The following is a 1153433-nucleotide window of genomic DNA, read 5'->3' as shown; positions in this document are numbered from 1 at the left end:
CCAATTCCACAATTGAGCATTTTCAGTTCTTTTAAACATATCAAATGTTTAGAAATTCTACTGTGCCTAATAATTTGGAACAGTGCATTTTGAGTTTTTAATTCATTTTGGAGATTATACTGTTATCATTGGGAGGTTTCTTCAATAAAATTCAATGTATACTCTAACAGGTGATGACTTTTATTAGACTGACTGTCCTTTGCCCAGACCATTTAGGAAAATCCGAGAAAAATGTCATTTGCATAATAATTTGGAACATGGTGTAGTTTAGTCGAGTGAAGATCACTTGTGTGTTACACTTCCTATGTAAAATTATAGAGTGCTCAGCACGGGAGACACTTCTCTATCAAAAAGAGATATGTATTACCGCTATTTATCCAAGAAGAAAAGAGAGGAAAGGTATAGAATAACCAATCAATTAATAAATGCCAAGTGACTTCTCTCTAAAATATATACAGTGGGGGAAATAAGTATTTGATCTCTTGCTGATTTTGTAAGTTTGCCCATTGACAAAGACAGGAACAGTCTATAATTTTAAAGGTAGGTAATTTTAACATTGAGAGATAGAATATCAAAAATAAAATCCAGAAAATATTTGGTCCTCTACCAAACATTAATAGTTCTGGCCCCTACTGACCAGTTAGGCGCTCCTAATCAATTCGTTACCTGCATTAAAGACAGCGGTTTTACATAGTCACCTTTATAAAAGACTCCTGTCCACAGACTCAATTAATCAGTCAGACTCTAACCTCTACAACATGGGCAGGACCAAAGAGATTTATATGGATGTCAGGGACAAGATCATAGACCTGCACAAAGCTGGAATGGGCTACAAAACCATAAGTAAGATGCTGGGTGAGAAAGAGACAACGGTTGGTGCAATAAAAAGAAAATGGAAGAAATATAAAATGACTGTCAATCAACATCGATCAGGGGCACCATGAAAAATCTCACCTCGTGGGGTAGCCTTGATCATGAGGAAGGTGAGAGATCACCCTAAAACTAAATGGGGGGAACTTTTCAATGATCTCAAGGCAGCTGGGACCACAGTCACCAAGAAAACCATTGGAAACACATTACGCCATAAAGGCTTAAAATTCTGTAGTGCCTGCAAGGTCCCCCTGCTCAAGAAGGCACATGTGCTGTCCCATCTGAAGTTTGCCAATGAACACCTGAATGATTCTACGAGTGATTGGGAGAAGGTACTGTGGTCAGATGAGACAAAAATTGAGGTCTTTGGCATTAACTCAACTTGCTGTGTTTGGAGGAAGAGAACTGCTGCTTATGACCCAAAGAACACTGTCCCCACTGTCAAGCATGGAGGTGGAAGCATTATGTATTGGGGGTGTTTCTCTGCTAAAGGCTCAGGACTACTTCACTGCATCAATGGGAGAATGGATGGGGCCATATAGCGTAAAATCTTGAGTGACAACCTCCTTCCGTTCTCCAGGACATTAAAAATGGGTCATGGCTGAGTCTTCCAGCAAGACAATGACCCAAAACATACAGCCAAGGCAACAAAGGAATGGCTTAAAAAGAAGCGCATTAAGGTCATGGAGTGGGCCAGCCAACCTACAGACTTTAATCCCATAGAAAACTTATGGAGGGAGTTGAAGCTCTGAGTTGCCTGATCTGCAAAGAGGAGTGGACAAAAATTCCTCCTGACATGTGTGCAAACCTCATCATCAACTACAAAAAACCTCTGACTGCTGTGCTTGCCAACAAGGGTTTTGTCACCAAGTATTACGTTTTGTTTGCCAGAGGGATCAAATACTTATTTCTCACTGCAAAATGCAAATACATTTATATTATTTTTACAATGTGATTTTCTGGATTTTGTTTTTGATATTCTATCTCTCAATATTAAAATTAACCTACCCTTAAAGGGAACCTGTCACCCCCAAAATTGATGGTGAAATAAGCTCACCGTCATCAGGGGCTTATCTACAGCATTCTGTAATGCTGTAGATAAGCCCCCGATGTATCCTGAAAGATGAGAAAAAGAGGTTAGATTATACTCACCCAGGGGCGGTCCTGCTGCGGTCCGGTCAAATGGGTCTCAGGTCCACTCCGGCGCCTCCTATCTTCATTCCATGACGTCCTCTTCTGGTCTTCATGCTGCGGCTCCGGCACAGGTGCGGCCTGCCTGCTGCAATCGCATGGTGTTAGGTCGGGTAACATCGGGTATAATCATCACATTCTTATTCAATCACATCAGTGACGCTGACGCCGGTCTCTCTGGGACGGGGTGAGTGAGTTACCCAGACAGAGTGTATGTGTATAATAATAATAATTGACCCCAGAAAGATGTTTAAAGTAAAATACATCAGCCCAGCCCCCAGAGGCCAGCACCTGTAATACAGTGGGGCTGATGTATATACAGGTGCTGGGCTGGAGGCTGGGCTGGTGATAGTGATGTATACAGGGGCTGGCCTGGTGGTGATGTATATACAGGTGCTGGACAGGGGCTGGTGACATATACAGGTGCTGGGCTGGTGATGTATATATAAGTCTTGGGCTGCGGCTGGTGATGTATACAGGTGCTGGGCTGGAGGCTGGGAGGGTGATGTATACAGGTGCTGGGCTGCTTGGTAATGTATATAACGGTGCTGGGCTGGGGCTGGTGACTTATACAGAGGCTTGCCTGGTATTGATGTATACACAGGTGCTGGGCTGGGGCTGGTGATGTATATAGGTGCTGGGCTGGAGGCTGGGCTGGGGACGTATGCATGTGCTGGGCTGGTGACGTATATGCAGGTGCTGGGCTCGGGCTGGTGACGTATACTGGGGCTGGGCTGGGGGCTGGACTGGTGATGTATACAGGGGCTGGCTTGGAGGTGATGTATATACAGGTGCTGGGCTGGAGCTGGTGACGTATACAGGTGCTGGGCTGGTGATGTATATACAGGTGCTAGGCTGGAGCTCATGACGTATGCAGGTGCTGGGCTACCTGGTGATGTATATACAGGTGCTAGGTTGGGGCTAGTGACGCATACAGGGGCTGGCCTCGTGGTGATGTATACACAGGTGCTGGGCTGGGGCTGGTGATGTATACAGATGGTGGGTTGGAGGCTGGGCTGGTGACGTATACAGGTGCTGGGCTGTCTGGTTATGTATATACAGGTGCTGGGCTGGTGATGTTTACAGGTGGTGGGCTGGAGGCTGGGCTGGACGTATACAGGTGCTGGGCTGTCTGATGATGTATATACAGGTGCTGGACTGGGGCTGGTGACGTATACCGGGGCTGGCCTGGTGGTGATGTGTATACAGTTGCTGGGCTGTGTTGCCTGGTTGCTAGGGAAACCCCACATGTACTTATGCTGGCTAACAGATGTAAATCATTCAGCTACGGCAAGTAAAACTAAATCTCCGAGCACTAAAAAATACTCGGAGGACCCCCGAGCATGCTCAAGAAATCTCGAGTAACGAGTATATTCGCTCATCACTACAAGAGCATATATATACTCCTGGTTTAGGAGTTTTTCTTTAAAGCCACTGGAAGCATATTTTCTGAGTATAGGAATAGCTGTTTGTGTGCACATTGAGTATATACTATTCCGTCCAACAAGCCACGGTCTAATCTATCCAACAGATAGATTCCAAAAGGGTCTTGAATTTAGTCAGTTTTTATTCACTTTTCCCCACTCTTTGTATGTTGGTAAAGGGTTTTTTATTTAATTATACACCTCATCTTATATTTTAACCTATCATACCTAACAAAGGTTAAGTTTTAAATATCCATAGACTCCTTATATCATTTAAACATTTGGATATCTCCTTCCTGCTTTACTATATTAGTACACTGCTCAAAAAAATAAAGGGAACACTAAAATCCCACATCCTAGGTATCACTGAATGAAATATTCCAGTTGTAAATCTTTATTCATTACATTATAGAATGTGTTGAGAACAATAAAACCTAAAAATGATCAACGTAAATCACAACTAATGTCCCACGGAGGTCTGGAGTTGGAATGATTCTCAAAATCAAAGCGGAAAATGAAGTTACAGGCTTATCCAACTTCAGTGGACGTACCTCAAGACAAGGAAATGATGCTCAGTAGTGTGTGTGGCCTCCACGTGCCTGTATGACCTCCCTACAATGCCTGGTCATGCTCCTGATGAGGCGACAGATGGTCTCCTGAGGGATCTCCTCCCAGATCTGGACTAAAGCATCTGCCAACTCCTGGACAGTCTGTGGTGCAACATGATGTTGGTGGATGGTGCGAGACATGTTGTCCCACATGTGTTCAATCGGATTCAGGTCTGGGGAACAGGCGGGCCAGTCCATAGCTTCAATGAGTTCATCTTGCAGGAACTGCTAACACACTCCAGCCACATGAGGTCTGGCATTGTCCTGCATTAGGAGGAACTCAGGGCCAACCCCACCAGCATATGGTCTCAGAAGGGGTCTGAAGATCTCATCTCGGTACCTAATGGCAGTCAGGCTACCTCTGGTGAGCACATGGAGGGCTGTACAGCCCTACAAAGAAATGCCACCCCACACCATTACTGACCCACTGCCAAACCGGTCATGCTAAAGGATGTTGCAGGCAGCAGATCAGTTTCCACAGCGTCTCTCTGTCACGTGTGTGACGTGCTCAGTGTGAACCTGCTTTCATCTGTGAAGAGCACAAGGCGCCAGTGGCGAATTTGCCAATCCTGGTGTTCTGTGGCAAATGCCAAGCGTCCTGCACGGTGTTGGGCTGTGAGCACAACTCCCATCTGTGGACGTCGGGCACTCAGACTATCTTCATGGAGTCGGTTTCTAACTGTTTGTGCAGACACATGCACATTTGTGGCCTGCTGGAGGTCATTTTGCAGGGCCCTGGCAGTGATCCTCCTGTTCTTCCTTGCACAAAGGCTGAGGTAGCGGTCCTGCTGCTGGGTTGTTGCTCTCCAATGGCCCTCTCCATGTCTCCTGGTGTACTGGCCTGTCTCCTGGTAGCGCCTCCAGCCTCTGGACACTACACTGACAGACACAGGAAACCTTCTTGCCGCAGCTCGCATTGATGTGCCATCCTTGATGAGCTGCACTACCTGAGCCACTTGTGTGGGTTGTAGAGTCCGTCTCATGCTACCACAAGTGTGAAAGCACAACCAACATTCAAAAGTGACCGAAACATCAGCCAGAAAGCATTGGTACTGAAATATGGTCTGTGGTCCCCACCTGCAGAATCACTCCTTTATTGAGTTTGTCTTGGTAATTAGCAATAATTTCCATCTGTTGTCTATTGCATTTGCACAACAGCATGTTAAATTGATGGTTAAACAGTGTTGCTTCCTAAGTGGACAGCTTGATTTCACAGAAGTTTGATTTACTTGGAGTTATATTCTGTTGTTTAACCCCTTCATGATCAGGGGATTTTTCGTTTTTCCGTGTTCGTTTTTCGCTCCCCTCCTTCCCAGAGCCATAACTTTTTTATTTTTCCGTCAATTTGGCCATGTGAGGGCTTATTTTTTGCGGGACGAGTTGTACTTTTGAACGACATCATTGGTTTTAGCATGTCGTGTACTAGAAAACGGAAAAAAAATTCCAAGTGCGGTGAAATTGCAAAAAAAGTGCAATCCCACACTTGTTTTTTGTTTGGCTTTTTTGCTAGGTTCACTAAATGCTAAAACTGACCTGCCATTACGATTCTCCAGGTCATTACGAGTTCATAGACACCAAACATGACTAGGTTATTTTTTATCTAAGTGGTGAAAAAAAATTCCAAACTTTGCTAAAAAAAAAAAAAAATTGCGCCATTTTCCGATACTTGTAGCGTCTCCATTTTTCGTGATCTGGGGTTGGTTGAGGGCTTATTTTTTGCGTGCCGAGATGACGTTTTTAATGATAGCATTTCGGTGCAGATACGTTCTTTTGATCGCCGGTTATTGCATTTTAATGCAATGTCGCGGCGACCAAAAAAACGTAATTCTGGCATTTCGAATTTTTTTCCCGCTACGCTGTTTAGCGATCAGGTTAATACTTTTTTTTAATTGATAGATCGGGCGATTCTGAGCGCGGCGATACCAAATATGCGTAGATTTGATATTTTTTTTATTGATTTATTTTGATTGGGGCGAAAGGGGGGTGATTTAAACTTTTATGTTTTTTTTATTTTTTTCACATTTTTTTAAACTTTTTTTTTTTACTTTTGCCATGCTTCAATAGCCTCCATGAGAGGCTGGAAGCAGGCACAACCCGATCGGCTCTGCTACATAGCAGCGATCTGCTGATCGCTGCTATGTAGCAGAATTGCACGTGTGCTGTGAGCGCCGACCACAGGGTGGCGCTCACAGCGACGGGCAATCAGTAACCATAGAGGTCTCAAGGACCTCTATGGTTACCATTCACAAGCATCGCCGACCCCCGATCATGTGACGGGGTCGGCGATGACGTCATTTCCGGCCGCCCGGCCGGAAGCGGTAGTTAAATGCCGCTGTCTGCGTTTGACAGCGGCATTTAACTAGTTAATAGGTGCGGGCAGATCGCGATTCTGCCCGCGCCTATTACGGGCACATGTCAGCTGTTCAAAACAGCTGACATGTCCCGGCTTTGGTGCGGGCTCACCGCGGAGCCCTGCATCAAAGCAGGGGAGCCGGCATCGGACGGTATAGTACGTCCGATGCCGGTAAGGGGTTAAGTGTTCCCTTTAATTTTTTGAGCAGTGTATAAGACACAGAATTAGAATAAAAATCTAAATTTTTTTGCAAGCAAATAATTATATTAACTAATAAAGCACTGCTATAACTACTTATAATTTTCTTAAAATTTTTGTTTCATTCACCTTTTTCGTTCTAAAATTTAACAACCTGAACGACCATGGCTTGCCTCCCCCTAGTTTTGATCCTAGGTACTCCCATGCGTACATATGGTGTGCACAGAAGTTGGAGTACACTAAACTAATGTTATAAAACACACGTGTGTCCTAATGGGCCTTAAATAGAATTAGACAGATGACGTCACTGATCCAAGCTGGGCAACATGCAAAAATCAGAACAGAGCAGAACAGAGGACATCGGACCAAGGTGAAGGAAGTAGAGCCTGGGATATCCAGGACAGATGTTTACCAATATTTTATGAAAATGTTGGCTAAGCAGAATGCTCTATATTGCGGTCACTGTACCTGAAAAGAATCCTAGCTATATGGCCTCATCTAAACAGCTACATTTTACAGCTCTTGCAACAAAAGAAGTGTATGGTGCACTAAATACCCGTTGTATGTTCTAATTTAAAAAGGAGATTTTATGTGTGTTCTAATCTATCAGAAGAAGAAAATTTAAAGGTGTATTACAGTTGTAAAAATCTATCACCAATTTTAACCTAGCCACTGGATAGTTGATAATTGTTGGATTGGCTGAGGTCAAACCACTGTCCACAGCAGGTTTCCCAAATCCTACGTATGAATGAAGATGTGTAGATACAGTGTGATAGTGCACTATTCATTTTCTATGGGATTGCTTAAAATACGAGTCCAGAAGTCCTGTTTTGGCAGCTGAATAGAACTCGCTATAGAAAGTACTGGCTAACATGGGCATGAACGTTGGGAGATGTAACAGAAAAAGAGGTCTGATTTTTTGTAGTAATTGAACTGGTAAATGAGCTTATTGTTAAAGGAGCATGATGCTGCAAGACAATAATTATACTTGGCAAATCTTTTAAAATGTTAACATTATTTGTGATAGATTGATAGTAGGCTCATTTTTTTCTTGATTATATTTAATACATGAAAGTATGATCACTAGGTGACACACTATCTGTCAGAACACCAGATATTCATTACAACTTTGCCATTAACATTGCTTATTGCAGCATGTTTAGATATGGGACATTCATTAACACATTGAAACAACATTTTAATAACCAGAGTTACCTACATTTTACATCTTTTAAATATTCAGTGTTTAAATTATAACAAATGTTATCATATACACAGCTTGTTCTGTCACTATTGCCAGAGTGCTGTATTCATGTCTATTCTGTAAATTCGTTATAATAAATGAAATGTGGATTACATCTGCGCTGCTGCGACAAATAATAGATCCAGATATACTGTTAGGGTGTTCGGGTGGTTTATTCAACGCGTTTCAAAGCTCAAAGGCTTCTTCTTCAGGAAGTTTCCACACAAAGATATGACACATGCTACTATTGCCCCGCTTATATACATTCTGAATTCAAATGTGCCTTAGTGATTTCTTCCCGTTCAAAGAGATTAGTGTGCCAGTAAATCATTAAGCCGGTGATGCGCCCGACAAATAGCCTGTGCAAGGTAATTATCTGGTCAGGAGCTAAAAAGAAAAAAATCTCTAATCTCTAAATCTCTAATCTCTTTGAACGGGAAGAAATCACTAAGGCAGAATGGTAACTAGTGATTGTACAGGCTGATAGGATAAATCTGCTTGTAGCTTCCTAGTTTCTCTTGATCTTTTATGGGAACTTCATTGAAATTTTAACCCACGAGAAGGACAGAAGGAATTCTCCTTGGTTCAGTCCAAGTGAGGATATAATGATTATTTCACCATTGTTTTAAAAATCTCATCACAATTTTCATAATTAGTATTTTATATATAAGAAAAAATAAATCCAAAAGGAGAATTTTATAGCTATATTTTTATCTTTATTAATTCTACATTTTAATACATTTTTTAATAAACATATGCAGGTATAGAAGGGTGTCAGCCGAATTTGTTCACCAGGAGTAATTCCTCTGGTGGCGAAATTGGAAGTGAAGGGAGTAGAATGGGGATGGTTGAATCCATCAAATCAGTTCGTGTCCCGGGATCTCGCACACATTTTTTTTATTTTTTATTTTTTATACCTTCCACCTTGAAATAAGTGCAATTTTAGTATATTGTTCATCGATCATAATTATAATAGTAATGATTTACATATATGTTAAAAACAACTTGTTTCTATGTAATACGGCTTTATTTGAACTTTGACATTGCCTGTCACATGCCAGAAGACTGCTTGGCGCCGTTATTTGAATTCAGAATGTATATAAGCGGGGCAATAGTAGCATGTGTCATATCTTTGTGTGGAAACTTCCTGAAGAAGAAGCCTTTGAGCTTTGAAACTCGTTGAATAAACCACCCGAACACCCTAACAGTATATCTGGATCTATTATTTGTCACAGCAGCGCAGATGTAATCCACATTTCATTTATTATAACGGTTCTGAGAGGTCGCAACGCCGACCTGTGGATCTGCAGCAGCTGACAACTACACGCTTGTACTGTGTACTACCAGGTGAGCAGTTCTCTCACAATTGATTAAGAACAATCCTGGGGATAAGACCCTATTTGCGCTTTTTTTGTCTCCTATCTTTCAATACTAGTATTCTGTAAATTCGCTAGAGGTCAATGGAATTATAATAGAATTAAAAAAAAAACTTTTTTTCCCAATTTTTGACATTAATTGAAGATATTCCTGTGTTAATATAATGTAGAAAATAAACTCTAGATTCCTTTCAAAACCAAAGCCCTTGTACTAAATTTTAAACCCTTTCCGATGTTGGGTGTAATAGTACGCCCACATCGGACTCCTTCCCTTTGATGTGGGCTCCGGCGGTGAGCCCACATCTTTTCCTGCACATATCAGCTGTTTTGAACAGCTGACATGTGCCCGGAACAGCCACGGATGTTCAAATAACCCCCCCTTTCACCCTATTCAAAATCAAACAATAAGAGCAAAATCAAACATACACATATTTGGTATCACCGAATTTAGAATCGCCCGATCTATCAATAAAAAAAGGATTAACCTGATTGCTAAACGGCGTAGCGAAAAAAAAGTAAAACAGCAGAATTATGCTTTTTTGGTCGCCGCAACATTGCTTTAAAATGCAATAACGGGCGATCAAAAGATTGTATCTGCATCAAAATGGTATCATTAAAAACGTCAGCTTGGCACACAAAAAATAAGCCCTCAATCAACCTGAGATCACTAAAAATGGAGACGCTACAGGTATCGGAAAATGGCACAATTTTTTTTTAACAAAGTTTGGAATTTTTTTTCACCACTTTAAAAAAAGAACCTAGACATTTTTGGTGTTCATGAACTCATAATGACCTGGAGAATCACTTATTTTGGAAATTCATCGCACATTTTCTCATTTTCGGGTACATGACATGTTAAAACCAATGTGTCGTTCAAAAGTACAACTCGTCCCGCAAAAAACAAGCCCTCACACGGCCATATTGACAGAAAAATAAAAAAGTTATGGCTCTGGGAAGACGGGGAGTTAAAAACGAAAACGCTAAACCGAAAACACCTGCGGTCATGAAGGGGTTAATGGCTTGAATCACTGGATTGCTATTTACTCAATAAGCATCCTTGCCTTTCTGTAATATCCACAGCAATGATTAATGTTTACTTTATATGTTATTCTGGTTGCATATATGTCACATGAAAATATGGAGCAATAAAAGTTATGGATCATTTTTAGTGATCTACTGTCAGAAACCTTTTCTCTTTTCACCTTTTAATCTGCTTTGAAAACAATAAATTGTAATTACTTTTGATATTGTTTAAACCCTAGATGATGAACTAGATTAATGTAATTACTTTTCCCTGAAGATGGAAGATGGAATTCAAGTGATTTAGTCTTAGTCACCAGGCTCTGTAATTGGCTTAGCTCTTAATTTTAGTAGAATGCCTTTTATTACAGTATGACATTAAATTACTCATTAAATAAAATATAAACCATTCTCCAATGTATTTGACTTACAGTGGGTACGGAAAGTATTCATACCCCATTAAATTTTTCACTCTTTGTTTCATTGCATCCATTTGGTAAATTCAAAAAAGTTCATTTTTTTCTCATTAATGTACACTCTGCACCCTATCTTGACTGAAAAAAAACAGAAATGTAGAAATTTTTGCAAATTTATTAAAAAAGAAAAACTGAAATATCACATGGTCATAAGTAGAGTTGAGCGACCTTGACCTTTTTAGAGTCGAGCCGGGTTTTGCGAAACCCGACTATGTCCAAAGTCGGGTCGAGTGAAATCGGCCGATTATGACGTAAAGTCGGGATCGACCGAAACACGAAACCCAATGCAAGTCAATGGGGCAGCATAGTCGGCAGTGAGTGGGGGCCAGGAAAACACCTAGAGTGGCCATTTTAATGTCAAAACCATCCATTCTTCTTAATGAAGCTTGTCAAGCGTAATTTACCTTATAATAATTGGAAGGCATTTGAAATTGGGGGTCATTTGGCTAAAGTTGTGGGGGGTAGGGCTGGTTCAAGTAATTAGTGGGCCCAGGAAATCTGGACCACGTCACGGCAGTGGAGCAGGGAGAGGTAAGTATTTCAACTTTGCAAGTGCTGTGAACCTGAGCAAGCAGGGGGGGCCCACTCGTTGGCATTGGCACTGGCACAGGGCCCCTCAAAGTACAGCGGTGTGTTTGCACGGCGGGGGCGCCTCCCACCGGCAGCAACACTTTTGCGTACTATGAGAGGCCCTGTGCCAGTGACGTCGCCAACTAGTATTCCTCCCCCCACCTGATGAAGGAACCTGCACTTTCATCTGCACCTTCCTCTTTGTCCCCGTGTAAGGTGGTATGGTATGCGGGAAGAGCAACCTGACTTTCAGCAGGGTCACAATGTTGTTGTGTAGCGTGCACGGGGAATGTTGCGTTATGGGTCAATGTACCAGCAGACTCATCTATCACTGGCTGGGCAATGGGCACGATGAAGTGGAAACACAGATATAGGCCCAAAGAAGAAAGTGGGCTAAATGCAGTTCAAAATTGGTAACACAGGAATAACCAGGGGGCATTGCAGTGGAGGACAACTGGAATGAGAGGCTGACACAGAGAGTAGGGCCAAATCAGTAAGTAGTCGAAATGCAGTTCAAAATTGGCAACCGTAGTAAACAGGCGGCACAGCTTTGTTCAGTGGAGGAGAACAGCAAGGAGTGGCAGACACCGATAGTAGGCCCCAAACCAACTAGTACGCCAAATGCAGTTGTTCCATTTAACCACAATTTAATGAGAGCCTGAAGATAGAAGCTCAGGAAAGGCAACCTGGGGAACACCTTGGAGTGTAACACACCATCTCTCTCCACCCCATACCCATTTTGTATGGCCTAATGCAGTGTACTTTTCTACAACTACTAAACGAGAGTCGGAAGACCGAAGCAATGGCAAGGAAACCTGGGGAACACCTTAGAGTGTAACACACCCTCTCTCTACACCCCATACCCAATTTGAAGGCCTAATGCAGTGTAGTTTCCAAGAACTACTAAACGAGAGCCGGAAGATCGAAGCTCAGGAAAGGCAACCTGGGGAACACCTTGGAGTGTAACACACCCTCTCGCTACACCCCATACCCAATTTGAAGGCCTAATGCAGCGTAGTTTCCAACAACTACTAAACGAGAGCCGGAAGATCGAAGCTCAGGAAAGGCAACCTGGGGAACACCTTGGAGTGTAACAAACCCTCTCTCTACACCCCATACCCAATTTGTAGGCCTAATGCAGCGTAGTTTCCGACAACTACTAAACGAGAGCATGAAGATCGAAGCTCAGGAAAGGCAACCTGGGGAACACCTTGGAGTGTAACACACCCTCTCTCTACACCCCATACCCAATTTGTAGGCCTAATGCAGCGTAGTTTCCGACAACTACTAAACGAGAGCCGGAATATCGAAGCTCAGGAAAGGCAACCTGGGGAACACCTTGGAGTGTAACACACCCTCTCTCTACGCCCCATACCCAATTTGTAGGCCTAATGCAGCGTAGTTTCCGACAACTACTAAACGAGAGCCGGAATATCGAAGCTCAGGAAAGGCAACCTGGGGAACACCTTGGAGTGTAACACACCCTCTCTCTACACCCCATACCCAATTTGAAGGCCTAATGCAGTGTAGTTTCCAAGAACTACTAAACGAGAGCCGGAAGATCGAAGCTCAGGAAAGGCAACCTGGGGAACACCTTGGAGTGTAACACACCCTCTCGCTACACCCCATACCCAATTTGAAGGCCTAATGCAGCGTAGTTTCCAACAACTACTAAACGAGAGCCGGAAGATCGAAGCTCAGGAAAGGCAACCTGGGGAACACCTTGGAGTGGAACACACCATCTCTCTACACCCCATACCCAATTTGAAGGCCTAATGCAGAGTAGTTTCCAAGAACTACTAAACGAGAGCCGGAAGATCGAAGCTCAGGAAAGGCAACCTGGGGAACACCTTGGAGTGTAACACAACGTCTCTCTACACGACGGAAGGGCTGATTCTTAGGAAGGAAGGCTGTTGGAAATAAGCATTGCGCGTCCGAGGGTGATTATATTCTTATTAGGTATATACTCACCCTCGGACGCGCCCTGCTTCTTTATTTGGAATGAATGTTTATTTGCAATGTGGTGTTGACTTTCTCTATTATTTTGGTAATTAATGATTTTATTATTTTCATTATTTTGCATCTTCTCGGCAATAATATAAAGAAGACGCGACAGGACAACACTCGGTGGATGCCATATGTGTGTTTTCAATTTAAAAAAACTTTCAGTTAACTACTTGCAGGAGAAAGTAATTGTAGCTGGTGGCCATTTTTAGTACTGTACCAGATTAGAGTTGTGTGTTTGTTTTTAATGTTAAAATGTCTGCATTTGATATCTCACCAGTATTTTCTTTTTTATAAGCAAAATACTTATTTTTATATTTTCTGATGTTGGTTCCAGGGGTACACGGCCAGCAGTGCCCTGGTCAGTGTAGTAGTAGTTGAAAGAATGGACCGCAGACAGGCATCGAAGGCCTAAAATAATAACACATGGCTGTAGGCAATTTTAAATTGGTTCCAGGGGTACACGGACAGCAGTGGTGTGGTCAGTGGAGGCCTAGTGGAAGGAGTGACCGCAGACAGGCATCGAAGGCCTAAAATAATAACACATGGCTGTAGGCAATTTTAAATTGGTTCCAGGGGTACACGGGCAGCAGTGACCTGGTCAGTGTAGTAGTAGTTGAAAGAATGGACCGCAGACAGGCATCGAAGGCCTAAAATAAAAAAATTGGGCTGGCTGTAGGCAATTTTAAATTGGTTCCAGGGGTACACGGGCAGCAGTGGTGTGGTCAGTGGAGGCCTAGTGGAAGGAGTGACCGCAGACAGGCATCGAAGGCCTAAAATAATAACACATGGCTGTAGGCAATTTTAAATTGGTTCCAGGGGTACACGGGCAGCAGTGACCTGGTCAGTGTAGTAGTAGTTGAAAAAATGGACCGCAGACAGGCATCGAATGCCTAAAATAATAACACATGGCTGTAGGCAATTTTAAATTGGTTCCAGGGGTACACGGGCAGCAGTGACCTGGTCAGTGTAGTAGTAGTTGAAAAAATGGACCGCAGACAGGCATCGAATGCCTAAAATAATAACACATGGCTGTAGGCAATTTTAAATTGGTTCCAGGGGTACACGGGCAGCAGTGACCTGGTCAGTGTAGTAGTAGTTGAAAGAATGGACCGCAGACAGGCATCGAAGGCCTAAAATAAAAAAATTGGGCTGGCTGTAGGCAATTTTAAATTGGTTCCAGGGGTACACGGACAGCAGTGGTGTGGTCAGTGGAGGCCTAGTGGAGGAGTGACCGCAGACAGGCATCGAAGGCCTAAAATAATAACACATGGCTGTAGGCAATTTTAAATTGGTTCCAGGGGTACACGGACAGCAGTGGTGTGGTCAGTGGAGGCCTAGTGGAAGGAGTGACCGCAGACAGGCATCGAAGGCCTAAAATAATAACACATGGCTGTAGGCAATTTTAAATTGGTTCCAGGGGTACACGGGCAGCAGTGACCTGGTCAGTGTAGTAGTAGTTGAAAGAATGGACCGCAGACAGGCATCGAAGGCCTAAAATAAAAAAATTGGGCTGGCTGTAGGCAATTTTAAATTGGTTCCAGGGGTACACGGGCAGCAGTGGTGTGGTCAGTGGAGGCCTAGTGGAAGGAGTGACCGCAGACAGGCATCGAAGGCCTAAAATAATAACACATGGCTGTAGGCAATTTTAAATTGGTTCCAGGGGTACACGGGCAGCAGTGACCTGGTCAGTGTAGTAGTAGTTGAAAAAATGGACCGCAGACAGGCATCGAATGCCTAAAATAATAACACATGGCTGTAGGCAATTTTAAATTGGTTACAGGGGTACACGGACAGCAGTGACCTGGTCAGTGTAGTAGTAGTTGAAAGAATGGACCGCAGACAGGCATCGAAGGCCTAAAATAAAAAAATTGGGCTGGCTGTAGGCAATTTTAAATTGGTTCCAGGGGTACACGGACAGCAGTGGTGTGGTCAGTGGAGGCCTAGTGGAAGGAGTGACCGCAGACAGGCATCGAAGGCCTAAAATAATAACACATGGCTGTAGGCAATTTTAAATTGGTTCCAGGGGTACACGGACAGCAGTGACCTGGTCAGTGTAGTAGTAGTTGAAAGAATGGACCGCAGACAGGCATCGAAGGCCTAAAATAAAAAAATTGGGCTGGCTGTAGGCAATTTTAAATTGGTTCCAGGGGTACACGGGCAGCAGTGACCTGGTCAGTGTAGTAGTAGTTGAAAGAATGGACCGCAGACAGGCTTAGAAGGCCTAACATAACAAACTTGGGCTGGCTGTAGGCACTTTTAAATTGGTTCCAGGGGTACACGGGCAGCAGTGGTCTGGTCAGTGGAAGTCTAGTGGAAGGAGTGACCGCAGACAGGCTTCCAAGGCCTAACATAACAAACTTGGGCTGGCTGTAGGCACTTTTAAATTGGTTCCAGGGGTACACGGGCAGCAGTGGTCTGGTCAGTGGAAGTCTAGTGGAAGGAGTGACCGCAGACAGGCTTCCAAGGCCTAACATAACAAACTTGGGCTGGCTGTAGGCACTTTTAAATTGGTTCCAGGGGTACACGGGCAGCAGTGGTCTGGTCAGTGGAAGTCTAGTGGAAGGAGTGACCGCAGACAGGCTTCCAAGGCCTAACATAACAAACTTGGGCTGGCTGTAGGCACTTTTAAATTGGTTCCAGGGGTACACGGGCAGCAGTGGTCTGGTCAGTGGAAGTCTAGTGGAAGGAGTGACCGCAGACAGGCTTCCAAGGCCTAACATAACAAACTTGGGCTGGCTGTAGGCACTTTTAAATTGGTTCCAGGGGTACACGGGCAGCAGTGGTCTGGTCAGTGGAAGTCTAGTGGAAGGAGTGACCGCAGACAGGCTTCGAAGGCCTAACATAACAAAATTGGGCTGGCTGTAGGCACTTTAAATTGGTTCCAGGGGTACATGGGCAGCAGTGTATGGTCAGTGGAAGTCTAGTGGAAGGAGTGACGGCAGACAGTCTTCGAAGGCCTAACATAACAAAATTGGGCTGACTGTAGGCACTTTTAAATTGGTTCCAGGGTAACACGGCCAGCAGTGGCCTGGTCAGTGTAGTAGTTGTAGAAAGAAGGGACCGCAGACAGGCTTCGAAGGCCTAACATAACAAAAATGTCAAAACAATGGTATTGTCAGTGCCAGGCATTGAAGGATGTCAGCGGCTAGACTACACATTGGTGAAGCTGTGAGAGATAATTTTGCTAGTGGTAGAGCACTGTTTGAGCTGGGGGGGGGAACTGTCTTGTGGCCGGCGGTACAGGCACAGGGCCCCTCATATTACAACGGTGTGTCTGACGTTGGGTGCGCACCACCACCGCCAGAGACACTTTATTGTACTATGAGGGACCCAGTGGCAGTGCCGTCGACCAAAAGCGGCCACACCCACCTCTTCAGACAAACAGCACTCTCAAGGGTCCAAGCGCAAAGTGGCGATAGCACGGCCCCGTGTGGGGAGTTTGGCCATTTCGTGAGGTGGAAACATGTCGTATGCTGGACAATCAGGTGAAGAAAATTACGAGATTGGAAAAGTCATTCAGAATAGTCCACAGGCAAGACCTTTTCATAGGAAAGCTAGGTGTCAGCCGGGCAGGGTGGGGCAAAAGATTTTGAAATCCAGTTGTGGTTCATTTTAATGAAGGTTAGATCATCTACATTTTGGGTAGCCAGACGAGTCCTTTTTTCTGTTAGTATTGAACCTGCAGCACTGAATACTCTTTCTGATAGGACACTAGCTGCCGGGCAAGCAAGCTCCTGCAATGCATATTCTGCCAATTCTGGCCAGGTGTCTAATTTGGATGCCCAGTAATCAAATGGGAATGACGGTTGAGGGAGAACGTCGATAAGGGATGAAAAATAGTTTGTAACCATACTGGACAAATGTTGTCTCCTGTCACTTTGAATTGATGCTGCAGTACCTGTCCTGTCTGCGGTCATAGAAAAATCACTCCACAACCTGGTCAGAAAACCCCTCTGTCCAACGCCACTTCTGATTTCTGCCCCTCTAACACCTCTGGTCTGCTGGCCCCTGGAGCTCGTGTGAGAACGATCACGGGCGCTGTGTGCAGGGAATGCCAGAAGCAAACGGTCAACAAGAGTTGATTGTTTTGTTGCTAATATTAGTTCCAAGTTCTCATGTGGCATAATATTTTGCAATTTGCCTTTATAGCGAGGATCAAGGAGGCAGGCCAACCAGTAATCGTCATCGTTCATCATTTTTGTAATGCGTGTGTCCCTTTTGAGGATACGCAAGGCATAATCCGCCATGTGGGCCAAAGTTCCCGTTGTCAAATCTGCGGTTGTGCTTGGTTGAGGGGCAGTTGCAGGCAAATCTACGTCACTTGTGTCCCTCAAAAAACCAGAACCCGGCCTTGCCACGCCACCAATTTCCCGTGCCCCCGGGAAAGCTTCCTCATTAAAAATATACTCATCCCCATCATCCTCCTCATCCTCCACCTCCTCTTCGCCCGGTACCTCGTCATGTACACTGCCCTGACCAGACAATCGCTGACTGTCATCAAGGCTTTCCTCTTCCTCTGGTGCAGACGCCTGATCCTTTATGTGCGTCAAACTTTGCATCAGCAGACGCATTAGGGGGATGCTCATGCTTATTATGGCGTTGTCTGCACTAACCAGCCGTGTGCATTCCTCAAAACACTGAAGGACTTGACACATGTCTTGAATCTTCGACCACTGCACACCTGACAACTCCATGTCTGCCATCCTACTGCCTGCCCGTGTATGTGTATCCTCCCACAAAAACATAACAGCCCGCCTCTGTTCGCACAGTCTCTGAAGCATGTGCAGTGTTGAGTTCCACCTTGTTGCAACGTCTATGATTAGGCGATGCTGGGGAAGGTTCAAAGAACGCTGATAGGTCTGCATACGGCTGGAGTGTACAGGCGAACGGCGGATATGTGCGCAAAGTCCACGCACTTTGAGGAGCAGGTCGGATAACCCCGGATAACTTTTCAGGAAGCACTGCACCACCAGGTTTAAGGTGTGAGCCAGGCAAGGAATGTGTTTCAGTTGGGAAAGGGAGATGGCAGCCATGAAATTCCTTCCGTTATCACTCACTACCTTGCCTGCCTCAAGATCTACAGTGCCCAGCCACGACTGCGTTTCTTGCTGCAAGAACTCGGACAGAACTTCCGCGGTGTGTCTATTGTCGCCCAAACACTTCATAGTCAATACAGCCTGCTGACGTATGCCAGTAGCTGCCCCATAATGGGAGACCTGGTGTGCAACAGTGGCAGGTGCGGATGGAGTGTTTGTGCGACTGCGGTCTGTGGACGAGCTCTTGCTTCTGCAGGAGGACGAGGAGGAGGAGGAGGAGGGGGTGCGAACGGCTACAGACAACTGTTTACTAGACCGTGGGCTAGGCAGAACTGTCCCAAACTTGCTGTCCCCTGTGGACCCTGAATCCACCACATTTACCCAGTGTGCCGTGATGGACACGTAACGTCCCTGGCCATGCCTACTGGTCCATGCATCTGTTGTCAGGTGCACCTTTGTGCTCACAGATTGCCTGAGTGCATGGACGATGCGCTCTTTAACATGCTGGTGGAGGGCTGGGATGGCTTTTCTGGAAAAAAAGTGTCGACTGGGTAGCTCGTAGCGTGGTACAGCGTAGTCCATCAGGTCTTTGAAAGCTTCGCTTTCAACTAACCGGTAGGGCATCATCTCTAACGAGATTAGTCTAGCTATGTGGGCGTTCAAACCCTGTGTACGCGGATGCGAGGCTAAGTATTTCCTTTTTCTAACCATAGTCTCATGTAGGGTGAGCTGGACTGGAGAGCTGGAGATCGTGGAACTAGCGGGGGTGCCGGTGGACATGGCAGACTGAGAGACGGTGGGAGATGGTATTGTTGCCGCCGGTGCCCTAGATGCAGTGTTTCCTACTACGAAACTGGTGATTCCCTGACCCTGACTGCTTTGGCCTGGCAAAGATACCTGCACAGATACAGCAGGTGGTGCGCTAAATGGTGGTCCTACACTGCCGGAAGGGATGTTGCGTTGATGACTAGCTTCATTGGCCGAGGGTGCAACAACCTTAAGGGACGTTTGGTAGTTAGTCCAAGCTTTCAAATGCATGGTGGTTAAATGTCTATGCATGCAACTAGTATTGAGACTTTTCAGATTCTGACCTCTGCTTAAGGAAGTAGAACATTTTTGACAGATGACTTTGCGCTGATCAATTGGATGTTGTTTAAAAAAATGCCAGACTGCACTCTTTCTAGCATCGGATACCTTTTCAGGCATTGCAGACTGAGCTTTAACCGGATGGCCACGCTGTCCTCCACCAGGTTTTGGCTTTGCCACGCGTTTTGGGCAAGATACGGGCCCGGCAGATGGAACCTGTGGCGATGTTGATGCCTGCTGCGGCCCCTCCTCCTCCTCTGCTTCAGAACTGCTGCCGCCTGCACCCTGTTCCCCCAATGGCTGCCAATCGGGGTCAAGAACTGGGTCATCTAATAACTCTTCTTGTACCTCCTGCGCAACTTCGTCTGTGTCACCGTGTCGTTCGGTGGTATAGCGTTCGTGATGGGGCAACATAGTCTCATCAGGGTCTGATTCTTGATCAGCACCCTGCGAGGGCAATGTTGTGGTCTGAGTCAAAGGACCAGCATAGTAGTCTGGCTGTGGCTGTGCGTCAGTGCACTCCATGTCAGATTCAATTTGTAATGGGCATGGACTGTTAACTGCTTCACTTTCTAAGCCAGGGACGGTATGTGTAAAGAGCTCCATGGAGTAACCCGTTGTGTCGCCTGCTGCATTCTTCTCTGTTGTTGTTTTTGCTGAAGAGGACAAGGAAGTGACTTGTCCCTGACCGTGAACATCCACTAACGACGCGCTGCTTTTACTTTTACCAGTTTCACGAGATGAGGCAAAAGAGCTAGAGGCTGAGTCAGCAAGATAAGCCAAAACTTGCTCTTGCTGCTCCGGCTTTAAAAGCGGTTTTCCTAATCCCAGAAAAGGGAGCGTTCGAGGCCTTGTGTAGCCGGACGACGAACCTGGCTCCACAGCTCCAGACTTAGGTGCAATATTTTTTCCCCCACGACCACCTGATGCTCCACCACTACCACTACCCTCATTACCAGCTGACAATGAACGCCCCCGGCCACGACCTCTTCCACTAGACTTCCTCATTGTTTTAAAAACGTAACCAAACTAACGTTATTTGTTGCAGTCACACAACTTACACGGTGAGCTATAACTTCAGTATGATTTAGCTACCCCTTTACAGGTTGGTGAGACCACAGCGAAAATCAGGCCCAATGTTACACACTCTTTTTTTGGTGGCTGCAAATTAGAGAGATGCCCCACACGCAGGACTGTCACTGAAGCACAAATGTTAATATTAATGTCACACTATTATTTTTTTTTTATTTTTATTTTTTTCAGGAACACTTTAGAAACCCCCCCAAAAAAAAAAAATAGATTTTTGCAGGGAGAATTTAGAAAACAAATGTAACAAACTATATGCTTTCTATGGGCCACTGAGTGAGAGATGACGCACACAGGAATCAGGAGTGGCACACAAGCCCAGAGGCCAATATTTTTCTACCAATGATTGATGGAGTTATTTTCTCTGGTAGATTTTGGAACCCAAATCAAGGAAAAAAAATGTAGGCTTTCTATGGACCACAATTGGAGAGAGAGAGAGAGAGAGATGGCACACCCAGGAGTCAAGACTGGCACACAAGCAGAAAGGCCAATATTAATCTCCCACTGTTTTTTTTTTTTTTTTTTTTTTTTTTTCAGGGAGACTTTAGAAAAAAAAATAATAAAAAAAATATGATTTTATCAGGAAGAATTTAGAAACCAAATAAAATAAAATGATTTTTTCAGGGAGAATTTATAAAACAAATAAAAACAAAAATAGGCGTTCTATGGCCCACTGACTGAGAGATGACGCACACAGGAGTCAGGAGTGGCACACAAACCCAGAGGCCAATATTTTTCTACCAATGATTGATGTAGTTATTTTCTCTGGTAGATTTTAGAACCCAAATCAAGGAAAAAAAATATAGGCTTTCTATGGACCACAATTGGAGAGAGAGAGAGAGAGAGAGAGAGAGAGAGAGAGAGAGAGATGGCACACCCAGGAGTCAAGACTGGCACACAAGCAGAAAGGCCAATATTAATCTCCCACTGTTTTTTTGGTTGTTTTTTTTTTTTTTTTTTCAGGGAGACTTTAGAAATAAAAATAATAAAAAAAATATGATTTTATCAGGAAGAATTTAGAAACCAAATAAAATAAAATGATTTTTTCAGGGAGAATTTAGAAAACAAATAAAACCAAAAATATGCGTTCTATGGCCCACTGACTGAGAGAGAGAGAGAGATGGAACGCTTAGTACTGGCACACAAGCCCAAAGGGCAATATTAATCTCCCTTTTTTTTTCCAGGGAGAATTTCTGAAACCCAAAAAAAAAATAAAATAGGCTTTCTATGGCCCACTATTTGTGAGAGAGATGGGACGCTCAGGACTGGCACAGATGGCACGCTCAGGACTGGCACAGAAGCCCAGAGGCCAATATTAATCTCCCTTTTTTTCTGGGAGAATTTATAAAACCAAAAAAATATTTAAATAGGCTTTCTATGGCCCACTATTTGTGAGAGAGATGGCACGCTCAGGACTGGCACAGATGGCACGCTCACAACTGGCACACAAGCCCAGAGGCCAATATTAATCTCCCTTTTTTCAGGGAGAATTTCTAAAACCCAAAAAAAAAATAAAATAGGCTTTCTATGGCCCACTATTTGTGAGAGAGATGGGACGCTCAGGACTGGCACAGATGGCACGCTCAGGACTGGCACAGAAGCCCAGAGGCCAATATTAATCTCCCTTTTTTTCTGGGAGAATTTATAAAACCAAAAAAATATTTAAATAGGCTTTCTATGGCCCACTATTTGTGAGAGAGATGGCACGCTCAGGACTGGCACAGATGGCACGCTCACAACTGGCACACAAGCCCAGAGGCCAATATTAATCTCCCTTTTTTCAGGGAGAATATCTAAAACCCAAAAAAAAAATAAAATAGGCTTTCTATGGCCCACTATTTGTGAGAGAGATGGGACGCTCAGGACTGGCACAGATGGCACGCTCAGGACTGGCACAGAAGCCCAGAGGCCAATATTAATCTCCCTTTTTTTCTGGGAGAATTTATAAAACCAAAAAAATATTTAAATAGGCTTTCTATGGCCCACTATTTGTGAGAGAGATGGCACGCTCAGGACTGGCACAGATGGCACGCTCACAACTGGCACACAAGCCCAGAGGCCAATATTAATCTCCCTTTTTTCAGGGAAAATTGATAAAACAAAAAAAAAAATTAAATAGGCTTTCTATGGCCCACTATTTGTGAGAGAGATGGCACGCTCAGGGCTGGCTGGCACAGATGGCACGCTCAGGACTGGCACACAAGCCCAGAGGCCAATATTAATCTCCCTTTTTTTCTGGGAGAATTTATAAAACCAAAAAAATATTTAAATAGGCTTTCTATGGCCCACTATTTGTGAGAGAGATGGCACGCTCAGGACTGGCACAGATGGCACGCTCACAACTGGCACACAAGCCCAGAGGCCAATATTAATCTCCCTTTTTTCAGGGAAAATTGATAAAACAAAAAAAAAAATTAAATAGGCTTTCTATGGCCCACTATTTGTGAGAGAGATGGCACGCTCAGGGCTGGCTGGCACAGATGGCACGCTCAGGACTGGCACACAAGCCCAGAGGCCAATATTAATCTCCCTTTTTTTCTGGGAGAATTTATAAAACCAAAAAAATATTTAAATAGGCTTTCTATGGCCCACTATTTGTGAGAGAGATGGCACGCTCAGGACTGGCACAGATGGCACGCTCACAACTGGCACACAAGCCCAGAGGCCAATATTAATCTCCCTTTTTTCAGGGAAAATTTATAAAACAAAAAAAAAAATTAAATAGGCTTTCTATGGCCCACTATTTGTGAGAGAGATGGCACGCTCAGGGCTGGCACAGATGGCACGCTCAGGACTGGCACACAAGCCCAGAGGCCAATATTAATCTCCCTTTTTTTCAGGGAGAATTTATAAAACCAAAAAAAAAAATAAATAGGCTTTCTATGGCCCACTATTTGTGAGAGAGATGGCACACTCAGGACTGGCACACAAGCCCAAAGGCCAATATTAATCTCCCACTGTATTTTTATCAGGGAGAATTTATACACCCCACAAAAAAAAATACAGAAAAATGAAAAGGCTTTCTATGGCCCACTATGTGAGAGAGATGGCACACACAGGGATGGCACTCTAGCAGAAATGCCAAATTGCCAATCTTAATCTCCCACCAAAAAAAAAAAAAAAAAAAAAACAGGGAATGTCCTACAATTACTATCTCCCTGCCTGCAGTAATCTCAGCCAGGTATGGCAGGCAGCTACTATCTCCCTGCCTGCAGTAATCTCAGCCAGGTATGGCAGGCAGCAATAAGGAGTGGACTGATGCACAAATGAAATAAAAAGTGTGGACAAACAAAAAAGATAGCTGTGCAGAAAGGAAGGAACAAGAGGATTTGTGCTTTGAAAAAAGCAGTTGGTTTGCACAGCGGCGTACACACAGCAATGCAGCTATCAGGGAGCCTTCTAGGGCAGCCCAATGAGCTACAGCGCTGAGGGGAAAAAAAAAAAAAAAAAACTTCCACTGTCCCTGCACACCGAGGGTGGTGTTGGACAGTGCAAATCGCTGCAGCACAAGCGGTTTTGTGGTTAATGGACCCTGCCTAACGCTATCCCTGCTTCTGACAAAGCGGCAGCAACCTCTCCCTAAGCTCAGATCAGCAGCAGTAAGATGGCGGTCGGCGGGAACGCCTCTTTATAGCCCCTGTGACGTCGCAGACAGCAAGCCAATCACTGCAATGCCCTTCTCTAAGATGGTGGGGACCAGGACCTATGTCATCACGCTGCCCACACTCTGCGTTTACCTTCATTGGCTGAGAAATGGCGCTTTTCGCGTCATTGAAACGCGACTTTGGCGCGAAAGTCGCGTACCGCATGGCCGACCCCGCACAGGGGTCGGATCGGGTTTCATGAAACCCCGACTTAGCCAAAAGTCGGCGACTTTTGAAAATGTTCGACCCGTTTCGCTCAACCCTAGTCATAAGTATTCAGACCCTTTGCTCAGTACTGAGTAGAAGCGCCCTTTTGATCTAATACAGCCATGAGTCTTCTTTGGAATGATGCAACAAGTTTTTCACACCTGGATTTGGGGATCATCTGCCATTCTTCGTTGCAGATCCTTTCCAGTTCTGTCAGGTTGGATGGTGAACGCTGGTGGACAGCAATTTTCAGGTCTCTCCAGAGATGCTCAATTGGGTTTAGGTTAGGGGTCTGGCTGAGCCAGTCAAGAATGGTCACAGAGTTGTTGCTATAGTTCTTGCAAGATGGACATACGTTAATGGGGAGCAGATCAGATCACTTTAGACATTATCTCCTCTTCTGTGACTGGACATTCTATATGTCACTTCTTATTATCTCCATGTTGATTTAGATGTCGCTTGCTCCCCTGCTCACTAGAGAAGAGTGAACCTTTCAAGGTTTAGTTTGATTTGGATTGACAAATGTCCTGATGTTCGCCGAACATGTTCACTGAACGATTCGACGAGCCCCATTGACTTCAATGGAAGGCAAAACCAAACACATAGACAACACCTTCATCAGGGCAAAAAAACTGCCAAAACAGCTAAAATTAGCGGACACAAGAAAAAGTGGTATCAATTGACCCATCAATTGCGCTATAAATAAATAATTAAGCTGCAAGCTGCAATCCTCAGCTGTCAGTGTTAGGAAAGCTGGTTATCAAGAATTGAGGGGTCCCCACACTGTTTTTTCAATCATTCAAATAAATTATTTAAAAAACAGCAAGGGGTCCCTCCTCATTTTTGACAACCAGCCAAGCTAAAGCTGATAGCTGGTGGCTGGTATTTGCAGGCTGGTAAGGGGCTATGGATATTGGCCTTCCCAGCATAAAAATAGCAGCCCGCAGCCACCTCAGAAAAGGCACATCCATTAGATGCGCCAATACTGGCACTTTGCCGGACTCTTCCCACTTGCCCTGCGGTGGTGGCAAGTGGGGTTTATATTTATGGGGTTGATTTCACCTTTGTATTGTCCGGTGACATCAAAAGGATAGGTGACTAGAAGATGCCTATAATACGCCTATCCATTACTAATCCTATAGTTATATTGTAAATAAAGACAGAGCCAGAATAGTCCTTTAATTGATAAAATGACACAGACTCCTTTAATGAATCTAAATTAATCCATACTCATGCCATTGCCCAATCAACAGAAGCCATCATCTCCTGTAACAGAATTAAAATTATAAACTGCAATATTGCTTACCTGTCCGCCGAGAAGAAAATAATCAATTTGTCCCTTGATGGGTCTAGATCTGCTACATCTAGATGGCAGGCTGCATTGTTGCATGATGCGACTATACAGCCTCCCATCCAGAAGAGACACTGAGCAATGTGTGCTACCGCTGTTCAGTGTCTCACAGTGTACTCATATGACGTGACTGACTTCACTGTAGGCGTGAGAAAGTTCTCATGCTAACAGTGCTGTCAGAAATGTCCTAGGTGTTCACAGCCAATTCACTCATGTTTAACTCACTGATATCAGTGCGAGTGCCATTACAACTTTTCCCATGGTGCTCATGTTGATGTCAGTGAGTTGTACTGAGTTCATTGGCTGTGAACTCCCACTTTTCTGACGGCACCGCTAGAGTGCAAACTTTTTCACGCCCACGGTAACATCAGTCAGGTCATAGGAGTTCACCACGAGATACTGAGCTGCAGTAGCACATGCTGCTCAGTGTCTCTGCTAGATGGCAGGCTGTATAGTCACATTATGCAACAATGCAGTCTTCCATCTAGATGTAGCAGAGGTAGGACCGTTGCAGGACAAATGGATTATTATCTTCTTGGTGTACAGCTAAGGAACATTGTGATTTATTATTTTAATTCTGTTACAGGAGAACATGACTTCTGTGGACAGGGCAATGACTTTAGTATGGGTTAATTTAGATTCATTAAAGGAGTCTACAGCTCCTGCAAAAATTAAGAGACCGCCACATCAAAACCCAGTCATGGGCAGCCCAATCTCGAGACCTGAACCCCACTGAAAGCCTCTGGAATGTAATCAAGAGGATGATGGATAGTCACAAGCCATCAAATAAAGAAGAACTGCTTACATTTTTGTGCCAGAAGCAGTGTGAAAGACTGGTGAAAAGCATGCCAAGACGTATGAAAGCTGTGATTAAAAATCATGGTTATTCCACAAAATATTGATTTCTGAACGCTTCCTGAGTTAAAACATTAGTATTGTTGTTTCTAAATGATCATGAACTTGTTTTTTTTTTTTGCATTATTTGAGGTCTGAAAGCACTGTTTTTTTTTTATTTTGACCATTTTTCTTTTTCAGAAAAAAATACAAAATGTATTGCTTGGAAATTCGGAGACATGTTGTCAGAAGCTTATAGACTAAAAGAACAATTTACATTTTACTCAAAAATATACCTATAAAGAAAAATCAGAGCTGTATATCATTATTTCAATTAAAGAACTTTATTAGTGTGTTTATTTACAATATAACTATAGGATTTGAAATGGATAGGTGTTCTATAGGCACCTTTCCAATACTAACCCGTGGGCTTGATGTCACCAGACAATACAAAGGTGACATCAACCCTACAAATATGAACACCATTTGCCACCTCCACAGAGCAAGTGGGAAGAGCTGGGCAAAGCGCCAGAATAGATGCTCCTTTTCTGGTGCAGCTGCGGTATGCTATTTTTAGGCTGTGGTGTGCCAATATCCATGGTCCCTTACCAGCCAGGGAATACCAGCTCCCAGGTGCCTGCTTTTCCTTGCAGGTTGTCAAAAATGAAGGGATCACATGCCTTTTTTTAAGTTATTTACTTTAAAAATACGGCATGGAGACACCACTATTATTGATAACCAGCCTTCCTGAAGCTGACAGCTGAGGGTTGCAGCCCGCAGCTGTGAGTTATTTCTGGCTGTTTATCAAAAATACAGTGAAACCCCACATCATTTTAAAAAAAATGTACTTATAGTGCAGCCAGTGGCTGATGAATACTCCCAACAGTTGCCGCCTGCTTTCAATGTTAACAGTTGAATGCAACTGTTGATATTGTCCCCTGCTCGCGTTGTTCGCTTTGCGAGCAGGAGACCATGATGTGAGCTATCTTCACCTCAGCACCTGGCGTTGGGGAACAGTATCGCTGATTTCCAGGCTCCAGTACGTGTCACACTGATGACACAGGGATTTCATCTGTGTGTCATCAGTGTGCACGTGTGGGACAATTTGTGGCCCATGCTGCTACCGGAAACACTGACATCTGAAAGAGCCATTAGCGACCATAGTAGTCATTTTCCAAACTTTGACAGACTTTTGCAGATTTTTAGGAAAAATGGTTGGGAATCTTAACACGAATCCGAATGAGCTACGTTTCTGCTGAATTTGAGATTGTCAAATGTTTTCTGAACAAGTTCACTCTTCTCTACTGCTTGTAGCCAGAATGGGTTCCGAAATTCCATGTCAGCAGAGCTGAGCTCTGGCTTTTTTCTGTGTGACAGACTCTGCTAAGGTCCCACCCCCTCCTTCCCCGCTGCTGCCAGATAGTAAAACAGTTATCTGGCAGCAGTGCTTATGTGTTTATAGGTAATAAATCATTTATTTTCTTTTTAAGTGCCGCTCACTCATCCCAGCCTCCTTAGGCACATGCCCTTATTGCCTAGTTATAAATATGGCGCTGCTTCCAGCTGTCGCTGTCAAAGCTAAACTATAGAGGTCAAACAAACCTTTTTTTAAAAAAAAAAAACTAATAACTCACCTCTTACAAATACCTGCACCTCATTGCTCTCCGCACTCCGTGTTTCTATGATTCACTCACTTTCTAGCCTCTTCACTCTGTAGCAAAACTTCTATCTGCAAACATGCCTTAGAGGTCACTGCACATCATAATGATGTAACATACATTGTTGGTAGTCCTTTTCTAGAGTGAGTATGCCAGGGATGAAGATCTTGATAGCAGAAAGGAGAGTAGAGAAGGACAGATGGTGGGCAGCTGTGGTGCCCATGGAAGAGGGCAGTGATGTATTTGTTTTTGTTCTTTTCATTCAGTTTTTTACATCTCTCCGGAGAGACGCAAGAGGATAATAAGGAACATTCAAGTAGCAAAGAATAACTTTGCAGTGGATTGAATTTTTCCAGTAAATTCCGCATAATTTAGCGAATGCAAATTTTGTCAGATAGGCTCATCTATAATAAGGACATTTACTTCCAGCTGTTTCTTTTTGTTTTCTTGCCTTTTTCCTTGCTTTTCCTTATTTGTGCTTCTATTAAACATGCTAAACATCTGACATCTTTTATTTTACAGCATTAATTGTCACAAGACACTAAAGGTATGATTAAATAGTCACTAGAGTAACCATTTTAGACTAGACTTTATATGATGTACGGTATGACCAAAAACAGTGATAGCATATTTGATTTGAGAGTTCTCAGTCATTGATACTTTTTAATGGCTAACTGAAAAGATGGTAACAAATAGCAAGCTTTCCATACTACTCAGATCTCTTCATCAGGCTCAGTATAATACAAAATCTGAAGAGTCACATATTTATACACAACAGGTTGCAGTAAATAAGACAAGTGATGTGAAGAAGAACTATCAATGTGGGAAGGCTAGAGACAGCCATGGCAGTAAATGTTGGAGCAGTTCACAGATAAGATGTGTGACAGTTTTATTGTTCTCTGAATGAGGTCTGGTCCAGTATTGTGATGCCTCCATAGGTCTGAGGGGCACATTCCTTAATTGATTAAAAAACATACATATTTGTTATCACCACATTCAAAATTGCTCAATCTATTAATATATAAAAATAATTAATCCGATTGGTAAACGGCGTAGCGAGAAAATAAATCAAAGCGCCAGAATTACGTTTTTTTGTTCGCTGCAACATTGCAATGAAATGCAATAACAGGTGATCAAACAATTGTATCTACACCAAAATGATATCAATAAAAGCATCAGATCGGCATACAAAATAAGCCCTCACCCAGCCACAGATCCCTAAAAATGCAGATGATACGGTCTCAGAAAATAGCGTCTTTTATTTTTTTTTTTCAAACTTTGGATTTTTTTCCACCACTTAAATAAAAGAGAACCTATACACATGCGGTCAAAATAGTTGGTCTCCTTCGCTTAATGACAGAAAAACCCACAATGGTCACAGAAATAACTTGAATCTGACAAAAGTAAGAATAAATAAAAGATCTATGAAAATGAACAAATGAAAGTCAGTCATTGCTTTTAAACCATACTTCCACAGAATTAAAAAAAAATAAAACTCATGAAATAGGTCTGGACAGAAATGATGGTACCCCTGAAAATAATGTGACAAAAGGGACATGTTAAATCAAGGTGTGTCCACTAACTAGCATCACAGTTGTGTGCAATCTTGGAATCAGTGAGTGGGCCTGTATATAGGGCTACAGATACTCACTTTGCTGTTTGGTGACAAGGTGTGTATCACACTCAACATGGACCAGAGGAAGCGAAGGAAAGCGTTGTCTCAGGAGATTAGAAAGAAAATTATAGACAAACATGTTAAAGGGTAAAGTTATAAGACCATCTCCAAGCAGCTTGATGTTCCTGTGACTACAGTTGCACATATTATTCAGAAATTTAAGATCCATGGGAATGTAGCCAACCTCCCAGGACGTGGCCACATTAGGAAAATTGATGACAAATCAAAGAGATGGATAATACAAATGGTAACAAAAGAGCCCAGAAAAACTTCTAAACAGATTAAAGGTGAACTTCAAGCTCAAGGAACATCAGTGTCAGATCGCACCATCGTTCGGTGTATGAGCCAAAGTGGACTTCATGGGAGACGACCAAGGAGGACACCATTGTTGAAAAAAAATCATAAAAAAGCCAAACAGGAATTTGCCAAACTACATTTTGACAAGCCACAAAGCTTCTGGGAGAATGTCCTATGGATAGATGAGACAAAAATGGATTTTTTTGGTAAGTGACATCAGCTCTATGTTCACAGACGGAGAAATGAAGCATATCAAGAAAAGAACATTGTCCCTACTGTGAAAGGCTCTGTGGAGGAGCATCTTTGGAAAGAGCTGAAACATGCCGTCTGGAAAAGGCAACCTTCAAACACGAGACAACTGTAGCAGTTTGCTCTTGAGGTGTGGGCCAAAATACCTGTTGAAAGGTACAGAAGTCTCATTGACAGTTACAGGAATCATTTGATTGCAGTGATTACATCAAAAGGTTGCGCAACAAAATATTAAGTTAAGGGTACTATCATTTCTGTCCAGGCCTATTTCATAAGTTTTATTTTGTTTTAAATTCAGTGAAAGCATGGTTGAAAAGCAATGTCTGACTTTCATTTGTTCATTTTCTTAGATTTTTTTTATTTATTATTACTTTTGTCAGATTCAAGTTATTTCTGTGACCACTGTGGGTTTTTCTGTCATTAAATGAGGGTTACCAACAATTTTTACCACATGCGTACGTCTATGGTATCTACAAACTTATAATCACCTGGAGAATTATAATTGCAGGTCAGTTTTAGCATTTAGTGAACATGGTAAAAAAATTTTAAAAAAACAATTGTGGAATTGCACTTTTTTTGCAATTTGATTGCACTTTGATTTTTTTTTCCCATACAAGACATGGTAAAATCAATGGTGTCATTCAAAATTACAACTTGTCCTGCAAAAAAAATCCCTAGCATGGCCATATTGATGGAAAAATAACAGAGTGTTATGTGTCAAGTTCCTGCCGCTGCACAGGGGGAATCTCGAACCATGTCTGCTGCAGTCTCCCTTTCTCCTCCAGCCACAGTGGAACCTGCTCAGCCTGATACTGTGCAAATGGTTACTGTTTCCTTTCCAGGCTCTGCCCATGTAGCCAGCACTGGTCAGCGGCAAGCAGGCTTTTCTCGGACTAAGTCCTGCTTTTCATGCACTGAGCATGCCCACAGGAGGACCTCTTGTTGGAGGTTGGGGGGTCACACGCTCAGGCCCTGTTGCAGCTCCTATTGGTCCACCAGGAAGGTCCTGTAGAGCTGCAACTATAAAAGGTTTGCATGGCCACACGGCGATGTGCTAGTATCAAATTTGTTTGGCTTATGCCAGTGGATACTATATCACTCTATACATATGTGGTGTGAGGGTGTAGCTTTGGGATTGTACACGCAGGCAGGCAGCTAGCGTCAATGGGGGCAATTAGCCTTGGCTTAGCATCTGGTTCCTTCATGTGTGTGGTTAGCCGTTCAGCTCTGGTCAAAGTCCTATCACATTGCATAGGCTCAGGTCTATACTCAGATAATACCGCCAAATGGTGCACAACTTTACGCTCACGCAAGCGTCGATCGATCTGAATGGCCAAAGACAGACTCATTTAGACCAGCAGGCATGGGAAATCCCACCATGACATCCTTAAGGGCTTCAGAGAGACCCTTTCTGAAAATTGCTGCCAGCGCACATTCATTCCACTGAGTGAGTACAGACCACTTCCTAAACTTCTGACAATATATCTCGACCTCATCCTGACCCTGACACAGAGCCAGCAAGATTTTCTCTGCCTGATCCACTGAATTTGGTTCATCATAAAGCAATCCAAGCGCCAGAAAAAACGCATCAACATCACGCAATGCCGGATCTCCTGGCGCAAGGGAAAATGCCCAGTCTTGAGGGTCGCCACGTAACAAAGAAATAATGATTTTCACTTGTTGAACAGGGTCACCTGAGGAGCGATGTCTCAAAGCAAGAAACAATTTACAATTATTTTTGAAATTCAGAAATTTAGATCTATCCCCAAAAAACAAATCAGGAATTGGAATCCTAGGCTCTAACATCGGATTCTGAACCACAAAATCTTGAATGTTTTGTACCCTTGCAGTGAGATTATCCATACAAGAGAACAGACCTTGAATGTCCATATCTACACCTGTATCCTGAACCACCCAGAGGTAAAGGGGAAAAGAGAGACAAAACACACTGCAAAGAAAAAAAAATGGTATCAGAACTTCTCTTATCCCTCTATGGAGATGCATTAGTACTTTGGGCCACCTGTACTGTTATGACCTGGTGGTGAGGACAATAATGGACCTGGTGGTTAAGAGCACACGGAATGACCTGATAGTTACTAATAATACAGTACAAGCTCTGAGACGTGGGAACTCTGCTGACCGCAATCCCTAATCCTATCACACACACTAGAAATAGCCGTGGAGCGCTCCTGAGGCTCCCTAGGCGACTCGTCACAGCCTAAGGAACTAGCTAGCCCTAAAGATAGAAAAATTAAAGCCTACCTTGCCTCAGAGAAATTCCCCAAAGGAACAGGCAGCCCCCCACATATAATGACTGTGAGTAAAGATGAAAATTACAAACACAGAGATGAAATAGATTTAGCAAAGTGAGGCCCGACTTACTGAACAGACAGAGGATAGGAAAGGTAACTTTGCGGTCAGCACAAAAAACTACAAAAAGACCACGCAGAGGGCGCAAAAAGACCCTCCGCACCGACTCACGGTGCGGAGGCGCTCCCTCTGCGTCCCAGAGCTTCCAGCAAGCAAGACAAAAATCAAAACAGCAAGCTGGACAGAAAAATAGCAAACAGAGAAAAACAAGCAGGAACTTAGCTTCTGCTGGGAAGACAGGTCACAAGAACGATCCAGGAGCGAACAAGACCAATACTGGGACATTGACAGGTGGCATGGAGCAATGATCTAGGTGGAGTTAAATAGAGCAGCCAGCTAACGAATTAACCTCGTCACCTGTGAAAGGAACCTCAGAAGCCGCCGCCCCACTCACAACCACCAGAGGAAGCCCATGGACAGAACCAGGCGGAGTACCATTCATGACCACAGGAGGGAGCTTAACAACAGAATTCACAACAGTACCCCCCCCCCTTGAGGAGGGGTCACCGAACCCTCACCAGAGCCCCCAGGCCGACCAGGACGAGCCAAATGAAAGGCACGAACCAGATCGGCAGCATGAACATCAGAGGCAAAGACCCAGGAATTATCTTCCTGACCATAACCCTTCCACTTGACCAGGTACTGGAGTTTCCGTCTCGAAATACGAGAATCCAAAATCTTCTCCACCACATACTCCAACTCCCCCTCAACCAACACCGGGGCAGGAGGATCAACGGATGGAACCACAGGCGCCACGTATCTCCGCAACAACGACCTATGGAATACATTATGGATGGCAAAAGAAGCTGGAAGGGCCAAACGAAATGACACAGGATTGAGAACCTCAGAAATCTTATACGGACCAATGAAACGAGGCTTAAACTTAGGAGAGGAAACCTTCATAGGAACATAACGAGACGACAACCAAACCAAATCCCCAACACGAAGTCGGGGACCCACACAGCGCCGGCGATTAGCGAAACGTTGAGCCTTCTCTGGGGACAATGTCAAATTGTCCACCACATGAGTCCAAATCTGCTGCAACCTATCCACCACAGTATCCACACCAGGACAGTCTGAAGACTCAACCTGCCCTGAAGAGAAACGAGGATGGAAACCAGAATTGCAGAAAAACGGCGAAACCAAAGTAGCCGAGCTGGCCCGATTATTAAGGGCGAACTCAGCCAAAGGCAAAATGGACACCCAATCATCCTGATCAGCAGAAACAAAGCATCTCAGATACGTTTCCAAAGTCTGATTAGTACGTTCGGTTTGGCCATTTGTCTGAGGATGGAAAGCCGAGGAAAAAGACAAATCAATGCCCATCCTAGCACAAAAGGATCGCCAAAACCTCGAAACAAACTGGGAACCTCTGTCCGAAACGATGTTCTCCGGAATGCCATGTAAATGAACCACATGCTGGAAAAACAACGGCACCAAATCAGAGGAGGAAGGCAATTTAGACAAGGGTACCAAATGGACCATCTTAGAGAAGCGATCACAAACCACGCAAATGACCGACATCTTTTGAGAGACAGGGAGATCCGAAATAAAATCCATAGAAATATGCGTCCAGGGCCTCTTCGGGACTGGCAAGGGCAAAAGCAACCCACTGGCACGAGAACAGCAGGGCTTAGCCCGAGCACAAGTCCCACAGGACTGCACAAAAGAACGCACATCCCGTGACAAAGACGGCCACCAAAAGGATCTAGCCACCAAATCTCTGGTACCAAAGATTCCAGGATGACCAGCCAACACCGAACAATGAACCTCAGAGATAACTCTACTAGTCCATTTATCAGGGACAAACAGTTTCTCCGCTGGGCAACGGTCAGGTCTATCAGCCTGAAATTTTTGCAGCACCCGCAGCAAATCAGGGGAGATGGCAGACAAAATTACCCCCTCTTTGAGAATACCCGCCGGCTCAGGAACACCCGGAGAGTCGGGCACAAAACTCCTTGACAGGGCATCAGCCTTCACATTCTTAGAGCCCGCAAGGTGCGAAACCACAAAATCAAAACGGGAGAAAAATAGCGACCAACGAGCCTGTCTAGGATTCAACCGTTTAGCAGACTCGAGATAAGTCAAATTCTTGTGATCTGTCAAGACCACCACGCGATGCTTGGCTCCTTCAAGCCAATGACGCCACTCCTCGAATGCCCACTTCATGGCCAACAACTCTTGATTGCCAACATCATAATTGCGCTCAGCAGGCGAAAACTTTCTAGAAAAGAAGGCACATGGTTTCATCACCGAGCCATCAGAACTTCTTTGCGACAAAACAGCTCCTGCTCCAATTTCAGAAGCATCAACCTCGACCTGAAACGGGAGCGAAACATCTGGCTGGCACAACACAGGGGCAGAAGAAAAACTACGCTTCAACTCCTGAAAATCTTCCACAGCCGCAGGAGACCAATTGACCACATCAGCACCCTTCTTGGTCAAATCAGTCAACGGTTTAGCAACACTAGAAAAATTACTGATGAAGCGACGATAAAAATTAGCAAAGCCCAGGAACTTTTGCAGACTCTTCACAGATGTCGGCTGAGTCCAATCATAAATGGCCTGGACTTTAACAGGGTCCATCTCGATAGTAGAAGGGGAAAAAATGAAACCCAAAAATGAAACTTTCTGAACTCCAAAGAGACACTTAGACCCCTTCACAAACAAAGAATTAGCACGAAGAACCTGGAACACCATTCTGACCTGCTTCACGTGAGACTCCCAATCATCCGAGAAGACCAAAATATCATCCAAATATACAATCAGCAATTTATCCAGGTACTCTCGGAAGATGTCATGCATAAAGGACTGAAATACTGATGGAGCATTGGAAAGCCCGAATGGCATAACCAGGTACTCAAAATGGCCCTCGGGCGTATTAAATGCTGTTTTCCATTCATCGCCCTGTTTAATACGCACAAGATTATACGCACCACGAAGGTCTATCTTGGTGAACCAACTAGCCCCTTTAATCCGAGCAAATAAATCAGACAGCAGCGGCAAAAGGTACTGAAATTTGACTGTGATCTTATTAAGAAGGCGGTAATCAATACAAGGTCTCAAAGAACCATCCTTCTTGGCCACAAAAAAGAACCCTGCTCCCAATGGTGACGACGACGGGCGAATATGACCCTTCTCCAAGGATTCCTTTACATAACTCCGCATAGCGGCGTGTTCTGGCACAGATAAATTGAACAGTCGGCCCTTAGGAAACTTACTACCAGGAATCAAATTGATAGCACAATCGCAATCCCTATGAGGAGGTAGGGCACTGGATTTGGGCTCATCAAATACATTCTGGTAATCTGACAAAAACTTCGGGACTTCAGAAGGGGTGGATGACGAAATAGAGAAAAATGGAACATCACCATGTACCCCCTGACAACCCCAGCTGGACACAGACATAGATTTCCAATCCAATACAGGATTATGGACCTGTACCCATGGCAACCCCAAAACGACCACATCATGCAGATTATGCAACACCAAAAAGCGAATATCCTCCTGGTGTGCAGGAGCCATGCACATGGTCAATTGGGTCCAGTACTGAGGCTTATTCTTGGCCAAAGGCGTAGCATCAATTTCTCTCAATGGAATAGGATACTGTAAGGGCTCCAAAAAAAACCCACAGCGCCTAGCAAACTCCAAGTCCATCAAATTCAGGGCAGCGCCTGAATCCACAAATGCCATAACAGAATAGGATGACAAAGAGCAAATCAGAGTAACGGACAAAAGAAATTTCGACTGTACCGTACCAATGGTGGCAGACCCAGCGAAACGCTTAGTGCGCTTAGGACAATCGGAGATAGCATGAGTGGAATCACCACAGTAAAAACACAGCCCATTCCGACGTCTGTGTTCTTGCCGTTCAGCTCTGGTCAAAGTCCTATCACATTGCATAGGCTCAGGTCTATACTCAGATAATACCGCCAAATGGTGCACAACTTTACGCTCACGCAAGCGTCGATCGATCTGAATGGCCAAAGACAGACTCATTTAGACCAGCAGGCATGGGAAATCCCACCATGACATCCTTAAGGGCTTCAGAGAGACCCTTTCTGAAAATTGCTGCCAGCGCACATTCATTCCACTGAGTGAGTACAGACCACTTCCTAAACTTCTGACAATATATCTCGACCTCATCCTGACCCTGACACAGAGCCAGCAAGATTTTCTCTGCCTGATCCACTGAATTTGGTTCATCATAAAGCAATCCAAGCGCCAGAAAAAACGCATCAACATCACGCAATGCCGGATCTCCTGGCGCAAGGGAAAATGCCCAGTCTTGAGGGTCGCCACGTAACAAAGAAATAATGATTTTCACTTGTTGAACAGGGTCACCTGAGGAGCGATGTCTCAAAGCAAGAAACAATTTACAATTATTTTTGAAATTCAGAAATTTAGATCTATCCCCAAAAAACAAATCAGGAATTGGAATCCTAGGCTCTAACATCGGATTCTGAACCACAAAATCTTGAATGTTTTGTACCCTTGCAGTGAGATTATCCATACAAGAGAACAGACCTTGAATGTCCATATCTACACCTGTATCCTGAACCACCCAGAGGTAAAGGGGAAAAGAGAAACAAAACACACTGCAAAGAAAAAAAAATGGTATCAGAACTTCTCTTATCCCTCTATGGAGATGCATTAGTACTTTGGGCCACCTGTACTGTTATGACCTGGTGGTGAGGACAATAATGGACCTGGTGGTTAAGAGCACACGGAATGACCTGATAGTTACTAATAATACAGTACAAGCTCTGAGACGTGGGAACTCTGCTGACCGCAATCCCTAATCCTATCACACACACTAGAAATAGCCGTGGAGCGCTCCTGAGGCTCCCTAGGCGACTCGTCACAGCCTAAGGAACTAGCTAGCCCTAAAGATAGAAAAATAAAGCCTACCTTGCCTCAGAGAAATTCCCCAAAGGAACAGGCAGCCCCCCACATATAATGACTGTGAGTAAAGATGAAAATTACAAACACAGAGATGAAATAGATTTAGCAAAGTGAGGCCCGACTTACTGAACAGACAGAGGATAGGAAAGGTAACTTTGCGGTCAGCACAAAAAACTACAAAAAGACCACGCAGAGGGCGCAAAAAGACCCTCCGCACCGACTCACGGTGCGGAGGCGCTCCCTCTGCGTCCCAGAGCTTCCAGCAAGCAAGACAAAAATCAAAATAGCAAGCTGGACAGAAAAATAGCAAACAGAGAAAAACAAGCAGGAACTTAGCTTCTGCTGGGAAGACAGGTCACAAGAACGATGCAGGAGCGAACAAGACCAATACTGGAACATTGACAGGTGGCATGGAGCAATGATCTAGGTGGAGTTAAATAGAGCAGCCAGCTAACGAATTAACCTCGTCACCTGTGGAAGGAACCTCAGAAGCCGCCGCCCCACTCACAACCACCAGAGGAAGCCCATGGACAGAACCAGGCGAAGTACCATTCATGACCACAGGAGGGAGCTTAACAACAGAATTCACAACAGGTCGGGATAGACTTCGTGGTGGGCTTACCTAAGTCTCATAGCTGCACCGTTATCTGGGTAGTCACCGATCATTTTTGTAAAATGGGGCACTTGGTGCCGCTTCCATGGTTACCTTCTGCATGGGCCTTGGCGGCGTTGTTCATTAAACATATTTTCCATCTACATGGCATACCTGACAAAATTGTCAGTGACTGGGGTCCCCATTTCGCATGTCGGTTTTGGAGAGAGCTCTGTCGTTTGCTCAGCATTGAGCTGAATCTCTCTTATGCATACCATCACGAGACGAATGGGTTGGTAGAGAGGGCCAACCAGACTCTGGTGACATACCTGTGACATTTTGTCTCTGCTAGGCAGGATGACTGGGCATCTTTGCTACCTTGGGCAGAATTTGCTTTGGCATACTCCATTTCTCCTTCATTACGGCCAGTATCTATGTGTCCCTGTGCCCATTCTCGTGTCATCCACTGATTCCAGGGTGGCAGACTGGGCAGTGGAGGCACGTGACATTTGGGACTGCACACAGGATGCCATTCGGGCCTTCAAGGAGAGAATGAGGGTTTCTGCCGATGCACACCGGCACCCTGCTCTGACCTTTGCTCCTGGCGACTTAGTGTGGCTCTTCGCCCGTAACATCAGGCTGCGAGTTGAGTCCACTAAGTTTGCACCTTGCTACATTGGTCCTTTCAAGGTTCTAAAACAGGTTAACCCTGTGGTCTACCGTTTGGCTATTCCTCCAAGCCTTGGTATCACCGAAACCTTTCATGTTTCCCTCTTAAAGCCCGTCTATATGTCCCGCTTTTCCGCATCATCTGTCGGGATATCGGGTTCATCCACGGATGAGTATGAGGTGAACTCTATCTTGGGGTGCAAGGTGGTACGTGGCAAGAAGTACTATCTGGTGGACTGGAAGGGTCACGGCCCAGAGGACAGAACTTGGGAATCTGTGGAGCATATTCGGGCTCCGCTGCTCATTGCGGCCTTTGAGCATATCCAGGCTCAAGGAGGAGGGGGCCATAGGAGGGGGGGGTAATATTAGGTGTCGAGTTCCCACCGCTGCACAGGGGGAATCTCGAACCATATCTGCTGTGGTCTCCCATTCTCCTCCAGCCGCAGTAGAACCTGGTCAGCGGAGACGTCGGTCCCAGCGTCTGGCTCAGCCTGATACTGTGCAAATGGTTACTGTTGCCTTTCCAGGCTCTGCCCTTGTAGCCAGCACTGACTCACGTGACCGCTACTGTGACTGAAGGGTGTGTACGGATCATGGTAAGGACCTGAGTCACTACGTCACGAAGGTCCTGCAGACGAGCCGCCCTCACCGCTTGCACCACACGCGGCGTCTGTTCAATTGGATCCCACTTTCTACCCAAAGCTGAGTAAGGAATGGCTGCCACCGGTCGGGGCAACAGTATGGAGCATTTTATGTGGCACACCTTTATATGGAGCATCTATGGAGCAATAATGAACGGTATGGAGCATCTATTTTTATTTTTGAAATTCACTGGTAGCTGCTGCATTTCCTACCCTAGGCTTATACAAGAGTCAATAAGTTTTCACAGTTTTTTGTGGCAAAATTAGGGGGGTCAGCTTATACTCGGGTCGGCTTATACTCGAGTATATACGGTATATACGTTTCAATTGAAAAGTCCCTGGAATTTTCTAGGATTAACTATTTCAATATCCACAGCCTATATATCTACTGAATTTTCCATCCTATTCATTGCATAGGGTTATATGCAACAGATTAAAAAAAAACCTTACCACCTTTGTTCAAATACTGTTAAAAACATTGATATGTTCATATCTAATCTCTCAGATGACTATTCTTTACTACTGAAGATGTCTTAAAAAAACCATGAAAAAGCAACAATCACTAAGCACAAACAATTCACACGCCGTTCAATGCTCTGGGGGTATGGAAAAATGTAGCTCCAATTTTTAGTTAATAAAAAAATGAGGAATTTACAATAAAGAGAATCCATCTACTGTCACTGAGGTAATTTCCTAAATGTCACATGTGCCCACAGGCTCGCTGCCATTCAATCCCTTGAGCTAAGCTTTGATGAACTAATTTCTTTTGAAATCTTCATAGCAACAGTACGACTTTCAGCTCAAACAAAGTGACATACACATAGAGTTCATTTTCAGAGCTATTTTACTTCAAAGAATTAAAAAAAACTTTACAGGAGAAGAAAATAGTTAACGATTGTTAAAACCAAAATTATATATTCTTCAAAAAGACATCTCCCAATAAACATAAAGAATGACTTACCTCTTAATGCGCCGGCTCTTCTGCCCTCTGCCCCTCTCCTCTGGCAAAGACACTCACCACTGCGGCCCTCGTCCTGCTCTGTCTCCTTCTTCCAAGTCTGCAGCTGCCCAGGGTGCGTGCAGGTCCCAGGGCACTGTGTTTCCCCTTTGTTAAAGGGGCCGCATGCATGGTCTTAAAATGCCCCCACCTTGCCTAATTTCTTTGGACATTGTATTATTGCCCATTAGCTGGTCAACTGATCTCTCCTGATGATCCCACATAAGGGAGAAACGCGTTGGACATGAGGTGTTCAAGCACTTTTGATTAACAAGAATAATTATTTGTTGGCATCCTCATGGTTGAATTGGCATCTGTGAGCACCTGAGGTTTCAGGTTGAGTGTGTCTTGGTGTCATTTTACATGCTATCTGATTAGCACCTACTTAATCATCTATACATTTACATTTGATAGATACTGGAAACTATCTATGTGATATTTTCTCAGTGTTGCTCATCAGTGTCTCACCATATTTCTGTGTCCTTGGTATACCTGGGACCCTATTTGGGCCCATTTAGAGATTATCCTTTGTGTGTGTATGCATTATCTTCTTTTGTGCTTGTTCACACTGTCCCTTTATTAACACAATATTTCCTAATGTTTCATCCTTGGGTATGTTTTGGAAATACTGTCAAGTCAATCAATCTGCAAGATGTATACTAATAGCAACAATTTAGGTACATGCTAGTCTGGCTTTCTGTTTGTCCTCTTGCATCCTGTAAGGGTGTCAATAGGAGCACAGGGAGAGCCGTCGGACAATCGGGGGACACCATTTCTCGTTATCTTAAGGTGTCAACCTCTGCAAATAGGTAGGCTACCAGATAGATGTTCGGTAAGGGACAGTGCACCTATATCAGCACATCGTGTGTTTGTGCGTGGAGTTAGATTGAGCATAACCATCACCTGATATAGCATACATATTTGTTATCTGCAAAGTTTATATACCTTGCATAATATGCCCTCTATTTGAGGAATTGTGCAAGCTTTTAAAGAGGAGTAATACAACAAAGGACTCAAGTGTAGTCAATTAGGAACTCTAATCATTACTGTATAAAGGTGTATCCCAGAGTTAAACAGCGAGGATAGAACATCATATTGTTTTCGCACTGTTTATATGTATACTCCTCGGGCTGGTTGAATTTTTTGTGTTTAATGCACCCTCATAGCTGGTGAGGTAATTTTATACTTACCAATAAAAGTTACATTTTAATGCATTTTTTCAGTTGTCCACCCAAAAAAATGAAGCAGTTGTTTTTGCGTTTTCATGACTCCTGGGTGTCCCACAAGTTTAGAATCATAGACAAGTTTTAGGACCTCAAGCTGAGCATACTCGGGGACATACATTTGGTGGTTCTGCATCCAAAACCCCTTCTTACAAGAAAGATCAACGTCTTTAGAAGAATGGTGAAGAGAAAAATCAGTTTAGTATCCATCTTTAATCTTTGTTAATAATTCTTTGGTGTCCAGAATTCCCCAAAACATTTTTGGGCGTAGAATAGTACAGTCAGTGTTAGACCTCTCCTGAGGTTCAGTAAATATCCTGAACAGAGCAACAGCCTTGCCACTTTTTGAACCAGGCTGATAAGAAATTTTAAAATTAAACCTGGAGAAAAATAAGGCCCAATGTGTTCGTCTTGCAGACAACTTCTTAGCTGTACGGATGAATTCTAAGTTCTTGTGGTCAGTAAGGACAGTCACCGAATGATTGGACTCTGCCAAAAGACGTCTCCATTTGGCGAAGACAACTTTAATAGCTAAAAGTTCTTTATTTCCAATGTCATAATTCTTTTCTGCAGATGACACGGTATGAGAAAGGAATGCACATGGATGAAGCTGCATCTGGTCTCCAACTCGCCGTGATAAAACGGCTCCCACTGCTGAGTCTGAGGCATCTACTTCAACCACAAATGGATTTGGATGGACTAGTAATGGTGCGGAAGTAAAGAGTCTTTAATTTGTCAAAAGCCACTTTTATCTCTGTAGACCAGGAAAACACTTTGGTTTTCTTCGTGAGTGAAGCATTTGGTAAAATGATTTTTGAAAAGTGTTTAAATGAATCTTCTGTTGGAATTTGCAAATCCTATAAAGCGCTGGAAGTCTTTTAGATTTATTGAGATAGGTCAGTCAACTGCTGCTCTGATTTTACTGATTTTACTGGGATCCATGTTCACACCTTCTGGGGAAATGATATATCCCAAAAATTGAGTCTTAGTTTGTTAAAATTCACATTTTTCAAGTTTGATATAGAGCTGATTCTCCTGTAGGTGTTTCACGACTAACTAACAGGGGTGGCACGGTGGCGCAGTGGTTAGCACTGCAGCCTTGCAGCGCTGGAGTCCTGGGTTCAAACCCCACCAAGGACAACATCTGCAAAGAGTTTGTGGAGCGCCGCCAGACACAGGGCCACAGGTTACTCTGTACCGGTCCTCTCTGTTTCAATTCTGTGTTTGTCACGGTGGCTGGACACGGTCTGTGACCCTGCTAAGGGGCGTCCAATGAAAGGGGTGAAGGTAGTTTGTCAAGGGTTCGTGACGCCACCTGTGGTGTTCGGTCAGGGCAACCGACGCTGCTTAGGGATCCGCTGGGGTGATGGAATGGCAGCTAGATGGAATACCTTCCCACAGGTGAAGTATATCCCCAGGGCTTCCCAGTAGTGTAGGTGGCGATGGTGTGAGGTGCAGTTAATAACGAGGACACAGGGTTGCAGTCTCTTTACCTTTTACTGAAGACTTCGGGATCCTCAATCTAGAGCACAGTTAACAGGGCTGTCTGAGACCGGCCGGTCCGAAGGCACATCCAGAGTTCCCTTTGCAGGTCGAAATCAGTGCCTACCACTAGCGCCTGTGTGTTGTAGTTCTTCCCTGCTGTTCTCGTTCTTTCTCTTTCTCTGTCTCTCTCTCTCTCTTCGTCCCCCAAGATTATCTGGATAGGACGCTCCCGTTTGACGGGAAGGCTCGGAGCTATTCTGGGACCCTAGAGATGCCCCTCTCCATGCTTGCCCCTATGTCTACTTAGGTGATGTATGGTAGACAGCCAACCTATAATTAACTGTCCTGCCGTAATTGAAGTAAGGCATAGAGTCAGTTACTTCCTCGGTGTTCCGGTCACCGGCTACACGCCTCAGTAGGAAGTTGCTGTTCTCGAGGCACGACTCCTACTGGCTCTCCTCTGTGCTTGATCTCACTTTCCACAATATCCTTCTCTTCTTGTCCTTTCTTAGGATACCGCCGCAAGGTAGTGCAGGCGCGGTTCCGTTGCTTTCTATTCATTCTGCTAGGCCCCTGTCAGGAACCCACCAGTGACAGGTCCTCCCTGGAGCTCTCCCAGGCTGCGTTCTGTCCTAACTTCCTATCCAACCCCCAGTTTTACCAGTGGGAGGAGTGGCCTAATACATAGTGCCTTTTGCTCCCCCTAGTGGCCGGAGTGTGAAGTGTAATGTGTGCTATGATACCTGGTCAGGTGAACTCCTTTAGTGCAATCAGACATAACATCACTCCCCTTAGCGGCAGAGCGATATTACTGCAACGACCAGGACTCTGAGGCGCTGCATTTGAATGTTCTCTCCGTGTTTGCGTGGGTTTCCTCCGGGCACTCCGGTTTCCTCCCACATTCCAAAGACATACTGATAGGGAATTTAGATTGTGAGCCCCATCGGGGACCGTGATGATAATGTGTGCAAAATGTAAAGCACTCCGGAATATGTTAGAGCTATATAAAAATAAAGATTATTAAGATTATTAGATTATTAACTGAACATAACTGCGATGCTCATCCAAGGTATTTGAAAATATAAGAATCTCATCGAGATAAAAGCTAACATATAAATCCAAGAAATCTCAGAAAACATTATTAATGAAGGGCTAAAAGTTGGCAGGAGTGTTGCTAAGGCTGAATGGTATAATCAATACCCTAAGGTACCATGAATGTGATGGTGCCACTGAGACCAAAATCAGTGCACATGTCTCACATCGGTACACCAACGAGACTCTCCCTAACAGATTAATATAGCATCAGAAATATGGAGATAAGTCCAAATGTAACACAAAGTATAAATTTATTCGGTATAAATAAAAAATACAATTAAACAGACTAAGATCGGGAAAAATTGGGGCAGATGTCCTGACAAGGAAGATTGAATGAGACAATCATGGGCAAAGAAGGCTGAAGTGCCGAAAGGAAATAAACCAGGGTCAAAAAACAGTATTTAGTCCTAGAACAAGTGTTGAATTCAATGTAATATATAGCGCGCTATCATCGGAATAAGACCAGGTTCAATGCTCACAAAGTGTGCTTACCCATGATGTAAGTGTGCTTACCCATGATGTGCCAAGTCAGGACACGTACCCATGCCGCCACCGACACACGTTTCACCTCTTTTTCAAGGTGCGGTGCATCCATACATAAATTCACAAAAAATTGCTGCAAACTAGATACAAAAAGAATAAAACAAACGAATTAATATCAAGACACACAAAACACCATAATAATACAGGGAAGAATGCAGAAACAGAAGGATACCAATATCATAGATATGAACTAAAACTCAACTGTTCGTTGGTCCTGCCGGTGACATAGTGTCAAGTGTCACAATCCACCGGCATTCTCTTTGAGCAAGCAAGCGCCCCAAATCACCCCCTCTTATGCCAGCACAAATTTTATCAATACCCCATGCTCTGAGGCCTCCAGAATTGCAGTCATGTTTCAGGTGAAAATGCCTCGGAATCGGTTTCAGGGTGCTCACATCCTCCACTACCCGAATGGCCTCGATATCCCTCACATGCTCACGAATACGTACCCGTAATTCGCGTGATGTGAGCCCAATGTAGATGAAACCACATGGGCACACTGCATAATAAACTACGAATGTAGATTTGCATATGATATACAGTTATATGAAAAAGTTTGGGCACCCCTATTAATCTTAAGCTTAATGTTTTATAAAAATTGTTTTTTTTTAAACAGCTATTTCAGTTTCATATATCTAATAACTGTTGGACACCGTAATGTTTCTGCGTTGAAATGAGGTTTATTGTACTAACAGAAAATGAGCAATCAAGTGTCTGTGCTGAAATGCACCCTGTCACACACAGAGTTTCTCAAGGAAGCGGTGATGTTGTGTGCGACATGCTGGTGTAGCGCAGGCACAGCTTTCTTTGAGAAGTAGTGGCAACTGGGCATCTGGTACTGGGGCACTGTGACGGACATAAGGTCTCAAAAATCCTCTGTGTCCACCAGGCAGAAAGGCAGCATTTCTGTAGCCAACAGGTTGCAGATGGTGAAATTCAACCTCTTAGCTTTGTCATGGCTAGGAGGAAATGGTCTTTTATTTGTTCACACCTGAGGGACTGAGGGCTGGCTGCCGTGCTTAGACAGGGTTGAGTAGGGTGTCCCCGGCAAACTGCTGGTCTGTGAGGAAGGTGCAGGCAGAGATGTTATGTTGACTTGATCAAAATGTGGTCTCAATGTCAGAGAGCGCTCAACACCAGCAGGTGTTTCCACTTGCAAATGTCCTGACTACCTGCCAATCACACTGGCTGTTGCGGGTAAAGACGTGGAAGGTCTGCGTCCAAAACTTTGTGCAACTGCTGTCCCCACAGTCACAGAGGATGAAGAGGACGCGGATGCTCTTGATGGGGCAGACGGTGGTTGACCCGGCCCACTAGGTCACATTGGAGCACAGTGAGCTTCCCACTGCAACTTATGCCTCATATCCATGTGACGGTTCATGCATGAAGTACTCAAACTAGTCATTTTTTGGCCTCTACTGAGATTTTGGTGACAAATCTTACAGACAACATAAGTTGGGTCATCCTTTGCGATCTCAAAAAATGCTTAGGCTATGCAAGGCTTAGAGCCCGTGTGACCTGAAGAGCCACCACGACTTCTGCTCAGAGGCATAGTTGGGGTTGAGGATGCAGTTGTCGACGTGCTTCCAGTACTCCGTCTCTGTCCAGGGAGGGCGCATCCTAACTTCATCGTCAGACTCGTCACTAGCATCCTCCTCCACCTCTACTGACCTCATGGACTGGTGGACTGTGGGTTGACAGTAAGTGGGGTCTCCAATCTCGTCATCATCATCCTGTGTGTTCTAACACCCATCGTCCTCAGAGCCAACCTCTTCCTGCCCTGACCGAAAAGTCAAGTTTTCATTCAAATCAGGTATCTCAGTCTCATCATCACCTTCCTCATTGTCTCCACCAACAGGAGTTACAGTTTGGGAACGAGGGTCAACATTATGCTCAGAACCTTCTTCATCTTGGCCTGTATCCAACTCACAAAGATCCTGGGCATCAGTGCAGATCATTTCCTCGTCTGGATTCACAGAAGCTCTGGAGCAGACCTCTGATTCCCAGGCTATAGTATGAGTAAACAGCTCTGCAGACTCAACCATCTGTGTTATCCCATACTCAGATGGCGGCTGGAGACTTGGGAGCTGTGAGGAAGCAAGTGTGATTGGGGTGACACCTCTGAGGACTGGAGTAGTTGTGATGTTGAAGTTGACATGGAGGAGAGCCCACTTGAACGAGCACTTGATATCCGTTCAAGCACCTGCTGTTTTTGTGCATCATTTGGAATTTGTAGCGATGCTCATAGCGATGGTCGTAAGAAAAGATCATATCAGATTGTCCACGAAAAGAAGTAGACATCTTACTTTAGCTGGAAGATGGTCTTTCTTCTGCAGATGTTACTGTTGCTTTACCGCCTACCCCACGGACACAACTTTTTTTCCCTTTCCAACATGCCTATTCCCCTTTCCACCAGCAGCAGGCCTTTTGCCACTCATTTTGGTGCTTAACAAATTGGCAACTCTGTATCTGTAGTTGTTGGCACAAAAAATGATGGATGAAAACCGAGCAGAACTGAGTGGCCAAACTGTGGTACTAGGCCCAAAAGGATTTACTGGGTTAGATGCAGTAAAAATTTAGATACACAGGCGGTGTAGTTAGCTTCACTGACAGGCTACTCCGCTGACGTGCAGACACTGCTCCTAGGCCTTAAACTGTTTACTGGGTTAGATGCAGTAAAAATTTAGATACACAGGCGGTGTAGTTAGCTTCACAGGCGGGCTACTCCGCTGACGTGCAGACACTGCTCCTAGGCCCAAAACTATTTACTGGGTTAGATGCAGTAAAAATTTAGATACACAGGCGGTGTAGTTAGCTTCACAGGCGGGCTACTCCGCTGACATGCAGACACTGCTCCTAGGCCCAAAGCAATTTACTGGGTTAGATGCAGTAAAAATTTAGATACACAGGCGGTGTAGATAGCTTCACAGGCGGGCTACTCCACTGACATGCAGACGCTGCTCCTAGGCCCAAAACTATTTACTGGGTTAGATGCAATAAAAATTTAGATACACAGGCGGTGTAGTTAGCTTCACAGGCGGGCTACTCCGCTGTTGTGCAGTCCAAATTAAACGTTTCGGTCAAACATTAGACCTTCTTCAGTAAACTGCGTTACAAATACATGACAAAATATGAACAACAATAAGTATACAAAAGCAGTAACAAATAAAGAAAAATAAACAACAAAAAATAAGGTAATAAGATAAACCTCATAATCATTGTGTGATATGTGATGGATTAGAGGGCAGGAGAGGTAAGGTAAGGGTAAAGGAACATCTTTTACATACCCGACTGTTTATATGATGAAAATGTAAGATATCACTGGATGTAGAGTAGGTCCTATGGTGTGATTTCAAACGGACCTCTATGGGGAAATAATTTCCCTATAATAGTAACCGGTAAGCGAAGGATCAATATCACATCTGGGCCTAACGTTCCAGGTTTGAAGCAAAAACGTGGCTGTAATATAACATATAGATATAGGAAAATACCTATCATCGAGGGAAAATAACTAAACCCATGGGGGGTATATAGAGATTCTCACCTAGTATAGGTAGCTCAACGTGAATGTTATATTACAGCCACGTTTTTGCTTCAAACCTGGAACGTTGATCCTTCGCTTACCGGTTAGTATGCCGTCACTATCCACTATTTTTGTTAGCTATACCGCACACCTTACTATATAGTTTCCTTATTATTATAGGGAAATTATTTCCTCATAGAGGTCTGTTTGAAATCACACCATAGGACCTACTCTACATCCAGTGGTATCTTACATTTTCATCATATAAGCAGTTGGGTATGTAAAAGATGTTCCTTTACCCTTACCTTACCTCTCCTGCCCTCTAATCCATCACATATCACACAATCATTGTGAGGTTTATCTTATTACCTTATTTTTTGTTGTTTATTATTCTTTATTTGTTACTGCTTTTGTATACTTATTGTTGTTCATATTTTGTCATGTATTTGTAACGCAGTTTACTGAAGAAGGTCTAATGTTTGACCAAAACGTTTAATTTGGACTGCTATCCAAGTCATATTTCTTAATATCATCACCATTTACAAATTGAGTGCCAAGTTATTTACCTATTATATGTGCACTGCTGATAGGCTGAGAGACTGCACCACCCCACTGTAAATGTGGGAAAGAAAAAAAAATGGAGATTGGCTTTATTTCAGCACAGATCTATCCCCCGCCCCTCCCACCCACTATGCACTGAAACAGTCTATTAACAATGATAAACAGTTTTAATGTGCAAATCAAGTTAGGCTTTTGGTGAACGAACAGTTATCGAACAGAGACTCGAACAGACGAATTTTAAACAAATTGCTCGAGTTCGACGAACGACTCAAACACCGCCCAAAACAACTCGAATTTGAAAATGGCGAACAGTTCGACTCGAACACCGCTCATTTCTAGTAATAATCTTGGCAGTACACAGTCATTCCAGCAACTCAGTAATTAAGGGGAGTGGGTAACGATCTTCAATGTTGATCTTATTTATTTCCCTGTAATATATACTGTACATGGCCACAGGGTTGAGTCTTTCTTTTCTACAAAAAAACAAGGGTGCTCCAGATGGCAAAGAAGAGGGTTGAATGAAGCCTTTCTCTATATTTTGTTCTAAGTATTCCTGTAGCACTTTTAATTCCAGTTCAGAAAGCTTGTAAATTTGTCCAAACAAAAGGGATACTCCAGGAAGCACTCATGGGGAAAGGTAATGGTCCTCGATGCCCAGTTGACGAACGGGTTCTAGATTGAAAACCAGGGAATTCCTAGAATGACTGGAAATTTTGAAAGAGGAAATAAGATGGAAACTAACAGCTTCATGATGATTTGGTTCAAAACAGATTTCAAGTTCAATTGTCTCGTGAGTGAGAGGTCCAGAAGATAAAGGTGATCCATCCACAGTTCCATATCGATTGACATTGATTTAGTCCTACTTGCAATGTTATTATCAAGTGTGAATTGTAAGACCGTAATATTTCCTCCTGCTCCAGAATCTAACATAGCAAAGCATTGTCTTTTTTAGCTCCAAATTATGACCTGTATGGGAATGACAAAATGAGGCGATGGTGATTGCTTTTTGCCTTTATCCTGCATTATGGATGAGATGGTCTACATAACAGGATCTAGCTGTTCAGAAAGATCTAAATTGTTTACAGTTTTGGCATTTGTGTAGTCCTTTTCTTTGGACGGTTAATGGAACAATGTCCAGAGCCAGCACAATAGAGGCATACATTTTCTGTATATCACCTCTCCTTCTCTGCTCTAGAGAGTTTTTCGAATTTCATCAATTTGCATAGATTCAGGCATAATTTCCATCTCCTGTTGTTTTTTTTAATGCTGGTAAAGGACTATTTAGGGTTGTTTCCAAATACTCGCAGTCTTTTCTTTCTTTATACAATTCAGATGTGCCCTTGAATAAAGTCTTAAAAATTATCAAGAGTCTTGAACCTTGCAAGTACATCCTTTACTAGCTCTGATAATCCTCATCGAAAGTGACTCATCTGGGCAGCTATATTCCATGTGGTAAGTTTTAAGACTGTATGGTAGCGGCGCTATTGCAAAATGTTTGAGATCAGCTGCAGGTAAAGCACTATATCACGTAGGGAATAAAAACTACAAAAAAGCAGATTTGTGTACCTGCGCTAAAAAACAACATTACATTAAATAAAATAGCCACTATTGATGTTAGTTATCTGTTGAGTGAAAAAGATGACCAAGTTGCCTTATGCTGAGGTAAATCGGTTCAGGGATAGTATAGGGTCAAACTAAAATGAGGACAGAAAGGGGTGTTTATTATGTATAAATTTACTGTGTTGCGTCTGGATATATCAAGTACCCCCTTTCCTTACATCTACTGTATATGTATAAACAAATGAATGAATCAGACAGAGTGCTCAATAATATGACTAAAAATTAGATAATCTCTAATATGGGCTTAAAAACCATTAAGGTATTACCTTTAAAAAAAAAACAAGATCCGTGAGGCTTATGGTAGAGTTATTGTTTTATACCTGCGGTGCAAGTAGCTGCATCAATTAGAACAATCTGTGGATCCCAAGCGGTGGTGGTAGAGTTAAGTTACTTATCTGCTGCAGTTGTGTCTGCTTGTGAATTCCTAAGTAGCTTCTGCGAGCACCGTCACGGCCGGTGACGGAAGCTCGCGCGGTCAGAGATCCTTGCGTGGTGTTCGGCAGGACCTTCCCGCTGTTCAGGTCACGTGATCAGCAGTCACGTGGTGCCCCTGAAGTGAGTACGGATCACAGTGGGAGCCAATTGTGGTTGTGGTGGTAATTGGCACAGGTGAGCAGAAATCATATTGTTGTGCAACACACTGGCCAGAGCCACACATCAATATGATGTTACTTATATAATTCTACAATAAATTCTGGACTTTTAATTCACTTACCTGCTATCATGCTGGATTCTTCCTTTGTCTTTTTACATGCAGCCGGATCCCGTGCTTCTCCATGCTTGTTCACAGCAGGACTATTGTTGCAACTGGTGGTGAACTGACTCTCCTTTCCCCATTCCCTACCTGACCATTGTTTATAGTAGGCTTTTTCAAATAAAGAGAGTTTGTCAGCTTGAAAATGGGTTTCTTGATGCTTTAAAATATCAAAACCTTTTCGAAATCTTGACAGTACCTGGGATTCTCGGGATGGGAGAGTTAAATCCGTGTGTGTTTAAGGTAGCTAGTTTGATTAGTTTATGTTTATCTGCCATGACTAGTGGTTTGGTATGGAAGTTGACTGACAAATAAGATGACTATTACAAACCAGTGTGGAAGTGGGGGGGGGGGGGAGGAGGGGAAAAGGTGAAACATTTTTAGTATGTGTAGACTTAAACTTAACTCGTAGTAACGCTTAACAACTTATTATAAGGGTGCTACTAGACATATCAATAGATGAAAAAACAACAGATGAATGAATGGGGGAGACAAGATTAGTGCTATTGGTACGAGAATTACAAAATTGAACTATTTCAGACAAAACATATTTAGTAGAAACAGCTATATAATAAGTGAGGGAGGTCAGTCTCCCATTGCAAGGGATCATGGATCTGCATGAAAATAACATGACCCCTTGAAGGTATTTTCCACTTCGTACAGTACAAAGTTCTGATTCTTTATTATTAAGCATTATTTTATCTGTGGAAGATATAACTTTTCGGAGATGACAAAGTCAGAGCAAAAGAGGAGCTGCCCAAACAATACAATTATTAACAGCATAAGGTCAAATGTTAGCCAGTTGGATAATTAATTTTTAATTATTTGAGATAAACTTGTTGGTTTTCAGCAAAAAATTGAGCAGTAATTGTAGTAATGATATTGACTTTTCACCCCAATTAGTAATAATGGTTTTCTGTAAAGTGGAATAAACTTGAGTTTTGTTGGAAGTACTGGCTGAAGCCCCCCCAAAAAAATTATCCATGACAAATGATGAGGAGAAAAAGTAGCAAAACCTTAGCACATCATTTAATCAGCTTACTGGAAAGTAAAAGAAGCTAAACTGCAAAATTGGCTTTGTATTATGAAATTAACTTTTCTGGGGTCAATGAAAATTGTCTCATTCTGAGCTAGTTTTGTGCTTCCTATCGTCTTTTCATCCAAGTTTTAACATAGTGTTGTAGAAGTTTACTTCTGGTACATGATGGGGCTCCAGGGGATTAGTATCATAAAGTAACAGTGCAAAATGTGAGATGGTGATTCCTGATAATACAAGATAAATTATGTCTGTCAGCAAGGGTGTCCGACTATACAAAATAATAACTCATTCATTTCCCTTATATATATGTGTATATACTGAGAATGACATGAGGCATTTTGCCTTATTGAAGCTGGTTCTGAATACTATTCATGAATACATTGAGTGCTCGTATAATAAAAAAGATCTACATTGAGTGCTCGTATATGTCCTTGATATAAAGATTAAGCGGAACTCAGCCTATTTCCATCCTTATTTCTTCTTTGTCTCCCTGTTATCTTCAAACCCAAAGATAGGGGTTCACAGGTACACACGGGGATAGCCGTCGTGGCGCAGGGTACCATTTTTCGCTATATTTAGGATGCCAACCTCCGCTGCAAGGTAGACACAGATTAGGGCTACTTAGGTCATCTGTAGGGTGGTTATTAGTGTTTTATAACTTGTTGTTTTGCATGTTTACTTTGGATTTATTTACATTTGTAAATATATCTAATACAATTTACAATTTCTAAGGTTTTGTTGATGTTCTATTTGATGACCTTCCGTTACATTATATTACAAATACATTCTACCATTCAAAAATATAAGAGATGAGCAAACCCGAAATTAAAAGAGAGAGAGAATATTTTCCAGATCAAAAGTTTGGGGTCTGGATCAAGTTCGGGTACAGTTCTGGTACCCAAACCCGAACTTCCACGGGTACGCTCATCCTTAAAGGGAACCTGTCACCTGAATTTGGCGGGACCGGTTTTGGGTCATATGGGCGGAGTTTTTGGGTGTTTGATTCACCCTTTCCTTACAATTACCTGTCATTAGTATTATTGTAATAAAAGCTGTGTACTGATTTTTTTTCCCTTCTTTTCCAAAAGTCTTTTTTTTTTCTATTTTTTTCAAAAAGCCATGTACTGAATTTTTTTCTCATTTTCTGTTCCGCAGCTTCCTGGCTCCTGGAGAAACATTATCATCCCTCCATTTTCAATTCAGGATTGGAGTCTCCACACTGTCTGGGATTATTTGAAACACCTGCCATGCTTTAGGTGAAGTTCTGCATCCAGAATTCCTCCCGTAACCCACAACTGAAATCTGGTTGGAAATGTCAAATTCCAGGAAATGTGTAATTTTCCTAACTGCTTGTGGGCTGTGGACGGCAAACAAATTAGGATTATGAAACCTTCTGGTAGTGGAACTGAGTACTTCAATTATAAAAAATACTATTCCATTTTTCTAATGGCGATTGCTGATGCTCAGTGTAGATTTGTCGCCATAGGCATTGGCCAATTTGGATGAGGAAATGACTCACAAACTTTCAAAAACTCGTACATGGGCCAACAATTGTATGGTAATGATTTTAATTTCCCACAACCTCTTTCCAACACTGAAGGACCACCAATGCCGTTTGTTGTGCTTGGGAATGAGGCCTTCCAAATGTGTACCAACCTCCTAAAACTGTATTCAAGTCGGGACTTAAATCACACAAAAAAAATTTACAACTACCGACTGACAAGTGCAAGAAGAACTGTGGAGTATGCCTTTGGATTGCTGGTATGTAAATGGCACATTTTGGGAACATCTATTAATCTAAAAATTGAAAGTATTGAGGTTGTGAAAGCATGTATATTTCTACACAACTACATCATGGCAAAAGAGTGGCCCAACTTAGAAACTGAGAAACCTGTTACATTGCATGATTACCAAAGTCACCCTCTGAGGACTACTGTGGAAGTTGCTCAGATTATGGATAAGCTTGCTGCTTACTTTGTGTTTGATAATGGACACGTGGAATGGCAAGACACAATGATTTAAGCAGCTAAGTAAAATTTACCTGTAATTTTAAAATATATCTGTAATTTTAAAGTGTACATGTTATGTTAAAATGTACATGTTATGCTAAAATGTACATGTAATTTTAAAATGTACCTGTCATATTAAAATTTACGTGTTCGATTCAAATGTACCTGTTATATTAAAATGTGTTCCATTAAAATTTACAAGTTCCCTCAAAGATACAATAGACACATGCATCTGTTTGCGGTGGCAGCGCAAAAATCAAAGAAAACATAAGATATTGTGGAAAAAAAATACAAATTTTATTTACAATAATAACAAAAAAGGGTGGTAAGGTTCGAGGTGATGATTGGGTTTAGGGTTGGGGTGTATCAGAGAGTGAAATGGGGTGTACCTTGGGGGTGTGAAGCTGTGAGGATTGGGTGGTAGTTGAGGAAGGGGTTACGGGGGAAGGGAAAGCAAATTGAAGGACTGGATCCGGGATGGGAGTGGACACACTGGGGAAGCAAGATAGGGAAACATTTGTAGGTGAGGGTGGAGGTGGTGGGTCCGATTTTGGGAGGGATTTCTGTCTCCGGGTCTTCGTCCTGGTCCTAAGATGCTGCGTTTTGGTGCTCTTTTTTGTTGGCCCAGTGGGAGTGGTTGCCTCTGTTGCAGTCATTGGCCATGGTGCTGGAGTGGGCAGGGGTGCTGGCATGGGTGCTGGAGTGGGCATGGGTGCTGGAGTGGGCAGGGATGCTGGAGTGGGAAGGGGTGCTGGACTCGGCAGCATGGTGGATCGGTGAACTGAAGGCGGTGGTGGTGGAGGAGGATAGTTCGGTGCTGTGGAAGTTGGAAAGATGATCGGTTGCTGGTAATATCCTCCGGCCTGTGGATGGAAGCTTTGGGACTGCGGTTGGGACTGATGCTGCTGAAATGTGTAGCTGTAAGCAGCCTAGCAGGACTGCATGTTGTCCAGCTCTAGTCGATTCATAAGGTTTTCTGACATGCTCCTCTCAAAGGCTGAAAAAAAATGTCACGCTGGTCTCTCAAGGTCAGCTTCCAGGCGGTCCAGGCGTTTGTTGACATCCTGTAAAAGTGTGTTCACATGGGTGAACCCACTCTTCAGTCTATCACCAATCACCCTAATCCTATCCTGGAAGACCGAGTTTAACTGCATAATTCAGGCATGCCTATCCTCTCCCAGGCCCTCTGCCGCTGATGAGAGGACCCAGCAGAGGAAGAGGGATGGGAGAGGGGAAAACCAGATGGACCGGCTGCCTGTTCCCCAGCCTGTGAAGCCTGCCAGGTTGCTCCATCGCTGGTGGATGATTGGGACTGCATCTGTTCGGTGGATGATCGATGAGGGGCCGCTTCAACAGAGGATGATCCAGGTTGTGTTGTGCTGCACAAGGTTCTGTGTGAAAAAGAAAAGAAACACGTTAGTAAAAAATTACATGTTGTGCTGCTCCAGGTTCTGTGTGGAAAAGAAAATCAAACATTTTAAAAACATTAAAAAAAATGTATATATACTTACATTTGCGTAGCAAGCGCAGGCTTCAGGAAAGAAAGATTCTTGTGGTATTTGTATTTTCTAAACCTTGGTGCAGCACCACTTTTAGCCCGATTCTCATCTCTCATGTCCTTGTTGAAGTGGTCCTTCATCGAACGCCACCGGATTTTGATTCTCTTCACTGTGAAGGGAAAAAAAGGAAAAAATTATTTGGAACAAAAATACATTAACATTTTCACTGCCGCGTCAGACCACTTTGCAATACTTACAAAAATCATTTCTGGCACGTGGCATGGCATGGTCCCAAACAGCCAGCAGTGATGGTGCCACTTCACGGGTGTCCCACAATGGTACTCGCTTTTGGACAAGGTTGATGAGTTTCTCATTGTCAATATCTCAATTGGCTTCTTCCCATTGTGGAACCTATATACCAAATAGAACAAAAATAAATTTTAAGTAAAACTGAAAACACATTCTATTACAACTCTGCTGAAAAGACTGCTTACACCCAGTCTTTCCTCCTGAGACACATGGGTCTGACGACCCTGGGAAGCTTCCTTTTCACTTGACTGCTCCAGCTCATCCCCACTGGAAGGTACCTGTAAAGAAAATACATGATTTACCACATGTATATGTGACGCCCAGGAGACCGGGATACCCAGCACTGGACCAATGGAGTCTGTCTCTTGAGGGGGATGTCACGGGTGGCTTGACCCGGTGCTGTGGCCTCAGGCAATGCACAGTGTAAGGGGTATCATGAGGGAACAGGCACTTACTTGATCAGCAGCAGGTTCTCCCAGCGGCGATGATCCCGATCCTGGATAGATGGCTATTGTCCAAATGAAAGACTGAGGCACTGAAGCGTTTAACCAGTTTACTTTAACATAAAAGGATTTACAACCAGTCCTGTCACCGGAGTCTGTATGGGAACTCTGAGTTACTTTGACCCTGCCGGGGTCTTCGCCTCTTTTTGTGCGCAATTTCTGTGTGGCCCTGCTGCTGTATGTGAACTGGCTGCCGGCCCAATCTGTCCCCTCCGGGTCCTGGTTCGATGGGCAACCCGAGTCCTTTTATCGGCTTACCCCCTCCGGGAGTACCGCTGAACTCTGTGTCTGTTGCTGCGTCCGGCCCTAGTGAAGCTGATATCACCTCACGTTTTTCCGGTTGCTGTATTATATATAATGAATACAGCCACGGATCCGGTATCCGTCTTTGCGCCTGTTCTGGGTAGTGATTAATGCTACCCGGTCCTCACAATGTCCCTTTTCTCTGTCCCTCTTCTCCTCAGGCCGGTGATTTAGGCCTGGAAACCGTCATAGGGCTGTTAGAAATTCAGCTGTATGACCTCTCACTATCAGCTCCTTAGCCCAACTGCCATTTCTTCTCTCAGACCAGAATGGATCAAGGGAAGTCTCTGGAGCTAGTAGTGGTAGTGGAGGTGGTAGTGCAGTTTTGCTATCTTAGTATTTGTATTTATTGTCAGTAACTATTTTTGTGGCAAATACCCCTAGGGGTGCCATATTCCCCCTTAGTTAAGAACAGTACTCCGGGACTGTGGGACGATAACATTTTGACATAACAATTAATATGTACAGAGTCTTAAAAATGAAAAGTTACAAAAATCACTCAAGGAAACAAAAATAGAGTTCTGTAAAAAGTCACTTCAAATAGCGTCCATTAATACAGTCCTATCCTTGAAGGTACTAGGAAAGGCACTGCACTTTGTGTCCAGGAATTTAGTTCCATTTTTCCAACGGAGTTGTCAATATAAAGTTTAAAGAAAGTTCAAAAAGAGCAAAAAGCAAAGTTCAAAAAGCAGTCTTTCCAGAGCTTTGATTTAGTGCCTCCGGGCTGATAACAAGTTCAAGAATATGCAAGAAGTTCATACAGACAAGTCTCTGTAGGCACTGGGCTTAAACGTTGCAGACTGATAACAATGACTATACTACATTTTCTGTTTAACTATATACGGCATAACATATATACAATTCACATTATGAGCTTTATAGTTGGTAATCTGCATACCTGGCCGGTAATTGACCCTGGGTACTACGCTGTGATCTACGTAATAGTGGTGTCTCTTCATGTGGTGTACTACTGTCTACTGCGGATGTAGTATCTGCCTGCTCTGCTAAAGATAATTCCACGACTATGGAGTTAGCAAGTCCACTGTGAATGGGATTACTCTGACCAGGAATATGTTCTTCCTGGCCTGGAACCTCCTGTAGTACGGGGTCAGCCTCTTCCTGTCTTGGGACTTCTGGTATTGGGTTCGGTGTTGGATAAAAGGCCACCATGGGAACCACTACTGCACCATGGTATGTTAGTAGGGTTTTGGGAAAGTCTCCTATACAGGTGTGATACACTTCCTCTTCTTTTTCCTTTACTGGTTGAACCTGTATGGGTTGAATAACTTCTGGTTCTGGCTGGACAACGTCTGGCTCTTTCAATGCTTCCGGGCATAATTTAAGATTGTCTCTTGACACTAGTACAGATGTTAAGCCTCCGTTTTTGCTAATGAGACACATTTTAGGATTATCCACTCTTGTTGGTAAAACTGTGTAGGGTACGGCTTCCCACTGATTGTCCAGTTTATTGGTTCGACGATTTCTCTTGAGCACTTGGTCACCCGGTCTTAATGGGGTCGCTAGAGCATTCTGGTTGAAAGTTCGCTCTTGTCTTTCTCTAGTTTGCTGAAGGCTTCTTTCCACACTCTCTTGCACTTGGCGATACTGCTTTTGCCGTATGATATCCCAATTGGAGTCTTGAACTTCTGCGTCTGGTTTCAGAATTCCCATTTCTAGATCGATTGGTAATTGGCCGGGTCTTGCACGCATAAGATAAGCTGGGGTGCAGTTGGTGGAGCTCACCGGGACATGATTATACAGATCCACCAAGTCAGGCAATTTCTCTGGCCATTGATTCCTTTCTGTCTCAGGTAAAGTCTTTAGTAGGTCTATTACAATATGGTTCATCTTCTCGCATAAGCCGTTTGTTTGTGGATGATAGGCCGTCGTCCGGATCTTTTTGCAACCATACATATTACAGAATTCTCTGAAGATCTCTGATTCAAAGGCTGTACCTTGGTCGGTGAGAACCTGTTCCGGATATCCATGGGGTCTACAAAAGTACGTTTGGAACGCTTTGGCTGCTGTTTTTGCTGTCAGATCTTTTACGGGTACTACTACCAAGAAGCGTGAATAATGGTCCACGATGGTCAAGGCATAGACATAGCCGGACCGGCTTGGTATTAACTTCACGTGGTCTATGGCTACAAGTTCAAGTGGTTGTTTGGTGATTATGGGCTGCAGTGGTGCTCTTTGGTTCTTTTGATCGTTTCTTCTGAGGTTGCACGGGCCACAATTTCTGCACCACTGTTCGATTGATTTTCTCATCCCGACCCAATAAAATCTTTCTCTTAGAAGTACTTCTAACTTTTTCCAACCGAAGTGACCAGCACCATTATGGTAAGCTTCGAGGACCATCTTCACATCTTGTTTAGGCACGATAATCTGCCAAACCAATTCATGTGTTTTCGGATTGGTGTACCTTCTACAGAGCTTCCCTTGATACAGGAACATTTTGCCTCTCTCTTTCCAGAGTTGATGCGTCTCTTCTGGGGCATCCTCATCGGGATATGCACTTTGCTCAGTTAACAGTTCCTTCACCAACTTCACAGCCGGATTGCTGTCTTGGGTGTCAGCCCATCTATGGTGTGCTAACGGATTAAAATTCACCTCTTGTTGTTTCTGATAGGTACTTGACTGATGATGTTTTGCCTTGGGATGATGGAAGGCTGGTAGTTCAATTTCTTCAAGCTCCCCCGTTTCTTCTTCTACATCTCTCAAGTGTGGCATCCGGGATAGGGCATCGGCATTTCCATTCTTGCGACCTGCTCGATATTTGATCTTGAAGTTGTAATTAGATAACCGGGCTATCCATCGCTGTTCTAACGCACCTAATTTGGCTGTGTCCAGGTGGGTCAACGGATTGTTGTCAGTATAGACAATAAATTCTGCAGTGGCCAGATAGTGTTTGAAACGTTCCGTCACAGCCCAAACTACTGCCAGTAGTTCCAATTTGAAGGAGCTATAATTTTCTGGATTTCTTTCAGTAGGCCGGAGCTTTCTACTTGCAAAGGCGATGACTTTCTCCCGACCTTCTTGCTTTTGTGACAGCACCGCTCCTAGTCCCACATTACTGGCATCGGTGTAGAGGATGAAAGGTTGATGGTAATCTGGGTATGCCAGAACCTCTTCTCCGGTTAGTGCCTTCTTTAGTTGTTCAAAGGAGTCTTCCCTTTCGTCGTTCCATTGGAAAGGAGGGTTTCGGTTTGAAGGTTTCTTCGTCTGCCCTACCAAGGCGTCTTGCAAGGGTGCTGCCAACTTGGTAAATCCTTTTATAAATCTGTGATAGTAACCCACCAATCCCAGGAATTGCCTCACTTCTTTTGCGCTGGTAGGTCTCGGCCAATCCCTTATGGCGGTTATTTTCTCGGGATCCGGTGCTACTCCCTCCGAACTCACGATGTGTCCCAGGTACTGTATCTTTGGCTTGAGAAGGTGACATTTGGATGGCTTGACTTTCATGCCATACCTGGATAAGGCTTCGAACACTTCTGCCAGGTCTTTTAAGTGTTGTTCGTAAGTCTTTGAGTAGACGATCACATCATCTAGGTACAGGAGGACGGTCTGGAAGTTCTTGTGTCCGAGGCAGCATTCCATCAGCCGCTGGAAGGTACCGGATGCATTGCAGAGTCCGAACGGCATGCGATTAAATTCACTTAGACCCATTGGTGTGGTGAATGCCGTCTTTTCCTTATCTCTCTCAGCCACAGGGACTTGCCAATACCCGATTGTTAAGTCTAAGGTGGAAAAATAATTAGCAGATTTCAAAGCAGTCAAGGACTCTTCTATCCTAGGCAAGGGGTAGGCGTCTTTATGGGTGATGTTATTAATCTGCCGGTAGTCTACGCACATTCTCATGGTTCCGTCTTTTTTTTTTGACAATCACTAGAGGGGCCGCCCAGGGGCTACAGCTGTCTCTTATTACCCCAGCCTGTTTCATCTCCCTCAGCATATCTTTTGCACATTGATAGTGAGCGGGTGGTATGGGTCTATATCTTTCTTTTATTGGGGGATGGTCACCGGTGGGGATTGTGTGTTCTACCCCTTCTATCCGTCCAAAGTCCAATGGGTGTTTACTGAAGACTTGTTCATATTCCATCACTAGCCTATACACCCCTTGTTTTTGATGGGTAGGTGTTGAATTTATGCCCACGTGTAGCTGTTGGCACCAATCCTCCATTTCTCCATCTGAGCCATTGCCTTCCACCTGACAGGTTGGTTCTAAGGGCTCAATGGTTGTGATGGCATTGTTGTCAACAGTATATAGCTTTGAAATTGTAGCATACCTTGGCAAAGTGACCTCTTCCTCTCCACAGTTCAAAAGTCGTACCGGCACTCGTCCCCGGTGTACCTCGACTATCCCTCGTGCTGTGAGTATAGTGGGCCTGCTGCCGGTGTACACTGGTTCTATTAAGGCTTGATAATCTCGTCCCTTAGTACCAATGGCTGCTCTACACCATACCAGCATTTCTGTTTTTGGTGGGATTACAATAGACGTTGGATCACTTACCCTCACACTGCCGATTTCTCCACCTGCAACTTCTACCTGTTGCCTTAACATCAATACTTTTATTTCCCTCCAGAGAACTCTCTGCTGGCAGGATTGGGCAGTTTCAGCAATTTGCTGTAAGACAGAAATGACTTCGGAAAAGCAGTTCTCTAACACATTCATTCCTATCAATACAGTTGGTTCACAGTTCCGCCGGTCAACATCAACAACAATTATACCCTGTTTCTTCAATTCTACTTTACCAATCTTTATGGTCATCTCCCTGAATCCTAGTTTCGGTACCAACTTACCATTACTGGCCCATATATCTAGTTCAACATCAGAGGGCCCTTTATCAATATCTGCATCAGCCCAGTACCTCTTATAAAGGATATACGGTGTAGATGAAATCTGGGAACCTGTGTCCAGCAAAGCGTTAAGGGGCATTCCGTCCAGCACGATAGGGATAATGGGTCGTCCTCCGATGTACCTGTCGTGCCAGGGTGTTGGGCCTTGAAAGTTCATTCCTGCGAAGCGGCCCGCATTCCCAGGGGATTCCCGTTTAAATCATAATCTCGTGCAAAGTGGCCTGGCTGCTGGCAACGGCGGCAAATGGGCTGTCCATCCGGTTGGTAGCGGTCGCGGGGTCGTCCTCTCCATGTCGGGTATCTCCGGGGTCTCATCCATGGAACACCTTCCCTACGGTTTGACAACTCCATCTTGGGTCCTCTCATCTCCTGCATGGTTTTAGCCATTGAAGCAACAACATCAGTTAAAGAGTCAAGCTTTTTTTGAAGAGCCTCATTAGTACTGGGCCCCAGGGGCTTAGCAATGGCCCCGGACATAGCTGATGTCACTGGTACTCCATGTTGTTGAGGAGCCTCTGCCATGAGTTGCGCAGGCTCCTGATCCCGAGGTGCCTCTGCCAGCTGGAGACGTATAATGCTCTCCTTTAATTGGGCAAATGTCAATTCAGGGTTCTTAAAAACAAGCATGCTCACATGCCCCCGGTGAGAAGGGGTGTAGAGTCCCTCAATAAATTGATCTCTTAGCAGTTTATCCGCTCCGGTGTTAAAAATGGGTTCAGCCAGTTTAAGTGATTTAAGGGCTTCCTGCAGGTTTAAGGCAAAGTCTCTCACGCCCTCATTAACTTTTTGTTTGCAATTAAAGAATCGTACTTTAGCTTTGCTGCTGGCAGTGGTTTCAAATGTAGCTTTTAATCCAGCAAATATGCGTTCAACAGTGCCTTTTAGATCAGCTGCCCATGCTGTGACTTCTCGCTTAGCATGGCCACTTAACTGCATCATCAGGAGACTAACACGCTGAACTTCACCCACGGGGAACATGTCAAAATGGGCCAGCATCTTTTCTCTGAAATCGTCAAGGGTATTAGGCTCACCTTCATACATTGGAAGCCATGGACCACCCGGGGTATATGGCATCAGCACCGGCATGATGGGCGCCACTCCTTGCACCGCTGCGCTACCGGACTCTCTATCGACACTCTGTCTTTCAGCTGCATTAGCGTTGCCGAGTGCTGCGGCGTCTCCGTGCTGCGACATACTGTGCCCCCTTAGTTAATCCGGACCCTTCCGGTCCTCCGCTTCCGTCGGGATAGTGTAGATTCGTTCCGCTGTGCAGCAGGATCCATTTTCCCCTTGCTCTGATGTCAGAGCGCTCAGCTTGGTGCCGCCCACAATGACACGCCCCCTGCTGCTCCCACCCACCGCGCTCTGTAATGGCGGATTCTGAAGTTTTTCAGTTAGACTGGGGCTCAGGTGATGGCATAGCTCAATTAACAGTCTCGTGCCTAACGGTTATGAGGTGATGGCGGCCATCTTTACTCCATTATAACCAATGGGGAAAAGTCACTTTCAATAGTTTTCAATGAGGAATGGATTTTTCTTTAATAAAGTCAATTTTCAAGATTTTTCATCCAAGTTTTCACAGTTTTGGGCTCCAATCACGGCACACAATACCCGGCATATGGGCTGGCTAGATCCTGTTCGTGACGCCAATTGTGACGCCCAGGAGACCGGGATACCCAGCACCGGACCAATGGAGTCTGTCTCTTGAGGGGGATGTCACGGGTGGCTTGACCCGGTGCTGTGGCCTCAGGCAATGCACAGTGTAAGGGGTATCATGAGGGAACAGGCACTTACTTGATCAGCAGCAGGTTCTCCCAGCGGCGATGATCCCGATCCTGGATAGATGGCTATTGTCCAAATGAAAGACTGAGGCACTGAAACGTTTAACCAGTTTACTTTAACATAAAAGGATTTACAACCAGTCCTGTCACCGGAGTCTGTATGGGAACTCTGAGTTACTTTGACCCTGCCGGGGTCTTCGCCTCTTATTGTGCGCAATTTCTGTGTGGCCCTGCTGCTGTATGTGAACTGGCTGCCGGCCCAATCTGTCCCCTCCGGGTCCTGGTTCGACGGGCAACCCGAGTCCTTTTATCGGCTTACCCCCTCCGGGAGTACCGCTGAACTCTGTGTCTGTTGCTGCGTCCGGCCCTAGTGAAGCTGATATCACCTCACGTTTTTCCGGTTGCTGTATTATATATAATGAATACAGCCACGGATCCGGTATCCGTCTTTGCGCCTGTTCTGGGTAGTGATTAATGCTACCCGGTCCTCACAATGTCCCTTTTCTCTGTCCCTCTTCTCCTCAGGCCGGTGATTTAGGCCTGGAAACCGTCATAGGGCTGTTAGAAATTCAGCTGTATGACCTCTCACTATCAGCTCCTTAGCCCAACTGCCATTTCTTCTCTCAGACCAGAATGGATCAAGGGAAGTCTCTGGAGCTCCCCCTTCTGGCCGGAGGTGGTAGTGCAGTTTTGCTATCTTAGTATTTGTATTTATTGTCAGTAACTATTTTTGTGGCAAATACCCCTAGGGGTGCCACATATAGTATTGCGAGTCAATACATATCAATCAGCAATCAAATGTGATTACAAAGTCAGCATCATGTCCGCCTTCAGAAGCTTCAGTGGAGGACATCTTGTAATAGCTGGGCAGCAGTATAGTGAAACACTAGAGAAAAGAGAACAGAGAAAAAAAATTAAAGTTGTTAAGAGCCAAACAATATGTTGGCAAAAAATATAATAATGGACACCAATACTTACATTACAGGCAGTAGTCCAACAGCACAGCAGTCATTACAGGCCAAGGACAGACGGCAGCACCAGGAGACAACCACAGCACCAGGAGACAACCGCAGCACCAGCAGAGTCGACCAGTCTACGAGGAACAGAAAAGGCAGTGAGAGAGACAGACATTTTCTAATGTTCTATACTTACCTAGACTGTGTTGTCCTCACCAGGACAGCCAGCAGCACCAGGAGACACCTGCAGCATCAGGAGAGAATTGCTGCACCAGGAGAGAACCGCTGCACCAGGAGAGAACCACTGCACCAGCAGAGTCGACCAGTCTACAAGGAACAGAAAAAGCAGTGAGAGAGACAGACATTTTCTAATGTTCTATACTTACATAGACTGTCTTGTCCTCACCAGGCAGCCAGCATCACCAGGAAACACCCGTAGCACCAGGAGACAACCGCTGCACCAGTAGAGAGCCGCTGCATCAGGAGACAACCGCTGCACCAGAGTCCACCATTCTAAAATTGACAAAAAAATTAGTCCAAAGTCCCAACTGTAGTGAGATAGACATGTTCAAAGGTTCTATATTTACATAGCCAGTGTTGTGCTCTCATCCAGAGTCCATATAGTAGTGGCCTTGCAGTGCCCAGACCCTCTTTTTATGCACATTTGTTTTCAGAGTGGATGAAACCATTTCCTGGACCTTCTCATTATGAAGTGCGCTTGTGTATCGAACGCAGGCGAATGCATGTCCTTGCATACACTTGTGTTCCCATAGACAGTAAAGTGTTGTTTTGACGCACTCCATCTGCAGTCATCGGCATGCGGATTACTGCGCATAATTGACATCTCAAAAAATGCAACATGTTGCAATCTCAAGTCTGACTGGACTTGAACAGGAACGTAAGGTTTTCTGGAGCGCATACCGATGCACTAAGATCATTAAAACCTTATGAGTGTGTGGAACATAACAATAGTGTGGACTTGTCTGCGTGTGCTCAGGGCAGGTGTATAGCCTTTAGAATTCTGGCACCCCCAGAGAAGTGTTCCTGTACGTGCATCCCAGAGAGGCCCGTACAGACCCCGCCCGCACGCACAGACATGCAGTCTCCGCCCACGCACTGCCCACACTCGATTATAATGCATCATTCATGACATCATTTGAGCAGTCAATCACAGCCATGCCATTAGTTAACATGGCTAACATGCCTAACAGGATGTGCCCACACTTCTTAGGATCCTCATTGGCTGAATAGATCGGAATGCTCAAAACTAATTAGCACCCAATATGTAATGTTCACTTAAGGTATTTAAGTATAAGGGTAGAGATATGGTGTGATTTCCTTATGATGAAGATCCCACCTTGCAAATTTGTGGCAATTTACAGTACTATACAAGTGAATCCGTCTGCATATAGGGGAAAATGTTTTGCTGAAATATGAGCATGTTCATTTTGTTGGCAAAATCTCCAAATCCATATGTAACACACTGGAATTATTTGTGAAGAGAAAAAGGATGCCTGTGGATGCGTGCCAGCTTTAAAAATGACAGCTACGGACAGGTTTTGCACTGGCTACTCCAACTATCAGATCTCAGGGGAGCCCTAGCCTTCCCCTTTTTAATCCTTGTATAGGAGTGTGATCTTACAGAGGGACTCTGGGCTGAACCCTCAGAGAAGCTGCAGGCCGGTCGTTAAAGTTTGTAAGAATAGTTAAGCCAATAGGTCACTACCAGTAGAGCAGAAAAGGTAAAATTATCAGGTAGTATAAAAGTCAGAAAACAGGCCAATATCCAATACAGAAATAACCAATCAGTCAGGAATTAATCCCATAGCTCCTTGGCTGAGCATCATCAAAAGTCCTAGGAATTAAACAGGACAGCCAAGTTGCTGCCCCGCATTGCCAGCAACAAAGGTGCAACAGCGATCAGCAACTGAAGTGGAAACAGAGGTGATAAGTAGTGTTGAGCGATACCGTCCGATACTTGAAAGTATCGGTATCGGATAGTATCGGCCGATACCCGAAAAGTATCGGATATCGCCGATACCAATACAAGTCAATGGGACACCAAGTATCGGAAGGTATCCTGATGGTTCCCAGGGTCTGAAGGAGAGGAAACTGGGATCCATATTAATGTGTAAAATAAAGAATTAAAATAAAAAATATTGATATAATTACCTCTCCGGAGGCCCCTGGATATCACCGCTGGTAACCGGCAGCCTTCTTTGCTTAAAATGAGCGCGTTTAGGACCTGAGAATGACGTCGCGGCTTCTGATTGGTCGCATGCCGCTCATGTGACCGCCACGCGACCAATCAGAAGGCACGACGTCATTCTCAGGTCCTAAATTCCTAGAATGAGGAGTTTAGGACCTGAGAATGACGTCGCGGCTTCTGATTGGTCGCGTGGAGGTCACATGAGCGGCACGCGACCAATCAGAAGCCATGACGTCATGGAAGTCCCTAAACACGCTCATTTTAAACAAAGAAGGCTGCCGGTTACTAGCGGTGATGTCCAGGGGCCTCCGGAGAGGTGAGCATATCAATATTTTTTATTTTAATTCTTTATTTTACACATTAACATGGATCCGATACCACAAAAGTATCAGAACTCGGTATCGGAATTCCAATACCGCAAGTATCGGCCGATACCCGATACTTGCGGTATCGGAATGCTCAACACTAGTGATAAGTAAAAAGTGCAAAATTAGAATCTCATCAAAAATTAAATTTATTTCAGTTCTTCAATACAAAAAGTGAAACTCATATATAATATAGAGTCATTACAAACAGAGTGATGTATTTGAATTGTTTATTTATGTTGATGTTGATGATTATGGCTTACAGCCAATGAAAACCCAAAAGTCATTATGTCAGTAAATTAGAAAAATTAACAAAAAACACCTGCAAAGACTTCCTATGCGTTTTAAGAGGCCCCTTAGTCTGTTTCAGTAGTTTCTGTTTCTCCACAATCATGGGGTAGAACGAAAAAGTGTGGTAGAGAAAGGTGCACAGGCAACCGGGATAACCGCAGTCTTGAAAGGATTGTTAAGAAAAGCCATTCAAAAATTTGGGGGAGATTCACAAGACGTGGACTGCTGCTGGAGTCATTGCTTCAAGAGCCACCACACACAGACGTTTCCAGGACATGGCTGACAAGGGTTGCATTCCTTGTGTCAAGCCACTCATGACCAATAGACAACGCTAGAAGCGTCTTACCTGGGCCAAGGAGAAAAAGAACTGGACTGTTGCTCAGTGGTTCAAGGTAGTGTTTTCAGATGAAAGTAAATTTTGCATTTCATTTGGAAATCAAGGTCCCAGAGTCTGGAGGAAGAGTGGAAAAGCACACAATCCAAGCTGCTTGAGGTCTAATGTGAAGTTTCCACAATCAGTGCTGGTTTTAGGAGCCATGTCATCTGCTCGTGTAGGTCCACCGTGTTTTATCAAGACCAAAGTCAGTGCAGCTGTCTACCAGGATATTTAGGAGCACTTCATGCTTCCCTTTGCCGACAAACTTTTTGGAGATGGAAATTTCATTCTCCAGCAGGACTTGGCACCTGTCCACATTACCAAAAGCACCAGTAGCTGGTTTAAAAACAGCAGTATCACTGTGCTTGATTGGCCAGCAAACTCGCCTTACTTAAGCCCCATAGAGAATCTATGGGATATTGTCAAGAGGCAGATGAGAGACACCAGACCCAACAGTGCAGATGAGATGAAGGCTGCTATCAAAGCAACCTGAGCTTCCACAACACCTCAGCAGTCACAGGCTGATCGCCTCCATACCACACCGCATTGATGCAGTAATTGATGCCAAAGGACTCATCAACATTAAGGCTGCCGTGTGCCGTCACACTAGCAGTATTTGGTCAGTATTTTACATCAGTATTTGTAAGCCAAAACCAAGAGTGGGTGACAAATGTAGAAGTGGTGCATATGGTTCTATTATACTTTACCTCTAATTGTTCCACTCCTGGTTTTGGCTTACAAATACTGATGTAAAATACTGACCAAATACTGCTAGTGTGACGGCAGCCTAACAGAAATAAACACTTGAAATAGATAACTCTGTTTGTAACAACGCTATATAATATAGGAGCTTCACTTTTTTTATTGAGGATCTTCACCCAGATTCATGGTGGAAATGATCAGCCATGTCTGGTTTTAGGTTACAGGGCCCCATTCAATCTGAAGATCTTAGTTAATATACAGTTAGGGCCAGAAATATTTGGACAGTGACACAAGTTTTGTTATTTTACCTGTTTACAAAAACATGTTTAGAAATACAATTATATATATAATATGGGCTGAAAGTGCACACTCCCAGCTGCAATATGATAGTTTCCACATCCAAATCGGAGAAAGGGTTTAGGAATCATAGCTCTGTAATGCATAGCGTCCTCTTTTTCAAGGGACCAAAAGTAATTGGACAATGGACTCTAAGGGCTGCAATTAACTCTGAAGGCGTCTCCCTCGTTAACCTGTAATCAATGAAGTAGTTAAAAGGTCAGGGGTGGATTCCAGGTGTGTGGTTTTGCATTTGGAAGCTGTTGCTGTGAGCAGACAACATGCGGTCAAAGGAACTCTCAATTGAGGAGAAGCAGAACATCCTGAGGCTGAAAAAAAGAAAAAATCCATCAGAGAGATAGCAGACATGCTTGGAGTAGCAAAATCAACAGTTGGGTACATTCTGAGAAAAAAGGAATTGACTGGTGAGCTTGGGAACTCAAAAAGGCCTGGGAGGTCCACGGATGACAACAGTGGTGGATGATCGCCGCATACTTAATTTGGTGAAGAAGAACCCGTTCACAACATCAACTGAAGTCCAGAACACTCTCAGTGAAGTAGGTGTATCTGTCTCTAAGTCAACAGTAAAGAGAAGACTCCATGACAGTAAATACAAAGGGTTCACATCTAGATGCAAACCATTCATCAATACCAAAAATAGACAGGCCAGAGTTAAATTTGCAGAAAAACACCTCAAGAAGCCAGCTCAGTTCTGGAAAAGTATTCTATGGACAGATGAGACAAAGATCAATCTGTACCAGAATGATGGGAAGAAAAAGGTTTGGAGAAGAAAGGGAATGGCACATGATCCAAGGCACACCACATCCTCTGTAAAACATGGTGGAGGCAACGTGATGGCATGGGCATGCATGGCTTTCAATGGCACTGGGTCACTTGTGTTTATTGATGACATAAGAGCAGACAAGAGTAGCCGGATGAATTCTGAAGTGTACCGGGATATACTTTCAGCCCAGATTCAGCCAAATGCTGCAAAGTTGATTGGACGGCGCTTCATAGTACAGATGGACAATGACCCCAAGCATACAGCCAAAGCTACCCAGGAGTTCATGAGTGCCAAAAAGTGAAACATTCTGCAATGGCCAAGTCAATCTCCAGATCTAAACCCAATTGAGCATGCATTTCACTTGCTCAAATCCAGACTTAAGACGGAAAGACCCACAAACAAGCAAGACCTGAAGGCTGCGGCTGTAAAGGCCTGGCAAAGCATTAAGAAGGAGGAAACCCAGCGTTTGGTGATGTCCATGGGTTCCAGACTTAAGGCAGTGATTGCCTCCAAAGGATTTGCAACAAAATATTGAAAATAAAAATATTTTGTTTGGGTTATGTTTATTTGTCCAATTACTTTTGACCTCCTAAAATGTGGAGTGTTTGTAAAGAAATGTGTACAATTCCTACATTTTCTATCAGATATTTTTGTTCAACCCTTCAAATTAAACGTTACAATCTGCACTTGAATTCTGTTGTAGAGGTTTCATTTCAAATCCAATGTGGTGGCATGCAGAGCCCAACTCGCGAAAATTGTGTCACTGTCCAAATATTTCTGGCCCTAACTGTACAGTTTGTAGCATAGAAATGCACTCATCAGTCACCTTTAATATCACTTTAAGAGTGGGAAATTAGGTGAAATAACAAAGTGTACAGAGCCCAATGACAAAAAGTCCACTTGCATATAATGTAAGAAGGAGCATTTTATAGGGCTCTCAAGTAAACCTAGACATTTGAGAAAAGAAAAACATGAATAGCACAGCAGCTTTGTGAGCTTCATTCTGTGTCAGACCCATATTACCTCATTAAGCCAAATCCGTTTTTCTTCTTTTCAATTGTTTCTTGACTATTTTGATTCTGAGGTAAAATTTTAAATAAGACAAATTCGAATACTAAATTTAACATAATAATTTCAAAGACCTTAGGCCTTTTAAAGCCCTGACAAAGAAATCATTCTGCCTTCCTGCTTTCCAACAATAGCAGAACATGGCTCACGCCTATAAAAGACTTAAACGGTCCTGATGAAGGTAATCTTTAGATAGATTATTACATTCTATGACATTAAGTCTCTCATTTTAATAATAAAGTTTAATCACACACATAATAAAATGTGCTACAATTTAACCTTCACAAAATAAAATGAAGTTAATGACATGTAATTAGTTTTAGAAGTATTTGTGCAACTCTTCAATTTCACTTTAGTTTATATTAGTTTATTGCTTTTTTTAATTCCATAAAGAGACTTTTCGTAATTACACAGTATGTCAGTATATTGTGCCTGTACAAAGAAATATACACAATCAAATGCTACATAGGTTATTTGCTTTCAGGAAAGAGGGACCCAAACTATGAAAAATGCCTACATTAATAAACTAACTGGGTCCATCATCACCTACCTGCTGCTGCTCGAGTCTTGGTGTTTTGGTTCCAGTGTTGACCTCAGATCCATCCTCATTTAAGTCAATCATCCACAAGTTTCAGAACCGCATCTTGAACACCCCAAAAAATACCAAAGTTCAAAATCGGTCTCCCCAGACCGAAGACAACAGCAGGGTTAAGATGATATAATAGAAAATCATACTGCTTCAACTGCCAGAGCCCAGTTTTGATCTATTGTGTGAGGAAATGAAAGGGTTGAAAAGACATCTGCCACCAGGTTTTTAACACCTAATTTTAGAGCAGCCTAATGTAAAAACAGATACCTTGATTCCAGCGGTGTGCCACTTACTGAGCTGCTTACTGCAGTTTTTATGAAATCAATATCAAGAAGATTATCGCAAGAGGACTAGTAAATGTTCTGCTATATAGTAATGCATATTCATGAGCTCTGTACAACCCTGTCCACACCAGTGAATGTCAGTTTTTGTATACACTGTCCATGGGCAGAAACCTGCCATTCAGAAGTGTGGGCGGGGTTAAACAGAGTTCAACATTCAGAGAACTGCTATATCTGCAGCAGAGAAAACAGTGATTGTATCAAAATGCAAGCAAACAGCCCAGTAAGAGACACATTGCTGAAATCAGTGTCTCTGCCTCTACATCATGCTGCTCTCAGATAGGGTAGGGTAACACAACTAGTGATTCATTCCCCCATTAAACATTTGGGGCAATTATAAACTGATATCTAACACTCACATGTACAGTATTTACGTGTTAGTTATATATCAATGATCTACAGTTACAGTTGTAATTACAATTATTCACACCCATTTCAAATTAAGTTTATCAGCAAAATGTACAAACTTTTTGCAGTTTATAATAAACCTCAATACAACTAGTACAACAAGTGTTATACATGTGACGCCCCAGGGTCCTGGTCATTACAGTACCATTGCTTTCCTCACGGGGAGAGTGATGTTGCGTTTGGAGGCAAGAAGGGATAACTGTCACCAGGTAAACAAAAGCATGCAACACATTCACACTCCAGGCCACCAGGGGGGAGCTTTTGATCCTATTTACTAGGTGAATTCCCAGTTATATGGTAGTTTGGGAGGGAAAGTTAGACAGTTCCTGTCAGAGAGACAGAGGGGAAGGAAGCAGAAAGATGTGCTAGAGAGAGAGAGATATCCAGAAGGGAGCTTGTCGTGGAGTAACCAGTGCCTTCCTCAGACCACATTTCCTATTAGCTATGACTTTTCCTACTCCAAACCAGTTTACAGGGAATCTGTCAGCAGGTTTTTGCCACTAATCTAAGTGCAGTGCAATGTAGGAATATGTCACTTACTGCTCTACTTGCTGTAGTTTTAACAAAGTCACTGTTCTATCAGCAGAAGATTATTACTAGATGAATAGCAAAACTGCTGCCTTATAAGGCTCCACATTCATGAGCTCTGCATAACTCTGCCCCGTCACTGATTGACAGCTTTCTGCCTATGCGTAGTGTACACAATCAGTGGTGGGGGTGGAGTTATAAAGAGCTCAACATTTAGAGAACCGCTAGAGATGTAGCAGATAAAAGAAGGATTAAATTAAAAAATGTGACAAGCAAATCAATAAAAAAAACACATCCCTGGACTCAGGGTCTCTTTCCCTACTGCTCTCTGGTCTGGTAGCAAAGGCCTGGTGAGTGGTGACAGAGATCTTTTTAGGATCTTTGCAATAAAGAGCACCATGTCTATATATTTTTTGCTGCCATCAACGTGACTGCTACACCAAGCATGACAGTATGCTATAGTAGTTAAAAAATAGTAAAACAGAACAAAAATGATCTAGGATTAAAACAATTGAAAGCAATGTGCTAATTTTTAGTTGATATTTAGAAATATCATAAAAAGTGAAGGCATCTATAAAGCCAAAGTAACACAGCTGCATTATACTGAGCAATAATCTTTCCTGGCTGTATTAGAGTTTACCCATCTACTGGAAAAAAAATACATTTTTGAAACAGATAACAATATTTTTCCAATGGAATCGCATTCATAAAACACTGAACAATGACCTGGTTTCTGTTAATATAAAAAACATGCAATCTTATAAAACTTGATACATTCAATGAATAGAATTTCAAGGTGTCTGAGTTGGTCTCTATGCATAATTCATTGTGCTTGTACTTTCCTTTTCAGACCTTTACTCACCAATCCATAATTCAAAGAGACAGGAATTATGGCCCGACAATTGATTCTAAGTCCTCATTTTCCATTAAACACATAGTCGACAGATATCTTTAAACTATGTGAGCGGCTGAATTTAAAACTGACATGTTAAAAATATATCATGTATAGACTTCAACCTATTGTTTCTGACAATGTTCATGCAGTATTTTCGATGCCCATTACTAATAATATAGCAATTGTTATTCTTCTAATGTGTTACTACTCCTGTAATGTATACTATGCATAGAGTTTCTGAAATAGAAATCGGGCCTGTAACTGGAGAAGATACCAAGACAATAGCAGAATTTATGGAAAATGAACATGACCTCTGCGTACATTAAAGCATGTAGAGATATATAGTATACAGTTACCACGAAGGCCTGTTTTAAGCACTAAATGGTGACTACTTTATTCCCTAATGCCAAAGGTGACCTTCATTTGAAAAACAACTTATATAATTGGAGAGAGAAAGAGAGATATAATGGGAACTATGGGGAAACTCACTTGACCAAACAATCCTGTTCTCTGGTGTCTTAACCCCTTTCTGACATCGGACGTACTATCCCGTCGAGGTGGGGTGGGCCCCTATGACCACGGACGGGATAGTACATCCAGCGCGATCGGCGGCGCTCACGGGCGGAGCGCGGCCGATCGCGGCTGGGTGTCAGCTGCCTATCGCAGCTGACATCCGGCACTATGTGCCAGGAGCGGTCACGGACCGCCCCCGGCACATTAACCTCTGGCACACCGCGATCAAAGATGATCGCGATGTGCCGGCGGTACAGGGAAGCATCGCGCAGGGAGGGGGCTCCCTGCGGGCTTCCCTGAGCCCCCCGCAGCAACGCGATGTGATCGTGTTGCTGCGAGGGTCTTACCTCCCTCCCTGCCTGCTCCAGACCCGGATCCAAGATGGCCGTGGATCCGGGTCCTGCAGGGAGGGAGGTGGCTTCACAGAGCCTGCTCAGAGCAGGCACTGTGAAGCAGTCTGCACTGCTCTCAGATCGGTGATCTGACAGAGTGCTGTGCACACTGTCAGATCACCGATCTGTGATGTCCCCCCCTGGGACAAAGTAAAAAAGTAAAAAAAAAATTTTCCAAATGTGTAAAAAAAAATTTAAAAAAATATTCCTAAATAATGAAAAAAAATAAAATATTATTCCCATAAATACATTTCTTTATCTAAATAAATTAAAAAAAAACAATAAAAGTACATATATTTAGTATCGCCGTGTCCGTAATGGCCCGACCTATAAAACTGGTCCACTAGTTAACCCCTTCAGTAAACACCGTAAGAAAAAAAAAAAAAAACGAGGCAAAAAACAACGCTTTATTATCATACCGCCAAACAAAAAGTGGAATAACACGCGATCAAAAAGACAGATATAAATAACCATGGTACCGCTGAAAACATCATCTTGTTCCGCAAAAAACGAGCTGCCATACAGCATCATCAGCAAAAAAATAAAAAAGTTATAGTCCTGAGAATAAAGCGATGCAAAAATAATTATTTTTCTATAAAATAGTTTTTATCGTATAAAAGCGCCAAAACATAAAAAAATGATATAAATGAGGTGTCGCTGTAATTGTACTGACCCGAAGAATAAAACTGCTTTATCAATTTTACCAAACGCGGAACGGTATAAACGCCTCCCCCAAAAGAAATTCATGAATAGCTGGTTTTTGGTCATTCTGCCTCACAAAAATCGGAATAAAAAGCGATCAAAAAATGTCACGTGCCCAAAAATGTTACCAATAAAAACGTCAACTCGTCCCGCAAAAAACAACACCTCACATGACTCTGTGGACCAAAATATGGAAAAATTATAGCTCTCAAAATGTGGTAATGCAAAAAATATTTTTTGCAATAAAAAGCGTCTTTCAGTGTGTGACGGCTGCCAATCATAAAAATCCGCTAAAAAGCCCACTATAAAAGTAAATCAAACCCCCCTTCATCACCCCCTTAGTTAGGGAAAAATTAAAAAAATGTATTTATTTCCATTTTCCCATTAGGTCTAGGGTTAGGGCTAGGGTTAGGGTTAGGGCTAGGGCTAGGGTTAAGGCTAAGGCTAGGGTTAGGGCTAGGGTTAGGGCTAGGGTTAGGGTAAGGGCTAGGGCTAGGGTTAGGGCTAGGGTTAGGGCTAGGGTTAGGGCTAGGGTTAGGGCTAGGGTTAGGGTTGGGGTTAGGGCTAGGGTTAGGGTTAGGGCTAGGGTTAGGGTTAGGGCTAGGGCTACAGTTTGGGTTGGGGCTAAAGTTACAGTTAGGGTTTAGATTACATTTACAGTTTGGAATAGGGTTGGGATTAGGGTTAGGGGTGTGTCAGGGTTAGAGGTGTGGTTAGGGTTACCGTTGGAATTAGGGTTAGGGGTGTATTTGGATTAGGGTTTAAGTTATAATTGGGGGGTTTCCACTGTTTAGGCACATCAGGGGCTCTCCAAACGCGACATGGCGTCCGATCTCAATTCCAGCCAATTCTGCGTTGAAAAAGTAAAACAGTGCTTCTTCCCTTCCGAGCTCTCCCGTGTGCCCAAACAGGGGTTTACCCCAACATATGGGGTATCAGCGTACTCAGGAAAAATAGGACAACAACTGGTGGGGTCCAATTTCTCCTGTTACCCTTGGGAAAATACAAAACTGGGGGCTAAAATATAATTTTTGTGGGAAAAAAAAGATTTTTTATTTTTACGGCTCAGCGTTATAAACTGTAGTGAAACACTTGGGGGTTCAAAGTTCTCACAACACATCTAGATAAGTTCCCTGGGGGGTCTAGTTTCCAATATGGGGTCACTTGTGGGGGGTTTCTACTGTTTAGGTACATTAGGGGCTCTGCAAACGCAATGTGATGCCTGCAGACCATTCCATCTAAGTCTGCATTCCAAATGGCACTCCTTCCCTTCCGAGCCCTCCCATGCGCCCAAACGGTGGTTCCCCCCAACATATGGGGTATCAGCGTACTCAGGACAAATTGGACAACAACTTTTGGGGTCGAATTTCTCCTCTTACCCTCAGGAAAATACAAAACTGGGGGCTAAAAAATAATTTTTGGGGGAAAGATTTTTTTTTTAATTTTCATGGCTCTGCGTTACAAACTGTAGTGAAACACTTGGGGGTTAAAAGCTCTCACAACACATCTAGATGAGTTCCTTAGGGGGTCTAGTTTCCAAAATGGTGTCACTTGTGGGGGGTTTCTACTGTTTAGGTACATTAGGGGCTCTGCAAATGCAATGTGACACCTACAGACCATTCCATCTAAGTCTGCATTCCAAATGGAGCTCCTTCCCTTCCGAGCCCTCTCATGCGCCCAAACAGTGGTTCCCCCCCACATATGGGGTATCAGCGCACTCAGGACAAATTGGACAACAAATTTTGGGGTCCAATTTCTCCTGTTACCCTCGGGAAAATACAAAACTGGGGGCTAAAAAATAATTTTTGTGGGAAAAAATTTTTGCTTTATTTTTACGGCTCTCCATTATAAACTTCTGTGAAGCCCTTGGTGCGTCAAAGCGCTCACCACACATCTAGATAAGTTCCTTAGGGGGTCTACTTTCCAAAATGGTGTCACTTGTGAGGGGTTTCTACTATTTAGGTACATTAGGGGCTCTGCAAACGCAACATGGCGTCTCATCTCAATTCCTGTCAATTTTGCATTGAAAAGTCAAACGGCGCTCCTTCCTTTCCGAGCTCTCCCATCCGCCCAAACAGGGGTTACCCCCACATATGGGGTATCAGCGTACTCAGGACAAATTGCACAACAACTTTTGGGGTCCAATTTCTTCTCTTACCCTTGGGAAAATAAAAAATTGGGGGCAAAAAGATAATTTTTGTGAAAAAATATGATTTTTATTTTTACGGTTCTGCATTATAAACTTCTGTGAAGCACTTGGTGGGTCAAAGTGCTCACCACACCTCTAGATAAGTTCCTTAGGGGGTCTACTTTCCAAAATAGTGTCACTTGTGGGGGGTTTCAATGTTTAGGCACATCAGGGGCTCTCCAAACAAAACATGGCGTCCTATCTCAATTCCAGTCAATTTTGCATTGAAAAGTCAAATGGCGATCCTTCGCTTCCGAGCTGTGCCATGCGCCCAAACAGTGGTTTCCCCCCACATATGGGGTATCAGCGCACTCAGGACAAATTGGACAACAAATTTTGGGGTCCAATTTCTCCTGTTACCCTCGGGAAAATACAAAACTGGGGGCTAAATAATAATTTTTGTGGGAAAAAATTTTTGTTTTGTTTTTACGGCTCTCCATTATAAACTTCTATGAAGCCCTTGGTGCGTCAAAGCGCTCACCACACATCTAGATAAGTTCCTTAGGGGGTCTACTTTCCAAAATGGTGTCACTTGTGAGGGGTTTCTACTATTTAGGTACATTAGGGGCTCTGCAAACGCAACATGGCGTCTCATCTCAATTCCTGTCAATTTTGCATTGAAAAGTCAAACGGCGCTCCTTCCTTTCCGAGCTCTCCCATCCGCCCAAACAGGGGTTACCCCCACATATGGGGTATCAGCGTACTCAGGACAAATTGCACAACAACTTTTGGGGTCCAATTTCTTCTCTTACCCTTGGGAAAATAAAAAATTGGGGGCAAAAAGATAATTTTTGTGAAAAAATATGATTTTTATTTTTACGGTTCTGCATTATAAACTTCTGTGAAGCACTTGGTGGGTCAAAGTGCTCACCACACCTCTAGATAAGTTCCTTAGGGGGTCTACTTTCCAAAATGGTGTCACTTGTGGGGGGTTTCAATGTTTAGGCACATCAGTGGCTCTCCAAACGCAACATGGCGTCCCATCTCAAATCCTGTCAATTTTGCATTGAAAAGTCAAACGGCGCTCCTTCCCTTCCGAGCTCTCCCATCCACCCAAACAGTGGTTTACCCCCACATATGGGGTATCAGCGTACTCAGGACAAATTGTAAAACAACTTTTGGGGTCCAATTTCTTCTCTTACCCTTGGAAAAATAAAAAATTGCGGGCAAAAAGATAATTTTTGTGAAAAAATATGATTTTTTATTTTTACGGTTCTGCATTATAAATTTCTGTGAAGCACTTGGTGGGTCAAAGTGCTCACCACACCTCTAGATAAGTTCCTTAGGGGGTCTACTTTCCAAAATAGTGTCACTTGTGGGGGGTTTCAATGTTTAGGCACATCAGGGGCTCTCCAAACGAAACATGGCTTCCTATCTCAATTCCAGTCAATTTTGCATTGAAAAGTCAAATGGCGATCCTTCGCTTCCGAGCTGTGCCATGCGCCCAAACAGTGGTTTACCCCCACATGTGGGGTATTGGCGTACTCAGGACAAATTGTACAACAATGTTTGGGGTCCATTTTCTCCTGTTACCCTTGGTAAAATAAAACAAATTGGAACTGAATTAAATTTTTTGTGAAAAAAAGTTAAATGTTCATTTTTATTTAAACATTCAAAAAATTCCTGTGAAGCACCAGAAGGGTTAATAAACTTCTTGAATGTGGTTTTGAGTACCTTGAGGGGTGTAGTTTTTAGAATGGTGTCACACTTGGGTATTTTCTATCATATAGACCCCTCAAAATGACTTCAAATGAGATGTGGTCCCTAAAAAAAATGGTGTTGTAAAAATGAGAAATTGCTGGTCAACTTTTCACCCTTATAACTCCCTAACAAAAAAAAATTTTGGTTCCAAAATTGTGCTGATGTAAAGTAGACATGTGGGAAATGTTACTTATTAAGTATTTTGTGTGACATATCTCTGTGATTTAATTGCATAAAAATTCAAAGTTGGAAAATTGCGAAATTTTCATAATTTTTGCCAAATTTCTGTTTTTTTCACAATGAAACGCAGGTACTATCAAAGAATTTTTACCATTGTCATGAAGTACAATATGTTACGAGAAAACATTGTCAGATTCACTGGGATCCGTTGAAGCGTTCCAGAGTTATAACCTCATAAAGGGACAGTGGTCAGAATTGTAAAAATTGGCCCGGTCATTAACGTGCAAACCACCCTTGGGGGTAAAGGGGTTAAGGTACCGTCACATTTAGCAATGCTGCAGCGATCTAGACAACGATCCCGATCGCTGCAGCGTTGCTGTGTGGTCGCTGGAGAGCTGTCACACAGACAGCTCTCCAGCGACCAACTATGTGAAGTCCCTTGGTAACCAGGGTAAACATCGGGTTACTAAGCGCAGGGCCGCGCTTAGTAACCCAATGTTTACCCTGGTTACCAGCGTAAACGTAAAAAAAGAAAAACACTACATACTTGCATTCCGGTGTCTGTCCCCCGGACGTCACCACTGTGCTCTGCTTTCCGGCCGGCGCTTACACAGTGCAGAGAAGCACAGCGCCGGGGGACAGACACTGGAATGTAAGTATGTAGTGTTTGTTTTTTTTTACGTTTACGCTGGTAACCAGGGTAAACATCGGGTTACTAAGCGCGGCCCTGCGCTTAGTAACCCGATTTTTACCCTGGTTACCAGTGAAGACATCGCTGAATCGGCGTCACACACGCCGATTCAGCGATGTCTGCGGGAGTCCAGCGACGAAATAAAGTTCTGGACTTTCTGCGCCGACCAAAGATGGCACAGCAGGATCCTGATCGCTGCTGCCTGTCAAACTCAACGATATCGCTAGCCAGGACGCTGCAACGTCACGGATCGCTAGCGATATCGTTCAGTGTGAAGGTACCTTTACCAGTGTGAAAACTCGGTTAAGGGCAGCTCTTTTCTTTGCGAATCAAATATCAAAGTGTTCAAATTCGAATGGATCCGCAAATTTCCGGAAATTCGACTCAAACTAAATCCTCTGCAGGTCGATGTAGTACTAAAAAGTACTAAAAAGTCTTTTGAATATGTTCCCACTGCGTGTGCTGTGTATTTATTGTATTTGCAGCATATGTTCAGTGCAATACGGTGAAAATTTCCATTTTAAATATTTGCTGGTACATACCGTATTCAAAATGTTATGTCATGCAAAAGTCTCTACATTAATTATTAGATAGGACAGCATAAGATAATAATATTAACATCTCTATTTTAATATTAATAGTAAAGTCTTTAAAAGGGTTAATTAAAATATTAAAGATCTACTGGCGCTATACTTAGTATGTGAGGTATTGGCTTTCAGCAGTCTTATATGTAAATTGCCTCTTTTGAGAAAAAGAGGACTTAAACTCTATAGCGCCACCTGTTGGAAGTAGCGATCCTACAAGTCACAATCAACCCTTTAACGAGTCGTGCAATATGACTTAAGATAAAAGCCAAATCAATATCTCAATTCGCAGACACGGTGTTTCGGGCTGTTGGCCCTCGTCAGTGCGAAGCATGAGAACTAATTTGACTAGGTGAGAGGCTCTAACTGGGGTCTAAGGGGCAACGTTTCTCCTTGTGGAGAGTGACATACCATCTCTGGCTTGTCAAGGTAAGGATGGCTTATTCGTCTGATAGGAAGACAATAACCACCTGTTGTCAAAAAATAACACTGTTCAAGATACTAGATAAAGTATGGCACTTGAAAAACAATTTCAATGTCTTACTGTAGCATAAAATTACAGAAGCACTATCAGTAGGCTATTGTGTGAAATAAATACCAAAACACCTACCGTATATACTCGAGTATAAGCCGACCTGAGTATAAGCCGACCTCCCTAATTTTGCCACAAAAAACTGGGAAAACTTATTGACTCAGAGTATAAGCCTAGGGTGGAAATGCAACCTAGGGTGGAAATGCAGCAGCTACCGGTGAATTTCAAAAATATAAATAGATGCTCCATACCATTCATTATTGCCCCATAAGATGCTCCATATAAAGCTGTGCCACATATAATGCCGTGCCACATATAATGCTGCATACTGTTCATTATTGCCCCATAGATGCTCCATATAAAGCTGTGCCACATATAATGCTCCATGTTGTTCATTATTGCCCCATAGATGCTCCATATAAAGCTGTGCCACATATAATGCTCTGCACCGTTCATTGTGGCCCCATATAAAGCTGTGCCACATATAATGCTCCATACTGTTCATTATTGCCCCATAGATGCTCCATATAAAGCTGTGCCACATATAATGCTCTGCACCATTCATTATGGCCCCATATAAAGCTGTGCCACATATAATGCTCCATACTGTTCATTATTGCCCCATAGATGCTCCATATAAAGCTGTGCCACATATAATGCTCTGCACTGTTCATTATAGCCCCATAGATGCTCCATAGAAAGCTGTGCCATATATAATGCTCTGCCCTGTTCATTATGGCCCCATAGATGCTCCATATAAAGCTGTGCCCCATATATAATGCTCTGCACTGTTCATTATGGCCCCATAGATGCTCCATATAAAGCTGTGCCATATATAATGCTCTGCCCCGTTCATTATGGCCCCATAGATGCTCCATATAAAGCTGTGCCATATATAATGCTCTGCACCGTTCATTATGGCCCCATAGATGCTCCATATAAAGCTGTGCCCCACATATAATGCTCTGCACCATTCATTATGGCCCCATAGATACGCCATATAAAGCTGTGCCATATATAATGCTGCTGCTGCAATAAAAAAAATTCACATACTCACCTTTCTTCGCTCAGGACGCCGGCGCTTTCAATATTTACCTGCTCCTCGTGCGGCTCCATCTCCAGCACTGACGCTCAGCAGAGGGCGCGCACTGACTACGTCACTGCGCCCTCTAACCTGAGAGTCACAGCCAGAGGACGCTGGAGACGGAGCCGCACTGGAGCGAGGAGCAGGTAAATATCGCGCAGCGCTCCCCTCCCCGTATACTTACCTGCTCCTGGCGCGGTCCCTGCAGTCCCGGCTTCTTCCACCGCTGCATCTTCTTCCTGAACTGAGCAATCACAGTTACCGATCATTACAGTAATGAATATGCGCTCCACCTCTATGGGAGTGGGAGCCGCATATTCATGACTGTAATGCGCAGTACCATGTGACCATTTAATACAGGAAGAAGATGCAGCAGTGGAAGAAGCAGGGACTGCAGGGACCGCGCCGGGAGTAGGTAAGTATAACTAGACAGCCCCCGCTCCCCCTCCCCTGCCGACCCCCGGGTATGAAAAATAAAAAATGGGCTGAAAATCTCGGCTTATACTCGAGTAAATATGGTATATATATGTATCCTAAATGGTAGCCATTAAATATATAAGCACCTACAAAAAGGCTCCACACAAGAGCAAATAAGGATAAAAGATATTTTTATTTTCAAACCACAGTAAAATAAGACCAAAAAGGTCATAAAAATCAATATAAATTACAGATGAGGATCACAGTATACAGGAAAAAAAGAAAGTGGACACGCCTGGAAGCTATTCACATATCACTAATCCAAATACAAATGTATACACCAGGTAATGAATGTTAATTAATTCAGCACAGTGCTATATATGACATAAAAACCCTATCTCATAAAGCAAGGCACCCCCATATGGAAAGCCTGAGTATGTACAATAAAGTTATTAAAACATACATCAGGAAAGAAATATACCCATGTAGGGCCGATGGGAGGTCCAGCAGAGTCACCCCTGGACGAAGCATTTCATTCCAAAACGCGCGTCGGGTGTGGTGGACACCAGGATCCTCTCTGCCATCTTTGGTAATTAATATGTTATTACTTTTAACATCTCATATGCACCTTACTATGATTTAATAGACTCTGCTGAACCTCCCATCGGCCCTACAGGGAACCGGCTCTGTTTTAAATGTTTTTAGCACACACACTTGATGTACTTTGACAGTGGATGTTGGGACGTGGGGTGGGAGGAGTTTGTTTGCATTCGCCTACTTCTTCCAGCGTCACTTCCCAGCAACCACTGACCTGTAGAAGCGCCATATCCAGCGCAAAACAGCCATCGTTAATCCCTGCTCACCCCTGCATCACTTGCACACCCCCGAGCCGTGAAGATCATGTTTATCATGCTTGCATAAAGGATTCATATCACTGCAGGATTGGTGGGTGCTGCCGCATTTTTTCTGAGACACTATTGATCCACGGTCATTCTTTTAGTGTTTAATTAGTGCTTTTTAAAGTTTTTTACACAGTAGATCTGCCTTATATAGATGTCGTGTGCACAGACTCAGGGTGTGACGTCAGTAAGGGGTGTGAGCACGAAAAGTGCCTAGGGCAGCATGAAGGCCAAATACGGCCCTGCCGATGGGGTCTAGAGAGTACGTGCATCTGGAATAAACGTGGTGCCAGTAGATATGTCCCGTGTATTCGCACGTAGAGGTAGAGTGCCGAACAGAGAAGAAACTGATTATGTACTGCAAAGAAAATAGGTGCAGTTTGTGAGAGGAATAATGAAATTTGTAGCTATAGGCAGCAGGCGTTATGGATAATCTTCAAGTCTGCGCTCACTGCCGCAAAACAAACTTACTTCTCATCCCTCATATCCTCCCTGTCCCACAACCCTAAACAGCTTTTCAACACTTTCAATTCTCTACTCCGTCCCCCCGCACCTCCTCCCTCCCCCCTCATTTCTGCTGATGACTTCGCCTCTTTCTTTAAACAGAAGATCGATACGATCAGAGAAAGCTTTGGCCCACAGCGCCCACTGCCCCTCTTAGCTCCTCAACCCTGCTCCTCCAAAACCAGCTTCTCCACCATGACAGAAGATCAGCTCTCCACCCTCCTGTCAAGATCACACCTCACCACCTGCACGCTTGACCCGCTCCCATCCCACCTCATCCCTAACCTTTCCACGGTCTTCATCCCAACCCTAACGCACCTCTTCAACCTCTCACTCACAACAGGTGTCTTTCCCTCATCCTTCAAGCATGCCAAGATCACACCCATCCTCAAAAAGCCCTCCCTCGACCCATCCTCTGTGTCTAGCTATCGCCCGATATCTCTTCTCCCTTATGCCTCCAAATTGCTGGAGCAACACGTCCATCTTCAACTGTCCTCCCACTTCTCCTCCTGCTCCCTCTTTGATCGGTTACAATCAGGCTTCCGTTCCCATCACTCAGCTGAAACTGCCCTAACTAAAGTCACCAATGACCTACTAACTGCCAGGAGCAAGCGACACTACTCTGTCCTCCTTCTCCTGGACTTGTCTTCTGCCTTTGACACTGTAGACCACTCCCTTTTGCTACAAATCCTCTCATCCCTTGGCATCACAGACTTGGCCCTTTCCTGGATCTCGTCATATCTGACAGACCGAACATTCAGTGTCTCCCTCCCCCACACCACCTCCTCACTTCGCCCCTTGTCAGTCGGTGTTCCTCAAGGCTCTGTTCTAGGACCCCTACTCTTCTCCATCTACACTTTCGGCCTGGGACAGCTCATAGAATCCCACGGTATGCAGTACCATCTCTATGCTGACGACACGCAGATCTACCTCTCCGGACCTGACCTCTCCTCCTTGCTTACCAAAATCCCGCACTGTCTGTCTGCCATTTCAGCCTTCTTTTCTGCTCGCTTTCTACAACTGAACATGGACAAAACAGAATTCATCATCTTTCCCCCATCTCACTCTACCCCTCCACCAGACCTATCCATCAATGTCAATGGCTGCTCACTATCCCCAGTCCCACACGCCCGGTGCCTCGGGGTGATCCTCGACTCTGCCCTCTCTTTCAAGCCACATATCCAAGCCCTTGCCTCCTCCTGTCATCTCAAACTCAAAAATATTTCCCGGATCCGTGCTTTCCTTGACCGCAACACTGCAAAAACGCTAGTGCATGCCCTTATCATCTCCCGCCTCGACTACTGCAACCTCCTACTCTCTGGACTCCCCTCTAGCACTCTGGCACCACTCCAATCCATCCTACACTCTGCTGCCCGACTAATCCACCTGTCCCCCCGCTATTCCCCAGCCTCTCCCCTGTGTCAAGCCCTTCACTGGCTTCCTATCGCCCAGAGACTCCAGTTCAAAACCCTCACACTGACATACAAAGCCATCCACAACCTGTCTCCTCCATACATCTGTGACATGGTCTCCCGGTACCTACCTACACGCGACCTCCGATCCTCCCAAGACCTCCTTCTCTACTCCCCTCTCATCTCTTCTTCCCATAACCGCATCCAAGACTTCTCCCGTGCTTCCCCCATACTCTGGAACTCTCTACCCCAACACATCAGACTTGCGCCTACCATAGAAACCTTCAAAAAGAACCTGAAGACTCATCTCTTCCGACAAGCCTACAGCCTGCAGTGATCCTCAACCTACTGAACAGCCGTACAGCCAGCTCTTCCCTCTCCTAGTGTATCCTCACCCACCCCCTGCAGACTGTGAGCCCTCGCGGGCAGGGTCCTCCCTCCTTATGTACTCGTGTGCCTTGTTATCTGCTCATGTTTAATGTATTTGTCTATATTTGCCCCGTATTCACATGTAAAGCGCCATGGAATAAATGGCGCTATAAAAATGTATAATAACAATAATAATAATAATCTACTGGTATTTATTTTCACACAATAGCCTACTGATAGTGCTTCTGTAATTTTATGCTACAGTAAGATATTGAAATTGGTTTTCAAGCATCATGAGACTTTATCTAGTATCTTTAAAAGGGTTGTCTAGGGTTTATATAATGATGGTCATCAAATGAATATCTGATTGATGGGGGTCCGACACCCAGCGCCTTTACTGTTCATCTGTTTGTAGCTTCTGCGGCCTCTAGATGTTTCAAGACATTTCAGCTATTTATGTTTAGCTTGTTGAGTTGTTGGACAGCTCTATGGGATGGCAGTACCATCAAATACTCAGTGGCTTAGTAGGCTTATTCTGTATGCTTTATATTGTCTAGTGATCCCACTAAAAAATCTTATTAATGTTCCAATCAATGATATGACAGGACTGTCACCTCTCTCATCAGGAAATTATTACCCTAACCATCTGTTGTGATTGCAGAGCGAGTATGCCTAAGTCTGTGCACAATTTAATATCATAATTAAAAAGGTTAAATATTAACTAGATGGATTTAGAAAGTTTAAATCTGCGGCCTTTAAACTCTTCGAGAGACTTCTAGCTATCCCTTTTATCCATGCAGTGCCTCTAAACTAATCTTAGGCAAATCTAAACTTCTGATACCAACACAAACATGTTATAACTCAGAGTTATCCTTAAAGGACGCAAATTCAGCCTCAGTGCTTAGGGTAGCATGACGTGTGAATATGTCCCCATGCAAGTGTTTAGTATTCCTGCAGCTCTTCTACATGAAAAATGAAGCATTACGTGATAATAAACAAAATTTTCCGTTGTGATGGATAACTTTAGCATTTGCTCTATGTTGTGGCTATAAGATGAGGATCCTGTATGGGGAAATCACCCTCTATTGACTTGGGGTTCCTCAACAGAGTATTTCAAATTGCTAAACCAGAAAACTACTTAATAACACTGTTTCATCCAATGTAAAAATGTATTTCAAGCTGAAAGTTTGATGTAGTCACATAATATCGAGAGTGGGCAGCATATCCAGTGAAATGAACCTTTTATTCATCCAAGCGACATATCAACTTTATTGAGCTTTTCTCAAGCTTATCAGAGCTGAAACGTCTCATGGGTGAATAAAAGGTTCATTTCATTGGATATGCTGCCTAACTCTCCATATATTTTGACTATTGGATAAAGTCCTTAGATGCGTGCTACTTGCCTGTGCTACTGCATTTCCTTTAACTATCTATGATGTAGTCACATAATACTAGGGTATGTCTCACCTGCATCCTTCGAGCACTTATTGTTCATATACCAGCTGCTATGCATATTCGCAACATGGTAGTGCCATGATCTATACTGTAAAGGTACCGTCACATTTAGTGACGCTGCAGCGATCTAGACAACGATGCCGATCGCTGCAGCGTCGCTGTTTGGTCGCTGGAGAGCTGTCACACAGACAGCTCTCCAGCGACCAATGATCCCGAAGTCCCCAGGTAACCAGGGTAAACATTGGGTTACTAAGCGCAGGCCCGTGCTTAGTAACCTGATGTTTACCCTGGTTACCATTGTAAATGTAAAAAAAACAAACACTACATACTTACATTCCGGTGTCTGGTCACGTCCCTCGCCTTCAGCTTCCCGCACTGACTGAGCGCCGGCCGTAAAGCACAGTGGTGATGTCACCGCTGTGCTCTGCTTTATGGCCGGCCGGCGCTCACAGTCAGTGCGTGAAGCTGAAGGCGAGGGACGTGACCAGACACCGGAATGTAAGTATGTAGTGTTTGTTTTTTTACATTTACAATGGTAATCAGGGTAAACATCGGGTTACTAAGCGAGGCCCTGCGCTTAGTAACACGATGTTTACCCTGGTTACCAGTGAAGACATCGCTGAATCGGCGTCATACACGCCGATTCAGCGATGTCAGCGGGTGATCCAGCGACGAAATAAAGTCCAGGACCAACGATCTCCCAGCAGGGGCCTGATCGTTGGTCGCTGTCACACATAACGATTTCGTTAACGATATCGTTGCTACATCACAAAAAGCGACGATATCGTTAACGATATCGTTATGTGTGACGGTACCTTAAGGCTGTATAGATTGTCTTGATGCACAAATGGACCATCTTGGGCACTACAAAGCTTCATCCACTTGTAGAGCACACTTAAGCCATTGTGCAATTATTTGCATATGTGATAGGAATCTACCATGAAAAGAATGGATTAGTGAGTAAAATGGGTTTTGAAATACATTAATTGTGTGGTAACTTGTTAAATTCCCATAGTGAGATATAGTTAAAACAGAACCTTACTTTCAACAAAACTTTGCATAAATCAATAATACAGGAGATTAGAAGCAGCATTGCAATGTATCTTATCAGAGAAGTCAGTCTCCTTCCCCACTTATCAGACACTTCTTCCCCCTGAGCCCTGAACTCATAATCCACTGTGAACCAGCAGCTTAAGGCTAGTTTCACACATCAGGTTTTTTGTTTCCAAATCCGGGGGAAAAAAATGTGTCTTATAGTCCAAATAATATGATAGTTATACAACAAAAAAACATTCATAGTGCTCAATGCCACATTTAGAAGTTTATTAACCCTTCATGTGTTTCATAGAAATAGAAGCAATGTGGAAGGAAAAAATGAAAATTTTAATTTTTCAACCAAAAAAATTTAGCTTTAGCCCCAAATTTGTCATGAAATTTCTCCTGAGTACACAAGTACCTTGTATACTGCTTGAAAAAGGCTCACACACATAGCTGAAATTTTGGGGACAAATGGGCTATTAAAACAGCTTTTTTGCATTAAAATGAAGGTGTGCTGCTTCTTTGATTTTTCTAATATAAGGACTGGTATGTACCTGTGTAGCCTTCCATCCAACTATTGCTGTTGCTCAGGTGCTGCTGTCTGCTCAATTTTTTCTATCTATCTATCTATCTATCTATCTATCTATCTATCTATCTATCTATCTATCTAACATCTATCTATCTATCATCTATCTATTTTGAAAAATATTTCCTTTGAAAATGATATATAAATGACATAAAGAATTGCTCTATGTAAAAGCTCATGTTAAAGTTGCATTGCAATCGGATAGAAATCGCGCTGCATTAGAGTGTAAATCGGATGCTAGGTGTTAAAAATCAGATTGTACGTGCATGAAAAACACATGACAATTGCAGGAACAAAATTGGACCGATTTTAATATCTCTAGTGTGACTCAAGCATTGGGGTATGTTATAAACGTTGCTTATTTGCTTGCAGAAATTTCTGCAAGGTTTCTGCATCTCTTAGTAGCAAAAATGTGCATTTTGCAACATTTTTTGGTGCATTTTTTCCACGGTTTTGCATGCATTTTTTGCATGTGTTTTTTGCATACGTTTTTTGCATGCGCTTTTGTACAGCAATGAAGGATTTTTTGAGCTACATAAAGATATTTTTTTTAAAAGTGTGCCATGTAATTTCTTGGTTAAACACCATCTTTTTCATTCTGATGCAGTAGCATCAGGGCAATGGAATTAGAGCTTGGGGTCAGTAGCTGTCATTGACACCAAGCCCTAGGTTTAGTAATGAAAAGGTGTCAGCCACGCATCCTCATTCACTGTATCTATTGCTTGTTCCTCCTTCTCTCATCTTTCCCTTACTGTTGGGGTTCCTCAAGGATCAGTCCTAGGTCCCCTCCTCTTCTCCTTGTATAATGTCCCTATTGGTTTCCAGTACCATCTCCACACTGATGATACCCAATTATACACCTCTACTCCTGACATCACACCTGCATTATTACAAAACACCAGTGATTGTCTTACCGCTGTCTCCAACATCATGCCCTCCTTCTGATAATTATATACTTAATATCGTATGCACTACTTGAAGTGGTACCAAAGGTAGGTTCCCGCACCGTGCATTAATAGAAAAATAAACCTGGCACTTAACTTGTAATGAGATTCTTAATTAAGATTTAATGTAGTAGGATAGTAGGACGCAACAAAAATGTTTCGGCCGCACTTGGCCTTTTCAGTTACGTTTTGTCAGTTAGGAGATGAATATGGGGTGATTATATAGTACTGTATATTTGCTGGATTGCGTGGCTATATCGTAAAGTGGTCTCTGAGGTGCACTAGAGGTCTGGCTGGGGCAATAATTGCCTTAGACTAGCCAGCAGGACATAGGGTGTCCTCGTGCTCAGCAGTGATGCGGTATCCACTGCTTGTCAGCTCTATCTGAAACTGAACCTGTCAAAAACTGAACTTCTGGTGTTTCCTCCCTTTGAAAAAAGCACTCCATGGCTCAGCACCACCCTACATCTCCTCCTTTGTCTCAGTCTATCACCCTACCCATGCCCTCGGTTCTACTAATGACCTGAGGTTAATATCCTCAATAATCCGAACTTCCCACTCCCGTCTCCAAGACTATTCACATGCAGCGCCAATTTTTTGGAATACATTACCCAGGATAATTCGACTAATCCCCTAGACCCACAGTTTTAAGCGTGCCCTAAAAACACATTTCTTCAGACTGGCTTACTGTCTCAACACATTAATCTAACTATCCCTGTGTTGCCCATTCAAAATTTTTACCATAACCAGGTTCCTCATATAATTTTCTCACGCGCTTTATTCATTTAATAGCCCTCTATGTCTGAAATTTTACATATTTCGGCTTATAACTGGTTCATGCAGCATTATATGAACACCCAATTTCTTTCATTATGGCTGGTCAGAACAATGAAAGAAATTGTTACCATCCACCTTTCGTGTCTCCCCTACTTCCTCTTAGATTGTAAGCTTGCAAGCAGGGTTCTCATTCCTCTTGGTATCTTGAGTTATGTGATTATTGTTATGCAGTAATGTTTTTTGTCTGTACAAGTCCTCTCTAAAATGTAAAATGCTCCGGTATATGTTGGAGCTATAGAAATAAAATTATTATTATTACTAAGACGGTAAGTAAACACACAAACACACATTGGAACCAGCGTATGCAGGAGTGTTAACAGAATGAAAATACACAGGCTGTAACTAAACAGCAACTGTTAATTTTTACAAAAAGATAAAAGAAAAAAATGTGTGGACTCCCGAGTAATGTTCATAACCTTCAGAGGGAAAGCCGATGGCTGAGGGCTGATGTTAATATTCAGGGAAGGAGCGAATAGCCATTAAGGTTCCCAGGCTATTAATATCAGCTCACAGCTGTTTGCCTAGCCTTTACTGGTAGTATACAGAGGGACCCCAGAAAAAAATTGACATAGGGTCGCCCTATAAAATCTAACTAGCAAAGACTAGGCAGATAGATGCGAGCTAATATTAATAGCCTAGGAAAGGGCCATGGATATTGGCACCCTCCTAGACTATAAATATTGTAGTGAAATATTGAGTGAGGTTAAGCACCAAAACTAGTGCTTAACCTCACTCTTTCAACTTTCCCTGTAGCGTTGGCAAGTGGGGTAATGGTTGGGGGAGTTGATGTCACCTTTGTATTGTCAAGTGACATCAAGCCCAGAGGTTAGTAATGGAGAGGCATCTATAAGATGCCCCCATTTCTAAACCCATAGTGATATTTAACAAACTACCACACACACCATCGAATAAAATCCTTTAATTGAAATAATGACACAGTCCTTTATTGAATCTAAATTAAACAATACTCACTGAAAGCCTAATCCACTGAAGCCTACATCTCCTGTAACAAAAATAAAATAACAAACCACAATATTATTCCCCTGTCTTTCAAGAACATAATAATCCCATAAAGGTACACATAAATTGGCCAATTTATTAGCTAAACTTTCTCAATTTTTCATATTTCTAGTGCAGTAATGCAATTCAATTTTCATGTTTCATGTTTGCAGGTTTTGGCGCTACAGTGTGCTGCCTTATTTGTCTGCATATGAGTTGGTGACTGTAGGTTCAGCACCTGATCACACTTAGTCTATGTTTGGATGTGTCGGTCAGTTTTTTGAAGTATGCATTCATTAGCCTTCTGACTGAGCATTCCTCCTTTTAGCCACAGGTGTTTCTAATCACAACGGGACCACTCCCCCTCCACAGAGAGAGAGATTTTTAGTCAAATAGAGGACTCACATTAGGTTCCCATTCAGATGAAGACTTTATTCTCAGAGAAGACAGGCATTGTTAGGCCCTTGTATATGAGAAATGCCTTATTGTGGCTACAAGGTACACAAAAATTGGCCAATTTATGCGCTAAACTTTCTCAAATTTTCATATTTCAAGTGCAGTAATGCAATTCAATTTTCATGTTTCATGTTTGCAGGTTTTGGTGCTATAGTGTGCTGCCTTATTTATTTGACATCTCCCAATGTGACTGTTCTACATGTGAGATTGTCATGGGACACGCGGAATTACGTGTACTATGGCGGACAGGAGAGTATATGATGGTTTATTATTTTTGATGCTTTATAGGAGACATGGGCATCGGGGATTTGGTGCTGGGTGAGTATAATGTGTTTCTTATTTTTATTTGAATATGTATTTAATTATTTTGCATGTTTGTTTTTTATGCTTGAGCACAGGCGGCACCTGTTATCACTGTTATCTGTGACAGAAGACGAAGCCTGATGGGAGGAGTAGTCCTATGAGCCAGCACCTGCTGACCTGCGGTAAGCTTTTTGCTGTGGGTCACAGCATCCCTGCGGGGTCACACTGACATCTGACACTGGGACCCTGCAGCACTCTGACTTCGGTAAAGATCTATCGGTGGTAACATTACTGACAATGAGGAAAACCACCTATAATAATAATAATAATTTTTATTTATATAGCGCCATTTGGTATCCATCCACAGACAGCTGTTTCGGGGTATTTGCCCCTCATCAGTGTGGAGTAGGAAACTGGCTATTAGGAGCAGTGCCTAGTAAAAGGACTATGAACATAAGGATGAATGACCTCGGGGAGATCAAAACATCCAACACCGCGGAGACACACAGAACACTGCCCCCATCCCACGTGATGGTGTCTTCGCAGTGTTGGATGTTTTGATCTCCCCGTGGTCATTCATCCTTATGTTTATAGTCCGTTTACTAGGCACTGCTCCTAATAGCCAGTTTCCTACTCCACACTGATGAGGGGCAAATACCCCGAAACAGCTGTCTGTGGATGGATACCATGTTTTGGCATAGGTGGTTTTCCTTTTTGGATGCTGCCCTTCCCGTGGTTGTTCCTTCCCAGTGAAAGACCTGGCTATTTATTGCTTGCATTGAGAAACATGTGATGGTGTCTTCGCGGCTTTTCTACATGCATTTGCATATTTCCCATAAGGGATGGGGGCAGTGTTCTGGATCACTGCGTTGAGAAACACGTGATGGTGTCTCCGCGGTGTTGGATGTTTTGATCTCCCCGAGGTCATTCATCCTTATGTTTATATTACCACCAATGAGTTACGCCAAGGAGGTGTTTCCTATGCTGTCACACTCCAATGGCATGCGGCTATATTTGGCAATTAAATCAGCGAATATTGCAAATTCAGAGATCGTGATACGAACTGAATATTGAAATATTCGCTCATCTCTAGTCATGTGTCGGCATGTCATTGCTAGATATGCCATACTGGTACGTCATATGTCGGAAAGGTGTTAACAAGGCTGAAGTCACATTGGTTCATTACCAGTAACAGAAGCCAGTCCTGGAAAAGTATAAACTTCTTCGGCTTTGAAAAGATAGTGAAGCGTCATTTGTTTAAATAATGGGTGTAAACAGAACCACTGCAGAACCAGGGAGAGTGTCAGTTGCGAAAATGCAAATACATCATCTGTTTAATATTCACAAAAATCCACATACTTTTCTAAATGTTCCCTAGTGTGTTTTCATGCTGCTGAGCCCCAGGCTTCATAATCACATAAGGTGAAATTTAAATATCCTTACATTTTTATGATAAAATAAATAATTTGTGTCAGACGAATAGTTTCAGGCTGCATTTTTACAACACTTAAAAACATGCCTTATTTAGCATGATGTTTATAGAGCACACTTTTTTAGTTAACTTTGTTATTGACATTGTAGATTGTTAGAAAATCCAGCAATCCATCAGAACTAGACATGAGCAGATCTTTTAAATTTAGAATTTGACTAGGTATGAGCGAGCACTAAAATGCTCAGGTGCTCGTTGCTCGGGTCGAGCAACTTAGATTACTCGGGTACTAGGACAGAACCATGAGCCCAATGTAAGTCTATAGGAGACCCGAGCATTTTTACCACGATCCCCCCCCCCCCGAGGGTCCTTTAAGGTCTAAAAACGTATGAAAATGATGGAAACACTGCTCAAATTACACGAGAACATCATGGGGATCGCCCCTGGAAGCATTTCTGATTCCTAGGTCACAGCTGTAAACAATGTTGTCAGAGTTTCACGCTATTTTTACAGGTGCACCAAAAAACATACAAAAACTAAACCAAAATGGATTTTGCTGGGAAATATGTTAAGGTACATCCTTTCCAGGGTAATGACTTGTATATAAGGCACAATAATTAACCCCAGACCAAAATGTTCCTCCACCACTTGGGCTATGTTCGCATGCAGCGTTTTTGATGCGTTTTCAACTTTAACATTGATTTCAACCAATACAAATGCATTCACTGGGAAATGTCATTGTAACATTTAACAACCTTAGCTGGCCATGTGGTGTGTGACACGTAAGCAGACACATCTTGTTTCATTTATGAAGGAGGGACTCTTAAAGTCACAAAGCCTATTTTTAGAGGGCATTAGGCGGTGTTGATATTCTTAAAGGGCCATTATTAAACAGTGGGTTTCCTATGCTGTTATAGCCTATGCAGTGAGTGGCTGGGCTGCCAAGAATTACGACACACCCCAATACCCCTTTCACAAGAGGTACAGGAGGGCTTCCTGAAAAAACGTTGCATTGAATGCAAGGCCTGCCCTGCTACCAAGTCATATGCACCCCAAGAAGCCTTTGAACCCAGGTACTGGATGGCCACAGGAAAACCCAATTCACATTATTCATTTTATACTCCCATACTGTTTTCTTATGCATTGACTGCAAGGCCTGCCCTGCTACCAAGTCATATGCACCCGAATAAGCCTTTGAAACCACATACTGGATGGCCACTGGAAAATCCACTTCACATTATTCATTTTGTACTTCCATTCTGTTTTCTTATGCATTGACTGCACGGCCTGCCCTGTTACCAAGTGATATGCACCCCAATAAACTTTTGAAACCACATACTGGATGGCCACAGGAAAATCCACTTCGCACTATTCATTTTGTACTACCATACTGTTTTCTTATGTATTGACTGCAAGGCATGCCCTGCTACCAAGTCATATGCACCCCAATAAGCCTTTGATCCAGGTGCTGGATGGCCACAGGAAAACCCACTTCACATCATTCATTGTGTACCTCCATGCTGTTTTCTTATGCATTGACTGCAAGGCCTGCCCTGCTACCAAGTCATATGCATCCCAAGAAGCCTTTGAACCCAGGTACTGGATGTCCACTTCACATTCTTCAGTTGGTCCTGCCATACTGTTTCCTTATGCATTGAATGCAAGGGCCGCCTTGACCCAAATTTGCACTCACCCCAATCCCCCTTGGAAGAAACATGAGGAGGGCCTCATAAAAAAACTGTCCAATTACAAAGGAGCGGGTCTCTTAGACTCGTAATGCCCATACACTAAGTGTATGGGCTGACAATCATTTTCTCCTGGGGGGTACACATCAACATACTGTGTAAATATTTTTATTAGAGGCATCATAAACACCCTTGCAAAAAATCTAGAGTGGCTGTAGCAGCACGAAACATGTTAACCCTGGTGATCTAGTGGCGGTAGCTGATGAGGCCTGGAGGAAAGTCTCATTAAAAAATAGGCCCAATTTAAAGGAGAGGGTCTCCTAGACTTGGAATGCCCATACACTAAGTGTATGTGCTGACAAACATTTCCCCATGGGGGGTAATTTTTTTTTTAATTGTTTACTGGCATTATGAACACTCTTGCAAAAAACTAGAGTGGCTGTAGCAGCACGGAACACGTTAACCCTGGTGATCTAGCAGCGGAGGATGATGAGACGTGGAGGAAGGACTCACTAAAAAATAGGTCCAACTTAGAGAAGCGTGTCTCCTAGACTTGGAATGCCCATACACTAAGTGTATGGGCTGATAAACATTTCCCCATGGGGGGGTACATTTTTAAAAATCTTTTTATGGGGTTCATAGACCCCCTTTCAAAAAAAATGACTGGCTGTAGCAACATAGAACATGCTCACTCTGGTGTTCTAGTGATGATGGATGATGAGGATGAGGACAAGGAGGAGGACTACACCAAATAGCCAAAATCAGGAAGCCTATACCCATGTGTTGGTGTGAAGAGGTGCATGGGAATACACCTCCCAAAAAGATACTGTATTGGAGGTTATGTTTCTCTGTCATTTGGTGGTGTAGAGAAGTCTGGCCCAATCCAGCCCATGTTCATTTTTATAAGAGTCAGCCTGTCAGCATTGATAGGAGAATGCGCTTTTCCATGATAATTCCACCAGCGGCATTAAAAACCCACTCTGACAAAACGCTAGTGGCAGGGCAGGCCAGGCATAGAGAGACAGTTCATGCCACATGTCCAGCTTGTATACCCAATAATTAAAAGGCACAGAGGAATCATGGAGGACGTTGGTACAGTCAGCATCTTAGAAAAGATTCCATTGCTTGTGACATTACCCCGTGCCTCAGGGCCACGGTGATGGGAGGGTCTGAGAAAACTGTCCCAAAACTTTGCCAGTGTTCCTTTGCCTCTGCTGGATTGGAGTTGTGTCTCTCTCGCCTGTACTCCTTGGTTGTTTAACGAACTGTTATGTCTGCCACCAGCGTTTTGAGATGGGAATTTTTTTTCCTAATTCTGCAACAGTGGCCCTCTGGTAATGCAGCATTTTAGTACACCTGTCTGCCTCTGGAAGAAGAGATTGAAAGTTCTCCTTGTAGCATGTGTTGAAAAGTGTCACTACACAGCAATGACTGTCACCCAAAATTTTTACAATATGAGGGTCATGGAAAAGGCAGCGCAACATAAAATCAGCCATGTGTCCCAGACTGATAACAGGCAAGCCTTCTGTGTGCTCACCAACAGGACGACTGACCAAGGTGTCCTCCTTCCCCTCCTCTTCCTCCCTGTCCTCAGGCCATCCCCACTGAACAGATGGTATGACAGTTGTGATTGTAAAACCATCTACAGTGCATGAAAGTAGAGCTCCTGTTCTTCCTCCTCCTCCTCATTGTCTACTAATCCACGTTGCGACGACATGAGGCTGGGCTGAGTGTAATCCCCCTGTATGGTTCCTTGCTCCATGTCCTAGTGCTCTGCCTGTAATGCATCCTCTTTAATTGTGAGCAGAGAAGTTTTCAGAATGCTGAGAAGCAGCGTGGTGATGCTAATTATGGCGTCATCGCTGCTCACCATCTTGGTGCAATCCTCGAAGTTCTAGAGGATGGCACATATGTCTGACATTCATGTCCACTCCTGAGGTCTTATGTGTGGAGTCTGAACTGAATATCGACGGCCTTGTTGAAGCTGGTAGTCAACAACTGCCCTCTTTTGCTCACAAATTCTTTATAACATATGCAGTGTAGAGGTTAAATACGTGGGGACATCACACACCAGTCGGTGAGCCGGAAGCTGCAAATGCTTCTGAAGCACGGCAAGTGCAGCTGAAGCTGTAGCTAACTTTCTAAAATGGGCAAAGAGACGGCATACTTTCACTAGCAGATCCGGCAGCTCCAGATAGCTTTTCAGAAAATGTTGAACCATGAGGTTAAGCACATGGTCCAGGCAAGGTATGTGTGTGAGCTCAACTTGCCTCAGAGCCGCCATCAGGTTCCGGCCATTGCCACACACAACCATGCCTGGCTGTAGGTTCAGCGGTGTCATCCAAATATCTGACTGCTCTTTCAGCGCTGTCCACAACTCTTCTGCATTGTGCGGTTTGTCACATGCAGATTAGCTTCAGCACAGCCTGTTGCTGCTTGGCTGAGGAAGTGTTGCAGTGCTTCCAGCTTCTGACTGATGTGTTCTTTTCAGAAATGGAGGCTGAAGAGGAGGAGGAGGAGAAGATGGAGGAGCGGTAGACTGTGGAGACAACCCTGATTGACGTAGTGTCCACAATCCTCGGCATGGGGAGGATGTGCTCCATCCCATCCCGACTGGGTCCCAGCTTCCACTATGTTAACCCAGTGTGCCTTCAGTGAGATGTACCGTCCCTGCCCACAAGCACTTATGCACATGTCTGTGGCTAAGTGGACTTTCCCAGTAGCAGGAGGGAGGAGGACTGTTATGAAAGGCAATTCAGAATCACAATGGACATGGAGGTCAGAGCACATACAGTGAACTGACAATAACCCAAAATAATAGAACGAGCTCTGAGACGTGGGAACTCTGCAGACGTCTATGTTCTTGCAGTTCAACTCTGGTCAAGGTCCTATCACACTGCATCGGCTCAGGTTTAAGCTCAGGTAATACCGCCAAATGGTGCACAGGTTTACGCTCACGCAAGCGTCGACCGATCTGAATGGCCAAAGACATAGACTCATTCAAACCAGCAGGCATAGGAAATTCCACCATGACATCCTTAAGGGCTTCAGAGAGACCCTTTCTGAATATTGCTGCCAGCACAGATTCATTCCATTGAGTGAGCACTGACCACTTTCTAAATTTCTGACAATATACCTCTATCTCATCCTGAGCCTGACAAAGAGCCAGCAAATTTTTTTCTGCCTGATCCACTGAATTAGGCTCATCGTACAGCAACCCAAGCGCCAGGAAAAACGCATCGATATTACTCAATGCAGGATCTCCTGACGCAAGAGAAAACGCCCAGTCCTGAGGGTCGCCGCGCAAAAAAGAAATGACGATCATAACCTGTTGAATTGGGTCACCAGAAGAGCGAGGTTTCAAAGTCAGAAATAGTTTACAATTATTTTTGAAACTCAGAAATTTAGTTCTATCTCCAAAAAACAAATCTGGAATAGGAATTCTTGGTTCAAGCAAAGAATTCTGGACCACAAAATCTTGAATATTTTGAACTCTTGCCGTGAGCTGATCCACACATGAAGACAGACCTTTAATGTCCATTGCTACACCTGTGTCCTGAACCACCCAAATGTCTAGGGGAAAAAAAAGACAAAACACAGTGCAAAGAAAAAAAAATGGTCTCAGAACTTCTTTTTTCCCTCTATTGAGAATCATTAGCACTTTTGGCTTCCTGTACTGTTATGAAAGGCAATTCAGAATCACAATGGACATGGAGGTCAGAGCACATACAGTGAACTGACAATAACCCAAAATAATAGAACGAGCTCTGAGACGTGGGAACTCTGCAGACCGCAATCCCTAAGCCTATCAAACCACAACTAAAGATAGCCGTGGAGCGCTCCTGACCAGAACCTAGGCGCCTCGTCACAGCCTGAGAAACTAGCTAATCCTGAAGATAGAAAAATAAGCCTACCTTGCCTCAGAGAAATTCCCCAAAGGAAAAGGCAGCCCCCCACATATAATGACTGTGAGTAAGATGAAAACACAAACATAGAGATGAAACAGATTTAGCAAAGTGAGGCCCGACTAGCTGAACAGAACGAGGATAGGGAAGATAACTTTGCGGTCAGCACAAAAACCTATAAAAAACCATGCAGAGGGGACAAAAGACCCTCCGCACCGACTAACGGTACGGAGATGGTCCCTCTGCGTCTCAGAGCTTCCAGCAGGCGAGAAAAACCAATTAAGCAAGCTGGACAGAAAAATAGCAACAAAATAACATAAGCAAAACTTAGCTTTGCAGAGCAGCAGGCCACAGGAATGATCCAGGGAAAAAACAAGTCCCACACTGAAACATTGACAGGAAGCATAGATCAAAGCATCAGGTGGAGTTAAGTAGAGAAGAAGCTAACGAGCTCACCAGATCACCTGAGGGAGGAAACTCAGAAGCTGCAGTACCACTTTCCTCCACAAACGGAAGATCCCAGAGAGAATCAGCCGAAGTACAACTTGTGACCACAGGAGTGAACTCTGCCACAGAATTCACAACAGAGGACGATGAGGAGGAGGAGGACAGCATGGTCAGTCGTCCTGTTAGTGAGGACACAGAAGTTTTGCCTGTTAGCAGTCTGGCATGCATAGCTGACTTTATGTTGTGCTGTGTTTTCCTTGATCCTCACATTATTAAAATTTTCGGTGACACTCATTACTGGTTGGTGACACTTCTAGACCCATGCTACAAGGAGAAATTTCAAACTCTTCTTCCAAATGGCAGACAGGTGTACTAAAATGTTGCAGTACCAGAGGGCCCTTGCAGCGGAATTACCTAAAAAATTCCCATGTGAGAATGCTGGCAGCAGACTTCAGAGTTTGTTGAACAACCAAGAAGTCCAAGTGAGAGAGACAGATGTACAATCCAGCTCAGGCAGGGGAACAATGGCAAAGTTCTGGGACAGTTTTCTCAGACTCTCCCATCGTGGTGGCAAAGAGGCAAGGGGTGCTGGCACTAGAAGTGCAATGTTTGGGAAGATACTGAGGGAGCACCTTGCAGATCGTACAAACATCCTCTGTTATTCCACTGTGCCTTTTAATTATTGGGTATCCAAGCTGGACACGTGGCATGAACAGGATCTCTACGCCTTGGAGGTCCTGGCCTGCCTTGCTGCTAGCGTTCTTTCAGAACGTGTTTTTAGTGCCTCTGGTGGAATTATAACAGACAAGAGCATCCGCCTGTCAACTGACAATGCTGACAGGCTGACTCTTTTAAAAATGAACAAGGGCTGGATTGGGCAAGACTTCTGTACAACACCGAATGAAAACAGCGAATCATAACCTCAAATACATTGTCTTTTTTGTGGAGGTGTATTCTGATGCACCTCTTCCCAACTACATATGGACATCCGCTTCCTGATTTGGTCTGTTTGGTGTTATCCTCCTCCTTATTCTCATCCTCATCATCCACAACCAGTACAACACCAGGGTAAACGTATTCCTTGATGCTCAATTTTTGTGTAAGGGTGTTTTTATGATGCCCATTACTAATTAGAAACCAAAACAAATGTTACTCCACCAGAGGAAACTGTCATCAAACTGAGATGTATGTATATTCTTCCCATTTATTCTTATATTTTCCAGTTTTACTATTTCTGGACCATCCTCTTATGACCTAGTGTCTACCTCTACAATAGAAAAATATTGAAATACTATTATATTAAATTTTTATTTATATCCCTGTCTCTGAGCTGTTGTTAGGGACCAACATATCTCATTGGACACATTCTGGCTTCATATCTATGAACCTGTGTTCGCCCCTCCCTTTTGTTATTTACTTTCATAGGTGGATTCACATCCTTTATTTATTTGTTTGATTTCAGTATGATTTATCTTTATGTCTCCTCATTCTCCACCACATAATCACCAGGTTTTACGGTTTCTGTGCTGCTACAGGCAGTCCAATTTTTGTCAACGGTGTCTATGATGCCCATAGTATAATTTTCAAAATATTTACTCCCCATGGGATATGTTTGTCAGCCCCAGCACTTCGTACATGGGCGTTACAAGCCTAGGAGACCCGCTCCTGAACATTGAGCGTAGTTTTTAATGAGGCCTTCATCAATGTCTTTTCTTTTTCTGCCACTAGATCACCAGGGTTAACGTGTTCTGTGCTGCTACAGGCAGTCCAATTTTGGGCACGGGTGTCTATGATGCCCATAGTATATTTTTTTTTAAATTTATCCCCATGGGGAAATGTTTCTCAGCCCATGCACTGCGTGTTTGGACATTACAAGTCTAGGAGACACACTCCTTTACATTGGGCCTAGTTTTTAATGAGGCCTCCATCAATGTCTCCTCATTCTCTGCCACTAGATCACCAGAGTTAATGTGTTCTGTGCTGCTACAGGCAGTCCAATTTTTGTCAAGGGTGTCTATGATGCTCATAGTATATTTTTAAAAAATGTACTCCCATGGGGAAATGTTTGTTAGCCCATGCACTTCGTGTATGGGCATTACAGTCTAGGAGACACACTCCTTTAATTTGGACATAGTTTTAAATGAGGCCTTCCTGAACGTCTCATCATCCACCACCACTAGATCACCAGAGTTAACGTGTTCCGTGCTCTTACAGCCAGTCCAATTTTTTGGCAAGGATGTCTATGATCTCCATAAAAGATTTTTTTTTAAATGTACCCCCCCAGGGAAATGTTTGTCAGCCCATACACTTAGTGTATGGGCATTACGAGTCTAGGAGACCTGCTTCTTTGTAATGGGACAGTTTTTTTTAGGAGGCCCTCCTCCATGTTTCTTCAAAGGGGGATTGGGGTGCTTGAAAATTTGGAGTAAGGCGGCCCTTGCATTCAATGCAAAAGAAAGCTGTATGGCAGGACCAACTGAAGACTGTGAAGCGGTTTTTCCTGTGGCCTTCCAGTATCTGGGTTCAACGGCTTATCGGGGTGCATACGACTTGATAGCAGGGCAGGCCTTTCATTGATTGCAACATTTTTTCAGGAGACCCTCCTGTACCTCTTGTGAAAGGGGTATTGGGGTGTGTTGTAATTCTTGGCAGCCCAGCCACTCACTGCATAGTCAATAACAGCATAGGAGACCCACTGTTTATTAATGGCCCTTTAAGAATATTATTGCCACCTGATGCCCCTCTAAAAATAGGCTTTGTGACTTTAAGAGTCCCTCCTTCAGAAATAAAACAAGATGTGTCTCCTTATGTGTCACACAGCACATGGCTAGCTAGGGTTGTTAAATGTTACAATTACATTTCCCAGTGAATGCATTTGTATTGGTTAAAAGCAATGTTAACCCCTTTGTGACATCTGACGTACTATCCCATCAAGGTGGGGTGGGCCCGTATGCCCATCGACAGGATAGTATGTCATATGCAATCGCCCGTGCTCACGGGGGGAGCGTGGCCAATCGCGGCCGGGTGTCAGCTGACTATCACAGCTGACATCCGGCACTATGTGCCAGGAGCGGTCATGGACCGCTCCTGGCACATTAACCCCCGGAACACTGCGATCAAACATGATTGCAGCGTTCCGGCGGCATAGGGAAGCATCACGCAGGGAGGTTAGGAATAGGGTTGGGGCTAAAGTTAGGGTTAGGGTTGGGGCTAGGGTTAGGGTTGGGACTAGGGTTAGGGTTGGGGCTCGGGTTAGGGTTAGGGTTGGGGTTAGGGTTAGAGCTAGGGTTAGGGCTACAGTTAGGTTTAGGGTTTGGATTACATTTACGGTTGGGATTAGGGTTGGGATTAGGGTTAGGGGTGTGTCAGGGTTAGGGGTGTGGTTAGGGTTACCGTTAAGATTAGGGTTAGGGGTGTGTTTGGGTTTCAGTTAGAATTGCGGGGTTTCCACTGTTTAGGCACATCAGGGGCTCTCCAAACGTGACATGGCATCCGATCTCAATTCCAGCCAATTCTGCATTGAAAAAGTAAAACAGTGCTCCTTCCCTTCCAAGCTCTCCCGTGCGCCTAAACAGGGGTTTACCCCAACATATGGGGTATCAGTGTACTCAGGACACATTGAACAACAATATTTGGGGTCCAATTTCTCCTGTTACCCTTGGAAAAATACAAAACTGGGGGCTAAAAATAATTTTTTTTTGAAAAAAAAAAGAATTTTTATTTTCACGTCTCTGCGTTATAAACATCTGTGAAGCACTTGATGGGTCAAAGTGCTTACCACACATCTAGATAAGTTCCTCAGGGGGTCTGCTTTCCAAAATGGTGTCACTTGTGGGGGGTTTCAATGTTTAGGCATATCAAGGGCTCTCCAAACGCGACATGGCGTCCTATCTCATTTCCAGTCAATTTTGCATTGAAAAGTCAAATGGTGCTCTTTCCCTTCCGAGCTCTGCCGTGTGCCCAAACAGTGGTTTACCAGTCCGATATTTTGTCAGATCGCACTCAGCCCATAAATATAACCATATGGGCGAGCTCTTATGCTGATGACTGTCTCAATATGTCTGAATGGAAATATTTTATTAAGATAAATACTTTGCATTACATCACATTACACTCATCCACCTACTAGCGGTATAAAAGTCAAATTTTATTTATGAATATAAATCAGGTTGATTAAAAAAGTTAAATATTCTATAAAGACAAAAAATATAAACTGGAATAAAAACTCCATACAATTCAGCCTCAAATTGAATTAATTACAGTGTACCTTGGTATTGCAGAATCGCGCATCGCATTTGGTAAGACGCTAATTGAGGTGAGGTGCAGACTCAAGCGTTTACCAAGGCCTTCAGTAGGTTCTTCTTTGGTGTTAGGTGGCATCCATGGGGTAAAACCAGGAGGTCAGTAAAGGACAGCAAAATGGCATAACAAAGGCAGCATCAGACATCCAGACCAAAGGTTAATTCAAGGGACAAAATAGGATATGATAATTTCATTGCGCAAAAATCTTGGTCAAACACATACTCCCTGTTCATGTAGTATGCAGCGCAAAGACAGCATAAAAAAAATCAGAGCTAACAGTTAAACGTCAAAACAGGAGTCCGCTGTCTGCTTTAAATTTGCCACTAGCATTCAGTTGCCAATAAGGGAAGTATCAGTAGCAAGAATATCAATAATAGTACCAGTAACTAACTAACAATTGTCCCTCTTCAGTTTAGGGACGTAAGTATTTGTGCTGTAGAGGCTAAAGGCTAACTGGACAAGTAGTGTCTGGATCACTAGTAGCTCTTTTACAAGTAGTTCTATTACTTGTATATAACTTTGAGGAGCTCTGTTATAGATACTGCAATAGGCATAGAGCACATTTAAAATATGTTTCGAAGAGAGGTGATTATGTGGGTTATTATTCTCCTGAAATCCTGTAATGTATACTAACGTGTTTATAATTTTCATTTTACATAAGCAGCTTTATAGAAAGAGTTACGGGATAATGTAAACTGTGGCATTTTCGATTTATATGACAGATTGTAAAAACGTACTCATCATTTTGGGTGACTTTTCAGAATAACTGTAAAACACGTTATTAAGTTTCAAACATTTTTGGGCAACTCAAAGATGTGCTGTAATATTCTGACTTTTGGTGTTTTAGGCCAGTTTCACCCAGCTCTGCCAAAGTTGAATGGGGGTAGAACAGGATGATGATGCCACAGATCATCTAATTCATGATGAGTTGAGGCACGCCTTATGCCAGAAATCTTACTCCAGTCTTGGAGAAAGATTTTTGGTGAGGTACATGCCACATCTCAGACACACCTGATCAGTGGCGTATCTAGGGGGGGGGCAGCCGGGGCATGTGCCCCGGGCGCAGCTGGCAGGGGGGCGCAGTTGGGCCGCCAAATGTCTCCCCTGGCAGCTGCATTCTGCCGCCCCTGCACTCGGAGTCAGCTGTTCTCTGTGTCGGACTGTCAAGCTGACATCCGGCACAGAGACGCTGCAGCGCGCGGCTCCCAGTGTTCAATTGTACTCGTATCTTACGGACATGAGTACAATTGAACATCTGACTGCAGTGCCTGTCTAGAATGGAGCTGATTTTGGGAGGTAAGATGTCACCGGAAGGGGCGGGGCCTCCTTCAGTCCAGTGAAGACAGATAGCAGGAACCAGGAAGCTGCTGGAGTCGTGTGAGGAGGACTGAGGGTCTGCAGCATGCAGCCATGTGAGGAGATTACCGAGGTGTGTGGGGATTGGAGGGATAATGATGAGGGGCTGTGTAGTGGATGATGAGAGGCTGTGGGGATTGGAGGGGTAATGATGAGGGGCTGTGTAGTGGATGATGAGACGCTGTGGGGAATGGAGGGATAATGATGAGGGGCTGTGTAGTGGATGATGAGAAGCTGTGGGGAATGGAGGGATAATGATGAGGGGCTGTGTAGTGGATGATGAGAAGCTGTCTGGGGATTGGAGGGGTAATGATGAGGGGCTGTGTAGTGGATGATGAGACGCTGTGGGGATTGGAGGGATAATGATGAGGGGCTGTGTAGTGGATGATGAGACGCTGTGGGGATTGGAGGGATAATGATGAGGGGCTGTGTAGTGGATGATGAGACGCTGTGGGGAATGGAGGGATAATGATGAGGGGCTGTGTAGTGGATGATGAGAGGCTGTGGGGAATGGAGGGATAATGATGAGGGGCTGTGTAGTGGATGATGAGAAGCTGTGGGGATTGGAGGGATAATGATGAGGGGCTGTGTAGTGGATGATGAGAAGCTGTGGGGATTGGAGGGATAATGATGAGGGGCTGTGTAGTGGATGATGAGAAGCTGTGGGGATTGGAGGGATAATGATGAGGGGCTGTGTAGTGGATAATGAGAAGCTGTGGGGATTGGAGGGATAATGATGAGGGGCTGTGTAGTGGATGATGAGACGCTGTGGGGATTGGAGGGATAATGATGAGGGGCTGTGTAGTGGATGATGAGACGCTGTGGGGAATGGAGGGATAATGATGAGGGGCTGTGTAGTGGATGATGAGAGGCTGTGGGGAATGGAGGGATAATGATGAGGGGCTGTGTAGTGGATGATGAGAAGCTGTGGGGATTGGAGGGATAATGATGAGGGGCTGTGTAGTGGATGATGAGAAGCTGTGGGGATTGGAGGGATAATGATGAGGGGCTGTGTAGTGGATGATGAGAAGCTGTGGGGATTGGAGGGATAATGATGAGGGGCTGTGTAGTGGATGATGAGACGCTGTGGGGAATGGAGGGATAATGATGAGGGGCTGTGTAGTGGATGATGAGAAGCTGTGGGGATTGGAGGGATAATGATGAGGGGCTGTGTAGTGGATAATGAGAAGCTGTGGGGAATGGAGGGATAATGATGAGGGGCTGTGTAGTGGATAATGAGAAGCTGTGGGGAATGGAGGGATAATGATGAGGGGCTGTGTAGTGGATGATGAGAAGCTGTGGGGAATGGAGGGATAATGATGAGGGGCTGTCTAGTGGATGATGAGAGGCTGTGGGGAATGGAGGGATAATGATGAGGGGCTGTGTAGTGGATGATGAGAGGCTGTGGGGAATGGAGGGATAATGATGAGGGGCTGTGTAGTGGATGATGAGACGCTGTGGGAAATGGAGGGATAATGATGAAGGACTGTGTAGTGGATGATGAGAAGCTGTGGGGAATGGAGGGATAATGATGAGGGGCTGTGTAGTGGATGACGAAACGCTGTGGGGAATGGAGGGATAATGATGAGGGGCTGTGTAGTGGATGATGAGAGGCTGTGGGGAATGGAGGGATAATGATGAGGGGCTGTGTAGTGGATGATGAGAAGCTGTCTGGGGAATGGAGGGATAATGATGAGGGGCTGTGTAGTGGATGATGAGACGCTGTGGGGAATGGAGGGATAATGATGAGGGGCTGTGTAGTGGATGATGAGACGCTGTGGGGATTGGAGGGATAATGATGAGGGGCTGTGTAGTGGATGATGAGATGCTGTGGGGAATGGAGGGATAATGATGAGGGGCTGTGTAGTGGATGATGAGAAGCTGTGGGGAATGGAGGGATAATGATGAAGGGCTGTCTAGTGGATGATGAGAGGCTGTGGGGAATGGAGGGATAATGATGAGGGGCTGTGTAGTGGATGATGAGAGGCTGTGGGGAATGGAGGGATAATGATGAGGGGCTGTGTAGTGGATGATGAGAGGCTGTGGGGAATGGAGGGATAATGATGAGGGGCTGTGTAGTGGATGATGAGACGCTGTGGGAAATGGAGGGATAATGATGAGGGACTGTGTAGTGGATGATGAGAAGCTGTGGGGAATGGAGGGATAATGATGAGGGGCTGTGTAGTGGATGATGAAACGCTGTGGGGAATGGAGGGATAATGATGAGGGGCTGTGTAGTGGATGATGAGAGGCTGTGGGGAATGGAGGGATAATGATGAGGGGCTGTGTAGTGGATGATGAGAAGCTGTCTGGGGAATGGAGGGATAATGATGAGGGGCTGTGTAGTGGATGATGAGACGCTGTGGGGAATGGAGGGATAATGATGAGGGGCTGTGTAGTGGATGATGAGACGCTGTGGGGAATGGAGGGATAATGATGAGGGGCTGTGTAGTGGATGATGAGAGGCTGTGGGGAATGGAGGGATAATGATGAGGGGCTGTGTAGTGGATGATGAGAAGCTGTGTGGGGAATGATGATGGGCTGTGTAGTGGATGATGAGGGGCTGTGTGGGGAATGGAGCATGATGAGGGGCAGTGTGGAAAAAGAAGGAATGATGAGGGGCTGTGTGGGAGAAGGGGGGTGATGAGGGGCTTTGGGGGAGAAGGGGGGTGATGAGGGGCTGTATGGGGGTGATGGGCTGTGTGGGGAATGGGGGATGAGAGGCTGTGTGGGTGATAATGAGGGCCTGTGGGGAATGGGGGGATGATGAGGGGCTCTGTGGAGAAGCGGGGTGATGAGGGCCTTTTTGGGGAATGATGAGGGCCTGTGGGGAATGGGAGGGTGATGAGGGGGAGATGGGGTTGATGAGGGGCTGTGTGGGGGATCAGGAGATGGGGGTGATGAGGGGCTGTGTGGGTAATGGGGGGATTTATTGTGTGGGGTTGAATTGGAGTGGAGATGGGAGATTTGAGGACACAAAATGAACAGCAAAGGGGGTGATGGGGCACAGAATAGAAACTGAGTAGTGGGTTCGTAGCATGGGGGCAGTGTAAGGGCACAGCCAGGAGGGGACAGTATACCAAGGAGGGGGAGTGTGATGAGAGAGTACAGTATAAATACTGGGCCCTATATGGGGGACACAGTGTGAGAGGACAGTGTGAAGAGGGGACCGGTATGGAAAGGAGAGGTCAGTGTGAAGAGCATGTACCATAAGAGGAACAGTGTGGGGGTCATATTTTGTGAAGACAATATAGTGAGGGGCAATTTTTCATTCAGGAGCATTATAATGACACTTGTATCTTTAAGGGCATCGTGAAGATGAAGAAAAGAAGAACGACTCCAGAGACGACATCATCTATAAGGTACCTGGATGTAAATGTTAATTGTGATACTGACTAACTCTCATGTTTTTATTTATGTTAGGAGCATTAAAGGGGATGTCCAGGTTTGTAATGTGTCTGCAGTCATTCTTCGTGACTGCAAACTTCTGAGTTCTCACAGTGCTCATTGCACACTGTCAGGATTCTCTCGTGCTGGCAATTTACATACATGTGGTCACGTGCTGACTAGACATGTGTGGCCTCCGTCAATGAAAATGAACTGAGCGAGGCCGGGCACGTCTAGTCGGAATGTGTTCAGAATTATACAAATCACATGCTTGTACTGACATGACCGTCCACCGGCAAGGGAGAATCCTAAAAGTGTCCAGTGCATTCGTTGTGAGAATTCAGAAGTCTGCGATGTCAGGATTCAGGTCAGCAGGTTCCAGTAGTCGTCACATGGACACGTCACTCATATGTGACTTTCACACTTATGGTCTGGTGACAACGAGCTTTTCTTCTGCTTCTCAGTTTTTCACTGAACATTGAGAGCATTAGGGAGAGGAGCTTGTGGGTACATGACTAAGTGCGCAAATTGCATATGTGCTGGGGGGGGAAGGGGAGGGGGGGGGGCGCCAAAATGAATTCTTGCCCCGGGTGCCAGAAACCCTAGATACGCCTCTGCACCTGATTCATTAATAGGTGTGCTCTTCTTAATTAATCTGGTGATTATAACTCGAGAAAGCTCCCACATCAAGACCGCTGTGAACAACCTCAGACTTGTTGAGTCGGAGCCAATATCTGTAATTTTCAGTTGTCTCAGAGCTGGTGGGTGGGTAATAGTTGCTATGGTCTCTTTCTTACACAGCACACTGTGGATATTGTTGGTCTACTGTTTTTATGTCGCACATGTTCAAAAACAACCCAGGTATGGAAGTCATTATGCCGCAATACTGATCAGTGTAGCTTTGAAATCCAAGATTAGGATAAGATAAACCCTAGAAAGCAACAACATTGTGTCTGTACATGTTTCTGCCTTTTTGTCACCTTGCTTCCACTTTCTTCTCTGTGATGACTGATGGCATACAGTATGTAATCTAACCCCTTCATCTGGGAGTTCTTGTCTTAAGCAGGTCTGATGGTAGTCATTTTAAGAGAAAATTACAACTTCAGGAGGCAGGGGGAAGAGAAGAAATAGCTCAAAGGTGAAGAAAAAAAGCAGATATCTCTGTTGAGACATATTGCAAAGTTTCTTGAATTTGCTTATTTCATTGATTTAAGTAAAATGTATTCAAAGCTTTAAACGGAAATCTTGGTAAGAAACATTCATTGATTATAGTGGGATATAATTAATTTGCTGCCTTGACATATCTAGGCTTATTCACTTCAGTGATCTGAAGGTCTAGAATGTTGATTGTACATTTGCTTTTCTTCTACATTTCCTTTCTATTAATATCTCTTATGTACCAAATCTAAAACTATAGTCATTTATCTTTATTGTTCAGTGAAATGGAAGTCAACCTTGAAGTTATCTTCTTTACAGCGAAAGCATCTCTGCACTTACAGTTGGAAACTTGCAGCTAAAACCTGGGTGCTCCTTAGTGTAATTAATTTGATTTATCTACAGATAAAGGAAAGTTAATTTTCTTGTCTTGGTGAATCTTCTCAAATGTGGCAGTTCTTTTTTTTTCTTTTACATGTGATAATTTAAATTTAAATTTATAGAGTTGGGATAAGTGTGTGGCTACAAGAAATATCATTTTGGCCTCATTCACACATCTGCGTTGCTTGTATGTTTTGTATCCTTTTTTCATGGATGCAACATGTACATGTGAGCACGTTGCGGGATGCAGTAATGGACAGGAGGCACAGCAAGGGTTAAATATAACTTTACTGATACAGGGGTATATTCCATGCAGGGAGGAGAAAGTAGAGGCAGGGGTATGGCAAGTGAAAGGGCACAATAGGTGTGCTGGGGACGTAATTAGGACAAAAATATAACAACTGTTCATCAAGGGTAAACTTATCAGTCTGATGGCTTCCTGACTACAGAGTCTTAGGTTCTAATGGTGGTGCCCACGCGGTCGACATGTGATGAATCCGTTGTTGGGGTGCAGGCGTCGATGATCTGGTTCCTGGCAAAGGCGATAGGTCCTTGACGTCTTGCATGTGGTCCTGGGTCCAGAATGTGGGTTGAGAGTGAAGAGCGGTCTCCGACACTGCCGCAGCATCATGAAGCTCGGCAGAAATAGGCGGGTGAGATAGGGAACTGTTCTTGGTAAGTCACCTGGGGTTTCTAAGGCGGCACACGCTCGTTATTTACTAGTCCGTAGCGTTGGGTGCCTGGAGTAGTGGGAGCCGATGGGCAAAATACAGTTCTTTGGTTAAAGACTCTAAAAGTGGCACCAGGGATAATATAGAATGGACCTTGGCTGCCACAGTGCTCAGAGGACGGAGCACCAAACCTCCCCACACACTGCGTGCTCCCGCCAAGTCTCTTCTCTTTTTCACACGCTCTCTTTTTTATCCTAGTTATGCCCCCTGCTGTCCAGTGCAAAGGTCGGTCTGGGTCACTAAGCTTTACACAGACAACAAAGGTGACAGTCTCGACAGTTCAGGACCTGGCGCTAGAAAGGTATTCCCGGTCTGGTGCCTCATCTTACATACACATTATAGTCTATGGTGTTATTCATATTGCTGTGTTTTTACATGGACACATGTTTGAGCAAAACACATGGAGACATGTCTGTTTATTTCTGGCAGCAAGGATGAAAAGTTTAAGTACAAGTCTCTGTGAAAAACATGTACAGCACACTGGTGGCATCAGCGTACAATCTGTGTGCTGTCTGTATCAATATACCTAATTTGGTCGTGTCCCTGTGTCTGTGCACAATGAGTCATCCACAGTTGGGCGTAACCATGGATACCTAGGGAGAGGAGCTCCCCCTGGTGGCAAGTTAAGGCATAAGCCTTTTTTGACTGTTAGCCTGTAAAGCAACACTGTGAGGCAAGATTGCAAAGATGGATCAAATTGAGCGCGCTGCTGCACGTAGAGGAGCGAATCGCATACGGATGCATAACGTGCGTCTTAATGAAACAGAAGACGAACGAAATTGTAACAGAACTGCTGATGCAGCCCGACAGAGGGCAGCCAGAGCAAGAGAAATGAATGAAGTAACTGAATCACATAGAGCATCTAATGCTGCACGACAACGAGCAACACGCAATGCACAAAGTGGTACACATATTTCACAATAAAGAGAACAAGATAGAATATGTGTCCAAAATGCAAGAACCACTCGACGACGGCAAGTTACATATGCCGCTAGAGGACTTCTCAATCAAATTGATGAGACACGTATTGAAGAGCAGTATGCTGGCGAACGGACATTTCGATGTCAGTTCTGCCAATCTAAAAATTTCAAAGATGAAATGGTGCAGGACAAAACATTCCCTTCCTGCTGCAAGAGATGACGCATCCAATTACGTCCCATTCGTATGGATGATCTATTAGTCAAGTTGATGAAAGGAGAGCATCAGCACTCCAATAACTTTATGGATAGCATAAGGCAATACAATAGCTTGTTTGTTTTGGCATCAATGGGAGCACAAGTCGCGCCACCTCCTGGGCATGGCCCATACTGTTTTCGAATTCATGGACAAATTTACCACAGAACTGCCCCATTGCATCCTGCTGTGGGTAGTGCTCCCAAGTTTGCCCAGATTTATATCTTGGATAGTGAAGAAGCATTAAGTACAAGAAGTCAAGTAAATAAAAAGTGCCTCCCAGCACTGCTATCATCTTTTTGAGAGAAAATGAAAGCAATTAACCCACTCGCAAGAGCCTTCACAATGATGAGGGAATTTGAAATAGAGGAAGAGAGGATTGCTGCATTAGAAAATCGCGATCCACTCGAAATAACAATGTCAGTTATAAATGACTACAATGATGACCAGAGGTGCCACAATGCACCAAGGTGCAATGAAGTAGCTATAATTTATCAAAATGCAATGGGTGAACCCCAATTTAATAGGGACATCAGAGTTCACCTCAAAAGTGAAAACCCTTCAAATCAGCTTTCTTCACAGAAAGTGTGATGCAATGACATATCCACTTCTATTCCCTTATGGGGACAATGGATGGACAATAAATTTGACAGCTCCAATTGCCCTAAGTGTGCAACATTAAGGAATTGGTGACATTCATCTACCATCCATACCAGTGGATCAAGATCGACAAGAAAAAATCACCCTGTTGCAGTACTATGCATACAGGCTTGCCATTCGTGATGAGTTCAATCCCCTTTTAAATGCCGGGATGTAGATGCAACAATTTATCATTGACAGTTATGTCAAAATGAAATCTGACAGGATCGAATATATAAAACAAAATCAAAAGGCATTACACGTTGACAGTTATGCCGGCGTTATGGATCACATCCATAATACTGCATTACACCAAGGGCTAACAGCTGGGACACCAGTAATTTTACCGTCCACTTTCATTGGAAGCCCAAGAGCTATGCAACAAAATTACCAAGATGCCATGACAATTGTCCGAAAATTCGGAAGGCCAAATCTTTTTGTTATGATGACCTGTAACCCAAAGTGGAAAGAAATTACTTAAAACTCAGAACCATGGCAAAGGCCAGAGTTCAGACCAGGTTTGGTTGCACGAGTATTTAAATTCAAACTCCAAGCCGTGCTTAACGAGATTTTGAAAAAACACATTTTTGGCCGTGTAGTTGCCTATGTGCATGTAATAGAATTTCAAAAGCATGGACTACCACACGCTCACATGCTCTTAATCCTCGGAGACGAAGATAAAGCGAGGGACAAAGAAATAATTGATGAATTGGTCTCTGCTGAAATCCCAAATGAGACAGCAAATCCAAAACTGCATAAGGCAGTGATGAAGCACATGATTCATGTCCCATGTGACGAACATCAACCTGGTGTAATATGCATGACAGATGGTCAATGCGCAAAAAATTCCCAAAGGAATTTAATACAGAGATAAACCCCAATGTTGATGGTTATCCACAGTACCGTCAATGCAATACTGGGAAAACCAGACAAGGAATGCGAGAAATCGACAATAGATGGGTAGTTCCATACAACCCTTATTTATTACTCAAGTACAATTGCCATATCAATGTTGAGATATGTGCTTCAATAAAAAGTGTTAAATATCTTTTCAAATATGTACAAAGGACATGACTGCCAATATCAAGTTTGATACATTAAACTGGAATGAACCAGCCATGTACCTCGATTCTCGGTATTTAAGAGCCCCTGAGGGCATGTGGAGAATCAGAAAAAATAAAATTCATGATGATTCACATACCATTAAAAGGCTTGCTGTTCACCTTGAAAACATGCAGCATGGATATGGTTATTTCAGACTGAAAAGCCTCTACTCTGCAGGCTTATTTTGAGCTAAACAGAGTTGATGCTTCCGCCCGTCAGTATTTGTACAGTGAAATCACTGAACGCTATGTCTGAGATAGAAAAGCTGTACTAGAAGGATGGAAAAAACGATGGGCTCAATTTGAGAAAACAATTGCCCGAATGTATACAGTCTCTTTAACAAATAGTGAGGTGTATTATCTAAGACTCCTTTTACTTCACGTGAAAGGAGCAAAGTCTTATGCTGACTTAAGGACTGTCAATGGAGTTGTACATGACATGTATAAAAATGTGTGCATTGATCTTCATCTTTTGGAAGACAATTCCCAATGGGAAGACGGCATAAAGGATGCAATTGCTTTCCAAATGCCCTACCAACTTCGCAAATTTTTTGCTTAAATTTGTGTATATGGGGAACCAGCTAAACCATTGGCATATGGCAAAAATATAAAACCAAATTTATGGAGGATTACACCAGGCGGTATACTCCAGAAATGGCTGACCAACTGGCTCTTCGTGATATTAATGAAGTGCTCTTGAGCAATAAAAAGTCCTGCGCTGACTACGGATTGCCAACTCCAGTAAATGTTCCAGATGAAATACTGGACTACCTGAATTATGCTGTAATAAAACAGGAGGCTGAGCAATTGAAAGTTATGCTTAATGAAGCTCAGAATTCAGCTTTCGAAGCAATTATGCAAGCAGTCAATGCTGCATCACAGCCAGACAACACTAGCTCACACTATTTTTTTCTGGACGGCCCAGGAGGCAGTGGGAAAACATTTTTGGACAATTTCTTGCACAAGACTCTACAAGCAGAAAAGAAGTCTATTTGCTCAGTAGCCTCCACTGAATTGGCGGCTACATTACTACAAAACGGTAGCACCTACCATTCCAAGTTTATCCCTGGAATTACAACAAATGAGACCACAGTGTCAAAAATTAAGCCATCCTCACTTCAAGCAAAGGAGCTTAGGGAGTCATCTGTTGTTATTTGGGACGAAGTAACAATGACTCCCTGTTTTAATATGAATGCTGTGGATAATTTGTACCAAGACATATGTGGAAAAAAAGACCATTTGGTGGAAAAGTTTTCATAAACGGTGGTAACTTTCGTCAAACCCTACCAATAGTGGAAGGTGGAAAAAGAGCCCAAATTGTACAGTCCACCATTAAATACTCAAAATCCTGGAATCAGTTTTCACGGTTCCAGTTACAACAGAATATGGGAACGTCTCAGGATGAAGTTGAGTACAACTAATGGTTACTGAAACTTGGCAATGAAGAGTTGTCAAATGTATATGGTCTACCAGAAGACACAATTGAAATCCCGAATTCTTTTATTGAAGAGGGTGATTTAATTAAAGCTATTTTTGGCGACTCAATTGAGATTACCGATGCAACGGTAGAAGCAATTGCCAATAAAGCAATTCTTATGCCATTGAATGATGCCGTTCACGCCTTGAATGACAAAATTCATAGTCAAGTTCAAGGTGAACACTCAACATATCGCTCCATTATAATAATAATCTTTATTTTTTTATATAGCGCTAACATATTCCGCAGCGCTTTACAGTTTTTGCACACATTATCATCACTGTCCCCGATTGGGCTCACAATCTAGAATTCCTATCAGTATGTCTTTGGAATGTGGGAGGAAACCGGAGTGCCCGGAGGAAACCCACGCAAACACGGAGAGAACATACAAACTCTTTGCAGATGGTGTCCTGGGTGGGATTAGAACCCAGGACCCCAGCGCTGCAAGGCTGTAGTGCTAACCACTGCGCCACCGTGCTGCTCCATTGACACAATTGCTGAAGAGGAAGGTGTGATTCTCATAGATTACCCTGTAGAGTTTCTTAACTCTTTGAATCCCACTGGGATACCTTCCCATGAACTAAAGCTGAATCCAGGAGCTGTAATTATGCTCCTGCGTAATCTTAACAGAAAGCGTGGCCTTTGTAATGGCACAAGGCTTTATGTGAAAAGCTTAAAAGCAAACGTTATTCATGCCGTTGCATTAAATGGAAATGCAAAGGGTTAGACAGTTCCTATTGCAAGAATTAACCTGATTTCCAAAGATAAAAACTTGCCAGTCCAGATGCGACGGCGTCAGTTTCCTGTCATGTTGGCTTTTGCAATGACCATCAATAAATCTCAGACAGTCCTTGGATATTGTAGGAATTTATTTGCCTCTCCCAGTGTTTTCACATGGGCAGTTATATGTGGCTTTCTCCATGGGAAGGAAAAGCCAACAAATAAGGGTTAAAATATTTGAGACACAGAAGCAGGGTAAACTTATTCCTAACGTTGACAAATGGTTTACTGTCAACTGTGTGTACAAAGAAGTCTTTTATTAAGCTTTTTAACAATTGAAAAAGCCAAACAATTTTGTACACAAAAGCAGGGCCTTGGGGGCAGATCTCAAGTGTGCTCAACCATGTGAAATAGCTTACACTCAGGAACATTGAGGAATAGCGCTTTTGGATAGCTCTACCCGTTCATTTCCTTTAGGAATAGGGCTATGGGATAGCTCTACCAGTTCACTTTCTTCATGGATAGCGCTATCGGATAGCTCTACCCGAACAGTATTAACTATAAATCTTTTTCATACACAAGGTAGGAGTGGCAGGAGAGGTACACCAGGTATTTATGTTTGCTATTAGTCTGCACATATGCCAGTCTGGTGCGTGGGTACACCCCACTGCGTGGTTCGTTATCACTGAGCGCTCCCGAAGGGCGGCAATCACTTGTTTAACATTGAAAAGAATGGGAAATGCTTTTTAATTTATATATTTATCCATCCATGAAAAATACTGATGAAACACCGATGATAAAAATGGACACATGGACCATACACTCATGACACACTGATCCAAAACACAAGTGAAACTGGTACCATTTTTTCACGTATGTGATTAAACACAGATGTGTGAATGAGGTCTCAGTTAGTGAAAGATCAGATTGGAAAATTCAAACTTGGCAGTCAGGAGAGTAGCTGTACGGGTACCGTCACACAGTGCAATTTTCATCGCTACGACGGTACGATCCGTGACGCTCCAGCGTCGTAACAATATCGCTCCAGCGTCGTAGACTGCTGTCACACTTTGCAATCTACGACGCTGGAGCGATAATTTCATGACGTATGTGCGATGTAGAAGCCGTTGGTTACTATGCACACATCGTATACGATATATGTTACACCATGCAATCATGCCGCCACAGCGGGACACTAGACGACGAAAGAAAGTTTCAAACGATCTGCTACGACGTACGATTCTCAGCGGGGTCCCTGATCGCAGGAGCGTGTCAGACACTGCGATATCGTAACTATATCGCTCGAACGTCACGAATCGTGCCGTCGTAGCGATCAAAATTGCACTGTGTGACGGTACCCTACGTTTTGCAAAGTCAACAGTCACATCACGACCTTGGTGCATGATAGAGTCCAAAGGACATTTTTTCTTTAAAAAACAACATTTTTATAAATGGTAGGTGCAGATTCTGAGTTGGGGCCCAAATAGCTCCTCTGATGCAAAGATTAGTTTTATCCTGCAAAATTATGGTTGATTGGGTTGGAAACCAATGTTTTGGACAACAGATAGCTGGCAGAGTCATTGAAAACAGCAGAACCCGATGAGATCAGTCTCTAAGCTTGACAAATTTACTATGCAAGAAAGATGTTTCTACTTCATCGACAAGCCCATCCTATTAACGTAATACAAATCTAATTTCCAGAAAAAAGAAGCAACATGTACAGCTATAAAATATGTTATAAGGGCAAAGATGTCAAGCATGAAATTCCTTAGATTAGTTATTGCCTTGATGACCTTATAACCAGATCTAGCAGAGAACAATTGTAAATGCAATGGCATAGTAGATTTCCAAAATATTATTCTAATGTATTAGTTTGAAAGAAGCCCAACTTTTCATCAAATCAGTCAACATTTAGGCTGTGTGCACACGTTGCTGTTTTTTTGCGGTTTTTCCTGATAAAAACGCTATAAAACCGCAAAAAAATGCATACAATAAGCATCCTATCATTTAGAATGAATTCCGCATGTTTTGTGCACATGATGCATTTTTTCCGCGAAAAAAACGCATCGCGGTAAAAAACGCAGCATGTTCATTAATTTTGAGGTTTTTTTTGCGGATTTCCCACTACAAAATGCATTGGGAAATGTCCGGAAAAAAAGGCATCAAAAACGCGGCAAAAACGCATGCAGATTTCTTGCGGATTTCTTGCAGAAAATTTCAGGTTTTTCTCAGGAATTTTCTGCGAGAAATCCTGAACATGTGCACATAGCCTAAAATGCACAAACTGCATCAATCACTGGGAAAACTACACATGCAATAAATTAGTACAAGTATGTATATTCTTAATATTGACAGCCTGTAATTTTAATTTCCTGCTGAATTATTTTGTCGCATTCTATTTAGTGCAAAATAACTGGATCAGATGTTATGATTAATGGAAATCGCCTATAATGATATATTTACATATGCCGTATACATTTTTACTTCAACTTCTATGAGAAAATGTAGATAAAAAAAAGTTCTACAAAAATATAAATGCTTTATAAATTTACTATACATATTCTATCAGTGTGAATACCACAGATTTTAAAATTGACTGCAACTGCAAAGAACAGGACATAAGACAGCAACAGCAAGTGCAAACAGTATGGACACGCAAATAGAAGTCACAGGTTTACCACGACAGACAGGGGCCAGAAGATGGAAGCATCTGATTTCAAGTATTCCTGCACTGATTAGAAGCCCTTCTTCATATTAAACACTACTGGTTTCTTTTAGCAGTGAATGGGTTAAACCGTTTAGCATAGACTCTCTGAAGCCTTCCTGCTTGGATGATCTCAGCTGCTCAGCATTGAGGACTCCTCTTTCCTATATATGCTCGCCTCTGGCAATCTGGATTGTCAGTGTTAGGCCGGGTCACACTTGCGAGTGCAATGCGAGAAACTTGCGCAAGTCTCTCACATCAATACCTGGCACTCAGGACCGGAGTGTGCCGCTGCATGTATTTCTATGCAGCTGAACGCTCCGGTCTGAACTGCCGGCAGTGCCAGGTATTGATGCGAGAGACTCGTGCGTTTCTCGCATTGCACTCACAAGTGTGACCCCAGCCTTAGTCATGTACTGCCTTTTGTGGAGTGGAGGGGTCAGTTGTTGAGAGAGGCATTTGGAGTGTTAATCTGTGACTGTTGCTTGGTGTTTCAGCTGTGTGCAAATCCTTATCCTTTCTCATTTTGTTTTCCATCCTTTTCTCACTGGTGTTCTTCTCTGTTGTCTGTGAGTGCATATTTATATGTTTGGTAGTTTCATTTATCCCTGTACATTCTCCCTTGTCAGTCTGGTTTGTGTATATACATAGACTATTACTCCCCACTTCCCTGGGTTGGGAAGGGGGACAGATATAAGGCTGAATCAGGAGTTCAGCAACGTACATGGTCCTGGCGGCTTCACCATCAGAAGTAATCTGGGGAGTAGAGATTTCTAGCCCCTAGTGTTAGGAACAGGGAAGGAGCCCCTAGCCCCAGGTATTCCAACACTAGAGTTGTGACATGAAGTCTTCAACAACTGGCAATGTATTTAATATAACAAATAAGTGCAGTGACAAATTTTGAAGGTGTCTATTTGCGTGCCCAAAGCATTTGAACTTACTGTGTCTATTTTATATCCTGCCCCATGCTGATGTTGGCAATTTTTATTCCCATGTGGTACTCACTATTTAAAATTTAATGTAATCTCAAATAGGTTTATAATGTATTAATACTTTAATATAACTTATTATACTATGTTTTTGTAGATTTTCGGTATTTCAACTAATATAATTTTATCTTTGGCCCATCAAAATATTAATAACTTTACAAATTTAACCAACAATTGGCCTATTTGGTGCATGTATTTTTTTCTGTTTTCTTTATTGATATATTTATATAAGAAAATGTAGGACCTTGTATAAATGGAACTTGATTAAACTGAACTTTGGGGAATGATTAGTCTGAAAATTGTTATTCGTGTGATTCATAGACACTTCATAATATGGGTATTTTTTTTAGCCCTAAGGCTATGTGCACATGGTACTTTTTTGCAAAAAGTTAGGGAATCCTTAAGCCAGCTAATTCAATGTGTATTTGCAGTGCGTTTTTTCTGCAGCATGTCAATTGTTTGTGCAGATTTTTAGCATTTTTAACCCATTGGCTTCAATTGGGTTAATCAAATCCACAGCAAAAATGTTGGTATAGAAATGTTTGCAGATTTTCCATGCTGTCACACAGATGACAGATAAAACACATCATGACAGATAAAAAGCTTACCGCAGGTCAGCAGGCATTGGCTGATGAAAGACTACTCCTCCCATCAGGCTACATCTGCTGTCACTGATAACAGTGATAGCAGGAGTTGCTGATGGGAGAAGTAGTCTCTCGACAGCCGGCTCCTGTGCTCAAACATAAAAAGGTGGTATTAAACCAAGATATTACACCACAAAACTTTTTTTTTTATATCTTCATTTAGCTCAAAAAGCCTTCATTGCTGTACAAAAACGCATGAAATAATCACATACACCACTGCAAAAACGCACTAAAAAAGTGTCAAAACGTGCATTTATGCAGCAGCGTTTTTGCTGTCAAGAGATGCAGAAACCTTGCAGAAATTTCTGCAAACAAATACTCAACATGCGCACATACCCTAAGTGAGTTTTCTAGGAGTGTTCATTAATGGTCTCTTCTTAAAGAAAGATAGAAGGCAAAGTGCATGTCATACTTGGGGGCTACCTCCCACCAATTAGCAGAATGACACAAGACTGTGGCAAGTAGCCAGTCCTGCTAGATTCAAATGAGTTTTCATTTTGTGTTTGCAGCGGCGTAGAAAGGGTGAATCACAAAGGCACCAAATTCTCCCCTTCCTTTCTTTAAAACATAGTATCCATCTCTCCTAGGTAGGAGTTGGGAAAGGGGTACCATAGCGCCATCTAGATGAAACAGCATATGCATTTTTTCCTTCCCTTCCTCCAAAAGACATACTTTTTTTTATTCCACTTTGAGAGCTTGCTTTTTTCAGGGTGAGCCATAAAATGTACTGAAAAATGTGAACAAAATTTTAAGTGGGATAAAATGATGAAAAAATATAATTATGCCACAGTCTTACAGTGTTGATTGTATGGTAAAAATTATGTCAAAACACAATTCTCAAGTTCATTCTGATTATGCCAATACCAATCTTGAATAGACTTGTTTTTATTCACTCGGTGAAAAAAAATTCTGAAGTTTGTAACAAAAATAATTTTGGTTTGTGTCACCATTTTCTGTGACATGTGACATCTTTATCTTTTCATCAAAGAGATGTGTAAAGGTTTGTTGTTTTCGCAAGGCAAGCTGACAGTTTTATTAAAGGGACACTGTCACCTGAATTTGGAGGGAACAATCTTCAGCCATGGAGGCGGGGTTTTCAGGTGTTTGATTCACCCTTTCCTTACCCGCCGGCTGCATGCTGGCTGCAATATTGGATTGAAGTTCATTCTCTGTCCTCCATAGTACACGCCTGCGCAAGGCAAGATTGCCTTCCGCAGGCATGTACTACAGAGGACAGAGAATGAACTTCAATCCAATATTGCAGCCAGCATGCAGCCGGCGGGTAAGGAAAGGGTGAATCAAACACCCCAAAACCCCGCCCCTATGGCTGAAGATTGTTCCCTCCAAATTCAGGTGACAGTGTCCCTTTAATATCAATTTGGATACATGCAACACTTTATTCTCTTTTTAATACAATTTTTTAGGGATGGCTGATGGTCAGAAAACATAATTGTGGCATTTTGATTTTTTCTCCTCCAGCATAAGGTATATGGGTTATAAATTGTTTATTTTGATATATAGACGTGGCAGTATCATATATGTTTATTTTTTTTAATTGGTTGAAAAGATCATTGTTTTGTTTTTTAATATTTTTTATTTATTTAAAAGATTATTTCTTTTTTTTTTTTACTTTTTTTGTCCCCATTGGAGACTTGAAGATTTGGCTGGCTAATCATTTATACTATATTTTGCAATATTGCAGTATGTAGTGTACTATGAAACTCAGCCTATGTGCGAGTGTGTTCGGAAAACGATCGCCAAACATAATTTCAGCAAGAATATGGCATATTCAGATTTGTGATAGCAAATTTTCTTAAAATAGGGAAAAACATAAGTAAAAGTGCAGGAAAATATTTGTGTTGTCACTGAAGTATTCACTAAAGTATTTTTAGCACTTTGACTAGGATAGTGGTGGTGTATGATGAGCAGGGGGCACATTTTGATGAGGGGAGGGAGTTGGGTGAGCTCAGAGGAGAGGCGTGCGTGTGAAAATTTTTTTTTATAACTTTATGTATGTGTGGCACCCCTGAAGGTCCAGACGCCACAGACGTACTGCATTTCAGCCAGAGATGTAGTATCCCTACTCTCTGGTAAGAAGCGAACCTTATGCAGAACTCTAACACCTGCATCCAACACCACACTTCTCCAGTCAGGGCACCTGGGCGTACCCAATGGGAAGATGGCCTCATCCCAGGCTGGAGAGGGTTAATAGGTAGAGGGTGTGGGTGGAGGAAGGTAGGAAAAAGGGTGGAGCTAGGACACACAGAGTTAGAGACAGAGGGGAGAAGGAGAAAGGAAGTGAAGCTGGTCAGATGTGCAGGTCTGCAGCCCCTGACAGACAGAGAAAGAGCAAGAGAATTGAAAGGGAGAAGAAGCTCCCAGAAAGAAGGGGTTCCAGGGACACGGGAAGTGTGGAAGCCACCCATGGGACCCGTTTCAAGGCTGACCAGCGTCAGTGGAGGAACCAGGCCGCAGTAGGGGAACTGGCCCCTGAATTAGTGGGAAAACTACAGGCTCCAGCTAACAATCTGGAGGCTGCTGTGATTGCAGATGAAGCAGCCACATTTGCACCTACTCGCCAAAAAGTTGAAAACAGAGGGTCCAGGGGACAGAGAGTAAATTGCCCAACAGAACCCGCGTTCACTGGCTTGGGACACTGAGTGGCAAGCGCAGGGCAGGAGATGCGATAGCCAGCGCAGAAAGATGGCCAGGAGAGGCACATATATAAGAGGACTTCTGGACAGGTGCCTGACTTGACGGAGAGTTTCCTGGACTTCATACCTGGAGGACACAGCAACCAGCTGGGGAAACTGAACTGTGAGTAAAACCATGAGAACTGCAACATGCTGTGTCCTTTTATTTTTTTTGCGGCATCATCCACTCTGCACCTCCACCTGTCGCCAGTAACATTGCCACCCACATCACTAACTGCTCTGGGGACCAAGCTCTACCTGTGGAGAGCAGTAACAACTCAGCTGCATTATCATCTGCCCCAGAGGACTGTACAGCAGCATCGTCTAACACCTTTATTGCTGAGTACCACAGGTGGCGTCATGAACATTAGACTTTATTCCCATTTTCTTTTAAAAACTTCCCCTTTTAATTTGGATGCCCAGGGCCACAGACCGGGTCACTGCTGCCATGACCACCCCTTTAAGAACTGTCCCATAGTTCTAGCGAGCGCTCCATATGTACTGTTATGGACCTGGTGGTTAGGAGCACCCGGAACGACCTGATGGTTAAACTAACACAGGACAAGCTCTGGGAAGTGGGAGCTCTGCTGACCGCAACCCCTAATCCTATCACACACACTAGAAATAGCCGTGGAGCGTACCTAACGCTGCCTAGACGCCTCTTCACAGCCTAAGAGCTAACTAGCCCTAGAGATAGAAAATAAAGCCTACCTTGCCTCAGAGAAATTCCCCAAAAGGAAAAGGTAGCCCCCCACAAATATTGACTGTGCGTTAAGATGAAAGTCACAAACACAGAAATGAAACAGGTTTCAGCAAAGGAGGCCAGACTTACTAAATAGACAGAGGATAGGAAAGGTATCTTTGCGGTCAGCACAAAAACTACAAAAAGACCACGCAGAGTGTGCAAAAAGACCCCCGCACCGACTCACGGTGCGGAGGTGCCACTCTGCATCCCAGAGCTTCCAGCTAGCAAGGCAAAATCATGATAGCAAGCTGGACAAGAAAACAAAGAACAAATAATTAACTAGCAGGGACTTAGCTTCTGCTGGAATAGACAGGTCACCAGAAAGATCCAAGAGCGAACTGAACCAGTACAAGAACATTGACAGCTGGCATGGAGTAACGATCTGAGTGGAGTTAAATAGAGCCGCCAGCCAAAGAATAAACTAAGTCACCTGTGGAAGGAACCTCAGAACCAGCAGCTCCACTCACAGCCACCAGAGGGAGTCCATGGACAGAACTCGCCGAAGTACCATTCATGACCACAGGAGGGAGTTCAATAACAGAATTCACAACAGTACCCCCCCCTTGAGGAGGGGTCACCGAACCCTCACCAGAGCCCCCAGGCCGATCAGGACGAGCCAAATGAAAGGCACGAACTAGATTGGCAGCATGAACATCAGAGGCAAAAACCCAGGAATTATCTTCCTGACCATAACCCTTCCACTTGACCAGGTACTGGAGTTTCCGTCTCGAAATACGAGAATCTAAAATCTTCTCCACCACATACTCCAACTCCCCGTATGACCCTTCTCCAAGGATTCCTTTACATAACTCCGCATAACGGCGTGCTCTGGCACAGATAAATTGAACAGTCGACCTTTAGGAAACTTACTACCAGGAATCAAATCGATAGCACAATCACAATCCCTATGAGGAGGTAGGGCACTGGATGTGGGCTCATCAAATACATCCCGGTAATCTGACAAGAACTCTGGGACTTCAGAAGGGGTGGATGATGAAATAGACAGAAATGGAACATCACCATGTACCCCCTGACAACCCCAGCTGGACACAGACATAGATTTCCAATCCAATACTGGGTTATGGACCTGTAGCCATGGCAACCCCAAAACAACCACATCATGCAGATTATGCAACACCAAAAAACGAATATCCTCCTGATGTGCAGGAGCCATGCACATGGTCAATTGGGTCCAGTACTGAGGCTTATTCTTGGCCAAAGGCGTAGCATCAATTCCTCTCAATGGAATAGGATACTGCAAGGGCTCCAAGAAAAAACCACACCGCCTAGCAATCTCCAAGTCCATCAAATTCAGGGCAGCACCTGAATCCACAAATGCCATAACAGAATAGGATGACAAAGAGCAGATCAAAGTAACGGACAAAAGAAATTTCGACTGTACCGTACCAATGGTGGCAGACCTAGCGAAACGCTTAGTACGCTTAGGACAATCGGAGATAGCATGAGTGGAATCACCACAGTAAAAACACAACCCATTCCGACGTCTGTGTTCTTGCCGTTCAGTTCTGGTCAAAGTCCTATCACATTGCATAGGCTCTGGTCTATGCTCAGATAATACCGCCAAATGGTGCACAGCTTTACGCTCACGTAAGCGTCGATCGATCTGAATGGCCAAAGACATAGACTCATTCAGACCAGCAGGCATGGGAAATCCCACCATGACATCCTTAAGGGCTTCAGAGAGACCCTTTCTGAAAATTGCTGCCAGAGCACATTCATTCCAGTGAGTGAGCACAGACCACTTCCTAAACTTCTGACAATATATCTCTACCTCATCCTGACCCTGACACAGAGCCAGCAAGATTTTCTCTGCCTGATCCACTGAATTTGGTTCATCATAAAGCAATCCGAGCGCCAGAAAAAACGCATCAACATCACGCAATGCAGGATCTCCTGGCGCAAGGAAAAATGCCCAGTCTTGAGGGTCACCACGCAACAAGGAAATAATGATTTTTACTTGTTGAACTGGGTCACCAGAGGAGCGGGGTTTCAAAGCTAGAAACAGTTTACAATTATTCTTGAAATTCAGAAACTTAGCTCTATCTCCAGAAAATAAATCAGGAATAGGAATTTTAGGCTCTAACATAGGATTCTGAACCAGAAAATCTTGAATGTTTTGTACTCTTGCAGTGAGATGATCCACACAAGAGGACAGACCTTGTGTTAGGAGTCGAGTTTCCTCTGCTGCACAGGGGGAATCTCGATCCGTGTCTGCTGCGGTCTCCCATTCGGTATCGGCCGCAGTGGGCTCTGCTCAGCGGAGATGTCTCTCCCAGCGTCTCGCTGGGGCTGATTCGGTGCATAGGGTCACTACTGCCTTTTCTGGCTTTCCTATGGTACCCTGCACTGATCTGCGGCGAACGAGCCTCTCTGGGACTAAGTCCTTGTTTACTCACACTGAGCATGCCCAGGGCAGGGTCTCCCATTGGAGGTCTAGGGCCACATGTTCGGTCACATGCTCAGGTGCTGCAGTACATTCCATTGGTCCTTCTGGAAGGTCCTGAAAGGGCAAAATATGCTCAGGTACTGCAGCACTTTCCATTGGTCCTTCTGGAAGGTCCTGAAAGGGCAAAAACTTCAGTAGCAGCTTCCTGTGCTGCAACTATATAAACTACGCATGACCGCACGGCCATGCGCTAGTATTGTCTTATGTTATGTGCTTTGCGCCAGTGTGGTCACATGTATGTGTGTTCAGGGACCCGGCTGATATAAGCCCCTAGAATGCTGGCTCCTCCGGAGAGGAGATTGAGTCTGAGTGTATTCAGGGACCCGGCTGAAATAAGCCCCTAGAATGCTGGCTCCTCCGGCGAGGAGTTTTGTGTGTTTGTGTGACCACTGACTGCTCTCTGTTTGGGCAGTTAGCCTGTGCCTCTGTGGAGTCTAACAGGGCACAGTGCTTTCCTTTCACGGCTACTCAGTGAATTAACTGAGTTGGTCTATACCGCCATATAGCTCCGCCGTTTGCTAGCAGCAGGTACTCCTGCACGGTGGACCCCGGGCTGCGAACGCACCAATATCAATAAACATCTCTATTTACTCGGTGCGTTCCGCTAGCCCTAACACCTTGAATGTCCATCACTACACCTGTGTCCTGAACCACCCAAATGTCTAGGGGAAAAGAAAGACAAAACACAGTGCAAAGAAAAAAAAATGGTCTCAGAACTTCTCTTTTCCCTCTATTGAGAAGCATTAGTACTTTGGGCCACCAGTACTGTTATGACCTGGTGGTCAGAACAATAATGGACCTGGTGGTTAAGAGCACACAAAATGACCTGATAGTTACTAATAACATAGGATGAGCTCTGAGACGTGGGAACTCTGCGGACCGCAATCCCTAATCCTATCACACACACTAGAAGCAGCCGTGGATTGCTCCAACGCTCCCTATGCAACTCGGCACAGCCTTAGAAACTAGCTAGCCCTAAAGAGAGAAATATAAAGCCTACCTTGCCTCAGAGAAATTCCCCAAAGGAAAAGGCAGCCCCCCACATATAATGACTGTGAGTAAAGATGAAATCACAAACTCAGAGATGAAATAGATTTAGCAAAGTGAGGCCCGACTTACTGAACAGACTGAGGATAGGAAAGGTAACTTTGCGGTCAGCACAAAATACTACAAAAAGACCACGCAGAGAGTGCAAAAAGACCCTCCGCACCGACTCACGGTGCGGAGGCGCTCCCTCTGCGTCCCAGAGCTTCCAGCAAGCAAGAAAAATCAAAATAGCAGGCTGGACAGAAAAATAGCAAACAAAAGAAACACAAGCAGAACTTAGCTTATGCAGGGAAGACAGGTCACAAGAACGATCCAGGAGAGAGCAAGACCAATACTGGAACATTGACTGGTGGCATGGAGCAAAGATCTAAGTGGAGTTAAATAGAACAGCCACCTAACGAATTAACCTCATCACCTGTGAAAGGAAACTCAGAAGCCGCAGCCCCACTCACATCCATCAGAGGAAGCCCATGGACAGAACCAGCCGAAGTACCATTCATGACCACAGGAGGGAGCTTGACAACAGAATTCACAACACTCCTCGTCTTCCTCCTCCTCCTCTGCTGAGCTAATCAACTGCATGTCTCTGGGTTTACACCAAGTGGCAGTTACTACCTCATCATCTTCCTCTCCTTTCTCCCAATCCTCACCCTGAGAGTCACCCTCCTCCTTTTCCTTCCCTGACAGCACAGTACAGTCCGTGTACACCTCAAGTATCTGAGTCTCATTAGGATCACCTGCACTTCCCGAGGTTAACTTATGTTGACGAGGGTTTAGATTCTGCTTGAACCCTACTTTGTTTGACCCTGGATCAATCTGAAAAAAAATTAGGCCATTGATACAGATGATTTCCTCCTCTTGACTCTTTGAATCTTTGGAGCACACTTTCGATGCCCATTGCATAAAATGTGTGAACAGATCTGCAGACTCAGCTATCTGTGGTTCCCTACAGTCAGTTGGGCGGTTGGAGAGTTGTGACGTGGCGGAAAACAAGGGTAATTGGGGTACCACCTCTGTGGACTGTTCTGTGCATGATGTTAGGGTGGAGGAAGAGGAGCAGAGACCACTTGATGCAGTGCTTGCCATCTACTGGAGCACATGTTCTTTCTGGCCCTCATCTACAAAGCTTACTGCTGTACAGCTGCCAAAGAAAGGGAGTGGAGTAGCCCATCCAGTAACAGAAGTTGTAAAAATAATGCTGCACAATTGCTCACTGCAGCAAAACAAACTCACTTCTTATCTCTCATATCATACCTGTCTCACAACCCTCAGGTAGGTGTCTCCTGAGTCTTATCTTCAATGGGCCTGTGATGCAGCCAACATACTGAACATTGCAAGTTAAACAGGTCAGTAAATAAACTATGTATCTAGAATTGCAGTTAACATTTTTTATATTGTAACTTATATTAGTAGATGTGGATTTAAACTCAGTATTGAAACACCAAATAAAAAACAAACTTGGTTACATACCGTGGGTTTCTATGAGTAAGGCCACAAGATTTGCACGGGTTTCAAACATATAATCAACACTAATGTGTTTAAATTAAACCACACACAGCCGTGGAGTTGTTGAAAGGTCTTAGGCTAGGTGTCATGGCACTAGCCCAGATAGAGCATCTGCTAGCTCTATCTGCGCTAGCAGTGACAGACCCGGAAATGCTGCAGCTCGCGTCCCAGGATCTGTCACTCAATGACGGCACATCCCTAGCGCACACCCATTGTGGGCGTGCGCTAGCAATGCATCCGACATAGGACTTAATGGCGGTGTTAACGACTGCGTTACACCGCTTTATGCTGTGGTGTAACGTAGTCCGTCTAATGGACGCCTATAACGCAATGTGAACCCAGCCTTAATGACCAGACTGCTCTGTGGCTATTGCCCCTGAACCTACAAGCAGGAATGGTCATGTGTGACAATGGCCATAACCTGGTGACAGCTCTGAAGCTTGGTAACCTTGGACACGTACCATGTCTGGTCCACATGCTCAACTTAGTTGTTCAATGTATTCTCAAAACCTTTCCAGATCTACCTGCGCTACTTGAGAAAGAATGCCACATGTCTGCCCATTTCTGCAAGTCGCCTACAGCTGCTGCCGTCCTGACAAAGTTGCAGCAGCATTCGTAACTTGCATCTCACGACTGGTGTGCGATGACAACATGCGTTGGAACTAGGGTTGACTGAATAGCTTTAGATAAGTGCTTATCCGAATAGCTATAGCGCTTACCGAATAGCTGCATTGGTAACCTGGTTACCTGGTGTGCTCCTGGTAATCAGCTGTTTGGCGCTGGAGCTGCATGTGTCACGGCTGTATGATAGTCACAACACATGCATGGAGAGCCTCTCTGTTGAGCTATCTATGCATGTGTTGTGATTGTCACACAGCGGAAGCACATGTAATTGCGACAAACAGCTGATTATCGGGAGCGCGCCAGGTATCCAGGTTACCAATGCAGCTATTCGGTGAGTGCTATAGCTATTCTGATAAGTACTTATCTGAAGCTATTCAATCAATCCTAGTTGGAACTCAATGTTACATATGTTGGCAAGGCTTTGTAAGGAGCAGAGGGCAGAAGTTGAATACCAGCTACACCATGCACAAGCAAGTCCGTATTCCGGTGAGTCTCTGCACATAAGAGCTGATGAGTGGGCATGGATATCTGACATCTGTGCGGTTCTCCAAAACTTTGAGGACTCGACCAAAATGGTCGCTATAATCAGCTTCACCATCCCTCTTCGCTGTCTTCTGAAACATTCACTGCTCACTATTAAAAGGAGGCTTTACAGGTGTAGCATATTGAGATGGAGCAAGAAATTATACTGGGTGATTCTACACAGCCCAGGCTCATCTCATCTTCTCAACACGTATAGGGTGATAATGAGTAGGAGGAGGAGGAACAGGAGCTGGTTGCCTGCACTACAGACGATAGTTCTCACACCACCTTTATCCTGTCTGTTCAGAGTGGATGGCCTGAACATGAGAAGGAGAGGGAGGATGAGGAGGAGAATGAGGAGGACAACATGCACAGTCGCCCTCTTGGTGAGGACAGGGAAGTCTTGCCTGTTGACAGTCTGGCACATATGGCTGAGTTTATGTTATGTTGCCTCTCCAGTGACCCCTGCATTGTACATATTTTGGCCAAGACAAATTACTGGTTGGTTGCCCTTCTAGACCCATGCTAGAAGGAGAACATGACAGAGAGCTCTAATGAAATCGTGCAGAACCAGAAAGCCCTAGATGAAGAATTACTAAAAAAATTCCAAACTTACAACATTGGCAGCAGAGGTCACAGTTGCTTGGACAACCAAGGAGTGGAGACTAGGGAGACACACAGCAGATGCAGCAGAGGCAGGGGAACACTCTCAACGGTCTGGGACAGTTTTGTCAGACCCTTCCAGAGTCAAGGCCCTGATGTGTGGGGTACTTTGCCAAAGTGGGTAAAGTTTGGAAGATGCCATTTTTTATTTGCAAGGGCTTAAAGTGGGAGCAAGGTCTTAAAGGGAACTGTCAGCAGGAATGTGCTCAGTAACCTACAGACAGTGTCAGGTTGGTGCCGTTATACTTGATTAAAATGATACCGGGGTTAATGAAATCCATGTTGTGGTTGTTGCTTAATCTTTATTTTCAGTTTTGAATGAATGATATGCACGTGCTCCCTGGGTGGGCCTAAGGGGGTCTTCATGTGGTGCTTTTAATAGCTATTCATAATGGAGACTGTTGACAGGTCTCTGATCTCTCAGTGACCCCTTCTGCAGGCAGCTACTGCGCATGTGCACTTGGCACCATCTTGGTACAAAATTTAAAAAATCCTCTCTCAAGAAGGCGCCACCATGCATGCGCAGTAGCAGCTATCAGCGATCGCCTATAGCTGCAATTGCACATGTGCCAGCGGAATCATTTAGGTAGAGAAGAAAGAAAGAAATTTCTACCTTCAAGATGACGCCGCCGAAACTGCACAGTAGCATATTCATTATGTAAACTAGGGGGCAGGTCACTGAGGAATCAGTGTCCTGTCAACAGTCTTCATTGTGAATACCTAATCAGAGAACTGCATGAAGACCCGACCACAGGCCTACCCCAGAGCACAAGCATATCATTAACTCAAAACTGAAAATAAAGTTTAAACAACAACCACAAGACAGATTTCATCAACCAAGGTATCATTTTAATCAGCATACCGGCGCCGACCTGACACTGTCTGCAGGTTACTATGCACAATCCTGCTTACAGGTGTCCTTTAATAAGGTCTTCACCCAAAGCTTTTTAGTCATTTGGAACAGAAACAGGTGATAGTTCTCTAACAGCAATGAGAAAGAATGAGAGGGAAAAGCATTATGCAAGCACCTCTTGGCAAGGGCAGCACATGCAATAGACACTTCCTGATGCTAAGTCTCTCAGGAGGTTTTGTTCTCTGACCTTTAGTGGATGCTTCTGGAATAATTTTGGTACATATGGGGATTGTTCACATAATGAGGCAGTAGATATTAGAATTCAAGGTCAATTCATTTTTCAGCAAACTTTAGCAGACAGTAAAATATAGATGGCTCCTAATGCAGTGAACAAGTACAAGCTCCAGAAAGTTATGTATTCTTAGAAGCTAGAATGTAGCAAAGCGACTTCCACTGACACAAACTCCACAATGCATAGAAATAATAATATGTTACATCTTATGACAGTAATGAAAAATATGTAAGAAATAAAATATGCATTGATGTGGTGTCAAAATCTTTATACATTTAATTGTTCTATATTTCTAGAAAGTAATTGGTATTTTCTTTTATGTCCAGTAATGTTTGTAGATAATTTATTTTCTCATAGGTTTTGTAATTCCAAAAAAGTAAACATATGGATTTATAAGTATTCATAATCCAAACCTTTTTTCTTTAACATTATTTTTTAATGAATGGCTGCCACGTGACATCCTCTACGTTTGCTGCAAATAACAGGTTTAGTGATTTTGTATTTTTATCTTTTCCAGCATGTAATGTAGTTAAGAAAAATATTTGACAGTTGTAAAAATTGTTATAGGAATATAATACTACGAGTTGGTCCATGCGAAACTTTCGCACATTGGTTGTTGGGGGCGCAGGCAATTTCAGGAAAATCAAGCTGGTCAAATGTAAATGTATTTAAAGAGATGCTGAACACAGAGAGGTATGTGTCTCACTGACATATATATATTTATATATATGTATATATATATTTTCACCAATATTTGAGCCCATGGATCCATTATATATCCATTTTGCAAGCTGGCGAGATGTCATACGGATGTCATACGGATGTCATACGGATGTCACACGGATGCTTACATGCGAGCAAATTGCATCCTCACACTGCACACGGATGACATACGGATCACTGTTGAGGGAACATTTCTGCGATTGTCATCTGTGTAAAACAGACCGATTTTTTTATACGCTCTCTGTGACTCCAGCCTAAAGGAGTTCCCCCAAAATTAAACATAATGGTATTTTACTTACTGATCAGAAGGGGTCTGATTGTCAGGACTTTGCAAAAGAATAAGGGCAGCAGCATTTTTTTCCCATCCACAGCAGCACTGCCATATATCTGCAGTGTAGAGGAAGTGCAACACAGCCCTGTGTATGTAAAAGGAGCAGCTCCCTGTACAGCAGTGCCACTTTGACAATAAAATTATGAAGGAGAACTGACCCCATAACTGAGCATAATTACACCATTGTATAATAATTGGGAATATCTCTTTAAAAAGAAAAGTAATATCATAGTAACATAGTAACATAGTTAGTAAGACCGAAAAAAGACATTTGTCCATCCAGTTCAGCCTATATTCCATCATAATAAATCCCCAGATCTACGTCCTTCTACAGAACCTAATAATTGTATGATACAATATTGTTCTGCTCCAGGAAGACATCCAGGCCTCTCTTGAACCCCTCGACTGAGTTCGCCATCACCACCTCCTCAGGCAAGCAATTCCAGATTCTCACTGCCCTAACAGTAAAGAATCCTCTTCTATGTTGGTGGAAAAACCTTCTCTCCTCCAGACGCAAAGAATGCCCCCTTGTGCCCGTCACCTTCCTTGGTATAAACAGATCCTCAGCGAGATATTTGTATTGTCCCCTTATATATTTATACATGGTTATTAGATCGCCCCTCAGTCGTCTTTTTTCTAGACTAAATAATCTTAATTTCGCTAATCTATCTGGGTATTGTAGTTCTCCCATCCCCTTTATTAATTTTGTTGCCCTCCTTTGTACTCTCTCTAGTTCCATTATATCCTTCCTGAGCACCGGTGCCCAAAACTGGACACAGTACTCCATGTGCGGTCTAACTAGGGATTTGCACAGAGGCAGTATAATGCTCTCATCATGTGTATCCAGACCTCTTTTAATGCACCCCATGATCCTGTTTGCCTTGGCAGCTGCTGCCTGGCACTGGCTGCTCCAGGTAAGTTTATCATTAACTAGGATCCCCAAGTCCTTCTCCCTGTCAGATTTACCCAGTGGTTTCCCATTCAGTGTGTAATGGTGACATTGATTCCTTCTTCCCATGTGTATAACCTTACATTTATCATTGTTAAACCTCATCTGCCACCTTTCAGCCCAAGTTTCCAACTTATCCAGATCCATCTGTAGCAGAATACTATCTTCTCTTGTATTAACTGCTTTACATAGTTTTGTATCATCTGCAAATATCGATATTTTACTGTGTAAACCTTCTACCAGATCATTAATGAATATGTTGAAGAGAACAGGTCCCAATACCGACCCCTGCGGTACCCCACTGGTCACAGCGACCCAGTTAGAGACTATACCATTTATAACCACCCTCTGCTTTCTATCACTAAGCCAGTTACTAACCCATTTACACACATTTTCCCCCAGACCAAGCATTCTCATTTTGTGTACCAACCTCTTGTGCGGCACGGTATCAAACGCTTTGGAAAAATCGAGATATACCACGTCCAATGACTCACCGTGGTCCAGCCTATAGCTTACCTCTTCATAAAAACTGATTAGATTGGTTTGACAGGAGCGATTTCTCATAAACCCATGCTGATATGGAGTTAAACAGTTATTCTCATTGAGATAATCCAGAATAACATCCCTCAGAAACCCTTCAAATATTTTACCAACAATAGAGGTTAGACTTACTGGCCTATAATTTCCAGGTTCACTTTTAGAACCCTTTTTGAATATTGGCACCACATTTGCTATGCGCCAGTCCTGCGGAACAGACCCTGTCGCTATAGAGTCCCTAAAAATAAGAAATAATGGTTTATCTATTACATTACTTAGTTCTCTTAGTACTCGTGGGTGTATGCCATCCGGACCCGGAGATTATCTATTTTAATCTTATTTAGCCGGTTTCGCACCTCTTCTTGGGTTAGATTTGTGACCCTTAATATAGGGTTTTCATTGTTTCTTGGGATTTCACCTAGCATTTCATTTTCCACCGTGAATACCGTGGAGAAGAAGGTGTTTAATATGTTAGCTTTTTCCTCGTCATCTACAACCATTCTTTCCTCACTATTTTTTAAGGGGCCTACATTTTCAGTTTTTATTCTATTACTATTGATATAGTTGAAGAACAGTTTGGGATTAGTTTTACTCTCCTTAGCAATGTGCTTCTCTGTTTCCTTTTTGGCAGCTTTAATTAGTTTTTTCGATAAAGTATTTTTCTCCCTATAGTTTTTTAGAGCTTCAATGGTGCCATCCTGCTTTAGTAGTGCAAATGCTTTCTTTTTACTGTTAATTGCCTGTCTTACTTCTTTGTTTAGCCACATTGGGTTTTTCCTATTTCTAGTCCTTTTATTCCCACAAGGTATAAACCGCTTGCAGTGCCTATTTAGGATGTTCTTAAACATTTCCCATTTATTATCTGTATTCTTATTTCTGAGGATATTGTCCCAGTCTACCAGATTAAGGGCATCTCTAAGCTGGTCAAACTTTGCCTTCCTAAAGTTCAGTGTTTTTGTGACTCCCTGACAAGTCCCCCTAGTGAAAGACAGGTGAAACTGCACAATATTGTGGTCGCTATTTCCTAGATGCCCAACCACCTGCAGATTTGTTATTCTGTCAGGTCTATTAGATAGTATTAGGTCTAAAAGTGCTGCTCCTCTGGTTGGATTCTGCACCAATTGTGAAAGATAATTTTTCTTGGTTATTAGCAGAAACCTGTTGCCTTTATGGGTTTCACAGGTTTCTGTTTCCCAGTTAATATCCGGGTAGTTAAAGTCCCCCATAACCAGGACCTCATTATGGGTTGCAGCTTCATCTATCTGCTTTAGAAGTAGACTTTCCATGCTTTCTGTTATATTTGGGGGTTTGTAACAGACCCCAATGAGAATTTTGTTACCATTTTTCCCTCCATGAATTTCGACCCATATGGACTCGACATCCTCATTTCCTTCGCTAATATCCTCCCTTAAAGTGGACTTTAGACAATACTTTACATAGAGACAAACCCCTCCTCCTCTCCGATTTTTACGATCCTTTCTAAACAGACTGTAACCCTGTAAGTTAACTGCCCAGTCATAGCTTTCATCTAACCATGTCTCGGTTATTCCCACTATGTCAAAGTTACCTGTAGATATTTCTGCTTCTAGTTCTTCCATCTTGTTTGTCAGGCTTCTGGCGTTTGCGAACATGCAGTTTAGAGGATTTTGTTTTGTTCCAATCTCCTCGCCGTGGATTGTTTTAGAAATGTTCTTACCTACCATCTGAGTATGTTTTCCTGGGTCTTCTTTGTTCAAGTCTAATCTGCAGATTATTTTACCTTTTTTTCCTTACGGTTGGATTTTTTTTTTCAAATTTTTGCAAGGTTGTTTCCACCAATCTCTCCCATCGGGAAACAATGTACAGTCTGAGTAATGTCAATGCTGCAGTTTTTTACTTGGAACCAGAGGTGGATCCATTAAGACACCAATAAGCTGCGACCTTAGAAGGAAAATAGACTTTTCCATGACTGTCCAACTTGTAGATTGTGAGTCCACACCCAGAAGTGGTACATTAGAAATCCTGAGGATACCTGTACTCTTAACAGTGTCGCAAATTATGCTGCTCCTAGCTGGCACTTGCCAGACTTGTCTGATGGCGAGTCTGGCCCTGTATGTATTTCTGTGTCTATGTGGCTGTGTGTATGTGTGGGTGTTTGAGTGTGTCTGTTTCTGTGTCTATGTGGCTGTGTGTGTGGGTGTTTGAGTGTGTCTGTTTCTGTGTCTATGTGGCTGTGTGTGTATGTGTGGGTGTCTGTTTCTGTGTCTATGTGGCTGTGTGTGTATGTGTGGGTGTTTGAGTGTGTCTGTTTCTGTGTCTATGTGGCTCTGTGTGTATGTGTGGGTGTTTGAGTGTGTCTGTTTCTGTGTCTATGTGGCTGTGTGTGTATGTGTGGGTGTCTGTTTCTGTGTCTATGTGGCTGTGTGTGTATGTGTGGGTGTTTGAGTGTGTCTGTGTGTTTTTGTGTCTATGTGGTTGTGTGTGTGTATGTGTGGATGTTTGCGTGTGTGTGTGTGTGTATGTTAGTGCGTTTTGTGTGTATTTGCTTGTGCCACAAATAAAACTGCAGTGGGATTTTATGTAATTAATATTAACACTAGAATTACATCAGAAGAATATTAGTCCTATGCCTTTTGGTAAGATGAACATGAAAAATAGCTGTGTAGAACTATAATATATTACATTTGTATCATAATGAGAGGTAACACTGCATTTTGCTCTATATTCCTCTTTCTGTACATTGTCACCTTGGTGTCTTATAAGCATACAGCCAAAAGTGATATTAGACAAAGAAACCAAAAACCATTAACCCCTTCCCGACCTGTGACACAGCGTATGCGTCATGAAAGTCGGTGCCAATCCGACCTGTGACGCATATGCTGTGTCACAGAAAGATCGCGTCCCTGCAGATCCGGTGAAAGGGTTAACTCCCATTTCACCCGATCTGCAGGGACAGGGGGAGTGGTAGTTTAGCCCAGGGGGGGTGGCTTCACCCCCTCGTGGCTACGATCGCTCTGATTGGCTGTTGAAAGTGAAACTGCCAATCAGAGCGATTTGTAATATTTCACCTAAAAAAATGGTGAAATATTACAATCCAGCCATGGCCGATGCTGCAATATCATCGGCCATGGCTGGAAATACTAATGTGCCCCCACCCCACCCCTCCGATCGCCCCCCCAGCCCCCCGATCTGTGGCCCGCTCCCCTCCGTCCTGTGCTCCGCTCCCCCGTCCTCCTGTCCGCTCCCCCCGTGCTCCAATCACACCCCCCGTGCTCCAATCAAACCCCCCCGCACTCCGATCCCCCCCCGTGCTCCGATCCACCCCCCCTGCACACCGATCCACCCCCCCTGCACACCGATCCACCCGCCCGCACACCGATCACTCTCCCCCATGCTCCGATCCCTCCCCCCCCGTGCTCCGACGCCCCCCCGTGCCCTGATCTCCCCCCCCTGTGCCCTGATCTCCCCCCCTTATACTTACCGATCCTGGCGGGGTCCGTCCGTCTTCTTCCCCGAGCGCCGCAATGTTCCAAAATGGCGGGCGCATGCGCAGTGCGCCCGCCGAATCTGCCGGCCGGCAGATTCGTTCCAATGTGAATTTTGATCACTGTGATATAATCTATCACAGTGGTCAAAATAAAAAAAAACAGTAAATGACCCCCCCCATTTGTCCCCCATAGATAGGGACAATAATAAAATAAAGAATTTTTTTTTTTTCCACTAAGGTTGGAGTTAGAACTAGGGTTAGGGGTAGGGTTAGGGGTAGGGTTAGGGGTAGGGGTAGGGTTAGGGGTAGGGTTAGGGGTAGGGGTAGGGGTAGGGGTAGGGTTAGGGGTAGGGTTAGGGTTAGGGTTAGGGGTAGGGTTAGGGGTAGGGGTAGGGTTAGGGTTTCGATATGTGCACACGTATTCTGGGTACATAGCCTTAGGGTTAGGGTTGGGTTGGAATTAGGGTTGTGGTTAGGGTTAGGGGTGTGTTGGGGTTAGGGTTGTGGTTAGGGTTACGGCTACAGTTGGGATAAGGGTTAGGGGTGTGTTGGCGTTAGAATTGAGGGGTTTCCACTGTTTAGGCACATCAGGGGGTCTCCAAACGCAACATGGCGCCACCATTGATTCCAGCCAATCTTTTATTCAAAAAGTCAAATGGTGCTCCTTCCCTTCCGAGCCCCGACGTGTGCCCAAACAGTGGTTTACCCCCACATATGGGGTATCAGTGTACTCAGGACAAACTGGGCAACAATTACTGGGGTCCAATTTCTCCTGTTACCCTTGAGAAAATAAAAAATTGCTTGCTAAAACATCATTTTTGAGGAAAGAAAAATGATTTTTTATTTTCACGGCTCTGCGTTGTAAACGTCTGTGAAGCACTTGGGGGTTCAAAGTGCTCACCACATATCTAGATAAGTTCCTTGGGGGGTCTAGTTTCCAAAATGGGGTCACTTGTGGGGGGTTTCTACTGTTTAGGCACACCAGGGGCTCTGCAAACGCAACGTGACGCCCGCAGACCATTCCATCAAAGTCTGCATTTCAAAACGTCACTACTTGACTTCCGAGCCCCGACATGTGCCCAAACAGTGGTTTACCCCCACATATGGGGTATCAGCGTACTCAGGACAAACTGGGCAACAATTACTGGGGTCCAATTTCTCCTGTTACCCTTGAGAAAATAAAAAATTGCTTGCTAAAACATCATTTTTGAGGAAAGAAAAATGATTTTTTATTTTCACGGCTCTGCGTTGTAAACGTCTGTGAAGCACTTGGGGGTTCAAAGTGCTCACCACATATCTAGATAAGTTCCTTGGGGGGGTCTAGTTTCCAAAATGGGGTCACTTGTGGGGGGTTTCTACTGTTTAGGCACACCAGGGGCTCTGCAAACGCAACGTGACGCCCGCAGACCATTCCATCAAAGTCTGCATTTCAAAAGTCACTACTTCCCTTCTGAGCCCCGACGTGTGCCCAAACAGTGGTTTACCCCCACATATGGGGTATCAGCGTACTCAGGAGAAACTGGACAACAACTTTTGGGGTCCAATTTCTCCTGTAACCCTTGGGAAAATAAAAAATTCTGGGCTAAAAAATTATTTTTGAGGAAAGAAAACGTATTTATTATTTTCACTGCTCTGTGTTATAAACTTCTGTGAAGCACTTGGGGGTTCAAAGTGCTCACCTCACATCTAGATAAGTTCCTTTCGGGGTCTAGTTTCCAAAATGGGGTCACTTGTGGGGGGTTTCTACTGTTTAGGCACACCAGGGGCTCTGCAAACGCAACGTGACGCCCGCAGACCATTCCATCAAAGTCTGCATTTCAAAAGTCACTACTTCCCTTCTGAGCCCCGACATGTGCCCAAACTGTGGTTTACCCCCACATATGGGGTATCAGCGTACTCAGGAGAAACTGTACAACAACTTTTGGGGTCAAATTTCTCCTGTTACCCTTGGGAAAATAATAAATTGCAGGCTAAAAAATCATTTTAGAGAAAATAAAATTTTTATTTTATTTTCATGGCTCTGCGTTATAAACTTCTGTGAAGCACTTGGAAGTTCAAAGTCCTCACCACACATCTAGATTAGTTCCTTTGGGGGTCTAGTTTCCAAAATGGGGTCATATGTGGGGGATCTCCAATGTTTAGGCACACAGGGGCTCTCCAAACGTGACATGGTGTCCGCTAATGATTGGAGCTAATTTTCCATTTAAAAAGCCAATTGGCGTGCCTTCCCTTCCGAGCCCTGCCGTGCGCCCAAACAGTGGTTTACCCCCACATATGGGGTATCAGCGTACTCAGGACAAACTGGACAACAACATTTGCGGTCCAATTTCTCCTATTACCCTTGGCAAAATAGGAAATTCCAGGCTAAAAATCATTTTTGAGGAAAGAAAAATTATTTTTTATTTTCATGGCTCTGCATTATAAACTTCTGTGAAGCACCTGGGGGTTTAAAGTGCTCAATATGCATCTAGATAAGTTCCTTGGGGGGTCTAGTTTCCAAAATGGGGTCACTTGTGGGGGAGCTCCAATGCATAGACACACAGGGGCTCTCCAAACGCGACATGGTGTCCGCTAACAATTGGAGCTAATTTTCCATTCAAAAAGTCAAATGGCGCGCCTTCCCTTCCGAGCCCTGCCGTGTGCCCAAACAGTGGTTTACCCCCACATATGAGGTATCGGCGTACTCGGGAGAAATTGCCCAACAAATTTTAGGATTCATTTTATCCTATTGCCCATGTGAAAATGAAAAACTGAGGCGAAAATAATTTTTTTGTGAAAAAAAAAGTACTTTTTCATTTTTACAGATCAATTTGTGAAGCACCTGAGGGTTTAAAGTGCTCAATATGCATCTAGATAAGTTCCTTGGGGGGTCTAGTTTCCAAAATGGGGTCATTTGTGGGGGAGCTCCAATGTTTAGGCACACGGGGGCTCTCCAAACACGACATGGTGTCCGCTAACGATGGAGATAATTTTTCATTCAAAAAGTCAAATGGCGCTCCTTCCCTTCCGAACCTTACCATGTGCCCAAACAGTGGTTTACCCCCACATGTGAGGTATCGGTGTACTCATGAGAAATTGCCCAACAAATTTTAGGATCCATTTTATCCTGTTGCCCATGTGAAAATGAAAAAAATTGAGGCTAAAAGAATTTTTTGTGAAAAAAAAGTACTTTTTCATTTTTACGGATCAATTTGTGAAGCCCCCGGGGGTTCAAAGTTCTCACTATGCATCTAGATAAGTTCCTTGGGGCGTCTAGTTTCCAAAATGGGGTCACGTGTGGGGGAGCTCCAATTTTTAGGCACACGGGGGCTCTCCAAACGTGACATGGTGTCCGCTAAAGAGTGGAGCCAATTTTTCATTCAAAAAGTCAAATGGCGCTCCTTCCCTTCCAAGCCCTGCCGTGCGCCCAAACAGTGGTTTACCCCCACATATGAGGTATCAGCGTACTCAGGACAAATTGGACAACAACTTTCGTGGTTCAGTTTCTCCTTGTACCATTGGGAAAATAAAAAAAATGTTGCTAAAAGATAATTTTTGTGACTAAAAAGTTAAATGTTCATTTTTTCCTTCCATGTTGCTTCTGCTGCTGTGAAGCACCTGAAGGGTTAAAAAACTTCTTGAATGTGGTTTTGAGCACCTTGAGGGGTGCATTTTTTAGAATGGTGTCACTTTTGGGTATTTTCAGCCATATAGACCCCTCAAACTGACTTCAAATGTGAGGTGGTCCCTAAAAAAAATGGTTTTGTAAATTTCGTTGTAAAAATGAGAAATCGCTGGTCAAATTTTAACTCTTATAACTTCCTAGCAAAAAAAAATTTTGTTTCCAAAATTGTGCTGGTGTAAAGTAGACATGTGGGAAATGTTATTTATTAACTATTTTGTGTCACATAACTCTCTGGTTTAACAGAATAAAAATTCAAAATGTGAAAATTGCGAAATTTTCAAAATTTTCGCCAAATTTCCGTTTTTATCACAAATAAACGCAGAATTTATTGACCTAAATTTACCACTAACATGAAGCCCAATATGTCACGAAAAAACAATCTCAGAACCGCTAGGATCCGTTGAAGCGTTCCTGAGTTATTACCTCATAAAGGGACACTGGTCAGAATTGCAAAAAACGGCCAGGTCATTAAGGTCAAAATAGGCTGGGTCATGAAGGGGTTAAAGCATAAAAATTGCCATTGCCATTAATCACTGACAACACTGGTATCTCACTGAGACATCTCAGTAGTGCATGTAACACTACTTGTCTCTTTATCCTATCTGCCTCTATTATACTTATCATGATGAATAAAAATAGAAAGATCTCACATATACGGTGGAAAGAAATCTACATTTTCAGGACTATCAGGATAAAAGTCCTTGATGGCAATTTAAACTCAATAGCTTCGCAGATTCTGATTGCATTCATTGTAAAGCATGGCAGTGTCTTCTTTCTATCTGTCCACCTCATATCCTTCTTTCCTATATAAAGCTATATAACACATATAGCAGAGGCATATGATGACAGACTAGCATAGAATCCCTTTTTTCCAAAACTGGTCATCCCAGAAAATGTTGAGCCAAGTAAAAAGGTAAGAAAGGAGACTTCTCGACAAAGGGTCTGTGGTTTCTTCATTGCAAGAACTTTCCATGGCATGCTTGTGGAGAACTTAGTAGGGTTCTTCTCTCTTCTCTTAATGTTTTAACCTATGTACAGTGCTTTTACCTCCTTCTCACTTCCTCTCTCACACTGCATTTGCTTGAATATCTAACTTGCTGTGTGTTAATGACATTAACGTGCTCTCACCACAAGATAACCTACAATGTCCACCAGTAGCTTATTAATAAGCAATGGTGTTGATGGAGGAAAGTTATGCAGTACATGACTGTAGGATCACAAACCACACAGGATTTGTTATGCACGTGACAATGTAGCAGTAACGGTAACAACAGTGGTGAACTATAATCCATGTTGGAGCTGCATACAAACATATATAGGATATTCTGACCCAAGATAATTTGCCAAACTGATCCAGCTTTTATTCTAAATTCACTAAAAACTGCTGCAATGGTGCACATAAGTATTTTAAATATGAAACAAAGCGTAATGGATTTTCTGGGCCAAATGCAAATTTCAGCCATCTCTGAATATCCTTGCAGATTATCAGCTCGAGCACTCGTCGTGTTACTACTCCAGAGCTTCCAGAGCCTATCATCTAGCCAAATTAGTTCTCATGCTTTGCACTGACGAGGGCCAACAGCCCGGAACACCATGTCTGCAAATTGAGATACTGATTTGGCTTTTATCCTAAGTCATATTGCACGACTCATTAAAGGGTTGATTGTGGCTTGTAGGATCGATACTTCCAACAGGTGGCGCTATAGAGTTTAAGTCCTCTTTTTCTCTGAAGAGGCAATTTCCAGATTATATTTCCAGGAGGAGCATTGCACGGCGAAAAAGCCTCCTTACCTTGAAAAGCCAGAGCTGGTATGTCACTCTCCATAAGGAGAAACGTTGCCCCTTAGACCCCAGTCCAGAGCCTCTCATCTAGCCAAATTAGTTCTCATGCTTCGCACTGACAAGGACCAACAGCCCAAAACACCGTGTCTGCGAATTGAGATACTAATTTGGCTTTTATTAAAGGGTTGATTGTGACTTGTAGGATCGCTTATTCCAACAGGTGGTGCTATAGAGTTTAAGTCCTCTTTTTTCTGAAGAGGCAATTTGCCTACTCATATGCTTGCAGTTTTTCTTTATATTCAATTGAGACAAGCAGATGAGAAGCCAAACAGCACGTGACCACCAGTATGCAAATTGTATTTGAGTAGTGTGACGACAAAGCATTTAATCTTAATTATGCCAGACGTATATTTTCAGTATACCAGAAGATATAGCCTATTGTTTATATGAGCCTGAACGTTGACTCTTCAATTGATGTGTTTTTCTTCCAGGGTCAAGAGACATAAACTAATTTTCATATTAGTCTGAACGTTGACTCTTAAATTGATGTTTGTGAATAGTTGAATGGCTGTTGTTTACCTCTTATATCAGCTCCTACAATTTACTATGTTACTATTTTTGCAGAGTCATTGAACAATCAATGTTTGCTAACATGTTGATTACCCATTGTATAAGTCCATGTTGATTGTTGACCTGCAAAATAGTGAAGGACAAACTATGCAGATTGATTAAATATTCAACCAATGAGAGTTACCCTCATCTGACCTGTGGATGATGGCCTGGAGGACAGCTCTGGGTATAAAAAAGAGATATTTTTCCTTAAAACAACAGCCAAGGCACCATAGCTCCATCAAGAGTAATATAGATTTGACTTTCTACAGGATTCCAGCTTAAGGGACCATGGCCCTAGCTGAAGGAATACAGATCTGATCCATTGACCATCACTGAAGCCCTGGAGACATCCAGAGAAGCCAGGTTGGGACCCTCAGGTCACCCAGCCTCATAAAGATATTTGGAGAAGCCAGGTTGGGACCCTCCGGTCACCTTGTCCCATGGAGACATTCGGAGAAGTCAGGTTGGGACCCTCCATTCACAATGTCACATGGAGATGTTAAGGGAAGCCAGATTGTGACCTTCCGGTCACTTGGCCCCATGGAGACATTCGCAGAAGCTAGGTTGGGACAATCTGGTCACAGTTTCTCATAATTGCGCTCATGTTGTACGTTCGCTCTGCCCTGCTGAGGTCAGGGCATAGTAATGTAATGTGAATATGCTGAGAGGCCAAAGAGCACCCATAACCTGGAAATGAAGCCAGCACATGTGCATGACAGTACTTTACTCTTCCCTCAGCAGGGCAGAGTGGCTGATGTAGTAGGGTGCATCATACACATGAAGCAGGGAAAGAGGATGGTGAGTAGGATGAGAGAGGAAGTGCCAAAGCAAAACTAGCAATACCCATCAGGCTGGACCAGGCTGTATAGGAGGATTATACAGTGTGTCCATAAAGTCATGGTGCAGTTTTGACCAGTCACTGAAAAGCAACAAAAAAAGATAGAAATGTGAAATCTGCTTCAAATAAAAGAAAAACTTTCCCAGTTTCATACCTATTCAGTGCAGTTTGATGTGGGCTCCATTTGTTGCCCTACACACATCCAAACGATAGTGAAATTCCTGCCACACACAGGTAAGGACGTCTGGTGTAACAGAGTGAATAACATCTGTGATTCTCTGTTTTAAGTGATTAATGTCGTTGATACGTTCAATGTACACATGTTGCTTCACATAACCCCAAAAGTAAAAGGCTAAGGGCATCAGATCCGGGGATCGTGATGGACATGGCTTGACAAAACCCCTGCCTATCCACCTCTGGGGGAACGTTCTATCCAGAACCTCAAGAACAATTGTGGCACAGTCTGGAAATTGTAGCACTGCATATAATTCCAACATGTCAAGATAAGTGTTTGCTGTCACAGACCGCTCGGTGAAAAAAAATGGGCCTATCACCTTATCATGCACCAGGCCATACCACACGTTCACTTTAGGGGTGTTACGTTTGTAGGCATGAGGATGTTCAGCAGCCCATATTCGGACTTTATGGCGATGAACATGTCCACAGATATGGAAGATCGTCTCATCACTAAAAACAATCTTCCACAAAAATCTTGCATCATTGACGATCTCATGAAGCATATCTGTAGAAAACGCGCATCATTTAGGTCTATCCGCCGGTTTGATAGCGTGCAACAGCCGCAATTTGTACCCCGTGAAACGAAGATGTTTCTTTTACACCTTATGAACTGTAGTCTTGCTTAGGTGTAATTGTCCGATTCCTTTTTGTTTTGTAGGTGTAATTGTCGAGCACATGCACACACAGATTTTTTTAGTGCTCCTTATGTAGCTATCCTGTATAGCCTCTGCAGACTCGTCACTGACTGATGGTCTACCAGAATGGGGTTTCGCTACCAAACTGCCAGTTTACTTTAACTGCTTATCCCATCAAGTAATGTTATTCCTATGTGGTGGCGCTTCGTTATAAATGTGCCGATATTCACGAAGCACTTTGGTTACGGATTTGAATTTAGCGAGCCACAGAACACACTGAACTTTCCTCTGTACCGTCCACATCTCGACTGGCATGGAAAACCACACAGCTGGCATAAGCTTGTGGTTGCATGATGTCATAGACCTGGCAGTGTATTAATCAGAGTTCAGTTTATCAGGGGTTAATCTGACTGGGGCTCAGCAACAGCTTAAATGAGTTTGTGTTGTTTGATTGGTTCTTGTTATCTCTCCTCATGAACAGGTCTGATATGATTGGGCCAGAGAAAGGGCGCCAAAATCAATGCGTTTCTTCTTCAGAAAAGCAAATGTTTTATATATCTTCATGCTTGTTTTCCATTAATTGACCCATAAAATTATTTGTGCCTTTGAAATGTACAGAATGCGGTCCTTCGACACTTGACACATTAAGTGAAAACATCGGTATATAGAAAGTCCCTTGGGAAATTGTTAATTTTATCTGAAGCAGAAGTCTTCAGGGAGTGCTAAAAGCAATGATTTGCTCTTACAACCTGTAATAACAACTTGTTACCTTTACCATGGCTCAAATACTTGCTGCCTCTGTAGCTGCACAAAGCATTGAATTCAATGATAAAAAGCAGTGATGTAATGTTTATGAACTCAATCACAGCACAAGTGGGACAGTCAACTCCATCAAACCAAACCACTCTGCTATCTCTTGTTATCAATATTTTAGATTTTATTTATATTTTTTTTCTGCTGATGGAGAACTCAAACTACAGTAAATTTCAAAACATATTTCTCAATAGATTGTCAGATTATATAAACTTGACAGTAGCATTCTGCTTGATGCTAAAGAAAAAAAATCCATGGAAGAAAACAGTGTATGAGAAAGCTAGCAAAAAACAGGAGATAAAAGTCTATAAAACAGATAATCTCATTAAGTTATTATTATTAGTAGTAGTAGTAGTATTGTAACATAGGCTCAAAATATACCTAGATAAGAAACTGGGAGTGAAAACCTAATGGTGTTTACTACCTCCATATACTCTGAATGTATTCGATAGCCCAATGCTACTGCAAATAGGGTCCTATTGAAGGCCTTCAGTTTTGTGCTTCTCAGCAGATTTGTTCATGAACTTGCAATGCTACGGACAGTCTTTTTTACAGTTTTTTTCAGTGTGTAGCAGCTGTTGCCAGAAACTAAGGATAGGTCAGCAAAATTGCAACACTAATGCTGTTTTAGACTATACCCAATTGATATGATGTGTAATAAAGTACCTTTATTTATGCAAGAACAAATTCATAAAGTTTCATTATTACTATTGGTGCGCAGCATATTGGCATCATAACACAGTTAATGATCTGCAGTGCTCGGACTGACCGGTGACTCTCCTGACCTGAGTGTGACAGTGTCAGTAGAGCCGAAAGCCAGTCCATGCACTGCCATGCGATCCTCGTCTGAGTAATATGACTGTCTGAGTGTTCCCTTATTATTATTTTATTTTGAGTCATCTCATCTGAAGCTCGCCATGTGTTTCCTTAAAAAGAACTTTGCTATGGCTAAATAAATTCTCTGCATAGTACTTAAAAATTCTGAGAAAGACACAAAAAATGAAGACAGTATACAGTACATTAGCAATCTGAAGGTTAGAAGTTACTTGCAGCATTTGCAACACATGAAGGATGAATCTGATGACAATAAGTTGAAGTTAAAAGTCTCTTCCTGCTGATTGGTATCATCAGGAGGTCAAAGACATCTCTCTAAGAAACTAGGACACATTCTCAAACTCAAGAAACATTTTCTGGTAAATGAACTTTATACTAAGGTAAATCTCGCAAAATACCAGCAGTTTATGAGAAACATGTCCTACATATTGTAAAAAAAAGAATGCTTTCAGGAAAGAAGACAAAAATGTTGCTGAAGGTGCCAGAGGCTGAGATGGTCTCTACCGAGAGGCAGAAAAAGAGTGAACTGGGCTCTAAAACTGTACTTAATATTGATAATCATGAAAACCTCTTTAATCATTGAATATAAAGGTTTATTTTTGCTTTATATTAAAATTGTAAGATTATTTTCTGAAGGATTTGGCTTCCAGTGCTGGCATAAAAAGCATGGTCTCTGAATGCCATCCAATTTAGGGGATTGGAGGACTTGCATGTTGGTTCACAATAATGGAAGAATTTATGGATGTCTTCCTAATGATCTAAGGCTACGGAGATGTAAGTGTCCATTCCCTGGTAGTCGGAAGTGTTTCCTAGTTGGTCCAGGGTAATTGAGGGGTCTGACTCATTTTACAAATTTTAAGGGTTAGGGATCAGCAAACCTGAACAGTAAAGTTTGGGGTCTAAACAGGACAACTAGTGTATGGTGCTGAACCCTGAACACAGACTTTTTATGTACGTTTGGTTTCCATATCTGTGAGAGTATTGTGCCAAAAAGCCGCTGTGTGTACTTTGCAACCCATATCTGTGGGAGTACTGTGCCAAAAGCCGCTGTGTGTACTCTACAGCCCATATTTGTGGGAGTACTGGCCAAAAAGTTGTGGGTGTACTCTGCACCCTCTGTCTGTGTGAGTACTGTGCCTTTAAGCCACTGTGTGGACATTGCCCCTACCTGTGGGAGTACTGGGCCTTCAAGCCACTGTGTGTTCTCTGAACACTCCGCCTGTGGGAGTTCTGTGCCTTTAAGCCACTGTGTGTGCTCTGCCCCTCACCTGTGGGAGTACTGGGCCACTGTATGTTTTCTTGTAGTCTGGGAAATAAATTATTGGCATCAGCCATCTTGTCGCCATTTATAGGCAAAATAAATAATTTTTCTAAACTGGTATGTGCTTTCTAGTAGTCTGGGAAAAGTTAATTTCATCACCTGTCTCTTTGACAGTTTTATGCCAAAGAAATAACTTTTCTAAACTGGTGTGTTTTTTTCTAGTAGTCTAGGAAATAAATTTGCATCAGCCATCACATGTGTAAAAAAATTAAAAATAAATTCCTAAAAAAAAAATATATATATTGTTCCTATAAATACATTTCTTTATCTAAATAAAAAAAACAATAAAAAGTGCACATATTTAGTATCGCCATGTCCGTAATGACCCGACCTATAAAACTGTTCCACTAGTTAACCCCTTCAGTGAACACCATAAAAAAAAAAAATGAGGCAAAAAACAACGCTTTATTATCATACCGCTAAACAAAAAGTGGAATAACACGCAATCAAAAAGATGGATATAAATTACCATGGTTCCCCTGAAAACGTCATCTTCGTCTGCAAATAACGAGCCACCATACAGCGTCATCAAGGAAAAAATAAAAAAGTTATAGCCCTCAGAATAAAGCGATGCAAAAATAATTATTTTTTCTCTAAAAATGGGCAGCACAGTGGCGCAGTGGTTAGCACTGCAGCCTTGCAGCGCTGGGGTCCTGGGTTCTAATCCCACCTAGGACAACATCTGCAAAGAGTTTGTATGTTCTCTCCATGTTTGCGTGGGTTTCCTCCGGGCACTCCGGTTTCCTCCCACATTCCAAACACATACTGATAGGAATTCTAGATTGTGAGCCCCATCGGGGACAGTGATGATAATGTGTGCAAAAACTGTAAAGCGCTGCGGAATATGTTAGCGCTATATAAAAATAAAGATTATTATTATTATTATTATTATTATAATTTTTATCGTATAAAAGCGCCAAAACATAAAAAATTATATAAATGAGGTATCGCTGTAATCGTACTGACCCGAAGAATAAAACTGCTTTATCCATTTTACCAAACTCAGAACGGTATAAACGACTCCCCCAAAAGAAATTCATGAATAGCTGGTTTTTGGTCATTCTGCCTCACAAAAATCGGAATAAAAAGCGATCAAAAAATGTCACATGCCCGAAAATGTTACCAATAAAAACATCAACTCGTCCCGCAAAAAACAAGACCTCACATGACTCTGTGGACCCAAAAATGAAAAATTATAGCTCTCAAAATGTGGTAACGCAAAAAATATTTTTTGCAATAAAAAGCATCTTTTAGTGTGTGACAGCTGACAATCATAAAAATCCGCTAAAAAACCCGCTATAAAAGTAAATTAAACCCCCCTTCATCACACCCTTAGTTAGGGAAAAATTAAAAAAATGTATTTATTTCCATTTTCCCATTAGGGTTAGGGCTAGTTTTAGGGCTAGGGTTAGGGTTAGGGCTAGGGTTAGGGTTAGGGTTAGGGCTAGGGTTAGGGTTGGGGCTAGGGTTAAGGCTACAGTTAAGGTTGGGGCTAAAGTTAGGGTTAGGGTTGGGGGCTAATGTTAGGGTTAAGGTTTGGATTACATTTACGGTTGGGAATAGTGTTGGGAGTAGGGCTAGGGGTGTGTCAGGGTTAGGGGTGTTGTTAGGGTTACCATTGGGATTAAGGTTTGGGGTGTGTTTGGATTAGGGTTTCAGTTATAATTGAGGGGTTTCCACTGTTTAGGCACATCAGGGGCTCTCCAAACGCGACATGGCGTCCGATCTCAATTCCAGCCAATTCTACGTTGAAAAAGTAAAACATTGCTCCTTCCCTTCCGAGCTCTCCCGTGCGCCCAAACAGGGGTTTACCCCAACATATGGGGTATCAGCGTACTCGGGACACATTGGACAACAACTTTTGGGGTCCAATTTCTCCTGTTGCCCTTTTGGAAAATACAAAACTGGGGGCTAAAAATAATTTTTGTGGAAAAAAAAAGATTTTTTATTTTCACGGCTCTGCTTTATAAATTGTAGTGAAACACTTGGGGGTTCAAAGTTGTCACAACACATCTAGATAAGTTCTTTGGGGGGTGTAGTTTCCAATATGGGGTCACTTTTGGGGGGTTTCCACTGTTTAGGTACATTAGGGGCTCTGCAAATGCAGTGTGATGCCTGCAGACCAATCCATCTAAGTCTGCATTCCAAATGACGCTCCTTCCCTTCCAAGCTCTGCCATGTGCTCAAACAGTGCTTCATCCCCACATATGGGGTATAAGCGTACTCAGGACAAACTGGACAACAACTTTTGGGGTCCAATTTCAACTGTTGCCCTTGGAAAAATACAAAACTGGGGTCTAAAATATAATTTTTGTGGAAAAAAAAGAGATTTTTTATTTTCATGGCTCTGCGTTATAAACTGTAGTGAAACACTTGGGGGTTCAAAGTTCTCACAACACATCTAGATAAGTTCCTTGGGGGGTCTAAACAAAATGGTGTCACTTGTGGTGGGTTTCAATGTTTAGGCACATCAGTGGCTTTCCAAAAGCAACATGGCGTCCCATCTCAATTCCTGTCAATTTTGCATTGAAAAGTTAAACGGCGCTCCTTCCCTTCCCGAGCTCTCCCATGCACCCAAACAGTGGTTTACCCCAACATATGGGGTATCAGCATACTCAGGACAAATTGTACAACAACTTTTGGGGTTCAATTTCTTCTCTTACCCTTGGGAAAATATAAAATTTGGGGCGAAAAGATCATTTTTGTGAAAACATATGATTTTTTATTTTTACGGCTCTGCATTATAAACTTCTGTGAATCACTTAATGGGTCAAAGTGCTCACCACACATCTAGATAAGTTCCTTAGGGGGTCTACTTTCCAAAATGGTGTCACTTGTGGGGGGTTTCAATGTTTAGGCACATCAGGGGCTCTCCAAACGCAACATGGCGTCCCATCTCAATTCTAGTCAATTTTGCATTGAAAAGTCAAATGGCGCTCTTTCGCTTCTGAGCTCTGCCGTGCGCCCACACAGTGGTTTACCCCCACATATGGGGTATCGGCGAACTCAGGACAAATTGTACAACAACTTTTGCAGTCCATTTTCTCTTGTCACCCTTGGTAAAATAAAACAAATTGGAGCTGAATTAAATTTTTTGTGAAAAAAAGTTAAATGTTCATTTTTATTTAAGAATTCCAAAAATTCCTGTGAAACATCTGAAGGATTACTAAACTTCTTGAATGTGGTTTTGAGCACCTTGAGGGGTGCAGTTATTAGAATGGTGTCACACTTGGTTATTTTCTATCATATAGACCCCTCAAAATGACTTCAAATGAGATGTGGTCCTTAAAAAAAATGGTGTTGTAAAAATGAGAAATTGCTGGTCAACTTTTAACCCTTATAACTCCCTAACAAAAAAAGTTTTGGTTCCAAAATTGTTCTGATGTAAAGTAGACATATGGGAAAATGTTACTTATTAAGTATTTTGTGTAATATATCTCTGTGATTTAATTGCATAAAAATTGAAAGTTGGAGAATTGCGAAATTTTCAAAATTTTTGCCAAATTTCCATTTTTTTCACAAGTAAACGCAGGTAATATCAAAGATATTTTACCACTACCATGAAGTACAATATGTCATGAGAAAACAATGTCAGAATCCCCGGTATCTGTTGAAGCGTTCCAGAGTTATAACCTCATAAAGGGACAGTGGCCAGAATTGTAAAAAATTGGCCTGGTCATTAACGTGCAAACCCCCCTTGGGGGTAATGGGGTTAAGAATCAGGGGCATGTTGTTTTTTTGTTTGATTTATTTATTTATTAGTATTTTTCATTTATTTGTTTAGAAATAAGTGAAAACAACAGCATGTGGTGTTAGGGCTGGCGGAATGCACCGAGTAAATATAGAGATGTTATTTGGTGCGTTCGCAGCCCGGAGTCCACCGTGCAGGAAAAGAACCTGCTGCTGGCAAACAGCGGCACAATATGGCGGTAGAAGCGAACTCTGTTGCTTCACAGAGTCGCTATAAGGAAAGGACTGTGTCCTGTTAAACTCCACAGGAATACACAGTAACTGCTGAGCAGATAGCAGCTTGTGGTCACGCAGTCCAGGAGGCAAACATACAATCTCCTCACCGGAGGAGCCGGTATTCTAGTGGCTTATTTCAGCCGGGGCCCTGTAACCAAACACACAATCTCCTCACCGGAGGTGCCAGTATTCTAGTGGCTTATTTCAGCCGGGTCCCTGAATACACACAAGCGTGACCACACTGGCGCAAAACTCATGTCATGCATTGATACTAGCGCATGGCCGTGCGGCCATGCGAGCCTTATATAGCTGCAGCAAGTAAAAGACCTTCCTAGAAGGACCAATGAGAGACTGCCATACCTGAGCATGTGACCCTAGATCTCCACTGAGAGATCTTACCCTGGGCATGCTCAGTGTGTGAAAAGCAGGAGTTAGTCCTAGCAGCTATAGGCCCTTCCTACCATGTGACCCTCGATCTCCACTGAGAGATCTTACTCAGGGCATGCTCAGAATGAGAAAAGCAGGACTTAGTCGCAGAAGCATCTGCTCGCCGCTGCCCAGCACTGACTTCAATGGCAGAAGCAGGAAAGGCAGCAGTAACTCTTTGTACAGAGTGGGACTGAGCAAGACGCTTGGACTGACGTCTCCGCTGAGCAGGCTCAACTGCGGCAGGAGAGGAATGGGAGACCGCAGCGGAGATGGCCCAAGATTCCCCCTGTGCAGAGGCGGGAACTCGACCCCTAACATTACCCCCCCTCCTAGGGCCCCCCCTCCTTGGACCTCGCTACGCTCAAAGGCAGCAATGAGCTGCGGAGCCTGAATGTGCTCAGCAGGCTCCCAGGACCTGTCCTCAGGACCATAACCCTTCCAGTCCACCAAATAAAATTTTTTACCACGTACCACCTTGCACCCCAAAATAGCATTCACCTCATAATCGTCCGTAGACGAACCCGATGTCCCAGCAGATGACTCGGAAAACCGGGACATGTATACGGGTTTCAAGAGGGACACATGAAAGGTGTCGGTGATACCCAGGCGTGGCGGAAGGGCTAAACGATAGACCACAGGATTAATCTGTTCGAGGACCTTAAAAGGACCCAAGTAGCGAGGTGCAAACTTAGTGGACTCCACTCGCAGCCTGATGTTACGGGCGGAGAGCCACACCAAGTCACCAGGAGCAAAGGTCGGACCGGGGCGCCGATGTGCATCGGCGGAGGACCTCATTCTCTCCTTGGAGGCCCGAATGGCATCCTGAGTGCGGTCCCAAATATCCCGTGCCTCCACAGCCCAGTCTGCCACCCTGGAGTCGGCGGAAGACACGGGCATAGGCACAGGTACCCGCGGATGCTGACCATAGTTAAGGAGAAATGGGGTTTGTCCAGTGGAGTCGGCCACGGCGTTGTTCAGCGCAAACTCTGCCCAAGATAGCAAGGATGCCCAGTCATCCTACCTGGCTGAGACAAAATGTCGCAGATATGTGACCAAGGTCTGGTTGGCCCTCTCTACCAACCAATTCGTCTCGGGATGATATGCGGAAGAGAGATTTAACTCAATGCTGAGAAGATGACAAAGCTCTCTCCAGAACCGAGACGCAAACTGGGGACCCCGGTCACTGACAATTTTTTCCGGCATACCGTGTAGGCGGAAGATGTGTTTTATGAACAACGCTGCCAAGGCCCGTGCAGAAGGTAACCGTGGAAGCGGGACCAAATGCACCATTTTAGAAAAATGATCGGTGACAACCCAAATGATGGTACAGCCACGAGACTTGGGCAAACCCACCACAAAGTCCATCCCGACCATCTCCCAGGGCCTGTCTGCCACCGGCAAGGGATAGAGTAACCCTGCTGGCCGTTGTCGAGGAGATTTATTTTTGGCACAGGAGACACATGCCTGAATGTAATCTCTGACATCACGAACCATATGTGGCCTCCAGTACGACCTCGCCAGTAGCTCAGATGTCCTTTTTGTCCCAAAGTGTCCACCCACCCTGGACGAATGAGCCCAAGAGAGAACCTCCAGTCGCAAATTAATGGGTACAAAAGTCTTGCCCGGAGGCAAAGACTCTAGCGAAACCGGAAACTACGGTTCTCAGGCTCTCAGAGGGGACAATAAGCCGAGGCTCCCCTTCCTCCTCCTCAGATGACACAACAGAGCGAGAGAGGGCGTCAGCACGAATGTTCTTCTCCCCAGCGAGATAATGGAGGGTGAAGTGGAACCGGGAGAAGAACAAGGACCATCTGGCCTGGCGAGAATTTAGCCGCTGGGCTGTTTGCAAATATAACAAATTTTTGCGGTCCGTGAAGACTTGAAAGGGAAAGCGAGCCCCCTCCAAGAGATGTCTCCACTCTGAGAAAGCCAACTTCATCGCTAGCAACTCCCTGTCCCCGATGGAATAATTCCTCTCCACTGGTGTGAAGGTCTTGGAGTAGAAGAAGCAAGGATGCTTCCGACCTTGAGCATCCTTTTGGAAGAGGACTGCTCCTGCACCAACGGATGAGGCATCCACCTCCATTATGAATGGCTTATCAACATCGGGACGATGTAGGATGGGAGCGCTAGCAAAACAGGACTTAATAGAAGAAAAGGCCCTGGAGACCTCTTCTGACCACAATTTTGGATTTGCTCCCTTCTTGGTGAGGGCTACCAAGGGAGCTACCAAAGTTGAGATGTGGGGAATGAACTGGCGGTAATAATTAATGAACCCCATAAAGCGCTGCACCGCTTTAAGAGAATGGGGTTCTTGCCAGTCCATCACAGCCTGTAGTTTGGCAGGATCCATAGCCAATCCCTGGGCGGAGATGATATAGCCCAGGAAAGGTAAAGACTCCTGCTCAAACATACACTTCTCCAACTTTGCATAGAGAGAATTTGCCCGTAAGAGGTTGAAGACTCTGCCAACATCTCTCCGGTGGGAGTCAATATCTGGAGAAAAGATGAGAATATCATCCAGATAGACTACGACCGAGGTGGAAAGCATATCCCGGAAGATGTCATTGACAAAGTCTTGGAAAATGGCTGGGGCATTACAGAGCCCGAAGGGCATCACCAGATACTCATAGTGCCCATCTCTGGTGTTAAATGCCGTCTTCCATTCGTCCCCCTCACGGATGCGAATCAGGTTATAAGCACCCCGCAGATCTAATTTGGTAAATACCTTAGCTCCCCTTAGCCTATCAAAAAGCTCAGAAATCAGGGGCAGCGGGTACTTATTCTTAACGGTGATGGCGTTAAGACCCCTGTAATCTATGCAAGGACGTAATTCTCCATTCTTCTTCTGCACGAAGAAGAACCCTGCCCCTGCTGGTGACACTGACTTCCTAATGAACCCTCTTGCCAAATTCTCCTGGATGTATTGGGACATGGCCTCCGTTTCCGGAAGAGAGAGGGGATAGACACGTCCCCGAGGAGGTTCTGCTCCAGGCAAGAGATCTATAGGACAGTCATAGGGGCGGTGAGGCGGAAGGGTCTCCGCAGCCTTTTTGGAGAAGACGTCTGCATAGGACCAATAGTATTTGGGAAGAGAAGAGAGATTTGCGGGTATCTCAGTGGTGGAAACCTGAACGCACTCTTTCACACATCTGCCCTTACAGGATTCACTCCAACCCAATATCCTCCCAGAGGACCACTCAATATGTGGGGAGTGGAAACGGAGCCAGGGTATTCCCAGCAGAATCTCATCCATTCCCTCGGGAAGGACAAGAAGGGAAATTATCTCCTGGTGGGATGGGGACATAGCTAACGTGAAAGGAACAGTCTGGTGTGTGATCTGAGATGGAAATGTCGACCCATTCACTACCCTAACAGTCACCGGTTTGGCGAGCATCACCAGAGGTATTGCATGGCGCAGAGCAAAAGCTGAGGAGATGAAATTCCCCTCAGCTCCAGAATCCACACAAAGCTCGACTGTTAGAGAGTAAGAGCCTAATATGATTGTCCCTTTGAAGGACAGCTTGGAGGAAAATGCCGCTGTGTCTAGTGAACCTCCTCCAAGGGTTACTAGACGCGATCGTTTACTCGACTGCCGTGGACATTTATTGGCATAATGTCCTTCTTGTTGGCAATTTCTGCAAACCACGGGTACTCGAGCGGTCCGAGACTTAGGTCCCGCTCGAGAAACCTCCATGGCCTCATGGGAGTCGGACGCCTGAACGGAAGATTCCAGAGGTCTGGCGAAGGTGGGAGCCAGCCGAAACCTCTGCCTACACTGGGCCCGCTCCAACCTCCGCTCGTTAAAACGGAGGTCGATGCGGGTAGATATAGAAATAAGCTCCTCCAGTGTGGCGGGAATCTCCCTGGTGGCCAAGGCGTCCTTCACATGGTCTGCCAGTCCTCTCCAGAACACCGGAATAAGGACTTTATCCGGCCATTCCAGCTCAGGGACCAGAGTCCGGAATTGCACGGCGAACTGGCTGACCATGGACGAACCCTGTTTTGTTGCCAACAATTGGAGCGCGGTATCGTGGGTGACACGAGGTCCCAAAAAGACCTGTTTCAGAGCGTCCAGGAAGAGAGGAGCACTCTGCGCCACACGATATCATTGCGCTCCCATAGCGGCGTTGCCCACTCCAACGCCCTGCCCGACAAAAGGGATAAAATAAATCCCACTTTCGCCCGTTCCGTAGGAAAACGTGCAGCCAGAAGCTCAAGATGTATAGAGCACTGACTCACGAATCCCCGACATAGCTTACTGTCACCAGCAAACTTGTCTGGAAGCGGGAGACGGGATAAAGTCGGAGCAGGGGTGGCAGAGGACAAACTGGCTGCAGCTACACTTGCAGCCTGAACAGCGACTGCGGTAACATCCACAGCTGAGGTTGTGCGCTCGAGAGCCATCAACCTACCCTCCAGCTGCTGGATGTACCGCTGTAAACGCTGATCGTCCGCCATTTACCAGCCATACCCTGGCGCTAGTGTACTGTTAGGGCTGGCGGAATGCACCGAGTAAATATAGAGATGTTATTTGGTGCGTTCGCAGCCCGGGGTCCACCGTGCAGGAAAAGAACCTGCTGCTGGCAAACAGCGGCACAATATGGCGGTAGAAGCGAACTCTGTTGCTTCACAGAGTCGCTATAAGGAAAGGACTGTGTCCTGTTAAACTCCACAGGAATACACAGTAACTGCTGAGCAGATAGCAGCTTGTGGTCACGCAGTCCAGTAGGCAAACATACAATCTCCTCACCGGAGGAGCCGGTATTCTAGTGGCTTATTTCAGCCGGGGCCCTGTAACCAAACACACAATCTCCTCACCGGAGGTGCCGGTATTCTAGTGGCTTATTTCAGCCGGGTCCCTGAATACACACAAGCGTGACCGCACTGGCGCAAAACTCATGTCATGCATTGATACTAGCGCATGGCCATGCGGCCATGCGAGCCTTATATAGCTGCAGCAAGTAAAAGACCTTCCTAGAAGGACCAATGAGAGACTGCCATACCTGAGCATGTGACCCTAGATCTCCACTGAGAGATCTTACCCTGGGCATGCTCAGTGTGTGAAAAGCAGGAGTTAGTCCTAGCAGCTATAGGACCTTCCTACCATGTGACCCTCGATCTCCACTGAGAGATCTTACTCAGGGCATGCTCAGAATGAGAAAAGCAGGACTTAGTCGCAGAAGCATCTGCTCGCCGCTGCCCAGCACTGACTTCAATGGCAGAAGCAGGAAAGGCAGCAGTAACTCTTTGTACAGAGTGGGACTGAGCAAGACGCTTGGACTGACGTCTCCGCTGAGCAGGCTCAACTGCGGCAGGAGAGGAATGGGAGACCGCAGCGGAGATGGCCCGAGATTCCCCCTGTGCAGAGGCGGGAACTCGACCCCTAACATGTGGTACCCCCATATTTTTTAAAAACCAGCTAAGGGAAAGCAGACAGTTTAGAGCTTATATTAATGACCTGGGAATGAGCATTGTTACTGGGCCATTTAAAACCTACAAATATCAGCCTGCAGCCACTCCAGAAGAAATGCATCATATTTGATTACGCAATTCTGGCACTTAGCCTCAGTTATTCACAATTGCCCTGGTACATTGGTAATTGGGGTAATTGTTTTGGGTGTTAGTAATGGAGAGGTGTCAGTCAGAAACCCCTATTACTAACACAGTAGTAAAAATAAACACACACACCAAAAAGTCCTTTTTTTGTTAGAAAAACTCCCCAACACATACCTTTTTTCACCAATTTATTAAAGATAAAATTCATGCGCCTCGTGACAGCATGTGAACCAGCAGCGGTTAGCGATACCCAGCGTCCATCACCAGCGGTGACTTCAGTAAGTTTACCGCCGGTCAGAGCAACTGTTTCCCATGCTGTCACACAGAGGACAAAGTGGGATTCACCAGCTATTCGGGCCCCCCATTGACTTGAATTCGTTTTGGGTTTGGGATCAAGTTCAGGTACCTTTCTGATACCCGAACCAAACTTTTTTCTAAAGTGCGGCCTAACCAGATGGACCTGAACATCCACAGGTCTGCTTATCCCTTGCCCCCACAAAACATATATTTAACCCTTTAATGACCGCCAATATGCCTTTTAACTGACCTGCGATATAAAAGAATATCATCCCCATACAGGTGACAATCCAGCAGCTGTCGGCTGTCCACTGTAGCTGACAACTTGCTGCATTAGCCACGATCATTGTTTGCACCGTCCAAATCTGTTTAACCCCTTAGATGCTGCTGTCAATAATGACTACATCATTATAAATGGTTAACAGAGTGTGGGGGCTTCCTCTTTATCCCAATTGGTGCACTCAGATCATGATTGTGTGGTCCTGGTGTTTTCCATGGCAATTCACGGCCAAATAGCGGCCATAGAGTCTGACGGCTGTTGTAACCTATTCAGAAGTCAGCGACATTTAGGTAGTAAAAATACACATTGTCATTTCTGTCATGTCACTTTGCATTAATTCCTGAAAATCACCTGAAGGGTTAATAAATTACCTTACTGCAGTTTTCACTATGTCAGGGGGTGCGGTTTTTAAATTGATATAACTTTTGGGGGTTTCCCAATATATGGAACCCTTAACGTCACTTCAAACATGGATAAGTCCCTAAAAAAAGAAATGTTGAAAATTTCCTTGAAAAAATGAAAAATTACTGATACATTTTTAAACCTCCTAAAATGCTACCAAAATAAAAGAACATTTTACAAATGGTGCTGATGTAAAGCAGGCATGAGAGAAATGTTATTTATTAAGGTTTTGCTATGGTATGACAAGCTGGATTAAAGGGATGATCATTCAAAGTTTGAAAATTGCTAATTTTTTTACATTTTCTCAAATTTCTAATATTTTTTATAAATAAACATAAAACATATTGACCTAAATTTACCATGATCATAAAGTATAATGTGTCACGAGAAAACAGTCTCAAAATCACTTGGATTTGTTGAAGCGTTCCAGAGTTATTACTACACAAAAGGGACACTGATCAGATTTCCAAAATTTGGCTCCGTCACTAAGGGAAATAAACCCACGATGGCGAAACGTACGTTGGAGCTGGAGTCCCTGGGAGCCACGGATCGCCTCTATACTGGTACTTATATTCTCTACATACCACTTATGCACTTTACTCAGTCTTGATAGACTGCCTACAAGATCTGCACTTTATGTGGATTTTCTTTTGGAGGTCATTTATTTAGCTAGTTATCTTTTGTATATACTATGGGATCTGTGCCCTTTATGATGCATTTATTATTATTTTTTGTACTATGATATATATTGTGATGTTTGCTGTCAGTTTCTCCTTGTTTTTAATAACCATATTTAATAAAATGATTTTAAGGTATCTGATGTTTGATTCAATATTCACTTTTGAGTAGGTTCTCCGTCACTAAGGGGTTAAATTAAGACTACGAAGACAGCTGTGAGCTGACACTGATAGACTGGGAAGCTCCATGGTTATTGGGCCCTTCCCAGAATAATGAGACCAGTTCACAGCTGTCTGCTTTCACTTAGCCATTTTTTTCATTTATTTATTTATATTTTTAGCTAAATACATGTACAATAAACTACACAAGCACGGCATTAATTATAATTCTCACAGATATTTTTCTATCTATCTACACCATATCTATCTATATATCTCTGTCTTTGCTCATCTAACACCTAGACATCTGTTGTTTTGATTTTGCATTCTACTCTGGTACGTGTCACACTGATGGCACAAGGATAACACACTTTATGTCATCTGTGTGCACAGGTGCGGAATGTATTGACGTTTGTGCTGCCGGAAAAAAATGAACATGTCCCCGTTTAGGTCCCAAGGACACAAGGGCATGAGCCCAGTCCCATTGATTTAACTGGGTCTATGTGTGTAAGTGTCTCCAGTACGTGTGAAAACTGTCACCACACGTACTGGAGACACTGATGTGTGATGGGGGCCTTAGGCTACGTTCACATTAGCGTTTCCCGGCGCTGCGTCGGGAAACGCAGCGGCGACGCACGCGTCATGCGCCCCTATGTTTAACATGGGGGACGCATGCGTTTTTCGTGTTGCGTTTTCCGACACGTGCGTCGTTTTTTACGCTAGCGTCGGACGCAAGAAAATGCAACAAGTTGCATTATTCTTGCGTCCGATTTTCGTCAAAAAACGACGCACGCGTCGCAAAACGCAGCGTTTTTGCGTGCGTTTGCACGCGTTTTTGCGTGCGTCGTGCGTACTAATGTGAACGTAGCCATAGTGAGTAAAATAAATAAATGAATGAAGATTGGTACACAGTAGCTGTACAAAAATCATAAAATCATATAATCATAGAATGGTAGAGATGGAAGGGACCTCCTGGGTCATCTGGCCCAACCCCCTGCTCAAAGCAGGATTCACTAAATCATCCCAGACAGATGTCTGTACAGCCTCTGTCTGAAGACTTCCATTGAAGGAGAACTCACCACCTCTTGTGGCAGCCTGTTCCACTCATTAATCACCCTAACTGTCAAAAGATTTTTTCTAATATCTAATCTGTGTCACATCCCTTTCAGTTTCATCCCATTGCTTCTAGTCTTTCCTTGTGCAAATGAGAATAAAGATGATCCTTCTACAATGTGAAAGCCCTTGAGATATTTGTAGACAGTAATTAAGTCTCCTTTCAGCCTTCTTTTTTGCAAGCTAAACATTTCCAGATCCTGTAACCGTTCCTCATAGGACATGGTTTGCAGACCGGTCACCATTCTGGTCGCTCTTCTCTGAACTTGCTCCAGTTTGTTGATGTCTTTTTAAAATGTGGTGCCCAAAACTGGACACAGTATTCCAGATGAGGTCTGACCAAAGATGAGTAGAGGGCAATAATGACTTTGCATGATCTATACTGTATGCTTCTGTTAATACATCCCAGAATTGCATTTGCCTTTTTTGCGGCTGCATCACACTGTTGACTCATGTTCAGTTTATGATCTATTAGTATACCCAAGTCTTTTTCACATGTGCTGTTGCTTAGCCCTATTCCTCCCATTCTGTATATGCCTTTTTCATTTTTATTGCCCAGATGTAGTACTTTGCATTTTTCCTTGTTAAAAACTATTCTGTTAGTTGCTGCCCACTGCTCCAGTTTATTTATATCTTTTTGAATCTTCTCTTTATCTTCTCTAGTATTAGCTATCCCTCTTAGCTTTGTGTCATCGATAAAGAAAGAAGAGGGTGTACACCCAAGTGTGGATAATATTATAAAAACATTGTTTATACACAAGGATAAGATTATTTGCAGGCATATAGCTCCCAATTATAATAGCCAATTGCATGTAAAACAAAAAAGAATAGCTATAAACTGTGTGGATATTTATACACAGCAGTTGGCATATAGTAAAACAGAATAAAGTACAGGGGGGGGGGGAAGTATTTAGTCAGCCACCAATTGTGCAAGTTCTCCCACTTAAAAAGATGAGCGAGGCCTGTAATTGACATCAAAGATAGACCACAAGTATGAGAGTCAAAATAAGAAAACAAATCCAGAAAATCACTTTGTCTGATTTGACAAGATTTATTTAGCAAATTATGGTGGAAAAGAAGTATTTGGTCATTAACAAAAGTTCATCTCAATATTTTGTTATATATCCTTTGTTGGCAATGACAGAGGTCAAACATTTTCTGTAAGTCTTCATAAGGTTGCCACACAATGTTGGCCCAATCCTCCATGCAGATATCCTCTAAAGCAATGAAGTTTTGGGCCTGTCACGGGGCAACACAGACTTTCAACTTTTTCTCAAAGTATTCTATGTTGTTGAGATCTGAAGACTGGCTAGGCCACTCCAGGACCTTCATATGCTTCTTATGAAGCCACTCCTTCGTTGCCCTGGCGGTGGGCTTAGGATCATTATCATGCTGAAAAAGATATTCCTTGTGTTTTCCACCATTTTCAACATGGTAATAAAAAATAACTCACTATCAAAGTAAATATATAAATGTAGAAATATTGTAAATATCGAGTTTATTTTTCTCATTTTGCCATAATAAAAGAAAAGTGATCATAAATCTTTATGCGCCATAAAATGGCACAAGCAAATGCTACAAATTCCAGCTTTTTCAACTGGGAAACAAAAATTGTAAGGTTTCTAAATACAGTGACTTAAAATAATTTATTGTTAAAAATTAAAAAGTAGAAAGAAAAACACAGGCTGACCAAGCTATGTTAAGTTGAGCTACTTGACATAATCTATGATTGTTAAGAACATATTTTCTGTATTTAATCATTATTCAGACCATTTCTCACAGCAGCAAACACGTATTCTTGAGAATGTAACCCGTCCATGTGCTACAGTTTATTTTACCAAACTTATAGAGTACAAGAACACCTTACATTTTAAGAGAACTTTTATCATATGGTCCAATATAAAGTAACATCAGTGAGTAAATGGCTAATAAAACATCTATTATTTATGTGTCCAACAAAGTCTGAATTGCTTTGTAAAGAGTACAAAGGTTTTAGCTATGAAAAGATTTAATAGATCACTTCTGAGCTGTGTCCATTTAGTATTTTAATAAGGCTAACGGGAAATTATTGTACATCTTGAGCTATAGTTAACTAATATGTTCTCATTAAAATTCAAGAAAACACTACTTGGCCAATTCGTTTCACATTAGTCTGATAGTAATGAGTTAGTATTATTCAAAACAATCTTCAGGCAGTGCAATGAACACTTAGATGATGACCTGGAATGGACCTTGTTCTTCATTAGTTTTAATCCTACAAAATCACAACATAATGAAACCCACTAATATGTAGGCGATTGTAATATAGAACTCACGTAGGAGGCATAATTATAGAAATCTATACAACATGCTGTTAGGTGTCTAGTTCCCGCCGCCACACAGGGGGAATCTCGAACCATGTCCTCTGCGGTCTCCGATTCTTCCCCAGCTGCAGTGGAGTGTGCTCAGCAGAGACAGTCCCAGTGTCTGGCTCAAGCTGATACTGTGCGGCTGGTTATGGCTGCTGCCCCAGGTTCAGCCTTTGTAACCAGCATTGATCAGCGGCGAGCAGACGTTCAAGGGACTAAGTCCTGCTTTTCATCTACTGAGCATGCCATGGAACGACCTCTCATTGCAGGTCGGAGGTCACACGCTCAGGTCCTTTAGCGGCTTTGATTGGACCAATAGGAAGGTCCCAGAAGGCTACATCTATAAAAGGCTCGCATGGCCACTCGACCATGCGCTAGTATAGAACTGAAATCATGTGTGTGTGTGTGGATGTATGACTGAAACTGGTGAAAGCTCCTTAATCATTCCCATCCCTAGTGTTGTTGAAAATAATTGGGTGATTGAGCTATCTAGCGCCAGATTGTACCATCCAGCACTAGACACAAATTAGCAGCCACCGCCAGTGCGGCGACATGCACAACCAGTGCGATTTCATAGCCCTAGTTAGGGTGGTTAGTGGCGTCCGCCAGAGCGGTGCTGTATGCACTCTGTGTGGTAAATCTTTAATAAGTCCTGACAACTGGTAAGTGTAGGGTGGGAACTCCCGCTTGCACTCAGCATCTGACTCAGGGAGTCCTCAGGCGCGGGATCAAAAGCCACCAAGGGTCAGAGCGAGTCCAATCACCAGCATAGAGGGGGTGAATCATAGGGATCCCACCAGCATTCACCAGCTGCACCCTGTGACTATTAACAGGGCACAGCATTAATTTGAGAGACTCTGTGAAGCAACAGAGTTCACTTCCATTCACACTGGATGAGGTCTAACCCACGTGTGAGCAAGTGTTCATCCACCATTACTCAGCAGCAGGTTCCATCTCTGCACGGTGGAACCCGGGCTGCAAATGCACCTCATATCTCCCTTTATATTATTTGGCGCGTTCTGCTAGCCCTAACATTATACTAGCACCAGGGACTGGCAAGTAATGTCGGATGAACAGCGACTACAGCGGTACATCCAGCAGGTGGAGGGCAGGTTGGCGGCTCTCGAGCACACCACCTTGGCCATGGATGTTACCGCGGTTGCTGTTCAGGCTGCTAGTGTGGCTGCAGCTAGTTTGTTCACTGCCACCCCTGCACCAACATTATCCTGTCTCCCACTGAAAGACAAGTTTGTTGGTGACAGTAAGCTGTGTTGGGGATTCGTGAGCCAGTGTGCTATACATCTTGAGCTCCTGGCTGCATGTTTTCCCACCGAGCGGGCTAAGGTGGGATTTATTATATCCCTCCTGTCGGACAGGGCGTTGGAGTGGGCTATGCTGCTGTGGGAATACGACGATCATGTGGTGCAGAGTGCTTTGTGGTTCTTGAGCACTCTGAAACAGGTCTTTTTGGGACCTCGTGTCACCCATGATACAGCGCTCCAACTGCTGGCATTGACACAGGGTTCATCCTTTTCAGCCATTTTGCTATCCACTTCCGGACTTTGGCATCTGAGCTGGAGTGGCCGGATAAAGTCCTCATCCCTGTATTCTGGAGGGGACTAGCTGACCATGTGAAGGACGCCTTGGCCACTAGGGAGATTCCTGCCACACTGGAGAAGCTAACAGCAATATCTACCTGCATCAACCTTCATTTTAACGAGCGAAGGTTGGAGCGAGCCCAGTGTAGGCAGAGGTTTCAGCTGGCTCCCACCTTCACCAAACCTCTGGAATCTCCGGTCCAGGCATCTGAGCCACATGAGACCACGGAGGTGACATGAGCGGGGTCTAAGTCCCAGATTGCTCGTGCACTCAAGGTCTGTCCTGTCTGCCAGCAGTTGGGACATTATACCAGAAAATGTCCCCAGCAGTCAGGAAAGCATCAGCGTCTAGTGGTTGTAGGAGGAGGTACACTAGACAGGGTGACGTTTTCCTCCAAATTGTCCTTTAAGTTGACAATTACCATAGGCCCATCCACTCATATGGTAGAGCTTTGCGTGGATTCTGGGGCAGAGGGCAACTTCATGTCTTCTGCCTTCGCCCAACGGCACGCAATACCCCTGGTGATGCTTGCCAAACCAGTGACCATACGAGGGGTGAATAGGTCGACACTGCCCTCACAGATAACACATCAGACCATCCAATTTACTCTTTCTATGTTGCCATCCCATCATATTATTATTTTACTTGTCATTCCCGAGGGAATTGATGAGGTCCTGTTAGGGATACCTTGGCTATGGTACCACTCCCCTCATATTGAGTGGTCCAAATGAAACTTTTATAGATGTGGCCAAAAAGTTCAGTTTTGGTCTCATCACTCCAAATTACCTTGTTTCAGAAGTTTTGAGGCTTGTTTCTGTGTTATTTTGCATATTGTAGTTGAGATACTTTGTGGCATTTGTGCAGTAATGGCTTTCTTCTGGCGACTCGACCATGCAGCCCATTTATCTTCAAGTGCCTTCTTATTGTGCATCTTGAAACAGCCACACCGCTACTTTACAGAGAGTCCTGTATTTCAGCTGTTATTCGTTGGTTTTTCTTTGCATCCCAAACAATTTTTCTGGCAGTTGTGGACAACATTTTTGTTGGTCTACTAGACTGTAGTTTTAAGAGAACCCCTGATTTTCCATTTGTTAATCACAGCTTGAACGCTGCTGACTGGCATTATCAATTCCTTGGATATCTTTTTGTATCCTTTTCCTGTTTTATGCAGTTGAACTGCCTTTTCCTGTAGATCTGTTGACAATTTTTTTGCTTTCTCCATGACTCACAATCCAGAAATGTCAATGGCTAGATGAAAGATACAAGAGTCTGTCTGGATCCCAGAAACTCACTCAGCTTTTATGCACACACACTGATCACAAGCAAACAGGTCACAGGTGAGGATGTTACCTTTAGTAGCCATTGAAACCTATTTGTGTCAACTTCTGTGCATGTTATCAGGCTAAAATCACCAGGGTATGTGAACTTTAGATCAGGATCATTTGGATGTTTTGGGTTGTCATTATGATTTGAAAAGAGAAAACGCAGTAGTTTGACAATAAATGGCTTTACCCAACCACTAACCATGAGTGGAGAAAAAGTTTTGGTGTTATCATTCATATTCTCTGAAAAAAGGCCAAGAAAGCAAAAATTCTGCCGAGGTATGTAAACTTTTGAGCACAACTGTATAACAGGATATGCATGAATTTACTGTCCTTTTAACAGTTTTGCAGTAATTTTGCTTAGTTTTGGTTTAAAGGTTTATTCCAAATTCCGCAAATTATTCCATATCCACAGGGACCAATAATGGGGCTCTGGAACCTATAAACAAGACTCAGCATAGTCCTGTCATAAATGGAGAGGAGTACACATGCTTGATCTCTATTTAAATGGTTGCCTATAGGACTGCTGGAAATAGCTGAGTGGTCATCAATTATTGCTCAGTTGCTACAATAGCTTATACATATTTTTTTAAAATATCAGTAGTTATAATAGATTTTCTAACTAGGTAAAGTATTTTGTTATCAGAAGTTTAATGAACATCCCCACATATGATCACCTTCACATAGATGGCTGTACAATAAACTGTACTTGAAGGACCAAGTCATGTGATGAAGTCCACAGATTATAACACTTAAATCACTAACACTAACATGTACAGCCATATTAGTGCAGCCATGAAACGAACTGTTTTTGCACCACGTCAGGCGAATGGTGTGGGATTAGGAGCTAAACCCACAATAGGAAGAGCGTATGTCATAGCTGTTCTTGTTCATGTTGCCTCACAAAAAAATGTTAACAGTAAGTGATTAAAACATCATTTGTACCTCAAAATTGTACAAATAAAAACAATAACTCATCCTGCAAAAAAAAAATTCTCCTACAGTTTTCAAAGGAAAAAATAAAAAAAGTTATGTCTTCCAGTTATGGTGACATAAAAATGATTTTTTCAATTTTTAAAATATATAAATTTGGAATAACAATGTAAAAATATGAATTTTCAGTCTTGAAAATCCATTCTATACTAGTTTTTAATGCGGGGTTAAAATGCTCCCTGCACCCTGATATAGATGCCTTATGGTTATGGGGTATAGTTTCAAAAGAGGGCCATTTTTTAAGGATTTCTTTCAATTTTTTCAACTTAAACTTCTGAAATTGTCAACCAATATTGTTTAGATCATCAAATTAGTTCTTGAGTGTGCTCTTTTCTCATGAGCTCTGTTAAATGTCCAGCCAAAATATTTGCATCACATGTAGGGAAATAGAACATAATAATGAGTTGACGGCTCTTCTCTTTCACACTGGCACAAACTGGGCAATATACTGTATGCTGAAAGTTGGCTTATAGTATCTACCGAAAAAGAATTCTTGTTAACTGTTGTGAAAATTAAAAGATTTTACATGCGACTACATGGTACTGACAGAAATGCAAACTATGAAATATCAATGAGCATTAACCCCTTAGTAACAGAGCCAGTTTGCAGCTTAATGACCAGGCCAATTTTTACAATTCTGACCACTGTCACTTTATGAGGTTATAACCCTGGAACGCTTTAATGAATCCAGCTGATTCTGAGAATGTTGTTTCAAGACATATTGTACTTCATGTTAGTGGTAACATTTCTTCTATATTACTTACATTTATTTATAAAAAAATTGGAAAAATGGCAAAACATTTTAAAATTTAGCAATTTTCAAATTTTGAATTTTTATGCCCTTAAATTAGAGAGATATGTCACACAAAATAATTAATAAATAACATTTACCACAAATCTACTTTACATCAGCACAATTTGGGAAAGAAAATTTTTTTTGTAAGAAAATTATAAGGGTTAAAATTTGACCAGTGATTTCTGATTTTTACAACAAAATTCACAAAACCATTTATTTAGGGACCATTTCACATTTAAAGTCTCTTTGAGGGTTGTACATGACAGAAAATACCCAAAAGTGACACCATTCTAAAACATGCACCCCTCAAAGTGCTCAAAACCACATTCAAGAAGTTTGTTAACCCTTTACGTGCTTCACAGGAACTGAAGCAATGTGGAAGGAAAAAATTAACATTCAACTTTTTTGTATAAACATTTTATTTCAGAACCAATTTTTTTTTATTTTCACATTTGTAAAAAGAGAAAATGAACCACAAAATTTGTTGTACAATTTCTCCTAAATAAGCTGATACCCCATATGTGGGGGTAAACCACTGTCTGGGCACACGGTAGAGCTTGGAAGAGGAGTGCGGTTTGACTTTTTCAATGCAAAATTGGCTGTAATTTAGATTGGACGCCATGTCTTGTTTGGAGAGCCCCTGATGTGCCTAAACAGTGTAAACCCCCCAGAAGTGACCACATTTTGGAAACTAGACCCCAAAAGGAACTTATCTAGAAGTCTGGTGAGCATTTTGAACCCCCAAGTGCTTCACAGAAGTTTATATCGTAGAGCCATAAAAATAAAATAAATTTATTTTTTCCACAAAAATGATATTTTTGCCCCCAAATTTTGATATTCACAAGGGTAACAGGAAAAATTAGATGGCCAATGTTGTTGTGCAATTTGTCCTGAGTACGCCAATACAACATATGTGGGGGTAAACCACTGTTTGGGCGCACGGCAGAGCTCGGAAGGGAAGGCGCGCGTTTGACTTATTCAATGCAGAATTGGCTGGAATTGAGAGCCCCTAATGTGCCTAAACAATGGAAACCCCCCACAAGTGACACCATTTTGGAAACTAGACCCCTTAAGGACCTTATCTAGATGTATGGTGAGCACTTTGCACTCCCAAGTGCTTCACAAAAGTTTATAATGTAGAGCCGTGAAAATAAAAATCATATTTTTTCCAGACAAATTATCTTCTTGCCCCCAAATTTTTATTTTCACAAGGGTAACAGTTGAAATCAGACCACTAAATTTATTGTGCAATTTGTCTTGAACACTCTAATACCCCATATGTGAGGGTAAACTACTGTTTGGGTGCAGGGTAGAGCTCGGAAGGGAAGGAGTGCCGTTTGACTTTTTCAATGCAGAATTGGCTGGAATTGAGATCGGACGCCATGTTGCGTTTGGAGAGCCCTTGATGTGCCTAAACAGTGGAAACCCCCAACAAATGACTCAATTTTGGAAACTAAACACGTTATGGAACTTATCTAGATGTGTGTTGAGCACTTTGAACCCACAAGGGCTTCACAGAAGTTTATAACGTAGAGCCGTGAAAATAAAAAATCATATTTTTTCCACAAAAATGATTTTTTAGCCCTCATTTTTTTATTTTCGCAAGGGTATCAGGAGAAATTGGACCACCTAATTTGTTGTGCAATTTGTCCTGAGTACTCTGATACCCCATATTTTGGGGAGACCACTGTTTGGGCGCATGGCAGAGATAGGAAGGGAAGGAGCACCATTTTGGAATGTAGACTTTGATAGAATGGTCTGCAGGCATCATGTTGCATTTGCAGAGCCCCTGATGTGTCTAGACAGTAGAAACCCCCCACAAGTGACCCCATTTTGAAAACTAGACCTCAAAAGGAACTTATCCAGATCTGTGGTGAGTACTATGAACCCCCAAGTGCTTCACAGAAGTATATAACATAGAGCCGTGAAAATAAAAAAATCATATTTTTTCCACAAAAATTATCTTTTCACCCCCAACTTTTTACGTTTACAAGGGAAATGGGATAAATTGGACCAAAAAAGTTGTTGTTCTATTTGTCCTGAGTACTCTGATACCCCATATGTGGAGGAACCACTGTTTGGGTGCTTTGCAGGGCTCAGAAGGGAAGGAGCGCCATTTTGGAATGCAGACTTTGATAAAATAGTCTGCGGGCATCATGTTGCGTTTGCAGAGCCCCTGATGTGCCTAAACAGTAGAAACCCTCACAAGTGACCCCATTTTGGAAACTAACCCCCGCCCCATGGAGCTTATCTAGATGTGTGGTGAGTACTTTGAACCGTCAAGTGCTTCATAGAAGTTTATAACATAGAGCCGTAAAAATAAAAAATCATATTTTTTCCACAAAAATGATCTTTTCACCCCAAAATTTTTGCTTTCACAAGGATAACAGGATAAATTGGACCACCAAAATTGTTATGCAATTTGTCCAGAGTACTTTGATACCCCAAATGTTAGGGGACTACTGTTTGCGCATATGGCAAAGCTCGGAAGGGAAGTAGCGCCATTTTGGAATGCAGACTTTGGCAGAATGGTCTGCGGGCGTTATGTTGCATTTGTAGAGCACCTTATGTGCCTAAAAAGTCAAAATCCTCCACAAGTGACCCAGTTTTGGAAACTAAGCCCACAAGGAACTTATCTAGATGTGTTGTGTGAACTTTGAACCCCCAAGTGTTTCACTAAAGTTTATAACGCAGAGCCGTGAAAATAAAAAATAATTTTTCTCCACAAAAATGAATTTTTTTATTTTTACAAGGGTAACAGGAGAAATTGGACCCCAATTGTTGTTGTCCAATTTATCCTTAGTACACTGATGCCACATATATGGGGATAAACCACTGTTTGAGTGCATGGCAGAGCACCGGTTGCTGAGACCCCAGAGAACATCTGACTGTGGGGGGTGCTATACACTTTTTCCACAGCGCCATTAATTAACAGCGATCTGGTTTAAGTACCCTTAACTACCGCCATTAAAAGGCATATCGCCAGTCATTAAGGGGTTAAAAATGCTCAATATATCCCTAGAAAAATTCCAGGGAGGATAACGTTTCTAAAATGTGTTCATTTCTAAAGAATATCAATTGGTAACTTAAGGCATGTAAAAATAAGTACACTAGCGCCCCACTAAAAATTATTTGAGGATGAAGTAGCAAAACCGATATACAAATTTATGTGAGAAAACTGTAAGGGAAGCTAGAAGAGTTAATAAAGGAATCTGTTACACTAAACACTCAAAAAAGAAAATAGCTTTAAATTCAGATCAAACAATATATCAAATATAGCACATCAATAGATTATAAATGAAACAGTTTACAAATGTGCAATAGGCATTAATTTTGCGGTTAGTGAACAGCAACTTTACAGTTGATGAGGAATATTGTCTGATACCTTGGAATCACAACAACCATCACTAAACCATCATTCAGCAAGAAATACCCATGAAAATAATGGGGGGAGCACAACTTCCGAACACCCCAACCTGTCTCCCAAAAGACACAAGGACTTTAGATAAGAACTGTGAAAGAAATCAGGTTACACAAATAAAAATAGAAAAACACCTCAAGTACAACAAACAATTAATCAGGATTTTTTCCAGGCAAGATCAAAAAAACCAAGAGAGGTAAACGAGGTCGGAAATACACCAAGAGGAAAATAGAGACAATCCTTCCATCACACCCTCAACAAATCTTCAATGTGAGCCATCTATCTCACACAGAGAAAGCCCTTCTTCAAAAGGGCCTAAAATTTGCCCGTACGAGAGTATCCAACAAGTTTGATCTATATGTTGGCATTAAAAAATATCTCCGCAATCTAGCCCCCCAAAAATACTACATCGCGTCTTTATATATTTTTAAGAAAGCACCAAGAATACTGTTCTTCTATCATATCCCAAAAATTCATAAAGATAGGATGCATCCACCAGGCAGACCTATTATATCAAGCATAAATTACACAAGACATATCAAATTTTAGAACAAACAAGTTGGCAACCTCACTTCATCCTGGGTACTATTAACATTACATCTCTGTACACAGTGATTAATCATAATAAGGGATATCAAGCAGCCAAATTCTTTTTAAACAAAAGTGGTAGGTATGTCCAAGTAAAGGTTCAATTTATTCAGAACAGTATTTTGTTTATTCTTACCCATAATTATTTTGTATATGATAAACAATTTTATCTTCAAACCTGGGAGACAGCAATGGGGACAAAATTTGCTCCCAGCTGTGCCAACCAATACGTAGGCAGCTGGCAGGAATCAGAGATATATACCAATGGACAATTGCCTAAAGGATTGGTACTATGGCATTGATATATTGATGATATCATCTTTATTTGGGAAGACTCCAGGGAAACCCTAACTGTCTTCTTGAAAAAATTAAACTACAGCAACTACGGTCTAGTATTCACCCATACAATTATTTCAACAAGCATAAACTTTCTTGATCTTACAGTATTGGTAGATCAAAACCAACTAATCACCAAAAGTTTCCAAAAAGATGTTGACTCCAACAGCTACATACCAACTACAATCTGTCACCTTCCATCATGGCTGCTGAATGTACCAAAAAGCCAGTTTACTCGTGTTAGACAAAACTTCAGCCTACGTGGAGGAGACTAGGGCTGAGCGAAACGGATCAGACAAATTCAAAAATCGCCGACTTTCGGCAAAGTCGGATTTCATGAAACCCGACCCAATCCTAGTGTGGGATCGGCCATGAGGTCGGCGATCTGCGCGCAAAAGTCGCATTTTGTATGATGCTTTCAGCGCCATTTTTCAGTCAATGAAGGAGGACGCAGAGTGTGGGCAGCGTGATGACATAGGTCTCGGTCCCCACCATCTTAGAGAAGGGCATGACAGTGATTGGCTTGCTTTCTGCGGCATCACAGGGGCTATAAAGGGGTGTGCACGCCGGCGGCCATCTTACTTCTGCCGATCTTAGCATAGGGAGAGGTTGCTACAGCTTCATCAGAAGAAGGGATATAGTTAGGGAGGGAAGATTAACCCCCAAACTGCTTGTGCTGTAGAGATTTCCACTGTCCAACACCACCATTTTTTTGCAGGGACAGTGGAGGCTATATTTTTCTGCATTAGCTCTGTAGCTTATTAGGCTGCCTTATAAGGCTCCCTGATAGTTGCATTGCTGTTTGGACGCTGCTGTGCAAACCAAGTGCTTTTTTAAAAGCAAAAATCCTGTTGCTCCTTTCTGCACAGTTATCTTGTTTATTTGTCCACACTTTTGTGTGCAGCAGTCCTTTTTATTGCTGCCATACTTTTCCTGAGATCATTGTAGGGAGATTGAAATTATACTACAGTCCTTGTATTTTTTCATATATCTTCCAGCCACTTTCTGACACTTACATTGTGTTGTTTTATGCACTGGGCCTGAGTTTTGGTTCAGTTTCCCCCCAAAAAGTGAGATTCAAATTCTCACAAAGTGGATATACTGCAGTTCTGTTAGTTTGTCGTATGTCAGCCAGACACTTTCTGCCACTTAGATTGCATTGTTATATACACTGGGCCTGAGTTTTGGTTCAGTCTCCCCCCAAAAAAGTGAGATTCAAATTCTCACAAAGTGGATATACTGCAGTCCTGTTAGTTTGTCGTATGTCAGCCAGCCACTTTCTGCCACTTAGATTGCGTTGGTATATACACTGGGCCTGAGTTTTGGTTCAGTCTCCCCCCAAAAAAGCGAGATTCAAATTCTCACAAAGTGGATATACTGCAGTCCTGTTAGTTTGTCGTATGTCAGCCAGCCACTTTCTGCCACTTAGATTGCAATATACTTCAGTTCTGTTAGTTTGTCGTATATCAGCCAGCCACTTTCTGCCACTTACATTGTGTTGTTTTATACACTGGGCCTGAGTTTTGGTTCAGTCTCCCCCCCAAAAAAGGGAGATTTAAATTCTCAACAAGTTTATATATACCTTCTACCTTGTTTTACAGTACCATATAACGGTTGTTATTTTGGTTAGATTTTCCAAAAAATGAGGAAGTCTGGTGGAAAAGCTCGTGGGTGGTGGTTGGCAGCTGGTACTGATGGTGGTGGTACTGCATCTGGTGGTAGTGGCAAAAGCACAATAGCACCTAAGGCTGGAGGTGTTGAGCCAGCGTCATCATCTGGCTACACAAGGCCTTGAAGGCTCCCTTATCTGGGAGTAGGAAAACGGCTTTTAAAGCCGGAGGAGCAGGAAAAAGTTTTGGCTTTCCTTGCTGACTCAGCCTTTAGCTCTTTCGCCTCCTCTTCAGAAAGTTCCAAATATAAATGCAGAGAGTCATCAGTGGATGCTCCCGGTTAGGAACAAGACGCTTCCTTGTGTCCTTCACCCCAACCAAAAGTGAAGGATGCGGCAGGCAACACTGCAGGTTATTCCATGGAGCTCTTTACACATACCGTGCCTGGGTTAGAAAGGGAAATTGTTAACTGCCCATTACAAGATGAATCAGACATGGAGTGCACTGATGCACAGCCACAGCTGTTCCATTGACTCAGATCACTACATTGCCCTCGCAGTGTACTGAGTCAGAATCTGACCTTGCTGAGACTATGGTACCCCGTCCCGAACGCTATAGCACCTTACACGGTGACACAGAGGAAGGTGCACATGACATTGAAGAGGAGGTGAAAGATGACCCAGTTGTTGACCCAGATTGGCGGCCATTGGGGAAGACGGTGTCGCTGCCAGTAGCTCAGAAGCGGAGGAGGATGATCCGCAGCAGCCATCTACATCGCAACAGCTGTCATCTGGCAGGCCCGTATCAGGCCAAAAACGTGTGTCAAAAACAAAAACTGTTTTAGGACAGCGTGGCCATTCAGTGAAAGTAGCACAGCGTGCAATGTCTGAAAAGGTATTCCATAGTAGGAAGAGTGTAGTGAGGCAATTTTTTAACCAAGATCCGAATGATCAGTCAAAAGTTATCTGTAAGAAGTGCTCAAAGACCTTTAGCAGAGGGAAGAATCTTTAAAATTTAAATACAACGTGCATGCTTAGACATTTAACCAGCATGCATACAACGAAGAAAAAAATGCGGCAGCACTCACCAGATGGTGTGGTTCAATCCTTTATTGGAGATACACAATCCATAGTAGCGTGTTCACGGCTCGGGGGAGTAGACCTGTAGAAGCGCTGGTATAGCGCGAAACAGCTGTTGTCTTTCCCTGCTCACTTCCACTATGTCCGTACTCCCCCGAGCCGTGAACACGCTACTATGGATTGTGTATCTCCAATAAAGGATTGAACCACGCCATCTGGTGAGTGCTGCCGCATTTTTTTTTTCGTTGTATTCATATTGGAATGCCTGTTTTTCCTCATGCGAGCACCTCCAGCTACTGAAGTCTAAACACCCACAAGTGACTGCAGTTTATCAGTATCTTATTCACAGGCTGTGCAGCGCCACAATTTTCTCTTCATTGCCTGATTTAACCAGCATGCACTTGCAAGCCTGGACTAACTACCAAACGTCCCGTACCGTTGGTGCACCTGCTCAGAATGAAGGTAGTCAGCAACACTAAATTGCTTCCCTCACTGTAAGGCCACCGGTTAGGACACCATCAGCAGCAAATGTGGAAGTATTGTCGCAAGGTCAAAGCAGTCAGGGAATCACAAGGTTATTGGTAGGAAACACTATGTAGGCCAACATCAAGAATACCATCACCAACCCTCTCTCAATGCGCCATGTCCACCACCACCACCGCTAGTTCCACTATATGCAGCTCTCCAGTCCAGCTCACCCTACAAGAGACTCTCATTAGAAAAAGAAAGTACTCATCCTCTCATCCGCGTACACAGGGTTTTAACGCCCACATTGCTAGATTAATCTCGTTAGAGATGATGCCCTACCGGTTGGTTGAAAGCGAAGCTTTCAAAGACCTGATGGCCTACGCAATACCACGCTATGACCTACCCAGTCGGCACTTCTTTGCGAGAAAAGCCATCCCAGCCCTCCACCAGCATGCCAAAGACCGCATTGTCCAGGCACTGAGGCAATCAGTCAGTTGAAAGGTGCACCTCACAACAGATGCATGGACCAGTAGGCATAGCCAGGGACATTATGTGTCCATCACGGCGCACTGGGTTAATGTGGTGGATGCAGGGTCCACAGGGGATAGCCATAGTGGGACAGTTCTGCCTAGCCCACGGTCTAGGAAACAGTTGGCTGTAGGCGTTCGCCACCCCTCCTCCTCCAGAAGCGAAAGCTCGACAACAGAGCGCAGTCGCACGACCACTCCATCCGCAGCTGCCAGTGTTGCACACAAGGTGTTCCATTATCGAACAGCTAGTGGTAAGCATCAGCAGGCTGTGTTACAAATGAAGTGTTTGGGCGACAACAGACACACCGCGGAGGTACTGGCCAAGTACTTGCAGCAAGAAACTCAGTCATGGCTGGGCAGTGTACATCTTGAGGCAGGCAAGGTAGTCAGTGATAACGGAAGGAATTTTATGGCTGCCATAGCCCTTTCAGAACTTAAACACATACCTTGCCTGGCTCACACCTTGAACCTGGTGGTGCAGTGCTTCCTCAAAAAGTATCCTGAGTTACCAGCCCTGCTCCTGAAGGTGCAAAGACTTTGCTCACACATCCGCCGGTCGCCCGTACACTCCAGCCATATGCTGAACCATCAGCGATCGCTGAATCTTCCCCGGCACCGCCTAATAATCGACGTTGCAACAAGATGGAACTCCACACTGCACATGGTTCAGAGGCTGTGCGAACAGAGGCATGCTGTAATTAATTTGTGGGAGGATACACATACACGGGCAGGCACTTGGATGGCAGACATGGAGTTGTCTGGTGTGCAGTGGTCTAAGCTACAAGACCTCTGTCAAGTGTTTTGAGGAATGCACACAGCTGGTAATGCAGTTTGACGCACATTAAGGAGCTGGCATCTGCAGCCGAGGAGGAGGGAAGCCTTGATGACAGTCAGCCATTGTCTGCTCAGGGAACTCTCCTGGACGAGGTGGTGGATGAAGAAGAGGAGAAGGATGATGGGGATGAATATTTATGGGAGGAGGATGCTTCTCACGGGGCAATACAAACTGGTGGCATTGCAAGGTCAGGTACAGGTTTTTTGCAGGGACACAACTGATGTTGATTTGCAAGAAAGTGCTCCTCAACCCAGCACAAGCAGTGAATTGACATTGGCCCACATGGCTGAGTATGCCTTGCGTATCTTAAAAAGGGATCCCCACATTATCAAAATGATGACCGATGACGATTACTGGTTGGCCTGCCTCCTGGATCCATGATATAAAGGAAAATTACAAAATATCATGCCTTATAAGAACCTTGAACAAATATTGGCTACCAAACTAGCAACTCTTGTAGACCGTTTGGTTCAGGCATTCCCAGCACACAGCCGCGGTGATGGTTCTCAGACAAGCCGTAGGGGGCAACATGGCAGAGGTATTAGAGGTGCACAAATCCAAAGTGGCGTTGGACAGAGGGGTTTTATGACCAGTTTGTGGAGTGATTTCGCAATGACCGCTGACACGACAGGTACTGCTGCATCGACTCAAAGTGACAGGAGACAGCATTTGTCCAGTATGGTTAAGAACTACTTTTCCTCCCTTATCGATGTTCTCCCTCACAGGTCATTCCCCTTCGATTACTGGGCATCTAAAATAGAAACCTGGCCAGAATTGGCAGAATATGCATTACATGAGCTCTCTTGCCCTGCTGTTAGTGTGCTATCAGAGTCTTCAGTGCTGCTGGTTCAATACTGACCGAAAAAGGACACGTCTGGCTACCCAGAATGTTGATGATCTAACCTTCATTAAAATGAACCAATCATGGATTTCAAATTATTTTGCCCCACCTTCCCCTGCTGACACGTAGCTTGCCGGAAAAATGTCTTGCTTTTTGCCTCCTCTTACTGACTTCTCCAATTCCTCCATTTGCAGCTGCTGAATGTCCACCATAGGCCATTTTTATACCTCCCTAAATGGGCTGACACAGGTTCGTGGTCACCACCGGGCGCAAGCACCCGTGCGAGTGCCGTTTGCCTAGACAGGTGGGTGTGCCCACTCTTGGGCGATGGCACTGGCACAGGGACCCTCATAGTACAATGAAGTGTCTCTGATGGTGGTGGTGCACAACCAACGTCAGACACACCGTCGTAATATGAGGGGCCATGTGCCAGTACCGCCGCCCACTAGAGAGTGTTCCCCCCAGCTCGAACAGTGCTCTACCACTTGCAATACTTACCTCTCCCTGCTCCACCACTGTGTAGTCTGTGCTGTTAAATCCTTCAATGGCACTGCCAATACTAATTTGTTGAAATGATAGATGATAGCTAAAATATACAGGGGCCCTGGCCTCCATTTAGACCAGTTAATACTTTGCGCCTACTACCACTGTCTGCTATTTAGCAGTGAGCCCATCCCTGTACCTAGCTATGCCACCTGTTTAGTCCTGTTACCAATTTTGAACTGCATTTAGCCTACTTTAGTATTTGGGCCTACTAACTGTGTCTGCCACTCATTTAAGTTGTCCTCCACTGAACAAAGCAATGCCGCCCGTTTAGTCCTGTTACCAATTTTGAACTACATTCAGCCTGCTTTAGTATTTGGGCCTACTAACTGTGTCTGCCACTCATTACAGTTGTCCTCCACTGAACAAAGCGATGCCGCCCGTTTAGTCCTGTTACCAATTTTGAACTGCATTTAGCCTGCTTTAGTATTTGGGCCTACTAACTGTGTCTGCCACTCATTACAGTTGTCCTCCACTTAATAAAGCAATGCCGCCCATTTAGTCCTGTTACCAATTTTGAACTGCATTTAGCCTGCTTTAGTATTTGGGCCTACTAACTGTGTCTGCCACTCATTACAGTTGTCCTCCACTGAACAAAGCAATGCCGCCCGTTTAGTCCTGTTACCAATTTTGAACTGCATTTAGCCTACTTTATTATTTGGGCCTACTTACTGTGTCTGCCACTCATTACAGTTGTCCTCCACTGAACAAAGCAATGCCGCCCGTTTAGTCCGGTTACCAATTTTGAACTGCATTTAGCCTACTTTAGTATTTGGGCCTACTAACTGTGTCTGCCACTCATTACAGTTGTCCTCCACTGAACAAAGCAATGCCGCCCGTTTAGTCCTGTTATCAATTTTGAACTGCATTTAGCCTACTTTAGTATTTGGGCCTACTAACTGTGTCTGCCACTCATTACAGTTGTTCTCCACTGAACAAACCAATGCCGCCCGTTTAGTCCTGTTACCAATTTTGAACTGCATTTAGCCTACTTTATTATTTGGGCCTACTAACTGTGTCTGACACTCATTACAGTTGTCCTCCACTGAACAAAGCAATGCCGCCTGTTTAGTCCTGTTACCAATTTTGAACTGCATTTAGTCTACTTTATTATTTGGGCCTATATCTGTGTTTCATCCTCATCCTGCCCATTGTCCAGCCACTGCTAGATGAGTCTGCTGGTACATTGACCCAGACCACTACATTCCCCTTGCACTCTACACAGCCAGAATCTGACCCTGCTGAAAGTCAGGTTCCTCTTCCCGCATACTATACCACCTTACACGGGGACAAAGAGGAAGGTGCAGATGAAAGTGCAGGTTCCTTCATCAGGTGGGGGGGCATACTTATTGGCGACGTCACTGGCACAGGGCCCCTCATAGTACGCAAAAGTGTCTCTGCCAGTGGGAGGTGCCAACTGCCATCAAACACACCGCCGTACTATGAGGGGCCCTGTGCCAGTGCCAAAAAGTGGGCCCCCCTGCTTGCTCAGGATCACAGCACATGCAAAGTTGAAATACTTACATCTCCCTGCTCCACCGCCGTGACGTATTCCGCGTTTCCTGGGCCCACGAAAATCTTCAGCCAGCCCTACCCTCCACAACTTTAGCCAAATGATCCCCAGTTTTCAATGCCTAACTATTATTATAAAGTAAATTAAGATTGACAAGCTTAAGTAATAAGAATTGATGTTTTTGGCATTAAAATGGGCACTGTAGATGTTTTCCTGTCCTCCACTCACTGCCGATTTTGATTCCCCATTGACTTGCATTGGGTTTCGTGTTTCAGTCGGCCCCCGACTTTTCGCAATAATCGGCCGATTTCACCCAACCCGACTTTTGACAAAGTCGGGTTTCGCGAAACCCGACTAGATCCGAAAAAAGTAAAAGTCGCTCAACTCTAGAGGAGACCCAATTCCTAAAAAAACAATTCATGGAAAAAGACTATGCAATGGAGACTTGGAATCCTCATTAAATGAGATATAAGATTCACCAAGATCCAAACTGATCTATAGTAGCAAGGCAATACAGGAGTCTCCAAACAAAAGGGAACAAATACAATTAGACCCCATTATCAGTCAATATCACACCAATGGTGAAGCCCTCAAGAAAATTATTAAAAAATATTGGTATGTCCTAAAAGAAGACAAATCCATTGGGAATTTATTTCCAAGTTACCCAAAATGTATATATAAACAGGCACCAGTGCTGGGTCAAAAAATTGCTCCCATTGGTAACCGTTCCAACATGTCCACCAGAACAATAGCAGTCCAATCACAGGCGGTAGGTGGCTTTTTTTTCCATACATTTTTTTCCATGTTGCAGACAATGTTCTGTAAAAAATCTTGTTAGGAACAGTTTCCAAAAAAGATTAATGCAAAGAATCAAAGAACACCTCATTAACATAAAAAAGGGTTTTAAAGGGCATCCATTATCCAGACATTTTAAGGAAACACATAACCAGTCTATCAGGGGCCTGGAAATTTTGTGTTCAAATAGTTCCGACCCACTGGAGAGGGGGTGATTATATTAATCACATGCCCAGAGCAGAATCAAAATGGATTTTTCCATTAGACAGCCTAACACCAAAAAGGACTACATTTTGACATTGAGCTTTTTGCTTTTCAATAACAGATAGAGCTCTGGACATTTTAACATGCTTTTAGGCACACATTCCCCTCTATACACTTTACCCCCCTCCTATTTCATTTCTCCTTTTTCATATATCTTATTACAGATTTTATTCTTATTTTTAATCTTGGATTTTAATACCTAAATTTAATTAAAATTATATATTTTTTTATTTTATAATGTTGATATACTAAAATTCATGTATAGTATGAAATAGGAAAGAATTAGCACATGTGCTTATTTATTTATTTCTATATATGTGTTGATCAAGAAAAACCTCAGGACATTATAAAGACAGCAACCTCCCTTTTAGGATGATGGAATCCCCTGGATGGACGAGGATGGCCCCTTCTTGACTATATATTTGCCCTCCTGTACACACAGGAGTAATCGCACTGACAAAGGTGAATGGAGCGTCCCCGAAACCTGTTGGTTAGATTTTTGGCATCTCTAGGTTTTCGTACCTTGTGATGTCACACACTTCCCAGAGCCATCATCCATCTTGGATTTCCCTTGGAATTCACCAGACTTCTGCACAACACAACTGATGGCCCCAACCCCATTTTTAAGGCAAGAAATCCCACTTATTAAACCTGACAGGGTACACCTGTGAAGTGAAAACCATTTCCGGTGACTACCTATTGAAGCTCATCAAGAGAATGCCAAGAGTGTGCAAAGCAGTGATCAAAGCAAAAAGTGGCTACTTTGAAGAACCTTGATATATGACATAATTTCAGTTGTTTCACGCTTTTTTGTTAAGTAAATAATTCCACATGTGTTAATTCATAGTTTTGATGCCTTCAGTGTGAATGTACAATTTTCATAGTCATGAAAATACAGAAAAATCTTTAAATGAGGTGTGTCCAAACTTTTGGTCTGTACTGTATACCATATATACTCCTGTATAAGCTGAGTTTTTCAGCACTTTTTTGCTGAAAAAGATCCCCTCAGCTTATACACGAGTCATGGGCACACTTACTTGTTCTCCACTGCAATGCGGGTGTTCTCCAGTCTCTCCTGCTCAACTATGTGCGCCTGCAACCTCTGTGAGTATTCCAGTGACTGCTTACAGGATGGGCGATTGGCGTTAGCACTCAGGAAAGTACCGGGGACACCGGTGCGCTATGGGAGCGCATAAATGGGTTATGGAGTGCTGTCAAAATGGTTACTGCGTAAAACTCTTGGGAATTCGTTTACTTGCCCCACTTTTCAGTTTTTGAATTTTCACAAACATTTTAAATAACCAATAAATTTCGTTCAACTTCACAATTGTGTTCCACTTGTTGATTATTCACCAAAAATTTACATTTGGTATCTTTATGGTTGAAGCATGATATGTGGGAAAAGGTTGAAAAGTTCCAGGGGGCCGAATACTTTCGCAAGGCACTGTACATAGTAACAGTGAAAAGTAAAAAGATATGGTACCATGAAAACATCATGGGCAGAGCAGAGAAAAACTTCACATGAGATAATATGGAACGAACCCACAATGAATAGACAATGATATGATTATAATTACCTAGTAAGAGCCACAAGCCAGGGACCCACCACACCTGACTCACGTTTCACTATGGAAAGCTTCATCCAGGGGACTTTCCCTTCTTGCAGCCTGATCACTTATAAAGCATAGCAAAACAGGAGTTTTGCTATGCGTTAAAAACTGTCAGCGCTGCACTGACAGACAAACTTGCTCTAACATAATCCGAGCATGGTGCATGAAGTTTGCTAACTCTGGTGACCCTGATGTTGCCATGACGACAACACAGCAATGATTGGACCCCACGATGACGTCTCGAGGGTGCCAAACCGAAGGCAGAGGGGGCTCCTGTCCTCTGCATGCCTGCAAAATGCTGCCACCGATATCAATTGCAGCATTTAGGGGGTTAAAGTGCCGGGAGCAGTTCGGGCACCCCTCCTGGCACTGAGATTTCAGCTGATTCTGACAGCCTCCAGGAGATGGCCATGACGTATATATACTGCATCAATCAGCAAGCACTTCCCAAACATGATGTAAATATACTGCAAATGTCGGAAAGGGGTTAACCACCTCCCCACACCCCAATCTAGGGAAATCTGGGCCATTCGTAAATGATCGCTAGTGACAGTCAGGATCTTCCAAGGAAGGAGTCCTGCCAGTCACTCAGGGCGGATGAGGGTTCTATCTGTGCCGGTATCCTTGAACCCAACAGTAACAGTGTTGCCCACAGTAGCCAGTTGCAAATTTTCACGGGCACTGCAGTAGGCCCCTGGGCCTCAGGGGTGGGGTTCATTTTCTGCCTCTCTTTCTTTCATAAAGAAAAACTAGCGGCTCTGTGAAAGCCAGAATTCTTGCAGGCTGGTAGGTGATCAAATACTTATTTCATGCAAAAAAATGCAATCTAATTATTTAAAAATAATACAATGTGATATATTATATAATTATATACAGTGGGGCAAAAAAGTATTTAGTCAGTCAGCAATAGTGCAAGTTCCATCACTTAAAAAGATGAGAGGCGTCTGTAATTTACATCATAGGTAGACCTCAACTATGGGAGACAAACTCCGAAAAAAAAATCCAGAAAATCACATTGTCTGTTTTTTCATAATTTTTTTTGCATATTATGGTGGAAAATAAGTATTTGGTCAGAAACAAATAATCAAGATTTCTGGCTCTCACAGACCTGTAACTTCTTCTTTAAGAGTCTCCTCTTTCCTCCACTCATTACCTGTAGTAATAGCACCTGTTTAAACTTGTTATCAGTATAAAAAGACACCTGTGCACACCCTCAAACAGTCTGACTCCAAACTCCACTATGGTGAAGACCAAAGAGCTGTCAAAGGACACCAGAAACAAAATTGTAGCCCTGCACCAGGCTGGGAAGACTGAATCTGCAATAGCCAACCAGCTTGGAGTGAAGAAATCAACAGTGGGAGCAATAATTAGAAAATGGAAGACATACAAGATCACTGATAATCTCCCTCGATCTGGGGCTCCACGCAAAATCCCACCCCGTGGGGTCAGAATGATCACAAGAACGGTGAGCAAAAATCCCAAAACCAAGCGGGGGGACCTAGTGAATGAACTGCAGAGAGCTGGGACCAATGTAACAAGGCCTACCATAAGTAACACACTACGCCACCATGGACTCAGATCCTGCAGTGCCAGACGTGTCCCACTGCTTAAGCCAGTACATGTCCGGGCCCGTCTGAAGTTTGCTAGAGAGCATTTGGATGATCCAGAGGAGTTTTGGGAGAATGTCCTATGGTCTGATGAAACCAAACTGGAACTGTTTGGTAGAAACACAACTTGTCGTGTTTGGAGGAAAAAGAATACTGAGTTGCATCCATCAAACACCATACCTACTGTAAAGCATGGTGGTGGAAACATCATGCTTTGGGGCTGTTTCTCTGCAAAGGGGCCAGGACGACTGATCCGGGTACATGAAAGAATGAATGGGGCCATGTATCGTGAGATTTTGAGTGCAAACCTCCTTCCATCAGCAAGGGCATTGAAGATGAAACGTGGCTGGGTCTTTCAACATGACAATGATCCAAAGCACACCGCCAGGGCAACGAAGGAGTGGCTTCGTAAGAAGCATTTCAAGGTCCTGGAGTGGCCTAGCCAGTCTCCAGATCTCAACCCTATAGAAAACCTTTGGAGGGAGTTGAAAGTCCGTGTTGCCAAGCGAAAAGCCAAAAACATCACTGCTCTAGAGGAGATCTGCATGGAGGAATGGGCCAACATACCAACAACAGTGTGTGGCAACCTTGTGAAGACTTACAGAAAACGTTTGACCTCTGTCATTGCCAACAAAGGATATATTACAAAGTATTGAGATGAAATTTTGTTTCTGACCAAATACTTATTTTCCACCATAATATGCAAATAAAATGTTAAAAAACAGACAATGTGATTTTCTGGATTTTTTTTTCTCAGTTTGTCTCCCATAGTTGAGGTCTACCTATGATGTAAATTACAGACGCCTCTCATCTTTTTAAGTGGTGGAACTTGCACTATTGCTGACTGACTAAATACTTTTTTGCCCCACTGTATATATACATATACAGTTAGGGCCAGAAATATTTGGACAGTGACACAATTTTCGCGAGTTGGGCTCTGCATGCCACCACATTGGATTTGAAATGAAACCTCTACAACAGAATTCAAGTGCAGATTGTAAATTTCTTTACAAACACTCCACATTTTAGGAGGTCAAAAGTAATTGGACAAATAAACATAACCTAAACAAAATATTTTTATTTTCAATATTTTGTTGCAAATCCTTTGGAGGCAATCACTGCCTTAAGTCTGGAACCCATGGACATCACCAAACGCTGGGTTTCCTCCTTCTTAATGCTTTGCCAGGCCTTTACAGCCGCAGCCTTCAGGTCTTGCTTGTTTGTGGGTCTTTCCGTCTTAAGTCTGGATTTGAGCAAGTGAAATTCATGCTCAATTGGGTTTAGATCTGGAGATTGACTTGGCCATTGCAGAATGTTCCACTTTTTGGCACTCATGAACTCCTGGGTAGCTTTGGATGTATGCTTGGGGTCATTGTCCATCTGTACTATGAAGCGCCGTCCAATCAACTTTGCAGCATTTGGCTGAATCTGGGCTGAAAGTATATCCCGGTACACTTCAGAATTCATCCGGCTACTCTTGTCTGCTCTTATGTCATCAATAAACACAAGTGACCCAGTGCCATTGAAAGCCATGCATGCCCATGCCATCACGTTGCCTCCACCATGTTTTACAGAGGATGTGGTGTGCCTTGGATCATGTGCCGTTCCCTTTCTTCTCCAAACTTTTTTCTTCCCATCATTCTGGTACAGGTTGATCTTTGTCTCATCTGTCCATAGAATACTTTTCCAGAACTGAGCTGGCTTCTTGAGGTGTTTTTCTGCAAATTTAACTCTGGCCTGTCTATTTTTGGTATTGATGAATGGTTTGCATCTAGATGTGAACCCTTTGTATTTACTGTCATGGAGTCTTCTCTTTACTGTTGACTTAGAGACAGATACACCTACTTGACTGAGAGTGTTCTGGACTTCAGTTGATGTTGTGAACGGGTTCTTCTTCACCAAATTAAGTATGCGGCGATCATCCACCACTGTTGTCATCTGTGGACGCCCAGGCCTTTTTGAGTTCCCAAGCTCACCAGTCAATTCCTTTTTTCTCAGAATGTACCCAACTGTTGATTTTGCTACTCCAAGCATGTCTGCTATCTCTCTGATGGATTTTTTCTTTTTTTTCAGCCTCAGGATGTTCTGCTTCACCTCAATTGAGAGTTCCTTTGACCGCATGTTGTCTGCTCACAGCAACAGCTTCCAAATGCAAAACCACACACCTGGAATCCACCCCTGACCTTTTAACTACTTCATTGATTACAGGTTAACGAGGGAGACGCCTTCAGAGTTAACCCCTTCCCGACCCATGACGCCACGTAGGCGTCATGAAAGTCGGTGCCAATCCGACCCATGACGCCTATGTGGCGTCATGGAAAGATCGCGTCCCTGCAGATCGGGTGAAAGGGTTAACTCCCATTTCACCCGATCTGCAGGGACAGGGGGAGTGGTAGTTTAGCCCAGGGGGGGTGGCTTCACCCCCTCGTGGCTACGATCGCTCTGATTGGCTGTTGAAAGTGAAACTGCCAATCAGAGCGATTTGTAATGTTTCACCTATTATAACTGGTGAAATATTACAATCCAGCCATGGCCGATGCTGAAATATCATCGGCCATGGCTGGAAATACTAATGTGCCCCCACCCCACCGATCGCCCCCCCAGCCCCCCGATCTGGCCGGTACACTGCTCCGGCTCCCCTCCGTCCAGTGCTCCGCTCCCCCCCGTGCTCTTGTCCGCTCCCCCCGTGCTCCAATCACCCCCCCGTACTCCAATCACCCCCCCCCGCACTCCGATCCACCCCCCCGGTGCTCCGTTCCACCCCCCGTGCTCCGTTCCACGCCCCCCGTGCTCCGTTCCACCCCTCCCGCGCTCCGATTCCCCCCCCCGTGCTCTGATCCACCCCCCATGGTCCCCCCCCACCCCATCATACTTACCGATCCAGCCGGGGTCCCGTCCGTCTTCTCCCTGGGCGCCGCCATCTTCCAAAATGGCGGGCGCATGCGCAGTGCGCCCGCCGAATCTGCCGGCCGGCAGATTCGTTCCAAAGTGCATTTTGATCACTGAGATAGATTATATCTCAGTGATCAAAATAAAAAAAATAATAAATGACCCCCCCCCCCTTTGTCACCCCCATAGGTAGGGACAATAAAAAAATAAAGAAATTTTTTTTTCCCACTAATGTTAGAATAGGGTTAGGGTTAGGGGTAGGGTTAGGGTTAGGGTTAGGGGTAGGGTTAGGGTTAGGGGTAGGGTTAGGGTTAGGGTTAGGGTTAGGGGTAGGGTTAGGGGTAGGGTTAGGGTTAGGGTTAGGGCTAGGGTTAGGGTTTCGGTATGTGCACACGTATTCTGGTCCTCTGCGGATTTTTCCGCTGCGGATTTGATAAATCCGCAGTGCTAAACCGCTGCGGATTTATGGCGGATTTACCGCGTTTTTTTCTGCGCATTTCACTGCGGTTTTACAACTGCGATTTTCTATTGGAGCAGTTGTAAAACCGCTGCGGAATCCGCACAAAGAAGTGACATGCTGCGGAATGTAAACCCCTGCGTTTCCGTGCAGTTTTTCTGCAGCATGTGTACAGCGATTTTTGTTTCCCGTAGGTTTACATTGAACTGTAAACTCATGGGAAACTGTTGCGGATCCGCAGCGTTTTCCGCAGCGTGTGCACATACCTTTAGAATTAGGCTATGTGCACACTGTGCGGATTTGGCTGCGGATTGGCCGCTGCGGATTCGCAGCAGTATTCCATCAGGTTTACAGTACCATGTAAACATATGAAAAACCAAATCCGCTGTGCCCATGGTGCGGAAAATACCGCGCGGAAACGCTGCGTTGTATTTTCCGCAGCATGTCAATTCTTTGTGCGGATTCCGCAGCGTTTTACACCTGTTCCTCAATAGGAATCCGCAGGTGAAATCCGCACAAAAAACACTGGAAATCCGCGGAAAATCCGCAGGTAAAACGCAGTGCCTTTTACCCGCGGATTTTTCAAAAATGGTGCTGAAAAATCTCACACGAATCCGCAACGTGGGCACATAGAGTTAGGGTTAGGGTTGGAATTAGGGTTGTGGTTAGGGTTGTGATTAGGGTTATGGCTACAGTTGGGATTAGGGTTAGGGGTGTGTTGGGGTTAGTGTTGGAGTTAGAATTGAGGGGTTACCACTGTTTAGGCACATCAGGGGTCTCCAAACGCAACATGGCGCCACCATTGATTCCAGCCAATCTCGTATTCAAAAAGTCAAATGGTGCTCCCTCACTTCCGAGCCCTGACATGTGCCCAAACAGTGGTTTACCCCCACATATGGGGTACCAGCATACTCAGGACAAACTGCGCAACAATTACTGGGGTCCAATTTCTCCTGTTACCCTTGTGAATCTAAAAAAATGCTTGCTAAAACATAATTTTTGAGGAAAGAAAAATGATTTTTTATTTTCACGGCTCTGCGTTGTAAACGTCTGTGAAGCACTTGGGGGTTCAAAGTGCTCACCACATATCTAGATAAGTTCCTTGGGGGGTCTAGTTTCTAAAATGGGGTCACTTGTGGGGGTTTCTACTGTTTAGGCACACCAGGGGCTCTGCAAACGCAACGTGACACCCGCAGACCATTCCATCAAAGTCTGCATTTCAAAAGTCACTACTTCCTTCTGAGCCCCGACGTGTGCCCAAACAGTGGTTTACCCCCACTCATGGGGTATCAGTGTACTCAGGAGAAACTGGACAACAACTTTTGGGGTCCAATTTCTCCTGTAACCCTTGGGAAAATAAAAAATTCTGGGCTAAATAATTATTTTTGAGGAAAGAAAACGTATTTATTATTTTCACGGCTCTGCATTATAAACTTCTATGAAGCACTTGGGGGTTCAAAGTGCTCACCACACATCTAGATAAGTTCCTTTCGGGGTCTAGTTTCCAAAATGGGGTCACCTGTGGGGGGTTTCTACTGTTTAGGCACATCAGGGGCTCTGCAAACGCAACGTGACGCCCGCAGAGCATTCCATCAAAGTCTGCATTTCAAAACGTCACTACTTCAATTCCAAGCCCCGGCATGTGCCCAAACAGTAGTTTACCCCCACATATGGGGTATCACCGTACTCAGGAGAAACTGGACAACAAATATTGGGGTCAAATTTCTCCTGTTACCCTTGGGAAAATTAAAAAATTCTGGGCTAAATAATTATTTTTGAGGAAAGAAAAAGTATTATTTTCACGGCTCTGCATTATAAACTTCTATGAAGCACTTGGGGGTTCAAAGTGCTTACCACACATCTAGATAAGTTCCTTTGGGGGTCTAGTTTCCAAAATAGGGTCACTTGTGGGGGGTTTCTACTGTTAAGCCACATCAGGGGCTCTACAAACGCAACGTGACGCCCACAGAGCATTCCATCAAAGTCTGCATTTCAAAACGTCACTACTTCACTTCCGAGCCCCGGCATGTGCCCAAACAGTGATTTACCCCCACATATGGGGTATCAGCGTACTCAGGAGAAACTGGACAACAACTTTTGAGGTCAAATTTCTCCTGTTACCCTTGGGAAAATAAAGAATTGCAGGCTAAAAGATCATTTTTGAGAAAATATTTTTTTTATTTTATTTTCATGGCTCTGCGTTATAAACTTCTGTGAAGCACTTGGGGGTTCAAAGTCCTCACCACACATCTAGATTAGTTCCTTTGGGGGTCTAGTTTCCAAAATGGTGTCATTTCTGGGGGATCTCCAATGTTTAGGCACACAGGGGCTCTCCAAACGTGACATGGTGTCCGCCAATGATTGGAGCTAATTTTCCATTTAAAAAGCCAAATGGCATGCCATCCCTTCCGAGCCCTGCCGTGCGCCCAAACAGTGGTTTACCCCCACATATGGGGTATCAGCGTACTCAGGACAAACTGGACAACAATAGTTGGGGTCCAATTTCTCCTATTATCCTTGGCAAAATAGGAAATTCCAGGCTAAAAATCATTTTTGAGGAAAGAAAAATTATTTTTTATTTTCATGGCTCTGCGTTATAAACTTCTATGAATTACCTGGGGGTTTAAAGTGCTCAATATGCATCTAGATAAGTTCCTTGGGGGGTCTAGTTTCCAAAATGGGGTCACTTGTGGGGGAGCTCCAATGTTTAGGCACACAGGGGCTCTCCAAACGCGACATGGTGTCCGCTAACAATTGAAGCTAATTTTCCATTCAAAAAGTCAAATGGCGCGCCTTCCCTTCCGAGCCCTGCCGAGTGCCCAAACAGTGGTTTACCCCCACATATGAGGTATCGACGTACTCGAGAGAAATTGCCCAACAAATTTTATGATCCATTTTATCCTACTGCCCATGTGAAAATGAAAAAATTGAGGCGAAAAGAATTTTTTTGTGAAAAAAAAGTACTTTTTCATTTTTACAGATCAATTTGTGAAGCACCTGAGGGTTTAAAGTGCTCACTATGCATCTAGATAAGTTCCTTGGGGCGTCTAGTTTCCAAAATGGGGTCACTTGTGGGGGAGCTCTAATTTTTAGGCACACGGGGGCTCTCCAAACGTGACATGGTATCCGCTAAAGAGTGGAGCCAATTTTTGATTCAAAAAGTCAAATGGCGCTCCTTCCCTTCCAAGCCCTGCCGTGCGCCCAAACAGTGGTTTACCCCCACATATGAGGTATCAGCGTACTCAGAACAAATTGGACAACAACTTTCATGGTTCAGTTTCTCCTTTTACCATTGGGAAAATAAAAAAATTGTTGCTAAAAGATAATTTTTGTGACTAAAAAGTTAAATGTTCATTTTTTCCTTCCATGTTGCTTCTGCTGCTGTGAAGCACCTGAAGGGTTAATAAACTTCTTGAATGTGGTTTTGAGTACCTTGAGGGGTGCAGTTTTTAGAATGGTGTCACTTTTGGGTATTTTCAGCCATATAGACCCCTCAAACTGACTTCAAATGTGAGGTGGTCCCTAAAAAAAATGGTTTTGTAAATTTCGTTGTAAAAATGAGAAATCGCTGGTCAAATTTTAACCCTTATAACTTCCTAGCAAAAAAAAATTTTGTTTCCAAAATTGTGCTGATGTAAAGTAAACATGTGGGAAATGTTATTTATTAACTATTTTGTGTCACATATCTCTCTGGTTTAACAGAATAAAAATTCAAAATGTGAAAATTGCGAAATTTTCAAAATTTTCGCCAAATTTCCGTTTTTATCACAAATAAACGCAGAATTTATTGACCTAAATTTACCACTAACATGAAGCCCAATATGTCACGAAAAAACAATCTCAGAACCGCTAGGATCCGTTGAAGCGTTCCTGAGTTATTACCTCATAAAGGGACACTGGTCAGAATTGCAAAAAATGGCAAGGTCTTTAAGGTCAAAATAGGCTGGGTCATGTTAATTGCAGCCCTTAGAGTCCATTGTCCAATTACTTTTGGTCCCTTGAAAAAGAGGACGCTATGCATTACAGAGCTATGATTCCTAAACCCTTTCTCCGATTTGGATGTGGAAACTATCATATTGCAGCTGGGAGTGTGCACTTTCAGCCCATATTATATATATAATTGTATTTCTGAACATGTTTTTGTAAACAGCTAAAATAACAAAACTTGTGTCACTGTCCAAATATTTCTGGCCCTAACTGTATATATGTGTATATATACAGTATATATAGTCACATTATCTGTATTAATTGCACCTATTTGAACTCGTTTCAAAAATGCAAATTATGTAAAAATCACATAGCGTGATTTTCTGGTATTTAGTTTTATATTCTGTCTCCCACAGTTGAAGTGTACTTACGATAAAAATTACAGACCTCTCCATTCTTTGTAGATGGGAAAACTTGCAAAAACGCCAGTGTATCGAATACTTATTTTCCACAATCTACCAACACAAAGTATTTGTGAAATGTAAAGGAAATTACACATTTATTTTAAATACTTTAAAAAAAATCTGAAAAATGGTGACTTGCATTGTATTCAACCCCTGTAGTCTGATACTCCTAAATGAAAAACTGAGTCACGAACTGCCTCCAAAAGTCATCAAATTAGCAATTTGAGTCCACCTGTGTGTAATTTATTTTTAATATAAAGACAGCTGTTCTGTGAAGGTCTCAGAGATTTGTTTGAGAACATTAGGGATCAAAGAGCATCATGAAAACCAAGAGAAATACCAGACTGGTCAGGGATAAAATTGTGAAGAATAATAAAGCAGGGATATGTTATAAAAATAATAGCCCAAGTTCTGAACATCTCATTCAGCACTGTTTAATCCATCATCCAAAAAATGGAAGGAGTATGGCACAACTGCAAACCTACCAATACATGGCTGTCCCTGTAAATAGACATGCAAGGAGAGCTCTAAGAAGCAGCCAGGAGGTCCATGGTCACTCTGAAGGAGCTGCAGAGATCTGCAGCTCAGGTAGAAGAATCTATCTACAGGCAACTATTAATCATACACTCCATAAATCTGGCTTTTACATAAGAGTGGCATAAAGAAAGCTATAAGAATTCATGTTTGCAGTTTGCAGACAGCCAGGGGACCCAGCTAGCATATGGAATAAAGTCTTATGTTCATATGAGACCAAATTAGAACTTTTGGGGCTAAATTCAAAACACTATGTGTAGCAGAAAGGTGGCCCAACAAAGTATTAACTCAGGGGACTGAATATAAATGCACATCACAATTTTCGAATTTATATTTTTAAAATATTTAAAAAAAATCTAGAATTTCCTTTCCACTTCGCAAATACTTACAACTTTGTGTTAGTATATTACATAAAATCTCAATAAAATATATCTTAATTTTTAGATGTAACCTGTAATAGGAAAAAGTTCTCAGGGTATGAATACTTTTTCAAGGCACTATAGATAATACCTCCATTTTTGTTTATGAGATGTGTTTGTTTAAAGGGACACAGACCCCTGAATTTGGAGGGAACAATCTTCAGCCATGGAGGCGGGGTTTTTGGGTTTTTGATTCACCCTTTCCTTACCCGCTGGCTGCATGCTGGCTGCAATATTGGATTGAAGTTCATGCTCTGTCCTCCGTAGTACACGCTTGCGCAAGGCAATCTTGCAATCCAATATTGCAGCCAGCATGCAGCCAGCGGGTCGGGGTCGGCGTCGGCCGAAACACGATACCCAATGCAGTGCATTGGGTTTCTAATGGTTCCCAGGGTCTGAAGGAGAGGAAACTCTCCTTCAGGCCCTGGGATCCATAGTTAAGTGTAAAATAAAGAATCAAAATAAAAAATATTGATATACTTACCCTCGGACGCGCCCTGGTTCTCACCGGCAGCCTTCCTTCCTAAGAATGAGCGCCTGAAGGACCTTCGATGACGTCGCGGCTTGTGATTGGTCGATTTCACTCGACCCGACTTTTGAAAAAGTCGGGTTTCGTGAAACCCGACCTGATCCTATAAAATGAAAAGTCGCACAACCCTACTCAGGATGAGTTGTGCTGACTGATCAATTAAAAAGAATAAACATTATATTTATATTAAATAATGTAATATACACATAATAACTACAGATGAGTGAATATATTCGAGTGGAATTGAATTCTACTTGAATATTAAAAAATCTGCATTTTTGTTATTCGCTTTGGTGCAGAGCAAAATGATGGTCATGCAACTGCAGCACTCCAGATTACCAGTTGCTGCAGTGATGTTGCTTTTCCTTCGGGGAAGATGATGTCATGCTCAGAGGCAAAGGAGTTCTCTTCACCAGGTAAGGCACACACATGCAACACATTCTGAATCCAGGCCAGGAGGAGGAGCTCAGTACCTGGATTCAGTGGAGCTTCCCTAGGCTTTATGTATCATGACTTGGAGGAGGAGCTAGCTAGTTGGTCCTGAGAGACCAAGCAGAACAGTTAGTCTGGGAGATATACTGAAGGAGAAGGAAGTCAGGAACTGAGTGCAGACAGAAAGGCCTGGCAGCCACGAGGGAGCTGCAGCCTCTGGAAGGAGGAAGACCTGAAGGGTTGTGGTATGTGGAGTATCCAGAAGGTAAGGAGCACAGGAGAGGAACAGAGCTCAGAGGGGAACTGTAGCAGGGCACCCTCAGAGCTGAAGCGCAGTAGCCAGGAACCGGGAGCCCGAGGCTTTTGTGGGACTCTAGGACACAGAGCAGAACCGGAGGGCACGACACTACACGTTACCTACTCGCACCACGCCTGAGATGCAGCAGCACCTGAGGAGCCCAGGGCATGTTAGAGTCCCTGTAAAAAGGCTCAAGCTGCCCTTCGTGCAGGTACCTGTCCCAGGACAGGGGGAAACTGGAGGACCCTGTAGGAAGCTTTAAGCAGCAGGGACCTCATCTTGAAAGGCGCTAATTGGAAAGGCTCATGGACCTCTACTGGTACAGGAGAACTCTCTCTTGCCTCTGAACTGGTCGGACCACCATCCTTCGTGCCTGGTACCCTGGCCTGTCATCCACAAGTAAACCAGGTAAAGGATTACAACCTTTCTCCTCCATTTATTCACGGGCACATACCATCCATGCCTTACATCATAGGACCCCTGGGGACCCCGCTTCACCTGTGGGAAGTGTAACATCTGTGCCGCCGCAACATCCCCCCAGGGGACCCCTTTAATGTAGCGTCGGTCCTACTACTCACAGAACTCCACAGGTGGCATCACGACAAACATTTAACCCCTTTTAACGTTGATGCCCAGTGCCACGGACCGGGTCGTAGCCACTGTAACATCCCTCCTTGCGACCAGACCTGGTACCGAGCACCCCATTGCCCTGTGGGCGCGTGACAACATCATTGTGTTGAACCGTAAAATGCGATCAAAAGGTTAAACAAATAGAAAAATAATACTTATACTCACCTTACCACTATCCTCTACGGCCACTCCTCCCCTCACTGTCATATGCCCAGACATTGCAGTATCTTCATTTCACAGCGGTGAACACTGAATATCCAAGACTTTTCATGCTAGGCAGGGACAGCTAGCACTGATGAGACCTGGGATATGATTATGAGCAGGGCCAGCACCTCGCCTGGGGCACTTGGGCAAGTGCTGGCGCCCTGGACAAATGGGGACACCAGCAAGCTATGAGTCCCATGATTTGGGAGAGCCCAGTCCTGGCACCGGACCCACCCCTCAAACACCTACCTTTCTCCATTCCATGCTGCTCCGATCTCTTCAGCATCTTCTGACTCTGTGATGTTTCAGGGCAGAGGGTGCAATGATATCACTACAGCACACCCTCTGCAATGCCAGGGAGAGAGTCAGAAGTCACTGAGGAGACTGGGAATGAGCAGGGAATGAGGAGAGATGAGTATTTGATTATTGCTTTATATATATGCAGCGCCCCAGAGATCTGGTCGTTGCAGTATGACACTCTGCCACTAAGGGGAGTGATGGTTCGTCTGATGGCACTGAAGGAATTCTACTGACCAGATATCACCAGCACACATTACACTTCACACTGGTAAAACTAGGTGTTGGATAGAAAGTTAGTCAGAAGCTGACTGGGTTGGATTCAGGCAACATTCCGTGGCAGGGGGTGTTGCAGGGAGAAGACACAGGGGGGTCCCTGTCAGGCGTGGGAACCTGGCAGGCACCTAGCGACCAGAATAGAACGTTATGGAACCTCACCTGCACACCCCGCGGCGGTATCCTAAGAAAGAGACACGAAGCAAAGGATATTGTGGAACAGTGAGAAAAGAGATCAAGCACAAAGGAGAACCAGTAGGAGTCGTGCCGTGAGACCGAGGCAACATCCTACTGAGGCGCGTAGCCGGTGGCCGGAACACCGAGGGAGTAACTGACTCTACGCTTTACTTCAAACTCCGCAGGACACTTAATTATAGGTTGGCTGTCTCACCTAAACACCTACAAAGACATAGGGGGCAACTGTGGGAGAGGGGCATCTCTTGGGTCCCGGAAGAACTCCAGGCCTTCCCGTCATACGGGTGCGTCCTAGCCATAACATTCCTGGGGGACGTTGCACTAGAAGATCTGGAACAAATTAGAAAGAACGAACGAGAACAGAAGTTGTGAGGACTATTCCAAATGCTCAGCAGGGTAGCACTACAACACACAGGCGCTGTGTTGTAGGCACTGATTTCCACCTGCAAAGGGAACTCTGGAAGTGCCCATCGGACCGGCTGGTCTCAGATAGCCCTGTTAAGCGTGCTCTGGATTGAGGATCCTGAAGTCTTCAGTAAAGAGGTAAAGAGACTGCAACCTTGTGTCCTCGTTATTGACTGCACCTCACACCATCACCATCCACCTTACTGGGAAGCCCTGGGGACATACTTCACCTGTGGGAAGGTATACTGTTGTGAGTTCTGTTCTGGAGCTCCCTCCTGTGGTTGCTAATGGTATTTTTGCGAGTTCTGCCCTTGGGCTCCCTCTGGTGGTTTCAAGTGGAACTGCTGCTCCGTTAGGTGGCTGTAGCAGCTGCCTTCACTAATCGCCTTGCTGGGTTTGTTATTTAAACCTGCTCTGGGCTTTAGTCCATGCCTGCTGTCAATGTTCTTGGTTGGATTTGATTCTTCCCTTGGATTTCTCATATGGCCAGTCCTTGTCTGCAAAAGATAAGTTTTGCTAGTTTTGTTTGTCCATTTGTTTGGACTCTATTGCTTTGAATTTTGTCTCTTTTGTCCAGCTTGTCACTATGTCTTATTCAGGCTAGCTGGAAGCTCTGGGAAAGCAGATTTGCCCCTCCACACCGTGAGTCGGTGTGGAGTTCATTTTTGTAAACTCTGCGTGGATTTTGTAGTTTTTAATGCTGACCGCACAGTATCCTTTGCTCTCTGTCTATCTAGTTTAGTTTTGGCCTCCCTTTGCTGAATTCTAATTTCATTTCTGAGTTCGTCATTTCCCTCTCCTTTCACAGTCAATATTTGTGGGGGGCTATCTTTCCTATTGGGGGTTTCTCTGAGGCAAGATAGCTTTCTATTTCCTTCTTTAGGGGTAGTTATATCTGAGGCTGTGATGAGGTGTCTAGGGAGTGTCAGGAACATCCCACGGCTATTTCTAGTTGTGTTGTTAGGATTAGGGACTGTGGTCAGTAGAGATACCACCTTCTCAGAGCTCGTTCCATGTTGCGTTTTAGCCACCAGGTCATATCAGTGTGGCCTCTTAACCACCAGGTCATAACAGTACAGCAGGCCAAGAATGAATTGAATGCATCTCAAAAGAAGGAAAAAAAAAGTGTTCTGAACCATTTTTTTTTCTGTGCTCTGTTCTGTCTTCTTTTTCCTCTTGATATCTGGGTGGTGCTGGATATATGCTCTGGTATGGAGGTTCAGGGTTTGTTTTCTCGTGTGGATCAACTTGCTGCAAGAGTCCAGAGTATCCAAGATTATATTGTTCAGACTCCGGCTCTAGAGCCAAGAATTCCTACTCCTGATTTGTTTTTTGGGGACAGATAGAAGTTTTTGAACTTTAAAAATAGCTGCAAATTGTTTTTTGCTTTGAAACCCCGTTCTTCTGGTGATCCCATTCAGCAAGTGAAAATCATCACATCCTTACTGCGTGGTGATCCTCAAGACTGGGCATTTGCTCTTGAAACAGGGAATCCGGCATTATTGAATGTAGATGCATTCTTTCAGGCACTCGGATTGTTGTATGACGAACCTAACTCTGTAGAGCATGCTGAGAAAACACTGTTGGCCCTTTGTCAGGGTCAGGAAGCGGCAGAGTTATATTGCCAGAAATTTAGAAAATGGTCTGTGCTCACTAAATGGAATGAAGAAGCGCTGGCTGCTATTTTCAGAAAAGGTCTTTCTGAAACCCTTAAAGATGTTATGGTGGGCTTTCCTACGCCTACCGGTTTGAGCGAATCTATGTCTCTAACCATTCAGATTGATCGGCGCTTGCGTGAGAGCAAGGCGGTGCACCATATGGCAGTGTCCTCTGAGCGAAGTCCTGAGCCTATGCAATGTGATAGGATTTTGACTAGAGCAGAACGGCAGGAATTCAGACGTCAGAATGGCCTGTGTTTTTACTGTGGTGATTCAGCTCATGCTATTTCTGATTGCCCTAAGCGTACTAGGAGGGTCCCTAGCTCTGTTAGCATTAGTACTGTGCAGCCTAAATTTCTCTTGTCTGTTACCCTGATTTGCACATTGTCATCCTTTTCTGTTATGGCATTTGTGGATTCTGGCGCTGCCCTGAACTTAATGGACTTAGAATTTGCCAAGCGCTGTGGTTTTTCCTTGGAACCTTTGCAGAGTCCTATTCCCTTAAGGGGGATTGATGCTACGCCATTGGCCAAGAATAAACCTCAGTACTGGACACAGTTAACCATGTGCATGGCTCCAGCACATCAGGAAAATATTCGTTTTTTGGTGTTGCATAATTTGCATGATGTTGTTGTGCTGGGTTTTCCATGGTTACAGGTACATAATCCAGTGCTGGATTGGAGATCTATGTCTGTGACTGGTTGGGGTTGTCAGGGGATACATAGTGATATTCCTTTGATGTCCATTTCCTCGTCCCCTTCTTCTAAAGTTCCTGAGTTTTTGTCGGATTTCCAGGATGTATTTGATGAGCCCAAGTCCAGTTCCCTACCTCCTCATAGGGACTGCGATTGTGCCATTAATTTGATTCCTGGCTGTAAGTTCCCTAGGGGCCGACTTTTCAATCTGTCTGTGCCAGAGCATGCCGCTATGCGGAGTTATGTAAAGGAGTCCTTGGAGAAAGGGCATATTCGCCCGTCTTTGTCACCGTTGGGAGCGGGATTTTTTTTTGTTGCCAAAAAGGATGGCTCCTTGAGACCCTGTATAGATTATCGCCTTCTCAATAAGATCACTGTCAAATTCCAGTATCCGTTACCTTTGCTTTCTGATTTGTTTGCTCGGATTAAGGGTGCTAGTTGGTTTACTAAAATCGACCTCCGAGGGGCGTATAATCTTGTGCGTATTAAACAAGGTGATGAATGGAAAACAGCATTTAATACTCCTGAAGGCCATTTTGAATATCTTGTAATGCCATTCGGGCTCTCTAATGCTCCATCGGTATTTCAGTCCTTTATGCATGATATCTTCCGGAATTATCTGGATAAATTTATGATTGTGTATTTGGATGATATTTTGGTTTTCTCCGATGATTGGGAGTCTCATGTGAAGCAGGTTAGGATGGTGTTTCAGGTCCTTCGTACTAATGTGTTGTTTGTGAAGGGGTCTAAGGGCCTCTTTGGAGTTCAGAGGGTTTCTTTTTTGGGTTTCATTTTTTCTCCCTCGGCTATTGAAATGGACCCTGTTAAAGTCCAGGCCATTCATGATTGGACTCAACCTACATCTGTAAAGAGCCTTCAGATATTTTTGGGCTTTGCCAATTTTTATCGTCGCTTTATTGCTAATTTTTCTAGTGTTGTGAAGCCTCTGACCGATTTGACGAGGAAGGGCGCTGATGTGGTGAATTGGTCCTCTGCGGCTGTTGAGGCCTTTCAGGAGCTTAAACGTCGTTTTACTTCTGCCCCTGTGTTGCGTCAGCCAGATGTTTCTCTCCCTTTTCAGGTTGAGGTTGATGCTTCTGAGATTGGGGCAGGGGCCGTTTTGTCTCAGAGAAATTCTGATGGCTCTTTGATGAAACCTTGTTCCTTCTTCTCCAGAAAATTTTCGTCTTCTGAGCGAAATTATGATGTCGGCAATCGGGAGTTGTTGGCTATGAAGTGGGCATTTGAGGAGTGGCGACATTGGCTTGAGGGAGCCAAGCATCGCGTGGTGGTCTTGACTGATCACAAGAATCTGATTTACCTCGAGTCTGCTAAGCGGTTGAATCCTAGACAGGCTCGGTGGTCTTTGTTTTTCTCACGTTTTGATTTTGTGGTCTCGTATATTCCTGGATCTAAGAATGTGAAGGCTGATGCCCTTTCTAGGAGTTTTTTGCCTGATTCTCCGGGAGTTCTTGAGCCGACTGGGATCCTCAAGGAGGGGGTGATTCTTTCTGCCATCTCCCCTGATTTGCGGCGGGTACTTCAGGAGTTTCAGGCTGATAAACCTGACCGCTGTCCTGTGGGGAAATTGTTTGTTCCTGATAGATGGACTAGTAGGGTAATTTCTGAGGTTCATTGTTCGGTGTTGGCTGGTCACCCTGGGATTTTCGGTACCAGAGATTTGGTGGCTAGGTCCTTTTGGTGGCCTTCCTTGTCGCGGGATGTGCGTTCGTTTGTGCAGTCCTGTGGGACCTGTGCTCGGGCTAAGCCTTGCTGTTCCCGTGCCAGCGGGTTGCTTTTGCCTTTGCCTATTCCTGAGAGGCCCTGGACGCATATTTCCATGGATTTTATTTCTGATCTTTCTGTTTCTCAGAAGATGTCTGTCATCTGGGTGGTTTGTGACCGGTTTTCTAAGATGGTCCATTTGGTGCCGTTGCCTAAGTTGCCTTCCTCTTCTGATTTGGTTCCATTATTTTTTCAGCATGTGGTTCGTTTGCATGGTATTCCGGAGAATATTGTGTCTGACAGAGGTTCCCAGTTCGTTTCTAGGTTTTGGCGGTCCTTTTGTGCTAGAATGGGCATTGATTTGTCTTTTTCTTCTGCATTCCATCCTCAGACAAATGGCCAAACGGAGCGAACCAATCAGACCTTGGAAACCTATTTGAGATGCTTCGTGTCTGCTGATCAGGATGATTGGGTGACCTTTTTGCCGTTGGCCGAGTTTGCCCTTAATAATAGGGCTAGTTCGGCTACCTTGGTTTCGCCTTTTTTTTGTAACTTTGGTTTTCATCCTCGTTTTTCTTCAGGGCAGCTTGAGCCTTCTGACTGTCCTGGTGTGGATTCCGTGGTGGACAGGTTGCAGCAAATTTGGACTCATGTGGTGGACAATTTGACGTTGTCTCAGGAGAAGGCTCAGCCTTTTTGCTAACCGTCGTCGGTGTGTTGGTCCCCGGCTTCGTGTTGGGGATTTGGTCTGGTTGTCTTCTCGTCATGTTCCTATGAAGGTTTCTTCCCCTAAGTTCAAGCCTCGCTTTATTGGACCTTATAAGATTTCTGAAATTATCAATCCAGTGTCTTTTCGTTTGGCCCTTCCAGCTTCCTTTTCCATTCATAATGTGTTCCATAGATCCTTGTTGCGGAGATATGTGGTACCTATGGTTCCCTCCGTTGATCCTCCTGCTCCGGTGTTGGTTGAGGGGGAATTGGAATATGTGGTAGAGAAGATTTTGGATTCTCATTTTTCGAGGCGGAAGCTTCAGTATCTGGTCAAGTGGAAGGGTTATGGCCAGGAGGATAATTCTTGGGTTGTTGCCTCCGATGTTCATGCTCCCGATTTGGTTCATGCTTTCCATTTGGCTCGTCCTGATTGGCCTGGGAGCTCTGGTGAGGGTTCGGTGACCCCTCCTCAAGGGAGGGGTACTGTTGTGAGTTCCGTTCTGGAGCTCCCTCCTGTGGTTGCTAATGGTATTTTTGCGAATTCTGCCCTTGGGCTCCCTCTGGTGGTTTCGAGTGGAACTGCTGCTCCGTTAGGTGGCTGTAGCAGCTGCCTTCACTAATCGCCTTGCCTGGGTTTGTTATTTAAACCTGCTCTGGGCTTTAGTCCATGCCTGCTGTCAATGTTCTTGGTTGGATTTGATTCTTCCCTTGGATTTCTCATATGGCCAGTCCTTGTCTGCAAAAGATAAGTTTTGCCAGTTTTGTTTGTCCATTTGTTTGGACTCTATTGCTTTGAATTTTGTCTCTTTTGTCCAGCTTGTCACTATGTCTTATTCAGGCTAGCTGGAAGCTCTGGGAAAGCAGATTTGCCCCTCCACACCGTGAGTCGGTGTGGAGTTCATTTTTGTAAACTCTGCGTGGATTTTGTAGTTTTTAATACTGACCGCACAGTATCCTTTGCTCTCTGTCTATCTAGCTTAGTTTTGGCCTCCCTTTGCTGAATTCTAATTTCATTTCTGAGTTCGTCATTTCCCTCTCCTTTCACAGTCAATATTTGTGGGGGGCTATCTTTCCTTTTGGGGGTTTCTCTGAGGCAAGATAGCTTTCTATTTCCTTCTTTAGGGTAGTTATATCTGAGGCTGTGACGAGGTGTCTAGGGAGTGTCAGGAACATCCCACGGCTATTTCTAGTTGTGTTGTTAGGATTAGGGACTGCGGTCAGTAGAGATACCACCTTCTCAGAGCTCGTTCCATGTTGCGTTTTAGCCACCAGGTCATATCAGTGTGGCCTCTTAACCACCAGGTCATAACAGTATACCATCCAGCTGCCATTCCATCACCCCAGCAGACCCCACAGCAGCGTCGGTCACCGTGACCGAACACCACAGGTGGCGTCACGAATCCATGATATACTGTACCACCTTTATTGGACGCCCCTTAGCAGGGTTGGGGCCGGGTCTAGCCACCGTGACAGTGTCAGAACCGAACCAGAGAGGCCCGGTACCGAGAACTCGTGGCCCTGTGTCTGGGGGCTCTCCAACTACAGCAATATATGGAGCCATTTTAGTGTATGGAGCAATGTATGTGGCCATTATAGTGTATGGAGCATTATATGGGGCAATTATACTGTATGGAGCAATATACGGGGCCATTATAGACTGTCTGGAGCAATATATAGGGTCATTATATATTGTATAGAGCAATAAATGGGGCCCATTACACTGTATGGAGCAATATATGGGGAACACTATACTGCATGAAGCAATATATGGGGCCATTAGATCATATGGAGCATTATACGCAGGGCCGACTTCAGGTTTTTGAGGGCCCTGGGCGAAAGAGTCTCAGTGGGCCCCCCTTTTAACACATACCACGATTCATGATCGCATATAAACACAGCCATGTAGTATATAACACAGCCCACATAGTATGTAACACAGCCATGTAGTATATAACAGCCCACGTAGCATATAACACAGCCACGTAGTATATAACAGCCCATATAGTATATAGCACAGCCACAAAGTATATAACACGGCCCACGTAGTTTATAGAACAGCCATGTAGTATACAGCACAGCCCACATAGTAGTATACAGCACTGCCCACACAGTAGTATACAGCACAGCCCACACAGTAGTATATAGCACAGCCCACACAGTAGTATATAGCACGGCCCACACAGTAGTGTATAGCACAGCCCACACAGTAATATATAGCACAGCCCACACAGTAGTATATAGCACAGCCCACACAGTAGTATATAGCACAGCCCCCACAATAGTATATAGCACAGCCCACATAGTAGTATATAGCACAGCCCACACAGTAGTATACAGCACTGCCCACATAGTAGTATACAACACTGCCCACACAGTAGTATATAGCACAGCCATACAGTAGTATACAGCACTGCCCACATAGTAGTATACAGCACTGCCCACGTAGTATATAGCAGCCCACTTAGTATACAACACTGCCAACGTAGTATACAACACTGCCAACGTAGTATATAACACAGTCCATGTAGTATATAGCAGCCCACGTAGTATATAGCAGCCTAGCCCACGTAGTATATAGCAGCCTGGCCCATGTAGTATATAGCAGCCCACGTAGTATATAGCAGCCCACGTAGTATATAGCAGCCCACGTAGTATATAGCAGCCCAGCCCACGTAGTATATAGCAGCCCATGTAGTATATAGCAGCCTAGCCCACGTAGTATATAGCAGCCAATGTAGTATATAGCAGCCCACGTAGCATATAGCAGCCCATGTAGTATATAGCACAGCCCATGTAGTATATAGCAGCCCAGCCCACGTAGTATATAGCAGCCCACGTAGTATATAGCACTGCCAACATAGTATATAACACTGCCCACGTAGTATATAACTCAGCCCACGTAGTATATAGCAGCCCACGTAGTATATAGCAGCCCAGCCCACGTAGTATATAGCAGCCTGGCCCACGTAGTATATAGCAGCCCACGTAGTATATAGCAGCCCACGTAGTATATAGCAGCCCACGTAGTATATAGCAGCCCATGTAGTATATAGCAGCCCAGCCCATGTAGTATATAGCAGCCCATGTAGTATATAGCAGTCCAGCCCACATATTATATAGCAGCTAATGTAGTATATAGCAGTCCACGTAGCATATAGCAGCCCATGTAGTATATAGCACAGCCCACGTAGTATATAGCAGCCCAGCCCACATAGTATATAGCAGCCCACGTAGTATATAGCAGCCCAGCCCACGTAGTATATAGCACCCTGGCCCACGTAGTATATAGCAGCCCACATAGTATATAGCAGCCCACGTGGTATATAGCAGCCCACGTAGTATATAGCAGCCCATGTAGTATATAGCAGCCCAGCCCATGTAGTATATAGCAGCCTATGTAGTATATAGCAGCCCAGCCCATGTATTATATAGCAGCCAATGTAGTATATAGCAGCCCACGTAGCATATAGCAGCCCATATAGTATATAGCACAGCCCACATAGTATATAGCAGCCCAGCCCACGTAGTATATAGCAGCCCAGCCCACGTAGTATATAGCAGCCCAGCTGCCCATGTAGTATATAGCAGCCCACGTAGTATATAGCAGCCCATGTAGTATATAGCAGCCCACGTAGTATATAGCAGCCCATCCCACGTAGTATATAGCAGCGCAGCCCATGTAGTATATAGCAGCCCACGTAGTATATAGCAGCCCAGCGCATGTAGTATATAGCAGCCCAGCTGCCCATATAGTATATAGCAGTGCCACTCACTCAGGCACTGATAGGAGCTCCTCCGGAATCTGCCTCATAAGTTCAGCAGCACTGCAGCCAGCCAGGGGCAGAGATCAGAGCAGGAGAACATGCTCTCTCCGCCCACAAACAATGTCACACTGGCTGCCTTCTCTTAACCCCTATGTGTGCCTGCCTGGCCGCACTGACTGAGTGAGAAGTTGCTTGTGTCAGAGCTGGCACATAGGGGTTAAGAGAACGCAGCCAGCAGTGACTTTGTGGGCAGAGAGAGCATGTTCTCCTGCTCTGCTCTCCCAGCTGTATCTATGACAGCGTGAGTGGGTCCCCCTCTCTCTCTAGGGCCCTGGCATTTGCCCAGGTGTTCCGGGTGCTGACGCCGGCCCTGATTATACGGGACCATTTTACTGTATGGTGCACTATATGGAGACATTATTCTCTATGGAGCAATACATGGGGCCCATTATACTATATGGAGCAATATATGGGGCCCATTATACTGTATGGAGTATTATATGGGTCCATTATATACTATATGAAATAATATATGAGGCCCATTATTCTGTACCGAGCATTATATGGGGTTCATTATAATGTATGGAGCACTATATAGGGCCCATTATACTGTATGGAGCAATATTTGGGGCCTATTGTGCTGTGTGGAGCATTATATGGGGCCAATATTCTGTATGGAGCACTATATGGGAGCATTATACTGTTTGGAGCAATATATTGAGCCTATTATGCTGTGTGGAGCATGATATAGGGCCAATATTCTGTATGGAGCACTATATGGGCCCATTATACTGTATGGCGCAATATATGGGGCCTATAATAGTGTATGAAGAACTACGGCATGTGGTGCGCAAAACTGTCACTGACCTCATCGGAGCTAGAAGTCCCAGATGAGTGATGGTGCGGAGTGGAGGGGCTGGAGAGTTGAACAATAATGTGAGTATAAGTTTTTTTATGTTTTACTTCTTACATTTTTTATGCTCTGAGCGCTGGAGAAACCACTTACCAAAAATAAGGGACATTCAGTTTGTAAAGAATAACTTCTCTTCGAATACAATTTCAAGGGAAAATCTATGAGAACAGGCAAATTTACATTTTGCCTGACTCGCCCATCTCTAGTAATAACCTTACAATTTATAGACACCAATCAATATACAGTATCTCCTGATCTCACTTTTCTGACACAGTGTAATCCACTTTTAGAACTGTAACATGGCTTAATCAATACCTCTTTATTTATCCAGTATTCATATGAAGTTACCCACATCCCTAAGCTCACTGACAGTCATTAGGTTAACATGTTAGTTGTCCTATTCTTTTTTTTACAATCATGCAGATTCCAAAGATTGTGATACAGCATGCACTGAATACAGCAATCCTTGGTGATTTCAGATTTCCCTGCAATAAACTGGATACATTTTAGCAATTTCTAGAGGCTTTAAATATTAAATGACTATTTAAATCCCCTTGAAATCGTCACTCATCTGCAAGGATTAAATATTCACATCTGGTCGAGCTGTTATCTTCTTCATAAACATTTGATTGCAGATGACATATACATCACCAAATTCTGGAGAAATAAATCTGTTCCTGCTGGTTTTATTCATTTGAAATCCTATTAGTGTATGTTTTACTAAGACCTGAGGATCATGGAGTCCATCTACAATATACAGCTTTTCAGGGCGAGAAAAGATTATTTCATATGACAACTAGTGATGGGCGAGCACTAAAATGCTCGGGTGCTCGTTGCTCGGATTGAGCAGATTGGAATACTCAGGTACTTGGCCCAAGCAAAGAGCCCAATGTAAGTCTATGGGAAATCCGAGTATCTTTACTGCGATTCCCCCCCGGGGGTTCTTTTAAGGTCTTAAAACATCTGAAAATGATGGAAACACTGCTGAAATGACACATGAACATCATGGGGATCGCCACTGGAAGCATGCCTGACTCCTAGGTCATAGCTGCAAGCAATGTTGTCAGAGTTTCACGCCATTTTTACAGGTGTACCAAAAAACATGCAAAAACGAAACCAAAATGGATTTTGCTGGGAAATACATTAATGTACATCCTTTCCAGGGTAATGACTTGTATATAAGGCAAAATAATTAACCCCAGACCGAAATGTTCCTCCACCACTTGGGCTATGTTCACATGCAGCATTTTTGATGCGTTTTTCAACTTTAACATTGATTTCAACCAATACAAATACATTCACTGGGAAATGTGATTGTACCATTTAACAACCCTAGCTGGCCATATTGTGTGTGACAGATAAGCAGACACATCTTGTTTCATTTAGGAAGGAGGGACTCTTAAAGTCACAAAGCCTATTTTTAGAGAGGCATCAGGCGGCATTAATATTCTTAAAGGGCCATTATTAAACAGTGGGTCTCCTATGCTGTTATTGCCTATGCAGTGAGTGACTGGGCTGCCAAGAATTACAATGCACCCCAATACCCCTTTCACGAGAGGTACAGGAGGGTCTCCTGAAAAAAAGTTGCACTGAATGCAAGGCCTGTCCTGCTACCAAGTCATATAATCCTTTGAACCCAGGTACTGGATGGACACAGGAAAATAAACTTCACATTATTCATTTTGTAATCCCATACTGTTTACTTATGTATTAACTGCAAGGCCTGCCCTGCTACCAAGTTATATGCACCCCAATAAGCCTTTGAACCCAGGTACTGGATGGCCACAGGAAAACCCACTTCACATTCTTCAGTTGGTCCTGCCATACTGTTTCCTTATGCATTGAAGGCAAGGGCCACCTTGATCCAAATTTGCACGCAACACAATCCCCCCTTGGAAGAATCATGGAGGAGGGCCTCATAAAAAAAATTCCTATTACAAAGGAGCGGGTCTCCTAGACTTGTAATGCCCATACACTAAGTGCATGGGCTGACAAACATTTCCCCATGGGGGGTACATTATTAAAAAATTATTTATGGGGATTATAAACACCCTTGCCCAAAAATTGAATGGCTATAGCAGCACAGAACACTTTCACGATGGTGTTCTAGTGGCGGAGAATGATGATATGTGGAGGAAGGCATTATTAAAAACTAGGCCCAATTTTAAGGAGCTGGTCTCCTAGACTTGAAATGCCCATACACGAAGTGCATGGGCTGACAAACATTTCCCCATGGTAGGTACATTTTTTAACCCCTTAAAGGGACACTGTCACCTGAATTTGGAGGGAACAATCTTCAGCCATGGAGGCGGGGTTTTTAGGTGTTTGATACACCCTTTCCTTACCCGCTGGCTGCATGCTGGCTGCAATATTGGAATGAAGTTCATTCTCTGTCCTCCGTAGTACACGCCTGCACAAGGTGCAATCTTGCCTTGAGCAGGCGTGTACTATGGAGGACAGAGAATGAACTTCAATCCAATATTGCAGCCAGCATGCAGCCAGCGGGTAAGGAAAGGGTGAATCAAACACCCAAAAACCCCGCCTCCATGGCTGAAGATTGTTCCCTCCAAATTCAGGTGACAGTGTCCCTTTAATGACAGCCAATATGTCTTTTAACTGACCTGAGATATAAGAGAATAGTATCCCCATACAGGTGACAATCCAGCAGCTGTCGGCTGTACACTATAGCTGACAACTTGCTGTATCAGCCACGATCAGTGTTGGCACCATACATATCTGTTTAACCCCATAGATGCTGCTGTCAATAGTGACTACATCATTATAAATAGTTAACAGAGTGTGGGGGCTCCCTTTTTATTCCAATTGGTGCCCTCAGATCATGATTGTGTGGTCCTGATGTTTGCGATGGCAATTCACGACCAAATAGCGGCCTTAGAGTCTGTCGGCTGTTGTAACCTGTTCAGAAGTTACCGACATTTAGGTGGTAAAAATACACATTTTCATTTCTGTCATACCACTTTGCATTAATTCCTGTAAAGCACCTGAAGGGTTAATAAACTACCTGACAGCAGTTTTCAGTATGTCAGGGGGTGCTGTTTTTAAAATGATATCACGTTTGGGGGTTTCCCAATATATGAGACCCCTAAAGTCAATTCAAACGTCATCGACAGTTCCCTAAAAAAATAATTGTTGTAAATTTCCTTGAAAAAATGGAAAATTGCTGCTACATTTTTAAACCTCCTAAAATGCTAACAAAATAAAAGAACATTTTACAAATGATGCTGATGTCAAGCTGACATGTGGGAAATGTTATTTATTAATGGTGTGCTGTGGTATGACCATCTGCATTAAAGGGATAATCATTCAAACTTTGAAAATTGCCAATTTTTTAACATTTTTCTCAAATTTTTTATATTTTTTATAAATAAACACAAAACATATTGACCTAAATTTACCATTATCATAAAGTATAATGTGTCATGAAAAAACAATCTCAAAATCACTGGGATTTGTTGAAGTGTTGCAGAGTTATTACCACATAAAATGACACTGGTCAGAGTTCAAAAATTTGGCTCCGCCACTAAGGGGTTAAAATAATTTATGGGGATCATAGACACCCTTGCCCAAAAATTGAATGGCTGTAGCAGCATACAACCTGTTCACCATGCTGTTCTAGTGACGGAGAATGATGAGATGTGCAGGAAGTCAATATTAAAAACTAGGCCCAATGTTATGGAGTGTGTCTCCTAGACTTGCAATGCCCATACATGAAGTGCATGGGCTGACAAACATTTCCCCATGGGGGGTAAATTTTTAAAAAATAGTTTATGGGCATCATAGACACCCTTGTCAAAAATTGGACTGGCTGTAGCAGCACGGAGCACGTTAACCCTGGTGAGGTAGTGGTAGTGGATGAGAAGACGTTCAGGAAGGCCTCATTAAAAACTTGGCCCAATTTAAAGGAGCATGTCTCCTAGACTCGTAATGCCCTTACACTAAGTTCATGGGCTTACAAACATTTCCCCTGGGAGAGTAAATTGTTAAAAATATTTTATGTGCATCATAGACACCCTTGTCAAAAATTTGGCTGGCTGAAGCAGCACAGAACCCGTTAACCCTGGTGATCTAGTGGCGGAGAATAAGGAGACATAATGAATGATCAATCATACTGAAATCCAGAAAATGAATAAAGGATGTGAATCCACCTATGAAAGAAAATAACAAAAGGGAGGGGCGAGCACAGGTTCATGCTTATGAAGCCAGAATATATCCAACAAGATATGTTGGTCCCTAGCAACAGCTCAGAGACAAGGATATAAATAAAAATATAATACAGTAGTATTTCAATATTTTTAGATTGGAAAGGTATTCGCTAGGTCATAAGAGGATGGTCCAGAGATAGGAAAAATTAAAAGACCGTGTGGAATACATGGAAGTGGTGGCTATGTGACTGGAAGCATTATCCGCTATCCAACCAACAACTGTTTCACATTGCTCTGGCTTCAATAGTGGTGTGCTGTGGTCCCCTAGAAACTGAGACAGGAAGGTCGAGCATGAACTTGTGGGTCTTTGTTGTGGCCCACTTTCAGCTTGGCCATGGCCTCGTTCTCTGCATGCACCATCAGCATCATATCCACTTCCCCATCCATTGCCCATTTTAAATGGACAACTAAAATATTTGAAAAGCTCAATACAAATGGATTTATTTGGAAAAAATTATATGTGATCAGTACGCCTGAAAAGTAAGTTGTTGGAGACCACAGATACTCCGAGCATCTGAGATAACAGACAGTTAAAATATAAATATATATATAAAGAAAAAATAATGAGTAGACCAAGCTTAGCAGACGAAAAAATATACAAAGTATGCTACACTCACATCTGATGCCTGGGCCCCAAAAAATATAGTTAAAAACTTATATTTTCACACTCTTGTATTGCAATGACCTGGTTGTAGTCTGCAGCGTGACCAAGCAAATAAATGTTGAAAAAAGGGGGCTATGGATTGCTTTATCATAAAATGAGCAGGTATAACAGTAAAAAAAAATTGCCACAAATAACTGCAGCTAGGTACAGTATATATAAAATATGCAGCAGCAGACAGTAATGGAGTCTTTGGATATATGCAGGGAGATCTATAGTCATATAGAGATATGAAAAATGGAAAATATAAAAATAAATGAGAAGAATATACATCTCATTTTTGCGACATTTCCCCCTGGGGGAGTTACATTTGTTTTGGTTTCAAATTGGTAACGGGCATCATAAAAGAACACCCTTGCACAAAAATTGAATGGCTGTAGTGGCATACAACACATTCACCATGGTGTTCTAGTGACAGAGAATGATGAGATGTGTAGGAAGGCCTTATAAAAAAAACTAGGCCCAATGTAAAGGAGCATGTCTCCTAGACTTGTAATGCCCATACATGCAGTGCATGGGCTGCCAAAAATTGGACTGCCTGTAGCAGCACAGAACACGTTAACCATGGTAATCTAGTGGCAGAGAATGAGGAGACATTGATAAAGGCCTCATTACAAACTAGGCCCAATGTTAAGGAGCGGGTCTCCTAGAGTTGTAATGTCCATACACGCAGTCCATGGGCTGACAAATATTTCCCCATGGGGGGTACAATTTTTACAAATATACTATGGGCATCATATACACTCTTGTCAAAAATTGGACTGCCTGTAGCAGCACAGAACACATTAACCATGGTGATCTAGTGGCAGAGAATGAGGAGACATTGATAAAGGCCTCATTACAAACTTGGCCCAATGTTAAGGAGCGGGTCTCCTAGAGTTGTAATGTTCATACACGCAGTGCATGGGCTGACAAATATTTCCCCATGGGGGGTACATTTTTTATAAATATGCTATGGGCATCATATACACTCTTGCCAAAAATTGGACTGCCTGTAGCAGCACAGAACACGTTAACCATGGTGATCTAGTGGCAGAGAATGAGGAGACATTGATAAAGGCCTCATTACAAACTTGGCCCAATGTTAAGGAGCGGGTCTCCTAGAGTTGTAATGTCCATACACGCAGTGCATGGGCTGACAAATATTTCCCCATGGAAAGTAAATAACAAAAGGGAAGTGCGAACACAGGTTCATAGATATGAAACCAGAATGAGTCCAATGAGATATGTTGGTCCCTAGCAACAGCTCAGATACAGGGATATAAATAGAAATTTAATATAATAGTATTTCAATAATTTTCTATTGTATAGGTATACACTAGATCGTAAGAGGACGGCCCAGAAATAGTAAAAATAGAAAATATAAGAATAAATGGGAAGAATATACATACATCTCATTTTGATGACAGTTCCCACTGGGGGAGTGACATTTGTTTTGGTTTCTAATTAGTAACGGGCATCATAAAAACACCCTTGCACAAAAATTGAGTGACTTTTGCATCACGGAACACGCTCACCCTGGTGTACTGGTTGTGGATGATGAGTATGAGTACAAGGAGGAGGATAGCACCAAACAGACCAAATCAGGAAGCGAACACCCATGTGTGGTTGGGAAGAGGTGCAAGACTTCCGTGTCCTCACCAACATGATGACTGACCATGATGTCCACCTCATCCTCCTCCCTGTCCTCAGGCCGTCCATGCTGAACAGACGGTATGACAGCTGTGCTTGTAGTACCGTCTATAGAGAAAGAGAGTAGCTCCTGTTCTTCCTCCTCCTCTTCCTCATTGTCTACCAATCCATGTTGGGATGACATGAGGTTGGGCTGGGTGTAATTACCCTGTATGGTTCCTTGCTCCATGTCCTCATGCTCCGCCTGCAATACATCCTCTTTCATTGTGAGCAAAGAGGTTTTCAGAATACAGAGAAGCAGGATGGTGATGCTAATTATGGCGTCATCGCCACTCACCATCTTGGAGTCTTGCAGTCCTCAAAGTTTTGGGGGATGGTGCATATGTCTGACATCCATCTCCCCTCCTGAGGTCTCATCTGTGGAGTCTGAAATGAATAACGATGGCCTTGTTGATGCTGGTAGTCAACAACTGCCCTCTTCTGCTCACCAATCCTTTCCTACATATGCAGTGTAGAGATACAACGCATGGAGACATCACACACCAGTCGGTGAGCTGGAAGCTGTGAATGCTGCTGAAGCATGGCAACAGCGGTGGAAGTTGTAGCTGGCTTTCTAAAATGGGCAGACAGACAGTGTACTTTCAATAGCAGATCCGGCAGCTCCGGGTAGTTTTTGAGAAAACGTTGAACGTCGAGGTTAAGCACATGGGCTAGGCAAGGTACATGTGTGAGCTCACCTTGCCTCAGAGCCGCCACCAGGTTCCGGCCATTGTCACACACGACCATGCCTGGCTGTAGGTTCAGTGGTGTCATCCAAAAATCTGACTGCTCTTTAAGCGCTGTCCACAACTCTTCAGCATTGTGCCATTTGTCACCTAAGCAGATTAGCTTCAGCACAGCCTGTTGCCGCTTGGCTGAGACAGTGCCGCAGTGCTTCCAGCTTCTGACTGATGTGTTCATTTCAGAGATGGAGGCTGAAGAGGAGGAGGAGGAGGTGCAGGAGCTGTAGACTGTGGGGGCAACCCTGATTGACATAGTGCCTGCAATACTCGGCATGAGAAGGATGTGTTCCATCCCAAGGCACAACTGGGTCCCGGCTTCCACTATGTTAACCCAGTGTGCCATCACTGAGATGTGCCTTCCGTTCCCACAAGCACTTGTCCATGTGTCCGTGGTTAGGTGTACGTTCCCAGTAACAGCATTGTTGAGGGCACAGGTAATGTTGTGGGGCATGTGCTGTTGTAATACCATTACGGCACACCGGGAGAAATAGTGGCGACTAGAGACCGAGTACCTTGGTAAGATGGCTGAAAGCTTCCATCTCAACAGCCTAAAAGGCAACATTTCAAGTGCAAGCAGACAAGAAATGTTAGAATTTAGTACTGTGGCCTTTGTGGCATTGGCTGGGTATTTCCACTTGCATTCAAATGACTGGGGTATAGACAACTGAAGGCTGCACTGGGACAAGAACGTGGATGGGCTTCATGATAGTGCTGGTTGACTGTGGGCAACAACAGGTTCAGTGCACGAGGCATCCTCACATGCAAGGAGAACTGGGGAGTGGCTTCTACACAAAACAGTGGAAGAAGCAGTGGTGTCACCTGCAGACAGTGTTCCTGGAGCCTGGAGTTCGGCCCACAAAGTTGCTTGCTTTGCTGCCATGTGCTTGATCATGCTGGTGGTGGTCAGGTTGGTAGTTTTGCTACCCCTGCTGATGTGGGCATGGCAGGTGCTGCAAATGGCCTGTTTGGGGTTATCGGCAGAGTCTTTAAAAAATAACCAGACTCGGGAAGATCTAACAGTTGGAAAGGCAATTTCCGTCATGTTGGTGTTACGGGAACGGATTCACGCCTTCTGTCAGCGGCTACCACATTGCTTCTTCCTGCCTGTTGGGGTGATATGCCTCCTTCCCCATGTATGCTGCTGTCCTCGCTCTGCATGTCCTCCTGCCAGGTTGGGTCCGTTACTATGTCATCCACCGCCTTGTCTTCCCCATCTGCACCCTGCTCCTCCTCCTGACTTTCTGGCAATTTCTGACTCACGGCAACTCAGACTTGACTGTGTCAAAGACGTGGGGGTGGTGGCTAAGTGACTGGAAGCACTATCCGCTATCCAACCAACAACTGTTTCACACTGCTCTGGCTTCAATAGTGGTGTGCTGCGGACCCCTAGAAACTGAGACAGGAAGGTCAAGTGAGAAGATGTGGGTCTTTGTTGTGGCCCACTTTCAGCTTGGCCATGGCCTCGTCCTCTGCATGCACCTTCAGCATCCCGTCCACTTCCCTGTCTCTTGCCCCTTGCCTAGTTCATTTTATATTGACTACTGAAATATTTTCAAAGTTCGAAAGAAGTGGATTAATTTGGAGAAAACTTTTATGTGATTAGTATGGCTGAAAAGCAAGTATTTGGAGACCACAGATACACCGTCATCTCACGGTGATAACAGACAGTTTAAATATGTTTTCTTTTATTTTGTAAATTTTTAACCACTTAATTATGAGTAGAACAAGGCTAGAAAAAAACAGCAAAAAGGCAGAGATTTTTACCTGCCTAGGCCTCCTTAGGCTTCCAAACAAATGTACTATCAGGATGCAGTGGACCCATGTGGTTAAGATGGCCGCAACATAGGTGCAGAAATATCGATAAGGCAACCACTCACAACCTACCAAACTAATGAAAGGGGTGGCTGTTTGACATATTACTGCACATAAAAGACTTGTATGTGGCGCTGTTCACACATTGGAGATGCACAGCATCCAGGTTAACAGCCTAGTAGTGACACCCTTCTATTAGATCAAGCGGGCTGCCCAGCGCTATCCAAATGCACCCCATGTGAACAGACACAACAGTTTACAAGGCAAAATGGGCTAAACTGCACCCCGAAAAAAAAGTGCAAAAAACACATATAAAAAAATATGTGAGGTATTAGCTTATATTTTGGTCAAAATACGCAAGCTCGTAACCCACGTCACGGGTCCCCACGCTTACGTGTCCTAATTCTAAACAGCTAATCGGACAAAAAGAGGATTCAGAGATCCTCCAAAAATACAGAAAAAACAGGAAAAAGGCAGAGATGTTTACCTGCCTAGGCCTCCAAGCAAATGCATCTGTTTTGAGGACTGGGCAGGTAAGCGTCTCTGCCTTTTTCTTGTTTTTTTTTTTAGATTTTTGGAGGATTTTCATGTCCTCTTTTTGTGGTTTTGATGCTAGAGTAGGACTCACAAGTGTGAGGACCCATGACGTGGGTTGTGAGCTTCCGTATTTTGGCCAGAATATCAACTAATACCTCACATATATTGCTATGTGTTTTTTGCACTTTATATCTTTTCAGGGTGCAGTTGGGCCCAGATGGCTCTGTAAACTGTGGCCTCTGTTCACACAGGATTTTAGTTATCACTGGGCAGCCCGCCTAGGGCATCATTAATAGGCTGTGAGCCATATGATCTGCATCTTCTGTGTGGGAACATTGCTGCATACAAACTGTATCTTTTTGTGCACTGGTGTACCAAACGGCCAATCCCTGATTGTATGCTGGCTGTATCATCGGTATTACTGCACCTGTGTAGCTGCCATCTTTAAATGGGTCCACTGTACCCTGTTAGTGCATCTGTTTTGAGGCCTGGGCAGATAAGCGTCTCTCCCTTTTTCTTGGTGTTTTTCTAGATTTTTGGAGGATTATCACATCTTCTTTTTGTGGTTTTGATGTTTGTACATTCTTACCCTTCCTTATATACTTATATATACTTATATACTTTTCTACCTATGGTGAGTATTTTGTATGTTAGCTGCTTTTTGCTATTCCTGTTTGTCTTGCGTGTTTATACACTAGCATATCTGTCCCAGACCCCCTGGGGAAGTTGGAAGGGACAGCTTAGGGAATAATAGGAGAACAGTAAGGCTGGTGGCCCAAACCTCCTCATCTTCAGAGGTACATTTGGGAGCAGGGATAGTTAGGATCCCTTTTCTGAACCACATACAGTCACAGTCAAAGTATATTTTATTTTCTTGTAGTATTGATGTATAAAACATTAAAATGTCAGTCAGTGACCATTTAAATGACCACCAAGATGGAACAAATGATGATTTGTTTTATTTCAAGGGTACCTTTTTTTCTTGCTGCTCTCCAAATTTGGAAAGTGTTGGGAAAAAATGATACTGTTTATTAGTTTATCTTGCTATATGTATGTAAGTTGCACAGGGCGGTAATCATGGATGAGGGGCTTCTTGATTGCCACACCCTGGCACCCCACAAGTAAATAATGTCCCATCTTCCCTGAGGTGTGTGTACGTTATAACACACACAGTTTGGCTGGAAGCCGTTGCTAACTCCTTGATACCAGATCCAGGAATAGTCGCACATTGAACAGGAAACACTTAATCCTTTTCAAACAAATGAACTTCACTGAACAGTCCAAACCCCATCTTTTAATTAAAAATTATAAGTTACACCGCACCTCATATAGCCAAGGTTCTACAGAACACTATTTAGGACGCACGTCACAACTAGGGAGTTCATCCCGGAAAAAAGTCCATACCAAATAGTAGAGAAGACAGCGCCTCAAACAGTGGTGAAAAAAAAATCACATTTTATTCCGCCTCCTGTGGCAACGTTTCGATCCAAAAGATCATTCTCAAACCCCATCTTTGTCACAGCAGAGTATGATGTTGCATTCTTTTTCAGCCTGCTATCCCTTCCTGGTCTGGCACCCCTAGACCCCGAGATACTGCGTCCGGCTTCACAGCTTTCATGAGTTCCGATCTGCCTTTCTGATAAGATTCCCCATCCAGCTTTCCCTTCTGGAAAGTGGTAAGGTGTGGTCTGCTGTACTTAATTAGGGCGGTAGGCTCAGGACGTCTAGGGAAGGTCTGCTAAAGTTAGTGATGGCCATTGGTATAAGTTCCAAAGTTCGTACTCTCTTGTGCTTTTCAGCCCTCTGGCCTTGGACTATACTTATCACATTTTCTATCTTATCTGTTCAACTATGCCTCTATTTGACTAAAACCAGGAAATGATTCCTCTTTTAACTACCCCTGCCCCTCCCATACTGGGGCTGTTCCTGAATACTTTACCTGTTCCCTTGCTATACTTATCAATTTCCTGATTATAGTGTGCCCTCCACTGCACTTTCCCATTACATATCTATATCTATTGATTTATCCTATACCTATACTTATGTCCTATTTTCCTATCCTACATTACTGCTTTATCAAAGTACATTTGAGTCATCCACAACAGCAGTATATTAAACGTTCTATAAAATTAATCATATTATAACATTCACATTAGTTCCTGTGATATTCTATGCACATAAACTACATTTGCAATACAGAAAAGTGAACCAGTTTTACAGAGAAGAGAAAGCATATTTGTCTTTGACACACTCTTACATGTACAGCAAAATAGACTGACACCATCACAAAGTAAGTTAAATGTAGGACAGTTCACAGTTTCATGTTTTGAACTTCGTTTGCATTATTGTAATGAGTCATATATAGAGGCTTTCACCACCTCAAATGGAGGAATCCCTTGTAGTGGCTGGTGGGCATGCACAAATTGGTCAGTTTGTGCACTAATTATCTCACTTTTGTGTAGACTTATGGAGAGGTACGTTTGATAAATATTAGGTCAGTGTCCCATAAAGAGAAGCACACCTTGTTGTTATTGGTGGGCACACACAAATTGGCCAATTTTAGCACTAAGTACCTAAACTTAGTACAAGTATAATCCGTTTGACTTTAATTCCATTTAAAATATTTTATATTGTTACTGTTTCCCTATTTGTTAGTGCACATACAGTAGATTGCTGCTGTATTCTTTGCTTTATTATTATTTATTATTAGTTCTTAGGTGTGCAAATATAACTACCTGATAGAATTTTCAGCTTATAATATATAAATGCACAGGATTTCTATCAGTCTTGTCATCTAGACCAATCTATTTTACGCAAAAACAGCAATATATAATAGTTTAAATGTATCACATGATCCTACCAAAATCTTGAGAACATAGCATAAGCAGGAATTAAAACATAACTTTTAATGTATAACCAAATAAAGGAATATATTAAATAAACTGTCACCCAAAGAAAGTGTATCGATAAAAAAGTACTACTGGGTATACCCTGTCAGGGGACGTGCCATACAAAATTTAGTACTTATTCAAGATTTTTGTGCAGACGCTGGCAGTGGTCCAGTGTCCTATCACTCAACCCAAGGTACCTGATTAAATGGAGATAATGCCTATAGAAGAAGCATTTATCAAGTGCCAATACAGATAAACAGATAACCTTGGTTGCATTAGTATTAGCAGTTATCACAAAGCAAAGGGAGGGGTAAGATCAATTGGAAAAGGTATGTACACAAATGTAATATTGGAACAATCTCACCAGTTGCCGAGGATAGGTAAGGTGGAGCCCCAATTCGCTTAGGTGGATAAATCCTTCAAGCCACAACATCAGGAGACAATTCCCTCTCAGTCCCTGGGGGGCTATCAATAAATCTCAATCCCCGAGCTCCTGCCCTTACAAGGATAATCCACATCTACCCCTAAGGTATAACATGCCCTGCACTCTCCCTGGGACCTGGAAATAGGGAGAGTGCAGGGCATGTTATACCTTAGGGGTAGATGTGGACTGTCCTTGTAAGGGCAGGAGCTCGGGGATTGAGATTTATTGAAAGCCCCCCAGGGACTATCTCCTGATGTTGTGGCTTGAAGGATTTCTCCACCTAAGCGAATTGGAGCTGCACCTTACCTATCCTCAGCAATTGGTGAGATTGTTCCAATATTACATTTGTGTACATACCTTTTCCAATTGATCTTACTCCTCCCTTTATTTTGTGATAACTGATAATACTAATGCAACCAAGGTTATCTGTTAATCTGTATTGGCACTTGATAAATGCTTCGTCTACAGGCATTATCACCATTTAATCAGGTACCTTGGGTTGAGTGAGAGGACACTGGACCAATGCCAGCGTCTGCACAAAAATCTTGAATAAGTACTAAATTTTGTATGGCACGTCCCCTGACAGGGTATACCCAGTAGTACTTTTTTTTATTATCGATACACTTTCTTTGGGTGACAGTTTATCTATAATATAACGCTGGGAGCGTCACTCTGTCCGAAGCCTTTATAGACTGCGCAAGCGCCGGCGCAGTCTGGCCCCCACAGAGTAACGCTCCCAGGAGATAGCACTGAACGCACACCACGATCTCCACCGGAGAGTCAGGGACCGCCAGGAGGGTAAGTATATTCACCTTTCCCCATTCCAAGCGCTGCGTGCGGCTCCGTCTCCCGGCTCCTCTGCTGTGACAGTTCAGAGGGCGCGATGACGCGCTTAATGCATACCGGCGCCGCCCTCTGACCAGTTACAGGCAGAGGAGCCGGAGTGTGTCTTCAAGAAAATGGCACCGGAAAGCGCAGACTGCGCAGGCGCCGATTCCTGTTGCCAGAATCGGCGCCTGCGCAGTCTGCGCTTTCCGGCGCCATTTTCTTGAAGACACACTCCGGCTCCACTGCAGGTGTGTTTTCAAGAAAATGGCGCCGGAAAGCGCGGACTGCGCAGGCGCCGATTCCGGCAGCAGGAATCGGCGCCTGCGCAGTCCGCGCTTTCCGGCGCCATTTTCTTGAAGACACACTCCAGCTCCACTGCAGGTGTGTCTTCAAGAAAATGGCGCCGGAAAGCGCGGACTGCGCAGGCGCCGATTCCTGCTGCCGGAATTGGCGCCTGCGCAGTCCGCGCTTTCCGGCGCCATTTTCTTGAAGACACTCCGGCTCCACTGCAGGTGTGTCTTCAAGAAAATGGCACCGGAAAGCGCGGACTGCGCAGGCGCCGATTCCGGCAGCAGGAGGACGAAGAAAATGGGCAGAAAGGAATGGTGTAAGTAACAAATTGCTGTGGCATGAAGCTGTGGCACTTCATGCCACAGCAATTTGTTATTTACGCCACCTGATTCCTTTCCGCCGCCATTTTCTTGGTCCTGCTGCCAGAATCGGCGCCTGCGCAGTCCGCGCTTTCCGGCGCCATTTTTTTTGAAGACACACTGCCGGCGACATTTTCTTGAAGACACACTGCAGGTGTGTCTTCAAGAAAATGGCGCCGGAAAGCGCGGACTGCGCAGGTGCCGATTCCGCCAGCAGGAGTACCAAGAAAATGGGGCGGAAAGGAATCAGGTGGCGCAAGTAACAAATTGCTGTGGCATGAGGCTGTGGCACTTGATGCCACAGCTATTTGTTACTTACGCCACCTGATACGGGGCATATACTATGGAGCATCTTATGGAGCAGCGTATGGGGCATATGGATGGGAGCAGCAAATTAAAGAACGGTGCCGCAGGATGGGAGCAGCACATGACAGAACGGGGGCGCAGGATGGGAGCAGCACATGACAGAACGGGGGCGCAGGATGGGAGCAGCACATGACAGAACGGGGGCGCAGGATGGGAGGTCCCAAAGTATCAAGATTCAGATAATTGCTATTTGTGGGACCAACTAGGGATGTGTAGAGGTACACTATTAAGACCACCCAATTTGAATATAGGATATACATTTTCATATGATGTAAGTGGCACTAGCAAACCATCATTTATTATAACCTACAGTGCATTTTATTAATATCACTTCAGAAAATGGGATAGGTTTGATGTGATCAAGTTAAGAGCCCACTAGATGAATGAGGAAGAGTGAAGAAGTGGTGTAAAGAATGGAATGCATAAATTAATGTAAGCTCATTCACATTTATGCATCTCTGAAGTATGACCCAATTACAAAATGGTGTGCTATGCAAAATATATTTTCCATTGTTCTACTGTCTTAAATATAGCTATATACCTGAAAAACAAATGCTAAAATGTAACTTAGGCCCCCTTCGCAAGGCTGTTTTTGTGTCTGTATGCGGTCTGTTTCTTAAGGACTGCAAATACAGACACACGCACACCCGTATTCAATGGTGGTGTGCACATGTCAGGTTATTCACACAAACCGTGTGTTCATGTGAGAAAAATGCAGACATATCAGCTTTATACACGCACCACAGACAAAATGTGTGACGCACGCGTGCACACATGAATGACATCCGTGTCTCATCAGCGTGTCTGTAAAATAAAGAATTAATTTTAAAACTTGGAGTGGGATCCCATGTAATTTTGATAACCAGCAGTGAGAAAGCCCACAGCTGGGGGCTGATGTTACTAATCTGGGAAAAGGGAAAGTGTACCCTAAGTTTCTCAGGCTGTTATTAACATCTTGCTGCTGTTTGCTTAGCCTTTACTGGTTGGTTTACAGGGGACCCATAAAAAAATGACGTTGGGTCCCCCTATAAATTCTAACCAGCAAAGGCTAAACAGACAGCTGTGGGTTGATATTAATAACCTGGGAAGAGTTCATGGATATAGCCCACCTCCCAGGCTACCAACATCAGTTCTCAGTGACCTCATCCACCAAATCTGGTGCTTAGCCTCTGCTCTTCTCACTTGCCCTGGTGCGGTTGCAAGTGGGGTATTTGTTATGACCTGGTGGTTAGGACAATAATGGACCAGGTGGTAAAGAGCACACGGAAAGACCTGATAGTTAATAATAATACAGGACAAACTCTGCTGACCGCAATCCCTAATCCTATCACACACACTAGAAATAGCCGTGGATTGCTCCTAACGCTCCCTATGCAACTCATCACAGCCTAAGAACTAGCTAGCCCTAAAGATAGAAAAATAAAGCCTACCTTGCCTCAGAGAAATTCCCCAAAGGAAAAGGCAGCCCCCCACATATAATGACTGTGAGTTAAGATGAAAATCACAAACACAGATGAAATAGATTAAGCAAAGAGAGGCCCGACTTACTGAACAGACAGAGGATAGGAAAGGTGACTTTGCGGTCAGCACAAAAACTACAAAAAAAACACGCAGAGGGCGCAAAAAGACCCTCCGCACCGACTCACGGTGCGGAGGCGCCCCTCTGCGTCCCAGAGCTTCCAGCAAGCAAGACAAAAATCAAAATAGCAAGCTGGACAGAAAAATAGCAAACAAGAGAAAAACAAGCAGGAACTTAGCTTCTGCTGGAGAAGACAGGTCACAAGAACGATCCAGGAGCGAACAGACCAATACTGGAACATTGACAGGTGGCCTGGAGCAATGATCTAAGTGGAGTTAAATAGAGCAGCCAGCTAACGAATTAACCTCGTCACCTGTGGAAGGAAACTCAGAAGCCACAGCCCCACTCACAACCACCAGAGGAAGCCCATGGACAGAACCAGCCGAAGTACCATTCATGACCACAGGAGGGAGCTTGACATCAGAATTCACAACAGGTATTAGGGTTGGAATTGTCACTGGTGATCACTGTATTACCTGCACATTGACACTATATACATTGTTCCTGTGTATAATATCACCAGTGATCCATGTATTACCTGAACACAGACACTATATACAGAGCTCCTGTGCATAATGTCACTGATGATCCCTGTATTCCCTGTACACTGTCACTGCTGACACTATACACTGTGTACTATGTGCAAAACTCCTGTGTATAATGGCATTTATGGTAATATTAGTATTAGTATTGTGTTTTTTTTTTTTAATTAATGATCAGTATTGTAGTATTCAGTCACTTTGTGGTAGTAATATGTGATACGGTCATGGTGTGGCGGTAATTGTCCCTTGTATGTGGTATTATTGGTCAGTATATGGTAGTAATATGTGGTCTGGTCATGGTGTGTCAGTATTTGTTCCTTGTATGTGGTGGTAATATGTGGTCCGGCCATGATGTGATGGTATTTGTCCCTTGTATGTGGTATTATTGTTCATTCTTAGAAATCTATGTGACACATTCCCTTAAAGAAAAATAAATAAAAATATACCTAAAAACTGTGCAAGATATTTTATCAAATGTATAATAGGTTAAAGTAGAGTAAGGCCCTGCCAAAAGAATCTGCCTTGTCGTGGTGGCGGCTTAGAAAAAATATTTTAGCCAAAACAAAAGCTGATGGCTATGTTTTGATCTGGTGCTAGATGGGAACTGATAATGTGTGATTGGTGAGGGTGTGATGCAGAAGTGGAGTTTTTGTATGAATGGGCGGTGGGACTGTGGAAGGCTCGTGAGTTAGAGGCGGAGCTGGGGTAGAGCCTGGGCGGACTCTCATGGCGGCCTGAAAATTTTGCCAGAATGGGGCCCCCAAAATTCCTGGTGGAAGCCCTGATCACACTCCCTGAAGCAATAGCAGCATGAAGAATATTACACAGCAGTACGGAATCATGTAGCTTTCAATCCAGTACTGGGGTAAAAAAACATTTATGCTACCATTACACTATCATTGTTTGGTCAGTATTTTACCACAGGATTTGTAAGACAAAATCAGGTGAGTATTCGAAACAATCAGTGAAAAAGTATAATAGAAACACGTGTATCAATTCTGCATTTTTGACCCACTCCTGGTTTTGGCTTATAAATACTGATGTGAAATACTGACCAAATACTGATTGTGTGAGGAAGCATCATCATCATAAACATCTGTGTGTGTCTCTGTTCCTCAGTTTTTTCCAGCACATCTGCCACTTCTCTCTCCACAATTGTCTATGGGCTTAACCCTTCTTTGAGCTTATAATTTGTCTTTTTGCAAAACAGATTTGTGAACTGTTTTAGAGTGAATAATCAGGTTACATGGAATTCAAAAGGAAATTAACAATAATCCAGACAGTTAACTGCGACTGTTTACCTCCCAAAGAGGGAGGCTTACTGCAGCTTCTGTCTTTTTTTACATAGATCTAGCATTTCTTGTCCTTTCCTTTTTGGATATAGAAAAATAATTGTGTTAAAAAATATACATATAAAATAAATCCGGACATTTAACATCTTAACAAGAATGAGAGACATAAGTAAGAAAATATAAAACTGCACTCTGGATTGTTTACAATGGTACATCTATAAAATTGGAAATGCAATATTTCTATAGGAAAATTTAACGTAAAAAGAAAGTACTTGGCACATAAATTGGCCAATGTATATGAGCCCAACTGCAACGTCAATGCGTACCTTATAGTTGGGTCCCTGTCCTGATAGGATACCTCTTTTGGACTGAAAAGCATACAATAAATGGGGCAGGAAAGAACCAGCTAGTAAAAACCACCTGAATCTGCTGGAATTGGCTGTGGGAGTGCACATGTCACATGAGTTTGCTACAAACAGAAAAAACTGACCAGCACAACCCAACTAGTGTGAATAGGTGCCAGCTAACGCAATAATTCTAAGAAAATATAAAGTTGCACTCTGGATTGTTTAGAATGGTACATCTAGAAAATTGGAACTGCATTACTGCCATATAACATTGGTTAAGTGCTACATTATCTACATGTGAAATTTTGAAAAATTTCCCAACCATAAAAGGTACGCATTGGTGTTGCAGTTGGGCTCCTATACATTGGCAAATTTTTGTACTAAGTACCTTTTTTGACTGTGAATTTTCCTATAGCAATATTGCATTTCCAATTTTTTTAAATTTCACATGTACATAATATAGCACTTAGCCAATGTTCTATGGCAGTAATGATGTTCCAATTTTCTAGATGTACCATTCTAATCAATCCAGAGTGTAGCTTTATATTTTCTTAGAATTGTTGAATGACAGACATAGCACATACTATGTCCATCATGCATTTAAACTGTTACTGCGTGTAAACACGCAGTGACAGTTCTGTGCCGACAGCTGTTACTGACAGCTGAGTGACATGAGAAGAGGTGCTGGTACACATGCCATCACTCCCCACACTCTGGTCGCTGTGATCAGCACCTCCCGCCCAATCACCACAGATGCTCAGCACTGCTACTGACCATTCTTTTGCAGTAACAGCCAGAGATGGTTCCAGCACCATCCTTGACTTTTGAACCCCCTAAATGCTGTGATTGAGAGCGATCGCAACAGTTAGTAGGCAGAGAGACAGAAGGGGTTCCCTTTTCCTTACGATCATTGTCATGGTGACCAGGGTTTGTCATGATGACCCCTGGGTCACCAATCTATGGAAAGAATTTTATACCATGCTCAGAGCATGATCTAAGATGCTTCTGTCAGTAAAGAACTGACAGATATAAAGCATTGCAATGTTTACACCAGCGATCAAAGTGAAAAAAGTGATAGTCTGTTTAAAGATATTTGGGGGTTGTTTTGCTGCCTGTGACCCTGAATGCCTTGAAATGTGATGACTCCAAAAGAATTTCAGTCGCAATGTAGTGCCTGGGGTCAGAAAGCTGGGTTTGCATCATGGTAAGTCACAGGTCTTCCAGCAGGACAATAACCCCAAACATACTTCAAGAGCCACCCAGAAATAGATGGAAACAAAGAACTGGAGAGTCCAGAAGTGGTAATTCTTGCTTTAGTAGCATAAAGTCTCATACCATTACCTCTTACATACGGATGTATCAGAGAAACTGTCAATGGACACAGTAAGTCTTTTAATTTTGTCTGCTTTGGTGAATTTCTGAGTATAAAACACCATAGAAACATGAACCGGTCAAAGAGTGCATGGAAAAAATCAGCAGCAAAGCTTAGAATTTATAAGGCAATAATCCCTGACAAGATGCCTGTCATACGTTATACCTACTGCCACACCTCACCCTACACAAATTGCAGATAAGAGTGGTATTATTATGACAGAATAGAAAATATGTGAATTAGTCTTGAAAAAAGCAAGTAGTTTAATGTAGCAGCATCAAGGACAGTTATTTAATCAACCCTTCTGGGGAATATAGGGAAGCATTTTGCATTTACTCAGCCTGACATGGAGGATACCAGGAACTTCTCTGCTTATTGTGGAAACTTTCCTGTCCGAGCTGAGAATTCCTGTATGCAGTGTGAAAACCCCCTATGTGACGACCACCTGAAAGCCCACAATGAGGCACTTCATCATATACTAATAGAATCCAATGGCTCTTTTGGTTTCTAAAATGTTTCCCTCAACTAGAAGGTGAAACCACAGAAATGCATTTTTTCTCATTAATATGTAGTGGGTCTGTCACGGTGTGACCCTTCCAAATGGGTGGTCTGTCAACGGATGGCACAAGTCACAAACAACGGGATGGAAAAGGTGAGAGGAAGGCCCTACCTGTAGAGAACGGAGAATGGTCACCACCTGAGCTCAAATGTAAGCCTGTCCCTGCACTCCCCTAACACCCTATGCGGGTCCTTCCCCCCACTGCCGTCAGGATACCTCATCCTTAGTAGTCACCTATTACTGCCGTGGCTAGTGCACTGGCCGTCAAGGAGCACTAGCATCACCTCTGGAGATAATACACACAGGGGGAAGTGACAAACACCAAAGAGACATGGTAACAAAAACACCGCACTTAGCTTATGAACACCACTGCTAACATCAGCAACTGGACTCCAATCACCAGACGTGACAGACACCAGACAACTGCTCTTGCTTGGCTGGTCTCCAGAAAGAAAATGTATCACCAACAGTCAGCTAATGCATCAGGCAACCTTATAAAGGATGGTGGGAGTGGTCACCGCCTGCACCAGTTTACCCTGCAGCACTGCAGTAACACCAGATTGCCAGTGGGGGAAAGAAACTGACATTAACCCCCAATTGTCCAAAAGGAAAAAAGTTTTAAATGGAGTGGAACCAGAGCTGCCACAAATCCAAAAATGGATCGTTATAAGGTATCTTACAATGGTAAAGGGAATGCACCAAGCACAAGGGATGCCAAAAATTAGGAGACACACCAATACCCCTTTGAAGAAATGTAGTGGAGGGCCTCAGAAAACATTTTTTTCCCTTCATTGAAGAGTGGGTATCCTGAACTGGTCATGCTCATGCTCATGACAAACCCGTGCCAGACACGGCAACAGGCCTTTGGTCGGCTCCCAGACCTCCTAAGTGGTCCTTCCATCTCCGCTTTCACCCCCACGATCTTCAGTGGTATTGGAGATAATATCCACTCATGAGTGGTCCACAAATTTCTGAATGTAGGTATCCTTCTCCAGGAGAGACCAGCTGCAGACTAATTATGCACATTATGCCACATGGATCAGCTCTATCTACCTTTACAGCCTTTCCTAATTTCTATGCCTACTTTCATATTCGCATAGGCTGGCTGCTTTTTCTTGGATACCTCTTCATATTGCCTCCGCGCTTTACCATGGAAGCCCCTGATACATAGGCTTTATCTCTACATTATCCAGAAGAGTATTGGAAGAATGTCATATGGTCTGATGAAACCAAAGAAGAACTGTTAGGCAGAAACAAAACTCATCATGTTTTGAGGAGACAGATTGCTGAGTTGCATCCAAACAGCACCATGCCTATGGTGAAACATGGGGGTGGCAACATCATGCTTTGGGGCTGTTTTTCTGCAAAGGGATCAGGACGACTGATTCTTGTACGTGAATGAATGAATGGGGCCATGTATCATGAGATTTTGAGTGCAAACCTCCTTCCATCAGCAAGGGCATTGAAGATGAAACGTGGATGGGTCTTCCAGCAGGATAATGATCCCAAGCACACTGCCAGGGCAATGAATGAGTGGCTTCCTAAGAAGCATATGAAGGTCCTGTAGTGGTCTAGCCAGTCTCCAGATCTCAACCCCATAGAAAACCTTGGGAGGGAGTTGAAAGTCTGTGTATTCCAGCGACAGGTCCAAAACATCACTGCTCTAAAGAAGATCTGCGTGGAGGAATGGGCCAACATACCACCAACAGTGTGTGCCAACCTTGTTAAGACTTACAGAAAACGTTTGACCTCTGTCATTGCCAACAAAGGATATATAACAAAATATTGCGATGAACTTTTGTTAATGACCAAATACTTATTTCCACCATAATTTGCAAAATAAATCTTGCCAAATCAGACACAGTGATTTTTTTGGATTTGTTTTCTCATTTTGACTCTCATAGTTGTGGTCTACCTATGATGTTAAATACAGTCCTCTCTCATCTTTTTAAGTGGGAGAACTTGCACAATTGGTGGCTGACTAAATACTTTTTTCCCCACTGTATATTGTTAGGAGATGCACCTCTTTGTCCCTCTTGTGGGTTTGTTCATTCTTTACTACCTCATTACCTACAGGCACATGCACTGTTTTTTTATCGAAATTTAGGTATTATAGAGTATCACTTCATTATATCGTTATACTGTTATATATCTGACCATGCACTGTGTTGGGTACTCAGGTCAGGGACCTTTTTGTATGTGTGTAAATGTTTTTATGTTGATTTTTGCTTGTTGTCTTCTTGCTTAATAAAATTATATACTTTTTATACATTTGAGTATGCACTTTCCTACAAGTAGTCCGTTTTCTCCTTCCCTTTCTACCCAATTGTTGTAAGGCACAGAGGAATCACGAAGGATGCTGGCACGGTCACCAAGGTAGTCCTTCAGTATATTCCAAAACTTTTCCCTCCTTCTCAGAGTACCCTGCACATAAGGGCCTCAGGTTTAGAAAAGTGTCCCAGACCTTTGAGAGTTTTCCTGAAAGGTCTGAGTCAGGGGTTTTGGTAAGAGTTGCTGACTGCAGCATAAAGGACTTGCAATTCACCCTATCGTGTCCTACACGATCCCTTCAGCACAATCTCTCCCTAAGTGCTACTAACAGCAGTTTTACCATTGATTATCATTAACCCCTTACCGGCATCGGACGTACTATACCGTCCGATGCCGGCTCCCCTGCTTTGATGCAAGGCTCCGCGGTGAGCCCGCACCAAAGCCGGGACATGTCAGCTGTTTTGAACAGCTGACATGTGCCCGTAATAGGCGCGGGCAGAATCGCGATCTGCCCGCACCTATTAACTAGTTAAATGCCGCTGTCAAACGCAGACAGCGGCATTTAACTACCGCTTCCGGCCGGGCGGCCGGAAATGACGTCATCGCCGACCCCGTCACATGATCGGGGGTCGGCGATGCTTGTGAATGGTAACCATAGAGGTCCTTGAGACCTCTATGGTTACTGATTGCCCGTCGCTGTGAGCGCCACCCTGTGGTCGGCGCTCACAGCACACGTGCAATTCTGCTACATAGCAGCGATCAGCAGATCGCTGCTATGTAGCAGAGCCGATCGTGCTATGCCTGCTTCTAGCCTCTCATGGAGGCTATTGAAGCATGGCAAAAGTTAAAAAAAAAGTAAAAAAAAATGTGAAAAAAATAAAAAAAACATAAAAGTTTAAATCACCCCCCTTTCGCCCCAATCAAAATAAATTAATAAAAAAAATATCAAATCTACGCATATTTGGTATCGCCGCGCTCAGAATCGCCCGATCTATCAAGTAAAAAAAAGTATTAACCTGATCGCTAAACAGCGTAGCGGGAAAAAAATTCGAAACGCCAGAATTACTTTTTTTGGTCGCCGCGACATTGCATTAAAATGCAATAACGGGCGATCAAAAGAACGTATCTGCACCAAAATGCTATCATTAAAAACGTCATCTCGGCACGCAAAAAATAAGCCCTCAACCGACCCCAGATGATGAAAAATGGAGACGCTACGAGTATCGGAAAATGGCACAATTTTTTTAGCAAAGTTTGGAATTTTTTTTCACCACTTAGATAAAAAATAACCTAGTCATGTTTGGTGTCTATGAACTCGTAATGACCTGGAGAATCATAATGGCAGGTCAGTTTTAGCATTTAGTGAACCTAGCAAAAAAGCCAAACAAAAAACTTTTTTTGCAATTTCACCGCACTTGGAATTTTTTTCCCGTTTTCTAGTACACGACATGCTAAAACCAATGATGTCGTTCAAAAGTACAACTCGTCCCGCAAAAAATAAGCCCTCACATGGCCAAATTGACAGAAAAATAAAAAAGTTATGGCTCTGGGAAGGAGGGGAGCGAAAAACGAACACGGAAAAACGAAAAATCCCCCGGTCATGAAGGGGTTAAATTAATCATTAATCCCCACATTTTTATTGGGTCTCTAAAAAGTGGCAAACATGCTGGGGGGGGATATGAGATCCTTCTCAAGCATAAAAAATACTCGCCGAGTAACGAGCATTCCGAGCACACTGATACTCGAGCGTGTAATGAGTAATGATGAGAACACTCACTCATCACTAATCATTAGCTGTGACATCACTATTTTTATTATTTCTGTTTTTTGAAATTGTCCTGTAGCACACTAAATGCTTTGACCTTTTCCTCTGAGTAAACAGGGTTTATTGTCTTTTTAATGTGACATCACTGTTTGACAATATATAGAACTCAATCTATCATTTGCACCAAATTCATCAAAATGCTACACTCTTTTGATAAATTTTGTGCAAAATCTAAAATTCTATTTTCCTTCTTTGCCTTTTCTTCCCCATTCTAGAAAAAGAAGTCGCATGATCCTTTAAAATGTCACACATTTGTCTTCAACTGTACAATAATAACAAGGCAGGTTTTGTACTCCACTAGGCTACTGAAATATAATTGCACAAGATTGTGGTAACATGTTAAAAAGTTGCAAATTATGAATTAGGTTAAAACCACTGGGTAAGGAAAATCACACTTATAATGCCAAACAAAACAAAACAGATTAAACCAAGTAAAGTTAACTTAATCACAAGCACAAATTAAATAATGAATAAGGCACAAACATAAAATCACTCTTAGAATTTTTTTTACTTCAAGTACAAGGTACCAAGACAATTATGAATTGAGGCTATTATGATTTTTATGTTGTAATACATTATGATCATGACTAAAGTAGTACTTTGACATCACAGTAACATCAGGGAACCTGATACTGAACTTCATCTTTGCTGTTTGACATCACATTATTACTGTCCAATTGCTAGAGATGGGCAAACCCGAACAGTAAAGTTTGTCATCCATACTGAATACCTACTCTTCAGGCACAGACACTGAACACTGACTTCATCAGGAAGTCCATGTTACTGGTCGGGTTCGGCCGCCTGAACACCCAGTGTTTTTCGCGCGGTCATGTGTATGACTGCACGGCAAACACTGCTTCTGATGTATAATCATTACCGCCAATCAGACAGCTATGGTTCCCATGCTATCAAATGACAGCATGAGCCCTCAGCTGTGACTGAAGGTAAAAAGTTTACCTGTGGCCACTGGTGTCGGCTGATGAGACTACTGCTCCCAACAGCGAGAGCAGGCAGTGGCTGATGGGAGTATTCATCAGTCGTCAGCTAAATAAATAAATTAAAAAAATAAACAATAATTTTAAAAAAATAACGTGGGTTTTGTCTTTTGGATCACCAGCCAGGCAAAACTGACAGCTGGTACATATATTAGATGCGACAATTCTTTTGCTTTGCCTGCCTCTTGCCAATTGCCCTGTTTTGGTGGCAAGTGGGGTTCATATTTGTGGGGTTAATGTCACCTTTGTATTGTCCATTGATATCAAGCCCACGGCTTAGTAGAGGTGTATATAAGACACCTATCCATTACTAATCCAATAGGTATAATCTAAATAAACACACAGCAAGTATAAAATCTTTTATTTGAAATTAAAAAATACACATTTCCATTTTTATTTAAAAATAACAAACACAGTAATACTCATTAAAATCCTATTCCATTGAAGCCATCGTCTTCTGTAAAAAACATAAAATAATAAACAACAAATGTGACTGTCCAGGCTGAGAACCACTGAGGAATGAGAAGTGGACTTGATGTCAGCGGACTATGCAAAGGTGACATCAATCCCACAATTATAAATGTATTAAAATAGTTTACAGCTGATAAAAGAAGTACATATAATAAAGGTATAAGGAAAAACCCAACAATTAATAATATAATATATAATGATATATAATGCTAGGTAATGCATAAAGAAATATATACAAATATAAATATACTAGATGGCAGCCCGATTCTAAAGAATCGGGAGTCTAGAATCCATATATACTTTATTTATTCAAATGTAAGAATAATATAATTAATAAATAATAGTAAGAAAGAACAAAAATAATAGGCAGTATATGGAGAAAACACCAAACAAAAGTTCAAAATTGGTGTGAAAATGTCACTGAACCACTTCACAACTAAATATATATAGTTTTGGTAAATGGTATTATCATTTTTTTGACGAAATTCGGCAGGAGCTTGAAGAGCAACGTCACTGGGCCCGCCTCCACGCAGTAGAAACTTGCTGTGAGGTAAAAATTCAAAAATCACACCAAAATGGCGGGCGGAGTGTGTCACAGTACGGCACGTTTCTGATTGGTCGCTCGCAGCAGGCGGCAACCAATCAGACACTGGACACTGTTGACGTCACTTATCTTGGGACATTAGCTCCGGACATTAGCTCCGGACATTAGCTCCGGACATTATCTCCGCACATTAGCTCCGGACATTAGCTCCGGACATTAGCTCCGGACAAAGCCACGGAAGTTGGCACAAATTGCAGGAAGTAGTATTCTAGGCAATTAATCTCCGGACATTAGCTCCGGACATTAGCTCCGGACATTAGCTCCGGACAAAGCCACGGAAGTTGGCACAAATTGCAGGAAGTAGTATTCTAGGCAATTAATCTCCGGACATTAGCTCCGGACATTAGCTCCGGACATTAGCTCCGGACAGAGCCACGGAAGTTGGCACAAATTGCAGGAAGTAGTATTCTAGGCAATTATATATTAGATACAGTATATGCAAAATCGTGAAAAAACTCTCTAAAAAAACACTCTAAAAAGGTCATACACTATAGTGCATGATATTGTGACAAATATTAAATAAATCCTGTCAACATGTGCAACAGTGCAAAAAATGTGCAAAAAATATGTTATTACCACAATTTCACAAAGTGTAAACAAAACCACAAAGTGCAATAGTGCTAAAAATAACCTACACAATAAGTGTATCCCAATTAGGAATCACTTATATCAGGCACCACCAAAAAACCAAAAAAAGTGCCGTAGTGCTGAGAAAATCAAATATGCATACACCAAGCAAGCGAGTATTATCAAATATATGCAGGGCTCCTCATACCTAATGTGCTTCCTGATCCCTATGCGCGTTTCGGCGTTTGCCTTCTTCCGGGGGGGCGTATACAATCTAACACAGGGCGTACATATTTATACAATCATTGACCAATGAAATGCCAAACATTGCACGCCGGGTGATGTGATGCAGCGCATGCGCGGCCGCCCAGCCACCAGTGGCAAAAACTGACAGTTTGGGCTCCCATTCAAGTGAATGGGGTGTGGGTACTGTTCTGGTACCTGAATGGTACTTCAATCATAATTTTTTTTACTGTTTAGCTGAACGTGCTGGACCCGAACATCCAGGAGTCCGCCCAACAATACCAATTAGATCTCTGTGTTTATTCTTCCTGAGCAGTAATATTGCCATTATCTTTGTATTGTGGCATTTTTCTGTTAATATGCCTGAACTGTAAATTCATTGTTTTCTTTATCCATCTAGTGGAATATAAGTGAAATATTATGTATAATATTACATAAATATAAAACTTGTCTCATCCATGACAATACTGTCTACATCTGAGGGACTTATAGGTACATCTCACAAAATTAGAATATCATCAAAAAGTTAATTATCGGCCCCTTAGTCTGTTTCAGTAGGCTCCACAATCATGGGGAAGACTGTTGACTTGACAGGTGTCCAGAAGTGTTGTGAATTCTGCTCTTGGGCTCCCTCCGGTGGTTATAAGTGGTAGCGCTGCTGTCTTTGGATCGCAGCATTCGTCAGGTGTGTCCACTTAATGCAATTCGGACTGGGCTATTTAGTCTTGCTTGACCCTTTAGTCAGTGCCAGTTGTCCATTGTTCCTGGATGATTCACATTCCTTCCTGGTCTCTCCTGCTTTGCTGTTCTTTTCAACAAAGATAAGTTCTGGCTTTGATTTTTGCAGTCCACACGCTGTGGGCCTTATTGTTCAGTTCTTTTCCATGTTTTGTCTTGCCCAGCTTGGTCTGTATAAGGATTTGTTTAGCCAAGCTGGTATCTCTGGAGATGCAGATATACCCTCTATGCCTTTAGTTAGTTGTGGAGATTTTGTATTTTCTGTGGTGGATATTTTTTAGTGTTTTTATACTGACCGCTTAGCACTCTGTCCTATCCTTTCTATTTAGCTAGAGTGGCCTCCTTTGCTAAATCCTGATTTCAGTCTGCGTATGTTATTTCCCTCTCCTCTCACAGTCAATATTTGTGGGGGGCTGTCTATTCTTTGGGGATTTTCTCTGAGGCAAGATAGTTTTCCCTTTTCTATCTCTAGGGTTATTTAGTCCTCCGGCTGTGTCGAGATGTCTAGGAAGTGTTAGGTATATTCCACGGCTACTTCTAGTTGCGGTGTTAAGTTCAGGGTCTGCGGTCAGTACAGGTACCACCTTCTCCAGGGTACGTCTCATGCTGCTCCTAGACCACCAGTTCATAACAGTACAACTGGCCCACAATGAGTTAATCGCATCTCAGAAGAAGGGAAGGAAATTGCTGAGCCATTTTTTTTCTGTAGTCTGTTGTGTTTTTTTTCCCTCTTTACCTCTGGGTGGCTCGGGAGTTTGGTGCTGGCATGGATGTTCAGGGATTGGCTTCTCGTGTGGATCAACTTGCTGCTAGAGTACAGGGTATTTCCGATTATATCGTTCAGACTCCGGTTTTAGAGCCTAGAATTCCAACTCCTGATTTGTTTTTTGGGGACAGGTCCAAATTTTTGAGCTTTAAAAATAACTGTAAACTGTTTTTTGCTCTGAAACCCCGTTCCTCTGGTGATTCCATCCAGCAGGTTAAGATAGTCATATCTCTGCTGCGTGGTGATCCTCAGGATTGGGCATTTTCCCTGGAATCTGGGAATCCGGCTTTGCTTGATGTAGACACCTTTTTCCAGGCGCTAGGGTTATTGTATGATGAACCTAATTCAGTGGATCATGCTGAGAAGACCTTGTTGGCCCTGTGTCAGGGTCAAGAAGCGGCAGAATCGTATTGCCAGAAATTTAGAAAATGGTCTGTGCTGACTAAATGGAATGAGGATGCCTTGGCAGCAATTTTCAGAAAGGGTCTTTCTGAATCCGTTAAAGATGTTATGGTGGGGTTCCCCACGCCTGCTGGTCTGAGTGATTCTATGTCTCTGGCCATTCAGATTGATCGGCGCTTGCGCGAGCGCAGAGTTGTGCACACTATGTCATTGTCTTCCGAGCGGAGTCCTGAGCCTATGCAGTGTGATAGTATAGTGTCTAGAGCTGAACGACAAGGATTCAGACGTCAGAATAGGTTGTGTTTTTACTGCGGCGATTCTGCTCATGTTATTTCTGATTGCCCTAAGCGTACCAAGAGAATCGCTAGTTCCGTTACCATCAGTACTGTACAACCTAAATTTCTGTTATCTGTGACCCTGATCTGTTCATTGTCATCATTTTCAGTCATGGCGTTTGTGGATTCAGGCGCCGCTTTAAACTTAATGGACTTAGAATTTGCCAGACGTTGTGGTTTCCCCTTGCAGCCTTTGCAGAGTCCTATTCCTTTGAGGGGCATTGATGCTACACCATTGGCTAAAAATAAACCTCAGTTTTGGACACAGCTGACCATGTGCATGGCGCCAGCCCATCAGGAAGATTGTCGTTTTCTGGTGTTGCATAATTTGCATGATGCTATTGTGCTGGGTTTCCCATGGTTACAGGTGCATAATCCGGTATTAGATTGGAAATCTATGTCTGTGATTAGTTGGGGTTGTCAGGGGGTTCATGGTGACGTTCCTTTGATGTCAATTGCCTCCTCCCCTTCTTCTGAAATTCCTGAGTTTTTGTCTGATTTTCAGGATGTATTTGATGAGCCCAAGTCCAGTTCCCTTCTACCGCACAGGGACTGTGATTGTGCGATTGACTTGATTCCAGGCTGTAAGTTCCCTAAGGGCCGACTTTTCAACCTGTCTGTGCCAGAACATGCCGCCATGCGGAGCTATGTTAAGGAGTCTTTGGAGAAGGGGCAAATTCGGCCATCTTCTTCACCATTGGGAGCAGGTTTTTTTTTTTGTTGCCAAGAAGGATGGCTCCTTGAGACCCTGTATTGATTATCGCCTCTTGAATAAGATCACGGTCAAATTCCAATACCCTTTGCCTTTGCTTTCTGATTTGTTTGCTAGGATTAAGGGGCTAGTTGGTTTACTAAGATTGATCTTCGAGGGGCATATAATCTTGTTCGTATTAAGCAGGGTGACGAATGGAAAACTGCGTTTAATACGCCCGAAGGCCATTTTGAATACCTTGTGATGCCATTCGGGCTCTCTAATGCTCCATCTGTGTTTCAGTCCTTCATGCATGATATCTTTCGGAATTATCTTGATAAATTCATGATTGTATATTTGGATGATATTTTGATTTTTGCAGATGATTGGGAGTCTCATGTGCAACAAGTCAGGATGGTATTTCAGATCCTTCGTGATAATGCTTTGTTTGTGAAGGGGTCTAAGTGCCTCTTTGGAGTACAGAAGGTTTCTTTTTTTGGCTTCATTTTTTCTCCCTCATCTATAGATATGGATCCGGTTAAGGTTCAGGCCATTCATGATTGGATCCAGCCCACATCCGTGAAAAGCCTTCAGAAATTTTTGGGCTTTGCTAATTTTTATCGCCGTTTCATTGCCAACTTCTCCAGTGTGGTTAAACCCCTGACCGATTTGACTAAGAAAGGCGCTGATGTGGCGAATTGGTCCTCTGCGGCTGTTTCTGCCTTTCAGGAGCTTAAACGCCGATTTACTTCTGCCCCTATGTTGCGTCAGCCGGATGTTTCTCTTCCATTTCAGGTTGAGGTTGACGCTTCTGAGATTGGGGCATGGGCTGTTTTGTCTCAGAGGAATTCTGATGGTTCCATGATGAAACCGTGTGCCTTCTTTTCTCAAAAGTTTTCGCCTGGGGAACGCAATTATGATGTCGGCAATCGTGAGTTGTTGGCTATGAAGTGGGCATTTGAGGAGTGGCGACATTGGCTTGAGGGGGCCAAGCACCGTATTGTGGTCTTGACCGATCATAATAATCTGATTTATCTCGAGTCTGCCAAACGGCTGAATCCTAGACAGGCCCGATGGTCCCTGTTTTTCTCTCGTTTTGATTTTTGTGGTCTCGTATCTTCCGGGTTCTAAGAATGTTAAGGCGGATGCCCTCTCTAGGAGCTTTTTGCCTGATTCTCCTGGGGTCCTTGAGCCAGTCGGCATTCTGAAGGAAGGGGTGATTCTTTCTGCCATCTCCCCTGATTTACGACGGGTTCTTCAGGAATTTCAGGCTGATAAACCTGACCACTGTCCAGTGGGGAAACTGTTTGTTCCTGACAGATGGACTAGTAAAGTGATTTCTGAGGTTCATTGTTCTGTGTTGGCTGGCCATCCTGGGATTTTCGGTACCAGAGATTTGGTTGGTAGGTCCTTTTGGTGGCCTTCTTTTTCATGGGATGTGCGTTCCTTTGTGCAGTCCTGTGGGACTTGTGCGCGGACCAAGCCTTGCTGTTCCCGCGCTAGTGGGTTGCTTTTGCCTTTGCCTGTCCCTGAGAGGCCTTGGACGCATATTTCTATGGATTTTATTTCAGATCTTCCGGTTTCCCAGAGTATGTCGGTTATCTGGGTGGTTTGTGACCGGTTTTCTAAGATGGTTCATTTGGTACCTTTGCCTAAATTGCCTTCCTCTTCTGATTTGGTTCCGTTGTTCTTTCAGCATGTGGTTCGTTTTTGCATGGCATTCTGGAGAATATTGTGTCCGATAGAGGTTCCCAGTTTTGTTTCTAGGTTTTGGCGAGCCTTTTGTGCTAGGCTGGGCATCGATTTGTCTTTTTCTTCCGCATTTCATCCTCAGACAAATTGCCAAACCGAGCGAACTAATCAGACTTTGGAAACTTATTTGAGATGCTTTTTTGTCTGCTGATCGGGATGATTGGGTGACTTTCTTGCCATTGGCCGAGTTTGCCCTTAATAATCGGGCTAGTTCTGCTACCTTGGTTTCACCTTTCTTTTGTAATTCTGGTTTTCATCCTCGTTTTTCTTCAGGGCAGGTTGAGCCTTCTGATTGTCCTGGGGTGGACTCTGTGGTTGACAGGTTGCAGCAAATTTGGGCTCATGTGGACAATTTGGTGTTGTCTCAGGAGGAGGCTCAGCGTTTTGCTAACCGTCGCCGGTGTGTTGGTGTTGTGAGTTCTGTTTTTGGGCTCCCTCTGGTGGTTACTGATGGTACTGGGTGATTTGTGTTCTGCTGTCTCTGGTGTCCACCTGTTCTATTAGGATTTGGGAGTTTCCTATTTAACCGGGCCTTCTTGTCATTTCCTGGCCGGCTATCAAGGTTATCAGAGTGTTTTGTTACCTCAGCTTCTGGCCTCAGTAATCTTCAGGACAAGCTAAGTTTTTGATTTTCTTGTTCCACGTTTGCTTTATTTTTGTCTTGTCCTGCTTGCATTGACGTGTTTCTTTGCTGCTGGTTGCTCTAGCGGGCTGTAATTGCTCCTCATGTTCCATGAGTTGGAACATGAGTTCAAGTAATTACAGGATGGTTTTTTGAAGGGTTTTTTGCTGACCGCACAGTTTACTTTTGTATCCTCTGCTATCTAGTTTTAGCGGGCCTCATTTTGCTGAATCTGTTTTCATACTGTGTATGTGCCTTCCTCTCATTTCACCGTCATTATATGTGGGGGGCTGCTATTTCTGTGGGGAGTTTCTCTGGAGGCAAGAGAGGTCTGTGTTTCTTCTAATAGGGGAAGTTAGATCTTCGGCTGGTGCGAGACATCTAGGATCAACGTAGGCACGTTCCCCGGCTATTGTTATTTGTGTGTTCAGGTTTAGGGTCGCGGTCAGCTCAGGTTCCATCACCCTAGAGCTCGTTGGTGCTTGTCCTTTTGTGATTCCCTGCCATTGGAATCATGACAGTATAGCCGGCCACAAAGTTTGGGCTGAAGTAGGAGGAAAAGTAGTCTGAGGAAGTTTTTTTTTTTTTTTTTCTCCTCTGAGGTTGCTGCCTAGCCTTAATTGCAGCCTGGCTGATTTTTTTTTTCCTCCTCTTAATCCTTGAATGGCTCTGACCTTAGCTGTTTGTCATGGACGTCCAGAGTTTAGCTTCCAGCCTGAATAATCTTGCTGCTAAGGTTCAAAATATACAAGATTTTGTTGTACATGCTCCTATGTCTGAACCTAGAATTCCTATTCCAGAGTTCTTTGCTGGAGATAGATCTAGTTTTCAGAATTTTAGGAATAATTGCAAGTTGTTCCTTTCTTTGAAATCTCGCTCTTCTGGAGACCCTGCTCAGCAGGTTAATATTATTATATCTTTCCTGCGGGGTGACCCTCAAAATTGGGCATTTGCATTGGCACCAGGGGATCCTGCGTTGCTTAATGTGGATGCGTTTTTTCTGGCATTGGGTTTGCTCTATGAGGAACCTAACCAAGAGATTCAGGCTGAAAAAGCTTTATTAGCTCTCTCTCAGGGGCAAGATGAAGCAGAAATATATTGTCAGAAATTTCGGAAATGGTCAGTGCTTACTCAGTGGAATGAGTGCGCCCTGGCTGCAAAGTTTAGAGATGGCCTTTCTGAGGCCATTAAAGATGTTATGGTGGGGTTCCCTGCGCCTACAGGTCTGAATGAGTCTATGACTATGGCTATTCAGATTGATCGGCGTTTACGGGAGCGCAAACCTGTGCACCATTTGGCGGTGTCTTCTGAACAGGCACTTGAGACAATGCAATGTGATAGAGTTCAGTCTAGAAGTGAACGGCAAAACTATAGGCGGAAAAATGGGTTGTGCTTTTATTGTGGTGATTCAGCTCATGTTATATCAGCATGCTCTAAACGCACAAAAAAGGTTGATAAGTCTGTTGCCATTAGTACGTTACAGTCTAAGTTCATTCTGTCTGTGACTCTGATTTGTTCATTATCATCCATTTCCGTCGATGCCTATGTAGATTCAGGCGCTGCCCTGAGTCTTATGGATTGGTCATTTGCCAAGCGATGTGGGTTTAGTCTTGAGCCTCTGGAAGTCCCTATTCCTTTGAAGGGAATTGACTCTACACCTTTAGCTATGAATAAACCTCAGTACTGGACACAAGTGACCATGCGTATGACTCCCGTTCATCAGGAGGTGATTCGCTTCCTGGTATTGTATAATTTACATGATGTTCTAGTACTTGGTCTGCCATGGTTACAAACTCATAATCCAGTCCTTGACTGGAAAACAATGTCTGTGTTAAGCTGGGGATGTCAGGGGGTTCATGATGATGCACCTCCGATTTCTATTGCTTCATCTACTCCTTCTGAGGTTCCTGTATTTTTGTCTGATTATCAGGATGTTTTTGAGGAGCCTAAGCTCAGTTCGCTTCCTCCTCACAGGGATTGCGATTGTGCTATAGATTTAATTCCTGGTAGTAAATTTCCTAAAGGTCGTTTGTTCAATCTGTCAGTGCCAGAGCATACTGCTATGCGGGATTATGTTAAGGAGTCCTTGGAAAAGGGACATATCCGTCCATCTTCGTCCTCTTTGGGAGCAGGTTTTTTTTTTGTGGCCAAAAAAGATGGGTCCTTGAGGCCTTGTATAGATTATCGTCTTTTGAATAAGATTACCGTAAAATATCAGTATCCTTTGCCTTTGTTGACTGATTTGTTTGCTCGCATTAAGGGGGCTAAATGGTTCACTAAGATTGATCTTCGGGGTGCGTATAATCTTATACGAATAAAGCAAGGTGATGAGTGGAAAACCGCATTTAATACGCCTGAGGGCCATTTTGAGTATTTGGTAATGCCTTTCGGACTTTCTAATGCTCCTTCAGTCTTCCAGTCCTTTATGTACGATATTTTCCGTGAATATCTTGATAAATTTATGATTGTGTATTTGGATGATATTTTGGTTTTTTCTGATGACTGGGAGTCTCATGTTCAGCAGGTCAGGAAGGTGTTTCAGGTCCTGCGGGCTAATTCCTTGTTTGTAAAGGGATCAAAGTGTCTCTTTGGAGTCCAGAAGATTTCTTTCTTGGGGTATATTTTTTCCCCTTCTACTATTGAGATGGATCCCGTCAAGGTTCAGGCTATTTGTGACTGGACGCAGCCTACATCTCTTAAGAGTCTACAGAAGTTCTTGGGCTTTGCTAATTTCTATCGTCGTTTTATAACTAATTTTTCTAGTGTTGTTAAGCCTTTGACGGATTTGACTAAGAAGGGTGCTGATGTTGCTGATTGGTCTCCTGCGGCTGTGGAGGCCTTTCAGGAACTTAAACGCCGGTTTTCTTCTGCTCCTGTATTGCGTCAGCCTGATGTTTCGCTTCCTTTCCAAGTTGAGGTTGATGCTTCCGAGATTGGAGCGGGGGCGGTTTTGTCACAGAGAAGCTCTGATTGCTCGGTGATGAAGCCATGTGCGTTCTTTTCTAGAAAATTTTCGCCCGCTGAGCGGAATTATGATGTGGGTAATCGGGAACTTTTGGCCATGAAGTGGGCATTTGAGGAGTGGCGTCATTGGCTGGAGGGTGCTAGACATCATGTGGTGGTCTTGACTGATCACAAAAATCTGATTTACCTTGAGTCTGCCAGGCGTCTGAATCCTAGACAGGCTCGTTGGTCACTGTTTTTCTCTCGTTTCAATTTTGTGGTTTCATACCTGCCAGGTTCAAAGAATGTGAAGGCGGATGCTCTTTCTAGGAGTTTTGTGCCTGACTCCCCTGGAAATTCTGAGCCCACTGGTATCCTTAGGGATGGGGTGATTTTGTCGGCTGTCTTCCCAGACTTGCGACGTGCTTTGCAGGAGTTTCAGGCGGGTAAACCTGATCGTTGTCCGCCTGAGAGACTGTTTGTTCCGGATAGTTGGACCAGTAGAGTCATCTCCGAGGTCCATTCTTCTGCGTTGGCAGGTCATCCTGGAATATTTGGTACTAGAGACTTGGTGGCCAGGTCTTTTTGGTGGCCTTCCTTGTCGAGGGATGTGCGTTCTTTTGTGCAGTCTTGTGAGGTTTGTGCTCGGGCTAAGCCTTGCTGTTCTCGAGCCAGTGGATTGTTGTCACCTTTGCCTATCCCGAAGAGGCCTTGGACGCACATTTTCATGGACTTTATTTCGGATCTCCCTGTCTCTCAAAAAATGTCCGTCATCTGGGTTGTGTGTGACCGCTTTTCTAAAATGGTTCATCTTGTACCCTTGCCTAAGTTGCCTTCCTCCTCTGAGTTGGTCCCTCTGTTTTTTCAGAACGTGGTTCGTTTGCATGGGATTCCGGAGAACATCGTTTCTGACAGGGGATCCCAGTTTGTGTCTAGATTTTGGCGGACGTTCTGTGCTAAGATGGGCATTGATTTGTCCTTTTCGTCTGCATTCCACCCTCAGACGAATGGCCAGACGGAGCGAACTAATCAGACCTTGGAAACTTATTTGAGGTGTTTTGTTTCTGCTGATCAGGATGACTGGGTTACCTTTTTGCCGCTGGCCGAGTTTGCCCTTAATAATCGGGCTAGTTCTGCTACCTTGGTTTCTCCTTTCTTTTGTAATTCGGGGTTTCATCCTCGTTTTTCCTCTGGTCAGGTGGAGCCTTCTGATTGTCCTGGAGTGGACATGGTGGTGGATAGGTTGCATCAGATTTGGAGTCATGTGGTAGACAATTTGAAGTTGTCCCAGGAGAAGGCTCAGCAGTTTGCTAATCGCCGTCGCCGCGTGGGTCCTCGACTTCGTGTTGGGGACTTGCTGTGGTTGTCTTCTCGTTTTGTTCCTATGAAGGTCTCTTCTCCTAAGTTCAAGCCTCGGTTCATCGGTCCTTATAAGATCTTGGAAATTCTTAACCCTGTGTCGTTTCGTTTGGATCTCCCGGCATCGTTTGCTATTCATAATGTGTTCCATCGGTCGTTGTTGCGGAGGTATGAGGTACCTGTTGTTCCTTCGCTTGAGCCTCCTGCTCCGGTGCTGGTGGAGGGAGAATTGGAGTATGTTGAGGAGAAGATCTTGGATTCTCGTGTTTCCAGACAGAAACTCCAATATTTGGTCAAGTGGAAGGGTTATGGTCAGGAGGATAATTCTTGGGTGGTTGCCTCTGATGTTCATGCTGATGATTTGGTCCGCGCTTTTCATAGGGCTCATCCTGGTCGCCCTGGTGGTTCTCGTGAGGGTTCGGTGACCCCTCCTCAAGGGGGGGTACTGTTGTGAGTTCTGTTTTTGGGCTCCCTCTGGTGGTTACTGATGGTACTGGGTGATTTGTGTTCTGCTGTCTCTGGTGTCCACCTGTTCTATTAGGATTTGGGAGTTTCCTATTTAACCGGGCCTTCTTGTCATTTCCTGGCCGGCTATCAAGGTTATTAGAGTGTTTTGTTACCTCAGCTTCTGGCCTCAGTAATCTTCAGGACAAGCTAAGTTTTTGATTTTCTTGTTCCACGTTTGCTTTATTTTTGTCTTGTCCTGCTTGCATTGACGTGTTTCTTTGCTGCTGGTTGCTCTAGCGGGCTGTAATTGCTCCTCATGTTCCATGAGTTGGAACATGAGTTCAAGTAATTACAGGATGGTTTTTTGAAGGGTTTTTTGCTGACCGCACAGTTTACTTTTGTATCCTCTGCTATCTAGTTTTAGCGGGCCTCATTTTGCTGAATCTGTTTTCATACTGTGTATGTGCCTTCCTCTCATTTCACCGTCATTATATGTGGGGGGCTGCTATTTCTGTGGGGAGTTTCTCTGGAGGCAAGAGAGGTCTGTGTTTCTTCTAATAGGGGAAGTTAGATCTTCGGCTGGTGCGAGACGTCTAGGATCAACGTAGGCACGTTCCCCGGCTATTGTTATTTGTGTGTTCAGGTTTAGGGTCGCGGTCAGCTCAGGTTCCATCACCCTAGAGCTCGTTGGTGCTTGTCCTTTTGTGATTCCCTGCCATTGGAATCATGACAGTTGGTTCCCGGCTTCGGGTTGGGGATTTGGTCTGGTTGTCTTCCCGTCATGTTCCTATGAAGGTTTCTTCCCCTAAGTTTAAGCCTCAGTGTATTGGTCCTTATAGGATTTTTGAGATTATCAATCCAATGTCTTTTCGTTTGGCCCTTCCAGCCTCTTTCTCCATCCATAATGTTTTTCATAGATCTTTGTTGCGGAAATATGTGGTGCCCGTTTTTCCCTCTGCTGATCCTCCTGCCCCGGTGTTGATTGATGGGGAGTTGGAGTATTGGAGTATGTGGTTGAGAAGATTTTGGATTCTCATTTTTCGAGGCGGAAGCTTCAGTATCTTGTCAAATGGAAGGGTTATGGTCAGGAGGATAATTCTTGGGTTATTGCCTCCGATGTTCATGCTGACGATTTGGTTTGTGCCTTTCATTTGGCTCGTCCTGATCGGCCTGGGGGCTCTGGTGAGGGTTCGGTGACCCCTCCTCAAGGGGGGGTACTGTTGTGAATTCTGCTCTTGGGCTCCCTCCGGTGGTTATAAGTGGTAGCGCTGCTGTCTTTGGATCGCAGCATTCATCAGGTGTGTCCACTTATTGCAATTCGGACTGGGCTATTTAGTCTTGCTTGACCCTTTAGTCAGTGCCAGTTGTCCATTGTTCCTGGAGGATTCACATTCCTTCCTGGTCTCTCCTGCTTTGCTGTTCTTTTCAACAAAGATAAGTTCTGGCTTTGATTTTTGCAGTCCACACGCTGTGGGCCTTATTGTTCAGTTCTTTTCCATGTTTTGTCTTGTCCTGCTTGGTCTGTATAAGGATTTGTTTAGCCAAGCTGGTATCTCTGGAGATGCAGATATACCCTCCATGCCTTTAGTTAGTTGTGGAGATTTTGTATTTTCTGTGGTGGATATTTTTTAGTGTTTTTATACTGACCGCTTAGTACTCTGTCCTATCCTTTCTATTTAGCTAGAGTGGCCTCCTTTGCTAAATCCTGATTTCAGTCTGCTTATGTTATTTCCCTCTCCTCTCACAGTCAATATTTGTGGGGGGCTGTCTATTCTTTGGGGATTTTCTCTGAGGCAAAATAGTTTTCCCTTTTCTATCTCTAGGGTTATTTAGTCCTCCGGCTGTGTCGAGATGTCTAGGAAGTGTTAGGTACATTCCACGGCTACTTCTAGTTGCGGTGTTAAGTTCAGGGTCTGCGGTCAGTACAGGTACCACCTTCTCCAGGGTACGTCTCATGCTGCTCCTAGGCCACCAGTTCATAACACAGAAGGCAGTCATTGACACACTCCACAAGGAGGATAAGCCACAAAAGGTCATTGCTAAAGAAGCTGGCCGTTCACAGAGTGCTGTATCGAAGTATATTAATGAAAAGTTGAGTGGAAGGAAAAGGTGTGGTAGAAAAAGATGCACAAGCAACTGGGATACCCGCAGCCTCGAAAGGATTGTTAAGAAAAGGTCATTCAAAAATTTAAGGGAAATTCACAAAGAGTGGACTGCTGCTGTAGTCACCACACTCAGACGTATCCAGGACATGGGCTACAAGTGTTGCATTCCTTGTGTCAAGCCACTAATGTGCAATCGACAATACCAGAAGCATCTTACTTGGATCAAGGAGAAAAAAAACTGGACTCTTGCTCAATGGTCCAAGGTGTTGTTTTCAGATGAAAGTACATTTTATATTTCATTTGGAAATCAAATGACAATCCAAGCTGCTTGAGGTCTAGTGTGAAGTTTCCACAATCAGTGATGGTTTGGGGAGCCATGCTATCTGCTGATGTAGGTCCACTATGTATTATCAAGACCAAAGTCAGCGCAACTGTCTAGCATGAAATTTTACAGCACTTCATGCTCCCCTCTGCCGACAACTTTTTTGGAGACAGAAATTTTATTCTCCAGCAAGACTTGGCACCTGTCCACATTGCCAAAGTACCAATACATAGTTTAAAAACAACAGTGTCACTGTGCTTGATTGGTCAGAAAACTCTCCTGACCTTAACCCAATAGAGAATTTATGGGGTATTGTCAAGAGGAAGATGAGAGACACCAGACCCAACAATGCAGACGAGCTGAAGGATGTTATCAAAGCAACCTGGGCTTCCATAACACCTCAGCAGTGCCACAGGCTGATTGCCTCCATGCCACATTGCATTGATGCAGTAATTGATGCAAAAGGAGCCCCAACCAAGTACTGAGTGCATTTACTGAACATACCTTTCGGTAGGCAAACATTTTGGATTTTAAAATTGTTTTTCAAGCTGATGTTATGAAGTATTCTAATTTACTGAGATAATGACATTTGGGTTTTCATTGGCTGTAAGCCATAATCATCAACATTAACAAAAATAAAGGCTTAAAATAGATCACTCTGTAATGACTCAATATAATATATGAGTTTTACTTTTTGTGTTGAAGAGCTGAACTGAAATAAATTAACGTTTTAATGATATTTTAATTTTGTGAGAAGCACCTGCAATTATGTCTGTCTGTCTATCTATAGCTAGATCCAGAAATATTCAGATACTGAAGAACACTATCCAGGAAGTAAGTGCTTCAGTTTTTAAGTCTACCATAAAGAAGAAGACTTCAACCAAATGCAGCAAGGTTGATAGGACAGCACTTCACAGTACAGATGGACAATAATGACCCAAAACAAACTGCAAAAATAACCCAGGAGGTTTTTTTAAGACAAAGAAGTTTAGTATTTTGCAATGGTTGAGTCAATCACCAGATCTCAACCCAATTAGTCATACATTTCACATGGTTAAGACAAAATTTAAGGCTAAAAGATCCACTAACAAGTACCAAATGAAGTCAGCAGCAGTAGAGGCATTGCAACAAATCACAAAGGAGGAAACCCAGCGTTTGGTTATGTCCATAGCTTCCAGACTTCAGGCAGTAAACTGACTAATGCACGAGGGAGAGTCTTAGGTATTTGGTGGCTGCAAACAAGTACCACATAATTACCAGCGATGCTATCACAAAGTGGAATAAGATGGTAGATGTGGTCTGAACACCAATTTGTGAGATAATAAGTTTCTTTTTCCCAAAATGCACCACTGCAGAGCAAGAGACAGTAAGTGCTGAGGGACAAAAAGCTAGTGCCAATAAATGATGCCACTAGATGGAGCCTGTGTACTGCAAACAAACACTTAATGCTGAAGGCTTGACAATGACCATTTTATTCATGGTAAAGTTAATTTGTCTAATTACCATATATACTCAAGTAAAAGCTGAGGCACCTAATTTTACCACAAAAAACTGGGAAAACTTATTGACTTGAGTATAAGCCAGGTATGCATTGTCCCCTCATCCCCATCATGGTATTCACAGCCCCCTCATCCCATCCTGGTAAGCATGACCTCCTTATCCCCATCCTGGTCTGCATGGCTCCTCATCCCCATGCTGGTATGAATAGCCACATCATCCCTATTCTGGTATGCATGGCGCCTCATCTCTATCCTGGTATGAATGGCTCTTTATCCCTAGCCTGGTATGCATGGCTCCCATCAGAAAAACAATAAAAAAATAAACCATCCTGCTTACCGTCCCTGTGCTTCATCGCAGCATCTTGTTCTGGTGCCAGCAGTTGCAGCAGCCGGGCGATCACATGTGCGCACTACTTAAGGCAATGAATACTCACTGTCCTCCATGCCTATGGGAGTGGACAGAAGTGAATATTCACTTATCTTAAGTAGCGAGCATATGTGATCTCCTGGCCACTGCTGGAAGCCGACAGTTGCAGCTGACACTGTGCGTGCTATTACAGAGAAATGAATATTCACTGCTAGCGCAGTGAATATTAATTTATTTTTATGCAGACAAAAGAAGAATGCGGCAGCACTCACCGGAGATGCGTGGTCCAATTTCTTTATTGAAAAAACTTACAGTGCAAATAACATGCTGATGGCACGGGGGAGCAGGAAAGACGAGGAGGTGAGCAGGGGAAAGACGACGGCCGTTTCGCGCCGGCTGTAGCGCTTCAACGGGTCTCTCGTTGAAGCGCTACAGCCGGCGCGAAACGGCCGTCGTCTTTCTCCTGCTCACCTCCTCGTCTTTCCTGCTCCCCCGTGCCGTCAGCATGTTATTTGCACTGTAAGTTTTTTCAATAAAGAAATTGGACCACGCATCTCCGGTGAGTGCTGCCGCATTCTTCTTTTATCTGCATGATATGAACTTTTACTTGTCTTCATGCGAGCACCGCTGTAGTGAGGATCAGGCTCTCCTATTTCACAACGGAGTTATCGCAGCTGGGGTATGTAGCGGCTGTGCAGCTTTACTTTTTTCTTGGATGGATTAATTTCTTTTTAGCAGTGGGCACAGGCTTTAGTCGCAGGAACTGGCTCCTGCCTACTGTGACCTGCTGCTCTGCCGCTGCGGCTCCCCCTCCGGCTTCTGGGACCCTCACTCGAAATAAATATGCTGAAAAACTTGGAGTATACTCCATGCTCTATCTATCTATATATCTATCTAGAATAACAGCACCGTATAGATTAATCCTAGGTGCAAGTGGTCCCAAAACAAATATCCGTTTTGCAATAATAGTAGCAGAAATAAAAAGCAGGCAGCACTCCACAAATTTTTTTGTGTGAAAAGAGTGGACTTTATATGGTGTGGCAACGTTTCAGTTGTGGCCAACCTTTTTCATGCCTTTAAAAAAAATGTTGCACTGCCTTCTTTTTATTTCTGGTATAATCTATCTATCTATCCTTTATATACACAGCTTAAACTACAGAATCTAACTCCAAGTAAATCAATCTTCTGCGAGATCAAACTGTCCACTTAGGAAGCAGCACTGATTGACAGTCAATTTAACATGCTGTTGTGCAAATGGAATAGATGGAAATTATTGGCAATTATCAAGACACACTCAATAAAGGAGTGGTTCTGCAGATGGGGACCACAGACCACATATCAGTACCAATGCTTTCTGGCCGATGTTTTGCTCACTTTTGAATGTTGGTTGTGCTTACACACTCGTGGTAGCATGCGACAGACTCTACAACCCACACAAGTGGCTCAGGTAGTGCAGCTCATCCAGGATGGCACATTAATGCGAGTGTACCAGGAGACATGGAGGGGGCCGTAGGAGGGCGACAACCCAGCAGCAGGACCGCTACCTCCACCTTTGTGCAAGGAGGAACAGGAGGATCACTGCCAGAGCCCTGCAAAATAACCTCCAGCCGACCACAAATGTGCATGTGTCTGCACAAACGGTTAGAAACCGACTCCATGAGGATGGTCTGGGGGCCCGACGTCCATAGATGGGGATTGTGCTCACAGCCCAACTCCATGCAGGATGCTTGGCATTTGTCACAGAACACCAGGATTGGCAAATTCGCCACTGGCGCACTGTGCTTTTCACAGATGAAAGCAGGTTCACACTGAGCACATGTGACAAATGTGACAGAGTCTGGAGACGCCGTGGAGAGTGATCTGCTGCCTGCAACATCCTTCAGCATGACCGGTTTGGCAGTGGGTCAGTAATGGTGTGGGGTGTCATTTCTTTGGAGAGCCGCACAGCTCTCCATGTGCTCGCCAGAGGTAGCCTGACCGCCATTAGGTACTGAGATGAGATCCTCAGACCCCTTGTGAGACCATATACTGGTGCGGTTGGCCCTGAGTTTCTCCTAATGCAGGACAATGCCAGACCTCATGTGGCTGGAGTGTGTCAGCAGTTCCTGCAAGATGAAGGCATTGAAGCTGTGGACTGGCCCACCCGTTCCCCAGACCTGAATCCGATTGAGCACATCTGGGACATCATGTCTAGCTCCATCCACCAACGTCACGCTGCACCACAGACTGTCCAGGAGTTGACGGATGCTTCAGTCCAGGTCTGCGAGGAGATCCCTCAGGAGACCATCTGCCGCCTCATCAGGAGCATGCCCCGGCATTGTAGGGAGGTCATACAGGCAAGTGGAAGCCACACACAATACTGAGCATTTCCACTGAAGTTGGATCAGCCTGTAATTTGATTTTCCACTTTGATTTTGAGTTTCATTCCAAATCCAGACCTCCATGGGATATTCATTTTGATTTACATTGATAATTGTTATATTTTATTGTTGAACACATTCCACTATGCAATGAATAAAAATTTGCAACTGGAATATTTCCTACAAAGATATATAGAATGTGGTATTTTAGCGTTCCCTTTATTTTTTTGAGCAGTGTACGTACAGTTCACCATCGTTTTCCATCCAACCAGATGGAACTGTAGAGGATCTGCAAGGAAGAATGGCAGAGGATCCCCAAATCCAGGTGTGAAAAACTTGTTCCATCATTCCCAATAAGACTCATGGCTGTACTATCTCAAAAGGCGCTTCTACTCAATACTGAGCAAAGGGTCTGAATACTTATGACCATGTGATATTTCAGTTTTTCTTTTTTATTAAATTTGCAAAAATTTCTATATTTCTGTTTTTTTTTTCAGTCAAAATGGGGTGCAGAGTGTACAATAATGAGAAAAAAAGAACTTGTTTAAATTTACCAAATGGCTGCAGTGAAACAAAGAGTGAAACATTTAAAGGGGTCTGAATACTTTCCGTACTCTCGTATATAGGGTGCACGAACGTTGCATATATATGCAAAAGGGGCTCAAGAGGTAAGGGAGGGGGCTCAAGTCCACATCCAAAACAGTAAGTAGCTTTTGTGACATATGCAAAGGGGGGCCATATACTGTACTTGCAGAGGGACCATTTTCTATCTGTTTCTGCCACTGTACTTTTCCGTGTATGTGTGTGTGTATATATATATATATATATATATATATATATATATATATATATATATATATATATACATTTATAAAACCTTGTCTCATAAGTATTTGCTTTTGAATGATTACAGGTACATCCTATTTGTACTCATTTACAGAAACATACACAGGGTAATTGCTGAGATTGTTAACAGATTGCAGAATCCATTCAGTTATTTGACACATTGCACATTTGTTCTAAAGACAACGATATGTCATATATCACAGCGTACTCAAAAGGGTTTTTCTCCAGCTTTAGGGCTCTAGGAAAGTCTGGCTGATGTGTGTCTACATCATGAGAATGCTCAGGAGTCACCCTTGGAGTTCAGCAGTACATCCTAGTCGTGATAATGGAAAGCGTCCACTAGAGGGCGCCTAGGCTCGGTGTTGTGCAGAGCAGCTGGCTGTCGCCTGAGCTTGTGATGAGCTAGTGAAGGTGGATTGTTCTCATTGCATGTGCTGTCTCCTGACCACAGACCTCTCACTCCTTCCATCCCACTTTCTCCACTCCACATCTCCTTCTCCCTCCTGAGTGGCTCCACTATTTCATCAGCACTAATAAGATCTTTGAACAGCTTCATTGCTCCAGGCATCCCTCCTCTTCTTTAGGCACTGAGAATGGAGATGGGATTTCCAGAGGTTTTTTCAAACTCCTCTGCTTGCAAGATCATTTTCCTTATGTAACTACAGTGGCTGGAAGACAGCTACAGGCAAGGAACTTTACACCCTTCACAAGGACTTAGCAGCATCTTCACTCTCCAGCTACATGCAGGTAGGTAATGTAGATAACTTGTCCTTTTATTATTCTGTTGTAATTATTACTAGTGGATGACAACTTTCCTACATTTCTTGTTATCACTTTTCACTCTTCCCATGCAATGCCTACATTACTTGGCTACAGATTGCATCCAGCTAACCCTATGGAAGGTGGTGGTCCCTGACTGTGACCCTAAGGGTACGTGCACACGTCCGGAATGCACGCAGAATTTTCCTGAGATAAACCTGAGGTTTTCCGCAGGAATTCTGCATGCCTTTTTTTTTTTGCGGATTTTGCGCGTTTTTTGTGTGCGTTTTTTCGCGGATTTTATTCAGACTTTTTGCGGTTTTTTTTTCCGGACACTCCAATATAATGGGAAATCCGCAAAAAATCCACGAAAATAATGAACATAATGCTTCTTTTTCCAGAATGCGTTTTTTTTTTTTTGCGTGCACAAAAAATGCGGAATGCATTCTAAATGATAGGATGCATGTGTATGCGGTTTTTATAGCGTTTTTATCGCGAAAAAACGCCCAAAAAAAGTGAAAATTCCTGAACGTCTGCACATACCCTTACAGTAGTTTCTCTTCTGCATAGCACGTGTTTGCTGTGAAATGACAGTATTGTATAGTAAAGGAGTATACGGCACTGTATACACTGCGCATTTTGCTCCAACAGTGCTTTTCATCATTACACTTTACTGCATGTACTGGAGCCAGGCTGGGGATTCCTTTAAATTATTGAAGAACCCTTTCAAACACTGCTGTTAGGGGTAATGTGGAGTGACAGATGTAGCCCATCCTGCCCATTTATTCTTCTGCTTTATATGCCACTCGCTAAGATAGAAGCCATAAACTGGTATTGGTGAGCAGGCTACAACATATGGACTTCAGGACTTGTGACGCCTTTTTTGTTAATACATTTCCCAATCTTATCTTCAGATCGTTCACAGAGCAGGGATTCCCATGTGTTATGGCTTTCCACACACATATGCACATATAGAAATGTTATGTGTGGCATTGTAGCAGACGGGAGTTTGTCATATTGCTGTAAGCATCTGCAATGTTGTCATCCCTGCTTTTTCATATAGGGACAGGTGACCCTACTGCACTATGGTAACTCAAGGTGCAGTGCACACCAGCTGGATGACAAACTCATTGAGACTGTGGATTTTACTATAAACTAGCCTCGCCCTTAATAGTGATCCTTAAAAGATTAATAAAAAAGGTGCATGAACCCTTGATGTCGCAAGTAGCATCACTGCTAGGCGTAGGTGCCATGCCAGGGTGCATTGTACTGTCATCATTGGTATAACTGACTCCTAGTCATCGCTCTCATCCTTTATCCTGTGTAGCCGCCAGAGCTAAGGCTACGAGACATACACCTAGTCTGTAGATTTAGTCAATTATTCATTTAGATTGCAGAAAATAACAGGGGATTTTGCTTTACATCTTACTCCTTTCAAAGTTTCAACTATGTGTGCGCCAAGAAGTGCAAGAGTTGTATTATATCCTATCTGATCATATTATACAAGAATGCACAATCAAAAACTAGAGCAAGGGAGAATAATTAGTGGTCAATAAAACAATCCCCCGGATTGAACTGATTTATTGTTATAGAATTACTTATTATTTGTGTAGCAGAAAGTGAATCACTAAAATAATAATAATAATAATATTACACATATCATCAGATGCTATGTTCTGATTAGAGCAACTACTCCATAATCCTCAAAACAAATCAATAATTATATAATGAAATAATAATAATAATAATAATAATAATAATAATAATTATTATTATTATTATTATTATTATTATTATCATTATTGTTGGTATTTTTATTATTATTAATAATAATCATTATTATATAATTATTTAAATATTCATTTATTTTGAGAATGATGGAGTAATTCCTCTAATCACAAGATAAACACCTGGTGATATGTGTAGGTTGCCGCGTAGACATAAGTTATAGTCCTACTGGATATGTTTTGTAAGTGATAACTGAAGCACCTAAAATAGCGTCCTCCTACCCAACACCTTCCGATCACCCATTAGAAAAAAAGTGTGGTGTGATCAAGCACTACACATATAGAAAATGTTCATGTCAAGAGTGAATCACACTTTGTGCTGTGCGAGAACGAGTGATACAGATAAATGAAAGCTTGCTGCTTGCCTCGGCTCTTGGTGGCACCAAGCACAGCAATCACCCATCAATGCCTTCCCTGCTCCTGCGCTCTGTATCTTTCACCAACAATTAGCGCTTAGAGACTTGATATATACGGTATATTGTATTCTTCGCTGACTTACGGCTTTATCGATGCTTGTTATTGTACTGTATTGTCTTCCTGTCGACACTCACCTAAAGTCAAGGGCAGAAAGACAGCTGGTTTGACGTCATTACGATTGAAATATCAGAACAAATATAAGGTGACACTATGGACAGTGAGTGCGTCTGCACAATATTGGAAATAACAATTGAGTAGGCAAAAGTTTAGGGTTGTCCGTGGTTCATCCATAAAGAGTAGTGGGAATATAAGAGGGTATCCCCTCCATAGTTCTGTCCTAAAGAAATGTAATAATCCCTAAATCCTTCCTTTGTCACTGGAATATAATGAGACACTATTGATTATACATTTAAATATGTCATCTATTGTTTTCTATAAGATCACAGATAAATCTGCATTAACCCTGCTGTTGTCTTCGGTCAAAAACGACCGACCTTGAACTTCAGTATGCTTTAAAATATTCAAGATGTGGCTCTGAAACCCGTGGCTGACCAACCCATCCTCATTTAAGTTAATCAACCTCAAGTTTCAGAACCGCATCTTGAACACCCCCAAAATACCAAAGTTCAAAATAGGTCTCCCCAGACCGAAGACAACAGCAGGGTTAACTTAGTAAATTACCTTTCTAGAAAAGTGGGAAATATGTTACTAGAACTTCATTGTGTAAAGACTCCAGAGAAGGCTAGCTATCTGGTGTTGGAGTTTCCATCCTGGCACCATGGAATGCTTGTATGTTACTATAGGGAAATCCACAATATCGGAGAATATGCAAGAATAATGTACTCGTCAGATTGGCGTTTTCATTATGGCACATTTTCTCAGCATCTAACACAACTCTATTCACTTGCCTGACAATCATAAGCTTGTTCTCCTTCATTAACATATATTTACAGAGCTTAGATCTGGAAAATATGCTTTATGTGTTAAGAATACCTGAGCGAAAAATACCGCTTCTCATTTGCTTCCTGTGGCTGTTTATATATAATTTCCCGCAATTAAAGTTTTCCTATTAAATATCGTATCAAGTCGTTTAACGAGACTCAGAATTCATACCGTCTTATGGCAAAACTTTCACCCAAATAATTAAATGCAGGAACTATGAGTTCAATCGACAGTTCCCTGTACGCTAAAAGTGATCACATAGACCCCATGTTGGACAACTGGCCAAAAGTACAAGCCCTTGTTGAATTAAAATGTGATTGTTTTATAATCATCATTCTAAAATTAAAGGCAAATTGCATGAAATATGACTTATAAAACTCAGACTCTTACGTGCCTCTTCCTACTAACCTAATGGGTTGCGTTCAAGATTTATCTATGTGTAACTTTATTTGCTTTTCTTAATGATCGCACCCAATGTCACACCCAAGTTTAGAACCAGTAAAGAGAATGTTCATTTTAAAATGACCTCTTCTGTAAGGAGGAATCCCCCCTTTACATTACCAGTTATGGTGGTCCCCCTGTTCCAAGGACCAGTGACACAGTGTATCCCAAGGTTTTCATTCAGCAATGTAGGAACAGCAAAACTTATCAGTCTTCACATGGGAAAAAGTAGACATCGGCAATGCTGCATTTCCGCTTGTGGATGATTCTGGGCACAAGTCTTTTTACTGTAAAAGTTATTCGACAAAAAAAGTCCCGATCAAGACTTTTCTTGTTCTGTTGCATCAGCCTAAATGCCTAAAGGTAACCTGTAAGGCCTGAAACTAGTTTTATGGCTATGTAGATCCTATTACATCAATTAAATGATCCCTGATCTGTAGAAAGCACCAATCACTATTTCTGTATCCAAAATGTCTGGCTGAATAAGAAAGATGCACCTGATTACCAATACATAAACCAAAGAAAATGGTGCTAGAAAATAATCACACAAATATTTCAAAAGTTAATAAGTATAACATTTCACAACAATTTTTTTTATGAAGCTAAAAGCCGAGTAACTCAATGGAGGGCTAACAAGACAAGACAGTATATAAACAATGTGACCATATACCCATATACGCATTGCAGTACATGCCCTAGCGGGTTACATATACATAGATTAGTGATGAGCAAGTATGCTTGTTACTCAAGGTTCTCCGAGCATGCTCGGGTGATATCCGAGTATTTCGGTGTGCTTGGAGATTGAGTTTTTGTCGATGCAGTTGTTGCATGATTTGTGGCTGCTAGACAGCTTGAATACATGTGGGAGTGCCCAACAAACAGGCAATCCCCTCATGTATTCAAGCTGTCTGGCAGACGCAAATCATGCAGCTGCTGCTTCAACAAAAACGAAATCTCCGAGCACACCGAAATACTCAGAGACCACCCGAGCATGCTCTGAAAAAACTCGAGTAATGAGCACACTCGCTCATCATTAACATAGATTAAAAGAATATTAAATACAAAGTTACATAGCAATGATATGGAGCCCTGTTAGGTGTGTGGTCCTGCGCCCCAACGTGCGTTTCACCCAGCTTTGTCAGAGGGCATGACTTTATTTGGGAGATATTCTGTAGCACCATTTTCTTTGGTTTATTTGGTTTATGCAAAGCTTGTGTGCCAGCACTTAAAAATCAAGCTTTGAAGTTACATGCAGATTAGTCTGGGTGTGCAATAGAGGAGATGTACTCTGAGTGCATCAATGCTCCTCTAAATCAGTTCCAGGATAATTTGCACATGGTTTCAAGGCTTTACTACTCTGCACTTGCATCTGATTACAACAAACATGCATCATTTTATTGTTACAGCCATACCATTAGTTTTGGTACTAAAATTATCCCAACGGGTTACCCTTTAAAAATAATATATATGGCAATTGTTCCTTAACTTGTGGCCATTAAACTCTAGTTTAGTTGCAAGTGTCCAGGATTGCTTTTCCTTGAATTTGGTTATGAACACCAAATTACATAAAGCAAATTTAATACAACTTTACGACCAGCTAATAAAAGCTTTGACTAGCTGTACATCACATCCTATTCACTAAGTGGCTACTTGTAGATACATAAATTATGTGTTGTTTTTTTTAAATGGTTATTATGCACCATTTACTAGAGCTTTGTTAAGCCAAAAGCATAATTAACCCCTTCACCCCAAAGCCTGTTTTCACCTAAGTGACAGGGCCAATTTTTACAATTCTGACCACTGTCACTTTATGAGGTCATAACTCTGAAACGCTTCAACGGATCATGGTGATTCTGACACTGTTTTCTCGTGACATATTGTACTTCGTGATAGTGGTAAAACTTCTTCGATATGACTTGCATTTATTTGTGAAAAAAACAAAAATTTGTCGGAAATTATGAAAATTTAGCAATTTTCAAACTCTTAGTTTTTATGCCCTTAAATTAGAGAGTTATATCACATAATATAGTTAATAAACAACATTTCCCACATGTCTGCTTTACATCAGCACAATTTTGGAAACATAACTTTTTTTTGTTAGGACGTTATAAGGGTTATAAGTTGACCAGCGATTTCTCATTTTTGCAACAAAATTTGCAAAACCATTTTTTTACGGACCACCTCACACTTGAAGTGACTTTGAGGGGTCTATATGACAGAAAATGCCCAAAAGTGACACCATTCTAAAAACTGCACCCCTCAAGGTACTCAAAACCACATTCAAAAAGTTTATTAACCCTTCAGGTGCTTCACAGGAATTTTTTGAATGTTTAAAAAAATTGAACATTTAACTTTTTTTTCACAAAATTTTTACTTCAGGTCCAATTTGTTTCATTTTACCAAGGGTAACAGGAGAAATTGGACCACAAAAGTCGTTGTACAATTTGTCCTGAGTACACCGATACCCCATATGTGGGGGTAAACCACTGTTTGGGCACATGGCAGAGCTCGGAAGGGAAGGAGCGCCATTTGACTGTTCAATGCAAGATTTGCTGGAATTGAGATCGGAGCCCATGTCACGATTGGAGAGCCCCTGATGTGCCTAAACAGTGGAAACCCCCACAAGTGACACCATTTTGGAAAGTAGACCCCCTAAGGAACTAATCTAGATGTGTGGTGAGCACTTTGAACCTCCAAGTGCTTCACAGAAGTTTATAATGTAGAGCCGTAAAAAAAATTTTTTAATTAATTTTCACAAAAAATGATCTTTTTGCCCCAAATTTTTTATTTTCCCAAGGGTAAAAGGATAAATTGGACCCCAAAAGTTGTTGTGCAATTTGTCCTGAGTACGTCGATACTTCATATATGGGGATAAACCACTGTTTGAGCGCATGGCAGAGCTCGGAAGGGAAGGAGTGCCATTTGAATTTTCAATGCAAAATTGGCTGGAATTGAGATCGGACGCCATGTCGCATTTGGAGAGCCCCTGACGTGCCTTAACAGTGGAAACCCCCCACAAGTGACCCCATTTTGGAAAGAAGACCCCCTAAGGAACTTATCTAGTTGTGTGGTGAGCACTTTTAACCCCAATTGTTTCACTAAAGTTTAGAATGTAGCATTGTGAAAATTAAAAAATCATTATTTCTTTCCACAAAATGATGTTTTAGCCCGCAATTTTTTTTTCCCAAGGGTAACAGGAGAAATTGGACCACAAATGTTATTGTCCAATTTGTCCTGAGTACGCTGATACCCCACATGTGGGGGGGAACCACCGTTTGAGTGCATGGCAGAGCTCGGAAGGGAAGGAGCACCGTTTGAAATGCAGACTTAGATGGAATGGACTGCAGGTGTCATGTTGCATTTGCAGAGCCCCTGATGTACCTAAACAGTAGAAACCCACCACAAGTGACCCCATATTGGAAACTAAACCCCCCAAGGAACTTATCTAGATGTGTTGTGAGAGCTTTGAACCAACAAGTGTTTCACTACAGTTTATAACGCAGAGCCGTGAAAATAAAAAATATTTTTTTTTCCACGAAAATGATATTTTATCCCCTATGTTTTTGTTTTCCCAAGGGTAACAGGACAAATTGGACCCCAAAAGTTGTTGTCCAACTTGTCCTGAGAACGCTGATACCCCATATGTTGGGGGGAACCACTGTTTGGGTGCACGGCAGAGCTCGGAAGGGAAGGAGCGCCATTTGAAATGCAGACTTAGATGGATTGGTCTGCAGGCGTCATGTTGCATTTGCAGAGCCCCTGATGTACCTAAACAGTAGAAACCCCCCACAAGTGACCCCATATTGGAAACTAGACCCCCCAAGGAACTTATCTAGATGTGTTGTGAGAGCTTTGAACCAACAAGTGTTTCACTACAGTTTATAACGCAGAGCCGTGAAAATAAAAAATATTTTTTTTTCCACGAAAATGATATTTTATCCCCTATGTTTTTATTTTCCCAAGGGTAACAGGACAAATTGGACCCCAAAAGTTTTTGTCCAACTTGTCCTGAGAACGCTGATACCCCATATGTTGGGGGGAACCACTGTTTGGGCACACAGGAGAACTCGGAAGGGAAGGAGCCCTGTTTTACTTTTTCAAAGCAGAATTGGCTGGAATTGAGATCGGACACCATGTCGCGTTTGGAGAGCCCCTGATGTGCCTAAACAGTGGAAACCCCCAATTATAACTGAAACCCTAACCCCTACCCTAACCCTAGCCCTAACCCTAACCCTAGCCCTAACCCTAGCCCTAACCCTAGCCCTAACCCTAGCACTAATGGGAAAATGGAAATAAATACATTTTTTTACATTTTATTATTTTTCCCTAACTAAGGGGGTGATGAAGGGGGGTTTGATTTACTTTTATAGCGTTTTTTTGGCGGATTTTTATGATTGGCAGCTGTCACACACTAAAAGACGCTTTTTATTGCAAAAAATAGTTTTTGCATCACCACATTTTGAGAGCTATAATTTATCCATATTTTGGCCCACAGAGTCATATGAGGTCTTGTTTTTTGCGGGACGAGTTGACGTTTTTATTGGTAACATTTTCGGGCAGATGACATTTTTTGATCGCTTTTTATTCCGATTTTTGGGAGGCGGAATGAACAAAAACCAGCAATTCCTGAATTTCTTTTAGGGGGGGGCGTTTATACCGTTCCACGTGTGGTAAAATGGATAAAGCAGTTTTATTCTTCGGGTCAGTACGATTACAGCGATACCTCATTTATGTAATTTTTTTTATGTTTTGGCGCTTTTACACAATAAAAACTATTTTATATAAAAAAATAATTGTTTTTGCATCGCATTATTCTGACAGCTATAACTTTTTTATTTTTCTGCTGATGATGCTGTATGGCGGCTTTTTTTTTGCGGGACAAGATGACGTTTTCAGCGGTACCATGGGTATTTATATCCGTCGTTTTGATCGCGTGTTATTCCACTTTTTGTTTGCCTGTATGATAATAAAGCGTTGTTTTTTGCCTTGTTTTTTTTTTTTTTTTTTTGCGGTGTTCACTGAAGGGGTTAACTAGTGGGATAGTTTTATAGAGCGGGTCGTTACGGACGCGGCGATACCAAATATGTGTACATTTATTGTTTTTTTTTTTTTTTACATAAATAAATGGATTTATTGGGAAATGTTTTTTTTTTTATTTGGGGATTTTTTTTAATTTTTTTTTACACATTCTATTTTTTTTTTTTTTTACTTTCTAACATTGTCCCAGGGTGGGACATCTCTGTATTAGATCAGATCGTTGATCTGACACTGTGCATAGCACACTGTCAGATCAACGATCTGACATGCAGCTTAGCTGGCTTCCAGCGCCTGCTCTCAGCAGGCGCCGGCTAGCCAGCTCACTTCATGACCCGGAAGGAGTCCGGCGGCCATCTTGGATCCGGGGACTCCTTCCGGGTCACCGGAGCAACGCGATCTCATTGCGTTGCTCCGGTGGGAGAGCGCAGGGAGCCCCCGTCCCTGCGCGATCCCCCTCTATGCCGCTGTCACTACTGACAGCGGCATCAGAGGGGTTAAATGCCCGCGATCGGCGATAGCGCCGATCGTGGGCATTGCTGCGGGGTGTCAGCTGTCATATACAGCTGACCCCCGCACCCGAGCACCGCGGCGCTCAGCGCGAGACCGCGGTGATCGGTGCGCCGTACTAGTACTGCTGCTGGCACTAATGCAGTGCCGGCAGTGCAGTACTAGTACGGCGCATGTCGCGAAGGGGTTAAAGATGGACACATACGTAGATTTTGTACAAACCTTAATTCGTTTTTGGATACTGATGCCTTAGTTCCAAGCATTGTTGCATTCAAGGCTCCTCTAACCTCAGTTGTCCCTTATCATATGGAAGATGGGAAGTGTCAGTAATTTGTCGTTTTTCTTTTCAGAGCAGTTTTTTTTTCACTCAAACTCCCTTCTTGCCACTATATACTGTAGCTCAACACTTTTATTGGCAATTTTGTCTCTTTAAGGACCAATTTAGACCAGAATTTTAGAGGTAAGTTATATGCAAATTGGCAAACATAACCTTCCTCCTTTTCCCCTCTGATAATTAGAATGATTAGCGCTAAAGGAATTTTATAATATTTGAAACACTGCAATGTATAAGATAGAAAAAAGATTTCATTGCTAAATATATCTGTTTTACTCAATGAGGCCAGTGTACTTACTGTTAAAATTCATGTTAGAAAGGCAATATAAACTTTTATGAAAATTTTACAATCCAGTATTAATTTGAACACTTTAAGATTAAAGCTGCTAATTTTGATGTCTGGTGGAAAAAGTTTTAAAAAGGATTAAACAGCCACTCTGACATGAATTTTCAAATTAAAAACACTCTCTTCATCAGTATAAGGGATTTATTTAATAAAGTGTTCAGTTTGTAGTGTGTAATCTAGTGACAGATGGTTTTTAAAGTCAACTGCCTAATATTTAGTTGTTTCACTTTGTGCTGCCAGAATAGCTCTGAATGGTTGAAGCATGGACTTCACAAGACCTTTTGCAGGTGATGTAAGCAGCAGTTTCTTTTAAGGGAATCTGTCAGCAGGTTTTTGCTATTTAATGTGAGCTCAGCATAATGTAGAGGCAGAGAGCCTGATTCCACTTGCTGGACTAGGTGTCATGTGTACAGTAGTCCAGCTAATCAGTGTAACCCCGCCCCACCACTAAAGGGCAGCTTGCTGACAATTACCAGTGTACACAGTTGCCAATCAGTGGTGTGGGCGGGGTTATACAGACCTCAGCATTCATAGCACTGATACATCTACAGCAGAGAAAACAAGGATTTTATCAAAACTGCACCAAGCAGTCCAATAAGTGACCCATCCCTGAAAACAGGTTCTCTACATTATGATGCTCTGGGATTCCATAGCAAAAACCTGCTGACATATTTCCTTTAAGATTGGTCAGTTGTGAGGTGAGACCTCCACCGATCAGTCTAGTTTTTGCAGCATTTCCCAAGCATGCTTGATCAGATTCAAATGATCAGATTGAAGTCAACACTTAGTTCTCTCTGTCAAGTTTTACAAACTATTCCTAACCGATTGTTGCTGCGTATTTGGGCACATTGACCTTATAAATGATCTACTGCAATTCTAGAATAATTCTGTCATGTAGCGGTGTACTTGCTGTAGCAATGTTTAGGTAGCTAGTATGTGTCAAAGTACCATGGTTCCCAGCAAAACATTGCCCAGGTCATCACTTTGCCTTCTCTGACTTGTCATCTTCACATAGTGCATCCTGATGCATTTGCTTCCCAAGATAAGCAACCGGCTGTCGACAAGATGTAAAGAAATGTGATTTATCAGATAAGGTCATCTTCTTCCCTTGATCACTTCAGATGCTCACATGTTTATAGTAGGGTTAGAAATGGACAAGGGTCAGCATGAGCACTTTGATCAGTGTGTGGCCACCCTACCCCATATACAGCCCCATACACAGCACTATCAATTCTGTTGCTTTTTATTTATAGCCGGCAGTACAGTTTTCATCAATTTATAAAATAGGTTGTCTACTACTATAACATTGATGACTTATCCTTAAGATAAGTCATCAATGTGTGTTTGGTGGGTGTGCGACACCTGGCTCCCCTGCTGATCACCTGTCCTCCTGCTCCTGGCGGCGGCTGGATGTGATCAGTTACGGAGCTGCTCCATCTTCTGATAGTGGCCATGGCCAGGTACTGCACATCCACCCCCTATTGATTTGAATAGTACCTGACTGTAGCATCAATCAGTAGATGGAGCAGCTCCAGAACTGAGCACTTTTGGCTGCCACTGAGAACAGCTGATTGGTGGGGTTCTCGGGTGTCGCACCCCCACCGCTTATACATTGATGACCTAGCCTAAGGATAAGTTAAGTTATCAATGTTAGGCTATGGTCACATTATCAGTATTTGGTCAGTATTTCACATCAGTATTTGTAAGCCAAAACCAGGAGTGGGTGGAAAATACAGAAGTGGTGACGTGTTTTTATTATATTCTTTCCCTGATTGTTCCGCTCCTGGTTTTGGCTTACAGATACTGATGTAATACTGACCAAATACTGAACGTGTGACTGTAGCCTTAAAGTAGTGGACAACCTCTTTAACTCTTTTGTGGGTCAACCTTTGCCCCTTGGGTGCATCATAGAGGTTTGCAGCAGGTCACTGGTTGGTTACTCTTATTTGGATCACTTTTTACAGTAATAATAACCACTACATACCAGAAACCCCCTAAAAAATCTTTTTGGAAATATTCTGACCCAGTTTGACAGCCATCCTAATATCATAATTTATCACTTGTCACGATTGCATCTTGCTGACTGCACATTAAATTCACAAACTGACTGATAACTTGCTGAATAATATATCCCACCCAATGACAGGTGCTATTGTCACCGGATAATCAATGTTCTGTCTGTGGTTTTCATTTTATGGCTTGTCTGTGTATTATAGGATGATTCATGCCTCATATATTCTATGCAACATACAATGTGTAGACATATCTGTATTACATGTCTAAACTGTGGGCAGCAGAAATTGGTAGGGAAAAGCTTATTCTTGACCTCTTCAGGCTGCTAATTGGCCTTGGGGAATTCCAATGTTCTCATAATGTCCAGCATACCAAAGTATAGGTTACTCCATATGTAATGCAATCTACGTACCTCCCCACAGTCAGCAATTCTCCATTTATAAACCTGTGTCATTGGAGCCATGAATATATGGAAATCTGAACATCATATTATTAATACACTGTATCTTACTGACTAACTTTTGGCTGAGGACAGGATAAAGGTAAATTCTCTTGTCTCAGCCAATAATGCAATTTTTCAGTTCAGGGACACTAGATTGCTGTTAATACAAAATTCAGCTTCCCAAGACAATCAAAAATCCATTTTAACTATTTTCTTTGGACGTAGTAGCCATGGAAATGTCAGCTTGCTGTAATGAACAAGCCTACTTCAGGTAATAGGCTAGATGCCAAAAAGAAAAATAACATTCTGTGTAGAAATGGGAATCGTAAACTGTTACACAATAAGTGCACATGGAACCTGGACCTTCCCCTGGGAATTCCTCTGTATTTCACGCTTTTTTTTCCAGGTCACATGTAAATGTAACTAATGCGGTATTCAGGAAAGCGCTGCATCCCTAATATATGTGGAGGAGAACGAGCTTGTGGAATAACATAAATATTTTATCCGTGCTTTTGCAGGAAAAATGTATCACGGCAGTTACTTGAATTTGACTGATGAGACTTTGGCATATCTGGGATATAGTTATGTAACTTACTTAATTTTTTATCTCATGTTACAAATTTGAAAACAAAATGACATTTTTTTACTAAATATTTGTGTTCATGTCTTGTCTGGTTGAATAAAATGTATTGTTATATGTTATTAGAGGGCAGTCCGACGGCCGTATAGATTGTATGTAGTGATTTTTGTAGTGTTTTTTTCACATATAGTGATTCACACATAAGCGCTGACATAACAAGGCGCGTTGCACAAGACAAAGGCGCGGGAGTGTCCATTCACAGCTCCATTACAGCGACATTATGAATAAGACCCTGGTAGGGTCGAAACCTTTAATTATTTTTTGTTGCATATCCCTGCACCTTTATGTGTGAAATAAACTGTTTGCATGCCAAAAGGAGTGTGCGGGGAATCACTACGTACAGTCTACTGGGTCACATCCCACTTCACCAGCACCTTGGACCTCCTAATCTGATTGCATATCCATATTCTTCTCGGCTGTATACATTGGACCGAGATCAGATTGCAGTGCACGGACTTGCCGGCAAAGCTCCCGACCCGAGCATGACAACTGCATAGAAATATGTGAAGCTGTCACACTGAGGTAGGGAGACTCACCAGCAAGTCCGTGCACTGCGTTCCGATCTCTGTATGATTTATCTGACTGTGCCCTTATTAACATTTGAGAATATTGTGATGATAGGGATGGGGGGATTTCACATTCAGAACACCAAAAACGGAGGCTAGTTTCTGGATGACTCCATGTATTCATACATTACACGAACACTCCATTGATTTCAGTAAGGAGTTTGTAAAGTATTATTTATCCTATGGCAGCACTGGAAATAAACATGTGTTGCCGGATCCCCTCACACATACAGGTGAACAATGAGGGACTCAATGTTATCATTTGTATAAAACAGGAATTGTCTGTGTCCATAGCAAAGGCCTTCAAAAGTAAGATACCGTTTTAAAGTGAACCTGACAGCAGGTACATTCTTCCCAATCCGTGGTCAGCATGTATCTGTCATGGTCTGCTGAGTTTCTGGGATTAGGTGGTTTTAGGGTTAACTTGGATGGCCTCACTCTGGGATTCTGGGAGGTTTGTATAGCCTCATTGTGGAGCCATCCTCTGTCGCTTATACTCTGACTCTTGGCCGAGGCCGAGTGTGTGTGACCATGTTGTGCCTGTGTTTTGTGCCTGTGCTTTGTGCCTGTGCTACTTTATGCTTGTCTGGTTCTGATCTGGTTCTGTCCCCATTTAGAGTTCTGTCTGTCCCTTTTGTACTGCGCTGCTATCTCTGTGTATGACTATTTGCTTGCGTTCTGACTATTCTCTGCTCACCCCTTCTGTACCGCGCCGCCCTCTCCGTGTCTGAGCCCCGTTTGTACGACTTGAGTTTTCCTTTTCTCTATTTCAGGGTGCCTGTAGAATCCTGCACTTATCTCCAGTAGCAGGACGCTAAGCCCCACCCCCTGTGGTCACATGATCGTAGGTCCTTCTGTTTTCTGCAGGTCACATGATCGTAGGGCCTTCTGTTTTCTGCTACCTTCAGCACGCTGCGCAGGTCCCGTCTGCCTGAGCTTTCCCTCTGCCATCTGACCCCGGGCTCTCCCGCAGTGTGGGTGAGTCACCCTGCTCAGCCTTGGCAGCGCGCCGGTGCTGACAGGGTCATAATAGTATCAGACACTGGATGTATGAACTCAGCCAGGTATGTTTGACTCCGAAAGCCGGCAGCGATTCAGAAAAAAATATTTTAAAAGCTGCTGGGATCCGAGTTGCATGAGAGACTAGTCCAAAAGGTTTACCCTCGCCCGCTACCCTGGAGTGACAGGGCTCCCTATACGCACACGTAGGCAAAGACGTCACTCAAAGGGAACTGGCAGAGAGAAACCTTTGGGGACCAATTTGTCCAGCTAGTCTCCCACGGCTTTTATAGTATGTTTTTCTCTAAATCGGCACAGTGTGTCAGAGTCAAATATATCTGGCTGAGATTTTACAGTCAGTGCGTGATACATGCTACCAGAGGATCACACTGCATATATCAGCTGTCATGTCCCCTTTAAAGCAAAAGAGCTTGCTGTTGTGATTATCTATTACAGCTGGATGTGTAAAGCAATACTTTCATTGATTACTACTAACACTGCTCTAAATCAAATATTCTGGTAAAAGGAATTGTACTGACTAAGCTCTGTACACACTACCATTAGAGGATCTGTTAGCTTTGTGTTGCCAGAGTAGTATATAGTCTGCTGCCATACTTATGTCAATACAGGGTGGGCCACAAAGGCAGAAATCTGCTTCCCTTGTGTTACCTGTACAGGATAATGCTCATTGGTCCAGAGCAGTTTAAGAAATGAGTGAGGCCCGCCGCCCTTCCTTGCCAGTCGTGTGGTGCTCTGTGTGGGGGGCAGTAGTCTTGTATGTGTGTCCAATATTCCGTATTCGGATGAACAAGGAACTGTAATTGTGATTTTGGAGGCCTGTGTACACAGAGACTTATTCACTCAGACACAATAATTGTTCTGCTGGTCAGTTTATGGACCTTCAACAAAAAGCAGTATTCATGTTTTTTCGGCCTCAGTAGTGCAACACTGAAAACGTGGTTGGTGCCGCAGAAAATGGGCAACCAAATATTAGGCTCCATTGTAGAAAGGATAAATCCTTCCTGCTATGGCTTTAGTAATAACAGAAACCATAACTCCAGTGTGAGCGCAGATATAAAAATGACATCTATACACTACACTAGCAATAGAAAAGTGATGCACAGATTCCTGACGTTTCTACAAGATTATTAATATGAAAAACTATAAGCAATCAACAAACCAGTAAGAATATCAAGTAATTGCTGCATATGTTCTAAGGCAAATGAGTAGTGATGAGTGGACCTGAACTGTAAAGTTTGGGGTTCGTACTGGACACCTAGTGGAAGTCTGTTTTACAGTTCGGGAGTCTCGAGAGAGAGATTTTCCAGCTCCAAAGTTCTGGCCACCATTGATTTCTAGGGGTCCGGGTTCAGGGTCAAGTTCGAGTACAGTTCTGGTACCTGAACCCAACTTTAGACTAAACTTGACGAACTTGAACTTCTACGGGTCCGCTCATCCCTACTAATGATCCTAAACTTCTTCCTCATATGGATTGTAGGGCTTTGACTGCTGAGACAGGATCTGGAAAAAGCTAAAACTCATGCGGCAAATTTCATTAAATCTGGACCACATTCTCTACTTTTCAGCACATTACTTAGAAGTGACAGTAGCATAAGAACATCGATATAGTACACCAATATAATAGTAACAGGCAATTTAATGGTTATTTGTGATTGATTTAGAAGGACAGACTTTTTTATTTTTATTTTATGATATTCGCACTACTAAGTTAAAGATGGTCACAGATGCATTGTTCGATGGACGAAGCGAAACGTTTAATGACACATTCATCTGATTATAGATGTATCATTGTGGTCCACTCACCAGGTAGTAACAGCCGGGCAGCGAAACACCTACCGACAGCGAACAGTGATAGTTTGCATCTTGTAGCATATAACGCCAATCTCTTTTGTCTGGACAAACTCGGCTTATTCTGGAAGCATTTCTCAATTATAAGTAAATGATTTTGTTACTAAAGACTTATATAATAAAATATCAACTGTGTCTACTATGGACAGGAGACGGGAGCACTGACATCTCTGAGCCTATTACATATGGAGCCTACCACTAGAGGGAGCTGCTCCACCACTCTATAGCTACAATATACACTGCTCAGTTTTTCTTGATTTCTTTCTTGCTCAGCATTGAGACCAGGAGAAATATTTATACGGTATGTGATTTTCAGCTATGTCTTCAATTAGAATTTTTAGCATGGATTTTCACTATTTTTATGTTAAGGCTAATGGATAATTTGCTGTGATTTTTTTTTCAATGGATCTTTGTTTGCATGAAGCAAACACCATTTATATTTTTACTGAAATTAAATAAATGTATACAATTGATAATTAATGTAATGTATTATGCGTATATGGAAATTCCCTTTTTTATTTTTATTGATGAAATTGGTATCAAGGCATTAAATAAAAATATATCCCCTGGGATTTACCTGAATTTTTTAAAGTAAGATATAGGACCTATTCACCAAGACTGGCGGGTGAGCCTAATAATGAATTTGGTGCATCTTTCAGCTGTCATGTGCCACCAGAAGAAATGTAGGTCAGTCACCGATTGGAGGATGAGTCTGTCAGAACTTACACCTCTTTTGTGGTGTAATTTACGATGAATTTGTCAGACATCCGCTCCGAGCCGAGCTCGGAGACATTTAATAACTTTGCGCTTCTCACTACCACTATATTAGTTTTCCTTCCCAATGAACTTATGCGATTGCCACATAATGCCTGTTTATATCAAAGAGAGCACCCCAAAAGTTGAGTTTTTTTACACCAGTCCTGTGGCGGTCCGCATTGCTCGTTGTGTCTCTGTCGCTTTATGGTGACCTCTCTGGTGCTCCTCTACGTTCCATGTTTAGTGTACAATAGCCATGACCTTCTGCCGCCACAGCCGAAGCAATTGATTGGCTGACAGACTCAAATGGGTAGTTGGGTTGGGTTACAGATGCCACACAGGAAACAAAGACAGGGGGCTATCAGCACGAGATCAATTATTTATTTTTTTAGTCAACAATATCTCTCTGTTTTGGCCAAAATTTAAAGAGAACCTGCCACCAGGTCAAAAGTCGCAAGTTTTTACTCTTATTTTATTCCCGTTGCTCCTTTTTGTATTTTGGGTTTTGTTTTTGATTTTTTTTCAATCCGCTATATAGTTCCAGAGCTATTGGGTTTTTAACTTTATTCTAATTTTGTGAGCTTTACTAGGGGGGTGTATATCACAGTGTGGTAATGAAGTGTCTAAGTACACGTCACCAGGGAATCCTGTGAGCCATGCCACTTTGGTAAAAAAAATAATAATTAGCTCAAAATATAAAAGTCCATATCTCAGGACCCGAAGGATGGATTTTAAAGAGAAAAAAAACCCAGAATACTCAGGACGAGCACCAGGAATATTATAAGGGCAGAAACTGCCCACTTTTCACCTGGTAATAAGTCATTTCTAAGGGTAAACATTACATCAAGAAGGTTAGATACAATGTTTTGACTATGCTGCAATTAATAAGTGATGTTGTCCGCAACTGAAAGATTTTAAAAAAATGAAAGTTAATGACTCCAGTCGATGACCTGAGTCATTGGATTTAACTTTATTTTTTGATCTTATTAAAATTGCTATCTGTTGGTTCTATTTTTCTCATTTCTATTTTTTTGTGATTTTTTTTAAACATGTTACATTAAAATTTCATTTCTTCCTAACAGCCACGTTGCAGTGACCTGATACTTCTAGACATATGTCTTCAAGTTTCTTGGTGGTGTGTGAACAGGTTCCTACAGACTTGTTCATTGTGCAAGTAGCCCATGTGTTTCTGGTTCTGACCTGATACTTTTGTAAGACTAAAATTGCTATCTACCCTTTTATAGTCACTGTCTGGTAGTAATATTGGTATTGGTATAGAGTCTTTACTTAGTAGAGAGGAGTGGATTGATCCCGAGGATCGAGTTCGAGTCAAATTTCCTGAAATTTGCAGCTTCACTTCAATTAAAACATTTTCAGATTTCATTTGCTGTTCACGGAGAAAAAACAACCTTGCCCAGCATCATTTCCCACACTGCTGAAGCATCAGAGAGAGAGAGCTGACATCATTTAGGTCGAGCTTCCCAATAAACCTCTGCAGCTGTGACATCTAGCGGATTATCATACATCATACAGTGGTGGTCAGTACCTGAACCATCTGAGATCAGTGGTTCCCAGAGGACCACAATTCATACAGAGTAGTTTCCATCTCTATAGTCACTGGTAAGTGTTTTTCTTGTAGAGTGTTAGCTCTTATGGTCAGCGGAGTCCTCTGTCACCTGTAGAGTATAAACTCTTATGATCAGTTTGGTACTCTCTCCCTATATGCTGTAGTGTGTAATTTTCTATGGTCAACAGAGTACTTTGCCTGTCTCCTGTAAAGTGAAAGCTCTTCTAATCAATGTGTCCTCTCTGTCCTGTAGAGCTTAAGCTCTTTGATCAGCAGGGTCCTCTCTCTATCATTCTCTACTGTAGAGTTTTTGGTCAGCAGGGTCCTCACTCTCCCCTGTAGAATGTAAGCTCTTTTGATCAGTGGGTCCTCTATCTTTCTCTGCTGTAGAGTTTACGCTCTTATGGTCAGCAGGGTCCTCTGTCTTGTAGTTTGTAAACTGTTATGGTCAGTAAAGTCCTCTTTTTCTCTTCTGTATACTGAAAGGTCTTATGATCAGCAGTGTGCTCTCTCTCTCTCTCCTGCAGTGTGCTTATGGTCATTGGAATCCTCTCTCTCCTGTAGAGTGTAAGCTCTTCTGGTTAGTGGGGTCCTCTCTCTCCTGTAGAGTGTAAGCTCTTCTGGTTTGTGGGGTCCTCTCTCTCCTGTAGAGTGTAAGCTCTTATGGTCAGTGGGATCCTCTCTCTCCTGTAGAGTGTAAGCTCTTCTGGTTAGTGGGGTCCTCTCTCTCCTGTAGAGTGTAAGCTCTTCTGGTTTGTGGGGTCCTCTCTCTCCTGTAGAGTGTAAGCTCTTATGGTCAGTGGGATCCTCTCTCTCCTGTAGAGTGTAAGCTCTTCTGGTTTGTGGGGTCCTCTCTCTCCTGTAGAGTGTAAGCTCTTATGGTCAGTGGGATCCTCTCTCTCCTGTAGAGTGTAAGCTCTTCTGGTTAGTGGGGTCCTCTCTCTCCTGTAGAGTGTAAGCTCTTCTGGTTAGTGGGGTCCTCTCTCTCCTGTAGAGTGTAAGCTCTTATGGTCAGTGGGATCCTCTCTCTCCTGTAGAGTATAAGCCCTTATGGTCAGTGGCATCCTCTCTCCTGTAGAGTGTAAGCTATATGGTCAGTGGGATCCTCTCTCTCCTGTAGAGTGTAAGCTCTTATGGTAAGTGGGATCCTCTCTCTCCTGTAGAGTGTAAGCTCTTCTGGTTAGTGGGGTCCTCTCTCTCCTGTAGAGTGTAAGCTCTTCTAGTTAGTGGGATCCTCTCCTGTAGAGTGTAAGCTCTTCTGGTTAGTGGGGTCCTCTCTCTCCTGTAGAGTGTAAACTCTTATGGTTAGTGGGGTCCTCTCTCTCCTGTAGAGTGTAAGCTCTTATGGTCAGTGGGATCCTCTCTTTCCTGTAGAGTGTAAGCTATATGGTCAGTGGGATCCTCTCTCTCCTGTAGAGTGTAAGCTCTTCTGGTTAGTGGGATCCTCTCTCTCCTGTAGAGTGTAAGCTCTTCTGGTTAGTGGGATCCTCTCTCTCCTGTAGAGTGTAAGCTATTCTGGTTAGTGGGGTCCTCTCTCTCCTGTAGAGTGTAAGCGCTTATGATCAGTGGAGGTTTTACGTTTTCTTTCCTCTCCTCCATGTGTATTTTCCATACAATTTAAAGCTTTCCAGTATTGAGATTAACACAAATATATTCACTGCAAATCAAATTTTTCAGGAAAGCTCAGCGAAGTTGCTGAATTTGAATTTCAAAAGATCTGCTCATGTCAATTATTCAGTAATAGCACAGTGTTAGTATTCCGTCATTTGTGACAAAATTATTCGTCTCTTGCACAATGGTGTTATATATAATATTGGTTTTGGCATATTTTATTTAGTAAAAGAATGGTGTTTATATTTGCTGCTTGTATTTTGGCACATTTTGTGGTATTAATTTTTTTTTGTTTTGTATTTCTTTTGTATTTAATAAAACATATTTCTTTATGGAACCTAGGTGTTCAAGGTTCATTCTGGTTCCAAATTTGTCTGGGCCTGCAGGACTTTAGCCTTGCTAAACCTTTTAAAACCAGTTGAATTGGTGTATTCTTGTGAAAAAAGTTTTGTTTATTGCTGCTAAAAGCGAATAATCACATGTTCCGTCAGATAAATCTAGCAATGCAATTTTCCTGCTGACAAACAATTTGCTTTGTCCAAACACTTTACATTGATTGATGGAATTTGGTTTTAAAGAACTGTAACTGACACATCTTACATTAACTCCCCATAAACAAAGTCAATGCCAACGCATTGAGAGCGAGCAGAAATCTTGGCATATTTGATACAATTCACAATTACTATTTGATTGCATGCAAACACTAAAATGATTTTTACAAGCTTGTAATAGCGCAGGCAGCTGGATAGAGTGTGGGCTTTTTGGCCATGTAATATATGTTCACACCAGCCTCTAGGTTCTATTGCACTTCTTACTTGAAAGCTCTCTCTCCCACAACAATTACCCAGCAGATGCTTTGATGTGACTTGTGATGTGCCAAACAAGCAAGTGTGTGACTGTTGACACATTTCTTCATCCTACATAGCAGATTTTTTTGTCACAATATTTTTATCATGACGACTGTAGTATGGAATTTTGTAGCAAAAGCAAATAATAATAATTATTATTAGGGGTTATAAAGACTAATTGCAAAGCCATTACAAATCATATGAGGTGTGCATTAGTTTTCACTGCCATATTATATACATTTTAAATTAGAAGTTAACATACACTATATAAAAAGACACATATGCATGTTTTTCTCAATATATGAAATGAGATCAGAATAAAACTTTCCCGTTTTAGGTCATTTAGGATTACCAGAATTATTAATATTTGCCATATGCCTTTAAACAATGTTGGACTACCCATATGATGATATCATGTATTTGGAAGCTTCTGATTTTTTGGCAACATCTGAGATAATTAGAGACACACCTGTGGATGTATTTTAATGCACACCTGGAACACACTGCTTCTTTGTGTAGGATCATGGAAAAGTCTAAAGAAATCAGCCAAGATATCAAGAAAAGAATTGTGGACTTGAACCAGTCTGGCTCATCCTTGGGTACAATTTCAAGATACCTGAAGGTGCCTTGTTCATCTGTACAAAGAATTATATGCAAGTACAGATGGGTTCTGTGTCCCAGAGAACGTGCTTTGGTCTGACATGTGCATATCAACCCAAGAACAAAAGCGAAAGACCTTATGAAGATGATGGGGGAAGCTGGTACAATTATGTCAATATCCACAGTCAAACGAGTACTGTATCAACATGGGCTGAAAGACCACGTTGCCAGGGAGAAGCCATAACTTAAAAAAAAAAAAATATATATATATATATAAATTAATCTTTGCAAATGCGCACAGGACAAAGACCTTAATTTTTGGAGACATGTCCCGTGGTCTGATGAAACTAAAATTGAACTTTTTGGGAATAATTATCACTGTTACATTTAGAGGAACAAGGGAGACATTTGGATGCCTAAGTACACCATCCCGACTGTGAAACATGGGGGTGGCAGCATATTGTTGTGGGGTTGTTTCACTGCAGGAGGGACTGGTGCACATCCTGAGAAAAGAATATTATGTGGCAATACTCTAGCATCTTAAGACATCAGCCAGAAAGTTAAAGCTTGAAATGGGTCTTCCAAATGGACAATGACCCAAAGCATACTGCCAAAATGGTAACAAAATGGCTTAAGGATAACAAAGTCAATGTTTTGGAATGGCCATCACAAAGCCCTTATCTCAATCATATTGAAAATTTATGGGCAAAGCTAAAAAGGCCGGTGCGAGCAAGGCGACCTACAAACGTCAGTTACACCAGATTTGTCAGGAGGAATGGGCCAAAATTCTGACCAACTGTTGTGAGAAGCTTGAGGAAGGACATTCCAAACATTTGACCCAAGTCATTCAGTTTAAGGGCACTGGTACCAAATACTAATGAAATGTATGCAAATTTTTGACTTTGCAGAAAGTAATAAAAATGCGTTAAAGCATTCTCTCAATATTCTGGCATTTGGAAAAAATGTATAATTATGGTAATCCTAATTGACTTAAAACAGGAAAGGTTTATTCTGATTTCTTGTCAGATATTGAGGAAAAACATGCATATGTGTCTTTTTATATTGTGTATGTAAACTTCTAGTTTTTTATATTACTATCTCATATTTTGGACATATCCACAGGATTTGCTACACAGATGTGGCAAATATGAATCTGACAACTAAAGCATCAAATTCCATGATTCAGCGAACTATAACCATGACTCCTTAGGGTATGTGCACACGTTGCGGATTTTTCCACATGGATTCTGCAGAATCCACAGGTAAAATGACCTGCATTTTATCTGCAGATTCCCTGCGGATTTTTTGCGGATTTTGTACAGATTTTGTGCGAATTTTATCTGCATTTTTAAACCTGCGGATTCCTATAATGGAATAGGTGTAAAATTGCTGAGGATTCCGCACAAAGAATTGACATGCGGAAAATAAACCGCTGCATTTCTGCACTGAATTTTCCATAGCATGTGCACAGTGGATTTGGTTTTCCATAGGTTTACATGGTACTGTTCCAAATTCGCTGTGGATCCGCAGCCAAATCTGCAATGTGTGCACATACCCTTCGACCCATTAAAAACTGCAGAAAAAAACACAACTTTATTGGGAGGGAAAGTTTTGCTGCTTCAAACTAAAGGAAAGAGAATTTATGATAAGAATCATGCTTTCCCTGTCACCCTACAGCAGCAGCACCAATGAGGAAATAACAACCATTCTTTGGGTGGATACTATTAACCGCTGACAGTAGAACCGTTGTGCTAAAGGCTAACTCTACAAGTATTCAGATCCTTTGCTCAGACACTCATATTTAAGGCACATGCTGTCCATTTCCTTATGATCCTCCTTGAGATGGTTCTACTCCTTCATTGAAGTCCAGCTGTGTTTAATTAAACTGATAGGACTTGATTTGGAAAGGTTCACACCTGTCTATAAAAGAGCTCACCGCTCACAGTGCATGTTAGACCAAATGAGAATCATGAGGTCAAAGGAACTGGCCAAGGAGCTCAGAGACATAATTATAGCAAGGCACAGATCTGGCCAAGGTTGCAAAATAATTTCTGCAGTACTCAAGGTTCCTTAGAGCACAGTGGCCTCCATAATCCTTAAGTGGAAGAAGTTTGGGACCACCAGAAGTCTTCCTAGACTTGGCTGTCCAGCCAAACTGAACAATCGTGGGAGAAGAGCCTTGGTAACTGAGGTAAAGAAGAACCCCAAGATCACTGTGGTGGAGATCCAGAGATGCAGTAGGGAGATGGGAGAAAATTCCACAAAGTCAGCTATCACTGCAGCTCTTCACCAGTCGGGCCTTTATGGTAGAGTGGCCCGACGGAAGCCTCTCCTCAGGGCAAGACATATGAAAGCCTGCATAGAGTTTGCTAAAAAAACACATGAAGGACTCCCAGACTATGAAAAATAAGATTCTCTGGTTTGATGAGATGAAGATAGACCTTTTGGGTGATAATTCTAAGCGATATGTGTGGAGAAAACCAGGCACTGCTCATCACCTGCCCAATACAATCCCAACAGTGAAACATGTTGGTGGCAGCATCATGCTATGGGGGTGTTTTTCAGCTGCAGGGACAAGACGACTGGTTGCCATTGAAGGAAACATGAATGTGGCCAAGTACAGAGATATCCTGGAAGAAAACCTCTTCCAGAGTGCTCTGGACCTCAGACTTGGCCGAAGGTTCACCTTCCAACAAGACAATGACCATAAGCACACAGCTAAATTAACAAGGAGTGGTTTCAGAACAACTCTGTGACCATTCTTGACTGGCCCAGCCAGAGCCCTGACCTAAACCCAATTGAGCATGTCTGGAGAGACCTTAAAATGGCTTTCCACCAATGTTCACCATCCAACTTGACGGAACTGGAGAGGATCTGCAAGGAGGAACGGCAGAGTATCCCCAAATCCAGGTGTGAAAAACTTGTCCCATCATTCCCAAGAAGACTCATGGCTGTACTAGCTCAAAAGGGTGTTTTTACTCAATACTGAGCAAAGGGTCCAAATACTTATGACCATATGATATTTCAGTTTTTTCTTTTTTAATAAGTTTGCAAAAATTTCTACATTTCTGTTTTTTCAGTCAAGATCGGGTGCAGAGTGTACATTAATGAGAAAAAAATGAACTTTTTGAATTTACTAAATGGATGCAATGAAACAAAGTGAAAAATTTAAGGGGGTCTGAATACTTTCTATACCTACTGTAGCTCTAGTTGAGTGGACTTTTAAAACCTATTGAGCTTGATGGCCCGCATGCTCAAAGCAAATAGTAATAGTCTTACTCAACTATCTGCATAAGGAGACTTTTGATACCTTCTGACCCCTGTTCTTCTCTGAGAAGAAAAAGAAGACATGTTCTGACTTCCTATATTGTTTTGTGTGGCTCACATATGCCTTTAAAGCACTGCTAATGACCAAGGAATGCAGGACTATCTTTTCATTAAAAGGGTCATCTGCAAAATTATATCTGAAAACTGGAAATTCTATCTGTTCCCTTATATTAGTTAAGGAAGGCACTTTAGAGTAAACAAAGATAGTATTAACAGAACTCGATCCTGTAGAAATACAGCGTAAAATAAACTCTCTGGAAGTCAGAGCCTGAATCTCACTTACTTTCCATGCCAACGTAATAGCCACAAGACAAAAAGGTCTTAAGGGATAGATACTTTTTATCTACTGACTCCAGAGGTTCAAAAGGAGCCTTACCAAATTGCTACAAGACAAGTCCTAGCTCCCATCTGGAAACTGAATATGTGATAGTAGGTCGGATTCTCTGGACTTCCTTTATAAACCTCTGGATAAGTAGTTCCTAAGACAATCTTTTCCCCAGTAGTGCTGGCAGGGCAGATATCTGGACTCTGATAGTATTAGTCTTGAGACCTTTTCAAAACATTGTTGCAGGAAAGGTTGCAGGAAGTCCAGGATTTTCTGTAAGGTAGGAGAATGACAGTATACCTGGTTCTTGATACACCAAGTGGAAAAAACCTTTCTGATTCTAGAATAGGATTTGTTGGTGCTTGCACCTCTGGAATCAAGGAGGGTATTGACTACAGCCTCGGATAGCCCCATCTTATCTAAAAGCGGCTGATCAGCCTCTCAGCTGCCAGATGAAAGTGGTCAAGGTGAGGACATCATCGGCCATCCTGAGTCACCAGATAAGGAATGGTGGAAAGTCTCCAACAGGTTCTTCAAAGTAGCCACCTTTTGCTTTGATGACTGCTTTGCACACTCTTGGCATTTTCTTGATGAGCTTCAAGAGGTAGTCATCGGGAATGGCTTTCACTTCACAGGTGTGCCCTGTCAGGCTTAATAAGTGGGATTTCTTGCCTTATAAATGGGGTTGGGACCTGTTGTGAATTCTGTTGTCGAACTCCCTCCTGTGGTCGTGAATGGTACTTCGGTGAGTTCTGTCCATGGACTCCCTCTGGTGGCTGAGAGTGGAGCTGCTGCTTCTGAGGTTCCTTACACAGGTGACGTGGTTTATCCTTTGGTTGGCTGCTCTATTTAACTCCACTCAGATCGTTACTCCATGCCAGCTGTCAATGTTCCTGCATTGATTCAGTTCGCTCTTGGATCTTTCTGGTGACCTGTCTACTCCAGCAGAAGCTAAGTTCCTGCTTGTTATTATTTGTTCATTGTTTCCTTGTCCAGCTGCATATTATGATTTTGCCTTGCTAGCTGGAAGCTCTGGGATGCAGAGTGGCATCTCCGCACCGTTAGTCGGTGCGGAGGTCTTTTTGCACACTCTGCGTGGTCTTTTGTAGTTTTTTGTGCTGACCGCAAAGATACCTTTCCTATCCTCTGTCTGTTTAGTAAGTCTGGCCTCCCTTTGCTGAAACCTGTTTCATTTCTGCGTTTGTGACTTTCATCTTTACTCATAGTCAATATATGTGGGGGGCTGCCTTTTCCTTTGGGGAATTTCTCTGAGGCAAGGTAGGCTTTATTTTCTATCTCTAGGGCTAGCTAGCTCTTAGGCTGTGAAGAGGCGTCTAGGGAGTGTCAGGAACGCTCCACGGCTATTTCTAGTTGTTGTGATAGGATTAGGGGTTGCGGTCAGCAGAGCTCCCACATCCCAGAGCTTGTCCTGTGTGAGTTTAACTATCAGGTCGTGCCAGGTGCTCCTAACCACCAGGTCCATAACAGTACAGCTGGCCCAAAGTATTAATGCATCTCAATAGAGGGATAAGAGAAGTTCTGAGACCATTTTTTTTTCTTTGCACTGTGTTTTGTCTTTCTTTTCCCCTAAACCTTTGGGTGGTTCAGGACGCAGGTGTAGATATGGACATTCAAGGTCTGTCCTCTTGTGTGGATCATCTCACTGCAAGGGTACAAAACATTCAAGATTTTGTGGTTCAGAATCCGACGTTAGAGCCTAGAATTCCTATTCCTGATTTATTTTCTGGGGATAGATCTAAGTTCCTGAATTTCAAAAATAATTATAAACTGTTTCTAGCTTTGAAACCCGGCTCCTCTGGTGACCCCGTTCAACAAGTAAAAATCATTATTTCTTTGTTGCATGGTGACCCTCAAGACTGGGCATTTTCCCTTGCGCCAGGAGATCCTGCATTGCGTGATGTTGATGTGTTTTTTCTGGCGCTTGGATTACTTTATGATGAACCAAATTCAGTGGATCAGGCAGAGAAAATCTTGCTGGCTTTGTGTCAGGGTCAGGATGAAGCGGAGGTGTACTGTCAGAAGTTTAGAAAGTGGTCTGTGCTTACTCAGTGGAATGAGTGTGCCCTGGCGGCAATTTTCAGAAAGGGTCTTTCTGAAGCCCTTAAGGATGTCATGGTGGGATTTCCAACGCCTGCTGGTCTGAATGAGTCTATGTCCTTGGCCATTCAGATCGATCGGCGCTTGCGTGAGCGCAAAGCTGTGCACCATTTGGCGGTATTCTCTGAGCATAGGCCTGAGCCTATGCAATGTGATAGGACTTTGACCAGAGCTGAACGGCAAGAACACAGACGTCGGAATGGGCTGTGTTTTTACTGTGGTGAATCCACTCATGCTATCTCCGATTGTCCTAAGCGCACTAAGCGGTTCGCTAGGTCTGCCACCATTGGTACGGTACAGTCTAAATTTCTTTTGTCTGTTACTCTGATTTGCTCTCTGTCCTATTCTGTTATGGCATTTGTGGATTCAGGTGCTGCCCTGAATTTGATGGACTTGGAGTTTGCCAGGCACTGTGGTTTTTTCGTGGAGCCCTTGCAGTATCCTATTCCATTGAGAGGAATTGATGCTACGCCTTTGGCCAAGAATAAGCCTCAGTACTGGACTCAATTGCCCATGTGCATGGCTCCTGCACATCAGGAGGATATTCGCTTTTTGGTGTTGGCAATCGAGAGTTGTTGGCCATGAAGTGGGCATTTGAGGAGTGGCGACATTGGCTTGAAGGAGCTAAACATCGCGTGGTGGTCTTGACGGAACACAAGAATTTGACTTATCTCGAGTCTGCCAAACGGTTGAATCCTAGACAGTCTCGATGGTCGCTCTTTTTCTCCCGTTTTGATTTTGTGGTTTCATACCTTCCGGGATCTAAGAATGTGAAGGCTGATGCCCTGCCAAGGAGTTTTGTGCCTGACTCTCCGGGTGTTCCGGAGCCGGCGGGTATTTTTAAAGAGGGGGTAATTTTGTCTGCCAACTCCCCTGATTTGTGGCGCGTGCTGCAGAAGTTTCAGGCTGATAGACCTGACCGTTGTCCAATGGAGAAACTGTTTGTTCCTGATAGATGGACTAGTAGAGTTATCTCTGAGGTTCATTGTTCGGTGTTGGCTGGTCATCCTGGAATCTTTGGTACCAGAGATTTGGTGGCTAGATCCTTTTGGTGGCCTTCTTTGTCACGGGATGTGCGTTCTTTTGTGCAGTCCTGTGGGACTTGTGCTCGGGCTAAGCCCTGCTGTTCTCGTGCCAGTGGGTTGCTTTTGCCCTTGCCGGTCCCGAAGAGGCCCTGGATGCATATTTCCATGGATTTTATTTCTGATCTCCCTGTTTCTCAAAGGATGTCGGTCATTTGGGTGGTTTGTGATCGCTTCTCTAAGATGGTCCATTTGGTACCCTTGTCTAAATTACCTTCCTCCTCTGATTTGGTGCCATTGTTTTTCCAGCATGTGGTTCGTTTGCATGGCATTCCGGAGAACATCGTCTCGGACAGAGGTTCCCAGTTTGTTTCGAGGTTTTGGCGGTCCTTTTGTGCTAAGATGGGCATTGATTTCTCTTTTTCTTCGGCTTTCCATCCTCAGACTAATGGCCAAACCGAACGAACTAATCAGACTTTGGAAACATCTGAGATGCTTTGTTTCTGCTGATCAGGATGATTGGGTGTCCTTCTTGCCTTTGGCTGAGTTCGCCCTTAATAATCAGGCCAGCTCGGCTACTTTGGTTTCCCCCTTTTTCTGTAATTCTGATTTCCATCCTCGTTTCTCCTCAGGGCAGGTTGAGCCTTCGGACTGTCCTGGTGTGGATACTGTGGTGGACAGGTTGCAGCAGATTTGGACTCATGTGGTGGACAATTTGACATTGTCCCAGGAGAAGGCTCAACGTTTCGCTAACCGCCTTCGCTGTGTTGGTCCCCGACTTCGTGTTGGGGATTTGGTTTGGTTGTCATCTCGTCATGTTCCTATGAAGGTTTCCTCTCCTAAGTTTAAGCCTCGTTTCATTGGGCCATATAAGATTTCTGAAGTTCTTAATCCTGTGTCAGTATTGGGACCTGTTCTCTTCAACATATTCATTAATGATCTGGTAGAAGGTTTACACAGTAAAATATCGATATTTGCAGATGATACAAAACTATGTAAAGCAGTTAATACAAGAGAAGATAGTATTCTGCTACAGATGGATCTGGATAAGTTGGAAACTTGGGCTGAAAGGTGGCAGATGAGGTTTAACAATGATAAATGTAAGGTTATACACATGGGAAGAAGGAATCAATATCACCATTACACACTGAATGGGAAACCACTGGGTAAATCTGACAGGGAGAAGGACTTGGGGATCCTAGTTAATGATAAACTTACCTGGAGCAGCCAGTGCCAGGCAGCAGCAGCCAAGGCAAACAGGATCATGGGGTGCATTAAAAGAGGTCTGGATACACATGATGAGAGCATTATACTGTCTCTGTACAAATCCCTAGTTAGACCGCACATGGAGTACTGTGTCCAGTTTTGGGCACCGGTGCTCAGGAAGGATATAATGGAACTAGAGAGAGTACAAAGGAGGGCAACAAAATTAATAAAGGGGATGGGAGAACTACAATACCCAGATAGATTAGCGAAATTAGGATTATTTAGTCTAGAAAAAAGACGACTGAGGGGAGATCTAATAACCATGTATAAGTATATAAGGGGACAATACAAATATCTCGCTGAGGATCTGTTTATACCAAGGAAGGTGACGGGCACAAGGGAGCATTCTTTGCGTCTGGAGGAGAGAAGGTTTTTCCACCAACATAGAAGAGGATTCTTTACTGTTAGGACAGTGAGAATCTGGAATTGCTTGCCTGAGGAGGTGGTGATGGCGAACTCAGTCGAGGGGTTCAAGAGAGGCCTGGATGTCTTCCTGGAGCAGAACAATATTGTATCATACAATTATTAGGTTCGGTAGAAGGACGTAGATCTGGGGATTTATTATGATGGAATATAGGCTGAACTGGATGGACAAATGTCTTTTTTCGGCCTTACTAACTATTTTACTATGTTACTATGTTATGTGTCATTTCGTTTGGACCTTCCAGCTTCTTTTGCCATCCATAATGTGTTCCATAGGTCGTTGTTGCGGAGATACGTGGCACCTATGGTTCCCTCCGTTGATCCTCCTGCCCCGGTGTTGGTTGAGGGGGAGTTGGAGTATGTGGTGGAGAAGATTTTGGATTCTCGTGTTTCGAGACGGAAACTCCAGTACCTGGTCAAGTGGAAGGGTTATGGTCAGGAAGATAATTCCTGGGTTTTTGCCTCTGATGTTCATGCTGCCGATCTAGTTCGTGCCTTTCATTTGGCTCATCCTGATCGGCCTGGGGGCTCTGGTGAGGGTTCGGTGACCCCTCCTCAAGGGGGGGTACTGTTGTGAATTCTGTTGTCGAACTCCCTCCTGTGGTCGTGAATGGTACTTCGGCGAGTTCTGTCCATGGACTCCCTCTGGTGGCTGTGAGTGGAGCTGCTGCTTCTGAGCTTCCTTACACAGGTGACGTGGTTTATCCTTTGGTTGGCTGCTCTATTTAACTCCACTCAGATCGTTACTCCATGCCAGCTGTCAATGTTCCTGCATTGGTTCAGTTCGCTCTTGGATCTTTCTGGTGACCTGTCTACTCCAGCAGAAGCTAAGTTCCTGCTTATTATTTGTTCATTGTTTCCTTGTCCAGCTGCATATTATGATTTTGCCTTGCTAGCTGGAAGCTCTGGGATGCAGAGTGGCGTCACCGTTAGTCGGTGCGGAGGTCTTTTTGCACACTCTGCGTGGTCTTTTGTAGTTTTTTGTGCTGACCGCAAAGATACCTTTCCTATCCTCTGTCTGTTTAGTAAGTCTGGCCTCCATTTGCTGAAACCTGTTTCATTTCTGCGTTTGTGACTTTCATCTTTACTCACAGTCAATATATGTGGGGGGCTGCCTTTTCCTTTGGGGAATTTCTCTGAGGCAAGGTAGGCTTTATTTTCTATCTCTAGGGCTAGCTAGCTCTTAGGCTGTGAAGAGGCGTCTAGGGAGTGTCAGGAACGCTCCACAGCTATTTCTAGTTGTTGTGATAGGATTAGGGGTTGCGGTCAGCAGAGCTCCCACATCCCAGAGCTTGTCCTGTGTGAGTTTAACTATCAGGTCGTGCCGGGTGCTCCTAACCACCAGGTCCATAACAGGGACCATCAGTTGTGTTGTGCAGAAGTCTCGTGGATACACAGCTGATAGTCCTACTGAATAGACTGTTAGAATTTGTATTATGGCAAGAAAAAAGCAGCTAAGAAAAATGAGTGGCCATCATTACTTTAAGAAATGAAGGTCAGTCAGTCCGAAAAATTGGGCAAATGTTGAAAGTGTCCCCAAGTGCAGTGGCAAAAACCATCAAGCGCTACAAAGAAACTGGCTCACATGAGGGCCACCCCAGGAAAGGAAGACCAAGAGTCACCTCTGCTTCTGAGGATAAGTTTGTGCAGCAGGCCTTCATGGTAAAATAGCTGTTAGGAAACCACTGCTAAGGACAGGCAACAAGCAGAAGAGACATGTTTGGGCTAAATGACACAATGAATGGACATTAGACCAGTGGAAATTTGTGCTTTGGTCTGATGAGGTCAAATTTGAGATGTTTGGTTCCACCCACCATGTCTTTGTGCAATGCAGAAAAGGTGAACAGATGGACTCTACATTCCTGGTTCCCACCGTGAAGCATGGAGTAGGAGGTGTGATGGTGTGGGGGTGCTTTGCTGGTGACACTGTTGGTTATTTATTCAAAATTTAAGGCACACTGAACAAGCATGGCTACCACAGCATCTTGCAGCGGCATGCTATTCCATCCGGTTTGCATTTAGTTGGACCATCATTTATTTTTCAACAGGACAATGACCCCAAACACACCTCCAGGCTGTGTAAGGGCTATTTGACCAAGAAGGAGAGTGATGGGGTGCTACACCAGATGACCTGGCCTCCATAGTCACCAGACCTGAACCCAATCATGATGGTTTGGGGTGAGCTGGACCTCAGAGTGAAGGCAAAAGGGCCAACAAGTGCTAAGCATCTCTGGGAACTCCTTCAAGATTGTTGGTAGACCATTCCTGGTGACTACCTCTTGAAGCTCATCAAGAGAATGCCAAGAGTGTGCACAGCAGTCATCAAAGCAAAAGGTGGCTACTTTGAAGAACCTAGAATATAAGGCATAATTTCAGTTGTTTCACACTTTTTTGTTATGTATATAACTCCACATTTGTTAATTCATAGTTTTGATGCCTTCAGTGTGAACGTACAATTTTCATAACCATGAAAATACAGAAAAATCTTTAAATGAGAAGGTGTGTCCAAACTTTTGATCTGTACTAGATATATACATATATAGAACAATGCTAAGCACTCCCATGCATGTGGACCCACAGAAACAGGAATGTCCCAAGGAAGTATCTATATAAAATAACATGAAAAAGATACTTCCCAACATTACCACTTGTCCCTTGAGGAAGAAGGAATAAAAAAAAGCAAAAGAGGAGTATTATTAGGTTTATATATAGATGAAAGGCAAAGGATAAAACCCCATGTGTGCTGCTGCTGTAAAACGACAAGGAAACTGTTGCTACTTCTGTGAATAGAGTGTACTCACGAACATGCCCCTAGAAACATGCATAAAGCCTTGTGACAAAAGATATATCTTAATATATACGTACCTTGTAATGTCTTCCCATCCTGTTCCGTCCAGATGTGTCCGGATCCCAGAATTCCAAGAGACAGAAGTTCACCGACCGTCATATTGGGACACCCAAGCGATGGGTGTCTCAATATGGAAACTGCTCGTGGTACCAGCCTCTTGCGCAGTACCACCACACTGTATATGCCGTATGCACCACACACACACAAACACACACTGTATATGCCATATGCACCACACTCACACTGTATACGCTGTGCGCAGCCTCTTGCACAGTACCACAAGCGGAACACCGTTGCGATCAGCTGAATGATTCACTGACCACCGCCATCTTTGTATAGGAGGAGCGCATGCACAGTTTTAATGTGACCGCCACTATCTGTCTGCACAAAGATGGCGGCGGTCTGATTTACTGCGCCTGTGTGAATTCTGTGCAGATGCAGTGAATCATTTGGCTGATCCCGGCGGTAGATGCGCGACATGTCTACATGCAGGGGAAGCCGGTCACATTAAAGGGGTTTTCCCACCAACGAAAGTTCATTTTAAAAATTGTCTGTATCTGACCATGTACGGAGCATACCACATCTCCTGGGCAGGGGAGGATGCAAAAGACAATACTTTCTTTACAGCAGGGGATCACAGAGGATTTCTTTTGTCAGGTAAAATATTTCACTGACTGTTTTTAAACAATATTTTACCTCACAAAATGAATCCTCTGCGATCTCCTGCTGTAATGTCAGTATTGTCTTTTGCATCCTCCCTTGCCCAGGAGCTGTGGTATGTTCTGTACATGGCCAGGCACAGACAATTTTTAAAATGAACTTTAGTTCGTGGGGAAAACCCCTTTAAAAAGCAAATATCAATGCCAACATGGCTCCTCCTAAAAAGTACGCCAATGACAATGAAAGGAATGCAGCAAAGGCACAGCATCAAAGAAGAGATGACATGAGAGGAGAAGACAGCAGATGGGGAGAGAGAAAGCGCACATGGGTGAGAGAGACAGAGCAAGGGAGAGACAGCTCAAACGGGACAGCACATGAGGGGAGAACACAGCACAGGAAGGAGAAAGACAGCAGAAAAGGGGGATAGCACATGGGATAGACAGGTCAAAGAAGAGAGCACAGACGGGAGAAGTCAGCACATGGGGAAAGAGAGAGTGGATAGGTGGGTGAGCAAATGGGGGAGAGATTCTCAACGCTGCAAAGCCTGCCCCCATCATGACATTACTGCCTTCCCAATGCAAAAGCATTGGGCCACCATCTAGTACATTATATAAGGGTCTAAGTAAGGGAATTAAGTATGGAGTGTAACCACGTGATAATGTCAGAGAAAGAAAATGGTCTTGCACCCATGAAGTATAGAATATGTATCAAACACTTTATTTATTAAAATAGTCAAATGAAGGGAGAAAGACAAAACAGTAGGAGAATAGCAACGTCCCCAGCAGTAGAGGACATTGTACGTATATAATCAGAGTCATAAAGAGTAACATGAGGGCAGTGCAAAAAGAATACAGTATGTAAGCATACGAGTATGACAATACGTGGTAAGTTTATTAGGCACTAACCCATCAAAATAATCCTCTGCCACTGGAATGACATCAGCCCGACGTGCATTTTGGCGATAAGCCTTTATCTGTGAATACCTGGTTAGACATCACCTGTGGAATCACGACTTGTAGGAAGAATGGGGCCTCTGTATGGGATATTCATGTGCTTTCTACCCTGTTGAGTTCAATAGAGAAATACCCACATTTGTGGTCTGTTCAAGAAAGAGCTGTTAGAGAAAGACCTAAGCCACATCTTGCTTGTCCACCTCTCCATTGAATTCAGTGTGGAAAGAGGCTAGTATGAATGAACAGATGAGGCTCATGACACTATATTTTTCTTGTATTTCTATTCTCATCTTGTAAGGTTTGTTTTGCAAGTGAAGCTCAGTATAATAATGATCGTTCAAGTTTATTTAACCTTTTAACATTTTGGCAAGCTTCTTTACATCTTGGTTAACAATTTATTTGCATAGTCAATATCTTAGAAAGTATTTCAAAGTAAATGTGGCTATTATTAATGAGCTTAAATGGCTTATTGCTTTATTGCATGGAATACTACGCGTCTTTATTAGTTTGGTGTGATCTAAAATATGAAATGCAATTTGGAGTCCTAATTATGTTAAGACTGTGAAGAGCCAAATCTAAAATATTGCATCCGGCATTTCTACCCTGTGCTCCATCCTGAATTATAATGCAATTAACACCTTGGGTCAAAAGGCGTGGGAAGAGGGATGCAGGCGTACAATTTCAAAATGTTAATGCTTTTAATAATTCATGCTGCTACCTCCGGGTTTATTAATTACATTTATGCTTTCATTTATGTATGCACTGTGGGCATATGCCACGGCTGCTGAGGGAGCAAGACAGCCTTTCAGCTTTCCAAGCAGCTAAATTGTTGAGCTAAGGGTTTCAAGCAACACAAGAAGCTGAAAATATTAACCCTATTTCTTGATATAGTAAATTATGTAGTAATGGTATATTCATAATGTTTTTTAGTCATGTATCATTTGGTGGAATAACTTTTTAAGAGGTTCACCAAGCTTAGCACAAAACTCTGCAGTCCCTCTTGGTCACTACAGGCTTATGAATCCTTGCAGTGCGCATTGTATGTACTGTCAGGATTCTCTGGTGCTTATGCTGTAAGCAGGCAGTCCTGATACCACAAGTATGCGATTTCCATACTTCTGGCAACATTTTGACTAGATGTGTGTGGCCTCGCTCAATGATACTGAATTGAGCAAGGCATGTCTAGTTGGAATGTAGCCAGAAGTATGGATATCATAAACTTGCAGTCATATGGCCTCCTGGTCTCGCTACTGGCATCGGAGAATCCTGACAGTGTGCGCTGTACATGATGTGAGCATTTACAAGTCGCAGTCACAGAGTCACTGGAGACTTTAGTGACAAATTTGGAGAACCCTTTTAACCTTTCAGTAGACTCTCTAGAAAACATGACACTTTTGACACTTTAGCAAAGAAATATATAATTTTAAATAGCCTATTCTGGACAACAACTCCAGACAATATCTATTGTATTGTTGTATAGGTTTTATAAAAGTGGTCACCTGCTTTGGATCCAGGAGGAGATACACCCTGTGCTTCTTGCTTTGTTATTCCTCATTCATGTCCATGTATTACATAGAGCGTCACTCACTGGAAAAGTCTGTTTGCAATGCTACATGCATACAAAAGGCCTCTCCATGGCAAAATCAGTTTTCAGTAGTCTTCCTATTAATCCGACCGTAATAAATTTATATTACGAAAACTAAAAGAAAAAACATTGGAGATTACAGTGCTACTATTGATACACCTAAAACATGGCTTTCAATTTGCAAAGCAACAGTGCCCCTTGTGATCGGATCACACTTAGGCATGAGTCTTTTTTCCCTATTGGAAATTCTGTCTCTGCTTTCTTAAAATTACATAGTTATTAAGGTTGAAGGAAGACTATATGTCCATCTAGTTCAACCCATAGCCTAACCTAACATGCCCTAACATGTTGATCCAGAGGAAGGCAAAAAAACCCCATGTGGCAAAGAGTAAGCTCCACATTGGGGAAAAAAATTCCTTCCCGACTCCACATACGGCAATCAGACTGGTTCCCTGGATCAACGCCCTATCAAGGAATCTAGTGTATATACCCTGTAACATTATACTTTTCCAGAAATGTATCCAGCCCCCTCTTAAATTTAAGTAATGAATCACTCATTACAACATCATACGGCAGAGAGTTCCATAGTCTCACTGCTCTTACAGTAAAGAATCCGCGTCTGTTATTATGCTTAAACCTTTTTTCCTCCAACCGCAGAGGATGCCCCCTTGTCCCTGTTTCAGGTCTATGATTAAAAAGATCATCAGAAAGGTCTTTGTACTGTCCCCTCATATATTTATACATTAAAATAAGATCACCCCTTAGTCTTCGTTTTTCCAAACTAAATAGCCCCAAGGGTAAAAACCTATCTTGGTATTGCAGACCCCCCAGTCCTCTAATAACCTTGGTCGCTCTTCTCTGCACCCGCTCCAGTTCAGCTATGTCTTTCTTAAACACCGGAGACCAGAACTGTGCACAGTATTCTAAGTGTGGTCGAACTAGTGACTTGTATAGAGGTAAAATTATATTCTCCTCATGAGCATCTATACCTCTTTCAATGCATCCCATTATTTTATTTGCCTTTGTAGCCGCTGCCTGACTCTGGCCACTGAATTTAAGTTTGTCATCCACCCATACACCCAGGTCTTTTTCATTGACGGTTTTGCCCAGAGTTTTAGAATTAAGCACATAATTATACATCTTATTACTTCTACCCAAGTGCATGACCTTACATTTATCCCCATTAAAGCTCATTTGCCATTTATCAGCCCAAGCTTCTAGTTTACATAAATCATCCTGTAATATAAAATTGTCCTCGTCTGTATTGATTACCCTGCAGAGTTTAGTGTCATCTGCAAATATTGAAATTCTACTCTGAATGCCCCCTACAAGGTCATTAATAAATATGTTAAAAAGAAGAGGGCCCAATACTGACCCCTGTGGTACCCCACTGCTAACCGCTACCCAGTCCGAGTGTGCTCCATTAATAACCACCCTTTGTTTCCTATCCCTGAGCCAGCTCTCAACCCACTTGCACATATTTTCCCCTATCCCCATTATTCTCATTTTATGTATCAACCTTTTGTGTGGCACTGTATCAAAAGCTTTTGAAAAGTCCATATACACTACATCCACTGGGTTCCCTTGGTCCAATCCGGAACTTACCTCTTCATAGAAATTGATCAAATTAGTCTGACATGAATGGTCCCTAGTAAACCCGTGCTGATACTGGGTCATGAGGTTATTCCTCTTTAGATACTCCAGTATAGCGTCCCTTAGAATGCCCTCCAGGATTTTACCCACAGTAGAGGTTAAGCTTACTGGCCTATAATTTCTGAGTTCAGTTTTTGTTCCCTTTTTGAATATTGGCACCACATTTGCTATACGCCAGTCCTGTGGCACAGACCCTGTTATTATGGTGTCTTTAAAGATTAAAAATAATGGTCTATCAATGACTGTACTTAATTCCTGCAGTACTCGAGGGTGTATCCCATCCGGGCCCGGAGATTTGTCAATTTTAGTGATTTTTAGACGCCGCCGCACTTCCTGCTGGGTTAAGCAGGTGACATTTAATTGGGAATTTTTATCACTAGACATTTTGTCTGCCATGGGATTTTCTTGTGTAAATACTGATGAAAAAAAGTCATTTAGCATATTGGCTTTTTCCTCATCCTCATCCACCATCTCACCCAGACTATTTTTAAGGGGGCCAACACTATCATTTTTTAGATTCTTACTATTTATGTAGTTAAAGAATATTTTAGGATTATTTTTACTCTCTCTGGCAATGAGTCTCTCTGTCTCAATCTTTGCTGCCTTGATTTGCTTTTTACAGAATTTATTTAATTTTCTGTATTTATTTAATGCCTCCTCACTACCTACTTCCTTTAATTCTCTAAATGCTTTCTTTTTGTCACTTATTGCGCCCCTTACAGCTCTATTTAGCCATATTGGTTTCCTCCTATTTCTAGTATGTTTATTCCCATATGGTATATACTGTGCACAGGTCCTATCCAGGATGCTAATAAACGTCTCCCATTTTCATTGTGTATTTTTGTGTCTCAGGATATCGTCCCAGTTAATTGCACCAAGATCCTCTCTCATCCGTTGGAAATTTGCCCTCATGAAGTTTAGTGTCCTTGTAACCCCTCTACTACACATCTTTTTAAAGGATACATGAAAACTTATTATTTTGTGATCGCTATTTCCCAAGTGACCCCCAACCCTTATATTTGATATGCGGTCTGGCCTGTTGGTTAATATTAGGTCTAGTAGTGCCCCCCTTCTTGTTGGGTCCTGAACCAGTTGTGAAAGGTAATTGTCTCTCATAATTGTCAAAAACCGATTACCTTTGCTGGAACTGCAGGTTTCTGTTCCCCAATCTATTTCAGGGTAGTTGAAGTCCCCCATAATAATTACTTCTCCTTGAGTCGCAGCTTCATCTATTTGCTTTACGAGGATATTCTCCATTGCTTCCATTATTTTTGGAGATTTATAACAAACCCCTATCAGTAATTTATTATTTTTTCCCCCTCCCCTTATCTCCACCCACAGGGATTCTACATTTTAATTAAATTCACCTATATTATCGCGCAGGATGGGTTTTAAGGATGATTTTACATAGAGACACACCCCTCCCCCTCGCTTATCTGTACGGTCATTTCTGAACAGGCTATAGCCCTGCAAGTTAACAGCCCAGTCATGGCTCTCATCCAGCCACGTTTCAGATATCCCCACCATGTCATAATTATGCTCCAACAACATTAGTTCTAATTCGTCCATTTTGTTGGCGAGGCTTCTGGCATTCGTATACATGCACTTTATGTTCCTCTCTGTACTTCTATTTCTTAAATTATTAACTGTTCTGACCCCACCCCCCATGCCACCGCCACAATGGGGTGATTTAATAATTCTAATTTAGACTAGATATTTATCTTTTACAGTGGCTCGTGCTTGTTGATGTCCATCTCTGTGCTAACTTTGTTCCAAAATGTTTAGACATTTTTGAAGCTCGTTGGTGGTTTTTAGCTCACACCCTTTACCACTGCGTGACACAACCAATTTATATCAACTTTTGAGCTGAAAAAAAGTGTCTAAAGTGCGCTAATAATGTAAGGCAAGGCATAACCCCCTTTTTTTTATTTTCAAAAATTGAGCTGAAATTCTAATTTATCTATTATCCCTATTACGTGTCCTATAATCTAAGTCACTTGTCCATTACACTGTAGAAATAGTTGTAAACAGAGATTTAATAATTCTGTCTAATTTAGACTAGATATTTATCTTTTACAGTGGCTCGTGCTTGTTGATGTCCATCTCTGTGCTAACTTTGTTCCAAAATGTTTAGACATTTTTGAAGCTCGTTGGTGGTTTTTAGCTCACACTCTTTACCACTGAGTGACACAACCAATTTATATCCACTCGTGAGCTGAAATAAAGTGTCTAAAGTGTGCTAATAATGTAAGGCAAGGCATAGCCCCCTTTTTTTCGTTTCAAAAATTGAGCTGAAATTCTAATTTATCTATTATCCCTATTACGTGTCCTATAATCTAAGTCACTTTTCCATTACACTGTAGAAATAGTTGAAAACAGTGTTTAAAGACATACATTTGGTGCAAATTTGTTTTAGAATTACATGCAAACCTGCTAAGTTATGGTAATCAAAGTGTCCAATACAAATGCTTAAATTACGTTTAGAAAATCTTTTTCCATACATCTGTGGTGTGGTTGAGATCCCACATGAAATATGTGGCTTAAATTGGTTGACTGAGTTTATAAAGAATGGGTACCTTCTACAAGAAATAGCACCACACCTGTCCACAGGCTATGTCTGGTAAGGCTATGTCTGGTATTACATCATGGCTTCAATCACTTGAGGACAAGAGAAGACTCAGGACAAGCGTGGCCCTGTTTCTGGAAGTTTTTCTCTAATCATATGTTTTCGATTTTTTTTCAGTGCATTATGAAGCTAAAATGTGATTTACACTCTTAATACTTAATCTTGGGTTGAAAAGTAGTTTTTGGCTGCCATTGAATTGGTATACCTGATTCACTTCTACTGCCTTAGACAATGTAAGCTGAGTGAACACTAGGAGTTTGTTAAAAATTGTGTTTAGATAAAAAAAAAATTTTAGTCCACATAAGCCCTAACCAAATATCTGCCCTGAGATTCTTGGATATTGTGCTGAACCAATAATAATTTTGTATACAATAGTTATTTAGAAACCAAACCGTCTCACACATCCTGCTTTGAAAAATAAAATTTATTTCATTCAAATAAATATCTGATATAACTGACTGATCTTTGACCTGTGGTTCCATTTTGGTGTAGATGCCCGAAATGTTCCTTGTCTTGCATAGGGATCTTGTGATGCTGGCAATTACAGGCAGTTTCCAGCATTGCAGGATCTCAATGTGATGCAAGGGATCTCAACTTCAGTCGTGGAGTAGATTACCAGTCTACAGAGGAGATGCTATACAACAATTTTCACCACTACGCCACCTTGGGGCCAATTTATTAATATTGTCGATTGGTTTGGTGCAATGTAAATAATGACATGGATTGAGCATATATTTTAAAATGCTTTGTGATTTATAATTACACGGGTTTTATAATATGTAACCATAAAGTTTAATATTTGTATAATGACAAGTGCAATTTCTCACCATGTATAAGGTCACCATTTATAAGGTCAGTAAATGGAAATATGCATTGTTTACACGGGGTGTCTCATTATGTCTAAGTGTCATAGACATAGTTACAGGGTTCATTATGAACTTCTCTTTAGAGCTGTATATCAATGTCAACTGGAGATGATAAGGTCAGCTTTTAAGTCTATGAATGTAAAGAAAACATTTAACCACAAATTATATTAAAAAGCAGCAGAACTTTTCATTAGGTAATAAATTATATTATCATCCTAAATCCCTTAGGAAAATTCACTACAGTGTGTAAATTGAAGTATCTGATCTAAAATATAAAAAATGAGTACTCTGTGGTGTTCAATGACTTCATTCAATTGCATACTCTAAGAAGTTTGAATTACTGGAGTCCTTTACTTCCTCCCTGCAGATGTCAGCTGCAAGAGCAGATAGGTTACAGTTTACAAGTACCATGGGGCAGCGGATCAAATGAAAGGGGAGAAGATTGATTGAGAGTGTGTATAGTAAACCAGGTCATTCACAGAGACAGTGACTAGTAACAGAGTCATTTAATGTCTAAGCTTTGACAGCTTTGCAAACGTAATGTTCTTCTGCACATAAGGATCTATGTGAATTATAATATTTTTCTTTTTTACTGTTGGTATGATGCTTTAAGCTTTACATAGATTTGGAAAAAGCCATGCTGAAGTATATCATTAACCTCTGTATTTGATTCTATTAATTATCTCCAAAAATATTACTAGAAATGGGTCCTCTCTCCTCTTCATTGTTTGGAATCGGTAAATGGGACCACGCGCATATGCTTTTTTAGCCAGTTGGCTACTACTGTGCAGTGTACATTTACCGGCACCATTCAGCATTGGACACAGGAATAAAGGTCTGTTAATATTATTTCAACATCTACCTAGTTTGAAAATGTCAAGAATGATATCTAAAGAAGCACAACCATCAAAGTTTTTATCCTCTTAATATATTGCAGTCATCATACTATATAGCACTGCGTACTTACAGTTGCTCATTTTGCCGTTCTACCCAGCTAATTCTTCTTAAGTACCCCATTCATCTGTTCAAAAGTTTCTACGTATGAAATCAACTGGCAATACAAATAACCTGTCTATCACTTTTCCATTGCAACCATGAATATTTCCACTTATCTTTTGTCATTAGTGATGAGCAAACGTATTCGGATAAGGTGTTATTCGAGTGTCTTTGGCGTGCCCGAATAATATGTTCGAGTTCCCGCAGCTGCATGTCTCACAGCTGTTAGACAGCTGCAACACATGTAGGGATTGCCTAACAAAGAGGTAATCCCTGCATGTGTTATGGATGTCTAACAGCCGTAACACACACAGCTGCGGGGACTCAAACATATTATTTGAGTGCATCTAAGACACTCGGATAGCACCTTAGCATGCTCGGATAACACCTTATCCAAGCACATTTGCCCATTACTATTGGTCATCAAACTTTAATTGACTTCTATTGATATTGATAGAAACTGGTCTCAGGATATGGGAGGGCCATTTAAAGTTGTAGACCATCAACTAGATTAATGAAAAAGGTAAAGAAAACTGAACGTCCCAATTCCTTGTATAAAAATATCCAATTTTTATTCTATTGTGATAAAAAATGCGTACCATATGTTTGCATATAGTCCAGAGTTATCGTACAATACGAAAAAAAGAAACAAAACCTGATACAAAGACAACCAATATCTATAGATGGATTTCTAATAAGAACCTGAAGGGAACCTTTGGGAAATTTATAATTCCATATTTGCTGAGTAGACTTAGCCGGTCTTCTTTGTAATTCAATAATGGCTTTAATAAATGAAAAATAAAGGATCTCTGCCATAAACTTGTATCATCAAGACAATCCGGTGTATTAGCTGGAAGTTGGAGGTTTGTGAGACATTTATTATTAAATGGCATCCATTAACACGAATAGTTCTATATGTCAGGATATTACATCTGGTAAGCCTGTCAAAGACCCTCTTCTGGCTTCTAGAAAGGTGCTCCTACCTGGGGACCTACCTGTACGGTGTCCATATTAAATTAAAGGGCTTATAGACAGGGGATTTTCATGAAACAACCCCTTTAATGTTTCTTATATTATATTGTAGATTGCTTCATTCTAACAGATGGGTAGATTACAGTCTGTCTGCAGCTAGCATTTTCCAAGTGAGCTGCTACAAGTACAACTCCTGACCCTCGATCTCTCACAAATAGGATAGCACATTTCCAATTAAAGTAACTGACCTCTGGTCTCATAAAACCAATACATTCTTTGCTCAAGCATCCTTTGCTCATACCGAGTTCGCTTCCATTTATTTATTGTAGACTTATGAAATCAAACTATTTCTATGTAATATTTTTCACCCAAAGCTATTTCATGAAAATGTTCATCATTACAAAATGGTATTGACTGTACTAGAAAGTTAGTAAATTGATGCAGATAACCAGAAATGTATTTTTAAAGCGTTAAGTCCATGACCATTTTGCACCTGCAAAAAAAGGACGGTTTCTCATCAGTGCACTGGATTTGTTTGATGACCATTTCTTTTCCTTATGTCTGTTTTTACCATCAGTGTCTCATCTGTTTTTCTCGTAAGCAAAAAAAAATGGAAGTTTTCCAAGCATCTCCTAGCAACCAGTCCATGAAAAATTGACAGCACTCAGATTTTTCATGCACTTATTCACTTGAATGGGTGAATTTTGTCCTTGCATAACAGACCAGAGTAGGACTTGTGAATGCAATATAAAGTACCCATGTGCTGTTTGTGGGAAAACTGACAGTATATGTACAGCAAAAACTGAAATATGAAACAGTTATTAGTAGAGATGTTTAAATTATCAGAAACCTAAACTGAGAACAAATAATTCTTTAGTCACTTGGCCTAATCCCATTCTGTTAAAGTTCCACTAAAGCATTTAATTAAGGATCCCCTATGATGGTTGTATCAAGGGTGTATTGAAGGTTTGAATAGATTTGTTTTGGAAGGCTAATCTGTCATTTAAACATTTGCTTCAAAACACTGAAGTCAATAAATCAATTTTGAGAAAACAGACATGGCATGTTGTAATGTTGTCAGCTTGGAGCCTGTTAGTAAACAAGTTGGGTGATTGACAACAGCACTCCAGCTATAACGCTTCAACTCTTAACCAATGTTGATAGCAAAGAATAGCATTTCACAGATCACGTTACGGTCAACCCATAGGTTATTGAAAATCCAGGGTAGGTTTTCAATATTGTCCTTAAACTAAAAACTATGTGATTAAAGAGGTTGTAATGATCCAGGTCTGGACTGGAGTCTTATTATTGCAATCACTGAGGGTAGCACAGGCATGTATCATTGTCATTGGATAGCCACAGGTCGGTACACTGGAACAGCAATATAATAGGAGCAGGGGTGGATTAAGGGTAGCCAGGGCCCTGGGCTGTTCAGACACTGTGGGCCCCCCCGGGTCATGTGACGGGGGTCATGTGACGGGGGTCATGTGACGGGGGTCATGATATACCCGAACCAGATTATTCCAGAAAAATGGCCGGGCCCTACTCTACTGTAACCTATTAAATATTTGTTAGAATCTGCAATACAATTTAGGTATATTTTGACCAATAATATCACATACAAGGAACAAATACCACCGCACCATGACCAGACCACAAATTACAACCACAGTGATCGAATAATATCACATACAAGGAACAAATACCACCGCGCCATGACCAGACCACAAATTACAACCACAGTGATTGAATAATATCACATACAAGGAACAAATACCACCGCACCATGTCAAGACCACATATTACCACCACTTGGTGACCAAATAGCACATACAAGGGACAAATACCACAACACCATTTCCAGACCACATATTACCACCACATAGTGACTGAATACTACAATACTGATCAGTAAAAAACAGCAACACAATAATATCACCATAAGTGCCAGTATTCACAGGAGATCTGTACTTAGTATGCAGTGTCTGTGTAGAGGTAATACAGAGATCACTGGTGGTATTATACACAGGAGCTCTATATAGTATACAGTGTATAGTGTCAGTGTATAGGTAACACTGACTCACCAGTGATGTCTCTAGGTGAAGTCCTTCATCTTTCAGCCAGCACAGACCGCCATCATTTCTTCCAGCCAGGACTCATTTCTGCAGGAAATAACACAGTTTTCTCGAGCTCCGCTTGCAGAACACATTACTTAATTTTTCACAACTTCTACATTACACCACATGAAGAAAAAAAGGCGATATAGTGTCACTCTGCACAGTAACAGGACCGACCCCCATTTAAAACAGTATACTCAAAAAATAAAATAAATACATCACTGCAGTAATAATATCCCTTAATTAGCCCCTATGGTAATAATATTCCACATCCTGGCCCTGTGTGTCTCATTCCTGGCTCCAGCCATATGCTCTCGCATCCTGCCCTCATGAGTATCCATTCTACCCCATATGATCTCCAAATCCTGCCCCATATGTCTCCATCGTATCCATCCTGCCCCATGATCCAATCCTGCCCCATGTCTTTAATTCTGCCCCGTGTCTCCAATCATGCCCCGTGTCTACATTCTGCCCATGCCTCCAGTCCTGCCCCCATTGTGTCCAGCAATCTGCCCCAGTATGTCCAGCATATTGCCCCAGTGTCCAGCAATCTGCCCCAGTGTCTCCAGCATATTGCCCCCAGTGTGTCCAGCATATTACCCCCAGTGTGTCCAGCATATTGCCCCCAGTGTGTCCAGCAATCTGCCCCAGTGCGTCCAGCATTGCCCCCAGACAGTGTGTCCAGAATATTACCACCAGTGTGTCCAGCAATCTGCCCCAGTATGTCCAGCATTTCCCCCAGTATGTCCAGCATTTCCCCCAGTGTCTCCAGCATTGCCCCAGTGTCCTCCAGCAATCTGCCCCAGTGTCCTCCAGCATTGCCCCAGTGTCCTCCAGCATTGCCCCAGTGTCCTCCAGCAATCTGCCCCAGTGTCATCCAGCATTGCCCCAGTGTCTCCAGCAATCTGCCTCAGTGTCCTCCAGCATTGCCCCAGTGTCCTCCAGCCATCTGCCCCAGTGTCCTCCAGCCATCTGCCCCAGTGTCCTCCAGCCATCTGCCAGTGTCCTCCAGCATTGCCCCAGTGTCCTCCAGCATTGCCCCAGTGTCCTCCTGCATTGCCCCAGTGTCCTCCAGCATTGCCCCAGTGTCCTCCAGCCATCTGCCCCAGTGTCCTCCAGCCATCTGCCCCAGTGTCCTCCAGCCATCTGCCCCAGTGTCCTCCAGCATTGCCCCAGTGTCCTCCAGCATTGCCCCAGTGTCCTCCAGCATTGCCCCAGTGTCCTCCAGCAATCTGCCCCAGTGTCCTCCAGCATTGCCCCAGTGTCCTCCAGCATTGCCCCAGTGTCCTCCAGCAATCTGCCCCAGTGTCCTCCAGCAATCTGCCCCAGTGTCCTCCAGCATTGCCCGTGTCCTCCAGCATTGCCCCAGTGTCCTCCAGCAATCTGCCCCAGTGTCCTCCAGCATTGCCCCAGTGTCCTCCAGCATTGCCCCAGTGTCCTCCAGCAATCTGCCCCAGTGTCCTCCAGCATTGCCCGTGTCCTCCAGCATTGCCCCAGTGTCCTCCAGCAATCTGCCCCAGTGTCCTCCAGCAATCTGCCCCAGTGTCCTCCAGCATTGCCCTCAGTGTGTGTCCACCGTTATAAAAAAAAAAAAAAAAAACTCCTCACCTGTCCTCGCTCCAGCGACGAGCTCCCTCCAACAGAGCACACTCGCCGGCGACTGACAATGACGTCAGACGCCGGCGACGTGTGCGCCTGCGGCCGACATCAGCCGCCAGCCTCCAATTGGCTGGCGGCTGTTGTTAACTATTGACGTGCGGGCGCACGCCCGCACATCAATAGGAAACCGCCGCAGCGCCGGAAGGGGCCCGGTGAGCAGATGAGACGGGGCCCGATGCGGGCCCCCTCTCTCTGCCCACCGGTTACGGCAGGGGCACATAAATGCCGGCGGCGGCATTCACAGATGATCATCAGAGGGTCAATCTGTGCGGTAGCCCAGGGCCCCCCCAGACCACTGGGCCCTGGGCTACCGCCCATATTGACCCTCTGATAATCCGCCCCTGAATAGGAGGAGCATCTTGTAGCATAGTTGTTGGATAACCAAAGGTGGTTGGTAAATGGGGACATCAGTATAATATGAGGAGCAGCAGGTGAGAGAGCAATACTAAAGGCCAGGAGCTCAATAATCTCACAAAAAAAAGTGCAAGGCCAGGATTAAATAGGGTGTTCAGTCAGGAAATCTCAGCATGAAGCAAATCAGATACTGGTAAATGAAATATCAAGGACTTGTCCAGAGTGCTGACGAGTTCAAAGGTCAGAGCTGTGTATGGTGTACAGGAGTCACTGGGTTTGAGTCCTGACAGGAGTCACCTCCTTTCAGGATGGCCTCCGGAACCTTAAGTACTGGTTTCTCTGATCAAAGTCTCTTGTAGACCTAGAGGCATGAACATTGCAAACTAGTTCCCAAGAATTCTCTTCTAGTTCATAGCCCTTCCATTGCATGAAATACTGCAATCTTCCTCTAAATCTTATGGAATCATGAATTTTATTATCAATATATTCTTCTTTACCTTAGACATTTTCTAGTGGAGAGGTGGCGGAGTTCTTCCTTTAAAAGGGTTCTCATTGCATGGCTTGAGCTACAGGATGTATTTTCAGGCTGTTAAGAAGTTTTAAACGGAAGGCCACTTGATTAATTTGTGAATTAATCTTAAAATGTTCTATTAATTATTGACCCAATTTAGAAAATGGTACATGTATTTTTAGTAGACAGCCAAACCTTGTTACCAACCTAAAGGTCAGCAAGGACTTTGCAATGTTTATCGGCTTGGGTCAACGTAATCATCTTGAGTCTTTTGTAACATCTCTATTCTCTATTAAAAATATTCTGGGATTCCTCCAACACCCTAAGCCTGTCAGTAACAGCAGGAATTGAAGTATTAAATGAAATATTAGGAATACATACCAGAAGCAAGCTATAGTTAGCATAAAATGGACTATGGAAAGTAGAACTGTGTTTGGAGTTGTTATAGGCAAATTTTGCTGTTGGTAAATAGTCCAGCCAATTATCCTAAAGGTAGGAAATAAAATAGCAGAGGTATTGTTCAAGAGATTTGTTCATTAAGTATGGCCATTGGATTTTGGATTGAGCTTGGGAGGCAGCAGACAAATTAACAGTAACTCCTAAAGCTTTACAGAAGTTATTCCAAAATCTTGATACAAACTGAAAACCTCGTCAGATATGACATTGTCAGTAATTCCATGCAGCCTAAATATCTCTTCCATCATTAATTCTGAGGCTTGTTCAGTGGTAGGATCAGGAATTATGTGCAGCCTAAATATCTCTTTGATCAATAACTCTATGGCTGGTTCAATGGCAAGAATACATTTAGTTGGAATGAAATGGGACATTTTTGTGAGTCGGTCCACTACAACATGGATGGCAGTCATTTAGAAGGAGGTAGGTCCACGATAAAAATCCATTGATCTCCAAGACATGGAAGAGATCGAAGGAGTCCCAAAAGTTAAGATTAGAATTATGGACTAGTTTGAGGATTTGGGTCATGTATGTGATTTTGCCTCCAAAACCTCTCCTTAAAACCTTTCCTTAAGATGGTTAAGCAAAGAGTAATTTTGGCATTTGTTTTTCAACTTCATTAAAAATTATTTGGAGTTAAGTATCCCCAAGACATTATGGGGGCATAAAATAGTACAGTTAGTGTTAGACCTTACCTGAGGTTCAGCAAATGTCCTGGACAGAGCATCAGTCTTGCCATTTCTTAAACCATCATTGAACCGAAGGATCTGTATGACAATTGTCCTTACAATAATCAGAGGGAAAGGTAATGGTCCTTGATGCCTAGTTAATGGAAGGGTTATGAATTGAAAACCAGGGAATTCTTAGAATACCTAGAACTTACAGTAGAAATAAGATGAAAACTAACAGTTTCTTGATGATCATGTGCAATACTTATATTAAGTTCAATTGTCTCAAGTGTAACAGGTCTAGAATATAAAGGTGATTCATCCACAGTTTCCATATCAATTTGCATAGATTTATTCCTACTCTCAATGTTGTTATCAGGTGTGAGTTGTAAGTCCATGAAACTCCCTCCTGCTTCAGAATCTAACATGGCAGAGCATTATTAATAATAATAATAATAATAATAATAATAATCTTTATATAGCACCAACATATTCCACAGCACAATACAGTTGAACAGTTTCAAACACAACAGTCATAAATAACAGCGTTAACAATAATATAATGATTAAAGCAAAAACAACCCTGCTCGTGAGATCTTACAAACTTCAATGAGGTGGGGGAGATAATTGTAGGTGGAAGAGAGCATTGTATTTTATGGCTCCCAATTATGACCTATATGGAAATGACAAAATGGGAAGATGCAGAATGCATTTTGCATTTATCTTGCATTACAGATGACATGGTTGGTGTGCATAACCGAATCTGTCTGTTTAGAAAAGTCTAGATTGCTTGCAGTTTTGGGACTTGTAAAGGCTATAGTTCTTTATGAGGACAGTTAATAGCCAAATGTCCAGAGCATCCACAATAGAGGCAAAGACTCTCTGTATGTCACCTCTCCTTCTCTATTGCATAGAGAGGTTTTCGGATTACTTCAATGTGCATAGGGTTGAGTTCAAGTCCTGACAGAGGTATTATCCTTAGAGATAAGTGGATCTATCCACGGACAGTCAACTTTGTGGTGAATTTCCTGGAATTCTCAGGTCCCTACAAATTCAAACCCCCTGCTAAAAAAAGTCCAGCGCCATTTCCCACACTGTTGAAGGCTCAAGTAACTAGGTAATGAGACTCCACTGAACTGTATTACACTATATTAAAAGATAACTTTTATCAATACATTTAAAATATCCAACTGGTGCACAAAAAACAATTACCATCACCAAATATAAGACAAAAAAAACTAAATAGAAAAGGCCACGAGAGGTGCCTCGTCCTATTCTACAGCACTATATCCGGAGGGGACTCACCCTATGTGCTGAGGACTTCATCTTTTTCTTCATATCATCAAATGAGGAGCTAAGTAGTTTGTTCTAACATGTATACATACTCCTGATGAACCTCATTTCAGAGGGGAAACGCGCCGAGTTGATTATGGATCTACATGCTTTGTTGGTCCATGAATTGAATTGATTGTGGATTTGTGGATATACATGCTATGTTGGTCCATGAATTTGTCTCTACCATGAAGGGAGCTCCTCTATTTTGATAATGATGTTATGGTCTGGGGAGTTGGACGGAGAATAATAAGGGGGATATTTTTCTGCTGTACTACAAAGGATGCATGTGTTTATATCTACTAAATCAATTTTACAGTATTAAGCACAACAAAACTTCCCTTGATGAGCTCCAGTAGCATCTGATATTTGGTTCCACATTTTTATGTTATAAGCACGCTAGCACCTTATATAATATTAGCTATACTATATTTCCCATGTCCTAAGCAAGGTTATTTTGGAAGAGCTGTTGAGGAGCGAGAGCGCCAATTTCATTACTACAATTCAAGGGTGCCAACCTCCGCTGTCAGGCAGGGTGAGAACAGGGACAGCTACATTATAGCCCTGACTTATATCATACATCTTATAAATTCCCCTTCCCCCTGATTTTGCAATTTTTTTATTATTTTGATTGCAGTTTTCCACCTTCCCACATAGAGTCTTCCAGGGGTAGAAGGGACAGTCGACGGTGAGCGGGGGCGCCATTTGCGCAGGAATAGGGTGCCAACCTCCACTGGTAGGTAGGGTGCATTCAGCTGTAGAATAGGATGAAGCACCTCTTGTGGCCTTTTCTATTTAGTTTTTTTTGTCTTATATTTGGTGATGGTAATTGTTTTTTTTGTGCACCCATTGGATATAGTGTAATACAGTTCAGTGGGGTCTCTTTCTGTGATTTAGCTTAATACGGTGTACTTCATTTAACATTTGCTTACTGTAAAGGCTAATGGCGTTAAACTGGCCAATGAGCACCATTTCATGCCTGTAGATTATAGGGACAGAACTCTCTCAACTGATTTTTTTCTGAGAAATTACTGTTTTTTCAGTATTGCAATTTGTGACAAATTTATTTAACGGGAATCTGACTTTGGGGGAAATTTCAGCAAACCAGGCATACTGGAATTTCAGAAGATCCGCTCATTTCTAATTGTCATTGCCATTGCGTAAAGTGATGAACTATATCGAGGATATGACTTCACACTATGATAAATGGGGGACCTCAACAACCCTGATAATGATCATGTCTCAATAACAAATATCAGACATACATTCTCTGTTCTATCTAAGCTAAAAAACACTATGAAAAAACTGAACACGTTTGTTAAGGTGAACATTGAACCATGTAAAAATTAAACACCAAAAACATGGAGGAATTGCCTTTTAAAATATTTCTCAAAAATAAATTTGTACATAAATGTTAGCATAATGTACCGTATATTTAACCCCAGAATGTAGCATAAAAAAAATCTAAACACATGTCCTTAAGCCTCTTACAGCTAAATCCATTAAAAAGTAGAAAATGAATGGCTGTTTCAGGGTAAAAATAATAATCTTTGTTTTGAAAGGCTTTATGAGGTTAATGTTTGATTCCACTCATGTACTGAAAATTTATAGTGTTCGACACACTTTTCTTCTCCCATATTGTAATTTTCTATTCTTTCTGTAATTCAGTATCATTTTTTTAAATCCATGAGGAAATATTTTATTGCTATTTTTATTAACATTGGAAACTTATAATGAATGTTATTGATTTCCTTCAAACAAAAAGTAGAAATGGGGAAATCTGTGAATTTATCTGCAGTTTAGTTGCTGAACAACACTAAGTTATTAACGACTGAGAATTATTTTGCTCGAGGCAATGAAAAGTTTTTAACCAATTTGCTTGGTATCTTGTCTTCATAAAGTTTCAGTTTATTTCTTTGCTCTACTTTATGCAGGAAAAAAGGATGTTTTCTAGTGTTTGTTGTTGTAAGTCAATAAGGAAAAAAATAAACTCAATACAAACAGTGCATGGATTTTTGTGCTTTTCTGCCTGTTTTGTTTCCATTGTTGGGGTCAATGATGTTTTCTTTAAGACAGCATGCTATATCTTGTAGATTGTGAGCCCTCGCGGGCAGGGTCCTCTCTCCTCCTGTACCAGTTGTGACTTGTATTTTTCAAGATTATTGTACTTGTTTTATTATGTATACCCCTCCTCACATGTAAAGCGCCATGGAATAAATGGCGCTATAATAATAAATAATAATAATAATAATAATAATAATAGGTTTGTCTTTTTGTCAGCCATTTTCCTATAGACTTATCATTAAATTTTGAAAAACGCCTGAAAATGTTAAAAATGTCTGAGAAGAAGAATGCTGCAAAAAGTACATAAAACTGATGTATTTTACACGTCAAAAATAAAAACTAGTGATGAGCAAGTATGATCGTTACTCGGGTGGTCTCCGAGTATTTCGGCATGCTCAGAGATTTAGTTTATGTTGACGCAGCTGCATGATTTACAGCTGCTAGACGGCTTGAATACATGTGGGGTTACTTAACAAACAGGCAATCCCTGCATGTGTTCAAGCTGTCTAGCATCCACAAATCATGCAGCTGCATCGACATAAACTAAATCTCTGAGCATGCCGGAGAAACTCAAGTAATGAGCATACTCATCACTAAAAGAAACGCATAAAAAACTAAGTGTCAAGCAAGCTGTGTACTGGAGCACAGTGAGGAAACAGGTGAAGGTAGAGAGACACAAAAAGACATCCCAGAGCGGGATTCAGATCCAGACTGCTGAATAATGTCCTCCATACTGCTGCTTCTGTCTGGGCGCTAACTAATCAATATTGAGGAGGAATCCATTTCTCTTCATTGTATCCTTTATGGGAGATATCAAAGAAGATAGTCTCTACCCACCAGCTTAGAGTCCATTGCAAATCAAGAGGTAGATTATACAGAAGGGAAAACTGAGAAAAATGCAGGATACAAGTTATCTAATTGGTCAGAAATAGTGTTAGTCCTTATTTGCACAAACAACCCATTGTGAAAAGTTACTTGAAAGTATAGTTCCCTTTTAAGTCACCGATTGCTTCAGGCCACACAAAAAAGGCACTAAAGGTTTTAAAGCTGTAGGGATTTTTTTATTCTGCTAAGGAGGGTGTAGCTCCTCTAACCTCTTATTTTAAAGCATCAGTGGCCCAGGGGACACACATAAAAATGTTGTAATATAAGTTCATGACACTCCTGTGCTATGTAGTGCATAGACCATACATTGCAACTAGTGATGAGCGAGTGTACTCGTTACTTGAGATTTCTCGAGCCCGCTCGGGTGTCCTCCGAGTATTTTTTAGTGCTCGGAGATTTAGTTTTCATCACCACAGCTGAATGATTTATATTGCTTAGCCAGCTTGATTACATGTGGGGATTCCCTAGCAACCAGGCAACCCCCACATGTACTTATGCTGGCCAGCAGCTGTAAATCATGCAGCTGCGTCAACAAAAACTAAATCTCCGAGCACTCACAAATACTCGGAGACCCCCTGAGCATGCTCAGGAAATCTGTAGCATCAAGTATACTCGCTCATCACTAATTGCAACACTAAGCAAGACTGAATGGCTGCACAGTGCCTACCACACTGCATGTTTCTTCATTCTTCATTGTCACTTTTTTAGTGTAAATGCCCTGCTAATAGACTATGGTAATAATTACGTCTGAGAACAATTTTCTTTTTTTATATTTTTTTGTTTCCTTTAAAAGAAATAAAAAACATGTTGGAAGCTCTAAAAACATAGACATCCCTTCAAATGAATATTGCAGTGCCTATTTTCTCCTTTCTCTAACAGAATGGTATTGTTAAAAGTGCAGGTTCTTTAACAGCCTTTACGACAATTGTTAACTAGTATTCTTTTTTATTGGTTAACATGTTCCACTTGTTTTGTTTGTAATATTAGGATGTATTTTCCATAGTATTATAGGTAAATCAACATAATACACAACATAAGTAGCTCAATGCCATCCTGCCTGGATGTCATTATTCTTGACGGTGTGAGAAACAATACACTTATTATAGATTATTATTTATTATTATACATTTTTATAGCGCTATTTATTCCATGCCACTTTACATGTGAATATGGGGCAAATGTAGACAAATAAATTAAACATGGGCAAAAAACAAGGCACATGGGTACATAAGGAGGGAGGACCCTGCCCGCGAGGGCTCACAGTCTGCAGGGGATGGGTGATGAAACACTAGGAGAGGGTAGAGCAGGTTGTGCGGCAGTTCAGTAAGTTCAGGATCACTGCAGGCTGTAGGCTTGTCGGAAGAGTTGAGGTTCTTTTTGAAGGTTTCTATGGTAGGCAAGAATCTGATGTGTTGGAGTAGAGAGTTCCAGAGTATGGGGGAAGCACGGGAGAAGTCTTGGATGCGGTTGTGGGAAGAAGAGATGAGAGGGGAGTAGAGAAGGAGGTTTTGAGAGGATCGGAGGTTGCGTGTAGGAAGGTACCGGGAGACCATGTCACAGATGTATGGAGGAGACAGGTTGAAGATGGCTTTGTATGTCATTGTGAGGGTTTTGAACTGGAGTCTCTGAGCGATAGGAAGCCAGTGAAGGGCTTGACATAGGGGAGAGGCTGGGGAATAACAGGGAGACAGGTAGATTAGTCAGGCAGCAGAGTGTAGGATGGATTGGAGTGGTGACAGAGTGCTAGAGGGGAGTCCAGAGAGCAGGAGGTTGCAGTAGTCGAGGCGGGAGATGATAAGGGCATGCACTAGCATTTTTGCGGTGTCGCGGTCAAGGAATGCGCGGATGCGGGAAATATTTTTGAGTTTGAGATGGCAGGAGAAGGCAAGGGCTTGGATATGTGGCTTGAAAGAGAGGGCAGAGTCGAGGATCACCCCGAGGCACCGGGCGTGTGGGACTGGGGAAAGTGAGCAGCCATTGACATTGATGGATAGGTCTTGTGGAGGGATAGAGTGAGATGGGGAAAGATGATGAATTCTGTTTTGTCCATGTTCAGTTGTAGAAAGTGAGCAGAAAAGAAGGCTGAAATAGCAGACAGACAGTGCGGGACTTTGGTAAGTAAGGAGGTGAGGTCAGGTCCAGATAGGTAGATCTGCGTGTCCTCAGCATAGAGATGGTACTGCATACTGTGGGATTCTATGAGCTGTCCCAGGCCAAAAGTGTAGATGGAGAAGAGTAGGGGTCCTAGAACAGAGCCTTGAGAAGCACCGACTGACAAGGAGCGAAGTGAGGAGGTGGTGTGGGGGAGGAAGACACTGAATGTTCGGTCTGTCAGATATGATAAGATCCAGGAAAGGGCCAAGTCTGTGATGCCAACAGATGAGAGGATTTGTAGCAGAAGGGAGTGGTCCACAGTGTCGAAGGCAGAAGACAGGTCCAGGAGAAGGAGGACAAAGTAGTGTCGCTTGCTCCTGGCAGTTAGTAGGTCATTGGTGACTTTAGTTAGGGCAATTTCAGTTGAGTGATGGGAACGGAAGACAGATTGTAACCAATCGAAGAGGGAGCAGGAGGAGAGGTGGGAGGACAGTTCAAGATAGACGTGGTGCTCCAGCAATTTGAAGGCATAAGGGAGAAGAGATATCGGGCGATAGCTAGACACAGAGGATGGGTCGAGGGAGGGCTTTTTGAGGATGGGTGTGATCTTGGCATGCTTGAAGGATGAGGGGAAGACACCTGTTGTGAGGGAGAGGCTGAAGAGGTGCATTAGGGTTGGGATGAAGACCGTGGAAAGGTTAGGGATGAGGTAGGATGGGAGCGGGTCGAGCGTGCAGGTGGTGAGGTGTGATCTTGACAGGAGGGTGGAGAGCTGATCTTCTGTCATGGTGGAGAAGCTGGTTTTGGAGGAGCAGGGTTGAGCAGCTAAGAGGGGCAGTGGGTGCTGTGGGCCAAAGCTTTCTCTGATCGTATCGATCTTCTGTTTAAAGAAAGAGGCGAAGCCTTCAGCAGAAATGAGGGGGGAGGGAGGAGGTGCTGGGGGATGGAGTAGAGAATTGAAAGTGTTGAAAAGCTGTTTAGGGTTGTGAGACAGGGAGGATTTGAGAGATGAGAAGTAAGTTTGTTTTGTGGCAGTGAGCGCGGACTTGAAGCTGGCAAGGGACTGCTTGTATGCAGTGAAGTGGTCGGCAGAGCGGGATTGCTTCCATAAAAAGTGGCAGCAGCATCTGTGTCATGAAGGGAGGCTATGTCTGTAAGAGGGAGAAGGGACTCCGAGAGTGATTGTAAGTTGAGATGTTTGAGATTTCTGTGAGGGAGTTTGTGGAGTGGGGTTGCACACTAGAAGAGGAGAGGGAAGAGAATGTCAGTAGGTTGTGGTCAGACAGGGGAAGGGTGTGTTAATGAAATTAGTAATGGAGCAGAGGCGGGTGAAGATGAGGTCCAGCGTGTGGCCATCTTTGTGTGTGGCCCCAGATGACCATTGAGTGAGCCCAAAGGAGGCAGTCAGTGATAAAAGTTTAGAGGCAGCTGAGGTGGAAGTGTTAATGGGGATATTGAAATCACCCATGATGATAGTGGGGATGTCAACAGAAAGGAAATGAAGTAGCCAGGTGGTGAAGTGGTCGAGAAAGGTGGAGATGGCTAGTTCTGGGGGGCAGTAGATGACAGCCAGCTGGAGGTTGGAGGGGGAATAGATGCTGACAGAGTGCACCTCAAATGAGGGAAGAGTAGCGGAGGGTGGTAGCGGGATTGTAGTGAAGGAGCAGGTGTCAGACAGGAGCAAGCCAACTCCTCCACCACGTTTGTTGCTGGAGTGAGGGGTGTGAGAGAGGTGGAATATGCCATAGGAGAGCGCAGCTGGGAGAGCCAGGTTTCAGTGAGGCCGAGGAGAGTTTGTTGGTGATGAAGAGGTCATGGATAAATGGCAGTTTGTTGCAGATGGAGCGTGCGTTCCATAATGCTCCAGGGAAGTGGACCGGGGGAGTGGGGGCTGGATGAGTGGGTATGAGGTTGTCATGGTTGGGAAAACGTGCGGAGGATCGTGGCAGGGGGTTAGAAATGAGTGTGGGGATGTGTTGGGGAGGGCCGGGATTTGGGGATATATCACCAGCAATGAGGAGTAGCAGACAGAGCATTAGAAGGTGGGAGCAGGATAGGACATGGTGCTGCAGTGTGTGACTGGAGAAAAAGGATTGTATGTGGAGGTACAGTTTTGAGAAGGTGAGATAGCTGGGGAGGATGGAGGAAGAAATGACTAGTTCCTTACTGGGTGGAGGGATTGCAGGAGATTGTAAGAAGGAAAGTAGTATGGAGGTGAAAGAGAAAAGAAATCGAAACATTGTAGTGGTTGGTATTCTGTTATGTTCCAGTCAATTCCATTCCAATTCAGTCTAATTCAAATTCATAATTAAAACGATGTAATTTAAAAGATGGAAGTTAAAAGATGAATGCAGCAGACTGCGGTGGCTGGGTAAGGGAGACCAGATGCATAGAGTTAGGCAGAGGTCAGAAAGAGAGGGAGGGGTTGGACTGACCACTCAAAGAGATGCCAGGATAACACAATGAGAGACATGAAAACAGGTCATGGAAACAAGCTGATAGGTAAGAAAGCATACTAAAAAAGGATTATATGTGCTGCACCAAGACACTCAGATCCAGGGGAAGCATAGAAAAATCAATGCAATATACAGAGACATTCAGGAGCCAGGGAGAGCTGGGGAAAGTCAGTGCCTACCATGGAAAATCAATGCAATATACAGAGACATTCAGGAGCCAGGGAGAGCTGGGGAAAGTCAGTGCATACCTGTGGGAAGAGGAGAACAGCTCGATTAGATGGTGCAGATGATGATAATATTGTAGTAGTGATAAGTAGCCAAATGCATTCTAGAATTCAGTCTAATTCAAATTCATAATTAAAAAGATGTAATTTAAAAGATGGAAGTTAAAAGATGAATGCAGCAGACTGCGTCTGTAGCAGATGCCTGCATGTGAATTATAGATAATTAACTACCGTATTTTTCGCTTTGTAAGATGCTCCGGATAATTAGACGCACCCCAAATTTTGAGGAGAAAAATAGGAAAAAACTTTTTTTAATAAATTGTGGGGGCTTCTTATAATCCATGCATCTTATTGCTTACCAGGGGTTGTGGCTGCAGTGGATCAGGGTCCCAGGGTTGTTGCTGGAGGCAGGAGTGGAGCATTGCTGCAGGCTGGAATGAGGGGGTCTGCAGGGAGGCTCCTGTGCTGCCGGGGGGCTCCTGTGCTGCAGGCTGGGATGAGGGGGTCTGCAGGGGGCTCCGGTGCTGCAGGGCTGTCTCCGGTGCTGCGGGAGGTGCTCTGCCGACATTTTTTGAAAGGCCAGAGCCCCCGGCAGTTCGTCCATGCTTTCCTGTGCGGTGGACTTCGGGAAAATGGCCGCCGGGAGGCGGCGCATGCGCAGATGGAGATCTTGGGACTAAGATCTCGAGAGATGAGATCTCAGCCCTGAAATCTCATCTCCCGAGATTCCAGCGGCCATTTTCCCGGAGTCAGTCATACAGGAAAGCGTGGACGAACTGCCCGGGGGCTCTGGTCTTTCACAAAATGTCACCAGAGCCCCCCGCAGCATCACCCAGGGCAGCAGCAGACAACCGCAGCAGCGGTGGCAGGCGGTAGCCGTGGCGGACAACCGCAGCAGCGGTGGCGGGCTGCAGCGGACAACTGCAGCGGTGGACAACCCCTCATCCCAGCCTGTATATCCGCTTTGTAAGATGCACCCCCATTTCCCGCCCCCCAAATTTGGGGGAAATAAAATGCATCTTACAAAGCAGAAAATACGGTATATACTTAAATAATTTTTCATGATCCAGATTTAAGACCACTATAAAACAATAAGCATAATATCCTAAAGGAAAGTGCTTTGAAGCACCTAGCAGGAACCTCCTGCTTACTAAGCAGGCCGGGTGCTCCCCATGTGGCTCTCCTATCCTGTATTACATCAAGCAGAGTGATTAATTATACTGTGCTTTCTAATTAGTTAAAATCCAGGGAATTCCTGAGCCAGAATTAAGATAGGATGTCTGAATTATAAATGATTAACTCCTTTAGTGTGTCATAAAGATTATTTTAGTTTTCTTTTTAATAATCCTTTGTTATTGTTAGCCATATAAAACATTTGAGGTTTTGTTTAGAACAGTAACATATATGCTGCACATTCTTTTGTATTTATTTCACTTACAGGCCTTTACAGACATCAACATCCCCAATGGTGCTCACAATCTAAATTCCCTACCAGAATGTCTTTGGGGTGTGAGAGGAAATCCTTAAAAACACAGACACATACAAACATCTTGCACATGTTGTCTTTGGTAGGATTTAAACCCATGACCCCAGTGCTATAAAGCAACAGTGCTAAGCACTGAGCCACCATGCTGTCCTGTGTTTTGGCCAGTGGACAAGTCCACAGGGGCCACTACTGTACTTCTGTATACATTAAGTTTTATAATGGCATACATTCAAGACCTTACGAATAGAGACAATGGTTCTTGGTACGACTATACCCGTGCGTATGGTGCCTCATAGAGCTTACAGCTGCAGGGTCCCTAAAAAGATTGCACTTTCCTGTTTTATCTAAAAAGTGATATGGACCCTATTTATGCTAATATTTATAGTTTTTACGGTGGGGTTCACAGGATTCCCTAGGGGCTTGTCATTCGACTAATCTGAAATATTAACCTGTGAGCATCGCCCCCTTGGCAAAGACCAGAAAATTAGCACTTAATACAAAGGTTCATATCTCTGGAACCATATGGCATATTTACAAAATATAAAAAAACATGATAATCAGGGGAGCAGTGGTAATAAAATAGGAGCTAAATCTGGCCACTTGTGACTGAGTGAAAGCTCCTCTTCAAATGGGCTGTCTCACACAACTGGGTTTGCCAGGGGAAGCCGCAGTCAGGCAGTGTCGGAAAATATAGTATTACATATTACATTCAGATGCAATGCAAGGATGGCTCATGTCATCCGTTACTGGATTACATTTTATAGAGCAGCTAAAGAAGGAGTGTTTCTATTCTACATGATATCGATAAAGATTCATAAGATCTATACTGTACCGGAGGATAACCAACAGAAAAAAAGATCATTTTGGAATGCTTTACCGGTTTCGACATGTAAGCATTGTTTCTAAGTGAAAATGACTCTGCAGTGAAACATTTTGGCACTGTATGCAAACTGTGTAGTTCTGCACTAAGGATGCTAGGATGTAATTAAACAAACACATACAGACATACACTATAAAGAGGTTGTTCACTACTTTATCATTCATAACCTATCCGTAGGATAGTTTATCATTGTCTAATCTCTAGGGAGGCGACACCTGGCACACCCATCATTCAGGTGCTCTCTGTGTGCCAGCAGCTGTCAGAAGTGCTCAGTTACGAAACTGCTCCATCTACTGATAGTCGCCACAGACAGGTGCTGCACATCCTCCCCCTATTGATGTGAATAGGTGGCGGATGTGCAGTACCCAGTAGATGGAGCAGCTGTGTAACTAGGCACTTCCAGCTGACACCGGCACCGAGAACAGCTGATCAGCGGGGTGCTGGGTGTTGACCTGAAGATAGTTCATAGTTCATCGGTGTTAAAGTAGGAGTAGTAGTAGTAGTTGTAGTAGACAACCTCTTTAAAGGAGTGGTCCAAAACTAACATTAACCCCTTTCTGCCATTGGACGTAATATTCCGTCCATGTGGGGTGGGCCTTAATTCCCAAGGACGGAATATTACGTCCAGCGCGATCGGCCGCGCTCACGGGGGGAGCGCCGCCGATCGCGGCCGGGTGTCAGCTGCTTATCGCAGCTGACATCCGGCACTATGTGCCAGGAGCGGTCACGGACCGCCCCCGGCACATTAACCCCCGGCACACCGCGATCAAAGATGATCGCGATGTGCCAGCGGTGCAGGGAAGCATCGCGCAGGGAGGGGGCTCCCTGCGGGCTTCCCTGACACCCCCGCAGCAACGCGATGTGATCGCGTTGCTCCGGGGGTCTCCTACCTCCCTCCCTGCAGTAAGTCCCGGATCCAAAATGGCCACGGATCCGGGTCCTGCAGGGAGGGAGGTGGCTTACCAAGTGCCTGCTCAGAGCAGGCACTTGGTAACGCTGCACTGCTCTCAGACAGATCGGTGATCTGACAGAGTGCTGTGCAAACTGGCAGATCACCGATCTGTATTGTCCCCCCTGGGACAAAGTAAAAAAGTAAAAAAAAAAATTTCCAAGTGTGTAAAAAAAAAAGAAAAAAAAATCCTAAATAATGAAAAAAAAAAAATATATTATTCCCATAAATACATTTCTTTATCTAAATAAAAAAAAGAAAACAATAAAAGTACACATATTTAGTATCGCCGCGTCTGTAACGACCCAACCTATAAAACTGGCCCACTAGTTAACCCCTTTAGTAAAAACCGTAAGGAAAAAGAAAAAAAAACGAGGCAAAAAACAACGCTTTATTATCATACCGCCAAACAAAAAGTGGAATAACACGCGATCAAAAAGACGGATATAAATAACCATGATACCGCTGAAAGCGTCATCTTGTCCCGCAAAAAATGAGCCTCCATACAGCAACATCAGCAAAAAAATAAAAAAGTTATAGTCCTCAGAATAAAGCGATGCAAAAATAATTATTTTTTTCTATAAAATAGTTTTTATCGTATAAAAGCGCCAAAACATATCTATTTTTCCTTTCCAGATTAAACCTAGGAAGTCTTTTTTCAATTGTAAAAGCCGCTCATTGGTCTATGCCTTAATATGTGACTGTCCTAAAATCTACGTGGGCCAAATGACGCAGGAACTACGAAGAAGAGTCCAACAGCACTTATCAAATATTGCTATGGCTCAGAAGGATCGAGAGAAGGGCAAGAACATCTCATCAGTGGCAACACATTTTTTGGACATTCATCATGGCCGTATTAGGGGCTTAAAGGTTATGGGATTGGAGATGGTTTCACTTAACATCAGAGGTGGAGACAGAGTGAAGAAATTATTGCGATGTGAATCCAAATGGATCCATGATCTTCGAAGCCTCGCTCCACAAGGACTAAATGAGGAACTTTTATTCTCTGGCTATTATAAACAGTTATAATATTCTGTTTTGATTCTTTATTAATGGTCTTTATGTCCTAAAATGACGCCCTTATGCAGTCGGTGTTATAATATCACATTTTTGATATTTTTGATTTTTTGGCAATCAGCCTGCATTATAGTTTATATTATACAGGTTCTTGTGTATGTGTAATTCTTTAAAATTAATTTTTCTGGTATATATATATATATATATATATATATATATATATATATATATATATATATATATATATTCCATACATCTTTTTGCAACTATTTTATATTCTTTAAATGCATGTCCTTTAAGTTATTGTGCCAATCTATTAATATTTTGCAGTTACAGATTGTCTTCTTTTGAACATCTTTGTTAATATGTCCCGATTGGCAGATATGCCTTTGCTCTGTACTCTCTATGTTCTATTCATCAGTCCACTTTGTCACCCTCCTGTTTTCATCTTTTGTTATCATCCTTTGCTCCACCATGCTTTCTAAGGGCTTCTCCTTCCATCTCTCGGCCGAGAGTTTCTCTTTTTTGCGGATGTATTAGGTGCTGGTACCTAGTGCGCATGCGCCGATTGGCGCGTGCGCACTTGCCAGCAGTCCGTTCTGAAGCCCTGCTGTCTTGCGTCGATCCCGGCGTTTTGTTATTTCCGGCTCTCTCCCCTTCAGCGCTATGTACTATGCGCATGCGCACTTGTTAACAACTCACACTTAGGGAACTTCATATCCCTGAAACCCTGCTACATTGCGCAGATGCCGGCGTCTTTCGTCATTTCCGGTTTTCCGGTCAGCTCCAGCGCTATGTATTATGCGCGGTATACTAGGCACCAGCTGTTCCTGGCCTCACACAATTACCAGGTATTTATAATGCGGGCACTTTCACTGTACTCATTGCCCCTGAAGAAGCCAGTTTCTCTGGCGACACGCGTTGGGCGTTTCTGTGCCCTGGTTCTCCACCCTCCCTGTTTGTCCTGCAGCATTCCCTGACTCCTTACAAGGGTCGGAACTGGGTTCTATACAGGTTATATATTGCTCTATCCTATCTATCAGGCACGATTTTCTTTGTGCTCCTATGTTAGACTGACATCCCCAGGATTTACGGGGGGTTATCTTTGCTACTTATATTTGCTGCATAGGTACATTGGATTGGATTTTCTTTGTCTACATGTAAATTTAGAACTGCATGTTATACTAACTGTGCTGGTAGGACTGTTTTTGTATATCTTTTTTCAGTGTACCATACTGCTTTAGATCATATTATTGTGTGTGAGGGTGGTCTTTGAACCAGGGTTTTAGACCCTATTATGGGTCTTTGTACTTACCATGTATATGGTTTTTTTTATGTGTTTTTAAATGTTTTCTTGCAGTGTTCAGTGTCTTTGGACTTCAATAAATTTTGTAATCTTTGTATGACTTTTAGTGTGGTGATCCCCACTTTGTGCATGCCTCCTTTTCTTTGTTTTTCCAAGTATAGCTGTATTAGTGGCATGCGATGGGAGATCCCTTGTAGTGGTGCCCGCCAGTCTTTTGTTTTCAAAACATAAAAAAATGATATAAATGAGGTGTCGCTGTAATCGTATTGAACCGAAGAATAAAACTGCTTTATCAATTTTACCAAACGCGGAACGGTATAAACGCCTCCCCCAAAAGAAATTCATGAATAGCTGGTTTTTGGTCATTCTGCCTCACAAAAATCGGAATAAAAAGCGATCAAAAAATGTCACGTGCCCGAAAATGTTACCAATAAAAACGTCAACTCGTCCCGCAAAAAACAAGACCTCACATGACTCTGTGGACTCAAATATGGAAAAATTATAGCTCTCAAAATGTAACGCAAAAAATATTTTTTGCAATAAAAAGCGTCTTTCAGTGTGTGACGGCTGCCAATCATAAAAATCCGCTAAAAAACCCGCTATAAAAGTAAATGAAAAAAATGTATTTATTTCCATTTTCCCATTAGGGTTAGGGCTAGGGTTAGGGCTAGGGTTAGGGTTAGGGCTAGGGCTAGGGTTAGGGCTAGGGCTAGGGTTAGGGTTAGGGCTAGGGTTAGGGCTAGGGTTAGGGCTAGGGTTAGGGCTAGGGTTAGGGTTAGGGCTAGGGTTAGGGCTAGGGTTAGGGCTATGGCTAGGGTTGGGACTAGGGTTAGGGTTAGGGCTAGGGTTAGGGTTAGGGCTAGGGTTAGGGCTAGGGTTAGGGCTAGGGTTAGGGCTAGGACTAGGGTTGGGACTAGGGTTAGGGTTAGGGCTAGGGCTAGGGTTAGGGTTAGGGCTAGGGTTAGGGCTAGGGTTAGGGCTAGGGTTGGGACTAGGGTTAGGGTTAGGGCTAGGGCTAGGGTTAGGGTTAGGGCTAGGGTTAGGGCTAGGGTTAGGGTTAAGGCTACAGTTAGGGTTGGGGCTAAAGTTCGGGTTAGGGTTTGGATTACAGTTGCGATTGGGATTAGGATTAGGGGTGTGTCTGGGTTAGAGGTGTGGTTAGGGTTACCGTTGGGATTAGGGTTAGGGGTGTGTTTGGATTAGGGTTTCAGTTATAATTCGGGGGTTTCCACTGTTTAGGCACATCAGGGGCTCTCCAAACGCGACATGGCGACCGATCTCAATTCCATCCAATTCTGCATTGAAAAAGTAAAACAGTGCTCCTTCCCTTCCGAGCTCTCCCGTGTGCCCAAACAGGAGTTTACCCCAACATATGGGGTATCAGCGTACTCAGGACAAATTGGACAACAACTTTTGGGGTCCAATTTCTCCTGTTACCCTTGGGAAAATACAAAACTGGGGGCTAAAAAATAATTTTTGTGGGAAAAAAAGAGATTTTTTATTTTGACGGCTCTGCGTTATAAACTGTAGTGAAACACTTGGGGGCTCAAAGTTCTCACAACACATCTAGATAAGTTCGTGGGGGGGTCTAGTTTCCAATAAGGGGTCACTTGTGGGGGTTTCTACTGTTTAGGTATATTAGGGGCTCTGCAAACGCAATGTGACGCCTGCAGACCATTCCATCTAAGTCTGCATTCCAAATGGCGCTCCTTCCCTTCCGAGCCCTCCCATGCGCCCAAACGCTGGTTCCCCCCCACATATGGGGTATCAACGCACTCAGGACAAATTGGACAACAACTTTTGGGGTCCAATTTCTCCTTTTACCCTTGAGAAAATACAAAACTGGGGGCTAAAAAATAATTTTGAGGGGAAATTTTGTTTTTTATTTTCACGGCTCTGCGTTATAAACTGTAGTGAAATACTTGGGGGCTCAAAGTTCTCACAACACATCTAGATAAGTTCCTTGGGGGGTCTAGTTTCCAATATGGGGTCACTTGTGGGGGGTTTCTACTGTTTAGGTACATTAGGGGCTCTGCAAACACAATGTGATGCCTGCAGACCATTCCATCTAAGTCTGTATTCCAAATGGAGCTCCTTCCCTTCCGAGCCCTCCCATGCACCCAAACGCTGGATCTCCCCCACATATAGGGTATCAGCGCACTCAGGACAAATTGCACAACAACTTTTGGGGTCCAATTTCTCCTGATACCCTCAGGAAAATACAAAACTGGGGGCTAAAAAATTATTTTTGTGGGAAAAAATTTTTGTTTTATTTTTACGGCTCTGCATTATAAACTTCTGTGAAGCTCTTATTGGGTCAAAGTGCTCACCACACATCTAGATAAGTTCCTTAGGGGGTCTACTTTTCAAAATGGTGTCACTTGTGGGGGGTTTCAATGTTTAGGTACATCAGTGGCTCTCCAAACGCAACATGGCGTCCCATCTCAATTCCTGTCAATTTTGCATTGAAAGGTCAAACGGCGCTCCTTCCCTTCCGAGCTCTTCCATGCGCCCAAACAATGGTTTACCCCCACATATGGGGTATCAGAGTACTCAGGACAAATTGTGCCACAACTTTTGTGGTCCAATTTCTTCTCTTACCATTGGGAAAATAAAAAATTGGGGGCGAAAAGATAATTTTTGTGAAAAAAAATGATTTTTTATTTTTACGGTTCTGCATTATAAACGTCTGTGAAGCACTTGGTGGGTCAAAGTGCTCACCACACCTCTAGATAAGTTCCTTAGGGGGTCTACTTTCCAAAATGGTGTCACTTGTGGGGGGTTTCAATGTTTAGGCACATCAGTGGCTCTCCAAACGCAACATGACGTCCCATCTCAATTACAGTCAATTTTGCATTGAAAAGTCAAATGGCGCTCCTTCCCTTCCGAGCTCTGCCGTACGCCAAAACTGTGGTTAACCCCCACATATGGGGTATCAGCGTACTCAGGACAAATTGTACAACAACGTTTGGGGTCCATTTTCTCCTGTAACCCTTGATAAAATAAAACAAATTGGAGCTGAAGTAAATTTTTTGTGAAAAAAAGTTAAATGTCAATTTTTATTTAAACATTCCAAAAATTCCTGTGAAGCACCTGAAGGGTTAATAAACTTCTTGAATGTGGTTTTGAGAACCTTGAGGGGTGCAGTTTTTAGAATGGTGTCACACTTGGGTATTTTCTATCATATAGACCCCTCAAAATGACTTCAAATGAGATGTGGTCCCTAAAATAAAATGGTGTTGTAAAAATGAGAAATTGCTAGTCAACTTTTAACCCTTATAACTCCCTAACAAAAAAAATTTTGGTTCCAAAATTGTGCTGATGTAAAGTAGACATGTGGGAAATGTTACTTTTTAAGTATTTTGTGTGACATATCTCTGTAATTTAATTGCATAAAAATTCAAAGTTGGAAAATTGCGAAATTTTCAAAATTTTCGCCAAATTTCCGTTTTTTTCACAAATAAACGCAGGTAATATCAAAGAAATTTTACCACTATCATGAAGTACAATATGTCACGAGAAAACAGTGTCAGAATCACCAGGATCCGTTGAAGCGTTCCAGAGTTATAACCTCATAAAGGGACAGTGGTCAGAATTGTAAAAATTGGCCCGGTCCATAACGTGCAAACCACCCTTGGGGGTAAAGGGGTTAATGTAATTCTAAATGTCAAAATCTATTTAATGCAATAATCTGATATCTTTTTTAAATATACTTTAATTAAAAAAGTTTTTACCATTCCCTCTCCATTCTGTTTTTTTTCTCCAAGTTCCTGTTTGATGACATTTCATTTGCGAATTCCCAGAGCATGCTATTACACTCATACAAAAATTTGTCAGGGGTCATAGACTGCGTTCATTGTCGTGACTGCTGCCCCCTCCCAGAAATGAAACATCATCAGTGACATCTGTTTAAGACCCTGGGCTAGACCCTGCTCTACTGAGCATGTGTCGATTGATAATTCCAACATATGCTCAGTAGGATCTTGTCAATGTGCAATATTCTTTTTAATGTAAATTGACAGTGCGCTCCCTTGTCGGCTCTGATGAGAAGTGACGAGCCTACTAGAGAGCACACTGTCAATGCTCATTGTAAGGAGATAACCTGGCAATCAAAAAAAGCAGAGACCAGCCCCACCCCCAAAACCTATGTCACCTTTTAGTACGTAACCTCTATGGCGGCACTTAGAGCCCCTACAGCTCTGTAGTATGGAGTTATAAAGTAAGTATACTGCCTTATTGTCCTCTATATGACACCATAAACAGTATGAGATTATTTTCCAACAGAGCCTTCAATGCATTTTTTGCTATTTAATTTATACTTACTACAAATGTTACCTAATAAAATGCAAAGAGTTTGGCCTAAAGACTGATATGGCCACCATAATATGGCTTCAGACAACTTGGAGGTTCTTTAGAGCCATAATATGTATAATATGAATGTGAGCATGAGTCCTAATTGTTAAAGTTATCATAAACATTATGCAATGTGGTAATGTAAGCAGTGATAATATACATAGAATTCTTGCCCTTTTCCAATACTGAGTTGTGTTTAAATCTTCAAAGTCTGGTGTGATACATTCATAAATTATAGGTCTTCCGTGATGAAGACCCCATTCATCCTCTATAATAATTATGGAGAGACTGTATGCTTTTCCTGTAGCACAGTACATTTCATTTGCATTCTTCTGCAAGCTATGATTTTTCCTACTGAGAACTATAATAATCTAGTCCATTCAAGAAAATAATAATGTTTTCTTGTGACTGTAATAGCCAGGCACTCCAATCTGACAAGTACACTTTGCAATTCCGATTTTTCTTTTATTCCTGTAATTTTAAAGTACAATTATTTTTATTAGTGTTTTTCGAGGTTAGATGATTTGTGCAGGTGCACATACAAAAAAGAGATGTGAATAGTTTTGCATGAGTTTAAAGGCTAGCCCATATAAGAGTTATTCGTGTATTAAACATATCTAGGTCATTGAAATGTTCTGTGCGACGTGAGATGTGTGTCCTTCAAATATTGATACCAGGATAGAGGATAGCAGAGGTGCCCGACCTCTATCGTCAAAATAGCCTCATTAACTATTTAGTTTCAATTTTTGTTCAGGCAGTTATGCTGCATGACCAGAACTATGTAAACATAATGTACAACTTGATGTTTAGTTCATTTTTTTGCCATACCCATTGCAAAAAGTTGCATAATATCAAACACACATTCATGCAATCTGTACAAACAAAAATTAGCGCTAGGCATATTGAAGAAAACTTCTAAAACTTAAAAAATTGTACATTAGGTGGCTATTAATGATGAGCGAGTATGCTCGTTACCAGAGTTTTCCGGGCATGCTCAGGTGTTCTCCGAGTATTTTGGGCGTGCTTGTAGATTATGTTTGTGCCCCCACAGCTGCATGATATGCGGCTGTTAGACAACCTGAACACATGCGGGGATTGTCTATTTGTTAGGGAATCCCCACATGTATTCAAGCTGTCTAGCAGCCGCAAGTCATGCGGCTGCAGAGACACAAACATACAGTAATCTAAGAGCACGTCCAAGATACTCGGAGAACACCCAAGCATGCTCTGTAAAACTAGAGTAACGAGCATACTCGCTCATCACTAATGGCTATCAGTCGTATGATGGTTCAGGCAATTGGATTTGTTCATCTCTACCGATAATGTTTTAATTTTAATTAAAAAAAGGTACAGGGTGGAGGCCAGGCCCTTTTGCTGCCCTTGTTTGGCAACAGTGAGTGCAGTCCTAACTTTTGGGATGTTACCTGTTAATATCTGATATATTACTTAGCTTCTTTTTAGGCAGGACTTTTTATTATATTTGATTGAAAATCTCATAATAAAAATTATATATGGATATATGTGATGATCTTTACATATGTTCTTGTGTAGGAGGTATGTCTTGATGGTATTTTTATATATTCACATTTTGCAACATTACCTCCATATAGAATATTTAATGTGCTGCAGTGTTGTCTGTTATATTTTGTCCAGAGGATTGATCTGACATATTTAATATTGTATTACCATTTTGTGGTTTGTCCCTACATACAGTATGTCATCATAATAGAATCTTATAGGGACCTTTATAGGGAGAGCAATCGTGGAGCGGGGGCGCCATTTGCATCCAAGTGGGTGGCAACCTCTGCTGGCAGGTAGGGACAAATCCAGGGAACAGAATAGGGTGACAGCCCTGTCATCTTTTAACTATAGTTTCATATCACTCTGGATTGTAATTTTTATGGAGATTTCTATGTGTGATTTTTGTATTTTATTTAATTGATACCAGTAAATAGTGATTTTATGTGCATAGTCTGTGAACCTACATCACTTGATAAAATGAATGATGTTTTTCAAAAGTACAACTTGTCCTGGAAAAAATCAAGCACTCATGCAGCTTTGTGGATTGAAAAAAGTTATGAAGACTCTTGGAAGAAGGGGAGGAAAGAAAACAAAAACAGAAAATAGCCCTATCAGGAAAAGGGTTAAAGTATGAACATAAAGTTTAATAAAATGCTTAAAATTTTACAAAAAAAGAAAAAACTACAAAACATTTTTTCCCATTAAAAATGCTTTTAGAAATAAATATTCACAACCAATGCTGTAAAAAAGTGCCAAAATTGCTTCTTTTCTTTTTTCTATCTTGCCTCCCCAAAAAGATGGAATGGGAAGTGATCAAAAAGTCAAATTTATCCCAAAGTGAAACCAATAAAAATGTCAAACTCAAAAACGTAAACCTCAAAAATGTCCAGAACTTTATAAAAAACAAAAAATGTATCTAAGCACTAACAGGCAGGTAATTGCAACTTACCTGCCTGTTGTGTCCATTGCCACGTCTACAGGCAGGTAATTGCAACTTACCTGCCTGTTGTGTCCATTGCCACGTCTACAGAGCGGAGGCTTTTTTCCGGTCCGCTCTGTCAACGGTGCTGGACTTACGAGATCATTCTGCTTGACAGCTGGATCCCTGCTGCCTATTTGGGGGAGCCGGCTGTCAATCAGCATGACCTCAGAAGTCCTGAGTCTGACCCATTGCATCAGCAGAAGCAGCTAAATGCCCCGCACAAGTGGTCTGTGACCGTTCTGTGCCAGGGAAGAACAGCACCATGCACAACAGGCAGGTAAGTAGCAACTACCTGCCTGTTAGTGCTTAGATACATTTTTTTTGTAAAGTCCTGGATGCCCCTTTAACTCTATACAATCTAAATAAGCAAAGAAGTCATTTACTGCATTCTTCACTCATGTCACCCATAGGAAGGGCAAACCCTTTCTGTGAACATTTCCCCACAAATCAGCAGTATAAACAGTAAAGTAAGCTGAAGTGGCAAGCTTGAAAAGATACAGTAGAATTGGTGCCAATCGATTTGCAATCCCAGTCCATTGGCCATGACAGTGTTATGTAGCCACTGGATGGAACTGATTTAATCAATTAGCCCACTAAGCGCACTAAGTTATATATTGCTGGAATCAGGGTTTCTGCCCTTAGATCATGCTGCTCTCTGTCTGAGTTGCAAAAACCTAGTTGCAGGTTACCTTTAAAAGGGTTGTATGGTCAATACTGATAAGTCTGCAGTCACTCTGCGTGACTGCAGAATTATGAATCCACCTAGCGCACACACTCTGTGCTGTGAGATTTGCTGGTTTCAGACCAGAAAACAGAGGGTATGCATGAGTTATCCATACCCCCGGCCAGTGAGCACAGCCTCACTCTATATACACTTGTATGAGCGAGGCCACGGCCCCTAGTTGGCCATGCCCACTGACCATCTGCACACTGATCGGGGTACGACCTTGGCTCATTACCAGTTTATGGAGAAAGGCAGCACCCACTGGACAGGAGTATTTATTAGGGTTGAGCGACTTTTACTTTTATAGGATCGGGTCGGGTTTCACGAAACCCGACTTTTTCAAAAGCCGGGTCGAGTGAAATCGGCCGATCCTATAAAAAAGTCGGGGTCGGGGTCGGCCGAAACTCGGAACCCAATGCAGTGCATTGGGTTTCCAATGGTTCCCAGGGTCTGAAGGAGCGGAAACTCTCCTTCAGGCCCTGCGATCCATATTTAAGTGTAAAATAAAGAATTAAAATAAAAAATATTGCTATACTCACCCTCTGATAGGAATATACTCACCCTCGGACGCGCCCTGCTTCTTTCCGTCAGCCTTCCTTCCTAAGAATCAGCGCTTGAAGGACCTTCGGTGGCGTCGCGGCTTCTGATTGGTCGCGCGAGCGGTCACATGGGCGGTCACGCGACCAATCACAAGCCGCGACGTCATCTAAGGCCCTTCACGCGCTGTTTCTAAGGAAGGAAGGCTGCCGCTTAGTACCAGGGCGCGTCAGAGGGTGAGTATAGCAATATTTTTTATTTTAATTCTTTATTTTACACTTAAATATGGATTGCGATACCGATTTCCGATATTGCAAACATATCGGGAATCAGTATTGGAATTCCGATACCAGATTCAGAAGATCGCCGACCTCATGGCCGACCCCACACAGGGGTCGGGTCGGGTTTCATGAAACCCGACTTTGCCAAAAGTCGTCGACTTCTGAAAATGGCTGACCTGTTTCGCTCAACCCTAGTATTTATAACTCACGCATACCCTCTGTTACCGGGTCTGAACCAGTGAATCCCAACAGCACATGGTGCATGATCTGCAGGAATTTATAAGTCTTAAGTCGCATAGAGTGATTGCAGACTTACCGGTCCAGACAACTCCTTTCATGTACATTTGATGAGCCAATAATCTAATAAAGGCTTAGTCTTGATTATTGGACTTTGTGAACATGTCAGTAGTCACCCGATGAATAAATAAAATGCTTGTTTGTCGGGTGATTGGATCATTTATGCCCACATAAAATTCATCATCATTGGCAATGCATCATCTCATGTAAACAGAAGATGTGCTGCCAACAGAGTTGCCAAATGTCCAGAAATTTCAAGACAGTCCATAAGAAATGGGTACTTTTTAACCCCTGTCTGTAAAAAAAATGGTTGCGTCCATGATTATTTGGAAGCTGGAGAAACTTATACAGATTATTTGGACTTTAATTATCATCCTTGCACAGTTTGCAATGAAAGCAGCTGAAGTCTTCATATCAGAATTATGGGCTGCAGACATAGATAATTTTTGATCCAAATGATTTATTATAGTTTTCCAATGTGTCATTAAAAAGTTCTAAGTTATAAGTTGTCCGGAAGAAATAAAAAGGAGAGCTGGCAACCCTGTCTGCCGATACATGATGTTGTATCACAAAAGAAATATTGTATTGTATTTGTTAGCTTGTGTGAACAGGCCAGTAAATAAGTGCCAATCACCTTGTGTATGGTCGACTGGCTCTCGTTAACAAGCCAGGAATCTTTAGAGAGAGATGCTGCTTCTTATAGTTTGCTGTAGAGAGGTAGAAGAGCGAGATCCTCTCATCTCTAGGCGCACTCGGAGACATTACAGCAGCTCGTTCCCATCCCTGCTGGAGCTGAGGTCAGGGAAACCTGACCATTAGCTATGGAGAATGTGGAGAGAGAAAACTGGTAAAAAATGGAAGATACAACACATTTAATGACATAGTGTTATTTTTCATGTACACACACAACCACAGCTACTGTTTAACACAGAGGATCAGCTGATTGCAACTCGTCCAGCTGGCAGAACTCTATGGGCAGCAGCTGCTGCATGCAAAACTCATGGCACCCTTTCAAATGAAAATGAAAAACACTGTTATGATAAGTCTACCAGAGCAGGGATCACTGCTTTGGCTCCACACCTTAATTTCATTTCTTAATTTTCTATTTAACCCTAAATAAAGGCTGTAGTTTATGATGTCTCACAAATTCTAGATATTTACGATGGGAGTTATTTGCTGTGTTGCCCCTTATAAATGTGAAATTCAAAGTGAGTTAACTATGGCATTATGTCAAGAAATAGATGTAGATATGGAAATAGATTTTACAGTGGAAGCCTCTGACGTGACAGCAGTACTTCCTTTTGTGGTGGCATCTTCAAGGGGTTATTTGGTGAAATCAATGTATCAACTATCCAAAACTTACTGGGACCCACAATCAGCAGAATGAAGCACTTGCATCCCCATTAGGATGGCAGCAATGCTCATGCTTAACTGTTGCTTCATTTATTCTCTGTGGTGCTGTCGATCGCTACACTTTTTCCAACAGCTCCATAGAGAATAAATGGAATGGTGGACGGAGATCTGACCTGCTGCTCCATTATGTAACGGGGATAAAGGTTCTCTGTCGGAGATAAAATTTGCTCATTCTGCCGAATGGTGTAAAACATAAAAGAACGATTTCACTGGACTACCCCTTTAATACTATGTAAGAAAAATAAATGAGCAAGAATCTACAACATCTTATTACACTGCAAGTTAAAAGCAGCCTTTAGAAATATAAACCTCTTTTATAAGCTAATCTTTTCATTGATTTTACCTCCTGCTAATCTAAGTAATGATTTCTACAGAAGGATAGTAGGCTAATTAATTTACTGCGTCGGAAGAAAAGCAGCTTATAAGCACTGAACACTAAACAAATCTATAGGGCAAAATAGTGTACTAGATGTTGGCCCGATTCTAACGCATCGGGTATTCTAGAATATGTATGTCCACGTAGTATATTGCCCAACCACGTAGTATATCGCCCAGCGACATAGTATATTGCCCAGCCACGTAGTATATTGCCCAGCCACGTAGTATATTGCCCAGCCACGTAGTTCACGTACTGTATTGCCCAGTGACATAGTATATTGCCCAGCTACGTAGTATATTGCCCAGCCATGTAGTTCACGTACTATATTGCCCAGCTACGTAGTATATTGCCCAGTCACATATAGTAGATAAGGAGTCTAAGGGGTTAATGGTGGGGCGGTGACATCAGAGGATGGGGCTGTGTGGCCGCCGCTCCCATCTGTCTGGGATCATTGATGATTTGCCGCGGTCACGTGGCTACCTGGGGAGGAGGTGAAGTTCCGGCCAGCGCCGCTCACAGCCTGGATGTGGAAGTGTCGGACGGGCAGGGTTATGTCCGCCTGCAGCCCCGGCCCCCACACCAGGCTCTGCTCCGGGCTCACAGCCTCCGGACACCCGGCAGTGCGGAGGCTCCCTGCACAGAACAACAGGAGCAGCAGCAGCGGCGCCATCCTCCTCCTGGTTGCATTGCGGTCTCGCGAGATGATGACGTAACGGTCTCGTGAGACCGTACGTCATTATCTCGCGAGACCGCAATGCATGCAGCGGTCACCGGAGCGTTGCGCAGAGCGGGAAAGGCCGGTTCCTGATCCGGGGGGCCACCGGAGGGTTAGTATGTAACTATTTTTTATTCTTTTTTATTATTTTTAACATTAGATATTTTTACTATTCATGCTGCATAGGCAGCATGAATAGTAAAAAGGTGGTCACACAGGGTTAATAGCGGCGGTAACCGAGTGCATTACACCGAAGTCAACGCTGCTATTAACCCTGTGTGAGTGCTGACCGGAGGGGAGTATGCGGATGCCGGACACTGACTGCGGGGAGGAAGGAGCGGCCATTTTCTTCTGGACTGTGCTCGTCGCTGATTGGTCACGGCAGCCATGACAGGCAGCTGCCGAGACCAATCAGCGAATGAATAACCGTGACAGACAGAAGGACAGACAGACAGACAGACGGATGTGACCCTTAGACAATTATATAGTAGATGTTTGCTTAGACTACTTTTACTATGGCTTTACTAAGAGTACTTTATTCTGACTGTACAAAGAGTGTAGAGCAGTGCTGCTAATCTAAGGTCCCTGCCCCTAGTCTTATACTTACCTGCTGCCATCTTCAGCTTCTATCACCACCACTCCTGTTTGACTCCAGCAGTTTGTGGCCTGTTCAAAAATTGCTGGATCACTCTAGTGCTGCTGAAGCGAGCTGGAGGTTACAACTCAATACAAGTCTATGAGAGCCTCGTTCTGGCCTCATTCTGGCTCTCATAGACTGACACTGAGGGCTTGTGAATGTTACTTCTGACTTCAGGCCAGCCAGAAGCTGCGCTCACAAGTTGGCACCATGAGACAAGAGTGGCGCCGATAAAAGGTGAAGACGCTGACAGGTAAATATAATGTGGCAGGCAGGGACCTTAGATTAGAAGCACCACTAAAGCACTGAAAAAAAAACAAAATGTTGGAGTGGTGCTTTAAAGGGAACCTATCACCAGTAGAAACACTTAACCTGCAGATATGGGGTTAATTTTCAGGTCAATAGCATTATTAACCTGCCCAGCACGGAACAGTGCATGGAGAAAATAATCTTTATTCTCCCCGACAGTGTTCAGGTTTTAGTCACGGAGTCGGCATCGTCACTGGTCCAGTCAGATTACAGAGCGGCGGCTGTAACCACACTGACTGTTGGCAGTGAGGCATCACATGGCACTGCTCCTCAAGGACTTGTAACCTCTAGCACATGTTAAAGACATTGCCAGGCTAACTATGTGACTGCAGACTGTCAAATCATGACAGTGTGCATTGTTCACTGTTAAATATGCTTATTTCGTATATTTATTTAATCAGGACTCTTTACTAGATGCCCCATAAAAATTGTAGTGGATTATTGGATTGTCCAATAAAAAACATCATTGCAGCAAAACATAAAATAGGTGAAAGAGTTACAAAGAGATTGTCCATTTGTCCATATCAAAGTTTGTTCCCCATCTTTCCTGAGATTCTGAATGGTAAATGGCATCTGTCTCTGTCATGGAGCATGGTAGAAGCTATCAAAAAGCACATGGCTACCAGCTGTTCATTCCATCTGTATGGAGTCTGAAGTCCGTAGAGAGTGAAGTAGAAGCCCCTAAGTGACAGATCGCCCACTCCTATGAGCTGTGGGTATATATATGTCCCATAGAGCACGTGCTCTCTCTATACGGTGTTAACTTTTATTCTGAGCTAAATATACAGAAATAGCACATGTAAAGTCAGCGAAACCTTCCACTAGGCTCAGTACAGAATTGAGTGTAATAATCAATAATTAATATTTAACAATTCCCCTTTTGAGGGTGACAGACATTGATTGGAACCCTCAAAGTAGATAGGTTGATAATAAAATCTTTTTTCTTCTTCTCTTCTTCTTTGGCAAAATAATTTAATGTTCATAATAATAATAATAAATTATTGTTATAAGTACTCAATAACATAATGATATGTAAATTTATGCTATGGTAAGCCATGAACAATATTCATATATAATATATTATACTTCCTTATATGTTGGCTACAGGTTCTAAGCTAGGGACGGGTTGCACCTTAATGGGGTAATGGGGAAGGTGCAGCTGTGCTGGGGAGAAAATGGCTAGAAGGTTGGAGGAGTGTTTAAACTCGGGATTGGGGGGTATTCATTTTATAGGAGGGCAATATAGTGCAGATAGAGACCTTGGCACAAATAAAGAAGTAGGGGGTGGCGATGGCATGGGGGGTGGGGTTAGAACAATTAATCATTTAAGAAAGCATAGAGGTACAGAGATACATAAAGTGTATGTATACTAATGCCAGAAGCTTCACCAACAAAATGCACAAATTAGAATTAATGTTGTTGGAGCATAATTATGACATGGTGGGGATATCTGAAATATGGCTGGATGAGAGCCATGACTGGGCTATTAACTTACAGGGTTATAGTCTGTTCAGAAATGACCGAATGGGGGGCGTGGCTATGTAGCCAAAGAGTGAAGACGTGCCCTGAGAGAGCTCCCAAATCCTGATACTATCCTGCCACTCAGACCCCTTTAAAGAGCGGACTACCTGTGAGCTGTGGTCCCCCCTGGACCCTGGAGGGCGTGTGGCTGCTGCGGGAGGCTTTGTGAGATTCGGTGGAGAGCCGGGAGCCGGCGGAGCCTGCGGCAGTGGTGAGCCCTGTGTGGAGCGGCGGCCATTTTACAAGCTCGCGCTATGAGGAGCACAGCGGCGCCAGCACCCTTTAATCCCGGCGCTTCCCCTCCTGGGCTCTGGACATAGCCTGGTGCGCGGGGGGCCGGCGGCTGGACTGTAATACATCGGGAGCCGAGGGGTCTCGATCGGCGGTACCGGCGTGGGCGGCAGTAACTACAGAGGCGCGCGCTCTGGTGAGAAGAGACGCGGCGCCGAGCACCGGATCTGCAGCGCTACTTGGGAGGTGGACGCTCATCCTGCAATACATTAAGGGACAAGCGGTGAGTGCTCTGGAAAATTGGGCCCCGCGTGCCCCCCCATTTAAAGACATCTTCCCTACTGGTGCTAACAATTTGGAGGGTCTGGCTCCCCTCCCCCTCTGCTGCCTTTGCCGCTGCTGCGAGTTTCCCCCCCCTCCCTTGGGATATAGAACTCTGCTGTTATCTGGGAGCAGAAGTGCTTACTGCATATCCAGGGCTGCCTCATAGCAACACGTGGGCAGTCTCTGCCGGCTATACTGTTTATCTGAAGTTAGAACTGGACATATCTCAGATTATAACTCTAGTTACTCTGCTGCCTCTCATTCCTGTCAACTATGCAGCACTCTAAAGGATCAGGAACGGCTGATAGGCTTAAAAAATTTGCCAGAGAGGACCCCCCGGATGGTGGACGGACCCTCAGAAACAACCCCTCACAGACTCAACGTAAAGGTCGTCCTTCTGATAGTACTGAGGAGGGGGAACAAGAGGAGTTAACCCTTAAACAGGCCTCTGAACAATTAATGTAGGCTATCTCCTTAACTAGATCCTCTCTTACTGAAAAGATAGAGGATGTACACACTGAGGTGGGCCGTCTAAGACTAGATATGCAGACTATGGGAGGTCGCATCGCGGAGGTGGAAACGAGAGTGTCACAAATAGAAGATACCATTGCGCCCATGGAGACTAAATTGACAAAGGTGGCTGGCTCCATAAACGCCTGGAAACAAAAAGCGGATGACCTGGAGAATAGACTACGCCGGAATAATATTCGTATTATAGGTCTACCAGAGCGCGCGGAGGGCCAACAACCTGAGGAGTTCCTAGAGGACTGGCTTAAGACTACTCTGGAAGGAGAATTCTCCTCAACCTTCTCTGTGGAGAGAGCCCATAGGGTCCCTGCGAGGCCCCTCCCTCCTGGATCTCCGCCGAGACCTTTCTTGGCGCGTATCCTCAATTGCAAAGATAGGGATGCTATCCTGCGTCTGGCACGACAGAAGAGTCCTATTAAGTTCCACAATGCCACAATCTCGATCTTTCCGGATTTCTCCATGGAGCTTCAGAAGCAGCGGGCACGGTTCCAAGAAATTAAGAAACAACTCAGAGACCGGAATGTTGTATACTCCATGATTTATCCTGCTCGCCTGCGGATCGCCCATGAGGGTTCCTCTATATTTTTCACTGATCCAGAGGAGGTGACGGAGTGGTTGTGGGTCCACGGGGTGTCCAATGTAAAGACATCCTAGTGTACTTGAGTGGATAATTCTACAATGGAGCTCTCCATGTGGGTGCCTAACCTACCAACAATACCGAACGCTTAATTTAGCGAGGGTATCCCCATTTTCACTTGATAATAGGAGCATGAGACGAAGCTCCTACTCTGTTTGGTTTTCGATTTGTTTTTCTTTCTATGTTTGTTCTATTTGTTATGAAGGTAGAAATCGCCGCCAGTGGATGTCTCGACCTCTATGTGTTATCCCTAGGCCCTTCCTGGACAATATTGCTTATTATATTTTTATAAGTGAGTATGGGGTCTGAAATAATATGCATGACCTGGAATGTGCGGGGTATTAAAGCTCCCCGGAAAAAGATAAAGGTATTTTCACAGATCAAGCGCCATCACCCACACATTGTAGCGCTGGTTGAGACACATTTGACTAGGGACACGGCCCGGTGTGTACAGAAACCGTGGGTGCAGTGGTCCATACACGCGTTCCACACTAGTTACTCAAGAGGGGTTTCGCTGTTAATCCACAGAGACGTTAGATGGGAGATGAGGGAGGCTAAGAGGGACTCTGAGGGTAGATTTGTCTTTGTACACGCATTAATTAACTCTCGTGAATACGTCATATTATGTGTTTATAACCCTCCTCCAGCTAATCTTTCAATACTCCGGATGGCAATGAGCTTTGCCTTAAGCTATCCGGATGCAAATGTCATATGCATGGGAGATTTCAATTTGGTAATGGACACCTGCTTGGATAGATTGAGACTGGGCGATGACATAGTGGGGGAGACCTCCTCTCAGGCTCCATCCCCTTTGGCTTTGTTTATGGAGGGTAGTGGTTGGTTGGATTTGTGGAGAACGCGTCATCCGGGGGTAAGGGGCTATACCTGCCACTCATCTACCAGACGTTCCCTCTCTCGCCTGGATTATATATTTGGATCCGCAGGATTGGCGACACTGGTGGATAGTATTGAACATGGCAGTAGGGGAATTTCTGACCACAGCCCGGTTATCCTTAAACTTAAATATGGGCACCCAAATAATGGCATAGTGTGGAAATTGAATCCATTTTGGCTCAAGTTAATAGATTCCAATGATAGAACTGTGGACCAGTTGAAGGGCTTTATTTTATCTCACCCGGAACCCCAAGACACTAATCTATTCTGGGATACCCTTAAGGCATATCTAAGGGGGTGTCTTTCTTCTACGATATCTTACATAAAAAGGGTAACTTCGAGGGAGGATGACGAGATGGAACAACGACTAAAAGATTCAGAGACTGCATATATTTCTGATCCAACTAACGGTAATAGACTTGAGTGGTTGACTTCCCAGAGGTTATATGTTCAGCATACAGATGCCAAATCTAAGCGTAAATTATTTTTTACCCGTCAATCCTTTTTTGAATTGGGAAACCAGGCTAGCAAATTTTTGGCTTTTCTGGTACGCCAACATAGTGTCTCCAATACTATACTACAGATTCGAACACCAGACGGATCATTGGTGTCCTCGACTGAGGAGATACTTCGCTGCTTTCACGATTATTATAAGTCGCTATATACATCTAAGTGTGACTTTGATATTCAGGAAAACCTGGACTATTTATCAGATGTGACATTTCCTCTACTGACCCCAGCTCAGCGAGCCTTTATGGACGCAGAGTTTACCTTGGAGGAAATTGAAAATGCTTTGATGGATATGGCCTCTGGGAAGGCTCCTGGCCCAGACGGGTTTCCCATTGAATTATATAGGAAATATCATGATATACTAGCACCACTTTTGTTGGGAGTGTTCCAGGGGACGTGGGAGAGGGGTTCTTTGCCCGACACGTTCTATGAAGCAAATATTATTGTACTTAAAAAAGAAGGGAAGGACCCGCTGGAGTGTGGATCTTATAGGCCTATCTCGCTAGTAAATGTAGACTATAAAATCTTCACTAAAATTCTAGCTACTAGACTTAATTCGATTATATTGGACCTTGTACATCCAGACCAGACGGGTTTTATGCCGGGCAAAAATACTTCGATCAACATTAGACGGGTCCAGTCAGTAGTTCAATACAGCTCATTGGAACTAGATAACTCCTGGGCTTTGGCATCCTTGGATGCGGCCAAAGCCTTTGACTCTCTTGAATGGCCCTTCCTATTAGCATGTTTACAAAAATATGGTTTTGGGGATAAATTTTTGAATTGGGTAGGTCTATTGTATATGAAACCCAAGGCCCGTATAATTGTTAACGGTTCCATCTCCAAATCTTTTTCACTATATAGAGGGACCCGCCAGGGGTGTCCCCTCTCCCCGGCCCTCTTTGCCCTCGCAATAGAGGCCCTTGCGATACGAATAAGATCATCTACGGACATTAAAGGCATAAATATAGCTGGTCGTGTGGACACCATTGGCCTATATGCTGATGACATGGTGATATTTATGGATGAGGCGGAAGTAACACTACCACGGGTAATCACTACTGTGGACAGATTCAGTAGACACTCAGGCTTATACATAAATTGGGACAAATCGGCGTTGATGTCTCTCTCCCATATTCTGATGCCCAGTCGTGGGACCCTTTCCTCCCTTCCTATTGTAACTAGCTTTAAATACCTGGGTATACATATATCTCACCATAGTAGATCTGATCTGCAACTTAATATATTTCCGTTGTTAGAATTAGTTAAATCTAAATTTGCAACTTGGAGCAAACTTCCATTTTCTGTAGCTGGCCGTATCAACTTAATCAAAATGATACTGCTCCCTAAGCTCTGTTACTGTCTTCAACATAGTGCTGTGCTAATCCCTAAATTCTTCTTCACGGGTCTGAACTCTCAAATCACATCCTTCATATGGGGGAAATCCAGGCCCAGACTTAAGCTGTCTATGCTGCAGAGACCAAAGCAGGGGGGTGGGGCAGCGCTGCCAGATTTTTATTTATATTATTTGGCCGGTCAGGTTAAAGCACTCAATAAATGGATGCCTAATAGTTGCCTCCCTAACTCTGAAAATCATTTACTTCATGCAGCTCAAACTGACTGTCCATTGAACTTCTTAGAGCTGGAGAAAATTAATATCCCTCGCATGTTGCCCTTGCTTCGCTTGGCGCGGTCAGTTTGGAGACAAATCAAAAAAACTGTAGGATTCACAGATATTATAGCGGAGATGCCCCTGTGGAGGAACGGTTATTTCTCAACTTTATTGAATCACCCATCAATGGACTTTTGGATTGGGCATGGTGTTTCCTCAATAGGTGATTTGTATGATGGTGGGGTGTTTGTGTCCTTTGAGCAGTTGCAAACTAAGTATGACGTACCGAGATCCCAATTTTTCCGATATTTACAGTTACGGTCAGCCATACAATCATACATGAGACAGGCGGGTGTAGGTCGGGCTATATCCTCTTTACCCTTAATAGGAATTCTTAAATCGCAGGGCCCCCAGGGCCTTATCTCCTCCTTATATACCTATCTGCTATCTTCGGGAGCCATGTCTACTGTCAATTCCATTAAAGGGAAGTGGGAGGGACTTCTTTCCAATGTACAAGAGGAGGAATGGGACGACATCATTGAATCTCCAATTAAAGTATCCCCATCAGTTAACAATAGGATGACCCAGCTATACATACTACACCAATCATATTTAACTCCGGTAAGGCTCTTTAGGATGGGTAGGTTTCAAACATCTGAGTGTATGAGATGCCGGGCTCTAGATGCAGACTTCATCCACATGATATGGAGATGCCCTGTTGTTCTTCAATATTGGAGAGAGGTGATATCACTACTTGCAACATTGCTGTCAATTCCAGTTCCCCTTGACCCACTAGTTTGCATATTTGGGGTATGGGAGGAGGAGTCCTGGGATCATTACATTGACATTTTCCTACGCGAAACGCTCTTTATGGCACGAAAGGTACTGGCTTTGCGGTGGATGGGGAGCTCAAACCCATCTACAAGAGCTTGGATCGATTTGGTTAATTCAATCATTCCATATGAACGCACATTGTATCAAAATAGAGGATGTCCGGGAAAATTTGAAAAGATCTGGGGTAGGTGGAATTCTTCCCATCTTACCCTGTAGACTCATCGTGGTTTGGGGATTTCACGTGGAGAGGTAGGCGCGAGGCATTGCGGTGAGTTAGTAGTTAAGAGTACAGTTTTATTTCAGGAGTTCTGGTTCTACGAGTTTTTTTTTTATTTACATAATTCACATGTTACAATCGATTTGATAAATCTAATAATCACAAGACAATGCTGGATATAGGTGACAGTTATGCTTTATTGTCTGCTTACCAACGCATGATTTATGTGTATCATACACTATGTTTAATAATCTTGGATACAAAATGTATGTAACATCACTTATTTTGTTGCTAATAAACGAATTTAAAAAAAAAAGAAATGACCGAATGGATAAGCGAGGGGGAGGGGTGTGTCTATATGTAAAATCATCCTTAAAACCCATCCTGCGTGATAATATAGGTGAATCTAATGAAAATGTAGAGTCCCTGTGGGTGGAGATAAAGGGAGGGGGAAAAAATAATAAATTACTGATATGGGTTAGATATAAGTCTCCAAAAATAACTGAAGTAATGGAGAATATCCTCGTAAAGCAAAAAAATGAAGCTGCGACTCAAGGAGAAGTCATTATTATGGGGGCTTCGACTACTCTGAAATAGATTGAGGAACAGAAACCTGCAGTTTCAGCAAAGGTAATCGGTTTTTGACAACTATGAGAGACAATTACCTTTCACAACTGGTTCAGGACCCAACAAGAAGGGGGCACTGCTAGACCCAATATTAACCAACAGGCCAGACCGCATAGCAAATATAAGGGTTGGGGGACACTTGGGGAATAGTGATCACAAAATAATACGTTTTCATGTATCCTTTAATAAGATGTGTAGTAGAGGGGTTACAAGGACACTAAATTTCAGGAGGGCAAATTTCCAACGGATGAGAGATGATCTTGGTGCAATTAACTGGGACGATATCGTGATACATAAAAATATACAAAGAAAATGGGAGACGTTTATTAGCATCCTGAATTGGACCTGTGCACAATATATACCCTATGGGAATAAACATACTAGAAATAGGAGGAAACCACTATGGCTAAATAGAGCTGTAAGGGGCACAATAAGTGACAAAAAGAAAGCATTTAGAGAATTAAAGGAAGTAGGTAGTTGTTAGGGCTAGCGGAACGCACCGAGTAAGTATAGAGGTTTTATTATAAGTGATGCGTTCGCAGCCCGGGGTCCACCGTGCAGGAGAACCTGCTGCTAGCAAACGGCGGAACTATATGGCGGTATGAATTAACTCTGTTACTTCACAGAGTAGCCATGAACTCAAAGCACTGTGCCCTGTTTGACTTCACAGTGGCACAGGCTAACTACCCAACTGAGAGCAGTCAGTGGACATGTATGCACACAAAAACTCCTCGCCGGAGGTGCCAGCATTCTAGGGGCTTATTTCAGCCAGGTCCCTGAATACATTCACACAAAATCTCCTCGCCAGAGGGGCCAGCATTCTAGGGGCTTGTTTCAGTCGGGTCCCTGAACACAAACTCACATGACCACACTGGCGCAAAGCACATAACATAGACCAATACTAGCGCATGGCTGTGCGGCCATGCGAGCCTTAAATAGTTGCAGCACGTACAGGACCTTCCTAGAAGGACCAATGAGAGGCTGCCACTGAGCGTGAGCACCAACAGGACCTTCCTGAAGGACGAATGGCTTTAGCTGCAGTATCTGATCATGTGACCCTCGATCTCCACTGAGAGATCTTACTCTGGGCATGCTCAGAACGAGAAAAGCAGGACTTAGTCCCAAAAGCGTCTGCTTGCCACTGCCCAGCACTGACTTCAATGGCAGAAGCATGAAAATCAGCAGTAACTCTTTGTACAGAGTCAGACTGAGTGAGACGCTGGGACCGACATCTCCGCTGAACAGGCTCCACTGCTGCAGGAGAAGAACGGGAGACCGCAGCGGAGATATCCCAAGATTCCCCCTGTGCAGAGGCAGGGACTCGACCCCTAACATTACCCACCCAGGGCCCCCCTCCTTGGGCCTCGCTATGTTCGAAGGCAGCAATGAGCTGCGGAGCCCGAATATGCTCAGCAGGCTCTCAGGACCGTAACCCTTCCAGTCCACCAAATAAAATTTTTTGCGACAAACCACCTTGCAACCCAAAATATCGTTCACCTCGTAATTGTCCGTAGACAAACCCGATGACCCGGCAGATGACTCAGAAAACTGGGACATGTATACGGGCTTAAGGAGGGACACATGAAAGATGTTGGTGATACCTAGGCATGGAGGAAGGGCTAGACGGTAGACCACAGGGTTAACCTGTTCAAGGACCTTGAAGGGACCCAAGTAGCAAGGTGCAAACTTAGTGGACTCAACACGCAGCCTGATGTTACGAGCGGAGAGCCACACTAAGTCGCCAGGAGCAAAGGTCGGAGCAGGGCGCCGATGTGCATCGGCGGAGGACCCCATTCTCTCCTTGGAGGCCCGGATGGCATCCTGAGTGCAGTCCCAAATGTCTCGTGCCTCCACTGCCCAGTCTGCCACCCTGGAGTCAGCAGAGGACATGGGCATAGGCACAGGAACCTGCGGATGCTGGCCATAATTAAGGAGGAAAGGAGTCTGACCAGTGGAGTCGGCTACAGTGTTGTTAAGGGCAAACTCTGCCCATGGTAACAAGGATGCCAAGTCATCCTGCTTGGCAGAAACAAAATGTCGTAAATATGTGACCAGAGTCTGATTGGCCCTCTCAACCAACCCATTCGTCTCGGGATGATAAGCCGAGGAGAGATTTAACTCAATACTGAGTAGACGACAAAGCTCCCTCCAGAATCGAGATGCAAACTGGGGACCCCAGTCACTGACAATCTTGTCTGTCCGGCATACCATGTAAGCGAAAGATATGCTTGATGAACAATCCTGCCAGAACCCGTGCAGAAGGTAGCCGTGGAAGAGGCACCAAATAAACCATTTTGGAAATATGGTCTGTGATCACCCAGATAATGGTGCAGCTACGAGCCCACCACAAAGTCCATCCCGACCATCTCCCAGGGCCTGTCCGCCACCAGCAGAGGGTAAAGCAACCCAGCTGGCCGTTTCCGAGGGGACTTGTTCTTGGAGCAAGAGACACACGCCTGAACATAGTCTGTGACATCACGAGCCATATGCGGCCACCAGAATGTCCTCGCCAATAACTAAGATGTCCTTTTGGAAGCAAAATGTCCACCCACCCTGGACGAGTGTGCCCAAGAGAAAACCTTCAGTCACAAACTGGATGGTACAAAAGTCTTGCCCGGATGCACAGACTCTTGCGAAACCGGGGCCACAGTTCTCAGGCTCTCAGTGGGGACAATAAGCCGAGGCTCCTCTTCCTCCTCCACAGATGATACAACGGAGCGAGAGAGAGTGTCGGCACGAATGTTCTTCTCCCCAGAGAGAAAATGGAGGGTGAAATGAAACCGGGAGAAGAACAAGGACCATCTGGCCAGGCGAGAATTTAATCGCTGGGCTGTCTGCAGGTACACCAAATTTTTATGATCTGTGAAGACTTGGAAGGGAAAACGAGCTCCCTCCAAGAGATGTCTCCACTCCTAGAAAGCCAACTTCATGGCTAGCAACTCCCTGTCCCCGATGGAATAATTCCTCTCTGCTGGTGAGAAGGTCTTAGAAAAGAAGAAGCAAGGATGCTTCCGACCTTGAGCATCCTTTTGGAAGAGGACTGCTCCAGCACCAACAGATGAGGCATCCACCTCAATGATAAATGGCTTATCTACATCAGGGCGATGTAGGATGGGAGCGCTAGCGAAGTGTGACTTTATGGAGTTAAAGGCCTTGGAGACTTCCTTAGACCACAATTTGGGATTTGCTCCCTTCTTGGTGAGGGCAACCAAGGGAGCTACCAAAGTTGAGAAGTGCGGAATGAACTGGCGATAATTAATGAACCCCATAAAGCGCTGCACCGCTTTAAGAGAATGGGGTTCCTGCCAGTCCATCACAGCCTGAAGTTTGGCAGGATCCATAGCCAATCCCTGGGCGGAGATGATCTAGCCTAGGAAAGATAAGGACTCCTGCTTGAACATACACTTCTCCAACTTGGCATAGAGGGAGTTTGCCCATAGGAGGTCGAAGACTTTACAAACATCTCTCCGGTGAGAGTCAATATCTGGAGAATAGATGAGAATATCATCCAGATAGACTACGACCGAGGTGGAGAGCATGTCCCGGAAGATGTCATTCACTAAGTCTTGGAAAACATCTGGGGCATTACAGAGCCCGAAGGGCATCACCAGATATTCATAGTGCCCATCCCTGGTGTTAAAAGCCGTCTTCCATTCGTCCCCCTCATGGATGCGAATCAGGTCATAAGCACCCCGCAGATCTAATTTAGTAAATACCCTTGCTCCCCGAAGCCTATCGAAGAGCTCAGAAATCAAGGGCAAAGGATACTTATTCTTAACGGTGATGGCAATATGACTCCTGTAATCTATGCACGGACGTAGTTTCCCATTCTTCTTCTGCACGAAGAAGAACCCAGCCCCAGCAGGTGACACTGATTTCCTGATGAACCTTCTTGCCAGATTCTCTTGAATGTACTGAGACATTGCCTCCGTCTCCGGGAGCGATAACGGATAGACTTGACCCCGGGGAGGCTCAGCACCAGGTAAGAGGTCAATAGGACAGTCATAGGGGCGATGGGGAGGAAGGGTCTCCGCCGCCTTTTTGGAGAACACGTCCGCATAAGACCAATATTGCTTGGGGAGAGATAATAGATCTGCGGGTACCTCTGTAGTAGCAACCTGAACACAATCCCTCTGACACCTACCCCCACAAGATTCACCCCATCCCAGAATTCTGCCTGAGGACCACTCAATATGAGGAGAGTTGTAACGTACCCAAGGTATCCCCAACAGGACCTCATCAATTCCCTCAGGAATGACGAGCAGAGATATAATCTCCTGATGGGATGGCGACATGGACAGAGTAAAAGGGATGGTCTGGTGTGTTATCTGTGAGGGCAGTGTCGACCCATTCACCACTCGTACCGTTACTGGTTGAGTTAGCATAACCAGGGGTATTGCGTGACGTTGGAAGACATAAAATTGCCCTCCGCCCAAGAATCCACGCTGAGCTCTACCGAGTGGGAGGATGAGTCTATAATAATTGTCCCCTTAAAGGACAATTTGGAGGCAAACGTCGCCGTGTCTAGTGTACCTCCACCTACTACCACTAGACGCTGAGGTTTCCTCGACAGCTGGGGACATCTGGTGGCAAGATGTCCTGACTGCTGGCAAACATGACAGACCTTGAGTGCACAAGCGGTCCGGGACTTAGATCCCGCTCGTGACACTTCCATGGCCTCATGTGACTCAGGAACCAGGACCGGAGATTCCAGAGGTTTGGCGAAGGTGGGTGCCAGCTGAAACCTCTGCCTACACTGGGCTCGCTCTAACCTCCACTCGTTAAAATGGAGGTCAGTACGAGTAGAGACAGTTATTAACTCCTTCAGTGTGGAAGGAATCTCCCTAGTGGCCAGAGCGTCCTTCACGTGATCAGCCAGCCCCCTCCAAAATATGGGGATAAGGGCTTTATCTGACCACTCCAGCTCAGAAGCTAAAGTATGGAAGTGGATGGCAAAATGGCTGACCAAGGACACACCCTGAGTTAACGCCAGCAGTTGGAGCGCCGTGTCATGGGTGACTCAAGGTCTTAAAAAGACCTGTTTCAGAGTGCTCAGGAACAGTGGAGCACTCTGCACCACATGATCGCCACACTCCCACAGCGGCGTAGCCCATTCCAACGCCCTGTCCGACAAGAGAGACACAATAAATCCCACCTTAGCCCGCTCTGTGGGAAAACGTGCAGCCAGGAGCTCGAGGTAAATAGAGCACTGACTCACGAATCTCCTACAAGATATGCTATCTCCAGAAATTTTTTCTGGCATTGGGAGGTGAGATAATGTCAGAACAGGGGTGGCAGTGGACAAGGTTGCTGCAGCCACTCTAGCAGCCTGTACAGCAACTGCGGTAACATCCACAGCTGAGGTTGAGCTCTCGAGAGCAGCCAACCTACCCTCCAGCTGCTGGAAATACCGCAAGGATTGCTGAATGTCCGCCATTTACTAGCCAGACCCTGGCGCTAGTATTCTGATAGGACTAGCGGAACGCACCGAGTAAATATAGAGGTTTTATTATAAGTGATGCATTCGCAGCCCGGGGTCCACCGTGCAGGAGAACCTGCTGCTAGCAAACGGCGGAACTATATGGCGGTATGAGCTAACTCTGTTACTTCACAGAGTAGCCGTGAACTCAAAGCACTGCGCCCTGTTTGACTTCACAGTGGCACAGACTAACTACCAAACTGAGAGCAGTCAGTGGTCATGCATGCACACAAAAACTCCTCGCCGGAGATGCCAGCATTCTAGGGGCTTATTTCAGCCAGGTCCCTGAATACATTCACACAAAATCTCCTCGCCGGAGGGGCCAGCATTCTAGGGGCTTATTTCAGCCGGGTCCCTGAACACAAACTCACATGACCACACTGGCGCAAAGCACATAACATAGAACACTACTAGCGCATGGCCGTGTGGCCATGCGAGCCTTAAATAGTTGCAGCACGTACAGGACCTTCCTAGAAGGACCAATGAGAGGCGGCCACTGAGCGTGAGCACCTACAGGACCTTCCTGAAGGACCAATGGCTTTAGCTGCAGTATCTGATCATGTGACCCTCGATCTCCACTGAGAGATCTTACTCTGGGCATGCTCAGAACGAGAAAAGCTGGGCTTAGTCCCAGAAGTGTCTGCTTGCCGCTGCCCAGCACTGACTTCAATGGCAGAAGCATGAAAAGCAGCAGCAACTCTTTGTACAGAGCCAGACTGAGTGAGATGCTGGGACCGATGTCTCCGCTGAGCAGGCTCCACTGCGGCAGGAGAAGAATGGGAGACCGCAGCGGAGATTTTCCAAGATTCCCCCTGTGCAGAGGCGGGAACTCGACCCCTAACAGTAGTGTTGAGTAGGGTTGAGCGAAACGGGTCGGCCATTTTCAGAAGTCGCCGACTTTTGGCAAAGTCGGGTTTCATGAAACCCGACCCGACCCCTGTGTGGGGTCGGCCATGAAGTCGGCGATCTTCTGAATCTGGAATCGGAATTCTGATACCGATTCCCGATATGTTTAAGATATCGGGAATTGATATCGGAATTCAGATTTAAGTGTAAAATAAAGAATAAAAATAAAAAATATTGCTATACTCACCCTCGGACGCGCCCTGGTTGTAATCGGGAGCCTTCCTTCCTAAGAAGGTGACGATTGGTCGCGTGACGCCCATGTGACCGCTCACGCGACCAATCAGAAGCCGTGACGTCATCGAAAGGTCCTTCAAGCGCTGATTCTTAGGAAGGAAGGCTGCGGGTTACAACCAGGGCGCGTCCGAGGGTGAGTATAGCAATATTTTTTATTTTTATTCTTTATTTTACACATTAATATGGATCGCAGGGCCTGAAGGAGAGTTTCCTCTCCTTCAGACCCTGGGAACCATTAGAAAACCAATGCACTGCATTGGGATTCGTGTTTCAGCCGACCCCGACCCCGACTTTTCTATAGGATCGGCCGATTTCACTCGACCCGACTTTTGAAAAAGTCGGGTTTCGTGAAATCCGACCCAATCCTATAAAATCAAAAGTCGCTCAACCCTAGTGTTGAGGCATTAAATAAATACAGAAATTTAAATAAATTCTGTAAAAAGCAAATCACGGCAACAAAAATTGAAACAGAGAGGCTCATTACCAGAGAGAGTAAAAAATAATCCCAAAATATTCTTTAACTACGTAAATATTAAGAAACTAAAAAATGATAGTGTTGGCCCCCTTAAAAAAGGTCTGGGTGAAATGGTGACTGAGGATGAGGAAAAAGCCTATATGCTAAATGACTTTTTTTCATCAGTATTTACACAAGAAAATCCCATGGCAGACAATATGATCAGTGATAACAAAAATTCCCCATTAAATGTCACCTGCTTAACCCAGCAGGAAGTACGGTGGCGTCTAAAAATCACTAAAATTGACAAATCTCCGGGCCCAGATAGGATACACCCCCGAGTACTGCAGGAATTAAGTACAGTCATTAATAGACCATTATTTTTAATCTTTAAAGACTACATAATAACAGGGTCTGTACCACAGGACTGGCGTATAGCAAATGTCGTGCCAATATTCGAAAAGGGGACAAAAACTGAACTCGGAAATCATAGGCCAGTAAGCTTAACCTCTATTGTGGGTAAAATTCTCGAGGGTATTCTAAGAGATGATATGTTGGAGTATCTGAAGAGGAATGACCTCATGGCCCAATATCAGCATGGGTTGATCAGACTAATCTGATCAATTTCTATAAAAAGATAAGTTCCAGACCAAGGGAAGCCAGTGGATGTAGTGTATATGGACTTTTCAAAAGCTTTTGATACGGTGCCACACAAAAGGTTGATACATAAAATGAGAATGGGGATAGGGGAAAATATGTGTAAGTGGGTTAAGAGCTGGCTCAGGGATAGGAAACAAAGGGTGGTTACTAATGGAGCTTACTGAGACTGGGTCGCGGTTAGCAGTGGGGTACCACAGGGGTCAGTATTGGGCCCTCTTCTTTTTAACATAATTATTAATGACCTTGTAGGGGGCATACAGAGCAGAATTTCAATATTTGCAGATGACACTAAACTCTGCAGGATAATCAGAGGACAATTTTATATTACAGGATGATTTATGTAAAGTAGAAGCTTGGGCTGATAAATGGCAAATGAGCTTTAATGGGGATAAATGTAAAGTCATCTGGTCTTCATCTTGATGTCTTCTGTCTTCTCCTTGGTCCTTTTAAAACAATCTTTATTATAATTCTTTTGAAATGGCTTGTAAATATTGTGGAGACCGTGTGCCCTGTGTCAAAGTCCATAAATTCAAATGTTGATAAGAAAACAAAGTCCCTAGCTTTAACATCTGTGCAGTGTCACCTTTAGAGACCTGGACTTACATTGGCTCGCCTTGGATATTTCTGGAATCCTTCCATATCATCCGCATTGGTCTTGGAACAGGTGTGACGTCTTTGGTCAGCACAGGAAGGATTAAAATGACTCTTCCTTGCTAAACATAGCACCATAACCAGTCCTTAGTCCACAGGACACACATCAGGGTTGTAGCTTCCTGACAATTACTTTTACTGTTCACCAGCTTCTCTTTGAAGCTTTATAGGTGATAGGAAACCATTGGAACATGATAAAATCATACCATAGTTCATTTTAGCATCATAGGATCATCGTCCTCTCCAATTGTGATTGTCAGTTTAGATACTGCAATCATGGTTGTCAGTGATGGATACTGCAGTTGTGGTTGTCAGTAGTGACATGAATTGTAATTGACACAGTCTATTATTACTCAGAAATCATAGCATTGTTACCTTGTGGAACTTCTGGATAGCAGCTTTTTCTTCCTGCAACTTTTAAGAATCATTTGAATTTAGAAATATGAAAAGTCTTTATTAACGTAACTCCAGCATTTTGATTGACGTCTTCATTCCCTAATTCTATACCAAGTCTGGTAATGTTCCTAACCTAAAATATCACAGCGTACCATAGCAATCAATAATATCCATATAATTATTATCAGGATATTAATATGGAATTCATATTTGGAAAAATAAAACAATAATGATAATACACTATTAACCATATTCTTCATGTGATAGAACATTTTTGTCATAGGTGTAATTACCTTTAGATGTCAGTGTGTCATTTATGTAACAAGTGTTTCCATCTTTATTTCTAAAACTTTATTAATAAACTATATTTATTAGACCAATAATATGTAAGAATGTATAGTCATGAACCAAAATATGAATATATAGTATATGAATGAATGAAAGAATTGTATTTACCGTATATACTCGAGTATAAGCCGAGATTTTCAACCCAAATTTTTGGGCTGAAAGTGCCCCTCTCGGCTTATACTCGAGTCAAGGTGGGTGGCAGGGTCGGCGGGTGAGGGGGTGAGGGCGCTGAGGCATACTTACCTGCTTCCAGCGATCCTGGCGCTCCCCGCCTGTCGCACAGTCTTCGGTGCTGCAGCTCTTCCACTGTTCAGCGGTCAGGTGGGACCGCTCATTAGAGAAATGAATAAGCGGCTCCACCTCCCGTAGGAGTGGAGCCACCTATTAATTTCTCTAATCAGCGGTGCCGGTGACCGCTGATAGAGGAAAAAGCTGCGGCACCGAAGACCAGCTGTCCGGAGGAAGGAGCCGGACGCCGGGACCAGGTAAGTATCGCATAGTTACCTGTCCACGTTCCAGCCGCCGGGCGCCGCTCCATCTTCCCGGTGTCTCTCCACTCTGACTGTGCAGGTCAGAGGGCGCGATGACGCATATAGTGTGTGCGGCGCCCTCTGCCTGATCAGTCAGAGCGGAGAGACGCCGGGACCGGACGCTGGGAGCTGCAAGCAAGAGAGGTGAGTATGGCATTTTTTTTTATTGCAGCAGCAGCAGCAACAGCAATGGCACAGATATATGTGGAGCATCTATGGGGAAATATGAACGGTGCAGAGCACTATATGGGGCACAGCTATGGGGAAATATGAACGGTGCAGAGCACTATATGGCAGAGCTATGGGGCAATATGAACAGTGCAGAGCACTATATGGCACAGCTATGGGGAAATATGAACGGTGCAGAGCACTATATGGCAGAGCTATGGGGCAATATGAACGGTGCAGAGCACTATATGGCAGAGCTATGGGGAAATATGAACGGTGCAGAGCACTATATGGCACAGCTATGGGGCAATAATGAACGGTGCAGAGCACTATATGGCACAGCTATGGGGAAATATGAACGGTGCAGAGCACTATATGGCAGAGCTATGGGGAAATATGAACGGTGCAGAGCACTATATAGCAGAGCTATGGGGAAATATAAATGGTGCAGAGCACTATATGACACAGCTATGAGGAAATATGAACGGTGCAGAGCACTATATGGCACAGCTATGGGGAAATATGAACGGTGCAGAGCACTATATGGCACAGCTATGGGGAAATATGAACGGTGCAGAGCACTATATGGCAGAGCTATGGGGCAATATGAACGTTGCAGAGCACTATATGGCACAGCTATGGGGAAATATGAACGGTGCAGAGCACTATATGGCAGAGCTATGGGGAAATATGAACGGTGCAGAGCACTATATGGCACAGCTATGGGGAAATATGAATGGTGCAGAGCACTATATGGCAGAGCTATGGGGCAATATGAACGGTGCAGAGCACTATATGGCAGAGCTATGGGGAAATATGAACGGTGCAGAGCACTATATGGCACAGCTATGGGGCAATATGAACGGTGCAGAGCACTATATGGCACAGCTATGGGGAAATATGAACGGTCCAGAGCACTATATGGCACAGCTATGGGGAAATATGAACGGTGCAGAGCACTATATGGCACAGCTATGGGGAAATATGAACGGTGCAGAGCACTATATGGCACAGCTATGGGGCAAGAATGATCTATTTTTATTTTTGAAATTCACCGGTAAATGCTGCATTTCCACCCTAGGCTTATACTCGAGTCAATAAGTTTTCCCAGTTTTTTGTGGCAAAATTAGGGGGGTCGGCTTATACTCGGGTCGGCTTATACTCGAGTATATACGGTAACTCAAATTTGAAACATTTTTCTTATAATGAAACCATATGATCACTATATTTAATGAAGCAATATTCTTGTACTAGACATTACTTTATTAAATATTGATGTTTTTCTTCTTGAGATAAAGAATAAAAATTAAGAATAAAAATGAAGTAAGAATAAAAATGAAAAATAAAAATTTGAATAAAAATAAGGCCTGTATATGTTGATGACAAATGCAGAGTACTTATGTTCTCAATAACACATACCCTTAATATTTCCATTATTTGGATGTTTTCATATTTGTCATAACCTTGTATTACCAAAATATTGAAATTATGCAACTTTGCATATAATACCCTTCATTAGAATAAAAAAGTGACTTTTTTTTTATAATATTTCCTCTTATTATACCCAATATATATCGGCAGGTTAATCTTTTCGAAGGACATATGAATCAAGCCGCATACAAAGTTATCCTGGAAAAACAGTTGATTAATTCTGCTCAGGCAATATTCCCTAACTCTGAGGACTGTTTTTTCCAGCAGGACAATGCGCCATGCCACACAGCTAGGTCAATCAAGGTGTGAATGAAGGACCACCACATCAAATCCCTGTCATGGCCAGCCCAATCTCCAGACCCGAACCCCATTGAAAACCTCTGGAAAGTAATCAAGAGGAAGATGGATAGTCACAAGCCATCAAATGAAGAACAACTGCTTACATTTTTGTACCAAAAATAGTGTGAATCACGGGTGGAAAGCATGCCAAGACGCATGAAAGTCGTGATTACAAATCATGGTTATTCCACAAAATATTGATTTCTGAACTCCTGTTAAACATTAATATTTTTGTTTCTAAATGACTATGAACTTTTTTTTTCCCCATTATATGAGGTCTGTGAGCAATGCATTTTTTTGTTATACTGACCATTTCTCATTTTCAGAAAATAAATACAAAATTTATTGTTTGGAACTTCTGAGACATGTTGTCAGTAGGTTATGGGATAAAAGAACAATTTACATTTCACTAAAAAATATACCTATAAAGAGAAAAATCAGACAAGCTGAAAATTTTGAAGTGGTCTCTTAATTTTTGCCAGAGCTGTCTTAGTGTCTGCTGGCTACAGTGGCCTGTTCAAAAGTTAGCAACATTTAGGTGGTAAAAATACACTTTTTCATTCCTGTCATGCCACTTTGTATTAATTCCTGAAAAGCACCTGAAGGGTTAATAAACTGCCTGACAGCAGTTTCCAATATGTCAGGGGTGATGTTTTTAGGGGGTTTTCCTATATGTAGGACCCCTTAAGTCACTTCAAACCCGTATAGGTTCCTAAAAAAATTAATTTCGAAAATTTTCCTGGAAAAATGAAAAATTGCTGTTACAATTTTAAACCTCCTAAAATGCTTAACAAAATAAAATGAACATTTTACAAGTGCTGATGTAAAGCAGACATGAGGGAAATGTTATTTATTAATGTATTTGCGTGGTATGACTGTCTGGATTAACGGGATAATCATTCAAAGTTCGAAGATTGCAATTTTTTTACAATTTTGTTACATTTCTGATATTTTTTATGAATAAACAAAAAACATTGTCCTAAATCTACCATTATCATAAACTACAATGTATCACAAAAAAAATCTCAAAATCAGTGGTATTTGGTGAAGCATTCCAGAGTTATTACCACATAAAGTGATACTGGCCAGATGTAAAAAATTTGGCTCGATCACTAAGGGGATACCGTTTTTTTCGGATTATAAAACACACTTTTTATCCCCTAAATTTTGAGGGAAAATGGGGGTGCATCCTCCATTGCATCCAGCTGTGGTGGAGCAGGATCCCAGGGTCGCTGGGTGGCCCATTGCTGCAGGCCGCAGGCTGGGATGAGGGGGTGTTTGGAGGTGCGACACTGCAGGTTTTTGGTGGTGCGTGGGCCCTGCTGACATTTTGTGAAAGCCCGGGACCCCTGCACTTCCATGGTTTACATTGCCGTGGACTCCGGGAAAATGGCTGCCGGGGCAGCATATGCACGATGAAGATCTTGGCATTAAGATCTCGGGAGATGAGATCTCAGTGCCAAGATCTCCATCTGCGCATGTGCCTCCCCCGGCAGCCATTTTCCTGGAGTCCACCACAAAGCAAACCATGGAAGTATGGAGGCTCTGGACTTTCACAAAATGTTGTCAGAGCCCCCGGACCACCGAACACCCGCAGCGTTGGGCACCCGAACACCTCTTTCTCCCAGTCGGGGATCCACAGCATCACTCCACTCCTGCTTCCACCAGCAGCAACCCTGGAACCCCGCTTCACCGCAGCCACCACCCCGGTAAGCAATTAGATGCATGGATTGTAAGAAGCACCACCATGTTATTAGAATTGGGGCTGAGTCTTATAAACCGCACAATACGGTATATATCTTAACAAAATAGACATTGGAATATGTAATTTAAATCCAAACAATGTATTCAAGATGTTCAAGATAATATATTCTGACGTTACATGAATATACCGTAAGCTTTGGCATATAATATATTAAAGTGAAAAGTAAAATTAAGTATTTTAACCCTTTCATGACACAGGATGTACATTTATGTCATATGTTCTTTCCCTGCACTTGATGTGCGCCCACATGCCAAGCCCACAACTTTCCTGGCCAAGGATGGCTGATCTAACAGCCAGCAGCTATAAACCTGTTAAATTATGCTGTCAGACAAGCGCTGGCAAGGAAAGCATCATTCCACATTCGCCCATGACATGATTGCTGGGCGCCTATGAGCTATTTTGACAGCTAGGAGTCTGCTCATGACTCCCATGCCTGTCATTACAATCCTCCTGTGAAACCCAGCCCATGGCTGGCGTTCATAGGAGATCATGATTTTCTCTATGTATAGCACAAGCGATCAGATGGTCGCAGATTCAAGTTCCCTAAGGTAACTATTAAAGACAGCAAAAAGTTTTTAAAAATATGAAAAAACTTGAAAAAGTACAAATGTTCAAATCACCCCCCATTTTGCTCCATTAAAGGGAACTTTCAGGGCTTATATACAGCATTCTATAATGCTGTATATCTGCCCCCAACCCAACCTAGAAGAACTGAAAAATAACTTTTATTATACTCACTCATGGGGCGGTCCGGTCCGAGGGGTGTCGCTCTTCTTGGTCTGGCGCCTCCCATCTTCTTGCGATGCCGTCCTCCTTCTTGCTTCATGTGGATGATAAGTTCCTGTATCATCCACACATTCTGCTCGACATCGCACTCCTGCGCAGGTGTACTTATCTGCCCTGTTTATGGCAGAGCAAAGTCCTGCAGTGTTCATGCGCTGGGCCTCTCTGACCTTTCCTGGCACCTGCGCACTGCAGTACTTTGCTCTGCTCTCAACAGGGCAGATAAGTACACCTGCGCAGGATCGCAATGCCTGGAAGCCTGTGTGGATGACACAGGGACAAGTCATCCACATGAAGCAAGCAGAAGGATGTCTGTTGTGAATTCTGTGGCTGAATTCACTCCTGTGGTCACAAGTGGTACTGCAGCTTCTGAGCTTCCTCCCTCAAGTGTTCTGGTGAGCTCGTTGGCTGCTTTGTTATTTAACTCCACCTGATTCTGTCTTCCTTGCTCCTTGTCAATGTTCCAGTGTTGGATCTGAGCTTCTGGATCTTTCTTGTGGCCTGCTGCTCTGCTTAGATAAGTGCTTCTTTGCTTCTTTGCTTTTGTTGCTACTTTTTCTGTCCAGCTTGTCAATTCGTTTTGCTGGAAGCTCTGAGACGCAAAGGGTGTACCACCGTGCCGTTAGTTCGGCACGGTGGGTCTTTTTGCCCCCTTTGCGTGGTTTTTTGCTTTAGGGTTTTTTGTAGACTGCAAAGTTCTCTTTGCTATCCTCGCTCTATCTAGAATATCGGGCCTCACTTTGCTGAATCTATTTCATCCCTACGTTTGTCTTTTCATATTGCTAACAGTCATTATATGTGGGGGGCTGCCTTTTCCTTTGGGGTATTTCTCTGAGGCAAGTCAGGCTTGTTTTTCTATCTTCAGGCTAGTTAGCTCCTCAGGCTGTGCCGAGTTGCATAGGTAGTGTCAGGCGCAATCCACAGCTGCCTTTAGTTGTGTTTAGGATAGGTTCAGGTATTGCGGTCTACAGAGATTCCACGTCTCAGAGCTCGTTCTATTGTTTTTGGGTTATTGTCAGATCACTGTATGTGCTCTGATTGCTGGCACACTGTGTCACTGGATTGCCTACATAACAGTACAAGGAGCCCACCTAATGATTCTCAATAGAAGGAAAAAAGAAGTTCTTACATCATTTTTTTTTCTCAGCTCTGTGTTCAGTCTTTTTTTTTCCCCTAGACATTTGGGTGTTTCAGGACACAGGTGTGGACATGGATATTCAGGGTCTGTGCTCTTCAATGGATAATCTCGTTACAAATGTACAAAGGATTCAAGATACTATTGATCAGAAATCTATGTTAGAACCAAGAATTCCTATTCCTGATTTGTTTTTTGGTGATAGAACTAAGTTTCTTAATTTCAAAAATAATTGTAAGCTATTTCTGGCCTTGAAACCTCATTCTTCTGGTAATCCTATTCAACAGGTTTTGATTATTATTTCTTTTTTGCGCGGCGACCCTCAGGACTGGGCATTTTCTCTTGCGCCAGGAGACCCTGCATTGAGTAATGTCAATGCGTTTTTTCTGGCGCTCGGATTGCTTTACGATGAGCCTAATTCAGTGGATCAGGCTGAGAAAAATTTGCTGGCTTTGTGCCAGGGTCAGGATGATATAGAAGTATATTGTCAGAAATTTAGGAAGTGGTCAGTACTCACTCTGTGGAATGAATCTGCGCTGGCAGCTTTGTTCAGAAAGGGTCTCTCTGAGGCTCTTAAGGATGTCATGGTGGGTTTTCCTATGCCTGCTGGTTTGAATGAGTCTATGTCTTTGGCCATTCAGATCGGTCGACGCTTGCGCGAGCGTAAATCTGTGCACCATTTGGCGGTATTGTCTAAGATTAAACCTGAGACTATGCAGTGCGATAGGACTATGACCAGAGTTGAACGGCAAGAACACAGACGTCTGAATGGTCTGTGTTTCTACTGTGGTGATTCCACTCATGCTATTTCTGATTGTCCTAAGCGCACTAAGCGGTTCGATAGGTCTGCCGTCATTGGTACTGTACAATCCAAATTCCTTCTGTCCATTACCTTGATATGCTCTTTGTCATCGTATTCTGTCATGGCGTTTGTGGATTCAGGCGCTGCCCTGAATCTGATGGATTTGGATTATGCTAAACATTGTGGGTTTTTCTTGGAGCCTTTGCGGTGTCCTATTCCGTTGAGAGGAATTGATGCTACACCTTTGGCCAAGAATAAACCTCAGTACTGGACCCAGCTGACCATGTGCATGGCTCCTGCACATCAGGAAGTTATTCGCTTTCTGGTGCTACATAATCTGCATGATGTGGTCGTGTTGGGGTTGCCATGGCTGCAAACCCATAATCCAGTATTGGATTGGAACTCTATGAAGGTATCCAGCTGGGGTTGTCAGGGGGTACATGGTGATGTTCCATTTTTGTCTATTTCGTCATCCACTCCTTCTGAGGTCCCAGAGTTCTTGTCTGATTATCAGGATGTATTTGAAGAGCCCAAGTCCGATGCCCTACCTCCGCATAGGGATTGTGATTGTGCTATCAATTTGATTCCTGGTAGTAAATTCCCTAAAGGTCGATTATTTAATTTATCCATGCCTGAACACGCCGCTATGCGCAGTTATGTGAAGGAATCCCTGGAGAAGGGACATATTCGCCCATCGTCATCACCACTGGGAGCAGGGTTCTTTTTTGTAGCCAAGAAGGATGGTTCGCTGAGACCGTGTATTGATTACCGCCTTCTTAATAAGATCACTGTTAAATTTCAGTATCCCTTGCCATTGTTATCTGACTTGTTTGCTCGGATTAAGGGGGCTAGTTGGTTCACTAAGATAGATCTTCGTGGTGCGTATAATCTGGTGAGAATCAGGCAAGGAGATGAATGGAAAACTGCATTTAATACGCCCGAGGGTCATTTTGAGTATCTAGTGATGCCGTTCGGACTTGCCAATGCTCCATCTGTGTTTCAGTCTTTTATGCATGACATCTTCCGTGAGTATCTGGATAAATTCCTGATTGTTTACTTGGATGACATTTTGATCTTCTCAGATGATTGGGACTCTCATGTGAAGCAGGTCAGAATGGTTTTCCAGGTCCTGCGTGCTAATTCTTTGTTTGTGAAGGGATCAAAGTGTCTCTTCGGTGTGCAGAAAGTTTCATTTTTGGGGTTCATCTTTTCCCCTTCTACTATCGAGATGGATCCGGTTAAGGTCCAAGCCATCCAGGATTGGACTCAGCCGACATCTCTGAAAAGTCTGCAAAAATTCCTGGGCTTTGCTAATTTTTATCGTCGCTTCATCTGTAATTTTTCTAGCATTGCCAAACCATTGACCGATTTGACCAAGAAGGGTGCTGATTTGGTTAATTGGTCTTCTGCTGCTGTGGAAGCTTTTCAGGAGTTGAAGCATCGTTTTTGTTCTGCCCCTGTGTTGTGTCAACCAGATGTTTCTCTTCCGTTCCAGGTCGAGGTTGATGCTTCTGAGATTGGAGCAGGGGCGGTTTTGTCACAGAGAGGTTCTGGTTGCTCAGTGTTGAAACCATGTGCTTTCTTTTCCAGGAAGTTTTCGGCTGCTGAGCGTAATTATGATGTGGGCAACCGAGAGTTGCTGGCCATGAAGTGGGCTGTTATGAAGGCAATCCAGTAACACAGTGTGGGGGGGGGTACTGTTGTGAATTCTGTGGCTGAATTCACTCCTGTGGTCACAAGTGGTACTGCAGCTTCTGAGCTTCCTCCCTCAGGTGTTCTGGTGAGCTCGTTGGCTGCTTTGTTATTTAACTCCACCTGATTCTGTCTTCCTTGCTCCTTGTCAATGTTCCAGTGTTGGATCTGAGCTTCTGGATCTTTCCTGTGGCCTGCTGCTCTGCTTAGATAAGTGCTTCTTTGCTTTTGTTGCTACTTTTTCTGTCCAGCTTGTCAATTCGTTTTGCTGGAAGCTCTGAGACGCAAAGGGTGTACCACCGTGCCGTTAGTTCGGCACGGTGGGTCTTTTTGCCCCCTTTGCGTGGTTTTTTGCTTTAGGGTTTTTTGTAGACTGCAAAGTTCTTTTTGCTATCCTCGCTCTATCTAGAATATCGGGCCTCACTTTGCTGAATCTATTTCATCCCTACGTTTGTCTTTTCATCTTGCTAACAGTCATTATATGTGGGGGGCTGCCTTTTCCTTTGGGGTATTTCTCTGAGGCAAGTCAGGCTTGTTTTTCTATCTTCAGGCTAGTCAGCTCCTCAGGCTGTGCCGAGTTGCATAGGTAGTGTCAGGCGCAATCCACAGCTGCCTTTAGTTGTGTTTAGGATAGGTTCAGGTATTGCGGTCTACAGAGATTCCACGTCTCAGAGCTCGTTCTATTGTTTTTGGGTTATTGTCAGATCACTGTATGTGCTCTGATTGCTGGCACACTGTGTCACTGGATTGCCTACATAACAGATGTCATTGCAAGAAGATGGGAGGCACCACAGAAGGACGGCATTGCAAGAAGATGGGAGGCGCCACACAAAGAAGAGTGATAGCAACCAGAGACAAGGAGACATACAAAAAGACAGGGATCACCTAAAAAAAGTATCAAATTTTATTAGTAAGCACAAACCCACAACAAGAAATATAAAAACATTTAAAATACAAGAAAGACGTTACACCATGTGTAGCCAATACATACAGGTGCAACGTTTAACCTAATAACACCAACAGGTAATTACCCAACGTCAGTACATTTGTACTGGTGTTAGGACATGTCATAGAATAACTTCCGGCGACGCCGTGGTAAATGCACGTGTACTCCATGCGGTAAGCTCAACATCTGTTGAGACTGAATAATTGTTTGTATATACAGTTAGGTCCATATATATTTGGACAGAGACAACATTTTTCTAATTTTGGTTATAGACATTACCACAATGAATTTTAAACAAAACAATTCCAATGCAGTTGAAGTTCAGACTTTCATCTTTCATATGAGGGTATCCACATTAAAATTGGAAGAAGGGTTTAGGAGTTTCAGCTCCTTAACATGTGCCACTCTGTTTTTAAAAGGACCAAAAGTAATTGGACAGATTCAATAATTTTTAAATAAAATGTTCATTTTTAGTACTTGGTTGAAAACCCTTTGTTGGCAATGACTGCCTGAAGTCTTGAACTCATGGACATCACCAGACGCTGTGTTTCCTCCTTTTTGATGCTCTGCCAGGCCTTCACTGCGGTGGTTTTCAGTTGGTGTTTGTTTGTGGGCCTTTCTGTCTGAAGTTTAGTCTTAACAAGTGAAATGCATGCTCAATTGGGTTGAGATCAGAGGACTGACTTGGTCATTCAAAAATATTCCACTTCTTTGCTTTAATAAACTCCTGGGTTGCTTTGGCTTTGTTTTGGGTCATTGTCCATCTGTAGTATGAAACGACGACCAATCAGTTTGGCTGCATTTGGTTGGATCTGAGCACACAGTATGTTTCTGAATACCTCAGAATTCATTCAGCTGCTTCTGTCCTGTGTCACATCATCAATAAACACTAGTGACGCAGTGCCACTGGCAGCCATGCATGCCCAAGCCATCACACTGCCTCCGCCGTGTTTTACAGATGATGTGGTATGCTTTGGATCATGAGCTGTACCACGCCTTCGCCATACTTTTCTCTTTCCATCATTCTGGTAGAGGTTGGTCTTGGTTTCATCTGTCCAAAGAATGTTCTCCCAGAACTGTGCTGGCTTTTTTAGATGTTTTTTAACAAAGTCCAGTCGAGCCTTTTTATTCTTGATGCTTATAAGTGGCTTTCACCATGCAGTGAACCCTCTGTATTTACTTTCATGCAGTCTTCGGTTTATGGTAGATTGGATATTGATACGCCTACCTCCTGGAGAGTGTTGTTCACTTGGTTGGCTGTTGTGAAGGGGTTTCTCTTCACCATGGAGATTATTCTACGATCATCCACCACTGTTGTCTTCTGTGGGCGCCCAGGTCTTTTTCCATTGATGAGTTCACCAGTGCTTTCTTTCTTTCTCAGGATGTACCAAACTGTAGATTTTGCCACTCCTAATATTTTAGCAATTTCTCGGAAGGGTTTTTTCTGTTTTCGCAGCGTAAGGATGGTTTGTTTCATCTGCATGGAGAGCTCCTTTGACCGCATGTTTACTTCACAGCAAAACCTTCCAAATGCAAGCACCACACCTCAAATCAACTCCAGGCCTTTTATCTGCTTAATTGAGAATGACATAAAGAAGGGATTGCGCACACCTGTCCATGAAATGGCCTTGGAGTCAATTGTCCAATTACTTTTGGTCCCTTTAAAAACAGGGTGGCACATGTTAAGGAGCTGAAATTCCTAAACCCTTCATCCAATTTTAATGTGGATACCCTCAAATGAAAGCTGAAAGTCTGAACTTCAACTGCATCTGAATTGTTTTGTTTAAAATTCATTGTGGTAATGTCTATAACCAAAATTAGAAAAATGTTGTCTCTGTCCAAATATATATGGACCTAACTGTACATATATAGATAAGATTCACGGAACCCACTACACTTTCTTTTTCCCCTGATGAAGTCACATCAGTGACTATATGCGTTGGTCTTACAGGAGCCAGTTTTTAGTCCTGCACCTTTATTGTAGATCATGCATGGGGTTCCGTGGGCAGGCCTAATTTGGTGATGGTATTTGATTGGTAATGTACTCTTGAGAATATAGTTTATATTCCATATGGTGTGTTATGTTGGGCTCCTGAATTATTATATTGGGTAGCCATGTTGATACATATAGGTCTGAATATATTCTTATACATTTCCAATTGTTCCATATGGGTATTATTTTTCTATCTTGCATCTATATAGTTTTGAACCTTTAATTCTTTGGAAAACCTTTTTTTTCCCCAAAAAATTATTCATCCTGGCATCCTTATTTTAAGACATGGATATCTTTATAATATATTGAATTGAATATTTCAGGTATGACCTGTTAGTGTTATTAGGTTAACCGTTGCTCCTGTATGTATTGACTACACATGGTGTAATCTCTTTCTTGTATTTTAAATGTTTTTCAATTTCTTGGTGTGGGTTTGTGTGCACTAATAATTTTTTTTAGGCGATCCCTGCCTTTTTGTATGTCTCCTTGTCTCTGGTTGCTATTTGTCTATGTTTAGACATACTGCAGGTGGATCCCTTTAATATTTAAAACAAATTTATTTGATGGTGCCCTCCTTTTCTATATTATATTGAGCCTTTTTGTGACTGGGTTCTTTTTGCTCACAGCTTCTGGAGTGCCAGCCAGTGCAGGCACATCATTATGAATATTTGATATTTAGAATTAGTTTGGCTATTGGATTGTTTAGGCTAGTCCATTAATGATGGATCTCACAGCTTGAGAAACAGCATGGAGCCAGCGTGCACAAGGTGTCTTTGAAACAGGTTCAGCCACGGGTACTTTAACTCTTGATAAGAATTCTGATTTTCATACGCTATCATTGGAGGCCACAATCCTTCATATGTCCCATAAAAAGGGTGTGGTGGAATGTGAGAAGTTTGGAGGAGTATAAAAAGGCTTGATTGGTTCCTGGAGGGTTGCGGATTCAGATATTCAACTTCATGGGAGGTTTCTGGTACATTTCGGGAGACTTGGGAAATCAGTCTTCTGAAGTGCTCCCATTCTAATAGATATGTTAATAGAACATGACCAGGTTCTGCTGATTAAAATTAAGGACAACATTACAATTTGTGAAAATAAAATTAATGGTTTCGATAAGGAGACTCTGGTCAACTCTTTCTATCAGAAACTTAAAACAACTATTGACTTGTATAAAAAAGATATCATCAATGGCAAGAGGAATAAATTTCACCATGATAAGATGGATTTCACTAGAAATCAGGCTTTCAAATGGACACATGATAGCAATAGGCGTTTTTGCCACAGTGGAATAAAAAAATCCTACTACTAACCCCAGTGAAACAACCTTGAGGTATGAATTATCGTCAAGTGATTTTTTTATCCTTGGCACCGAGCGATACCGAAGGCGCCATAGGAAGAAGGAGAGACAGTCAATAGCCACAAGATGGAAGGGCAGAGGACACAGAAACTTGTCACCAATTCATCAAAGGGAAACCAAATACAATCGGAGACGTTAAAATCGTAGATCCCCAAATCAGAATCCTCAGCAACAGTTAACTTGCAAATTCTGAATTTGTCCTCCTATACTTGGAATATCAGTATTGACTCAAGGCCTTTCTTTTGCTCCAATGAATACTTTAAATAAGTTCATTTTAGTCAAAGACCTTTACTTGTTTTGTTGCCAAATGACTTTTAAATTACTATATCACCAACACTAGGGTTGAGCGACTTTTGTTTTTTTAGGGTCGGGTCAGGTTTCACGAAACCCGACTTTTTCAAAAGTCGGGTCGAGTGAAATCGGCCAATCCTATAGAAAAGTCGGGGTTGGGGTCGGCCGAAACACGAAACCCAATGCAGTGCATTGGGTTTCTAATGGTTCCCAGGGTCTGAAGGAGAGGAAACTCTCCTTCAGGCCCTGGGATCCATATTTATGTGTAAAATAAAGAATAAAAATAAAAAATAGGGATATACTCACCCTCGGACGCGCCCTGGTACTAACCGGCAGCCTTCCTTCCTAAGAATGAGCGCGTGAAGGACCTTCGATGATGTCGCAGCTTGTGATTGGTTGCGTGACCGGTCATGTGACCGCTCACGCGACCAATCACAAGCCGTGACGTCATCGAAGGTCCTTCACGCGCTCATTCTTAGGAATGGAAGCTGCCGGTTACCGCGGTTAGTACCAGGGCACGTCCGAGGGTGAGTATATCCCTATTTTTTATTTTTATCCTTTATTTTACACATAAATATGGATTCCAATACCGCAAATATCGGCCAATATCCGATACTTGCGGTATCAGAATGAAACGCGACTTTTGCGCGAAGATCGCCGACCTCATGGCCGACCCCACACAGGGATCGGGTCGGGTTTCATGAAACCCGACTTTGCCAAAGGTCGGCGACTTCTGAAAATGGCCGACCCATTTCGCTCAACCCTAACCAACACTCTATTATAGATTTGTTTCCAGACAACAAAAAGCATGTTTTCCAGGACTTATTAGAACTTTTACAAGAAAACGAAACTCCCACATGCAATAAAAGGTTCACCAGGAGATCCCCCTCACAGGCGACCCCCTCTTTATCACTATTTCCGGCAATGCAAATCTTTTTCGACAGTGTATGTAGGGATGTTAAAAGATTAAAATTGGTTAAAAACAGACAAGATAACCATAACCAAGAAGAGAGGATGGCTCTAAAAAACCATTGTGACAATAATGATTTTATCAAGCGAGAAGCTGATAAAGGCGGAAATATCAGGCCTAAATGTTATTTCAATTGCAGATCAAGGAATCTTGTATACCTACTTATCTGTGACTGTCCAAAATAGTATGTGGGTCAAACCACCCAAGAGTTGAGAAGGAGTCAACAACATCTGTCCAACATTTCTACTGCCAGAAAGGATCAAAGAGAAAGGCAAAACAATTTCTTCGGTGGCCGCATACTTCTTAGATGCACATAGAAGCAGTACTAAAGGATTGAAAATCATGGGTTTGGAAAATGTCAACACCAACATCAGAGGAGGGAACATCATCCCTAAGTTATTGAGATGTGAGTCGAAATGGATCTACGACCTACAGAGCCTCTATCTGTCTGGTCTGAATGAAGAGTTACTTTTTGCAGGCTTCTGCAAGCAATTGTATGGGACTTTATTCTTCTCTTTAGTTGGTTTTGACAGTATGTACTTTGATCCTTTGCCTTGAGAGCTCTGCTTGACTATTGGGGGGGGGGGGGATTGTACAGCTAGGTGCCAGATGCAATTGAAAGCCTTTTTATATATCTCTTTGTTTAGTCCTTTGAAATGCTTGTTTAGACTTGTGTGATTACTTACCTTCTTGCATTGATTGGCACCAAATACAATTTTAGTCACTAAGACCTATGGTCTTTTGATAATGTGGATTTGGCTGGCTTTGCCAAACTTTTTATCTATGTTACGTAGAGTTGGTGTGATTAAAATATTTTTTCTCCACAGCGGCTTATACCTTTTTGGGACTTTATAAGATCTAAGTCTACTTGTCTACTCCTAATTGTGATATTATTACCATGGAGCTACTCTTTGGAACCAGATGTGGTCTAAAGTTCATTTGATCATATAGTCTTGCAGCATCTTCATATCAATTAGAACCCTCATATAATGATGTTTTGGGTCAATGTACAAGCCCATACAGCATATCCAATATCTATGAATTGACCAACTGGAATATTCTTAAGTACAGACATAGTTTATTTTAATGAGCCTTTGTATATTGCTATAGTGTTGTGCAGCACTATACCATCCTTCATTAGGATGAATTCTTAGACTATTTGTGTCTTAGATACAGTACATACTTTTGTACTATTCGGCCAGTTAATGGTTATAGGATTTTGTCAGAAACACTTGTGTTTCTTATGGCTTATTATTGTGTATATGCTTCTCGCTTGATAAAATCATTATTGTCACAAAGGTTTTTTAGAGCCATCCTCTCTTCTTGGTTATGGTTATTATATATATATATGCCCTTGTTTATTACAAACAGAAGTCATATAATTTGATTTATCTCGACATTTATCTTATATGTATTGAGAATTCAAGGACTATACTGATGGTGATAGTGGAATTTCAGAGTTTCCCCCTTTTCTTTGAATGTACATTAAATATAACAGCATAATACACAACGATTTTTTGGCATCCTCATGCTGTTGCGATGTAAAGTTGTGATATAATGCTATGTGTGAAAAAACTCTTTTATAGGTGTCAGGGTAGATACTATGCTGCTTACCGATTAGGATAACACTATGACACAATTATACAGCATAAGGATGTGTTTTATGTAATGATGAGCGAGTGTACTCGTTTTCTCGAGCACGCTCAGGTGGTCTCCGAGTATTTATGACTGCTTGGAGATTAAGTTTTCATCGCCTTAGCAGCATGATTTACAGCTATTAGCCATCTTGATTACATGTGGGGATTCCCTAGCAGCAAAGCAACCCCCACATGTACTCAGCCTGGCTGATAGCTGTAAATCATTCAGCTGCCGTGATGAAAACTAAATCTCCGAACACTAACAAATACCCGGAGGCCACCCGAGCATGCTCGGGAAAACCCGAGCAACTAGTACACTTGCTCATCACTAGTTATATGTATATAAAGAACCTTGCGGTCATGTGATATCAAATGTATGTTTTTTTGTACAAAGGACTTCGCGGTCATGACAGTGGAATCTCTGAGTTCCCCCCTTTTTTAATGTACTGTACATTAAATATAACAGCTTAAAACATAACGATCTTTCTAGTATCCTTATAATATTGCATTGTAAAGCTGTGATATAGTGCTATGTGTGAAAGAACTCTTTTATAAGTGTTGGGTTAGAGATAATTATTTATGCGACATAGCGATTTGGACAACACTATGATATAAAAATACAACATAAAGGTATGTCTATATAAAGGGCCTTGCAGTAATGCGATGTCAAATGTATGGTAATTTTGTACAAAGAACCCTGCGGCGATGTTGGGTCTAAAGCACAACATAAAGATAAGGTATTTCTGCATAATGGACCTTCTGGTCATGTGGCGTATCACGCAGGCGCATGGTACGCTGGCATTTCCTTAATCATGGTATTTTTATATAAAGGACCTTGCGGTCATGTGATGTTAAATACGCAGCATAAAGATAGGGTACTTCTACATAAAGGACCTTGCGATCATGTGATGTATCATGCAAGCGCACTGCATGCTTGTGTCTCTCCAGAGTGACTCTCTATTTGTCTGTGCAGACGCAGGCTTTTGTGTCCTGGGTTACCTTAACAATGCCAGTACATGCGCACTTGTGTTAGGAGATGTCATAGAAACACTTCAGGTAATCCGGCGATGCCGTGGTGAATGCATGTGTACTCCATGGTGTAAGCTCAACAGCTGTTGAGACTTAATAATTGTTGTGTGTGTACTGTATGTATTAAGATTCACGGAACCCACTACTCTTTCTTTTTCCCTGATGAAGTCACAGCAGTGACAATATGTGTCGGGCTTACAGGAGCCGATTTTTAGTCCTGCACCTTTATGATTGTAGATTGTGCATGGAGTTCTGTGAATAGGCCTAATTTGGTAATGGTATTTGATTGGTAATGTACTCTTGAGAATATAATTTATATTCCATATGGTGTGCTATGTTGGGCTCCTGAATTATAATATTGGGTATCCATGTCGGTACATATAGGTCTGAATATCTTCTTATACACTTCAAATTGTTCCATATGGGTATTGTTTATCTTTCTTGCATCTATATAATTTTGAACCTTTCAGGCATGCTTATTAATTCTTTGGAAAACCTTTTTTTTTCCCCAAAGTTATTCATCCTGGTATCCTTATTTTAAGACCTGGATATCTTTATCATATATTGAATTTAATATTTCAGGTATGACCTGTTGGTGTTATTAGGTTAGCGTTTGCTCCTTTATATATTGGCTATACATGCTGTAACCTCTTTCTTGTATTTTAAATGTTTTTATATTTCTTGTTGTGGGTTTGTGTGTACTAATAAAATTTGATGCATTTTTTTAGGTGATCCCTGCCTTTTTGTATGTCTCCTTGTCTCTGGTTGCTATTTGTCTATGTTTAGACATACCCTTTAATATTTAAAACTAATTTATATGATGATGCCCTTCCATTTCTATATTATTTTGAGACTTTTTTTTACTTAAATTTAAAAATTCTCCACTTTTATCTTAAAAAATACTATACATGTTTGGTATATGTGTACTCATAGTGACCTGGAGAATCATTTTTCCAGGTCAGTTTTACCATATGGTGAACATGGAAAATAAAAAAAAATTAAAATGATAGAATTGCACTTTTTTTGCAGTTTCAATGCACTTGGAATTTTTTTCCCATTTTCCAGTATACTATATGGTAGAACGAATTGTGTAATTCAAAATTACAACTCGTTCCGCAAAAAATAAGCCCTCATATGGCTGGCTCTATTGACAGAAAAGTAAAAAGTTACGGCTCTTTGAAGAATGGGAAGAAAAAAATGAGAATGGAAAAAATGAGAATGAAAAAAACTAAAAATTTCCATGTCATGAAAGAGTTAAAGCAAAAGTACCAGTAGTAACTGTGTCCAGTGTTTTAGGAATAATTCCTCAAAATGAAAAAAATTAAAAAAAATGGAAAGAGTAAAAGACCAATGGTTCTCAGAATATGAATAAACTTTACTTTTCGTTAAAGTCTGTAATTTTAAAATTTCATGATATCTGATCTGCAATCAAAGATTAACAGTGGTACATCAGGCAGCTACAACAGCTTCACATATTTTTCCCTGTGTTGAAGCAGAAGTCACTAATTCTCCACCATTAACTTTCTGATTAAACTCTCATTTTAATTATATTCTGCCCTATTACTGCACCTCTTCCTGTAAGTTAATTTTAGAAAGCTTAGGAAGTTGATCTTCCATGCCCTGCGTTAACTATCTTCTTAAATTGCCCAAACTCATTAAAGAGCTGTACCTATTTTTAATTATCAATTTAAATATCAATTACTCATTCACTAATTTGTAGGCAATTATTTTACGCACATTACTCACTAACAAAAACTTGATTGAGCCTACAAACAAATATTATTTCCTGTTTTTACATATTATTAACCGTTAATGCCGCAGCTATGTTTCTTAGGGTTCTACCTAAGCTCCTGTAATCCAGTTTACAGCTCATGAGCAGCATGGTTAGCACTGTTGCTTTGCAGCACTGTAGTACTGGGTTCTAATCCCATCAAGGACAACATCTGCAAGGAGTTTATGTGTTCTCCATGTGTTTGTGCAGGTTTTCTCCCATACTCCAAAGACATAGGGAATGTAGATTGTGAGCCCCATTGGGGACAGAGATGGTAATGTCTGTAAAGCGCTGTGAAATATGGTTGTGCTAAGCATTGCGTAATAAATGATAATCAGGTCAGCATTAATAGAAGTTAAGTTTTAATTTTAATAAACGAAAAAATGTTTTAGTAAGATTGTATCCTCTAGTAGTGAAGTGCCAGTAAAAAGTTCATTCATTATAGTAATTTCTTAATTTATTGTACATTTTAAATGATGTCTCAAATAAATATAATTGGATTGTAACTCTGCTGCATTCTTGTCAGTATTTTACGTGTTAGTTACAGAACTAATTTTAGCCTTAATGACCAATCAAGTTTTTCCACTGTGTGGTTCAGCAGTCTTAACTTTTCTACTTTTTCTTCAATTTAAATGTATGATATTTGTGGGATCAGTTGCAATTTTTATAGTAACCATTATAATGTATTAAATAACTTAAAAAAGACTGGTAGTTTTTACGGGCACTAGAAATTAGCAGACCAATCCACGTATAATCGAGTTTGTGTCAAATTTCCTGAAATTCATGTCTGAGATTCGACTCATGGTTTGCAAAAGATACTTGCTGGGCAGGGGTTTCCCACAATCCTGAAGCATCAGTGAGTGAAGTAATGTAATTTTGGCTTTCCCATAATGCCCTGAAGCTGACATCTTACTGATTATCATATCTTGTACCATGGGGGTCAGTATTGGGCCATCACAGATCAACAGTTCCCAGTGGAGAACAGTTTAAACGACAGAGATGTTATTTACCTTCAGAGTCACTGGGTAAGTCTCTACTGTCAAGTGTACTCTCTTATGGTCAACAGGGTCTTCTCTCTCTTTCCTATAGAGTGTAAGCTCTTATGGCCTGTGTGTTTCACTCTCTCTTTCCTGTAGAGTACAAGCTCCTATAGTCAGCAGGTTGCAGTCTACTCTCCCACACATTTATTTTCTGAGCAATTACATGGTTTCCAGTATTGAGATTTGCACAAATTTATTCTTCACAAATCAAAATTTGTAGAGAATTTGACAGTGTGCAAATTTGAATTTCAAAAGATCTGCTCATCTCTAGTTGGCATCATTTTGAAGTACATACTGTATGACATTTTGATTAATTTATACTTATTTTTAGAGGGTGTGATGAAAAGTAAATTGTTACTTAGGAAGTTATTTGTTTTTGCTTTTTTTACTTAATGTTTACTGCCTGGAATCGCTAACACAAAGAAATTCAGGTTTTAAAGATGTTTAGCTACTAATAATATGTAGTTCGTTATTCTTTTAAAATTAGCTTTGACTCTAGTTAGCAAGAGTATCAGCTGTTGGATTTTTTCAACGTTTTCAAACTGTTTATCAGAGATTTACTAAGTTTTGATTGCCCTGTAATTATTTCATGACGATATTGTAACTTTTGTTTTTTTAGTTGATTACTGAATCTGGTTCATATATAAATAAGTTCCGAAAGCCACATATCATTTCCTAATATAGAATATCATGACTGGTTATTGATGAAGCATTCCTAATTGTTATAAAGATTGAGATTGGCATTATCTTAATTATTTAGGTTAATCATACAGCGGTACATTTACTGTCTTCAGATTAAATTATCTGCTCTAGCTCTAAATTTTTGATACAACTCCAATTGTCATGTCAATTGAATTAAATGTTAGGCTCATTTACACATGCCGACCCGCGGCTGTAATGGGCAGCTGATTGGCTTCATAGATGCTGTTCAGTGATCATTTAATAGCCTCTTTAGATGGTCTGATTACTTTTGATGCACACAGAACGTTCTATTAGGCTGCCATTTTTCTCAGCAACATATGTCTGGTTTACTCAGGATGATATGATGCCAAGAACAATGATTTTTATGCAAGTTTAAATATCATTTCACCTGACGAACACGCATTTTTAGGTGAAAAGATTTTTAAGCTTGCTCCCTAAAATTGTGCAGTGTAAATGCTCCCTAAAATAAATTAAAACAATTTCTGTACAATTTAATTTGCATGATCAGAGGGATAAAGCAGAAAGGGCTTTATCTTCAATAATAATGGGAGCATCATATGATAATGTAACATGAGAAATTAAAGCATAGCAAGTGCTTTAATCTTCATACCCTGGTAGGTATTGTTCTGTTCATATCTGGTACTTTACCAAAAAGTTTCATGTCTAAGACCTTAAGTTATCTTATACTAATACCAAAGTGCTAATATATTTTTCTTATAGTCTAGAATGTTCTTGGTAAAAATTCAAACATTTTGTAAATTGTTGTTAGAGATTAAAAATATAAAAAAGGATTCCATTATACTGATATGACTACAAGGGTTTGGAGATGAATGGCCCAGCCCAAATTGCCAGCCTCCACCACACCCCCTACTTTTTGCAAGTTTATGGGGGGTTTTAAATATTTGAATGTGGCTTTTAAACTTTAGGGATATGGATCTTTGCTCTACACATCAGCTATTGTAGATAACAATGTCTTGTAATGCAATAAAAGTTCACATTTGGACACTCAGTTTTCTTTTACTGCACAAACATTATAAAGATTTTCCCTGGAAATCTTAGTGCTGGTGGCACAAGGCCTATCTGGGAAGATGTGATCCTTCAGGGTTGCAATGGATTTGACTTGATGCTACAGTGAGAAGTGGACATTAATAAATTCCATAATTTTTCAAATTTCAACTATGCATGGATCTGGAATCCCCAAGTCAAAAACTTAGAGTGGTCTCCATTAGCAACAGCAGAAAGACTGAGGAAATCAATTCATAGTGACAGAATTCCTTGAATTATAGTCAGACAAGGTGAGATCAGAGCAGGCAATGTTCTTGCTCACTAACAGACAAACAGCTATTCACAGTGGACAGCAGATGAGAATCATGGGTAGGGTAGAATATAGGTTAGTAACATAAGAGATAATTCATAAGTATATCAAATGTGAAGAAGCTTATTGCTTAGGCAAAGAGCAATGGCGAAGAGTCCTAAAGATGCCTATGGCAAAAGTTTATAGGCTGAGAAGGAAGAAAGAAGCAGTTCCTTAAGAAACATACAGTACCTAGAGGCCTTGCCAATCATCCTAGCCAGAAAGCAATGAGCAGAATGCCATGCAGGAAGACTGGGGAGAGCAACGTTGCACAAGGTGGGTGAAGAGCAGTGGCTGCTGTCAGGATGACAACAGTGGATGAGCGTGATATCATGGAATACAACCTTCGATGGGCTATGAGAACTTCAGAACAAAAAGAAAAAAATAATTTTACCTTGTCAAGTAAGGAAGAAAGAGCAGAAAAACTGAACTGTACAGCTCCTTATTAAAGTTCCAGATTACCTAATTATTATCTTGTCCTACTTTACGTATCTTCCTTTGTTCTGCATAGTTTGGTTTCTTCTACATAACACAATTACTGTTTGTATTTAATTTCCCTCAACCTTCTTGCTTAGAGCTCAACTAAAAGGTGTTGATTAATCTGCCAGACTTCATTAAATTGGAATGTTGTTGTGTACTCGAAGCTGTAGAAGCTCTAATGCCATGCAGTTTCGCGTTCACTGTTGTCACTTTTTCTTTTCTCCAGCTTTCACACACATTTTCTATTAAAAAAAAAAGTGAAAAAAAAAAGTCTTCTACATCATAATAGTATGTAATTATCTAAAAATATGTTTGGTCTGGCAGACAAAAGCTACCAACCAGCAATAGATAATTAACCGCAGTCAAAAATAGAAACTTGGATTAAATTAAGTGAACTGTATGCAAATATGTATTTTTTTTCTATGCATATGAAGATGTTTGAGAACATTATTCTAAACAAGAATAAACTTGAACTTCACCTTCAAAACTTGTACAAAATTGATTTCATAAAAGTATGTTAATAACATGTGAACAAAAATCTTTTATGCTTTGCTTTTAAACGTATTTACTAAATATTGCTGTATTGAGAACATGCATCATTACAATAGAACATAGCCTTTGAATACAAACACATACAACACTGTAAAGCAACTCCATACACATTTGATTAAAGGGACTCTGTCACCTGAATTTGGAGGGAACAATCTTCAGCCATAGGGCCGGGTTTTCGGGTGTTTGATTCACCCCATGCGCAGGCGTGTACTAAGGAGGACAGAGAATGAACTTCAATCCAATATTGCAGCCAGCGGGTAAGGAAAGGGTGAATCAAATACCCCAAAACCCCGCCTCCATGGCTGAAGATTGTTCCCTCCAAATTCAGGTGACAGAGTCCTTTTAATAAAGTGAATATATGTCTGGACAATAATCATACAATAGAGAGGACTCCTACTAATATATACCCTACAAAAATATGAAGTCATGGTCTCAAGATAAAAATAGAGATTTTCTTTAGAAAATGTTTTATAAAAAATTACAACAATTGCAAATAAAATAACCATGTGGTTAATCATATACACAAATGGTCAAAATTGTTGGTACCCCTTGTTTAAAGACAGAAAAACCCACAATGGTCACAAAAATAACTTGAATCTGACAAATGTAATAAATAAAAGATCTATGAAAATGAACAAATGAAAGTCAGACATTGCTTTTCAGCCATGCTTCAACAGAATTTAAAAATAAAACTCATGGAATAGGCCTGGACAGAAATGATGGTACCCCTAAAAATAATGTTACAAAAGGGACATGTTAAATCAAGGTGTGTCCACTAATTAGCATCACAGTTGTCTGCAATCTTGGAATCAGTGAGTGGGCCTGTATATACTGTGCTGTTTGGTGACAAGGTGTGTATCACTCTCAACATGGACCTGAGGATGCGAAGGAGAGTTGTCTCAGGAGATTAGAAGGAAAATTATAGACAAACAAATGTTAAAGGTAAAAGTTATAAGACCATCTCCAAACAGCTTGGTGTTCCTGTGACTACAAGCCAGACTGGAATTTGCCAAACTACATTTTTACAAGCCACAAAGCTTCTGGGAGAATGTCCTATGGACAGATGAGACAAAATTGGAACTTTTTGGCAAGGCACATCAGCTCTATGTTTACAGACGGAAACATGAACCATCTCAAGAAAAGAACACTGTTCCTACTGGAGGAGGCTCTGTTATGTTCTGGGGCTGCTTTGCCGTATCTGGCACAGGGTGTCTAGAATCTGTGCAGGGAACAATGACATTTCAAGACTATCAAGGGATTCTAGAGAGAAATGTGCTGTCCAGTGCCAGAAAGCTTGGTCTCAGTCGCAGGTCATGGGTCGCGCAACAGGATAATGACCCCAAACACACAGCTAAATACACCCAAGAATGGTTAAGAGGAAAACATTGGACTATTCTGAAGTGGCCTTCCATGAGCTTTGATCTAAATCCTATTGAACATCTTCGCAAAGAGCTGAAATATGCCATCTGAAAGAGGCAACCTTCAAACATGACACAACTGGAGCAGTTTGATCTTGAGGAGTGGGCCAAAATACCCGTTGAGAGGTGCAGAAGACTCATTGACGGTTACAGGAATTGTTTGATTGAAGTGATTGCCTCAAAAGGTTGTGCAACAAAATATTAACCCCTTCCCGACCTGTGACGCCACATAGGCGTCATGAAAGTCAGTGCCAATCCGACCTGTGACGCCTATGTGGCGTCATGAAGGGATCGCATCGCTGCAGATCGGGTGAAAGGGTTAACTCCAATTTCACCCGATCTGCAGGGACAGGGGGAGTGGTACTTCAGCCCAGGGGGGGTGGCTTCACCCCCCGTGACTACAATCGCTCTGATTGGCTGTTAAAAGTCAAACAGCCAATCAGCGATTTGTAATATTTCACCTATAAAAACTGGTGAAATATTACAATCAAGCCATGGCCGATTCTGCAATTCTGTGCTCCACTCCCCTCCATCCTCCTGTCCGCTCCCCCATCCTCCTGTCCGCTCCTCCCGTGCTCCGATCCCCCCTCATACTTACCATGCCTCCCGGTGTCCGTCCGTTATCTCCATGGGCGCCGCCATCTTCCAAAACGGCGGGTGCATGCGCAGTGCGCCCGCCGAATCTGCCGGCCGGCAGATTCGTTCCAGGTACATTTTGATCACTGTGATTAAACCTTTCACAGTGATCAAAATAAAAAAAATAGTAAATGAACCCCCACTTTATCACCCCCATAGGTAGGGACAATAATAAAATAAAGAAAATATATTTACTTTTATTTTTCCACTAGGGTTAGGGTTAGAACCATGGTTAGGGTTAGAACTAGGGTTAGGGTTAGAATTAGGCTATGTGCACACGGTTCGGATTTGGCTGCGGATCTGCGGCGGATTGACTGCTGCGGATTCGTAACACTTTTCCATAAGGTTTACAGTACCATGTAAACCTATGGAAAACCAAATCCGCTGTGCCCATGGTGCGGAAAATACCGCGCAGAAATGCTGCATTGTATTTCCCACAGCATGTCAATTCTTTGTGCGGATTCCGCAGCGTTTTACACCTGTTCCTCAATAGGAATCCGCAGGTGAATTCCGCACAAGAAACACTGGAAATCCATGGTAAATCTGCAGGTAAAACGCAGTGCCTTTTAAATGCGTATTTTTTAAAAGTGGTGCGGAAAAATCTCACACGAATCTGTAACGTGGGCACATAGCCTTAGGGTTAGGGTTGGAATTAGAGTTAGGGTTGGAATTAGGGCTAGGGTTGGAAATAGGGTTAAGATTAGGCTTGTGGTTAGGGTTATGGTTAGGGGTGTGTTGAGGTTAGGGTTGTGGTTAGGGGTGTGTTGGGGTTAGGGTTTGGATTAGGGTTAGGATTATGTTTAGGGTTGTGATTAGGGTTAGGATCGGGATTAGAGTTAGGGTTGGGATTAGGGTTAGGGGGTGTGTCGAGGATAGGGTTGTGGTTAGGGGTGTGTTGGGGTTAGGGTTGTGATTAGGGTTATGGCTAGAGTTGGGATTAGGGTTAGGGGTGTGTTGGGGTTAGTGTTGGTGTTAGAATTGAGGGGTTTCCACTGTTCAGGCACATCAGGGGTCTCCAAACGCAACATGGCGCCACAATTGATTCCAGCCAATCTTGCGTTCAAAAAGTCAAATGGTGCTCCCTCCCTTCCGAGCCCTGACGTGCGCCCAAACAGTGGTTTACCCCCACATATGGGGTAGCAGCATACTCAGGACAAACTGGGCAACAACTATTTGGGTCCAATTTCTCCTGTTACCCTTGCAAAAATAAAAAATTGCTTGCTAAAACATAATTTTTGAGGAAAGAAAAATTATTTTTTATTTTCACGGCTCTGCGTTATAAACTTCTGTGAAGCCCTTGGGGGTTCAAAGTGCTCACCACACATCTAGATAAGTTCATTGGGGGGTCTAGTTTCCAAAATGGGGTCACTTGTGGGGGTTTCCTACTGTTTAGGCTAATCAGGGGCTCTGCAAACGCAACGTGACGCCCGCAGACCATTCCATCAAAGTCTCCATTTCAAAACGTCACTACTTCCCTTCCGAGCCCCGACGTGTGCCCAAGCAGTGGTTTACCCCCACATATGGGGTATCAGCATACTCAGGACAAACTGGGCAACAAATATTGGGGTCCACTTCTCCTGTTACCCTTGTGAAAATAAAATATTACTTAGAAGCAACGAAGAGTGGTGGTGGTGGGAGACTCACTACTGAGAGGCACAGAAGCAGCCATCTGCAGACCGGACATAACTGCAAGAGAAGTATGCTGCCTTCCAGGTGCGATGATCAAGGATGTGACCGATAGGATACCAAAGCTCTTCAACTCCAAGGACGTCCACCCATTTCTTCTGATACATGTTGGCACCAATGACACGGCAAGGAAGGACCTACCGACAATCTGCAAAGACTTTGAAGAGTTGGGGAAGAAAGTAAAGGAACTGGATGCACAGGTAGTTTTTTCTTCTATCCTTCCAGTAGACGGGCATGGCACCAGGAGATGGAACAGGATCCTTGATGCAAACAACTGGCTAAGACGATGGTGCAGACAACAAGGATTCGGATTCCTGGACCACGGTGTGAATTACTTGTACGATGGACTCCTCGCCAGAGACGGACTACACCTCAACAAACCTGGGAAACACACATTCGCCAGAAGACTCGCTACACTCATCAGGAGGGCGTTAAACTAGAAGAAGAGGGGACGGGAAGAAAAACATTAGACTTGAACAAAGAAGATCCAGGAAAACATACTCAGAAGGGCGGTAAGAACATTTCTAAAACAATCCACAGCGAGGAGATTGGAACAAAACAAAATCCTCTAAACTGCATGCTTGCAAACGCCAGAAGCCTGACAAACAAGATGGAAGAACTAGAAGCAGAAATATCTACAGGTAACTTTGACATAGTGGGAATAACCGAGACATGGTTAGATGAAAGCTATGACTGGGCAGTTAACTTACAGGGTTACAGTCTGTTTAGAAAGGATCGTAAAAATTGGAGAGGAGGAGGGGTTTGTCTCTATGTAAAGTCTTGTCTAAAGTCCACTTTAAGGGAGGATATTAGCGAAGGAAATGAGGATGTCGAGTCCATATGGGTCGAAATTCATGGAGGGAAAAATGGTAACAAAATTCTCATTGGGGTCTGTTACAAACCCCCAAATATAACAGAAACCATGGAAAGTCTACTTCTAAAGCAGATAGATGAAGCTGCAACCCATAATGAGGTCCTGGTTATGGGGGACTTTAACTACCCATAGTAGCACGGTGGCGCAGTGGTTAGCACTGCAGCCTTGCAGCGCTGGGTTCCTGGGTTCTAATCCCACCCAGGACAACATCTGCAAAGAGTTTGTATGTTCTCTCCGTGTTTGCGTGGGTTTCCTCCGGGCACTCCGGTTTCCTCCCACATTCCAAAGACATATTGATAGGGATTCTAGATTGTGAGCCCCATCAGGGACAGTGATGACAATGTGTGCAAAACTGTAAAGCGCTGCGGAATATGTTAGCGCTATATAAAAATAAAGATTATTATTATTATTACCCGGATATTAACTGGGAAACAGAAACCTGTGAAACCCATAAAGGCAACAGGTTTCTGCTAATAACCAAGAAAAATTATCTTTCACAATTGGTGCAGAATCCAACCAGAGGAGCAGCACTTTTAGACCTAATACTATCTAATAGACCTGACAGAATAACAAATCTGCAGGTGGTCGGGCATCTAGGAAATAGCGACCACAATATTGTACAGTTTCACCTGTCTTTCACTAGGGGGATTTGTCAGGGAGTCACAAAAACACTGAACTTTAGGAAGGCAAAGTTTGACCAGCTTAGAGATGCCCTTAATGTGGTAGACTGGGACAATATCCTCAGAAATAAGAATACAGATAATAAATGGGAAATGTTTAAGAACATCCTAAATAGGCAGTGTAAGCGGTTTATACCTTGTGGGAATAAAAGGACTAGAAATAGGAAAAACCCAATGTGGCTAAACAAAGAAGTAAGACAGGCAATTAACAGTAAAAAGAAAGCATTTGCACTACTAAAGCAGGATGGCACCATTGAAGCTCTAAAAAACTATAGGGAGAAAAATACTTTATCTAAAAAACTAATTAAAGCTGCCAAAAAGGAAACAGAGAAGCACATTGCTAAGGAGAGTAAAACTAATCCCAAACTGTTCTTCAACTATATCAATAGTAAAAGAATAAAAACTGAAAATGTAGGCCCCTTAAAAAATAGTGAGGAAAGAATGGTTGTAGATGACGAGGAAAAAGCTAACATATTAAACACCTTCTTCTCCACGGTATTCACGGTGGAAAATGAAATGCTAGGTGAAATCCCAAGAAACAATGAAAACCCTATATTAAGGGTCACCAATCTAACCCAAGAAGAGGTGCGAAACCGGCTAAATAAGATTAAAATAGATAAATCTCCGGGTCCGGATGGCATACACCCACGAGTACTAAGAGAACTAAGTAATGTAATAGATAAACCATTATTTCTTATTTTTAGGGACTCTATAGCGACAGGGTCTGTTCCGCAGGATTGGCGCATAGCAAATGTGGTGCCAATATTCAAAAAGGGCTCTAAAAGTGAACCTGGAAATTATAGGCCAGTAAGTCTAACCTCTATTGTTGGTAAAATATTTGAAGGGTTTCTGAGGGATGTTATTCTGGATTATCTCAATGAGAATAACTGTTTAACTCCATATCAGCATGGGTTTATGAGAAATCGTTCCTGTCAAACCAATCTAATCAGTTTTTATGAAGAGGTAAGCTATAGGCTGGACCACGGTGAGTCATTGGACGTAGTATATCTCGATTTTTCCAAAGCGTTTGATACCGTGCCGCACAAGAGGTTGGTACACAAAATGAGAATGCTTGGTCTGGGGGAAATTGTGTGTAAATGGGTTAGTAACTGGCTTAGTGATAGAAAGCAGAGGGTGGTTATAAATGGTATAGTCTCTAACTGGGTCGCTGTGACCAGTGGGGTACCGCAGGGGTCAGTATTGGGACCTGTTCTCTTCAACATATTCATTAATGATCTGGTAGAAGGTTTACACAGTAAAATATCGATATTTGCAGATGATACAAAACTATGTAAAGCAGTTAATACAAGAGAAGATAGTATTCTGCTACAGATGGATCTGGATAAGTTGGAAACTTGGGCTGAAAGGTGGCAGATGAGGTTTAACAATGATAAATGTAAGGTTATACACATGGGAAGAAGGAATCAATGTCACCATTACACACTGAATGGGAAACCACTGGGTAAATCTGACAGGGAGAAGGACTTGGGGATCCTAGTTAATGATAAACTTACCTGGAGCAGCCAGTGCCAGGCAGCAGCTGCCAAGGCAAACAGGATCATGGGGTGCATTAAAAGAGGTCTGGATACACATGATGAGAGCATTATACTGCCTCTGTACAAATCCCTAGTTAGACCGCACATGGAGTACTGTGTCCAGTTTTGGGCACCGGTGCTCAGGAAGGATATAATGGAACTAGAGAGAGTACAAAGGAGGGCAACAAAATTAATAAAGGGGATGGGAGAACTACAATACCCAGATAGATTAGCGAAATTAGGATTATTTAGTCTAGAAAAAAGATGACTGAGGGGCGATCTAATAACCATGTATAAGTATATAAGGGGACAATACAAATATCTCGCTGAGGATCTGTTTATACCAAGGAAGGTGACGGGCACAAGGGGACATTTTTTGCGTCTGGAGGAGAGAAGGTTTTTCCACCAACATAGAAGAGGATTCTTTACTGTTAGGGCAGTGAGAATCTGGAATTGCTTGCCTGAGGAGGTGGTGATGGCGAACTCAGTCGAGGGGTTCAAGAGAGGCCTGGATGTCTTCCTGGAGCAGAACAATATTGTATCATACAATTAGGTTCTGTAGAAGGACGTAGATCTGGGAATTTATTATGATGGAATATAGGCTGAACTGGATGGACAAATGTCTTTTTTCGGCCTTACTAACTATGTTACTATGTTACTATGTTACTAAAAAATAATTTTTGAGGAAAGAAAAATGATTTTTTATTTTCACGGTTCTGCATTGTAAACTTCTGTGAAGCACTTGGGGGTTCAAAGTGCTCACCACATATCTAGATAAGTTCCTTGGGGGGTCTAGTTTTCAAAATGGGGTCACTTGTGGTTTTTTTTACTGTTTAGGCACATTAGGGGCTCTGCAAACGTAACATGATGCCCGCAGACAATTCCATCAAAGTCTGCATTTCAAAATGTCACTACTTCCCTTCCGAGCCCCGACGTGTGCCCAAACAGTGGTTCCCCCCACATATGGGATATCAGCGTACTCAGGACAAACTGGACAACAATTTTTGGGGTCCAATTTCTCCTTTTACTCTTGTTAAAATAAAAAATTGCGGGCTAAAAAATAATTTTTGAGGAAAGAAAAATTATTTTTTATTTTCACGGCTCTGCATTATAAACTTCTGTGAAGCACTTGGGGGTTTAAAGTGGTCACCGCACATCTAGATTGGTCCCATGGGAGGTCTAGTTTCCAAAATAGGGTCACATGTGGGGGAGCTCCAATATTTAGGCACACAGGGGCTCTCCAAACACGACATGGTTTCCGCTAATGATTGGAGCTAATTTTTCATTCAAAAAGTCAAATGGCGCTTCTTCCCTTTCGAGCCCTGCCGTGTGCCCAAACAGTGGTTTACCCCCACTTGTAAGGTATCAGCGTACTCAGGACAAATTGCCCAATAAATTTTAGGATCCATTTTATCCTGTTGCCCATGTGGAAATGAACAAATTGAGGCTAAAATAAAAATTTTTGTGAAAAAAAGTACTTTTTCATATTTATGGATCAATTTGTGAACCTGGGGGTTCAAAGTGCTCACTATGCATCTAGATAAGTTCATTGGGGGGTCTAGTTTCCAAAATGGGGTCACTTGTGGGGGAGCTTCAATCTTTAGGTACACAGGGGCTCTCCAAACGCAACATGGTGTCCGCTAACGATTGGAGCTAATTTTTCATTCAAAAGTCAAATGGCGCTCCTTTCCTTCCGATTCTTGCCGTGTGCACAAATAGTGGTTTATGACCACATATGAGGTATCAGTGTTCTCAGGATAAATTGCCCAACACATAATAGGATCCATTTTATCCTGTTGCCCATGTGAAAATGAAAAAATTGAGGCTAAAAGATTTTTTTTGTGAAGAAAAAGTACTTTTTCATTTTTACGGATCAATTTGTGAAGCACCTGGGGGTTTAAAGTGCTCACTATGCATCTAGATAAGTTCCTTGGGGTGTCTAGTTTCCAAAATGGGGTCACATGTGGGGGAGCTCCAATTTTTAGGTACACGGGGGCTCTCCAAACGCGACATGGTGTCCGCTAAAGGTTGGAGCCAATTTGTCATTGAAAAAGTCAAATGGCGCTCCTTCCCTTCCGAGCCCTGTCGTGCGCCCAAGCAGTGGTTCCCCCCACATATGGGGTATCGGCCTACTCAGGACAAATTGTACAATAAATTTTGGGGTCCAGTTTCTCTTCTTACCCTTGGGAAAATAAAAAAATTGTTGCTAAAAGATCATTTTTGTGACTAAAAAGTTAAACGTTCGTTTTTTCCTTCCATGTTGCTTCTGCTGCTGTGAAGCACCTGAAGGGTTAATCAACTTTTTGAATGTGGTTTTGAGCACCTTGAGTGGTGCAGTTTTTTGAATGGTGTCACTTTTGGGTATTTTCAGCCACATAGACCCCTCAAACTGACTTCAAATGTGAGGTGGTCCCTAAAAAAAATGGTTTTGTAAATTTCGTTGTAAAAATGAGAAATTGCTGGTCAAATTTTAACCCTCATAACTTTCTAGCAAAAAAAAATTTGTTTCCAAAATTGTGCTGATGTAAATTAGACATGTGGGTAATCTTATTTATTAACTATTTTGTGTCAAATAGCTCTCGTTTAACAGAATAAAAATTCAAAATTTGAAAATTGCGAAATTTTCCAAATTTTCGCCAAATTTCCATTTTTTTCACAAATAAATGCAAAAATTATCGACCTAAATTTACCACTGCCATGAAGCCCAATATGTCATGAAAAAACAATCTCAGAACCGCTAGGAGCCATTGAAGCATTCCTGAGTTATTACCTCATAAAGGGACACTGGTCAGAATTGCAAAAAACGGCAAGGTCTTTAAGGTCAAAATAGGCTTGGTCATGAAGGGGTTAAGATAAGGGTACCATCATTTCTGGCCTAATTTATGAGTTCTATTTTTTTTTTAAATTCTGTGGAAGCATGGTTGAAAAGCAATGTCTGACTTTCATTTGTTCATTTTCATAGATTTTTTATTTATTATTACTTTTGACAGATTCAAGTTATTTCTGTGACCATTTGGGTTTTTTCTGCCATTAAACAAGGGACACCAACAATTTTGACCATGTGTGTACATATAATAACGAGGTTTAACAGTGAATGCTCAGACTGAGAATAACACCAATATGACAAATAATATATACCGTATATACTCGAGTATAAGCCGAGATTTTCAGCCCAAAAGTATACTAGCATACTCACCTAGTCCTGGCGGTCCTGACGCTCCCCCTGCCTACACAGCTGGTCTTCGGTGCTGCAGCTCTTCTCCTCTTCAGCGGTCACGTGGGACCGCTCATTAGAGAAATGAATAGGCGGCTCCACCTCCCATAGGGGTGGAGCCGCCTATTTATTTCTCTAATCAGCGGTGCCGGTGACCGCTGATAGAGGAAGAGGCTGCAGCACCGAAGACCAGCTGTGCAGGCATGGGGATCGTCAGGACCGCCAGGACTAGGTAAGTATGTCATATTCACCTGTCCGCGTTCCAGCCGCCGGGCGCCGCTCCATCTTACCGGCGTCTCTCCGCTCTAACTGTTCAGGTCAGAGGGCGCGATGACGCGTATAGTGTGCGCGGCGCCCTCTGCCTGATCAGTCAGTGCGCAGAGACGCCGGGACCGGACGCCGGGAGCTGCAAGCAAGAGAGGTGAGTATGGCTTTTTTTTTTATTGCAGCAGCAGCAGCAATGGCAGAGCTTTCTATGGCACAGCTATGGGGCAGTACTGAACGGCACACAGCACTATATGGCAGCTATGGGGCAATACTGAACGGCACACAGCACTATATGGCAGCTATGGGGCAGTACTGAACGGCACACAGCAGTATATGGCAGCTATGGGGCAGTACTGAACGGCACACAGCACTATATGGCAGCTATGGGGCAGTACTGAATGGCACACAGCACTATATGGCAGCTATGGGGCAGTACTGAACGGCACACAGCACTATATGGCAGCTATGGGGCAGTACTGAATGGCACACAGCACTATATGGCAGCTATGGGGCAGTACTGAACGGCACACAGCAGTATATGGCAGCTATGGGGCAATACTGAACGGCACACAGCACTATATGGCAGCTACGGGGCAATACTGAACGGCGCAGAGCACTATATGGCAGCTATGGGGCAATACTCAACAGCGCAGAGCACTATATGGCAGCTATGGGGCAATAATGAACGGCGCAGAGCACTATATGGCAGCTATGGGGCAATACTGAACGGCGCAGAGCACTATATGGCACATCTATGGGGCAATAATGAACGGCGCAGAGCACTATATGGCATAGCTATGGGGCAATAATGAACGGTACAGAGCACTATATGGCACATCTATGGGTCAATAATGAACGGTGCAGAGCACTATATGGCACAGCTTTATATGGCACATTTATGGGGCAATGATGAACGGTGCAGAGCACTATATGGCACAGCTTTATATGGCACATCTATGGGGCAATAATGAACGGTGCAGAGCACTATATGGCAGAGCTTTCTATGGCACATCTATGGGGCAATAATGAACAGTATGGAGCATTATATATGGCACAGCTTTATATGGAGCATCTTATGGGGCAATAATGAACGGTATGGAGCATCTATTTTTATTTTTGAAATTTACCAGTAGCTGCTGCATTTCCTACCCTAGGCTTATACTCGAGTCAATAAGTTTTCCCAGTTTTTTGTGGCAAAATTAGGGGGGTCGGCTTATACTCGGGTCGGCTTATACTCGAGTATATACGGTACATAAATATATATATGGGAAGTAAAGTAATATTGTTGGCAAAAATTAAGAAAAATATGTACATATGCAAAGCATGTATAGTTCCACATACAAAAATAATCTAATCAATTGCCAAGGGGTCATCTTTGAGGTTATACAAAATTTTGAGGAATCAACCAATATGATGATCGCCAATGACGACATAAGTTGTGAGGTAGCAAAACATTAAAATGTCAAGGGGGTGAATACTTTCTCAAGTCACTATTCATGGTTTAATTGACTGTCGTCGTAAAGTGTCGAAAGGTTTATAATGCTTTAAAATATTAAACTAAGTATTATTTGCCTATTGATGCTCCTGACACTGCAACACTGCCTCTCAACTGCTGCCCGGAGTTATTGGCTCAAAAAGTTGCACTAAAGTGTGCCTTTAAAAATTATTCATACTCTGGGAACGTTTCCATATTGTTTCGCATTACATCGACAAACTTAGATGTTTTTTACTTGGATTTTCTGTGATATACCAATACAAAGTACCAAGTATTTGTGAAGTGTAAAAGAAAATTATACTTTTTAAAAAAATTGTTTTAAATATAAATCAGAATATTGTGATGTACAATACTTTGAGTCAATACCTTGTAGGACCACCTTTTGCTGCAATTACTGTTGTAGGTCTTTTAGTGTATGTCTCTATCAGCTTTCCACATCTAGAGACTGAGATTTTTGACCATTCTTCTTTGCAGACTAGCTCTAGCTCAGTGAGATTACATGGAGAGCGTCTGTGGGAAGGAAATTTCATGTCTTGACACAAATTAATGGGATTTAGGTCTGGACGTTAAGTGGGCCATTCCCATACCTGAATATGCTTTGATCTAAATAATTTCGCTGTAGTTCTAGCAGTATGTTTAAGGTCGTTGTCCTACTGGAAGGTGAACCTACACCCCAGTCTCAGGTGTTTTGCAGCCTCTAACAGGTTTTCCTCCAGGATGGCCCTAAATTTAGCTCCATCTATTGACTCCTACCAGTTTCCCTGTCCCTGCTGAGGAAAAGCACACCCACAGAATTATGCTGCCACCATCATGTTTGACAGTCGAAATGTTGTTTTTAGCGTGATGTACAGTCTTAGTTTTCTGCCAAACATAGCGTTTTTCATTTAGTTCAAAACATTCTACTTTGATCTCATCTGACCAGTGAATCTTTTTCCACATGTAATCTGTGCCCCTTACATTGTTTTTTGCAAACTGGACTTTTTTATGACTTCCTTTCAAAACTGTCTTTCTTCTTGACACTCTTCCATAAGGGCCAGATTTGAAGAGTATACGACTAATAGTTGTCCTATGGACAGATTGTCCCACCTGTTCTGTGGATTTCTGCAGCTCCTTCAGAGTGACCAAGTACCTCTTGGATGTTTCTCTAATTAGAGCTCTCCAAGCTTGGGATGTCAGTTTAGGTGGATGGCCATAAGTTTGCAGTTGTACCATACTCCTTTCATTTTTGAATGATGGATTGAACAGTACTCCATGAGCTGTTTAGAGCTTTGGCTATTTTTTACAACTTAACCCTACTTTAGTCTTCACAACTTTATCCCTAACTTGTGTGGAGTGCTCCTTGGTTTTCATGATACTGTTTGATCCCCGATGTTTGCAAACATGGCATGGCTATTTTGTTAAGTCACTGTAATTCGTTCAATGGTGCAAGAGCTCATGTTATACAGAAGGCACATGGATAAAAAAAACATTTGACACAAAGAAACAAATTGAGTATAATGGGGGAAGGGTTTGGAATACTTTGTGACATGTACAAAGGTCATTGTAGAGGGGTGGGGGTACGGATATGTGGCCATAATCTTTTGTCAATAGGAAATCCTGATTTATAAGCTACAAAACCGTATATGGGTGTTGGCAGTTGCTGCTCATAAGATTCTATGGAGATGAGAGAGAGGAGGATCTGGTGCGTACATAGACATTCTGTTGAAAGTTTACCTGAAACAACAGTTACACTTAAACTTTTATTGTAATAGAGAACATGAAGTGTCAGTGAATTGAGGACTCAGTAGTTAGTGTGAAAACTTCAAGACTGCATGATTTTTAAATTAAAGAAAAACTTTACCAGTAAAAAAAACTAAAAACAAAATTGTAAAACAATAGGTTACTGTATGGTTTAGCAGATTTCAGTGATCTACATTGCATAATAATTGATGTAGGGGGATTATTTGATTACAGTGATATTTCCATGTCAGATATTAATATTTTGTGCACAGTATATGTTATAAATGATTGATGATTGTGGATCCCACTTTTATTACTTCCACCTATTTTGAGAATGTTTGCTCAGCTATTTTTAAAATGTCTATAGTAGTAAGTGACAAGAGCATCGCTTGTGTGGCCACCTCCTGTGGGTGCTATCTAACCTCTGGAAAATAGGATTCAAACTGTGTAAAATGCCTAAAATAAACTAAATGATGGCTCCCTACTGTTGCTCCAGTCTTGGTGTTTTGGCTGGAGCAGTGATGTCACGTCAACAGCAATTGTCACTGCTCTAGCCAGTCACTGACCTAAATACTTGTGCACTGAGCTCAGCAGCATGTGCCATCAATCTCGGCGCGGCCACTGAACTCAGTGACTGACTAAAGCAGTGACATGCACTGTTGACATGATGTTACTATTGCAGCCAAAACACCAGGACTGAAGCAGCTGTGGGGAGACATCCACGGACGCAGGGAGGGTGAGGAACTGCTGAGTGTATTTTAAGTACCGTATTTTACACAGTTAGGGGCATACTTTGTTGAAAGTTGAGAAGTCCTTTAAGATAATTGCAAGTCTATCTATCAGATATTTATGCCTTATCCTCTGGGTCAGTAAGGCTGTGTTTCTATAAATCTGACAATTTGGCTTTTCTCGTGAAAAACTGGACAGAAACTGATGCGAGAACAGATCTCATATTTCTTTATAGGATTGCTCATATTCATTAGCTGCAACAGTTCTTGTTTTGGACTCTTCAAAAAACCAGTTTGCAGTCGAAAACTGAGAGAAAGACAGAGGACAGATGATGCCATTTTGACTGATTCAGAAGGCCCAGATACAGTTGGTACGGAAAGTATTCAGACCCCTTTAAATTTTTCAATCTTTGCTTCATTGAAACCATTTGGTAAATTCACAAAAGTTCATTTTTTCTCACTAATGTACACTCTGCCCCCTATCTTGACTGAAAAAAAACAGAAATGTAGTAATTTTTGCAAATTTATTAAAAAAGAAAAAACTGAAATATCACATGGTCATAAGTATCCAGACCCTTTTCTCAGACACTCATATTTAAGTCACATGCTGTCCATTTCCTTGTGATCCTCCTTGAGATGGTTCTACTCCTTCATTGGAGTCCAGCTGTATTTAATTAAACTGATAGGACTTGATTTGTAAAGGCACACACCTGTCTATAAAAAAGCTCACAGCTCACAGTGCATGTCAGATCAAATGAAAATCATGAGGTCAAAAGAACTGGCCAAGGAGCTCAGAGACAGACTTATGGCAAGGCACAGATCTGGCCAAGGTTGCAAAAGAATTTCTGCAGTACTCAATGTTCCAAAGAGCACAGTGGTCTCCATAATCCTTAAATAGAAGAAGTTTGGGACCACCAGAAGTCTTCCTAGACCTGGCCATCCAACCAAGCAGAGCAATCATGGGAGAAGAGCCTTGGTGAGAGAGGTAAAGAAGAACCCCAAGATCACTGAGGAGGAGCTCCAGAGATGCAGTAGGGAGATGGAAGAAACTTCCACAAAGTCAACTATCACTGCATCCCTCCAGCAGTCGGGCCTTTATGGTAGAGTTGCCCGACGGAAGCCTCTCCTCAGTGCAAGACATATGAAAGCCGGCCTAGAGATTGCTAAAAAACACATGAAGGACTCCCAGACTATGAGAAATAAAATACTTTGGTCTGATGAGATAAAGCTAGACCTTTTTTGTGATAATTCTAAGCGGTATGTGTGGAGAAAACCAGGCACTGCTCATCACCTGCCCAATACAATCCCAACAATGAAACATGGTGTTGGCAGCATCATTCTGTGGGGGTGTTTTTGAGTTGCAGGGAGAGGATGACTGGTTGCAATTGAAGGAAACATGAATGCGGCCAAGTACAGAGATATCCTGGATGAAAACCTCTTCCAGAGTGCTCTGGACCTCAGACTTGGCCAAAGGTTCACCTTCCAACAAAAAAATGACCCTAAGCACACAGCTAAAATAACAAGGGATTGGCTTCAAAACAACACTGTGACCATTCTTGACTGGCCCAGCCAGAGCCTTGCCCCAATTGAGCATCTCTGGAGAGACCTGAAAATGGTTGTCCACCAATGTTCACCATCCAACCTGACGGAACTGAAGAGGATCTGCAAGGAAGAAAGGCAGAGGATCCCCAAATCCAGGTGTGAAAAACTTGTTGCATCATTCCCAAGAAGACTCATGACTGTTCTAGCTCAAAAGGGTGCTTCTACTCAATACTGAGCAAAGGGTCTGAATACTTATGACCATGTGATTTTTCATGTTTTCTTTTTTTAATAAATTGCAAACATTTCTACATTTCTGTTTTTTCTTCAGTCAAGATGGGGTGCAGAGTATACATTAATGAGAAAAACATGAACTTTTTTGAATTTACCAAATGGCTGCAATGAAACAAAGAGTGAAAAATTTAATGAGGGTCTGAATACTTTCTGCACCCACTGTACATGGAAACCTAGACTAAGGCTGTTAGATCATGATATAAAAATAAGTCATATGAGCCATTTTAAGGTTTCCCACGTTTATGTATGCATCTCTTTTTTAACTGACTTTCTTTTATGTAAATTAAAAGGGTTGTATGCAAGTTAGTTTTTAGACCCATAGTAAAAAAAATCAGGCAGGTAGTTGCTTACATTGGCAACTACATGCCTGTTCTGCTCGGCGCCATTTTAGAGTGGTCAATGACCACTCCTGATCCCGATTCAGCTGCTCCACATCAACAGAGCAGCTCTTCTTCTTCCGCGCTGTTCTGTCAACAGGGTGTGACTGCAGACATTATGCTGATTGACAGCTGGCTCCCAGCAGTTAGACAGCAGGGTCCTGGCAATTAATCAGCATGATGTCAGCAATCATGCCCCTTCAAAAAATCAGAGCAGAAGAGAAATTGCTGCCCTGTCAACTTGATGTCATTGGAAGCGACTGAATTGACGGCAGGAGCGGTCTGTAACCGCTCTGTGCTGGCAGAGATCAGAGCTGGGCACAACAGGCAGGCAGCCACTACCTGCCAGTTAGTTCTAAGGCGAATAGTAAAAAAAAGTTATGGATAACCCTTTTAAAAATATATTCATTTAAATTCATATTAGCAGCAGCATTACAGCTTCAAATTTAGGCCTTATTACTCAAACTAACAGCATCATACTGTAGGTCTCTAGATTACTTGGCAATTAAGTAATTTTTATATATTTAGGTTGCTTTTTAAAACTTAATGAATTCAAGATTGTATACAGTAAAAAATGAATAAATCCACATCTACATTGTATCACAGGAGCACGACGAGGACTTCAGTTTGTATAATGTGACATTATTTTGGCTTTGTTAACAGCCTGCTTTGTTCTTTGTATGCATAGTAAATGACTTTTACACTTGAATTGCATTTATTCTGATACTGTATACCCTTAAGCTTCATTCTGTCATGTGTCGGATCTCTTAATTTTGCCACAGTACAGTTCTTCCTCATACCCATGTAATTGAACCAGCTGGTTGCATGGTAATGAGGCCTTTCGGATTGTCAGCATCTGTATATTTCCAATTACACTGTTGCCACTTTGTTCTGTGACCTTCTGGCCTTCTGTCTAAACGCATTGCCTGGTATGTGATATCTCTCAGAATTGTTTTTGTTTTTAGCACAATCAAGAATCTCATTTTGCAATCTTTCTTACATGTTTTATTGCTCTATTGCTAATAGGCTTCTTCAGTATTTCTCCACAGCTGTCATTTTTACTTTTGCCTCCAAGTGTTTGATAAAGTCAAAAGAACTGTGACCCCTTGTGAGACAGTGACCGGTATTGTCGTGAATGGCCAGTATGTGTTGCAGAGGAGGAGGTACTCTGCGCTGTAAGCCTGGAATGTTTCTCTGGAACTTGTAGTTCCACAAGCCCTGCTTAGTGTATAAGGGGCTGCGCTTGCAGGATTAGTCGGAGAGCTGGGCAGGTCTGAATAATCACACACCTCCCATCAATGGGTGTGTCTCATCTACAGTATATATATAAGAGGCATCGAGAGTACTCGCTAATCCCGTCCCCTGCACAGTAGCTCCACCCCCACCACATCACCACACATAATCCCGCCCCCCCACCACATTACCACACATAATCCCACCCCCCCACCACATTACCACACATAATCCCACCCCCCACATCACCACACGAGGCTCCATCCTCACACATTACCACACGAGGCTGTGTCCCCACACATTACCACACAAGGCTCTGTCCCCACACATTACCACACGAGGCTCCATTCCCCCACACATTACCACATGAGGCTCCATCCCCACACATTACTACACGAGTCTCCATCCCCACACATTACCACATGAGTCTCTGTCCCCACACATTACCACACGAGGCTCTGTCCCCACACATTACCGCACGAGGCTCCGTTCCCTCACACATTACCACACGAGGCTCCATCCCCATACATTACCACACGAGGCTCCGTTCCGCCACATTACCACACGAGGCTCCGTCCCCACACATTACCACATGAGGCTCCATTCCCCCACATTACCACACGAGGCTCCGTCCCCCCACATTACAACACAAGGCTCTTCCCCCCACATTACCACATGCAGCACTTCCTTTCTATGTAATTCAACCACTTCAGCCAAGGTAAACGTACATTTAATTGCATCCACATTCTTCCAAACAAAATGAGCCAAGAAGAGTTGCCAGGTCCATCTCACAGGCTACAAGAAAATGCGGACAACGATGCAGTAGCTGATCGACAACAACAATATTGACAAAATCATAGGATTGGTTATCAACAATGAACACCTGAGCAGATTCATAAGGACAGAGAGAGAGATATCACAAGGTTTACATTAGATAGCAATGAGCATGCCGGGCGTTAGCTGGCTGGAAACAGCTAGTATGTTATAATGAGACTGCGGTTTGGTTAAATGGTCTCTGTGTTGGAAGGTCCTGCAAGTGAACAGGTTTTCCTGGAAGACACATGGAGGAGGCATGTGTCTGCAGAGTCCATTATGGCTATCTGGGTTGGGCGAAGCTACCGTCCTTCTGAGAGTCTGGAACTGACGGAGTTTGCGCTTATAAAGCAAGTCATAGTATGGGCCTGTGATTCCAGCAAGGCAGCTTCCCTGGAAGTCAGGATGTCCGTGATGGCTATCTGTGTTGAGGGAAGCTACCATCCTTCTGAGGGTCTGAAACTGATAGATGTGAGCTTGTCAACCAAGTCGGTCCACGGGTCAGTGATCTCAGTAAGGCTGCTTCCCTGGAAGTCAGGACCCATGTGATGCCAGCCTGTGAAGCCTGCAATGCTGCCAAGCAGGTAACCCAAAGCTTGGGAGACTGTGTGCACTGATGAGTGTCAGTTAATCAACTGTGCGAACATAACCGTAGTTGAGAGTGGACTGTATGCTAGGTCTCTGATGTATAACATGGCCTACAGTGGTTTATGGTTTGCATAATAAACTGCATGGACTGGTTTAAGTGGAAAAACGTTCCTGTGTGCCTTAATCCCGCTGACAAGTGAATATCCCCCATTACATTCAGTGAGCACGTCACTAAACCCTTAACAACCAGTGATATTTTTGGTTTTGCATTTTCATTTTTTTGCTCCCCTTCTTCCCAAAGCCATAACTTTTTTTTTGTCAAAATGGCAAAGTGATTGCTTGTTTTTTGCAGGATGAGTTGTACTTTTGAACAACTCCATTATTTTTACCATGTTGTGTACTCGAAAACAGGAAAAAAATTCCAAGTGCTTTGAAATTACAAAAAAAGTGCAATCCCACAGTTGTTTTTTTAGTTTTTTTTACCATGTTCACTAAATGCTAAAACTGACATGCCATTATTCTTCTCCATGTCATTTTGAGTTCATAGACACCAAACATGAATAGGTTCTTTTTTATTTAAAGGGAATCTGTCACCCCAAAAAATGGGTGACACCCAATACTCACCCAGGAGCGGTCCGATGGGCATCACGATCTGGGTCCAGTGCCTCCCATCTTCATATGATCACGTCCTCTTCTTGTCTTCTTGTTGCTTGCTCCTGTGCAGGGGTACTTTGCCCTGTTGAGGCAAAGTACCGCAGTGCGCAGGCGCCGGGTGAGTATAATATAACCTGTTTTTCTTATCTTTCAGGATACATCGGGGGCTTATCTACCGCATTACAGAATGCTGTAGATAAGCCCCTGAAGCCGGTGGCCTTAGTTTAGAGGCCATTTTTGAGGTGACAGATTTCCTTTAAGTGGTAAAAAAAATTCCAAAGTTTGTTAAAAAAAAAAATTGACCATTTTTCGCTACCCGTAATGTCTCCATTTTTCGTGATCTCGGGTTAGGTGAGGGCTTATTTTTTGCATGGTGAGCTGACATTTTTAATGATGCCATTTTGGTGCAGATACGATCTTTTGATTGCCCGCTATTGCATTTTAATTCAATGTTGTGGCGACCAGAAAACTGTAATTCTGGCGTTTTTACTTTTTTCCCATTACGCCGTTTAGCGATCGCAGTAGTTCTTTTCTTATATTGATAGATCGGGCAATTCTGAATGCGTCAATACCAAAATATGTGTATGATTGATTTTTTTTATTGTTTTATTTTGAATGGGGCTAAAGGGGAGTGATTTGAAATTTTTTATTTTTTTATTTTTCAAAACTTTTTTTACTTTTCTTAGGAGACTAGAAGCCGCCATAATCCGATCAGCTCTGCTACATACAGGTGATGATCAGATCGCCTGTATGTAGCAGAATTGCTGACTTGCTATGAGCGCTGACTACCAGGCGGTGCTCATAGCAATATGACAGTGACAACCATAGAGGTCTGCAGGAGACCTCTGGTTGCCATACCAACCCATCAGGGTCAACGATGGGTGGGATTTCCGGCATGCTCGCTTGCCGGAAACACACTTTAAATGTCGTGGTCAGAGATTGACACTGGCATTTAACTAGTTAACAGCTGCAGGTGGATCGCGATTCCATCCGCGGCTGATAGTCACATGTCAGCTGTTTAAAACAGCTGTCATATGCCGGAAAAGATGTAGGCTCAGCGTCGGAACTCACATCAAAGGGAAGGAGTCCTACATTGGCATAATATTACGTCCGATGTCAAAAAGGGGTTAAAAAAGAAAAAGGCATGCTATATATCGCACTTAGGCCCCTTTCGCACACAAGTTTTTTGCCATCAGTTGCAATCCGTCGAATTTTGAAAAAACAAATCTGGGGACTGATACTGCCGGATCCGTTTTTTTCTCATAGAATTGTATTAGCAACAGATTGTGACGGATAGCCTCAGGTTTCATCCGTGGTTCACCGGATCTGTCAAAAAAATGTTGTCCGGTGGCTGGAGACAATGGACAAAGTAACATTTTTTGTGTACATTGAAAAAACAGACAGCAATGGATCCGTCCTTGTCTGTTGTTTACTAGAATGGAAGCCTATGGCGCCGGATCCGTCAAATGACGAGAATCCATCAACGGATTCCGTTTTTTTAACTGAGCATGCTCCGATCCAATTAGCCAGATCCGCTAGTTGGCTCCATCCAAAAAACGGATCCGTCGCATCAATTTTTCACAATCTGCGACAGATCCATTGATCCGTCAAGCCAACGGATTGTGACTGACGGCAAAAAACTGATATGTGAAAGGGCCTAACCTGATGAGTTTTTAGAGTTTTTATGAAGAGGTGAGCAAAAATCCAGACAGAGGTGTATCTGTGGATAAAGTGTTTTTGGACTTTGTAAAGGTATCTGACACTGTCCCATATAATGGGTAAATTAAGCTCTATAGTAAGATTTCTATTTGGAGCTAAAACTGGCTAAAATAATGCATCCAGAGAGGTGTGGAGAATGACTTCTACTCTGAATGATTTCCAGATTTAAGCGGTGGGACCGGAAGGTTCAGTGTTGGGTCCTGTAGTAGTCTATTTACCGTATGTACTCGAGTATAAGCCGACCCGAGTATAAGCCGACCTCCCTAATTTTGCCACAAAAAACTGGGAAATCTTAATGACTCGAGTATAAGCCTAGGGAAAATGCAGCAGCTACTGGTAAATGTCAAAAATAAAAATAGATACCAATAAAAGTAAAATTAATTGAGACATCAGTAGGTTAAGTGTTTTTGAATATCCATATTGAATCAGGAGCCCCATATAATGTTCCATAAAGTTTATGATGGGCCCCATAAGATGCTCCACTTTAAAATATGCCCCATATAATGCTGCACAAATGTTGATTATGACCCCATAAGATGCTCCATACAGACATTTGCCCCATATAATGCTCCACAAATTCTGATTATGGCCCCATAAGATGCTCCATAGAGATATTTGCCCCATATAATGCTGCACATGGCCCCATAAGATGCTCCATGGAGATATTTGCCCCATATAATGCTTTCTATGGCCCCATAGAGATATTTGCCCCATACAGTTAGATCCATATATATTTGGACAGAGACAACATTTTTCTAATTTAGGTTATAGACATTACCACAATGAGATTTAAACAAAACTATTCAGATGCAGTTGAAGTTCAGACTTTCAGCTTTCTTTTGAGGGTATCAACATTAAAATTGGATGAAGGGTTTAGGAGTTTCAGCACCTTAACATGTGCCACCCTGTTTTTAAAGGGACCAAAAGTAATTGGACAATTGACTCCAAGGCTACTTCATGGACAGGTGTGGGCAATCTCTTCGTTATGTCATTCTCAATTAAGCAGATAAGAGGCCTGGAGTTGATTTGAGGTGTGATGCTTGCATTTGGAAGGTTTCGCTGTGAAGTAAACATGAGGTTAAAGGAGCTCTCCATGCAGGTGAAACAAGCAATCCTTAAGCTGCGAAAACAGAAAAAAACCCATGCGAGAAATTGCTACAATATTAGGAGTGGCAAAATCTACAGTTTGGTACATTCTGAGAAAGAAAGAAAGCACTGGTGAACTCATCAATGCAAAAAGACCTGGGCGCCCACGGAAGACAACAGTGGTGGATGATCGCAGAATAATCTCCATGGTGAAGAGAAACTCCTTCACAACAGCCAACCAAGTGAACAACACTCTCCAGGAGGTCGGCGTATCAATATCCAAATCTAACATAAAGAGAAGACTTCATGAAAGTAACTACTGAGGGTTCACTGCATGGTGCAAGCCACTCATAAGCATCAAGAATAAAAAGGCTAGACTGGACTTTGCTAAAAAACATCTAAAAAAGCCAGCACAGTTCTGGAAGAACATTCTTTGGACAGATGAAACCAAGATCAACCTCTACCAGAGTGATGGAAAGAGAAAAGTATGGCAAAGGCTTGGTACAGCTCATGATCCAAAGCATACCACATCATCTGTAAAACACGGCGGAGGCAGTGTGATGGCTTGGGCATGAATGGCTGCCAGTGGCACTGGGTCACTAGTGTTTATTGATAATGTGACACAGGACAGAAGCAGCCGAATGAATTCTGAGGTGTTCAGAGCCATACTGTGTGTTCAGATCCAGCCAAATGCAGCAAAACTGATTAGTTGTTGTTTCATACTAAAGATGGACAATGACCCAAAACATAAAGCCAAAGCAACCCAGGAGTTTATTAAAGCAAAAAGGTCGAATATTCTTGAATGGCCAAGTCAGTCACCTGATCTCAACCCAATTGAGCAACATTTCACTTGTTAATGACTAAACTTCAGGCAGAAAGGCCCACAAACAAACAGCAACTGAAAACCACCGCAGTGAAGGCCTGGCAGAGCATCAAAAAGGAGGAAACACAGCATCTGGTGATGTCCATGAGTTCAAGACTTCAGGCAGCCTTTGCCAGCAAAGGGTTTTCAACCAAGTACTAGAAATAAAAATTGTATTTAAAATTATATAATCTGTCCAATTACTTTTGGTCCCTTTAAAAACAGGGTGGCACATGTTAAGGAGCTGAAACTCCTAAACCCTTCATCCAATTTTAATGTGAATACCCTCAAATGAAAGCTGAAAGTCTGAACTTCAACTGCATCTGAATTGTTTTGTTTAAAATTCATTGTGGTAATGTCTATAACCAAAATTAGAAAAATGTTGTATCTGTCCAAATATATATGGACCTAACTGTATAATGCTGCACATGGCCCCATAAGATTGCTCTATACAGATATTTGCCCTATATAATGCTGTACATGGCCCCATACAGATATTTGCCCCATATAATGCTGCACATGGCCCCATACAGATATTTGCCCCATATAATGCTGCACATGGCCCCATACAGATATTTGCCCCATATCATGCTGCACATGGCCCCATGCAGATATTTGCCCCATATAACGCTGCACATGGCCCCATAAGATGCTCCATACAGACATTTGCCTCATATGCTGTTGCTGCGATTAAAAAAGAAAATTACATACTCACCTCTCAGGACCCTGGCACTTGCTATATTCACCAGTCTGCGTTCCACCGACGGCCGCCACTGTGTCTTCCCCATCCTCCGCACTGACGCTTAGAAGGAGGGCGGCACACACACTAATCGCGTCATCGCGCCCTCTGACCTGAGCGTCACTGCAGAGGATGGGGGAGGTGCAGCGGTGGCCGTTGGTGGAACGGGGAACAGGTGAATATCGCGCACTGCATTATACTCACCTGCTCCTGGCGCAGTGCAGTCCAAGGTTCTCCGGGTGCCGGCAGCTTCTTCCTGTATTGAGCGGTCACATGGTACCGCTCATTACAGTAATGAATATGCGGCTCCACCCCTATGGGAGTTGGAGTCACAGGTGAGTATTATTAGACAGCTGCCGCTCCCCCTCCCCTGCCGACCCCTGGGTATGACTCCAGTATAAGCCGAGAAGGGCAATTTCAGCCTAAAAAAATGGGCTGAAATTCTTGGCTTATACTCAAGTATATAGGGTATTTATTAATAATATAGAAGACAATGTTGTTCTCTTTTTAAGATGACACCAAACTATGTAATATAGTGCAGTCTATGGAAGACTTTCATAACTTACAAGCTTTTACACAAACTGGGTGTTTGGGCATGTACATGGCTTATGAGATAGAATGTGGAAAAATGTAAAGGGATGCACATGGGTACTAATAATATCTGGGCATCATATGTTCTAGATGGAAGAAAACTAGGAGAGTCAAATGGATGGATCTGTGATTAATTGTAGGTCATATTATTATTAAGTGGTATGAACTCATGGGAAAGGGATGTAACACTACCACTTTATAAAGCAATAGTGCAACATCATCATTAATATGCAGCTAATTTCTGGAAACCAGTAAATATAAAGGTTGACTTGGAGTTATAAAAGGTAGAAAGAAGAGCCATAAAACTGGTAATGGGCATGGATGATCTTAGTTATGACAAAGATTAAAAAAATGTAAAATAATTACATTCATTTAATCTTCATAAGACACATTTAAAAGGAACTTGTCATGTAAAATAAAGCTATTAACCTGCAGATATGGTGTTAATTTGCAGGTTAATAGCGTTCTGACACCATGTGGTGCCCATACTGAGAGCCCCACTGCGGGGAGGAAATTATCTATATTCTTATCAGCATGCTCACTCTTTCAGTCACAGGGGTGGCATTGTAAGGAGGAAGATCGGGCTGCGGCTACCTACGTCATGCTGGGCCTGGAACTGTCGAGGCTGCACCCAGCGTTGCTGGGGGGAATGAATGGGAGACCGGACAGGTCCCATGACCCGGGTAGAGGGGCGTAGCTAAGCCGGACAGTGTACAGGAAGCACGGGAAAGAAGTCTCAGTTTCCCGCTGGCAGCGAGAGGAAAGTCAAGTGTGCAGCGGACTCCGCAGTGTGAGAGGCAGTGCGGAGTTGAGCTATGTCTGAACTCTCGCATACGTGTCATTAGTCCAGTGAGTATGCAGAGTGCTGCGCATCCGGCTAAACAGAGGACAGTGCTCGTGGGGAGGAGCCGGCGCTACGTGCAGGACTCTGAGGTGCGTTCCCCATTGCTGACCGACGTATGGCAGCACACCTGTTGTATAATGACTCCTGCAGCGCTCCCCACTTTGGCTGCACAGATTTATGGACTAGGGGCTCTTTGGGCAGAACTGGTGACCGCCCGTTGCCACCAGAAGCTGGACCGTGCTTTGTTGGGATTCTTCTGAGGACACCACGCTGGACGTTGCCAGAACTCCAACTCACATCAGTCTGTATGTGCAAAAGGAAAAGAGATGACTACGATAAGTGCCATTTAAGTACCAGACTGCCGAGTTAACCATTTTATCACCCTTGTTTGTTGTTCACCTCTGATTGTTTATTAATCTGTGCGATGAGATCAATACAATCCCCTTTTGTTAAGAAATTAAATAAGATTGTTATACAGCCTTGTTCTGCAATCCCTGCATTACTGCATTTCCACACCTGCTTTCAGTGTCAGCATGGTTTGATTTACCGCTCAGAGTATGGAGAGCGGTGCCTGCCCTCACACCTCTGGCACTGACTGATAACATGTTCAGTATGAGAGCCAGCTGTCAGTCAGTGCTGGGGGCACAGTTACTTCTGCCACTCTCTTTACACTGAGCGGTGACTGAAGCTGTTCCAGCACCTCTCATGTGACTGAAAGCGCTAGCCTGCAAGGAGGAATAAAGTTTATTACCTCCTGGCAGCGGGGCTCTCATTGTTGGTGCCGCACAGTGACAGAACAATTTTAACCTGCAGACTAACCCAGAATCTGCAGATAAATAGAGTTATATTACATGACAGGTTCCCAATATAAAAAGTATAGTCAAATGATAGTTCATGTAAAACCCTGTCAAAAGGCAAGGGGGAACTTCCTCCTTCTGGAGAAAATAAGTTTCAACCTCCAGAACGGTTAATCTATGGACTAGTCTACCTCCGATGCTGGTCACAGAGGAAACACTTAATGGTTTAAAAAAGGGCTTGGATATTTTTTTTCAATATAAGAATATAACAAATGTTTATACAATGGTGTTATGTTATTTTCTGAATTTTTGGTCCAGTAAATAGACAATTGGGATTATGAAGGAAAGATTAGCTATTTTATGCCAGACTTGATTCTGCAGTATGGTTGTGCCTCTTCCCTTTGTCTTTTCCCACCTCTTGGTTGTATTGGATGGACATTTTCTATTTTTTCATCTTGTGAGATTGTCACTGGTAAAATAGTAGAAGGGAGATCACTCAGGAAATTAGTCTACGTGATGTGAACCTGGAAAAATGCTCCAGCTTAGGCTGGTTTACATTTCTGTCTTTGTGCGCAGCGTTTGATCCACATAGATACACATGCATCATGTGTACATATATTTAACATGGTGTACAGATTGACATGCGTTCACATGCGTTTGCGTACACATGCGTTATTTCGCGGTGTGCGGTGGGACACGGCGAAAGCAACATGTTGCATTTTTGGAGGAGTCAAATCATGCAATGCATGCGGATGATTGCATCAAAGAATGCATTACTGTCTATAGGAACGAATTGAACTAATCATGTCCAGGAAATGATGTCTCCACCCCCAAAAACCAAAGCTGATAAAAGGAGTTGTGGAAACTGCAAGGCCATTACTTTCAAGACTCTGGATCTGACAACAACACTGGCTATGTAAGTATAGAACCTTTTGAAAATGTCTGTCTCTCACTGCTGTCTGTACTTTGTACTAATTATTTTTTTCTGTTCCTTTTAGACTGGATGTCTCCTGGTGCTGCCATCTCTCCTGGTGCTGGCATCTCTCCTGTTGCTGGCGTCTGTCCTGGTGCTGCTGTCTCTGCTGGTGCTAGCATCTATCCTGGTGCTGCCGTCCTGGTGAGTTCAACAGTGGCTATGTTAGTATAGAACCTTTGAAAATGTCTGTCTCTTAATTTTTTTTCTGTTCCTTTTAGACTGGCTGTCTCCTGGTGTTGCCATCTCTCCTGGTCCTGGCGTCTCTCCTGATGCTGCTGTCTGTCCTGGTGCTGCTGTCTCTGTTGGTGCTCACGTCTGTCCTGGTGCTGCAGTCCTGGTGAGGACAACACTGGCTATGTAAGTCTAGAACCTCTGAAAATGTCCGTCTCAAATTTTTTTTCTGTTCCTTTTAGACTGATTGTCTCCTGGTGCTGGCGTCTCACCTGGAGCTGCCATCTGTCCTGGTGCTGCCGTCTGTCCCTGTCCTGTGCTGACTGCTGTGCTGTTGGACTACTGCCTGTGATGTAAGTATTGGTGTCCATTTTTTTGTTTGTTTTGGTCTACATTGTGTTTGGCTCTTAACAAGTTTAAATTTTGTTTTCCTTTTTTTTCTGTAGTGTTTCACTTGTCTGCTGCCTGCTTTTCAACCATGTCCTCAAGCAGTGGCGTAACTACAAAGTTAGGGGCCCCGGTGCGAACTTCCAAATGGGCCCCCCCCCCTGCAGCCCTGCCATACAACTCAATGTAACCCCCATAGAATAATGGCCACACATGATGCTCAATACTGTACAACGGCCACCACACATGATGCTCCATACTGTATAATGGCCACACATGATGCTGCATACTGTATAACGGCCACACATGATGCTCAATACTGTATAATGACCCCCCTCCTGTATGCATGGCTCATCTCCCTCCTATCCCATATACATAGCTCATATTACCCCTCCTGTATGCATGGCTCATATTCCCCCCTGCATGGCTCATATTCCCCCCTGCATGGCTCATATTCCCCCCTGCATGGCTCATATTCCCCCCTGCATGGCTCATATTCCCCCCTGCATGGCTCATATCCCCCCCTGCATGGCTCATATTCCCCCCTGCATGGCTCATATTCCCCCCTGTATGCAGGCTTAGCTCTCCGCTCCTGCTCGGCGCGCCGGCTTATGTCCTCCTTCATCCTCCCGTTCCCCCGTCCCCCCGTCCCCCCGTCCCTCGTCCCTCATACTCACCTGTCTTCCCACTGCACGGCCGTGCCGACATCCCTCGCGCTCTGTCCCGACTCCAGACGGCGGCGCCGGCGCAGCACCTTCTTCCTGCTTGAGCGGTCATGTGACACCGTTCATTAAGATCATGAATATGCGCATATTCATGATCTTAATGAGCGGTGTCACGTGACCGCTCAAGCAGGAACGAGCTGCAGTGCAGACGCCGAGACCATTGCTGGAGCAGGGTGAGTATTCAAGGCAGCGGCGGCGGCGGCGGGGAAGGGGGGGGAGGCCCTGGAGCGGGGGGAGGCACTGCCAGTCCGAGCCTGCCTGCCGGGCCCGGGCCCCTGACCTGCCGGGCCCGGTCGCACTGGCGACCGCTGCGACCGCGGTAGTTACGCCACTGTCCTCAAGTGAAGAGCTGACTGCTTCCCAGGGTGGACATGACACCGATTATGTTATTACATTTGCTATATTGATTGGTATGTATTGACCGGCAATACTACACCTGTGTTAAATCATGTCATTTTTTTACAGGTACCTTCCACTGATGAAGAGCAGGAGCAGTCGAGTGGAAATGATTCTTTCCAGGGTCGTCAGGTTCATGTGTCTCAGGAGGAAAGACGTGATGTAAGTAAGTATTCTTTTCATCAGTTGTAATTGTTTTTTTTTGTTTTTCATTTTTACTTAAAATTATTTTGTTTTATTGGATCTATAGGTTCCACAACGGGAAGAAGCCAAATAGGACATTGACAACGAGCAAGTAATTAACCTTGTGCAAGAGTGAGTACCGTTGTGGGACACCCGTGATCGTCAGCACTCTGACATTGTTGTGATTCCATGACTCTGGGAAGAAGTGGCCAGATCGCTGTTGCATGATTGGGACCATGCCACACCACGTAACAGAAATGATTTTGGTAAGTATTGCAATGTGGTGTGATGCGCCAGTGAAGCTGTAAATATAGGTGCATTGTTTTACAATTAATTTTTTCCTATTTTTCCCCCTTCACAGTGAAGAGAATAAGAGTGTGTTGGCGCTCGATGAAGGAACACTTCAACAAGGACATGAAAACCAGGTTAAAAGTGGTGCTGCTCAAAGGATAATAAGAAAATACAAATACTGCTGAAAGCTTGCTTTTCTGAGGCCTGCGCTTGCTACGCGAACGTGTGTATCTTTTGTGTTTTCTTACTATTATTTAACCTATTTTTGTTTTTTTACTAATGTTTTTATTTTATTTTCACCACTGAACCTGGTGCAGAACAACACAACCTGGATCATCCTTTGTTGAAGCGGCCCCTCATCGACCAGCCAATGAACAGACGCAGTACCAATCATTCACCAGTGATGTAACAACCTGTCAGACCTCACAAGCTGAGGAACAGGCAGCCTCTGGTCCATCAGGTAGTCCCCTTTCCCAGCCCTCTATCTCTGCTTTGGTTGGGTCTTCTCGTCAGTGGCAGAGGACGTGGGAGAGGTCACTCATGCCCGAGTTTATGCACTTAAGCTCGATCTTGCAGGATGGGATTAAGGTGCTTGGTGATAGACTGAACAGTGGGTTTATCCATGTCAACACACTTCTACAGGATGTCAACAAATGCCTTGACTGCCTGGATGCCGACCTTGAAAGACCGGTGCAACATTTTTTTCATCAATAGAGCGGTAAGTGTCGGAAAACCTTACACCTAAATTCCAGCTCAACATCATGCAGGCCTGCCAAGTTGCTTACAGCCATGCATTGCAGAAGAAGCAGGATCAGCAGTCCAAAAGCTACAATCCACAGGCCGGAGGATATAACCAGCAGCCGAACATCTACTTTCAAACTCCCACAGCAACGAACTCTCCTTCACCACTGCTGCCTCCAGTTCGCAGATCCACCACGCTGCTAACTTCGTCATCCCTGCAGCCAGCAGCATCCACCATGCTCCCAAGTTCAGCACCCCTGCAGCCAGCAGCATCCACCACGCTGCCCAGTCCAGCACCACGCCAGAAGACTGCTACACAAGCCACCACTCCCAAATGGCCAAGAAAACAAAGTTCCAAAACTAAACACATTACCACCAGAACAAAGACCAGGAGGCAAAAAACCCTTCCAAAATTGGATTCACCACCTCCACCCTCACATACTAATGTGTCTCTGTTGTCAAATGTGTCACTACCATCCTTGTTGTCTGTCCCTTCCAGTTTGTCTATCCATTCTAATGATTCCATCCATGATCCAATCCTTCAATTTGTTGCCCCTTCCCCTGTAACCCTTTCCTCATCAACTAACACCCAATCCTCACAGCTCCACACCCCCAAGGTCCACCCCATATCACCCTCAGATAGACCCCAATCCTAACCCAATTTTTTTTGTTACATAAATGTTTATTTTCTTTGCACAATATCTGTGTTTTCTTTGTCTCTTTAAGTGTCACCGCCGCAAACACACACATGTGTATTGTATTGTTGAGGGAACTTGTAACGGATGTTTTACTACAGGTATTTTATTATTTAATTCAGCAAAAATTACAGGTATATTTAAACATTACAGGAACATTTTAACATTACAGGTATATTTTTACATTACAGGTACATACTTAGTGGCTTAAACCATTCCGTCTTCCCATGCCACATGTCAATTATCAGAAATAAAATATGCAGCAAACTTATCCCTCATCTGGGCAACTTCCACTGTAGTAATCATGCAATGTAATAGGTTCCTCAGGTTCTAAGTTGGGTCGCTCTTTTGCCAGGATGTGATTGTGCATAACAACACACGCTTTCACAACCTCATCAATTGTCTCAATTTTTAGATTGATTGGTGTTCCCAAAATGCGCCATTTAGATACCAGCAAGCCAAAGGTACACTCCACAGTTCTTTGTGCCCTTGTCAGTCGGTAGTTGAAAATCCATTTGGTGTGATTCAAGTCCCGACTTCAGTATGCTTTTATGAGGTTGGCACACATTAATAATAATGATAATAATAATAATCTTTATTTATATAGCGCCAACATATTCCGCAGCGCTTTACAGTTTAACAGTTTCAAACACAAACAGTAACAACTAGGGTTGACCGACTTTTACTTTTTTAGGATCGAGTCGGGTTTCGCGGAACCCAACTCTCTCAAAAGTCGGGTCGAGTGAAATCGGCCGATTATCGCGAAAAGTCGGGGATCGACCGAAACACGAAACCCAATGCAAGTCAATGGGGAAGCATAGTCGGCAGTGAGTGGAGGCCAGGAAAACACCTACAGTGCACATTTTAATGGCAAAAACATCCATTCTTGTTACTGAAGCTTGTCAATCTTAATTTACCTTATAATAGTAGTTGGGCATTGGAAATTGGGGGTCATTTGGCTAAAGTTGTGGGGGGTAGGGCTGGTTCAAGCTTTTAGTGGGCCCAGGAAATGTGGACTACGTCACGGTGGTGGAGCAGGGAGAGGTAAGTATTTCAACTTTGCAAGTGCTGAGATCCTAAGCAAGCAGGGGGGGCCCATCCGTTCGCATTGGCACTAGCACAGGGCCCCTCAAAGTACGGCAGTGTGTTTGCACGGCGGGGGCGCCTCCCACCGGCAGCGACACTTTTGCGTACTATGAGGGGCCCTGTGCCAGTGACGTTGCCAACGAGTAGGCCCCCCCCACCTGATGAAGGAACCTGCACTTTCATCTGCACCTTCATCTTTGTCCCCGTGTAAGGTGGTATAGTATGCGGGAAGGGGAACCTGACTTTCAGCAGGGTCAGATTCTGGCTGTGTAGCATGCAAGGGGAATGTAGTGGTCTGGGTCAATGTACCAGCAGACTCATCTAGCACTGGCTGGGCAATGGGCAAGATGAGGAGGAAACACAGATATAGGCCCAAATAATAAAGTGGGCTAAATGCAGTTCAAAATTGGTAACAGGACTAACCAGGCGGCATTGCTTTGTTCAGTGGAGGACAACTGTAATGAGAAGCTGACACAGTGAGTAGGCCCAAATCTGTAAGTAGGCTAAATGCAGTTCAAAATTGGTAACAGTAGTAAACAGGCGGCACAGCTTTGTTCAGTGGAGGAGAACAGCAAGGAGTGGCAGACACCGTTAGTAGGCCCAACCAAACTAGTAGGCCAAATGCAGTTTAATATTAAAAATATAGGCCGAAGCCTGAAGATTGAAGCTCAGGAAAGTAAACCAGGAGAACACCTAGGAGCGGCAGACACCGTTAGTAGGCCCCAACCAAACTAGTAGGCCAAATGCAGTTTAATATTAAAAATATAGGCCGAAAGCCTGAAGATAGAAGCTCAGGAAATTAAACTAGGAGAACACCTAGGAGCGGCAGACTCCGTTAGTAGGCCCCAACCAAACTAGTAGGCTAAATGCAGGTAAATATCTGATATAGGCCGAAAGCCTGAAGATTGAAGTTTAGGTTTTTTCCTTGGAGGACAACACCAAGGAGCGGCAGACACCGTTAGTAGGCCCCAACCAAACTAGTAGGCCAAATGCAGTTTAATATTAAAAATATAGGCCAAAAGCCTGAACATAGATGCTCAGGAAATTAAACCAGGAGAACACCTAGGAGCGGCAGACACCGTTAGTAGGCCCCAACCAAACTAGTAGGCCAAATGCAGTTTAATATTAAAAATACAGGCCGAAAGCCTGAAGATAGAAGCTCAGGAAATTAAACCAGGAGAACACCTAGGAGTGGCAGAAACCGTTAGTAGGCCCCAACCAAACTAGTAGGCCAAATGCAGTTTAATACTAAAAATACAGGCCGAAAGCCTAAAGATAGAAGCTCAGGAAATTAAACCAGGAGAACACCTAGGAGTGGCAGACACCGTTACTAGGCCCAAACCAAACTAGTAGCCCAAATGCAGTTTAATATTAAAAATATAGGCGGAAAGCCTGAAGATAGAAGCTCAGGAAATTAAACCAGGAGAACACCTAGGAGCGGCAGACACCATTAGTAGGCCCTAACCAAACTAGTAGCCCAAATGCAGTTTCAGATTAAAAATATCAGCTGTATTGAGTGGCGCATACAGACACAGGTAGTAGGCCTTAAACTAAAAAGTTGGCATTGGTGTGGTCAGCGGAGGACAATTGCAAGGAGGGACCGCAGACAGACTTAGTAGGCCTAAAATAAAAAAAGTAGGCTCGATACAGGTTTAAATAGGTTACAGGGGTACACAGGCAGCATTGGTGTGGTCAGCGGAGGACGATTGCAAGGAGGGACCGCAGACAGACTTAGTAGGCCTAAAATAAAAAAGTAGGCTCGATGGAGGTTTAAATAGGTTACAGGTGTATACAGGCAGCATTGGTGTGGTCAGCGAAGGACGATTCCAAGGAAGGACCGCAGACAGACTTAGTAGGCCTAAAATAAAAAAATAGGTTCGATGCAGGTTTAAATAGGTTACAGGGGTACACAGGCAGCATTGGTGTGGTCAGCAAAGGACGATTGCAAGGAGGGACCGCAGACAGACAGTAGGCCTAAAATAAAAAATGTAGGCTTGATGCAGGTTTAAATAGGTTACAGGGGTACACAGGCAGCATTGGTGTGGTCAGCGAAGGATGATTCCAAGGAGGGACCGCAGACAGACTTAGTAGGCCCAAAATAAAAAAAAGTAGGCTCGATGCAGGTTTAAATAGGTTACAGGGGTACACAGGCAGCAGTGGTGTGGTCAGCGGAGGACAATTGGAAGGAGTGTCTGACACAGTTAGTAGGTCAAAATAATAAGGTGAGGTTAATGTCTGGCAAAAAAAAAATTCACAAATAAACACGTGGCATACCTAGGTAAAGGGGTGGGCTCCTCTGCTGACTTGCAGACAGTGGTATTTGGCGCAAAGTATTAACTGGTGTAAATGTAGGACAGGGCCCCTGAATATTTTTACTAGCATCATACATGTCAACAAATTGGTATTGGCAGTGCCACTGAATGATTTAACCACACAGACTAAACAGTGGTGGAGCAGTAAGAGATAATTTTGCAAGTGGTAGAGCACTGTTTGAGCTTGGGGGGGAACACTCTCTCGTGGGTGGCATTACTGGCCCAGGGCCCCTCATGTTACGACGGTGTGTCTGACGTTGGGTGCGCACCACCACCGCCAGAGACACTTCATTGGACTATGAGGGACCCTGTGCCAGTGCCATCGCCTAAAAGTGGGCACACCCACCTCTTCAGCCAAACGGCAATCGCACGGGTGCTTGCGCCAAGTGGTGACCACGGCCCCGTGGGGGGAGTCAGCCCATTTAGGGAGGTGTAAAAATGTCGTAGGCTGGACATACAGCAGCTGCAAATGGAGAAATTGGAGCAGTCAGTAAGACCAGTCCAAAAGCAAGACCTTTTTACAGGAAAGCTAGGTGTCAGCAGGGAAAGGTGGGGCAAAAAATTAGAAATCCATGATTGGTTCATTTTAATGATGGTTAGATCATCAACATTTTGGGTAGCCAAACGACTCCTTTTTTCGGTCAGTATTGAACCAGCAGCACTGAATACTCTTTTTGTTAGCACACTAGCTGCGAGGCAAGCAAGCTCCTGCAATGCATATTCTGCCAATTCAGGCCAGGTGTCTATTTTGGATGCCCAGTAATCAAATGGGAATGATGGGTGAGGGAGAACATCGATAAGGGAGGAAAAATAGTTAGTAATCATACTGGACAAATGTTGTCTCCTGTCACTTTGAATTGATGCTGCAGTACCTGTCGTGTCTGCAGTCATTGCGAAATCACTCCACAACCTGGTCATAAAACTCCTCTGTGCAACGCCACTTCTGATTTGTGCACCACTAACACCTCTGCCATGTTGCCCCCTGCAGCTCGTGTGAGAACCATCACCGCCGCTGTGTGCTGGGAATGCCTGAACCAAACAGTCTACAAGAGTTGCTTTTTTGGTAGCCAATATTTGCTCAAGGTTCTCATATGGCATGATATTTTGCAATTTCCCTTTATAGCATGGATCCAGGAGGCAGGCCAACCAGTAATCGTCATCGGTCATCATTTTGATAATGTGTGGGTCCCTTTTTAGGATACGCAAGGCATAATCCGCCATGTGGGCCAATGTTCCAGGTGTCAATTCACTGCTTGTGCTGGGTTGAGGAACACTTTCTGGCAAATCTACATCACTTGTCTCCCTCAAAAACCCTGTACCTGACCTTGCAACGCCACCAGTTTCTATTGCCCTTGAGAGTCTTCCTCCTCCCATAAATATTCATCCCCAACATCCTCCTCATCCTCCTCCTCTTCGTCCGCCACCTCGTCCAGGAGACTTCCCTGAGCAGACCGTGGCTGACTGTCATCAAGGCTACCCTCATCCTCGGCTGCAGACGCCTGCTCCTTTATGTGCATCAAACTTTGCATCAGCAGACGCATTAGGGGGATGCTCATGCTTATGATGGCGTCGTCTGCACTAGCCAGGCGTGTGCATTCCTCAAAACACTGAAGGACTTGACACAGATCTAGTAGCTTCGACCACTGCACACCTGACAACTCCATGTCTGCCATCCAACTGTGCCTGTATATGTGTATCCTCCCACCAATACTTTACAGCATGCCTCTGTTCGCACAGCCTCTGAAGCATGTGCAGTGTGGAGTTCCACCTTGTTGCAACGTCGAATATTAGGCAGTGCTGGGGATGCATCAAAGATCGCTGATGGTTCTGCATACGGCTGGAGTGTACGGGCAAACGGCGGATGTGCGAGCAAAGTCTGCGCACCTTCAGGAGCAGGGCGGGTAACCTGTTGTGAATTCTGCTTTTGGGCTCCCTCCGGTGGTTGTAGGTGGTAATGCAGTTGTCTCTGGATTGCAGTCCTGGTCAGGTGTATCTGCTGATTGCAGTTCTGACTGGGGTCTTTAGGTGTACAGGATTCATTAGTCCTTGCCAGTTGTCCATGGTTGTTGGGAGGTGTTGGACCTCTGGCTGGTTCCTCCTGCCTTGCTGCCAAATCAGCAAAGATAAGTGTCTGGTTTTGTTTCTGTGGCACACATGCTGTGTGCTTGATAATTCAGTGCTATTCATTTGTTTTTTCTTGTCCAGCTTAGATTGTGTCAGTATTTTCTCAGTCTTGTTGGATTCTCAGGAGTTGCAGATATACGTTCCACGTCTTTAGTTAGATGGTGGAATTTTTTGTATTATCTGCTGTGGATATTTTCGGAAGGGTTTTAATACTGACCGCTTAGTATTCTGTCCTATCTTTTCCTATTTAGCTAGAGTGGCCTCTTTTGCTAAATCCTGTTTTCTGCCTGCGTGTGTCTTTCCTCTCCTACTCACAGTCAATATTTGTGGGGGGCTGCCTATCCTTTGGGGTTCTGCTCTGAGGCAAGGTAGAATTCCTATTTCCATCTATAGGGGTATTTAGTCCTCCGGCTGTGTCGAGGTGTCTAGGGTTTGTTAGGCACACCCCACGGCTACTTCTAGTTGCGGTGTTAGATCAGGATTTGCGGTCAGTATAGTTTCCACCTACTCCAGAGAAAGTTTCATGCGGCTCCAAGGTCACCGGATCATAACAGTACAACTGGCCAATAATGAGTTAAATGCATCTCAGAAGAAGGGAAGAAGGGTGTTGAGCCATTTTTTTTTCTGCAGTCTGCTTTGTCTTCTCTTCCCTCTTTTTCTCTGGGTGGCTGAGAAGTCTTGTGCTAGCATGGATGTTCAGGAATTAGCTTCTCGTGTAGACCAGCTTGCTGCTAGGGTACAGGGTATTTCTGATTATATTGTTCAGACTCCTGTTTTAGAGCCGAAGATTCCTACTTCTGATTTGTTTTTTGGTGACAGGTCCAAATTTTTGAGTTTTAAAAACAACTGTAATTTGTTTTTTGCTCTGAGACCTCGATCCTCTGGTGATTCCATTCAGCAGGTTAAAATCTTCATCTCCCTGCTGCGAGGCGATCCACAGGATTGGGCATTTTCCCTGGAATCTGGGAATCCGGCTTTGCTTAATGTAGACTCCTTTTTTCAGGCTTTAGGATTATTATATGATGAACCGAATTCTGTGGATCAAGCGGAGAAGACTTTGTTGGCCCTGTCTCAGGGTCAAGAGGGGGCAGAATTGTATTGTCAGAAATTTAGAAAATGGTCTGTGTTGACTAAATGGAATGATGATGCTTTGGCGGCAATTTTCAGAAAGGGTCTTTCTGAATCCGTTAAAGATGTTATGGTGGGGTTTCCCACGCCTTTCGGTCTGAGTGATTCTATGTCTCTGGCCATTCATATTGACCGGCGCTTGCGGGAGCGCAGAACTGTGCGCGCTGTGGTGTTGTCCTCAGAGCAGATTCCTGAGCCAATGCAGTGTGATAGGATTCTGTCTAGAACGGAATCACAAGGATTCAAAAGTAAGCCCCAGTTTTGGACACAGGTGACCATGCGCATGGCGCCAGCCCATCAGGAAGACTGTCGATTTCTGGTGTTGCATAATTTGCATGATGCTGTCGTGCTGGGTTCTCCGTGGTTGCAGGTACATAATCCTGTGTTGGATTGGAAGTCTATGTCTGTGACTAGTTGGGGTTGTCAGGGGGTTCATAATGATGTTCCTTTGATGTCAATCTCCTCTTCTTCCTCTTCTGAAATTCCAGAGTTTTTGTCTGATTTTCAGGATGTATTCGATGAGCCCAAGTCCAGTTCCCTTCCACCGCATAGGGACTGTGATTGTGCGATTGACTTGATTCCAGGCTGTAAGTTTCCTAAGGGCCGACTTTTCAACCTGTCTGTGCCTGAACATACCACCATGCGGAGTTATGTTAAGAAGTCTTTGGAGAAAGGGCATATTTGGCCATCTTCTTCACCGTTGGGAGCGGGATTTTTTTTTGTTGCTAAGAAGGATGGCTCCTTGAGACCCTGTATTGATTATCGCCTATTGAATAAGATCACGGTCAATTTTCAATACCCTTTACCTTTGCTTTCCGATTTGTTTGCTAGGATTAAGGGAGCTAGTTGGTTTACGAAGATTGACCTTCGGGGGGCATACAGTGCCTACAAGTAGTATTCAACCCCCTGCAGATTTAGCAGGTTTATACATTTGGAATTAACTTGGCATTGTGACATTTGGACTGTAGATCAGCCTGGAAGTGTGAAATGCACTGCAGCAAAAAAGAATGTTATTTCTTTGTTTATTTTTTTTTTAAATTGTGAAAAGTCTTTTCAGAGGGTCATTTATTATTCAACCCCTCAACCCACCAGAATTCTGTTTGGTTCCCCTAAAGTATTAAGAAGTAGTTCAGGCACAAAGAACCATGAGCTTCACATGTTTGGATTAATTATCTCTTTTTCCAGCCTTTTCTGACTATTTAAGACCCTCCCCAAACTTGTGAACAGCACTCATACATGGTCAACATGGGAAAGACAAAGGAGCATTCCAAGGCCATCAGAGACAAGATCGTGGAGGGTCACAAGGTTGGCAAGGGGTACAAAACCCTTTCCAAGAAGTTGGGCCTACCTGTCTCCACTGTTGGGAGCATCATCCGGAAGTGGAAGGCCTATGGAACTACTGTTAGCCTTCCACGGCCTGGACAGCCTTTGAAAGTTTCCTCCCGTGCCGAGGCCAGGCTTGTCCGAAGAGTCAAGGCTAACCCAAGGACAACAAGGAAGGAGCTCCGGGAAGATCTCATGGCAGTGGGGACATTGGTTTCAGTCAATACCATAAGTAACGTACTCCACCGCAATGGTCTCCGTTCCAGACGAGCCCGTAAGGTACCTTTACTTTCAAAGCGTCATGTCAAGGCTCGTCTACAGTTTGCTCATGATCACTTGGAGGACTCTGAGACTGACTGGTACAAGGTTCTCTGGTCTGATGAGACCAAGATCGAGATCTTTGGTGCCAACCACACACGTGACGTTTGGAGACTGGATGGCACTGCACACGACCCCAAGAATACCATCCCTACAGTCAAGCATGGTGGTGGCAGCATCATGCTGTGGGGCTGTTTCTCAGCCAAGGGGCCTGGCCATCTGGTCCGCATCCATGGGAAGATAGATAGCACGGCCTACCTGGAGATTTTGGCCAAGAACCTCCACTCCTCCATCAAGGATCTTAAGATGGGTCGTCATTTCATCTTCTAACAAGACAATGACCCAAAGCACACAGCCAAGAAAACCAAGGCCTGGTTCAAGAGGCAAAAAATCAAGGTGTTGCAGTGGCCTAGTCAGTCTCCTGACCTTAAGCCAATTGAAAACTTGAGAAAGGAGCTCAAGATTAAAGTCCACATGAGACACCCAAAGAACCTAGATAACTTGGAGAAGATCTGCATGGAGGAGTGGGCCAAGAAAACTCCAGAGACCTGTGCCGGCCTGATCAGGTCTTAGAAAAGACGATTATTAGCTGTAATTGCAAACAAAGGTTATTCCACAAAATATTAAACCTAGGGGTTGAATAATAATTGACCCACACTTTTATGTTTAAAATTTATAAAAATTTAACTGAGCAACAAAACTTTTTGGTTTGTAAGATTTATGCATCTGTTAATAAATCCTGCTCTTGTTTGAAGGCTCTAACTTATTTGCATCTTATTAAACCTGCTAAATCTGCAGGGGGTTGAATACTACTTGTAGGCACTGTATAATCTTGTTTGTATTAAGCAGGGTGATGAATGGAAAACTGCGTTTAATACGCCCGAAGGCCATTTTGAATACCTTGTGATGCCATTCGGGCTCACTAATGCTCCATCTGTTTTTCAGTCCTTCATGCATGATATCTTCTGGACTTATATTGATAAATTCTTAATTGTATATCTGGACGATATTTTGATTTTTTTCCGATGATTGGGAGTCTTATGTGGAACAGGTCAGGATGGTATTTCAGATCCTTCGTGACAATTCTTTGTTTGTGAAGGGGTCTAAGTGTCTCTTTGGGGTGCAGAAGGTTTCTTTTTTGGGCTTCATTTTTTCTCCCTCATCTATGGAGATGGATCCGGTTAAGGTTCAGGCCATTCATGATTGGATTCAACCCACATCCGTGAAGAGCCTTCAGAAATTTTTGGGTTTTGCAAATTTTTATTGCCGTTTCATTGCTAACTACTCCAGCGTGGTTAAACCCTAGACCGATTTGACGAAGAAAGGCGCTGATGTGGCGAATTGGTCCTCTGCGGCTGTCTCTGCCTTTCAGGAGCTTAAACGCCGATCTACTTCTGCACCGGTGTTGCGCCAACCGGATGTTTCTCTTCCATTTCAGGTTGAGATTGACGCTTCTGAGATTGGGGCAGGGGCCGTTTTGTCTCAGAGGGATCCTGTTGGTTCCTTGATGAAACCGTGTGCCTTCTTTTCCCATAAGTTTTCGCCTGCGGAACGCAATTATGATGTCGGCAATCGGGAGTTGTTGGCTATGAAGTGGGCGTTTGAGGAGTGGCGACATTGGCTTGAGGGAGCTAAGCACCGTATTGTGGTCTTGACCGATCATAAGAATCTGATTTACCTCGAGTCTGCCAAACGGCTGAATCCTAGACAGGCTCGATGATCCTTGTTTTTTTCCCGTTTTGATTTCGTGGTCTCGTATCTTCCGGGTTCTAAGAATATTAAGGCTGATGCCCTCTCTAGGAGTTTTTTTGCAAGATTCTCCTGAGGTCCTTGAACCAGTCGGTATTCTGAAAGAAGGGGTGGTCCTTTCTGCCATTTCCCCTGATTTACGATGGGTTCTTCAGGAATTTCAGGCTGACAGACCTGACCGCTGTCCAGTGGGGAAACTGTTTGTTCCTGACAGATGGACTAGTAGAGTGATTTCTGAGGTTCACTCTTCTGTGTTGGCTGGTCATCCTGGTATTTTTGGTACCAGAGACTTGGTTGGTAGGTCCTTTTGGTGGCCTTCTTTGTCACGTGATGTGCGTTCTTTTGTGCAGTCCTGTGGGACTTGTGCGTGAGCCAAGCCTTGTTGTTCCCGTGCTAGTGGGTTGCTTTTGCCATTGCCAGTCCCTGAGAGGCCCTGGACGCATATTTCTATGGATTTTATTTCTGATCTTCCGGTTTTCCAGAGGATGTCGGGTATCTGGGTTGTTTGTGACCGGTTCTCTTAGATGGCTCATTTGGTGCCTTTGCCGATATTGCCTTCCTCTTCAGATTTGGTTCCGTTGTTTTTTCAGCATGTGGTTCGTTTGCATGGTATTCCGGAGAATATTGTGTCCGACAGAGGTTCCCAGTTTGTTTCTAGGTTTTGGCGGGCCTTTTGTGCTAGGCTGGGCATTGATTTGTCTTTTTCTTCTGCATTTCATCCTTAGACAAATGGCCAGACCGAGCGAACTAATCAGACTTTGGAGACTTATTTGAGATGCTTTGTGTCTGCTGATCAGGATGATTGGGTGGCCTTCTTGCCATTGGCCGAGTTTGCCCTTAATAATCGGGCTAGTTCGGCTACTTTGGTTTCGCCTTTCTTTTGTAATTTTGTTTTTCATCCTCGTTTTTCTTCTGGGCAGGTTGAGCCTTCTGACTGTTCTGGTGAAGATTCTGTGGTTGACAGGTTGCAGCAGATTTGGGCTCATGTGGTGGACAATTTGGTGTTGTCTCAAGAGGAGGCTCAACGTTTTGCTAACCATCGTCGGTGTGTTGGTTCCCGACTTCGGGCTGGGGATCTGGTCTGGTTGTCTTCCCGTCATGTTCCTATGAAGGTTTCTTCCCCTAAGTTTAAGCCTCGGTTTATTGGTCCTTATAGGATTTTTGGGATTAATTAATGTCTTTTCGATTGCTTCCAGCCTCTTTTGCTATCCATAATGTCTTCCATAGATCTTTATTGCGGAAATATGTGGTGCACGTTGTTCCCTCTGTTGATCCTCTGGCCCCTGTGTTGGTTGATGGGGAGTTGGAGTATGCGGTTGAGAAGATTTTGGATTCTTGTTTTTCGAGGCGGAGGCTTCGGTACCTTGTCAAATGGAAGGGTTATGGCCAGGAGGATAATTCTTGGGTTTTTGCCTCTGATGTCCATGCTGCTGATTTGGTTTGTGCCTTTCATCTGGCTCGTCCTGATCGGCCTGGGGGCTCTGGTGAGGGTTCGGTGACCCCTCCTCAAGAGGGGGGGTACTGTTGTGAATTCTGCTTTTGGGCTCCCTCCGGGGGTTGTAGGTGGTAATGCAGTTGTCCCTGGATTGCAGTCCTGGTCAGGTGTATCTTCTGATTGCAGTTCTGACTGGTGTATTTAGGTGTGCAGGATTCATTAGTCCTTGCCAGTTGTCCATGGTTGTTGGGAGGTGTTGGACCTCTGGCTGGTTCCTCCTGCCTTGCTGCCAAATCAGCAAAGATAAGTGTCTGGTTTTGTTTCTGTGACACACATGCTGTGTGCTTGATAATTCAGTGCTATTCATTTGTTTTTTCTTGTCCAGCTTAGATTGTGTCAGTATTTTCTCAGTCTTGCAAAAAGACTAGAAGTAGGAAGGCACTAGGGCGGCTAAACGGCATACGTTTCACTTTAGCACGCTGGATTCATTCAGGACGTAGGCGGCACAATAATTGAATTTGCAACTACTGGGTGGTGCTCAACCGTAAAATATATATTGATATCGATCCACTTATAGAAGGAATGAAAGTGGCACTCACCCGAATGTTGCTAAACAGTGATGTCCTTTATTCGGAAAACAAATAGACAGACATGACGAGGAGAGGCGTCACCTCCTTCCCGCACCCTAACTGCTACCAGCCACCTCTCCTCCTCATGTCTGTCTATTTGTTTTCCGAATAAAGGACATCACTGTTTAGCAACATTCGGGTGAGTGCCACTTTCATTCCTTCTATAAGTGGATCGATTTTCTCAGTCTTGTTGGATTCTCAGGAGTTGCAGATATAGGTTCCACATCTTTAGTTGGATGGTCGAATTTTTTGTATTATCTGCTGTGGATATTTTTGGAAGGGTTTTAATAGTGACTGCTTAGTATTCTGTCCTATCCTTTCCTATTTAGCTAGAGTGGCCTCTTTTGCTAAATCCTGTTTTCTGCCTGCGTGTGTCTTTCCTCTCCTACTCACAGTCAATATTTGTGGGGGGCTGCCTATCCTTTGGGGTTCTGCTCTGAGGCAAGGTAGAATTCCTATTTCCATTTATAGTGGTATTTAGTCCTCCGGCTGTGTTGAGGTGTCTAGGGTTTGTTAGGCACACCCCACGGCTACTTCTAGTTGCGGTGTTAGTTCAGGATTTGCGGTCAGTATAGTTTCTACCTACTCCAGAGAAAGTTTCATGCGGCTCCAAGGTCACTGGATCATAACAGTAACCCCGGATAACTTTTCAGGAAGCACTGCACCACCAGGTTCAAGGTGTGAGCCAGGCAAGGAATGTGTTTCAGTTGTGAAAGGGCTCTGGCAGCCATAAAATTCCTTCCGTTATCACTGACTACCTTGCCTGCCTCAAGATGTACACTGCCCAGCCATGATTTAGTTTCTTGCTGCAAGAAGTCGGCAGAACGTCCGCGGTGTGTCTGTTGTCGCCCAAACACTTCATTTCCAACACAGCCTGCTGACGCTTCCCACAAGCCGTTCCATAATGGGACACCACGGTTGCAACACTGGCAGCTGCGGATGGAGTGGTAGTGCGACTGCGCTCTGTGGATGAGCTTTCATTTCTGGAGGAGGAGGGGCAAATGCCTACAGCCAACTGTTTCCTAGACCATGGGCTAGGCAGAACTGTGCCACTATGGCTGTCCCCTGTGTACCCTGCATCCACCACATTAACCCAGTGCGCCGTGATAGACACGTAACTTCCCTGACCATGCCTACTGGTCCATGCATCTGTTGTGAGGTGCACCTTTCTACTGACAGATTGCCTGAGTGCATGGACAATGCGGTCTTTGACATGCTGGTGGAGGGCTGGATGGCTTTTCTCACAAAGAAGTGTCGACTGGGTAGGTCATAGCGTGGTACTGCGTAGGCCATCAGGGCTTTGAAAGCTTTGCTTTCAACCAACCGGTAGGGCATCATCTCTAACGAGATTAGTCTAGCAATGTGGGCGTTCAAACACTGTGTACGCGGATGAGAGGATGAGTACATCCTTTTCCTAAGGAGAGTCTCTTGTAGGGTGAGCTAGACTGGAGAGCTGCATATGGTGGAACTAGCGGGGGTGGTGGTGGACATGGCAGACTGAGAGAGGGTTGGTGATGGTATTCTTGCTGTTGGCCTACATACAGTGTTTCCTACCAAGAACCTGGTGATTCCTGTTATGATGCGGTGGTCTAGGAGCAACATGGAACGAGCTCTGAGGGAACTGGTAACTGTACTGACCGCAGTCCCTAAGCTCAACACAACACTAGAAGTAGCCGTGGAATGCTCCTAACTCTCCCTTGGCATCTCGTCACAGCCTAAGAGCTAACTACCCCTAAAGACAGAAGCAGGAAAACTATCTTGCCTCAGAGAAAATCCCCAAAGGATAGATTAGCCCCCCACAAATAATGACTGTGAGTGGAAAGGAAAAAGACATACACAGAATGAAACCAGGATGAGCACAGGAGGCCAGTCTAGCTTGATAGATAGGACAGGATGGAATACTGTGCGGTCAGTATAAAACACTACAAAAATCCACGCAGAGTTTACAAAAAAATCTCCACACCTGACTAAAGGTGTGGAGGGTAAATCTGCTTCCCAGAGCTTCCAGCAAGACAGAATTAATTCATACTGATAACGCTGGACAAACATAGAAAGCACTGAACGGATAAGTCCACAATCTGTAAACAGAAAAGCGCAAGCAAAAACTTAGCTTTGCTGAACTGGTCAGGAAAACAGGGAAATCCAAAGAGATGTGAATCCAACCAGGAACCATTTACAAGTGGCACTGGCTGAAGGAACAGCCAGGCCTAAATAGCCAAGCAGAAGAGACGATAAGTGGAGGCAGCTGATGACAGCTAACTCCAAGGAGCAGCCATACCACTTGAAACCACAAGAGGGAGCCCAAGAGCAGAACTCACAAAAGTGCCACTTACAACCACCGGAGGGAGCCCAAGAGCGGAATTCACAACAGTACCCACCCCCCTTGAGGGGGGGTCACCGAACCCTCACCAGAGCCCCCAGGCCGATCAGGACGAGCCAAATGAAAAGCACGAACCAAATCGGTGGCATGGACATCGGAGGCAACAACCTAAGAATTATCCTCCTGGCCATAACCCTTCCACTTGACAAGATACTGAAGCCTCCGCCTCGAAAAATGAGAATCCAAAATCTTCTCAACCTCATATTCCAACTCTCCCTCAACCAACACTGGGGCAGGAGGGTCAACCGAGGGAACAACGGGCACCACATATCTCCGCAACAAAGATCTATGGCAAACATTATGAATGGCAAAAGAGGCTGGAAGCGCCAGATGAAAAGACACCGGATTAATAATTTCAGAAATTTTATAAGGACCAATAAACCGAGGCTTAAACTTAGGAGAAGAAACCTTCATAGGAACATGACGAGAAGACAACCAAACCAAATCCCCCACACGAAGCCAGGGACCAACACACCGACGGCGGTTAGCAAAACGTTGAGCCCTTTCCTGAGACAACGTCAAATTGTCCACCACATGAGTCCAAATCTGCTGCAGCCTGTCCACCACAGAATCAACACCAGGACAATCAGAAGGCTCAACCTGCCCAGAAGAAAAACGAGGATGAAAACCAAAATTACAAAAGAAAGGTGAAACCAAAGTAGCCGAACTAGCCCGATTATTAAGGGCAAACTCGGCCAACGGCAAGAAAGACACCCAATCATCCTGATCAGCAGACACAAAGCATCTCAAATAGGTCTTCAAGGTCTTATTAGTTCGCTCAGTTTGGCCATTAGTCTGAGGATGAAACGCCGAAGAAAAAGACAAATCAATGCCCATCCTAGCACAAAAGGCCCACCAAAATCTAGAGACAAACTGAGAACCTCTGTCAGATACAATATTCTCCGGAATGCCATGCAAACGAACCACATGCTGAAAAAATAATGGAACCAGATCTGAGGAGGAAGGCAACTTAGGCAAAGGTACCAGATGGACCATTTTAGAGAATCGGTCACAAACAACCCAGATAACAGACATCTTCTGGGAAACAGGAAGATCCAAAATAAAATCCATGGAAATCTGCGTCCAGGGCCTCTCAGGGACCGGCAAAAGCAACCCACTAGCGCGGGAACAGCAAGGCTTGGCCCGGGCGCAAGTCCCACAGAACTGCACAAAAGCACGCACATCACGCGACAAGGAAGGCCACCAAAAGGACCTAGCAACCAAATCTCTGGTACCAAAAATCCCAGGATGTCCAGCCAACACTGAACAATGAACCTCAGAAATAACCTTCCATGTCCATCTATCAGGAACAAACAGCTTCCCCACTGGACAGCGGTCAGGCCTATCAGCCTGAAATTCCTGAAGCACCCGCCGCAAATCAGGGGAGATAGCAGAAAGAATCACCCCCTCCTTAAGAATGCCAACCGGCTCAAGGACTCCAGGAGAATCAGGCGAAAAACTCCTAGAGAGGGCATCAGCCATAACATTCTTAGATCCCGGAAGATACGAGACCACAAAATCAAAACGGGAGAAAAACAGGGACCATCGAGCCTGTCTAGGATTCAGCCGCTTGGCCGACTCGAGGTAAATCAGATTCTTATGATCGGTCAGGACCACAATGCGGTGTTTAGCTCCCTCAAGCCAATGTCGCCACTCCTCAAACGCCCACTTCATAGCGAACAACTCCCGATTGCCGACATCATAATTGCGTTCCGCAGGTGAAAACTTTCTGGAAAAAAAAGCACACGGTTTCATCAAAGAACCATCAGACTCCCTCTGAGACAAAACGGCCCCTGCCCCAATCTCCGAAGCGTCGACCTCAACCTGAAAAGGAAAAGAAACATCCGGCTGACGCAACACAGGGGCAGAATTAAATCGGCGTTTAAGCTCCTGAAAGGCCTCAACAGCCTCAGAGGACCAATTCGTCACATCAGCGCCTTTCTTCGTCAAATCAGTAAGGGGCTTAACCACACTGGAAAAGTTGGCAATGAAACGGCGACAGAAATTAGCAAAGCCCAAAAATTTTTGAAGGCCCTTCACAGATGTGGGTTGGATCCAGTCATGAATAGCTTGAACCTTAACAGGATCCATTTCTATAGACGAGGGAGAAAAAATAAAACCCAAAAAAGAGACCTTCTGAACTCCGAATAGGCACTTAGACCCCTTCACAAACAAAGCATTATCACGAAGGATCTGGAACACCATCCTGACCTGCTTCACATGAGACTCCCAATCATCGAAAAAAATCTAAATATCATCCAAATATACGACCATGAATTTATCAAGATAATTGCGGAAAATATCATGCATGAAAGACTGGAACACAGATGGAGCATTAGAGAGCCCAAATGGTATCACAAGATATTCAAAATGGCCTTCGGGCGTATTAAATGCAGTTTTCCATTCGTCACCCTGTTTAATACGAACAAGATTATATGCCCCTCGGAGGTCAATCTTAGTAAGCCAACTAGCCCCCTTAATCTGAGCAAACAAATCAGTAAGCAAAGGCAAGGGGTATTGGAATTTGACCGTGATCTTATTAAGAAGACGATAATCAATACAGGGTCTCAAGGAGCCATCCTTCTTAGCAACAAAAAAGAAACCCGCTCCCAATGGTGACGAAGAGGGCCGAATATGCCCCTTCTCCAAAGACTCCTTAACATAACTCCGCATGGCGGCATTCTCTGGCACAGACAGATTGAAAAGTCGGCCCTTAGGGGACTTGCAACCAGGAATCAAGTTAATAGCACAATCACAGTCCCTGTGTAGTGGAAGGGAACTGGACTTGGGCTCATCAAATACATCCTGGAAATCCGACAAAAACTCAGGGACCTCAGAAGAGGGTGAAGAGGAAATTGACATCAAAGGAACGTCACTATGTACCCCTTGACAACCCCACATATCACCGACATAATTTTCCAATCCAGCACCGGATTATGTTCCTGTAACCATGGAAAACCCAGTACAACAACATCATGCAGGTTATGCAACACCAGAAAACGGCAATCTTCCTGATGTGCTGGAGCCATGTACATAGTCATCTGTGTCCAGTACTGAGGTTTATCCTTGGCCAAGGGTGTAGCATCAATACCCCTCAAAGGAATAGGGCTCTGCAAAGGCTGCAAGGAAAAACCACAGCGCCTGGCGAATTCTAAGTCCATTAAGTTCAGGGCAGCGCCTGAATCCACAAATGCCATGACAGAAAAGGACGACAATGAGCAAATCAGGGTCACAGATAAGAGAAATTTAGGCTGTATAGTACTAATGGTAACAGACCTAGCGTCTCTCTTAGTACGCTTAGGGCAATCAGAGATAACATGAGCAGAATCACCACAGTAAAAACACAGCCTATTCTGACGTCTGAATTCCTGCCGTTCTGTTCTAGTCAAAATCCTATCACATTGCATAGGTTCTGGACTCTGCTCAGAGGATACTGCCATATGGTGCACAGCTTTGCCCTCGCGCAGACGCCGATCGATCTGAATGGCTAGAGACATAGATTCGCTCAAACTGGCAGGCGTAGGAAGGCCCACCATAACATCTTTAAGGGCTTCAGAAAGACCTTTTCTGAAAATAGTAGCCAGAGCCTCTTCATTCCATTTAGTGAGCACAGACCATTTTCTAAATTTCTGGCAGTATAACTCTGCCGCTTCCTGACCTTGACACAAGGCCAACAGGGTTTTTTCTGCATGATCCACAGAATTTGGTTCGTCATACAATAATCCGAGAGCTTGAAAAAATGCATCAACACTCAATAATGCCGGATCCCCTGTTTCAAGAGAAAAAGCCCAGTCTTGAGGATCACCACGCAGCAAGGATATGATGATTTTTACTTGCTGAATGGGATCACCAGAAGAACGGGGTTTCAAAGCAAAAAACAATCTGCAGTTATTTTTAAAGTTCAAGAACTTGGATCTGTCCCCCAAAAACAAATCAGGAGTAGGAATTCTAGGCTCTAAAGCCGGAGTCTGGACAACATAGTCCTGGATACTCTGTACTCTTGCAGCAAGTTGATCCACACGAGAAAACAAACCCTGAACATCCATGCCAAAGCATATATCCTGAACCACCCAGATATCAAGAGGAAAAAAAAGACAAACCAGAGCACAGAAAAAAAAATGGTTCAGAACTTTCTTTTCCTTCTTTTGAGATGCATTTAATTCATTTTTGGCCACTTGTACTGTTATGATGCGGTGGTCTAGGAGCAACATGGAACGAGCTCTGAGGGAAGTGGTAACTGTACTGACCGCAGTCCCTAAGCTCAACACAACACTAGAAGTAGCCGTGGAATGCTCCTAACTCTCCCTAGGCATCTCGTCACAGCCTAAGAGCTAACTACCCCTAAAGACAGAAGCAGGAAAACTATCTTGCCTCAGAGAAAATCCCCAAAGGATAGATTAGCCCCCCACAAATAATGACTGTGAGTGGAGAGGAAAAAGACATACACAGAATGAAACCAGGATGAGCACAGGAGGCCAGTCTAGCTTGATAGATAGGACAGGATGGAATACTGTGCAGTCAGTATAAAACACTACAAAAATCCACGCAGAGTTTACAAAAAAATCTCCACACCTGACTAAAGGTGTGGAGGGTAAATCTGCTTCCCAGAACTTCCAGCAAGACAGAATTAGTTCATACTGATAACGCTGGACAAACATAGAAAGCACTGAACGGATAAGTCCACAATCTGAACAGAAAAGCGCAAGCAAAAACTTAGCTTTGCTGAACTGGTCAGGAAAACAGGGAAATCCAAAGAGATGTGAATCCAACCAGGAACCATTTACAAGTGGCACTGGCTGAAGGAACAGCCAGGCCTAAATAGCCGAGCAGAAGAGACGATAAGTGGAGGCAGCTGATGACAGCTAACTCCAAGGAGCAGCCATACCACTTGAAACCACAAGAGGGAGCCCAAGAGCAGAACTCACAAAAGTGCCACTTACAACCACCGGAGGGAGCCCAAGAGCGGAATTCACAACAGATTCCCTGACTGCTTTGGCCTTGCGACGATACCTCCACATTTGCTGCAGGTGGTGTCGTAAACGGTGGGCTTACAGTGAGGGAAGGAATGTAGCGTTGCTGACTAGCTTCATTGTGAGCGGGTGCAACAACTATACGGGATGTTTGGTAGTTAGTCCGGGCTTGCTAGTGCATGGTGGTTAAATGTCTACGCATGCAACTTGTATTTAAATTTGTGACATTCTGACCTCTGCTAAAGGTCTTTGAGCATTTCTTACAGATCACTTTGCACCGATCAGTCGGATCTTGGTTAAAAAATTTCCAGATTTTACTCTTCCTACTATCGAATACCTTTTCAGGCATTGCACACTGAGCTACTTTAACCGGATGGCCACGCTGTCCTACAACTGTTTTTCGTTTTGACACACGTTTTGGCCAGATACGGGCCTGCCAGTGAAAGCTGTTGCGATGTTGATGCCTGCTGCAGCTCCTCCTCTTCAGCTTCAGAGCTACTGCCAGCGGCACCCTGTTCCCCCAATGACTGCCAATCGGGGTCAACAACTGGGTCATCTATTACCTTCTCTTCTATGTCCTGTGCACCTTCCTCTGTGTCACCGTGTAAGCCGGTGCTACAACATTCGGGACGGGGCACCATAGTCTCATCAGGGTCAGATTCTGGCTCAGTACACTGCGAGGGCAATGTTGTGATCTGAGTCAATGGAACAGCATAATAATCTAGCTGTGGCTGTGCATCTGTGCACTCCATGTCCGATTCATCTTGTAATGGGCATGGCCTGTTAACAATTTCCCTTTCTAACCCAGGCACGGTATGTGTAAAGAGCTCCATGGAGTAACCTGTTGTGTCGCCTGACGCATCCTTCTCTGTTGTTCTGGGTGAAGGACACAAGGAAGCGACTTGTTCCTGACCGGGAGCATCCACTGACGATGCGCTGCTTTTAAATTTTGCACTTTCCAAAGAGGAGGCAAAAGAGCTAGAGGCAGAGTCAGCAAGGAAAGCCAAAACTTGTTCCTGCTGCTCCAGCTTTAAAAGCGGTTTTCCTACTCCCAGAAAAGGGAGCTGTTATGACCTGGTGGTCAGGACAATAATGGACCTGGTGGTTAAGAGCACACGGAATGACCTGATAGTTACTGATAATATAGGACGAGCTCTGAGACGTGGGAACTCTGCTGACCGCAATCCCTAATCCTATCACACACACTAGAAATAGCCGTGGATTGCTCCTAACGCTCCCTATGCAACTCGACACAGCCTATGGAACTAGCTAGCCCTAAAGATAGAAAAATAAAGCCTACCTTGCCTGAGAGAAATTCCCCAAAGGAAAAGGCAGCCCCCCACATATAATAACTGTGAGTAAAGATGAAAATTACAAACACAGAGATGAAATAGATTTAGCAAAGTGAGGCCCGACTTACTGAACAGACAGAGGATAGGAAAGGTAGCTTTGCGGTCAGCACAAAAAACTACAAAAAGGCCACGCAGAGGGCGCAAAAAGACCCTCCGTACCGACTCACGGTGCGGAGGCGCTCCGTCTGCGTCCCACAGCTTCCAGCAAGCAAGACAACAATCAAAATAGCAAGCTGGACAGAAAAAGAGCAAACCAGAGAAAAACAAGCAGGAACTTAGCTTCTGCTGGGAAGACAGGTCACAAAAACTATCCAGGAGTGAACTAGACCAATACTGGAACATTGACAGGTGGCATGGAGCAATGATCTAGGTGGAGTTAAATAGAGCAGCCAGCTAACGAATTAACCTCGTCACCTGTGGAAGGAACCTCAGAAGCCGCAGCCCCACTCACAACCACCAGAGGAAGCCCATGGACAGAACCAGCCGAAGTACCATTCATGACCACAGGAGGGAGCTTGACAACAGAATTCACAACAGTACCCCCCCTTGAGGAGGGGTCACCGAACCCTCACCAGAGCCCCCAGGCCGACCAGGACGAGCCAAATGAAAGGCACGAACCAGATCGGCAGCATGAACATCGGAGGCAAAGACCCAGGAATTATCTTCCTGACCATAACCCTTCCATTTGACCAGGTACTGGAGTTTCCGTCTCGAAATACGAGAATCCAAAATCTTCTCCACCACATACTCCAACTCCCCCTCAACCAACACCGGGGCAGGAGGATCAACGGATGGAACCACAGGCGCCACGTATCTCCGCAACAATGACCTATGGAATACATTATGGATGGAAAAAGAAGCTGGAAGGGTCAAACGAAACGACACAGGATTGAGAACCTCAGAAATCTTATACGGACCAATGAAACGAGGCTTAAACTTAGGAAAGGAAACCTTCATAGGAACATAACGAGATGACAACCAAACCAAATCCTCAACACGAAGTCGGGGACCCACACAGCGCCGGCGGTTAGCAAAACGTTGAGCCTTCTCCTGGGACAATGTCAAATTGTCCACCACATGAGTCCAAATCTGCTGCAACCTATCCACCACAGTATCTACACCAGGACAGTCCGAAGACTCAACCTGCCCTGAAGAGAAACGAGGATGGAAACCAGAATAGCAGAAAAACGGCGAAACCAAAGTAGCCGAGCTGGCCCGATTATTAAGGGCGAACTTAGCCAAAGGCAAAAAGGACACCCAATCATCCTGATCAGCAGAAACAAAGCATCTCAGATATGTTTCCAAAGTCTGATTAGTTCGTTCGGTTTGGCCATTTGTCTGAGGATGGAAAGCCGAGGAAAAAGACAAATCAATGCCCATCCTAGCACAAAAGGCTCGCCAAAACCTCGAAACAAACTGGGAACCTCTGTCCGAAACGATGTTCTCCGGAATGCCATGTAAACGAACCACATGCTAGAAAAACAATGGCACCAAATCAGAGGAGGAAGGCAATTTAGACAAGGGTACCAAATGGACCATCTTAGAGAAGCGATCACAAACCACCCAAATGAACGACATCTTTTGAGAGACAGGGAGATCCGAAATAAAATCCATAGAGATATGCGTCCAGGGCCTCTTCGGGACCGGCAAGGGCAAAAGCAATCCACTGGCACGAGAACAGCAGGGCTTAGCCCGAGCACAAGTCCCACAGGACTGCACAAAAGAACGCACATCCCGTGACAAAGACGGCCACCAAAAGGATCTAGCCACCAAATCTCTGGTACCAAAGATTCCCGGATGACCAGCCAACACCGAACAATGAACCTCAGATAACTCTACTAGTCCATTTATCAGGGACGAACAGTTTCTCTGCTGGGCAACAGTCAGGTCTATCAGCCTGAAATTTTTGCAGCACCCACCGCAAATCAGGGGAGATGGCAGACAAAATTACCCCCTCTTTGAGAATACCCGCCGGCTCAGGAACACCCGGAGAGTCGGGCACAAAACTCCTTGACAGGGCATCAGCCTTCACATTCTTAGAGCCTGGAAGGTATGAAACCACAAAATCAAAACGGGAGAAAAATAGTGACCAACGAGCCTGTCTAGGATTCAACCGTTTGGCAGACTCGAGATAAGTCAAATTCTTGTGATCCGTCAAGACCACCACGCGATGCTTGGCTCCTTCAAGCCAATGACGCCACTCCTCGAATGCCCACTTCATGGCCAACAACTCTCGATTGCCAACATCATAATTGCGCTCAGCAGGCGAAAACTTTCTAGAAAAGAAGGCACATGGTTTCATCACCGAGCCATCAGAACTTCTTTGCGACAAAACAGCCCCTGCTCCAATCTCAGAAGCATCAACCTCGACCTGAAACGGAAGCGAAACATCTGGCTGGCACAACACAGGGGCAGAAGAAAAACGACGCTTCAACTCCTGAAAAGCTTCCACAGCCGCAGAAGACCAATTGACCACATCAGCACCCTTCTTGGTCAAATCAGTCAACGGTTTAGCAACACTAGAAAAATTACTGATGAAGCGACGATAAAAATTAGCAAAGCCCAGGAACTTTTGCAGACTCTTCACAGATGTCGGCTGAGTCCATTCATAAATGGCCTGGACTTTAACAGGGTCCATCTCGATAGTAGAAGGGGAAAAAATGAAACCTTCTGAACTCCAAAGAGACACTTTGACCCCTTCACAAATAAAGAATTTGCACGAAGGACCTGGAACACCATTCTGACCTGCTTCACGTGAGACTCCCAATCATCCGAGAAGACCAAAATATCATCCAAATATACAATCAGGAATTTATCCAGGTACTCTCGGAAGATGTCATGCATAAAGGACTGAAATACTGATGGAGCATTGGAAAGCCCGAATGGCATAACCAGGTACTCAAAATGGCCCTCGGGCATATTAAATACTGTTTTCCATTCATCGCCCTGTTTAATACGCACAAGATTATACGCACCACGAAGATCTATCTTGGTGAACCAACTAGCCCCCTTAATCCGAGCAAATAAATCAGACAGCAGCGGCAAAGGGTACTGAAATTTGACTGTGATCTTATTAAGAAGGCGGTAATCAATACAAGGTCTCAAAGAACCATCCTTCTTGGCCACAAAAAAGAACCCTGCTCCCAATGGTGACGACGATGGGCGAATATGACCCTTCTCCAAGGATTCCTTTACATAACTCCGCATAGCGGCGTGCTCTGGCACAGATAAATTGAACAGTCGGCCCTTAGGAAACTTACTACCAGGAATCAAATTGATAGCACAATCGCAATCCCTATGAGGAGGTAGGGCACTGGATTTGGGCTCATCAAATACATCCCGGTAATCCGACAAAAACTCCGGGACTTCAGAAGGGGTGGATGACGAAATAGACAAAAATGGAACATCACCATGTACTCCCTGACAACCCCAGCTGGACACAGACATAGATTTCCAATCCAATACTGGATTATGGACCTGTAGCCATGGCAACCCCAAAACGACCACATCATGTAGATTATGCAACACCAAAAAGCGAATATCCTCCTGATGTGCAGGAGCCATGCACATGGTCAATTGGGCCCAGTACTGAGGCTTATTCTTGGCCATAGGCGTAGCATCAATTCCTCTCAATGGAATAGGATACTGCAAGGGCTCCAAGAAAAAACCACAGCGCCTAGCAAACTCCAAGTCCATCAAATTCAGGGCAGCGCCTGAGTCCACAAATGCCATAACAGAATAGGATGACAAAGAGCAAATCAGAGTAACGGACAAAAGAAATTTCGACTGTACCATACCAATGGTGGCAGACCTAGCGAAACGCTTAGTGCGCTTAGGACAATCGGAGATAGCAAGAGTGGAATCACCACAGTAAAAACACAGCCCATTCCGACGTCTGTGTTCTTGCCGTTCAGCTCTGGTCAAAGTCCTATCACATTGCATAGGCTCTGGTCTATGCTCAGATAATACCGCCAAATGGTGCACAGCTTTACGCTCACGTAAGCGTCGATCGATCTGAATGGCCAAAGACATAGACTCATTCAGACCAGCAGGCATGGGAAAGCCCACCATGACATCCTTAAGGGCTTCAGAGAGACCCTTTCTGAAAATTGCTGCCAGGGCACATTCATTCCACTGAGTGAGTACAGACCACTTCCTAAACTTCTGACAATATATCTCTACCTCATCCTGACCCTGACACAGAGCCAGCAAGATTTTCTCTGCCTGATCTACTGAATTAGGTTCATCATAAAGCAATCCGAGCGCCAGAAAAAACGCATCAACATCACGCAATGCCGGATCTCCTGGAGCAAGGGAAAATGCCCAGTCTTGAGGGTCGCCACGTAACAAAGAAATAATGATTTTCACTTGTTGAACAGGGTCACCTGAGGAGCGAGGTTTCAAAGCAAGAAACAATTTACAATTATTTTTGAAATTCAGAAACTTAGATCTATCCCCAAAAAACAAATCAGGAATTGGAATCCTAGGCTCTAACATTGGATTCTGAACCACAAAATCTTGAATGTTTTGCACCCTTGCAGTGAGATTATCCATACAAGAGGACAGACCTTGAATGTCCATATCTACACCTGTATCTTGAACCACCCAGAGGTAAAGGGGAAAAGAGAGACAAAACACACTGCAAAGAAAAAAAAATGGTCTCAGAACTTCTCTTATCCCTCTATTGAGATGCATTAGTACTTTGGGCCACCTGTACTGTTATGACCTGGTGGTCAGGACAATAATGGACCTGATGGTTAAGAGCACACGAAATGACCTGATAGTTACTGATAATATAGGACGAGCTCTGAGACGTGGGAACTCTGCTGGAACATTGACAGGTGGCATGGAGCAATGATCTAGGTGGAGTTAAATAGAGCAGCCAGCTAACGAATTAACCTCGTCACCTGTGGAAGGAACCTCAGAAGCCGCAGCCCCACTCACAACCACCAGAGGAAGCCCATGGACAGAACCAGCCGAAGTACCATTCATGACCACAGGAGGGAGCTTGACAACAGAATTCACAACAGGGAGCATTCGAGGCCTTGTCTAGCCAGACGATGACGCTGGCTCAACAACTCGAGACTTGGGTGCTATATTGCTTTTCCCACGACCACCTGATGCTCCACCACCACTACCATCATTACCAGCTGGCAATGACCGCCCACGGCCACGACCTCTTCCACCAGACTTCCTCATTCTTGGAAAAATGTAACCAAACTAACAAACGTTATATGGTACTGTAAAACCAGTTAGAAGGTGTACGTAAACTTGTTGTGAGTTTAAATCTCCCTTTATAGGTGTGTGAGACTGCTGGGAAAATCAGGCCCACTGTATTACACTACACAGTTTCTGTGTCAGAAAGTGGCTAACAGATATGCCACAAACAGGACTCACGCAGATGCACTCAGTGGCAATATAAATCTCCCTTTTTTATGTGTGGGAGAATGCAGGAAAAAATCAGGCCCACTGTGTTACACTACACAGTTAGGGTGGCAGAAAGTGGCTGACAGATATGCCACAAACAGGACTGACGCAGATGCACTCAGTTGCAATATAAATCTCCCTTTTTTATGTGTGGGAGACAGCAGAAAAATCAGGCCCACTGTATTTCACTACACAGTTTCAGTGTCAAAAAGTGGCTGACAGATATGCCACAAACAGGACTGACGCAGATGCACTCAGTGGCAATAGAAATCTCCCTTTTTTATGTGTGGGAGAATGCAGGAAAAAATCAGGCTCACTGTATTCACCTACACAGTTTGAGTGGCAGAAAGTGGTTGGCACTGCAGATATATCAAAAAATACAAGGGCTGTAGTAGAATTTCAATCTCCCTACAATGATCAAAGGACAAGTATGGCAGCAATAAAAAGGACTGCTGCACACAAGAGTGTGGACAAAGAAACAAGAGAACTGTGCAAAAAAGAAGGAGCAACAGGATTTTTGCTTTGAAAAAAGCAGTTGGTTTGCACAGCGGTGTACAAACAGCAGTGCAGCTATCAGGGAGCCTTAGAATGCAGCCTAATAAGCTACAGAGCTGATGCACCCAAAAAAATCCTCCACTGTCCCTGCAAAGAAAAGGTGGTGTTGGACAGTGGAAATCGCTACAGCACAAGCGGTTTGGGAGTTAATATTCCCTTCCTAACAATATCCCTGCTTCAGACGAAGCTACAGCAACCTCTCCCTATGCTCAGATCGGCAGAAGTAAGATGGCGGTCGGCGTGCACGCCCCTTTATAGCCCCTGTGATGCCGCAGAAAGCAAGCCAATCACTGTAATGCCCTTCTCTAAGATGGTGGGGACTGAGACCTATGTCATCACGCTGCCCACATTCTGCGTCCACCTTCATTGGCTGAGAAATGGCGCTGAACGCATCATATGAAACGCGCCTTTTCGCGAAGATCGCGTACCGCATGGTCGATCCCACACTGGGATCGGGTCGGGTTTCATGAAACCCGACTTTGCCGAAAGTCGGCGACTTATGAAATTGGCTGATCCATTTCGCTCAACCCTAATTGAGAATATGAGACTGAGTGTCCCATCCTTGGCCAAGCTCCTGCTGATGAGCGGCCAACTGAGAAGTGTTACCTGGATCAGAGGACTGTAAGGCCGCGAGACGAGACTCCATATTTTTTAAAAAGAACATGGTCTTAGTCTGGTTCTACCGCAGGAAAAGTAACTCCTTTTGGGTAGCGGAGACACCAGTGGAGTCCATGGCCTGATGCTACTATGAGGACTCAAGTGAGAATACCAAGGAGTGGACCCACTGGACCGTGACAATGATCCTCGGGTGAGCTGACCAGATGGACCACCCCCTATACAGGGAGCGTTAGGGGCAGACCTGCGGGAGACTATTGCCATGGCAGCTGGGAAACAAGGATGGACTAGAGAGCGAGTCACAGACTGGACGGAGCAGGGGAACTGACAGGCGGGAGACAGGAGTGCGAACTCGGTAAAGACAAGAGCTGGAAGGCAAAAACACAGGGCTGGCAGGTACGGCTGAGACACAGGACTGACGGACAAGGCAGAGCCTCAGGGCTAGCAGGTACGGCAGAAACACAGGGCTGGCAGGTACGGCAGAAACACAGGGCTGGCAGGTACAGCAGAGACACAAGGCAAACAGTTCGGACACCAAGGACTGGATCTAAGGAGAGCAAAGGAAGAACCAAGTCAGGAATTAAGGTACACAGAAAGGCGTGCGGCCAAGACCACTTGTAATAACAAATGAGCATCAGGCACAGGGGAAAGGAAGAGGCAGGGTAATAAAGCGGTGCTGCGTAGCACTTCCGGTTTAGGAGTCCTCCAAGGTAATAGAGAGGACAGGAAGGAGGTACCAGAACGGAGTTCAGAAATGTGCGCGCGCACCACTGAACCTAGCATGCGCGCGCACCCGACGAGCAGCAGAAACCGGGAGCGAGCACTGAGGGGAAGACGCTGCAGCAGTGGAGACGCGCTGGGGTGCCGAGGACACATGAGTATGGCAGGGCACGGGGAGCGGCAGTGGCAGCAACGTAACAACTAGCTGCTATGGTTATCTATTGATTACATGTTTTGTATATATTTCCTGTGGTAGGCTCTATACACTCTTGGCACTTTATACTTTCAGCAATATAATATTATTTAATAATTTTGACTGTTGTGTTGCCCAAGCACTTTATACTGCCCCAGTAGGATCTATATATGCATACATCTTGTTACCAATTGCCTTGTATCATTGATTATCTTTACGACAGCCTTTTTGCCTTCTCCAGCTTCCTTTTGTGTATGCTCTCTTTTTCCCCATACAGTTTGTACCCTTGTTTGGACTTGGCACTTTGGTGTCGCTGCTCTCCCCCATTGCTAATAATCATGTTTTGATTTTTACCTATCTTGTTTTATGAATTATTGTAATAAAGATTGTTGATAATTTTTGATACGTTCTTGTGTCCATTTTCTTTTTGGGTAATGCTGATATGTACAGAGACATTAAGCTAAACAATCAGACTGCTAATATACAGGGATACGAGGCTAGACAGACCAATGTTACAGGGGGTCACTGAGCTAGATAATCAGATGGCTGTTGTAGTTGGACCCTAGGCAAGACAGTCAGACTGCTGATATAGAGGGACATAAGGCTAGACAAATCAGACTGCTGACAAAGAAAGTCATTAAGCTAGACAGTCAGACTGCTGATATAGAAGACACAAGGATAGACAGGCAGACTACTGATATAGACGGATACAAGGCTAGACTGACTGATGCTATAGGAAATTACTGAGCAAGACAGTAAGACTGCTGAAGTAAAGGGTCATTAAGCTAGACAGTCAGTCTGCTGTTAAAGGGGGACATAAAGCTAGACAATCTGCTGATATAGAGATACAAGGCTAGACAGCCAGACTGCTGATATAGGGGGATACAAAGCTAGACAGCCAGACTGCTAATATAAGGAGACACAAAGCTAGACAGTCTGCTGATATACAGGGATACAAGGCTAGACAGCCAGACTGCTGATATAGGGGGTCACTAAGCTAGACAACCAGACTGCTGATATGGGGGACACAAAGCTAGACAACCAGACTGCCAATATATGGGGTTACAAAGCTAGACAGTCTGCTGATGTAGGGGGACACAGAGCTATATAAACTGCTGATATGGGGGACACAAAGCTAGACAGTCAGACTGCTGATATAGGGGGATACAAAGTTAGACAGACTTCTGATATAGGGGGACACAAAGCTAGACAGTCAGTCTGCGCATATAGGGGAATTCAAAGCTAGACAGTTAGACTGCAGTGCTGATATAAGTGTACATGGATCTAGATTATCTGCTGATATGGGGGACACAAAGCTAGACAGTCAGACTGCTGATATAGGGGGATACAAGGATAGATAGACTTCTGATATAGGGGGATACAAAGCTAGACAGTCAGTCTGCTGTTATATGGGGACATAAAGCTAGACAATCTGCTAATATAGAGATACAAGGCTAGACAGCCAGACTGCTGATATAGGGGGACACAAAGCTAGACAGCTAGACAGCCAGACTGCTCATATAGGGGGACACAAAGCTAGACAGCTAGACAGCTAGACAGCCAGACTTCTGCTATAGGGGGACACAAAGCTAGACAGTCTGTTGCTATAGGGGAACACAAAGCTAGACAGATTGCCGATATAGGGGACACTAAGCTAGACAGTCCGACTGCTGATATAGGGGGACACAAAGCAAGACAAACTTCGTATATAGGGGAATAAAAAGCTAGACAGACTGCTGTTATAGGAGGTTGATTGGATTAATTCTAAATACCGACAGTTTTCAGCATGTGCTAAAAACACATTTCTTTGTACTGACCTATTGCCTCACCTCACTTATGTAACTATTCCAGGCTTGACCTTACAAAATTTTCATCCAAATCAGGACTCTGCTAGCATCTGTTTACACACCCTTCATACACTTATTAGCCCATTGTGTCCGTACATATACTGTCTAGTGACCTGTTCATGTAGCTTTATGTGAATGCCCTAATTATGATATTGATTGCTGGACCGTACATTATAAGCACTATTTACCATATACCTTTCATCTCTCCCTATTTCCTCATAGATTGTAAGCTTGCGAGCACAGCCCTCACTTCCCTTGGTATTTGTTGATTTATGTGTTACTTTGTAATGTCTTTTATTGTATGTACCAGTCCCCTCTGAATTGTAAAGTGCTGCGGAGTATGTTGGCGATATAAAAATAAAAAATATTATTAGTATAGGAGGTCACTAAGCTAAACTGATATGGTCATTGTAATATTATTCACTGCTCAAAAAAATAAAGGGGATACTTTTAAAAAATACAATGTAACTCGAAGTCAATCACACTATGAAAGCAACCTGTTCAGTTATGAAGCAACACTGATTGTGAATCAGTTTCTCCTGCTGTTGTGCAAATGGAATAGACAACAGGTAGAAATGATAGGCAAGTAGCAAGACATCAGTCCACATTGTGGTCCTTCTTTTTCCTGAGGAAGGAGTTCTAGTAACTTCGAAACACGTAGAATAAAGCCACAATTTATTAATAAACTATATATGGACTGATGTCTCCTCAATCATTCAGCAGTGCAGAGGATTTTTGGTAAACATTTCTTATGGATAAGAGTCTTCTAGGTTACGCTGTAACCCGTAGATCTGTAGTAGCTGTAAAATACTACATATTCTCTCCCCAGTTTTTTCAGGCAATTAGCAAGACACCCCCTTTAAATGGGTGGTTTTGCAGTTGGTGACCACAGACCATTTCTCTGTTCTCATCCTTTTTGGCTGTTGTTTTGGTCAATTTTGCATTTTGCCATTGCTCTCACCCCTAGAGGTACAGTAGCATCGGGCAAAGTTGCTCAGGTACTGCAGATCATCAAGGCGAGCTGTGGCAAGAAGGATAGTTGATCCTGTCAGCACAGTGTCCAGAGCATGGAGCAGATACCAAGAGACAGGCCAGTACACCAGGAGATGTGGAGGGGGTTGTAGGAGGGCAACAACCCAGCAGCAGGACCACTACCTCCTCCTTTGTGCAAGGAGGAGCAGTGCCAGAGACCTGCAAAATGACCAAGTACTACAGTACTGATCATGAATACAAAAACAATACTAACAACATTGTTATTACCTTACCACCATTGACATTATACACAAGAATACACAAGAGCTCAGTATATAGTGTACAGGTAATAAAGTGATCACCAGTGACATTATGCACAGGAGCTCTGCATATAGTATATAGTGTACAGGTAATACAGTGATCACCAGTGACCTTATACACAGGAGCTCTGTACAGTATATAGTGTATAGTGTACAGGTAATACAGTGATTACCAGTGACATTTTACACTGGAGCGATGTATACAGTGTCAGTGGACAGGTAATACAGTGCTCACCAGTGACATACACAGGAGCTCACTATGTAGTGTATAGTGTACAGGTAATACAGTGTTCACCAGTGGCATTATACACAGGAGTTCAGTATATATTGCATAGTGTACAGGTAATACAGTGATCACCAGTGACATTATACACAGGAGCTCTGTATATAGCGTATAGTGTACAGGTAATATAGTGATCACCAGTGATATTATACACAGGAGCACTGTATATAGTATACAGTGGACAGGTAATTCAATGGTCACCAATTACATTATACACAGGAGCTTTGCATATAGTGTCAGTGTACAGGTAATACAGTGATAACCAGTGACATTATACACAGGAACTCTGTACACAGTATATAATGTATAATGTACATGTACATGTAATACACTGACTCACCAGTGACGTCTATAGTTGAAGTCCTCCATCTTTGCTTTTCTTCTTCATCCAGCACAGACTGCCATCATTTCTTCCAGCCAGGGCTTATCTCTGCAATTAATAAGACAGTTATTAATAGCTGATCACTTCCAGAGCACATTCCCCACTTTTTCCTGGCTTCTACATTACATCAGAGGAAGAAAAAAAAGCAACGTAACATCGCCCTGCACAGTAACAGGACCCACCTTTTGTTCCCTCCATGGACAATAGTTTCCTAAAAAGTAAATTTATTAAAGTAGTAATAGTGTCCCTAATTGGACCCTAAAGAAAATATGTTCCCCACTTGTCACTATAAACTAATATAGCATGTTCCTCATTCTGGCCCCCAAACAGTAATAAGGTCCCTCATCCTGGCCCCCTTTATTTAATAATCTATCCCAGCCTAGCACCCTTTATTTTATAATATGCTCCAATCCGGCCCCCTGTGTACCTTGTCCATCTGACCCCCACATATCTATCCTGCCTCCCCAGCTATCCATATGTCCCTTGTCCTGTGCCCCTCTATATATCTATCCTGGACCATCATAAATCCATCTTGACTACCCATAAATCCATCCTAGCCCCTCCATATATCCATCCTGGCCCATCAATATATCCATCCTGGTTCCCCATATACCCAACCTGGTCCCCCATATATTCATCCTGGCTCCCCTATACATCTCTCTTGGCCCCCGATATATGCATAGCATGTTCCTCATTCTGACCCCCAAACAGTAATAAGTCCCTCATCCTGGCCCCTTTTATTTAATAATCTCGCTCAACCTGGCCCCTTTTATTTAATAATATGCCCCAGCCTGGGCCCCTGTGTGCTTTGTACAGCCTGGCCACCAGATATCCATATTGTCCCCCCAGCTATCCATACTGGCCCCCATATTTACCCCCACTATATATATATATATATATATCTTTGTATACATATATACATCCTGTCCCCTATGTATCCATCTTGGCCCCCTATGTATCCATCCTGGCACCCCATATATCCAGCCTATGCTCCCATATATTCATCCTGACCCCTCCATATATCATCCTGGCTCCTCATTTATCCATCCTGGCCCCATTATATATACATCCTGGCCCCTCCATACATTCATCATGGCTCCCCATATATCCATCCTGGCCCCCATATACATCCTGCCCCCCTCATATATCCATCCTGGCTCCCCCATATATCCATATTGGCTTCTCTATATATCCATCCTGGCCGCTCTATATATACATCCTGGTTCCACATAGATCCATCCTGGCTCCTCATATAGCCATCCTGGCCCCCTCATATATCCATCCTGGCCCCCCATATATCCATCTTGGTCCCTTGTCCTGGTTCCTCATATATCTATCCTGGACCCCATATATCCATCCTGCGCCATATATCCATCATGGCTCCCCATGTATCCATCCTGGTCCTTTGTCCTGGCATATCTAAATAGCCATCCTGGCCCCCCATATATCCATCTTCGTCCCTATATATATGCATCCTGGCCCCCCATATATCCATCCTTGTCCCTTGCCTCACCTCCCCATATATCCATCCTGGCTCCCCATATATCCATCTTGGCCTCCCATATACAGTGGGGCAAAAAAGTATTTAGTCAGTCAGCAATAGTGCAAGTTCCACCACTTAAAAAGATGAGAGGCGTCTGTAATTTACATCATAGGTAGACCTCAACTATGGGAGACAAACTGAGAAAAAAAAATCCAGAAAATCACATTGTCTGTTTTTTTTATCATTTTATTTGCATATTATGGTGGAAAATAAGTATTTGGTCAGAAACAAGCAATCAAGATTTCTGGCTCTCACAGACCTGTAACTTCTTCTTTAAGAGTCTCCTCTTTCCTCCACTCATTACCTGTAGTAATGGCACCTGTTTAAACTTGTTATCAGTATAAAAAGACACCTGTGCACACCCTCAAACAGTCTGACTCCAAACTCCACTATGGTGAAGACCAAAGAGCTGTCAAAGGACACCAGAAACAAAATTGTAGCCCTGCACCAGGCTGGGAAGACTGAATCTGCAATAGCCAACCAGCTTGGAGTGAAGAAATCAACCGTGGGAGCAATAATTAGAAAATGGAAGACATACAAGACCACTGATAATCTCCCTCGATCTGGGGCTCCACGCAAAATCCCACCCCGTGGGGTCAGAATGATCACAAGAACGGTGAGCAAAAATCCCAGAACCACGCGGGGGGATCTAGTGAATGAACTGCAGAGAGCTAGGACCAATGTAACAAGGCCTACCATAAGTAACACACTACGCCACCATGGACTCAGATCCTGCAGTGCCAGACGTGTCCCACTGCTTAAGCCAGTACATGTCCGGGCCCGTCTGAAGTTTGCTAGAGAGCATTTGGATGATCCAGAGGAGTTTTGGGAGAATGTCCTATGGTCTGATGAAACCAAACTGGAACTGTTTGGTAGAAACACAACTTGTCGTGTTTGGAGGAAAAAGAATACTGAGTTGCATCCATCAAACACCATACCTACTGTAAAGCATGGTGGTGGAAACATCATGCTTTGGGGCTGTTTCTCTGCAAAGGGGCCAGGACGACTGATCCGGGTACATGAAAGAATGAATGGGGCCATGTATCGTGAGATTTTGAGTGCAAACCTCCTTCCATCAGCAAGGGCATTGAAGATGAAACGTGGCTGGGTCTTTCAACATGACAATGATCCAAAGCACACCGCCAGGGCAACGAAGGAGTGGCTTCGTAAGAAGCATTTCAAGGTCCTGGAGTGGCCTAGCCAGTCTCCAGATCTCAACCCTATAGAAAACCTTTGGAGGGAGTTGAAAGTCCATGTTGCCAAGCGAAAAGCCAAAAACATCACTGCTCTAGAGGAGATCTGCATGGAGGAATGGGCCAACATACCAACAACAGTGTGTGGCAACCTTGTGAAGACTTACAGAAAACGTTTGACCTCTGTCATTGCCAACAAAGGATATATTACAAAGTATTGAGATGAAATTTTGTTTCTGACCAAATACTTATTTTCCACCATAATATGCAAATAAAATGATAAAAAAAACAGACAATGTGATTTTCTGGATTTTTTTTTCTCAGTTTGTCTCCCATAGTTGAGGTCTACCTATGATGTAAATTACAGACGCCTCTCATCTTTTTAAGTGGTGGAACTTGCACTACTGCTGACTGACTAAATACTTTTTTGCCCCACTGTATATATGCATCCTGGCCCCTCATATATCCATCCTGGTCCCTTTTTCTGCTTCCCCAAGTCTGCATCCTGCCCCCCCCATATATATATCCTGGACCCCTATATATGCATCTTGGCCCCAAAATATCCATCCTGGCGCCCCCTATATATGCATCCTGGCCCCAATATATCCATCCTGCCCCCCCTATATATGCATCCTGGCTCCCCAATATTTCCATCCTGGCCCCTTTATATATCCATCTTTGCCCTTCCATATATACATCCTGGCTTCTCATATATCCATCCTGTCCCCCCATATATCCATCCATGTCCCTCTGTATATCTATCCTGGCCCCTCTATATATTCCTCCTGGCCTCACCATATATACATCCTGGACCCCTCAAATATCCATTCTGGCCCTTCTATATATCCATCCTGGCCTCTCCATATATCCTTCGTAGCCCCTCCATATATCCATTCTGGCTCCCCCATATATCCAACATGGCCCCCTCATATATCCATCCTGGCTCCTCATATAGCCATCCTGGCCCCCTCATATATCCATCCTGGCCCCCCATATATCCATCTTGGTCCCTTGTCCTGGTTCCTCATATATCTATCCTGGACCCCATATATCCATCCTGCGCCATATATCCATCATGGCTCCCCATGTATCCATCCTGGTCCTTTGTCCTGGCATATCTAAATAGCCATCCTGGCCCCCCATATATCCATCTTCGTCCCTATATATACATCCTGGCCCCCCATATATCCATCCTTGTCCCTTGCCTCACCTCCCCATATATCCATCCTGGCTCCCCATATATCCATCTTGGCCTCCCATATATATATGCATCCTGGCCCCTCATATATCCATCCTGGTCCCTTTTTCTGCTTCCCCAAGTCTGCATCCTGCCCCCCCCATATATATATCCTGGACCCCTATATATGCATCTTGGCCCCAAAATATCCATCCTGGCGCCCCCTATATATGCATCCTGGCCCCAATATATCCATCCTGCCCCCCCTATATATGCATCCTGGCTCCCCAATATTTCCATCCTGGCCCCTTTATATATCCATCTTTGCCCTTCCATATATACATCCTGGCTTCTCATATATCCATCCTGTCCCCCCATATATCCATCCATGTCCCTCTGTATATCTATCCTGGCCCCTCTATATATTCCTCCTGGCCTCACCATATATACATCCTGGACCCCTCAAATATCCATTCTGGCCCTTCTATATATCCATCCTGGCCTCTCCATATATCCTTCGTAGCCCCTCCATATATCCATTCTGGCTCCCCCATATATCCAACATGGCCCCCTCATATATCCATCCTGGCTCCTCATATATCCATCCTGGCTCCCTCTATATCCATCCTGTCCCCCTCATATATCCATCCTGGCCCCCATATATCCATCCTGGCCCCCATACATACATCCTGGTCCCTTGTCCTGACACCTCTATATATTCATCCTGGCCCCCCATATATCCATCCTGGTCCCCCTTTTTTATGCATCCTGGCCCCCCATATATCCATCCTGGTCTCTTGTCCTGCCCCTCCATATATCCATCCTGGCCCCCATATATCCATCCTGGCTCCCCAAATATATGCATCCTGGCCTCCCATATATATGCATCCTGCCCCCCCAATATATCCATCCTGGTCCCTTGTTCTGACACCTCTATATATTCATCCTGGCCCCCATATATCCATCCTGGCCCCCCTTTTATATGCATCCTGGTCCCCATATATCCATCCTGGTCTCTTGTCCTGCCCTCCATATATTCATCCTGGCCCCCCATATATCCATTTTGGCTTCTTAAATATATGCATCCTGACCTCCCATATATATGCATCCTGGCTCCCCCATATAGCCATCCTTGCCCCCCATTTACCCATCTTGGTGTTAGGGCTGGCGGAACACACTGAGTAACTATTGAGATAGTATAGGTGCGTTCGCAGCCCGTGGTCCACCGTCCTGGTGTGGAAGCTGCTGCTAGTAAGTGGCGGCACTATATGGCAGTACTATGCCTGAATTGACACGGGTTCCATCACCCGGTCTGTATAGAAGCGAACTCTGTTGCTTCACAGAGTCGCCAGGATTAAAGATAACGCTGTGCTCTGTTAACCTCACAGGGGAGCAAAGCTCACTAATAGAGCAGGTAGCATGCAGTGGTCATACAGTCAGCAGCAGCACTCAAACAACTCCTCTCCGGAGGTGCCGGAATTCTAGTGGCTATATGCCAGCCCTAAATTCACACAGACAAACTCCTCTCCGGAGGTGCCGGAATTCTAACGGCTTACAGCCGACCCTGAGCACATGCTGACACAGACCACAAAGTAGCAAAGCTTGTGCACTCATGAACATATATTGATGCTAGCGCATGGCCATGCGGCCATGTGACCCTTTTATAGAGGAAGCTCTCCATGACCTTCCTAGTGGTCCAATAGGAACTGCTTCAGGACCTGAACATGTGACCCCCCGACCTCCAATGAGAGGACGTCCCCTGGTCATGCTCAGTAGAGGAAAAGCAGGACTTAGTCCCAGGAGCATCTGCTCGCCGCAGAACAACGCTGGTTACAAAGGCTGAGCCTGGAAGACCAGCAGTAACCAAGCGCACAGTATCTGCCTGAGGCCGGGGTCACACTAGACCGTAATACGGCCGAGTGCAATGCGATAAAAAATCGCATTGCACTTGGACCAATGTTACCATATGAGGCCGCTTCCACCAGCCGACTTTTTGCCCGGCCGTTTTCCTCGCATGCTGCGATTGTCTCGGACCGAGGAAAACTCTCGGCTCACTCGTACCCATATAAGCCTATGGGTGCGAGTGAGACAGCGCACACCACTTGGATAACATCCGAGTGATGTGCGCTATAAGCGGACCCCAGCAATGGAGGAGATGGAGAAATTCATTTCTTCGCCTCCTCCGCAGCTGTGCTCCGATCCTCCCTGTGTGAGGAGCAGGAGCCGAGTGTCATTAGCATATTGCATCCGATGCTCTCGCATCAGATGCAATACGCTAGTGTGACCCCGGCCTGAGCCAGATGCTGGGACCGATGTCTCCGCTGAGCATGCTCCACTGCGGTTGGAGAAGAATGGGAGACAACAGCAGAGGTGGCTCGAGATTCTCCCTGTGCAGTGGCGGGATCTCGATGCCTAACGCTTGTTCCCCCCATATATATGGATCTTGACCTCCAATATATATATATGAATCCTGGCCCTCCATATATCCATCTTGGCCTCCCATATATATGTATCCTGGCCACTCATATGTCCATCCCGGTGCCTTGTCCTGCCCCCCATATATCCATCCTGGCCTCCCATATATATGAATCCTGCCCCCCCCCAATATATCCATCTTGACCTCCCATATATTTGCATTCTCGCTCCCCATATATGCATCCTTGTCGTGGCCACATGCACAGAGAGAGGAAAAGGAAAACAAATTCCTCTTACCTGACTGCGCTCCCGTCAGAGTTTTCCTTTACAGATCCGGCATGCTGATATTAAAATGTCCACCAACCTAGCAAAGGCCGTTGGCTGAATGTGTGCACCAGTCCTATGTGGCGCAAGACACTGACGTCAGTGTTCAATGGGATTTGCAACGCAGTGGTTCAGGTAATGATGAACGCTGCGTGTGCGCGCACCTGCACATACTCTGCCTGCAGGGCCTGTGTCCCTTAGGGTATGTGCACACATTAAGGATTTTTTATGTTTTTTTTGTTGATTTTCCCAATAAAAACGCTATTAAATCGCTTAAAAAACGCATACATTATGCATCCTATCAGTTAGAATGCATTCCGCATTTTTTGTGCACATGTATGCGTTTTTTTCCGCAAAAAAAAAACGCATTCCGCAAAAGGAAGCAGCATGTTCATTATTTTTGCAGATTTTTTGAGGATTTCCCATTAAATTGGAGTGTCTGGAAAAAAAACGCCAAAAAAACGCAAAAAATCCGCACAAAAAACACATCAAAAACGCGCAAAAAAACGCATTCGGATTTCTGTCAGAAATGTCTGGTTTTTGTCAGGAAAATTTCTGCCAGAAATCCTGACGTGTGCACATAGCCTCAAACCGCAGATTTTTTTTTCTGTCTTCTTCCCACCGCCATCTAACTGGTCCATTTCAAGGGCCCACCAAGGATTTCCCTGATACCCTGCCAGGCCAGCCCGGCTCTGGGCACGGGGGTCATCAGTGGACTCATCGGTGCGCGCAATCACAGGCACGCCGATTCATGTACAGAATGACGCGCCTCCCTGCCAGCGCATGTTGTATGTCATTGTCAGAGATTGACTGTGGCACTTAATGGGTTAACAGCAGTGGGTGGAGCTCCACTGTTAGAGGCAGATGATGGCTGAATAATACATGCTATCATATGACAGGAAAGATGGGGGATTGGTGTGCAAACCTGCATCAAAGTCAAGGATCCGGCATATGACGTAACTATACGTCATGTCTGGAAGGGGGTTAATGATTTACTTTTATTATTTTCTTTGGGGGTGGGAACGTGGGATTTTTTTTTACTTTTTAACATTATAGATATATTATTTTTGCATATAAAAATGGCAGTTATTTTTTAAAGGCACTTGTGTTTTGACATTTTAAAGAGTTTTTTGTGGTGCTTTAATATAAATTATGCTTTTTAACCCCTTACTGACATCTGTTTTGAACAGCTAACATGTGCCCGCAATAGCTGAGGATGGAATTGTGATCATCCCATGACTGTTAACCAATTAAATGCTGCTGTCAAACTCTGACAACAGAATTTAACAAGCGCTTCCGGCCATCGGGATGGAAATTCTCACACCAGTGACCTGCGTCACATGATCGCCAGTCACCACTATGTTGGCATGACAACCTGAGGTCTCCTGGAGATCTCTATGGTTGTCAGTGCCGGATTACTGTGAGCGCTACCCAGTGGTCGGCGCTCATAGCAAGTCAGTAAATCTGCTATATGGAGGCAATCTGAACAATATACAATAAAAAAATATTAAAAAATAAAAAATAAATAAAATTTCAAATCACCCCCCTTTTGCCCCATTCAAAATAAAACAATAAAAATGAAATCAAACATAAACATATTTGGTATCGCCACATTCACAATCACCCGATCTATTAATTAAAAAAAGGATTAACCTGATTGCTAAGCGGCATAGCGAGAAAAAAATAAAAACACCAAATATACGTGTTTTTTTGGTCGCCGTGACATTGCATTAAAATGTAATAACGGGCGATCAAAAGATCGTATCTGCACCAAAATGGTATCATTAACCCTGCTGTTCTGTTCGCATTTGCTATACACTTGTACTGTTCCCATGTCAATATGACCCGACCTATTAATTCTTGATTTTTAGCTACTCTAAGTGTTTTATTTGAATACTTTTTTCATTATTATACTGTATGTGAACATGGTTGATCATAAACAAATGAATAATTTAAACTTAAACTTAATAATTTATTTTTTTCATGAAAAGGTTACACAGGCTTTTTACAATTATCTTTGATTGTTGGCATTCTGCACACAAATAACAACGAAGCTTTACATTACTAAAACATGAAATTTAACTTTTTTAAAAGAATATTTATAAATTAACAAATGAAAAATCATAAAAACGTCAACCTTTTTAGAAAGAAAAAAGAAAAACTGAACATGTTAATGCGTTTTTACACTGAACACAATAATAAGACACATGTCCTTTACACAGATATTTTGAACATCCAGCACATGTCAGATTAGTCTTATTGTCACAGGAAGATGGACAGAAGCTACATCTCTTCCTTTTTATGCTGGTTGCTGTGCTGCTGGTAGCTGTGCTGGTGGAGGCCGTGGATGTGGAGTCTTTTTCTGGAGCATGCTGGACACTTTTTACAATGGCTGTTGCTTCTTCACTTCTGGGGGTCACTTTTTTGCTCTCAATATATGGCCTAACCAGGGATTTGCCCAATTACTCAAGAAATAATCTTCTTTTATGCAGCTTATTCCGGTTCCAATCGGGGTCGATTTCTCTCTATAAGACAAATGCATTGTATGCAGAAACGTCCAGTATGTTATAAAATAAAATCATTGGCCACCGATTGGTTTTGCGGTTGCATTTATATGTTGATATTGCTTGGTCTAAAGTATCAACTGCTCCCTTTGTGGCATTATAATCCAAAATAACGTCAGGCTTTCTGTCTTCTCTATCACTTACGGCATTGACATGGTGCTTTGTGCTCATTAGAATTACCTAGGTTTGGAAAAGAAAAGAAGAGTTGTAAAGATATGTATTCACAGCGTCAGTCAATAGACATTTTAGAAACATTTTTATCAAAGTTTTGAAAAAAAAGAATACCTGTAAAGATGTGTATACACAGCTCAGTGCTCTCTCTCTCACAGATTCCAGTGTCTCTTTCACAGGACTAATAGCCCCTTCACATTAAGCGACGCTGCAGCGATACCGACAACGATCCGGATCGCTGCAGCGTCGCTGTTTGGTCGCTGGAGAGCTGTCACACAGACCGCTCTCCAGCGACCAACGATGCCGGTAACCAGGGTAAACATCGGGTAACTAAGCGCAGGGCCGCGCTTAGTAACCCGATGTTTACCCTAGTTACCATCCTAAAAGTAAAAAAAAACAAACACTACATACTTACCTACAGCCGTCTGTCCTCCAGCGCTGTGCTCTGCTCTCCTCCTGTACTGTCTGTGAGCACAGCGGCCGGAAAGCAGAGCGGTGACGTCACCGCTCTGCTTTCCGGCTGTCCGACGCTCACAGCCAGTACAGGAGGAGTGCAGAGCACAGCGCCGGGGACAGACAGCGGTAGGTAAGTATGTAGTGTTTGTTTTTTTTTACTTTTAGGATGGTAACCAGGGTAAACATCGGGTTACTAAGTGCGGCCCTGCGCTTAGTTACCCGATGTTTACCCTGGTTACCAGTGAAGACATCGCTGGATCGGTGTCACACACGCCGATCCAGCGATGTCCTCGGGAGATCCAGCGACGAAATAAAGTTCTGGACTTTCCCCAGCGACCAACGATCTCCCAGCAGGGGCCTGATCGTTGGTCGCTGTCACACATAACGATTTCATTAACGATATCGTTGCTACGTCACAAAAAGCAACGATATCGTTAACAATATCGTTATGTGTGAAGGTACCTTTAGCTTCAGGGTGTAAGTCAAATGACTGGTGTCCAATTTATAAGACAACAATGTCTTCTCTCACAAACTGAAAATGCATTTGACTAAATAAATACTTGATTACTGATGACAGTGAAACTCCCAGCCTTTGAATGATAGACAACCAGTCTCCTCTCTCACAAACAGCAAATGGATAATACTAGATAATGACTTGTTTACTGATAAGAACAGTGAAACTACCACCATTTTGAGATGAAGTACACATAAAAAAACATAACTTTTGCAGTCAGAAATAATCAGAGACCTGTAGAACAGTATAAAATGCTATCAGGTCATATTGACCCGAACAGTACAAGTGTAACAATCAACGTGTAGCAAAAAGTAAACAAAAAAAATCTGTTTTATATAACTAGATTAATCTTGCTGAAGGTTCAGTGGGCGCTGGAAGAATTGGAAGATCACATTGAGGCACATAAGGTAAATTTCATTATAGAACCGGATCAATCTGGTAGACTATATAGTGGGCGCCTGTCATTACTAACCCATACCAATAAGTGAGGGATATCTTCAGCGCAGATATAGAATTATTCATATTATTTATAGACAACAACACAGAGGAGCGGTACTGTGTCATTATCTGCTGCAAGAAGTCAGTGTAGCAAGCGCCACTGGTGTTCAAATCTATACTCCCTAATTCCTATGTGTTTTTCAACTATTGTGTCTCAAAGCTGAACACCTGGTATGAGTTGTCCCTATATGGAGGTGTGCTGCCATGCAGCTAGCGTCTTGTCTGGTTTTTAGTGCCGGAGGGGGGGTCATAACAGACAAGCCCTTTTGCCTGTCAACAGAAAATGTTAACAGGCTCCCCTTGATGAAAGTGAACAAAGCTAGGTTTAGCCCCTACTTTTCCACACCACTAGATTACAGCAACACATAAAGTGTTTTTAATGTTCAGTATTTTAATTCCTTCCAGTTTATAATTCTTCCTGGCTTCACACTTTGTGAAAAGCCTTTATGAGTGTAGGAGTACATGAACTACACTTTGAAAATATTTTAATGAGTTCCTCCAGTTGTTGCCTTCAAGGGTCTATGGATGACCCTGCTTGTAATTTTTGTCAGGTTTTGCACTTAGTGCAGGCCTTTTGTGAGTGTAGGAGTACCACAACTACACTTCTTCCTCAATATTGGAATAAAGCACTACAGTTGGTGCCTGCAAGGGTGCTTGCACTTGCAGGTTTTGGCAGGCTTTGAGTGTGAGAGTTTCACAACTACACTTTGTGCACATTATTTGAATGAGATACTACAGCTGGTGCTTTAAATTGTGCATGACTCACCCTGCTTGTAATTTTTGGCAGGCTTTACACTCTATGCAGAGCTTTTATGAGTGTAGGCGTACCACAACTATACTTTTTTCACAATATTTTAATAAAGTGCTACAGGTGGTGCCTTCAAGGTTGCTTGCCTTTATGAGTCTAGGAGTTACACTACATGACAATTTGAACAGAATGAGGTTCTGAGGTCTTCCTTTATGTCTAATACAGAATGTATCTGAATCCCTCTTCCATTAAATTTTTGGCAGTTCTTCCTTCTTTCATAAATTACACTGACATTTCCAATTTTTTTTATAAAGATTTCAATTTTGGTTTACTTCAATTATTATTTTTGTTTAACCCTGCTGTTCTGTTGGTCAAAAATGACCGACTTTGAACTTCAATATTCTTTAAAATATTCAAGATGCGGCTCTGAAACCCGTGGCCGACCGACCCATCCTCATTTAAGTCAATCAACCACAAGTTTCAGAACCGCATCTTGAACACCCCAAAAAATACCAAAGTTCAAAATAGGTCTCCCCAGACCGAACAGAACAGCAGGGTTAAATCCTTTTTAAATGTTGCCTTATATACAAGTCATTATACAGGAAACAATGCTTTTTAACATTTTCTTTCCTGTAAACTCTAATTTCTCGTCAATTTTGAATTTTTTTGTCAGGTCTTAGAGTGGATTAAAAGTGTGACACCATTGTTCTCAGCAGCGATCTGGAGTCAGAAATGTTTCCAGGGGTCTTCCACATGCTGTTTTCCTTCCATTCAGCACTAGTTTCATCCATTTGAACGTTTTCACTGCCCCACCCAAAACTCCTTGTTGGGTCTTCCGGAAAAACGCTCCTATTTCCCTTTGACTCCCATTATACTCTGTGGTACTGACTCGGCTGCTTACAGAGGTAGACACAGGAATGTTTCTTCTGCTGGAATATATAAAAGCACGGCACAAACTAGTTCATGGTTTAATATAAAAATGTGTCCTTTCTGGAAAAACAGGGAAAGAAACCAAATGCATAGCACAGTCCATATGAGGCCGGCGTTAGATAAGCATATGGCATCTGATGCTAATGACCCTCGGCTCCTGCTCTGCTGCAAGTGGGAGCTGAGTGTCATGCGCCTGTACTCCGAGCCTCTCGCACAGAGCAGATAGGAGCTCAGCTGCGAAGGAGGCGGAGAAATTAATTTCTCCATCTCTTCCATTGCCAGGGTCAGCGTATATCGCACATCACTCGGATGATAGCCGAGTGATGTACGTTGTCTCACTCGCACCCATAGGCTTATATGGGTGCAAGTGAGCCGAGACTCGGCCGAGTGTCGGTGACAATCGCAGCATGCTGCGATTTCACTCGCACGTTGAAAACGGCCTAGGATAAAAACAGTGATGTGAGCTGCCCCATAGAGAAATACTGGTCCGAGTGCTATGCATTTTTTTATCACATAGCACTCGTTCATATTATACGGTAGTGTGACTCCAGCCTGACTGTGGGGATCTACCAGCTCGGGGTACACAAAGTTCTGCCCAGTTTCACATCCAGACACATAGACAGAAAAAAACTCAGTGGCCATACATTTAACCTGCCAAAACACAACCTTGAGGTGGAGATACGGTGAGTAGTCGTCCCACCCATCTCTTACAACTACTCACAAAAACAACAACCCTGTCACTCATGGCCAATTAACCCCTCAGCACATAATTTGCTAGAGAGAAACTTCTGGGTTTTACATCATGAAAGAAAGCAATCTTCTTGATACATATCTCCCCTCACATACATTGCCAGTGACCCTGTCACAACTCATTACTTAAAACGAGCATCCGAGCATTAAAAATTGCTTGATTCGGGTAACGAGCATCCGAGCTTTTTAGTGCTCTTGGACACACAAAAACTTTTTTTTTCAAATGTATCACTTTCCAATAAATTACCAAACTTTTCCTTATCCAGTCAAAGCTATGAATTACTTTACAGTGTACATGATAATTCAGTGACAGCTTTTGCGATAAACTGATGGATGTGTCTATTACTTGAAGGGAGCCTCTAAGATGTGGCCACATAAAATAAGACCAGCAGGATTTTCCCATATTCCAGTTAAACGAAAAAATGATTGAGTTAGAAGTACAACATAGAGTATAATAATATGTCACCAAGATAGAAATCAGAACAGAACTTACAGAAGAAAACTAGGAGGGAAAGGAACATTAACCAAGTGAAAATACAACTATCAAGATTTAATATGAATTCTGCTCTGTACCGGAGTGTGACTGGTTTACATCTCTTATCTGGGAGCGAACTGGACACGGGCAATTCACAGAAAACCACAAATTTAAGCCAAGTTGTAATCAGCTAAATTTAACAGAGCCCTCAAGTTCATGTATACCCTGCTATCAACTAGGAGATTAAAGTTCTTGCTGGAATCACTGTGACATTGACGGATACTACTTTATTTTATTTTCACAAAACTGAGATTTTCCTATGAGTGCTATTTCCAATAAAAAGAATGAATTTCATGTTTTTTTCTAGTTTTTCCCTAACATATTGTCATTCAGTCCAGAAACTTGTAAAGTCCAGTGCAGCACACAGTACAGTGGACCAATATTAATATTTACTCTATGAGTATTTTTTTATGCAAAATGTTTTTTTGAGATCTTTTTCCCTAACATTTTTTGTTTCTGTACATTAGTTTCGTGTGATATTTATTGTTTTTAAAGTGAAGATGTCAGCAAAATTTTGCGCTGTTACACTGATTAAAATGACACCTTGGTTGATAAAATCCATTTTTTGGTTGTTGTTTAATCTTTATTTGCAATTTTCAGTTAATGAGATTCTCATGCTTTAGGGCGACCTGTGGATATGGCTTTATGTGGTGTTCTGCTTACATATTCATCTGTATGAGCTTATGCCAGGTCACTGATCCATTAGTGACCTGCCTCCTATTTTACATAATGCATATAATATTGTGGGGTTAGAAAAAAAACAAATTTACATTCAGCGAAATGGTGTCGGCACATGCGCAGTAGCATGTATCGTATAATGCATATATTATAGGGTAAAAAAATTTACTTTTTCAAAATGGCTCCAGCAGTGGCGTATGCGCAGTAGCATCTATCCCCTTGCCCCGCCCAGCACTGTTTGGCTACTGGCATAGTTTGCACCAATCGGTCAGCTACTACCCTCTTCACCATCTGGGTTGGGCTCAAGGTTTCAGGCTGTAGCCATTTCTTTACTAGATTTATCAAGTTATATGCCTAAGACCTAGCAGGTCAGGCTTCCCCAAAAGAGCAATGGTACAGTCATTGAGCACGTACAAACGTATTAGCCCCCAGCTGGGCAAGAACCTCACCATTGAGTTTCCCATAGTCCTGGGCAGCCTTCTGGCTGAAGTCAGAGTAAGCCTTCTGGGGGTCTCCCATCAGCAATGGGCCACACATCAGCCCACTCGGAATAGGGGTTCATGGTGGGCATCTCTTGCAAGGCCTTAATCTGTTGCAGAACCATGTTTCAAAGAGAAAAAAAAAAAAACAACTATATAGATATAGTGCTTATTGTATTGTTTGTTCTTTTTGTTTTTTTACTACCTGATGAAGGCTGCACTGTAAAAATAGCAGCCGAAACGCGTTGTACTGTTTTTTAAAAAAATTTACAAATATATTTTATTTTGAGAAAATAAATGAATTTTTTAACATTTTTCACTTGAAGTGGATGAATTCAAAAAATCCGTAGGTGCTTAGCGCCACATTTACTTGGAGTTTTTTTTTTTTTCTCTTTGAAATTGCCACCTATGTGGATCTGAAGCAGGATCAACACATAGTTCTCCAAAGTGAGCTGCACACCTTATTGGATTATACAACATACGAAGAAGAGTTGCCTAAAGAATTGATTCCTTGAGAATCTCAACGTGCATTTCTTACCGATAGAAGGTGAGCATAACTACAAATAAAATAAATGTTTTTAACTTGTTGGTAAAAACGTATTACGCTCAGAGGAAGCGCCGCACTTGTCTCTTTTTTTTTTTTTTCCCCTCTTTCCCTAAACCAGGGTATTTCTAAAGGCAGAACCATGTTGTTAGTCTGCTGCTCCTGTTGTTGCTGCTGAAACTTCTGCTGCTGAGCATTGGTGAGGACCAACTGCTTCAGCAGCTCCTCCATGTTGCCCATGGGCAAGCAGCTTTCTTTGGGGTATGCCTTAGTTCACACTGCTCACATTTTCCACCATATGTAAGGCAGCAGCTTTCACAACGGTGCAGTAAGAAGACAATGACCCAGAATAGTTCAACTTAAATGTCTTTATTTTGGCAACTTATAAAAATAAGTCAAACATTATCCTCCTGTTCACAGCCAGAATATCCGTAACAGTCCATCTCAATTCATTGCTTTTGATTGCTTCATTCGTATATGGTTTCCTTCACTTCCTCACACCATATAATTCAATAAAAACTAAATGAAACTTAAGAATTAATAGAGTTGAACTGGAGTTTAAAAGTTAAAGCTCAACTCAAAAATTTTCCTTTAAAAAACAGGCTGGAATACCTTTAATCAGGTTTCCAATGATAATCCTGCAGACATTTTTACTGCAGACCAATGAATAGTGACATTTCATATTTCGATCACTATCACAGTAGTATTTTGTACTTTACGACTGGATAGGTTTTTGTAAGGAGGAACTAAGGGGTTAATAAAGCAATCAATTGTTTTTAGCTGTTTATATAAGTCATATATAGGAGTAAAAGAGGTCACATTCAAAACATAGCAAAAAACGTGAAAAAAAAATGTATTCCACATGGAAGGTACAAAGCATATCTGCTCAAGATGTGAGCCTCAAGCCAAAATGTCATTTACCTTTGCCATAGAATACATTTTTTTCCACATTGTTTGCTATGTTTAGAGTGCCACCTTTTTTTCTCCTATATAATATTATCCAGTTGCCAGTGGATTTGGATGACCCCACCCACATTTTGAAAGACTGGTGCAACTTCACTTTTTTTTTTCCTCTTGTGTAAGCCATATATAATAACTAGCTGTTCAAAACAAGTTGGAGTTTTAATGGGATGCTTGTATGAACATGACCTTGTAATAAAGTTAGAAAATACAATCACTGGATTTTGCGCTGAACTGAATTTCCCGACTTTCTGGAGTACTATTTATGCTCATTCACCAGGTTCTGCGCATGACACAAGAAATATATAATTTTCAGATGGAGTAGGCAGATATGTGTTATACGTATGAATATCTTCATGCAGGTAAAGACTTAAAGAAATGATCTGAGTTAGTATTTACTTATTCAAAAATGGTTATATGGATAGAAAGAAGCACCCTTACCAATGGCCCCAATTTATATTTTTGCAGTTTAATTTTTTTTTTTACTTCTTCCAAGCGCCTAACTTTTTTATTCTTCAGATAACATAGCCTATGATTCTTGTTTTTTGCAGGAAGAGTTGTCGTTCTGAATGACACCATTCATTTTAGCATATAATTTACTGAAAACTAGGAGATAAATTCAAAGTTGTATGAAGGGATGAAAAAAATTGCTATTCCATGATTGTTATTTGGGGTGTTGTTTTTATGACATTCAAGTGTGCTGTAAAATTGACCTGGAAACACGATTCTAGCTATGTTTCTGTTACCAAAACAAACTAGATTTTTTTATGCTTTAGTAATAAATTTGGTTTGTGTCTCCAGTTTCTGACACCTGTAGCTTTCTTATTTTTCATCAATGAAGATGTGTGAGGGCTTGTTTTTTTGCAAGGCAAGTTTTAATTTTCATTTGTATTATTTTGATGGACAATATAATATTTTGATCACCTTATATTGCATTTTTGGGGAGGTGCAACAACTGAAAAATTACAATTCTGTAGTTTTTCTTTTTTGCTTCTTGGCATTTATAGTTTGGTTCAAGAATATTGTTTGAGAGATCTGATTTTTGGCATGGTGATACCAAATATGATTATTTTTCTTATGTTTTCATTATTTTTGCATTGTGGAAAGGTGTGTGATTACTTTTTTTCCTTTAGTGGATTTGAAGTTGTGATCATTTGATTGATTGTATTATATATTGCAGTGCTATATACTATGTATTGTATATACTGTGCAATGATTAAAACCTTGAAGCATGTTTGCCCATTGTGTTGAAGATAGAACCTATGACTTTCTATTTTTATCAATAAAGAATTGTTTTTTAGAAAAGGACCTTTGAAGCTGTAATTTGAAGTTTTTCTATTTGAGTCAAATAACCGTGGAAATAATGGATTTCATTCAGCTCCACTATGTAATATGAGGTTACCCATTTATTTGAAAAGGTGGGGAGTGAAACTATCTGCCGGTGGACAGTCTTATAAATCCCTGCTGTTCTGTTGGTCAAAAATGACCGACTTTGAACTTCAATATTCTTTAAAATATTCAAGATGCGGCTCTGAAACCCGTGGCCGACCGACCCATCCTCATTTAAGTCAATCAACCACAAGTTTCAGAACCGCATCTTGAACACCCCAAAAAATACCAAAGTTCAAAATAGGTCTCCCCAGACCGAACAGAACAGCAGGGTTAAGAATGGATAATCCTAATAGCTTAACCATTTTATTAAAAAAATGGTTACAACACACTTATTACATGAAATTAATTTCATACCTTTTTTTTATATATTTCTCACATGTAGTTAATTTATGTCTTAAATATTCTAATTTGGAAAATAGTCCCTGTTTCTTATGCCCGAGCTCACAATGGATCCAGTCTGTCTCTGGAGTTCAACCATCCTGACTTGTGTCTCTAATGATGTGAACAGTACTGGTCAAGGAGATAATTAACTTAGTGGCAGCAGAACAGACACAGAGCTCTTTCCCTTTGGACCAGCACACTCGGACAGATTTCCAATTGGCATATCAAGGTCCAGAAAATTGTCACTTGTGGCAGGTCACTCATTTTTCAAGCAATTAATATGAATTAAGTGACAGAGTTTTGACAGACATTTTGAGGAGAGTTAATTTGCATACCTTTTTTCCTACGGATCATTACCAGTATCTATGTCTGTGCCAGCTTGGCTGTGTCCATATGGGATACAAAACCTACAAGAAGCAAAATGAGCATAAACCCTGCTGTAACTAAATAAGTAAAAAGCAAAAGTGCATTTAAATAACTCAGGGTTCTTAGTAATACTGTTTTTTATTTAAAAAATAACATAAAAGCCATCCTACCGACGACAAGGTGACCCTGATCGGGACGGTCCTGAAGTGTCTAATATTAAAAACCTTACCATGTGTCACAGTAGACCTCAGTGTGTGAATAAGGGCAGACAAAGGACCAGGTCCTGACCTGTGTACACCAACCTCGAGTAGCTTTTAAATGTAATTCCAGCTCAAGGGAGGGAAGCCACATCGCGGCTTGCACAAAATGCAAAAATACAAAGAAAAAAACACAAAAATTGAGCTTGGTTTAAGTTGGTATACCTGCAGCACATAAACACATGTTCACTTTGGCCATAAAGCATACAAAAACCTACAAGAAACAAAATGAATATTAGACAGCGTAGGACCATCCCGATCAGGGTCATCCTGCTGATAGTGGGATGGCTTTTATGCTATTTTTGATTTAAAAAAAACAGTGTTACTATGAACCCTGTGTTATTTAAATGCACTTTTGCTTTTTACTTATTTAGTTACAGCAGGGTTTATGTTCATTTTGCTTCTTGTATTTTTTGTATGCTTTATGGCCAATGTGAACATGCTTTTATGTGCTGCATGTATACCAACTTAAACCAATCTCAGCTTTTGTGTTATGTCCATATGGGAAACAATACTGAATAGACTTTTTTACTGGGCAAATACTAAAATTAATTTTGTCAAACTGCTGTATTGCAATACTTATATATTTTCTGATTCTCCCTACTAGGGCACATGCACATAGCCATATTACAGATCTAAAAATGTGCTGCTTTTGCTTTGTATATATACAGAGTTTGTTGGAGCCTGTACGACAGAGTGCTAAGATTGCAGGGGCGGACAAACCACTGGTGCAACCTGTGCAGGGGTTTATTTCCATCTCCAAAGCATGTGGAATTGTGCAGTATGATGAGCTATTGGACTACAGAGGGCCCATATATTGATCTTGCACAGGGGCCCTCTTGTGTCTGTGTCTACCACTGTTAAGTTGTACTGTATAACTGAACTATACGAACTGTACAGGCTTCATATATTGCCATACTGATTTTGTACACAAGGTTGTGCCATGGGTAGAAATCTTTAAAGAAGGGATTTCCTTCTTAAGGCCCCTTCACATTAAGCGACGCTGCAGCGATACCGACAACGATCCGGATCGCTGCAGCGTCGCTGTTTGGTCGCTGGAGAGCTGTCACACAGACAGCTCTCCAGCGACCAACGATGCCGGTAACCAGGGTAAACATCGGGTTACTAAGTGCAGGGCCGCGCTTAGTAACCCGATGTTTACCCTGGTTACCATCCTAAAAGTAAAAAAAACAAACACTACATACTTACCTAACGCTGTCTGTCCCCGGCGCTCAGCTTCTCTGCACTCCTCCTGTACTGGCTGTGAGCGTCGGTCAGCCGGAAACCAGAGCGGTGACGTCACCGCTCTGCTTTCCGGCCGCTGTGCTCACAGCCAGTACAGGAGGAGTGCAGAGAAGCTGAGCGCCGGGGACAGACAGCGTTAGGTAAGTATGTAGTGTTTGTTTTTTTTACTTTTACGCTGGTAACCAAGGTAAACATCGGGTTACTAAGCGCGGCCCTGCGCTTAGTAACCCGATGTTTACCCTGGTTACCAGTGAAGACATCGCTGGATTGGTGTCACATACGCCGATCCAGCGATGTCCGCGGGAGATCCAGCGACGAAATAAAGTTCTGGACTTTCTTCAGCGACCAACGATCTACCAGCAGGGGACTGATCGTTGGTCGCTGTCACACATAACGATTTCCTTAACGATATCGTTGCTACGTCACAAAAAGCAACGATATCGTTAACAATATCATTATGTGTGAAGGTATCTTTAGGCATTTACAATGGCTTGTAAAAGTTTGGCACCCATGCTCAAAATTACTGTTTTTGTGAACAGATAAGCAAGTTGAAGATGAAGTGATCGCTAAAAGGTGTAAAGTTAAAGATGACACATTTCCTTTGTATTTAAATCAACAGCAAAAATACTGTCATTTTTGCATTTTTAAAATTACAAAATGGATAATGAGTCTATGCAAAATTATGGCCACCCTTGAAGATTTGTCTGCTCAAATAACTTTGACCAAGGTTTCAGACCTTAGTTAGCCTGTTAGGGTTATGGCTTGTTCACTATCATCGTTAGGAAAGTCCAGGTGATGTAAATTTCCCAGCTTGTTAAAAACCCAGTCTCCTCTAACCTTGTGCCAAAAAGCAGCAGCCATAGGTTCTTCTAAGCAGCTGCCTAACACTCTGAAAATGAAAATGCTTGAGGTCCACAAAGCAGGAGAAATCTATAAGAAAGAGAAAAGAGGTTTCTAGCTGCTCTTTGATCAGTTTGAAATGTAATTAAGAAATGGAAGTTAACAGGAATAGTGGAGGTCAAGATAAGGTCTGGAAGACCAAACAAAATTTCAGTGACAGTTGTTAAAGAGGCAAATCAGAACCCCCACTTGACTGCAAAAGACCTTCAGAAAGATTTAGCAGACTCTGGAGTTGTGGTACATTGTTCTACTGTTCAAAGACACCTGCACAAATACGGCATTCATGGAATAGTTGTCAGAATATAACTTCTCTTGTGTGCTCACTATAAAATTCAGAGTCAGAAGTATGCAAAAGCACGTCTAAACAATTCTGAACCATTTTGGAAGCAAGTCTGGTGCACAGAAGAGGTTAAAGTAGAACTCTTTGGCCCCAATGATCAAAGGTATGTGTGGTGAAACAAGAGCACAGAATTTCAGGAAAATAACCTTTCGCCAACCATTAAGCATGGGGATGGATCAATCATGCTTTGGGGTTTTGTTGCAGCCAATAGCACAGCAACATTTCATGGGTAAGAGTGAGAATGGATTCAATAATATTTCAACAAATTCTTGATGCAAACATAATGCCATCTGTAAAAAAGCTGAAGTTGAAAAGAGGATGGCTTCTACAAATGTATAACAGACTACCTCAAAAGGCACAAGCTGAAGATTTTACAATGTCATTCACAGTCCCCTGATCTGAACATCATTAAAGATCTGTGGCTAGACCTTAAAATAGCAGAGCATGCAAGATGACCCAGGAATCTCACAGAACTGGAAGAATTTTCCAAGGAACAGTGGATGAATATATCTAAAAAAAGAATTGAAAGTCTCTTGCCTGGCTACAAAAAGCGTTTACAAGCTATGATACTTGCAAAAGGGAGTGCTACTAGGTACTAACCATGCAAAGTGCCCAAACTTTTGCATCGGCCCATTTTCATTTTTGTAATTTTTAAAATGTTAAAAATGACAATATACATCTCTGGCAAAAATCAAGAGAACACCACATCAAAACCCTGTCATGGGCAGCCCAATCTCCAGACCTGAACCCCATTGAAAACCTCTGGAATGTAATCAGGAGGAGGATGGATAGTCACAAGCCGTCAAACAAGGAAAAACTGCTTACATTTTTTGCACCAGAAGCAGTGTGAAAAACTGGTGGAAAGCATGCCAAGACGCATGAAAGCTGTGATTAAATTCATGGTTCTTCCACAAAATATTGATTTCTGAACTCTGCCTGAGTTAAAACATTAGTATTGTTGTTTCTAAATGATTATGAACTTGTTTTCTTTGCATTATTTGAGGTCTGAAAGCACCATTTTTTTTATTTTAACCATTTCTTCTTTACAGGAAAAAATGCAAAATGTATTTCTTGGAACTTCAGAGACATGCTGCCAGAAGTTTATAGAATAAAAGAACAATTTACATTTTACTAAAACATATACCTATGAAGAGAAAAATCTGAGAAGCTTAAAATTTTGCAGTGGTCTCTTAATTTTTGCCAGAGCTGTATATTTTGGGGGCCTAAAATACAAAGAATACATGTCATTTGTAACTGTAGCCCTTTCAGGGGTGTTCAAACGTTTACATGTTAGGTTGAACAATTTAATAATAAAATGTTCACTTCACTTAAGTTGCCTACTCCTGGCCTAATGGATATTGATCAGGTGCGCACCAAAGAAATAAACATATAACAACACACAGTCATATGTAAACTCTCCATGATCAATCTATGGCCCAGCTGCAAGGGAAAAAAAAAGAGACTTTATTCAGTCAGAACACATGGTTACATATCCCCTGTAAGGGGGCTCGGTTAGCTCTAAAATGGGAGTGATCGGATGCATTCCATTGGTTAGTGGGTTGGGCAATGAGCAAGTCCATGGGTGGATCCATGAAGTCATCAGGGTGGGTTGGTCCATGAGGTCATCAAGGTGGGCGTCACTGTGGGTGGATCCATGAGGTCACCAGGGTGGGCGTCATCTTGGATACCAGCCAGGCAGCCACATGGCTCTCTGATACAGGAAATGGCAGCCATCTTTAGTGTCTTACTTTCATCTAAAAAAACTTATGTAAGATCAAACAATACACGTTATGGGTCACTTCTCTCAATCTCTTATGGCTTGGGGTTAATTAAGTATTTGATCTTATGGCTCTCCTCAACAGTCCCCCCTAAATACTTTATTAACCCTTTTTTTTTTTTATCTTGATCCCACCGTGGTTCCCTAACCCACCAGTGTTAAGTGTCACTATGACATCAGAGGCTTCATGACAATACGGATATGCTATAGACACCAGAGAATGTGTGACCAATCATGGATATATCAGGAGGTATATCGTAGCGCGCTACCAGCGTCCTCAGGACTTTTCTACCTGCTGGATCTATTACTCTCCAATCTCCATGGTTACATAAAATACATATGTCACTCACCCTGATGTAACACATCCTATATCTGACCGTCTCGCCCGGGAGGGGGGGAATTGGAGTTTTCACCAGTTTGAGACAAGTTTTCCCTTGTGGAAAACCTCCCTTTGTAGCTGGACTTTGACAAGCAGGTCAGATCCTACTCTGTCCCTAACTGTCTAACAAGTTTATAATGTGAGAGATGGATTAAATGGCGCTATAACAATTAATAATAATAATATGAATCCAGAAGACGCTCAGCAATCCTGACTGAAGTAGGAGTAGTCAGGAGCACTTGGTAGGAACCCTCAAATCTCGACTCCAGGGATGTCTTTCTGATGAACTTCTTTACCAGCATGTAGTCACCAGGTTGGAAATCATGGGTACCTTCACTGGAATCTGGAATGGATGATAAAACTTGTACATGTGTTACTGACAGTTCTTTTAGTAAGGACAATTACATAATTTACAAGAGTATCACTTCCTAAAGCTAGTTGTTGTGGAAAATATTGACCCAACCTTGGAGGCTCCCCCAAAAAGAATCTCGTGTGGTGTGAGTTTGGTGGGACCCCTTGGAGTGTTTCTGACTGAGTATAAGGCAATGGGCAAAATGTCTGTCCAAGTCTGACCTCCTAACTGGCTTTCAGTATTTTATTTTTCAAGGTGCCATTCAGTGTTTCTACTTTCCCACTGCTCTGTGGGTGATATGGAGTATGTAAACCCAAATCAGCTCCCACCAATGTCCATAGTTCCTTAGTCAGTGCTGCAGTGAACGCAGGTCCTTGGTCACTCTCAATTACCTCTGGGACCCCATATCTGCATACTACTTCAGTCATCAGTCTCTTAACAGTCACTCTGGCAGTCATGTTTATTACTGGATAGGCTTCGGGCCATCCTGAGAACATGTCAGTCACTACCAGTACATACTCATACTTCCCTACTTTTGGCATTTGAATGTGATCAATCTGAATCCTCCGAAAGGGATAGAGTGGTTTAGCCAATGTTTCTGAGTAACTTTCTGGGGCGGTGCTGGATTGCATGTTGCACACACAAGGCAGGAATTGCAGTATTTTTGGGTGACAGTAGAGATCCCAAGTGCCATGTAAGTCTTCCAAATCAGGTCAATCATCTGATTCCGGCCTCTGGGCGATACCGTGTGCCCATTCTGTCTCCGAGGAATACAGATTACGGGGTAGACAGAACTTTTTGTTCACCCTCCAGACTCCATCTTCATCCTTTTTTAGCTCCTCCTTCTTGTCATAGCTTCTTTTCATCATCCAATGTCTTGATGTAGATGGATAATCCTCATAAGAGAGCCTTTAGTCCCTTCTTCAGTGTTTTGTGACACGTACACCGCTGCTTTCTCTTTCCCAAATGGATCAGCAGCATAGGTTTTTACTGTTTTGTCAGCAAAGAAGTTCCTCCTTGCTTCTGGAGAATCCAATCTTCCGTGAGCTTTGATCTTGATCACTGCAACCTCCGAACGTAGATCAAGAGCGGCCACAAGTTCTTGTATGGTAGCAGCATGTTTTACAGGAGTTCCACTGGACGTTAGGTATCCTCTGGCTGCCCAGATACTGCCGAAGTCATGAGCCACTCCGAAAGCATATCTTGAATCCGTGTAGAGGTTGACCACCTTCTCCGTTGCTTCCTGACAAGCCAACGTCAAAGCTTTAAGTTCCGCTTCTTGTGCAGACATGTGCGGTGGTAGTGATCCAGCTGAGATGACCTGGTCATGTGTAACCACGGCATATCCCGTATGGAACCTTCCCGTTTCATCTGCAAATCTGGAACCATCAGTGAGGAACGTCAGGTCAGCATGTGGGAATGGGTCTTCAGACACGTTTTTCTTGGAGGCTACTTCTTTCTGCATTTGTTCAAGACAGTCATGATCCTCCTTTGAGTGTGTAGAGGCATCTTCTCCGAGAGCATGAGCATCATCATCCACATTCCCCCTGGAAAGAGGAAGCAGCATGGACAGTTTGAAGATGCTGCAGCGGACAAGAGTGACATTATCCGGAACCAACAGCGAATATTGTAGTCTCATATGACGCTGCACCAACAGATGCTTAGGGTTGCAGGAATAGCAATTATGTCGTGTGGAGCCATTAAGAGAACTGGATGTCCTCAGATGATATCAGAATTTGGGATTCCAAAAGCTGGTGCAGACTGTATGGCCTGTTTAAGAGCGTAGAAAGCTTCCACGGATTTGGTACATAGTGGAAACGCTGATGTCTTGAGGTCTTTGTACAATGGCTGCATCAGCTTTGAGGCATCTGGAATCCTTTTGCGACAATAAGTGATAGGTCAGCCAGCTCATCCGAGGCCCATGTCTTGGGTTCTTGGCAGAACTCAACACCAGAGTCCCATGTCTTGTCACTGGCAAGTGAGTCTTCATTGAACACGATATCCATAACAGGCCAATATGCATCGACTGCTTTAAGATTTGACAGGGAAATTAGATCTTGCCACGTAGCTGGGTAAGTACTTTGGATTTGAAGCATGCTTCTGTAGAAAGGCATCGGCTGTTTTTCTGGATCTGGAGCTTGGTACAACAAAGTAGCAGCTTGCTGGGGTGTAAACTTGACGTAGAGGGTGGACTCCTCAGACATGAGCATTGGCACTGTTGGTGGTGACACCTGAGGCGGGAGTAGAGATGGCACCGGAATTGTCAAGGTCTCAATTTGCTCACTAATATTCGCATACTCTAAAATGCGAGTTATTGCTGCATGAAGTTGTTGAGCACTAACGTCTGGATGAATAGGGTCAAAAGTAGGGGTCACAGTATGTATGATCATTCTACATGGAAGATTGCCAGCTTTAGTCACCACTATGTCCCCAACAGCTATCTGACCATGTGACTCAACAATGATTTGACTGTCAGCTTGAATAGTCGCCCCTCCTGCTTACACTATAGCTCTAGCTACACCTCCATTATGCTCTAACCGAGAATTGGCAGCTTTAACAATAGCGTCTGTTTCCATTGTCGTTATGTCACCCTTTCCCACCACTAACAAGGGTCCCTCAGGAAGTTCTTTTTCGAAAACAGGTTGCCAACATTCCCTCCCCTTTGTGCTTCCTGTGCTATTGACATCCCCCTCCCAGATTGAGCTCCCCCTTGATACAGTTGCCACCGTCCCATACAGGTGTGCACTTGGCTGCAAGAGAGCCTGTGAGGTACCGGGTATAGGGTTAGGTAGACTGTGTGAGAGTGCTATTGTAGTGGAAGCGTTGGGAGGAGAGGCCATTGCTTGGAGCATCTTGTGTGGGTTGTTGTGAACAGGTAATTCAGAACCACAATGGACATTGAAGTTCAGAGCACACAAAGTGACCTGACAATTACCAAAAACATAGGACGAGCTCTAAGACGTGGGAACTCCGCTGACCGCAATCCCCAATCCTATCACACAACACCAGAGGTAGCCGTGGATTGCGCCTAATGCTCCCTATGCAACTCGGCACAGCCTGAGAAACTAACCAGCCCTGAAGATAGAAAAATAAGCCTACCTTGCCTCAGAGAAACTCCCCAAAGGAAAAGGCAGCCCCCCACATATAATGACTGTGAGTAAAGATGAAAACACAAACACAGAGATGAAATAGATTTAGCAAAGTGAGGCCTGACTTACTGAATAGACCGAGGATAGGAAAGATAGCTTTGCGGTCAACACAAAAACCTACAAACAACCACGCAGAGGGGCAAAAAGACCCTCCGCACCGACTAACGGTACGGAGGTGCTCCCTCTGCGTCTCAGAGCTTCCAGCAAGCAAGAAAAACCAACAAAGCAAGCTGGACAGAAAAAATAGCAAACAAAAATAACACAAGCAAAACTTAGCTTATGCAGGACAGACTGGCCACAGGAACGATCCAGGAGGAAGCAAGACCAATACTAGAACATTGACTGGAGGCCAGGATCAAAGCACTAGGTGGAGTTAAATAGAGCAGCACCTAACGACTTAACCTCATCACCTGAGGAAGGAAACTCAGAAGCCGCAGTACCACTCTCATCCACCAAAGGAAGCTCATAGACAGAACCAGCCGAAGTACCACTCACGACCACAGGAGGGAGCTTGGCCACAGAATTCACAACAGTGCGTGTGCGGCTAAATTGGCAGTGGAAGTGACAGTAGAAAGGGTCGGTGCCGAGGACGATCCAGGCGGGAGCATTGCTAGATAGGGGAAAGGTTCGGTGCCCCATTGGAAACCACTGAGACAGGATACATGGGTAAAGCTTGTTCACTTCCCAAAGGAAAATAGTATTGGCCGTTAGTGGTCATTACTGGGTAACAAGGCTTTGGTGATGTGGTGTATAGCCTTAGTCTAAGATGTTCACCACCAGGAGCAGCACATTTGCCATCCAGAAATTGGCTACCGTCAGAATTACATTTGCCATCCACAGAATGGCCGCCGCCAGCATGAACACATTTGCCATCCATAAAATGGCTACTACCAGCATTAACAAATTTACCATTCACAAAATGGCTACTACCAGCATTAAAGGGAACCTGTCACCTGAATTTGGCGGGACTGGTTTTGGGTCATATGGGCGGAGTTTTCGGGTTTTTGATTCACCCTTTCCTTACCTGCCGGCTGCATGCTGGCTGCAATATTGGATTGAAGTTCATTCTCTGTCCTCCGTAGTACACGCCTGCACAAGGCAATCTTTCCTTGCGCAGGCGTGTACTATGGAGGACAGAGAATGAACTTCAATCCAATATTGCAGCCAGCATGCAGCCAGCAGGTAAGGAAAGGGTGAATCAAACACCCGAAAACTCCGCCCATATGACCCAAAACCAGTCCCGCCAAATTCAGGTGACAGAGTCCCTTTAACAAATTTACCATTCACAAAATGGCTACTACCAGCATTAACAAATTTACCATTCACAAAATGGATGCTACCAGCATTAACAAATTTACCATTCACAAAATGGCTGCCGTCAGCACTAACAAATTTGCCATTCACAAGATGGCCGCCGTCAGCACTAACAAATTTGCCATTCACAAGATGGCCGCCGTCAGCACTAACAAATTTGCCATTCACAAGCTGGCCGCCGTCAGGGTTAGCACATGGCTCTGGGCCACCATTATAAGGTGGTGGCCCCTCACAGGATATATTTTTGTAATACACATAACTCAAAACTCTGCCCTTTTTATTCCTTTCCTCTTCTACCCAATTTTCTCTATACAGACTTTCAGAGACTCTCTCCCATGCCCTAGCAGTAGACAACAATCCATTATCTTCTAGGATACCTTTTCTTTCTTTCAAGACAATCTTCCACTCCAGGGGCTGTAACCTCCCCCCTTCTGGCATTCCACACAACTTCATAAGCTTTTTACATTGTTTAACATGACTCTTCCCTTCACGAGTCGCTACTAATGTGCACAAGTCTATCTTGCCATCTGAATTTGGCTTAGTGCCAATACGGCAGAACTGCATTAATTTCTCCATCTTTCTATAGATATCTATATCTCTATCAAGATAACAAACACCAAACAAACAATAAGACGGGGAGATGACTCAAACCTGAGATTCTAAAGAGAACTGAGTCTGCAGTACTCAGTTCCTATTCTTTCTTGTCACGTGGTCCCTGTCTGACTTCCGTATTCTGTACTTTACAAACCAATTATTCCCTACTTAGTCAAATTGCTCCCTAACTTACCAGTCCCCGTGCAGAGTCAACTCACTCGATGCCACGGGGCAAAAAAACTATAAATTTATTTATTTGGCTCGAACTGAGTCATCTCACTCCAAGTTTTAATGAGCCGCTACACAATTTATTAGGCGCCGAACTGAGTCATCTCACTCCAAGTTTTACCGGGCCCCCCTAGGCCGAGTCAATCACTCAAGGTCCTAGTCTCTCTTATACAGAACTGAAAATCTTATCACAGGCGACAACCATGTACTGTACCACAGACAAAAATAATTTTTATTTTTTTTTTCTTACACTTGCTTGCTTTTTTTTTCTAAAAACTTGCTTTTCCTGTTCTAACACTTGCTTTTCCTTCACTAAAAAAAAACAAAAAACTTGCTTTTCCTGTTCTAACTACCAGTCATCTCCCCTCCTCACAACACATAACAGGCAGTAGGCAACTAAAACTTGTGACGGTTCTTGCAATTAAATGACCAGCAGCGGAGAGACCCTTCTGCCGTCTTACAGATACCACGAAGACCGGACATGGTCAGGCAATCTGCACAGGATACCCCGAAGGACACAGGTAAAGACTACAGATTATAAAAATCAGCAGACTTACCGTGTTCTGATAAGGAGGTGATCAGTCTCCACGTTCGGGGTATTCAGTGCGTTCTGCCGTTCCAGTCGCCGGTCCTCAGGGTTCAGGGCTCTTCCTCTGCTGGCCCCACGTTGGGCAGCCAAATTGTTAGGTTGAACAATTTAATAATAAAATGTTCACTTCACTTAAGTTGCCTACTCCTGGCCTAATGGATATTGATCAGGTGCGCACCAAAGAAATAAACATATGACAACACACAGTCATATGTAAACTCTCCATGATCAATCTATGGCCCAGCTGCAAGGGAAAAAAAAGAGACTTTATTCAGTCAGAACACATGGTTACATATCCCCTGTAAGGGGGCTCGGTTAGCTCTAAAATGGGAGTGATCGGATGCATTCCATTGGTTAGTGGGTTGGGCAATGAGCAAGTCCATGGGTGGATCCATGAAGTCATCAGGGTGGGTTGGTCCATGAGGTCATCAAGGTGGGCGTCACTGTGGGTGGATCCATGAGGTCACCAGGGTGGGCGTCATCTTGGATACCAGCCAGGCAGCCACATGGCTCTCTGATACAGGAAATGGCAGCCATCTTTAGTGTCTTACTTTCATCTAAAAAAACTTATCTAAGATCAAACAATACACGTTATGGGTCACTTCTCTCAATCTCTTATGGCTTGGGGTTAATTAAGTATTTGATCTTATGGCTCTCCTCAACAACATGCCACTTCATTAGGAATCTATCACGCGGTCACAGATGGTTGGGACTATGAAAATAGCTGAGCACGGATGATATACCTTGCAGAACTTCTACAGATGTGGATGACAATTGCACAAATAATATTGAACAGCATTGTTTGAGATCTGTGGCTGCTGCATAGGGCCAGATATTGAATGACTGAGATGCCCCTTTAATTTGTATAGGAAGTAAAAAAATTAAGTTGCCACCAAAAGGAAAATAATTTTTTAATAGAATGCAGTTTGAACATTTCTAAACCACAGTTTATTCTAAAATTCTTTCTTCATAAATATACTTTTTCAGCCTTTCCTTCATCCAGTTAATTTCTCCAGGTGCTATTTAGAAATTTTGTTGAAGATCATCTATTTCCCATAAACAGATGATTGCTTTTTGATTGACGGCTTGTTCAGATCTTGTTTTCTCTGATGTTGTTCACAAAGTCCCTCGAGAAGGGACGCCGCGCATGGAAACACAACAATTTCTGTGAAAATGACTATAAGACTTGATTGATTTAAAGTACCGTACCCAATCCTTTTAATACAATGCTGTTTTATTGGCTAATGGGAGTAAACATAGATTACAGGACCAGGCAGCTATTTTTCTGCAGTTGTAGTAGAATAGCGGTAGACATATGCATAGTACACATATAATGTCAATGCTTTTGTAAATATGTAAAGTACTTTTCTGGATGGTTAGTCCAGTAGATCAACAATTGAGATCACGAGGAAAAGATTAGCTCTTTTGGGCAGGACTGGTTTATCCATTGTAGTTGTGCACGTGCCCTTTCTCTTTGTCCTTTCCCATCTCTCGGTTGAACTTGATGGACATTTGAGATAGTATTATCTATGTAAGCATATAACAGAAAGTGGTGATTCTAAAAATAACATACATTTTCTTTATTTAGGTATACTATTAAAAAAATGAGCAACATATACGAATCGGCAGCCAATACCCTTGGGATCTTCAACAGTCCATGTCTCACCAAGGTGGAATTGAGAGTATCTTGCAAAGGCATATTGGACAGAGATGCCCTCTCCAAGCCAGATCCTTGTGTTATTCTGAAAATGCAGTCACATGGGCAGTGGTTTGAGGTAAGTGTGCAGAAAGCATCATTGATAATGTTTGATTTTCGTTATAATTAAACAAAACTAGGTAATATAGTTAAAGGGGAGTTAAAAGCTAAAGCTGGACTCAAAAATGCGCCTTTCAAAATTAGGCTGTAATACCTTAAAGCGGGTTTCCAAACAAAAGTCTGCAGACACTCTGACTACAGACAAGTGAATAGTGACATTTCATATTTCACTCACTGTCACAGTTCCCTGTATTTCCTGTGCGGGTGGCTGGTCCCTTGATTGCATGCGATCTACATATTCATGGTCACATGCCAATTAGTCTTCTATCAATTCTCTTCTATTGAGTGAAGCCGGATTAAGACTAGCCAGCACATGAGCACAAATATGTGTGCAATGCGGCAGACCCGTAACATTTCTATTTTTCCATCTATGGAGCAGTAGGAGGAGAGCTGCAGGTTTTATTGATACCAATTTAAGGTTCATACAATGTATTGATGGCTTTTTCTTGCCTTTATTAGGGCGATGTGGTGCCTGAAAAAACGCAATTTTGATGTTTTTATTTTTTCCTCTCTATTGTCAACTACCATACAGATTACTTAATTCTTTATTTTGATAGACCAGACTGTTATGAAAGCAGTGATACCAAATATATATATTTTTTCAATTGACTTTATTTTTATTCGGGGAAAAAGGGGGTAATTTGAGATTTATAAACATTTACAGTTTTTATTTTTTTTAACCTGTGATCGTCGAATCACTTATACTAATTAATATAATACCTTAGTATTGCAATCTGTCTCCAGTGATGCTCAGGGTGTGGCTGAGCTTCACAGGAGTTCCAAGGTGGCAGTGATAAGGCTTTAATCGGCATGCCAACAGCTCCCATGGTGACCCAGCAGCATCTAAATGGTAAACAGCATTAATCAGAGCCCAGCTTTGGCTCTGTTGGTCCAGTGTTTTAGACCCTGATTCACCAAAAATTTTGCACACTGAAATTTTCAGTTATTTTGTCCTATTTGTTGTTGCTTGATAATAAAAAGAAAACTAAATGTTCACAATTGTAGGCATGTTCTTTAACTGAACGGATGCAAACCCTCAAAAAAAAAAAACTGTGAAATTCCAGGTTGTGAGGTATCAAAACATGAAAAATGCGAAGGGGGGTTAATACTTTTGCAAGCCACTTTATATAGCTATGCAGGGGATTTGTAGAACTGCAACAGAAGTTTGGGTCTATTTAGGTAAAAAATGGTCGTCAATTATTGCAATCAATTGAAGCCCAGCAGAATGATAAATCCAAACAAACTGGAAAGCAAATTCAGTAAAACTGTATTTATTTTTTAATCGTCGCTTCTGGAATACAATGTTTTAGAGTGCTATACTATTCAGACAAGTTGTAAATTATTCAAATAATCCACTGCCTATGGGTCAATCAATATTTTATAAAAGAGCTAATCCATGGTTAAGCGGTGAAAGCGGCGCATACTTTGAAGAATGTTGCAAATGATTTCCTTTTCTCGCAGTAAAGATTTCACTTGGAATGATTTGTATCTTCCCTATGTCTCTACATTATCATTCATTTTGCAGTGAAGATACCTGTCACATTTAATCAACCTCCTTACAGAAATATTTTCACGTCTTTTGTCTTGTGCTTTATTGTATCTTCCTCATTCTTCGAAACAAAAATGGTCCGCGCTGGAAATCTAGATTGCTCATCATTTTGTCACCAAGAGCTTTCACGATCTGTTTAATTGACAGAATATCATTAAAAACACACACACACATTTCTCATCCTGAAGCATTATAACTCACTAGAATTTAATGAAAATTCTCGTCACTTGCTTCTCATCCCTCTCTTTTGTCAAGTATCAAACGCGCAGTGCATGTCCAGGAGTGATGGGTCTTTGAGGAAATATTCTGGTATCTGTCATGGTTCCTGCATACTCTGCAAGAATAAAAGGAAGTCATATTGTGAGGAAAAAGTGGGATTCCCAGAGCCTTGTAGTAGATTTCATCCAAAATGAAAAGCCAACGCAGCTGGGAATCTGGAGTTTAGATTTTTTTTTTATGTGTGTCGGCTTCAATAGAACTAAAGCAGCCATGTGAAATGTAGCAACCTGCCATTGTTAAATAAAATTACCTACACCATACAGAACTGGGCAAAAGGAAATTGGATAGAAACGAGGGATAGGTCATCTTATCTAGACAATTTCCTTAAGATCATTTTGCGAATTGCAAAGTCAATCCGTACAGGGGTTATCTTCCCTTTCAAGCTGTTTTAGATGTATTAGCATCAATTACTGCACTTAATTATATACATCATTCAATAACCAGCAGCTTTCAGTCGTTTTATTTTTAAAAGATAGAATGACCTATAGAAGTGATTGGAAGAAATCAGCTGATTGATGTTACTGTCATTGCCGGGAAATGTATAAAATAGATTGAATTTGCTTAAAAGAGAACTTGTCAACTGTCCTGACAGGTCTGTTTTATAAAATAATTGTAACCCCCATAATATAACAGTTCTGGAGTAGTGATGAGCGAGTATACTTGGTGCTTGGGTTTTCCCGAGCATGCTCGGGTGATCTCTGAGTATTTGTTAGTGCTCAGGAAATTTAGTTTTTGTTGACCAGCTGCATGATTTACGACTCCTGGACAGCCTGAGTACATGTGGAGGATGCCTGGTTGCTAGGGAGTCCCCACATGTAATCAAGCTGTCTAGCAGCTGTGAATCATGCAGCTGCGGAGACTAAATCTCCAAGCAGTCACAAATACTCGGAGACCACCCGAGCGTGCTCGGGAAAACCCGAGCAATGTGTATACTCGCTCATCACTATTCTGAAGCATTGTTTCTTAGAACTCTACATTGTGCTTTTCCTTTCTTAAGAGTCCTAGAAATCTATGAATTCATTAACAACTGCTTGTTACCAGCTAAGGCGAGGTTCAGGTTGCGTTAGTGCAGTCTATTCAACGCATACGTTGAACGGACTGCGCTAACGCAAGTGCCGACTTTTGCACAGCGCTAGCGCAGATGGAGCTTCTGCTAGCTCCATCTGCGCTAGCAGTGATGGACCCGGAAACGCTGCAGCCCGCGTCTCGGGTCCGTCACTCAAATGACGGCACATTGCTAGCACACGCCCTGTGAGGGCGTGCGCTAGCGATGCGTCCGACATTGCAGTCTATGGCGGCGTTAACACACTACGTTACACCGCGTTATGCCGCAGTGTAACGTAGTCCGTTAAACGTAGAGCCATAACGCAATGTGAACCCAGCCTAAGAGTGTGTCTTTACACATTCCCAGACTGCCTATGCAGTACCACCAGTATTAGACTACACAAGTACACACCCCTTTGACAATTAGAATGGTAACACCCAGTTATCATTATAATCATACATTTCTTAGAGAAATAAAAGGGAATGGTACAATGTAGTTAGAAGAAACGATTAGTAATTCATGCATTTACTAAAACAGACATATCTAGAGAGCAGATGGGTCCTTTTTATATCCATTCTGGGTTGTTTCACATACTATTCTATATAAAAACATACTATATACAAAAATAAATTCACTTATTTTTCAAATATTATCTCTCCAAAGGTTCAAAGAGGCAAGAAAAACTGAGCTGTTTCTCATCTTTTCATGGTTAAATCTATTAGTAGGATAAATCCTTCCAAGCTGTCAATTTTGGCATGTAGATCATAGGAAGCTGAATGCAGTAGTACCCTGATATCTCTGATCCGCTGTCTTCTTCCAGAGAAACCCACAATTTCTTTTATGTAAATGAGATGTTCAGGACTATGGGCCTATCACTGATCTGTGTGAGAATTTTCCTCCAGAGATTATTTTTAATAAGAGGGACCATTGCCAGTGTGAGCAAAGTAACTAACACAGAACAGTAGAACTGAACTTTTTCTCAAAACAAAAACATTTGCTGCAGTTCTCACAGCTCTGCTGTAACATAACTATATTGTAACATTGGATGTCTGTGGGATGGAAGTTGAAGCTGGGAGGAACCTCCAGATGTGTCAGTTAGGGCTCATACCTATTTGCGAGAAAAAAAAACGGTCCAATATCCGGACTGAAAAAAATGGACGAATGCTATGTGAGGGTCATGCGAATGTAATGCGAGTGTAATGCGATTTTTATGCGATTGTTCCACGGAACATCCATATGACATGCGTATGCAATCCATATGCAATGCGATTTTAACATGAGGTTTTATATTCAGCAGTTCTCTGTATGTAAAAGCTCATGTTAAAATTGCATTGTAGAATACAACTGTACACATCGTTTTAAAACCAAATAATCTTCAAAACATAGATAGATAGATAGAAAGATAGATAGATTAAAAGCCGGCAGATGTTGTGTACAGTACAGAATAGAATAGGTTAGAATAGAATATACAGAGTAAATATATACACATTGTATAGGTATATATATATATATATATCTCAGTGACACACACATATATTTATATATATCTTTATATTTCATAGATAGCAGAATAGCCGATTCATTTGACAGCTTCTGTACAATCCTTGCAGAACCTGACAGGATAGGAGACATGGTTTACATACAGTAAACCATTGCAGAACAATTAGATTTATATATATCAGTGACTAATACTGTTAGTAGTATATGTGTGTCAAATTTGGGATCTGTATGTATTTAAATAATTTTTTCACGTAAAAAAATGGCGTGGGCTCCCGTGCAATTTTCTGTGCCAGAGAAGGGCAGATATTAATAGCCTAGAGAGGGACCATGGTTATTGGCTTCTCCCTGGCTAAAAACATCTGCCCCAGCCACCTTAGAAAAGGAGCATCTGTAAGATGCGCCAATTCAGGCACTTAGCCTCTCCCTTCCCGTTGCCCTGTAGCCTTGGCATATGAGGTAATAAGGGATTAATGTCACTTTTGCATTGTAAGGTGACATTAAGCTGGGTTAGTAATGGAGAGGTGTCAATAAGACACCTATCCATAACTAATCCTAAAGTTTGTAAAAGGTTAAATAAACACACACAAATGCAGAATAAAGCCCTTTAATGACATAAAACACTAAACACTGTTTGACCATTTTATTGTACAGGTAATCCACGCAAAGCCATCAATCTCCTGTAAAAATTGAAAACATAACAAACCAAAAATATACCCATACCTGTCCGGCGTACACTCAGTCCCATGCCGTAATCCATATCTGGGGTATATACAGTTTACAACCGGGAGCGCTGCTAATGCAACCACTCCCGGCTGTAAACTACTGGGGAAAGAATGAAAAGCTGGGAGAGGAGCTTCAGTGACTAGTGGTGAGGTGACGTCACCGAAGCAGCGCTCCCTGCAGTCATGAACTCATATGAACTCTTCAGTATAGGAAAATCAGCTGGCATTTTCCCACGCTGAAGAGTTCATATGAGTTTATGCTGTGAGGGAGCGCTGCTTTGGTGACGTCACTGCTAGTCACTGAAGCTCCTCTCCCAGCATTTCATTCATTCCCATTCAGTGTGTCACTGACGTATATATACTGTGTATATATATATATATATATATATATATATACACACACTGTATATATACTGTATATATGTGTTTTCTGTGTATATATCTATTCTATGTATTCTTAACATGTCAGTGTGATTTTACTGTATGCCGGACATGAATTGTCGGCAATTCAAAGGACACCGGTGCATAAAAATCGGACAGCACTTGCATGGTGCGAGTGCTGTGCGATTTTTTTTATCGCACCCATTGACTTGCATTAGCGAGTCTTGTCCAAGATACGCAGCAAATCGCAGCATGCTGCAAATGTTTTCGCAGTCCGATTTCGGCTGAGAAAAGCCTCGCAAATGAGATGTCACCTATTGGTCCGAGTACAATCCGATTTTTTATCGGATTGCACTTGTCTGTTTTTTCGCAAGTGAGTATGAGCCCTTATAATCACACACAGCTCTGCAGTGAGATCAGGAGAGCAGAGAGCGGCCATTACCCATTACACATCATACAGGTAACTCCCTCTTGTATTTAAAATAAGTTCTGAAGACAGATTCTCATGCAGATAAACTTCCGGCCCAATGTACTGAACAGCTCATTTACATGAAAAACATGGACTTCTCTGAAATAAGACATCAGATTGCAGATATCAAGGTATCATTTCATTCAGCTTCCTTTGACCTACTGTACATGCGATATAGATGGCTTAGGAGGGTTAATCCTACTGACAAATTCTATTTAAGCACTGCTTCTCAAGACTGCTCTGGTGATTGTAATTGGGAAATTGAAGAAGAATATTATGTTTAACTTTTTTTTTTATTTCTGTTGTCTTGTCTATAGAACTCCAACATATCTCCTGCACTGCACAGAGATTGTCATCACTCATCAGTCTCTGCCCAAATCTAATTTCACTGTAATTTGCCTGGAGCACTATGCATTGAACACTCTAATATTGCTAGATATTAAGCAGTCCAAAAGAATTTAAAGAGGATATATTACTTTTGAGAAAAACACAATAGGAAACATTATGATAATCTGAAATTTTAACATTTTTCTTAAATATGTCACATGATTTCCCTCACACAAGACACAAGTTTTACTGAACCTGAGTGAGTGCAAAAGCTGGTGATATTCACTTCTTTGAGAGATATCAACTGCAATTCTATGCAACATCTCAATGGTAAATGGTTCCTTGTACTTTGATCTGATCAGGGTTCAGGGTTCAGGGTGAACAAATGACTTAATCTGTTTTTCTATTATTTTGTTGGTGCATAGTGTATAATGGGATCATTTATTTACCTTATTCTCATAGGTTAATCAAAAGCTAGCAAAAATGGTAAATTACTTTAAAAATGCATCCGAATTTGCAGCGAATCAGCACAATGCAAATCAGGCAATATTTTTTCCTCATCACCACCACCAGGAGCCTGAATTTTGGTTCACACAAAATATTGTTATATATCAGCCATGTAATTAGAAGTCTGTGTATTATGCAAAGCAATTAAAAGAGTATGCAGCTGCTTCTAAAGGGTTACTCTATAAAAGGAGGACAAAGATGATTGTAAGGGGTAAATTTGCATAAATAGGACACAGTTGCCTCTAAAGGGATAACCTGAAAAAAAGAAGTCATAGCTGGTTGTAAAAGGTTAAAAGGTAGTCCTTCTCCTCTCATGTCTGGGGTGGCTGGGGGATGGCATTTGTAGCCGGGGGGGAGGGGCAATATCCATGGCCCCTTCCTTGGCTATGAATATTAGCCCACAGCTGTCTGCATAGGCTTTTCTGAGTATTAATTATAGGGGACCCCACGTCATTTTTTGGGGGGACCCCTATTTTAATACCAGTAAAGGCTAAATATACAGCTGCGGGCTAATATTCATAGCCTGGGAAGCTCCATGGGTATTAACCCCTTCCCAGGCTAAAAACAACAGCCCCCAGCCGTCAGCTTTCCTTCTCAGGAGCAGAAAATTGCGCGGGAGCTCACGCCATTTTTTCCCCTTTTCTTAAATTAAAGATATTGCTTGCAGATTTTGCATGTGTATCATTATTTAACTATTTATGTATCATTTTATTAGGTTCATTACTAAACATCGGCCTTGGTATTATCTATCTAGCTATCATCTATCTATTTATTATCTGTTATCTATCCCATATCTATGTATCTATCTATCCACAGTACAGATCAAAAGTTTGGACACGCCTTCTCATTTAAAGTTTTTTCTGTATTTTAATGACTATGAAAATTGTACATTCACACTGAAGGCATCAAAACTAAGAATTAACACATGTGGAAAAAAGTGTGGAACAACTGAAAATATGTCTTATTTTCTAGTTTCTTCAAAGTAGTCACCTTTTGCTTTGATGACTGCTTTGCACACTCTTGGCATTCTCTTGATGAGCTTCAAGAGGCAGTCACCGGGAATGGATTTTACTTCACAGGTGTGCCCTGTCAGGTTTAATAAGTGGGATTTCTTGACGTATAAATGGGGTTGGGACCATCAGTTGTGTTCTGCAGAAGTCTGGTGGATACACAGCTGATGGTCCTACTGAATAGACTGTTAGAATTTGCATTATGGCAAGAAAAAAGCAGCTAAGTAAAACAAGTGGCCATCATTACTTTAAGAAATGAAGGTCAGTCAGTCCGAAAAATTGGAAAAACTTTAAAAGTGTCCCCATGTGCAGTGGCAAAAACCATCAAGCTCTACAAAGAAACTGGCTCACATTAGGACCGTCCCAGGAAAAGAAGACCAAGAGTCACCTCTGCTTCTGAGGATAAGTTTATCTGAGTCACCAACCCCAGAAATCGCAGGTTAACAGCAGATTAGAGACCAGGTCAATGCCACACAGAGTTCTAGCAGCAGACACATCTCTACAACAACTGTTAAGAGGAGACTTTGTGCAGCAGGCCTTCATGGTAAAATAGCAACTAGGAAACCACTGCTAAGGACAGGCAGCAAGCAGAAGAGACTTGTTTGGGCTAATGAACACAAGGAATGGACATTAGACCAGTGGAAATCTGTGCTTTGGTCTGATGAGTCCAAATTTGAGATCTTTGGTTCCAACCACCGTGTCTTTGTGCAACACAGAAAAGGTGAACGGATGGACTCTACATGCCTGGTTCCCACCGTGAAGCATGGAGGAGGAGGTGTGATGGTGTGGGGGTGCTTTGCTGGTGACACTGTTGTAGATTTATTTAAAATTGAAGGCATACTGAACCAGCATGGCTACCACAGCATCTTCCAGCGGCATACTATTCCATCCGGTTTGTGTATAGTTGGACCATCATTTATTTTTAAACAGGACAATGACCCCAAACACACCTCCAAGCGGTGTAAGGGCTATTTGACCAAGAAGGAAAGTGATGGGGTGCTATGCCAGATGACCTGGCCTCCACAGTCACCAGACCTGAACCCAATCGAGATGGTTTGGGGTGAGCTGGACTGCAGAGTAAAGGCAAAAGGGCCAACAAGTGCTAAACATCTCTGGGAACTCCTTCAAGATTGTTGGAAGACCATTCCCGGTGACTACCTCTTGAAGCTCATCAAGAGAATGCCAAGAGTGTACAAAGCAGTCAGCAAAAGGTGGCTACTTTGAAGAACCTAGGATATAAGACATAATTTCAGTTGTTTCACACTTTTTTGTTAAGTATATGATTCCACATGTGTTAATTCATAGTTTTGATGTTTTCAGTGTGAATATACAATTTTCATAGTCATGAAAATACAGAAAAATCTTTAAATGAGAAGATGTGTCCAAACTTTTGGTCTGTACTGTATCTATTATCTATCTATCTATCTAATATCTATATATTATCTATCTATCTAATCTATCTATCATCTATCTGTGTGTCTGTATCTGTCTGTCTGTCTGTGTATGTGTGTGTGTATAAACATTATTCTTCAGTGGAGTATGTAAAATAAAAGGTTGGACAAAGAAATTACATCACAATTCTTTTTGTTGTTGTTAAATAGATCTTTATTTAGGTTACAAAAACGCAGACAAATCCGCATGAAAAAAACACATGAAAATCCATGCAAAAACGCATCAAAAATGTGCAGATTTTTACCTGCGTTTTCTGCCAAGAGATACGGATTCTGTGCAGAAAATTCTTCAGACAAATCTGCAATGTGTGCACATACCCTAAACCTACTCATTGTGCATGTGTTCTATCAGGTATCAGTAGACTTGACGTCACCTACCACACTCACCTTTTGCTGCAGGACAGGACTTGTCTTTTAATCTGCAAAAGAGCATACAGTGGCGTAGGAAGGGGGGTGCGGGGGGGGCGGGCCGCCCCGGGCGGCACAGAGCGGGGGGCGGCACAATGAGGGGGGTGGGCCGGCGCTGGCTGAAGAAGAAGAGGAGAGCGGCGGCGCTATCTGCGCAGCCTGGTGTCCGCGGCGGCCATCTTACGGCGGCCGCGCGTGCGCAGATGGTAGCGCTTCCCGGGGCTTCAGGAAAATGGCCGCGGGATGCAGATGGAGATCGCGGCGGCCATTTTCTTGAAGCCCTGTTCGCATTACCCGGCGTACTTTCACTTTCGATCTCCTGAGGCGATCCCAGGAAGCGCCGCCGCCGGGGGGGATCTCTGCAGACAGTGCACAGCAGCAGCTGCAGAGACAGTCAGTCTGACAGTGACTGAGTCAGAATGAATCTGGATCACAGCGGAATCGGTCGGATCAGATCAGAGGCAGACTCACTCTCACAGACTCACAGGCATGCTGCACTGCAGACTGCAGTCCCTACTCCTAGCAGGTATTTAAGCACAGTTTATGTGGAATGTTATATGTAATATTGGTTGGTTTGTGACTTTAGAGACTGAGAGGCATCTAGGGTTTACCGTTTATGTATGTACCACTTCCTTATGGTACTGTATTTTGTTGTGACCAGTGCAACACTAAGGCAGTTAGGCTACTTTCACACTAGCGTCGGATTCGGCCCGTCGCATTGCGTCGGGCCGAGATTCCGACGCTAGCGTTTGATGCGCCGCACAACGGGTGCAGCGGATGCATTTCTCCAGCACATCCGCTGCCCCATTGTGAGGTGCGGGGGGGTGGGGGGCGGAGTTCTGGCCACGCATGCGCGGTCGGAAAAAGCGGTCCGTCGGCAGCAAAAAATGTTACATTTAACGTTTTTTGCTCCCGGTGGTCCGCCTCAACACGGCACAACCGTCGCACGACGGTTGCGACGTGTGCCAATACGTCGCAATGCGTCGGTAATGTTACTCTATGGGGCAAAAACGCATCCTGCAAACCACTTTGCAGGATGCGTTTTTTCCCCTAAACGACGCATTGCGACGTATTAAAAAAAACGCCAGAGTGAAAGTAGCCTTAGCCACATTCACACGTTGTGTTCTGTCCTGCGGGTTCTCCCGCAGCGGATTTGATAAATCTGCAGGGCAAACCCGCTGCGGTTATCCCTGCAGATTTATTGCGGTTTGTCCTGCGGGTTCCGCTGCAGGATTTTACCCCTACTATTGATGCTGCATATGCAGCAATATGCAGCATCAATAGTAATGTTAAAAATAATAAAATAATTATATACTCACCCTCTGACGTCCCGATCTCCGCGGCGCTGCTCCAAAGATGCTGTGCGACCAGGACCTTCGTGACGTCACGGTCATGTGACCGCGACGTCACCGCAGGTCCTGGTCACATAGCAAGCCTGAGACCGGACGGCCGCGTGCAGCGCTGAGACTTCAGAGGTGAGTATAGCTTATTTTTAATTTTAATTTTTTTTTTTTTACCACAAATATGGTTCCTGGGGCCTGGAGGAGAGTCTCCTCTCCTCCACCCCGGGTATAACCCGCACATTATCCGCTTACTTCCCGCATGGTGTGCACAGCCCCATGCGGGAAGTAAGCGGATCAATGCATTTGTATGGATGCAGAATCGCTGCGATTCTGCACAAAGAAGTGACATGGTCCTTCTTTTTTTCCGCAGCAATTCAGCGCGTTTTTTTTCGGGATTTTCCGCATCATGTGCACTGCGGTTTTTGTTTTCCATAGGGTAAAATTGTACTGTGCCATGCATGGAAAACAGCTGCGGACCCGCAGCGGCAAAATCGCGGCGGTTCCGCAGTAAAAACAGCATAGTGTGAACATACCCTTAGTTCTACTTATAACAACCTAGCTTGCATTTTCTGTTTTTTTTTTTTTTAAGAGAAAATAAATACAGTGTACATTAATTTAATATTTTTGGGTCTAGATTGAGTTCCAGATATTGGTAGGACCCGTTGAAGTGCTGAGGCACGAAACGGCCGTTGTCCGCTTTGTTCACATCCCTCCCTGCATATTTTGAAAAATGTCCGAATAAAAATTGTGACCACCACACTCGGGTAAGTGCACTTTTTTTTGGCTTTTTCTCTTGGACTTTCATGTTGTTCTGCAGAAGCTGCAACCCGTTGTTATATAAAGGAATTTTGTCGGTCCTCTCTTGAACAAAGGGTTGTTTGGATAATAGGGTCTAACTACAACAGCAGTGCGGGGTATTATCTTTTTACCCTTAGGGTACCGTCACACAGTGGCATTTTGATCGCTACGACGCCACGATCCGTGACGCTCCAGCATCGTAACAATATCGCTCCAGCGTCGTAGACTGCTGTCACACTTTGCAATGTACGACGCTGGAGCGATAATTTCATGACGTATGTGCGATGTAGAAGCCGTTGGTTACTATGCGCACATCGTATACAATATCGTGCACACCTTTGTTACACCATGCGATCATGCCGCCACAGCGGGACACTAGATGACGAAAGAAAGTTTCAAACGATCTGCTACGACGTACGATTCTCAGCGGGGTCCCTGATCGCAGTAGCGTGTCAGACAGCGAGATCGCTGGAACGTCACAGATATATCGCTGGAACATCACGAATCGTGCCGTCGTAGCGATCAAAATGCCACTGTGTGACGGTACCCTTAGTTCTACTTATAACAACCTAGCTTGCATTTCCTTTTTTTTTTTAAAGAGAAAATAAATACGGTGTACATTAATTTAATATTTTTGGGTCTAGATTGAGTTCCAGATAAAATGCTTGTGATTATGACGTTAAAAGTGGGTCCTGCCATAATCTGCCGAAAGCTAACACTCAGGTTCCCTATTATACTCCCAGTGGCGTAGGAAGGGGGGTGCAGGGGGGGCGGCACAATGCGGGGGGTGGGTCACCGGGCCGCAGCCGGCGCTGGCTGAAGAAAACAAGCGCGATCTGCGCTATACCACGGATTATCGCTGGCGGCGGCCATCTTCCGGAGGCCGCGCATGCACAGATGGTAGTGCTCGGCTTCCCGGGGCTTCAGGAAAATGGCCGCGGGATGCCGCGCGTGCGCAGATGGAGATCGCGGTGGCCATTTTCCTGAAGCCGAGTTCGCATCTTTTATTATATTACCCGTAACTTTCACTTTCGATCTCCTGTCAGTGTCACTGCAGCGATTCCAGGAAGCACCGGGGATTTCTGAGCGTCCGCACAGCAGCAGATCACATCAGATCAGAGGCAGAGAGGATCGCACCAGGCTGAGGTGAGCAACCGCCGGACAGCAGCCGCCCGGTGTGGTGATAAGGGGGAGGCCGCATTTATGCACTTTATTTATGTATTTGCAGTTTCTCTTTACACACCACTTTTAGGGTCCTTCAGACTTTCTTATATATTTATCCTTTTTTTTGAGGGGGGGGGGAACGAGGTGTTCCCCATTATACTTTATACTTTAGGCACGCAGGGCCTGTGATGACGTCGCGGTCACATGACCGTGACGTCACGGCATGTCCTTCTGCCAGACGATCTATGCCAACGGAACGTGGCGGTTGTCTCGCGAGGAGCGGTAAAAGCGGCGTAGGTGAGTATATAATGTTTTTTTTTATTATTATTTTTAACATTAGATGTTTTAACTATTGTTGTAAATTGTAAAAAACTTGGTCACACAGGGTTAATAGCAGCGGTAACGGAGTGCGTTACCCGCGGCATAACGCGGTCCGTTACCGCCGGCATTAACCCTGTGTGAGCAAAAAAAAAAAAAGAGTTGAGCAAAAAAAGCTTTGTAGGTCTCAGCAGTCACGTTGGTGGTCCCAGAAGTCTTGGTGGTTCCAGCGATCACGTTGGTGGTCCCAGCAATCGCGTTGGCCTTTTGGACGATAAGTATGAGTGTCAGCTAAATCAAGATCACGATGATATTAATAAGGAAGAGTTCCTCATTGAGAGAAAAAGGCTTAAAAGTTTTCTTTATGTTGCTGTTACACAAGACAAAAAAGAGACATGGAAGGAGGACAGTCCGCTTGAACTGTTGCAGTTTATTGTAAAATACAGTCTAGAGAACTCGGTTCCAAATATTGTCATACTCCTTCGCATTTTTCTTACTATTGCTGTAAGTGTTGCTACTTGTGAGAGGAGTTTTTCCAAGTTAAAGCTGATTAAAAATTACCTAAGATCCACAATGAGCGCCATGCGTTTAGGAAATATGGCAATTCTGTCTATTGAACATCAGCTGAGTGAAGAAATAGACTTTGATGATGTTATCAACGATTTTGCAAACAGAAAGGCAAGAAAAGTAAAATTCTAAAATATTTGAAATCAACTTTACTCCCAAAGTGACAATTTAAAGTTTCAGTTAAACAATAAAGAGTTTTTTTTCTGTCCGTGTTGTCCTGACTATTTTTGGTAACCTTTGTGTGTATTGAGTCGGGGAGGGGGGGGGGGGGCGCCAAACTCGGGACCGGCCCCGGGCGGCAAAAGCTCTAGCTACGCCACTAAGAGCATATTAGCTGCTTCTCGTGGGCTTATCAGAGTCTCTCACTACTAGCCTCCTTCTGCTGCTGCTCCATAATATACAAGAATCAATCTTACATTACTTAATATACCACTAAATCTAGTATGAAGTAAAATGGCAGCACAGATTTCTCCTGTGTTTACATACAACTCCCAATGTTATCTCCCATCTCAGAGTCAGGAAGTAGTGATGAGCGAATAGCATTGTGCTCGGGTCTCCCCGAGCATGCTCAGGTGATCTCTGAGTATTTTGTAGTGCTCGGAAATTTAATTTTCCTCGCCTCAGCAGCATGATTTTCAGCTGCAAGCAAAGCTGAATATATGTGAGGAATGCCTGTTTGTTAAGGAATTCCCACATGTATTCAGGCTGTCCAGCAGCCATAAATCATGCAGCTGAGGTGACAGAAACTAAATGTCCGAGCACTACAAAATACTCAGAGATCACCGAGCAACAATGCTATTCGCCCATCACTAGCAGGAAGCCTTACACAGCTGTTAAGACAGTGAGATAGTGAAGAACCAGAGTTGAGTCTGACTTCAATCTCTCTATCTAAATGATCCAGAGCTTTTATTACTAAATTAGAGAGGATTTTTTTAGTTACATTTATTATAAACATTTGATAAGTATAATACAGTATCCTTATGCTGTAAACTTTTAATTAAATATTGTTTGCATTATCATATATTTTCCTATATTTATATTTTCCTGTATTGTCATGTTGTATCTTGATATATATTATATGCAACTCCACTAACAGACGTAGAGCTGAAGATTTGCTCTGAGCGTGTAAATGTGTGAATGTGAGAAAATGCCCTGAGCTGAGACAGACTTGTAACTTAACACGTTTCACATTTTTGCAAATTCTTTAGCTTTATATTTAGATCATGCATATAACCTAATACAGAAGGATTCTTATTCTAACAAATACTGCTCTTGTGTAAAGTAAGGAATAGAATATATTACTATTTTAATGACTTTACACAGGGTTTAATATTATCATTTACTGTACATAACATCTTTCACAACGGGCTGTATCTAATTGCTTTCTATTGATGTCAACTAACCCCTTACCTACATTATTGTCCAATGAAAAGCTTCTTTATGATAAAAAAGTGGAGGGAGTGCTGGTGGCATGGCAAGTGGAGTTGATATCAAAAAGTTCTATTTTGGTCTCATCTGACCACTTGACCTTCTCCAATACCTCCTCTGGATCATCCAGATGGTCAATGGGGGGCTTCAAATGGGCCTGGACATATGCTGGTGTGAGCAGGTATAACTTGCGTGCCCTGCAGGATTTTAACCCCTTCACGACATGCACTATACATGTACTGCACATGTCATGTCTTCCCCTTTGATGTGGACTCCGGTGCTGAGCCCACATCTTCCCTGGAACATGTCAGCTGTTTTTAACAGCGGACATGTGCCTTTAACAGTCCTGGGTGGAATTGCGATCCACCCATGGCTGTTAACTAATTAAATGCCACTGTCAACCTCTACAGGTGATCATATCATCGCCTGTATGTAGCAGAGCCGATCGGACAACTGCAGCTTCTAGTCTCCCATGGAGACTATTGAAGCATGCAAAGTGTAAAAAAAAGTTCTAAAAAATATTAAAAAAATACAAAAATATGAAAGTTCAAATCACCCCCTTTCGACCCATTCAAAATAAACAATAAAACATACACTTTTTGGTATCGCCTCTTTTAGAATTGTGTTGTGAATTCAGCTTTTGGGCTCCCTCCGGTGGTTGTAGAGGGTAATGCAGTTGTGTCTGGACTGCAGGATTGGACAGGTGTATCTACTAATTGCAAAACTGACTGGGGTATATAGCTTTGCAGGACTCTTTAGTCCCTGCCAGTTGTCCATTGTTTTTGGAGGATTCACTTCCTTGCTGGTCTCTCCAGTTTGCTGTGCTTTTCTACAAAGATGGCTTTGTTTTTGCTGTCCACCTGCTGTGGACCTTATAGTTCTGTGCATATTTATGTTTTTGTCTTGTCCAGCTTTGTCTGTGAAGGATTTTTTGCAGCCAAGCTGTGTCCCTGGAGATGCACATATACCCTCCATGTCTTTAGTCAGATGTGGTGTTTTGTATTTTCTGTGGTGGATATTTTCTAGTGTTTTTATACTGACCGCATAGTACTCTGTTCTATTCTTTCTTTTTAGCTAGTATGGCCTCCTATGCTAAAATCTGATTTCATATCTGCGTATGTTATTTCCCTCTCCTCTCACAGTCAATATTTGTGGGGGGCTATCTATTCTTTGGGGATTTTCTCTGAGGCAAGATACAGTTAGGTCCATATATATTTGGACAGAGACAACATTTTTCTAATTTTGGTAATAGACATTACCACAATTAATTTTGAACAAAACAATTCAGATGCTGTTGAAGTTCAGACTTTCAGCTTTCATTTAAGGGTATCCACATTAAAATTAAATGAAGGGTTTAGGAGTTTCAGCTCCTTAACATGTGCCACTCTGTTTTTTTAGGGAACAAAAGTAATTGGACAGATTCAATAATTTTAAATAAAATGTTCATTTTTAGTACTTGGATGAAAACCCTTTGTTGGCAATGACTGCCTGAAGTCTTGAACTCATGGACATCACCAGACGCTGTGTTTCCTCCTTTTTGATGCTCTGCCAGGCCTTCACTGCAGTGGTTTTCAGTTGCTGTTTGTTTGTGGGCCTTTCTGTCTGAAGTTTAGTCTTTAACAAGTGAAATGCATGCTCAATTGGGTTGAGATCAGGTGACTGACTTGGCCATTCAAGAATATTCCACTTCTTTGCTTTAATAAACTCCTGGGTTGCTTTGGCTTTATGTTTTGGGTCATTGTCCATCTGTAGTATGAAACGACGACCAATCAGTTTGGCTGCATTTGGCTGGATCTGAGCACACAGTATGTCTCTGAATACCTCAGAATTCATTCGGCTGCTTCTATCCTGTGTCACATCACCAATAAACACTAGTGACCCAGTGCCACTGGCAGCAATGCATGCCCAAGCCATCACACTGCCTCCGCTGTGTTTTACAGATGATGTGGTATGCTTTGGATCACGAGCTGTACCAAGACTTCACCATACTTTTCTCTTTCCATCATTCTGGTAGAGGTTGATCTTTGTTTCATTTGTCCAAAGAATGTTTTTCCAGAACTGTGCTGGCTTTTTTAGATGTTTTTTCGCAAAGTCCAGTCTAGCCTTTTTATTCTTGATGCTTATGAATGGCTTGCACCGTGCAGTGAACCCTCTGTATTTACTTTCATGGAGTCTTCTCTTTATGGTTGATCTGGATATTGATACGCCTACCTCCTGCAGAGTGTTGTTCACTTGGTTGGCTGTTGTGAAGGGGTTTCTCTTCACCATGGAGATTATTCTGCGATCATCCACCACTGTTGTCTTCCGTGGGGGCCCAGGTCTTTTTGCATTGATGAGTTCACCAGTGCTTTCTTTCTTTCTCAGGATGTACCAAACTGTAGATTTTGTTACTCCTAATATTGTAGCAATTTCTCGGATGGGTTTTTTCTGTTTTCGCAGCTTAAGGGTGGCTTGTTTCACCTGCATGGAGAGCTCCTTTGACCGCATGTTTACTTCACAGCAAAACATTCCAAATGCAAGCACCACACCTCAAATCAACTCCAGGCCTTTTATCTGCTTAATTGAGAATGACATAACGAAGGGATTGCCCACACCTGTCCATGAAATAGCCTTGGAGTCAATTGTCCAATTACTTTTGATCCCTTTAAAAACAGGGTGGCACATATTAAGGAGCTGAAACTCCTAAACCCTTCATCCAATTTTAATGTGGATACCCTCAAATGAAAGCTGAAAGTCTGAACTTCAACTGCATCTGAATTGTTTTGTTTTAAATTCATAATGGTAATATCTGTACCCAAAATTAGAAAAATGTTGTCTCTGTCCAAATATATATGGATCTAACTGTAGGTTTCCTGTTTCTGTCTTTAGGGGAAGTTAGATCTTAGGCTGTGTCAAGGGGTCTAGGGAGTGTTAGGTACCCCCCACGGCTACTTCTAGTTGCGCTGCTAGGTTCAGGGTTTGCGGTCAGTACAAGGACCACCTTCTCCAGAGTCCGTCTCATGCTGCTCCTAGGCCACCAGATCATAACAGAATTGCCTGATCTATCAAGCTTTAAAAATTATTATTCCGATCGGTAAATGGCGTAGCAAAAAAAACAGTAAAAAAATCAGAATTACTTTTTTGGGGAAAGGAAATCAAGACAGTGATATAAACGAACACAGGAACAGGACTAGACTAAGACAGAGTCTGGAACGAGACAAGGCACAGAGATATGGACACAAGCCAGGGTACGACGCCCCTCTGGTTGGTGGACATAGGCCAGGGTACGAAGCCCCGCTGGGTGGCTACACAAGGACATAGGGTACTAAGCACCACTGGGTGGCTATACAGGACACAGACCAGGGTACAATGCCCCCCTGGGTGGCAGAACACAAGAGTCACAGAGACATGACCTGGCACTTCAGCAGCTAAGAACTGACTGAAGGAGTAAGTTGCACAGGCCCCCACCAATGGGTGGGGATGTCTTAAATACAGGAAGCCTCATAGCGATTGGCCAGGGACACCTTAGCAAGGGTCACACAGTCTCTATAAGAAACAGGAGTTGCTGGCACCGCCCCCCTATGCACACAGACAGAGCATGCACAGAGCAAACAGCAGACATGAGGCACACAGCATGGAGCTGGCAGCAGAGAGAAGTCACCACAAGGCCCAGAGAAGTAAGTGAGTTTGAGTGTAATGCAGGGGGGGATGGGAGGCCATGCAGTGAAGCCAGCAGGGTTGTTACAGTTCCCAGGTCCTATGCTCTGGCCCATGACCCTTCCAGTCCACCAAATAAAATTTTTTGCCACGTACCACCTTGGAGCCAACTATCACGTTCACCTCAAAGTTGTCCAAGGACGTACTCGATGTCTTGGCAGATGACTCAGAAAACCGGGACATGTGAATAGGTTTCGAGAGGGACAAGTGAAAGGTGTCAGTGATATTCAGGCGCAGTGGAAAGAACAGGCAATACACCACAGGTTTAACCTGTTCCAGGACTTTAAAAGGACCTAGATAACGGGGAGCAAGCTTAGTGGACTCTACATGCAGCTTAATATTACGAACTGATAGCCACACCAAGTCGTCAAGAGCAAAGACAGGGGCGGGAAGGCAATGTGAATTAGTAGAAACCCTCATTCTCTCATTAGAGTCCTTGATGGCATCCTGTGTGTGGTCCCAGATGTCATGAGCCTCCACAGTCCAGTCTACCACCCTAGAGTCAAAAGACGAGATGGGCATGGGGACAGGCACATGTGGATGCTGACCGTAATTAAGCAGGATCGGAGTCTGCCCTGTAGAATCGGCGACTGCGTTTTTAAGAGCAAACTCTGCCCAAGGCAGCAACGATGCCCAATCATCATGTCTGGCAGAGATGAAGTGCCATAGTTATGTGACCAGAGTCTGATTGGCCCTCTCCACCAACCCATTCATCTCGGGATGGTATGCTTAAGAAATATTAAGCTCAATACTGAGCAGGCGACAGAGCTGTCTCTAGAACCGAGAAGCAAACTGGGGACCCCGACTATCTTGTCAGGCATGCCGTGAAGATGAAAGACGTGCTTCACTAAAAGCGCAACCAAGTGTCGTGCAGACGAAACTCGCAGAAGAGGAACTAAGTGTACCATCTTGGAGAAATGGTCGGTAACAACCCAGATGACTGTACTGTTGCGAGACTTGGGCAAACACACAACAAAGTCAATCCCAACCGTATCCCAAGACCTATCTGCCACTGGCAAGGGATGTAGCAAGTCCGCAGGCCTCTGCCAGGATGGCCAACTCTTGGCACAAGAAATGCATGCCTGGACATAGTCCTTAAAGTCACGTGCTATTCGCAGTCACCAATATGACCTCGCCAAAAGCTAAGACATCCTTTTGGTCTTGAAATGTCCATCAACCCAGATGAGTGAACCCAAGAGAGAACCTCCGGCCGCAGATTTGTAGGCACCAGAGTCTTGCCTGGAGGCACTCAAGCGAAACCGGGGCTACCGTTCGCAGACTGTCTGACAGGACAATAAGCTGAGGCTCATCCCCCTCCTCAGATGAGACTCTGTTACGGCTGCGACTCCAGACGCTGCCAAGCCGACGCCTCCACATCGCCAGACATAACGACGTGGGGCGAGCGTCCCTAGTGGGAACGGAATGTGGACCCACTTTACCACATAGAGTTACCTGGACCTACCCATACTAGGGAAGGGCAGTGAGCAGGGTCTGTGGCATCTGAGCATATGGACAAGATGGCGATATGCATAATTAGATATTACACCACACAACTTCAGGTTTGAAGAAACAAAGTTTACTCAAATGAAAACACTACATATTGTAACAAAACATAATGTCAGGATCCCAATTCCACATATCAGAGTAGGGTACACGTCTCAGGATAACAGACGAAGGCAGGAGGACATCATGGGTTGATGCAGTCCAGGATCATCTGGCATGGGCTTACTAGAACGACCTCTCAGACCTCAGGCATAGCACAGGCTCAGCAGGAGAACATCAGACACCGACTTTGGACAGACGTCAGATGATGGCAGGAGTCATCATGGGTTGATGCAGTCCAGGATCATCTGGCATGGGCTTACTAGAACGACCTCTCAGACCTCAGGCATAGCACTGGCTCAGCAGGAGACCATCAGACACCAACCCAGGACAGACGTTATCACTGGGTGGACCCCAGGGAACCGGTGGATCATCGGGTCACAGGCAGGGCATCAGACACAGGCTGGACATCAGGACATTTAACACAGGCAGGACATCGGACACAGGATAGACATCTGGGAGACTGGCGTGGCAGCACAGGTCATTGGCTGGGACACTGGCCTGGCAGCCCAGGGCATCAGGACATCGGACACAGGAAGAACATCAGGACATCAGACACAGGCTGGACTGCAGGAATACCAGATAGACATCTCGGGCACTGGCGTGGCAGCCCAGGTCATCGTCTGGGACACGGATGGCACAGGGCCAGGTAACGGTGGTCATCAGGTACCTAGCTACGGCCGTCAGGCTACGGGCATCGAACCTAGGAAGGAACTCAAGCATGATGGTGCAAGCACTGCCAGACTGGAATTGGGCTAGACGGGGTTAGCACCGCATGGAAAGCTGAGTACAGCATAGTAAGAGCTCAGCAAGAACACCGGACTCCATCTTTAAAAGAAGAGCCCTGAGAGTTCAGTCACTGGGTGCGGGGTGTCAGACGCAAAAGGACTTCAGGAACATAACACAACGGACACAGTTCACACAGGATCAAGTACTGGATATGCAGCCTCCAGGATATGCGGGTCTGGGTACTCTGCCCCCAGATTAGGCGAAAAAACGAAACACAAACGGATCTGGATATGCAGCCTCCAGGATAGGTGGATCTGGGTATTCTGCCCCCAGAACAGGCGGGTAAACAAAACACAAACAGATCTGGATATGCAGCCTCCAGGATAGGCGGATCTGGGTACTCTGCCCCCAGAACAGGCGGAAGACAGGTATCAGCTCTCCCAGAACATACTGCAGACAGAATGGGAGCTAGATACTTAACTCACAAGGCAAGACACAGAAACACAATGCAATGCTCTGCAACGCCCAACAGGAAAGAAGGAGTTTATATAGAAGCTGCCCCTCAGCGTTAGGCTGAGGAAAGCAACACAGGTGCACACTCAAACCCTGATAAAAGCAGGGTAGGTGTGGCCGCGTGCACCCTAAGCACAAACAGAAACCATTACAGCACAGATAGCACAGGAACTGTGGCTCAGGGCACCTGGCAGTGACTGCTTGACTGCTAACCTGAACACACGTGGAAAGTCGTGCGCCAGCTGCAGAGGACCTTGCAAGTTGTGGACAGCTTCCACAGCCGCCGCCAGGGACCGCACATGCAGGTGGTCATGCAGCAGGGCAAAGACATCACAGCACATCTACAGCTACGCAGCAGTACAAGGAACTGAGCCGCATCCATAACAGACTACAGTATCCCTGAAAGTTAGGGGGAGAGGAGCAAGGATTAAAGCAGAGACATGCAAAAGTAACGCCGAAGAAACAAAGAATAAACCCAGCGGCGTTACAGACTCCAGAACGGGACAGAGCATCAGCACTGACATTCTTCTCCCCAGAATGAAAATGAAGGGTGAAATTAAATTGGGAGAAGAATTAGGACCATCTGGCCTTGCGAGAATTTAACCGCTCGGAAGTCTGCAAGTAGAGCAGATTTTTGTGATCGGTGAAGACTTGGAAGGGAAAATGTACCCCTTCTAGGAGGTGTTTCCACTCCGAGAAAGCCAGTATCATGGCGAGTAACTCCCTATACCCAATAGAATAATTTCTCTCTGTCAGTGAGAAGGTCTTGGAAAAGAAAAAACATGGATGTTTACGACCTTGAGCATTCTTCTGGCACAGGACTGCTCCAGCACTGATAGAAGAGGCATCCACCTCCAATATGAACGCTTTATTCTCGTCAGGACGGTGTAACACGGGAGCTCTAGTGAAATGTGACTTAATAGAGATAAAGGCCTGGGAGACCTCCTCCCACCACAACTTGGGATTAGCTCCTTTTTTTTGGTGAGGGCTACCAGAGGAGCTCCCAGAGTAGAGAAGTGCGGGATGAACTGGCGATAGTAATTTAATGAACCTCATGAAATGCTGCACCACTTTCAGAGATTGGGGCTCCTGCCAGTTCATTACACACTCCAGTTTGGCAGGATCCATGGCCAATCCATTGGCTGAGATGATATAGCCAAGGAAAGGCAGAGACTCCTGCTTAAACACACACTTCTCTAACTTAGCGAACAGGGGAATTGGCACATAGGATCTCAAGGACTTTACAGACATCCTTTCGATGGGAGTCAATATCTGGGGAGTAAATAAGTATGTCATCCAGATAGACAACTACACAGGTGGATAATATTTCCTGAAACCTGTCATTAACAAAGTCTTGGAAGACGGCAGGAGGGTAACACAGGCCGAACGGCATCACCAGATACTCATAGTGGCCATCCCGTGTGTTGAACGCAGTCTTTCATTCACTTCCCCAACCCCGGGAAGGCTCAGCACCAGGCAAGAGATCTAAACATGGCTGTGCCAATCGCACACAGCGACGAGAACTCTGCTATAGCACTGTGTTTATCGGCACACAGCCACAGAGAAATATGGCGCTAAATGCGTACCCTGTTAACTTCACAGGAGTACACAAGCCCCACTGGGGCAAGGGAATTGGTATTAGACTCCAAGCACTCACAGAACTTCTCTCCAGAGGGGCCAGAATTCTAAAGGCACTAGCTCCTGCCCTGAATTCAACCACACAATCTCCACTCCGGAGAAGCTGGAATTCTAAAGGCACTGAGCCTGCCCTGAGCACATACAGCCAAGTCTACACTACCGTTAGGTTCATCACACACACCAAACATAAATGATCTTAGCGCACCAACGGGTGCACCAAAGATTCTTTAATAGTTTCTGTCAATCTGACAAGACCTTGCTCACTGGCCAATCCAGAGCTGGACGAGGACCTGAGAGTGTAACGGATGACCACCAACAAGAAGTCGTCCCACGAGCATGCTCAGTAGAACAAAACCTGGACTTAGTCTCAGGAGTGATCGCTTGCTGCAGTATATTATTGGTAACCAAAGCAGAACCTGGGAAGGCAACAGTAATCATGCTCACAGACTGAGTCTGAGCAAGACGCCGAGGCCGACATCTTTGATGCGGTTGGAACTGAATGGGAGACAGCAGAGGAAGATTAGGCTTGGGATCCATCCTGTGCAGAGGAAGAATCCCAGCACCTTGCACACACAGGCTAAATGGAAGATCTGCAATTCACAATACATAGTGATCTTCAAACCCCAGATCTCCCAGGAGGACATGACACACTCGTAACAAGAGTGCATTGCAACATCTCAGCATTGCAACGTCTCAGTGCTGCTCTGACAGAAGCTTCTTAGATCATTTTCCTAGCATAGTCTAAAGCCCCCGTCACACAAAGCGAGATCGCTAGCGAGATCGCTGCTGAGTCACAAGTTTTGTGACGCAACAGCGACCTCAGTAGCGATCTCGCTATGTGTGACACGTAGCAGCGACCAGGCCCCTGCTGTGAGATCGCTGGTCGTGTCGGAATGGCCTGGACCTTTATTTGATCGTTGAGGTCCCGCTGGGTAGCACACATCGCTGTGTTTGACACCTTACCAATGACCTCGTTGACAGAACGTCCCTCATTGAGGTCTGAATCGTCATGAAATAGCTGCCGTGTGACATCGTTGTACAGGTCGCCGCATCGCTGCTGCGTCGTTGGGGAGATCTCACTGTTTGACATCTCACCAGCGACCACATAGCGACGCAGCAACGATCCCTGACAGGTCATATCGTTGTCGGGATCGCTTTAGCGTCGCTTAGTGTGACGGGGCCTTAACAGGCTTGCCATAGCTGGGTGACCCAGAGGTTGTCATGACGACTTAGGGTTGCCATGGCAATGAGCAGACTCTTGTAATGACGTCATGGGGGTGCCGAACTGAGCCCTCTCCTTCTCCTAGCCTTCTAAATGCTGCGATAGATATTGATAGCAGCATTTAAGGGGTTAAATAGTCTGGGACAGTGCAGGAACCACTTTTGACAGTGACAGCTGAGTCTCAGCTATAACTTAAGCTAAGCTCCCAGCGGCAATTGTGCGGGGCACAGCTCCTGTGCCCTTCACAATCGTCGTAACATACCCATATGTTAAAGGTCGGTAATCCCTATCTGACCATGATATAAGGGTAAAAGATAAGCAGGACCCCATAGGTTGCATCTTTTACTGATTAAACATTGTTAAAGCAACCAATATAATGTCTCTCAATGATAACGTTCCCCACTTCTGCACTGGGTCCCAATGTGCCAGGGTTTAGGATGTATTATGTGTCAGCTCTTGGAGACGAAGAGTACCTAGTTGTGAGGAATGATAAGTAAATAGAGTAGGGTCTGAATTTATTTAGGAGGATTCTGACCTTGGCTATGGAGCCCCATGATTTTTATGTATACCCCTACCCCAAGATGATTGCTTATTTAGTCCAGCCTTCCTCCCTCTCAATGGCAACTCTTAACAAAGATTCTTGTTAACAAGGACAAAAGAAATATAATGGAAAAACATGCTATAAAAATCATAATCCTATACAAGGTTTTCTTTTCAGATCTGTAGTATCTTGTTTTTCTATGTATTTACACTTTTATGCTAAACTTAGTATAACAGAACCACAAGAGAATATATACTTAGTAAGAATTTGACAATAATAGGTTAAATCTGCCCCTTCCCCCATGCTCCTACATGTAGGCTCTAATAAGCAGTGTTTTAAAATGTTCTTACTTTAAGTTGTTTCTATTTCCGGAACATCCATTGTTGTAAGCTCCAGGTGAGAAATGACCTTCAGCTAAGGTTTGCTTCCAACTTATGCTATGTTATTATCATACAGCATATACTGTTACAGAAACCATTGCTGCCTTAGCTGAGCAGAGTTTGGAAAACATCAAGCCAGGAATTCCTGATTGTTGGTTGTATGTTGTTTGAAACATCAGCAAACAAATCAGTTATGTGACTGTCCCATGATAATTAGTAAACTGGTCTCTTTCCCAATGATAATGTTTACAGTACATGCGTAACTATATCACTAAAAAAATTGAACTTACTAATGTCCTAACACGTTAGTAAACCCTCTGAAAATACTGTATGTAGAACGGGAAAGTATTTTTGATTTTTTTTAGTCTTTACTTTCTGACCTGTACATATAAAGTCAAATTTGGGAAAATATTAGTTGCCATGAACTATGTTATGTTTTTTGCTATGGTTTTCATACAGTTACGGAAACAATGAAAACTATGTTGTAAATTACATTATCTAGGTAAGTCTACATCACTCACTTCCTAATCAATTTTTTTATGATTGTATTACGCCTTGATTTATTTGAGAGATAAAGGCATGTTGTCCGGAAAAGGGATAACAAAAGAGAAGAATCTTCACCACCTAAAACAAAGGTATGATTGTATGTTATCTGTCTTAAGTATTACTGTTAATCTGCCCATTGATAATAATTAAAAAATGCTGACTCTGTCACCAATGCACACAAAAATACAGTATATATAATATTTATTATAAGATATTGTGTGTTGCCAAACTTCCAAATTATGGTACAGGGAAATCTGTTGTGAATTCTGTGGCAGAGCTCCCTCCTGTGGTCACAAGTGGTACTTCGGCTGATTCTCTCTGTGAGCTTCCGTTGGTGGAGGAGAGTGGTACTGCGGCTTCTGAGTTTCCTTCCTCAGGTGATGTGGTGAAGTCGTTAGGTGCTGCTCTATTTAACTCCACCTAGTGCTTTGATCCTGGCCTCCAGTCAATGTTCTAGTATTGGACCTGTTTCCTCCTGGATCGTTCCTGTGGCCTGCTTCTCTGTATAGCTAAGTTCTGCTTTTGCTATTTTGTTTGCTGTTTTTTCTGTCCAGCTTGCTTATTTGTTTTTTCCTTGCTTGCTGGAAGCTCTGGGACGCAGAGGGTGTACCTCCGTGCCGTTAGTTCGGTACGGAGGGTCTTTTTGCCCCCTTTGCGTGTTTTTTTGTAGGGTTTTGTGTTGACCGCAAAGTTACCTTTCCTATTCTCGCTCTGTTCAGAAAGTCGGGCCTCACTTTGCTAAATCTATTTCATCTCTACGTTTGTCTTTTCATCTTTACTCACAGTCATTATATGTGGGGGCTGCCTTTTCCTTTGGGGTATTTCTCTGAGGCAAGGTAGGCTTATTTTCTATCTTCAGGCTAGCTAGTTTCTCAGGCTGTGCCGAGTTGCATAGGGAGCGTTAGGCGCAATCCACGGCTGCCTCTAGTGTGGTTGGAGAGGATTAGGGATTGCGGTCAGCAGAGTTCCCACGTCTCAGAGCTCGTTCTATGTTTTTGGGTTATTGTCAGGTCACTGTATGTGCTCTGACTTGTATGTCCATTTTGGTACTGAATTACCTTATCATATCAGAAATCACTTTTACATTATATAAGTCACAATGTGTATTTAAATCCATCATGAAAGGACTTTAATGAATAAATTATTTTGGGGGTAAATGACCAGTGAAGAGTGAATCTTTTGAAATTCGAATTCATAAGCTTTTGTAATTTTTTTCCAAAAATTTGATTCACAGTGAATCATAAGTACGGTACTTGAATTTCCCATAAAGGACAGGTATGACACTCTGATGTTACCTAAAATTATACACATTCTTTTCAAGTTCTTTAACTCAAACACAACATTAGTATTTACAAAGTGACCTCAGCATATAAAGCCATGGGTAACAGATGGTAACTGATTTTCATTGCTGTGCTGTCACACACTAGCTCTAATTTTATTTACTTTTTCATGGCTTTCTCTTCCTATTTCTACTACTATACTGAGAGTTGTAAAATCTTCTCACTGTCCTGATTCATCACAAAATGGCTGCTTCATGCCCTGTCTTTGCTTTTTCAAATCACAAAAAAGGTAAATCAAAAGACACTGGTTTTATAGAAACACAACTCAAAGTGAACAAATCATAAGACACTGGTGTTATAGTAACTGTAGAGCTGATGCTGGTGCCCCTGCATGGTGTTCCCTTGTCTCTCCATGCAGGGATGCTGGCTTACTCACTGCTCTGGCAATCAGCATGGTCCCTGGTGTGCTCCTGCATCTTACTTCCTGCTTTCAATTTGTGTGCGCGCCACAGCTCCCGGTGGTGTGCCTAGTGTGCACGCACTCCCCTGCTCTCAACGGGGCAGCGGGCACATTTTGCTAAATGCTTGTTGCTAAGAAGCATTTAGCGTAATGTGTTCACCTTCAAGGTGTCTCCCAGCCAAGAGCTGGGAAGCATCTAGTATAAAAGGCACCCTCTCCAATTGGGAGGTGCCTGAGCAACCCATGTAGTTACAGTTAGGTGGTTTAATGTTTGCAACTGTATGTTGTCCATTCGTCCGTCCCTAGTCTGTTAATGTTTACCGTATCCTGTGTCCCAATTATCCAGTATAGATAGTCTTTGTTACTGTGTCAAGTCCATACCCTGAAACCGCGTTGGCAGTAGCTGAACTATTTCCTGAGACCAGTGTGTTTAACCTGTACCTGTGGTCATCTTGTACTCATAGTCTGAACTTGTCCCTGTGGCCATCCCATCTGCTATCCAAAGACTGCAGTCTGAACCTGTGCCAAGTGGCCATCCTGTCGGCACAGTTTGATCCTGTTCCAATTGGCCATCCTATCTGAACCTGTCCCAAGTGGCCGTCCTGTTTGAACATGTTCCAGTGAATGTTCTGCCCTGTCCAGGAGTCTTGATTAATTGCTTAAACCTTTGGGGTCAGCTGCTAGTGCTGGACACCGCCCTGTAGTGGCACCTGGCAGCTGCTTGCCACACAAGCTTGATCTCACTAGAGGCTCCATTTGACACATAGGTAGCTGCTTAGTTACGGTCTTCCAGGATAGGTCCTGTTAGGCGTCGGGATTCTCCCACTGTGCAGGATAGATCCCAAGCATTGCCTGGTTCTGTGGTCTCCCATTCAGCTACAGCTGAGGCGGGTGCTGCTCAGCACAGATGTCGGTCCCAGGGTGTTACTCAGGCTCGTGATATACACTTGGTTACTGCTGGCTCTCCAGCCAAGTCTATGGGAACTAGTGATATTCTGGTGCTGCCCTGTGCTCTGGAGTCTAAGTCTTGTCATTGCTGGTCCGATGTCAGCTACTCTGGTGATGTGGTGGCTCCGGATTGGCCCGTGGGCAATGTCATGGCCAGCTGGGCATGAATGTTTGGGGTGGAGCCTAGGGTTTAAAAGGCTTTCAGCGGCACACGTGGGCACGCTAGTATCACTTATGTGTGGTGTATGTTGGTGGATACTCTACCTCTCTGTTTGAATGTGTCACTCTATACTCTGAGAGTCCTTGCGTAGGCAGGTAGGGTTAGGACTGGGTACCATCCCTTGGCTTAGCATCTGTCTCCATGTGTGCAGTTAGCACAGTCAAGTTACAGACCAAGTTCAACCCTCAGGTTATCCCTTTCAGGGAAATCGACAGAGCCTTGCACCTAACATCACACCCACTTGGCATAGCACGTGTCTCCATCTTGTGTGTGGTTAGCATAGTGGAGTTACAGAGCAAGTCCAATTCATGTGCTTTTTCCCCTGTGACTAGTGATGAGTGGGTATACTCGTTTCTTGGTTTTCCTCGAGCATGCTCTGGTGGTCTCTGAGTATTTTGGTGTGCTCGGAGATTTAGTTTTCATCGCTGCAGCTGCATGATTTGCGACTGCTAGACAGCCTGAATATGTGTGGGCGTTGTCTGTTTGTTAGGGAATCCCCACATGTATTGAGCCTGTCTGGCAGCCGCAAAATATGCGGCGACGAAGACTAATTCTCAGAGCACACCAAAATACTCAGAGACCATCCGGCTATGCTTGTGGAAACCTGAGTAACGAGTATACTCGCTCATCACTACCTGTGATGTTTAACCGAGTTTAGCTTCTTGCTTCCAGCAGTATCATTCTGTGCAGTAACTGAGCTGGGTACTCTGAGTTCTGTTCACACTATGTGGCGTTTAACACAGTGCGGTTAAAGTAATCGCTCACTGTTTAATTCCCCTGTTATTCACTAGCAGCAGTTATCCATCTCTGCACGGTGGACCCCAGGTTGTGATTGCACTTTATTATTTATTTTTATTTAGTGCAATCTGCCAACCCTATAAGGTCCAGTCTGTGTCAAAGTGGGTCCACAAGCCACATGCGCCACCTTCGTCAAACCTTATAAAAAATGTAAATTGGAAAACACTATTGCTTTAGATGCAAAACGTAAAGATAGTAAACCAGAAGACATTAGCGTTATACAGACAAATCAAAAAGAAAATAAATTTTAAAGGATACAAGTTTTATTGACACTTCACAAAGAGGATAAACTGGAAGACACCAGTGTTAGAGTCATAATCTTTCCACGCAATTTTGCATTGTGCAAAAAAATACAACTTTTCAAAGTGTTTTATGTTATGATTTGGTGGCCTAGGAGCAGCATGAGACGGACTCTGGAGAAGGTAGTCCCTGTACTGACCGCAAACCATGAATCTAGCAGGGCAACTAGAAGTAGCCGTGGGGGGTACCTAACACTCCCTAGACCCCTCGGCACAGCCTCAGAACTAACTTCCCCTAAAGACAGAAACAGGAAACCTATCTTGCCTCAGAGAAAATCCCCAAAGGATAGATAGCCCCCCACAAATATTGACGGTGAGAGGAGAGGGAAATAACATACTCAGACATGAAATCAGAATTTAGCATAGGAGGCCATACTAGCTAAAAAGAAAAAATAGAACAGAGTGCTATGCGGTCAGTAAAAAACACTAGAAAATATCCACCACAGAAAATACAAATTAACACATCTGACTAAAGACATGGAGGGTATATCTGCATCTCCAGAGACACAGCTTGGCTGCAAAAAATCCTTCACAGACAAAGCTGGACAAGACAAACATGAAAATGCACAGAACTATAAGGTCCACAGCAGGTGGACAGCAAAAACAAAGCCAGGACTTATCTTTGTAGAAAAGCACAGCAAACTGGAGAGACCAGCAGGAAAGTGAATCCTCTAAAAACAATGGACAACTGGCAGGGACTAAAGAGTCCTGCAAAGCTATATATCCCAGTCAGTCTTGCAATTAGTAGATACATCTGTCCAATCCTGCAGTCCAGGCACAATTGCATTACCCTCTACAACCACCGGAGGGAGCCCAAAAGCTGAATTCACAACAGTTTTATACCAGAGTTCTAATGTAATCACTTTGCTGAATAGGGACTTATATTTTTGCCTTACATTAGTATCTTCAGTTTACTCTCTTTTGGATGTGTCTCTATAAATTAGCGTCTTCCGTTTTTTTTCTTTCTTGGTTATGCCGCTATAACATAAGTCTGCTGGTTTACTCTCTTCACGACTTGTCTCTTGAAAACAACTGTTTTTGAGTTTACTGCATATGTGTTGTGGCAAAATGTTGAAAAAATATTGAACTAGAATATCCTAGTGTTAAACCAAAAAAGAGTAAATCAGAAGACACATTATAAAGAGCACAGATTGGGGGGCTAGAGGGCAAACATCACAGGAGTTAACACCAGTGTCTTCTGGTTTGCTCTGTGTGATGCCCCTCTTAACTATGTGATGACTACTCCATGCCCCCTCATCAAAACCAGTATGAACAACACCTGTCTTGACTAATTGGGGCCATACTATATCAAGGATGGTAAAACTGAGAACATTAATGATATGCCATCATTTTACAAAAAGTGTAAACATAAAAGAAACATCACAAATAGAGGAAACTGAGAGACATTCTGCCTAAGCTACTTTACTAGAGGGCTTGTTGTGAGTCACTCAGCATTCAGTAGACCTCTTCAGGGGTCAAACAGGTACTCCATGACTATATCATTTTATTACATTTAGTCCAAAAGTCCTTTTAGAAGTATAAATTGGAAAAATGAAATACATTTAAATTAGCTTCAATTTGCTATATTTAGAAGAGTACCAAAGTTGCTAAATTGTTTCTATTGCGTTTGCTATGCAGATTATCTCTCTTCTAAGTGGGAGACACCTAGCTCTTAAGTGCCACCTACTGGAAGTACCCACTTGTAACACTTGAATTGCTATGCTGAGCGATATGTGTTTGTTTGCATGTGTACCTTATGACAGTTCAGCATACATAGACTAAGTATTTGGAGTCCTGTGTTTCAATCACTATTAAGATAAATTAAAGGGAACCTGTCATGTCCCCAAAGACTATTAACCTGCGGATATAGGGTAATCTGCAGGTTAATAGTGTTCCAAAGCTGTCTGGCTGTTTTACTGAAGTTGCCGCTATGGGGATAAAATTAACTTTATGCCTCCTGGGAGCCCGTGGCTTTCGGTGATGGAGGCAGGCCGCCATGGCTTCAGTCACTGGTCATTGTGCAGTACTCAGTGGCCCCTGCATTTGGATTGACAGCTCGCTCTGCACAGCAGCTGTCAATCAAAGTGCAGGGTAGTGCTTACCACCACCGCTCACTGTGTACTTAGCTGTGACTGAAGCGACTCCGAGCAAGTCTTTATGATTGAAAGCCAGCAGATCCCAGGGGGGAATAAAATTAATTTCCTCCAGGTAGCTTTATTTTCACTAGCTTCGGAACGCTATTAACCTGCAGATTAACCCTGTATCTGCAGGTTAATCGCCTTTGGGGCCATGACCGGTTCCCTTTAAGAAATTAATCAACTCAGAATAACCGATCTATTTAGATTAAAAAAATAATGTTGAAGATAAATGCATCCAGCTACAGAATAATATCAATAGATTTTTTCATTGGTGTTTTGACTATTTTTTATAAAAGTAATATAATTCTCATTTAGATTATTTAGATTATATAACAGAATCTGACTTTTTGGCATACACCATTTTCTGGAAACAGATGTTTTATTTCCCTGAACACGTAACTCATTTGCCGTCTCTATTTCTAAACTCTCACAAGGAGCATTATGCATGCTGTAATAATATTTTTTTATGTTCCGTCTAACATTTTAATCATAAAATATCAGCAGGAACTTAAAGACATGAATATCTCCTGTTGATAATTGTCTGTGCATATATTATCATGCTAAATATCTTATAACTTTTCCATTAATTATAAAACACACAAAGAAGAGAAATATTTATTTCCTTTTACTTCGTAGCATAAACCCAGTGAAGCATTTCAGCAATGTACCATATGTAAGGATTTTTGGACATCCTTGAAACAAGTAAATACCTGTAGAATTCTGAATTTTTGGACATTCAATATTGAATAGCCTAAAAATGTTTCTGAGCATTCATAGTCTCGTGATGTATTTCTTACATCTTTCGTAAAATCTAAAGTAAACCAGCAAAGAAATAGTTATAAGAACACTGCCGTGATATCTTTTTGGTCTCATCTCCATGCTCGTAGTGGTAGTTTTCAAGATTGTTCATTTAGGACATTTAGCGTTGAGCGCTCTTTTGCAGGAGCAGGTAAACCCAGATGTGGAAAGACAACAAGTTTGTTTGCCATTTTTACAGAAACCAGCCAAATATTGGAATATTGGTGCACATCTGTTTTGTCCAAAATGTTATACTTTTTCAATTTTACTCAATTTTTTTTTCAAAAAGGAGTCACAGCTTAGTGCCTTGTAAACACCTGAAGAAATTGGCTTTAATGATAGAAAAGATTAATAAAAGCTAATAATCGTGTTGGATTTCTGTTTGTGGCATGCAGAGAACCCAACGACACACCAATTTATTAAGAGGCACATGGATACAACCTGGTCACTAGTCTGTAATAGATTGTATGCTCCTTTAATGGTGTTAAAGAGAACCTGTCTCTTGCCATAAATAAGTATTTTTTTACCTGATGTAAATGTCACTGTTCTCCTAAGCCTGGGGATGTTATACTTTTTTGTCTTGCTTTTCTCCATTTCCAGAAATGGACCCCTCTTCCTTGTATGTACTTGGAGTCTTTTAAGTCAAATGTGTGGTCCTTAAAGGGGTATTCCAATCTCCAAGTTCCTATCTCAGTATGCAGTAGTTGTAATAATAGTAATCTTAGCAAATGCCTCCAATTAGAAATGCAGTATAGGTTTTCTGATCCATTATGCCTCTTTCCTCATGTGCAGGCATTGCAGGACCTTAGGTATCCATGGTTCAGATCACTGATATAGTGACAGATAGCTAAGATCCTGCAATGCTTGCACATGATGAATCAGAAAAACTGTACTACATTTCTAATTGGTGGTATTTGCTAATATTATTATTACTACACCTACTACATATTGGGATAGGATCTTGGAAATGGGAATACCCCTTTAAATATTCTTTATGGGCATCTTCTTGAGAACCACAATAAATTGACTACAAATACAAAATGTTTATGCAAAGTAAAGAGGGCAGACATGGACAGATCCACAGGGGAAAAGGTGAATCCTCTGTAGGCTCCTGTACCCAAATACTTTATCAGCAGAGTTTAACACTGTACGCTTAATACAACATATACAGACAAGGGGGCATCTTGTCATTCATTCAGCAAACTAGCCAGTTTATTATTATATAGAAGCTGAGGCAAATTTATGAACAATGATCAGAAGCCCCCAGGATCAATGTCACTGGTGGGCCCTTGACACTGAAAGAAGGGACCGTATCTCAGGAACAAAGATGTACAGAAACAAAAAAAAGCAATGCCAGATTCTGGAGAACAGTGCCATGTAAAAACTACATATTCATGGCAAGTGACAGATCCTCTTTAAATTATGTCCAGGGGAATATTTGGTGATCCGTTCTGTACAAGGTCTACAACCACACTACAGCTTCCAGCATGCCTGGACAACTCTCAAATTCAGGCCACAATCCTTCTACTATATTTTTAAAGCTACCTTATTATTGATGCAGTGTTGAGTGATATTAAACTGCAGCTTTACTAATGACATTTCAACAAACCACTCTGATTTACTTTGCCATGTCGTCACCTTGATTTATTAAAATATGGGGAACAGCAATGACCTTAAAACAAGAGGCGGTAATATATTCATTGTAAATTACAGCCTCTGCAAAACTTCAGCATTGTAAATTTATAAAGGTTATAGGGATCTCTGGAGGTTTTTGGAACGCTAATCCTTTTAAAATTACTTTAAAATCATCTCATTACAAGATGTTTCAAAAGCCTTAAAATAAATCAGAACTTCCATGAAGAAAATATCATAGGACTGTGCTTCGGCGTAAGGTGCAGAAATATCGGCATTTTTTCACAAGTAAAACACACTTAAGACCCGATGGTCAGCAAAAGCATATAGCAGTCCAAGAGTGGAGTAGATGGTAGTCTTTACTTCAGAACCATGGACAGTTCAATTTGCAGTGTTGTACTAATATGTCAGAGAGAACACAAAGCATCAGATCTCCCTCTTCCTCCTCCTACTACTGTTGCTCCACAGTTCAGCAAGGGAAAGGAAGGGTTACACACTTGTAGGATCTTTAATCTGAAATACATTTCCCAGATATTTAAGATTCTACTTTCAAGGGGTCAGTGGGGGCACTATGGTGTCAGATTAAAAAGGAATCTGTCAGGAGGTTTTCACCCTCTCAACTATTTCTAAACAATTGTAGATTTTTCAAAGAAAAGTTGATACGAATTGATAAGCAAATGGCTGTGGAAAATCTGACCCTCTGTCACTTCAGCTCTATTCCCTTTGCCAGCATCTCCTCCTGCTTAACTGACTGTTCCTTTGACTGAAAACACACAGGATAGAGAATGTCAGTCTAGCAGCGTGAGAATAGAGCTGGAGTGACAGAGGCTTCAGATCTACCATATCAATTTGAATGTCAATTCAAATGCTGATTTCTCAGTAAGAGAAGAATAGACTGGCCAAGAATAGGTATTGTTAGACTTGTCTTTGAAAGTGCTGTATGCGCATGTAAATAGTTTGTGTCCTGAAATCCTGCTGACAGATTCCCCGGAAGGTGGGTACTATGGTGGTATTGTTAATGTAGACAGTCAAACTAAATAAGGGGGATTTTGATGAAACTGAAAATGCATGCATTTTTGTTGATATTGTAAAAGGTACTATGATGGCACTATAAAAGGAACACAATGGTTACAATGCAAATGGGCCCATTCTGCTCCCACTGTAATTGAAAGACAAACACTGGTAAGCCTAATAAACAAGCATACTGGTGGAATTGTAAGTGGGGAATACTGGTAACATTATAAATAGGAGCATGATGGTAACATTGGCAATGGGGCACTATGATGGCATATTTGATAGAGAGTACTAATACGGCACCATTAAATAAGATTTATTTTGCAGTCAGGACAATTCTCACAATTTTAACAAGTCTAAATACTTCCTAAAATTAAAAGTATTATGTACAGAGTCTATTGATGTCACTTAAGTGTATTTGCTTACATGCACGTCTTTACATGGATTTCAAAACTGACCAAAAAAGTGGCATGATTCAGCTGTCAATAAATACAAAGTCGAGAGGTGGTCCAATAACACATATACAAGGGGTTAAATGTGTTTTTCATTAATCATTGTCCCAGTGAATAAGTAATAATGATAATATAAGGTATCCTCAAAACTTCATTATTTTTTGTAGACCATAGTTACTTGGATTCCTTGTGGTTGTCATCTGCTGAACTTTTATGGCCCTTTCTGCATCAGAGCCTTAGACCCACTGAGGATCCTTATAATTCTGGGTCAATCTAACCCCATTTTATGGATGTTTACAACATTGAATTGAACACTGGTAATAACTGTAATCCACTTAATTTTGATGTGGCTCCTTTATTTTGTGGAATCAATAGTTATTTTTGTTGGCAAAGATCCTATATAGTATAGTTAATCTCTAGTTGATCTGTCAATGTTTTTGGGTCAGAACTGTGGTTGTGTACAAGGAATTTAAGGCAAATCACAAGAACAAAATCTTCTTTAATTGTGAACCCTCATAGCACTTAAATAGTATTTTACCTTTTATAGAAACCCATATTAAATCTTTGCTTAAACCCATGCACTTTTCATGCTAAAGGAGATAAGTCTTTCCATACAAAAATCAATGAAGCTCCAGGACAATGCATCTGTTACTGGATATTGGCTTGGACTAATGTGTTTCTGCTCGTGGTGGTCTCTGAATCGGATTTTACTTTATATGTCATGATCAAACGCTGATAAAGCTGAGACAAATATAAAAGGCTGTATGTACAATTATAAAATAGCCCAATCATATAAAAAGTCATAAAAATGGACAAAGTCTTCACCGAAATCTAAATAAAGCAAAAGATCTAAAGGACAAAAACAGCAGATATTGCTTAAAATGAATATCCAAGCAGATTGTGGTTGTCAATAGGTTGTGCAAACAAGACTCTGACAGATTTAAATGTCAATAGACAATTAAGTGCTAATTAGAAAAGGACAATTAACATTTACTAAATGGAATCACAGCTCACAATATACAGAAAATAAAGGACGTCGGTCGTTAATAAACCAGACATCCAAAAACAGGGTGTGTTATTGTCGTCTGTTTGGTTTCCACATAATTTTATCATTTCTTGTGTGATCTACATAATATTTAACATTTTTACTTGTTTTCATCTAAAGATATATGCAATAGGGTTTACAATACATGTTGGACTTTATTGACTATTTTATTAATTGTGAGTAAGGGGCATACAAAAAAATCCATGATGACTTTTCGCAACCAATTGAATAACAGAAATGTTTTGCTCCTTAATGCTCAGATAATACATACAGTGAAAACACATTACAGAGGTAGTTTGCTTCCATAGAAGACACAATACAGTGCACAATAATGCACAACACAATGTATTATTCAGTGAAATAATGTTTATAGAGATGAGCTGATCAATTCTCTGCAAATGGACTTACGGATGAATATCCTGAAATTCACGGGCAAAGCAAATTTGAAATAAATTGCAATTCGATTCACAAGGAATGCCCCCCTCAAGAAAAAAAATACCTGGCGCCATTTCAGATTGCTGAAGATTGCATCAACCAGAAAGTGGGTTCATTAATAAAACTGTGTTTGGAATCAAGAGCTCAAAGTGGGTTCAGCACACTCCTAGGAGACCTCAGAATGTTATACACATCTTTTCCGGTCAATTAGAATCTTTTCAGTATTGCGATCTGGGAGAGACCAATAATGATATAGTTCAGGAAAGGGAAAAATTAATGAAAATAATAAATAACTTTTATTGCAAAAAAAACTATTAAAACACGAAAAATTAATAATAATAATAATTGCACAAACTGTAGGAGTTTTACTCACTCGAGTGCAAGGGGAGGAAAACAGGAGGCTTGTTCCTTTAAAAGTTCATGGGGGTTTATTACTTCATAAACCCCAGAAGCAAAACAGAAAATAAATAGCCTTTAGATCAGGCAAATACAACACAAAATGTCCATTGCAGAGCTCTGCTCCGCCAGGCCTGTGGGCACACAGGTTGGGTTAGTGTCCAGTTCTCAGGCTCGGTCTGGAGACAAACACACAGGAGACCTTCTCTCTTCCAACACACAGACCAAGTGCCAAACAACAGCCTCCATTATGTAGGCTGTAATCACACCCAGAAGTGAGGTATGTGGGTAGCCAGACAAGCCCATCTCTCATAGCTACCTGCAACCCTGTCCCAGGTGCACCAAGCGAACCTCTTAGTGCTTACGTGCACTAAAGAAAATACTCTGGGTTATTTCACAGAGAGCAGCCATCTCTGTGACATAAACCTCCCATCTACTACATGGCTATTAGCCTCCTTACAGAACATAGGGGACACAATTGACACATATTTGTGGGTGGAACCAAAAGGAAAAAAAAACCCTGGAAGTGATAATCCAGAATGAAAAGGTAAATCGTAATCAATTCATAATGACGCATGCACAATGAAAATAAGAATGGCATGCCACGGGAAAATTATATTCAAGTAAAAAGTCAATCAATATAAGAATATAGTAGTATACTTCCTGGCAGCCAAGTTAAAAGGTACTCACCCACCAAACACATTTGACGCGCATTTCACTAATGCTTTGTCAGGGGGTCTGTAAGTGTAAGTATTGAGATTTCCACAAATCAAATTTTGGGAGAGAATTTGGTATCGGTGAAACTGAATTTTGAAAAGATTTGCTCATCTTTATTTATAGTGATATCATAGTGCACACAATAATGTCATAATATTGGCATAATGCATACTGTCAATGTACAGGAATACTGTGCACAGAGCTGTTACTCTACAGAGATAATTAACTTTAATGTCACCATACAATTTCAATCTACTCAGTTACAACACAGGTATTCTACACACTGTTACAGTGCAAGATATTACACACCATGATATTATGGCACTGGTATGCCACAAAAAGGACAATAAAATGATGTCACATTCAAGCATAATGCACACATGATGGCACGATGTAATAAGCATATTAATGTCACAATTTCCAGACTCGTGATGTGACCCATACACATTACTTGGTCACTATGTTTGCCTCCATAGCTAACAATGCAAAAACACCAGAGAATAGTAGGAGTTTTGATAAAAAATTTAGAAAAGCTTTATTTGTCACAATACAAGAAATCTTAAAAACACAGACAAGGTAAATAGATGTGTTATGGAAAAAACACCACCAGGATTTTAGCACCAAGCACACAATTTACATTGTATCATAACCGTTATCTAGTAATTGGTGAGGATAATCCCTCCCCAAACTGTCCCCAAACTGACAGATCACTCTTTAAAATGAGTCAAGGTCCTTTCATTATCATTACCAATCATCTCTGATAGCCATCTGGGGATAAATTCCCATACATTTCACCTGCCCTCTAAGGCATTATGTCAATTTAGGTACGCCCGACATGGTGGACATAGGGGGGAGAGGAAAGGGGGAGAAGAGAAGGTCTCTCACCGTGTGCTATGGTGCTTACTGAATGCACCCTGATGCGCGTTTCACCGCTGTCAGCCTTGCTTTCTCAAGGGGAGGTGAGATAGTAGGGTGAACAAAGAGTACAAAGGTAAAACTGAATAAACGTTGGTTAATTAAACAGTCTTTTGTCAATGGTTCCACTTATCGTGGATCTGTAGCCGGTCACTCTCTGAAGACCCTGTGGATCGCACAATGCCGGCGGTGTTTAGTGTACTGACTGCTAGCATCCTTGACTAGCACATGGTCCTTCTTCTGGCGGAAGCGGGCGGTCTCCGGTTTTACCTGTTAATCCCCTAGTCCATATATCTGTGGAGTAGGAAAATAGAACTCCCCAAAAGATTCCTAAGGCGCAGGTCTCCTTAAACCTGAAGGGCTGCGCTGAAATGTTTTACCCAGCGTGCACCACTCTGGATATCAACTGTCACCCAGGCATTCATGCTGCGATCCTCCGACAATCACACATTCCCCTGTGCACCCGCCGGTTTTGGTGAGTCCCTCACTATGCCTCCTTTTCTCTTCACACCGTAGCCTGTTGCTCCCCTTTCAGCATTTGCGGTCTTTACCTCATCAGCATTCTGGTGGGACAACAGCTTCCGTTGTTGCGCAACCCATTTTACCTCACACTGACTGGCCATGCCCCCTTTACCCTGGTTACTGGCTCGCTCCAGCTGAAGTCTTATTCCCCCCAGGAACAGGAGGTTCGGCCCCAGCAGTTCCAGACCCAGCAACTCAGCAGCCGCGGCAGCCCGGTCCTCCCTTCTACATTGTCATAGCACAGTAAGTGCCAAAACTGATGTCGTGGAGACAAGATAATCCACACAGTAGGAATAAACATGATGCTCAATAGGAATTTTTTGCATAGTAATTCAAAATAAGAATTTCCCACTGTACCCTCCATAGTCATCTCTATGAACTATTTTATTATACTATTGAAGTATACTCTTTATACTCTTTCATAACAAATAATAAATTACATGTAAAATTGGCAGAATATTGTCAGATATTGGTATTTGACATCCTTTTAATTAACTAGGGTTTCTAGGAAATAATTGTAGAATCTCACCAGGTTTTTGCTATGTAATCTGAGAACAGAGCTCAGCATTCAGAGAACTGTTAGAACAGCAGAGCAGAAAAGAGTACGTTTCTCAAAACTGCAGCAAGCAGCACAGAGACACATCACTGGAATCATGGTATCTGTACCATACATCATGCTGCTCTCAGATGATATAGAAAAAACTGGCGACAGATTCTCATTAATAGTAACTATGATATTATTGTAGTATTGCTCCAGACCCCTGTGATGGCATATCCTGACTTATTAGACTATTTGTCTCATGTTCTCTATATTATGCATATAAAGCTTGACACATATTTCTCCAGGTCTCACTTTTAGCAAACACTCCCATGACACCAATAGCTATGAACATTTCACTCATATGAATTTTAAAGAAGCTGCAATTATTTATTGAAAGTTTATACAGCTACTGTAGTTTTATTAAAGTACAGCTGTTGCAGAGTGTGTAGGTGATTCCCTTGAAATATTGCTTATATTTGCAAAATAAGTGCTATCTAAGCAAAAAAAAAATCCCAGTATGATCTATTGTTTTGTAGCTTTTCAAATATGTAATCCCCATCCCATTAAATACATTCATCCCACAAGTGATTAACAAGAGAGAGCACAGCTTAATCTCACTTTTTTTTAGCTATCCCTTAAGGATTTTTCCTAAGATAGCTGAAATAATTTCTTTTTGCTGACTGCGAAAGTAGCATATTGCAAAAAGCACTTTTGTCGAACTGTACAAAGTGCCACAGGCAGCCACGGGATTTCACAATATTAAATAATAATTAACAAATGCAAAGCCTCATGGCTGACTTTTAAAGTCTACAATACCCAGTGGAGAACAGTCATTTACATATGAGGCATGGATCAGAATTTCTAAGTTGGAAAACATAGTACGCGGTATTCATCTAGAACAAATATGTGCATTTAATTAATTAGTTAATGGCTAGAGTGTAATTGTAACTTTGGAGTATGTGTTCTATACTATACAAAATATGCTAACTTGATTAATTATCTCTTTAAAGGCTTGCGAGGTTTAGAAAAGTAATTTTTGAATATCTTTATAGGGAATTCAGGATCCTCCTCTATTTGCCAGATTGGAGATGAGTTAGAAAGAGTATCTTGCATTTCGAAGGAGCTGTCATGTCACCTGTCAAAATGTCAACTATGCTGAAACCATTGCCCAGTATACCAGTGCATTGCATACTATCTAGCATCCAGTGCCCATGTTCAGATATGCTACTAATCAGCCTGCTTGTCAGTTTGTCTACTTGGCCAGTTTTAGAGTTGTCAAGACTTACAGCTATCGGAAAATAGCTCAGTGTCAAGACTAAATGGCTGTGCCTATTAGAAATGTTTGGTGGAGAAGTATCAAAGCACCGTTAATAGTCTTTAAAAACATTCACCTCTTCCTTTTCTTTTTTTTTGCCTTCACTAAGATATAGGAAAATTGGCTTGAGTTACCTTGTGCATTTGCTGATGTCATGGTGCAATAAAATATTTTAATAAGCCTCAATTAAATCTATTTAGTTTGTATAGTTAAAAACGGAGACAAAGATTTTTGAATTTGTCATGATTTTTCGCTTCTTTCCCAATGTACATTCTACCTGATGATGTTGCAAAGCTCGACCATTAAAGTCACTTCCACTTTGTGCTTTATGTTTGGCTGGAACATGATGACATATTTGCACAGTAATACATTCCACATAGCTACTCAAAAGATAGGAAATGTTATCTAAACCCTTAACACCACAGTGATGTCTGTAAGAGAGTTTAGTGGCTACATTTCCCTATCTCATAATACCTGGTACACACCACTCCTTGCTCCAGCTCCATCCTACTACATCCTCATGGAGGTTCCACCATTGTGCTAGGCAGTTTGCATCCCTTACATCTCTGGCTGGGTTATATTTAACTCAGACCTGACTTTTTCCTGATTTACTTCCATGTTGATTTTGTGTTCTGTTGTTTTGCATCATGAAGCGTCTTCTAGGTGTTCCTAAAGATGAAGTCATTACATCCTGTAATTTAATCATGACAAGTTCTCTCATTCATTCCCTGATTAGCAATTTACAGTGCACCGTTCATATACAGTTTTGACCAGTCTCTCTTACTGTGAGCCTTGCCTCAACCCTCCTTGTTTCTTATTATTTTTCTCATGGATTCTTGGTTGCTCTGTTTTTCTAGGCCCGTCTGTCAAATACTCCACCTAACTACTTCTGGTGTTGACTACTGGCTACTAATAACTACACTCCCATGCTTTGAACACAATGCCTGAAACCTATAGTATGATACCGCAAATAACTCCTAGCTACTTCTGACCATGTTTCTGCTAAGTTTCTTATACTATGTGTGGTACCTGATCCTCACCACATTTCAGGTCCCGTCATGCCCATTGTGTCTATGCGCCTGGTTCTAGCTCCTGACAATATAGTAACATAGTAACATAGTAACATAGTTAGTAAGGCCGAAAAAAGACATTTGTCCATCCAGTTCAGCCTATATTCCATCATAATAAATACCCAGATCTACGTCCTTCTACAGAACCTAATGCCCATAGTATCTTTGCTCCCAGTTTTGACTTCAGGATAGACAACTGGTGTCCATGATTCTAGTTCTAGTTTCTAGTTTTGATTTCTATGTTCCAGTTTCTAACCTGCTTTCTGTATTCCTCTTATCTTTTTTAGGCCACTTACTTTTCACTGTTTCCCGAACTTCCTGATTTTTTATCCAAGGCCGTTCCTAGTTGCTGTTTTTTGAATGACCTAATGTTTTACTAGATGTGCTTCCAGGTGATGACCCTGGTATCTCTTACCCTGGTCTGAAGTTGTACACTGATCCTGGTAGCAAAGACCTGTCCTACTCCTGGTATCTTCAGGTTCTAGCTGCCAGCATGTGACAATGGTACAGCACTTGACAATGCTCCTAGTCTTTGTTACTGCATCCAACTTCCAACTGGTAACTATTCTTGGAATTATAAACTAGAAATCTCCCTGAAGCAAAGTCTTCACATATTTTCCAAGGGTAAAACTAGGTTCTCAGACTCTGCACTCCTCAATTGGCTTATCTTAACTAATCAAAAGACCCTGACCTGTGACCTGTAACCTTCCTCTTTGCCTGGTGCCTACTTCTCCCTGATACCAAACTGCATAGCTGGTCAGCCTCCAGCTCGGAATACACTTGTTTTAGTTACTGAACAAGTACAATTGATACCTGTAAAGATATCAAGTTCTACTGCAGTGTGGTTCAAGTAGCTAGGTAATACAATTTACTGGGACTTGTGACTGAAAAGTTATAGCATTGCTTAAACACATATTTGTATTACTGTATGTGCAACCTCAAAAAAACCCTTATTCATTTCCATAAAAAAGCAACGTAGAAGTCTAACTCCAGATCTCGTCAGAGAACGTCTTATATTTGTACACTTTTGGCAAATGTTTAATTTCAACCGCCTGTGGTGACACTTCAAATTTCTAGGACCTTGGCAGTTATGAGTCACCGTTTGCAGATTATATGCATTTCCATAGCAACACAATGATCTGAATAGAAAATGTGAAGGAAATAATAACATCCTCTCTTATGTGCACTTCCATTTAGGTCTACTTTAATTTTAGATTAAAAATAGTGTATTCTTTAATATAACGTAAAGATATTTACTATATGCCATGATTTTCATTCTAAAGTTAAAGTTCCTTAACAAAGTAATAGTATGTATTCTCATTTCAATTGGAGCATTCTAGTAACTAAAACTTTGTGCTTTGCCTGTAAAGAAAAACAATTATTGAACTGAAAGTAAATGTGGATATGTTTGTTAAGAGTTGTACAGAAGTGGGGCAAAGTAGAGTGGGAATGGTTGTAGTTATGCGGAGAAGGATTGATTTTGAGCACGATATACAGTGGCTATTAAAAAATCTATACACCCTTGTTAATATGCCAGGTTTTCGTCAGGTTAAAAAACATACAAAGGAAAATCAATTCAGATTTTTTTTTCCACCTTTAGTGTCATCTATAATCTGTACAAATCCATTGAGAAACAAACTGAATTGCTTTGAAAGGGAAAATAAAAATAATAAAACTAAAATAATGTAGTTGCATAAGTGTGAGCACCGTCTTCTAATTGTTGACGTGGTTTTGTTCAGAATTATACAATCACATTTAAACTCAGGTTACCTTGTAATCAGTACACAGCTGCCATCATTTAACCCCTTAACGACCGCCGATACGCCTTTTAACGGCAGCAGTTAAGGGTACTTAAGCCACAGCGCCGTTGCTGTGGAAAAAGTGTATAGCGCCCCCCCCGAGTCGGATTTTCTCTGGAAAACAAGAAAGACACCATGCGCACTACCATAACATAATTATAAATAAGAATCAAAATGGGGTGCAGACAATGGTGAATACCGAATTGTGTAATATAGAAAAAGCACCACTGTAATAATGCACACCACGTCATATGTACAAAGAATACAAAAAGAGGCTTGTATTGTATTGTTATTGTATTTAAAATGCAATACAGCAAAGAACCCGGTCCTTTAGAAATGAAATCCACATAATAATTCATGCATAATATAATACCTGAACATGGCCTATACAACTAATGGCTCATGGGACTGCTAATCTGACTTTATAAACCGTCACACGAATATGACTCCAGCAGACAAATATGTATGTGTCCTACACAAAGAGGAATGGAGCACAAACGTTCCCAGGGCAAAACAGCCCCTAACCGGGAAACGTCTGTGAATAACCACAAAGAACCATGAAGCAGAACCCCTAGAGATCAGAAATGAGTATAGATTACCCGTTTGTAGATATTAGCAGAGGCAGGTCTCCCCATGCACACGGTGGACGGACCCAGGAACAAGGCCCAAAGCATATCGCCCTCCAGAAAGGCTTTGTCAGGGGAAGTTTCTCTGGAGTCTAGGTTGCCGGGGGTAGCTGAGACCCCAGAGAACATGATTCGGGTTGTTTTTTACCGACCCCCAGGTTGTGATCGCCGGTAAATAACTGTTTACCAGCGGCCGCAAAAAAACCCAAAAAACGCGATTTCCCATTTAATTTCTCTGTTCTCCGATGTGATCACACATCAGAGGACAGAGAAATGGGGTCCCTGGTAGGCCCCCGATACTCACTCGTCTCCCCCGATGTTCCTCTTGGCTCCCAATGGGCGCCGCCATCTTTTTCTGGGAAAAAAATGGCGGGCTCATGCGCAGTGCACCCGCCGGCCAGCACCCAGCATTTCTTTGGGGTCTCGGCTGCTGGGGGTAGCCTAGACCCCAAAGAACATGATCGGGGTCAGTTTTTACCGACCCCTGTTTTGCGATCGCCGGTAATTAACCATTTACCGGCGACCGCAAAAAGAAAAAAAAAAGCAGCGTGCCATTCTCTGTCCTCTGATGTGTCCTCTGATAGCATTAGGGGTGTGTTGGGGTTACGGTTGGAGTTAGAATTGGGGGTTTCCACTGTTTAGGTACATCAGGGGGTCTCCAAACGCGACAGCCAATTTTGCTCTCAAAAATTCAAATGATGCTCCCTCCCTTCTGAGCTCTGCCGTGAGCCCAAACCGTGGTTTACCCCCACATATGGAGTATCAACGTACTCCGAACTAATTGGACAACAACTTGTGGGGTCCAGCTTCTCCTGTTACCCTTGCCAAAATAAAAAAAAATTGGGGGCTAAAAAAATCATTTTTGTGGAAAAAAAAATTATTTTCATGACTCTGCATTATAAACTTCTGTGAAGCAGTTGGGGGTTCATAGGGCTCACCACACATCTAGATAAGCTCTTTGGGGGTCTAGTTTCCAAAATGGGGTCACTTGTGTGGGGTTTCTACTGTTTAGGTACATCAGGTGTTTTGCAAATGCAACATGACACCCGCAGACCATTCCATCAAAGTCTGCACTTTAAAACGTCACTACTTCCCTTCCGAGCCCCGATGTGTGCCCAAACAGTGATCCCCCCTATATACAGTGGGGCAAAAAAGTATTTAGTCAGTCAGCAATAGTGCAAGTTCCACCACTTAAAAAGATGAGAGGCGTCTGTAATTTACATCATAGGTAGACCTCAACTATGGGGAGACAAACTGAGAAAAAAAAATCCAGAAAATCACATTGTCTGTTTTTTTAACAATTTATTTGCATATTATGGTGGAAAATAAGTATTTGGTCAGAAACAAACAATCAAGATTTCTGGCTCTCACAGACCTGTAACTTCTTCTTTAAGAGTCTCCTCTTTCCTCCACTCATTACCTGTAGTAATGGCACCTGTTTAAACTTGTTATTAGTATAAAAAGACACCTGTGCACACCCTCAAACAGTCTGACTCCAAACTCCACTATGGTGAAAACCAAAGAGCTGTCAAAGGACACCCGAAACAAAATTGTAGCCCTGCACCAGGCTGGGAAGACTGAATCTGCAATAGCCAACCAGCTTGGAGTGAAGAAATCAACAGTGGGAGCAATAATTAGAAAATGGAAGACATACAAGACCACTGATAATCTCCCTCGATCTGGGGCTCCACGCAAAATCCCACCCTGTGGGGTCAGAATGATCACAAGAACGGTGAGCAAAAATCCCAGAACCACGCAGGGGAACCTAGTGAATGAACTGCAGAGAGCTGGGACCAATGTAACAAGGCCTACCATAAGTAACACACTACGCCACCATGGACTCAGACCCTGCAGTGCCAGACGTGTCCCACTGCTTAAGCCAGTACATGTCCGGGCCCGTCTGAAGTTTGCTAGAGAGCATTTGGATGATCCAGAGGAGTTTTGGGAGAATGTCCTATGGTCTGATGAAACCAAACTGGAACTGTTTGGTAGAAACACAACTTGTCGTGTTTGGAGGAAAAAGAATACTGAGTTGCATCCATCAAACACCATACCTACTGTAAAGCATGGTGGTGGAAACATCATGCTTTGGGGCTGTTTCTCTGCAAAGGGGCCAGGACGACTGATCCGGGTACATGAAAGAATGAATAGGGCCATGTATCGTGAGATTTTGAGTGCAAACCTCCTTCCATCAGCAAGGGCATTGAAGATGAAACGTGGCTGGGTCTTTCAACATGACAATGATCCAAAGCACACCGCCAGGGCAACGAAGGAGTGGCCTCGTTAGAAGCATTTCAAGGTCCTGGAGTGGCCTAGCCAGTCTCCAGATCTCAACCCTATAGAAAACCTTTGGAGGGAGTTGAAAGTCCGTGTTGCCAAGCGAAAAGCCAAAAACATCACTGCTCTAGAGGAGATCTGCATGGAGGAATGGGCCAACATACCAACAACAGTGTGTGGCAACCTTGTGAAGACTTACAGAAAACGTTTGACCTCTGTCATTGCCAACAAAGGATATATTACAAAGTATTGAGATGAAATTTTGTTTCTGACCAAATACTTATTTTCCACCATAATATGCACATAAAATGTTAAAAAAACAGACAATGTGATTTTCTGGATTTTTTTTTCTCAGTTTGTCTCCCATAGTTGAGGTCTACCTATGATGTAAATTACAGACGCCTCTCATCTTTTTAAGTGGTGGAACTTGCACTATTGCTGACTGACTAAATACTTTTTTGCCCCACTGTATGGGGTATCAACGTACTCAGGACAAACTGGACAACAAATTTTGTGGTCCAATTTCTCCTGTTACCCTTGAGAAAGTAACAAATTGTGAGCTAAAAATTAATTTTTGAGGAAAAAAATATTTTTTTATTTTCACGGCTCTACAGTATAAACTTCTGTGAAGCACCTGGGGGTTTAAAGTGCTCACCACACATCTAGACAAGTTCCTTAAAGGGTCTAGTTTCCAAAATCTTGTAATTTGTGGGGGGGTTATACTGTTTAGGCACATCAGGAGCTCTCCAAACGCGACATGGCGTCTGATCTCAATTCCATCCAATTCTGCATTGAAAAAGTCAAACGGTGCTCCTTCTCTTCCAAGCTCTGCCGTGCGCCCATACAGCAGTTTACCCCCACATATGAGGTATCGACGTACTCAGGAGAAATTGCACAACAACTTTCATGGTCTAATTTCTCCTGTTACCCTTGTCAAAATAAGAATTTGTGGGCGAAAAGATCATTTTTGTGTAAAAAATGTGATTTTTTTGTTTTCACGGCTCTACGTTATAAACTTCTGTGAAGCACTTGACGGTTCAAAGTGCTCACCACACATCTAGATAAGTTCCTTAGGGGATCTAGTTTCAAAAATGTGTCACTTGTGGGGGTTCCACTGTTTAGACACATCAGGGGCTCTCCAAATGCGACATGACATCTGATCTGAATTCCAGCCAATTCTGTATTGAAAAAGTCAAACGGTGCTCCTTCTCTTCCAAGGCCTGCCGTGCGCCCAAACAGTGGTTTACACCCACATATAAGGTATCGGCGTTTTTTTTTTTTTTTTTAGCAAAGTTTAGAATTTTTTTTCACCACTTAGATAAAATATAACCTAGCCATGTTTGGTGTCAATGAACTCATACTGACCTGGAGAATCATGATGGCAGGTCAGTTTTAGTATTTAGTGAACCTAGCAAAAAAGCCAAACAAAAAACACACAGGGCATTGCACTTATTTTGCAATTTCACCGCACTTGGAATTTTTTTCCCATTTTCTAGTACATGTCATGGTAAAACCAATGATGTCATTCAAAAGTACAACTCGTCCCGCAAAAAATAAGCCCTCACATGGCCATATTGATAGAAAAATAAAAAAGTTATGACTCTGGGAAGGAGGGGAGTGAAAAATGAACACGGAAAGACCGAAAATCCCAAGGTCATGAAGGGGTTAAGGGTGTGCATATTTATGCAATCCAATTATTTTATTTTTATTTTTTTCATTTTATTTTTCCACCTGAAAATATTTAAGTGTGTTTGTATAAGTGACATTAAAGGTTGAAAATGTTCTGAAATTCTTCTTGGCATTTTAAGAGACGTGTATACACTTTTTATATCCACTACATGTAGAATGATTATAGCTTTGCAAGTAGGCAAAAAATATCAACTTGTGGAAGAGGCTATTTTAAAAAGTTGCAGTAGAACTATATGAACCTATAGGTAAATATATAATTTGTGACAGTCCAGGAACTTAGTTTTGCATCCTAAATTTCAGTACAAGATTTTTTGAAAAGTGTTGATTTTACATTTATAAGGTTAGTATCAACTAACTTGCTATAACAGAAAAAATATCGGTGACCTTTAAGTAGTTTTTTTATATAACCGTCTTTATTGAACAATAAACAAAGGGTACATAGATTATTCAGCAGCATTAGAAAATATTTGACAAATAGAGTTTTACAGTACTTACTTTGAACATTAGACAGTGTATTATAACTATAACCAACTTCCCTTCCCCTCCCAGGCACACATCCACATTTTTATAGTACAATATCAGTCAAGCCAAACATGAAGTCTGTTGTCAATTTGCTCTCTCATGTTCAGTCTGTAAATTGGAATCAACCATGAATCGCCTGGCATATAGAAAATGTCTGGGCATTAATAAAAGGAGACCATCTTGAAGAGATAGGCTGCCTTCATAGTAATTAAGCTCAAAGAAGGGGTATTATCTTGTGTTCATAAATGAAGAATACTTTTGCCGGTGGCTGCCGCCCAGATGAATAAAATGCGGCGCTGCTGAACAGAAAGCCTCACCAACTGATCTTGTGAGAGAATGTTGAATATGGCCCACTCCAGAGAAAAAGAAATATACACCAAAGGTATTAGTGAGATGTTGCAAGAGTGTATTCCAAACCTCCTGTATTTTTGGACAGTCCCAGAAACAATGAAAAATATCAGCTGGAGAATGTAAGCATTAAGGGCAGGGGAAATTACCTGAGGGGGACATTTTAGATTTAACCTCTGGGGAGATATATGCCTTTTGGACTATCATGTGAGTGATGGTTGTGTAACTATCATATGGTAACATAGAGCTAATATGCAATGTGGCTTTCAAGAGATCTTTTACCTGACAATCAGTTAGTTGAGATACCCTTCTCCCTGGGCCCGGTGAAGAGTATGAATAATGTATGGAAGGTTTCAGTGGCTTGTATATAAAACTCAATGATTAATTCCCCAAGTGGGCTTTAATGGAGATTAACTTTAATCGCTCTAACTTCATCCAGTATATCCCGCAGTACCAAGCCTACATAATGTCTAACTTGAGTAATAGTAAAGTTATCTTCCACCAGGACTGGGTATTTAAAGACAGTGTCTTCCAAAGTAAGAGGACATTGATTGTCCGCCAACATGTCACAAACCAGTCTACATCCTTTATTCCCAAGCACACGATAGATGGGAGGTGGCCTGCCCTGTAGAAAGAAATGATTGCCTCAGAAGGGAAGAAGGGAAGAAACACTGAAATATGGGGGTCAAGTCTACTAATTTGTCTAGCATGGCGCCATCCCAAGATTACTGACCACAGTAGGGTGCTATCCCTAACCTCCACTGGGACCTTGACTTGTCGTAGGTGGAGCAGAGCAGGAACACTAAAAGGTCTACACATCGTCTCATGTATTGGAGTATTAGTGAAGCGGGTGAAGGCATAGATCCATGCCAGGGAGTGGCGGAAGACAGCCACTATACTGTATAGACATATATTAGGGAGATTAAGACCACCCAAGAATCTAGTTTGTTGCAGCTTAAAAATACTAATTCTAGAGCCCCAATTTGAGCCCCAAATAAATTGATGGAAGACTTTTGTTAAAAACCTGTCATCAGCTTTAGATAATAAAACCGGCAGCGTCTGTAAGGGAAAAAGTATTTTAGGGAAAGAGATCATTTTAATCAGATGAGCCTTGCCCTCAAAGTACAGTTTAAGGGATCTCCAGGATTGTATTTCCTGTACAACCGCAGAAATGAGGGGTTGAACATTCAGTTTATAAATATCATGGGTGCGTGAGGGTAGGTAGACCCCAAGATACCACAGGGAGTCCCTCCTCCACTGAAAGGGGAAAGGGAATGGCCACCATTTCTGAGCAGTTTTGAAAAGAGCCAAAGCATGAGATTTGTCATAATTTATGCAAAATCCCCAAACTGCTCCAAACTTGTTAAAGGCATCCATTATAGAAGGAATGGATGTTAGGGGTTGAGTTCTCACCTCTGCACAGGGGGGAGTCTCGAACCATCTCCGCTGCGGTCTCCCATTCTTCTCCAGCCGCAGTGGAGCCTGCTCAGCGGAGACGTCAGTCTTAGTGTCTGGCTCAGCCTGATACTGTGCAGATGGTTACTGCTGCCTTTCCAGGCTCAGCCAATGTAGCCAGTACTGGTCAGCGGTGAGCAGACATCTCTGGGACTAAGTCCTGCTTTTCCCCTTCTGAGCATGCCCAAGGTAAGACCTCTCATTAGAGGTCAGGGGTCACATGCTCAGGTACTGCAGCAGCTCCCATTGGTCCTGTAGGAAGGTCCTGAAGTTGCTCAGGTACTGTGGCAGCTCCCATTGGTCCTCTAGGAAGGTCCTGAAGTTGCTGCAGCTATAAAAGGTTTGCATGGCCACACGGCCATGTGCTAGGATCAGCTTATGTCATGAGCTTTGGCTATTTAGTGGTCTTGTCTGCTTGTGGTCAGGGTCCGGCTGAAATAAGCAACTAGAATACCGTCACCTCCGGTGAGGAGTTTTGTATGGTGAATTCAGGGCTGGCGTAAAGCCATTAGAATTCCGGCTCCACCGGAGAGGAGGTGTTTGTGTGCTTGCTACTCCCTGACCACTGATTGCTTTTGCTCTGTTAGGCAGCTGTGTTCCCCTGTGACGCTAACAGGGCACAGCGTTTTCTGTGCGACTCTGTGAAGTAAAAGAGTTCGATTATACCACCGTATTGTGCTACCATTTGCTAGCAGAAGGTTCGTCACCTGCATAGTGGACTTCGGGCTGCGAATGCACCAATAATTATATCTAAATATACTCGGTGCATTCCTCCAGCCCTAACAATGGATTCCTTAAGGTTGGCTATCAGGAGTAAAATGTCATCAGCAAATGCCAATGTTTTTAGCTTATGGTGACCGATCCCAATACCCCCAAAGGAAGGGTTCATCTCCAGGTATCTCGGCAAAGGGTCCAGGGCAATATTGAATAACAGAAGTGACAGAGGACATCCCTGCTTCATTCCCCCAAAGATGGAAAAAGAGGTTGATTGAATACCATTAAGCCAAATCGAAGATTGGGGTTGGTATAAATTGTCCTTACAAAGTTGAAAAAGGTAAAGCCAAACAATCTATACTTAAGGGTTCAAATGAGGTGAGACCAAGATACTCAATCAAAGGCTTTATCAGCATCAAGGCTGACCAGTATATACTGCTTGGCTTTAGCCTGGTAACTATGTGAAATGGCAGCCAATGCCACGCTAATATTATAAGTGATAGACTGACCATGGACAAAACTCGTTTGAGTTGAGGTGAGAATAACAGGAAGTATAGACTGAAGTGTATTAGCCATGATTTTGGTAAGCAATTTAAAATCAAGGTTTAGGAGGTAAATCGGATGGTACGAGGCAGGGAGAAGCGGGTCCTTGCCTGGCTTTTGCATCAAAGATAAACAAGCCTCGTTGAATCGGTCAGGCATAGAACCCGAGTAAGGTGGGGAGTGAGTAAAGTTTGAAACATTTTATAGAATTCAACCAAAAACCCATCAGGGCCAGGTGCTTTAAGCAACTTTGAAATTATAAGAAAACTTGTCACACACTTTGTGAATGCGGTGAGAATTTAATAAAGTTCAGTACATACAGTAACCGTTTCAGTCTACAGCGACCTTCATCAATGTACCTCACTTATGTACTTGTAAATTTAGGGTTACCATAATAGGGCAAGAGAATCCCTGTAATAAATGTAGGTTCTGAGTCTGGAAAATGCAGATTGAGACTCCAATCTGTTAAAGTATGCAGGAGAAGGACGCGGTGTTCATCGCTAGTCACGTTAGCTGTAAATCACGCAGCTGAAGCGACAAAAACTAAATGTCCGAGCACTACAAAATACTAGTAGACCACCCAAGCATGCTCTGGGAAACCCGAGCACGAGTATACTCGCTCATCACTAGTAAAGATATGAGGGGAAAATGCCAACGAAAAGTACTATTATACTACTGGGAAATTGCCCAGCAGAAACAGAACAGTTCATCCCCAATTGCTGTTAAATCAGTTTTCTTAAAATATTACATTTCCCCTTGTTCTGAAATAACTTATTAAAATTGTGTTTTATTATCATTTCCTTAGGGTTCCAATGAACCCATTTAAATAAAGACTGGAAAGTCCATGAATCTATTTGTACATTTGGTTACCATAGAGATAAACTAATACATTGAAATATCCAGCGCTGAATAAATTACTACTTCTCACTTACACTGAGCATTTAATTAGGCATATTCATGAAGACTTGCATTTGAGTCAAAAATATTGTATACAATTCCTTACAAACTGATTTTTTACAAACCTATTTCCTCTGAGTGTTAAATTGTCACTGGCACCAAGAAGTGGTAAAAACCATAATTTATTTAGAAAAAGACAGTATAAAGAATTGCAAAGTAGGACATCTGAGGGAAACTGTCAAAGTTTGTTAAATTCCCTGAATAACCAGTTTATATGTGAGTTTATGTCTGAAACCTAATTTCTTATTTTTGGCTAATTGTTCACATTTAAAGGAGTTGTCTTCTCCATTGATAACTTATCAAGTGGACAAGTCATCAATATTAGATCAGCTGTTTTCAGCTTTGGCGGAGTCATATGTTACAGTGTACATAGCAGAACAGCACATCTCAGCTTATATTTCACCTAATAGGAGTTTAATTTGATTTATCTGCAGTTTATTAACATAATAATGTAGTGGATTTCCCCTTTAAATATTTCAGATCATCTAACTAATTTTATATTTAAGTGGAAATAGGCAAAAAATATCAGATCCTCCCGGCACCCAAACTGATAAGTTGTTTGACGCTCTCACTGTCACTAGGTTTACACATTATACAGTACAGAGCTGGAGTAGCATGTTTCTGTTCTCTACAGTACCCAAGAACAGCCATTGTACAATGTATAGAGCTGTGCTTTCATTGATTAACTGTCCTCAAGAACCGTCGTCATCAATATATGAAACCTAGACAGTAATTTCTTACGAAATGAGTCTTACATGTCACGGTGGGGGGGATTTTGCAGGAAATTCTTTGAAGGATTGTTCTAATTCCACAATTATGAAGGTTCAATGTTTTTTCACAACATCTCAATGGAATTTAAATCAGGAGACTTTGACTCAGCCACTTAAAACCTTAATTTTGTTGAGGCAACCATAGGTGGTCTTGTAGGCTCAAGACATCAATGACTTCAGTTGGCTAGTACCAGAAAGTTAAACAGTTCAATGATGGAAATCACCTGTGATTCTAATCACTTCTCAAGGCCAAACCGTGAGTCTGAATGGCTATGAAGTCCAAGGTCAGGCATCAAAAGATCAAGCATACAGAACTCAAGGCACAGGAGAACAAACTTCACAAGCTGAATGTACATGTAGCAGTGGTCTGGAAGAAGCAGCTCAGATAAGTAGCATGGCAATCACCTAGAATAATGAACACTTTGAGACAGCTGACACCTCCCAGTCTCAGATTGGATAGTCAAGCTGTCAATCAACACAATGACAGCTCAGAACGCCCCTGTACCAGATTTTACCAGGCCACATGGGGCCCACAGTTCCCACCAGGACTATCGTCCCTTTCCGTGCCTTTCTGGATCCACTCATTTATTGACATCTAGCTCTACCTGTGAGTCCCTATACTCTACCTCGGCTCCTTTCCCCACTCTTATCTTAATTAAAAGTGAGGTTTGATAAAGACCCATTACGAGGCCGAAACGTTACCTTGACACTTTTTTACTACTGTGGTGACTCCAATAAACATGATTTATGTTAAGCATTTGAAAACTTATTCCCTGAGTGCGGCTGTTTTTCTAATTATCTGTCCCAGATTGGATGGCCAAGCTGTCAATCAAAGTACTGATAACTTCAGCATGCCCCTGTACTGGATTTAATGGCTGAGCTGTCAGTAACCGCATCCCAGGCACAATGAGAGGGTGGACCCGTGACAGTACCCACTCTTCTATGGGGGCCACTGGACATCCAGGCTTCCCAGGAAATTTTAGATGGAAGGCCCTGAATAACTGATTGGCCTTCCCATCTCGAGCAGGGACCCGGGATCTCTCCTCTGGTCTGTATCCCCTCCAGTGGATGAGGTACTGGAAGGAATTGAAGACTCTCTGAAAATCCACAACCCTCTGAACCTCATACTCCAGGCTACCGTCTACTGAAAGTGGAGGAGGCTGGGATGAGGGAGACAATGCAGAATGGACATACTCCTTTAATAAGGATTTCTGGAATACGCTAGTGATGTGAAGGGATGGAGGAAGCTTTAATCTAAATGCCACAAGATTGACCACCTCTAAGATCTCATATGGACCAATAAACTTTGGACCCAACTTCACTGATGGTACTCTAAGTTTTATTGTCCTAGATGACAACCAAACCTTACCCCGAATCTTAAAAACAGGACCCACCAAACGTCTATCGGCTTTTTGTTTTGGGCAAAACTGAGCAGTCCCAATATTCTTCTCAACCTTCCTCCAGACATCCTGAAGTCTCTGTACAACAACCTCCACCTCAGGGAATTCAGAACAAATCCTAGAAAATTCACAAAAATGGGGATGAAATCCATAATCACAGAACTATGAGGTTTCGGTAGATTGATTTACTCGCCTGTTAAAAGCAAACTCAGCAAGAGGTAAAAAAGAGGACTAGTCCTCCTGTTGAACTGGCCCAAAGCACCTTAAAATTTGTTCCAAAGACCGATTTGTTCTCTGAAATCCATGAGACAAATGAGCCCATGGTCTTTCTGGAATTGGTAATGCAGCTAATTCTCCCGCCAACCGGCTAGGACTGATTTTGGCGAGTGCGATGAATTCACAAGCAGATACAAAATCTTTAATATCATTATACATGGACGGCCACCAAAAATGTCTAGCAACGGCTTTCAGTGTAGCAGTAACCCCAGGATGACCACTTAAAATTGAATCATGAGATTCCTCTAGCACCAGCAATCTTAGGTACACAGGCACAAATAATTTGGAGAAGGGAAGGAGCCAATGACTGGACTTTACAAATCTTCTCTTTCAATTCCGAGGTTACCATGGACACCACAATACCCTGAGGAATAATGGAGGGGGGAGGTTCTAGAGGAGAAATGGAATCTAGACTACGAGATAACGCATCAGCTTTCACATTCTTAGACCCTGGCCTGAATGTAATAGAAACATTAAACTGAGAGAACAACAAGGACCATCTGGCCTGTCTAGGAGTTAACCTTTTAGTCAACTCAATGTAAGCTAAATTCGTGTGATCAGTGATCGCCGTAACTAGATGAACCGTCCCCTCCAAATAATGCCTCTATTCCTCAAAGGCCAATTTGACAGCAAGTAACTCCCGATTCCCAACATCATAATTTCTCTCTGCTGGTGAACATTTTTTAGAAAAAAAACACATGGACACAGGTTAGAGTTTTGGGCCCCTGCGATAAGACTACCCCCACTCTAATCTCCGAAGCATCCACCTTCACAATGAATGGTTCTAGGAGATCGGGTTGGATCAGAATGGGTGCAGAAATAAAACACTCTTTTAATCTTTTGAAATTTCTGATTGCGCCCGGTGACCAAACCTTGAGATTCACCCCCTTACATGTGAGGTCAGTAAGTGGTTTAGCAATCTATGAAAACCCCCTCATAAGTTTTCTATAATAGTTGGTGAATCCCAGAAAATGCTGCAAAGCCTTAAGATCAGAAAGTTGAACCCAATCAATTCTGGCCTGCACCTTCACAGGGTCCATCTTATACACTTCTGCCAACAGGAAAAATCCCAAAAAAGAGATCTACTGAACAGAAAAAACACATTTCTCTAATTTAGCAAACAAAGAGTTCTCATGCAATCACTGTTACACAACATGTACATGTTCCTGGTGAGTGCCCACATCTGGTGAGAAAATGAGAATGTCATCAAGGTAAATCACAAACATACAATGCAATTAGGGAAAATATCATTTATAAAATTTTGAAACACAGCAGGTGCATTACATAATCCAAAAAGCATGACAAGGTTTTCAAAAAGACCCTCAGATGTTAAAAATGCTGTTTTCCACTCATCACCCTTCCGGATGCGTAACAAATTTTAAGCCCCTCTAAGACCAAGTTTAGAAAACACCCTGACTCTCAGAAGCTGATTATGCAGGTCAGGGATGAGTGGAAGTGGGTAAGTATTTTTAACAGTGATCTTGTTAAGTTCTGGGAAATCAAGGCAAGGATGGAGACCCCATCTTTCTTTTTAACAAACAAAAATCCAGCAGCTACAGGGAAGGAGGAAGGACAGATATTCCATTCTGTAAACTTTTGTTAATATATACTTTCAAATTTTACAAATTGTATAGGTGAACTTTTGGCAGTTTGGCACTAGGAATAAGATCAATAACGCAATCATAGAGATGATGAGGAGGTAATGGTGCCACCTCTTTTTCTGAGAACACATCTTCAAAGTCCTTCAGGTACCCCAGAAGACCCTTCAGACTAGCGGAGCATATTTTTTACATTTTTAAGACATTTTTTGTAACATTTGGGGCTCCATTTCAAAATCTCCTTCAGATACCAATCAATAACAGGATTGTGAATATGCAACCATGGAAACCCCAGTAGCAATCCAGCAGGTAAATTATCCAATACAAAACAGGAGATGGATTGAGAGTAGAGTGTTTCTTCTTGGAGAGTGAAATCCACAGTTGCTCTCTTGAAAAAATTGTGAGCTAACAGTGTTTTGTCAAGGGCGATGATTTCAATGGGTCTTTCTAAGCTAACTGTCCCTAACCCTAACTTCAGAAACAGGCCTGAATCAATAAAGTTAGCAGCAGACCCACAGTCAATGAACACCAATGTTGATAACACCTTGTTCGCTAAGGATATAATCGTATTTATCAGAGGAAGAAAAAGGTACCTGGGAGTCTGGGAGACCTCTTCGGCCATCACCCAGACTCAGACCCAGACGAATTGGGTAATCCTTAAGAAAATGTCCAGAGAGACCACAGTGTAGACAGAGTCCGAAATCTTGTCTCCGTCTTCTCTCTGCAACGCGAAGACTGGCAACTCTAACCTCGGGTAAATGGATCCCTCAGTGGTCTTCACACTGTATGATGGCACCCACTGGGGACCACAAACTGTATAATGGCTCTCACACAGTATAATGTCCCCCACATTAGCTCCCACACTGTATAATGGTCGCAACACTGTATGATGGCCCACAGAGTATCCCAACACTGTATCATGCCCCCCACATTAGCTCCCGCAGAGTATAATGGCCCCAATATTAGCTTCCACATTGTATAATGGCCCCTATATTTTATTACACCCCTCAGTAGCCCACAAACTGTATTATGGCCCTCACATTAGCTCCCACACTCTATAATGGCCACCACTCTGCATAATGGATCCCACAATTGTTTAAAGGCCCCAATATACAATAGGTACAGCACTCCAACGTATATATGGTACTTGGCTAGGCTCCCACCCCATAGTACTTGTAGAAAAGAATACGGCACTCCAATGTTAAAGAAAATCTGAATTTATTATGCACAGTCCAGTAATGTGCAAAAATGTGATGCTTCAGTCAACAAGACCTTTGTCAAACATACATTATATAAATTATCAGAAATGTTATACTGGCAAAATAAACATACAGTACATATCATGTATAATTATACAGGTAGTAATATACACAGCCAAAATGAAAAATATAGGATAAACAGATAACATTTAACAGCATGTATCATCAGGCAGAGAAAGTCCCTCTAGTCCATTGGAGAACTGAACTATAACTCACCGACATTAGCTGCCATGCTGTATAACACACCCCACACACAGTTTAAAGACCCCCATAGTAGCCCCTACAATTTATGATGGGCCCTATCCTTCACCGTATGATGCCCCAGTCATACCACAAGTTTTAATGAAAATAAAAAAAATAATATACTCACCTATAAAGGATCCTAAGGAGTCCTTCGGCAAACCACGAGCGTACGCCTAGAACTTCCCAATGAGGCACAATGACGTCCTGTGCTTGTGAAGGCGCTTGTGTCCCTGCATCACTCTGCCGTTTTATAGACCACAGACGTAAAGCAACCTGCAGACTACAGAAAGGAGAGCGTTCGTGCAGGGAGATTATGTCTACTGCAGAGCTTAACTATATCGGCATGCTGTGCCATAGCTCCGAGTGTGCCCCTCTGAGTGCAAGGCATGGAGCAATTGCTCTACTACAATTACCCCAATAGCTACGCTACTGCTGACAGCTACACAAGTAGTTAGATGGGGAAGGGGGTCTCTTTAGTTGTCCAATGTTCATGCAATCACTGATTATGTTGTCACGGCACTAGCAATACTCAAGTCTCTCTTTGCCACCATGGTTGCATTCTTATGATGTCCAGCCTTTGACATGACTTGACAAGAGATCGTTAAGCTAACTATATACTGCAATATATGACCTAAGCAATTACAGGTTCAAGTCCCTAAGGTGGCAAGGAAAAATAGTTAAAACATCTTTCATAGAGAAAATGTCAAAAGAAAAAAAAACATAGGATTTGCAGTTTTTTTGTCCCCTTCTCAAAAAATAGAATATAAAAAAATCAAAGTTTATGATGTTATTCAAAAGCACAATTCATCTGCAAAAAACAAGCCCCCATACAGCTATGTCAACAGAGAATTTAAAAAAGTATACTTTATAATATCGTACTAAAAAAATTAAAAAAAATGTAGAAAATGAGAGTTTTGATGACATGTATAAACTTTTTAAAAGCATTATTTTTCCATGTGATTGGACTTCTTTCTTGCAATATCCATTCTTCAAGGCCAAAGGGTCTTCTTTTCTAATTCTTTCCCCTATTTTTATCTTTTTCTTGTTCACGTATCCTATTTTTTTGCCTGCATTTCTAGTAAACTTACATTCATTTGGTAGGAAAAGATAATTTATGTCCTTCCCTTTTATACTCTATGTTACTTCACAGCACTACATATGGCTGACATCTTTGGTTAATCTGCTATAAGCAAATTTAAAAAAGATCCATGTATAATATGTTACCAATAGTGATAAGCGAATATGCTCGGATAAGGTGTTATCCCAGCATGCTTGTGTGTTAACCAAGTGTCTTTGGCGTGATCGAAAAATATGCTCGAGACCCTGCGGCTGCATGTCTCGCGGCTATTCGACAGCCGTAACATATGCAGGAATTGCCTGTTGTATTTTTGACAATAATTAATAGAAACATTTTTAAACAAAAAGTGTTTAAATGAGTTTTACAGTTTTGGAGAATAAAAGCTTATAAGGGAGATCCAATACTGGACAACCCTATGTTAAAGGGAATCCGTTAGCAGGTTTTTGATATGTAATCTGAGAGCAGGATAATATAGGGCAAGAGAGTCCGATTCCAGCAATGTATCACTTACTTGATTGCTTGGTGCAGTTTTGATAAAATCCCTGTTTATCTGTTGTAGATGAAAAGCTGTGGTCAGAATACTGAGCTGTGTATAACCTCACCCACACCCCTGATTGGCAGCTTCCTGTGTGCACTGTAAGCAGCAATCTGCTAAGCAATCTCACAGCTTGACTGCGGTGCATGTGAGATCTAGTCTGCTAGTGATAGTCTTCTGCTGATAAAACACTGATTGTATTGAAACTACAGGACACAGCCTACTAAATGGCTCATCCTTGGAATCAGGCTCACTTGTTCTATTTCATGCTACTAAATCAAACAACTTTTTGATCCCACATATATCATTGTGCTAAACCAAAACATAATCCAAAATCAGCCACAATTCACTTTTATAAAGCAAGAAATGAACAAACTGCACAATGTCCATATATATTTTAAAATTAATCATTTTTTTTAAATACAATATTAAAACTAACAATTTACATAAAAAGAATTACCTACAATGTGAGGAACTCAGATTGCAAGGAATATCAACATATACACCTAAAGTAATCACAAATTGCAGTTGAAATGCTAAATAGTGGAGCTTGCAAATGAGACCAAACAAAATACGCATGGAAAAGGATTCCAATTCCAAAGCCTATATATGAGGTAATTAGCACCAATGTATCTTGTATTAAGTATACTATATCCAACCAATTGGTTAATCCCCCATTTAAAAAAGGATCTCTATATGCCCAATTTGCTTAAGCTTATATATGCAATTGTGTATAATACTGACTTACATAGTGTGTGATATCCGAGCCTCGTTCCTCCACCCCGACGCGCGTTTCATCCACACTTCTTCAGGAGGGGGGTGGAGGTAATTCTTTTTATGTAAATTGTTAGTTTTAATATTGTATTTAATAAAATTGATTAATTTTGAAATATATATGGACATTGTGCAGTTTGGTCATTTCTTGCTTTATAAAAGTGAATTGTGGCTGGTTTTAGATTGTATTAGATTAAGTAGCAAAAACCTGCTGACAAATTTCCTTTAATGGGACCAGGGAGGTGAGAAAAATAATTTAAATGATACTCATTTTCAAGACTCATTCCAGTCTTCCATAGTCAGTGATGCATCCCCCGCTGTTCTGATAATATCAAATCTGCCAGCAACATCACATAAGAATTAATCAGTGCCTGTTGATCAGCTATGGTGATCACAGTTTGGCCCACTGAGGGGAGCAGAGCTAGCTAGAAAGAGCAAGGTTGATCTGGGAGTTGAGTATAATTTTTTTCTCTACTCCCTCAACCCAATAACATTTTCATTACACTTTGTGTCAATTTTTCACAATTTACTAAATATATTCTTAATAGGAATCTTAGTAAATCATGAGTAAAATCTGCATGCATTTAGTATTTGCAATAAAAGCATTCAAAGTCAACTTTACTGCAACAAGGTGATCACTTACAGTTGATATATAAGGTTTACACACCCTTGCTAAAATGCTAGATTTTTGTCATGCAAAAAGAATCATACCAAGAAAAAGAATTTCAGAACTTACCACCTTTATTGTCAGCTGAAGCTGAAATATATCTTTATCTTCAGGTTTTTAACAGCAAACTTAAAGTATTGATGCAAAATCGACCAATATTTGAAACTGTTCCTAATTCTTTCTTCTTTGATTAAGCCCCAGTTTGAGTTGCCAAAAAACAACCTCAAAGTACGCTGCTGTCTCCAACATGCTTCACTGTGGATATGGTGTTATTTTGGTGCTTTGCGCCAAACATGCTTTTGGAATTATGGCCAAAAAGTTCAACCTTGGTCTCCAGGCCGACTCGATGTAGGTTTTGGCAAAACATAGCTGAGCTTGGATTGTTTTCTTCGAAAGAAAAATATTCTGTTTTGCCACCATGTAATGAAAATCCTATTAGAACAGTGAAACTTTATATGAAGTTAATACAAACACTTAAAATGTTGATAGATGTGTACTGACTACTATTTAACATGAGTTAAACGATTGGCTAATTTTGACCAAAACCACGTTGTCACAGTTTATATGAGAGTGTTCAGATTTTTGCAACCACATTGTTTTTATTTCTTTCTCAATAGATTTATAAAGATTATGGGTGAAATTAAATGGAACCTGTCGTGTTCCCAAATTCTATTAACCTGCAGATACAGGGTTAATCTACATGTTAAATTTGTGTGGCCGCTATTAACCTGCAGATATAGGGTTAACCTGTTCTAAAGCTATGTTGGCTGCCACAATGAGTGTATGGCTACCAGGAGAAATGTAAATTATTCCTCCCGGCAGCCTTTGGCATTCAGTCATGGAGGTATGCGACACTTCAGTCATCGTTTAGCATATGATGAGTGGCAGCTGTAAGCTCACCCTGGCACATTGGCTGACAGCTGTCTCAGCTGCGTATCAGTGCAGATCCAGCTGTCAGTCAGTACCAGGGCTTTCTTACAGTCGACACTCACCATGTACTCAGCGGTGACTGAAGACACACTGAAACAGCTCTATGACTGAAAGCCAGAGGCTTCTGGGAGGAGTAAAGTTGATTTCCTCCCAGCAGCCATGCTTTTACTGTGTCAACCACACAGCTTTAGAAAGCTATTAACCTGCAGATTAATCCTATATCTGCAGGTTAACAGCATTTGCGAACATGACAGATTCCGTTTAAGGGTGGAAAAAGATCTAAAATTATACTTCTTTATATGACATTTTTACATAAGAAAAACTTGGCACTCTCTTTCTGATCTCGGACGGGATAGTACGTCCGAGGTCAGACACCACACTTTGATGCAGGGCTCCAGCGGTGAGCCCGCATCAAAGCCAGGACATGTCAGCTGTTTTGAACAGCTGACATGTGCCTGCAATAGCGGCGGGTGAAATCGCGATTCACCCGCCGCTATTAACTAGTTAAATGGTGCTGTCAAATGCTGAGAGTGGCATTTAACCGGCGCTTCTGGCCGGGCAGCCAGAAATGAGCACATCGCCGGCCCCCGTCACGTGATCGGGGGTCAGCGATGCGTCAGAATGGTAAACATAGAGGTCCTTGAGACCTTTATGGTTACTGATGCCGACCTGCTGTGAGCGCCCCCCTGTTGTCGGCGCTCATAGCACACCTGAATTTCTGCTGCATAGCAGCGATCTGATGATTGCTGCTATGTAGCAGAGCCGATCGAGTGGTGCCAGCTTTTAGCCTCCCATGAAGGCTATTGAAGCATGGCAAAAGTAAAAAAAAAGTTTAAAAAAATGTGAAAAAAATAAAAAAATATAAAAGTTTAAATTACCCCCTTTTTGCCCCATTCAAAATAAATCAATAAAAAAATATCAAACCTACACATATTTGGTATCGCTGCATTCAGAATCGCCCGATCTATCAATTAAAAAAAGGATTAACCTGATCGCTAACTGGCGTAGTGAGAAAAAAATTCGAAACGCCAGAATTACGTTTTTTTGGTCGCCGCGACATTGCGTTAAAATGCAATAATGGGCAATCAAAAGAACGTATCTGCACCAAAATGCTATCATTAAAAATGCTAGCTCAGCACACAAAAAGTAAGCCCTCAACCGACCCCAGATCATGAAACATGGAGACACTACGGGTATCGGAAAATGGCACTTTTTTTTTTTAGCAAAAGTTTGGAATTTGTTTTCACCACTTAGCTAAAAAATAACCTAGACATGGTGTCAATGAACCCGTATTGACCTAGAGAATCATAATGACAAGTCAGTTTTAGCATTTAGTGAACCTAGCAAAAAAGCCAAGCAAAAGACAAGTGTGGGATTGCACTTTTTTTGCAATTTCACCGCACTTGGAATTTTTTTCCTGTTTTCTAGTACACGACATGGTAAAACCAATGATGTCGTTCAAAAGTACAACTCGTCCCACAAAAAATAAGCCCTCACTTGGCCATATTGATGGAAAAATAAAAAAGTTATGACTCGGGGAAGGAGGGGAGTGAAAAACGAACACGGAAAAATGGAAAATCCCAAGGTCATGAAGGGGTTAACAGGGGTGTTTAGACTTTTTATATCCACTGTATATGATCATACTATAGTTGGGACTGATTTTCTTCCTGTAATGTAAACAATAAAAGTTTTTTTCCCCCATCTGAGACCAGTATGAAGTACCATCAGAGCGCCTGACTCCAGTGATGTATCACTAACTGGGCTGCTCACTGAAGTTTTGATTAAATTACTGATGCAGATCTACCAGTTCTCTGAATACCAAACCCTGTATATTCATACTACTAATTGACTGGTCTCTGTCCATACACAGTGCATAAACAGAAAGCTGCTATTCACTGGTGTGGGTGGGATTACACAGAGCAGGTCTACATGGTACAAGACAACTATCCCTCTAGTGATAATCTCCTGGTGATAAAACTGATTTTTACCAAAACTATGGTTACCAATCTAATAAGTGAAACATCATTGGAATCAGGGTCTCTGTCTCTTCGTTATGCTGCTCTCAAATTAGGTGTTGATGTATTCCTCTTAAATGACTGCAAGCCAAGACAATAACAAACCATGAGAACTTGACAGATGGATATTATGAAAACTGTACTATTTTCAATTGTAAATCAATGACCTTTATTTTTTTATAATAATACGCCTTTAAACTAAATCTAAAATTATAATGTTATCCTGATAGATGACTATTATTATATGTTGAGATCACAATCCTGTTGAACAGCTAGGTTGGTATATCTTAGAACTTACAGTTGTTTACAGGATCTATTTCTAGATTGATTTTCTGAAATGAAAAGAGTTTGATATATTTTCTCATCTGAGCTTCCTAAACCAGTTTATTGGTTTCCAGAGGAAACATGAAACTTCATAATTGCATTAATGATATTGTAATATATCATAGAACAGACAGTTTAGCTTAGAATTACAATGCTCTCTTAGTTACAATATTAATTTGTACCGGAATGACCATCAGTCCGATGTGAGTGAAAATTGCAAGAATTTTTAATTTTAATTTTTTTTTTTAAATTGTCAAATATTTTTGCAAATACATCTTACGCAAAATCCTGATTTAAGCAATATATCATTTTCAAACAAAACCTTCCCCTGAAAGTAGGGAAAAATGGATGGAAATCTGACTGCAGGCTCAGACTATATACATCATTTGTCTGTTCGTGTCTATCTGTGCTGGAGTTGTACAAACAAAACCAACATTTTAAAAGACTTTTTAAGAACTTTTAAAAAGTCTTACAATGTTGTTCATTTTTCGTTTTAAAGGTATTAAGTTAATGATGATGGTAAAGAAGGTGGACATAGCCCTTAGGCCATGTTCACACGTTCCTGATTTCCCTGCTGTTTTTTCTGCACTAAAAACCGCAGCTCTTGGCAGAAAACGCAGGTGCGGTTTTTGGTGCTTTTTGGTGCGCTTTTTGATGCGTTTTTTGATGCGGTTTTTAGTGCAGTTTTTTATGCAGTTTTCTCTGCAGAGTCTGTGTGTTTTCTAGGAAGTTTTTTTAGGGTTAAAATGGCTGAAAATACACTAACCCTACCCCTAACCCTACCCCTACCCCTAACCCTACCCCTACCCCTAACCCTACCCCTAACCCTACCCCTAACCCTGTTAGGACTGGCGGAACGCACCAAGTATAAGGTGTAATGGTATTAGGTGCGTTCGCCGTCCGAGGTCCACCGTGCAGGTGAAAACCCTGCTGCTAGTAGAGACGGACGAGATGGCGGTACAATTTGAATACACACTTGGGTTAACTTCACCCAGTGTGAAGGAAGCGAACCCTGTTGAGTCACAGGGCCGCGGTACCGCACCAAGAGAATATATTTAGAGGCACGAGAGTGCGTGCGGTGCCGCACTGGCGGACGCCACTAACCACCCAGGCTTGGGTTAGGAAAGCGCAGAGAAAGCGCACGGCGCCGCACTGGCGGTCACAGCAATAAGACGCTGTAATGTGTGTACCGTGCTGATGGCTAAGTCGGGCGCTAGGTAGCAATCACCCACCTTCCGCGAGCAGTCATACAATAGGGAGGGGATTTTAACCCCTTAGCGACCGCCGATACGCCTTTTAACGGCGGCCGCTAAGGGTACTTAAACCACAGCGCCGTTAATTAACGGCGCTGTGGAAAAAGTAAATAGCGCCCCCCAGAGTCGGATTATCTCCGGGGTCTCGGCTGCCGGGGGTAGCCGAGACCCCAGAGAACATGATTCGGGGGGTTTTTAACCCACCCCGCATTTGCGATCGCCGGTAATTAACCATTTACCGGCGATCGCAAAAAAGAAAAAAAGCGATCTCTATTTAATTTCTCTATCCTCCGATGTGATCGCACATCGGAGGATAGAGAAAAGGGGTCCCAGGTAGCCCCCCAATACTTACCTATCTCCCCCGATGCTCCTCGTGGCTCCCGGTGGGCGCCGCCATCTTGAAAATGGTGGGCGCATGCGCAGTGCGCCCGCCGGCCGACCCCGTGAGAATCTTTGGGGTCTCGGCTGCCGGGGGTAGCCGAGACCCCAAAGAGCATGATCGGGGGTCGGTGTTAGCAACCCCTGTTTTGCGATCGCCGGTAATTAACTGTTTACCGGCGAGCGCAAAAAAAAAGCTAAGTGTAATTCTCTGTCCTCTGCTGTGATCGCACATCAGAGGACAGAGAAATAGGGGGATTCGGGGACCCTATCATACTCACCTGTGTCCCTGGATCCTCCTGCTGCTCCTCCTGGCCGCCGGCATCTTCTGGGCAAAAGAAAATGGCAGGCGCATGTGCAGTGCGCCCGCCATCTGTCTCCATCTGCCGGCCGGCAGGAGAAGAGCAGTTGGGGCTAAAATTAGGGTTAGGGGTGGGGTTAGGGGTAGGGTTAGGGGTATGGGTAGGGTTAGGGGTAGGGTTAGGGCTAGGGTTAGGGCTAGGGTTAGGGCTAGGGGTAGGGTTAAGGCTAGGGTTAGGGGTAGGGTTAGGGGTAGGGTTAGGGGTAGGGATAGGGCTAGGGTTAGGGGTAGGGTTAGGGCTAGGGTTAGGGCTAGGGTTAGGGCTAGGGGTAGGGTTAGGACTAGGGGTAGGGGTAGGGTTAGGGCTAGGGTTAGGGTTAGGGCTAAATTTAGGGTTAGGGTTGGGGCTAAATTTAGAGTTAGGGTTGGCGCTAAATTTAGGGTTAGGCTTCTTTCACACTTACGTCGGTACGGGGCCGTCGCAATGCATCGGCCCGACATACCGACGCACGTTGTGAAAATTGTGCACAACGTGGGCAGCGTATGTAGTTTTTCAACGCATCCGCTGCCCAATCTATGTCCTGGGGAGGAGGGGGCGGAGTTACGGCCACGCATGCGCGGTCAGAAATGGCGGATGCAACGTACAAAAAAAACGTTACATTGAACTTTTTTTGTGCTGACGGTCCGCCAAAACACTGATCCAGTGCACTACGGACGCGACGTGTGGCCATCCGTCACGATCTGTCGGCAATACAATTCTATGGGCAAAAAATGCATCCTGCGGGCACATTTGCAGGATCCGTTTCTTGTCCAAAATGATGGATTGCGACGGATGCCAAACGACGCAAGTGTGAAAGTAGTCTTAGGGCTAGGGTTAGGGTTGGGGCTAAAGTTAGGGTTAGAGTTGGGATTAGGGTTAGGGTTTGGATTAGGGTTGGTATTAGGGTTAGGGTTGGCATTAGGGTTACGCTTGGGATTAGGGTTAGGTTTGGGATTAGGGTTAAGGTTAGGGTTGTGATTAGGGGTGTATTGGGATTAGGGTTAGGTTTGAGGTTAGTGTTGAGATTAGGATTAGGGGTGTGTTGGATTTAGGGTTTTGATTAGGGTTATGGTTAGGGTTGACATTAGGGTTGTTTTGGGGTAAGGGTTGTGATTATCGTTAGGGTTAGTGATTAGGATTATGGATCGGGTTGGGATTAGGGTTAGGGGTGTGTTGGAGTTGGGTTGGAGCTAGAATTGGGGGGTTTCCACTGTTTAGGTACATCAGGGGGTCTCCAAACACGACAGCCAATTTTGCGCTCAAAAAGTCAAATGGTGCTCCCTCCCTTCTGAGCTCTGCCGTGCGCCCAAACAGTGGGTTACCCCCACATATTTGGCATCAGCATACTCGGGATAAATTGGACAACAACTTCTGGGGTCCAATTTCTCTTGTTACCCTTGTGAAAATAAAAACTTGGGGGCTACAAAATCCTTTTTGTGGAAAAATATATATATATTTTTTTTATGACTCTGCTTTATTAACTTCTGTGAAGCACTTGGGCATTCAAAGTTCTCACCACACATCTATATAAGTTCCTTGGGGGGTCTAGTTTCCAAAACGGGGTCACTTGTGGGGTGTTACTACTGTTTAGGTACATCAGTAGCTCTGCAAACGCAACATAACGCCCACAGACCATTCTAAGTCTGCATTCCAAAACGGCGCTCCTTCCCTTCGGAGCTCTGCCGTGCGCCCAAACAGTGGTTTACCCCCACATATGGTGCATCAGCGTATTCGGGATAAATTGTGCAACAACTATTGCAGTCCAATTTCTCCTGTTACCCTTGTGAAAATAAAAACTTTGGGGCTACAATATCTTTTTTGTGGAAAAAAAATATATTTTTTATTTTCACGACTCTGCATTCTAAACTTCTGTGAAGCACTTGGGCATTCAAAGTTCTCACCACACATCTAGATAAGTTCCTTGGGGGGTCTAGTTTCCAAAATGGGGTCACTTGTGGAGGGTTTCTACTGGTTAGGTACATCAGGGGCTCTGCAAACGCAACATAATGCCCGCAGACCATTCTATCAAAGTCTGAATTCCAAAACGGCGCTCCTTCTGAGCTCTGCCGTGCGCTCAAACAGTGGTTTACCCCCACATATGGGGTACCAGCATACTCAGGACAAATTGGACAACAACTTTTGGGGTCCAATTTCTCTTGTTACCCTTGTGAAAATAAAAACTTGGGGGCTAAAAAATCTTTTTTGTGGAAAAAAAATATATTTTTTATTTTCACGACTCTGCATTCTAAACTTCTGTGAAGCACTTGTGCATTAAAAGTTCTCACCACACATCTAGATAAGTTCCATTGGGGGTCTAGTTTCCAAAATGGGGTCAATTGTGGGGGATTTCTACTGTTTAGGCACATCAGGGGCTCTCCAAACACGACATGGCGTCCGATCTCAATTCCAGCCAATTCTACATTGAAAAAGTAAAACGGCACTCCTTCTCTTCCAAGCTCTGCGGTGCGCCCAAACAGTGGTTTACCCCCACATATTGGGTATTAGCGTACTCAGGAGAAATTGCACAACAACTTTTGTGGTCTAATTTCTCCTGTTACCCTTGTGAAAATAAAAATTTGTGGGCAAAAAGATCATTTTTGTAGAAAAAATGCGATTTTATTTTTTCACGGCTCTACATTATAAACTTCTGTGAAGCACATAGGGGTTCAAAGTGCTCACCACACATCTAGATAAGTTCCTTAAGGGGTCTAGTTTCCAAAATGGGGTCACTTGTGGGGGTTTCTACTGTTTAGGCACATCAGGGGCTCTCCAAACGCGACATGGCGTCCAATCTCAATTCCAGCCAATTCTACATTGAAAAAGTAAAACGGCGCTCCTTCACTTCCAAGCTCTGCGGTGCACCCAAACAGTGGTTTACCCTCACATATCGGGTATCGACGTATTCAGGAGAAATCGCACAACAACTTTTGTGGTCTAATTTCTCCTGTTACCCTTGTGAAAATAAGAATTTGTGGGCGAAAAGATCATTTTTGTGTAAACAAAAGCGATTTTTTATTTTCACGGCTCTACGTTATAAACTTCTGTGAAGCACTTGGGGGTTCAAAGTGCTCACCACACATCTAGATAAGTTCCTTAAGGGGTCTAGTTTCCAAAATGGTGTAACTTGTGGGGGGTTTCCACTGTTTAGGCACATCAGGGGCTCTCTAAACGTGACATGGTGTCCGATCTCAATTCCAGCCAATTCTGCATTGAAAAAGTCAAACGGCGCTCCTTCACTTCTAAGTTCTGCCGTGCGCCCAAAAAGTGGTTTACCCCCACATATAGGGTATTGGCGTATTCAGGAGAAATTGCATAACAAAATTTATGGATACATTTCTGTTTTTACACTTGTGAAAATTAAAAAAATGGTTCTGAATTAAGATGTTTGCAAAAAAAAGTTAAATGTTCATTTTTTCCTTCCACATTGTTTCAGTTCCTGTGAAGCACGTAAAGGGTTAATAAACTTCTTGAATGTGGTTTTGAGAACCTTGAGGGGTGTAGTTTTTAGAATGGTGTCACACTTCATTATTTTCTATCATATAGACCCCTCAAAATGACTTCACATGTGATGTGGTCCCTAAAAAAAAATGGTGTTGTAAAAATGAGAAATTGCTGGTCAACTTTTAACCCTTATAACTCCCTAACAAAAAAAAATGTTGTTTCCAAAATTGTGCTGATGTAAAGTAGACATGTGGGAAATGTTATTTATTAACTATTTTTCGTGACATATCTCTGATTTAAGGGCATAAAAATACAAAATTTGAAAATTGCAAAATTTTAAAAATTTTCGCCATATTTCCGTTTTTTTCATAAATAATCGCAAGTAATATCGAAGAAATGTTACCACTAACATGAAGTACAATATGTCACGAAAAAACAGTCTCAGAATCAGCCGGATCCATTGAAGCGTTCCAGAGTTATAACCTCATAAAGTGACAGTGGTCAGAATTGCAAAAATTGGCCCGGTCATTAAGTACCAAATTGGCTCTGTCACTAAGGGGTTAAAGAACGACTTTCACTCACAACACACACACATTTACAAAAGCCAATACTAGCGCATGGCCGTGCGGCCATGCGAGGCTTAAATAGCTGCAGCATGTTTAGGACCTTCCAAAGAAGGACCAATGGAGTGCTGCAGCACCTGAGCATGTGACCCTGGATCTCCACTGAGAGATCTCGCCCTGGGCATGCTCAGAGTGCAAAGCAGGATTTAGTCCTAGCAGCTACAAGGACCTTAGCTGCAGTATCTGATCATGTGACCCTCGATCTCCACTGAGAGATCTTACTCTGGGCATGCTCAGAATGTAAAAAGCAGGACTTAGCCCCAGAAATGTCCGCTCGCCGCTGCCCAGCACTGACTTCAATGGGAGAAGCAGGAAACGCAGCAGTAACTCTAAGCACAGAGTCAGACTGAGCGAGACGCTGGGATCGACGTCTCTGCTGAGCCAGCTCCACTGCGGCAGGAGAAGAATGGGAGACCGCAGCGGAGATGGCCCGAGATTCCCCCTGTGCAGAGGCAGGAACTCGACCCCTAACATTACCCCCCCTCCTAGGGCCCCCCCCTTGGGCCTCACTACGTTCGAAGGCAGCAATGAGCTGCGGAGCCCGAATGTGCTCAGCAGGCTCCCAGGACCTGTCCTCAGGGCCATAACCCTTCCAATCCACCAAATAGAATTTTTTACCACGTACCACCTTGTACCCCAAAATAGCGTTCACCTCGTAATCAGAAAACCGGGACATGTATACGGGCTTAAGGAGGGACACATGAAAGGTGTCGGTGATACCAAGGCGTGTAGGAAGGGCCAGACGGTAGACCACAGGATTAACCTGTTCGAGGACCTTGAAGGGACCCAAGTAGCGAGGTGCAAACTTAGTGGACTCTACACGCAGCCTGATGTTACGGGCGGAGAGCCACACTAAATCGCCAGGAGCAAAGGTCGGGGCAGGGCGCCGATGTGCATCGTCGGAGGACCTCATTCTCTCCTTTGAGGCCCGAATGGCATCCTGAGTGCGGTCCCAAATGTCCCGTGCCTCCACTGCCCAGTCTGCCACCCTGGAGTCAGCAGAGGACACGGGCATAGGCACAGGAACCCGTGGATGCTGGCCGTAATTAAGGAGGAAAGGTGTCTGACCAGCGTTATTAAGGGCGAACTCTGCCCATGGTAATAAAGATGCCCAGTCATCCTGCCTGGCAGAAACAAAATGTCGAAGATATGTGACCAGAGTCTGATTGGCCCTCTCTACCAACCCATTCGTCTCGGGATGATATGCGGAAGAGAGATTTAACTCAATGCTGAGAAGACGACAAAGCTCTCTCCAGAACCGAGACGCAAACTGGGGACCCCGGTCACTGACAATTTTGTCTGGCATGCCGTGTAGGCGGAAGATGTGTCTTATGAACAACGCTGCCAAGGCCCGTGCAGAAGGTAACCGTGGGAGCGGCACCAAATGCACCATTTTCGAGAAATGATCGGTAATAACCCAAATAATGGTACAGCCGCGAGACTTGGGCAAACCCACTACAAAGTCCATCCCGACCATCTCCCAGGGCCTGTCTGCCACCGGCAAGGGATAGAGTAACCCAGACGGCCGTTGTCGAGGAGACTTATTTTTGGCGCATGAGACACACGCCAGAACGTAATCTCTGACATCTCGGAGCATATGCGGCCACCAGTACGTCCTCGCCAGCAGCTCAGATGTCCTTTTTGTCCCAAAGTGTCCACCCACCCTGGAGGAATGAGCCCAAGAGAGAACCTCCGGTCGCAAATTTATGGGCACAAAAGTCTTGCCCAGAGGCACAGACTCAAGCGACACCGGAGCCACGGTTCTCAAGCTCTCAGAAGGAACAATAAGCCGAGGCTCTCCTTCCTCCTCCTCAGATGACACAACAGAGCGAGAAAGGGCATCAGCTCGAATGTTCTTCTCCCCAGCGAGATAATGGAGGGTGAAGTGGAATCGGGAGAAGAATAAGGACCATCTGGCCTGGCGAGAATTTAGCCGCTGGGCTGTTTGCAAATATAGCAAATTTTTGTGGTCTATGAAAACTTGAAAGGGAAAACGAGCCCCCTCCAAGAGATGTCTCCACTCTGAGAAAGCCAATTTCATCGCTAGCAACTCCCTGTCCCCGATGGAATAATTCCTCTCCGCTGGTGTGAAGGTCTTGGAGAAGAAGAAGCACGGATGCTTCCGACCTTGAGCATCCTTTTGGAAGAGGACTGCTCCAGCACCAACGGAAGAGGCATCCACCTCCATTATAAACGGCTTATCGACATCGGGACGATGTAGGATGGGAGCGCTAGCAAAATGAGACTTAGTAGAAGAAATGGCCCTGGAGACCTCTTCAGACCACACTTTGGGATTTGCTCCCTTCTTGGTGAGGGCTACCAGGGGAGCTACCAGAGTTGAGAAGTGGGAATGAACTGGCGGTAATAATTAATGAACCCCATAAAGCGCTGCACCGCTTTAAGAGAATGGGGTTCCTGCCAGTCCATCACAGCCTGTAGTTTGGCAGGATCCATAGCCAATCCCTGGGCGGAGATGATATAGCCCAGTAACGGTAAAGACTCCTGCTCAAACATACACTTCTCCAACTTTGCATAAAGAGAGTTTGCCCGTAGGAGGTCGAAGACTCTGCCAACATCTCTCCGGTGGGAGTCAATATCTGGAGAAAAGATGAGAATATCATCCAGATAGACTACAACCGAGGTGGAAAGCATATCCCGGAAGATGTCGTTGACAAAGTCTTGGAAAATGGCTGGGGCATTACAGAGCCCGAAGGGCATCACCAGATACTCATAGTGCCCATCTCTGGTGTTAAACGCCGTTTTCCATTCGTCCCCCTCACGGATGCGAATCAGGTTGTAAGCACCCCGCAGATCTAGTTTGGTAAACACCCTTGCTCCCCGAAGCCTATCGAAAAGCTCAGATATCAAGGGCAAAGAATACTTGTTCTTAACGGTGATAGCGTTAAGACCCCTGTAGTCTATGCATGGACGTAGTTCCCCATTCTTCTTCTGCACGAAAAAGAACCCTGCCCCAGCAGGTGACACTGACTTCCTGATGAACCCTCTTGCCAGATTCTCTTGAATGTACTGAGACATTGCCTCCGTCTCCGGGAGAGATAATGGATAGACTCGACCCCGGGGAGGCTCAGCACCAGGCAAGAGATCAATAGGACAGTCATAGGGGCGATGAGGCGGAAGGGTCTCCGCCGCCTTTATGGAGAACACGTCTGCATACGACCAATATTGCTTGGGGAGAGAGGATAGATCTGCAGGTACCTCTGTAGTAGCAACCTGAATGCACTCTCGGTGACACCTACCCCCACATGATTCACCCCATCCCAGAATTCTGCCTGAGGACCACTCGATGTGAGGAGATTGGTACCGTAACCAAGGTATCCCCAACAGGACCTCATCAATCCCCTCAGGAATGATGAGCAGAGATATAATCTCCTGATGGGATGGTGACATGGACAGAGTAAAAGGGATGGTCTGATGTGTTATCTGTGCGGGCAGTGTCGACCCATTCACCACTCGTACCGTTACTGGTTGAGGTAGCATAACCAGGGGTATTGCGTGACGTTGGGCGAAGGCAGAAGATATAAAATTGCCCTCCGCCCCAGAATCCATGCAGAGGTCTACCGAGTGGGAGGATGAGCCTAATGTTATTGTCCCCTTAAAGGATAATTTGGAGGCAAACGTCGCCGTGTCTAGTGCACCTCCACCTACTACCACTAGACGCTGACGTTTCCTCGACCGCTGGAGACATCTGGTGGCAAGATGTCCTGACTGTTGGCAAACATGACAAACCTGGAGTGCACGAGCGGTCCGGGACTTAGATCTCGCTCGTGACACTACCATAGACTCATGGGACTCAGGAGCCTGGACTGGAGATTCCAAAGGTTTGGCGAAGGTGGGAGCCAGCCGAAACCTCTGCCTACACTGGGCTCGCTCTAACCTTCGATCGTGAAAACGGAGGTCAATACGAGTGGATACTGTTATTAATTCCTCCAGTGTGGCGGGAATCTCCCTAGTGGCCAGGGCGTCCTTAACGTGGTCAGCCAGCCCCCTCCAAAATATAGGAATAAGGGCCTTATCCGACCACTCCAGCTCAGATGCTAAGGTGCGGAAGTGGACGGCAAACTGGCTGACCAAGGACGAGCCCTGAGTCAATGCCAACAGTTGGAGCGCCGTATCATGGGTGACACGAGGTCCTAAAAAGACCTGTTTCAGAGTGCTCAGGAATAACGGAGCACTCTGCACCACATGATCGCCACGCTCCCACAGCGGCGTAGCCCACTGCAACGCCCTGTCCGACAATAAAGATACGATAAAGCCCACCTTAGCCCACTCTGTAGGGAAACGAGAGGCCAGAAGCTCGAGATGTATTGAGCACTGACTCACGAAACCCCTACAGGACTTACTGTCACCAGAAAATCTCTCTGGTAGTGGGAGGCGAGATAGCGTCGGTACAGGGGCGGCAGTGGACAAGGTAGCTGCAGCCACACTTGCAGCCTGAACAGCGACAGCAGTAACATCCACAGCTGAGGTTGAACGCTCAAGAGCCGCCAACCTTCCCTCCAGCTGCTGGATGTACCGCTGTGAACGCTGATCATCCGTCATTACTAGCCAGACCTTGGCGCTAGTACTATGTTAGGACTGGCGGAGCGCACCAAGTATAAGGTGTAATGGTATTAGGTGCGTTCGCCGTCCGAGGTCCACCGTGCAGGTGGAAACCCTGCTGCTAGTAGAGACGGACGAGATGGCGGTACAATATGAATACACACTTGGGTTAACTTCACCCAGTGTGAAGGAAGCGAACCCTGTTGAGTAACAGGGCCGCGGTACCGCACCAAGAGAATATATTTAGAGGCACGAACGTGCGTGCGGTGCCGCACTGGCGGACGCCACTAACCACCCAGGCTTGGGTTAGGAAAGCGCAGAGAAAGCGCACGGCGCCGCACTGGCGGTCACAGCAATAAGACGCTGTAATGTGTGTACCGTGCAGATGGCTAAGTCGGGCGCTAGGTATGTGATAACCTCACAGTGATCAAAATAAAAAAAAGGTAAATGCCCCCCCCCTTTATCACCCCCATAGGTAGTAACAATAATAAAATAAAGAATTTTTTTTTTCCCCCACTACAGTTAGAACTAGGGTTAGGTTTAGGGGTAGGGTTAGGGTTAGGGGTAGGGTTAGGGGTAGGGTTAGGGGTAGAGGTAGGGGTAGGGTTAGGGGTAGGGTTAGGGTTAGGGGTAGGGGTAGGGGTAGGGTTAGGGGTAGGGTTAGGGTATTTTCAGCCATTTTAACCCTAAAAAAACTTCCTAGAAAACACACAGACGCTGCAGAGAAAACTGCATAAAAAACTGCACTAAAAACCGCATCAAAAAACGCATCAAAAAGCGCACCAAAAAGCACCAAAAACCGCACCTGCGTTTTCTGCCAAGAGCTGCGGTTTTTAGTGCAGAAAAAACAGCAGGGAAATCAGGAACGTGTGAACATGGCCTTAATCTTTTGGGTTTTTTTTTACTGATATTATTCATTAGTATACTGATGAAGATAAAACTAATACATAGAAGAATGTTACATTCTATTCTAGTTCTTTACCAAATATTTGAAATTAATTATCAAGGCAGACAAATATTTTATATACGATAAAAAATATTATGTATTGTGTGGGAGAACCTCACAAAGAAGTAGTTAATAATCAAGGATTCTAATTAAAAGATTTTCTACCAATTAATAAGATGATTAAGAGCACAATATAAGGTTCCTTGTTTGGTCTAGAGTTCTTTATTGCAATGTTATCTGGAGGTTTGTTGCTATAGAGGTCAGCAGAAAATAAAAAAAATGTTAGGATTAATGATAGAGATGATCAAATTAAGTTTTGAGTTTACATAGACAGTAAACCAGGCTAACAGATGGCCTGAAAGTGAAGATAATGACGCTGGCCAACTGTTGTAGCATTTGCGATGAAAGGGAACCAACAGGGCATGGCAAGCTGTATGTTGGAATGCTTGTGGGATGACAGGCATATTGTATGCATCAAGTTAGCCCAGTTTGTTATCAATGCACTTTCATGCCTAGCTTATAGCGTAATATGAGAGAGGGTGACTGGTGGCCAGGGTTGCCAACTTAGCTTTTTATGGCATATATTTTATGGGTACTTTGGAAAACTATAATAAATCATTATCATTAGTGATACGTGTCTACAGACCATAATTCAGATAAGAAGATATCAGCTGCGTTCACTTTAAACTCTAAAATGATAATTACAGGAAAAATAATCTTTATACGTTTCTTCAGCTTAAAAAAAATCACAGACGCCTTAACATTCGTAAAGGACAGGATAAAAAAGTGCCCTATATTTATAGACTTTCTTGGATGATTGGCAATTGAGCAAGTGGCTTTGTCCCACCAAAGCAGACCAGGCTATTGTCTGCCAGTGTTGAAAACCATAGATTTTTAGAACTTAATCAGGCATGGATCAGTACCGACTTTAAATCATCTACAACTAATGGCAGTGATTAGATTGTCCATACCAACTGCGTGCCTGCCTGTCAGTTGTCTTCTACACAATTCTGTTAACGCCGTTACCAATGGCCTATGCCCAGTCAGGAATATAGTCACTGTTCAACATGTCATCTGTATTGTCCCATTTTTTTTTACCATGTGGTTTTTGCAGTGCCACTGGATGCACATCTCCTGTGCTTGTCTAGTGTGTTGCATAGCTACATTGTGCTGAGAAGCATACCCTCCTCAGGGGACACAAACATGAAACAGCTCCATAAAGAGAAATCATCTTTTACTGGATCCTATACATGATGTACCACACTCCAATTAATTAAATAGATTATTTATTAGACATCTCAAAAACACATTACATTATCTAAAAAATATGTATATCAGGGAAATAAAAAATAAAAAGAAATGAACATATAAGGGGCATAGTAAAGTATTTAACGGATATTTAACAAACCATGTAAAATATGCTGTGTGAAAAGACCTGGGAAAGAGAAAATTTGGGGAAAGAGGTGGGAGTGCTATCTAAGCGTAGTAAATAGAATATACAGTATGATATAAAGGCGAGTGAATGTCAGTTTTGCTCACCTGAGTAGCTTGTACAAATAGGCACAACATTAGATGACATATACAAACAAGGGTGATCCTTCACCGGCATGCTGCCCATCTGGTAGACCATGGGGGGTGGTTTTCCTCTGTCCAAAAAAATCTCCCACATGAACGTAGCTATGGATGAAGATTCAGAGGTGCTTCCATTTGAAGACTTGGATCTCAATGCAATAGTCAGGGGGCCATATGGCCAAGGATTTAGGGTTTCCAATGGATGTATTTAAAGAAATATATATTATTTGTTGCTATGATAACAATTAGACACTGGAGTGCAAATTAAAGATAATCACATGCAGGGATAATAAAAACAATTGAAAAGTAATAAAACTATGAAAACACAAAGTGTTTCAACCATATAGACCTTCATCAGGTGTAAAATATGCTACCGCATAATGCACATCAAAGTGTTGAATCTGTCTAACCAGAATAAGTAAATATTATACATATACAATTATGTACATTTCACATGGTATTATGTTAGATAAAAGCATTATCCATACTATAAATATTGTAAACCGTAATTATCTAAACATTACAATAGATGACAGCATTGTTCTTTCTTCTTTTTGAAAACCGTTAACCTTTCCATGCTCTCTAAATAAAATGATAATTGTTAGTTACCTTAATTAGAAGCTGTGGAGACACATCATTGTATCTTAATTAACCAGACAACTATTTTTAGCAAGCCAAGAAGACTAGACTGTTATCTATATGTTGACATTTGAATTTATGTGGTCAAGAAAACAGACTTTTGCTTGTGTAACTACACAATTAAACCCATATTGAATTTCCAGGGCACAAAAAACTAAATCAGATATATAAACCACAAGAGAGAACTACAGTATAAAGTGCCAATAAAAATAGATTTTATTTAAATATGATTAAAATAACATTATAGTATCCAAGGTGACTGCATTCCAAGCAGGGAAAGCCACTACACAAGGTACGATCCAAAAAGTGCTTGTATGCATGGTTGCTATAAAAAAAACCAAAAAGATCCTACTAACCTTGCCTTTGCGCCCTCGCTGCATTTCATTCCGGCACCAGCAGCTCTTCCGGCAGAGCGATCACGTGGCTCCACTCATTAAGGTAATGAATATTCACTCCACGCCTATGGGAGTGGAGAGACGTGAATATTCATTACCTTAGTGAGCGGGGCCACGTGATCGCTCGGCTGGAAGACTGCTGGCGCCGGAACGAACAAGATGCACCGATGGCACACAGGGAAGCTAAGTAGGATGTGTGCTGGAAGCTGGCGGCTGCGGTCATCACTGTGCGTTATTACAGATAAATGAATATTAATTTCTCTTTAGCAGCGGCACAAGCATTAGCCACAGCCGCCAGCTCCTGCCTCTGTGACCCGCTGCTCCGCCACTCCCCCTCCACAGCCATCTTACTGGGACAATTGACTCGTGTATAAGATGAAGGTGAGTTTTTAACACAAAAAAATGTGCTGAAAAACTCGGCTTATACACGAGTATATACAGTAATACGAAAGCAGATCTGTTACCAAAGTTCACAAATTACACTGTCAACATCCGTATCAAAAAAGGTGTATACATCTCTTTAAAAGTTCACATTCAATCTCTATCATCTCTACATACCAGTGGGTAAAAAATTATCTTAAAAAAATTATCTTCATCAAAATGGCACGGGTAGCGGCGCCAGCGCAGTAAAATCTACAGATGCTGCTGCGCATGTGCAACCACCGGTGCCATTTTGCTGGAGGAAAAAACATTTTTTCATCCCACAATAGTGTAGGTATATAGGCACGTATAGGCATAAATCATAAATGCATATAGGCATGTGTCATACTACAGCGCAGGCGCCATTGTGATGAAGTTACATATTTTTCCTAATCCCACAACTGTATATGCATTATGTAAAATAGGGGCCTGGTCACAGAAGTATCAGTGACCTGTCATAAGCCAATACAGATGAATATGTAAACAGAGAACCACATAAAGACCCCCACAGGCTGCCCCGGATCATGGGCATATAATTAACTCAAAACTTCAAATGCAGATTAAACAATAACCACAAGACGGATTTCTTCAACCAAGGTATCATTTTAATCAGTATAATGGCACCAACCTGGCACTGTCTGTAGTTTACAGAGGAATATCCTGCTGACAGGTTCGCTTAACGCATATGTAGCTGATATCATGCAGCCAGCATCTGATACATGTACAGTTAAAAGGATTTGTAGACTCATTATGCATAGGAAAAAAATGGTAATATATGGGGGTTACCCCTGATGAAGCCACACGCAAAACGCGAGTTGGGGTGCTGGGCAATGTGGTTCTGTTTATTAAAATGGCACATGGTCTGTATTCATTAGCTCTGCTTATTTGATATTTCACTGCTGCTGATCTGTGTAAGGTGGTTACTGCCACAGTGCAGGAAACTGATATATAGTAGTACAACCTTATGGTCCTCTCTACTGATGCCATTGCCTTATAACAATGTAATATAGTCATGTATTTCTGTATGAGAGATACAGTAGCTGATGTATAAATATTTAATATAAGTTAATATAAGTTATGCATGCATGTTTTTTCATATGCGTATTGTGTATGATCCATACTGCCCTAACTGTTTTTAAGGGGCTTTATTGTACTGACATCTTTCAGTGTGTGACTGTGTGATGAAATAAAGATTTTGCTTAATTATTAAACTCTTAGATGGAGGCCCGATGCTATCGCATCGGGAGGGTGCTGACGGCAGGGAGGGTGCCCCAGTGGTCTGGCATCTCAGCAGCGGCACTGGATCCCAGCGGCAGTCTGGATTCCAGCAGAGGCCAGGATCCCAGCGGCGGTCGTGATCCCAGCGACGGTCGGGATCCCAGCGGCGGTCTGGATTCCAGCGGCGGTCGGGATACCAGCGGTGGGGAGGGGGTCACTTGGGTATTCCAATATGGAGGTCGGCGTACTTCCAGACGGAAGTGGATGACAGACAATTTAAGGTAATTATATAAATAGTTTCAATATACTTTGTCTATTATACTAAAGTGGTGGTATTAGTCTGAATAGCATCTGATACATGTTGTCTGTGGATCGGAAAGCATGTATCAGCTGTCAGGTTCCCTTTAAAAGTTTTACTTCAGCTATTTACAATCAAGATAAGTTATGTTACGCTGTATTTTTTCCTAATATAGCATAAAAAGGCAAACTAAGAAAGCAGATAAGCTTTCAAAACTCAGTTTCAATTGTTTTTTACTTTTCAGTTTCTGTACCAGTGTGCATTCTTAGATTTTCTAGCTTGATAGCTGCCCTTGAGCTATTGTTTGGATAACACATTATTTGTACATTATTACTTTTAATGGAACATCAAAGTCATAAACAGCACATAAGAAATAATAGAAAAAATGATTGTGATATCTTGTCTAGAGAGATGTATCCAAGACAGCATTGAGCTCCAGAATATTGATGGCTGGTGAAGAAAGATGTCAACTAGATAAGGATAGGAGCCTTAAAAACTTTAGACGAATTGAATCAATTTGACAAAAGGCAAGGAAAAGCTTAATAAACTGTCTGCAACTTCCCAATGTAATTCAATCATAAGCCTGATACACAGACATGAAAAGTCTATAATTTTAAGGGGAGGTTAATTTTAACATTGAGAGGTAGAATATCAAAAATACAATCCACAAAATCCAGAAAATCAGATTGTATAAATTATATAAATTTATTTGCATTTTGCAGTGAGAAATAAGTATTTGATCAATAAGTATTTGATCCCTCTCGCAAACAAGACTTAATACTTGGTGGCAAAACCCTTTTTGATAATCACAACAGTCAGACTTTTTTTGTAGTTGATGATCAGGTTTGCGCACATGTCAGGAGGAATTTTGGTCCACTCCTCTTTGCAGACCATCTTTAAATCATTAAGGTGTTGAGGCTGTCGCTTGGCAACTCGGAGCTTCAACTCCCTCCATAAGTTTTCTATGGAATTAACTTCTAGAGACTGGCTAGTCCATTCCATGACCTTAATGTGCTTCTTTTTTTTCTTTTTGAACCACTCCTTTGTTGCCTTGGCTGTATGTTTTGGGTCACTGTCTTGTTGGAAGACCCATCCACAACCCATTTTTAATGTCCTGGCAGAGGGAAGGAGGATGTCACTCAGAATTTTATGGTACATGGCCCTATCCATTCTCCCATTGATGTGGTGAAGTAGTCCTGTGCCCTTAGCAGAGAAACAACCCAAAACATAATGTTTCCACCTCTATGCTTGACAGTGGGGACAGTGTTCTTTCGGTCATAAGCAGCAGTTCTCTTCCTCCAAGCACGGCGAGTTGAGTTAATGCCAAAGAGCTCAATTTTTGTCTCATCTGACCACAGCACCTTTTCGCAATCACTCACAGAATCATCCAGATGTTCATTGGCAAACTTCAGATGGGCCTACACATGTGCCTTCTTGAGCAGGGGGACCTTGTGGGCCCTGCAGGATTTTAAACATTTTACGGTGTAATGTGTTACCAATGGTTTTCTTGGTAACTTTGGTCCCTGCTGCCTTGAGATTATTAACAAGTTCCCCCAGTGTAGTTTTAGGCTGATCACCCACCTTCCTCATGATCAAGGATACCCCACGAGGTGAGATTTTGCATGGTGCCCCAGATCGATGTCGTTTGACAGTCATTTTGTATTTCTTCTATTTTCTAACTATTGCACCAACAGTTGTCTCCGTATCACCCAGCATCTTATTTATGGTTTTGTAGCCCATTCCAGCTTTGTGCAGGTTTATGATCTTGTCCCTGACATCCTTAGAAAGCTTTTTGGTCTTGCCCATGTTGTCGAAGTTAGAGTCTTACTGATTAGTTAGGTACTTGGACAGAAGTCTTTTATAAACGTGACTACGTAAGACAGCTGTCTTTAATGCAGGTAACAAATTGATTGGGAGCATCTAACTGGTATGTAGGAGCCAGAACTCTCAATGGTTGGTAGGTGATCAAAAACTTACTTCTCACTGTATAAATTCTATACATTTATTTGCATTTTGCAATGTGATTTCCTGGATTTAATTTTTGATATTCTATCTCCCAATGTTAAAATTAACCTACCCTTAATATTATAGACTGTTCATGTCTTTGTCAGTGGGCAAACTTACAAGATCAGCAAGGGATCAAATACTTATTTCCCTCACTGTGTATAATATATATATAAAATTTAATCTCATGTATTTTTGACCCTTAATTCAGATCTCTACTTTTTACTAATGCGTATTTTTTTGTCTAGATTTTGATGCTGTTTTTCTAACACAAAATTCCCTGCACAGATAAAGGAGGGGATATATCAAAACTGCTGAAAAGAAAAAGTGGAGCAGTTGCCCAACGCAAAAAAAATCAGATTATAGCTCTTATTTTTTTATAGATAATTTAATAAAATGTAATCTGCTATTGTAGTGATTGAGATCTATTTCTATATCTAATATATAATTGCCTAGAATACTACTTCCTGCAATTTGTGCCAACTTCCTGTCCGGAGCTAATGTCCAGAGCTAATGTCCGGAGCTAATGTCCGGAGATAAGTGACGTCATCAGTGTCCAGTGTCTGATTAGTTGCCGCCTGCTGCGAGCGACCAATCAGAAACGTGCCGTACTGTGACACACTCCGCCCGCCATTTTGGTGTGATTTTTGAATTTTTACCTCACAGCAAGTTTCTACTGCGTGGAGGCGGGCCCAGTGACGTTGCTCTTCAAGCTCCTGCCGAATTTCGTCAAAAAAATGATAATACCATTTACCAAAACTATATATATTTAGTTGTGAAGTGGTTCAGTGACATTTTCACACCAATTTTGAACTTTTGTTTGGTGTTTTCTCCATATACTGCCTATTATTCACTGACTGTTATACTGAGAGACTGCCGTTTATTAACCTCTTCTTTGCCACATTGGGTATATTGCTCTATTATTTGCCACATAAGGACATTGTCCATTATTGCCCAGCAATTTCTTAAATAACAAGAATTGTCAAGAGCTGGTAAGTGCAGCCATTTTTTGTTCTTTCTTACTATTATATATTAATTGTATTATTCTTACATTTGAATAAATAAAGTATATATGGATTCTAGACTCCCGATTCTTTAGAATCGGGCTGCCATCTAGTATATATATATTCATACAGACAAATGTCAGTCTAAATAAGACCACCCACTGGACACCTAAGTATAGAATTAACAGGCATTTAAATGAATAAAGCATAAATTAAATGGTTTGTATCATCTACAATTTCCGAGAGTGTACAGTACGTCTCCCTACCTCCCAGCTTTCTGCACGCCAGGAGCGCTGCACTCCTTCATAATTGATTGTTCAGACCTGTCACACTAGCTTTGCCTCTGCAGAAACGGAGCAATACATAGGCACTGAAGCTGACCGGATCCAGAAATCCAACTAGCTTCAGATCAGTGCTCACAATCACTAAAGCAAAGAGCTTGTAAGTGATGCCCTAGTGCCTAGGAAACCAGGCACACCCGATAAACTGAAGGCTAACCTAAAAAAAAGTTCCTATGCTTATAATGTGCTTAAAAATGTGCCCCTGCTGTGTTCTGTGTATGTCCTTGTCTCACTGTACAGGGACATGGTCTGATCATATCACATCTCCTGGGTAGGGGAGGACGCAAAAAAAAGTATACATGCAGGACAGTATGGGATCACAAATAATTATTTCTTTGAGGTAAAACAAGTTTTTAAATAGTCAGGGAAATGTTTTACCTCACAGAAAAAATCAGCTGTGATCCCATGCTGAAATATCTGTATACTCTCTTCTGCGTCCTCCGCTGCTCCACACCTGTGGTATGATCTGACCATGTTCCTGCACAGTCAGACGCAGCCATTACACAGTACACAGTTGGGGAACATTTTTTAACATATCCAATTGTGGAACTTATTATTTTTCCAAGATCTACTGATTAAAATGTACTTTGTTCATGGGGCAACCCCTTAAGCTGATTTGCCCGGCATTTGATGCTTATCCTAATGCTACTCTATTTAGAACTATGTTCTGAAATTGTTCCTGGCAGTCACCAAGGGTGTAAAAGAATGCACAGAACTAACAGCCTATATGAACAGTGCCCAGGTGTCGTGTGAATTCTGCCACATACTAGCATCAGACATGGCATATAGTAGTTGAGATGGGGAGGTTGTTACTGATGTTGTTTTGGGGTCTGGGAACTTCATGTTATGTTTTTAGAATTACCAATATGAATTATTTGAACCATTCCGCTGTCCTATACAGACATTCTCTCGTCATGTCTCTTTGATTATGTTGATTAGGTGCTATTCATGGAAGCTTGAGCCGAAACATGTTGAAGGATTATTCCCTTAAGTATAATGTATATGGTTAGAATATGCCATTACATAGACCTGCCAACTGATCCTAAGACTAAGACTGAAGGGCATTCTAGAGGGATGAGTCTGCACAGAATACCCTTCATTTTTCCCCTTTCACATCTGTGCTCCCGGCAATCCACCTGTGCAGTGATCTGCAGTCGGCCCTATACATTTGAATAGAGCCGCACTGCAGTGGGTAGCTGGGAAGACCACTGTGCAGAGGAAAAATTGTAAAAGGATTTTTTCAAATTGTCTCTTCAGAGCGGAAGAGGATTAGAACTATAATGCAACCAATAGGAAGCAGCAAAGTTGGCAAAGGGAACTTGTCACTGAAACCTCAGCAATCATTGAGTGATGGCATATTCTAGCCATGTGCTTAGCAGTAGCTTGTAATTTGCTTCAATATATCAGGCTTGAAACAGGGCTTTTTATATTGCAAAGCATTGCCTAGTCAAGGGATTCACAACCTTCTTGTTTATGAGGGCCACATTGTCAGATCAAACCAACCCTATGAGCCACAATATTAAATTATTACCTACTTATACATTCACTGCTTGTTGAATGGGCTCCCACCTATCAGAAAACCAACCATTTTCATCTCTTCTTGTCTTTAGAAAAGAGGAGACCATGCTTTCAGCTCTCTACTAATTGGACAACCCCTTCTTATTCCTCTTGCTTGGCCCCGTTAAAACAAAACCGCCTATACTCACCTCCAGTGGCAGCGTTGTTCCTGTGGTGTCGGCACTTGCGCTCCCGCAGCTCATATGAGGTTGCTACATCATTTGAGTCCTGCGCCCACTCAGCACCGACTTCAGTGTCCCCATTTCCTGACATTTTGAACATCAACAGGAATTCAGTTCTGTGGCTGTTCTCTGAATTCCTCTTGATTTCAATTTGTCTGAAGGCGAGGAAAGTGATGCCAGCGCTGATTGGGTGCAGGGCTTACATGACATATCAACCTCATGTGAGTCCCAGGAATGCGAATGCCGACACCACTGGAATGACAGTAACACAGGAGATGAGAATAGGTGTGTTCATTTTAATGGGGCCAAACATGAAGAATGGGAAGTGGACAGCCCTTTTAATGATTTATAAGGGTTTGAAGTCTGTAATTCGCTTGTTAGAAAGTTGCATAAACTTTGGAAATCACTTTAGTTTAGTGCACAAAAAATTAGCATTGTTTTTTGCAGCAAAAAAAAAGACAATCAGCATGATAGATACAAGATGTAACCCATTGTAGTCAAGGGGTTGGGAGCGTTTTGTTTCTATAATGTGACGTATTAGTCTCTCCTTAGAATTCATCTTTTATTCTTATGATGGATGCATAGTTCAAGCTTAAACAGAACATCAGGAATCCTGTAGTTTCTGTAGTGAAAATTGGGAACTTGAGCAATACAGAATCTTTTCAATCTGGAAATCATTGGCCTTCCAAGTGTTGCCTTTATCATTGGAATCAGGAGATCAATATAAATTGATTTGCATTTTAAATTGAACAATGAAATTATTTTCAAATGATCAAGGAAACTTAAATGGTAGTAGTAATAATTTTATAGTAGTACTGCATATTTAACTAAAGTAATTATTTTACAGTAGCTTAACTTGGAAAAAAAAGCATATTAATTTTGCATTGAAGTATGAATGATTTAATGATAAAAAAACATTTTTATATCCTCTAAAATCAGTTTGACGGAAAATTATTTAAATATAAATGAAGAATAAATCATATCAGCTATAGCAGATGTTAGCTCAAGTTTCTTCATGATCAGACTGGAATAGGTTTTAATAATATTTTCATACCATATCAGTCATTTCAATAAAACATTCAAGCTTGCAGAGTAATTCAGATCACAAGGAGGAATCCTATTATTATTTTTTAAGGCCTATTAAATTTTTCAGATTCTCTCAAAATTACTTAAAGAAGCAGTTCCACTTCACAAGATAAAAGATATCAATTCTTCACACAACACGATCCGTAGAGATTGATTTAAAAAGGAAAGACGTTTTTGAAAAAGAATTAAAGAGTTGAATGAATTAGAAGCTATTATTCAACTCCGCTATTATTCATCTTTTTATTACATTTCAGCACCAAAGAAAGTAAAAAAAAACACATATCTTGCTATTTTATAGAAAATTCCAGGAGCAGTCCCATTTTTTTTAAGATTTTAAAAACATTCATTATTGCATGGTACACTTGTTTTTTTGTCTACTTTTTGATCTTTTTACCGTTTTTCATTTGTGTCTAGTTTTACTTTTAATTCCAGTTGTTTTAAAGTCTATTTTATGTGTTTGTATTTTTTTTACATTCACATTTGCGAGTGGAGTTTAGTTTTTTTTAGATGTTTTCATTTGATTTATAACTTCACACTTTTTGAAATGTTTCACAAATATACTCATCTTCCCCAGATTGGTTTTATGCACGCAAGTTAATTTAAAATGTTTTCTTCATTTTGCGAAACGTCCGGCTTATTGTGCTAAAGAGTCGCAAAATAGGTTTAAGACAATTTTTTTAAATTGTACAAAATTTATGAACCATCTGCGCCATTTTAATAATTTGGCTCAAAAAACATCATCAAGTACAATAAACAAAAAAAGAAACGTGACTTCAGAAATTTACAAATGATGAGTCTGGACAATTTGTTTTATTTCTTTCTGTTTCATCACATCATTGCCTTCCGCTTTTAAGGTTTTTTTTTCTGATCCATTGAATTTAAAATCCTCTCTTTTTTTAATGATTTGCCTCTTTACCTGAAATTAAATGGATTGTCCTGTCTTCAACTACAAGTCTGCAGTCACTCTATGTGTGTACAGATATGTGGCTCCTCACATCGCACACACTGCATTCTGTGAGGATTCTCCGGTGTTGGCACCAGGAACAGCGGTCATGTCACTGCAAGTATGTCATATGAATACTCCAGGCTACATTCCAACTAGACTGAGACCACACTCATCTAATCAGAATGAGGCTGGGTGTACGCATGTCACATACTTGTGGTCATGCAATGTGAGGATTCACAAGTCTGCAGTCATATAGAGTCATATATAATTCTGTTTTATAGCAAGGTCAAGTGTTGCCAATTTGAGTTACCCCAAGACTTTACACGTGCTGCGCCAATTCTTTGGAATGCACTACCTAGGTTAATACGATTAATCCCCAATCCCCACAGTTTTAAGCGTGCCCTAAAAACTCATTTGTTCAGACTGGCCTACCGTCTCAATGCATTAACCTAACGATCCCTGTGTGGCCTATTTATAATTAAAAAAAAAAAAAAAAAAAAGGTTCCTCGCATCATGTTCTCATACACTTTATGCAGTATTAGCCCTCTGTGTCTGTACTGCTACATACTTAGGCAGGTAACTGGTTCATGCAGCTTTACATGAACACCTGAGCCTTACACTATAGCTGGTCCGAATAACTAAAGCAATTGTTACCATCCACCTCTCGTGTCTCCCCTTTTCCCCATAGTTTGTAAGCTTGCGAGCAGGGCCCTCACTCCTCCTGGTATCTGTTTTGAACTGTATTTCTGTTATGCTGTAATGTCTATTGTCTGTACAAGTCCCCTCTATAATTTGTAAAGCGCTGCGGAATATGTTGGCGCTATATAAATAAAATTATTATTATTATTATTAGTGTAATCTTTGTTGGCTTGATCTCAACAATAGTATGATGGAACCCTTATGAGTCCTGTACATTTAAAAATAATCTTTCATCAGCACTTTTATAATGGTATTAATGGTAAGGCTGCAGAGTTCTTTGTCCAACAATGAAAATAATATTTATTTTACGGCAGTCCATTGAGCCTTTGTGGAGAGATCATGCTTTTAAACAATGCAAATTAGACTACACAAGGGGCCATATCAGGGTTCCCCGTGACGTCATCTATGTGGCCAGCCGATATCTTCCAATGCACTTCTAGTCTTTGTGTTGGTGTGTGCATAGTGCGATATTAAGCATTCACACTGATCCAAAAAAATAGCAGCACTTGTGTGTCCACCTAGATAACTTCATAAGGAAGGCAGCTGTCATGTAAAAAAGGCTGGTATCTGGCAGGAAGTACTGAAAAGGGATGATGGTCTTTAAGTGGATATCCTCCCGTGCACTTGCAATCTAAGTTGCATATTGATTCCAAATATATTGATTTAAAACATAGTTTCTCATAAAGGTGCAACAGATTGTAGACCTATACATATCTATCTTTTATTGCATCACTAAAATTCTGCAGACAGATTGAGAGAAAGTAAATAATGCAATAGGGTAGTAGTCTATTGCAGCAAGCTTGTCATTTATCAGGTGAAAAATACAATTTCTGGGATTATCACGGCAAGTGTAGATGAGGTGTAATAGAGACAGAGGTCGTGTCATTCAGCATAGGGTTATGGCACCTCTTTACCCAGGTCTTCTGACTTCAATTAATACCTGCAGGATCTAGAGTAATTGATGGCAACTGTCTGTGATTGGTATGAGATGTTCCTGATTGTGGTGTGATAGTGTCACGATCCATTTTTGGATTTGTGGCAGCTCTTGTTCCACTCTGATTTAAGTGTTGAATTTAAATTTCTTTCAGGTCAGCAGGAATTAATGTCAGTTTTCCTGGCTGGTAGTCTGCTAAAACTGCAGATTTGCTAGGTCAGCTAATGTGGGTGGTGACCACTCCCACCATCCTTGAAATGGTCAGCAGATGCATCAGCTGACTGTCGGTGATAGAGCAATCTATGTTGACCAAGCCAGGAGTAAGGAGCTCTCTGGGTGAAGTGGTGAATCTGCTGGTTCATGGAGTTCGTAGTCTGGGAGCCTTTCTTCTGCTGTGCAGTGCTTTGCAGCAGAGAACACTATTAAGATAAGTTTGGTGTTTTCTCCTTGTCTTTCTCGCGTTTGTCACTGTCCCCTGTATTGTACTATTTTCTGTGGTAAGGAAGGCTGGCGCCCTTTGATGGCCAGTGCACTAGCCAGGGCAGTGCTAGGTGACAGCGAGGGGCAAGGTTCCTGATGGCGGTGGAGGGAAGGACCCACTTAGGGGGCTAGGGGAGTACAGGGATAGGCTCTGGTTTGAGTTTAGGTGGTGACCATCCCTCATTCCCTATTGGTAGGGCCTTCCCCTCGCCATTCCATCCCGTTGTGTGTGTCATGCCGTCCACTGACTGATCCCCTGATGGGATCGTGACAGATAGTGCATCAACTTGCACTCTTGTTTAAATAATGGTATGATATTGGTCTTTTAGTACATCTTCTTTTTTACCAATATGTAATGAAAGTTAGTTTTTAAAAATCTCACTTAATGCTGAGTTGATATTGTATTTTGAATGCAAAATGTGAACTTGTTACATCTAATAAAAATTGATAAAGGGATGTTTCACTACTTTCATACTCAAGGCCGTATCTCTGTTATCCAGCAGCGGCCACTACACAAATGGAGCTGTGCTCTTTAGTTATGCAACTGCAAACATCCGGCCACCGCTGCTGATTGTTGGATGTGCTGTGTGCCAGAATACCAATGATCTTATATTGATGATCTATCTTAAGAGTAGTCATCGATATAAAAGTAATGGTATGTCACTTTAAGCACAGATGTGCTACACCCATCCAAATTAGTACTAAAGGAACCGATAATATTTATGGATGCAAGAAAAAGGTAATTTGAGGACAAAAACTAGAAAAGTAGCTAATTTCTTTGAACAACATTTTTAGAGTCACACAGGGATAAAAAAAAGCTTAACTGCAATATTTCCTTATTGTTTTCTAAGAAAATATAATTCCTGCAAAATAAGTGTATAAAAGTTGAATGACTGTTTTAATTATTTCGGAAAAGGGAAATACTCCTTTGCTTCTTTTTCATGTTTAACAGTTTCTGGCAAGTAATCATAGAAAGTCTTTGAGTTGCACATTTTGTTTTCAAAAAGCAGCATATGCTGATGAATACAAAAGAAAACTAAGGATGTAAATAAGTAAACAAGCAAATGGTAAAATATCCCTAATGCCAGTTTTTTTTTTAAGTTACTTTAATTCCCACAATTTTAAATGACATAATTTATTCTCATTTGTGTTCAGAACATGGTTGGACAATAAAGTAAAACATCATAAAGTTTTAATGCTGCACATTAAATTTCAAAACAGTTAAATCAAATTGCTAAACAACTAACCAATGAATTTAGGTACAAGGAATATAATAAAGAGGCAATAATGCATCATTTTGTATAATATATACTTGTACGTTGTCTAATGATTTAAACGCCACTTAACATTACATTTTTGTTTGAAAAGATAATTAACTTGTAATATAATCCATTGACTAAAGGTACCTTCACACTCAGCAACTTTACAACGAGAACGACAACGATCTGTGACATTGCAGCGTCCTGGATAGCGATCTCGTTGTGTTTGACACGCAGCAGCGATCAGGATCCCGCTGTGACATCGCTGGTCGGAGCTAGAAGTCCAGAACTTTATTTGGTCGTCAGGTCGGCATGTATCGTCATGTTTGACAGCAAAAGCAACGATGCCAGCAATGTTTTACATGGAGCTAACAACCAGCTACAACGATAAGTGAGTTGCCGTTACGTCACAGGATCGCTCCTGCATCGTTCTGGAGCTGCTGTGTTTGACGTCTCTACAGCGACCTAAACAGCGACGCTGCAGTGATCGGCTCGTTGTCTATATCGCTGCAGCGTCGCTGAGTGTGACGGTACCTTAAGCCTTCTCCACCTATCAGACACCTCTTCCTCATTGGAGTTTCTGCAATTGATGAGAATCTCTCCACTCACTGAAAAACATATTATATATATATATGTAATTATCTAAGGTCCACTTCCGTCTGTTTGTCTGTTTGTCTGTCTGTCTGTATGTCTGTCATGGAAATACTGCGTCGCTGATTGGTCACGGCCATCTGGGCTCGACCAATCAGCGACAGGCACAGTCCGGCCATGAATTTGCCCCTCCCTACTCCCCTCCAGTCAGTGCCCCCTCCATACTCCCTTCCAATCAGCGTCCACATAGCGTTTTAACAGTCCATTAAATGGATTGCATTACACCGCGGCATTACTGGGAACAGAGTGTCGCGAGGAGCATCGCTAAATACCAGGGCGGGATGCGGGGGCCGCCCGAAGGTGTGTATATAAGTATTTTTTATTTTAATTATTATTTTTTAACAGGGATATGGTGCCCACATTGTTATATACTACGTGGGCTGTGTAATATACTGCATGGGCTGTGTTATATACTGCGTGGGCTGTGTTATATACTGCATGGGCTGTGTTACATACTGCGTAGGCTGTGTTACATACTGCGTGGCATGTGTTATATACTGCGTGGGCTGTGTTATATACTATGTCGCTGTGCTATATACTATGTGGGCTGTGCTATATACTACGTGGCTGTGCTATATACTACGTGGATGTGTTATACAGTGGGGCAAAAATGTATTTAGTCAGTCAGTAATAGTGCAAGTTCCACCACTTAAAAAGATGAGAGGCATCTATAATTTACATCATAGGTAGACCTCAACTATGGGAGACAAACTGAGAAAAAAAAATCCAGAAAATCACATTGTCTGTTTTTTTAACATTTTATTTGCATATTATGGTGGAAAATAAGTATTTGGTCAGAAACAAAATTTCATCTCAATACTTTGTAATATATCCTTTGTTGGCAATGACAGAGGTCAAACGTTTTCTGTAAGTCTTCACAAGGTTGCCACACACTGTTGTTGGTATGTTGGCCCATTCCTCCATGCAGATCTCCTCTAGAGCAGTGATGTTTTTGGCTTTTCACTTGGCAACATGGACTTTCAACTCCCTCCAAAGGTTTTCTATAGGGTTGAGATCTGGAGACTGGCTAGGCCACTCCAGGACCTTGAAATGCTTCTTATGAAGCCACTCCTTCGTTGCCCTGGCGGTGTGCTTTGGATCATTGTCATGTTGAAAGACCCAGCCACGTTTCATCTTCAATGCCCTTGCTGATGGAAGGAGGTTTGCACTCAAAATCTCAGGATACATGGCCCCATTCATTCTTTCATGTACCCGGATCAGTCGTCCTGGCCCCTTTGCAGAGAAACAGCCCCAAAGCATGATGTTTCCACCACCATGCTTTACAGTAGGTATGGTGTTTGATGGATGCAACTCAGTATTCTTTTTCCTCCAAACACGACAAGTTGTGTTTCTACCAAACAGTTCCAGTTTGGTTTCATCAGACCATAGGACATTCTCCCAAAACTCCTCTGGATCATCCAAATGCTCTCTAGCAAACTTCAGACGGGCCCGGACATGTACTGGCTTAAGCAGTGGGACACGTCTGGCACTGCAGGATCTGAGTCCATGGTGGCGTAGTATGTTAATTATGGCAGACCTTGTTACATTGGTCCCAGCTCTCTGCAGTTCATTCACTAGGTCCCCCCGCGTGGTTCTGGGATTTTTGCTCACCGTTCTTGTGATCATTCTGACCCCACGGGGTGGGATTTTGCGTGGAGCCCCAGATCGAGGGAGATTATCAGTGGTCTTGTATGTCTTCCATTTTCTAATTATTGCTCCCACTGTTGATTTCTTCACTCCAAGCTGGTTGGCTATTGCAGATTCAGTCTTCCCAGCCTGGTGCAGGGCTACAATTTTGTTTCTGGTGTCCTTTGACAGCTCTTTGGTCTTCACCATAGTGGAGTTTAGAGTCAGACTGTTTGAGGGTGTGCACAGGTGTCTTTTTATACTGATAACAAGTTTAAACAGGTGCCATTACTACAGGTAATGAGTGGAGGAAAGAGGAGACTCTTAAAGAAGAAGTTACAGGTCTGTGAGAGCCAGAAATCTTGATTGTTTGTTTCTGACCAAATACTTATTTTCCACCATAATATGCAAAAAAAATGTTAAAAAAAAACAGACAATGTGATTTTCTGGATTTTTTTTTCTCAGTTTGTCTCCCATAGTTGAGGTCTACCTATGATGTAAATTACAGACGCCTCTCATCTTTTTAAGTGGTGGAACTTGCACTATTGCTGACTGACTGTATACTACGTAGCTGTGCTATATACTACGTGGCTGTGCTATATACTACGTCGCTGTTATATAAACTACGTAGCTGTGCTATATACTATGTGGCTGTGCTATATACTACGTGGGCTGTGTAATATGCTACGTGGGCTGTTAGACTCTTTTGCCCAGGGCCCTCAAAGACCTGGAGGCGGCCCTGGCGTCAATGATTGGTGACGCCCGGCCAGCCGCAAACAATCAGCATCAGATGCAGTCCAGCCACGAATTGGCATGGGATTTGAACCACACTTCGCTAATTTGTCACTCCCGGCTGGCCGAATCCTGTGTATTCATTGCATTTTTCTGAAATCTTCATAAATAAGCTACATACATATTCTAATATACCCGATGCGTTAGAATCGGGCCACCATCTAGTATTATATATAGTGTAGGGAAAGTGTGATGGAGGATGATGTAAATTTCAAGTTAGCGCTCATTTAGATGTCTATGTGAACAGGACCAAGCATTGACCGCTAATACATGGACTGATTACGGGACACCCGGCCGAAGCTTCATAGCCTCATGCATTTCATTCCAATCTCAGACCGACTTACACAGAAGTCTGAATGAGCCCTTAGACTAATTTCTCATCTGTATTTTGCCTTAAAATTTTTGTTCCATCACAGAAGCCGAAAGCTAAAAATGATGAAGTACAGGCTACATCACTTCTTGTACACCAAAAAGGCCCATCTGAACCCATAGACTTATAATGTCCATTGGTATTTTTTAGTACGGAAATCTGAGGTTGCAGAAATCTGAGGCTCCATATTTAAGAGAGTCAGTTTTGCATGCAGCAATACAAAGTATGCTATTTTTTATTTTCTACATTTGAATAACATTCGATCACTTATACAGTACACTGCAGTACTATCATATTGCAGTGTATTTCAAAATTGCCATTCTTTCACACCTCTTCTCATCCTCTTTCCCTGTCTCACACTTTCTCTTCTGCTGCTTCACTCAAGGCCCTGACTTCAGATGCGTCTAGGCATCAGAGATCACAGTGAGCTGTGCCAACAACTGGACACTTGACATCACAACATGGTATGGCGCATAGTCATGCTGTAAGTCCTTGTGTTGAATGAAAAATGTTGACTAATGGGAACGATGGAGTTAAGAGAAAAGAAGAGGCACAGAGGACTAGACAGCAGGATGTGGAGATGGTGGGGCATATGAATCCTGTGGTCAGAGTTATAATTTTTTCAGCAAAATGGTGGACGTGTTTGTGTGTGTGTATGTGCATGAGTAACATGGAGTAACGTGCGGTGTGTGTAGGTGTGTAATATGCAGTATTTGTGTGTATATGTGTGTGTAGCATGCACTGTGCGTAACATCCAGTCTGTGTGTATGTGTGATTGTTTAACATGTAGTGTGTATGTAATATGCAATGAGTGTTTGTGTGTGTGTGTAACATACACTATGTGTAGCATACACTGTGTGTGTGTGGGGGGGGGGGTGCGTGTATCACTCCATTCCAGTCTGTGTAAACAGGTTGGTAAACAGTCTGAATTAAATGCACCCTAAATGTTTTTGTGTGATAGTGAAATATGTTAAAATTTGGGGTTCCACTTTTCATCTTTTTCCAAGGCAGTACTTTGTCTAAAACAAACCTTTAGTTTATTACCTTCAGAAGAAAGTGCATCATTATACTAAATATCAAGTACTGAAAATGCTGCTTCTACTTTCTACTCATTTCTCCAATGAGCCGCGGTAATAAATGTCCGAAAGAATTTTCCTTGAGATAACATAGACATGTCACTCAGGCACTTCTCCATGTTCTTCTGGAGAGACAAACAGGCAGACTTCCTTTCATAACTGTCACTTCTCCTGATCTGTGCCCTTGTGTTATCTTCTTTACATGACTATCTGACTTACAAACGATCAGCTATGACTGACGGCTTCAGTTTCAGGGTTTAAAATGTTCATTTTTGAGAAGGAAAAATTTGAGTTTAGTAAAACGTCCTGTCAGGAGAGAGTCTTTGATGCAAAGTCATTCGGGTTAAGATCTAACTCGGGCTTTGCTTTCTGCCTGGCTCATGAATAATGCTGATGAAATTTGACTGATTTAATGCAAAATATACAGTAAAAGGTAGGAAAAAAATTAACTGCTTCCTATGTTGTTTTTAATATGCAACATTTTCTGTGTTTGATCATTTCATGATCATTAATTTAGAATATTTCAAAAAGAAATTGTGGTTAATCACCTTCATTTTATCGTGGCTCATAAAAAGTCATCTTAGCACCAATTATAATAATGTCACGTGGGGCAAAAGTCTGAATGTCGACCTATTCTATCAGAAAGTGTACTGCTTCTATAGAAATTAAAAGTTGTGTAGGTTTGTTGGAAAGTTAGTGGACAACAAGCTGGACTGTAGCAACTAGTGTCAGGCAGCGGCTTATCAAGGCATAAAAAGATCATAGGGTGTATACAAAGAGGCAAAGTTGGACATGATGAAAAATTGTACCTCTATTCAAATTGCTAGTTAGATCACACCTGAAATATTTGGTATTGTTTTGGGCTCTGGTATACAAAAAGACACATGAGACCGACAGTGATTTGGAGACAGGCAAGTAATGTATTACATTATGAATAGGCTCACTGCTACTACAGCTTTAAGCCAAATTCAGATATCTGTGTATGGATCATGATGTCTAGACTAACTGCTATTGTCCTGTCACAAACTCATCAGCCTCAAACAGTGGCATGTAAAAGTTTGGGCATCCCTGGTCAAAATTACTGTTATTGTGAACAGTTAAGTCTGTTGAAGATCAAATGATCTCTAACGGGTCTAAAGTTAAAGGAGACTCATTTCCTTTGTATTTTAGGCAAAAATGTATATATATTATCATTTTTTACATTTTAAAAATTAGAAAGAGCAAAATGGGTCAACCTTTGACCAAGGTTTCAGACCTGAATTAGCCTGTTAAGTTTATGGCTTGTTCACTATCATCATTAGGAAAGGCCAGATGATGCACACTATCCCTTGTTATCCATTCTGTTTAGTAGCCTAGCGAACGCCATCAGGCATTTTGCTTTTTGACAAAGCTTATAGGTACTGGGGTGCATTGGGTTCAACTTGAGAAAGGTTCTCACATGAACCAAATCTTTGCTGTCACTATGGGCCATTCAGTTTTAACCTTCCCCCATGACGGCACACCTGAGAGAGGGGATCTGCCCAGTCAGGACAGGAAACCCTACTGAAAATAAAAGGGTGGTACCTCTCTGTCGCTTCAGTTGGGTTTCCTGTCCTGACAGGGACCCTCGTGCTGAATATGGCGGAAGATTTTTCTACTTACCCATTACCCATCCCAGCGTGGAAAAACAGGCAGTGCCTGTGCGTCGGTCCTTGGGTACTGGAAGCGCCGTCCGTGGGTCCTCTGGGGCTTTGCGTCTGAGCGGGCATCGGTGCAGTACGGTTGGATGTCCGGGCTCCTTCCGTGGCTGCCAAGCTACTCTCCTCTCTCTGCCGGCATCCGGGTGCGGTGGCCGCTTCTGGATCGCCCGTTTAACGTCACACGCAAGGCATGCTGGGAATGGGCGTGCCCGCGTGATGTCAGGGGCGGGCGCCGGATCCAAAATGGCGGCGCCCATGAAGAAAACGCCTGCGGGAAAAGACTCCGGTGGCGTGGCAGAGGAGGGGAGGGGCCACCATTGGGCACCGGAGGAGGCGGGGAGTGCAGTGGATCCCCCATAAAAGGGGGATGACCACAGAAGATGCGCTCATGCCCAAAAGCTTCATCATGGAAGTGGGGCTACAGGAGCAGAAGCAGCAGCTGCCATCACAGCAGCAATAGCCGCATCAGGAGCTCTCGCCAGATGCCTTGCCGAGCCACCAGCATACCAGGAGCAGCCACTCAAGTGGTAGGAGCAGCAGTCATCCTGTCCGGCAAGACTCTTCGGCATCCAGAAGGGACGCTGCACGCGCATCTGCCCAGCCTCCGAAACCAGCACCATTGACTGTCAGTGGTTGTCGAGTGATCTACGTGAATGTCACCCTTAGGGTAACAGGGTCCATTTTTTCTGTTTGATCACTAGGGGTAGAGGAAATCTAGCGGCAAAACAAAGAACCGAGAATGTGCCCTTTGTAAAGTTCCGCTTGCAGTTCAGTGGCAGAAGGACCTCTGCGCTGACTGCATTAATAAAACTATACAGGAAGAGACCCCTAATTTCGCCACTAGCCTTAAAGCCTTAATACAGGCAGAGATAAAAGACTCCTTAAAACTGGTCCTTAAAAAAACAGGGAGGAAAAGCCGCAAGGTGTTTACGGATTTGGATGCCTCTCAGAGACAGGAGGGTCATAAATCATCCCGGTCTCCCTCTACCTCCTCCGCCTCTATCCAGTCCTCAGATTCCTCCTCAGACAGTGATACAGGGGTCGACCATGTTTTCCAACTGAGGATGTAGAAAAACTAGTTAAAGCAGTCAGGTCTGCTATGGGTCTTAAAGAGGAGAAGACACCTAGGTCACTTGAGGATGTCAAATTTGTTGGGTTAGAAGAAAAAAGGAAACGTACATTTCCAGTCAAAGCAAAAATCAAAGCATTGATCAAAAAAGAATGGAGAAAACCCAAGAAAATGGGTACCTTGCCTTCTTCATCAAAAAGGAGATATCCTTTTGAGGAAAAAGAATCCGAATCCTGGGAAAAAATCCCTAAAATTGACGGTGCGGTGACAAAACAGCAGATAGTTTTTTGAGACACAACTGGGAAGCTTCGGCTAGGGACCTGAAACCAGCAATTGCTGGGACATGAACGCCCATGCTCTCTTGGTCTGGCTTGGCTACAGCAGATAGAAGATCAGCTAAGGGATAAAGTTCCTAGAAATGATATCCTTGCGAACATATCCTTAGTGCAAGGAGCAGCGGCTTTTTTGGCAGATTCCTCTGTGGATTCTGCAAGATTAACAGCTAGAGCAGCGGGCTTGTCCAATGCGGCAAGAAGTACCCTATGGCTTAAAGGTTGTCTGGGGGATTTGCCGTCTAAACATAAACTGTGCTCCATTCCATGAGACGGTCAATTCCTCTTTGGCAAAAAGCTAGAAGAGATCTTGGAACATGCAGGAGATAAAAAGAAAGCCTTTCCAAGTTTCTCTAGAGATCCCAAAAAAACTTTCTTTCGGAGGAGAAGATTTAACAGAGGTCGTCCCCCAGGAGATAGGAGAAATTGGGACTTTAAAGATAAAAGGGTATTGGGCTACATGTTCAAAGGGCCCTCTACATCAGCAAAAAAATCCCCCCAGTGACATTACATCAGAGGTTGGAGGACTGCTCTCCCTCTTCTTTCCGGCCTGGATAAACATCTCCCCCAGCATCTGGGTTTTAAATATTATCAAGGACGGTCTAAAGATAAAGTTCTCCATCCAGCCAGGCAGAATTTTGTAATAACTCCCCGGAGGAAGTCCCAGCAGGAGCAATCTGCTCTGGAGACAGAAGTCTTCGGACTTGTTCACAAAAATGTCTTGCAAGAAGTCCCGGCTCGGGAGGTAGGAAGGGGGTTTTACTCTCCCCTCTTTTTGATACAAATACCAGATGGCTCCTGGAGAACCATAGTCAATCTAAGAAAGCTCAATCAATCAGTAGAGAACTACTCCTTCAAGATGGAGTCTATCAACACGAACACAAAACTTCTGTTCCCACACTGCTTCATAGCAGTAATAGCCTTAAAAGATGCATAATATCATTCCCAATACATCAGGATTATCGGAAATAATTGAGAGTAGCACTCTACATACAAAACCAAGTAAAACATTACCAATATAGAGCCCATCCATTCGGCCTGTCTACAGCTCCCAGGGTCTTCACCAAGGTGATGGTAGAGGTAATGTCATACCTCCGATCCCGGGATGTGGTGATTGTCCCATACCTGGACGACTTCCTTGTAGTAGGGAGGACAGAGACTCATTGCTCCCATCAAGTAACAGTTGTAACATCAACTCTAATAGAGCTGGGATGGATAATAAATACCCCCAAATAAAGATTAGTACCAGTAAAAGTGCAGTCCTTCCTAGGATTAATACTGGGCTCTGAGCGTCAGCTCTGCCTCCTTCCGGAGAACAAAGTGGCCAAATTAATGAACTTGACCAGTACAGCAATACATCAGCCAGTGATGACCCTAAGAAAAGCAATGTCCCTACTAGGCTCATTAATGTCATGCATTCCGGCTATAGGATGGGCGTAATTTCACCTGAGACAACTGCAGTGGGAAGTTCTGTCAGCTCAGAAACTGTTAAGAGGGCATTTGGAAGGAAATCTATGTATTTCTCAGGGCGTAAGAGATTCCCTAATTTGGTGGACTCTGAAGGAACATCTCACAATGGGGGTCCAGTGGCAGAAACCGGTCGAAGACATCATTACGACTGACGCAAGCGGTATAGGTTGGGGGGCTCATCTGAGGTCTCATTCTGTACAAGGAACCTGGTCCTTGCAAGAAAAGATTCATGGCTCAAACGAAAAAGAACTATGGGCAGTGGAAAAGGCCTTGAAACATTTTCTCCCCTTGCTCCAGGGCCGCCATACTCGAATCATGACTGACAATCAAGCAGTGGTAGCTTATATCAATCACCAAAGGGGGATGAGGGGCATCAAGGGGTATCAAATCTACTTTTCCAGTTGACAGAACAACATCTGTTGTCCCTCACAGCACTACACATAAGGGGTGTAGAAAACAAACAGGTAGACTTCCTGAGTCACAGAGCTCTGAGACAGGGGGAATGGTCCTTAAAACAACAAGTGTTCCAACAAATAATACAAGCCTGGAGTACACCAGAAATAGATTAATTTGCCACCTCACACAATGAAAAAGTCAAAAAATTCTGCTCGCTAAACCCAAGAGAACATCCTTTTGCAGTAGATGCCCTGCTAATACCATGGAGGCTTTAGTTCCAGTTGGACACATCCTAGAGTTTCTGCAGGCAGGGTTGCAACTCGGGTTAGCAACTATCACCCTTAAGGTTCAAGTTTCAGCCTTGGGGGCCCTATACAACTGCAACCTAGCATCAAATAGGTGGGTTTCACGATTCATAAAATCCTGTGGCGGGTCTAGGCCGGTTATTATCCCAAAAATCCCTCCTTGGGATCTAATTTTAGTCTTAGAAGCCTTAACCAAAGACCCTTTTAAGCCTTTGCAGGAGTTGCCACCTAAATTACTCACCTTGAAAACAATTCTACTGGTAGCCTTAACATCAGCCCGTAGGTAGGTTTTTGATGCCAGGATAATTCTAAGACCAGACCCGGCTTATCTCCCCAAGGTGGTCCTAAAATTCCATAGGAGTCAGGAGATTACTTTACCATCATTTTGTAATAATCCTAGAAATCCTGGGGAACAAAATGTTAGGGGTCGAGTTCCCGTTTCTGCACAGGGGGAATCTCGAGCCACCTCCGCTGCAGTCTCCCATTTTTGTCCAGCCGCAGTGGAGTCTGCTCAGCAAGGACGTCGGTCCCAGCGTCTTGCTCATTCTCACTCTGTTCTGAGAGTTACTGCTGCTTCTCCAGTCTCTGCCATTAAAGTCAGTGCTGGTCAGCAGCGAGCGGACTTCTCTTGGACTAAGTCCTTGTCTGCACGTACTGAGCATGCCCAGGGTAAGATATCCCGTTGGAGATCGAGGGTCATGTGCTCAGGCTCTGCAGCACATTCCATTGGTCCTCTTGGCAGGTCTTGGAAGGGCAAAGGTGCTGTGGCCACTTCCTGTGCTGCTGCTATATAAACTGCGCATGACCGCACGGCCATGCGCTAGTATTGTCTTTCAATCGCTAATGTGTGTATGTTGTGAGTGCAAGTCGTCCTTGGATACCCCTACCCTATTGAATGACTGTTCGTGGAAGGTGTATGGCTGCTACCTAGCGCCCGACTTATCCTACAGCACTAGTCACACATTATAGCGTCCAGTTGCGGTGACCACCAGTACGGCGCCGTGCACTTCCTCTGTGCTTTCCTTACCCAAGCCTGGGTGGTTAGTGGCGTTCGTCAGTGCGGCACTGCATGCACTCTTGTGCCTTAATATTGCTCTTCAGTTTCCTACACACCCAGTTGCGGTGTTGTGCCAGCAAGGGTCTAATCGGACTTTAATCCTAGTTGGGGTTGAGTTCGCTAACTACTTGCTCGCGCTTTAGGTACGGTACCGCGGTCCTGTGCCTTAACAGGATTGCTTCTTTCACGCTGGGTGAGGTTAACCCACGCGTGTATACTTTAGTGTACCGCCATATAGTCTGCTAATTGCTAGCAGCAGGTTTTCACCTGCACGGTGGACCCCGGACTACGAACGCATCTATACCATCTGTCTTGGTGCGTTCCGCCAGTCCTAACAGAATACTAGCGCCAGAGTTTGGCTAGTAAAATGGCGGACGACCAGCGTTTACAGCGGTACATCCAGCAGCTGGAGGGAAGGTTGGCGGCTCTTGAGCGTTCAACCTCAGCTGTGGATGTTACTGCTGTCGCTGTTCAGGCTGCAAGTGTGGCTGCAGCTACCTTGTCCACTGCCGCCCCTGTACCGACGCTATCTCGCCTCCCGCTACCAGAGAAATTTTCTGGTGACAGTAAGTCCTGTAGGGGTTTCGTGAGTCAGTGCTCAATACATCTCGAGCTTCTGGCCTCTCGTTTCCCTACAGAGCGGGCTAAGGTGGGCTTTATAATTTCCTTATTGTCGGACAGGGCGTTGCAGTGGGCTACGCCGCTGTGGGAGCGTGGCGATCATGTGGTGCAGACTGCATCGTTATTCCTGAGCACTCTGAAACAGGTCTTTCTAGGACCTCGTGTCACCCATGACACGGCGCTCCAGCTGTTGGCACTGACTCAGGGCTCGTCCTTGGTCAGCCTTTTTGCCGTCCATTTCCGCACTCTAGCATCTGAGCTGGAGTGGTCAGATAAAGCCCTTATCCCTATATTTTGGAGGGGGCTGGCTGATCACGTTAAGGATGCTCTGGCCACTAGGGAGATTCCCGCCACACTGGAAGAGTTAATAACAGTATCGCATCGACCTCCGTTTTCACGAGCGGAGGTTAGAGTGAGCCCAGTGTAGGCAGAGGTTTCGGCTGGCTCCCACCTTCGCCAAACCTTTGGAATCTCCAGTCCAGGCTCCTGAGTTCCAGGAACCTAAGGTGGTGTCACGAGCGGGATCTAAGTCCCAGACCGCTCGTGCACTCCAGGGTTGCCATGTATGCCAACAGTCAGGACATCTTGCCACCAGATGTCATCAGCGGTCGAGGAAACGTCAGCATCTAGTGGTAGTAGGTGGAGGTGCACTAGACACTGCGACGTTTGCCTCCAAATTGTCCTTTAAGGGGACAATTACCTTTGGCTCATCCTCCCACTCGGTAGACCTCTGCGTGGATTCTGGGGCAGAGGGCAATTTTATGTCTTCTGCCTTCGCCCAACGTCACGCAATACCCCTGGTTATGCTATCTCAACCAGTAACGGTTCGAGTGGTGAATGGGTCGACACTCCCCGCACAGATAACACATCAGACCATCCCTGTTACTCTGTCCATGTCGCCATCCCATCAGGAGATTATTTCTCTGCTCATCATTCCTGAGGGTATTGATGAGGTCCTGTTGGGGATACCTTGGCTACGGTACCACTCTCCTCACATCGAGTGGTCCTCAGGCAGAATTCTGGGATGGGGTGAATCATGTGGGGGTAGGTGTCACCGAGAGTGCGTTCAGGTTGCTACTACTGAGGTACCCGCAGATCTATCCTCTCTCCCCAAGCAATATTGGTCTTACGCAGACGTGTTCTCCAAAAAGGCGGCGGAGACCCTTCCGCCCCATCGCCCCTATGACTGTCCTATCGATCTCTTGCCTGGTGCGGAGCCTCCCCGGGGTCGAGTTTATCCATTATCTCTCCCGGAGACGGAGGCCATGTCTCAGTACATTCAAGAGAATCTGGCAAGAGGGTTTATCAGGAAGTCAGTGTCACCTGCTGGGGCAGGGTTCTTCTTCGTGCAGAAGAAGAATGGGGAACTACGTCCATGCATAGACTACAGGGGTCTTAACGCTATCACCGTTAAGAACAAGTATCCTTTGCCCTTGATATCCGAGCTCTTCGATAGGCTTTGGGGAGCTAGAGTGTTTACTAAATTAGATCTGCGCGGTGCTTACAACCTGATTCGCATCCGTGAGGGGGACGAATGGAAAACGGCGTTTAACACCAGAGATGGGCACTATGAGTATCTGGTGATGCCCTTCGGGCTCTGTAATGCCCCAGCCGTTTTTCAAGACTTTGTCAACGACATCTTCCGGGATATGCTTTCCACCTCAGTTGTAGTCTATCTGGATGATATTCTCATCTTTTCTCCAGATATTGACTCCCACCGGAGAGATGTTGGCAGAGTCTTCGACCTCCTACGGGCAAACTCTCTTTACGCTAAGTTGGAGAAGTGTATGTTTGAGCAGGAGTCTTTGCCGTTCCTGGACTATATCATCTCCGCCCCGGGAGTGGCTATGGATCCTGCGAAACTACAGGATGTGATGGACTGGCAAGAGCCCCATTCTCTTAAAGCGGTGCAGCGCTTTATGGGGTTCATTAACTATTACCGCCAGTTCATTCCCCACTTCTCAACTCTGGTAGCTCCCTTGGTAGCCCTCACCAAGAAGGGAGCGAATCCTAAATTGTGGTCGGAAGAGGTCTCCAAGGCCTTCACTTCTATTAAGTCCCACTTTGCTAGCGCTCTCATCTTACATCGTCCCGATGTGGATAAGCCATTCCTAATGGAGGTGGATGCCTCATCCGTTGGTGCTGGAGCAGTCCTCTATCAGAAGGATGCTCAAGGTCGGAAGCAACCATGCTTCTTCTTCTCTAAGATCTTCTCGCCAGCGGAGAGAAACTACTCCATCGGGGATAGGGAGCTGCTAGCAATGAAGTTGGCCTTTTCAGAGTGGAGACATCTTCTGGAAGGTGCGCGGTTTCCCTTCCAGGTTTACACTGACCACAAAAATTTGGTCTACTTACAAACAGCCCAGCGGCTAAATTCTCGCCAAGCCAGATGGTCCTTGTTCTTTTCCCGGTTCCACTTTTCTCTTCATTTTCTCGCCGGGGAGAAGAATATTCGTGCTGATGCTCTCTCTCGCTCCCTTATGTCAACTGAAGAGGAGGAAGAGGAGCCTCGGCTTATTGTTCCTTCTGAGAGCCTGAGAACCGTAGCGCCGGTTTCACTTGAGTCTGTGCCTCCGGGCAAGACTTTTGTGCCCATTAATTTGCGACCGGAGGTTCTCTCTTGGGCTCATTCGTCCAGAGTGGGTGGACACTTTGGGACAAAGAGGACATCTGAGCTACTGGCGAGGACGTACTGGTGGCCGCATATGGTCCGGGATGTCAGGGATTATATTCTGGCGTGTGTCTCCTGCGCCAAAAATAAATCTCCACGTCAAAGGCCAGCTGGGTTGCTCTATCCCTTGCCGGTGGCAGATAGGCCCTGGGAGATGGTCGGGATGGACTTTGTCGTGGGTTTGCCCAAGTCTCGCGGCTGTACCATCATTTGGGTCATCACCGATCATTTCTCGAAAATGGTGCATTTGGTGCCGCTACCACGGTTACCTTCTGCACGGGCCTTGGCTGCGTTGTTCATTAAGCACATCTTCCGCCTACATGGTATGCCTGACAAAATTGTCAGTGACCGGGGTCCCCAGTTTGTGTCTCGGTTCTGGAGAGAGCTATGTCGTCTTCTCAGTATTGAGTTGAATCTCTCTTCCGCTTATCATCCCGAGACGAATGGGTTGGTAGAGAGGGCCAACCAGACCTTGGTCACATACCTGCGACATTTTGTTTCAGCCAGGCAGGATGACTGGGCATCCTTGCTATCATGGGCAGAGTTTGCGCTGAACAACGCCGTAGCCGACTCCACTGGACAAACCCCATTCCTCCTCAACTATGATCAGCATCCACGGGTACCTGTGCCTATGCCCGTGTCTTCCGCAGACTCCAGGGTGGCAGACTGGGCTGTGGAGGCACGGGATATTTGGGACCGCACTCAGGATGCCATTCGGGCCTCTAAGGAGAGAATGAGGTCCTCCGCCGACCTTTGCTCCTGGCGACTTGGTGTGGCTCTCCGCCCGTAACATCAGGCTGCGAGTTGAGTCCACTAAATTTGCTCCTCGCTACTTGGGTCCCTTCAAGGTCCTCAAACAGGTTAATCCTGTGGTCTACCGTCTGGCCCTTCCTCCACGCCTTGGTATCACCGACACCTTTCATGTGTCCCTCCTTAAGCCCGTATACATGTCCCGGTTTTCTGAGTCATCTGCCGGGACATCGGGTTCGTCTACGGACGATTTCGAGGTGAACGCTATCTTGGGGTGCAAGTTGGTACGTGGAAAAAAATTTTTTTTGGTGGACTGGAAGGGTTACGGCCCTGAGGATAGGTCCTGGGAGCCTGCTGAGCACATTCGGGCTCCGCAGCTCATTGCTGCCTTCGAACGTAGCGAGGCCCAAGGAGGGGGGGCCCTAGGAGGGGGGGTAATGTTAGGGGTCGAGTTCCCACTTCTGCACAGGGGGAATCTCGAGCCACCTCTGCTGCGGTCTCCCATTTTTGTCCAGCCGCAGTGGAGTCTGCTCAGCAAGGACGTCGGTCCCAGCGTCTTGCTCATTCTCACTCTGTTCTGAGAGTTACTGCTGCTTCTCCAGTCTCTGCCATTAAAGTCAGTGCTGGTCAGCAGCGAGCGGACTTCTCTTGGACTAAGTCCTTGTCTGCACGTACTGAGCATGCCCAGGGTAAGATATCCCGTTGGAGATCGAGGGTCATGTGCTCAGGCTCTGCAGCACATTCCATTGGTCCTCTTGGCAGGTCTTGGAAGGGCAAAGGTGCTGTGGCCACTTCCTGTGCTGCTGCTATATAAACTGCGCATGACCGCACGGCCATGCGCTAGTATTGTCTTTCAATCGCTAATGTGTGTATGTTGTGAGTGCAAGTCGTCCTTGGATACCCCTACCCTATTGAATGACTGTTCGCGGAAGGTGTATGGCTGCTACCTAGCGCCCGACTTATCCTACAGCACTAGTCACACATTATAGCGTCCAGTTGCTGTGACCGCCAGTACGGCGCCGTGCACTTCCTCTGTGCTTTCCTTACCCAAGCCTGGGTGGTTAGTGGCGTTCGTCAGTGCGGCACTGCATGCACTCTTGTGCCTTAATATTGCTCTTCAGTTTCCTACACACCCAGTTGCGGTGTTGTGCCAGCAAGTGTCTAATCGGACTTTAATCCTAGTTGGGGTTGAGTTCGCTAACTACTTGCTCGCGCTTTAGGTACGGTACCGCGGTCCTGTGCCTTAACAGGATTGCTTCTTTCACGCTGGGTGAGGTTAACCCACGCGTGTATACTTTAGTGTACCGCCATATAGTCTGCTAATTGCTAGCAGCAGGTTTTCACCTGCACGGTGGACCCCGGACTGCGAACTCATCTATACCATCTGTCTTGGTGCGTTCCGCCAGTCCTAACACAAAAGTTCCATATGTTAGATGTAAGAAGATCTACCTTACAATACATGTCCTTGACTAGTCAGTGGAGGAAAGACCAAACCCTATTTGTAGCCTTCCAGGGTAGTAAAAAAAGTGTGGGGTAGCTAAAAGTACCATTGCTAGATGGATCAGGGAGGCCATTAGTTTATCCTACTCTGCGAGTGGCACTACAGTTCCTGAAGGCATCAAGGCTCATTTCACCAGAGCCGTGGCTACCTCCTGGGCAGAAAAGGCTGAGGTATCGATTGATCAAATTTGCAAGGCCGCTACCTGGTCCTCACCCTCAACTTTTTTCAAACACTACAAGCTAGATCTTTCTTCCTCTGCTGACCTAACCTTTGGTAGAAGGGTACTGCAAGCGGTGGTCACTCCCTAAGGTTTCATTCTACAAAAGTCTCTCAGGTGTGCCATCATGGAGGAAGGGAAAACACCAAGGTTACTTACTGGTAGCCGGTTTTTCCGGAACCCATGGCAGCACCTGTATATTCCCCCCCCTTTTTTCACCCCTTCGGTGTGCACTATAGTTTTGGCTGTTTTTAGTTCATATGATGTGATGGATTTGCCATGTGTACTAACCAGGGGGGCCTCTCATGCTCTGAAAACCAACTGAAGCGACAGAGAGGTATCGCCCTTTTATTTTCAGTAGGGTTTCATGTCTTGACTGGGCGGATCTCCTCTCTCAGGTGTGCCGTCATGGGTTCCGGAAAAACCGACTACCAGTAAGTAACCTTGGTGTTTCTAATTTTTCAAGATAGCTGTATTGGCATGCGGTATCAATTTTTTTTTGGATATGTGTTTTTTACCTGGAAGGCTTTGCACCCCCTTTATTCCTTTTTTCCCTTTTTGCTGGTGCTGTGCTGGCTAGTAAATTATTTTGCATAACTCAAATTCTGCAAGATTTTTTTTAAATTTCACAAAGTTTGTGAATTTTAATAATTCTCCATTCAATTTGAACAAATCATCTAAAATTAGCAGTGCCATGTTCCAGATAGGATAAAAAATAAAGGAAAGATCACATGACCTAGGACTCCACCCTGTGGGCTGACCAAAAAGAAAAAAGAAATTGCTTGGTCACATTCAGACTGCCAGTAGTACTACAAACATGACTTACTAAATGACTACTATGGATATCGTGGTCTTCAATAAAGTCGATATAACGTGTTTATCCCAAACTGGAAAGTGGCACTCACCATCCATAAAAAAATGCCTTTATTTACATTTCATTAAAAAGCTAAACTGCCAAGCAGCTCACGGGATGCACGCAGACCATGCACATTTAATTATACAGGTCCCAATCTGAGCCCTGCAGGCTTCCTCATAATGCCTTGAAGTTACACTACTTGATAGCACAACTGGCTAATCATGAGAGACTATAGGACGGAGGTCAATGATGACTCATGGACACTAAAAGGCCCTGCTATGTTATGTGACATGCAGATAAGAGATGAGGAACTCAGCATGAGACAAAATATAGAGTACAGTGTATGATGAGAAGACTATAGATTTTATTTCAAGAATGTGTTATAGAGGAAAGTGACACTGTTTTAGGCAGGGAGCTGCTGCTATCAGTTCTGCACTTTACTTAATCAGTCTTCTCTTGCACAGCACTCATTACTTGCACCTGTGCATTTTTTCTTCTGTCACACTCAATTTTGCCATAATGTCTGCATCAAATTGCCAGCATTTCACCCACAAACAACACTATTAATTCTAGTTTAGTCTGTGACAAGTTAGTGTGAGTGTTGCAGCATTCATTATTTGTCAAATCGCAAAGGGGGGAGTGGAGCAGCTAAGTCAAGAGTTGAAGAAGGGAATGATTTCTGCAGGGACATGAGTCTTCCTGATTCTACATAGACCATAGAGCATAGAAAAGAGCAAAATTTATGGGTAGAAAAGCAAAATGAGCAATTGTAAGTACACACTGTCATATAATGTGATGATTGCAATATATTAAGAGTATAAAACTTTGACGGGAGTGTTTTTTTTTAACCCCTTCCCGACCCATGACGCCACGTAGGCGTCATGAAAGTCGGTGCCATTCCGACCCATGACGCCTATGTGGCGTCATGGAAAGATCGCGTCCCTGCAGGCCGGGTGAAAGGGTTAACTCCCATTTCACCCGATCTGCAGGGACAGGGGGAGTGGTAGTTTAGCCCAGGGGGGGTGGCTTCACCCTCTCGTGGCTACGATCGCTCTGATTGGCTGTTGAAAGTGAAACTGCCAATCAGAGCGATTTGTAATATTTCACCTATTATAACGGGTGAAATATTACAATCCAGCCATGGCCGATGCTGAAATATCATCGGCCATGGCTGGAAATACTAATGTGCCCCCACCCCACCCCACCGATCGCCCCCCCAGCCCCCCGATCTGGCCGGTACACTGCTCCGGCTCCCCTCCGTCCAGTGCTCCGCTCCCCCCCGTGCTCTTGTCCGCTCCCCCCGTGCTCCAATCACCCCCCCGTGCTCCGATCACCCCCCCTGCACTCCGATCCATCCCCCCGGTGCTCCGTTCCACCCCCCCGTGCTCTGTTCCAGCCCCCCCCGTGCTCCGTTCCACGCCCCCCGTTCTCCGTTCCACCCCTCCCGCGCTCCGATTCCCCACCCCCGTGCTCCGATCCCCCCCCCGTGGTCCCCCCCACCCCATCATACTTACCGATCCAGCCGGGGTCCCGTCCGTCTTCTCCCTGGGCGCCGCCATCTTCCAAAATGGCGGGCGCATGCGCAGTGCGCCCGCCGAATCTGCCGGCGGGCAGATTCGTTCCAAAGTGCATTTTGATCACTGAGATAGATTATATCTCAGTGATCAAAATAAAAAAAATAATAAATGACCCCCCCCCTCTGTCACCCCCATAGGTAGGGACAATAAAAAAATAAAGAAATTTTTTTTTTCCACTAATGTTAGAATAGGGTTAGGGTTAGGGTTAGGGGTAGGGGTAGGGGTAGGGTTAGGGCTAGGGTTAGGGTTAGGGCTAGGGGTAGGGTTAGGGCTAGGGTTAGGGTTAGGGGTAGGGTTAGGGGTAGGGTTAGGGCTAGGGTTAGGGCTAGGGTTAGGGTTTCGGTATGTGCACACGTATTCTGGTCCTCTGCAGATTTTTCCGCTGCGGATTTGATAAATTCGCAGTGCTAAACCGCTGCGGATTTATGGCGGATTTACCGCGTTTTTTTCTGCGCATTTCACTGCGGTTTTACAACTGCGATTTTCTATTGGAGCAGTTGTAAAACCGCTGCGGAATCCGCACAAAGAAGTGACATGCTGCGGAATGTAAACCGCTGCGTTTCCGTGCAGTTTTTCCGCAGCATGTGTACAGCGATTTTTGTTTCCCGTAGGTTTACATTGAACTGTAAACTCATGGGAAACTGCTGCGGATCCGCAGCGTTTTCCGCAGCGTGTGCACATACCTTTAGAATTAGGCTATGTGCACACGGTGCGGATTTGGCTGCGGATTGGCCGCTGCGGATTCGCAGCAGTGTTCCATCAGGTTTACAGTACCATGTAAACATATGAAAAACCAAATCCGCTGTGCCCATGGTGCGGAAAATACCGCGCGGAAACGCTGCGTTGTATTTTCCGCAGCATGTCAATTCTTTGTGCGGATTCCGCAGCGTTTTACACCTGTTCCTCAATAGGAATCCGCAGGTGAAATCCGCACAAAAAACACTGGAAATCCGCGGAAAATCCGCAGGTAAAACGCAGTGCCTTTTACCCGTGGATTTTTCAAAAATGGTGCGGAAATATCTCACACGAATCCGCAACGTGGGCACATAGCCTTAGGGTTAGGGTTGGAATTAGGGTTGTGGTTAGGGTTAGGGGTGTGTTGGGGTTACGGGTGTGTTGCGGTTAGGGTTGTGATTAGGGTTATGGCTACAGTTGGGATTAGGGTTAGGGGTGTGGGGGGGTTAGTGTTGGAGTTAGAATTGAGGGGTTACCACTGTTTAGGCACATCAGGGGTCTCCAAACGCAACATGGCGCCACCATTGATTCCAGCCAATCTCGTATTCAAAAAGTCAAATGGTGCTCCCTCACTTCCGAGCCCTGACGTGTGCCCAAACAGTGGTTTACCCCCACATATGGGGTACCAGCATACTCAGGACAAACTGCGCAACAATTACTGGGGTCCAATTTCTCCTGTTACCCTTGTGAATCTAAAAAAATGCTTGCTAAAACATAATTTTTGTGGAAAGAAAAATGATTTTTTATTTTCACGGCTCTGCGTTGTAAACGTCTGTGAAGCACTTGGGGGTTCAAAGTGCTCACCACATATCTAGATAAGTTCCTTGGGGGGTCTAGTTTCTAAAATGGGGTCACTTGTGGGGGTTTCTACTGTTCAGGCACACCAGGGGCTCTGCAAACGCAACGTGACACCCGCAGACCATTCCATCAAAGTCTGCATTTCAAAAGTCACTACTTCCCTTCTGAGCCCCGACGTGTGCCCAAACAGTGGTTTACCCCCACTCATGGGGTATCAGCGTACTCAGGAGAAACTGGACAACAACTTTTGGGGTCCAATTTCTCCTGTAACCCTTAGGAAAATAAAAAATTCTGGGCTAAATAATTATTTTTGAGGAAAGAAAACGTATTTATTATTTTCACGGCTCTGCATTATAAACTTCTATGAAGCACTTGGGGGTTCAAAGTGCTCACCACACATCTAGATAAGTTCCTTTCGGGGTCTAGTTTCCAAAATGGGGTCACTTGTGGGGGGTTTCTACTGTTAAGCCACATCAGGGGCTCTGCAAACGCAACGTGACGCCCACAGAGCATTCCATCAAAGTCTGCATTTCAAAACGTCACTACTTCACTTCCGAGCCTCGGCATGTGCCCAAACAGTGGTTTACCCCCACATATGGGGTATCAGCGTACTCAGGAGAAACTGGACAACAACTTTTGGGGTCCAATTTCTTCTGTAACCCTTGGGAAAATAAAAAATTCTGGGCTAAATAATTATTTTTGAGGAAAGAAGACGTATTTATTATTTTCACGGCTCTGCATTATAAACTTCTATGAAGCGCTTGGGGGTTCAAAGTGCTCACCACACATCTAGATAAGTTCCTTTCGGGGTCTAGTTTCCAAAATGGGGTCACTTGTGGGGGGTTTCTACTGTTAAGCCACATCAGGGGCTCTGCAAACGCAACGTGACGCCCACAGAGCATTCCATCAAAGTCTGCATTTCAAAACGTCACTACTTCACTTCCGAGCCCCGGCATGTGCCCAAACAGTGATTTACCCCCACATATGGGGTATCAGCGTACTCAGGAGAAACTGGACAACAACTTTTGGGGTCAAATTTCTCCTGTTACCCTTGGGAAAATAAAAAATTGCAGGCTAAAAGATCATTTTTGAGAAAATAATTTTTTTTTTTATTTTCATGGCTCTGCGTTATAAACTTCTGTGAAGCACTTGGGGGTTCAAAGTCCTCACCACACATCTAGATTAGTTCCTTGGGGGGTCTAGTTTCCAAAATGGTGTCATTTCTGGGGGATCTCCAATGTTTAAGCACACAGGGGCTCTCCAAACGTGACATGGTGTCCGCTAATGATTGGAGCTAATTTTCCATTTAAAAAGCCAAATGGCGTGCCATCCCTTCCGAGCCCTGCCGTGCGCCCAAACAGTGGTTTACCCCCACATATGGGGTATCAGCGTACTCAGGACAAACTGGACAACAATATTTGGGGTCCAATTTCTCCCATTATCCTTGGCAAAATAGGAAATTCCAGGCTAAAAAATTTTTGAGGAAAGAAAAATTATTTTTTATTTTCATGGCTCTGCGTTATAAACTTCTGTGAAGCACCTGGGGGTTTAAAGTGCTCAATATGCCTCTAGATAAGTTCCTTGGGGGGTCTAGTTTCCAAAATGGGGTCACTTGTGGGGGAGCTCCAATGTTTAGGCACACAGGGGCTCTCCAAACGCGACATGGTGTCCGCTAACAATTGGAGCTAATTTTCCATTCAAAAAGTCAAATGGCGCGCCTTCCCTTCCGAGCCCTGCCGTGTGCCCAAACAGTGGTTTACCCCCACATATGAGGTATCGGCGTACTCGGGAGAAATTGCCCAACAAATTTTATGATCCATTTTATCCTACTGCCCATGTGAAAATGAAAAAATTGAGGCGAAAAGAATTTTTTTGTGAAAAAAAAGTACTTTTTCATTTTTACAGATCAATTTGTGAAGCACCTGAGGGTTTAAAGTGCTCACTAGGCATCTAAATAAGTTCCTTGGGGGGTCTAGTTTCCAAAATGGGGTCACTTGTGGGGGAGCGCCAATGTTTAGGCACACAGGAGCTATCCAAACGCGACATGGTGTCCGCTAACGATGGAAATAATTTTTCATTCAAAAAGTCAAATGGCGCTCCTTCCCTTCCGAGCCTTACCATGTGCCCAAACAGTGGTTTACCCCCACATGTGAGGTATTGGTGTACTCAGGAGAAATTGCCCAACACATTTTAGGATCTATTTTATCCTGTTGCCCATGTGAAAATGAAAAAATTGAGGCTAAAAGAATTTTTTTGTGAAAAAAAAGTACTTTTTCATTTTTACGGATCAATTTGTGAAGCACCTGGGATTTCAAAGTGCTCACTATGCATCTAGATAAGTTCCTTGGGGCGTCTAGTTTCCAAAATGGGGTCACTTGTGGGGGAGCTCCAATTTTTAGGCACACGGGGGCTCTCCAAACGTGACATGGTGTCCGCTAAAGAGTGGAGCCAATTTTTGATTCCAAGCCCTGCAGTGCGCCCAAACAGTGGTTTACCCCCACATATGAGGTATCAGCGTACTCAGGACAAATTGGACAACAACTTTCGTGGTTCAGTTTCTCCTTTTACCATTGGGAAAATAAAAAAATTGTTGCTAAAAGATAATTTTTGTGACTAAAAAGTTAAATGTTCATTTTTTCCTTCCATGTTGCTTCTGCTGCTGTGAAGCACCTGAAGGGTTAATAAACTTCTTGAATGTGGTTTTGAGTACCTTGAGGGGTGCAGTTTTTAGAATGGTGAGGTGGTCCCTAAAAAAAATGGTTTTGTAAATTTCGTTGTAAAAATGACAAATCGCTGGTCAAATTTTAACCCTTATAACTTCCTAACAAAAAAAAATGTTGTTTCCAAAATTGTGCTGATGTAAAGTAAACATGTGGGAAATGTTATTTATTAACTATTTTGTGTCACATATCTCTCTGGTTTAACAGAATAAAAATTCAAAATGTGAAAATTGCGAAATTTTCAAAATTTTCGCCAAATTTCCGTTTTTATCACAAATAAACGCAGAATTTATTGACCTAAATTTACCACTAACATGAAGCCCAATATGTCACGAAAAACAATCTCAGAACCGCTAGGATCCGTTGAAGCGTTCCTGAGTTATTACCTCATAAAGGGACACTGGTCAGAATTGCAAAAAACGGCAAGGTCTTTAAGGTCAAAATAGGCTGGGTCATGAAGGGGTTAAAGAAAGAGTTTCAATGTTCAATAAAAAAACCCAAAAAAGAATACAGTGTGTTGTTAAATAGGCTATTTGTTACCACTGGTTACCATCTCTTTACCCATTGCCATATATGTTGAGGTCACATTGACAATACTTAGCTTGTCTTTTCAATAAAGAGCTTTAAAGAGGTTGGATCTAGATTTACGAAACCTCTAAGTGTCATGCAATTCTGTTCAGCGATAATCTCTAATGTGGAGTTTAATTGGATTATATTATCTACAAAAACAATAATTTTCCACCACCCTCATCTGAATATATTTTTTCACAATTCTCGTATGCGTTGATGGGGTTACAGCTTTGGAGCAACTAAAGATCAGCTTACTTTTGAGGGGCATTTCTTACAATTGAGTATGAAAGAAGTGAACGGGCTCTTCAAGCTAAAGCAAAGTTTAATTTGTTTACATATACATCAGTTATATCTTTAACCCCTTACCGGCATCGGACGTACTATACCGTCCGATGCCGGCTCCCCTGCTTTGATGCAGGGCTCCGCGGTGAGCCCGCACCAAAGCCGGGACATGTCAGCTGTTTTGAACAGCTGACATGTGCCCGTAATAGGTGCGGGCAGAATCGCGATCTGCCCGCACCTATTAACTAGTTAAATGCCGCTGTCAAACGCAGACAGCGGCATTTAACTACCGCTTCCGGCCGGGCGGCCGGAAATGACGTCATCGCCGACCCCCGTCACATGATCGGGGGTCGGCGATGCGTCTGGATGGTAACCATAGAGGTCCTAGAGACCTCTATGGTTACTGATCGCCCGTCGCTGTGAGCGCCACCCTGTGGTCGGCGCTCACAGCACACGTGCAATTCTGCTACATAGCAGCGATCAGCAGATCGCTGCTATGTAGCAGAGGCGATCGTGCTGTGCCTGCTTCTAGCCTCCCATGGAGGCTATTGAAGCATGGCAAAAGTAAAAAAAAAAAAGTTTAAAAAAATGTGAAAAAAATAAAAAAAACATAAAAGTTTAAATCACCCCCCTTTCGCCCCAATCAAAATAAATCAATAAAAAAAATCAAATCTACGCATATTTGGTATCGCCGCGCTCAGAATCGCCCGATCTATCAATTAAAAAAAAGTATTAACCTGATCGCTAAACAGCGTAGCGGGAAAAAAATTCGAAACGCCAGAATTACGTTTTTTTGGTCGCCGCGACATTGCATTAAAATGCAATAACGGGCGATCAAAAGAACGTATCTGCACCGAAATGCTATCATTAAAAACGTCATCTCGGCATGCAAAAAATAAGCCCTCAACCGACCCCAGATCATGAAAAATGGAGACGCTACGAGTATCGGAAAATGGCGCCATTTTTTTTTTTTTTTTTAGCAAAGTTTGGAATTTTTTTTCACCACTTAGATAAAAAATAACCTAGTCATGTTTGGTGTCTATGAACTCGTAATGACCTGGAGAATCACAATGGCAGGTCATTTTTAGCATTTAGTGAACCTAGCAAAAAAGCCAAACAAAAAACAAGTGTGTGATTGCACTTTTTTTGCAATTTCACCGCACTTGGAATTTTTTTCCCGTCTTCTAGTACACGACATGCTAAAACCAATGATGTCGTTCAAAAGTACAACTCGTCCCGCAAAAAATAAGCCCTCATATGGCCAAATTGACAGAAAAATAAAAAAGTTATGGCTCTGGGAAGGAGGGGAGCGAAAAATGAACACGGAAAATTGAAAAATCCCCCGGTTATGAAGGGGTTAAAGAAATATTGTCAAGTATTCCATCCATTCATTCTTTCCGGAGCACCAAAAACAAGCCAGGCTTGAAGCTCTGCTGTCTCCGGCTGTCCTATTAAGAATGAATGGAATAGTAGTGTGCTTGATAGACCAGTGTTCCAGTTACACGGTCCTCCTCAGAACCCCAGTTCTTGGGATTGATGGATTCCTAGCAGTCGAACACCCAACAAATAGAAAGCTATCCCCTATCCCATGGATAATAGATATGTTCCAAACATGAGAATACCCCTTCAAAGTTCTTTGACTGCATTGCTAATATTCAGAATATTGAATTTATATTTCTGTATAATACTCTACCGCTCATAGTTCTTGTAAAAACGCCATTCTTTCAATGCTCTTTCCAAGTGAAATGAATATTATTGTGATGCCTCAGAAGCCGCATATCATTACTAGTGTTGCAGTCGATAACATTTGATGAATTGTCCCATTTTTACGGTTCTGATATCCTTTTCTTCCCACAAAACCTCACAAGCTTCCTCTAGTTTCTGTACTATATTTAGAGAGTGTAGATTTTCAGATTCCCTGCCAAGCAGGTATTCAGAGAGGACAAAATCTATTTTTATTCATTGTAATTGATTTGTTCTTTTTTCTGAGGATGTTTTCTTGTTAGCAGCAATCTGTGCTGCTCTAAAACCTTTGTTTTATTCATTGATTAAGCCCAAGGTCTGCCAGAGTACTATTGCCAGCCTACCAGAACAGGCACAATACCAGCCTTCTTGTAAATCTAAGGCATACATTGACATAAAGAGAAAAAGTCTAGCTGAGCAAGAAGTGTTGTTCTAAATTGGCAAATTTCTCTGGAACCCTCCGATAAGCAGATACAGTAGTCATTGCCAGCTTTACTGGGTTTATTGGTTTGAAGTTTCTAACATTTTAACTCTTACTGTAATAAGAATCTACTTGTACTAAAAGAAAACTCTATTTGAAAAAATAAATAAATATTAAATAAAATATATAAATACTGTATATATTTTTTTTTCCTGTCAATCAAAAAGGTTTGAAAAGCAACTACAATGGAGGACTTTGACTTTTGGGATCCCCATTCTAGAGTTTAAAACTTCTGATTTTCCTATCCTTTGACTCAAAGCGAAACGATCATTTGCCTTCAGTCTAAGTTGAGAGCTGTTTTTCTGTTTTTCACCATATTTAGAACTAAGTGCACTCACTTAGCTAATTGCGTCACTGTTCATTTCAAATGGGTCCATTAAAAACAGTAAAATGACCATGTTCAGCTTCCAATGCTCTCATGTATCAGTATAGGAAGAGATGGTGAATGCACATCTAGCTTTTTAGTTGAAAAAGTGGATTTTGCGGAACCCATTTTTGACATAAGACTATCCTATCTATAGCTGACTTTAGAGACAATTACACAAGTTTTTTTCTATGAGTTGACTCCCAAATAACCAGCAGGACCTTTCTAATGATTTGTTCTCTTTGTGTAATAAGAACAGCAAATGTACTGATTGTACACAGATATAGGGTTGAACCTCAAAAACTCTTCCTCTGATGAAATGAAAAGCCAGTCTGACCCAGCTGTTGTTTATTAATATACAATTGGCAGAGAAACATTTGTGTGATTTTGTTGTAAGAGATATCAGAATAAGAATTGGGCAATTTATCAAACATTGCCTATTGCAGCCCTGGATTAATCATTAATCATTAAGATGATATTATTTTCACTTGGAAAAATTATTAAAGTATGACATTTCTACAATGAATAGAAGTGGTAACATACTTTACAGATACCAGTGGATTAAATAATAGTATTGTACTGAAGGAATATTATAAATAGACTTAGCTTTATAGTCGCCAAACACAGTTTACATACTATCAAAACCTTTTTGTTAGAGGAAGCCCTTACAAACAACCTGTACATAGGTTAATCCCATTATGGGGATCCCCAGCAATTAGCTAAAACGTTTGGGCAAATCCTAAAGTGGTTGTCCATTCTTGGGGTTAACCCCTTAATCCCATATGACGTACTATCCCGTCGAGGTGGGGTGGGCTTTAATTCCCACCGACGGGATAGTACGTCATAGGCGATCGGCCGCGCTCACGGGGGGAGCGCGGCCGATCGTGGCCGGGTGTCAGCTGCCTATCGCAGCTGACATCCGGCACTATGTGCCAGGAGCGGTCACGGACCGCCCCCGGCACAATAACCCCCTGGCACACCGCGATCAAACATGATCGCGATGTGCCGGCGGTATAGGGAAGCATCGCGCAGGGAGGGGGCTCCCTGCGGGCTTCCCTGAGCCCCCTGCAGCAACGCGATGTGATCGCGTTGCTGCGAGGGTCTCCTACCTCCTTTCTCCTTGCTGGACCCGGATCCAAGATGGCCGCGGCATCCGGGTCCTGCAGGGACGGAGGTGGCTTACCAAGTGCCTGCTAAGAGCAGGCACTTGGTAACGCTGCACTGCTCTCAGACAGATCAGTGATCTGTCAGAGTGCTGTGCAAACTGGCAGATCACCGATCTGTACTGTCCCCCCTGAAAAAAAATGAAAATGAAAAAAAAAAAATATTATTCCCATAAATATATTTCTTTATCTAAATAATAAAAAAAAACAATAAAAGTACACATATTTAGTATTGCTGCATCCGTAGCGACCCGACCTATAAAACTGGCCCACTAGTTAACACCTTCAGTAAACACCGTAAGAAAAGAAAAAAAACTAGGCAAGAAACAACGCTTTATTATCATACCGCCGAACAAAAAGTGGAATAACACGCGATCAAAAAGACCGATATAAATAACCATGGTACCGCTGGAAGCGTCATCTTGTCCCGCAAAAAACGAGCCGCAATACAGCATCATCAGCAAAAAAATAAAAAAGTTATAGTCCTGAGAATAAAGCGATGCAAAAATAATTATTTTTTCTATAAAATAGTTTTTATCGTATAAAAGCGCCAAAACATAAAAAAAAGATTTAAATGAGGTATCGCTGTAATCGTACTGACCCCAAGAATAAAACTGCTTTATCAATTTTACCAAACGCGGAACGGTATAAACGCCTCCCCCAAAAGAAATTCATGAATAGCTGGTTTTTGGTCATTCTGCCTCACAAAAATCGTAATAAAAAGCGATCTAAAAATGTTACCAATAAAAACGTCAACTCGTCCCGCAAAAAACAAGACCTCACATGACTCTGTGGACCAAAATATGGAAAAATTATAGCTCTCAAAATGTGGTAACGCAAAAAATAATTTTTGCAATAAAAAGCGTCTTTCAGTGTGTGACGGCTGCCAATCATAAAAATTTGCTAAAAAACCCGCTATAAAAGTAAATCAAACCCCCCTTCATCACCCCCCTAGTTAGGGAAAAATTAAAAAAATGTATTTATTTCCATTTTCCCATTAGGGTTAGGGCTAGGGTTAGGGTTAGGGCTAGGGTTAGGGCTAGGGTTAGGGTTAGGGCTAGGGTTAGGGTTAGGGCTAGGGTTAGGGCCACAGTTAAGGTTGGGGCTAAAGTTAGGGTTAGGGTTGGGGCTAAAGTTACGGTTAGGGTTTAGATTACATTTACAGTTGGGAATAGGGTTGGGATTAGGGTTAGGGGTGTGTCAGGGTTAGAGGTGTGGTTAGGGTTACTGTTGGGATTAGGGTTAGGGGTGTGTTTGGATTAGGGTTTCAGTTATAATTGAGGGGTTTCCACTGTTTAGGCACATCAGGGGCTCTCCAAACGCGACATGGCGTCCGATCTCAATTCCAGCCAATTCTGCGTTGAAAAAGTAAAACAGTGCTCCTTCTCTTCCGAGCTCTCCCGTGTGCCCAAACAGGGGTTTACCCCAACATATGGGGTATCAGCGTACTCAGGACAAATAGGACAACAACTTTTGGGGTCCAATTTCTCTTGTTACCCACGGGAAAATACAAAACTGGGGGCTAAAAAATATTTTTTGTGGGAAAAAAAAGATTTTTTATTTTCAAGGCTCTGCGTTATAAACTGTAGTGAAACACTTGGGGGTTCAAAGTTCTCACAACACATCTAGATGAGTTCCCTGTGGGGTCTAGTTTCCAATATGGGGTCACTTGTGGGGGGTTTCTACTGTTTAGGTACATTAGGGGCTCTGCAAACGCAATGTGACACCTGCAGACCATTCCATCTAAGTCTGCATTCCAAATGGCGCTCCTTCCCTTCCGAGCCCTCCCATGCGGCCAAACAGTGGTTCCCCCCCACATATGGGGTATCAGCGCACTCAGGACAAATTGGACAACAACTTTTGGGGTCAAATTTCTCCTCTTACCCTCGGGAAAATGCAAAACTGGGGGCTAAAAAATATTTTTTGGGGGAAAATTTTTTATTTTTTATTTTCACGGCTCTGCGTTACAAACTGTAGTGAAACACTTGGGGGTTCAAAGCTCTCACAACACATCTAGATAAGTTCCTTAGGGGGTCTACTTTCCAAAATGGTGTCACTTGTGGGAGGTTTCTACTGTTTAGGTACATTAGGGGCTCGGCAAACGCAATGTGACACCTGCAGACCATTCCATCTAAGTCTGCATTCCAAATGGCGCTCCTTCCCTTCCGAGCCCTCCCATGCGGCCAAACGGTGGCTCCCCCCCACATATGGGGTATCAGCGCACTCAGGACAAATTGGACAACAAATTATGGGGTCGAATTTCTCTTCTTAGCCTCGAGAAAATACAGAACTGGGGGCTAAAAAATAATTTTTGTGGGAAAAAATTTTTGTTTTATTTTTACGGCTCTGCATTATAAACTTCTGTGAAGCCCTTGGTGGGTCAAAGCGCTCAAAACACATCTAGATAAATTCCTTAGGGGGTCTACTTTCCAAAATGGTGTCACTTGTGGGGGGTTTCAATGTTTAGGCACATCAGTGGCTCTCCAAAAGCAACATGGCGTCCCATCTCAATTCCTGTCAATTTTGCATTGAAAAGTCAAACGGCGCTCCTTCCCTTCTGAGCTCTCCCATGCGCCCAAACAGTGGTTTACCCCCACATATGGGGTTTCAGCGTACTCAGGACAAATTGTACAACAACTTTTGATGCCCAATTTCTTCTCTTACCCTTGGGAAAATAAAACAAATTGGAGCTGAAATAAATTTTTTGTGAAAAAAAGTTAAATGTTCATTTTTATTTAAACATTCCAAAAATTCCTGTGAAGCACCAGAAGGGTTAATAAACTTCTTGAATATGGTTTTGAGCACCTTGAGGGGTGCAGTTTTTAGAATGGTGTCACACTTGGGTATTTTATATCATATAGACCCCTCAAAATGACTTCAAATGAAATGTGGTCCCTAAAAAAAAAATGGTGTTGTAAAAATGAGAAATTGCTGGTCAACTTTTAACCTCAAAATCATATGAAAAAACCTCTGTCTAAAAAGGTATAATTTTATTAGTAAAAGCAAGGCAGACAGACACGCCTACAAAACCCAACACAAAAATACAACCAAAAAACGTGAACAAATGTGTAACAAATAAATAAAAACTACTGGGAAAATCTAGATCACCCTACCTAGACCGCTAGTATGCCCCTGCCTATCTGCGGAGGTAGGCACCCTAGGGGAGAGCGTTATGGTGCCCCCGCTCCTCGATGACTGTCCCTAGGAGCCCTACAAGACCCTACGGCCACTAGTGTAAGCCACTACCCACACACTAAAGGGTCCTCTAGCGCTAGACAGAAAGATACTCTTCTAGGGATGACCTAGTTCCCACTAGTAAAACGCTATATACACACACACATATGGCAATATGAATATCATAGTGGTATAATAATTCACAGCGGCCTCAAGATATTAGACACAGTGTAAATACACTTTGAGATGAATGCAGCCGGATCATTCAAGCATATATAAATACTCTATTCTCATGGGCTAACATTTATATAGATGTGGGTGAAGATCAAAATCATACCAGCCAAAATTGGCTCAATATCATGCATGGGTAGTATCTCTGCTACCTCACTCCAATGTCCCCACACTATTTAGACAATGCTAACAGTAGCCCATACATAGCCCCAGGACAAGGCTATGAATACTCATCTGAGCCGCTGTGTACCACCGAACGCCATATGAACTCTTTTTGTAATAAACTTGTTGAACACTTTTTGCATCATATTGAGTCTGAGTGTGCGGTAATTTTTTGGATGTACACCATATGCTGAGCTCCTTTTCCTTTGGAGTTGAGTAGAGTTATGGCTGGAGGGTTTGGAAAGAGTACCACGGCTTGATTGAGAAAGAAGAGATGTGACATTTTCTATAGTCGCTTTATGGGAATAAACCTGCAACAAAAATAAATATCTGTATATTGCAAAAGAGACCAGAAGATGTGACGTAGACCCTGGCTGTGAGTGGTGTAACATGGGTTACCAGCGCTGGGGAATGGCAAGTATTTGGCACTCCCCAACATGTATGTAGACTGTTATCATTCTCAGCGCCCTTACCACCAGTTAAGCATCGAAACACTTATTCCCCGAGCACATTACTGTATTTAAGGAAATAACTAATGTATTTTAAGTAAGGCTAAATTCACATTTTCATACATTCTGTTTGTCTGTTCCATTTAGAGGACCAAATGGAATTTATGTGCAGAAGTATGCATTTGCATCTCTCATACAAAAATAACTGTGCCAGTTTTTAGAATGACAGTAAAAGTTCTTCATGCAGGATGTTTTTTTTCTGTTCTAAAAACTGACAGAAAATGGAACCCAGATGGACCCCATAATTGTCTGTGGGTCATGTCTAATTTCATTTGCATCATTAATGCAAAGGATGCTTTTTACACATAAATTCCATTTATCTGTTTCTCTAAACAGAACAGACCTCCCTACCCAGACTTTAAATCATCTCGGTTCTGATGTTTTGCAGCCCCTGTCTGCATATATTGATATATGGAGCGCATCAATTATTGGCCAAAGAGCACATGAAACGTCAATATGCACTGAGTTTATTCTCAGAATAGTAAAGTGCCATTTCCTATGCCAGCGTGCCATGAAAACAAAGCCCTCTGCCCCATTCAATATTGTCTACAGTCTTAGTTTTAGTGTTTATTCCCTTCATTGACTACGGAGGAGGTGGACAAAATTTTGCGCTTTCTCAGAATTTGCACCCACATCAGCTGCATCCATGCTGCTTAGTGTAGAGGCCATATGGCGGTGCTTTTGAGACTGTGTTGATAGTTGAGAACTGTTCGTGTTACAGAAAGACTGACACAGAGTGTAAAGATAAACGAGTCATCATTTTGAGATGCAAAGTTTCTCCACTCAGTTTGTAAATTTGGCATCAACAAGATGCTGGGAAAACAATAGGAGAATGCATGCTCCCTGATCCAGTGTACCATCTCCATTGGGAGAAATGATGTCACTGGCTACCAATGACCTGACCATGGAGTCCATTTATTGACTGCACTGGGTCATCAGACTGCTGTGGCCATACCTACATGTTTGAGAAGTTGGAAATAATTACTCTAAAGTTTTTTTGTCTGTAAAAATTACTATTCATTCAAGAAGGTTATTTAAGTAATGTAGGTGATGTAAATAAACGTAAGTAACATTGTAAGATTGAACATTTGGGGTTAATGAGGATTTAGGGGGGCTGGGACATGCAAGGAGCATAGGTAGGTGAAAAGGAGTAATAAATGTGATAATAGTATTACATGTCTACTAGCAAATTCAAGAAGTCTTGCAAGCAAAATGAATGAAATGGAGACTGTTATGTCAGCCACAGTATACGATGTGGTTGGCATTATATAGAGCATTACACTACATTTAGAAAGGACAGGAAAGACAGAAAAGGTGGAGGGGTGTGTAATTTTATTAAATCTAACTGAAGACCAATGCTCAATGACGACATTGGGGAAGCTGCGACAATGGGTATGGGTAAATATTCATGGGGATGGCAATAATGGAAAGCTGCTAACTGGAGTTTTCTACAAGTCTACTAATATAGCTGAACAGGTAGAGGAGGAAATGCTGCAGCAAATTAAAAAGGCAGCAAATAATAATAGGGTCCTTATTATGGGGGATTTTAACTATCCAGACATTCAATGGGACAGATACAAACAAAGGGCATTCAAAATCGTGAAGGCCGAGGAATACAGAAATAGCCTTTCAGGAATATAAAGATCTAAGTAAAAAATGCAAAAAAGAAATCAAGCTGGCAGAGTTATCCACAGAGAAACAAATTGGCAGTGACATTAAAGTAAGTCCCAAAACTTTTTATAAATACATCAATGCCAAAAAGAAAAAAAGAAGCTTCATCTGCCTTTTTGTTTATATTTGAAAAAGGCCACTTGTTGCCCAAAATATTACATTTATGATGCATTTTGGATGAATAAAGGAATAGAATAATCTCTCTAAATGGTCTGGTGTGAAATCCTGCTAACAGATTACCGAATGATGCAATATTTCTATATCTTATCTTTCCTTTCTGACAATTATTGATAATACCACTAAAATAAAATTCTACTTCTTTAAGATGATTGTTACCATATTTACAAGGAGCGTAGTAGTAAAGAGAGCTTCAACTTATGCCTGTTTTTCCAGCCACATTATTAGAAAGAGCCCTTTACATCTGAGAACCTTACATCTAAGTATCTTTATACTTATAAATCCATATACTAATAATGTCTTGATGATCTGATTAAGTCAGTAATGTAGATTAATATTAATCTTCCCTTTCATATGAGAGATAAATTATGCTTGTAATTATCTCCAGGGACCGGTCATTTGTCTGGGTGGAATTTAATTCAATCCTTGTCCTTTTCCTGAAATCTATTAAAAATTATTCATGCATGATCATTATGTAGAAGGAATCCACTGCAATTTCCGGTATTATCTAATAGTGTTGGAGCAATACTTTTCTGTAAAAGAGGTAAAAAAGTATATGTTATAAATTGTAAACTTACATTCCATATGTCATCCTGATATTGAATTTTAAAAAATACTTACATTAGTAAAAATAAATCAATTTAATATAGAATCCAACACTGCGATTAGCAAATGAGATCCTCATGCAAAAATCTAATTTTGCTGGAGAAGATGTAGTCAGTCAGTCATTGAGGACATAGATGATTCATGTCCACCAAAGCGAAAGCCATAGTTTCTCCTCCCAAGCGTAAAGAGAATGGCTTCCTCTCTAACGTCCATTTGCTGTAATAATATCCAAAGTCTCATACAAACATCTAATATCAATAACTTAAAGGGTTATTTTCAAGTTTGGAAGTTATCCCCTATCCATTGGATAGGGGATATCTTCTCAATTGCTGGAGGTCTGACCATTGAGACTCACACTGATTCGGAGAAATAGGGTTCTTCAATGTAACCATTCTTAATTGGACCTCAAGAATGAATGGAGCAGCAGTGTGCATGATCGACCACTTTTCTATTCATAAGGGACTCTTCAGAGCCTCAATTTATGGGATCACTGGATCTTGTGGTCAGACTCCTAGTAATCGGGTAGTTATCCCCTATCCCACAGATGGGGATAACTTCTAAACTTGAGAATACTTCTTTAGGGTGTGCTCGCATCTTCTTCAAGAATATCTTAGTCCTATAGAAGTTGTTGAATTGAAAAAAATCCTTTAAAGTGGCATTCCCTTTTAGACATTTATGGTATAGCTACAGGAGAAGAATTCTCAAAAAATAGCCTTTGGGGAGAGTTTTGCTGAATCTATATATATTGTGCTGGAATGGTGTTTTTCAAGAATTTTTCTTAGAAGTTTTACTCTTTGTTTCTGTCTATCTATTCATTTATCTGTTTATCTACAACTAGATGGTGGCCTGATTCTAATGCATCGGGTATTCTAGAATATGTATGTAGTTTATTTATGAAGATTTCAGAATAATGCAATGAATACACAGGATTCGGCCGGCCGGGCGCAACAAATTAACGAAGCATGGTTCAAATCCCGTGCCAATTCGCAGCCGGACTGCGTCTGTTGCTGATTGTTCACGGCCGGCCGGGCGCTACCAATCAGTGAAGCCAGGGCGAGCTCCAGGTTTTTGAGGGCGCCGGGTGAAAGAGTCTCACAGCCCATGTAGCATATAACACAGCCCATGTAGTATATAGCACAGCCACGTAGTATATAGCACAGCCACGTAGAATATAACACTAACACAGCCATGTAGTATATTACACAGCCACATAGTATATTGCACAGCCACGTAGTATATAGCACAGCCACGTAGTATATAGCACAGCCCACATAGTATATTGCACAGCCACGTAGTATATTGCACAGCCACGTAGTATATTAACATAGTAACATAGTTAGTAAGGCCGAAAAAAGACATTTGTCCATCCAGTTCAGCCTATATTCCATTATAATAAATACCCAGATCTACGTCCTTCTACAGAACCTAATAATTGTATGATACAATATTGTTCTGCTCCAGGAAGACATCCAGGCCTCTCTTGAACCCCTCGACTGAGTTCGCCATCACCACCTCCTCAGGCAAGCAATTCCAGATTCTTACTGCCCTAACAGTAAAGAATCCTCTTCTATGTTGGTGGAAAAACCTTCTCTCCTCCAGACGCAAAGAATGCCCCCTTGTGCCCGTCACCTTCCTTGGTATAAACAGATCCTCAGCGAGATATTTGTATTGTCCCCTTATATACTTATACATGGTTATTAGATCGCCCCTCAGTCGTCTTTTTTCTAGACTAAATAATCCTAATTTCGCTAATCTATCTGGGTATTGTAGTTCTCCCATCCCCTTTATTAATTTTGTTGCCCTCCTTTGTACTCTCTCTAGTTCCATTATATCCTTCCTGAGCACCGGTGCCCAAAACTGGACACAGTACTCCATGTGCGGTCTAACTAGGGATTTGTACAGAGGCAGTATAATGCTCTCATCATGTGTATCCAGACCTCTTTTAATGCACCCCATGATCCTGTTTGCCTTGGCAGCTGCTGCCTGGCACTGGCTGCTCTAGGTAAGTTTATCATTAACTAGGATCCCCAAGTCCTTCTCCCTGTCAGATTTACCCAGTGGTTTCCCGTTCAGTGTGTAATGGTGATATTGATTCCCTCTTCCCATGTGTATAACCTTACATTTATCATTGTTAAACCTCATCTGCCACCTTTCAGCCCAAGTTTCCAACTTATCCAGATCCATCTGTAGCAGAATACTATCTTCTCTTGTATTAACTGCTTTACATAGTTTTGTATCATCTGCAAATATCGATATTTTACTGTGTAAACCTTCTACCAGATCATTAATGAATATGTTGAAGAGAACAGGTCCCAATACTGACCCCTGCGGTACCCCACTGGTCACAGCGACCCAGTTAGAGACTATACCATTTATAACCACTCTCTGCTTTCTATCACTAAGCCAGTTACTAACCCATTTACACACATTTTCCCCCAGACCAAGCATTCTCATTTTGTGTACCAACCTCTTGTGCGGCACGGTATCAAACGCTTTGGTAAAAAATCGAGATATACCACGTCCAATGACTCACCGTGGTCCAGCCTATAGCTTACCTCTTCATAAAAACTGATTAGATTGGTTTGACAGGAGCGATTTCTCATAAACCCATGCTGATATGGAGTTAAACAGTTATTCTCATTGAGATAATCCAGAATAACATCCCTCAGAAACCCTTCAAATATTTTACCAACAATAGAGGTTAGACTTACTGGCCTATAATTTCCAGGTTCACTTTTAGAGCCCTTTTTGAATATTGGCACCACATTTGCTATGCGCCAGTCCTGCGGAACAGACCCTGTCGCTATAGAGTCACTAAAAATAAGAAATAATGGTTTATCTATTACATTACTTAGTTCTCTTAGTACTCGTGGGTGTATGCCATCCGGACCCGGAGATTTATCTATTTTAATCTTATTTAGCCGGTTTTGCACCTCTTCTTGGGTTAGATTGGTGACCCTTAATATAGGGTTTTCATTGTTTCTTGGGATTTCACCTAGCATTTCATTTTCCCCCGTGAATACCGTGGAGAAGAAGGTGTTTAATATGTTAGCTTTTTCCTCGTCATCTACAACCATTCTTTCCTCACTATTTTTTAAGGGGCCTACATTTTCAGTTTTTATTCTTTTACTATTGATATAGTTGAAGAACAGTTTGGGATTAGTTTTACTCTCCTTAGCAATGTGCTTCTCTGTTTCCTTTTTGGCAGCTTTAATTAGTTTTTTAGATAAAGTATTTTTCTCCCTATAGTTTTTTAGAGCTTCAATGGTGCCATCCTGCTTTAGTAGTGCAAATGCTTTCTTTTTACTGTTAATTGCCTGTCTTACTTCTTTGTTTAGCCACATTGGGTTTTTCCTATTTCTAGTCCTTTTATTCCCACAAGGTATAAACCGCTTACACTGCCTATTTAGGATGTTCTTAAACATTTCCCATTTATTATCTGTATTCTCATTTCTGAGGATATTGTCCCAGTCTACCAGATTAAGGGCATCTCTAAGCTGTTCAAACTTTGCCTTCCTAAAGTTCAATGTTTTTGTGACTCCCTGACAAGTCCCCCTAGTGAAAGACAGGTGAAACTGCACAATATTGTGGTCGCTATTTCCTAAATGCCCAACCACCTGCAGATTTGTTATTCTGTCAGGTCTATTAGATAGTATTAGGTCTAAAAGTGCTGCTCCTCTGGTTGGATTCTGCACCAATTGTGAAAGATAATTTTTCTTGGTTATTAGCAGAAACCTGTTGCCTTTATGGGTTTCACAGGTTTCTGTTTCCCAGTTAATATCCGGGTAGTTAAAGTCCCCCATAACCAGGACCTCATTATGGGTTGCAGCTTCATCTATCTGCTTTAGAAGTAGACTTTCCATGGTTTCTGTTATATTTGGGGGTTTGTAACAGACCCCAATGAGAATTTTGTTACCATTTTTCCCTCCATGAATTTCAACCCATATGGACTCGACATCCTCATTCCCTTCGCTAATATCCTCCCTTAAAGTGGACTTTAGACAAGACTTTACATAGAGACAAACCCCTCCTCCTCTCCGATTTTTACGATCCTTTCTAAACAGACTGTAACCCTGTAAGTTAACTGCCCAGTCATAGCTTTCATCTAACCATGTCTCGGTTATTCCCACTATGTCAAAGTTACCTGTAGATATTTCTGCTTCTAGTTCTTCCATCTTGTTTGTCAGGCTTCTGGCGTTTGCGAGCATGCAGTTTAGAGGATTTTGTTTTGTTCCAATCTCCTCACTGTGGATTGTTTTAGAAATGTTCTTACCTCCCTTCTGAGTATGTTTTCCTGGGTCGTCTTTGTTCGAGTCTAATGTTTTTCTTCCCGTCCCCTCTTCTTCTAGTTTAACGCCCTCCTGATGAGTGTAGCGAGTCTTCTGGCGAATGTGTGTTTCCCAGGTTTGTTGAGGTGTAGTCCGTCTCTGGCGAGGAGTCCATCATACCAGTAATTCACACCGTGGTCCAGGAATCCAAATCCTTGTTGTCTGCACCATCGTCTTAGCCAGTTGTTTGCATCAAGGATCCTGTTCCATCTCCTGGTGTCATGCCCGTCTACTGGAAGGATAGAAGAAAAAACTACCTGTGCATCCAGTTCCTTTACTTTCTTCCCCAACTCTTCAAAGTCCTTGCAGATTGTCGGTAGGTCCTTCCTTGCCGTGTCATTGGTGCCAACATGTATCAGAAGAAATGGGTGGACGTCCTTGGAGCTGAAGAGCTTTGGTATCCTATCGGTCACATCCTTGATCATCGCACCTGGAAGGCAGCATACTTCTCTTGCAGTTATGTCCGGTCTGCAGATGGCTGCTTCTGTGCCTCTCAGTAGTGAGTCTCCCACCACCACCACTCTTCGTTGCTTCTTGGCTGTACTTTTTGCTGTCACTTGTTGCTGTGTGCCCTTTTCTTTTTTGCTTGCTGGTATTGCTTCATTCTTAGGTGTGCCATCTTCATCCTCTACAAAGATTTGATATCGGTTCTTCAGTTGTGTGGTTGGTGATTTCTCCATGGTCTTCTTGCTTCTTTTGGTCACATGCTTCCACTCATCTGCTTTTGGAGGTTCTCTGACACTTTTTGCACCTTCTGTGACCAGTAGAGATGCTTCTGTTCTGTCTAGAAAGTCTTCATTCTCTTTGATGAGTTTCAAAGTTGCACAGCCACATAGTATATAGCACAGTCCATGCAGTATATAACACAGCCCACGTAGTATATAGAACAGCCCATGTAGTACATAGCACCGCCCATGCAGTATATAACACAGCCCATGTAGTATATAGCACAGCCCATGTAGTATATAGCACAGCCCATGCCATATATAACACAGCCCACGTAGTATATAACACAGCCACGTATTATATAGCACAGCCACGTAGTATATTTCACAGCCACGTAGTATATAGCACAGCCCATGTAGTATATAGCAGAGCCCACATAGTATATAGCACAGCGACGTAGTATATAACACAGCCCATGCAGTATATAACACAGCCCACGCAGTATATAACAGCCCACGTAGTATATAACACAGCCCACATAGTATATAGCAATGTGGGCACCATATCCCTGTTAAAAAAAGAATTAAAATAAAAAATAGTTATATACTCACCTTCTGGCGGCCCCCGGATCTAGCCCAGGCGTTTAGTGATGCCCCTCGCGATGCTCCGTTCCCAGTAATGCCTTGCGGTAATAACCCATGATGATGTAGCGGTCTCTTGCATTCTTGGGCCCGGAGCGTGACCGGAGATGAGAATATAATGATTTTTTTAAATTATTATTATTTTTATCATTATATGTTTTTACTATTGATGCTGCATAGGCAGCATCAATAGTAAAAAGTTGGTCACACTTACAGTGTTAATGGCAGCGTTAACGGACTGCGTTACACCGCGTTATGCTGTGGTGTAATGCAGTCCGTTTAACGGACTGCTAAAATGCTATGTGGGCGCTGACTGGAGGGGAGTATGGAGAGGGCACTGACTGGAGGGGAGAAGGGAGGGGCCAATTCGTGGCCGGACTATGCCTGTCGCTGATTGGTTGCGCACAGCCAGCCGCGACCAATCAGCGACGCAGGATTTCCGTGACAGACAAACAGACAAACAGATGGAAGTGGACCTTAGACAATTATATATATAGATTGTTTAGAAAATCCTAATAAACCTCATCTATTTAGATCCATGGTAAGCATTAGATTTAATATGACAATTCTGTTACAATTATTGAAGCAGCCACAATCTGTTTCAGCCACGTAAAGTGTCATTGTAATGGTTGGAACTTAGATGTACTTGCTATGGGCATCTAAATTACTGATGTTATGCTGCCTTCTATCTTTCTTCTTTGGAAAATTGCTTTCTTTCCTGGTCCATTGCTCGGCTAAAGATTCTAAAACCCTGAGGTGTACATTTATCTCAACAGTGAAAAGCCTAGTCACCACAAAAGGATGCTTTCAACAGGCTTCTAGCCTTGCACTGCTGCCAAGAACAGAGAGAGCTGCTTAAATATGTGCAGCAGTTGTGTTTCAGACATGCTAATGTGTTCTGAGATATTAAGGAGTAAAACCATGTTTGTATCTTTTTTTTACAGATTGTACAGCTGGTATATGGTCCAACCATAACCTAATAAAAATTATGATACCAAATTGTGACAATGTCACCTCATCCAGTAAAAATAATTTATACATTGAAAGTGTATGTTTTTGAGGTTTTTTTTTAACATGGGGCCAATTATTTACAGATAGGGATTGATGGCATCCACTTAGGCATCCATCTGAAATATTCTATTCACTGTGTGCACGATTATTTGGCAAGTGAGTATTTTGACCACATTTTCATCTTTATGCATATTTTCCAACTCCAAGCTGTATAAACTTGAATTCTTATTGGATGATCAGGTAATGTGTGCTTGGTTAATGAGGGAAGGAGTGGCCTCAGGATATCAACACACAAGGTGTGCAGAATTATTGGTCAGACGAAGGATCCAAAAATGACTTAACTGACTTGGAAGAGTAAAAAATTGTTACGAGTCTTACAGAGGAATGCACCGCTATTGAAATTGCTAAGATATTGGGGTATAATCACAGAACTATCAAAAATTTTGTTGTGAATCGTCATTAGGGTCACAGAAATGTGTTGAGAAAAAAAGCTGCATATTAACAGTCAAAGGTTTGAGAAGATTTAAACATTAAGTGATCTAGAACTTATTATCCTCCAACGCTGTCATATTCCAGAACTGCAACTTCCCTGGAATACCCAGAAGTCCAAGGTGTTAAGTGCTCAGAGACATGTCCGAGGTAAGGAAGGGTGAAAAATGGTAGCTGAAGTACTGAGAGGAACCTGTAGATGTATCAGTTATGATCACACACAGCTCTGCAGTGAGATCAGGAGAGCAGAGAGCAGCCATTACACATCATTCATGTATAATGAGCTCTGGAGGCAGATTCTCAGGGAGATCTATGTCCGGTCGGTCCATAGCCTGAGTAGAGTAGGTATTGGTGTGCACTCAAGGTCACTGTAGAAGCGAGGTGCTGGTAGAACGGACTGTGGTGGTCCCTGAAATAAATAGATAAATTTCACCGCACACTCTAATGGAATGATTTGCAACCATCTGTGGAATTTTATTTTAGACAAAGAAAATAAGTGCCAAGTTACAAAAATTGGTCCAAAACCCAGTAAAGTAGAGACACCCAACGTTTCGAACCTTCCGGGTCTTAGTCATGGGGTTTACTTGGGTTCAAAAGGAATGGGAGCTAGGGTTAGGGAATAGCCGTATATAAGCTTCCATGCGGATAATAGTAGGCTGTAAATAAATGGTAACCTTTGGAGGATATGAACTGTACCAGGTAATGATAATAGGTTAGTGGTAACCTTAAGAGGCTTTGAATGGAGGCCCGATAGACTCCTGTACAATAAAAAGCGTTGCTTTTTGTATGTGATATATTTTCCGTGTCTGGTATAATAATAATAATAATAATAATAATCTTTATTTTTATATAGCGCTAACATATTCCGCAGCGCTTTACATTTTTTGCACACATTATCATCACTGTCCCCGATGGGGCTCACAATCTAAATTCCCTATCAGTATGTCTTTGGAATGTGGGAGGAAACCCACGCAAACACGGAGAGAACATACAAACTCTTTGCAGATGTTGTCCTTGGTGGGGTTCGAACCCAGGACTCCAGCGCTGCAAGGCTGCAGTGCTAACCACTGCGCCACCGTGCCTGGTATGATGAGATATACGTGTTGTTTCGTACTTATAGTCAGAATAGTGCCAATCATTGGTGGCCAATGGTGGTCACTGCGTCCTAAGGCTGTAGAACCGTCCAGGATATGCTTGCGCCTTGCTCCCCTGGCTGGAGTCCATAGCCTGAAACAGTTCATTTACATATAGGAAAAATGTGGATTTTACTTTAATAAGACATCAGAACATAGCTATGAAAGTATTGCTTTAATCAGCTTCCTATGACCTAAATGCCCATATAGATGGCTTAGAAAGGTTGATACTACTGACAAATTCTTAAGAATTCCCTTAATTGGAATTGTAGTTCTGCAGTAATACGGCACAGACACACATAAAAAAATATAAAATAATAAAAAAATATATAGCATATAAACATTACTCAAAATTAGTAAAAGCATGTATTGCTTTTTTTGTGTTAGTATGCTTATTTAGTCCCTCCAGTAAAAATACAGTTTAGTAATTAAGTTAATTGTACTGTGAGAGATGCAATGTATCTAATTAGCCACGTTACCCATTTCATCTAAGTGGCAACAGGAGTTACAGCCCTTGTTGGCTGTTACTTAATTGGTAATAAATGCTTGATGAAAACTAAAAATTGATTGTAAAAGTGTAATTTTATTAACCCTTTCATGACATGCGCCATACTAGGCAAGTTAACTGCCAGCACATACAAAGATAACCACTTACAAAAAAAAAATAAGAAGCCCCCTGAGGAAGGAAGTATGAAACGTGCATTGGGGTGGAGGGAGAACCCACAACAGCGCACCAGACATTTTCAAAGATCCTAAGGAAACAGGTAATAATTTGTTATTCATTCTCATATTTTACACCTATTTTATTTATTAAATAATAAGCCACTTGATATATACTATGGAAATATATTTAAACTGGAATAGGGTTGCCTTTATAGAATCCCTGGTGTATATCAATTAGGAATAAATTGGTTGATTTCTGACAGGTTTTCCTTTGACACAAGAGGCATCTTGGTATCTATTGTCTTAAAGGGAATATTTTTGTAATTGGTGAGATTTTTATGTGTATTTAATAAAAGATTTGCAATATTTTTAAATCTTTTTTGTAAGTGGTTATGTTTGTATGTGCTGGCAGTGAATTGCCTTTAGCTCATACTAATTGATTTGATGCAACCGTAACACTAGCTCTAACCCCAACCCTATACCTAGCCCCAATCCTAAGCCTTGCCCAATCCTAACCCTAGCTCTAACCCTAACCTTGGCCCCAACCCTAACCCTAATGAGAAAATGGAAAAAAATACTTATTTTATTTTATTATTTTGATCTAACTAAGGGGGGGGGGGGGGGTGTTGACTGACATTTTTTTTATTTTGATCACTGTGATAGGGTCTATCACAGTGAACAAAATTAACCAACAGGAAAAATCTCCTATTGTTTCCCGGGGTCAGAGCCTGGCGGTCCAGAGACACCAGAGGTACCATGGGGGCTTGGGGGGCCCCATTTCTCTATCCTCTGGTATGCCTCTGGTATGCTACATTATATCAGAGGAGAGAGAAATAAATGGAAAATCTGATTTTTCTTTTTTGCGGTCGCCGTTATTCACTACAACACTGGGGACACATTTCAAAGTTGGGGGGGCGCTACACCCTTATTTCTCGGCGCCTTTAAAAAGCGACACTGAGAAATAAGTACCCTTAACTGCCATTGTTAAAAGGCATATCGGCAGGCTTTAAGGGGTTAAAATGATTTTTTTTTTAAAGGCAGGACATATTGTACCTTAGTATGCTGCTTTGTTGTGAATTCTGTGGCAGAGCTCCCTCCTGTGGTCACAAGTGGTACTTCGGCTGGTTCTCTCTGTGAGCTTCTGTTGATGGAGGGAAGTGGTACTGCGGCTTCTGAGTTTCCTCTCTCAGGTGATCTGGTGAGGTCGTTAGGTGCTTCTCTACTTAACTCCACCTAATGCTTTGATCCTGGCTTCCTGTCAATGTTCCAGTGTTGGACTTGCTTTTCCCTGGATCATTCCTGTGGCCTGCTGCTCTGCATAGCTAAGTTCTTCTTTGCTATTTGTTTGCTATTTTTTCTGTCGAGCTTGTCTAATTTGTTGCTGGAAGCTCTGGGACGCAAAGGGTGTACCTCCGTGCCGTTAGTTCGGTACGGAGGGTCTTTTTGCCCCCTTTGCGTGGTTTTCTTTAGGGTTTTGTGTAGACCGCAAAGTTACCTTTTCTGTCCTCGATCTGTTAAGAAAGTCGGGCCTCACTTTGCTGAATCTATTTCATCTCTACGTTTGTCTTTTCATCTTAACTCACAGTCATTATATGTGGGGGGCTGCCTTTTCCTTTGGGGTATTTCTCTGAGGCAAGGTAGGCTTATTTTCTATCTTCAGGCTAGTTAGTTTCTCAGGTTGTGCCGAGTTGCATAGGCAGAGTTAGGCGCAATCCACGGCTGCCTCTAGTGTTGTTTGGAGAGGATTAGGAATTGCGGTCTGCAGAGTTCCCACGTCTCAGAGCTCGTTCTATGATTTTGGGTTATTGTCAGATCACTGTATGTGCTCTGACCGCTATGTCCATTGTAGTACTGAATTGCCTTTCATAACAGTACAGGAAGCCAAAAGTACTAATGATTCTCAATAGAGGGAAAAAAGAAGTTCTGAGACCATTTTTTTTTCTTTGCACTGTGTTTTGCCTTTTTTTTCCCCTAGACATTTGGGTGGTTCAGTACACAGGTGTAGCGATGGAAATTAGAAGTCTGTCTTCATTTGTGGATCAGCTCTCGGCAAGAGTACAAAAGATTCAAGACACTATTGATCAGAAATCTATGTTAGAACCAAGAATTCCTATTCCTGATTTGTTTTTTGGAGATAGAACTAAGTTTCTGAGTTTCAAAAATAATTGTAAATTATTTCTGGCCTTGAAACCTCGCTCCTCTGGTGATCCAGTTCAACAGGTTTTGATTGTTATTTCTTTTTTGCGCGGCGACCCTCAGGACTGGGCATTTTCTCTTGCGCCAGAAGATCCTGCATTGAGTAATATCGATGCGTTTTTCCTGGCGCTCGGATTGCTGTACGATGAACCTAATTCAGTGGATCAGGCAGAGAAAAATTTGCTGGCTCTTTGTCAGGGTCAGAATGAGATAGAGGTATATTGTCAGAAATTTAGAAAGTGGTCCGTGCTCACTCAATGGAATGAATCTGCGCTGGCAGCTATCTTCAGAAAGGGTCTCTCTGAAGCCCTTAAGGATGTCATGGTGGGATTTCCTATGCCTGCTGGTTTGAATGAGTCTATGTCTTTGGCCATTCAGATCGGTCGACGCTTGCGTGAGCGTAAATCTGTGCACCATTTTGCGGTATTATCTGAGCTTAGACCTGAGCCTATGCAGTGCGATAGGACTTTGACCAAAGGTGAACGGCAAGAACACAGACGTCGGAATGGGCTGTGTTTCTACTGTGGTGATTCCACTCATGCTATCTCTGATTGTCCTAAGCGTACTAAGCAGTTCGCTAGGTCTGCCACCATTGGTACGGTACAGTCAAAATTTCTTCTGTCCATTGCCTTGATCTATTCTTTGTCATCGTATTCTGTCATGGCATTTGTGGATTCAGGCGCTGCCCTGAATTTGATGGACTTGGAGTTTGCTAAGCGTTGTGGGTTTCTCTTAGAGCCCTTGCAGTGTCCTATTCCATTGAGAGGAATTGATGCCACGCCTTTGGCCAAGAATAAGCCTCAATACTGGACCCAGCTGACCATGTGCGTGGCTCCTGCACATCAGGAGGTTATTCGCTTTCTGGTGTTGCATAATCTGCATGATGTGGTCGTGTTGGGGTTGCCATGGGTACAAGCCCATAATCCAGTATTAGATTGGAAATCCATGTCGGTGTCCAGCTGGGGTTGTCAGGGGGTACATGGTGATGTTCCATTTCTGTCAATTTCGTCATCCACCCCTTCTGAGGTTCCAGAGTTCTTGTCTGATTACCGGAATGTATTTGATGAGCCCAAGTCCGATGCCCTACCTCCACATAGGGATTGTGATTGTGCTATCAATTTGATTCCTGGTAGTAAATTCCCAAAAGGTCGACTGTTTAATTTATCCGTGCCTGAGCACGCCGCTATGCGCAGTTATGTGAAGGAATCCCTGGAGAAGGGGCATATTCGCCCGTCATCGTCACCATTAGGAGCAGGGTTCTTTTTTGTAGCCAAGAAGGATGGTTCGCTGAGACCTTGTATAGATTACCGCCTTCTAAATAAGATCACGGTTAAATTTCAGTACCCCTTGCCATTGTTATCTGATTTGTTTGCTCAGATTAAGGGGGCTAGTTGGTTCACCAAGATAGATCTTCGTGGTGTGTATAATCTGGTGCGAATCAGGCGAGAAGATGAATGGAAAACTGCATTTAATACGCCCGAGGGTCATTTTGAGTATCTAGTGATGCCATTCGGACTTGCCAATGCTCCATCAGTGTTTCAGTCCTTTATGCATGACATCTTCCGAGAGTACCTGAATAAATTCCTGATTGTGTACTTGGATGACATTTTGATCTTCTCGGATGATTGGGAGTCTCATGTGAAGCAGGTCAGAACAGTTTTTCAGGTCCTGCGTGCTAATTCTTTGTTTGTGAAGGGATCAAAGTGTCTCTTTGGTGTGCAGAAGGTTTCATTTTTGGGGTTCATCTTTTCCCCTTCTACTATCAAGATGGATCCTGTTAAGGTCCAAGCCATCCATGATTGGACTCAGCCGACATCTCTGAAAAGTCTGCAAAAGTTCCTGGGCTTTGCTAATTTTTATCGTCGCTTCATCTGCAATTTTTCTAGTATTGCCAAACCATTGACCGATTTGACCAAGAAGGGTGCTGATTTGGTCAATTGGTCTTCTGCTGCTGTGGAAGCTTTTCAAGAGTTGAAGCGTCGTTTTTCTTCTGCCCCTGTGTTGTGTCAACCAGATGTTTCTCTTCCGTTCCAGGTTGAGGTTGATGCTTCTGAGATTGGAGCAGGGGCTGTTTTGTCGCAGAGAGGTTCTGATTGCTCAGTGATGAAACCATGCGCTTTTTTTTCCAGGAAGTTTTCGCCTGCTGAGCGAAATTATGATGTGGGCAACCGAGAGTTGCTGGCCATGAAGTGGGCATTCGAGGAGTGGCATCATTGGCTTGAAGGAGCTAAGCATCGCGTGGTGGTATTGACTAATCATAAGAACTTGACTTATCTTGAGTCTGCTAAGCGGACAGGCTCGTTGGTCGCTGTTTTTTGCCCATTTTGACTTTGTGATTTTGTACCTTCCGGGCTCTAAAAATGTGAAGGCGGATGCTCTGTCTAGGAGTTTTGTGCCCGACTCTCCGGGTTTGTCTGAACCGGCGGGTATCCTCAAGGAAGGAGTAATTGTGTCTGCCATCTCCCCTGATTTGCGGCGGGTGCTGCAAAAATTTCAGGCTAATAAACCTGATCGTTGTCCAGCGGAGAGACTGTTTGTCCCTGATAGGTGGACCAATAAAGTTATCTCTGAGGTTCATTGTTCGGTGTTGGCTGGTCATCCTTGAATCTTTGGTACCAGAGAGTTAGTGGCTAGATCCTTTTGGTGGCCGTCTCTGTCGCGGGATGTGCGTGCTTTTGTGCAGTCCTGTGGGATTTGTGCTCGGGCTAAGCCCTGCTGTTCTCGTGCCAGTGGGTTGCTTTTGCCCTTGCCGGTCACGAAGAGGCCTTGGACACATATCTCTATGGATTTTATTTCTGATCTTCCCGTTTCTCAAAAGATGTCAGTCATTTGGGTGGTCTGTGATCGCTTTTCTAAGATGGTTCATCTGGTACCCTTGTCTAAATTGCCTTCCTCCTCTGATTTGGTGCCATTGTTCTTCCAGCATGTGGTTCGTTTACATGGCATTCCAGAGAATATCGTTTCTGACAGAGGTTCCCAGTTTGTTTCAAGGTTTTGGCGAGCCTTTTGTGGTAGGATGGGCATTGACTTGTCTTTTTCCTCGGCTTTCCATCCTCAGACTAATAGCCAGACCGAACGAACCAATCAGACCTTGGAAACATATCTGAGATGCTTTGTTTCTGCCGATCAGGATGACTGGGTGTCCTTTTTGCCTTTGGCTGAGTTCGCCCTTAATAATCGGGCCAGCTCGGCTACCTTGGTTTCGCCATTTTTCTGCAATTCTGGGTTCCATCCTCGTTTCTCTTCAGGACAGGTTGAGTCTTCGGACTGTCCTGGTGTGGATACTGTGGTGGACAGGTTGCAGCAGATTTGGACTCATGTAGTGGACAATTTGACCTTGTCCCAGGAGAAGGCTCAACGTTTCGCTAATCGCAGACACCGTGTGGGTCCCCGACTTCATGTTGGGGATCTGGTTTGGTTGTCTTCTCGTCATGTTCCTATGAAGGTTTCCTCTCCTAAGTTTAAGCCTCGTTTCATTGGTCCGTATAGGATTTCTGAGGTTCTTAATCCTGTGTCTTTTCGTCTGACCCTTCCAGATTCTTTTTCCATACATAACGTATTCCATAGGTCATTGTTGCGGAGATACGTGGCACCTATGGTTCCATCTGTTGATCCTCCTGCCCCGGTTTTGGTGGAGGGGGAATTGGAGTATATTGTGGAGAAGGTTTTGGATTCTCGTGTTTCTAGACAGAAACTCCAGTATCTGGTTAAATGGAAGGGTTATGCTCAGGAAGATAATTCCTGGGTTTTTGCCTCTGATGTCCATGCTCCCGATCTTGTTTGTGCCTTTCATGTGGCTCATCCTGGTCGGCCTGGGGGCTCTGGTGAGGGTTCGGTGACCCCTCCTCAAGGGGGGGGTACTGTTGTGAATTCTGTGGCAGAGCTCCCTCCTGTGGTCACAAGTGGTACTTCGGCTGGTTCTCTCTGTGAGCTTCTGTTGGTGGAGGGAAGTGGTACTGCGGCTTCTGAATTTCCTCTCTCAGGTGATCTGGTGAGGTCGTTAGGTGCTTCTCTACTTAACTCCACCTAATGCTTTGATCCTGGCTTCCTGTCAATGTTCCAGTGTTGGACTTGCTTTTCCCTGGATCATTCCTGTGGCCTGCTGCTCTGCATAGCTAAGTTCTTCTTTGCTATTTGTTTGCTATTTTTTCTGTCCAGCTTGTCTAATTTGTTGCTGGAAGCTCTGGGACGCAAAGGGTGTACCTCCGTGCCGTTAGTTCGGTACGGAGGGTCTTTTTGCCCCCTTTGCGTGGTTTTCTTTAGGGTTTTGTGTAGACCGCAAAGTTACCTTTTCTGTCCTCGATCTGTTAAGAAAGTCGGGCCTCACTTTGCTGAATCTATTTCATCTCTACGTTTGTCTTTTCATCTTAACTCACAGTCATTATATGTGGGGGGCTGCCTTTTCCTTTGGGGTATTTCTCTGAGGCAAGGTAGGCTTATTTTCTATCTTCAGGCTAGTTAGTTTCTCAGGCTGTGCCGAGTTGCATAGGCAGAGTTAGGCGCAATCCACGGCTGCCTCTAGTGTTGTTTGGAGAGGATTAGGAATTGCGGTCTGTAGAGTTCCCACGTCTCAGAGCTCGTTCTATGATTTTGGGTTATTGTCAGATCACTGTATGTGCTCTGACCGCTATGTCCATTGTAGTACTGAATTGCCTTTCATAACACTGCTTGTACTGCCAAGGTATTTTTTTCCTTTTTAGCACACAGTGTGTTAGGGCTAGCGGAACGCACCAAATAATAAGATAGGTAGAATAAGGTGCGTTCGCAGCCCGAGGTCCACCGTGCAGAGATGGAACCTGCTGCCAAGTAATGACGGACTATATGGTGGTACAATGTGAATACACACGGGTTAACTTTACCCTGTGTGAAGGAAGCGAACCCTGTTAAGTCACAGGGCCGCGGTACCGCACACAAGAGCACAAGCCTCCGAGCTCAGTCCTAAGACTTGGGATCTGAGTCTGTGTAGACTACTTGCAGTCGACACCGCAACTGGGGTGTCAGCGTAACCAAAATAATAACAAAGGAATGCACGAGAGTGCGTGCGGTGCCGCACTGGCGGACGCCACTAACCACCCAAGCTTGGGTCTGGAAAGCGCAGTGAAAGCGCACGGCGCCGCACTGGCAGACACAGCAACTAGACTCTGTATTAGTGTGTAACGTGCTGTTCGATAAGTCGGGCGCTAGACGGCAATCATACACCTTCCAAGAACAGTCATCCAATAGGGAGGGTTATTTAAAGAGCGACTTTCACTCACAACACACACACGTTTACAAATGTACACTAGTGCATGGCCGTGCGGCCATGCAAGCCTTAAATAACTGCAGCACGTATAGGACCTTTCAAAGAAGGACCAATGGAATTGCTGCAGTACCTGAGCATGTGACCCTAGATCTCCACTGAGAGATCTTGCCCTGGGCATGCTCAGTGTGCAAAGCAGAACTTAGTCCTATTACCTACAAGACCTTCCGTGAGAAGGACCAATGGAAGTCGCTGCAGTACCTGAGCATGTGACCCTAGATCTCCACTGAGAGATCTTGCCCTGGGCATGCTCAGTGTGTGCAAAGTAGGACTTAGTCCCAGAAGCATCTGCTCGCCGCTGCCCAGCACTGGCTTCAATGGCAGAAGCTGGAAAAGCAGCAGTAACCCTATGCACAGAGTGAGACTGAGCAGACTCCACTGCGGCTGGAGAAGAATGGGAGACCACAGCAGAGATGGCTCGAGATTCCCCCTGTGCAGAGGTGGGAACTCGACACCCAACACAGTGTATATTAAAAAGAAAGCTTAAATTCATGTAAGGGACAATAATTTGTAAACTGTTCCAAGTTTAAAATCCAATGTTTTCAGTAAAAGAGGTAAAAATGGTGGATGCTTGGACACTGGCTCTCAGACAGACCTAACTTTTACCCTGAAAATGAAACCCTTACAATTGTTCAATCCAATCTTTACACCACATGGGCTAATATATTCAGATACTAATTCTTATATGGTACTATTGCATACAATTTTCTAAAACCTCTTTTACAAACTGTGCTTTGCATTTCATGGTTTCTTTGCTTTTTGTGATTTATTTTCAAAATGCTTGACTTATATGTCATGTATAGAATAAATATCAATTGCACACTCCTTTTGAATGCAAACAAGATTTCTTTTATTAAAGTTCAAGACATAAGAGCAACTTTTGAGTGTCAATGCGTTTCGGTCAAACAGGCCTTTTTTTACAACAGTTGCATTCAGTAGGTATTCTTCTAGACAGGGATTTTCTCTTCCCTGGCAGTGCAATTTGTTAAGTCTGGAAGGTATAGTTCAAGAGATATCCATGAGTAGGTTGATGAATATGAAACGCCTGCATTTCACGTGTCCTGGACCGGTGTCATACTGCTGCTGCCGCCTCCTCCGCTCCGTCATACTTACCTGTCTTTGGCGTCCCGGCGCGCCTCTCCTTCTGAAGCGTCTTCCTCTCTGCGCTCACTCCCGACTTCTGCTACTCTCGCGTGCACGCCAGGTTCAGAGCTGCACGCGTGCACTTCTAATCTTCTGTCGGTGCTCCTTATCATCCTCTCTATGGTTCTGGAGGACTAGTACCCGGAAGTGCCGCGCTGCATTAAGGTATTTAAACTGCTTCCTGCCGCCCCTCTGTGCCTGATGATCATTTGTGCCCTCAAGTGCTCTTGGCCACCCATAGTCTCTGTGTGTTCTTTTCCCTCTGACTTTGGGTTGTTCTTGTCTTTGCAGTACCTCACCAGTCTCTGTGCTTCAGCAGTACCTCGCCAGGTCCTGTGTCTCTACAGCAACTCTCCAGTCCTTGTGTCTCTGCTCTTTTCCCGTCAATCCCTGTGCCGCTGCAGTACATCGTCAGTTCCTGTGCCTCTTCAGTGCTTCAGCAGTCTCTGTGTGGTGCCAGTGTTCCCGCTATCCTTTTGTACCTCTCATACCGGCCAGCTCTGTGTCTCTGCAGTACACACGTATCCTGTGTTCCTGACACCTCTGCCAATCCTTTGTCTCTTCCCGTCCCGGTCCCCCAGCTTCCATGGCGATAGTCCCTCACGGGCCTGCCCCTAACTCTCCCTGTATAGGGGGCGGTCTATCTGGAAAGCTCGTCCGTGGGGGGTTCGTAGTCACAGTCCAGTGGGTCCACTCTCTGTGTTCACCCTTTGAACCGTCACAACCGAGTGGTTGCTTTCGGTTCGGGACATGTTTGCATTCACAAGGAGTGTGCAATTGATATTTATTCTACATATAGCCTATGAGGGATCTCACCCATCCCCTTAATTGGCACCTCCATTAGCAAAATACCTCAGTGTGCATGCCAGTATCTTCATGACTTCTATGTCAGTTCACTTGTATGTAACTTTATATACACACACAAACATGCAAGAGTTTACTCCAAATGTATCATTCTTAGTTTGGGACTAAAATGGATAAATGCCTGATATAACAACATATATATATATATATATATATATATATATATTGTGAGGCTGTCGCCTCTGATACAGCTAGGGGGCGCTGTTTGTTCTCCCCAGAATGTGCATGAAGACGGATGAAGTCCATAGGTGTGCATGAGAGTTATGGATTTCCGGTCCGGGTTTTCCATGTGGCTGAAGGCCACAGGTTTGTGTGTGTTTAAAAACCCTGCAGTAAGGGGTATGGGTGTGTCAGGCCGTGTCAGGTGTCTAGCCAGGTGAGGCCAGGTGTGTGAGGTGCACATCAGTGTCAGTCTGGTGTGTGCTGGTCTGCAGAGAGCATGGAGGCCAGCAGAGCCAGCACCCAGGGCAGCTGATAGCCTGGCACCCGCAGCGTCCACAGAGATGCAAGTCGTCCATGGTACTGGTCTCGGATGTGGACAGTCCTGTTGCCCGGAGGTGGATATCCTGTGCCCGTAGGAGTCGGATGTTTATAGTCCTGTGCCCGGAGGTGGATGTCCTGTACCCGAAAGAGGACTAGCATGTGTAACGATTGCAAACAGGTGGATATGGTGCCCGGCTGCTATCCGGAGGATATCCTGAACTGTGTACGACAGTGTGAGTAAAGAGTCTGTAAAGATACTGTGATACAGCGATGCAGGACACCCACGAGAACTAGTCAGAGGAGGGCTGGCGTGTGTAGTGTCTGCAACATATGAGGTTGTGTGTATGGAGATGTATAGAAACTGTGAGATGGCGTGCGATCGCCCAAGGAAACTGGACAAGGAAAGTCTGGCCTGTTTAGGGACCGCAAATCTAAAGCCATGTGATATGCATTACTTTGAACTGGTGTAAACTGATCACTGAAGTTATATGCATTTATGTGAATTGGACTTTAATGCTGTGAAGAAACACATTAAGAGACTTTTGTGTTTGAATTTGTGGGTCACTGCTTCTTAATAATAATATAATAATAATCATTATTTATATAGCGCCAACATATTCCGCAGTGCGTAACAGTTTAACAGTTTCAAACACAAAAGTCATAAGTAACAACGTTAACAATACAATAATTAATGCAAAATAAGACGACCCTGCTCGTGAGAGCTTACAATCTACAATGAGGTGGGGGAGATGCAAAGTACAGGTGTGTATTTACAATGATGTATTTACAATCATGGTCCAGCCATCTTCAGGGGTTGGGGAATAGATGGGGATAGTGAATGGGCTACACAAACACACAAACATAAAATGACTTTGATTAGAGAACGTGATCGGCCGCCCTGAACAAATGTGTTTTGAGCGAGCACCTAAAACTATGCAAATTATGGATGGTCCTAATATCTTGGGGTAGAGCATTCCAGAGGATTGGCGCAGCACGGGAGAAGTCTTGGAGTTGGGAGTGGGAGGTACGGATTAGTGCAGAGGTTAATCGAAAGTCATTTGCAGAGCGCAGTGGTCTGTTAGGCTGATAGACAGAAATGAGGGAGGAGATGTAAGGGGGTGCCGCACTGGGGAGAGCTTTGTGGGTGAGAACAAGTACTTTGAATTGTATCCTGTAATGAATGGGTAGCCAGTGTAACGACTGGCGAAGAGCGGACGCGTCCGAGTAACGATTAGCCAGATGGACGAAGCTACTGCAGCTTTACAATATATATATATATATATATATATTCATCCAGTTATCCAATATATGTATATATGTATCCAGTTTAATCCCGAACTAAGCATGAAACACATTTGGAGTAAACTCTTATATTCTCGTCAGGACTTGTACTAGACTGTTTTATTTAGTAACATGCAGTAAATCATGTAGACATAATAAAGGGTTTGGGACATTATATTAACTAGGAAGCCTGACATGTGGACAACCCTTTTAAGAAGAGTTTTAGCAAATGTATCTACTGTTTGCATGAAGCCTTTGTTTGTAAGCTTAGATGGTCAATCCTATGAGTAGAGAACTGGTGTGCTGCTTACTGTGATTGAGAACAAACAATTAAATGGATATTCCCATCTGTGTATTATTGGATAGTGCTTATAAATACAAGCCATTTTTATAATTTACTGCTTATCAAAATTTTCAGTTATTCTTGAAATATTAACACTTTTCTTGTGTTGCCCTGGAGACCAACCACCACTGCTAGATAGTACAACATGCCCAGTGCCTACAAGCAATTTTCCATTGAGCTTGTAAGAACTGTTCTAAAGCTGGCTAGGTTCATTAGAGCACATTGTTACCTCTTATTCCTGGTCGGTCTCATTGCTCTGTTTACTGTCTAGACAGCAGCGATGTCTGTCTCTGAGGCAACGAGCCGTACAGAACAGAAAACTGGTAATAACTCTATAATAGCTATAATTTTAATAGGCTGTCATTGCAAAAGTGCTTGCTCTTTTTACAAGTACTATCTGACAATATTCAGCTACAGTATAAAAGATTGGAATAACCCTCTAAAGTTGATAAACATTCTGTCATTAACTTCTTAAAAGGTTGTTTCTATTGCATCTTCTTCTAAGGCCCATGATGATCATGGGAACAAAGTGGTCAAGATCCCTTCAGCTTTTATTCTTTTACAGAGGTCTACCTGTCCAAGTGTTGTGCAAAGGGCAGCCACATGGAAGGAGCTGCAGTTCTCTTCACAGCGCACTCTATCCACCCCTTGTGCAGAAAACTTGGTTGTGAGGCAGCTAAAGTGTGATTCTGTTAATTCGCACCGTTTACGATCTAGTCTTCGCAATATGCCATCACTTGTACAAGTGGGAAGACATCCTTACTGTCGGAGAATCAGTATTTAGCTAGTAATTAAAGAATAAATACTAATATAGATGTGTGAGCTTCTTACAGAGAACATATGCTTCTCAACTATTCTGACTGCAGCAACTATAACATGTATTTTCTGAAAATAAAATATATTTAATATCTCTGATTCACTACTGTTGCCTTTCATGAGGAATACATTAGGTACTAAGAGATTGAAGATTACCGCACTAAAAATGAACATTTATTGGTTTTAATTAAAAAGGTTAGAATTAGAAGATTGAGAGAAAAATGGCAATTGTGTTCAACCTAGGGTGCCAGGAAGGTTTACAGATTTAGGTCATCCAGAGGGCAAGAGAGTCGTCTTCCACATATTGATATCCTAGGTGTGTTTTTTGGTGTTTTTGTTTTTTCTATTTTTTGTCATTTTTTTCTCTCAATATTCTAAAAAATGACAAAAATAGAAATAGCAAAAGCACCAAAAAATACACCTAGGGTATAAATATGTGGAAGAAGACTCTCTTGCCCTCTGGATGACCTAAATCTGTAAACCTTCCTGGGACCCTAGCTTGAACACAATTGTCATTTTTCTCTCAATATTCTAACTCTAACCTTTTTAATTAAAACCAATAAATGTCAAATTTTAGTGCGGTAATCTTCTGGTAAGCTAGTAGTTTCTGACCCGTCACTTGAGTGTACTAAGTGATAGGCAAGACAGAGAATGGACATGACTGGACTTTCCTCCGGCAGCATGACTTTGCTAGTCCATCTTTAGAATGGTAGGACCTGTGAGACCTAAACAAAAATGAGAATGTAATAGGGGTAATCTGCAGGACCAAGTAAAGATTCATGTGCAGACAAGCCATCGTTCCTAAGAAAGCAATAATGACAGTCTTACATATGCAGGAGCACCAAAACCCTTTAATTCAACCCTAAAGTCCCACCTAACCTCTACTTGGTATGATTGCATTTTTATGCATTCCTCATAATCGAACCAGATTTCAGATATTATACACAAATTTCACAGACTGCTTTGTAAGTTTGCATTCACGTATTATATAGATGGGAGTAAAAATATTTCTTCTTTCCTTTGGATCTGGTTTAGGTTCTTGGGTACAAAAGAAAGTACAACTCATTGTATCAGCTCCGCATGGACAGGACCTCAATATTACTTTTTCTAGCTAAGAAGTAAAACAAGCCATGGACCAATATAGACATTGATGTAAAGTGCATACTTAATCTCTAAATGGAGCACAGTAAGGTGTCTACAATGCCCTTGTGTAAATGACTGAATCCCTCATAGTTTGAGAAGCCTCATTAGTGTTTAATTGGCCTACCAGGCGATATGACTGGCAATTATCCAAAGCTATTGTCAGATGCTAAACATATTAAAATAAACTAGCTAGTGAACTTTTAGCCAATCTAGGGAGGCTGTTTACTGGGTCATTAAATCCCAAATTCTCCATTGACAAGGAAGGTAACCTAGTGCTCTTATTTTGACATTTCCCAGAATTAGCACTTAGTTAATAAAAACATTAGCGGGGTTTATCAGGGCTGTCATTAGGAAAGTAGAGAGCGAGCCCATTATCTTTGAAAATGCTTATTAGAGCTGTTTTGTGCAGGTCCTGAAGCATAAACAATTAGGCGATCACTATGAGACCAGATATATTAATGAATCATTCTATAGCAAACAAGAAACACAAAAACTTAGCAGCAGTTGTTTTTTTCAAATACAAAGAATATAACAAAGTGCATTAATTGTTGCATGCAAAAGTCTATTTATAATCTCAATGCTTTTTAGGATAATACATTTACTTGTACAGATATAGCAGTGTGGAAGGTTGCAATTAAACTGTTCTATTTTAAAAGAGGATTCATCAGTAAGTGCAAAAAAATGCATATATGTACATGCAGGTCTTTGAAATGTAACTCAGTCCACACCTTTATAAGTTCTATCCGTTGTTGCATTTGTGATAAATTAACATTTTTATTCATATGCAAATGAGTCATTAAGTGCTCTGGACATGACAAAGGACCAAGCAAAATGTTCATGTTACACATGTTAAACACAATGGAATAGTGGCTACAGAGCGGAATAAATAGTTTAATTTTTTTATTCCACCTCTCCAAGATGTTAGCAATCAAAACATTTTGCACCTAATGAGTTCATTTTTATTAAGTCCAAGTGGGTGTTTTCAGAGAGTTTTCACTGGGGATGTGTACTGCTTCCCCTTTATGATGTTACCCTAACATATACATGCCGGAACACACAGGAGAAAGAGAATACACCCCACAATAGCTTAAAGCATGTTTCTCAGTTTGTGAGATGTAATGACAGCTTTCTCTGCTCTTACTGAAGAGGGATTACAAGTTGCTGTGAGCACAACAGACATAAGTATGATTACTGACACCTTTAAACTCACATCCCAGACAGACAGTGATTAGGGAGGGGCAATACAGCAGAGATGAAAGTGCTGTGAGAGGAGAGCTGATTCAAAGAATTTGTAATGTGGTGCAGCTAAACTCAGCTGTGCTAACCACTCCCCCACATTGATTGTTGTGACTTTATCTGAGTGGTGTTACTCATCTGTTATATGCTTCTAGCATTTTCTAAATATGGACAAGGTTTCACCAGGAGATCTGGACTTGTCACTCCATCTCACATACGAAAAAACCTGCTCTGAGATATAGTGGGGAGTGTTCTTTTTCTCCTGTATTCCTGCCTGCCTATGATTGAGCAACATCATACAGGGAGTAGAAGTACATGTCTGTGGGGTAAACTCTCTGATATGACTCACTTGAACAAAAACATTATATTCTCCTCTGCAGCCAGTATTATATCATATGTTCAGTGCAACATAAATAGTTTGGTGAAAGATACTCTGTAAGGTGCCTGTGCATCCTTTGGGTTGTTTCTCTTACCAGCATCAGTATATTTAGATTTATTCATAGCTTATTGTATGTTTTTGTCAAGCACCAGACAAGGAAATCAGACAGTGAGCTATTGATCAAACTAAAAAGGCTGGTGCTGGCAGAGAAATAACCTTAGAAAGCAGTGGCTTGAAATAAGCTCTGTTATGCCTGAACACTTCATTTGCATATTATTGAAAACACAAATTTGTAGAAATGCCACAACAGATAAAGCATACAAAAGGTGTTGATGGAATTGCATCTCAAAGCCCTGCATGCTTGTAGTATATGCGGTTTGAGGAGGCTGATAATGCAGATTCTCTTTAAAGAGCTTTTCGCAGTAGTTATACCAACATAAAATAAGACTATCTCACTGATGAGGGTTGATCTAGAAGAGGGGACCACCACTAATTTTACTGCTTCCCTTCCTTTCTACTGATCCCATTTACCTGCACCTGCTTCTTTGGGTACTAGATGTATAATTTTACAGCTTCCAATGAGTATTTTAGCAGTTGCTTATATCTCTATACAAGGAGACCCATCAAGGGTGGCTGTAAGCAGGCATCATTTTAAAATTGAGACAATTTAAACAATTAATTGGGGGATGTCTCTTGATCCTCTTATCTGGATTAATAGCCAGAGTGGAGTGCAGTTTCAAAGCGAATATCTTACCTATGTTGCATACACAGGTCATAGATTGGAAAGGACATTGGGTAATGCTTAACTTTCCCTTTGGGGATGCTGCAGGATTATTACAAGGTTTCTCCACAGATTATAGATTATTATTGAAGGTCCCAGGGACACATTGGAATCTGTTATTTTGGACATATTATAGATACATGATACATGTTAAAACAATATAGTTTGAAATTAATTAGCAAATAATTATTTTACATAAAAAAATCAATATACGGTACCAAAGGATTGGGCACCTTGTACTCTAAGGGTATGTGCACACGCTGCGGATTTTGCTGCGGATCCGCAGTTGCGGGTCCGCATCGGTTTCCCATGCGTTTACAGTATAATGTAAACCTATGGGAAACGAAATCCGCAGTGCACATGCTGCGGAAAAAACCACGTGGAAACGCAGCGGTTTACATTCTGCAGCATGTCAATTCTTTGTGCAGATTCCGCTGCGGGTTTACACCTGCTCCAATAGAAAACTGCAGGTGTAAACCCGCAGCGGAATCCGCAATAGAAACCTCAATAAATCCGCAGGAAAAACCGCAGCAGTTTTGCACTGCAGATTTATCAAATCCGCTGTGGAAAAATCCGCAGACCTCACAGATACGTGTGCACATACCCTAATGACAGCTTTTAGTACCCTTGATACTCTGTTAAGCATCTTCATCAAGTAATCACCTGGAATGGCTTTGTATGAGCAAATAAGCTTCACCAAGAAATCATTTCTGTGATAACTTGCCTTGAGAATGTATTTGCGACCAGGTATGTTTTGCAGAAACAGTGTTGTTATATAAATCTATAGCATTCCAAGTCCTATTCCAGAACTATTTTAAGCCAGAATATGGTAAGAAGCACTCAACTAAGTAAAAAGAAACCACAAAAATGAAACCATCATTAATAATTAATGTGCAATCACAGAATATAAATCAAAAATATATATGTGCATGTATAAGGTGCACCATCACAGCGGTCGCGGCGTCAGGGCAAGAGAAAACTTAATCACAGTGCATAAAGTAGAAGGCACATAATTACCTAAGTACAGACCACCAGCCAGGGACCCACGACACCCGACGCGCGTTTCACCAAGGAAAGCTTCGTCCAGGGGTCCCTGGCTGGTGGTCTGTACTTAGGTAATTATGTGCCTTCTACTTTATGCGCTGTGATTAAGTTTTTCTCTTGCCCTGACGCCGCGACCGCTGTGATGGTGCACCTTGTACATGCACATATATATTTTTGATTTATATTCTGTGATTGCACATTAATTATTAATGATTCACCTTGGTTGTGATATATATTTAATTTTTCTTTGGTGCGTGATCGCTGTGGTCTGCGGCGCTGAGCAAGTTGTCTGGTTATATTCATAGGATTTATCTATTTGGATAGTATTTGATATCTTGAAGGCACCTTACATGCATCATTACCATTTTTTCTAGCCATACCCGTCGGTTGTTCCTGCATTTTAGTCTTGTTCCCTGTTTTTACGTAGTTAATATGTGCTTTTATCTTTTTGTCATGAATAAAATTATATATTTTATTGGATTCTAGCACGGTACTGAGTTCAATGAGGGGAAACCGCCGGCACGTAGCTCTGCTCTGCTGAGTGTGCAGGTGTCGGGACCAGAAGCTCTAAAACTATAACCCTTGGTGAAGTCAGGTCATGCATGTCTGGGCCTCTATTAACTAACACAGTCAGGGGTAGCCACAGGTCATGCTCCCGGTCTCTTTTCCATCAGCATGAGCACAGTACTCTATTTCCCGGGGTGTCTGGCACCTGACTTTATGGCGTTCACCGGGCATGAACTGTACATCTTCTTTCCTCATGTCCTTGCTAATGGCAGCTGGCAACGGCGGTCACTGTTCTGTGTGGCGCAGGTGCTCCCCTCATGGAGCACTCCCCTCTTTGTCTGCGGCAGCACCCGACTTGGCTCTGCTCTGCACGTACCACTCTTCACCACTCTTCTCTGTATGCCTATTCTCCGCTGCAGCCTCTCTGTGAGCGGTGGTGCCTGCTGCAGCGCCGGTACTGTCTGGAGGGATGGGGAGCAGCCCTTCTCTCTCCGCTCGCTCCTTTGCACTCACGCCAAAAGCCCCCTGCAGAATGCGCTTTTCTCCTTTTACCTCACGCTGCTGTATGCGCTCTCTTTGCTCTTCCCACCCCCACTTATCAGCAGGAAGCTCTCCCTCTCTCCTCCTTCCCTCCAGCAGCAGGGGAAGGTCCGCCTCCCTAAAACCTCCCCTCGGAAACAGAGGATGCAGCCCTTTCAGTTCCGAACCCGGCATGCAGGTACCCATGGTCCAGTCTACCCCCTTACACATACACAGGTGCGTCAAACAATTTGACTGGTTCTTTATTTATTGACCATTTTTCCAATGTGAAAAGGGAAATGTGACCTCTTGGTAACAAGAATACTGAGTTCTCAGTTGCCTACAAATCTGAACATCAAAGCTTTTAATTAATATAGTAATTCTCTTCATGATAATAAAGTGGTTTTACCCAGAACCCTTTAATGTACTTATGATAATTACAGTATTAGATATTACTTTTAGTATGTCAGCAAGATTCGAATATCAATATCAATATCGTAGTGTATGCATAACTTTTATCCAGATTGCTTCACGCAAAGTTCTAGCATTCAGCCTGTGTAAGTAAATGATCAGAAATTAAGTAAGGGAATACAGTAATTCATTTCCTGGTACTTTACATTTCAAAACTATATATTATACTTTACTTATAAGGGGAGGCTTAGTTTAATCATGTACAGAAATGTTCTTCCAGAGGTAGTTGCTTTACTATACAAGTGCAGGCGGTTACTATGCATAGATCCTATTAAACATCACTATGAATTAGTGTGCTTGGTTATAGTATCATCAGAAATCAAAGGGACTTGCAATAAAGGGTTGCCTTTCTGTTTCTTCATTTATACTGTAATTATGCAAAAATATGTCAAGCTACATAATGGCAAGATCATTATATGCTGTAGATTTAATTGTTTCTACTGTCTCCTGATTTATTCTTAGTAATACTAATTCATGTACATTAATAACCATGCAAGTAACATACAGCATGGGGCAATCACTTTAAACATAAGAATATATGCTTTGGTCCAGTAATATCTACAGTATATTGTAGAACAGAGGTAAACAGGTGCATTATATTTGCATTAAGGGTGCAATACCGATGCCTACCTAACTAAATGTCTTATTTTGAACTATTGTGGTTCAGTAGAACAGCGAGAGGTTGGAGTGTTGCAGTCATAATACAGAAGCTAAAAAGCTCTTATAAGTCGAGCCCTGAAAAATCACTGAAATGCATGGAACATCAATGAAATGGAATGGGAACAGCGTGGGGAAAACGCCTGGACGCATCTCTGACTCCCAGGTCGCTACTGAGAAAAATGTTGTCATAGTATTACTCCACTTTTACAGGCTGACAATAAAACATACAAAGCCAATGATAAAATGGATTTTACAGAAATAAATGTTTGGAAACACTCTTTCCTGTAAAGTGATTTGCATGTAAGGCAAAACTAAAAAAAAGAGCCTCTTCCACTCCTTAAAGGGAACCTGTCAGCACGGTTGTGCATAGTAACCTACAGACAGTGTCAGGTCGGCACCATTATACTGAGTAAAATGATACCTTGATTGATGAAATCCGTCTTGTGGTTGTTGTTTAACCCCTTCGCGCCATGCGCCGTACTAGTACTGCGCTGCCGGCACTGCATAAGTGCCAGCCGCAGTACTAGTACGGCGCCGCCATTTTCCGGTCACCGCGCGGCATCGCGCGGTGATCGGGTTCCGGTGTCTGCTGTTCCTGACAGCAGACAATCCCTGCACGCAGCCCCGGGTGCCTGCACCGCCCCCCCGCATCAGCGATCGCTGTGATTGGCTGGTCAATTCTGACCAGCCAATCACAGCGATGTGACAATAAAGTTTCAAAAAAAAAAAAAAAAAGCATGTGACAGGCTGTGATTGATGCTGTGTGATGTCGCACCAATCACAGCCGTCACTGTAGGTGGGGTGATCGCCACGTCACCTCACCTGATTAACCCCTATGGCGCTGATTGGCTGAACAATAGCTTCTAGCCAATCAGCGCCAAAGGGGTTAATTTAAAATACCGATCACCGCCCTGCACGCCATCTTTCTCTCAGATTTGGCGTGCAGAGCGGTGGTCTAAGCCCCTCTGTGTCACCTTAGTGAAGGAATCCATTGGTGGCCAGTGCGATCCTCCCTGGGATCTCCTGCCTCCAGCTTGTGCTCCTGCTTCAGCTTGTGCTCCGTGCTGTGTGCTCTCTGCTGCCATCTGCCTGCTGTGTGACTCCTGTGATCACAGCAGCAGCAGCACCTCCCCCACCCCTTTCCCATCCCCCCATCCCTGTTCCAGTACCCCCTCCCTCCCCCACCCTCCAATTGAAATTTTTTGCGCACTTTTTTTGCGCTTTTTTTCCTGTGCGCGGCGTCCCGCGCAGAGCATTCGTGCTCTTCCTGTGTCCGCAGCGCTCTGATCAGTATCGCTGCTGATCAGAGACTGCGCCACAGGACTTTTTTTTTTAGGTTAGTTAGTATAGCGGACATTGCAGTCTAAGCGACGTCCGTTTTTTTTTTTTTTTAGAAAAAAAATGTAGTTAGTACAGTGTAGTTTTAGACGTAACAAGGTAGCGTAGCCGGCGTCAGTGTTTGGTGACGTCCCTCCATCCCTGTTCAAGTACCCCCCTCCAATTCAATTTTTTGCGCACTTTTTGCGCTTTTTTTCCTGTGCGCGGCGTCCCGCGCAGAGCATTCGTGCTCTTCCTGTGTCCGCAGTGCTCTGATCAGTATCGCTGCTGATCAGAGACTGCGCCACAGGACTTTTTTTTTTTAGTTAGTGTAGCGGACATTGCAGTCTAAGCGACGTCTGTTTTTTTTTTTTTAGAAAAAAAATTGTAGTTAGTACAGTGTAGTTTTAGACGTAACAAGGTAGCGTAGCCGGCGTCAGTGTTTGGTGACGTCCCTCCATCCCTGTTCAAGTACCCCCCTCCAATTCAATTTTTTGCGCACTTTTTGCGCTTTTTTTCCTGTGCGCGGCGTCCCGCGCAGAGCATTCGTGCTCTTCCTGTGTCTGCAGCGCTCTGATCAGTATCGCTGCTGATCAGAGACTGCGCCACAGGACTTTTTTTTTTTAGTTAGTGTAGCGGACATTGCAGTCTAAGCGACGTCTGTTTTTTTTTTTTTTAGAAAAAAAATTGTAGTTAGTACAGTGTAGTTTTAGACGTAACAAGGTAGCGTAGCCGGCGTCAGTGTTTGGTGACGTCCCTCCATCCCTGTTCAAGTACCCCCCTCCAATTCAATTTTTTGCGCACTTTTTTGCGCTTTTTTTCCTGTGCGCGGCGTCCCGCGCAGAGCATTCGTGCTCTTCCTGTGTCCGCAGCTCTTTGATCAGTATCGCTGCTGATCAGAGACTGCGCTACAGGACTTTTTTTTTTTAGTTAGTGTAGCGGACATTGCAGTCTAAGCAACGTCCGATTTTTTTTTTTTTCTTTTACAAAAATATAATAGTAGTTAGTACAGTGTAGTCTTAGACGTAGATTAGCTGGTGTCACAGCGTTCGTGACGACCGGTCTTTTTTTTTTTTTTTGGAGAAAAAAAAAATTGTACAGAGTAGTTTAGTGGTAGCGTGTTAGTGTAGCCAGCGTCACAGCGTTAGTGACGACCGATCATCTTTTAGAAGAAAAAAAAATCGTACTGAGTTTTATAGGTAGGGAGGTAGCGTCTTGTGCATAAAAAAAATCTGCTATCGCCGGATTATCTCTAGTGCATTAGGGGACCGTACGTCACAGTGTTAGTGGCGTTCGCTTTTCTTTTGTAAAAAAAATATTTAGTTGCGTAGGGTAAATTTATACTTTTTTTTTTATACAAACTTATTTTTTTACATTGATTTTTCTTTTCATCTTTTTTTCTTGTTTCTTCTACATTTTTTCTCACTACTTGTTTTTTCTCTCTGATTGGTTTTAATAAAGAGTACCCTATACACAAGCCCCACACATTACACGTGTAAAAGCACCACTTACACACACACCCAGGGTTTGGGAAAAAAAAAATGGCCCATTCGTCAACAAGGCGCTATTCACGAGAGGAGGCTTACGCCATCCTTGCGTCCGACACGGATTCAGCCAGTGAGGAAGATCCCACATTCCTCTATTCCTCCTCCTCCTCCTCCTCCTCATCTGGTGAGGAAAGACCCCTAACACGGCGCCGTAGGACCCAGGCAACTCCTGCAGCAATCGATCCCGTATGGATTGCACCCCCGGAAAATTTTCAGCCCGTCATTCCGGATTTCAGCAGCAGCTCAGGAATCCAGTTTGACACGACTGGCCTCACTGAAATTGACTTCTTCAAATTCTTTTTCAGTGATGAAATAATAAATATTATGGTGGCCCAGACGAACCTGTATGCCCAACAATTTTTTACCCAAAATCCCACGTCATCTTATGCCAGATGGACCCCCGTAAATGCAGCAGAGATGATGACATTTTGGGGAATTGTGCTGCATATGGGCCTAATCAAAAAGCCAAAGCTTCGGCAATACTGGAGTACTGACATTCTCTACAGTACACCGGTATTCCGCATGGCCATGAAAAGGACACGATTTGAAGCTATCCAAAAATTTTTGCATTTCAGTGATAATGCGCAGTGTCCTCCCCGAGACGATCCAAACTTTGATCGTCTATATAAAATTCGTCCAGTGGTTGAACTCTTCAGCAGAAAATTTGCTGAGGCGTACACACCCCAGAGGGACATCGCTATTGATGAATCTCTCGTTCATTTCAAAGGGAGGCTAAAATTCCGACAGTACCTGCCCAGTAAGAGGTCCAGGTACGGAATAAAGCTGTACAAACTGTGCGAGAGTACCTCAGGGTACACCCACAGATTTAGGGTCTACGAGGGTAAGGACACCCAGATTAACCCCCCTGAATGCCCCCCCATCCTGGGGGTGAGTGGGAAAATTGTGTGGGAATTGCTGCACCCACTGCTGGATAAGGGTTATCACCTTTATATTGACAACTTTTACACCAGCATCCCACTCTTCAAGGCCCTCTCTGCCAGAGGTACAGCTGCATGTGGCACCGTGCGAAAAAATCAGCGAGGCCTCCCTAAGCCGCTAATTGGGCAAACGCTGAGAAAAGGGGAAAGCAGAGCCAAATGCAGCGACAACATGCTGGTGGTCAAGTATAAGGACAAAAGGGATGTCCTTATCCTGACCACCATACACCGTGACAACAGCACCCTTGTCACTGTTCGTGGGACCACAACACAAGTCCCAAAGCCAGATTGTATCCTGGATTACAATCGGTACATGGGGGGTGTGGATCTCTCAGATCAGGTCCTCCAACCATACAGTGCCATGCGAAAAGCTTACGTATGGTACAAAAAATTGGCCGTGCACATTGTACAGATGGCACTGTACAATGCTTTTGTGCTGTCCCGATCTGCAGGCAATACGGGGACCTTCCTTCAGTTTCAGGAGGTAGTCATCAAGGCCCTAATGTTTGGCACTCAGGGAGGTGAGGGTCCCAGTACTTCTGAATCTGATAGTGCCCGTATTGTCCAAGGTCAACATTTCCCAGGACAGGTTCCCCAAACAGCGAGGACAGGACGATCACAAAAACGGTGTAGAGTATGTTCCAAGAGGGGAATCCGAAAGGACACAATTTACCATTGTGAAACCTGCCCTGAGAAACCTGGCCTTTGCATTAAGGATTGCTTCAAAGCATACCACACGTCCACAAATTAATAAAAATTAGTTTATACCCTGTTGACACAACACACTGTGTAGTTTCCAACATGGGGTCACTTGTGGAGTGAGGCACTTGGAGGTTTACGGTGCTCACCACATATCTAAATAAATTCCTTGGGAGGTCCAGTTTTCAAAATGGTGTCACTTGTGGAGTGAGGCACTTGGAGGTTTACGGTGCTCACCACATATCTAAATAAATTCCTTGGGAGGTCCAGTTTTCAAAATGGTGTCACTTGTGGAGTGAGGCACTTGGAGGTTTACGGTGCTCACCACATATCTAAATAAATTCCTTGGGAGGTCCAGTTTTCAAAATGGTGTCACTTGTGGAGTGAGGCACTTGGAGGTTTACGGTGCTCACCACATATCTAAATAAATTCCTTGGTAGGTCCAGTTTTCAAAATGGGGTCACTTGTGGAGTGAGGCACTTGGAGGTTTACGGTGCTCACCACATATCTAAATAAATTCCTTGGGAGGTCCAGTTTTCAAAATGGGGTCACTTGTGGAGTGAGGCACTTGGAGGTTTACGGTGCTCACCACATATCTAAATAAATTCCTTGGGAGGTCCAGTTTTCAAAATGGGGTCACTTGTGGAATGAGGCACTTGGAGGTTTACGGTGCTCACCACATATCTAAATAAATTCCTTGGGAGGTCCAGTTTTCAAAATGGGGTCACTTGTGGAGGATTTCCACTGTTTAGGTACATCAGGGGCTCTGCAAATGCAACGTGACGCCTGCAGACCAATCCATCTAAGTCTGCATTCCAAATGGTGCTCCTTCCCTTCCGAGCTCTGCCATGCGCACAAACAGTGGTTTTTCCCCACATATGGGGTATCGGCGTACTCGTGAAAAATTGCACAACATTTTTTTCTTTCTATTTTGTCCTATAACCCTTGGGAAAACAAAAAAAACCTTGCTAAAGATCATTTTTGTGGAAAAAATGTGTTCTATTTTTTTTTTACGACTCATCATTATAATTTTTGGTGAGGCACTTGGAGGTTCACGGTGCTCATCACATAGCTAGATAAGTTCCTTGAAGGGTCTAGTTTCCAAAATGGGGTCACTTGTGGCGGTTTTCCACTGTTTAGGCACATCAGGGGCTCCCCAAACGGGACATGGTGTCCGATCTCAATTCCAGCCAATTTTGGTTTGTAAAAGTCAAAAGGTGCTCCTTCCCTTCCGAGCCCTGCCGTGTGCCCAAACAGTGGTTTTCCCCCACATATGGGGTATCAGTATATTCAGGATAAATTGGTCAACAACTTTAGTGGTCCATTTTCTCCTTTTACACTTGTGAAGATAAAAAAATTGTTGTTAAAAGATCATTTTTGGGGAAAAAATGTGAATTTTTATTTTCACGCCTCTACGTTCTAAACGTCTGTGAAGCACCTGGGGGTTCAAAGTGCTCACCACATAGCTAGATAAGTTCCTTGAAGGGTCTAGTTTCCAAAATGGGGTCACTTGTGGCGGTTTTCCACTGTTTAGGCACATCAGGGGCTCTCCAAACGGGACATGGTGTCCGATCTCAATTCCAGCCAATTTTGGTTTGTAAAAGTCAAAAGGTGCTCCTTCCCTTCCGAGCCCTGCCGTGTGCCCAAACAGTGGTTTTCCCCCACATATGGGGTATCAGTGTATTCAGGATAAATTGGTCAACAACTTTAGTTGTCCATTTTCTCCTTTTACACTTGTGAAGATACAAAAATTGTTGTTAAAAGATCATTTTTGGGGAAAAAATGTGAATTTTTATTTTCACGCCTCTACGTTCTAAACTTCTGTGAAGCACCTGGGGGTTCAAAGTGCTCACCACATAGCTAGATAAGTTCCTTGAAGGGTCTAGTTTCCAAAATGGGGTCACTTGTGGCGGTTTTCCACTGTTTAGGCACATCAGGGGCTCTCCAAACGGGACATGGTGTCCGATCTCAATTCCAGCCAATTTTGGTTTGTAAAAGTCAAAAGGTGCTCCTTCCCTTCCGAGCCCTGCCGTGTGCCCAAACAGTGGTTTTCCCCCACATATGGGGTATCAGTGTATTCAGGATAAATTGGTCAACAACTTTAGTGGTCCATTTTCTCCTTTTACACTTGTGAAGATAAAAAAATTGTTGTTAAAAGATCATTTTTGGGGAAAAAATGTGAATTTTTATTTTCACGCCTCTACGTTCTAAACTTCTGTGAAGCACCTGGGGGTTCAAAGTGCTCACCACATAGCTAGATAAGTTCCTTGAAGGGTCTAGTTTCCAAAATGGGGTCACTTGTGGCGGTTTTCCACTGTTTAGGCACATCAGGGGCTCTCCAAACGGGACATGGTGTCCGATCTCAATTCCAGCCAATTTTGGTTTGTAAAAGTCAAAAGGTGCTCCTTCCCTTCCGAGCCCTGCCGTGTGCCCAAACAGTGGTTTTCCCCCACATATGGGGTATCAGTGTATTCAGGATAAATTGGTCAACAACTTTAGTTGTCCATTTTCTCCTTTTACACTTGTGAAGATACAAAAATTGTTGTTAAAAGATCATTTTTGGGGAAAAAATGTGAATTTTTATTTTCACGCCTCTACGTTCTAAACTTCTGTGAAGCACCTGGGGGTTCAAAGTGCTCACCACATAGCTAGATAAGTTCCTTGAAGGGTCTAGTTTCCAAAATGGGGTCACTTGTGGCGGTTTTCCACTGTTTAGGCACATCAGGGGCTCTCCAAACGGGACATGGTGTCCGATCTCAATTCCAGCCAATTTTGGTTTGAAATAGTCAAACGGCGCTCCTTCCCTTCCGAGCCCTGCCGTGCGCCCAGACAGTGGTTTTCTCCCACATATGGGGTATCAGTGTATTCAGAAGGAATTGCACAACAACTTTCGTGGTCCATTTTCTTCTTTTACCCTTGTGAAAATAAAAAAAATGTTGCTAAAAGATCATTATGTGAAAAAAAAAGTTAAATGTTATTTTTTTCCTTCCACAGTCCGTTAATTCCTGTGAAGCACCTGAAGGGTTAATAAACTTCTTGAATGTGGTTTTGAGTACCTCGGGGGGTATAGTTTTTAGTATGGTGTCACTTTTGGGTATTTTAAATCCTATAAGCCTCTCAAAGTGACTTCAAATATGATGTGGTCCCTACAAAAAATGGTTTTATAAAAGTTGTTGGAAAAAGGAGAAATCGCTGTTTAACTTTTAACCCTTATAACTCCCTAAGGAAAAAAAAATTGGTTCCAAAATGTTGCTGATGTAAAGTAGACATGTGGGAAATGTTATTTATTAACTAATTTGTGCGATATGAGTCTCTAATGCAAGGGTATAAAAATTCAAAGTTTGAAAATTGCAAAATTTTCAAAATTTTCGCCAAATTTCCGTTTTTTTCACAAAGAAATGAAGGTAATATCAAATAAATTTTACCACTATCATGAAGTACAATATGTCACGAGAAAACAATGTCAGAATCGCCAGGATCCGTTGAAGCGTTTCAGAGTTATTACCTCATAAAGTGACAGTGGTCAGAATTGTAAAAATTGGCCCTGTCACTTAGGTGAAAACAGGCTTCGGGGTGAAGGGGTTAATCTTTATTTTTAGTTTTCAGTTAATGATATGCTCGTGCTCCGGGGGTTTTCTAGTGGTGCTCTGATTATATATTCACCAGTATGGCTTCTGACAGGTTACTGATCCTCAGTGACCTGCCCACTAATGTACATAATGAAGATTATATTTATCTTGGGGGGAAAAAAAAACCTTCTGTGGGCAGGCAGCGGCGGTGATCGCATATGTACTTTGTATAACTAATTTGTTTGTTCTTCTCTTGATAAATAAAACTACACCCAGCGGTGGTCATCTGTTTAATTTACGAAGAAGGGACTCTGAAACTCACAAAGCCTATGCAGACAATGTAATAAGTGCCAAAAAGTTGAAGGAAGATGGACTCCAATACACCCTGTATTAGACATAAAGGAGGGCCTCATACACATTCTGTAAAAATTGTTAGGCAGTACGACCCCTAGACTCATATAGCATAGCAGTAAGTGCAAGATATGCCAAAAATTAAAAGGAAGATGGACTGCAATACACCCTGTAAGACACATAAAGTAGGGCTTCAGAAAATATTTTTTTCCCATTTTTAAGGAGTGGGACTTCTAGACTGGCAAAACATATCCACTAAGGGCAAGTACTGTCAAAGATCAGAAGGAGGAACTGCAATATACCCTAGAAGACACGTAGAAAAGTGCTTCAAAAATATGTTTGTCACACTAAAATGTTTCAGATCATCAAACAAATTTCAATATTACACAAAGATAACACAAGTAAACACAAAATGTAGTTTTTAAATTAAATTCTTTATTAAGGGAAAAAGAAATCCAAACCCACAGGTCCATGTGTGCAAAATGGATTGCCCCCCCCCCACTTAAAATATAAATTAACTGTGGTTTATCACATCTTTGGGAAGCTGAATTCAAATTCCCTGGCCACACATGTTCTCAATCAAGAAATTACTTAAAGATCTGCCTGACAAAATGAAGTAGACCAAAAGAACCTTAATGCTATGTGCCCACGTTACGGATTTGTGTGCAGATTTTTCACAGTGCGTTTTACCTGCAGATTACCCGCAGATTTATCTCGGATTTCCTGTGTTTTTTGTGCGGATTTCACCTGCGGTTTTACACGTGCTGATTCCTGTTGAGGAGCAGGTGTAAAACGCTGCGGAATCTGCACAAAGAATTGACATGCTGCAGAAAATACAGCGCAGCGTTTCAGTGCGGTATTTTTCGCACCATGGGCACTGCGGATTTGGTTTTCCATAGGTTTACATGGTACTGTAAACCTGATGGAAAACTGCTGTGAATCCGCAGTGGCCAATCCGCTGCGGATCCGCAGGCAAATCAGCAACGTGTGCACATACCCTAAAAGCTAGATATCATGCCGTGATCCAAAGAAATTCTGGAACATATGAGAAACAATGCAATTGAGATCTATTAGTCTGGAAAAGGTTATAAAGGCATTTCTAAAGCTTTGGGACTCCAGCGAACCACAGTGAGAGTCATTATCCACAAATGGCAAAGACAGTGGTGAACCTTCCCAGGAGTGGCCGGCTGACCAAAATTACCCCAATAGTGTAGAGATAACTCATCCAAGAAGTCACAAAAGACCCCCCACCACAACATTGAAAGAATTGCAGGCCTCACTTGCTTCAGTTAAGGTCAGTGTTCATGACTCCACCATAAGGCCAGGGTCAGACTTGCGAGTGTGATGCAAGAAACCGAGTGCCGGCGACAGCGCCGGGTATTGATGTGAGAGACTAGCGCGAGTTTCTCGCATCACAGTAGCAAGTGTGAACCCAGCCTAAGAAACCCAGCCTAAGAAAGAGACTTGGCAAAAATGGCCTGCATGGCAGAGTTCCAAGATAAAAACCACTGCTGAGTAATAAGAACATAAAGGCTTGTCTCAGGTTTGCCAGAAAACATCTTGATGATCCCCAAGATTTTTCGGAGAATGCTCTGGGGACTGACAATACAAAAGTTGAACTTTTGAAGGTGAATGTCTCATTACAACTGTCATAGAAGTAACACATTTCAGAAAAGGAACATCATGCCAACAATAAAATATGGTGGTGGTAGTGTCATGTTCAGGGGTTGTTTGGCTACTTCATGACCTAGAAGACTTACTGTGGTAAATGGAACCATGAATTCTGCACTTTATCAAAAAATTCTGAAGGAAATTGTCCAGCCATCTATTCATGAGTTCAAGGTGAAGCGCAATTGGGTTATTAGGACAATGATCCAAAACAGACCAGCAAGTCCATTTCTGAATGGCTTAAGAAAAACAAAATTAAGACCTTGGAGTGGCCTAGTCAGAGTCCTAACCTTAATCCGATTGAGATGCTGTGGCATGACCTTAAAAAGGTGGTTCATGCTCAAAAACCCTCCAATGTGTCAAAATTTCAATAATTCTGCAAAGATGAGTGGGCCAAAATTCCTCCAGAGAGTTGTAAAAGACTCATTACCAGTGAGTAAGTGTACTCATTGCTCCGGTGTCATGCTGTTGCGGTGCAGTATAGTGCAACCTCCACCAGAGGAAGCTTGAGAGGGAAGTGAGACTGCATACACAGAAAAGCACCACAGAGCAGCAGCACAGGTGCCACCAAGTGATGAAAGAGTGGTCAGACAAGCAGAGTCAAAAAACAGAGGCAGAAGTACTAAAGGGATCAGAAGTACACGTGGTCAGGAACAAGCCAGGAGTTTCAGCAATGGGCAGGAAGCGGATAAGACAAAGTCAGAAGGCAGAAGCAAGTCCAAATACAAGCCAAATCAGAAACCAGAGAATAAAACCGACAAAGAGGGAAACGCTGGGAAAAGGGCAGACAGAGGGAGTCAACAGACACGGGGCAAGTCAGGGATCACAGCAGGACAAATCAAGGGCTACCAGAGTCAGGTTCACATGCCAAAGGCAGAACTATAGCTGACACCGCCAGCAGGATGCATAGGAGCTAAATAGCAAACCTGAACCCAGAATGAGGCAGGGAAAAGTTAACCCTTGACATGATCCGCTCAGAAAAAGGGCAGACAGGATTAAACCGTGGAATGGATCATGACATCTGGTTTTCCCGAGCATGCTCAAGTGGTCTCTGAGTATTTGTAACTGTTCGGAGATTTCATTTTTGTTGACGCAGCTGCATGATTTATGGCTGCTAGCCAGCCAGCCTGGGTACATGTGGGGGTTGCCTGGATGCTAGGAAATCCCCATATGTATTCAAGCTGTCTATCAGCTGTAAATCGTGCAGCTGAGGCAACGAAAACTAAATCTCCGAGCACTTACAAATACTTGGAGATCACCCGAGCATGCTCGGGAAAACCAGAGCAACGAGTATATTCGCTCATCACTAATTGCCAGTTATCACAAGAACTTGATTGCAGTTGTTGCTGCTAAGGGTGGCCCAACCATTTATTAGGTTTAGGGGCAATCGCTTTTTCACACAGGGTCCTGTAGGTTTGGATTTATTTTACCCCTAAAAATAAAGACCTTTGTTTATAAACTGCATTCTGTGTTTCCTTGTGTTATCTTTGTCTAATATTTAAATTTGTTTGGTTTTCTGAAACATTAAAGTGTGACAAACATGCAAAATAAAAGGAAATCAGAAAGTGGTAAGCACCACTGTAGATGTAAGAGAATTGCAGAGTTAGGTCTCATACAGATCCTGTAAAAATTATGAAGGAAAGCATCATACACACCCTGGAAAAATTAAGAACGAGGGTCACATGTTGACCCTCTAAAAATTATGAGCGAAGGCTGCCTGTTTACCCTCTAAAAATGATGAGTCGGGGCTGCATGATGACCCTCTGTAAAATTGGCCTGAGGGGCCCCCTTTTTACCCTCTAAAAAATTATGAGCGAGGGTGGCTTCATGAGCCCCTAAAAGTTATGAGTGAGGGTCATATGATGACCCTCTAAAAAATTGCAGCGAGGGCCACATGCCTTGCACATTTCTAATTGGGTGGATAATATATGCCTGCAAACTTTCTGGTATTATTAGGGAAAAGAAAATATGTAGCCCTGAAAAAAACTTTTGCTTTCAGGTTAAAGCAGCAGTATACATATAGAAGGAATGTAAAGGAAAAAACATTGCCTGTATGCCTCTAATTCAAAACTATCCCTCCTCAACCAGTTATCCCTACACTGAATGCAGGTAACAGTGGTTTTACTAGAGAAAGGACAGTGTGGAGCCCCACAAAGGACATATGTTTTAATGGTGCATCAGCAGTATACAAGTACTTCAATGGCAATTAAACACTGCCTTTGCAGCCGGCCAATCGCAGTAATGCCCGTAGCCAACATGGCTATGGCATTACCATGTATGGCAGGCAATCCATGCATGTTTATTGGCTGTCTAACAGCTGCAAAACACGGGGCTTGGTGCTTGAGCACCCGCGATACCGGATAGAGTAATGAGCGTACTCGAGCACCCTGATGCTTGAACAAGTATCGAGCAGTGCCGGGCACACTCGCTCATCACTAGTTATATCATATCAGATTTTTGAGGAATCGGAAAAATCATATTATTCATGACTTCAAATTCTTACCTTTAGCTGTTCAAAAATGGCTCACATTCAAGCGCCTTAAAGTAAGTTCATTATATCCCAGCCTTTTGTGAAGTGCTCGTTTGGACCCAGCGCCTTTCAAGGAAAATACCTAGCCTCCTTTATTTCTTAATGAAAACCATCCCTGCTTTGACCTTTCATGTGTCACAGACAGAGGGCCACTTTTTGAAATTGACCTCTAATGAAGTGCACATTACCATTAATGGCAGCAATTATGGCAAGGAACTTTACATGTCTTTCATGGCCAATTTAGTCAATGCTTTTAACTGTGGTTATGCACAACTGCAAGCGGGCCGTATATTTACTGGCGACACCATAACAGCAAGCGACACTTTTCTATCTCATCTACATGCTCCTCAAAGGACATCTCTCCATCTCCAAAATTAACTGGGCAGAACATTTTATCAAATGTCACACTGGAGGACTCCTCATTAACTACAAATGAATAGTTTACCCTGACAAAACAAGAAAAGGTTTTTTTGAAGCTAAAATCATTCACATTTTAATTTACATATGATTAGGGTTGAGTGACTTTTAGTTTTTCAGGGTCGAGTCGGGTTTCACGAAACCCGACTTTCTCAAAAGTCGGGTCGAGTGAAATCGGCCGATCCTATTGAAAAGTCGGGGTCAGGGATTGGCCGAAACTCGAAACCCAATGTAAGTCTATGGGGGTTTTTGGTTTTTTTTACATTTCCTTCAGGGCGATATAGCAGAAAAGCCGGTAATTCAATTACCGGCTTTTCATTTCTCCTGCCAAAACCCGACATGATATGAGACATGGTTTACATACAGTAACCCATGTCATATCCCCCTTTTTTTGCATATTCCACACTACTAATGTTAGTAGTGTGTATATGCAAAATTTCAGCACTCTAGCTCTTAAATTTACTCTGGCGGAGAAAATTGCACGGGAGCGCACGCCAATTTTTTCCGCGATTTAACCCTTAAATTTAAGAGCTAGAGCGCTGAAATTTTGCACATACACACTACTAAGATTAGTAGTGTGGAATATGCAAAAAAAAGGGAGATATGACATGGTTTACTGTATGTAAACCATGTCTCAAATCATGTCGGGTTTTAGCAGGAGAAATGAAAAGCCGGTAATTGAATTACCCGCTTTTCTGCTATATCGCGCTGAAGTTAATATAAATATATATATATATGTGTCTGAATGACATATAAATATAAAACGAAACCCGACTTTTAATAAGAGATCGCCAACCGCCGACCCGATCCCAGAGTGGGATCGGGTTGGGTTTCACGAAACCCGACTTTGCTAAAAGTCGGCGACTTTTGAAAAGTGCCGATCTGTTTTGCTCAACCCTACATATGATATAAGAAAGGCAACAGAGCCAAAAATGCATATGATGACAAAACCAAATAATAGGTAACATAAATAACTTAGAATAAAAAAAAATCTTGAACCAGGAGGCGGAGTCCAAGTGGAAGAGTGGAGCAGCGCCTTGTGTGTATAGTTTACTATACTTGTTAGTAAATTAATTCATGAAAAAAAACAACTATTTTTAATAACCAGTAAAGGGAAGGCAGACAGCTGTAGCTGGTGTTTTTATGCTGGGAAAGGAACAATATCCATGGACCTTCATAGCTTATTAATATCAGCCATAACTGTCTGTTTTATATTGGCTGGTGATTAAAAATGGGGGGATCTCCCAAACAGTGAGATCGTTGCTCGTGAGACATGACCGGGAGCAATCTATGGAGTGTTGTTCTCAGAACACCGCTCCATAGGTTGCTTGAGAATATCACTGGACATCGTGGAAGTATCATAACGACAAGCATAGAGATCATCAGCAGACCCCCAACTGTCATGACAACCCTTCGGCGCCCCAAGATCATGTGACAGGCATTCCAATAGACAGGATGAATGATGTGCTACCGGTCAGCATGGGTTAAATACCTCTTTTAGTGATTTACAGCGGGATTTAACTAGTTAACATCTGTTAAAGGCACATGATGGCTAATTAAATCAGCCATTATGCCCTGGGAAAGATGTGGACTAGGCATGCAAACCGATATCAAAGGCAGGGATATGATCTTTGAAGTAAATGTACGTCAAAGGTTGTGAACAGGTTAAAGGGAATCTATCAACAGGATTTTGCTATGCAATCTGAGAGCACCATGATGTTGGAGCAAATAATCTGATCCCAGGGATATATCACTCACTGGACTGTGTTTTGCTGTTTCAATGCAATCAGTATTTTATCAGCAGGAGATTATCACTACAGGACAACTGTCCTTGTGCCTCTTAGTCCAACCCAACCCCCAGCAGTGATTAGCAACTTTCTGTCACTATACAATGTAGACAGAACGCTGGGGTGTGGGAGGGTTTATACACGGCTCAACATCTAAGCTCTACTAAATCTGCAGTTGGGAAAACTGGGATTCTACCATAATTTCTGTACTCAGTAGACTTAGGCTGGTTTCACACTAGCGTTTTTGAACGCATGCGTTTTTACAAAAAAAAACGCATGCGTTTTTTTCCCTATATTTAACATTAAAAACGCGTGCGTTTTTTGATGTCCGCGTTTGTCCGCGTTTGTGAACGCATGCGTTTTTTAACTGCATGCGTTCACTTTCTAAAATGCAACATGTAGTATTTTGCAAAGTGTTTTTTTTTTCCAAAAAAACGCATGCGTTCACATGCGTTTTTTTTTGGAAAAAAATTGCATTGGAGTCAATGGAGACGCATGCGTTTTTTTGGACATGCGTTTGCATGCGTTTTTTTTTACGCATGCGTTTTTTTGAAGCATGCGTTTTTTTTGGCACCATAGTTAAGATAAGGTTGTCTAGACACTGATAAGGCTCCCCCATAGCTGAAGGGTTATAAAAGGAAGGCTGGGGGAAGTTTCTGGTCACTTCTCATCAGACTCCAAGGAAGACAGCACCCTGCCCGGACGCATTGTTGGACAAGACACAGAGCAATGTGAGTATATCCTTGCCAATGCATTATTCTTCAATTTTTTGGATCTACATGTCCTAATTTTTTCAATGTTTTTCTTTCAACACGCATCAGAATGTCTTCTCCGGTTTCTTCGTCTGATGATGAATTCCAGCCACGGCAATCAGAAGTGGATCACGTGAGCGAGGTAATTTTTTGTTCCGTCAGCTTGGTAAGTATTGACTGTCACATCGACACGAGGCAATTATATTTTTTTTATTCTATAGAGCACTTCAACTGAGGGACAGAGAGGTACGGAGCAGCGGAGTCAAGGTCCAGGTGGAAGACGGCAGCGGGTATGTATACCAGGCAGACTGTCCTTATTTAAGTTGTCTTTCATATTTCTGCCCTTTCTCATTTTTTTTTTTTTTTTTTTTTAAATGTGGTTGAGCAAACTTAATTTTTTTAAATTAAATTTTAGGTTTCACAACGGGACGATGACCACATCGATAATGACCTGCTAATCACTCTGGTACAGGAGCGAGTCCCGTTGTGGGACAGCCGGGATCAACAGCACTCCGTCAATAGTGTTATCCGTCGTTTGTGGAGTGAGGTGGCCCAAGCGTTGTGGGATGGCTGGGAGAATTCAACGCCACGGGTCCGTAATGCATTTGGTAAGTATTGCACGATAGTGTGAAGAAACAGACCTTGGCCATGCTCTCTTGACTGTGTGTGATGACAGAAACTTTTCGTAGTTTCTGTCATCACACACAGTCACGAGAGCATGGCCAAAAGTCCTGATTCTGACCATTATATTTTATTGTTATTTCACAGTGGACAAAGTAAGAACACGTTGGCGTTCCATGAAGGACCGCTTCAACAAGGACCTGCGTGCAGAGAAGAGTGCAGCTAGTGGTTCCGGAGCAAGGCACCGGCTGTACAAGTACCACCGTGTGCTGGCCTTCCTGAGACCGGTCCTTCTCTTGAGAACGTAAGTATTTGTCACATGCCTCCGGTTGTATTGCATTGACATAATCTGTCATTTTTAATTCCATAGGATGTACCGTCTTGTTATCGTTTGGTATTAATTTTCTGTTTTATTTTTTCACAGCACACACTGCACGACTGTCGCCACAGGTTCTGGAGCGGTCCTTCAGCCGACAGCCACGGACCCGTCCCAGCCATCCAGCAGCGCAGCACCAGGTGGGTCTTCCACAGTCACTGGAGACCAGGGAGCTGGCCCATCAGGTCTTCCCCTTTCGCAGTCCTCTTTCGCTGCACCCATTTTTGCGGGCTCATCCCGGCAGCGACAGAGGGCTTCGGATAGGTCCCTCATGCCCGAATTTTTGCACTTGAGCTCGGTTTTACACGAAGCTATCAAGGCTTTAAGTGACAAAATGGATGTGTCCCATAACCTGTTACAGTGCCGCATCCAGGATGTCGCTAAAAGCCTTGATCAAGTTAAAGCCGACCTCCAGAAGCCAGCTCATCATTTTTTTAATAAAATCCACCAGAGCATGTCGGAACACCTTAGCCCTGATCTCCAGCTGAGTGTGATGCAGGCCTGCAATGTTGCTTTGGGGCAGGCTATGCAGCAGAGTCAGAGTCGTAATGTGGCGGCATATCCAACTGTGCCGTCACTGTCCGAAGTAAACACCATTCCTACCTCTGCTGCATACCACTGCACGGCCACCTCTATTCCCTCAACAGGTGTTCTCCAGTACAGCGCCAACACGATGACGAGTGCTGTTGGACATCCCACCGCCACCACCGTGACGACCGCTGCTCCGGCTTGGACCTCCTCCGCTGACACCTCTATGACGCAGGACCCTGGCGTGGCTTATCGGCCCGGCAACCTCCCGATGCAGCAGGACCAATCCATGCAATATCGGACCGGCCCACCCCCGATGCAGCAGGACCCATCCATGCAATATCGGACCGGCCCACCCCCGATGCAGCAGGACAGAGGCCTGGCATATCTGACCGGACCCACCCCGATGCAGGAGGACCGAGGCCTGGCATATCGGACCGGACCAACCCCGATGCAGCAGGACCGAGGCGTTGCTTTCCGGGCAGGAAACCCCCCGATGCAGCAGGACACATCCATGGCGTATCGCATGATGCATGACCAAGCCATACGTTTCCGGGCAGGACCCACCCCGATGCACCAAGAACCATCCATGGCTTTATGTTCCCCCCCACCAGCAATGCAGCAGGACGCTGGTATGGGATTTGTTTCCCCCCCCCCAACGAGGCACCAGGATCCTGGGAGGGTTTTTGTTTCCCCCCCCCCAACGAGGCACCAGGACCCAGGCGGGACTTTATCTTTCCCCCCATTGGACTCAGAGATTGCCGAGCGCTCCACAATGGAGACTGACTGTGAAATTGTGGAGCCGGGTCCTGACGTGTCTCCCACCCAAAGTTTACACCCTAGCCCCAAAAGACTTCCCCCAACCCGGAAAACACAGAAAACTGGCAAAACCCATAAGAAACAGAAAACTTTGTTTATTCCTCCCCCATCACCTTCCGATGTGTCTCAACCGTGCAGTTTGTCTCAAGCCCCTCATGTTTTAAGCCCCATCCCCGAACTTCCAGACCCTTCAAGTTTTGTTGCCCATTCTCCTGCAACCTCTGCCTCCTCCACGGTGAGCCAGGCTTCAGTTCTAAATACCCCCCAGTTACGGCACTCAACCCCAAGCCGGCGTGGTTCAACCCGGCGCGGTAAAAAAAAATAAATTTGTGTTTTTCCCCAATAAAAAAAAGTTTATTTTCAACAATTATGTTTGGTTTATTGTGTCTTTCACCGCTCTAAATACACACCAATAAACTGCGTTTACACACTTTTATTCTTTTGGCCTACACATATCTCCAGTAGTATAAAATACCAGACAACATCTATATGTGTTTCTTTAGTATACAGATATGAGTTGGCCAAAAAAATAGTAGTTATTTCCATACTCTTATTTTTAATTTTTAACTGGTGTAGTGTCACTGTACAAAGAGAAAATGGTGTAAATCAAGTTCAGAACTCAACTGAACCGGTCAGATGTCAAAATAGACACCTGACCTGTTTAGTTGATTACTGACTTGTATATTCACCATATTCTATATAGCACATTATGTGACAATGTTTGTCAAACTGATGGGACAATGGTTGGCACACGCTAACTATCTATCCTCACCTTGGCAGGTGTAAGAAATTTTGAATTCATGATCATGTTTATGTTCATCATGAATTCATTATTTCTTACACTTGACTTGACGGGAATAGAGAGCGTGCCAGTCGTGACGCAATGACGTCAAGAAGATTACCAATAAAGAAATTTAAATCTGGTTACATTATAAGTATGCGTGTTTATATCATTGTTTGTAAACCAAAATAGGGAGTGCAACAGAGGTCAATTATGATTAAAAAAATCAAATTATTACCTCATCAACTATCACCCACTCCTTGTTTTGGATTACAAATTATGATATACTACTACTGCCCATCTTTGTTCAACCTTTAGAGAGGAAAAAGACAGGAGACCTGGTGAACACAAAAAAGTTTATTAATTTGAAAAATTGGTATCAGTATTTAATATTTGGTAAACATTAACATACAACAGGACATTTAAACAACATTGTCCTGCCATGAAACCCGTCTAATATCGGACACAAAATAGGCCGCAAATTGGTCACGCATAAGACCAACGGCTGCAGTTGACCTCATCGGGTGATGATGAAAATCGGGCAATGGGTGTGAAATTGGTTCATCAAGTTCAATGTGGGGTCGCTCCTTAGCCATTATATAATTGTGTAGAACCACACAGGCTTTGACCACCTCGTCCACTGTTTCCACTTTTAGATTGATGGCTGTTGCGAGAATGCGCCATTTTGCAACCAGAATGCCAAAGCTGCACTCTACGGTTCTTCTTGCCCTTGTCAGTCTGTAGTTGAATATTCTGCGAGTATGGTCCAAGTCCCTACTAGAATATGGCTTCAGGAGATTTTCACACATCTGGAAGGCCTCATCCCCAACCATAACAAATGGCAGCGGTGACCCTTGAGTGTTGGGGAGAGGCTGTGGAGGTGGGAAATTAAAATTGTTGCCATACACACGGCGGCCCATATCAGAGCTCTTGAAGGTCTGGGAATCATTGCCACGGCCAAAAGCTCCAACGTCCACGGCGATGAAGCGACACTCCGCATCCGCTATTGCCATGAGCACTATCGAAAAATATTTTTTATAATTAAAAAACTCAGATCCGGTTCTTGCAGGTTTAACAATGCGGATGTGCTTCCCATCCACCGCCCCTAAACAGTTTGGAAAATCACACACGTTCAAAAATGTTTTGGATATTTCCCGCCACATGTCCACGGTGGGTACGGGTATAAACTCCTCACGGAGTACATTCCATAACGCACGACAGGTGTCCACAACAATTCCGGACAGGGTTGAGATTCCAAGGCGGTATTGGAAGTGCAGGGAAGATAAACTCTCTCCTGTGGCCAGAAATCTAGAAGGAAAAGAAACCAAAAAAAACATTATAAAACGGCTCTTATTTTATGTTGTTTTTCAATAAGAAAAATTTTAAAAAACAACCCAAAATACATGTCATAACCCCAAAATTTGACTATCATTGGTTTATTTTTGGAACGTACCGTAATGTCACCAACAGACGTTCCTCGGGTGGAATTGCTCTACGGAGCCGTGTGTCCTGTCGCCGTATGGAACCTTCGACACGAGACAGTAATTCACGGAAAGAATCTTGCGACATTCTGGTGTAATCCTGGAATTTCTCCGGGTTGGCATTCAGCTCCGCATACAGGGTGTGATATGCTCCGCGGGTCTCACGCACTTCAATGATGGGGTGCCTCCAAAAACGCCGACGCTGTCTCCTTCTCCATCTTTGGCGGTTTCGGTCTTGCTCCCAAGCAAAAACACAGGCAAGGAAAATCTTGAAGCTGAACTCCAGTTGGAAATTAAAGTTCGCTATTGAAAGATCCATCGTGACACCGGAAACAGTAGCAAGCTCTGAAACTTTATGTACCCCTAGGGTCTATATATTGAGTCCCAATCATGTACGCCCTCTCTAGCCCACTCTATTCTCATTGGTTGGTTATTGTAACGTTTTTTTTTTTTGTTTTTTTTTTTCCAAAAAATGCACAAAAAACGCAAACGCATGCAAAAACGCATGTAAACGCGTGTAAACGCTGCGTTTTTTTGACGCACGCGTTTAACGCGTGCGTCAAAAAAACGCAGCGTTTACACGCGTTTACATGCGTTTTTGTACCATGCGTTTTTTTAAAAAAACGCATGCGTTCAAAAACGCTAGTGTGAAACGCAGCGTTTACACGCGTTTACATGCGTTTTTGTACCATGCGTTTTTTTAAAAAAACGCATGCGTTCAAAAACGCTAGTGTGAAACCAGCCTCAGTTCTACATTGCTGGAATCAGGGTCTGTGTCTCTACCTCATGCTACTGTCAAATTACATAGAAAAAAACTGCTGACAAATTCCCTTTAATAACTTAAAAAAGGGGTTAGATATAGCCCTAGTAGGTCTAAGAGTGATATACACATCTTTCCAGGGCCATTGGAGGATTTGCAATTTTGGAAAATTTTGGTGAAGCTGGTAAATTTGAATTTCACTCATCTATCATTGCTTTTATAGGAGAATACAGGGATTAACCCATACACCATATAAATACATACACAGTACCTATAAGTCTGTAAATCAGATCCATACCCACCCAGTTTCCCACCTATAGGATCTATGTATATAATCCTAAGAGAGAAACATCTAATTATACAATTTATTCTGTAAATTGTATAGTATTCATGTTGACTTCTTCACAGCTTGGCGTCATCAACTGTTACATGGTGTCATCATGAGCAGCAAGCGCCAGTATACGCCTCTGCTTTGTAGTATTTATATCTTTTCGCAAATTAATAGAATACAGTCATCCTTCTGTAGGTTTTAATATGAATGTAAAAAAAAAAATCAAAGGGCTTAAAAACATCCTTTCATTTTCCGATTTTTCGTCACATAAGCTTTGCCGTTCATGTGACATTTATATTCACACTGTGTAGAGTGCTATTTCTCACATTATTAATAAACAGTTTGTATCTCTATGGGAAAGAATTGCTTTGTTCTATTTTAGTCAACCATCTGTTTAAGGTGTCTGGTGACTCATCCATAGATACATTTTTAGTAGTTTTACAATAATTGTAATGTTTTTTATAGGATTGTTTCTGAGTATGCCATTTTTATAAGTTTAAGTTGCAATTGAATTTATAATAGCGAAGATTAAAGAAAAGTACTTTACAGTATTTTATTTTACGGGGTTATCTGATTCAGAAAACCCATTGCCAAAAAAAATCTATTCTTAGAATTTTGGACTTCAAAGAACAGTTGTCACATTTTTGGCTAGTAGTTTGGTGGATTTTTTGACCCAATAAATTTTGCTTGAATCTGCTATTGCATTTGCTACTGGACACATTCTGTAACTGGGGACGGTTTTGATCTAGTTAGCCATGGTTAATATGAAAACATTCCTAGAAAAAAATCAACAATGTAGGTATCAGACAGAGATTTGATTGGGAGATCCTTTATGGCTGAAAGGTGGTTATCTCGCATGCGATGGAACTAAAGGCCCCTTCACATTTAGCGACGCTGCAGCGATACCGACAACGATCCGAATCGCTGCAGCGTCGCTGTTTGGTCGATGGAGAGCTGTCACACAGACCGCTCTCCAGCGACCAACGATGCCGGTAACCAGGGTAAACATCGGGTAACTAAGCGCAGGGCCGCGCTTAGTAACTTGATGTTTACCCTGGTTACCATGCTAAAAGTAAAAAAAAACAAACAGTACATACTTACCTACAGCCGTCTGTCCTCCAGCGCTGCGCTCTGCTTCTCTGCTCTCCTCCTGTACTGTCTGGGAGCCGGAAAGCAGAGCGGTGACGTCACCGCTCTGCTTTCCGGCTCACAGACAGTACAGGAGGAGTGCAGAGCGCAGCGCTGGAGGACAGACAGCGGTAGGTAAGTATGTAGTGTTTGTTTTTTTTTACTTTTAGCATGGTAACCAGGGTAAACATCGGGTTACTAAGCGCGGCCCTGCGCTTAGTTACCCGATGTTTACCCTGGTTACCAGTGAAGACATCGCTGGATCGGTGTCACACACGCCGATCCAGCGATGTCTCCAGGGAGTCCAGCGACGAAATAAAGTTCTGGACTTTCTTCAGCGACCAACGATCTCCCAGCAGGGGCCTGATCGTTGGTCGCTGTCACACATAACGATTTCATTAACGATATCGTTGCTACGTCACAAATAGCAACGATATCGTTAACAATATCGTTATGTGTGAAGGTACCTTAAGACATCTGCGGGGTCACACTTAGCAAGCGATCCAGTAAACTGCTGATATTAGCTTTTGACAACTCATCTTCCTATCCTCTGGGATTAAAGCCGCTAAGTAAATTATTTTTTTACTTTTTACTTTATACTCTACCTTTTAAAACTTTACCCTACTTTGTAGACTTTTAGACTTTACACTTTTATACTCTAAGAAATGTTTTCATTTATGTTGTTGCTATGTTGGCTTGAGGTGTTGATTTGCCCATTTTTGTAGGATCGTTAAGGTACCGTCACACTAAGCGACGCTGCAGCGATACCGACAACGATCCGGATCGCTGCAGCGTCGCTGTTTGGTCGCTGGAGAGCTGTCACACAGACAGCTCTCCAGCGACCAACGATGGCGGTAACCAGGGTAAACATCGGGTTACTAAGCGCAGGGCCGCGCTTAGTAACCCGATGTTTACCCTGGTTACCATCGTTAAAGTAAAAAAAACAACCACTACATACTTACCTACCGCTGTCTGTCCCCGGCACTGTGCTTCTCTGCTCTGGCTGTGAGCGCCGGGCAGCCGGAAAGCAGAGCGGTGACGTCACCGCTCTGCTTTCCGGCCGCTGTGCTCACAGCCAGAGCAGAGAAGCACAGCGCCGGGGACAGACAGCGGTAGGTAAGTATGTAGTGGTTGTTTTTTTTTACTTTAACGATGGTAACCAGGGTAAACATCGGGTTACTAAGCGCGGCCCTGCGCTTAGTAACCCGATGTTTACCCTGGTTACCAGCGAAGACATCGCTGAATCGGCGTCACACACGCCGATTCAGCGATGTCAGCGGGAGATCCAGCGACGAAACAAAGTTCTGGACTTTGTTCCCCGACCAGCGATATCACAGCAGGGGCCTGATCGCTGCTGTGTGTCACACTGGACGATATCGATAGCCAGGACGCTGCAACGTCACGGATCGCTAGCGATATCGTCTAGTGTGACGGTACCTTTAAGTTGGCCATACTCATAAGATAGAGATCAGTACTCTCGGGCGAATGCTCATTTGACTCCCCATACAAATAAGTACTCGGCTTGACCTAGGTTTTCATGTGTTTTCAAGGAGGAGATGGAGAAAGCAGATGTCAGACACCTCTGACAGCAGCTGATCTCCCCAGAAAACATCTGTTGGTGGAGAGTCAGGATGCCTCCATTGGTGGATTCAGCCATCTTTCATCTAATGTTTATGGGGACTTTCATGTGCAGTTCATGTCAGAAGTGTAATCTCATTTGAAAAAAAATGTATTTTACAAATTAAGTTGTAATATCAATTCCATGAAACAATTTTATTTAGGGGGGGGGGACCATTCTAGACTGATTTTAGTATCATCTTTACTTAAGTACATTTGTCCACAACAGCGTCAAAGACCAGACACTCGAAAATATTGGTATTGCCAGCAGTGCCCAGATGCTGCTTAAGTAATACCCCCAGAAGCCTAGCTTTTGAAGGTATAAACAAAAAACTTTGCTGCTCTCACCACTGCTTTCTGGGGGTAAAAATAAGAGGTCTAAAAAAAGCTTTTCCTGACAGTCCTGAACAACCGCAGCTACAACATAAAAAGGTCTCTACACTCTGCATTTACAGCCATGGACACAGGTGCACTCACAAAAAGAAGGAAATTCAGCCACTAATTATTAAAATTGTTAAACAGGGCCAGATATTTTCATAGCTTTTGTTCTTTGGTCAACCTAGGATTACAGATATCGGGGTGCTTCCCTGCAACACAATTTTTGTAATCCTAGGAATCAAGAAAGACATCTACAAAAAGAGACAAAAAGATTTTGACGTCTTTCATTTTTGTACTAACGGAGCCCATTTTCACCCCGATTGGTTTTATATTGAAAACAACTGAAAAAAAAGAGTAAAATAGTGGTTTCCCAGACATGAATAAAATGCACACATATACAGATAAGACTAACTACACTTCGGTGCATGGACAGGCTGCTCAGACTTTCATTGTTCTAGATTATAGAATTGGCTGGGGATTAGTGGGTGTAATTGTTATTCTCTATAGTTGTCATTATATTGATTATGTTATTAGTGGAGCATTTAAAATTGAGATTTCCCAAGTGCCATGAAATCAATATATCGGACTTTCTTGATTATTTGACCTCTCTCGATTGGTTCAGTGGCTTTGGTTCCTGGCTTCAAAACGTTCTGCAAAACATTCTGCTTATATCCATTGCTGCATTGCTTATATATAAAAGTGACTAAATATGTATTGGGGACCGGGCAGCAACAGTAACCAATGAACATGGATTTGGCAGATTGTTTTGTAACCAGGCATTTTTAATTTCTAAACTGCTGTCCCATAGCTTTAAGATAGACCATAAATGTCTGATAAATGCAGATCCTATCACTTACACTTGCACATCAAGTGTTGCACCACTGGGATTGTTGAGGTTACTGCATGTGTATGAGGATGCCACAAACTCCCAAGCAAGAACAAGGAAATGGAAAGAGGGGCGCGTTTGGCCCCCTCTCTTTGGTCAGTGGGGGCTCTGCTACCAGTATGAGCCAATATGGGTCAATGTCCATTAGACATTTATGGCATATCCTCGCTGTAAATGTCTGAGATAGGAACGGCTCATTAAAGGACCAATGTTTGGAGAAAAGTCGAGTAAAATATAAACATTGATTAAACAAATGGAACACAGTGTTGTCAAAAATGTTGCAACTGATTTATAATAGGTGAAGTGAACGGTCAATTGTTTCATTGATGTATTTTAAGCAAGAAGAATGGGCAAGTGTAAGGCTATGTTTTCATTTTTGCTGCATTTTTTTCTGCAGGCAAAACCTGTTCTCTTGGCAGTAAGGAAACTAATTACAAAAAGTAGGTTTTGCTGCATTTTTTGATATGTACTTGCTCCATTTTTGCTGCATTTTTGTTGTCTCTTGTGCATGCTGATAAAATTTAGTGCCCCCCAAAAATCATGAAACTTCCTTAAGGTTTGTCCACCAAAACCGCAGCTAAACTTGGAACCTGGGTATTTTGATATGTTTTTGCACTAACTCATTGCTTTCTATGTTTGAAAGTTTTCCAAACCAGTCAGTAAAAAAAAGGTAAGGGCATGAGATTTCTGAAGTCTCATAGCTTTTGCTGGTACTATAAAGGCAGTTTAAAATTTGCATAGAAAATGCAGCAAAAACGCAATGTGTGAACATAGCCTAAAGGTACCGTCACACATAACGATATCGTTAGCGAAATCGTTGCTTTTTGTGATGTAGCAACGATATCATTAACGAAATCGTTATGTGTGACAGCGACCAACGATCAGGCCCCTGCTGGGAGATCGTTGGTCACTGGGGAAAGATCAGAACTTTATTTTGTCGCTGATCTCCCGCTGACATCGCTGAATCGGCGTGTGTGACGCCGATCCAGCGATGTCTTCACTGGTAACCAGGGTAAATATCGGGAAGGCGAGGGACATGACCAGACACCGGGAATGTAAGTATGTACTGTTTGTTTTTTTACATTTACAACGGTAACCAGGGTAAACATCGGGTTACTAAGCGCGGCCCTGCGCTTAGTAACCCGATGTTTACCCTGGTTACCCTGGGACTTCGGGATCATTGGTCGCTGGAGAGTTGTCTGTGTGACAGCTCTACAGCAAACAAACAGCGACGCTGCATTGTTGTCGGTATCGCTGCAGCGTCGCTTAGTGTGATGGTACCTTTAGGATTTGTGATCAGGTCAGAGCATTTCCAAGATGGCAGGTCTTTTGGAATTTAACTGTAGTAAAGGGGCACCCTCTATGTCTAGACTAAAGAAGTCTTGTACAGAAACGTGGAACAGTGTTCTTTACTATAAGAGCAGTTAGACTATTGGACAAAAGCTGCTGTCATGCTTAATTCATGGAAAAAGGAGAATGGATGCTTTTCTTGAGTGTAATAGCAATGCAAGTTATGGCTACTAGATTTCTGAAGGCCAGGGTTAATTCTAGATTTACTGATGCATGACGCAAAAGTTATAATGGCACCACACATCTAACATTCAAACCTAAAAAAAATATAACATCTGTAGTGGTCAGGTAAATTATAGCCCATCATCAGATGAAAGGTTATGTCATCACATCTGGTGCTGGGTGAATTCAGGTGGTGACAGCAAGTGCGGATCATTGATTTTGCTGTCTTTTGACAACTCCAAGCTCTACTTGGGCTATATTATATTTAGCTTGGATTACCCCTTTAAAGTGGATCATTTATAAATTGTGACCTTTTAAAGTGTATATTGGTGCACATACTGTAGCAGCAGGACTGTAGACAAAAATGTTTACTTTTTCTTGGTTTTTTAACTCCACCCTGTTGTTAAGGTACAGGACACTGAAATTAGTGGCGCTAATTTTCTTATTGTTCAAGTGGGCATTTAATTTCATTCAGCTCTGTGGTTTTGTATTTTCATCACATAATGACACTGACTAATAATAAAAAGACAGCGTCATAGGGAGGAAAAAGTAGACAGTTATGAACGAAATTAAATGCCAAAAGAGAAAGTCAGAACTATGCCAGATTGATCACAGAGAGCTTAGTCTGTCTCAAGTGACCATACTGACAGTAGTACTTATCTGTAGAAGGTCTATTCTTTCAGTGCTCTGCTGCATCCACTGTTGACCTCCTCTCCCAACACTTTACTAACAGGAAGTGACGCGAGAGAGTTATTGTCAGTGTCATCATGCGAGTGTTTCATGTCTCAAATTAACTTTCAGATAGCTGTAGTCCAACCACTGTGACCCCTGCCAATCCCGAGAATCAAGGCTCTGAAGAGCCCCCTGTGAATAAAGTGGTGATTGATCATGTACATCTCCGGTACATTAATTTTAAAGGGAGTGCCGAAATCTGTGCTCGGCAATCTCTGGCAGTCCTGTGGAGAATGAATGAACTCCTCGTGTTCTCTCCCTCTACTAACCTACCTTTGCCTGACCTTGCTATCTCCGTGTGCGGGTCCATCATTACTCCAAAGCAACATGCTTGCTGCCTTGGGGTCATACTTGATTCCGAGCTTTCATTCACCCCCCACATCCGATCACTGGCTCGCTCTTCTTATCTGCATCTCAAAAACATTTCTAGAATTCGCCCTTTTCTTACTTTCGACTCTGCAAAAACTCTTACTGTTTCACTTATTCATTCTCGTCTGGACTATTGTAACTCTCTACTAATCGGCCTCCCTCTCACCAAACTCTCCCCTCTCCAATCTGTCCTGAATGCCGCTGCCAGGATTATATTCCTCACCAACCGTTACACCGATGCCTCTACCTTGTGCCAGTCATTACACTGGCTACCCATCCACTCCAGAATCCAGTACAAAACTATTACCCTCATCCACAAAGTGCTCCATGGCTCAGCACCACCCTACATCTCCTCTCTGGTCTCAGTCTACCACCCTACCCGTGCCCCCCGCTCCACTAATAACCTCAGGTTAGCATCCTCAATAATCAGAACCTCCCACTCCCGTCTCCAAGATTTTACACGTGCTGCGCCGATTCTTTGGAATGCACTACCCAGGTTAATATGACTAATCCCCAATCCTCACAGTTTTAAGCGTGCCCTAAAAACTCATTTGTTCAGATTGGCCTACCTCCTCAATGCATTAACCTAACTATCCCTGTGTGGCCCATTCAAAAAAAAAAAAAAAAACATAATCCGGTTCCTTGGATCATGTTCTCATACACTTTATGCAGTTAATAGCCTCTGTGTCTGTACTGCTACATACTTAGGCTGATAACTGGTTCATGCAGCTTTACATGAATACCCGAGCCTTACACTATGGCTGGTCCGAATAACTAAAGCAATTGTTACCATCCACCTCTCGTGTCTCCCCTTTTCCTCATAGTTTGTAAGCTTATTATTATTATTATTAATGGGGTGGAGGTGTGCATGATCAACCGCCGCTCCATTCATATGTGGTTCTTCAGATTGATGAAGATCCCAGCAGTCAGACCCCCAGCGATCCAGAAATTATCCCCTATTTTATGATTAGGGGATAACTTCCAAACTTTGAACAACTCCCTTAGCTGCCTGACTATTGTGCCAATAGGGTTTATTTTCACAGGTTTGCCTAGGCTTCTTAGTTCTATTAAAGTAAAATTTGAATGCTTCAGTATATGAAGGCAATTGTATGGGTAGCACGGTGGTTCAGAGATTAACACTGCAGCCTTGCAGCACTGGGGTCCAGGGTTCAAATCCCACCAAGGACATCATCTGCAAGGAGTTTACATGTTCTCCCCGTGTTTGTGTGGTTTTCTGTTGTGAATTCCGCTCTTGGGCTCCCTCCGGTGGTTGTAAGTGGCACTTTTGTGAGTTCTGCTCTTGGGCTCCCTCTTGTGGTTTCAAGTGGTATGGCTGCTCCTTGGAGTTAGCTGTCATCAGCTGCTTCCACTGATCGTCTTTTCTGCTCGGCTATTTATGCCTGGCTCTGTCCTTCAGCCAGTGCCACTTGTAATTGGTTCCTGGTTGGATTCACATCTCTTTTGGAGTTCCCTGTTATCCTGACCAGTTCAGCAAAGCTAAGTTTTTTGCTTGCTCTTTTCTGTTCACAGATTGTGGACTTTTCCGTTCTGTGCTTCTATGTTTGTCCAGCGTTATCAGTATGAATTAATTCTGTCTTGCTGGAAGCTCTGGGAAGCAGATTTACCCTCCACACCTTTAGTCAGGTGTGGAGATTTTTAGTAAACTCTGCGTGGATTTTTGTAGTGTTTTATACTGACCGCACAGTGTTCCATCCTGTCCTATCTATCAAGTTAGACTGGCCTCCTGTGCTCATCCTGGTTTCATTCTGTGTATGTCTTTTCCCTCTCCACTCACAGTCATTATTTGTGGGGGGCTAATCTATCCTTTGGGGATTTTCTCTGAGGCAAGATAGTTTTCCTGCTTCTATCTTTAGGGGTAGTTAGCTCTTAGGCGGTGACGAGGTGCCTAGGGAGAGTTAGGAGCATCCCACGGCTACTTCTAGTGTTGTGTTGAGCTTAGGGACTGCGGTCAGTACAGTTACCACTTCCTTTAGAGCTCGTTCCATGTTGCTCCTAAACCACCGCATCATAACAGTTTTCCTCCGGGTTCTCTGGTTTCCCCCACATTTCAAAGACATACTGATAGGGAATTTAGATTGTGAGCGCCAATAGAGACAGTGCCAATAATGTTTGAAAGTGCTGTGGAATTAATGGCGCTATATAAATGAGTAAAATAAATAAAAATAAGTAAATACTTGCAGCTTCGGGGAAGACTCTTTTCTGTTTAAGTATCACTGTGATCCAGAGCGCAAAACAAGTTCCAATAAGGTATGGTTGGGTGAGTTTCGTGTGAAAGAACCTGACTGGTCTGCACAGAGAACTGTTCTCAATCTCATAGGATACATTTGGGAAGTCCTAGAGCTGAGATTGAGAGCCATTCCCTACCCTCCAACGATAGTGTCTCACCCTCAAATGTTCTTCTAAATGAATTGGTAAACATTCCCACAGACACCCTTCAAAATGTTGGGGAAAGCCTTCCAAGAGAAGTTGCTGTTTTTTTTTGTGTAAAATGTGGCTAACTCCATATTGATGTATATGGATTCAGAATGGAAGGTTATAAAAGCACGGTTAGGATCTTTAACCCTCGTTCTGCAAAGCATCACTGCATATAGTCACTGCAACAAGTTGCAGGCTGAGCTGGAGAGGAAGGTTTCATTGTAAAGATGAAGACAGAAGAGGAAAAAGGTTAACCAAAAGTTGATTCTTTATACTTAGAAAGATAGCCTATTTAAAAGGCTTTAAAAGGTAATGAAATAAAAAAACAAGTAGAAACAAAAATTTGTATTTGTTTCCATATAAAAAAATGTTTTTTTTTGTCAAAGAGCCCTTTAAAGAGCCTTTAAAACACATTGCAAATATATTGCTAATAGTGTATTTTCAGTTTCAAGAACTAAGTAGAAAACAAATTTCATTTTGTGGTTAGCAGCGTACCTTTAGATGTACTAGTCAATTGAAATAGAAAGCAATGGCAAAAATTACCTTTCTTTAATGAAATATTTAGAATTGAAAGTCCTCAGTGGATGATACCTTTTAATGGCTAACTGAAAAGATGGTAACAAATTGCAAGCTTTCGAGACTACACAGGTCTCTTCATCAGGCACAGACTAATACAAATGCTGAAGAATCACATATTTATACACAACTAGTGTTGAGCGATACCTTCCGATATCGGAAAGTATCGGTATCGGTTTGGATCGGCCGATATTCAAAAAATATCGGATATCGCCGATACCGATACCCGATCCCAATGCAAGTCAATGGGACCAAAATATCGGAATTAAAATAAACCCTTTCTTTCCTTGTAGGTTCATTCTACATGAAGGAAAACAACTAAGAATAATGTAGGATGTATGGGGGAGGTGGCGGAGACATTAAAGGCAATGAGGATTAGTCCAATCAAATAGAATAGCATGTTTTTTTTTTTTTTAAAGACGTTCGGATTGAAAAAGATATTGACTATGTAAATTTTTTTTATTTTGTCAGATATTGATGTTTCACTATTCCACGCCCTTCCCCTTCTTTTTTTTCTTTTTTTTTTTTTCTTTTCCCACACTTTCATCTTCATCATCATCAGCATCCTTGACATCAACTTCTTCACCTTATTCATCTTCTTCTTCATCTTCTACCTATTTTTTTTTTTTTTATTACATTCTTCATATTCATTTTCTTCAACTATTATTATTCTTCCTATTCTACATATTCTTTTTATTCCACTGTTATTATTCTTCCTATTCTACTTCTTCATCATATTCTCATTTGTGACAGGCATTCCCGTAGTTGTTATCTATAAAAGTTGGAAGATTACACCTTCCGTTCTGCCAGTCACAAAAGTTACATTTGTCCGCGTTCAGTTTGGCCTGCAGCATCAGGCTTTATCCAGGGGCACCACGAGGAGGAACGGACTCACCCCCATACACTGCTTAGTCTTCTTCTGCATATAATTTAGATAATATCTTTTGCTCTGATATTAAGTCTTATGCTTAATGTTCTTCTGCTCTTTGTTCTGCAGCCTCTTGTTCTTCTGCTTCTCGGTCTTCCATGTTGTCGTCTCCAGGGTCTTCGTCTCCAGTGTCGTCATCTCCGCCGTCGTCGTCTCAGCCGTCGTCGTCTCCGCCGTCGTCGTCGTCGTCATCGGGGTGGTCTTCCGGGTCGTCGTCATCGGGGTGGTCTTCCGGGTTGTCGACGTTAGGGTCTTCAACTTGGAAATGTAGCAGAAGGTACAAGAAGGCTGAGAAAATGCCAAGAACCAGCTGATGGAACTGGAACTCGGATGGCTACCCGAAGGTTCAAGAGCCTATGGAACTACCGAGGACCAGCTGACGTTACTGGAACCCGGTTACTAAGCAGGAGGTACCCGTGCTAAAAAGCACTACCAAGGACCGCCTGACGTTGGCGGAACTCGGATACCCAGAAGGAGGCACCTAAGCCAAAGGCTCTGCCCGGAACCAGATGACGTTACTGGAACCAGGATGGGGAGCAGAAGGTACAAGAGCAAAAGACACTGCCGAGAACCAGCTGACGGTACTGGAACCCGGATGGGTAGCCGAATGTCCAAGAGCCAATGGAACTACCAAGGACCAGCTGACGTTACTGGAACCCGGTTACTAAGCAGGAGGTACCCGTGCCTGAAAGCACTACCAAGGACCACCTGACATTGGTGGAACTTGGATACCCAGAAGGAGGCACCTAAGCCAAAGGCTCTGCCCGGAACCAGCTGACGGTACTGGAACCAGGATGGGGAGCAGAAGGTACAAGAGCAAAAGACACTGCCGAGAACCAGCTGACGGTGCTGGAACCAGGTGGTGGACCCGAAGGCCCACAGGAGAGGAGAGAACAGCTAGGCCGCGAGGCAGCCGCAGTTACCGAACCCCAACAGTCCTACAGGGGGAGCTGGGCCTACTGGCACTACAGAACCAGCCTTGACTACCAGTTCACGCAGCCCACATAGGAAGCTCCTAAACTGGAGGCACCCTGGAGTTGGCTAACTCGACCGCCCCACGACGGGGCAAGCATAGGCGTCTCAGTGAAGTTGACACAACCCGGAAACAGCTGACGGTGCTGAAACCAGGCTTGGCACGAGGGAGTACCTGTGACAAGAACACTGCCGAGAACCAGCTGGCGGTGCTGGAACCCGGATGCGTTGCCCCAGTGTGCAAGAGCCAATGGCACGACCGAGGACCAGCTGACGGTGCTGGAACCCGGTTACTAAGCTGTAGGTGCCCGCGCTTAAAAGCACTACCAAGGACCGCCTGGCGTTGGCGGAACTCGGATACCCAGGAGGAGGCACCTAAGCCAAAGGCTCGGCCCGGAACCAGCTGACGGTGCTGGAACCAGGTGGTGGACCCCAAGGCCCACAGGAGAGGAGAGAACAGCTAGGCCGCGAGGCAGCCGCAGTTACCGAACCCCAACAGTCCTACAGGGGGAGCTGGGCCTACTGGCACTACAGAACCAGCCTTGACTACCAGTTCACGCAGCCCACATAGGAAGCTCCTAAACTGGAGGCACCCTGGAGTTGGCTAACTCGACCGCCCCACGACGGGGCAAGCATAGGCGTCTCAGTGAAGTTGACACAACCCGGAAACAGCTGACGGTGCTGAAACCAGGCTTGGCACGAGGGAGTACCTGTGACAAGAACACTGCCGAGAACCAGCTGGCGGTGCTGGAACCCGGATGCGTTGCCTTGCCTATTAAAGATTGTCTTCCTAGAGCCCCAACTAGCGGTGTTGGAGCAAAGGGTAAGCAGGGGGAGATGAGTGTAGGCCGAAGCCTGCACTGGAGGCAGCTTTGTGTCTGCGTTGCGTTTGCAGGACACTTTGCCGGCTACACACTGGGGGAACAGCTGGCGTTGCTGAACCCCACTAACACAATGGCGTGTGTTTTTATCTGTGCAGCTAGCACTTGCGGGCAAAAACTAGCGATGTTAGAGCCCGTGTTGAAGCAGGAGGAGGAGGTGAGGAGCAGAGTGTAGGCCGAAGCCTAGTTGAACCAATTTCAAAGGAAACCTTTAACCCCCCCCTCAGGTGTTACAAAGTACAAGAGACACACCTTGTGCAGTATTAATGCTGCACAAGTGAAAGGTTGCTCTATTAATTTGTCTACTTGCACACGCTGAATGAAAGACATACACAATTTACCCCATTCTACAGTCAAACTGTAGTGGATGCGTGACTTGGTTTTTTGATGAGACGCAGCACAGGTGTCCAAAATAACGCCTTGGTGCTTGGCGCAGCTTCCTGAGCGTTGTTATTTGCTGTACAGGAGTCTGCGCTCTTGTGTTATCCCTTGGCAATGCCCTGTTAGCGCTGCCCATCTTATGACATCATTTCATGTTGGCCGGTGCGGTTAACGATGGCCATAAATCCCAGACCCACAGTGTCTTTTCATAAAGCCACACTGCGGTGCTGGGATTCGTGGCCTTGAGCAGTAAATATTTTGGCCGCTCACACACGTCCTTACACCTGCTTCAGACTGGGCGGCCTCTGCTGATCCCTTCTCGCATGCCGCGGCCATGAGGCTGCACAGTCTGAAGAAGGCGGAAGGAGATGAGTTAAGACAGGCGAAGATATGCACTGCTCGTGCCCATCAATCACACCCTCACAGTCAAAATAATTAAGACAACGAGGAGCATTTTATTCAGGCAGGGCGGACGAACAGGCGCAAGTAGCCAACCAATGATGTCAGAAGACGGGAAGCGCTACCAAGGGGGGTGCTGCGTATCATTAGAAAGGAAAGTCACACCTCAGGGACAGTGGAATGGTCTCAAAGAGACACATTTTGTACGTGTTGAGTTCCACGTGGGCAAGGAGAAAACATCAGCCACCTTGTACAAATGCAGCAGTACTGCTGTACAAGGTGGCTGTTATACATAGAAACACCTGGGGGTGGGGGCCAGGCTCCCTTCAATTTCAGTTCATGTGCCTGCGTGGCGTTTGCAGGTCACGTTGCAAGCTGCACAGCAGGGGAACAGCTGGCGGTGCTGAACCCCACTAACACATTGGCTGGTGTTTTTCTCTGTGCAGCTAGCATTTCCGGGCAAAAACTAGCGGTGTTTGAGCCCAAGGTCAGCAGGAGGAGGAGGAGAGGAGCAAAGTGTAGGCCGAAGCCTGCACTGGTGGCAGCTTTTGGTCGGTTGTGCCAGCGTGGCTTGTGCTGGACACGATGCCGGCTACACAGCGGGGGAACAGCTGGCGGTGCTGAACCCCACTAACACATTGGCTGGTGTTTTTCTCTGTGCAGCTAGCATTTCCGGGCAAAAACTAGCGTTGTTAGAGCCCAGGGTCAGCAGGAGGAGGAGAGGAGCAGAGTGTAGGCCGAAGCCTAGTTGAACCAATTTCAAAGGTTACCTTTAACCCCCCCTCAGGTGTTACAAAGTACAAGAGCCACTCCTTCTGCAGCATTAATGCTGCACAAGTAAAAGGTTGCTCTATTAATTTTTCTACTTGCACAAGCTGAATGCAACACGTAGACTATTTAGCCCATTATACTGTTAATCAGTAGTGGAGGCGTGACTTGTCTTTTTAAAGAAAAGCAGCACAGGTGTCGAAAACAACACCTTTTTGCATGGGCGCAGCTTCCTGAGCGTTGTTAGTTGCTGTACAGGAGTCTGCGCTCTTGTGATCCTTTGGCCATGCGCTGTGAGCGCTTCCTGTCTTATGACCTCATTTCATGTTGGCCGTTGCGGTTAGCGATAGACATGAATCCCAGACCCACAGTGTGTTTTTAAAAAATCACACTGCGGTGCTGGGATTCGTGCCCTGGTGCACTAAATATGTTTGCCGCTCACACATGTCCTTACACCTGCTTCAGACTGGGCGGCCTCATCTGATCCCTTATCGCCTGCCGCGGCCATGAGGACACCCAGTCTGAAGAAGGCGGAAGGAGATGAGTGAACACAGGCAAACATATCCACTGCACATGCCCATCAATCACACCCTCGCTGTCCAAAAAAATAAGACACCGTGGGGCGTTGTTTCGAGCAGGGGAGATGCACAGGCGCAGCCAGCTAACCAATGATGTCAAAAGACGGGCAGCGCTAACAAGGGTGGTGCTGCGTGTCATTACAAAGGAAAGTCACACCTCAGGGACATTGTAATGGTCTCTAATGAGACACATTTTGTACGTGTTGAGTTCCATGTGGGCAAGGAGAAAAAGTCAGCCACCTTGTACAAATGCAGCAGTACTGCTGTACAAGGTGGCTGTTATACATAGAAACACCTGTGGGTGGGGGGCAGGCTCCCTTCAATTTCAGTTCATGTGCCTGCGTGGCGTTTGCAGGTCACGTTGCAAGCTACACAGCAGGGGAACAGCTGGCGTTGCTGAACCCCACTGACACATTGACTGGTGTTTTTCTCTGTGCAGATTGCATGTCCGGGCAAAAACTAGCGGTGTTAGAGCCCAGGGTCAGGAGGAGCAAAGTGTAGGCCGAAGCCTGCACTGGTGGCAGCTTTTGGTCGGTTGTGCCAGCGTGGCTTGTGCTGGACACGATGCCGGCTACACAGCGGGGGAACAGCTGGCGGTGCTGAACCCCACTAACACATTGGCTGGTGTTTTTCTCTGTGCAGCTAGCAGTTCCGGGCAAAAACTAGCGGTGTTTGAGCCCAGGGTCAGCAGGAGGAGGAGGAGAGGAGCAAAGTGTAGGCCGAAGCCTGCACTGGTGGCAGCTTTTGGTCGGTTGTGCCAGCGTGGCTTGTGCTGGACACGTTGCCGACTACACAGCAGGGGAACAGCTGGCGGTGCTGAACCCCACTAACACATTGGCTGGTGTTTTTCTCTGTGCAGCTAGCATTTCCGGGCAAAAACTAGCGGTGTTTGAGCCCAGGGTCAGCAGGAGGAGTAGAGGAGCAGAGTGTTGGCCAAAGCCTAGTTGAACCAATTTCAAAGGTTACCTTTAACCCCCCCCTCAGGTGTTGCAAGGTACAAGAGCCACACCTTGAACAGCATTATTGATGCACAAGTCAAAGGTTGCTCTATTTAATTTTGCTCCTTGCACACGCTGAATTAAACACGTACACTATTTAGCCCATTATACTGTCAAACAGTAGTGGAGGCGTGACTACTAGTCTTTTTAAGGAGACGCAGCACAGGTGTACAAATTTACACCTAGGTGCTGTGCGCAGATTCCTTACCGTTGTTATTTGCAGTACAGGAAACTGCGCTCTTGTGTTATCCCTTGGCAATACCCTGTTAGTGCAGGCCGTCTCATGACCTCATTTCATGTTGGCCGGTGCGGTTAACGATGGCCATAAATCCCAGACCCACAGTGGCTTTTCCTAAAGTCACACTGCGGTGCTGGGATTCGTGGCCTTGTGCAGTAAATATGTTCGCCGCTCACACATGTCCTTACACCTGCTTCAGACTGGGCGGCCTCAGCTGATCCCTTATCGCATGCCGCGGCCATGAGGCCGCACAGTCAGAAGAAGGCGGAAGGAGGGGAGTGAAAACAGGGGAACATATGCACTGCTCGTGCCCATCAATCACACCCTCGCAGTCAAAATATATGAGACAACGGGGGGCGTTGTGTCGGGCAGGGGGGACGCACAGGCACAGCCAGCCAACCAATGATGTCAGGAGACGGGCAGCGCTAACAATGGGGGTGCTGCGTGTCATTAAAAAGGAAAGTCACACCTCAGGGACATTGTAATGGTCTGTAATGAGACACATTTTGTACTTGTTGAGTTCCACGTGTGCAAGGAGAAAAAGTCAGCCACCTTGTACAAATGCAGCAGTACTGCTGTACAAGGTGGCTGTTATACATAGAAACACCTGGGGGGGTGGGGGGCAGGCTCCCTTCAATTTCAGTTCATGTTCCTGCGTGGCGTTTGCAGGAAACGTTGCAAGCTACACAGCAGGGGAACAGCTGGCGGTGCTGAACCCCACTAACACATTGGCTGGTGTTTTTCTCTGTGCAGCTAGCATTTCCGGGCAAAAACTAGCGGTGTTTGAGCCCAGGGTCAGCAGGAGGAGGAGAGGAGCAAAGTGTAGGCCGAAGCCTGCACTGGTGGCAGCTTTTGTTCTGTTGTGCCAGCGTGGCTTGTGCTGGACACGTTGCCGACTACACAGCAGGGGAACAGCTGGCGGTGCTGAACCCCACTAACACATTGGCTGGTGTTTTTCTCTGTGCAGCTAGCATTTCCGGGCAAAAACTAGCGGTGTTTGAGCCCAGGGTCAGCAGGAGGAGTAGAGGAGCAGAGTGTTGGCCAAAGCCTAGTTGAACCAATTTCAAAGGTTACCTTTAACCCCCCCCTCAGGTGTTGCAAGGTACAAGAGCCCCACCTTGAACAGCATTATTGATGCACAAGTCAAAGGTTGCTCTATTTAATTTTGCTCCTTGCACACGCTGAATTAAACACGTACACTATTTAGCCCATTATACTGTCAAACAGTAGTGGAGGCGTGACTACTAGTCTTTTTAAGGAGACGCAGCACAGGTGTACAAATTTACACCTAGGTGCTGTGCGCAGATTCCTTACCGTTGTTATTTGCAGTACAGGAAACTGCGCTCTTGTGTTATCCCTTGGCAATACCCTGTTAGTGCAGGCCGTCTCATGACCTCATTTCATGTTGGCCGGTGCGGTTAACGATGGCCATAAATCCCAGACCCACAGTGGCTTTTCCTAAAGTCACACTGCGGTGCTGGGATTCGTGGCCTTGTGCAGTAAATATGTTCGCCGCTCACACATGTCCTTACACCTGCTTCAGACTGGGCGGCCTCAGCTGATCCCTTATCGCATGCCGCGGCCATGAGGCCGCACAGTCAGAAGAAGGCGGAAGGAGGGGAGTGAAAACAGGGGAACATATGCACTGCTCGTGCCCATCAATCACACCCTCGCAGTCAAAATATATGAGACAACGGGGGGCGTTGTGTCGGGCAGGGGGGACGCACAGGCACAGCCAGCCAACCAATGATGTCAGGAGACGGGCAGCGCTAACAATGGGGGTGCTGCGTGTCATTAAAAAGGAAAGTCACACCTCAGGGACATTGTAATGGTCTGTAATGAGACACATTTTGTACTTGTTGAGTTCCACGTGTGCAAGGAGAAAAAGTCAGCCACCTTGTACAAATGCAGCAGTACTGCTGTACAAGGTGGCTGTTATACATAGAAACACCTGGGGGGGTGGGGGGCAGGCTCCCTTCAATTTCAGTTCATGTGCCTGCGTGGCGTTTGCAGGTCACGTTGCAAGCTACACAGCAGGGGAACAGCTGGCGTTGCTGAACCCCACTGACACATTGACTGGTGTTTTTCTCTGTGCAGATTGCATGTCCGGGCAAAAACTAGCGGTGTTAGAGCCCAGGGTCAGCAGGAGGAGGAGGAGAGGAGCAAAGTGTAGGCCGAAGCCTGCACTGGTGGCAGCTTTTGGTCGGTTGTGCCAGCGTGGCTTGTGCTGGACACGATGCCGGCTACACAGCGGGGGAACAGCTGGCGGTGCTGAACCCCACTAACACATTGGCTGGTGTTTTTCTCTGTGCAGCTAGCATGTCCGGGCAGAAACTGGCGTTGTTTGAGCCCAGGGTCAGCAGGAGGAGGAGAGGAGCAAAGTGTAGGCCGAAGCCTGCACTGGTGGCAGCTTTTGTTCTGTTGTGCCAGCGTGGCTTGTGCTGGACACGTTGCCGACTACACAGCAGGGGAACAGCTGGCGGTGCTGAACCCCACTAACACATTGGCTGGTGTTTTTCTCTGTGCAGCTAGCATTTCCGGGCAAAAACTAGCGGTGTTTGAGCCCAGGGTCAGCAGGAGGAGTAGAGGAGCAGAGTGTAGGCCGAAGCCTAGTTGAACCAATTTCAAAGGTTACCTTTAACCCCCCCCTCAGGTGTTGCAAGGTACAAGAGCCACACCTTGTGCAGCATTAATGCTGCACAAGTAAAAGGTTGCTCTATTTGTTTTGCTCCTTGCACACGCTGACTAAAACACGTACACTATTTAGCCCATTATACTGTCAAACAGTTGTGGAGGCGTGACTTGTCTTTTTAACGAGACGCAGCACAGGTGTCAAAATTTGCACCTAGGTACTGGGCGCAGATTCCTGAGCGTTGTTATTTGCTGTACAGGAGTCTGCGCTATTGTGATCCCTTGGCCATGCGCTGTGAGCGCTTCCTGTCTTCTGACCTCATTTCATGTCGGCCGTTGCGGTTAGCGATGGACATGAATCCCAGACCCACAGTGTGTTTTTAAAAAATCACACTGCGGTGCTGGGATTCGTGCCCTGGTGCACTAAATATGTTTGCCGCTCACACATGTCCTTACACCTGCTTCAGACTGGGCGGCCTCATCTGATCCCTTATCGCCTGCCACGGCCATGAGGACACCCAGTCTGAAGAAGGCGGAAGGAGATGAGTGAACACAGGCAAACATATGCACTGCACATGCCCATCAATCGCTGTCCAAAAAAATAAGACACCGAGGGCCGTTGTTTCGAGCAGGGGAGATGCACAGGCGCAGCCAGCTAACCAATGATGTCAAAAGACGGGCAGCGCTAACAAGGGTGGTGCTGCGTGTCATTACAAAGGAAAGTCACACCTCAGGGACATTGTAATGGTCTCTAATGAGACACATTTTGTACGTGTTGAGTTCCACGTGGGCAAGGAGAAAAAGTCAGCCACCTTGTACAAATGCAGCAGTACTGCTGTACAAGGTGGCTGATATACATAGAAACACCTGTGGGTGGGGGGCAGGCTCCCTTCAATTTCAGTTCATGTGCCTGCGTGGCGTTTGCAGGTCACGTTGCAAGCTACACAGCAGGGGAACAGCTGGCGTTGCTGAACCCCACTGACACATTGACTGGTGTTTTTCTCTGTGCAGATTGCATGTCCGGGCAAAAACTAGCGGTGTTAGAGCCCAGGGTCAGCAGGAGGAGGAGGAGAGGAGCAAAGTGTAGGCCGAAGCCTGCACTGGTGGCAGCTTTTGGTCGGTTGTGCCAGCGTGGCTTGTGCTGGACACGATGCCGGCTACACAGCGGGGGAACAGCAGGCGGTGCTGAACCCCACTAACACATTGGCTGGTGTTTTTCTCTGTGCAGCTAGCATGTCCGGGCAGAAACTGGCGTTGTTTGAGCCCAGGGTCAGCAGGAGGAGGAGAGGAGCAAAGTGTAGGCCGAAGCCTGCACTGGTGGCAGCTTTTGTTCTGTTGTGCCAGCGTGGCTTGTGCTGGACACGTTGCCGACTACACAGCAGGGGAACAGCTGGCGGTGCTGAACCCCACTAACACATTGGCTGGTGTTTTTCTCTGTGCAGCTAGCATTTCCGGGCAAAAACTAGCGGTGTTTGAGCCCAGGGTCAGCAGGAGGAGTAGAGGAGCAGAGTGTAGGCCGAAGCCTAGTTGAACCAATTTCAAAGGTTACCTTTAACCCCCCCCTCAGGTGTTGCAAGGTACAAGAGCCACACCTTGTGCAGCATTAATGCTGCACAAGTAAAAGGTTGCTCTATTTGTTTTGCTCCTTGCACACGCTGACTAAAACACGTACACTATTTAGCCCATTATACTGTCAAACAGTTGTGGAGGCGTGACTTGTCTTTTTAACGAGACGCAGCACAGGTGTCAAAATTTGCACCTAGGTACTGGGCGCAGATTCCTGAGCGTTGTTATTTGCTGTACAGGAGTCTGCGCTATTGTGATCCCTTGGCCATGCGCTGTGAGCGCTTCCTGTCTTCTGACCTCATTTCATGTCGGCCGTTGCGGTTAGCGATGGACATGAATCCCAGACCCACAGTGTGTTTTCAAAAAATCACACTGCGTGGCTGGGATTCGTGGCCTTGTGCAGTAAATAGGTTTGCCGCTTACACATGTCCTTACACCTGCTCCAGACTGGGCGGCCTCAGCTGATCCCTTATCGCCTACCACGGCCAGGAGGCCGCACAGTCTGAAGAAGGCGGAAGGAGATGAGTTAAGACAGGCGAACATATGCACTGCTCGTGCCCATAAACCACACCCTCGCTGACAAAATAAATATGACAACGAGGGGCGTTGTTTCTAGCAGGGCGGATGCACAGGCGCAGCCAGCTAACCATGATGACAAAAGACGGGAAACGCTACCAAGGGGGGTGCTGCGTATCATTACAAAGGAAAGTCACACCTCAGGGACAGTGGAATGGTCTCAATGAGACACATTTTGTACGTGTTGAGTTCCACGTGGGCAAGGAGAAAAAGTCAGCCACCTTGTACAAATGCAGCAGTACTGCTGTACTAGGTGGCTGTAATACATAGAAACACCTGGGGGGGTGGGGCCAGGTTCCCTTTTAATTTCAGTTCCTGTGCCTGCATGGCGTTTGCAGGTCACGTTGCCGGCTACACAGCAGGGGAACAGCTGGCGTTGCTGAACCCCACTAACACATTGGCTGGTGTTTTTCTCTGTGCAGCTAGCACTTCCGGGCAAAAACTAGCGGTGTTTGAGCCCAGGGTCAGCAGGAGGAGGAGAGGAGCAGAGTGTAGGCCGAAGCCTGCACTGGTGGCAGCTTTTGTTCTGTTGTGCCAGCGTGGCTTGTGCTGGACACGTTGCCGACTACACAGCAGGGGAACAGCTGGCGGTGCTGAACCCCACTGACACATCACCTAGTGTTTTTTTCTGTGTAGACAACACTTCCAGGTGGCAACTGACAGTGTTGAAACCCAGGGAATCAAAGAGGAGCAGAGTGTAGGCCGAAGCCTGCAGTGGAGCAAGTTGAAAGGGAACCTTTAACCCCCCCCCCCCCAGGCATTTGTTGCTGAAAGAGCCATCTTGTACAGCAGTAATACTGCACATGGAAAATGGTGGCTCCGAAAATTATGCTCCTTGCAAACGCTGAAGTACACACTCATATAATGTGTCCCCTCACACCGTCAAACCATCCCGGAAGTGGGACTTTCCTTTGTAATGTGACACAGCACAGCCGTCATTCCAACCCCCTTGGTGCCGGGCACCACCTCCTCAACGTTGTTTGGTTCTGTCACGGAGCCCGCACTGTAATGTTATCCCTTGGCCATGCACAGTTAGCGGTGCCCGTCTTCTGACATCATGTAGGTGTCAGGCTGGCAGTGCCTGTGCGTCCAAGCTGCCCGAGATCCAACCTTGCAGTGTCATCTAATGTAGTCCCACTGCGGGCCAGGGATCCATGGGCATGCGCAGTGCATATCATCGCCTCTCACTCACCTCCTTCCTGCTTCTTCAGACTGTGCGGCGTCACGGCCGTGGCATGCTATTAGGGATCAGCTGACGCCGCCTAGTCTGAAGAAGCGTGAAGAAGGGGAGTGAGAGGCTAGTATATGCACTGCGCATGGCCATGGATACCAGGCCCACTGTGGGATCACATTAGACGACACTGCGAGGTGTGATTTCGGGCAGCGTGGACGCACAGGCGCAGCCAGGACGACAACAAATGATGTCAGAGGACGGGCAGCGCAAACTGTGCATGGCCAAGGGATAACATAACAGCGCAGGGTCCATGACGGAATCAAACAACGCTAAGGAGGCAGCGCACGGTGCCAAGGGGGTAGCAATGACGGCTGTGCTGCGTCACATTACAAAGGAAAGTCCCACCTCCGGGACGGTTGGACGGTGTGAGGGGACACATTACATGAGTGTGTAGTTCAGCGTTTGCAAGGAGCATAATTTCAAGAGCGACCTTTCCCTTGTGCAGTATTAGTGCTGCACATGGTGGCTCTTTCAGTAACAAACGCCTAGGGGGGGGGGGGGACAGGTCCCCTTACATTTTAGTTGTGCCAGCGTGGCGGTCGCATGACACGTTGCCGGATACACAGCTGGGGATCAGCTGACGTTACTGAACCCCAATAACAGAGGAGCGACTGTTGACTGTGCACACAGCACTTCCAGGCACCAACTGGCGGTGTTAGAGCCCAGGGACAGCAGGAGGAGCAGATTGGAGGTATTGCCGCACACACAGCTGGGGATCAGCTGACGTTACTGAACCCCAATAACAGAGGAGCGACTGTTGACTGTGCACACAGCACTTCCAGGCACCAACTGGCGGTGTTAGAGCCCAGGGACAGCAGGAGGAGCAGATTGGAGGTATTGCCGCACACACAGCTGGGGATCAGCTGACGTTACTGAACCCCAATAACAGAGGAGCGACTGTTGACTGTGCACACAGCACTTCCAGGCACCAACTGGCGGTGTTAGAGCCCAGGGACAGCAGGAGGAGCAGAGGAACAGAGTGTAGGCCGAAGCCTGATTGGAGCAAGTTGAAAGGAAACCTTTAACCCCCCCCCCCAAGACGTTTGTAGCTGAAAGAGCCATGTTGTGCAGCACTAAGGATGCAAAAGGAAAAGGTTGCTCTTTTAATTATGCTCCTTGCAAACACCGAAGTAAACACTAAAAATGTGTCCCTTTATACCGTTAAACCGTTCCGGAGGTGCGAATTTCCTTCGTAATGGGACACAGCACAGCTGTCATTCCTATCCCCTTGATGCCGTGCGCTGCCTCCTCAGCGTTGTTTTAAGCTGTCACGGAGCCTGCGCTGTTCTGTTAGCCCTTGGCCATGCCCAATTAGCGCTGCCTGTCTTCTGACATAATTTGGTGTCAGGCTGTCAGTGCCTGTGCGTCCACGCTGCTCCAGATCCCACCTCGCAGTCTCATCTAACGTAATCCCACTGCGGGCCTTGGAACCATGGGCATGCACAGTGCATAACCTCGACTCTCACTCCCCTCCTTCCCTCTTCTTCAGACTGTGCGGTGTCACGGCCGTGGCATGCTAGGGATCAGCTGACGGCGCACAGTCTAAAGAAGGCGGAGGGAAATGAGCGAGAGCCCGAGGGGAAGATATGCACTGCGCATGCCCATGGATCCCAGGCCCGCAGTGTGACTCAATCAGAAGACACTGCGAGGCGGGATCTCGGGCACCGCGGCCGCACAGGCGCAGCCAGCCTGACACCAAATTATGTCAGAAGACAGGCAGCGCAAATAGGGCATGCCCAAGGGATAACAGAACAGCGCAGGCTCCGTGACAGCTTAAAACAACGCTGAGGAGGCAGCGCATGGCACCAAGGGGGTAGGAATGACGGCTGTGCTGCGTCACATTACGAAGGAAAGTCCCAGCTCCGGGACGGTATAACGGTATCAGTGAACACATTTTATAAGTGTTAAGTTCTGCGTGTGCAAAGAGCTAAAAAAAAAGAGCTACCTTTTCCTTGCGCAGCATTACTGCTGCACAAGATGGCTCTTTCAGTAACAAACGACGTGGGGGGGGGGGGGGACAGGTTCCCTTACATTTAGGTTGTTGTGCCAGCGTGGCGGTCGCAGGACACATTGCCGGCTACACAGCTGGGGATCAGCTGACGTTACTGAAACCCAATAACACTGGGTCGTATGTTTTTACTGTGCAGCCTGCACTTCTGAGCCGCAACTGGCGGTGTTGGAGCCCAGGAATAGCAGTTCAGGTGGTAGAAAGATGAACACAGCAGGAGACCTGGATGACACCCAATTACTTAATCAGGCAGAGGAGTGGCAAATTCCTGCGAGATCCAGGCCTGGTTCATTTTCAGGAAAGTAAGCCGGTCAACGTTATCGGAGGATAGTCGCATGCGACGGTCTGTTAGTACACCACCTGCGGCACTAAAGACACGTTCCGATAAGACACTAGCCGCAGGGCAAGCCAGCACCTCCAATGCATACTGGCTTAGCTCTGGCCATGTATCCAGCTTAGAGACCCAAAACTTGAACGGGGAAGAGCCGTCTGGGAGTACAGTAAGAGGGCAAGCCATGTAGTCTGTCACCATCTGACGGAACCGTTGCCTCCTGCTGACTGGAGCCGCCGGTGATGGTGTAGACATTTGGGGCGGGCACACAAAAGTGTGCCAGAGTTGTGCCATACTGGGCTTGCCTTGGGCAGAGGCACTGCTTCTGCTCCCTCTTTGGGCAGAGCCTCCCCCACTGCCTCGACGCACTGAGCTGCTTTGTAAAGCACTAGCAGCACTCCTCTCAGTTGGACAGGAGAAGATGATGGAATTCACCAGTGTGTCGTGGTACTCCCGCAATTTACGCTCCCGGGTCAACGCAGGGATGAGGTTTTGGACGTTGTCCCGGTAGCGAGGATCGAGGAGGGTGAACACCCAATAATCAGGCATGTTGAGAATGTGGTCGATGCGGCGGTCGTTTCTCAGGCACTGCAGCATGAAATCCACCATGTGCTGCAGAGTGCCAACCGGCCCAGAAACGCTGTCCCCTGCTTGAGACATGATCTCTGCCCGCTCGTCATCACCCCACCCTCGCTGTACACACTGACCACTGGACAATTGTGTCGCTCCCTCCTCTGGACGGAGCTCTTCCTCCTCCATTGACTCCTCCTCATCCTCCTCACAAATTGGCCCCTGCGTACCCCTTTGTGAGGAACCACGTGGCGCTGACTCTCCAGAAGCTGATGGAAAAGGTGACTCCTCATCCTCCACCTCTTCCACCACATCATCCCTTAACCCTTGCAAAGTTTGCTGAAGCAGGCAGATAAGGGGGACAGTCATGCTGACTAGTGCATCATCTGCACTTGCCATCCGCGTGGAATAATCAAAAGGACGCAAAACCTGGCAGACGTCCTTCATAGTGGCCCACTCTGTGGTTGTGAAGTCTGATCGGCGCTGACTGCGACTTCTTTGCGCCTGATGCAGCTGGTACTCCATAACTGCTTGCTGCTGCTCACACAACCGCTCCAACATATGTAACGTGGAATTCCACCGGGTAGGTAGGTCACATATGATGCGGTGTTCCGGAAGGCGGAATCGGCGCTGCAGAGCAGCAATGCGGGATCTGGCCAAGCTGGAACGCCGCAAGTGAGCACACTCTAGGCGGACCTTGTGCAGCAGGGCATCAAGATCCGGATAGTCCCTCAGAAAACTCTGCACAACCAAATTGAGCACATGTGCCAGACATGGGATGTGAGTGAGGTTGCCAAGGGCCAAAGCTGCCACCAGATTTCGGCCATTGTCACACACTACCATGCCTGGCTGGAGATTCGCTGGCAGTAACCACACATCGCTCTCCTGCTTTATGGCATTCCAGAGCTCCTGCGCTGTGTGGCTTCGATGCCCCAATGAAACTAGTTTCAAGACGGCCTGCTGACGTTTGGCCACGGCTGTGCTCATGTCGGTCATAGGTAAACGTTCACGGGTCCATGTGGGGGTGGACTGTGACGGATCCTGCAGAGAGGAATCAGAGGAACTGGTGTAAGAGGAGGAGTCGATGCGTACAGACTGGATTCCTGCAATCCTTGGAGTGGGCAGGACACGTCCTGCGCCACTCGCACGATCTGTACCTGGCTCAACAACATTAACCCAATGGGCAGTGAGGGAAACATATCGCCCCTGTCCATGCTGACTGGTCCACGCATCGGTGGTGAGGTGGACCTTGCTACTGACGGCGTTCAGTAGCGCATGTTTTATGTTTGCCTCAACATGCCTGTGCAGGGCAGGGACAGCCTGCCTGCTGAAGTAAAAGCGGCTGGGCACCTTGTACTGTGGGACTGCCAATGCCATCAAGTCACGGAAGCTGTCAGTCTCCACCAGCCTGAACGAGAGCATTTCCAGGGACAACAGTTTGGCAATGCCTGCATTCAGAGCCTGTGCTCGGGGGTGGTTGGCCGAGAATGCCCGCCTTTTCTCCCATGCCTGTACTACCGATGGCTGTAGAGTAGACTGGGAGTGTGAGGATGACTGGGAAGGTGGTGCTGTGGGTGGAATTACACAAGGTCTCTGGGAGGAAGCCAAACCAGCTGTGCGTGAGCTGGAGGAAGAGGCAACACGAGCTGAAGAGGTGGTAGCTGCCGCTGTTGGTTGGCCTACATCTTCAGTGTGTTTCTGTAACTCCACCGCGTGCCTGGTCCGCACATGTTTCCACATATTTGTGGTATTGAGGTTGCTGACATTTTTCCCTCTTTTTACTTTATGATGACACAGCTTGCATTTGACAAAACAAATGTCATCTGCAACTGTGTCAAAAAAGGACCAGGCACTGCAAGTCTTGGGAGCGCCCTTTTTGGCTTTGGAAAGAGACAGGCTCCTAACGGGTGCCAAAGTGGAGGCTACAGGCTCCGCAGTCTTCCCCCTCCCTCTCCCTCTTTGGCCCGTAAGAGGAAGCTCTTCCTCTGAGCTGCTCCCACCACCTTCCTGTTCCTCACGCCACGATGGGTCAAGGACCTCATCATCTCCACTACCCTCTGCCACCAACTGCTCCTCCTGGGTAGTCTCAGCAGCACAGTACGCACGAGAAAGCGGCACCTGAGTTTCATCATCAGATGCGTACTGCGCTGTGGTCACCGGAGGCACTGGCCCACCTGCCTCTTCAGAGTCAGAGAGAAAAAGGTGTTGGGCATCACTGCACACTGCCTCTTCTTCCATTTCTCCAATGCTGCTTGGCTGGCCCCCTGTTTCCAAGCCAAGAGATTCAGAGAACAGAAGTAGAGACGGCTCCTGTCCTGGGCTCTCTGACTGCCTGGCCAATTTGGCAGGTGGTGAAGAGACAGATGGCTGCTCTCCAGTGCTCTGTGCCTGAGAGGATGTGGCACTAACTGAAGTCGATGCCGAGGCGTTAGCTGCCATCCACCCGACAACGGCTTCAATTTGGTCTTCACGCAGCAGCGGTGCACGGCGCTCTCCGACAAAGCTGCGCATGAAGGACTGTTCCCTGCTGAAACTGAGTGACGACGAGTCACCGGCGCCCGCAGCAGGCACAGAATCACCACGTCCTCTCCCTGCTCCTCTCCCTGCTCCGCGCCCACGCCCACGTGCCTTACTCCCTGCCCTCTTCATCTTGGTTGACAGATAAAGATAAGCAGAAAAGTACTAAGGCCTTAGTGTGCTTATTCCTGTAATGCTCCTCCTAACAGGTGTAAGAAACACTAATGTTGTAAATTGTGGACTAAACTTTATTATTTTTCAAATGTGGCCTACACAAGTGTAAGTTGTGTTTGGTGAACTTAACCTTTTTTTTGGTGCAGATCGGGCTACAGAGCTAGTTTAAATCACACGGAGACCGTGCAGACAGCCGTAAACGGCGCTGCAAGGCCAAGAAACCCTCCTCTAGGTTATCCTATATAGTGTTTTTCCACTATTTAGCTGGATACAAGTGGAAAGACACTAATAGGAATTTTTTTTTTCAAATTTTAAACTGGCTGCACTATTTGAAAAAAAGGAAATTGTTTTTCAAGGTATGAGGCAGTAACGCACCCTGAGCTGAATCCAACCGGCTATGGCTGCACACAGACTACAGGGCGAGCTGCGCTCACACAGAGACCGTGCAGACAGCCGTAAACGGCGCTGCAAGGCCCCAAAAAAACCCTCTAGGTTATCCTATGTAGTGTTTTTCCACAATTGAGCTGGAGACTGGTGGAAAGACACTAATAGGAATTTTTTTTTTTTCAAATTTTAAACAGGCTGCACTATTTGAAAAAAAGGAAAATTTTTCTCAAGGTATGAGCCAGTAACGAACCCTGAGCTGAATCCAACCGGCTATGGCTGCACACAGACTACAGGGCGAGCTGGGCTCACACGGAGACCGTGCAGACAGCCGTAAACGGCGCTGCAAGGCCAAAAAACCCTCCTCTAGGTTATCCTATATAGTGTTTTTCCACTATTTAGCTGGATACGAGTGGAAAGACACTAATAGGAATTTTTTTTTTCAAATTTTAAACAGGCTGCACTATTTGAAAAAAAGGAAAATTTTTCTCAAGGTATGAGCCAGTAACGAACCCTGAGCTGAATCCAACCGGCTATGGCTGCACACAGACTACAGGGCGAGCTGGGCTCACACGGAGACCGTGCAGACAGCCGTAAACGGCGCTGCAAGGCCCAAAAACCCCCCTCTAGGTTATCCTATGTAGTGTTTTTCCACAATAGAGCTGGAGACTGGTGGAAAAACACTAATAGGAAATTTGAGAAAAAATGTGCAGCAGGCTGCACTAAGAGCAAAAAAGAACAACTGTGTGAGGCAGTGTGAACCCCCCCTGAGCTGAATACAACCGGGTATATGGCTGCACACAGACTACAGAGTGAGCTGCACACACACACACACACAGAGACCTTGCAGAACGCTGTTAAAACAGCGCTGCAAGGCAAGAGCAAGGTGAACAGTGAAGAACACACAGCGTTTTGCTAAATTAGCCTTTGGAAAGGAAAATAAAGCAATTAGCAAGCTCAACTGGCCCTCAGTTAGAACACAGCGTCCTGTCCCTAACTGAAATCACAGCAGAGTGAGCGCAAAATGGCGGCAGCGCTTTTTTATAGTGCAGAGTGACATCATTTCAGCAGCCAATCCAAGCCTTGCCAGTACTTACATGCCCACCATGCTAAACAGGATGTGCCCACACTTTCATTCATTCCTCATTGGCTGCTGCGTTCAATTTGAATTCTGGGAACTTCCGATTCCGGTATCCGATACGCGGGAAGTATCGGAATTCAGTATCGGAATTCCGATACCGCAAATATCGGCCGATACCCGATACTTGCGGTATCGGAATGCTCAACACTATACACAACACAGCAGAAAGATAATGCAATGGATAAGACAAGTGAGGTGAAGCCGAACTATCATTATGGGAGAGTGATAAACACTGATAATTTATCACTCTCACACATATTTATATAACTTTCTTTAATGATAAGTTAATAGAAATATTTTAAAATATTGGGTTATCGTGATAAGTAACAGTACTATTAAATCATACCGGAGATGTAAGGAATGTATTTACTAGAAATAAAATGTCAGTGCCTTATCTGATGCCTTCAATGTTTAATATTGTTATATCATTTTATGTTTTAAAACACAAAATAAATGAAAAACATTTAGAGATGTATTTAAAGGAAATATAAATAATCTTCTGATATCTCATAGTTACCAAATCTTTACCACTATGCCTTGAGGTTTAGATTACTGCAACTCAATGACTTGGCAAGGTTCAATTGGGCCTATGGAAATGGAAGCCTTTAATGAGGTTGAAAAAAGAGTCTGCCACCCTCTTCCAAAAGAAAATCTAAATTTTGCACGCACCCCACTTTTATATCTAAGACTGCCATTTACTTTTTTGGTTGTGTTTGATTACTGTGACCCTGTGAAGGTGGAAATACCATCTGGTTGTGTATGTTATTTTATTGCGTCATATTTGAGCTCCTATATACAATTCCAAATGCTCATGTTATATGTGCTACATGAGCTGCAAGTGTTATTAGTAGTATTATGCTTTTTTATAAGGTAGTTTCAGCAGACCATAATGTATTCTGTAACTTCATCTATGAATTTGAAGGAACAAATTAATGACAAATATGTAACATGCATGTGGGATATGGTGCTTGGAACATCAAGTTTGTTGTGATATCAGTAATAGTAATTACATTGAAAATGCGCGATAGATCAAGATATTCCTCATACAATTTGTTGCCGGGTAGAGGTTTACATTTAAAAAAAACTGTTGGCATTAGCGAGGGATTTGCACTACGTTCTTATATTAATATGTTATTGTGGCATGGGTAGATTGGCCTTAGCATGTACCTCTATTGTTTTTTAGCTTCTGAAGACAAGATTTTGCCCCCAATACAAGTCAGATACACAAACTATGCAATCAGGCAGGAGGAAAAGATGTGCAACACAGTGATAACACCGGTGCCATAACTAGCTAGCAAATAGGAATGAGTAATATGAACCTCACTATTAAGGTTCTCCACTCCAGGGTTTAGTAAAGGAGCATTAAAAGAGTTCCTGACTGAGCTTCAGTCTGTTGGTTGTCCAAGGTAGAGGAAATAAGACCAACTCCATGGAAAAATACCTGTCACAAGGGTGTCACGTTCCCTGAGAGACCTGGAGTTAGAAGGTCACAACGGGTAATGAATCGTAAGTCCTCTTTAAAGATGGTGTGATTCATGTCTTATTTTAAATGGATTTGTTTTTCTTCAGTGCTGAAGGGGTTAAGGACTCTTTTTATGCTGTCTTGTAAAATTCAGCTTTTGTGCACACAGCTGTTCCTGTTACCCATCTTTACTTCCTTCATATACAAGTTGTGGGCGTTTCTTCTTTTGCTGGTGAAAGAATCTTCTTCCTGCTCCAAGTGCTAAGATGTGCAGTTGGAGTTGGAGTGATCTGCAATTTTGCTGTAGTACCTGAGTGTTTAGCTCCTTGTCTTTATTCCTATTTAGTTTATTCCTTCCTCTCCCTATCATCATCCCTATTTTTGGAGAGTGCTCTTGTATGCCTCATGGGGTGGGGGACGTGACAGATGAGGGCTTAACAGGAGCACAGTTAGGTTGGAGACCTAGACCTCTCTACAATCAAGAGTACCCGGGGACAGGGATAGTTAGGGTCCCAATTTCAGAGACGATTTGAGGCCCGAATCCCTTAATTTAGATGGTCACAGAGTGACAATACCACTAAAAGAACAGGACTAGGAGTGCTAGAGCAGAGTGGAGCATTAAGGCCGCTCCTTGACAGTAAACATGTGGAACTAGTCAGTCAAAAGGGGTAAAGAATAGCTTCACTAAAGGAATCTGTCAGTTAATTCCTGAGAGTGAAGAGAAATACCAGGCCAGAGATGGCTAGAGGATATATGCCAGTATGTCAGAAAATCGGATGCAGTCATTTTGAAGGTTAGGCCACAAGAGTGTGCAAATTGCCAAACAAGCTACTGCAAGGCATGACTGGCAAAAGAAATGACATGTTTTGGGAGTATGTGCTAAGCTGTTGAGAAAGTGATACAGAGACTGTTGATGAGTAAAGGAGGGAATCATTTTCTTGCATGCTTCTGAGGTAGATATGTAGATGTGCAACTATTACTATTCACTTTTTTAGATTCTATCATAATGGTACCAGTTTTCCTTAAATTCTAAGGTATTTCGGACTCTAATATCACCTTTATCACAATGTTGAAAGCAAAGCTTGTTTATTATAATATGACATATAGAGGTGCTGTTATACTGTATATTAAATGTATCCTATGCTGAATGTATAATCTTTATTACAGTCTCATGTCTTGTGGTACAAAACACTCTTTAGAAGCTTCAGATAGATTGGTAGACTAGTACATAATTGAGTGATAAAAAGCAACATACTTTATAAAAGATCTTTCCCAAGGTGATTCATTAGCCAATAATATACTGCCTTCAGATGTTGGTGGCTTGATTTTACCACTTACTACATTGCACTTTAGATATAGTTTGTACATGTCTGTTTTGTCATGGGATGAGATGGATTGCTTATTTTTCTTTTCCTTAACTTTTTTTTTAACAAAACAACATTTTTGCTGGTTGGTAACAATAAATAAAGATTGTTAGGGGTGCTATTTTTCGCATACCCCAAAATGTTCTAATTCAAACAAGTTCACATATTCTCTGAAGAAGCCTACGATCTCCTGCAGAGAAGTAGCTATAAAGGCTTGAGTGGTAGAAATCACATCCAGATCCTCGTGCTTGAGGGGGTTCAGAGGACCATCTACCACTTGAGAGGTCAATGATATCTGGCTACATAGGTCACATTTTGAGTCTTTATTTAAATCATGTGAATGACACAAATTCTTTTCTCATTTTCAAATGAAGTAACTTTCTAACATCTACTGTACACTCCCTGACAGAAGTTATGTCGCTTATCCATGTTATGTAAATAAAAGCTTATAACTAGGGTTGAGCGAAACGGATCAGACAATTTCAAAAGTCACCGACTTTTGGCAAAGTCGGGTTTCATGAAACCCGACCCGATCCTAGTGTGGGATCGGCCATGCGGTCGGCGATCTTCGCACCAAAGTCGGGTTTCGTTTTTATATATATATATATATATATATATATATATATATATATATATGTGTCATTGAGACATATATATATATATATATATATTTATATTTACTTCAGCGCGATATAGCAGAAAAGCCGGTAATTCAATTGCCGGCTTTTCATTTCTCCTTCCTAAACCCGACATGATATGAGACATGGTTTACATACAGTAAACCATGTCATATTCCCATTTTCTTGCATATTACACACTACTAATATTAGTAGTGTGTATGTGCAAAATTTGGGCACTGTAGCTATTAAATTTAAGGGTTAAATCGCGGAAAAAATTGGCGTGGGCTCCCGCGCAATTTTCTCCGCCAGAATGGTAAAGCCAGGGCAGATATTAATAGCCTAGAGAGGGTCCATGGTTATTGGCCCCCCCTGGCTAAAAAATCTGCCCCCAGCCACCCCAGAAAAGGCACATCTGGAAGATGCGCCTATTCTGGCACTTGGCCACTCTCTTCCCACTCCCGTGTAGCGGTGGGATATGGGGTAATGAAGGGTTAATGATTTGTCACGTCCCACGCTGTAAATCCATCTGAAGCGGTTAAATAATTTTACACCCAGGAGCTCTGCTAATGCAGCTGTGCTCGTGGCTGTAAAACCCCAGCAAATGAATGGAAAGTAGGTCAATGACCTGTAGTTACCTTCATTCGCGGTGATGCACCCTCTGCTGGATGTCCTCATATGACCTCGAGCATGGGAAAATATTCAGAAAAGTTCCCAGGCTCGAGTTCATATGAGGACATCCAGCAGAGGGCGCATCACCGCGAATGAAGGTAACTAAAGGACATTGACCTACTTTCCATTCATTCGCTGGGGTTTTACAGGCATGAGTACAGCTGCATTATAGCAGAGCTCTTGCCTGTAAAATAATGTAACTCCTTCAGATGGATTTACATCGTGGGACATATCGACGGAAGGTATGAGATATTGTTGGTTCATTATTTTTAATTTGTTACAGGTCGAGTGTCTTCAGGTGGATTGAGAGTAGAATAAAATATTACAACAACCAGTGTGTTTATTTCATTAAAATACTTTGCAATATTGTGTGTGTGTTTTTTTAACCATTTCATGCTATTGGATTAATAGCATGAAATTGTTAATAGCGTCTTAATTGACGCTAATAATAGCTAATTGACGCTGATCATAGCGTCATAATTGACGCCTCTCCATTATTAATCTGGCTTAATGTCACCTTACAATAGCAAGGTGACATTAACCCTTCATTACCCCATATCCCACCGCAGGCGGGATTTCCAGGACAGACAGACAGAAAGACAGACAGACAGACAGAAAGACAGACAGACGGAAAAACCCTTAAGCAATTATATATATAGATAGATATGTGTCTCAATGACATATATATATATACTAGATTGTGGCCTGATTCTAATGCATCGGGTATTCTAGAATATGCATGTCCCCGTAGTATATGGACAATGATGATTCCAGAATTCGCGGCAGACTGTGCCCGTCGCTGATTGGTCGAGGCAACCTTAATGACATCATCGTCGCCATGGCAACCATTATGACATCATCATCGCTGTGCCCATTGCTGATTGGTCGAAGCAACCTTTATGACATCATCGTCGCCATGGCAACCATTATGACATCATCCTCGCTGTGCCCATCGCTGATTGGTCGAGGCAACCTTTATGACATCATCGTCGCCATGGCAACCATTATGACAACATCGTCGCTGTGCCCGTTGCTGATTGGTCGAGGCCGCAATCAGAGACGCAGGATGTCTACATCCTTTATGACATCATCGTCGCTGTGCCCGTCGACCAATCAGAGACACGGGATTTCTACGTCAATACTGTGCCCGTCGCTGATTGGTCGAGGCCTGGCGGTTGTGGCCCGATTCTAACGCATCGGGTATTCTAGAATATGCATGTCCCCGTAGTATATGGACAATGATGATTCCAGAATTCGCGGCAGACTGTGCCCGTCGTTGATTGGTCGAGGCAACCTTTATGACATCTTCGTCGCCATGGCAACCATTATGACATCTACGTCGATACTGTGCCCGTCGCTGAATCAGAGACGCGGGATGTCTACATCCTTTATGACATCATCGTCACTGTGCCGGTCGCTGATTGGTCGAGGCCTGGCGGCCTCGACCAATCAGAGACGCGGGATTTCCAGGACAGACAGACAGAAAGACAGACAGACAGACAGAAAGACAGACAGACGGAAAAACCCTTAGGCAATTATATATATAGATATATATCTATATATCTATATATATAGACAGTACATATGTTTTTATGATTTTTTGAGCACATGGATCCATTGTATGTCCGTATGTCAGACGGATTACATATTTCCCATTGACTTACATTGGGTTTCAGTCAATCCCCGACCCCGACTTTTCACGATAATCGGCTGATTTCACTCAACTCAACTTTTGAGAAAGTCGGGTTTCGCGAAACCCGACTCGACCTTAAAAAAGTAAAAGTCGCTCAACCTTACTTATAACCTGACGTTAAATTCATCCATTGGTTGTATAAATTATTCTTTTGAAAGCTGAAACCCTCCGGAATGTGGTTTAGGTTAAGAAAATAAATTGGCATCAATTCAGAAATATTGATCAGTTAATGGACACAGAATGGTCAGATTTTGGCAAGAAAAAAGTTTTGTCACCTGGTCGTATAATGCACCCAATCCTAGTTTACATCCTCACCTGTGCTCAGTAAATGATCGGTTAATTAGTGTGTGTGTGTATAAAAAGAAACCCAGCACCCCAGACCTTCACTTGAACTGCAACTTGATCTCTGACAACATGCCAAAAATCCACCCTGCAATCAAAGCCTGGATTATCAAGAGGCTGAAGACCAGATCCACTGCAGAGGTGGCTGGCACTTTTAATGTGTCTCAGCGTCAAGTACAAAGAATTAAAAAAAGATTTGAAGAGACTGGAGATGTGTTTGACAAGCCCAGGTCCGGCAGACCCCGCAAGACAACTGCTCAGGAGGAACGTTTGATGGTTAGAAAATCCAAAGCAAACCCCTCTTCCACTGCAGTAGAGCTCCAACAGGCCTGGTCACCTCAAGTCCCTGTGTCAACTAGAACAGTTTGTAGGATTCTGTCTCGAAATGACCTCCATGGTCGGATCAGTGCCCAGAAGCCAGCACTAAACAAAAGGCAAATAAAAAACATGTGGCATTTGCAAAGTCCCACAGCCTGCTAAACAGATGGACGCTGGAAAGTGTCAGAAGGTGGACTTCTCTGATGAATCTTCAGTAGAATTACAGCACAGCCACCACAAATACTGCAGGAGACCTACAGGAGCCCATATGGATCCAAAATACACCAAGAAAACAGTTACATTTGGTGGTGGAAAGATCATGGTCTGGGGTTACATTCAGTATGGGGATGTCCGAAACATTTGCAAGGTGGAGGCAATATCAATAGCCTAAAATATCAAGAAGTATTTGCTACCTCTTATATTCCAAATCATAAAAGGGATCAAATTCTGCAGCAGGATGGGGCTCCATCTCATACATCCATCTCTACAACAAAGTTCCCCCAGGCAAAAAAGATCAAGGTGCTCAAGGATTGGCCAGCCCAGTCACCAGACATGAACATCATTGAGCATGTTTGGGGTAGGATGAAAAAGGAAGCTTGGAAGACAAAACCATAAGAATCTAGATGAACTCTGGGAGGTATGTAAGACTGCATTCTTTGCTATTCCTGATGACTTCATTAATAAATTGTATGAATCATTGCTGAACCGCATGGATGCAGTCCTTCAAGCTCATGGAAGTCACACAAAATATTAAATATGACTCTAAGAGGGAGAAAATGGCTAGAAGGTTGGAGGAGTGTTTAAACTAGGGATTGGGGGAGGGTATTCATTTTATTGGAGGGGAAGATAGTGCAGATAGAGACCTGGGCACAAATAAGGAAGTTGTGGGTGGCGGTGGCATGGGGGGTGGGGTTAGAACAGTTAATAATTTAAGAAAGAATAGAGGTACAGAGAGGAACATCAAGTGCATGTATAGTAATGCTAGAAGCCTCGCCAACAAAATGGACGAATTAGAATTAATGTTGTTGGAGCATAATTATGACATGGTAGGGATATCAGAAACATGGCTGGATGAGAGCCATGACTGGGCTGTTAATTTGCAGGGCTATAGCCTTTTCAGAAATTACTGTACAGATAAGCGAGGGGGAGGGGTGTGTCTGTATGTAAAATCATCCTTAAAACCCATCCGGCGTGATAATATAGGTGAATTTAATGAAAATGTAGAGTCCCTGTGGGTGGAGATAAGGGGAGGGGGAAAAATAATAAATTACTGATAAGGGTTTGTTATAAATCTCCAAAAATAATGGAAGCAATGGAGAATATCCTCGTAAAGCAAATAGATGAAGCTGCGACTCAAGGAGAAGTCATTATTATGGGGGACTTCAACTACCCTGAAATAGATTGGGGAACAGAAACCTGCAGTTCCAGCAAAGGTAATCGGTTTTTGACAACTATGAGAGACAATTACCTTTTACAACTGGTTCAGGACCCAACAAGAAGGGGGGCACTGCTAGACCTAATATTAACCAACAGGCCAGACCACATATCAAATATAAGGGTTGGGGGTCACTTGGGAAATAGTGATCACAAAATAATAAGTTTTCAAGTATCCTTTAATAAGATGTGTAGTAGAGGGGTTACACGGACACTAAACTTCAGGAGGGCAAATTTCCAACAGATGAGAGATGATCTTGGTGCAATTAACTGGGATGATATCCTGAGACATAAAAACACACAAAGAAAATGGGAGACGTTTATTTGCATCCTGGATAGGACCTGTGCACAGTATATACCATATGGGAATAAACATACCAGAAATAGGAGGAAACCAATATGGATAAATAGAGCTGTAAGGTGTGCAATAAGTGACAAAAAGAAAGCATTTAGAGAATTAAAGGAAGTAGGTAGTGAGGAGGCATTAAATAAATACAGAAAATTAAATAAATTCTGTAAAAAGCAAATCAAGGCAGCAAAGATTGAGACAGAGAGACTCATTGCCAGAGAGAGTAAAAATAATCCCAAAATATTCTTTAACTACATAAATAGTAAGAAATTAAAAAATGATAGTGTTGGCCCCCTTAAAAATAGTCTGGGTGAAATGGTGGATGAGGATGAGGAAAAAGCCAATATGCTAAATGACTTTTTTTCATCAGTATTTACAAAAGAAAATCCAATTGCAGACAATATGATCAGTGATAACAAAAATTCCATATTAAGTGTCACCTGCTTAACCCAGCAGGAAGTACGGCGGCGTCTAAAAATCACTAAAATTGACAAATCTCCGGGCTCGGATGGGATACACCCCCGAGTACTGCAGGAACTAAGTACAGTCATTGATAGACCATTATTTTTAATCTTTAAAGAGTCCATAATAACAGGGTCTGTACCACAGGACTGGCGTATAGCAAATGTGGTGCCAATGTTCAAAAAGGGGGCAAGAACTGAACTCGGTAATTATAGGCCAGGAAGCTGAACCTCTACTGTGGGTAAAATCCTGGAGGGCATTCTAAGGGATGCTATGCTGGAGTATCTGAAGAGGAATAACCTCATGACCCAGCATCAGCACGGGTTTACTAGGGACCGTTCATGTCAGACTAATTTGATCAGCTTCTATGAAGAGGTAAGTTCCGGACTGGACCAAGGGAACCCAGTAGATGTAGTGTATATGGACTTTTCAAAAGCTTTTGATACGGTGCCACACAAAAGGTTGGTACATAAAATGAGAATAATGGGGATAGGGGAAAATATGTGTAAGTGGGTTGAGAGCTGGCTCAGGGATAGGAAACACCAATGTTATGCAACATATATTTTTATTTTAAGTTAATTATTTGTTTGAATATCACATTACTTTCTGTGTGCGACAAAATTTTTGTCTTGCCAAAATCTGACCATTCTGTGTCCATTAACTGATCAATATTTCTGCATTGATGCCAATTTATTTTCTTTACCTAAACCACATTCCGGAGGGTTTTAGCTTTCAAAAGAATAATTTATACAACCAGTGGATGAATTTAACATTAGGTTATAAGCTTTTATTTACATAACATGGATAAGCGACATAACTTCTGTCAGGGAGTGTATGTGTTGGGACCTTATAATGAGTGGGAGCCTGGCACTAATCTGGTTTCAATGCTTCTGTCAAAAGCCTCAATTCAATAAGACTGGCATTTTGTATACCTGTCCTAATAAAGGACGTACAGGAATATCATGCGCCAAATTCAATAAGTGGCACACTCCACTTAATGAATTTGGCGCATCTTTTCATTGATGTAAGTTTATCTGCACTTTGCCAGAAATATACCCAGTCACATTTACAGAATTTGAACTGCGGGCATTGCCAACCTCCTTCCCACTCAAGCCCTCCCAAGCTCAGGTTATTTTGTTAGAACTGCACGAAAATGGCATGAAAACTCGAAAGTCGCACCATTTTTCCACAACTTCATAGTTTTTACGAGTAAACATTTTTACAAATTTTGGTCTCTGTGTTTCCAAACATCTTTTAATAATAGAGGACATTAACTTTATACAATCATCTATTATATAATTACTCAAAAGAAATATGTCAGAAGGTTTTTGCTATGTAATCTGAAGACAGCATGGTGTAGGGATTAAAACACTGAATTTTACAATGTGTCACATGTCAGACTGTGTGGTGTTACTTACTTAGACTGAATGCTTAATCACCTGGTGATTAACTTTGTTGTGACTATCAGGCACGCACTGCCAAGTCAGACTCTGGTCCCTTCTGTGATAAGCAGCTCACTGCCAATAGACTATGTACATATATAGCCTGATGTGGGCAGGATTAGCTTTCTCAGCTCTGCTGCATTGCTAAATTTAAAAACTCTGATTGTGTCAGAACAACTGCACCCAGTTAACCAAGTGATATATCGCCAGATTCAGGGTCTCTTTGCCTACATCAGGCTGCTCTCAAATGATGTAGCAAAAACTGACAGATTCCCTTTAACCTCTGTATATATCTAGAAATAGTATGTAGTAAGTACATCCTATTCTTTTTTTACTTCAGCTAAAATCTGAACAAAATTCATCTTAAAGGCTTCTTGAGCAATTGCTTTTGTATCACACTCTACTATCTCTTGTATTAGTCATTACATTCCTTCCTTACATTAGTAGACTGAATGCTCTCTTATTGATTGAGGTGAGTATCTATTCTGCAACAGGCTGGACACAATGTCAGGTTTATGTAAGAATAGACTGATCAATTGATCAGCCAAAGTGTAAGTAAAAAAAGGATTATCGCCATACCCACAAATGTACCTTCATTTCAGATCATGGTGATAAGAAATCATGAAAAATTGCATCTGGTAATCTGTGCCTCACGGGCTCTGTGGTTTTCTCAATCAGCTCTTTAGAAACAGGGACAGCTCCTTCATTTCAGTAAGAACTCTGTAATGCCTATCCTACTCTGCATTATACACATGCTGCTTCCTTTCCTAACAGATTACAGCTAATTTCTGGTGGTCTCTGTTACCTGCTTATTGTTGGTGGTGCTACCAAAAGAGACTGTTCAAAGCCAAAACACCCTAAGTGTACTGTGTATCCTATTGTAGCAAGGGTTTAGAATCTAAATTTGCATGGAAAAAATATATATCTTTGTGAATCTCTAACTGAAATTTTTATGTGTCTCCATGCAACAGACAAGAGTGTAGATATAGGGGTCACAAGGTACTTACACCCTTTGGCAACAAAACTCATTTGTAATAGCAGAGCATGTCACCAATGGAGGTCCCCAAATATTTTTATATTTCAATGGTTGGACTCCTCATATACATTCAACACTTTGAACTGGGAAATGGTTTGTTGAACAACCATTTCCTCTGTTTCAAAAGGGACCAGGGAGTATTCTCCAAAGAATTATTTCCTATGATATTTTTGAAGCGCCAAGAGCTGTAAAAAAATAAAAGAAACATTATGTTAGGACTGGCGGAACGCACCAAGTATAAGGTGAAATAATATTAGGTGCGTTCGCAGTCCGGGGTCCACCATGCAGGTGAAAACCTGCTGCTAGTAAATGGCAGCGCTATATGGTGGTGGAAGCGAACCCTGTTAAGCCACAGGACCACAATACCGCACTAAAGAGCGCAAGCTAAGAGTCACCGAACTCAGTCCCAAGACTCGGGGTTGAAGTCCATTCAGACTAATTGCGCACAACACCGCAACTGGGTGTATTAGGTAACTAATAGAAATAGTTTTAGAGCACCGAAGTGCGAACTGTGCCATGCTGGCAGACACCACCAAGTACCCGGACGTGGGTTAGGAAGCGCACTACTGGCGTGTGGCGCCGCACTGGCGGTCACAGCAATGGACGCTGATTCGTGTGTAACACGTTGTGAGGATAGTCAGGCGCTAGATAGCAGCCATACACCTTACGCGAGCAGTCATTCAATAGGGTGAGTTATTTAAAGGACGACTTGCACTCATCAACATACACACGTATACAATTGTACACTAGCGCATGGCCTTGCAGTCATGCAAAGCTTATATAGCTGCAGCACGTATAGGACCTTCCAAAAAAGGACCAATGGGAACCTGCCACAGAAGTTTAGCACCTTCAGGACCTTCCAGGAGGACCAATGGGAACCGCTGCAGCATCTGAGCATGTGACCCTCGATCTCCAATGGGAGAACTCACCCTGGGCATGCTCAGAAGGGAAAAAGCAGGACTTAGTCCCAAAAGCGTCCGCTCGCCGCTGCCCAGCACTGGCTTTAATGGCAAAAGCTGGAAAAGCAATAGCAAGCCTAAGCACAGAGTGAGACTGAGCCAGACGCAAGGACCGACGTCTCCGCTGAGCAGGTTTCACTGCGGCAGGAGAAGAATGGGAGACTGCAGCAGAAACGGCCCGAGATTCCCCCTGTGCAGAAGCGGGAACTCAACCCCTAACACATTACTTACCAATAAATTCTCCACCTATCCACCACTAATTTCTCTGATGTTTCTTGATGGTTTTCGTTGATAATGATGATGAACATGTCACATTGACAGACACGACTTCTCCCCATGGAGCTCACAATCTAGAATCCCTACCAGTATGTCTTTTGAGTGTGGGAGGAAACCAAAGAACCTGTAGGAAACACACGTAATCACCGGGAGAACATGCAAACTCCTTGCAGATGTTGTCCTTGATGGGATTTTAACCCAGTATCCCAGTGCTACAAGATCACCCTGCTGCCCACATACATGCAGTTACCGTATATACAAATAGTACAGCATACAATATGTATAGTAAATATTAAAATTTTGTTTGCCTTGGTGTTGTGAAATACTGACAAAAATAATACTAACTGTGTAATCCTTGGCATTCCCTTATACTTCTCTCACAGCTAGACTATTGAGAAATTGGCAAGTAAAATAAATTTTCAAACCTTCCTACAAATAGTTATATTTTCTCTGACGAAAACATGTTTTTATGCAGAAATCCTGATAAAAAATGTAAATTATATACTTGCAAATAAAAATATACATCTCAACAAAACTACATCAAAATGGATTTTGGCTGCATTTGCGGAATTACATGTGCTCTTGTGATTGTTCAAGCACACTTTACATGTAGTAGCGTCCTCTTCAAATTAACATGTAGAGTACTTGCACAAACCTGGTCCTGGAAATGGACTTTTTAATAACTATCCCCCCAATTCAATCGCAAAGCATAATCATTATATGGTTTATGCACAATTTATTATTTTTCTAATGGTGTTGCTGTAGTTACAGTACGTTATTTTCAGTGCATAAAGATGCCTTTTTCTGTGAAAGAATGTTCTCATGAATATAAATTAAATGGCTGTATTCCATCCTTCAAATGACTAAACCAAATCAAAAGGGGGCAACCACGTTATTTGCTGCACTCATAAATAACAATTAATCTTAATATAACAACTGTTCTCTATATATTTTTGATAGATACACTCACTCAATGTAATTTAAAAAAAACAAAATAAAAAAAAACAAGAAGGAATAATACATCCTAACAGATTATCATGGTGGAAGTTATATTGGCCAATATGGAAAAGTTATGGTTCTATTGCATAATCTTTCTCATAGATAGATAGATTGACAATTAAAAAATAAATAAGTGAATTAGTTATTGACTTTCTTTTTCTTCTTCTCACAGGTGGACAGAACCGAAGTTATCAGAACATGCATCAACCCTATTTTCTCCAAAATTTTCACAGTTGACTTTTATTTTGAAGAAGTTCAGCGCCTTCGTTTTGAAGTTCACGACATCAGCAGCAACCACAACGGCTTGAAAGATGCAGATTTCCTTGGTGGTATGGAGTGCACTTTGGGACAAGTGAGTAGACAAAATCCAATACAATCAACCAATCTTTCGTGTAGCTATACTGATTTTTTTTATACACAAGGTGGAATATAGGGACATCAAATGGTGTCATCCAACTTCTGAAGGCTTGAGTATGGCTCTCCTACCATTTGTTTGTGAAAATGCACTTTTTAAAAATAGTTTACATGCCAATATACTATGCTGCATACACTAGTATATATGGGTAAAAGTATCAGAATAGCTACATATTACACTTGTAGGTACTTTTTTGACATCTACGGGCATTAATATAGAGTTGTTCCCTCCATCTTTGTAGCTATAACCTTTTCCACTTTTCTGGTATGACTTCCTATAACATTTTGTAATGTGTATAGGAATTTTTTCCCATTCATCCAGAAGAGCACTTGAGAGGTCAAACACTGATGTTGCAACAGAGGGACGTGTTCACAATATCTGTTCTAGTTCATCCCAAATATATTCGATGGGGTTACGGTCATAGCTCTGTACAGACCCGTCATGTCCTTCCATACTAAACGCACCCAACCTTGCCTTTTTGATACTTGCTTGGCGCACTGGGGCACATTCATGCTGGTAAAGAAAAGGCCCTCCTCAAATTGTTTCCACAAAGATGGAACCTACAATTATCCAAAATGTCTTGTTGTAGTAAAGGGGTTACCCATTTTATCTTTATTTTAACAGTTGTGCGGGGGACATGTTTTGTGGCACTTACTAATATTTAAGTATATAAGGTTCTTCCTTACAGACTGCACAGTTCTCCTGTGTATAAATTACCTGCTGGCGGAAGAGCATGAGACCTGTAAATCAACCTTGTCAAATTTAAAAACAGCTTTCCTATGTGATGTGTTTTTAATTGGAGGAAATGGATGGACAGGTCTGGTCATATGTTCCTCCATCAGCAGCCATTTTGAGAACAGGTGACTTATGTAGTCTGTGAGAAAAGCAGGACAAGTGCAGGCGAATAACCTGTAATATTTATAAATTAGTAAGTGGCCAACTCCTTTAAGATTTTGCTTCACTCATGCCAACCTCTGTAAAACAACACCATAGCATTTTCCTCTGCCGCCAAACTTTACAGTGGGCATATTGCAGTCTGGCAGGTTATATTCTCCTGACATTGACATAAATTGGCCATTAGACTGCCAGATAGAGAAGTTTGATTCATCAGTCCGCAGAGCTCCAGAGAACCATTCGATACTTGGAACGGCAGAGCGTTGGTGGTTTTCATGCACTTTGCACCTCAGAACTCGATGACTCTGCTCTGATACTTTACGTGGCCTGTCATATCATGTCTGAGTTGTTGCAGTTCTTCCATTTTTCAATAAAAATATTCACAGATGAAAATAGAGTATATATGAGAGAGAAATTCCACATTTAGTTGAATCATATTAGTTTAATTCTGCTTTAGTTTAATATATAATTGAGAAGATTAAAAAGGAGACACAAAAGCTCCCATACAGGAGTATTCTTCAGTAGAACTTTTGAATTTTTTTCATACAGACCAAAGAAAATGTGCTCACCTTGTAGAGTAGTGCAATGTCAGGCATCATTCTGTTAGAGGGTTAATCCATAATTGTTTCTCTTTTATTCAGTTAGAGTGAGGTTGCGGCCATTATGAACACAGTATACGGAAGTAAAAGACTTTTGTGATGGCCACTGGTGGTCACACAGTTAAACAATTGTGGCAATGTCTAATCCTGTGCTTCACTGTACAAGGCAAAGCATGGCAAGGTGTTGCAGCACAGAACTGGGGCATTTGTGAGCTAAAAATAGCCTGAATATATCATTGCCTCGAACATCATGCCCTCCCTCTATCTAAATCTCAATCTGTCAAAAACAGAACTCCTTGTGTTTCCTCCATCTACTGATCTTCCTAAACCCAATATTGCCATTTCCATGTGTGGTTCTACCATTACTTCCCAGCAGCACACCCTGTTAGGCACTGGCGGAACGCACCAAGAATCAGATGTTATGGTATTAGGTGCGTTCGCAGTCCGAGGTCCACCGTGCAGGTAAAAGACCCTGCTGCTAGTAAGACGGACTATATGGCGGTACTAAGTATACACACATGGGTTAACTTCACCCTGCGTGAAGGAAGCGATCCTGTTGCGTCACAGGACCGCAGTACCGCACATAAAGCGCGAGCAAGAAGTCAGCGGACTCAACCCCTACACAGGATTGAAGTCCGATTAGACACTTGCTGGCACAACACCGCAACTGGGTGTGTCAGAGGAACATAAATAATAATATTAAGGCACAAGAGTGCGTGCGGTGCCGCACTGACGGACGCCACTAACCACCCAGGCCTGGGTCAGGAAAGCGCAGAGAAAGCGCACAGCGCCGCACTGGCGGACACAGCAACTGGTAGCTGTAATGTGTGTTTCGTGCTGTTGGATAAGTCGGGCGCTAGATAGCAAACATACACCTTCCGCGAACAGATATTCAATAGGGAGGGTTATTTAAAGAGCGACTTTCACTCACAACACACACACATATTTACAAGACAATACTAGCTCATGGCCGTGCGGTCATGCGCAGTTTATATAGCTGCAGCACAGGAAACAGCTACAGAAGTTTTGCCCTTTCAGGACCTGCCAAAAGGACCAATGGGATGTGCTGCAGTACCTGAGCATGTGACCCTCGATCTCCAACGGGAGATCCTGCCCTGGGCATGCTCAGACAGAGAAAAGCAGGACTTAGATCCAGAAACGTCCACTCGCCGCTGCCCAGCACTGGCTTCAATGACAGAAGCAGGAAAAGCAGCAGTAACTCTTCGCACAGAGTCAGACTGAGCGAGACGCTGGGATCGACGTCCCTGCTGAGCAGACTCCACTGCGGCTGGAGAAGAATGGGAGACCGCAGCAGAGACGGATCGAGATTCCCCCTGTGCAGCAGAGGAAACTCGACTCCTAACATTACCCCCCCTTCTAGGGCCCCCCCCTCCTTGGGCCTCGCTACGTTCGAAGGCAGCAATGAGCTGCGGGGCCCGAATGTGCTCAACAGGCTCCCAGGACCTGTCCTCGGGGCCATAACCCTTCCAGTCCACCAAATAAAATTTTTTGCCACGTACCACCTTGAACCCCAAAATAGCGTTCACCTCATAATCGTCCGTAGACGAACCCGATGTCCCAGCAGATGACTCGGAAAACCGGGACATATACACGGGTTTCAAGAGGGACACATGAAAGGTGTCGGTGATACCCAGGCGTGGCGGAAGGGCCAAACGATAGACCACAGGATTAACCTGCTCGAGGACCTTGAATGGGCCCAAGTAGCGAGGAGCAAATTTAGTGGACTCAACTCGCAGCCTGATGTTACGGGCGGAGAGCCACACTAAATCGCCAGGAGCAAAGGTCGGGGCAGGGCGCCGATGTGCATCGGCGGAGGGCCTCATTCTCTCCTTCGAGGCCCGAATGGCATCCTGAGTGCGGTCCCAAATGTCCCGTGCCTCCACTGCCCAGTCTGCCACCCTGGAATCAGCAGAGGACACGGGCATAGGCACAGGAACCCGCGGATGCTGGCCGTAATTAAGGAGGAAAGGAGTCTGACCGGTGGAGTCGGCTACAGCGTTATTAAGGGTGAACTCTGCCCATGGTAATAAAGATGCCCAGTCATCCTGCCTGGCAGAAACAAAATGTCGTAGATATGTGACCAGAGTCTGATTGGCCCTCTCTACCAACCCATTCGTCTCGGGATGATATGCGGAAGAGAGATTTAACTCAATGCTGAGAAGACGACAAAGCTCTCTCCAGAACCGAGACGCAAACTGGGGACCCCGGTCACTGACAATTTTGTCTGGCATGCCGTGTAGGCGGAAGATGTGTCTTATGAACAACGCTGCCAAGGCCCGTGCAGAAGGTAACCGTGGGAGCGGCACCAAATGCACCATTTTCGAGAAATGATCGGTAATAACCCAAATGACGGTACAGCCGCGAGACTTGGGCAAACCCACTACAAAGTCCATCCCGACCATCTCCCAGGGCCTGTCTGCCACCGGCAAGGGATAGAGTAACCCAGACGGCCGTTGTCGAGGAGACTTATTTTTGGCGCATGAGACACACGCCAGAACGTAATCTCTGACATCTCGGAGCATATGCGGCCACCAGTACGTCCTCGCCAGCAGCTCAGATGTCCTTTTTGTCCCAAAGTGTCCACCCACCCTGGAGGAATGAGCCCAAGAGAGAACCTCCGGTCGCAAATTTATGGGCACAAAAGTCTTGCCCGGAGGCACAGACTCAAGCGACACTGGAGCCACGGTTCTCAAGCTCTCAGAAGGAACAATAAGCCGAGGCTCTCCTTCCTCCTCCTCAGATGACACAACAGAGCGAGAAAGAGCATCAGCTCGAATATTCTTCTCCCCAGCGAGATAATGGAGGGTGAAGTGGAATCGGGAGAAGAATAAGGACCATCTGGCCTGGCGAGAATTTAGCCGCTGGGCTGTTTGCAAATAGAGCAAATTTTTGTGGTCTGTAAAAACTTGAAAGGGAAAACGAGCCCCCTCCAAGAGATGTCTCCACTCTGAGAAAGCCAATTTCATCGCTAGCAACTCCCTGTCCCCGATGGAATAATTCCTCTCCGCTGGTGTGAAAGTCTTGGAGAAGAAGAAGCACGGATGCTTCCGACCTTGAGCGTCCTTTTGGAAGAGGACTGCTCCAGCACCAACGGAAGAGGCATCCACCTCCATTATAAACGGCTTATCGACATCGGGATGATGTAGGATGGGAGCGCTAGCAAAATGAGACTTAGTAGAAGAAAAGGCCTTGGAGACCTCTTCAGACCACACTTTGGGATTTGCTCCCTTCTTGGTGAGGGCTACCAAGGGAGCTACCAAAGTTGAGAAATGGGGAATGAACTGGCGGTAATAATTAATGAACCCCATAAAGCGCTGCACCGCTTTAAGTGAATGGGGTTCTTGCCAGTCCATCACAGCCTGTAGTTTGGCAGGATCCATAGCCAATCCCTGGGCAGAGATGATATAGCCCAGGAAAGGTAAAGACTCCTGCTCAAACACACACTTCTCCAACTTTGCGTAAAGAGAGTTTGCCCGTAAGAAGTCGAAGACTCTGCCAACATCTCTCCGGTGGGAGTCAATATCTGGAGAGAAGATGAGAATATCATCCAGATAGACTATGACCGAGGTGGAAAGCATATCCCGGAAGATGTCATTGACAAAGTCTTGGAAAACGGCTGGGGCATTACAGAGCCCGAAGGGCATCACCAGATACTCATAGTGCCCATCTCTGGTGTTAAACGCCGTCTTCCATTCGTCCCCCTCACGGATGCGAATCAGGTTATAAGCTCCCCGCAGGTCTAATTTGGTAAATACCTTAGCTCCCCGTAGCCTATCAAAAAGCTCAGAAATCAGGGGCAGCGGGTACTTATTCTTAACGGTGATGGCGTTAAGACCCCTGTAGTCTATGCAAGGACGCAGCTCTCCATTCTTCTTCTGTACGAAGAAGAACCCTGCCCCTGCTGGTGACACTGACTTCCTAATAAACCCTCTTGCCAAATTCTCCTGGATGTACTGGGACATAGCCTCCGTTTCCGGGAGAGAGAGGGGATAGACACGTCCCCGAGGAGGTTCTGCACCAGGCAAGAGATCTATAGGACAGTCATAGGGACGGTGAGGCGGAAGGGTCTCCGCGGCCTTTTTGGAGAAGACGTCTGCATAAGACCAATAGTATTTGGGGAGAGTAGAGAGATCTGCGGGCATCTCAGTGTTGGAAACCTGAACGCACTCTTTCACACATCTGCCCTTACAGGATTCACTTCAACCCAATATCCTCCCAGAGGTCCACTCAATATGTGGGGAGTGGAAACGGAGCCAGGGTATTCCCAGCAGAATCTCATCCATTCCCTCGGGAAGGACAAGAAGGGAAATAATCTCCTGGTGGGATGGGGACATGGCTAACGTGAAAGGGACAGTCTGATGTGTGATCTGTAGCGGAAGTGTCGACCCATTCACCACTCTAACGGTTACTGGTTTGGCAAGCATAACCAGAGGTACTGCGTGGCGCAGAGCAAAAGCAGAAGACATAAAATTTCCTTCTGCTCCTGAATCCACACAAAGCTCTACTGTAAGAGTGGATGTGCCTAACAGGATTGTCCCTTTAAAGGACAATTTGGAGGAAAATGCCGCTGTATCCAGTGAACCTCCTCCAATGGTCACTAGACGCGATCATTTTCCCGACCGCCGTGGACATTTATTAGCGTAATGTCCCGGTTGCTGGCAATTTTTACACACCACAGGTACTCGAGCGGTCTGAGACCTAGGTCCCGCTCGAGAAACCTCCATGGCCTCATGGGAGTCAGACACCATAACAGGAGATTCTAGAGGTTTGGCAAAGGTGGGAGCCAGCCGAAACCTCTGCCTACACTGGGTCCGCTCCAACCTCCGCTCATTAAAACGGAGATCGATGCGGGTAGCTATAGTAATAAGCTCCTCCAGTGTGGTGGGAATCTCCCTGGTGGCCAAGGCGTCCTTTACATGATCTGCCAGTCCTTTCCAGAACACCGGAATAATAACTTTATCCAGCCATTCCAGCTCAGAAGCTAGAGTTCGGAATAGGATGGCGAACTGGCTGACCATGGACGAAGCCTGAGTAATTGCCAACAATTGGAGCGCGGTATCGTGGGTGACACGGGGTCCCAAAAAGACTTGCCTCAGAGCGTCCAGGAAGATAGGAGCACTCTGTACCACACGATCACCACGTTCCCAAAGCGGCGTTGCCCACTCCAACGCCCTGCCCGACAAAAGAGACAAGATGAATCCCACCCTCGCCCGTTCCGTAGGAAAATGTGCAGCCAGCAGCTCGAGATGTATGGAGCACTGGCTCACGAATCCCCGACATAGCTTACTGTCACCAGCAAACTTGTCTGGAAGCGGGAGATGGGATAAGGTCGGAGCAGGGGTGGCAGCGGACAAACTGGCTGCAACTGCACTTGCAGCCTGAACAGCGACAGCAGTAACGTCCACAGCTGAGGTTGCACGCTCCAGAGCCGCCAACCTACCCTCCAGCTGTTGGATGTACCGCTGTGAACGCTGATCGTCCATCATTACTAGCCAGACCTTGGCGCTAGTATTCTGTTAGGGACTGGCGGAACGTACCAAGAATCAGATGTTATGGTATTAGGTGCGTTCGCAGTCCGAGGTCCACCGTGCAGGTAAAAGACCCTGCTGCTAGTAAGACGGACTATATGGCGGTACTAAGTATACACACATGGGTTAACTTCACCCTGCGTGAAGGAAGCGATCTTGTTGCGTCACAGGACCGCAGTACCGCACATAAAGCGCGAGCAAGAAGTCAGCGGACTCAACCCCTACACAGGATTGAAGTCCGATTAGACACTTGCTGGCACAACACCGCAACTGGGTGTGTCAGAGGAACATAAATAATAATATTAAGGCACAAGAGTGCGTGCGGTGCCGCACTGACGGATACCACTAACCACCCAGGCCTGGGTCAGGAAAGCGCAGAGCAAGCGCACAGCGCCGCACTGGCGGACACAGCAACTGGTAGCTGTAATGTGTGTTTCGTGCTGTTGCATAAGTCGGGCGCTAGATAGCAAACATACACCTTCCGCGAACAGACATTCAATAGGGAGGGTTATTTAAAGAGCGACTTTCACTCACAACACACACACATATTTACAAGACAATACTAGCGCATGGCCGTGCGGTCATGCGCAGTTTATATAGCAGCAGCAAAGGAAACAGCTACAGAAGTTTTGCCCTTTCAGGACCTGCCAAAAGGACCAATGGGATGTGCTGCAGTACCTGAGCATGTGACCCTCGATCTCTAACGGGAGATCCTGCCCTGGGCATGCTCAGACAGAGAAAAGCAGGACTTAGATCCAGAAACGTCCACTCGCCGCTGCCCAGCACTGGCTTCAATGGCAGAAGCAGGAAAAGCAGCAGTAACTCTTCGCACAGAGTCAGACTGAGCGAGACGCTGGGATCGACGTCCCTGCTGAGCAGACTCCACTGCGGCTGGAGAAGAATGGGAGACCGCAGCGGAGACGGATCGAGATTCCCCCTGTGCAGCAGAGGAAACTCGACTCCTAACACACCCACTGTCTTCTGGTTATATTTGGCTAAGATCTTTCCTTCACTCCCCACATCTGATCACCCGCTCATGTCACCTGCACTTGTAAAACATCTCTAGAATTTGACCTTTCCTTGCCTTTGGCTTGGCAAAAACTCATACTGCAGCTCTTATTCATTCTCGTCTGCACTATTACAACTTTCTTCTAAATGGTCTCAATCTTACTAAACTCTCCCCTCTCCAATCTGTCCGGAATGCAGCACAGCCAGGATCATATTCCTCGCCAACTGCTACACCGAGGCCTCTACCCTGCACCTTTCATTGCAGTGGTTGCCCATCTGCTACAGAGTCCAATACAAACTTACCACTCTCAACCACAAAGATCTACACATTTCTGCACCACCCTACATCTCCTTCTTCATTTCTATCAATAACTCTACCTCCATTCTGCTAATAATGACCTATGAATCACATCCTCAATAATCTGAACCTCCCACTCCCGTCTCCAACACTTAATGCAAGCTGCGCCAATTTTATGGAATGCACTACCCAGGACAATTCAACTAATTCCCAATCCCCACAGTTTTAATTCTGTTAGAACTGGAGCAAGAATATGGTGAACACAACATTTTTGCGCAACCTCGTATTTGTGCAAAAAATGCAATTTTTCAAAACTTTTTTTTACCAGAAATCTGGTGAAAAGCTGTCATGATTTGGCCCCTAAGTATTGTGACTGCTATTAATTGTACATATGTTACATCAGTTTCATTAATGAAGACTTTTTAAATTTTAAAATGGACTGCTTCCTTCCTTGTAATTGCAATACATTGGGGATTCCTGTGGAGCGTCTGCCAGGGCTGTGGGGATACTCGGTACTGGGCCAGTTCTTAAACAGGATGTGTCATGGCAGCAGTGACCCAGTTGGCCTGGGCGTCCAATAAAAGAGTCAATGTAATAAAATGGGAATTGTTTGTGATGCCACCCGTGGTACTCGGCAATAAAGGTGTTAGCCGACGATGCTTCAGGGTCTGCTGGGGCTGATGGTTATGAGTTGGTACAGCTCTCCACAGGCAGAGATAAACCCCAGGGCAACTGTATGAATAGGTGATGTGATGATGGTGGTTGTGGTAGGCCAGGCAGGAGTTGTAGAAAGGACACAAGGACACAGCAAGGTGCAGTTTCCAATGCTTTACTCACAGTTATTTAGTCCACAAACGCAAGCCTGATGCTGTGTTCTTCAGGTTAGTGGCCTTGCAATCTATCAGTGCCTTACCCATAGTGTCCCAAGCCAGCAGCCACGAACCTTGTCGGGCACCATTTTCTGAGTCTGCTGGATCCTATACAGCTGCCTTTTCGGTGAAGTATGGGTGGATGTGGCTGTGTTCTCGCAAAAGCCACAGCCTCTGATTTCTTAGCTGAATTTGAAGTATTCCACTAAGTTGGGGCCGGTCCCCTTGCCTGCGACAAGGTCCCTCTACTCTGGATGCGTGCCTCACTGGTGGCTACTGCACTACCCATGCCCCTAGGACCCCCTCTTCCTCTCTGAAGCTTCTTTACAACCTCTCTCTTTTTCAATCTGTTCGCTCTCTTTCTAGCTCCTTCTGACTGGGAGCTCCTTCTCTGTACGTTTCTCAGTGGCTGCAGACCCGCTCGTCTGCTCAGCTCCCTTCTCTCTCTAACTCTCTGCACTGTCCTTCCTAATTAGTTCCTCCCCTTCTCTGCCTACCCCATCCTCTCCTCAACACCCTTTCCTATCCAGCCTGGGATGAGGCCTTCCTCCCTAAGGGTACACCCAGGTGCCCCGACTGAACTGGTGTGCGTTGGATGTGAGTTTTAGAGTCATGGGTAGTGCTCCCTCCTTATGTGAGAGTGAGATACCACACATGGGTGAGTTGCAATACCTCTGTGGCGACTGGCCCCGAGGGGTGCCCCACCTGCACCATTGGAACGTATGCAGTCTGATTAGAGAACATCTGAATGTACTAGCAGCACACACACACACACCCATAGGAAGGCATCTCACTAGTGATTTGGTTCACACCACTACACCTTGGGCCGTGACTGACCCTAATAACCCCAAGAACAGAATTCCCAAAGTGAAGTGGGGTGAATGCTATCATTGACAGGGATTGACCAGAACTGTATGTTTAACATAGTCTGTAATATTATCTTCCTTGTGTGCCAAATTCCTCAAAATGACAGAGTTCATGATTAATGTATTTGTCTATATTTGCCCCGTATTCACATGTAAAGCGCCATGGAATAAATGGCGCTATAAAAATGTATAATAATAAATAAATAATTTCAAGAAAAGTGAAATATGTTCTTTATTTTTGTTTTAAAAAATTTTTTGTGATTTTTTTTCACTAAAAATGTCATATGTTTTCACAAAATGGCACAAACTTTGTACCAAAATATCTGACATGCATAAAATCACTGCATTTGTTTACACTCAGTTGGCCCTGCTCTCGTTGAATGCAGATCAATTGACTCCATCTTTTAGGAAACTTGTTAAACATCTGCTTTTAGTTTCTAAGAATGCTATTGCTTTTTTTGGAAATCTTCTAAAGTACCCTCTTCACAAGAAATTATTGACAAACTGGCTTTGCATAAATCCTATGAACAAAAATTGGCGTTACTGAATGGCTGCTTTCCTTCCTTTTTGAAAAAATGGTCTCGCTGGCTGGAAATATTTCCATAAGAATTTACTGTACTTATTGTTTTGCTATTTTATTTTATTCTATTTTTACTTTTATGCTTCATGAATATTTCACGTCATTGCATTTATGTTAACCTTGCTCTCTCTATGTCTTGTTTTGGTTGAAAATGTTAATAAAGTTGTTGGGAAAAACCCCACTTGCAAGGAAGGCCTTTCTCTCTCAGAACGGAGGTGAGTGATCTAAAGTGCCTCCGACCCTCAATAGTTGCTTTGGACAGGTCAGCAAACAACTTAAGATGGTGATAGGGTTCTGGGAATCCTCCTTTCATTTTGACCAGGTTTTGTATTTTCTCTTTAATATGATAAAAGTGAATTTTTATGATAACATCTCCAGGGAGGTCTTTAGGGACAGAGGAGGCTTAGGAAAATGATGGATACGATCTATAATGAGATCCATATCCGAAAGAATGGGAATCATCCTCCTAAAAATCCCCTTAACAAACTCAGGAAGCTTAATGGGTGAGATATCTTCAGATATACCTCTAATTTTAATGTTGTTTCGATGGGATCTGTCTTCTAGATCTGCCATCTTAAGCTTCAACTGACTAATCTATGACTAAAGGCCCCTTCACATTAAGCGACGCTGCAGCGATACCGACAACGATCCGGATCGCTGCAGCGTCGCTGTTTGGTCGCTGGAGAGCTGTCACACAGACAGCTCTCCAGCGACCAACGATTCCGAAGTCCCCGGGTAACCAGGGTAAACATCGGGTAACTAAGCGCAGGGCCGCGCTTAGTAACCCGATGTTTACCCTGGTTACCAGCGTAAAAGTAAAAAAAAACAAACACTACATACTTACCTACCGCTGTCTGTCCCCGGCGCTCTGCTTCTCTGCACTCCTCCTGTACTGGCTGTGAGCACAGCGGCCGGAAAGCAGAGCGGTGACGTCACCGCTCTGCTTTCCGGCTGACCGACGCTCACTGCCAGTACAGGAGGAGTGCAGAGAAGCTGAGCGCCGGGGACAGACAGCAGCAGGTAAGTATGTAGTGTTTTTTTTTTTTTACTTTTACGCTGGTAACCAGGGTAAACATCGGGTTACTAAGCGCGGCCCTGCGCTTAGTTGCCCGATGTTTACCCTGGTTACCAGTGAAGACATCGCTGGATCTGTGTCACACACGCCGATCCAGCGATGTCCACGGGAGATCCAGCGACGAAATAAAGTTCTGGACTTTGTTCAGCGACCAACGATCTCCCAGCAGGGGCCTGATCGTTGGTCGCTGTCACACATAACGATTTCCTTAACGATATCGTTGCTACGTCACAAAAAGCAACGATATCGTTAATGATATCGTTATGTGTGAAGGTACCTTTAGAGTCAGACTGTTCCTTTAGGGACAGTGCATGAGTCTTTTCCAATTTTCTTAGCCCAACTTCATGGTTATCCAACCAAGAAGTGAAAAACTCGAGAGTCTCCTAAAAATATTTTTGTCTGGTTGTCGATATCAAGACACAATCTGGCGCTACGTTTATCAACAAGAGTATTCATACACGCCTCAAGCGACGTTGCATCATGAAAAGTACAAGACAGGGAAGACACAGATGGTTCCTCGGTCCTTGGCTTGGACTTTTTTGAACTAGGATTGGGAGAGTAATTAGTAGAGTCCTCTTCCAAAGAATTGGTAATGGAGGACCGCGTTCCACCCTACTCGAGGAACCCTTCCTCTTTGAAGAGGAAAAGAGGTTCATGGTCTCAGTAGGAATGAGTGAAGAGGGAAGTTCCACACCGATCTCTGCTAACCAAGCTTTAGGCGTGTACGCGGAATGAGAGAGGACCTTGATAGAGGACTGTGAGAGTTCTCTCTCAATAGGAGAACGAGACTTAACTGGTCTCAGCAAATTAACCGAGTCCCTTGAATAACCTTGATTAGCCTGTGGGTCCTTATTTTGTTTTTGAGCTCTAGAAGAACCGGAAGGTTTAACTATAGGCAATTTAGAGCAGAGATGACTCATGGTGTCCGTCCAGCAGTATTATAAAAAATTGATTGAAGGTAAGACAAGGTCCCACCACAATGTGCTCAGATGAGTACCAATTGACTAGGCAATTACAGCCCCACCCCCAAATGGAGGACCGAGGGAGCAAGTGCCAACCAAAGCAAAACAATATCTAATATGTAAATAGGTAGATATATAAATATACAATACAAATTTGTATTAACCCCTCTGTGACCTTAGACGTACTATCCCGTCGAGGTGCCCTGGGCTTATCTGACCCTGGACGGGATAGTACGTCATAGCCGATCGGCCGCGCTCACGGGGGGAGCGCGGCCGATCGCGGCCGGGTGTCAGCTGCTTATCGCAGCTGACATCCGGCACTATGTGCCAGGAGCGGTCACGGACCGCCCCCGGCACATTAACCCCTGGCACACCGCGATCAAAGATGATCGCGATGTGCCGGCGGTGCAGGGAAGCACCGCGCAGGGAGGGGGCTCCCTGCGGGCTTCTCTGAGACCCCCGGAGCAACGCGATGTGATCGCGTTGCTGCGAGGGTCTCACCTCCCTCCCTGCTCCCTCCAGCCCCGGATCCAAGATGGCCGCGGATCCGGGTCCTGCAGGGAGGGAGGTGGCTTCACAGAGCCTGCTCAGAGCAGGCACTGTGAAGCCTGCAGCGCTGCATGTCAGATCAGTGATCTGACATAGTGCTGTGCAAACTGTCAGATCACTGATCTGTGATGTCCCCCCTGGGACAAAGTAAAAAAGTAAAAAAAAAATTTTCCAAATGTGTAAAAAAAATAAAAAAAAATATTCCAAAATAATGAAAAAAAAAAAAATATTATTCCCATAAATACATTTCTTCATCTAAATAAAAAAAAAACCAATAAAAGTACACATATTTAGTATCGCCGCGTCCGTAACGACCCGACCTATAAAACTGTCCCACTAGTTAACCCCTTCAGTAAACACCGTAAGAAAAAAAAAAAAAAAACGAGGCAAAAAACAACGCTTTATTATCATACTGCCGAACAAAAAGTGGAATAACACGCGATCAAAAGGACAGATATAAATAACCATGGTACCGCTGAAAGCGTCATATTGTCCCGCAAAAAAAGAGCCGCCATACAGCATCATCAGCAAAAAAATAAAAAAGTTATAGTCCTGAGAATAAAGCGATGCAAAAATAATTATTTTTTCTGTAAAATAGTTTTTATCGTATAAAAGCGCCAAACCATAAAAAAATGATATAAATGAGGTATCGCTGTAATCGTACTGACCCGAAGAATAAAACTGATTTATCAATTTTACCAAACGCGGAACGGTATAAACGCCTCCCCCAATAGAAATTCATGAATAGCTGGCTTTTGGTCATTCTTCCTCACAAAAATCGGAATAAAAAGCGATCAAAAAATGTCACGTGCCCAAAAATGTTTTCAATAAAAACGTCAACTCGTCCCGCAAAAAACAAGACCTCACATGACTCTGTGGACCAAAATATGGAAAAATTATAGCTCTCAAAATGTGGTATTGCAAAAAATATTTTTTGCAATAAAAAGGGTCTTTCAGTGTGTGACGGCTGCCAATCATAAAAATCCGCTAAAAAACTCGCTATAAAAGTAAATCAAACCCCCCTTCATCACCCCCTTAGTTAGGGAAAAATAAAAAAAAATGTATTTATTTCCATTTTCCCATTAGGGCTAGGGTTAGGGCTAGGGTTAGGGCTAGGGCTAGGGTTAGGGCTAGGGTTAGGGCTAGGGCTAGGGTTAGGGCTAGGGTTAGGGCTAGGGTTAGGGTTGGGCTAGGGTTAGGGCTAGGGTTAGGGCTAGGGTTAGGGTTAGGGCTAGGGTTAGGGCTAGGGTTAGGGCTAGGGTTAGGGTTAGGGTTAGGGCTAGGGTTAGGGCTAGGGTTAGGGCTAGGGTTAGGGTTAGGGTTGGGGCTACAGTTAGGGTTGGGGCTAAAGTTAGGGTTAGGGTTTAGATTACATTTACAGTTGGGAATAGGGTTGGGATTAGGGTTAGGGGTGTGTCAGGGTTAGAGGTGTGGTTAGGGTTACCGTTGGAATTAGGGTTAGGGGTGTGTTTAGATTAGGGTTTCAGTTATAATTGGGGGGTTTCCACTGTCAGGGGCTCTCCAAACACGACATGGCGTCCGATCTCAATTCCAGCCAATTCTGCGTTGAAAAAGTAAAACAGTGCTCCTTCCCTTCCGAGCTCTCCTGTGTGCCCAAACAGGGGTTTACCCCAACATATGGGGTATCAGCGTACTCAGGACAAATTGGACAACAACTTTTGTGGACCAATTTCTCCTGTTACCCTTGGGAAAATACAAAACTGGGGGCTAAAAAATAATTTTTGTGGGAAAACAAAAAGATTTTTTATTTTCACGGCTCTGCGTTATAAACTGTAGTGAAACACTTGGGGGTTCAAAGTTCTCACAACACATCTAGATAAGTTCATTGAGGGGTCTAGTTTCCAATATGGGGTCACTTGTGGGGGGTTTCTACTGTTTAGGTACATTAGGGGCTCTGCAAACGCAATGTGTCGCCTGCAGACCAATCCATCTAAGTCTGCATTCCAAATGATGCTCCTTCCCTTCCGAGCCCTCCCATGCGCCCAAACGGTGGTTCCCCCCCCACATATCGGGTATCAGCGTACTCAGGACAAATTGGACAACAACATTTAGGGTCCAATTTCTCCTGCTAACCTTGGAAAAATACAAAACTGGGGGCTAAAATATAATTTTTCTGGAAAAAAAAAAATTTTTTATTTGCATGGCTCTGCGTTATAAACTGTAGTGAAATACTTGGGGGTTCAAAGCTCTCACAACACATCAAGATGAGTTCCTTAGGGGGTCTACTTTCCAAAATGGTGTCACTTGTGGGGGGTTTCTACTGTTTAGGTACATTAGGGGCTCTGCAAACGCAATGTGACGCCTGCAGACCATTCCATCTAAGTCTGCATTCCAAATGCCGCTCCTTCCCTTCCGAGCCCTCCCATGCGCCCAAACGGTGGTTCCCCCCCACATATGGGGTATCAGCGTACTCAGGACAAATTGGACAACAAATTTTGGGGTCCAATTTCTCCTGTTACCCTAGGGAAAATACAAAACTGGGGGCTAAAAAATAATTTTTGTGGGAAAAAAATTTTGTTTTATTTTTATGGCTCTGCATTATAAACTTCTGTGAAGCCCTTGGTGGGTCAAAGTGCTCACCACACATCCAGATAAGTTCCTTAGGGGGTCTACTTTCCAAAATGGTGTCACTTGTGGGGGGTTTCAATGTTTAGGCACATCAGTGGCTCTCCAAACGCAACTCAATCTCAATTCCTGTCAATTTTGCATTGAAAAGTCAAACGGCGCTCCTTCCCTTCCGAGCTCTCCCATGCGCCCAAACAGTGGTTTACTGCCACATATGGGGTATCAGCGTACTCGGGACAAATTGGACAACAACTTTTGAGGTCCAATTTCTTCTCTTACCCTTGGAAAAATAAAAAATTGGGGGCAAAAATATAATTTTTGTGAAAAAATATGATTTTTTATTTTTACGGTTCTGCATTATAAACTTCTGTGAAGCACTTGGTGGGTCAAAGTGCTCACCACACCTCTAGATAAGTTCCTTAGGGGGTCTACTTTCCAAAATGGTGTCACTTGTGGGGGGTTTCAATGTTTAGGCACATCAGTGGCTCTCCAAACGCAACATGGCGTCCCATCTCAATTTCTGTCAATTTTGCATTGAAAAGTCAAATAGCGCTCCTTCCCTTCCGAGCTCTCCCATGCGCCCAAACAGTGGTTTACTGCCACATATGGGGTATCAGCGTACTCAGGACAAATTGGACAACAACTTTTTGGGTCCAATTTCTCCTGTTACCCTTGGTAAAATAAAACAAATTGGAGCTGAAGTAAATTTTTTGTGTAAAAAAGTTAAATGTTCATTTTTATTTAAACATTCCAAAAATTCCTATTAAACACCTGAAGGGTTAATAAACTTCTTGAATGTGGTTTTGAGCACCTTGAGGGGTGCAGTTTTTAGAATGGTGTCACACTTGGGCATTTTCTATCATATAGACCCCTCAAAATGACTTCAAATGAGACGTGGTCCCTAAAAAAAAATGGTGTTGTAAAAATGAGAAATTGCTGGTCAACTTTTAACCCTTATAACTCCCTAACAAAAAAAAAATTGGTTCCAAAATTATGCTGATGTAAAGGAGACATGTGGGAAATGTTACTTATTAAGTATTTTGTGTGACATATCTCTGTGATTTAATTGCATAAAAATTCAAAGTTTGAAAATTGCGAAATTTTCAAAATTTTCGCCAAATTTCCGTTTTTTTTCACAAATAAACGCAGGTACTATCAAAGAAATTTTACCACTATCATGAAGTACAATATGTCACGAGAAAACAATGTCAGAATCACCAGGATCCGTTGAAGCGTTTCGGAGTTATAACCTCATAAAGGGACAGTGGTCAGAATTGTAAAAATTGGCCTGGTCATTGACGTGCAAACCACCCTTGGGGGTAAAGGGGTTAAGCTTTATATAATTATTATTAATTATGTGTATTAATTTGATCTGTATTGTATTTAATATTTTCAGTTATTCTATTATTTTTATATATATATTTTATAATTATTATATTACACAACCAACTCCCACTTTATTAAAAGTAACTGCTAAAAATAAATGTACCAAAAAGACCTGTTCAAGCAATAAAAATACCCACCCCTTCCCCACCCTCAATGAAACCAAGCAAGCAATCAGTCAATATTAGCGCAAAGACCGAGCAGCTGTAATCTTCTGCAGCTTCCAGTAGATGGAAACAATGGTCCTTGACAGGATCTTCCCAGGCAGTGTGCCCAATGAAAACAGAAGCAAAACAGATCCCAGACCCCCCCGATTCACAAGGGGCAATCCCAAGGAAGTCTTCTGAAGTGGTTCCGAAGCAATTTGAGCACTTACTAGAATATCGCAAGCAGCGATGACATCACTGAAGGGGAGGAAGATGGTGCCTGGAGCGGCCCGTGGTAGAAGCTTCACCCCGGTGTGCTAGGTGCAAATACAGTTAAAAGGGGGAAAAAAAACCCGGTAGGGTAGGGGCACACCCAAGGAAGGTCCAGGGAGGTGTTCCGTTGTGGTTTGTGACACCGCCCAATTAACGGTAACGTCACTGAGATGAAGGAAAATGGCGCCTGGAGCGGACCCTGACAGAATCCTTACCCCCGGTGTGCCAGGTTCACATGTAGTCAAAAGGGGGCAAAAAAAACCCTGGTTGGGTAGGGGCACACCTAAGGAAGGTCCAGGGAGGTGTTTCTTGCTAGTCTGTAACACCGCCCGATTAGCGGTGACGTCACTGAGGGAAATAAATAACGGACCACCAGTGCTTATGACCGGCCGTGACAGGGCCCTCAAAGATGATGTGCCTAGTGCAAATTTGATTTAAAAAAAGGGCAAAACCCCCCAGATGGCCAGGGGCAACCCCCTCTCCCCCCCCCCCCCCCAAAAAAAAAAAAAAACTCCAGTGGTGTTATTAATAGAAATTAACACAATGTCTTCAGCAGAGCAATAGAGGTTACTGAGGTAATCATAGCGACCTCACAGACACCAGGTAAAACAGGTAAACCAGAAAAAAGGCACTAAAAGCAAGAATTGTTTTAAAAATGTCATAAATGCACACAAATGTATTTAAAAAAAAATAACAAACACAATGTTTAAAAAGAAAAATTGTAGTCCTGTAGTTTATTTTACCTCAGAAAATTAGTCACTCACAGAGACAAGCCGCTTGATGACGTCATTTTAAGTCTGTCATCTTCAATACAGGATAAACAATCCTAGGATTATCCGATTAAGGTGAATAATGTCTCAAAATGTGCACAATAAATTTCTGAATAAAAGTAAATATGAATGAAAGCAAAAATTTTCAAAAAAGTCGCATTATATGTTGCATTAGAGGGTTACCTCAGGAGCTCGCACGTTTTGCGACCTACATCACCTGCGCCAAAGCCACGCCCCTCACTGGAGTACATTTGTGATAAATTTTAATACATTTCGAAAATATGCAAATAATAAATCAAACTAAATCATCTAGAAACTCTAAACTCTGCCTACAGTGAACACTAAATAAAAACAAGGCAAACATATAAAATAGACTTAAAATGGCTCAAATGGAAAGATGAATATGGCGCAAGCAAAAAGCATAAAACACCAACACTGGGCCCAAACCTGTTAACAGGTTTCTAGGGTCTGGCATGTGGCATTTATTATACTGGTGTTTTCTTATAGAATGCCTAAAAAAAGAAAAGATGGCCACTCACAGTAAATGGCGCAGTGTCCTAAATGTCTCAAGCAAACATATACCATACATTATATTACAATAAAGTAATTGTTTTATTAGATACTATAGATCTGCAGAACATAGCCATAAATCTTCTTCTAGTACCTGACTGGAATAAGGTTTGTGGCAAGGCGCACTCAGGTGCACGTCACTTTTAAGGCAGGTCTGAATCATTAAGAGGTTGGGCCTGGTATGAGTAATGGTGGCCTGGATGAATCAGGGCCATAGATTATAGAGCCGACAAGGTACTAAACAAATTGACAAGTGCATATACCAATCAATATGAACTACAAACCCAACATGCTTTCTGCACCATATTGTATGTTTTGCTTCTTCCGTGGATGCTGTATAGTTATCTGTTTTTATCTGGGTGCGAACCCAGCGAGATTTTAAGGAGGGACACACTTTGCGATACACTGACATATTTTGTCCTATAGCGTCTCTTTTGGCAGCTTTTTGAACATTTTTGCAATGTCTGTGGACACCTTTCTTTCTAATTTGCATTTAACCCCTTCCCGACCCATGACGCCACGTAGGCGTCATGAAAGTCGGTGCCAATCCGACCCATGACGCCTATGTGGCGTCATGGAAAGATCGCGTCCCTGCAGATCCGGTGAAAGGGTTAACTCCCATTTCACCCGATCTGCAGGGACAGGGGGAGTGGTAGTACAGCCCAGGGGGGGTGGCTTCACCCCCCCGTGGCTACGATCACTCTGATTGGCTGTTGAAAGTGAAACTGCCAATCAGAGCGATTTGTAATATTTCACCTATTATAACTGGTGAAATATTACAATCCAGCCATGGCCGATGCTGCAATATCATCGGCCATGTCTGGAAACACTAATGTGCCCCCACCCCACCCCACCGATCGCCCCCCCAGCCCTCCGATCTGTCCGGTACACTGCTCCGGCTCACCTCCGTCCTGTGCTCCGCTCCCCCCGTGCTCTTGTCCGCTCCCCCATGCTCCAATCACCCTCCCCGTGCTCCAATCACCCCCCCTGCACTCCGATCCACCCCCGTGCTCCGTTCCACCCCCCGTGCTCCGTTCCACCCCCCGTGCTCCATTCCACCCCTCCCGCGCTCCGATCCACCCCCCATGCTCCGATCCCCCCCCCGTGCTCCCCCCACCCCATCATACTTACCGATCCTGCCGGGGTCCGTCCGTCTTCTCCCTGGGCGCCGCAATCTTCCAAAATGGCGGGCGCATGCGCAGTGCGCCCGCCGAATCTGCCGGCCGGCAGATTCGTTCCAAAGTGCATTTTGATCACTGAGATAGATTATATCTTAGTGATCAAAATAAAAAAATAATAAACGACCCCCCCCCTTTGTCACCCCCATAGGTAGAGACAATAAAAAAATAAAGAATTTTTTTTCCACTAATGTTAGAATAGGGTTAGGGGTAGGGTTAGGGGTAGGGTTAGGGTAGGGGTAGGGTTAGGGGTAGGGTTAGGGGTAGGGTTAGGGGTAGGGTTAGGGTTAGGGGTAGGGCTAGGGTTAGGGGTAGGGGTAGGGTTAGGGGTAGGGTTAGTGGTAGGGTTAGTGTTGTGAGTTCTGTTTTTGGGCTCCCTCTGGTGGTTACTGATGGTACTGGGTGACTTGTCTTTCCTGGGTTTCCGGGTTCCACCTGTTCCATCAGCATATGGGAGTTTCCTATTTAACCTGGCTTTGCTGGCATTTCCTCGCCGGTTATCAATGTATCCAGTGTGTCTTGTTACCTCTGCTCCCTGCTCCTAGAACCTTCTGGACAAGCTAAGTTTGGATTTTCCTGTTTTGTGTTTTGCTTAATTTGGTTTTTAGTCTAGCCTGCAGATATGTGATTCTCTGCTGCTGGTTGCTCTAGTGGGCTGAAATTGCTTTTCATGTACCATGAGTTGGCACATGAGTTCAAGTAATTTCAGGATGGTTTTTTGAAGGGTTTTTCGCTGACCGCGCAGTTCACTTTTGTATCCTCTGCTATCTAGCTTTAGCGGGCCTCATTTTGCTGAAACTGTTTTCATACTGCGTATGTGCTTTCCTCTCATTTCACCGTCATTATATGTGGGGGGCTGCTATTTGCTGTGGGGTATTTCTCTGGAGGCAAGAGAGGTCTGTGTTTCTTCTGATAGGGGAAGTTAGATCTTCGGCTGGAGCGAGACGTCTAGGATCATCGTAGGCACGTTCCCCGGCTACTTTTATTTGTGTGTTAGGTTCAGGGTCGCGGTCAGCTCAGGTTCCATCGCCCTAGAGCTTGTTTGTATCTGTGCTTGTCCTTTTTGTGATCCCCTGCCATTGGGATCATGACAGGTTAGGGTTAGGGCTAGGGTTAGGGTTAGGGCTAGGGTTAGGGCTAGGGCTAGGGTTAGGGGTAGGGTTAGGGGTAGGGTTAGGGCTAGGGTTAGGGTTAGGTGTAGGGTTAGGGCTAGGGCTAGGGTTAGGGTTAGGGCTAGGGTTAGGGTTTCGGTATGTGCACACGTATTCTGGTCCTCTGCGGATTTTTCCGCTGCGGATTTGAAAAATCCGCAGTGCTAAACCGCTGCGGATTTATGGCGGATTTACCGCGTTTTTTCTGCGCATTTCACTGCGGTTTTACAACTGCGATTTTCTATTTGAGCAGTTGTAAAACCGCTGCGGAATCCGCACAAAGAAGTGACATGCTGCGGAATGTAAACTGCTGCGTTTCCGTGCAGTTTTTCCGCAGCATGTGTACAGCGATTTTTGTTTCCCATAGGTTTACATTGAACTGTAAACTCATGGGAAACTGCTGCGGATCCGCAGCGTTTTCCGCAGCGTATGCACATACCTTTAGAATTAGGCTATGTGCACACTGTGCGGATTTGGCTGCGGATCCGCAGCGGATTGGCCGCTGCGGATTCGCAGCAGTGTTCCATCAGGTTTACAGTACCATGTAAACATGGAAAACCAAATCCGCTGTGCCCATGGTGCGGAAAATACCACGCGGAAACGCTGAGTTGTATTTTCCGCAGCATGTCAATTCTTTGTGCGGATTCCACAGCGTTTTACACCTGTTCCTCAATAGGAATCCGCAGGTGAAATCCGCACAAAAAACACTGGAAATCCGCGGAAAATCCGCAGGTAGAACCCAGTGCCTTTTACCCGCGGATTTTTCAAAAATGATGCTGAAAAATCTCACACGAATCCGCAACGTGGGCACATAGCCTTAGGGTTAGGGTTGGGTTGGAATTAGGGTTGTGGTTAGGGTTAGGGGTGTGTTGGGGTTAGGGTTGTGGTTAGGGGTGTGTTGTGGTTAGGGTTGTGATTAGGGTTATGGCTACAGTTGGGATTAGAGTTAGGGGTGTGTTGGGGTTAGTGTTGGAGGTAGAATTGAGGGGTTACCACTGTTTAGGCACATCAGGGGTCTCCAAACGCAACATGGCGCCACCATTGATTCCAGCCAATCTCGTATTCAAAAAGTCAAATGGTGCTCCCTCACTTCCGAGCCCCGACGTGTGCCCAAACAGTGGTTTACCCCCACATATGGGGTACCAGCATACTCAGGATAAACTGCGCAACAATTACTGGGGTCCAATTTCTCCTGTTATCCTTGTGAAAATAAAAATATGCTTGCTAAAACATCATTTTTGAGGAAAGAAAAATGATTTTTTATTTTCACGGCTCTGCGTTGTAAACGTCTGTGAAGCAACTGGGGGATCAAAGTGCTCACCACATATCTAGATAAGTTCCTTGGGGGGTCTAGTTTCTAAAATGGGGTCACTTGTGGGGGGTTTCTACTGTTTAGGCACACCAGGGGCTCTGCAAACGCAACGTGACGCCCGCAGACCATTCCATCAAAGTCTGCATTTCAAAAGTCACTACTTCCCTTCTGAGCCCCGACGTGTGCCCAAACAGTGGTTTACCTCCACACATGGGGTATCAGCGTACTCAGGAGAAACTGGACAACAACTTTTGGGGTCCAATTTCTCCTGTAACCCTTGGGAAAATAAAAAATTCTGGGCTAAATAATTATTTGTGAGGAAAGAAAACGTATTTATTATTTTCACGGCTGTGCATTATAAACTTCTATGAAGCACTTGGGGGTTCAAAGTGCTCACCACACATCTAAATAAGTTCCTTTCGGGGTCTAGTTTCCAAAATGGGGTCACTTGTGGGGGGTTTCTACTGTTTAGCCACATCAGGGGCTCTACAAACGCAACGTGACGCCCGCAGAGCATTCCATCAAAGTCTGCATTTCAAAACGTCACTACTTCAATTCCGAGCCCCGGCATGTGCCCAAACAGTAGTTTACCCCCACATATGGGGTATCAGCGTACTCAGGAGAAACTGTACAACACTTTTTGAGGTAAAATTTCTCCTGTTACCCTTGGGAAAATAAAAAATTGCAGGCTAAAAGATCATTTTTGAGAAAATAATTTTTTTTTTTTTTTCATGGCTCTGCGTTATAAACTTCTGTGAAGCACTTGGGGGTTCAAAGTCCTCACCACACATCTAGATTAGTTCCTTTGGGGGTCTAGTTTCCAAAATGGGGTCATTTCTGGGGGATCTCCAATGTTTAGGCACACAGGGGCTCTCCAAACGTGACATGGTGTCCGCTAATTATTGGAGCTAATTTTCCATTTAAAAAGCCAAATGGCGTGCCTTCCCTTCCGAGCCCTGCCGTGCGCCCAAACAGTGGTTTACCCCCACATATGGGGTATCAGCGTACTCAGGACAAACTGGACAACAACATTTGGGGTCCAATTTCTCCTATTACCATTGGCAAAATAGGAAATTCCAGGCTAAAAAATCATTTTTGAGGAAAGAAAAATTATTTTTTATTTTCATGGCTCTGCGTTATAAACTTCTGTGAAGCACCTGGGGGTTTAAAGTGCTCAATATGCATCTAGATAAGTTCCTTGGGGGGTCTAGTTTCCAAAATGGGGTCATTTGTGGGGGAGCTCCAATGTTTAGGCACACAGGGGCTCTCCAAACGCGACATGGTGTCCGCTAACAATTGGAGCTAATTTTCCATTCAAAAAGTCAAATGGCGCGCCTTCCCTTCCGAGCCCTGCCGAGTGCCCAAACAGTGGTTTACCCCCACATGTGAGGTATCGGCGTACTCGGGAGAAATTGCCCAACAAATTTTAGGATCCATTTTATCCTATTGCCCATGTGAAAATGAAAAAATTGAGGCGAAAAGAATTTTTTTGTGAAAAAAAAGTACTTTTTCATTTTTACAGATCAATTTGTGAAGCACCTGAGGGTTTAAAGTGCTCACTAGGCATCTAGATAAGTTCCTTGGGGGGTCTAGTTTCCAAAATGGGGTCACTTGTGGGGGAGCGCCAATGTTTAGGCACACAGGGGCTCTCCAAACGCGACATGGTGTCCGCTAACGATGGAGATAATTTTTCATTCAAAAAGTCAAATGGCGCTCCTTCCCTTCCAAGCCTTACCATGTGCCCAAACAGTGGTTTACCCCCACATGTGAGGTATTTGTTTACTCAGGAGAAATTGCCCAACAAATTTTAGGATCCATTTTATCCTGTTGCCCATGTGAAAATGAAAAAATTGAGGCTAAAAGAATTTTTTTGTGAAAAAAAAGTACTTTTTCATTTTTACGGATCAATTTGTGAAGCACCTGGGGGTTCAAAGTGCTCACTATGCATCTAAATAAGTTCCTTGGGGCGTCTAGTTTCAAAAATGGGGTCACTTGTGGGGGAGCTCCAATTTTTAGGCACACGGGGGCTCTCCAAACGTGACATGGTGTCCGCTAAAGAGTGGAGCCAATTTTTCATTCAAAAAGTCAAATGGCGCTCCTTCCCTTCCAAGCCCTGCCGTGTGCCCAAACAGTGGTTTACCCCCAGATATGAGGTATCAGCGTGCTCAGGACAAATTGGACAACAACTGTCATGGTTCAGTTTCTCCTTTTACCATTGGGAAAATAAAAAAATTGTTGCTAAAAGATAATTTTTGTGACTAAAAAGTTAAATGTTCATTTTTTCCTTCCATGTTGCTTCTGCTGCTGTGAAGCACCTGAAAGGTTAATAAACTTCTTGAATGTGGTTTTGAGTACCTTGAGGGGTGCACTTTTTAGAATGGTGTCACTTTTGGGTATTTTCAGCCATATAGACCCCTCAAACTGACTTCAAATGTGAGGTGGTCCCTAAAAAAAATGGTTTTGTAAATTTCGTTGTAAAAATGAGAAATCGCTGGTCAAATTTTAACCCTTATAACTTCCTAGCAAAAAAAAAATTTGTTTCCTAAATTGTGCTGATGTAAACTATACATGTGGGAAATGTTATTTATTAACTATTTTGTGTCACATAACCCTCTGGTTTAACAGAATAAAAATTCAAAATGTGAAAATTGCGAAATTTTCAAAATTTTCGCCAAATTTCTGCTTTTATCACAAATAAACGCAGAATTTATTGACCTAAATTTACCACTAACATGAAGCCCAATATGTCACGAAAAAACAATCTCAGAACAGCTAGGATCCGTTGAAGCGTTCCTGAGTTATTACCTCATAAAGGGACACTGGTCAGAATTGCAAAAAACGGCAAGGTCTTTAAGGTCAAAATAGGCTGGGTCATGAAGGTGTTAATAAACTAATGACCGCTTCGAGCTGGAGTACATATACACTTAAAGAATGGACAGTTCACTTCTGCTAACCGCTTGGCTTTTTTTTTTTTAAAACATGAAGCAGTTGAAAGAAGCTCTAAAGACTAAATATATGAACAGCAAGTCTTTTATACATTGCATTGCATATGCTCATTCTCTTTAACTTTTATTTTGTGTTTTATAGGTGGGATACGGAGTGTACCCACCTGCAAATGATATGTGCATATACCTTAATTTTAGGTACTTTGGGGTCATTAACTGCCTTTTAATTGACTATAAAAAATAATGTCAATTAGAAACGTTCTCAATCATTGAACACCATACATAATTCATGGGATAGTTGCTGAACATTTGTGACTGTTTTATTGCCCATGGCTACAATGAAGATATGTGATGGAGCTACACGGTAGATCTTATCTTGTTATCAGACATAATAAGGCAGCTGTCAGCTTATTGATTCAAGAGGGTTTCTTTTATTTAGACATGCTCATTAGTTTCTTCATGCACCACAAGTTTTATACCAGCAATCATTTGTCTTGCTGTCTAACTTTCACCACACTTAATCGGCATTCGAGACAATTACAGTCATTTATGTAGTGATTGTTACAGCAATGAACACTACGAACACTCATTTTATGATTAGAAACTTAACTAATAGCAATAATGCTTTCTAAGATTTCATTAGGGAATATTCGGTAATTCAACTCTTGTGTATGCATTTATTTCTGGTCTCAATCATTATCAGTTTTATCATCCTGAAAAGAGATGGTTTCCCATTCTTTAAATTGGTGGTGCCGAGAAATAAATTCTACCAAGAAAGGTGGAACATTAGTTCACTGATTTGTAGAAAAAAATGCATACAAGACCTCGCTAATAGTTGCCAACTCCCCAGCCTTTCCCTCTTTTTCCTCCCAGTATGAGCCTCCTGCCAGTGATTGGCAAGTCGCTCTTCTCTGTGACCTGTCCCCCTGTCCAACGTATCACCTCTCAAGCATTGTCGTTGTCTGTGGTGGCGCATGTACAGTATTGTCTTGATGGCATTGCAGGAGCTGGACTATCCATTTGCACATGTGTCACCTCTAAGAATGATGGTGCCTGTGCGAGATCTCTGGCAGGGGAGCACATCACAGAGACTGACATGTCACACAGACACAGTCACGCACAGCCGACTAGCCGGCTCTCTCAATGTCATCAGGATGTTTCTACGCAAGTGCTGTCTCAAGAATGACGGCCCCTGTCTGAGAAGTTGGCCGAGGAGCAGGCCACAGAGAAGAGTGACTTGTCAATCACTGAAAGGAGACAGGTGGCAGGGGGAGTAAGGGTACCGTCACACTATAACATTTCGATTGCTACGACGGTACGATTCGTGACGTTCCAGCGATATCGTTACGATATCGCTGTGTCTGACACGCAGCAGCGATCAGGGATCCTGCTGAGAATCGTACGTCGTAGCAGATCGTTTAGAACTTTCTTTCATCGCTGGATCTCCCGCTGTCATCGCTAGATCGGTGTGTGTGACACCGATCTAGCGATCTAGCGATGCGATCCAGCGATGCGTTCGCTTGTAACCAGGGTAAACATCGGGTAACTAAGCGCAGGACCGCGCTTAGTTACCCGATGTTTACCCTGGTTACAAGCGTTAAACTAAAAAAAAACAAACAGCACATACTTACATTCTGGTGTCCGTCAGGTCCCTTGCCGTCTGCTTCCCGCACTGTGACTGCCAGCCGTAAAGTGAAAGCAGAGCACAGCGGCTGTGCTTTCACTTTCACTTTACGGACGGCAGTCACTGAGTGCGGGAAGCAGACGGCAAGGGACCTGACGGACACCAGAATGTAAGTATGTGCTGTTTTTTTTTTTTTAGTTTAACGCTTGTAACCAGGGTAAACATCGGGTAACTAAGCGCGGTCCTGCGCTTAGTTACCCGATGTTTACCCTGGTTACCCTGGGACCTCGGCATCGTTGGTTGCTGGAGAGCTGTCTGTGTGACAGCTCCCCAGCGACCACACTACGATTTACCTACGATCACGGCCAGGTCATATCGCTGGTCGTGATCGTAGGTAAATCGTATAGTGTGACGGTACCCTAAGAATGAGAGTGACCAGAGCTGTAAGTGCCCATGCACTTGGGAGCTCATTTGCATAAGCATTTGGAAATGGGTTACAAGACAATAGAGACATGAACTTATAATACAAAGGTATGGAAGTTTCAGCATTACAGGTACTTTACTCTGTGGTGACGTTACTTTGAGGTTTAAAATTCTGACAGGTTCCCTCTAAGAACTATCTTCAGCATAAAAAAAACAAAGAGTCCTGGAAGTGACAATATGGCCCCTTGATGGACACAGACAGAAAAGGGTCCCTGTGCAAGAACAATATATGGGCCCTTTGCAGTCTAATAAGAACTCATCAAAATACATCATTCCAACTGATTTGGAGGTGGCTGTGGGCTCCCTTACCTCTTGGGCCCCTGTGTGGCTGAACAGGTTGCACCAATTATATGTTTGCCCCTTATATGGCCCTTACAAATCCCTGATTTCGACATAATCATGTCTGTGTGGGATTACATAAAGAAATAGATGGATTTTCAAAAGTCTACATCCACAAAAGATCTGTGGTTAATTTTCTAAGATGTTTATAAGAACCTTTTTGCTGAGTTATATCAAAAACTGTGTCCAAGTGTACCTAGAAGAATTGATGCTTGGATGCTATTTTGATGGCAATGGGGAATCACAACAAATATTTGATTTAAATCTGATTGGGAGATTCAGCTGGTCCATCTGAGGGATTTCTATCAGCACCCTCCAGCCCTTCAGGAGACCCTTCAAGGGTCCCCCCACTTAGATGCCCAATCATAGACACCTGTGAAATTTCTGCAGGGACTGTTCCAGTTCCCCCTTGGTGGGCTTCTCTCAGCTCTCCACTTGAAGACTTCTTTGTCCCACTCCAGGATTCCCAGCTCTGCGGGCACACCAAGGCTGCTGCATACCAGCCCCTATGACACTCGCATTTCATGAATTCCACAATCTTCAGTTAATGTAGATTGTGTAACTATTAGAGTAAGTACTTCCTCTTCACCATGTTGTGGCTGATGTAGGCTTCATCCTCGGTCCATTCCTCTTCAAGGAATCCATACTCCTTCCTGATGTCGAACTCAACATCATGTCTGCGGGTCTTGGACGCCTCGACTGATTCTCGCCGAGGTGGTTAGACCATTGGAGCCACCCCCACTAGAACAAGTCAGTCCACTTTCACTGCTCCAATAAACTCATGGGGGGAAGGACACTCAGCCAGCTACCGCTGCTCTTAGTTGGGGTGACTCTTGACAAGTGGGGGCACTCATAATCTCTCACTTTATCCCCCTCCAGTTAATAAATGGGGCCTTCCTCTGGCCGGATTTCACCTCAGGATCAACCACTGCTGCTCGTCTTTTTGGAACCTTCTCAGAAAGGGCCAAAACCGGGACCACCCATGACGGGGCCCGCATGTCCTCTTTCTCTGGACGCGCCACTTTCGCTGCTTTTGGGGTATTCTCTCCCTCAGCTGAGGAAATATCACTCTCCAGCATCTGGCTCCAGGACATCACCCACCGGTTATGAGCCAAGAGGCCCACGTCTGATTGGGCCTCCAGAGTCCACTGGACCAGCATCAGCGACAGCTCCTGAGTAGCTCCCGCTATGTGATAACTGCCTACTGTTGTCTTGGAGGTGACAATCTCCATCATCCCCTGCTCACTGGGGCCTTTTGGATGGCTGTAGAGCTCACTGGGGTCTCGTTCACTCTGTGCCATCCCTGCAGAGCACTTGCTACTACACACCTCACTCCTCATATGTTGCAGAGAAAATGGGGCTTGACATCTTCCAGTGGCATGCGGTCTGTGTGACTGGTTCCGCTTCTTCCTGGGCCAAACTCCTAACATGACCACTTTGTCACACTTCACTCTCGGAGGCTCTGCCTTCAGCCGTACCCCCTTCCATCGCAATCTTCCATGCAGTGGGCCGCACCTCACACTGCTCCGTGCCTTCCTCTGTAATGTACCTACCATTCTGGGTTGAACTCTTGCCACTAGGGTCATCCTCCTTTGGGCCATCACTCATTGGGGCTGAACATCTTTTTTTGCCATCTTGGAATCCATTCTTCAGGTTTCCATCTTGGGCCACATGTATTCCGGTGCTCTTCCATCTGCACCATAAGCTATATCTTCCACCGCTTTCTTTGTGCGAGGTACTCGCATCCTGCTGACTGTGCCAAATGTAAGATGCCCAAGCAAGGTAGTCGTGGGTAGGGTTGAGCGAAACGGGTCGAGATTTTTCAAAAGTCGCCGACTTTTGGCAAGGTCGGGTTTCATGAAACCCGACCCGACCCCAGTGGGGGGTCGGCCATGAAGTCGGCGATCTTTTGAATCTGGAATCGGAATTCCGATCCCGATTCCCGATATGTTTAAGATATCGGGAATTGGTATCGGAATTCAGATTAAAGTGTAAAATATAGAATTAAAATAAAAAATATTGCAATACTTACCCTCTGACGCGCCCTGGTACTAACCGGCAGCCTTCCTCCTTCGAATCCGCGCTTCTAGGACCTTGCCGTGACGTCGCGGTGACGTCGCGGCTTGTGATTGGCCGAGCGGCCGCCCATGTGACCGCTCGCGCGGCCAATCACAAGCCGCGACGTCACCCGCGACGTCACCGAAGGTCCTGGAAGGGCTGATTCTTAGGAAGGAAGGCTGTCGGAAGGAAGCAGGGCGCTTCCGAGGGTGAGTATATACCTAATAGGAATATACTCACCCTCGGAAACGCCCTGCTTCCTTCCGACAGCCTTCCTTCCTAAGAATCAGCCCTTCCAGGACCTTCGGTGACGTCGCGGGTGACGTCGCGGCTTGTGATTGGCCGCGCGAGCGGTCACATGGGCGGCCGCGCGGCCAATCACAAGCCGCGACGTCACCGAAGGTCCTGGAAGGCTGATTCTAAGGAAGGAAGGTTCCCGGTTAGTACCAGGGCGCGTCAGAGGGTAAGTATAAGGATATTTTTTATTTTAATTCTATATTTTACACTTAAATATGGATCCCAGGGCCTGAAGGAGAGTTTCCGCTCCTTCAGACCCTGGGAACCATGGAAACCCAATGCACTGCATTGGGTTTCGAGTTTCGGCCGACCCCGACCCCGACTTTTTTATAGGATCGGCCGATTTCACTCGACCCGACTTTTCCAAAAGGTCGCTCAACCCTAGTCGTGGGCAAGCTTTTGTTGCCACTTGCTTTGGCATCCTACAGACATCTCGTGTCCAGTCCTGGTATGCTGCTGTGTGTGAGGTGCATCACACTTACTTTAGGGCTGCAGGCCTCTTCTTCTTCTGGTTCCAAGAATTCCTCTCCTGAAACCAGGGCAGTAATTAATCCAAGAGACACGAGATTTATAAAAACAACCAAACTTTAACTTGGTGAATAGCAGTATTTACAGTATGTACAGGCAGATGTAGAGGATATGGCCCAATGGGTTGTCATCTTCCCCACAGGTACTGGATACAACTTTGGTTTTCGGGATATATATATGTATATATATACATATATATATATATATATATACATACATATATATATATATATATATATATATATATATACATATATATATGTATATATATACAGTCATGGCCAAAAGTTTTGAGAATGAGACAAATATTAATTTTTCTAAAGTCTACTGCTTCATTTTTTCTAATGGCAATTTGCATATACTCCTTAATGTCAGAGTGATCAGCTTAACAGCAATTACTGTACTTGCAAAGTCAATATTTGCCCAGAAAATGAACTTTAACCCCCAAAACACATTTCAACATCATTGCAGTCCTGCCTTAAAAGGAGCAGCTAACATCATTTTAGTGATTCATCCATTAACACAAGTGTGGGTGTTGATGAGGACAGGGCTGGCGATTAATCAGTCATGATTAAGTAAGAATGACATCACTGGATACTTTAAAAGGAGGCTGGTGCTTGGTATCATTGTTTCTCTTCAGTTAACCATGGTTATCTCTAAAGAAACACGTGCAGCCATCATTGCACTGCACAAAAATGGCCTAACAGGGAAGAGTATCGCAGCTACAAAGATTGCACCTCAGTCAACAATCTATTGCATCATCAAGAACTTCAGGGAGAGAGCTTCCATTGTTGTCAAAAAGGCTCCAGGGCGCCCAAGAAAGACCAGCAAGCACCAGGACCGTATCTTAAAACAGTTTCAGCTGCGGGATCAGACTACCAGCAGTGCCGAGCTTGCTCAGGAATAGCAGCAGGCTGATGTGAGTGCTTCTGCACGCACAGTGAGGCGGAGACTCTTTGAGCAAGGCCTGGTTTCAAGGAGGGCAGCAAAGGAGCCACTTCTCTCCAGAAAAAACATCACGGACCGACTGATAGTCTGCAAAAGGTACAGGGAGTGGACTGCTGAGGACTGGGGCAAAGTCATTTTCTCTGATGAATCTGCTTTTCGATTGTTTGGGACATCTGGAAAACAGCTTATTCGGAGAAGAAGAGGTGAGCGCTACCACCAGTCTTGTCTCATGCCAACTGTAAAGCATCCTGAAACCATTCATGTGTGGGGTTGCTTCTCAGCCAAGGGAATCGGCTCACTCACAGTCTTGCCTAAAACACAGCCATGAATAAAGAATGGTACCAGAATGTCCTCCAAGAGCAACTTCTCCCAACCGTCCAAGAGCAGTTTGGAGCCCAACAATGCCTTTTCCAGCATGATGGAGCACCTTGCCATAAAGCAAAGGTGATAACTAAATGGCTCATTGAACAAAACATAGAGATTTTGGGTCCATGGCCTGGAAACTCCCCAGATCTTAATCCCATTGAGAACTTGTGGTCAATCATCAAGAGACGGGTGGACAAACAAAAACCAATGAATTCTGGCAAAATGCAAGCATTGATTATGCAAGAATGGACTGCTATCAGTCAGGATTTGGTCCAGAAGTTGATTGAGAGCATGCCAGGGAGAATTGCAGAGGTCTTGAAGAAGAAGGGTCAACACTGCAAATATTGACTTGCTGCATTAACTCATTCTAACTGTCAATATAACCTATTGCTACTCATAATATGATTGCAATTATATTTCTGTATGTGATATAAACATCAGACAAACACTAATAAAAACCAGAGGCCAGCAGATCATGTGAAAATATAATTTTGGTGTCATTCTCAAAACTTCTGGCCATGACTGTATATATATATATATATATATATATATATATATCTCAAGGGTGGGCCATTTATATGGATACACCTAAATAAAATGGGAATGGTTGGTGATATCAACTTCCTGTTTGTGGCACATTAGTATATGGGAGGGGGAAAACGGAAAACATTTCAAGATGGGTGGTGACCATGGCGGCCATTTTGAAGTGGGCAATTTTGGATCCAACTTTATTTTTTTCAATTGGAAGAGGGTCGTGTGACACATCAAACCTATTGAGAATTTCACAAGAAAAACAATGGTGTGCTTGGTTTTAATGTAACTTTATTCTGTCATAAGTTATTTGCAAGTTTATGACCACTTATAAAATGTGTTCAAAGTGCTGCCCATTGTGTTGCATTGTCAATGCAAAGAGAAGAAAAAATATACCAGCTCACCCATCAATGCATTAGTTGAACTTTGGGAGCAAGGACCCGCAGTGTCCAAGTGTATATAGTCCAAAAGAAGAAAGATGTCCAGCTCCACCGAATCCGTGAAGATAAAATTTCTTTATTCACAAAACTTGCAAAATAGAGGATACAAACTTCAGCACAAACCAAATGGGTGTGAATCTCGACGTGTTTCTGGAGACTAAGCTCCCTTAATCATGACAAGGGAGCTTAGTCGATGGGCATACATGAATTGGCCAATTTGTGCACTAAGAACCTTCATTTTTCATTCATTAGCGTAAGTTAAAAAAAAAGTAAAATGTTTTTGAGTAGTAAAATCAAAATTGAATGTTTTTAATGTTTTTCTGTGTTTACACATTGCCTGGATTCATGCATAGTGCTGCTGTGCTCTTTTTCTTTATATAATGAAGTCTGACAGCGTGCACTTGTTCACTTTAGGAGATGCTGGTCAGGTTTTTCTGTGTATATATATATATATACATATGTTTTTATATATATATATATATATATATATATATATATATATATATATATATATGTATATATATATATATATATGCAGCTCTGGCAAAAATTAAGAGACCGCTGCACAGTTTTATAAAAATCAGCTTCTCTACATGTCTGACAGCCATTCCATTCCAGAGTCAGTTGAATTCCAACCAAAGTACACCTCATTCTACTTCTTGTGCTTCGATTAGGTGATCACCTGAACCAAATCTTATTTAACGAAGGAAAGTATAAAAAACCCTGCTGTGGTGTTCACAATCCTCTTGCAATAGGACGCTGGATGGCAAAACAAGTGCTAGTAATAGCCAAAAAGTAATAGGAATGAAAAAATAACTTTTAACCATGCCAAAGGAGTTGAAAAGAAAAGTCTTGAGTAAGGAAAAAGGGCTCAATTCTGGCTTTACTAGCAGAGGGACACAATGAGTACCATGTTGCCTCCATCCTTAAAATTTCTAAGACGGCAGTCCATTATAACAAGGTCAAGCAGCAGACATTGGGGACAACAAAGCTAAAGCCTGGCAGAGGGCAAAAACGACTCTCCACTGACCAAGATGACCATCATCTTACTTGAATGTCACTCAGGAACCGCAGGATGACATCAAGTGACCCACAAAAGGAATGGCAAATGGCAGCTGGGGTGAAGTGCACGGCAAGAACCGTTCGTAACAGGCTCCTCGATGCAGGACTCAAGTAAAGCCAGAAAAAAGCCTTTCATCAATGAGAAGCAAAGGAGAGCCAGGTTGAACTTTGCCAAAGACCATAAGGATTGGACCATAGAGGACTGGAGTAAGGTAATCTTCTCTTGAGTGTCTAATTTTCAGCTTTTCCCAACACCTGGTCATCTATTGGTTAGATGGAGACTTGGAGAGGCGTAAAAGCCACAGTGTCTTGCAACCACTGTGAAATTTGGTGGAGGATCGGTGATGATGTGGGGATGCTTCAGCAAGGCTGGAACTGGGCAGGTTAATCTTTGCGAAAGGCGTATGAATCAAGCCGCATACAAGGTTATCCTGGAAAAACTGTTGATTCATTCTGCTCAGGCAATGTTCCCCTACTCTGAGGACTGGTTTTTCCAGCAGGAAAATGTGCCATGCCACCCAGCTAGGTCAATCAAGGTGTGGATGAAGGACCACCAGATCAAATTCCTGTCATGCCCAGCCGAATCTCCAGACCTAAACCCCATTGAAAACCTCTGGAATGTAATGAAGAGGAAGATGGATAGTCACAAGGCATCAAACAAAGAAGAACTGCTTACATTTTTGTACCCCGAGTAGCATAAGGTCACCCAAAAGCAGTGTGAAAGACTGGTGGAAAGCATGCATGAAAGCTGTGATTAAAAATCATGGTTATTCCACAAAATATTGATTTCTGAACTCTTCCTGAGTTAAAACATTAATATTGCTGTTTCTAAATGATTATGAACTTGTTTTTTTGTGATTTTTTTTTGCATTATTTGAAGTCTGCAAACAATGCATTTTTTTTGTTATTTTGACAATTTCTCCTTTTCAGAAAATATATACCAAATGTATTGCTTGGAACTTCAGAGACATGTTGTCAGTAGTTCATAGAATAAAAGAAGAATTTACATTTTACTAAAAAAATATACCTATAAAGAGAAAAATCAGTTCAATTGAAAATATTGCAGTGGCCTGTTAATTTTTGACAGAGCTGTATATATATATATATATATATATATATATATATATATATATATATATATACATAAGGTGCATATACAGTGTATGTATATATATATATATATATATACCACTCTCACTGGCTTCTCTAGCCCTGAGGAGTCTTCTCCACCACTAGCCCCATGTAGTCCAAGTCCATCTTTCCCTGTAGCTTCACAGGCTGAGTTCGCCCCAGGCCGTTGATGTCCATCTCAAGGTTGCCCTATTATATGGAATCACATAGAAGGGTATTTTCGGCAATCCACTGCCCTGAGTATTAGGCCCACGCTGTCCCTAGCAGCCTCTTGACTTAGGTCTGCTACTTCTCACACTGCTCTCGCCACAAACTGACTGACTCTGTCCCCTCCCAAACTTGGCCGGCCATTATAGTTAACCCTGCCTCAGTTAACTGTAGCCCCAGTGGGTATCATCTTTTTATAAGATACATAAACATCAAATACATTTAACCCTTGGAGTGTCATGGAGCAAACCACCAGCCCCCACCACTGCTACACACACATGTCCACTATAGGCACTTTGCAGTGGGCAGAGGTCAGCATGGGCTCTGATCAGTCTGTGGCTACACAGATCAATATATACTAAAGGGAATCTGTCAGTAGAATCAACCCTCCTAAGCTGTCTATATGGGCATGTAGGTCATAGGAAGCTGAATAAAAGGGATACCCTGATATCTGTGATCCGATGTTTTATTCCAGAGAAATCCATGTTTTTCTTATCTGTAAATTAGCTGTTATGATGTCTGGATCAGACACAGATCTCCCTGAAAATTTGCAGTCAGCACTTATTATAAATGAAAGGGGGCATTACCAATGTGAGACACGTAATGACTGACAGTCTGCTCTCCTGATCTACAAATGTCATACTTGTAACACCCCACTTTCGTTTAAAATAAGCTCTGGAGGCAGACTCTTATGCAAATCAGTGTCCGGCCCATAGAACTTAAGAGCTCATTTACATATTAAGAAAAATGTGGATTGCTCAGGAATAAGACACCAAATTGCAAATATCAAGGTATCCGTTTATCCAGCTTCCTATGACCTACATGTCCATGTAGACATCTTAGGAGAGTTGATCCTACTGACAGATTCCATTTAAGCTCTGAAGCAATGTCTGACCTTTCTTTCATAGATAGCAATAATGTTGTCAGCCATCAGTACTACAGTTGCTTTTTTCTAAATTCTGTCTCTGAAAAAGAAGCTACTTTTACATAATATTTGTTTTCTAGCTGAAAACCATACAATTTTATATTCCCATTCAACAAGCCAGTCCCACAGAATAAGAATGTTGCATATTTTGCTTCAATCACTTCTTTACATTTCAGATACTATTCTTGTAAGATAAAAAGGTGAAGTAGAAAAAAGTTATTTTTTTCTGTTGTGACAAGCTCATCGAAGAGCTATTAAGATGAATAGCTATATCTATTTTACATGAGTAATATGTTCTCCTTTTCTTCTTTCTCTCTGTAGATCGTGTCACAAAGGAAACTGTCAAAGTCATTGTTGAAGCATGGAAACACAGCAGGGAAATCATCTATAACGGTATGACTGCTACAGAAGTTCACACCGACACAAAAATAGTAAAGATAATAGCGATGTATAATTATAACTGTAATTAACTGTGCCCTTCATTAGGATCAAAATATGGTAGAGAGATAGCTAATGATTTTAATTTGGCAGATTTAGTACATGACTTTGCTACCAGATAGAACGTGTTTGGCAAACTAAAGCCGTGGACTAAGGGGTAATCTTTCTTCCTTGTGGAGAGTGACATGCTTGACATGCAAGCGTAAGGAGACTTATAGGCCATGCAATGCTCCTCTAGGAAATTAAATATTCAAATTGCGTCTTTAGAGAGAGAACGCTAGTGCCACCTATTGGAAGTATAAATACTAAAAAGCAAAATGCTGACCCTTTAATGAGCCTTGCCACATGACTTAGGATAAAAACCAATCCATAATCCCAATTTGCAGACACGTGTTTCAGTGTGTTTCCCCTCCTCAGTGCAAAGCCAAAGCTACAAACAGTAGCCAAAGTCTGACTTTTTTTATTCTTACACAGAACTTTTATAATTCCATTGTGTAACTTTGATAACAAAAATATAGCTGTATTATTACCTTTAACCCCTTCCCGTTACAATTTTCATTTTTGCGGTTTCATTTTTCTTCTTCTTTCAAGAGCCATAACTGTATTATTTTTTCATCGGCATAGCTTTATAAGAGCGTACTTATTTTGTGAACAAAAAATTAAGTTAGGTGAGATTGAGAACAGATTTAGTGTTACTGCGTTGACTCTGCAATAAAAATGAGCTAGTAACTTGATTCTGCAGGTCAGTAAGATTACAAAGATACCGATTTTATAGAAGCTCTATTTTTTATTTTATATTTTAAACGCTTTTAAAAATTTAGAACTAAAAAAATTGTTTTGTGTCACCGATTTGAGACCCATAGCTTTTGTATTATTCCAATGGTTGAAATGTGAGAGGGCTTGTTTTTTTCTCTTGGGGAAAGTTGTAGTTTTTATCGCTACCATTTTGTGGTTCATAAAGACTGGCAAGATTGCCTAGAAAGGCAGTTTTGGCATTTTGATTTTTGTTTTACTACTGTGTTTACCCTATGGGTTAAATAGTTTTATATTTTGTTAGACTGGACTTAAAAGATATTCTTAAAGGGAACCTGTCACTAACAGAAATGCTATTGACCTGCAGATATTGGGTTAATCTGCAGGTTAATAACTTAACTAACGTGCCCAGCGCCCATACCTGCAGCTTTTCCTCATCTAATACAAGTCTATGGGAAAAATGTACACATAAAACTTAGAAATTTACATGTTGCAAATTGAAAAAATGCAGCGCAGGTCAATTTACACCGTGTAAAATGAAAGCATAGTGGGCATGAGATTTCTATAAATCACATCCCCTTTGCTGGAAATGTAAGACACTGCGTTTTTTTGTGCAACGAAAATACACAGCATCAAAAACTCACCCAAAACTCATCATGTGAACATAACATTAGGGTAAACTGACTTGCTTAATTTTGTGAATATGTCTAGATTTTAATTGTTAAACTACAATATCATTCTACATCATGTAGTTAAGTAAAAGTTGTATTGTGCTTGGCTGCTGTGACCCACAAAGATGATTTTTTATATTAATTCCCATTAAGTTTTGTGCCATGTAAGAAATAAAACTAGGGGCTGATTTATTAAGGTGTGCTTGGTATCAGACATGCCTGATTGATTAAGCGATGCACGCCGCTTAATGAATCAGGTCAATGTTCTCCAGCGAGCACTACATTAAGATTGGTTTGCACCAGGCAAGTCGTAATAAATCGCCCCCTAGGTTCAAAAAATGTGCACACTCACCTAAGGGCCCATTCAGACATTGCTGATCTTTCTTGTACGCAACGAAAAAACAGTGTGAGTTTCATCAGTGTTTCTTTACCAGAGTGTAATTAGAGTTTGGTCAGTGTCAGTGACCCATATACAGTGGGGCAAAAAAGTATTTAGTCAGTCAGCAATAGTGCAAGTTCCACCACTTAAAAAGATGAGAGGCGTCTGTAATTTACATCATAGGTAGACCTCAACTATGGGAGACAAACTGAGAAAAAAAAATCCAGAAAATCACATTGTCTGTTTTTTTAACATTTTATTTGCATATTATGGTGGAAAATAAGTATTTGGTCAGAAACAAAATTTCATCTCAATACTTTGTAATATATCCTTTGTTGGCAATGACAGAGGTCAAACGTTTTCTGTAAGTCTTCACAAGGTTGCCACACACTGTTGTTGGTATGTTGGCCCATTCCTCCATGCAGATCTCCTCTAGAGCAGTGATGTTTTTGGCTTTTCGCTTGGCAACACGGACTTTCAACTCCCTCCAAAGGTTTTCTATAGGGTTGAGATCTGGAGACTGGCTAGGCCACTCCAGGACCTTGAAATGCTTATTACGAAGCCACTCCTGCGTTGCCCTGGCGGTGTGCTTTGGATCATTGTCATGTTGAAAGACCCAGCCACGTTTCATCTTCAATGCCCTTGCTGATGGAAGGAGGTTTGCACTCAAAATCTCACGATACATGGCCCCATTCAGTCTTTCATGTACCCGGATCAGTCGTCCTGGCCCCTTTGCAGAGAAACAGCCCCAAAGCATGATGTTTCCACCACCATGCTTTACAGTAGGTATGGTGTTTGATGGATACAACTCAGTATTCTTTTTCCTCCAAACACGACAAGTTGTGTTTCTACCAAACAGTTCCAGTTTGGTTTCATCAGACCATAGGACATTCTCCCAAATCATCCAAATGCTCTCTAGCAAACTTCAGACGGGCCCGGACATGTACTGGCTTAAGCAGTGGGACACGTCTGGCACTGCAGGATCTGAGTCCATGGTGGCATAGTGTGTTACTTATGGTAGGCCTTGTTACATTGGTCCCAGCTCTCTGCAGTTCATTCACTAGGTCCCCCCGCGTGGTTCTGGGATTTTTGCTCACTGTTCTTGTGATCATTCTGACCCCACGGGGTGGGATTTTGCGTGGAGCCCCAGATCGAGGGAGATTATCAGTGGTCTTGTATGTCTTCCATTTTCTAATTATTGCTCCCACTGTTGATTTCTTCACTCTAAGTTGGTTGGCTATTGCAGATTCAGTCTTCCCAGCCTGGTGCAGGGCTACAATTTTGTTTCTGGTGTCCTTTGACAGCTCTTTGGTCTTCACCATAGTGGAGTTTGGAGTCAGACTGTTTGAGGGTGTGCACAGGTGTCTTTTTATACTGATAACAAGTTTAAACAGGTGCCATTACTACAGGTAATGAGTGGAGGAAAGAAGAGACTCTTAAAGAAGAAGTTACAGGTCTGTGAGAGCCAGAAATCTTGATTGTTTGTTTCTGACCAAATACTTATTTTCCACCATAAAATGCAAAAAAAATGATAAAAAAACAGACAATGTGATTTTCTGGATTTTTTTTTCTCAGTTTGTCTCCCATAGTTGAGGTCTACCTATGATGTAAATTACAGACGCCTCTCATCTTTTTAAGTGGTGGAACTTGCACTATTGCTGACTGACTAAATACTTTTTTGCCCCACTGTACTTATATGGTGAGTTCCATCCAAGATCCAGATCAAAATCAGACTTTTCTCCATTATTTTGTGTGGACTAATAAGTCTGCAAAAACACATGGATATGTGAACAGCTCCACGGATTGTCATATGTACAAGTTTTATCCATGACAAACATGTGTACAAGATAAACTGACCTCTGAATGAGCATCAAAGGGGTATTCCCAGGCATTGCAAGACCTTAGGTATCCATGATTACGACCACTGATATAATGACAGTAAGTTAGCTAGTTGCTAGTGGTCGTAACAATGGATACCTAAGGTCCTGCAATGCCTGCACATGAGGAAAGAGTCCTAGTGAATCAGAAAAGTACTACACTGCGACTTACTGTGAGACTATTTTAGATCTGTGATTTTGCATTATTTGCATGTCACGTGCAACTGAATATGACGTCTATGGCAAGTGGGTTGTGTGCGACTTGCAACCAGCGACAGGATACCCAACACATTTGGAAACATATGCGATTTGTGTCACAGTCACTGTATGTCATTAATAAGGCATAGAAAGTCCCATAGGCTCTGACCACCTGTAAGAGGAGCGAAAAACAATCAGGGTCAGACTTTCACTAGGGTTAGAGTCACACATCTGGGTCATATCGCATTTGGTGTAAGTTACAGTGTCTTGCGAAAGTATTCGGCCCCATGGAACTTTTCAACCTTTTCCCACATGTCATGCTTCAAACATAAAGATGCCAAATGTAAATTTTTGGTGAAGAATCAACAACAAGTGGAGCACAATTGTGAAATTGAATGAAATTTATTGGTTATTTAAAATTTTTGTGGAAATTCAAATACTGAAAAGTGGGGCGTGCAATATTATTCGGCCCCTTTAACTTAATACTTTGTTGCGCCACCTTTTGCTGCGATTACAACTGCAAGTCACTTGGGGTATGTCTCTATCAGTTTTGTACATCGAGAGACTGAAATTCTTGCCCATTCTTCCTTGGTAAACAGCTCGAGCTCAGAGAGGTTTGATGGAGATCGTTTGTCAACAGCAGTTTTCAGCTCTTTCCACAGATTCTCAATTGGATTGAGGTCTGGACTTTGACTTGGCCATTCTAACACCTTCATACGTTTATTTGTGAACCATTCCATTGTAGATTTTGCCTTCTATTTGGGATCATTGTCTTTTTGGAAGACAAATCTCCATCCCAATCTCAGGTCTTTTGCAGACTCCAACAGGTTTTCTTCAAGAATGGTCCTGTATTTGGATCCATCCATCTTCCCATCAATTTTAACCATCTTCCCTGTCCCTGCTTAAGAAAAGCAGGCCCAAACCATAATGCTGCCACCACCATGTTTGACAGTGGGGATGGTGTGTTCAGGGTGATGAGCTGTGTTGCCTTTACGCCAAACATATCGTTTGGCATTGTTGCCAAAAAGTTTGATTTTGCTATCATCTGACCAGAGCACCTTCTTCCACATGTTTGGTGTGTCTCCCAGGTGGCTTGTTGCAAACTTTAAACAACACTTTTTATGGATATCTTTGAGAAGTGGCTTTCTTCTTGCCACTCTTCCATAAAGGCCAGATTTGTGCAGTGTACGACTGATTGTTGTCCTATGGACAGACTCTCCCGCCTCAGCTGTAGACCTCTGCAGTTCTTCCAAAGTGATCATGGGCCTCTTGGCTGCATCTCTGATCAGTCTTCTCCTTGTTTGAGATGAAAGTTTAGAGAGATGGCTTGGTCTTGGTAGATTTGCAGTGGTATGATACTCCTTCCATTACAATATGATCGCTTGCACAGTGCTCCTTGGGATGTTTATAGTTTTGGAAATAATTTTGTATCCAAATCCAGCTTTAAACTTCTGCACAACAGTATCACGGACCTGCCTGTTGTGTTCCTTGGTCTTCATGATGCTCTCTGTGCTTCAAACAGAACCCTGAGACCATCACAGAGCAGGTGCATTTATACGGAGACTTGATTACACACAGGTGGATTATATTTATCATCATTAGGCATTTAGGACAACATTGGATCATTCAGAGAACCACAAAGAACTTCTGGAGTGAGTTTGCTGCACTGAAAGAAAAGGGGCCGAATAATATTGCACGCCCTACTTTTCAGTTTTTGAATTTCCACAAAAATTTAAAATAACCAATAAATTTCATTCAACTTCACAATTGTGTTCCATTTGTTGTTAATTCTTCACCAAACATTTACATTTGGTATCTTTATGTTTGAAGCATGATATGTGGGAAAAGGTTGAAAAGTTCCAGGGGGCCGAATACTTTCGCAAGGCACTCTATACATTTGGTATGTAGAAAAATATAAATTGACTGCAACGTGTACAATAATAAACTTTCTTTAAAGAGGAACTGCAGGAAAAAAATAGAGAAGATGTCATGGTTATAAATAATCTTCTTAATACCTTTAATTAGCAAGTTTGTTTTGTCTAGTTAATGAATGAGTCTTTTTACACCGAACTGTCCTAGAAGGTGACTATGACAGGAGTCAGTGAGCATGTGCAGGTAGGATGCATCGCTGCTGTGACCGTAAGACAACCTATATAACGTACTGTCCTTCTGTCCCCAGGTCACAGCAGCGGAGCTTCTTGCTGCACATGCTCACAGGGCCCTCAGCTTTCATAACATTTTTTTTCTATCCCCAGAGATCCCCTTTGAGGTCTGTTTTACACTTATTCATAAAAACTTATCTACAAAGTTCTGTATTGCCCATAGCAACTAGTATATTCAAACTATCTGATTATATCAAAATCAGACATTGATTTAACCTTTACCATTGGTTTCCTTTTAGGTGATTGCGGAAGAATTATCTGGGAATGACGACTATGTTGAACTCTCTTTCAGTGCTCGAAAATTAGATGACAAGGTACAATCACTTAAAATAAAAAATCCATATCTACAGTAAACAGCAGTAGGTTTGTAATCATTTAGGCCAAATGTGTAAAAACTCACTACAGAGATGTCTAAGACTTTTTTTAAACCCTGACCTGTGACAGTATTAGGAGGGTATCCGGTTTGTTTAGAGTAAGCAAAGTTTCACAATCACGTTAGAAAGACATTTTTTGTTTTTATGTTTGGATAATTGGTACAATAGGTCATTTGAAAATAAGACGCTAAAACCAGCAGCAGTCAGGCCATTACACATTATTCCAAGTCATTATACAGTTGCATGCTGTAGCCGTTCTATAGATTATAATGAGGTATTTAGCAAACTTGAGTTCATCTCAGGGACTGTATTCAGGTTCGGGAATTCAGCCCTCAACGTTCCCTTCTGCATGTTGCTGGACTTGCAAAAATGAAAAAAGAAGATAATTGGGACTATTTTACTTTGCTATATAGCAGATTGGTGTCACTTCAATGGCCTAATTTTTCATGACAGGTTCCTTTTAAAGAATAGGGAAAGGAGATGCTAAGTAATTACGCTAGGATGTCTCTATTCAGCTACACTGTCCTACTTTAGAAACTGGTGACAATAAATTAAATGATAAAAATTCAACATTAGTCAGCCATCAAAAGGCAACAGATTAGTATTATCTTATATTGGGAAAGATATGGCGTATAGAGAAGAAAATATTATTTTATTTACCTTTTATAAGGACTTCCTGTGACAGCGGTTTGAGTTCGCAGCCAGTTTTGGTCACCAGTCCATAACAATTAGAAATCTTAAAGGGATTGTCCACCATTGGAGACAAATGTTTTCTGATATTTGGGGTAAAATTCATTTCAGCAGCTGGATTTAATTAAAAGTGTTGCATATTTTGAAGACTCTGTGTTGCACTGGCTTGGAAGTAAGTTAACTGAAAATCTTTCCGTGGGCTAATTCTGATAGAGGATAGATAGATAGATAGATAGATAGATAGATAGATAGATAGATAGATAGATAGATAGATAGATAGATAGATACAGTAGATAGATAGATAGATAGATAGATAGATAGATAGATAGATACAGTAGATAGATAGATAGATACAGTAGATAGATAGATACAGTAGATAGATAAATACAGTAGATAGATAGATAGATAGATAGCTTTAATGAGTATTACAGGGACTCTTCATGGAGATCTGTCCATTCTTAAAGTGCCTGCAAAGACGATCAACAGATCCCAGGGAACCCTTCAGTTTTTACCTTTAAACCCCTATTCAGGGATAGCTTTTGCTGTAAAAGCCCCTGGGATGTGCCTAGGAGTAGCTGCTGGTCGGTGGAACAAATTGGCAGTAAAATAGTTGTATAGCCAGATCAGAATTAGAGGGACTAAGATGAGGATAAAGTAAACTTTGATGGGACATTTTCAAAAGGATAGCTAGTCTCAGAACCAGAAAGATAGAATCAGAGGTAGAATGTTCAGACAAGCGGAAGGTTAACTCAGTCCAGGGTCAGCAACAGTTACAAATCCAAGGGTCAGACACAAGGGATAGTAAATAGTCAGGTGAGATATAAAATTTTATGTTTTGCTCACCACTTTTTAACAGTGGGTGTGGTTAGTTATGCAAATTAGGTTTGAGCCAGATTTTTGAATTACAACTACTTTAAAAAGGCACAAACATCAGTGCCGAGCACTGTGTCACTGACAGGACTAGCCAGCCAGTGATGCCTTGAGTGTGCACACCTCCCCATAACCCTACACCAAGCCAGAGCGGCAGAGCCTGGGAGCAAAGGCAGAAGGCACAGGATCAGGGCTCCATAGCTATGTGACTGTCAGATAGATTGTAATATAAACACTTTAGGTAGATCAAGCTGCATAAAAAAAGATAAAAGATATTTGGGGGATACCAGCTGTAGTGCTGAGATAAAATAAGTAAAATTAGATATTCTAAAATTGGAACAGCAGAGGAACAAATCTTCTAGTTATCAAATCTCCTATTTCAATCAACTGTGACAGAAGGGATGTAAACAAGCAGAAAGGAGATGCCAATCCATTTAATTGAATACCATTTATTTTCAGGATTTCTTCAGCAAGTCAGATCCATTCTTGGAAACTTTCAGAATGAATGATGATGGCACCCAGCAGCTCGTCCACAGAACTGAGGTAAGTAAGCACATATATACACATACATACACTATGTTGCAGCACGCTGTGAATAATGAAGACAAATTCCACTGCTGCTACTGTATATTAAGAGAAACTTAAGGTTCATACTTAACTTCATTAGATCAAAAATCAATCTTGGATGATCTCTATCGCTAATGTCCTACCTCTCCATGTCCCAAGCCTCATGTGAACTGAGAAGATGAAAGGAAACTCAGCATAGCTCAAAATTATTGGATTAGGGTGCTCGGCCTTGGATGGGACCGATGCATGCTACAAATATATAATATATACACTTTTCATGCAAATAATATCTTAGTTTTGTGTGTATATTGTAGGGATTTGCTCTGGTGGGCAGCGACAGGGCCGCAGTAATGAGGCAACACACAGGCTTAGAGTCCAAAATTCAATGGTCTATTAACACTTTAAACAGTAGGCAGCTTGGAGAACCACTGGTCTCAGACGCACCCTTGCACCCTTGCACGGGACAGGCGTAACTAAGTGGCTGCCTGGTCAGCGGCGTTCGCCAGGTGCCATTCCCAGGGTTGCTATGAGTCTGGTCAATAAACTTTGCAGCACATGTAATCCAACAAAAACCAAAAGCAGTGTGAAAGACTGATGGAAAACATGCCAAGACGCATGAAAACTGTGATTAAAAATCATGGTTATTCCACAAAATATTGATTTCTAAATGATTATGAACTTTTTTTTTTGCATTTTCAGAAAATAAATACAAAATATATTGCATGGTACTTCGGAGACATGTTGTCAGTAGTTTATAGAATAAAAGAACAATTTACAATTTACTCAAAAATTTAGCTATAAAGAGAAAAATCAAACTGAAAATTTTGCAGTGATCTCTTAATTTTTGCCAGAGTTGTATATTCACAAAACTAAGACATTATTTTAATGAAAAGTGCTGCTTTTCTCTCTATATACTGTACATATAATCTTAAAATTGAAACACAATATGAAACTGACTTGTCTCTGTTGTTTCATTACATGGCTGGCTTTACAGATGCTTGATGCTTGAAATTGGTAATCTTGGTATTATCGGAAACATATGGTCTCTTAAAATTACTCTTGTGTTCTTCTATTAAAAAAACATCAAAATAATGCAACATCTGTTTGTATCTTGTCAAGTATGGGCTGTTTTATGACCAAACAAAATTTTCACACCACATTGTATAATGTATGTCTAGGTTCCAGCGTTATGTTTCTGTGTTATATAATTGCACATCATATGTATAAGGGCTTAGAAGTGTAATATATCTAGAGCGTATAACAGCCGATTATCTGAGACTGTTGTATATACAGGGTGGGCCATTTATATGGATACACCTAAATGAAATGGGCATGGTTGGTGACCCAGATCGGTGCGCTGAATTTGCAGAATGGGCAAAACAAAAATTGGAACAGGACTCTCAGTTTACACAGAACATTATGTTCCGTGATGAGGCAAACATTTGTGGGTGGCCCATTTATAAGGATACACCTAAACAAAATGGGAATAGTGACAGTTTTCTTGTATAGGGTGTCTTGCATTGAAATCTGCTGCAATGACCCGGGTACTGCGTTCACCAGACATTAACACAATTTCTATCCGCTCATCAAGTGTTAACCTCTGTGACATGTCAATGGCTGTAAACTAAGAGAAACTTATAAATAGCTCATGAAAGAATAAAGTTACGTTAAAACCAAGCACACATTTTTTGTGTGAAATTCTCAATAAGTTTGATGTGTCACATGACTCTCTTCCAATTGAAAATAATAAAGTTGGATCCAAAATGGCCGACTTCAAAATGGCCACCATGGTCACCACCCATCTTGAAGAGTTTCCCCCTCCCATATTCTAATGTGCCACGAAGAGGAAAAGTTAATCCTTTTGGAAGTGCATTGGACAGCAGGGTGGATTGCTGCTGAGTGAAAGAAAAAATCTCTTTAAATCTTCTGCTTAACGAGTGTGAACGAGCTGAGTGTGACCTGAGCATAATGGCAGTAAGTGTGTGACTTGTGATTCAGTGACTTTGGATTCAAGCTGTTTCCAAGGGAGGAATTACTGAATTGCTATCTGTATTTTATTAATACTTTGCATTTATTTTTTATTTAACATTGCTTTCTGGTGCAATCCCCATTAGGAAATGTGCTCCACTATTGATAATGCCATCCAGTGCACATCTTGCCACATTTATGCAATCCTTGAGCAGCCGGTCGAGGGCGCATACTGCTGTGCGAGATGTGAGCACGTTGTGCATTTGAAAGCCCAGATACTGGATCTAAATGTGCAGCTGGCAACACTGAGATTTATTGACAATATGGAAAGGAGTCTTCTGCTCACTGATCAGATGCTCAATGGGATAGATGGTGGGGGATGGTAGGAAGGATCTGCAGGACAGTGAGGCAGCAAGCTGGGTGACAGTTAGAAAGCGGGGTAGAGGGAAGAATGCCAGGGAGGCTAGTCCTGATGTGGAACACCCCAATAAGTTTGCTAAGTTGGCAGATGAGGGAGGTGCCAGTACAGAGGTAGCACTGCTGCAGCAAGGCATGTCCTCTGAAAGCCGGGGGAGTGACTGCTCCAGTAAGGAGGGAAATAGGAAAGAAGGTCAGGCCAGACAGGTGCTGGTAGTGGGGGGATTCAATTATTAGGGGAACAGATAGGGCAATCTGTCACAAAGACAGGGATTGTCGAACAGTGTGCTGTCTACCTGGCGCTCGAGTCCGACACATCACTGATTGGGTGGACAGATTACTGGGAGGGGCTGGTGAGGACCCAGCGGTCATGGTGCACATTGGCACAAATGACAAAGTTAGAGGTACTGTAGGTGGAAGGTCCTTAAAAACAATTTCAGGGAATTAGGCTGCAAGCTAAAAGCAAGGACCTCCAAGGTGGTATTTTCTGAAATACTGCCTGTACCACGTGCCATGCCAGAGAGGCAATGGGAGATTAGGGAGGTTAATAAGTGGCTCAAGAATTGGTGTAGGAAGGAGGGGTTTTGGTTCCTGGGGAACTGGTCCGACTTCTCCGTTGGCTACAGGTTCTACACTAGGGATGAGCTGCACCTTAATGGGGAACATGCAGCTGTGCTGGGGGAGAAAATGGCTAGAAGGTTGGAGGAGTGTTTAAACTAGGGATTGGGGGGGAGGGTATTCAGTTTATAGCAGGGGAAGATAGTGCAGATAGAAACCTGGGCACAAATAAGGAAGTTGGGGGTGGCGGTGGCATGGGGGGTGGGGTTAGCTCAATTAATAATTTAAGAAAGAATAGAGGTGCAGAGAGATACATAAAATATATGTATACTAATGCCAGAAGCCTCGCCAACAAAATGGACGAATTAGATCTAATGTTGTTGGAGCATAATTATGACATGGTGGGGATATCTGAGACATGGCTGGATGAGAGCCATGACTGGGCTGTAAACTTGCAGGGCTATAGCCTGTTCAGAAATGACTGTACAGATAAGTAAGGGGGAGGGGTGTGTCTGTATGTAAAATCATCCTTAAAACCCATCCTGCGTGATAATTGTTGTGAATTCTGTGGCTGAGTTCACTTCTGTGGTCACAAGTGGTATTGCAGTCTCTGGGCTTCCTCCCTCAGGTGTTTTGGTGAGCTCGTTGGCTGCCTTGCTATTTAGCTCCACCTGAGTCTGTCTTCCTTGCTCCTTGTCAATGTTCCAGTGTTGGATCTGAGCTACTGCATCTTTCCTGTGGCCTGCTGCTCTGCTAGATAAGTGCTTCTAGTTTGTTTTCTGTTTTTTCTGTCCAGCTTGCTATTTTCTTTTGCTGGAAGCTCTGAGAAGCAGAGGGGTGCACCGCCGTGCTGTTAGTTCGGCACGGTGGGTCTTTTTGCCCCTTTGCGTGGTTTTCGTTTTAGGGTTTTTTGTAGACTGCATAGTTCTCTTTGCTATCCTCGCTCTGTCTAGAATATCGGGCCTCACTTTGCTGAATCTATTTCATTCCTACGTTTGTCTTTTCATCTTGCTAACAGTCATTATATGTGGGGGGCTGCCTATTCCTTTGGGGTTTTTCTCTGAGGTAAGTCAGGCTTGTATTTCTATCTTCAGGCTAGTCAGCTCCTCAGGCAGTGCCGAGTTGCATAGGTAGTTGTTAGGCGCAATCCACTGCTGCTTATAGTTGTGTGAGGATAGATCAGGTACTGCAGTCTACAGAGATTCCACGTCTCAGAGCTCGTCCTATTGTTTTTGGTTATTGCCAGATCTCTGTATGTGCGCTGATTACTGCACGCTGTGTTGCCTGATTGCCAGCCATAACAGTACAAGGAGCCACACCAATGATTCCCAATAGAGGGAAAAAAGAAATCCTGACATCATTTTTTTTTCTTAGCTCTGTCTTCAGTCTTTTTTTTCCCCTAGACATTAGAGTGCTTCAGGACACAGCTGTGGACATGGATATTCAGGCTCTGTGCTCCTCAATGGATAATCTCGTTGTAAATGTACAAAAGATTCAAGATACTATTGATCAGAAATCGATGCTAGAACCAAGAATTCCGATTCCTGATTTGTTTTTTGGTGACAGAACTAAGTTCCTGAGCTTCAGAAATAATTGTAAGCTATTTTTGGCCTTGAAACCTCATTCTTCTGGTAATCCTATTCAACAGGTTTTGATTATTATTTCTTTTTTGCGCGGCGACCCACAGGACTGGGCGTTTTCTCTTGCACCAGGAGATTCTGCATTGAGTAATGTTGATGCATTTTTCCAGGCGCTGGGATTGCTTTACGATGAGCCTAATTCAGTGCATCAGGCTGAGAAAAATCTGCTGGCTTTATGCCAGGGTCAGGATGATGTAGAAGTATATTGTCAGAAATTTAGGAAATGGTCAGTACTTACTCTGTGGAATGAATCTGCACTAGCGGCTTTGTTCAGAAAGGGTCTCTCTGAAGCTCTTAAGGATGTAATGGTGGGATTTCCTATGCCTGCTGGTTTGAATGAGTCTATGTCCTTGGCCATTCAGATCGGTCGTCGCTTGCGCGAGCGTAAATCTGTGCACCATCTGGCGGTACTGCCTGAGAGTAAACCTGAGCCTATGCAGTGCGACAGGACTATGACTAAAGTAGAACGGCAAGAACACAGACGTCTGAACAGACTGTGTTTCTATTGTGGTGATTCTACTCATGCTATTTCTAATTGTCCTAAACGCACTAGGTGGTTCGATAGCTCTGCCGTTATTGGTACTGTACAGTCCAAATTCCTTTTGTCCATTACCTTAATGTGCTCTTTGTCATCGTATTCTGTCATGGCGTTTGTGGATTCAGGCGCTGCCCTGAATCTGATGGATTTGGATTATGCTAAACGTTGTGGATTTTTCTTGGAGCCTTTGCGGTGTCCTATTCCGTTGAGAGGAATTGATGCTACACCTTTGGCCAAGAATAAGCCTCAGTACTGGGCCCAGCTGACCATGTGCATGGCTCCTGCACATCAGGAAGTTATTCGCTTTCTGGTACTGCATAATTTGCATGATGTGGTCGTGTTGGGGTTGCCATGGCTACAAACCCATAATCCAGTATTGGATTGGAACTCTATGTCGGTAACCAGCTGGGGTTGTCAGGGAGTACATGGTGATGTTCCATTTTTGTCTATTTCGTCATCCATTCCTTCTGACATCCCAGAGTTCTTGTCGGACTTTCAGGATGTATTTGAAGAGTCCAAGTCTGATGCCCTACCTCCGCATAGGAATTGTGATTGTGCTATCGATTTGATTCCTGGTAGTAAATTCCCTAAGGGTCGTTTATTTAATTTGTCCGTACCTGAACACACCGCTATGCGCAGTTATGTGAAGGAGTCCCTGGAGAAGGGACATATTCACCCATCGTCGTCACCATTGGGAGCAGGGTTCTTTTTTGTAGCCAAGAAGGATGGTTCGCTAAGACCGTGTATTGATTACCGCCTTCTTAATAAGATCACTGTTAAGTTTCAGTATCCCTTGCCATTGATTTCTGACTTGTTTGCTCGGATTAAGGGGGCTAGTTGGTTTACTAAGATTGATCTTCGTGGTGCGTATAATCTGGTGAGAATCAGGCAGGGAGATGAATGGAAAACGGCATTTAATACGCCCGAGGGTCATTTTGAGTATCTGGTGATGCCGTTCGGACTTGCCAATGCTCCATCTGTTTTTCAGTCTTTTATGCATGACATTTTCCGTGAGTATCTGGATAAATTCTTGATTGTTTACTTGGATGACATTTTGATCTTCTCAGATGATTGGGAGTCTCATGTGAAGCAAGTCAGAATGGTTTTCCAGGTACTGCGTGCTAATTCCTTGTTCGTGAAGGGATCAAAGTGTCTCTTCGGTGTGCAGAAAGTTTCATTTTTGGGGTTCATCTTTTCCCCTTCTACTGTCGAGATGGATCCGGTTAAGGTTCAGGCCATCCAGGATTGGACTCAGCCGACATCTCTAAAGAGTCTGCAGAAATTCCTGGGCTTTGCTAATTTTTATCGTCGCTTCATCTGTAATTTTTCTAGCATTGCCAGACCATTGACCGATTTGACCAAGAAGGGTGCTGATTTGGTTAATTGGTCTTCTGCTGCCGTGGAAGCTTTTCAGGAGTTGAAGCGTCTTTTTTGCTGTGCCCCTGTGTTGTGTCAACCTGATGTTTCTCTTCCGTTCCAGGTCGAGGTTGATGCTTCTGAGATTGGTGCAGGGGCGGTTTTGTCACAGAGAGGTTCTGGTTGCTCAGTGTTCAAACCATGTGCTTTCTTTTCCAGGAAATTTTCTGCTGCTGAGCGTAATTATGATGTGGGCAACCGAGAGTTGCTGGCCATGAAGTGGGCATTCGAGGAGTGGCGTCATTGGCTTGAGGGTGCTAAGCATCGCGTGGTGGTTTTGACTGATCATAAGAACCTTACTTATCTTGAGTCTGCCAAGCGCTTGAATCCTAGACAGGCCCGTTGGTCGTTATTTTTTGCTCGTTTTGATTTTGTGATTTCATACCTTCCGGGCTCTAAAAATGTGAAGGCGGATGCTCTGTCTAGGAGTTTTGTGCCCGACTCTCCGGGGTTATCTGAGCCGGCGAGTATCCTCAAGGAAGGAGTCATTGTGTCTGCCATCTCCCCTGATTTGCGGAGAGTGTTGCAGAAATTTCGGGCTAATAAACCTGATCGTTGTCCGGCCGAGAAACTGTTCGTCCCTGATAGGTGGACTAGTAAAGTTATCTCTGAACTTCATTGTTCGGTGCTGGCCGGTCATCCAGGAATCTTTGGTACCAGGGAGTTGGTTGCTAGATCCTTCTGGTGGCCATCTCTGTCACGGGATGTGCGTGCTTTTGTGCAGTCCTGTGGAATTTGTGCTAGGGCTAAGCCCTGCTGTTCACGTGCCAGTGGGTTGCTTTTGCCCTTGCCGGTCCCGAAGAGGCCTTGGACACATATTTTGATGGATTTCATTTCTGACCTTCCCGTTTCTCAAAAAATGTCGGTCATTTGGGTGGTCTGTGATCGCTTTTCTAAAATGGTCCATCTGGTGCCCTTGGTTAAATTGCCTTCCTCCTCTGATTTGGTGCCTTTGTTCTTCCAGCATGTGGTTCGTTTACATGGCATTCCTGAGAATATTGTTTCTGACAGAGGTTCCCAGTTTGTCTCGAGGTTCTGGCGAGCCTTTTGTGGTAGGATGGGCATTGACCTATCTTTCTCCTCGGCCTTCCATCCTCAGACTAATGGCCAGACCGAACGAACCAATCAGACCTTGGAAACATATCTGAGATGTTTTGTTTCCGCTGACCAGGATGATTGGGTGTCATTTTTGCCGTTGGCTGAGTTCGCCCTTAATAATCGGGCCAGCTCGGCTACCTTGGTCTCTCCATTTTTCTGCAATTCTGGGTTCCATCCTCGTTTCTCTTCAGGACAGGTTGAGTCTTCGGACTGTCCTGGTGTGGATTCTGTGGTGGACAGGTTGCAGCAGATCTGGACTCAGGTAGTGGACAATTTGACCTTGTCCCAGGAGAAGGCTCAGCTTTTCGCTAATCGCAGACGCCGTGTGGGACCCCGACTTCGTGTTGGGGATTTGGTTTGGTTATCTTCTCGTCATATTCCTATGAAGGTTTCCTCTCCTAAATTTAAACCTCGTTTTATTGGTCCGTATAGGATTTCTGAGATTCTCAATCCGGTGTCTTTTCGTCTGACCCTCCCAGACTCCTTTTCCATACATAATGTATTCCATAGGTCGTTGTTGAGGAGATACGTGGCACCTATGGTTCCATCTGTGGAGCCTCCTGCCCCTGTTTTGGTGGAGGGGGAATTGGAGTATATTGTGGAGAAGATTTTGGATTCTCGTGTCTCTAGACGGAAACTCCAGTATCTGGTCAAATGGAAGGGTTATGCTCAGGAAGATAATTCCTGGGTTTTTGCCTCTGATGTCCATGCCCCAGATCTTGTTCGTGCCTTTCATGTGGCTCATCCTGGTCGGCCTGGGGGTTCTGGTGAGGGTTCGGTGACCCCTCCTCAAGGGGGGGGTACTGTTGTGAATTCTGTGGCTGAGTTCACTTCTGTGGTCACAAGTGGTATTGCAGTCTCTGGGCTTCCTCCCTCAGGTGTTTTGGTGAGCTCGTTGGCTGCCTTGCTATTTAGCTCCACCTGAGTCTGTCTTCCTTGCTCCTTGTCAATGTTCCAGTGTTGGATCTGAGCTACTGCATCTTTCCTGTGGCCTGCTGCTCTGCTAGATAAGTGCTTCTAGTTTGTTTTCTGTTTTTTCTGTCCAGCTTGCTATTTTCTTTTGCTGGAAGCTCTGAGAAGCAGAGGGGTGCACCGCCGTGCTGTTAGTTCGGCACGGTGGGTCTTTTTGCCCCTTTGCGTGGTTTTCGTTTTAGGGTTTTTTGTAGACTGCATAGTTCTCTTTGCTATCCTCGCTCTGTCTAGAATATCGGGCCTCACTTTGCTGAATCTATTTCATTCCTACGTTTGTCTTTTCATCTTGCTAACAGTCATTATATGTGGGGGGCTGCCTATTCCTTTGGGGTTTTTCTCTGAGGTAAGTCAGGCTTGTATTTCTATCTTCAGGCTAGTCAGCTCCTCAGGCAGTGCCGAGTTGCATAGGTAGTTGTTAGGCGCAATCCACTGCTGCTTATAGTTGTGTGAGGATAGATCAGGTACTGCAGTCTACAGAGATTCCACGTCTCAGAGCTCGTCCTATTGTTTTTGGTTATTGCCAGATCTCTGTATGTGCGCTGATTACTGCACGCTGTGTTGCCTGATTGCCAGCCATAACAGATAATATAGGTGAATCTAATGAAAATGTAGAGTCCCTGTTATGAAAGGCAATTCAGAATCACAATGGACATGGAGGTCAGAGCACATACAGTGATCTGACAATAACCCAAAATAATAGAACGAGCTCTGAGACGTGGGAACTCTGCAGACTGCAATCCCTAAACCTATCAAACCACACTAAAGGTAGCCGTGGAGCGCTCCTGACCAGAACCTAGGCGCCTCGTCACAGCCTGAGAAACTAGCTAGTCCTGAAGATAGAAAAATAAGCCTACCTTGCCTCAGAGAAATTCCCCAAAGGAAAAGGCAGCCCCCCACATATAATGACTGTGAGTAAGATGAAAACACAAACATAGAGATGAAACAGATTTAGCAAAGTGAGGCCCGACTAGCTGAACAGAACGAGGATAGGGAAGATAACTTTGCGGTCAGCACAAAAACCTATAAATAACCATGCAGAGGGGACAAAAAGACCCTCCGCACCGAATAACGGTACGGAGGTGGTCCCTCTGCGTCTCAGAGCTTCCAGCAGGCGAGAGAAACCAATAAAGCAAGCTGGACTAAAAAATAGCAACAAAATAACATAAGCAAAACTTAGCTTTACAGAGCAGCAGGCCACAGGAATGATCCAGGGAAAAAACAAGTCCTACACTGGAACATTGACAGGAAGCATGGATCAAAGCATCAGGTGGAGTTAAGTAGAGAAGAAGCTAACGAGCTCACCAGATCACCTGAGGGAGGAAACTCAGAAGCTGCAGTACCACTTTCCTCCACAAACGGAAGATCCCAGAGAGAATCAGCCGAAGTACCACTTGTGACCACAGGAGTGAACTCTGCCACAGAATTCACAACAGTACCCCCCCCTTGAGGAGGGGTCACCGAACCCTCACCAGAGCCCCCAGGCCGACCAGGATGAGCCACATGAAAGGCACGAACAAGATCGGGAGCATGGACATCAGAGGCAAAAACCCAGGAATTATCTTCCTGAGCATAACCCTTCCATTTAACCAGATACTGGAGTTTCCGTCTTGAAACACGAGAATCCAAAATCTTCTCCACAATATACTCCAATTCCCCCTCCACCAAAACCGGGGCAGGAGGCTCAACAGATGGAACCATAGGTGCCACGTATCTCCGCAACAATGACCTATGGAATACGTTATGTATGGAAAAAGAATCTGGAAGGGTCAGACGAAAAGACACAGGATTAAGAACCTCAGAAATCCTAAACGGACCAATAAAACGAGGTTTAAACTTAGGAGAGGAAACCTTCATAGGAATATGACGAGAAGATAACCAAACCAGATCCCCAACACGAAGTCGGGGACCCACACGGCGTCTGTGATTAGCGAAAAGTTGAGCCTTCTCCTGGGACAAGGTCAAATTGTCCACTACCTGAGTCCAAATCTGCTGCAACCTGTCCACCACAGTATCCACACCAGGACAGTCCGAAGACTCAACCTGTCCTGAAGAGAAACGAGGATGGAACCCAGAATTGCAGAAAAACGGTGAAACCAAGGTAGCCGAGCTGGCCCGATTATTAAGGGCGAACTCAGCCAAAGGCAAAAAGGACACCCAGTCATCCTGATCAGCAGAAACAAAGCACCTCAGATATGTTTCCAAGGTCTGATTGGTTCGCTCGGTCTGGCCATTAGTCTGAGGATGGAAAGCCGAGGAAAAAGACAAGTCAATGCCCATCCTACCACAAAAGGCTCGCCAAAACCTCGAAACAAACTGGGAACCTCTGTCAGAAACAATATTCTCTGGAATGCCATGCAAACGAACCACATGCTGGAAGAACAAAGGCACCAAATCAGAGGAGGAAGGCAATTTAGACAAGGGTACCAGATGGACCATCTTAGAAAAGCGATCACAGACCACCCAAATGACTGACATCTTTTGAGAAATGGGAAGGTCAGAAATAAAATCCATAGAGATATGTGTCCAAGGCCTCTTCGGGACCGGCAAGGGCAAAAGCAACCCACTGGCACGAGAACAGCAGGGCTTAGCCCGAGCACAAATCCCACAGGACTGCACAAAATTATGCACATCCCGCGACAGAGAGGGCCACCAAAAGGATCTAGCCACTAACTCTCTGGTACCAAAGATTCCAGGATGACCAGCCAACACCGAACAATGAAGTTCAGAGATAACTCTATTCGTCCACCTATCAGGGACAAACAGTTTCTCCGCTGGGCAACGATAGGTTTATTAGCCTGAAATGTTTGCAGCACCCACCGCAAATCAGGGGAGATGGCAGACACAATTACTCCCTCCTTGAGGATACCCGCCGGCTCAGACAAAACTCCTAGACAGAGCATCCGCCTTCACATTTTTAGAGCCCGGAAGGTACGAAATCACAAAGTCAAAACGGGCAAAAAACAATGACCAACGAGCTTGTCTAGGATTCAAGCGCTTGGCAGACTCGAGATAAGTCAAGTTCTTATGATCAGTCAATACCACCACGCGATGCTTAGCTCCTTCAAGCCAATGACGCCACTCCTCGAATGCCCACTTCATGGCCAGCAACTCTCGGTTGCCCACATCATAATTTCGCTCAGCAGGCGAAAACTTCCTGGAAAAGAAAGCGCATGGTTTCATCACTGAGCAACCAGAACCTCTCTGTGACAAAACAGCCCCTGCTCCAATCTCAGAAGCATCAACCTCGACCTGGAACGGAAGAGAAACATCTGGTTGACACAACACAGGGGCAGAAGAAAAACGACGCTTCAACTCTTGAAAAGCTTCCACAGCAGCAGAAGACCAATTGACCACATCAGCACCCTTCTTGGTCAAATCGGTCAATGGTTTAGCAATACTAGAAAAATTGCAGATGAAGCGACGATAAAAATTAGCAAAGCCCAGGAACTTTTGCAGACTTTTCAGAGATGTAGGCTGAGTCCAATCATGGATGGCTTGGACCTTAACAGGATCCATCTCGATAGTAGAAGGGGAAAAGATGAACCCCAAAAATGAAACCTTCTGCACACCAAAGAGACACTTTGATCCCTTCACAAACAAAGAATTAGCACGCAGGACCTGAAAAACCGTTCTGACCTGCTTCACATGAGACTCCCAATCATCCGAGAAGATCAAAATGTCATCCAAGTACACAATCAGGAATTTATCCAGGTACTCTCGGAAGATGTCATGCATAAAGGACTGAAACAATGATGGAGCATTGGCAAGTCCGAACGGCATCACGAGATACTCAAAATGACCCTCGGGCGTATTAAATGCAGTTTTCCATTCATCGCCTTGCTTAATTCGCACCAGATTATACGCACCACGAAGATCTATCTTTGTGAACCAACTAGCCCCCTTAATCCGAGCAAACAGATCAGATAACAATGGCAAGGGGTACTGAAATTTAACCGTGATCTTATTAAGAAGGCGGTAATCTATACAAGGTCTCAGCGAACCATCCTTCTTGGCTACAAAAAAGAACCCTGCTCCTAATGGCGACGATGACGGGCGAATATGCCCCTTCTCCAGGGATTCCTTCACATAACTGCGCATAGCGGTGTGCTCAGGCACGGACAAATTAAACAATCGACCTTTTGGGAATTTACTACCAGGAATCAAATTGATAGCACAATCACAATCCCTATGCGGAGGTAGGGTATTGGACTTGGGCTCATCAAATACATCCCGGTAATCAGACAAGAACTCTGGGACCTCAGAAGGGGTGGATGACGAAATTGACAGAAATGGAACATCACCATGTACCCCCTGACAACCCCAGCTGGACACCGACATGGATTTCCAATCTAATACTGGATTATGGGCTTGTAGCCATGGCAACCCCAACACGACTACATCATGCAGATTATGCAACACCAGAAAGCGAATAACCTCCTGATGTGCAGGAGCCATGCAGATGGTCAGCTGGGTCCAGTATTGAGGCTTATTCTTGGCCAAAGGCGTAGCATCAATTCCTCTCAATGGAATAGGACACTGCAAGGGCTCCAAGAAAAACCCACAACGCTTAGCATATTCCAAGTCCATCAAATTCAGGGCAGCACCTGAATCCACAAATGCCATGACAGAATACGATGACAAAGAGCAGATCAAGGTAATGGACAGAAGAAATTTTGACTGTACAGTACCAATGGTGGCAGACCTAGCGAACCGCTTAGTGCGCTTAGGACAATCAGAGATAGCATGAGTGGAATCACCACAGTAGAAACACAGACCATTCAGACGTCTATGTTCTTGCCGTTCAACTCTGGTCAAGGTCCTATCACACTGCATAGGCTCAGGTTTAAGCTCAGGTAATACCGCCAAATGGTGCACAGATTTACGCTCACGCAAGCGTCGACCGATCTGAATGGCCAAAGACATAGACTCATTCAAACCAGCAGGCATAGGAAATACCACCATGACATCCTTAAGGGCTTCAGAGAGACCCATTCTGAATATTGCAGCCAGCGCAGATTCATTCCATTGAGTGAGCACTGACCACTTTCTAAATTTCTGACAATATACCTCTATCTCATCCTGAGCCTGACAAAGAGCCAGCAAATTTTTCTCTGCCTGTTCCACTGAATTAGGCTCATCGTACAGCAACCCAAGCGCCAGGAAAAACGCATCGATATTACTCAATGCAGGATCTCCTGACGCAAGAGAAAACGCCCAGTCCTGAGGGTCGCCGCGCAAAAAAGAAATGACAATCCTAACCTGTTGAATTGGGTCACCAGAAGAGCGAGGTTTCAAAGCCAGAAATAGTTTACAATTATTTTTGAAACTCAGAAATTTAGTTCTAGCTCCAAAAAACAAATCTGGAATAGGAATTCTCGGTTCTAGCAAAGAATTCTGAACCACAAAATCTTGAATATTTTGAACTCTTGCCGTGAGCTGATCCACACATGAAGACAGACCTTTAATGTCCATCGCTACACCTGTGTCCTGAACCACCCAAATGTCTAGGGGAAAAAAAAGACAAAACACAGTGCAAAGAAAAAAAAATGGTCTCAGAACTTCTTTTTTCCCTCTATTGAGAATCATTAGCACTTTTGGCTTCCTGTACTGTTATGAAAGGCAATTCAGAATCACAATGGACATGGAGGTCAGAGCACATACAGTGATCTGACAATAACCCAAAATCATAGAACGAGCTCTGAGACGTGGGAACTCTGCAGACCGCAATCCCTAAACCTATCAAATCACACTAAAGGTAGCCGTGGAGCGCTCCTGACCAGAACCTAGGCGCCTCGTCACAGCCTGAGAAACTAGCTAGTCCTGAAGATAGAAAAATAAGCCTACCTTGCCTCAGAGAAATTCCACAAAGGAAAAGGCAGCCCCCCACATATAATGACTGTGAGTAAGATGAAAACACAAACATAGAGATGAAACAGATTTAGCAAAGTGAGGCCCGACTAGCTGAACAGGACGAGGATAGGGAAGATAACTTTGCGGTCAGCACAAAAACCTATAAATAACCACGCAGAGGGGACAAAAAGACCCTCCGCACCGACTAACGGTACGGAGGTGGTCCCTCTGCGTCTCAGAGCTTCCAGCAGGCGGGAAAAACCAATAAAGCAAGCTGGACTAAAAAATAGCAACAAAATAACATAAGCAAAACTTAGCTTTGCAGAGCAGCAGGCCACAGGAATGATCCAGGGAAAAAACAAGTCCTACACTGGAACATTGACAGGAAGCATGGATCAAAGCATCAGGTGGAGTTAAGTAGAGAAGAAGCTAAAGAGCTCACCAGATCACCTGAGGGAGGAAACTCAGAAGCTGCAGTACCACTTTCCTCCACAAACGGAAGATCCCAGAGAGAATCAGCCGAAGTACCACTTGTGACCACAGGAGTGAACTCTGCCACAGAATTCACAACAAGTCCCTGTGGGTGGAGATAAGGGAAGGGGGAAAAATAAATTACTGATAGGGGTTTGTTTTAAGTCCCCAAAAATAATGGAAGCAACAGAGAATATCCTCGTAAAGCAAATAGATGAAGCTGCGACTCAAGGAGAAGTCATTATTATGGGGGGACTTCGACTACCCTGAAAGAGATTGGGGAACAGAAACAGCAGTTCCAGCAAAGGTAATTGGTTTTTGACAACTATGAGAGACAATTACCTTTCACAACTGGTTCAGGACCCAACAAGAAGGGGGGCACTGCTAGACCTAATATTAACCAACAGGCCAGACCGCATAGCAAATGTAAGGCTTGGGGGTCACTTGGTTAATAGTGATCACAAAATAAAACATTTTCATGTATCCTTTAATAAGATGTGTAGTAGAGAGGTTACAAGGACACTAAACTTCAGTAAGGCAAGTTTCCAACCGATAAGAGATGATCTTGGTGCAATTAACTGGGACGATATCCTAAGACATAAAAATACACAAAGAAAATGGGAGACGTTTGTTAGCATCCTGAATAGGACCTACGCACAATATACACCCTATGGGAATAAACATACTAGAAATAGGAGGAAACCAATATGGCTAAATAGAGCTGTAAGGGGCGCAATAAGTGACAAAAAAGAAAGCATTTAGAGAATTAAAGGAAGTAGGTAGTGAGGAGGCATTAAATAAATACAAAAAATTAAATAAATTCTGTAAAGCAAATCAAGGCAACAAACATTGAGACAGAGCGACTCATTGCCAGAGAGAATAAAAATAATCCCCAAATATTCTTTAACTACATAAATAGTAAGAAAATAAAAAATGATAGTGTTGGCCCCCTTAAAAATAGCCTGGGTGAAATGGTGGATAAGGATGAGAAAAAAGTCAATATGCTAAATGACTTTTTTTCAACAGTATTTGCACAAGAAAATCCCATGGCAGACAATATGATCAGTGATAACAAAAATTGCCCATTAAATGTCACCTGCTTAACCCAGCAGGAAGTACAGCAGCGTCTAAAAATCACTAAAATTGACAAATTTCCGGGCCCAGATGGGATACACCCCCGAGTACTGCAGGAACTAAGTACAGTCATTGATAAACTATTATTTTTAATCTTTAAAGATTCCATAATAACAGGGTCTGTACCACAGGACTGGCGTATAGCAAATGTGGTGCCAATATTCAAAAAGGGGACAAAAACTGAACTCGGTAATTATAGGCCACTAAGCTTAACCTCTACAGTGGGTAAAATCCTGGAGGGCATTCTAAGAGATACTATGCTGCAGTATCTGAAGAAGAATAACCTCATGACCCAATATCAACATGAGTTTTTTAGGGACCGTTCATGTCAGACTAATCTGATCAATTTCTATGAAGAGGTAAGTTCCGGACTGGACCAAGGAAGCGCAGTGGATGTAGTGTATATGGACTTTTCAAAAGCTTTTGATATGGTGCCACACAAAAGGTTGATACATAAAATGAGCACAATGGGGATAGGGGAAAATATGTGTAAGTGGGTTAAGAGCTGGCTCAGGGATAGGAAACAAAGGGTGGTAATTAATGGAGCACACTCAGACTGGGTCACAGTTAGCAGTGGGGTACCACAGGGGTCAGTATTGGGCCCTCTTCTTTTTAGCATATTTATTAATGACCTTGTAGGGAGCATGCAGAGTAGTATTTCAATATTTGCAGATGACACTAAACTCTGCAGGGTAATCGATACATAGGAGGACAATTTTATATTACAGGATGATTTATGTAAACTAGAAGTTTGGGCTGATAAATGGCAAATGAGCTTTAATGGGAATAAATGTAAGATCATGCACTTGAGTAGAGCAAATAAGATGTATAATTATGTGCTTAATTTGAAAACACTAGGCAAAGCCGTCAATGAAAAAGACCTGGGTGTATGGGTGGACGACAAACTCACATTTAGTGGCCAGTGTCAGGCAGCTGCTACAAAGGCAAATACTATAATGGGATGCATTGAAAGAGGCATAGATGCTCATGAGGAGAACATAATTTTACCTCTATACAAGTCACTTGTGCGACCACACTTAGAATACTCTGTACAGTTCTGGTCTCCGGTGTATAAGAAAGACATAGCTGAACTGGAGCGGGTGCAGAGAAGAGCGACCAAGGTTATTAGAGGACTGGGGGGTCTGCAATACCAAGATAGGTTATTCCACTTGGGGCTATTTAGTTTGGAAAAACGAAGGCTAAGGGGTGATCTTATTTTAATGTATAAATATATGAGGCGACAGTACAGAGACCTTTCTAATGACCTTTTTACTCGTATACCTGAGACGGGAACAAGGGGGCATCCTCTACTTCTGGAGGAAAAAAGGTTTAAGCATAATCACAGACGCGGATTCTTTACTGTAAGAGCAGCGAGACTATGGAACTCTCTGCCGTATGATGTTGTAATGAGTGGTTCATTACTAAAATTTAAGAGGGGACTGGATGCCTTTCTTGAAAAGTATAATGTTACAGGTTATATACACTAGTTTCCTTGATAGGGTGTTGATCCGGGGAACTAGTCTGATTGCCGTATGTGGAGTCGGGAAGGATTTTTTTTCCCCAATGTGGAGCTTACTGTTTGCCACATGGGGTTTTTTTTGCCTTCCTCTGGATCAACATGTTAGGGCATGTTAGGTTAGGCTATTGGTTGAACTAGATGGACTTAAAGTCTTCCTTCAACTTTAATAACTAATAATAACTATGTTACTATATCACCAACAATTCCCATTTTGTTTAGGTGTATCCGTATAAATGGCCCACCCTGTACATCACATATGATACACTGGGACTGCTGTATATACAGTATATAAACACTGCTCAGTACTGCTATATTATATCCTCCATGTTGCTGATGCTTTGGTCTGTCTACTAACTTAGGAATGAAGTGCAGGAATTCCTATGCTTGTTTTTTTAGTGTATGGGAGCTATCATAGCAGTTAGCCTTCTCTCACCAGCAACAGAGTAAATTTCAAAATAGAAACCTTTGGTGCTGAAAACTGGTAAAAATGAAGGATGCAAATCATATCATGACCAAAAATAGTATTATTCCAACAGCTTATTATGAAACTTTCTTGAAAATATAGTTAATCGTTGGAAATATAGTTAATCTTTTCTTAAATAATATGAACACATTTGTAACTGTTATCTCTCTCTTCCTGAGCCCTCTTATTACTGATTTATAGCCAATTCAAACTTGAACTTTCAGCTTGTTGCAAAATCATCTTAGATATTCAGGAGAAGACATAGAAGGGTTATTTTTCTGAGCAGTTAAAATATGCTCACTTGTAGATTCGCTGTTAGCTCATTCTGCAGTCAGCTATGTACTGTGATAAACAGAGGGTGTAGAAGCAAAACTGTTCAACATTTTTAATGAATACTGAGGGAAAAATGTATTTTAGTCAAAATTACTTGCTTTAAAAAAATGCCTTCCTGTAATGTAAACCTGTCAGGAACCATATGCTGCCCAACCCACTAGTGGAAAAAAAGATGGACAGCCACCCTCTTTACAAACAGCTGTAGCGTTTCATAGAAAAAGTCATTTAAGAACAGGGAACCGAGTCATGGGGCAACTCTTTATAAACTTCTAATTGCAAAGCTTGGCATGATTGATAAGTCTCTCTATGCAGTGCTCGCACCACCCTGTGCTGTAATAAAACAGCATGGTCTGGTACAGGAAGGGGTAAGGTTGCTGAAAATCCCTGTCCAAAACCTTTAGTGGTAACTATTATCTTACTCCTGCCACCCAAACAGTCTAACCCCTTAAAACATCTACATAGATGATAAGTATAGATATCTGGTAGTGATGAGCAAGCACTAAAATGATCGGGTGCTCGTTGCTGGGGCCAAACAATTTGTAATACTCGGGTACTCGGACAGAACAACGAGCCCAATGTATAAGTCTTTGGAAGACCCGAGCATTTTTACTGCGATCCCCCTTGGGGGTCCTTTTAAGGCCTAAAAACATCTGTAAATGATGGAAACACTGCTTAAATGACAAGGGAACATCATGGCAAATGTCCCTGGAAGCATTTCTGATTCATAGGTCACAGCTGTAAATAATGTTGTCAGAGTTTCATGCCATTTTAACTGGCGTGCGAAAAAACATACAAAAACGAAACCAAAATGGATTTTGCTGGGAAATATGTTAAGGAACATATTTGTATATGAGGTAAAATAACTAACCTCAAACAAAAATGTTCCTCCACCACTTGGGCTATGTTCACACGCAGCGTTTTTTGATGCGTTTTTGATGGATTTATAAACTTTAGCATTGCTTTCAACCGATAAACCGCTTTCACTTTGTAATGTCATTGAAACATTTAACAACCCTAGCTAGCCATGTGGTGTGTGACACATAAGGAGACACATCTTGTTTCATTTATGAAGGAGGGACTCATAAAGTCACAAAGCCTATTTTTAGAGGGGCATCAGGCAGCATTAATCTTCTTAAAAGGCCATTAAACAGTGGGTCTCCTATACTGTTATTGCCTATGCAGTGAGCGGCTGGGCTGCTAAAAATTAGGATGCACCCCAATACCCCTTTCACGAGACGTACAGGATGGCCTCCTGAAAAAATGTTGCGTTGAATGCAAGGCCTGGCTTGCCCTAAAGGTACATGCACCCCAATAACAGTTTCAGTAGATGTACTTGAGGGACTCAGGACAAAATTATTCCCATTAGAAGAAAGTGTGTCTCCCATACTGTTTGCTTATGCACTGAACGCAAGGCTTGCCATGCAACAATGTTACATGCACCCCAATAACCGTTTCAGCACATGTACTTGAAGGCCTCAGGACAAAATTGTTTTTATTAGAAGAAAGTGTGTCTCCCATACTGTTTGCTTATGCATTAAATGCAAGGCTTGGCCTGCCCCAAGGTTACATGCACCCCAATAACCGTTTCAGCAGATGTACTTAAGGGCCTCAGGACAAAATTGTTCCCATTAGAGCAAAGTGTGTCTCCCATTCTGTTTGCTTATGCACTGAATGCAATGCCTGCCCTGCACCAATGTTACATGCACTCCAATAACCCTTTGAAACCACGTACTGGATGACCACATGAAACAAAAGTTCCCATTATTATTTTTTTTTTGTTACCATAAATTTTGTCAATGAAGTGAATGCAAGGCCTGGCCGTAATTTGCACGCACAACAATCCTCCTTGGAAGAAACGTGGAGGAAGGTCTAATAAAAAAATGTTCACATTACAAATGAGCGCTTCACCTATACTTGGAATGCTCATACACTAAGTGAAAGGGCTGATAAAGATTTCCCCCTGGGGGGTCTACTTTTTGATTTTAAAAATTATTTTGGGAAAATTAAATGGGAAAGTGCCCTTTGGAATCCACGGTCTGTATGTAACAAACTTCCTTTTCTGCACAATTACTTTCTAAACAACTCTCTGAATCTGTTGGCCCTCACTGAAACCTGGATTAAGGATTCTGACACTGTCTCCCCTGCTGCCATTTCCCATGGTGGCCTACAATTCTCCCATTCTCCAAGACCCACAAACAGACATGGTGGTGGAGTCATTATAAGTCAGGAAAATAGTGGTCTCTTAAGAGCGCTGTGAGGACAGCAAGGGAATTGGAAACGGAAAGCAGGAATCAACGCAGCTCCAGCCGTGCACCTTTGAGAAGGAACAAATGAAACTTGAAAAAGCAAGCATGGTCAGAGGAGTGCTGAAATGACGCCAGGTGCAACTTCCACCTGATGAAGACGGGGTACCGTTGAAACACGTTGTGGTTTACACCAATATTTTTGTCCTGGCTTCATTTCAGTGCTCCTGTGACCGTGCTTGTTTTTTCAAGTTTCATGATGGTGGAGTCGGCATACTCCTGTCCCCACAATGCACCTTCCAGTTCATCCCCCCAGTTCTATCACTCTCATTCCTGTCTTTTGAGGTCCACACTATCATTCTCTTACGTCCCCTCTCCCTCAGAGTAGCGGTCATATACCGGCCCCCAGGCTCACCCACCCACTTCCTGGACCATTTCTCTGCCTAGCTGCTGCACTTCTTGACCTCAGAACTCCCAACCCTTATTCTGGGAGATTTCAACTTCCCCATTAAAAGCCGCACTTCCACATCTGCATCACAGCTTCTATCACTAACCACTTCTCTTGGCCTCTCACAGCACTCAACCTCTGAAACACACAAAGACGGTAACACCATCGACCTGGTCTTCGCCCACCTCTGCTCAATCTCCTAACTAGATAACTGACTGATTCCCATCTCTGACCACAACATTCTCTCCTTCACACTCACAATTCCTCACCCACCCCAGCACACTCCTGCCTACCATACATTCAGAAATCTACAAGCCATTAACCCTCATACACTTTCAGACTCCTTACACTCATCACTGTCCCCGATCTTCTCCTTTTCCTGTCCTGATCTGGCTGTACATCACTACAATGACACTCTTAGAAGCAACCTTGACCAAGTAGCACCCCTCTCCCTCAGAACCTCCAAACACAGAGTAAAACAGCTCTGTTTTTTTTATATTCGCCTTCTTTTTCCTTTACACTAGTAAAGCTAATTGAGCCTATTGCGCACACTGTGTCTCCATCTGCATCATTATAGTCAATGGCCTTGTCAACGCATAAGCCTGAATCCTGTTTTGCAGGGTTACGGACATATGCAGCCTCAGACACACCGAAAATAGGGTCAAATGCTATGTGAACAATGTAAATGCCTGGCCTTCTGTTCTGAGAGAACCTGACTTGACTCCATGTAATCTATCTTGGACACTCTGTAGCTGAAGACCAATTTACTCTAAAAAATAGCTTGATTCCTCCACTTCTCCTTACTAAGAGAGAGTCACAAAGAGACAATTTGAGGAAGAGATATTGCTGTTGCTTTTCTCTTTACTTTCTTATCTGTTCTGGCATAATCTAAAATATTTTGGGCAGGAGTGTGCATAGAAATCATCTGACTCCAGAGCAGAAGTCCTAATTGGGACCTTTCCCTACTCCTCCTCCCAAAAAAAATATTAATATTCAGCGGGGTCACAGAAAAGTATATCTTACAACTTTGCAGCCCTTACAAGTTAATATTGTTTCTAATGAAAGCCACTATTATTCCAATGCACTTAGGCTGGTTTCACATTTGCGTCTGTGTGCGCAGTGTATCATCCACACAGATCCGCATGTGTCATGCGTACCTATCTTTAACATGGTGTACGCAGGGACATGCATTTGCATCAGTTTGCATGCGTTTTTTCTCGGTGTCCGGCGGAGTCCGGCGAACGCAACATGTTGCATTTTTGGAGGCGTCAAAAATCCATCAAATATGCGTAAAAAAATGCATTACTGTCTATAGGAATGCAAATGTACACAAGGACATGTGTACGCATGCGTTCAATGCGCTTGCGTACTTCGCTTGTGTACTGGACTGCGCATGTCCAGGAACCGATTGAGACACGCCCCTTAAGACACTCCCACCTGGAAATATGTGCATAAACAATGCAAACGCAGGCAAAAACGCATACAATCGCATGCACACGCAGCATTTTTTTGCAGTCATGCGTAAGATGATGCGGATAAAAAACGTTATGAATGAATGCGTTTGCGTATACGGATGATACGCTGTGGACGCAAATGCTAATGTGAACCTAGCCTAAGATACCCCTTTCATCACCACAATAAAGTATGATGCCAAAAAAGTGCCTACAAGTATGGTATCCCGACAATTAATTTCTCAACAGAACCTTCCATACAAACAGTATGATGACCCTACAGTATGTTCCCCACGCAAAGTATGATACCATCAGTGACCCCAAAATATTATGATGCCCTCCACACAATATGATGGCCTTCATACAGTTTTATGACATGCCATACAGTATGATCACACACCCATCCCAGCAGTATGATGACCCCCACATGACACTCCACATAGTATGGTGAACTCCACAAAACCCTCCACAATGTAAATTGGCCCACATTCAGTATAATGCCCTAACTAGCACTCCAAAAAGTATAATGGCCCCAATACATCTCTCCAAACAGTATAATGGTCCTCACATAGCCATTCAAACAGTTTAACTGGCCCTTACTCAGGCCTCCAAACACTATGATTTGCCTCCACATAGCCCTCCAAACAGTTTTATTGCACCCCCCACAGGCCTCCAAACAGTGTAATTGGCCCCCACACAGGCCTGTAAGCAGTATGATGATCCACACACAGCCCTCAATAGAATATAATGACCCCCACAGAGTCTTCCAAACAAAGTAATGACCAACACGGCCCACCACAAAATATGCTAGCCCCCCTACATAGCCCTCTCAAATAGTATAATGGCCCCCACATTGTACTCATTGATTTAAAAAGAAAATACCCACCTCTCCCTGTTTCCCCACCCCACTGCTCCAGTCTCTGTAGCACGTGGCCTGAGTCTTTGCACAGTGGGGGCAATGCAGTAACATCATTGCTCCCACTGTTCTGAAGTGTCAGAGCTCAGATGCTCAGATGCACATGGAAAAAGATGGAGGCAGAAACTAAGAGTTCCCTGTTCTAGCATTGCATTGAACTGTGTCCAGTTGCATCCAGTTGCATCTGTATCTGCATCCAGGATGCAGATTCAGTTGAGTATATGATGCTATGGGAAGGAGGGACCTGGTGACTCATGGTCCCCAAAGCGGCCATGTGGTCTGCAGCTATTAGCGGTTTTGGGCAGCGTAAAGGCCTTTGTCTGAAAACTGCAGCTCAGCTCCTATTCGGCTGAGCTGTAGTTCTGATCAGTGCCTACTAAACAGTATGCGGAGTTGTTCTATTCATCTCTATACATTGTTTAAATCTGGCCAGAGCCAATTGGTGAATGTGCAGGACATAGGACTCCCAGAGATCTGGTATTGATGATCTATCTTAAAAGTTATGTTTAGTGGTTATCAAACATCCAAGTATTCCTATAATGAATGCATTTGGACGCCTATAAATGATGATTTGACAACTCTTTTAATTCGAAATTTTCATTTCTGAAATGTACATTAAAAACTCACTGTGCTTAACTATTTAAATTACTCCCATTCACTTCTGAGAGAGCGCACAATTCTTTCCATTGTCCTGACCAACTGTGGCCACTTCATAGAGAGAGATATTGCTATCTCAGCCATGAGATGGTAATGTCCATTTCAATTATTATTATTATTATTATTATTTATTTATATAGCACCATTAATTCCATGGTGCTGTACATGAGAAAGGGTATACATACAGAGTTATAGATATCGTTTGCAGTAAACAAGTTTACAGTGACGGACTGGTGCAGAGAGGAGAGGATCCTGTCCATGCGGACTTACATTCTATAAATGCACTGCAAACTTCAAATCAAACCTTCAAAACTTAAAACTTCAAATCAATGTGAATGTGGCCAAGCAGTAATTTTAAAGAAAGCTAGTCATCCTTGGGGACTTGATTTGATGCCACTGACAGCTTTACTATTTTCCTGATAATCACAAACTCTTGGTAGGCACCCCTTATCATTTATGATGACCAAAAACAATCATTTACTTGTAATACAGCACAGACCAAACAAAAGTTTGGACACACCTTCTCATTTAAAGATTTTTCTGTATTTTCATGACTATGAAAATTGTACATTCACACTGAAGGCATCAAAACTATGAATTAACACATGAAGTTTGGACACACCTTCTCATTTAAAGATTTTTCTGTATTTTCATGACTATGAAAATTGTACATTCACACTGAAGGCATCAAAACTATGAATTAACACACGTGGAATTATATACTTAACAAAAAAGTGTGAAACAACTGAAATTATGTCTTATATTCTAGGTTCTTTAAAGTAGCCACCTTTTGCTTTGATGACTGCTTTGCACAGTCTTGGCATTCTCTTGATGAGCTTCAAGAGGTAGTCACTGGGAATGGTTTTCACTTCACAGGTGTGCCCTGTCAGGTTTAATAAGTGGGATTTCTTGCCTTATAAATGGGGTTGGGACCATCAGTTGTGTTGTGCAGAAGTCTGGTGGATACACAGCTGATAGTCCTTCTCAATAGACAGTTAGAATTTGTATTATGGCATAAAAAAAGCAGCTAAGTAAAGAAAAACGAGTGGCCATCATTACTTTATGGCTACCAGGTACACATAAATTGGCCAATTTATGCGCTAAACACTCTCATTTTTTCATATTTCTAGTGCAGTAATGCAGTTCAATTTTCATGTTTCATGTTTGCATGTTTTAGCGCCGCAGTGTGCTGCCTTATTTATTTTACTTTAAGAAATGAAGGTCAGTCAGTCCGAAAAATTGGGAAAACTTTGAAAGTGTCCCCAAGTGCAGTAGCAAAAAAACATCAAGCGCTACAATGAAACTGCTCACATGAGGACTGCCCGAGGAAAGGAAGACCAAGAGTCACCTCTGCTTCGGAGGATAAGTTTATCCTAGTCACCAGCCTTAGAAATCGCAGGTTATCAGCAGCTCTGATTAGAGACCAGGTCAATGCCACACAGAGTTCTAGCAGCAGACACATCTCTACAACAACTGTTAAGAGAAGACTTTGTGCAGCTGGCCTTCATGGTAAAAAGCTGCTAGGAAACCACTGCTAAGGACAGGCAACAAGCAGAAGAGACTTGTTTGGGCTAAAGAACACAAGGAATGGACATTAGACCAGTGGAAATCTGTGCTTTGGTCTGATGAGTCCAAATTTGAGATCTTTGGTTGCAACCACTGTGTCTTTGTGCGATGCAGAAAAGGTGAACAGATGGACTCTACATGCCTGGTTCCCACCGTGAAACATGGATGAGGAGGTGTGATGGTGTGGGGGTGCTTTGCTGGTGACACTGTTGGGGATTTATTCAAAATTGAAGGCATACTGATCCAGCATGGCTACCACAGCATCTTGCAGCGGCATGCTATTCCATCCGGTTTGTGTTTAGTTGGACCATCATTTATTTTTCAACAGGACAATGACCCCAAACACACCTCCAGGCTGTGTAAGGGCTATTTGACCAAGAAGGAGAGTGATGGGGTGCTACGCCAGATGACCTGGTCTCCACAGTCACCAGACCTGAACCCAATTGAGATGATTTGGAATGAGCTGGACCGCAGAGTGAAGGCAAAGGGGCCAACAAGTGCTAAGCATGTCTGGGAACTCCTTCAAGATTGTTGGAAGACCATTCCTGGTGACTGCTTCTTGAAGCTCATCAAGAGAATGCCAAGAGTGTGCAAAGCAGTCATCAAGGCAAAATGTGGCTAATTTGAAGAACCTAGAATATAAGACATATTTTCAGTTGTTTCACACTTTTTTGTTAAGTATATAATTCCACATGTGTTAATTCATAGTTTTGATGCCTTCATTGTGAATGTACAATTTTTATAGTCATGAAAATACAGAAAAATCTTTAAATGAGAAGGTAACATAGTAACATAGTTATTAAGGTTGAAGGAAGTCCTTCTAGTTCAACCCATAGCCTAACCTAACATACCCTAACATGTTGATCCAGAGGAAGGCAAAAAAAAAACCATGTGGCAAAGAGTAAGCTCCCACATTGGGGAAAAAAATTCCTTCCCAAATCCACATACGGCAATCAGATTAGTTCCCTGGATCAACACCCTAACAAGGAATCTAGTGTATATACCCTGTAACATTATACTTTTCAAGAAAGGCATCCAGTCCCCTCTTAAATTTAAGTAATGAATCACTCATTACAACATCATACGGCAGAGAGTTCCATAGTCTCACAGCTCTTACAGTAAAGAATCCGTGTCTGTTATTATGCTTAAACCTTCTTTCCTCCAGACTTAGAGGATGACCCCTTGTCCCTGTCTCAGGTCTATGATTAAAAATCAGAAAGGTCTTTGTACTGTCCCCTCATATATTTATACATTAACATAAGATCACCCCTTAGCCTTCTTTTTGTGTTCAAACTTTTGGTCTGTACTGTATATATTGCTCCATTATTTTGTATTCTTTCAGCACTGTAAAATAATGTCCCAAAAATCATAAGTACCAATAAAATGTTTTCACTGACAGAATTTTTTTCTGATCTCTTTATAGGTTGTCATGAACAATTTAAATCCAGTCTGGAAAACATTTAAGGTCTCTGTGAACTCTCTTTGCAGTGGTGATCATGATCGCAGGCTTAAGGTACATAATACTGTCTTCTTCTATTCCTATTTAAATACCTAAAGTTTCTTTATTGGATGCATACTGATAATTTAAATGAATGAGATCCTTTCGAAGATGTATTCTTTACCTTTTTTTTATCATTTACTAAAGATAAGATAAAGCTAGAAAATGGTTGACCCATTATGGCGACTTTTTCTTGGAATGAAGATGACCAGCTGTGACCTCCAGCTTCTATAGATCCCAGCAATCCAATTCTACCTCCCATATATGTAGAAGCAGTCATAGTAGTAGTAGAATTACATGCCGCTTATTAAAATCAATGGGATCACTTTCATTAGACCTTTTCACATACAGATTATTTCTTCAACCTTAGGGCTCATGCAAACATTAGTGGATCTCAGTCCAAGCACAGATCTCAATGCACGGTATATCTGCAGGTCTTCTGACTTGAACTCGACAGCTTTATAGGCATTTATGATGTGTTGCTTCCGGCCGAAGACAGTCTGCGCCTTGCAGTCCATGCTTGGACTAAGATCCACGGACGTCTCTATGAAGCCTAAATGCAGATATAAGATGTCATGTTTCCCAATCGTTTTAAAGGGGTTATCCACTACTTTCACAGCCCCTTCTCAATTACTATGTTTCAAGCAAGTAAAATAATAACACCTATACTCACCTTCAGTGTAGACGCTGAACCTTTGAACAAATTAGACCTTCGGAGGAAGTGAGAGAGCAGCCACAACTCCCATTTCCACTGGATGAATGATTTATCAATAGGAGAGGACAGTCAAGCAGCGCTGATTGGCTGAAGGGAGAGTGTAACATAACAATGGTATGTCACACGATCCCCAGGTGACCCAGTGCCATCACCACTGGAATGGATTCATCACTGAAGGTGAGTATAGGTGTTATTAATTGAAATTGGGTTGTGTGAGTAGTGGACAATTCCTTCAAAGCTTTACCTTTTGTAACCTTCATCCCCTAGAAATCGTAGCGATAGATCTAATGAAGGTTATCACACCATGTTACAGTGGCACGCAAAAGTTTTGGCACCCTGCATGATTAGTACCTATAATCATAGGAGGAAAAACGGATCAAACTGATTATGTCTAATAAAAATAATCATATCATTTTATTGTTCCATAGAAAAAGTAGAATGTCACAACAATATATAAAGCACGATAAACAATGCAGATTTCTATAAACCCCAACCCACACCTATCCCCACCCCGCATAAACACCTGAATCCCTAAAAGAAGTAGATAAAGGTCCAAAGACCGTAACGCAGGGTGAGACAGTGCATCCAAACACGGGCATCTAAAGAGCAGCATGCATGAGCCAGGTGGCTGGGAATATAACAATACCCATCTATCTTAAATCTAAAGTGCAATAGTGCATAGCAAAAGATGCAGTGCTTACCAAGAGATGAGTGGGAACAAGGGGGGGGTGAATGGAGAGTCCCGATGCGCACTTCGCGGCGACTTGGAGCCGCTTTCTAAATGGAGTATGGTTAGTACCTAGTAGCACCCCCTTATTTTGTAACCAGCCAAGAGTCTCTCAAATCTTGTTTGAGGGATTTTCATCCATTCTTCCTTTGGAAATTCTTCCAGTTCTGTGAGATTCCTGAGTCATCTTGCATGCACTGCTATTCTGAGGTCTAGCCACATATTTTCAATGATGCGCAGATCAGGAGACTGTGAGGGCCATTGTAAAACCTTCAGCTTGTGCCTTTTGAGGTAATCTATTGTGGATTTTGACTTGTACTTAGGATCATTATCCATTTGTGGAAGCCATCCTCTTTTCAACTTCAGCATCAAGAATTTGTAGAAGTTTCATTAAATCCATTCTTCCCTCTATCCATGAAATGTTCCTTGTGCCACATGAGTTGTTTACAAAGGCTTGTTTAGATGTGCTTTTGCATTCTTGTGATGCTGAATTTTATGGTGAGGATGCAGGAGAGGTTTTCTTCTGATGACTCTTCTATGAAGGCCATATTTGTGCAGTTGTCTTTGAACAGTAGAACAACGTACCACAACTCCAGAGTCTGCTAAATCTTTCTGAAGGTTTGATGATCGCTCCTATGTAGCTGAGCCGATCCAGTTGTGCAAGCTTCTAGCCTCCGAAGGAGGCTATTGAAGCATGGCAAAAGTAAAAAAAATGTTTTAAAAAATATGAAAAAAAATATAAAAGTTTAAATCACCCCCCTTTCGCCCCATTCAAAATAAAACAATAAAAAAATCAAAGATACACATATTTGGTATTGCTGCGCACAGAATCGCCTGATCTATCATTTAACCCCTTTCTGCCATTAGACGTACTATTCCATCCATGTGGGGTGGGTCCTACTTCCCAAGGACAGAAACAGGAACACATGGGCTACTTCCACAGTGAACAAGTCTGTAGGAACATGTTCACACACCACCAAGAAACCTGAAGACACAAAAGAGAATAGTAAAACCAAAAACACTCAGTTTGAAAAAAATTGCAGTAATCCGCAAGTGCTAGTAAAAGATGTAAAAAACAGGGTATTTGGTTGATACGTTTTTTGCAAAAAAATGTATACTAAGCTGCTCTACCAAACTTCACGGTATACCCATATCAGAGCAGTCCTAACTAATGTATGCAATCCCTATCTGATGTATTTAAAAACCTGATCATCTGTATATTACCTGTGTGAACAGGGTTCAGAGAGGAAAAATCCATGTGTGCATACAGGGTAGAACAGCTTTTGTGCTGATAGCCCAAGAGGAGTGGTGGAACTCCCCAGTCTTGTAGACACAAGAGAACAATTATGGAAACAGGAACACATGGGCTACTTGCACAGTGAACAAGTCTGTAGGAACATGTTCACACACCACCAAGAAACCTGAAGACACAAAAGAGAATAGTAAAACCAAAAACACTCAGTTTGAAAAAAATTGCAGTAATCCGCAAGTGCTAGTAAAAGAAGTAAAAAACAGGGTATTTGGTTGATACGTTTTTTGCAAAAAATGTATACTAAGCTGCTCTACCAAACTTCACGGTATACCCATATCAGAGCAGTCCTAACTAATGTATGCTGTTCTACCCTGTATGCACATTTTTTGCAAAAAACGTATCAACCAAATACCCTGTTTTTTACATCTTTTACTAGCACTTGCGGATTACTGCAATTTTTTTCAAACTGAGTGTTTTTGGTTTTACTATTCTCTTTTGTGTCTTCAGGTTTCTTGGTGGTGTGTGAACATGTTCCTACAGACTTGTTCACTGTGCAAGTAGCCCATGTGTTCCTGTTTCCATAATTGTTCTCTTGTGTCTACAAGACTGGGGAGTTCCACCACTCCTCTTGGGCTATCAGCACAAAAGCTGTTCTACCCTGTATGCACACATGGATTTTTCCTCTCTGAACCCTGTTCACACAGGTAATATACAGATGATCAGGTTTTTAAATACATCAGATAGGGATTGCATACATTAGTTAGGACTGCTCTGATATGGGTATACCGTGAAGTTTGGTAGAGCAGCTTAGTATACATTTTTTGCAAAAAACGTATCAACCAAATACCCTGTTTTTTACATCTTTTACTAGCACTTGCGGATTACTGCAATTTTTTTCAAACTGAGTGTTTTTGGTTTTACTATTCTCTTTTGTGTCTTCCCAAGGACGGAATAGTACATCCAGCGCGATCCGCCATGCTCACGGCCAGGTGTCCGCTGACTATCGCAGCTGACATCCAGCACTATGTGCCAGGAGCAGTCATGGACCGCCCTGGCACATTAACCCCCCGTCACACTGCGATCAAACATGATCGCAGTATTCCGGCGGTATAGGGAAGCATCGCGCAGGGAGAGGGCTCCCTGCGTGCTTCCCTGAGACCCTCAGAGCAACGCGATGTGGGCGACAGGCATTGGCTGCGGGGAGTAAGGAAAGGCCATTTTCTTCTGAACTGTGCCCATCGCTGATTGGTCGCGGCAGCCATGACAGGCAGCTGCCGAGACCAATCAGCGAATGAATAACCGTGACAGACAGAAGGACAGACTGACGGAAGTGACCCTTAGACAATTATATAGTAGATGTGGCTTTAATGTTCTACGCATTTCAGAGTTCAAGACTCCATCAGGAAACACCACAGGAACATCCTGTGGCGTTTCCTATGATTCAGTGTTCCCTGTGATTCTAGTGATTCAGCAGTGCAGAAATTTACCACAATTTTCCCAATCTATATTGCTATGCATAACATTTATGTACATTATTGGGATTGGCACCCATCACTGATCAGATATGGGCTATCCTAAGGAGATACCATCAGTAGTGTTGAGCGATACCTTCCGATATTCAAAGGTATCGGATGTATCGGACGATATCCAAAAAATATCGGATATCGCCGATACCGATACCCGATACCAATGCAAGTCAATGGGACACAAATATCGGAAGGTATCCTGGATGGTTCGCAGGCGCTGAAGGAGAGGAAACTCTCCTTCAGGCCCTGGGATCCATATTCATGTAAAAAATAAAGAATACAAATAAAAAATATGGATATACTCACCCCTCTGACGAACCCTGGCTGTCACCGCTGCAAGCGTCTGCCTCCGTCCCTAAGAATGCAGTGAGTGAAGGACCTTCGATGACGTCGCGATCAGGTGACTGGTCACCTGACCGCTCACCTGACCGCTCACCTGACTGGGAACCATACGCACCGCACACGCCGAAGATTACTGGGAACACTTCGGATCCCGATATTGCAAAAATATCGGAACTCGGTATCGGAATTCCGATACAGAAAATATCGGCCGATACCCGATATTTGCAGTATCGGAATGCTCAACACTAACCATCAGTAAAAAAGTAATGGCCAACCTAACATTGGTCAGTGTAGTCCTGATGACCAAACACACAAGGCAAACTCTAGAGTTATACATGTGGGTATTTAGGAATCCATTCCTTCTACCTTTCCATTTACACTTAAAGGGAACCTGTCACCCCGTTTATTCAAGATGAGCTAAAAATACCGTTAAATAGGGGCAGAGCTGTGCTTTACATTAGTGTAATTAGTTAGTGTACAATAGTGCCTTTATTCCCCACCTATGCTGCCGAAATACCTTTGTAAAGTCGTCGTTTTGGGCTGTCACTCACACTGGTCAGGTCATATGGGCGTGGTGACAGCGCTGTTTCTCCGCCAGATCTCCATTGGTGGTGTAGTGGTGTGCGCATGTCCAACTGGCAAATCCACTGCGCAGCTTGAAGGAAAATAGCGCGATCTGCGCTATTCAGCCGTTTATCGTGTACGCTGCCATCTTTGTGAGGCTGCGCGTGCGCAGATGGTTCTTCTCGGCTTCCCGAGGCTTCAGGCTTTAACATTCACATTACATTGTGATTTAGTATTTCTTTATACATTTTGATTTCAAACTTTACACAATAGAAGCATACTTTCCAAATGTCAAAAATCCAAATATAGAGATATGGTATTTGCAGTGTAGCATTTCAGATGCTGGTATGGCATTCTTGACTGTTATATAAAGGAGCTATATGGAGGGATTACTGCTGTGCTGATTAGAGTGCATTGACATATTAATTTACAATGTAATAGTTTTGAGCCATTACATACAAAGCAGCAAGGTTGTGATTTAGTTTTATAAGCAGTTATCCCTCTGATTATGATTGACACCTATTAAAGGGTTATTTTCAGTACTTTTAGATTTGTCTGCTCATTATTCAGTGAGCGTATTACTGATATATGTCATTTTAGCACTTTATGCATTTTATTAATCCTTAAATTTTCAAGACTTTTGTCAAAATGGTTTGCATACACATACTGCAGGTCTATATCTCATTTTGATGACCAGTTAGACTAAGCTGTCATGGCACATTTAGCTCTGCAGTTTTGGTGCTACAGATTCGCTTGCAAACTACAACTTCACATTTACAATATATAGCATGCCATTCAGGGTCAAAGTAGTTAATCTAATTTTAAATGCCATGTATATGGGTTGGTGTTTAAAGGGCTCATTACAATTCCTGCTTGAACACAATATTGCTGTGCTTTGAGAAGAAAACAGAGTGATGCTGCAAGATACTGATTCATTGGCCATGCCTAGAGGAGTAATAGATAAAGTTCTTCACCTTTTCTGTAAATAATGATCCCCATCATTTCTATAGCTATATAGCAATAGGATAATGAGATTTACCATAGGGTGTAATGATGTAAAAATCAGCAGACAGATCTCAAAATTGATTAAAACAGTATCCTAATCAATGCTTTCTACCTCAGATAATAATGTGGACTGGCCTCAATTGTACAGCGACATAATAGATCACCAATGGAAGTGAATAACCTCTTATTTTATTTTGTCGTAACCCTTTCCCAACCGAGTGATTTTCCATTGTTGCACTTCCATTTTTTTTCTCCTTTTATTCAAAGAGATACCAAAAAAGAGAAACAAAAAACGATCATTTAGCCCAAGAATAATGAAAAAATACAAATTGTTTATTAACATTCAAAATAAGAGAACAAATTGAAATGGGGGGAGCCACAAAGTGCATATGTACAGAGAACATATACAGAGAACAGGACGAAGTGTGCTTGGCAAAAGGTCAGTATAAATTATCTTTATTATAATTGGCAAATAGCCATATCTAGTAAAAAAAAAGCAGTCCAGACCATGAGCCCTATAGTTTGTATCTCTATCATCTGGTGGTCAAAAGCTATCCTAAGCATGCCAAAACAGCGCAACAATATTTATGATGAAAAAATGCATGCAAAGCATGCAATGTAATGATAGCAGGCATACCTCGCTTGAACACCGTGTGGAGAGAGTAGAGGGGAGGCCAGCAACACACACGTCACCCCAACCCGCGTTTCGGTGATGTCTTCATCAGGGACCCTCTACTCTCTCCACATGGTATTCAAGCGAGATATGCCTGCTATCACTACATTGCATGCTTTGCATGCATTCTTTTCATCATAAATATTGTTGCGCTGTTTCTGCATAGTTAGGATAGCTTTTGACCACCAGATGATAGAGATACAAACTATAGGGTACATGGTCTGGACTGCTTTTTTACTAGATATGGCTATTTGCCAATTACAATAAATATAATTTATATTGACCTTTTGCCAATTACACTTCGTCCTGTTCCCTGTATATTGTACATATGCACTTTGTGTCATGCCCCCCATTTCAATTTGTTCTCTTATTTTGAATGTTAATAAACAATTTGTATTTTTTCATTATTCTTGGGCTATATGATCATTTTTTTGTTTTTTTCTCTTTTTTAGTATTTATTAGTATTTACGATCAGTCCGCTATTTAGTCCTTTATCATGTACCATAATTTAAAACATGGCATCTTAGTATTATACATCATTTAAAATGGTACTATTCTCTATGTTGAGTTATTTTTTCATTTTATGCAAAGAGCCATAACTATTTCATTTTTCTGTCCTCATAGCCATATGAGAGCCTGCTTCTATGGAACAAGTTGAAGTGTTGAATGATATCATTCATTTTACCATTAAATGTACTAAAAAAGTTAAAAAAAAATCCAGGAGCTGTGAAATTGCGCAAAAAATGTAATTCCACAATAGGTTTTTAGGTTGTATTTTTATGTCGTTCATCGTCCTGTAAGAATAATCTTGCAAAATACTGTATGTTTTGGACTATAAGATACACTGGACCATAAGACGCACTCCAAATTTTCAGCAGAAAAATAGGGAAAAAAACTAATGCGTTAAATGAGGGTCCGTCTGTGATCGGGAGCGCTGGTGGAGCAGGGTCACAGGAGGTGTTCAGTGATCTGGTGATGATCTGACTCAGACTGGTGCGGCAGGTTCGGTGGTGTGGGGGCTCTGCCATTTTGTGACACCCCCCACACATCCATCCCAGGGTGGTGCGTGGCAGTTTTGGAGATGCTCGGTGGTGCAGGGACTCCGACAACATTTTATGAAAGCCCAGAGCCCCCACACTTCCATTGCTGTAATTCTGTGGTCTCCAGGAAAATGGTCGCCAGAGGCGGCGCATGCACAGAATGAGATTTGTCTCCCAAGATCTCAATCTACACATGCGCCACCTCTGGCTGCCATTTTCCTGGAGGCCAACGCATTACAGCAATGGAAGTACAGGGGCTCCGGGATTTCACAAAATGTTGCCAGAGCCCACAAACCACCGAGCACTGCGAAACTGCCACGCATCAGCTTCGGATGAGACTCATGGTAAGTACATACGGACTATAAGACGCACCCCCATTTTCCTCCATAATTTTTGGAGAAAAAAGTGCATCTTATAGTCTAAAAAATACAGTATCAGCAAAAAATATTATATATGTACATATATATATGTATATATATATATACATATATATATATATATAAATGTACCTTGCCTAGATTCGTGGGTGACACTTCCAAATTTAAATACACATCAAAATATAGGACAGGAAGCTGAGTGCCATAAAATGATGAAAATTTTATTAGTACAAAGTGATAAAGTTATTTTAAGATAATAAAAGAGTGAACAAGGGGACAGCAATATACAAAAAACAGCCAAAAAATTGTACAGAACAGTAAAGGCATATACTCACCTGTGAGAGTAGAGCTACCATCAAGTGTATAAAGTGCAAAGTGCATATTCAGGAATCTAAGTCATGGGGTAAATACCTCCATTTGTATGATACTCAATATGATGGGCTCATCAGCAAACACTATAATGTGTATCTCGTAATGATATTAGCAAACACCTATGCATAATTGAAAAAAGCTAATAATGCAAAGAGGGTCCACAATTGGAACCTATTGACAGCAGTGCTGTTTGCATAATGCAAAAAATAAATGTGCAAGAGGATATGAGATCCTATAAATGTAAAGTTACGCACATTCCCTGGAAAAAGCTTAAACGCAAAATGCGCGTCGGGGTGCCACGGCCACTAAAAGGTACAGAACTCCTCTTTCAGCTACGCTATACTTTACATTTATAGGATCTCATACCATCTTGCACATTTATTTTTTGCATTATGCAAACAGCACTGCTGTCAATAGGTTCCAATTGTGGACCCTCTTTGCATTATTAGCTCTTTTTCAATTATGCATAGGTGTTTGCTAATATCATTACGAGATACACATTATAGTGTTTGCTGGTGAGCCCATCATATTGAGTATCATACAGATGGAGGTATTTACTAGGCTTGAGCGAAACGGATCGGACAAATTCAAAAGTCGCCGTCGCCGACTTTCGGCAAAGTCGGGTTTCATGAAACCCGACCCAATCCTAGTGTGGGATCGGCCATGCGGTTGGCGATCTTCGCGCCAAAGTCGCGTTTTGTATGATGCGTTTAGCGCCATTTTTTCAGCCAATGAAGGAGCGTGGGCAGAGTGATGACATAGGTCTTAGGGGTGTGCCTATCGCCATCTTATCGCTTGTGTGCTGTAGTAGCGATTTGCAATGTGTAACACCAGCTTTTCGGTGCAGGGATGGAGAGAGAGAGAGAGAGAGAGAATGAGAATATTTTTACCATTGACTTGCATTGGGTTTCGTGTTTCGGTCGAACCCCGACTTTTCGCGATAATCGGCCGATTTCACTCGACTCGACTTTTGAGAAAGTCGTGTTTCGCGAAACCCGACTCGATCTTAAAAAAGTAAAAGTCGCTCAACCCTAGTATTTACCCCATGACTTAGATTCCTGAATATGCACTTTGCACTTTATACACTTGATGGTAGCTCTACTCTCACAGATGAGTATATGCCTTTATTGTTCTGTACAATTTTTAGGCTGTTTTTTGTATATTGCTGTCCCCTTGTTCACTCTTTTATTATCTTAAAATAACTTTATCACATTGTACTAATAAAATTTTCATCATTTTATGGCATTCGGCTTCCTGTCCTATATTTTGATATGTAAAAAATACAGCAATTCTTCAGGTCAGTATGTTTGGTTTGCAAAACCAAACTTGTATAGCTTCTTTTTTTTCTTACTTAAGCAGTGAAGAAAAATTGGGAAATTTAAAAAAAATACATTTTGCTTCTGTCTATGGACTTCTGTGAGGGCTTGTTTTTTGCATAGCGAGCTCAGTTTTAATAATACCATTTAGGGTTAGATGCAACAGTTTGATTGCTGCTTATTGCATTTATTGCCGAGTTGTAGTGACGGGAAAAAACAATTGTGGAGTTTAAATTTTATTTTTTTTATGGCATTTACCGATCAAATTACGTAGTTAATTTTATATTTTGATAGATTAGACTTTTGCAATGATACTAAATATGTTTTTTTATTTTATTTTGAGAGATAGCAGGAGCTAACGTCCTGGATGACAAATATTTACCACTGAGGTGGTTGGCTTGGGTAATGTAAAATCTGTACCAGTAACACTGGGTAAGGGTGGTTTCACACTTGCGTTTTTGTCTGCAGCGTTTTTTTTTTCAAAAAAACGCATGCGTTTTTTTTCCCTATATTTAACATTGAAAACGCATGCGTTTTTTTGTGTACGCGTTTGGTTGCATTTTTTGACGCATGCGTTTTTTTACTGCATGCGTTCATTTTCTGAAATGCTACTTGTAGTATTTTTAGAAGCGTTTTTTGGACCCAAAAAAAACGCATGCCTTTTCATGCGTTTTTTTGGGGTCAAAAAATACATTGGAGTCAATGGGGACGCATGCGTTTTTTGGTGCATGCGTTTTTTGCGGTAAAAAACGCATGCGTTTTTTTATTAAAAAACCAGAAAACACACTGATATGCCACCCCCCAACATAAAGGTGATAAAGGGAACCTAACCCTACCCCTAACCCTACCCCTAACCCTACCCCTAACCCTAACCCTAACCCTAAGGGATCCTAACCCTAACCCTACCCCTAACCCTAAGGGATCCTAACCCTACCCCTAACCCTGCCCCTAACCCTAACCCTAAGGGATCCTAACCCTACCCCTAACCCTAACCCTAAGGGATCCTAACCCTAACCCTAATCCCTTTATGGTTAGGGGTAGGGGTAGGGTTAGGGGTAGGGTAAGGGGTAGGGTTAGGATCCCTTAGGGGTAGGGTTAGGGGTAGGGTTAGAGGTAGGGTTATGGTTAGGATCCCTTAGTGTTAGGGGTAGGGTTAGGGGTAGGGTTAGGGTTAGGATCCCTTAGGGTTAGGGGTAGGGTTAGGGGTAGGGTTAGGGGTAGGGTTAGGGTTAGGATCCCTTAGGGGTAGGGTTAGGGTTAGGGCTAGAATACCGTAGGGGTAGGGTTATGGTTAGGGTTAGGATCCCTTAGGGTTAGGGGTAGGGTTAGGTGTAGGGTTAGGGTTAGGATCCCTTAGGGTTAGGGGTAGGGTTAGGGGTAGGATCCCTTTAGGGTTAGGGTTATGATCCCTACCCCTAACCCTACCCCTAACCCTATTTCTGTTTATAGTGGGTTTTTTACTTTATTGTGATGATTGGCAGCTGTCACACATTTCTCAGCATGCGTTTAAAAAACGCAAACGCATGTAAAAACGCATGTAAACGCGTCAAAACGCCGCGTTTTTTTCACCACATGCAAAAACGCATGCGCCAAAAAAAGGCAGCGTTTACACGCGTTTACATGCGTTTTTTCAACATGCGTTTTTTTGCGTTTTTTACCGCAAAAACGCACCCCAAAAAACGCCAATGTGAAACCAGCCTTACTGAGAGGTTAATTTAACTGCATTTTGGGTTGGGGATTTAGGAGCAACCAAAAATATCTGGGTGAAAAAATTGTTCCCACTATTCAGCCCAGGGCTTACAGTTCTAATAACAGGCAGCTGGGTTAGCTCAACAGATTGGAGTTTGGGCTACAGCTGAACAGAGAGGTGTTTGTGCGGTGGTGAGCATGTTTAAACTACTTGAGTTGCTACTGCCTGAAATACCGAAATTGGTGAGCTTACTACATTTACTTTGTTTCATTGCACCTGAAGAAAAGTCTAATTATGTTATTAATTTGTACTGGAGAAAAAGCTGTTTTGGTTTTGGACCTGTAAAGTTTATGATGAAAAATAAATTTTATGATGAGAGGGTGCTCAATGGCAGCAGGAGTTGGGCCATGGCTGCGGACCCCTGGCTGGTGCGACAAGGTGTTCAGGTGCAGAGGCTCCGGCAACATTTTGTGACAGCCCGGATCCCCACAGCTTCCATACTATCTAATGCAGTGTACTCAGGGAAAATGGTTGTCGGAGGCGGTGCATGCATAATTGGGATCTCGGGAGTCCGACAGGCATTTTTCCGGAGTCCACCTCATGGAAGAGTATGGAAAGTGTGGGGTTTCGGACTTTCACAAAATGTCAGCAGAGACTGGGGCCTGCAGCCATCGCCTGACTCATGCTTCCTCTGTGGCCAGAAGCTTCTGGCAGCAGCGACCCTGGGACCCCACTCCACACCAGATAGTAAGCTCTACCGCAGCTACAATTTGTATTATAAGATGCACCCCCATTTTCCCCAACATATGGGGGAAAAAAGGTGCATCTTATAATCTGAAAAATACAGTATGTACAGTATACAGTACAGACCAAAAGTTTGGACACACCTTCTCATTTCAAGATTTTTCTGTATTTTCATGACTATGAAAATTGTACATTCACACTGAAGGCATCAAAACTATGAATTAACACATGTGGAATTATATACTTAACAAAAAACTTTAGGTCTGTACTGTATATATATAATATATACCCAGATTTGATCACTGCCAACTCCACAATGACAATAGCATCGTTCATCTGACCAATATTAATTTGGATGTGTTCGGCCGGCCTTCTGGTGATGTGAGTAAATGCATTATGTTAATCCCTTCGTTACAATGCCAAAAATATATCTTCCATAAATATCAGATAGATGCAAACCCCAATATTCATCACTAACCAATGGCTCCAGTCTGGGATAGTTCCTTTGAAAAAAGGAAGATGATCCCTTTAAACAAAGGGTGACCCTGTACTTTGTCACCTCTAAATATACAAATCCTAGACTTGTTGACTGGTTGACTGAGGCGTTTCAGACTTCAAAGATCTTTACTCAAGGTCTTATCAGTAGCTGAGTGCTCTGATCTCTCCAACACATTTTACAAATGTATGACTATGATTTTTTTTCATAACCTACAAGAAATATTAGACCTGAAATAATATTAGTATTGTAGCAATTAATTGCTCTCAACTGCGGCAAACTAAGAACAGAGATACGTTTGCAATTGTTGATTCTAACAAATATTGACTTGGAAGCTAACTATAAATATAAATGCATCCACAGGAAACATGTCTTTCCAAAAGATTAAGCTAGTAGACCATTTAAATTACATGCACAGAGTGACCCCTCTTTTGTTCGGCTCATTAGAATTAATACGACTTTGATCAATTGCAATTAAAATTCAGTCCTCAGCTCAGAAGTCTCAGTTCTGTTTAGAATTTTAATTCAAGGCAATTAGTGGAAGAAATTGTTAATCTCAGCTCTTATGTGTCCTCTTGCAATATCTCTAGAGGTTGTCAGAACTACTAAGTCCTGGTCGAAGTGCCATTAGACTGGCACATTTAACTTTTGTGGGTATTTTGTTTCAACACATATTATTGTGGAAAGACCATATTAGATTGGTAAACTTTACTAAGGATGAATACCGTTATTAAAATAGTAGCAAAGTGGGTTAAACGCTTTTAAAAGTATAATCTTATAGAAATAACCATTCTTTTACTAGTGAAATGGTGTGATGAATTTTCTTTTGGTCATAAGATCTCCAAGACCACTAAAATAATAAAAAAAAATTGTATGGTATCACCATAATTGTAGGGATAAGGAAAATCATAGTGCCAGGTTAATTTTACCATGCAATGTATGCTGTAAAAATATCCCAAAAAATAATTTCAGAATTGTGTTTTTTTTCCTCAATTTCACCAAACTTGACATTTTTTTCCCATATGTCAGTACACTATATTGTAAACTATGTTATAAAATAATTAGTGCCATTCAAAATTATAAACCTTCCAGCAAAAGGTCCAGACCTTCCTGAGCACTCGAGTCACATCCTTTTGGTATCTCTTGATAAAGGCTAATGCTATAGCCGAAACGTTGAAATATGATACCTACCTCATGTGGATCTTGATACCTACTTTATGTACCTTTTTGGTCCTTTTTGTGCGCATTTTGCTTGAATACGAAATTAAATAAATTTACATTTCTAATAAATTTCACCGTGTTTGAAAAAACAGTGTGCCGAATTTTTTTCGAGATTATCTCGTTATTGTCATCTTTTAAGGGGCAGATACCATCTGTAATTTTCTTTTTGGCATTGACATATTTAAAAAAAATTTGGTGTTTATTTTAATGTTGTTGGCGATATGTTTCTCTGTAGAGAACTTTGCTAGCTTGATTTCTTATTTACATTTCTTATTTAGATCTTTATACTCCTGAAATGCTATTTCAGTATTCTTGGCTTTCACTTTGTACTGTCTTATTCATCCATAATGGTTTCTTTTTATTCCTTGACATTTTATGACCTGATGGTGTAAATTTTCTGCAGGATTCTAGTAGTATTTCCTTAAAAAATCCCCCTTTAAGGTTCGGTATCCCAAGTTACCATGATGTTGTCCCAGTCTTTATGATTAAGCTCTTCCCTTAATTTGTTGAAATCAGCTTTCTTAAAGTTCCAGGTTTTGGCATTTCCCCTTTTGAATGTCTGATTGAAAATTACATTGAAACTTTCTATGTTATGGTCACTGCTTCCCAAGTGCTCCCTGACCTGTAGATCTGAGATTATATCTGGTCTATTAGACAGAACCAGCTATGTGGAGTCTCAGGCTGTATATAAGAGGCTATTTAGGGGCTTATACTGTATTTAGGAGGCTATGTGGGGCTCAGACTGTGTATATGGAGGCTATGTAGGGATCATGCTGTATATAAGAGGCTACGATGGGCACATGCTATATATAACAGACTATGTGGGTGCTTACACTGTATATAGGAGGCTATGTGGAACTCACATTGTATATATGGAGACTATGTGGGGTTTATACTCTATATACAGAGGCTATGTGGGGGCTCATACTGTATATTTCAGGCTATGTGGGGCAAATGCTGTATATAAGAGGTTTCGTGGGGAACATGCTGTATATAAGAAGATATATGGGGCTCATGCTGTATATAGTGAGGCTATGGGGCTAATACTGTGTATAGGAGGCTATGTAGGGATCATACTGTATATAGGAGGATATGTGGAACTCACATTGTATATATGGAGGCTATGTGGGGTTTATACTCTATATACAGAGGCTATGTGGGGGCTTATGCTGTATATTTCAGGCTATGTGGGGCACATGCTGTATATAAGATGTTTTGTGGGGAACATGCTGTATATAAGAAGATATGTGGGGCTCATGCTGTATATAGTGAGGCTATGGGGGCTCATACTGTATATAGGAGGCTATGTGGGGCTCATACTGTATATAGGAGGCTATGTGTGTGCTTATTTTGTATATAGGAGACTATGTGTGGGCTCATACTGTATATTGAGGGGCTGTGTGCAGGCCTATGTGGTATATCAGCACACTTAATTCTGCTCAATATTAAGTGGTAAAATTAATATTAATATTAATAATTATAATGAATATGTTAATTAATTGCCCACCCCTACCTTAACCCAATATGCCTGTAATAGCATTGTCTGATCTTGGTGTTCGAGGATTAAAGAAATATTATTTACTACACAGCATAGAAGAGCTGGAATTGACATTTAAAGGAATATGGCACAATGTTTCACATTCAAACTGCATGCATTGTTAAATAGATCTCTTGGACCTGCTGAAGCTGTTGTACTTTGTTTAACACCTCTGTGACCTTAGACGTACTATCCCGTCCAGGTGCCCTGGGCCTATCTGACCCTGGACGGGATAGTACGTCATAGTGATCGGCAGCGCTCACGGGGGGAGCGCCGCCGATCGCGGCCGGTTGTCAGCTGCTTATCGCAGCTGACATCCGGCACTATGTGCCAGGAGCGGTCACGGACCGCCCCGGCACATTAACCCCTGGCACACCGCGATCAAAGATGATCGCGATGTGCCGGCGGTGCAGGGAAGCACCGCGCAGGGAGGGGGCTCCCTGCGGGCTTCCCTGAGCCCCCCGCAGCAACGCGATGTGATCGCGTTGCTGCGAGGGTCTTAGTTCCCTCCCTCCCTGCTCCAGGCCCGGATCCAAGATGGCCGCGGATCCGGGTCCTGCAGGGAGGAAGGTGGCTTCACAGAGCCTGCTCAGAGCAGGCACTGTGAAGCCTGCAGCGCTGCAAGTCAGATCAGTGATCTGACAGAGTGCTGTGCAAACTGTCAGATCACTGATCTGTGATGTCCCCCCCTGGGACAAAGTAAAAAAGTTTAAAATAAAAATTTCCAAATGTGTAAAAAAAAATAAAAAAAAATATTCCTAAATAATGAAAAAAAATAAAAAATATTATTCCCATAAATACATTTCTTCATCTAAATAAAAAAAATAAATAAATAAAAGTACACATATTTAGTATCGCCGCGTCCGTAACGACCCGACCTATAAAACTGTCCCACTAGTTAACCCCTTCAGTAAACACCGTAAGAAAAAAAAAAAAAAACGAGGCAAAAAACAACGCTTTATTATCATACCGCCGAACAAAAAGTGGAATAACACGCGATCAAAAAGACATATATAAATAACCATGGTACCGCTGAAAACGACATCTTGTCCCGCAAAAAACAAACCGCCACACAGCATCATCAGCAAAAAAATTAAAAAGTTATAGTCCTGAGAATAAAGCAATGCAAAAATAATTATTTTTTCGGTAAAATAGTTTTTATCGTATAAAAGCGCCAAAACATAAAAAAATGATATAAATGAGGTGTCGCTGTAATCATACTGACCCAAAGAATAAAACTGCTTCATCAATTTTACCAAACGCGGAACGGTATAAACGCCTCCCCAAAAAGAAATTCATGAATAGCTGGTTTTTGGTCATTCTGCCTCACAAAAATCGGAATAAAAAGCGATCAAAAAATGTCACATGCCCGAAAATGTTACCAATAAAAACGTCAACTCGTCCCGCAAAAAACAAGACCTCACATGACTCTGTTGACCAAAATATGGAAAAATTATAGCTCTCAAAATTTGGTAACGCAAAAAATATTTTTTGCAATATAAAGCATCTTTCAGTGTGTGACGGCTGCCAATCATAAAAATCCGCTAAAAAACCCACTATAAAAGAAAATCAAACCCCCCTTCATCACCCCCTTAGTTAGGGAAAAATAAAAAAAATGTATTTATTTCCATTTTCCCATTAGGGCTAGGGTTAGGGCTAGGGTTAGGGCTAGGGTTAGGGCTAGGGTTAGGGCTAGGGTTAGGATTAGGGCTAGGGTTAGGGCTAGGGTTAGGGCTAGAGTTAGGGCTAGGATTGGGGTTAGGATTAGGGCTAGGGTTAGGGCTAGGGTTAGGGCTAGGGTTAGGGCTAGGGTTAGGATTAGGGCTAGGGTTAGGGCTAGGGTTAGGGCTAGAGTTAGGGCTAGGATTAGGGTTAGGATTAGGGCTAGGGTTAGGGCTAGGGTTAGGGCTAGGGTTAGGATTAGGGTTAGGATTAGGGCTAGGGTTAGGGCTAGGGTTAGGGCTAGAGTTAGGGCTAGGATTAGGGCTAGGGTTAGGGTTAGGGCTAGGGTTAGGGCTAGGGTTAGGGCTAGGGTTAGGGTTGGGGCTACAGTTAGGGTTGGGGCTAAAGTTAGGGTTAGGGTTTAGATTACATTTACAGTTGGGAATAGGGTTGGGATTAGGGTTAGGGGTGTGTCAGGGTTAGAGGTGTGGTTAGGGTTACCGTTGGAATTAGGGTTAGGGGTGTGTTTGGATTAGGGTTTCAGTTATAATTGGGGGGTTTCCACTGTTTAGGCACATCAGGGGCTCTCCAAACACGACATAGCGTCCGATCTCAATTCCAGCCAATTCTGCGTTGAAAAAGTAAAACAGTGCTCCTTCCCTTCCGAGCTCTCCCGTGTGCCCAAACAGGGGTTTACCCCAACATATGGGGTATCAGCGTACTCAGGACAAATAGGACAACAACTTTTGGGGTCCAATTTCTCCTGTTACCATTGGGAAAATACAAAACTGGGGGCTAAAAAATAATTTTTGTGGGAAAACAAAAAGATTTGTTATTTTCACGGCTCTGCGTTATAAACTGTAGTGAAACACTTGGGGGTTCAAAGTTCTCACAACACATCTAGATAAGTTCATTGAGGGGTCTAGTTTCCAATATGGGGTCACTTGTGGGGGGTTTCTACTGTTTAGGTACATTAGGGGCTCTGCAAACGCAATGTGACGCCTGCAGACCAATCCATCTAAGTCTGCATTCCAAATGATGCTCCTTCCCTTCCGAGCCCTCCCATGCGCCCAAACGGTGGTTCCCCCCACATATCGGGTATCAGCGTACTCAGGACAAATTGGACAACAACATTTAGTGTCCAATTTCTCCTGCTACCCTTGGAAAAATACAAAACTGGGGGCTAAAATATAATTTTTGTGGAAAAAAAATATTTTTTATTTGCACGGCTCTGCGTTATAAACTGTAGTGAAATACTTGGGGGTTCAAAGCTCTCACAACACATCTAGATGAGTTCCTTAGGGGGTCTACTTTCCAAAATGGTGTCACTTGTGGGGGGTTTCTACTGTTTAGGTACATTAGGGGCTCTGCAAACGCAATGTGACGCCTGCAGACCATTCCATCTAAGTCTGCATTCCAAATGGCGCTTTTTCCCTTCCGAGCCCTCCCATGCGCCCAAACGGTGGTTCCCCCCCACATATGGGGTATCAGCGTACTCAGGACAAATTGGACAACAACTTTTGGGGTCCAATTTCTCCTGTTACCCTAGGGAAAATACAAAACTGGGGGCTAAAAAATAATTTTTGTGGGAAAATAATTTTGTTTTATTTTTATGGCTCTGCATTATAAACTTCTGTGAAGCCCTTGGTGGGTCAAAGTGCTCACCACACATCCAGATAAGTTCCTTAGGGGGTCTACTTTCCAAAATGGTGTCACTTGTGGGGGGTTTCAATGTTTAGGCACAGCAGTGGCTCCCCAAATGCAACATGGCGTCCCATCTCAATTCCTGTCAATTTTGGCATGAAAAGTCAAACGGTGCTCCTTCCCTTCCGAGCTCTACCATGTGCCCAAACAGTGGTTTACCCCCACATATGGGGTATCAGCGTACTCAGGACAAATTGTACAACAACTTTTGAGGTCCAATTTCTTCTCTTACCTTTGGAAAAATAAAAAATTGGGGGCAAAATTATAATTTTTGTGAAAAAATATGATTTTTTATTTTTACGGTTCTTCATTATAAACTTCTGTGAAGCACTTGGTGGGTCAAAGTGCTCACCACACCTCTAGATAGGTTCCTTATGGGGTCTACTTTCCAAAATGGTGTCACTTGTGGGGGTTTCAATGTTTAGGCACATCAGTGGCTCTCCAAACGCAACATGGCGCCCCATCTCAATTCCTGTCAATTTTGCATTGAAAAGTCAAACGGCGCTCCTTCCCTTCCGAGCTCTCCCATGCACCCAAACAGTGGTTTACCACCACATATGGGGTATCAGCGTACTCATGACAAATTGGACAACAACTTATGGGGTCCAATTTCTTCTCTTACCCTTCGGAAAATAAAAAATTGGGGGCGAAAAGATAATTTTTGTGAAAAAATATGATTTTTTATTTTTACGGTTCTGCATTATAAACTTCTGTGAAGCACTTGGTGGGTCAAAGTGCTCACCACACCTCTAGATAAGTTCCTTATGGGGTCTACTTTCCAAAATGGTGTCACTTGTGGGGGGTTTCAATGTTTAGGCACATCAGTGGCTCTCCAAACGCAACATGGCGTCCCATCTCAATTCCTGTCAATTTTGCATTGAAAAGTCAAATTGCCCTCCTTCGCTTCCAAGCTCTGTCATGCGCCCAAACAGTGGTTTACCCCCACATATGGGGTATCGGCGTACTCAGGACAAATTATACAACAACGTTTGGGGTCCATTTTCTCCTGTTACCCTTGGTAAAATAAAACAAATTGGAGCTGAAGTAAATTTTTTGTGAAAAAAAATTAAATGTTCATTTTTATTTAAACATTCCAAAAATTCCTATTAAACACCTGAAGGGTTAATAAACTTCTTGAATGTGGTTTTGAGCACCTTGAGGGGTGCAGTTTTTAGAATGGTGTCACACTTGGGAATTTTCTATCATATAGACCCCTCAAAATGACTTCAGATGAGATGTGGTCCCTAAAAAAAAATGGTGTTGTAAAAATGAGAAATTGCTGGTCAACTTTTAACCCTTATAACTCCCTAACAAAAAAAATTTTGGTTCCAAAATTATGCTGATGTAAAGTAGACATGTGGGAAATGTTACTTATTAAGTATTTTGTGTGACATATCTCTGTGATTTAATTGCATAAAAATTCAAAGTTTGAAAATTGCGAAATTTTCAAAATTTTCGCCAAATTTCTGTTTTTTTCACAAATAAAAACAGGCACTATCAAAGAAATTTTACCACTGTCATGAAGTACAATATGTCACGAGAAAACAATGTCAGAATCACCAGGATCCGTTGAAGTGTTCCAGAGTTATAACCTCATAAAGGGACAGTAGTCAGAATTGTAAAATGTGGCCTGGTCATTGACGTGCAAACCACCCTTGGGGGTAAAGGGGTTAAAAGTTCAAACCAAAATGGCTCTGTATAATACTGACATTAAAAAGACCATCTTAGGAGTCCAGCTATAAAAGGAAAAAACTCATTAGTGCGAGAGTATTCATTCTCCACCCAACCCCAGCCTGATTGACAGCTGCACCTTGTACTGAGCAGCAGATTAAGTTTAACATTTCAAAAAGGATTCCATTAGTCATTTTGACCAGCATTTTCAAAGTATGTACACCAGACTCATCAGGTCTCAGACATCTATTTAATAAAGTATGCAGTTGGCATTCTGAAATATGTAGCCAGATTTGCTTTAACTGCTTTTTTGGCCATTAAAAATATATAGCAATTTAATAATGATTTGCGCTAAATGACAAACTTATAATGGCTACATAACTATGTTATAATGTAAATCAGCATTAATTACAGGGTTTAGTATATATGAAAAGGATTAAAGTACATAATAAAAGACAAAAAACACAAGTACAAAAAAGGGAACTAAAATGGTGACACTGGTGCAAAGAGAAATAGCCCCCTGCCTGCAAAAGCTTACAAAGAAAAAGACAGGGAGAGTGATGGTAGAAGTTGCTTACATGGCAGTGAGGTGTCAGGATAGTAAATGCAGGTTATAGGTCTTCCTAAAGAGAAGGGTGTTCAGAATGCTTTTGAAGGTTTCAAAGGTTGGGGAGAGTCTGATCTGTTGTGGGAGTGAGTTCCATGGTATATGGAGGAATCACGGGAGAAATGTTGGACATGGTTGTATGAAGATCAGACAAGAGGAAAACGTAGGAGATCTTGTAAGATTAGATTCTGAGATGTGTTAAGGGGGCATACTATTGACAGCTGTGTAAGTCAATTTTAGTATTTTGAATTGACTTTGGTGGGCAATAAATGGGATGGAATGAGTGGAAAGATAGAAAGGTAGATCATTCATGCATCAGAGTTACCATTGGATTATAGGGGTGGGAGATTGGAGTTGTTAATAGCCTAGGCAGGAGATGATAAAGGCCCATACAACCATTCTTGATGTTTTAGGTTTTTCGGGTATTTTCTGGAAAAATCCTATTATTATTGCAGATGCAAGCTGTCCTTCTAGGAAAGAATACCATTATCACACTGCATGAATTGGAGCATGACATACATTTTTCGCTCTACCTCAAATGTGAAGAGTACAGTTTTTGACTATTGCTTTTATGGAAAGTTTTCGTCTTCTAATTACGGTAACCAGGAATGGTGAACTGGATCTATGCATTGCAGAAAATGACAGCAGGTACCTTGTGGGCATTTAACATAATGAGAGATGTCTCTTAATACAGATGTACCTTGCTGTTTTTGCTTGGTAAAACAATCATCTCTCGGGGATTGCTGATTTCCAGTATCCAGGTGTGTAAGGAATTGCAGATGGGTCAGAATAAAAATAGCCCATTTCACTATGTGTTGAAAGAGCCATTCAAGCGGAAATGAGTGATGCATTCTATCAAATGGTAGAAAACTGATAATAGTGCTGGTAGTGTTTTCCTTTTATTTCCAGAATGTCTGCAGCTAAAATGATATCAATATTGTACAAAAAGAGGAAAAATTGCCCTTCAGACCTTGTTAACTGGCATATAAAAGAACAGCTACTCAGGACAGCTTTGTAGGATACATCCATTCGAATAGCTGTTGTCCTCATTACAGTGGTTTTCATTCTGCTGCTCTCGAGAAATGTCTGCTTGAAGTTGATGGATTCTTGTTGGACAAAAGAATGAGGGCTCCTGTTCCTCAAGCACTTTTACTGCATATCAATGATAAGTCCTTATTTAGCCCGTACTGAGTAAATTTTAAAACATGCATAGCCATCTAACAAGGATTTGAAGAACTTAAAGTGTTAAATTAAAATATTATTTGCTACATTTTGATGTCACCAGGGATGAGACTTGTCATGCTAGTGAATTATGTTCTTTACTGACAAGCCCAAAAGATGTACAGTGTGGGAAATAAGTATTTGATCCCTTGCTTATTTTGCCCACTGACAAAGACATGAACAGTCTGTAATTTTAAGGGTAGGTTAATTTTAACATTGAGAGATAGAATATCAAAAATAAAATCCAGAAAATCCCTGTCACGGGGCTACTGAGACAGAGAGGTTCCAGAGAACCACAGCGCTCTGGGCCTCGTTCACACACGATGAATAGAAGCTCTTCTCCTGAATTCTGACCTGGCTGTCTTGTGCCAGCAGGGCAGGAGTTAAACTTTGTTACTGAAGTTGCTGAGAGCTATGTCTCTCAGCTGATTTGGTTTTGGTAATCTCTGCTCCTATATAGACTCAGCTTTGTCTACAACTGTTGTCAGTGATCAGTTCTGCTGCCTGGCTTGGAGGTTGAAGGAGCGTGGTATTAGGAGCTTGGAGGTTTATTTACAGAGATTGGTGTCTGCTGTTTTGGTTGCATGTTAAACCTGTTTTCCTTCCTAGTTTTTTCCTTCTAATCCCTTCTCTGTGTTTCCTCTGTGGTTGTGTGAGCATTTGGTGAGTTTGAGACTTTTAGTTACCCTGTCTGTATACCCTGTTTAATTGTCGTGTTTATACACTGGTGCAGTCCACCTCCCTTGTGGGGAGAGGGGGCCACTGATAGGGCCTGCACAGGAGACAGGGATATGCTGGCGGCTCAGGCCTCCTAACCATTATAGGTACCCCTGAGATAAGGGAAAGCCAGGACCCCATTATAGTGGCAGGGACAGGTGCGGGTCCCAGTACACCGTCCTGCCCCTTTATCGCCTTTAACGGCGTGACAATCCCATTGTATAAATTATATAAATGTATTTGCATTTTGCAGTGAGAAATAAGTATTTGATCCCTCTGGCAAACAAGACTTAATAATTGGTGGTAAAACCCTTGTTGGCAAGCACAGCAGTCAGACATTTGTTTTGTAGTTGATGATGAGATTTGTACACATGTCAGTCCAGGTCTAGGAGGAGATCCCTCAGGAGACCATCCGCTGCCTTATCAGGAGCATGCCCAGGCATTGTAGGGAGGTCTGTTGTGAATTCTGTTATTGAATTCCCTCCTGTGGTCATGAATGGTACTTCGGCGAGTTCTGTCCATGGACTCCCTCTGGTGGCTGTGAGTGGAGCTGCTGCTTCTGAGGTTCCTTCCACAGGTGACGTAGTTTATTCTTTGGCTGGCTGCTCTATTTAACTCCACTCTGATCGTTACTCCATGCCAGCTGTCAATGTTCTTGTACTGGTTCAGTTCGCTCTTGGATCTTTCTGGTGACCTGTCTACTCCAGCAGAAGCTAAGTCCCTGCTAGTTAATTATTTGTTCATTGTTTCCTTTTCCAGCTTGCTATCATGATTTTGCCTTGCTAGCTGGAAGCTCTGGGATGCAGAGTGGCACCTCCGCACCGTGAGTCGGTGCGGAGGTCTTTTTGTACACTCTGCGTGGTCTTTTGTAGTTTTTTGTGCTGACCGCAAAGATACCTTTCCTATCCTCTGTCTGTTTAGTAAGTCTGGCCTCCCTTTGCTGAAACCTGTTTCATTTCTGTGTTTGTGACTTCATCTTAACTCACAGTCAATATATGTGGGGGGCTGCCTTTTCCTTTGGGAAATTTCTCTGAGGCAAGGTAGGCTTTATTTTCTATCTTTAGGGCTAGTTAGCTCTTAGGCTGTGAAGAGGCGTCTAGGCAGAGTTAGGTACGCTCCACGGCTATTTCTAGTTGTGTGATAGGATTAGGGGTTGCGGTCAGCAGAGCTCCCACTTCCCAGAGCTTGTCCTGTGTAAGTTTAACCATCAGGTCGTTCCGGGTGCTCCTAACCACCAGGTCCATAACAGTACAGCTGGCCCAAAGTATTAATGCACGGTAAAGAAAACATCTGCGGCACTCACCCCAATGTAGCAGTGAAGACGTGAACTTTAATGTAGAAAATAAATCAATATTACATCCATCAGGACATAAGGTAAGCAGCCTCCTGCTTACCTTATGTCCTGACGGATGTAATATTGATTTATTTTCTCCATTAAAGTTCACGTCTTCATTGCTACATTGGGGTGAGTGCCGCAGATTTTTTCTTTACCGTTCATATGAACTCTTTATTCATTACTGGCGTGCAGAGCACCACTACCCCTAGCATGCGTGACACCTGACAACTTGGGATTCCGTTTAAGTCCTGATTATATTGTGTCGCTCTAGTGCCATCCATCTCTAATCATTTTCTATGATTAAGTATTAATGCATCTCAATAGAGGGATAAGAGAAGTTCTGAGACCATTTTTTTTTCTCTGCACTGTGTTTTGTCTTTCTTTTCCCCTTAACCTCTGGGTGGTTCAGGACACAGGTGTAGATATGGACATTCAAGGTCTGTCCTCTTGTGTGGATCATCTCACTGCAAGGGTACAAAACATTCAAGATTTTGTGGTTCAGAATCCGATGTTAGAGCCTAGAATTCCAATTCCTGATTTGTTTTCTGGGGATAGATCTAAGTTCCTGAATTTCAAAAATAATTGTAAACTGTTTCTAGCTTTGCAACCCCGCTCCTCTGGTGACCCCGTTCAACAAGTAAAAATCATTATTTCTTTGTTGCGTGGTGACCCTCAAGACTGGGCATTTTCCCTTGCGCCAGGAGATCCTGCATTGCGTGATGTAGATGCGTTTTTTCTGGCGCTTGGATTGCTTTATGATGAACCAAATTCAGTGGATCAGGCAGAGAAAATCTTACTGGCTTTGTGTCAGGGTCAGGATGAAGCGGAGGTGTACTGTCAGAAGTTTAGAAAGTGGTCTGTGCTTACTCAGTGGAATGAGTGTGCCCTGGCGGCAATTTTCAGAAAGGGTCTATCTGAAGCCCTTAAGGATGTCATGGTGGCATTTTCCACGCCTGCTGGTCTGAATGAGTCTATGTCCTTGGCCATTCAGATCGATCGGCGCTTGCGTGAGCGCAAAGCTGTGCACCATTTGGCGGTATTCTCTGAGCATAGGCCTCAGCCTATGCAATGTGATAGGACTTTGACCAGAGCTGAACGGCAAGAACCCAGACGTCGGAATGGGCTGTGTTTTTACTGTGGTGATTCCACTCATGCTCTCTCCGATTGTCCTAAGCGCACTAAGCGGTTCGCTAGGTCTGCCACCATTGGTACGGTACAGTCTAAATTTCTTTTGTCCGTTACTCTGATTTGCTCTCTGTCGTCCTATTCTGTTATGGCATTTGTGGATTCAGGCGCTGCCCTGAATTTGATGGACTTGGAGTTTGCCAGGCGCTGTGGTTTTTTGTTGGAGCCCTTGCAGTATCCTATTCCATTGAGAGGAATTGATGCTACGTCTTTGGCCAAGAATAAGCCTCAGTACTGGACTCAATTGACCATGTGCATGGCTCCTGCACATCAGGAGGATATTCGCTTTTTGGTGTTGCATAATCTGCATGATGTGGTCGTTTTGGGGTTGCCATGGCTACAGGTCCATAATCCAGTATTGGATTGGAAATCTATGTCTGTGTCCGGCTGGGGTTGTCAGGGGGTACATGGTGATATTCCATTGCTGTCAATTTCGCCTTCCACTCCTTCTGAAGTCCCTGAGTTTTTGTCAGATTACCGGGATGTATTTGAAGAGCTCAAATCCGGTGCCCTACCTCCTCATAGGGATTGCGATTGTGCTATTAATTTGATTCCTGGTAGTAAGTTTCCTAAGGGCCGACTGTTTAATTTATCTGTGCCAGAGCACGCCGCTATGCGGAGTTATATAAAGGAATCCTTGGAGAAAGGTCATATTCGCCCGTCGTCATCACCGTTGGGAGCAGGGTAATTTTTTGTGGCCAAGAAGTATGGCTCTTTGAGACCTTGTATTGATTACCGCCTTCTTAATAAGATCACAGTCAAATTTCAGTACCCTTTGCCGCTGCTGTCTGATTTGTTTGCTCGGATTAAGGGGGCTAGTTCGTTCACCAAGATAGATCTTCGAGGGGTGTATAATCTTGTGCGAATTAAACAGGGCGATGAATGGAAAACAGCATTTAATACGCCCAAGGGCCATTTTGAGTACCTGGTTATGCCATTCGGGCTTTCTAATGCTCCATCTGTGTTTCAGTCCTTTATGCATGACATCTTCCGAAAGTACCTGGATAGATTCATGATTGTATATTTGGATGATATTTTGGTCTTTTTGGATGATTGGGAGTCTCATGTGAAGCAGGTCAGAATGGTGTTCCAGGTCCTTCGTACGAATTCCTTGTTTGTGAAGGGGTCGAAATGTCTCTTTGGAGTTCAGAAGGTTTCATTTTTGGGTTTCATTTTTTCCCCTTCTACTATCGAGATGGACCCTGTTAAAGTTCAGGCCATTTATGATTGGACTCAGCCAACATCTGTGAAGAGCCTGCAGAAGTTCCTGGGCTTTGCTAATTTTTACCGTCGCTTCATCGCTAATTTTTCTAGTATTGCTAAACCGTTGACTGATTTGACCAAGAAAGGTGCTTATGTGGTCAATTGGTCCTCTGCGGCTGTAGAGGCTTTTCAGGAGTTGAAGCATCGTTTTTCTTCTGCCCCTGTGTTGTGCCAGCCAGATGTTTCGCTCCCATTTCAGGTCGAGGTTGATGCTTCTGACATTGGAGCAGGGGCTGTTTTGTCGCAAAGAAGTTCTGATGGCTCGGTGATGAAACCATGTGCCTTCTTTTCTAGAAAATTCTCGCCTGCGGAGCGCAATTATGATGTTGGCAATAGAGAGTTGTTGGCCATGAAGTGGGCATTCGAGGAGTGGCGACATTGGCTTGAAGGAGCCAAGCATCGCGTGGTGGTCTTGACGGATCACAAGAATTTGACTTATCTCGAGTCTGCCAAACGGTTGAATCCTAGACAGGCTCGATGGTCGCTGTTTTTCTCCCGTTTTGATTTTGTAGTTTTGTACCTTCCGGGCTCTAAGAATTTGAAGGCTGATGCCCTGTCAAGGAGTTTTGTGCCTGACTCTCCGGGTGTTCCTGAGCCGGCGGGTATTCTCAAAGAGGGGGTAATTTTGTCTGCCATCTCCCCTGATTTGCGGCGGGTGCTGCAGAAGTTTCAGGCTGATAGACCTGACCGTTGTCCAGCGGAGAAACTGTTTGTCCCTGATAGATGGACTAGTAGAGTTATCTCTGAGGTTCATTGTTCGGTGTTGGCGGGTCATCCTGGAATCTTTGGTACCAGAGATTTGGTGGCTAGATCCTTTTGGTGGCCTTCTTTGTCACGGGATGTGCGTTCTTTTGTGCAGTCCTGTGGGACTTGTGCTCGGGCTAAGCCCTGCTGTTCTCATGTCAGTGGGTTGCTTTTGCCCTTGCCGGTCCCGAAGAGGCCCTGGACGCATATTTCCATGGATTTTATTTCAGATCTCCCTGTCTCTCAAAGGATGTCGGTCATTTGGGTGGTTTGTGATCGCTTCTCTAAGATGGTCCATTTGGTACCCTTGTCTAAATTGCCTTCCTCCTCTGATTTGGTGCCATTGTTTTTCCAGCATGTGGTTCGTTTGCATGGCATTCCGGATAACATCGTCTCGGACAGAGGTTCCCAGTTTGTTTCGAGGTTTTGGCGGTCCTTTTGTGCTAAGATGGGCATTGATTTGTCTTTTTCTTCGGCTTTCCATCCTCAGACAAATGGCCAAACCGAACGAACTAATCAGACTTTGGAAACATATCTGAGATGCTTTGTATTTGCTGATCAGGATGATTGGGTGTCCTTCTTGCCTTTGGCTGAGTTCGCCCTTAATAATCGGGCCAGCTTGGCTACTTTGGTTTCGCCTTTTTTCTGTAATTCTGGTTTCCATCCTCGTTTCTCTTCAGGGCAGGTTGAGCCTTCGGACTGTCCTGGTGTGGATACTGTGGTGGACAGGTTGCAGCAGATTTGGACTCATGTGGTGGACAATTTGACATTGTCCCAGGAGAAGGCTCAACGTTTCGCTAACCGCCGGCGCTTCGTGTTGGGGATTTGGTTTGCTTGTAGTCTCGTTATGTTCCTATGAAGGTTTCCTCTCCTAAATTTAAGCCTCGTTTCATTGGTCCGTATAAGATTTCTGAAGTTCTCAATCCTGTGTCATTTCGTTTGGCCCTTCCAGCTTCTTTTGCCATCCATAATGTGTTCCATAGGTCGTTATTGCGGAGATACGTGGCGCCTATGGTTCCCTCCATTGATCCTCCTGCCCCGGTCTTGGTCGAGGGGGAGTTGGAGTATATGGTGGAGAAGATTTTGGATTCTCGTATTTCGAGACGGAATCTCCAGTACCTGGTCAAGTGGAAGGGTTATGGTCAGGAAGATAATTCCTGGGTTTTTGCCTCTGATGTTCATGCTGCCGATCTTGTTCGTGCCTCTCATTTGGCTCGTCCTGATCAGCCTGGGGGCTCTGGTGAGGGTTCGGTGACCCCTCCTCAAGGGGAAGGGTACTGTTGTGAATTCTGTTATCGAACTCCCTCCTGTGGTCACGAATGGTACTTCGGCGAGTTCTGTCCATGGACTCCCTCTAGTGGCTGTGAGTGGAGCTGCTGCTTCTGAGGTTCCTTCCACAGGTGACATAGTTTATTCTTTGGCTGGTTGCTCTATTTAACTCCACTATGATCGTTACTCCATGCCAGCTGTCAATGTTCTTGTACTGGTTCAGTTCGCTCTTGGATCTTTCTGTTGACCTGTCTACTCCAGCAGAAGCTAAGTCCCTGCTAGTTAATTATTTGTTCATTGTTTCCTTTTCCAGCTTGCTATCATGATTTTGCCTTGCTAGCTGGAAGCTCTGGGATGCAGAGTGGCACCTCCGCACCGTGAGTCGGTGCGGAGGTCTTTTTGTACACTCTGCGTGGTCTTTTGTAGTTTTTTGTGCTGACCGCAAAGATACCTTTCCTATCCTCTGTCTGTTTAGTAAGTCTGGCCTCCCTTTGCTGAAACCTGTTTCATTTCTGTGTTTGTGACTTCATCTTAACTCACAGTCAATATATGTGGGGGGCTGCCTTTTCCTTTGGGAAATTTCTCTGAGGCAAGGTAGGCTTTATTTTCTATCTTTAGGGCTAGTTAGCTCTTAGGCTGTGAAGAGGCATCTAGGCAGAGTTAGATACGCTCCACGGCTATTTCTAGTTGTGTGATAGGATTAGGGGTTGCGGTCAGCAGAGCTCCCACTTCCCAGAGCTTGTCCTGTGTGAGTTTAACCATCAGGTCGTTCCGGGTGCTCCTAACCACCAGGTCCATAACAGAGGTCATACAGGCACGTGGAGGCCACACACACTACTAAGCATAATTTCCTTGTCTTGAGGCATTTCCACTGAAGTTGGATCAGCCTGTAATTTCATTTTCCACTTTTTGAGCATCATTCCAACTCCAGAGCTCCGTGCGATATTAGTTGTGATTTACATTGATAATTTTTAGGTTTTATTATTCCAATCTCAACACAACGCAGTCCACATACATTATATAGGTAATACTGATATGTATATATACATTATATATAGGTGATACTGCTGTGTATATATGTACTTGTGTATGTGTGTGTATATATATATATATATATATATATATATACACACACACACACGCACGCACACACGTACATATATACACAGCAGTATCACCTCTATAATTTATATACATATCAGTAGCAGTATTGTCTATATAATGTGTATAGACTGCTGTACATACATTATAGGTGATACGGTGATTATATACAGCAGTATCACCTATATATTGAATATACAGCAGTCTATACACATTATATAGGTGCAACTGCTGTATATACATTAAAAAAATCATCTTGGTATTCACCCAGGTCCCTAAGATGGGGGGAGGATGAAGAGCTGAGGTGGGTCGGGTCCTGTCCAGCATCGGCAGTGAAGAGGAGAGGATCCCAGGAATCGGTGAGGAGAGCAGTCTTCTCTGATGCTAGTACAGGCCGGCCAGTGTTAGACACAGATGGAGGGGGAGGTGCCCTATGCGCTGGCGCCATGGCGGCATTTTCAAATATTTTGACCCCTGTGTGCGCGCCATCTCCTGCTGGCCGGCACCGACACGGGCAGCAGCCACGCACACGCACGAACGAGGACTGTGGCCCTTGTCAGTGTGGGCAACTAGATAAAGCGCGCACACGGGGCCTTCACTTAGATTTAAAGGGCCAGCGGCTCACTTTGTGGTGGAGACCTGTCGGCCCACCGGGCATCTGCCCAGCTGGGCAGATTAGCAATCCGGGCCTGCATGAATATAAAAAATGTTGTAATATTTCTCAGCAGAGAAATCTACTCTCTTTCCACTTATCAGACACCACTTCATCTCCTCCATGCTTCCTGAACTCGTCATACACTCTCTGGAAAAAACAGCTCCAATTTGTCTTGCTCAAAAAAGACTTTTCACTGTGGTGTCATGCGACCCAACCCATTATGCTCAATGGAAAGGGAAGAAAGGAGCAGTATGGAGTAGGAGTAGGAATAGGAAACAGGCAGAGGGAAATAAAAAGATTGTGGTGATCTCTCTAACAAGTCTTTTATCTCACCCCAGAGCTGATTCACTTACAGACAGCTCACCTTTGATGTACACTACCCTCCATCTTGCTGTTGCTTGCCTATATATGCTAAAAATTGAATGAAGACCAGGAATCCCCCTCTGTGTACTGTGCTGTGTATGGGAGAGATTACTGCAACCAGGCTTCTCCTACCAGGTATTAGTTGATTGTAAATTTAGAGATAGATGATACAGAAAGAAAACTGGTAAAAATCCAGGATTAAAGATATAAAATGGCCAGCTATAGAGTTATTCTTCATGTAAATATGAAGGACAGAAGGACAGTTTATTCTGCAAAGATACTTGAAAGTATGGATACCATTTAAGAAATGTCATATTCAAATCAGAGCTGGATATACTGGCATCACTGCCTGTTCAGAAGAAGAAAAGAGTTGAAGTTTTAAAGTAAGTGTCACAATCTTATACAACCCTGGCTCAAGCTCTCCTGTTTTCTTTTTGTTGTTATGGATTACAAGGAGTCATACAATCAGTCAACCGCAGTGCCACTTTGAAGATGGATGGTAGCAATTCACGTTTACTTTTCATTTATGCAAAGTTTGTTGAAAGTACAGTTCCATTTCAAGAGTATGATTTCTATATATTGGTAATGTGTTTTCTATTGGTGATCTTTGTGAAGTAAATTTCTATTTTTATTGTCATTATTAAATTAAAAATTCTATGTTTGTTTTTCAGTGTATAGTCTGGGATTGGGACTCTAATGGAAAACATGACTTCATAGGAGAGTTCAGCTCAACATTTAAAGAAATGAGAGGAGCGATGGAAGGAAGACAGGTAGTAAAAATATGTCATGCATAAAAAATGGCTTATTCTAATTAAAGGTTTAGTAAGTAATTGGAAAGAGAAACTGTAAACTCATGAAATGATCCATTTTGCATTTTATTGCAATGCAATGATCCAATGATCCATATTGCAATGTTTAGGGGATTGTCAGGGGGATCTAACAGGTTAAAATCCACAGGCGTAGCTCCGCTCCACCAGTGGCTGTTAAAGGCACATGATGGCTGATTATATCAGCAATCATGGGCCAGGAAAGATGCGGGCTCGGCATGTGAACCCGAATCAAAGTCAGATAGTCAGCATATATCTCTAAGTAGTTAAAGCGGTTGATCATTTTGTTTTTAACAAGTACTTTGTTAGATATGATTTTATGACACTTAAAGATGACTTGTCAAGCAGGATATTCAATCCCTAACGAAAGGTATGACTATAAAGCCCCTTTAATGCGTATTACATTCATACCTTTTTAGTAGAATTTAATTGAGACATTAGTGAGAAATCTATTTTTGAAGGTCTATTGTCAAGGGGATCAGGGAGGGCACTTCACTCACAAGCTTGTCTGTACTTTGCAGAACACAAGAAGCTTCCGGCTGTTAAGGGAAGAGTGACCTATCACTTAATGACCTATTTCCCCTGTACAGGTGTCTAATAATATTGTGGAAATCGATATATTGATCTTGCAGCGTCATCATCAGGAGCTCAGTGACCAGACGCCTCCCCTTCGGATGAAACAAACTTGCTTGATGATGGTGTATGGTCAGAGAAGACAAGGGAGACAAATCACTGAATGAAGAGTGACCTGGCAATTAAAGTCTGGGTGCCAGTGGTGGGTGACAAAGTAGAGCACAGCTGATGAGTGAAGTGCCCACCCTGATGTACTTGAGAATAGAACTTCGAAAATACATTTCTCGCTAATGCCTCAATGAAATTCTTCTAGAAAGATATGAATGTAATAATGATTGAAGAGGCTTTACACTCATACCTTTAGTTAGGGATTGAATACCTTGCTGACAGCTCCTGTTTTACTTCTATATAACAGGTTCTCCTCCTGCACTTGTTAGTGGATCTTTCTTCACAAATAGCACAGTTCTCCGCGCCATAAAATGACAGCTGATGGAGGATCATGTTATCAGACAAGTCCATCATCCTCCTCCGTTAGAAAAGAACCGCATACGGGAAATATGTTTCTCAAATAATGAAAACTGAAGGACAGGTGGGGTCACATGATCCTCGATCCACCGCCATTGTGAAAACAGAAGAGCTGTGCATTCTACAAATAAGGCTGTCATAGCAAGTACAGGGCAATGAAATAAAAAACAGAGGTCAACCCATTTAAGTGTCGATCCAGTCAGTTCATCATTTGGGATGAGTAAGCACGGTATGGTATTTTCTTGCTCTCCTTTGTGATAATAGAGTAAAACTAAGGTATTTCCCTTTCCTTGCTTCACATATGTCGTTTGTGAACTGTTTCATGTGACTTTATACACTAAAATGTTCTAACAACATCTATGGGTAAAGCGTTGTTTTAATAACTTTAATTACTCTACTGAAAATGTGACTAGTTCCCAAAAGCCAGAAATACGAAGCATAAATGATACCGTGCATTCATTTTTAGAAAATAATATAAACAAAATAGTGCCATAATGTATGCCAATTCCATCTCAATATTCACATGGCATTCTGAAGGTACAGGCATACTCTCTGGAGGTAAGAGCAACAGCTGCTTGAGAATTTCCCAGATACACGTTTGTCGTGTCTGTCTGCTACCTCACTTAGAAAAATCCATTACACAAGACCGATAATTGAGCTTTGGGGCAAAAGGGGAAATCAGCAGCTGTGGTTTGTGAGGAAGTAATGTAGGACAAAATGTCCTTTTTCAAAACTAATTGACATTCAGATGACAGGTGTTGCAAGGGAATCCTGGGGTGTACGACATATCAGATCTCTGTTATAAATCATAGAAAGTCAAACTTAAAACTCTCTTGTATTGTAGACGTCAGCAGAAAATCCGGGCTGTAAGAATATTTTAAAGAAGCACTCCCATCAATTATCCTATTAATATATTGCAGTCATCATAATATACAGCACTGTTTATTTACAATTGCCCATTTTATCTTTCTACCCAGCAAATTCTTCTTCTTTCTCAGCTCTATGTAGAAATAGGACATCTGTTTTCTCTGAATTTATCATTCACCTTTTCAAATTCTGACCTAAAATGTCATGCTGTGATGGTCTTAGGTAGGGGAGGGGGGCCTCAAACTGTTCCTTGAACTGGGACCCTAACTATCCCTGTCCTGGGGGTACTCTTGATGGTAGAGAGGCACGAGTCTTCGACCTCACTATACTTCTAATAATCCCTGGTCTGTCCCCTCCCCCACCCCATGGAGCATGGGACAGACATGTAATATGAACAAGACACAAAAGACAAAACAGGGATAACAGAAATATTCTATCATACAAAAACACAAACCAACAATAGGGACAGGGAGGAATAAGCTAAACAGGAACAGGAACCAGAAAATAAACACACACGTACTACAGAACACCTTCACAACAACTTTTCTCAAAACACTTAGCTTAAGCACGCAGCACAGGAAGATGAATCTCCAATAGCAACAACAAACTGCTATTCAGCACAGTGTCTCCTAAGAGCAAGGAAGCAAAGCTTTCACTGGAAAGGCAGAGGAGATCTGGCCAGGTTTGATAGGAAGAGTTAACAACTAGATCAGAAGCAATTGAATTGGAGCTGCATGTTTCTGACAAGCATAGAACGGGTTGTTAACCTCTTCAGCATCAAAGGAAACCAAATTCATTTAATATGGAATCCTAAGACAAAGGCTAAATGGAAGATCTGCGATTCATAATACGCAGTGATCTTCTACCCCCAGTTCTAAAAAGGGTGGCTTGACACACTCATGAACCAACTTCTCCCTCCTCCCCCTTCCAGGGAATTTTGCAGTGACTTATGAGCCATACAGGGAAAATTTACCTCCTGTTTCTATATGGAGTTTAGAAAGATTCAGGTAGTCAGTTTTTAATCACGCGATGTCAGAGTCCTAATGAAAAAGAAAATTAACTAGGTAGAAAGGCAAAATAAGCAATTGTAAGTACACAATGTCATTTAATATGATGACTGCAATATATTAAGCTGATAAAAACTTTGATGGGAGTGCTTCTTTAAGATTAAGGGTAACCATATTTTCAAGTAACTTTTCAGAATTAGTTTTCCTATGTGTGCATAAGAGGGAATAACACTATATTTGCCCATTATATGTCTTTTATTCTGCATTTTATTCTGTCTTTTACTCTGCATTGTCAACAGTTTTTCTCTCTGCACCCTCTATCTCTAAATTTGCAATTGACTCTGAGCTGCTGGGAGAAGACTAGCTGCTATGATTTTTTTTTCCCATGCACATCACGGCACATGTAGAGAGATTTCTGCTCTTTATATCTTCACTAGCAGAGAGATACAAGCAGCAGCAGTATGAATAAAATCATAGAACAGTTCTCATCAATATAGATATTAATCCAGTTGCGGAGTGAAGTAAAAGACTTGTGTCACATACACACTTCTCAGCAGGACCGGCCAACTTGGTCAAAGTCGAAGGAAAGATGACTGCAGCATGTTATCAGCAAATACTGGAGGAAAATTTACACTCATCAACCTGGAAGCTGTGCATGGGACGTACTTGGACATTCCAACATGACAGCGATCCAAAACACAAGACCACGTTGACCTGTTTTTAGCTAAAGCAGAACAAAATGAAATCTCTCAAGTGTCCATCTCAGTCTCCTGACCTCAATATCATTGAGCCACTCTGGGAAGATCTCAAATGAGCAGTTCATGCTAGACAGCCCTGGAATTTACAGGAAGTGGAGGCTTTTTGCCACGAAGACTGAGTAGCTTCACTGTTATGAACTGGTGATTTAGAACCACAATTGACCTGGTGGTTAAGAGCACTGAAAATGACCTGATAGTTACTAATAACATAGGACGAGCTCTGAGACGTGGGAACTCTGCTGACCGCAATCCTTAATCCTATCACACCACACTAGAGGTAGCCGTGGAGCGCTCCTGACCAGACCTAGGCGCCTCGGGCACAGCCTGAGAAACTAGCTAGCCCTGAAGATAGAAAAATAAGCCTACCTTGCCTCAGAGAAATTCCCCAAAGGAAAAGGCAGCCCCCCACATATAATGACTGTGAGTAAAGATGAAAATACAAACACAGAGATAAAATAGATTTTAGCAAAGTGAGGCCCGACTTACTGAATAGACCGAGGATAGGAAAGATAGCTTTGCGGTCAGCACAAAAACCTACAAACAACCACGCAGAGGGTGCAAAAAGACCCTTCGCACCGACTAACGGTACGGAGGTGCTCCCTCTGCGTCCCAGAGCTTCCAGCAAGCAAGAAAAACCAATATAGCAAGCTGGACAGAAAAAATAGAAAACAAAAGTAACACAAGCAGAACTTAGCTTATGCAGGGCAGACAGGCCACAAGAACGATCCAGGAGAGAGCAAGACCAATACTGGAACATTGACTGGAGGCTAGGAACAAAGAACTAGGTGGAGTTAAATAGAGCAGCACCTAACGACTTAACTTCGTCACCTGAGGAAGGAAACTCAGAAGCCGCAGCCCCCCTCACATCCACCAGAGGAAGCTCATGGACAGAACCAGCCGAAGTACCACTCATGACCACAAGAGGGAGCTTGACCACAGAATTCACAACAGTACCCCCCCTTGAGGAGGGGTCACCGAACCCTCACCAGAGCCCCCAGGCCGACCAGGATGAGCCAAATGAAAGGCACGAACCAGATCGGCAGCATGAACATCAGAGGCAAAGACCCAGGAATTATCTTCCTGACCATAACCCTTCCACTTAACCAGGTTCTGGAGTTTCCGTCTCGAAATACGAGAATCCAAAATCTTCTCCACTATATACTCCAACTCCCCCTCAACCAAAACCGGGGCAGGAGGATCAACGGATGGAACCACAGGTTCCACGTATCAAGATTCAAGATTCAAGATTCAAAGAAGCTTTATTGGCAGGACCAAATACACATCAGTTTTGCCAAAGCAAGTGTATAAAGGCAATAGGGATAGGGACTGTGGGGATGTTGGGTAGGAGCTGTAGGGAAGGTGGATGGGGGCAGATCCATTGTGGGGGCTATAGTCCATGGCATAGGGGAGGTGGATGGGGGCAGATCCATTGTGGGGGCTATAGACCATGGCATAGGGGAGGTGGATGGGGGCTATAGTCCATGGCATAGGGGAGGTGGATGGGGCAGATCCATTGTGGGGGCTATAGTCCATGGCATAGGGGAGGTGGATGGGGCAGGTCCATTGTGGGGGCTATAGTCCATGGCATCATAGTTCTCTTTCTCGCAGTCTATGACATTCGCTCACATACCGCGCTGCTATCTCCACCGCTCTCTCTTCTTCTCCCAGCAGGATATATGTTTTCTCTTCCTCCTTCATGGTGATGAAGTCTGGGAAGAGATGTGAGAGTCTCCTGAAGTGAGTGTCATTCACTGCTGAGTATTTGGAGCAGTGTAGCAGGAAGTGGGTTTCATCCTCTATGGCCTCCTGATCACAGTGTTGGCACAGTCTTTCCTCCCTGGGCTTGTAGCTCTGCCTGTGTCGGCCACATTCGATGGCCAGACTATGGGCGCTGAGTCTATATCGGCTCAGGATCTCCGCAACAATGACCTATGGAATACATTATGGATGGAAAAAGAAGCTGGAAGGGTCAAACGAAAAGACACAGGATTAAGAACCTCAGAAATCCTATACGGACCAATAAAACGAGGCTTAGACTTAGGAGAGGAAACTTTCATAGGAATATAACGAGATGACATCCAAACCAAATCCCCAACACGAAGTCGGGGACCCACACAGCGCCTGCGGTTAGCGAAACGTTGAGCCTTCTCCTGGGACAATGTCAAATTGTCCACTACATGAGTCCAAATCTGCTGCAACCTATCCACCACAGTATCCACACCAGGACAGTCCGAAGACTCAACCTGCCCTGAAGAGAAACGAGGATGGAAACCAGAATTGCAGAAAAACGGAGAAACCAAAGTAGCCGAGCTGGCCCGATTATTAAGGGCGAACTCAGCCAAAGGCAAAAAGGCCACCCAATCATCCTGATCAGCAGAAACAAAACATCTCAGATATGTTTCCAAGGTCTGATTGGTTCGTTCAGTTTGGCCATTTGTCTGAGGATGGAAAGCCGAGGAAAAAGACAAATCAATGCCCATCCTAGCACAAAAGGCTCGCCAAAACCTCGAAACAAACTGGGAATCTCTGTCCGAAACGATGTTCTCCAGAATGCCATGTAAACGAACCACATGCTGGAAAAACAATGGCACCAAATCAGAGGAGGAAGGCAATTTAGACAAGGGTACCAAATGGACCATCTTAGAGAAGCGATCACAAACCACCCAAATGACCGACATCTTTTGCGAGACAGGGAGATCCGAAATAAAATCCATAGAAATATGTGTCCAGGGCCTCTTCGGGACCGGCAAGGGCAAAAGCAACCCACTGGCACGAGAACAGCAGGTCTTAGCCCGAGCACAAGTCCCACAGGACTGCACAAACAAACGCACATCCCGTGACAGAGATGGCCACCAAAAGGATCTAGCCACCAAATCCCTGGTACCAAAGACTCCAGAATGACTAGCCAACACCGAACAATGAACCTCAGAAATAACTCTACTCGTCCATTTATCAGGGACAAACAGTTTCTCCGCTGGGCATTGGTCAGGTCTATTAGCCTGAAATTTTTGCAGCACCCGCCGCAAATCAGGGGAGATGACAGACAAAATTACCCCCTCTTTGAGGATACCCGCCGGCTCAGGCAAACCCGGAGAGTCGGGCACAAAACTCCTAGACAGAGCATCCGCCTTCACATTCTTAGAGCCCGGAAGGTACGAAACCACAAAGTCAAAACGGGAGAAAAACAGCGACCAACGAGCCTGTCTAGGATTCAACCGTTTGGCAGACTCGAGATAAGTCAAGTTCTTGTGATCAGTCAAGACCACCACGCGATGCTTAGCTCCTTCAAGCCAATGACGCCACTCCTCGAATGCCCACTTCATGGCCAGCAACTCTCGATTGCCAACATCATAATTACGCTCAGCAGGCGAAAACTTCCTGGAAAAGAAGGCACACGGTTTCATCACTGAGCCATCAGAACTTCTTTGCACAAAACAGCCCCTGCTCCAATCTCAGAAGCATCAACCTCGACCTGGAACGGGAGCGAAACATCTGGCTGGCACAATACAGGGGCAGAAGAAAAACGACGCTTCAACTCCTGAAAAGCTTCCACAGCAGCAGAAGACCAATTGACCACATCAGCACCCTTCTTGGTTAAATCAGTCAACGGTTTAGCAATACTAGAAAAGTTATTGATGAAGCGACGATAAAAATTAGCAAAGCCCAGGAACTTTTGTAGACTCTTCAGAGATGTCGGCTGAGTCCAATCATAAATGGCCTGAACTTTAACAGGATCCATCTCGATAGTAGAAGGGGAAAAAATGAACCCCAAAAATGAAACCTTCTGAACACCAAAGAGACACTTTGACCCCTTCACAAACAAAGAATTTGCACGCAGGACCTGGAACACCATTCTGACCTGCTTCATGTGAGACTCCCAATCATCCGAGAAGACCAAAATATCATCCAAGTATACAATCAGGAATTTATCCAGGTACTCTCGGAAGATGTCATGCATAAAGGACTGAAATACTGATGGAGCATTGGAAAGCCCGAATGGCATAACCAGGTACTCAAAATGGCCCTCGGGCGTATTAAATGCTGTTTTCCATTCATCACCCTGTTTAATATGCACAAGATTATACGCACCACGAAGATCTATCTTGGTGAACCAACTAGCCCCCTTAATCCGAGCAAACAAATCAGACAGCAGCGGCAAGGGGAACTGAAATTTGACCGTGATTTTATTTAGAAGGCGGTAATCAATACAAGGTCTCAACGAACCATCCTTCTTGGCCACAAAAAAGAACCCTGCTCCCAATGGCGACGACGACGGGCGAATATGACCCTTCTCCAAGGATTCCTTTACATAACTCCGCATAGCGGCGTGCTCAGGCACAGACAAATTAAACAGTCGACCTTTAGGAAACTTACTACCAGGAATCAAATCGATAGCACAATCGCAATCCCTATGCGGAGGTAGGGCATTGGACTTGGGCTCATCAAATACATCCCGGTAATCCGACAAGAACTCTGGGACCTCAGAAGGGGTGGATGATGAAATAGACAGAAATGGAACATCACCATGTACCCCCTGACAACCCCAGCTGGACACAGACATAGATTTCCAATCCAATACTGGATTATGGACCTGTAGCCATGGCAACCCCAAAACGACCACATCATGCAGATTATGCAACACCAAAAAGCGAATATCCTCCTGATGTGCAGGAGCCATGCACATGGTCAATTGGGTCCAGTACTGGGGCTTATTCTTGGCCAAAGGCGTAGCATCAATTCCTCTCAATGGAATAGGACACCGCAAGGGCTCCAAGAAAAACCCACAGCGCCTAGCAAACTCCAAGTCCATCAAATTCAGGGCAGCGCCTGAATCCACAAATGCCATGACAGAATAGGATGGCAAAGAGCAGATCAAAGTAACGGACAAAAGAAATTTCGACTGTACCGTACCAATGGTGGCAGACCTAGCGAACCGCTTAGTGCGCTTAGGACAATCGGTGATAGCATGAGTGGAATCACCACAGTAAAAACACAGCCCATTCCGACGTCTGTGTTCTTGCCGTTCAGCTCTGGTCAAAGTCCTATCACATTGCATAGGTTCAGGTTTATGCTCAGATAATACCGCCAAATGGTGCACAGTTTTACGCTCACGTAAGCGTCGATCGATCTGAATGGCCAAAGACATAGACTCATTCAGACCAGCAGGCATAGGAAATCCAACCATGACATCCTTAAGGGCTTCAGAGAGACCCTTTCTGAAAATTGCTGCCAGCGCACATTCATTCCATTGAGTGAGCACAGACCACTTCCTAAACTTCTGACAATATATCTCCACCTCATCCTGACCCTGACACAGAGCCAGCAAATTTTTCTCTGCCTGATCCACTGAATTAGGTTAATCATAGGTTAATTCTAGGTTCTAACATAGATTTCTGAACCACAATGTCTTGAATTTTTTGTACTCTTCCAGTGAGATGATCCACACAAGAAGACAGACCTTTAATGTCCATCACTACACCTGTGTCCTGAACCACCCAAATGTCTAGGGGAAAGGAAAGACAAAACACAGTGCAAAGAAAAAAAAATGGTCTCAGAACTTCTCCTTTCCATCTATTGAGAAGCATTAGTACTTTGGGCCTCCAGTACTGTTATGAACTGGTGATTTAGAACCACAATGGACCTGGTGGTTAAGAGCACTGAAAATGACCTGATAGTTACTAATAACATAGGAAGAGCTCTGAGACGTGGGAACTCTGCTGACCGCAATCCCTAATCCTATCACACCACACTAGAGGTAGCCGTGGAGCGCACCTGACCAGACCTAGGCGCCTCGGGCACAGCCTGAGAAACTAGCTAGCCCTGAAGATAGAAAAATAAGCCTACCTTGCCTCAGAGAAATTCCCCAAAGGAAAAGGCAGCCCCCACATATAATGACTGTGAGTAAAGATGAAAATACAAACACAGAGATGAAATAGATTTTAGCAAAGTGAGGCCCGACTTACTGAATAGACCGAGGATAGGAAAGATAGCTTTGCGGTCAGCACAAAAACCTACAAACAACCACGCAGAGGGTGCAAAAAGACCCTCTGCACCGACTAACGGTACGGAGGTGCTCCCTCTGCGTCCCAGAGCTTCCAGCAAGCAAGAAAAACCAATATAGCAAGCTGGACAGAAAAAATAGCAAACAAAAGTAACACAAGCAGAACTTAGCTTATGCAGGGCAGACAGGCCACAAGAACGATCCAGGAGAGAGCAAGACCAATACTGGAACATTGACTGGAGGCTAGGAACAAAGAACTAGGTGGAGTTAAATAGAGCAGCACCTAACGACTTAACCTCGTCACCTGAGGAAGGAAACTCAGAAGCCGCAGCCCCCCTCACATCCACCAGAGGAAGCTCATGGACAGAACCAGCCGAAGTACCACTCATGACCACAAGAGGGAGCTTGACCACAGAATTCACAACACTTCACCATCTGAGAAAATAAAGAACCTCATCCACAACTACCACAAAATACTTCAAGCTGTCATTGATGTTGGGGGGCAATACACTATTAAGAGATGGGGTATGTGTACTTTTCATTAGGGTCATTTGGATGTTTTGGGTTGTCATTATGATTTAAACAGAGAAAACACAGTAGTTTGACAATAAATGGCTTCACCCAACCACTAACCATGGGTGGAGAAAAAGTTTTGGTGTTCATATTCTCTGAAAAAGGCCAAGAAAGCAAAAAGTCTCCCGATATATGGGGCCCTTTATACTGTATGTAGCACTATGTTGGGCCATCATACTGTATAGAGCACTATATGGAGCAATTATACAAAACTTGTTACACACAATCTCTCAAAAAACGTGTCTCCTAAGTGGAGAAAGTAGCAGAATTCTCTGATGTGCATTAGCCTGATAAGAAATACAGGTGCTTTTCACAAAATTAGAGTATCATCAAAAAGTTATTTTATTTAAATTCTTCAATCAAAAGTGAAGCTCACACATTATATAGAGTCATTACAAACAGAGTGATCTATTTGAAGTGTTTATTTCTGTTAACCCCTTTACCCCCAAAGGTGGATTGCACGTTAATGTTATGATCTGGTGGCCTAGGAGCAGCATGAGACGTACTCTGGAGAAAGTGGTACCTGTACTGACCGCAAACCCTGAACTTAGCAGCGCAACTAGAAGTAGCCGTGGGGGGTACCTAACACTCCCTAGACTCCTCGACACAGCCTAAGAACTAACTTCCCCTAAAGACAGAAGCGGGAAAACTATCTTGCCTCAGAGAAAATCCCCAAAGGATAGACAGCCCCCCACAAATATTGACTTTGAGAGGAGAGGGAAATAACATACGCAGACATGAAATCAGGATTTAGCATAGGAGGCCATACTAGCTAAAAAGAAAGAGTAGGACAGAGTACTACGCGGTCAGTATTAAAACACTAGAAAATATCCACCACAGAAAATACAAATCACCACATCTGACTAAAGACATGGAGGGTATATCTGCATCTCCAGAGACACAGCTTGGCTGCAAAAAATCCTTCACAGACAAAGCTGGACAAGACAAAACATGAAAATGCACAGAACTATAAGGTCCACAGCAGGTGGACAGCAAAAACAAAGCCAGAACTTATCTATGTTGAAATGAACAGCAGAACAGGAGACCAGGTATGGATGTGAATCCTCCAAAAACAATGGACAACTGGCACTGACTAAAGGATCAAGCAGGACTAAATAGCTGAGTCCAAATTGAACACACCTGATAAATGCTGCGATCCACAGACAGCAGCACTACCACTCATAACCACCGGAGGGAGCCCAAGAGCAGAATTCACAACAATTCTGACCACTGTTCCTTTATGAGGTTATAACTCTGGAACATTTCAACGGATCCTGATGATTCTGACATTGTTTTCTCATGGCATGTTGTACATCATGATAGTGGTAAAATTTCTTTGATATTACCTGCATTTATTTGTGAAAAAAACTGAAATTTGACGGAAAATTTGCAATTTTCCAACTTTGAATTTTTATGCCCTTAAATCACAGAGATATTGTTAGGGCTAGCGGAACGCACCGAGTAAATAGAGATGTTTATTGATATTGGTGCGTTCGCAGCCCGGGGTCCACCGTGCAGGAGTACCTGCTGCTAGCAAACGGCGGAGCTATATGGCGGTATAGACTAACTCAGTTAATTCACTGAGTAGCCGTGAAAGGAAAGCACTGTGCCCTGTTAGACTCCACAGAGGCACAGGCTAACTGCCCAAACAGAGAGCAGTCAGTGGTCACACAAACACACAAAACTCCTCGCCGGAGGAGCCAGCATTCTAGGGGCTTATTTCAGCCGGGTCCCTGAATACACTCAGACTCAATCTCCTCGCCGGAGGAGCCAGCATTCTAGGGGCTTATTTCAGCCGGGTCCCTGAACACACATACATGTGACCACACTGGCGCAAAGCACATAAGACAATACTAGCGCATGGACGTGCGGTCATGCGCAGTTTATATAGTTGCAGCACAGGAAGCTGCTACTGAAGTTTTTGCCCTTTCAGGACCTTCCAGAAGGACCAATGGAAAGTGCTGCAGTACCTGAGCATGTTTTGCCCTTTCAGGACCTTCCAGAAGGACCAATGGAATGTACTGCAGCACCTGAGCATGTGACCGAACATGTGGCCCTCGACCTCCAATGGGAGACCCTGCCCTGGGCATGCTCAGTGTGAGTAAACAAGGACTTAGTCCCAGAGAGGCTCGCTCGCCGCAGATCAGTCCAGGGTACCATAGGAAAGCCAGAAAAGGCAGTAGTGACCCTATGCACCGAATCAGCCCTAGCGAGACGCTGGGAGCGACGTCTCCGCTGAGCAGAGCCCACTGCGGCCGATATCGAATGGGAGACCGCAGCAGACACGGATCGAGATTCCCCCTGTGCAGCAGAGGAAACTCAACTCCTAACATTACCCCCCCTCCTAGGGCCCCCCCCTCCTTGAGCCTCACTACGCTCAAAAGCTGCGATAAGCAGCGGAGCCCGAATGTGCTCCACAGGCTCCCAGGTTCTATCCTCTGGGCCGTGACCCTTCCAGTCCACCAGATAAAATTTCTTGCCACGTACCACCTTGCACCCCACAATAGCATTCACCTCAAACTCATCCGTGGATGAACCCGATGTCCCAGCAGATGACTTGGAAAACCGGGACAAATGAACGGGCTTTAAGAGGGAAACGTGGAAAGTATCGGTGATACCAAGGCGTGGAGGAATAGCCAAACGGTAGACCACAAGGTTGACCTGTTCCAGGACCTTAAACGGGCCAATGTAGCGAGGAGCAAACTTAGTGGACTCAACTCGCAGCCTGATGTTACGGGCGGAGAGCCACACTAAGTCGCCAGGAGCAAAGACCGGAGCGGGGCGCCGGTGTGTATCAGCCGAAACCCTCATTCTCTCCTTGGAGGCCCGGATGGCATCCTGTGTGCGGTCCCAGATGTCACGTGCCTCCACCGCCCAGTCTGCCACCCTAGAATCGGTGGATGACACGGGCATGGGCACAGGGACACGCGGATGCTAGCCGTAATTAAGGAGAAAAGGAGTTTGACCAGTGGAATCGGCTACGGCGTTGTTCAGGGCAAATTCCGCCCAAGGTAGCAAAGATGCCCAGTCATCCTGCCTAGCAGAGACGAAATGTCGCAAATATGTCACCAGAGTCTGGTTGGTTCTCTCCACCAACCCATTTGTCTCGGGATGGTATGCAGAGGAGAGGTTTAACTCTATGCTGAGTAAACGGCAGAGCTCTCTCCAAAACCGAGATGCGAACTGGGGACCCCGATCGCTGACAATCTTATCAGGCATACCATGCAATCGGAAAACGTGTTTAATGAACAACACCGCCAAGGCCCGTGCTGAGGGTAACCGAGGAAGCGGCACCAAATGCACCATCTTGGAGAAATGGTCGGTGACAACCCAAATAATGGAGCAGCCACGCGACTTGGGTAGACCCACCAGAAAGTCCATCCCGACCATCTCCCAGGGCCTGGCTGCCACCGGTAGAGGGTAAAGCAACCCAGCAGGCCGTTGCCGAGGAGACCGATTCTGGGCGCAAGAAACGCACGCCTGAATATAGTCCTTGACATCTCGGGTCATATGCGGCCACCAGTATGTTCTCGCCAGAAGCTCAGATGTCCTCTTGGTCCCAAAATGCCCACCCACTCTGGAGGAGTGAGCCCAAGAGAGAACCTCCGGTCGCAAGTTAGCAGGTACGAAAGTCTTGCCCGGGGGCACAGACTCTAGCGAAACCGGAGCTACAGTTCTCAGGCTCTCAGAAGGGACAATAAGCCGAGGCTCCTCCTCCTCCTCCGATGACACCACGGAGCGGGAGAGAGCGTCACCACGAACGTTCTACTCCCCGGAGAGGAAATGGAGAGTAAAATGGAGCCGGGAGAAGAACAGGGAGCATCTAGCCTGGCGAGAATTCAGCCGCTGGGCCGTTTGCAGATACACCAAGTTCTTGTGGTCAGTGAAGACTTGGAAGGGAAAGCGAGCTCCCTCCAAGAGATGTCTCCACTCCGAAAAAGCCAACTTAATGGCCAGCAACTCCCTGTCCCCGATGGAATAATTCCTCTCCGCTGGTGTGAAGGTCTTGGAGAAGAAGAAGCAAGGATGCTTCCGACCTTGAGCATCCTTTTGGAAAAGGACTGCTCCAGCACCAACGGATGAGGCATCCACCTCCAAGATAAATGGCTTATCAACATCGGGGCGATGTAGGATGGGAGCACTAGCGAAGTGTGACTTGATCGAGAGAAAGGCTTTGGAGACCTCCTCTGACCACAACTTGGGATTTGCTCCCTTCTTGGTGAGGGCAACCAAGGGAGCTACCAAAGTTGAGAAGTGTGGAATGAACTGGCGATAGTAATTAATGAACCCCATAAAGTGCTGCACCGCTTTAAGAGAATGGGGTTCCTGCCAGTCCATTACAGCCTGTAGCTTGGCAGGATCCATAGCCAAACCCTAGGCAGAGATGATATAACCAAGGAAAGGCAAGGACTCCTGCTCAAACACACACTTCTCCAACTTGGCGTAGAGGGAGTTTGCCCGTAAGAGGTCAAAGACTTTGCGAACATCTCTCCGATGGGAGTCAATATCTGGAGAGAAGATGAGAATATCATCCAGATAGACTACGACCGAGGTGGTGAGCATATCCCGGAAGATGTTGTTCACAAAGTCTTGGAAAACGGCTGGGGCATTACAGAGCCCGAAGGGCATCACCAGATATTCATAGTGCCCATCCCTGGTGTTAAAAGCCGTCTTCCATTCATCCCCCTCACGGATGCGAATCAGGTTGTAAGCACCCCGCAGATCTAACTTTGTAAATACCCTCGCTCCCAGTAGCCTATCAAACAGCTCAGATATCAGGGGTAGTGGGTACTTGTTCTTAACGGTGATGGCGTTAAGACCCCTGTAGTCTATGCATGAACGTAAGTCTCCAGTCTTCTTTTGTACGAAGAAGAACCCTGCCCCTGCCGGTGACACTGACTTCCTAATGAATCCTCTTGCCAGATTCTCTTGGATGTACTGGGACATTGCCTCCGTCTCCGGGAGAGATAACGGATAGACTCGACCTCGGGGAGGCTCAGCACCAGGCAAGAGGTCAATAGGACAGTCATAGGGGCGGTGAGGCGGAAGGGTCTCCGCAGCTCTTTTGGAGAACACGTCTGCATAGGGCCAATAGTGCTTGGGGAGAGAGGAAAGATCTGCGGGTACCTGTGTAGTAGCAACCTGAACGCACTCCCTCAGACATCTACCCTCGCAGGATTTACTCCATCCCAAAATTCTCCCAGAGGACCACTCAATATGAGGAGAATGGTAGCGAAGCCATGGTATCCCCAACAGGACCTCATCAATTCCCTCAGGAATGACTAATAGGGAGATTATCTCCTGATGTGATGGAGACACAGATAGCGTGAAAGGAATGGTTTGGTGGGTAATCTGTGAAGGTAGTGTTGACCCATTTACCACTCGAACGGTTACTGGCTTGGCGAGCATCACCAAGGGTATTGCGTGACGCTGGGCAAAAGCGGAAGACATAAAGTTACCCTCTGCCCCAGAATCCACGCATAGCTCGACCAGAAGAGTGGATGGGCCTATGGTAATTGTCCCCTTGAAGGACAACTTTGAGGCAAACGTCGCCGTGTCTAGTGTACCTCCTCCAACTGCCACTAGATGCTGACGTTTCCCCGACCGCTGAGGACCCTTGGAGGCAAGGTGTCCTGACTGCTGGCAAACATGACGGACCATATGTGCACGGGCAGACTGAGACTTGGATCCCGCTCGTGTCACCTCTAGGGCCTCATGTGACTCGGATGCCTGGACTGGAGATTCCAAAGGTTTGGCGAAGGTGGGAGCCAGCCGAAACCTCTGCCTACACTGGGCTCGCTCCAACCTCCGCTCGTTAAAACGGAGGTCAATACGAGTAGAGACAGTTATTAACTCCTCCAATGTGGCAGGAATCTCCCTAGAGGCCAGAGCGTCCTTAATGTGGTCAGCCAGGCCCCTCCAAAATATGGGGATAAGGGCTTTATCCGACCATTCCAGCTCGGAAGCTAAAGTACGGAAGCGGACGGAAAAATGGCTGACCAAGGATTCACCCTGAGTTAATGCCAGTAGTTGGAGCGCTGTGTCATGGGTGACTTGAGGTCCTAAAAAGACCTTTTTCAGAGTGCTCAGGAACAACGGAGCACTCTGCACCACATGATCACCACGCTCCCACAGCGGCGTAGCCCACTCCAACGCCCTGTCCGACAAAAGAGACACAATAAATCCCACCTTAGCCCGCTCTGTAGGAAAACGTGCAGCCAGGAACTCGAGGTGAATAGAGCACTGACTCACGAATCCCCTACAAGTTTTGCTATTTCCAGAAAATTTTTCTGGCAGCGGGAGGCGAGATAACGTCGGAACAGGGGTGGCAGTGGACAAGGTTGCTGCAGCCACGCTAGCAGCCTGTACAGCAACTGCGTTAACATCCACAGCTGAGGTTGAGCTCTCGAGAGCCGCCAACCTACCCTCCAGCTGCTGGATATACCGCAAAGATTGCTGAATGTCCTCCATTTACTAGCCAGACCCTGGCGCTAGTATTCTGTTAGGGCTAGCGGAACGCACCGAGTAAATAGAGATGTTTATTGATATTGGTGCGTTCGCAGCCCGGGGTCCACCGTGCAGGAGTACCTGCTGCTAGCAAACGGCGGAGCTATATGGCGGTATAGACTAACTCAGTTAATTCACTGAGTAGCCGTGAAAGGAAAGCACTGTGCCCTGTTAGACTCCACAGAGGCACAGGCTAACTGCCCAAACAGAGAGCAGTCAGTGGTCACACAAACACACAAAACTCCTCGCCGGAGGAGCCAGCATTCTAGGGGCTTATTTCAGCCGGGTCCCTGAATACACTCAGACTCAATCTACTCGCCGGAGGAGCCAGCATTCTAGGGGCTTATTTCAGCCGGGTCCCTGAACACACATACATGTGACCACACTGGCGCAAAGCACATAAGACAATACTAGCGCATGGCCGTGCGGTCATGCGCAGTTTATATAGTTGCAGCACAGGAAGCTGCTACTGAAGTTTTTGCCCTTTCAGGACCTTCCAGAAGGACCAATGGGAAGTGCTGCAGTACCTGAGCATGTTTTGCCCTTTCAGGACCTTCCAGAAGGACCAATGGAATGTACTGCAGCACCTGAGCATGTGACCGAACATGTGGCCCTCGACCTCCAATGGGAGACCCTGCCCTGGGCATGCTCAGTGTGAGTAAACAAGGAATTAGTCCCAGAGAGGCTCACTCGCCGCAGATCAGTCCAGGGTACCATAGGAAAGCCAGAAAAGGCAGTAGTGACCCTATGCACTGAACCAGCCCCAGCGAGACGCTGGGAGGGACGTCTCCGCTGAGCAGAGCCCACTGCGGCCGATACCGAATGGGAGACCGCAGCAGACACGGATCAAGATTACCCCTGTGCAGCAGAGGAAACTCGACTCCTAACAGATATATCACACAAAATACTTAATAAGTAACATTTCCCACATGTCTACTTTACATCAGCACAATTTTGGAATAATTTTTTTTTTTTGTTAGGGAGTTATAAGGGTTAAAAGTTGACCAGCAATTTCTCATTTTGACCAGCAATTTCTCATTTTTACAACACCATTTTTTTTAAGGACCACATCACATTTGAAGTCACTTTGAGGGGTCTATATGATAGAAAATACCCAAGTGTGACACCATTCTAAAAACTGCACCCCTCAAGGTGCTCAAAACCACATTCAAGAAGTTTATTAACCCTTCAGGTGTTTCACAGGAATTTTTGGAATGTTTAACAAAAAATGAACATTTAACTTTTCTTCACAAAAAAATTACTTCTGCTCCAATTTGTTTTATTTCACCAAGAGTAACAGGAGAAATTGGACCCCAAAAGTTGTTGTGCAATTTATCCTAAGTACGCTGATACCCAATATGTGGGGGTAAACCACTGTTTGGGCGCATGGCAGAGCTGGGAAGGGAAGGCGCGCTATTTGACTTTTCAATGCAAAATTGACTGGAATTGAGATAGGACGCCATGTCGCGTTTGGAGAGCCCCTGATGTGCCTAAATATTGAAACCCCCCACAAATAACACCATTTTGGAAAGTAGACCCCCTAAGGAACTTATCTAGATGTGTGGTGAACACGTTGACCCACCAAGTGCTTCACAGAAGTTTATAATGTAGAGCCGTAAAAATAAAAAATCATACTTTTTTACAAAAATGATCTTTTCGCTGGTAACAGAAGAAATTGGACCCCAAAAGTTGTTGTGCAATTTGTCCTGAGTACGCTGATACCCCATATGTGGGGGTAAACCACTGTTTGGGCGCATGGCAGAGCTCAGAAGGGAAGGAGTGCCGTTTGACTTTTCAATGCAAAATTGACTGGAATTGAGATCGGACACCATGTCGCGTTTGGAGAGCCCCTGATGTGTCTAAACAATGGAAACCCCCCAATTCTAACCCAAACACACCCCTAACCCTAATTCCATCCCAAACTATGACCCTAACCACACACCTAACCCGAACATGCTACTAACCCTAATCCCAACCCTAACCACACCCTAACTCCAACACACCCCTAACCCTAATCCCAACCCTAACCACACCCCTAACTCCAACACACCCCTAACCCTAATCCCAATCATAACCCTAACCACACCCCTAACTCTGACACACCCCTAACCCTAATTCCAACCGTAAATGTAATCCAAACCCTATCCCTAACTTTAGCCCCATTCCTAACTTTAGCCCCAACCATAACCCTAACTTTTGCCCTAACCCTAACTTTAGCCCCAACGCTAACCCTAACCCCAACCCTAACTTTAGCCCCAACCCTAACCCTAACCCTAACTTTAGCCCCAACCCTAACCCTAACCCTAATGGGAAATGGAAATAAATACATTTTTTTATTTTATTATTTTTCCCTAACTAAGGGGGTGAGGAAGGGGGGTTTGATTTACTATTCATAGCGAGTTTTTTAGCAGATTTTTATGATTGGCAGCTGTCACATACTAAAAGATGCTTTTTATTGCAAAAAAATGTTTTTGCGTCTCCACATTTTGAGCGCTATAATTTTTCCATATTTTTGGTCCACAGAGTCATGTAAGGTCTTGTCTTTTGCAGGACGAGTTGACGTTTTTATTGGTACCATTTTCCGGCACGTGACATTTTTTGATGGCTTTTCATTCCGATTTTCTTCAGGCAGAATGACCAAAAAATACAATCCAAGAAGGGGTCCCAAAAATATCATTGTGTCAACATAACCATTTAAATCCAAAAATTCAGTCTTTTACTTGTCACACAAAAAAGACTAAAAGCACAATGTTTACCATAGTATAAATATCATAATGTTTATTAATAATTAACAATAATGAAACAAAAAAATATAAATAAGAAGAACAATTCTCCCATGTAACGGAACGGAATTTTAAAACATGGCCACAGAACAAGGAACACCTGAATATACCATAGGTTCACTACTAAAGACAGCCTGTGTTATTTAAATATCACTCTCAGCTGGACACCAATAATCTCAGATGCAACCAGCCCTCCAGTGACAAGAGGTGTTATATACCCTGAAAGCTGCAAACGATATTGTCACTGCCATTAGCATATGACTCACTCATAAGCTGCCCCAAAATAAACATCCCAAACAACGCCAAAAAACACGTCATCTAAGTGAACCAAGACTACTTACATAGTGTGTTGTAGAGCCCGTGTCCGTTCCTTAAGACTGAATTTTTGGATTTAAAAGAATGACCAAAAACCAGCAATTCATGAATTTTTGGGGGGAGGCGTTTATACCGTTCCACATTTGGTAAAATTGATAAAGCAGTTTTATTTTTCGGGTCAGTACGATTACAGCGATACCTCATTTATATCATTTTTTATGTTTTGGCGCTTTTATACGATAAAAACTATTTCATATAAAAAATAATTATTTTTGCATCGCTTTATTCTGAGGACTATAACTTTTTTATTTTTTTGCTGATGATGCTGTACGGCGGCTGGTTTTTTTGCAGGACAAGATGACGTTTTCAACAGTACAATTTTTTTTATATCCCTCTTTTTTGTTAAAGTGTTATTCCACATTTAGTTTGGCGGTATTATAATAAAACGTTGTTTTTTGCCTCGTTTTTTTACGGTGTTCACTGAAGGGGTTAATTAGTGGGACAGTTTTATACGTCGGGTCGTTACGGACACGGCAATACTAAATATGTGTACTTTTATTGTTTTGTTTTTTTATTTAGATAAAGAAATGTATTTATTGGAACAATATTTTTTTTCTTTATTTAGGATTTTTTTTTTTACACATGTAAATATTTTTTTTTACTTGTTTACTTTGTCCCAGGGGGGGACATGACTATATAGTGTCAGATCGCTGATCTTAAGGTACCTTCACACATAACGATATTGTTAACGATATCGTTGCTATTTGTGACGTAGCAACGATATCGTTAATGAAATCGTTATGTGTGACAGCGACCAACGATCAGGCCCCTGCTGGGAGATCGTTGGTCGCTGAATAAAGTCCAGAACTTTATTTCGTCGCTGGATCTCCCGCTGACATCGCTGGATCGGTGTGTGTGACACCGATCCAGCGATGTCTTCACTGGTAACCAGGGTAAACATCGGGTAACTAAGCGCAGGGCCGCGCTTAGTAACCCGATGTTTACCCTGGTTACCATGCTAAAAGTAAAAAAAAACAAACACTAGATACTTACCTACAGCCGTCTGTCCTCCAGCGCTGTGCTCTGCACTCCTCCTGTACTGGCTGTGAGCCGGAAAGCAGAGCGGTGACGTCACCGCTCTGCTTTCCGGCTCACAGCCAGTACAGGAGGAGAGCAGAGAAGCAGAGCGCAGCGCTGGAGGACAGACGGCTGTAGGTAAGTATCTAGTGTTTGTTTTTTTTTACTTTTAGCATGGTAACCAGGGTAAACATCGGGTTACTAAGCACGGCCCTGCGCTTAGTTACCCGATGTTTACCCTGGTTACCGGCATCGTTGGTCGCTGGAGAGCGGTCTGTGTGACAGCTCTCCAGCGACCAAACAGCGACGCTGCAGCGATCCGGATCGTTGTCGGTATCGCTGCAGCGTCGCTTAATGTGAAGGGGCCTTTACTCTTTGCAGTGCACTGTGTCAGATCAGCGATCTGACAGGCACTGCAGGAGGTTTGCTAGCGCCTGCTCAGAGCAGGCTCTTGCAAGCCACCTCCCTTGAGGACCTGGATGGAGCCCCACAGCAATTTTGGATCCGTGGCCTGCAGGGAGGAGGACAGGGGAGACCCTTGGAACAACACGATCACATCGCGTTGCTCTGAGGGTCTCAGGGAAGCATGCAGGGAACCCCCTCACCGCGCAATGCTTCCCTATGCCGCCGGAATGCTGCGATCATGTTTGATCGCAGTGTTCTGGGGCTTAATGTGCCAGGAGCGGTCCGTGACCGCTCCTGGCATATAGTGCCGGATGTCAGCTGTGGTAGTCAGCTGACTCCCGGCCCCGATCGGCCGCGCTCCCCCCGTGAGCGCGGCTGATCAGTGATGACATACTATCCCGCCGGTGGTCATACAGGCTCATACCACCTCGAAGAGATAGTACGTCATATGTCAGAAAGGGGTTAATGATGATTATGGCTTACAGCCAATGAAAACCCAAATGTCATTATCTCAGTAAATTAGAATACTTTACAACACCAGCTTGAAAAATGATTTTAAAATCCGAAATGTTGGCCTACTGAAATGTACTGTATGTTCAGTAAATGCACTCAGTACTTGGTCGGGGCTCCTTTTACATCAATTACTGCATCAAAACGGCGTGACATGGAGGTTATCAGTCTGTGGCACTGCTGAGGTGTTATGGAAGCGCAGGTTGCTTTGATAGCAGCCTTCAGCTCATCTGCATTGTTGGGTCTGCTGTCTCTCATCTTCCTCTTGACAATACCCCATATATTCTCTATGGGGTTAAGGTCAGGCAAGTTTGCTGGCCAATCAAGTAGAGTGATACTGTGGTTTTTAAGCCAGGTATTGGTACTTTTGGTAGTGTGGACAGGTGCCAAGTCCTGCTACAGAATGAAATTTCCATCTCCAAAAATCTTGTTGGCAGAGGGAAGCATGAAGTGCTCTAAAATTTCCTGGTAGACAGCTGCCCTGACTTTGGTATTACTAAGACACAGTGGACCTACACTAGCAGATGACATGGCTCCCCAAAACATCACTGACCTCAAGCAGCTTGGATTTTGTGCCTCTTCACTCTTCCTCCAAACTCTGGGACATTGATTTCCAAATCAAATGCAAAATTTACTTTCATCTGAAAACAACACCTTGGACCACTGAGCAACAGTCCATTCTTTTTCTCCTTGGCCAGGTAAGACGCTTCTGGCATTGTCTGTTGGTCATGAGTGGCTTGACACAAAGAATGCGACACTTGTAGCCAATGTCCTGGATACGTCTGTGTGTGGTGGCTCTTGAAGCAATGACTCCAGCAGCAGTCCACTCCTTGTGAATATCCCCAAAATTTTTGAATGGCCTTTTCTTAACAATCCTTTCAAGGCTATCCCGGATGCTTGTGTACCTTTTACCACCACACTTTCTCCTTCCACTCAACTTTCCTTAAACTGCTTTCTCGACATCTATCAAGTCAGCAGTCTTCCCCATGATTGTGGAGCCTACTGAAACAGACTAAAGGATCTTTTTAAATACTTAGGAAGCCTTTACAGGTGTTTTTTGTTAATTATTCTAATTTACTGACATAATGACTTTTGGGTTTTCATTGGAAGTACCGTATATACTCGAGTATAAGCCGACCCAAGTATAAGCCGACCCCCCTAATTTTGCCACAAAAAACTGGGAAAACTTATTGACTCGAGTATAAGCCTAGGGTAGGAAATGCAGCAGCTATCGGTGAATTTCAAAAATAAAAATAGATGCTCCATACCGTTCATTATTTCCCCATAGATGCTCCTCATTAAGCTGTGCCATATGGAATGCTCTGCACCGTTCATTATGGCCCCATAGATGCTCCATATAAAACTGTGCCACATATAATGCTCTGCACTGTTCATTATGGCCCCATAGATGCTCCATATAAAACTGTGCTATATAGAATGCTCTGCACCGTTCATTATGGCCCCATAGATGTTCCATATAAAGCTGTGCCATATAGAATGCTCTGCACCGTTCAGTATGGCCCCATAGATGCTCCACATAAAGCTGTGCCATATGGAATGCTCTGCACCATTCATTATGGCCCCATAGATGCTCCATATAAAGCTGTGCCATATGGAATGCTCTGCACCATTCATTATGACCTCATAGATGCTCCTTATAAAGCTGTGCCATATATAATGCTCTGTACCGTTCATTATGGCCCCATAGATGCTCCTTATAAAGCTGTGCCATATATATTGCTCTGCACCGTCACATACTCTCTTCGCTCAGGACGTTGGCGCTTTCAATATTTACCTGCTCTTCGTGCGGCTCCGTCTCCAGCACTGACGCTCAGCAAAGGGCGCGCACTGACTACGTCACCGCGCCCTCTAACCTGAGCATCACTGCCAGAGGACTCTGGAGACGGGAGCCGCACCGGAGCGAGGAGCAGGTAAATATCGCGCGAGCGCTCCCCTCCCCGTATACTTACCTGCTCCTGGCGCGGTCCCTGCTTCTCCCGGCGCTGCATCTTCTTCCTGTATTGAGCGGTCACAGTTACCACTCATTTTCAGTCATGAATATGCGGCTCCACCTCTATGGGAGGTGGAGCCGCATATTCATGACTGTAATGAGCGGTACCATGTGACCGCTCAATACAGGAAGAAGATGCAGCGCTAGAAGAAGCAGGGACTGCAGGGACCGCGCCGGAGCAGGTAAGTATAATTACACAGCCCCCGCTCCCCCTCCCCTGCCGACCCCCGGGTATGACTCGAGTATAAGCTGAGAGGGGGACTTTCAGCCCAAAAAAATGGGCTGAAAATCTCAGCTTATACTCGAGTATATACGGTAAGCCATAATCATCAGCATTAATAGAAATAAACACTTTAAATACATCACTCTATTTGTAATGACTCTAATAATTATATGAGTTTCACTTTTTGCAATGAAGAACTGAAATAAATTAACTTTTTGATGATATTCTAATTTTGTGAGAAGCACCTGTTTGTTGAGGGTTCAGTTTGTATTTAAATTGGTTGTGCAAATGTATAGAAAAGAGTCAGCTTTTTCCAAAAATTTTGCCACACTTATCAGAGGACTGTGTGTAGTATTGCAGCAGAACCCCTTTCAAGTCACGGGATTTAGCCACTTCGCGACATGCACCGTACTAGCACTGCTCTGCGGGAGGTGCGTTTGAGCCCAGAGCAGTACTAGTATGGTGCCACGATTGCATCAGCGATTGCATTGTTCTGATGGTTTCCATGGAGATCCCCGGCACTAAGATGGCCACGGGGTCCTTCCAGGTCCTGCAGGGAGCAGGCGCTGGCATGTCTCCTTCCTTGCTTGTCAAATCCTGATCTTCTGTAAAATAGTAATTATTTCTTCTATAAAATAGTTTTTATTGTGTAAAAGCGATGAAACATAAAAAAATTATACAAATGAGGTGTCGCTGTAATCATACTGCCCCAAAGAATAAAGCTACCTTAGCTACTTCACCACATGCAGAACGGTATAAAAAAAAAAAAAAGCAATTCCTGAATTGCTGGTTTTTGTTCATGCTGTCTCACAAAAATCAGAATAAAAAGTGATCAAAAAATATAATGTCCCCGAAAATTGTACCAATAGAAACGACAGCTCGTCCTCCAAAAAACAAGCCCTCACATGACTGTCAGCCGAAATATGAAAAAGTTATAGCTTGTAAAATATAGCTTGTAAAATATGGTGACCCAAAAACTTGTTTTCGCAATAAAAAGCGTCTTTTAGTGTGTGACAGCAGCCAAACATAAAAACCCAATATAAATCTGGTATCGCTATAATCACACCGACCTGAAGAATAAAGTCACCTAATCACTAGTGTTGAGCGATACCTTCCGATATCAGGAAATATCGGATTGGATCGGACCGATACCCATAAAATATCGGATATCGCCAATTCCGATACCGAAAAACAATGCAAGTCAATGGGACACAAATATCGGAATGAAAATAAACCCTGTATTTCCTTGAAGGTTAATTCTACATGAAGGAAAACAACTAAGAATAATGTAGAATGTATTGGGGGAGCTGGAGGAGACATTAAAAGCATAGAGCCTTTACACACTACAGTGTGAGCTGCACTCACACATACAGACCTCGCAGACAGCCGTGAACAGTGCAGAGAACTGTGCACTAGCGCTGCAGAAAGGCTCCTCTATCTACTCCTATATAGTGTTTGCAAGTAATCTAGCTGGATACGGATGGAACCACACTAATAGGAGAAATCAGGAAAAATGAGCAGTACTAATGCAAAAAAGTACAATGTATGAGGCAGTGACGTATGCTGAGCGGACTACAACCGGAGGTGGCTGCAGAACACACTACAGCGTGAGCTCAAACTGTCCCTCAGAGTCAGAACAGCAGCGTCCTGTCCCTAAGTAAATTCAGAGCAGAGTGAACCCAAAATGGCGGCGCCGGCGGCTCTTATAGTGCATCATGACATAATTTCAGCAGCCAATCATAGCCATGCCATTAGTTAACATGTCTAACATGCCTAACAGGATGTGCCCACACTTCTTAGGATCCTCATTGGCTGAATAAAATCAAACTGGCTCATTGCATTATGGGAACTTCCGATTCCGGTATTCGATATTCTAAAAGTATTGGAACTCAGTATCGGAAGTCCGATACAGTGAATATCGGTCGATACCCGATATTTCAGTATCGGAATGCTCAATACTACTAATTACTTATACCACATGAGGAACGGCATAAAAAATAAATAAAATTCTTCACATGCTGTTGATTTTTTCATTTTGCCTCCCAAAGATCACAGTAAGGCTCGGTGCACATTTATCCTGCGCACTGCTCTGAGCTCTTACACCAGGGTTTCATTGTAAATCTCTGAAATATGTGATTCAGACAGAACCCCCGGCAGAAAAGTCGTATTATGAGGCAGATTGAAGCACTGTGGATGCCGTTGGACCTGTGATCCGGCGGTGTCTGTCTTTTTAGGATTGCATAAAAGTGCCATCAGCCACAGTTTTGTGCACTTCTGAAAAGAAGGACACTGCAGAACAGAGGCTAGACGGACTCCAGAATAACTCTGATGCCTCATTATAGTGAATGGATCCATTGGGGGTTTCATCTGAATCACGTCACTCAGAGATTTAGATCGAAACCCCAAAGTAAGTGCTCAGCATAGAGCGCCGGATAACTGTGATCCCAAACATCATGTAAAATGTTCCCAATAAAATCTTCCACTCAATCCACAAAAAAAGAAAGTCCCCACTCAGATCTGTCATCTGTTAACCGAAATATAGTGGGCTTCCACAATACTGGTAGCACAAAGGCTCTGGAAAAGCAAAATGGCTTCTCACCCGCCAAAAGAAATTCAGCAAATCCAAATGCCTCCCCTCCCTTCTGAGCCCCAGTATGCCTAAACAATATGTAGCACCCACATGTTTGGCATTTCTGTAGTGATGAGAGCCCACCTACGGCAGTTTGCAATATTCAGTCAGCAACATCCACTGCTGCTTTTTTCTGGAAAACACCCATGGAGTCAAAATGGTCACTACATCTGTAGATAAATTCCCAAAGGGTTATACTTTACAAAATGGGGTCACTTGAGGGGGAATTCTGCTTTTCTAGCACTTAGGGGCTCTTTATATGGAATCCACAAACTAGCCTAGGAAAATCTGAGCTCCAGAAAGCAAATAGCCTCCGTTTCTCCCGAGTCTCTCCTTATGGCAGAGCAGTACTGTAAGCCACATATGGGGTATTTCTACATTCAGTAGAAATTGTGGGACAAATTCTGGTGCAATTTTTACCCATTTCCGAGTGTGAAAATGTAAAACTTGGGGCTAACACACAATCTTGGTGGTAAAAATGTAATTATTTTTTCTTCATCGCCCAATGGTATAAAAGTTTGTGATACATCTGTGGTGTCAATATAATCACTGCACCCCTAGATGAATTCATTGAGAGGTTTAATTGGTAAAATGGAGTCACTTATGGGGAGTTCTGCTGTATTGGTACCTCAGGGGCTCTGCCACTGTAATATGGCACCCTCAAACAAGTGCAGCAAAATCTGCACATTAATATGGTGCTACTTCCCTTCTGAGTTTTGCACTGTGCCTCAAAAGTAGTTTTCGACCACATATGGGGCAATGGTGAACTTAGGAGAAATTGCACAACAAACTTTGGGGTCTATTTTCTTCTTTTGCCCTTGTGAAAATACAAAATTTTTAGCTAAAAAAGATGTTTGTGGGAAAAATGTGATTTTACGCGATAAAATTCTGTGAAGCACCTGTGGGTTCAAGATGCTCAATACACATCTAGATAAGTTCCAAAGAGCTCTAGTTTCCAAAATGGTGTCATTTGTGAGGGGTTCCACTGTTTAGGCACATGAAGGGTGTTGTGAATTCTGCTTTTTGGCTCCCTCCGGTGGTTGTAGGTGGTAATGCAGTTGTCTCTGGGCTGCAGTCCTGGACAAGTGTATCTGCTGATTGCAGTTCTGACTGGGGTATTTAGGTTTGCAGGACTCTTTAGTCCTTGCCAGTTGTCAATGTTTCTTGGGAAGTGTTGGATCTCTGTCTGGCTTCTCCTGCTTAGCTGCCAATTCAGCAAAGATAAGTGTCTGTTTCTTTTTCTATGGCACACAAGCTGTGTGCTTGTTTTTTGATTGTATTCCTGCTCTGAGTTTAGTAGTCTCTGGAGTTGCAGATATACGTTCCACGTCTTTAGTTAGAAGGAGGAATTTTTTGTATAATCTGCTGTGGATATTTTTGGAAGGGTTTTAATACTGACCGCACAGAACTCTGTCCTATCCTTTCCTATTTTAGCTAGAGTGGCCTCTTGTGCTAAATCCTGTTTTCTGACTGTGTGTGTCTTTCCTCTCCTACTCACAGCCAATATTTGTGGGGGGGCTGCCTATCCTTTGGGGTTCTGCTCTGAGGCAAGGTAGTATTCCTATTTCCATCTTTAGGGGTATTTAGTCCTCCGGCTGCGACGAGGTGTCTAGGGCTTGTTAGGTACATCCCACGGCTACTTCTAGTTGCAGTGTTAAGATCAGGATTTGCGGTCAGTATAGTTACCACCTACTCCAGTGAAAGTTTTCATGCTGCTCCAAGGTCACCGGATCATAACAGTACAACTGGCCAATAATGAGTTAAATGCATCTCAGAAGAAGGGAAGAAAAGTGTTGAGCCATTTTTTTTTCTTCAGTCTGCTTTATCTTCTCTTCCCTCTTTATCGCTGGGTGGCTGAGGAGCCTTGTGCAAGCATGGATGTTCAGGAATTAGTTTCTCATGTAGACCAGCTTGCTGCTAGGGTACAGGGTATTTCTGATTATATTGTTCAAACTCCTGTTTTAGAGCCGAAGATTCCTACTCCTGATTTATTTTTTGGAGACAGGCCCAAATTTTTGAGTTTTAAAAAAAACTGTAAATTATTTTTTGCTCTGAGACCTCGATCCTCTGGTGATTCCATTCAGCAGGTTAAAATCATCATCTCCCTGCTGCATGGCGACCCGCAGGATTGGGCGTTTTCCCTGGAATCTGGGAATCCGGCTTTGCTTAATGTAGACTCCTTTTTTCAGGCTTTAGGATTATTATATGATGAACCTAATTCTGTGGATCAAGCTGAGAAGACCTTGTTGGCCCTGTCTCAGGGTCAAGAGGCGGCAGAATTGTATTGTCAGAAATTCAGAAAATGGTCTGTGTTGACTAAATGGAATAATGATGCTTTGGCGGCAATTTTCAGAAAGGGTCTTTCTGAATCCGTTAAAGATGTTATGGTGGGGTTTACCACGCCTTCCGGTCTGAGTGATTCTATGTCTCTGGCCATTCAGATTGACCGGCGCTTACGGGAGCGCAGAACTGTGCACGCTGTGGCGTTGTTCTCAGAGCAGACTCCTGAGCCAATGCAGTGTGATAGGATTCTGTCTAAAACGGAACGACAAGGTTTCAGACGTCAGAATAGGTTGTGTTATTATTCTGGCGACGCTTCTCATGTCATTTCAGTCTGCCCTAAGCGGACAAAGAGGATCGCTAGTTCATTTACCATCAGTACTATACAACCTAAATTTCTGTTATCTGTGTCCTTGATCTGCTCATTGTCATCATTTTCTGTCATGGCGTTTGTGGATTCAGGCGCCGCCTTGAACTTAATGGACTTTGAGTTTGCCAGGCATTGTAGTTTTCCCTTGCAGCCTTTGCAGAACCTTATTCCTTTAAGGGGCATTGATGCTACACTCTTGGCTAAAAATAAGCCCCAGTTTTGGACACAGGTGACCATGCGCATGGCGCCAGCCCATCAGGAAGATTGTCGATTTCTGGTGTTGCATAATTTGCATGATGCTATCGTGCTGGGTTTTCCGTGGTTGCAGGTACATAATCCTGTGTTGGATTGGTAGTCCATGTCTATGACTAGTTGGGGTTGTCAGGGGGTTCATAATGATATTCCTTTGATGTCAATCTCCTCTTCTTCCTCTTCTGAAATTCCAGAGTTTTTGTCTGATTTTCAGGATGTATTCGATGAGCCCAAGTCCAGTTTCCTTCCACCGCACAGAGACTGCGATTGTGCTATTGACTTGATTCCAGGCTGTAAGTTTCCTAAGGGCCGACTTTTCAACCTGTCTGTGCCTGAACATACCGCCATGCGGAGCTATATTAAGGAGTCTTTGGAGAAAGGGCATATTCGGCCATCTTCTTCACCGTTGGGAGCGGGGTTCTTTTTTGTTGCTAAAAAAGATGTTTCCTTGAGACCCTGTATTGATTATCGCCTCTTGAATAAAATCACGGTCAAGTTTCAATACCCTTTACCTTTGCTTACCGATTTGTTTGCTAGGATTAAGGGAGCTAGTTGGTTTACGAAGATTGACCTTCGGGGGGCATATAATCTTGTTCGTATTAAGCAGGGTGATGAATGGAAAACGTTTAACACGCCCGAAGGCCATTTTGAATACCTTGTGATGCCATTCGGGCTCACTAATGCGCCATCTGTTTTTCAGTCCTTCATGCATGATATTTTCCAGACTTATATTGATAAGTTCTTGATTGTATATTTGGACGATATTTTGATTTTTTCCGATGATTGGGAGTCTCATGTGGAGCAGGTTAGGATGGTATTTCAGATCCTTCGTGACAATGCCCTGTTTGTGAAAGGGTCTAAGTGTCTCTTTGGGGTGCAGAAGGTTTCTTTTTTGGGCTTTATTTTTTCTCCCTCGTCTATAGAGATGGATCCAGTTAAGGTTCAGGCCATTCATGATTGGATTCAGCCCACATCCGTGAAGAGCCTTCAGAAATTTTGGGGTTTTGCAAATTTTTATCGCCGTTTCATTGCTAATTTTTCCAGCGTCGTTAAATCCTTGACCTTCCTTGAAGGTTAATTCTACATGAAGGAAAACAACTAAGAATAATGTAGAATGTATTGGGGGAGCTGGAGGAGACATTAAAAGCATAGAGCCTTTACACACTACAGTGTGAGCTGCACTCACACATACAGACCTCGCAGACAGCCGTGAACAGTGCAGAGAACTGTGCACTAGCGCTGCAGAAAGGCTCCTCTATCTACTCCTATATAGTGTTTGCAAGTAATCTAGCTGGATACGGATGGAACCACACTAATAGGAGAAATCAGGAAAAATGAGCAGTACTAATGCAAAAAAGTACAATGTATGAGGCAGTGACGTATGCTGAGCGGACTACAACCGGAGGTGGCTGCAGAACACACTACAGCGTGAGCTCAAACTGTCCCTCAGAGTCAGAACAGCAGCGTCCTGTCCCTAAGTAAATTCAGAGCAGAGTGAACCCAAAATGGCGGCGCCGGCGGCTCTTATAGTGCATCATGACATAATTTCAGCAGCCAATCACAGCCATGCCATTAGTTAACATGTCTAACATGCCTAACAGGATGTGCCCACACTTCTTAGGATCCTCATTGGCTGAATAAAATCAAACTGGCTCATTGCATTATGGGAACTTCCGATTCCGGTATTCGATATTCTAAAAGTATTGGAACTCAGTATCGGAAGTCCGATACAGTGAATATCGGTCGATACCCGATATTTCAGTATCGGAATGCTCAATACTACTAATTACTTATACCACATGAGGAACGGCATAAAAAATAAATAAAATTCTTCACATGCTGTTGATTTTTTCATTTTGCCTCCCAAAGATCACAGTAAGGCTCGGTGCACATTTATCCTGCGCACTGCTCTGAGCTCTTACACCAGGGTTTCATTGTAAATCTCTGAAATATGTGATTCAGACAGAACCCCCGGCAGAAAAGTCGTATTATGAGGCAGATTGAAGCACTGTGGATGCCGTTGGACCTGTGATCCGGCGGTGTCTGTCTTTTTAGGATTGCATAAAAGTGCCATCAGCCACAGTTTTGTGCACTTCTGAAAAGAAGGACACTGCAGAACAGAGGCTAGACGGACTCCAGAATAACTCTGATGCCTCATTATAGTGAATGGATCCATTGGGGGTTTCATCTGAATCACGTCACTCAGAGATTTAGATCGAAACCCCAAAGTAAGTGCTCAGCATAGAGCGCCGGATAACTGTGATCCCAAACATCATGTAAAATGTTCCCAATAAAATCTTCCACTCAATCCACAAAAAAAGAAAGTCCCCACTCAGATCTGTCATCTGTTAACCGAAATATAGTGGGCTTCCACAATACTGGTAGCACAAAGGCTCTGGAAAAGCAAAATGGCTTCTCACCCGCCAAAAGAAATTCAGCAAATCCAAATGCCTCCCCTCCCTTCTGAGCCCCAGTATGCCTAAACAATATGTAGCACCCACATGTTTGGCATTTCTGTAGTGATGAGAGCCCACCTACGGCAGTTTGCAATATTCAGTCAGCAACATCCACTGCTGCTTTTTTCTGGAAAACACCCATGGAGTCAAAATGGTCACTACATCTGTAGATAAATTCCCAAAGGGTTATACTTTACAAAATGGGGTCACTTGAGGGGGAATTCTGCTTTTCTAGCACTTAGGGGCTCTTTATATGGAATCCACAAACTAGCCTAGGAAAATCTGAGCTCCAGAAAGCAAATAGCCTCCGTTTCTCCCGAGTCTCTCCTTATGGCAGAGCAGTACTGTAAGCCACATATGGGGTATTTCTACATTCAGTAGAAATTGTGGGACAAATTCTGGTGCAATTTTTACCCATTTCCGAGTGTGAAAATGTAAAACTTGGGGCTAACACACAATCTTGGTGGTAAAAATGTAATTATTTTTTCTTCATCGCCCAATGGTATAAAAGTTTGTGATACATCTGTGGTGTCAATATAATCACTGCACCCCTAGATGAATTCATTGAGAGGTTTAATTGGTAAAATGGAGTCACTTATGGGGAGTTCTGCTGTATTGGTACCTCAGGGGCTCTGCCACTGTAATATGGCACCCTCAAACAAGTGCAGCAAAATCTGCACATTAATATGGTGCTACTTCCCTTCTGAGTTTTGCACTGTGCCTCAAAAGTAGTTTTCGACCACATATGGGGCAATGGTGAACTTAGGAGAAATTGCACAACAAACTTTGGGGTCTATTTTCTTCTTTTGCCCTTGTGAAAATACAAAATTTTTAGCTAAAAAAGATGTTTGTGGGAAAAATGTGATTTTACGCGATAAAATTCTGTGAAGCACCTGTGGGTTCAAGATGCTCAATACACATCTAGATAAGTTCCAAAGAGCTCTAGTTTCCAAAATGGTGTCATTTGTGAGGGGTTCCACTGTTTAGGCACATGAAGGGTGTTGTGAATTCTGCTTTTTGGCTCCCTCCGGTGGTTGTAGGTGGTAATGCAGTTGTCTCTGGGCTGCAGTCCTGGACAAGTGTATCTGCTGATTGCAGTTCTGACTGGGGTATTTAGGTTTGCAGGACTCTTTAGTCCTTGCCAGTTGTCAATGTTTCTTGGGAAGTGTTGGATCTCTGTCTGGCTTCTCCTGCTTAGCTGCCAATTCAGCAAAGATAAGTGTCTGTTTCTTTTTCTATGGCACACAAGCTGTGTGCTTGTTTTTTGATTGTATTCCTGCTCTGAGTTTAGTAGTCTCTGGAGTTGCAGATATACGTTCCACGTCTTTAGTTAGAAGGAGGAATTTTTTGTATAATCTGCTGTGGATATTTTTGGAAGGGTTTTAATACTGACCGCACAGAACTCTGTCCTATCCTTTCCTATTTTAGCTAGAGTGGCCTCTTGTGCTAAATCCTGTTTTCTGACTGTGTGTGTCTTTCCTCTCCTACTCACAGCCAATATTTGTGGGGGGGCTGCCTATCCTTTGGGGTTCTGCTCTGAGGCAAGGTAGTATTCCTATTTCCATCTTTAGGGGTATTTAGTCCTCCGGCTGCGACGAGGTGTCTAGGGCTTGTTAGGTACATCCCACGGCTACTTCTAGTTGCAGTGTTAAGATCAGGATTTGCGGTCAGTATAGTTACCACCTACTCCAGTGAAAGTTTTCATGCTGCTCCAAGGTCACCGGATCATAACAGTACAACTGGCCAATAATGAGTTAAATGCATCTCAGAAGAAGGGAAGAAAAGTGTTGAGCCATTTTTTTTTCTTCAGTCTGCTTTATCTTCTCTTCCCTCTTTATCGCTGGGTGGCTGAGGAGCCTTGTGCAAGCATGGATGTTCAGGAATTAGTTTCTCATGTAGACCAGCTTGCTGCTAGGGTACAGGGTATTTCTGATTATATTGTTCAAACTCCTGTTTTAGAGCCGAAGATTCCTACTCCTGATTTATTTTTTGGAGACAGGCCCAAATTTTTGAGTTTTAAAAAAAACTGTAAATTATTTTTTGCTCTGAGACCTCGATCCTCTGGTGATTCCATTCAGCAGGTTAAAATCATCATCTCCCTGCTGCATGGCGACCCGCAGGATTGGGCGTTTTCCCTGGAATCTGGGAATCCGGCTTTGCTTAATGTAGACTCCTTTTTTCAGGCTTTAGGATTATTATATGATGAACCTAATTCTGTGGATCAAGCTGAGAAGACCTTGTTGGCCCTGTCTCAGGGTCAAGAGGCGGCAGAATTGTATTGTCAGAAATTCAGAAAATGGTCTGTGTTGACTAAATGGAATAATGATGCTTTGGCGGCAATTTTCAGAAAGGGTCTTTCTGAATCCGTTAAAGATGTTATGGTGGGGTTTACCACGCCTTCCGGTCTGAGTGATTCTATGTCTCTGGCCATTCAGATTGACCGGCGCTTACGGGAGCGCAGAACTGTGCACGCTGTGGCGTTGTTCTCAGAGCAGACTCCTGAGCCAATGCAGTGTGATAGGATTCTGTCTAAAACGGAACGACAAGGTTTCAGACGTCAGAATAGGTTGTGTTATTATTCTGGCGACGCTTCTCATGTCATTTCAGTCTGCCCTAAGCGGACAAAGAGGATCGCTAGTTCATTTACCATCAGTACTATACAACCTAAATTTCTGTTATCTGTGTCCTTGATCTGCTCATTGTCATCATTTTCTGTCATGGCGTTTGTGGATTCAGGCGCCGCCTTGAACTTAATGGACTTTGAGTTTGCCAGGCATTGTAGTTTTCCCTTGCAGCCTTTGCAGAACCTTATTCCTTTAAGGGGCATTGATGCTACACTCTTGGCTAAAAATAAGCCCCAGTTTTGGACACAGGTGACCATGCGCATGGCGCCAGCCCATCAGGAAGATTGTCGATTTCTGGTGTTGCATAATTTGCATGATGCTATCGTGCTGGGTTTTCCGTGGTTGCAGGTACATAATCCTGTGTTGGATTGGTAGTCCATGTCTATGACTAGTTGGGGTTGTCAGGGGGTTCATAATGATATTCCTTTGATGTCAATCTCCTCTTCTTCCTCTTCTGAAATTCCAGAGTTTTTGTCTGATTTTCAGGATGTATTCGATGAGCCCAAGTCCAGTTTCCTTCCACCGCACAGAGACTGCGATTGTGCTATTGACTTGATTCCAGGCTGTAAGTTTCCTAAGGGCCGACTTTTCAACCTGTCTGTGCCTGAACATACCGCCATGCGGAGCTATATTAAGGAGTCTTTGGAGAAAGGGCATATTCGGCCATCTTCTTCACCGTTGGGAGCGGGGTTCTTTTTTGTTGCTAAAAAAGATGTTTCCTTGAGACCCTGTATTGATTATCGCCTCTTGAATAAAATCACGGTCAAGTTTCAATACCCTTTACCTTTGCTTACCGATTTGTTTGCTAGGATTAAGGGAGCTAGTTGGTTTACGAAGATTGACCTTCGGGGGGCATATAATCTTGTTCGTATTAAGCAGGGTGATGAATGGAAAACGTTTAACACGCCCGAAGGCCATTTTGAATACCTTGTGATGCCATTCGGGCTCACTAATGCGCCATCTGTTTTTCAGTCCTTCATGCATGATATTTTCCAGACTTATATTGATAAGTTCTTGATTGTATATTTGGACGATATTTTGATTTTTTCCGATGATTGGGAGTCTCATGTGGAGCAGGTTAGGATGGTATTTCAGATCCTTCGTGACAATGCCCTGTTTGTGAAAGGGTCTAAGTGTCTCTTTGGGGTGCAGAAGGTTTCTTTTTTGGGCTTTATTTTTTCTCCCTCGTCTATAGAGATGGATCCAGTTAAGGTTCAGGCCATTCATGATTGGATTCAGCCCACATCCGTGAAGAGCCTTCAGAAATTTTGGGGTTTTGCAAATTTTTATCGCCGTTTCATTGCTAATTTTTCCAGCGTCGTTAAATCCTTGACCTTCCTTGAAGGTTAATTCTACATGAAGGAAAACAACTAAGAATAATGTAGAATGTATTGGGGGAGCTGGAGGAGACATTAAAAGCATAGAGCCTTTACACACTACAGTGTGAGCTGCACTCACACATACAGACCTCGCAGACAGCCGTGAACAGTGCAGAGAACTGTGCACTAGCGCTGCAGAAAGGCTCCTCTATCTACTCCTATATAGTGTTTGCAAGTAATCTAGCTGGATACGGATGGAACCACACTAATAGGAGAAATCAGGAAAAATGAGCAGTACTAATGCAAAAAAGTACAATGTATGAGGCAGTGACGTATGCTGAGCGGACTACAACCGGAGGTGGCTGCAGAACACACTACAGCGTGAGCTCAAACTGTCCCTCAGAGTCAGAACAGCAGCGTCCTGTCCCTAAGTAAATTCAGAGCAGAGTGAACCCAAAATGGCGGCGCCGGCGGCTCTTATAGTGCATCATGACATAATTTCAGCAGCCAATCACAGCCATGCCATTAGTTAACATGTCTAACATGCCTAACAGGATGTGCCCACACTTCTTAGGATCCTCATTGGCTGAATAAAATCAAACTGGCTCATTGCATTATGGGAACTTCCGATTCCGGTATTCGATATTCTAAAAGTATTGGAACTCAGTATCGGAAGTCCGATACAGTGAATATCGGTCGATACCCGATATTTCAGTATCGGAATGCTCAATACTACTAATTACTTATACCACATGAGGAACGGCATAAAAAATAAATAAAATTCTTCACATGCTGTTGATTTTTTCATTTTGCCTCCCAAAGATCACAGTAAGGCTCGGTGCACATTTATCCTGCGCACTGCTCTGAGCTCTTACACCAGGGTTTCATTGTAAATCTCTGAAATATGTGATTCAGACAGAACCCCCGGCAGAAAAGTCGTATTATGAGGCAGATTGAAGCACTGTGGATGCCGTTGGACCTGTGATCCGGCGGTGTCTGTCTTTTTAGGATTGCATAAAAGTGCCATCAGCCACAGTTTTGTGCACTTCTGAAAAGAAGGACACTGCAGAACAGAGGCTAGACGGACTCCAGAATAACTCTGATGCCTCATTATAGTGAATGGATCCATTGGGGGTTTCATCTGAATCACGTCACTCAGAGATTTAGATCGAAACCCCAAAGTAAGTGCTCAGCATAGAGCGCCGGATAACTGTGATCCCAAACATCATGTAAAATGTTCCCAATAAAATCTTCCACTCAATCCACAAAAAAAGAAAGTCCCCACTCAGATCTGTCATCTGTTAACCGAAATATAGTGGGCTTCCACAATACTGGTAGCACAAAGGCTCTGGAAAAGCAAAATGGCTTCTCACCCGCCAAAAGAAATTCTGCAAATCCAAATGCCTCCCCTCCCTTCTGAGCCCCAGTATGCCTAAACAATATGTAGCACCCACATGTTTGGCATTTCTGTAGTGATGAGAGCCCACCTACGGCAGTTTGCAATATTCAGTCAGCAACATCCACTGCTGCTTTTTTCTGGAAAACACCCATGGAGTCAAAATGGTCACTACATCTGTAGATAAATTCCCAAAGGGTTATACTTTACAAAATGGGGTCACTTGAGGGGGAATTCTGCTTTTCTAGCACTTAGGGGCTCTTTATATGGAATCCACAAACTAGCCTAGGAAAATCTGAGCTCCAGAAAGCAAATAGCCTCCGTTTCTCCCGAGTCTCTCCTTATGGCAGAGCAGTACTGTAAGCCACATATGGGGTATTTCTACATTCAGTAGAAATTGTGGGACAAATTCTGGTGCAATTTTTACCCATTTCCGAGTGTGAAAATGTAAAACTTGGGGCTAACACACAATCTTGGTGGTAAAAATGTAATTATTTTTTCTTCATCGCCCAATGGTATAAAAGTTTGTGATACATCTGTGGTGTCAATATAATCACTGCACCCCTAGATGAATTCATTGAGAGGTTTAATTGGTAAAATGGAGTCACTTATGGGGAGTTCTGCTGTATTGGTACCTCAGGGGCTCTGCCACTGTAATATGGCACCCTCAAACAAGTGCAGCAAAATCTGCACATTAATATGGTGCTACTTCCCTTCTGAGTTTTGCACTGTGCCTCAAAAGTAGTTTTCGACCACATATGGGGCAATGGTGAACTTAGGAGAAATTGCACAACAAACTTTGGGGTCTATTTTCTTCTTTTGCCCTTGTGAAAATACAAAATTTTTAGCTAAAAAAGATGTTTGTGGGAAAAATGTGATTTTACGCGATAAAATTCTGTGAAGCACCTGTGGGTTCAAGATGCTCAATACACATCTAGATAAGTTCCAAAGAGCTCTAGTTTCCAAAATGGTGTCATTTGTGAGGGGTTCCACTGTTTAGGCACATGAAGGGTGTTGTGAATTCTGCTTTTTGGCTCCCTCCGGTGGTTGTAGGTGGTAATGCAGTTGTCTCTGGGCTGCAGTCCTGGACAAGTGTATCTGCTGATTGCAGTTCTGACTGGGGTATTTAGGTTTGCAGGACTCTTTAGTCCTTGCCAGTTGTCAATGTTTCTTGGGAAGTGTTGGATCTCTGTCTGGCTTCTCCTGCTTAGCTGCCAATTCAGCAAAGATAAGTGTCTGTTTCTTTTTCTATGGCACACAAGCTGTGTGCTTGTTTTTTGATTGTATTCCTGCTCTGAGTTTAGTAGTCTCTGGAGTTGCAGATATACGTTCCACGTCTTTAGTTAGAAGGAGGAATTTTTTGTATAATCTGCTGTGGATATTTTTGGAAGGGTTTTAATACTGACCGCACAGAACTCTGTCCTATCCTTTCCTATTTTAGCTAGAGTGGCCTCTTGTGCTAAATCCTGTTTTCTGACTGTGTGTGTCTTTCCTCTCCTACTCACAGCCAATATTTGTGGGGGGGCTGCCTATCCTTTGGGGTTCTGCTCTGAGGCAAGGTAGTATTCCTATTTCCATCTTTAGGGGTATTTAGTCCTCCGGCTGCGACGAGGTGTCTAGGGCTTGTTAGGTACATCCCACGGCTACTTCTAGTTGCAGTGTTAAGATCAGGATTTGCGGTCAGTATAGTTACCACCTACTCCAGTGAAAGTTTTCATGCTGCTCCAAGGTCACCGGATCATAACAGTACAACTGGCCAATAATGAGTTAAATGCATCTCAGAAGAAGGGAAGAAAAGTGTTGAGCCATTTTTTTTTCTTCAGTCTGCTTTATCTTCTCTTCCCTCTTTATCGCTGGGTGGCTGAGGAGCCTTGTGCAAGCATGGATGTTCAGGAATTAGTTTCTCATGTAGACCAGCTTGCTGCTAGGGTACAGGGTATTTCTGATTATATTGTTCAAACTCCTGTTTTAGAGCCGAAGATTCCTACTCCTGATTTATTTTTTGGAGACAGGCCCAAATTTTTGAGTTTTAAAAAAAACTGTAAATTATTTTTTGCTCTGAGACCTCGATCCTCTGGTGATTCCATTCAGCAGGTTAAAATCATCATCTCCCTGCTGCATGGCGACCCGCAGGATTGGGCGTTTTCCCTGGAATCTGGGAATCCGGCTTTGCTTAATGTAGACTCCTTTTTTCAGGCTTTAGGATTATTATATGATGAACCTAATTCTGTGGATCAAGCTGAGAAGACCTTGTTGGCCCTGTCTCAGGGTCAAGAGGCGGCAGAATTGTATTGTCAGAAATTCAGAAAATGGTCTGTGTTGACTAAATGGAATAATGATGCTTTGGCGGCAATTTTCAGAAAGGGTCTTTCTGAATCCGTTAAAGATGTTATGGTGGGGTTTACCACGCCTTCCGGTCTGAGTGATTCTATGTCTCTGGCCATTCAGATTGACCGGCGCTTACGGGAGCGCAGAACTGTGCACGCTGTGGCGTTGTTCTCAGAGCAGACTCCTGAGCCAATGCAGTGTGATAGGATTCTGTCTAAAACGGAACGACAAGGTTTCAGACGTCAGAATAGGTTGTGTTATTATTCTGGCGACGCTTCTCATGTCATTTCAGTCTGCCCTAAGCGGACAAAGAGGATCGCTAGTTCATTTACCATCAGTACTATACAACCTAAATTTCTGTTATCTGTGTCCTTGATCTGCTCATTGTCATCATTTTCTGTCATGGCGTTTGTGGATTCAGGCGCCGCCTTGAACTTAATGGACTTTGAGTTTGCCAGGCATTGTAGTTTTCCCTTGCAGCCTTTGCAGAACCTTATTCCTTTAAGGGGCATTGATGCTACACTCTTGGCTAAAAATAAGCCCCAGTTTTGGACACAGGTGACCATGCGCATGGCGCCAGCCCATCAGGAAGATTGTCGATTTCTGGTGTTGCATAATTTGCATGATGCTATCGTGCTGGGTTTTCCGTGGTTGCAGGTACATAATCCTGTGTTGGATTGGTAGTCCATGTCTATGACTAGTTGGGGTTGTCAGGGGGTTCATAATGATATTCCTTTGATGTCAATCTCCTCTTCTTCCTCTTCTGAAATTCCAGAGTTTTTGTCTGATTTTCAGGATGTATTCGATGAGCCCAAGTCCAGTTTCCTTCCACCGCACAGAGACTGCGATTGTGCTATTGACTTGATTCCAGGCTGTAAGTTTCCTAAGGGCCGACTTTTCAACCTGTCTGTGCCTGAACATACCGCCATGCGGAGCTATATTAAGGAGTCTTTGGAGAAAGGGCATATTCGGCCATCTTCTTCACCGTTGGGAGCGGGGTTCTTTTTTGTTGCTAAAAAAGATGTTTCCTTGAGACCCTGTATTGATTATCGCCTCTTGAATAAAATCACGGTCAAGTTTCAATACCCTTTACCTTTGCTTACCGATTTGTTTGCTAGGATTAAGGGAGCTAGTTGGTTTACGAAGATTGACCTTCGGGGGGCATATAATCTTGTTCGTATTAAGCAGGGTGATGAATGGAAAACGTTTAACACGCCCGAAGGCCATTTTGAATACCTTGTGATGCCATTCGGGCTCACTAATGCGCCATCTGTTTTTCAGTCCTTCATGCATGATATTTTCCAGACTTATATTGATAAGTTCTTGATTGTATATTTGGACGATATTTTGATTTTTTCCGATGATTGGGAGTCTCATGTGGAGCAGGTTAGGATGGTATTTCAGATCCTTCGTGACAATGCCCTGTTTGTGAAAGGGTCTAAGTGTCTCTTTGGGGTGCAGAAGGTTTCTTTTTTGGGCTTTATTTTTTCTCCCTCGTCTATAGAGATGGATCCAGTTAAGGTTCAGGCCATTCATGATTGGATTCAGCCCACATCCGTGAAGAGCCTTCAGAAATTTTGGGGTTTTGCAAATTTTTATCGCCGTTTCATTGCTAATTTTTCCAGCGTCGTTAAATCCTTGACCGATTTGACGAAGAAAGGCGCTGATGTGGCGAATTGGTCCTCTGCGGCTGTGTCTGCCTTTCAGGAGCTTTAACGTCGATTTACTTCTGCTCCGGTGTTGTGCCAACCGGAAGTATCTCTTCCGTTTCAGGTTGAGGATGACGCTTCTGAGATTGGGGCAGGGGCCGTTTTGTCTCAAAGGGATCCTGTTGGTTCCTTAATGAAACCGTGTGCCTTCTTTTCCCATAAGTTTTTGCCTGCTGAACGCAATTATGATTCGGCAATCGGGAGTTGTTGGCTATGAAGTGGGCGTTTGAGGAGTGGCGACATTGGCTTTAGGGAGCTAAGCACCGTATTGTGGTCTTGACCGATCATAAGAATTTGATTTACCTCGAGTCTGCCAAACGGCTGAATCCTAGACAGGCTCGATGGTCCTTGTTTTTTTCCCGTTTTGATTTCGTGGTCTCGTGCCTTCCTGGTTCTAAGAACATTAAGGCTGATGCCCTCTCTAGGAGTTTTTCGCCTGATTCTCCTGAGGTCTTAGAACCGGTCGGTATTCTGAAAGAAGGGGTGGTCCTTTCTGCCATTTCCCCTGATTTACGACGGGTTCTTCAGGAATTTCAGGCTGACAAACCTGACCGCTGTCCTGTGGGGAAACTGTTTGTTCCTGACAGATGGACTAGTAGAGTGATTTCTGAGGTTCACTGTTCCGTGTTGGCTGGTCATCCTGGCATTTTTGGTACCAGAGACTTGGTTGGTAGGTCCTTTTGGTGGCCTTCTTTGTCGCGTGATGTGCGTTCTTTTGTGAAGTCCTGTGGGACTTGTGCACGGGCCAAGCCTTGTTGTTCCCGTGCTAGTGGGTTGCTTTTGCCATTGCCGGTCCCTGAGAGGCCCTGGATGCATATTTCTATGGATTTTATTTCCGATCTTCCGGTTTCCCAGAGGATGTCGGTTATCCGGGTTGTTTGTGACCGGTTCTCTAAGATGGTTCATTTGGTGCCTTTGCCTAAATTGCCTTCTTCTTCGGATTTGGTTCCGTTGTTTTTTCAGCATGTGGTCCGTTTGCATGGTATTCCGGAGAATATTGTGTCCGACAGAGGTTCCCAGTTTGTTTCTAGATTTTGGCGGGCCTTTTGTGCTAGGATTTGTCTTTTTCTTCTGTGTTTCATCCTCAGACAATTGGTCAGACCGAGCGAACTAATCAGACTTTGGAGACTTATTTGAGATGCTTTGTGTCTGCTGATCAGGATGATTGGGTGGCTTTCTTGCCATTGGCCGAGTTTGCCCTTAATAATCGGGCTAGTTCGGCTACTTTGGTTTCGCCTTTCTTTTGTAATTTTGGTTTTCATCCTCGTTTTTCTTCTGGGCAGGTTGAGCCTTCTGACTGTCATGGTGTGGATTCTGTGGTTGACAGGTTGCAGCAGATTTGGGCTCATGTGGTGGACAATTTGGTGTTGTCTCAGGAGGAGGCTCAACGTTTTGCTAACCGTCATCGGTGTGTTTGTTCCCGGCTTCGGGTTGGGGATCTGGTCTGGTTGTCTTCCCGTCATTTTCCTATGAAGGTTTCTTCTCCTAAGTTTAAGCCTCGGTTTATTGGTCCTTATAGGATTTCTGAGATTATTAATCCGGTGTCTTTTCGACTGGCGCTTCCGGCCTCTTTTTCTATCCATAATGTCTTCAATAGATCTTTATTGCGGAAATATGTGGAGCCCGTTGTTCCCTCTGTTGATCCTCCGGCCCCTGTGTTGGTTGATGGGGAGTTGGAATATGTTGTTGAGAAGATTTTGGATTCCCGTTTTTCGAGGCGGAAGCTTCAGTACCTTGTCAAATGGAAGGGTTATGGCCAGGAGGATAATTCTTGGGTTTTTGCCTCTGATGTCCATGCCGCTGATTTGGTTCGTGCCTTTCATCTGGCTCATCCTGATCGGCCAGGGGGCTCTGGTGAGGGTTCGGTGACCCCTCCTCAATGGGGGGGTACTGTTGTGAATTCTGATTTTTGGCTCCCTCCGGTGGTTGTAGGTGGTAATGCATTTGTCTCTGGGCTGCAGTCCTGGACAGGTGTATCTGCTGATTGCAGTTCTGACTGGGGTATTTAGGTTTGCAGGACTCTTTAGTCCTTGTTGTCAATGTTTCTTGGGAAGTGTTGGATCTCTGTCTGGCTTCTCCTGGTTAGCTGCCAATTCAGCAAAGATAAGTGTCTGTTTCTTTTTCTATGGCACACAGCTGTGCTTGTTTTTTGATTGTATTCCTGCTCTGAGTTTAGTAGTCTCTGGAGTTACAGATATACGTTCCACGTCTTTAGTTAGATGGAGGAATTTTTTGTATAATCTGCTGTGGATATTTTTGGAAGGGTTTTAATACTGACCGCACAGAACTCTGTCCTATCCTTTCCTATTTTAGCTAGAGTGGCCTCTTGTGCTAAATCCTGTTTTCTGACTGTGTGTGTCTTTCCTCTCCTACTCACAGCCAATATTTGTGGGGGGGCTGCCTATCCTTTGGGGTTCTGCTTTGAGGCAAGGTAGTATTCCTATTTCCATCTTTAGGGGTATTTAGTCCTCCGGCTGTGACGAGGTGTCTAGGGCTTGTTAGGTACACCCCACGGCTACTTCTAGTTGCAGTGTTAAGATCAGGATATGCGGTCAGTATAGTTACCACCTACTCCAGTGAAAGTTTTCATGCTGCTCCAAGGTCACCGGATCATAACAGAAGGGCTCTTCAAATGCGACATGGCGACCGCTAATTATTCCATCAACTTTTGCATTCAAAAAGTCAAATGGCGCTCCTTCTCTTCCAAACCCCGCGGTACGACCAAACAGTGGTTTTCCTCCACATATGGGGTATCGGCATACTCAGGACAAATTGCACAACAATTTTACAGAGCAATTTTTCCTGTTACCCTTATGAAAATGCAAAATATGGAGCTTAAATAGATTTATTTGGGAAAAATGTGATTTTTTTTTTATTTCCACGGCTTTACGCTATAAACTTCTGTGAAGCACCTGTGGGTTCAGGTGCTTCATACACATCTAGATAAGTTCCATAAGGGGTCTAGTTTCTAAAACAGTGTCACTTGTGGGGGGTTTCCACTGTTTAGGCACATCAGGGGCTCTTCAAACGCGACATTGTGTCCACTAATTATTCCATCAAATTTGCATTCAAAAAATTCATTTGAAGCACCTGAAGGGTTAATAAACTTCTTGAATGTGGTTTGGAGTACCTTGAGGGGTGTAGTTTTTAGAATGGTGTCATTTTTGTGTATTTTCTGTCATATAGACCCCTCACCGTCACTTCAAGTGTGAAGTAGTCCCTGAAAAAAATGGTTTTGCAAATTCTGTTGTAAAAATAAGAAATCAGTGGTCAAATTTAACCCTTATAACTTCCTAAAAAAAATTATGTTTCCAAAATTGTGCTGATGTAAACTAGACATGTGGGAAATGGTATTTATTAACTATTTTGCGTTATATGACTATCTGATTTAAGGGCGTAAAAATTAAAAGCTTGAAAATTGTGAAATTTTCGCCAAATTTCCATTTTTTTTTCACAAATAAACGCAAGTCATATCAAATAAATTTTACCATTATCATGAAGTACAATATGTCAGTAGAAAATAATCTCAGAATCATCCAGATCCACTGAAGCGTTCCAGAGTTATTACCTCATAAATTGACAATGGTCAGAATGGTAAAAATTGGCCTGGTCATTAAGGTGAAAACAGGCTTTGTCTCAAAGGGGTTAAAAAATATGCTGTTTCTGGAGAAAAGCTGACCTTTTTCAGTAACACTAACCAAACCTTTTAATTCATTTTTTTCAACTACATTATATGCATATTAGTTGTGAGCTGCATTTTATATTATACACCAGTATGCGCTCATGATCTTTCCTTATTATTTTGGTCTGCAAAACAGTTTACAGATCTATTTTTTATTTCCTTGATATTGCCCCTGTACTATGATTGTACAATGTGTTTCTGTATATTCTTTGCTTCCAGTCTTATTACTGTTCGGAATCTGTATAATGTCAGAGTCTGCTGGGCTTGACTCTACTGAATGCCATTAGATCTGTTAGCTGATGTGTTTATTGACCCATTCTCAGAATGCTGATTTTATACCTCAATGCCCCACTGCCTGCTGATACCAAGCTGTTTGGTTATACAGTTACTACAGCAACTGTATTTTTTAATACAAAACAGTAGGGCACAGTCAATGATTTTCCTAAAACTTTTAAACTATCAGTGTGCAGTGCTCTCCATTTCCATCATAGATTTTTGTATAGTTAAAGGGCTTTCCTGCCATAGAAAGTAATTGGATTTTTCTAAGATATGCCTTTACTTGCTGAATGGTAGGTGGAATCCAACTATAGGAACCCCCACGGACCCTTATAATAAAGGATCCTGATGTGACTTATGTAATTCCCCATCACCACCTACGCATAGAACTCCATTCCATTAAATAGAGATGTACTGCTGTTCCCTGCACACTGGACCAAAGGAACCATGAATTTTGGTGATGTTGTGTTCCTGAGGTCAGATCTCAACCTATCGTAACATTATGGCATATTGTAGCAAACTATTTTATGATGGTAATACCACTTTGTATTCCCAAGTGCTTTTCTTGGAGACCACTCATTATTTATTTATTTTTAATGGCCTTTGGATCAGTCTTGAGCCATGGTGACTTCATGGATGAACGATCTGTAGGAAGATCGATCTTGTGCAAGCCTAGATAGATCCACTAGGGTCTTCTCCACCATTATCTTTATAGTATCAAGCCATCAGATTGCTTGTCATCTTCTTCTTCAGATTGTTCCTTCTATTCTTCTGACCATAATGACCTTCTCCAGTGATTGCTCTCTTCATATGGTGTGTCCACAGTAGGCAAGACATGGCTTGATTATCCTTGCTTCGAGAGACATGTCTGGCTTGATTTCCAAAATTGATTTGTTTGTTCTTCTTGCAATCCATGGTATTGATACAGCACCACATATTAGGGTACCGTCACACAGTGGCATTTTGATCGCTACGACGGTACGATCCGTGACGCTCCAGCATCGTAACAATATCGCTCCAGCGTCGTAGACTGCTGTCACACTTTGCAATGTACGACGCTGGAGCGATAATTTCATGACGTATGTGCGATGTAGAAGCCGTTGGTTACTATGCGCACATCGTATACGATATATGTTACACCATGCGATCATGCCGCCACAGCGGGACACTAGACGACGAAAGAAAGTTTCAAACGATCTGCTACGACGTACGATTCTCAGCGGGGTCCCTGATCGCAGGAGCGTGTCAGACACTGCGATATCGTAACTATATCGCTCGAACGTCACGAATCGTGCCGTCGTAGCGATCAAAATTGCACTGTGTGACGGTACCCTTAAAGATGTCCACTATCTATACATAGTGTGTAAAAATAGAGGTATAATCCACATCAATAAGACCTGTCTGCAAAGTTTACATAGCTACAATCTTTCATTCCAAGACTATTCCCACAGTGGTTATGTGGCTCTTTGACAATTTTGTACTAAGGACTTTTTTGTTTTTCCTATAGGTACAGTGGGAATGCATAAATCCAAAGTACAAAACAAAAAAGAAAAACTACAAAAACTCTGGTATTGTAATTCTCAACTTGTGTAAGGTAAGAAATCAACATGTGTTAATAAGTAATTAAGATCATCCACATCTAGAGATGATCGAATCTTTTCAAATTCGAATGACAAATTTTTCCCAAAATTTTGATTAGTTAATCGTTTTGGCACAAATCACAATACTGCAAAACTTCAACGTGTATAACACCCTGAGGTCTGGCTCCTGATTGGATGTGCTATACCATGTGATGTGATAGCTACAATGCATTATTGCAAACCATGCGTGGTCGCCCCAGAAATTATATTAACTTTCTGTGGCTAATGTAGTCTCCTGCAATGTAAAAACGGTGGCAAGCATTTTTTTGCAAATTCGTACAAATCGAGTCATAACTTTTTTAAATCCACCAGGACCTGTAAAGTACATAAAATTCAATTTTAATTTGATTTACATTGAATTGGTTCGATCATCGCTACTCACATGTATAGGACAGAACCATTATTGAGTCCATGAACTGTATTGATTTATTAAGTAATTCATTTTATGATTTTTATGATGTAAGTTGTGCTGCTGTGACACCATAATTTCCCACGGGATCAATAAAGTGTATCGTATCGTATCGTATATACATATGTGATATGACATGGATCAAATATCTATTCTATTGCCAAATCAATTTTGTTTTTTAAATATGGTAATTTTTCTTGCCAAATAACTTGACGACAGTAGATTTATAGGTCAGAATTGTACTCTCATTAATCTTTCACATTATCTATAAATAAATATGTAACCCTTTACTGACCTGACCCAGAAAACACTCACTTTAATTCCCACCACGGCTGAAATGTGGTAGGATTTGCAGGCCATGTCTCTCAGGGCATGCATGCTATCAGCTCACTGCAGCCATCCTTGTAAATCTATTGGCACAGATGTTGTATATTTTCATTTTAAAAGGGGCACTACATGTAAAATATATACTAGACTAGGGAAAATTTTAAGGTTACTTGATAGTGTTATGAACTGGACGACCCTAAACTTCTCTCCACAGTTGGAAAACTTTCAGAATCATTAACATACATATATGTTAAAGATATTGTTTTTACTCTTTTTTTATAATCTGCATCCCCAATTATGTCTTGTATTCCATTCATCTAAATATATAATTACCTTGTAATATCTTCACATCCTGTTTCGTCCAGATGTGTCCGGATCCCAGAATTCCAAGCGGCGAAAGTTCACCGACCTCCATATTGGCACACCCAAGTGATGGGTGTCTCAATATGGAAACTGCTGGTGGTACCAGCCTCTTGCACGGTACCACCAGCTGAACACTGTCGCACCACACACACAGGCTGTATACGCCGTACACACTACACACGCACAAACAGACTGTATACGCCATACGCACCACACACACTGTATACGCCGTGCGCAGATCACAACGGAACACTGTTGCGAGCACCCCGCCACCAGGATCAGCCGAACGATTCACTGACTGCCGCCATCTTTGTACAGGAGGAGCGCATGCGCAGTTTTAATGTGATCGCCACTAACTGTCTGCACAAAGATGGTGGCGGTCTGATTTACTGTGCCTTCGTGAATTCTGCACAGACGCAGTGAATCATTCAGCTGATCCTGGCGGCAGATGCGCGATGTGACATGAGGGAAGAAGACAGCACAGTGGTAGAGAGAGAGCAGACAAGGGGGAGAGCACATGGAGTACACAGGTCAAAGAAGAGATGACATGAAAGGAAAAGACAACAGATGCGGGAGAGAGAAAGCGCACAGGGGTGAGGGAGACAGAGCACGGGGGGACATCTCAAATGGGACAGTACATAAGGGGAGAACACAGGACAGGAAGGAAGTGACAGCAGACAGGGGGATAGCACATGGGGTAGACAGGTTAAAGAAGAGAGCACCGACGGGAGAAGTCAGCACAAGGGGAAAGAGAGAGTGAATAGGTGGGGAGCACATGGGGGGAGAGATTCTCAATGCTGCAAAGCCTGCCCCCATCATGACATTAGAGAGCATCGGGCCTCCATCTAGTTTATACATAAATGGCAAATCATATGTGATGCTTATTTTATGAGCAGAAGTGTAACAAGTTACCATGTAACTAGTGAGGAGCGAGTGTACTTGTTGCTCGGGTTTCCCCAAGCACGCTCGGGTGACCTCGGAGTATTTATTATTGCTTGAAGATATAGTTTTCATTGCCTCAGTTGCATGATTTACGGCTTCCAGATACCCTGAATACATGTGAGGAATGCCTGTTTGGTAGGGAATTCCCACATGTATTCAGCTTATCTGGAAGCCGTAAATCATGCAACTGAGGCGATGAAAACTATATCTCCGAGCAATAACAAATACTCGGAGGTCACCCGAGCGTGTTCGGGAAAACCCGAGCAATAAGTACACTCGCTCATCACTACATGTAACCCACTGATAACCATGTAACCAAGTAACCATGAAGTCCCATTACAAAATTTGGAACGTGGCCCAGTCTACCACCCAGACCACTTTAAGCAGCAAGTTCATAAAAGTTTATAATTTTTTTTCCTTATAGGGAATCTGTCAGTAGGACCAACCCTCCGAAGCCCTCTATATGGGCATGTAGGTCATAAGAAGCTGAATAAAACTTTACCTTGATATGTGTGATCTGATGACTAATTCAAGAGATAGCCACATTTTTCTTATTTGTAAGTGAGCTGTTCAATACTAGGGGCTGGACGCTGATCTGCCTGCAGAGATTTTAAATAAACGGGGGAGTTACCAATGTGAGACAAGTAACTAAAACAGGACAGTAAAACTGAACTTTGTCTCCTTGTAAACACATTTTCTGCAGCTCTCTGAGCTCTACTGTATTGCAGCCCTGTCTGCCTGTGAGATTGAAGCTAAAGCTGAGAGGAACCTTCAGCTGTGTCAGGTATAATCACACACAGCTCTGCAGTGAAACCAGTAGATCAGAGAGTGGTCATTACACATCCCACTGGTAATGCCTCATTTATTTAAATTAATCTCTGGAGTAAGATACTCATGCAGATCAGTGATCGGCCCACAGTCTGGAACTGCTCATTTACATCAGATCACAGATACCAATGTATTATTTTACTTAGCTTCCTATGACCTACATACCCATAAAGACAGCTTAGGATTCTAATGGGAGCGCCAAAGATCAGCTGATGTCACGGGTATGTCAGAAGCTGTAGACAGTCACACTGTGTCTAGCTGCAGAAGGTCTCTGTGTTTGGCTTTTCAGACACCTTCTTAACCCTTCTGACTCTTTGACCCACTGGCAACCTTTCTTCGGCACTAATTGATACACCTTGACTTGGGTGTTTATAGACTCCCAGCCTGCTTTCAGGAGTTGCCAGTGATATTTTCATTTTCCCTGTTGAGGCTTGGGCCTATAGCAGTCGGCTATCTTCCTTTTTGTTGTTGCTGGAGGACTTCTGTGTTTCATCTCTGAGTCTCCTCAAGATAAGTATTCTTCTTGTTTGTCTATCCCAGTTATCTTTAACCCCTTTCTGACCTCGGACGGAATAGTACGTCCAAGGTCATATCCCCTGCTTTGATGCAGGGCTCCGCGGTGAGCCCGCACCAAAGCCGGGACATGTCAGCTGTTTTGAACAGCTGACATGTGCCCGTAATAGGCGTGGGCAGAATCGCGATCTGCCCGCACCTATTAACTAGTTAAATGCCGCTGTCAAACGCAGACAGCGGCATTTAACTACTGCTTCCGGCCGGGGGGCCGGAAATGACGTCATCGCCGACCCCCGTCACATGATCGGGGGTCGGCGATGCATCTCCATTGTAATCATAGAGGTCCTTGAGACCTCTATGGTTACTAATCGCCGGTGGCTGTGAGTGCCACCCTGTGGTCGGCGCTCACAGCACACCTCCATTTCTGCTACATAGCAGCGATCAGCAGATCGCTGCTATGTAGCAGAGGTGATCGAGTTGTGCCTGCTTCTAGCCTCCCATGGAGGCTATTGAAGCATGGCAAAAGTAAAAAAAAAAAATTGAAAAAAATGTTAAAAAAATAAAAAAAATATAAAAGTTTAAATCACCCCCCCCTTTCGCCCCAATCAAAATAAATCAATAAAAAAAATATAAAATCTACGCATATTTGGTATCGCCGCGCTCAGAATCGCCCGATCTATCAACTAAAAAAAGCATTAACCTGATCGCTAAACAACGTAGCGAGAAAAAAATTTGAAACGCCAGAATTACGTTTTTTTGGTCGCCGCGACATTGCATTAAAATGCAATAACGGGCGATCAAAAGAACGTATCTGCACCGAAATACTATCATTAAAAACTATCATTTTTTTTTTTTTAGCAAAGTTTGGAATTTTTTTTCACCACTTACGTAAAAAATAACCTAGTCATGTTTGGTGTCTATGAACTCGTACTGACCTGGAAAATCATAATGTCAGGTCATTTTAAGCATTTAGTGAACCTAGCAAAAAAGCCAAACAAAAAACAAGTGTGGGACTGCACTTTTTTTGCAATTTCACCGCACTTGGAATTTTTTTCCCGTTTTCTAGTACACGACATGGTAAAACCAATGATGTTGTTCAAAAGTACAACTCGTCCCGCAAAAAATAAGCTCTCACATGGCCAAATTGACGGAAAAATAAAAAAGTTATGGCTCTGGGAAGGAGGGGAGCGAAAAAGGAACACGGAAAAACAAAAAATCCCAAGGTCATGAAGGGGTTAATAGTAGTGGTGACACACCCTTTCATTTCCTAAACAGGGCTTATAGCCAGTGTCAGGCAGAGATTAGGTTCCTGCTTGGTGATAGGTGCAGAACCTGTATAGTGACATTTAGACAGACAGGGTGACTTTAGATCTGCCTAGAGATCTCCACTCCCCCCTTCCTAGTGTTAGGCTCCCTTCCCCTTGTCCCTTCATGTTGCACTTAGTTTCCTACACTGTACGTGATAGCTGAGCATTACACTCTGCAATTTCTAGCACTCCCATTAAGAATGAATGGAGAGGTAGTGCAGATGATCGACCTCTGCTCTGATTCTCGGGATCGGTGGGTGCCATGGCAGTCAAACCCACAGTGATCAGAAAGTTATCATTTATCCCAGGGATAGGGGATAATGCTGAAACTTGAGACATCCCCTTAAAGGGAATCTGTCACCCACTAGAACACATATGACCTATTAATATGGGCATACGGGTAATAGAAATGTTAAACTAGTCCTACCTGTATGACTCATATTAATGGTCTTGTTATTTAGAAATCTTATATCCTCTTTCCTTATGCTAATGATTTCTTCCAGGCTCCCGGGCATACGGATATCTTCATTATAGTACTACCCCCCTCCTATGCACGTCAGATCTGACGCCAGAATCCCGCGCCTGTGCCCTGCATGCCCTCCACAATTCATACCTTTTTCTTCCCTTCTATGGGCACTGCATTCATGGATCTTCTGCACACGCAACTGCGCAACTTCTGACTGGCCTTTTTTAACCTTACGCATTTGTAGCACACTTGCATATATCATATGCGCCGATTCTTTGGAATGCACTACCTAGGTTAATACGATTAATCCCCAATCCCCACAGTTTTAAGCGTGCCCTAAAAACTCATTTGTTCAGACTGGCCTACCGCCTCAATGCATTAACCTAACGATCCCTGTGTGGCCTATTTATAATTAAAAAAAAAAAAAAAAAGGTTCCTCGCATCATGTTCTCATACACTTTATGCAGTATTAGCCCTCTGTTTCTGTACTGCTACATACTGGTTCATGCAGCTTTACATGAACACCCGAGCCTTACACTATAGCTGGTCCGAATAACTAAAGCAATTGTTACCATCCACCTCTCGTGTCTCCCCTTTTCCTCATAGTTTGTAAGCTTGCGAGCAGGGCCCTCACTCCTCCTGGTATCTGTTTTGAACTGTATTTCTGTTATGCTGTAATGTCTATTGTCTGTACAAGTCCCCTCTATAATTTGTAAAGCGCTGCGGAATATGTTGGCGCTATATAAATAAAAATTATTATTATTATTATTATTTACATGGCTATTCACTCTGTTAAAACTTTATCTTTTTTTTGTCTTCCAGATCCATAAAATGCATTCATTCTTAGACTATATCATGGGTGGATGTCAAATACAGTTTACAGTAAGTAATTTATTTTGCAAGAATATATATATTTTTAAAATATTTGCATATTAGTATTAAAGGAACCTATCACATCCAGAAATGTTCGTTATCTGTAGATAAAGGGTTAATCTGCAAGCAAATAATGTTCAAATCCGGTGTAGATGGCTCACTGGTGGACAAAATAAAGTCTTATTCTTCCTACAATTGCTTGCTTCCAGTCATCAGGGCAGTGTAAGAAGCGGTTACAGTCACTATACACTGTTCATGCTTGGAATCACTGCCTGGCTCTTTATTTGAAAGCTTGCTTTACACACATGCTGCACACATATACTGCAGAGCATGCTGTCAGTCAAAGTCCTGGGGAGTAGTTATAGCTTCACTCACTGCATAACATCAGTGACAGTGACCACTACCTGCACCGCCCGATAACTGGAAGTGAGCAGCTGCAGTGATAATATAACTTAATTCTCTGTAATCTGTAAACATGAATTATCATATATCTCTAGGTAAATAGTGATTCCGAATGTGAGAGGTGCCTTTTAAAGTGACACAACCACTACACTAAATACCAGCAACATTTCAACATTGCTTACAACTAATGGTTTACAGGTTTTTTTTATATGGTTTTTAATGTAATCAAGGGCAAGGAATGGATTAAATGAAAGTAAACTGTACTCACATCTTCAAGATTTGCATATTTATATATATATATATATATATATATATATATATATATATATATATATATATATATATATATGCACTACCATTCAAAAGTTTAGGGTCACCCAGGCAATTTTGTGTTTTCCATGAAAAGTCATACTTTTATTAATCTTATGAGTTGACAAATGAATTGAAAATCTAGTCAAGGTGCGAAAAAAAGACTTTTATTTTAAATAATAATTTTCTCCTTCAAACTTTGCTTTCGTCAAAGAATGCTCCCTTTGCAGCAATTACAGCATTGCAGACCGTTGGCATTCTAGCAGTTACTTTGATGAGGTAATCTGGAGAAATTTCACCCCATGCTTCCAGAAGCCCCTCCCACAAGTTGGTTTGGCTTGATGGGCACTTTTTGCGTACCATAAGGTCAAGCTGCTCCCACAACAGCTCAATGGGGTTGAGATCTGGTGACTGCGCTGACCACTCCATTACAGATAGAATACTAGCTGCCTGCTTCTTCCCTAAATAATTCTTGCATAATTTGGAGGTGGCTTTGGGTCATTGTCCTGTTGTAGGATGAAATTGGCTCCAATCAAGCACTGTCCACAGGGTATGGCATGGCGTTGCAAATTGGAGTGATAGCCTTCCTTATTCAAAATCCCTTTTACCTTGTACAAATCTCACACTTTACCAGCACCAAAGCAACCCAAGACCATCACATTACCTCCACCATGCTTGACAGATGGTATCAGGCACTCTTCCAGCATCTTTTCAGTTGTTCTACATCTCACAAATGTTCTTCTGCGTGATTCAAACACCTCAAACTTGGATTCATCTGTCCATAACACTTTTTGGCAATCTTCCTCTGTCCAATGTCTGTGTTCTTTTGCCCATATTAATCTTTTCCATTTATTAGCCAGTCTCAGATATGGCTTTTTCTTGGCCACTCTGCCCAGAAGGCCAGCATCCTGGAGTCACCTCTTCACTGTAGATGTTGACACTGGCGCTTTGCATTTATTATTTAATGAAGCTGTCAGTTGAGGACCTGTGAGGCGTCGATTTCTCAAACTTTTTTTCTCAAACTTAAGACTCAAATGTACTTGTCTTGTTGCTCAGTTGTGCAGTTCTGCACTTCTCTTTCTACTCTGGATAGAGCCTGTTTGTGCTCTCCTCTGAAGGGAGTAGTACACATTGTTGTAGGAGATCTTCAGTTTCTTGCCAATTTCTCACATGGAATAGCCTTCATTTCTAAGAACAAGAATAGACTGTTGAGTTTCACATGAAAGTTATTTTTTTCTGCCCATTTTGAGAGTTTAATGGAACCAACAAATGTAATGCTCCAGATTCTCAACTAGCTCAAAGGAAGGTCAGGTTTATAGGTTCTCTAATCAGCCAAACTGTTTTCAGCTGTGCTAACATACTTGCACAATGCACAAGGGTTTTCAATGGTATTCTAAACATCCATTAGCCTTCTTACATAGTTAGCAAACACAAAGTACCATAAGAACACTGGAGGGATGGTTGTTGGAAATGGACCTCTACACACCTATGAAGATATTGCATTACAAACCAGACATTTGCAGCTAGAATAGGCATTTACCAGTTTAACAATCTGTAGAGTGTATTTCTGAATCATTTAATGTTAGCCTCATTGGAAAAAACTGTGCTTTTCTTTAAAAAATAGGGAAATTTCTAAGTGACCCTAAACTTTTAAACGGTAGTGTGTGTGTGTGTGTGTGTGTGTGTATATGTACATGTGTGTATATATATATATGTATATATATATATACAGCTCTGTAAAAAAATAAGAGACCACCACATCAAAACCCTGTCATGGACAGCCCAATCTCCAAACCTGAACCAAATTGAAAACCTCTGGAATGTAATCAAGAGGATGATGGATAGTCACAAGCCATCAAACAAAGATGAACTGCTTAAATTTTTATGCCAGAAGCAGTGTAAAAGACTGGTGAAAAGCATGCCAAGAAGTGCGACGGATCCGTCGTGTTTTGGCGGACCGTTGTCACAAAATAACGTTCAAGTGAACGTTTTTTTGTCCGTCGCGTCCACCATTTTTGACTGCCCATGCGCGGCCGAAACTCCGCTCCCTCCTCCCCAGACTGCAGAATGGGCAGCGGATGCGTCGAAAAACTGCATCCGCTGCCCACGTCATGAAAAAAATTCACAACGTGCGTGGGTACGTCGGCCTGACGCATTGCGACGGACCCGTACTGATGCAAATGTGAAAGTAACCTTAGTGAATACAGATTTTCAGCTCACTGAGGGGTCAGATATCATCTGTTGCTCAAAAACTTCTATGGAGAAGGGCAGGAAGAAGCTAGAGAGATACACCGATATTTTGCTCTATGTTCATTTGAAATGACAATTACACTTTAGGAGAGAGTCTTTGCCGTTAAATTCTAAAAACTGTTTAGCAATTGGGCTAGTATGATGAAAGGCACCACATAAAAATGAACTATAGCCACCAAGCTTCTGTGCCTTCCGTGAAAGTTGTAACCATCAACAGTTGTGCCACTCAACTATGAAGAAAGAAATTGTAAACGTATTGTTCTATTTCGTCTGATACTATTACACTTAAGCACCCCATGGTACAAGAGAGGGGTAGAGTCCAACTTCTGGATTTTACTTTTCTGTTATATTTAAACTAGATGGAGGCCCGATGCTATCTCATCGGGAGGGCGGTAATGTCACGAAGGGGGCAGGATTAGCAGCGTTGAGAATCTCTAACCCCCATGTGCTCACCCACCTATCCACTCTCTTTTTCCTGTGTGTGTGTGGTGCGATGGTGTTCCACTGGTGGTACCGCACAAGAGGCTGGTACCACCATCAGTTTCCATATTGAGACACCCATCACTTGGATGTCCCAATATGGATATTAGTATTAGAAAGGTGCCCAGTCACAGTACTGAAGGTGTGGCTCAGGGCAGTTTTGGGGTTTTGTGTGAAATTATGTCCAATTTGCCTTTTTTGTCAGTTTTTTGTGTTGTTCCAATACACACAAAGGAAATAAATATGGGTATAACAAAACATGTGTAATTGCAATAGTTTTCTTGGAAAAATACTTAATTTTTTGGAACAATGTCAAGGGTGCCAACATTTTCGGCCGTGACTTATGTGCAATTAGTAACATTATCAGACCTGACAGGTTTCCTTTAACATCTCACAAACTGTGTGTGTTGTTAAAGATATTCTTCTTTTTTTGCACCCCTATTAGTTGTAGTAGTCCAATATTAGACCAATACATGCCACCTGAATACAGGAAGCAGTTACAGGTGCTCACTTTTGGGATGCAAAACTAACAAGCTTCTCTCATCACTTTGCTTTCTGGAAAGCACCAGGAGTGAAATTTTTGCTTTAATCTTTTATATAAATGAAAAATTGTAATTTTTGGAATAATCCAATATATCATAGGGGGTATCTTAAAAAATGTATATAAAATCAAAGGCAAAGCAAAATAATAAATAAATGTTAAATTTAACAAACATACATGCCAGAACAATACTGCTGGCTGTTGCCCCAAACCACATACTTAGTAACATAGTATTTTAGAATTATGTATGTTGAATTTCTTGATAAGGTGGAGATAACTTTAAGAAAAATTTAAACACTGATTACCATCCAATTTCACTTAGCCAGATAGGTTTGGTTTTTACTTGGACTTTAATAATACTGTGTTTGCACTATGGAACTTAAAAGGGGTTCAATAGAGACTTTTAAGTGTTCTACACCTATTTTCAGGGCAAATAGAGGCTTTCCAATATTGACATACGTTGCGAATTCTCCGTAAATTAAAATCTTTGGAAAACATTTGGAAAAAACAGCAAATTTGAATTTCAAAAGATTTAACATGTCTAGTATCTGCCTACAAGTGCACTAGAGAGACAGTTTTGTTTCTTCTGGGGAAAAGCTGATTTACCTTCTAAAATTAATGTATTTATTGCAAATGATACTTGTATTTATAAAAACGTGAAGATTTAATATTTGGATTAGGCATTTATTATGTTTTTGTTGAAAAGATTAATATATTTTAAGATTTTAACTAAGAGACTACCAATTTCTAAATGGTAAAGTGGCATTTTCTTTCTAAATCTCCAAAATATAATTGGCTACTATGATGAGAGTCAGTTGACCCAGAAGTAGAGCGGAAATTATTTATCTTAGAAATATGATTCTATTTCATAATACTTGGAGAACATGAAAAAATCTTGGGAACTATTTAAATTATCAACTACAACTAAATGTAGGTGAAGATACAGTAATTTTAAGAAGTTAATAAGACATGGCAGGAACAAGGCTTAAAATATATCCCAAATGCAAAAAAGATGTGAATGAGTGTCTATGTGTAGCATTCACAACTCATTTTCTTTATTATTTTGAAATAATTTAAATGAAAGATAAATATATTGTGGTTACTTTGAAGAAAGATTATAATGCTATATTCAAGGGCGTATATAAAAATCATGGGTTTCTCCCATCACTCAAAAAAAAATGGTGGAGTAGGCAGGGTCATTGCGCATGTGAGCAGTCACAGAAGGGTATACCTCTAACCTTTTAAATACAGTGAGAGGAACATGTATTGCAGCACACACAGTAACTGTGTACCTACTGAAGCACTTTAAGTGTTCTCACCTACTACAAACAACTGTTTCATAACACCCATACATCATGTTGACTCCACAATGTCACAACAAATTATGATTCTGACGCAATGCCCCAACACAGTATGATGTTCTTACAGTTACTGCACATACTATGAGGCCCCAAACTGATCCCCCCACAGTATGATGCCCCCAGAGGAATCCCTCACAAAGAATGATGCCCGTACCATTCCCCAACACAATGTATCATGCCCCTACAGTAACTTCTCAACACTGTATTGTTCCCCAACAGTGTCCTTCACACAGTATGGTGGTACACATAGCCACCTGACACAATATGATTTCTACCATATCTTTATCACACAATATAATGCCCTCACAGCCATCATCACAGTATGATGGCTACCATATCCCCCACATATAGTTTGATGCACCCACAGCTCCTCTCACCTTATGATGTCCCCCACATATGGTATTATGCCCCAACAGCTCTCCTCCCCACAGTATGAGGTCCCACAGGCCTTATAACACAGTGATGATAGCCCTCACAGCCACACCTGAGAGTAGGATGGCCCTAACAGAACCCCACACAGTTGCATCACCCTCACACCACAAACAGTATGACAGCTCCCATATCTCCCCCACACAAAAGGTTAGTCACCACAATGCACCCCTAACAGTAGTATAGATCCCTACAGCTCCACCCACACAGTTTGATGGCCTCTGCAGCCTTCCCAAAATATTTTTATGCCTCCAACAGCCTCTTCACAAAGTATGATGTCCCAACAAGTACTAATTGAAAAAAAAGCAATCATCTGCCCCCTTCTCTCAGATGCACTTCTCTAGCCTGTGCAGTGCACAGATTGAGCCTCTGTGCAGCAGGTGTGAACTAATGATGTGCTGAGACTCAGATGCACAGGATGAATGGTGGATCAGGGAACCAATGGCTTCCTGTTGCAACATTGTATTCTGAAGATACAGACATCATTGAAACAAGACACCAGTAGTAGAGTCAATGTTGTTTTGCCCTGGGCACTCCCTCAGTTCATGGGTCCCATAATGTGTGATTGTCACTAATAGCATTATGCCACTAGGTATATTGGCCTCAGTATATTATTACAAAATATTTCCTCAGGACTATAAAAAAAACTCTCAAATATTAAGTAACTAAAGATTTGGATGATGTTCGTCCATCGTAGTCGAAGATGACCATGGCTTCAGAAATAGAAGAGAATTAGTAGTTATGGGTTCGGAGGTGGCTGATGAGGCCAATCCGGGCACTGAAGGTCCGCCCACATACTGTACTTGACATAAGGAAGCAGATGTGGTCAGTACACCAGATTCTGCTTGTGCCTTGCGGATTTCAATCTTTCTTTTTGCATCCAAGATTTTCCTATCATCAGCTGCACGTGCTCCTGAAGTGATCCTGTCCCGCCAACCTGGATGATCCAGGGCAAGCTCTTCCCATTCATTGATGTTGACTTCCAAATTTTTAAGAGATGCCTTAAGGCAGTCTTTATAGCCCTTCTTCTGCCCCCAACTGCTCGCTTTCCTTGGCACAGTTCTCCATACAGCAGTTGTTTTGGTAGTCGGCTGTCGGGCATTCTGACCACATGTCCAGCCCACCTAGCTTGGACTTTCAGCAGGAGAGTGTAGATGCTGCAGAGCCCAGTTTGTTCCAGAATTGCTGCGTCCGGGACATTGTCTTGCCACCTGATGTGGAGGAGTCTGTGGAGGCAGCTCATGTGAAAATGATTAAGCTGTTTAGCATGCCGGCTGTACACTGTCCAGGTCTCGCTAGCATAGAGAAGTGTGGTGAGGACCACCGCGCAGTAGACCTTCAGCTTGGTGGCAAGGCTGAGTCCCCTTCATTCCCAGACGTTCTTACGCAGTCTCCCGAAGGCTGCACTGGCTTTGGCAGTTCTGTTATTAACCTAAGCGTCTATGGTTACATCACGAGAAAGTGTGCTGCCTAAGTAGGTGAAGTTATCGACTGCTTTAATGTTTTGCTCCTTCACCATGATATGTGGCTTCTTGTATAATTTCCCTGGAACAGATTAATACGTGACTTCAGTTTTTCTAGTGTTGATTTCGAGACCATAATTATCACAAGCTTGCGAAAAACAGTCCATTTCATGCTGCATCTGCTGTTCCATGCTAGCGTTAAGTGTTGTGAATTCTGTGGCAGAGCTCCCTCCTGTGGTCACAAGTGGTACTTCGGCTGATTCTCTCTGTGAGCTTCCGTTGGTGGAGGAAAGTGGTACTGCGGCTTCTGAGTTTCCTTCCTCAGGTGATGTGGTGAAGTCGTTAGGTGCTGCTCTATTTATCTCCACCTAGTGCTTTGATCCTGGCCTCCAGTCAATGTTCTAGTATTGGACCTGTTTCCTCCTGGATCGTTCCTGTGGCCTGCTGCTCTGCATAGCTAAGTTCTGCTTTGCTATTTTGTTTGCTGTTTTTTCTGTCCAGCTTGTCTATTTGTTTTTTCCTGCTTGCTGGAAGCTCTGGGACGCAGAGGGTGTACCTCCGTGCCGTTAGTTCGGTACGGAGGGTCTTTTTGCCCCCTTTGCGTGGTTTTTGTAGGGTTTTGTGTTGACCGCAAAGTTACCTTTCCTATCCTCGCTCTGTTCAGAAAGTCGGGCCTCACTTTGCTAAATCTATTTCATCTCTACGTTTGTCTTTTCATCTTAACTCACAGTCATTATATGTGGGGGCTGCCTTTTCCTTTGGGGTATTTTTCTGAGGCAAGGTAGGCTTATTTTCTATCTTTAGGCTAGCTAGTTTCTCAGGCTGTGCCGAGTTGCATAGGGAGCGTTAGGCGCAATCCACGGCTGCCTCTAGTGTGGTTGGAGAGGATTAGGGATTGCGGTCAGCAGAGTTCCCACGTCTCAGAGCTCGTTCTATGTTTTTGGGTTATTGTCAGGTCACTGTATGTGCTCTGACCTCTATGTCCATTGTGGTACTGAATTACCTTATCATAACAGTTAAGTGTACAGTCATCAGCAAATAATAATTCACGGATAACAGTCTCATGCACCTTCATAACCGACTTCAGGCATTTTGGGTTGAATAACTTGCCATCAGTCCTGTACCTAACCTGGATTCCATCTTCAAGGTTGTTAGAGGCATCACTTAACATTGCAGAGAATAGCATACTGGACAGGGTTAGAGCAAACACACAGTCTTGTTTTACGCCATTTGTTACTGGGAAAGCCTCAGATTTGTCTACATCGTTCAGAACCTTCACCATCATGCCATCATGGAACTGCCAGACGATTGAGATGAACTTGCTCGGGCAGCCAAATTTTACCATGACCTTCCACAGGCCGTGTTTACTGTGTCTAAAGCTTTGGTTAAATCAATAAAAGTCACATAAAGGTCACTGTATTGCTCCTGGCACTTTTCCTGAAGTTGATATGCTGCAAATACCATATCTACTGTTCCACGTTTAGCACGGAAACCACACTGACTTTCAGGTAGTAGGCCTTGCTCAAGGTGATGTAGAAGGTGGTTGAGCAAGAGACAAGACAATATCTTTCAAGCAGTGGACAGAAGGGAGATGTCTCGATGGTTGTCACAAGATTGGCGATTACATTTCCTCTTGTATATGTGAATTATGCTGGCATCTTTCAGCTGTTGCGGAACCTGTTCCTTTTTCCACGTATACTGGAATAGTTTGGTCACCATTTGCATCAGAGCAGGGCCACCAGCTTTATATACCTCAGCAGGTATAGCATCATTTCTGGGTGCTTTTCCACAAGAAAGTTGTTTTACTGCTTTCCTGACTTCATCTCCACTTGAAAGAACATCAAGGTCCTTGTTGATTTCTACTTGGGGCAGGCGAGCAATAGCCTCTTCATTGATATTAGCGGGGGCGATTGAGAATATTGTTAAAGTGCTCAGCCTACCGTTCCAGAATTTGTTTCTTTTCTGTTATCAGCTTAGTTCCATCTGTGTTAAGCAGAGATGAAGAGCTTGATGACTGGGGTCCATATACAGCTTTGAGCGCATTGTAGAAGCGTTTATGGTCATGGGTATCTGCATAGCCCTGAATCTCATCAGCCTCCTTGCTAAACCAGTTATCCTGCATCTCACGTAGCTTGATTTGTACCTTTCTTTTCATGTTGATAAAGGCATTTTTCTTAGCTAGCGATGTGGGGTAATTTTGATAAACCTTGTACGACTGATGTTTCTCTTCTAGAAGTGACTTTATTTCCTCATCATTTTCATCCAACCAATCTTGATTATTTCTGACTACTGAAGATTTAAATAATAAGTGTTAGTACAGATGTAAAGCAGATTTTAAAGTAAAGAAAAATAAGTGAGTTTGAAAAACTGTTAAAAGGTTAGAAGACTACTCATCATTATATTGAACTTGAAAAATGAAAGGGATTTTTAAAGACCTAAAATGTATAATGAATGAACAATACTAGCTAAAAGTAAGCAACTTTCTAAGAATCTTGACAACATTTTATTAATTTGTCATTGTGAAAATGCATCACGTTATGCCAGCTTTACAGTTCCCCTCTACTTCTAAAGAAGCTGTGTAGTCTACATCCAACATCTCTTCAGGATGAATCACTGACGTCATGTACTGCTTCTGACCTCTGAACTTACTACTTCTTTCAAAGATGAACTTGATGTGGCCATATACATAAAGCATCTTAGAAGAAAGTTGTAAGGAAGAGAGGAGTCTTAGAAACCCTACAGTCAGAACTCTCATCTTATCCTTTCATAGAAATGACAAGAAATTGAGAATTCACAGAAACAGCATGGGCCAGTAGCCCAACCTACAATGAACTTAAAAAAGAAGGGTCTCTATGCGAATAGTCATTTAAAAGGCTTGAGCTACTAGAACACACTTTGTTGTCAAAAGTTTTTAAACTGGTATAAATGGTTACAGAAAATGTTTAAAGAGGATAACTTGACTTGAAAATACCTTTTTAGATGGTTTATTTTTTGCTTATACCCCCTTCATGTCATACTGAACAGGAGAGATTGTGGAAGAATTCCATGTAGATCCATGTGTCAGCAGGTGCCTTTCCTTCCTTGCCTTAGGCCCCTTTCACACATCGGATTTTTGCCATCAGTCACAATCCATTGGCTCGACGGATCGATGGATCCATCGCAGATTGTGAAAAACTGATGAGACGGATCTGTTTTTTGGACCGATCCGACTAACGGATCTCGCTAATTGGATCGGAGCATGCTCAGTTTAAAGAACGGAATCCATCCCCATTTGACGGATCTGGCACCATAGGCTTCCAATCTAGCAAACGACGGACGCTGTCCATTTTTTTCGACGTACACAAAAAACATTACTTTGTTGTCTCCGAATGACGGATGAAATGTGAGGCCATCCATTGCAATCTGTTGCTAATACAAGTCTATGACAAAAAAACAGATCCGGCGGCATTAGTCGTCTAATCTGTTTTTTTTCAAAATTCAACGGATTGCGACTGATGGCAAAAAACTGATGTGTGAAAGGGGTCTTATCTGCTGCTTCACAGTCTCTTTCTACAGAACTATGCTTAAAGAGTTGCTTATTACTTTCCAGATTTCAACTCCATTCAGATGAATGGAACTGATTTTCAATTGCAAAAATTTCTGTAACAAAATCTTCAACATTTTGCACATAATGTGCTTTGGATGTCTTTTTTTGCATGGAAAAAACAACTGAATAAATTGGTAGCCAAGTCAGTGCGATTTTTTTAAATTTCAGGTACACATTGAGTTTTTCCACATTTAAATTTGACCTTCACTACATATTTTAAAATGTGTGCCATGTCAATTGTTTTTTTTTTTTTTTATGTTTTTTCTCTGAATAGGCATTTGCAACTCATCCTGTGGTGTGTATGGCAGTTAAAGATCGGTTTCGATTACTAAATATGTTTTGATTTTGAGAGAAAAATCACAGTGTGATGGCTAGAGAAGCCACAGCTGTGGAGAATGAAGCATTTGATGAGAAAAATAACTGTGATGATAAGCAAAGGTTGCAGAAGACATTTGAACTAATTTAAAGCGTTAATGAGGGCTTCCTCGCCATCACGCTGTTCTTCTATTGTTCCTAGGCAGTTGGTAGTCATAATAACTGACTATTACATACACAAATAATGTACCTGTTTGGTTTCACAAGTCTTCCCAAAGCTTTTCTGTTAAAAGAATGCGATCAATATTAGTGATTCAATCAAAATTCCACATCGTAGACTTTAATGGATGCATTTTTAGCCAAGTACAGGGTGTCCTGCTGTGTACTAAATGTAACAAGCCCTGTTAACAAGGTGCACATGATTATCCCCCAGAATCAAATGTGAACACTTCTAAAATCACAACAGATACATAGAATAACATTATATTGGTATACAGTTCCCAAATAACAAAATCCATATTAGTATCCCTTTAATACTACTAGAAATACACCCCATCCAGCAATTCCAGATATAGCATCTATAAGTATCATATATTATTATTGAATAACATCTAACAATAAAATAACTACAGATTCATTGTTATAATTCCAGCTGCAGTATGTTAGGGCTAGCGGAATGCACCAAGTAATAGGGTGATAGATACGAGGTGCGTTCGCAGCCCGGGGTCCACTGTGCAGAGATACCTGCTGCAAGTAATGGCGGATGGACAAGGAGCTCACACGTGGGTTAAACTTCACCCCGTGTGAAATGAAAGCGAGTTCTGTTGCCTCTGACCACAATTTGGGATTAGCTTCCTTCTTGGTGAGGGCAACCAGAGGAGCTACCAAAGTTGAGAAGTGGGGAATGAACTGGTGATAATAGTTGATGAACCCCTTAAAGTGCTGCACCGCTTTGAGAGAATGGGGTTCCTGCCAGTCCATCACAACCTGTAGCTTGGCGGGATCCATAGCCAATCCTTGGGCCAAGATGATATAGTCCAGGAAAGGCAAAGACTCTCGCTCAAACACACACTTCTCGAACTTGGCATAGAGGGAATTTGCCCGTAGGAGGTCGAAGACTTTGCAAACATCTCTCCGGTGGGAGTCTATATCTGGAGAGTAGATGAGAATATCATCCAGGTAGACTACAACCGAGGTGGAGAGCATATCCCGGAAGATATCGTTCGCAAGGTCTTGGAAAACGGCTTGAGCATTACAGAGCCCGAAGGGCATCACCAGGTATTCATAGTGCGCATCCCTGGTGTTAAATGCCGCCTTCCATTCATCCCCCTCACGGATGCGAATCAGGTTGTAAGCACCCCGCAGATCTAGTTTAGTAAACACTCTTGCTCCTCGAAGCCTATCAAAAAGCTCAGATATCAGGGGCAATGGGTACTTGTTCTTAACGGTGATAGCGTTAAGACCTCTGCAATCTATGCATGGATGTAATTCTCTGTTCTTCTTCTGCATGAAGAAGAACCCAGCCCCTGCAGGTGACACTGATTTCCTAATGAATCCTCTTGCCAGATTCTCTGGATGTACTGAGACATTGCCTCCATCTCCGGGAGAGACAACGGGTAGACTTGACCCCGGGGAGGCTCAGCACCAGGCAAGAGGTCAATAGGACAGTCATAGGGGCGGTGAGACGGAAGGGTCCCTGCAGCCCTTTTGGAGAACATGTCCGTATATGGCCAATATTGCTTGGGGAGAGAGGAAAGATCTGCGGGTACCTCAGAAGTAGCAGCCTGAACGCATTCCCTCTGACATCTACCCCCACAAGATTCACTCCATCCCAAAATTCTGCCTGTGGACCAGTCAATATGAGAGGAGTGGTACCGTAGCCAAGGTATACCTAACATGACCTGATCAATTCCCTCAGGAATGACGAGCAGAGATATAATCTCCTGATGAGATGGCGACAAAGCTAGAGTAAATGGGATGGTCGGGTGTGTTATCTGTGAGGGCAGTGTCGACCCATTCACCACTCGTACCGTCACTGGTTTGGTGAGCATCCCTAGGGGTATTGCGTGTCGTTGGGTGAACACACATGACATAAAATTGCCCTTCATCCCGGAATCTATGCAAAGCTCTGCCGAATGAATGGATGAGCCGATGGTAATTGTCCCCTTAAAGGACAGTTTGGAGGCAAACATCGTCATGTCTAGTGTACCTACTACCACTAGACGCTGATGTTTCCCCAACCATTGGGGATATCTGGTGACAAGATATCCTGACTGCCGGGAGACATGACTGACCTTGAGTGCTCGAGCAGTCCGGGACTTAGATCCTGATCGTGACACCTCCATGGCCTCATGTGACTTGGGCGCCTGGACCGGAGATTTCAAAGATTTAGCGAAGGTGGGAGCCAGCCGAAACCTCTGCCTACACTGGGCTCGCTCTAACCTCCGCTCATTAAAATGGAGGTCAATGCAAGTGGATACATCTATTAGCTCCTCCAGTGCGGCGGGAATCTCCCTAGTGGCCAAAGCGTCCTTCACATGGTCAGCCAGCCCCCTCCAAAATACAGGGATGAGGGCTTTATCTGGCCATTCCAACTCAGACGCTAATGTCCGGAAGTGGACGGCAAAATGGCTGACCATGGTCGAACCCTGAGTCAAAGCCAGCAGTTGGAGCGCTATATCATGGGTGACTTGAGGTCCTACAAAGACCTGATCACGATGCTCCCACAGCAGCGTAGCCCACTACAATGCCCTGTCTGACAGAAGAGATATAACGAATCCCACCTTTGTTTATTCTGTGGGAAAAAATGCAGCCAGGAGCTCGAGGTGTATTGCGCACTGGCTCACGAAACCCCTACAAGATGCACTATCACCAGAGTATTTATCTGGCAGCGGGAGGCGAGATAAGGTTAGAACAGGGGTGGCAGTGGACTTGCTGCAGCCATGATTGCAGCCTGAACAGCTATGGCGGAAACATCCACAGCTGAGGTTGTGCGCTCGAGAGCCGCGAACCTGCCCTCCAGCTGCTGGATGTACCGCAGCAGTTGCTGTTCATCCGCCATTACTAGCCAGACCCTGACACGAGTATACTGTTAGGGCTAGCGGAACGCACCAAGTAATAGGGTGATATATACGAGGTGCGTTCGCAGCCCGGGGTCCACCGTGCAGAGATACCTGCTGCAAGTAATGGCGGATGGACAATGAACTCACACGTGGGTTAAACTTCACCCCGTGTGAAATGAAAACGAGCTCTGTTGCCTCACAGAGTCGCACTGTACACAGGGACTAAAACCCTAACTTAAAGTTGTGCTTGCTCTGGAACTCTTCTGTGCTAACCATACACATGAAGAACCAGATGCTAAGCCAAGGCTAATTGCCCCCTCTGACGCTAGCTGCCTGCCTGAGTGTACAGCCCCAAGGCTAAACAGACTCACACCACTTATATACAGTGTGGCAGAGTATCCACTGTCAATTTCCAAACACAAAGGATACTAGCGCATGTCCGTGAGGCCATGCGAACCTTTTATAGCTGTAGCAGTTCAGGACCTTCCTAGTGGACCAATAGGAGCTGCTACAGGACCTGAGCGTGTGACCCCTGACCTCCAATGAGAGTTCTTCCCCTGGGCATGCTCAGGAGGGGAAAAGCAGGATTTGTCCCAGAAGCGCCTGCTCGCCGCCGAACAGCACTAGTTATGATGGCTGAATCTGGAAGGGCAGCAGTAACCAAACGTGCAGTATCTGTCCTGGTCAGGCGCTGGGACCAATGTCTCCTCTGAGCAGGCTCCACTGCGGCTTGAAAAGAATGGGAGACAGCAGCAGACATGGCTTCAGATTCCCCCTGTGCAGCGTCAGGAACTTGACGCCTAACACAGTATGCATATAAAATGCAAACAGTTATACAATTGTGTCGGCCACTGTGCGAACTCACTGTCACCTAATAACCAGTGATGAGAGAACGTGCTCGCCGATACTCGCCCGAGTATCACTATGCTCGATGTACCAGGCGAGCACCGAGCATTTACGGGATTATTCGGTGGTAACTGGTGTCTCCACCCAGCTTTTTTGGTGGACTTTAGAGACCCAATCACGATGCAGGGATTGTCTGCCAGGCCATGAAATGCCACAGCCATCTTTGTTGTGGTCGTGCAGTGATAGGTTTAGATGCACAGCATCATCTCATTTATAAGAGACCTCTCGCCGTATTCTGCTCCGGAGGATTCATCGAGAGTAGGGAGAGCTGCTGCCAAGATAGGGTCAGAATCGTGGTTTTTAGAGGTAGTGTAGGTCTGCAACTCTTAAATCCACAACTCCTGAGAAACCAACAGTCCTTTTAAGGGCTAATTCATGGGTCCCGATATTGCAGCGCTAGGTAGGCAGGGCACAGCATATCCACATCAGTGCAAGGCCTGCAGGCACTGTATGTGCGTCCATTGCTCCCACAGCATCCCTCCCTAAGCTCCAAAATTGTTTGCTGCTGCTGCACCTTCTTTACTATATACCTAGTTGCATTTTTTTTCCCAAAAATCCACCCCCCCAAACAAAAAAAATATACTGTGTGTTCTGTCAGACTGAGGCCTGTTTAAAAATCATAGTTTATCAGGCATACGTAGCATAGTTGTGTGTGCTAGCCTTGTGTCACTTTTTTTTGTGGTGATTTATATTCACCAAAAAAGGCCTCATATATCTGCGTGCTCCAAGATAAATGATTTTACACCCAGGAGCTCTACTAATGCAGCTGTGCTCCTGACTGTAAAACTTGGTGAATGAAATGTGGGAAAATATTCTGAAAAGTACCCAGGCTCGAGTTCATATGAGTTCATCCAGCAGAGGGCGCATCACCGCGACTCGAGGTAACTACAGTACATTCCCCTGCATTCCATTCATTCACCAAGTTTTACAGGCAGGGGTGGCTGCATTAGCAGGCTCCTGGGTGTAAAATGATTTAACCCCTTCAGATGGATTTACAGCGTGGCACAAGACTGTAACGACGGAAGGTATGGAATATTGTTGTTTGTTTTTTTTTAACTTTGTTTCAGGTGACAAGGGTCTTCAGGTGGATTAAGAGTATAATAAAATATTAAAACACCATGTGTCTTTATTTCATTAAAATTCCCCATATCCCACCGCTACAGGAGAGTGGGAAGAGAGAGGCTAAATGCCAGAATAGGCGCATCTTGTAGATGTGCTTTTTCTGGGGTGGCTGGGGGCAGATGTTTTTAGCCGGGGGGGGGGCAATAACCATAGTCTCTCTCTAGGCTATTAATAACTGCCCTCAGTCACTGGCTTTCCCACTCTGGCGGAGAAAATTGCGTGGGAGCCCACGCCAATTTTTTCCGAAATTTAATCCTTTAATTTAATAGCTAGAGGACCTAAATTTGACACAGACACTTCTTACATTACTAAAGAGGAATATGTAATAAAAAAAGGGATATGAGATGGTTTACTGTATGTAAACCATGTCTCATATCCTGTCAGGTTTGTGAAGGAGATAGGAAAAGCCGGCAATTGAATTACCGGCTTTTCTGCTATCTAGAGCTGAATTAAATATAAATATATATATATATGTGTGTCTCACTGACCTATATATATATATATATATATATATATATAGACTGTATATATGTTTTTAAGAATATTTGAGCTGATGGATCCATTGTATGTCCATTTTGCAAGCCTGCGACAAAAAAATTGCCGTGCAGAAGCCATACGGATGCCATACGGATGACACACGGATAAATTTGTGCGTAAAAATTCCATCCTCTCATTGAATACAGAACAGTGTTTTGGGACAATTACTGCGTATTACGGCCATAAAGAACGGATCGTATTTATTTACGCCTAGTGTGACGCCAGCCTTACTCAATTTATATACAGCACTATTTAGCCTAACAAAATATAAAAAGGCCACATATTTGCCAGTGTGGTATTTCCATGACAGCCCTCATATATCTGCGTGCTCCAAGTTTGGTCATTGTAGGCCGGTGGACCCCTTTTTTGCTGTATGTTACTCAAATTATATACAGCACTATTTAGCATAAAAAATATAAAAAGGCCACATATTGGACAGTGTGGTGTTTCTGTGACAGCCCTCATATATCTGCGTGCTCCAAGTTTGCTCATTGTAGCCGGATGACCACTTTTTTTGCTGTCTGTTACTCAAATTATAAACAGCACTATTTAGCATAAAAAATATAAAAAGGCCACATATTGGACAGTGTGGTGTTTCCGTGACAGCCCTCATATATCTGCGTGCTCCAAGTTTGGTCATTGTAGACTGGAGGACCACTTTTTTGCTGTCCGTTACTCAAATTATATACAGCAATATTTAGCATAAAAAATATAAAAAGGCCACATATTGGACAGTGTGGTGTTTCCGTGACAGCCCTCATATATCTGCGTGCTCCAAGTTTGGTCATTGTAGACCGGAGGACCACTTTTTTTGCTGTCTGTTGCTCAAATTATATACAGCACTATTTAGCATAAAAAAATATTAAAGGCCACATATGTGCCAGTGTGGTATTGGAGCACCCCCACGGGATGTCACAGTGGCTGACCTGGTCCGTGGCCCGGGGGACGTCCGTGTTAAAGGGAAATGTTTTTAAAGGGATACGTTTGTGACGCCACCTGTGGTATTCTGTCAGGGTGACCGACGCTGCTAAGGGGTCTGCTGGGGTGATGTTATGGCAGCTAGATGGTATACCTTCCCACAGGTGAAATATGTCCCCAGGGCTTCCCAGTGTGTAGATGGTGGATTGTGTGAGGCGCGGTGAAGAACGAGGACACAAGGTTGCAGTCTCTTTACCTTTTACTGAAGGCTTCAGCATCCACAGTCCAGAGCACAGATCACAGGGCAGGCAGAGTCCGGCCGGATTGGAGGCAAATCCAGAGTTCCCTTATCCAGGTGGAAATCAGTAGCCTTCCTCTAGCGCCTTGGTGCTGTAGTACCTTACTGCTAAGCCTCTCATAAGGTCCTCACAGATGTTGTAGATGTTATTGATGTCATGTCTCTCTCTCTGTACCCCAGATGGATAGGACAACCCGTATGACCGGTGGCGTGAGGCTTTTTACAGGGACTCTATCATGCCCCGGCCTCTCGTGTGTGCCACCTTGCCTCCTGGGTGTGAGGCGGATCAGTAATGTGAAATTAGCTGTCCTGCCGGTCTCTAGAGCAAGGCATAAAGGACTGTTGCTCCCTCAATGTTCCGGCTACCAGGATCCTGCACCTCAGAAGGAGGCAGCCTGTGCAGGGCAGAACTCCTTCTGGTATCCACTCCTTTGCTATGACTTCTTCTCACTCTCTACAATACAATTATCTTTGTGTCCTTTCTTAGGAACTGCCGCACTTAGGGCAGGCGCAGCTCCATGACCCTCCGTCTGGGCCTCTGACAGGCTCCCACCCCTGTCAGGGACCAACTGCCTAAGCAAAGCTCAGCCAGCAACTGCCTAACTTCTTCTCCAGGCCACCAGTTTTATCTAAGTGTGAAGAGTGCCCTAATAAATAGGAGCATAGCTCCCCCTGGTGGACTGGAGTATGAAATGTGTTGTATGTTGATGGTACCTGGTAAAGAGATCTCCTTTATTGCCTTCAAACGTAACATCACTCCCCCCAGAGGAGAATGATATTACTGCAATGACCAGGACCCTGGGGCGCTGCAGTATTTCCGTGGAGCCCTCATATGTCTGCGTGCTCCAAGTTTGGTCATTGTAGGCCGGTGGACCACTTTTTTTACTGTCTGTTACTGAAATTATATACAGCACTATTTAGCATAAAAAATATAAAAAGGCCACATATTTGCCAGTGTGGTATTTCTGTGATAGCCCTCATATATCTGCGAACTCCATGTTTACTCATTGTAGCCGGAGGACCACTTTTTTTGCTGTTTGTTACTCAAATTATATACAGCACTATTTAGCCTACCAAAATATAAAAAGGCCACATATTCGACAGTGTGGGATTTCCGTGACAGCCCTCATATATCTGCGTGCTCCAAGTTTGGTCATTGTAGGCCGGAGGACCATTTTTTTTGCTGTCTGTTACTCAAATTATATACAGCACTATTTAGCCTAACAAAATATAAAAAGGCCACATATTTGCCAGTGTGGTATTTCCATGACAGCCCTCATATATCTGCATGCTCCAAGTTTGGTGATTGTAGGCCAGAGGACCACTTTTTTTGTTATCTGTTACTGAAATTATTTATAGCACTATTTAGCATAAAAAAATATTAAAAGGCCACATATTTGCCAGTGTGTTATCGCTGTAAGACGTCTGATGTATTTGTGGCCTACAAAATGTGGAAATTCAGGCCTACATTCAGCTTTATTTGCTGTCTGTTACCCTAGTTCGGTACACTATTTTAGTTTAAAAAAATTATCAAATACAGGCCAAATATCGAACAGTGTGGTATCTCGTTAAAATACTTCTCTTTCAAGTTGTTATGGCTGCTTCATGACTGTGTTAAATGCTCCAACTACTACTGCCACCATCATCATCTTCTGCTTAGAAGCAGTCACTGCGCACATAGGAAGTCTGAGGAGCCTTGGGCGGTGTTGTACTCTATCTCTGTATTACAAAGGCGTGTGCTCCCGCCAATAAAAGCATTACTGACAGAAAGCGAGGAGCCATGTTCACAGTGACCGCCATAGAGCGAGGCACCGTGCGCTCCATGACCGTGAGTACAGCGCACATTCGCAGTAGAGAGAGACAGTTCATGCTCCATGTTCAGCTTTGTAAAACAATTATTAACCCCTTCATGACCCAGCCTATTTTGACCTTAAAGACCTTGCCGTTTTTTGCAATTCTGACCAGTGTCCCTTCATGAGGTAATAACTCAGGAACGCTTCAATGGATCCTAGCGGTTCTGAGATTGTTTTTTCGTGACATATTGGGCTTCATGTTAGTGGTAAATTTAGGTCAATAAATTCTGTGTTTATTTGTGATAAAAACGGAAATTTGGCGAAAATTTTGAAAATTTCGCAATTTTCACATTTTGAATTTTTATTCTGTTAAACCAGAGAGTTATGTGACACAAAATAGTTAATAAATAACATTTCCCACACGTCTACTTTACATCAGCACAATTTTGGAAACAAAATTTTTTTTTGCTAGGAAGTTATAAGGGTTAAAATTTGACCAGCGATTTCTCATTTTTACAACGAAATTTACAAAACCATTTTTTTTAGGGACCACCTCACATTTGAAGTCAGTTTGAGGGGTCTATATGGCTGAAAATACCCAAAAGTGACACCATTCTAAAAACTGCACCCCTCAAGGTGCACAAAACCACATTCAAGAAGTTTATTAACCCTTCAGGTGCTTCACAGCAGCAGAAGCAACATGGAAGGAAAAAATGAACATTTAACTTTTTAGTCACAAAAATGATTTTTCAGCAACAATTTTTTTATTTTCCCAATGGTAAAAGGAGAAACTGAACCACGTACGTTGTTGTCCAATTTGTCCTGAGTACGCTGATACCTCATATGTGGGGGTAAACCACTGTTTGGGCGCACGGCAGGGCTTGGAAGGGAAGGAGCGCCATTTGACTTTTTGAATGAAAAATTGGCTGCACTCTTTAGCGGACACCATGTCACATTTGGAGAGCCCCCGTGTGCCTAAAAATTGGAGCTCCCCCACAAGTGACCCCATTTTGGAAACTAGACGCCCCAAGGAACTTATCTAGATGCATAGTGAGCCCTTTAAACCCCCAGGTGCTTCACAAATTGATCCGTAAAAATGAAAAAGTACTTTTTTTTCACAAAAAAAGTTTTTTAGCCTCAATTTTTTCATTTTCACATGGACAACAGGATAAAATGGATCCTAAAATTTGTTTGGCAATTTCTCCTGAGTACACCGATACTTCACATGTGGGGGTAAACCACTGTTTGGGCACATGGTAAGGCTCGGAAGGGAAGGAGCGCCATTTGACTTTTTGAATGAAAAATTATCTCCATCGTTAGCGGACACCATGTCGCGTTTGGAGAGACCCTGTGTGCTTAAACATTGGAGCTCCCCCACAAGTGACCCCATTTTGGAAACTGGACCCCCCAAGGAACTTATCTAGATGCCTAGTGAGCACTTTAAACCCTCAGGTGCTTCACAAATTGATCCGTAAAAATGAAAAAGTACTTTTTTTTCACAAAAAATTTATTTTCGCCTCAATTTTTTCATTTTCACATGGGCAATAGGATAAAATGGATCCTAAAATTTGTTGAGCAATTTCTCCCGAGTACGCCGATACCTCATATGTGGGGGTAAACCACTGTTTGGGCACACGGCAGGGCTCGGAAGGGAAGGCGCGCCTTTTAACTTTTTGAATGGAAAATTAGCTCCAATTGTTAGCGGACACCATGTCGCATTTGGAGAGCCCCTGTGTGCCTATGCAATGGAGCTCCCCCACAAGTGACCCCATTTTGGAAACTAGACCCCCCAAGGAACTTATCTAGATGCATACTGAGCACTTTAAACCCCCAGGTGCTTCACAGAAGTTTATAATGCAGAGCCATGAAAATAAAAAATAATTTTTCTTTTCTCAAAAATGATTTTTTAGCCTGGAATTTCCTATTTTGCCAATGGTAATAGGAGAAATTGGACCACAAATGTTGTTGTCCAGTTTGTCCTGAGTATGCAGATACCCCATATGTGGGGGTAAACCACTGTTTGGGCGCACGGCAGGGCTCAGAAGGGAAGGCACGCCATTTGGCTTTTTAAATGGAAAATTATCTCCAATCATTAGCGGACACCATGTCGCGTTTGGAGAGCCCCTGTGTGCCTAAACATTGGAGATCCCCCACAAATTACCCCATTTTGGAAACTAGACCCCCAAAGGAACTTATCTAGATGCATACTGAGCACTTTAAACCCCCAAGTGCTTCACAGAAGTTTATAACGCAGAGCCATGAAAATAAAAAAAAAAAATTATTTTCTCAAAAATGAATTTTAGCCCGCAATTTTTTATTTTCCCAAGGGTAACAGGAGAAATTTGACCCCAAAAGTTGTTGTCCAGTTTCTCCTGAGTACGCTGATACCCCATATGTGGGGGTAAACCACTGTTTAGGCACATGCTGGGGCTCGGAAGTGAAGTAGTGACGTTTTGAAATGCAGACTTTGATGGAATGCTCTGTGGGCGTCACGTTGCGTTTGCAGAGCCCCTGATGTGGCTAAACAGTAGAAACCCCCCACAAGTGACCCCATTTTGGAAACTAGACCCCGAAAGGAACTTATCTAGATGTGAGGTGAGCACTTTGAACCCCCAAGTGCTTCACAGAAGTTCATAACACAGAGCAGTGAAAATAATAAATACGTTTTCTTTCCTCAAAAATAATTTTTTAGCCCAGAATTTTTTATTTTCCCAAGGGTTACAGGAGAAATTGGACCACAAAAGTTGTTGTCCAGTTTCTCCTGAGTACGCTGATACCCCATGTGTGGGGGTAAACCACTGTTTGGGCACACGTGGGGGCTCAGAAGGGAAGTAGTGACTTTTGAAATGCAGACTTTGATGGAATGGTCTGCGGGCGTCACATTGCGTTTGCAGAGCCCCTGGTGTGCCTAAACAGTAGAAACCCCCCACAAGTGACCCCATTTTGGAAACTAGACCCCCAAAGGAACTTATCTAGATGTGTGGTGAGCACTTTCAACCCCCAAGTGCTTTACAGAAGTTTAGAACGCAGAGCCGTGAAAATAATAAATACGTTTTCTTTCCTCAAAAATAATTTTTTAGCCCAGAATTTTTTATTTTCCCAAGGGTTACAGGAGAAATTGGACCACAAAAGTTGTTGTCCAGTTTCTCCTGAGTACGCTGATGCCCCATGTGTGGGGGTAAACCACTGTTTGGGCACACGTGGGGGCTCAGAAGGGAAGTAGTGACTTTTGAAATGCAGACTTTGATGGAATGGTCTGCGGGCGTCACGTTGCGTTTGCAGAGCCCCTGGTGTGCCTAAACAGTAGAAACCCCCCACAAGTGACCCCATTTTGGAAACTAGACCCCCCAAGGAACTTATCTAGATATGTGGTGAGCACTTTGAACCCCCAAGTGCTTCACAGACGTTTACAACGCAGAGCCGTGAAAATAAAAAATCATTTTTCTTTCCTCAAAAATGATGTTTTAGCAAGCAATTTTTTATTTTCTCAAGGGTAACAGGAGAAATTGGACCCCAGTAATTGTTGCGCAGTTTGTCCTGAGTATGCTGGTACCCCATATGTGGGGGTAAACCACTGTTTGGGCACACGTCGGGGTTCGGAAGTGAGGGAGCACCATTTGAATTTTTGAATACAAGATTGGCTGGAATCAATGGTGGCGCCATGTTGCGTTTGGAGACCCCCTGAAGTGCCTAAACAGTGGAAACCCCTCAATTCTACCTCCAACACACCCCTAACCCTTATCCCAACTGTAGCCGTAACCCTAATCACAACCCTAACCCCAACACACCCCTAACCACAACCCTAACCCCAACACACCCCTAACCCTAACCACAACCCTAATTCCAACCCAACTCTAAGGCTATGTGCCAACGTTGCGGATTCGTATGAGATTTTTCAGCATCATTTTTGAAAAATCCGCGGGTAAAAGGCACTGCGTTTTACCTGTGGATTTACCGTGGATTTCCAGTGTTTTTTTGTGCGGATTTCACCTGTGGATTCCTATTGAGGAACAGGTGTAAAACGCTGCGGAATCCGCACAAAGAATTGGCATGCTGCGGAAAATACAACGCAGCGTTCCCGCGCGGTATTTTCTGCACCATGGGCACAGCGGATTTGGTTTTCCATATGTTTACATGGTACTGTAAACCTGATGGAACACTGCTGCGGATCCGCAGCGGCCAATCCGCACCGTGTGCACATAGCCTAATTCTAAAGGTATGTGCACACGCTGCGGAAAACGCTGCGGATCCGCAGCAGTTTCCCATGAGTTTACAGTTCAATGTGAACCTATGGGAACCAAAAATCGCTGTACACATGCTGCGGAAAAACTGCACGGAAACGCAGCGGTTTACATTCCGCAGCATGTCACTTCTTTCTGCGGATTCCGCAGCGGTTTTACAACTGCTCCAATAGAAAATCGCAGTTGTAAAACCGCAGTGAAATGCGCAGAAAAACTGCGGTAAATCCACGATAAATCGGCAGCGGTTTAGCACTGTGGATTTTTCAAATCCGCTGCGGAAAAATCCGCATAGGACCAGAATACGTGTGCACATACCGAAACCCTAACCCTAGCCCTAACCCTACCCCTAACCCTACCCCTAACCCTAACCCTAACCCTACCCCTAACCCTAACCCTACCCCTAACCCTACCCCTAACCCTACCCCTAACCCTACCCCTAACCCTACCCCTAACCCTAACCCTACCCCTAACCCTACCCCTAACCCTAACCCTAGTTCTTACCCCAACCTTAGTGAAAAAAAAAAAAATTCTTTATTTTTTTTATTGTCCCTATCTATGGGGGTGACAAAGGGGGGGGGGTCATTTACTATTTTTTTTATTTTGATCACTGAGATAGGTTATATCTCAGTGATCAAAATTCACTCTGGAACGAATCTGCCGGCCGGCAGATTCGGCGGGCGCACTGCACATGCGCCCGCCATTTTGGAAGATGGCGGCGCCCAGGAAAGAAGACGGACGGACCTCGGGCGGCCAGGTAAGTATAAGGGGGGGGAGATCAGGGCACGGGGGGGGGCGTCGGAGCACGGGGGGTGGATCGGATCATGGGGGGGGTGGATCGGAACACGGGAGGGAGGATTGGAGCACAGGGAAGGATTGGAGCACGGGGTGAGGGATCGCTGTGCGGGGGGGTGGATCGGAGCACAGGGGGGTCGCTGTGTGCGGGGGGGGGGATCGGAGTGCGGGGGGGGTTTGATTGGAGCGCGGGGGGTGTGATTGGTGCACGGGGAAGCGGACAGGAGGACGGGGGAGCGGAGCACAGGACGGAGGGGAGCGGACCACAGATCGGGGGGCTGGGGGGGCGATCGGAGGAGTGGGGTGGGTGCACATAAGTGTTTCCAGCCATGGCCGATGATATTGCAGCATCGGCCATGGCTGGATTGTAATATTTCACCAGTTTTTTAGGTGAAATATTACAAATCGCTCTGATTGGCAGTTTCACTTTCAACAGCCAATCAGAGCGATCGTAGCCACGAGGGGGTGAAGCCACCCCCCCTGGGCTAAACTACCACTCCCCCTGTCCCTGCAGATCGGGTGAAATGGGAGTTAACCCTTTCACCCGGCCTGCAGGGACGCGATCTTTCCATGACGCATATGCTGCGTCATGGGTCGGAATGGCACCGACTTTCATGACGCAGCGTATGCGTCAAAGGTCGAGAAGGGGTTAAAGGGAACAGAGGAATGACAGAGGACGTCGGTATGGTCAGCAAGCTGCTCCCTCAACATTTTCCCAAACAAAGCACTCCTTGTGAGAGTCCCCCACACCTCAGGGCCAGGGAAATAGGAGGGTCTGAGAAAACTCTCCCTGAACTTTGTCAGTGTTCCACTGCCTCTGCTGGATTGGAGATGTGTCTCTCTCACCTGTACTCCTTGCTTGGCCAACGAACTGAGACCTCTTCTGCCAGCGTTTTCAGATGGGAATTTTTTTAATAATTCAGCAAGAAGGGCCCTATGGTCCTCCAACATTGTAGTACACCTGTCTGCCTCTGGAGTAAGAGAAATAAAGTTCTCCTTGTAGCGTGGGTCTAGAAGTATCACCAATCAGTATTCCCTGTCACCCAAAATTTTGAGAAAGCGAGGGTGACGGGAAAGGCAGCAGAACATAAACTCAGCCATGCGTGCAAGACTGCTAAAAGTCGATACTTCCGTGTCATCACCAAGAGGACAACTGACCATGTTCTCCTCTTCCTCCTTGTCCTCAGGCCTCCACAAGTTTCGACAAACCCCAGTAATATCATTGTAAATACATAATTGTAAATACATTCCCCTGTAGTTTTTATCTCCCCCAACTCATTGTAGATTGTAAGTTGTCACGAGCATCATGAAGATGTTAATTATGTCATCATTGCCGCTCACCATCTTGGTGGATTCCTGAAAGTTTTGGAGGATGGTACATATGTCTGACATCCATATTTACTCCTGAGTTCTTATGTGTGAAGTCAGAACTGAATACCAACGGCCTTGTTGATGCTGGTAGTCAACAACTGCCCTCTTCTGCTCACAAATCTTTTCCAAAATATGCAATGTAGAGTTCCAATGCATGGAGAGAACATCACACACCAGTTGGTAAGCCAGAAGCTGCAAGTGCTGCAGAAGCACAGAAAGGGCGGATGAAGCGTTAGCTGACTTTCAAAAATGGGTCCGCAGAGCCTCGTACTTTTCCTAGCAGATCTGGCACCTCCGTGTCGCATTTCAGAAAATGTTGAACAATGATGTTAAGCGCATGAGCCAGGCATGGCACGTGTGTGAGCTCGCCTTGACACAGAGCAGCCACCAGGTTCCAGCCATAGTCACACACGACCATGTCTGGCAGTAGGTTCAGTGGTGTCAGCCACAGATCTGCCTGCTCCGTCAGAGCTGTCCACAACACTTGATCATTGTGCAGTTTGTCACCTAAGCATATTAGCTTCAGCACAGCCTGTTGCCGCTTGCCTGAGGCAGTGCTGCAGTGCTTCCAGCTTGTGACTGATGTGTTACTTTCGGCGATGGAGGCCAAAGAGGATGTGAAGGAGGAGGAGGCGCAGGAGCTGTAGACTGTGGTGGCAACTCAGATTGATGTAGGGCCTGCAATACTTGGAGTTGGGAGGATGTGCACCATCCCAAGGTTGGACTAGGTCCCAGCTTCCACTATGTTAACCCAGTGTGCCATTAGTGAGATGTACCATCCCTGACCCCAAGCACTTGTCCACATGTCTGTGGTTAGCTGAATATTCCCAATAACAGCATTGTGGAGGGCACGGGTAATGTTGTGGGACATGTACCTGTGTAATGCCGGGATGGCACACCGGTACAAATAGTCCCGCATGTGTTCGGGACCTCGGGATGATCCTCGACTCTGTCCTCTCTTTCAAGATACATATCCAAGCCCTAACCTCCTCCTGCCCACTGCAACTCAAAAACATTTCCAGGATCCGTACATTCCAAGAAATTGCAAAAATGTTTGAACACCCTCATGATCTCTCGCCTCCACTATTGCAACCTTCTACTCTCTGGCCTCCCCTCTAGCACTCTTGCACCACTCCAATCTATCCTTAAATCTGATGCCCGAGTAATCCAACTGTCCCTCTGTTATTCCCCAGCCTCTTCTCTCTGTCAGGCCCTTCAGTGCCTTCCAATTGCCCAGAGGCTACAGTTCAAAACCCTAACTATGACAGACAAAGCCTTCCACAACCTGTCTCCATACATCTGCAACATGGTCTCCCAATGTCCAACTGGGTCATGACTTCCTCTATGCTAACCCAGTGTGCCATCACCGAGATGTACCATCCCTGCCCACATGCACTTCTCCAAGTGTCCGTGTTTAGGTGCACTTTCCCTGTAACAGCATTGTAGAGGGCCCTGGAAATGTTGTGGGACACATGCTTGCTTCTACAATGTCGTGATGGCAGACAGGGAAATTGTGGCAGCTGGGTAACGAGTACCTTGTGATGGTCACCAGCATCAGGTTGCGGAAAGCTTACGACTCCCACGAGCCTAAAATGCAACATTTCGAGCGCAAGCAGATGAGAAATGTGTGAATTTAGTACTGTGGCATTGGCTGCTTATTTCTGCTTGCGTTCCAAAGACTGGGGTTTGGATAACTGAACACTCCACTGGGACAAGGACATGGACGTGCTTGTTGATTGTGCTAGTTGAGTTTGTGTGCAACTGCAGATACAGGGCATGAGGCTTCTTTGCATGCACCATGGACAGGGGATTGGCTTGCACGCACAACATTGGAAGAAGCAGTAGTATCACCCGCAGACACTGTTCATGGAGCCTTGTGTTCAACCAACAAAGTCGGGTGCCTTGCTGCCATGTGCCTGATCATGCTTGAGTTGGTTAGGATGGGAGTTTTGCTACCCCTGCTGATGCGGGCATGGCCGTTGATGCAAATGGCCTTTTGCAGGTTATCGGCAGAGTCTTTAAAAAACAACCAGGGTGTTATGGGGACATTCAGTGTCTCCCTCTCCCACACCACCTCCTCACCTCGACCACGGTCTTTCGGTGTTCCCCAAGGCTCAGTTCTAGGACCCCTACTCATCTCCATCTACACCTTCGGCCTTGGACAGCTGATGTAATGGCACGGTTTGCAATATCATCAGTACGCCAATGACATGCAGATCTACCTATCTGTACCTGACATTACCTCCTTACTGACCAAAATCACAAGTCTTGACGCTATTTTATCCTTCTTTTATGCTCGCTTTCAAAAAGTGGACACGGACAAAACAGAATGCATCATCTTTCAAACATCTCACGCTAAATAGACATAAGAGCTGTGTATGCATCATTCGGTACCACTTTAGTAAGAGGGATAGTTGGCCCAAGAGAAAATTATTTAAAAGACATTCATGGCCTTTTTTGCACATTTTTTGCAGCTGTGATCTTCATCTTCTTGGTGTTGATGTGGTAAATTTCAAAGTCTTCATCAATACCATCATCGTCCATATCTTGTAAAGAGGAAATATGGTGTTTCCCAGGGTCATGGTTATCTGCGTTTAGTGGCATTCCTTTAACAGTGTTCATTACACTAGAACAAATAATTTTCGACTTTGACATTTGGATATTATTCGTAATATGTATTATTATTATTATTATTCATTGTTATAGCGCCATTTATTCCATGGCGCTTTACATGTGAGGAGGGGTATACATAATAAAAACAAGTACAATAATCTTAAACAATACAAGTCATAACTGGTACAGGAGGAGTGAGGACCCTGCCCGCGAAGGCTCACAATCTACAAGGGATGGGTGAGAATACAGTAGGTGAGGATAGAGCTGGTCATGCAGTGGTTTGGTCAATCAGTGGTTACTGCAGGTTGTAGGCTTGTCGGAAGAGGTGGGTCTTCAGGATCTTTTTGAAGGTTTCAATGCTAGGCGAGAGTCTGATGTGTTGTGGTAGAGGGTTCCAGAGAAGGGGTGATACGTGGGAGAAATCTTGTATACGATTGTGGGAAGAGGAGATAAGAGGGGACTAGAGAAGGAGATCTTGTGAGGATCGGAGGTTGCGTGTAGGTAAGTACCGGTATACGAGGTCACAGATGTATGGAGGAGACAGGTTGTGGATGGCTTTGTACGTCATGGTTAAGATTTTGTACTGGAGTCTCTGGGCAATGGGGAGCCAGTGAAGGGATTGACAGAGGGGAGAGGCTGGGGAATAGCGGGTGGACAGGTGGATTAGTCGGGCAGCAGAGTTTAGAATAGATTGGAGGGGTGTGAGAGTGTTAGAGGGGAGGCCACAGAGCAGGAGGTTGCAGTAGTCAAGGCGAGAGATGATGAGGGCATGGACTAGGGTTTTTGCAGATTCTTGGTTGAGGAATGAACGGATTCATGAAATATTTTTTAGTTGAAGTCGGCAGGAAGTGTGGAAAGGGCTTGGATATGTGGTTTGAGGGAGAGATCAGCATCAAGGATTACCCCGAGGCAGCGAGCTTGTGGGACTGGGGAGAGTGGGCAGCCATTTACTGTAATAGGTTAGTTGGGGGGGTCGCATGAGATGGGGGAAAGATGATGAATTCTGTTTTGTCCATGTTAATTTGCAGAAATCTAGCAGAGAAGAAGGATGAAATAGTGGACAGAGATTGAGGGATTCTGGTTAGTAGGGAGGTGATATCTGGTCCAGAGATGTAGATCTGTGTGTCATCAGCATAGAGGTGATACTGAAATCCATGAGATTCTATGAGCTGTCCCAGGCCAAAGGTGTAAATGGAGAAGAGCAGGGGCCCAAGGACTGAACCTTGTGGGACTCCGAGAGAAAGGGGACGAGGTGAGGAGGTGGTGTGTGAGTGGGAGACGCTGAATGTCCGGTCTGTTAGGTATGATGAGATCCAGGATAGGGCCAAGTCTTTGATGCCAAGGGATGAGAGGGTCTGTAATAATAGGGAATGGTCCACTGTGTCAAAGGCAGCCCACAGGTCGAGGAGGAGGAGGACAGAGTAGTGTCGCTTGCTCTTGGCGGTTAAGAGGTCATTGGTGACCTTAGTTAGGGCAGTTTCAGTGGAATGGTGTGACCGGAAGCCAGATTGTAAGCGGTCAAAGAGGGAGCAAGAAGAGAGATGGGAGGACAGTTCAAGGTAAATGTGTTGTTCCAGTAGTTTGGGAGCATACGGGAGAAGTGATATAGGGCGATAGCTAGATACAGAGGATGGGTCAAGAGAGGGCTTTTTGAGGATAGGTGTGATGGAGGCATGTTTAAAGCTTGAGGGGAAAACACCAGTTGTTAGTGATAGGTTGAAGAGATGGGTTAGGGTTGGGATGAAGACTGTGGTGAGGTTTGGGGTGAGGTGGGATGGGAGCGGGTCAAGTGCACAGGTGGTGAGATGCGATCTTTAGAGTAGAGTGGAGAGTTGATCTTCTGTAATGGTGGAGAAGTTGGTTTTGGAGGTGGAGGGCTGGGAAGTCGGGAGGAAGGGCTCTGGGGGTTGTTGACCAAAACTGTCTCTGATGCTATCAATCTTCTGCTTGAAAAATGAGGCAAAGTCTTCAGCGGAAATAAGTGGGGAGGGAGGAGGTGCTGGAGGACGGAGGAGAGAATTTAAGGTGTTGAATAACTGTTTAGGGTTGTGAGACAGAGAGGATACGAGAGATGAGAAGTAGGTTTGTTTAGCTGTGGCGAGTGTGGTCTTGAAAGTAGTGAGGGACTGTTTGAATGCGATGAAGTGCTCATTGGAGTGGGATCTTTTCCATCTGCATTCAGCAGCCCTGGAAGCTCGCCTTAGTTCTTTGGTCAGGCTGGTGTGCCAGGGCTGTCTATTTATTTTGCGAGCTTTGTGTGTAAGTGGGGCAGCAGATTCCAAAGCTACAGTTATTGTGGTGTTATATAGAGCGGCAGCGTCATCCGCATTGTGTATGGAACTTATGTCTGTGAGAGGGAGGAGGGATTCAGAGAATTAATATAGGTCAAGATGTTTAAGATTTATGCGAGGGTGTGAAAGTTTGTGGGGTGGGGATTGTAGACATGGAGTGGAGAGAGATGAGAATGTGAGAAGGTTGTGGTCAGAGAGTGGAAGAGGTGAGTTAGAGAGGTTAGATAGGGAGCAGAGGCGGGTGAAGATGAGGTCCAGTGTGTGACCATCTTTTTGAGTTCGTGCAGAAGACCATTGACTGAGGCCGAAGGAGGAAGTGAGAGATAGAAGTTTAGTGGCAGCTGAGAGGGAAGTGTCAATGGGGATGTTGAAGTTGCCCATGATGATAGTGGGGATGTCCGCAGAAGGGAAATGAAGTAGCCAGGTGGTGAAGTGGTCAAAGAAGGTAGTGGCTGGCCCTGGGGGGCGGTAAATGACAGCTATTTGGAGGTTGGAGCGGAAGTAGGTGCGCACAGAGTGCACCTCAAAGGTAGGGAGGATAACAGAGGGTGGCAGTGGGATTGAGGTGAAGGAGCAGTTATCTGACAGGAGAAAACCAACTCATCCACCATGCTTGCTGCTGGGGCGGGGTGTGTGAGAAAGGTGGAAGCCACCATAAGAGAGTGCAGCAGGGGAGGCTGTGTCAGAAGGGGTGAGCCAGGTTTCAGTGATGGTGAGGAAGGAAAGTTTGGTAGTAACAAAAAGATCATGGATGTAGGAAAGCTTGTTGCAGACAGAGCGAGCGTTCCACAGAGCTCCTGTTAGTGGGACTGGGGAAGCAGGGGCTGGGCGAATGGGTATAAGGTTAGAGAGGTTACAGAAGGTTGTGATAGAGCGTGGATGGGAGGTAGAAATGACTGTGGTAATATGGTGAGGAGGACCAGGATTTGGAGAGATATCACCAGCTATGAGAAGGAGCAGAGAAAGTGTTAGTAGGTGGGAGCAGGAGAGGGCATGAGGTGGCTGTCTGTGCTTGGAGACAGAGGATTGTATGTTAAGGAACAGTTCTGAGGAGGAGGTGAGATGGATGGGAAGGATTGAAGAGGAGATGAACAGTATATATATATATAGGGGTGAAAGTGAAAACAAACAGAAACATTGTTTACAGTGACTGGCCAGTTGCCAGGTTCAATTCAGGTTTTAATTCTACTGTAATCCACACTTGTTGGACACACTTCTAGGAATCACACAGCAGACTAAAGTCATTGCAGACTTTTGCTATGCAATATATGGAAAACTAAGTGCGTTCAGGTGTGAAGCAGAGAGGAGTGGTCTCTGCTCATCTTGGTCAGAGAATTAAGAGTGGACCAGATGCATACTATCAAGCCTGAGTAAACAAGGTCATAAATATCACAGGGTAAGCTGGGGTTAGCTGAAAGGCATACCATGTTAAAGCTAGGAGCAGAGGAAAGTCTGTGTGCAAAGCTGGGTGATGTACTATGTGCACTTCATAGACAGACAGCAGGAGAGCTGTATGTATGGGTGAAGATGAAGAAGCTTGTGCTATGGGTATGTTTATAGTTGCGGACGGTGCACCCCTCTTTAAATTTAGTTTTTCACAAGCAGCCATCAGTTTGTTTGGTTTTCCTCCAACACTGATCTGCTTTCTAAAATTCAGCATCTCACGAACATGTTACACTTTGTCCTTTAGACAGACACGTGCGTCTTTGGTTTGGCAACATATTTTTGACAGGCATTTTTTAGACCCAGTCCAACATGCGCATCTGTTACACCGATCTTCTGACGGGCATGAAACACATTCTGGTAATTGGTGGTGGCTAAATGACTAATCATTGTATGCTGTAACCTGGATCTCATATCTCCCATAGCCACCGCTGTTATTAATCATGTACGTTCCCATTCCTGTTATCACCATGCCCCTTTTCCTGATCACTTCATCCAATCCACCATATTTTTACTAAAAACCTGCACTTCCCAGCAGCAACTGTGTAGGAAACCACTTTACAGTTTTGCAAGGTGTTTATGATGCTCGTAAACAATGTTTTTTAAAAAATTGCCCCCCCTCATGGGGAAATGTTTGTCAGCCCATGCACTTAGTGTATGGGCATTACAAGTCTAGGAGACCCGCTCCTTTATATTGGGCCTACTTTTTAATGAGGCCTTCCTCCACCTCTCATCATTTTCCACCACTAGATCACCAGGGTTCATGTGTTCCGTGCTGCTACAGACAGTAAATTTTTTTGAAAGGTGTCTAGGATGCCCTTAGTATCTTTTTAATAAATGTATCCTCCTTGGGGAAATGTTTGTCAGCCCATAGGCACTTAGTGTATGGGCATTACAAGTGTAGGAGACACAATCCTTTACATTGGGCCTAGGATTTAATGAGGCCTTCAGCAATGTCTCCTCATTTTCCACCACTAGATCACCAGGGTTCACGTGTTCCGTGCTTCTACAGTCATTTTTTGGGAAAGGATCCACATGAAATATTTTTCAAAAATTAACCACCCATGATCAAATGCTTGTCAGGCCAGGCACTCCATTACAAGTCTAAGAGAGTCACACCCCTACATTGGGCCTACTTCTTAACTCTGTCTCTGCAATGTGCCCTTTACCTGCCACTCGATCACCAGGTTGAACGTGCTCTGTACGGTGCATTTTGGGCAATGGGGCTGTGATTGCACTATTTTAATTTTTTTAAATAGGACCCCACATTGGGGAGTTGGGCATGACATTACATTGGGCCTACTTCTTCATTCTGTCTCCTGCAATGTGTCCTTTAACTGCCACTAGATCATTAGGGTGAACGTGCTTTGTACGGTGCATTTTGGTCAAGGGGGCTGTGATTGCACTATTTTTATTTTTTTAAAAAGGAACCCACATTGGGGAATTGGGCATGACAATACATTGGGCCTACGTCTTAACTCTGTCTCTGCAATGTGTCCTTTAACCCCTTCATGACCAGGGGATTTTTCGTTTTTCCGTGTTCGTTTTTCGCTCCCCTCCTTCCCAGAGCCATAACTTTTTTATTTTTCCGTCAATTTGGCCATGTGAGGGCTTATTTTTTGCGGGACGAGTTGTACTTTTGAACGACATCATTGGTTTTAGCATGTCGTGTACTATAAAACGGGAAAAAAATTCCAAGTGCGGTGAAATTGCAAAAAAAGTGCAATCCCACATTGGTTTTTTGTTTGGCTTTTTTGCTAGGTTCACTAAATGCTAAAAATGACCTGCCATTATGATTCTCCAGGTCATTACGAGTTCATAGACACCAAACATGACTAGGTTATTTTTTATCTAAGTGGTGAAAAAAAATTCCAAACTTTGCTAAAAAAAAAAAAAAAAAATTGCGCCATTTTCCGATACTCGTAGCGTCTCCATTTTTCGTGATCTGGGGTCGGTTGAGGGCTTATTTTTTGCGTGCCGAGATGACGTTTTTAATGATAGCATTTCGGTGCAGATACGTTCTTTTGATCGCCCGTTATTGCATTTTAATGCAATGTCGCGGCGACCAAAAAAACGTAATTCTGGCGTTTCGAGTTTTTTTCCCGCTACGCTGTTTAGCGATCAGGTTAATACTTTTTTTTATTTGATAGATCGGGCAATTCTGAGCGCGGCGATACCAAATATGCGTAGATTTGATATTTTTTTATTGATTTATTTTGATTGGGGCGAAAGGGGGGTGATTTAAACTTTTATGTTTTTTTTATTTTTTTCACATTTCTTTAAACTTTTTTTTTTTACTTTTGCCATGCTTCAATAGCCTCCATGGGAGGCTAGAAGCAGGCACAGCACGATCGGCTCTGCTACATAGCAGCGATCTGCTGATCGCTGCTATGTAGCAGAATTGCACGTGTGCTGTGAGCGCCGACCACAGGGTGGCGCTCACAGCGACGGGCAATCAGTAACCATAGAGGTCTCAAGGACCTCTATGGCTACAATGGAGACATGTGACGGGGGTCGGCGATGACGTCATTTCCGGCCGCCCGGCCGGAAGCGGAAGTTAAATGCCGCTGTCTGCGTTTGACAGCGGCATTTAACTAGTTAATAGGTGCGGGCAGATCGCGATTCTGCCCGCGCCTATTACGGGCACATGTCAGCTGTTCAAAACAGCTGACATGTCCCGGCTTTGGTGCGGGCTCACCGCGGAGCCCTGCATCAAAGCAGGGGAGCCGGCATCGGACGGTATAGTATGTCCGATGCCGGTAAGGGGTTAACTGCCACTAGATCACCAGGTTGAACGTGCTCTGTACAGTGCATTTTGGGCAAGGGGGCTGTGATGGCACTCTTTTAACTTGTAAAAAAGGACCCCACATTGGGGAATTGGGCATACATTACATTGGGTCTACTTCTTCATTCTGTCTCCTGCAATGTGTCCTTTAACTGCCACTAGATCACCAGGGTGAACTTGCTCTGTACGGTTCATTTTGGGCAAGGGGGCTGTGATAGCACTCTTTTAATTTGTAAAAAGGACCCCACATTGGGGAATTGGGCATTACATTACAATGGGCCTACTTCTTCATTCTGTCTCCTGCAATGTGTCCTTTAACTGCCACTAGATCACCAGGGTTAACGTGCTCTGTACGGTGCATTTTGGGCAAGGGAGCTGTGATGGTACTATTTTTATTTTTTTTTTAAAAAAGACCCCACATTGGGGAATTGGGCATAACATTATATTGGGCCTACTTCTTAACTGAGTCTCCTGCAATGTGTCCTTTACCTGCCACTAGATCACCAGGGTGAACTTGCTCTGTACGGTTCATTTTGGGCAAGTGTACAGTGTACAGTGCAGGGGGCTGTAATGGCACTATTTTAATTTTTTTAAAAAGGACCCCACATTGGGGAATTGGGCATGACATTACATTGAGCCTACGTCTTCATTCTGTCTCCTGCAATGTGTCCTTTAACTGCCACTAGATCACCAGGGTGAACTTGCTCTGTACGGTTCATTTTGGGCAAGGGGGCTGTGATAGCACTCTTTTAATTTGTAAAAAGGACCCCACATTGGGGAATTGGGCATTACATTACTTTGGGCCTACTTCTTCATTCTGTCTCCTGCAATGTGTCCTTTAACTGCCACTAGATCACCAGTGTGAACGTGCTCTGTACGGTGCATTTTGGGCAAGGGGGCTGTGATGGCACTATATTAATTTGTAAAAAAAGGACCCCACATTGGGGAATTGGGCATACTTTACATTGGGCATACTTCTTAACTGAGTCTCCTGCAATGTGTCCTTTACCTGCCACTAGATCACCAGGTTGAACTTGCTCTGTACAGTGCAGGGGGCTGTAATGGCACTATTTTAATTTTTTTAAAAAGGACCCCACTTTGGGGAATTGGGCATGACATTACATTGAGCCTATGTCTTCATTCCGTCTCCTGCAATGTGTCCTTTAACTGCCACTAGATCACCAGGGTGACCGTGCTCTGTATGGTGCATTTTGGGCAAGGGGCTGTGATTGCACTATTTTAATTTGTAAAAAAAGGACCCCACATTGGGGAATTGGGCATGACATTACATTGGGCCTACTCCTTCATTCTGTCTCCTGCAATGTGTCCTTTACCTGCCACTAGATCACCAGGTTGAACTTGCTCTGTACAGTGCAGGGGGCTGTAATGGCACTATTTTAATTTTTTTAAAAAGGACCCCACTTTGGGGAATTGGGCATGACATTACATTGAGCCTATGTCTTCATTCTGTCTCCTGCAATGTGTCCTTTAACTGCCACTAGATCACCAGGGCGAACTTGCTCTGTACGGTTCATTTTGGGCAAGGGGGCTGTGATAGCACTCTTTTAGTTTGTAAAAAGGACCCCACATTGGGGAATTGGGCATTACATTACTTTGGGCCTACTTCTTCATTCTGTCTCCTGCAATGTGTCCTTTAACTGCCACTAGATCACCAGTGTGAACGTGCTCTGTACGGTGCATTTTGGGCAAGGGGGCTGTGATGGCACTATATTAATTTGTAAAAAAAGGACCCCACATTGGGGAATTGGGCATACTTTACATTGGGCATACTTCTTAACTGAGTCTCCTGCAATGTGTCCTTTACCTGCCACTAGATCACCAGGTTGAACTTGCTCTGTACAGTGCAGGGGGCTGTAATGGCACTATTTTAATTTTTTTAAAAAGGACCCCACTTTGGGGAATTGAGCATGACATTACATTGAGCCTACGTCTTCATTCCGTCTCCTGCAATGTGTCCTTTAACTGCCACTAGATCACCAGGGTGACCGTGCTCTGTATGGTGCATTTTGGGCAAGGGGCTGTGATTGCACTATTTTAATTTGTAAAAAAAGGACCCCACATTGGGGAATTGGGCATGACATTACATTGGGCCTACTCCTTCATTCTGTCTCCTGCAATGTGTCCTTTAACTGCCACTAGATCATTAGGGTGAACGTGCTCTGTACGGTGCATTTTGGTCAAGGGGGCTGTGATTGCACGCTTTTATTTTGTTAAAAAAGGAACCCACATTGGGGAATTGGGCATGAATTGGGATTGTTAAATGTTACAATGACATTTCCCAGTGAATGCATTTGTAGTGGTTGAAAGCAATGTTAAAGTTGAAAAATGCTTCAAAAACGCTGCGTCTGAACTTAGCCTAAGTGGGGGAGGAAATTTTCATTCTGGAGTTAACCTGCAAAGGATGTAGCTTAACATATTTCCCAGCAAAATCCATCTTGTTTTCGTTTTAGTGTGTTTTTGGTGGCCCCGGGAAAAATGGCATGAATCTCGAAAAAAAAGTTTACAGCTGTGAACTAGGAGTCAGGAATGCTTCCAGGGGCGATCTCCATGATGTTCCTGTGTCATTTGAGTAGTGTTTCCATCATTTTCAGTTTTTAGACCTTAAAAGGACGCCAGGGGGGAATCACGGTAAAAATACTCGGGTCTCCCATAGACTTACATTGGGCTCGTTGTTCTGGCTGAGTACCCGAGTATTCCAATCTGCTCGACCCGAACAACGAGCACCCGAGCATTTTAGTGCTCGCTCATCACTACTAATAATCATTACAATAGCGCTAACTAAAGAACACTGAAAGTACGAGCCATATTGTTCAAAGGGAATCTGTCATAAGGATTTCTCCCCCAAACTATTTACAGTATATGCACATGTATCTCTTTCCAGGACTTGTCCAGCAATACCTTTACATTCCTCCATTACTGAGAAATCAGTATTTTAATAGATATGCTAATGAGGCAGAAGTGCTGTTTGTAGATCAGAAGTCTCTGTCACTTCAGCTCTATTCCCTGCCCAGTGCTGCCGCCTCCTGCTTGACTGACAGCCTCTATGTTGTATGACTTCTGGCAATGGAGTCATCAGTGAAGCAGGATGTGACGGTGTTGGGCAGGGAGTAGAGCTGGAATGACTAAGGCTTCAGATTTACAATAGCACTGTGGGCTCATTTTCATATCAATTCAAATGCTGATTTGTCATTAACGGAGGAACGGACTGGTCATATAAAGGTATGCTGCAATTGTCTTTGAAAGAGCTACATGCCCATATAAATAGCTTGAGGAATTAAATCCTGCTGACAGATTCCCTTTAAGTAATAGATCTTACATTAAAATAAATGTTATTATATTTACCAGTGTCAACCATCATCAGTTGTACCTATCATCATCTAACTGTTCCATACAAGATTCTGTTTGCTTCATTTCTGATCCTGTGTATGATACAGGACAGCAATTCCTGTATAAGTAAATGACACAGAGCAATATATAATGGCTAACTAGTAGTTTCAATAGCTTAGCCAGCGTCCTTCTCTGTTTATGCATTGACTGTGACAAAGAAGAGGGCTTGGTAACACACTACTCAAGGTTATGGGCTTAAAGGATACCTGTCATGTGAAAACCTTTATTAACCTGTGGTTAATCTCCAGGTTAATAGCGTTCTGAACCCGCCCGACGCTCGCACTTTGAGCCCTGCTGTTGGAAGGATATAAACTTTATTCTTCCTGGCAGCATTTTGGTTTCAGTCACGGGAAGGTACCAGCATGAGTACAGTCAGTGCTCTGTGTATAGAGAGTGGAGGCTGTAACCGCGCCCCCGGCAGCACTGACTGACAGCCTGTCCTAATACTGAGTGAGCTTTCAGTCAGAGTTGGGACTGTGGAATAGCCGCCGCTCTCTATACACAGAGGGCTGACTGAACCCACGCCGATGCTGCACCCATGACTTAAACTCAAACACTGCTGGGAGAAATAAAGTTCATTTTCTCCAGGCAGCGGGGCTCAAAGTGTGGGCATGAGGCGGTTTGGAAAGCTACTTACCTGCAGAATAACTGATATCAGCATTTTAATAGAATCATAGAATGTGAGAGTTGGAAAGCACCCCCATGGTCATCTTGTTCCCCCCCCCCCCCCCCCGCTTAATGTAGGATTCACTAAGCAATCATAATAGTGTTTTTTCATGTGACGTCAATGACACATCTTAACATCTCAAGTGGAAGGTCCTGTTTTGTGTTGAGCAAAAGTGGCAAGGACCTGGTGTTAAGCAACTGACATAGGATTGATGCACAAATACATAATTCCTATAACTATTTGTTTGTATGTTCTCTCCGTGTTTGCGTGGGTTTCCTCCGGGCACTCCGGTTTCCTCCCACATTCCAAAGACATACTGATAGGAATTCTAGATTGTGAGCCCAATCGGGGACAGTGATGATAATGTGTGCAAAACTGTAAAGCGCTGCGGAATATGTTAGCGCTATATAAAAATAAAGATTATTATTATTATTATAACTAGAACTTAACGCATAGTTTCTCAACTATGGGAATAGATAGGGCACATCGGAGACATTTACATTAAGGATAGGCTTTGTACTGATTAGGCCTCTTTCACACTTCAGTCTTTTGGCGTCAGTCACTACCGACATAGTGACGGATTGACGGATCCGTCACAATTGTTGCGAAAACGGTTCTAACGGTTCCGTTTTTTTGACGGATCCGTTACTTGGGGGTTGTCTGGGAGAAGTATCTACTTTTTGGAGCATGCGCAATTGAAAAAACGGATTGGGGCGACGGATCCGCAGAAAAAACGGTTGCGGCGGATCCGTCGCCCATAGGCGCCCATTCTATGGAATGGCGGACGCGACGGATCCGTCGCGATCCGCCATTTCGGCGTTGACAAAAAACGTTCCAATGTCCGTCTATTTTCAGAAAACGTCCGCCAAATTTCGACGGATCCGTCGCATGGCGGATGGAACGGACGACCATCCGTCACAATCCGTCACTAATGCAAATCTATGGGAAAATAACGGATCCGTCAAAAAAAATTACGGATCCGTTATTTGAGGAAAATGGCGGTTTTAGACTGACGCCAAATAACTGAAGTGTGAAAGAGGCCTTAGATGAAGAGCAGAGATGTTCTAGAAATCAAGACGTTCCTGATATTCTTGCATTTAACTAAAACTATAAGTTGTTGTAGTTAATGATAGGTAAAATTATTTTTGTATAATTAGTTAATAGAATTGTGCAAGACTTTATCCTATATAGTACATGTACATAATTTACAAATTACTTATGTTTAAATACATTTTGAAGCTCTTAACATAAAATACAGGAAGAAGGTTTGCTAGCCCTGTAATATACAGTAATAAATGTTGATGCATTTTGTTTATTTCTAGGTAGCAATTGATTTCACAGCATCGAACGGTGACCCAAGGAACAGTTGCTCCCTGCACTATATTCATCCTTACCAGCCCAATGAGTATCTCAAAGCACTGGTGGCTGTTGGGGAGATTTGCCAAGACTATGACAGGTAACATGATTTGTTGCACTGGCCTTCTCAGGGGATCCTATTATATCTCTCTCTGTAATTGTTTACAATGTCCTAATAACTGGCTTGTCTGTAGCGTTATAATTATTTTCAAGAATCTTGATGCAAGAAGATGTTTATCCACCGCAACGACTCTACAGGTATTCCCCAAAGTCTGGCTTAAGGTTCCTTTTATATTAAATAATAAGCAGGCTCCATAGCCGAGTATCTCAGTCTGTGAAGGTAACACAATCCACTTTGTAATAAGATGAGCGCTTGCTAGTCGACCTTGCTACAATATACAAGCCGAAACAGTCTGGTTTTTGATTATTTTCAATCAATCATTACAGAATGACGCCTAATAATGTCTAGCACAATGTAGATAAGACATGAATATTTATTTGATAAAGTTGTAAATTTGCAATTCTACAGTGCCAAATACTATTGACCTGCAGTTTGGAGAGTGACTTAGCAAAATAAATCATTAAGTGCCTTACACTAGATGACAATACAAATATATCAGGAATAGGATACTCTATGGCAGCGTTCCTTCCATTAACTACTGGCCTCTCTCAGGATTATTGACTGTTGTGAAAATGTTTGAATATGCAGGTTAGATTAGCTTTCTCATATATTTCTTGAAAATTCAGATTTAACAATCATTTAGAATCCAATAATAAAAATTAGAAACAATATCCTATATTCTATAGTAGTCTACTGTAGAAGTGCAGGTTCCTTCTTGTGATCTAGGCTGTATTAGAGGGGGGGTGAAATGTAGGTAGGTATGGTAAGTAGTGATGAGTGACCACCTTTTTCAGTTGGTCCTGCCATACTGTTTCCTTATGCAATGAATGCAAGGGCCACCTTGACCCAAATTTGCACGCACCCCAATCCCCCCTTGGAAGAATAATGGAGGAGGGCCTCATAAAAAAACTGTCCCATTACAAAGGAGCGGGTCTCCTAGACTTGTAATGCCCATATACTAAATGTATGGGCTGACAAAAATTTTCTCCTGGGGGGTACACATCAACATACTGTGTAAATATTTGTATTAGGGGAATCATAAACACCCTTGCAAAAAACTAGAGTGGCTGTAGCAGCATGGAACACGTTAACCCTGGTGATCTAGTGGCGGTGGATGATGAGACTTTGAGGAAGGCCTCATTAAAAAAATAGGCCCAATTTAAAGGAGCTGGTCTCCTAGACTTGGATGCCCATACACTAAGTGTATGGCCTAACAAACATTTCCCCATGGGGGGTACATTTTTTACAAAATTTTTATGAGGATCATAGACACCCTTGCCAAAAAATTGACTGGCTGTAGCTGTTAGGAGTCGAGTTTCCTCTGCTGCACAGGGGGAATCTCGATCCGTCTCCGCTGCGGTCTCCCATTCTCCTCCAGCCGCAGTGGAGCCTGCTCAGCAGGGACGTCGATCCCAGCGTCTCGCTCAGTCTGACTCTGTGAGAAGAGTTACTGCTGCTTCTCCAGCTTCTGCCTGTAAAGCCTATACTGGTCAGCAGCGAGTGGACTTCTCTGGGACTAAGTCCTTGTCTGCGCACACTGAGCATGCCCAGGGCAAGATCTCCCGTTGGAGATCGAGGGTCATGTGCTCAGACTCTGCAGCGCATTCTATTGGTCCTCTTGGCAGGTCTTGGAAGGGCAAAGTTTCTGTGGCCGCTTCCTGTCCTGCAACTATATAAACTGCGCATGACCGCACGGCCATGCGCTAGTGTAGAATTTAATACGTGTGTTTGTTGTGAGTGCAAGTCGTTCTTTAAATACCCCTACCCTATTGTATGATTGTTCGCGTATGGAGTATGGCTGCTATCTAGCGCCCGACTTATCACTCAACGTGTCACACACGTGTCAGCGTCTACTGCTGTGACCGCCAGTGCGGTGCCACGCGCCAGTGTGCGCTTCCTGACCCTCGTCTGGGTGCTTAGTGGTGCCTGCCAGCACGGCACAGTTCGCACTTCGGTGTCTTAATTATATAATTCCTTTCACACCCAGTAGCGGTGTAGTGCCAGCAAGGGTCTAATCGGACTACAATCCCTGTTGGGGTTTAGTTCGCTGACCACTTGCTCGCGCTCTATGTGCGGTACCGCGGTCCTGTGACGCAACAGGATCGCTTTCTTCACGCTGGGTGAGGTTTAACCCACGCGTGTATACTTTTGAATACTGCCATATTGTCTGTCATTTCCTAGCAGCAGGTTTCACCTGCACGGTGGACCCCGGACTGCGAACGCATCTATATCATCTCTCTTGGTGCGTTCCACCAGTCCTAACAGTAGCAGCATAGAACATGTTTACCCTGGTGTTCTAGTGGTGGTGGTGGTGGATAATGATGATGAGAACAAGGAGGAGAAGTTCACCAAATAGCCAAAATCAGGAAGCGTTTACCCATGTGTGGGTGTGAAGAGGTGCATTGGAATACACCTCCCAAAAAGACACTGTATTGGGGGTTATGTTTCACTGTCATTTGGTTGTGTAGAGAAGTCTGGCCCAATTTGGCCCTTGTTCATTTTTATAATAGTCAGCCTGTCTGCATTTTCTGGTGACAGGCAGATGCACTTATCTGTGATAATTCCACCAGCGGCACTAGAAACCCGCTATGACAAAACACTAGCGGCAGGGCAGGCCAGGACCCCAAGGTGTAGAGAGACAGTTCATGCCACGTGTCCAGCTTGGATAGCCAATAATTACAAGGCACAGAGAAATCACAGAGGATGTTGGTACGGTGAGCAAGCTACTCCCTCAGCAACTTAGAAAACATTACATCCCTTGTGACATTACCCCACTCCTCAGGACCAGGGCGATGGGAGGGTCTGAGAAAACTGTCCCAGAACTTTGCCAGTGTTCCCCTGCCTTTGCTGGACTGGAGTTGTCTCTCTTGCCTGTACTTTTTGGTTGTCCAATGAACTGTTACATCTGCCGCCAGCGTTTTGAGATGGGAATTTTTTTTTACTAATTCTGCAAGAATGGCCCTCTGGTAATGTATCATTTTAGTACACCTGTCTGCCTCTGGAAGAAGAGATTTAAAGTTCTCCTTGTAGCGTGAGTCTAATAGTGTCACTACCCTGTAATGACTGTCACCCAAAATTTTTACAATACGAGGGTCACTGGAAAGGCAATGCAACATAAAGTCTGCCATGCGTGCCAGACTGGTAACAGGCAAGCCTTGCATGCCTCACCACCAGGATGATTGACCAAGGTGTCCTCCTCCTCCTCTTCCTCCCTGTCCTAAGGCCATCCACGCTGAACAGATTGTATGACAGTTGTGCTTGTAATACAGTCTACAGCTCATGAAAGTAGCTTCTGTTCTTCCTCCTCCTCTTCCTCATTGTCAAACAATCCACTCTGGATGACAGGAGGCTGGGCTGTGTGTAAACACCCTGTATGGTTCCTTGCTCCGCCTGCATTGCATCCTCTTTCATTGTGAGCAGAGAGCTTTTCAGAATGCAGAGAAGCGGGATGGTGATGCTAATTATGGCATCATCGCCGCTCACCATCTTGGTGGACTCCTCAAAGTTTTGGAGGATGTTACATATGTTTGACATCCATGTCCACTCCTGATGTCTTATGTGTGGAGTCTGACCTGAATAACGATGGCCTCGTTGATGCTGGCATTCAACAACTGCCTTCTTCTGCTCACAAATCCTTTCCAACATCTGCAGTGTAAAGTACCAATGCATGGGGACATCACACACCAGTCGGTGAGCCGGAAGCTGCAATCACTGCTGAAGCACGGCAAGGGTGGCTGAAGCTGTAGCTGACTTTCTAAAATTGGCACGCAGGTGGCGTACTTTCACAAACAGATCCAGCAGCTCCGGTTATCTTTTTAGAAACCGTTGAACAACGAGGTTAAGCACATGGGCCAGGCATGGTACATGTGTCACCTAGCCTCAGAGCCGCCACCAGGTTCCTGCCATTGTCACACACAACCATGCCTGGCAGGAAATTTAGTGGTGTCAGTAATAGATCTGCCTGCTCTTTCAGAGCTGTCCACAACTCTTCAGCATTGTGTTGTTTTGTCACCTAAGCAGATTAGCTTCAGCACAGTTGTTGCCGCTTGGATTTGGCAGTGCTGCAGTGCTTCCAGCTTGGGACTGATGTGCTCATTTCAGAGATGGAGGCTGAAGAGGAGGAGGAGGAGGTGCAGGAGCTATAGACTGTGGGGGCAACCCTGATTGACGTAGGGCCCGCAATCCTTGGCGTCAGGAGGACATGTTTCCTCCCAAGATCTGACTGGGTCCTGGCTTCCACTAGGTTAACTTAGTGTGCCGTCAGCGAGATGTACCATCTCTGGCCACAAGCACTTGTCCATGTGTCTGTGGTTAGGTGTACTTTCCCAGTAACTGCATTGTTAAGGGCACGGGTAATGTTGTGGGACACGTGCTTGTGTAATGCCAGTATGGCACTCCAGGAGAAATAGTGGAGGCTAGGGACCGAGTACCTTGGGATGGCCGCCGCCATCAGGCTGCAGAAAGATTGTCTCCACGAGCATAAAAGGCAACATTTCCAGCACAAGCAGATGAGAAATGTGTGAATTTAGTACTGTAGCCTGTGGGGTGTTGGCTGTGTATTTCCACTTGGGTTCCACTGACTGGGGGTATGAACAAGTGAAGGCTGTGCTGGGACAAGGGTGTGGACGTGCTTGATGATGGTGCTATTTGAGTCTGGGCAATGGCAGGTGCAGGGCAGGAGACCTCTTCGCATGCACCGTGGTCAGGGGATTGGCTTGCATGCAAAACAGTGGAAGAAGCAGTGGTGTCACCCGCAGATGCTGTTCCTGGAGCCTGGGGTTGCGCCCACAAAGTCAGGTGCTTTGCTGCCATGTGCCTGATCATGCTGGTGGTGGTAGTTTTGCTACCCTTGAGGATGCTAGTATGACAGGTTTCGTAAATGGCTTGTTTGGGGTTATTGGCAGAGTCTTTAAGAAATAACCAGACTCGGGAAGACATAACAGTTGGACTGGCAACTTCCGTCATGTTGGTGTTACTGGCAACGGTTGCCCGCCTTCTGTCTGCAGCCACCACACTGCTTCCTCCTGCCTGAGGGGGGCTACACCTCCCTCCCCCTGTGTGCTGCTGTCCATGCTCTGCATGTCCTCCTGTCAGGTTGGGTCAGTTACTATATCATCCACCACCTCATCTTCCACTTCTTCACCCTGGTCCTCCTCCTTACTTTCTGGCAATTGTTTCTCATCATCGTCCACCTCTTGCGACCGTGGCTGCTTGCATATGTGGCCATCACTACATGGAATCTCATCTTGCCCCACTTCAAGTGGACTGGGCAAGAGGGCCGAATCTATAAAAGGAAAAGTGAACAGCTCTTTGGAGTGTCCGAGTGTGGGATCAGTTGTCTCTGGGCACTCTGCAAAGTGGGAGGAAGGAGGATCAGAGAGAGTAATATACGGTCCAGATTCACGGCTACTCAGACTTGACCATGTGGAAGACAGGGTGCTGGTGGCCAAGTAACTGGAAGTGTTATCTGCTATCCAACCAACAACCTTTTCACACTGCTCTGGCTTCAATAGTGCTCTCTTGCTGCTGTCCCCTAGGACTTCGGACTCTGAGGTCTAGCGAGAAGATGTGGGTGTTTTTTGTGGCCCAATTTCAGTTTGCCCATGGCCTCAGCCTCTACATGCACCATCACCATCACTTCCACTTCCCAGTCCCTTGCCACGTGCCTTGCCCATTGTAAATTGATTAAAATATTTTACACGTTCACTACAAATGGCTGAATTGGGAGCGAACTTGTATGTGATACGTGTGAGGGAAAACCACACTTTAAACAATCTGGACTGTAATTAAAAATGTTTTTTTGGTTATCAAATTGGTGTCAATAAGTAGGGTAACAGACAGCAAAAACACTAGAATATGTAGGCCTAAAATGGCCAAATTTTTAGCACAGATAGATGAGGCCTGTCACAGCGATACCACACTGCTAAATATGTGGCCTGTATTTTTTATTTTTTTAAATGCAAAATAGTGCTGTATATAATTAGAGTAACAGACAGGAAAAAAACTGGAATACCGGCCTAAAATGCCCAAACTTGTATCACGCAGATATATGAGGTCTGTCACGGAAATACCACATTGCCAAATATGTGGCCTGCATTTTTTGGGGGTCTGCAAAATAGTGCTGTATATAGCTAGAGTAACAGACAGCAAAAAAAATGGAATTTAGGCCTAAAATGTCCAAATTATTAGCACATGGATGTATGAGGCATGTCACAGGTATACCACACTGTAAAATATGCAGTCTATATGTATTTTTGGGGGGGTTCAGCAAAATGGTGTCAAAACATTGTGTAAGACACTCAAAAAAATTCTACTCTATCGTACCACAAAAAAATGAAAGATTTTTCTGCGCACTCATAAATGATTTTTGTGACCCCTTTAAAATTGCTGGATTTTCACGCTGTGCTAGGAAAATAATCTTACTGTATTGTGCAGTGTCAAAAAGCAAATGGAGAAAAAAAAGGGCTCTGGATTGCTTTGCAATAAAATAATCTCTATTAACCTGGGAAAAAAAATTCCTAGCCAATTATAACTGGGGCTAGGTATATACGGTCAATATATGCTATAGGTAGCAGCAGCAGCAGACAGTAATGGAATTGACCCTCTTGATGTGTGCAATGATATCTATATACACACATACAGTGCCTGCAGGTCTTGCAATGATATGTATAGAGCGACGTACACTCCCACTGCAACCTATATACTCCAGAATTAGTCCTTAGAAGGACTGTTGGTTTAGCTGGATTTGAGTAGTTTAGGATGGTAGACCCCACACTGACTAAGAAATCCCTAAATCTGACCCTATCTCAGCAGCAGCTCTCCCTACACTGTCTGATTCCAAAGCTGAATGCACCTAGCAGGGCGGTGTCCGGTCTCTTATATCCCTGATGATGCTGTGCGGCCAGCCAATCACTGCAAGACCACAACAAAGATGGCTGCGGCGTTACAGTGCCTGGCAGACAATCCCTCCATGTTGATTGGGTCTCTAAAGAACACCAAAAATACAGCGTGGAGACCAGAGTTCCCGCCGAGCAATCCCGGAAAAGGACGGAAATCACTGTACCAATGTGATGCTGGCTATTACCACTTCTCACAGACAAGTCGTGAGGCAGGGGAGTCAAGGAGTCTGGGGTCAAATACCAAGAGTGTATATCAAGGGCAGAGGGGGAAGACAAAAGAGTACAGAGGTCACAGTCAGAAGTCAGCAGTCCAAAACGGTACAGATAGAGACAAGTGGGTAAAGGCAAGGTCCAACGTCAGAAAGCAAAAGATCAGAACAGCAGAACACTAAAGCACAGGGCACAAACTCATCCAAGCAAAGTTACAACTGACAGTGGTCTAACCATTGCCAGCCAGCTAAATAATCTGAAAAGAAGACACCTGGAGGAAGCGAAGTAGGCCCAGGCTGTGATTGGGCTGCTGGGCAATCATAAATTTGCATGGGAGCAGGCTAGCATGCCCCAGGCCCTGAATGGGTGGCTGGACTATCCCTAAAACATAAGGACAGTAAGAGCGCTCCAGTCCCTGATTGGGCCGCTGGGATATTCTATTCACAAAGCTGACAGCTTAGTATGCCCCTGCCATGTATGGGGCAGCTGAGCTGACACTCACTAAATCCCTAGAATACAGTGACCGGTAGATTCATTACAACCATGTTATTAAATTATATGAAATAAAAAAACTAAGTTTTATTGAGGTGTTGGATCAACTTTTTTTTCCAAAGCAATAACGATGTAATGGTTAATTCACCCTCTGGTTTTAAGCGCTTACTATCAGGCTTGCCTATAGATCAAAACTGGTCACTGGTGTTCCTAGTAGGGGGATATTTTGCCAAAAGTTCCATCTACCAAATAGGGAATGTACAAAATGCATTATTAATTTAAAGGGGTTGTCCGGTATAAAGCTACAAGTCTGCAGTCACTCTATGTGACTTCAGACTATTGATTCCTCACATTACATGCATTGCACACTGTGTGAATCCTCTGGTGCTGGTGATATGCATACTCCAGGCCACATTCCATCAAGGTGAGTACAGCCTTGCTCAATGCAAATGTATTGAGCAAGGCTGGAAACAGTCTACTTGGAATGTGACTGGGAGTATGCATATTACTGGCACAAGCACTGGAAAAACCCAAGTTTGCAGTGATATAGAGCTTTCAACATGACAACCCCTTTAAACTCTAACACCAATAGTCATGATATAGAGCTACATGACTTTCACCCAGCTATATTGCAAATTGTCTGTTCACAGAGGAAGGGGACTGGAACTCTAGCGTCACCTTTTGGAAGCAGCAATCCTAAAAGTCATTATCGACTCTTTACCCCTTAGACCCCAACCCAGCTATATTAGACGTTTACATGGAGCATGACTTTTCTTTGGAAATTAAATAAAGGGTATATAGTCACTTGCAAGTTGGCACATAATGTGATGTTTCTATCAACTCATTTCCATTTACATTAGAATTCCATGATATCTAACACAAATAGGTAATGGTAACATGAAACCTGACCTGGTAAAGATTACTGAGAGTTACACAGCTTTGACAGTGCATCCATAGATTGTATAAACCAATAATTTATTTAACACAAAGAACGCAAGGCTGTAATGGCGTATCCATAGATGAGACTCACACGGAGACCAAGCCTTCCAAGTATTGTCAAGTACAATGAGAGGATTAACAGAAAAGCCAGATAAAATGAGACAAAAGACAGAAGAGTGGAGTCCCATCCCAATTATGCGGTCAGGATTCTAGAAAACATACTCATAGATAGTAAGGCACATACTAGATTGTCATTAAGTTTACATTGGGGAATGTAGTTACTTTAAGAGAGCTAAGCCCAGTGTGAACAATAAACATATATATGTACAAAGCATACAGAATGTCAGCAAGATCAGAGCGCTCTGCTGGAGGGATGCAAAATGCAGAAAACAGACTATTTGCACCTGCTGTAGGGAACGTTGCCTGCTACAGCATCTTGAAAGTGTGGTAAAAAAAAAGAAATAACTGAAGATGATGTTGTAAATCCTTTTATTCTACCCTAGGAATCCACCTAATGCTACTTCATATGTGGCCAGCATAGTGAGCACAACAAAGAATACAGTTTTACTCTATATTTCTAGCCAGATACATAGATTCATAGAATGAAACAATATAACACAAGAGTCCTCTTCGCCAAATCTATTATGGACTGTAGAAGGCCAGCAAAATGATAGGAGCTGACAGCCTTTTGATGATATAAGGAAACTACTAATGGAAACAGTATTGTATTGTGCCATTTTATCCAGGACCAATATTTTTTTCATGGGCCTAGGTACTTACCGTTAGGTAGTTGCTAATTACCCACTTATTGTGCCGGTACCAATCTCTTCCAATCACAGACCGCTCTTCCCGGTGATTCTGCAGCTTCCACTGATGTCACATAGACAGAAGTTGCTTTTGTTCTGTGCTGCTCTGTCAATGGGGCACGGCTGCCGATGTCATGCTGATTGGCAGCTGCATAAGTGAGGGCGAGATGGCTGTCAATCAGCACAATGTCACTCCACATCAACAGAGCAGAAGAAGAACAACCGCTCCATTGATATGAAGCAACAGACTCGCCAGGAGCAGTCAGTGATCACTCTGAGCCAGCATTGGCCAGAATTGGCAGGTATACAAAGATCAAAGATTGACCGTCACTTCCACACAGAAAAACAGGTGTGAACAGGTGCAAGCTAAGAGAGACGCTTCCAAAGTTGCACTCTGTAAGGCTATAGTATGCAAACATGGAATATATGAAGTAGGAATTGCATTGCTGCGCTGGAAAAAAAGTAAAAAAGAAGGTACTTAGTGCACAAATTGGCCAATTCATGGGTGTCCAACAGCCATCTACAAGGTGACCTTCTTTGCTGGGAATCTAGCCTAATATGATACCTCTCCTGGGCTCATAGCGCACATTCATATTGGTAAGTAAGAGCGATCTGTGATTAAAGCTGCCATAGGCTGATTGGTGGAGTGCTCGGTCAGAGAGCCTATGTATACAAATATCAAAGACTGACCGTCACTTCTAAACAGAAAAACTGGTGTGAACAGGTGCAAGCTAATAGTCGCTTCCATGTATAACCAACAAATAAGATCTGCACTCTCTAATGCTATAGTATGAAATATATGAGATTGGAATTGCGATGCTGCTCTAGACAAAACTTTAAAATGAAGATACTTAGAACATAAATCGGTGAATTCATGTGTCCAAAAGTGGTTCTCTCTTAGTTTGCAACCGTTCACATCTGTTTTTCTCTTTGGAAGTGATGGTCAGTCATTGACATTTGTATACATAGGCTCTGACTGAGCCCTCCACCCATTAGCTCATGGCAGTTTTAATCACAGCTCGATCCTGTATATATATATATATATATATATATATATATATATATGTTATATATATATATATATATATGTTATATATATATATATATATGTTAATCTGTAACTACTAAAGAGTAAATACACACAAAGCCCATTTTGACAGATTTTGACATTTATACATATGTTCCACTTTTGGTGGTACTAATAATATGGAACAACATGCTCAAGCAAATCCAATTCTTCACAAACCTGATTGCACAGATTCTTACAGACAATATTCCCTATTTTATGTTTCTCATTTTCCGTTATCCCTCGTAGTTTGGCCTTATGCCACGGGATCATATTACCAAACCAGTGCTGGAGCTATTGATTAAGCACAATGACTTCCTCTTGTTTGGCGGTGTATCAAGGTCAACGTGTAATATCCTCACTTTCCGTCATATTTGGCTCATATTCTGTGTCAACCTATAAACCTTGATCTTGGACTTCAAAGGTTCTGTCATTGAGCGGCTTGATGAAAGCGCCTGGCAGTAACACTCGGGACAAAAGCAGAATTATTCAATTCATTTGCTGAAATAATAATATCAGATTCCATACAGAGCTGACAAGACCACATAATAAGGGCTGATTGACAGCCTTTCCACCGTAGAAAGCAGGGATTGTGATCTGCCTAGGTAGCGAGCCCCCCGCAGACATCACACCTGCTTAGCCGAACACTGCGGTAAATCAGAGATGACATGTGGTATGGAGAGGCATCGGCTGCTGGAGAATTTTCGGAAGTAGAGATGTCAATCAGAATATTCCGTCAAGCTGTTATAAGACAGCTCGCATCTCTTCTGATGAATCTGTTATTTTATTCATTTACCTAAAAATAAAAAAGTAAAAAAATGTGCTGTAACATTTATATTACAATGTGCGACTTAATCTAAGCTAAGAAGCTAAAGTAATGATTACCCAGGACGCAAATCAATGCTGATCAGTGTGAAAACAAGACGTGTCATAGAAGAGGAAGCATGCAATTTACACCGAAAATGGATCCCTATCTGCACCAAAGATTTCAGTTAATCCAGTTTAATACCTGTCAAACACTGCTGTGATGTAATTTGTGTACCTGCCATCCTTTCTGTACAGGGAACAAAGGCAACAACAAAGAGATATTTTGTTTTAGATCTATTGATACAAGTTGTAACATTTACAATAAAGGGTTTTTCCCATCTAGTAAAGCGCTGGGGTATTCCTATAGTGAATGGAGCCGATGTGTATTCACTGTTTCAGCTAAAGTCATCTCCTAGCTGTAAAAGAAATAACTCCCCAATCGCTGTGGGTCTGACTGCTGGGACCCCTTTATTCCTGGGTACCGGGACTCTAAAGAACTCTGTGTTAATGGAGCAATGGTCAATCATGCGCATTGCTGCTCCACTGATTCTTAGGCTACGTTCACATTAGCGTTTTGCGGGGCTGCGTCGGGCGCAGCCGCGGCGACGCATGCGTCATGCGCCCCTATATTTAACATGGGGGCGCACGGACATGCGTTGTCTTGCGTTTTGTGACGCATGCGTCTTTTTTGGCGCAAGCGTCAGGGGGCAGAGGACGCAGCAAGTTTCATTTTTTTGCGTCCAAAATCATGCTAAAAAAGGACACATGCGCCACAAAATGATGCGTTTTAAATGCGTTCTTGTTTGCATTGAGCGTTGCGTCGCCGACGCAGCACCGCACAACACAAATGTGAACGTAGCCTTAGCGAAACCACAGGAGATGTCGATCACTGTGTTGGTTGGTCTTCGCCACTCCCATAAAAATGAATGGAGTGACAGAGTGCATGATCGACCACCGCTCCATTCAACTGGGGCTTGAGACACCGTTAAAGGGAATCTGTCAGCAGGTTTCTGATACCTCATCTGCAAGGATGCCAACTTGATTTTTCATTCTTTCTGGATAGTGTATGAAAAAATCACGGACGGACAATATTTTTTTACAGACACATTGCAAATCAATGATAAATCATTATGATTATAAATGGCACATGTCTACAGCTCATTATTCTGCTATGAGACATTCCTAATAGGAATATACTCACCCTCGGACGCGCCCTGCTTCTTTCCTGCAGCCTTCCTTCCTAAGAATCAGCGCTCGAAGGACCTTGCGGTGACGTCGCGGCTTGTGATTGGTCGCGTGAGCGGTCACATGGGTGGTCGCGCGACCAATCACAAGCCGCGACGTCATCTAAGGCCCTTCACGCGCTGATTCGAAGGAAGAAAGGCTGCCGGTTAGTACCAGGGCGCGTCCGAGGGTGAGTATAGCAATATTTTTTATTTTAATTCTTTATTTTACACTTAAATATGGATCCCAGGGCCTGAAGGAGAGTTTCCGCTCCTTCAGACCCTGGGAACCATTGGAAACCCAATGCACTGCATTGGGTTTCGAGTTTCGGACGACCCCGACTTTTTTATAGGATCGGCCGATTTCACTCGACCCGACTTTTGAAAAAGTCGGGTTTCGTGAAACCCGACCCGATCCTATAAAAGTAAAAGTCGCTCAACCCTAGCGATGACGGGGAGAATAAAGTTCATTTTCTCCCCACAGCGTTCGGCTAAGTGCGGGCGCTGGGCAGGTTATTATCTGCAGGTTAACATGGTTTTTCTGGTGACAGGTTGCCTTTAAATGTACAGTATTTAGGTAGAGAGCCATAACTGAATTGTGATGGAGTGTATTGTGGGAATTGTTTATGACCAACAACTGTACAGTGATCATTAGTAACCCAGTGGGTGAGAGAACATTAATGCTTGAGCATTGCTGACAGTTGCATACAGATTTTAAACACTCATTAACGTGATCTCCATAAGGATGGTAATTCCCTTTAAGTGGGTTATGCTACTAATTGCTGTACTTTGTAATGAAGGCTTCATTCGTGTAAGCATGCTTTTATACATTCTAGCACACACCTATAAATAAAACACATGGGTACATTTATCAATTCCAACAAATTACCATTATCTAGGTCATTTCTATTCCTTTTTGAAGAGGATATATGTCCTGCTAACTTAGTAAGCTTATTGCATAAAAGTAATATAGTCAGCAAGTTATAATCCCTGTGGACTAGCTTGTCAGCTTTTTAAAAAACCCAAATCAATGTTGCACTGATCATTATGTTAAATGACTTTGTTTTAACCATTTGCATTAAATGAGCTTATATATGTGACCACATAATTGGCAGATATCACTTGGAATTGGTCTTCTAAAAGATTTTAAGAAAAAATTATTATGATATATGCCCCTGGGAGAACAATATAACTTTTATATTTATTTAATGGACTCTGTAAGCACAAAAGGACTGTTCAAACTACATACACTCAGTGTATCATTGGTATGAGCAAACGGTTAAATGTACCCTCCCACTTACGTATTTTTACTTATCTCCTCCACCCTCTTCATTGACTGATAGCTCTGGCTTTACAGGAATCAGAAGAGGGTAGAGTAGAGATGGAAGGAAAACAAATAGGGGAAGTTGCACTAAGTTTTTTGCCCATATTAAGAGTCCACTACTTTGACAACTCTTCTAAATCCATATGCCCCCCCCCCCAAGTAAAAAAAGAACACTTATACTCACTTGCAGTGCAAGAGTTGTTCTGGCAGTGTTAGCGCTGGCTCTTCCAGGGATCGCGTCACAATATTATGTTATGCGATCCCTGCAGCCAATCAGCGCTGGCTCTACTCTCCTCTTTTATGCATGTAGTTGACATCTGAAGCTATAGTGAGCTGCAGCTGCTCTCTCACATTCTCCAGATATCTTTATTTGTCCGAAGGAGAGGAGAGTGAAGGCAGTGCTGGTTGGCCACAGTGCACCGCTCCCCAATCGGAGCTTCACTGACAACCGAGAGATGTTTCACAGTTTGAGAAGCTCTATGGAAGCGATTTAGGGCCATTATATTTTATGATAGGTTCCCTATAAAATATAGTGCATTTTGTTGTTTATCTCAGAATTATCTACAGTATTTAGAATTAGGTTTCTTTTCATGGTTTTAGAACCTAGTTGCTGTAATGATTCACGTCATTGTGTGAAATGATCATGTAATTGTCATGTATTTTATTTTTTTTCATAGTGACAAAATGTTTCCTGCCTTTGGTTTTGGTGCCAGAATACCTCCAGATTATAAGGTAATTTACTTTAATAGTTACCACTTATTTAAAGGGAATGCAAAATCAGAAAATGACCAATTGCTTAAAATAAAATTGCAAGGTTTTACTTTTCATATAAAAACCTGAATAGATATATGTATATATATATATATATATCAGCAAGACGAAGAAACTTGGCGGCACTCACCGGTCTTCAAACAGGTATCTTTTATTGCTTCACGGCACGGGGGTACAAATAAGAAGAGAGCAGCAGGCGAACGACGGCCGTCTCGCGCCCTCCCGGCGCTTCAACGGGTTCAATGGAGAGGCGGATGTGACGCCTGAAGTAGCGCAGAAATCAAACGCCACTCCCTGCGCCTACACCCGCCCACCCACAGTACACTGCACACAATTAAAAACAACATTACTAATCACAAAGTGCATTAAAAACAATAACCTAGCACCAAGCAATAAGCTACTATTATACTGAACAAATAATACTGCATGAACTATGAGTTTTGTTATACAAAAATTTCCGTAAAGAACGGTACATGGAACAGACTTTAAGCAGACCTATTATACTTCTTGGGATCTGTGTACCTCACTGTTATATTTACATGGGACTATTACATATTCCCCACGGTACCCATCCAAGATGCATTTCTTAAATCTATGCATAAATTACTGCACTGGCCCCAATGAGGCTCCAATACACTGAAGTCATTCACCCTAGCGCGACCCTCCCACAATACTGTTCAGAGGAAGATAGACATATCAACTTTATCGTTGAGCCCTGCCGGACCCATGGCTCCTGTACGTATAATCCACATCGCCTCACATCTCAGTAGGGCATTGTGATGATCACCCCCTCTACTCGGGATCTTTACTTGTTCCACACCTGCGAATGTTAAAGTCTCCACATTCCCTCCGTGTTCTTCCCGTACATGTTTAATCAGTCTGGGTACGCCTTTCCCTGTAATGATAGACTGACGGTGCTCCCGAAAACGCTTGTACAAACACCTAATTGTCTTGCCCAGATAGAAACGTCCACACGGGCACCATACGACATACACCACATTTTTGGTTCTACATGTAATCAATTGACCCACCTTATGTTCCACTGGTCCGATGTGCAGGACCTTATCTGTGACATGTTGTCTGCAAAACGTACAGTGCCCGCACTGATAATTCCCCTGCGGAGTATTTCTGGTCAACCAGTTATTTGGCTTGTTCTCTACCACTCTATTCCGTACTATTACATCCCTAAGCCTGGTACTTCTTCTATTGGAGATAAGGGGGCCTCTGGCGACTATCTTGGATAGCTCCTTGTCCCTATCCAACAGATGCTTAGGATGTGTACTGCATCAACCTGCTCGCACTCTTTAAAATAGTTCATTACATCCACCCGGCCGGCTTGTAAACCTGTGTGCCCGGATCTGGCTTCTGTGTCCATGTTCGTCACCAACGACCTGGACGCACTGTCCATACAGCAATACTGTGATACAACGGTACTGTTGTGATGCCACGGTCTCGCGGCGTGCAAGGTAACGCTCGTTGCCTTACGGCCAATTGGTGCGCACTGGTCGGGCTAATAACACTAAGGAGGGCCTCGCAACACAAACCCTGGATTTGCGGCAGAGATTGAGGTATCGAGGATACCCAGATAAGGTGTGGAAAGATGCTTGCAAAAAAATGGATAATAGAAATCAACAAAGGGGTAAAGCGCAATCGACCATGGGCAAGAGGTTTACATTTTGTTTCCAGTATGGCCCCATGGACCGGCAGATCAGGTCCGCCATAAGAAAAAATTGGCATCTGTTGGATAGGGACAAGGAGAATCGTTGAAGTGTTCCAGAATTATAACCTCATAAAAGGGACAGTGGTCAGAGTTGTAAAATTTGGCCTAGTCATTGACATGCAAACCACCCTTGGGGATAAAGGGGTTAAAGGAGTCACCTCTATACACAGATAATAACACATTGTCCACCATTCACAGTATGTAATGTCCCAGCTGACCCGACTCCTACTTCATTTACAATGAAATTTGCACAGGCACATTAGGTGCTTCAATAGAAAAGATCGGGTCCGAGTCAGTCCATTGCTTCTAATGTACATGTAGATTTACTGAAAGAACAGGAAGTATAAGTTTAGTCCCACTGGCCGGTGTGAAAATTACAAGGGTTCCAAATTAGTTTAATGCATATTGTGATATGAAAAATTTAAAAATAATTGTTAAAATCAGGTTTGTTATGAGTAATCAGTAATCAGTAGGCAAATTTCTGATTACATATTTCCTTTATGCACAGGTGCTTCTGACCAAATTAGAATATCATCAAAAAGTTAATATATTTCAGTTGTTCAATACAAAAAGTGAACCTCATATATTATGTAGAGTCATTACAAGCAGAGTGATCGATTTCAAGTGTTTATTTCTGTTAATGTTGATGATTGACTTACAGCCAATGAAAACCCAAAAGTCATTATCTCAGTAAATTAGAATACTTACCCTCTGATGCGCCCTGGTACTAACCGGGAACCTTCCTTCCTTAGAATCAGCCTTCCAGGACCTTGCGGTGACGTCGCGGTGATACCTATTAGGTATATACTCACCCTCGGATGCGCCCTGCTTCTTTCCGGCAGCCTTCCTTCCTAAGAATCAGCCCTTCCAGGACCTTCGGTGACGTCGCGGTGACGTCGCGGCTTGTGATTGGTCGCGCGAGCGGTCACATGGGCGGCCGCGCGGCCAATCACAAGCCGCAACGTCACCGCGACGTCACCGCAAGGTCCTGGAAGGCTGATTCTAAGGAAGGAAGGTTCCCGGTTAGTACCAGGGCGCGTCAGAGGGTAAGTATTGCGATATTTTTTATTTTAATTCTTTATTTTACACTTAAATCTGAATTCCAATACCAATTCCCGATATAAACATATCGGGAATCGGTATCGGAATTCCGATTCTAGATTCAAAAGATCGCCGACTTCATGGCCGACCCCACACAGGGGTCGGGTCGGGTTTCATGAAACCCGACCTTGCCAAAAGTCGGCGACTTTTGAAAATTTTCGACCCGTTTCGCTCAACCCTATTGGCCACTACATGATACAGCTCTGGAAAAAATTAAGAGACAACTGCAAAATGTCCAGTTTGTCTGATTTTTCTCTTTCTAAGTATATTTTTGATTCAAATGTAAATTGTTCTTTTATTCTATAAACTTCTGACAACATGTCTCCGAAATTCCAAGCAATAATTTTTGTATTTTTTTTTCTGACAAAGAAAAATGGTCAGAAAAAAAACAGTGCTTTCAGACCTCAAATAATGCAAAGAAAACAAGTTCATAATAATTTAGAGACAATAATACTAATATTTTAACTCCAGAAGAGTTTAGAAATCAATATTTTGTGGAATAACCATGATTTTTCATCACAGCTTTCATGCGTCTTGGCATGCTTTCCACCAGTCTTTCACACTGCGTCTGGCGCAAAGATTTAATCAGTTCTTCTTTGTTTGATGTCTTGTGACTATCTATCATCCTCTTGTTAACATTCCAGAGGTTTTCAATTAGGTTTTGTCTGGAGATTGGGCTGCCTATGACAGGGTTTTGATGTGGTGGTCTCTTAATTTTTGCCAGGGCTGTATATAGAGCTGTGGTGTTCCGCTCTGTACATTGCTTACATCCAACCAATGCTGGAGCAGATACCAGCTTATCGGTGGGGGAGCTAGGCATTGGCTCAACAATATGATAGACCCAGACAAAGCCTATAAATGACATATCAACAAGAACAATAAAATTCAAACCAACAGTGGAGGAAATAACAAGTGACAGACCAAGTGCATGGCTGTGTAAATTGTCAATAGTATACAATGTTGCTTATCTCTCAATATATGATCCTATTTTCTTAGCATAATTAGTTTTTTGGTGACTTTAATTCAGAAAGCTTAGTCGACGCATACTTTGGCCAATGTCACAGCATGCCTGCTGTTCGTTCCAATACAAGCTGGCAAAAGAGACCAAAGTGTATCCGGGAACTGTGGGTTTTTCATCCATCACACAAACCTTTATAGAGTGGAAGAATGCAAACACATCAGAGAACAGTTACATCTGTAACTAGATGGGCATTTCCTGAAGGAAATACATGGTGCTTGAACAGCACTGCCAGCTTTACAGCATTGTATCAGGTGTCGACTGTAAGAAAGTAAAGTTAGAATATGAATGTTGTGTATAGCGATGGCACAACCTGGGATGGGTTGTATATGCAGCTAATGTAAAGCAATAATTTCAGTTATTTACATTTACACTTGGTAGCCACTTTGGCACATTTGGCACATCGGTAGACACTTTGGCCACTTGGTAGCCACTTTGGCCACTTGATAGCCACTTTGGCACATTTGGCACCTTGGTAGCCACTTTTGCCACTTGATAGCCGCTTTGGCATATTCCTGCACATCGGTAGCCCCTTTGGCCACTTGGTAGCCACTTTGGCCACTTGGTAGCCACTTTGGCACATTTGGCACCTTGGTAGCCACTTTGGCCTCTTGGTAGCCACTTTGGCATATTCGGCACCTCGGTAGCCACTTTGGCCACTTGGTAGCCAATTTGGCACATTCGGCACCTTGGTAGCGACTTCGGCCACTTGATAGCCACTTTGGCACATTCGACACCTCGGTAGCCACTTTGGCACATTCGGCACCTCGGTAGCCACTTTGGCCACTTGGTAGCCACTTTAGCACATTTGGCACCTTGGTAGCCACTTTGACCACTTGGTAGCCATTTTGGCCACTTAGTAGCCACTTTGGCACATTCGGCATCTCGGTAGAAACTTTGGCCACTTGGTAGCCACTTTAGCACATTCGGCACCTCGGTAGCCACTTTTCTCACTTGGTAGCCACTTTGGCACATTTGGCACCTTGGTAGCCACTTTGGCCACTTGATAGCCACTTTGGCACATTTGGCACCTTGGTAGCCACTTTGGCCACTTGGTAGCCATTTTGGCCACTTAGTAGCCACTTTGGCACATTCGGCATCTTGGTAGCAACTTTGGCCACTTGGTAGCCACTTTAGCACATTCGGCACCTCGATAGCCACTTTTGCCACTTGGTAGTCACTTTGGCACATTCAGCACCTCGGTAGCCACTTTGGCCACTTGGTAGCCACTTTGGCACATTCTGCACCTCTATGGCCACTTGAACCAGAAACACATGGGGTACTTGCAAAAAAGTATCAAATAAATACCCTGTTTTTTTGTTTTCTTTTGTTTTTTTATCCATTTGACTAGCACATGCTTATTACTGTGATTTTTTTTACAACAGAGTATTTTTGACCTCACTGTGCACTTTTGTGTCTTCAAGTTTCTTGGTGGTGTGAACAGGTTCCTACAGATTTGTTTAATGTGCAAGTAGCCCATGTGTTTCTGGTTCTATAATTGTTCTCTTGTTTCTACAAGACTGGGGAGTCCACCACTCCTTTGTGGGTCATTTGCACTTAAGCTGTTCCATCCAGCATGTCCACATGGATATTCCTTCTCTGAACCCTGCTTATACAGGTACTATACAGATGATCAGGTTTTAAATACATCAGATAGGGATTATATACATTAGTTAGGACTGCTCTATATGGGTATACCTTGACGATTAGTGGAGCAGCTTAGTATACCTTTTTTTTTCAAAAAAACGTATCAACTAAATACCTTGGTTTTTTTTGTTTTGTTTTGTTTTTTTTTTCCATCTTTTGACTAGCACTTGCTTATTACTGTGATTTTTGACCTCGCTGTGCTCTTTTGTGACTTTGGCCACTTTGTAGCCACATTGGCCACTTGGTAGCCACTTTGCCACATTCGGCCCCTCGGTAGTCACGAGTCAGAGTCACAAGTCAGAGTCATGAGTCAGAGTCACATTATTCTGATGTTTGACTTTGATAAATGATCATGTCCTAAAAGGGACACCGTACATTTGCATAACTGCCATCTTTGTAAGGTCAGTGCACCTGCGCTGTGGCTTCAATTCATGTCAGTTGGAGGTCGTAGAAAGCTCGCCATTAATTCCTATGGGAAAATTTTTGCTTAAAATGTGATTTTTTTTAAAAACTACAAATCGGATTGACTCCAAAAATACATAGCACGCCGAGGGCTTAGAAATGCTGCCTGAACAAGGTCTGTGCGCTGAGCGGTTGCGGCCGCATTAATTGCGGAAAACGGGGAGAAGAAGAAGTAGAATAATAATAAAATATAAGAAGTCGGATTACAATATGTTGCTTGAACCTAGAGGGTTCAAGCACCATAATTATGCTCCAACTTTGTAATTTGCACCCAAGTGATCATTTATCAAACTTTTATTCATAGCTTTCAAAAGTTCTAAAATGATCACCGATAACTGATATATTATATACTATACTGTTGCCTTCGTCTGTCATGAAGGAAACCTTTCCTATAAAAATATAGGAGTGTGTTTTGGGCTTTTTATTATTGCATAGCTAAGGTGTATCTGTTGCAGGGGCTTTTTTTCAATTTTGTAATTTTATTTTCAATTTCTACTACAAATATACATTATATTGGATTTCTAGATCTGTATTTAACTGTCAATACTACATTGACGTATATAGAGCTATAAAGACTTACATAAATATTGCTTTTATTTTTGTAAAGGTTTCCCACGATTTTGCAATAAATTTTAATGAAGACAACCCAGAATGTGCAGGTAAAGTTTAATTTGTATGGTGGACAATGTAATTGTTGTGATGTAATGTATTTGTTCATGAAATTACGCTCGGGGTCAGGAGACCCGTGGTCAGTCCATGCATTCCGGTCCAATTTCAGACCAATTTTCCTGGACACTGGAATACTGATTTGCTTAAAGAAAGGAGGAGATTTTTTATGTTTACTATGTGTTTTTAGCATCCAAAACCATAGGCAGGTCCTAAATAGAAGAAATTGTTTCAGAGGGTGATAATTGAGCAGCGTATCATTCCAAAAATGGGAATAAAAGGGGTTCATTTTTACTAACTTATTTTTCCCATGTGAATAACACTCCACAATTATTTTCTTTTAAATACCACAAATACCTTTGTGGGGAACTGAAATGAGCTCATTCTTATGGCTCATGCAGACGTCCGTGTAGCATGAATGGGTCTCCCGATCCAAGTGTAACAGCCTCATAGAAATATAAGAAGCTGTTATGCTCAGGAATCCTGCAGCCATTGTAATATGTGCAAAAACCATGTTGCATGGATGTCTGCGTGAACGTTTATCTAGAGTGTGTTAAAATAATTTCTAGCGGCACTCGGCACTATCATATTAAAGTTATGAATAGATAATACCTTGTGCCAGCAAGAATGTTTATCCCTAAGGTGCCAAGTTAAAGTAGCTGTCATGCTAGAGGTCACATCTACCAACTATTTACAGTGGTGCTTGAAAGTTTGTAAACCCTTTAGAATTCTCTATATTTCTGCATAAATGTGACTTAAAACTACATCAATTTATCAAAGAAATCCTAAAAGTAGATAAAGAACATGATATCAAGTAAATAAGTAAAAAATAGTAGACTTAAATAATCCAATATCGAATGTCTGTAAGTGGCAAAAGTATTTAAACATTTACTCTCAGTATCCTTTTTGCAGCAATAACGTTTCCAGTGTTGATTAGTCCTGCTCTTCGACATGGAGGAATTTTAGCCCATTCCTCCCTACAAAAAAGCTTTTAACTCTGTTATGCCAGTGGGGATTTTTTCCCCATGAACTTCTCGCTTTAGGTCCTTCCACAACATTTCTTTAAAATGAAAGTCTCGACTTTGACTTGCCTATTCCAAAACGTTAACTTCATTCTTCTTTAACCATTGTTTTGTAGAATAACTTGTGCGATTTGGGTCATTGTGTCACTGCATGACACAATTTATCTTGAAATTCAGCTTATGGATAGATGACATGGCATTTTCTTTAGAATTTGTTAATAGAAATTCAAAAGTCATTGTTCCATCAATAATGGCCAGCTGTTCAGGTTCCGATACAGCAAAATCAGGCCCAAACTATGATACCTGCAAAAATATTTTATATGTTATAATGCAGTATTTTTCTTTATAGATTTTAAACTGCAGATGGGCAGCAATACTCTTTTAGGAGAGCAGTGTTTTTCTCCTTGCAATCCTGCCATGCACACAATTATTGTTGTTCAGTGTCTTCTTTATAGAGGACTGACAAACATTGATATTAGCTATTTTGAGAGAGACCTTTAGTTGCTTAGGAGTCTTGGGATCATTTGTGACCTTGAAGACTATTATAGTATTTGCTCTTGGTGTGATCTGCGTTAGTCTCCCACTTCTGTGGATGGTAATAATGGTCTTGATTTCCTCCATTTGTACACAATCTGTCTGACTGTGAATTAGGTACAGTCCATACTCTTTAGAGATGGTTTTGTAAGTTTTTTCAGCCTGATTAGAATGAAGAATTCTTCTACTAAGGTATTCTGAAATCTATTTTGTTCATGACTTGATACACTTCTACAACTGCTTCTACATTGTTTGTGAGGTATAGTTCAGCAGAGGTTTCCATCGTAAAGGTTAGAAGCTGCAGCAGACTATGTTTGATGACTCTGTTGGCTTAAATGGGACCCTATGGATGTATTTAGTCCAAAAACAAGATGTGAACAAAGCATTGTATACATGTCACAATCCAGACCGGGTTTGAGTTCTGTCTTCCCTTTTCCCAATATGATCATGTCAGGGGTTAACTTTTCTCAGCCTCAGTCTGGTTTCAGGTTTTGCTATTTATCTCTGCTGCATCCTTCAGGCGGTCAAAGTTATGGTTCTGCCTATGGCGTGTGTAGCTGACTCTGGTATATCCTGATTTGTCCTGCTGTGTTAGCTGCTTGATCCCGTGTCTCTTTTTTCCCCTATCCCTGTCTTGACTCAGTGTCTTGACTCAGTGTTTCCGTTTTATGTGTTTACTCCCTGGTTTTGGCTTGGCTTGTATCCTGACTTGCTTCTGTCTTGTCTTTGGCTTATCCGCTCCTAGCTGTTACTGACCTTTTGTCTGTTCCTTTGGCACTGCGCTACTGACTATATTGACCTGCTTTGTTTAACTTTCCTGCTGCCACATAGTGGTAGCCTCGCTGCTGCATGATAGGCCAGCTTTGTCTAGGTGCAGTCCTCCTTCCACTCTATAGTCATCTAGTGGAGCTTGCACCTACCTGCATTGCAGCAGTGTGACATTATAACTGACCACTGACAGTTTTTTTTTCTTTGCTTCACTCCTTATGGATCCACTGCACACTCTTGCGGGGTATAAGCTAAATTTTTCCCACAGACCCATATCCTCAGGAGATGAAAGTCAATGGGCAGGAATAATCATTACTCCGGGAGGGTCCTCTAACCTGGGATGACTCTACTTTGAGATGCCAGTTCAGGAGAGGACTTTTGGATCATCTCAAGGATGCGCTGGCCCTCCATCTGCCACACAGTTCCCTGGAGGAGGCCATGACCCATGCCATTCATATGGCCTGGAGGTTATGGGAAAGAGGAATTATCCAGCGTGAGATTCCTGTATTGCCTGCTAAGTCTGAGGTGATGCCAGTCACGGAGACCATAGAGGTTGGTTCCACCAACTCCAAGGAGAAGGAGAGGAAGTGACGATGTGATGGGAAATTATGATTTTATTGTGGAGATTTGGGACATTGGAAGGACTGCCTCCTCTTGTTCATCGATTAACAAGCTTCCGAGTCTGGGTGATTGCCGAAGAGGTCACCCAGACTCTCAGGTACCATTTTCCTCATTTCAAAAAGTTTGGTTAGAGGTGGAACTGTGTTATGGAGGTGGTTGCGTATCCACTTCAGCTTTTGTGGACTGTGGATCTTCCATGAACTTCATTGACTCCAGTCTGGTGCCCAAGTTAAAGCTAGGGATAGTTAGGCTAGAGACTCCCATCCATATCATTGCCATTGATAAGACACCATTGGCGAGGCTGAGGTCTTGCCACCACATCATTCGTATGATTGTACTTTTAATCTCTTATTCTAGGTTCTAAATTGCCCAAAGCCCTTTTGTACAATCTTTCTAGCCGGGAATGTACCGCTATGAAAAACTATATCTCTGATAGTCTACCCAAAGGTCACATCCTGTCCTTCTGTCTCACCTGTGGCCATTGGATTCTTTTTTGTTAACCCATTATCTACCAATGTCCTTTTTTTGGGACGCCTAATCTTTAGCTTCTAGCAACTAAGATTTTAAAATTTTTATAATTAGGTCCAATTTTTTGTGTTGTGTTTGTAAAATGAATGTTTTCAAAATAGGAAATCATGTAATTGTCATTTTTAACTGAATATTGGGACGCCCTTTTCTGAAAAATCCATACTTGTAAAAATTTTGCAAATTATGTTTCTGATTCATTAGGACCCAAATCATTAAAAATCTGTCATTTAAAAAAAAATGAAAATTGCTAATTTGGCAAGTAATGGGTTAAGAAAAAACATGGTGGTTTACGCCCGTGCCTCGATTTCTGGGAACTAAATATAATTACGGTGTGAAATACCTACCCTCTCCCACTCATTCCTGATCTTTATAACCAATTGTCTGGGGCTAAGTCGTTTTCCAAACCCGATCTCAGGGGAGCATATAACCTTATCGGCATTCGGGAAGGGGATGAGTGGAAAATGGCATTTCTCACCTCCAAGGGTCTGTTTGAAAATTTGGTCATACCTGTAATGCAACCTCCACCAGTGGCATGGGTAAGGGGAAAAAGGTATCACTCACCGTGTAGCGCCACAGTGCAAAGCGAGGAGCACCACCAGGAGGCGGCAGAGTAGTCAGACTGGCCGGTTAGCAACAAACAGGAAGACAAAGTACCGGAAGTCACATCAATGCACGTGGTCAGAGACAAGCCAGAAATCGGAACCAGACAGAAGTGCAGGATCCAAAATGTGAGACAAAAGACGTAATCGGCAGACAGTCAAAGCTAGATGGGAAACATAGTAACAGAGATGGAAAGCAGGAGGCAGGGTTCAGAATTGAAGCCGAGTCATACACTGTAGGAAATCACCAAACACACTAAGTTAAGGATAGGGAACAGGTCAGGCACAAATACAGGTAATCAGAGGCAGAAGGGTAACTAGGGTATACGGGTTAGCTGCTCAAGCCAGGGACTGGAACTATCACGGACTAATACTACAGGGAGTGGCACCAATAAATAGCCACCCATGAACCAAAGAGAGGCAGGAAAGGAAAATCCCACCATAACCAGGCCGGGGAAGGAAAAGCAAGAAGCAAACCCCGACCTGGATAATGACAATGCCCTTCGGTCTCAAGAACGCGCCCGCGGTGTTTCAGAACTTCATTGTCCTGCTGCATTAGCTGCCTGAACCTGTGTCTCTGTTTTCCCTTATCCCCATATTGACTCCGTGTTTCCCTTTTATGTGTTTACTCCCTGGTTTTGACTTGGCTTGTATCCTGACTTGCTTCTGTCTTTGGTATATCAGCACCTGGCTGTTACTGACCTTTTGGCTTGTCTCTGACTCTGTGTTTTGTCTATTTGGTACTGGGCTACTGTCTATATCAACTGTCTATATCTATATATATATACTGTCTATATCAACCTGTACCACCCTGCTGTCTGCTTATATATATTTTCTTTGGAGCTCTTTCCCTGGTGTAGTTGCCCATTTTTTACTATTACTATCTTCTACTACTATGTATGATTAGATTTGTTTTTGGGCCGAGAGTTTTTAGTTGCTACACCTTTGGGAGTTCATATATGTTTATATGTACGGTTCTCTGACATATTATTGCTGATTTGCTCCTCAGTTGATAGTTGTATCCGTGCGTAGTACTAGGTTTACCTCTCTCTTCTCCATTGCATCTTTTGTATTTCTGTTTTTAATATTTATGTGTAACATTTTAAGAATTTTTTCTCAATAAAGTTGTTATATTTTAGCTCTGGTGTCCATTATCTTTTCGGTTGTCTACTGTCTATATCAACCCGGCTTGTTTGACTTTCCTGCTGCCACATAGTGGTAGCCTCGTTGCTGCACGACAGGCCAGCTTTGTCTAGGTGCAGCCCTCCTTCCACTCTATAGCAATCTAGTAGAGCTTGCACCTACCTGCATTGCAAGAGCATGGCAATACATCAGTAAGCTTACTTATACAGTAGAGAATGCCAAGAGTATGCAAAGCAGTCATCAAAGCAAAAGGTGGCTACTTTGAAGAACCTAGAATATAAGACATAATTTCAGTTGTTTCACACTTTTTTGTTAGGTATATAATTCCACGTGTTAATTCATAGTTTTGATGCCTTCAATGTGAATGTACAATTTTCATAGTCATGAAAATACAGAAAAATCTTTAAATGAGAAGGTGTGTCCAAACTTTTGGTCTATACTTTATATGGTGGATTCAACAAAGTGTTTACTTCAGATTTCTTTCTTCTGGACAGTTCTCACCAGGTCTGTCAAAGTGGGTAGAGTAGATTCAGAATAGGCGAAGTATGGGTGGGAGCGCATGTAGCGGTACCCAGATGCCAAATTCATGAAAAGTTACACTATTACTTATACTAGAAATGTTACTTCAATGCCTGAGTAGGGTAGCATTTCTGGTGATATGCATGGAGGTGCATGCCACTTATAAGGTACTCAGAATTCATTAAGTGGTGTGCACTTCTAAATTCATTTAGTGCGTGTTACCCCACAACACCCCTTCATGAAGACTGTCATGTGCAACGCCAATCTTAAAGAAACGGCCTCTAAATAGTCCTAAAAAAATCAGGTTACTTTGTATCACGGCCCTCTCTATAGCCCAGTTCTTTTATATTAATGCTTCGTCTACATCTCTGAATACAGCCAGTTTTATTTCCCTGTCTTTAAATGATTATGCACAACCTTCATTATATCTGGATAGTATGTGCAGCTACACACATCAAAAAAAGTTGCATGGATTTATTTTATATTTCCAACATAAGCCGATCAGCAGGGCCAGGTCCCATCTGTTGTATAGCCCGCAAGTAATCTTGTATGTAATATGCCCTACAATATTTACATACAAGACAAAAAAAACAAGATAGATGCATTCAGAAACATATATTGCCTCTAACTTCTCTATGGAAGGTTATTCAGCTTATTGTAAATACCCCACAGCAACCTGATGCAATCATTAAGATGCTGGAAAGACTTCTGTACTCCAAATGAGGCTCATCCAGCTGCTACTTGGTTTTTAAATGTTAATAATCACATAGCCACTTCTCCACTGTATATATTGGATTACTGAAATTAATGCTAAGACATTTCAAAGGCTCTCCTATTTGATTGGGAACTATAGCGCTGTTCATCCAAACCCGCCTGGTCCAGAATTAAAATGCAAGAGCAGCCACTTACACAGGCAACGCAGCAAGAAGGGGGAATATAACTCTATATAACATTGATGTAACCTAAAGCATAAAAATAAAAATATGTACTGATGTAAGTAAATAAGTAAAAGCAATAGTATATATAAATAGTGTTAGGACTGGCGGAACGCACCAAGACAGATGGTATAGATGCGTTCGCAGTCCGGGGTCCACCGTGCAGGTGAAAACCTGCTGCTAGCAATTAGCAGACTATATGACGGTACACTAGAGTATACACGCGTGGGTTAACCTCACCCAGCGTGAAAGAAGCAATCCTGTTAAAGCACAGGACCGCGGTACCGCACCTAAAACGCGAGCAAGTAGTCAGCGAACTCAACCCCAACTGGGATTGAAATCCGATTAGACCCTTGCTGGCGCAACACCGCAACTGGGTGTGAAATGAAACAGAAGAGCATGCAGTGCCGCACTGACGAACGCCACTAACCACCCAGGCTTGGGTAAGGAAAGCACAGAGGAAGTGCACGGCGCCGTACTGGCGGTCACAGCAACTGGACGCTATAATGTGTGACTAGTGCTGTAGGATAAGTCGGGCGCTAGGTAGCAGCCATACACCTTCCGCGAACAGTCATACTATAGGGTAGGGGTATCCAAGGACGACTTGCACTCACAACATACACACATTAGCAATTGTTTGACAATACTAGCGCATGGCCGTGCGGTCATGCGCAGTTTATATAGCAGCAGCACAGGAAGTGGCCACAGCACTTTGGCCCTTCTAGGACCTGCCAAGAGGACCAATGGAATGTGCTGCAGAGCCTGAGCACATGACCCTCGATCTCCAACGGGAGACCTTACGCTGGGCATGCTCAGTACGTGCAGACAAGGACTTAGTTCCAGAGAAGTCCGCTCGCTGCTGACCAGCACAGACTTTAATAGCAGAGACTGGAGAAGCAGCAGTAACTCTCAGAACAGAGTGAGAATGAGCAAGACGCTGGGACCGACGTCCTTGCTGAGCAGACTCCACTGCGGCTGGACAAGAATGGGAGACCGCAGCGGAGGTGGCTCGAGATTCCCCCTGTGCAGAAGCGGGAACTCGACCCCTAACAAATAGGGAACTTAGTAAACATAATTTTTGATTAAAAAAAAAGCGTCAAGGTGTACCCAAAATTGGAATGGTTCTAACCTCTAGTATTAAAACTTTACCATGAGTCATGATGATATCAGTGTGAATAAGGGCCGCGCAGGACCGGCTCCCGAATATGGACACACACTAAATGAGAAGCTACCGTATTTTTCAGATTATAAGACTCACTTTTTCCCAAAAATTTGGGGGGAGAATGAGGGTGCATCTTATAATGCAGATATATCTTATCGGCTGTGGCGGAGCAGGGTCCCAGGGTCGCTGCTGGAGGAGGCAAGAGTGGAGCATTGCTGCAGGCCGCAGGCTGGGATGAGTGGGTATCCGGATGTGCGACGCTACCGGTGTTTGGAGGGGCTGGGGCTCTGCCAACATTTAGTAAAATCCCAGAGCCCCTGCACTTACATGGTTTACTATGCGGTGGACTCCAGGAAAATGGCTGCCGGGGCAGCGCATGTGCAGATGGAGATCTCAGCACCCAGATCTCGTGAAATCAGATCTCAGCGCTGAAATCCCAGCCTGCAGCCTGCAGCAATGCTCCACTCTTGCCTCCTCCAGCAGCGACCCTGGGACCCTGTTTCACCGCAGCCAACATCCCCGGTAAGCAATAAGACGCATGGATTATAAGAATCACCACCATTTTATTAAGAAAAAAGGTTTTTTTCCTATTTTTCCCCTCAAAATTTGGAGTGTGTCTTATAATCCGCAAAATACGGTATATAAATCTAATGTCCAGCTCAAAGGAAGGGAGGCCGCAGCCTTACCTGCACTAAGTGCAGAAACCTGAAATTAAACCAAAAAAAATAATTGGAGTATAATTGGTATGCATGCAAAATAGGAGTATGTTCACAATGAAAACTAAACAGACAAAACCTAAGACAAAAACAAAATGAACAAATACCCTGCTGCAAGTAAATAAGTAAAAGCAATAGTGCATATACATAAATTAGGTACTTAGTAAATACCGTTTTTGATTTTAAAAAAAGCTTAAAAGCCACCCTATTAGCGTTAAGGTGTACCCAAAGTAAGGATGGTCCTAAACCTTACCATGCGTCAGGGTTAATAACATTTATATGCCTATTAACACACCTGGAGAGCTGCTACATTCATTGTATTGGATTTCATTAGTGGTTGTCACTCAGCACCTTATAACTACTGTATGTATAAGATCAAAACTGAAACATCATTTTGCCATGAAACGTACTAAAAAAATCAGGAAATAAAATTCAAGTGTGGTGAAACAAAATACAATTCCATCATTATTTTTGTAGTTTTGTTTTCACACCATTCATTCTGTGGTAAAAATAATCTGGTAATATTGCAACCCTGGTCAATATAATAATAGTTATACCAAACTTATAAGGTTTTTTTATAGATATTTTAGTGGTTAAAAAAATGACAACTTTGTAACTGAGTGAGGGCTTTTGTTTTGTCCACTAAGCTGATGTTTTATTTTTATAATTTTTGGGTTCTTAATGTTTCCTATATATGTTCTATTGGTCACACCATATACTGTACTATACCATGATTAAGACCTTAACAGTTCGAAATGCGTTGGTCGCACCATGAATTCCACTATTTGCTGTATCACTATGAAATAAGGATTTCAATGGATTTGTCTAAATAAATTGAACTTTTATCCAAGTTTCATGGTGGGGATTTACCTTCCTTTTTTCTTAATTTTGGCATTCATATGACAGTTTGATTGCCTTTTGCTATTTGTTATTTTAGGGAAGTGCGGCAACTAGTGTTGAGCGATACCGTCCGATACTTGAAAGTATCGGTATCGGATAGTATCGGCCGATACCCGAAAAATATCGGATATCGCCGATACCGATATCCGATACCAATACAAGTCAATGGGACATCAAGTATCGGAATGTATCCTGATGGTTCCCAGGGTCTGAAGGAGAGGAAACTCTCCTTCAGGCCCTGGGATCCATAGTGAGGTGTAAAATAAAGAATTAAAATAAAAAATATTGATATATTCACCTCTCCGGCGGCCCCTGGACATCACGCTGGTAACCGGCCGGCTTCTTTGTTTAAAATGAGCGCCTTTAGGACCTGCGAATGACGTCGCGGCTTCTGATTGGTCGCGTGCCGCTCATGTGACCGCCACGCGACCAATCAGAAGCCGCGACGTCATTCGCAGGTCCTCAATTCCTAGAATTAGGAGTTTAGTGAATGAGAAAGACGTCGCAGCTTCTGATTGGTCGTGTGGCGGTCACATGGGCGGCACGCGACCAATCAGAAGCCGCGACGTCATTCTCAGGTCCTAAAGGCGCTCATTTTAAACAAAGAAGCCGGCCGGTTACCAGCGTGATGTCCACGGGCCGCCGGAGAGGTGAATATATCAATATTTTTTATTTTAATTCTTTATTTTACACATCCCTATGGATCCGATACCGATACTCGATACCACAAAAGTATCGGATCTCGGTATCGGAATTCCGATACCGCAAGTATCGGCCGATACCCGATACTTGCGGTATCGGAATGCTCAACACTAGCGGCAACCAAAAAATATCAATTCTGGCATTTACATTTTTTTTTTCTTTTCAGTATTTAACATACGGTTTAAATAATTTTTTATTTTTATAGATTAGACAGACTTTTTCAGATGCAATGATACCAAATAGGATCATTTTTATTTTTTTAAAAGGAGATGGTGTTATAAACCTTTATATATTTATTTTTAAAAACATTTTTCTAATTCTTAGACTCTTAGTCCGCCTACAGGACTTGCATCTGCTATCATTTGATCATGCATGTTATACGCACCCGAGTATTTCAGTATATAATGAATTTGTATTGTACCTTCAGCAGGCCCCTAGCTGCCATGCTAACCCATTATCTTGTTGCTACACTTATCGTTTAAACACCCTTTGACAGTGGAAAAATCTAACTTGTTAAACTGCAGTGATCAGCACAAGCTCTGGTTGCCACAGTTAGAGTCAGATGCCTGATATGATTCAGGCTCATCGCCTGAGCCCGCTTAATACAATCCTTAGCACTCTATGATGAAAATCTTCTCTCTAAGTCATTAATGGGTTAATATATTAGAATTGTTGAAAAGTATCTTTTTTAGAGGTTCATCTATTATTCGGCCAAGAAATGCATAACAAAATAGACAATTGGGTGTTATTAGTTGGCAGTGTGTCACTTCATAGTCATTGTCAAATTGATGCTGATTGTGTCACAATATGTATGGACAAAACACTCAGGCAAAGGAAATGGTAACCCCCATTTGTCAACTTATTCAACAATGTTTATAAGGAAAAGGAGAGGAACTGCATAATGCAGAATTTTGAGAAAAGATGCTCCAAAATTATATTTCCTGAGGAACACATGTGCTTACCTAAAGAGTAGAGTTGAGCGACTTTTACTTTTTTCGGATCGAGTCGGGTTTCGCGAAACCCGACTTTGTCAAAAGTCGGGTCGGGTGAAATTGGCCGATTATTCCGAAAAGTCGGGAGCCGACTGAAACACGAAACCCAATGCAAGTCAATGGGGAATTAAAGTCGACAGTGAGTGAAGGACAGGAAAACACCTACAGTGCCCATTTTAATGCCAAAAACATCAATTCTTATTACTTAAGCTTGTCAATCTTAATTTACTTTATAATAATAGTTAGGCATTGAAAACTGGGGGTCATTTGGCTAACGTTGTGGGGGGGTAGGGCTGGCTCAAGATTTTCGTGGGCCTAGGAAACGCGGAATACGTCACGGCGGTGGAGCAGGGAGAGGTAAGTATTTCAACTTTGCAAGTGCTATGATCCTGAGCAAGCAGGGGGGGCCCACTCGTTGGCACTGGCACAGGGCCCCTCATAGTACGGCGGTGTGTTTGACGGCGGGTGGCGCTGACCACTGGCAGAGACACTTTTGTGAACTATGAGGGGCCCTGTGCCAGTGACGTCACCAACGAGTATGCCCCCCACCTGATGAAGGAACCTGCACTTTCATCTGCACCTTCCTCTTTGTCCCCGTGTAATGTGGTATAGTATGCGGGAAAGGGAACCTGACTTTCAGCAGGGTCAGATTCTGGCTGTGTAGAGTGCAAGGGGAATGTAGTGGTCTGGGTCAATGTACCAGCAGACTCATCTAGCAGTGGCTGGGCAATGGGCAGGATGAGTAGGAAACACAGATATAGGCCCAAATAATAAAGTAGGCTAAATTCAGTTCAAAATTGGTAACAGGACTAAACAGGCGGCATTGCTTTGTTCAGTGGAGGAAAACTGTAATGAGTGGCAGACACAGTTAGTAGGCCCAAATAATAAAGTGGGCTAAATGTCTGCCCAAAAATTGTTCATAAATAAACAGGCGACATTGCTTTGCTCAGTGTCGGAAAATTGTAATGAGCAGCAGACTAAGTTAGTAGGCCCAAATAATAAAGTGGGCTAAATGTCTGCCAAAAAATTGTTCATAAATAAACAGGTGGCATAGCTAGGTACAGGGGTGGGCTCCTCTGCTGAGTAGCAGACAGTGGTAGTAGGCGCAAAGTATTAACTGGTCTAAATGGAGGCCAGAGCCCCTGTATATTTTAACCATCATCTATCATTTCAACAAATTTGTATTGGCAGTGCCATTGAAGGATTTAACAGCACAGACTACACAATGGTGTAGCAGGGAGATGTAAGTATTGCAAGTGGTAGAGCACTGTTCGAGCTGGGGGGGAACACTCTCTCATGGGCGGTTGTACTAGCACAGGGCCCCTCATATTACGACAGTGTGTCTGACGTTGGTAGTGCACCACCACCGTCAGAGACACTTCATTGTACTATGAGGGACCCTGTGCCAGTGCCGTCGCCCAAGAGTGGGCACACCCACCTGTCCAGGCAAACGGCACTCGCACAGGTGCTTGCGCCAGGTGGTGACCACGGCCCTGTGGGGGGAGTCAGCCCATTTAGGGAGGTATAAAAATGGCCTATGGTGGACATTCAGCAGCTGCAAATGGAGGAATTGGAGAAATTAGTAAGAGGAGGCCAAATCCAAGACATTTTTCAGGCAAGCTACGTGTCAGCAGGGGAAGGTGGGACAAAATAATTTGAAATCCATGATTGGTTCATTTTAATGAAGGTTAGATCATCAACATTCTGGGTAGCCAGACGTGTCCTTTTTTCGGTCAGTATTGAACCAGCAGCACTGAAGACTCTTTCTGATAGCACACTAGCAGCAGGGCAAGCGAGCTCTTGTAATGCATATTCTGCAAATTCAGGCCAGGTGTCTATTTTAGATGCGCAGTAATCAAAGGGGAATGACCTGTGAGCGAGAACATCGATAAGGGAGGAAAAGTAGTTTGTAACCATACTGGACAAATGCTGTCTCCTGTCACTTTGAATCGATGCAGCAGTACCTGTCGTGTCAGCGGTCACTGCGAAATCACTCCACAACCTGGTCATAAAACCCCTCTGTCCAATGCCACTTCAGATTTGTGCACCTCTAACACCTCTGCCATGTTGTCCCCTACGGCTCGTGTGAGAACCATCACCGCCGCTGTGTGCTGGGAATGCCTGAACCAAACGGTCTACAATAGTTGCTTGTTTGGTAGCCAATTTTTGTTCAAGGTTCTCATGTGGCATGATATTTTGTAATTTTCCTTTATATCATGGATCCAGGAGGCAGGCCAACCAGTAATCGTCATCGGTCATCATTTTGATAATGCGGGGGTCCCTTTTTAGGATACGCAAGGCATACTCAGCCATGTGGACCAATGTTCCAGGTGTCAATTCACTGCTTGTGCTGGGTTGAGGAGCACTTTCTTGCAAATCAACATCACTTGTGTCCCGCAAAAACCCTGTACCTGACCTTGCAATGCCACCAGTTTCTATTGCCCCCTGAGAAGCATCCTCCTCCCATAAATGTTTATCCCCATCATCCTCCTTCTCCTCCTCTTCATCCGCCACCTCGTCCAGGAGAGTTCCCTGAGCAGACAATGGCTGACTGTCATCAAGGCTTCCCTGTTATGATCTGGTGGTTTAGGAACAACATGAGACAAGCTCTGAAGGAGGTGGTATCTGTACTGACCGCAGACCCTGAACCTAGCAGCGCAACTAGAAATAGCCGTGGGGGGTACCTAACGCTCCCTAGACCCCTCGGCACAGCCTAAGATCTAACTTCCCCTAAAGATGGAAACAGGAAACCTATCTTGCCTCAGAGAAAATCCCCAAAGGAAAGATAGCCCCCCACAAATATTGACGGTGAGAGGAGGGGAAAATAACATACGCAGAGATGAAATCAGATTTTAGCATAGGAGGCCAGTCTAGCTTGATAGATAGGACAGGAAAGGATACTGTGCGGTCAGTATAAAAACTACAAAACAATCCACACAGAGTTTACAAAATCTCCACACCTGACTAAAGGTCAATCTGCTTCCCAGAGCTTCCAGCTAACAGAAAAAATCCATAATGACAAGCTGGACAAAAATAGAATGCACAGAACAATAAGTCCACAACATGTGGACTGAAATGAGCAAAGCCAGAACTTATCTTTGCAGAACTGGTCAGGAAACCAGGAGAATCCAAGCAGAGATGAAATCCAGCCAGAGAACATTGACAAGTGGCATAGGCTGAAGACTAGAGCCAGGTAAAATAGCAGAGCCAGGAGAGACGATTAGTGAAAGCAGCTGCAAAGCTAAACCCAAGGAGCAGCAGTTCCACTCAAAACCACCAGAGGGAGCCCAAGGGCAGAATTCACAAAAGTGCCATTTACAACCACCGGAGGGAGCCCAAGAACGGAATTCACAACAGTACCCCCCCTTGAGGAGGGGTCACCGAACCCTCACCAGAGCCCCCAGGCCGATCAGGACGAGCCAAGTGAAAAGCACGAATCGGTAGCATGGACATCGGAGGCAACAACCCAAGAATTATCCTCCTGGCCATAACCCTTCCACTTGACAAGATACTGGAGCCTCCGCCTCGAAAAACGAGAATCCAAAATCTTCTCAACCTCATATTCCAACTCTCCCTCAGCCAACACCGGGGCAGGAGGGTCAACCGTGGGAACAACGGGCACCACATATCTCCGCAACAAAGATCTGTGGAAAACATTATGAATGGCAAAAGAGGCTGGAAGAGCCAAACGAAAAGAGACCGGATTAATAATTTCAGAAATTTTATAAGGACCAATAAACCGAGGCTTAAACTTAGGAGAAGAAACCTTCATAGGAACATGACGAGAAGACAACCAAACCAAATCCCCCACACGAAGCCGGGGACCAACACGCCGACGGCGGTTAGCAAAACGTTGAGCCCTTTCCTGAGACAACGTCAAATTGTCCACCACATGAGTCCAAATCTGCTGCAGCCTGTCCACCACAGAATCAACACCAGGACAATCAGAAGGCTCAACCTGCCCAGAAGAAAAACGAGGATGAAAACCAAAATTACAAAAGAAAGGTGAAACCAAAGTAGCCGAACTAGCCCGATTATTAAGGGCAAACTCGGCCAACGGCAAGAAAGACACCCAATCATCCTGATCAGCAGACACAAAGCATCTCAAATAGGTCTCCAAGGTCTGATTAGTTCGCTCAGTTTGGCCATTAGTCTGAGGATGAAACACCGAAGAAAAAGACAAATCAATGCCCATCCTAGCACAAAAGGCCCGCCAAAATCTAGAGACAAACTGAGAACCTCTGTCAGACACAATATTCTCCGGAATGCCATACAAACGAACCACATGCTGAAGAAACAATGGAACCAGATCTGAGGAGGAAGGCAACTTAGGCAAAGGTACCAAATGGACCATTTTAGAGAACCGGTCACAAACAACCCAGATAACAGACATCTTCTGGGAAACAGGAAGATCCGAAATAAAATCCATGGAAATATGCGTCCAGGGCCTCTCAGGGACCGGCAAAGGCAAAAGCAACCCACTAGCGCGGGAACAGCAAGGCTTGGCCCGGGCGCAAGTCCCACAGGACTGCACAAAAGCACGCACATCACAAGACAAGGAAGGCCACCAAAAGGACCTAGCAACCAAATCTCTGGTACCAAAAATCCCAGGATGACCAGCCAACACTGAACAATGAACCTCAGAAATTACCTTACTTGTCCATCTATGAGGAACAAACAGCTTCCCCACTGGACAGCGGTCAGGCCTATCAGCCTGAAATTCCTGAAGCACCTGGCGCAAATCACGGGAGATAGCAGAAAAAATCACCCCCTCCTTAAGAATGCCAACCGGCTCAAGGACTCCAGGAGAATCAGGCGAAAAACTCCTAGAGAGGGCATCAGCCTTAACATTCTTAGATCCCGGAAGATACGAGACCACAAAATCAAAACGGGAGAAAAACAGGGACCATCGAGCCTGTCTAGGATTCAGCCACTTGGCCGACTCGAGGTAAATCAGATTCTTATGATCGGTCAGGACCACAACACGGTGTTTAGCTCTCTCATGCCAATGTCGCCACTCCTCAAACGCCCACTTCATAGCCAACAACTCCCAATTGCCGACATCATAATTGCGTTCCGCAGGTGAAAACTTTCTGGAAAAAAAAGGACACGGTTTCATCAAAGAACCATCAGACTCCCTCTGAGACAAGACGGCCCCTGCCCCAATCTCCGAAGCGTCGACCTCAACCTGAAAAGGAAGAGAAACATCCAGTTGACGCAACACAGGGGCAGAAGTAAATCGGCGTTTAAGCTCCTGAAAGGCCTCAACAGCCTCAGAGGACCAATTCGTCACATCAGCGCCATTCTTCGTCAAATCAGTAAGGGGCTTAACCACACTGGAAAAGTTGGCAATGAAACGGCGATAGAAATTAGCAAAGCCAAAAAATTTTTGAAGACCCTTCACAGATGTGGGTTGGATCCAGTCATGAATAGCTTGGACCTTAACAGGATCCATTTCTATAGACGAGGGAGAAAAAACAAAACCCAAAAAAGAGACCTTCTGAACTCCGAATAGGCACTTAGACCCCTTCACAAATAAAGCATTATCACGAAGGATCTGGAACACCATCCTGACCTGCTTCACATGAGACTCCCAATCATTGGAAAAAATCAAAATATCATCCAAATATACGACCATGAATTTATCAAGATAATTGCAGAAAATATCATGCATGAAAGACTGGAACACAGATGGAGCATTAGAGAGCCCAAATGGCATCACAAGGTATTCAAAATGGCCTTCGGGCGTATTAAATGCAGTTTTCCATTCGCCACCCTGTTTAATACGAACAAGATTATATGCCCCTTGGAGGTCAATCTTAATAAACCAACTAGCCCCCTTAATCTGAGCAAACAAATCAGTAAGCAAAGGCAAGGGGTATTGGAATTTGACCGTGATCTTATTAAGAAGACGATAATCAATACAGGGTCTCAAGGAGCCATCCTTCTTAGCAACAAAAAAGAAACCCGCTCCCAATGGTGATGAAGAGGGCCGAATATGCCCTTTCTCCAAAGATTCCTTAACATAGCTCCGCATGGCGGCATGCTCTGGCACAGACAGATTGAAAAGTCGGCCCTTAGGGAACTTACAACCAGGAATCAAGTTAATAGCACAATCACAGTCCCTATGTGGAGGAAGGGAACTGGACTTGGGCTCATCAAATACATCATGGAAATCCGACAAAAACTCAGGGACCTCAGAAGAGGGGGAAGAGGAAATTGACATCAAAGGAACGTCACTATGTACCCCTTGACAACCCCAACTAGTCACAGACATAGTTTTCCAATCTAGCACTGGATTATGTTCCTGTAACCATGGAAATTCCAGCACAACAACATCATGCAGGTTATGCAACACCAGAAAACGGCAATCTTCCTGATGTGCAGGAGCCATGTACATAGTCATCTGTGTCCAGTACTGAGGTTTATCCTTGGCCAAGGGTGTAGCATCAATGCCCCTCAAAGGAATAGGGCTCTGCAAAGGCTGCAAGGAAAAACCACAGCGCCTGGTGAATTCTAAGTCCATTAAGTTCAGGGCAGCGCCTGAATCCACAAATGCCATGACAGAAAAGGACGACAATGAGCAAATCAGGGTCACAGATAAAAGAAATTTAGGCTGTATAGTACTAATGGTAATAGACCTAGCGACTCTCTTAGTACGCTTAGGGCAATCAGAGATAACATGAGCCGAATCACCACAGTAAAAACACAGCCTATTCTGACGTCTGAATTCCTGCCGTTCTATTCTAGTCAAAATCCTATCACATTGCATAGGTTCAGGACTATGCTCAGAGGATACTGCCATATGGTGCACAGCTTTGCGCTCGCGCAGACGCCGATCAATCTGAATGGCTAGAGACATAGATTCGTTCAAACCGGCAGGCGTAGGAAAGCCCACCATAACATCTTTAAGGGTTTCAGAAAGACCTTTTCTGAAAATAGCAGCCAGAGCCTCTTCATTCCATTTAGTGAGCACAGACCATTTTCTAAATTTCTGGCAGTATAACTCTGCCGCTTCCTGACCTTGACATAGGGTCAACAGTGTTTTCTCAGCATGCTCTACAGAATTAGGTTCGTCATACAATAATCCGAGTGCTTGAAAAAATGCGTCTACATTCAATAATGCCGGATCCCCTGTTTCAAGAGAAAAAGCCCAGTCTTGCGGATCACCACGCAGCAAGGATATGATGATTTTCACCTGCTGAATGGGATCACCTGAAGAACGGGGTTTCAAAGCAAAAAACAATTTGCAGTTATTTTTAAAGTTCAAAAACTTGGATCTGTCCCCTAAGAACAAATCCGGAGTAGGAATTCTGGGCTCTAAAGCCGGAATCTGGACAACATAGTCCTGGATATTCTGTACTCTTGATCCACACGAGAAAACAAACCCTGAACATCCATTCCAAAACATATATCCTGAACCACCCAGATATCAAGAGGAAAAAAAAAGGCAAACCAGAGCACAGAAAAAAAATGGTTCAGAACTTTCTTTTCCTTCTTTTGAGATACATTAAATTAATTTTTAGCCACTTGTACTGTTATGATCTGGTGGTTTAGGAACAACATGAGACAAGCTCAGAAGGAGGTGGTATCTGTACTAACCGCAGACCCTGAACCTAGCAGCGCAACTAGAAATAGCCGTGGGGGGTACCTGAAGCTCCCTAGACCCCTCGGCACAGCCTAAGATCTAACTTCCCCTAAAGATGGAAACAGGAAACCTATCTTGCCTCAGAGAAAATCCCCAAAGGAAAGATAGCCCCCCACAAATATTGACGGTGAGAGGAGGGGAAAATAACATACGCAGAGATGAAATCAGATTTTAGCATAGGAGGCCAGTCTAGCTTGATAGATAGGACAGGAAAGGATACTGTGCGGTCAGTATAAAAACTACAAAACAATTCACACAGAGTTTACAAAATCTCCACACCTGACTAAAGGTGTGGAGGGTAAATCTGCTTCCCAGAGCTTCCAGCTAACAGAAAAAATCCATAATGACAAGCTGGACAAAAATAGAATGCACAGAACAATAAGTCCACAACATGTGGACTGAAATGAGCAAAGCCAGAACTTATCTTTGCAGAACTGGTCAGGAAAACAGGAGATTCCAAGCAGAGATGAAATCCAACCAGAGAACATTGACAAGTGGCATAGGCTGAAGACTAGAGCCAGGTAAAATAGCAGAGCCAGGAGAGACGATTAGTGAAAGCAGCTGCAAAGCTAAACCCAAGGAGCAGCAGTTCCACTCAAAACCACCAGAGGGAGCCCAAGGGCAGAATTCACAAAAGTGCCATTTACAACCACCGGAGGGAGCCCAAGAACGGAATTCACAACACTTCCCTCCTCCTCGGCTGCAGACGCCAGCTCCTTAATGTGCGTCAAACTTTGCATCAGCAGACGCATTAGTGGGATGCTCATGCTTATGATGGCGTCATCTACACTTACCAGCCGTGTGCATTCCTCAAAACACTGAAGGACTTGACAGAGGTCTTGTAGCTTCGACCACTGCACACCAGACAACTCCATGTCTGCCATCCAAGTGCCTGCCCTTGTATGTGTATCCTCCCACAAATTAATTACAGCATGCCTCTGTTCGCACAGCCTCTGAACCATGTGCAGTGTGGAGTTCCACCTTGTTGCAACGTCGATTATTAGGCGGTGCTGGGGAAGATTCAGCGATCACTGATGGTTCAGCATACGGCTGGAGTGTACGGGCGACCGGCGGATGTGCGAGCAAAGTCTTCGCACCTTCAGGAGCAGGGCTGGTAACTCCGGATAATTTTTGAGGAAGCACTGCACCACCAGGCTCAAGGTGTGAGCCAGGTAATGTATGTGTTTAAGTTCTGAAAGGGCTATGGCAGCCATAAGATTCATTCCGTTATCACTGACTACCTTGCCTGCCGCAAGATGTACACTGCCCAGCCATGACTGAGTTTGTTGCTGCAAGTACTCGGCCAGTACTTCCGTGGTGTGTCTGTTGTCGCCCAAACACTTCATTTGTAGCACAGCCTGCTGACGCTTACCACTAGCTGTTCGATAATGGGACACATCATGTGCAACACTGGCAGCTGCGGATGGAGTGGTCATGTGACTGCGCTCTGTGGACGAGCGTTCGCTTCTGGAGGAGGAGGAGGAGGAGGAGGGGTGGCGAACGCCTACAGCCAACTGTTTCCTAGACCGTGGGCTAGGCAGAACTGTCCCACTATGGCTGTCCCCTGTGGACCCTGCATCCACCACATTAACCCAGTGTGCCAGGATGGACACGTAACGTCCCTGGCCATGCCTACTGGTCCATGCATCTGTTGTGAGGTGCACCTTTCCACTGACTGATTGCCTCAGTGGATGGACAATGCGGTCTTTGACATGCTGGTGGATGGCTGGGATGGCTTTTCTCGCAAAGAAGTGCCGACTGGGTAGGTCATAGCATGGTACTGCGTAGGCCATCAGGTCTTTGAAAGATTCGCTTTCAACCAACCGGTAGGGCATCATCTCTAACGAGATTAGTATAGCAATGTGGGCGTTCAAACCCTGTGTACGCGGATGAGAGGATGAGTACTTTCTTTTCCTAACGTGAGTCTCTTGTAGGGTGAGCTGGATTGGAGAGCTGCATATGGTGGAACTAGCGGTGGTGGTGGTGGACATGGCAGATTGAGAGAGGGTTGGTGATGGTATTCTTGATGTTGGCCTACATACAGTGTTTCCTACCAATAACCTTGTGATTCCCTGACTGCTTTGGCCTTGCGACGATACCTCCACATTTGCTGCTGGTGGTGTCCTAACCGGTGGGCTTACAGTGAGGGAAGCAATGTAGCGTTGCTGACTACCTTCATTCTGAGCAGGTGCACCAACGGTACAGGACGTTTGGTAGTTAGTCCAGGCTTGCAAGTGCATGCTGGTTAAATGTCTAAGCATGCACGTTGTATTTAAATTTTGAAGATTCTTCCCTCTGCTAAAGGTCTTTAAACATTTCTTACAGATAACTTTTGACTGATCATTCGGACCTTGGTTAAAAAATTGCCACACTACACTTTTCCTACTATGGAATAACTTTTCAGGCATTGCACGCTGTGCTACTTTCACCGGAGGGCCACGCTGTCCTAAAACTGTTTTTGTTTTTGACAAACGTTTTTGGCCTGATACGGGCCTGCCAGATGACAGTTGTTGCGATGTAGATGGCTGCTGTGGATCATCCTCCTCCGCTTCTGAGCTAATGGCAGCGGCACCCTCTTCCCCCACTGGCTGCCAATCTGGGTCAACAACTGGGTCATCTATCACCTCCTCTTCAATGTCATGTGCACCTTCCTCTGTGTCACCGTGTAAGGTGCTATAGCGTTCAGGACGGGGCACCATAGTCTCATCAGGGTCGGATTCTGGCTCAGTACACTGCGAGGGCAATGTAGTGATCTGAGTCAATGGAACAGCATAATAATCTAGCTGTGGCTGTGCATCAGTGCACTCCATGTCCGATTCATCTTGTAATGGACAGTTAAAAATTCCCTTTCTAACCCAGGCACGGTATGTGTAAAGAGCTCCATGTAGTGTCACCTGATGCATCCTTCACTTTTGGTTTGGGTGAAGGACACAAGGAAACGTCTTGTTCCTGAATGGGAGCATCCACTGACAACTCGCTGCTTTTATATTTGGAACTTTCTGAAGAGGAGGCGAAAGAGCTAGAGGCTGAGTCAGCAAGGAAAGCCAAAACTTTTTCCTGCTGCTCCGGCTTTAAAAGCTGTTTTCCTACTCCCAGATAAGGGAGCCTTCAAGGCCTTGTGTAGCCAGACGATGACGCTGACTCTGCACCTCCAGCCTTGGGTGCTATTGTACTTTTGCCACTACCACCAAATGCACCACCACCACCATCATTACCAGCTGGCAACCACTGCCCACGGGCTCTTCCACCAGACTTCCTCATTTTTTGGAAATTCTAACCAAAATAACAACCGTTGTATGGTACTGTAAAACAAGGTAGAAGGTGTATATAAACTTGTTGAGAATTTAAATCTCCCTTTTTTGGGGGGAGACTGAACCAAAACTCAGGCCGTGTGCGTAAAACAACACAATGTAAGTGGCAGAAAGTGGCTGGCTGATATACGACAAATTAACAGGACTGAAGTATATCCACTTTGTGAGAATTTGAATCTCACTTTTTTTGGGGGAGACTGAACCAAAACTCAGGCCCTGTGCATAAAACAACACAATGTACAGTAAGTGGCAGAAAGTGGCTGGCTGATATACGCCAAAATAACAGGACTGAAGTATATCCACTTTGTGAGAATTTGAATCTCACTTTTTTTTGGGAGACTGAACCAAAACTCAGGCCCAGTGTATATAACAACGCAATCTAAGTGGCAGAAAGTGGCTGGCCGACATACGACAAACTAACAGGACTGAAGTATATCCACTTTGTGAGAATTTGAATCTCACTTTTTGGGGGGAGGCTGAACCAAAACTCAGGCCCAGTGTATAAAACAACACAATGTAAGTGGCAGAAAGTGGCTGGAAGATATATGAAAAAATACAAGGACTGTAGTACAATTTCAATCTCCCTACAATGATCTCAGGACAAGTATGGCAGCAATAAAAAGGACTGCTGCACACAAAAGTGTGGACAAATAAACAAGATAACTGTGCAGAAAGGAGCAACAGGATTTTTGCGTTTAAAAAAGCAGTTGGTTTGCACAGCAGCGTGCAAACAGCAATGCAGCTATCAGGAAGCCTTATAAGGCAGCCTAATAAGCTACAGAGCTGATGCACAAAAATATAGTCTCCACTGTCCCTGCAAAAAAATGGTGGTGTTGGACAGTGGAAATCGCTACAGCACAAGCAGTTTGAGGGTTAATCTTCCCTCCCTAACTATATCCCTTCTTCTGATGAAGCTGCAGCAACCTCTCGCTTTGCTAAGATCGGCAGAAGTAAGATGGCGGTCGGCTTGCACGCTCCTTTATAGCCCCTGTGACGCCGCAGAAAGCAAGCCAATCACTGGCATGCCCTTCTCTAAGATGGTGGGGACCGAGACCTATGTCATCACGCTGCCCACACTCTGCGTCCTCCTTCATTGGCTGAAAAATGGCGCTGAAAGTGTCATATGAAACGCGACTTTTGTGCACAGATCGGTGACCTCATGGCCGATCCCACACTAGCATCGGGTTGGGTTTTATGAAACCCAACTTTGCCAAAAGTCGGCGATTTTTGAATTTGTCCGATCCGTTTCGCTCAACCCTAGTAAAGAGACTTGTCATGAAGGGTGACAGATCTCCTAAACTGTCCTTCTGAGTTCATATGCAAAGTTACAATGTCAAACTGGTGCCACAGCTCCATATTTAAGAAGAAATTTGTATTCTATCTGCATCTTATGCAATAACAATCTGTCATTTCCCAGAAAAACTGTCAAAAGAAAAGCATTTACAGAATACACATCTGGGCCAGTTATCCTGACTGATAATTGGCATTTTATAGATCGTAAGGCCATTGTTTTAATGTCATGTTTGTAGCAATTCTGTAATAATCAGTCTTTGTGGTTCTCTTTCTCCCTGCAGTCATAGTTATTATTCCATTACGGGGTTATTTATTAATTTATGATTACTACAAACGCAAGCTGGAAGGAATCATCCACGAAACTGAGAAATCAAAATTTCTTTCCTCTCAAGTTCATCGTCTCACTTCCCAGTATAGTACTTTTATTACCAGTATAACTAGTGACCAGGGCCATAATGTGAAACTGCCAAGGCACATTAAAAATCATGAAATGAGGTCTCCCTCTGAATTGCAAATGCACACGATGATTATATCATATATGGAATAGTTTACTCTGCTGCTTATACACAGCTTCATTAATTCATGTACTTGTAAAGCACCAACATATTCTGCAGCACATAGATCGTAAAAGTGACCAGTAGCTCATTTGATCTTACAGCGTTCAAACAGAATTCCAAACACATTTTTCTCCAGTGCCCCCAATGTCAGGTTTCAGTCCTCTAACTTCATATCCAACAAAAAGAAGAAGAAAAATACCACAGCACATGTTCCAAAGTGGAAAGAAAGCTTTCCAAATTTTGCAACATTTCAACCAATCACTGGGTCTTTATCATCCTTGGCTCTATGTAATCACTAGGTCTTTGTCATGACTGGATCTTTGTCATCTTTGGTTATATGTAATCATTGGTCTTTGTCATCCCTTGGTCTTTATTATTGTTGGAGCTATTTAATCACAGAGATATTGTCATCACTGGATCTTTGTCATTATTGGGTCTATGTCATCACTAGGTCTTTGTCATTACTGGGTCTTTGTCATCATTTGGTCTATGTTATCACTAGTCTTTGTCATCACTGGGTCTATGTCATACCTTAGTCTATCACTAGGTTTATATCATCAGTAGGTATGTGTCATCACTGAGTCTGTGTCAGCAATGGATCTGTGTCCTCATTGGATCTCTGTTGTCACAGGTTCTTTATCATCACTGGGTCTTTGTCACTATTTGTTTAATGCCTTTACTGGATCGTTGCGATTACTTCATCTTTGTCAATAACTAAGACCCAGTGTTAGATTGAAATGTTGTCTGAATCAGTTGTTAAAGCTCAAAGTGGATATTAAATATTAGTATTTCCAAACTAATATACTGTTAACAAAAATGGTACAATATCATTTGCTTGTCAGTTTTCACTTTCTCATGCAGGTATTCACGAGATTAATAAATATACAAACCAAAGAGTACCGCAGTACACTGTACCTGTCAAGGTATAGGCAAGCATTTTAGAAATTAATATTAAATGGAATTACATAGACTACAGTTATAAAATTTAGATACTTGGCATATAATTTGGCCAATATGTGTGCATCCATAGGGCATGATAAAGCATAACTTTCTTGATGGAAACCTTTTTTTTTATCAGACATACTGTATCTCTCCCAGGCCAAAAGCTTACAAATTTAAAGGACAGATGGATCCATCATTAATAAGAACAGCCTTATGGCTTGCTCCCACTTGCAATTAAATCGGGTGAATGCAATACAATTAAAAATCGTACCAACCTAATCCTATGTTTGTGTTCTCAGTGGCATTTTTTTCCCTGCTCCAATCAGAAGGAAAAAGAAATGCAGTGTTAGGTGTCGAGTTCCCGCGTCTGCACAGGGGGAATCTCGATCCACCTCCACTGCGGTCTCCCATTCTTCTCCAGCCACAGTGGAGCCTGCTCAGCGGAGACATCAGTCCCAGCGTCTGGCTGATACTGGGTGACTGGTTACTACTGTTCTTCCAGGCTCTGCCTTTGTAGCCAGTACTGGTCAGCGGCGAGCAGACGTCTCTGTGACTAAGTCCTGCTTTTCCCCTTCTGATCATGCCCAGGGTAATACCTCTCATTGGAGGTCAGGGTCACATGCTCAGATACTGCAGCAGCTCCCATTGGTCCTCTAGGAAGGTCCTGAAGTTGCTCAGGTACTGTAGAAGCTCCCATTGGTCCTCTAGGAAGGTCCTGAAGTTGCTGCAGCTATAAAAGGTTCACATGGCCGCACGTATCAAACCAATGTCTATGAGCTCAGCGCCATTGTGGTCATGTCTGGATGCAGTTAGGGTTTGGCTGAAATAAGCCCCTAGAATACCGGAACCTCCGGTGAGGAGTTCGTATGAGTGTATTTAGGGCCTTGGCTGAAATTAGCCGCTAGAATCCCGGCATCTGCGGTGAGGAGTTGTTTGTCTGTTTTCTCTGACTGCATGACCACAGTTTGCTCTGGTTGGTAGCTGTGTACATCTGTGAGGTTAACAGGGCACAGCATCTTGTTCCTAGTGACTCTGTGGAGTTAACAGAGTTCGCTTATATTGCCATATAGCGCCACCATTTGCCAGTAGCAGGTTCCTCTCCTGCACAGTGGACCCTGGGTTGCGAACGCACCTAATAATACATATATATATACTCGGTGCGTTCCGCCAACCCTAACATGCAGCATGCTGCGATTGCATGCAAAATTGGGAACACACGTACTCATATAAGTCTATTGTTGCATGCGAAACATCTCACTGCACTCAGGTAACACCCAAGTGCAGTGTGATTCCCGTTGATGCTGGAAATGGAATAGATGGAGAAATTAATTGCTCAGTCTCCTCCATGCGAGAGGATCAGAATACAGAACACTGACACTCGGCTCACACTGGCGGCAGAACTGGAGCCGAGGTTCATTAGCATATCGCAACGGATGTGATACTTGCGTATCTCTGGCCTTAGACTGAAGGAAATAGTGCTAAGCCAGATATCTAGGCGATCATAAATGTATGCTACAAAGAAAAACAGATTCCTAGCAGAATGTAGCAAATGTGATCAGGTGCAAGCTGTATTATCTTCAAACCAAAGAGTACAGTAGCACACTACTGGCCTGTGCGTAATGCAGTCATAGCAGTTTGCACCTTTTCATCTTTGGCTGAACATTCCTCCTATCATTCTAAAGCTGTTTGTAATTTAGCTCAGATTTTGTAAACTTTTAGGATAAGAATATCTGACAAAAAAGGTTAGAGTCCCATTGAAGAAAAGTACACTTTGTCATGACTGATGGGCTCCCAGAAAGTGGCCGTTTGTATGCTGAGTACCTCAACTTTACAAGTATAGTCTATATAGCAGTAATGTTTAAATTTCATATATTCAATGTTATATAAAATACAAGAGTGCAATATGGTCTTATCCAAGAAACAAGATAAATGAACAAGTAAATACCCTCTGCTTGCATGGTTGTGTGTGACACAACCACTGAAAAGACTAAAATTCAAATGCTGTAGCTTCCATATGATTGTGTCAAGAAAAGATCACCAGGGAAATTGTTGTGAATTCTGTGGCCGAGTTCACTTCTGTGGTCACAAGTGGTATTGCAGTCTCTGGGCTTCCTCCCTCAGGTGTTTTGGTGAGCTCGTTGGCTGCCTTGCTATTTAGCTCCACCTGAGTCTGTCTTCCTTGCTCCTTGTCAATGTTCCAGTGTTGGATCTGAGCTACTGCATCTTTCCTTGGGCCTGCTGCTCTGCTAGATAAGTGCTTCTAGTTTGTTTTCTGTTTTTTCTGTCCAGCTTGCTATTAACTTTTGCTGGAAGCTCTGAGAAGCAAAGGGGTGCACCGCCGTGCTGTTAGTTCGGCACGGTGGGTCTTTTTGCCCCTTTGCGTGGTTTTCGTTTTAGGGTTTTTTGTAGACTGCATAGTTCTCTTTGCTATCCTCGCTCTGTCTAGAATATCGGGCCTCACTTTGCTGAATCTATTTCATTCCTACGTTTGTCTTTTCATCTTGCTAACAGTCATTATATGTGGGGGGCTGCCTATTCCTTTGGGGTATTTCTCTGAGGTAAGTCAGGCTTGTATTTCTATCTTCAGGCTAGTCAGCTCCTCAGGCAGTGCCGAGTTGCATAGGTAGTTGATAGGCGCAATCCACTGCTGCTTATAGTTGTGTGAGGATAGATCAGGTACTGCAGTCTACAGAGATTCCACGTCTCAGAGCTCGTCCTATTGTTTTTGGTTATTGCCAGATCTCTGTATGTGCGCTGATTACTGCACGCTGTGTTGCCTGATTGCCAGCCATAACAGTACAAGGAGCCCTCCAATGATTTCCAATAGAGGGAAAAAAGAAATCCTGACATCATTTTTTTTCCTTAGCTCTGTCTTCAGTCTTTTTTTTCCCCTAGACATTAGAGTGCTTCAGGACACAGCTGTGGACATGGATATTCAGGCTCTGTGCTCCTCAATTGATAATCTCGTTGTAAATGTACAAAAGATTCAAGATACTATTGATCAGAAATCGATGCTAGAACCAAGAATTCCGATTCCTGATTTGTTTTTTGGTGACAGAACTAAGTTCTTGAGCTTCAGAAATAATTGTAAGCTATTTTTGGCCTTGAAACCTCATTCTTCTGGTAATCCTATTCAACAGGTTTTGATTATTATTTCTTTTTTGCGCGGCGACCCACAGGACTGGGCGTTTTCTCTTGCACCAGGAGATTCTGCATTGAGTAATGTTGATGCATTTTTCCAGGCGCTGGGATTGCTTTACGATGAGCCTAATTCAGTGGATCAAGCTGAGAAAAATCTGCTGGCTTTATGCCAGGGTCAGGATGATGTAGAAGTATATTGTCAGAAATTTAGGAAATGGTCAGTACTCACTCTGTGGAATGAATCTGCACTAGCGGCTTTGTTCAGAAAGGGTCTCTCTGAAGCTCTTAAGGATGTAATGGTGGGATTTCCTATGCCTGCTGGTTTGAATGAGTCTATGTCCTTGGCCATTCAGATCGGTCGTCGCTTGCGCGAGCGTAAATCTGTGCACCATCTGGCGGTATTGTCTGAGAGTAAGCCTGAGCCTATGCAGTGCGACAGGACTATGACTAAAGTAGAACGGCACGAACACAGACGTCTGAACAGACTGTGTTTTTATTGTGGTGATTCTACTCATGCTATTTCTAATTGTCCTAAACGCACTAGGCGGTTCGATAGCTCTGCCGTTATTGGTACTGTACAGTCCAAATTCCTTTTGTCCATTACCTTAATGTGCTCTTTGTCATCATATTCTGTCATGGCGTTTGTGGATTCAGGCGCTGCCCTGAATCTGATGGATTTGGATTATGCTAAACGTTGTGGATTTTTCTTGGAGCCTTTGCGGTGTCCTATTCCGTTGAGAGGAATTGATGCTACACCTTTGGCCAAGAATAAGCCTCAGTACTGGGCCCAGCTGACCATGTGCATGGCTCCTGCACATCAGGAAGTTATTCGCTTTTTGGTACTGCATAATTTGCATGATGTGGTCGTGTTGGGGTTGCCATCGCTACAAACCCATAATCCAGTATTGGATTGGAACTCTATGTCGGTAACCAGCTGGGGTTGTCAGGGAGTACATGGTGATGTTCCATTTTTGTCTATTTCGTCATCCATTCCTTCTGACATCCCAGAGTTCTTGTCGGACTTTCAGGATGTATTTGAAGAGTCCAAGTCTGATGCCCTACCTCCGCATAGGAATTGTGATTGTGCTATCGATTTGATTCCTGGTAGTAAATTCCCTAAGGGTCGTTTATTTAATTTGTCCGTACCTGAACACACCGCTATGCGCAGTTATGTGAAGGAGTCCCTGGAGAAGGGACATATTCGCCCATCGTCGTCACCATTGGGAGCAGGGTTCTTTTTTGTAGCCAAGAAGGATGGTTCGCTAAGACCGTGTATTGATTACCGCCTTCTTAATAAGATCACTGTTAAGTTTCAGTATCCCTTGCCTTTGATTTCTGACTTGTTTGCTCGGATTAAGGGGGCTAGTTGGTTTACTAAGATTGATCTTCGTGGTGCGTATAATCTGGTGAGAATCAGGCAGGGAGATGAATGGAAAACGGCATTTAATACGCCCGAGGGTCATTTTGAGTATCTGGTGATGCCGTTCGGACTTGCCAATGCTCCATCTGTTTTTCAGTCTTTTATGCATGACATTTTCCGTGAGTATCTGGATAAATTCTTGATTGTTTACTTGGATGACATTTTGATCTTCTCAGATGATTGGGAGTCTCATGTGAAGCAAGTCAGAATGGTTTTCCAGGTACTGCGTGCTAATTCCTTGTTCGTGAAGGGATCAAAGTGTCTCTTCGGTGTGCAGAAAGTTTCATTTTTGGGGTTCATCTTTTCCCCTTCTACTATCGAGATGGATCCGGTTAAGGTTCAGGCCATCCAGGATTGGACCCAGCCGACATCTCTAAAAAGTCTGCAGAAATTCCTGGGCTTTGCTAATTTTTATCGTCGCTTCATCTGTAATTTTTCTAGCATTGCCAGACCATTGACCGATTTGACCAAGAAGGGTGCTGATTTGGTTAATTGGTCTTCTGCTGCCGTGGAAGCTTTTCAGGAGTTGAAGCGTCGTTTTTGCTGTGCCCCTGTGTTGTGTCAACCTGATGTTTCTCTTCCGTTCCAGGTCGAGGTTGATGCTTCTGAGATTGGTGCAGGGGCGGTTTTGTCACAGAGAGGTTCTGGTTGCTCAGTGTTCAAACCATGTGCTTTCTTTTCCAGGAAATTTTCTGCTGCTGAGCGTAATTATGATGTGGGCAACCGAGAGTTGCTGGCCATGAAGTGGGCATTCGAGGAGTGGCGTCATTGGCTTGAGGGTGCTAAGCATCGCGTGGTGGTTTTGACTGATCATAAGAACCTTACTTATCTTGAGTCTGCCAAGCGCTTGAATCCTAGACAGGCCCGTTGGTCGTTATTTTTTGCTCGTTTTGATTTTGTGATTTCATACCTTCCGGGCTCTTAAAATGTGAAGGCGGATGCTCTGTCTAGGAGTTTTGTGCCCGACTCTCCGGGGTTATCTGAGCCGGCGAGTATCCTCAAGGAAGGAGTCATTGTGTCTGCCATCTCCCCTGATTTGCGGAGAGTGTTGCAGAAATTTCAGGCTAATAAACCTGATCGTTGTCCGGCCGAGAAACTGTTCGTCCCTGATAGGTGGACTAGTAAAGTTATCTCTGAACTTCATTGTTCGGTGCTGGCCGGTCATCCAGGAATCTTTGGTACCAGGGAGTTGGTTGCTAGATCCTTCTGGTGGCCATCTCTGTCACGGGATGTGCGTGCTTTTGTGCAGTCCTGTGGAATTTGTGCTAGGGCTAAGCCCTGCTGTTCACGTGCCAGTGGGTTGCTTTTGCCCTTGCCGGTCCCGAAGAGGCCTTGGACACATATTTCGATGGATTTCATTTCTGACCTTCCCGTTTCTCAAAAAATGTCAGTCATTTGGGTGGTCTGTGATCGCTTTTCTAAAATGGTCCATCTGGTGCCCTTGGTTAAATTGCCTTCCTCCTCTGATTTGGTGCCTTTGTTCTTCCAGCATGTGGTTCGTTTACATGGCATTCCTGAGAATATTGTTTCTGACAGAGGTTCCCAGTTTGTCTCGAGGTTCTGGCGAGCCTTTTGTGGTAGGATGGGCATTGACCTATCTTTTTCCTCGGCCTTCCATCCTCAGACTAATGGCCAGACCGAACGAACCAATCAGACCTTGGAAACATATCTGAGATGTTTTGTTTCCGCTGACCAGGATGATTGGGTGTCATTTTTGCCGTTGGCTGAGTTCGCCCTTAATAATCGGGCCAGCTCGGCTACCTTGGTCTCTCCATTTTTCTGCAATTCTGGGTTCCATCCTCGTTTCTCTTCAGGACAGGTTGAGTCTTCGGACTGTCCTGGTGTGGATTATGTGGTGGACAGGTTGCAGCAGATCTGGACTCAGGTAGTGGACAATTTGACCTTGTCCCAGGAGAAGGCTCAGCTTTTCGCTAATCGCAGACGCCGTGTGGGACCCCGACTTCGTGTTGGGGATCTGGTTTGGTTATCTTCTCGTCATATTCCTATGAAGGTTTCCTCTCCTAAATTTAAACCTCGTTTTATTGGTCCGTATAGGATTTCTGAGATTCTCAATCCGGTGTCTTTTCGTCTGACCCTCCCAGACTCCTTTTCCATACATAATGTATTCCATAGGTCGTTGTTGAGGAGATACGTGGCACCTATGGTTCCATCTGTGGAGCCTCCTGCCCCTGTTTTGGTGGAGGGGGAATTGGAGTATATTGTGGAGAAGATTTTGGATTCTCGTGTCTCTAGACGGAAACTCCAGTATTTGGTCAAATGGAAGGGTTATGCTCAGGAAGATAATTCCTGGGTTTTTGCCTCTGATGTCCATGCCCCAGATCTTGTTCGTGCCTTTCATGTGGCTCATCCTGGTCGGCCTGGGGGTTCTGGTGAGGGTTCGGTGACCCCTCCTCAAGGGGGGGGTACTGTTGTGAATTCTGTGGCCGAGTTCACTTCTGTGGTCACAAGTGGTATTGCAGTCTCTGGGCTTCCTCCCTCAGGTGTTTTGGTGAGCTCGTTGGCTGCCTTGCTATTTAGCTCCACCTGAGTCTGTCTTCCTTGCTCCTTGTCAATGTTCCAGTGTTGGATCTGAGCTACTGCATCTTTCCTTGGGCCTGCTGCTCTGCTAGATAAGTGCTTCTAGTTTGTTTTCTGTTTTTTCTGTCCAGCTTGCTATTAACTTTTGCTGGAAGCTCTGAGAAGCAAAGGGGTGCACCGCCGTGCTGTTAGTTCGGCACGGTGGGTCTTTTTGCCCCTTTGCGTGGTTTTCGTTTTAGGGTTTTTTGTAGACTGCATAGTTCTCTTTGCTATCCTCGCTCTGTCTAGAATATCGGGCCTCACTTTGCTGAATCTATTTCATTCCTACGTTTGTCTTTTCATCTTGCTAACAGTCATTATATGTGGGGGGCTGCCTATTCCTTTGGGGTATTTCTCTGAGGTAAGTCAGGCTTGTATTTCTATCTTCAGGCTAGTCAGCTCCTCAGGCAGTGCCGAGTTGCATAGGTAGTTGATAGGCGCAATCCACTGCTGCTTATAGTTGTGTGAGGATAGATCAGGTACTGCAGTCTACAGAGATTCCACGTCTCAGAGCTCGTCCTATTGTTTTTGGTTATTGCCAGATCTCTGTATGTGCGCTGATTACTGCACGCTGTGTTGCCTGATTGCCAGCCATAACAGGAAATGTGTGTGTTCTGTGCTTACTGGAGGGGTGACAGCCACAATCAGATATAATATGCTGGTTTATTGTCAATGCTTTTCAGAGTCATACCGACTCCTTCTTCAGGACAACCATACATAAGACAATGGTTGTCCGGAAGGAGTCAGTGTGACTCTGAAACACGTTGACAATAAACCAGCATATTATATCTGATTATGGATGTCCTCACTCTAGTAAGCGCACAACACTTCCATTTCCCTGGTATTATATTAAATGTTTGCATACAACTTGTGTACTCGGCAAACGCTGCACTCTTTGGTTTATATTTAGTGCAGTCATAGCAGCTTGCACCTGTTGATATTTGCTGCATTCTGTTGGAGGTACTGGTCAGATTTTGTTTCTTTGTAGCTCTCCAGATTGCTTCTTCATTACATAGTTCTAAATACCAATACATTTTTTTTCCTTTGTAGGAATACAAGGAGTGGTAGAAGCCTATCAGAACTGCCTGCCCAAGCTACAGCTCTATGGGCCAACAAACATTGCCCCCATTATTCAAAAAGTGGCAAAGTCGGCTTCAGAGGAGACCCACACTATGGAAGCCATGGTAAGGGACGGAAACAATAATGCAAAGAGAGATTTATCAAAACTAGAGGGCAGCTGCTCCACTTTTCCTTTGCACCAGTTTTAATAAATCTCCCTAATAATACTCAGAATTACAATATAGGGTACCATATTTATTGATATATTACATATATATGTATATATATATGAATGCTCGGACCTGCACACATAATGTGGTGGTGCACCATCTTGGGTGTCAGGTCCGAGCATTCCTACATGAACAGTTTTGTGGAAAGTGGAATGGTCATCGTGGGTCAGTTGAATGGCCACCAAGGTCTTCCGATCTGACCCCCTTAGACTTTTATCTTTGGGGTCATCTGAAGGCAATTGTCTATGCTGTGAAGATACAAGATGTGCAGCATCTGAAACAACGGATACTGGAAGCCTGTGCTAGCATTTCTTCTGCGGCATTGCTATCAGTGTGTCAAGAGTGGGAGAACAGGGTTGCATTGACAATCCAAGACAATGGGCAATGGGCACTTGTAAATAACTAATGAAAGAATAAAGTTATGTTAAAACCAAGCACACTATTGTTTTTCTTGTGAAATTCTCAATAAGTTTGATGAGTCACATGACCCTCTTCCCATTGAAAAAATAAAGTTGGATCCAAAATGTCCAACTTCAAAATGGCCGCCATGGTCACCACTCATCTTGAAAGCTTTCCCCCTCCCATATATTAATGTGCAACAATCAGGAAGTTGATATCACCAACAATTCCCATTTTATTTAGGTGTATCCATATAAATGGCCCACCCTGTATATACAGTGGGGGAAATAATTATTTGATCCCTTGCTGATTTTGTAAGTTTGCCCACTGATAAAGACATGAACAGTCTAAAATTTATATAAGGGTAGGTACATTTTAACATTGAGAGATAGAATATCAAACACAAAATCCAGAAAATCATAGAGTATAAATTATATAAATTTATTTGCATTTTGCAGTGAGAAATAAGTATGTGATCCCCTACCAACCATTAAGAGTTCTAGCTCTTACAGACCAGTTAGATGCTCCTAATCAACCCGCTACCTGCATTAAAGACCACTGTCTTACATAGTCACCTTTACAAAAGACTCCTGGCCACAGACTCAATTAATCTGTCAGACTGTAACCGTTACAACATGGGCAAGACCAAAGAGATTTATAAGGATGTCGGGGACAAGATCATAGACCTGCACAAAGCTGGAATGGGCTACAAAACCATAAGTAAGCCATTAGGTGAGAAGGAGACAACAGTTGGCGCAATAGTAAGAAAATGGAAGAAATACAAAATGACTGTCAATCAACATCGATCTGGGGCACCATGCAAAATCTCACGTTGTGGGGTATCATTGATCATGAGGAAGGTGAGAGATCAGCCAAAACTACACCAGGGGAAGATGTTAATGATCTCAAGGCAGCTGGGACCGCAGTCTAACACATTATGCTGTAAAGGTTTAAAATCCTGAAGTAACCGCAAGTGTTATGATCTGGTGGCCTTGGAGCAGCATGAGACGTACTCTGGAGAAGGTGGTCCCTGTACTGACCGCAAACCCTGAACCTAGCAGCGCAACTAAAAGTAGCCGTGGGGGGTACCTAACACTCCCTAGACCCCTCTACACAGCCTAAGATCTAACTACCCCTAAAGACAGAAACAGGAAACCTATCTTGCCTCAGAGAAAATCCCCAAAGGATAGATAGCCCCCCACAAATATTGACTGTGAGAGGAGAGGGAAAAAACATACGCAGATATGAAATCAGATTTTAGCATAGGAGGCCATACTAGCTAAAAAGAAAGAATAGAACAGAGTACTATGCGGTCAGTATAAAAACACTAGAAAATATCCACCGCAGAAAATACGGATCACCACATCTGACTAAAGACATGGGGGGTATTTCTGCATCTCCAGAGAAATAGCTAGGCTGCAAAAAATCCTTCACAGACCAAGCTGGACAAGACAAAAACATGAAAATGCACAGAACTATAAGGTCCACTACAGGTGGACAGCAAAAACAAAGCCAGGACTTATCTTTGTAGAAAAACACAGCAAGCTGGAGAGACCAGCAGGGAAGTGAATCCTTCAAGAACAATGGACAACTGGCCCTGACTAAAGGATCCAGCAAAGCTATACACCCCAGTCAGTTTTGCAATTAGTAGATACACCTGTCCACTCCTGCAGTCCAGGCACAACTGCATTACCCTCTACAACCACCGGAGGGAGCCCAAAAGCTGAATTCACAACACGCAAGGTCCCCATGATCGTGTGCAGCCCATCTAAAGTTTGCTAATGAACACCTGGATGATTCTGTGAGTGATTGGGAGAAGGTGCTGTCGTCAGATGAGACAAAAATTGACATCTTCACCATTAACTCAACTTGCCATTTTTGGAGGAAGAGAAATGCTGCCTATGACCCAAAGAACACCTTCCCCACTGTCAAGCATGGAGGTGGAAACATTATGTTTTGGGGTGTTTCTCTGCTAATGGCACAGGACTACTTCACCGTATCAATCGGAGAATGCATGGAGCCATGTACAGTAAAATCCTGAGCGACAACCTCCTTTCCTCCGCCAGAACATTAAAAATGGGTCATGGCTGGGTCTTCTAACAAGACAATAACCCAAAACATACAACCAAGGCAACAAAGGAGTGGTTCAAAAAGAAGCACATTAAAGTTATAGATGGGTCTAGCCAGTCTCCAGACCCTAATCCCATAGAAGACTTATGGAGGCAGTTGAAGCTCTGAGTTGCTAAGTGACAGCCTCAAAATCTTAATGATTTAATGATGATCTGCAAAGAGGAGTGGACCAAAATTCCTCCTGACATGTGCGCAAACCTCATTATCAATTTCCAAAAAATGTTTGGCTGCTGTGCTTGCCAACAAGAGTTTTGCCACCAAGTATTAAGTTTTGTTTGCCAGAGGGATCAAATAGTTATTTCTCACTGCAAAATGCAAAGAAATTTATATAATTTATACAATATGATTTTCTGGATTTTATTTTTGATATTCTATCTCTCAAAGTTAAAATTATCCTATCCTTAAAATTATAGACTGTTCATGTCTTTGTCAGTGGGCAAACTTACAAAATCAGCAAGGGATCAAATACCTATTTCCCCACTATATATACACTGCTCAAAAAAAAATAAAGGGAACACTTAAACAACAGAATATAACTTCGAGTAAATCAAACTTCTGTGAAATCAAACTGTCCACTTAGGAAGCAACACTGTTTGACAATCAATTTCACATGCTGTTGTGCAAATGGAATAGACAACAGATGGAAATTATTGGCAATTATCAAGACACTCTCAATAAAGGAGTGGTTCTGCAGGTGGGGACCACAGACCACATCTCAGTACCAATGCTTTCTGGTTGATGTTTTAGTCACTTTTCAATGTTAGTTGTGCTTTCACACTCGTGGTAGCATGAGACAGACTCTATAACCCACACAAGTGGCTCAGGTAGTGCAGCTGATCCAGGATGGCACATCAATGTGAGCTGTAGCAAGAAGGCTTGCTGTATCTGTCAGCATACTGTCCAGAGGCTGGAGGCGCTACCAGGAGACAGGCCAGTACACCAGAAGACGTGGAAGGGGCCATTGGAGGGCAACAACCCAGCAGCAGGACCGCTACATCAGTCTTAGTGCACTGCCAGAGCCCTGCAAAATGACCTCCAGCAGGCCACAAATGTGCATGTGTCTGCACAAATGGTTAGAAACTAACTCCATGAGTGCCCGACGTCCACAGATGGGGGCTGTGTTCACAGCCCAAAACCATGCAGGACGCTTGGCATTTGCCACAGAACACCAGGATTGGCAAATTTGCCACTAGCACCTGTGCTCTTCACAGATGAAAGCAGGTTCACACTGAGCACATGTGACAGACGTGACAGAGTCTGGAGACGCCGTGGAGAGCGATCTGCTGCCTGCAACATCCTTCAGCATGACCGGTTTGCCAGTGGGTCAGTAATGGTGCGGGGTGGCATTTCTTAGGAGGGCTGCACAGCTCTCCAGGTGCTCGCCAGAGGTAGCAGAACTGCCATTAGGTACCGAGATGAGATCCTCAGAGCCCTTGTGAGATCATATACTGGTGCGGTTGGCCCTGGATTCCTACTAATGCAGGACAATGCAAGACCTCATGTGGCTGGAGTGTGCCAGCAGTTCCTGCAAGATGAAGGCATTGAAGCTTTGGACTGGCCCGCTTGTTCTTCAGACCTGAATCCGATTGAACACACCTGGGACATCATATCTCGCACCATCCACCAACGTCATGCTGCACCACAGTCTGTCCAGGAAATGGCGGATGCTTTAGTCCAGGTCTGGGAGGAGATTCCTCAGGAGACATCCCACGCCTCATCAGGAGCATGCCCAGGCATTGTAGGGAAATCATACAGGCACGTGGAGGCCACACACAGTACTGAGCATCATTTCCTTGTCTTGAAGCATTTCCACTGAAGTTGGATTAGCCTGTAACTTCATTTTCCAATTTGATTTTGAGCATCATTCCAACTCCCGACCTCCATGAGATATTAATTGTGATTTACGTTGACCACTTTTAGGTTTTATTGTTCTCAACACATTCCACTATGTAATGAATAAAGATTTACAACTGGAATATTTAATTCAGTGATATCGAGAATGTGGGATTTTAGTGTTCCCTTTATTTTTTTGAGCAGTGTATATAATAACATTGAAACAAATGAAAGGTGGAGGGTGGAGCAGGTTTCCAATAGCAAACAGTCAGCTCCCATTTTTAAAATGATTGACAGATTCTTATGCCAGGTAATAGGGAAAATGTTGAGTTTTGGAGATAGTGAATGGGGCGAAGCCCATAATTATCAGGACCTCTAGCTCACATCTTGTGGCACGCTGCATTGAATACATTGTAAGTTTGGCCAAACTACAATATAGTCATACATACCTGATACATTATAAATGATTGTGTCTGTCACCGATGCATGCTGCTCCCAGAAAGGACAACATGAAGTAGGTGATAGGCTCCTTTCAAAATTCAGCATCACTTTTAAATGAACCTTGTACATTATTTCTGAAGAACTGAAAAGGATCCTGTACATTTTGTGCACCTTTCATAGATGCACCTGAAGAGCCTTCATAGCTTGGCTTTATAAAATCCGACATAAGTTTAACAATATTGCAAGTAACAGTAGTTAGATGTGACATTGTTGGAACTCCAGGGATCGTTACAAGCTGTCAAGTAGTCAACTCATCTGACGCTAATACTCTGTGGAACAGCAGTCTGGCAACCGTGATCTACTAATATAAAATGGAAAATATATTATTTAACTCTTATATATACAATATATTATCTTTGTATAATTACTTTTCAGCATCAGAGAATCAGGAAAGCAAGCGGTTGTTACTATAATTTATTATTTGATTTTATTTATTGTTATCAGTAGGTATGAGAATAATTTTAACAACAATTTTACTTATATAGCGCCAACATATCCAATAGTACTGTGCAATTTAGAGGGTGCATGCACATACAATATCAGATATTACTTTATAATACATAATTCAACATTTCAAAAAAGAGAAATGAGGACGCTACTCACAAGTTTGACCCCTTAGTGACCAGGTCAATTTTTTTTAAACCTGAGCAGTATCACTTTTTGTGGGAATAACTCTGGAACGCTTCAACATATCCCGTTGGATTTGAGATCGTTATCTCGTGACACATTGTACTTTATGATAATGGCTAAATTTATTTCAATATTTTCAGAGTTTATTTTTAAAAATATCAGAAATGTTACAGACATTTCAAAAAATTAGCAATATTTGAATTTTTAATGATTATCCCTTTAATCCAGATAGTCACACCATACAAAAACATTATTAAATAACATTTCCCTCATGTCTGCTTTACATCAACACCCTTTGCAAAATATTGTTTTATTTTAATAGCATTTTAGGATGTTGAAAAATGTAGCAGTAATATTTTATTTTTTCAAGGAAATTAACAAAATTTATTTTTTTAGGGACCTATTAAGTTTTGAAGTGACTTTAGGGGTCCTATATATTGGAAAACCCCAAAAGTGTTACCATTTTAAAAACAGCACCCCTCAGCATGTTTAAAATTGCTTTCAGGTAGTTTATTAACCTTTCAGGTGCTTTTCAGGAATTAATACAAAGTGGCAGGAATGAAGAAATGTATTTTTACCACCTAAATGTTGATAACTTCTGAACAGGTCGCTGTAGCCAGCATACTTACGGCCATTATTTGGCCATGAATTACCATAGCAAACATAAGGACCACACAATCAAGAACTCAGGGTGCCGATGGGGTTAAAGAGGAGCCCCCACACCATCTAGATGCTGTAGTCATTATTAACAAACGCATTTAACCCTGCTGTTGTCTTTGGTCTCGGGAGACCTATTTTGAACTTTGGTATTTTTTGGGGTGTTCAAGATGCGGTTATGAAACTTGTGGTTGATTGACTTAAATGAGGATGGGTCGGTCGGCCACGGGTTTCAGAGCCGCATCTTGAATATTTTAAAGAATATTGAAGTTCAAGGTCGGTCGTTTTTGCCCGAAGACAACAGCAGGGTTAAAGGGTTAAAATATTATAGTCGATACCAACACTGTTTGTTGGTGATTAAGCAAGTTGTCAGCTATAGTGGACAGCCGACAGCTGCTGGATTGTCACTCGTTGGCGGATGCTAGTCTCTTATAACGCAGGTCAGTAAAAAGACGTATTGGTGGTCACTAAGGGGCTAAAATCTATAAGGGAGTAGGAGTGACACAAAAGGTGGGTAGTGCTAAAATAGTACGGCCGCTAAAATAATATAGTCCAACCATCTTTATAATAAATCGGGTATTCAGGTAAAACAGCATGACCCGGACGCTAACCAATATCTGTATATGTCCAGATACAAAGTGCTAAAGATTATATAAAGGGCTAGATTTTGAGGAAGATGTAGACACATGGACAACATTTTTATACCATTCTGTTACAGGGAAGCTGTCAGCTGATACATGCTACCCAAACCATGGGCTGGATGTATCAGCCACTGGCTGATGGATCACAGCCATGTATGTTAGACACATTAATTGATATTATTAGACACATTATTAGAAAACACCAGTGATTGTCTTACCGCTGTCTCTAGCATCATGTCCTCCCTCTATCTGAAACTAAACCTGTCAAAAACTGAACTCCTCGTGTTTTCTCCCTCTACTAACCTACCTTTGCCTGACATTGCCATCTCCGTTTGCGGTTCCACCATTACTCCAAAGCAACATGCCCGCTGCCTTGGGGTCATCCTTGATTCTGACCTTTCATTCACCCCCCACATCCGATCACTGGCTCGCTCTTCTTACCTGCATCTCAAAAACATTTCTAGAATTCGCCCTTTTCTTACTTTCGACTCTGCAAAAACTCTTACTGTTTCACTTATTCATTCTCGTCTGGACTATTGTAACTCTCTACTAATCGGCCTCCCTCTTACCAAACTCTCCCCGCTCCAATCTGTCCTGAATGCTGCTGCCAGGATCATATTCCTCACCAACCGTTACACCGATGCCTCTACCTTGTGCCAGTCATTACACTGGTTACCCATCCACTCAAGAATCCAGTACAAAACTACTACCCTCATCCACAAAGCACTCCATGGCTCAGCACCACCCTACATCTCCTCTCTGGTCTCAGTCTACCACCCTACCCGTGCCCTCCGCTCCGCTGATGACCTCAGGTTAGCATCCTCAATAATCAGAACCTCCCACTCCCGTCTCCAAGACTTTACACGTGCTGCGCCGATTCTTTGGAATGCACTACCTAGGATAATACGATTAATCCCCAATCCCCACAGTTTTAAGCGTGCCATAAAAACTCATTTGTTCAGACTGGCCTACCGCCTCAATGCATTAACCTAACGATCCCTGTGTGGCCTATATTAAAAAAAAAAAAAAAAAAAAAAAAAATTAATTAACTGGTTCATGCAGCTTTACATGAACACCCAAGCCTTACACTATGGCTGGTCCGAATAACTATAGCAATTGTTACCATCCACCTCTCGTGTCTCCCCTTTTCCTCATAGTTTGTAAGCTTACGAGCAGGGCCCTCACTCCTCTTGGTATCTGTTTTGAACTGTATTTCTGTTATGCTGTAATGTCTATTGTATGTACAAGTCCCCTCTATAATTTGTAAAGCGCTGCGGAATATGTTGGCGCTATATAAATAAAAATTATTATTATTATTATTATTAATTAATAAAAAGGAAATCCTTAATAGAAATAGCCAAAGACCACATAGAACATTAAAAATATTTCAATCACTTGGAACCTGTGGCAAGTTAAATAAAGTGGTGCCGCCTCCTGTTTTATATTCAAATAAAGTGAAATGAGCACTATATATGAATGGTTTATAGCAACATATACTGGAGGCATTTTTTGTAGGTGTAATACTCATCTAGATGAGGTAGCCAGTTTTTAGCACAATGGAATTCACTGTCATCACACGGTAGAATAGCAGCCTTTCACATGATCTGATACTGATAAGTTAGTGGAATACACATCTATAATATCAGCAAAAATAATGATAAATACATACAGTACATCATATTTTGCCAATGATTGTCAATATTTTTTCAGTGTATTTATATATTATTATGTGAATGTCCTTGTCACCCTTTGAACGGTATCTATGGTCAGCCGTATTATCTGATTAGATCCTAAAGAGTATAGCAAAAACACAAATATCTGTTTGCCATTTACCACTCATTGTAATGATATTTTATTTATGTGTATTCTCCTGCTAGTTTATTCTTTAATACTTAGCATTATTTTTGTATTTGTTCTTTTGCAGCAATACTTCATCCTGCTCATCTTAACAGATGGGGTTATCACAGACATGGCTGACACCAGGGAAGCTATAGTTCATGCCTCTCATCTTCCCATGTCAGTCATCATTGTCGGTGTTGGAAATGCTGATTTTAGTGACATGCAGATGTTGGATGGAGATGATGGCATACTGAGGTCACCCAAGGGAGAGCCTTGTCTCCGGGACATTGTTCAGTTCGTGCCATTCAGGAATTTTAAACATGTATGTATTTTTATAGAATTTCACCACTAACGTGACAGATAAAGCAGGACATTTAGCATTGTCAGTTTCAAACATAAGCATGTTTTATTTACTATATGATTTATATGGTTTATGACTCGATTTATAAGTATGATTTCTTCCACATATCGATATTTTAAATACTATCCCAAACTCATTCAATCCATGGTTAATCATAATTCGATTCAAAAATATCACCCTAATTCCAGCATCAGTTATTGAGAATCATACTGATGAAGCACTATAACCACACATAGTGATAAATATATGGATGATAGATCACAGCCACATGGTCATCTCTGTTCACCTGGTGTGGTGGAGTCACATGTCAGAATGGACACACAGACCTAGGGTGTTAGTGCAACAGGCTGAAAGGCAAGGACTTGAACGACACGATATGCTGGACAGCAGACAAATAAGAAATTCAGGATGTATTGGAATCAGTAGGCAGGGCAGCCATCAGGACATTATTGTCCTTACTAGCATATGGACCCGATGAGCAGAGCTGTTCTGCTCACTGGGCCTGCAGCGGCTTTAGTAACTGATTGCTCGTCCTCTGACGCACGATCAGTTAAAATACATGGACACTGTATCAGTTAAAATACACGGACACTGTATACTAAGTATAGATCTCCTGTGTATAATTGCATTAGCATTGTGTTTTTTTTATTAATGATCAGAATTGTAGTATTTGGTCACTATGTGGTGGTAGTATGTGATCTGGTCATGGCGTGGTGGTATTTGTTCTTTGTATGTGCTATTATTTGGTCACTATGTGGGGGTAATATGTAGTCTGGATATGGTGTGGCTGTATTTATTCCTTGTATGTAGTAGTTTTTGGTCACTATGTGGTGGTAATATGTGATCTGGTCATGGTGTGGTGGTTTTTGTTACTTGTATGTGGTATTATTTGATCACTATATGGTGATAATATGTCGCCTGGTCATGGTGTGGTGCTCTTTGTACCTTGTTTGTGACACTATTGGTCATTTTAAAAATGGAAAAATAAATAAAAATATACATAAATTGTATTAGATATTTTAACAAATGTTTAGTAATTTACAGTAGAGCCCGGCCAAGAGAGTCTATTTTGTCATAGTGGCGGATTAAAAAATCTTTTGGAAAAAACAAAAGCTGCAGGCTATATATGTGGTGATGGGAACTGTAAATGTGTGATTGGTGAGGATATGGTGCAGAAGTGGAGTTTTTCCAAGAGAGGGCAGTGGGACTGTGGACGATTTGAGGGGTGGAGCCTGGGCAGACTCTCAAGGGGGCCCTGAAAATTTTGCCTGTATGGGGCCTCGAAATTCCTAGTGACAGCCCTGCCAAGAGGGCGGAAGAAGAGGAAAATACCAGCACTCAGATGTAGGTAGCAGAATCCACATCAGATTGTAGTGTAATGTGGACAGGTTCTAATAACAATTTGTGATCTTTACAGCAAAAGATTGGATAACCAGCAAGTAATATAAACAGCAAATATAAATTATAGCAGATTGCAATGTTATGACAAAAGACTCTGGTAACACTTTGTGATGCTTACGGCAAGCAATGTGTTAACCAGCAGGTCACAAAAGCAGCAGATGCATTTAACAGAAATAACAAGAGTCTGAGGAAATGGCAACAGAAGAAACTTGATGCTGGCAATCTCCACACAAACAGAAACTGAGCAAGTAACAGTAAAAATACTCAAACACAGTGATGGGTCCAAGTGGGCCTTAATGAGGCCCTTTCACCAGTTTATGCATGTTAAACTGATCACATCATGGAATAGTGGCTACAGAGCTCAGTAAAATGTAGTTTTTGTTATTTAATCTCTTTCTCTTTGTTGTGGAGACAAGCTGTGTCACTGGGTGGAGTAAGGTATATGTCAAGGTGCCCGCCACTTGTGATGGAATGTTAGAGTTGGAAGGGACCTCCAGTGTCATCGAGTTCAACCCCCTGCTCAATGCAGGATTCACTAAACCATCTCCGACAGATATCTGTCCATCCTTTAAAGACTTCCATTAAATGAGAACTCACTTCTTCTGACAACCTGTTCCACTCACTGATCTCCCTCACTGTTAAAAAGTGTTTTCTAATATCTAATCTGTATCTTCTCTGTTTCAGTTTCATTCTTCCATTGCTTCTTTTGTTTCCACGTGCAAATGAGAATAAGTATGATCCCTCTACATTGTAACAGCCCTTCTCATATTTGTAGAGAGCTATTAAGTCTTCCCTTAGCCTTCTTTTTAACAAGCTAAACATTCTCTGATCCTTTAATCATGCCTCATAGGACATACTTTGTAGTCCAATTACCATCCTGGTAGCTCTTCTCTGAACTTTCTCCAGTTTTTCAATGTGTTTTTTTTAAAATGTGGTGCCCAGAACTGGACTCAGTATTCCAGATGAGACCTGACCAAGGAGGAGTAGAGGGGGATAATTTATTCATGTGATCTAAACTCCTTGCTTCCCTTAATACATCCTAGAACTGTGTTTGCCTTTTTTTTCTGCTGCATAACGCTTCTGACTCATGTGCAGTCTCTGATCTATTAGTATACCCAAGTCTTTTACACATGTGCTGTTGCTTAGTTCTATTCCTCCTATTCCATACAGTGGGTACAGAAAGTATTCAGACCCCTTTAAATTTTTCACTCTTTGTTTCATTGCAGCCATTTGGTAAATTCAAAAAAGTTCTTTTTTTTCTCATTAATGTACACTCTGCACCCCATCTTGACTGGAAAAAAAAACAGAAATGTAGACATTTTTGCAAATTTATTAAAAAGGAAAAACTGAAATATCACATGGTCATAAGTATTCAGACCCTTTGCTCAGTATTGAGTTAAAGCACTCTTTTGAGCTAGTACAGCCATGAGTCTTCTTGGGAATGATGCAGCAGGTTTTTCACACCTGGATTTTGGGATCCTCTGCCATTCTTCCTTGCAGATCCTCTCCAGTTCTGTCAGGTTGGATGGTGAATGTTGATAGACAGCCATTTTCTGGTCTCTCCAGAGATGCTCAATTGGGTTTAGGTCAGGACACTGGCTTGGCCAGTCAAGAATGGTCACAGAGTTGTTCGGAAGCCACTCCTTTGTTATTTTAGCTGTGTGCTTAAGGTCATTTTCTTGTTGGAAGGTGAACCTTCAGCCAAGTCTGAGGTCTAGAGCACTCTGGATGAGGTTTTCATCCAGGATATATCTGTACTTGGCTACATTTATGTTTCCTTCAAAGGCAACCAGTCATCCTGTCCTGCAGCTGAAAAACACCCCCATAGCATGGTGCTGCCACCACCATGTTTCACTGTTGGGATTGTATTGGGCAGGTGATGAGCAGTGCCTGGTTTTCTCCACACATATCGCTTAGAATTATCACCCAAAAGGTCTATCTTCATCTCATCAGACCAGAGAATCTTATTTCTCATAGTCTGGGAGTCCTTCATGTGTTTTTAGCAAACTCTATGCGGGCTTTCATATGTCTTCCACTGAGGAGAGGCTTTTTCCATCAGGTTGACTTTGCGGAACTTTCTCCCATCTCCCTACTGCATCTCTGGAGCTCAGCCACAGTGATTTTGGGTTCTTCTTTACCTCTCTCACCAAGGCTCTTATCCCACGATTGCTCAGTTTGGCTGGACGGCCAGGTCTAGGAAGACTTCTGGTGGTCCCAAACTTCTTCCATTTAAGGATTATGGAGGCCTCTGTGCTCTTAGAAACGTTGAGTAAAGCATAAATTCTTTTGTAACCTTGGCCAGATCTGTGCCTTGCCACAATTCTGTCTCTGAGCTCCTTGGCCAGTTACTTTGACCTCATGATTCTCATTTGGTCTAACATGCACAGTGAGCTGTGACGTCTTATATAGACAGGTGTTTGCCTTTCCAAATCAGGTCCTATCAGATTAATTAAAGAGAGCTGGACTCCAATGAAGGAGTAAAACCATCTCAAGGAGGATCACAAGGAAATGGACAGCATGTGACTTAAATATTAGTGTCTGAGCAAAGGGTCTAAATACTTATAACCATGTGATATTTCAGTTTTTCTTTTTTAATAAATTTGCAAAAATTTCTACATTTCTGTATTTTTCAGTCAAGATGGGGTGCAGAGTGTACAATAATGAGAAAAAAAATAACTTTTTTGAATATACCAAATGGCTGCAATGAAACAAAGAGTGACAAATTTAAAAGGGTCTGAATACTTTCCGTACACACTGTAGATGTAATTTTTGTTTTTCTTGCCCAGATGTAGAATCTTGCTTTTCTTCCTGAGGCATTTCCTCCTTAATAAAATGGAGCATCTGGCTCCAACATATTTTATACTTAAAGTATATTAGAATAATGATTAGATTACTACAATAATTAGGTAGACATTTAAGATCAAAATCAATATTAGCTTCAGAATCCTCCCTTTAAATTTTTTGTTTCAGTATTTAAAATTGAATTCGATGAAAATCATTGGACCATAAAAATCATGTAAATCCTGCAAAGAAACCATAGATCATGTACAGGTAATGAATATAAAATGTACTATTTTCTATCCTATGACCACACAAAATTATCACTATACATATGTATCTAGTTTTTAAAAGATAACGTGACATAAGAAATACATTTTTCTTATACTCAGTTTGGCAAGATGCATCTTTCACATCCCCTTACCAATGTGAACATCTGTGTGTATATGATTAAATTTATATTCAGAAACAAACAGCCTTTTAATGCCAGCATTGTTGATCCAGCTTATGTCATATACAGGGTGGAGCGCGGTAATTTGCTGATTTGGGAATGAAATAAAAAAATTATGATCATTAGAAAAATTTATTTTATATTTTAATTATACTGAACAGTAATGGAATTTTTAAATTACATGGTTTTAAATAGTGTATCTGGCAAATGTCGACCTTCGCTATCCACACACTGCTGCATACGTTTTCTGAAGTTTTCATGAACTCTAACAAGCATGTCCACTGGTATTCTGCCAATTTCAGCTTCAATATTGTTCCTTAGGTCTTCCAAGGTGTTGGGACGGTTGATATACACCTTAGACTTCAGGTAACCCCAAAGGAAAAAATCGCATGGGGCTAAATCTGGTGAGCGTGCTGGCCAGTTCACATCTCCCCTCAAAGAGATAAGCCGTCCAGGAAACATTTGCCTCAAACAATTCATGGTAACCCTCGCTGTGTGTGCAGTGGCACCATCCTGTTGGAACCATGTATCCTCTAGTTCCATTGCCTCAAGAGCCGGCTGAAAATAATCCTGTATCATAGACAAGTACCGTTCGGAGTTCACAGTTATGGCACGACCATTATCCTGAAAAAAGTAAGGACCAATGATGCCTACTCGTGATATGGCGCACCACACAGTGACGCGGTCCGAATGCAGAGGTCTCTCGTGAACTTCTCTGGGGTTTGTTTCACTCCAGTAACGCATATTTTGTTTGTTTACACACCCACTGAGGTGAAAATGTGCCTCATCAGAAAAAAACACAATTGCGTCACGGGGTATCGTTGCTAACATGTCTTCACAAGAGGTCCACCGTGTCAAATAGTCCCATGCTGACAAATGTTGGACCACGCACATTTTATACGGGTGAAAATTCAGTTCATCATGAAGAATCCGGTGGAGAGAACGTCTTGAAATGCCAAGAGCAAATGATTGCTTCCGAGCAGAGCGTTTCGGAGATTGCAGTACTGCTGCTCTAACTCTCTCGATGTTTTGTGGTGTTGTAATCCTTCTCTCAGGTCCCCTTCGTACACATGACACATTCCCTGCTGTTCTGAATGCATTCACCCAATTTACAATTGATTGCCGTCCAGGAACACGTCCGCGTGGAGGAACAGCGAATTGTAAACGAAAAGCACGCTGCACTGCAATGATCGAGTGGGCATTTGAAAAATACGCTTCAACACAAAATGACCTCTCCTCACGTGTCCACTGCATGATGGCAACTGAAAGGCAGAGGAATACAAATCTCCCATCAGCCACTGTAAGCCACACCCACTCTCCCCTCTCTTCGACCGACAGTGCCGCCACAGCATGCAGTGCAAAAAAGCAAATTACCGCGCTCCACCCTGTAGTATATTCCCAGCTGATAAGTCCTATTAACTGCATTGTAAATGTGTCACAGGGTTTTCATAAATGATATATTAAATGGTCATGTAATGAGTCCTAGGCTTTCCCCTCCTAATATTTTATCCTAAACATATTACATTGGGAAGCCCAGAGTCAATCTACTGAGTGAAACAGCAGAAAATCAATCTTGTATGTTATCCATAATCTAATATCTGCTTCCTTATGTGAAGATAATAGCTCCCTGGGGTATTATCAGGCGGCATAATTATAGCTTTGCCTGTAGAAGTTGTCGCACTGTATTGTCTGACAAAACTGAGAATATCCTCCAGCGGTAGCCAAAAGTCTAAAAAATATATAGCTTATTGATCACATTAAAAACTATAGTAGCAGGTCACCAAAAGAGATCCATAGACAAATGAGAAGCAGACCAACTAGTTTCAGCTTAAAGCCTTAATTCATGGTGAATTTGTATGTATGAATCTATATTGTATGAGTACCATCCGCTTTCCGGGTTTTTCAAGGTAATTATTATGTAAAACTCGCTGGATTTTTATGTAATTTAAACTTCTTTAGGAATTTTATAAAAACTACTTAAAGTTAGGCCTATTTTTTATGTTTCTTCCAGAAGAAAGAAAGCTGCCACTGACCAGAGATAGCCACTAGAGATTAGAGATGAGCGAATTTGATCGGGTCAGGGCTTAATTGGCAAGTGATAGCGCTTATTATTACACTACTTATGCTATAAACTGATGCTGATAGAAAACCTCTTTGGCTTTGACCATATTTGCTAAAGTGCCTGTAGATGTAGAAATACTGTCTGGACAATCATTCCTACAACAAAGGCCCTCTATGTATTCCATTTGTATCTACCTGTCAGTATATCACTTGCAAGTAGAAATATACAGGAGATTGTAGTTTGTTACTAAAGTGTACAAAAGATCACAAAGACAGAAGGACTAACAAACAATAAGAAATAATTAAAGGGGTTGTCCACTACTTTCAATTAACCCCCCAATGTATCCCCCCCGGGGCCCCTAATGAGTTTTGTAAATACATTCTGTTGAAGTTTTAGCCTGTGAGCGGCGCTATACGGCCGGCTGAGTCCGGGTCACGTGACCCCCAGGCTGCAGCCGCCGCTAATTTCCGCCAACGTCACGTCAATTTCCAGACTCTGGAAATTGACGTGACGTCACCACCAGTAGGAGTGACCCAGCCTCCACAGACAGCGGTCACTCATCAAGAGTGACTGGGCTGTGGGCGGCGCTGGGGTCTGCAGGGCTGTGCTGGGATGTGCGGGTGGGGCTAGGCTGTGCAGGCTGGGATATGTGGATGGGGCTGCGCTTGGATGTGCGGGCGCGGAGGGGTCTGCGTGGCTGCGCCAGGCGGTGCAGGGGGCCTGCGGGACTGCGCTAGGATGTGCGGACGCCAGGCGGTGCTGGGGTCTGCGGGTGTGTGCCACCCGGTGCCCGCACATCTCAGCGCAGTCCCGCAGGGTCCACTGGCCTTGCTGGGGTCTGCTTCGGGCGGGGGGTCATTGATGTGTGTGTCTGTGTGCAGGCATCGTCCGATGGGACTACAAGTCCCATCGGGCTATGCCTGCTACTATGACAGTGAGTGACACATTAACCAATGATGGGACAGTAGTAGTCCCATCATCCGGCTAATGTGTTGAATGTAAAAAAACACATACACATATACAGACATACAACATACATACAGACATACAACATACATGCAACATGTGACATGCAACATACACCATGCAACATGCAACATACAACATGCGACATGCAAAATACACCATGCAACATACACCATACGACATGCAACATACGACATGCACCATGCAACATACACCATGCAACATATGACATGTGACATGCAATGTGCAACATGTGACATATGACATGCAACATGTCACATGCGTCATGCGACATACGACATGCAACATGTCACATGCGACATGCAACATGTCACATGCGTCATTCGACACATGACATGCAACATGAGGCATGCAACATGCACCATGTTGCATACAACATGTGACATGCAACATGCGTCATGCGACATACGACATGCAACATGTCACATGCGACGTGCAACATACGACATACAACATGTCACATGCGTCATACGACATGTGACATGCAACATGCGACATGAAACATGCAACATAAGACATGCGGCATGCAACATGCGACATGCAACATGTCACAAGCGTCATGCAGCATACACCATGCAACATACACCATGCAAACATACAACATACAACACATACATACAGAACATACAACATACATATAGACATACAGTACATACAATATAGAGTACATACTCTCCATCACATTGTCTCATTCACCCCCCCCCCCGCCGAAACAAAACCCTAGCTACGCCCTGGATCAAGCCATAGATGTCTAAAAATTAAGTTATATGTAATAATGAGAAATGACACAGGGTAAAAGTATTGAACCCACTTACTGAAATGTATTTAATATTTTGTACAAAAGCCTTTTTGATGATTGATGACAGCTTCAATATGCCTCCTGTATGGGGAAACTAGATGCATGCATTGCTTGGGTGTGATTTTGGCCCATTCTTCCACACAAACACTCTTCAGCTCCTGAAGGTTCTGTGGGCTCTTTCTATGAACTTCTATGAACTGTTCTATAGGATTCAGATCAGGTGATTGGCTGGGCCGTTCTAGCAGTGTTATTTTCTTTTTCTGAAACCAATTGAGAGTTTTGTTGGCGATGTGTTTGGGATCATTGTCTTGCTGAAATGTCCACCCTAATTTCATCTTCATCATCCTGGTAGATGGCAGCATGAAGTTTTCCAGTGCTGTATCCTGAAATTTAGCACACCATGATGTTTCGTAATGTGAAAATTAGAAATTTAATCTGCGTTATTTCTGAATATCTTCAGATTGCATGAAAATTAAGGAGATGATTGACACCCTACATTTTGGTGCCTGACAGACCCCATTCTTTATAATAGAGTCTGACTGGCTTCTGTCATGGTTTCTGATAAATTTGGTCAGATCTGTAATGGAAGCTCTGAGTGGAACCTCCAGCACTGGTCCTATGTAAACAAAACCTGACCTTATTTTCACTAAGTGATTACATATCAAAAGGGCTCATGCAGATAACGGTATTTCCGGTCCGAGTGCAATCCACAAAACTTTGGATGGCACTCGGACCAATGTTACTCTGCTGGGCTGTAAACATGTCCGATTTGTTTTCTAGGACCAAGCTGGTCCAAGGAAAAAATTGCAGCATGCCCAAGTTGGATCCGATTATCAGATCGCATTTGGCCATGCAAACCAATGAGTTTGAGGAAACATCGAATTGCATTTGGATGACATCTGAGTGTAGTCAGATATTCACAGACTGACAGACTGGAAAAGATGGAGAATTTTTTTTGCCACCATCTTCTCCTCATCCAAGAAAATCTGATCACTTTGTGATCATACCCTGATCAAACACTGAGTTTGATCAGAATGTGATTTGCAAACTTGACCTAATTCCGATCAGATAATATGTTCATGTGATCCTAGTACAAAGGTATGTGATTACGAGTTGGATGCTGGAGACATGATCAGTATGACTGTTGGCATTGTAATAATTAGATTATTCTTGCTACAACATGCTATTGTTTTTCATAGAGAAAGGTTACGGAGCCATGGAAACTCCAGTGAAACCACCTGAATTTGATCATTACAGCTTCAGTTATTCATCTAAAATTGCCTCAATGTTAGTATATATCACATAGATGTCACAGTGTTCTAGCTTCTGTTAAATATCTAGATTGATTAAAATACGAAGTACATTAGTTCCCTAGTGGAATTTGCTTGTTCCAATCCAAGGCCATTCCATAATTACATTGGTCATTCTTCAATAAAACAAAGCATATCGGATTCAATTAGTCTTCTTATATTAATATCATAAAAATGACCAGGCTGTACTGTGCTCATTGAATATGAGAATGGATAAGCAACTGCATCCCCTTTCTACTTCAAGTATTTTAATTGAAAATGGTCTACAAATCTTCAAATTAAATTTCTGTTTATCTTTTCACATCCATGATGATTGCTGTTTAGTCATGGAAAACCTCATTCTATTCACAAACTTGATGTTTACATTTAATATTCAATCTGATCTGCAGTTGCGATTTATCTATAGAAAAGCCTTGTAGTTTAGAATAATTAATATGGATGAAAATGTATTTATTCAAATATTAGATATTATCCCCCAAGGGCTCGAACAGAATTATCATTTCTTCTCATACAATATAAATATTGACAAGAAGATAGTAATTATTTATTATCTATCAGGTTTGTAATCAGTGATACATATCAAGATGCTTAGAAAAAATTCTAATTATTTTCCACTTTGTATAATTTCTGTGTTACTCTATGCTTATGATGTAGATATGTTATCAAGAACATGAAGCTGTTATCACCAGGGCCCTTCACCGGGCAAATTGTGGGTGCCAATGGCTGTTTCGCTATAAGGTCTACTGGTCATCGTTTAATCCATTAGGCTACTTTCACACTGGCATTTTTTGCCATCCGTCGCAATCCGACGTTTTGAGCAAAAAACGGATCCTGCAAATGTGCCCGCAGGATGCGTTTTTTGCCCATAGACTTTTATTGACGATGGAGCGCGACGGATGGCCAAACGTCGCGTCTGTCGTGCACTGGATCCGTCGGGTTTTGGCGGACCGTCAGCACGAAAAAACATTCAAGTGAACATTTTTTGTACGTCGGATCCGCCATTTCCGACCGCGCATGCGCGGCCGGAACTCCGTCCCCTCCTCCCCAGACTTTACAATGGGCAGCGGATGCGTTGAAAAACTGCATCCGTGCCCACGTTGTGCACAAATTTCACAACGTCCGTTGGTACATCGGGCCGACGCATGGCAACGGCCCCGTACTGACGGAAATGTGAAAGAAGCCTTACCGACATCGGGCATAATAGTACACTAATGTCAGTCTCCCTCCCTTTGATGTGGGCCTTGGCTGTGAGCCCACATCTTTCCGGGGACATGTCAGTTGTTTTAAACAGCTGACATGTGCCCGCAATAGCCGCGTGTGGAATCGCGATCCACCCGTGGCTATTAACCAGTTAAAACCGCTATCAAACTCTGGCAGCGGCATTTAAATCGCGCTTCCGGCCATTGGGCCAGAAATACGCACACCGGTGACCCCATCACGTGATCATGGGTCACCGGTGTGTTTGAATGACTACCTGAGGTCTCCTGGAGACTTCTATGGTTGTCAGTGCCAGCTTGCTGTGAGTGCCACCCAGTGGTCGGTGCTCATAGCAAGTCAGTAAATCTGCTATATAGAGGCGATCTGAACATCGCCTCTATGTAGCAGAGCTGATCGGGCTATGGCAGCTTCTAGTCTCCAATGGAGACTATTGGAACATGCCAAAAGTAAATAAAAAATGTTTTTAAAAATATAAAAAAATTAAAAAGATATTAAAGTTCAAATCACCCCCCTTTCGCCCCATTCAAAATAAAACAAAAATAAAATCAAACATACACATATTTGGTATTGTCGTGTTCAGAATCACCCAATTTATCAATAAAAAAAAGGATTAACCTGATCTCTAAATGGTTTAGCGAGAAAAAAAGTCAAAACGACAAATTACCTTTTTTTGGTTGCCGTGACATTGCATTAAAATGCAATAACAGGCAATCAAAAGATCGTATCTGCACCAAAACATCAGTTTGGTGCGCAAAAAATAAGCCCTCACCCAACCCGAGATCATGAAAAATGGAGATGCTACGGGAAATGGAAAATGGCACTTTTATTTTTAACAAAGTTTGGAATTTTTTCATCACTTAGATAAAAAGAACCTACACATGTTTGGTGTCTATGAACTCATAATCACCTGGAGAATCATAACGGCAGGTCAATTTTAGCATTTATTGAACCTAGTAAAAAAGCCAAACAAAAAACAAGTATGGGATTGCACTTTTCTTGCAATTTCATCGCACTTGGAATTTTTTTCCCGTTTTCTACTACATGACATGGTAAAACCAATGGTGTCCTTCAAAAGTACAACTCATCCCACAAAAAACAAGCCTTCACATGGCCATATTGACGGAAAAATAAAAAAGTTATGGTTCTGGGAAGAAGGGTAGCGAAAAATAAAAACACAAAACCAAAAAAAGCTCCAGTGGTCTATGAGGGTGTTTAGAAAGGTAGTAAATAGTGATGAGCAAGTATACTCGCTGCTCGAGATTTCCCGAGCATGCTCGGGGGGGTCTCCGAGTATTTTTTGGTACTTGAAGATTTAGTTTTTGTTGACACAGCTGCATGACTTACATCTGCTAGCCAGCATAAGTACATGTGGGGGTTGCCTGGTTGCTAGGGAATCCCCACATGTACTTATGCTGGCTAACAGATGTAAATCTTTCAGCTGCAGCATTAAAAACTAAAACTCCGAGCACTAAAGAATACTCGGAGGACCCCCGAGCATGCTCGGGAAATCTCGAGTAACGAGTATACTCGCTCATCACTAGTAGTAAATACAAATTCTCTTCTAGTAAATTGATTGTTTTGTCTGGTAGTGAGGTAATATAGATTGGCAAAGAGGGTCCCACAAGGTTCTTAGCTAACATTTTGATATAAGACCACTGTCATGTCACAGAGAGCTTCACATTAGGTCTCTAACCTGCATGGAGATGCATTGTACAGCAACCACTGCCCAGTGAAACTTCACCAGTATAAGGAGTGACCCAGATGCCCGACAGTACCCATGCTGGCAGGCAAAGTCCCCATGACTCCGAGCCACACCACCAGACAGGCACAGCAATAATGGCATAACGCCAAGTGAAAAGAACCAAAAACCCACCTTCCACTTGGTCTCAGACAAAAGGCTGAGAACAAAATAGGCAACATCTCTTATGAAGTCTTCTGCTAATTTAAAAACACCTGAGCCACATAGGATAGCTGGTACCAGGTGAGGCAAAAAAAAACACGGGATACACTATGCAGTATAACATGAGTGTAGAAAAAGACATGCACTACGCATCCAAATATTATACATTGAGCTAATCTGGCTACATAAAACGTGGAAAACCGAAAATGAAGGTCTAAGGCTGCCGTCACACTATCAGTATTTGGTCAGTATTTTACATCAGTATTTGTAAGCCGAAACCAGGAGTGGAACAAATAGAGGAAAAGTATAATAGAAACATATGCACAACTTCTGCATTTATCTCCCACTCCAGGTTTTGGCTTACATATACTGATGTAAAATACTGACCAAATACTGCTAGTGTGATGGCAGCCTTAGAGGTTTTTTTCGGGAGATCACTGCAAAATTTCCAACTGAAATAAAGTGCCGAAGTGAACAACCCCTCCATATTTCCTGATGTTTAGCGATGACTGATCTCCATTGGTATAAGGGTATGTAAAATGTCATTATTTCAATGTACTTAGTAAGGAAGAAGGTGGATTATAATTTTTTTTGTATCTTCACTCTCAAGTGTCTAGTGGAAGGAAAGGTTCATTCCACAATTTCATAACTGCTTAGGATAGAAAAATTGACTTGTTTATTGAGTAACAATAAAAAGACAAATCCAGCAAGTTTGATCCAGTCATTTAGAAAACAAAAACAACATATCAAATTTACATATATAGAAAAAAGCCCAACACACGCTAAGCTTTAAAGCAGTAATAGCTGCACTGCATTCTAAGATCATTCTTAGGGTCACAGTAAAACCTGATTCCAATATGGTATAGATTAAAGTGTATCTATTGACTAACATTACCCACACACTAGTGCTTCAATGTAACAACTTGTGGACTGTGATGACCTTGTTTGTTTTCACATATAATGCAAAGAAAAATCTGTCTAATGATTCAATACTGTGGATTTGAGGTCTTATTTGACAATAACTCTCTTTTATTGTAACCAATCGAATGCAAGTGGGGAATATAGACTCTAGTATCTATTCTGTGCTACTAATTATATAATGTAAGCACAATATAATTATATTTTGTTGGTGGTATTCCAACACAAAGTAGCAAGTATTTGTGAAGTATAAAGGAAATGATAAATGGTTTTCTAAATCTTTTCACAAATCTGACCAGAGCATCTTTTTTCCACATGCCAGTTGTGTTCCTTACATGGCATGTAGAAGAAAGACCTCTGGTCAGATGAATCAAAGTAGAACTTTTTGGGATAAGTACAAAATGCTATATATGGAGGAAAACTAACACTGCACATTACCCTGAAAACACCATCCCTACCATCTACCATGGTGGTGGCAGCATCATCCTGCTAGGATGCTTTTCTTCAGCACAGACAGAGAAGCTGGTCAGAGTTGCTGGCAAGATGGATGAAGCTAAATACGGGGTAATTTTGGAGGAAAACCTAACTTGAGACTGGGGCATAGATTCACCTTCCAGCAGGATAACAACCCTAAACATAGTGCAAGAGCTATAATGGAATAGTTTACATTAAAGTATTTTCATGAGTTTAAATGGCCCGTCAAAGTCCAGAATCTCATTGAGAATCTGTGGAAAGACTTGAAAATTGCTGTTCATAGACGCTCTACATCCAATCTCACTGAACTAGAGCTAGTTTGCAAAGACATGGCAAAAATATCAGACTCTAGATATGCAAAGCTGGTATAGACAAAAGACTTACAGCAGTAATTGCAGCCAAAGGTCGTCCTAAAAAGTATTGACTCAGCAGGGCTGAGAACAAATTTAAGATTTATATTTCGAAAACCATGTATTATTTCCTTTACACTTCACAAATACTTGCTACTTAATATTGGTATATCACATAATATATTATACATACATACATATACATATAAGTGTTGAGCACGTCACCAATTTTCTATGAAAATATATTTCTAAAAGTGCTATTGACATGAAATTCTATCCAGATGTCAATAACAACCCATCCAATCCACATAGGCAAAGAAATCAAACCACAGATGTCAATGAAATAAGTTATGTGTAGTAATGAGAAATAACACAGGAAAAAAGTATTGAACACATGAAGCAAGAGAAGTGCAAAAAGCCATGGAAAGTCATGACACCAGCAGAATTCTATCAGTAACTAGAAAGCAATCCTACAACTTAGTGAAAAATAATATCAGCTGGTTCAACTGATGGCCTATAAAAAGGTATCTCATTATCAAGGTGCCACATAAGAAACATCTCATGATGGGTAAAACCAGTGAACTGCCTCAATACCTTTGCAACCTTATTGTCGCAAAAATTACTGATGGCATGGAAAGAAGAATTTCTAAGCTACTGAAGGTTCCAGTGACCATGACCACTGTTGGAGCGATACAAAAGTGGAAAAAAAACATGATTTCACCAAAAAAAGACCACAACAGATGCTCTCAGCAATATTTGAGACAGAGAAGTGAAAAGAATAATCATAAGAGACGTCCAAGAACCATCTTTGGAGAGTTACAAAAAAGCCTGGAATCAGCAGCTACAATTGTTCCAAAGGAAACAATAAGTAATGAAATCAATCTCAGTGGCCTGTGTGCACCCTCACCACACAAAACTCCATTGCTGAGCAAAAAGCATGTTCAAGTGCGCTTAAAGTATGATCAACAACATATAGACAAACCTGTGAAATACTGGGAGACTATAGTCTGAACAGATGAGACCAAAATTGAACTATTTGGATATCATAATAAATACAGAGCATGTTAAAATATCATACTAACAGTGAAGCTTTGAGGTGCAAACATCATGATGTGGGGCTGTTTTTCAGCATACGGCACTGGCAAACTTAATGTAATTGAAGGAAGGTTGAACAGACAAGTATACCCACACATTCTTTATAAAAATCTGCTGCCATCTACCAGGATGATGAAGATGAAATGAGGGTGGACATTTCAGCAACACAATTATCCCAAACACACAACCAAGGAAACTCTAAATTGGTTTCAGAGAAAGAAAATAAAGCTTCTAGAATGACCCAGCCAATCATCAGACCTGAATCCAATAGAAAATTTATGGCGGGAACTAAGCTCAAAAGTTCATAGAAGGAGCCCATAGAGCCTTCAGGATTTGAAAAGTATTTATGTGGAAGAATGGGCCAAAATCACATCTGAGCAATGTATGCGACTAGTTTCTCCATAAAGGAGGCTTCTTGAAGCTGCTATCTCAACAAAGGCTTTTGTAGGAAGAATTAAATACATTTCAATAATTGTATTCAATACTTTTTTTCCTGTATCATTCATCATTGTTAGTCCAAACTAACTGTATGGACATCTATAGATTGATTTCTTCGCCTATGTGGATTGGACAGGTTGTTACCAACTGTTATAGAGAAAAATGCACATCCCACAACCAGCGCCCACATGAGCTCACCATGGGGAGTTATGTGGACGTAACCTTGATCTAATAGAAAACAGAATTTGGGTGTTTGTCTTTGTTCATTCTGGAAGCTAAGAACCATTCCTGCAACATCAGGTTTAGTAATTCTCTTTCGTTATTCCTTTTTATGTTATTAAATTGTATATACCATATTGTTTTGTTCACATTTTGTATCATCTTTATACATTTTTTATAAACATTGCCTATCTTTTCTTATCAGATATACAGTGGGTATGGAAAGTATTCAGACCCATTTACATTTTTCACTCTTTCTTTCATTGCAGCCATTTGGTAAATTCAAAAAAGTTCTTTCTTTTTCTCATTAATGTATACTCTGCACCCCATCTTTACTGAAAAAAACAGAAATGTAGAAATTTTTGCAAATTTATTAAAAAAGATAAACTGAAATATCACATGGTCATAAGTGTTCATACCCTTTGCTCAGTATTGAGTAGAAGCACCCTTTTGAGCTAGTACAGCCATGAGCCTTCTTGGGAATGATGCAACACATTTTTCACATCTGGATTTGGGGATCTTCTGCCATTCTTCCTTGCAGATCCTCTCCATTTCCATCAGGTTGGATGGTTGGTGGACAGCCATTTTAAGGTCTCTCCAGAGATGCTCAATTGGGTTTAGGTCAGAGCTCTGGCTGGGACAGTCATGAATGGTCACAGAGTTGTTCTGAAGCCACTCCTTTGTTATTTTAGCTGTGTGCTTAGGGTCATTGTTTTCTTGGAAGGTGAACCTTCGGCCAAGTCTGAGGTCCAGAGCACTCTGGAAGAGGTTTTCATCCAGGATATCTCTGTACTTGACCGCATTCATGTTTCCTTCAATAGCAACCAGTTGTCCTGTCCCTGCATGCTGCCACCACCATGTTTGACTGTTGGGATTGTAATGGGCAGGTGATGAGCAGTGCCTGGATTTCTCCACACCTACCGCTTAGAATTATCATCAAAAAGGTATCTATTTTCGTGTCCTCAGACCAGAGAATCTTATTTCTCATAGTCTGGGAGTCCTTCATGTGTTTTTTTAGCAAACCCTATGCGGGCTTTCATATGTCTTGCACTGAGGAGAGGCTTCCGTTGGGCCACTCTGAAATAAAGGCCTGACTGGTGGAGGGCTGCAGTGATAGTTGACATTGTGGAACTTTCTCCCATCTCCCTAATGCATTTCTGGAGCTTAGCCACAGTGATCTTCCTTACCTCTCTCACCAAGGCTCTTCTCCCACAATTGCTCTGTTTGGCTGGACGGCTATGTTCAGGAAGATTTCTGGTGGTCCCAGACTTCTTCCATTTAAGGATTATGGAGGCCACTGTGCTCTTAGGAACCTTGAGTACTGCAGAAATTTGTTTGTAACCTTAGCCAGATCGGTGCCTTGCCATAATTCTGTCTCTGAGCTCCTTGGCCAATTACTTTGACCTCATGATTCTCATTTGGTCTGATATGCACTGTGAGCTGTGAATTCTTATATAGACAGATGTGTGCCTTTCCAAATCAAGTCCTATCAGTTTAATTAAACACAGATGGACTCCAATGAAGAAGTAGAACCATCTCAAGGAGGATCACAAGGAAATGGACAGCATTTCGCTTAATTATGAGTGTCTGAGCTAAGGGTCTGAATATTTATGACCATGTGATATTTCAGTTTATTTTTTTTTTATATAAATATGCAAAATTTTCTACATTTCTTTTTGTTCAGTCGAGATGGGGTGCAGAGTATACATTAATGAGAAAAATTGAGTTTTTTTTTAATTTACCAAATGGCTGCAATGAAACAAACAGTGAAAAATTTACAGGGGTCTGAATACTTTCTTTACCTACTGTATTATTATTATTATTACTAGCTATTGAACCCGTTCTACGCCCGGGTGGCGAGCATTTATATTGGTATATTGTCTCCATCATGGTATGTGCTGCTCCATCCTGCGTCCCCATCCTGTCATGCGCTGCTCCATCCTGCGTCCCCATCCTGTCATGTGCTGCTCCATCCTGCGTCCCCATCCTGTCATGCGCTGCTCCATCCTGCGTTCCCTTTCCTGTCATGCGCTGCTCACATCCTGCGTCCCCATCCTGTCATGCGCTGCTCCATCATGCGTCACCATCCTGTCATGCGCTGCTGCATCCTGCGTCCCCATCCTTATGTGCTGCTGCATCCTGCGTCCCCATCCTGTCATGCGCTGCTGCATCCTGCGTCCCCATCCTTATGTGCTGCTGCATCCTGCGTCCCCATCTCCCCATCCTTATGTGCTGCTCCATCCTGCGTCCCCATCCTTATGTCCTGCTCCATCCTGCGTCCCCATACTGTTATGTGCTGCTCCATCCTGCGTCCCCATCCTTATGTGCTGCTGCATCCTGCGTCCCCATCCTTATGTGCTGCTCCATCCTGCGTCCCCATCCTTATGTGCTGCTGCATCCTGCGTCCCCATCCTTATGTGCTGCTCCATCCTGTGTCCCCATTTTTATGTGCTGCTCCATCCTGCGTCCCCATCCTTATGTGCTGCTGCATCCTGCGTCCCCATCCTTATGTGCTGCTCCATCCTGCGTCCCCATCCTTATGTGCTGCTGCATCCTGCGTCCCCATCCTTATGTGCTGCTCCATCCTGCGTCCCCATTTTTATGTGCTGCTCCATCCTGCGTCCCCATCCTTATGTGCTGCTGCATCCTGCGTCCCCATCCTTATGTGCTGCTCCATCCTGCGTCCCCATCCTTATGTGCTGCTCCATCCTGCGTCCCCATCCTTATGTGCTGCTCCATCCTGCGTCCCCATCCTTATGTGCTGCTCCATCCTGCGTCCCCATCCTTATGTGCTGCTCCATCCTGCGTCCCCATCCTTATGTGCTGCTCCATCCTGCGTCCCCATCCTTATGTGCTGCTCCATCCTGCGTCCCCATCCTTATGTGCTGCTCCATCCTGCGTCCCCATCCTTATATGCTGCTGCATCCTGCGTCCCCATCCTTATGTGCTGCTCCATCCTGTGTCCCCATTTTTATGTGCTGCTCCATCCTGCGTCCCCATCCTTATGTGCTGCTGCATCCTGCGTCCCCATCCTTATGTGCTGCTCCATCCTGCGTCCCCATCCTTATGTGCTGCTCCATCCTGCGTCCCCATCCTTATGTGCTGCTCCATCCTGCGTCCCCATCCTTATGTGCTGCTCCATCCTGCGTCCCCATCCTTATGTGCTGCTCCATCCTGCGTCCCCATCCTTATGTGCTGCTCCATCCTGCGTCCCCATCCTTATGTGCTGCTCCATCCTGCGTCCCCATCCTTATGTGCTGCTGCATCCTGCGTCCCCATCCTTATGTGCTGCTCCATCCTGTGTCCCCATTTTTATGTGCTGCTCCATCCTGCGTCCCCATCCTTATGTGCAGCTGCATCCTGCGTCCCCATCCTTATGTGCTGCTCCATCCTGTGTCCCCATTTTTATGTGCTGCTCCATCCTGCGTCCCCATCCTTATGTGCTGCTCCATCCTACGTCCCCATCCTTATGTGCTGCTCCATCCTGCGTCCCCATCCTTATGTGCTGCTCCATCCTGCGTCCCCATCCTTATGTGCTGCTCCATCCTGCGTCCCCATCCTTATGTGCTGCTGCATCCTGCGTCCCCATACTGTTATGTGCTGCTCCATCCTGCGTCCCCATCCTTATGTGCTGCTCCATCCTGCGTCCCCATCCTTATGTGCTGCTCCATCCTGCGTCCCCATCCTTATGTGCTGCTCCATCCTGCGTCCCCATCCTTATGTGCTGCTCCATCCTGCGTCCCCATCCTTATGTGCTGCTCCATCCTGCGTCCCCATCCTTATGTGCTGCTCAATCCTGCGTCCCCATCCTTATGTGCTGCTCCATCCTGCGTCCCCATACTGCCTCTGACCCGCTCAGGTGCCGGTATCGCCGCCAGCTCAGGCCCCCCCAGCACTTACTATACTCACCTGTCCGGCGTTCCATCGCTGAGCGCCGCCATCTTCCCGGTCTCCTGGCTGTGACTGTTCAGTCAGAGGGCGGCGCCGGCGCGCATTAAGCGCGTCATCGCGCCCTCTGAACTGAAGGCCACAGACCGAAGACCGGGAAGATGGCGCCGCTCAGCGATGGAACGGGGACAGGTGAATATAGGCCGATACTCACCCTCCTGGCGGTCCCTGCTTCTGCGGTGGAGATCGCGGTGTGTGTTCAGTGTGAACGCACACCGCGATCTCCCGGGAGCGTCGCTCTGTGAGGCCCAGACTGCGCCGGCGCTTGCGCTTGCGCAGTCTATAGAGGCTTCGGACAGAGTGACGCTCCCAGCGTTATATTATAGATTATTTATTTATATAGCACCATTAACTCCATGGCGCTGTACATGAGAAAGGGGTTACATACAGGGTTATAGATATCTTTTACAGTAAACAGGTTTACAGTGACAGACTGGTACAGAGGGGAGAGGACCCTGTCCTTGCGGACTTACATCTATGTATAAAATGTAACAGCTCTGTTCCTCTTGTTCTGTAAACCGCGCCCCTGAAACCATACGCTATCTGTAACCAATGTTCACTCGGCCTATATAAATGATTGTTGGTGGCAGCTAGCAATCCCCTTTGTTGTTGTGGAGTTGGCAGTGATGGTATTGGGATATATATATACATTTCATATACATTGAGCTGACATCAGAGGTGTACATACCATATGCTCACTTTAAGTTCCCCAATAACTGGACAGTACTGGAAGGCGCCGCGGCCTTGTCCATCCCTTGTTAGTCAATTACTTAACTTTACTGATGATTGAAGACTACGGATTGTGTTCCCCTGGCAAACTGGTTACAGCAGTGGGTTCTGCGTGACCCCCCCTCCCCCCAAGCTGTTGAGAACTTCATATCAAGAGCACCTTTAGAAATATATTTACTTAGAAAATTGGACTCATGCTCAATACTTAATTCACTATACAGTGAAAAAAATAATTATTTGATCCCTTGCTGATTTTGTAAGTTTTCCCACTGATAAAGACATGAACAGTCTATAATTTTAAGGGTACGTTAAAGTTAACATTGAGAAATCCAGAAAATCACATTGTATAAATTACAGCTCTGGCAAAAATTAAAAGACTACCACATCAAAACCCTGTCATGGGCAGCCCAATCTCTAGACCTGAACCCCATTGAAAACCTCTGGAATGTAATCATGAGGATGATGGATACTTACAAACTATCAAACAAAGAAGAACTGCTTAAATTTTTGTGTCAGGATCAGTGTGAAAGACTGGTGGAAAGCATGCCAAGACGCATGAAAGCTGTGATGAAAAATCATGGTTATTCCACAAAATAATGATTTCTGAACTCTTCCTGAGTTAAAACATTAGTATTGTTGTTTCTAAATTATTATGAACTTGTTTTCTTTGCATTATTTGAGCTCTGAAAGCACTGGGGCTTTTATTTACTTTGACAATTTTTCTTTGTCAGAAAAAAATACAAAATTTATTGTTTGGAAATTCGGAGACATGTTGTCAGAAGTTTATAGAATAAAAGAACAATTTACATTTTACTCAAAAATATATCTATAAAGAGAAAAATCAGAGAAACTGAACATTTTGCAGTGGTCTCTTAATTTTTGCCAGAGCTGTGTATAAATTTATTTGCATTTTGCAGTGAGAAATAAGTATTTGATCCCCTACCAACCATTAAGAGTTCTGGCTCCTACTGACCAGTTAGATGTTACTAACCAACTCGTTACCTGCATTAAAGAAAGCTGTCTTAGAAAGTCGCCTTTATAAAAGACTCCTGTCCACAGACTCAATTAATCAGTCAGACTCTAACCTCTACGACATAGGCAAGACCAAACAGCTTTATAAGGATGTCAGGGACAAGATCATAGACCTGCACAAAGCTGGAATGGGCTACAAAACCATAAGTAAGATGCTGGGTGAGAAGGGGGCAACTGTTGGCGCAATAGTAAGAAAATGGAAGAAATACAAAATGACTGTCAATTGACATTGATCTGGGGTCCCATGCAAAATCTCACCTTGTGGGGTATCCTTGATCATGAGAAAGGTGAGAGATTAGCATAAAACTCCACAGGGAAACTTGTTAATGATCTCAAGGCAGCTGGGACCACAGTCACCAAGAAAACCATTGCTAACACATTATGCCGTAAATGATTAAAATCCTGCAGTGTCCGCAAGGTCCCCCTGCTCAAGAAGGCACATATGCAGGCCCATCTGAAGTTTGCCAATGAACACCTGGATGATTCTTTGAGTGATTGGGAGAAGTTGCTGCAGTCAGATGAGACAAAAATTGAGGTCTTTGACATTAACTCAACTCGCCGTCTTTGGAGGAAGAGAAATGCTGCATATGACTCAAAGAACACCGTCCCCACTATCAAGCATGGAGGTGGAAGCATTATGTTTTGGGGGTGTTTCTCAGCTAAGGGCACAGGACTACTTCACCGCATCAATGGGAGAATGGATGGAGCCATGTACTGTAAAATCCTGAATGACAACCTCCTTCCCAAGACATTAATGGGTTATGGCTGGGTTTTACAGCAAGACAATGACCCAAAACATACAGCCAAAGCAACAAAGAAGTGTCTCAAAAAGAAGCACATTAAGGTTACTGAGTGACCTAGTCAACCTCCAGACCTTAATTCCATAGAAAAATTATGGAGGAAGTTGAAGCTCTGAGTTGCGAAGCAACAGCCTCAAAATCCTAATGAATTAGAGATGATCTGCAAAGAGGAGTGGACCAAAATTCCTCCTGACAAGAAAATACATCTGACTGCTGTGCTTGCCAACAAGGGTTTGGCAGCAAGTATTAAGTCTTGTTTGCCAGAGGAATCAAATACTTATTTCTCAGTGCAAAATGAAAGTAAATTTATAGAATTTATACTATGTGATTTTCTGTATTTTATTTTTGATATTTGATCTCTCAATGTTAAAATTAACCTACTCTTAAAATTATAGACTGTTCATGTCTTTGTCAGTGGGCAAACTTACAAAATCAGCAAGGGATCAAATCCTTATTTTCTTCACTGTATATATATTACCTTAGTGATTGAAACAAAGCACAGTCAAGAAAGTGGCAGATTTTATAAATACAGAACATTGAAATGTGTAAATATACAGTATATCCATAATATCTAATATTCTATTACTCAGTTAAATCTTATATCAACATGCTTATCATAAGCAGTTGTTAAATTTGTTTTTCGAAGGGAATTATCTCAGGACAAATTATTTTGGTATATATCTATTTATGCCCAATTAGTCAGAATCTGAACTTTGTGACCCCTTCTTATGATTAAAATGAAATGGAATGGATACTAGGAAAGGACTTTGCCATTTCTCGTTCACTTGACCCCCCTGAGCTCCACATTGTTGTCAGTGGTCCGCAGAAAACTCTTGCCATTTTTCTGTGATATTTGGATGTGAATATGAAGATGAAACATGACATAGTCTTGCATCATAGTGACCTCGCTTTCATTGGTTGTGAATTTCATTATGGGCAATTTTCTCTGCATTCTGAAATCTATCTTAGGATAGCATGTTATGCTTTGGATACCTTCACTCCCATATATACAATTTATAGTAAGTGGATAGATATAAAATCAAATTATAGACTGAAACAGTTTTCTCCTTTGTTTTTTATCGTAGGCTTCTCCAGCTGCTCTTGCAAAAAGTGTTTTGGCTGAAGTTCCAAACCAAGTTGTGGACTATTACAATGGCAAAGGGATCAAACCAAAATGCGCATCTGAATATGAGTCTTCCAGAACACTAGGACCTTGAACTTCTCTGCACACTTTCGCAACGTCTGAAAAAAAACAATAATCATTATCATAAAAATATATAGCACGTTTTAGTGATTTTTAACTTACCAACATATTTTTTTCTTGCATGTATTGCTGGAGGCTTGGATCAGCATAGCAATTGTATTGTTAAAGACTTTTTATGGAAACAAAAAAAAAGAGTGCAGCATGTTGTCTCAAAAAAATGGTTAATGTTTCTGTTTCTTTTTATACAGATTTGTTGAAATTTTGCTAAATTTCTTATCATATTTACACTCTAAAACCTTTTGAAGTACATCTTGGAAACTCGTAGATACTACACCGTTTTATCTGCTGGGAAACAAATCTTTTTTTTCTTTGTTAGACTGTAAGTCCATGGTGTTTCGCATGTCAAAAAATACAATTTCGTCTTTACAGATTCTTTTAAATTACCTCTTGATACAAGTTGCCTACTTTACATTTTGTAGCCATTTTAAAAATACAGAAATGTGGTGTTTTGTAAAAGGAGTTGACGTTTATAACAGCAAGTCCAGACAGATTTTTAATATGCTAAACTCATTATTATTTCCATAGCGGTATAATCTGATGATTAACATTGTAACACAGGTTATCATATTTACAGAGTCACAATGGCTGAAAGATTTCAAGGTATAACTTAGCTCTCGAGCAAATGTATTCTGACAGCGCTGATGTTGGTAGACCATATATCTCTCAGTTCTGCCTCATAGATCTTCTTGTATTAAGTGTTGGAAATACTCTAAAAAGCACATTGTAGCTCATAGATATTTAGCTAACATCTGAAATAAAATGTCCGCACAAGACAAAAAGCACACGTTTAATCTATTTATATATTAAAATTCTAGTTTACAGTTTAGTGTTTTAAGGTCCTTATGGAGCACTCAAGCCCAGATACTTTTATATTGACATCATACTGTATATTTATCTGCTGTAAATCTGGAAACTATTTGCAGCACTGGTGGACACAGACAGAAAAGGGCCCCTGTGAATAACAATAAATGGGCCTTTTGCAGTGCAAAGCTCTATCTACTTTGGCGGTGGAAATGGACCCCCTACCTCTTGAGCCCCTCTGTGACCACGCAAGTTGCATCAATGGCATGTCCACCCCTGGTTTGCAATATACCGTACATAGTAGACAAAATACACATAACACAAGGATTTTGAAGCAGGGTTCTTTAGAAATTCTGTATTTAGCTTGTTTATTTGGTATTAGACTACTTTTCAGGTCATCTGTCTAATACTGTATATAAACTGCATCATATTGGCATATATCTTATTATTTATAAGTGTAATATTTTAGTTTAGGCTGTCTATTATAACTGTTCTAAAACCGGACCTTACTATTGAGGCACACATTGTATTCATTGAGACATGCCATTCCTCAGTGGACAAAAAGTGGAGAATAACTCTTCGTTGACTGCAAATAGCCATTGCTCACCTTTTAAGCTGCTTAGAGAGGCTAGGAAAGGTCCCTGAAAGTGGCACTATGGTGGCTACTATTTACCCATGGTCAAGCCTTATGTTCTTCTCTAACTGGATTGTGAGATTGTGGTAAGTCTTGCACTAATATGGTAGATAGTTAAATGATATGCCCCATTAGGAGTGAGCCCATGTTGTGTAACATTATCCTTTAAAATTTCTTATCATTGCTTATACTTCTGCAGAAGCACATGTGAATCAACATACAATCATGCTATCTAACTTATCTTGATGGCATATTTCAAGGCTGAAACCCATATTTATGTACTGATAACTACTCAGTTAAAGTAGTATTCCCATCTTATTGTTGGAATATTCCTAGTTTTTATAAGCCCTGAAAATAAAGAGAGTTCTGTTGTAGAGTTTGTTTCTAAATTTCTATTTTACAGCAGTTCTCCAGGCCGCTTAGCTGTGCAGAAAACTGCAGCCGTCCCCAAGGAGGATACTGGTGCTATGATCCCTTCTTTCCCCAAGGAGGATACCAGCGCTGTGATCCCTTCTTTCCCCATGGAGGATACCAGTGCTATGATCCCTTCTTTCCCCAAGGAGGATACCAGCGCTGTGATCCCTTCTTTCCCCATGGAGGATACCAGTGCTATGATCCCTTCTTTCCCCAAGGAGGATACTAGTGCTATGATCCCTTCTTTCCCCAAGGAGGATACTAGTGCTATGATCCCCTTTTTCCCCATGGAGGATACCAGTGCTGTCATCCCTTCTTTCCCCATGGAGGATACCAGTGCTATGATGCCTTCTTTCCCCATGGAGGATACCAGTGCTGTGATCCCTTCTTTCCCCTAGGAGGATACCAGTGTTGTGATCCCTTCTTTCCCCAAGGAGGATACCAGTGCTGTAATCCCTTTTTTCCACTCAGAGGATACCAGTACCGTAATTCCTCCTTTCCCCTAGGAGTATACAAGTACTGGAATACCTTCTTTCCTGAAGGAGGATACCAATACTGTAATTCCTTCTTTCCCGAAGGAGGATACCAGTGCTGTGATCCCTTCTTTCCCAAGGGAGAATGCCAGAACTGTAATCCCTTCCTTCCCCAAGGAGGATACCAGTACTGTGATCCCTTCCTTCCCCAAGGAGGATACCAGTGCTGATTCCTTCTTTCCCCAAGGAGGATACCAGTGCTGTGGCTCCTTCTTTTCCCTAGGAGGATACCAGTGCTGGGATTCCTTCTTTCCCCTAGGAGGATACCAGTGCTGTGATTGATCCCTTCTTTCCCGAAGGAGGATACCAGTGCTGTGATCCCTTCTTTCCCAAGGGAGAATGCCAGAACTGTAATCCCTTCCTTCCCCAAGGAGGATACCAGTACTGTGATTCATTCTTTCCATAAGGAGAATACCAGTGCTGATTCCTTCTTTCCCCTAGGAGGATACCAGTGCTGGGATTCCTTCTTTCCCCTAGGAGGATACCAGTGCTGTGATTGATCCCTTCTTTCCCCAAGGAGGATACCAGTACTGTGATCCCTTTTTTCTTTTTATCAGTAGGGATGCCAAAGATTGTAATCTTATTAATCATACAATTGTGGCATATCTGATCAATAAACCATATTTTTTTCTATTTCCTATAGTATCTTAAAAAATGTATTTAAAGGGGTTGCCTCACAAATTGCAGCTCAGGCGCAAGTCACTCTCCTATCCTCCAAGTTGCCAAGGGTCGGTGCTCTCCTGATTAATTTGATGTTTAGACCAGTGACATTGCGGAGCCCTGGCCTGAACTGTGCATCTACAATACCGCAAGCAAAAGGAGTGTTGCCGCTACAGCATAGGAGCGCAGCGGCATTGAAGCTAGAACAGAGTGAAAGAGGCACTGAAGCTAGCCAGGTCCAGCAATCCGACAAGCTTTACAGCAGAGCATGCAAGTTTTACTGGAAAGGGCTTGTAAGTACTGTGGTCCTTGCAGGAAGCAACCACTGAGAGCAATGATGGCTGGTGACTTACGCATTAAGCAATAAAATGAAAAATTCCTCAGTTCCTGAGAACATAGAGGATTTTTAATAATAAGTTTCAAAATTTGGCAATTTTAATCATTTATAATCACGAGAATAGCCATTTAGCAAAGCATTTAATTTCTTATGTTTAAAAGAAATATTCCAGCTATTTTTGCATAACAATAGCTGTAATAAAAGACAAGGTTATATATATCCAAGGATACTTAAAGAACCACTGCAGCATTCTTTTATTAGCAACCAGTATTGATTGTGTAGAGAGAGGTCTATTACCATGTTCATGAGCCCTCTGCTATTTTCAATGCCGCTCGGGGCCACATAGAAGGTGTGTAAACCGGCAGATCACAAATACGTTAACGTGATGTTGGAGTGGACCAAGAAATGGCAGAAGATGGCGATTGGTAAGTATGGTAATACACTCTCTGCACAGACATTACTGATTGCTAATAACAAAGGAGACAAGTAAAAAAATCCCTGAGAGCTCCTTTAAACACTGTGGTAGAACCGATCGCACCACAGATGCTTATTTCATTAGCAAAGACAGAGGATGATAATAAATCATATGGTTCTCTTGAAATACTAACCTAAAAAAATAAATTAAAATGTGTATCATATATAGACATGTGAATAAAAGTGTAAATAATAAGATGTTGCAGTTGCAATTCTGAAACACCAGCTTATTGGTATATCACAATCCAGACCTGAAGGTAAAGTCAAAAGGAGAATAACTTAACATGTAAAAAAGTAAAATGTTTACTTATTTACTTGGTGTATTTAAAGGATTTTTAATAATTCAGAAAAAAAGTAATTTATAATATGTTAAATAAGTTATGCAATGTTACTAGTCTCCGTTTTTGGACAATGCTCTTGGAGCGGGTTCTAGTGAAAAATTGACACTTCACTTTTTGCATATTATTGCCCTCCCTTTGAAGAGTACCATACATTTTGTAATTTTTGGACGGATTAACTTTAGTATCTATTTCTTCTACTAGTTTGTAATGTACCCCTCTATGATGGCCGTTCTTCGTTAGGGGGCATCTGTAGATGCTTTCCTAGCACATTTGAAATATCACACTGATAAAGGAGCATTCAATGAAATAAGTCCAGACAGGACCTTTACTTAAAGGGAACCTGTCACCAGGTTTGGCTGATATAGGATATGGCCACCACATTTCAGGGCTTATCTACAGCATTCTATAATGTGGTCCGATGGGTGTCACAGGTTCAGGTTCGGGCACCTCCCATCTTCTTATGCTCACCACCCTCCTGCTTGCTTCATGGCTCCTCGGCATCACGCTCCTGTGCAGGCATACTTATCTGCCCTGTTGAGGGCAGAGCAAAGTACTGCAGTGCGCAGTAGCTGGGCCTCTCTGACCTTTCCCAGTGCCTGCACACTGCAGTACTTTGCTCTTCCCTCAACAGGGCAGATAAGTATGCCTGCACAGGAGCGTGATGCCGGGGAGCCATGAAGCAAGCAGGAGGGCGGCGATCACAAGAAGATGGGAGGCGCCAGAACAAGACCTGCGACACCAATCGGACCAGACTGCCCCCCGGGTGAGTATGATAAAACTTATTTTTCTTATCTTTCAGGTCAAATCGGGGGTTTATCTACAGCATTATAGAATGCTTTAGATAAGCCCTGAAAGGCAGTGGCCGTATCTTATATCGGCCAAACCTGGTGACAGGTTCACTTTAAACTCCTGTAACTCACTCATTTGATTATTGGAGATACAATTTTGGCAGTTCTATAAAATTATTATTTTTCATTTTGTTTTTTTACACACACTCTACAATGATACAGAGTTTTGCTCTTCTACATATCAGAATTTTCTTCACGGCAGGACGGTAATGTTCCTCTTTTCAATCTGTCATGTTATTTGTTATACCCGAGAATGAACCTGCTGTCTCCACTATCTTAAAGATTTTCTGGCTGTCAGCAAGTTCCTCTGATTGTTTCTTCCCAGTAGGAATATAAATGACATGCAATGTAAGGTGTATGGAGCTATTTGTACCTTGTTGTGCTTTGGCATGCTGAATTTTTATGTTAGATATTAATATTGCACTATTTAGGCTTTTCTACTATGTTGCGCCAGCTTTCTTTGTTCTATGTAGTGTTATTCTTGTGGTGAACTATGCAGAGGGCAGCTGGTGACTGACAATAATCAGTACGACTGTGTAAGCACTTTTATATATCTAGAGATTTGTGTAGGTCAAATGGATGGGTTTTCTCTTAGTGTAATTAAACTTTGTTATAGAGACATGTAAAAGTTTACAGTCCCTGGAATCTAGGCATAAAAAATGTAACCTAGAACATGTCATGAAGGCAGCTAGTTCATTTTCTTTGACTGAAAATTTAATTTTTGCAAATTTCAAAAGGTAAAATAACTTATATCACTTACATCACCAGAACTCTAATTCCAGAAGAGTGCTTGTTACATCCTGCTGGCCTTTGTAGGATAGGAGAGTATAGGTAGTTGATAGACATGGCCAAAAAGATTTACACTACCCTTGTCCGCTGTACAACCAGAGCAGGGTAGTGCAAACTTCTCCAGCTGGCACTTTAATGCTAGCATCCTGAGTGTCTTGTGATTCCAGCTGAGGAGCAGAGCCCTGGTCCATCTGTCATGGAGTACTGAAGTTGATGCAGGACAGGGTAGTGAAATTTTTTTTGCTTATCTCTAATGTTTGACCTTTGGATACATGACCCCAGCACCACACAGTTTGCCAAAATAGCAGTTGTTGTGAAGGGAAGTCCTTCAATTATTATAAACCACGTCAAATAGGCCACTCTTAGCTGAAGCCGCTATTGTACAAGTGTACTTGAGGCACAGCAATGTTAACAACAAACTTGATGCCCAAGTGGTCATGGCTATGCCTATTAGTGATGAGCGAATAGACTCGTTACTCAAGATTTCCCGAGCATGCTCGGGGGTCCTCTGAGTATTTTTTAGTGCTTGGAAATTTTGTTTTTCTTGCCGCAGCTGAATGATTTACATCTGTTAGCCAGCATAAGTACATGTGGGGGTTGCCTGGTTGCTAGGGAATCCCCACATGTACTTATGCTGGCTAACAGATGTAAATGATTCAGCTGCGACAAGAAAAACTAAATCTCCGAGCACTAAAAAATACTCGGAGGACCCCCGAGCATCCTCGAGAAATCTCGAGTAACAAGTATATTCGCTCATCGCTAATGCCTATGTATGCCATAGCTGTACAGAAAGACAATGAACGCATATCCAGCTATTGTGCAATGGTTGACACAAAAACTCCTATACCTTGGCTCTGGCGACTCTCTCTCTCTGCCCTCCCTCCATTCTCTTTGTATGAAACATACAGTACCAGCGGGGAGGAGCTGGAGGGAATACTTACACATCAGATTCCAAAAAAGGGAACAAGGCATTAATTTTAATAGGGAGGTAACTGAATCAGACATTAAATAGGGAGGAGGATCACATGATCCTCCATGAGCTGTAGAAGGGGAAATCACTCCAGGAATGAAGCTGTGCTTATACACATGACAACAGTATCATGGAAACAAAGACCTCACATTCAATGTGTATTAATAGAAGGTAAAAACATCCACAAGAAAAGTTATGAACAGGTGCAAACTGCATCAAGGGGTCTGAAAATGAATGAAGGATTAAAAACTTCTGTATCAACTAAAGATTATTGTTTCCATGTTAAGGTGTCCATAAAAGTTTTTTGGGCAAGCTGCTATCATGCTTTACATGTACATATGTTAAGGACCAGTACTTGTAAGGATTTACTTTTTGGCTTTCCCTCTATGTTATACAAACATTTTATGTGATCCTTGTTTTTGGAGAAATAATATTTTTATAACATTTTTTGTGGGTAATCCCATTAGGCTTGCCTGAAAATAAATACCGAGCCTAAAACAAGCAATAGTTTTCTGTTGTAAATAAGCAGCGTGCAACATGAGGCTAGGTGTCTTGTTGTGTTTTTCATAATGTTCTATACTTGCTATCAATTAGATCACAGGTTGAGAGCTAAACATAATTGTTATTACATAAAACAAAATTTAAAGTAGCATTAGAGCAAATAAAGTAAAAAATGTGCAGCCAATAAAGTCTAGCATGGTATGGTTTATGTAGTCCTTAAAAACACAGGGCTACGTATATTTTACAGATTGCATTTCTTAACCCAGATTTAAAAGGCCTATTTTATATGAAGACACAAAGGGTTTTTTCAAGGATTCATACGGAATTTGTGAAAAATCTATAGCATGTTCCATTTCACGTCATATTAAAAGGTTATTCTCTCCTAGAAGCATTGCCTCAAGGTAAGACTTTATGTGGTACCTGTTCTGGTAGGCTAAATAAATGAGTTTGCATCCAGTGCTTGCCTAACAGGTTGCAGTTGTTGCAAGGTACAGACGATGCTAATTGTAGCCACTGACTGAGGAATACTGCAAAGAATTAAAGGGATTGTCTCATATTCCCATATGCACCACTCCCTTGTCTTTTGCTTGCCGGGGGCTGAGTGATACTCAAGATTGACAGTTAGGGCAGAGGACATAACTGAGCCACTGGCCTGAACTGAGTGCTGTACCTTGTTACAAGCAGAGGCAGTTTTGCCTCTGTAGTATGGGAGAAATGCATCAATACTGAAGCTGGTCAGATTCAGCCAGATACAGCATTGTAAGCTTAAGAGCACATGCCCTAAGTCTACGAGACAGGCCACTTATGAAACTAACCTCAACAAATTGTACGCTAAAACTACTTTTAAGTAACAAGTAAATTGCGAAGCTAACTGTTTTTACATACACTTTGCAATTTTAGCCATTTAATAAGTAATTTTACATAGAAAATACATAGAAAATCAACCGGCTGCAATACCTTGTTGACAAATATATTATATAGACAAGTGATTTTAATGTACACAATAATAAGCTACAGATGCTAGATAAGTTATACCACTCTAATGGCTTGTTCACATGTTGCATTTCTTCCAAATTTAATTGCATATTTTTCTAGGCTTAAAAACCTGCAATTTACAGTACCATCAAAATAAATGAGATTTCTGTAATCTCTTGAACGTGTTGCTTATTTTTTTCCCTGTACATTTTAACCATCAAAGCTTTTTTCAAATCTGCAGCATGACAAATCTTTCAGTGTTTTTTGCAGTGTTCTTTATCCATTCAAATAAATGGAAAAATGCAATAGAAATTACAGCTAAAACAAAACATAAAAAAATTTAAAAAGCACATTTTTTTACATAGCTTTTTTACCTACCAACATTTTGATGTAGAAAAATGTGCTGCAAATACTCAATGGGTGAACAGACCCTACAAGAGCCTATATGACTTTTTATATGATGTGGCAATAAAAATATAAGTAGTGAACCATTAAATGAAGTCAACTGCAAACCATATTTGAAACTTGGCCAATTAACTTGCCAATCGATTAAAAAAAAAAAAAAAGACTAAAATGCTAAATTATTGGAGCAATGTACCATGCATCCCAAGGAGTATGTTTAGATTTATTTTCATATGGTGATAAATAAAAATACTAAATTGACCTGAACAATGAAAAATGTCTCCATTTAAAAAAAAAAGCTTTGGTTCACACAAGAAATCAGCTTTTATTTTATACAGACGTTGGGAAAAAAAGGAATTAAGAAATCTAATAAATCCATTGTGCACTTAGTGGGATGTAATGTAGCAAAGAGGAATAGCTTTCTCTAAAGATTTATTATTAAAGTGACCAAGGATTTATAAAATTCTGCAAGGAAAGATGGAGAGTAAGAGTTACGTAATTGATATTCTGTTCTAAATGTGCAGCGATTGCAGTCAGTTCTAGTTCATGTATTTTGTTCATTGTCATTTCCAGTTTTACAACATAGAAAACCAGCACAAATATATTAAAAAAGTCCTGCATGCAAAAAATAAACTTGTATAATGGTTTAGCATGTTGGTTATTGCATACATTTAGTGCATTGGATTGACAAAAGAGAGAAAGTTATTTTACGAGAAAGAACGTAAATGTAAAAAGTGATTTTTCATAGCACCTTGATAATATTTGGACTAGGACTAGGGCCAGGAAGTTTACAATTTCTTCTAGAATGAAATTGGTCCTGATAGGTTTTCGATTCCTTTATTCCTGTGTAGGATTCCTCTGAATGTACCGCAGTCTGTTGTCAAGTTCAGTGAACAAAAAAAATTGTATCCTCTTTTTTTTGTGGTTTTGATCCAGTTACATTTTGCATGAAACAATACCTTGATAAACTTTGGCATGGAATATTTTGTGTTGGTTATTGAACTGCCTATGCTTTTCCTGTAAATAAAACCTATGAAATGATAAGAGAGCAGATGTATGGATATATTTAAGAATTTTCTCATACGATGTGTCGTTGGCTTGAGTCCTTGTCTCAAGCAGATGATGAATCTTTCTTTTTTCTATTTTTCTTTTCTTTTTTTTCAAAATTTATGTAAGGAATCTTCATTTTATTGGGGGTGGCTGTAAAAGCACATTTGAGGATAATGTATAATTCAAGGGGGTGATATACTACTGTGATAAACAAAGATTTACAATAATTTTACATTGTTGGATTTTATGAATAAATTAAGCGCCTGTTAACCTGCTAGTGACTGTGACTTTTATTTATTTCTGTTGTGTAAAAACAAAAATAATAATTACATGAAATAATAACTACAATGTTTCTCCCAACTACACAAAAAATCCCATTAGTGCCAAGACCACATTGTAAAATTTAGACTGAGACTACACCGCGACATTGGCTCTGATGGAGGTAGCGCAGCAATAGTTTGCTCTGTGTCTAATGTCCATTCCTTGTGTTCTTTAGTCCAAACAAGTCTCTTTTGCTTGTTGTCTGTCCTTAGCAGTGGTTTCCTAGCAGCTATTTTACCATGAAGGCCTGCTGCACAAAGTCTCCTCTTAAAGGGACACTGTCACAAGATTGCCTTGTGCAGGCATGTACTACGGAGGACAGAGAATGAACGTCAATCCAATATTGCAGCCAGCATGCAGCCAGTGGGTAAGGAAAGGGTGAATCAAAAACCCCAAAACCCCGCCTCCATGGCTGAAGATTGTTCCCTCCAAATTCAGGTGACAGTGTCCCTTTAACAGTTGTTGTAGAGATGTGTCTGCTGCAAGAACTCTGTGTGGCATTGACCTGGTCTCTAATCTGAGCTGCTGTTAACCTGCGATTTCTGATGCTGGTGACTTGGAAAAACTTATCCTCAGAAGCTGAGGGGACTCTTGGTCTTCCTTTCCTGGGGCGGTCCTCATGTGAGCCAGTTTCTTTGTAGCGCATGATGGATTTTGCAACAGCACTTGGTGACACTTTCAGGGTATGTGCACGCGTCAGGATTTCTTGCAGAAATTTTCATGACAAAAAACGGACATTTCTGCCAGAAATCCGCATGCGTTTTTACCGCGATTTTACCGCGATTTTGACGCATTTTTGAAGCGTTTTTGGTGCGTTTTTGGTGCGTTTTTTCCCAAATGCATAGAATTATGGGAAAAACGCAGAAAATCCGCAAAAATAATGAACATGCTCATTTTTTTACCGCGATGCGTTTTTTTCGCGGAAAAAAACGCATCCATGTGCACATAACATGCAGAATGCATTCTAAATGATAGAATACATAATGTATGCGTTTTTAATGAGTTTTTATAGCGTTTTTACCGCGAAAAACTGCGAAAAAACCTGAACGTGTGCACATAGCCTCAAAGTTTCCCTAATTTTTCGGACTGTCTTACCTTCATTTTTTAAAGTAATGATGGCCACTCGTTTTTCTTTACTTAGCTGCTTTTTTCTTGCCATAATACAAATTCTAACAGTTTATTCAGTAGGACTATCAGCTGTGTATCCACCAGACTTCTGCACAACACAACTTATGGTCCCAACACCATTTATAAGGCAAGAAATCCAACTTATTAAACCTGAGAGGGCACACCTGTAAAGAGAAAACCATTCCCGGTGACTACCTCTTGAAGTTCATCAAGAGAATGCCAAGAGTGTGCAAAGCAGTCATCAAAGCAAAAGGTGGCTACTTTGAAGAACCTAGAATATAAGACATATTTTCAATTGTTTCACACTTTTTTTGTTAACATATACAGGACAGGAGGAGTGGTACTGTGCAGTGTATATATACAGGACAGGAGGAGTGGTACTGTGCAGTGTATATATACAGGACAGGAGGAATGGTACTGTACAGTGTATATATACAGGACAGGAGGAGTGGTACTGTACAGTGTATATATACAGGACAGGAGGAGTGGTACTGTGCAGTGTATATATACAGGACAGGAGGAGTGGTACTGTGCAGTGTATATATACAGGACAGGAGGAGTGGTACTGTGCAGTGTATATATACAGGACAGGAGGAGTGGTACTGTGCAGTGTATATATACAGGACAGGAGGAGTGGTACTGTGCAGTGTATATATACAGGACAGGAGGAATGGTACTGTACAGTGTATATATACAGGACAGGAGGAGTGGTACTGTACAGTGTATATATACAGGACAGGAGGAGTGGTACTGTGCAGTGTATATATACAGGACAGGAGGAGTGGTACTGTGCAGTGTATATATACAGGACAGGAGGAGTGGTACTGTGCAGGTATATACACAGGACAGGAGGAGTGGTACTGTGCAGTGTATATATACAGGACAGGAGGAGTGGTACTGTGCAGTGTATATATACAGGACAGGAGGAGTGGTACTGTACAGTGTATATATACAGGACAGGAGGAGTGGTGTTATGACCTGGTGGTTAGGAGCACCCGGAATGACCTGATAGTTAAACCTCATACAGGACAAGCTCTGCTGACCGCAAGCCCTAATCCTATCACACACACTAAAAATAGCCGTGGAGCGCTCCTGACCAGACCTAGGTGCCTCGTCACAGCCTAAGAACTATCTAGCCCTAGAGATAGAAAATAAAGCCTACCTTGCCTCAGAGAAATTCCCCAAAGGTAAAGGAAGCCCCCCACATATATTGACTGTGAGTAAAGATGAAAGTCACAAACGCAGAAATGAAACAGGTTTCAGCAAAGGGAGGCCAGACTTACTAAATAGACAGAGGATAGGAAAGGTAACTTTGCGATCAGCACAAAAACCTACAAAAGACCACGCAGAGTGTGCAAAAAAGACCTCCGCACCGACTCACGGTGCGGAGGGGCCACTCTGCATCCCAGAGCTTCCAGCTAGCAAGACAAAATGATGAAAACCAGCTGGACAAGAAAACAATGAACAAATAATGACTATCGGGAACTTAGCTTCTGCAGGAGAAGGCAGGTCACCAGAGAGATCCAGGAGCGAACTGAACCAATGCTAAAACATTGACAGCTGGCATGGAGTAACGATCTGAGAGGAGTTAAATAGAGCAGTCAACCAAAGGATAAACCACGTGACCTGTGTAAGGAACCTCAGAAGCAGCAGCTTCACTCACAGCCACCAGAGGGAGCCCATAGACAGAACTCGCCGAAGTACCATTCACGACCACAGGAGGGAGCTAGACAACAGAATTCACAACAGTACCCCCCCTTGAGGAGGGGTCACCGTACCCTCACCAGAGCCCCCAGGCCGATCAGGATGAGCCAAATGAAAGGCACGAACAAGATCGGCAGCATGAACATCAGAGGCAAAAACCCAGGAATTATCTTCCTGACCATAACCCTTCCACTTGACCAGGTACTGGAGTTTCCGTCTCAAAACACGAGAATCCAAAATCTTCTCCACCACATACTCCAACTCCCCCTCGACCAACACCGGGGCAGGAGGATCAACGGAGGGAACCATAGGCGCCACGTATCTCCGCAACAACGACCTATGGAACACATTATGGATGGCAAAAGAAGCTGGAAGATCCAAACGAAATGACACAGGATTAAGAACTTCAGAAATCTTATATGGTCCAATGAAACGAGGCTTAAACTTAGGAGAGGAAACCTTCATAGGAACGTGACGAGATGACAACCAAACCAAATCCCCAACACGAAGTCGGGGACCAACACAACGCCGGCGGTTAGCGAAACATTGAGCCTTCTCCTGGGACAATGTCAAATTGTCCACCACATGAGTCCAAATCTGCTGCAACCTGTCCACCACCGCATCCACACCAGGACAGTCCGAAGACTCAACCTGCCCTGAAGAGAAACGAGGATGGAAACCAGAATTACAGAAAAAGGGAGAAACTAAAGTAGCCGAGCTGGCCCGATTATTAAGGGCGAACTCAGCCAAAGGCAAGAAAGACACCCAATCATCCTGATCAGCAGAAACAAAGCATCTCAGATATGTCTCCAAAGTCTGATTAGTTCGTTCGGTTTGGCCATTAGTCTGAGGATGGAAAGCCGAAGAAAAAGACAAATCAATGCCCATCTTAGCGCAAAAGGACCGCCAAAACCTCGAAACAAACTGGGAATCTCTGTCCGAGACGATGTTCTCTAGAATGCCATGCAAACGAACCACATGCTGGAAAAACAATGGCACCAGATCAGAGGAGGAAGGCAGTTTAGATAAGGGTACCAAATGGACCATCTTAGAGAAGCGATCACAAACCACCCAAATGACCGACATCTTTTGAGAAACAGGGAGATCAGAAATAAAATCCATGGAAATATGCGTCCAGGGCCTCTTCGGGATCGGCAAGGGCAAAAGCAACCCACTGGCACGAGAACAGCAGGGCTTAGCCCGAGCACAAATCCCACAGGACTGCACAAAAGAACGCACATCCCATGACAAAGAAGGCCACAAAAAGGATCTAGCCACCAAATCTCTGGTACCAAAGATTCCAGGATGACCAGCCAATACTGAACAATGAATCTCCGAGATAACTCTACTAGTCCATATATCAGGGACAAACAGTTTCTCCGTAGGACAACGGTCAGGTCTATAAGCCTGAAACTTTTGCAGCACACGCCACAAATCAGGGGAAATGGCAGACAAAATTACCCCTTCTTTAAGAATACCCACCGGCTCCGGAATACCCGGAGAGTCAGGCACAAAACTCCTTGACAGGGCGTCAGCGTTCACATTCTTAGATCCCGGAAGGTATGAAACCACAAAATCAAAATGGGAGAAAAAGAGCGACCATCGAGCCTGTCTAGGATTCAACCGTTTGGTAGACTCGAGATAAGTTAAATTCTTGTGATCCGTCAAGACCACCACTCGATGTTTAGCTCCTTCAAGCCAATGTCGCCACTCCTCGAATGCCCACTTCATGGCCAACAACTCCCGATTGCCCACATCATAATTGCGCTCAGCAGGCGAGAATTTTCTAGAAAAGAAGGCACAGGGTTTCATCACCGAGCCATCAGAACTTCTTTGCGACAAAACAGCCCCTGCTCCAATTTCAGAAGCATCAACCTCCACCTGAAAAGGGAGCGAAACATCTGGCTGGCACAACACAGGGGCAGAAGCAAAACGACGCTTCAACTCCTGAAAAGCCTCTACAGCCGCAGAGGACCAATTGACCACATCAGCACCTTTCTTGGTCAAATCAGTCAACGGCTTAGCAACACTGGAAAAGTTAGTGATGAAGCGACGATAAAAATTAGCAAAGCCCAGGAACTTCTGCAAGCTCTTCACAGATGTCGGCTGAGTCCAATCGTAAATGGCCTGAACTTTAATAGGGTCCATCTCGATAGTAGAAGGGGAAAAAATGAAACCCAAAAATGAAACCTTCTGAACTCCAAAGAGACACTTTGACCCCTTCACAAACAAGGAATTCGCACGAAGGACCTGGAACACCATTCTGACCTGCTTCACATGAGATTCCCAATCATCCGAAAAGACCAAAATGTCATCCAAATATACAATCATGAATCTATCCAGGTACTCTCGGAAGATGTCATGCATAAAGGACTGAAACACAGATGGAGCATTAGAAAGCCCGAATGGCATAACCAGGTACTCAAAATGGCCATTCATCACCCTGTTTAATTCGCACAAGATTATACGCACCACGAAGATCTATCTTGGTGAACCAACTAGCCCCCTTAATCCGAGCAAATAAATCAGACAGCAGCGGCAAAGGATACTGAAATTTGACTGTGATCTTATTAAGAAGGCGGTAATCAATACAAGGTCTCAAAGAACCATCCTTCTTGGCCACAAAAAAGAACCCTGCTCCCAATGGTGACGACGACGGACGAATATGACCCTTCTCCAAGGATTCCTTTATATCACTCCGCATAGCGGCGTGCCCTGGCGCAGATAAATTAAACAGACGGCCCTTAGGAAACTTACTAGCAGGAACCAAATCAATAGCACAGTCACAATCCCTATGAGGAGGTAGGGCACCAGATTTGGGCTCTTCAAATACATCCCGGTAATCTGATAAAAACTCAGGGACTTCAGAAGGAGTGGAAGGTGAAATTGAGAGCAATGGAACATCACCATGTACCCCCTGACAACCCCAGCTGGACACAGACATAGATTTCCAATCCAACACTGGATTATGGACCTGTAGCCATGGCAACCCCAAAACGACCACATCATGCAGATTATGCAACACCAAAAAGCGAATATCCTCCTGATGTGCAGGAGCCATGTACATGGTCAATTCCTCTCAATGGAATAGGATACTGCAAGGGCTCCAAGAAAAAACCACAGCGCCTGGCAAACTCCAAGTCCATCAAATTCAGGGCAGCGCCTGAATCCACAAATGCCATTACAGAATAGGACGACAGAGAGCAAATCAGAGTAACGGACAAAAGAAATTTAGACTGTACCGTACCAATGGTGGCAGACCTAGCGAACCGCTTAGTGCGTTTAGGACAATCGGAGATAGCATGAGTGGATTCACCACAATAAAAACACAGCCCATTCCGACGTCTGTGTTCTTGCCGTTCAGCTCTGGTCAAAGTCCTATCACACTGCATAGGCTCAGGCCTGTGCTCAGAGAATACCGCCAGATGGTGCACAGCTTTGCGCTCACGCATGCGCCGATCCATCTGAATGGCCAAAGACATAGACTCATTCAGACCAGCAGGCGTGGGAAATCCCACCATGGCATCCTTAAGGGCTTCAGAAAGACCCTTTCTGAAAATTGCCGCCAGGGCACATTCATTCCACTGAGTAAGCACAGACCACTTTCTAAACTTCTGACAGTACACCTCCGCTTTATCCTGACCCTGACACAAAGCCAGCAAGATTTTCTCTGCCTGATCCACTGAATTTGGTTCATCATAAAGCAATCCAAGCGCCAGAAAAAACGCATCAACATCACGCAATGCCGGATCTCCTGGCGCAAGGGAAAATGCCCAGTCTTGAGGGTCACCACGCAACAAAGAAATAATAATTTTTACCTGTTGAACGGGGTCACCAGAGGAGCGGGGTTTCAAAGCTAGAAACAGTTTACAATTATTTTTGAAATTCAAGAACCTAGATCTATCCCCAGAAAATAAGTCAGGAATAGGAATTTTAGGCTCGGACATAGGATTCTGAACCACAAAATCTTGAATGTTTTGTACCCTTGCAGAGAGATGATCCATACAAGAGGACAGATGTTATGGCTGGCAATCAGGCAACACAGCGTGCAGTAATCAGCGCACATACAGAGATCTGGCAATAACCAAAAACAATAGGACGAGCTCTGAGACGTGGAATCTCTGTAGACTGCAGTACCTGATCTATCCTCACACAACTATAAGCAGCAGTGGATTGCGCCTATCACTACCTATGCAACTCGGCACCGCCTGAGGAGCTGACTAGCCTGAAGATAGAAATACAAGCCTGACTTACCTCAGAGAAATACCCCAAAGGAATAGGCAGCCCCCCACATATAATGACTGTTAGCAAGATGAAAAGACAAACGTAGGAATGAAATAGATTCAGCAAAGTGAGGCCCGATATTCTAGACAGAGCGAGGATAGCAAAGAGAACTATGCAGTCTACAAAAAACCCTAAAACGAAAACCACGCAAAGGGGCAAAAAGACCCACCGTGCCGAACTAACAGCACGGCGGAGCACCCCTTTGCTTCTCAGAGCTTCCAGCAAAAGTTAATAGCAAGCTGGACAGAAAAAACAGAAAACAAACTAGAAGCACTTATCTAGCAGAGCAGCAGGCCCAAGGAAAGATGCAGTAGCTCAGATCCAACACTGGAACATTGACAAGGAGCAAGGAAGACAGACTCAGGTGGAGCTAAATAGCAAGGCAGCCAACGAGCTCACCAAAACACCTGAGGGAGGAAGCCCAGAGACTGCAATACCACTTGTGACCACAGAAGTGAATTCAGCCACAGAATTCACAACAGTACCCCCCCCTTGAGGAGGGGTCACCGAACCCTCACCAGAACCCCCAGGCCGACCAGGATGAGCCACATGAAAGGCACGAACTAGATCTGGGGCATGGACATCAGAGGCAAAAACCCAGGAATTATCTTCCTGAGCATAACCCTTCCATTTGACCAGATACTGGAGTTTCCGTCTAGAGACACGAGAATCCAAAATCTTCTCCACAATATACTCCAATTCCCCCTCCACCAAAACAGGGGCAGGAGGCTCCACAGATGGAACCATAGGTGCCACGTATCTCCTCAACAACGACCTATGGAATACATTATGTATGGAAAAGGAGTCTGGGAGGATCAGACGAAAAGACACCGGATTGAGAATCTCAGAAATCCTATACGGACCAATAAAACGAGGTTTAAATTTAGGAGAGGAAACCTTCATAGGAATATGACGAGAAGATAACCAAACCAGATCCCCAACACGAAGTCGGGGTCCCACACGGCGTCTGCGATTAGCGAAAAGCTGAGCCTTCTCCTGGGACAAGGTCAAATTGTCCACTACCTGAGTCCAGATCTGCTGCAACCTGTCCACCACAGAATCCACACCAGGACAGTCCGAAGACTCAACCTGTCCTGAAGAGAAACGAGGATGGAACCCAGAATTGCAGAAAAATGGAGAGACCAAGGTAGCCGAGCTGGCCCGATTATTAAGGGCGAACTCAGCCAACGGCAAAAATGACACCCAATCATCCTGGTCAGCGGAAACAAAACATCTCAGATATGTTTCCAAGGTCTGATTGGTTCGTTCGGTCTGGCCATTAGTCTGAGGATGGAAGGCCGAGGAGAAAGATAGGTCAATGCCCATCCTACCACAAAAGGCTCGCCAGAACCTCGAGACAAACTGGGAACCTCTGTCAGAAACAATATTCTCAGGAATGCCATGTAAACGAACCACATGCTGGAAGAACAAAGGCACCAAATCAGAGGAGGAAGGCAATTTAACCAAGGGCACCAGATGGACCATTTTAGAAAAGCGATCACAGACCACCCAAATGACCGACATTTTTTGAGAAACGGGAAGGTCAGAAATGAAATCCATCGAAATATGTGTCCAAGGCCTCTTCGGGACCGGCAAGGGCAAAAGCAACCCACTGGCACGTGAACAGCAGGGCTTAGCCCTAGCACAAATTCCACAGGACTGCACAAAAGCACGCACATCCCGCGACAGAGATGGCCACCAGAAGGATCTAGCAACCAACTCCCTGGTACCAAAGATTCCTGGATGACCGGCCAGCACCGAACAATGAAGTTCAGAGATAACTTTACTAGTCCACCTATCAGGGACGAACAGTTTCTCGGCCGGACAACGATCAGGTTTATTAGCCTGAAATTTCTGCAACACTCTCCGCAAATCAGGGGAGATGGCAGACACAATGACTCCTTCCTTGAGGATACTCGCCGGCTCAGATAACCCCGGAGAGTCGGGCACAAAACTCCTAGACAGAGCATCCGCCTTCACATTTTTAGAGCCCGGAAGGTATGAAATCACAAAATCAAAACGAGCAAAAAATAACGACCAACGGGCCTGTCTAGGATTCAAGCGCTTGGCAGACTCAAGATAAGTAAGGTTCTTATGATCAGTCAAAACCACCACGCGATGCTTAGCACCCTCAAGCCAATGACGCCACTCCTCGAATGCCCACTTCATGGCCAGCAACTCTCGGTTGCCCACATCATAATTACGCTCAGCAGCAGAAAATTTCCTGGAAAAGAAAGCACATGGTTTGAACACTGAGCAACCAGAACCTCTCTGTGACAAAACCGCCCCTGCACCAATCTCAGAAGCATCAACCTCGACCTGGAACGGAAGGGAAACATCAGGTTGACACAACACAGGGGCACAGCAAAAACGACGCTTCAACTCCTGAAAAGCTTCCACGGCAGCAGAAGACCAATTAACCAAATCAGCACCCTTCTTGGTCAAATCGGTCAATGGTCTGGCAATGCTAGAAAAATTACAGATGAAGCGACGATAAAAATTAGCAAAGCCCAGGAATTTCTGCAGACTTTTTAGAGATGTCGGCTGAGTCCAATCCTGGATGGCCTGAACCTTAACCGGATCCATCTCGATAGTAGAAGGGGAAAAGATGAACCCCAAAAATGAAACTTTCTGCACACCGAAGAGACACTTTGATCCCTTCACGAACAAGGAATTAGCACGCAGTACCTGGAAAACCATTCTGACTTGCTTCACATGAGACTCCCAATCATCTGAGAAGATCAAAATGTCATCCAAGTAAACAATCAAGAATTTATCCAGATACTCACGGAAAATGTCATGCATAAAAGACTGAAAAACAGATGGAGCATTGGCAAGTCCGAACGGCATCACCAGATACTCAAAATGACCCTCGGGCGTATTAAATGCCGTTTTCCATTCATCTCCCTGCCTGATTCTCACCAGATTATACGCACCACGAAGATCAATCTTAGTAAACCAACTAGCCCCCTTAATCCGAGCAAACAAGTCAGAAATCAATGGCAAGGGATACTGAAACTTAACAGTGATCTTATTAAGAAGGCGGTAATCAATACACGGTCTTAGCGAACCATCCTTCTTGCCTACAAAAAAGAACCCTGCTCCCAATGGTGACGACGATGGGCGAATATGTCCCTTCTCCAGGGACTCCTTCACATAACTGCGCATAGCGGTGTGTTCAGGTACGGACAAATTAAATAAACGACCCTTAGGGAATTTACTACCAGGAATCAAATCGATAGCACAATCACAATTCCTATGCGGAGGTAGGGCATCAGACTTGGACTCTTCAAATACATCCTGAAAGTCCGACAAGAACTCTGGGATGTCAGAAGGAATGGATGACGAAATAGACAAAAATGGAACATCACCATGTACTCCCTGACAACCCCAGCTGGTTACCGACATAGAGTTCCATTCCAATACTGGATTATGGGTTTGTAGCCATGGCAACCCCAACACGACCACATCATGCAAATTATGCAGTACCAGAAAGCGAATAACTTTCTGATGTGCAGGAGCAATGCACATGGTCAGCTGGGCCCAGTACTGAGGCTTATTCTTGGCCAAAGGTGTAGCATCAATTCCTCTCAACGGAATAGGACACCGCAAAGGCTCCAAGAAAAATCCACAACGTTTAGCATAATCCAAATCCATCAGATTCAGGGCAGCGCCTGAATCCACAAACGCCATGACAGAATACGATGACAAAGAGCACATTAAGGTAATGGACAAAAGGAATTTGGACTGTACAGTACCAATAACGGCAGAGCTATCGAACCGCCTAGTGCGTTTAGAACAATTAGAAATAGCATGAGTAGAATCACCACAATAGAAACACAGTCTGTTCAGACGTCTGTGTTCTTGCCGTTCTACTTTAGTCATAGTCCTGTCGCACTGCATAGGCTCAGGTTTACTCTCAGACAATACCGCCAGATGGTGCACAGATTTACGCTCGCGCAAGCGACGACCGATCTGAATGGCCAAGGACATAGACTCATTCAAACCAGCAGGCATAGGAAATCCCACCATTACATCCTTAAGAGCTTCAGAGAGACCCTTTCTGAACAAAGCCGCTAGTGCAGATTCATTCCACAGAGTGAGTACTGACCATTTCCTAAATTTCTGACAATATACTTCTACATCATCCTGACCCTGGCATAAAGCCAGCAGATTTTTCTCAGCCTGATCCACTGAATTAGGCTCATCGTAAAGCAATCCCAGCGCCTGGAAAAACGCATCAACATTACTCAATGCAGAATCTCCTGGTGCAAGAGAAAACGCCCAGTCCTGTGGGTCGCCGCGCAAAAAAGAAATAATAATCAAAACCTGTTGAATAGGATTACCAGAAGAATGAGGTTTCAAGGCCAAAAATAGCTTACAATTATTTCTGAAGCTCAGGAACTTAGTTCTGTCACCAAAAAACAAATCAGGAATCGGAATTCTTGGTTCTAGCATCGATTTCTGATCAATAGTATCTTGAATCTTTTGTACATTTACAACGAGATTATCCATTGAGGAGCACAGAGCCTGAATATCCATGTCCACAGCTGTGTCCTGAAGCACTCTAATGTCTAGGGGAAAAAAAAGACTGAAGACAGAGCTAAGAAAAAAAAATGCTGTCAGGATTTCTTTTTTCCCTCTATTGGGAATCATTGGTGTGGGCTCCTTGTACTGTTATGGCTGGCAATCAGGCAACACAGCGTGCAGTAATCAGCGCACATACAGAGATCTGGCAATAACCAAAAACAATAGGACGAGCTCTGAGACGTGGAATCTCTGTAGACTGCAGTACCTGATCTATCCTCACACAACTATAAGCAGCAGTGGATTGCGCCTATCACTACCTATGCAACTCGGCACCGCCTGAGGAGCTGACTAGCCTGAAGATAGAAATACAAGCCTGACTTACCTCAGAGAAATACCCCAAAGGAATAGGCAGCCCCCCACATATAATGACTGTTAGCAAGATGAAAAGACAAACGTAGGAATGAAATAGATTCAGCAAAGTGAGGCCCGATATTCTAGACAGAGCGAGGATAGCAAAGAGAACTATGCAGTCTACAAAAAACCCTAAAACGAAAACCACGCAAAGGGGCAAAAAGACCCACCGTGCCGAACTAACAGCACGGCGGAGCACCCCTTTGCTTCTCAGAGCTTCCAGCAAAAGTTAATAGCAAGCTGGACAGAAAAAAACAGAAAACAAACTAGAAGCACTTATCTAGCAGAGCAGCAGGCCCAAGGAAAGATGCAGTAGCTCAGATCCAACACTGGAACATTGACAAGGAGCAAGGAAGACAGACTCAGGTGGAGCTAAATAGCAAGGCAGCCAACGAGCTCACCAAAACACCTGAGGGAGGAAGCCCAGAGACTGCAATACCACTTGTGACCACAGAAGTGAATTCAGCCACAGAATTCACAACAGACAGACCTTGAATGTTCATATCTACACCTGTGTCCTGAACCACCCAAAGGTCTAGGGGAAAAGAAAGACAAAACACAGTGCAAAGAAAAAAAAATGGTCTCAGAAGTTCTCTTATCCCTCTATTGAGATGCATTACTACTTTGGGCCAGCTGTACTGTTATGACCTGGTGGTTAGGAGCACCCGGAATGACCTGATAGTTAAACCTCATACAGGACAAGCTCTGGGATGTGGGAGCACTGCTGACCGCAAGCCCTAATCCTATCACACACTAAAAATAGCCGTGGAGCGCTCCTGACCATACCTAGGCGCCTCGTCACAGCCTAAGAACTATCTAGCCCTAGAGATAGAAAATAAAGCCTACCTTGCCTCAGAGAAATTCCCCAAAGGTAAAGGAAGCCCCCCACATATATTGACTGTGAGTAAAGATGAAAGTCACAAACACAGAAATGAAACAGGTTTCAGCAAAGGGAGGCCAGACTTACTAAATAGACAGAGGATAGGAAAGGTAACTTTGCGATCAGCACAAAAACCTACAAAAGACCACACAGAGTGTGCAAAAAAGACCTCCGCACCGACTCACGGTGTGGAGGGGCCACTCTGCATCCCAGAGCTTCCAGCTAGCAAGACAAAATGATGAAAACCAGCTGGACAAGAAAACAATGAACAAATAATGACTATCAGGAACTTAGCTTCAGCAGGAGAAGGCAGGTCACCAGAGAGATCCAGGAGCGAACTGAACCAATGCTAAAAAATTGACAGCTGGCATGGAGTAACGATCTGAGAGGAGTTAAATAGAGCAGTCAACCAAAGGATAAACCACGTCACCTGTGTAAGGAACCTCAGAAGCAGCAGCTTCACTCACAGCCACCAGAGGGAGCCCATAGACAGAACTCGCCAAAGTACCATTCACGACCACAGGAGGGAGCTCGACAACAGAATTCACAACAGAGTGGTACTGTGCAGTGTATATATACAGGACAGGAGGAGCGGTACTGTGCAGTGTATATATACAGGACAGGAGGAGCGGTACTGTGCAGTGTATATATACAGGACAGGAGGAGCGGTACTGTGCAGTGTATATATACAGGATAGGAGGAGTGGTACTGTACAGTGTATATATACAGGACAGGAGGAGTGGTACTGTACAGTGTATATATACAGGACAGGAGGAGTGGTACTGTGCAGTGTATATATACAGGACAGGAGGAGTGGTACTGTACAGTGTATATATACAGGACAGGAGAAGTGGTACTGTGCAGTGTATATATACAGGACAGGAGAAGTGGTACTGTGCAGTGTATATATACAGGACAGGAGGAGTGGTACTGTGCAGTGTATATATACAGGATAGGAGGAGTGGTACTCTGCAGTGTATATATACAGAACAGGAGGAGTGGTACTGTGCAGTGTATATATACAGGAGAGGAGGAGTGTACTGTGCAGTGTATATATACAGGACAGGAGAAGCGGTACTGTGCAGTGTATATATACAGGAGAGGAGGAGTGTACTGTGCAGTGTATATATACAGGACAGGAGGAGCGGTACTGTGCAGTGTATATATACAGGACAGGAGGAGCGGTACTGTGCAGTGTATATATACAGGACAGGAGGAGCGGTACTGTGCAGTGTATATATACAGGACAGGAGGAGCGGTACTGTGCAGTGTATATATACAGGACAGGAGAAGTGGTACTGTGCAGTGTATATATACAGGACAGGAGGAGTGGTACTGTGCAGTGTATATATACAGGACAGGACGAGTGGTACTGTGCAGTGTATATATACAGGACAGGAGAAGTGGTACTGTGCAGTGTATATATACAGGACAGGAGGAGTGGTACTGTGCAGTGTATATATACAGGACAGGAGGAGTGGTACTGTGCAGTGTATATATACAGGACAGGAGGAGTGGTACTGTGCAGTGTATATATACAGGACAGGAGGAGTGGTACTGTGCAGTGTATATATACAGGACAGGAGAAGTGGTACTGTGCAGTGTATATATACAGGACAGGAGGAGTGGTACTGTGCAGTGTATATATACAGGACAGGAGGAGTGGTACTGTGCAGTGTATATATACAGGACAGGAGAAGTGGTACTGTGCAGTGTATATATACAGGACAGGAGGAGTGGTACTGTGCAGTGTATATATACAGGACAGGAGGAGTGGTACTGTGCAGTGTATATATACAGGACAGGAGAAGTGGTACTGTGCAGTGTATATATACAGGACAGGAGGAGTGGTACTGTGCAGTGTATATATACAGGACAGGAGGAGTGGTACTGTGCAGTGTATATATACAGGACAGGAGAAGCGGTACTGTGCAGTGTATATATACAGGACAGGAGGAGCGATACTGTGCAGTGTATATATACAGGACAGGAGGAGCGGTACTGTGCAGTGTATATATACAGGACAGGAGGAGCGGTACTGTGCAGTGTATATATACAGGACAGGAGGAGCGGTACTGTGCAGTGTATATATACAGGACAGGAGGAGCGGTACTGTACAGTGTATATATACAGGACAGGAGGAGTGGTACTGTGCAGTGTATATATACAGGACAGGAGAAGTGGTACTGTGCAGTGTATATATACAGGACAGGAGGAGTGGTACTGTGCAGTGTATATATACAGGACAGGAGAAGTGGTACTGTGCAGTGTATATATACAGGACAGGAGGAGTGGTACTGTGCAGTGTATATATACAGGACAGGAGGAGTGTACTGTGCAGTATATATATACAGGACAGGAGGAGTGGTACTGTGCAGTGTATATATACAGGACAGGAGGAGTGGTACTGTGCAGTGTATATACAGGACAGGAGGAGTGGCACTGTGCAGTGTATATATACAGGACAGGAGGAGTGGTACTGTGCAGTGTATATATACAGGACAGGAGGAGTGGTACTGTGCAGTGCATATATACAGGACAGGAGGAGCAGTACTGTGCAGTGTATATATACAGGACAGGAGGAGTGGTACTGTACAGTGTATATATACAGGACAGGAGGAGTGGTACTGTGCAGTGTATATATACAGGACAGGAGGAGTGGTACTGTGCAGTGTATATACAGGACAGGAGGAGTGGTACTGTGCAGTGTATATATACAGGACAGGAGGAGTGGTACTGTGCAGTGTATATATACAGGATAGGAGGAGTGGTACTCTGCAGTGTATATATACAGAACAGGAGGAGTGGTACTGTGCAGTGTATATATACAGGAGAGGAGGAGTGTACTGTGCAGTGTATATATACAGGACAGGAGAAGCGGTACTGTGCAGTGTGTATATACAGGACAGGAGAAGTGGTACTGTGCAGTGTATATATACAGGACAGGAGGAGTGGTACTGTGCAGTGTGTATATACAGGACAGGAAGAGTGGTACTGTGCAGTGTATATATACAGGACAGGAGAAGTGGCACTGTGCAGTGTATATATACAGGACAGGAGGAGTGGTACTGTGCAGTGTATATATACAGGACAGGAGGAGTGGTACTGTGCAGTGTATATATACAGGACAGGAGGAGTGGTACTGTGCAGTGTATATATACAGGACAGGAGGAGTGGTACTGTGCAGTGTATATATACAGGACAGGAGGAGTGGTACTGTGCAGTGTATATATGCAGAATAAGGCCACGGTCACATGCTCAGACTTGGTCAATGTTTCACCTCAGAATTTGTAAGCCAAAACCAGGAGTGGGTGATAAATGCAGAAGTGGTGCATATGTTTCTATTATACTTTTTCTCTATTTGTTCCATTCCTAGTTTTGGCTACAAATACTGATGTAAAATACTGACCAAATACTGATCGTGTGAACGTGGGCTTAATACAGTTACTCATTAGGGTGGAATCACAGTAGAATATGGCATCCGATGTGAGAAGAAAATCATACCACTTTTGTAGAAGAAAATGGAACAGATTTTTTTTTATACTCTTTATTAGCCCATGTGGCAACATTTCACTTCCATATCAGAGAAATGTTCAGTTATGGTTTCGAAACGTTGCCACATGAACTAATAAAGAGTGCATTAGTTTTCTCACAATTAATCGGAATGATAGCTAGATATATAGATACACACACATTCATAATAGGAATAGATACTGAGAATTACACCATTTATGCAGGACAGTAGAAGTATACACAGCTCCACAATATACCGTATATACTCGAGTATAAGTCGACCCGAGTATAAGCAGAGGCATCTAATTTGGATACAAAAAACTGGGAAAATTTATTGACTCAAGTATAAGCTGGGTATACATTGTCCCCACATCCCCGTCCTTGTATGCATGGCTCCTCATCCCTATCCTTGTATGCATGGCTCATTATCACCATCCTTGTATGCATGGCTACTTATCCCTGTCCTTGTTTGCATAGCTCCTTATCCCTGTCCTTGTTTGCATGGCTCCTTATCCCCGTCCTTGTATACATTGCTCCTTATCCCCGTCTTTTTATGCATGGGCTTCTTATTACCATTCTTGTATGCATGGCTCCTTATCCCCGTCCTTGTATGCATGGCTCCTTATCCCCGTCCTTGTATGCATGGCTCCTTATCCCCGTCCTTGTATGCATGGCTCCTTATCCCCGTCCTTGTATGCATGGCTCCTTATCCCCGTCCTTGTATGCATGGCTCCTTATCCCCATCTTTGTATGCATGGCTCCTTATCCCCATTCTTGTATGCAGCGTTCCTATTAAAAAAAAAACACACATCCTACTTACCTTCCCTGCATGCCCTCACAGCATCTCGTTCTGGTGCCAGCAGCTCCTATGGCTGGGTGATCACGTGTCCCCCGCTCATTATGGTAATGAATATTTACCCACACCTATGGGAGTGGAGAGGGGTGAATACTCATTACCTTAATGAGCGGAGGACACATGAATGCTTGGCCTGAAGTGCTGCTGGCCCCGGAACGAGATTCAGCGACGGTGCGCAGGGAAGGTAAGTAGGATGTGTGCTGGAAGCCGGCAGCTGTGGCTGTGCACACTGTATGAGAAATGAATATTCACTACCAGCGCAATAAATATTCATTTCTCTTTAGCAGCGGCACAGGCTTCAGCCTCAGCCACCGGCTCCTGCCTCTGTGACCCGCTGCTCCCTCTCCGTCTTTCTGTGACAATAACTCGTGTGTAAGCCGAGGGGGGCGTTTTCAGCACAAAAAAAAATATGCTGAAAAACTCGGTTTTATACACGAGTATATACAGTATACTACAATCTATTATATACACAGCTGCATATTATATACCGTGTTAAGGAATAAAGAGCGGTGTATAATATTATATAGTATAGAGATGTGGCAGTGTATATATAGTGTGAATTCCACAATATATACATAGCGCCACACTATATAAACTTCTCTACAACATATAAACATCTCTACTAATATATATATATATATATATATATATAATTAAGACAGCATTATACTATGTTATGATGCATACATCACATAAGAGACACCGAGGCTGATGTACATAGGAGACACCGCGACTGCTGAATATACATCACATTGAAACTATTGTATATACAATATACAGCTGATACTGCGACTGATGTGTATAGTTGTAGTATCACCTATATATTGTATGTGATACTGTGACTGCTGTACACACATTATATAGATGAAACTGCAATATATATATATATATATATATATATATATATCTACTATGTAATTGTCTAAGGGTCACTTCCGTCTGTCTGTCTTTCTGTCTGTCACGGTTATTCATTCGCTGATTGGTCTCGCCAGCTGCCTGTCATGGCTGCCGCGACCAATCAGCGACGGGCACAGTCCGAAAAAAAATGGCCGCTCCTTACTCCCCGCAGTCAGTGCCTGTCACCCGCATACTCCCCTCCGGTCACCGCTAACACAGGGTTAATGCCGGCGGTAACGGACAGCGTTATGGAGCGGGTAACGCACTCCGTTACCACTGCTATTAACCCTCTGTGTCCCCAACTTTTTACTATTGATGCTGCCTATGCGGCATCAATAGTAAAAAATGTAATGTTAAAAATAATAATAAAAAAAAAACCTGCTATACTCACCCTCCGTAGTCGCTCGCGCCGACTGCCTTCTTCCGTTGCAGGTTCCGGTGGCAAAGATGGTATGGGAGAAAGACCTGCCATGACGTCACGGTCATGTGACCGCGACGTCATCACAGGTCCTGCGCTCATACCAACCCTGGGACCGGAAGCTGCCGTGGACTACAAGGGGCCCTCGGAAAGGTGAGTATATGTTTATTTTTTATTTTTTAACTTGTGACAAACCTGCCTGGGTAATATACTACGTGACTGGCCAATATACTACGTGACTCTGTGCTGTATACTACGTCACTGAGCAATATACAACGTCACTGGGCAATATACTACGTCACTGAGCAATATACTATGTGGCTGCGCAATATACGTCACTGGGCAATATACTACGTCACTGAGCAATATACTACGTGGCTGCGCAATATACGTCACTGGGCAATATACTACGTCACTGAGCAATATACTACGTGGCTGGGCAATATACTACGTGGACATGCATATTCTAGAATACCCGATGCGTTAGAATCGGGTCACCATCTAGTGTGTGTATGTATGTATGTATGTATATATATATATACACATATACATACATAGATATATAGTGCGACTATACACAGCAGTATCACCTATATAACGTCTATGCAGTAGTCTACATATTATACAGGTGATACTGCAAATGTTGGATACACATTATATAGGCAATACTGCTACTGCTGTATATGATAGTATCACCTATATAGTGTATATACAGCAGTCTATATACATTATATAGGCAATAATGCTACTGGTGTGTATATACATTATATATAGGTGATACTGCTGTGTATATGTACGTGTGTGTATACACACACACACACACCAGTATCGCCTATATAACGATATACAGTATATACACAGTAGTATCACCTATATAACGTATATACACATCAGTAGCAGTACTGCCTATATAATGCATATAGACTGCTGTATATACATTATATAGGTGATACTGTGATTATATACAGCAGTAGCAGCCAGTATCACCTATATAATGTATAGCAGTGTGTATCATATATATGGGCAATACTGCTACTGATGTGTATATACGTTATATAGGTGATACTGCTGTGTATACAGTGGTGTGATATATACACACACACCCCACAGTGTCACCTATATAAGGTATATACGCATCAGTAGCTGTGTCACCTATATAACATATAGACTGCTATACATAAATTATATAGGTGGCATAGTGATTATATACAGCACTATCACCTATATAATGTATACATAGCAGTCTATACACATTATATAGGTGCAATAACTATATATAATCACTATGCCACCTATATAATTTACGTATAGCAGTCTATATCTTACATAGGCAATACTGCTACTGATGTATATGTTATATAGATGATACTGCTGTGTATACATGTACATATATATATATATATACATTAACACACCCCACAGTGTCACCTATATAAGGTATATACGCGTCAGTAGCTGTGCATACATCATATAGGTGGTATAGTGATTATACACAGCAGTATCACCTATATAATGTATATATAGCAGTCTATACACATTATATAGGTGCAACTGCTGTATATACATTAAAAAAAATTCATTTTGGGACTCACCCAGGCCCCAGAGATGGGAGGAGGTCGGGAGGATGAAGGGCTGAGGTGGGTTGGGTTGGGTCCTGTCCAGCGTCGGCGGTGAAGAGGATCCCAGGCATTGGTGAGCAGTTTTCTCTGATGCTGGTGCAGGCTGGCCAGCGTCAGACACAGTCAGGTGGAGGTGCCCTATGCACGCCGGACATTTCAAATCTCTCCATGTGCGCGCGTGGTCTCCTGCTTGCCCGCGCTGGCACAGGTAGCAGACGAGCACGCGTAGGAACTAGGAAAGCTGACAATATGGCTGCTGAATATATGGCAGCTATAGGGAGGGCTTCGATTTCTTGTCTGTCCTAGTTTTTATATATGAACCCTAAATATCATGGAGTCTGTTGTTCTAGAGTCTTGTGCTATCTATTTGATAAAACACCTTCATCATGTTGTAGCGGTAACATCACGAGATTGCGATCTTTAGCCATGCAACTTGTATCAATCAAGTTGTATCGGCAGTCCTGTTTGACACCACTCTATCTGACCCCTCTTCTTGTTAATAAATGGTGGACAAGAAGGATCAAATGAAATGCAGTAAGGCTATGTTCACACCTTGCGTCGGGTCCCTGCGTGTTCTCCCGCAGCGGATTTGATAAATCTGCAGGGCAAAACAACTGCGGTTCTCCCTGCAGATTTATCGTGGTTTGTTCCGCGTTTTCCGCTGCGGGTTTCCGCCTATACTATTGATGCTGCATATGCAGCAATATGCAGCATCAATAGTAATGTTAAAAATAATAAAAATTGGTTATACTCACCCTCTGATGTCCGGATCTCCTGGGCGCTGCACCCGGCGGTCCGGTTCCAAAGATGCTGTGGGAGAAGGACCCTTCGTGACGTCACGGTCATGTGACCGCGACGTCACCGCAGGTCCTGGTCGCACAGCAACTCTGACCGGACGGCCGCGTGCAGCGCCCAGGAGCTCCGGACATCAGAGGGTGAGTATAACCAGATTTTTTATTTTTTAACCCCAAATATGGTTCCCAGGGCCTGGAGGAGAGTCTCCTCTCCTCCACCCCGGGTACCACCCGCACATTATCCGCTTACTTCCCGCAACGTGGGCACAGCCCCATGCGGGAAGTAAGCGGTTCAATGTATTCCTATGGGTGCAGAATCGCAGCGATTCTGCACAAAGAAGTGACATGCTGCAGGTTGTAAACCGCTGCGTTCCCGCGCGGTTTTTCCCGCAGGATGTGCACAGCGGTTTGCGGTTTCCATAGGGTTTACATGTTACTGTAAACGCTATGGAAACTGCTGCGGACCCGCAGCATCAAAATGCGGTAAAAACCGCTAAGTGTGAATATAGCCTAAGACTTTCTGCAGAACCGAACTACACTCTGCTTCGTTTGTAGTCTGTTACCATAGAGACATAGATAGCTGAAAAGATTCTGTAAACACAAAACAATCATATTTTCAAATTAAGACAATTTATAATTTTAATTTTTAATACTTGGGATCATTATAAAATGTTGGAAAATTGCATATTCTTTATTTCTCTAAAAATATATTCAGGAAGTAGAACAAGAACAATTTATTTTGCTTACAGGATTTGAAAAAAAAAAATGATATTATTGCTTTTTATGTTACACCGTTAAATGCACTGCACAAACAAATCACGCAATCTAATAAAAAGGTCATTTCAAATGAATATTTTAAATCCCCCTTATTTACTGTAAATTCTACCTAGAAACACATAGCTTTTTAGTAGATTTGTAGACACTCAAGTGAATCGTAAAAATAAAATCTGCTCTGTTCCCTGACTTTTATTGCATTGATTGATTTCCTGAAGAACAACCACAAAGCCTTAGACAGCAGTTCACAGCTGAATCCTCATTAAATATTTAATCTGTGTTCCCACTGCCTCCTTCTTTATGGGGGTAGTCACTTTTATTTCCTGTACATGTTCAGTGGAGAAGAACCTGTCCAGATTTTCAAAATAACATTTGCTAATGGGGCAGTTCTTCCCCTTCGTTTTATTGATAAACTAGGTTCGCGCCGTTAAATCTGAGCAGTCACATAGTGACATTTCCCTTGGGCAGCCTGACATTTGAATGACAAACCATGCCTCTTTTCCGTACGGAACCTGTCATGGTGTGGTATCTGAGCTATTATTGTAAGGATTCAATAAGTCAGTCTTTGTATGCTTCGACTGCCAAGCTTTCTTATTGCTTAATATTATTTTGCATCCTTCTTTTACTTACTGGCTCACGATAAACACTTGTGTGTCTCGTTTTTTGACAGGAGATTGACATATGAATCAGCATTGACATTGTTACAAACGATAATGGACATTTTATCTTTTTATACAGATCAGACCAAATGCTTTGTGCAATGCAATAACAAAACTGCATGGGGTTTACCAGCAGCCCTATGTTAAACTATTGAGAATTAATAGTTTCACAAAATTACCTGTGTTATGTCTGATGAAGGTGGTAGTTACTGGAAATGATCTTTTTCTGCCTGGTGATTTATAATCATTCTGTTGTTCATTTACATGGTTACTGGCATTTAAACAAATTTTACATGGTATCTATAGAGAATGGTGGTAGGCGAAGGTGTGAACAGCGTTCAGTACAGTGAAAGGCAAGCAGACTCAATCAGATCGTGCTGCAGCTTCAAGCAATCGTTATAAAACACTTTGGTGCTGGTTTCACAGCCACACAGCTCAGTACTACTGTATAATGTCTGCAGCTGCTTCTGTCTCATGTGGTACAGAGAAAGAAGAGATGGAACACCTCCTGTCTGTGCAGCCTATGTACAGTATAGGAGACATCATAGCAGCTAGTGTGTACAAAAAGAGAGAATTCAAAATCAGAGACAGAGGCATCAGGGGGAAATTGGCCACAGGTCTCCCGACTGCAGCAATACAACTTTATATATTTCTATCAGGCTCTACACCCCCCCCCCCAAAAAAAAAAAAAATAAAAGTGATCAGCACCTTCTAACAGAATAAAGCAAGTGTGAGCAGGTGCAGTCTGCTACAGCTGCATAATATACAATGAAAAACTACGGTACTTAAGCACTCTGTAAGCGCCAAGATGTATGCAAACATAGAATATATGAAGTTTGGACTGCATTACTGCTATACAGAATATACTTATGAAATGAATATATAAAGGTGTAATCTGTTACCAGGCCAATTCTGGTAATGGATAATACCTTTCCATAATAAAGATAAGGGAAATACAGGATGGACACAACTTTCTGGGGAATTTAACCCCTTAAGCCCCGAGGGTGGTTTGCACGTTAATGACCGGGCCAATTTTTACAATTCTGACCACTGTCCCTTTATGAGGTTATAACTCTGGAACGCTTCAACGGATCTTGGCGATTCTGACATTGTTTTCTCGTGACATATTGTACTTCATTTTAGTGGTAACATTTATTCGATATAACTTGCATTTATTTGTGAAAAAAACGGAAATTTGGCGAAAATTTAGAAAATTTCGCAATTTTCCAACTTTAAATTTTTATGCCCTTAAATCACAGAGATATGTCACGCAAAATACTTAATAAGTAACCTTTCCCACATGTCTACTTTACATCAGCACAATTTTGGAACCAAAATTTTTTTTTGTTAGGGAGTTATAAGGGTTAAAAGTTGACCAGCAATTTCTCATTTTTACAACACCATTTTTTTTTAGGGACCACATCTCATTTGATGTCATTTTGAGGGGTCTATATGATAGAAAATACCCAAGTGTGACACCATTCTAAAAACTGCACCCCTCAAGGTGCTCAAAACCACATTCAAGAAGTTTATTAACCCTTCAGGGGTTTCACAGGAATTTTTGGAATGTTTAAATAAAAATGAATATTTAACTTTTTTTCACACAAAATTTATTTCAGCTCCAATTTGTTTTATGTTACCAAGGGTAACAGGATAAAATGGATGCCAAACATTGTTGTACAATCTGTACTGAGTACGCTGATACCCCATATGTGGGGGTAAACCACTGTTTGGGCGCATGGCAGAGCTCGGAAGGAAAGGAGCGCCATTTGACTTTTCAATGCAAAATTGACAGGAATTGAGATGGGACGCCATGTTGCATTTGGAGAGCCCCTCATGTGCCTAAACATTGAAACCCCCCACAAGTGACACCATTTTGGAAAGTAGACACCCTAAGGAACTTATCTAGATGTGTGGTGACCACTTTGGCCCACCAATTGCTTCACAGAAGTTTATAATGCAGAGCCGTAAAAATAAAAAATCATATTTTTTCACAAAAATGATCTTTTCGCCCCCAATTTTTTATTTTCCCAAGAGTAAGAGAAGAAATTGGACCTCAAAAATTGTTGGCCAATTTGTCCTGAGTACGCTGATACCCCATATATGGGTGTAAACCATTGTTTGGGCGTATGGCAGAGCTCGGAAGGGAAGGAGCGCCATTTTACTTTTCAATGCAAAATTGACTGGAATTGAGATGGGATGCCATGTTGCGTTTGGAGAGCCCCTGATGTGCCTAAACATTGAAATCCCCACAAGTGACACCATTTTGGAAAGTAGACCCCTTAAGGAACTTATCTAGAGGTGTGGTGAGCACTTTGACCCAACACGTGCTTCACAGAAGTTTATAATGCAGAGCCGTAAAAATAAAAAATCATATTTTTTCACAAAAATAATCTTTTCGCCACCAATTTTTTATTTTCCCAAGGTAAGAGAAGAAATTAGACCACAAAAGTTGTTGTGCAATTTGTCCTGAGTGCGACGATACCCCATATGTGGGGGTAAACCACTGTTTGGGCGCATGGCAGAGCTCGGAAGGAAAGGAGCGCCATTTGACTTTTCAATGCAAAATTGACTGGAATTGAGATGGGACGCCATGTTGCGTTTGGAGAGCCCCTGATGTGCCTAAACATTGGAACCCCTCACAAGTGACACCATTTTGAAAAGTAGACCCCTTAAGGAACTTATCTAGATGTGTGGTGAGCACTTTGACCCAACAAGTGCTTCACAGAAGTTTATAATGCAGAGCCGTAAAAATAAAAAATCTTATTTTTTCACAAAAATGATCTTTTCGCCCCCAATTTTTTATTTTCCCAAGGGTAAGGGAAGAAATTAGACCACAAAAGTTGTTGTGCAATTTGTCCTGAGTGCGACGATACCCCATATGTGGGGGTAAACCACTTTTTGGGTGCATAGCAGAGCTCGGAAGGGAAGGAGCGCCATTTGACTTTTCAATGCAAAATTGACTGGAATTAAGATGGGACGCCATGTTGGTTTGGAGAGCCCCTGATGTGCCTAAACATTAAAACCCCCCACAAGTGACACCATTTTGGAAACTAGACCCCCTAAGGAACTTATCTAGATGTGTTTTGAGAGCTTTGAACCCCCAAGTGTTTCACTACAGTTTATAACGCAGAGCCGTTAAAATAATTTTTTTTTTTTCGCAAAAATTATTTTTTAGCCCCCAGTTTTGTATTTTCACAAGGGTAACAGAATAAATTGGACCCCAAAAGTTGTTGTCCAATTTGTCCTGAGTACGCTGATACCCCATATGTGGGGGGGAACCACTGTTTGGGCACATGGCAGAGCTCGGAAGGGAAGGAGCGCCATTTGGAATGCAGACTTAGATGGATTGGTCTGCAGGAGTCACGTTGCATTTGCAGAGACCCTGATGTACCCAAACAGTACAAACCCCCCACAAGTGACCCCATATTAGAAACTAGACCTCCCAAGGAACTTATCTAGATGTGTTGTGAGAACTTTGAACCCCTAAGTGTTTCACTACAGTTTATAACGCAGAGCCGTGAAAATAAAAATTCTTTTTTTTTTTCACAAAAATGATTTTTTAGCCCCCAGCTTTGTATTTTTACAAGGGTAACAGAATAAATTGGACCCCAAAAGTTGTTGTTCAATTTGTCCTGAGTACGCTGATACCCCATATGTGGGGGGGAACCACTGTTTGGGCGCATGGCAGAGCTCGGAAGGGAAGGAGCGCCATTTGGAATGCAGACTTAGATGGATTGGTCTGCAGGCGTCACGTTGCATTTGCAGAGCCCCTGACGTACCCAAACAGTAGAAACCACCCACAAGTGACCTCATATTGGAAACTAGACCTCCCACGGAACTTATCTAGATGTGTTAATTTTTCCCAACTTCTACATTACACCACATGAAGAAAAAAAGGCAACATAGTATCACTCTGTACAGTAACAGGATCGCCCCCCATTTAAAACAGTATCCTCAAAAAATAAAATAAATACATCACTGCAGTAATAATATCCCTTAATTAGCCACTATGGTAATAATATTCCCCATCCTAGCCTTCGTGTGTCTCATTCCTGGCTTCATCCATATGTTCTCGCATCCTGCTTGCCCTCATGAGTATATGTTCTGCCCCATATGATCTGCCCATCCTGCCCCATCTGTCTCCATCATATCTATCCTGCCCCATGATCCTGCCCCATCTGTCTCCAATCCTGCCCCATCTGTCTCCAATCCTGCCCCCAGTGTGTCCAATCATGCCCCCATGTCTTTCATCCTGCCCCGTGTCTCCAATCATGCCCTGTATCTCCATTCTGCCCCCTATGTCTCCAGTCACGCCCCATGTCTGAAATCCTGCCCCATGTCTCCAATCATGCCCCGTGTCTCCATTCTGCCCCATCTGTCTCCAATCCTGCCCCATCTGTCTCCAATCCTGCCCCATCTGTCTCGAATACTGCCCCCAGTGTCTCCAGTCATGCCCCCATGTCCACCATTCTGCCCTCATGTCCAGCATTCTGCCCCCATGTCCACCATTCTGCCCCCATGTCTAGCATTCTGCCCCCATATCCAGCATTCTGTCCCCATGTCCAGCATTCTGCCCCATGCCCAACATTCTGCCCCCATGTCCACCATTCTGCCCCATCAGACGCTGGCGACGTGCGCACTGTGGCTGACATCAGCTGCCAGCCTCCGATTGGCTGGCGGCTGTTAACTATTGACGTGCGGGCGCAGGCCCGCACATCAATAGTGTAAAAACTGCTGCAGCGCCACTAAGGGCGCGGTTTAGCCTGCCGGTAGGGGCCCGTTGAGCAGATGAGACGGGGTCCAATGCGGGCCCCCTCTGCCCATTGGGCCCCATACGCCAGTCAGGGCAGTAATGCCCTGATGGCGGCCCTGGCTGCACTCCATGCATTTTCCCTTAAAAGGATTTTGCTAAGTTTGGAAGTTATCCCTTATCTCCCTGGAGGTGTGATCCCTTGAGATGCACATGCCCAACCTCTGCTCTCTTCAGACAAAGCTCTTTAGAACCCTGATCATAGGAAATAAAATGCAGGACAGGCAATGAGGAGACCAGTGAGGAACATGGGGTGCAGGCTCTGTGACCAGCAGGAGTCAAGTAGGTGAGTTTATAATTATTTTTAATTCAGACCATAGACCACTCTTCAAAAGGGATGTAAACATTTTGAACAGAGCAGCAAAGTGCAGCACCAATTAATGATTAGCAGACACTGGGGGGTCCTGTAGATCAGCTTCTATTCCAAAGAACAGGAGCTGTTCTGCAAAACCGGCAGCAGCCAGTAGTCTTTGAATGGTGCCGCCTATTGCAGTTCCAATGTTTACATCCGACAACCACTGGAGCAATTAACAGGTGATCATGGCCACACAGGCTGTCAGACATACACTCATCTAATATTGTTGAACCCTTAGCACCTAAGTAAATAAATGAGTCAGAGATTAAGGTAAAAGGACCCCTAAAATAACTCCCCTTTTTCCCTAAAAAATACCGGCAAAAGGAAAATAAGTGACGTACTTTTGGGGTGAGGCTCATCAGAGAGTGCGTTTCAAAAGTTATAAATAGAATCAGCCATTCTAAAACCATATGCAATAAATATTTAACAGATCTATGGAACTAAAAATGAATATGTAAATATAAAATATACAAAAATACTACCAATCCCAATTGTTATCACAATGCCACCACAGGGACTGAGAATGTTCCTCAAATCTACTTTTAAAGGGACTCTGTCACCTGAATTTGGAGGGAACAATCTTCAGCCATAGGGGCGGGGTTTTCGAGTTTTTGATTCACCCTTTCCTTACCCGCTGGCTGCATGCTGGCTTCAATATTGGATTGAAGTTCATTCTCTGTCCTCCATAGTACACGCCTGCACAAGGCAATCTTGCCTTGCGCAGGCGTGTACTATGGAGGACAGAGAATGAACTTCAGTCCAATATTGCAGCCAGCATGCAGCCAGCGGGTAAGGAAAGGGTGAATCAAACATCCGAAAACCCCGCCTCCATGGCTGAAGATTGTTCCCTCCAAATTCAGGTGACAGAGTCCCTTTAAAGAAGATCCCTTATTCACACTGGAGTGGGATTCCTTCATGTTACAATGCTCACATGGAATAATCACCAGGTTGATCTCCAAACGTGAGAATATAGCCATGGAGACCACAATGCAAATTACATGCATCAGGGAATTATTATCCCAATTCAGCGGTATTCCAGAACTCAAACGCATAGACGATAATGTCACACTCAGACTAATAAAATTAAAGCAAGATACTATTACTAAAAAAAGTGAACTATTGACCTGAAATAACAACCGCAAGTCCCAGTCTTCTGAAAATAATACAATCAAAAATGATAAAAGGATACCCAGAATTCCCACAGAATCCAATTTTCACAAGAGCTGAAAGAGCACTTCCAGTTTTGGATTTTAATGACACAAGTCTAGTAACCCATCCACTACCTTGGGCATCATGGCTAGGCGAACTTTAAAGGGCAGATTTTATCATCCTGCCAAGGAAGGCATGCCTTCGGAGTCAAATCCCCTAACAATTCCCCTAACCTTCGTGCAGCACACTGAGAGCATTGTTAAAGGGACAGTTTCAGTAAGTCTATTACCTTAACTGAAAACCCTCATAATTCAGATGCAGAAAAAACAACGAGCAGTGAGAGAAGCGGGGGCTCTGGATAGCACTGCCAAAGGTACAGAACGAATAGGTACCACTGCAGGATTACCATACAGATTTACTTTAGTTTTGCTACGCATTTCAGAGCTGATCTAGCTCCTTCTTCAGGCTCGTACACACACAAAATGTATCCTGGTAGTTATATACACTCCAAAATAGCGTCATGAAACAGGTGTCTCAATATGATTAGATAGAACCTGTGTTGTGCAATTGCTAACAAACAAGGTTGGTCAGACTAAGAAACCATATTATTACATTTCTAAAACCATATGCAGTAAATGTTTAACAGATCGATGGAACTAAAAATGAATATATAAATATAAACCAAAACATAACCGATCCCAACTGTTATCACAATGCCCCTTGTTGCAGCTCTAAGACCTTAGACCGCACTCTATCAGCTGAGGTTCCTTGTGACCTTACAGATGATCCTACCAAAATTTCCACTGAAACTCTAAAGCTCTTGATCACATCAGTGTCAGAGCACCCCTAGCCCAAAGTCAGGGGTGATGGGGGTAAATAGTGGTCTTTCCTCAAAACATTACTTTCTGGTGTAATACCTTCCAAGAGCAGAAGTCAAGCTCTAGGGAACAAGGTGCAACACGCTACATTAGTCACCACAAGAAACCATTCAGAAACCCTCATATCATCCGAAGGGTTGTATTCCCATAATACCAAGGGGTCCTTGGGTTTAGACATGGTCATATCCTCACAACTCTTTCCCACACATACTAGGACAGATGTTATTTTAGCATAAGTCAGCCAAGGATCGTTCCCAAGACCACAGGGTATCCCACTCACTGTTCCAACCACACTCATTTGGAGAATAAAACAGAACCTTCACAAACCAGTTCCCTTTCTGCTATACTCAAGGTCAACTCCAATAAAATAACATCTCTTTTTCCACCAATAAGTACCTCCAATCCCAACGGGCTACTAAAAAGAAAAGCCAATATAGTGGTTGCAGGGGAGGAATTAGAATCGGATCCTCTTCCCAAAAAAGATATGCCTGTGAACCAACACGAAAGGAACAAGAATTAAGAATTTTTACCTATCAGACCATTCCTTGAGTACAGATGAAATTCGATTATTGAATAAAGGATTCTCGTTTTGTCCAATAGCCAATCCAAATCAATTTGATCTATTCTTGAATATTAATTATTTTGTCAGGAAAGTGACCCTCAACATACACTTTTCATTAAAGGAAAAACAGAGTTCAATTTCTTGTCAATTAATTCCTCCACCCATAGAGTCTTGTCCTGAATCTCTTATCAAACACGTTGATGTTTGACCTACGTCTCATTTTTACCCGATTCATCACAGAGGCATTCGTATAGAAACTTTTCATCATTTGATACTCAAAGAATTGAGATCCAGATGTGGGATAATCTCAGTAAGGGGGGAACGAGAAGCTATGGCAACGTTGAAAGGCAGTTCCCAGATATTTACAGTATTAGGGCGACCAATAAGGGAGGGAGTGTAGTTATCATGAACCGTGGCATCTCTCTGCAGGAAGGTTTGAGAATCATGATTGATGAGCAATATCTAGACTAACAGAAGATCCCTCTTCACATTATTACCATAAATATATGTCATTGGTTGGGACAGAAAATTTCAATAAGCTTCTGAACAAGAAAGAAATATATTTTCTAAACATAAAACAAATCCAATTACCATTTTTTTTATTTTTTACCCAAAGTACACAAATGCCTTACCAACCACTTTGGCCGCCCTATAATATCAGGAATCAACTCGCTCACTGCAAACCTTTCCCAAAACATTGATTAGTTTTACAGCCTTACGTTCTTTGGCTATCTTTCACTCACCTTATTACTGAACTAAAGAAATTGAAATTTCCTTGTCACTATTCTTTTATGACACTGGATGCCCACTCGCTATGCTCTAACATTAAACACGAGTTAGGTTTAAAGGCCATCCAACACTATCTGGACCACAACCAATTTTTATCTGAAAACCAGTCAACATTTTTGATTGACAATATCAGATTTGTGTTAGAACCCAATGTATTTTCCATTGCGCAAAAATGGACAACAAATGATGACTTTGTAAAGGAAGGATGTATTTTAAAAAAAGAGCTTTAGAGCAAAGAAGCACCGTAAAGGGATAATAGACGATGCTGGACATTTAGACTGGATCAGAGCGACTGCCTAGGGAACTGGAACGACACAATCAAATCAACTGTGGTTAATGATATGAAACTAAATAAAAAAATCAAATTCAGTTTCATAACTACATAGAACCAATCTCATAAATTTATAAGAGACACTGTGACTAAATATTGGGAGTTCCTCACAAATGATCCCAAAACCAATATTATCTTTCGAAACAGCATGGATTTAAAAAGACATATTGCTCTCAGCAAAATAAAATCAAATAAGACAGAGGTCCTACCCATTTGTTTCATCTGTGCAATCCTTGACCGTAGGATCTTATTATTGTAATATTAAAAAAATGCCTTTGTTGTAAAATGATTATACACGGGTGTACGGCTTTTCCTCCACAACAACTGAAGGAGTAATCCATATTCAATAATTTGTTAACTGGAACACTGGCTTTGCGATTTATTTTTTGAGATACGACTGTAATTTGCTATATGTAGGGCGCACGACTCATAATAGGATGAATAACCACAGGCATAACATAAGGAAATAAAGGTGGAAATAAAGTCGTATATACTCGAGTATAAGCCAACCCGAGTATAAGCCGACCCCCCTAATTTTGCCACAAAAAACTGGGAAAACTTATTGACTCGAGTATAAGCCTAGGGTGGAAAATGCAGCAGCTACCGGTGAATTTCAAAAATAAAAATAGATGCTCCATACTGTTCATTATGGCCCCATAGCTGTGCCATATAGTGCTCTGCACAGTTCATTATTTCCCCATAGATGTACCATAGAAAGCTGCGCCATATAGTGCTCTGCACCGTTCATTATTGCCCCATAACTGTGCCATATAGTGCTCTGCACCGTTCATTGTTGCCCCATAGCTGTGCCATATAGTGCTCTGCGCTGTTCATTATTGCCCCATAGCTGTGCCATATAGTGCTCTGCACCATTCATTGTTGCCCCATAGCTGTGCCATATAGTGCTCTGCGCCATTCATTATTGCCCCATAGCTGTGCCATATAGTGCTCTGCGCCGTTCATTATTGCCCCATAGCTGTGCCATATAGTGCTCTGCACCGTTCATTATTGCCCCATAGCTGCCATATAGTGCTCTGCGCCGTTCATTCTTGCCCCATAGCTGTGCCATATAGTGCTCTGCGCCGTTCTTTATTGTCCCATAGCTGTGCCATATAGTGCTCTGCGCCGTTCATTATTGCCCCATAGCTGCCATATAGTGCTCTGCGCCATTCATTATTGCCCCATAGCTGTGCCATATAGTGCTCTGTACCATTCATTATTGCCCCATAGCTGCCATATAGTACTCTGCGCCGTTCATTATTGCCCCATAGCTGTGCCATATAGTGCTCTGCACCATTCATTATTGCCCCATAGCTGTGCCATATAGTGCTCTGCACCGTTCATTATTGCCCCATAGCTGCCATATAGTGCTCTGCGCCGTTCATTATTGCCCCATAGCTGTGCCATATAGTGCTCTGCGCTGTTCATTATTGCCCCATAGCTGTGCCATATAGTGCTCTGCACCATTCATTGTTGCCCCATAGCTGTGCCATATAGTGCTCTGCGCCATTCATTATTGCCCCATAGCTGTGCCATATAGTGCTCTGCACCGTTCATTATTGCCCCATAGCTGCCATATAGTACTCTGCGCCGTTCATTATTGCCCCATAGCTGTGCCATATAGTGCTCTGCATCATTCATTATTGCCCCATAGCTGTGCCATATAGTGCTCTGCACCGTTCATTATTGCCCCATAGCTGCCATATAGTGCTCTGCACCATTCATTATTGTCCCATAGCTCTGCCATATAGTGCTCTGCACCGTTCATTATTGCCCCATAGCTGTGCCATATAGTACTCTGCGCCGTTCATTATTGCCCCATAGCTGTGCCATATAGTGCTCTGCATCATTCATTATTGCCCCATAGCAGTGCCATATAGTGCTCTGCACCGTTCATTATTGCCCCATAGCTGTGCCATATAGTGCTCTGCACCATTCATTATTGTCCCATAGCTCTGCCATATAGTGCTCTGCACCGTTCATTATTGCCCCATAGCTGTGCCATATAGTACTCTGCGCCGTTCATTATTGCCCCATAGCTGTGCCATATAGTGCTCTGCACCGTTCATTATTGCCCCATAGCTGTGCCATATAGTGCTCTGCACCGTTCATTATTGCCCCATAGCTGTGCCATATAGTGCTCTGCACCGTTCATTATTGCCCCATAGCTGTGCCATACAGTGCTCTGCGCCGTTCATTATTGCCCCATAGCTGTGCCATATAGTGCTCTGCACCGTTCATTATTGTCCCATAGCTCTGCCATATAGTGCTCTGCACTGTTCATTATTGCCCCATAGCTGTCATATAGTGCTCTGCGCCGTTCATTATTGCCCCATAGCTGCCATATAGTGCTCTGCACCGTTCATTATTGCCCCATAGCTGTGCCATATAGTGCTCTGCACCATTCATTTTTGCCCCATAGCTGTGCCATATAGTGCTCTGCACCGTTCATTATTGCCCCATAGCTGTGCCATATAGTGCTCTGCTCCGTTCAGTATTGCCCCATAGCTGTGCCATATAGTGCTCTGCTCCGTTCAGTATTGCCCCATAGCTGTACCATAGAAAGCTATGCCATTGCTGCTGCTGCTGCACTAAAAAAAAATGTCATACTCACCTCTCTTGCTTGCAGCTCCCGGCGTCTCGTCCCGGTGTCTCTCTGCACTGACTGATCAGGCAGAGGGCGCCGCGCACACTATATGCGTCATCGTGCCCTCTGACCTGAACAGTCAGAGCAAGAGGACGCGAAGACAGAGCGGCGCCCGGCGTGTGGAATGCGGACAGGTGAATATTACATACCGTATTTTCCGGCGTATAAGACGACTGGGCGTATAAGACGACCTCCAACTTTTCCAGTTAAAATATAAAATCTTCTCAAAATTCGGGGGTTGTCTTATATGCTGGGTGTCGTCTTATAGGGTGGGTGCGGAGCAATTTGCGGTCGACGTATATAGTGGGGGGGAGTGGTCCCGATGACGAGGTGAGGGAGCGCCTCACCAGGAAGGTGTAAGTGCAGCAAACTGTCAGCGTCTGGGATGCCAGGGGTATGCAAAAAATAGAGAGAGCGAAGCTGTGCCTAGAAAAACACTCCTCTTTCACTCATGTGGCTCACCCTTGTATCCTATTATCTCCTTCTCTGCCTCTGCTTCACTTACATCTTCCCGGAGAGGTGCCCCCTCACCTCGTCATTGGGACCGCACCCCCACAATATGCGGCGACCGCAGATTACTCCGCATCTGCCCTATTAGACGACACCTGGCGTATAAGACGATACCCAACTTTTGAGAAGATTTTCAGGGGTTAAAAAGTAGTCTTATACGCCAGAAAATACAGTACTTACCTGCTCCCGGCGTCCCGCTCCCTCTGCCTGTCACACGGTCTTCGGTGCCGCAGCCTCTTCCTCTATCAGCGGTCACCCGAACCGCTGATTAGAGAAATGAATATGCGGCTCCACCCCTATGGGAGGTGGAGCCGCATATTCATTTCTCTAATCAGCGGTCCCACGTGACCGCTGAACAGGGGAAGAGCTGCAGCACCGAAGACCATGTGACGGGCAGAGGGAGCGTCAGGAGCGCCGGGACTAGGTGAGTATGCCTCAGCGCCCTCACCCGCCGACCCTGCCGCCCACCGTGACTCGAGTATAAGCCGAGAGGGGCACTTTCAGCCCAAAATTTTGGGCTAAAAATCTCGGCTTATACTCGAGTATATACGGTAATTCACTTTGTAACGTCCCTGTGGAAATCTCTGCCCACAAAGTCATGAGAATTTGTGAGGTCAGGTCAGTGGTGTATTTTGGGGTGCAGTATGGGGGAAGTTGCCACTGGTACCAAATTGTAATCGGGCGCAAAAATATTAAATTCCCCCATCAATCAATAGGATCCAGGAAGCAAGACCAGTCCCAAGAGAATCTTCAACTCTGCTATGGCGCTCTGCTATACTACTACATAGCTAGCAACAGGCTGTTCAGCTCTTAGTGAATAAAGACTAAGGGCCAACTCTTTGTTGCATTTACGCATATTTTTTCTAACACTTATTTTTTGTGTTTTGCGCTTATTTTTCATTTACTCATTATTCTTCTTTTAATTTTTGCCTATTTAAAGGTTTATTTTATAGGATGTGCCAGTTTGTTTTTTTATCTTTTGCTATTATGGTTAGAGTATGGGGTTTCCAGATATAAAGATAAAAAGTTGATACATTTTTGCACAAATGTTCATCAATCTCCCATAAAGCTCATTCACACATCAGTTTGTATTTATTTTTATGAATGTTATCCGTTTTTTTCACAGGTAGCGACTGTACCTCTGACAGTCCATGGAATTGATCACATGTTTGAATCTTTCCTTGGGCCGAGCATTTTTACTTGCGATGGTTTTTTTTTTTTACAAGTTTTGGGCAAATTTTGTGAAATTGTAGCGGAAAATGTCACTTTCTGCACTAAAAAGAGACAAAAAAGTTAAAGGCAAAAATAAAGGGCATTTTTATTTTTGTACAGTATTTTGTACAATAGTTATAAACTAAGGGTTCCATTATGAAGAATTTGGTGCAAGAAATGTTAAGGAATATCACATGATAAAAAAAAGTAAAGCGACTTAAAAAAATGAATCTGTCATGAGTCCATTCTTCAGTGTGTCTGGGATGCAGTTACTGACAGCTCAGCATCCAATCTGGTGCAGGGGCGTGCTGAAGCTGTCAGTACTTTGATTAACAGCTCAATCATCCAGTGCGGTGCAGAGGTGTGCTGAGCTGTCAGTGCTTTGATTGACAACTCAACCGTCTGAGACTGAGAGGTGCAGAGCTGCCTTCAAGTGTTCCCTGTCTCAAGTGATTGCCCAGCTACTTAGCTGGGCCCTCAGTCCCTGATCTTTGCCAGACGTTGGTTCAGTTCTGTGTATTTTCATTCCCAGTGCCTTGTGCTTTGCTTGTTGATCATCTTACCTCCCAAACTTGGACCTCATTCTGACCATCCATTTTTCCCAGTCCGTTTGCTCTGATATGTTATGTCCCTGGTATTCTGACTTTCTGACCTTGGACCATTACCTGACTATGCATTTACCTCTTCCCTCTGTTTATAACGTACCTCCTGGCTCTTGACCTCAGACTCCTTGACTACCCCGACTCACGCCTTGTTCATGAGCAGTGACTCAGAGTCAAAGAATCAGGACTAAAAGTAAAGACTATAGACAATATTGCGGTCACTATTTTCAGGGCACAATAGCATAGTCAGTGGGACTGTACTCATCAGGGAATATATTTTTTGTTTATTTTGTTTCTTGTAGGTTTTATATGCTTTATGGCTAACGTGAACATGTGTTTATGTGCTGCATGTATACTAACTTAATCCAAGCTCAATCGTTTGTTGGCAAATGACAACATGGGGACAGAAATCAGTCACCCTTCCAAACAAGCTATAATGTTTTCCACTTATTATTTTTTCTCATGGTAAAATAATCATCTCCAAAGAGTTTGGAAATGGCCTTATTACCGTTTCTAGATTGATGGGTAGAAACAATTACTTTTCAACATGATTTCTGAAGTCTCCCTATCTTGGCATGTGTGAAAGGGGTTGTCTACTGTTAGGACAACCCGTTCTCACTCTGAATATTTGCCCTGCTGAAAATAAAAACACCTATACTCACCTCCCGAGCTGACACCATTTCAGCGGTGTTGGCACTCTTGTTTACGGGACTCATGCAATGTTGTTTTGCCACGTGTGCCCTGCGCCCAATCACCGCTGGCGTCATTGTCCCCACCATTGGATTTATCAGTAACTCAAGAGGAAGTGAGTGGCCAGGCATACCTTCTACTTTCTCCTTATTACTAGTAAGTCCAAAGATGGGTACAGTGATGACAGCGGTGATGGGGCGCAGGGCTCTCTTGTCATAACAAGCTCACATGAGCCCCGGGAACGAGAAGGCCGACAGCACTGGATCAGCACCAGAGGTAAGCATAGATGCTTTTATTTTCCCAGGGATCTACAGTTCATTGAGGGAACCATGAATACCAACATGTACTGCTACACACTGGAACAGAGCATGATCCCCTCTCTTAGGAAACTGGGCCGTGGGGCGGTATTTGAACATGATAACAACCCCACACTTCCAAGACAACCACTGCCTTGCTGAAGAAACTGAGGGTGAAGGTGCTGGACTGAACAAGAATGTCTTCAGACCTGCACCCTATTCAGGTACAGACTGGGGCTGAAATACAACCCTGGCATTTGAAATCACACAGGCTATGCTGTCTCCGTCCCCAAGCACTAGATGGGAAATATTACTAATATTAACCTGGAAAGAGCAAAGCAATATTTACTACAATACTAATATTTCTAATGATACTGGTGGCTTAGTGGGGTAAGTGAGAGTCAGCGACTTTGTGCTCGGTCACAACTCTTAACAGCATAGGTGTCTCGAGAACACCGATTCTGTTAACAACATTGCAGACAAGGCAGCCCACAACCAGACATCCCCTTCTTAATTGCCAGTCCAGCCCTGCCGCCTGGTGTCATTTGTCCCCGGAACTGATGGACTGCAACTAGGGCCTTGTCAGTTAGTAGTGTAATGGTACTTGGACTCGGGAAGTCTGGTGATCCTGATCAGTGCTACACTTTCCCAATAGTTGATCACTGATAAATTTGTGGCGTGGGCATTCGTTGTATACGCACAGACACTAAGGAACACCCTCTGGCCAGTGTTACCATGAAAACAGATGGCAGTACCAAGTCCCATGAGGTCAGAGTAGGCAAGAATTTGATACATCCAATCATATTTGGGTGGAATTTTTACTTATTTTGGGACATGTGGCAAAAGGGGTCCATATCGAGTATCTTATACAAAAGCTAGATACCTGGGGAAGAAACCCCATAAAAATCAAAAGTGGATGCGCTCCACCTGTGTGTCCTTGTTGGGGGAAGAGATGGTGTCTGAGGAGGCTACCCTCACTGATTTGAGGGTGTCCAGAGAAACTGCTCAAATTAGAGACCTTACCTTAAAGGGGGCATTTGACAATGTTACCATCACTAATGGGGTTGCTCAAGAGCCGGGGGCACACGTTGCAATTAATGAGGAGTTATTGTATCAGGTGACTAAACTGAGAAATCGTGGAACAGCTGTTGGTTCCAGGTCCCTATCAGCGGAGAGTTTTAGACATGACCCATTTCCATGTTTTGGGATCATATGGGTGTAGAAAATACTTAGGGGAGGATAATGCGGAGGTTCTATTGGCCCGAATGTTACCAGGAGGTCCTAAATGATTGTAGATCCTGCCCTACCTGCCATATAACTGCTCACAATTTTCACAGTCACCTGGTCCCATTACCTGTTATAGAGGTCCCATTTGAGAGAATTGCCATGGACCTAGTATATCTCCTAGTTAAGACTGCACAGGGCCAACAATAGATCCCTGTGGTCATGGACTATGCAACATGTTACTCCGATGCTATACCGCTAAGGAACTCATCTGCTAAGAGTATAGCCCAAGAGCTTATACATATTTTTTCTAGGACTGAGCTACCAAAGGAGATTTTCACAGACCCAGGGACACACTTCATGAGCAAATTAAGGAGCTCAGTAAGGTCCTCCAGTTTGCCGAGCAGCAAACATCCATCTACCGTCCAGAGACAGATGGCGTACTGCAGCGCTTCAGTAAGACCTTAAAGGCGATGATCAAGAAGGTCATTGAGAAAGCTGGTCAAGACTGGGACTATCTGCTTCCGTTCCTGCTCTTCTCTGTTAGGGAAGTTCCCCAAGCCTCCACTGGTTTCACTTCGTTTGAGCTCCCATACGGTCGACATCCGCAAGGCCTCCTGGATATCGCCAAGGAAACCTGGGAATCCGAGGTCACGCCCCACCAGAGCATCATAGAGCATGTCGACCAGATGCAGGAAAGAATGGTGAATGTGTAGTAAATGTATTGGGGGGGGAGCTGCACTGTACTGTGTGTTGGGGGGAGCTGCACTGTACTGTGTTTTTTTGGGGGAGATGCACTATTCTGTGGGGTCTGCACTATACTGGGTGTTGGCAAAGAGCTACTCCGTACTGTGTTGGGGGGAAGCTGCACTGACTGTGTGGGGGGCTGCATTATACTGTGGGGAATCTGCACTATACTGTGTGTGTGGTGAGAGGCATTATACTGTGTGGAGAGGGGCTGCATTATACTGTGGGTGGGGTGCTGCATTATACTGTGTGTGTCTGGGGGGCTGCATTATATTGTGTGCATGGGGAGTAGCTGCATTATACTGTGTGTTGGGGGCTGCATTGTACTGTGTGTGTGTGTGGCTGCAGTATACTCTGAGGGGGGCTGTTGTATACTCTATCAAGGACCAAGGGGAGTGCACTATACTATATGTACTATACTATATACTATATGTACAGTCTTTACTGTCCGACCACCGCAACTCCTTTGTATACCAGACCAATGCCCAAACCCCATAACTTCCCTCTCCAAAATCACTGAAGGAGATCTTGCTCATCTCTTCTCTAAATCACACCTCACCACTTGTGCACTTGACCCGATCCCATCCCACCTCCTCCCCAACCTTATTACTACTCTTATCCCATCCCTAACCCATCTCTTCAACCTATTACTAACTTCTGGTACCTTCCCCTCTGTTTCAAACATGCCACAATCACACTTATCCTCAAAAAGCCATCCCTTGTCCCGAGCGCAATGTCCAGCTATCGCCCCATATCTCTGCTTCTATTTGCTTCCAAACTCCTTGAGCAGCACGTCCATGCTGAGCTTTCCTCTCACTTTGCATCAAACTCGCTCTTCGACAACCTACAATCTGGCTTCCATCACCACCATTCCACTGAGACTGCCCTTACCAAACTTACTAGCGACTTAGTTATAGCCAAAGCTAACAGACAATTCTCTATACTCCTCCTTATTGACCTGTCCTCTGCCTTCGACACAGTTGATCACTGCCTCCTACTACAGATCCTATCCTTCTCCTTACCCTATCCTGGATCTCCTCATATCTTACCAACTGCACATTTAGCATTTCCTACTCCCACACTAGCTCCTCATCTCGCCTTTCTTTGTTGGTGTCCCTCAATGCTCTGTCCTAGGATCTCTGTGCTGCTCCTGCTGCCATTGCTGCTGCTCCAGCTGCTGCCGCTGTAACTGCAGCTGCTGCTGAAACTTCAACTGCTGTTGCTCCTGCTGCCATTGCTGCTGCTCCTGCTGCCATTACTGAGTGAGGACCAACTGCTTCAAAAGCTCCTCCATCTTGTCAACAGGCATGGGTTGCAGATTTGCAGGCTTAATAACCAACATGCAGCGGGCTTTGGGCATGCCTCAGTTCACACTGCCCGAATTCTCCAAGCATATGTAGTGCAGCAGGGTTGGTGCAGTGCGACAGAGACAGGGACTACAGGCAAGTCCAAAGCAAAGTGTCTCTAATTTCCAAAGGACACTTACAAGGGGGAAACAATGGCATCCACCGGATCGCAGCCAGGACATCAAAACAGTCCATATCCAAGACCAGTTGCCATGAGCGACTGCACCACTGTGTCACGATGAGGGGCGCCAGGCGTTCGCTTCCCTTGGCTCTGTGTGAACTGTACACCTAAGCCGGATGTTGTAGAGCCACGTGCTCTGCAGCTTGCAAACAAACTCTGACATACCCAACCCGCGCTGCAGGGTTTTCAAGTGGAATCTGTGGCCATGTGCCACTTATTAGACCTGGTCTGGAGGGAGCGAACTGCCCCGCTACCATCATGTAGTTTGCTCCAAAAATAAAAGCCCATGCTGGGTTTTCTTAAATCTGCTTGGGCAAATAGCTTGCCCAAGACCAAGCTAACTTTTATTTTGCACTGAAATCACAGATATGCCTGTGACTGCAATGCACTCCAGCGGCCTCAATGCGCTTCTATGTGCATCCTGGGGGATACATATCAACCCTCGCATATGATCCCCCTCACTGTCTCACACCCCCTGCAGAATTGTAAAAGTATTGTGTGGTACAGGAGGTTCGGCAAGAACCATGCAGTAAAAGCCATATTGTATAAGTGCGGAACAGACTCATTATTAGTAGAGATGAGCGAACCTCTCCAAACAGTTCGTCGAATATATCCGAACCTCATTGAATTCAATGGGAATCAAGATGAAGCGCATTAAACAACATATACCGGGGGGGGGGGGGGGCAAAAAGATGCCCAAAGAGCTCAATTTTGGGGCAGATAAAACAAAAAGTGGCATCAATTGACCCACAGTAGAAATTTTAAAATGGTGCAGCAGTCAGGCATGGGCCATGCATGAGACAGGAGGGATACCTCATGCAACACCTTTAAAAAAATTTATTTCTATTGCAGCCACACTCAGATGGAACAAATATCAGTTTCATCAGTACTATTGGTAGGAAAATGCAAGGAAAGTAACACAGGTAGTTGACTGTTCAATTGACTCACAGTAGAACCTTTTATAATGACACAGAAGCAGTCAACCATGGCCCATGTGTGAGATATCAGGGTGTGGCCCAGCATTTACAGATTGGAATTGAAGTTCTAATGAGGACCTGGTGGTTAAGGGAGAGGTGTAAGCCTTCTTATCTGGGCGCCCTGATACCTCATGCAACACATTTTTTTCCAGCCACACTCAGATGGCACAAACACCAGTTTCATACAGTGCTATTGGTACAAAAATGTAAGGAAAGTAACACAGGTAGTTGAGTGAAAGTGAGTGCAAGTGAGATATTGTTATCTCTTCCGCATGTAGATTATTCAAAAGTGTGCTCCAGCCGGTGATGATGGGAATAGTGATGCTGATGATGGCATTGTCAGCGCTAACCATCTTAGTAGCTATCTCAAAACTGTGCAGAAGGGTGCAGAGGTCATTCACCTGTTCCCACTCCGCAAGCGTGATTTGCACTTCGTCCGGACTGTATTGGCCCAGGCTCTGAAATGGACACACTGTACCAGGGCTCATCGCTGTTACCACAGCCACAGCAACATGTGCAGAGTAGAATTGCACCGTGTCAGAACATCGCTAATCAAACGGTTACCGAAAGGCCAAAAGACCTCTGTAGCAATGCAAGTCGATGACCTGCACGGTGCGATAGTTGGAAGTGAGAACAGTGCCACCATACTTTCTGCAACAGCGCATCCAGGCCGGGATAGTGGCCGTGAAATTGCTGTACCACCAGGTTGAGGATGTGAGTCATGCACATGTGTGAGGTTGCCACGGCGTAGGGCCACCACCAGGTTTGCACCATTATCTCACACGGCCTTCCCTGGCTCCAGATTTAGTGGAGACAGCCACTGCTCTAAATCAGCCTGGATACCTGTCCACAAATCTTGAGCTGTGTGACTGCGATCTACAAGGGATATTCATTTAAACACTGCCTGATTACGATGAGCCATGGCTGTGCAGTACGGAGGTGGGAGAGATTCTATCTGCACGGTGTCTGATTAAGGGAGAGGTTGAGGGCGCAGGTGGAGGCCCTAGATGAGTTGGAAGAGACTGAAGCAGTGGATGAACTGTTAGATACAGTAGTCTGTCCCACAAGCCTAGGGGATTTCTTGTGAAGCAGCTCCTTGACCACCTGCCACCAGAGTCACCCAGGGCCTAGTCAGCGTGATGTAACACCCCTGCCCATGTTTGCTTGTCCAGGTGTCATTGGTGAAATGCACCAAGGGAGAAATCGATTTTTCCTGGGAACAGGTGATGTTGTCAGCGACATGTTGGTGTAGCGCAGGCACAGCTTTCTTAGACAAGTAATGGCGACTGGGCAACTGGTACTGGATTGGAGATGTAATAATGGACTGAGAAATACGTGTTGTGCTAGGTGACACAAAAGCAGCAGTCATGTCTACTTCTGTAACAGCTGACCGGCTCTCACTCACGTGAACTGTGGTGGATAAACAATAAGGCCATGTTCACACAGTGCGTTTTTTACCGCGGAACCGCGGCGGTTTTGCCGCTGCGGTTCCGCAGCTGTTTTCCATGCAGGGTACAGTACACTGTACCCTATGGAAAACAGGACACACTGTGCACATGGTCCGGAAATTGTAAAAAAAAAGACGCGCTGAATAGCTCCCGGAAAAAAGAAGGAGCATGTCAATTCTTTTTCCGGAGCCGCAGCGGTTCTGCACCCATAGACCTCCATTGTGAGGTCCAAACCGCAGTAAAACCCGCAGATCAAAAATATATCTGCGGGTTTTACTGCGGTTTGATGTGCAGAACCGCTGCAGCAGGAAGTGCGGGGAGCGGGCGGAAGTGCGTGGGCGGAGTGTGGCTGCCCCCCCCGTGTTCCGATCCCGCCCCCCCGTGCTCCGATGCCCCCCCCCAGTGCTCCGATGCCCCCCCCCCAGTGCTCTGATGCCCCCCCCGTGCCCTAATCTCCCCCCCTTATACTCACCCGGCGTCCCGGTGTCCGTCCGGCCGTCTTCTCCCTGGGCGCCGCCATCTTGCAAAATGGCGGGCGCATGCGCAGTGCGCCCGCCGAATCTGCCGGCCGGCAGATTCGTTCCAAAGTGCATTTTGATCACTGAGATATAACCTATCTCAGTGATCAAAATAAAAAAATAGTAAATGACACCCCCCCCCCTTTGTCACCCCCATAGGTAGGGACAATAAAAAAAATAAAGAATTTTTTTTTTTTTTTCACTAAGGTTAGAATAGGGGTAGGGTTAGGGGTAGGGTTAGGGGTAGGGTTAGGGGTAGGGTTAGGGGTAGGGTTAGGGGTAGGGTTAGGGGTAGGGTTAGGGGTAGGGTTAGGGGTAGGGTTAGGGGTAGGGTTAGGGTTAGGGGTAGGGTTAGGGGTAGGGTTAGGGGTAGGGTTAGGGGTAGGGTTAGGGTATTTTCAGCCATTTTAACCCTAAAAAAATTCCTAGAAAACACACAGACTCTGGCTAGAAAACTGCATCAAAAAAACGCATCAAAAAACGCATCAAAAACGGACCAAGAAAGGACCAAAAAAAGGACCTGCGTTTTCTGCCAAGAGCTGCAGTTTTTTAAAAAACAGTCAGGAAAAAAAAAAAGGATGGAAATCCTGAACGTGTGAACATACCCTTATAGTTTCTACAGCCAGAGACCTGTGTGAGAAGACTTGGAATGGTGACGGAGGAGGAAGATGGGGTTGATGGGATGGCCGGTAGTTGGCTCCTTTGATAGCAACAAAGAGTTACAAATACTTCCAAATATGTTTGATTTTATGTCGCTGCTCGCAGTTGCACTCGACTCAGTTGCCATTAACTTCATTGCAAGTCACATGCAACTGCGACTTCTGTATGAGTTATCTGTAATTTGGCCATTTTTTACAGCAAAAATCACAGCTCGAAAACACTCAGTTCACACAGATCTTTTTAGTCACATGATTTGCCTCAGTTTTGCTGCACGACACAATTATGGGCAGCCTCAGTCTTAAAAGATGCAATTCCTAAATCTGAATTATACATTTTTTGCATAGTTTATTATGTCAGATTACACCCACTTTTTTCAAGTGGAAACATTGGCATAAAATATTAAAAAGTCACACATTTTTGTACAAAAAAGGCATGTGACAAAATTTGTGAATTTTGAAGCCAATAACTGGCACAAAGGATTACTACATTTAGCCCTTAATAATACAAAATAATACATGCTTTATAGTCGTTAATCTGAAATTTCACCAGCACAATCATATATTCAAATCAAAACTCTTTCTTATATGCATATAATATCGAACTTTGGAGTGAAAAATATGAAAGATGGGCAAATGTTCTAAGATCAAAGCATTTGGTTGGAAAACACAAGTTCTGCAGAAGGTGTTAGGTTTCTAAAAGAAATCAGCCTCTTCCAATTAATTACATGACAGATGAGCGGACTTGTAACAGGAGGTGAATGTTAAAACTACACAGAAATCATATTTTTATCTTTACCAGATAGTTTACACACTCTGCCTGTAGCTTGCCTATAAACCAGCACATATGTCTCTTTGACCTACTTTGCAAAAAGATTATTGTCTTAGAGAAAAAAAAAGTTAAAAATTAGTTATATTTTAAGAATGATTTATCCGACTTATAAAAACTCCACTATAAAACAGGCCAAGCTGATCCAACATCAACAAGAAAATACAGTATGTTCCAAATTTGTGGCAATAATATATAGAAAATATAAATTTGGGATGTTTGTTGTTACCTAGAAATATCTTCACAACTTCTTTAACAGAATCCCAAGCGCTTTTCTTAACAGCTTTCATTTTTGTTTTGAACATGTCGTCCTTCATGAGTTTCCGAATAATCAGACCAACAGGAATGCCTCTCTTCAGTTTTGCTTCGGAAAGTCCCTGAAACTTGGCGCACATGTGCTTAAAAGTCTCTCCTTCTTTCGATAGAGCTTTCACAAACTGCTTCATCAGTCCAAGCTTTATGTGGAGTGGTGGCAGGTGAACTTTTAGTGGGACCAACTAAACTTTCCGCAACTATGTTCTTGAGTCCAGGTTGCAAAAACCCTCCTTGGCCAACTTCTTTGGCTTCAGTGATGAGTCTTATCCCAGCTGTCCCATTCACACAAAATGCTCTTCATGTTCTGAATCTTTTGAATCAAGTGCATCTTAAAGTTTCTCCGAAAGTCAAAGGACAGGTTTTCCTGGACCGTGAGGCACATGGCGAATCGCTGACTGGAGGTCCAGATATTTAATTTCCTTCTTATTTTTAGGGTTGCATCCAAGTACAAATGTAGCAGTCATCGCTATGATTTTGCTGTTTACCCCAAATCATAGACACATCAAAATGAAAGCTCTTTCTTCCCATTAAACCACTGTAGTAGTTCTTCTACACAAACACAACACACTACATGTGGAGCCTCCAACTTATCCTGATCACCTAGTTTTATGCATAATACACTTTTCTAATGTTGTTTCTTCACTACAAAACAACCGCAAATGTAGGAAAAGTCATGGGGTGACTTACGACATAACCTTGTAGTCATTGCGATCATGTTAGAAACAGAAGCTTAATGCAGAACAACCACTAAATACTGAAAGGAATCATGCACAGAAGTTGACACAAATGGGTTTCTTCAGGAAGAATGCAGACAGCGCTCGAAACGCGTTGCCATGATGTCTCCTACTCCCCGCACACTGTATTGAATTCTTTGGACTTTTAATATGTCTCAATACATTTTCTATTTTTTTAATAATTACTGCCAGAAAGTGGATTACTTTGTCACAACGTCATTCCGTGCATACTGGACTACAGGACATGGTAAACTGGAAAATCTCTTTTTCTCTTTTTATAACATTTGAACAGACTGTGGATGAAGAAGGAGACATGAGGCACATTAATCGAGGCAGGAGGTTTAATTGCTCAACTGTGGGGACAGAGGAAGCACCAAGAACAGACGATCAACACTCATTGGACCGGACTGCGCCTTTTAGCATACAGCATTGGAGGATTATATGAGGTATTTTCTACTATAGTCAGTGGGGCTCAGCTTATAAACAGATTCCTGAAGTGCTGTTTAAGATTACTTAAAGGTGGTGGACATAGTTTATATAGGGAAAACCTAGTGACAGTTTCCCTTTAACACAACCATATACTGGACAATGATTTTTACTCCGAAAAATATGGGCATACTGGTCCAGCGGCGTTGTCAGTTACAGTATATAATCAAATACCCAAGTGGACTCATTCATACTGTATAGCTGAAACTACAATGAAGATCAAAGCATTGATTATTAAACATGAAAGTACAGTTCATAAACGGAATATAAAATTACATGTCCCACAACAGTTTCACGCTGTCAACCAATTGAGAGTGTCACCAAATGTCACCACTGATGAAAGGCAGATAACAATGATCATAAAGAAAGTATTACACTAGATTTACCAATAGCCTGTATCCAAGGGGGATAATTGAGAATAGGAGATGCATTCTACATTTATCTGAATGGGCATGATCATGATATACAAGAGTAAATTGTGTAGCTATATAAAGCATAATACATACAGTGGGGCAAAAAAGTATTTAGTCAGTCAGCAATAGTGCAAGTTCCACCACTTAAAAAGATGAGAGGCGTCTGTAATTTACATCATAGGTAGACCTCAACTTTGGGAGACAAACTGAGAAAAAAAAATCCAGAAAATCACATTGTCTGTTTTTTTAACATTTTATTTGCATATTATGGTGGAAAATAAGTATTTGGTCAGAAACAAACAATCAAGATTTCAGGCTCTCACAGACCTGTAACTTCTTCTTTAAGAGTCTCCTCTTTCCTCCACTCATTACCTGTAGTAATGGCACCTGTTTAAACTTGTTATCAGTATAAAAAGACACCTGTGCACACCCTCAAACAGTCTGACTCCAAACTCCACTATGGTGAAGACCAAAGAGCTGTCAAAGGACACCAGAAACAAAATTGTAGCCCTGCACCAGGCTGGGAAGACTGAATCTGCAATAGCCAACCAGCTTGGAGTGAAGAAATCAACAGTGGGAGCAATAATTAGAAAATGGAAGACATACAAGACCACTGATAATCTCCCTCGATCTGGGGCTCCACGCAAAATCCCACCCCGTGGGGTCAGAATGATCACAAGAACGGTGAGCAGAAATCCCAGAACCACGCGGGGGGACCTAGTGAATGAACTGCAGAGAGCTGGGACCAATGTAACAAGGCCTACCATAAGTAACACACTACGCCACCATGGACTCAGATCCTGCAGTGCCAGACGTGTCCCACTGCTTAAGCCAGTACATGTCCGGGCCCGTCTGAAGTTTGCTAGAGAGCATTTGGATGATCCAGAGGAGTTTTGGGAGAATGTCCTATGGTCTGATGAAACCAAACTGGAACTGTTTGGTAGAAACACAACTTGTCGTGTTTGGAGGAAAAAGAATACTGAGTTGCATCCATCAAACACCATACCTACTGTAAAGCATGGTGGTGGAAACATCATGCTTTGGGGCTGTTTCTCTGCAAAGGGGCCAGGACGACTGATCCGGGTACATGAAAGAATGAATGGGGCCATGTATCGTGAGATTTTGAGTGCAAACCTCCTTCCATCAGCAAGGGCATTGAAGATGAAACGTGGCTGGGTCTTTCAACATGACAATGATCCAAAGCACACCGCCAGGGCAACGAAGGAGTGGCTTCGTAAGAAGCATTTCAAGGTCCTGGAGTGGCCTAGCCAGTCTCCAGATCTCAACCCTATAGAAAACCTTTGGAGGGAGTTGAAAGTCCGTGTTGCCAAGCGAAAAGCCAAAAACATCACTGCTCTAGAGGAGATCTGCATGGAGGAATGGGCCAACATACCAACAACAGTGTGTGGCAACCTTGTGAAGACTTACAGAAAATGTTTGACCTCTGTCATTGCCAACAAAGGATATATTACAAAGTTTTGAGATGAAATTTTGTTTCTGACCAAATACTTATTTTCCACCATAATATGCAAATAAAATGTTAAAAAAACAGACAATGATTTTCTAGATTTTTTTTTCTCAGTTTGTCTCCCATAGTTGAGGTCTACCTATGATGTAAATTACAGACGCCTCTCAACTTTTTAAGTGGTGGAACTTGCACTATTGCTGACTGACTAAATACTTTTTTGCCCCACTGTATGTCTATTTAAAATGTGCATGTGACAGCACAATCCCAAATATCTGGGAACATACAGTTTTCATGTAACATTACCATTAGCTTGGACAATGTCAGTTAGGCAATTGCCAAAAAAGATGTTTCATAGCAGAGGAGTCACAAATATGTGCTGTTCATGGAGTTATAAGCACCATATGAATTTGAAAGCACAAAAAATATTTGTGGCAATCACAGGTGTGAAGCAGTGAGGGGGGATTATATGCAAAGGTGGATATGTATCCCCCAGGATGCGGACGGAGTCCTATTAGACCTGCTGGAGTGCCTTGTGTCCACAGTAGGATGCCTGTGAGTCACCAGGCAAAATTAAAGTAAGTGTGGATCGGGTCAAGCTATTTGGCCAAGGCAATGTTCAGGAAAACCTGCTAAGGGCTATGAATTTTTTGAGTGAACTACAGGATGGTAGTGGGGCCGTTCACTCCCTCCAAGCCGGGTCTTACAAGAGGTCTATGGCCACAGATTCAAGTTAAAAACCCTGCAGTAAAGGGTTTGGGTGTGCCAGTGTTTGTTTGCAAGTGGCAGAGCAGGTGGCTCTGCAGTGTCCAGCTTGTGTGAGGTAACACAGAGTCAAGAGCAGCGAACGCCTGGCACCCCGCAGCGGGATACGGTGGTGCAGGCGCCCTCAGCAACTGGTCTCATATATGGACTGCTGTAACGCCCCGGCTATGATCCACAAGATACCGTGTGCTGTACATTGTGTGAGCTGTTTGGACATTAAACACGTTTGTTGTGAACTTTCCTGTGGTCCCTGCCTATCTGTCACACTGCGCCAACCTCGCTGCACTACACAGCGAATGATCCATTGGAGTTAACAATGTATGAAGAAAGCGAAAGTCCCGATGATTGAACTGAATCTGCAGTGTAACAAGTTTTTTATTTACATTAAAATATGTTAAAAATGTACAAAGCGTTTCTGCTTCAAGTTGGAGCCTTCGACAGGCACTCATCTGGAGAAAAAGCGCGTTAGTTAAAAAGAGTTTAATACTCAAATTTTATTCCTTCATTTTGTTGTGTTATGTGTTGCTTTCCTACCAATAGATACCATTGCTGTGTCATGTGACCGCTGCAGCCAAAGGCCACTTATCGGCTGCAGGTCATCAATATTTTATAAAAAATAGCAAAAGCTGCAACCGATCAGCAGACGTTGATTGGTTAAAACAGTCATGAGACAACGTCACGTGATCTGTCGGGAATAGTAGCGCCAACATTTCTGGAACGGCGCCGCCGTGGGAGATGAGTGTTGATAGTTTCTATTTGCAATGGGGCCTTGAAATTATTAAGCAGGAGATATCTAATAGAAGACAATCCCTTCAAATGGTTCATTTTAAAATTACAACTCATTTTGCAATAAGACTAATTCTTATTGCACATAAAAGTTATCAGTTAAAGGCCAAGTTCACACAATCAGTATTTGTTCAGTGTTTTTCACGAGAATTTTAAGACCAGGAGTGGGTGATAATACAGAAGTGGTGACATGTTTCTATTATACTTTTTCTATGACTGTTCTACTCTTGATTTTGGCTTATACATACTGATGTAAAATACTGATCAAATACTGAACATGTAAACGTGGGCTTAGAAGAAAGTGAGGAAAACAAAGGCAAAAACAAAAAGTAGCAGCAGTGGGAAGGAGTAAAATGTATACACCATTGCATAAAGTCATGGAGGTGACGTAAAGAGGTCACTCTCACCTCAGCAACTGCGTGCCCTAAACCAGTCATGGTTGGAATACCAGTGATTGGAGCTGTACAGACCAATCAAAATCAGCACGACCCCCACAACCCACCCCAGAGGCGTAGCTAGGGTTTCAGCTTAGGGGGGCGAAAAATCTGAGTGGGCCCCTAACCAGGCAATCCTGACAACAGCTACGTGGTGCACCCTAATTGTGATTATAGGGGTACATCAGCAGATGACCGCGCTGTGATTGGAGATAAATCTATATACAAAAACGAACACTGATATTACTATACGGAAACCATATTGTGGTAGATTCCAATCCTGCAGACCATATAAGAGATCACAGTACAGTTATAGATGGTGACTTACGGCTGGCGTATGATGGGCCAGCAGCTCCCGTACATACAATACGATGTCCCACCAGTTCGCCTGTACACAGTATGATGGGCCAACTGCTCCCTTAGACACAGTATAAAGCCCCAACAGCTCCCCTACACACAAAGTGTGGTGGGCCCACAGATTCCTTATACACAGTATGATGGGCCCACAGCTCCCATATATACAGTATGATGTCCCCCACAGTTACCCTGTACACATATAATGGGCTAACTGCTCTCTTATACACAGTATAATGCGGGCCACAGCTATACACAGTGTGGTAGTCCCAAAGCTCCCTTATATACAGAATGATGGGACCGCTGCTCCCATACATACAATATGATGTCCTTTAGAGTTCCCCTATACATATAAATCTCATAGAGGTCACCGCAGTTTGGCCCGGCTGCAAACGCTTCAGTGATGTCACCGCTAGTCACTGATGATGCACTCGCAGCAGCTCAGTCCGCAGTGGTTCTCAGCCTGGATGGTTGCATTTTAGCACCGTCCAGGTTGAAAAGTGTTCATCCCTCAGACATGAATTACTGCGTGGGACAGAACGACGGACAGGTGAGGGCTATTGTTGTTATTCATTTTTATTTTATTACAGAAGACAAAGGCTTTGGTGGAATTAGGGTATGTGCACACGCTGCGGATCTAGCTGCGGATCCCCAGCGTTTCCGCAGCTGCGGATACGCAGCAGTTTCCCATGAGTTTACAGTACAATGTAAACCTATGGGAAACGCAATCCGCAGTGCACATGCTGCAGAAAAAAACACGCAAAAACGCAGAGGTTTACATTCCACAGCATGTCAATTCTTTGTGCGGAATCCGCAGCAGTTTCACACCTGCTCCATAATAGAAAACCGCAGATGTAAAACCGCAGTGGAATCCGCACAAAAACCACAGTAAAAGCGCGGTAAATCCACGGTAAATCCGCAGCGGTTTTGCACTGAGGATTTATCAAATCCGCTGCAGAGGACCATTCTATGTGTGCACATAGCCTTAGGCATTAGGTGAGTATAACTTTGTTTGTTATTTTTAAATAAAAAAGTAAAAGTGTGTTTTGTACTTTATTCTGACTGTGTGTTTATTTACAATACAACTATAGGATTAGTAATGGATGGGTGTCTTATAGACGCCTCTCCATTACTAATCCGTGGGGTTGATGTCACCGGACAATAGAAAGGTGACATCAACCCGACAAGCATGAACCCCACTTGCCACTGCTACAGGGCAAGTGGGAAGAGCCAGGCAAAGTGCCAGAATTGGGGAATCTAATAGATGTGCCTTTTCTGGGCAGCTACGGGCTGCTATTTTTAGGCTGCGGGGGCAGTATCCATGGCCCCTTTACAGCCTGAGAATACCAGCCCCCAGCTGTCTGCTTTAGCAAGGCTGGTTGTCAAAAATGGGGGGGACCCCACGCTGTTTTTTAAAATTATTTATTTCAATATTTAAAAAATTGGAGTGGGACCCCTCTATTCTTGATAACAAGCCTTGCTAACTTTGACAGCTGAGGGTTGAAGCCCCCTGCTGTGAGTTTTATCTGACTGGTTATCAAAAACATGGGGAAACCCACACAGGTTTTTTTAAATTATTTATTTACAGTGCAGGAGCCTGCTGATGAATACACCCATCAGCTGCTCCTGCTCTCACTGTTATTAGCGGCAGCTGGTGTTGGATGATGGTGGTCCCATCAGCTGACACCAGTGATCGTAGGTAAACTTTATACGTCCGATCACAGCTGAGCACTCACGCTGTCGTTTGACATCTTGGGAACCGTGGCTGTCTGACCAGCGGTGATGGTCTCACTGCCGATCAGAAGCAGTGTTTGCCGAGCTGTCATGCACATGACAGCATGTCAAACACTGTATTGTCTGGCACCCCATTCAAGTGAATGGGGTTCGGGTTCGCTGCTCAGTGTCTCTGCTGAATGACAGGCTGTATAGACGCATCGTGCAGCCTGCCATCTAGAGGTAGCAGAGCTGAATGTGAGGTCACATCCTGCTCTCCTTGACTTTTCTGCAGCAAATACGCTGAAAAATAAGTCAACCTGCGTATTTGCAGCATTGTTTCACCATCAATTCAAGTCAATGAGTGAAAAATGCTGAAAAACGCTAAAAGAAGTGACATGTCCTATGTCAAAAAAACGCTGATAAGCACAAAATCCTGATGACAAAAACCAATGTGTGTGCATGAGATTTCTGAAATCTCATAGACTTTGCTGATACTGTAACAAGCAGCTGAAAATTAGCATAAAAACGCCCAGTGTGGGTGATCTGTTGTTGTTTAATGTAAATAAAGTAAATTGGTGTGCACTCAGTCTGAGAGAGCGAGGTGCTGGTGTAATGGACTGTGAAAGTCAGTAGTAGTAGAAATTTACAATACACGGCACACTCTAACGTTTTTTTACTATGCAAAAAAGTTTTATTCACGAGACATAACAAGGGGAGCAAAACATATATATACTGTAAGGCCGGGGTCACACTAGAGAGGAATACGGACGTATGAGAGGCGCAAAAACAACGCATTGCACACGGACCAATGTTTCTCTATGGGGCAGCTCTCATCAGCCGTATATTTCTCGGCCGTATTTTACGGGCTGAGAAAATCGCAGCATGCTGCGTTTGTCAGCATATTGCGCAAAAAATCAGCATATGAAGGTCTATGGGGGTGAGAAAAATACGGATTACACACGGCCCATGCGTGTGACTTGCGAGAAATAGGCACCGGTGTTCTATGGAAAAGCCGTTAATTCAGTGCGGTGTACAGTAAAATCACATTGACAGGTTAGATAGAATGCATAAAATAAAAGTCTACACATAGAATAGGTATATATACTGTATATATATGTATGTCATTGACACACATATATATATATATATATATATATATATATACACACAGTATATATTGTAAGGATTTCACTCACTCAGCTGCGACGGCTGACACTCAGGAGACGTGTTCCTTTAAAGTTCACTGGGTTTATTGCTTCATAAACCATGTGGCAAACAACAGAAAACAAATAGCCTTTGGTTCAGGTAAAGAAAAACAAGTGTCCAGTTCATCCGGCTCAGTCCTGAAGCCGTAACACACTCAGGAGGGTTTCACCTCCACACATACCTACCTGTGTTAAGCATTAGGCTTTCTTTTATATGTCTAACCACACCCAGAACCCATCACATGACCAGACATGTGGTTGTGACATCACCACAGGTCCTGAAACACATATAGGTAGCCATGGTTACATCACAGCAACAAGCCATCTATAAGACACATATCTCCCATCGATTAGACATCCTTTAGCCACGCTACATACCTCCCCCCTCTGCCTAAAGCCGTGGGGCTTGGCACTTTCTCCCACTAGACAAGGGATTCTTGACAGGGCATCAGCATTACCGTGCAGCTTTCCGGCCCTATGTTCCACATGGAAACAGAAGTCCTGCAGGGCTAAGAACCAACGGGTGACCCTAGCATTTCTACCCTTCGTTTCCCTCATCCACCTAAGTGGGGCATGGTCGGATATCAGTCTAAATTTACGTCCCAGCAAATAGTACTGTAATGTGTCGACTGCCCATTTTATGGCCAAGCACTCCTTTTCAACGACTGAGTAGTTCTTTTCAGACGAGGACAGCTTCCTACTCAGATAGAGAACAGGATGCTCCTCTCCATGTAGTTCTTGGGAAAGGACTGCTCCCACCCCAACATCTGAGGCATCTGTCTGAAGAATAAACTCTTTCTTGAAGTTTGGGGCCATCAGAACGGGTTGCTTACATAAAGCCTCTTTCATTTCTTGGAAGGCTGAATCTGTTTCTTCGGACCACTTAACCATTACTGATTTTGTCCCTTTTAGCAGGTCAGTCAGAGGCGCCGCCATTGTGGCGAAGTTTGGGATGAACCTCCTGTAATATCCCACGATTCCCAGGAAGGCTTTAACTTGCTTCTTGGAAACTGGTTTTGGCCATGTTTGAATTGCCTCCACTTTACTGATTTGGGGTTTTATTTCTCCATGACCCACTATGTATCCAAGGTACTTAGCTTCTTCTTTACCCAATGCACACTTCTTCGGGTTTATTGTAAATCCGGCCTCTCTTATAGCATCAAACACCGCTTGGACTTTCTCCAGATGACTCTCCCAGTCCGGGCTAAAGATGACGATATCATCTAGGTACGCAGCAGCGTATGCCTTGTGGGGTGCAAGGACTCTATCCATAGCCCTTTGGAAGGTGGCCGGAGCTCCCTGTAGGCCAAATGGCATCCGGACATACTGGAAGCATCCATCTGGTGTAGAAAACGCCGTCTTCTCCTTGGCTTCCTGTGCCATGGGGATCTGCCAATACCCCTTCGTCAAATCCAAGGTGGTTATGTACCTGGCGGGCCCAAGCCTTTCGATGAGCTCATCAACTCGGGGCATGGGATATGCGTCGAACTTGGAGACCTCATTCAACTTCCTATAGTCGTTGCAAAATCTCCACTCCCCATCAGGTTTTGGGACCAGGACAATTGGGCTCGACCAACCGCTCTTGGATTCCTCAATGACTCCAAGCTTCAACATAATAATAATAATAATAATAATAATAATTTTATTTATATAGCGCCAACATATTCCGCAGCGCTTTACAAATTATAGAGGGGACTTGTACAGACAATAGACATTACAGCATAACAGAAATACAGTTCAAAACAGATACCAGGAGGAGTGAGGGCCCTGCTCGCAAGCTTACAAACTATGGGGAAAAGGGGAGACACGAGAGGTGGATGGTAACAATTGCTTTAGTTATTCGGACCAGCTATAGTGTAAGGCTCAGGTGTTCATGTAAAGCTGCATGAACCAGTTACCTGCCTAAGTATGTAGCAGTACAGACACAGAGGGCTAATACTGCATAAAGTGTATGAGAACATGATGCGAGGAACCTTTTTTTTTTTTTTTTTTTTTTATTATAAATAGGCCACACAGGGATCGTTAGGTTAATGCATTGAGGCGGTAGGCCAGTCTGAACAAATGAGTTTTTAGGGCACGCTTAAAACTGTGGGGATTGGGGATTAATCGTATTAACCTAGGTAGTGCATTCCAAAGAATCGGCGCAGCACGTGTAAAGTCTTGGAGACGGGAGTGGGAGGTTCTGATTATTGAGGATGCTAACCTGAGGTCATTAGCGGAGCGGAGGGCACGGGTAGGGTGGTAGACTGATACCAGGGAGGAGATGTAGGGTGGTGCTGAGCCATGGAGTGCTTTGTGGATGAGGGTAGTAGTTTTGTACTGGATTCTGGAGTGGATGGGTAGCCAGTGTAATGACTGGCACAGGGTAGAGGCATCGGTGTAACGGTTGGTGAGGAATATGATCCTGGCTGCAGCATTCAGGACAGATTGGAGCGGGGAGAGTTTTGCAAGAGGGAGACCGATTAGTAGAGAGTTACAATAGTCCAGACGAGAATGAATAAGTGAAACAGTCAGAGTTTTTGCAGAGTCGAAATTAAGAAAAGGGCGAATTCTAGAAATGTTTTTGAGATGCAGGTAAGAAGAGCGAGCCAGTGATCGGATGTAGGGGGTGAATGAAAGGTCAGAATCAAGGATGACCCCAAGGCAGCGGGCATGTTGCTTTGGAGTAATGGTGGAACCGCACACGGAGATGGCAATGTCAGGCAAAGGTAGGTTAGTAGAGGGAGAGAACACGAGGAGTTCAGTTTTTGACAGGTTTAGTTTCAGATAGAGGGAGGACATGATGTTAGAGACAGCGGTAAGACAATCACTGGTAATCAACATACGCTCCACTTCCTTGGAGACTATTTCTCGACGGGCCTCAGGAATTCTATAGGGCTTCACGTTCACGCGCACATGGGGCTCTGTCAGGACCTCATGCTCTATGACCTTCGTGTACCCAGGCAACTCGGAAAACAGGTCCCTGTTTTTCTGGAGTAACTCCCGGCATTGCTGTTTCTGGGACTCCGATAGCGTCTCCGCTATAGTAACCGCTCCAACCTCATCTTCTGGGTTGCTTAACAACGATGGAGTTACTGTCGGCTCTCTATCTTGCCACGGCTTGATAAGGTTGACATGGTATACTTGGAATGGTTTCCGTCTTCCTGGTTGGTGAATTTTATAGTTTACTTCACCAAGTTTCTCGACAACCTCATATGGCCCTTGCCATTTGGCCAAGAACTTGCTTTCCACTGTCGGAACTAACACAAGAACTCGGTCTCCCGGATTGAATTGCCTCACTCTTGCAGACCGGTTGTAGACCCTGGCCTGAGCTTCTTGTGCTTGGAGAAGGTGTTCTTTCACGATAGGCATCACCTTTGCAATCCTCTGCTGCATCAGGGCCACATGCTCAATGACGCTTCTGTGGGGCGTGACTTCGGCTTCCCAGGTTTCCTTGGCTATATCCAGGAGTCCTCGTGGATGTCGGCCATACAGAAGCTCAAACGGTGAGAAACCTGTGGAGGCCTGTGGAACTTCACGAATGGAAAACATCAAATAGGGTAAGAGACAATCCCAGTCTCTACCGTCTTTCTCTATAGCTTTTCTCAGCATGCTCTTCAGTGTCTTGTTAAATCTCTCAACAAGGCCATCTGACTGGGGATGGTACACCGAGGTCCTCAACTGGGAGATTTTCAGGGCTTTGCATAGTTCCCTCATCACCTTGCTCATGAAAGGTGTCCCCTGGTCAGTCAGGATCTCCTTCGGCAGACCTGTCCGGGAAAAGACATGGACCAACTCGCGAGCTATACTCTTTGAAGAAGAATTTCTCAAGGGAATTGCCTCAGGATAGCGTGTGGCGTAGTCCAGGATGACTAATATATACTGATGGCCCCGGGCTGATTTAACTAAGGGACCGACCAAGTCCATGGCAATTCTCTCGAATGGCACCTCAATAATGGGCAGTGGCACAAGGGGGTTCCGGAAATGAGGAGTGGGAGCAGTTAGCTGACATGTAGGGCAGGACCTGCAATAGTTCACTATTTCCCGGTGGCACCCAGGCCAATAGAACCTCTGCACAACCCGTTCCTGAGTTTTTTCCACCCCTAGGTGTCCACCCAAGATGTGTGAATGGGCCATGTCCAACACCTTCCGTCTATATGGACCCGGCACTACCAACTGCTCTACCAACTCCTCCCTTATTTTCGTGACCCGGTACAACAACTCCCTGCTCATTAGAAAATGGGGAAATCTTGTGTCTGCCCCCGGCTCCTGTACCACCCCGTCAATAACTGTGACATTATTAAAGGCTTCCCTCAGAGTGGGGTCCCTATGTTGGGCAGTCCCAAAATTTTCACCGGATACCTCTAACTCCAGAATGTCAGATGCAGGGGACACTTCCTCCTCATCTCCAGCCAGGACACAAAAAGGAAATCTGTCTGACTCTGGGTGTGGCACCACCCTTCCCGGGTTCACTGGTTCCCTACTCTTGCTAGGGAGCTCAGAACCTTTCCCCCACAAATCCCAAAACAAACAGAAATCCCGGCCAATAATTATAGGGTGCAACAAGTCCTGAACGACGCCGACTATGTGGGACTCCGTGCCACATGTCGTTTCAATGTTCACACTGGCCACAGGGTAGTCCTTTGCATCACCATGTATGCACCGCACTCCAACCTTCTTTCCCGGGAGCAGGTGGAGAGGAAAAGTGGCCCTCACCAGGGTCACTAGGCTCCCCGAGTCTAACAGTGCCGTTACTGCTTGACCGTTCACCTTCACGGGACATGCTTGAGGTCCCTCGTTGGGCGGAGAGTTCACACTGCAAGCTGGATACGCATAGTATGAACAACGGCGTCCCATGCTGCAGTCCATCTGCTCAGTGGTTTGGGAACAACGGGCAGCTATATGTCCTGGCTTGTGGCACCTCCAACAAATAATATCACCCGTGGGGACCTTGGGCACCACCTCCCCCGCCCTTTGTGACCTTGGACGCACCACCCCTTTTTGGGACTCAGCTGCCTTCTGGGATCCCCAGTACGGCATGGGGTGCCTCCCGAAGGAGCCTTCCAACCCTTGGTACCTCTCAACCAGTCCGATCAGCTCGTCGGCATTCTGGGGATCACCCTGGGCAACCCAAGACTGTATAGGCCTCGGGAGGGAATGGACAAACCGATCCATCATCACCCGTTCTACCATCTGTGCAGGCGCAGAGGACTCTGGCTGCAGCCATTTCTGGACCAGGTGCAACAGATCAAACATTTGGGAACGAGGTGGTTTGTCCCGGTGATAGCCCCAGGAGTGAACTCGCTGTGCCCTGACAGTCAGTGTCACCCCCAAACGTGCGAGAATCTCGGCTTTCAATTTGTGATACTCTTTGGCATCCTGCAAGGTCAAATCATAGTACGCCTTCTGGGGTTCTCCCATCAGGTATGGCTCAAGTACCTCTGCCCACTGCTCTGGCGGAAGTTTTTCCCTCTCAGCGACCCTCTCAAACACCGTCAGGAAGGCCTCAACATCATCCCCGGGAGTCATTTTCTGCAATGCGCGTCTTACCGTTTTCCGGACGTGGGTGTCATCAGCCAAACCTGGGGTTGGGGAGCTCGCCTTGCCCTGGATGGCGGTTGCCAGAAGCTGCATCTGCTGCTGATGCTCCTGCTGGCTCTGCTGCATCTGCTGCCGTTGCTCCTGCTGGCTCTGCTGCATCTGCTGCTGGCTCTGTTGCATCTGCTGCCGTTGCTCCTGCTGGCTTTGTTGCATCTGCTGCCGTTGCTCCTGCTGGCTCTGTTGTATCTGCTGCTGGCTCTGTTGTATCTGCTGCATCAACAGCCTGTTGGTCTCTTGCTGCCTTTTCTCCTGCTGTGACTGCATCTGGACCAAATGTTTCAGCAGGTCCTCCATTTTCTCTGGCAATGCTTGCTGGCTTGCAACAGCCTTGACCCAGGACATTAAAAATAAACTCACGTCTCCGCTGGGAACGCTGCTCGCACGTCTCCACCAATTGTAAGGATTTCACTCACTCAGCTGCGACGGCTGACACTCAGGAGACGTGTTCCTTTAAAGTTCACTGGGTTTATTGCTTCATAAACCATGTGGCAAACAACAGAAAACAAATAGCCTTTGGTTCAGGTAAAGAAAAACAAGTGTCCAGTTCATCCGGCTCAGTCCTGAAGCCGTAACACACTCAGGAGGGTTTCACCTCCACACATACCTACCTGTGTTAAGCATTAGGCTTTCTTTTATATGTCTAACCACACCCAGAACCCATCACATGACCAGACATGTGGTTGTGACATCACCACAGGTCCTGAAACACATATAGGTAGCCATGGTTACATCACAGCAACAAGCCATCTATAAGACACATATCTCCCATCGATTAGACATCCTTTAGCCACGCTACAATATATAAATATATATATATTTATATTTAATACAGAGCTAGATAGCAGAAAAGCCGGTAATTCAATTGCTTTTGCTATCTCCTTATCAAACCCAACAGGATATGACATAGTTTACATACTGTACAGTAAACCATTTCATATCCCTTAATTTTTTACAATTCCCTCACTACTGTTAGAAGTGTCTGTGTGCAAAATTTAGGAGCTCTAGGTGTTAAAATAAAGGGTTAAATCGCGGAAAAAACTGCCGTGGGCTCCCGCGCAATTTTCTCCACCAGAGTGGGAAAGCCAGTGACTGAGGGCAGAAATTAATAGCCTAGAGAGGGACACATGGGGTTTTAACATCTTTATTGTACTCTCAATCCAACTGACGACCCTTGTCATCTGAAAAAAAGGGAAAATAAAAAAGCAACAATATCCATACCTGCATTAGCAGGCTCCTGGTTGTAAAATTATTTAACCACTTCAGATGGATTTACATCGTGGGACATGACTTTACGGCGGACAGGTATGGGATAGTTGCTTTTTTTTAATTTCCCTTCTTTTTCAGATGACAAGGGTCGTCAGTTGGATTAAGAGTACAATAAAGATGTTAAAACCCATGTGTGTTTATTTAATTAAAATACTTTATTCACAATGTGTGTGTGTTATTAACCCTTAATTACTATTGGATTAATAATGGATAGGTAGGAAAAATGAAGGACAGCATCCAATCCAGATAAAAAAATGCTCCTTTTTATTGTGCCAAATGCAACATTTCAACCATCAAAGGTCTTTTTCAAGCATGCTTGAAAAAGACTTTGATGGTTGAAACGTCGCATTTGGCACAACAAAATGGAGTGTTTTTTCACCTGGATTGGATGCTGTCCTTCATTTTTCCTGGGTATGTACATTTCCACTTTGGTCCGTGGAACTAGGACAGGCATCCCGCTGTCGGTTGTGCTGTCAGGTACTCTCTAAATTTTTAATAATGGATAGGTGTCTTATTGACATCTCTCCATTATTAACCAGGCTTAATGTCACCTTACATTAGCAAGGTGACATTAACCCTTTATTACCCCATATCCCACTGCTACAGGGGAGTAGGAAGAGGGAGGCTAAGTGCCAGATTAGGCGCATCTTACAGATATGCTTTTTCTGGGGTGGCTGGTGGCAGATGTTTTTAGCCAGGGGGGGCCAATAAACATGGTCCCTCTCTAGGCTATTAATATCTGCTCTCAGTCACTGGCTTTCCCACTCTGTCGGAGAAAACTGCGTGGGAGCCAACGCCAGTTTTTTCTGTGATTTAACCCTTTATTTTAACACCTAGAGCTCCCAAATTTTACACACAGACACTTCTAACATTAGTAGTGAGAAATATGTAACAATATAAGGGATATGAAATGGTTTACTGTATGTAAACCATGTCTCATATCCTGTCTGGTTTGATAAGGAGACAGCAAAAGCCGACAATTGAATTACCGGCTTTTCTGCTATCTAGCTCTGTATGAAATATAAACAAATATATATGTGTCTCACTGACATATATATATATATATATAGTACAGAGCAAAAGTTTGGACACACCTTCTCATTTAAAGATTGTTCTGTATTTTCATGACTATAAAAATTGTAAATTCACACTGAAGGCATCAAAACTATGAATTAACACATGTGGAATTATATACTTAACAAAAAAGTGTGAAGCAACTGAAATTATGTCTTATATGCCGGCAGATTCGTTCCAGAGTGAATTTTGATCACTGAGATATAACCTATCTCAGTGATCAAAATAAAAAAAAAAAGTAAATGACCCCCCCCCCCCCTTTGTCACCCCCATAGGTAGGGACAATAAAAAAAATAAAAATTTTTTTTTTTCCCACTAAGGTTGGGGTAAGAACTAGGGTTAGGGTTAGGGGTAGGGTTAGGGGTAGGGTTAGGGGTAGGGTTAGGAATGTGCACACATATTCTGGTCCTCTGCGGATTTTTCTGCTGCAGATTTGATAAATCCGCAGTGCTAAACCGCTGCGGATTTATGGCGGATTTACCATGTTTTTTCTGCGCATTTCAATGCGGTTTTACAACAGCGATTTTCTATTTGAGCAGTTGTAAAACCGCTGCGGAATCCGCAGAAAGAAGTGACATGCTGCGGAATGTAAACCGCTGCGTTTCCGTGCAGTTTTTCCGCAGCATGTGTACAGCGATTTTTGTTTCCCATAGGTTTACATTGAACTGTAAACTCATGGGAAACTGCTGCGGATTTGGCTGCGGATCCGCAGCAGTGTTCCATCAGGTTTACAGTACCATGTAAACATATGGAAAGCCAAATCCGCTGTGCCCATGGTGCGGAAAATACCGCACGGGAACGCTGCGTTGTATTTTCCGCAGCATGTCAATTCTTTGTGCGGATTCCGCAGCGTTTTACACCTGTTCCTCAATAGGAATCCGCAGGTGAAATCCGCACAAAAAACACTGGCAATCCGCGGTAAATCCGCAGGTAAAACGCAGTGCCTTTTACCCGCGGATTTTTCAAAAATGGTGCTGAAAAATCTCATACGAATCCGCAACGTTGGCACATAGCCTTAGGGCTAGGGTTGGGTTGGAATTAGGGTTGTGGTTAGGGTTAGGGGTGTGTTGGGGTTACGGGTGTGTTGGGGTTAGGGTTGTGATTAGGGTTACGGCTACAGTTGGGATTAGGGTTAGGGGTGTGGGGGGGTTAGTGTTGGAGTTAGAATTGAGGGGTTTCCACTGTTTAGGCACATCAGGGGGTCTCCAAACGCAACATGGCGCCACCATTGATTCCAGCCAATCTTGTATTCAAAAAGTCAAATGGTGCTCCCTCACTTCCGAGCCCCGACGTGCACCCAAACAGTGGTTTACCCCCACATATGGGGTACGAGCATACTCAGGACAAACTGCGCAACAATTACTGGGGTCTAATTTCTCCTGTTACCCTTGTGAAAATAAAGAAATGCTTGCTAAAACATCATTTTTGAGGAAAGAAAAATGATTTATTTTCATGGCTCTGCGTTGTAAACGTCTGTGAAGCACTTGGGGGTTCGAAGTGCTCACCACATATCTAGATAAGTTCCTTGGGGGGTCTAGTTTCTAAAATGGGGTCACTTGTGGGGGGTTTCTACTTTTAAGGCACACCAGGGGCTCTGCAAACGCAATGTGACGCCCGCAGACCATTCCATCAAAGTCTGCATTTCAAAAGTCACTACTTCCCTTCTGAGCCCCGACGTGTGCCCAAACAGTGGTTTACCCCCACACATGGGGTATCAGCGTACTCAGGAGAAACTGGACAACAACTTTTGGGGTCCAATTTCTCCTGTAACCCTTGGGAAAATAAAAAATTCTGGGCTAAATAATTATTTTTGAGGAAAGAAAACGTATTTATTATTTTCACGGCTCTGCATTATAAACTTCTATGAAGCACTTGGGGGTTCAAAGTGCTCACCACACATCTAGATAAGTTCCTTTCGGGGTCTAGTTTCCAAAATGGGGTCACTTGTGGGGGGTTTCTACTGTTTAGGCACATCAGGGGCTCTGCAAACGCAACGTGATGCCCGCAGAGCATTCCATCAAAGTCTGCATTTCAAAAAGTCACTACTTCAATTCCGAGCCCCGGCATGTGCCCAAACAGTAGTTTACCCCCACATATGGGGTATCACCGTACTCAGGAGAAACTGGACAACAAATATTGGGGTCAAATTTCTCCTGTTACCCTTGGGAAAATTAAAAAATTATGGGCTAAATAATTATTTTTGAGGAAAGAAAACTTATTTATTATTTTCACGGCTCTGCATTATAAACTTCTGTGAAGCACTTGGGGGTTCAAAGTGCTCACCACACATCTAGATAAGTTCCTTTCGGGGTCTAGTTTCCAAAATGGGGTCACTTGTGGGGGGTTTCTACTGTTAAGCCACATCAGGGGCTCTGCAAACGCAACGTGACGCCCACAGAGCATTCCATCAAAGTCTGCATTTCAAAACGTCACTACTTCACTTCCCAGCCTCGGCATGTGCCCAAACAGTGGTTTACCCCCACATACGGGGTATCAGCGTACTCAGGAGAAACTGGACAACAACTTTTGGGATCCAATTTCTCCTGTTACCCTTGGGAAAATAAAAAATTCTGGGCTAAATAATTATTTTTGAGGAAAGAAAACGTATTTATTATTTTCACGGCTCTGCATTATAAACTTCTATGAAGCACTTGGGGGTTCAAAGTGCTCACCACACATCTAGATAAGTTCCTTTCGGGGTCTAGTTTCCAAAATGGGGTCACTTGTGGGGGGTTTCTACTGTTAAGCCACATCAGGGGCTCTGCAAACGCAACGTGACGCCCACAGAGCATTCCATCAAAGTCTGCATTTCAAAATGTCACTACTTCACTTCCGAGCCCCGGGATGTGCCCAAACAGTGGTTTACCCCCAAATATGGGGTATCAGCGTACTCAGGAGAAACTGGACAACAACTTTTGGGGTCAAATTTCTCCTGTTACCCTTTGTAAAATAAAAAATTGCAGGCTAAAAGATCATTTTTGAGAAAATATTTTTTTTTTTTTATTTTCATGGCTCTGCGTTATAAACTTCTGTGAAGCACTTGGGGGTTCAAAGTCCTCACCACACATCTAGATTAGTTCCTTTGGGGGTCTAGTTTCCAAAATGGGGTCATTTCTGGGGGATCTCCAATGTTTAGGCACACAGGGGCTCTCCAAACGTGACATGGTGTCCGCTAATGATTGGAGCTAATTTTCCATTTAAAAAGCCAAATGGCGTGCCATCCCTTCCGAGCCCTGCCGTGCGCCCAAACAGTGGTTTACCCCCACATATGGGGTATCAGCGTACTCAGGACAAACTGGACAACAATATTTGGGGTCCAATTTCTCCTATTATCCTTGGCAAAATAGGAAATTCCAGGCTAAAAATCATTTTTGAGGAAAGAAAAATTATTTTTTATTTTCATGGCTCTGCGTTATAAACTTCTGTGAAGCACCTGGGGGTTTAAAGTGCTCAATATGCATCTAGATAAGTTCCTTGGGGGGTCTAGTTTCCAAAATGGGGTCACTTGTGGGGGAGCTCCAATGCATAGGCACACAGGGGCTCTCCAAACGCGACATGGTGTCCGCTAACAATTGGAGCTAATTTTCCATTCAAAAAGTCAAATGGCGCGCCTTCCCTTCCGAGCCCTGCCGTGTGCCCAAACAGTGGTTTACCCCCACATATGAGGTATCGGCGTACTCGGGAGAAATTGCTCAACAAATTTTATGATCCATTTTATCCTACTGCCCATGTGAAAATGAAAAAATTGAGGCGAAAAGAATTTTTTTGTGAAAAAAAAGTACTTTTTCATTTTTACAGATCAATTTGTGAAGCACCTGAGGGTTTAAAGTGCTCACTAGGCATCTAAATAAGTTCCTTGGGGGGTCTAGTTTCCAAAATGGGGTCACTTGTGGGGGAGCACCAATGTTTAGGCACACAGGAGCTCTCCAAACGCGACATGGTGTCCGCTAACGATGGAAATAATTTTTCATTCAAAAAGTCAAATGGCGCTTCTTCCCTTCCGAGCCTTACCATGTGCCCAAACAGTGGTTTACTCCCACATATGAGGTATCGGCGTACTCAGGAGAAATTGCCCAACACATTTTAGGATCCATTTTATCCTGTTGCCCATGTGAAAATGAAAAAATTGAGGCTAAAAGAATTTTTTTGTGAAAAAAAAGTACTTTTTCATTTTTACGGATCAATTTGTGAAGCACCTGGGGGTTCAAAGTGCTCACTATGCATCTAGATAAGTTTCTTGGGGCGTCTAGTTTCCAAAATGGGGTCACTTGTGGGGGAGCTCCAATTTTTAGGCACACGGGGGCTCTCCAAACGTGACATGGTGTCCGCTAAAGAGTGCAGCCAATTTTTGATTCAAAAAGTCAAATGGCGCTCCTTCCCTTCCAAGCCCTGCCGTGCGCCCAAACAGTGGTTTACCCCCACATATGAGGTATCAGCGTACTCAGGACAAATTGGACAACAACTTTCGTGGTTCAGTTTCTCCTTTTACCATTGGTAAAATAAAAAAATTGTTGCTAAAAATAATTTTTGTGACTAAAAAGTTAAATGTTCATTTTTTCCTTCCATGTTGCTTCTGCTGCTGTGAAGCACCTGAAGGGTTAATAAACTTCTTGAATGTGGTTTTGAGTACCTTGAGGGGTGCAGTTTTTAGAATGGTGTCACTTTTGGGTATTTTCAGCCATATAGACCCCTCAAACTGACTTCAAATGTGAGGTGGTCCCTAAAAAAAATGGTTTTGTAAATTTCGTTGTAAAAATGACAAATCGCTGGCCAAATTTTAACCCTTATAACTTCCTAACAAAAAAAAATTTTGTTTCCAAAATTGTGCTGATGTAAAGTAATCATGTGGGAAATGTTATTTATTAACTATTTTGTGTCACATATCTCTCTGGTTTAACAGAATAAAAATTCAAAATGTGAAAATTGCGAAATTTTCAAAATTTTCGCCAAATTTCCGTTTTTATCACAAATAAACGCAGAATTTATTGACCTAAATTTACCACTAACATGAAGCCCAATATGTCACGAAAAAACAATCTCAGAACCGCTAGGATCCGTTGAAGCGTTCCTGAGTTATTACCTCATAAAGGGACACTGGTCAGAATTGCAAAAAACGGCAAGGTCTTTAAGGTCAAAATAGGCTGGGTCATGAAGGGGTTAAAGTAATGATGGCCACTCATTTTTCTTTACTTAGCTGCTTTTTTCTTGCCATAATACAAATTCAAAGTCTGTTGAGTAGGACTATCAGCTGTGTATCTGGAGCGCCCCCAGACGCAGGGCCGCGAGTTACTCGGTACCGGTCCTCTTTGTCTCAGTTCCAGGGTTGTCATAGTGGCTGGACCCGGTCCGTGACCCTGCTAAGGGGCGTCCAATAAAAGGGGTGATGAAAGTCGGTTAAGGTTTCGTGACGCCACCTGTGGTATTCGGTCAGGGTGACCGACGCTGCTTGGGACCCACTGGGGTGGTGTTATGGCAGCAAGATGGTATACCTTCCCACAGGTGAAGTATATCCCCAGGGCTTCCCAGTAGTGTAGGTGGTGATGGTGTGAGGCGCAGTTAATAACGAGGACACAGGGTTGCAGTCTCTTTACCTTTTACTGAAGGCTTCGGAATCCTCAATCCAGAGCACTGCTAACTGGGCTGTCTGAGACCGGCCGGTCCAAAGGCACATCCAGAGTTCCCTTTGCAGGTGGAAATCAGTGCCTACCACTAGCGCCTGTGTGTTGTAGTTCTTCCCTGCTGAGCATTCGGGATAGTCCTCACAACCTTTGTGTTCGTTCTTTCTCTCTCTCTCTCTCCGTCCCCCAAGTTTATCTGGATAGGACGCACCCATTTGACGGGAAGGCTCGGAGCTATTCTGGGACCCTAGAGACGCCCCTCTCCACGCTTGCCCCCTATGTCTTCTTAGGTGATGTACGGTAGACAGCCAACCTATTATTAACTGTCCTGCGGTATTTGAAGTAATGCTTGGAGTCAGTTACTTCCTCGGTGTTCCGGTCACCGGCTACGCGCCTCAGTAGGATGTTGCCATTCTCAGGGCACGACTCATACTGGCTCTCCTTTGTGCTTTGATCTCGTTTCTCACTTTTCCACAATATCCTTCTCTTCGTGTCCTTTCTTAGGATACAGGCGCAAGGTAGTGCAGGCGCGGTTCCGTCACTTTCTACTCTTTCTGCTAGGCCCCTGTCAGAAACCCACCCCTGACAGGTCCTCCCTGGACTCTCCCAGGCTGCGTTCTGTCCTAACTTCCTATCCGACCCCTAGTTTTACCAGTGTGAGGAGTGGCCTAATACATAGTGCCTTTTGCTCCCCCTAGTGGCCGGAGTGTGAAGTGTAATGTGTGCTTCTGATACCTGGTCAGGTGAACTCCTTTAGTGCAATCAGACATAACATCACTCCCCTTAGTGGCAGAGCGACATTACTGCAATGACCAGGACTCTGGGGCGCTGCATATCCACCAGACTTCTGCACAACACAACTGATGGTCCCCACACCATTTATAAGGCAAGAAATCCCACTTATTAAACCTGAAAGGGCACACCTGTGAAGTGAAAACTATTCCTGGCGATTACCTCTTGAAGCTCATAAAGAGAATGCCAGGAGTGTTCAAGGGTATCGTTTTTCCTTATGGAGAGTGACATACCATCTCTGGCTTGTCAAGGTATGGAGGCTTATTCGCCGTGCAATGCTCCTCTGGGAAATATAATATGCAAATTGCCTCTTCTGAGAAAAAGAGGACTTAAACTCTATAGCGCCACCTGTTGGAAGTAGCGATCCTACAAGTCACAATCAACCCTTTAACGAGTCGTGCAATATGACTTAGGATAAAAGCCAAATCAATATCTCAATTCGCAGACACGGTGTTTCGCAATTTGCATATTATATTTCCCAGAGGAGTATTGCACGGCGAATAAGCCTCCTTACCTTGACAAGCCAGAGCTGGTATGTCACTCTCCATAAGGAGAAACGATACCCCTTAGACCCCAGTCCAGAGCCTCTCACCTAGCCAAATCAGTTCTCATGCTTCGCACTGACGAGGGCCAACAGCCCGAAACACCGTGTCTGCGTGTGTCTGGTGTCTGACCAGTGTATTACAGCGGCGATCCCGCGCCATTCTCGTGCTGTTGGTGGCGACAGCGCCACTGTAATACACCGGTCATCAGGTTCTGAAAATGGTTGGACATTTTACCAGATCCTATACTATTATCCCTATGAAGCAGCAATTCATACATTTCTTGGGGATATTTCAGTCTACACCCTATTTCTATTACTGAGCGACTGTATGAGTAAGACTCGGGAGGGTCGAAGCGTCATATACCGTAACTTCTGGTCGCTTACAGTGTATATATGTTTTGCTCCCCTCGTTATGTCTTGTGAATAAAATTATTTTTTTTGCATAGTAAAAAACGTTAGAGTGTGCGGTGTATTCTAAATTTCTGTTGTTTAGTGTAAGGCATTACTAAGCTTCCATGGAAGACTCATTATTATTATGTAAGCATAGAGTGGTATTATTAATAATATTATATGATAGCGCACTCTGGCTTCAGTCACTGATCGTATTACACACTGTCTGGTCACCTGTAGGGAAGAGGCAGGAGAGCAGCACAGCTACAGCGCAGCCGGAACTTCCCTTCACGAGCATCCTGTTTCCGGGCGGAGGAATAGAGTGACGGACAGGAAGTCTCTGGTGACTTTCTCATGCCTCCGCAAAGGACGAGATACTTGTGCCGGTAGTGCTGTCGCCTGTGCCGGGCATAAGAGGGAACCCACCGGGTGACAATGGCGGGGCTGGGCTGGAGGCTGCTGTCTGCTCGGTGCACGGCGCTGGGCAGGAGCCATGCGTTCAGTGACTGGTGAGTGGAGTGGCAGGTCTGTACACGGTAGTGTGTGGGTATCGCACATGGGGGATGGTCCAGTGCTCCCACTTTTTCCTATATGTCCTTCATTGATAAGTGTCCATCCTCCTCATGCATTGCTGGGGCATGAGGCTGCCAGTCCTCAGCGTGCTCTGCCTGCATCCCATGTGCGGTGCCTTGGTGACAGGTAATGGAGAATGTGTTTGTATGGGGGAGAGCAATCTGCTCCAGAAATGGATTTCACATGACACCTGCACTTCTGTGGGTCAGATTCCAATTTCTGCCACAGAATTACATGTCTCATTTTATGCACTTGCGTCACTACATTTATATTGAGGTCTAAATCTTCGGATATGTCTTACACCCCGCTAGTCAGCAGTTATCGCCTCTGTCAGCAGCTGGATGCAACCAGTGTATGGCTTAGAACAGTACAGCTGTGCACATTGCTTAATGGCTGCTGCCTGGTGCTGCAGATCTGCTTCTTTGTTAATCTTTTCAGCAAGCACTAGCCTCCAGTACCCAGCAGTGAATAACTCCTTCAGGGAATCTGTCAGCCGGTTATTGCTCTGTAATCTGAGGACAGCATGAGGTAGGGGTTAAAATACTGAATCCAGCAATGTGACACTTATCAGGCTGCATGCTGTTGTTTACTTACAATGAAGGTTTTATCACTAGGGCATTATCACTGCGTGGACTAAGGCTCGTGCACCTGCTAGGGAAGCCACGTCACCTCCCCTGATAACAGAATAATGTTAATCTACACTAGTTAGACGTCCGGCCTAAAACAACAAGTCTTACGTCACCCTATGTGACTGCAGACTTGTGAATTCTCACATTGCGCATGCTGTGAGGATTCTCCAGTGTCCGTGCTGGGAGTGTCGGCCATATGACCACAAGTATGCACTATGCATACTGCTGGCCACATTCTGACTAGACATTCGCAGCCCGTAAACAGTCTAGTTGGGTTGTGGCCAGAAGTATGCAAATCGCTTACTTGTGGTTACATGCCATGACATCACTGGCAGTGGAGAATCCTCAGATCACACAGTGAGGATTCACAAGTCTGCAGTCACGTAGAGTGCATGACTGCAGACTTTTCATGTTATACTCAGCAACCGCTTTATGGCTGGGTTCACACAAGTATGTGCAAAATTTTATGTCCAGAAAAAACTGCAGACCTTTCATACATGTGTGATCTATGTGTCTGTTTATTATATCCATACGGCATCTGTTTTTTACATGTCAGATTAGTAAATAAAAAGTCAAGCACAGATTCCTATATTTATAATTGCAAAATATTCTTAAAAAAGCACATGACATGGTTGACATGTTTATGATCCTTTTTTTATGCTCCCTTTGACTTATGATGGGTGAGTCTGGTCTAGAACATTGATCAAAGTCAAGCATGTTGCAATTTTTTTATTTATTTTTTCCATGCAGAACATTTGTCCTTGTGTAAAAACATTCATGTGAACTACCACAGTGACTTGCGATTCCTTGGTGCTGATACTTTGCCTACCTCTCCACAGCTTTACCACCAGTGTCCTGCTAGCCCGATACAACAGCACTGATACCTGGTGGGATGAACATCTCTCCAAACAAAATAAAGAATATATGAAACGAGTGACTTCAGAGGAATTCAGGAATATGACCGCGAGTAAACTTTGTCCTCTGAAGGATGAGCCATGGCCTATAAAGCCCTGGGAACCAGGTAGGTCAGTGGGTTTACATCATATATTGGATTATAGGTAAAGCATCTTCTTTGTTTTCTAATTTTATACAATCAATTTATAGGCAATGTCTTGTCTTTACATTGCCTGATTCATATGTAGGGCACTAGCAAGTTTTGTGTTGTGAGCTTCTTGTACATATGCAAAGTGTGAGAGCATTAAAGCTGAGTTCACACCACGTTTTCCTTTCCTCTTTCCTCTCCGTCAGGGAGTCTCTGAATTTTTGAAAAATGGAATCGAGAGGTTCTGCAGACAAAGCCGTTGTCCTTCAATGGGGCAAAACTACAACAATGACATTTTAGACTCTATTTGGTGTCCTTTCCATCAGTGTCCCAGTCTATTAGTCCAGCACATCAGTATGGTAGACTTTGCTCTTGTGGAACAAAAAAGAACCATGTTTTATTTTGGATTCCTTGTTTTGTTTTTTTGTTGCTAAAATTGAACATGCACAGTTCATCTAACTGCAACTGTAAGGGCTCTGATATGACATGCAGCCTCTTCCTCCATCCCGGAGGGGAAATGTACCGGTATATATTATAGCCAGAAGTGGGAGGACGACACCTGCATGGTATGCACATAGGGAGGAACAGATGCCACAACATTGGATAAAGTAGGGCAGGTGACAGGCATGTTTTTAGGATTTGCTCTGCATACTGCATTTATGTAAGCAGTTGGGGTTCTATATATTTATATATACATTGTGGAATTTCAGTGTTTGTTAAAGGAAATCTGTTAGATATATCAACCACCTCAAAGCGCAAATGTGGTCATGCAGGTCTTGAAAGCTAATTTCATGGACACATTTTTATCTTTTCATTTAAAGTGACCCTCTAATTCATATAAAAGTGAAGCATTGGGTGCCCTGGGTGTAACATAGCACTTGAGCCTCTGCCTCCCAAGGTTGTTTCCCTGCCCATCATCAACTTTGTTAGCTTGATTGATAGCTCACTGATTTCCTTACTGGGCAACTAACGTCACACATACAGCGAGCTATCAATCAAGCGAAGAAGAAGGAGCAAGGTGGGGAAACAAATTCAGGAGGCAGAGGCTTGGGGTGTGCTCTGTCATGGCAAGAATATGTAACGCCTCATTTGTATATGAATTAACCAGTTCTTGGGAATGCAGGAACAGATAAAACATATAAAATAGCCTATTTAGCTTTCAAAGACTTGCATTCCGAAATATGCGGTGCAGGAGAGTTAATCTTACTGATGGATTCCATTTAAAGGGATTATTTCATGTTCATAAATGGTTAAAATTGAAAAGTGCTTGTAAAAATAAGGAACTTTGCGATTTTAACTTTTACAAACCCCTTCACAACCTATGATGTTTAGGTCTGTCATAGACCATGTATCCTCCTTTGATGCAGTCTCCGGCACTGCACCTGCATCTTTTTTGCCCCTAACAGCCGCGGGTGGAATGGCGCTCCACCTGTGGCTGTTAACTGGCGCTTACCTGAAGCGCGTCACTAACCCCGCCCGTCAGCGTCCCTGTCACATGATTGTGGGGATGGAATGACAATCGGGGGTCTGCAGAAGACCCCCCTCCATGCTTGTCATTACTGATCTGCTATGGACCCCGAACTGTGGCCAGTGTTCATAGGACATGATGATTTTTGCTACATATTTAGCAGGGCTGAAGCACTATGTGTAACACAAGCAATCAGACAATTGTAGCTTCAAGTCTCCTAAAAAGACTATTGCATCAAGTAAAATGTAGGAAAAAAATGTTTTTTTTTCAAAAATAAGGCTAGGTTTACATTGCGTTAGTGCAATCCGTTTAGCGGATACGCTAACGGATTGCACTAACGCAATGTCCAAAAAGGGATTGCGTTTGGCTATCCCGCTAGCGCAGATCGCCTATCTGCGCTAGCGAAGAACGGACCCTGAACGCTGCAAGCAGCGTTCGAGGTCCGTTCGAAACTAACGGCACATCGCTGACGCATGCCGAAAATGGCATACGTTAGCGATGCGTTAGCACATTGCAGTCAATGGGTGCGCTAACGGATCCGTTACTTGGCGTTAATTGCGACAATTTCGTAATGTAACGGATTCCGTTAGCGGACACCCACTAACGCAATGTGAACCTAGCCTAAAAGTTCAAATCACCCCCTTTTGCCCCATTCAAAATAAATACCGGTACACATATTTGGTATCTATCAAGATATAAAAATAATTAATTTGATCCGTAAATGGCGTAACAAGAAAAAAAAAAGTTGGTTTGGTAGCATAAAATACAATAAAGGGCGATCAAATCATCATAAACAACCCAAAAGTGGTATCTATAAAGAGGTTGGCTTGGAGTGCAAAAAATAAGCCATCACTCAGTCCCAGATCCTGAAAAAATGGAGACGCTATGGGTCCTGGAAAATAGTGCTTTTTTTTTCCCATCACATAAAAAGATACCAATAACAGTAAAATTAATTGAGACATCAGTAGGTTAAGTGTTTTTGAATATCCATATTGAATCAGGAGCCCCATTAAATGCTCCATATTAAAATATGCCCCATATAATCCTGCATAAAGGGTAATAAGGCCCCCATAAGATGCTCCATACACATTTGCCCAATATAATGCTGCACAATCGTTATGGCCCCATAAGATGATCCATACAGTCCCTTGCCCCCTTGTAGTGCTGCACAAGCGTTATGACCCCATAAGATGCTCCGTACAGTCACTTGCCCCCTTATAGTGCTGCACAAGTGTTATGGCCCCATAAGATGCTCCGTACAGTCAATTGCCCCATATGCTGTGGCTGCGATTAAAAAAAGAAAAAAAAAAAAGAAATCACATACTCCCCTCTCTGTCGCTCAGGACCCCGGCACTTTCACCTGATCCTCGTTCGGGTGCGGCTCCGTCTAGCACTAACGTTCAGCAGAGGGCGCGCACTGACCACGTCATCGCACCCTCTGACCTGAGCGTCACAGCCAGAGGACGCTGATGACGGAGCCGCACCGGAACGAGGAGAGGTAAATATCGCGCAGCGCTGCGCTCCCCCTCCCCGTATACTTACCTGCTCCTGGCGCAGTGCAGTCCCTGCTTCTCCCGGCGCTGCATATTCTTCCTGTACTGAGCGGTCACCGCTTATTACAGTAATGAATATGCGGCTCCACCCCTATGGGAGGTGGAGCCGCATATTTATTACTGTAATGAGCGGTACCATGTGACCGCTCAGTACAGGAAGAATATGCAGCGCTGGAAGAGGTCGGGACCGCGCCAGGAGTAGGTAAGTATAATTAGATAGCCCCCGCTCCCCCTCCCCTGCCGACCCCCGGGTATGACTCGAGTATAAGCTGAGAGGGGGACTTTCAGCCCAAAAAATGGGCTGAAAATCTCGGCTTATACTCGAGTATATATGGTAATTTATTTCAGTTCCTCAATACAAAAACTGAAACTCATATATTTTATATAGTCATTACAAACAGAGTGATCTATTTCAAGTGTTTATTTTTGTTAATCTTATTGATTATGGCTCACAGCCAATGAAAACCCAAAAATCATTATCTCAGTACGTATATACTCGAGTATAAGCTGAGACCCCTAATTTTGCCACAAAAAACTGGGAAAACTTATTGACTCAAGTATAAGCCTAGGGTGGGAAATGCAGGAGCTACTGGTAAATTTCAAAAATAAAAATAGATACCGATAAAATTATAATTAATTGAGGCATCAGTAGTTTTAAATGTTTTCGAATATCTACGGTATATACTCGAGTATAAGCCGAGATATTCAGCCCAAAATTTTGGGCTGAAAGTGCCCCTCTCGGCTTATACTCGAGTCAAGGTGGGTGGCAGGGTCGGCGGGTGAGGGCGCTGAGGTATACTTACCTAGTCCCAGCGATCCTCGCGCTGTCCCTGCCGTCCCACGGTCTTCTGTGCTGTAGCTTCTTCCCCTCTTCAGCAGTCACGTGGGACCGCTCATTACAGAAATGAATAAGCGGCTCCACCTCCCATAGGGGTGGAGCCGCCTATTCATTCCTCTAATCAGCGGTGCCGGTGACCGCTGATAGAGAAAGAAGCTGCGGCACCGAAGACCAGGCAGAGGGACAGCGCGAGGATCGCCAGGACTAGGTAAGTATAGCATATTCACCTGTCCTCGTTCCAGCCGCCGAGCGTCGCTCCATCTTCCCGGCCGGCGCCTCCATCTTCCCGGCGTCTGCGCTCTGACTGTTCAGGCAGAGGGCGCGATGACGCATATAGTGTGTGCGGCGCCCTCTGCCTGATCAGTCAGAGCAGAGACGCCGGGAAGATGGAGGCGCCGGAACGAGACGCCGGGAGCTGCAATCAAGGGAGGTGAGTATGTGTTTTTTTTTTATTGCAGCAGCAGCGGCGGCGGCAGAGATTTATGTGGAGCATCTATGGGGCACACTGAACGGTGCAGGGCACCGTATATGGCACATCTATGGGGCACAGTGAACGGTGCAGAGCACCGTATATGGCACATCTATGGGGCACAGTGAACGGTGCAGAGCACCGTATATGGCACAGCTATGGGGCACAGTGAACGGTGCAGAGCACCGTATATGGCACATCTATGGGGCACAGTGAACGGTGCAGAGCACCGTATATGGCACAGCTATGGGGAAATAATGATCTATTTTTATTTTTGAAATTCACCGGTAAATGCTGCATTTCCACCCTAGGCTTATACTCGAGTCAATAAGTTTTCCCAGTTTTTTGTGGCAAAATTAGGGGGGTCGGCTTATACTCGGGTCGGCTTATACTCGAGTATATACGGTATATTGAATCAGGAGCCCCATATCATGCTCCATACAGTCCATGATGGGCCCCATAAGATGCTCCATACAAAAATATGCCCCATATAATGCTGCACAAAGGTTAATGATGGCCCCATAAGATGCTCCATAGAATATGCCCCATATGCTGCTCCATAAAGGTTGATGGCCCCATAAGATGCTCCATAGCATAATATACCCCATATGCTGCTCCATAATGGTTGATGGCCCCATAAGATTCCCCATAGAATAATATGCCCCATATGCTGCTGCGATTAAAAGAAAAAAAAAATTACATGCTCACCTCGCCGAGTGCCGGTGTCCTGAGCAGGCAGAGACACCTGCACCCTATGGGGGCCAGGTGCCGGCACTTGCAATAGTCACCTGTCCCTGTTCCACTGCCGCGCGCCGCTGTGTCTTCCGGCTCTCTGCAGTGACTGTTCAGGTACAGGGCGTGCACTAACCATGTCAATGCGCTCCCTGACCTGAACGTCACAGCCAGAAGACACGGAAGACACAACGCGGCGGTGGAACGGGGACAGGTGAATATCGCATGGCTCACCCTCCCCGCCATACTCACCCCCTCTCTGCAAGCCCCTGCTTCTCCGATGGTCTCCGCAGCTTGTTCCTGTGTTCAGCGGTCATATGGTACCGCTCATTAAAGTAATGCATATGCTCTCCACTCCTATGGAAGTGGAGGTGCGTCCATAATCATTACTTTAATGAGCGGTACCATATGACCGCTGAACACAGGAAGAGCTGCAGGTGCCAGAGACCATCTGAGAAGCAGAGACGCGTCAGGTGGGGGTGAGTATGATGTGACAGCCGCCACTCCTGCCGCTCCCCCGCCGACCCCTGGGACAATGACTCAAGTATAAGCCGGGAGGGGCACTTTCAGCCTTAAAAAATGGGTTGAAAATCTCGGCTTATACTTGACTATATACGGTAAATTAGAATACTTTATGACACCAGCTTGAAAAATGATTTTAAAATCCAAAATGTTGGCTGACAGAAATATCTGTTCAGTAAATGCACTGAATACATTGTTGGGGCTCCTTTTGCATCAATTACTGCATCAATGTCGCGTGGCATGGAGGCGATCAGCCTGTGGCACTGCTGAGGTGTTATGGAAGCCCAGGTTGCTTTGATAGCAGCCTTCAGGTCATCTACATTGTTGGGTCTGGTGTCTCATCTTCCTCTTGACAATACCCCATAGATTCTCTATGGGGTTAAGGTCAGTTGAGTTTGCTGGCCAATCAAGCATAGCGATACTGTTGTTTTTAAACCAGGTATTGGTACTTTTGACTGTGGACAGGTGCCAAGTCCTGCTGGAGAATGAAATTTCCATCTCCAAAAAGCTTGTCGGCAGAGGGAAGCATGAAGTTATCTAAAATTTCATGGTAGATGGCTGCATTGACTTTGGTCTTGATAAAACACAGTGGACCTACACCAGCAGATGACATGGCTCCCCAAACCATCACTGATTGTGGAAACTTCATACTAGACCTCAAGCAGCTTGGATTGTGGCCTCTCCACTCTTCCTTCAGACCCTGGGACCTTGATTTCCAAGTGAAATGCAAAATTTAGTTTCATCTGAAAACACCTTGGACCACTGAGCAACAGTCCAGTTCTTTTTCACCTTGGCCCAGGTAAGACGCTTCTGGTGTTGTCTATTGGTCATGAGTGGCTTGACACAAGGAATGCGACACTTGTAGCCCATGTCTTGGATACGTCTATGTGTGGTGGCTCTTGGAGCAATGACTCCAGCAGCAGTCCACTCCTTGTGAATCTCCTCCCAATTTTTGAATGGCCTTTTCTTCACAATCATTTTTAGGCTGTGGTTATCCCAGTTGCTTTTGCACCTTTTTTCTACCACACTTTTTCCTTCCACTCAACTTTCGATTAATATGCATGGATACAGCACTCTGTGAACAGCCAGCTTCTTTAGCAATGACCTTTTGTGGCTTACCCTGCTTGTGGAATGTGTCAGTGACTGCCTTCTGGACACCTGTCAAGACAGCAGTCTTCCCCATGATTGTGGAACCTACCGAAACAGACTAAGGGTACCGTCACACAGTGGCATTTTGATCGCTACGACGGCACGATTTGTGACGTTCCAGCGATATATCCGTGACGTTCCAGCGATCTCGCTGTGTCTGACACGCTACTACGATCAGGGACCCCGCTGAGAATCGTACGTCGTAGCAGATCGTTTGAAACTTTCTTTCGTCGTCTAGTGTCCCGCTGTGGCGGCATGATCGCATGGTGTAACAAAGGTGTGCACGATATTGTATACGATGTGCGCATAGTAACCAACGGCTTCTACATCGCACATACGTCATGAAATTATCGCTCCAGCGTCGTACATTGCAAAGTGTGACAGCAGTCTACGACGCTGGAGCGATATTGTTACGATGCTGGAGCGTCACAGATCGTGCCGTCGTAGCGATCAAAATGCCACTGTGTGACGGTACCCGGGGACATTTTTAATCACTTAGGAAGCCTTTGTAGGTGTTTTTGTTAATCTAATTTACTGAGTTAACGACTTTTAGGTTTTCATAGGCTGTAAGCCATAATCATCAACATTAACAGAAATAAACACTTGAAATAGATCACTCTGTTTGTAATGACTTTTTATGAGTTTCACTTTTTGTATTGAAGAACTGAAATAAATTAACTTTTTGATAATATTCTAATTTTGTGAGAAGCACCTGTACATGTTTTCCCATACTACATCCTGAAATAAAAGAAAACCGTACTCACCATTGCAAACAAACATCTAGCGCAATTACTGGTCACTCCAGCCATGAGTCACGCTTATTTGTTAAAATGTAAGTGCACCAAGCTGACCCCCAGATTAGGATAGACCGAAATCGGCTGCTATTTCTGTGGAAATCGCCATGGTAATATCTTAACTCAACATCCAAGTAACTGCTGTGATGGGTGCTATCTGTGATCACTAAAATTACAACAAAAAGCCTTACTGTCACCCTTATTCATTTTCATCTGTAGTACTGCGAGTTGCTGCTAATCGATCTCCCTCTTACTAAATTCCCCTCTGTAATCTATCCTGAATGCAGCAGCCAGGATCATTTCTGTACAGCCGCTACATGTGCCTGCCATTGCATTCTTTGCTCACCCTCAGAATACAGGATAAAGGTATCACAATCACTCACAAAGCTCTCCATAGTTCTGCACTGCCCCACTTCTCCTCTTTCGTCTCTGTCTACCATTCTACCTATTCTAACACCCTCCATAATCAAAATCTACCACTCTCTTCTCCAGGACTTCTCAAGTGCTGTGCCGGTGCTCTGAAATGCTCTACCCCTGACAATCCAAGTGGTTTCTACTATCCACTTTTTATAAGTGCCCTTAAAACATATCTCTGTAAACTATCACCTCACAAATCTAACAATTCCCTGTTCTAATGTCTGAAAAAATATTTTCAGAATCCGGTCCTTTCTATTATCGGTTCCCACAACCTTCATGCACTCAGTAGCAATTTGTATCTGTACTTATAAAGATACTGGTTTATGTCCGGTTCATGCAGCTTTAGTTATATACCTATGTATTATATTAATGGCTGAACCATAAGCACTTTTTAGCTTTTGTGTTCCCTATTTCCTAAATGTGTGAGCAGGACCCTCACTCTGTAAGTTGCCTAATTATGTGTTACTCTGCAATATATTATATTGTTTACAATTCTGAGGGGAAATACATAAAGTTCTGTGGAGTATGTTGGTGCTATAAGAAGTAAAAATTATTCACCCTTAAAATTCACTGTCAATCATGACAGCAGCAATTAACTGATTGGTTTTGGAGAGGGCATCCCATCACTTCATAATCAATTTAACAGTGGATTGCAATACTACAGTATGGAAGAAGGGTGTTACCTGAGAAAATAGGGGAAACAAGGGAACGCTATGTAAGTGTAGTGTTAATAGATGTATAGCCAGAATAAGGTGAGAAAAGCTTATGCTCACCTTGTAGAGTTGTTCAAACAGGCACAACTCTGAAAAGAACAAATTTCCTGAATTAATCCTCGGTGATGGCTTGCTGTCAGCATGGTTACCTTGGACAATTCCTTGAAAAGGATCTAAATGCAGTGAATAAAGATGAAAAGAAACCAAGCTAAGGGCTCTTCCCCTCGATGATACCAAGGCTCCAAAAGTATATATTAACTAAAAGTCTTTTATTTGTAGAAGGCGTCTACCATAAAATTGCTGGACAATGTAAAAATGTTCTAAAAAATATTCTAAAAACACAAAGCGTTTCAACTATCCAGCCTTCATCAGGTGTATGTTTAGCATGAGTCCTAAAACCTATTTATACCTTTTACTAGTATTGGAGGGGGCGGACTGATTGATAGATTTGCTAATTGATAAGTTTCACTTCCCCCTTTCCCCATTCTTTATATCCCTGTGTCAGTGAGTGGTAATGAACCGCCACACACAAAAGCTACAACAAGAATGCCGTAAGGTATCTACAATCGTACATACGATGATACTACAGTATTGCACATGCCAGCCTTGAAAGATAAGAAAGAGGGGTACATGCTGTGGTGCGCAAGGTGGTAATTTTTATTCTTTCTTTGTTTTACACGTGCTGCTCCCCCACATGCAGTATGATTCCCCCACCACAGTACATTCTTCCTCACAGCCCCCCCCCCCACATACACACAGTATGGTGCCTCTCTCAGTACATTTCCACACACAGTATGAGGTCTACACAGCCCTGCACACAGTATCATGGCTCCACAGTAAGTTCTCCCAGACACAGTATAATGCCCCTCAGAATCCTACACACACAGTATGATGCCCCCACAGACTGAGGCCTCCTGAAGTTCACACACACACACACACACACACACACACACACACACACACACGCACACGTTTCAGCAAGGCTTGAATTGGGCAGCTCATTGTTTGCGAAGGACGTATGAATCAAGCCGAAACAAGGTTATCCTGGAAAAACCGTTGATTCCTCATTCTGCTCAGGCAATGTTCCCCAACTCTGAGGACTGTTTTTTCCAGCAGGACAATGCACCATGCCACACAGCTAGGTCAATCAAGGTGTGGATTAAGGACCACCACATCAAATCCTATCATGGCCAGCCCAATCTCCAGACCTGAACCCCATTGAAAACCTCTGGAATGTAATCAAGAGGAAGATGAATAGTCACAAGCCATTAAACAAAGAAGAACTACTTAAATGTTTGTACCAGGAGTGGCAAAAGGTCACCCAAAGGCAGTGTGAAAGACTGGTGGAAAGCATGCCAAGATGCACAGAAGCTGTGATTAAAAATCATGGTTATTCCAAAAAAATATTGATTTCTGAACTATTCCTGAGTTAAAACATTAGTACTGTTTCTAAATTATTATGTACTTTTTTTTTTTTTTGCATTTCTTGAGGTCTGCAAGCAATGCATTTTTTTTGTTATTTTGACCATATCTCATTTTCAGAAAATAAATACAAAATTTATTGCTTGGATCTTTGGAGACCTGTTGTCAGTAGTTTATAGAATAAAAGAACAATTTACATTTTACTCAAAAATATAACTATTAAGAGAAAAATCAGACAAACTAAAAATTTTAAAGTGGTCTCTTAATTTTTGCTGGAGCTGTGTGTACCACATATACATCCACCAAGGACTTTCATAGCAACCAACATGACTTCATTTCTAAAGACGGGCTGTCTACCTTATAGCAATCTCTTCATGGCTTAAATTTACTGGCTTTGTTTCTTTAGATAATCATGTGTACAGCATGGAGCAGAGTCTTAGGGCATTACACGACTGTCTTCGTTCTGTGATTCATTCCGTCTTGCTCCTCATCACTAGGTCTTGCATTATGTCTGTCACAGTGTATCAGTTTTGGCTCATTCTTTAATACATCTCCTGTCACTGATTCTGTTGTGTGATTTGTACATCCTAATATAACACCACTTTGTATTACAGGCTCCAACAGGGTTGGTGTAATAGCAGTTAAGCTAGGAATGATGCCAATATGGACCAAATCTGGGGAAAAGCATGCAGTTACTATGTTGCAAGTAAGATAAATTTTATTGTTTTCTTTCAGTGACATTTTTATTTTTGCTAGCCAAAAGTCTCACTAAAGAAGCCCTCCCATTAACTTTTTTCCCCTAAGCCTGTGTTAATGTGTATATAGTGTGGGGTGTTAATATAGTCACCTAGCGCCATCTTGTCTGGTATCCAGCGCATCTGTGATCCTCTTCTGAGTGACATCATTGCTTTTAGCCTCTGACTCGCTCCATGTGTGTATGTGTGAGCCATAAGACTCTTGTACAATGTAAGCCTATGGGGACTTGTTCTGACGCTCCATAGTCAAGGGGGGAGAAAACCCTCATGGGAGTGCTTCTTTAAAAGGAATCTGTCAGTATGATCAACCCCCTAAGCCATATATGGACATGTTCATTAAATAAAATGTAATAGTGACACTTTAAAAAAAAAAAAAAAAAAAATTGTAAAAGTCACAAAATAATGAAAAAAAATATATAAAATAAATACACTGCTCAAAAAACTAAAGAGAACACTTAAACAACAGAATATAGCTCCAACTAAATCAAACTTCTGTGAAATCAAACTGTCCACTTAGGAAGCAACACTGTTTGACAATCAGTTTCACCTGCTGTTGTGCAAATGGAATAGACAACAGATGGAAATTATTGGCAATTATTAAGACACACTCAATAAAAGAGTGGTTCTGCAGGTGGGAACCACAGACCACATCTCAGTACCAATGCTTTCTGGCTGATTTTTTGGTCACTTTTGAATGTTGGTTGTGCTTTCACACTCGTGGTAACATGAGACGAACTCTACAACCCACACAAGTGGCTCAGGTAGTGCAGCTCTTCCAGGATGGCACATCAATGCGAGCTGTGGCAAGAAGGTTTGCTGTGTCTGTCAGCGTAGTGTCCAGAGGCTGGAGGTGCTACCAGGAGACAGGCCAGCACAGCGGGAGACGTGGGGGGGCCATATGAGGGCAACAACCCAGCAGCAGGACCGCTACCTCAGCCTTTGTGCAAGGAGGAACAGGAGGAGCCCTGCCAGTGCCCTGCAAAATGACCTACAGCAGGCCACAAATGTGCATGTGTCTGCACAAACGGTTAGAAACCGACTACATGAGGATGGTCTCAGGGCCCGACGTCCACAGATGGGGGTTGTGCTCTCGGCCCAACACCATGCAGGGCGCTTGGCATATGCCACAGAACACCAGGATTGGCAAATTTGCCACTGGCAGTTGGCACCCTGTGCTCTTTACAGATGAAAGCAAGTTCACACTGAGCACATGTGACAGACCTGACAGCCTGGAGACACCGTGGAGAGCAATCTGCTGCCTGCAACATCCTTCAGCATGACCGGTTTGGCAGTGGGTCAGTAATGGTGTGGGGTGGCATTTCTTTGGAGGGCCGCACACCTCCATGTGCTCGCTAGAGGTTGCCTGACTGCCATTAGGTACCGAGATGAGATCCTCAGACCCCTTGTGAGACCATATGCTGGTGCGGTTGGTCTTGGGTTCCTCTTAATGCAGGACAATGCCAGACCACATGTGGCTGGAGTGCCAGCAGTTCCTGCAAGATGAAGGCATTGAAGCCATGGACTGTTTCCCTCCCCCCATTCCCCAGACCTGAATCCGATTGAACACATCTGGGACATCGTGTCTCGCACCATCCACCAACGTCCCATTGCACCACACACTGTCCAGGAGTCGGCGGTTGCTTTAGTCCAGGTCTGGTAGGAGATCCCTCAGGAGACCATCCACCGCCTCATCAGGAGTTTGCCCAGGCATTGTAAGGAGAGATTATACAGGCACGTGGAGGCCACACACACTACTGAGTATCATTTCCTTGTCTTGAGGCATTTCCACTTAAGTTGGATCGACCTGTAACTTCATTTTCCACTTTGATTTTGAGCATCATTCCAACTCCAGCCCTCCGTGGTATATTAGTTGTGATTTTACATTGATCATTTTTAGGTTTTATTGTTCACAACACTTGCCACTATGTAATGAATTAAGATTTACAACTGGAATATTTCATTCAGTGATATCTAGGATGTGGGATTTCAGTGTTCCCATTATTTTTTTGAGCAGTGTATTTTTATGAAAAAAGTATGCATATTTCATATCGCTACGTCCAGAACAACCCAACCTTTAAAACTATCACCCTAGGTAACCCCTGCAGTGAACACTGTGAAAAATAAATAAATGAAAAACAAAAGGCAAACTATGCTTTATCATGCTGCCAAATAAAAAGCGCAATAAAATGTGATCTAAAAGACGAATGTAAATAAAAATGGTATAGCTGAAAATGTCATCTTGTCCCACAAAAAAACAAGCCACCACACTGTATCAACGGAAAACTAAAAGTTTATATCTCTCAGAATAAAGCGATGCAAAAATAATTATTTTCTCATCACAGATCAAAATTGTAAGGTTCTGTGAACACCTGTTGGTTCAAGGTGCTCACCACACACCTAGATAAATTCCTTGAGGGGTCTAGTTTCCAAAATGGAAATGTAAGCATATCAGGAGCTTTCCAAGCGCAACATGACGACCGCAGATCATTCCATCAGTCTGCATTCCAAAGTGTCATTATTTCCTTTCTGAGCCCTGCCGTGCTCCCATACAGTAGTTTTTCCCCACATATGGGGTATCTCAGGAGAAATTGCACAACAAGTTCTGTTGGCAATTTTCTCCTGTTACCCTTGTGAAAAAAAATTGGGGGCTTAAAACATTTCCACCCTTTAGTTCCTTTCCGGTGGTACAAAAGGGTGTTTGCTTTGTTTAACCTAATAAAGCTTTTGCGATGGGTGCGCAAAGTTCGGATGGCACATGCATGGTCTGTGTACCGTCCTTTTCTCTTTTTTTTTTTTTCAACAGAGTGCTGTATCCAAACATATTAATGGAAAGTTGAGTGGAAGGGAAAAGTGTGGTAGAAAAAGGTGCACAAGCAATCGGGATAACTGCAGCCTTGAAAGGATTAAGAATAGGTCATTCCAAAATTTGTGTTTGTAAATGTATTTCCTGAACATACATTTCAGTAGGCCAACATTTCAGATTTTAAAATCATTTTTCAAGCTGGTGTTATAAAGTAATTTACTGAGATAAGAGATAACTTCTGGGTTTTCATTGACTGTAAGCTATAATTGTCAACGTTAACAGAAACAAACACTTGGTATAGATCACTCTGTTTGTAATGACTCTATTTAATACATGAGTTTGATTTTTTTTGTATTAAAGAACTGAAATAAATTAACTTTTTGAAATTCTAATCTAGTGAGACGTGTGTAAAATATATATATATATATATATATCTACATATATATATCTAATATATAAAGCTGAATGTGTGTGTATGTATGTATGTCCGGGATTGGCATCTGCACCGTCGCAGCTACAGCCACAAAATTTTGCACAGTCACACATCTGGACCCCGAGAGCGTCATAGGCTATGTTGTGAGGTGAAATTTTAACCCTGCGCTTTCCAATTCACCAAACAATTTTGTCCCTATCTACATAATGGGGAAAAAGTGAAAGGAAAAGTGTTGGAGGCAAATTGACAGCTGCCAGATGTGAACAAGGGGGACTTACAGAATGAGAGCGATGGCGCCAAAGAGTATATACCGTACAGTTGCTAAGGTGGGGCCCCGACATGGGATACTCACCACACACGGGGATATGAACACACACACAAAATGCGCCACACACTACCACGTGCTTGAACACCTATTACCCTCAGCACACATTTCACCACACATACACAAACCTCGCCACATAATAGTCGAAACACAAAAGTCGCCGCTCAAAACTCGCCACGTGCAAAAACTAGGCTCACGCAAAACTCGCCACAAGTGCAAAACTCACCTCATGGAAAACTCACCACACGCAAAACTTGCACACGCGGAAAAATTGCCACATGCACAAAAGTTGCAACACATGCAAAAGTTGCCTCACACAAGACTTGCACATACTCAAAAGGCACCACACATAAAACTCGCCACACGCAAAACTTGGCATGCACAAAACTTGCTGCACACAACTTGCTACACTAACCTGTCACATGCAACTCGACACACAAAAAGTTGCTACACGCATGTCCCCACACAAAACTCATCTCACAAAAGTCGCTACATGCATGTCGCTACACGCAACTCAACACACACAACTTGACAAACAAAACTCGCCCTAAAACACACACAAGTCTGGTATTATCCTTCAAAAATAAAAATCTGATTAATAAGCAGACAAACTACAAGAGCAACAAATGTACCATATGGGAAATACGGCAGCTGTCAGTCACATGACCTGTCTATTATGTGTATGTGTGAGCTAATATATACAGCCAGGGTGAGGGCTTCGTGTTGGCTAGGGATTTATCAGGCTGCCAATTTAGCTTACAAATACTGAGGTAAAAATACTGAGCAAATAACGTGTGAATGAGGTCTAATACAGGAGGAGATGACACACAGGTATATACTATATACAGGAGAGATGACACAGGTATATATATACTATATACAGGAGGAGATGACACAGGTATATACAGGAGGAGATGACACAGATATATACTATATACAGGAGATGACACACAGGTATGTACTATATACAGGAGGAGATTACACACAGGTATATACTATATACAGGGGAGATGACACACAGGTATATACTATATACAGGAGGAGATGACATACAGGTATATACTATATATAGGAGATGATGACATACAGGTATATACTATATACAGGAGACGACATACAGGTGTATACTATATATAAGGGAGATGACAAACATGTATATACTGAGGTGAAAATGAAAAGGTGTGAGTGCAAAATGAGAGGAGTGAGGGAAAATAGTGGAGTGATTGGAAAATGATAGATGTGAGGTCGAAATGACAAGTGTTAGGGGGGAATGAGAGGAGTGAGGGAGAAAATGAGAGGTGTGAGGGGGAAAATGAAAGATGTGATTGGGAAAATGAGAGGCGTGATGGGAAAATAAGAGAAGTGAGGTGCTATAACTAACCACAGATATTTACTCTGCCCAGGCAACGCCGGGCTCTTCAGCTAGTATGTGTATATATATATATATATATATATATATATATATATATATATATATATATATATATATATATATATATATATATATATATATATATATATATATATATATATATATATATATATTGTATTACCTCTCACATTGCCCTATTGACCAAAAAATAAAAAGTTTGGGTCTGGATAGAAGGGGAGCAAAAAAAAACGGAAAATGGTCTGGGGGGTTAAACGTCTAAAAGAAATGTCAAAACGCTAAACTGACATTTTTCCGTTTCTGAAATCCTAAAATGATGCTAATTAAACCAGCGTACAAAAAAGAAGAAATTATTGAAATATTTATTTATTCTTTATATTTTCTATTTTTTGTACGCTCGTTTTGTCCAAATTCTAAGTGTGATGAAATTGCAAAAAAAAAAGTGCAATTCCACTGTTGTTTTTTTTAATAACCATGTTCACTGCTAAAACTGACCTGCCCTTATGATTCTCCAGGTCTGTATGAGTTCAGACACCAAACATGTATAGATTCTTTTTATTTATTTTTTTATTTAGGTAGTTAAACAAATTTTATTTTTTTTGTTCTTTTAAATGGCACCATTTTCCGAGACCTGTAGCATCTCTTTTTTTCAGAATCTGGGTTTGGGTGAGGACTTATTTTTGGATGTTTTTAATGGTTACATTTTTGGTATAGATACAATGTTTTTGATCGCCTGTTATTGCATTTTATTGCAATGTAGCAGCGACCAGAAAAACGTAAGTCTGGCGTATTTTAGTTTTTTTTTTTCTCGTTATGCTGTTTAGCGATCAGGTTAATTCTTATTGATCGGGCGATTCTGAACACGGCGATACCAAATATGTGTATATTTGATTTTTTTTGTTTTGAATGGGGCAAAAGGGGGGTGATTTTGAACTTTTTTATATTTTATTTTTAAAAACCTTTTTCACTTTTTGCATGCTTCAATAGTCTCCATGGGAGACTAGACGCTGCAGTACTTTGATTGCCTCTGCTATACGCAGGCGATGATGATATCATCTATGTGTAGCAAAAATGCTCACTTGCTAAGAGCACTGACCACGGGGCGGCGCTCATAGGAATCTGGCAGTAACAACCACAGAGGTCTGCTGAAGACCTCTGGTTGTCATGCCGACCTATCAGTGACCCGTGATCATGTGATGGGGTATGCAATAGGCGGGATTAGTAATGCGCTTCCTGTACGCTTGTGTTAACAGCTGCGGGTGGATCGTGATTCCACCCGCAAATGTTATGGGCAAATGTCAGCTGTGTAGATCGGCTGTCATGTGCCCAGAAAGTTGCAGGTTCAGCTCCGGTGCCTGCACCAAATAGGGGGAGTCCGACGTGTGTACTATTACGGCACATGTCGGAAAGGGGTTAACGTGCCGTTTAAATAGTTTAACATCTTGTTGGATTGGACTTTTATGGACACAATGTCAACCAGTATTTTTTTTTTTTTTTTTAACTTTGAAAAGGTGGGTGATTTAAACTTTATTTTTTTAAAGGGAATCTGTCATTCCTACTCCCCCCCCCCCCCCCTTCCCTTGGACGTATATGAGCTATTAATATGGGCATAGAGATAATGGAAACGTTAAATTAGTCCTACCTGTTAGTGGTCATATTGTTGAAAAATGTTGTGTTCTGTCTTTATGCTAATGATTTCTTCCAGGCTTTGGGGCGTGTTGTACCTGGAAGAAATCCTTGCCTCCTGTCTTCATTGTAATACTACCCCCTCCCATGCACGTCAATTGTGGCGCCGGAATCCCGCACCTGCACACTGCACCCCCTCAAAAATCCATACCTTTTCCTCCTTTCTATAAGCGCTGCATTCAGGGATTTTCTGCATAGGTGTGTCACTGTGACTTCCTGCATGCGTGACGATTAGGTGCTCTCCCCACCTTGCTTCCTTCACAGTCATTGCTAGGAGCCATATGTACAGTACATAGGGATGACTATGCAGGGGGTAATTGGGGAGAGCACCTTTATCGTCGCACACACCTTAGGTCACTGGAGCTGAAGTCGCCTGTGCCTGAATGCAGTGCCCAGAGGAGGGAGGAAAAGGTATGGATTGTGGAGGGAGTGCAGGAGCGGGATTCCGGGGGTCACAACTGATGTGCATGGGAGGGGGTAGTATTGCAATGAAGTCAGGGATTTCTTCCAGGCACCACACGCTCCTTCACATAAGGAAATAAAATACGATTTCTATACAGTAAGACTAATATGAGGCTTACAGGTAGGACTAGTGTAACATTTCTATTACCTGTATGCCCACATTGATAGGTCATACATCTTGGGGGTGGGGGGGCTGGCAGATTCCCTTTTAACACTTTTTTTTTCTTTAATCATACACTTCTAGACCTTGAACCTGTACATTTCTTGCTTATGCTAAATACTACAATACTAAAGTATTGCGGTATATAGGCTGGCGCTTCATTGGAGGACCTATATAGCAGCCACGGGAACCTTCATTTGGCTCTCGGCTGCAATGGTGAGTAAGGCTAGTGGGTTTCATGCGTGCATCGGCAACCTGGCCATTTAACTGATGCTGACCATCATTAACAGCATCAGTTAAGTGGTGTTCAAAAGTCCTGCATAGGCGTGAAGAAAACTGTATGTTTCATACTTCTGCATCTTTACAGTGAAACTGGTGGAACATATGTTTTTGTAATCCCTCATTGTATGCCATACTCATTTTTGAATGTCCCAAGTGTATAAATTGTTATGGTATGTGCATTTTTGATAATTTTTTTTACAGCATAACCATACCTACACTAGTACAGTGTGTAGAATGGTGAACAGGTTTCTAAGTTCATTAACTTCCAATGCAAGTTCACACAGACTTAAATTTTACTTTTTAAGATGTATTATTTTTTATTTAATTCAGAGTGTTGAGCAGAAGGCAGCATTTTCTTATTAAGGATGTCTATGTATTTTTTTGCATTAACCATACCCTCCACAATATGAAGCCTTCCAACACCATTGGCTGCCATACAGCCCCAGACCATTACTTTCATCGGATGTTTCACAGAGGAGCTCAAACACTCTGGCTTGTACTCTTCATGTGGGAACCTTCTCACATAAGACTTGCCATCATTTCCTAAAATGCAAAAAGTGCTTTCATCACTAAATAGCACTTTTTCCCACTCCTCCTTCCTCCATTTTAACTATTTCAATGCCCACAGTTTTCGCCTTTGTCTTTGTATGGCTGTCATCAATGGCTTCTTTCGGGCCTTGCACCCTCTCAATCCTGCTTCCAAACATCTCTTCCTAACAGTTGATGTTGCTACCTCAATATTGCACTTTTCTTGCCATTCTCGCAGAAGTTGAGGAGAGGTGAGCTTTCGATTGGCAAGGGATGTTCTTATCAGTACTCTATCCTCCCTTTTAGTTGACTTTCTGGGCCGACCAGATCTGGGCCTGTCCTGGGTAATTCCAAGCTGCTTATGTTTCTGCAAAATTCTTACAACTGTACTCTGATTACAGCCGACCTTCCTTGCGATCTGGGGGCCAGTATAACCCTCTTCATGTAGCACCACAACTCGCACACAATCCTCCGCTGACAAAAATCTGAAGGCTCCCATCATAGAACTCTACAGTATGATTCACTAGATAGACCAACAGACAAAACAAACAAAGCAGCAGATGTGATTGGCTGCCATATCCAGGTTATGATTGGTCACAAGAACCTCATCTGTGATTGGCTAATTTTGGATCTGAAGCTGTACAATGTTTATATTGTTGCAATAATTTCAGGCAAAACTGCTTCAAAAGCTAAGAATATTACAGGGAAAGAATGCAAAATTGTATTCTGAACAAAACGATATATAATATGTCATATTAGCATCGAAAATATTCGACAGAAAACGTTTAAAACTTGAAAAATCAATCAATTTATCCTATGCAGGACTTTTGAACACCACTGTAAGTGGTTAAACAGCAGCCATTTGCGCTAGGAAGCTGCGATGTCTGCTGTTACGGACAGATGCTAGCTGTATAACACAGATATTTATTTTGAACCCAGGACCCCTGTGCAAGGCTGCAGTGCTAACCACTGAGCCACCCTGCTGCCCAAAGCTGGAATCATCTGGATGTGGTACCGTCCTGATCCCATTCTGTTCACCCCTTTGAACCTATATGATATAACAAAAATTTAGATGTTCCTAAAGGGGTTAATAACATTGTCAGTATCTGATTTTCTTGTTTTCTGTCTTTCCTTTTTCTTTAGTGTTTAGTAGAAGAATGATCTGTTCCTACATTGAAACCACTTGTTTTGTTGTGGTAATGATCTGGACTGCAGGGGGGATTAAGGTCGTATGGTAGACCCAAACATTAATGTTAAAAATCATATGCTTCTATAATTCTGTTTTTCATCGATGTGGTGACCACGTCTTGGGGAAGTAATCTGAGTATTAGCAGTTGGAGTGCAGTAATCAAAGGCTCAATCGTTCCTTTCATTTTTCATGACAATACTGACAGCAGTGACTGCTGCGGATATGGAAGAAGGATTACATCGTTCATCACAACGTCACCACAAAACTAAAGTTTTCCAAAAGTCGACACTGATTAAAAGTGACACTTTTTATTTGTTTACTGCAAAATAAAAAAACTGCTTTCCGTACCCTGCTCCTGAGACATCTCCTGCCGTAAATGATTGGCAGTCACATTTAGTCTGGCAGGTTCCCAGTGAATGCTGCTGCACACGGGTGCTGGGAAATGGAAGTGTGAAATCTTCTATTGTTACCCAGCTTCATATTTTATTCCTGTTTTAATCCAGAGATACTGTATCTGTAATCGTGCTTTGTCACATTTGGTTAAATCCAAAAGGAAATTAGGTCTGAAAGAATCATTTAAAGCAACAGTGCCACCTACCTGCGTGATCATTTTTGGTATAAAATACCAAGGCAAGAACTAGGAGATCCACAATGTTTTATTTTACCTTTTTGAATTTTTACATTGGGGAATTGCATTACTTCCAGTTCTGTTACCTCTAATTCCGAAATTAGTGTTTGAAGCTGGGATGATTCTGGTAATAAAGGAGAGCAATTGCCATAATATCATTTCTGCGACTGCTTTCCTGTTAGCTCTTCACAGCCTTAGTGGTCTGTCATCGTAGAAAGTGACTGACAAGGGGATGGCCATTGCTGCAGCTCTTCTGCTCCTCATATGTATAGTGGTGTATACAGGCTCATGGAAAAATATCATCTGTATTCTTCTGATGGTGCTGTAGAGACCAGACATGGCTTACTTGTTTCCCCATGTCTGTTCTCAATGCTCATAATGTAGTTCCATAATAATTCATACTCCTTATGTTTGCATTGTACAGCCAGATTGCAGGGTTATAGGATTAGAGGGAATCTGTCAACGTTTTTTTGTTTTCTATTTATTCTGAAAGCTACATAATGTAGGGTCAAAGAGCTAATTACAGTATTGCGTCACGTGATCAACACCTTGCTGTTATTTCAATATAATATCTGTTTTATCAGCAGGAGATTAACATTGTAGGACTAGATCTCACGTGCACTGTGGTCCTACTAATCTGTGTAATCCCGCCCCCAGCCCTGGAAGGGAAGCTGCCTATCGTGGGTGTGGGTAGTGATATACACAGCGCAGCTTTCATAGCGCTACTACATCTACAATGGAGAAAATGGGAATTTTCTCAATACTGCACCAATCGGTCCAGTAAGTGGTACATCGCTGAAATCAGGCTCTCTGTCACTACATTATGGTGCTCTAAGATTCTATAGCATCAACCTGCTGACAAATTCCCTTTTAAAATGCATTTTTTTCTCCTGTAGAAACACTATTTACTTAGGAAAATAAATGATCTACAGACTGCCCTACTCTATTGTTTCAAGATGACTAGGGACTCGTAAAACTGCTCCAGTACATGAGGCAGTGGTTTTGGTCTACTTTAAAGGGAATCTGTCACCCCAAAATTTGCCTATAAGCTAAGGCCGCCGGCATCAGGGGCTTATCTACAGCATTCTGTAATTCTGTAGATAAGCCCCCGATGTATCCTGAAAGATAAGAAAAACAAGTTAGATTATACTCCCCTGGGGGGGTGGTCCTGGTCCGGTCCGATGGGCGCCGCAGGTCCAGCGCATCCCATCTTCATGCGATGATGTCCTCTTTTTTGCTTCCTGCCGCGGCTCCGGCGCAGGCGTACTTTGTCTGCCCTGTTGAGGGCAGAGCAAAGTACTGCAGTGCAAAGGCCTCGGGAAAGGTCAGAGAGGCCCTGCGCACTGCAGTACTTTGCTCTGCCCACAACAGGGCAGACAAAGTACGCCTGCGCCGGAGCCGCGTCAGGAAGCAAAAAAGAGGACGTCATCGCATGAAGATGGGATGCGCTGGACCTGTGACGCCCATCGGACCAGACCGCAGCGGGACCTCCCCTGGGTGAGTATAATCTAACTTGCTTTTCTTATCTTTCAGGATACATCAGGGGCTTATCTACAGCATTACAGAATGCTGTAGATAAGCCCCTGATGTCTGTGGCCTTAGCTTATAGGCGAATTTTGGGGTGACAGATTCTCTTTAATAAGCCATATTGATGTGTTCTACATTTTGCAATGCATAGAGCAATTTGTTACCACAGTGGCCACATGTTACACCTCAGTAAATGGGATTTTTATGAAATCTCATTCATATGATGCAATTGAAAACTTCACTGTTTTTCGAGTGAAATGCAGTTTTTAAAGCTACATGTAACCTACTGGTTATTGACTTGTGACTTTTGTTGTGATTTTCCACTTTTTTACAACTATCTTTACATAACCATGACCAGCACTGCATCTCTTTAATAGGCAAAGAAACCTTGAATCCAACAATGTATCACTTGGTTTACTGGGTGCAAGGCTTCTGGCACACAGTGTTTAGATTTAGCAACGTAGCAGAGCTCAGGAAGCTTCCCCCGCCCCCACCAGGCTCTCTATGTATATAGTCTATTGACAGTGAGCTGCTTATCACCGAAGGGGGTGGAATCAGACTAGCACTCAAGTGCATATCAGACCTGGCAGTGGTCATGTTCTAGTGATAAAACTTTCATTGTAAGTAAGGCCTCTTTCACACTTCCGTCGTTTGGCATCCGTCGCAATCCGTCGTTTTGGGCAAAAAACGGATCCTGCAAATGTGCTCGCAGGATGCGTTTTTTTGCATTAGCCACGGATCGCGACGGATGGCCACACGTCGGATCCGTCATGTTTTGGCGGACCGTCGTCACAAAAAACGTTCAAGTGAACGTTTTTTTGTCCCTCGCGTCCGCCCCCTCCTCCCCGGACTACAGAATGGGCAGCGGACTGCATCCGCTGCCCACGTCGTGCAAAACTTTCACAACGTACGTCGGCCCGACGCGTTGCGACGGACCCGTACCAATGGAAGTGTGAAAGAGGCCTTAACAGCACACAGTCTGATAAGTGACACATCACTGTATTCCGTTTTTCCACCCCATACCAGATGCTGTCCTTGGATTACATAGCAGAATTATGCTGACAGATTCCCTTCAGTTGCTTTTTAATTTGAAGCTTTTAACTTGCTGCAAAATCTTGTTCATTTTTTTTCCTAGGTCCAAGACTGTCATGTGATTAAATATACAAGAAAAGAGGATGCTGGTGGAAACAGTGCTACACTCACAGTAGGAGGAAAAAATGGATCTCCTTTCTATGTAAGTAATACTGTCACATCGGTTGGCGGCTTATCTCAGGGAGAACATGGCTATTGGCCGTCCCAAATCAGAAATGTCATACATGCACATCAGTCCATCACCTGAACCAGTCAATATCATGTACGGGGATTTAACACAGGAAAGAGATATATAGCGGGGACTTAACAGTCGTTTTTAATTATTTTCATAAATGAATAGTACATGTGAAAATAAACTTTTTAATGAGTCTCCTCAGAGACTTAAGAGTATTTCTCTGGCTGAACTGATCTTTCATTCTCAGAATTTTTGCCTCATTTTTTAAAGGTAAAAAACACTGTACTTTACAGTATCAGCAAAGTGAATGAAATATCTGAAATCTCATGGACATATTGCTTATATTCTCATTTTTCTCCTTTCGAATTTGAACCATCAAAGTTTTTTGGTTTTTTAAATCTGCAGCTTGTCGATTCCTTCTTTGTTTTTTTTTAATGCATTTTACACACATTCAAATAAACTGCAAACACACTTAAAACATGTTTATGGTTTTTTGCACTGTTTTTTTTTCTGCCTACACTCTCTAATTTATGGTGCAGAAAAATCAGCTTAAAGTACTCCACATGTACACATACCCTAAAATTTGTCTTTAGTTATTACAGATGTTCCCATTGGTAAGATAGATGACAATTGGTACTCATACAAGAATGTATATGAATTGTATTGTCATTTCTAGAGAACTTGCAGCTGAATGTCTGTCGGCCTCTTGCTCCTCCCTCCTTCCTTCTCCATAGAATTTTAAAAAATACCTATTGTCATCTCCTTCTCTGTAACGGGAGAATCAGATACAGATTGTACCCCTGATCTGAGGGATCAGTCCAGAAGGAGAAATAATTTTCTGACTTCTCTGATAAGAAATACAAATTTCTTAGAAATAATTCAAACTTTCTTATTTTCATGTGCAATGGCCGCAGTGGTTGCATTTGATAAATCACAAAGGTTGTTAGACCTATGGGGGAGTCCTATTGAGGAAATCCTCATAAGTAGAGCTGGGTGGACCCCTGGATGTTCGGGGTCAGCCGAACAGTTAAAAAAAACAAAATTGGGGTACCAGAACAGTGCCCAGACCCGAACCTGGACCCCATGGGGGGCCCGAACATCCAGTGTTTTCCACGCTGTCATGTGCGTGACAGTGCGGCAAACGCTGCCTCTGATCGGCGGTAAAATAATAACTGCAGGTCAGCCAGCCACAGTTCCCATGCTGTCAAATGACAGCATGAGCCTGCAGCTGTGATCAAAGGTAAAAAGATTACCTTCAGTCAGTGGCGTCACCTGATGGCACTACTGCTCCCATCAGCCTACGCCTGCTGCCGCTAACAACATCGAGAGCAGGTAGCAGCTGATGTTGGTATTCATCAGCCAGCGCCTATGCTCTGTCCAAATAATAATAATAAAGTCATGGGTAGCCCTGTATTTTTGATAACCAGCCAGGCAAAACTGACAGCTGCAGGCTTCAACCCTCAGCTGTGAGCCTACCTTAGCAAGGTTGGTTATCAAGAATAGAGGGTTCCCCACTCTGATTTTTTTTTTTTTTTTTTTTTAAATAAAGAAAAAAGCAGCATTGGGTTCCCCCTGTTCTTGACAACCAGCCAAGCTAAAGTAGACAGCTGGGGCTTGGTATTTTCAGGCTGGTAAGGGGCCATGGATATTGCTCCTCCCCACCAGCCTTAAAGTAGTCGCCCCTGAAAAAGCGCATCTATTAGATGCGCCTCTTCTGACACTTTTTATTTAAAAATAACAATCACAGCTATACTCACCAAACACCCATTCCATTGGAGCCCTCATCTCCTGTAATAAAGCAAAAATAAAAAGCAGTCATATCCCTCACGTGTCCGTCGGTCTGGGATAATTTGTTTTCAATCCGGACGGTGCCAAAATTCGACCATCCAGGCTGAGAACCACTGATGAAGGAGCTGCTGTGAGCGCAGCCTCTGTGAGCTGTCACTGCGGCTGCCTTCCCAGCTGGGCTCCTGAGCTGCGGTGACCTCCAGTGAAATCACCGCTAGCACAGTGAGAAAAAGTTTCATGGTGCAGAGAAGATTTCACTGGGAGAAATGAGAAATTTCTCCGTGTAAACTGCGGTGAACCCAACTCTGCACAATGAAACTTTTTGTCAAAAATGTTTTGTTTTTTTAATTATCGTATTTTCTGGCGTATAAGATGACTTTTTAACCCCTGAAAATAGTCTCAAAATTCGGGGGTCGTCTTATACGCCAGGTACGACGTGTGCAGGGAGCGGTCCTGGTTGTTTCCCAGGGTCTGGAGGAGAGGAGACTCTTTCAGGCCCTGGGATCCATATTCATGTAAAAAAAAAAAAAAAAAGAATAAAAATAAACAATATGGATATACTTACCCTCCGACGCCCCCCGGCTCTCAGCGGTGCAAGCGGCTGCCTCCATTCCCAAGGATGCATTGCGCGAAGGCCGGAAATGATGTCGCGGTCGCGTGACCAGAGGTAAACTTTTTATCTCCGATCACAGCTCCGGGCTCATGCTGTCATTTGACAGTGTAGAAACTGCGGCTGCCTGACCTGCGCTAATGATGTTACCACCGATCACAGGCAGTTTTTACCGCGCTGTCATGTGCATGAAACACGCGGTGTTTGGGGGCAGAACAAACAGTAACACTGACTTCCTGGTGAAATCCGTTTCTATGCCCAAACAGTAGGTGTTTGGTACGGATGCCGAACTTTACTGTGTGGGTTCGCCCATACTTGTATACCCAGTGGAGGAATGCGTAATGAAGTGCTGTCTTCTCGTCCTCGCTACGTTATTTCTTTCTCCTAGCATTTGCCTTTATAACCAGATAACATTTACTGCATTTTACATTTTTTTTGTTTCTCCATGTGACCTGTCTTAATAAATGGGATTATCCATGTGTGACACCACAGACAGCCCACTAAATTGCTTCTTGGGAGATTAGGAATTTGCTTCCAATTCCAGTTGCCCTGGCTCAATTAGAGACCGGTTTCAGCAAGTGTTCTTGTGCGGTCTGTATAGATGTCGTATACTGCATGTAGTCTTTATGTGGCAGATTCAGAAATTCTTTGTCTCCATTTGATTTAAAAAAAAAAAAAAAAAGGAACTTGCCTGTCTGAGTGAGTGAGGGCGAGGCTCCCTGTGCATGGCTGCACTTTCTGAGTTTTAACTTGCCTCCCAGCTTTTTTTTTCCCTAGTTACTATCAGGTACCAAGAGAAGCAACAGATTGCTGAAATGTAAAAGTTTTTTTTTTTCTTCAATATCATAGAAACCAGAAGCTAGGTTGGAATTTTACAGAGAAGCTGGAGTCCCACCTAAGCAGAAAATCAGCATCTTTAAAGTGTCAGACAATGCCATTCTCAAGCCAGGTATTCTACCATTCTTTTTATACCTTTCTTAAATGCTATGTGTACCTTGCAAATATTTGTGCTTTGCTCGAACATCTGAGTAACAAAGCAAAAAATCTGTGTCTAGAGTGTGAGTCATACAGATGATCCCACTAGTAATTAAACATAACAAAGCAAGAAAGTGGAAAAATAAAACATAACTTTTAATACATTAAAGTCATTAAAACCACGTCACCCAAATGAGTATAAAAAACAGAAGGGCCAAATCTCAACCATACATAATGGATTAAAGATACAGATGAGCCCAAAATAGGATTAAAGGGAACCTGTCACCCCGAAAATCGCGGGTGAGGTAATCCCACCGGCATCAGGGGCTTATCTGCAGCATTCTGTAATGCTGTAGATAAGCCCCCGATGTTACCTGAAAAAGGAGAAAAAGACGTTATATTATACTCACCCGGGGGCGGTCCCGCTACTGGTCAGGTCGGATGGGTGTCTCCTGTCCGCTCCGGCGCCTCCTATCTTCTTTCCATGACGTCCTCTTCTGATGTTCAGCCACGGCTCCGGCGCAGGCGTATTTTGCTCTGCCCTGTTGAGGGCAGACAAAGTACTGCAGTGCGCAGGCGCCGGGCCTCTGACCTATCCGGCGCCTGCGCATTGCAGTACTATCCGCGATTTTCGGGGTGACAGGTTCCCTTTAATAAAGTTCCGACAGTAATTACGGAACTACCAATACTGAGACAGGGATCACAAGCAACTGTACCCAGATAAATAGTGGACATTTTTGTTCTTACCACCACTTAGCAACATCTCCTTACACAAGCAGGTCCCCTGATGACTTGAGCTTGGAAGAAACGCGTCGGGCCTACAAGAAAGGGAGAGTGCAGGGCATGTGCATACAGGGGTAGCTGTGGACTGCCCTTGTAAGGGCAGGAGCTTTGGGGATAGCTTACTATTAGCCTCATAGGGATTGACATAGGTATTGTCATCTCCACTTTACCCGGGTGTTCATCAGACGTGGGAACATCTGGTGCTCCTTTGCCTGCCTGAGGGAATTGGTGAGACCGTTCCTTTTAGTTCATTTAAAAGTTACAATAAGCATCTCTTACAATGCATGCTAAGTTATTTGTTTATTGTCTTTATATGTGCCTGAGGATATAGGGACTGCTGCTGTCTCCTATTTATCTGGGTACAGTTGCTTGTGAGCCCTGTCTCATCAGTATTGGTAGTTCCGTAATTACTGTCGGAACTTTATTAATCCTATTTTGGGCTCATCTGTATCTTTAATCCATTATGTATGGTTGAGATTTGACCCTTCTGTTTTTATACTCATTTGGGTGACGTGGTTTTAATGACTTTAATGTATTAACCCCTTCCCGACCTGTGACACAGCGTATGCGTCATGAAAGTCGGTGCCAATCCGACCTGTGACGCATATGCTGTGTCACAGAAAGATCGCGTCCCTGCAGGCCGGGTGAAAGGGTTAACTCCAATTTCACCCGGCCTGCAGGGACAGGGGGAGTGGTAATTTAGCCCAGGGGGGGTGGCTTCACCCCCTCGTGGCTACGATCGCTCTGATTGGCTGTTGAAAGTGAAACTGCCAATCAGAGCGATTTGTAATATTTCACCTAAAAAAATGGTGAAATATTACAATCCAGCCATGGCCGATGCTGCAATATCATCGGCCATGGCTGGAAATACTAATGTGCCCCCACCCCACCCCACCGATCGCCCCCCCAGCCCCCCGATCTGTGGCCCGCTCCCCTCCGTCCTGTGCTCCGCTCCCCCGTCCTCCTGCCCGCTCCCCCCGTGCTCCAATCAAACCCCCCCGCACTCCGATCCCCCCCCGTGCTCCGAACCACCCCCCCTGCACACCGATCCACCCCCCCTGCACACCGATCCACCCGCCCGCACACCGATCACTCTCCCCCATGCTCCGATCCCTCCCCCCCCGTGCTCCGACGCCCCCCCGTGCCCTGATCTCCCCCCCCTGTGCCCTGATCTCCCCCCCTTATACTTACCGATCCTGGCGGGGTCCCGTCCGTCTTCTTCCCCGAGCGCCGCCATGTTCCAAAATGGCGGGCGCATGCGCAGTGCGCCCGCCGAATCTGCCGGCCGGCAGATTCGTTCCAATGTGAATTTTGATCACTGTGATATAATCTATCACAGTGGTCAAAATAAAAAAACAGTAAATGACCCCCCCCATTTGTCCCCCATAGATAGGGACAATAATAAAATAAATAATTTTTTTTTTTTTTCACTAAGGTTGGGGTTAGGGGTAGGGTTAGGGGTAGGGTTAGGGGTAGGGGTAGGGGTAGGGTTAGGGGTAGGGTTAGGGGTAGGGTTAGGGGTAGGGGTAGGGTTAGGGGTAGGGTTAGGGGTAGGGTTAGGGTTTCGGTATGTGCACACGTATTCTGGTCCTCTGCGGATTTTTCCGCAGCGGATTTGATAAATCCGCAGTGCTAAACCGCTGCGGATTTATGGCAGATTTACCGCGGTTTTTCTGCGCATTTCACTGCGGTTTTACAACTGCGATTTTCTATTGGAGCAGTTGTAAAACCGCTGTGGAATCCGCAGAAAGAAGTGACATGCTGCGGAATGTAAACCGCTGCGTTTCCGTGCAGTTTTTCCGCAGCATGTGTACAGCGATTTTTGTTTCCCATAGGTTTACATTGAAATGTAAACTCATGGGAAACTGCTGCGGATCCGCAGCGTTTTCCGAAGCGTGTGCACATACCTTTAGAATTAGGCTATGTGCACACGGTGCGGATTTGGCTGCGGATCCGCAGCGGATTGGCCGCTGCGGATCCGCAGCAGTGTTCCATCAGGTTTACAGTACCATGTAAACCTATGGAAAACCAAATCCGCTGTGCCCATGGTGCGGAAAATACCGCACGGAAACGCTGCGTTGTATTTTCCGCAGCATGTCAATTCTTTGTGCGGATTCCGCAGCGTTTTACACCTATTCCTCAATAGGAATCCGCAGGTGAAAACCGCAGTAAATCCGCAGGTAAAACGCAGTGCCTTTTACCCGCGGATTTTTCAAAAATGGTGCGGAAAAATCTCACACGAATCCGCAACGTGGGTACATAGCCTTAGGGTTAGGGTTGGGTTGGAATTAGGGTTGTGGTTAGGGTTAGGGGTGTGTTGGGGTTAGGGTTGTGGTTAGGGGTGTGTTGCGGTTAGGGTTGTGGTTAGGGTTACGGCTACAGTTGGGATAAGGGTTAGGGGTGTGTTGGCGTTAGAATTGAGGGGTTTCCACTGTTTAGGCACATCAGGGGGTCTCCAAACGCAACATGGCGCCACCATTGATTCCAGCCAATCTTTCATTCAAAAAGTCAAATGGTGCTCCTTCCCTTCCGAGCCCCGACGTGTGCCCAAACAGTGGTTTACCCCCACATATGGGGTATCAGTGTACTCAGGACAAACTGGGCAACAATTACTGGGGTCCAATTTCTCCTGTTACCCTTGAGAAAATAAAAAATTGCTTGCTAAAACATCATTTTTGAGGAAAGTAAAATGATTTTTTATTTTCACGGCTCTGCGTTGTAAACGTCTGTGAAGCACTTGGGGGTTCAAAGTGCTCACCACATATCTAGATAAGTTCCTTGGGGGGTCTAGTTTCCAAAATGGGGTCACTTGTGGGGGGTTTCTACTGTTTAGGCACACCAGGGGCTCTGCAAACGCAACGTGACGCCCGCAGACCATTCCATCAAAGTCTGCATTTCAAAAGTCACTACTTCCCTTCTGAGCCCCGACGTGTGCCCAAACAGTGGTTTACCCCCACATATGGGGTATCAGCGTACTCAGGAGAAACTGGACAACAACTTTTGGGGTCCAATTTCTCCTGTAACCCTTGGGAAAATAAAAAATTCTGGGCTAAAAAATTATTTTTGAGGAAAGAAAACGTATTTATTATTTTCACTGCTCTGTGTTATAAACTTCTGTGAAGCACTTGGGGGTTCAAAGTGCTCACCTCACATCTAGATAAGTTCCTTTCGGGGTCTAGTTTCTAAAATGGGGTCACTTGTGGGGGGTTTCTACTGTTTAGCCACATCAGGGGCTCTGCAAACGCAACGTAACGCCCGCAGAGCATTCCATCAAAGTCTGCATTTCAAAATGTCACTACTTGACTTCCGAGCCCCGACATGTGCCCAAACTGTGGTTTACCCCCACATATGGGGTATCAGCGTACTCAGAAGAAACTGTACAACAACTTTTGGGGTCAAATTTCTCCTTTTACCCTTGGGAAAATAATAAATTGCAGGCTAAAAAATCATTTTAGAGAAAATAAAATTTTTATTTTATTTTCATGGCTCTGCGTTATAAACTTCTGTGAAGCACTTGGAAGTTCAAAGTCCTCACCACACATCTAGATTAGTTCCTTTAGGGGTCTAGTTTCCAAAATGGGGTCATATGTGGGGGATCTCCAATGTTTAGGCACACAGGGGCTCTCCAAACGTGACATGGTGTCCGCTAATGATTGGAGCTAATTTTCCATTTAAAAAGCCAATTGGCGTGCCTTCCCTTCCGAGCCCTGCCGTGCGCCCAAACAGTGGTTTACCCCCACATATGGGGTATCAGCGTACTCAGGACAAACTGGACAACAACATTTGCGGTCCAATTTCTCCTATTACCCTTGGCAAAATAGGAAATTCCAGGCTAAAAATCATTTTTGAGGAAAGAAAAATTATTTTTTATTTTCATGGCTCTGCATTATAAACTTCTGTGAAGCACCTGGGGGTTTAAAGTGCTCAATATGCATCTAGATAAGTTCCTTGGGGGGTCTAGTTTCCAAAATGGGGTCACTTGTGGGGGAGCTCCAATGCATAGGCACACAGGGGCTCTCTAAACGCGACATGGTGTCCGCTAACAATTGGAGCTAATTTTCCATTCAAAAAGTCAAATGGCGCGCCTTCCCTTCCGAGCCCTGCCGTGTGCCCAAACAGTGGTTTACCCCCACATATGAGGTATCGGCGTACTCGGGAGAAATTGCCCAACAAATTTTAGGATTCATTTTATCCTATTGCCCATGTGAAAATGAAAAACTGAGGCGAAAAGAATTTTTTTGTGAAAAAAAAAGTACTTTTTCATTTTTACAGATCAATTTGTGAAGCACCTGAGGGTTTAAAGTGCTCAATATGCATCTAGATAAGTTCCTTGGGGGGTCTAGTTTCCAAAATGGGGTCATTTGTGGGGGAGCTCCAATGTTTAGGCACACGGGGGCTCTCCAAACACGACATGGTGTCCGCTAACGATGGAGATAATTTTTCATTCAAAAAGTCAAATGGCGCTCCTTCCCTTCCGAACCTTACCATGTGCCCAAACAGTGGTTTACCCCCACATGTGAGGTATCGGCGTACTCATGAGAAATTGCCCAACAAATTTTAGGATCCATTTTATCCTGTTACCCATGTGAAAATGAAAAAAATTGAGGCTAAAAGAATTTTTTTGTGAAAAAAAAGTACTTTTTCATTTTTACGGATCAATTTGTGAAGCCCCCGGGGGTTCAAAGTTCTCACTATGCATCAAGATAAGTTCCTTGGGGCGTCTAGTTTCCAAAATGGGGTCACGTGTGGGGGAGCTCCAATTTTTAGGCACACGGGGGCTCTCCAAACGTGACATGGTGTCCGCTAAAGAGTGGAGCCAATTTTTCATTCAAAAAGTCAAATGGCGCTCCTTCCCTTCCAAGCCCTGCCGTGCGCCCAAACAGTGGTTTACCCCCACATATGAGGTATCAGCGTACTCAGGACAAATTGGACAACAACTTTCGTGGTTCAGTTTCTCCTTGTACCATTGGGAAAATAAAAAAAATGTTGCTAAAAGATAATTTTTGTGACTAAAAAGTTAAATGTTCATTTTTTCCTTCCATGTTGCTTCTGCTGCTGTGAAGCACCTGAAGGGTTAAAAAACTTCTTGAATGTGGTTTTGAGCACCTTGAGGGGTGCATTTTTTAGAATGGTGTCACTTTTGGGTATTTTCAGCCATATAGACCCCTCAAACTGACTTCAAATGTGAGGTGGTCCCTAAAAAAAATGGTTTTGTAAATTTCGTTGTAAAAATGAGAAATCGCTGGTCAAATTTTAACTCTTATAACTTCCTAGCAAAAAAAAATTTTGTTTCCAAAATTGTGCTGGTGTAAAGTAGACATGTGGGAAATGTTATTTATTAACTATTTTGTGTCACATAACTCTCTGGTTTAACAGAATAAAAATTCAAAATGTGAAAATTGCGAAATTTTCAAAATTTTCGCCAAATTTCCGTTTTTATCACAAATAAACGCAGAATTTATTGACCTAAATTTACCACTAACATGAAGCCCAATATGTCACGAAAAAACAATCTCAGAACCGCTAGGATCCGTTGAAGCGTTCCTGAGTTATTACCTCATAAAGGGACACTGGTCAGAATTGCAAAAAACGGCCAGGTCATTAAGGTCAAAATAGGCTGGGTCATGAAGGGGTTAAAAGTTATGTTTTATTTTTCCACTTTCTTGCTTTGTAATGCTTTGCTCGAACATCTGAAATAGAAAAAATAAATCACTATAGCCCTGCAGTCTCTTTCTTCTGCCACCATGCATCTGATTAGCAAAAAAGGGTAACAGATACAATTGACATTTATGATCAGACTTCACAGTGATTTGTTTGCATTCTGTTACTATAGAGATGTGAAATTGGTGTGGGAGCCATAGTCGCAAGAATAAAGGATTTAGGCCATGTTCACACAGTGCGTTTTTTACTGCGGAACCGCAGCGTTTTTGCCGCTGCGGTTCCGCAGCTGTTTTCCATGCAGGGTACAGTACAATGTACCCTATGGAAAACAGGAACCGCTGTGCACATGATCCTGAATTTAAAAAAAAAAGCCGCGCTGAATAGCTGCGGGAAAAAAGGAGCATGTCACTTCTTTTTTCGGAGCCGCAGCGGTTCTGCACCCATAGACCTCCATTGTGAGGTCAAACCCGCAGTAAAACCCGCAGATCAAAAATATATCTGCAGGTTTTATTGCGGTTTGTGGTGCCGAACCGCTGCAGCAGGAAGTGCGGGGAAGCGGGCGGAAGTGCGTGGGCGGAGTGTGGCTGCTCCGATGCCCCCCCGTGCCCTAATCTCCCCCCCTTATACTTACCCGGCCTCCCGGTGTCCGTCCGGCCGTCTTCTCCCTGGGCGCCGCCATCTTGCAAAATGGCGGGCGCATGCGCAGTGCGCCCGCCGAATCTGCCGGCCGGCAGATTCGTTCCAAAGTGCATTTTGATCACTGAGATTTTTTTTTTTTTCCCCACTAAGGTTAGAATAGGGTTAGGGGTAGGGGTAGGGTTAGGGTATTTTCAGCCATTTTAACCCTAAAAAACTTCCTAGAAAACACACAGACTCTGCATAGAAAAAAGGATAAAAAAACGCACCAAAAAAGCACAAAAAAAGGACCAAAAAAAGGACCTGCGTTTTCTGCCAAGAGTTGGGGTTTCAGTCCTGAAAAAAAAAAGATGGAAATCAGGAACGTGTGAACATACCCTTAAAAATATTTGCACAATTTTTTTTTTTTTTAAGCTTTGTCTACTTTTTTTTTTTTTACAAACTTGAAAGAAAGAACTTAAATGAACTTTGTGTTCAAAAACGTTTTCTCTGTAGCAACAGGTGCCAATAAGGGGAACTTCTCCCCATCTTAAATCTGCATCATGACTTTATACAAGTCTAGTAATGTGCCATATAGTTATTTCTAAGTCTTGGTTGCGGTATGCACATTAATCAGGACTATTCCGGCGGGGCATTGGTTCCCTTAAACTAGTTCAGCTTGTATACATGACCCCTGGCCACGATTAACATTCAGTACAGTGGCGAGATCCCCATCGCCTGCCTCTAAATCTTGCTCTTCTTCCTCTCTGATGTGCAATGTAACTGAATGTACACTCCCTGCCTTCATCTGCGCTACGTGCCTGTCCGTGGAGGCAGAACATCGCAAGCAGGGGCAAGAGTTAGAGAGACCCGATGGTGACGCCGCTACTGTGCTGAATGTCAGTCCCACTCAGAGGACTTACAAGATCCGAGGTTGATCCAGTCTGAGGCGCCCCGCCAGACTAGTCCTGCCTAATTTATATAGCGTAAGCAAGCAAGGGAACACTTAATTAAAATATTGATTTTGTGCTTAGCTAATTTCTTTCAATATAGCACACTTGAAGAGGTAACTATTCTGGTGCAAACAAAAATGAGGCAGTTGCGTGAGAAGAAATCAGATTTCATTTTTCAGAGACCCCTCTCATAAATTAATGTTCCATTGTGATTGTTTGGTTTAGGCAACTGTAACGCTTTATGCCAGTCTTGATAAATGTTATCCAGTTTTTTTTGTTTTTTTTATCAACATACCATTAATTCTTTTAAAGGTTTTATTCATTTTATATTTTAATTAGGTACTCCCCTTTATGCCGCACATTTCAGGCCTGGACAGTATATCGATGTCACTGCCAAAACGTAAGTATCTTCTATGTTTTCAGTACATTTCTCCTTATACTTTTAGCCTATGATATATCCCTGCATTAAGTGTAGGTTGTCCTGGCAAAGTTCTTGTACTTGTAAATTAATAATCTGCAGGATTCACAGCGTGTCACTTCTCTCTAGTTTTTCACAATATGAAATACATTAGGTGAAATCCACAACAGGTCTGCAGCAAACCTGAAAAGCCGGGGTAGATGTAACAGATATTTAGTGTTTCTTTAAATATCCATCAGCGGTTCATCCCAGCTGTATCTATAGCTTTCTGAATCTATTTTTAAATGGAATTTGTCACCAGTTTTTTGTCACTTAATCTGAGAGCATCATAATGTAGAGACTGAGACCCTGATTCTGCAATGTGGCACTTACTGGGCTGCTTAGCAAAGTTTTGATAAAATCACTTTTATCAGCAGGAGATTATCACTAGAGATCTAGTAAACCTGCTGCCATGTAATCCTCCATATTCATGAGCTCCATATATACTGTACATAAGCAGCAAGCTGTCAATTAGCGGAGTGGGTGGGGTTATACAGAGCTCGTCATTCAGAGAACTGCTAGATCTGCAACTCATAAAACAGTGATTTTTTTAATCAAAATTGTATCAAGCAGCCGAACAATGATACATTGCTGGAATCGGGGTCTCTGCCCCCACAATATGGTGTTCTAAGATGGGGTAACCACAATCTGGTGACAGATTCCATTTAATAACCAGCCCTGAAAGGGCCTTAAATGGTCACCATTTTTTTTTCTTTACATTTTTGCTTCTAAGCTGTCATAATAATTTTGTTTCTCACTCATATGGCTGTCTGAGACGTTTGATGCGGAAGACATTGCATTATTTTTACCCGTTGTTTTGGGTAACACAAATATGAATATCTTTTCAGTATATGTGTGCTTATGGTCCAGGAACTGTATGCCACTTGGTTGCTATCAGGATAATAATTCTTTCTATCTCTTTGAGTTGCATTTTTAATTTATTGTGAAATTCCAGCGATATTGATGTCAGTAGGAGAAATCAATAATAATGTTGAGTAGCATTTTCATACAGCACGTGATAAGATTGCCCACCTTTACCTTGGAACGAAAGTTTGCTTTATTTTCCACTATTTAAAATGTCACTGTATATATATATATATATATATAGATATATATATATATATATATCTATATATATATATATATATCTTCCTGTCATGCCCAAAATGTTGGTAATTGACCAGTTTAAAATTTCTTGAACATTGAGTTGTGCTTTAGGAAGTGCATTTTCATGCTCATATAGTTCTGACATAAACCGTGTAATTAGATGAGTGGGAGCTGTTAACATTTGTGAAGTCTGAACGTGTGGCCTCGTTTCTTTTTCTTGAAATGAGTGTTATATGCGGCCGCTATGGCTTGCGGTTTATCAGTGTTCTCACTTCCAGTGCAATCCATGCTACATCAGTTCACAAATTTTGCCTTCTAGAATCCTGATAGGAAAAATATTTTCAAAACCTCTGCAAGCATTTTATTTGTATATATAGTATTTTTTTTATTTCCATGTCCTCTATCTGAAAGTGTACTCTGGTATGTCCATGGTCGAATTAATCACATAAATGATGTGACATGGCCACCAGTAGTAATTGATTGAGCCTGTGCTATGACTTTTTTTATACTTTTTCTTCAGGCAATTCCCAAAGATCCCTCAGATTAATGGCAGGTTTTTTTTTTGTTTGTTTTTTTTAAGGCGAGAGAGGTTAACTATTTGGGATGCAGTCAAACTGCCATATTGCTCTCGTGAGGTTCACATCGCAATCCTCGGACTAGCCATTGAGTCACCTGACCTGAGCATGACCGCATGTATTGCTACAGTATGTAGCTTGGAAACCATGGGCGGACATGCTTCCGGTTCAACCGGTGCGGATGCATCGGGGCCCGGAGGCTCCAGCGGGCCCCTGCAGGGCGGCTATTAATGAGGGCAATCTGGCCAGTTTATCTGGCCCGAGGCTACGGGGTGCCCCTGGCCACATTGCCCTCATGTGCAACAGGCAGGGAGCAATCCCTGCAGCTCCGCTGCCTGCAAAAGAAATTGGCAGCAGAGCTGCAGGGAATGGATCTGTCCTGTTTCCTGCCCACGCTTCCTACCTCACACAGCAGCGGCTGAATGACATCATCATTCAGCGCCGCGGCTGTGCGAGACAGAAAGCTGCCGGCGATGGTGCAGCTTCAGGATACCGTGCGCAGAGGGGAGGTGTGTGTGTGTGTGTGTGTGTGTATATGGTGCTGTGTGTGTCTGTGTAGGTGGATGAGCGGGCAATGATGGGGTGATGGTACAGAAGGCAATGTTTGGGTTGACAGAGAGGGCAATGATGGGGCAGAAGGCAATGATTGGGTTGACAGAGAGGGCAATGATGGGGGTGATTGGGCAGAAGGCAATGATTGGGTTGACAGGGCAATGACGGGGTGATGGGGAGAAAGCAATGATGGAGTGGTGGAAAGGGCAATAATGGGGGTGGTGGGGAAGGATGAAATGATGGAGGTGGTGAATGGGCAATAATGGGGGTGGTGGGCAGGAGGAAATGATTGAGGCGATGTAATGGGCAATGATGGGGGTGGTGGGGCAGAAGGCATTGATTGGGTTGACCGAGAGGGCAATGTTGGGGAGAAAGCGATGCTGGTAGGGCAGGGGGAAATGATGGAGGTGGTGAATGGGCAATAATAGGGGTGGTGGGGAGGAGGAAATGATGGAGGCGGTGTAATGGGCAATGATGGGGGTGGTGGGGGGAAAAGACAATGGTGGTGGAAAGTGCAATGATGGGGATGGATGGTGGGGGAAGAGGAAATGATGGAAGTCGTGGAATGGGTAATGATGGGGAGAAGACAATGATGGTGGCAGTGGAAAGGAAAATGATGGGGGTGTGAGGAGGCGGCAATGATAGAGGTGGTGGAATGGGCAAAAATGGGGGTGGTGGGGAGAAAGCAATGGTGAAGAGGGCAATCATGGGGGTGGGGGAGAGGGCAATAATGGGATGCAGGGGAGGAGGACAATGTGGGGTCTGGGGGATTGGGATGGGAGGAAGGGGAATTTATAATGGATTTAGGAACAGGGGAGGTGGAGGAAGACGTTATTATCGATTTGTCATACAGAGTCCCTTAGTATAAAGTATACGCGCTTATTATGTATAGCACAGTCCCTTAGTGTATAGTGTACTCACTTATCTATAACACCATCCTTAGTTGCATAGTTTCCTCTTTTGTTATGTAGAACACTGTCCCTTATTAAATACCATCCTCTCTAGTTATATATGGTGCCGTCCCTTATTATATAGCTTCCTCTGCTGTTATGTACAGTGCTGTCTCTTACATAGTGTATTTTTGTTATTCACAGCGCCCTCTTTTATTACATAGTCCCCTCTCTTGTTAGATGTAAAATAACTACTGATGGAGGAGCCGGTGACCAGACGACCAGTCCATCAGCCCCTCCTTTAGAAAAGAAGCTGTCCCATGCTCCATCAGCCATCATTGCATTATACAGCTAACAAGACAGGACGGTATGTAATAAATAAAACAGGGCTCTATAAAATGTGTAAGGGACGGCAATATACATAATAAAGGAGACTATGTAATATATACATGTATGTGTGTGGGGAGATATATAATCTCCCCACACATATATATTTATAGCTTTGTCGCCTTAAAAGGAGGGGGGCCCAGACCCTTTTCCTGCACAGGGGCCCCAAGCTCTCTGTGTCCGCCCCTGTTGGAAACAACAAACATTTCCAAGACATTAATAGAAAAAGCTTTAAGTTTAAGTGATTTTCTGGACTTTGGGTACAATTCTGTAGTCACAGAGTGAATGAAGTATTGTGAACCTTCATAGCACATGCACTGCTCGATGTGAGCATTCTCTGGTGTTGGGGTGGGTAGTGGTGTGCATGTGACTGCAAGTGTATATGACTTGCATACATGTGGTCCTTGCTGACTAGACTTGTTCAGCCTCTCTCAATCTTGTCGGAATAACCCTCACAACACTGCGGGTTCACAAGCCTGCAGTCACCTGCAGATTTGTACCCTAAAGCCAGACATCCCCATTAAAGGGAACCTGTCACCCCCATTCTGTAATGCTGTAGATAAGCCGCTGATGTTACCTGAAAGAGGAGAAAAAGACGTTAGATTATACTCACCCAGGGGCGGTCCCGCTGCGGTCTGGTCAAATGGGTGTCTCTGGTCCGCTCCGGCGCCTCTCATCTAAATTCCATGACGTCCTCTTCTGGTCTTCACGCCGCGGCTCCGGCACAGGCGTACTTTGCCTGCCCTGTTGAGGGCAGAGGAAAGTACTGCAGTGCGCAGGCGCCGTAAAGGTCAGAGAGGCCCGGCGCCTGCGCACCGCAGTACTTTGCTCTGCCCTTAACAGGGCAGACAAAGTACGCCTGCTCCGGAGCCGCGGCGTGAAGACCAGAAGAGGATGTCATGGAATGAAGATAGGAGGCGCCGGAGTGGACCTGAGACACCCATCGGAGCAGGACCGCCCCTGGGTGAGTATAATCTAACGTCTTTTTCTCCACTTTCAGGTAACATCGGTGGCTTATCTACAGCATTACAGAATGCTGTAGATAAGCCCCTGATGACGGTGAGCTCACCTCACCATCGATTTTGGGGGTGACAGGTTCCCTTTAAAGTTAACAAAACCCTAGTGAAAAAAAAACCTGCAAAACTTTGCATAAATACCATTTCCTGGAGCTGTTTCCACTTGAAAAATTTGTCTTTTGACCATGTAAAAAAAAAAAAAGAATTTTTTTTTACATGTGCGCATGTCCTAAAGAGTTGTTCTTATAGTCATAAACGGTTTAAATTGCAAAGTGCTTGTAAAACCAAGAAGCTTTGCAATTTGAATGTTCTCAAAAACAGACTTTCAATTTTGTGTACTGCTCGTTGCCTAGGTTTCTGGCCATCTCTACCGTCTGATATCAGTGGCCAGTCTTCTGGGCAAGGAGCTTGTAAGAGCTGCTCTGAAACTGGCTGGATCCCAGCAATCATTGCCACTTTGCTCCACAAGCGACGCAGAGGTAAAGCTGCCTCGGCTTACATTATCGGACAGTACACCGTTCAGGCGAATAGTGCGATGATGACGCTTTCCTGAAGCGTCAGTCGTGCAGGAGGCAGGGGAGCAGCGTGCTCCTGCTGAAGGGGCAACACCTCCTTTCATCCACAGTTAGGAGACGTATCTCTTCTTGAATGAACGGTACATGTCTAGATAGTGTGGCCAGCAAATCAGTCGGGAGAGAATCCGAGGGGTAAATGCCCAGCAGCAATGGCTGTTACTATACTACTGCACCATGGTCCTGTTCAAGGAGCCTTTCATTTGCCATATTGACCTATGGTAATATTACAGTATGTAATGCTGTCCACACAGGTTGTAATATTTTAATAGTAATACCCGTGTATGTATGGAAATGCTCACACAGGAATCTTCGCTTTGTCATGGACTATGTAAGCCATTTTTCTGTGTAATATACAAGTTCAATGTGCCAGAGAATTCACCTATAACGAGCTCAATATAGAACATTTTCCATCAGTAATTCGTCAGTCATCGAATAGACGTATTTAATCTTTGATTATTTTTTTTACATTGTAGTTCCTTTTCTACGTATGTGCATAATCCTACCAATGAAGGATTACAGTCAGACATCCACCTTCATCTGTAATGTGAACATTTTATCAGCTTTTCTTGGAATATTCCCGGCCGCGTGCTGTTTCCTTGATTATTGTCCCTGAATCACACAAGACGAGGGCTCCAGTGACTGATTCAGTCTGGCAGATCATTTCTATTTTATGAAGGTTTTCAGTCTGACAGAGTGAACACTGACAGTAGTTTTACCAGGCAGACAAATCATACTGCAAAGATGGCCGAGCAAGCGCCGGGCCCAGAGGAGTTCACACTGTGCTGTGCTGCTCAATGGAAATGAAATGGAGCAGGCCTAGAAAGTGCCAAAGTGGAGCCGGGAAAAGCAGATTAGGTCAGGTATTCTGCAGCAGCTGTCATCACGTCCAGGGTGTTCTTCTGTAAATTACATAGAAAAAACAGAATCTACGTTCTACCCCATTGACGAGTGTTTGCAGGAAGTTGTCTTCTGTAGAAGAGACTGCCTATATATATATGTTGCACACTTGCCATAAACCGTGGATATTCTGTTAAGCTAACCTCTTTACCCACAGCTTATAATTAATTGCTGGACTTACAGCACACCACCTCGCTTTGCAGGACCTGTAGTGAATGGTTTGGAGTATTGCATAGGAAGCCAATAGTCTCTTCATGGTTGTGACTACAGAAGGCTCTGAGGGCCCATTGACTTAATGGGTCACTTTCAGTGGCTTTTCAGGACCCATACTGTTGCTTAGCCATCAGTACATGTATTATGTAAATTTCTTCTCCTTTTTATTATGCAGTGTATGTGATGCTGTATAAATGGATTAATATTTCTCAGTGCTGACTTGGCAGTATTTGCTGTAGATCAATACGAGACAGAATTGAATGGAGTGGAGGTCGTGCTGTCGCAGCTGCACATCACAATTTCATTTGTATAGGACGTCCTAATACAAATTAAAAAAATAAATTGTTTGGCCTCATCCCAGCAGTGGTCGGCGCTCATAGCAAGCGGGCATTTCTGCTACATACAGGCGATCTGATCATCACCTGTATGTAGCAGAGCCGATCGGACAACTGCAGACTATTGAAACATGCAAAGTGTAAAAAAAAAAAATAAAAAATAAAGTTCAAATCACCCCGCTATAAAAAGAATTAATCTGATCGGTAAACGGCATAGCGAAAAAAAAAATCAAGACCCTAGAACTATGTTTTTTTTGGTTGCTGCTACATTGCATTAAAATGCAATAACGGGTGATCAAAAGATCGTATCTGCACCAAAATGGTATCATTTAAAAATGCCAGCTCGACACACAAAAAATAAGCCCTCAATCAACCCAAGATTCTGAAAACTGGAGACACTGCGGGTCTTGGAAAATGATGCAATTTTGTTATTTTTAATAAACTTTGGATTTTTTTTTTTCACCACTTAAATAATAAAGAACCTAGACATATTTGTTGTCTGTGAACTCGTAATGATCTGGAGAATCATATTGGCAGGTCAGTTTTAGCATTTGGTGAACATGGTAAAAAAGTAAATCCAAAAAAAAAGTTATGGAATTTCACTTTTTTTTTGCTATTTCACCGCACTTGGAATTTTTTCCCGTTTTCGAGTACACGATATGGTAAAACCAATGGTGTCGCTCGAAACTACAACTCAAACAGCCATATTGAAGGAAAAATAAAAAAAGTTATGGCTCTGGGAAGAAGGGGAGCAACGAACAGAAACGCATAAAAAAAAAAAAGGGCTCTGTCATGAATGGGTTAACCTTGACATATTGTTAATATAGGCCATCAGTGTTTAATCTGCTCTGGTCTATCCTCCCTTGTTTGCACCTCTTGTACTGTGGCCTGTGCCTGGTCATGGCACATTTTTGCATTAGTTAATAGAATTTCACATCTTGCACAATGTGTACATGCCACATATTATATTATATTCGACAGAAGATAACTACGTGGCCATTCAGCAGGATTACTGGTTGGGGAGTATACTGCATAGTGTAAAATACCCCTGTCCAAATCTCCTGTACCTTTAGTTGTGATAAGCTCCAGAAAGTCTACAAATGTTAGTAATTGATAAATGGTTACGGACTAAATGTCTGTGATAAAAATGATATATATATAAATAGCCTAGTGTTCTGGCGCAGCGCCTCCGGTTGTAGCAGCTGTTTACCTACAATGGAGGTATGAAATAGAAAGGTCATATCCCCATGGTGGTTCTGTCTTTCTGGGTGAATGTGATTGTGGCGGTATCATGCAGTGCTATGGAAACATTGTGATAGCGCAGAGGTGACATTTAGCAGGTAATGTCTTTGATGTATAGTAGAACAGAATCTCGCTATCCCTGCGCGCCACTGCTGGAATTGTTTACTGGGATGAACCTTGTAAACAACTGAGCTGGCGAGGACCAGCTCGTCTTATGAAGCGTCCATGTTTGGACAGGGAAATGGTATTGGCCAAATAGTTTGCTCTGTCCTATCTCCGATAAATCCTGAAAGAATCTTTAGAGCCATATGCTTGACGGTTATGCATCCATCTACAATTTATTTTCCCGCAATTGAAAAATACAGTTGGACCTTTTTCTTTTTAAAATCATTTAAAAAAGTATGCAGTGTCTGAAACTATCAGGGAAGTCAAGTGTGACCAGCGCAATAAATAAGAAAGTAAATAAACTTTTCTCTTTTTTTTTTTAAGGCTACTTTTCAGATAATAGCGGTCTATAGCATTTTATGCTGTAAAATAAAGATAAAATAATCTAGTCACCATTTTCAGTAATATCTAATTCTTAAACCTTGGACACTTTGACTTAAAAAGCACCCATCGCTAATCCTAGACTATCCTCTTTATTTAATACTAGATGGTGGCCCGATTCTAACACACAGGTATTCTAGAATATGTATGCAGTTTATTTATGAAGTTTTCGGAATAATGCAATTTATACAAAGAATTCGGCCGGCCGTGACCAATTAGCGAAGCGTGGTTTACATTCCGCGCCAATTCGCGGGCGGACTGCGACTGTCGCTGATTGGTCACGCCCGGCCGCGAACAGTCAGTGAAGCCAGGGCCGGCTCCAGGTTTTTGAGGGCCCCAGGCGATAGTCTCAGTGGGCCCCCCTATTTAACACATGCCACGATTCATGATGCACAGATACAGCAGAGAAATATAGCACAGCCAAGTAGCATATAGCACAGCCAAGTAGCATATAACACAGCCCACGTAGTATATAATACAGCCCACGTAGTATATTGCCCAGCCACGTAGTATATTGCCCAGCCACGTAGTATATTGTCCAGTCACGTAGTATATTGCCCAGCACAGAGCCATGAAGTATAGAGACTTAAAAAAAAACAAAACAAAAAAACAAACATATACTTGCCTATAGCCCGTTGAAGTCCTGCTATACTCACCCTCCGCCGCCTTTCTCGCTCCTCTCCACGCTCCCGGGACTGCTCCATTGCAAGCGGCAGCTTGCGGTCCCGTCCCAGGGCTGGTGTGAGCAGGACCTATGATGACGTCGCGGTCACATGACCGTGACGTCACGGCAGGTCCTTGTCGCACACCAGCCCTGGGACGGGAGCGGAAGCTGCCGCTTGCAATGGAGCGGTCCCGGGAGCGTGGAGAGGAGCGAGAAAGGCGGCGGAGGGTGAGTATAGCAGGTTTTTTTTTATTATTGTTTTTAACATGACATATTTTTACTATTGATTCTGCATAGGCAGCATCGATAGTAAATAGTTGGGGACACACAGGGTTAATAGTGTAACGCACTCCGTTACCACTGCCATTAACCCTGTGTGAGCGGTGGGGATTATGGAGCGGGCGCCGGGCAGTGAGTGCAGGGGAGGGACTAATCGGACTGTGGCCGTCGCTGATTGGTCGCGGCAGCCATGACAGGCAGCTGCCGAGACCAATCAGCGAACGAATAACCGTGACAGAAGGACAGACAGACGGAAGTACCCCTTAGGCTACGTTCACATTAGCGTTGCGCGCCGGTGTGTCGGCGACGCAACGCACGACGCACAAAAAACGCGCGCAAAAACGCTGCGTTTTGCGACGCGTGCGTCGTTTTTTGACGAAAATCGGACGCACGAAAAATGCAACTTGTTGCATTTTCTTGCGTCCGACGCTAGCGTCGGAAACGACGCACGTGTCGAAAAACGCAACCAAGAAAACGCACGCGTCCCCTATGTTAAACATAGGGGCGCGTCGCCGACGCAACAGCGACGCACATTAGCGGAACGCTAATGTGAACGTAGCCTTAGACAATTATGTATATAGATTGCAGCTGCTATAATAAAGACTAGTTTTATTTCTGTTGTATAGGGAGGATTTATGACATTCCCCTACTACTATCTCTCTTGGCCCTGAACAAAATGGTATTTCAGTTTCTGCTCATTACTTACTATCTAAACGCTTTATGGGTACAGAGGACAGCGAATGGATCATCCATATATCAGAACAATGGCTTGCAGGCCACTTAAGGAGGAGAAAAAAAAATCACTTGATGAGAATTGCCTAGTTTTTAATAATTCACCCTTTTCCATCTCCACACAAATTGCAAAGTGCTCAAAGATGCTGGTTGTGCGTCGCACTTTACCGTGTTAACCCATTCCTCTAAATACAGAACACATAGTAAGGGCTAGATCTCAATAAGGAGTACAAGTCTTGGGTTACTGCATTGTAATAAATTAACAAGAACACTATTGCTCGGCACTATGTTTCCATAGTCGGCACCAGGTTTGTTTTTTTTATTATTTTTTAGCAGACACCTGGTTCATAGTTAGTTATAATGTACGGTAGCTGGATTATTTATCTGCCCTGAAACTAAATGGGATGGGGAAAAATATAGTATTTAGTAAATACATTTTGTAATTAGTATTAAAATAAAAAGTAATGCATGATACAAAAATAATAAAATAACTATGGAGTCATGTAGCTAGTAATCTAAAAAGATCCAAAATTCTGCTGGTGAATCTCGGTATATAATTAGGGTTCCGACAGGAATGAACCTAGCCTCTCTGCTGCCTGAGGCGAACGGAGAAATGGTGCGCGCACACGCACACACACACACACACACACACACACAGTCCCTGTTTTAGGAGGGAGGAGGGGGGACGGGCACTTGACGCCGGAGTTTTATAAAAAAAAAAAAAAAAAAAAAACAACAAAAAAAAAACCTAGCAGCGCAAATCCAGTTACCGTATACACTCGAGTATAAGCCGACCCGAGTATAAGCCGACCCCCCTAATTTTGCCACAAAAAACTGGGAAAACTTAATGACTCGAGTATAAGCCTAGGGTGGAAAATGCAGCAGCTACCAGTACATTTCAAAAGTAAAAATAGGTACCAATAAGAGTAAAATTAATTGAGACATCAGTAGGTTAAGTGTTTTTGAATATCCATATTGAATCAGGAGCCCCATATAATGCTCCATAAAGTTTGATGGGCCCCATTAGATACTCCATATTAAAATATGCCCCATATAATCCTGCATAATGGGTAATAAGGGCCCCATAAGATGCTCCATAGAGATATTTGCCCTATATAATGCTGCACAAGCGTTATGGCCCCATAAGATGCTCCGTACAGCCACTTGCCACTTATAGTGCTGCACAAGTGTTATGACCCCATAAGATGCTCCGTATATAGTCACTTGCCCCATATAGTGCTGCACAAGTGTTATGGCCCCATAAGATGCTCCGCACAGCCACTTGCCCCTTATAGTGCTGCACAAGTGTTATGGCCCCATAAGATGCTCCGTACAGCCACTTGCCCCTTATAGTGCTGCACAAGTGTTATGACCCCATAAGATGCTCCGCACAGCCACTTGCCCCTTATAGTGCTGAACAAGTGTTATGGCCCCATAAGATGCTCCGCACAGCCACTTGCCCCTTATAGTGCTGCACAAGTGTTATGGCCCCATAAGATGCTCCGTACAGCCACTTGCCCCATATGCTTTTGCTGCGATAAAAAAAAATAACATACTCACCTCTCCGTCGCTCAGGACCCCGGCACTTTTACCTGCTCCTCGTGCGGCTCCGTCTTCGGCACTGACGTTCAGCAGAGGGCGCGCACTGACTACGTCACCGCACCCTCTGACATGAGCATCACTGCCAGAGGACGCTGAAGATGGAGCCGCACTGGAACGAGGAGAGGTAAATATCGCGCAGCGCTGCACTCCCCCTCCCCGTATACTCACCTGCTCCTGGCGCTGCGTCCCTGCTTCCACCACTGCATCTTCCTGTATTGAGCGGTCAGTTACCACTCATTACAGAAATGAATATGCGGCTCCACCTCTATGGGTGGAGGTGGAGCCGCATATTCATTTCTGTAATGAGCGGTACCATGTGACCGCTCAGTGCAGGAAGAATCTGCAGCACTGGAAGAAGCAGGGACGTGCAGGGACCACGCTGGGAGCAGGTAAGTATAATTACAACTGCCGACCCCCGGGTATGACTTGAGTATAAGCCGAGAGGGGGACTTTCAGCCCCCAAAAATGGGCTGAAAATCTCAGCTTATACTCGACTATATACGGGTACTACAGAATCTGCCGCCCCCTCTCTTCTGCCGTCTGAGCCAAGGAGCTCAAATCGCCTAATGGTAGCAGCGTCACTGGGTTCCGAGGTCTATATTTCTTTTTTCAGAGATCCATAAAGTATAAAGACCCCTTTGAAAAACATTTTCGATTGTATCTGGTATAGACACATTTTTGTTCTTTAAACCTTGTTTTGTAAGAATTTGTTATCTATTATCAATTAGATGGTGAACTGCTAGGCGCCAGAGGCTGAGCTACGAAGGCTATGTACTCCTTCACACAGAATTTTCAGATATTTATTTTTTTAGTTTTACTGATCATTTGCTTCCAAATACAAAGTTATTCAACTTTTTAAATAGTCTTCATCAACAATTTTCTGCCAGATTGCTCATTCAGAGTGCTATATCTAGTTGAGTACTTTGTTAGAATGTTAATAATCTATCAGAGGTCTTTCAATGGAGTTGTCCACTTCTAGTACAACCCCATTTCAATCTGAATGTTTGACCCATTAAACACTTAGTCGCCTCCTGTGCCGGTGCTATTCCAGTGCGGTCGGCACTCGCGTTCCCAAGGCTCTCGTGAAGTTATGTCATGTGAGTCCTGTGCCCAATCAGGACTGGCGTAGGTGTTTTTCTTTAATATGGGGCAAACCTTCGGATTGAGAAGGGGTTGTGCTAGTAGTGGACAACGCCTTTAAATTGTGTTTATCTACTCCCCTATCTTCTCCAAATGTGAGGCCAAGTTCATATATAAATAATCGTCCCAGTTTCTTCCAGAAAACTACAATCAGTTTTTCATACAGCTGCAGTTATTAAAAATTTACAAGACTACGGTAAATACAGCTTGCGATGTGAAAGAATTGCAATACATCCGTAAAAGTCTGATGCTACACAATGGCTCTGTGTGGAATTTCATTGTTTTGTCGAACAAATAAACGTAACTGGAGTCTTATCCGAGAAAACTATTGCATGCTGTTATTTTTTTTTAAATTTATTTATTTTTTTTCTACAAACACACTGTTTTGGTTTGTGGAGAAAGTTGCTCATCTGCTCTGCTTAATTAAGAAAAATTTTCCGATTTGGTGCCCATTTTTTTAACTGACCCCACCCAAAATCCGTTTGTTTGAGCATGGCCTTAGGGATATCAGCACAGAGGGGGCTGTGCACAGATTCCCAGCAAGAAAAAGGGTCTACAGAGACGGAAGTTTTCTCAGCAAGGTCTGAAAATGAATGAAGATTGCAAACAGAAATTTGTGCAATACGAATAACTAAAGGTAACCCACTAACAGAAGTAAAAAAAGTAAAATAAATAATTTATTTCCATGTTATGGTGTCTATAGCCTTTACAGCAGTTGTCATTAACACTTTATAAGGACATCATAATATGGGGACAATCAACCAAAAATGGCAAAAAATGTTGTTGCTATGAGTAGGAACATTCCCAAATGAGAACACTTCCCATGGTGTTTTAATGCCTCTCCCTGTGCCGTGTATGCAGATTTATAGGAGCCTGATTTTAACCCCTTCATGACAGGGGGATTTTTCGTTTTTCCGTGTTTGTTTTTCGCTCCCCTCCTTCCCAGAGCCATAACTTTTTTATTTTTCCGTCAATTTGGCCATGTGAGGGCTTATTTTTTGCGGGACGAGTTGTACTTTTCAACGACATCGTTGGTTTTAGCATGTCGTGTACTAGAAAACGGGAAAACAATTCCAAGTGCGGTGAAATTGCAAAAAAAGTGCAATCCCACATTGGTTTTTTGTTTGGCTTTTTTGCTAGGTTCACTAAATGCTAAAACTGACCTGCCATTATGATTCTCCAGGTCAGAACGAGTTCATAGTCACCTAACATGACTAGGTTATTTTTTATCTAAGTGGTGAAAAAAAATTCTTTGCTAAAAAAAAAAAAAAATTGCGCCATTTTCCGATACTCGTAGCGTCTCCATTTTTCATGATCTGGGGTCGGTTGAGGGCTTATTTTTTGCGTGCCGAGATGACGTTTTTAATGATAGCATTTCGGTGCAGATACGTTCTTTTGATCGCCCGTTATTGCATTTTAATGCAATGTCGCGGCGACCAAAAAAACGTAATTCTGGCGTTTCAAATTTTTTTCCCGCTACGCCGTTTAGTGATCAGGTTAATGCTTTTTTTTAATTGATAGATCGGGCGATTCTGAGCGCGGCGATACCAAATATGCGTAGATTTGATATTTTTTTTATTGATTTATTTTGATTGGGGCGAAAAGGGGGTGATTTAAACTTTTTTATGTTTTTTTTTTATTTTTTTCACATTTTTTTAAACTTTTTTTTTTTACTTTTGCCATGCTTCAATAGCCTCCATGGGAGGCTAGAAGCAGGCACAACGCGATCGGCTCTGCTACATAGCAGCGATCTGCTATGGAGGTGTGCTGTGAGCGCCGACCACAGGGTGGCGCTCACAGCTGCCGGGGATCAGTAACCATAGAGGTCTCAAGGACCTCTATGGTTACAGTATACAAGCATCGCCGACCCCGATCATGTGACGGGGGTCGGCGATGACGTCATTTCCGGCCGCCCGGCTGCGTTTGACAGCGGCATTTAACTAGTTAATAGGTACGGGCAGATCGCGATTCTGCCCGCGCCTATTACGGGCACATGTCAGCGGTTCAAAACAGCTGACATGTCCCGGCTTTGATGCGGGCTCACCGCGGAGCCCTGCATCAAAGCAGGGGAGCCGGCATCGGACGGTATAGTACGTCCGATGCCGGTAAGGGGTTAAAGAGTATCATTGTTCTAACTTTTAGTTTCTAAATCAACAGTGCACCTGAAAATAAACAAATTGGTAATATATCTTCTCTGAGGGAAATCTGCTGGACTGTGATCATTCATTTTTAAAATTCTCAATTTACAGGTAAAATCTGCGTTCCATGAAGACAGATTGTTACATTAGTGAGATTAGATGGCAGTCGCTGCTAAGATTCTAGGTAGCGGGAAAAGTGAGGAGCTCTGCCTCCTGTATTGAATCGTCTCATATCTCACTAATGTAACAATCTGTCTGTATCCCTGTACTTTTGTAGTGAATCAATCATTACAACATCATGAGGCAAAGAGTTCCATAATGTCACCGCTCTTACAATAAAGAATAAACTGTGATTTTAATAAAGTGTAAAAAATTAATTCCAAGTGGCTTTTTCTATCTAAATATAAAATAGTTTAACCCTTGGGTAAATGCTGTAAAAAAAACACAAAAAAAAAAACATATTGTTCTCCGCATTTTTACCAAAAAATGCATTACAAAGCAGTCAAGATGTTGTAGCTATACCAGAATGATACCATGGAATTCTACAGCTTGACATGCAAACCAAAAAAAAGGGCCATCTACAGCTTCTCAACAGAAAAATTAAGTTGCAGGTCTCGGAAAATGAAGACAAAGTTGTTTGTTTTTTTTAAGAAACTTTAGAATTTTTTTAATCTATAAAATTAATAAATTGTAAACATACTGTGAACACTTCTTAATCTGACCATAGTGTATATGACTATGGGATTAGTATGCTCTAAAATTAATCAACTATACAATTTTCTTTACTTTATTATTGGAAATTACTAGTGTCACTCAACAATTGGTCACACAAAGTCCAAGCCCACACGCGAGACTGTGTTAATGGAAAAATAGCAAAGTTATGTCTCTTGGAAGAAGGGAAGCCAAAAAAATGAAATCGCAAAAATTGGATGCGTTCTTGAGTTATGTCACAAATATAACACTTTTTACTTAATAGAAATAACTATTTGCACGCAGTTTTGTTTTGTACAACCTTATGCCTGGAGTACATAGTCCATTTGGGAGTGAAATCTGTAAGGTCTTTTGCTTTGGCCATGTACATTAACCCCTTTCTGACATGGGACGTACTATCCCGTCGAGGTGGGGTGGGCCCCCATGACCATGGACGGGATAGTACGTCCAGCGCGATCGGCGGCGCTCACGGGGGGAGCGCCGCCGATCGCGGCCGGGTGTCAGCTGTTTATCGCAGCTGACATCCGGTACTATGTGCCAGGAGCGGTCACGGACCGCCCCCGGCACATTAACCCCTGGCACACCGCGATCAAAGATGATCGCGATGTGCCGGCGGTATAGGGAAGCTTCCCGCAGGGAGGGGGCTCCTTGCGGGCTTCCCTGAGCCCCCCGCAGCAACGCGATGTGATCGCGTTGCTGCGAGGGTCTCACCTCCCTCCCTGCTTCCTCCAGCCCCGGATCCAAGATGGCCGCGGATCCGGGTCCTGCAGGGAGGGAGGTGGCTTCACAGAGCCTGCTCAGAGCAGGCACTGTGAAGGCTGCAGCGCTGCATGTCAGATCGGTGATCTGACAGAGTGCTGTGCACACTGTCAGATCACTGATCTGTGATGCCCCCCCCTGGGACAATGTAAAAAAGTAAAAAAAAATTTTTCAAAATGTGTAAAAAAAAAAAAATAAAAAAAAAATATTCCTAAATAATGAAAAAAAAAAAAATGATTCCCCTAAATACATTTCTTTATCTAAAGGCCCCTTCACATTAAGCGACGCTGCAGCGATACCGACAACGATTCGGATCGCTGCAGCGTCGCTGTTTGGTCGCTGGAGAGCTGTCACACAGACCGCTCTCCAGCGACCAACGATGCCGGTAACCAGGGCTGCGCTTAGTAACCCGATGTTTACCCTGGTTACCATGCTAAAAGTAAAAAAAAACAAACACTAGATACTTACCTACCGCTGTCTGTCCTCCAGCGCTGCGCTCTGCTTCTCTGCTCCTCTGCTCTCCTCCTGTACTGTCTGTGAGCCGGAAAGCAGAGCGGTGACGTCACCGCTCTGCTTTCCGGCTCACAGCCAGTGCAGGAGGAGAGCAGAGCACAGCGCTGGAGGACAGACGGCTGTAGGTAAGTATGTAGTGTTTGTTTTTTTTTACTTTTAGCATGGTAACCAGGGTAAACATCGGGTTACTAAGCGCGGCCCTGCGCTTAGTTACCCGATGTTTACCCTGGTTACCAGTGAAGACATCGCTGGATCGGTGTCACACACGCCGATCCAGCGATGTCTCCAGGGAGTCCAGCGACGAAATAAAGTTCTGGACTTTGTTCAGCGACCAACGATCTCCCAGCAGGGGCCTGATCATTGGTCGCTGTCACACAGAACGATTTCATTAACGATATCGTTGCTACGTCACAAATAGCAACGATATCGTTAACAATATCGTTATGTGTGAAGGTACCTTAAATTAAAAAAAAACAATAAAAGTACACATATTTAGTATCGCCGCGTCCGTAACCGCCCGACCTATAAAACTGGCCCACTAGTTAACCCCTTCAGTAAACACCGTAAGAAAAAAAAAAAAAAAGAGGCAAAAAAACAACGCTTTATTATCATACCACCGAACAAAAAGTGGAATAACACGCAATCAAAAAGACAGATATAAATAACCATGATACCGCTGAAAGCGTCATCTTGTCCCGCAAAAAACGAGCCGCCATACAGCATCATCAGCAAAAAAAAAAAAAAGTTATAGTAGTCCTGAGAATAAAGCGATGCAAAAATAATTATTTTTTCTATAAAATAGTTTTTATCGTATAAAAGCGCCAAAACATAAAAAAATGATATAAATGAGGTGTCGCTGTAATCGTACTGACCCGAAGAATAAAACTGATTTATCAATTTTACCAAACGCGGAACGGTATAAACGCCTCCCCCAAAAGAAATTCATGAATAGCTGGTTTTTGGTCATTCTGCCTCGCAAAAATCGGAATAAAAAGCGATCAAAAAATGTAACGTGCCCGAAAATGTTACCAATAAAAACGTCAACTCGTCCCGCAAAAAACAAGACCTCACATGACTCTGTGAACCAAAATATGGAAAAATTATAGCTCTCAAAATGTGGTAACGCAAAAAATATTTTTTGCAATAAAAAGCATCTTTCAGTGTGTGACGGCTGCCAATCAAACCCCCCTTCATCACCCCCTTAGTTAGGGAAAAATTAAAAAAATGTATTTATTTCCATTTTTCCATTAGGGCTAGGGTTAGGGTTAGGGTTTGGGCTAGGGTTAGGGCTAGGATTAGGGCTAGGGTTAAGGCTACAGTTAGGGTTGGGGCTAAAGTTAGGGTTAGGGCTAAAGTTAGGGTTAGGGCTAGAGTTAGGGCTACAGTTTGGGTTGGGGCTAGGGTTAAGGCTACAGTTAGGGTTGGGGATAAAGTTACGGTTAGGGTTTAGATTACATTTACAGTTGGGAATAGGGTTGGGATTAGGGTTAGGGGTGTGTCAGGGTTAGAGGTGTGGTTAGGGTTACTGTTGGGATTAGGGTTAGGGGTGCGTTTTGGATTAGGGTTTCAGTTATAATTGGGGGGGTTTCCACTGTTTAGGCACATCAGGGGCTCTCCAAACGCGACATGGCGTCCGATCTCAATTCCAGCCAATTCTGCGTTGAAAAAGTAAAACAGTGCTTCTTCCCTTCCGAGCTCTCCCGTGTGCCCAAACAGGGGTTTACCCCAACATATGGGGTATCAGCATACTCAGGACAAATTGGACAACAACTTTTGGGGTCCAATTTCTCCTGTTACCCTTGGGAAAATACAAAACTGGGGGCTAAAAAAATAATTTTTGTGGGAAAAAAAAAGATTTTGTATTTTCACGGCTCTGCGTTATAAACTGTAGTGAAACACTTTGGGGTTCAAAGTTCTCACAACACATCTAGATAAGTTCCATGGGGGTCTAGTTTCCAATATGGGGTCACTTGTGGGGGATTTCTACTGTTTAGGTACATTAGGGGTTCTGCAAACGCAATGTGACGCCTGCAGACCATTCCATCTAAGTCTGCATTCAAATGGCACTCCTTCCCTTCCGAACCCTCCCATGCGCCCAAACAGTGGTTCCCCCCACATATGATGTATCATCGCACTCAGGACAAATTGGGCAACAAATTTTGGGGTCCACTTTCTCCTGTTACCCTCGGGAAAATACAAAACTGGGGGCTAAAAAAATAATTTTTGTGGGAAAAATTTTTTGTTTTATTTTTACGGCTCTGCATTATAAACTTCTGTGAAGCACTTGGTGGGTCAAAGTGCTCACCACACCTCTAGATAAGTTCCTTACGGGGTCTACTTTCCAAAATGGTGTCACTTGTGGGGGGGTTTCAATGTTTAGGCACATCAGTGGCTCTCCAAATGCAACATGGCGTCCCATCTCAATTCCTGTCAATTTTGCATTGAAAAGTCAAACAGCGCTCCTTCCCTTCCAAGCTCTCCCATCCGCCCAAACAGTGGTTTACCCCCACATATGGGGTATCGGCGTACTCAGGACAAATTGTACAACAACTTTTGGGGTCCGATTTCTTCTCTTACCCTTGGGAAAATAAAAAATTGGGGGCCGAAAGTTAATGTTTGTGAAAAAATATGATTTTTTATTTTTACGGTTCTACATTATAAACTTCTGTGAAGCACTTGGTGGGTCAAAGTGCTCACCACACATCTAGATAAGTTCCTTAAGGGGTCTACTTTCCAAAATGGTGTCACTTGTGGGGGGTTTCAATGTTTAGGCACATCAGGGGCTCTCCAAACGAAACATGGCGTCCCATCTCAATTCCAGTCAATTTTGCATTGAAAAGTCAAATGGCGCTCCTTCGCTTCCGAGCTCTGCCATGCGCCCAAACAGTGGTTTACCCCCACATGTGGGGTATTGTCGTGCTCAGGACAAATTGTACAACAATGTTTGGGGTCTATTTTCTCCTGTTACCCTTGGTAAAATTAAACAAATTGGAGCTGAATTAAATTTTTTGTGAAAAAAAGTTAAATGTTCATTTTTATTTAAACATTCAAAAAATTCCTGTGAAGCACCAGAAGGGTTAATAAACTTCTTGAATATGGTTTTGAGCACCTTGAGGGGTGTAGTTTTTAGAATGGTGTCACACTTGGGTATTTTCTATCATATAGACCCCTCAAAATGACTTCAAATGAGATGTGGTCCCTAAAAAAAAATGGTGTTGTAGAAATGAGAAATTGCTGGTCAACTTTTAACCCTTATAACAAAAAAAAAATTTTGGTTCCAAAATTGTGCTGATGTCAAGTAGACATGTGGGAAATGTTACTTATTAAGTATTTTGTGTGACATATCTCTGTGATTTAATTGCATAAAAATTCAAAGTTGGAAAATTGCAAAATTTTCATAATTTTCGCCAAATTTCCGTTTTTTTCACAAACGCAGGTACTATCAAAGAATTTTTACCATTGTCATGAAGTACAATATGTCACGAGAAAACAATGTCAGAATCACTGGGATCCGTTGAAGCGTTCCAGAGTTATAACCTCACAAAGGGACAGTGGTCAGAATTGTAAAAATTGGCCCGGTCCATAACGTGCAAACCACCCTTGGGGGTAAAGGGCTTAATGCAGCCTAATCCAGAAACAAGTGTACCTGTCAGTTTGTATCTCTACGCCAGGGGTGGGGAATCTTTTTTTTCTGCCAAGGGCCATTTGGATATTTATACCATCCTTCGGCTGCTGTACAAACTCCGCCCACAAAGTGCATCCTGACTCTGGCACTGGGGTCAGGACGTAATCTTTCATTGCATGCCCCTCAGTGTTCTGTAGTGAGCACTGTGTGTGTGTGTGTGGTAACAGAGCAAGAAGAAATGAATGAGCTGGTGGCAATCAAAATGCAGCTCCCTGCCAAAGAATACGGTCACTGAGAATCTGCCCAGGGGCCTGATAAAAGGTCATCAAGGGCCATAAATGGCCCTGGGACCTAAGGTTCCACACCCCTGCTCTACGCTGTTGCACAACTATCACACATCAATAAAGAAAAATGTTACTTTTTCCATTACAGGGGTTTTCCGGTTAAGGAACGTTGTGCCCCGCAGGGACAGTTTGTTGTAAAACACACTGCAGCCAATCATTGAGCTTACTGGCTCTGCCCGCCTAGATGGAGTGAGCCGTTGAACTTGTTAATCTGTTGCAGCGTGATCTACGTCACATCGATGCGTGCTGCAGCCAATAAAAGCCACCTGGAGAATTATCACTGCCTCTGTGCTTGACTGAGGGAGGGTCAGAAAAGCAGTTTGTTATATGTTTTAAAAAAACAAACAGCGCCTCGGGAAACAACTTTCCTAAAAACTGAAAACCCCTTTTATTACTTTATAAATTATTTTTGTTCTTTATATTTACCACATTTTTATATCTTGCATTTTTCACTTTGTCCTTTAGCTACTTTTACTATTTAAGATAATCGTGAACGAGCGCTCACAAAAATGCTTGTTTCACAATTTTCTTACAGTGTAAACGGCAACCTTTTGCCCAATGAAGAAGTAAAATGTTCGCTCATCAGATGACATCATCTTTTGTAAACAGGACTCGCACTGATGAGATCCATAGCAGTCTGTGGCCACTGAGCGACTACTACAGATCGTTTGGTGTGCAAAATTTACTTTGGCCTTCTTGTGTAAACAGACATTTAAACAATCAGTGGCTGTAGCGTGATCCATGTAGAAAGACTCTTTAAGTAAGGAAAATATCCAGTATATCTTATTTGCAGCCTTGTTATTGTACTTCTACATATGAATATGTTACTTTAAAAGTCAGAAGGACGGTAAAACCTAGGATTTACCGGTCAATGTGGACATTCACGAAGGCCGTCGGTAAAAGCTCAAAATGAAAAGTAAAATTGGACTTTTACCGGTGAAGTCTTGGTAAATGTTAACATTTCTTAACAGCGTTGGTAAAAGTCAGAAATATCTGGTGTGAAGATGGAACATCTGACTTTAACCAAGCGCTGTTGGTAAATGTGCACATTTACCACGGCTTCTTGCTAAATGTAGCTGAGAAGGGTGTAATAAAAAGTGTAAGCCACCGTGGGCGAGGAAATGGAGGACACCGTGTTCAAAGTTTTTATAAATGTAGTATTTGCGTTAATTTATCTTTTTTGAGAAGTATTTTGCAACATAAATGTTATCTATTTGCATTTTCCTATTTGTATTTGTTCATTTGCATTTTGAAGAATAAAAATATTTCTAACGATTAAGGCCTTCATCAGTCGGAAATTGTGTTTAGTTAACTTTTACCACCATCATCTTCTGGTCAGAGTCAGAATTCTGTGACTCAAAGTTACTTTTACCAACACATGCTGGTAAATGTAAAGATTTACCAATTCGCCCAGGTAAAAGTCCAAAATCGTTTGTTTATATGGAATACATCTGACTTTTACCAACGCTGTTGAGAAATGTTAACATTTACCAAGACTTCACAGGTAAAAGTCCAATTTTACTTTTCATTTTGAGCTTTTACCGACGGCCTTCGTGAATGTCCAGATTGACCGGTAAATCCTAGGTTTTACCGTCCTTCTAACTTTTACAGTAACAAATACATGCATTTCTCCAGGGAGCCTGATAAACCTATCTCTTGGGAGAAGTGATGTAGAAAGAACTTGACTATAATTGATTGGACTTTTCTCTTCTGTTATGTTGGATCCTTTTTTTTCTTTTTCTTTTTTCAAATTTGACATTCTTTTTAAGTAACACATCATGTATTCATACCCAGATTTTTTCAAAGCATCAGATAAATTGACCAAAATATATTCTGTATACCTATTTGATTTGTGAAGCTCCTGAATTATACACTAGCCATGAAACTAACATTTATGACTTATTCTGCTATTGATAATACTGTAAAATGTTTTTTTTTGTTGGAAAAAAAAAAAACACAAAAAAACAACCTTATGGCTTAGGTAGCCGTCCTTGCAATTAGTCGAGCACAGATCGCAATGCATGGACTGGCCGCAGAACCTTGCTCTCAATTCTCATAGGCATTAAAAAGTGACCTCCACTTCACACAACAGTGTGATTTGGCAGGTCAGAACTTCAGTACCATGGTGCCTGTCGTCGCCACATAATATGGGACATTCTGAGACGTTGTGCCTGTTCCAAACTAAGCTGTAAATTTCAAATTTGTGCACGGGAGAGCCACTCTCATACATTAACCCCTTAGTGCCAATTTTGTACTTAATGACCAAGCAAATTTTTACAATTGTGACCACTGTCACTTTTTGAGGTTATAACTAGTGATGAGCGAATATACTCGTTACTCGAGATTTCCCGAGCACGCTCGGGTGTCCTCTGAGTATTTTTTTTAGTGCTCGGAAATTTAGTTCTTATTGCCACATCTGAATGATTTACATCTGTTAGCCTGCATAAGTACATGTGGGGGTTGCCTGGTTGCTAGGGAATCCCCACATGTAATCAAGCTGGCTAGCAGATGTAAATCATTCAGCTGCGGCAATAAAAGCTAAATTTCCGAGCACTAAAAAATACTTAGAGGACACCCGACCGTGCTCGGGAAATCTCGAGAAACGTGTATATTCGCTCATCACTAGTTATAACTCGGGAACGCTTCAATCGATCCCACTAATTCTGAAATTGTTTTTTTGTGACATTTTGTACTTCATGTTAGTGGTAACATTTCTTCGATATGACTTGCGTTTATGAAAAAAATGGACATTTGGCAAAAATTTTCAAAATTTTGCAATTTTCAAACTTTTAATTTTTGTGCCCTTAAATAAGTCATATCACACAAAATAGTTAATAAATAGCATTTCCCACATGTCTACTTTACATCACCACAATATTGGAAACATTAATTTTTTTTTTTTGTTAGGATGTTATGAGGTTCAAAAATTGACCAGCGATTTTCTAATTTTTCCAATAAAATTTGCAAAAACATTTTTTTTTTTTTTTAGGGACCACCTCACATTTGAAGTCAGTTTGGGGGGGTCAGTATGATAGAAAATACCCAAAAGTGACACTCAAGGTGCTCAAAGCCACAATCAAGAAGTTTATTAACCCTTCAGATGCTTCACGAGAACTAAAGCAATGTGGAAGGAAAAAATGAACATTTTACTTTTTTCACCAAAAATTTACTTTAGACCCAAACTTTATTATCACAATGGTACCAAGAAAAAAATGGACCACAAAATTGTTGTGCAATTTCTCCAGAGTACACCGATGCCCCGTATGTGGGGAGAAAGCCACTGTTAGGGCGCATGGCGGGGCTCAGAAGGGAGGGAGCACGGTTTTAACTTTTTGAATACAAAATTGGCTGGAATTAATGGCGGGCGCCTTGTCGGGTTTGGAGACCCTGTGATGTGCCTAAACAGTGGAAACACCTGAATTCTAACTCCAATCCCAAAACAGCCCTAACCCTAGCTCTAACCCTAATCTTGCCCCAACCCTAACCAAAATAGAAATTTTTATTTTTGCCTAACTAAGAAGGTGATAAGGGAGGGGGGGGGGTTGATTTACTGTGTTTTTTATTTTGAACACTGTGGTAGGGTCTATCACAGTGATCAAAATGAACTACCGTATGTACTCGAGTATAAGCCGACCCGAGTATAAGCCGACCCCCCTAATTTTGCCACCAGAAACTGGGAAAACTTATTGACACAAATACAAGCCTAGGGTGGAAAATGCAGCAGCTATGGGTAAATTTCAAAAATACAAATAGATACCAATAAAAGTGAAATTGATTGAGACATCAGTAGGTTAAATGTTTTTGAATGTCCATATTGAATCAGGAGCCCCATATAATGCTGCATACAGTTCATGATGGGCCCCATAATATGCTCCATATTAAAATATGCCTCATATAATGCTGCATAAAAGGTTAATGATGGGCCCCATAAGATGCGCCATAGAATATTATGCCCCATGTAATGCTGCACAAAGGTTGATGGGCCCCATAAGATGATCCATAGAATATTATTCCCCATATAATGCTGCTCAAAGGTTGATTGCTCCATAAGATGCTCCTTAGAATAATATGCCCCATATGCTGCTGTCGCGATTTGAAAAGAAAACTGGCATGCTCGCCTTTCGTTGCTGGGAGCCAGATGCCTGTGTCACCGCTGGCTCAGGCCCTCAGCACTTGATATTCACCTGTTCCATCACCGCGCTCTGCTGTGTCTTCCGGGTCTCTGCAGTGACTGTTCAGGCAGAGGGCGCTCACTAACCTCGTCATTGAGGACATGTAGGTCTTGAGAAGCTGCATAAAATGATACCTTGATATCTGCGATCCAATGTTACCGTATGTTTTTCTTATATGTAAATGAGCTGTTAAGATATATGGGCCAAATAATAAACTGCATAAGAATCCATATCCAGAGCTTATTTTTATTAAAAGGGCAAGTTACCAATGTGAGACAAGTAACTAAGGCTGCTTTCACACTAGCGTCGGCATGCCGACCCGCTTTGTGAAAATAATGCCCGACGTGGGCAGCGGAAGCAGTCTTACGACGCTTCCGCTGCCCCATTGTAAGGTCCGGGGAGGAGGGGCGGAGTTTCGGCTGCACATGCACGGTCGGAAATGGCGAACACGACGCGCAAAAAAAGTTACATGTAACTTTTTTTGTGCCGACGGTGCGCCAAAACACGACGCAACCGTCGCACGATGGTTGCGACGTGTGGCCATACGTCGCAATGCGTCGCTAATGTTAGTCTATGGGGAAAAAATGCATCCTGCAGACAACTTTGCAGGATGCGTTTTTTCTCCTAAACGACGCATTGACGTATTGCAAAAAACGCTAGTGTGAAAGTAGCCTAACACAGAACAACAGAACTGACCTTTGTTTCATTGCAAACTCATTTTTGCAGCTCTCACATGTCTACTTTATTGCAACAATATTGTAACACTGTCTGCCTGTCAGATGGAGTCTGAACCTGAGAGGAACCTGCAGATGTCAGCTATAGTCACACCGCTCTGCAGTGAGATCAGGAGAGCGGCTATTACTAAGGATGAGCAGACCTGTGGAAATTCGGGTTCTGGTACCTGACCTGAACTTTATTCCAAAGTTCAGTTGTACCCGACCCCAAACCCCATTGAAAACAATGGGGACCTGAACTTTTGAGTTTTTTTGTTCTCCCTTCCTCCCAGAACTCCAAACATGGCAACTGACTTCCATGAGAAATCCGTGCTCTAGCCATTGGACATCACACTGGTAAACACGTTTAAATAAGCTCTGGGGTCAAATTCTCAGGGAGATCTACACTGCTCAAAAAATTAAAGGGAATACTGAAATACCACATCCTAGAGATCACTGATTGAAGTATTCCAGTTGCAAATCTTTATTTATTGCGTAGTAGATTGTATATTCATAACGCTGCCTGTTAACAGGTCACTGATCCCTCAGCGACCTGCCCCTTAGTTAACATAATGAATATTATATATGCAAACTACGATCGCCGATAGCTGCTACTGCGCATGCGCCGGCGGCACCATCTTGGAGAAAAATTTTTTTCTTCTCCAAGATTTCGCCGCCAGCGCTTGCACAGTAGCAGCTATCGGATCACCTCTATGTACACCGATAGCTGCTACTGCACAGGCGTGGCGGGTGCCATTTTCAAGTGGAATTATTTATTTTTTTGAATATCAGGATAAATCTAAAGCATAATAATTATAAACACTGTACACATGAAATTATGCTGCAGTGCAGGTGCCACAGCCGGCGCTTGCCTGCAGAAGTTTTAATTATTTTTTTTTTTTAGTATGTATATAGAATATTCATTATGTTAACTAGGGGGCAGGTCACTGAGGGATCAGTGACCTGTCAGCAGTCTTCAGTATGAATTGATTTCATCAACCCAGGTATCATTTTAATCAGTATAATGACGCCAAACAGACACTGTCTATAGGTTACTGAGCACAATCCTGATGACAGGTTCCCTTTAAGAGAAGCACACCAATTAGTCAATTTAGTAGCATGTATGCAGCTAATCTTATTTTTATCGGTATGACAATACAAAAGTATAATAACGATTAAAATGCCAATAGGCTATATTTACAAAACGAGGTGTGCCCACAATGGAGAAAACACTTGTCCTCATCTACCAAAGTAACAGCAATAAATAGGATATTTAGAATAGTACACGAACACATCAGCATCAGTAGAAATGTTCTGACATCATGAAGTGATAGTTATGATATGAATAGGACAATATCAAAGTCTAATAACCACGAATAAAAATAATTACCTTAAAGGGACACTGTCACCTGAATTTGGAGGGAACAATCTTCAGCCATGGAGGCGGGGTTTTGGGGTTTTTGATTCACCCTTTCCTTACCCGCTGGCTGCAATATTGGATTGAAGTTCATTCTCTGTCCTCCGTAGTACATGCCTGTACAAGACAATTTTGCCTTGCGCAGGCATGTACTATGGAGGACAGAGAATGAACTTCAATCCAATATTGCAGCCAGCGGGTAAGGAAAGGGTGAATCAAACACCTAAAAACCCCGCCTCCATGGCTGAAGAGTGTTCCCTCCAAATTCAGGTGACAGTGTCCCTTTAAATAGCTGTTCCACAGAAAATAAGGAATAATAGAAAATGAGCGAATGCCAGTGAAACCTAACCAGCAGTTCAAATGAGCGTAAAGATTTTGAAAATAAATGACAGTGTGAAAACCAAAGAACCTGTGACGTAGGCGATAATAAGATGAGGAAATGAGGACCCCATGTGTATCGCTACCAAAACTGTGGCTTCCCCATCCATGCAAAACTGGAGAGAACACAGACATGAAAAACAGATACCCAAATGAGGTGTTAAGGGTTTTGGAAAGCTGGGAAACCGTGGTTCCTGCCATACTGGTTGTCATTGAAGTTTTTGAAAAATGGGTTAAGGAGGGTTTGGGGTTTTCATATTTTTTTTTTTAGACTTTGAATCTTTGTAGTAATCTGTGTTAGTGCATATATGAATTCTGCCAAGAACCAAAACTTATCGCATGTTTATCATACAATAAAGGAACATGGCCACAGAGAGATAATTTGGTTTGCTTTCTCACCCACTTCCAGATGATCTGTGTGTGCCATTATATAATGAGCACTTTCTCTGCTTAGGTTGGCATCATCAGGTGAGCGCTCCCAGTGGGCATCATGCCTGCTAAAATACATCCATATATTTACCGAAGCAGCAGTAAAGATCCTTGGCCACGGAGTGCCCTAATTGGCATTGTACTGCTGTTCAGCACTGTTCCATTTCGGTACAGGCTTCAGAACAAAGCAGATCCATTCAACGCATTTGTAATGTTACAGTGAACAATGAAATGCTGCATGCTGTGACACTGACCTAATTTATGGCACCTGATGCCAGCTTATGTGCACCCGAGAATCATTCCGATTTTCTGATTACCGAGTTATTGGCACATCAGACAGAGCAGTTGTTTGTAAATGGTTACTAATAAACGGACACCACCTCTTGGGACAGTTTCCTTCCAGCCAGTTGTAGTTTCTTCCACAGAAGGAATGTTTAACAGTGGTAAATATTGAAAAGCAAAACTAGGAAAAAATCTCAAGCTCTAGTATAAGTATCGCTGCAACTTTACCATAGATGCACTCTCCCAACCACTTTACTTAAACGTTATGACATTTTTCTTCTTTTTGCATTGCATTTTTTTTTTTTTTTAAGGGTGGAGTGATGTCTTAAAAAAAAAAAGCTACAATTCTGGCATTTGATTTCATGTCTCTTTACTGTATTTAGATTTTAATAGACCAAAGACGCAACACTTTTTTTTCAGTCCAGCAATGTATCACGTTGTGGTCTGCATGCTACAATATTCTCTGCTGCAGATCTACTAGTTCTCTGATTGCTGAGCTCTTTTTAGCCCCGCCCCCACCGCTGATTCACGGCTTTCTGCCTATCCACAATACACACAGAAAGCTGGCAATCCGTGATTGGTAGGCGCAGGGTTAAATAGAATATGGTAGACTACATTCCAGCAGGTTTACAAGTCCACTAGTGATGCACTGTTTTCTCAGCAGTAGATTATTAAAACTACAACAAGCAGCCCAGTAAGCGACGCATCGCTGGAATCAGGGTATTTGTACATTATGCTGCTGTCAGATTAGGTGTCAAAAACCTGGTGACAGAATTCCTTAAATTTTTTTTATATATATATTTTTAACATTGTTGTTATTTTTTTTTTTTTTACTTTATTTTTAGTCAACTTAGGGGACTGAAATGTTTGATTGTCTGATTGCTTATACGGCATGTACCATACCACTGAGCTTCACAACAGTACCAAGATGACACTGGCAGGATCCTTTACTAGGTCCCTGGCTGCCATGGCAATTCATTTGTGCACCACAATCGTGTCATTGGACCAGGCTGATGTACTGTAGCGCATCAGCAACGATTCCATTTATATGCCGCTGTCATTGGTTGACAGTGGCATTTAAATTGTTAAAAGCTCAGGAGCTGTGTGTTCTGTCACACGTTGGCTGTGTAACATAGCCTGCATCTACCGCTTGTATAGGTAGCTCAACTCCTTAACCCCATCCACACACTCTAACCGCCGCTCATGTACGTGTACCGTACGTCATTTTGTGCTAAGATTAAGAGCCAAGCGTTTCTCTCATTTATTTCATCATCGTATTCCAAAAACCTTTTTTATTTCTCCCATTTTTTTAGGACTTTTTTTTTTTTTTACTACAGAAATTATATTTCTGAGGTACATAACAGAATAATTTTTGCTAACTAATTTTGGCGTGAATTGGGATAAACTGCACTGTATACTTTTTGTCATCTACGTCCAGAACAATTTAGCAACACTGTCATTAATCTCCAATATATAGTAACTAACATGTTATGGTTACGAATTTTTGTTTTTCTAACACATTACCAGAAAATTACTTTCTTGGTTTCCTTTTCTTTCAGAATTGGTAAAGGATTTCAAGGAGTCATGAAGAGATGGGGATTTAAAGGCCAGCCAGCATCTCATGGACAGACCAAAACACATCGTAGGCCTGGAGCTATTGCTGGTGGTGTAAGTCAGTAAATAATTTTCATGGTGTATGGGGGATAACAGCATTTTATTCTTCACATGTTAAAGAGGTATTCTGGGGAGTTACAGTGCCGGCAAAAAAAATCTTTACAAGTTCAATGAAACCCCAAAATCTTAATATTCAAGTGGATTCAAGTGTTTTATTGTGGATTTTTTATTACAATTAGTATTTTGTCATGTCACCCTTACATTTTATCACCATCTGCAGTCGCTTAGTCATGGATTCAGCACCCCACACCATCACACTGTCAGGGTGTTTAACAGTCTTAACTGTATATTTTGTCTCATACCGTGACACGGTGCTCAGACGACGCACGACCTTTGAGCCTCCCCTGACCAGCCTGAAAGTTCTCTCATCACTAAACATCACTTTCTTCCACCCTTCCGATGTCCAATCTTGATATTTTTTACAAAAGGCAAGCCTTTTTTTCTTCATTGCTGCTGTGAGCAGGGGCTTCTTTGCGCACGGCAACTTGGTAGACCCAGGTCCTTCTGCAGGCGGTGATGAATTGTCCAAGTTGCGATGTTCTGGAGGAGCATAGGGGACTTGTTTTTTAGTTCAACGGCAGTTATAGAAGGATGTGACATCACTTCACGCTTCAGAAGCTTATCAGTCCTTGGTGAAGTCTTCTTAGGTGCGCCAGAGCCTGATTTTCTCTGCGGTACCATCCCAGGAGGCAATGATGCCGCCGACCGCTTCAGTTGATAAATTGCTTCTCTTGACACTCCCAGATCTCTAGCTACAGCAATCACCGAATCCCCCTTCTCGAGCAGAGTCAAGGCACGGGATTTCTCTTCCATTTCTTCCATTTTAAGCTTCTTTCGACCCATTGTGGGAGATAATAAAAAACTGAGGGAGATAATAAAAGACCGCCTAATAGCAAAACTGGCTGGGCTGCACATAACAACATAACAACCAATCATAGTGCAGCTTTCGCTTAACCAGAGAAGTGAAAACTGAGCGTTGATTGGTTGATATTTGCAATAAAGCCAGCTTTAATATTAGACAGTTTTTTATTATCTCCCCCATTGTGTACACTTTTAAAAAGTGAAATTATGATGTGGATTTTACATGTAAAGTTTTTTTTTTTTGCTGCACAAGTGTAAAGATTTTTCTTGCCGGTACTGTCCTTGTCATCATAAACTATAAAGATGAGTCAAGGGGTTCAAGAGAGGCCTGGATGTCTTCCTGGAACGTAACAATATTGTATCTTAGTTATTAGGTTCTTTAGAAGGACATAGATCTGGGGATTTATTCTGATGGATTGTAGGCTGAACTGGATGGACAAATGTCTTTTTTCGTCCTTGCTAACTATGTTACTTTTGGCAGTGTGGACAGGTGCCAATTCCTGCTAGAGAATGAAATTTCCAATTCCAAAAAGCTTGTCAGCAGAGGGAAGCATAAGTGCTCTAAAATTTCCTGGTAGATGGCTGTGCTGACTTTGGTCTTGATAAAACACAGTGGACCTGCACCAACAGATGACATGACTCCCCAGACCATCACTGATTGTGGAAACTTCACACTAGACCTTGGAAATCAATGTCCCAGGGTCTGGAGGAGGAGTGGAGAGATGGGCAATCCAAGCTGCTTAAGGTCTAGTGTGAATTTTTAACAATCAGTGATGGTTTTATGTTGCTATGTTATCTGCTGGTGTAGATACACTGTGTTTTATCAAGACCAAAGTCAGCCAGGAAATTTTAGCGCACTTCATGCTCCCCTCTGCTGACAAGCTTTTTGGAGATGGAAATTTAATTCTCCAGCAGGACTTGGCACCTGTCCACATTGCCAAAAGTACCAATACCTGTTTTAAAAAACAACAGTATCACTGTGCTTGATTAGCCAGCAAACTCACCTGACCTTAACCCCATTGAGAATCTATGGGGTATTGTCAAGAGGAAGATGAGAGACACCAAACCCAACAATGCAGATGAGCTGAAGGCTACTATCAAAGCAACCTGGGCTTCCATAACACCTCAGCAGTGCCACAGGCTGATCGCCTCCATACCACACTGCATTGATGCAGTAATTGATGCCAAAGGAGCCCCAACCAAGTACTGAGTGCTTTTACTGAACATACATTTCAGTAGGCCAACATTTGGGATTTTACAATCATGTTTTCAAGCTGGTGTTATAAAGTATTCTAATTTACTGAGATAATGACATTTGAGTTTTCATTAGCTGTAAGCCATAATCATCAACATTAACAAAAATAAACACTTGAAATACATCACTCTGTATGTAATGACTGTCTAAAATGAGTTTCACTTTTTGTATTGAAGAACTGAAATAAATACTTTTTGATGATATTCTAATTTTGTGACATGCACTTATATTCTTCTTTAGATATGCCCCCTACTAGCCATTTGATATACATTTTTTTAGCAAGTGTTTAAGTTCCGTGTTCATCCATACTGGTCTCTTTAAATGCTTCCATTTCTTCCTTCTTTTCCCGATGATTACTGATTGTGCAATGAGAATTTCATTTAGCAAAATCTCCCATCTTTCTGGGACATTTCTGTCCTTTAGAACTTCCAGCCAATGGACCTTTCATCCCCTCTGAGTTCATAAAAATTTGCTTTTCCGAAGTCCAACCTTAAAATCTTCCTCCTCGCAGGTCTTCCTTCGCATGTAATCCAAAATTCGAGGATTGCGTGATCGCTGCCTCCTAAATTCCCAGCCACCTTTTACTTCCACTTCCATTTCCTCCTTGTTGATAAGCATTAGGTCCACGATGGCAAATCGTCTTGTTTTCTTTTCTACCTTTTGAAAGAGAAAGATCCTAGGAATCAACTGAGAGCATGCTGCCCCATTGATAATTAAAACATAAACCGTTTCATTATAAAACGTGCAAATTTTATTGACATAATTCCAAAAAATAGTAAAATTACAACTAAGACTGATGATGAGGATAGGGTAAATGACTAAAAGACACATCTATAAGGAGACACATTCATGAACACGTAAAGGTGCAAAAAGGTGCAGCACGTGGAGCAAGTACTCCACTTGGTGGGGCAAAAATACTAATATAGGAGCTACTAAAGTAAAGGATGCTATGTCAACCATAAGCTAAGTAGCAAAAAGGTCCATCCATGTAACTCCATCAAATCACTACTGCCCCCACCCAAATTGCACTAACCCATAAAATGCAACAAGGGGTCTTATATATCGAAAGCACACGTATTGTCTAATTACCGCCTTGATCACATGGCGCATGGGGGTGGATCAAACCGTCGGCACCGCGTCTCTTTCGGCAATCAAAACGGCGTGCAGAGAGGGAGAAAATGTTCCCATGACGTCATACAGTCTGCGCGTCGCTCTCAAGATGCCTTTGGAGGCACGGCCTGATCGGGGATCCACTGCGCACGCGCACTACTATCGCGGCCATTTTGGACAAGGGAACAAGTAGTGGCAATAGAAATACAGGTAACGTATGTAAAAAACATTACAAATATAGCATATCGAACGGCATTCTTTGCTAGACATGCATAACATAGCTCTTCAGCTCTTTTGAAAGAGAAAGTTGGCAATGAGAGAAGATAAGAATTTTCTGGACCCATTATTTTTACCTGAGAGAGATTCTCAACAAATATCTCGATAGTTAAAAATCTCCCATGATGATTATTATTATTAATATAGCGCCATTTATTCCATGGCGCTTTACGTGTGAGGAGGGATATACATAATTAAAACAAGTACAATAATCTTAAACAATACAAGTCACGACTGGTACAGGAGGAGAGAGGACCCTGCCCGCGAGGGCTCACAATCTACAAGGGATGGGTGAGGATACAGTAGGTGAGGGTAGAATTGGTCGTGCAGTGGTTTGGTCGATCGGTGGTTACTGCAGGTTGTAGGCTTGTCGGAAGAGGTGGGCCGATCACTATGTCGTAATTTCTTTTTAGTACAATAGACGTCTTATGTAAAAATAGTTTGTCCATATCTTCAGTCTCTCCAAGTGGCCTATAGTAAACACCGTCAATACTGTCTTTTCTGTTCGTCTTGTGCTCTTGCCCAAATAGTTTTAGCAGAGCTACCATTCTCTGAGATTTACTTTCCTAACATATAGTGTAACACCTACTCCCTTCTTGTTAAGCCTGTTTCTTAAAAATAAGTTGAAGTCTTCAAGGTTTGTCTTCCAATCATATGTATCATCCCATCAAGTTTCAGTGGTGCCTAAGACATCATATCGCTTTTCCTGTGTGAGCAGCTCCAATTCTCCTTGTTCATTTCCCGTTCTCTGTTCATTTGTATAGACACATTTTAGTTTGTAGTCTGTTTCTCTTGTTTCTCTATTTTCATTCAGAATTTGTCGGTGTCCTTTATGTCCGCTTCTAATAGTGGGGTTGCCAGTGGAATTCATCAGCTGCATACTTTTTCCTGGCCTTATATTTCCCATACCATATTGCTCTAATTTAACCCCTTAACGACCGCCGCCGATACGCCTTTTAACGACAGCAGTTAAGGGTACTTAAACCACTGCGCCGTTAATTAACGGCACTGTGGAAAAAGTGTATAGCGCCCCCCCAGAGTCGGAATTTCTCTGGGGTCTCGGTTGCCAGGGGTAGCCGAGACCCCAGAGAACATGATTCGGATCGGTTTTTACCGGCCCCCGGGTTGTGATCGCCGGTAAATGACCGTTTACCGGCGGCTGCAAAGAAAAACAAACCGCTATTTCCCATTTAATTTCTCTGTCCTCCGATGTGATCGCACATCAGAGGACAGGGAAATGGGTTCCCCGATACTCACCCGTCTGCCCCGATGCTCCACGTGGCTCCCGATGGGTGCCACCATCTTTTTCCGGGAAAAAAATGGCGGGCACATGCGCAGATCTTTGGGGTCTCGGCTGCCGGGGGTAGCAGAGACCCAAAAGAACATGATCAGGGTTGGTTTTTACCGATCCTTGTTTTGTGATCGCCGGTAAATAACCATTTACCGGCGGGCGACAGCAAAAAGAAAAAAAAAAACGGCGTGTCATTCGATGTCCTCTGATGTGATCGCACATCAGAGTACAGAGAAATAGGGGGATTCGGGGACCCTGTCATACTTACCGGTGTCCCTGGGTCCTCCTGGTCCCCTCCTGGCCGCCGGCTTCCTCCAGTGCGCCCGCCGTGATGTGCCGGCCGGCAGAGGAAGATTCTTCCACTTGTTTTATTTTGGTCACTGTGATAGGATCTCAGTGACCAAATCACAGTGATTAAAATAAAAAAAAATTGTAAATAACTCCCTCCTTAATCACCCCCTTAGTTAGGAAAAAACGATAAAATAACAAAAAAAGGATGTATTTCTATTTTCCGGTTAGGGTTGGGGCTAAAGTTAGGGTTAGGGCTTGGGTTGGGGCTAAAGTTAGGGTTAGGGCTTGGGTTGGGGCTAAAGTTAGGGTTAGAGTTTGGATTAGGGTGGGTATTGGGGTTAAGGTTGGGATTAGGGTTAGGTTTGGGATTAGGGTTAGGGTTGAGATTATGATTAGGTGTGTGTTGGGCTTAGGGATTTGGTTAGGGGTGTTTTCGGGTTAGGGTTTTGATAAGGGTTATGGATTGTTGGGTTATGGATTGTTGTTGATTAGTGTTAGGGGTGTGTTGGGGTTACGGTTGGAGTTAAAATTGGGGGGGTTTCCACTTTTTAGGTACATCAGGGGGTCTCCAAACGCGACAGCCAATTTTGCGTTCAAAAAGTCAATTGGTGCTCCCTCTCTTCTGAGCTCTGCCGTGCGCCCAAACAGTGGTTTACCCAAACATAGGGGGCATCAGCGTACTCAGGACTGATTGGACAACAACTTTTGGGGTCCAATTTCTCCTGTTGCCCTTGCAAAAATTAAAAAACAATTGGGGGCTAAAAAAATCATTTTTGTGAGAAAAAAATATATATATTTTCACGACTTTGCATTATAAACTTCTGTGAAGCACTAGGGGGTTCAAAGTGCTCACCACACATCTAGAGAAGTTCCTTCGGGGGTCTAGTTTCCAAAATGGGGTCACTTTTGGGGGGTTTCTACTATTTAGTTACATCAGGGGCTCTGCAAACGCAACATAACGCCCGCAGACCAATCCATCAAAGTCTGCATTTTAAAACGTCACTACTTCCCTTCCGAGCCCCGATGTGTGCCAAAACAGTGGTCCCCCCCCACATATAGGGTATCAGCATACTCAGGACAAACTGGACAACAAATTTTGAGGTCCAATTTCTCCTTTTACCCTTGAGAAAATAACAAATTGCGAGCTAAAAATCATTTTTGAGGGAAAAAAAGGATTTTTTATTTTCACGGCTCTGCATTATAAAGTTCTGTGAAGCAGCTGGGGGTTTAAAGTGCTCACCACACATCGAGACAAGTTCCTTAAGGGGTCTAGTTTCCAAAAATGCTGTCACTTGTGGGCGGTTTCCACTGTTTAGGCACATCAGGGGCTCTCCAAACGCGACATGGCGTCCGATCTCAATTCCAGCCAATTCTGCATTGAAAAAGTCAAACAGCGCTCCTTCTCTTCCAAGCCCTGCCGTGCACCCAAACAGTGGTTTACCCCCACATATGGGGTATCTGTGTATTCAGGAGAAATTGCACAACACATTTTGGTGTTCATTTTCTCTTTTTACACTTGTGAAAATAAAAAAATTGGTTCTGAAGTAAAATGTTTGCGAAAAAAAGTTAAATGTTCATTTTTTTTCCTTCCACATTGTTTCAGTTGCTGTGAAGCACGACAAGGGTTAATAAACTTCTTGAATGTGGTTTTGAGCACCTTGAGGTGTGTAGTTTTTAGAATGGCGTCAAGTTTGGGTATTTTCTGTCATTTACACCCCTCAAAGTGACTTTAAATGTGAGAGATGGTCCCTAAAAAAAATGGTTTTGTAAATTTTGTTGTAAAAATGAGAAATAGCTAGTCAACTTATAACACTTATAACTTCCTAGCAAAAAGAAATGTTTCCAAAATTGTGCTTATGTAAAGTAGACATGTGGGAAATGTTATTTATTAACTGTTTTGTGTGACATATCTCTCTGATTTAAGGGCATAAAAATTCAAAGTTTGAAAATTGCAAAATTTTTAAAATTTTCGCCATATTTCCATATTTTTCCATAAATAATCGCAAGTAATATCGAAGAAATGTTACCACTATCATGAAGTATAAAATGTCATGAAAAAACAATCTCAGAATCAGCGGGATCCGTTAAAGCTTTCCAAAGTTATAACCTCATAAAATGTCAGTGGTCAGAATTGTAAAAATTGGCTCTGTCACTAAGGGGTAAAAGTTTTGCCGACGAGTCTATTGTCTCTCCATGTAGGTAGTGTGACATAAGAAGACTTGCAGGCCATGCAGTGCTCCTCTGGAAATTTAAATATGCAAATGGACTCTTCAGAGAGTAATGAAACTCTAGTGCCACCTATTGGAAGTAGCAATCCGACAAGTCAATTTAAAGCATTTAGCTAGCTTTGCCACATGACTTAGGTTAAAAAGCCAGACCAGAAACCCCACTTGGGTACAAATGTTTTGGGGTGTTTGCCCTTCATCAATGCAAAGAAAGGAGGTCTGACTTAGAGTCCCTGTCAGAGAACTCTTACCTAGCTGAGTACTGTCTCTCCTTATTTTATAACATTTGTGTAACATAGTTAGCCTTCTTCAGTTTAATTTATAAGAAAATAAGTTGGATTGATACCAGTGATGCACGCATTCATGGGACAGTGACAATTTTATCAACTTATCACGTTTGCTAGCTGCTTCATAATTTTAGTAGTGAAGAACCATCAATACAAACTTTCTTTAAACTTGATTTTTGAAGAATTTCCTAAGTGAATGCATTCGTGTTTTTTTTTTTTCAACAGGATCCAGCTCGTGTGTTCCCAGGTACAAAAATGCCTGGTCCATTGGGAAACTTCTACAGGACTTCTTATGGACTTAAGGTCAATTGTTTTCTCGTTGAGATTTCTTGGTCAGTTTTAACAAAATGTCTTATTTGTAAATGCCACTTTTTTCATTTTCCATCAAAATATGTGTATTGTTGTTCTGTTAATTAGGTGTGGAGAGTGAATACGAAACACAACATCATATACGTCAATGGTTCTGTCCCTGGGCATACAAATTGTTTAGTTAAGGTAAGATTTAATGTTTTCTTGTTTCAATGACATGTTGGAAATGTGCCTTTTTTATTTCAGAGAATGATAGTTATTGTAGTTACGTATTTTTTAACAGTATGATTGCAACCCTTTGCTTCAAACACAAGTCATTGTTTTTACCTGTGAAGTCCATTATTTGTTACATAACATTACAGTTTTATTTGAAGAACTTTCAAGATTATTAATTTGAAAAGGAGCTGATTTTCAGTACCCAGAGCAGGGGTGTGACTAGATCTTGTAACAGCTGATCGGTAAGGTTGCTGGGTGTCAGACCCTTACCATCTTATTTTTTAATTATCTAGCCTATGGGTAAGTAATCAATATAATGGTACTGGGCCAACCCCATTAAGGGATGCTTCCAGAGATGCTGGCTACATGTCCATTAGATGTTGAAAATTGATGGCAGCAGATTCTTGTTTCTCTCTCGGCGCATTCTAAAATTAATTATAACAAATAAGAAGCTCTCCTATGTTTATCAATACATATTGTGTTGCATGCCCAAGCCAAATGGAAGGACTGGTCAAGCTTGTACTTGGGGGTTGACATCCTAAATTTTACTGTTCTTTTATGGAAAGGTACTTCTTTTATTGCTTATGGTCTGCATATACTGTGGAAATGCCTTGTCATTTTTGACTAGTTTACATTGCTTACTATTTAAAAGACACTTTAACACGTATCCTTGTATATGTTTAGTGTATATGTTATCTATTACGCTTTAGATGTGTACACCAACCACAATATAGGCACAACTTTACCTTACAGTAAACTAGACCACATTTGCAATCAAAGATCTTAGCAACTGTGAAGATTAAAAAAAATAGTGTTGACCATTTGAGTATATGTTCATTCATTTCTTGGACTTTGTCCCCTTGTGTTCTGTTGTGGAATGGGACTTCTTTTTTTTTTTTTGCTTCACTCAGGACAGCTCCGGCTTTGATGAAACATGTCTTTTCACAATAGAAAAAAACCTGGCTATTCACTGCTTACAAAGGTCTGTTCAGTGAATAGTCTGTGACCTGGTTCCCTCTATTAACTGGCAATTTCCTTGCTAAAACTCTCTTTAACTAAAGTTCTTCTCAGCAATTCTGTTTCCATGTATATGGTTTTGCTGAGGGCAGACCTCATTGCATTTTTCAAGGACTGTATAAATGCTTGCTTTGTATTTTTTAAGAAATCGGATGCACACATGGTATTCAATTAAAAAATGAAAATAGGATAAAAAATGGCTTTCAAGTTAATAATTTTATATTGTTTAACGCACGTCACTAACTATGTAGTAAGGGTCACTGTCATTAGCTGAAATGCCCACTGTAAGCCGGTCTCGTTTGTGGTCTCATGTTTAAAGGGAACCTGTCACCCCGTTTTTGAAAGATGAGATATAAATAGTGTGAAATAGGGGCAGAGCTGGGCTTTACATTAGTGTCCTTTTGGTGCCTTTATTCCCCCGGGATGCTGCTGAAATACCTTTGTGAAGTGTCCGTTTTGTCCTGTCAGTCAAGTTGGTCAGGTCGAATGGGCGTTGTAAAATAGCGGTTCCTCCCCCACCTCATGCGATTCCCTGCGAAGTTTAGTTCCGCCGTTGGCGTTATGTTTAGCGCTTGCGCAGTGAATTTGCCTCCGGCAATCTGTGGGCAAAGCATAATTGACATCATTGCGCATGCGCGGGCCTTCACTTTAGCCGGGGTGCCCCGGAAGTTGTCATATCGGCAAAGTGTTATTCTGGATGCCGTATCTCATCCCACACTGCGAGCGTAAGTTTTGTGCCAAGATCGCTCGCCTGCCTTACGCTCGCAGTGTGGGATGAGATACGGCATCCAGAATAACACTTTGCCGATATGACAACTTCCGGGGCACCCCGGCTAAAGTGAAGGCCCGCGCATGCGCAATGATGTCAATTATGCTTTGCCCACAGATTGCCGGAGGCAAATTCACTGCGCAAGCGCTAAACATAACGCCAACGGCGGAACTAAACTTCGCAGGGAATCGCATGAGGTGGGGGAGGAACCGCTATTTTACAACGCCCATTCGACCTGACCAACTTGACTGACAGGACAAAACGGACACTTCACAAAGGTATTTCAGCAGCATCCCGGGGGAATAAAGGCACCAAAAGGACACTAATGTAAAGCCCAGCTCTGCCCCTATTTCACACTATTTATATCTCATCTTTCAAAAACGGGGTGACAGGTTCCCTTTAAGCTCCTCTAGGTCTTTACCTTCCTCACTGTCTGGGAAGTAGCAAGTTTCACATGCTGGCCAGCAGGCAATGTCTTACTGTGCAGTCTGTGAGTACAGTGAGCAATTATGGCACACTAATAAAGGGGGACTGAGGAAACTATAAGTAAAGGCAATGTATGTAAGAAGGGAATAGAATCTTTACATTAGTATTCTTTCCCAAAAGCATGCACTGAGAGCATTAAAACAACTGTGCTGCACAGGTCATGCAAGATACTGAAAATGAAAGATACTTCCACACTGTGGTTGAATCGACTAATGAGCAATGAGACATGTTTAAGTACTTTTTTGTAAGCTCAGAAAATCCCTTCAAAATCACACTAGTATAATGTTCTCTTATGGCCGTGTAATGTATTTTTTTTTTTTATTAAAGTGCCACTCCAGTGGGTAGATTTATTGCAGCGCTGGAGTTGGGCAACCAAGCCAAGTTCCCTGCCCCCAGTATGATACTTACCAGCTGCCTACTACTGTTCTCTGCCTCTGGTTGGCCTCCTGTAGTTTGTGACCTGATAGATCACAGTTTCTGCCCCATGTAAGTCTGAGAGCCAGAACGGGGATCTCATAGACGTTCATCGAGAGCTTGTCTCTGACTTCTGGTCAGTTGGAAGTCGCAGTCACAAGATGGTTACTCTGGACCAAATCGTCTCCAGGAATAGCGGAACACACCAACTGATGAATATAATAGTAGAGTCAGGGAACTTAGAGTAATAGCACCACTCCAACATTGGAATAAAAGAAACGCTGGAGTGGTGCTTTAGAGGTGTTTAAAATACGTAATTGGGTTGAGAATGTCAAAAATGTTACTACAAGATCTTTACGTTATTTTGCATATAGTAAATGGCACATTCTAGTTGGAGTGTTCTCTTTGGCTAAAGTCTTGTGTGCGCTGCATCAGAACCTCTTTAAAGTGAAGGCTTCACATGAGTCCTCTGATATGACAAACCCTTTTAACCCTTCAGTTACAACCGCCGTACATGTGCGCTATTAATGTATGGAGCAGGATCAGTTGTTGTATCTCATCACTTCCAGTATTCTGTTCTATTGTATTCAACCAAGTGACTGTAAGATCAAGTCTCCTAAAAGAGCTAGTCAAAACATACAAAAACATATTAAAAAATGTAAAAGCTGAAATCACCTGAAATGTAAATTGCAAAAAAAAAAAGAAAAACCTTTTTGGTATTGCCAAATACATTACACCAAATAGCCAATATAAAAATATATCCCATCTCGCACTTTCCCAAAGCAAAAACTCAGTTAAGAGCATCCAAAATGTGGGTTGTACACCAAAATAGTATTAATGAAAATATCAGCTCAACACGCAGCAAAAAGGCCACGCAGCAAAAAGGCCTCATACATGTCTGTCGGTGGAGAAATAAAAAGTTACAGATCTAAGAAATGGCGACACAAAATGTGTGTGTGTGTATCTATATACATAATTGTCTCAGGGGGACTTCCGTTTGTCTGTCCTTCTGTCACGGTTATTCGTTCGCTGATTGGTCTCGGCAGCTGCCTGTCATGGCTGCCACGACCAATCAGTGACGGCCACAGTCCGATTAGTCCCTCCCCTACTCCCCTGCACTCACTGCCCGGCGCCCGCTCCGTAATCCCCTCCACTCATCGCTCACACAGGGTTAATGGCAGCGGTAACGGCCTTCGGTGTAACGCACTCCGTTACCGCTGCTATTAACCCTGTGTGTCCCCAACTATTTACTATTGATGCTGCCTATGCAGCATCAATAGTAAAAATGTCATGTTAAAAATAATTAAAAAAACCTGATATACTCACCCTCCGCCGCCTTTCTCGCTCCTCTCCACGCTCCTGGGACCGCTCCATTGCAAGCGGCAGCTTCCGCTCCCGTCCCAGGGCTGGTGCGCGACAAGGACCTGCCGTGACGTCACGGTCATGTGACCGCGACGTCATCATAGGTCCTGCTCCACCACTACACCAGCCCTGGGACGGGACCGCAAGCTGCCGCTTGCAATGGAGCGATCCCGGGAGCGTGGAGAGGAGCGAGAAAGGCGGCGGAGGGTAAGTATAGCAGGACTTCAACGGGCTATAGGTGAGTATATGTTTTTTTTTTTTTAAGTCTCTATACTACGTGGCTCTGTGCTGGGCAATATACTACGTGGCTCTGCTATATACTATGTGGCTGGGCAATATACCGTACTACGTGGGCTGTGCTATATACTATGTGGCTGGGCAATACGTGACTGGGCAATATACTATGTGGCTGGGCAATACGTGACTGGGCTATATACTACGTCGCTGGCCAATATACTACATTGCTGGGCAATATACTACGTTGCTGGGCAATATACTACGTGGTTGGGCAATATACTACATGGCTGGGCAATATACTACGTAGCTGGGCAATATACTACGTAGCTGGGCAATATACTACGTAGCTGGGCAATATACTACGTCGCTGGGCAATATACTACGTCGCTGGGCAATATACTACGTGGTTGGGCAATATACTACGTGGTTGGGCAATATATTACGTGTTTGGGCAATATACTACGTGGCTGGGCAATATACTACGTGGACATGCATATTCTAGAATACCCGATGCGTTTGAATCGGGCCACTATGTAGTATGTATGTATGTATATATGTGTGTGTGTATGTATATATATATATATATATATATATATATATATATATATAATAATACAGTACAGACCAATAGTTTGGATACACCTTCTCATTTACATATTTTTCTGTATTTTCATGACTATGAAAATTGTACATTCTCACTGAATGCATCAAAACTGAGTTAACACATGTGGAATTATATACTTAACAAAAAAGTGTGAAACAACTGAAATTACCGTATATACTCGAGTATAAGCCGAGATTTTCAGCCCTTTTTTTAGGCTGAAAGTGCACCCCTCGGCTTATACTCGAGTCATTGTCCCTGGGGGGTCGGTGCGGGAAGGGGAGCGGCGGCTGTGACATAACTGCTTCTGGCGCGTTCCCTGCGTCTCCGGGCGCTTACCGCTTCTAGCGTTGAGCAGTCACATGGTACCGCTCATTACAGTTATGAATATGGACTCGACTCCACTCCCATAGGGGTGGAGCTGCATATTCATTACTGTAATGAGCGGTAACGGTGACCGTTCAATGCTGGAAGAAGCTGTCAGCGACCGGAGATGCAGGGACCACGCCGGGAGCAGGCGAGTATAATGGGGAGGGGGAGCACTGCGCAATATTCACCTCTCATCGTTCCGGCACCGCTCCGACTCTTCCGCGTCCTCTGCAGTGACGCTCAGGTCAGAGGTTGCGATGACGTGGCTAGTCCCCACTTTCTGCCTGAACGTTGGTGCAGAGGACTCTGAAGATACAGCGACTATAGCAAGTGTCGGGGGCCTGAGCGACGAGAGGTGAGTATGTGATTTTTTTTTTCTTTAAATCGCAGCAACAGCATATGGGGCAAATGTCTCTATGGAGCATCTTATGGGGCCATAATCAGCATTTGTGGAGCACTATATGGGTCAAATATCTCTATGGAGTATCTTATAGGGCCATAATCAACATCTGTGCAGCATTATATTTGGCAAATGTCTCTATGGAGCATCTTATGGGGCCATTATTAACCTTTGTGCAGCATTATATGGGGCATATTTTAATATGGAGTATCTTATAGGGCCCATCATGAACTGTATGGAGCATCTTATGGGGCCCATCATGAACTGTATGGAGCATTATATGGGGCTCCTGATTCAATATGGATATTCAAAAACACTTAACCTACTGATATCTCAATTAATTATACTGTTATTGGTACCTTTTTTTTTTTTTTTTTAAATGTACCAGTAGCTGCTGCATTTTCCACCCTAGGCTTATGCTCGAGTCATTAAGTTTTCCCAGTTTTTTGTGACAAAATTAGGGCGGTCGGCTTGTACTCGGGTCGGCTTATACTCGAGTATATACGGTATGTCTTATATTCTAGGTTCTTCAAAGTAGAAACCTCTTGCTTTGATGACTGCTTTGCACACTATTGGCATTCTCTTGATGAGCTTCAAGAGGTAGTCATTGGGAATGGTCTTCCAACAATCTTGAAGGAGTTTCCAGAGATGCTTAGCACTTGTCGGTCCTTTTTACCTTCATTCTGCAGCCCAGTTCTCCCCAAACTATCTCGATTGGGTTCAGGTCTGGTGACTGTGGAGGCCAGGTCATCTGGCGTAGCACCCCATCACTCTCCTTCTTGGTCAAATAGCCCTTACACAGCCTGGAGGTGTGTTTGGGGTCATTGTCCTATTGAAAAATAAATGATGGTCCAACTAAGCGCAAACCGGATGGAATAGCATGCCGCTGCAAGATGCTGTGGTAGCCATGCTGGTTCAGTATGCCTTCAATTTTGAATAAATCCCCAACAGTGTCCCCAGCAAAGCAACCCCACACCATCACACCTCCTCCTCCATGCTTCACGGTGGGAACCATGCATGTAGAGCCCATCCGATCACCTTTTCTGCATCGCACAAAGACACAGTGGTTGGAACCAAATATCTCCAATTTGGACTCATCAGACCAAAGCACAGATTTCCACTGGTCTAATGTCCATTCCTTGTGTTCTTGAGCCCAAACAAGTGTCTTCTGCTTGTTGCCTGTCCTTAGCAGTGGTTTCCTAGCAACTATTTTACCATGTAGGCCTGCTGCACAAAGTTTCCTCTTAACAATTGTTGCAGGGATGTGTCTGCTGCTAGAACTCTGTATAGCATTGACCTGGTCTCTAATCTGAGCTGCTGTTAACCTGCGATTTCTGAGGCTGGTGACTCGGATAAACTTATCCTCAGAAGCAAAGGTGACTCTTGGTCTTCCTTTCCTGGGGCGGTCCTCATGTGAGCCAGTTTCTTTGTAGCGCTTGATGGTTTTTGCCACTGCACTTGGGGACACTTTCAAAGTTTTCACAATTTTTCGGACTGACTGACCTTCATTTCTTAAAGTAATGATGGCCACTCGTTTTTCTTTACTTAGCTGCTTTTTCTTGCCACAATACAAATTCTAACAGTCTATTCAGTAGGACTATCAGCTGTGTATCCACAAGACTTCTGCACAACACAACTGATGGTCCCAACCCCATTTATAAGGCAAGAAATCACACTTATTAAACCTGACAGGGCACACCTGTGAAGTGAAAACCATTCCCGGTTACTACCTCTTGAAGCTCATCAAGAGAATGCCAAGAGTGTGCAAAGCAGTCATCAAAGCAAAAGGTGGCTACTTTGAAGAACCTAGAATATAAGACATAATTTCAGTTGATTCACACTTTTTTGTTAAGTATATAATTCTACGTGTGTTAATTCATAGTTTTGATGCCTTCAGTGTGAATGTACAATTTTCATAGTCCTGAAAATACAGAAAAATCTTTAAATGAGGTGTGTCCAAACTTCTGGTCTGTACTGTGTGTGTGTGTGTGTGTATATATATATATATATATATATATATATCCCGTCGGGTGTGGTGGTTCCCCCAGGAGTACTCTAGAATATGCATGTCCACGTGGTATATTGCCCAGCCACGTGGTATATTGCCCAGCCACGTGGTATATTGCCCAGTCACGTAGTATATTGCCCAGGCACTGCGACTGGCCCGTACCGACGCTAGTGTGAAAGTAGCCTTAGGGGTAGGGTTAGGGGTGTGTTAGGGTTGGAGTTAGAATTGGGAGGTTTCCACTGTTTAGGCACACCAGGGGCTCTCCAAACGCGACATGACACCCGCAGACTATTACATCAAAGTCTGCATTTCAAAACGTCACTAATTCCTTTCCGAGCCCCGACGTGTGCCCAAACAGTGGTTTACCCCCACATATGGGGTATCAGCGTACTCAGGACAAACTGGACAACAACTTTTGGGGACCAATTTCTCCTGTTACCATTGTGAAAAAAAAATTTTTTTTATTTTCACGGCTCTGATTTATAAACATCTGTGAAGCACTTGAGGGTTCAACGTGCTTACCACACATCTAGATCAGTTCCTTGGGGGGGTCTAGATTACAAAATTGAGGTCACTTGTGGGGGTTTCTACTGTTTAGGCACATCAGGGGCTCTCCAAATGCGACATGACGCCTGCAGACTATTACATCAAAGTCTGCATTTCAAAACGTCACTACTTCCCTTCCGAGCCTCGACGTGTGCCCAAATGGTCCCCCACCCACATATGGGGTACCAGGGTACTCAGGACAAACTGGACAACAACTTTTGAGGTCCAATTTCTCCTGTTACCCTTGTGAAAATTAAAAAATTGCGTGCTAAAGATAATTTTTGAGGAAAAAAAATGATTTTTTATTTTCATGGCTCTGCGTTATAAACTTCTGTTAAGCACTTGGGGGTTAAAAGTGCTCACTATGCATCTAGATAAGTTCAATGGGGAGTCTAGTTTCCAAAATGGGGTCTCTTGTGGAGGAGCTCCAATGTTTAGGCACACAGGGTCTCCAAACGTGACATGGTGTCTGCTAACGATTGGAGCTACTTTTCCATTCAAAAAGTCAAATGGCGCTCCTTCTCTTCTGAGCCTTGCCGTGCGCCCAAACAGTGGTTTACCCCCACATATGAGGTATAGGTGTACTCAAAAGAAATTGGCTAACAAATTTTAGTATCCATTTTATCCTGTTGCCCATGTGAAAATGAAATAATTGAGGCTAAAAGAAAATTTTTTTGAAAAAAAAAAAAAAAGTACTTTTTCATTTTTACAGATCAATTTGTGAAGCACCTGGGGGTTCAAAGTACTCACTGTGCATCTAGATAAGTTCTTTGGGGGGTCTAGTTTCCAAAATGGGGTCACTTGTGGAGGAGCTCCAATGTTTGGGCACACAGGGGCTCTCCAAACACGACATGGTGTCCGCTAACGAATTTTCCATTCAAAAAGTCAAATGGCGTTCCTTCCCTTCTGAACCCTGCCGTGCGCCCAAACAGTGGTTTACCCCCACATATGAGGTTTCAGCATACTCAGAACAAATTGGACAACAACTCTTGGGGTCCACTTTCTCCTTTTACCCTTGGGAAAATAACAAAAGTGTTGCTAAAAGATAATTTTTGTGACCAAAAAGATAAATGTTCATTTTTTCCTTCTACATTGCTTTAGTTCTCGTGAAGCACTTGAAGGGTTAATAAACTTCTTGAATGTGGTTTTGAACACCTTAAGGGGTGCAGTTTTTAGAATGGTGTTACTCTTGGGTATATTCAGCCATATAGACCCCTCAAACTGTCTTCAAATGTGAGGTGGTCCCTAAAATAAAATGGTTTTGTAAATTTTGTTTTAAAAATGAGAAATCGCTGGTCAACTTTTAACCCTTACAACGTCCTAACAAAAAAAAAAAATGTTTCCAAAATTGTGCTGATGTATAGTAGACATATGGGAAATGTTATTTATTAACTATTTTGTATCACATAACTCTCTGGTTTAACAGAATAAAAATTCAAAATTTAAAAATTGCAAAATTTTCAACATTTTCCCCAAATTTCCAATTTTTTCACAAAAAAACGCAAAAGTTATCGACACAAATTTACCACTAACATGAAGCCCAATATGTCACGAAAAAGAATCTCAGAATCGCTAGGATCAGTTGAAGCGTTCCTGAGTTATAACCTCATAAATGGACACTGGTCAGAATTGCAAAAAATGGCCAGGTCATTGAGGTCAAAATAGGCTGGGTCATGAAGGGGTTAAACACTAACCATATGCCGTAAGTTTCGTATCACCATAACTGATCTTTCCTGGAGAATGACATTACCAGGTAATCTTTACTGTGTTGTGAATGCTGCAAAAGCAAAATAAAACAATGGTGGAATTTCACCGCATTTGATATTTTGTTGTCTGTTTTTCAGTAAGTTATTATATAGTAAAGTGAAAGAAATAAAAAGAGGTGGCCGAGGAAAGTCTATCCATAGTTTTTGGCACAATACTTTGCCTGATATTGCTCCTCAGCCTCATAAACTTGAGTGGAGCTGAACCGGAATATGAGACTTGACCTGCAGACAAAAGGGGCACTGTTTCTGGGTACAAATCAGACGTTATCGTAATTCACAAGGTGATTAAACCGTACACTGCTTTCAAGAGTTGACTTACTAACTTTTTCATATTTTACTGTTTGTACAAAAATTTGTTTGGGTATTACAGTTTCTAGAAAACACCGCAGTAATATCCACTGTAAAAATCAATATATGGAATTTATGCATAACTTATACAGATTTCACATCCTGATACTGTTCCATCTCCTGAAACCTGTAAGTGTTGAATTTAGAAGTGTAGAAATTGTGAGGCGAGCGGGATTATTACTTTCCATTCAGCAGTGCCACAGGAATACAAAACTGCCAATCTCCTGTCAGCCCTTTACTTACAGAGCGAGCGCACAACTCCTCTTCCTTTTGAAAACTCTCTGCCTGGCAATATAAGATGCATTCTTTATAGAATAAAGAATCAATGGCTTTTTCCTAAACAGTCACTATTTCTCTTCTTTATTCTGGGGTTTGTTGAGGCGTTTGTTAGAGATGATGAATTGATTTTTTTTTTTTTGTGTCCGAGATCAGAACCGACCTGCTAACTTGTATTGTTAGTGAGCTGAGCTTGCTGACCTCTATATATTTTCACTGCCGAGTCTGGTAAAATACCGTTTTATCTCATCTTTTACATGAGACATTTATGTCATGTAGTCCACAAATCAAATAGCATATCCATTCCCTTACTTTCTATTAATGTCCTGTTTAAGAAAAAAAATATATATATATAATACGCACACGCGCACACACACACACACTTGTGCATTTTTTATAGTTATTAATTTCCAAAAAGCAGGAAAGTTCTTATGCAGAGTGCTTTTTCAAGTGATTCTTCCAATATGTTAATAAATTGTACATTTTAAGTGTCCATGATCATAGACCAGGTAGAGTGACACTATCAGATCTCTTTCTATTAAATTACCGATATTCACCGAAACCAGAGCTTTGTTACTACTAAACATCACCGCATTGTGACCATGTGACCACCACATTGGATGGGGGAAAGGCAATGACTAGTCGTGGTTTCCCCCCGGACACATGGTGAACAGCTGTGCACGTGGCAATAAAACAATATGTTTAAACAATTTTAATCATTGAGTAGCTTTTATTTAAAAGTCATGGCCTAGAATTATTTTCAAGTACCGGTATTTTTTATTCAAGAGAACAGGAACTGGCTGCTACACACATTGAACAGCGGAGCTACAATGTCATCCACAGAAATGCACACTTGAATGAGCTTTCAGGTGAAAAGAAGAGTGGACACATGCACTTGTCCGGTGTAAGATGTTAACGTTAATGGTATAGTTTATATAGATAATTAAATCACCATTGTCCCATTTATATCACTGGCACTTCCTAATAGATATCAAAACACTTTTCGGACTGACAACCAGTCAGCCGAATAAATTGAAGAGATCCAGAATTTAAATTTAAAATAAGGCTTTATTCATGGACAGTATATCCCGTGCCATAGTGCACAAGCACCAAAACTGAAGGTGGGGGGGTCACATAAGAATAACAGGCTAAAAGCATACAGTGCCACATAGTAGAAAATACGTTACACATATAACAGCGTTCCTTTAGGCGGTGCGCATTCGCCCTTCTCCCACCCTGTACACTTTCGGAGGCGCTCTATACTGGACCGCTTGCGTACTAGCAGGCGTTCCATTGAGCGCAGATCCGGAAGTGATGTGTTATTTAGGTAGTGGGGATGAAGTACGCACGCGCCGACAATGCCTTGAGGTTACCTGGCAACAGTTAAGATCACATGAACGGGATATCCCAGCCCATTGGCGCTTATGTAAGATAAAAACTCCGTACTTGCCGGCCCTAGACACGCCCCCGGAAGAAGCTGGATTGCGAAACGCGCGTTGGAGTGAGGTGGGACGCTGGGTCAGCCACAGGTAGCTATTGTTACTGTTCTTTCTTTTTTCATTTTATCTGGATCCACTGTATGTATGCTTAGGCAGCTAAAGTGTGACGGAATAAGTTTATATACAGCACTATTTTCTACTATGTGGCACTGTATGCTTTTAGCCTGTTATACTTATGTGACCCCCCACCTTCAGTTTTGATGCTCGTGCACTATGGCACGGGATATACTGGCCATGAATAAAGCCTTATTTTAAATTTAAATTCTGGATCTCTTCAATTTATTCGGCTGACTGGTTGTCAGTCCGAAAAGTGTTTTGATAGTTTATATAGAGCAGCAGAATATATAAACTCGTGGTAGTTACAGTTTATTGTGCTATAGTAGACATCTTGTGGAGAAGTCTGGTTCAGTTTTAAAGGTCTACTGTCCACTAGCTAAGAACATACATTGCCAGTTGGTTAAAGGGAATCTGTCAGTAGGTTTTTGCTATACCATCTGAGAGCAATATGAGATGTAGACCTTGATTCCAACATTGTATAACTTACTTTACTGCAGTTTTAAATTAAAAACTGTTTTCTCTCGTGCAGATCTAGCAGTTCTCTGAATACTGAGCTCTGTATAACCCTGCCCACACCAGTGATTGACAGCTTTATGTGTACACCAGTAGTGATGAGCGAGTGTACTCGTTGCTCGGGTTTTCCCGAGCAAGCTCGGGTGACCTTCGAGTATACTGAGTATACTACTCAGAGATTTAGTTTTCATCGTGGCAGCTGAATGATTTACAGCTATTAGCCAGCTTGATTACATGTGGGGATTCCCTAGCAACCAGGCAACCCCCACATGTACTCAGCCTGGCTAGTAGCTGTAAATCATTCAGCTGCCGCCATGAAAACTAAATTTCCGAGCAGTCATAAATACTCGGTCACCCGAGCATGCTCGGGAAAACCCGAGCAATGAGTACACTCGCTCATCACTATATACCAGGCATATGCAGAAAGCTGCCAATAAGTGGTGGGACCTGGCTGGACTACAGCAGTTTTCCTAGTCCTCTACTGAAAATCTCCTATTGATAAAATAGTGATTTTATAAAATCTACACTATGTAGTGCAGTAAGTGATTCATTGCTGGAATCGGGGTATCTGCACTTACTTCAGCTGCTCTCAGATTAGGTAGCAAAAACTTAACAGATTCCCTTTAATAGCATATACCATATTTTTCGGATTATAAAATGCTCCGTATTATAAGACACACACCAAATTTTGAGGAGAAAAATAAGAATTTTTTTAATAAAATGGTGGTGCTTCTTAGGCTACGGCCACACTATCAGTATTTGGTCAGTAGTTTACATCAGTATTTGTAAGCCAAAACCAGGAGTGGGTGATAAATCCAGAAGTGGTGACGTGTTTCTATTATACTTTTCATCTGATTGTTCCTCTCCTGGTTTTGGCTGACAAATACTGATGTACAACACTGAACAAATACTGATAGTGTGACCATGACCTTATAATCCATGCGTCTTATTGCTTACCGGGGGTGGTGGCTGCGGTGAAGCCAGGTCGGTGCTAGAGGAGGCAGGAGTGGGGTTATGCTGCAGGCTGGGATGGGAGCTGTTACGACGTGCGGCGCGACACTGAGGGTCTCCTGTGCTGTGGGGGCCTTTGTTGACATTTTGTGAGGCCAGAGCAAACCGCGGTTCCATAGTTTCCTGTGCGGTGGACTATCGGAAAATGGTTGGCACATGCGCAGATCGAGATCTTGGCAGCAAGATCTCGGGAGATGAGATTTCAGCACTGAAATCTCATCTCCCGAGATCTTGGCGCAGACATTTCCATCTGCGCATGCGCAGCCCCCTGTTTTCCAAGAGTCCACCGCTTAGGAAACCATGGAACTACAGGGGGCTCTCGCCTTTCACAAAATGTCGGGGGAGACCCTTGCGCCGCACCGTCGGGCACCCCCTCATCCCACTTACACACCTTGGCTGCTATCAGTGAGGTTATTAATGGACTTGTGCACCAAAATGATCAAGATTCACTGCTGGCAGCTCACTTTGCAATTGTCGACCAACCAATGATGTCCCAGATGTGATCGAGAAGAGAAGTGTAGAAACACTCTTGGTAGTTTGGTAGATATTGAATAAATAAAGATGTTTTGAAAGTTATGTTTCTATGTTTTCATCATTTGCATATCATTAACATGTCTATCAATCCAATGATTTCGACAAGTCCACAACTTTTCCTACTTGGTTTTCCAATTCAATGTTCAGTGTATTCTTGTGCATCACAACAGTTAATCCTTCTAAATTTACAGCTGCACGTTACCACACCTAAGTATTGTGCACCTCTACACTAATAATCTACTTTTTGTTGGTTTGGCCCTATTTTTCGCAATCACAATCTGTTAAATTTTTTTCATTTGCCATACAGTAAAAAAAAAAAAAACAAGAAAAGAAACAACATTGACAGGTTTTGCAATTGATTTTCAATACACATGGTCAGTGCTAACTAGGACAGTATAACCCTAACCATGACCGCTGCCTCTGACACAGGTGTATTCTGTGTTATATTTTTTATAGCGGTAATGCAGTTCCAATTTCATGTGCAGGCTAGTAACGCGAACCTGCCGTTTACCCCCATATTTGCAGGTTTATAGCGTTTTTTTCTGGTGACTGGTTTCCTTTAACCCCTCTCTGACCTTAGACGCACTATCCCGTCGAGATGACCTGGGCCTATCTGACCCTCGACTGGATAGTACATCATAGCGATCGGCCGCGTGTCAGCTGACTATCGCAGCTGACATCCGGCACTATGTGCCAGGAGCGGTCACAGACCGCCCCCGGCATGCTGCGATGAAACATGATCGCAGTGTTCCGGTGGTATAGGGAAACATCGCGCAGGGAGGGTGCTCCCTGCGTGCTTCCCTGAGACCCTCAGAGCAACGCGATGCGGTCTCTTACCTCCTCCCTGCAGCAGGCCCGGATCCAAAATGGCCACGGCATCCGGGTCCTGCAGGGAGGTGGCTTCACAGCACCTGCTTAGAGCAGGCGCCGGGAAGCCTCCTTGAGTGCACGTCAGATTGCTGATCTGACACAGTGCACAGCAAAGTGTCAGATCAGCGATCTTACACTATAACATTATGCCCCCCCTGGGGCAATGTTATAGTGTAAAAAAAAAATATTCACATGTGTAAAAAAAAAAATAAAAAGTTTCCCCCAAAAAATTATATATATTGTTCCTATAAATAAATTTCTTTATCTAAATAAAAAAAACAATAAAAGCACATATATTTAGTATCGCCGCGTCCGTAATGACCCGACCTATAAAACTATCCCACTAGTTAACCCCTTCAGTGAACACTGTAAAAAAAAAGAGGCAAAAAACGCTTTATTATCATACCGCCAAACAAAAAGTGGAATAACACGCGATCAAAAAGATGGACATAAATAACCATGGTACCGCTGAAACCGTCATCTTGTCCCGCATAAAAATGAGCCGCAATACAGCATCATCAGCGAAAAAATAAAAAAGTTATAGTCCTCAGAATAAAGCAATGCAAAAATAATTTTTTCTATAACATAGTTTTTATCATATAAAAACGCCAAAACATAAAAAAATGATATAAATGAGGTATCGCTGTAATCGTACTGACCCGAAGAATAAAACTGCTTTATCAATTTTACCAAACACGGAACGGTATAAACGCCTCCCCCAAAGAAATTCATGAATAGCTGGTTTTTGGTCATTCTGCCTCACGGAATAAAAAGCGATCAAAAAATGTCACGTGCCCGAAAATGTTACCAATAAAAACGTCAACTCGTCCCGCAAAAAACAAGACCTCACATGACTCTGTGGACTAAAATATGGAAAAATTATAGCTCTCAAAGTGTGGTAACGCAAAAAATATTTTTTGCAATCTAAAGCGTCTTTCAGTGTGTGACGGCTGCCAATCATAAAAATCCGGTAAAAAACCCGCTATAAAAGTAAATCAAACCCCCCTTCATCACCCCCTTAGTTAGGGAAAAATTTTTATTTATTTCCATTTTCCCGCTAGGGTTAGGGCTAGGGTTAAGGCTACAGTTAGGGTTGGGGCTAAAGTTAGGGTTTGGATTACATTTATGGTTGGGATTAGGGTTAGGGGTGTGGTTAGGGTTACCGTTGGGATTAGGGTTAGGGATGTGTTTGGATTAGGGTTTCAGTTATAATTGGGGGGTTTCCACTGTTTAGGTACATCAGGGGCTCTCCAAACGCAACATGGCGTCCGATCTCAATTCCAGCCAATTCTGCATTGAAAAAGTAAAATAGTGGTTCCCCCCCCCACATATGGGGTATCACCGTACTCAGGACAAATTGGACAACAACTTTTGGGGTCCAATTTCTCCTGTCACCCTTGAGAAAATACAAAACTGGGGGCTAAAAAATAATTTCTGCGGAAAAAAAAAAGGATTTTTTATTTTCATGGCTCTGCGTTATAAACTGTAGTGAAACACTTGGGGGTTCAAAGCTCTCACAACACATCTAGATGAGTTCCTTAGGGGGTCTACTTTCCAAAATAGTTTCACTTGTGGGGGGTTTCAATGTTTAGGCACATCAGTGACACTCTAAACGCAACATGGCGTCCCATCTCAATTCCAGTCAATTTTGCATTGAAAGTCAAATGGCGCTCCTTCCTTTCCGAGCTCTGCCATGCGCCCAAACAGTGCTTTACCCCCACATATGGGGTATCGGCGTACTCTGGACAAATTGTACAACAAATTTTGGGGTCCATTTTCTCCTGTTACCCTTGGTAAAATAAAACAAATTGGAGCTGAAGTAAATGTTTTGTGAAAAAAAGTTAAATGTTAATTTTTATTTAAACATTCCAAAAATTCCTGTGAAATTGCACAACACATTTTGGTGTTCATTTTCTCTTTTTACACTTGTGAAAATAAAAAAATTGGTTCTGAAGTAAAATGTTTGCGAAAAAAAGTTAAATGTTCATTTTTTTTCCTTCCACATTGTTTCAGTTGCTGTGAAGCACGACAAGGGTTAATAAACTTCTTGAATGTGGTTTTGAGCACCTTGAGGAGTGCAGTTTTTAGAATGGTGTCACACTTGGGTATTTTCTATCATATAGACCCCTCAAAGTGACTTCAAATGAGATGTGGTCCCTAAAAAAAGATGGTGTTGTAAAAATGAGAAATTGCTGGTCAACTTTTAACCCTTATAACTCCCTAACAAAAAATTTTGGTTCCAAAATTGTGCTGATGTAAAGTAGACATGTGGGAAATGTTACTTATTAAGTATTTTGTGTGACATATCTCTGTGATTTACCGTATATACTCGAGTATAAGCCGAGATTTTCAGCCCAAATTTTTGGGCTGAAAGTGCCCCTCTCGGCTTATACTCGAGTCACGGTGTGTGGCAGGGTCGGCGGGTGAGGGGGAGAGAGGATTGTCGCATACTCACCTAGTCTCAGCGGTCCTGACGCTCCCCCTGCCTGTCACACTGTCTTTGGGTGCCGCAGCTCTTCCCCTGTACAGCAGTCACGTGGGACCGCTCATTAAAGTTATGAATATGGACTCCACTCCCATAGGGGTTGAGGCGCATATTCATTCCTCTAATGAGCAGTGCCAGTGACCGCTGACAGAGGAAGAGCTGCAGCACCCGAAGACAGTATGACAGGCAGGGGGGGGCGTCAGGACCGCCGGGACAAGGTGAGTATTTTATATTCACCTGTCCACGTTCCACCCGCCGGGCGCCACTCCGTCTTCGCGTCCTCTTGCACTGACTGTTTAGGTCAGAGGGCGCGATGACGTACTAGTGTGCGCCGCCCTCTGCCTGAACAGTCAGTGCGGAGAGACGCCGAGACGGGACGCTGAGGAGCTGCAAGCAAGAGAGGCGAGTATGTGTTTTGTTGTTTTTTTATTGCAGCAGCAGCTTTATATATGGCACAGATTTATGTGGAGCATCTATGGGGCAATAATCAACGGTGCAGAGCATATATGGCACAGCTTTATAAGGAGCATCTATGGGGCAATAATGAACGGTGCAGAGCATATATGGCACAGCTTTATAAGGAGCATCTATGGGGCAATAATGAGCGGTGCAGAGCATATATGGCACAGCTTTATAAGGAGCATCTATGGGGCCATAATCAACGGTGCAGAGCATATATGGCACAGCTTTATAAGGAGCATCTATGGGGCCATAATGAACGGTGCAGAGCATTATATATGGCACAGCTTTATAAGGATCATCTATGGGGCCATACTGAATGGTGTAGAGCATATATGGCACAGCTTTATAAGGAGCATCTATGGGGCCATAACGAACGGTGCAGAGCATATATGGCACAGCTTTATAAGGAGCATCTATGGGGCCATAATGAACGGTGCAGAGCATTATATATGGCACAGCTTTATAAGGAGCATCTTTGGGGCTATAATGAACGGTGCAGAGCATATATGGCACAGCTTTATAAGGAGCATCTATGGGGCCATAATGAACGGTGCAGAGCATTACATATGGCACAGCTTTACAAGGAGCATCTATGGGGCCATAATGAACGGTGAAGAGCATTATATATGGCACAGCTGTATAAGGAGCATCTATGGGGCCATAATGAATGGTGCAGAGCATATATGGCACAGCTTTATAAGGAGCATCTATGGGGCCATAATGAATGGTGCAGAGCATATACGGCACAGCTTTATAAGGAGCATCTATGGGGCCATAATGAACGGTGCAGAGCATTATATATGGGGCACAGCATTATATGGAGCATCTATGGGGCAATAATGCATGGTGCAGAGCATTATATATGGCACAGCTTTATAAGGAGCATCTTTGGGGCTATAATGAACGGTGCAGAGCATATATGGCACAGCTTTATAAGGAGCATCTATGGGGCCATAATGAACGGTGCAGAGCATTACATATGGCACAGCTTTACAAGGAGCATCTATGGGGCCATAATGAACGGTGAAGAGCATTATATATGGCACAGCTTTATAAGGAGCATCTATGGGGCCATAATGAATGGTGCAGAGCATATATGGCACAGCTTTATAAGGAGCATCTATGGGGCCATAATGAATGGTGCAGAGCATATATGGCACAGCTTTATAAGGAGCATCTATGGGGCCATAATGAACGGTGCAGAGCATTATATATGGGGCACAGCATTATATGGAGCATCTATGGGGCAATAATGAATGGTGCAGAGCATTATATATGGCACAGCTTTATAAGGAGCATCTATGGGGCCATACTGAGCGGTGCAGAGCATATATGGCACAGCTTTATAAGGAGCATCTATGGGGCTATAATGAATGGTGCAGAGCATTGTATATGGGGCACAGCTTTATATGGAGCATCTATGGGGCCATAATGAACGGTGCAGAGCATTCTATATGGCACAGCTATATATGGATCATCTATGGGGCAATAATGGTATGGAGCATTATATATGGCACAGCTTTATATGGAACCTCCTTTGGGGCAATAATGAACGGTATGGAGCATCTATTTTTATTTTTGAAATTCACCCGTAGCTGCTGCATTTTCCACCCTAGGCTTATACTCGAGTCATTAAGTTTTCCCAGTATTTTGTGGCAAAATTAGGGGGTCGACTTATACTTGGTTCAGCTTATACTCGAGTATATACGGTAATTGCATAAAAATTCAAGGTTGGAAAATTGTGACATTTTCACAAAATTTCTGTTTGTTTTTTTTCACAAATAAACGCAGGTAATATCAAAGAAATTTTACCACTATCATGAAGTACAATATATCACGAGAAAAGTCAGAATCAGTGGGATCCGTTGAAGCGTTCCAGAGTTATAGCCTCATAATGTGACAGTGGTCAGAATTGTAAAAATTGGCCTGGTCATTAACGTGCAAACCACCCTTGGGGGTAAAGGGGTTAAAATCTTACTTTTCAAGGGGTGAACACATTTGTGCTGAGCACTGGGTGTGAACGTGCACATATACAGTACAGACCAAAAGTTTGGACACACCTAATTTAAAGATTTTTCTGTATTTTCATGACTATGAAAACTATACATTCACACTGAAGGCATTGAAACTATGAAAACTGATATTATGTCTTCTAGGTTCTTCAAAGTAGCCACCTTTTACTTTGATGACTGCTTTGCACACTCTTAGCATTCTCTTGATGAGCTTCTAGAGGTAGTCACCGGGAATGGTTTTCACTTCACAGGTGTGCCCTGTCAGGTTTAATAAGTGGGATTTCTTGCCTTATATGGGGTTGGGACCATCAGTTGGGTTGTGCAGAAGTCTGGTGGATACACAGCAGATAGTCCTACTGAATAGACCATTAGAATTTGTTATGGCAAGAAAAAAGCAGCTAAGTAAAGAAAAACGAGTGGCCATCATTACTTTAAGAAATGAAGGTTAGTCAGTCCAAAAAATTGGGAAAACTTTGAGAGTGTCCCCAAGTGCAGTGGCAAAAACCATCAAGCGCTACAAAGAAACTGGCTCACATGAGGACCGCCCCAGGAAAGGAAGACCAAGAGTCACCTCTGCTTCTGAGGATAAGTTTATCCGAGTCACCAGCCTCAGAAATCGCAGGGTAACAGCAGCTCAGATTAGAGACCAGGTCAATGCTATACAGAGTTCTAGCAACAGACACATCTCTACAACAACTGTTAAGAGGAGACTTTGTGCAGCAGTCCTTCATGGTAAAATAGCTGCTAGGAAACCATTGCTAAGGACAGGCAACAGGAAGAAGAGACTTGTTTGGGCTAAATAACACAAGGAATGGACATTAGACCAGTAAAAATCTGTGCTTTGGTCTGATGACTCCAAATTTGAGATCTTTGGTTCCAACCACCGTGTCTTTGTGCGACGCAGAAAAGGTGAATGGATGGACTCTACATGCCTGGTTCCCACCGTGACGCATGGAGGAGGAGGTGTGATGGTGTGGGGGTGCTTTGCTGTTGACACTGTTGGGGATTTATTCAAAATTGAAGGCATACTGAACCAGCATGGCTAGCACAGCATCTTGCAGCGGCATGCTATTCCATCCGATTTGTGTTTAGTTGGACCATCATTTATTTTTCAATAGGACAATGACCCCAAACACACCTCCAGGCTGTGTAAGGGCTATTTGACCAAGAAGGAGAGTGATGGGTGCTACACCAGATGACCTGGCCTCCACAGTCACCAGACCTGAACCCAATCGAGATGGTTTGGGGTGAGCTGGACCGCAGAGTGAAGGCAAAAGGGCCAACAAGTGCTAAGCATCTCTAGGAACTCCTTCAAGATTGTTGGAAGACCATTCCCGGTGACTACCTCTTGAAGCTCATCAAGAGAATGCCAAGAGTGTGCAAAGCAGTCATCAAAGCAAAAGGTGGCTACTTTGAAGAACCTAGAATATAAGACATAATTTCAGTTGTGTCACACTTTAAGTATATAATTTTGCATGTGTTAATTCATAGTTTTGATGCCTTCGGTGTGAATGTACAATTTTCATAGTCATGAAAATACAGAAAAATCTTTAAATGAGGTGTGTCCAAACTTTTGGTCTGTTTTGTATATCTGTATGCAAATTGTCTCTTCAGAGAGGAAGAGGACTTTCACTGTAGTGCCACCTATAGGAAGTAGCATTCCTAGTCAGTATCTACCCTTTTAATAATCCTTGTTACATGACTTAGGATAAAAGCCAAAACCAGAATATATATACCGTACATTCAGTTATGCAGCTTTATAGACTTTTGTAGATTTCTTGCCTTACACTCTGCTTAGCACAGTCTTTTTAATGGCATTAGGTTCTATAGTATTAAATCTATGAGGAACTATTACTAAAGTTTCCATGCAGAGTGGGGAAAAAAAATTCTGTAGTAGCTACAAACATAAAAGTTTGTGACAGACGTGAATACAGTAGATGTCAGATTGCACAAGCTGTTCTCTGGCAGCTGGGGAAAGTGGCTTCCCTTTGCTGTCACATTCTGAACAGTTTTTGCATGAAGGCTGCTTTGAGACCTAAAACAGGTGGTTGCTTGAGATTTTAGAGAAGATGTTGCATTTGTGTATATTTTTTATTTTGTGAAAAATTTAGATCATTCTTTAACTGCCATTTCTCTGCTTAATTTCAGGGGTTCTATATACCCCACTTACGAAATACAAAGCAATATTATTAATTGACTGTGGCCCATGGCTGTATCCTGAACACCTTTTACATACTGGATTGCACATCGCTTTAGATGTAAGGCCACGTGCACACGTTGCGGAAAGTGTTGCAGATTTTTCCGGACTGACTTTGGTAAATCCACTGGTAAACCGCACTGCGGATTTCCTGCGGAATTACCCTGGATTTACAGCAATTTTTGTGCGGATTCCACCTGCGGATTTACACCTGCTGTTTCCTATTATGGAGCAGGTGTAAACCGCTGCGGAATCCGCACATAGAATTGACATGCTGCGGAATAAACAACGCTACGTTTCTGCGCATTTTTTTTCCGCAGCATGTGCACTGCGGATTTTGTTTTCCATAGGTTTACATGGTACTGTAACCTCAGGAAAACTGCTGCGGATCCACAGCAAAATCCACAACGTGTGCACATATCCTAAGGGTATGGACCTTGAGTTGCAGTCTAGATCTGCAACTATTCTATAGGCTTCGGTAAGAGTTGATGTCCTCTTTCTTACTCTGGAGGCAACCATAAGGCCAGGAAATGCTCCCTGAGATAATGGAATGTGGTCAAGCATGCACACTGCCGTTCCATTCAAAATCTATGCGACTGACTGTAAAGGCTGAGTGCTATACTGCATTCGAACATACTTTAGGATTAGTGGTGAGACCCAACAATGGGAGACCAGTGATCAGTAACATACAGTTTGCAGAATGCCAACCACCAGAGTCATAGACCGCCTACCAGGAAATTAGTGACACGGATACATGCTATTTAGAATATGACTTTATTAGATTGAAAAAAATGGTAACAACATAATAATTTTCATGTGCATATGTTGGAAAAGTAAAAACAGTAATAATAGGTGACATATATTTATATATACAAAATGTTCACCCTATATAACAACCAAAATTGGCAAGGTGGGCACCATATAAATGAGAATGAATCTCAGGGCTCCTAAAAAACCTCATATAAAGTACTGAGTAAAAAAATGAAAAAAATATAAAAATATATAATAAAGGTGGAAAGATATAAAATATGGGGTTAAAATATATTACCCAACGGATAAGCCATAGGCTATTTGCTAGTGCAAGATGTGCAAAGTGCAATATGCAAAGGAACGAGAAAGTGCTATGTGCTAATGATACAAAGTACTGTAATAGAGGGTTAAATAGGAGAAATGCCAATACCTTAATGGTGCCACCGATCCAAACTATGCGCACCCCGACGCGCGTTTCGGATTTCCAAATCCTTCGTCGTTCTAAACATACAGTTTGGCAAATATTAATAATTATGGTAATCCTAATTGACCTAAAACGGGAATGGTTTATTCTGATTTCATGCCAGACATTGAGGAAAAACACGCATATGTGTCTCTTTATATAGTGCATGTAAACTTCTGGCATCAACTGTATCATCCATCCTCAGGCTAGGTGACGAGTTGTGATTTTAGGACAACCTCTTAACCCCTTAGCGACCGCCGATACGCCTTTTAACGGAGGCCGCTAAGGGTACTTAAACCACAGCGCCGTTAATTAACGGCGCTGTGGAAAAAGTGAATAGCGCCCCCCAGAGGCCGATTTTCTCCGGGGTCTCGGCTGCCGGGGGTAGCCGAGACCCCAGAGAACATGATTCGGGGGGTTTTTAACCCACCCCGCATTTGCGATCGCCGGTAATTAACCGTTTACCGGCGATCCCAAAAAAAAACGCGATCTCTTTTTAATTTCTCTGTCCTCCGATGTGATCGCACATCGGAGGACAGAGAAAAGGGGTCCCAGGTGGCCCCCCAATACTTACCTATCTCCCCCGATGCTCCTCGTGTCTCCCGGTGGGCGCCGCCATCTTCAAAATGGCGGGCGCAGTGCGCCCGCCAGCCGGCCCCGGGAGAGTCTTTGGGGTCTCGGCTGCCGGGGGTAACCGAGACCCCAAAGAGCATGATCGGGGTCGGTTTTACCGACCCCTGTTTTGCGATCGCCGGTAATTAACTTTTTACCGGCGACCGCAAAAAAAAAAAAAAAAGTAAAGTGTAATTCTCTGTCCTCTGATGTGATCGCACATCAGAGGACAGAGAAATAGGGGGATTCGGGGACCCTACAATACTCACCTGTGTCCCGGGATCCTCTTGCTGCTCCTCCTGGCCGCCGGCAGAAGAAAATGGCGGGCGCATGCGCAGTGCGCCCGCCATCTGTCTCCATCTGCCGGCCGGCAGGAGAACAGCAGTTGGGGCCAAAATTAGGGGTAGGGGTAGGGCTAGGGTTAGGGCTAGGGTTGGGGCTAAATTTAGGGTTAGGGCTAAATTTAGGGTTAGACTTCTTTCACACTTACGTCGGTACGGGGCCGTCGCAATGCGTCGGCCCGACATACCGACGCATGTTGTGAAAATTGTGCACAACGTGGGCAGCAGCTGTAGTTTTTCAACGCATCCGCTGCCCAATCTATGTCCTGGGGAGGAGGGGGCGGAGTTACGGCCACGCATGCGCGGTCAGAAATGGCGGATGCGACGTACAAAAAAACGTTTCATTGAACGTTTTTTTGTGCCGACGGTCCGCCAAAACACAACTGATCCAGTGCACGACGGACGTGACGTGTGGCCATCCGTCACGATCCGTCGGCAATACAAGTCTATGGGCAAAAAACGCATCCTGCGGGCACATTTGCAGGATCCGTTTCTTGTCCAAAACGACGGATTGCGACGGAATGCCAAACGACGCAAGTGTGAAAGTAGCCTTAGGGTTGGGGCTAAAGTTAGGGCTAGGGTTGGGGCTAAAGTTAGGGTTAGAGCTGGGATTAGGGTTAGGGTTTGGATTAGGGTTGGTGTTAGGGTTGGCATTAGGGTTACGCTTGGGATTAGGGTTAGGTTTGGGATTAGGGTTAAGGTTAGGGTTGTGATTAGGGGTGTATTGGGATTAGGGTTAGGTTTGAGGTTAGGGTTGAGATTAGGATTAGGGGTGTGTTGGATTTAGGGTTTTGATTAGGGTTATGGTTAGGGTTGACATTAGGGTTGTTTTGGGGTAAGGGTTGTGATTATGGTTAGGGTTAGTGATTAGGATTATGGATCAGGTTGGGATTAGGGTTAGGGGTGTGTTGGGGTTAGGGTTGGAGCTAGAATTGGGGGGTTTCCACTGTTTAGGTACATCAGGGGGTCTCCAAACACGACAGCCAATTTTGCGCTCAAAAAGTCAAATGGTGCTCCCTCTCTTCTGAGCTCTGCCGTGCGCCCAAACAGTGGTTTACCCCCACATATGGGGCATCAGCGTACTCAGGATAAATTGGACAACAACTTCTGGGGTCCAATTTCTCTTGTTACCCTTGTGAAAATAAAAACTTGGGGGCTACAATATCTTTTTTGTGAAAAAAAAAAAAATATTTTTTATTTTCACGACTCTGCATTCTAAACTTCTGTGAAGCACTTGGGCATTCAAAGTTCTTACCACACATCTAGATAAGTTCCTTGGGGGGTCTAGTTTCCAAAATGGGGTCACTTGTGGGGGGTTACTACAGTTTAGGTACATCAGGGGCTCTGCAATCACAACATAATGCCCACAGACCATTCTATCAAAGTCTGCATTCCAAAAAGGCGCTCCTTCCCTTCCGAGCTCTGCCGTGCGCCCAAACAGTGGTTTACCCCCACATATGGGGTACCAGCATACTCAGGACAAATTGGACAACAACTTTTGGGGTCCAATTTCTCTTGTTACCCTTGTGAAAATAAAAACTTGAGGGCTACAAAATCTTTTTTGTGGAAAAAAAAATTTTTTTTTATTTTCACGGCTCTGCATTATAAACTTCTGTGAAGCACTTGAGCATTCAAGGTTCTCACCACACATCTAGATAAGTTCCATGGGGGGTCTAGTTTCCAAAATGGGGTCACTTGTGGGGGATTTCTACTGTTTAGGCACATCAGGGGCTCTCCAAACGCGACATGGCGTCCGATCTCAATTCCAGCCAATTCTACATTGAAAAAGTAAAACGGCACTCTTTCTCTTCCAAGCTCTGCGGTGCGCCCAAACAGTGGTTTACCCCCACATATTGGGTATCGACGTACTCAGGAGAAATTGCACAACAACTTTAGTGGTCTAATTTCTCCTGTTACCCTTGTGAAAATAAAAATTTGTGGGCAAAAAGATCATTTTTGCAGAAAAAATGCAGTTGTTTTTTTTTCACGGCTCTATGTTATAAACTTCTGTGAAGCACATGGGGGTTCAAAGTGCTCGCCACACATCTAGATAAGTTCCTTAAGGGGTCTAGTTTCCAAAATGGTGTCACTTGTGGGGGGTTTCCACTGTTTAGGCACATCAGGGGCTCTCTAAACGTGACATGGCGTCCGATCTCAATTCCAGCCAATTCTGCATTGAAAAAGTCAAACGGCGCTCCTTCACTTCTAAGTTCTGCGGTGCGCCCAAAAAGTGGTTTACCCCCACATATGGGGTATTGGCGTATTCAGGAGAAATTGCATAACTAAATTTATGGTTACATTTCTGTTTTTACACTTGTGAAAATAAAAAAAATGGTTCTGAATTAAGATGTTTGCAAAAAAAAGGTAAATGTTCATTTTTTCCTTCCACATTGTTTTAATTCCTGTGAAGCACGTAAAGGGTTAATAAACTTCTTGAATGTGGTTTTGAGAACCTTGAAGGGTGTAGTTTTTATAATGGTGTCACACTTCATTATTTTCTATCATATAGACCCCTCAAAATTACTTCAAATGTGATGTGGTCCCCAAAAAAAAATGGTGTTGTAAAAATGAGAAATTGCTGGTCAACTTTTAACCCTTTTGTTTCCAAAATTGTGCTGATGTAAAGTAGACATGTGGGAAATGTTATTTATTAACTATTTTTCGTGACATATCTCTCTGATTTAAGGGCATAAAAATACAAAGTTTGAAAATTTTAAAAATTTTCGCCATATTTCCGTTTTTTTTCATAAATAATCGCAAGTAATATCGAAGAAATGTTACCACTAACATGAAGTACAATATGTCACGAAAAAACAATCTCAGAATCAGCGTGATCCGTTGAAGCGTTCCAGAGTTATAACCTCATAAAGTGACAGTGGTCAGAATTGCAAAAATTGGCCCGGTCATTAAGTACCAAATTGGCTCTGTCACTAAGGGGTTAAACAATATACACACACACACACACACACACACACACACACACACACACACACACCCAAGACTCCTAGAAGATCTATCACACACACACACACACACACGACTCCTAGAAGATCCACACACGCACACACACCCAAGACTCCTAGAAGATCTATCGTGTTTGAGATGAAATGATGCCTTTTATCAAATGCATATCATCAATCAGTTGATTTCTCTTAGTATTGCAGCAAGGCAGGTTTTAGTTTCAACTTACTAGAGTGAGCTCAAAAACCTGTGAGATTTTCTTCTGAGATGTTTCAACTGTGAAAGGTGGATCTAAATGGTAAATAGAACCTTGTATCTAGAACTACAATAGACTGTAATTTTTGTTAAGTTTTAGTTCATTGAATAAAATGGAGAATGAATTAACCTATAACCTATTAGATTCAAATTTACTTAACACTGAATACTGTCATATATTAGGCATGTAATAAGCTGTCCCTGTGTATTCTGCAGACCACCTTAAGGAAGAGGACATAGTTAATCTGAGCTTTCCACAGTATATACTGTATAGAGCATCAGCAAGCAGACTACACAAACTTTACCTACCCTTCTGTTCTACTCCTCCTGCTTATCAATATTATACAGCGATCCATCATACATTTCACAATGGTTATATGTGTAAGAGACTCCTGCATTTGTATGCTGCATTATCTCCGTCTACTCTCATACCATGCTGTCTCCCAGCTGAGAAGCAGTGAGTCTCACACAGCTATGAAAATATTCAGTGGAGAGCCCCGACATGAGCCGACTTCCCTCTCCCCTTAAAAGGCAAAGTTTTCATCACTAAATTAATGAGAAAATGTTCTGTTTTTTTTAATTCTATAGATTTGAGAAATGTTTTTATTTTGTCTTCATTTATTTTTAGCTTTCCCGGGACGTGTCCGTGCTTACGGTTAATGTTTTAACCAAGTTTTCTCGTTTTATGTAAATAGAAATTAATTGGTGTATAAATAGCTCTATGTACGACAAAGTCCAAGGCACCACCAAAATGAATTGCTCAAAGCTTTAGTTCATCGCAGAGAAGCATAAAACTTTTCATTCTTTTAGATGATATCTAGTTTTACATTTTTTATTTTATACAATTTCTCGCTCACTGCACAAAATAAGATATGCTTTATTGTAAGATTGTTATAAAATCTACAATGGATGAAAAAAATAGATACGAGAAGTTCAAGAGACAACACAAATAAGCATCTGAAATTACCCAAGGGAATGGACCCAAAACGATAGCGCTTTAGAGTAAACTAAAGAAATTCTGAGCCTGAGAAAATGCGCATAGCAGAGTTTAGGCATACATACAACCCAGATTCAAGCATCTTTGAGTAAACCAGTTTTTCTCTCTAGTCACAGAGACGTAGCCTTGAATAAATATCAGGTAGGTAGAGTGTGTCTAAAGATAAAGGGTACATATATTACAAAGAAAACTTGAAATACTGAATTTATTACATGCTGTAGAGTTCTATGTTTTGAGTGAATGTTTGGAGTACATTATATTGTTAGATTAAAACAGGACAGACATGGGAGTTTTGAAGTGGCCGCACATATAGGGTTCTTTCAATTCTGTTATAAAAAAATGCCAAGTAAGCACGCTTGTCAGGTTTTGAATTCCCATAGAAGTAAATGGAGAGAAATATGCATGCACAACCACCTCTGCGTATCTATATACATATATTTTTATCCTTATGTTTTCTAGGTCACAGACACAAAACTTGCTGTGAAACAAAAAGGCTTTGATAATCTTCCATTCCCTACGTATTTTGCTGATGGTGATGAAGAGCTGCCAGAAGACCTTTACCACGAAGATGTATTCCAGTTCAATGAGCCCTCTGTCAACTACTCTTAGCATATCTGACATCTTTATTAACGGGCGTTGTCATCAGATCACCGTGCTCGTGCTTCTGTAATTTCTGAAGGGCAGAAGTTTCGAACAGGATTCACTTCCTGCTGCTGCCACTTCTGTTTTTGAAGGACAGGTTTTATCATAAGCAGCTCTTCAGGTTGGTTCTGTAATTACAAACTGTGCACAGTGGATTTTTATGGATCTAGTGGCTACTTAAAAGCTAACGATTTATATGTACCATCGCTCTATTGCTCTCCCTAGAGGAAAATAGATAAGGAAATAAAGAATAGTTGGTAATGTTTGCGTTTTGTTCATCAGAAGACTACATGGTATATTTACATGGGATTGGGTTTACAGTACATGTCAAAATATCTCCAATCCTTGGAAGCACATGCAATGGTCTCTGCAGGGCAAATGTTAAATTATGTCAACCATTACGATAAATGGCCATCCATGTAATCAGTTCATCAGGAGCTGTGTGCTAGAACTATTCTGGTTCATAGAAGACCAAATTGAGGCCCAGCATTTGTGATGTCTTTGTGCCCAAAGAGATATGGACAATGTTTGTTGTTTTTTTTTTGTTTTTTTTAAATTTTAATGGGGAAACCCATTTAAGCCCTATCTTCTCCAAGTTAGATATATCTGGTGTGGGTCTAGGTGCGTGGAATGAACACTGGGGAGAGGAAAAGGAACCACTTATATAGAATGCACACCACCAGTATGAATATAAAAAGGAAAAAACTTTGACAACAATAGTTAAACCGTGCTAAAAACAGTGAAATCAGAAACCCACTTTCACCCTGCTTCTGTACAAGTCAACAAATACAGTGGGGCAAAAAAGTATTTAGTCAGTCAGCAATAGTGCAAGTTCCACCACTTAAAAAGATGAGAGGCGTCTGTAATTTACATCATAGGTAGACCTCAACTATGGGAGACAAACTGAGAAAAAAAAATCCAGAAAATCACATTGTCTGTTTTTTTTAACATTTTTTTTGCATATTATGGTGGAAAATAAGTATTTGGTCAGAAACAAACAATCAAGATTTCTGGCTCTCACAGACCTGTAACTTCTTCTTTAAGAGTCTCCTCTTTCCTCCACTCATTACCTGTAGTAATGGCACCTGTTTAAACTTGTTATCAGTATAAAAAGACACCTGTGCACACCCTCAAACAGTCTGACTCCAAACTCCACTATGGTGAAGACCAAAGAGCTGTCAAAGGACACCAGAAACAAAATTGTAGCCCTGCACCAGGCTGGGAAGACTGAATCTGCAATAGCCAACCAGCTTGGAGTGAAGAAATCAACAGTGGGAGCAATAATTAGAAAATGGAAGACATACAAGACCACTGATAATCTCCCTCGATCTGTGGCTCCACGCAAAATCCCACCCCGTGGGGTCAGAATGATCACAAGAACGGTGAGCAAAAATCCCAGAACCACGCGGGGGTACATAGTGAATGAACTGCAGAGAGCTGGGACCAATGTAACAAGGCCTACCATAAGTAACACACTACGCCACCATGGACTCAGATCTTGCAGTGCCAGACGTGTCCCACTGCTTAAGCCAGTACATGTGTGGGCCCGTCTGAAGTTTGCTAGAGAGCATTTGGATGATCCAGAGGAGTTTTGGGAGAATGTCCTATGGTCTGATGAAACCAAACTGGAACTGTTTGGTAGAAACACAACTTGTCGTGTTTGGAGGAAAACGAATACTTAGTTGCATCCATCAAACACCATACCTACTGTAAAGCATGGTGGTGGAAACATCATGCTTTGGGGCTGTTTCTCTGCAAAGGGGCCAGG

The 1153433-nt window shown here is 43.3% G+C and overlaps 2 protein-coding genes across 3 annotated transcripts; both read left to right on the top strand.

Moving 5' to 3' along the window:
• The first annotated feature begins 251547 nt into the window (after positions 1-251547).
• CPNE4 (copine 4) lies at positions 251548-969373 on the top strand. Its single transcript, XM_069730083.1, has 16 exons — positions 251548-251928; positions 462139-462325; positions 681146-681325; positions 718212-718283; positions 724608-724682; positions 726762-726845; positions 753951-754040; positions 785792-785890; positions 832911-832997; positions 839021-839080; positions 879777-879910; positions 894375-894429; positions 901024-901075; positions 934163-934296; positions 943117-943353; positions 967387-969373. Exons 2-16 carry the CDS (start codon positions 462155-462157, stop codon positions 967516-967518), a joined length of 1662 nt encoding a protein of 553 aa, XP_069586184.1. The 5' UTR covers positions 251548-251928; positions 462139-462154; the 3' UTR covers positions 967519-969373.
• A 77698-nt stretch (positions 969374-1047071) lies between these two features.
• On the top strand, positions 1047072-1151930 carry MRPL3 (mitochondrial ribosomal protein L3). 2 transcript variants are annotated; one of them, XM_069730082.1, is made up of 10 exons: positions 1047072-1047288; positions 1048821-1049002; positions 1059715-1059806; positions 1072404-1072502; positions 1075783-1075882; positions 1084260-1084320; positions 1114170-1114278; positions 1122106-1122183; positions 1122298-1122375; positions 1151483-1151930. In XM_069730082.1, exons 1-10 carry the CDS (start codon positions 1047215-1047217, stop codon positions 1151630-1151632), a joined length of 1023 nt encoding a protein of 340 aa, XP_069586183.1. In that variant the 5' UTR covers positions 1047072-1047214; the 3' UTR covers positions 1151633-1151930. The 2 variants fall into 2 exon arrangements, 1 of the variants encoding a protein (XP_069586183.1); XR_011314001.1 differs by having other exon boundaries at positions 1047087-1047288; positions 1122106-1122212.
• Positions 1151931-1153433: the final 1503 nt, after the last annotated feature.

The sequence above is a fragment of the Ranitomeya imitator genome, chromosome 6 (assembly GCF_032444005.1).
Source record: "Ranitomeya imitator isolate aRanImi1 chromosome 6, aRanImi1.pri, whole genome shotgun sequence".
NCBI lineage: Eukaryota > Metazoa > Chordata > Amphibia > Anura > Dendrobatidae > Ranitomeya > Ranitomeya imitator.
This window is presented reverse-complemented; position numbering and strand designations above follow the sequence as displayed.

Coding starts and splice junctions, on each gene's coding strand:
- CPNE4 (XM_069730083.1), top strand. CDS start 462,155: ATGAGCAACATATACGAATCGGCAGCCAATACCCTTGGGATCTTCAAC. Junction 894,430..901,023: donor GAATACCTCCAGATTATAAG/GTAATTTACTTT, acceptor ATTTTTGTAAAG/GTTTCCCACGATTTTGCAAT. Junction 943,354..967,386: donor CATTCAGGAATTTTAAACAT/GTATGTATTTTT, acceptor TTTTTATCGTAG/GCTTCTCCAGCTGCTCTTGC.
- MRPL3 (XM_069730082.1), top strand. CDS start 1,047,215: ATGGCGGGGCTGGGCTGGAGGCTGCTGTCTGCTCGGTGCACGGCGCTG. Junction 1,059,807..1,072,403: donor ATGCAGTTACTATGTTGCAA/GTAAGATAAATT, acceptor TTTTTTTCCTAG/GTCCAAGACTGTCATGTGAT. Junction 1,075,883..1,084,259: donor CAATGCCATTCTCAAGCCAG/GTATTCTACCAT, acceptor TATTTTAATTAG/GTACTCCCCTTTATGCCGCA.